The 1,153,433-nt window shown below is 45.3% G+C and overlaps 4 protein-coding genes across 4 annotated transcripts; 3 read left to right on the forward strand and 1 right to left on the reverse strand.

The window, feature by feature from the left end:
* Positions 1 to 71,604: 71,604 nt before the first annotated feature.
* LOC309560587 (E3 SUMO-protein ligase ZBED1-like) lies at positions 71,605 to 73,257 on the reverse strand (the record flags this gene model as incomplete). The annotated part of the gene is made up of 2 exons (XM_082264216.1): positions 71,605 to 72,006; positions 72,106 to 73,257. The coding sequence occupies 2 exons, from the start codon at positions 73,255 to 73,257 to the stop codon at positions 71,605 to 71,607; spliced, it is 1,554 nt and encodes a 517-aa protein (XP_082120342.1).
* A 3,603-nt stretch (positions 73,258 to 76,860) lies between these two features.
* Positions 76,861 to 810,086, forward strand: PNPLA7 (patatin like domain 7, lysophospholipase). The gene is made up of 36 exons (XM_082263919.1): positions 76,861 to 76,939; positions 161,538 to 161,572; positions 162,222 to 162,296; positions 173,929 to 174,016; positions 193,779 to 193,861; positions 222,596 to 222,684; positions 224,642 to 224,782; positions 249,202 to 249,361; positions 252,235 to 252,315; positions 260,993 to 261,121; positions 278,503 to 278,583; positions 290,993 to 291,158; positions 315,826 to 315,909; positions 350,317 to 350,414; positions 355,671 to 355,829; positions 406,034 to 406,111; positions 418,613 to 418,818; positions 468,339 to 468,470; positions 469,042 to 469,165; positions 491,590 to 491,703; positions 521,975 to 522,050; positions 578,284 to 578,433; positions 641,826 to 641,889; positions 642,988 to 643,156; positions 666,038 to 666,220; positions 691,352 to 691,470; positions 717,225 to 717,381; positions 741,786 to 741,902; positions 742,369 to 742,438; positions 751,812 to 751,928; positions 754,565 to 754,713; positions 757,002 to 757,154; positions 762,972 to 763,082; positions 776,421 to 776,502; positions 800,952 to 801,061; positions 809,630 to 810,086. The coding sequence occupies exons 1-36, from the start codon at positions 76,927 to 76,929 to the stop codon at positions 809,711 to 809,713; spliced, it is 4,047 nt and encodes a 1,348-aa protein (XP_082120045.1). The 5' UTR covers positions 76,861 to 76,926; the 3' UTR covers positions 809,714 to 810,086.
* A 136,518-nt stretch (positions 810,087 to 946,604) lies between these two features.
* Positions 946,605 to 1,036,733, forward strand: NSMF (NMDA receptor synaptonuclear signaling and neuronal migration factor). The gene is made up of 14 exons (XM_082264415.1): positions 946,605 to 946,824; positions 975,543 to 975,604; positions 992,932 to 993,420; positions 998,767 to 998,842; positions 1,013,669 to 1,013,721; positions 1,017,050 to 1,017,139; positions 1,018,081 to 1,018,205; positions 1,019,687 to 1,019,770; positions 1,021,779 to 1,021,812; positions 1,022,556 to 1,022,626; positions 1,025,050 to 1,025,129; positions 1,031,254 to 1,031,356; positions 1,032,544 to 1,032,619; positions 1,035,877 to 1,036,733. Exons 1-14 carry the CDS (start codon positions 946,754 to 946,756, stop codon positions 1,035,972 to 1,035,974), a joined length of 1,512 nt encoding a protein of 503 aa, XP_082120541.1. The 5' UTR covers positions 946,605 to 946,753; the 3' UTR covers positions 1,035,975 to 1,036,733.
* Positions 977,519 to 978,308, forward strand: LOC309560763 (small ribosomal subunit protein eS6-like). The gene has a single exon (XM_082264416.1). It carries the CDS (start codon positions 977,589 to 977,591, stop codon positions 978,234 to 978,236), a length of 648 nt encoding a protein of 215 aa, XP_082120542.1. The 5' UTR covers positions 977,519 to 977,588; the 3' UTR covers positions 978,237 to 978,308.
* Positions 1,036,734 to 1,153,433: the final 116,700 nt, after the last annotated feature.

Here is a 1,153,433-nt window from a genome sequence, read left to right on the forward strand (position 1 = left end):
AGGTGGCACAGCAGCTTGCAAAGTAAAAAAAAATATATATATTTTTTAAATTGCAGTTGCCTGGGTGCCAGTGACTGCTGTCAGGTCCACAGAGAGTGTACTGTGCCACTGCCCACCCACCACTGATATATAAGGTGGCACAGCAGCTTGCACTCATAGTACAACAGTAACAACACATTAAAAAAAAAATGACAGGCAGAGGCAGGCCACCCCGCAAGGGCCGTCGTGGTCGTGGTGCTGTGATTTCCTTAGGCTCTAGAATAATGCCCAGTGTTCAGAGGCCACCACAGACCCTGAACTCAAAAAATTCTGAGGCCATAGTTGACTGGCTTACACAGGACACCCAATCGTCTACAGCTTCCGCTCGGAACCTTAATGCACCATCCTCCTCCAGCTCAGCTTCGGGCACCTCTCAATTTACCACTCGCCAGCCCGCCGGCACCACCACCAACACTAGCACCACAGCCGCTTCACTTGATCCGTCAGAGGAGTTATTTTCACATCAGTTTGAAGAAATAAGTGATGCGCAACTATTAGTGCCAGAGGATGTAGATAACGGGGATATGTCTCAGTCAGGCAGCATTATACACATGGACGTACATTGTGATGATGATGATGTTGTACCTGCTGCTGCTGCCTTTGCTGAGTTGTCAAGTGAAGCGGCTGATGATGACGATGTGTCTGTGGATGTCACCTGGGTGCCTGCTCGAAGAGCAGAAGAAGAGGGGGAAAGTTCAGATGGGGAGACAGAGAGGAGGAGGAGGAGACGAGTTGGAAGCAGGGGGAGGAGGTCATCGCAAGGAGCTAGTGGCGCAGTCAGACAGCATGTAGATTCGGCACCCGGGGTCAGCCAGACAGCACGCCAATCAACGCAAGCTGTTGCCACCACCAGAATGCCGTCCTTGCAAAGCTCAGCAGTGTGGCATTTTTTTTGTGTGTCTGCCTCTGATATCAGCGATGCCATTTGTAACCTGTGCCAAAAGAAACTGAGTCGTGGGAAGTCCAACACCCACCTAGGTACAACTGCTTTGCGAAGGCACATGATCTCACATCACAAACGCCTATGGGATCAACACATGAGTAAAAGCAGCACACAAACTGAAAGCCACCATCCTCCTCCTGGTCCAGCATCTTCAGCCACGTCAACCACTGCTGTCCTCCATGCCCCCTATCAACAACCCGCCCCTCCGCCTCTCACCTTCAGCAGTTCCTGCTCGTCACCTGCCCACAGTCAGGTGTCTGTGAAGGAAATGTTTGAGCGCAAAAAGCCAATCTCGCAGAGTCACCCCCTTGCCCGGCGTCTGACAGCTGGCCTTTCGGAACTCTTAGCCCGCCAGCTTTTACCATACAAGCTGGTGGAGTCTGAGGCCTTCAAAAAATTTGTCGCTATTGGGACACCGCAGTGGAAGGTACCCGGCCGAAATTATTTTTCACAAAAGGCAATCCCCAACCTGTACTCTATTGTGGAAAAAGAAATCATGTCACGTCTGGCACACAGTGTTGGGGCAAGGGTCCATCTGACCACTGATAGCTGGTCTGCAAAGCACGGTCAGGGCAGGTATATAACGTACACTGCGCATTGGGTAAACCTGCTGGCGGCTGCCAAGCATGGAATGCGTGGCTCTGCTGCAGAGGAGTTGGTGACACCGCCACGACTTGCAGGCAGGCCTGCTGCCACCTCCTCTACTCCTCCTACTCCATCCTCTATGCTAACCTCCTCGGCTGAGTCCTCTTCTGCTGTTGCGTCTTGCTCCACACCAACTGCACCCCCCCCAGCTCCCCAGGGGCTATTCCACATGCCGGATACGACAGTGTCACGCTGTCTTGGGGTTGACTTGCCTGAAAGCAGAGAGTCACACCGGACCAGCACTACTGTCCGCCCTGAATGCACAGGTGGATCAGTGGCTGACCCCGCACCAACTGGAGATCGGCAAAGTGGTGTGTGACAACGGGAGCAATTTGTTGGCGGCATTGAATTTGGGCAAGTTGACACATGTGCCGTGCATGGCACATGTGTTGAATCTGATTGTGCAACGTTTTGTGCAGAAGTACCCAGGCTTACAGGACGTCCTCAAGCAGGCCAGGAAGGTGTGTGGCCATTTCAGGCGTTCCTACACGGCCATGGCGCACTTTGCAGATATTCAGCGGCGAAACAACATGCCAGTGAGGCGCTTGATTTGCGACAGCCCGACACGTTGGAATTCAACACTGCTAATGTTCGACCGCCTGCTCCAACAAGAAAAAGCGGTCAACGAGTATTTGTATGACCGGGGTGCTAGGACAGCCTCTGCGGAGCTGGGTATTTTTTTGCCACGCTACTGGACGCTCATGCGCAATGCCTGTAGGCTCATGCGTCCTGTTGAGGAGGTGACAAACCTAGTGAGTCGCACTGAAGGCACCATCAGCGACATCATCCCATATGTTTTTTTCCTGGAGCGTGCCCTGCGAAGAGTGCTGGATCAGGCCGTAGATGAGCGTGAAGAGGAAGAGGAAGAGTTGTGGTCACCATCACCACCACCAGAAACAGCCTTACCATCGATTGCTGGACCTGCGGCAACACTGGAAGAGGAGTGTGAGGAAGAGGAGTCAGAGGAGGAATGTGGCTTTGAGGAGGAGGAACACCAACCACAGCAGGCATCCCAGGGTGCTCGTTGTCACCTATCTGGTACCCATGGTGTTGTACGTGGCTGGGGGGAAGAACACACCTTCAATGACATCAGTGAGGACGAGGAATTGGACATGAGTAGCTCGGCATCCAACCTTGTCCAAATGGGGTCTTTCATGCTGTCATGCCTGTTGAGAGACCCTCGTATAAAAAGGCTGAAGGAGAACGACCTGTACTGGGTGGCCACGCTACTAGACCCCCGGTATAAGCAGAAAGTCTGTGACATGTTACCCAATTACCGGCAGTCGCAAAGGATGCAGCAGCTACAAAATAAGTTAAAAACTATGCTCTACACAGCGTATAAGGGTGATGTCACAGCACAACGGGAATCCAACAGGGGAAGAGGTGAAAGTAATCCTCCTCCTACCACCACAACCACGCCGGCAAGGACAGGACGCTTTACAGACGTCTTGTTGATGGAGGACATGCGGAGCTTTTTTAGTCCTATGCATCGCCACAGCCCTTCGGGGTCCACCCTTAGAGAACGACTCGACCGACAGGTAGCAGACTACCTTGCCTTAACTGCAGATATCGACACTCTGAGGAGCGATGAACCCCTTGACTACTGGGTGTGCAGGCTTGACCTGTGGCCTGAGCTATCCCAGTTTGCCATTGAACTTCTGGCCTGCCCCGCTTCAAGTGTGCTGTCAGAAAGGACCTTCAGCGCAGCAGGAGGTATTGTCACTGAGAAGAGAAGTCGCCTAGGTCAAAAAAGTCTTGATTACCTCACGTTTATTAAGATGAATGAGGCATGGATCCCGAAGGGACTGACAGTGGGGGATGCATTTAACTAAAAAAGGCCTGGTGATGACTGAGATGCCTTGGCCTAAAAATGGTCCACACGCTGCTGTATATAATCATTCTCTGCATGCCGGATGACTTACGTGACGTCTCCGCCACCAACTACGGTTCAAGCAGCAATGTTTTAGTGCACTTTCTGCCTTAAAACCTCAATTTTTCAGGCCGCTGCTACAGCAGCGGCTGCAACAATACCTACTTTTTCATGCATGTGTACATGCCTAATTTTTCTGGCCTCTGGTGCTACACTGTGGCTGCAAAAAAACAAAAAACAAAAAAAAAGGCACATACATGTGTCAATTCCCCTTCGTGATCGTTACCTTGTCGTGGTGAAGGGGCTTGCGTATCACAATGAAGCGATCACCTCTAGGTTTGTGTTGGCACACCCCAGATGATAAGGTCGTTGCTTCATTGTGTACAGACCAAAAGCGATCCGCAGGATAATTTTTCATAAAAAAAAAACATTCATTTTCTTTCATTCTTTCTGCGGAGCTGGGTATTTTTTGGCCGCGTTACTGAATGCTCATGAACAATGGCTGTAGGCTCATGCGTCCTTTTGCGGAGATGACAACCCTGGTGGTCAGTCGAACCCAAGGCAACATCATCGACCTCATCCCATATGCGTTTTTTCTGGAGCGTGCCCTGCGAAGAGTACTGGATCAGGCTGTAGATGAGCATGAAGAGGAAGAGTTGTGGTCCTCATCACCACCAGAAGCAGCCTTGTCGTTGTCAATTGCTGGACCTGTGGCAACGCAGAGAGAGGAGTCTGAAGAAGAGAAGTCAGAGGAGGAAGGTGGCTTTGAGGAGGTGGAATACCAGCCACAGCAGGCGTCCCAGGGGGCTTGTTCTCACCTTTCGGGGACCCTTGGTGTTGTATGTGGCTGGGTGGAGGAAGAGACCTTCAATGATGTCAGTGAGGACAAGGAACGGGACATGGCTAGCTTGGTATCCAACCTTGTGCAAATTGGGAGTTTGCGGTTGTGCAAATGGACTGACTGACTGTTAAACGGGGAGTTTGGTCTGTCAGAGTTTGGTCTGTCACTGTGAAGCGGGCAACGGGCGTAACCCTTACACTACTTGACCGATAAAACATCATACCTGATCGTATTCACACACTGGATGTTTTAGTGCTGGTTTACACTGCCGCTACCACTAAAGTAGCGTCGCTTCCAGTGCGACTTTGGCGCGACTTAGCGCGACTTTGGCGCGACCTCATCGCGAGGTGACTTTTTATTTGGCCAATCACAATATCATGTTTTGTTACCGTCACCTAATTTCCTTTTCCTGTTTTTTGTTTTACATATTTCCCCATGTGTGCAGTGTTGTCTGTGTCATAGCTCAACTGATAGGCATGTTTGCCTTGGCATATCATATTTCAGCTTGCCAGAAAGAAAAAAAGACAGCTGGAAAGACACTGCATTAGTTTTCTACTAAAAATCATAAGAAAAATGCTGTTTTTTTTGGGTTGTGGACATACTACAGAGCTGAAACTTGACAGGTACACTTTTTAGACCCCCCAGACACTAAATACAAAAAATGACATGCCTGCCTAAAAAAATGCCCGATAAATGCCTGCAAGAGAAAAAGACAGCCGCAGAGAAGCCGTATTCCTGAAAATATAAGAAAAATGCTGTTTTTTAGGGGTTCTGGACATGCTACAGATCTGAAACTTGACAGGTACACTTTTGTGACCCCCCAGACACTAAATACAAAAAATGACATGCCTGCCTAAAAAAATGCCCGATAAATGCCTGCAAGAGAAAAAGCCAGCCGCAGAGAAGCCGTATTCCTGAAAATATAAGAAAAATGCTGTTTTTTAGGGGTTCTGGACATGCTACAGAGCTGAAACTTGACAGGTACACTTTTGTGACCCCCCAGACACTAAATACAAAAAATGACATGCCTGCCTATAAAAATGTCCGATAAATGCCTGCAAGAGAAAAAGCCAGCCGCAGAGAAGCCGTATTCCTGAAAATATAAGAAAAATGCTGTTTTTTAGGGGTTCTGGACATGCTACAAAGCTGAAACTTGACAGGTACACTTTTGTGACCCCTCAGACACTAAATACAAAAAATGACATGCCTGCCTAAAAAAATGCCCGATAAATGCCTGCAAGAGAAAAAGCCAGCCGCAGAGAAGCCGTATTCCTGAAAATATAAGAAAAATGCTGTTTTTTAGGGGTTCTGGACATGCTACAGAGCTGAAACTTGACAGGTACACTTTTGTGACCCCCCAGACACTAAATACAAAAAATGACATGCCTGCCTAAAAAAATGCCCGATAAATGCCTGCAAGAGAAAAAGCCAGCCGCAGAGAAGCCATATTCCTGAAAATATAAGAAAAATGCTGTTTTTTAGGGGTTCTGGACATGCTACAGAGCTGAAACTTCACAGGTACACTTTTTAGACCCCCCAGATGCTAAATCCAAAGAAATTTTTTATTTTTATTTTTTTTTAATTTTTCCAATAATTGGCTCTCTATCAAAAAATTATAATTTTTAAGAACTTTTTTTTGCGTGATCCCTCTCCGGCATGCCACAGTCCAGGTGTTAGTCCCCTTGAAACAACTTTTCCATCACTATTGTGGCCAGAAAGAGTCCCTGTGTGTTTTAAAATTCGCCTGCCTATTGAAGTCTATGGCGGTTCGCCCGGTTCGCGAACATTCGCCGATGTTCGCGTTCGCCGTTCGCGAACCGCGAATTTTAGGTTCGCGACATCACTACCTATAATACCCCATGACCGTATTATTGGTGTTGTGCGTTCCTTGAAGGAAGAGATTCTGCACAGTATAGGACTGGATTCACCACCACCACAACTAAGTGCTGATGCAGAAGGCTTCCTCTACTTTAACGACAAACTCTACATACTTCCTGGTATGCGTACCAAGATCTTGGAATTATCACATGACGTACCTATGGCAGGACATATGGGTATGATTAAAACATTCAATTTGCTCACCAGGCAATTTTGGTGGCCTGATATGAAGACGTCTGTACAAAAATTTGTTTCCTCATGTGACATCTGTGCAAGGTCCAAAATTGACATTACAAAACCATCTGGTCTACTTTGCAGTCTACCAATACCCAAAGTTCCATGGGAAGTTGTGTCCTTAGACTTTATAGTAGAATTACCACCTTCCAAAGGATTTACTACCATTCTAGTGTCAGTGGACCATCTGACAAAGATGGCACATTTCATTTCTATTCGCAGACTACCTTCATCTAAGCAAACAGCGGAATTATTAGTGAAACGTGTTCAAGCTACATGGAATTCCAAAGACTTTATCTGACCGAGGTTCACAGTTCATCTCCAAGTTTTGGCAAGCTCTATGTCATATACTACGAATTGAGCGAAAACTTACTTCTCCCGACCACCCTCAGACCAATGGACAAACTGAAAGAGTCAACCAGTGCATTGAACAATATTTGCGTTGCTACACTTCATACCTACAGGATGATTGGGTGGACCTCCTCCCTCTGGCAGAATTTGCTTACAATAACGCAACCCACAGTACTACTAAGCAAAGTCCATTCTACCTAAACTATGGGTTTCATCCCACACTTCTTCCACCACGCATCCTGCCATCAAGTAACCCAGTAGCCTCTGACTATCTTACCCAAATAAAAGACTCTCTGGGTTTACTTAACACCACCATCTCACATGCTCATAGCCAACAAAAAAGGTACTACGACCTCCGTAGAAGACCTTCTCCTCAATATGCTATTGGGGATCTCGTTTGGCTATCTACGAAAAACTTAAGGTTAAAGATCCCCAGCAAAAAGCTTGGGCCTTTGTTTCTAGGACCTTTCCCAATTGAGAAGCTCATTGGGAGAGCTGCAGTTCAACTCACCTTACCGGCAGATCTTAAAATACACCCCATCTTTCATGTGTCGCTACTGAAACCACATGTTCCCAACCAAGGAATAAGACCTACCATCTCGCCTCCACCTCCAGTACAAGTTGAGGGCGGAGAAGAATTTGAGATTAAGGAGATTTTGGATTCTCGTATCCACAAAGGGAAACTCCAATATCTCATAAGATGGAAACTATGGACCCCAAGACGACACCTGGTTGGATACTTCTGACGTTCACGCTCCCAGGCTTATACGAAGGTTCCACTCCAAATACCCGGAGAGACCAGTGCTATAGGCCTTCCGGAGCCGGCCTTAAGGGGGGGTACTGTAAGATTCTGGTACCTTCGGTACCCTTCCAGCCCATTTCTTCTGCATTGCGTCCCACCTTTTCAGCTAGGTGGAACGCATATAGCTACCTGTCCCTTTAAATCTCATGACGTCATCACTAGGCGCCGCTATGAGCGGCTATTTCAATCGCCGGCTTTCACTCACAAGGTGTTCGTGCAAACCGCTTGTTACACAGCCTTGTCTGACGCTGCCGAAGCCTGCTATTTCCTGTATCTCGCTACTGATCCTGTACCTCGCTACCTGATCCTTATCTCATTACCGGACCCCTCATCTCTCTAAACCAACTAGTGATAAGTACCCCACAGGGGATTCCTTCCTATCAACTTACACTATCTACTCTTGCATACTAAAGACTGTTGCTATCTATGCATTACTATTTCTATCATCTGCACTGTTGCATAGATTGCTAGCTCTTGAGTCTACTACCATCTATATCCTTGCACTGAGTTAACAATTCCTGTACACTTCATCTGCTGTCCCCTACCACCTGTTATTGTACATGATTGCTAACCTATCTGCATACTATCTATCACCATCTGCTAACACTCCAGAACATTACTATTGAGTGCCTATCATTGCTATCACTACTCACGCCTGTCCTTTCAGCACATCACCTCTATACTATCGTATACAACCTATCACTCCAGGAACATCTTATCTGAGTGTCTGTATATGTGCATGGTGAGGCAGGCTGGGCCACAATGATGAGTCTGGAGAGTTGGATATGGTAATTCAACACATCTCTACACGACTACTGAGTGGAAATTCTGCAGCTGCAAATCCAGTTCACTAAACAAACGCCGGAGCGTTACACAACTATGTACAGTCACATCTGGCGCTCCCAGGACGCCGACACATGGCTCAGCAGTGTGGGCTTTTTTTAATGTGTCCGTTGCTGACAACAGTGTTGCCATCTGCAGCCATTGCAATCAACGCTTAAGTCGCGGTAAGCCCAACACTCACCTAGGGACGACCGCCTTAAGAAGGCATCTGAACTCCCATCACCGAGCTCCACTCCACCTTCCATGATGCCGTTGTCACATTGTTCTGGAAAAAGGCAGGCTTCTGTGGTCCAAATGTTGGAGCGGAAAAGAATGATGACACCGGATAACCCTCTTGCCCAACGTTTGACTGCTGGCTTGTCGGAACTGATAGCCCGCCAACTACTGCCATATCAACTGGTGGACTCGGAGGCCTTTCGGAGATTTGTGGCCATTGGAACACCACAATGGAAGGTCACAGGCAGGAAATATTTCTCGCAGAAGGGCATTCCAGAGATGTATGGCCATGTTCAGTGGCAAGTTAATATATCTCTGGCACACAGTGTTGGTGCCAAGATACATCTGACCACAGACACATGGTCTAGCAAACACGGGTAGGGAAGGTATATCCCTTTTACTGCCCACTGGGTGAACCTTCTGACGGCCGTCAAGCATGTAACCCGTGGCACCCGTGTAGATTTAGTTGTACCGCCACAGATTGCAAGCAGGCCTGCCTCTTCTTCTCCTCCTCCTCCATCCTCCCTCTCCTCCTCGGCTGACTCCTCCTCTTCCGTTGCTACCGTATCTTCCACTGCGCCGCCCAAGATCCCCAGAACCTATCCCACATGCCAGGTGAGACGTTGCCATGCGGTGCTGCGTCTGTTGTGCCTGGAAGCCAAGAGCCACACTGGTCCTGCACTCCTTTCAGCTTTGCGTTCACAGGCAGATCAGTGGCTGACACCACTGAATTTGACAGTTGGTAACATGGTGTGCGACAACAGTGCCAATCTGCTGAGCGCACTGAAACAGGGCAAAATAACACACATGCCATGCATGGCACACGTCCTGAACTTGGTGGTGCAGCGATTCGTTGGCAAATACCCTGGGGTCCAGGAAGTCTTGTGGCAGGCCAGGAAAATCTCAGCCCATTTCCAAAAATCTTACACAGCCATGGCTCGCCTTGCTGAGATTCAACAGCGACACAACCTGCCCGTAAGGCGTCTTATTTGTGACTGCCCGACGCGATGGAACTCAATGTTGCATATGCTTGATAGGCTGCTCGAGCAGAAACGTGCAGTCAACGACTACCTGTTCGAACTCTGCGGCAGGACAGGTTCTGGGAGCTTGGGTTTTTTTCACCTCGCCAGTGGCTGCTCATGCGGGACGCATGCAGACTTCTGCGGCCATTCGATGAAATCACCAAACTGGTCAGTCACGGCCAGGGAGCCATGAGTGACATCCTACCTTACGCCTTCTTTCTGGAGTGTGCATTGCGTCGTGTCATTGATCAAGCCGTCGAGGAGCAGGAAGATGAGGAAGTCGCAATGTTGGATGAATTCCCAGTGGGTGCTACTCCATCTGAGACAAATCAACAGCAGGAGTCTGAAGAGGAGTCAGAGGAGGATGGTGCTGGGGGGGATGAGGAGGAGCAAGAAGAGCATGCTTTAAACCTTTCTGGGATCCTTGGTGTTATCCGTGGATGGGGGGAGGAGAACGAGGACGACATTATCCTGGATGATGAGCTGGAAGCAGGCCACTACACCGCTTCCAGTTTAGTGCGAATGGAGGCCTACATGCTCCATTGTTTTAAGGGGGACCCCTGTATAAAACGCATAAAGGCCAAGGAGCAGTACTGCATGGCAACGTACTTAGACCCCCGTTACAAACACAAAATGGCACAAATGTTACCACAATCACAGAGGGCGGTCAGAATGCAGAGCTTCCAGGCCTTGCTACGTGAAATGCTGTATTCTGCTTTTCCGTGCGCTGGCAGAGGAATTTCCAGTCACAGAGAGACAGTTGCGGATAGCAATCCAACAGCGCCTGCAAGAAGAGGGCGGTTTGAAGATGTCTTGGTCACTTCAGATATGAGATCCTTCTTTCAGCCGAACCATCGACAGCTGTACTCCGGATCCAGCATGAGGGAATGCCTAGACAGACAGGTGTCCGACTACATCTGTTTAACGGCCGATGTGGACGCTCTGAGGAGTGATGAACCCCTGGACTACTGGGTGGGCAGGCTTGACCTCTGGCCAGAGCTTGCACAATTTGCAAAGGAAATGTTGGCTTGCCCCCGGCCAGTGTCCTGTCCGAAAGGACGTTCAGCGCAGCAGGGGGGATCGTGACCGATAAGCGCACTCGCCTAGCTCATGACAGTGTAGACTACCTCACATTTATAAAAATGAATGAGGCATGGATCTCTGAGGAATTCAACACATGTGACCAGTAGACCATGTTTCATTGAAATTCCTCATGTGAATGCCTAATGTACCTCCAGCCATCAAATACACTACGTTCTTTGCTGTCAGTTAAACCGATGTGGGCTAATTTTTGGGGCCTATACAGGCCGACACTTACTTCTGTATACTGTGAATGCCTAATGTACCTATAGCCATCAAATACTACGTTATTTGCTGTCAGTTAAACCCATGTGAGCTAATTTTTGGAGCCTATACAGGCCGACACTTACTTCTGTATCCTGTGAATGCCTAATGTACCTCCAGCCATCAAATACTATGTTCTTTGCTGTCAGTTAAACCCATGTGGGCTAATTTTTGGGGCCTATACAGGCCGACACTTACTTCTGTATACTGTGAATGCCTAATGTACCTATAGCCATCAAATACTACGTTCTTTGCTGTCAGTTAAACCCATGTGAGCTAATTTTTGGAGCCTATACAGGCAGACACTTACTTCTTTATACTGTGTGAATGCCTAATGCACCTCCAGCCACCAAATAGTATGCTCATAGCTGTCAGGTAAACCCATGCGGGCTAATTTTTGGGGCCTATGCAGGCCAACATTTACTTCTGTATCCTGTAAATGCCTAATGTGCCTCCAAACATCAAATACACTACGTTCTTTGCTGTTAGTTAAACCCATGTGGGCTAATTTTTGGGGCCTATACAGGCCGACACTTACTTTTGTATACTGTGAATGCCTAATGTACCTCTAGCCATCAAATACACTACGTTCTTTGCTGTCAGTTAAACCCACGTGGGCTAATTTGTGGGGCCTATATAGGCCGACACTTACTTCTGTATACTGTGAATGCCTAATGTACCTCTAGCCATCAAATACTACGTTCTTTGCTGTCAGTTAAACCAATCTGAGCTAATTTTTGGAGCCTATACAGGCCGACACTTACTTCTATATCCTGTGAATGCCTAATGTACCTCCAGCCATCAAATACACTACGTTCTTTGCTGTCAGTTAAACCCATGTGGGCTAATTTTTGGGGCCTATACAGGCCGACACTTACTTCTGTATACTGTGAATGCCTAATGTACCTCTAGCCATCAAATAGTACGTTCTTTGCTGTAAGTTAAACCCATGTGGGTTAATTTTTGCGGCCTATACAGGCCAACACTTACTTCTGTATACTGTGAATGCCTAATGTACCTATAGCCATCAAATACTACGTTCTTTGCTGTCAGTTAAACCCATGTGAGCTAATTTTTGGAGCCTATACAGGCCGACTCTTATTTCTGTATCCTGTGAATGCCTAATGTACCTCTAGCCATCAAATACTACGTTCTTTGATGTCAGTTAAATCCATGTGAGCTAATTTTTGGAGCCTATACAGGCCGACACTTACTCCTGTATCATGTGAATGCCTAATTTACCTCCACCCATCAAATACACTACGTTCTTTGCTGTCAGTTAAACCCATGTGGGCTAATTTTTGGGGCCTTTTTAATGCCGACACTTACTTATTTATCCTGTGTATGCCTAATGTACCTTCAGCCACAGAATACAACGTTCTTAGCTGTCAGGTAAACCCATGTGGGCTATCACAGAGGGCGGTCAGAATGCAGGGCTTCCAGGCCTTGCTGCGTAAAATGCTGTATTCTGCTTTTCCGTGCGCTGGCAGAGGAATTTCCAGTCACAGAGAGACAGTTGCGGATAGCAATCCAACATCGCCTGCAAGAAGAGGGCGGTTTGAAGATGTCTTGGTCACTTCAGATATGAGATCCTTCTTTCAGCCGAACCATCGACAGCTGTACTCCGGATCCAGCATGAGGGAATGCCTAGACCGACAGGTGTCCGACTACATCTATTTAACGGCCGATGTGGACGCTCTGAGGAGTGATGAACCCCTGGACTACTGGGTGGGCAGGCTTGACCTCTGACAATTTGCAATGGAAATGTTGGCTTGCCCCCGTCCATTGTCCTGTCCGAAAGGACGTTCATCGCAGCAGGGGGGATCGTGACCGATAAGCGCACTCGCCTAGCTCATGACAGTGTAGACTACCTCACATTTATAAAAATGAATGAGGCATGGATCTCTGAGGAATTCAACACATGTGACCAGTAGACCATGTTTCATTGAAATTCCTCATGCCAGGCCACAAATATCCGCCAGACCGTCATCCACGACCGCAATTCCTGGTCCTTGGCTTCGCTACATACAACGGCATAAAAGGCATTTCAGGTCCATTGAATGGCACATTTTTGGGGCCTTTCAGGGCCGACAATTATTTTTTCTGTGAATGCCTAATGTACCTCCAGCCACCAAATACTACATTCTTAGCTGTCAGGTAAACCCATGTGGGCTAATTTTTGGGGCCTATGCAGGCCGACACTTACTTCTGTATCCTGTGAATGCCTAATGTACCTCCAGCCATCAAATACACTACGTTCTTTGCTGTCAGTTAAACCCAGGTGGGCTAATTTTTGGGGCCTATACAGGCCGACACTTACTTCTGTATACTGTGAATGCCTAATGTACCTATAGCCATCAAATACTACGTTCTTTGCTGTCAGTTAAACCCATGTGTGCTAATTTTTGGAGCCTATACAGGCCGACACTTACTTCTGTATCCTGCGAATGCCTAATGTACCTCTAGCCATCAAATACTACGTTCTTTGCTGTCAGTTAAACCCATGTGAGCTACTTTTTGGAGCCTATACAGGCCGACTCTTACTTCTGTATCCTGTGAATGCCTAATGTACCTCTAGCCATCAAATACTACGTTCTTTGATGTCAGTTAAATCCATGTGAGCTAATTTTTGGAGCCTATACAGGCCGACACTTACTCCTGTATCATGTGAATGCCTAATTTACCTCCACCCATCAAATACACTACGTTCTTTGCTGTCAGTTAAACCCATGTGGGCTAATTTTTGGGGCCTTTTTAATGCCGACACTTACTTATTTATCCTGTGTATGCCTAATGTACCTTCAGCCACAGAATACAACGTTCTTAGCTGTCAGGTAAACCCATGTGGGCTATCACAGAGGGCGGTCAGAATGCAGGGCTTCCAGGCCTTGCTGCGTAAAATGCTGTATTCTGCTTTTCCGTGCGCTGGCAGAGGAATTTCCAGTCACAGAGAGACAGTTGCGGATAGCAATCCAACATCGCCTGCAAGAAGAGGGCGGTTTGAAGATGTCTTGGTCACTTCAGATATGAGATCCTTCTTTCAGCCGAACCATCGACAGCTGTACTCCGGATCCAGCATGAGGGAATGCCTAGACCGACAGGTGTCCGACTACATCTATTTAACGGCCGATGTGGACGCTCTGAGGAGTGATGAACCCCTGGACTACTGGGTGGGCAGGCTTGACCTCTGACAATTTGCAATGGAAATGTTGGCTTGCCCCCGTCCATTGTCCTGTCCGAAAGGACGTTCATCGCAGCAGGGGGGATCGTGACCGATAAGCGCACTCGCCTAGCTCATGACAGTGTAGACTACCTCACATTTATAAAAATGAATGAGGCATGGATCTCTGAGGAATTCAACACATGTGACCAGTAGACCATGTTTCATTGAAATTCCTCATGCCAGGCCACAAATATCCGCCAGACCGTCATCCACGACCGCAATTCCTGGTCCTTGGCTTCGCTACATACAACGGCATAAAAGGCATTTCAGGTCCATTGAATGGCACATTTTTGGGGCCTTTCAGGGCCGACAATTATTTTTTCTGTGAATGCCTAATGTACCTCCAGCCACCAAATACTACATTCTTAGCTGTCAGGTAAACCCATGTGGGCTAATTTTTGGGGCCTATGCAGGCCGACACTTACTTCTGTATCCTGTGAATGCCTAATGTACCTCCAGCCATCAAATACACTACGTTCTTTGCTGTCAGTTAAACCCAGGTGGGCTAATTTTTGGGGCCTATACAGGCCGACACTTACTTCTGTATACTGTGAATGCCTAATGTACCTATAGCCATCAAATACTACGTTCTTTGCTGTCAGTTAAACCCATGTGTGCTAATTTTTGGAGCCTATACAGGCCGACACTTACTTCTGTATCCTGCGAATGCCTAATGTACCTCTAGCCATCAAATACTACGTTCTTTGCTGTCAGTTAAACCCATGTGAGCTACTTTTTGGAGCCTATACAGGCCGACTCTTACTTCTGTATCCTGTGAATGCCTAATGTACCTCTAGCCATCAAATACTACGTTCTTTGATGTCAGTTAAATCCATGTGAGCTAATTTTTGGAGCCTATACAGGCCGACACTTACTTCTATATCCTGTGAATGTCTAATGTACCTCCAGCCATCAAATACACTACGTTCTTTGCTGTCAGTTAAACCCATGTGTGCTAATTTTTGGAGCCTATACAGGCCGACACTTACTTCTGTATCCTGCGAATGCCTAATGTACCTCTAGCCATCAAATACTACGTTCTTTGCTGTCAGTTAAACCCATGTGGGCTAATTTTTGGGGCCTATACAGGCCGACACTTACTTCTGTATACTGTGAATGCCTAATGTACCTATAGCCATCAAATACTACGTTCTTTGCTGTCAGTTAAACCCATGTGAGCTAATTTTTGGAGCCTATACAGGCAGACACTTACTTCTGTATCCTGTGAATGCCTAATGTACCTCCAGCCATCAAATACACTACGTTCTTTGCTGTCAGTTAAACCCACGTGGGCTAATTTGTGGGGCCTATACAGGCCGACACTTACTTCTGTATACTGTGAATGCCTAATTTACCTCTAGCCATCAAATACTATGTTCTTTGCTGTCAGTTAAACCCATCTGAGATAATTTTTTGGAGCCTATACAGGCCGACACTTCTATATCCTGTGAATGTCTAATGTACCTCCAGCCATCAAATACACTATGTTCTTTGCTGTCAGTTAAACCCATGTGGGCTAATTTTTGGGGCCTATACAGGCAGACACTTACTTCTGTATACTGTGAATGCCTAATGTACCTCTAGCCATCAAATACTACGTTCTTTGCTGTCAGTTAAACCCATGTGAGCTACTTTTTGGAGCCTATACAGGCCGACTCTTACTTCTGTATCCTGTGAATGCCTAATGTACCTCTAGCCATCAAATACTACGTTCTTTGATGTCAGTTAAATCCATGTGAGCTAATTTTTGGAGCCTATACAGGCCGACACTTCTGTATCCTGTGAATGCATAATGTACCTCCACCCATCAAATACACTACGTTCTTTGCTGTCATTTAAACCCATGTGGGCTAATTTTTGGGGCCTTTTTAATGCCGACACTTACTTATTTATCCTGTGTATGCCTAATGTACCTTCAGCCACAGAATACAACGTTCTTAGCTGTCAGGTAAACCCATGTGGGCTAATTTTTGGGGCAGAAACTGGCCGACACTTCTGTATCCTGTGAATGCCTAATGTACCTTCAGCTACAGAATACTACGTTCTTAGCTGTCAGGTAAACCCATGTGGGCTAATTTTTGGGGCCAATACTGGCCGACACTTCTGTATTCTGTGAATGCCTAAAGTACCTTCAGCCACAGAATACTACGTTCTTAGATGTCAGGTAAACGCATGTGGGCTAATTTTCGGGGGCCTGGAATGGCCGACACTTACTTCTGTATCCTGTGAATGACTAATTTTTCAGACTGGAATTGAAAATCAATGGGTCTGTTCCGCCAAGTTGTGGAATGGATGCGGACCAATTTTACAGATGTGTGAATGGACGCTATATGTATTAGACATGTATTTACCGGCTGCTGTCAGTTCTGGCTGGTTTATGAAAAAAAAATATATTTTTTTTGCTGTAAAAAAAAAAAAAAAAGAATTTAGGGCAACTTTTCCAATTGCAATACTTCCGTTATGACATTGGCCATGTGCTGGGACTATTTGTGCACAGCTAGTACGTCTTTTGTGGCTGCAAACATGACCTAAAGGTTTTTAAAGTTCGCCTCCCATTAAAGTCAATGGGGCCCGCCGCGAACTTGCAGATCGCGGACTTTTGAGAAAATTTGCGCTTGATGTTCGCGAACCGCCCCGGCCGATGTTCGTCCATCTCTAGTCACCAGAAGTAGACAAGAATAAAAAGGACCTGCAATGCCATTTTATATTAGAGTACACCTCCATACCAATTGAATACATAGAAAAAGAGAGAATTGCCCTGCGGGACTTTATATGAGGTGGACCCAATAGTCATAATACTGAAGTTGAAATGTATCTGGTTTATTGTGTAGAACCAATATACAAAAGTAATACAATATGAATACTTGACATACACAAAACATAACATGGTCATACAAATATATTAAAATATCTCGTAGCAGTAACAGTATGCACATCAATACAAATATCTTGAAACTCGACGCACGTTTCGTGGGTCGCATTGCCCACTCGTCAGGAGTGTAAGTGTGCAGGCAAGTCTGAAAATAAATTATTATTATTGTATTATAGACATAGTTACATAGTTACATAGTAGGTGAGGTTGAATAAAGACAATAGTCCATCCAGTTCAACCTGTGTAGTTGTGTGTGGCTGTAATCATCTAACATAGCTCTTAATGTCCTGATCCTTGAGATGTAAGTCTAAGAGTCTTTTGAAAGCCACCATACTACCCGCAGAAACCACCTCTTGTGGTAGACAATTCCACAATCTTGTAGCCCTAACAGTAAAGAACCCTCCTCGTTGCCTGAGGTTAAAACGCTTCTCCTCTAATCGCATTGTATGTCCTCGAGTCCTCATGCAATTCCTTCGAATGAACAGCTTTTTTTCTAAGCTGAGATCCCCATTAAGATATTTATAAATTGCTATCATGTCCCCCCTCAGACGTCTCTTCTCCAGGGAGAATAAATCGAGCGATTGCAGCCGCTCTTCATAGTTAAGGTCCTCCAACCCCCTAATCAGTTTAGTTGCCCTTCTCTGGGCTCTCTCCAGCTCCAACACATCCCTCCTGAGGACTGGCGACCAGAACTGGACAGAATACTCCAGATGCGGTCGGACCAGAGTTTTATAAAGTGGAAGGATTATAGTCTTATCTCGGGAATACATCCCTTTCTTTATGCATGCTAATATTCTGTTGGCTTTGGCAGCTGCCGCTTGACATTGCATGCTGTTGCCTAATCTATCATCAACCAAGACTCCCAGATCTTTCTCCATTTTTGATTCCCCCAAGGGTTCCCCTCCTAACGTGTATTGTGTTTTTATGTTTTTAGTCACCAAGTGCAAAACCTTACACTTCTCCACGTTAAACCTCATTTGCCATGTCGTTGCCCACTCCGTAATTTTGTCCAGGTCATTGTGTAGGATATCTGCTTCATGCTGTGCAGTTATTGCCCTGGCCAATTTTGTGTCATCTGCAAAAACTGATAACGAACTACTGATCCCGTCCTCAATGCTGTTTATGAATAAATTGAACAAGGTTGGTCCCAGGACTGAGCCCTGGGGCACCCCGCTTACTATCTCAGATCAGTCTGAGTATGCGCTGTTTATTACCACCCTTTGGACACGGCCTTTTAGCCAGTTCCGTATCCAAGAGCAAACCCTGCTGTCGATACCTGCAGACCTTATTTTATAAACTAAGCGCTTGTGGGGAACTGTATCAAACGCCTTAGCGAAATCCAAGTACACCACATTCACTGGTCTGCCCCTATCTAGCTCACAGCTCACCTCCTCGTAGAATGCTAAGAGATTGGTTTGACAAGAACGCCCATTTGTAAACCCATGCTGGTTACTGCTGATGATGTTGTTGTTTTTAGCACACTCTACGATATAGTCCCTTATCATCCCCTCCAAAAGTTTACATATTATTGATGTCAAACTGACAGCCCTATCATTTCCCGGGATATGCCTCTGGCCCTTTTTGAATATCGGAATCACGTTAGCCTTCCTCCAATCCCCTGGTACATCTCCTGTCCTAATACTGTCAGCAAAGATCAGGAACAGTGGTCTAGATATAACCTTACTGAGTTCCTTGAGTACTCTCGGATGTACGCCATCCGGACCTGGTGATTTGTTTGTGTTAAGTTTATCCAGCCTTTCCCTGATTTCACCCTCTGTTAGCCATAGTGGCAAGTCCTGTGTATTACTACTAACCATACAGTCATGGTCAGTGTACCCCTCCTTTTCCTGCGTAAAGACTGATGAGAAAAAAGCATTCAGCACGGTTGCTTTTTCAGTGTCCTCTGTAACCATCCTCCCATCGTCGTTAATTATGTGTGCAATATGCTCTGCCCTAGTTTTTTTGCTGTTGATATATTTAAAGAATTTCTTTGGGTTTTTTTTACTATCCTCCGCTATTTGTCTCTCAAAGTTTATTTTAGCCATCTTGATTTCTTGTTTACTTTTCTTATTTGCCTCCTTGTATTGCTGGAAGGCCAATACTGTGCCCTCTGATTTATATTTCTTGAAGGCCAATTTTTTTCCCCTAATAAGTTTAACGCTACGGTTTAGCCAGCCAGGTTTGGCTTTGTCTCTTCTAAATTTATTTCCCATAGGAATGCACTGCAAGATGCATTTGCTTAATATGTTCCTAAAGCATTCCAATTTTTCCTCTGTGGTCAGTGATCCCAAGGTTTGGTCCCAGTTTACCCTTTCCATCAATGAGTACAATTTTGGAAAGTTTGCCCTTTGGACTCCTACCTCCGAGATTATGTCTGGGTCATTAGTGATCAATAGATCCAGGACTGCGTTTTCTCTGGTAGGGGAATCCACCAACTGTGACATGTAGTTGTCCTGTAAGGTTTCCGTGCAGGACAACTACATGTAGTAGTGCAGGACAACTACATGCAGGATTTTTTTTTTTTTTTAAATCTTTTTTATTATTGCAACACGCAAACCAACAAAAACAAAACAACAAGATGCAAAAGGTTCACCCAAAAGCATGCGATGACAGTAAGCAGGTTAAAGGGTCACCCACGCAGGGGCAATAAGCAATAGATACAGGTGGCATCATGACAGGCGAATACAAATGTTAAGGCACACATTAGCACTCCTGAAAGTGAACCATAAATAGACATGCATTGGAGTATGAATAACCCATGTGGGGAGACAACATACTCACAAATATAGCCACGTCATTGTGCTTAAACCGTGCTTCCATACGGCGGCGGCCAAATAGTCCGACAAGGGAGCTGAGGGGGCAGGATCCAAAGGCATTGTAATCGACTCAAGGAGAGCAATGAGAATGTGTTGTAGGTATGGCAATCAAACACCTGGCCAGTCTCTAAATGAAAAAGTATACATGTAGGTAAGTGAGCAGCTACTTCCTGTATGATAGCAGCCAAAATGATAATGGTCATATATATTAAAATGTATCAGAGACATGAATATGGACCAGGGAATGAAAAAGAAATAACCAAAGGGTGAAGAAAGTGCCCAGGTGGATAAAAATGGATTTTTGTAAAATCTTACCGTAAAATCCTTTTCTCTTAGCTCATTGACAGACGTAGTCCTCGGTGATTCAACACCCTCGGGTTATGCTGCCCTCTACAGGAGTAGGACTAGACAGGAAAGAAAACGTTCTGGCCACACCCTAGGGGCAGTCCCAGAGGGTATATCCTCTCACTTCCTGCTCTAGCAAATCAGTTATGTCACAAAGCAGTGTTTAGAGAATTTAACCCAACCCAACTGAAAAACAGAGGGGCGGGTACTACGTCTGTCAATGAGCTAAGAGAAAAGGATTTTACGGTAAGATTTTACAAAAATCCATTTTTCTCTATCGCTCATTGACAGACATAGTCCTCGGTGATTCAACACCCTCGGGACGTCCCAAAGCAGTACCACAAATGAGGGGTGGGAAATTGGAAATCAAATCCAATCTAGAAGGCCCAACCGGTGCCAACTAGAAGTTTACAATGCTCATCCTCAATGATGAGACTCAACAGAAAATTTTCAACAGAAAAAAAACCCCCGAGGTAAACCACCGGTCTCCTCAAATTGCGGCCTGCAAAACCTTGCGGCCAAATGAGGCATTCGCCGATGCCCACACATCAATCTTATAAAATTTTGTAAAGGTATGTACCGACGACCAGGTGGCCGCCTTACATACCTGGACCACTGACGCCTGATGGCGATAGGCCCAGGAAGTACTGAGCGCTCGAGTGAAGTGCGCCCTAACAGGGAACAGAGGATTCCGACCCTTAATAGAATAAGCCTGTACCACCGTCTGACTGATCCATCTAGATATGGTCGCGGCAGACACAGGCAATCCCCTTCAAGGGCTATCCGTGATCACAAAAGTGAGTCCGTCTTACGAAAAACCACTTTAGGAAGGAAGGATGGATTCGGAAGAAGAACCACCTTATCCCTATGAACCACCAGATCTGGGGAACGACAGGATAATGCGGCCAGTTCTGACACCCTGCGTACAGAAGTAATGGCCACCAAGAAGGCCACCTTCTGGGATAATGTAAGCAAGGGAATCTCCCTGATATCTTCAAAGAGAAGTTTCTGAAGAACCAACCACACTAAATTAAGATCCCAGGCGGTAAGGGTGCGCGCACTGGCGGAGCCAGCTGTCGCACCCCCTGGATGAAATTCCGCACCAAGGAATGATTAGCCAAAGGTTTCTAAAAAGAAGATTGCTAACGCCGAAAACCTGACCCTTAATCGTGCTCAAGGATAGTTTCTGCTCAACCCCTTGTTGCAGACAGACCAAAATTCGGATCACCGAATAGGTATGTGGGGGAAATCCAAGAGATTCACACCACGCAATATAAGACTTCCATGTGCTGGAAGTCGCTTTCCTTGCTTTAACTGGAAGTAGGAATAACTGAAACTGACACTCCCTTGTCCTTCAGTTCCTGGGTCTCAATGGCCAGGCCATTAAGCCAGCGACTGTAAAGCAAGATGGAAGATCGGTCCCTGAGACCGCAAATCCTCCCTGAGAGGAAGTCTCCAAGGAGCGTCCGCGACTAGCCTCACCAAGTCGGCGTACCAGGCTCGACGAGGTCAGTCCGTAATTTCCAGAATAACTGGAATTCCCTCCACCTCTATCCTGCGAAGAAGTTCCCGCAGCAACTTGAGAGGATGGAAGGCATGCCGTAGCTGATACTGTCCCCACGGGGCGATTAGCGTTTCTGCTGCGTCCGCTAGAGGATCGCGGTGCGAGCTACAAACCTCCGCACCTTCCTGTTGAGCCAAGGTGCCAACAGATCCACATCCGGGATGTCCCAATGAAGGGACAGCTAGTGAAAAACCTCTGGATGAAGAGGCCATATGCGATTGGATCCGAATCAGGCTGCTCTAGAGCTGTTCGATCCAGTAAATCAGACAAAATATGATCGCTCTCAGTTCCGATACCCTATTGGTAATCTGGATACTATCGGAAGAAATGACTTTCCCCTGGTTGAGCATCGGAGACTTCCTGGTCCGCTCGCTCAACCGGATCCGATTGTCCAGGGAATCGGAATTCTGATTCCATTAAAAAAGAATCTCCTTCAGGAGAATTCGGGTATGAGACTGGGTATACGGTACTGCCTCTAAGAAGGCCACCATCAGTCCCAGCCAATTGACGGACAGCAACATCCGAATCGTTGACTGAACCTTCTGGAGTTTCTCCGCAAGGAGAAACTCTCTTGCCCAGGATGTATCCAACCTTAGGCCCAGATAGTTCAGTCTCCTGGTGGGAACCAGGGATGATCTTTGGGAAAGCGAAAAAATGCTGATGTCCTGCGATGATGGGGATATAAAGATAGGCCTCCTAAATGTCTATGGATGCCAGGAAATCCCCCTGATGCAGGGAGGCCACCACTGTACGGATGGACTCTATTTCTTCCCAAGTCCAGATTTGGACGCACCTTGCCCTCTTTCCTGGGCATTGTGAATAGGTTTGAATAGAACCCCTGAAACCGTTCAATGTTAGAAGGGAAGAATCGCACCGGTGGAAGTGATCGAAACTCGATCCTGTGTCCTCCAGAAACCGGTGAAGACAACCCCCCCACCCCAGAGATGGGTAGGGGCGCATCAGGCTATATTCTTCAGGCTTGGCTGAGCCGGACTCTTTGTTTAGCCGACCAGCGCCCTTTGAAACCCCTCTAAAGGGGCTTTGGAGGGTTTCGCCTTATCGCCCGCCCTCGCGGAACGAACAACTCTTATGAGCAGAAAAGGAAGGTCCTCGTTAGTTACGAGGTCCTTTTATCCTAACAGTCTGTGGCAAGACAGCAGGTGGTACCGTCTATCCTATAAAGAGGAATTCCTCAAACAGATAGCACCTAGCCATGCGTTTGGAAATAACAGGGGTTCGTTTCAAAACGACCCCATTTGGGTAAAGGAAAATCCTTCACCCTTTTGGTAGGCTAACAAGTACCAAAAAGGAATCTCAGTCTCAGCTACCTCTGCCGGTGTACCCTCAAGACTAAAGGTTTCCCGGACGGACACAACTAGTGCATCCACCACTCTTGTGCTATGGCGGAGGCAGAAACGTGCTCCTCACTGCTGAGGAGATATTACCTGAGACAACAGCCCCCTAGGAGGGACCTGCAACTGCATTGTATCTGAAGTATCTGATAAACAATAGGGGTAGGCGGGGGTCGCTACTTGAGCCCCGTCCCTGACAGGCCACCTCCACCCGGGATACCAAAGACTCCAAAACTGCCGATAATGCATTAAAAACAAGTGGGGTACTGGAGGGTCCTGCGGCCACTTGGAGGGGATCAGGTGGGGATACCTATGCGGCAGGGTCAATGATTATACAAGACACTTGCCAGCGACAAAAAATGACAAAGTAAAAAACTTTTTTTTTTTTTTTTTTGTGTCCCCCAGTCGCAACAGCGCCCCTCAGTGTTACCTGCCTTTTTGGACCCCACAGAGAGAGAGAGAGAGAGACCCCAAGGCTCATCCCTGATGCACAGAAGTTTTCATCAGCTTGCTCAGTGCTGTCCTGTTACAGACAGGAAGTCTTTGGCCCTATTTCCTGGGTAAAGGAGGCGGCTTCGCCCCTTAACACGCCTGCCGGCGCCTCCCCCTGGCTCCACGAGGTGTTTGAGTCACACTCAATTAGGGGGATCTGTGACATGTTATAGGATAGAGGGGAACCCATCCTACCATTACAGAGAGGGGCCCGCGTTCACCACAAGACCCGTCAGGGGGAAAGGGGGAACATACTACTCACCATACCGGAACCAGGCGGGCGCCAACTCCTGACAGTACCCCTCTCCACCGAGGTAGGAGGGCTGTCGACCAATACGGACGCCGTGACTCATGGTCTTTGGCGTTTCAACGAGACGTTTAACTCGCAGGGTCAGTCCCCGTCCAGTGGGACTATGTCGCGGCCGACCCAGCGCGGAGCTATGGCCTGCACGCGCTCGTAGGCTGAACTGGGGTGACCACTGGATCTCAACATCCAGCCCGTCGCCCAGTTCCAGCTTTCTTGCTTGAAGATCTCACAGGAACACTGGAGAAAAAAAGCTGTCTAAAAAATCTTTTCTAAGAATAAAATCCTGCCAGGACCGAAGATCCCAGCAAGGTATCTAGGTCCTTACTCCTAACTAGACAGAAAAAAACTGATTTGCTAGAGCAGGAAGTGAGAGGATATACCCTCTGGGACTGCCCCTAGGGTGTGGCCAGAACATTTTCTTTCCTGTCTAGTCCTACTCCTGTAGAGGGCAGCATAACCCGAGGGTGTTGAATCACCGAGGACTACGTCTGTCAATGAGCGATAGAGAAAAGTAAACTAAGTGCATAAGGATGAAAAGATTTGTTGTAAGACTGAGTAAAGACAATGAAAATAAGCCATAATAGAGTGCATATATGAAGTGATGAAATAAAGACATAAGAAGAGAAAGAGAAGTGGAGAAAAAGGGAGAAAAAGAGGTAGAGAGTGAATGAATGGAAAGTGCTGTGAACAAATATAGCAAGGTGGCTGTGTGCTTACCATAAAGACAGTCCAATCTTTGAACACACTGTGGATACCAAACAACAGCATTAATTTCTTTATGGTAAGACTGGCCAGGTGTTTGATTGCCATACCTACAACACATTCTCATTGCTCTCCTTGAGCCAATTACAATGCTTTTGGATCCTGCCCCCTCAGCTCCCATGTCGGACTATTTGGCCGTCGCCGTATGAAAGCACGGTTTAAGCACAATGACGTGGCTATATTTGTGAGTATGTTGTCTCCCCACATGGGTTATTCATACTCCAATAGCCATCAAGCCTGCATGTCTATAATACAATAATAATAATTTCTTTTCAGACTTGCCTGCACACTTACACTCCTGACGAGTGGGCAATGCGACCCACGAAACATGCGTCAAGTTTCAAGATATTTGTATCGATGTGCATACTGTTACTGCTACGAGATATTTTAATATATTTGTATGACCATGTTATATTTTGTGTATGTCAAGTATTCATGTTGTATTACTTTTGTATATTGGTTCTACACAATAAACCAGATACATTTCAACTTGAGTATTATGACTATTGGGTCCACCTCATATAAAGTCCCGCAGGGCAGTTCTCTCTTTTTCTAAGTCACCAGAACTAGTGTCCCCATTGGAAGATTTCCCCTCTATTACTTTTCTGGGGACAACTCAAAATTTTGTGATTTTCTTTTACTTTCACTTTCATTGATCATGATAAACAGGACACATCAAGAAGGGGAATCTCCCTAATGTGGACATAGACAGCAATATTAACTGTCAGGTATTCTTATCCCTCCCCCTCTATGCAAACCTAAGAAAAAAAAAAAAAACTTTTTAGTTAAACTTTAAAATAAAAACAACACAGAGCATTATAGTGTAATGTATCAATAAATAAATATGGTGTGTCAGGCATCACAAGTTGTGAATAGAAAAATAGTGCGCTCTACAAAAACCTATGCATTAGAATGCATGAATAAAAAATACATACAATAGTAAATCAACAATATACTAGTTGTAAAGTACACAAAACCACCAAAGTGATATGTGAATAAATGTTATGAACCAAATGTTTCTAACAAGAGAATCTCTGAAATAAATAATATGGTGATGTCTTCAGATCTTGAAGTGATGAGCAAACACCACAATAAATACTATGATTGACGTCTTCAAACCATTTAAACACTTACCGCAAAGTGACGTAGATCTACGTCGGCAAACTTTGCGGGGGTATATCGGGATGATGCCTCTAGCTAGAGGCACCATCCCGGTACAGTGGTTTACAGCCGATGGTCGGCTTTCCGTCGGTAATGACCGATGCGGCTCAGGAGCAGCTCGATCGTTACCCGGGTGAGCGGGAGGGGATGTCCCCCCCCCCTCCCGCCGCCTTCCGTGACTTTTAACGGGCCTCCAGTCCCACGGGGAGACCCGAGCACCCAGCCGGCACGCCTGCCGGCTGGATGGAGTCCCGATCAAACCCGGAAATGGCTTTGATCGGGTCTCCGATGACGTAACCCGGAGGCGGCGTCCATGACGTCACTTCCAGGTTAGTCTGCTGCAAAAGGCGGCAAATTTAAAAAACGGCTGTATGCAAAAACGCAGTTTTCGGCGTTTTGCATACATGGAAGTGTAGTGGAGGGGTCTAGGGTCTTTTAGACCCTCGATCCCTCTATAAAGAGTACCTTTCACTAGGGTTGAGCGGACACCTAGATGTCCGTGTTCGACGGGTTCGGACGAACTTTAAAAAAAAGTCCGGGTCCGTGTCCCGGACTTTTACCGAACTTTTCCCGGACAACGAACCCCATTAAAGTCAATGGGACCCGAATTTTAAGGCACTAAAATGGCTCTAAAACACCAAAGGAAAGGGCTAGAGTGCTGCAAATGGCAGCAAAACGTAATTAAGAGCATGGCAAGTGCTCTGCAAACAAATGTGGATAGGGAAATAACTTAAAACAAAACAAAAAACAGAAAAATAAAACAATGTTCTTCTTCATCTCTGAAGGACGAGGCCCATATGGAGTAGGAGGGAGGTTGAGGTGGTGGTGGATGTGGCGGTGACATAGGCGTGCGCACAGGGTGTTTAGGGTGTGCCTGGGCACACCCTAATCACCTAGGGCACATAGCATTGCCAGTGAGGAGATGGGAAAGATCTCCCTCGGACCTGCTCTGCTCTATTTCTCTTTGCCAGCAGGGAGAGTAATGTATCGGGGCCATGTACCTGTAGGCAAACACATGCATGTGTATTTCAACTTTGGGGTGCACACCTTAATGCAATAGGCTGTGGGCGGTGTAGGTGGAAGCGGCGGTGGAGGAGGACCAGGGCCGGATTAAGAGCATCATGGGCTTGGTGCTGAGGATTTTGAAGGGCCTTAAGGGCCGTGCCTTGGCATGCACCCAGAGGAGGAAGGTGCAGCCATGCATGCCTAATTCAACATGGGATGCTGTCTCTGAAGCCCATAAACACATCCATGCATCGGCAACTGTCCCTCCTTGTCCGGCCTTCGCGCTGTGTGTGGAGGTTCTGAGGGTGCTGCCTGGGGAAGCGAGCATAGAAGCCAGACTTCTGTGTTTACAAGTGACAGAAGAGCGGTAACAGTGAATATGGCCAACCCGGGGCCTATATAAAAGGTAGGGGCCTAGAGCTGCAGCTCCAATAGCCCCTACGTTAATCTGGCCCTGAGGAGGAGGACGAGGTAGCCAACACTGCTTCTTTTCACAAATTTTAAATGAGGGTACACCCCAAAAGAGTGAGAAAGAGCAAAAATGGAACAATGGGTGGGTAAGGTCGGTATCCATTGCTATTCTGCATAAGGTACGGAAAAGTCCCGTGGGATCCATGCCTGGTTCATTTTAATGAACGTGAGCTTGTCCACATTGTCTCTGGACAGGCGGCTGCGCTTGTCTGTTATAACGCCCCCAGTCGTGCTAAATACCCGTTCAGATAATACACTGGCTGCAGGGCACGCCAGCACCTCCAAGGGTCAAAGGGCAAGCTCAGGCCATGTGCCCAATTTGGAGACCCAGAAGTTGAATGGGGCAGAGCCGTCATTCACTACATGTAGGCGTGTGCACACATACTGCTCCACCATGTTGGTAAAATGCTGCCTCCTGCTAAGACGTTCCATCTGAGCTGCTGGTGCTGCTGTTTGTTGTGGCGTGCTGACAAAGCTTTTCCACATTTCGGCCATGCTAACCCTGCCTTCTGAGGTGCTGGCGGTGCCCTGGTTGCGTTGGCGACCTCCTCCTCCTCCTCCTCTGCCTTGTGCTTCCACTGTGGCCCCGCTGTCAGATGGGAATGCCAGCAGCATGGCGTCTACCAGCGTGCGCTTGTACTCGCGCATCTTGCGATCGCGCTCCAGTGAGTGAATTAAGGACGGTACGTTGTCCTTGTAATGGGGATCCAGCAGCGTGGCCACCCAGTAATCAGCACAACTTAGAATGTGGGCAACTCGGCGGTCGTTGTGGAGACACTGCAGCATGTAATCGCTCATGTGTGCCAGACTGCCCAGAGGCAACGAAAGGCTGTCCTCTGTGGGAGGTGTATCGTCCGTGTCCTCTGTATCCCCCCAGCCACGCACCAGTGATGGCCATGAGCTGGCCTGGGTGCCACCCTGCTGTGAACATGGTTCCATCTCCTCCTCCAGCTCCTCCTCCTCCTCATCCTCCTCATCCTCCAGAACTGTGCCCCTGCTGGACAATTGTGTCCCTGGCGTTTGTGTGTGCAGGAACCCACCCTCGGAGCCCCTTGCGAATGACTGCCCTGAAAGCCTTGGAAATGTTACCTCTTCATCCTCCTCCTCCTAATCATCCTGTGCCACATCCTCTTCCATCATCGCCCGAATTGTTTTTTCAAGGAGGCATAGAAGTGGGATAGTTAAGCTGAGAACGGCGTCATTGCCACTGGCCATGTTGGTGGAGTACTCAAAACAGCGCAACAAGGCACACAGGTCTCGCATGGAGGCCCAGTTATTGGTGGTGAAGTGGTGCTGTTCCGCAGAGCGACTCACGCGTGCATGCTGCAGCTGAAACTCCACTATGGCCTGCTGCTGCTCGCACAGTCTTTCCAGCATGTGCAAGGTGGAGTTCCACCTTGTGGGCACGTCACATATGAGGCGGTGAGCGGGAAGGCCGAAGTTACGCTGCAGCGCTGCCAGGCGAGCAGCAGCAGGGTGAGAACGCCGAAAGTGTGCACAAACGGCCCTCACTTTCTGCAGCAGCTCTGACATATCGGGGTAGTTTTTAAGGAACCTCTGCACCACCAAATTCAGCACATGCGCCAGGCAAGGGATGTGCGTCAAACCGGCTAGGCCCAGACCTGCTATGAGATTTCGCCCGTTATCGCACACCACCAGGCCGGGCTTGAGGCTCGCTGGCAGCAACCACTCATTTGTCTGCTGTTCCATGCTCCTCCACAACTCCTGCGCGGTGTGTGGTTTGTCCCCCAAACAGGCAAGTTGTAAAACTGCCTGCTGTCATTTACCCCTGGCCGTGCTGAAGTTGGTGGTGAAGGTGTTACGCTGTCCGGATGAGGAGGCGGTAGAGGATGAGGAAGCGGAGTAGGAGGAGTTAGGAACAGGAGGCAAACTGAAGCGCCCTGCAATCCTCGGTGGTGGAAGGACATGCGCCAAATTGCTATCCTCCTCAGGCCCATCCGCCACTGCATTTACCCAGTGTGCCGTTAGGGAGGTATAACGCCCCTGGTCGTGCTTACTGGTCCACGTATCGGTAGTTAGGTGGACCTTGGCACAGATGGCGTTGCGCAGTGCACACCTGATTTTTTCCCCCACTTGGTTGTGCAGGGAAGGGATGGCTTGCCTGGAAAAGTAGTGGCGGCTGGGCACGACGTACTGTGGGACAGCCACCGACATAAGGTTTTTAAAACTGTGCGTCTCCACCAGACGGAATGACAGCATTTCAAAGGCCAATAATTTTGAAATGCTGGCATTCAGGGCCAGGGATCGTGGGTGGGTAGGGGGGTACTTCCTCTTCCTCTCAAGTGTTTGGGAGATGGAAAGCTGAACGCTTCCACGGGACATTGTGGAGATGGTTGTTGGTGACCCAGGTGGTGGTGTTGCTGACAGATCGTCTGTTTGCGGGGTGGCAGGTGCCGGTGTCACTACAGATGTGGCTGGAGCAGCCGAGACTGCAGCAGAAGAGGAAGCAGGATGAGCCAGAGACGTTTCTTGGTTTTGAAGGTGTGTACTCCACTGCAGCTCGTGCTTTGCACTTAGATGCCTGATCATGCAGGTTGTGCTCAGGTTGAGAAGGTTTATGCCTCGCTTCAAGCTCTGATTGCACAGGGTGCAAACCACTCGTGTCCTGTCATCAGCACATTTTCTAAAGAACTTCCACGCTAGAGAACTCCTTTGAGCTGACTTTGGTGCGCTCGTTCCCTTGCTGCGTTGGGCAGTAGCGGGCGTAGTGTCTAGGGCACGGCCGCTCCGCTTCTGCACCCTGCTCCCTCTTCTGCTGTGCTGGTGGCTCTGTGCGACCACCGCCTCTTCCTCCAAACTACTCAGGTCACCTGCATGACGTTCATTCCATGTGGGGTCGAGGACCTCATCGTCCTCCACATCATCTTCCACCCAGTCTTCACCCCTGCCCTCCTTGTCGGTCTCCACAATGCTGAACGCCGCAGCAGTTGGCACCTGCGTTTCGTCATCATCGGAGACGTGCTGCGATGGTCCTTGCATGTACTCATCTTGAGAAATAAGTGGTTGGGTATGGCAGCACTCAATCTCTTCCACTTCTGGGGCAGGGCTAGGTGGATGGCCCTGGGAAACCCTGCTGACAGAGTCATCAAAAAGAAGAAGAGACTGCTGTATGGCTTGGGGCTCAGACTGCTTGCCTGATTTGCAAGGGGGTGAGGTGAAAGACGGTTGGACATCGGCTGCAGGTGCCAACTGTGACCTTTCTGCAGTAGACTGGGTGGGAGACAATGTGAAGGAACTGGAGGCACTGTCAGCAGCAAACCAATCTACTATCGCCTCCACTTGTTCTGGCCTCATCACTTCTAGGGGCGTATGATGCCCTACCAAATACTGATGCAGGTTCTACTCACACTTGAGGAAGGTGTTTCACTTGTGCGTGTAGCTGGCACAGATCGACCACGTCCTCTCCTTGCAACAGGAGCTCTACCAGCAGCACCACGACCCAGGCCACGGCCCTTATTTGACGGTCTCCTCATATTTCTGTAATTTAAGATCTTGCCCTAAAAAGGTTTTTATTGAATAGCGGAATAGGAAATATGATCCAAAAAAGTGTATGTATCTCGCACGTACACAACCACACTAGGCCCCAATTACTATTGTTTCTACCCCTAAAAGGATGGATGAGGAGTAGGAGGAGTATGGAACAGACAGCACCCTCAAATCTTCAGAAGTATGAGATGAACCTCAAAAACTTGGAAAGGTGGATCTCACACGTACCGACACAGACTATCCCACAATTCAATTGATCCTCAAAGGTTTTTATTGAATAGCGGAATAGGAAATATGATCAAAAAAAGTGTATGTATCTCGCACGTACACAACCACACTAGGCCCCAATTACTATTGTTTGTACCCCTAAAAGGATGGATGAGGAGTAGGAGGAGTATAGAACAGGCAGCACCCTCAAATCTTCAGAAGTATGAGATGAACCCCAAAAACTTGGAAAGGTGGATCTCACACGTACCGACACAGACTATCACGCAATTTAATTGATCCCCAAAGGTTTTAATTGAATAGCAGAATAGAAAATATGATCAAAAAGAAAGTGTATGTATCTCACACGTACACCACCACACTAGGCCCCAATTACTATTGTTTGTACCCCTAAAAGGATGGTTGAGCAGTAGGAGGAGGAGTATGGAACAGGCAGCACCCTCAAATCTTCAGAAGTATGAGATGAACCCCAAAAACTTGGAAAGGTGGATCTCACACGTACCGACACAGACTATCACGCAATTTAATTGATCCCCAAAGGATTTAATTGAATAGCGGAATAGAAAATATGATCAAAAAGAAAGTGTATGTATCTCACACGTACAACACCACACTAGGCCCCAATTACTATTGTTTGTACCCCTAAAAGGATGGTTGAGGAGTAGGAGGAGGAGTATGGAACAGGCAGCACCCTCAAATCTTCAGAAGTATGAGATGAACCCCAAAAACTTGGAAAGGTGGATCTCACACGTACCGACACAGACTATCACGCAATTTAATTGATCCCCAAAGGATTTAATTGAATAGCGGAATAGAAAATATGATCAAAAAGAAAGTGTATGTATCTCACACGTACACCACCACACTAGGCCCCAATTACTATTGTTTGTACCCCTAAAAGGATGGTTGAGCAGTAGGAGGAGGAGTATGGAACAGGCAGCACCCTCAAATCTTCAGAAGTATGAGATGAACCCCAAAAACTTGGAAAGGTGGATCTCACACGTACCGACACAGAGTATCACGCAATTTAATTGATCCCCAAAGGTTTTAATTGAATAGCGGAATAGAAAATATGATCAAAAAGAAAGTGTATGTATCTCACACGTACACCACCACACTAGGCCCCAATTACTATTGTTTGTACCCCTAAAAGGATGGTTGAGCAGTAGGAGGCGGAGTATGGAACAGGCAGCACCCTCAAATCTTCAGAAGTATGAGATTGTGTTCACTGTACCCCACAAAGATTGTGTTCACTGCACCCCACAAAGATTGTGTTCACTGCACCCCAAAAAAGATTTTGTTCACTGCACCCCACAAAGATTGTGTTCACTGCACCCTAAAAGGATTTTGTTCACTGCACCCCAAAATTATTGTGTTCACTGTACCCCCCAAAGATTGTGTTCACTGCACCCCACAAAGATTCTGTTCACTGTACCCCACAAAGATTGTGTTCACTGCACCCCACAAAGGATTTTGTTCACTGCACCCCAAAAAGATTTTGTTCACTGCACCCCAAAAAGGATGTTGTTCACTGCACCCCAAAAAGATTGTGTTCACTGCACCCCACAAAGATTGTGTTCACTGCACCCCACAAAGGATTTTGTTCACTGCACCCCAAAAAGATTGTGTTCACTGTACCCCCCAAAGATTGTGTTCACTGCACCCCACAAAGATTCTGTTCACTGTACCCCACAAAGATTGTGTTCACTGCACCCTAAAAGGATTTTGTTCACTGCACCCCAAAAAGGATTTTGTTCACTGCACCCCAAAAAGGATGTTGTTCACTGCACCCCAAAAAGGATTTTGTTCACTGCACCCCAAAAAGATTGTGTTCACTGCACCCCAAAAAGATTGTGTTCACTGCACCCCACAAAGGATTTTGTTCACTGCACCCCAAAAAGATTGTGTTCACTGCACCCCAAAAAGGATTTTGTTCACTGCACCCCACAAAGATTGTGTTCACTGCACCCTAAAAGGATTTTGTTCACTGCACCCCAAAAAGATTGTGTTCACTGTACCCCCCAAAGATTGTGTTCACTGCACCCCACAAAGATTGTGTTCACTGTACCCCACAAACATTGTGTTCACTGCACCCCACAAAGGATTTTGTTCACTGCACCCCAAAAAGGATGTTGTTCACTGCACCCCAAAAAGATTGTGTTCACTGCACCCCAAAAAGGATGTTGTTCACTGCACCCCAAAAAGGATGTTCACTGCACCCCAAAAAGATTGTGTTCACTGCAGCTCACACACAGAAAAATGGATGTGGATCACTGACACCTGCCTATCTCCTATCCCACACCACACAGCAATATCGATTGTAGTTTGTAGAACACATTTTCCCTAAAATTCAGCAGCAGCCTCTCCCTAACAGGATTGAGAAGAGATCGTAGATCGGGACTAAGTGCAGACCCCACACAGCAATATCGATTGTAGTTTGTAGAACACTCTGACCCTAAAATTCAGCAGCAGCCTCTCCCTAACAGGATTGAGAAGAGATCGTAGATCAGGATTGAGTGCAGACCCCACCCCCCACACAGCAATATCGATTGTAGTTTGTAGAAGACACTGACCCTATAATTCAGCAGACTCTATCCCTAAAATGCCTACAACTCGCCCTGCCTAAACACTCCGACCTGTCCCTCAATTCTATCCGGACACAAATGGTTTTTTCCTGCCTGTCTTTCCCTAATCAGCAGCCAGCACGTTGATGTGTGCTCTGTCCCTGATCTAAGCAGCAGAATGACGCCGCTGCGGCTGCCTCGAACTTATAAAGACTTGGTCACATGCTTCAGACGGCCAATCACAGCTACTGAGACATTTGCAGGCATGGCTGGGATGGCTTAAGGCACACCAGTTAAACGATTGTTGATTGGCTGTTGAAAGCCCGCCATGAAAAGAGCGCCAAAGCATGCAAAACCCGGAAATAAAACGACCGAACACGGATTTTTACCCGAACATACAGTAAAGTGTCCGTGTCCGTGTTCGGGTACAAAAAATCCAATTATTCGGTACGAACACGAATAATACAGTCCGTGTTCGCTCAACACTACCTGTCACTGCATATTGTTGTCACAAGGGATGTTTACATTGCTTGTGACAGCAATAAAAGTGATCAGTTTTTTTTTTTAAAACCTGTAATAAAGTTAAAAAAATAATAAAATAAATAGAAAAAAAAAATAAAATTTAGCCGCCCCGTCACCGTTAGCTCGTGCACGAAAAAAAAACGTATACGGAAGTCGAGCCACGAATTAAATCGCTGTTCAAACCACACATGTAAGGCATCGCTGCGATCGCCAGAGCGTGAGCAATAATTTAAAAAAAAAGAGCTACACTCTAACTCTAAACTGGTAACCGTTAAAAAAATTTAAAGCGTCGCCTATTGAGATCTCTATTGACCGTAGTTTGTCGCCATCCCACGGGGGTGCGCAATTTTAAACCATAACATGTTGGGTATCTATTTACTCGGCATGACATCATCTTTCACAATATACAAAATTGGCTAACTTTACTCTTTAGTATTTTTTAAATTCAGTGAAATGTGATTTTTCAAAATTTTTCCAAAAAATTTGCGTTTTAAAGACTGCTGCGCAAATACCACGTGACAAAAAATATTGCAATGACCGACATTTTATTCTCCAGAGTCTTTGCTAAAAATATATATATAATGTTTGGGGGTTCTAAGTAGTTTTCTAGGAAAAAATACTGATTTAAACTTGTAAACAAAAAGTGTCCGAAATAGGGCTGGGGCTTAAGTGGTTAAGTGATAAGCAAACACCACGTGACACAAATCCAAAAGAAGAAAACTGGCCCCTTTCCGAAATACACTTCAAATAAAGTGACCAGAAAATCCTCAGTGATGACTTGACTTAACAGGTGTCACCCAGTGGTAGAGATTGCTTCTTGGAGCTCCAGTCCCAGCTGACGCCTTGTGAGGGGAAACGCGTCAGAGAGAGCAGTCACGCTGTCACATCCCATGGTCCGCACTGCAGGCGGCCGCACTTTTCTTCAGAGGAACCATTTATGTGCGTTCAAGATCTGTTGCCATGTAAGTGTTTGTCTTTTCCTAAATAAACATGTATCAAGAATAACACACTATTGGCGGTTTATTTTCTATTTGGGGAGCCATAATCTGGCATGCACAGCTATCGGTACATGTGAGATCCATACCACTGTGAATGGGATAGGTCCATATTGTCCATACATTGGAGCCAAGCCTGTGTGTCATCTGTATTTGGGAATCTTTACACCAGACCAACGGTTGAAAACTTACCCTCCTTAAAATCTGGTAGGAAGCAATTTCTACCACTGGGTGACACCTGTTAAGTCAAGCCATCACTGTAGTGAGGATTTTCAGGTCACTTTATTTAAAGTGCATTTCTGTAAGTGGCCACTTTACTTCTTTTTAATTTGTGTCACGTCACGTGGTGTTTGCTAAGCACTTCAATGGTTTGAAGACGTCAGTCATAGTATTTATTGTGGTGTTTGTTCATCACTTCAAGATCTGAAGACATCACCATAGTATTTATTTGAGAGACTCTCTTGTTAGAAACATTTTGTTCCTGACATTTATTCACATATCGCTTTGGTGTAGGGTTGAGCGGACACCTAGATGTCCGTGTTCGACGGGTTCGGCCGAACTTTAAAAAAAAGTCCGGGTCCGTGTCCCGGACTTTTACCGAACTTTTCCCGGACACCGAACCCCATTGAAGTCAATGGGGACCCGAACTTTAAGGCACTAAAATGGCTCTAAAACACCAAAGGAAAGGGCTAGAGTGCTGCAAATGGCAGCAAAACGTAATTAAGAGCATGGCAAGTGCTCTGCAAACAAATGTGGATAGGGAAATAACTTAAAACAACAAAAAAAAACAGAAAAATAAAACAATGTTCTTCTTCATCTCTGAAGGACGAGGCCCATATGGAGTAGGAGGGAGGTTGAGGTGGTGGTGGATGTGGCGGTGACATAGGCGTGCGCACAGGGTGTGCTGGGTGTGCCTGGGCACACCCTAATCACCTAGGGCACATAGCATTGCCAGTGAGGAGATGGGAAAGATCTCCCTGGGACCTGCTCTGCTCTATTTCTCCTTGCCTACAGGTACATGGCCCCGATACATTACTCTCCCTGCTGGCAAACACATGCATGTGTATTTCAACTTTGGGGTGCACACCTTAATGCAATAGGCTGCGCACACCTATGGGCGGTGTAGGTGGAAGCGGCGGTGGAGGAGGACCAGGGCCGGATTAACAGCATCATGGGCTTGGTGCTGAGGATTTTGAAGGGCCTTAAGGGCCGTGCCTTGCCATGCACCCAGAGGAGGAAGGGTGCAGCCATGCATGCCTAATTCAACATGGGATGCTGTCTCTGAAGCCCATAAACACATCCATGCATCGCCAACTGTCCCTCCTTGTCCGGCCTTCACGCTGTGTGGGGAGGTTCTGAGGGTGCTGCCTGGGGAAGCGAGCATAGAAGCCAGACTTCTGTGTTTACAAGTGACAGAAGAGCGGTAACAGTGAATATGGCCAACCCGGGGCCTATATAAAAAGGTAGGGGCCTGGAGCTGCAGCTCCAATAGCCCCTACATTAATCTGGCCCTGAGGAGGAGGACGAGGTAGCCAACACTGCTTCTTTTCAAAAATTTTAAATGAGGGTACACCCCAAAAGAGTGAGAAAGAGCAAAAATGGAACAATGGGTGGGTAAGGTCGGTATCCATTGCTATTCTGCATAAGGTACGGAAAAGTCCCGTGGGATCCATGCCTGGTTCATTTTAATGAACGTGAGCTTGTCCACATTGTCTCTGGACAGGCGGCTGCGCTTGTCTGTTATAACGCCCCCAGCCGTGCTAAATACCCGTTCAGATAATACACTGGCTGCAGGGCACGCCAGCACCTCCAAGGCGTAAAGGGCAAGCTCAGGCCATGTGCCCAATTTGGAGACCCAGAAGTTGAAGGGGGCAGACCCGTCATTCACTACATGTAGGCGTGTGCACACATACTGCTCCACCATGTTGGTAAAATGCTGCCTCCTGCTAAGACGTTCCATCTGAGCTGCTGGTGCTGCTGTTTGTTGTGGCGTGCTGACAAAGCTTTTCCACATTTCGGCCATGCTAACCCTGCCTTCTGAGGTGCTGGCGGTGCCCTGGTTGCGTTGGCGACCTCCTCCTCCTCTGCCTTGTGCTTCCACTGTGGCCCCGCTGTCAGATGGGAATGCCAGCAGCATGGCGTCTACCAGCGTGCGCTTGTACTCGCGCATCTTGCGATCGCGCTCCAGTGAGTGAATTAAGGACGGTACGTTGTCCTTGTAACGGGGATCCAGCAGCGTGGCCACCCAGTAATCAGCACAAGTTAGAATGTGGGCAACTCGGCGGTCGTTGTGGAGACACTGCAGCATGTAATCGCTCATGTGTGCCAGGCTGCCCAGAGGCAACGAAAGGCTGTCCTCTGTGGGAGGTGTATCGTCCGTGTCCTCTGTATCCCCCCAGCCACGCACCAGTGATGGCCATGAGCTGGCCTGGGTGCCACCCTGCTGTGAACATGGTTCCATCTCCTCCTCCAGCTCCTCCTCCTCCTCATCCTCCTCATCCTCCAGAACTGTGCCCCTGCTGGACAATTGCGTCCCTGGCGTTTGCGTGTGCAGGAACCCACCCTCGGAGCCCCTTGCGAATGACTGCCCTGAAAGCCTTGGAAATGTTACCTCTTCATCCTCCTCCTCCTCCTCATCCTGTGCCACATCCTCTTCCATCATCGCCCGAATTGTTTTTTCAAGGAGGCATAGAAGTGGGATAGTTAAGCTGAGAACGGCGTCATTGCCACTGGCCATGTTGGTGGAGTACTCAAAACAGCGCAACAAGGCACACAGGTCTCGCATGGAGGCCCAGTTAAATTAAATAGCGGAATAGAAAATATGATCCAAAAAAAGTGTATGTATATCACACGTACACAACCACACTGGGCCCCAATTACTATTGTTTGTACCCCTAAAAGGCTAGATGAGGAGTAGGGGGAGTATGGAACAGGCAGCACCCTCAAACCTTCAGAAGTATGAGATGAACCCCAACAACTTGGAAAGGTGGATCTCTCTCACACGTACCAACACAGACTATCCCCCAATTTAACTGATCCCCAAAGGTTTTTGATTAAATAGCGGAATAGAAAATATGATCCAAAAAAAGTGTATGTATATCACACGTACACAACCACACTAGGCCCCAATTACTATTGTTTGTACCCCTAAAAGGCTAGATGAGGAGTAGGGGGGGTATGGAACAGGCAGCACCCTCAAACCTTCAGAAGTATGAGATGAACCCCAACAACTTGGAAAGGTGGATCTCTCTCACACGTACCAACACAGACTATCCCCCAATTTAACTGATCCCCAAAGGTTTTTGATTAAATAGCGGAATAGAAAATATGATCCAAAAAAAGTGTATGTATATCACACGTACACAACCACACTAGGCCCCAATTACTATTGTTTGTACCCCTAAAAGGCTAGATGAGGAGTAGGGGGGGTATGGAACAGGCAGCACCCTCAAACCTTCAAAAGTATGAGATGAACCCCAACAACTTGGAAAGGTGGATCTCTCTCACACGTACCAACACAGACTATCCCCCAATTTAACTGATCCCCAAAGGTTTTTGATTAAATAGCGGAATAGAAAATATGATCCAAAAAAAGTGTATGTATATCACACGTACACAACCACACTGGGCCCCAATTACTATTGTTTGTACCCCTAAAAGGCTAGATGAGGAGTAGGGGGAGTATGGAACAGGCAGCACCCTCAAACCTTCAGAAGTATGAGATGAACCCCAACAACTTGGAAAGGTGGATCTCTCTCACACGTACCAACACAGACTATCCCCCAATTTAACTGATCCCCAAAGGTTTTTGATTAAATAGCGGAATAGAAAATATGATCCAAAAAAAGTGTATGTATATCACACGTACACAACCACACTAGGCCCCAATTACTATTGTTTGTACCCCTAAAAGGCTAGATGAGGAGTAGGGGGGGTATGGAACAGGCAGCACCCTCAAACCTTCAGAAGTATGAGATGAACCCCAACAACTTGGAAAGGTGGATCTCTCTCACACGTACCAACACAGACTATCCCCCAATTTAACTGATCCCCAAAGGTTTTTGATTAAATAGCGGAATAGAAAATATGATCCAAAAAAAGTGTATGTATATCACACGTACACAACCACACTAGGCCCCAATTACTATTGTTTGTACCCCTAAAAGGCTAGGAGTAGGGGGAGTATGGAACAGGCAGCACCCTCAAACCTTCAGAAGTATGAGATGAACCCCAACAACTTGGAAAGGTGGATCTCTCTCACACGTACCAACACAGACTATCCCCCAATTTAACTGATCCCCAAAGGTTTTTGATTAAATAGCGGAATAGAAAATATGATCCAAAAAAAGTGTATGTATATCACACGTACACAACCACACTAGGCCCCAATTACTATTGTTTGTACCCCTAAAAGGCTAGGAGTAGGGGGAGTATGGAACAGGCAGCACCCTCAAACCTTCAGAAGTATGAGATGAACCCCAACAACTTGGAAAGGTGGATCTCTCTCACACGTACCAACACAGACTATCCCCCAATTTAACTGATCCCCAAAGGTTTTTGATTAAATAGCGGAATAGAAAATATGATCCAAAAAAAGTGTATGTATATCACACGTACACAACCACACTAGGCCCCAATTACTATTGTTTGTACCCCTAAAAGGCTAGATGAGGAGTAGGGGGGAGTATGGAACAGGCAGCACCCTCAAATCTTCAGAAGTATGAGATTGTGTTCACTGTACCCCACAAAGATTGAGTTCACTGCACCCCACAATGATTGTGTTCACTGCACCCCACAAAGATTGTGTTCACTGCACCTCACAAAGATTGTGTTCACTGTACCCCCCAAAGATTGTGTTCACTGCACCCCACAAAGATTCTGTTCACTGTACCCCACAAAGATTGTGTTCACTGCACCCTAAAAGGATGTTGTTCACTGCACCCCACAAAGATTGTGTTCACTGTACCCCCCCAAAGATTGTGTTCACTGCACCCCACAAAGATTGTGTTCACTGCACCCCAAAAAGATTGTGTTCACTGCACCCCAAAAAGATTGTGTTCACTGCACCCCAAAAAGATTGTGTTCACTGTACCCCCCAAAGATTGTGTTCACTGCACCCCACAAAGATTCTGTTCACTGTACCCCACAAAGATGGTGTTCACTGCACCCCAAAAAGATTGTGTTCACTGCACCCCAAAAAGGATTTTGATCACTGCACCCCAAAAAGGATGTTGTTCACTGCACCCCAAAAATGATTGTGTTCACTGCACCCCACAAAGATTGTGTTCACTGCACCCCACAAAGATTGTGTTCACTGCACCCCACAAAGATTGTGTTCACTGCACCCCAAAAAGATTGTGTTCAATGTACCCCCCAAAGATTGTGTTCACTGCACCCCACAAAGATTCTGTTCACTGTACCCCACAAAGATTGTGTTCACTGCACCCCAAAAAGGATGTTGTTCACTGCACCCCAAAAAGGATGTTGTTCACTCCACCCCAAAAAGATTGTGTTCACTGCACCCCAAAAAGATTGTGTTCACTGCACCCCAAAAAGGATGTTGTTCACTGCACCCCAAAAAGGATGTTGTTCACTGCACCCCAAAAAGGATGTTGTTCACTGCACCCCAAAAAGGATGTTGTTCACTCCACCCCAAAAAGATTGTGTTCACTGCACCCCAAAAAGATTGTGTTCACTGCACCCCACAAAGGATTTTGTTCACTGCACCCCAAAAAGGATGTTGTTCACTGCACCCCAAAAAGGATGTTGTTCACTGCACCCCAAAAAGGATTTTGTTCACTGCACCCCAAAAAGATTGTGTTCACTGCACCCCACAAAGGATTTTGTTCACTGCACCCCACAAAGATTGTGTTCACTGCACACCAAAAAGGATTGTGTTCACTGCACCCCAAAAAGATTTTGTTCACTGCACCCCAAAAAGATTGTGTTCACTGCAGCCCAAAAAGATTGTGTTCACTGCAGCCCAAAAAGATTGTGTTCACTGCAGCCCAAAAAGATTGTGTTCACTGCAGCCCAAAAAGATTGTGTTCACTGCAGCTCACACACAGAAAAATGGATGTGGATCACTGACACCTGCCTATCTCCAATCCCACACCACACAGCAATATCGATTGTAGTTTGTAGAACACAGTTTCCCTAAAATTCAGCAGACTCTGTCCCTAACAGGATTGAGAAGAGATCGTAGATCAGGATTGAGTGCAGATTCACCCCACCCCCCACACAGCAATATCGATTGTAGTTTGTAGAAGACACTGACCCTATAATTCAGCAGACTCTATCCCTAAAATGCCTACAACTCGCCCTGCCTAAACACTCCGACCTGTCCCTCAATTCTATCCGGACACAAATGTTTTTTTCCTGCCTATATTTCCCTAATCAGCAGCCAGCACATTGATGTGTGCTCTGTCCCTTAGCTAAGCAGCAGAATGACGCTGCTGCGGCGGCTGCCTCGAACTTATAAAGACTTGGTCACATGCTTCAGACGGCCAATCACAGCTACTAAGACATTTGCAGGCATGGCTGGGATGGCTTAAGGCACACCAGTTAAACGATTGTTGATTGGCTGTTGAAAGCCCGCCATGAAAAGAGCGCCAAAGCATGCAAAACCCGGAAATAAAACGACCGAACACGGATTTTTACCCGAACATACAGTAAAGTGTCCGTGTCCGTGTTCGGGTAAAAAAAATCCAATTATTCGGTACGAACACGAATAATACAGTCCGTGTTCGCTCAACACTACTTTGGTGGTTTTGTGTATTTTACAACTAGTATATTGTTGATTTATTATTGTATGTATTTTTATTCATGCATTCTAATGCATAGGTTTTTGTAGAGCGCACTATTTTTCTATTCACATATTCAATTTCAATTTCTAGTGCTGCCACAATCTTTATATTTTTGGTTAGCGCGCCCTTTTAATTTTTTTATTTATTAGGCATCACGAGTTACCAGAAAACACTGACCAACCATAAACACAACTTTTCTAAGATCACTATTGGTATTCAAAGTTACTTTTATAAGAGCCTCCTGATTATACACGTACTACAAAGGATGTATCACCATCTAGTGTCCTAATAGGAGTATTACAGCACAAACAAAACTGTCTAGTCCTGTTTTGTCTACAATACACATTTTAATTATGAAACATAGGCAAAATATGCATGCATTGCTACACTATATATACATATATGTTTAAATTGACAATCCAAAGAAATACTATATAAATACAAGAGAAGTTAGAACTACTAATAAAATAATTATTCATAAAAATAGGATGTATTCCATTCCCTATTTATTCCGCATGACATTGTGTATATAATCGAAATGTCCAAAACACCAAACCCTTTTGCAAAGTTTTTTGATGATGTCTTCTTCCCTTCAGCCTAAATAAATTTGTTCCCTAAAAGCTTAAAGTAGAATTCCAGGATAAACCTAACTAATCCTAAAAATACCCTTCTAACACCTACGCTGACTAAACTCTGTAAGAAAGATCTGTATACTTACCTGTTTTCAGGCTGCTATGGTCCAGTCACGTGATATGGCTCCCCTGTGTCAGCAACAACAGATGGGCCCTTGAAACTCTATGGGTAAAGTCACCGCTCCCAGGCATTGCCATTTGTTGTCAAGCGCTCTTTCCTTCCACCCTGCAGCCAAGGCTAGGAGATCATGTGATCAGAGCAGAGCAACATGTAAATAGGCAAGTATATACATTGATCAGCCTTAACATTATAGCCAACCACTTAATATTGAGTATGGTCCCCTTTTTCTAAAAAAGTTCTGACCCATTGAGGCATGGACATAGTTAAATATAGTTACATAGTTAATCAGGTTTAAAAAAGACACAAGTCTATTTAGCTCAACCAATAAAAAACAAAAAAGAAAACGCAACCATACAATCCCATATACACAATCCTATACCCACAGTTGATCCAGAGGAAGGTGAAAAACCCCAGCAAACATGATCCAATTTTCTACAGCATGGGGAAGAATTATTTCCTGATCCCCCCGAGAGGCAACCGGATATTCCCTGGATAGACTTTATCTATAAATATTAGTACCCAGTTACAGTGGCGTCGGCAGGGGGGGTGACCAGGGCTATAGCCCCGAGTGTTCCCCTGAAAAGCCCCGGGTTTCCTGTTCATTTTAAATAACTATATGGAATAATTAATTTCCCTGTGATAACAATAAAAATGATAAAAAAAAAATGAAAGGGAAGGTACCAAAATAAAATAAAAAAGCAAAATAAATAATAAAAAAAAAAATTCAAGCTCCCCTGTCCCCCTGCGTTTGCCCGCAAAGGCGAACGCAAGCATTGGTCTGGTGTCATATGTAAAACGCGATTGCAGCATGCATGTGAGGTATCGCCGCGAATGTCAGATCTAGGGCAGTAATTCTTGCAGTAGACCTACTCTGTGAATCTAAAGTGGTAACCTGTAAAGGCTTTTAAAAATGTATGTAGTTTGTTGCTGCTGCACGGGCGTGCGCAATTTTAAAGCATTTCATGTTTTGTATCTATGTACTCGGCATCTGATTATCTTTTATATCTTACCAAACAATTGGGCAATATATAGTGTATTTGTGCATTCAATTTAAAAAAAGTGTTTTTTTTCCCCCAAAAATTGCGTTTGTTAAATCTCTGCGCAAATACCGTGTGACAACAAAAATTGCAACACCCACCATTTTGTTCTCTAGGGCCTCTGCTTTAAAAAAATATATATATAATGTTTGGGGGTTCAAAGTAATTTTCTAGTAAAAAATAATAATTTTTTCATGTAAACAAAAAGTGTCAGAAAAGGCTTGGTCTTCAAGTGGTTAGAAGAGTGGGTGATGTGTGGCATCAGCTTCTAATATTGGGCATAAAATGACAGGACAGTTCAAACACCCCCCAAATTACCCCTTTTTGGAAAATAGACACCCCAAGCTATTTGCTGAGAGGCATATTGAGTCCATGGAATATTTTATATTTTGCCACAAGTTTCGGGAAAATTACAATTTTCTTTTTTACCCAAAGTTGTCACTAAATGATATATTGCTCACACATGTCATGGGTTAGTGTGGAATAACACCCCAAAATACATTCTGCTGCTTTTCCTGAGTACAGCTATACCACATGTGTGAGACTTTTTGGGAGCCTAGCTGTTTACGGGACCCCGAAAACCTATCACCATCTGCAGATTTTTTTAAGGGCGTAAATTGCTTATTTTACTTCCTCACTACCTATCACAGTGTTGGAGGCCCTGAAATGTCAACATAGCAAAAAACCCCCCCCAAATAAATTGCTAAGAGGCATGTTGAGTTCATGGAATATTTTTTATTTTGCCACAAATTCCGGAGAATTACAAACATGTTTTTTTTTAACACATAGTTGTCACTTAAAGAGGAAGTAAACCCTCCTCTGACACTTTTACCTATAGGTAAGCCTATGATAAGGCTTACCTATAGGTACTGTAAATATCTCCTAAACATGTACCGTTTAGGAGATATTTACCTTACATGTAAAAGAAAAGGAATTGGCAGCACTCCAGGTTGAGTCAAAATCCAGGTTTATTGACTGGACATCCAAATATGACAATCGTGACAAGGTAGACGCGTTTCACACACTGACTGTGTGCTTAATCATTACTAACTAATGATTAAGCACACAGTCAGTGTGTGAAACGCGTCTACCTTGTCACGATTGTCATATTTGGATGTCCAGTCAATAAACCTGGATTTTGACTCAACCTGGAGTGCTGCCAATTCCTTTTCTTTTATCAAGTTTTCACGGAGGCGAGCCGGGGCATGCACCTGTGTGAGTCATCAGGCAATTACACCACCTTGAGCAGTGACTCCTTGTCTGTTCAATTGCAATACCTTACATGTAGCCAGTGACGTCACTGGCGCATGCGCTCTGAAGGAACGGCCGCTGGTGCCGTTTCTTCAGAGACCCGTGCCGTGACTGTCGGCTCCCGCGCGCATGCGCGGGAGTGACGTCACCGCGGCTCCGGCCAATCAGATGGCCGGATGCCGCGATCCCGGAAGACGGGCGACTAGACATGTCGCCCGTCATAGAGGTGAGCGGACGGCACGGCGGGGGCTCGTTCTAAGGTAAGTACTTCATAATGAGCTAGTATGCGATGCATACTAGCTCATTATGTCTCTCTCTTTCAGCTTGTAAAAAAAAAAAAATTTACTGAGTTTACAACCTCTTTAAATGATATATTTCTCACACATGCCATGGCTATATGTGAAATGATGCCCCATGCTCAGGAGAAGCAGCAGAAACTATTTTGGGATGTAATTCCACATATACCCATGACATGCGTTTTTTTTTTTTTTTTGTCCTTTTTCAAACACCTGTGACAAGAAAATTAAATATTGAATGGGATCAACATGTCTCTCAGGAAATTTCTTGGGGTGTCTACTTTTCAAAAAGGGGTCATTTGGGGGGGGGGGGGGTGTACTACCCTATCATTTTAGTACTTCAAGAAATGAGATAGGCAGTCAGAAAGTAAAAGCTGCATAAATTCCAGTATGTACACCATAGTTTGTAGATGCTATAACTTTTGTCCAAACCAATAAATATACGCTTATTTAGTTTTTTTTTTTTTTTTATCAAAGACATGTAGCTAAATACATTTTGGCCTAAATGTATGGCAAAAGTTTAATTTTTACTGGATATTTTTATAAGAAAAAGTCGAAAATTTTATTTTTTCTAAAAAATTTTGGTATTGTTGGTTTATATCGCAAAAAATAAAAACCACAGAGGTGATCAAATACCACCAAAAGAAAGCTCTACTTGTGGGGAAAAAAGGACATACATTTTGTTTGGGTACAGCATTAAATGACTGCGATATTACCAGTTAAAGTCACACAGTGCCAAATGGCTTGGTCATTAAGGGGGTAAAACCTTCAGGTCCAGAAGTGGTTAAAGATGAACACTGGGATAAGTAAATTTTTTTTCTGAATACAAGAATCATGTGTATTATTCTTTCTTCTGTCCAGTAATCCAGTGTGAAACTTTGCCTCTGTGTAGGAAATTCCTGTAATAAAGACCAGTCAGTGCTGCTATCTCTGCTTGTACAGGGTAACTGGTCTTGTCTCCGCCCACTCCTGTAGTTTTCTGTAGGAGGCAGGTAGTGGGTGGGTCCCTTTCACAACTCTGCTCAGGCTGTGTAATGCACAGTGATAATGTCACTGATATTCTTACAAGGGAATATATGGGTTTGCAAACACATTTGGTGCAAACAAAGTGGATTTATATCCTATGTGGCCATTGAGGAAAATATTTACCATATTTTCCGGCGGATAAGACGACTGGGCATATAAGATGACCCCCCTATTACATGATCTACCGGTAATACTTATACTTAGGTTACCTTGAAGATATTATACTCGGCGTATAAGACGACCTCCCATTTTTGGGGGATTTTTTTGAGGTTCAAAAGTAGTCTTATACGCCAGAAAATACAGTAAATTAATATTTTTGCACCTGGAGTTCAGGGAGTTGAGAGCTGAACTGCTGTGTTGTGTTGTGTTGGATATAAAAAAAGAATGTTGTATTAACTTTTCTTACATTTTTGAAAAAAGCTAAGCAGAGCAGGGAGAAGAAAGATAGGGTCTCCTTGCCCAGACCAACTGGTAAAACTGTGTTCCCAAAGAGTTCTAAGTTCACTACAGCTTGAAGAGCACCCAGTTCTTTTCACTGGTTTCCAGTGCAGGGGTTGCCTGTCTGAGGATGGCTTTCAAAGTAAAGAAATTTCTGAGGCTGTGCCAAATGTCATGCAGATCCAAGCAGTAGGGCTGTGCATCTTTACTTACCTCACTATTCGATGCGATTACGATTATTAGGGTCGCAATTCGATACGTTTCGATTCCGCGATGCATCACGATGCATCACGATTACTGCCCATGCCCAGCCCACTGCCCATGCCCAGCCCACTGCCCAACGTTTTTCAAAACTTTATAAAAAAAAAAAAAAAAAAAATCAAGCATTAAAGAATCATTTTTATTTTCATTTGCTTTTAAAGGACACTCTTGTCACACTACAGGAGAGGGTCAGAGATGTCACACTACAGGAGAGGGTCAGAGACTGCAGACACACTACAGGAGAGGGTCACAGACTGCAGATACACTACAGGAGAGGGTCAGAGACTGCAGACACACTACAGGAGAGGGTCACAGACTGCAGATACACTACAGGAGAGGGTCAGAGACTGAAGACACACTACAGGAGAGGGTCAGAGACTGCAGATACACTACAGGAGAGGGTCAGAGACTGCAGACACACTACAGGAGAGGGTCACAGACTGCAGATACACTACAGGAGAGGGTCACAGACTGCAGACACACTACAGGAGAGGGTCACAGACTGCAGACACACTACAGGAGAGGGTCAGAGACTGCAGACACACTACAGGAGAGGGTCAGAGACTGCAGATACACTACAGGAGAGGGTCAGAGACTGCAGACACACTACAGGAGAGGGTCAGAGACTGCAGATACACTACAGGAGAGGGTCAGAGACTGCAGACACACTACAGGAGAGGGTCAGATACTGCAGACACACTACAGGAGAGGGTCAGATACTGCAGACACACTACAGGAGAGGGTCACAGACTGCAGACACACTACATGAGAGGGTCAGAGACTGCAGATACACTACAGGAGAGGGTCAGAGACTGCAGATACACTACAGGAGAGGGTCAGAGACTGCAGACACACTACAGGAGAGGGTCAGAGACTACAGACACACTACAGGAGAGGGTCAGAGACTGCAGATACACTACAGGAGAGGGTCACAGACTGCAGATATACTACAGGAGAGGGTCAGAGACTGCAGATACACTACAGGAGAGGGGCAGAGACTGCAGACATGGTACAAGAGACAGCCAGCAGGTAAGTATGATAGCTTTTTTATTTTATATAAAAAAAAATAATAATACCCTTTAGTATCACTTTAACAAATCATTGCTGAGTCTTTTGGTAGCAACTTAGATAGAATGCAGGTCAACAACATCAATGAAAGAAAAAAAAAAAAAAGGAAGGCATTCTATCTACAAGTATACTACTTGTAGATAAGTGGATGTTTCCAGGTGGGAAAGTTTATAGGGAAATCTTAGGAAGAACTAGACAGAAAAAAGCCCCAATGTGATAGGCACAGTAGTACACAGACTGGAGGTACAGCAGAGGTGGGGGATGGGCCACTTATATGCTGCACTCACTCACTCCTCACTTACTTTTAGCATGACAGGCTGGTCTCTCATTTTCCGAGCACTCCTAGCAGTGCACCCCTCCTGCTCCTCCCCTCGCAGCTCATTTCCTGGAGCAGACTGTTTCTTCCGAGGGATGTGATTATAGCTGCAGCCATGTCTGTGTCGGCTTTGAGCAGGACTAAACCCGCCCGTGGGGGAGGTGAGAGCTACAAATCCCGAGGAAGGGGATGAGCGTGGTTGGGGCGGCCCGTTGGTGTGCTGCAGCGCCCGCCTCCTGAGGCTACACACCATCCAATGAGAGGGCAACAGTGCCGGATGCAGCCAGGCCACCGCTGCATATTAATCTAGCAATGACACTTCTGTGGAGGGAGGGAGGGGGGAGGAGCCAGGAATCGATTATTCAGGGTTCCCGCATCGATGCAGAATCGCGAAGGGTAGAATCGTGATGCATCGATCTTTCGATTATATTCCGCAGCCCTACCAAGCAGTGGTAACCTGTAAACTTCATATCAAAAGAGCCAACTGGTTGAGCATTCCAAACCTGTTCTGACCAACGGTAAGTGGGCAAGTAGAAAGGTTTTCCACTGTTATCCTCAAAGTGGAAACTTCTTCAAATGTTCCTGATGTTCTATATGTGAGAATGGTGCTTCTTGAAAGGTTGTTATAAGACAAAACTGGGCCCAAAGCAATGATACACTCAATGATCAATTCGTCCCAACACAATAAATGTACATGTGTGCTAATGATGATCTGTAAGAGTTAAATTATGTTGTATGCAGTGCTCTTTGGGGTTAAGAATCAAATAAGGAGAAATAAATGGTCAGTAAGATATCAAGAGGTGTTGTAAGGAGTTGGGACCTAATTATTCTGCACTCTCCCACCTCTCCAAACCTCGCACCATCCAATAAATGTTTATTATATTATCATACAAGATTTATATAGTGACAACAATTTTTACAGGGCGACAGAATAGTTACAATACAATCCAACACAGGAAAGTTATTAAGAGCCCTGAGTGCTTACAATTTAAAGGGATGGGGTAAATGATACAAAGGTTATTACTTTGAGGAATGAGCTGATGGAGAAAGTAGAAGTACAAATTGTTAGGTGGGTGCAAAATAGGGTTCCCTTGAACAGATGAGTTTTCAATGATCACCTAAAGGATGACAGGGAGAAAGAAAGCCAGACAGTTTGGGGTAGGATGGACCAGAAACGGGAGAGGCCAATCTAAAGGCGGATACAGTAGGAGATAGCTAGATATGTTTGGGTAGAAAGCTCCAGAGATGGGAAAGACTCTGGAGAAGTCTTGCAGGCGAGCAGGAGAGGAGGTGATGAGGGGGCTAGAGAACAGGAGTTCTTGGGAGGAGCGAAGAGGAAGAAATACTAATTGCTTGCTTGCATTGCAGTTTGAGTGACACATATTCAACTCTCCATGCCCTTCCCACAATGTAGCAGGATTGATCAGGATGACAGCCACTACCTTGATAAAAGTGTCACTGTGTGGTCCCAAAATGCCCTTGGTGTTTAGGCCTCATGTGTAAATCAAGGTTGCTTACTATTTATTAGGTATTGTATATTATGTGTTCCACAACAAAGGTAGACTTTGGGTTGAATGATATTATAATGTCGAAGGGACACCTTTATATACCACTGTCTGCAGGGCTGGCCTTAGGTGTTCAGGCGCCCTGTGCGAGCCCTAATCCTGTGGTGCCCCCCCCCTGCGCATTTTCTTGCACTTTTTTGCACTTTGACTTTTCTTTTTTTGGATTACCAATAACTTGGCCCTCCTTACATCGGAGACCCCCACACAGAGCCCCCCTTACATCAGATACCCCCCCCCACACAAAGCCCCCCCCCACACAAAGCCCCCCTCACATTAGAGACCCCCTCACATCAGAGACCCCCTCACATCAGAGACCCCCCCACTAAAAGCACCCCATACATCAGAGACCCCCCACACAAAGCCCCCCTCACATCAGAGCCTCCCCCACACAGAGCCCCCCTCACATCAGAGCCTCCCCCACACAGAGCCCCCCTCACATCAGAGACCCCCCACACAAAGCCCCCCTTACATTCAGAGACCCCCCCACATCAGAGACCCCCCACATCAGAGACCCCCCTCACATCAGAGCACCCCCCCCCCCACACACAGAGCCCCCCTCACATCAAAGACTCCCCACACAAAGCCCCCCCTTACATCAGAGACCCCCCACAGAGCCCCCTACACACAAAGCCCCCCTTACATCAGAGCCCCCCTTACATCAGAGAGCCGCCCACACAAATCCCCCCTTACATCAGAGAGCCCCTTACATCAGAGAGCCCCCTTACATCACAGCCCCCCCCCCCACACAAAGCCCCCTTACATCAGAGCCCCCCCCACACAGAGCCCCCCTTACATCAGAGAGCCCCCCACACAAATCCCCCCTTACATCAGAGAGCCCCCCTTACATCACCGACCCCCCCACACAAAGCCCCCTTACATGAGAGCCCCCCTTACATCAGAGAGCCCCCCACACAAATCCCCCCCTTACATTAGAGACCCCCTTACATCAGGGAGCCCCCTTACATCACAGACCCCTTACATCAGAGCCCCCCCTTACATCACAAACCCCCCCACACAAAGCCCCCTTACATCAGAGACCCCCCAAACAAAGCCCCCCTCACATCAGAGACCCCCCTTACATTTTTTGAAGCCCCCTTACATCAGAGCCTCCTTACATCACAGACCCCCCACACAAAGCCCCCCTCACATCAGAGACCCCCCTTACATTTTTTGAAGCCCCCTTACATCAGAGACCCCCCACACAAAGCCCCCCCCCCCCCACATCAGAGAGCCCCCCACACAAATCCCCCCCTTACATTAGAGACCCCCTTACATCAGGGAGCCCCCTTACATCACAGACCCCTTACATCAGAGCCCCCCCTTACATCACAGACCCCCCACACAAAGCCCCCTTACATCAGAGCCCCCTTACGTCACAGACCCCCCACACAAAGCCCCCCTCACATCAGAGTCCCCCCTTACATTTTTTGAAGGAGAGAGACCTCACTTACCTCACGCTATCTGCAGCTTTTTTTTTTTTCTTTAAACTTCCCGCCCACACATCCCCGGGGAGTGTGGGCAGGACGGGAGGAGGAGGAGGAGAAGGGGCGGGAGGAGGAGGAGCTGACGATCTTTCCTCTGGCGTCCCTGCAGGGAGGAGGGATCTGTCAGTGTTGATCGGAGGCTGAGCTATGTGAGATACACAGCTCAGACTGCAACAGTAGAAGACTGAGGCACAGCGGGAGGTAACCGGCGGCCGCGGCCTGTGTTAACCCTGTCCAGGCCGCAGTCGCCGCTTGCCTCCCGCTGTGCGGCCTGATCTTCTGCGACTGCGAGCTGTGATGGCCGCACGGCGCCCCTGTTGCCCATGGCGCCCTGTGCGGCCGCACAGCTCGCACACCCCAAAGGCCGGCCCTGACTGTCTGGGACTTATCTGTAAGAATAGTAATGGAACCAGTCAAAAAAAGTGTTATCTGGTTGCATTTGTTTTCTACCTGAAAAATGAATGCCAGATGTATCTGTAGGGCAGAATGTATCTTTCCATTGGCTAAACATGAGCCATTTAAAGACATGGAAGTATAAAAAAAAATATCTGAGAATAGTTGGATTGTGTCTGCATGGTAAACCCCCTCTAGCATCCATTACCAGAATGAAATAGAATTGCAAGGCTATGTCACTTTATTATTTACATATTAATAATAAGCTGTAAATTAGCTTTAAAACAACTCTTCACTGACATCTGTAGCAATAGGCAACGTGGGACCATTTATCCTCAAATTTCATAGTGAAATAATTTATGTCAGTTCTCAGCAATCAGCTCTCTCCCTTTCTGTGTACTTGCTTTGTGTTTACATTGGTGGATGGAAGGCTATTGATTTACTGCAGGGTAGGGGGAGCTTAGCTGCTGAAAAATAAAGTAAAAGTGTTCCTGCTCTAAATTTTAAGAATTAATTGCTCCACAGTGCCTACAAATTTAGAGGTAAATATGCAAACGCCCATGGTCTGGTCAAAGTTTTACTTTAAAGTGCTAGTAAAGTCCGCTGTATGACTTGTATCTACAGGTAAGCATACAGTATATTATGCCTTACCCATAGGCACAGCGCATATCTCCTAAACGTGTACCATTTAGGAGATATTCACATTTGTAGAGGCTGGTGATGTCACCAGTGCATGCGCACCGTGCTCTGAATCAACGGCATACCGGAGTATGCCATCCATTGATAGTGTTGTGCTGCGACCGTGACTCCTGTGCACATGTACGGAGTGACATCATTGCGGTCCATCCATTTTGGCATGAAGACTGGGTGAAGGTGGAAGCGCTGACAGTGGTTAGAGAGCACAACTGTCTGTGTCAGGAAAGTCTGTCAAAATGTGCCAGTATGTAGTGCATGCTAGCACATTATGGCTTAACCGCCCGGGGGGCCCTTTATTTATTTTTTCGGGGGGGGGGGGGGGGACTTTACTACCGCTTTAAAACTAGTGCACACTGTGATTGTTAGTTGCAGGGTTAAAAAGTTTTTGTTTTTTTCACAGATGGTCAAGAGCAGTGCATCTTTTTTTCTGCTGTAGGAAAAAGTATTTTACAGAATGTTTTACTAAGAGAAAAAGTGTCAAAGTGAACATTTAAACATTTAGTCGGGTACTGTCTCAGGAATGCTGTACAAAAACAGACTACTGCCATCTAGTGCTCAATTAGCAGAACACAATACCACACACTGACAACATTTCAATTTACAGAATATAGCATAGTATTATTTTTTTCAAGAATAATATTGCTTACCTAATGACAAATACATTTACAGAAGCATACCTTCCAATTCCCTTGCGGTAAAATATACTGCTTTACTACAGTTCTGCGACTAATAATTATAATTTCAGATGGGAACAACAAGTGATGAATACTTTATTCAGTCTATCTATGGAGCAACTGCAGACAATTCTAACCAAGGCTGATTGTGACCGAATGAAGTAGAGAATCTTGCTCAGCCACTATTGTTCTCCCCTGATGTGTTGGTGCCAGAGATGTCTCCAGTTGACTTCCCCTAAACCTCTACTTAGACTAAACATGAATAGTCACACAATGCAGCCCTGCTTGATTAGGGAAGTACTGTCCTTCACAAAAGTTGTTATATCGTGTCTGCATGTAAACTGCCCTTTACTGTCCATATTGGCCTTTAAGTCTACATTTAGTTAAAAAACAAAACAAAAAAAACCCTGTTGTTTTTCCAGCTTTCTGTAAGGTGAAACTAAATGCAAAAAAGGTAAAAATTGCAAACAGGCAGTTTTTTTTTTTTTTATATCTGAGAAAGACATGCAATGTTTCTTCTGCAATACAATACACTTACCAGGATACTGTGAGGGATTAGCTCGGTGGCGGGTGTGGATGACCCCTTGGGGGGTGCGTTTTCCCAGAGAGGTAGCCGACAAGTGCTTGCAAACAAACAGTGTGGTTTATTAAATGGTGTTTTCTTCACCAGGCTGTATGCAGCAAAACATCCAAAATAAAATAAAACAGAAAATAAATCCTTGCCTCTGTGGGCGGCTACCTTCTCACAACTGGAACCTGCCTAAGTGTCTGTCTCCAACCTACCGTCGGGCAGACTTCCTTGTCCTACAGCGGACACTCAATAGTCCTTTTATAATAGCTTCACAGGGCAACACAGTCCTTTGTTTCTTTCACATCAACAGTTCGTCTTCTCACCTTTGAGACGTATTCACCCTTGGTTACCGTCCCGGGCACACATCACTCCGGGGGGTCTTCTCCCAGGCCCACACATCCTGTCGGGAGGCACACGCTGACTGTCCTCCTGCTCCCAGCCCACATGGCTTCAGGACACAGCTTCTGGAGGCAGCAAACAACAGGAATTTCTCTGAACAAATTATAGAGCCTTAACTCCCTCATTCTGAACAGGTGAAGGCCTTTCAACTTCCTGCTGGCTAGCTCTGTAGCCAACACCCTAAATTAATTAATGGACTTCTCAATCAGGTGGAAATGTATCTCCTTCCTGTGACTACATTCCCAGATTTAGCTGACTTCCTGTCACAATACTTACCATGATTGTCTGGCTATTTACTGTACATGGGTTAGATGTAAAGTGATTAAATAGCAATAAGTAGATCAGACCAAATTACATTTTCCCCAGAGAATGGCAAATCCATAAAAATTATTTGCATGCAAATCTTGCAGCAAATTGATGGTAAACGGAGGGATCCCTGCCTCCTTTAGGAAACGCCACAGCAAGGCATTTTTATAAAGGACATCCTTGAAGTCCTGCATTTTGGACACTATCTGGGATTGTGGGAAGAGACTTGCCCTTTTTGCTTTAATGTGGATCCAAGTGGCTGTGCCTTGTCTGCTGTGATCTACCTTGTTGCCCACCTGCTGTACCCAGCCTGCAAAACCTGCCTCCAGTACTTACCTGTTGATCCTGCCAGCTGCACTCTCCATTACAAACTACTTCCAGCCATGTACAGTCTGCAACATCCACAGCACTCCTGGGTCCTAGTGCTCACCTCCTCTGGTGTTCACCTGCAGAGAGATCTCCGTACCACCAACCCTCATCTGGGGCACAGCTGGCAATCCCTGCTACTTTGAGATTTGTGCTTTCTGTTACCACCTTCAGGGCCCTCGAGCACTCAGCCGCATGGAGAGTCCTCTCAGCATTTCGGCTTCAGGACCAGGTACGTGACAAGGCAGCTGGTACAACCTTTGCATCATGTACATGTAGCACCCTCCTAGATGGGCGCTAGTGTAGGCAGTATCGTTTTTGGTTTCTCTGCTTAACATTGAGACAGACAGGTAAATGTGGGAGCTGTCTGCTTAAACAGGAGTTCCAGCCACCTATCACAAAAATAAAAGTCAGCAGCTACAAAAAATGTAGATGCGGACTTTTAAAAAACAGTCACTCACCTGTCCAATGGTCCAGCGGTGAGCTCACCCCAGCCGTCTTCATCCTCCTCCTTCCCTTGGCAGTGCCGGTGTAACGTTAGAATTCCATACCCCGTGAAGAAACCATACCCTCGTCACTTCCGGTCTGAAACAGCTGAGCAGCGCAGCAGTGCGCATGCTCAGAGCCCCGGATACGCAATTGAACATCAAAGAATCAGAGAAGTGCGCATGCTCGGTGGGCATGAAATTATCACGGCACTGTGTGTAATGTGATACTTGCGGCGGGTACATTATAACACTTCGGCTGCAACATCAATCATCTCCTCTGCTATCGCTGAAACTTCCCTCATCTCCGGTAATAAAAATAACAGCGGCGGCAGGTGTATGAGAGGTAAATGATGGCGATGTCAGCTCCGTGATCCGCTTTTATATTTATTACCGGAGATGAGGGAAGTGACAGGGGAAGAGCGGAGATGATTTATGTTGCAGAGGAGCTGTTTTAATGTAAGCGCCGCAAGTTTAAGTTCCGTGAGAAATCCATACCCTCCGTAGGTGCACCAGAAGTGACGAGGGTATGGTTTTCTCACGGGTATGGTTTTTTCACGGAACACCGGCATCTTCACTATGGGCACGCGGCTATGACAGCTTGACGTTTTACAGCTGGGTGTCCACTGCACATGTGCGAGTCAGGCTGCCCATTGTGAATGGGGAATGCAATCTTCTGGGACCTGTCAGTGTCCCAGAAGACTGCAGGGGGAGGGAGGAAGGATAACTTTCGTTGCTGAACGCTGCGGCCCTCAGAAGTGTCAAAATCAGGTACCTGCCCCCTCTGCTCCATAAAAGTGCCAATTGTGTAAGAGGAGCAGTGGGACGATTCCTTAAAGCGGAATTTTCCCTTTTGGGTGGCTTTCCGCTTTAACAAAGAGCTGTGATTGTTGGGTAGAACCTGCCCAGTGTGCTCTGATGCTGCTCATCCTGGCTTGATGTTTCACACTGATCCTATAGTAATAAAGTGTATTGGACAGTGGGAGGAAACCATGCAGATGAGAGCAAAGGATATCTGTACAGCCCTGGCCAATAGGCAGGGGAGGTGCCCCAGTGCATGCTGGGTGACTGTACTTATATCTGAGATGCACATGGGGCTCCTGGTCTTTGGCTGTAGAGCGGGGTCCAGCTATGGAGGGGGCTGCTGCCTCTCCCCAGCACAGGCTGCCATGTGGCCTCAGGTGGTCGACCTGAGGGCCAAAAACAGAGATGCTGAAACCCAGGGACTCTTTTGAATGCTGACTAAAGGGGGATGTCCATGGATCTCATCTGGAATCATGGAGAAAGGTGACCTGCGACCAGGGCCTTGTGAGTACAGACTTCCCATGGGGATCCTGGAGATAGTTGCTGTTAAAATCCCCCACTTGGTGCTAGAAAGTCAGCGGGCTGGCTGTAAACTAAAGGGGATACTGGCTAGCGTCCTAAAGATACAGAGTTCCCAGAGTCTGCTGCTAACACAAGCAAAGGACTTATTCTTCCCATGCAAGTGCTGTATGGTTCAGCAGAAGATCTGCTATTCAGTTCCATTAAGTGAGGCCAAGTGAGATTTGTCCTCACCTGTACATAGTTGAATTTGGAGGATCCCAAGTTCTCCAAATAAAACACAGAAAAAAAATCTCCTAGACTGGTCATTGGAGACAATGAGCGAAAGAGTGTGTGTGTGCACCTGGCAGTGTGTGAAAATGCCTGGTATCTGGCAACAGGATAATCAGAGGGAGACCCAAGATAGATCTATACTTAGCGGCCCCTACGGGGTAGTGCTACATACAACATTGAATTCCAGCACAAGGGGCACTGCTCTCTAATTTGTTGACAGGCACTTCATTTCGTCACTGCATTGCCACTAGAAGGGAGTGCCAAAACTGTCTCCTGGCCTAGCATAGCAGGTCTGGTAACTTTCTGGACTACCAAGCCGACAGGATGGGCCAGTCAAGGCATGTGTGCTCTCTTCCCCAGGTGAAGGGAAACCACCAAATTTGTGAACTTATAACATAACCTTTACTAAAAGTATTTGTAAACCCTTACATATAGAAAAGGTAAAAAAAAGCCGCGCTATGGTCACAAACCTATTAATTGAAAAGCCAGAGAATGGTTAACTTCAGCTAAATGAAACAAGGCTGCCAGCACAAAATGACATGATAAATCACTAAAAACACATGGATAAATAAGGTGCAGCGCCAAACAGTGAACAAATCTAGAGGAAAGCAGTAGCCTACAAATCTAAAGGAAAAAATATGTCTTCATAGGTAAAAAACAAATAAGACATTAAACATCCATAGGAGCCATGAGAATAAGGACAGTCCATCCGAGGTTGAAAGGAATTGTAGAACAATGAAGGTAATAATAGCCAATCCCTTGGTAAACCAGGTGGTAAATTGAAGACAAAATGAGAGATCCCAGCTGCTACGGATGAGACCTAATTTCACCGCTGTGCCATACATGGATGTGCTCTTACCGGAAGATGTGGACCCCCAAATAAATGAGTGGTCAGATGAGCCTGTGTGTTAATACATAACCATCATCCGCAATCCTTATTAGGCCTCTGATAACGTCACCGATGACGAAATGCGTCAGTTACGCCCACGTCCACGCAAGCACGCACACGCCGCGGCCATTTGATTGTTTACATGCAGATATTCAGCCACTGACATGTGAGTAGTTATGCTGTTGTTCTTTTTTCAATAAACATCCTGTACATATTACACTATTTGGAGTCCTCTCTTCCTCTGAGGTTTGCTTGAGATCTGCCTGATTATCTGGGGGTTCTCTCTGGCGGGGGATCATTTTCATTTGTACTGGATAAGACTGTGGAGCGCGAGATTGCCTAATAAGGATTGCGGATGATGGTTATGTATTAACACACAGGCTCATCTGACCACTCATTTATTTGGGGGTCCACATCTTCCGGTACGAGCACATCCATATATGGCACAGCGGTGAAATTAGGTCTCATCCTTGGCAGCTGGGATCTCTCGTTTTGTCTTCAATTTACCACCTGGTTTACCAAGGGATTGGCAATTATTACCTTCATTGGTCTATAATTCCTTTCAAACTCGGATGGACTGTTCTTATTCTCATGGCTCCTATGGATGTTTAATGTCTTATTTGTTTTTTACCTATGAAGACATATTTTTTCCTCTAGATTTGTAGTCTACTGCTTTCCTCTAGATTTGTTCACTGTTTGGCGCTGCACCTTATTTATCCAAACCCTTACATATACCCAGTGAAGGGACGAACCTCAGGGGATACATCAAGATTAAACAAATCCTCCCACAAAAGTTGTATCTGTTTTTCTGCAGTCTTCACTTCTCTACATCCATTAAAAATGTTTTATTTTAAAGCTTGTCTGAGAGTTCAGAAATTAGGGGCAGAGAGCTGAAGTCACACTCTGCAGAGCTTAGTGAGGAGAGCTCTGAGAGCTGATTGGAGGAAAGGGGCACACCCCTTTTTACACAGCAACAGAGTTGAGGCTTTCAATCTGCTGAAGGTCCCTCCCCTGTCACCATTTACTCTCATGTCAGGAACAATTGTCAGAAGTGAACGAAGCAGCAGACTAAAATAACACTTAGTGCTTAAAGTGATCGTAAACCTAAAAAAAAACGAAAAACAAAAGATACTGTTCCTTTAAAGCACGTTAAACCTCATAGTGCTTGTGCGTTGTCATTTTTCCTTCTCTAAGCTGCAAAAAACCTGGTTGATCCTGCCTCTTCCTGTGTCCTCCTGTTTGCCCTGACCACAGTAATCATGACTGCTGAGCCCCGATTGCTGTGGTCAGTTTACGTGCCTCCATCAGATGTGCCTGCTTTGACAGCTGCTCCCTGCTATGATGTGCCCCTTCCCCAAACAACCTTCTCCTTCTTACAGCATGTTGCTACACCTTTCCCTAATGCTGGACATACACTAGCAGAAAATCGGTCGAAAAATCTATAGTGACGATCGTTCGGCCGATATTCTTATAGTTAGTGAATGACGAACGGTAATCTCTTTCAACTTTTCGGCCTTAAAAAATCATTTGAGAAATTAGAAATATTTTTCCCGATCTAACCAAAATCTTGAGATTTGTGACTGCCTCGCACGAGAACAATCGTGCGACTTTTCGTGCGCATGTGCAAAATCCTTTAACCCAGAAGGTAAACATATTACAGAATTAACATAATAAACATCATGTGTCAGCAAAAATCTCTCCACAAAAACACTGAGCACTAGTCTGCATGCTTACCTCCTAAGCATAAATGTATTCTCCTCCCAGTACAAATATGCCCCCCCCTGCTGAAATCCCCCATATCAGTGCAAATCTTTGCCCCCCCCCCCCATCCCCCTGAAGGAAAAAAAAATCACCCCTCTAGCACAAATCCTCTACCCCTAAAATGCCTCCTCCTAGTACACATATTCTCCCCCCACTTCAAATCCCCCCTCCCAGCACAAATTGCTCCTAACTCCCCTTCCACCTATCACAAATCTTCTGGGAGCACACTGGGGATCAGTGGATCAAAAATCATGAACAGGAATCCAGGAAATCTGATTTTTGATTGCTAATATATTGACTGTAGATGATTTTGATGCTTCAACAATGGACATTTTTGCTGCTAGGAAAGTGTAGCAAATGAGTCTCAGCGTGTGTAGGGATGTCTTTAATTGCTTTGTTCAGGGGACCTGTTCAGGTGGCTTTTTCCATCTTTTAATCCACCACCTCTATCATACTGTAACCCACCTTGCAGAAAGCGCCAGCTGCTTGCACTTCAACTGTTGCTGCTATATTGGGTCTTGGCTTCTTCAGGAGAACTGACCTTTTGCTAAACCCGCGGTCTTCCTCCATTTTCCACTGTCTGTCATCCTCCAGAGGAGAAAGGAAGACTTGTGCATCGCTGTAAAATCTCCCCTGGTTTGCAGCTCCTCCTACAGCATGCCACAACGGGAGTGCCTAAAGGGTAACTCCACTTTCGTAAGGAAAAAAATAGCAAATAAAGAAAAAAAAATATATTGTAATCGAATGGTATTAAAAATTACCTTTCCTTTTCAATCTGCAGCCGCTGTAATTTTCGGAAAATGCAATGCAATATGGCTACCTGGTGGTGTTCTGTACACAGAATGTGTACTGACCACTACTCAGAAACATAATTTCCTGCATTGTGATTGGCTCACCAATTTTCCCAGAAGTCTGACTAAGATTCTAGTCAGATTTCAGGCATCCCCTGCAACAAAAATGTCATTTTTGGTGAGATACTCCCAATAGGAACACTTATAAAGGGATGCAGGCCCAGCAGATTTCCCCATTAGTGCTCTGCAGCTGCACAGCTGATAGATAATTAGGAAACCACTCCCATTTGACCCACTCAGCACAGAGGTACAGAGGAACAAACAGTGATTTCTTCAGGATAACAAAATGTAGGAATCTGTAACAAAGGTTGTTATAATCCTTGTAATGTACAGAGATCACCCAGGGGGGAATGTTTTTTTTTTTTGCAACAAAAGTGGAGTTACGCTTTAAAGTGTACCTCCACTTTTGTGGGGAAAAAAATAGGCAAAAAAAAAAAAAAAACAATAATATATTGTATACAATTGTGACTTAAGTCATATTATAATTGAATGGTATTAAAAATGACCTTTCCTTTTCAATCTACTGTGCTGTAATTTAGTGGGCATTACGTACATAGATGATGTACAGATTGCCCCTGAAAATATCATTTTCTTCTTGATTGGCTCACTGATTTTGATTGGCTCACTGATTGAAGTCTGCACTAAGATACAAGTCAGATTTTGGGCATCCCCTGCAACAAAAATGTCATTTTTGGTGGGATACCCATGATTGTAATTAATGGTAAGTGACCTCACCCAAAGACTTACTATGGGGCTTCCATTGTCAGCTGCCTCCTCTGCACCCACCTCCATAGCGAAGCCGCTGCTGAGAGCTCAGTGTGGGAGCGGCTTCAGAAAAGGTATGTATACTAGTGATCGACCAATATCTTTTTTTTTTTTGCTCCTTCCCTTCCTTTCTGAGTACCTAATCGAGGGGGGACTGTAAATAAAGGCTGGAGGCTTGTTGGAGGCTCTGCTGACCCATCCATCCCTATTGGCTATCCTTTGGAAAACCACTGCATACTTGAGGTTTAATTAAGTCTGGTGAGTGCATCCCCAAAAGGGTCTGTTTGCAAGCACTTTGGCACCTGTGTGGAGCACTTCAAGCACTCAGAACTTCATTTAAATTTCAAGTGGATTATAATTGTGGACTGCACATTATTCAGCACTTAGGCACTTTTAGCACCATCTATGTATTTGTGTGCACCTTTCCTTACTATTTATTGACTTATTTTCTCACTAGTGCACTTTATTAGTATTCATTGCCATTATTGATTTTTGTATTATTTATTATTGGATGATTTTGTATATTTTGTATATTTTAGATTTTGTCACTAGTGCACTTTACCATTTTATATATTGCAATGGAATAATTCTGAATTACTTATATTTTAATTGTGATAATTTTGTATACGCCTGGTAGCGCTGTTTTAGATTAATTTACAACAATATCTTTTTTTTGTCCATTGAATATCGGTATAGGCCGATAAGGGCCGATATTTTTGTACATTTAAAAACATTTTTTTTTTTTTAACTTGACAGGTACTCTTGTGGAGGGATCTGGGGGTCTAAAAGACCCCAAACCCCTCCTCTGCACTTAAAAGCATTCAAAACCCCAAGTTTGGCTGTTTTGAATGCTGACATTTTTCTTTAAAATTGCGCCGAGTACCCGGAAGTGATGTCATTCTGGCACCACTAGAAGCCGAACTTCTGTGTACACAGAAGCCCCCCTCTGTCTCTCCATAGGACTCACCAAGGCGGCAGCATTGAGAGCCCCGGCAGACGCCGCGTAGATCTTGGTGGCCTCCTTGATCAGATAGGGCTCTCTCTCCTGCAGGCAGCTGGACACCCCGACATTAAAGGACCGGACACAGTGACAGCCAAGCCCCAGTCCCCAGAGGCGTTACATTGAGGTAGCAGCAAATCAGAGCTCCGGAAAATGCCTCCTGCCCTGCGTGTTAGGATCCCCTGAGTGACATCACCCAGCGCTGGTCTGGAAGGAGAGAATTTGTTTTTACATGGAGACCAGATCAGAGCCGAATGTGGCTTTGATCGGGTCTTCGGCGGCCGTGCAGGCTGGTTGCCTGGGTCTCCCAGTGGGACGGAAGATCCGGGTAAGCCGCTGAAGGCGGCGGGAGAGGGGGACGTCCCCTCCTGCTCCTTGTAATGACAGCCGAGCGGCTTCTCAGCCGACCGTTGGCTATGGATGCTGATACCGGGTGATGCCTCTAGCTGCAGGCATCACTCAGGTACAAGCACTTTACCGAAATATCGGCAATATTGGTAACCTCAGGGGCCCAATCCAATATATTGGGGAAAGTGCATATCGGCCCTCGATATATCGGCTTTGCTGATAATCAGTCGATCCCTAATGTATACCAATTTGTTCTTTATAGGGCTAGATAGGTTAGTCTTCGATCGTGGGTGCTTGTAGATGTAGCAATTTTAGTGTTAGAGTGGACTTCCCCTTTAACGTGTACAGGCCTAGTGTACCCACCCACATTCACTGCCATTCTCAAAGGTTCATGGGAAATGTAGTTACCGTTTCTGCAGAGAGAGAGGAGAGTATATGATGCAATCCCTGATGTAACACCTCCTCTTTGGCACAGTAGAGGCTGTAATCTTTTTAATTAGAGAGAGGACTTCCTGAAAATTCAGACTTTTTAAGTGTTTTGTGTAGGTGGGTGTACTAATGGGGGATTTTTTTTTTGCCTATCCCGTAGTTCTGCTTTAAGATCTGTGAAGACATTCATACCAATGTATGCAATACAATTCACAGAACCCTATCACAATCTGTCAGGCTAACTCAGCTCTTCACACTTAGCTTAGGTTCACACTACTGCGATGCGGGAACCAGCGCAATTCTAGTGCGGGTTCCCATATCGCATCTCCCCCGCAGGCAGTTCACACTGCTCTCTGCGAACCGCTGCAGTTGTTAAAACAAAGTTAATGACTCCCCCAGATCGGTTTGCAGGTCGCACTACGAAATGTGAATTTGGACAGGAATCGGATCGCATGGCTGTGAACACCCATGTGATCCGAATCCAATGCGGGAAAATAAAGGTTCCTGTACCTTTTTTGTGCGAATCCAATGTGGGTTCAGCCATACAACTGTATGGCTAAATTTGCATTTGCACAGACATTGCATGTGATCTGCACAGCAATGCAGTGTGAATCACATGCAATATCTGGCATCGCGTATGTGTGAACCTAGGCTAAAACAACTTCAACACACGGACACTTTGAAACTTCACTTTGGTGGAGGTTTTAACTTTTACACATCTTCTGCACTTGCTTGCAAGGTTTTATTACTGGATTTCACCATTGTATAAAGACACAATAATATGTGTCGTATCAATGTTTTATTTTAAATTATTTGCATAAGGTTGATACATTCTATCCTATTTGGAGTATAACGCAGATATCGATTAATGTGATCTATTTTATAGTAGTGCAGCACATTCACATTTCAATTTAGGGTGATTTTATCACTTTATAGCTTGCAGCTTTTTTCTTTGGTGCACAAAATATTTTTATACACTAACACTATGGCTACTCTCGATGCCCTCCTGTTATAGTGAAGGGTTGGGTGATCAGCTCCCAACATTTATGGCTGCTGACAAGAGTCATAGGCTGCACTGGTCACAAATTCAGACAAAAGTCACCAGTTTGAAGTGAATGATTATATTCAGAGCACATCCATGTTCAGACACTTATCAATTCTTTCCCTAGGAGCTGCATTGTTGCTATGTTATAATATCTAGCGTGAGAAAACGTCACCAGCACACCATGAATCTCCAGAACGGGTCCAAAACTTTATTCAGAGTTCACATTGTTAAAGCAGAAACAACGTTTTGGAGCCTTGCGGGACCCCTTTAACATGCCTGATGAAGGGGACCTGTGAGGCTCCGAAATGTTGCTTCTGCTGTCACGTTTTGGACCCATTCTGGAGATCCATGGTGTGCTGGTGATGTTTTCTCGCTCAGATTATCCATGGTTCCAGCCAGTGGTGGCTGCAACACCCACTTACATACACAGCCATCTCTACAGGAACGTGTGCATTGGAATATTATTCTTGTGAGCACACTTCTAATACATTAAGAGCTCACTTACACCAGATGCATATGAACGCAATTTGGAAAGCACTACAAATGTATATGCAAGAAGAATTAGGACTGGTTCAAGTGCATGTTTTCGCATGTTCCCACGTAGTGTGTTTTTGACAGCTTATTAATTTTAATAGGGAAATGTGCAAAAGGTACAGCAAGCACAGGTTTTTATACTGTACCATAGACCTGCAAGATTAATCGTTAAAAAAATCGCAATCTCGATTCAACCCCCCTCACGATCTTAAAACGGCATTTCCACGATTCATACAATGCAGAGCCGTTCTCTGCTCACTCACAGCTGTCAAAAGAAAAAAAAAAAAAAAGAGCCTCCGGCAAATGTTTATCAACATTTCTTAGGCTCCATTCACACCTGAGCGTATTGTTTTCAGGTGTTTTTTTGGGCTTTTTACAGGCGTTTTTCTGGCTTTTTTCAGGCGTTTTTTGCAGGTGTTTGGAGGCAGGCATTGACATCTAACAAAAACGCTGGTAATCAGCCAAAAAAAGAAGCTCATGTACTTTTTTGAGCTTCAAGCGTTTTGCTTTAGGAGACAAAACGCTCAGATGTGAACAGGGGCCTCTGAAATTAATAGGATTTTGCTTGTTGTGCGTTTTGAGACTTTAGAAATTAGCGTTTTTTTACGAGCTGAAATACGCTCGGGTGTGAACAGGTCCTAAGCGCTCGGAGATAACTATGAACATGTTTTACAATGTATCATTTGGTTCTTTTAGATCAAAGAGATGAACTTTGGTCTGTAAATGAGGGTAGTTTAACCACTAAAGACTATGGCCCCTTTCACATGGGCTTTCCGATCAGGTCCTCCTGTCAGTTTTTTCAGGCGGACCTGATCAGATGCTCCATGTATCCCAAGGGAGCAGCGGATGTTAGCGGTGACATCTCCGCTGACACTCGCCGCTATCTGATCTGATCCTGTCCGTGAAATCCAGATGGATGGAAACCCTATTTTCCATCCATCTAGAGGATCGGATCGGATGAAAATTAACAGGTGGTCCGTTTTCATTCGATCTCCCATAGAGGAGAGAGGGGATCTCACAAGTCTGTCTCTGCAAAGAAAGCGGAGATGGACCTGTCATCCGCCTGCTCAGCGGGGATCGGCAGATCGATCCCCGCTGAGCAAAACAGAGTCCGTCGCGCGGAAGCCTGTGAAAAAGGACCCTAAAGCCCCGTACACACGCACAGATTGTTGGCCGTAAATTGTTGGCCAACGTCCGATCTGCTGATTGTAGGCTTGTTAGTATGATGCTTCTGACAACCAACTGCAAATTTTCGGCCGAAAAAAATCTGGTGTGCATGCTATAAAATTTTTGTTGGCCGACAAAAAACGGCCGATTGTTCCTCAGTCAGTACAGATTTCGGCAGACAAAAATCAGATGAGCAAGACTGGGCATGCTCAGAGAAGAAAAAACACAGGGAAAGTCAACCATCGCATGACATCACTTTTGAAGTAGGTTTTTGTTGGCCAACAAAAGTCCAGTGCAAGTCTAGAGCACATTTCAACCAACAAACAACACTGGACAAAAGTTGACCGATCAGTTGGCCAACAATCTGTGCGTGTGTACGGGGCTTAAAGCCCCGTACACACACACAGATCGTCGTCATACAAACGTCGGCGGACGAAAGATCTGCCGATTGTACGCGTGTTAGTATGGTGCCTCCGACAGCTGTCTGCACACAATCCGCGGACAAGAGTCTTTCTTGCAAACATGAAAATTTTTGTCTGCGGACACCAGAACGGACGATTGTTCGCCTGTCAGTACAGAAATCAGCCGACAGACCGCAGATTTGCAAGACTGGGCATGCTCAGAAAATAAAAAACACAGGGAAAGTTAACCATTACATGACATCACTTCTGCAGTCAGCTGAAGTCTGCGGACAAAATTCTTGTGCTGTCCTTGTGCTGTCTTTGCACTTTTCAACAGACACCGACATCCCGGGGAGAAAAGACGAACATTTGTATGACGACGATCTGTGTGTGTGTACGGGGCTTTAGCCTGTTTCTGACAATTGTTGCTTTCAAGTTAAAAATCAGCATTTTTTGCTAGAAAATTGCCCCCAAACATAATATATATATATATATATATATATTTTTAGTAGAGACCCCAGAGAATAAAATGGCGGTCGTTGCAAGATTTTTTGCCACACTGTATTTGCGCAGCTGTCTTTCAAACGCAATTTTGTTGGAAAAAATACACTTTAATGAGTTAAAAAAAAAAAAACAGTCAAGTTGGCCCAATTTTCTTTTGTATAATGTGAAAGATGGCGTTATGCCGAGAATCATGATCTTTATTCTAAGCAAAAAAATAGTAATTCTCATTTTATCCAGAATCATGCAGCTCTACTGTACCACAAATCACATAGTAATGCGGAACCCTGTCTTTTGGTGGCTGAAAAATGCGCTTGCAAGATGTGTGCAGGGTTCCATCAGTGGTGGCTAGTGCTCAAAATTTGGGGGGGGGGGGGAGCGCAAACAGAAAAATGAGTGACCAGCGTGCCCCCAATCAATGCAGAGTGCCACCAGCATGCCCCCATCAATGCAGAGTTCCACAGCATGCCCCCCAATCAATGCAGAGTGCCACAGCATGCCCCCCAATCAATGCAGAGTGCCACAGCATGCCCCCCAATCAATGCAGAATGCCACAGCTTGCCGCCCAATCAATGCAGAGTGCCACAGCGTGCCCCCCAATCAATGCAGAGTGCCACAGCGTGCCCCCCAATCAATGCAGAGCGCCACAGCGTGCCCCCAATCAATGCAGAGTGCCACAGCGTGCCCCCCAATCAATGCCGAGCGCCACAGCATTGTCCCCAATCATTGCAGAGCGCCACAGCATTGTCCCCAATCAATGCAGAGCGCCACAGCATTGTCCCCAATCAATGCAGAGTGCCACAGCGTGCCCCCCAATCAATGCAGAGCGCCACAGCGTGCCCCCAATCAATGTAGAGTGCCACAGCGTGCCCCCCAATCAATGCAGAGTGCCACAGCATGCCCCCAATCAAAGCAGAGCGCCACAGCGTGCCCCCAATCAATGCAGAGTGCCACAGCATGCCCCCATCAATGCAGAGTGCCACAGCATGCCCCCATCAATGCAGAATGCCACAGCGTGCCCCCCAATCAATGCAGAGTGCCACAGCATGCCCCTCAATCAATGCAGAATGCCACAGCGTGCCCCCCAATCAATGCAGAATGCCACAGCGTACCCCCAATCAATGCAGAATGCCACAGCGTGCCCCCAATCAATGCTGAGTGCCACAGCATGCCCCCCAATCAATGCAGAATGCCACAGCGTGCCCCCCAATCAATGCAGAGTGCCACAGCATGCCCCCCAATCAATGTAGAATGCCACAGCATGCCCCCCAATCAATGCAGAGTGCCACAGCATGTCCCCATCCATGCAGAGTGCCACAGCGTGCCCCCAATCAATGCAGAGCGCCACAGCGTGCCCCCAATCATTGCAGAGCGCCACAGAATTGTCCCCAATCAATGCAGAGGGCCACAGCGTGCCCCCTTCAATGCAGTGTGGGCTTCCCCCCCTCCCGAGACCAATGCACTTACCTGGCGGCGGCTTCTCTTCAGTCCCGGCGGCAGCGGCTTTTCCTCACTCTGTCCCCCGGCGCGTTTCCTGCAGTCCTCCCGCTTCCGCCTCCTCCTCGGGCCAATGGCATGAGGTTTGCCTTGCAGCCAATCAGGAAGCGTGTATCGGACGCGTTTCCTGATTGGCCAGGAGGAGGATCGATGTGGCAATATCGAATTTTCATTCGCTATTGTCACACAATGGGTGGGCTCGGGACGCAGTGCTCTGCGCTGAACATGTCGCCCATCATACAGGTAAGTGGGCGGCATGGCGGGGTCTCGTTCTAAGGTAAGTATTTCATAATGCAAAATGAGGTTGAAGGATTGTAAGAGGTGCATGAAAGTCAGCCAGCCCCCAGTCTGATGTACTCACCCTCCAGTCTGTCACCAACCAAATAAAACCTGTCTCTTGGTACAAAGAACAGGGGTTTAGTTGACACACATTTGCAAACGCATGTGAAAGCTGCAGAGCCACTTCACGGCACCCTGTTATATCTGCAGTCCTACACTCTTAATTTAGTGTGAGGAAAGGGGAGGTAATATGGCGCTGTCAGGCTAATAAATAGGAAAGAATAAATAAATATGTCTTAAAGTGCACTGGTGATAGGTGAATAAAAATCAAATTATATAAAACTTCATATGGTGAATCCTTAAAAAGTGTAAATAAGTTTGAAGAATTTGGTAAAAAAATGTGTATCTATATAATGATAAATAGATAGGAAAATTAAGATATAAGTGATAAATTATTAAAAATCAATGTGTAATCTTAAAAATATATAAAAGAATTATAAAGTGGTGTTATAAATATCCTCCATATATACTTAAAGTGCTAATTAATCAGATATATGTTGTGCTAGTGGGCCAATCAATAAATAACTTTGTATAAATCTGTGCACATACAAATCATAAATAGTGTCCCAACAGTTTAAATAGCATAAATAAATAAATAAATATAAAGCGAATATATAGGAAAATTGTCCATATAAATAGCCAAATATTAAATGGTGCTACAAATATAATTGAGTCCCAAGAAGGGTGGTGAAGCAGGGATTTGACAGGATAAAATGGATTACAGGACTTCCAGACTGATGGGGGTGCTCAATACAGGAATCAGTGCTCCCCTCCTATTACTCCCGCACTCACCAGATGGCGGCACCCCCACAGGGGTAATCAGCGTTTGGGGTGACTCTCAGAGGTCCCTCCGAAGGTTGGCTAGTAATCCACTTAATCCCGACTTCGTATCTTACTCCAGGGGAAATTGATGAAAAATCCCTCCTCTTAGAGTACTCCAAAAATGTTTGAGAGATCCGGATGAGGAAAGAAAGAAGGGCTCCAATAGTGAAGTATTGCAAAAAATGGGTGCTTTATTCGTATAAAATTACAATACTCACATTTAATAGAAAAAACAGTGCATGTATGTCCTAGGGACCGCAACACCCTCGTGTGGCGGTAGTTCCGGGCTTTCCCCCTATACTCTTAATTTAGTGTCCTCACACTGGAGGCACATGGCCGCTAATGGGTGGATGGGGGAACAGGTGAGAGGGAGACAGCCCAACCTCCCCCACAACTGGCTGTTGTCTCAAAGACTCAATTAATTAGGTTTATAACCATGGTGCAAACTGGAAAAGACCAGCTGAAAAACATTACACCTCCATCCCCTTGGTGGATGCAGCATATAGATAGGAAGGGATTTTATGTATGGGGCATGGCCTGTAAAGCACACTGCCTTTGAAATCCCTAATTTCCTTTTGGGACTTTATGTGAGACAAGCAGGTCATGCTATTGGTCTCCATCCCTGTATATATGCATACTAGCTCATTATGTGTTTCTCTTTCAGGTTGAAAAAAAAAATAATAATTTTACAACCTCTTTAAAAAAAGTACAGCACACTACATTTTAAACACAACTGAGAAAACAAATCATAAACAATACCTACGAAATGCACAGCAACACTGTAAATGCTCCACAAATATGCTACAAACACATTATAAATGCACATGCAGAACTGCACCCTGGTGGGAATTGAGGTGTGAATGAGTCTGACTTTGGTGGCGACTTGAAAGAAATCTGTGCTGGTTCATGCACAGACATCTATTGAAATCGCCCCCAAAGTCACTAGAAGTAGTGCCGGAGCTACTTTTGGAAATCGATGTGGTGCCGCAAAGTTGGCGTTGCACTCATTGGGACGCTCCCATTGCCAGCAATAGGCTGGGATTTGACATGGGATTTGACCTTTCAAACTGCATGTCAAATCGTGCCGATGTGAATAGGGGCTAAGTGGTACAGCCAGATACACCGAGGTTGATTTACTATAACTGGAGAGTGCAAAATCTGGTGCAGCTTTGCATAGAAACCAATCAGCTTCCAGGGTTTTTTTTTGTCAAAGCTTAATTAAACAAAACTGAAGTTAGACCCCTTTCACATGAGCGGTGCGCCCGATGGACTCAGTTTTGCTCAGCGGGGATCAATCTGCCGATCCCCGCTGAGCAGGCGGAGGACAGCTCTGTATCCGCTCTGTGTGCAGAGATGGAGCTCTCAGATCCCTGCTGTCCTCTATGGGGAGATTGGATGAGAACGGACCTCCTGTCCATTCTCATACGATCCCCCAGACGGATGGAACATAGGGTTTCCATCCATCCGCATTTCACGGACAGGATCGGATTGGATCGGATAGCAGCGGGTGTCAGCGGACATGTCACCGCCGACATCCGCTGCTCCATTGGGCTGTATGGAGCGTCCGATCAGGTCCGCCTGAAAAACTGACAGGCGGACTGCATCGGAAAGCCCGTGTGAAAGGGGCCTTAAGCTGGATACACGCTATACAATTTTCTTTGGATTTTATTTCCTTTAGATGTACCAAAACCATATTACAGGAGGTCAAACTTAAACAATTTCGATTTGTATGCAATCAGGCAGGCCCTTGCATAGGGATGTAACGATATCAAAATCTCACGGTACGATACAATTTCGATATTGACCTCACGGTACGATATTTATTGCGATATTGTGGAAAAGCTCATGGTATTGTTAAATAGCTCACGATAGTGTTTGTGATGATAATAACGAAAAAATACCAACATTTATTCTGCTTTTGCCAGTCAACAGGCAATTTATTGTTGTATTTATGGATCCATGACAACATAAAACACTGATCACATAGTGCTTAAAGTGCAAGTTGTAGTCAGGAACATCAATATTCTGTATAGTAATATTTGGTTGCATAACTGATCTGTGCAATGTTCAAGTTAAGAAGCAGCTAGAACAATTGTAAACTAAACAATAGGCAATTCCCATTAAGTGCAAACAAAGATCAAGTTAAGTCAGGTTTAAATGTGCAAGGCAAATAAAGGCAGCCTTTAGAAAAAAGAACAGTAAAAAAAATCCTTAAACTGTCTGGCAAAAAGCCTTCTGAAAAACACTGAACTATCCTTTAGCTAATGTTCAAGTTTTTCTTTAGAAAAATCAAAAGATCTACATTGCAAGGTAGAAGAAGAGACCTCTGGGCATTTACAATATCCCCTGCTGTTGAAAATACCCTTTCACTGGGCACTGAGGTATACACAGGTAGACCTTTGCTAATGAAGACAGAATAGGATACCGCCCTGCATTGTCTCTCCACCACTGGGCAAGCAGACAGAGAAACTAATGCTTCTTTGCAGTAAGAGTCAACTTCTGCCTGAATTCCACCTGTGACTTGATTACTGCTAAAAGAAGAGCCAAGGAGGTCCTCAAGGGCATGCTTCTTAAGAGGAGGCACAAAGCTTGCGCTGCTGTCGTCCAGATCTGCTGTTGCTGGATGTGGGCTTCTGGGCAGCACATCTTCATCTTGGTCCTGGTTCATAAATGATAAAAAGACATTATATCAGCATTTTGTTACATTTAATTGTATTTCGCTCAATTTTCTCTATGGCACAGCGTTAACATTTTTTACCTGTTGCATCTGTGATGCTTTGAACTTTATTCTTTCAAAGACGTCCTCTCTCTCTCCACTGCCTAGATGTTGCAAGGTCCGAAAGCGTGGATCCAAAGCACTGCTCTCCTGCATGAACTTTTCATCCTCTCCTTGGTATCTGTCAGTAAGATCCTTCAGAATGGCTACCTTCATCTGAGCAATGATATTTGAGTCATGATTATCTGTGGCCATGCTGTCTTGAATCATTTGTTTTAGTGGTGAAATGAGAGATATTGTTGGTTGCAACTCATCACAGAGAACAGTTGTGGCCTTTTTTATTGGTAATAGAATCTTCACAAGATCCTCTGCATTTGCAATGTCAGATGTGTCCAAAGTGTCAATTTCACGTGACTTGTGTGTCAGTTCATCACTCAGTAGGGCTGCAGCAACAGCTTGTTGCTGTTCAAGGTAGCGCTCCACCATGTCCAGAGAGCTATTCCATCTTGTCACTACATCAATAATGAGTTTATGTACAGGGAGATTGAGTAGTTTTTGTATGGTGGTCAGCACGGCTGTAGAACTGCGGTGAAAAAAACTTGCTACACGTCTGACTCTACCGAGGAGGCGGCTCACTGCGTTGACCTTTAAACCTGCTTGGGAGGCCAGGTTTAGTGTGTGCACAAAGCACCGTATGTGAGGGGACAGTTCGGCTTCCTTTACTGCTACTCGCATGTTGCTTGCGTTGTCAGTAACAACAGGGATCCTTGTTCCAATCTTGTCGAGCCCCCACTCTTTGACTGCAGATTTAAGGACTTCGGCTATGTTTACGCCAGTGTGTGATTCGCTAAGCTGTCTAGTTTGTAAAACGTAACTCTGCATTTCCCATTCACTCGTCAAAACATGTGCCGTAATAGTGATGTAACTGTGAGTCGCTCTGGAAGTCCACCCATCAGTGGTAATAGCAATGCACTCAGACTGTTTAAGGTTCAACATGACACGTTCTTTTGTTTCACGGTAAAGTGCAGGTTGACTAAAATGAGCCCGCGACGGCATTTGATACTTCGGCTCAAGCTTGGCCACTAACCTTTTAAATCCTTTGCCATCTACTGCACTAAAGGGACATAAATCACACGCTATGTATTCCGCGATGTACCTCGTGATTTCTTGAGCCCTTGCGCTGTTGTGTGGCATAGTTGTTGAAAATGCCTCCTTCAGGGTTTTTTGACCGGACAGGACTTTTTTGTGAGAGAAGAATCTGCAAACTTTTCGGGATGATGGGTCGTCAGATGACTTCGCATGTTGCTTGTGTTTCCTGTGTTGTATCGCAGTTTACTGTGGCAGTGCTTGCACATAGTCCATTGTCTGTCCACCACCTTCTCTCCTTTTGCGTTTTTTGACACGGCGAAACCAAAATGTTTCCAGACATCTGATTTAAAAGCTGCAGGGGCTGGCACAATCTCAAATTCGGGGTTGTTGTTTTCATCCTTACAAGTATCGCTGTCGGCCATGCTGGCTTGCTGTGAGCTTGTGTGGACAGCGTGCAATCCTTAAATAAATAAATAACACAGAATAAAACCTCTCAGTAGGTAAATGTGATCCTCTGCGCTGGCAGGATGCAAATACAATAAAATACAAAAAATCAAGATATGCTGCTACTTCCAAATTCCAATTTAAAAATATATAAATAGATAAAATTCAACACAGAAATAATGTCCAAAGGTATTTCTATAGAACTTTAGTAGAGCAATAGAAGGATATAAACCTCCTAAAGGAGAGTGCAAACAAAGTGCTTCCAGTGTCTAATCAATGTCATGATATGTAAACATATCAAAAAGTCTCTATTAAACCAAACTCTGTAGAGGATCCTTAGACTGTGCTGATAAGGACCACCATATGATATAACACCACCACCAGTGCTGGGGTATGGCCAAAAAGCTCACCAGATCACCATGCCTGACCACACTCTCATGGACTAGGCAGAAACAGCATGGGTTAAATAATATGGATAAACCACCTTCCTCCTGGCAATCTCGGATCCTGCAAGGACTCCTCCTCTCATGGGCAATGTTTGGATGACAAAATAGAAAGCACTCCCATAGCGTAATAACGTTTAGGCAATGTTTATTCACAATAATAATCTATTGCACTCACTTAAGTAGATCATAAAGAGCACAAAAAGAGCTGGTGGGTTCAGAGTCTCAGTCTGGTGCACTGTAATCGCGGTCCGCGGTCCCGCTATGATCACTGAACGCCCGGAAGCTCCTTCCCCATCAACGTAGTTACGTTAGTGGACGCCGTATAGCCAGTTAGCCACGCCCCAAGCGTGCAATCCTATTGGCTTAACAATGGTTGAGGATCATGGTCTATGTAGTTATAGTTAACAATGATTTGTTCCACGAAACACTGTTTATTCCTCTTGCTTTTTGACGGACATAATATTGTAACCCAACCACGACGATATCGAGACACGTTTACCACCGCGATAGCGCAATAGCGTCAATATCGTTACATCCCTACCTTGCACTACATAGTTGAAGGTATAGGCCCGTACACACGTAGCAATTGTCGGCCGTAAATATTCGGCCGCCGAACGATCGGCCGATTGTCGGCTTGTTAGTATGATGCTTCCGACAACCGACAGCGAATTTTCGGCCGAACAGAATCTGGCGTGCAGACTTTAAAATTTTTGTTGGCCGTCACCAGAACGGCCAATTGTTCGCCAGTCAGTACAGAATTCGGCCGTCAAACAGCAGATTAGCAAGACTGGGCATGCTCAGAAAAGAAAAAACACACGGAAAGTTAACCATCACATGACATCACTTCTGCAGTTGGTTGTTGTTGGCCGACAAAATTCGTGTGCAGTCTTTAGCACTTTTCAGCCGACAGGACAGCACCGGACAAAAGACGGCCGATCGTTCGGCCGACATTCGGTACGTGTTTACGGGGCTTTAATCTAAAGGAAATCAAACAACAAAAGTTGTACAGTGTGTATCCAGCTTTGGAGGCTGATTGGCTACAATACACAGCTGTACCAGATTTTGCACTCTCTGGTTCTAGTAAATCAACCCCACTTTGACAAGCCAGATACCATACAGCTCCTTTCTATCTGACCAGGTTTGCTGAAATGTCTCCAGCCCAAGTTCACACTGGGCCGATTTGGAGGCAATTGCACCGTCTGAATCAGTGCGACGCGACTTTGTTGCACCACACCAATTCCCAAAAGTAGTTTCTGTACTACTTTGGGGGGCGATTTTAATAGACATCTTGCAAGAACCCGCACAGATGTCTGTGAAATCGCTCCTGAAGTCGCACTGAAATGCCAGCTTGAAATCTCGCAAGCTTTTCAAAACAGCCTCAGTGTGAACCTGGGCTCAATGAACAGACACATTGGGGGGAGATTTACTAACGCTGGACCACAGAGCATTTGGTGCAGTTGTGCATAGTAACCAATCAGCTTCCAGGTTTTATTGTCAAAGCTTAACTACTTGACCGCAGTTTTACTGTGGCAGGCAGCCCGTCCTGCGCGAACCAACGTAACTGTACATCGGTTGCACGCCTGCAGCTAACTGTACGTCGGTTGCGCGCCTGCAGCTAGGGGGCAAACGGGTGCCGCTGGCGGCGTGCTGCCGCCCCCACTCGGCAGCAAAAACTCCGATGCACGGGGCAGGCAGCTCCGATTGCCGCCTGACACCTGCAATCGTTCCCCACTGAGAGAGGACAGTCAGCTATTGTAAACACAGCTGATCGTTCTTCTCTCTGGAATGATCAGAGTGCCTGTGATCCTTTTATATAGGAACACAGGTCTCTATGGTCATTCCATAAGTCCCGCCCCCATACAGTTAGAAACACGCCCCTAGGTACACATTTAACCATTTGATCACCCCTAGGTTAACCTCTTCCCTGCCAGTGTCATTATTACAGTAACACTGCATATTTTTAGCACTGATTACTGTAGCAATGTCATTGGTACCCCCAAAAGTGTCAAAAATGTCAGTTAAGGGTCCGATCTGTCTGCCGCAATGTCGCAGTCCCACTAACATTTGCAGATCGCCACCATTACTGGTAGAAAAAAACAAAAACAATAAAAATGACATAAATCTTTCCCGTAGTTTGTAGACGCGATAACTTTTTGCACAAAATATGTAGCAGACAACAAATTGGCCTAAAATGTTACAAAATTTTGATTTTTTTTACTTTTTTGGGGGGGGAGGGGGGGGATGTTATATAGAATGTGAAAAATATTGTTTTTTTTTTTTCAGAATTGCCGCTCTATTTTTTTTTTTTTTATAGAGCAACAAGTAAAAATTGCACAGGTGATGAAATGCCACCAAAAGAAAGCTCTATTTGTAAAAAAAAAAAAAAAGACACCAATTTTATTTAGATACAGCGTCGCATTACCGCGCAATTGCCTGTTAAAGTAACGCAGCGCAAATCGCAAAAAATAGCCTGGTCATTAAGGGGTAAAATCTTCTGGTCCAGAAGTGGTTAATTGCACAAGCTGAAGTTAGAAACTGACTGGTTACTCTGCACAGCTGCAGCAGACTCTGTGTGCTCTAGTTTTAGTAAATCTTCCCCTGTTGCCTGGACGTCTTAGTAGATAATATGCCATTAAACAAGTCTTGTGTGGCCTCCTCTCCCCCCTGTGTGACACAGCCCGTGTGTAACTGTACATATCATAAACCCCTCTGCGCTATATGATCCCGCTGTGCTGTGCGTGTCACGTGATGGCCGAGGAACAGGAAGTGCTCTCCTCTAGGTGCTGCGCTCTGATTGGGTAGAGCTGCTGTCCCATTAGATGATGCAGAGCCGAGAGTCACGTGACGGTCTGTCAGGTGTGTGGATATACACAAGGCCGGGGATATGGTGACAGCAGGTAAGTGACCTCTCTGTGTACTCACCGGGCCGGTATCGTGGCTGAGTGCTGTACTCTGATACTGTACACAGTGCCATGTCAGTGTATTGTGCTCAGCTCTATGGTATATTGCTCCAGGGATAAGTGTGTGCTGTACATTGTGTAGTATTGTTACCTCACACAGCTCTGTGTGTCCCCAGCACAGTAATAGACCTTTGTTGTAGTATTAGCTGCTCTGCAGACTCTGTAATACACAGAGCCCATTGGTGGAGCTGTATACAGAGGGAATGGCTGAGCCGGCTCACTCCTACAATTCTTCTTAGAGTGATGAGATTTTCCATATGTCTGGCCTGAGGGGATGGGAATAGTGAAGGGTGACAACCTTAACCACTTGCTTCCCAGGCCTATTCCGACACTTTGCTCCTACATGTAAAAAATCTACTTCTTTTTTTTTGGTAGAAAATTACTTTGAACCCCCCCCCCCCTAAATTTTATATATATATATATATATATATATATATATATATATATAACTTTTATTTTATATATATATATATATATATATATATATATATATATATTATTAATAATTTTATATATATATATATATAATCTTTTTTTTTTTTTTTTTTTTAGCAGAGACCCTATAGAACAAAATGGTGGGTGTTGCAATTTTTAATGTCACGCAGTATTTGCCCTGCTGTTTTTCAAATGCAATTTTTTTGGGAAAAAAAAAAAAAACACTTTCACGAATTAAACAAAACCGTAAAGTTCACCCAATTTATTTTTATTTTTTGTATAATTGAAAGATGATGTTATGCCGAGTAAATAGATACCTAACATGTCACGCTTTAAAATTGCCTCTGCCCGTGGAATGGCGGCAAGCTATGGTGCTTAAAATTCTCCATAGGCGACGCTTTAAACGCCTTTTACAGGTTACCAGTTTAGGCTCCATTCACACTACCGCGACTTGTCAGGCGACTTGTCAGCTTGTCAAGTCGCAGTCCATGCAGTGCTACAGGACGCGTTCCAATAGGAGCGACACAAGTCGCTCCGACTTAGAAAAAGGTTCCTGTACTACTTTGGGGCGACCTCGGAGCGACTTGCATAGACATTCATTATATGAAGTCCGTGCAAGTCGTGCCAAAGTCGCAGTGCACGGGACTTCACAGGTCGCCCCGAAGTCGAGCCGCTGCAGTGTGAATGCGGTCTTAGAGTTGCACAGGAGGTCTGGTGCTAGAATTGTTGCTCTCACTCTGATGTTCGCGACAATACCTCACGTGTGGTACAATCACTGTTTACATATGCGTGCGGGAGTAACATATGCGTTTACATTGTGGGACGGGGCGCTTTTATTTTTTTTTTATTATTTATTTTATACAAAATTTGTGTGGTGTGTTTTTTTTTTTTTTTTTTTATTTTGTAGTAACTTTATTGCTATCACAAGGGATGAACAACAACCTCACCAATGACTCTCCCTGTGCGCCATACGTTTCCCCCTGCTCTCCAGACCCCTCTTCCCTCCTCCGCTGGCCGCTGCAAGCACACAATAGGATCCTTCAGGATGGAGAGTGGGAGAAGGGTCCGGTTTATATGTCATATTTATCAGCCCCTTCCTTTCCTAAATGAACCCAATGAGTGATCAGCACCAATCACTCACTGTGTTCATTCATAACTGAAGCATAATAAATTGTGTTTATTTGGGGGGGCCCTATCATGTTGGCTGTATGGGGGCCCATAGTTTCTAACAGCAGAGATGCACAAAACCCCTGTGCTTGCCCGTGCAGATAAACGTGGCCCTGCTTGGGGCACAGATGTAATTACCCGGTCTGAACAGGGGATTAGCGCACTTGCAACAAAAACAACCATGTACTTTTTGTTTGCATTAATAATTACATTTGCAGGACAAGCTTTTTGAGGGTGTTCTTTCTTCTCCGTTCAAGCTCGGTCCTGATCCTGATTTTTTTATTTATTTTTTCCCCAGTAATTGTCCTATTTAAAGTGTAACTTAAAGCGGAGTTCCAGCCATTTACTCACCTGTCCAACGGTCCAGCGATGCGGCCGCCGGAAGCCTCGATCCTCTCCCTCGGCGCCGGCATCACTGCTGTGGGCACCCGGCTGTTACAGTTTGCGGCTTCACAGCCGGGTACCCACTGCGCATGCGCGAGTCGCGCTGCGCGCTGTGATTGGCCGGCAATCTTCTGGGACCTCTGACGTGTCCCAGAAGATTGCAGGGAGGGAGGGGGAGAGGAGAACTTCCGCTCAGGGCGCCGCGGCGCTCCGAGCGGAAGTGGGAGCGGGTACCTGTCAAAACTAGGTACCCGCTCCCCCCCCCCCCCCAAAAATGACATGCCAAATGTGGCATGTCGGGGGGTCAGGACTCCCTAAAGCGGAAGTTCCACTTTTGGGTGGAACTCCGCTTTAAGTCACCATTATGACGTGTGCACAGATGCGTCTGTGGGCTCTGTCCAACCTTCAGGTCCTGGCCGAGCCTATTAGCACATCTGTGCTCATTATATGGAAATGCCATGCATGACAGGAAAGGTTTCCAGCTTCCCTATTGGTGGTCTTTGCACTTGCACAGCAAAATGTGTGTGTGTGTGTGTGCAAATTCCAGGTACCCAGATGCATGTGCAGACATGGGCATGCACGCCAGGGTGCTGAAAAGGTCTCAGCTAAGCAAGAAGTACTTAGTGCACAAATAAAGTGCTTTAAAAAAAAAATACTTGCTTACAAGATCCCTGCTCCTCCTGTCCCCACTGTACTTATCTGCATCTGCTTAGAATCCTCTGCCTTCCATATCTGCCAGTGTACTGTACGTAGCCCTGGAAGCTGTGTAGCAGCATAATGTGTGCAATGGCTCGTGTCATTGGTCAGTGTAGTCATGTGATAGAGCTGCCAATGAGGGTCTTTTCTGTTTTCCTGGATGTAAGCAGAGACCCTAGTTTCCACTGAGTGGTACGGTTCAGAACGGTACACCTTGCGTTTCCACTGCCAATAGTACCCTTTCATGATAGGCGTGGTGTAGCCGGAAAGCTGTGATAGACGATTCTCTGTCAACCAATCAAAGTTCTGCAGAGTGTAGCTCCACCCTGTTGGTACGGTACTAATGTGCTTGGTACCCCAACGAAAGGGTCCCAAAAAAGTGGTACGGTTCGGAATTAGGGTACCATTCACAATGGAAACGGCAAAAATTGCATACTGAACCGAACCGTACCGTACCGCTCAGTGGAAACGAGCCATAATTTGTACAAATCTGTACACCGACAGACAAAACTTAAGGCAAAACCTTTTATTTTTTATTTTGAATAAGGGAAGGTTATAACCCCTGTCAAGTTTTTTTTTTTTTTGCAATCTATGTCCCATTGGGGGGGGGGGGGGATTTCACTTCGTCTTTATAGCCAGAATGGGAAATGAGAGGAAATCTCCCCAAAGTAAGAGAATACTTGGATGTTGCCAGAACTAGTGTCCCCACTGGAAGATTTTCCTTATATTTCTGTTCTGGTGACAACCAAAATTGGGATTTTCTTTCACTCTCCAGGATAATGGTAAACAGGAAAAAAGAGGGTGGATCTCCCTAATGGGGACACAGACAGCAATAAAAACCTGACAGGTGTTCCAGTCCCTCACCACTCTATTCTATACTAAAAATAAAGTTTTCCTGCTGCCTCCATGGCAGCTTACATGTGATGTCAATATGCTGCCATGGATAGGCACCAGGAAAAGAAAATTACAGTATTGGGTATGATACAATTTTTATTTATTTTTTTACCTTTAGGGCTCTTTCACACTGTGTGTCCGTCGGACGGACTCCGTTTATCTCAGTGGGGAATCGATCCGCCGATCCCCCGCGGAGCAGGAGAATGATAGCTGTTCTCCGCACTGTCAGAGCCCCATACATCTCTATGGGGGAATCGGATGGGAACGGACCGTCGGTCCATTCTCATCCAATCCCATCCGCTGGACGGATAGAAAATAGGGTTTCCATCCGTCCAGATTTGACGGATCGGATGTCAGCGGACATGTCTCCGCTGACATCCGATGCCCCATAGGGATGCATGGGGGGACCGTTCAGATCCGCCAAAAAAACTGATAGGCGGATCTGAACGGACCGCCTGAGTGAAAGGGGCCTTACAGTAAACCCCCGCTCCATCGCGGTTCAGTTTTTGCGGTCCCGGTATATTGCGTTATTTTCTGTAATGTTTTACTATATAAATCATTGAAAATTAAATATTTTTGTGTTTTCCATAGCTCTTGCTCTGTCTCTCAGTATCTTTTATGTGTTTAAATGAGTTTCTATTGTTTTAAAAGTGTGTTTAAAGACCTTAAAATGCTTTTAAATGTACAGTGACAGTAAACAAATAACATGCCTGCAGTGTATTTTAATAGGGTTTTTCTATTTCGCGGATTTTCACTTTTCGCGGGTTGGGTCCGGAACATAATCCCCGCGATGGAGGGGGGTTACATTTTTCTTAAACTTTGTATATCAGCACTGCTTGGACTGAGAAAAAGGGAACACCCTAAAATCTTGCCTTGAAAAATCTAAATGTTCGTACAAATCAGCATCAATGGACTGAACTTTGTTCATATGTTAGGAAATATTTTTTTGGCTCGTAATTGTTGCAATTAAGCAATAATTAGGCAAACAGATGGTTGGGGTGTGTGTCATTAAGGTGTAGCTCTGAAGTTCTGTTTAGGTGTTGCATCTTTCCAAATAAGGGTACTTTTACACTGCTCTGTAGCAAAATGGCAGTGTTTCAGATGCGATTCTGGTGCGTTTTTGGGTTGCCTGCACCTTTGTAAAATGGACATGTGACTCAAAAATGCATTTTTTGTGCAGGTTTCAAAACCGCACCAAAGATTCAGCACGCAGGACTTTTCAAAACAGACTGCATCGGTAACGCAGGGATGTGAAAAGTCCGTTAGTATTAAAGGGGGAAACTTTTTTTTCTTGAGCTTTTTTTGCAAGAAAAAATGTATCCGTGTAAAAGGGCCCTTATACATCAGCCGTGGACCGTACCTCTGCCTAGATCAAGGGTCTGTGGTTGTTGTTGTATAAACCTACTTTGAGACAAGGTAAGCAACTGGTTAATTACAGTTATGTGACTAGAAAATTGCGACCCCCCCCCCCCCCCATTATGTCGCCAGCTCCTGACCTAAGCCATTCAGCAATCCAAAATCTGATTGCTCAGCCCACTGGATACCTTTCCTAACCACATGACTCCAGGTAACCCTAGCCTTGCATTTTCCTGTCCCGTTGTCACGTCTCCTTGGCTGGTGGCTCTCCGTGACTGAAAGTGACTTGGGGGCAGGTGAGTGTTGGGGATGATGAGGGGAGTGCAGAGGCCACTGTGCTCCCAAGGGCCACACCGACAGCTCTGTGCTCAGTGTATGACAGGGAGGACATGCTGCTACCTGTAGTGCCCCATACTCACCATACTCACCCTTGCATTACACTAGGGTTTCACCAATACCTTTTTTTTATCGGTGAGTACATGCACCGATACTTGTGCTCAAGTGTCAGTACCTTTTTGAGGTGTGGTCTGAGCCCATACAAATGAATGGGCTCAAGTCGCATTGCAAAGAATCAAATGCAGTTTGACCAGGTATGTGGTGCGATTTATGTCCAAATCACATGCAGTTTTCTACTCCACTCTTATGTGAACGCAGACTGAAGACACTATGACAAGCCTGGGTTAACACAGGAGCGAGGGGGGACCGCATGTGATTCGAACAGGAATCACACTTCATTCCTGTTCAAATCACGTGCGATTCTTTGCAGTGCGATTTGAGCAAATCAAATCAGACTGCAAAGGTATCGGTTTTTAGGTATCAAAGCAATAATATGAGTGCAAATTAGAGCTGCACGATTCTGGATAAAATGAGAATCACAATTTTTTTTTTTTGCTTAGAATAAAGGTCACGATTCTCTCACGGTTCTCGGTGTAACATCATCTTTTACATTATACAAAAAAATTGCTCACTTATACAAAAGTGTATTTTTCCCATAAAACTGCATTTGAAAGACTTCTGCGCAAATTACAGTGTGACTTAAAAGATTGCAACTATCGCCATTTTATTCTTTAGGGTCTCTGCTTAAAAAAAATATATATATATAATATATATATATATATATATATAATGTTTGGGGGGGTCTAATTAATTTTCTAGCAAAAAATATTGATTTTAAGCTTGTAAGCAGCAAGTGTCAGAAATAGGCTTAGTCTTTCTTTATGAGGTTAAACTGCTCTCACTTAGTGCCAGTTCACACTCTTGCGGCTGCGGCGATCGCATGTAATATCGAAGCGCACTGCTCCTTCATTACATGCGATCGGCTGTGCGGTGCGAATTCAGCCATACACTTTGTATGGCTAAATTCGCACTGCACCCACACCAAAGTCGCACAGGACCCTTTTTTTCAGCCGCATCAGGATCGGATCGCACAGTGGTTCACACTTGTGCGATCCGATCCTGTGCGAACTGTAAAGATCGCACTGCGATATGCGATCAAACTGGGGGTGTCGTTAACATTTCATTGACACCCCCAGCGTATCGCATATGGCAGTGTGAACTGCCAAGGGTGCGTTTGCGATGCGGGAACAGGCTGCGAATCCGCAGCCTTCCCGCATCGCATAAGTGTGACCCGACACTTAGGCTACATTCACACCTGAGCGTAGCGTTTTTCGCGCGTTTTTTACCGCGATTTTACCGCGATTTTTGCGGCGTTTTTTACCGCGATTTTACCGCGATTTTTACCGCGATTTTTGTGCAGGCGTTTTTAGATTGAATAGAGATCAATGGAAAACGCCTGTAATCTGCCCAAAAAGAAGCTCATGTACTTTTTTGAGCGTTGGGCGTTTTGTATACAGCGTCAAAACGCTCAGATGTGAACAGGGGCCATTGAAATGAATAGGATTTGTCTTGTTGGGCGTTTTGAGAGCTGATCCTAGAGCAGAAAAACGCCCCAAAAACGCCCCAAAACGCCTAGATGTGAACGGAGCCTTACAGACGGAAGTTAATTCCTTTGATCTAATGAAATGATACATTGTAAAGCATTGTGTTTATAGTTATCTAGCAGCAGAGTTCCGGCCAAATTTATTTATTTTTTAACAAAAAATACCCCTAGAATAGTCAGGGCTAGTGCATTTACATTAGGATATCCTCGAAACCAGTCATGTCCAAAGTCCGGCCCGCGGGCCAGTTGCGGCCCGTCCTTTAGTTTTATACGGCCCCCCTGAGACACTGCTGACTTTTGTCAATGAATTTCTCACTGAGACTCCTCACATCCCCGCCCAGATGCTGATGTGATGGCTCGGGGGCGGGGCCTCTGGCCTCCCTCGGCAGCTCGGCTGCTCCCGAGTCCCGCTCCGCCCCCCCCACTCGTCTCCATCTGCCCAGTGCCGCCCACGACTGCACAGGAGTGCAGAATGAACTTGAAAATTGCATGCCTTCTTGCCTTCACCGCACACAGCCACCTGTAGGAGCCGACCGAGGATCGTGTGCAGCTGACCGAGGAGATGTCACTTCTACAATCCTACTGCCTGTTTCTGTAAGTGTGATATATGTGTGTGTGTATGTGTATGTATGTAGGCGTGTGTGTGTGTGTGTGTGTATGTATGTATGTATGGAGCTGACCAAGGAGGTGTCACTACAATCCTACTGCCTGTTTCAGTAAATGTGATTTTATTCATAAAGTACTGATGTGTATTATTTCATATATATTATATATAGGGCTGTGCATCTTCACTTACCTCACGATTCGATGCGATTACAATTATTAGGGTCGCGATTCGATTCCGCGATGCATCACGATGCATCACGATTACTATGGGGACCCTTTTCTAAAGGGGGATCTATGGGGACCCTTCTCTAAAGGGGGATCTATGGGGACCCTGCTCTAAAGGAGATCTATGAGGAGCCTGGGCCTGCCCTAAAGGGGATCCAGGGGAACTGAGCTCTAAAGGGGGATCTATGGGGACCCTGCTCTAAAAGGGGATCTATGGGGACCCTGCTCTAAAGGAGATCTATGAGGAGCCTGGGCCTGCCCTAAAGGGGATCCAGGGGAACTGAGCTCTAAAGGGGGATCTATGGGGACCCTGCTCTAAAGGGGATCTATGGAATAGATCCCCTTTAGTGCAGGGTTGCCATAGATCCCCCTTTAGAGCAGGCAAGCATCCCCAGAGATCCCCCTTTAGTAGAGCAGGTCCCCACATAGATCCCCCTTTAGTAGAGCAGGTCCCCTCATAGATCCCCCTTTAGAGCAGGCCACATCAGGTTAGAAGAGTTACCTGATGCTAGTTGTAGTACCGTAGGCACTGGTAAGGAGGAATACTGGACTCTGTAGTCCCCCTAGTTGTAGTATAGCAGGCTCTGGTAAGGAGGAATGCTGGGCTCTGTAGTCCCCCTAGTTGTAGTATAACAGGCTCTGGTAAGGAGGAATGCTGGGCTCTGTACAGAGCCCAGCATTCCTCCTTACCAGGGCCTACTGTACTACAACTAGGGGGACTACAGAGCCCAGCATTCCTCCTTACCAGGGTCTACTGTACCACAACTAGGGGCACTACAGAGCCCAGCATTCCTCCTTACCAGGGCCTGTTATACTACAACTAGGGGGACTACAGAGTCTGTAGTAGTCCCCCTAGTTGTATTATAGCAGGCCCTGGTAAGGAGTAATGCTGGGCTCTGTAGTGCCACGACTTACCAGGAAGCAGAGCTGCAGCCAGTTGTGGGTGAAGTAGCTGTAGCCGGTAGGTGTATGGAGTAGGGCTCGGACACGGACAGGTCCCGGGTGATGAGCCTCATGTCGGGGAAAGCAGGGCCTCCTCAGCCAGTCCATTGGGGGGGACAGCAGTCCGTGGGTCGGGTTGCTCTGCAGGCTCCGCTCTCTCCCTCTCCTCTCCCACGAGGAGCTCTGTGTTCGCAAGCCCGGCCGCCGCCCCCAGCCCGCCACTCTCATCAAGCGCCAGCGCCGCCCACTCCGGAAGTGACGTCAAGCTAATTGATTTTGCAGGCACCCCGAATCGATGCAGAATCGCGAAGGGTCGCATCGCGATGCATCGATTCGGTGATTAAATTCCGCAGGCCTAATAAATATATATACACAGTGGGTACGGAAAGTATTCAGACCCCCTTAAATTTTTCACTCTTTGTTATATTGATGGAAAGGGTAAACTGGGACCAAACCCTGGGATCACTGACCACAGAGGAAAAATGGGAATGCTTTAGAACAATATTAAGCAAAGGCATCTTGCAGTGCATTCCTATGGGGAATAAATTTAGAAGAGACAAAGCCAAACCTGGCTGGCTAAACCGTAGCGTTAAAAAACTTATTAGGGGAAAAAAATTGGCCTTCAAGAAATATAAATCAGAGGGCACCGTATCGGCCTTCCAGCAATACAAGGAGGAAAATAAGAAGTGTAAACACGAAATCAAGATGGCTAAAATCAACTTTGAGAGACAAATAGCGGAGGATAGTAAAAAAAACCCAAAGAAATTCTTTAAATATATCAACAGCAAAAAAACTAGGGCAGAGCATATTGCACACATAATTAGCGATGATGGGAGGATGGTTACAGAGGACACTGAAAAAGCAACCGTGCTGAATTCTTTTTTCTCGTCAGTCTTTACGCAGGAAAAGGAAGGGTACACTGACCATGACTGTATGGTTAGTAGTAATACACAGGACTTGCCACTATGGCTAACAGAGGGGGAAATCAGGGAAAGACTGGATAAACTTAACACAAACAAATCACCAGGCCCGGATGGCGTACATCCGAGAGTGCTCAAGGAACTCAGTATGGTTATATCTAGACCACTGTTCCTGATCTTTGCTGACAGTATTAGGACAGGAGATGTACCAGGGAATTGGAGGAAGGCTAACGTGATTCCGATATTCAAAAAGGGCCAGAGACATATCCCGGGAAATTATAGGCCTGTCAGTCTGACATCAATAATATGTAAACTTTTGGAGGGGATGATAAGGGACTATATCGTAGAGTATGCTAAAGACACCAACATCATCAGTAGTAACCAGCACGGGTTTACAAATGGGCGATCTTGTCAAACCAATCTCTTAGCATTCTACGAGGAAGTGAGCTGTGAGCTAGATAGGGGGAGACCAGTGGATGTGGTGTACTTGGATTTCGCTAAGGCGTTTGATACAGTTCCCCACAAGCGCTTAATTTATAAAATAAGGTCTGCAGGTATCGACAGCAGGGTTTGCTCTTGGATACGGAATTGGCTAAAAGGCCGTGTCCAAAGGGTAGTAATAAACAGCGCATACTCAGACTGGTCTGAGGTAGTAAGCGGGGTGCCCCAGGGCTCAGTCCTGGGACCAACCTTGTTCAATTTATTCATAAACAGCATTGAGGAAGGGATCAGTAGTTCGTTATCAGTTTTTGCAGATGACACAAAATTGGCCAGGGCAATAACTGCACAGCATGAAGCAGATATCCTACAGAATGACCTGGACAAAATTACGGAGTGGGCAACGACATGGCAAATGAGGTTTAATGTGGAGAAGTGTAAGGTTTTGCACTTGGGGACCAAAAACATAAAAACACAATACACGTTAGGAGGGGAACCCTTGGGGGAATCAAAAATGGAGAAAGATCTGGGAGTCTTAGTTGATGATAGATTAGGCAACAGCATGCAATGCCAAGCGGCAGCTTCCAAAGCCAACAGAATATTAGCATGCATAAAGAAAGGGATGTATTCCAGAGATAAGACTATAATCCTTCCACTTTATAAAACTCTGGTCCGACCGCATCTGGAGTATTCTGTCCAGTTCTGGTCGCCAGTCCTCAGGAGGGATGTGTTGGAGCTGGAGAAAGTCCAGAGAAGGGCAACTAAACTGATTAGGGGGTTGGAGGACCTTACCTATGAAGAGCGGCTGCAATCGCTCGATTTATTTTCCCTGGAGAAAAGACGTCTGAGAGGGGACATGATAGCAATTTATAAATATCTAAATGGGGATCTCAGCTTAGAAGAAAAGCTGTTCATTCGAAGGAATTGCATGAGGACTCTAGGACATACAATGCGATTAGAGGAGAAGCGTTTTAACCTCAGGCAACGTGGGGGGTTCTTTACTGTTAGGGCTACAAGATTGTGGAATTGTCTACCACAAGAGGTGGTTTCTGCGGGTAGTATGGTGACTTTCAAAAGACTCTTAGACTTACATCTCAAGGATCAGGAGATTGAGGGCTATGTTAGATGATTACAGTCACACACACCTACACAGGTTGAACTGGATGGACTATTGTCTTTATTCAACCTCACCTACCTACTATGTAACCTACTATATTGCAGCCATTTGCTAAAATCATTTAAGTTCATTCTTCTTCCTCATGAATGTACACATAGCACCCCATACTGACAGAAAAACACAGAATTGTTGACATTGTTGCAGATTTATTAAAAAAGAAAAACTGAAATATCACATGGTCCTAAGTATTCAGACCCTTTGCTCAGTATTTAGTAGAAGCCCCCTTTTGATCTAATACAGCCAGGAGTCTTTTTGGGAAAGATGCAACAAGTCTTTCACACCTGGATTTGGGGATCCTCTGCCATTCCTCCTTGCAGATCCTCTCCAGTTCTGTCAGGTTGGATGGTAAACATTGGTGGACAGCCATTTTTAGGTCTCTCCAGAGATGCTCAATTGGGTTTAAGTCAGGGCTCTGGCTGGGCCATTCAAGAACAGTCACAGAGTTGTTGTGAAGCCACTCCTTCGTTATTTTAGCTGTGTGCTTAGGGTCATTGTCTTGTTGGAAGGTAAACCTTCGGCCCAGTCTGAGGTCCAGAGCACTCTGGAGAAGGTTTTTGTCCAGGATATCCCTGTACTTGGCCGCATTTATCTTTCCCTCGATTGCAACCAGTCGTCCTGTCCCTGCAGCTGAAAAACACCCCCACAGCATGATGCTGCCACCACCATGCTTCACTGTTGGGACTGTATTGGACAGGTGATGAGCAGTGCCTGGTTTTCTCCACACATACCGCTTAGAATTAAGGCCAAAAAGTTCTATTTTGGTCTCATCAGACCAGAGAATCTTATTTCTCACCATCTTGGAGTCCTTCAGGTGTTTTTTAGCAAACTCCATGCGGGCTTTCATGTGTCTTACACTGAGGAGAGGCTTCCGTCGGGCCACTCTGCCATAAAGCCCCGACTGGTGGAGGGCTGCAGTGATAGTTGACTTTCTACAACTTTCTCCCATCTCCTGACTGCATCTCTGGAGCTCAGCCACAGTGATCTTTGGGTTCTTCTTTACCTCTCTCACCAAGGCTCTTCTCCCCCGATAGCTCAGTTTGGCCGGACGGGCAGCTCTAGGAAGGGTTCTGGTCGTCTCAAACGTCTTCCATTTGAGGATTATGGAGACCACTGTGCTCTTAGGAACCTTAAGTGCAGCAGAAATCTTTTTGTAACCTTGGCCAGATCTGTGCCTTGCCACAATTCTGTCTCTGAGCTCTTCAGGCAGTTCCTTTGACCTCATGATTCTCATTTGCTCTGACATGCATTGTGATCTGGAAGGTCTTATATAGACAGGTGTGTGGCTTTCCTAATCAAGTCCAATCAAACACAGCTGGACTCAAATGAAGGTGTAGAACCATCTCAAGGATGAGAAATGGAAAGCACCTGAGTTAAATATATGAGTGTCACAGCAAAGGGTCTGAATACTTAGGACCATGTGATATTTCAGTTTTTCTTTTTTAATAAATCTGCAACAATGTCAACAATTCTGTGTTTTTCTGTCAGTATGGGCTGCTATGTGTATATTCATGAGGAAGAAGAATGAACTTAAATGATTTTAGCAAATGGCTGCAATATAACAAAGAGTGAAAAAATTTAAGGGCGTCTGAATACTTTCCGTACCCACTGTATGTGTGTGTGTGTGTGTGTATATTTAATTTTAATGATTCAAATGTCAGGCAAAATGGTCGGCCCTCACGCATGTTCACTTCATCAAATCTGGCCCTCTTTGAAAAAAGTTTGGACACCACTGCTCTAAACTGTCCCCTGTTTAGTTTAAATGCAGCATGAACTACTTACCTTGTGAAGTTCTTGTCCAGCGCTGCCATCTGTGGTGTGGGCAGCTGAAGCCGAAGTGTCCCTTTTCTTGGATTTGCGAGTCCCAGAATGCTATACCTCGTCACTTCCAGTGCAGGCGCGTCATCCCACAGCTGGTTCTGCGCATGCCCAGAAGCTGTTCTCAATCATTCGGCAGAGAATGACGCACCTGCACTGGAAGTCATGAGGGACACCGATGCAGGCGCATTGGCTCCTGGGATTGATGACGCTCATCTCCCAGGAGTCAGTGCATAGCAGGAAATGACTTCAGCTTCCACATAAGGAGGAAGTGGAAGGAAGGGAAGATATTTTTCATTAAAAATAAAGTAAGTGAACATAAAAAAAAAAAAAAAAAAAATAGCCAATTCGTTTTTAGAATGTGTGAAGTTGAAAATTATGGTGGAACTCCGATTTAAGGCCCCTTTCACACATACGGTCCGTTCAGTTCATCAGTTAAGTCATGTCAAAATGTATCAGTTTTTCATCTGTTTTTTTATACATCCGCTACCAACGCAAAAACAGATGAAAAACGGACCGTTTGTCCGTTTTACATCCGTTTTTCGTCCGATCTGTTTTTTTGACGGATGAAAAATAGGGCATTCATCCGTTCCAAAAAACGGACATTGACGGTAGCAGATGAAAACGGATGTTAACGAATGATCATCCGTTGTCATCTGTTTTTACATAGAGATGCATTGATGTCCGTTTTTCATCCGTCAACGAGAGATCGCAATTTTTTTAACAATTAATCGTGCAGCTCTAGTGCAAATGTTTCGGATCGGTACATACAGTATACCATTATCGGGATTGGTGCAACCCTACATTATACTGCCTTACTTATTACTGACCACTGAACTCTGCATTACGTACTGCTGACTTATGAACTCTGCCCTACTTACACCTGATTTGTGAAGTTTGCATTACATATTGGTGACCTGTACACTATATTATTTACTCCTGACCCCTGCAATCTGTTACTTATTCCTGACGCCTGCACTGTGCATTACATACTACTGACCTCTAAATTGCATTACTTGCAACTGACACCTGCACTCTGTGCTATGACTGACTCTCTGAACTCTATCCTGCTTACTCCTCACCCCGGCTCTCTGCGTTAGATACCCCTGCACTCAGAGTTAAATACTTCTGACCCCTACACTCTTCTTTACTTACTGCTGACCTCTGAACTCTGTATTACCACTGAAAGTTACATCAAAGTCATTTTTTTTTTTAAAAATAAGAAATATGTTCTACTTACCTGCCTTGTGCAATGTTTTTTCACAGAGCAACACGATCCTCCTCTTCTGGGGTCCCCCGCTGGCGCTCCTGCCCTCTCCCTCCTGCCAAGTGCCCCCAGAGCAAGCAGCTTGCAATGGGGCACACGAGCAAGCTCGTTCCTAGGCCACGGCTCTACATGTCCACTTACACACAGCCAATGTCTCCTACTGCTGTCTTAGTCAATGAGGAGGGAGAGTCCCCAGAGAGCCGAGGCTCTTGCCCACAAAGTTGGAAAAAGATCGGGCTTAGGTAAACATTGGGGGGCTGCGACACAAAGAAAGTGTGTCTGTTTTTTTACCTTCATGCATAGAATGCATGAAGGTAAAAAACCTTCAGCCTTTAAGCCTCGTGTACAGTGGACATTTTTGCAGCTGCTTCTAGGGGCATCAGGTTTTTATTTTTTTTCCTGCCTCTAAACTCCCCTGCATGTTAGCATATGCATACATAGGCTTTTAGCAGTGTTAAGTGGCAGGGGCTTTTAGAGGCAGGAAAAAAAACAAACTGCCAGTGCGTCCAGGAGCAGCAGAGTTTTGACAGAAAATAAAGCTTGATGCTGCTAAACGTGTCTAAATGCGCCTAAGTCTAGACTCCTTTAGCACTTAAGCATATTTTAATTTCAATAGCCAGAATAAATTATTATTCTGGCCAATGAAATGAATTATTGCCCAAGCTCTTGATTCCTCTAAATGCACATAAAAGGTTGTAAAAGCTTAAGGCCCCTTTCACACGGGCTTTCCGATCCGGTCCACCTGTCAGTTTTTCAGACTGACCTGATCAGATGCTCCATGTACCTCTATGGAGCAGCAGATGTCAGTGGAGACATGTCCGCTGACACCTGCTGCTATCTGATCTGATCCATGAAATGTGGACGGATGAAAACCCTAATACTCTATCGTCCATTGACAGACGCAGCCTCATCTTCATGAGCTGAGTGGGTTATGCTGTCACCTGCAGGAGTAGTCTAGGCAGTATGTTAGTACAAAGCTTTTAACATATACACGCCCATGGGGCTGTCCCTCCAGGCATAACCCCCACTGCCACAGCCCAGCACATCAGTTTTTTTTCTGCCTAGAGAAGGAGTAGGACCTAGGTTTCCTGCTGGGACTCCGGTCTCAGTTTTTTATTTCTTTTGAGAATATTTTCCTTTTATTTCTCTGTACAGACTTGCTAGCTAGTTTTAAGGGAAGTATTTTCCTGGTGATCTACAAGCAACGATGTCGGCTAGGGCTTCGCACTGTATAATCTATATCCTTATGGAGGGGGACGAGCTTCCGAGCGGATACCTTGCCGGGGCGCAACGACCTGGAACGCCCTGAGTCGCAGCGTACCCCTCGGCTGGCAGCAACCCCACTTCGTGTGGGAGGCAGTCTGCCCGGAGTGGAGCCCCCCCCCCCCCGGTATGGTGAGTAAATGTACCTCCCTTGCCCCTGCTGGCCTTGGTGGGATGTGGGCCCTCTCCTGGAGATAATGGGATTTGTGCCTCCCAAAAGATCCCCCTGGCCTGCCCGGTACCCGGTCTGTGTGTCCTTACCTCCCCCCTTCCCTGTCCCTGCGGTGGCTGTGTGTCTGGATTGCTCTGGGAGGTGTCACATGGTACCTTGGGCTTGCTGGTCCCTGTTGTGGTTCCTGAGGCCTTCATGTGTCGATCCCTAGCCGCATGGTTCGCCGTGGGCGCCGCCATCTTAAGTGTGGGCAATGTGATTTTTCTTTTTTTCCCCAGACTTGTATGGGCCAGCCATTTTCCCTGTAGCTTCCTATTGTTTTGTATGGGCATCCATCTTTGTGTAGCCCTGCTATGCTCACCAGTGTAACTTTATTCAGGCAACATCCCTTCCTGTGCAGTCATTTCCTGATGCTGAGGTCACTTCCTGCCTTTCTCTCCATGCTGTGGAAGATCCAGGAGGTTTGTCTGAGGTGGTACAATACTTGTGGTCCATGTGGGCATATCCTTGCACTTTCTGCTGTCAGTTTGGTTTACAGGGGTTCCCTGCAGACCGCGGCGATCGGTGGTGGATACCGCGATCGTCGCTCTTAAAGCGACAGTACATAGTTTTTTGAAAATTGCATTATGGAGTCCCAAACTGTGAAATCACCCTCAGACCCACTGCCGGTCAGTCCAGGTCGCAGTCGCTAACCCGATTTCAGCACCCCTGGAAAGCTTGGTGACTAAAGTTGATTTAGTCATGAAAAAGGTTAATAGCCGAAAACGGCCGCTGCCTTCTCCTTCTATGGAGGTGTCCTTTTGATTCAGAGGCTGATGGGGTCGCCCCGCATGCCCCCCTACCTGAGGGGTCCCTATCCTCGCATTTAGATGGTGAAGAGGACCTGTCTTCTTCAGCTGCAGCGTGGGAACGCGCCTTAATGGAAGCACTGATTATTTCAGTGCAGGATACTTTAAAATTGGCTAATGAGCCCACGCTGGCAGGGACGTGGGTGGCTTTTGGCTCTCGGAAGTCTCCAAAAGCTGACAGGTTTTCCCCTTGTCCTGACACCTTTCACGATATTGTGAATGGCCAATGACAGCGCGTTAAGCACGTGTTAGTGGTGTCTAAACACTTTAAACACCGGTACCGATTTGCTGAAAAGGTTTCCAACCGCTGGGCGGTGCCACCTAAAGTTGACCATCCTTTTTCCAGATTGAATGAATCTACCCTTGTGCCTTTTGGAGGATTCCCCAGTTTTTACGGATCCAGTGGACAGGTGAGTGGAATCCCTTTCCCGCCATCTTCAAGTGCTGGCGGGTTCCACTTTTGAAACCGGTTTTTGTGTCTCGCAGACGATGACAGAATGGATTAGGGGTTTGCGGGAGTCCTTGGACCCCGAGACTGTTGCTCCGCAACAGCTGGAACTGTTGGACCAGGTGATCCAGGCTCTGGTGTTCCTGTGTGATGCGTCTATGGATGAGGCTCCCCTGGTCTTTCGGCCATGGGCATTGTTTTGAGCCGCATGGTTTGGTTGAAGAGCTGGTCGGCTGACCAAGCTTCTAAGAAAGCCTTAGCTGATCTCCCCTTTCTGGGGGACCGGTTGTTTGGCGACTCATTGGATGAGTTAATCAAGGGCCTGACTGGCGGGAAGAGTACTCTTCTTCCTCAATCCTCCGAGTCCAAGACTCCCCATACTAGAACTTCTGGAGGAACTAAGAAGCCCTGGGGCAAGCCCAAGGCCGGTCAGTCCGATGCTGCAGACAAGTCCTCTTCAGCATGAAGGGGCGCCCTCACCCGTTTCAGGGTTGGTAGGAGGTCTGCGCTTCTTCAGGAACCCTGGACTTCTTTCATTCAGGACGATTGGGTTTGCAAACTGGTTTGCTCTGGGTACAAGATCTAATTCTGGTCCCAGCCAGGGGACAGGTTCTTTCAATTGAATCTTCACCTGTCTCCAGAGAGTTTGAAGATTCTGCGGGAGGCTATGCAAGATCTCCCGGGTCAAGGGGTGATTGTGTCGGTTCCTCTCCATTAAAAAGGAATAGCGCGCAAATGCAAAAGAAATAACTACCAAATCTGAAGACAATCCATAAATAAAAATGGGGGTTTGGTCCCACCATATGGCCATATCGTGCTCAAGCCCACTACTGCGTCAAAGTACCCCATTATCAGTGGGTCCTACACTATCCATGAAAAAGAGATGAATCCAGCCTTTCTAACCCTTGGAGATAATACTCCTTGCTGGGAAGGATGTGCAAATGCACTACAGGGGACTCCTCCTATATCCACTTGATGGTGGACACTGATTGAGTACAGGTGTGTGTGGGGGGGTGGGGAGGGTTGCTCAACCCCGATAGTCTGGTCAGACCGAATACATAATAAACAGGCAAAAAATTTGGGGGAGCATACCCATGTATTTCTAAAGCTGCTGCAGCTATGAACCAAAAGACATGTATATTAAAAAGGAATAGCGCGCAAATGCAAAAGAAATAACTACCAAATCTGAAGACAATCCATAAATAAAAATGGGGGTTTGGTCCCACCATATGGCCATATCGTGCTCAAGCCCACTACTGACGCAGTAGTGGGCTTGAGCACGATATGGCCATATGGTGGGACCAAACCCCCATTTTTATTTATGGATTGTCTTCAGATTTGGTAGTTATTTCTTTTGCATTTGCGCGCTATTCCTTTTTAATATACATGTCTTTTGGTTCATAGCTGCAGCAGCTTTAGAAATACATGGGTATGCTCCCCCAAATTTTTTGCCGGTTCCTCTCCATTGTGGATATCTGGACGATCTGTTGCGACCAGTCTCCCATTTGGATCTGCTGGACAACGTTTCTATCATCATTCAGACCCTTCAAGAATTCAGGGGGATGATTGTCACTAAATCTGCACTGACACCGTCCGTGTGGGTCACTTATCTTGGGCTGATCCTCGACTCTGCTCTGGCGAGGGTCTTCCTTATCTTGGACAAGCTTCAGAAGTTGCAAATGGCGGTCCGGTTGCTGATGGAGGCCGATCAGTCCTCCTTGCGGGTTTGCATGAAGGCCCTGGGTCTGATGGTCTCGACCTTCGAAGCGGTCCCATTTGCTCAGGCTCATACGAGACAGTTGTAGAAAGAGATTCTGTCAAAATTAAACAGAGTTCATTCACAAGTCACTGGACCAGAAAATTCGGTTGAGCCATCTCACAAAGTCGGCTCTCCTGGTGGCTCCAGTTACCTGTCCTGTGCCATGGCAAGTCCTTCCTGCCAGTGTTTTGGATGGTGGTCCGGTTCAGCTCCAGTTGGACAGTGCCATGGCCGTGGCCTACATCAATCATCAAGGGGGCACCAGAAGTGCCCTGGCAGCCAAGAAGGTGGCCGAGATTCTAGTGTGGGCGGAACACAATGTACCAGCTCTTTTCGCAGTCCACATCCCGGGTGTAGAGTATTGGCAGGCAGATTACCTGAGTCGTCAGGTGTTGGATCAGGGGGAGTGATCCCTGCATCCTGAGGTGTTTCATCTCCTGTGTGCCCGGTTGGTGACTCCGGAGGTAAACCTGTTTGCGTCTCCCCTCAACAGGAAAGTTCAGAGGTTTGTGGCCAGGTCTCGGGATCCTCTGGCCGACGCCACAGACGCTCTGGTGGCTCTTTGGAGTCAATATCACCTGATATATGCCTTCCCTCCTGTCCTTCTCCTGCCAAGGTTTCTTCGCAGGGTGGCAATGGAAGGCATTCCGGTTGTTCTGGTGGCACCAGACGGGCCTCGGCGGTCTTGGTACACAGAAGTGGTAAAAATGGTAGTGGATCTTCCATGGCGTCTTCCTCTGCGGGAAGACCTTTTATCTCAAGGACCGATCTTCCATCCTGCTTTACGGCCGCTGGCCTAAATGGCTTGGCTGTTGAAAGCAAGGTGTTTAGGGATAGAGGTCTCTCTGATTTGGTGATTCCTACCCTTTTGAAGGCCAGGAAGTCGACATCTAGGAAGATCTATCGTCGAACATGGAAATCGTACATTTCATGGTGTGAATTACTGCAGCTGCACCCTCGCTTGTTCTCTATAGCTAGGGTTTTGGCCTTTTTTTGCAAAAAGGGTTGAGCAGCGCTTGGCATTGGGCACTATCAAGGGCCAGGTGTCGGCCTTGGCTATTTACTTCCAACGTCCGTTGGCTACTAATGGTTTGATTTGCTCTTTTATTCAGGGGGTGCATCATCTGGCTCCTTCGTGGAGATCCCCGTTACCACCATGGGATCTTAATTCGGTTTTGTCCTTCAAAAGCCTCCTTTTGAGAATATTAGGAAGATTTCTCTGCTTTCTTTGTCACAGAAGGTAGCCTTCTTAGTGGCTATCACTTCTGCTCACAGAGTCTCTTGAGTTGGCAGGGCTGTCCTGACGTTCGCCTCATTTTTTGGTCCACAGGGATAAATTGGTCTTCCGACCTAATCCATCTTGGTTGTCTGTGCACACCTTTACCAAATTTTACAAGGTGGATTTGTTGCCTCTTCGGATGCCTCTTTTGGCCACAAGGGTTTGCAGGCTGCTGTTTCATAAGAGAATGTTTTTTTAAATTATTCTCTTAGGGGTCTTTTGCCCCGGTGAGCTCCTGTTGTTTGGTTGAGCTCCATGTTGCCCGGTTTGCTAGGTTTAGCCTCTTGGAGTTGACGTTACTGTCTGGTTGCATTTTTCCCGCACCTCATGCCTATAGTGCTTTGGGACTTCCCACTCAGCTCATGAAGATGAGGCTGCGTCTGTTGATGGACGATAGAGAAAATAAGATTTTTGTAAGATCTTACCGTAAAATCTTTTTCTCTGATGTCCATCGACCGATGCAGCACCTGCCCCTCTGATTGTGGATGGTTCTTTTGTCTTCACTGCTTGCAACTAAACTGATGTGCTGGGCTGTGGCAGTGGAGGTTATGCCTGGAGGGTCAGCCCCGTGGGCGTGTATATGGTAAAAGCTTTGTACTAATGTGCTGCCTAGATTACTCCTGCAGGTGGCAGCATAACCCACTCGGCTCATGAAGATGAGGCTGCGTCTGTCGATGGACATCAGAGAAAAAGATTTTACTGTAAGATCTTACAAAAATCTTATTTTTCCATCCGCCTGGAGGATCAGATGAAAACGGGCAGGCGGTCCATTTTCATCCGATCTCCCATAGAGGAGAGCGAGGCTCTGCAAAGTAGATGGGGACGGAGCTGTCATGCGCCTGCTCAGCGGGGATCGGCGGATCCAATTAGCATGATAGACGAGTGTGACTGGCTCTCAGTGGAGCTGGTTCACACAGGTCCTGGACGGGCGCAGTCCTGATTGCAGAAGGGTCCCATGCGTCTTTGGGTCTGGTTCAGGTGCGAATTCAGGGAAAAATTCAGACCTGAATCGCACCTTAACAGGTGAACAGGAACGCACCGTACCCCACGCACAAACCCGCATATTGTATGTGATCCCGGCCTTATTGTGACCAGTTTGCCTGTTGTACATTATATGCATTTTTTGGTATCTATCTGCTTTTTTGCTTATACATTAGTGTAGCCATGTATTATGAATACAATTCGACCCCAAAGCACTTATTGATATTGTAGGAAACATAGCTCTGTGTAGTTTGTGTAGTAAAGATCTTTTACGACACAATTCCACTACTATCAGCTCTGGCTTAAAGGATGTCCTGCAAATGAGTTTATTGGGGTTTATGATGAGCTGCTTAGCGCCTCCAGCTGACTGTTGTTTTTTTGGGAGGTAAATAATGTCTCTGTCTGTGCAATACAGATACAAGGTATACATTTGATTTTATATACAGTATCTCACAAAAGGGAGTACACCCCTCATATTTTTGTAAATATTTTATCTTTTCATGTGACAACACTGAAGAAATGACACTTGGCTACAATGTAAAGTAGTGAGTGTACAGCTTGTATAACAGTGTAAATTTGCTGTCCCCTCAAAATAACTCAACACCCAGCCATTAATGTCTAAACCGCTGGCAACAAAAGTGAGTAAACCCCTAAGTGAAAATGTCCAAATTGGGCTCAATTAGCCATTTTCCCTCCCCAGTGTCATGTGACTGGTTAGTGTTACAATGTCTCAGGTGTGAATGGCGAGCAGGTGTGTTAAATTTGGTGTTATCAATCTCACTCTCTAATACCGGTCACTGGAAGTTCAACATGGCACCTCATGGCAAAGAACTCTCTGAGGATCTGAATCTGAAAAAAAAAAAAAAATTGTTGCCCTACATAAAGATGGCCTAGGCTATAAGAAGATTGCCAAGACCCTGAAACTGAGCTGCAGCACGGTGGCCAAGACCATACAGTGGTTTAACAGGACAGGTTCCAATCCGGACAGGCCTCTCCATGGTTGACTAAAGAAGTTGAGTGCATGTGCTCAGTGCCATATCCAGAGGTTGTCTTTTAGGAAAGAGACGTATGAGTGCTGCCAGCATTGCTGCAGAGGTTGAAGGGGTGGGGGGTCAGCCTGTCAGTGCTCAGACCATACGCCGCACACTGCGTCAAATTGGTCTGCATGGCTGTCGTCCCAGAAGGAAGCCTCTTCTAAAGATTGATCCACAAGAAAGCCCAAAAACAGCTTGCTGAAGACAAGCAGACCAAGGACATGGATTAATTGAACCGTGTCCTGTAGTCTGATGAGACCAAGATAAACTTATTTGGTTCAGATGGTGTCAAGCGTGTGTGACAGCAACTAGGTAAGGAATACAAAGACAAGTGTGTCTTGCCTACAGTCAAGCATGGTGGTGGGAGTGTCATGTTCAGGCTGCATTAATGCTGCCGGTACTGGGGAGCTACAGTTCATTGAGGGAACCATGAATGCCAACATGTACTGTGACATACTGAAGCAGAACATGATCCCCTCCCTTCGGAGACTGGGCCGCAGGGCAGTGTTTCAACAAAACGACCCCCAAACACACCTCCAAGACGATCACTGCCTTGCTAATGAAGCTGAGGGTAAAGGTGATGGACTGGTCAAGCATGTCTCCAGACCTAAACCCTAGTGAGCATCTGTGGGGCATCCTCAAACGGAAGGTGGAGGAGCACAAGTTCTCTAACATCCACCAGCTCCGTAAACTCATCATGAAGGAGTGGAAGAGGACTCCAGTGGCAACCTGTGAAGCTCTGGTGAACTCCATGCCCAAGAGGGTTAAGGCAGTGCTGGAAAATAATGGTGGCCACACAAAATATTGACACTTTGGGCTCAATTTGGACATTTTCACTTAGGGGTGTACTCACTTTTGTTGCAAGCGGTTTAGACATTAATGGCTGTGTGAGTTAGTTTGAGGGGACAGCAAATTTACACTGTTATACAAGCTGTACTCTCACTACTTTACATTGTAGCAAAGTGTAATTTCTTCAGTGTTGTCACATGAAAAGATATAATAAAATATTTACAAAAATGTGAGGGGTGTACTCACTTTTGTGAGATACTGTATATAATAGTACATAATAATATTATAATAGGGAAGCAGCCATATTTGTTCATTACACATGCAGGCTCCTCTTTCTGATTGTGCCTTGGTGATCCACTTATCACTCTGAGTGAAATGCCTACAATTGCCCATACAATCTTGGCATAGATTTTAGGCCACAAATAGCTGCTGACTAAGCTACTGTATTGCCTTAATTTTAATTTTGGCTGTACTGACTGATTAATGTGAGGTAAGAATTTAATAATTACTGTGCTCTAAGCTTGCTTTATCTGTTAGCCAATTTGTCTAGTCTAGTAAACTTAATAGCTTTTTTTAAACTAGCTCATGCAGGGATAAACGTGTCACCGATTTGAAAAGCAATAAGACCTCTCTGTGACAGATCATTTGAAACTGTCAGGTTCTATTTTTAGAAAAGGAAATTCGTTAAGTGTATGAGACACTGACATCTCTTTTTGACTGGACGCATTACTGTCCAGTCAAAGTGAAATTAATTTTCCTATTGGCTATGCTACCATTAAAGCCCAGCTCCAGGCATATAAAAAAATTATTCCTTGCAGTGGGGCTGTGGTTGCATTGCAAGGGTTAATCTATAGTTTTTGTCTAGAGGAACAAAAAAAAGGACTTGCCTGATCTTCCCATGTTCCACTGGACTAGCTAGGGTCCTGACGTCGGCAAGATGAAAGCAGGGTCCATAGCCCTGCACTGGATGTGAGGATGCCAAGGGACAGTCCACCGCTGGATCATGGGGAAGAAGAGGATCAGGTAAATAAAACGGTTTCTCCTTTCCCCTAGACAAAACAAGCTGTTAATCCTTGCAGTGCAGGTGCAGCCCCACTGCAATAGATCATTTCTAATTTGCATAGAGTTAGACTTTAACTGCAACTTGATTATCTAACATAGACAGTGCTTCCCTCAGATCTTGAAGTAGTGTTTGGAAAAACGGAATTTTTGTAAAATCTTACCTGTAAAATTCCTTTCTCTGAGTCCTCCGACAGTCGCCGCCTCTTCATATTCGTCACATATGGGGTATTAGACTTTGCTCCGAAGGAGTAGCTAGGCAACAGAATATGTTAACAATAAAGCTTTAACATATCCCACCCTCAAGGGGTGGTCCCCTCAGTCAATACCCTCCTACTTCCTGCAACCATATCTCAGTTTTAGTGGAATAGCAGTAGAGTATACATTCAAACCCCAAAAGAGGGGCGGGGGCGGCGACTGTCGGAGGACTCAGAGAAAGGAATTTTACAGGTAAGATTTTACAAAAATTCCGTTTTCTCTTACGTCCTCCGACAGTCGCCGCCTCTTCATATTCGTCACATATGGGGACGTCCCAAAGCAGTGCAAACATGAGGGGTGGGAAACGCATCCGCGCCGAAAGGCAACGCAGTCTCCACATCAAAGAAAGGAACCTTACCAAAGGAAGGAAACCAGCTGGGCAACAGCAAAAATAAGTGCTCAACAGGAGCAACAACCCAGGAAAAGACAAAAAAACCAGGGGATACAAAAAAGCTATCCCAACAGCCAGGAGTCCCCAATAAGGGACCCTATGGAACAGCCGCACTAAGAACCTTGCGGCCAAAGGAAGCATCCGCCGATGCCTGAACATCTACTTTGTAGAATTTTGTGAAAGTGTGTACGGTCGACCAAGTCGCCGCCTTACACACCTGGGCTACAGAAGCCCCATGACGGCAGGCCCAAGACGTACTCAGTGATCTAGTAGAGTGCGCCTTCACAGGCACAGGGGGAACCTTCCCCTGCAAGGCATAGGCCTGTTCAATGGTCTGCCTGATCCATTTGGCAATGGTAGAGGCGGAAGCCGCCATGCCCTTCCGAGGACCCTCTGGAAGAACAAACAAGGAGTCAGTCTTACGAAAAGACTCAGTCGATTTAAGGTAAACCCTTATCGCCCGAACAACATCCAGAGAGTGCAATCTCACCTCCTTTGGATGTTTAGGCTTCGTGCACAACGAAGGCAAAACAATATCCTCGTTAAGATGGAATTCCGAAACTCGTTTCGGTAGAAAAGAAGGATTAGGTCGCAAGACCCCCTTATCCAAATGAACAACCAGGTACGGAGACTTGCAGGACAAAGCCGCCAGTTCCGACACTCTGCGAGCCGAAGTGATCGCCACCAAAAAGGCGACCTTTTTGGACAACATAGACAACGAGATCTCCCTGATCTGTTCAAAAGGAGCACGTTGTAACACAGACAGAACTAGATTCAAGTCCCAAGGGGGCAAAGGATCCCTCCTAGGAGGAACCAGATGCCGCACACCCTGAATAAAAGTGCCAACCAAGGAGTTGGAAGCCACGGGACGTTGAAACAGAACGGCCAGCGCCGACACCTGACCCTTAATCGTAGCCAGCGCCAAACGCTGATCGACACCCGTCTGAAGGAAAGACAGCACACGGGAAACCGAGTACGTGCGGGGTGAAAACCCCCTGGACTCACACCAGGCAAAATAGGCCTTCCAAGTACGGTAATAAACCTTCCCCGAGGAAGACTTCCTCGCGTTGATCAAAGTATGAACGACCTCTGGAGAGAGACCCTTCTCCTTCAGGACCTCGGTCTCAACAGCCAGGCCGTCAAAGCCAGCGACTGTAAAGCAGGATGGTAAATCGGTCCTTGAGACAGTAGATCGTCTCGAAGAGGCAGACGCCAAGGAGCGTCGACCGCCAGATTCACGAGGTCTGCGTACCAGGACCGGCGAGGCCAGTCCGGTGCCACAAGAATCACCGTGCTGCGTTCCGAGTGCAACCTGCGAAGGAACCTGGACAGCAACTGAATCGGTGGAAACGCGTACATCAGCCTGTACTGATGCCACGGGGCCACTAACGCGTCCGACGCGTCTGCCCGAGGGTCGCGCGTCCTTGCCACGAACCTCTTCACCTTGTAGTTGAGGCGAGACGCGAACAGGTCCACATCTGGAAGACCCCACTTCGCGCACAACATCTGGAAGACAGCCGGGTGGAGAGACCATTCCCCCTGATCCAGGGTCTGGCGACTCAGATAGTCCGCCTGCCAGTTCTCCACTCCCGGAATGTGAACCGCCGTTATCGCCGGGACATGAGTCTCGGCCCAAGACAGAATGTCGGCCACTTCTCGAGCCGCTCGGGCACTCCTGGTGCCCCCTTGGTGGTTGATGTAGGCCACCGCCGTGGCATTGTCCGTCTGCACCCGAACCGGGCAGCCCTGCAGCCGGTCCGTCCAGCGATGAAGACAGAGCCTTATCGCACGCAATTCCAGAATGTTGATCGGAAGGGAAGACTCCCCCTCCGACCAGGTCCCCTGGGCGGACAGAACGCCCAGAACACCACCCCAGCCCGACAGGCTGGCATCCGTGGTGATTATCGTCCACGAGATCGGACGAAAAGACTTGCCCCCGGACACCAACGGGGACTGGAGCCACCACAGAAGGTTTTCCCTGGTGCGATGACTCAACGAGATCTGAAGATCCAGAGATTGAGGTCGCCCGTCCCACCTGGACAGGATCTCCGCTTGGAGACCCCGCGTGTGAAACTGCGCGAAAGGAATCGCCTCGAAGGCCGAGACCATCAATCCCAGACATCTCATACCCGTCCGCAGAGACGAGTGTGGAACGTCCCTGAGGGACCTGACTTCCTCCTGAAGAGTCCTGAGTTTGTCTTCCGGCAGGAAGACCTTCGCCTGCACCGAGTCCAGTATCATTCCCAGATAGGGGAGACGAACCGACGGACTCAGTGTCGACTTTGGAACATTTATCGTCCAACCGAACTCCTGCAGAGTTTGCATTGTGACAGACAGGTCCTTCTCCAGACCCTGTCTGGTCGCAGACCGAACCAGAATGTCGTCCAGATACCCCAGGACAGAAATGCCCTGGGCTCTCAATAATGCCAGAACCGGTGCAAGCACCTTGGTGAAGACCCGCGGAGCCGAGGCGAGCCCAAAGGGCAACGCCACAAACTGGTAGTGATCCTCCGCAATGGCAAATCGAAGGTACTTCTGATGACCCTCGAATATGGGGATGTGAAGGTACGCATCCTTCAAATCGATGGAGGCCATGAATTCCCCCGGAACCAGGGCAGCCACCACCGAGCGCAGGGATTCCATGCGGAACTTGCGAACTCGCACAGAGCGGTTCAGAGCTTTCAAGTCCAGAATCGGACGAACCTTGCCCTCCTTTCTGGGCACGGTGAACAGATTGGAATAAAACCCCCGAAATCTGTCCCGATGAGGCACCGGAACCACCACTCCCTGAGCCCTCAGGTCCCGCACCGCCAGGTGCAGATCCCGCAGGCGCTCTGGAGACAGTTGAAGATTTGAGGGAAAAAATCTGCTCTCCGGCCGAGAGAGAAACTCGATCTTGTAACCAGATCGAACGATTTCCAGAACCCATCTGTCCCTCACACGGGCCAACCAGGGCTGAAGAAAACCGAGCAAGCGTCCCCCCACCCCAAAACTGGGTGAGGGCGCCCCTTCAGGCCGAACTGTTATGGGCCGCAGGTCCGGATTGACCGGACTTCTGTTTCCCAGACCAGGGCTTCTTCTGAGAGCCTTGGCCCTTGAACGGTTTGCCCTTGTAGTGCGGCCGAAAGGCACGAAAGGACCCCTGAGGGGGCCGAAACTGAGCATGCTTCTTCCCAGAAGCCCCCTTAGCCCTGGGGAAATGGGGCAAGAGAGTGCTCTTACCCCCGGTAATCCCCTTAATCAACACATCCAGGGACTCCCCAAAAAGGCGAGACCCATCATAAGGCAGATTGGCTAAGGTTTTACGTGAAGATTGGTCCACCGACCAACATTTCAACCAAACCAGGCGGCGAGACAACACCGCCACGCTGTGCACACGCGCGGCCAACGGAATCAGGTCCAGGGCCGCATCACACAGATACATGACACCCTGGTGGATCTGATCCACCATATCCAGGGTCGCCGCCGAGGCCGAATCGGCCACTAGGACGCGCCTAAGCATCTGCGTCCAACTTGCGATCGCCTGGGCCGCCATGAGAGAAGCAAACAGAGCCTTAAGCATAGAACCCGTAACAGAATAAGTATGACGGGCAAGAGACTCCAGTCTCCTATCCGTGGCATCACGGAAAACGGGGGATCCCTCTGCAGGGATCGCAGTGGCTTTGTTCAAAACCGCAATAGCATGATCCACCGGCGGAGGCACACACCACCGTTCATCAGTGGCAGGCGAGAAAGGATAACGCAGCTTAAATTTTACTTGGCACCGCAAAAGGCTTGCGCAAATCGCGCCATTGGTCCTTAACAGCGCGCTGAAAATCAGCATTGCAGGGAAAAACCTGCGGCGTCCTGCGTTTTCTCTGCGTCCCATAAGCCGCCAAGGCAGCTGGGGGACACACCTCGTCCTGCAAACGTAGCGTCTGCTTAATGGAAGCAATCAACTCATCCATGATTGCAAGCTCTTCAGGCGAGCCAGGGGGAGAATTATCAACCCCCTCAACTTCAGCCTCCACCTCAGACCCCACTAGATCAAGAGAGGAGCGGGACCCCGATAGGGAGGTCCCCGCCAGAACAGCCCCATCACCTTCACCCTCAGAATCAGAGGACAGAGCAACTCTGGGCCGTTTAGTAGATTGAGCAGCCACCAGCATTTGCACCTGTGCAGCAAGGCCAGCCACAATAGTGGCTAAATCCCCCCCTGGGGGGGAAACAGCGGTCCCCTGGCTTTCCACCAATACTGTGGGAAACTTGCCCTCCTGAGAATCCATTGCCCCTGTATGCCAGACAACCAAGGGTTAACTGCCCCCTTACAGCAAGCGCGGCAAGCGCAGCCCACCGCACCACACTCAGGCACAATGAGACCCCCACAGGGAATATACAGACTGAATACAGGCAATGGAACACAGGAATAGAAGGATAAAACCTGAGGAGACTCCGCTGCTGCTGCTGCCTCGATCGGTGCTTCCAGGAGAGAGGAAGTGATGCTGCCAGGGCGCTCTATGTAAGCCTATGGAGGCTACAAGAAAATGGCCGCCGTGCATGTAAACCATGCGGCCGGAGCGGGCGCCGGTAAAATGGCGTCGTTTGGCGCCGAAATCGCCGCTCCACAGTGCATAAAATCATTATATGGATACATGTTAGATCGCCGCAGCGATCGCTGTATATGCCCCAACATGCCATTAAAAACATGCCCCACAGCACACAGCTCCTCACACTGCCCAGCCTGACATACTCAGTGTCATACAGCTCCCCCCCCCCCTTGCAGCCCACAGCATGCAGCCGAGAGATAGGGAGACAAGCAGTGTGATTAAAGGCAGGTTACACAGTCCCAGACTGAGACCCCCCCCAGACAGACAGGTCCCCACATAGATACACTTACCTCACATGGCGTGGGGAACCCGCACAGGCGAACAAGCCGCTGCACATGAGGCAGGGAGAGTCGCAATTCAAGACGCACACAATGGCGGTTCAGAAACCGCACAGCGTCCGGTGAGGTAGCCACCTCACCAATCATCCCTGCACCGAACAGGGATGGGTCGTTCACTGTGCCAGGAGCGATACCTGGCTGAACGCTCGATGGCAGACTGGGAAGCCACTGACCCACGACCTGCGACCAGGGGGATCAGCCCGAGACCCAGTCCGCATGATCCTCTTCGTCCGAAGAACTAACTAATGCTGACAAAAATAACAGCTAAGTAAAGGCAGAGAGAAAACTCAAACAAAATATCAAAAAGAAGAAAGAGTCTGGGACAAAAAGTCCCAGCACAGAGAGAGCCAGCCACTCCTGACAAGCTAGACATTAAAACTGAGATATGGTTGCAGGAAGTAGGAGGGTATTGACTGAGGGGACCACCCCTTGAGGGTGGGATATGTTAAAGCTTTATTGTTAACATATTCTGTTGCCTAGCTACTCCTTCGGAGCAAAGTCTAATACCCCATATGTGACGAATATGAAGAGGCGGCGACTGTCGGAGGACGTAAGAGAAACTAAATTTTATATTGTGTTTGTAGCTGTAGCAGTCAGAAGAAACTGAAGAATTCAACTAACATTCCTCTCTTTAACCACTAGCCGACTGCTCACAGTAATCCTACAGCGGCAGTGTACATGGACAGCCTAGTTTAAATGGACTCCTAGTGGTCTCGGCGGCGCATCGGGAGTGAGCTGAAGGAGGAGAGGCAGCGATCGCCACCTCCCTTCCCCGATCGTCTGGGAAAGTGTGAGAAGACCCGTCTGCTTATGTAAACCAAGCAGGCGGATCTTCTCAGCTTCTCAGTGACAGACAGGGACAGACAAAATGTTAACAAATGTAGATTTTTACACTTTTTTTTTTTGAGAATGTTATATAGCAGAATGTGAAAAATATAGTTTTTTTTTTTTTCAAAATTGTCGCTCTTTTTTTGTTTATAGCGCAAAAATTAAAAATCGCACAGGTGATCAAATACCACCAAAAGAAATCTGTATTTGTGGGAAAAAAAGGACGTAAATTTTGTTTGGGTACAGCCTTGCACGACTGCGCAATTGTCCGTTAAATAACTCAGTGCCGAATCGAAAAATGGGGCCTGGTCAGGAAGGGGGTAAAATCTTCTGGGATTGAAGTGGTTATGTGTATGTAAACCTGCCTTTTCTGAGCAGGGGATCTATCTGCTGATCCTGAGTTGAGCGGAGTGGGCGAATGACAGGTCTGTGCCTGCTTTACTTATTCTAAATAGACACAGCCCACTCTGCTTTATGGCCAGCTGGATGTAAATGGACTGGCTGTCCATTTACACCCAACTATGATCTGATCCGGCCAGACAGAGGGGAATGGATGCCCTTCTGTTTTTTTTTTTTTTGCCAGATTGGATTGTACCTGGAGTTAGCTGGATATAAACAGACACAAGTCCTTTTACATTCTACTGCCCATAGAGAAGAGTGGAAGGTCTGGCAGAAAACAGACAGCCGGACCTGATCAGTCTCTGACTTTGAAAGTGTTTTATTATACACTGCTCAAAAAAATTAAAGGAACACTTTTTAATCAGAGTACAGCATCAAGGTAATTAAACTCCTGGGATATTGATCTGGTCAGTTAAAGCGGAGTTCCACCCAAAAAGCTCTTTTGTTTTCTCCCCGAGCTTCCGAGGGACAGCACAGCGGTGCCGTATCCCGGAAATGGGGAAGGGTACCTGTCAAAAACAAGTACCCCCCCCCCCCCACCCTCCGGTGCCACATTTGGCACCTTTCAGGGTTTCAGGGGGGAGGGGGGAACGGGTACTTGTTTTTGACAGGTACCGTTCCCCATTTCCGGGTACGGCGCCGCGGCGCTGTCCCTCGGAAGCTCGGCCCCCTCCTCCCTCGCCGAGCCAGTAGGAATGAGCAGCGTGGTTCGCGCATGTGCAGTAGGGACCCGCCCCTGAGGCCACAAGGCTTCACTGCCGGGTTCCCTTACCGACAATGGCAGCGGCAGCACCCGACAGCCGATGGAAACATCGGCTGCTGTACCGACATTGCTGGACTCCAGGACAGGTAAGTGTTCTAATATTAAAAGTCAGCAGCTACAGTATTCTGGAGTATTCTGTCCAGTTCTGGTCGCCAGTCCTCAGAAGGGATGTGTTGGAGCTGGAGAGAGTACAGAGAAGGGCAACTAAACTAATTAGGGGACTGGAGGACCTTAATTATGAAGAGCGTCTGCAATTGCTTGATTTATTCTCCCTGTAGAAGAGACGCCTAAGGGGGGACATGATAGCAATTTTTAAATTTCTCAATGGGGATCTCAGCTTAGAAAAAAAGCTGTTCAGTCGAAGGGATTGCATGAGGGCTCGAGGGCATACAATGCGATTAGAGGAGAAGCGTTTTAACCTCAGGCAACGAGGGGGGTTCTTTACTGTTAGGGCTACAAGATTGTGGAATTCTCTACCACAAGAAGTGGTTTCTGCGGGTAGTATGGTGGCTTTCAAAAGACTATTAGACGTACATCTCAAAGAACAGAACATTCAGGGGTATGTGAGATGATTACAGCCACACACACCTACACAGGTTGAACTGGATGGACTATTGTCTTTATTCAACCTCCCCTACTATGTAACAGTATGTGTAGCTGCTGACCTTTTTTTGGAGCGGGAGGCGGAACTCTGCTTTAAGTATCGTAGGGGGTTGTTAATCTGTTTCAGGGGCTCTGTTGTTAATGAAATTAACAGATGGGCAACAATGAGACAACCCCCCAAAAGAGGAATGGTTTTGCAGGTGGAGGCTACAGAAATTTTTTTCCCTACTTATTTTATCCGACTGTTTTTCACTAGTTTTGCATTTGGCTAGGGTCAGTGTCACTACTGATAGCATGAGGCGATACCTGGACCCTATAGAGGTTGCATAGGCAGTTTAACTCCTCCAGGATGGCACATCAGTACGTGCCATTGGCAAAAAGTGTGTCTCGCAGCACAGTCTCAAGAGCATGAAGGAGATTCCAGGAGATAGGCAGTTTCTCTAGGAGAGCTGGACATGGCCGTAGAAGGTCCTTAAAGTGGAGTTCCACCCATTTTTAATAACTTGGATTACATAGATGTATGTAATCCCCTTTAAAACGACTTTTACCAATGGAAACTTTTTTTTTTTTGCTAGTAAATACCTTATTTTTTTGTTTATTCCTCCTCTCCTCACTTCCGGGTCCGATCGGCGATGACGTCATTCGGCGATTCGCAGGGGGTGCTGGGATGTATTCCATGGCATGAAATCTCGCAGTATTACACAGGCGCTGAGCTGTACTGTATGTATTGAGGCCGTGACCTGCCCCGCCTCCGCCCCGCCTCCTAACAGTGAGCTGTACTGTATGTATTGTATTCAGGCCATGCTCTGCCCTGCCTCCTCTCAGTGAGCTCAGTGAGGATATAATGCTTTCAGTCCTCGCTCACTGAGAGGAGGCGGGGCGGAGGCGGGGCAGAGCACGGCCTGAATACAATACATACAGTACAGCTCACTGAGAGGAGGCGGGGCGGAGGCGGGGCAGGTCACGGCCTCAATACATACAGTACAGCTCAGCTCCTGTGTAATACTGCGAGATTTCATGCCATGGAATACATCCCAGCACCCCCTGCGAATCGCCGAATGACGTCATCGCCAATCGGACCCGGAAGTGAGGAGAGGAGGAATAAACAAGAAAATAAGGTATTTACTAGCAAAAAAAAAAAGTTTCCATCGGTACAAGTCGTTTTAAAGGGGATTACATACATCTAAAGTTACTAAAATGGGTGGAACTCCACTTTAACCCATCCACAGGACTGGTATCTGCTTCTTTGTGCAAGGAGAAACAGGATGAGCACTGCCAGAGCCCTACAAAAAGACCTCCATCAGGCCACTGGTGTGAATGTCTCTGACCAATCAATCAGAAACAGACTTCATGAGGGTGGCCTGAGGGCCTGACGTCCTCTAGTGGGCCCTGTGCTCACTGCCCAGCACCGTGGAGCTCAATTTGCATTTGTCATTGAGCACCAGAATTGGCAGGGCCGCCACTGGCGCCCTGTGCTTTTCACAGATGAGAGCAGGTTCACCCTGACCACATGTGACAGACATGAAAGGCTCTGGAGAAGCCGTGGAGAACCTTATGCTGCCTGTAACATTGTTCAGCATGACCAGTGCGGTGGTGGGGCAGTGATGATCTGGGGAGGCATATCCATGGAGGGACGCACAGACCTCTACAGGCTAGACAGTGGCACCCTGACTGCCATTAGGAATTGGAATGAAATCCTTAGACCCATTGTCAAACACTACGCTGGTGCATTGGGTCCTGGGTTCCTCCTGGTGCACGACAATGCCCGCCCTTTTGTGGCAAGAGTATGCAGCCAGTTCCTGGAGGATGAAGGAATGGATACCTTTGAATGGCCCCCCACGCTTGCCTGACCTAAATTCAAAAGAACACCTCTAGGACATTATGTTTCGGTCCATCGGACCCCACCAGGTTGCACCTCAGTCTGTTTAGGAGCTCACTGATGCCCTGGCCCAGATCTGTGAGGGAATACCCCTAGACACCATCTGTTGTCTCATTAAGAGCATGCACTGACATTGTCAGACATGCATACAAAGCACGTGGGGGCCATACAAAGTACCATTTTGAGTTGCTGCAATGAAATTTCAGCAAAATGGACTAGTCTGCTGCATCATTTTTTCACTTTGATTTTTGGGGGTGTCTTTGAATTCAGCCTTCTGTAGGTTGATAATTTTCATTTCCATCAAACAATGTGGCATCCTTTTGTTCCTAACACATTACCCAGTCCATATCAGTATACATATCCAGCATGATATTTTCAACATTGAGATCTGATGTATTTTCAAAGTGTTCCTTTAATTTTTTTGAGCAGTGAATTTTTTTTTTTAATAAGTGCAAAAAAATACCTATTGAGTTTGCCCAAAATTCAGTTAGCTGACACCTTTTGTGTTGCATTGTTATCCGTTATATTGTTTCAAACTCTGAGGACTGCCCCTTAGTGCCAGTTCACCCTGCCATATGCGAATCGCTGGGGGTGTCAATACAAAGTTAACGACACCCCCAGATCAGTTTGCATATCGCAGTGCAGACTGTCAATTCATACATGAATCGGATCGCATAGGTTTGAACACCCATTCGATCCGATTCTGGTGCGGCCCAAAAAAAGGGTCCTGTGCGATGCAAATTCAGCCTTACAATCTGTATGTGATTTTTTCCGAGCAGTGCGCTGCGAATCACATGTGATGTCTGACATTGCATATGTGTGAACCGGGTCTTATATTATGGAAGAGAGGAGAAGGGCAGGTTTGGAAGGGTGTATCTACAAAAATACATATATAAGTGAGCTACAGTTTGCTAAATGAAAAGTGTAGAAAAAAACATACAAATGGGGTTTCAAAAAGTTTCTGCACTTATATATATATATATATATATATATATATATTTTTTTTTTAAAAAAGTGCAGAAATGTTTTAATGAACCCTTCGAAAATATTCACCTCCATGTTGCAGCATATGCTGGATGCTGCAGCTGTCCCCCACCAGCTCTAAGCCTGAGAACTGAGCAATCATGTAACCACTGTAAGCTCAGTTCTGGTTGTTCTCAGAGCAGAGAGCAGTGATTGTCCATCACCACATTCTGCTCTGCTCTTCCAGCACTTACTGGAGCGCTGGGCTCAGACTCTCAGCAGTGCGCTGAGAGTCATAGCCAGCTGCCGATCTGGCATCTTGGTGGATCCTAACATTGTCATGTGCACTCCTGTGACCAAGAAGAGAAGTATTGCTAAAAAGCATTTGGTCATACCTTCCTCCTTAAATTGTTTTTTTTTTTTTTTGGGTTTAGATACACTTTAAAGTGACACACAAGCTTCAGATTTTTTGTTTTAAAAATAACAAACATGTCATACTTTCCTACTCTGTGCAATTGTTTTGAACAGAACAGCCCTGATCCTCCTGTTCTCGGGTCCCCTGCTGGCACTCCTGGCTACCCCCCCCCCCCCCCGCGCTGAGTCTCCCCAGAGCAAGTTGCATGCTCTGGGTGCACTTGTGCGTACTCGACCCCCACACCGTTCTCCTTGGCCGTGATTGACAGCAATGGCTTTCACTGCTCTGTCTCAGCCAACGAGGAGAGGGAGACCTGGGAGAGCCGGGGGTTCCCGTGCGCAGCGCTGGATCAGGCTCGAGTAAGTATTGGGGGGAGGGGGGGGGGAGGAGGGCTTTACAAACACGTTAAAAACCCTAGTTGTACAAGCAACATTTCATTTATCTCCATTCCCGAAATACTGATCTATACAACTGGAATGTTTCTGCAGTCTCTGTTCTATGAGCAATCTCTTCACGTGTCTCTTTTCCCGTTTTGAATAAACAGAGTGTTTTATAAAACATTGTTTTTTATTTTTATTGCAGTACTGTAAGATCTCTAATCCAGGGAACCATATGCTGTCTCATGTTAGCTAGTGACCTCCATATGGTCATATGTCCCTACCATGCATCTATACAAAAGAAAAACTGCCTTTTTAGGATTCTTCCTTGTTTTTGCCCTGGGGTTTTGTTAAAATGTAAAATTACCTAGTTTTGTGTTTTGTTCGATTTAATTAAAGCTCTACCCCTGGCAAGCAGCTGAAACCTCAGTTTAAATATTTACAGAGCAACTATCTTACCTGCCAAAAGATTTTTTTTTTTTATTCTTTTGGGCCATTTTCGTGACTGAGGCATAAGACAGGGCTTGACAAATTTGCCTGAAATCTAGGAGCCAGTTTTTTTTTTTTTTTTTTTAGGGTCCATTCACACTAGCGCGACTTGTCAGGCAACTTGGTCGCCTGACAAGTCGCAGTAGGTCGCCTGCCATTGATTAGCACAGGACCCGTTCTAATAGGAGCGACACAAGTCGCTCCGACTTAGAAAGAGGGTCCTGTACTACTGTGGGGCGACCTGTAGGCGACTTCATTGACTTCACAGGTCACCCTAGCAAGTTGTGTCGCCCCTGTCTGAATGGGCTCTTAAAACTAACAACCAAGCTTTATTTAGTAAAACGGACACTAAATTTACACATAAATACGACTAGAACCCCACTCTCCTCTATAGCGCAATTAGATGGAAACAGACTGTCTGTCTCTTTCCATCCGATGCTATCTGATCCGATCCACGGGGTGGATAGAAAATTGAACCACTATCCGTCTGTTTTTGGTGGACAGGATCAGATGGCGGCAGATTACCGCTCCATAGAGGAAGACTGAAGGGTTCGATCAGGTCTGCCTGAAAAACTGACAGGCGGACCTGATCAGACAGCCCGTGTGAAAGGGGCCTTCGGCTGTGGCATAGCGATGAGGAAAAAAAAAAAAGATTTTATATATATATATATATATATATATATATATATATATATAATATATTTTTTTTTCTTTTTTTAATAATAATTGAAAAAAAAAAAAGAAAAAATGATTATTATTTATTTTTTTTTAAATTTAAAAAATAAATTAATAATAATAACCACACTCCAGGGAGATGAAACCTGTAAAAACTTCCCTCTCATCTGTTCCCATTAACAGGCAGTGGAAACAGTCATTACTACCGGCCACCACAAGAGGGCGCCAGTTCCCTATTGGAAGCCTCATCTCACAGAAGAAGGCCGAAAAGCCGGGGCCTAAATTTTCGGACGGCACGGAAGTCCGTGCACTCGAGGAGGAGGTGGGGGGCGCAAAAGGGACAGGACACCTCCTGCAGGGCACCCCAGGCGCCAGGTCGCTAATTCTAGTCGCAAATGCGACCTGGCGCCCGGGGATTGTCGAGCCCTGGCATAAGAGCACAGCTAGGTGATTAACCGTCATTTTGTCTAGTTAAAGTGAAATTCCATGCAAAAATTTGATTCTGATTACTGACAGTGACCTTTGTATTATCCAAATTATTTTGTATTATCCATATCCATTTTATTATTGTTTTTATAAATGGCCGATTAGGAAAAATGTATCTAATCGAGCCTTTTGAGTGGCCTCCTGTGGCTGACAACGGCCGGTTGCACAGCTGAATGTGGCTGCTCACTGATGCGCCATTAATGGGTCGTTTCCACTGAGCGGTTCGGTACGGTACGTTATTTTTGACGTTTCCATTGTGAATGGTACCCTAATTCCGAACCGTACCGTATCACTTTTTTGGGACCCTTTCGTTGGGGTACCAAGCACATTAGTACCATACCAACAGGGTGGAGCTACACTTTTGGTTGACAGAGAATCGGCTATCACAGCTTTCCTGCTATACCACGCCTATCATGAAAGGGTACTATTGGCAGTGGAAACGCAAGGTGTACCGTACCGTACTGAACCGAACCGTACTGTACTACTCAGTGGAAACGAGGCTTTAGACACTGATGTGCCATTTAGGCCCCTTTCACACATACGGTCCGTTCAGTTCATCAGTTCAGTCACGTCAAAATGTATCCGTTTTTCTATCCGTTTTTCTATCCGTTTTTCTATCCGTTTTTCTATCCGTTTTTCATCCAGGTACCCGGATCTCTGTCTTCCCCCAGTCAGAGCAACCCCCCCACAGTTAGTAAGCACCCCTAGGGACATTCCTTTGATCACCCCCTGATGTTAACCCCTTCCCTGCCAGTGTCATAAGTGCAGTGACAGCGCTTTTTTATTTTTTTGGCACTGATCGCTGTAAAAATGTCACTGTTCCCCAAAAAGTGTCAAAAGTTTGTTAGATGTCAGATTTGTCTGCCAAAATGTCCCGCTAAAAATCGCTGATCGCCCCCATTACTAGTAAAAAAATAAAAACAAATACAAATTCAATAAAAATATTGCATTGTTTTGTAGACGGTATAACTTTTGCGCAAACCAATCAAAATACACTTATTGAGATTTTTTTTTTTTTTTTTTACCAAAAATATGTAGCAAAATACATATTGGCCTAAATTGATGGAAAAAAATTATTTATTTAAAAATTATTTATTGGATGTGTTTTATAGCAGAAAGTAAAAAAAACTATATAATTTTATTTGTTTATAGCGCAAAAATAAAAACTGCAGAGTTTATCAAATACCACCAAAATAAAGCTTTATTTGTGGGGAAAAAGGGACATACATTTTTATTTGGGTACAACACCACACAACTGCAAAATTGTCAGTTACAGTAGCGCAGTGCCGTATTGCAAAAAATGGCATGGTCACTACTAGTGTACAAATAAACTTGTGTGATGTGCATGCTCCCTAAAGTGACACACTGTACATTTGGCAGTGCTTTGCAGTAACCCTGAAGCACCACCAGCAACGCACCATAACGCACAATGTTTTTTTTTTTTTGCTTTGTGCATTAAATATTTGTTGCAACCCATGCATTTTGAATGGTCTTTTTAACGCAGCACACATAAACGCACTAAAACATGCACAGTGTTGTGAATTGTGAAGGGCCCTAAGGGCCGGTTCACACTTCAATTTCTGCTTTTCAGGTGCGTTTCTGCATGCGTGTTTTTGATGGCAACTCATTGCTTTTTTTCCCCTTTTTTTCTTCATCTCAGTTGAGGACATATGCGTTTTGGTACAGTTGCCACATTCCAGATGTGCTCCATACAGAATAAATACAACATGCTGTACTTTTGTTGACTACACTGGAACACACTGCACCAGTGTAAATTAGGGCCTTTGGAATCTGTTATACAATGGCCAATGCGTTTTTTATACAAAATACAAATGCACTGGACTTAATCTGATGTGAACCAGCCCTAAATGACAGAGATTAGGCCTCATACACTGACTGGATGTTTTTACAGCGGCTTTTTTTGCCTTCAGGTGGTGTTTTTTTCTGCAGCCAGTAAACTCCCCAGCATGTTATCCTATGTAATAAACAAGCAAACCCTGAACATGTATTTCTAAAGCTGGTGCAGCTATGAACCAAGCGACATGCATATTAAAAAAGAATAGCGCACACATGCAAAAGAAATGACTATCAAATATGAAGACAATCCATAAATAAAAATGGGGATTCGGTCCCACCATATGGGCATATCGTGCTCAAGCCCACTACTACGTCAAAGTACCCCATTGTCAGTGGGTTCTACACTATCCGTAAAAAAGGATGAATCCCGCCTCTCTAACCCTTGGAGACAACACTCCTTGCTGGGAGAGATGTGCTAATGCACTACAAGGGACTCCTCCCTTGTTTTTGATTAAAAATTAAAGGCAATCAATAAAAGTATTCCATTGACACTACTCCAAAAAGTGACTATTGCTGAGAAGTGGTACGTGCTGTAAACCACTATACAGAAAAATTAATGATATACCCAAGACCAATAAAGTGCTAAAGTGCTACAGCGAATAAATAAATATGATTAAATCACTCCTTGTGAAAAATAGTTCATAGAAATGCCAGTCCCAGATAAAACTTGAAGGTGAATGACGAAGTAGATGTGCTTGTGCTCCCCACTCTCCCAGGACCGCACTGGGTTGTCACGTCCCAATCACTGGATAGATCTAGTTGGAGCAGGTGCTTGTGCTCCCCACTCTCCCAGGACCGCACTGGGTTGTCACGTCCCAATCACTGGATAGATCTAGTTGGAGCAGGTCTGCCTGAGAACCCTACAGAAGTATCGCGTCCCAATCCCTGGATAAGTATGGTTGGTGCAGGTATGCCTGAGATTCTCAAACTTAGCCACAAAGGCCACGGATGCCCGTCCAATTAGAGGTCCCCGGATAAATAAAGATGGAAAGGCCACATAGTGAATACGCATTGGGTACATTTATTAGAAACCAAGTAAGGTACTTGCATACACAGATGTATAATAAGCCTGGTATGAAACATTGATTCCGCAACGCAGATGCGTTCCACAGACCGGAAGCGGACGTGACGTAATTGCGCTCTACGCGTTTTGTCGATATGACGTCATCACATCTGTATAACCCTTGGGGGTTATATTTGAGGGAGGCTGCAGCCTGTTACTGACCATAGTACAGAATCCTTCTTTACATAAACATGTCAGACTTGCCTGCTCTGTACAGGGGTTTCTCACAGATTAGCCCAGATCCTCCTCTTCTCGACCTCCTTCCTCCCTACCGAGTGCTACCACAGCAAGCAGCTTGCTATTGGAGCACCCAGGCTCTGTGTGTCTATTCAGAACCGGAGCCACAGTTTGGCCCCGCCGCCCCCTATCTCTCCTCATTGGCTTACTGACTTTAGGCAGCAGCTCCCTTCAACCCCCTAATACCTACCAGAGTCTCATCTCGATCTAGCGACTTTGCATGAGAGGTTCGGCTGCCCGGGACTCTCCCTCCTCATTGGCTAAGACAGCAGTGGGGCACCATTGGCTCCCACTGCTGTCTCGGCTAATGAGGAGGGATGGTCCCGGGCAGCCGAACCTCTCGTGCAAAGTCGCTAGGTATTCGGGAGGGGGGGCTGCTGCACACACACACACAAAAAAAAAAACACCTATCTTAATGCATAGAATGCATTAGGATTAAAAAAAAAAACCTTCTGACTTTGGAACCACTTTAAGTTTTTTTTTATATGCATATTTAAAGTGATTGTAAAGTCTTCTTCTTTTTTTTTTTTCCTTTAAAAAGAACAAACATGTTATACTTACCTGCTCTCTGCAGTAGTTTTGCACAGAGTGGCTCAGATCCTCCTTTTCCCCGGTTCCTCTACACCAGGTATGTCCAACCTGCGCCACTGCCCCCTGACAATAATTTTTTTTTTTTGGCTGGGGAGGAAGGAAGTCGAGTCGAGGGCATGGCCACAGCGGCTTACAACTAACTGTAGGCAGAGGGTGCCTCGCAGGGGATCATCCACTAGTTGTGTTAAATTAGTGCTGGGGGGAGGGTGGTCACAGCAAAGCGGGAAGGGCGCGGCAACATTTTATTACTTATATACTTTAACTATAGTATATATTTTATATGCGGCCCGAGAAAATTTCTCTACACTCAATGTGGCCCAAAGAAGCCAAAAGGTTGGACACCCATGCTCTACACTGCTCCTGGTTCCTCCCTTCTCTCGGCCCTGCCTCCTCTCTCTCCCCTGATTGGCTAACTGACTTTGACAGCCGCGGGAGCCAATGGTCTCAGCCAATCAGGAGGGAGAGTGCCGGATAGCTGAGGCAGTCATACATATCGCTGGATAGAGAAGGGGTGCAGGTAAGTATTAGGGGGGCTGAGAGGGTCTGCTGCACACAGAAGGCTTTTTATCTTGATGCATAAAATGCATTAAGATCAAAAAACCTCCTGACTTTACAACCACTTTAGAGTCTCCTAATATTCCAGACAAGTAATGAATTCAATTTTTTCCTAACTAAAGTAAGATGATACTTTGGGGTAAAAATATTTTGCCTTGTTTCCATCTATTTCATTAAAAAAATTGAGCCCTGTGGTGTTTGCTTTTTTTTTTTCTTGCCTTTCTCTCAGTTTTTCTGTCAGAGAAAGGAAGTTCTGTAACTGTTGGAAATCTTCTCCACAACGATGGTGACAGAGTTTTCACCGTTAATGTAATCTTTAAGCAGTGGACGTATCTGGAAGTAAGCCAGTGCTGGGCATTATTATGTCAGTACAGTCCCATCAGCTCTATGAAAGTGATATTAAAGCAGAGTTCTGCCCCCCCTCCCTCTCCAAAAATGAAAAGTCAGCAGCTACACATACTGTAGCTGCTGACTTTTAATATTAGGACACTTACCTGTCCTGGAATCCAGCAATGTCGGCACTCCAGCCAATGTTTCGATCGGATGCTGCCACTGCCAATGCCGGTATGGGAACCCGGCAGTGATGCCTTCCGGCTTCATAGCCTGACCCCTACTCGCGCTGCTCTCCTACTGGCCCGGAAGCAGGGAAAGGAGAAGGGCGCCGAACTGCTGACGTTTCCTTCGCCGCAGCGAGCTCCGATGGAAGCGGGTACAGGGTACCTGTCAAAAACAGCTACCTGCTCCCCCCAGCCCCCCAAAATGTGCCAGAGTGTGGCACCGGAAGGGGGGAGGAATCTGTTAAGTGTGAGTTCCACTTTTGGGTGAAACTCCACTTTAAAATCGTGTTTTTCTTTGTTTAAAAATTACAAACAAATCGCCTGCTCTGTGAAGTGGTTTTGCACAGGGCAGCCCAGATCCTAGTCTTCTTGGGTCCCTTGCCAGTGCTCTTGCCCCCTCCCTCCGAGTGCCCCCCACAGCAAGTAGCCCCCTCTCGCTCCTCAATGGCTCACTGACTTTGATAGCGGTGCCCGCTGCTATGTCTCAGCCAATCAGGAGGTAGAGTCCTAGACAGCCAAGGCTCTCGTGCAACATTGCTGGATAGAGATGGATCTCAGGTAAGTATTAGGGGGCAGCTGCACATTTTTCTATCTTAATCTATAGAATGCATTAAGATAAACCGTCTACCTTTTAGAACCTCTTTAAGTATCCTGCACACCTTTTCTGGTTTTTACAGCAGAACATAAATCTATGAGCTTTTGGTGAATCATAAAACGGGAATGTGAATGTTTAGCCTGGATTTATGTAGTGTTTTGCTGTCCAGAAGTTTTCTAAATTATGACCATTGTAGGTGCATAGGAAATAATTGTCCATTTGTCAGCAGACATTTTCTTAATAATGTGTAGAAAGTTAAGAAGACTGCATTATTGCATTAAATTCTGGCAGTTTTTTTTTTGTACAGTAACTCCTGTATATTCATACCTATATTTCTGTTATCCATGAGGGTCACTGGGGACTATTTATTTTAGCGCTTGCAAACCACCCACCCGCAATGTACTGTGGATGAGCGGCCCCTGCAGGCAAATCTGCATACCTGTACGTCACTACTTGCTTTCAGGTTTGGGGCGCACGTATGCGTGCCCCCCCTGCTGACACCCACTGTGATTGTACACAAGGGGAGTCTGTCAGGACTGGCCCTGCAAGTTAAACGTCTCGCCAGGACGCACACAACAGGGTCTAGGCTTATGTCGCAGCGTTCCTATTTGGCAGACAGCCCCCCTACTCCGGTGGTATGAGGACCTGTAATGAGATGGCGTCTGCCTGTGTTCCCAGTATGGTGAGTAAACGTCCCCCCCTCCCTGACGGCTTTTGGGGTGGACGCGGGCCCTCTCCCTGTGATGGTCAAACCCTCACACTCCTGGGTTTCCCTCTGGGGCCTCGGTCGGGTCCTCCAGGGCTAGATGGTGTAGTAGGGCTGGCGGGGGATCTCCCTGAGGGGTCCTATTACCTCCCTGGCCGCCATTTTGTTGTAGCCTTGTCTGCATTTATGACGGCAGCCATTTTGGTACACCCGTTTTCGGCCATTTCCCGGGCAGCTTCCTGGCTCTCTTTTCTCTGAGCCACCTCAGACCCTTCTAATCCGACTACTATCTGGGGACAGTGAGCTACTGAGGGTAGTCTCTCTCTTTTGGGGGGGATAGGGTTAATTAGCGTGTGAGCTGGACCCTACAGGCCATGTATCCCCACCTGACCCCCTCACGGAGGCCGCAGGCTTTTCCGGATCTTCACTGTCCATCGCTGCATTTTTGGTGGTTTGGGAAGCATTTGGGCCCGGGTGGAGGTGGGGGGTGCACTAAAGCATTTCTCCAACTACCTGCCTCATCTGATGTCTCGGATTCTGAGTCTGAATCAGCCGCCGCAGATGTGGGCCTCCCCGTCTGGGTCTGGTACCTCGCGCCCTGTCTCCTCGGAGGAGGAGGACAACATTTCACCTCCCCTGCTGCGAATAATACAGGCACTGGTGGATGCACTGGTTGTTTCTGTGCGTGACACTGCGATTTGGAGGACGCAGTGGCGGCTGCACCTGGGGCGCAGGAAGCATCTGGCACACACCATGCCATCTGGAGCGACTTATTTTGCTAGCAGGCTAATGTAGGATGGGGCCGTCTGCGATGTTCCCCTGGGGCGTATAAGCGGCTGCTAGATGTTACCTACCTTTTTGTGGAGTCCCTGTGGACCCCTGTGGAGTCCCTGTGGACTGTTCCGCCTATGGTGGACGTGCGGTCTCTAGGCTGAATAGGACTACCGTTGTTCCGGTGGAGGAATCCCCATCCCTTTCAGGACTTGGGGGATAGGATAGCGTGTTCATGATTGCCCTTGCCAAGCTGACTCTGCCTGATGGGCAGAGTTCCAACGCCGGACCTGGTGAAGGGCCATGCCACGCTGGACTCCTTTTTCTTGGGTCACCTGTCAGTTTTGGCGGTGGTTATCCGGCGTGTATGCTTGGCTGAAATGTTGGTTTGCGGATCACACTTATAAGAAGGCCTTAACGGATCTCCCCTTTCTGGGGGATCGACTGTTTGGTGCTGCCCTGTATGACATTATACAAGAGTTTCACGGGGGGGGGGGGGAGAGTGCTTTCTTCCACAGGCTAACAAGGGTTGGGGCCTTCGTCGTGGACGGGGTCCCTCCCTTTCGGCTCACAAGACTTTCTTCACAACAGTCGATGTGGCGAAGTCCTTCAAGACTTCCTCTGGTGGTTCCAAATGACCCTGGTCTTGCGAACAAAGGATCGCTTTTTTCCAGGCCTGTGGACAAGGCCTACTTGGCCTGAAGGTGCGTCCTCACCCATCTATGGGATGGGGGGTCGTCGGACCTACGGCTGGCCCGGATCCCAGGCAGCTGGGTTCAGGAGGTCATGCGGTCCAGTTGCAAGATCGGGTTTCGATCCGTTTTTTCCGGGGAGTTCTCTTCGATTGTACGGCTGTCCCCGGATCGCTTGCAGCACTCGGTGGGGCAGTTCAGGCTCTGGTTCCACAAGCTGGACCTTCTGGCCCTTTAATGGTTTAGTGCGGATCAAAAATTCAAGGCGGTATCAGTTCGCACGATGGTGGCTTCCCTACCTCAGGGGGATTCCTAGACTCTATAGACCTCAAGATGCCTACCTTCACATCCCGTTGTGTTCAGGACACCAAAGGGACACAACATGGAGAATTCCTCTCAGGGAAGAGTTATTGTCTCCAGGGCCAATCTCCCCTCCAACTTTACGGTCACTGGCTTTGCCAGCTTAAAGCGTGGGAAGCGACTTCTAGGGTGCTTTTTTCATCATACTAGAAAGTCATATGTTGCGTGGGCTCTCCCTCGCTCTTACTCGGTGGGCCGGATCTTGGCTCCCTTCAACGGGGAGTTGATCAAAGGTTGGCCTTGAGTACTGTCGATGGTCAGGTTTCAAGTTTGGCTATTTTTCTTCCAAAGGGTGTTGGCCGCCCGTTCCCTGGTGCGTAACTTCTTCCAGGGGGTGCGACACTTGATTCTTCTGGTGCGACCTCCGTCACCAACTGGGGACCTTGATTTGGTGCAGTCGGTTCTTCAAGACCCTCCTTTTGCGAGTATCGAGGGTATCCCCTGCCTACCTTATTACAGAAGGTGGCCTTCTTGGTTGCTGTCACTCTGCGCGCAGGGTGTTGGCACTGGCGACAGTGTCCTGTTGTTCTCCCTATATGTTGGTTCTTGGGGCCAGGTGGTACTTCGTCCGGATCCGTCCTTCCCTCCGAAGATGGTTTCTAGCAGGGCTTGACAAATTTGCCTGAAATCTAGGAACCAGCTAAAATTAGGAGCCATTTTTTTTATTTTTTAACAAACAACCAAGCTTTATTTCCAAAAAAATAACATACTAAATTTACACATAAAGACGACTAGAACCCCACTCTCCTCCTCTATAGGGCAATCGGATGGAAACAGACTGTCTGTTTCCATCCGATGCCATCTGATCCGATCCGTGGGATGGATAGAAAATAGAACCACCATCCATCGGTTTTTGGCGGACAGGATCAGATGGCGCCAGATTACATAGAGGAGACTGAAGGGTCCTATCGGGTCTGCCTGAAAAACTGACTGGCGGACCTGATCAGACAGCCTGTGTGAAAGGGGCCTTGGGCTGTGTGGCTGTGGCATGGCGATGAGGAAAAAAAAAAAAATATATAATTTAAAAAATAAATAATAATAACCACACTCCCTGTCCACTTACCTTTAAGCAAAGGTAAGTGGACAGGGAGATGAAGCCTGCAAAAACTTCCGTCTCATCTCCTCTTGGGAAGGAGATGGGCAGGCATTGAGGACAGGCAGGGGAAACCAAGCCATTAGTGACTGCTTGTCAAACTCCCGGCCGCCACAAGAGGGCACCAGTTCCCCGTTCTCTCACTGAAGAAGGCCGAAAAGCTGCGGCCTCAATCATCGGATGGCGCGGTAGTCCGTGCACCCGGGGAGTGGGTGGGGGGGCGCAAAAGGGACAGAACACCTCCTGCAGTGCACCCTAGGCACCAGGTCACTAATTCTAGTCACCAATGTGACCTGTCGCCCGGGGTTTGTCGAGCCCTGGTTTCTAGTGTTCACTTGCACGAGGCCATTGTATTGCCATCTTGTGTCCTAAGCCCCCTCATCCTATGGAATGTGTGCTGCATACTCTGGATAGAGTTCGGGCACTCGAGGTGTACTTGGCGACTATTAAGTCTTTCCGTAAGTCAGGTTCGCTCTCTGTGCTTGCGGATGGCCCCCAAGAAAAGGGTTGCCTGCTTCTGCTGCGACTGTTTCCAGGTGAATCAGACAGTAGGTCGTGCAGGCTTCTTCAATTAAAGGTCAGGTCCTACCTTTCCCTGTTTCGGCGCCTTCTACTAGGGCGCCTAGTGCTTCCTGGGCTTTCGCTATACAGGCATCTGTCCTTCAGGTTGCAAGTCGACTACCTGGTCGTTTGTTCACACCTTTACCATCTTTTATAAGGTGGATGAGCTGGTATCTGCAGATGCCTCTTTTTGGCTGCAAGGTTTTTTGCTGGCTGCTGTTTGGAGGGCTTTTGGCCTTCCTTGAGGGTGTTTACTGTTTGTTTCAGATGGGCCTCATCTTTTGTTCTGATGAGTCCTATGTTGCCTGGTCGGCTATGTTTAGCTTTGGGAACTTGTTCTTTTCTGCTGTTCCCACCCCTCATTTTATGGCACTGCTTTGGGACGTCCCTACTGAAATGAATCGGAGGACTGCATCCGTCAATGAATAATAGAGACAACTGGATTTTTGATTTACCGTAAAATCCTTTTCTCTTAAGTTCATTGATGGACGCAGTGCCCCTAGTTCTGTCCACAAACCTGGACTATCTTGGTCTGACTCTGGACCCAGCCTTAGCCAGAGTGTTTCTTCTTCTGGAAAAACTCCAGAAATTGTAGGAGGCAATTCAGCTTCTGTTGTCTGGCAGATGGCCATCCCTCCGGGCTTACATGGTGAAATGGGACAAGAATCCAAAGTCTCTAGACAACCTGATCCTGGTTAGCCGGTTTACAAGAAGGTCCCTGATCTGGTGACTTCGTTCTCCAGATTGTACTCAGGGGGTCTGGACTCTGGAAGAGTCCAGACTGACGATCAATGTACTGGAACTCCGAGCGATCAGACTTTGTCTGGATCATTGGTTAATTCATCTTCAGGAGTGTCCAGGACAAATTCAATCGGATATTGTCACGGCCGGGGGCCTATGTCAATCACCAAGGGGGCATAAGAAGTATCCTGGCAGCTCGGGAAGTAGCCGGCGTTCTAAGGTGGGCAGAACCAGGGGTGGAAGATTGGCAAGCGGATTACCTCAGTTGAAAGTCGTTGAACCAGGGGGAATGGTCACTTCATCCGGAGGTGTTTCATCATTTGTGTCTCTGGTGGGGTACGCCTGAGGTGGACCTGTTGGCCTCTCGTCTCAACAGGAAGGTACAGAGATTTGTGGCACGGTCTCAGGATCCTCTGGCCAACACCACAGACACACTAGTGGCTTCTTGGAGTCAGTATTGTCTTATTTACGCCTCCCCCCCCCTCCTTAAACTTCTGCCAAGACTCATGTGCAGGATCGAAGCAGAAGGGATTCTGGTTATTCTAGTGGCTCCAGACTGGCCTCGCCGATCTTGGTTCTCCAATCTGGTACGGTTGGTCGCTAATGCTCCTTGGAGACTTCCTCTCAGGGTAGATCTCCTGTCTCAAGGGCAATCTTCCATCCTGCTTTACAGCGTAGGTGTTTCATACACTGTAAAATCGACCTCCTAGGATGATCTATCATTGTACTTGGAAGATGTACATTGCATAGTTTAGTCTCTTTGGGTTCTCTCTCACTCCTTTTTGGTGACTCGGAACATGGCTTTCCTCCAATGGGGGGTTGAGCAGCGCCTGGCCTTGAGTACCATTAAGGGCCAGGTTTCGGCCTTGATGGTTTTCTTTCAATGTCCATTGGCCACACATTCCTTGTTCCGTACTTTTTATCCAGGGAGTTCGACACTTGGCTCCTCCGATGCAGTCTCCACTGCCACAGTGGGACCTCAATTTGGTGTTGTCAGTTCTTCAGAAACCTCCCTTCGAAAATATTCGGGAGGTTCCCCTCTTATGTTGTCCCAGAAGGTGGCCTTTTTGGTGGCTATTACTTCTGCGCGCAGGGTGTCGGAGCTGGCGGTGTTGTCTTGTCATTCACCTTACCAGGTGGTTCTTTGTCCGTGACCGTTGTTCCTTTCAAAGGTTGTCTCTGATTTCTGATGTCCCATGCCTAAACATCCTAAGGATATTGCCTTGCATTCCCTGGATGTGGTTCGGAGCATCTGGGTGTATCTGGCAGCTACAGATGCTTTTAGGAAGTCAGACTCACTATTTGTCCTCACAGATGGACCTCGGAAAGGGTTGGCCGCTTCTGCTGCGACCATCTCCAGATAGCTCAGACAGACACTGATTCAGGCCTATTCAGTAATGGGGTCAGCTTCCTCCTTTCCCTTTTTAAGTGGCACTCTACTCAGGCACTTGGTGCCTCCTGGGCCTTCCGTCATCAGGCGTCCGTGATGCAGGTTTGCAAGGCAGCCACCTGGTCGTCTGTGCACACTTTCACAAAGTTTTATAAAGACGATGTGTTGGCATCTGCGGATGCTTCTTTTTGCCGCAAGGTTTTGCAGGCTGCTGTTTAGAGGACCTGGTCCTCTTTTGAGGGTGTATTGTTTTTTTTCAGGTGAGCTCCAGTTGTTTTATGGTTGAGCTCCATGTTACCTGATTGGCTACAGTTTAGCCTGGAGAATTTTTTCTTGCTGTTCCCACCCCTCATGTTTGACACTGCTTTGGGACGTCCCAATGGTCAAGAAGATAAGGAGCTGTGTCCGTCCAAGAACGAAAGAGAAAATGGGATTTTTGGCTTACTGTAAAATCAATTTCTCTGATGTTCATTGACTGACACAGCACCCACCCTTCTGTGGAGTTGGCTTTCTTCTGACACCGCTTGTAACAAAACTGCCTATAGCGGAGAGTGGGGGTATACCCCCTGGGACTGCCCCATAGGCGTAGTCAAGGTTTTTCCTGCCTAGTGTCCTCCTCCTGTAGGGGACAGTATAACCCAATGGTCAAGAAGATAAGAAGCTATGAACATCAGAGAAATTGATCCCATCCTAACAGGTTTTTTTTTTTTTCTACCTGGTGAAGCCAGCTATGCTCCCCTTAGTCCCTTGTCTAGGTCCTTTTCCTTCACTGGTCCCGGTGCAGTGTACCTCTAATCCTAGCACTGCAATTTCACCCGAGACCATCCATCTCCTTTACTCCCCTCTGCTGACGGTCCTTTTCTGAATGGTGGGAGGACTCCTGCCACCTTTAAGATGTGTCCATATTGAACAGGCCGTGACCTAAAGAGGGACCAAAGCAAGAACTAAAAAAGAAGAGGAGGAAGAATGGGGCTGGATTGTCATGTGACTGTAGCTTTAGGTGTGTCAAAAGGGCTTTGAATTTTTCTCCCATAATAATTAAATGGGGGGGGGGGGCTTTAAGTCAAAATATTGCAGTACTGTACCAGTCCTCCCAGTTCCCTTCTGTCTGTAATCTGGTGGTTCTGGAACACACTGTTGGTGATGCTGGATCACCTGCCTTGCTGCCTCTTATACGCACACAGTCTGATGTCAAAATTTCAATTATCATAATTTTTTCACCAATCAGCTTGATGATTCACGAAGCAGAAAGACAGCGTTGCAAAGTACTGCTGAGGAAGTACTCTCCTACTGTCCTTTTGTGGAGCTGTGTGTGCTAATTCTCTAAGGCAGTGGTCTCCAAACTGTGGCCCAGGGTCTAGTTGTGGCCCTTGGCTTGCTTTTGTCCAGCCATTAGGGCACTATTTAATCCACTGACACCAATCATCGGGCACAATTCCTCCTAATCTTAGGGCACAATTCCTCCCAATGATGGGGCACAATTCCTCTCACTGACACCAAAGATGTGGCATTCTTACTCCTACTGATGCTGGGACTTTTTTTATTCCCAATGGCCACAGTCCGGCCCCCCTAAAGTCTGAAGAACAGTAAACTGGCCCTTTGTTTAGAATGTTTGGAGGCCCCTGCTGTAGGGAATTACGTAGACCTAAGAAAAAGGTAAATTGCATGAATAGTTGCAGTTTTATGGGTAGTATTCTTGACACAAATGCTTTCACAATTTGCCTGGAATTGCTTTTAATATTACTTTGTATAAATAATAATATATATATTAGGATGGCTGTTTTATAATAGGAATTTTTGTTTGTTTCCTTTACTAACTAGCATGCCCCATATCTAACTTCTGTTCTGCTCTCATTTCTGTCTCCTGTTTCTAATGCTGCCCCTAATATTGACCCCGACCACTAGTTGTGGAGTTTTCCTTCCTATAATGTGTGACCTGCCATCTCCACTCATGCCGGCCCTATACAAGGTAGGTTGAATGCTCATTCCCTCTGTCTGAGGACCTATCGGGTGTTGTCATTGTCTGTCTATTAAAGAATGCATGGTTGCTGTAATTTGTGACTTGTCGAAGCAATGCCTTCATAACACCAAAGGTGTTTACTTTATTAACGCTTACAAATCTGTAACTGTAGCTGCAAGAAAAGTGATTCAGCGCTGCTACTACTACCAAAACTATATATGTGCCAATAAGCAAATGTGCAAATAGCAATAGATTATACTGATAATACACTCCTTTTGAATCCGTGCAATCAATTCAACAATTCAAATTAATTGGTGCAATCAAATGTCCAAATAAATAAGGATAATGTCCATTCAGTGCAACAATAAATAAGATATATAAAAAATATATAAAATTTATGAAAATAGTGAAAACATTAATAGTGTCCGTTCAGTGCCAAATAAGAAAAGTGCTTCTGTGCTCCACTTGCTGCAATAAAGTGCCAGGTGCTCCCCCTGTGGTTCCCTACTTACCACAGGACGCTTGTTAGCTGACAGGAAGTATATATCCTTTATGTCACAACTCCTTGGAACACCACATTAGTTATCCAGTCACTTGGAGAGATCCTTATAGATGGCCATTTTCAAATCCAAAGTGCCCTCATAAAGACATAATGCCATCCATGGTGAAGTATGGTAAAGTATTGCTTTTATTAATAAAAAGAAACCTACTTACAATCGGTATAAATCAGATATACAGAGTGCGGCACGGTGGTTCGCTGCTCTCGCGGCGTGCGTTTCACCGGCCGGAAGTGACGCCGTCGTAGGTCCGGTACGCTCAGCCAATCGCTAGACGCGTTTCGCCATCCAATCAGGTGTCTTCCGTAGCTCTGTAACTGTAGCTAGTCCTATACATCGCTATAGTCAACACATGGCTGTATACTGTGTGTAGTTTAGGCCACATACAGTTTTTATACAGCACGCCCAATGGGCACACCTGTTAGTGTAGAAAATAGTAGCAGTGCATCTGTATTGTAATTTCCTGCAATGCTTGGTGATAAGTTGGTTGCATTACAAAAAATAGATTGTACAACTTTAGACATGTTAGGGTGTGTTTTTAGGCCTATCATTTTGAATAGGCTACCTTAACTCAATCTTGCTAATGGGCAATATAACACATCCTAATGACGCAGACAGAAGTAAACGCCGGGCCCTTATACATTTTAAGATGTGTCAATGAATACAATACTGTATTAGTTTTGCTGTATTGTATAGTACATTAATTCTGTTTATAGACCATAATTATATGCTGCTGCCTTCAGGTGATTGGACACTGGCAAAAGCTTTATTGGGAACACCCCCAGTGCATCAGTGTTTAGCCCAAGCCACTCCGTGGGACGTCCGTTCTTTGTTATTATACTTAGGGGATGGACCTCTTTTCCAATAGATCAGTTTCTTCACTACCTTGACTGACACTTCTATCAAGATCCAACTGCTTATTTCCTCAGTTCCTAATCATGTACTAATGTACTTTTCTGGAACTGTATCTGGACCTGCATCAGCGGGGCCAGCCAGGAATATTTGCTTAGAGCACTGGATCCTGCATTCGGCACTCAGCTTTGCATGAAGTGCAACAAGAGTAGTTAGCTGCAGAGTGCTATGCGGGGCCATGGTCAATATGTATGACACCCAGACCCTGAAAACCCCTACAGGGGTAGGCCTGCCATGGTGCATGAAATTTTGGTTCCCTTCAGCAACCTACCACATAGATAAGATAAGACGTGGGGTTGATTTACTAAAACTAGAGAGTGCAAAATCTGGTGCAACTCTGTTTTTTTTTTTTTTTTTTTTCAATCAGCTTGTAGTTTTTTTTTTTTTTCTGGCAAACCCTAATTGAACTAGCCAAAATTAGAAGCTGATTGGCTAAAATGCACAGCTGCATCAAATTTTGCACTCTCCGGTTTTAGTAAATCAACACCATGGTTTCCATGTATTTATGGCAATCCTATTTTCTCTTTCGTTCACTGACAGACACCGCTTCAATTCTTCGGACCATTGGGTATTATACTGTCTCTCTTCAGATGTAGGACTAGGCGGAAACCTTTTTGGTTACACCCCTGGGGCAGTCCCAGAGGGTATATACCATAACATCCTGCTGTAGGACTTCCAGATTTTTCTGCTTAATCAGGAGTAAGGACCTGGCTCTCTGCTGGGATCTGCGGTCCAGGCATTTTCTCCTATTTAAATGGAATTTTTTACTTTTTCTGTATTTTTGTTCCTGTGTGAACTACAATCAATTGTTCCTATGAGAACTAAAATCAACAGCTGGACTCGGCGACGCACTGGATATTCTAGATTCTTACGGTCTTCCCAGTCTGGCCTGTGAGTGCGACCCAGCTATTAGGTTGGCCGCAACATAGCCCCACTGGACGGGGGGCTGACCGGCCAGTGAAACACCTCGCGAGGTCGCATAGCCCTGGTCACGACAGCAGTCACGACCAGAGTTGCAGCGCACCTCAGGCCACAGCACCCCCATTCGAAGATGGTGCGGTGGACTGCTGGGAGTGGTGCCCACAGTATGGCGAGTAGTGTCCCCCCCTCCTTTCCTGTGGAATTGCTGAGTTAGTCGCAGGCCCCCCTCTGGGGATGGTAGGCCCCCCCTGTGTCCTTCCTCGCCTTTGTGCTTCCCCCTCCTGCTTTCGGGGTTCCCCTTAAAAATTGGGTGCACTCATCTGTCCCCTGTTCTCCCCCCTCTTTCCCGACCCCTGTTTGGGGGCATGGGTGAAATTGAGAAGGGTGGCTACATGGAGCTGGCCTGGAGGAGCGGTGGGTGATGCCATGATGACAGTCCTGCAGTCACTAGTAGCCAAAGGAAATCTGTCAAGAAGCATAAAAAAGCGCTGGTGGAGGCCCTGATTGTATCAGTGCGGGAAACTTTAAAGTTGGAGGAATCAAATACTGCTGAGTTGGCGACGCCGGTGCAATTTGGCACCCGCAAATCTTCCAAGGTGAATAAGGTTTTTCCCATTCCTGCCTATTTTGATTAGATTGTGACTAGTCAGTGGGGTTCCCTGAAACGCATGGTTGGAATACCTAAGCATTTTGCTAGAAGGTATCCCTTTAAGGATTCTCTTCTGAAGAAACTAACAGCTCCACTGTCAGTGGACTCTCAGGTTTCCAGGCTGAATAGGACCACAATTTTGCCGATGGAAGATTCCCCGTCTTTTAAGGACCTTGTGGACAAAAGAGCTGAGGCTCTGGTCCGGTACTTCTCCACTGTGGCTGGTTCAATTTTAAGACCGGTGTTTGCTATCACCTTGGTATCTCAGACCTTAAAGGAATGGGCTAAGGGCTTTGCGCCAGGATCTGGAGAGGAGTCAACATCCTTCTGAGCTGGCGGACCTGGCGGATCAATTGATCCAAGGGTTGCAGAATATTTGTGATGCATCCCTGGATGCGCCCCCCTGGTCGGCAGGGTTTCTGTGACGGTGGTGATCTGGTTAAAGTACTTGTCAGCTGACCAGGTTTCTAAAATGGTACTTACTGATCTTTCCTTTGTAGGTGACAGTTTGTTCGATGCCTCTATAGAAGAGCTCATTAAAGGCCTTACGGGAAGCAAGAGTACATTGCTTCCACAGGGTGCTAAGGGCAAGAAACCTTGCCGTAAAGTGAGGTCCCTTTTTTTTCGGCACACAAACGACCCTTTCGTCCGGCTGGCTTGCAGAAAAAGTGATCGAGATCCACCTGTAAATTCGTGGGAGGCTCCAAGAGACCCAGGAATGCCAAGTCCAAAGCGGGTGCTTCTGGTTCCGCAGACAAGCCTTCCTCAGCCTGAAGAGGCACCCTCACCCGTGTTTGGGGTGGGGACGCCTTTGCCTATTTCTGAAAACTTTGCCTTTGCTCATTCAGGACATATGGGTCCACAAGCTAATTTGGTTCGGTTACAAGATTGAGTTTTGGTTCCTGCCTCCGGTAAGGTTCTTTCCTTCCAATTTACGCCTGTCTCCACAGTGGCTATAGGGCCTTTACGGAGCAGTGCAGGACCTGTTAGCACAAGGAGTTATTGTGCCGATTCCAGAGTCGGAATGTTTCCAGGGTTTTTGTTCAAATCTGTTCACAGTTCCCAGGAAGGAAGGCATGGTTCGTCCGATCTTGGGTCTCAAGACTCTGAACCGTGTGGGTTCAGAAATTTCAGATGGAATCTCCTTGATGAAGTCGCTTTCCTTCATCAAGGAGATCTGATAGCTTCTATCGATCTCAAGGACGCTTATCTTCATATTCCAATATATGTCGGGCATCAGCGTTTTTTTTGTTTTGCCGTGGGTGAGGAGAAATTTCAATTCATGGCGTTACCCTTTGGTCTCAGCTCCTCGAGTGTTTACAAAGGTTTTGGCCTCAGTGTTGGCCTTGTTATGGCAGAAGGGGATCACGGTACTGGGTTACCTGGGGCATCTGCTTCTGTGTGCAGAGTCTTCTTTGGCTCTAGAAGCCAACTTGGAGGTTACCGACACTGTCTTTGTCCACAAAGCTGAACTACTTGAGTCTGACGCTGGACTCCATGTCAGCCCGGGTGTTTCCTCCTCAAAACAAAACTGCTGAAGCTACAGGAGGCTGTTCGGCTCCCATCGATCATCACTCAAGACTTGCATGCAAGTGCTGGGGCTGATGGTCTCCACCTTCGAGGCAATTTCGTTTTTGCAGTTCCACACCAGACCTTTGCAAAGGGAGATTCTGATCAAATGGAACAAGGATCCACTGTCATTGTACAATCTGATTCGGTTAAGTCGGGGTTCGAGGGAGTCTCTCCTATGGTGGGTTCGCTACCCGGCCCTTCAGCTGGCAAAATCTTTTATTCCCCTGTATTGGACTGTAATCCCCACAGATGCCAGTCTGTCCGGATAGGGAGGTGTCTTGGGAGCGTTTTCGGCCCAAGGTGTCTGCACTCGGTAGGAGTCCAGGTTGCCAATCAACATCCTGGAAATTTGGGCGATCAGACTTTGTCTGTCTCAGTGGACGGATCGTCTGCAGGGGTGCCCTGTGTAGGTACAATGGACAATGCTATGGCTGTGGCACATGTCAACCATCAAGGGGGCACAAAGACTGCCCTGGCACCCGGGAAGTGGCTGGCATCTTGAGGTGGGCAGAACCATATATTCCGGCACCTCTCTGCTGTGCACATTCTGGGGGTGGAGAATAGGCAAGTGGACTGTCTCAGTCGGCAGACGTTGTTGGATTGGGGAGAATGCTCTCTTCACCTGGAGGTTTTTTTATCAACTGTCTTCGGTGAGGGACCTCCAAGGTGGATCTGCTGGCTTCCCGTCTCAACAGAAAGGTACAGAGGTTTGTGTGAAGGTCTCGGGTTCCTCTGGTCGACGCCGCGGATGCTCTGGTAGTCCCTTGGGGTCAGTATCCTCTGATTTATGCCTTTCCTCCAATACAACTTCTGTCGAGATTGCTATGCAGAATCGAGGTAGAAGGAATTGCAGTCATTCTGGTGGCACCAGACTGACCTTGCCGATCTTGGTACGCAGGTCTGGTAAGGCTGGTAGCAGATGTCCCTTGGAAACTTCCTCTCAGGGAAGATTTTCTGTCTCGGGGACCAATCTTCCATCCTGCTTTACGGTCGCTGGTTTTAACGGCGTGGCTATTGAAAGCCAGGTGCTGAAAGACAGAGGGCTGTTGGAGTCTGTGATTCCTACGCTGTTGAAGGCTAGAAAATCTACTTCCAGGAAGGTTTATCATCGAGTTTGGAAGCCGTATATTACTGATTGTGAGTCTCGGGGGGGGGGGGGGGGGTTTCTCCCTGCTCCTTTTCTGTGTCTTGCTTGTTGGAATTTCTACAACTTGGTGTAGATCAACGTTTAGCTCTGGGCACCATCAAGGGCCAGATTTACGCCTTGGCTACTTTTTTTCAAAGGCCTTTGGCGGCGAAGTCTTTGGTTCACACTTTTGTGCAGGGAGTTCGCCATCTTGCTCCTACGTTGCGATCCCTGGTTTCTCCGTGAGATCTCAATTTGGTTCTGTGTTGGTGCTTCAAAGGTCTCCCTTTGAAAATATTCGAGAAATTCCGCTGCTCACTCTGTCGCAAAAGGTGGCTTTCTTAGTAGCTATAAATTCCGCACGTCGCGTGTCAGAGTTGGCTGCATTGTCCTATCGGTCACCTTACTTGGTGATTAATAGGGATAAAGTAGTGTTATGACCCTGTCAGGCGTTCCTTCCTAAGGTTGTCTCGGGGTTTAATTTGAATATTTGAATGAAGAGATTGTGCTACCGTCCCTTTGTCCTAAGCCTAAACATCTTAAGGAAATTCAAAATAGTGAAAGAAAAACTACACTAGTTGCACACATAAAATGGTGAGAAAAATCACTGTGAATGTGACTGTACAATGAAACATAAGTGCTATAAGGGATGAATCAATGTATCTACATCCAGAAAATAGTCTATGATAAATCAAAAGCAACCATAGAATAAACAAAGTCCAAAATCCATAATCTAATATAATAATGGTGAAAAAAGAAGTCCAAAAACAATATTGCAGTAATGGTGAAACAAAGTCCCAAAAAACAATATTGTGGTAGTGATAGACCAGATGATCCTGTGAGATTTCCAGTGCTAATAGAGTAGGGTGACACCCAAAAGATCCACCACCGATGTGATCCACACCCCTCAAATTAGCAACTCACCCTCATTTGCTGCCTACCACTCTCGTGCATAAGGCTAATACAGCTCTATATAATGATCCAACTTGGCAATCCAGACAGCAGCCCTCATAAAGCCCAGATGAATGGAACAGCTTCCTCAGCATATGTTTCACAGTGAATCATTTTTCATGCACCTCTCTTCCACATATCTTTGTTCCCAGTTGAAAGCCTGTAGCAGCACATAAGGTTCTTTCTTTTAGGTGATACGCCTCCTAACCAACTTTTTCAACCGCAGCTGCAAAGTGTTGCAGGCTGCGGTTGTGGAGGCTCCCTCTTCTTGAGGGTGAATATATTTTTTTCTGGTGGTGAGCTCCAGTTGTTCCTAGTTGAACTCCTGTTACCTGCTTTGCTATTTCTAGCCTTGTTAGGAATTCGGTGTTGGCTGTGTTTTTTCCCACCCCCTCATGTTGACACTGCTTTGTGATGTCCCAACGGTCTGAGGAATTGAAGTTGTGTCTGTCAGTGAACAAAGGAGAAAACTGGAATTTTGTCTTACCGTAAAATCCTTTTTTCTGAGGTTCACTGACCGACACCGCACCAGCCCCTCTTTTGGGGTTGCTTTATTTGTTCTTCTGACACTGCTTGTTACAAACTGGAAGTCCTACAGCAGGAAGTGATGGTATACCCTCTGGGACTGCCCCAGGGGCGTAACCATAAAGGTTTCCGCCTAGTCCTACTCCTGAAGAGTGACAGTATAATACCCAATGAACCTCAGAGAAAAAGATTTTACGGTAAGACGATTTTACGGTAAGACAAAAATCCATATTTTTTCATGTGGGTTATTAACCTCTCTGTAAAGGTCCATTTACACCAGAAACTGCACATAACTGCGTGTTTTTGAATGCGTGTTTGCGTGCTTGACACGCATTTGAAGTGCGTTTTTATATGCAGTTGCAGCACATTTTTTCTATACGTTTTTGGGCTTCCCTTTCATGTATTTTCTTTGAGGTCACTTCTTTCTTCGTAGTGTGCGGAGAGAAGTAAGAATGTCTGCTTTTGTCTGCATAATTCTGGTGCTGGCCATTGTAATTTTGAGACGACGTACTCGTAGTTCATCCACTATTGATGGGAAGAGAGACTGATGGGCAATTCTGGACCCTCTACAATGACCTTCGTTGACATCCAGACACATTTTTCATTATTTGTGTTATATCTTTTTTTTGTCTGTAATAAAGGAAAAAAAAAAAAATATATATATATATATATATATATATATATATATATATATATATATATATATATTTGTTAAAAAAAAATATGTATATAAAAAAAAAATCATATTATTTATGCTCATGGACATAATTTTATTGGAAATTTTATTTTAACTTTATGAACAATATACATAATCTAGAATTGCTGTTACGTGACTGCCATATATATATTTTTTTATGGTAGGTAGGTATTATGTGGGGGTGTTTTGGGACAGTGCTGATTTAGTTTACTTAGTCTTTAACCACTTTTGAAACTGAAGATTTTCCCCCTTAATGTCCAGGCCATTTTTTGCAATTCAACACTGTGTTGCTTTAACTGACAATTACGGGGTTGTGCGTCACTGTGCCCAAATAAAATTGATGTCCTTCCCCCCCCCCCCAATCAAGCTTTCTTTTGATGGCATTTCATCACCCCTGCAATTTTTTTTTTCCCGCTATAAACAAAAAAAAAGAGCGACCATTCTAAAAAAAAAAAAAAAAAAAAATGTATAAATCAAATTCAACCAATTTGTATTCTGCTACATATTTTTGGTAAAATCCCAATAGGCGTATATTGATTGGTTTGCGCAAAAGTTATTGCGTCTACAAACTGGGAAAATATTTATGTAATTTTTATTCTTTGTTTTTTACCAGTGATGATGGGGCATCAGCTATTTTTTTTTTTTTTTTGCAAATATGAAATTTTATTGAAGTAGCAAAAGGTTAGTAACAACAAGACAAAACAACCACTGTACACCATCTTCCAGTGAAGGCAAAGCAAAACGCAAGAAAAACAAAGCCATCATAGCAAGCAGAGTACAATCAAGTCAATGGGATTCACATAGAAATACAGCGAGGACCGACCCCACCGAAGTGGGGAGTGAACATAAAACCCTGAGTTAGAAAGTACATCTGAGGAAATCTAACTTGAGCAAAAAACAGGTTATAAACAAGTGGCATAATCTGTGAAGGATAACCTCCACAGTCGTGACTCGTTTAGTGTCACTTGGTACCAGGAAAACATAGGACAGAAAGATAAAATGTAAGCAGAGCAAGGGACAGCAAAAAAGAAAAGAGAGAGGGAAAGGAAGAGGGGGAAGACAGAAAAAAAAAAAAAAGGGGGGGGCAAAGTTGGGAAGGAGGGGGAACCAGGGGCAACGGCGTGCAGCGCCAGACCAGCACACCCAACCAGGCCACCCACGCTAGCGGAGGTCAGGGGCACATTAGGGCTTTCCCCTTATCAGAGACAAGAAACATGTTCCAGTATCCCCATATCTTTTCGTATCTGTCCTGTTTATGGAGCGCTGTGAGGGTCAGGTCCTCATCTTGTTGATGTCCTCCAACCTTCGCATACACTCCCCGATGGTGGGTGCCCTAGCGGTCTTCCAATGTACTGGGATGCAAGATTTCGCTGCAGACAAGACATGGGGCACAATTGATTTTTTGTATTTCCTCAGTGGTATGCTCGACAATTGCAAAAGAAAAAAGGCTGGGGTGTCCGGAATGTTGTGTTCCGTAAGGTCCCGCAAAAGGGAGCCTACCGCCAACCAGAAATCCTGGAGTTTAGGGCAGGACCAGAAAATATGGAGGACAGTGCCCCGCTCCCTCTGACATTGCCAGCATAGGTCAGATGTCCCCGGGAACATCTTGCTCAGAAGAGATGGCACCCTATACCACCTCGTCAGCACCTTGTAGTTAGATTCCTGCAACCTCGTACAGGTCGGCGTTTTCAATGCAATAGTGCAGAGGTTCAGTCGTTGAGTCGGCGAGAACGTCCGCTGTAGATCCTGCTCCCATTTGGAAATAAAGGTGGGGACAAAGTCCTCCGCAGGAGACACCAAAAGGTTATACGTCTGCGAAAGGGTGTGTGGCAGAATGCCGTCCCCGGAGCATAGAGCCTCGTAGGGAGTAAGTTCCCTGCTAAAAGGATCCGGAGCAGGTAATGAAAGGAGAAAGTGGTGAAGTTGAGCTGCCTGCCAAAAATTGAACGCAAAGCGGCCGGTGGGTGCGGTCAGCATGGCTATCGAAGGCCAGCCATCCGGACACAAAAAGTGCGTGACCGTGCCCCGGTTTAAAGTCAGCAGGGATCGAAATGTTCTGTCCGACAACCCGGGCCGAAAAGCCGGATTCCCCAGTACTGGGAACAATGGAGAGGTGGGAGTGGAGACAGCCGGGTGGGAGAAGAGGGAGGTCACTACAGCCAGGGTGGTTCCGATCGTTGGATGGGATTTAAGCGACGGTGGGCAATTGTCCCGACACCACGGTGCACCGCCCAGCGGGAACGTTGATTGGGCCTGTTCCAAAAGGACCCACAGTTTGGTCGCCCCGTGTCGACGCCAGTCCAACAGTCGTCTGAGATGGACCGCCTGGTAGTACTTGGTGATATTGGGGAGGGCCAATCTGCCGTATTTCTTGGGGAGGGACAAGAGGGAGCGAGCCATGCACGGCGAGCCAGAGCGCCAAATGTAACGTACAAACAAGGAGTGTAACTGCCTGAAAAAAAGTGACGGCAGTTTGATCGGAAGGGCCTGAAGAAGGTACAAGATCTTGGAGTATCGACATTTTGATAAGATTGCACCGTCCGAACCAAGAGTGAATGTACCCGGCCCACGACTCGAGGAGCTGACGCACCTTCACCAGCAGTGGGGAGAAATTAAGGCTGTGCAGTTTCGAAAGGTCTGGAGCAATGCGGGTACCCAGATACGTCAGCGCTGTTTGAGTCCAGCTAAAAGGCAGGGGGGATGTCACCTGGGTCAGGAGAGCAGGAGTCATCGCAATCCCCATAGCCTCCGATTTACTGTAGTTGATCCGTAAATTAGAGCAATTGCCGTAAAGCTCCAGTTCTTTAAGGCGATTGGGGACGGAAATAACCGGATTGGAAAGGGAGAACATCATATCATCGGCATAGGCCGAAACCTTGCATTCCATGTCCCCTACGCGTAACCCCGTAATATCCAGATTGCTCCTTACCTTACATAGAAAAGGTTCCAAGGAGAGAGCGAAAAGCAGTGGGGAAAGCGGGCATCCCTGGCGGGTGCCGTTGGCGATAGAGAGAGATTCCGACAGAACCCCGTTACACTTCACCTGAGCGGTAGGGCCAGAGTAGATGTGGCCAATCCACTATAACATGGTGGTCCCAAGACCGATCGATCGCAAAGTAGCTGTTATGAACTGCCAGCTGACGCGGTCAAAAGCTTTTTCCGCATCGGTGTTTAGAAGAACACAAGGAACGCGGGACTGCTGCGCTAGGTGTATGATGTTAAGCACATGTTGGAATGAACCCCACCTGGTCCAAGTGAATCAGGTTAGGCATGAGGGGTCCAAGGCGATTCGCGATAATCTTCGAAAAAACTTTCAAGTCTACGTTCAGTAGCGAGATCGGGCGATAGCTACTACAAAGAGTTGGGTCTTTCTCATCTTTCGTTATGAGGGAGATATGAGCCCTGAGCGAGTCAGTTGGAAAAGTGGACTTGTTAGAGCCCAAAAGGTTAAGCCAGGCCAACCAATGAGGACCCAGGGTCTGGAAGTAAGTCGTATAGTAGGGGAGAGTGAAGCCGTCCGGGCCCGGCGCCTTGCCCACCTTAAATGAACCTAACGCTCCCTGTAGCTCCAGTAAAGAGATCGGAGCTTCCAGCTGTTCCCTCTCCTGGGAGAGACAGGGCAGCGTGCTGTCGTTTACATAGTCCTCGATTTGTGCCAAGGAAGCCACCTGGGCAGGCAAATTATAGAGGTCGGAGTAGAAAGCCCTAAACTCCTCCGCGATCTCCTAGGCAGTGCCACCTGCGCCCTGTAGGCGATTCATACATGAGGAATATAGCTGGCTAGTCTCTGCGCTCGAACAGAGGCCGCCAGTAGACGACCACACTTGTGGCCCCGGAGCAGTAAAAGCCCGACGAGAACGTTGAAGATCCGCTTTCGCCTTCGCAAAAAGGAGGTCCCTCACCTTCTGCCAAAGGAGAACAATTCCATCTCCGCTTCTCTGGTCAGGGAGCGTTTGTGCCTAGTTTCGAGAGTGTGAATATCCCCAAGAGTTTATCCGGCAGTTGTAGGCGGAGTTTTTTGAGACGTGAGCCCATGTTTGGACGAAGAGGCCGCGAATCACAGTTTTGTGTGCCTCCCAGAGCACGCCAGGGTCACAATCCTCTGTGTTATTTTCCCGGAGTCTTGGTTGATGATAGACTAGGCAACAGCTTGCAATGTCAAGCGGCGGCTACCAAGGCTAGCAGATATTAGCATGCATAAAGAAAGGGAGGTTTTCCAGAGATAGACTATAATCCTTCCACTTATAAACTCTGGTCCGACCACATCTGCAGTATTCTGTCCAGTTCTGGTCGCCAGTCCTCAGAAGGGATGTGTTGGAGCTGGAGAGAGTACAGAGAAGGGCAACTAAACTAATTAGGGGACTGGAGGACCTTGATTATGAAGAGCGTCTCCAATCGCTGGATTTATTCTCCTGGAGAAGAGATGCCTGAGGGGGGACATGATAGCAATTTTTAAATATCTCAATGGGGATCTCAGCTTAGAAAAAAGCTGTTCAGTCGAAGGGATTGCATGAGGACTCGGGGGCACACATGCGATTAGAGGAGAAGCGTTTTAACCTCCGGCAACATGGGGGGTTCTTTACTGTTGGGGCTACAAGATTGTGGAATTCTCTACCACAAGATGTGGTTTCTGCAGGTAGTATGATGGCTTTCAAAAGACTATTAGACGTACATCTCAAGGAACAGAACATTCAGGGGTATGTGAGATGATTACAGCCACACACACCTACACAGGTTGAACTGGATGGACTATTGTCTTTATTCAACCTCACCTACTATGTAACTATGTAAGCTCCCGAAGGACCTCGGCTTGGACCTCAGTGTTTTGCAGGAGGGAGTCGCTGAGACGCCACACCCTGGTCCCTCGCCCATACCCTCCGAAAGACTGTAGGTCAGGGAGATAAGAGCGTGGTCCGAAAAAGTAATCGAGCCAATCTCGGTAGCACGTACCGCATGCAAGTGGCGGTGCGGTATAAGAAAAAAATCTATACACGGTAGGACTTATGAGGGGGGGGGGGAGGAGAAAAATGAATATCCATTTCACTGCCATGTTGTAAACACCAGGCATCTACCAATTGGGCAGAGTGGAGCGCCTGTAAAAAACGTTTCCGAATCCCATGTGGGACCGAAGACACTCCAGAGGAAGTGTCAACTGTCGGGACGAGTGGAATATTGGAATCCCAACCACCAACTGGCCTCCTGGAAAGAGGCAAGTTTCTTCCAACACCTCCACCAGGAAGGAGTCTGCTTATCGTTAGGAGCATCGAGACATGCAAATGTAAGGCGATAAGAGCCAACGGAGCCTTTAAGAAAAATATACCGTCCCCCCGGGGTCTAGCAAGGAACCGTCACAAGTCCCAAGGCACCCTGGCGGACAACAAAATGGAGACCCCTTTCGACTTCGTGACCAAATTAGTGGCATGATACGAAAATGGGTAAAACCTGTTCTTGAGGAATGGAAGACGATCATCTCTGAAATGGGTCTCCTGAATGAAGGCCACATCAGCACGGCAACGATGGAGTTAATTTAGGAGGACCTCCGCTTTTCTGGCATGTTAAGCCCCTTGGCGTTGAGGGAGACCAACTTAAGAGAGTCCATAGCCCAGCACCGCATGCACTACACCCCTGGGGGGAGAAGAAAAGACAAACAAAAAAGGGGGGGGGAGAGGAGGAGGGACCGGAGAGAATAAGAGAAAGGAAAACACAAAGTAAGCAAGAAAAGGAGAAAGAGAAAGGGATAGGAGAAGAGAGAACACTGAAAGGTACTAGAGCCAGTGGTTCTTAACCTGGGTTCGATCGAACCCCCAGGGGTTCGGTGAGTCAGTCTCAGGGGTTCGGTGGGGGGGGGGGGGGGGCAACAGGGCAATTGCTCCCCCCGAGAAAATATTACTGATTGTGTGTGCCCTCCTGACCCTCCCCTGGTGTGTGCTCTCCCAGCCCCCTGGTGTGTGGCTTTACTGATCCCTGTACACTGTCCTATCCTCTGTCCTGTCAACTCCTGTCCTCTGCCCTATTCTCTGTACACCGTCCTACAGCCTACTGACCACTCTATCCTTCCCTACAATCAACTGACCAGTATACACTGCCCTACATGCTACTGGCCTCTGTACACTGCCCTACATCCTACTGACCTTTCTACACCGCCCTAAAACTACCGACCCCTATACACTGCTCTACATGCTACTGACCTCGCTACACTGCCCTGCAAAATACTGAGCACTGTACACTACCCTACAAACTACTGAGCACTGTACACTTCCCTACAAACTACTGACCACTGCACACTGCCCTACAAACTACTCACTACTGCACACTGCCCTACAGCCTACTGACCTCTGTACGCTGCCCTACAGCCTACTGACCTCTGTACGCTGCCCTACATACTACTGACCTCTGTACATTTTACTTTGTATGATACGTTTAATTCAGTTCTGTAAACAACACCTTATTTTCTGGCAGTGCCCCTCCCGAGCTAGACCCACAAAATCATATTTTATTTTTCCAATTATGAAGGGTTCGGTGAATGAGCATATGAAGCTGGTGGGGTTCAGTACCTGCAACAAGGTTAAGAACCACTGTACTAGAGGGCAGATAAACTGCACTGGCACTGGGAGATAAACCACTCCCTGCGCTTGCTATCTACGGGGGGATCGGGGGTGGATACCGGGAAACCAAAAGAGCAGGAGTCCGGCCGCCTACTCCGCCCAGCAAGCGTAGGGTAAATAAAGGGGGAAGGGAACAGGGAAAGGAAAGGCGTGAGTAGGGGGAGGCTGCGAAGCGCACCCCACAGCTCAGGGAGCGGGAAAGAGAGACAGGGTGGACACCGAGCATCAGCGAAACAGGAACGGAGATAACCAACAGAGGGCCCCCCAGTGAGCAACCCCAGACGAGGGCAGAGAAACCCAGAACCAGGGGATATATAAGGCATATTCAGCAGGTCACATATTAGCAGGCATTATAAACATATAAACAGAGCGGTACTCCCTAGGCGGGGTGAGCCGCAAACCAGAACAAGGGTTGAAGGCAACATCCCTACCCAGGGAGAACGCACATGGCAATAAAGGAACCCAAACAAGAGTGAAGAGCCCATACAGGAAACGGCAAAACCGTCTGAGGTACAGATCGCCTGGGTAACCTAATAGCAACAGTAGGGGAGGCAACGTATAGTCCCAGGGCAACTGCCCGTCAGCAAACAGTGAGGTAGCGTGCGGCTCCCCAGGGCCTCTCCAATCCCCACCAGGCGGTCTGTCTCCAGCAGGGTAAGCCATAGCAGGAAAAAAACAAACACAGTAACTAAACCCCATGTCCCCAACAACAACGGGAGACCCCCCACCTCCCCAGTCCCTCCCCCACCCTGAAGGGCAGCTCCAGCTCCTCCATTTCCAGCCGAGTGCAGAGACCAACAAGTCAACAGGGGGCGCCCCTCCCTACAGGTTGGGCAAAAGGGGACCCAGGTAGGACAGTCTCAGATCTCGGTGGAACAGTGGAGGACCAAGGGGGGCACGTGAGAGCCATCCGTCAGAGCAATAGAACCAGAATCCAACGGGTGATGGCAAGGGGACAGCGGGGGCCCCAGTCTGGGAGAGTCCCCGGCAGGGAGAGGGGGGCAGCAATCCATGCACGCAGGGGAAGGGCAGTCAAATGGCTTAGGGATATGAGCAAGCAGTGCTCAAACCTGAGCTCCCAGAGAGGGCCGTCCAACGTCAAGAGAGTCCCCCTCAGGGGAACAAGGCATCCGGAAGAAAGCATGTCTAGTCGACAAACCAGGGAAGGGATATCACAGTTCCCTGGAGGCCCCCCAGCCTGTAGTCTAGATCTGCGGCGAGCCCGCTGCGGGCGGGGAGATCCAGATGTGCCACTAGACAAATCAGGGTCAGCGATCAGTAGGGAGAGGCAGCAAAAGGAGCCAGTTAGGGACCTGGACAGGCTCCGCTCCTAGGAAGGCAAACAAGGCTGGGAGGTCAGTCTGGGACCGTATGGTAAAGAAGGAGTTGGGCTTCCGGAAGGTGACAGAGAGAGGGTAGCCCACGGGTAGGTAACTCCGATCCTTCTGGCCAGGTCAAGTAGGGGGCCAACAATGCCCGACGATAAAGGGTGGCTCTGGACAGGTCAGGCAATAACTTCAGAGCGGCGCCATCAAAGTCCAGCGTACCTGTATCCCAGCCTTCCGGATGATGAGCTCCCGGTGGGAAAACCTGTGTAGACGGCAGATTACATCTCTCGGCCTCTCCGGATCAGGAGAGCGAGGGCCCAGAGCTCTGTGTACACGGTCGAACTCCAAATTGGCAGGTAGCGAGTCCCCCAGGAGCTGAGCGAAGATGGCAGAGACAGTCGGCGAGAGGTCATCAGGCCCTGTCGCCTCAGGAAGTCCTTGATCCCGGACGTTGTTCCGTCTGCTGAGTCTTCAATGTCCTCCCATGTGCAGCTGCATGGTGGTAGTCGTTTCACTTGAACCCTATGAGCCGTTTCCAGGGCTCCCAGGCGGCGGATCCATGGCAGTAACCGCAGTTTCTCCGCCACACTCGCTCCGAGACCTGCTGCACCTCCGCTCGCACCTCTTTGACAGCGCGCTGGTGAGTCGCCTCTAAACGTCCCACGATGTCCTCGATGTTTGCTTTACTGGGTAGGGCGCGCAGTATAGCACGGAGATCTTCGTCCATCTCTACCCGGTGTGACAGCAGGGACGGACAGGGCGGCTGCGGACGGAGCGCCGCTGGTATGTCAGGCAGAACGTCCGAGGTGACAGAGGACGCTGGGGAGTCCGGAGGTAAGTCCGCAGAGGCAGCGGTGTGGAGCTGTCCGCCGCCATATTGCTGGCAGAGGCGGGAGTCGAGGAGGGGGAGAAGAACCGTCCTATCTCACCGCTAACGGGGTCCTGTGGGGGCGTTGTCGAGTTCCTAGTGGTGCCCCTGGTCTTTCGGCGTTTTACGAACCTCATCCCCACCATCCACAGACTAGAAATGCCGGGGTTAGGAGCAGGCAGGCACGGAGCTCCGAGAAAGCACAGCTTCAGCCGGCCATATCCAGACCAGCCCCCTATCGCATCAGCTATTTTTAGCGGGACTGCGACATTGTGGCGGACAGATCGGTCTCTTACTGACATTTTTTACACTTTTTTTGGGGATCAGGACATACTACAGTAATCAGTGCTACAAAATATGCACTGTTACTGTACGAATGACACTGGCAGGAGGGGTTAAACCCAGGGCAATAAAGGTTTAAATGTGAGCCTAGGGCAGTTATTGCGAACCTTGGCACTCTAGATGTTTTGGAACTACTTTTTCCATGATGCTTATGCACACTTGACTATGCAGTGTAGTTGAGCACCATGGAAGTGTAGTTCCAAGCATCTGGGGTGCCAAGGTTGCCATCACTGGCCTAGGGAGTGTTTCTAACTGTGGGGGGATGGGCTTGTGAAAACTAAACAGAGACCTGTGTTCCTAAATAGAAGGAACACAGGAGCTCTGTGTTGATAGCTGAGAGAACAACGGTCTCTCTCCTCTCTCTCTCTCTCTCTCTCTCTCTCTCTCTCCTCCTCTCTCTCTCTCTCTCTCTCCTCTCTCCCTCTCTCTCTCTCTCCCTCTCTCTCTCTCCCCTCTCTCTCTCTCCCTCTCTCTCTCTCCCCTCTCTCTCTCTCCCCTCTCTCTCTCTCCCCTCTCTCTCTCCCCTCTCTCTCTCTCCCCTCTCTCTCCTCCTCTCTCTCTCTCCCCTCTCTCTCTCCCCTCTTCTCTCTCCCTCTCTCTCTCTCTCCCCTCTCTCTCTCTCCCTCTCTCTCTCTCTCTCCCCTCTCTCTCTCTCTCTCCCTCCTCTCTCTCTCTCTCTCTCTCTCTCCCCTCTCTCTCTCTCTCTCTCTCCCCTCTCTCTCTCTCTCTCTCCCCTCTCTCTCTCTCTCTCTCTCCCCTCTCTTTCCTCTTTCCTTCAAATTAGTTAGAAACCTACACTAAGTTAGTAAGGAATTAAGTACTTTGATGGAATGATTTTGTAAGCCAGGATTAGGTGTTTTATTTAGAGGAGCACTAGGTCATGAAGTTCCTGGATTATATTATAGATATGAGTTGGTCCTACTAAGAATATATAAAGGTTTAGTAAACTGAATCATTCCTTTTTTTTCTCCCCTTGAAGTTAAAGTATTTGTCTGACACTGAATGTTCGGTAGTCACACTCTGACTATAAAATGTCGTGCATTAAGAGAATTGGTAATAAGTAAGAGGGTTTTTGGGGGAGTTCTCATTTTTATATTTTTTAAAATTGTGAAAAAAAATAATTTTTATATTCCTTTTATTGGCTGTTTTTTATAGCTGAAAGTACAAAATATTGTTTTTTTTTTTCTTCCAGAATTGTCGCCCTTTTTTGTTTATAGCACAAAAAAAAAACGCAGAGGTGATCAAATACCACCAAAAGAAAGCTCCTACTTGTGAGGAAGAAAAGACATAAATTTTATTTAGGTACAGCATTGCACGACCGCGCAATTGTCAGCTAAAATAACGCAGTGCCGTATCTCAAAAAATGGCCTGGTCATTAAGGGGGTAAAACCTTCCGGTCCAGAAGTGGTTAAATAACCTATTGTTTGTATTTGGCATAAAGTACATGTACCTTCTTCTTTCTTTTCTTCCATTCTGTTCCACCACTGTCCCCACCTAAAAATCCCTGGTACTTAGTGTATGAGGGAACACGTGAAATTACTGCTATCTCCCCTACAATACAGTGCAAGGTTCCTGATTGGCTGGTATTCATGCTCATAGTTTTACATGTAGGTTGAGACGAGTGAGCACTGCCCCTCTTTAAACTAGGGCTACATGAGCAATTGTATTCTGTTGCTACTAAGAGTAAGCACTTCCTGGCAGTCACATAGACTAAGGCTACACTGAAGATTCTTAGTAGTCCTCCTACCAAAGTCAGTAGGTGTAGCAATTAATCGCAAAGCAAATGAAACAAATGGTTCCTTTTTATACAGTAAGCTTCACAAGTATAGTAGCATCTTGTGGCCATCAATTGCACAGGAATAGAGCATTGTACTACTACATGCTACTGGTGTTGCCTAATACATAGGAAGCCATTTGTTTAGCCATCATGTACTACACCTCGTGATTCATCACTACCGATTCTAGAAGCAAGAATGAGCCAATAAGTTTCCTGTGAAGGACTGGACTGTTGCTCAGTGGTCCAAAGTCCTCTTTTTCGGGTTGAAATAAAATTTTGCATTTAATTTGGAAATCAACGTCCCTGAGTCTGGAGGAAGAGTGGAGAGGCACGGAATCCAATTTGCATGAGGTCCAATGTGAAGTTTCCACAGTCAGTGATGATCTGCTGGTGTTGGTCCACTCTGTTTTATCAAGTCCAAAGTCAGTCCAGCCCTCTACCAGGAATTCTAGAGCACTTCATGCTTCCCTCTTCTGACCAGCTTTATGGAGATGTTGATTTAATTTTCCAGCAGGACTTGGCACTTGCCAAAACTGCCAGAAGTAGCAATACCTGGTTTAACCACTTCAATACAGGGCCCTTTCACCCCCTTCCTGCCCAGGCCGATTTTCAGCTTTCAGCACTGTCACACTTTAAATGACAATTGCGCGGTCATGCTACACTGTACCCATATGACATTTTTACCAAATAGAGCTTTCTTTTGGTAGTATTTAATCACCGCTGTGTTTTTTTTCTTAAGACAGAACATTTTGAAAAAATCGTTTTATTTGCTGTCAGTAAATTTAAAAAATAAGTCATTTTTCTCCTTCACTGATGTGTGCTGATGAGACGGCACTGATAGGCTTCACTGATGGGCACTGATAAGGTGGCACTAATATGCCGCACTGACGGGAACTGACGGGCAGCACAGATGAGCAGGCACTGATGGGCAGCACAGATGAGCAGGCACTGATTGTGGGCACTAATGGGCATTGGTTGGGGTGACTTATGGGCACTGTATTTTTTACTTTTCTGTAATTAGGGCACTTATGATCAGTGCCCTGATTACCTATCCTTGACTCCCCTATGAGGAGGAGCCGCTGATCGGCTCTTCTCACCACACACTCTGACAGTGTGAGACGAGAAGAGCCAAAAAACGGCACTTCCTCATTTACATGGGACCTTCTGTGTTTGGACACAGCCGGTCACATTGGTTAAGAGCCACGTCATTGGCTACCAGAATCGGGGTTGCGCAGTGTCCTAGCAACACAGTGCAGCCACGAACGACGCACTGCATGCCCTGGTGGGCGCGCGAGAGGGGCCGTTCTGGGGCGCCGTCATATGACGTTGTTCCAGAACGAGAGCCGCTCCGCCGTCATTTGACGGTGGGTGGACGGCAAGTAGTTAATGATCAGGGTACCACTGTGCTTGATTGGCCAGCAAACTCAGCTGACCTAAACCCTATATAAAATCTGTGGAGTATTGTTAAGAGGAAGATGAGAGACGCCAGACCCAACAATGCAGTCGAGCTAAAGGCCACTATCAAAGCAACCTGGGCTTCCATAACACCTCAGTGGTGCCACAGGCTAATCGCCTCCATGCCATGCCACATTGATGCCAGAGCCGTGTTCAACCCCCCCCCCCCCCCCAGAGCATCCTGCCAAAACTGAAAGCATCTCTGCCCTGCTGCCTCTCATGGCGCCAGCGCCACTACAACAGGCAGCACAGCAGTCGTTATAGTGAGTGGAGTGGATGCAGCAGGTCGGGACCGATGTAAGGCACACTGGCACAGGCACTCGCGTCGCTCTGTTACGGCGAAGGCTGTGCTGGGTTCCCAGCTGACAGATCATAGGCACAGTAAGAGCGGGCGGCGCCTGTAGTCCTGCCCACCGTGACCGACTGCCTCTACACTTTGTAATTCCCGCCTTGGACTTGTCTTCGGAGGAGCATGGAGCGGAGAACACGCAAGGTAGCAGTGCTGCTGCTGAGAAGCTGAGCCTCCCTCTTTCCCTTTCAGCTTGCTGCCTAAGAAACTGACATCACATACCACTTACCACTGCTGTGCTGCCATAGGGGTAAGGGAGACTGTCGCAACTGGCAAAGTTTTTCATTAAACACTGGGATAGTGGGTTACCATTTTCCACTGCTAGTTTGGTACTGACAGTCCAGCCTGGCTCTGTCAGCCATGTTGTGGTGCTGACTGCAGAGCAAGAGCGCTGAGGGTTTACTTGGCACAACATGGCTGCCAGAGCCAGGCTGGACTGTTTGCTAGCCTCAGTGTCCTGGCCCTTTTTTGTTTGTTATAAAGGCATTAATGAGCACCGTTTCACACTAGAATGTGATGCAGAAAACCTGCAACGTGTGTACTGCACAAGGCTGCCTTTAACGCAGGGCAAAAGGGATTTCTGCCCTGGACTCAGTCCCAGTCCTTGCTGCCTTGTTGTGGGGTGCAAAGCAGCTGCCCTTTGAGCCTGCACTGCCTGTAAAAAAGATGAAAGCCAAATGCTAATGGGGCAGAGTTGGACTTGAGCTGTCTGGCGGCAGGGCAGGCCTGGGGGGATGCGTGTCTGGCTCAAAGGGCAGCTGCTTTGCACCCCACAACAAGGCAGCAAGGACTGGGACTGAGTCCAGGGCAGAAATCCCTTTTGCCCTGCGTTAAAGGCAGCCTTATAGCCTCATCTTTAATCTCCCGGCTTGGTGCTCTGTCATCTTTCTCAAGTCCCAGCCAACCACTGCCTGACATGTCCTCCTTATCCGCCTAACAAACAATCACTCCGCCCCCTAATAACCAGAGCTGTGATCAGTGGGGAGGAGGGGGAGGGACCGCTCCTCCCTCTTCTGTACAGCCCATGCTGAAAGTTTGGGACCTGTCCTCCATTGTCCGTGTCACACAGTAAGTAAATGTGTGGTGTGGGGGCACTGACCGCACCTTTTATGGTTATCAGGAAGGATCATTGTGAGTGTTCAGCAGACAATGTACAGGGATAGGAGATCAGATAGTACATGGAGCAGTGCAGTCTCTGACCATCTCCTGTACTACGTCTGCAGTCTCTGACCATCTCCTGTACTATGTCTGCAGTCTCTGACCATCTCCTGTACTATGTCTGCAGTCTCTGACCATCTCCTGTACTATGTCTGCAGTCTCTGACCATCTCCAGTAGTATGTCTGCAGTCTGACCATCTCCTGTGGTACGTCTGCAGTCTCTGACCATCTCCTGTGGTACGTTTGCAGTCTCTGACCATCTCCTGTAGTACGTCTGCAGTCTCTGACCATCTCCTGTAGTATGTCTGCAGTCTTTGACCATCTCCTGTAGTATGTCTGCAGTCTCTGACCATCTCCTGTAGTATGTCTGCAGTCTTTGACCATCTCCTGTAGTATCTCTGGCACTAAATCAGTGTTTTTCAACCTTTTTTCATTCAAGGCACACTTTAAACATTATGGGCAGTCTAGAGGCACCCCATTCTAAAATGTAAAAACTATTCTAATTGTTTTACATAATGCAGCAACACGTAGGATACCCAGAATTGGAGGTATTTTATTCTTCCAAAGCAAATACACTTTTGCAAACTGGTACGGACTAGTATTCCAGTGTTTCTCTTCTCCCTCAGTTTTTCTCCATCACTCAGCTAATGTGACCCCAATGCTGATGGAGTGAGGCAGGGGAGAGCAAAACAAGGATGCTATGCAGCCAACTGACATCCTCCTTATCAATTGATGATGCCATTGGTCGTTAGGACGCCAGCAGCTAGAAGGTTGTAAGGTTGCTCAGTGAAAATCTGATCTGTGGCTTTGTGTAACTAAATTGAAGGCTTTATCCATACACTGCCCCCTTCCCCCCTTTACCACTTGGTACCTGATGCTGAAACCCCCCCCAGGACAAAAAATTATCTACGGCCCTGATTGATGCAATAATGCAAAAGGAGCCCTGACCAAGTACTGAGTGCCTACATGTACATGGACATACTTTTCAGCAAGCCAACTATTTTTTTTTGTTTTTAGTCTTATGTATTTTACTAATTTTCTGAGATACTGTATTTTGGGTTCATACTAGCCGTAAGCCATAATCCTCAAAATACCAAATAAATGCTTGAAATCTATCACAATGTGTGTAACGCATATATATAATATGAGTTTCACTTTTTGAATTGAAATACTGAAATAAATGCACTTATTTTTATCCATTTTTTTTTTTATTATTTTTTTTAGATGCAACTGTAAGTTTCATACATGGAAATGTTTTTTTTCAATCAGCCAGAGGTTTGATTGAGAAAAGTGAAGGAGTTCCCCCATCCACCAGCAAGGTAGATGGAGGAATCCTCTCCGCTGTGTTATTGTATTCTGACAGCAGGGACTCCTCCTTTGTCAGAATACACTAATCAGTGCTGATCTAACAGAAATCTTCTAACAAGACTGTTTGTGAGAAGTCGATCAATACATTGACTTCTCATGATCAGGAATTACCATAGATGAATAAAAATCCAGCCAGCCCCTGCTGAACCGGTTACATTTTGATCCATCAATGGCCAGCTTAACAGTTAAAGTGGTAATAAATATCGCTTGGTGACTTGTAAGCTTACCTGTAGGTACAAAGAACATCTCCCAAATGTGCACCATTTAGGTGTTTTTCTTTTTTTCTGCAGCAGATGACGAGTATGCTGTCCCTTCAGAGAGCTGTGCTGCAGCCGTGGCTTCCGTGTGCATGCACAGGAGTGGCATTGACATTTATTCGGCTGAAGCCTGTAAACTGGAAGGAAAACCAGCTGAAGATGGAAACCCTGTCAGCAGTAACACTGCACCGCCTGAGGGCTTTGTTTTAAAGTGTCTTTCATAATGTGCTAGTATGTGATGCATACTAGTACATTATGACATTAACTTGACTTTTACCAGAGTTTAGGAGTTGCTGTGGTTAGGGGAGGTTCCAGTGCGAAAGAATCGTGTTCAGGATAGGAACGCTTTGACTGCTAGACGTAAAATTGCGGCACTGTTTTGTCGCAATTTTGCTGCGTTTTACGTTTTTACGTGGCCGGATAGCATAGGCTATGTGTACATGAAGCCTTAGAGTACTGACTTTGAATCAAATACTTTTGGATAATTATCACATTTGAAAGTGTGTTTTTGGGTCCATTCACACTAGCGCGACTTGTCAGGCGACTTGGTCGCCTGACAAGTCGTGGTGGGTCGCTCGCCATTGAATAGTACAGGGCCCGTTCTAATAGGAGCGACACAAGTCGCTCCGACTTAGAAAAAGGGTTCTGTACTACTTTGGGGCGACCTGGAGGCGACTTGCATTGACTTCAATTATATGAAATCTCTGCAAGTCGCGCCGAGTTCACAGGTCGCCCCACCAAGTCGTGTCGCCGCAGTCTGAACGGGGTCTTTGTGTTTGTTTTTCTTCTATTGATGCAATATAATTCTGAAAAAACAAATACATTTCTCATAATTTTTGTCTTAATAATGGATGGCTAACTGTGTATGAGCTGAAATATCTTATCGACAAAAAAATTGTACCATACAGCCACTATAACCCCACTGATAGCACTGAAAACAAATAGACCTTGTCTGAAACGTGATCCCAAAAAAAGTAATTCTATTTGAAAGGCAAAAAAGTATCTTCAGTTAGGTAGACATGAATAGACCCCGTTAGTTTCCTGTTTTATTTCTCTGTGCTGTTGCTTTGTTCTGCAACATTGTGTGTTTTTCTTTTTGCTACTGTGGGTTACATTTAGTATTATGTAATAATCTGGCAAGTTCCTCTTTTTTTTTTTTTTTCTTTCTGTATCAGATATTTCAAAAAATATTCTTCAAAGTTGAAAACTGCAAGAATTAATTGTCCAGTAAGTTTAAAAAGCATGTTAAGGATTCATGATTTCATCTGTTTACCTGGACTGCATAATTTCTACTTATAGCATTTATTGAAATCTTCGAGCAGTGTCCTCCAGTGTGCAAATGTTTGCTCAGCAAAAAGCATCTCCACAGAAAATGTTCTAATCAGATACTCCATATTTTAGTCTACAAATTAGAGCGGTGCATGTTCACGCTGTAGGTCCACTGCTTGTAGATACCATTGTGTCTAAAATGCAAGGAGAAATCGGTTGTGGAGGAATTCCCCTCTGTAATGTAAACCTAGACCATCTTCCTGTTCACACAAATTGTAGACCGTTAAAAAGAAAAGAAGGTTAAGTCTCAGCGAAGAGAAAAAATAGTATTTTTGTTTAGACCGAAGAACACAAAAAAAATCTCTAAGCAACCTTCTTGTTTCCAGTATGGAAAGGACAAACTTATTTCTAGTGAAGCTGAAAGAAGGTTACTTCCAATCCCTGAAATCTATAAGTTATCAGAAGATATAGAACATGGGTGTCCAACCTTTTGGCTTCTCTGGGCCACATTGAGAGTAGAAACATTTTCTCGGGCCGCATATAAAATATATACTATAGTTAAGGTATATAAGTAATAAAACGTAATTTATTTTTTTATATTTTTCATTTCAAAATGTAAAAAAAAACAGGGCAACATAAAACTATTGGGATATTTTTATTTTTTATGTCAATCTCTTTTTTGAGACAAGTATGTTGACATAACATGTAATACATAGATCAAAAACACAATGTACTAGGTCCTGCGGACCCAGCCATCACGGACACTTCCACACGTTCGAACTGGGGGCTGCTATATGATGGCCTCCCAGAACTAGCTGACTGCGCTGTAGCCGTCAATCGGCTATAGCGATGTCGGCAAATGGGAGGGACTTGCCCTGAGGAGCTGAGAAAACATACAATAAAAGATGTGTAAAAGTGCTGATGTGCAAGTGAGTGGTGGCGCTGCCTAGATTAATAAATAAATAAATTTAGTGATCTAAAGTAAAAAAAACGTAAATGGAAAAGATCCTTAATATGTTTGCCATGGGTGATATTCAAACCATATATTAGTAGTGATAAACCTGTGCTAATTTGTCAATGAACTAGGTAAAATATAGAATTAAAATTATATGTAATAAAAATCAGTGATAAAACCTGTGCTAGATAATCCAATGAGCCGTTTGCGATGATTGCCAATAAATTATAACGTATAATTCATACAAATAAAATATGGTATGCATGCTATTCACATCGGAAAACTAAAGTGACTATGTGCTTTATATTGATCCTCTAAAATAAGTGCAATGTGCAGAAAAAAGTGCAAAAACCCATAAAGTTTATGGGTTTTGCACTTTTTTTTTCTGCACATTTCGCTTATTCTGTGTGAAGAATAGCTGGTTGGTAAAGCGTTTTTTACCCTAAAAAAAACAATTAAACAGATCCTGTTCCCTTAAAGCATGTTACACAGCACAGTGCTTGTGCTGTGTCATTTGGCCCCCTGTATCCCCTAAAAAACCTAGCTGATCCTGCCAGTTTCTACCTCCCCCCCCCCCCCCCCCATAAACTGACCCCAGTATATCAAGGTGGCTGAGCCCTGACACCGTGGTTAGTTTACGTGCCTCCGTCCGCCCCCCCCCCTCCCCGCCTGTCTGCTCGTGTCAGTGCTTCCCCCCTCCACTCCTGCTGTTCTCATATCCAATTTAAAATCATGCCATCCCCTCTGTAATATAATTAATTGTCCCTGTACCTGTGTTATAAAAAAAATATGCAGATCTGTACCTAAATCAATCAGAGCGGCTCCCTGCGATCACGTGACCGCTCGGCTCTCTCTCCTCTCTTCCCCCTTCCTCCTCAGCTGACGTCAGTGGCAGTGCTTGCCCCTGCCCGCTGGTGCTGTCAGCCAGGCATAGGAGAGAGCGGAGGAGTCAGCTGAGCGCTGGGAGCCGCTCTGATTTAGGTACAGATCGGCATATTTTTTTCTATAACACATGATTTTATACAAGTGACTTAGCAACCACTTTAAAGAGCGGGTCGGAAAGCCGGCTGCCTTATCCATAACAGCCAATGACTCATCAGCTGTCAGCGGGTTTCCACACTGACAGCTGAATTCAGGAAAAAGAATGCTGGCAATGAAAAATTAAATTGAAAAAAATGGGGTCCCCCCCCAAAAATCCATACCAGACCCTTATCCGAACAGGGTCAGCTAAGGGAGTAATGACGACAAGCGAGTGCCCCTCCTCCTGAACCATACCAGCACACATGCCCTTAACATGGCACCTTGTGCCCATGTTGCTTTGGACAAGGGACTCTTCCCCCACAACCCTGACTGGTGGTTGTGAAGAGTCTGTGGGCGGGGGCTTATCCGTATCTGGCAAGGGGCCCCCATATCCTGGCCCTCCTATGTTAATGAGTATGGGGTACATAGTCCATGAACCTCAAGTCGCATGAAAGTCAGACCAAAGTAGTGCAGGAACTACTATGAAGTCGCTGGGACTTAAAATCGCACAGATATGAACGGTTATCATAGGGAAATATGGGGTGAGACTTTTGAGGTCCAAAGTCGCAAGACAAGTTACACAAGTGTGAATGGGGCCTCAAATTGGTTAATCTAAAATTGAAAGAAATTGGACAGACTTCCTAAAGCTTAGCCACTTAAGCCCCGGAAGATTTTACCCCCTTCCTGACCAGGGGGTATTTTGCGATTCGGCACTGCGTGACTTTAACGGACAATTGTGCGGTCGTGCGACGCTGTACCCAAACAAATTTGACGTCCTTTTTTTCCCACAAACAGAGCTTTCTTTTGGTGGTATTTGATCACCTGTGCGATTTTTTTTTTTTTTTTGATCAATTTTTGGCCAATTTGTTTTCTGCTACCTATGTTTGGTAAAAAAAATCACAATAAGCGTATTTTGATTGGTTTGCGCAAAAGTTATTGCGTTTACTAACTAAGGGAAAGATTTTTGTCATTTCTGTTGTGTTTTTTTTTTTTAACGTGTAATGGCGGCGATCTGCGTATTTTTTTTTTTTTTTTTGCGGTACTGCGACATTGCGGCGGACAGATCAGACCCTTGACTGACATTTTTGACACTTTTGGTGGTACCAGTGACATTACTACAGTAATCAGTGCTATACATATGCACTGTTACTGTAAAAATGACACTGGGAGGGAAGGGGTTAACCTTAATGGAGAGGGAGGGGTTAAGTGTGTCCCTAGGGGCGTGATTCTAACTGTCATTGGATGTGGCTAGTGGTGTAATAGCACAGATCAACGGTCCTACATAGAAGGACCGAGTGATCTGTGCTTTTACACAGGTGAGAGTGACAGGCGGCTTTGTTTACACTAGCCACCTGCCTTTCTCCCTCTCTACCCGACGATCGCGAGTGACCGGCTGACATCGGGTCCGCCGGTCACACACGCCGACTTCTTCGGGTACGAGCAGGGGCGGGAGCGCGCCTCCGGCAGCGCACGCTCGACCCCTATTCGCTCCCAGGCTAGTGACGTACTGGTACGTCACTTTGCCTGGGAGGGGCTGACCGCCGCCGTATATAGTCGGGCGGCGGTCGGCAAGTGGTTAAGAGGTTTCATCAGGTGGAGTTTAAGGTGAAAAACCTTCAGTGCGCAACCCCTCCCTCAGCCCTCCTAATACTAATACCAACTTAAGCCCGATCCAGCATTGAGCACGAGGCCCAAGGCTTTCCCGATCACTCCCTCCTGATTGGCTGAGATGCAGGAGCCATTGGCTCCCGTTGCTGTCATACACAGCTAGTGAGGTGGGGGGCGGGGCTGAGCCATACTCTGTGTCTTATGGACGCAAAGAGCCGGCTCGTGTGCGAGCATGCACGTGTACCCCCACAGCAAGCGCTGGCAGGGGACCCGAGAAGAGAAGGATTGGGGCTGCTCTGTGCAAAACCACTGCACAGAGCAGGTAAATATGACATGTTTGTTTTTTTTTTTAAAAAATAAGATAAAAAGATAACATTTTCCTTTGCAATTACTTTAATTTGGGAGGTCAGTCCACTTCCATCATCTTGTTTAGATCGTTCCCGAATAGATCTATGTGCTACTAGGGAAAATGTTGTGCAACAGAGATCTAAGGTGAAAGTTTACGCTGACTTATTCTTTTCCCCTACTACCTACCCAGCATACAAAAGAAGATCTGGAGGAAGCCGGCAGAGATATTCATAACTGCTCCATGCCATCCCTGTTAAAGCAGAGCTCCAGTCCTTTTTATGTGTATTAATCACTTGCCAACCATATAACCTAGATATACGGCGGCTCGGCTGTGCCAGATCACTTTCGTGTAGAGGGTGGGCATCTGCCCCTTCAACCCAGGCCTTGCTGTGATTAAAGCGGAGTTCCGGCCATGAAAAAAAATTTTCAATAAAAATACCCCCGGGACAGTCAGGGCTAGTACATTCCACAATGGATAGCCTCTGTACTGTCCTGGGCCGCACTTACCTGCAAGAAGAAATACTCGCCTTTTAAAATTTCTTCTCCAGCGTTGCCATCTCGGATGTGGGCAGCTGAAGCCAGCGCGATCCTCTTCTGCGTCCTCTTCCGACCTCTTCGGTCCCACGATGCACTGCACTGGCCCCGCTCGTCACTTCCTGTGCGGCGCCGCATTCCTCCACAGCTTCTGGGCATGCCCAGAAGCTGTTAAGCAGGGAATGCGGCGTCGCACCGGAAGTGACGAGTGGGGCCGGTGCTGTCGCATTGATTCCTGGGAGCAATGACGTTCAGCTCCCAGGAATCATTGCAAACCGGAAGTGATGGCGCGGGCCGCGGCCGCCGAGGCAGGAAGTGGAAGAAAGTTGAGTATATTTTTCTACGATAACAAGGTAAGTTAAAAAAAAAAAAAAAATCGTAACTATCCATTTCCTTTTCAGGTGACTAAAAGCAAGCGGATGGCCACAAAATCAATTATGTCGATTTTGTGGCCGGAACTCCACTTTAAACATAGCAGATGTGTTGCTAGCCAGTGTTTTGGTGTACTGAGAGAAGTGCTTTTACTAGGGGCAGTGATCAATTTTATTCCCTGTTTTGCGGGGAAAGAAAATCTATTAATTACCCGCTGACAGGACAAGGCTCCACCTTGTTTACATATGCAGAGCCCTGTCCAGTGTAAATTCATGACTATAGCCGGGTGCCGGGGATAATTCATTGGCCGGCACCCGGCTATAGTCATGAATTTACACTGGACAGGGCTCTGCATATGTAAACAAGGTGGAGCCTTGTCCTGTCAGCGGGTAATTAATAGATTTTCTTTCCCCGCAAAACAGGGAATAAAATTGATCACTGCCCCTAGTAAAAGCACTTCTCTCAGTACACCAAAACACTGGCTAGCAACAAATTTAACTCTGATTGCTCTAGATGTTTAACCCCTTCCCAGCCAGTGTCATTAGTACAATGACTGTGTATATTTTTTAGCACTGATCACTGTATTTGTGTCGCTGGTTCCCAAAAAGTGTCAAAAGTGTCAGTATCCTAATGTCTGCCGCAATATCGCAGTCCCACTATAAGTCGCTGAGCAGAGCCATTAGTAGTAGAAAAAAAAAATTCCAGTATATATTAGAGCTGCACGATTCTGGCCAAAATGAGAATCACGATTTTTTAGCTTGGAATAAAGATCACGATTCTCTCACGATTCTCTGTGTAACCAAAAAAATTGGGATAACTTTACTGTTACGTTTTTTTTTTATTCATTAAAGTTTATTAATTGCGTTTAAAAGACTGCTGCGCAAATACAGTGTGACATAAAATATTACAACAATCACCATTTTATTCTGTAGGGTCTCTGCTAAAAAAAATATATAAAATGTTTGGGGGTTCTAAGTACTTTTCTAGCAAAAAAAAAATGATTTTAAACTTGCAAGCAACAAGTGTCATAAAAAGGTCTAGTCTTTAAGAGGTTAAACTTCCTTTCTCCCTGGCAGAGGGAAGGAAAAGATACAATGTAATAATTTTTGTTTATAGTTACTGGGAGACTTAATGCTGATAGGCGTTTGTGGGAGGAAAGATACAATGTAATCATTTTGTTTATAGTTACTGGGAGTTTTCCACAGCTGTTTTCTCTGCTCCCTCAGCTATGCAAAGAATCGAGAATATGTCAGGTTTAGATCGTCAGGGGGGGTGAATCGAGATCGCGATTTTCATACGATTAATCGTGCAGCTCTAGTATATATCCCATATTTGTAGACACTATAACTTTTGCATAAACCAATCAATATATGCTTAGCGGGATTTCTTTTTTTACCAAAAACATGTAGCAGAATACATATTGGCCTAAATTTTATGAAGACGTTTTTTGATTTTTTTTTTTTTTTCTTTACATTTTTTTTATTGCATAGGTTTTATGGCAGAAAGTAAAAAAAAAAAAATTTTTTTTTTCAAAATTGTCAGTCTTTTTTTTTTGTTTATAGCGCAAAAAATATAGAAAAACCGCAGTAGTCTCGCCAAAAGAAAGCTCTATTTGTGGGGAAAAAAGGACATACATTTTGTTTTGGTACAGTGTGGCATAAACACATAATTGTCAGTTAAAGTAACACAGTGCTGTATCGCAAAAAAATGGCCCGGTCATGAAGGGGGGTAAAAATTCTGGACGTCAAGTGGTTAAAAGTCAGCAGCTACAAAAAGTGTAGCTGCTGACTTTTAATAAACACACACTCACCTGTCCCAGGATCCAGCGACGTGGTCACCCGAACCGTCATTCTCTCACACTCCCAGCCGGGGGGGGGGGGACTTCAAAACCAAGTACCCATTCCCCCCCCCCCCCCACAAAAAATGACATGCCAAATGGGGGGAGAGGAGGAGGAGTGCTTAAGCAAAACTTCTTTTGGGTGGAGCTCCACTTTAAGAAGACGTTACTGCTTCCTGTCCTGGTGACACAGCAGGAATGGAGGGATTCTTACCAATGGGGTAGGGGCAAGTTATAAAAACCCTTCCCTACTACGTTGTGTACCATGGCATATATGTTACTGGTCAGTGTTTTACCAAATATAGTACATTTTGCCCAGTGTTGGCCACGCCTTCCAAGCTCTCTGTTAGAATTTGACATTTTTGCACAGAAGCAAATGCTTAGCAGAAAGAAAGTACAGGTCCCTCTCAAAAAATTAGCATATTGTGATAAAGGTCATTATTTTCTGTAATGTACTGATAAACATTAGACTTTCATATATTTTAGATTCATTACACACAACTGAAGTAGTGCAAGCCTTTTATTGTTTTAATATTGATGATTTTGGCATACAGCTCATGAAAACCCAAAATTCCTATCTCAAAAAATTAGCATATCATGAAAAGGTTCTCTAAACGAGCTATTAACCTAATCATCTGAATCAACTAATTTAACTCTAAACACCTGCAAAAGATTCCCGAGGCTTTTAAAAACTCCCAGCCTGGTTCATTACTCAAAACCGCAATCATGGGTAAGACTGCCGACTTGACTGCTGTCCAGCAGGCCATCATTGACACCCTCAAGCAAGAGGGTAAGACACAGAAAGAAATTTCTGAACGAATAGGCTGTTCCCAGAGTGCTGTATCAAGGCACCTCAGTGGGAAGTCTGTGGGAAGGAAAAAGTGTGGCAGAAAACGCTGCACAACAAGAAGAGGTGACCGGACCCTGAGGAAGATTGTGGAGAAGGACCGACTCCAGACCTTGGGGGACCTGCGGAAGCAGTGGACTGAGTCTGGAGGAAGACTGGGGAGAGGGAAATGACAAAATGCCTTAAGTCCAGTGTCAAGTACCCACAGTCAGTGATGGTCTGGGGTGCCATGTCAGCTGCTGGTGTTGGTCCACTGTGTTTTATCAAGGGCAGGGTCAATGCAGCTAGCTATCAGGAGATTTTGGAGCACTTCATGCTTCCATCTGCTGAAAAGCTTTATGGAGATGAAGATTTCATTTTTCAGCACAACCTGGCACCTGCTCACAGTGCCAAAACCACTGGTAAATATTTTACTGACCATGGTATTACTGTGCTCAATTGGCCTACCAACTCTCCTGACCTGAACCCCATAGAGAATCTGTGGGATGTTGTGAAGAGAAAGTTGAGAGACGCAAGACCCAACACTCTGGATGAGCTCAAGGCCGCTATCGAAGCATCCTGGCCTCCATAACACCTCAGCAGTTCCACAGGCTGATTGCATCCATGCCACGCCGCATTGAAGCAGTCATTTCTACAAAAGGATTCCCGACCAAGTATTGAGTGCATAACTGAACATAATTATTTGAAGGTTGCCTTTTTTTGTATTAAAAACACTTTTCTTTTATTGGTCGGATGAAATATGCTAATTTTTTGAGATAGGAATTTTGGGTTTTTATGAGTTGTATGCCAAAATCATCAAATATTAAAACAATAAGAGGCTTGCACTACTTCAGTTGTGTGTAATGAATCTAAAATATATGAAAGTCTAATGTTTATCAGTACATTACAGAAAATAATGAACTTTATCACAATATGCTAATTTTTTGAGAGGGACCTGTGTACATATGCAAGTCTGCTTCGCTGCCAATTTGTCTGGACTTTTAGGTGAAAGGCAATCTTGCTAACTATGGAAATCTTTTTTATGGAATGCAGAAAGCAGATTTTTAAACCAGTAATCATTTTACTGTCCCCCCAGCTCCCAGAAAAATATGAGATTTCAAAATCAGCCAAAACTTGTATACTATACTTCAGTAACTCTTAAAATATGTTCCACTGTCTCTCTTTATAAAAGAGTCTTTGTACTTTTAGAGCAATCAACCTTTAATGCAAATGATAAAATTATTTGTATTATCTCTATTGTCTTTTGTTCTTCACAGATATGGGTGATGACAACAGCAGCAGCTGCCTGGAGGTAAGGCACTCAAATATGATGCTCATACAGTAAATTAATGTGCATAGAATCCCCTAATTAGAAAAGAAGAAGATTGTCTTTGGCGCTGCAGTGCTTTGAGAAGTCACAGAATTGTGATCAGTTTAATCCCGATTTTTACATTTAGGCATCAGCTTTTCGGCCTCTGGGGAAATGTCATATAGAACAGTGTAACTCTCAGGCTTCAGCAGTTATAGTGATGTCCTCTCCCTCTCATCCTAATCTTGTGACCTCCCACTCAAATAACAGCTGCTTCCAGCAGCTGTTGGCTGTTTGATATCAGACTCTTTACCAGAAATACCAGTCAGTCTGCCAGAATGGTGGGCAGAAACAGGGCAGCTCTGCTGCAGAGTAGAATCCTTCTCTTGTACGGCCATTATAATTAATTGCTAACGTTGGTAAAGGTGAAGGAAGTTATTGGGACTTTTTGCACATATGGGGGACGTGGTTCTAAACCACGAGACAGATTTCCTTGCTGGAGCAAGTCTTCCCGGCTCCCCAATCTGTTTACAGAAGAGAATATGGACATAAATTCGCCTATATCAGAGGTTAATTAATGCATGCCTTTAATTCTTACATGTGCATTCTGTCTATGTGTATGTTTTGTAACCTGTGAGCTTTGTCTTTACAGCCTTCACTTCTTAGTAAAATAGAAATTCCCGCCAGAGTGCTACAGTTTGTAGAAGAAAGAATGCAAACCACCATGGTAAGGCCCTTGTTGATACTGATACTACCTTAGAGGCTGAGCTGTTATTTTTTGATGGGGGACGCCAGAACATTCCGGTCGACACTCTCAGCCATTGGTTAAGAGCGCTGATCGTTGCTTGTTGGCTGCTGGTTTTTTCAGCATTCTCGTCTGACAGAAGTCAGCCAAATGTCAGGCTTCTGTCTGACCAACTGACATACACAGGGGCCGAATGTCGGACAGTTTTTTATTGAACTGGCCGATGTCTCCCAACATTTGGCCTGTGTGTATGGGGCTTTACTTTGATGTCAAACTAAGCCATACACTCCCTTCCCCAAAAATGCCAACCTTTGGCATCCTTGCAGCTGTCATTTCCTGTTCCCAGACTTAGGGTTCCCACCTCTTTTTCTGCTATATAATATAGAAAAGTTTAAACTGAAGGTGCTTCTGCAGAAAATCACAACATTGGGGGTGCAAGGGTTGCCGAGTCTTAAAGTAGTTTTCGGCAGCGCACCTGAGCAGAGTGACTTTCAGGTGGATTTTTTTTTTTGAGAGTTTTTAGAAGTGTATTACAAGCGTTTTACAGCTTGAGGTGTTTTTATTTAGCCAATAGAAAGCACTAGGGGGAGGAGAGGTGGAGGAGAGCTGCTGTTTGAGCAGAAAACGCGTGACAAAACGCTCGTAAAATGCTCATGTCGCACAAAACTTTCACCTGTCCCCATTGAAGTCTACGGGGCCCAGCCTGCCAAAAAGAAGCTCATGTACTTTTTTGAGCAACAGGTGTTTTGCTTAAGGTGACAGAAAGTTCAGATGTGAATAGGGACCATTATAATGAATGGGAATAGGCTTGGTGAGCGTTTTAGAGCTACAAGCTTCAAAAAGAAAATCGCTCAGGTGTGTCAGGGCCTTAAACCCGGTAACTTAAATATTGTATAAGCTTTGCCATGTCGAACTTGCTTTAATTGTCTTGAAATCTGCTGGTTTTAGAGGATGAATCTCTGGTGATTCTGCCATGTAGGTTCTTGTCCAGGCACTTGCTGTTACTGTTATGGAGTGACAACACCAGTTGTGCTCATTTGTTGTTCTGTCACTTGGAACAGCCTACAAGCAGCCATGGCAACAGACATGGAACATGCATGGGCCACCATTGGGGAGCAAGTCCAGAGCCATAATATGTAGCCAATGCAGGGGAGAGGACATGTAGATGGGGAGTGGCTGATAGAAGCTTTTGGAGATCAACAGCCCTGAGATATAATGGAAAAAAAATCCATGGCAGTTAAATGTCTTGCAGGGTTGCATACGACCGAGCGTGGGTCTGAGTCGCAGCGGTCCCTTGGCCCAACAGCACCCTTACTTCAGTGGCGAGGAGTTCTGTCTGGAGCGTTACCCGCACCATGGAAGGGTAAGTACAGTCCTCCCTCGCCCCTTTTTGGCGTTTTTTTGGGGTGGACGCGGGTAACCTCCAGGAAAGGTCGGACCTGCCTGCAGGTTCCCTCCTCCCATCCCTATGTTCCTCAGTGAGCTGGGCTTCCCCACTCTTTTTTCCCTCCTGTCCAGACCTAGAGTCTGGTGGGGTTCCCAGGGCAGAGGATGCAGCGGATACCCCTGTGATCTCCCCTGCCATCCCCCCTCTGTATGGGTCCTGCTCAGTCTGTCTCATCTGATTTTGAGCCTGATGCCACTGTGGACACTGCCCGTCCCGGGGGACCTAATATCACACCCTCAGATCCATCCGATAGCGGGGATAATTCATCCATGGTTGCAACAGTGAATGAAAAAGCGCTGGTAGACGCACATATTACTGCAGTGCAGGAGACTTTAAAAATGGTGTCTGATGTGGCCACAGATGTGGCTGTGTCATTTGGTACACATAAGTCGTTTCCTTATGTGCCTTATTTTGACAGGTTTTCCTATAGGGAATGGGAACAACCAAAGTTTCCCTTTGGTCTCCAAACATTTTGGCGTACGTTACTCTTTTGAGGAATCCCTTTTAAAAAAGTGGACTAGTCCACTCGTGGTGGACCCTCCAGCTTTTAGGTTGAATTAAGCAACCATGATCCCAGTAGAGGAATTCCCATCCTTTTAAGGACCCAGCTGGTGGCAAACGGATGCTGTGGCATGCAGCATGTTCACTATGGCTGGTTCGACAATGCGGCCAGTCTTTGCCTCCACCCTGGTGTCTCTGACCCTAACTCAATGGACCAAGCTTTTGCTCCAAGGTCTGGGAAATGATCAGGTTCCCGCTGCTTATGTTGATTTAGCGGACCAGTTGATCCATGGGCTGCAGTTTATTTGCGATGCAGGTTTGGATACAGCTCCTGTGCTGTCCAAACTTTCTGTTTCAGCAGTGGTGATTAGGCGTGTGATGTGGCTTAAGAATTGGTCTGGGATTACCTTCCTGCCACAATCCAGGAGAGGCAAGGAGCCTCGTCGCCGATGGGGACACTCCTTCTCAGCCCATAGAAAATTATTTTGTGCTTCTGGGACTGAGAATAAGGGAAACGGATCTTTCAAATCTTCCCCAGAAGGTTCCAAGCAACCTTAGTCTGGTAAGCCTAGAGCTACAATGGGAAGGAACAAAGAGCCGCACAACTGGTTGAAAGTGCAAATGATAAAAGTCCAAATTTATTGAAATCCAAAGATTAAAAACATCCAAAGTGTGACCACAACAGTCGGAGACATGAGAAAAAAGCACGGCGGTTGACGCGTTTCACGGAGTCTTCAGCTTAGTCGTAGCCATGAGCCTAGAGCTAGCTTCTCTGGACCCGCAGACAAGACCCCTTCAGCATGAAGGTCTGCCCATTATTGGGGTGGGGGGATATCTTCGCTGGTTTATGGCCCCGTGGACTTCTTTTTTGACTGTCAAGGAAGTCTCTGAAATGTTTCCTTTGGGGTACCCAGAAAAAGTTGTCCTTTTCGGGATTCTTAGGTCCTAAGTCTCCTTGTGCTTATTTAATTCCTGCAAAGGTCCAGGTCATGTCCAAACTACCGAAGGCCCCCCCCCCCCATCCATTTCCAGAATTACCTAGGCTGATTTTAATTCCGACCAGGGTGGTTCTTCCTCTGGACAAACTTCAGGAACCACAGGCTGAGATTCACCGGCTGTGGTCGCACAGACAGTTCTCTCTCCTTATTTGCATACAGGTTCTAGGTGTGGTGGTATCCACCTTTAAGACCGTTCTGTTTACACAGACCTGCATGCACCAGGTTCGGCTCCATAGGAGGATACCGAAGTTCATGGTGAGGTCACAGGTTCCTCTGGCAGGCGTCTAAGGCCCACAGTAAGGCCAGCATCATCCTCGGCTCAAGCTTCCGCGGTTCCTGCAAGGAATCAAGGGTGAGGATCTTCGAAATCATTCTGGTGGCCATAAACGTCTCTTGGGGGCTTCCTCTCAGAGAAGAACAGTTGTCCCAAGGGCTGATCTACCATCCTGCTTTAGTCACTGGTTTTAATGGCTTAGCTATTTAAAGCCAGGTACTGATGTATAGAGGTTTGTCTGGATCTGTGATCCCTAATATGGTGAAAGCGAGGAAGTCATCTTCCAGCAAGATATATCATCGTACGTGGAAAGTGTACATTTCTTGGTATGAGTCAATTGGCGCTCATCCTTGGTCCTTTTCTGTGGCTCAGATCTTAACCTTTCTTCAACAGGGCGTTGATCAGAAGTTGGCCTTGAGTACCATCAAGGGCCAGGTGTCTGCCTTGGCAATATTCTTTCAGCGACCCCTAGCCACGCACTCTTTAGTTCGTACCTTCATTCAGGGGGTTCGACGTGTGGCTCCAGCTGTACGATCTCTTTTGCTGCCATGGGATTTAAATTTAGTGTTTTTGGTTCTCCAGAATCCTTCATTTGAGGATATTTTGGAGATTCCCTTGTCTATGTTGTCCCAGAAGGTAGCATTCTTGGAGACTATTACCTCGGCCTGCAGGGTATCGGAATTGGCAGCATTATCCTGCCGCAGTCCCTATTTGGTGGTCAATAGGGTTAAAGTGGTTCTTCGTCCCTGTGCATCATTCCTGCCCAAAGTTGTCTCTAATTTCCATTTGAATGAGGACAATGTGTTGCCTTCCTTTTGTCTCAAGCGGCTCATCCCAAGGAATTTGCTTTGCATACCTTGGATGTGGTTTGTGCGATTTTGGGTTAATCTGGAAACTAAGTCCTTACGGAGGTCAGACTCACTTTTTGTGGTTACAGACAGACCAAGGAAAGGGCTGGTTGCTTCTTCGTCTACCATATTAAGATGGATCAGACAGATGGTGACTCAGGCCTATTCTATTAAAGGTCAGGTTTCTCCTTTCCCAGTCATGGCGCATTCTTCTCGGGCGCTGAGTACTTCTTGGGCCTTCTGTCCTCAAGCGCCAGTTTCTCAAGTTTGCAAGGCGGCCACTTGGTCGTCGGGGGAATACGTTCACAAAATGCTTCACAGTAGATACTTTGGCATCTGCGGATGCTTCTTTTGGCCGCAAAGTTTTGCAGTCTGCTGTTTAAGAGGGGGTGTTCCCTCTTAAGGGGGGTTTTTTTCTTTACATTTTAATTTCAGATGGGGCTCCTGTGACCTGGTTAAGGGCACTTCTGTTTAGCCTTGGGTTATTTCCCTAACCCTCATTTTCCCTTTGGCACTGCCTTCGGATGCCCCAGTAGTCCTAGGGGGTATACTTCCCACTTCTTGCTATAGGACTTCAGTTTTTTCTGCCTAGTCAGGAGTAAGAACCTGGTTCCCTGCTGGGATCTCTGGTCCTAGCATTTTTTTCTTTTTACAGGAAATGTTTTCTTTGTTTTTTATTTTCTGTTTCTGTGAGAACAACAGTCAACTGCCGGACTTGGCGACCAACTGGATATCCTAGATCCTTACGGTCTGGCCAGCGAGCGCGACCCAACTGTTAGTTCCGCTGTATGGGGGGCTAGCCAGCGAGTGAAACCCCTTGTAAGAACGCCTAGCCCTAGTCCTGACATTGGACACGGCCAGATTCGCTGCGTACCTCTGGTCCCCGCAGCACCCCCATTCCAAGATGGCGCAGTGGACTGCCAGGAGTGGTTCCCGCTCGGGTTCCCATGTGTGGTGAGTAGTGTCCTCCCTCTCCTCTGGGGAAATATTGGGGTGGACATGGGCTCCTCCCTCGGGTTGGTAGGCCTGTTCTGTGTCCTTCCTTCCCTCTTGGTCCCCCCCCCTCAAAAAAGGTGTTCCCTTTTCCTGCTTATTTTGACAAGATTGTCGTTAGTCAGTGGGGATACCCAAAACGCATGGTTGGAATACCTAAGCGTTTCGCTAGGAGATATCCCTTTGAGAAGTCTCTTTTGAAGAAGCTGGCGGTTCCACTGGCGGTGAACTCTCAGGTTTTCAGATTAAATAAGACCACGCTTCTTCCAGTGAAGGATTCCCCGTCTATGGACCCAGTGGACAAGAGAGCTGAGGCTTGGGTCCGATACCTTTTCACCAAGGGCGGGTTTAATTTTGAGGCCTGTGTTTGCTATCACCTTGGTCTCCCTGACTTTAGCGGAATGGGCAAAACTCTTACGCCAGGATCTGAAAGGGGGTCAACATCCTCCTGAATAGGGAAAGGTAGGGGAATGGCGCTGACCAAGTGGGAAAGGTGTGGTGGGATGCTACTAAGGTGCAGATGTGCTGAGGAAAATATGATGCACTATGGAAAAGGAAAGGGGAGTGTTGTTACCTAGTGGCAAACAAGCAGTATATGATGCAAAATAAACGTGATTGGCTATGGTGCAGTGTAGAAGAAACCACTGGGAAAAAGTGGTGTAGTATAGACAAAAATCAATGTGGCATGTAGTGTCCCCAAAATACAGTGTGCATAAATAGAGTAACATATACGCATAAGCTCCTGATATCCTCTGCGGGTCCTGGGAATGGGCGTCTGTAGAGGAGGATTCCTAGGTGGGGAGTGCCTGGGGTCTGTTTGGGATCTCAGCCGTGGGCCGTAGATATGCCGGGTTCCACAGGGGTATCACTCGTATTAATGGGACCGAGATGTTAAAGCAATAGAAAGGCACATAGTGTGATTCCGTTTTACATCGCGCTCCATTCATACTATCTTTGTGTGTATTTTACCTCTACTAAATGTGAGTACCTCTCTTACCTACGCTGACTAAATAAAACCCTGTAAAACGGAATCACACTATGTGCTTTTCTATTGCTTTAACATCTCGGTCCCATTAATACGAGTGATACCCCTGTGGACCCCGGCATATCTACGGCCCACGGCTGAGATCCCAAACAGACCCCAGGCACTCCCCGCCTAGGAATCCTCCTCTACAGACGCGCATTCCCAGGACCCGCAGAGGATATCAGGAGCTATATATTGGATTCCCACTTATACCCGCTCTATACCCCTGTGTGGGGTGGGTATCTCTGGTGAGTGCATTATTCACTAGAGGGGTCACCAAGTACCTCACTGCCCACCACGGGGACACTCATCGCACGTTTACGTTTTGAAGACTGTCACTTGCTGCTAACAATGGACTGTTTTGATATCCCATATTTATATTGATATTTATATATCCACATTGTCACTGGTCTCACTTTGGGCATTTTTTATCACTATTTGTCACCAACACTTGGAAATAGACCACCTTACACACTTAGCACTTTATATTAATATATACCTCACATGGCCTTAATTTATAATTTTATTTAAATATCGTGTGATTGTATTTGTTTTGTATAGCATGTTTTAAGCCATTTATGTATTTAACCCTTTGAGCTATAGGTATCTATTTTACTACATATATTTATTTATTTTCTCCACGTATTTCTCACACTGCTTTAGGGCATATGCGTATATGTTACTCTATTTATGCACACTGTATTTTTGGGACACTACATGCCACATTGATTTTTGTCTATACTACACCACTTTTTCCCAGTGGTTTCTTCTACACTGAACCATAGCCTATCAAATTTATTTTGCATCATATACTGCTTGTTTGCCACTAGGTAACAACACTCCCCTTTCCTTTTCCATAGTGCATCATATTTTCCTCAGCACATCTGCACCTTAGTAGCATCCCACCACACCTTCCCCACTAGGCAGCGCCATTCCCCTACTTTTCCCTATTCATTATATAGCCTTTTGGCTATAGTTCAGGGAGGCTGCAGCCTAATTGTATTATTTTATCTATTTATCTATTTATCTACTTTTATTCAAATAAACCATAGGCGCTGAGTTTTTATATATTTAACATCCTCCTTAGCTGGCGGATTAGTTGATACAGAGGCTACAGTACATCTGTGATGCATCTTTGGATGCGGCTCCTTTTGCTGGCAGAGTGTCTGTGACTGCGGTGATCCACCGCTGCATGATTTGGTTGAAGTACTGGTCGGCTGACCAGGCTTCCAAAAAGGTGCTGACTGTTCTACCGTTTGCAGGAGACCGTCTGTTCGGTGCTTCTTTGGAAGAAATCATTAAAGGTCTTACGGGAGGGGAGGTAAGCGTACTCTGCTTCCACAGGTTGCCAAGAGCAAAGATCTTTGTCGTAAACTTGGTCCTTTCTTCTCTGTTCACAAACGGCGTTTTCGTCCTGCGGGCTCCCAGAACAAGGGACAAAAGTCCACTCGTCACTTTGCCGAAGGGGGGGGGGGGGTCCAAGAGGCCTCTTTGCTTCTTTCCAAACCCGTGGACCTCTCTCATTCAAGGCAAATGGATCCACGAGTTGCTTCGTCCGGTCTCCACCTTCGAGGCAGTTCCGTTTGCTCAGTTCCATACCAGGCCTCTGCAAAGGAAATTCTTGCCAAATGGGACAAGAATCCTCAATCTCTGGACAATCTGATCCTTGCTTTGGTGGCTCCGTTCCCCAGCGCTTCGACAAGGGAAGTCTTTCATCCCCCTGTGCTGGAAAGTGGTTACCATGGATGCCAGCCTGTCCAGGTGGGGAGAGGTCTTGAGCATGGCTTCGGCTCAAGGGGTTTGGAGGAGTCCTGTTTGCCGATCAATATCCTCGAGATTCAGGCGATCAGGCTTTGCCTGTCTCTGTGGACGGATCGTCTGCAGGGGTGTCCAGTAAGAATTCAGTCGGACAAGGCCATGGCTGTGGCATATATCAATCATCAAGGGGGCACCAAATGTGTCCTAGCGGCCAGAGAAATAGCCGGGATTCTAAGGTGGGCAGAACGATATGTTCCAACCCTCTCTGCTGTGCACATTCCAGGGTTGGAAAATTGGCAGGTGGACTACCTCAGTCCACAGGCCCGGAGTCTGGGCGAATGGTCTCTTCACTCGAAAGTGTTTCAACAACTGTCTCCAGTGGGGGACTCCGGATGTGGACCTGTTGGACTGTCGTCTCAACCGAAAGGTTCAGAGGTTTGTGGCAAGATCTCAGGATCCCTTGGCTGACGCTCTGGTGGCCCCTTGGGGTCAGTTTTTTACACTTTTCCTCCACTACAGCTTCTGCTGAGGCGCAGAATTGAGGCAGAAGGGATTCCAGTCATTCTGGTGGCTCCAGACTGGCCTCGCCAGTCTTGGTTCGCAGGCCTTGTGAGGCTGGTAGCCGAAGTTCCTTGGAGAATCCCTCTCAAAGCCAGCGACCGTAAAGCACAATGGAAAATCGGCCCTTGAGATAAAAGATCTTCTCTAACAGCCTGGCTATTGAAAGCCAGATAATGAAGGCTCGATTTGGTGATTCCACACGGTTAAAAGCTAGAAAATCTATTTCTAGGAAGATTTATCATTGAGTTTGGAGGGCATTCATTTCTTGGTGTGAGTCTTGGGGGGTTTCTCCCCGTTCCTTTTCTGTGTCCTATCTGCTGGAGTTTCTACAACCAAGTGTCGATAAACGTTTGGCTCTGGGCACCATTAAGAACCAGATTTCTGCCTTGGCAATTTTTTTTCCAATGGTCATTGGCTGCAAATTCTTTGGTTCACACTTTCGTCCAGGGGGTTTGCCACTTGGCTCCTCCGGTAAGGTCTCTGGTATCTCCATGGGAACCTCAATTTGGGACTGTCGGTTCTTCAAAGACCGCCTTTTGAAAATATTCATGAACTTCCTCTGCTTACTCTGTCACAGACGGTAGCTTTTTTGGAGGCTATTACTTCTGCATGCAGGGTAGGGCTGAACGATAGTCGATGGGATATCGACTATCGTTCTGCGGGCGTGGGCGATAGTCATATCACCGAAGACACGATATTTAGCATTAGGCAGGGAGAAGTCGGGACTCGGGGGGGGACTCACAGTGCTGGCAGCCAGTCCGATGCAATCCAGCCCTCCCAGCTCTGCCTCTAGTTTCCAGCCGACCATTACTCCGCCCTGCTCCGCCCATTGTCTCTCCTGGCTGTATCGGGGGCGCGCACGGGGGCGGGATCCGGCTGTAATGTTTGTAAATAGATTCAATGGAGAGACAATGGGCGGAGCAGGGCGGAGTAATGGTCAGCTGGAGACTAGAGGCAGAGCTGGGAGGGCTGGATTGCATCGGGCTGGAGGGGCAGAGTTCCGATCACAGCCGAAAGCAAGGGGAAACCGATATCGACACAACAACGTCCCACACTTTCAGCGGTGATCAGCGCGCCGTGAGCAGCTGCACAGCTAACCAATCACGCGTGCCTGCACACCTGATTGGTTCCCTGTGCCGCTACTCACGTGATTGGTTCGCTGTGCCGCGCTCAACGCTCGGTCAAGAGAAATAGCTCCAGGGCGGCAGACTGAACGTGTGGGACAGATGTCATGTCGGGCTGTGTTCTTCTACCTCCTACCACCACTGTGAGTCCCGACTCTGCCTAATCCACACTGTCAGTGTCTTATGCATTCCACCCAGAGAAATATCGCGATATATATAGTTGAAAACCAAATATCGCAATGTACTTTTTTTCCCAATATCGTGCAGCCCTAATGCAGGGTGTCCTAACTGGCTGCATTGTCCTGTCGGTCACCTTACCTTTTGGTTCACAGGGACAAAGTGGTGCTACATACTTGTCAGTCGTTCCTTCCTAAGGTTGTCTCGGGTTTCCACTTAAATGAAGACATTGTCATTGACATTGCCTACCTTGTGCTCTAAGCTGACACATTCTAAAGAAATTTCTTTGCATTCCCTGAATGTGGTTCGGGTAATCGGGGTGTACCTGGCGACGACTGAGACGCTTTGAAAATGTGATTCTTTGTTTGTCCTTACGGATGGATCTTGTAAGGGGCAGGCCACGTCTGCTGCGACCATTTCCAGATGGATCAGGCAGACGGTGGTGCAGGCCTATTCCATTAAGTGTCAGGCTCCTCCTTTCCTTGTTAGGGCGCATTCTACATTGGCGCTTAGTGCCTCCTGTCATCTGGCCTCAGTGGTTCAGGTGTGCAAGGTGGCCACATGATTGTCTGTGCATACATTCACCAAGTTTTACAAGGTGGATGCTGCATTTGGCCGCAAAGTTTTACAGGCTGCTGTTGCAGAGGTTAGTGCCTCTTGAGGGTGTATTCTTTCTGGTTGGTGAGCTCCAGTTCCTGGTTGAGCTCCTGGTTTACCTGGTTGGCTATGTTTAGCCCTTTTTGGGAATTATGTGCATTGCTGTGTTTTTCCCACCCCTCATGTTGACACTGCTTTGGGACGTCCCAAGGTTCAAAGAAGATATGGAGCTGTGTCCGTCAATGAATGAAAGAGAAAACTCGATTTTTGTTTTACCGTAAAATCCTTTTCTCTGATGTTCATTGATGGACACAGAACCCACCCCTCTGTTTTGAGTTGGGTTATGTATTCTTCTGACACTGCTTTTTACAAACTGAAGTCCTATAGCAGGAAGTGGGAGGTATACCCCCTAGGACTGCCCTAGGGGCATAGTGCATTTTCGTTTCCGCCTAGTCCTACTCCTATGGAGAGCAGCATAACCCAAGGGTCAAAGAAGATATGGAGCTGTGTCCGTCAACGAGCATCAGAGAAAAAGATTTTACGATAAGACAAAAATCCATTTTTTTGTACTTACTGTAAAATCCGTGTCTGAGTTCATCAACGGACACAGCACCCACCCATCTAAGGCGTTTTTGATACTGCTAATACTGCTTGCTATTAAATTGATTACCTAGAGCGGGGGGGGGGGGGTTTGTTTATACCAGCTGAGGATGGCCCATCGGCGTAGCCAGGTGTTTTTGTTCTGCCTAGTCCTAATCCTGGAGGAGGATATATAATCCAGTAGTTATCATTTATGAAGTGCTGTGTCCGTCGATGAACTCCCATTATGTTTTAACACTGCTTTGGGACCTTGGTTATGAAGATCAAGAACTGTGCCCGTCAATGAATGAAAGAAAAAATGTGATTTTTGACTTCCTGTAAAATCAATTTTTCTGATGTACATTGACTGACACAGCACCCACCCCTCTGCGGAGTTGTAATTTTTCTGACACTGCTTGTAACAAAAATGAATACCTATAGCAGGGAGAGGGAGTATACCCCCTGGGACTGCCTATAGGCTTGGCCAGATTCTTTTTCTGCCTTGTGTCCTACTCCTGTAGGGGGCAATAAAACCCAATGGTTATGAAGATCAGGATCTGTGTCCGTCAATGAACATCAGAGAAATTGATTTTACGGTAAGTCAAAAATCCCTTTTTTTTTTTTTTTTCCCCGCCACTGCAGCAGTTTTACAGAATAGCCCCCTGATGAGAAGAAAAAAAATTTGACAGATTATGATACCAAGAAACTCATCTCTATTCTCTCTTCATTACAGTGGACAGGAATCGTAATAGGAGCTGCTGTTGCCCTGTTCCTTATTGGGATTGTTGTGTTCATCATCTACAGAAGATATAGACAGTCCAGTGAGTATCTTTTTTTCCATTTTCCTGTATTTACTTAAAGGAAACCATTCCTTAGATAAGCAGGGAGGCTACTAGACTAGAACAAATATGGAGAGAAGAAAAGGACTTCCAATGTTACTCTGAGTTTCCTAATCTGCACCATTGTGCCATGGTTAGTGACTCAGTATTGAAGCCAATGGGTTAGCCTAATACTCAAGCAGATAGCATCTTTAGAAAGAAGTGGGTGATGGCAGCCCCCTTGCCCCTCGCTAGATAGGTTCACTTTAAGAAAGAATTTGTCTTATTGAAAAGCTGTTAAGTTGTTTTTAAATCATGTCTCTAGGCACAGCGAAAGGTTTGATACGTATATACAATGGCAATGTTTGCAGTTGTCAAGCCGTTCCTTGATTTCGTGCAAATGTTCCATTCTGATCACCTGCTGCCTCTCTTCTATGTGACTGGTCCTTGCTGTAAGGCTCAAAATCTCTAACAGACTGGGTAGCAAAAACCTGGCTCCGGCAATCCTGCATGGCAAGTGTGTTTATAAACAGGCATGGGCTTTCCAGAAGTGCTCATATTTTTATAATTGCCCCACTTGCTAGACCAACAGTGCTTTTGCTAGCACTGGTGACCGTTCATGTAAGTTAGAATTTGCACTGCCACCTGGACCCATGGGTTTCAAACAGCAACAGAAAAGGAACTTATGGAAAAAAATTATTGTATCCTATTTGAAGGGGGAGGGGTTTGTAGTGTCACGTATCCAGGCCTTTAGTGTAATAGGCAATCTAGTGCATTAGGCAATATGGGTTTACCTATACAGTCAATATTAATATTCAGGTTCTAACATACTGAAGACTGTTCTCTCTACCTGACCTCTTTGTATCATGATGACTGGCAGAACAGATTGCATACAACAAAACAGCGAGCATTCTCATTGCATTTTGGTCCTGAACAGACAAACCAGGCTGCCATGCTGTGCAAAGGACTAGTTAAAATGACAATCCAATGCTGTATACTTGTACACTTAGGTGCTAGAGGCTGGAATATTTTTCCATGCCTAGTTTTGCCCTATTTTGCGAATTCTCAGGAGGGAGAGCTCAGATCTTTCAGTGTAAACTGTGCCTTCGCTCATGCTATCTGCAGTGGGAGGTGTGGGAAGGGAATCTGATATATGATTGGAAGGCACTGTGACCAACCACATCAGGTTCTTCCTTACCTCTGCCCCCACCCTGGAACGCACATAACTGATAGAAAAAGAATATTAATGCCTATTCAGTGCAGTTTGTACTAGACCAAGGAATGTGGTCAGAATGCTTACATAAGCAAATGCAGCACAAAGCTGACTCTCAGCTTGTTGCCGCTGTGTTCATCCTTCTGTAGACCATGTGACACTGAGCTCTTGTGCAAAGAGAACGATAAACAGAAGTGATTGTACTGTGTCCTGGAAAAGGACATATCGGTGATACCTCCCTACTACCAGAAGCATTAATATTAGTACATTGTGTGACTGATAAGGCTTCTTAGTTTCTGAGGAAGCTCAATAAAATCACGCAGTGACTTGCACAAGACATTCAATCTTCTATCAGGTGCTTCAACTTTTATTAGCTATTTTTTTTTTTCTTTAATTCTTTTTATTTCAATATGTGCATAAAAACGAACATTCCAAACGTCCTTTCAACAAAAGGACAAAACAATATTAAATAATAAAAAATTATAGAATATCCAAATAATTATCTAATTACTTAGTATTCATAATCTCTTTATGCCAATGTATATTAATTTAGCTTAATTGATCGCCGTTGTCCTGGTGTGCCCCAACCCCTTGCTCCATTGCATTCATAGATTTATTTCCTCATCATACTATGTGCATCCCTCTATATCCTCTTGGTTATCTCCTTATATTCAACCATTGGTTAATGTTGATTGACACCAATTATCCCAAATTTTATTATATTTAGTTGAGCATCCTCTATGCACATACAATACTTTTTCAAATGGTAAAATCTGATTTACTGCTCTTATCCAGTTCTTAACAGCAGGGGGCTTCACTTGAATCCACTTAACTGTGATTGTTTTCCTTGCCATAAACAGCGTTTCTCTAAGCATTATCTTGTGATATCTAGACCATGTTATTTCATCTAATATACCCAGCAAACAGGTTTCTGGGCTCAAAGGTACAGGCATATTCAGGACAGAGGATAATATTTGAATTATTTCCTGCCAGAATCTTGATATCACTGGACAGAACCACATTATATGTATAAAGTCTGCCCGCTTAGCACTGCATCGCAAGCATTTTGGAGATGCAATGCTGTGCGTTGCATAAAGTCTACTTGGAGAGAGATATGATTGATGTAGCATATATAATTGTATTAACCTATTGTTTGCTGCTGGCGATACATATAAATGGGAAGAGCAAGCTTCTTCCCAATCTTCGTCAGTTAAATTGGGAATTATTTCCTGCCATTTTGTTCTTATTGCCAAGGGATTCATTCCTGAATTAACCCTGGTTAAATGTGCATATATTTTAGAGAAATAATCCTTTAGGGCCCTGGGACCCAAGGATACCAATGATTGGATATCTAGAGATCCCAGGTCCTAAAACTCCAAATTGCGCTTGTAACGCATGTCGCAACTGTAGGTATTTATATAATGAGGTATGTGGTATATCATATTTCATTTGTATATCTGAAAAAGAGTACATATGTGTTATGTCATATACGTTTGCAAGGACTGATATCCCTTTTTGTTCCCAGAACTGATACTCCACCAATTGTTTCAGTTGATTAAACATTGGGTTTCTCCATAGTGGGAGATCCATGTTTATTTGTGTGTTTCCCTCTATACGTTTTGCCTCTCTCGATATGAGCTAATGTTAACATTGGTATTTGCTTATATTTTAATTTATTCAAAGGTGCTTCTAGTAAATTATCGATTTGTAAAACATGAGCCAGGTGTGATTCTACCATCTGTGGTGTTACTGGTACTATCCATCCTGTAAGATGTTTAAGTTGTCTAGCGAGATAGTGTATCAGTTTTTGGTACCTCAGGCCAATGAAAAATGGGACTTTTAAGGCAAGTATGAAAATACGATAAAGTTCAAGCAAAATCGCTAATAATAATAAAATAATATTTAATCCTTAAAAATCATAAGTACAGTGAAGTACAGTAGCGTGAGAGGGTTATAGACCCTTGTGAAGGTGTGTAATAGATAGAGGATAGTGACACGTGGTAAATGGTGACTTTTTTAGGGGTGTATCTCTGTCATTCCCTGCTGGTAAGCTTGGGTTGCTTTGATCAGAGATGTCTCCTATATCCTACGCGTTTCGGCCCTTTTAGGGGGGGGCCTTTTTCAAGGTTGCTAGTCACCATTTCTGTTGATAGAATACAGATATGGTGTTAAATATTTATAGGTATTCACCACTTTTATTAAATATAAGTTGTGGTGAGTTTTTTCAAAATAGTACATACATATTGTTTTCTTTAAATCCTTGTATGTTGAGGTGGCTCCCTCTTTAGCACAGCGGGAACCTATGCGGTTTCCTGAAAAATATATATGGAGTTCAACTGCAGGGTTTGTATTATGGGTTATTTAATTCTGTAAGTGTACTTATTTAGAACTTACATATTAAGCCATGTTTCACTTAGTGGCTAATTTTGGTTCCGGTATAAGTGAAAACCGGTCCTTTTCAAGGAGGTCCTTGTGCCTATTGGTGGTGCAATGTGAAACAGGTATATGTGGTTCAAAGCATTAAATAAATGAATCGGATACAGTGTATAAAAAACGTTGGGTATTGTTACCTTAATTCTTATATTATTGCCGCGGTGGAGTCTTTAAAGTTTGTCTCCAGCCGGATCGCACTTTAAAAGAGGGAAAAACTCCTTCCTTAGTGTGCTGTCTTTTAGGGGTTTCAGTGTTTAAAGCAGATGTATCCGAAGTTGAAACTTACATTTGTTTTCAGGTGCGCCGCTCTGAGCCTCTCTCATCCCCATGTAGTTGGAGAATGAGAAAGGTAGTGGTTACCCGGCCTTTTTATCAGACTCGCGCATGCGCAGTAAGCGCTGCACGTCTGAAGCCTGATCGCACACAGCTGGTGTGTGTCTCTGGTGCGCCTGCGTCAATAGCAGAGTGCGCTTCCAGTTTCCACCACTGTTGCTCACTGGCGCGGCCGCCGACACGGAGAGGGCACAGATTCCAGACTTTTGAAGTCTGAGGGGCCGATGTCGTTGGCTATTGAGCTGTGCCTGTGAAGTGCCCCTAGGAGGAAATCAAAGGGGGGGGGGAATCCTCCTAGGGGCTTACCGTGCCGGGTGTGCTAGAGTTTGGGAGAATTCTCATGCAAGGATTTGTACATAACATAAGTGCATGGTAATCAGAAAAAGGAAAAAAAAAATGAACAGAAAAACACAAAAACATTTGTGTAGTTTAATTAAGTTCTTAATAGCAGTGTAGTATATGGTCAGGTTAAAGGGGAAGGAGGGGGATATCCGGTTGTATCCATGTTAGAAAGGAGTGAGGACAGTCTGTCTGAACGGTTTTTCTATGTGTAGGCTTCCAGGTATGAAGATTCTGGGAGGCAGGTGTTTTTTCTCATTAAAATCGTTTTTTATATTGTGCAGTCATTTGTCAGGGTTTTTAGGAGATCATGTTCGTTCTAGTCTCCATGTGATGTTCTTTTTTGAAAAGAGAAGGTTGAACAAGTTTTTTTGTGAATGGATTTAGTTCTGAAAGATTGTAAAGTGGAGGGTGGTTGTGGGCTTCGGGTGTATCCGTTATTACTTCATTATGTTCTATCCCCTCTTGGTGGAGTTGGGTAATATTCTTGAACAAGAGTTTTGGTGAATGGACTTTCCAAAAATATTTATAATTTTTTGTTTTTTTGGTGAATGTTTTTTTCTAATCGGTTTTTCCTGAAGAAAAACCTTCTAGGAATGGGGCATAGCTTTCGGCTTCATTTAGGCCAGGGAAGGTGGTTGCATTGAGACGTTTAATCCATCTCATCTCTAATTGAAGCAGGGTTTTGTTCCAATCGCCCCCCCTCCTTGGGATGTGGATCCGTTCCAAGGCCATAAAAGATATTTTTGGCATCTTATTGGCATGTTTATAGGCCACGTGTCGACCCAGCGGTAGATGGAAGTTGCACATTTCCATTGAATTTACGTGTTTGTTAATTCTCTTCCCAAATTCCTGTCTTGTCTTACCTATATAAAATGCATTACATTCGCATCTCATCATATATACCACGCCTTTTGTCCGGCAATTGGTAAAATGTTTGGGTTCGAATATTTCTCCGTTTGGTAGAGTGGTTTTTGTGCATTTTTTTATAACTTTGCATTGGTCGCACGATCCGCATGGGTACGTGCCTTTTGTCTTGCATGGGTCTTTACGTGTGCCCTCCTTGAACTCGCTGTGGACTAGTCCTTGTTTGATAGATCCTGCTTTTCTATATGTGATTGGCGGGTGGTCACTAAGAAAGTCCTTCACAGTTGGGTCCTCCTTCAGGATTGCCCAATGTTTTTCCAAGATGGCTTTTATTTTTTTGTGTTCATTAGTGTATCTTAAAATGATCCGTGTTTTTTGGTCCTGTTGTTTGGGGTCCTGTGGTGGTTTTTTGAATAGTAGCTCCTGTCTTTCTTTTAAGTTGGCCTTGTTGTAGGCCTTTCTTAGTGAGGTTTTGGTGTAGCCTCTTTCCATCAATCTTAGGGTGAGAGCATCCGCTTCTTTTTTGTATTTTTCTGGGTTAGTACAGTTCCTTTTTATCCTCAGGTACTGACTGTAGTGTATTGCTTTCTTTAGTGGTGGTGGGTGGAAGCTCGTGGCATGCAGGATTGAGTTACCTGCTGTTTCCTTTCTGTAGAGTGTGGTTTGTAAACGTCCATCATTTTCCTTATAGATCCATGTGTCAAGAAATGGTACTTTCTTGTCACTGTAATTTAAAGTAAAATACATATTATATGTATTGTCGTTTAATGCATTTTTTAGATCTTGGATTTGGTTCTCTGGTCCTGTCCACACTATCAGAATATCATCTATATAGCGCTGCCATAAGAGGATGTTATCAGTTAGCCATGCATTTTCTTCGTTTATGAGGAAGTCTTCTTCCCACTCTCCCAGATATAAATTGGCATATGTGGGGGCACAGCTTGTGCCCATCGCCACTCCGCAGGTTTGAAGGTAATATCGGCCATTGAATGTGAAGAAATTCCGATTTAGGATGAATTCAAGCATGGTAATTATAAAAGTATTGAATTTTCTCTATCGCTCATTGACAGACGTAGTCTTCTTGATTCTCAAGAGCTGGGTTATGTTGTCTCCGCAGGAGTAGGACTAGGCAGAATGACAAAACGTTCTGGCTCCACCTTAGGGGCAGTCCCTGAGGGTATATCCTCCCTCTCTCTGCTACAGGGAATCAGTTTTTTTCTGTCTAGTCAGAAGTAAGGACCTAAGTTCCTTGCTGGGATCTTTTGGTCCTGGCAAGACTTTTTTTTTTCTTTAAGAAAAAGACATTTTTTAGGTAGTTTTCTCCAGTGTTTTTTTCCTGTGAGATCTTCAAGCAAAAATGCCGGACTGGGCGACACTTGTGGTCACCCCAGCCGGCCTACGAGCGCGCGCAGACCATGGCATTGCGCTTGGTCGGCCGCGACATATTCAAGTAAGTATGCGGGGCCGGGCGACGGGCTGGATGTTGAGATCCAGTGGTCACCCCGGTTTCTGCCTACGAGCGTGTGCAGACCAGTGCGCTGGGTCGGCCGCGACGGAGTCCCAGTAAAGGGACTGACTTTGCGAGTTAAAAATCTCGCTTGGACGCCAGGTACCAGAGAGTCGAGGCGTCCACAAACCCCCACCCCGGTGGAGAGGATATTGTGAAGAGAGGGTGCCTGTCGGTTCGGTATGGTGAGTAAACGTTCCCTTTTTTCCTCATTATGAGGCAGTATATATTATGGGCCCCTCCATATATGGTCAGTATATATCTGATACTTACAAGTCCCCCTTGTAATACAGCATGTGTTTGTGGGAAGTGGACTTGGTTCAAGAGCTAACACTCTACCCAGCAGACTGTAACATTACAGCAGACATAGGAGGTATAATCCTACCTTATGTGCAGTGTATCTCTGTAGATCCATATGTCACCTCTTAGCAGAGTGCAGGTGGATGTGCTGGGAAGACGATATCGGCGGTCCGCCGCCATTTTGCCGTAGACCGAATGCATGTATGTCCTCAGGTCACGCCGGCCGCCATGTTTTTGGAGTCTTATGTCTCTTCTATGGGGGCGGCCATGTTTTGTGAGCCCAGCTACCTCGTGGAGGGCTGGGAACGCCGGAAGGCGTACACAGGGGGCGGAGCCACGCCTTCTGCCCGGGAAAAAGCAAACAGCTCCTTCCAGTCTGTGTAAGACAGACGCTGACTGCAGTTTGTTGGAAACTGCACTGCATCGGTTGGTGAGCCTTGGGGGTCCCTCTCTCTCTCTCTGGGATCGAGAAGCAGGTACTCTGAGCAGGAGGATGTTTCGGCATCCGCCATAGCCCGAGAGGAAGCGTTGGTAAACGCACTCATTGTATCTGTTCAAGAGACTTTAAGGTTACAGGGTATTCCATCAGAAATAGCTGAAACTGAGATCCCTTTTGGGACTAAAAAACGCATCAAAGTGGCGAAGGTTTTTCCATTGCCCAAATGTTTTGGCAATCCAATCGAAGAAGAATGGCGTCTGCCAAAACGCACTTTTAATATTTCTAAACGCATTGACAGGCGTTATCCATTTGAGGAATCCCTTATTAAGAAATGGACAGAACCACCTGTGGTGGATTCACCTATTGCTAGATTGAATAAAGCCACGGTTATTCCTTTAGAAGACGCTCCGTCTTTCAAAGATCCAGTGGATCGCAAGATAGAAGCTATGTCTCGCACCATGTTTTCCTTGATTGGATCAGCTTTCAGACCAATAATTGCTATTGGTCTGGTTTCGCAGGCTGTAACTGAATGGACCAAGTGGTTACGCCGGGACTTAGAAGAAGTCCCTCAGGCGGTATCAGATTTGTTGGAACAAATGATACAGGGGTTACAGTTTGTATGTGATGCGGCGTTAGACGCCACTCCATTAATGGCGCGAGCATCAGTCTCAGCAGTGGTTCTCAGGCGTACACTGTGGCTAAAAGGTTGGTTAGCCGACCAAGGTTCCAAAAAAGCATTGGCTAATATCCCCTTTTCAGGAGAGCGTCTATTTGGAGCCAACTTAGATGAGATCATTAAGGATCTCACCGGTGGAAAAAGCACCTTTTTACCGCAAAATTTTAAAGGTAGAGGAACTCGTCAAAGACGAGGGCCTTCTTTTTCTGCTCACAAGAGGTTTTTTCGTCCAGCGGGTGAAAAAACTAAGTCCTCCAAAGCTCCTGCAGGAGGCGTCAGGGGTCGTTGGTCGGGCAAGCAAAAGCCCGCCCCCTCAAGACCTGAAGATAAACCATCCAAAGCCTGAAGGTGCGCCCCCACCCATAACTGGGGTGGGGGGACGTCTTCGCCGGTTCCCGGATCCATGGCTTTCCAGAATCCCGGACAAATGGGTTTGCGAAGTCATAAGGTCAGGGTACAAGATCGAGTTTCGATCACTCCCACCGGCGCGATTCTTCCCTTCCAATATCCGTCTATCCGCAGATCGTTTAGAAGATCTGCGGAGAGCAGTCACAGATTTACTACAACAAGGAGTGGTAGTCCACGTTCCTTGGACAGAACGGTTTCAAGGGTTTTATTCAAACCTGTTTACAATACCCAGGAAAGAGGGCAAAGTGCGTCCAATTCTGGACTTAAGAGCACTCAATTCTTTCGTCAACATAAGAAGATTCAGAATGGAGTCCATTCGCACGGTAGCAGCCTTCCTGCATCCAGGGGATGTACTAGCGTCCATAGACATCAAGGACGCCTATCTTCACATTCCCATTTTCGCAGGACATCAGCGTTTTCTACGCTTTTCCGTAGAGGAGAACCACTATCAGTTTGTGGCGTTACCTTTCGGTCTCGCCACGGCTCCGCGGGTCTTCACAAAGGTGTTGGCCCCAATGTTGGCACTTCTGCGCCAAAGAGGTATATCGATTCTAGGTTACCTAGACGATCTTCTGCTTCATGCAGAGTCTCCTCAGACCTTGCTACAAGACATAGAAATTACTATGATTTCTTTACAGGAATTCGGGTGGCTGGTGAACCAGCAAAAGTCATTTCTGGTTCCCACCCAGAGGCTTGAATATCTGGGTCTAATTCTAGACACAGTCAGGACAAGAGTTTTTCTTCCGGTAGGGAAACTCCGAAAGATTCAATCAGCAGTCCAGTTGTTACGGTCCAACAGCTGGTCTTCCCTTCGGACTTGCATGAGGGTTCTGGGGTTGATGGTGGCTTCATTCGAAGCAGTCCCATTTGCCCAGTCCCATACCCGAATTCTTCAGCAAGAGATTCTTCTCAGATGGAATCGGAATCCGGAATCCCTGGACAATCAGATACGATTGAGCAAACAGACCAGAGAGTCTCTGGTTTGGTGGCTTCGGTCTCCAATGCTCAGCCAGGGAAAGTCATTTCTGCCAATATATTGGACGATAGTGACCACGGATGCCAGTCTATCCGGATGGGGAGGAATTCTCGGTCAGTTATCTGTCCAGGGACTTTGGTCCCCGGAAGAATCCAGGTTACCGATAAATGTATTGGAACTGAGAGCGATCAGACTTTGTCTGATTCACTGGACCGAGCAGCTCCAGGGCAGCCCGGTTCGGATCCAGTCGGACAATGCCACGGCCGTGGCTTATGTCAATCACCAGGGGGGCACCAAGAGTGTCCGAGCGGCCAAAGAAGTGGCTTGCATTCTTCGCTGGGCGGAACGATTTGTTCCAGCAATCTCTGCGGTGTTCATTCCGGGGGTGGAGAATTGGCAGGCAGATTATCTCAGCCGTCAGACCCTGGATCAGGGGGAATGGTCCCTCCATCCAGACGTTTTCCACCAGTTGTGCCTACGGTGGGGCACCCCGGATGTGGATCTGTTGGCATCACGATTCAACAGGAAAGTTCAGAGATTCGTGGCTCGCTCCCGCGATCCTCTAGCAGAAACCGCAGACGCACTGATCGCCCCGTGGGGGCAATACCAGCTAATATATGCCTTCCCTCCTCTCTCGTTACTGCCAAGACTTCTTCGCAGGATAGAGGAGGAAGGAATCCCAGTAATCCTGGTAGCTCCGGACTGGCCACGTCGAGCTTGGTACGCCGACATGGTCAGACTGGTGGCGGACGTCCCGTGGAGACTTCCTCTCAGGGAGGATCTACTGTCTCAGGGACCGATCTTCCATCCTGCTTTACGATCGCTGGCTTTAACGGCCTGGCTATTGAGACCCAGGTGCTGAAGGACAAAGGTTTGTCAGCTTCAGTTATTCCTACTCTAGTTGAAGCAAGGAAAGCGACTTCCAGAAAGATTTATCATCGCACATGGAAGTCCTACATTGCATGGTGTGAACCTTTGGGGTTCCGTCCTCGGTCTTATTCGATTAGTCGAATATTGGCTTTTCTGCAACAAGGGGTTGAGCAGAAACTGGCCTTGAGTACTATCAAGGGTCAGGTCTCAGCATTAGCCATCTTCTTTCAGAAGCCTTTGGCTACTCATTCCTTGGTGCGGAATTTCATCCAGGGGGTGCGACATCTGGCTCCGCCAGTGCACGCGCCGTTACCCCCCTGGGATCTTAATTTAGTGTTGTCGGTTCTTCAGAAACCTCCCTTTGAAGATATTAGGGAGATTCCTCTACCCACGTTGTCCCAGAAGGTGGCCTTCTTGGTGGCTATTACTTCTGCACGCAGGGTGTCAGAACTGGCCGCATTATCTTGTCGTTCACCATATCTGGTGGTTCATAGAGATAAGGTGGTTCTTCGTCCGAATCCATCCTTCCTACCAAAAGTGGTTTCAGAATTTCATCTGAATGAAGAAATTGTATTACCTTCCCTGTGTCCTAAGCCCAGTCATCCTCGGGAGTTTGCGTTACACTCCTTGGATGTGGTCCGGGCGATCAGGGTATACTTGAAAACGACAGACTCGTTTCGCAAGACGGATTCACTTTTTGTGATCCCAGATGGACCCAAAAAGGGGTTGCCTGCATCTGCCGCGACCATTTCCAGATGGATCAGACAGACGGTAGTACAGGCTTATTCTATTAAGGGTCGGGAGCCCCCGTTCCCTGTTAAGGCGCACTCCACTCGGGCACTTAGTGCGTCATGGGCCTTTCGCCATCAGGCGTCAGTGGTCCAGGTGTGCAAGGCGGCTACCTGGTCGTCGGTGCATACCTTTACTAAACATTATAAAGTTGATGTAATGGCATCGTCTGATGCCTCGTTTGGCCGCAAGGTTTTGCAGGCCGCAATTTGAGGAGACCAGTGGTCTACCTCGAGGGTTTTTTCCGTTGAAAAATTTTTCTTTAGTCTCATTCTTTGTTTATAATGAGCCTTTAAAACTTCTAGTTTGGCACCGGTTGGGCCTTCTAGATTGGATTTGATTTTGTCAATCCCACCCCTCATTTGTGGCACTGCTTCTGGATGTCCCAGCTCTTGAGAATCAAGAAGACTACGTCTGTCAATGAGCGATAGAGAAAAATGGATTTTTGTAAGAACTTACCGTAAAATCCTTTTCTCTTAAGCTCATTGACAGACGTAGTACCCGCCCCTCTATCATTGAGTTGGGTTGGGTTAAATTCTCTGTACTGCTTTAAACAGAACTGATTCCCTGTAGCAGAGAGAGGGAGGATATACCCTCAGGGACTGCCCCTAAGGTGGAGCCAGAACGTTTTGTCATTCTGCCTAGTCCTACTCCTGCGGAGACAACATAACCCAGCTCTTGAGAATCAAGAAGACTACGTCTGTCAATGAGCTTAAGAGAAAAGGATTTTACGGTAAGTTCTTACAAAAATCCATTTTTTCATCTTCTGGGCTTAACTGGTTGAGAGCGTTCTTTATGGTTTCAAGTCCTTTGTTGTGAGGTATGTTGTTGTATAGTGCCTCAATATCCACAGTGATAAGGAAGGAATCACCGGGGATGGTCATGTCGTTTACGATTTGTAACAGGTGCATCGTGTCTCTAGTGTAGGAGGTTAGTTTTGAGACGTGTGGTTTCAGATAGGCATCAATCACTTTACTTATGGCTTCGGTGATATTGCCATTCCCTGATACTATTGGTCTTCCGGGTGGGTCGGTTGGATTTTTGTGAATCTTTGGGAGTGAGTAAAATGTTGGTATCTTTTGGGTGTCTTGGTCGAATGTAGTTCCATAATGTGGGGGAGATGATTCCTTCAATTCCAGCTTTATCCACTTTAGCATAAAATTCCTCTTTATATTGTTCAATCATGATCGGCATGATTTGTTTGTAACATTTTTGGTTACTTAAGATTTTTTCACACATATTTTTATACTTTATGTTGTCCATCACGACAACATTCCCCCCTTTGTCTGCGGTTTTGATGGTTATGTGTTCGTTGTCTTGTAATTCTCTTAGTGCTTTCCTTTGGCTTTTGGTTAAATTTTGTTGGTTGTTTGTCATGGTCATTTTTTCCAGGTCTTTTGTGGTTTCCCTGACAAACAAGGCTATAGCAGGGTTCTGGTTGATCGACGGGAATTTGTGTGATTTTTTCTTAAACTGTGCATTAATGTTTTCAACTGCTGCCTTGTTAGTATTGGTAGGAGTTGTTGTTTCTTCCTCATCGCTGTCGGTCCAGCCTTCTAATCCTCCTTCTTCCAGGAGGAGGTTGAGGTCCCTTATAGCCCTGTATTCTACCGCCGATAGTGATGTTTGAGGTTCTAATGTCTCAGGTTTCTTGTTGTACATAATTTTTTGTAATAGGTTCCTTGCAAAAAGGTTTACATCCTTTATAGCCTCAAATTTATCTACCGGTTTGTTAGGACAAAAGGAAAGTCCTAATTTGAGGACTTCCGATTGTTCTTTAGTTAGCGTATATGAGGAAAGGTTGATTATCGTGATGGTTTCTTTGTTAGGTTGTGTGTTTGCTTTTTCGTGCATTATTTTTCTTTCGTCTGTTTCCGCCCCTTTCCTAAAAAAGGCCCCTGTTTGCTTTGGGGTTGCGATCTCTGATTTTCGCGTTGAGATCTTGTGAAGATTTTATGCAGCTTCGCTGGAGGGTTAGTCTCCTCAGTCTCCTGTGTGTTCTCTTCTGTAATTCCATTGTCCTCATCTGTGTTTTGTGGGTCTTCGTTTGATCTTTCTGTTTCATACTGGGTTTCCCTTTGTTCTCTGTTTTTAGGGAATCTTCTCCTCTGGGGGTTTGCTTCAGTTCCTGATGTGTAGGACGATGAGTCCGATGAGTTGTAGTTTTGTGGGTTCTTCTTTTGTCCAAACAGTGATTTGTTCCTCTGATTTTTGTTGTTGTTCCAGCGGTATGCCCTATTTTGACCAAAGGCATTTTTATCGCGCCAATACTTTTTTTCTTTTTTCCTTAGAATATCCAAACTATGTTGTTCGATGTGTGTTTTTAGCTTTTTTTCTTGTTCTGAGTATAGCGGGAGTGGTTTAAGAGGAGTCAACTGGTCATATATCTCTTTTATCTCTTCATCTAAGTTTTTGAGTTGTCTCTCGTACTCACTTTGTAGGAGTATCATCAGATTTTTTGAGCATTCATTGAGTATGGTTTCCCAGTCTTTTTTCATTTGTAGAGTGATATTGTCCATGGTGGGGAAGATTTGTATTCTGAGTCCCACCTGGTTAATGTTTTCCTTTATGTAATGTTGGAATGATTTTATGTGCCAATACAAGGCTGATTTTCGTTCTAGGTGTCTCCTTAATGTGTTGAAAAGTGCCATAACATCAGAATTTTGCTGTTCATTACCTTGAAAGTCTTTTTGAATCCCCGTCATAAGACTTTCCCACTCATTGCCAATTAGATTTCCGTTTGTTTCCTCCTCCATTTTGTCTTTATCCTTAGTAATCCACAGACAATTATATTTAATTAAAAAATAAATAAAAAGATTGTCTTGGATTTGTACACAGTGGAGTTTGTTGATCTGATTCCTCTCTGTTGTTACTGCCCTTGGGCGTGCAGTTAGGAAGAGATCACTTTATAATTCCATTTGTGTGTGATGAGGTGTAATGAGACAGTAGTCCTGCTAATCAACTACCGTGGGTAAATATGGGAAGGTGAGGTGTTATAGAGATCGTGAGGTTCTGGATGTGTTTTCCATCCGGGTAACAATGTAGAAGGGGTTTTTTGATCTCTATAGCCCTATGTATAGTCGGGTTTGCCGTCGTCCCTGGTTAAATATTGTATCAGTTTTTGGTACCTCAGGCCAATGAAAAATGGGACTTTTAAGGCAAGTATGAAAATACGATAAAGTTCAAGCAAAATCGCTAATAATAATAATAATAAAATAATATTTAATCCTTAAAAATCATAAGTACAGTGAAGTACAGTAGCGTGAGAGGGTTATAGACCCTTGTGAAGGTGTGTAATAGATAGAGGATAGTGACACGTGGTAAATGGTGACTTTTTTAGGGGTGTATCTCTGTCATTCCCTGCTGGTAAGCTTGGGTTGCTTTGATCAGAGATGTCTCCTATATCCTACGCGTTTCGGCCCTTTTAGGGGGGGGCCTTTTTCAAGGTTGCTAGTCACCATTTCTGTTGATAGAATACAGATATGGTGTTAAATATTTATAGGTATTCACCACTTTTATTAAATATAAGTTGTGGTGAGTTTTTTCAAAATAGTACATACATATTGTTTTCTTTAAATCCTGCTTCTGTTTTAGCTCTCTGAAGTGTGGTTAACTTTATTCTATTTCTACCCTTTCCCCAAATAAATGTGGTAAATAGGGCATCTATTTTTAAAAAAATAGTTTTAGGGACTATAACCGACCTATATGTAAAAAAATGTATAAACATTTCGGTAATAGGACCATCTTGATTAAATTTATTCTCCCTGCAACTGAAAGTGGTAATTTAGCCCAAGCTAATTTAGTTTTAATTGTTGTCATGAGTGGATTAAGGTTAGCCTGTAAAGCTACTTGTGGTAATCTTGTAATATTTATTCCCAGGTATTTGAAAGAGGACACTACCTTTTAATAAACTTGAATCCTTGCTTAGTGTGAGTAGTTGTGGTTGCAATGGCATAAGGGAGGATTTTTGCCAATTAATTTTAAGGCCTGAATAAGAACCAAATAGTTCTATTATATGCATAGCTGCTTTCAATGATCCATGTGCATCATTTAAATATAAAACAAGATCATCAGCATACAGTCCCACTATATCTATCCTTTCTGCCAATGTAATACCCCGTACAGAAGGGGTTTGCCGAAGTCAAAGTGCCAAAGATTCAATGGCTACTGAAAATAAGAGTGTTGATAGAGGGCATCCCTACCGGGTGCCTCTATATATAATTGTATGGCCTTGGTTAAAAAGCCATTTACCAAAAGCTGAGAAGTTGGATTTAGATACATTATTTCCACCCAAGTGCAGAATTTATCCCCAAATCCAAATGCCCTAAGCACTGCCTGCAAAAAGGGCCATTCAATAGAATGAAAAAAGCCTTTGCTGTATCAAGAGAAGCCAAGACACTTGAGTCTGATAGTTGATCTCTAAGCTGAGCTATAAGTTGTGTTCTTTGAAGATTTATAGATGTGAATTTTCCTGGCATAAATCCAGTTTGATCTGGATGTATAATATTAAGTATTACATTGTTTAATCTATGGGCCAACATTTTTGCAAGAATTTTGTAGTATGTATTTAATAATGATATGGGACGGTATGAAGCACAATCTGTTAAGTTTTTATCTGGTTTTGGAATTAGTACTACTGTAGCTAAATACATGGATTCAGGAAGCCTTTTTACCCTGAAAGCTGAATCAAATACTTGAACTGGCACTGGGGCAAGAATATCCACGTATTTACTATATACTTCTAACAGAAGTCCATCTGGTCCTGAAGCCTTTCCTATTGCTAGACTTGTTATTGCTCTTCTTACTTCTTCCTCGCTTGGATTTTCCTCTAATGATTTAACCAGCGGGGTCGTTAAGGTTGGAAAGTGTATTTCACTCAGATAAGTTGAAATTTCATCTGCATTATACGTAAGAGAGGTGGCATACATATCAGTATAAAACGTGTGAAAGCATGACATAATACCAGCCACATCCCTTACGCATTCCCCGTCAGGGCGCTGTATATTAGTTATAACTAAACTTGTACTTTGTTGCTTAGCCATATGTGCTAAAAGGCGACTTGATGTATTCCCTTGTTCAAAATACTTGTTTGTATTAGGCTATTGCTGCTATATGTGTAGTATATTTTCTTACTGTAATTTCCCATTTTTCCCTATTTATTTCAGTTGGTGTTTTCAAAAACGCAGCTTCTGTATCTCTACATTGCTCTTCTAGATCTCCCGTTTCCTGCCTGGTGGCTCTTTTAATATATGATATTGTTGATCTAAGTGCCCCCCGTAGATATGCTTTCAAGGTATCCCAAAAGATCAAATCTCTTTGGAAACCATGTGTTTCTAAAAATATCTGCAATTGTTCATGTATACGATCGTGCATTCCAATCTGTGATAACCAATATGGCTAAAATTTCCAGTTTTGCTTCATTCCCTCAATTCCTATTGCTATATTTACCAGGAGTGGTGAGTGATCAGACACTCCTCTAATAAAATATTCAATAGAGACAACCCTAGAAATCATTTTATCATTTCCCAGCGCCAGATCTATTCTTGACTGACATCCCCTTCCTGGGATGGTCCAGGAATAAGCCCTGGTCCGGGGATTAAGCATTCGCCACAAATCTCTCCATCCAAATTCTTCCCCTAACTCACGAAACATAAGTGGTTTTCGAGTTCTTTTTAGGGGGGTCCATGCCTGTCCACCAGGGTCCCACAGAAGATTAAAGTCTCCCAGGCATAGCACTAATGCCTCTGGGTATAAACTTGCAAATAGCATAGCTTCTTTAATTACACTTAATGTAGCAGGTGGTGGATTATATATACCTAAAATAACAAATGGTATATCATACACTTGAGCTTGTACAAATACATATTGCCCTTCAAGGTCTACCTTTTTTTGAAAGCACTTCCATGGTACCGACCTATGGACAAGCAGTGAAACCCCCCTTGCATATGTTGAATAGCTTGAGTGTATTGACCATTGGATCGAGGGTTTACATAATTGGTTTGGTGTATCTGGGATCATATGTGTCTCTTGCAGGCATATAATAATTTGTGCTTTAGTTTGTAATATATTTGTAATTACCTGGGATCTCTTCTGGGGGGCCCCTAGACCCCTAACATTCCATGATAGGAACCTACATTGTGTAGTCATCTTGGAGGTTTTTTCTATATATAGCTGTAGGTTCACTTTCCAAAAGGGATCCCATATATCTAACCGTCTATCTATGACATTTATCATGATAATACCCCATAGCAATGTACTCCTTATATTTTATAACAATATAATTATTAGGTCAGTAGAGCACACCAGGAAACAGCGATCTTCAAAAGTAACAAGATAAAATATGAAAAAGAAAAAAAAAGAGAAGAAGAAAAAAAATCACAAACAAAATTACCTAAAAAAATAAAAATAATTTTTTTAAAAAGAAAAATCATCATGCACATATAGCAAAATTTTGACCAATAGGTCTTACTCCAAAAAAAAAATGGGACATTGCCCGAGCATACATTCATTTGCATGCAAGGACAATATAGCTGCGGCCTCCACTCAAGCTCCCGGAACCTTACTCTCAGAAAAATATCACGTTTTCTTCTAAGGAATAAAAAAGGAATTTTGCTAAGCCATCAAAAAAAAAATGGCTCAAAGATTTACCAGTGGTGGGAGGAGGGAGGGAGGGGGAGAGGAACCCCCGAAAAAAAAAAAAAAATAAATAAAACGCACACAAAAAAAAGGAAAAAACCTACACAAAAAAATAAAAATATAAACAAAAAGAAACAACCATAGTTCCTTGACTCCCAGTCCCTTCACTCCCCCCCCCCCCACCTCGTCATTCCATCATCCACATGCTTCTTTTTTTTTTCTTTTTCCTTGTATCCTTCACCAGGAAAAAAGAGTTTTCATTACAAGGAAAAACAAAGGAAAATGGCAAGATTCTTCTTTCCTTTCACTTATAGTTCCTTTCGAGCAAAGCCATTCTTGTACACTCTCCGGAGTATTGAAGAAATATATTTTCCCATCTTCCTCCACCCTCATCCTTGCAGGGTATGCCATGGAGTAGATAATGTGTCGTTCTCTTAATTTTTTTTTAAACTTCAAAAAAGGTAGCTCTCAATTTTTGTAGATCTATTGAAAAATCAGGGAGAAAAAACACTTGTGTGTTTTCATATTGAATGATGCCCTTTTGTCTTGCTTTCCGTAGTATAAGATCCCGATCTTTACAATTCAAAAATCGTGCAAGTAAAGGTCTTGCAGGGGCTGGTGGTTTTGCAGGAATTCTATAGGCTCTTTCTACTGCAAATGCTGTGGAGAAAGTAGTATCAGGAAATAGGGTTTTAATCCATGTCTCCACAAATTCTCCAAGATTCTTCTACTCAGCCCTCTCCGGTAAGCCCACAAATGTGATATTATTGCGTCTTAATCTGTTTTCTAAGTCATCAACTCTTTGATTAAGGTATGTTACTTGCTTTTCAGCTGCTAATATACGATTTGGCACTGGAGTGTAATTATCCTCTAATGAGGATATCCTTTTTTCAGCCTCTGCCATCTGCTCTCTCACAGCCTGCAGATCATGGTGTATTAAACCAATATCCATTCTAATTTCCTCCATTTTACCAGTCAACCTAGTATTACTTGCAGATATAGCAGCCATAAGTTGAGAATGTACCTGTTCAAGTGAGAGTTTTGCTGGTTTTTCCGCCGGCATGTCGTCCTGTGTATTGCTGCTGCTTCCTCCACTCCGTGTGTTTGGTGGGCTCCGACCTACTTCCTGCTTCTCGGTCCGCACAAACTCCTTCAAACGTTCTGTTGCCGTAGCGGGACGTTCCCTACTTGTCTCCGTACTCATATTGCCCAGTATGTATCGCAAGCTGCCGCAATACTCGCATGGAGGTCCGGATCAAGGTGGGTATCAAGGTGCACCGCATGGAGCTCGAGTGGAGGCCGCAGAGCTCCGATCACATGCGGCCGGCCATCTTGCCGGCTAGCCACGCCCCGTCCTCTATTTTTTATTAGCTATTTAACAGCATAATAATGCACTAAATATGATTTATTACGATCCACAAAGGGCATGAGTTCATGTTCGTTTATCCTTTTATATATATATACCCAGCTTTCCTAAATAGTGATATCACACCTATAATAATATAAGATCTAATTCGCACTCCCATATATGCATTATCACATTTTTTACACATTTCTATTATTCTCTTTGATGCATGATGGCTCTTTAAAAAATATAAGGACTTATCCTTTTTAGTCACACTGCAGTCACTGTGCAATGTAAGTGTCTAATCAGGCACCATTGAAATTATCTTTTTGCATGCGGTGTTTCTGCACAGTATAACACATGGATTATTTTGTAAAGGCGTAAACAGGGCCTAAATTCTGGAAATCATAAGGATGGTTTAAGTGTTTAGAGTTTTTATGTTATGTGTGTGGAACCCTGTCACACATACAGTCATTAATTATAAGGGCTTTAGGGAGTCTTATGGAAGACTTAGGTTTAAAGGGCTCCATTTGTTTTATTTCCCTCTTTTATCATTTATATGGTAACTGTAAACTTGATGGGTTGTGTGACACTCCACTTGTAGTAATTTACTGCTCTGTTTTTCTAATTGCAGAACAGCAACAGCCAGAGTTACCTCGTTACCGTTTTAGAAAAAGAGACAAAGTAATGTTTTATGGCCGAAAGATTATGAGAAAGGTAAGACTGCCATGTTTTAAAAAAAAAAAAAAAAAGGAACAGACATATCATATTTGAATAGCATAACCCAAGAAAGGGCCCTATTAGTTATACTGAGGGCTTGACTAAATACTGTTATAGAACTTTTTTTAAGGCCTATTCACACCATGCTAGTCCATTGTGGTGTGTTTTTAATGCTTGTAGCATTTAGGCAGCCTATTCTTTTGAATGTACACCACAACAGACTCAAAATTGTCAAAAGTTGTAAAAAAATTATAAAGCTAGGACAATACTTCTAAAAAAGATTGTCATCTCATCTGATTTAAAACCTTAAACTGGCTGAGGGCAGCAAGGAGTGAGCCAAAAAAGGCAAGTTTTGCATGTCTGATGCAACGTATAATCTATTGGTAATTACAATGAGTCACATTTTTTCATTATTTTCAGGCTGTAGAAACTTTTACTAAACCGCAATAGACCGAAAATAAATACATTTCTCTTTCGTTCATTGACGGACACAGCTCCTAATATTCCTAACCAATTGCGTTCTACTGCCCCCTACAGGAGTAGGACACCAGGCAGAAAAAAAGACTGACTTTGCTTATAGGCAGTCCCAGGAGGTATACTCCCCCTCTCTGCTATAGGTACTGAGTTTTTTTTTCTGCCTAATCAGGAATAAAGACCTAGTTCCTTGCTGTGATCTTTGGTCTTTAGATGGCCTTTAGATGGAATTTTCTATTTTTTCCTGTTTTTTTCCTACGAGATCTACAGTTAACTGCCGGACTGGGCGATGGGCTGGATAATCTTGATCTAGTGGTCAGACGTGCAGACCTCAGCTCAGTGCTAGGTAAGCTGCGACCTAGCCCCACCAAGTGGGGCTGGCCTGCACGTTAAATGCCTCACGAGGTCGCATACGACCGCGTCTCGACCTGCATTGCAGGGTTCCTCCTGGCCGACAGCCCCCTATTTCGATGGAGAGGGGGTTCTGTCTGGAGCGGTGCCCGCCTAGCTTCTGGTATGGTGAGTAGCTGTCCCTCCTCTCCCCCTGGAGGGTTTTTGGGTTGACGTGGGCCCCTCCATGGGCCAGTCGGACCCCCCCGTTCCCTTCCTTCCCGTAAGGCACCCACCCCCCCCTTCTGGGTCCCTGTGGGTCATCTTCCCTCCACTTAAGCTTCTGCCTGGACTCTTGCGCACTATCGAGGCAGAAGGGATTCCGGTCATTTTAGTGGCTCCGGACTGGCCTCGCTGGTCTTGGTACGCTGACCTGGTTCTGCTGGGCACCAACGTTCTTGGAGACTGCCTCTCAGGGAGGATCTGCTGTCCCAAGAGCCTATCTTCAATCCTGCTTTACACTAGCAAGCTTTGACGGCTTGGCTGTTGAAAGCCAGGTGCTGAAGGATAGAGGTTTGTCTGAGTCAGTGATTCCAATGCTGTTGAAAGCCAGGACGTCTACCTCTAGAAAGATCTACCATCGAGTACATGGAAAACTTACATTTCTCTTACGTCCTCCGACAGTCGCCGCCACCTCTAAGTCATCACTATTGGGTATTGACTTCCGCTCCGCAGGAGTAGCTAGGCATAAGACTTAGTCAAAAGAACAAAAGCATTTGCATAGACACACCCATGGGGGCTGTCCCACTGGTCAATACCCCCCCCTGCAGTAATCACTCCCAACTAAGTTTGTTTCTGCCTAGCGTCAGGAGTAGTATGAAGATGGATTCTTGCGGAGCTGGGAATCGGACTGACCGCCCTGGTTCTCCAGGGCAGAGGGTCAGAGGGACCCCCAGCTTGCCATCGAGTGTTCAGCCATGTGTTCGTCCTGGCATTATGAACGACCCATCCCTGCTCGCAGCAGGGATGCAGCCTGTGAGGTGGCTACCTCACTGGACACATCTGCGGTGCTGCAGTGTCCTGTCCTTGGCTAGCGGCATTCCCTGTCAGAAGAGGACAGCGGCTTTCCGTTCATAGAGGCACCCCATGCCATCTGGTACAGGTAAGTACTTCTGTGTGGGGCCTCTGTCTGGGGTGGCAGTCCTGTGTTGCTGTGTGTTCCCCATGTCTGTGCCTGTGTGGGGCTCCCTGATGCGATCCTTGCGGGGGTCTCTTGTGCATGCGCTGCGGTGTGTTTTTGGGGGCCCCTTCCCCTGTGTCACTTCTGTGTTTTTTTGGTAGTGTAGACTGTATGTTTCGGCCGCAGCGGGGAAAAACCGCGCGGTCCGCCATTTTTAGTGTGGGCAAGCATGTCTGGCTTCACTGTGGGCTAAACTACATGCTGTTTTGGCGCCCTCCGGCGCCATCTTGCGTGTGGCAGAACGATCGTTCCGAGCACATGTTCGGCGACCATTTTGCCGAAGCCTTCCATTCAGTTCTATGGGCAGCCATTTTCCCTGGGTCTTGCAGCTTATAGTTCAGCCTCTGATGACCTCACTTCCTTTTCCTCTGAAGCAGCGATCGATTTAATAACACTCTGTGGGGGCTCTGCAGACTGTCTCTTCCATAACTCCCTTCTGGCTCAGTTTCTTCTCCTTTTGGTCTTTGGTCACTGTACATGTAGCGGTGGGCTGCGCACTCAGCAGCGATTTTAAAGGGCCAGTACCTTTTTATTGCACTGTTGTTTTCTAACTTGGGCAAGGGAATCTCAGGACAGCAAATTCCCCCCAGCCCTGGTGGGGGACCCCGGTCCTGCTGTGGCCCCTGTTATGTCTGATTTGGCCGCTGTAGTGGCGTCTTTAGTGTCCAAAATGGAGGTGCTGATGGCTGAATGTGCTGCTAGGAAAAGGCTCAGATTATCTATCTCCTCTGATTCAGATGGTGATGTGGATGCTGCGGCGGGCGTGCCATTTTCAGGGTCTCGCTCATCCCTGGACCCTCTGGGGTCTGAGGGGGAGGCTGAGGTGGAGGGGGTTGATGTTTCTCCCCCGGGGTCGCCTGAGGAACGTTGATTTCTTCTGTGAAAGAAACACTACATTTGGAGGATGAGCCCAGTCCTCCGGGCATTGTGTCCTCTTTTGGAACACACAGGACCCGCAAGTCGGCGCAGGTTTTTCCCTGCCCTGCTGAGTTTCATTACACTATGAATGAACTGTGGCGCACTTTAAAACGTCCATTCATGGTTCCTAGTCGGTTTAAGTTGCTTTATCCCTTTGCGCCGGCTACGGAATCGCGATGGTGTGTGCCTCCACAGGTGGATCACACTGTGGCCGTGTTAAACAAGGCTACCTTGATTCCTACTGAGGAGACCCCGGTTTTTCGGGATCCCACGGACAGAAGGTTGGAGTCTCTAGCCCGCCATTCCTACACGGTAGCGGGTTCCTTGCTCAAACCTTTTTTCGCGTCCGTTCTGGTGGCTCAGGCGGTGGCTGATTGGACTAAGGTGCTTAGACGCAACCTTGCGTCTGATTCTGCCCCACCTGCCACGCTGGCTATGGTGGACCAAATTCACCAAGGAATCGTGTATTTTTGCGATGCGGCCTTAAATGAGGCCCCTTTTGGTAGCACGCCTATCTAGTGTTGCAGTACTTAACCGTCGATTGATCTAGCTGAAGAGCTGGTCGGCTGACCAGACATCACAGAAAACAGTTGCTGATTTTCCCTATGCTGGTTCTCGCCTTTTTGGCGAGCATTGGATACCTTGGTAAAAGGCGTCACGGGGGGCAAGAGCACCATGCTGCCCCAGAACCCAAAGAACAAGTCCTTTCATGGCAAGCGGGGTTCCGCCTCTCGACCCAATCAAGGGTCCTTTCGTGCCTTTCGGAATCAAACCAAGGGCAAGCCCTCCAGGGGCCAAGGTAGCCAGAAGAAGCCCTGGACGGGCAAGCAGAAGTCTGGCAATGCCGGTGCGGCGGGTCAATCCGCCTCTGCCTGAAGGGGCGCCCTCACCCATTTCTGGGGTGGGGGGGCGTTTGCGCGGTTTCCTCCAACCTTGGCTGCTCCGAATTCTGGACAGGTGGGTTCAGGAAATCATTCGATCAGGGTACAAGATCGAATTCCTTTCCCAGCTGGCGGACAGATTTTTTCCCTCAAATCTTCATCTGACCCCAGGGCGCCTGCAGGACCTGCATCAAGCGGTGCAGGACCTCCTTGCCCAGGGGGTGATTGTCCCGGTGCCTCATCGGGACCGGTTTCGAGGTTTTTATTCCAATCTGTTCACTGTGCCCAGAAAGGAGAGTAAGGTGCGTCCTATTCTGGACCTGAAAGCGCTGAACCGCTTTGGGCGCGTTTTGGAAGTTCCGTATGGAATCTCTCCGCTTGGCGGTGGCCTCCCTGAGCACAGGGGAATTCTTGGCCTCTATAGACCTGAAGGATGCGTACCTGCACATCCCCATTTTCGAGGGTCACCAGAGGTATCTTCGGTTTGCGATTGCGGAGGACCACTATTAGTTTGTGGCGTTACCTTTCGGTCTTGCTTCGGCTCCAAGGGTCTTTACCAAAGTGTTGGCGCCTGTTCTGGGCCTGCTAAGGGCACAGGGCATTGCGGTCTTGGGGTATCTGGGTGATCTCCTCTTAAGATCGAGTGTCAGCCAGAACCTACTGCGCAATCTGTCCACCACGGTACAGACGCTCCAGGAGTTCGGATGGACCATCAACGTACAGGAGTCGACGTTGTCTCCTTCGGTTCGTCTTCCCTATCTGGGAATGATCCTGGACTCTGCTCAGGCAAAGGTGTTCTTGCCGGAAGAAAAGCTCCAGCCCTTAACAGGACGAGATCAGGTCCCTCGGGGACACTCCATCCTCGTCGCTCAGGACCTGCATGCGGTCCCTGGGGTTGATGGTATCGGCCTTCGAGGCGATACCCTTTGCTCAGTTTCACACGCGGTCTCTTCAAGTGGAGATCCTGGCCAGGTGGGACAGATTACCTCAGTCCTTGGATCTGAGTGTCTCATTGAGTCGCCGGACCAGAATGGATCTTCTGTGGTGGCTTCAGTCCCCGGCTGTGTCAGAAGGCAAATCCTTCCGTCCGTTACTGTGGACGGTGATTACCACGGATGCCAGCCTGTCGGGCTGGGGTGGAGTCCTGGGCAACCTGTCTGCCCAGGGCACTTGGTCGGAGGAGGAATCCTCCCTTCCGATCAACATATTGGAATTAATAGCGATCAAGCTCTGTCTCTTCCAGTGGTCGGATCGACTTCGGGGCTGTCCTGTTCGGGTACAGATGGACAATGCCACCGCGGTGGCTTACATCAACCACCAAGGGGGCACCAGGAGTGCCCGGGCGGCCCAGGAGGTGACCGACATTCTGTTTTGGGCCGAGACTCTTGTCCCGGCGATTTCAGCAGTTCACATTCCGGGTGTGGAGAATTGGCAGGCCGACTATCTGAGCTGCCAGACCCTGGACCAGGGGGAATGGTCCCTACACCCGGAGGTCTTCCAAATGCTGTGTGCGAAGTGGGGATCCCGGACGTGGATCTGTTTGCGTCTCGGCTAAACCACAAGGCTGAAAGGTTCGTGGCAAGAACGCGCGATCCTCTGGCAAGCGCCTCGGATGCGTTGGTGGCCCCTTGGCATCAGTATCGTCTGATGTATGCCTTTCCTCCGATTCAGTTGTTGTCCAGGTTCCTTCGCAGGTTGGCCTCGGAACCGCACTTGGTGATTCTGGTGGTGCCAGGCTGGCCACACCGGTCCTGGTACGCCGACGTTGTTCACCTGGCAGTGGCGCCTCCTTGGCGGCTGCCAATGCGGGAAGATCTGCTGTCTCAGGGACCGATCTTCCATCTTGCTTTACAGTCGCTGGCTTTAACGGCCTGGTTGTTGAGACCCAGGTCCTGAGAGACAGGGGTCTCTCCCCAGAGGTCATTCCTACTCTAATCAAGGCTAGGAAAGCCTCATCTGGAAAAATCTATTACCGTACCTGGAGAGCTTTTTTCGCCTGGTGTGAGTCCAGGGGGTTCTCCCTTCGCTCATACTCGGTGACGAGAGTGTTGGCTTTCCTCCAGTCTGGTGTGGACCAGCGCCTGGCGCTGGCCACGATTAGGGGCCAGGTATCTGCACTGGCTATTCTTTTCCAGCGCCCTGTGGCGTCTCATTTCTTGGTTCGCACCTTTATTCAAGGTGTGCGACATTTGGCCCCTCCCCGGAGGGAGACTTTACCTCCATTGGACTTGAACTTGGTTCTGTCCGCGTTGCAGCGTTCTCCCTTTGAAAACATCTGGGAGATATTGTTACCTCTGCTGTCTAAGAAGGTTGCTTTTTTAGTGGCGATCACTTCGGCTCGCAGAGTGTCGGAGTTGGCGGCGTTGTTTTGCCTTACTTGGTGATTCACAAGGATAAGGTGGTCTTGCGACCTTATTAGTCTTTTCTTCCTAAGGTGGTCTCCGAGTTCCACCTTAATGAGGACATTGTTCTGCCTTCGCTCTGTACGAAGCCTAAGCATCCTAAGGAGGTTGCATTGCATTCCTTGGATGTTGTCAGGGTAATCAGGGTTTACCTGTCGTCCACTGAATCCTTTCGGAAAACTGATTCCCTCTTTGTCCTTCCTGAGGGACCTCGGAAGGGCATGGCTGCGTCTGCAGCGACCATTGCCAAATGGATCAGACAGACCATTGAACAGGCCTATGCTTTGAAGGAACGGTTCCACCCTTCCCTGTTAAGGCGCACTCTACCAGATCTTTGAGTGCGCCCTGGGCCTACTGGCATCGAGCCTCGGTGGCCCAGGTGTGCAAGGCTGCGACTTGGTCGTCGGTGCACACCTTTTCCAAATTCTATAAGGTGGATGTTCTGGCATCAGCTGATGCCTCCTTTGGCCGCAAAGTTCTCAGTGCGGCAGTGCCATAGGGGACCCTTGTTTTTTTGTGGGTCCCTGGCTGTTGGGGTTGTTTATCCCCTGGGTTGTTTGCTTTCCTGGGCTGTTGCTCCTGTTGAGCCTTTTCTGTTGCCCAGAAGGTTCTCTTACTGTGTGTGTAAGGTTCCTTTCTCTTATCTGGGTACTGCGTTGCCTTTTCTACGGTTGCGTCTCCCACCCCTCATGTCTACACTGCTTTGGGACATCCCAATAGTGATGACTTGGAGGTGGCGGCGACTGTCGGAGGACGTAAGAGAAAATGGAATTTCTCTATCGCTCATTGACAGACGTAGTCTTCTTGATTCTCAAGAGCTGGGTTATGTTGTCTCCGCAGGAGTAGGACTAGGCAGAAAGACAAAACGTTCTGGCTCCACCTTAGGGGCAGTCCCTGAGGGTATATCCTCCCTCTCTCTGCTACAGGGAATCAGTTTTTTTCTGTCTAGTCAGGAGTAAGGACCTAAGTTCCTTGCTGGGATCTTTTGGTCCTGGCAAGACTTTTTTTTTCTTTAAGAAAAAGACATTTTTTAGGTAGTTTTCTCCAGTGTTTTTTTCCTGTGAGATCTTCAAGCAAAAATGCCGGACTGGGCGACACTTGTGGTCACCCCAGCCGGCCTACGAGCGCGCGCAGACCATGGCATTGCGCTTGGTCGGCCGCGACATATTCAAGTAAGTATGCGGGGCCGGGCGACGGGCTGGATGTTGAGATCCAGTGGTCACCCCGGTTTCTGCCTACGAGCGCGTGCAGACCAGAGCTCCGCGCTGGGTCGGCCGCGACGGAGTCCCAGTGAAGGGACTGACTTTGTGAGTTAAAAGTCTCGCTTGGACGCCAGGTACCAGAGAGTCGAGGCGTCCGGAGTGGTCCACAAACCCCCACCCCGGTGGAGAGGGTATTGTGAAGAGAGGGTGCCTGTCGGTTCGGTATGGTGAGTAAACGTTCCCTTTTTTCCTCGTTATGAGGCAGTATGTATTATGGGCCCCTCCATATATGGTCAGTATATATCTGATACTTACAAGTCCCCCTTGTAATACAGCATGTGTTTGTGGGAAGTGGACTTGGTTTAAGAGCTAACACTCTACCCAGCAGACTGTAACATTACAGCAGACATAGGAGGTATAATCCTACCTTATGTGTAGTGTATCTTCTATAGATCCATATATCGCCTCTTAGCAGAGATGCAGGTGGATGTGCTGGGAAAACGATTTCGGCGGTCCGCCGCCATTTTGCCGTAGACCGAATGCATGTATGTCCTCAGGTCACGCCGGCCGCCATGTTTTTGGAGTCTTATGTCTCTTCTATGGGGGCGGCCATGTTTTGTGAGCCCAGCTACCTCGTGGAGAGCTGGGAACGCCGGAAGGCGTACACAGGGGGCGGAGCCACGCCTTCTACCCGGGAAAAAGCAAACAGCTCCTTCCAGTCTGTGTAAGACAGACGCTGACTGCAGTTGGTTGGAAACTGCACTGCATCGGTTGGTGAGCCTTGGGGGTCCCTCTCTCTCTCTGTGGGATCGAGAAGCAGGTACTCTGAGGGGCGCTATTGCGCTAGGGGGAGACACACAAAAAAAAAAAAAAGTTTTTTTGTTTTGCTGGCAAAGGTGTCCTGTATTAACATGGACCCTGCCACTCATGTATCTCCTCCGGATCCCCTCGAGGGGTCTGCGGGATCCTCCAGCACCCCATTGACAATTGAATCATTGTCAGCTATTATGGAAACTTTTGTGTCCCGGGTGGAAGTGGCTTGTCAGGGACAGGGCGCAAGAAAGCGACCCCCGCCTAACCCCTTATTATCTGAAACCTCGGACTCAGACTCTGAGCCTATTTCTGCAGTTGCAGGTACTTCATCTGGGATTGGTGTCTCGGGTCCTGTCTCTTCAGACAGTGAGGAGGATGTTTCGGCATCCGCCATAGCCCGAGAGGAAGCGTTGGTAAACGCACTCATTGTATCTGTTCAAGAGACCTTAAGGTTACAGGGTATTCCATCAGAAATAGCTGAAACTGAAATCCCTTTTGGGACTAAAAAACGCATCAAAGTGGCGAAGGTTTTTCCATTGCCCAAATGTTTTGGCAATCCAATCGAAGAAGAATGGCGTCTGCCAAAACGCACTTTTACTATTTCTAAATGCATTGACAGGCGTTATCCGTTTGAGGAAACCCTTATTAAGAAATGGACAGAACCACCTGTGGTGGATTCACCAATTGCTAGATTGAATAAAGCCACGGTTATTCCTTTAGAAGACGCTCCGTCTTTTAAAGATCCAGTGGATCGCAAGATAGAAGCTATGTCTCGCACCATGTTTTCCTTGATTGGATCAGCTTTCAGACCTATAATAGCTATTGGTCTGGTGTCGCAGGCTGTAACTGAATGGACCAAGTGGTTACGCCGGGATTTAGAAGAGGTCCCTCAGGCGGTATCAGATTTGTGGAACAAATGATACAGGGGTTACAGTTTGTGTGTGATGCGGCGTTAGACGCCACTCCATTATTGGCGCGAGCATCAGTCTCAGCAGTGGTTCTCAGGCGTACACTGTGGCTAAAAGGTTGGTTAGCCGACCAAGGTTCCAAAAAAGCATTGGCTAATATCCCCTTTTCAGGAGAGCGTCTATTTGGAGCCAACTTAGATGAGATCATTAAAGATCTCACGGGTGGAAAGAGCACCTTTTTACCGCAAAATTTTAAAGGTAGAGGAACTCGTCAAAGACGAGGGCCTTCTTTTTCTGCTCACAAGAGGTTTTTTCGTCCCGCGAGTGAAAAAACTAAGTCCTCCAAAGCTCCTGCAGGAGGCGTCAGGGGTCGTTGGTCGGGCAAGCAAAAGCCCGCCCCCTCCAGACCTGAAGATAAACCATCCAAAGCCTGAAGGTGCGCCCCCACCCATAACTGGGGTGGGGGGACGTCTTCGCCGGTTCCCGGATCCATGGCTTTCCAGAATCCCGGACAAATGGGTTTGCGAAGTCATAAGGTCAGGGTACAAGATAGAGTTTCGATCTCTCCCACCGGCGCGATTCTTCCCTTCCAATATCCGACTATCCGCAGATCATTTAGACGATCTGCGGAGAGCAGTCACAGATTTACTACAACAAGGAGTGGTAGTCCACGTTCCTTGGACAGAACGGTTTCAAGGGTTTTATTCAAACCTGTTTACAATACCCAGGAAAGAGGGCAAAGTGCGTCCAATTCTGGACTTAAGAGCACTCAATTCTTTCGTCAACATAAGAAGATTCAGAATGGAGTCCATTCGCACGGTAGCAGCCTTCCTGCATCCAGGGGATGTACTAGCGTCCATAGACATCAAGGACGCCTATCTTCACATTCCCATTTTCGCAGGACATCAGCGTTTTCTACGCTTTTCCGTAGAGGAGAACCACTATCAGTTTGTGGCGTTACCTTTCGGTCTCGCCACGGCTCCGCGGGTCTTCACAAAGGTGTTGGCCCCAATGTTGGCACTTCTGCGCCAAAGAGGTATATCGATCCTTGGTTACCTAGACGATCTTCTGCTTCATGCAGAGTCTCCTCAGACCTTGCTACAAAACATAGAAATTACTATGATTTCTTTACAGGAATTCAGGTGGCTGGTGAACCAGCAAAAGTCATTTCTGGTTCCCACCCAGAGGCTCGAATATCTGGGTCTAATTCTAGACACAGTCAGGACAAGAGTTTTTCTTCCGGTAGGGAAACTCCGAAAGATTCAATCAGCAGTCCAGTTGTTACTGTCCAACAGCTGGTCTTCCCTTCGGACTTGCATGAGGGTTCTGGGGTTGATGGTGGCTTCGTTCGAAGCAGTCCCATTTGCCCAGTCCCATACCCGAATTCTTCAGCAAGAGATTCTTCTCAGATGGAATCGGAATCCGGAATCCCTGGACAATCAGATCCGATTGAGCAAACAGACCAGAGAGTCTCTGGTCTGGTGACTTCGGTCTCCGATGCTCAGCCAGGGAAAGTCATTTCTGCCAATATATTGGACGATAGTGACCACGGATGCCAGTCTATCCGGATGGGGAGGAATTCTCGGTCAGTTATCTGTCCAGGGACTTTGGTCCCCGGAAGAATCCAGGTTACCGATAAATGTATTGGAACTGAGAGCGATCAGACTTTGTCTGATTCACTGGACCGAGCAGCTCCAGGGCAGCCCGGTTCGGATCCAGTCGGACAATGCCACGGCCGTGGCTTATGTCAATCACCAGGGGGGCACCAAGAGTGTCCGAGCGGCCAAAGAAGTGGCTTGCATTCTTCGCTGGGCGGAACGATTTGTTCCAGCAATCTCTGCGGTGTTCATTCCGGGGGTGGAGAATTGGCAGGCAGATTATCTCAGCCGTCAGACCCTGGATCAGGGGGAATGGTCCCTCCATCCAGACGTTTTCCACCAGTTGTGCCTACGGTGGGGCACCCCGGATGTGGATCTGTTGGCATCACGTTTCAACAGGAAAGTTCAGAGATTCGTGGCTCGCTCCCGCGATCCTCTAGCAGAAACCGCAGACGCACTGATCGCCCCGTGGGGGCAATACCAGCTAATATATGCCTTCCCTCCTCTCGCGTTACTGCCAAGACTTCTTCGCAGGATAGAGGAGGAAGGAATCCCAGTAATCCTGGTAGCTCCGGACTGGCCTCGTCGAGCTTGGTACGCCGACATGGTCAGACTGGTGGCGGACGTCCCGTGGAGACTTCCTCTCAGGGAGGATCTACTGTCTCAGGGACCGATCTTCCATCCTGCTTTACGATCGCTGGCTTTAACGGCCTGGCTATTGAGACCCAGGTGCTGAAGGACAAAGGTTTGTCAGCTTCAGTTATTCCTACTCTAGTTGAAGCAAGGAAAGCGACTTCCAGAAAGATTTATCATCGCACATGGAAGTCCTACATTGCATGGTGTGAACCTTTGGGGTTCCGTCCTCGGTCTTATTCGATTAGTCGAATATTGGCTTTTCTGCAACAAGGGGTTGAGCAGAAACTGGCCTTGAGTACTATCAAGGGTCAGGTCTCAGCATTAGCCATCTTCTTTCAGAAGCCTTTGGCTACTCATTCCTTGGTGCGGAATTTCATCCAGGGGGTGCGACATCTGGCTCCGCCAGTGCACGCGCCGTTACCCCCCTGGGATCTTAATTTAGTGTTGTCGGTTCTTCAGAAACCTCCCTTTGAAGATATTAGGGAGATTCCTCTACCCACGTTGTCCCAGAAGGTGGCCTTCTTGGTGGCTATTACTTCTGCACGCAGGGTGTCAGAACTGGCCGCATTATCTTGTCGTTCACCATATCTGGTGGTTCATAGAGATAAGGTGGTTCTTCGTCCGAATCCATCCTTCCTACCAAAAGTGGTTTCAGAATTTCATCTGAATGAAGAAATTGTATTACCTTCCCTGTGTCCTAAGCCCAGTCATCCTCGGGAGTTTGCTTTACACTCCTTGGATGTGGTCCGGGCGATCAGGGTATACTTGAAAACGACAGACTCGTTTCGCAAGACGGATTCACTTTTTGTGATCCCAGATGGACCCAAAAAGGGGTTGCCTGCATCTGCCGCGACCATTTCCAGATGGATCAGACAGACGGTAGTACAGGCTTATTCTATTAAGGGTCGGGAGCCCCCGTTCCCTGTTAAGGCGCACTCCACTCGGGCACTTAGTGCGTCATGGGCCTTTCGCCATCAGGCGTCAGTGGTCCAGGTGTGCAAGGCGGCTACCTGGTCGTCGGTGCATACCTTTACTAAACATTATAAAGTTGATGTAATGGCATCGTCTGATGCCTCGTTTGGCCGCAAGGTTTTGCAGGCCGCAATTTGAGGAGACCAGTGGTCTACCTCGAGGGTTTTTTCCGTTGGAAAATTTTTCTTTAGTCTCATTCTTTGTTTATAATGAGCCTTTAAAACTTCTAGTTTGGCACCAGTTGGGCCTTCTAGATTGGATTTGATTTTGTCAATCCCACCCCTCATTTGTGGCACTGCTTCTGGATGTCCCAGCTCTTGAGAATCAAGAAGACTACGTCTGTCAATGAGCGATAGAGAAAAATGGATTTTTGTAAGATCTTACCGTAAAATCCTTTTCTCTTAAGCTCATTGACAGACGTAGTACCCGCCCCTCTATCATTGAGTTGGGTTGGGTTAAATTCTCTGTACTGCTTTAAAACAGAACTGATTCCCTGTAGCAGAGAGAGGGAGGATATACCCTCAGGGACTGCCCCTAAGGTGGAGCCAGAACGTTTTGTCTTTCTGCCTAGTCCTACTCCTGCGGAGACAACATAACCCAGCTCTTGAGAATCAAGAAGACTACGTCTGTCAATGAGCTTAAGAGAAAAGGATTTTACGGTAAGATCTTACAAAAATCCATTTTTTTGTAAAATCTTACCTGTAAAATTCCTTTCTCTGAGTCCTCCGACAGTCGCCGCCCCCGCCCCTCTTTTAGGGTTTTTTTCTTGTACACCTACTTCTATTCTACCAAACTGAGTTGGGAGTGATCACTGCAAGGGGGGGGGGTATTGACCAGTGGGACAGCCCCCATGGGTGTGTCTATGCAAATGGTTTTGTTCTTTTGACTAAGTCTTATGCCTAGCTACTCCTGCAGAGTGGAAGTCAATACCCAATAGTGATGACTTAGAGGTGGCGGAGACTGTCGGAGGACTCAGAGTAAGGAATTTTTACAGGTACGATTTTACGAAAATTCAGTTTCTCTTACGTCCTCCGACAGTCGCCGCCTCTTCATATTCGTCACATATGGGGTATTAGACTTTGCTCCGAAGGAGTAGCTAGGCAACAGAATATGTTAACAATAAAGCTTTAACATATCCCACCCTCAAGGGGTGGTCCCCTCAGTCAATACCCTCCTACTTCCTGCAACCATATCTCAGTTTTAATGTCTAGCTTGTCAGGAGTGGCTGGCTCTCTCTGTGCTGGGACTTTTTGTCCCAGACTCTTTCTTCTTTTTGATATTTTGTTTGAGTTTTCTCTCTACCTTTACTTAGCTGTTATTTTTGTCAGCATTAGTTAGTTCTTCGGACGAAGAGGATCATGCGGACTGGGTCTCGGGCTGATCCCCCTGGTCGCAGGTCGTGGGTCAGTGGCTTCCCAGTCTGCCATCGAGCGTTCAGCCAGGTAACGCTCCTGGCACAGTGAACGACCCATCCCTGTTCGGTGCAGGGATGATTGGTGAGGTGGCTACCTCACCGGACGCTGTGCGGTTTCTGAACCGCCATTGTGTGCGTCTTGAATTGCGACTCTCCCTGCCTCATGTGCAGCGGCTTGTTCGCCTGTGCGGGTTCCCCACGCCATGTGAGGTAAGTGTATCTATGTGGGGACCTGTCTGTCTGGGGGGGGTCTCAGTCTGGGACTGTGTAACCTGCCTTTAATCACACTGCTTGTCTCCCTATCTCTCGGCTGCATGCTGTGGGCTGCAAGGGGGGGGGGGGGAGCTGTATGACACTGAGTATGTCAGGCTGGGCAGTGTGAGGAGCTGTGTGCTGTGGGGCATGTTTTTAATGGCATGTTGGGGCATATACAGCGATCGCTGCGGCGATCTAACATGTATCCATATAATGGGATAATATTGTGTGTGATTTTATGCACTGTGGAGCGGCGATTTCGGCGCCAAACGACGCCATTTTACCGGCGCCCGCTCCGGCCGCATGGTTTACATGCACGGCGGCCATTTTCTTGTAGCCTCCATAGGCTTACATAGAGCGTCCTGGCAGCATCACTTCCTCTCTCCTGGAAGCACCGATCGAGGCAGCAGCAGCAGCGGAGTCTCCTCAGGTTTTATCCTTCTATTCCTGTGTTCCATTGCCTGTATTCAGTCTGTATATTCCCTGTGGGGGTCTCATTGTGCCTGAGTGTGGTGCGGTGGGCTGTGCTTGCCGCGCTTGCTGTAAGGGGGCAGTTAACCCTTGGTTGTCTGGCATACAGGGGCAATGGATTCTCAGGAGGGCAAGTTTCCCACAGTATTGGTGGAAAGCCAGGGGACCGCTGTTTCCCCCCCAGGGGGGGATTTAGCCACTATTGTGGCTGGCCTTGCTGCACAGGTGCAAATGCTGGTGGCTGCTCAATCTACTAAACGGCCCAGAGTTGCTCTGTCCTCTGATTCTGAGGGTGAAGGTGATGGGGCTGTTCTGGCGGGGACCCCCCTATCGGGGTCCCGCTCCTCTCTTGATCTAGTGGGGTCTGAGGTAGAGGCTGAAGTTGAGGGGGTTGATAATTCTCCCCCTGGCTCGCCTGAAGAGCTTGCAATCATGGATGAGTTGATTGCTTCCATTAAGCAGACGCTACGTTTGCAGGACGAGGTGTGTCCCCCAGCTGCCTTGGCGGCTTATGGGACGCAGAGAAAACGCAGGACGCCGCAGGTTTTTCCCTGCAATGCTGATTTTCAGCGCGCTGTTAAGGACCAATGGCGCGATTTGCGCAAGCCTTTTGCGGTACCAAGTAAATTTAAGCTGCGTTATCCTTTCTCGCCTGCCACTGATGAACGGTGGTGTGTGCCTCCGCCAGTGGATCATGCTATTGCGGTTTTGAACAAAGCCACTGCGATCCCTGCAGAGGGATCCCCTGTTTTCCGTGATGCCACGGATAGGAGACTGGAGTCTCTTGCCCGTCATACTTATTCTGTTACGGGTTCTATGCTTAAGGCTCTGTTTGCTTCTCTCATGGCGGCCCAGGCGATCGCAAGTTGGACGCAGATGCTTAGGCGCGTCCTAGTGGCCGATTCGGCCTCGGCGGCGACCCTGGATATGGTGGATCAGATCCACCAGGGTGTCATGTATCTGTGTGATGCGGACCTGGACCTGATTCCGTTGGCCGCGCGTGTGCACAGCGTGGCGGTGTTGTCTCGCCGCCTGGTTTGGTTGAAATGTTGGTCGGTGGACCAATCTTCACGTAAAACCTTAGCCAATCTGCCTTATGATGGGTCTCGCCTTTTTGGGGAGTCCCTGGATGTGTTGATTAAGGGGATTACCGGGGGTAAGAGCACTCTCTTGCCCCATTTCCCCAAGGCTAAGGGGGCTTCTGGGAAGAAGCATGCTCATTTTCGGCCCCCTCAGGGGTCCTTTCGTGCCTTTCGGCCGCACTACAAGGGCAAACCGTTCAAGGGCCAAGGCTCTCAGAAGAAGCCCTGGTCTGGGAAACAGAAGTCCGGTCAATCCGGACCTGCGGCCCATAACAGTTCGGCCTGAAGGGGCGCCCTCACCCAGTTTTGGGGTGGGGGGACGCTTGCTCGGTTTTCTTCAGCCCTGGTTGGCCCGTGTGAGGGACAGATGGGTTCTGGAAATCGTTCGATCTGGTTACAAGATCGAGTTTCTCTCTCGGCCGGAGAGCAGATTTTTTCCCTCAAATCTTCAACTGTCTCCAGAGCGCCTGCGGGATCTGCACCTGGCGGTGCGGGACCTGAGGGCTCAGGGAGTGGTGGTTCCGGTGCCTCATCGGGACAGATTTCGGGGGTTTTATTCCAATCTGTTCACCGTGCCCAGGAAGGAGGGCAAGGTTCGTCCGATTCTGGACTTGAAAGCTCTGAACCGCTCTGTGCGAGTTCGCAAGTTCCGCATGGAATCCCTGCGCTCGGTGGTGGCTGCCCTGGTTCCGGGGGAATTCATGGCCTCCATCGATTTGAAGGATGCGTACCTTCACATCCCCATGTTCGAGGGTCATCAGAAGTACCTTCGATTTGCCATTGCGGAGGATCACTACCAGTTTGTGGCGTTGCCCTTTGGGCTCGCCTCGGCTCCGCGGGTCTTCACCAAGGTGCTTGCACCGGTTCTGGCATTATTGAGAGCCCAGGGCATTTCTGTCCTGGGGTATCTGGACGACATTCTGGTTCGGTCTGCGACCAGACAGGGTCTGGAGAAGGACCTGTCTGTCACAATGCAAACTCTGCAGGAGTTCGGTTGGACGATAAATGTTCCAAAGTCGACACTGAGTCCGTCGGTTCGTCTCCCCTATCTGGGAATGATACTGGACTCGATGCAGGCGAAGGTCTTCCTGCCGGAAGACAAACTCAGGACTCTTCAGGAGGAAGTCAGGTCCCTCAGGGACGTTCCACACTCGTCTCTGCGGACGGGTATGAGATGTCTGGGATTGATGGTCTCGGCCTTCGAGGCGATTCCTTTCGCGCAGTTTCACACACGGGGTCTCCAAGCGGAGATCCTGTCCAGGTGGGACGGGCGACCTCAATCTCTGGATCTTCAGATCTCGTTGAGTCATCGCACCAGGGAAAACCTTCTGTGGTGGCTCCAGTCCCCGTTGGTGTCCGGGGGCAAGTCGTTTCGTCCGATCTCGTGGACGATAATCACCACGGATGCCAGCCTGTCGGGCTGGGGTGGTGTTCTGGGCGTTCTGTCCGCCCAGGGGACCTGGTCGGAGGGGGAGTCTTCCCTTCCGATCAACATTCTGGAATTGCGTGCGATAAGGCTCTGTCTTCATCGCTGGACGGACCGGTTGCAGGGCTGCCCGGTTCGGGTGCAGACGGACAATGCCACGGCGGTGGCCTACATCAACCACCAAGGGGGCACCAGGAGTGCCCGAGCGGCTCGAGAAGTGGCCGACATTCTGTCTTGGGCCGAGGCTCATGTCCCGGCGATAACGGCGGTTCACATTCCGGGAGTGGAGAACTGGCAGGCGGACTATCTGAGTCGCCAGACCCTGGATCAGGGGGAATGGTCTCTCCACCCGGCTGTCTTCCGGATGTTGTGCGCGAAGTGGGGTCTTCCAGATGTGGACCTGTTCGCGTCTCGCCTCAACTACAAGGTGAAGAGGTTTGTGGCAAGGACGCGCGACCCTCGGGCAGACGCGTCGGACGCGTTAGTGGCCCCGTGGCATCAGTACAGGCTGATGTACGCGTTTCCACCGATTCAGTTGCTGTCCAGGTTCCTTCGCAGGTTGCACTCGGAACGCAGCACGGTGATTCTTGTGGCACCGGACTGGCCTCGCCGGTCCTGGTACGCAGACCTCGTGAATCTGGCGGTCGACGCTCCTTGGCGTCTGCCTCTTCGAGACGATCTACTGTCTCAAGGACCGATTTACCATCCTGCTTTACAGTCGCTGGCTTTGACGGCCTGGCTGTTGAGACCGAGGTCCTGAAGGAGAAGGGTCTCTCTCCAGAGGTCGTTCATACTTTGATCAACGCGAGGAAGTCTTCCTCGGGGAAGGTTTATTACCGTACTTGGAAGGCCTATTTTGCCTGGTGTGAGTCCAGGGGGTTTTCACCCCGCACGTACTCGGTTTCCCGTGTGCTGTCTTTCCTTCGGACGGGTGTCGATCAGCGTTTGGCGCTGGCTACGATTAAGGGTCAGGTGTCGGCGCTGGCCGTTCTGTTTCAACGTCCCGTGGCTTCCAACTCCTTGGTTGGCACTTTTATTCAGGGTGTGCGGCATCTGGTTCCTCCTAGGAGGGATCCTTTGCCCCCTTGGGACTTGAATCTAGTTCTATCTGTGTTACAACGTGCTCCTTTTGAACAGATCAGGGAGATCTCGTTGTCTATGTTGTCCAAAAAGGTCGCCTTTTTGGTGGCGATCACTTCGGCTCGTAGAGTGTCGGAACTGGCGGCTTTGTCCTGCAAGTCTCCGTACCTGGTTGTTCATTTGGATAAGGTGGTCTTGCGACCTAATCCTTCTTTTCTACCGAAACGAGTTTTGGAATTCCATCTTAACGAGGATATTGTTTTGCCTTCGTTGTGCACGAAGCCTAAACATCCGAAGGAGGTGAGATTGCACTCTCTGGATGTTGTTCGGGCGATAAGGGTTTACCTTAAATCGACTGAGTCTTTTCGTAAGACTGACTCCTTGTTTGTTCTTCCAGAGGGTCCTCGGAAGGGCATGGCGGCTTCCGCCTCTACCATTGCCAAATGGATCAGGCAGACCATTGAACAGGCCTATGCCTTGCAGGGGAAGGTTCCCCCTGTGCCTGTGAAGGCGCACTCTACTAGATCACTGAGTACGTCTTGGGCCTGCCGTCATGGGGCTTCTGTAGCCCAGGTGTGTAAGGCGGCGACTTGGTCGACCGTACACACTTTCACAAAATTCTACAAAGTAGATGTTCGGGCATCGGCGGATGCTTCCTTTGGCCGCAAGGTTCTTAGTGCGGCTGTTCCATAGGGTCCCTTGTTGGGGACTCCTGGCTGTTGGGATAGTTTTTTGTATCCCCTGGTTTTTTTGTCTTTTCCTGGGTTGTTGCTCCTGTTGAGCACTTATTTTTGCTGTTGCCCAGCTGGTTTCCTTCCTTTAGTAAGGTTCCTTTCTTTGATGTGGAGACTGCGTTGCCTTTCGGCGCGGATGCGTTTCCCACCCCTCATGTTTGCACTGCTTTGGGACGTCCCCATATGTGACGAATATGAAGAGGCGGCGACTGTCGGAGGACGTAAGAGAAAACGGAATTTTTATAAAATCTTACCTGTAAAATTCCTTTCTCTGAGTCCTCCGACAGTCGCCGCCCCCGCCCCTCTTTTGGGGTTTGAATGTATACTCTACTGCTATTCCACTAAAACTGAGATATGGTTGCAGGAAGTAGGAGGGTATTGACTGAGGGGACCACCCCTTGAGGGTGGGATATGTTAAAGCTTTATTGTTAACATATTCTGTTGCCTAGCTACTCCTTCGGAGCAAAGTCTAATACCCCATATGTGACGAATATGAAGAGGCGGCGACTGTCGGAGGACTCGGAGAAAGGAATTTTACAGGTAAGATTTTACAAAAATTCCGTTTTTTGTGGTGTGAGCCGCTTGGGGTTCACCCTTGCTCTTTCTCGATGGCTCAGGTCTTAACCTTCCTTCAACGGGGGGTTTGAGCTGAAATTGGCTTTGAGTACCATCAAGGGCCAGGTGTCGGCCTTGGCGGTCTTCTTTCAATTACCTTTGGCCTTGCACTCTCTGGTGTGTACCTTTCTTCAGGGGGTTCGACACTGGCTCCTCCAATGTGGTCTCCGTTCCCACCTTGGGATCTCAACTTGATGCTCTGTTCTGCAGAAGCTTCCCTTTGAAAATCTTCGGTAAATTCCCCTGCTTACGCGGTCCGAGAAGGTGACCTTTTTGGTGGTAATCACCTCTGCGTGCAGGGTGTCAGAATTGGCATAGATATCTTGTGGTTCACCTTACTTGGTGGTCCACAGAGATAAGGTGGTTCTTCGCCCCTGTCTGTAGTTCCTTCCAAAGGTTGTCTCTGATTTTCATTTGAATGAAGACATTGTGTTCCCTTCCCTGTGTCCCAGGCCTAAACATCTGAAGGAAATTTCCTTGCATGCCATGGATGTGGTCTGGGCAATTAGGGTGTACCTGGCAGCTACAGAGTCTTTCAGGAAGTCAGAATCTCTGTGCTCACGGATGGACCTCGAAAAGGGTTGTCCGCTTCCTCTGTGACAATTTCCAGATGGATCAGACAGATGGTGACTCAGGCCCGTTCCGTCAAGGGTCAGGTTTCTCCTTTCTGTCAGAGAAATGGCAGTGCTGCAACTGGCAACTCCCCCAGTACTTTCAATGGCCGCAATGGACTTCCAGTTTGACCCAGCTTGTTCCTGACCTGTCTTCTCTTTCCTGGTTTTGACCCTTGGCTTCGTCTGACCATCCCTGCTCCAGTTTGGCTCTCCTGTTATCTGACTTCGGCTTGGCCCACGGACTTGCTTTCTGTCTACCTGCCCTCCAGTACCTGATCTCAGCTTATCCACAGACTTGTCTGCTCCTGGACTTCCTGTTATACCTTTGGCTTGCACCTGTTGCAGTTTCCTGCAGAGTCCTGTGATTGACCCCCAGTCGGTCTTACACCTACTGCCTGGTTGTTCCTGGTTTCTCTTGGACTGTCCGGTGTACTCCTGCCCAGCACTCTGCTAGAGACCGCCTGCCTACCATCAGGGACCCTGCCGGCAACCAGTGCTTCTGTGGGTGCTACACCCTCTGTCTCAACCCCAGGGGTGTGCCGCACTCAGCCGCAAGGGGAGCCCTCTCTGCATCTCGGCCTCGTATCAGGTACGTGACACTTTCCCTGTCAAGGTGCATTTTACTCGAGCGCTCAGTGCTTCTTGGGCCTCCCATCATCGGTTGTCAGTGATTCAGGCTTGCAAGGTGGCCACCTGGTCGTCGGTACAAGCTTTCATAACATTCTATAAAGTGGATGTGTTGGCATCTGTGCGGATGCTGCTTTCTTTTGGCCGCAAGGTTTTGCAGGCTGCTGTTTAGGGCCTGTTCCCTCTTTGGGGTTGTAAAGTTTTCAGGAAGGCTCCAGTTGTTTTTTGATTGGGCTCCTGTTACCTGGTTGGCTACGGTTTAGCCTTGGGAATTCTTTCTTGCTGTTTGCACCCCTCATGTTTGACACTGCTTTGGGACGTCCCAATGGTTAAGATCAGGAGCTGTGTCCGTCAATGAATGAAAGAGAAAATTTGATTTCTGAATTTCAGTAAAATCCTTTTCTCTGATGTTCATTGATGGACACAGCATGCACCCCTCTGTGGCGTTGTAATTCTTCTGACACTGCTTGTAACAAAGCTGAGTACTTTTAGCAGAGAGTGGGAGAATACCTCCTTGGACTGTCCATAGGCATATTCAGTCTTTTTTTTTCTGCCTAGTGTCCTACTCCTGTAGGGGGCAGTGTAACCCAATAATGAAGAAGATCAGGAGCTGTGTCCATCAATGAACATCAGAGAAATGGATTTTATGGGAAATAAAAATCACATTTTCACTACAGACTGAAAGACCGCTAAAAGCACGCAGTATAAAGTGTTCATTTGTTACATGAATTACATATCAAGATTTCTTTCCTGCAGCATGAAACCTGTCAGGGCTGAACATCTATAATGAGGCTTAAGCAGTAGGTAGGACCCTTATGGTTGTGGTTTATATGCTTGAGCTGTGATGTCTGGCAACTGTCACTTAAGTGTGACAGAATACATTAAATATGTAGCCCTACTCCCAAGGGAGCGGCTGAGTGTGGGTCCCCCTGGGTTACCGCTAGCAACAACAGTACTTTCAGACATGTTTTCAAGTGTGAGCACCTCAGACAAGAACCAGTCCAGTTTCTTTGGTTTTTAGGGTTTACTTGAGAACTTGGATGGGAGAAGTGGGATACTCCAACAACTGAACGATGCACAATTAGGCAGGGACACAGAATGATGCTACTTGGCGCTATTTAGCGCTTCTCTGATGCTGGTTAATGCTGACTGATGCTGGCCTCAGCAAAGCCAGTTACTAGAACTTCACCTCTAACCGTAGGAAAAGTCCCTTTAAGCTCTCCAAGATACTCCTTCCTGAGGTAGCTGACTTTGAAGCAAACTGTATTGCTGAACACTTCAGGGCCCTTCCTGGCACCCCAACTTCAGGGTTTAACTACTTGACACCCCCTTTACTGTGCACTCCTGGTTAGCTGGCTCCTGGATCCCCTTTGACCTCTCTGTAGTGGTTCCCTCTCCTAGGCAGACCCCTGGGAAGATCTTGAGTACTTAGAAAATTTCCTGAAGATTTCTGCCCAGCAGCTCCACTTGGTCAGCAACTCTGGATCCCTTGCAGCCCAGCTCAACCTCTGGTCCCTAGGCCGACTGACTGCCTGGACCACCTTCACACTTTTACAGCAGGAGAGACAGCCGTCCCCTCCTCCTAGGACTGATGCTCCCGCCAAAAGACACTCTTGTCACAATCACAATTGGCAGGTGGATATTTGGATACAGATATCACCTTCACAGGAATTTCTTATCAGGCACTTACCTTTTTTCCGCCGGGTAAGGAGGCATTTCACCAGGTGGAGGGAACACTCAATCACTTTTATTATTTGTTACTGGACTCTTCACTCATACTTTTGTCATCATCACCATAATTTTAAGGAATATCACCTTTTTATGTATTATTTGTTTGACTCACATCAAGTTGAATTTTATGGGACTTTTGTTCACTGATCAACTTTATAATTTGGAAAATAATTTTGGTTTTTCATTATTGTCACATCAACATACATGGTTATTGTGTATAGATATATATTGTTTATATCCACATCACATTGGATAGCGCACCATCACATTTAACACATTTATTCTTTCATATTCTGGTCATATTCTGGTTGCAGCCTTCTATACAAATCAGCGCACCCTTTTCTTTCCCATTCTTAAAAACTGGTAGCTGTGATTGATTGGTTTTTATGCAGAGCTGCACCAGATTTTGCACGCTCCAGTTTTAGTAAATCAATGCCTATATGTGAATGTTTGTTCTGCGTTAGTGACTTACTAAGTAGGGAAACCAATTTGAAGCCCAGCTCCAATCAAAACATTTTATTTGGTATTGTATAGAGTAAGGAAGATTACCCATCAGGCGCTAGCAGGGGCCGGCATAGAGGAGGGAGAAGTAGAGGAGACGCAGGCATCATAGGTAGGCAGTTGGGTGACTGTTAGGAAGGGTAGAGGGAAGAGTGCCAGGGAGGCCAGTCCTGAGTTGATACACCCTAAAACCCTAACAAATTTGCCAAGTTGCATGTTAATGGTGATATCCGCTCAGGGGTGGCAGTGCTGGAGCAGGCCTCCTCCCCCAGCTGCCAGGGGAGTGGCGGCTCCAGGAAGGAGGGGGGTTGAGACTCAGGAAAGGTTAGACAGGTTGTTGTAGTGTGGGACTCAATTATAAAGAGCACAGAGGGCAATCTGTCGAAACGATCGCGGTACCTGGACAGTATGTTGTTTACCGGGCGCTCGAGTTGGGCACATCGTGGATTGGGTAGACAGATTACTGGGCGGGCTGGGGATGACCCAGCCGTCATGGTGCATGTGGGCACTAATGACCAAGTAAGAGGGTGGATGGAAGATCCTAAAGAACGATTTCAGGGACTTAGAGAAAAGATTGAGGAATAGGACCTCCAAGGTGGTTTTCTCTGAAATACTGCCGGTACCTTGAGCCACACAAGAGAGGCAGAAGGAGATTAGGAATTTAACAAGTGGCTGAGGAACTGGTTTGGGTTCCTGGAGAACTGGGCTGACTTCTCAGTCGGCTACTGGCTCTTTAGTAAGGATGGGCTGCACCTTAATGGGGATAGTACAGCTTTTTTGGGGAGAAAGATGGCCACAAAGTTGGAAGGGCTTTTAAACTAGGAGACGGGGCGGGGGGGGGCTCAGAAGTAGAGTCAGGAGGGAGGGAGCAAAGGACAGAAGGTAGTATTGGAGTCAGCAGCGACAGTAGTTCCATAACATCAATTGGGGGGTCTGTGCGGGAAAACCTCAGACCAAACATGGATAAAAATAATCACCATTCACTATCAACTTCCACAAAACCAAGAGCGGTATATGCAAATGCCAGGAGCCTAGCTAATAAAATGGATGAGTTGGAAATGTTGGTACATGAGGAGGACATAGGCCTTGTGGGAATACCGGAAACTTGGTCCGACCCCCTACATCAGTGGTCCTCAACTCCGGTACTCGGGGCCCACTAACAGGCCAGGTTTTAAGTATTACCTTGGGAGATGCAGACTAGAATACTGCAATCACTGAGCAGCAAATGAGATCACCTGTGATGTAGTTTAGTTATCTTGCAAACCTGGCCTGTTAGTGGACCCCGAGGACCAGGGTTGAGGACCACTGCCCTACATGACTGGCTGGCCAAAATCCAAGGGTATTCGGTGTACCGGAAGGACAGGGTAGGAAAAAGAGGGGGAGGGGTATGTCTCTATGTCAAGAAAAATGTAAGGGTGATAGAGAGGAGTGATATTATGGAAGGGATGAGTATGGAGTTAGAATCCGTGTGGGTAGAACTCCATAGGGAAGAAGCAAAGAGAAAATTGTGGGGGTTTGCTATAGGCCACCCAACCAAAGGGAGGAGGTAGAGCTGTAATTTATATAACTGTTGGGTAAAGTGGCAAAACTGGGATCAGTCATCATATTAGGGGACTTCAATTATCCCGACATTGACTGGGAAGAGGGGACTACACACTCACAGAAAGCCCGTCTCTTCATGGAAACCTTACAGGACAATTACATGTCTCAGTTGGTGGTTTCTCCTACTAGAGAAAATGCAGTGCTGGATCTATTGATCACTAATGACCCAGACCTAATCTCGGAGGTAGGAGTCCAGGACAACCTGAGCTCTAGCGATCACAGGATGATCACATTTAGTGTAAATAATAATCTAACCAGGCAAGAGGGGAACAGAAGAACCCTAAACTTCAGAAGGGCAAACTTTCCCAAATTGTGCTAAATGATGGAAAGGGTAAACTGGGACCAAACCCTAGGAACACTGACCACAGAAGAAAAATGGGAATGCTTCAGGAACATATTAAACAAATGCATCTCACAGTGCATTCCTATGGGAAATAAATTTAGAAGAGACCAAGCCAAACCTGGCTGGCTAAACCGTAATGTTAAAAAACGTATTGGGAGTAAAAAAACGGCCTTCAAGAAGTATAAATCTGAGGGCACAGTATTGGCTTTCAAACAATACAAGGAGGCAAATAAGAAAAGTAAATACGAAATCAAAATGGCTAAAATCAACGTTGAGACACAAATAGCGGAGGATAATAAAAAGAACCCAAATAAATTCTTTAAATATATCAACAGCAAAAAAACTAGGGCAGAGCATATTGCACACATAATTAACGATGATGGGAGCATGACCATGACTGTATGGTTAGCAGTAATTCACAGGACTTGCCGCTGTGGCTAACAGAGGGTGAAATCAGGGAAAGGCTGGATAAAATTAACACAAATAAATCACCAGGCCCGGATGGCGTACATCCAAGAGTACTCAAAGAACTTAGTAAGGCTATATCTAGACCACTGTTCCTGATCTTTACTGACAGTATTATGACAGGAAATGTACCAGGGGATTGGAGGAAAGCTAACGTGATACTGATATTCAAAAAAGGGCAGAGGCATGTCCCGGGAAATTTATAGGCCTGTCAGTCTGACATCGATAGTATGTAAACTGCTGAAGGGGGTGATAAGGGACTATATCATCGAGCTTGCTAAAGACAACAACAACATCATCAGCAGTAATCAGCACGGGTTTACAAATGGACGTTCTTGTTAAACCAATCTCTTAACATTCTACGAGGAGGTGAGCTGTGAGCTAGATAGGGGGAGACCAGTGGATGTGGTGTACCTGGATTTCGCTAAGGCGTTTGATACAGTTCCCCACAAGCGCTTAATTTATAAAATAAGGTCTGCAGGCATTGACCGCATGGTTTGCTCTTGGATACAGAACTGGCTAAAAGGGCGTGTCCAAAGGGTGGTAATAGCGCATACTCAGACTGTTCTGGGGTGGTAAGTGGGGTCCCCCAAGGCTCAGTCCTGGGACCAACCTTGTTCAATTTATTCATAAACAGCATTGAGGACGGGATCAGTAGTTCTATATCCGTTTTTGCAGATGACACAAAAATTGGGCAGGGCAAGAACTACACAGCATGAGACCGATATCCTACAGAATGACCTGAACAAAATAACAGAGTGGGCAACGACATGGCAAATGAGGTTTAATGCGGAGAAGTGTAAGGTTTTGCACTTGGGGACTAAAAATCTAAAAGCACAATACACTTTAGGGGGGGAACCTTTAAGGGAATCAAAAATGGAGAAAGATCTGGGAGTCTTGGTAGAGGATAGACTAAGCAATAGCATGCAATGTCAAGCGGCAGCTGCCAAAGCCGGCAGAATATTAACATGTATAAAGAAAGGGATGTATTCCAGAGATAAAACTATAATCCTACCACTTTATAAAACTCTGGTCTGACCGCATCTTGAGTATTCTGTCCAGTTCTGGTCGCCAGTCCTCAGGAGGGATGTGTTGGAGCTGGAGAGAGTCAAAAGAAGGACAACTAAACTAATTAGGGGATTGGAGGACCTTAATTATGAAGAGCGTCTGCAATCGCTTGATTTATTCTCCCTGGAGAAGAGACACCTGAGAGGGGACATGATAGCAATTTATAAATACCTCAATGGTGATCTCAGCATAGAAAAAAAGCTATTCAGTCGAAAGGATTGCATGAGGACTCGAGGGCATACAATGCGATTAGAGGAGAAGTGTTTTAACCTCAGGCAACGCAGGGGGTTCTTTACTGTTAGGGCTACAGGATTGTGGAATTCTCTACCACAAGAGGTGATTTCTGTGGGAAGTATGGCTACTTTCAAAATACTCTTGGACGTACATCTCAAGGATCAGAACATTCAGGGGTATGAGAGATGATTACGGCCATAAATGCCTACACAGGTTTAACTAGATGGACTATTGTCTTTATTCAACCTCAACTACTATGAAACTATGTATGTAACTATGTAAGAACTTCTGTCTGCTTGTTGTTGCTGTCTGCACCCCCATTTGAATGATTTACCTTTATTCAGGAAATGAGCGAAGATCTTACTTCTGGGAAAGAAGTAGTCACTTTTATGGGCAGCAGAGGCCATTTTGGAGAACACTGTGCTTTGAATAAATGTTTTATCATCAGTCAGTTTCTTTTATGGAGGGGAAGCTCAGAGACAAATCGAAAATCGATCTGCTAAACATAATGTCTGCTGGTGTTTTCCTGCTGCCACATGGTGATGGTTATAACTCATGTAGGAGTAATATTGACACTGAAAGCCTTTCATAAATCTGCTGGGAGTTGGCTGACAGAGAAATAAGTGCTCTGCCTACTTTGATGTACAGCATTAGGAATCGCTATGTGCTTGCAGATTGTCAAGAGTTCTGCTTTTTAGAATGTTTTTTTTCTAAACTGCAATAAATAAGTGGAAATAATTGTAAAGTGATGTCACAAAAAAGGCTAGAATAAAAGGTTTTCCTACAAAGAAGAAACTAAATAGTCACTTTCCTGCTGCCCACACTGCTAAACACTGCTTTAATGAAAATTAATCATTCCTCTCAGTCTCTCTTTGAAACCAACACTTTGTGGAGTGTCAGTCTCCTGTACCCTGCAATGAGCACACCCATTTTTGTAATAATGGCCAAAGCTCATGCTTTGTTTGCTCCAGTTTGTATCTATGCCTTAGTATGTTATGGCCTGAGCATGCTTCTCTGAATAGGGCTTCACCAATCCCAAGAGTTAGGAAAACAAATTTGCCACATTCTCAGCGCCGGACTTTTGATATTCTTAAAGCTGAGCTGCAGTCAAACAACTAAATGCACAGATTAAATACGTATAAATAGGGCTATTTTGCCTGCCAAAAGCCTTTTTATTTCTGTCAATGCAATTAGTTTGTCACGCAGCAAAGCCCTGACTGGTCTGGGAGAAGACCCAGTTTTTCTCTGCTGCTGTTTAGTAACAGTTAAGGGTCTTGTCCCTCTCCCAACCTGTGACTGGATAGTGAAAAGAGAAGCAGTATCCCTCCATCTCCTCCTATCAGCATGCTCCTTGCACTTCAGCACAACTGATAAGGTTTTTGTGCTGCTTCTCCACATCCCAGTTTGACCTCTGCTATACAGAAACTGCAAGGCTGAACCAATCAAATTCTAATACTTACACTGCTTGGATTAAAAAAAAAAAATACATTCAAAGAGGAAATTCACCAGGCTATCAAAAATTAAAAGTAAGCAGCTACATAAAAAACTTGCTTACCGGAAGTCTTCATAGCTTTTTTTTTTCCACACTGACAACTTGAATTCGGGAGCCAGCTGCCACTTCCTGAACATTCACAGCACCTAACCACAAATACACACACATACAAACAAATGTAGGCACAAACTTATACACATGTACACACCTACACATACAGACACATGTACATACACAGACAAGTACAGACACATGTACACAGACACGCGCATTCACACACACATAGAAACACATGTACACACACATACAGACATGGACCAAGGGCTACATCATAATGATATAGGAACAAGTACAAGCAAAAATGGTACTTGCTTTCCCCTCTAAAAAAATGTACCTGCAAAAGTGTAACAGGGAAAAGGGAGGATTTAGGAAGATAAGTGGAAATCTTAAGTGATCGTATGCTTTAAAAACCTAAATAAAAATTTGTGTCTTTTTATATCTGTCTGGAGTTCATATTTAATATTATGCCACCACCTATGTTTTGAAGACTTGCTGATTTGTGCTTTATACCACAGAGTATATTCTATACTTTATGCTTTGCAGGTCACAACTTTGCCCAACAGTTTGGTAGGGAATACAGTTTCAAGACCGCGATCAAGAAAAAAAGTGAGAGTCTTCTCATTGGCTAAAAGGTAAGTCCGATATCTTGGATCTGTGGACTGTTGCATCGCAATCACACAATGTATATGATTTGTATTCAGACAAATCGTTTGAAACAGATGGCTGAATTTTCCATTTTTCAATTAAAGCGGACCTTAACCCCTTCTATTTGTGGCATTTTTGTGTGGGTGGGGGGGGGGGGGGGTACCTGATTTTGACAGGTACCCAGTCCCACCTCTGGTAGGATCGCTGCAGCTGATCCACTGGAAGTTCTCTTCCCCCTCCCTTCCCACAACTTTCTGAGACACGTCGCAGGTACCAGAAGGCTGCAGAACCATTCACAAAGCATGGCTCGCACATGCACTTTGGGAAGCCAGCTGTAAAGCCACAAGGAGTCACGGCTGGCTGCCCACAGTAAACATGCCCGTGCCAGGGACCCAAAGACTGGTGAAGAATTTGTTTGGGTGAGGATGGCGCTGGATTCCTGGACAAGTGAGTGTGCTTTTGTTAAAAGTCAGCAGCTACAGTATCTACGTTTTACTTTTACATCTTTATTTTTGCCACCTGTTTTTCTTTTTTTATACGTACATGTTCTAGATTGTCATTTAATGGATTTCTAAATTGGTCAACCAATGGAACAATTACAAACAGTATTCATATTTGCAGCTAAATTCCAACCCAGGTTAAAAAAGGAGAATGTCACACACATGTCACAATATGCTGTCACTGTTGACAACTTGCTAGAAAAGGCAGAGTGAAATTCTCACCCATTTCCTCAGCATCGCTCCATTGCTGGTTGGATGAGCAAGATGTTGCTTCATCATTAATGGTAGTACTGCAGAATCTCCCTTGCCAGCAACAACTCACTCACCTGGCCAGCAAGGGAGCAATCTTGGCAATGGGGAGTAGTCCACTGACTGCACATGTGCAGTAATATTTTATAGAAATGCATAGAATGCAAAAAGAAATGCATAAGACTTCCTCCTGAAAGTTTTCTTGCTCAGGACACAGCCGCATACATGGTCAGTGGAGATCAGGAATTTTTCTGCAGTATTAAAGAAAAAACACTGCTCAGATCAAGGCCCAGTTATTGTAATACGAAGTGAGAATATCGGGGAACTGTAATGAGTACTATAATGCTCAGGAGGGCAAAGTTGGGGAGGTATACTGCATTTTGAAAGATAATTTAAACTCTTAAAATTAGGGTGAGTCCATCCAAAAACTAAGTACAACCACTTAGTGTGACCTGAAGTCTCCAGTCATATGGCGAGCTTATACTGCAACTACAAATTCTCCATTGGTTTTAATCGAGCATGTGGGGTGGATAAGCTTGCCTGGCATAGAGGATTTTGGCTAGTGGCTGTGCATTGCCCAGAAGGCTGCATGGCTTAAATCTCACTAGTACCTCTGCATAGGTGGTAACAGACCCTGAAACTATGGCAGGAAGATCTTGCTATTAGAGTCCCAATGAGCTGCAAGCCAATTGACTGCAAATCCCATCAAATTAAATTTACTACTGAAATGTCATGAAATATCACTTTGGGTACACTGTTTAAAGTGGAACTAAATGCTGTTTATCCTCCTATCTGCTAAAGATGGTGCTACCTTCGCTTCTGTTTAGATCTGCAGTTGACATGGGGCTGCACTCTTGACGAGCTGCACTCTTTACCAGCTATGATTCAAGTCACTTGAGTGCATGAAAGCTCAGTTGGGACATTGGAAACCGTAACCATTGTCACCAGGGGGGCATACCTTGAATGTAGCATACACTGTGCATGTGCTAGTAGGCTGTATGTAAATGAAAACTCTACAGAAAACATTTCTATGTTTGACTAAGTATTTAATGATTGAACATTTCTTCTTTCTTTTGGGAAACCGTTAAATCAGTGGGTTTAGTTCTACTTCCAGGCAAATGTTACACACTTACTTGTGTTATTGTCCAAGGTCATGTTCTATAGCGTTAACTACTTCTTTGGGTCGTGGTTTCAGAATACTTCGTTTTAAGAAAGAATACCCAACCTTACAAAAGAAAGAGCCTCCCCCCTCTCTTCTAGAAGCAGATCTCACAGAGTTTGATGTTAAAAATTCTCACTTGCCATCAGAAGTTCTTTACATGTTGAAGAACGTACGGTAAGTGTCCATGCTACTGTAATATGACTTTATGAAACTGTCTTCTCATCATTGGGGAGTCATATGTATTTTTTGTGTCTGGTGAATTGCATCCATATACAGTACTGTGCAAAAGATTTAGGCAGGTGTGTAGAAATGCTGTAAACCAAGAATGCTTTCAAAAATAAATTTTTTTTCTTGTTTATTTTTATCAGTTTACAAAATGCAAAGTGAGAACAGAAGAAAAATCTAAATCAAATCAACATTTGGTGTGACTACCCTTTGGCTTCATCCCAGCATCAGTTCTTACACTTGCACACTTTGTACACTTACACAAAGCCAGGGATTTTGTAGGATTACATTAGGGTGTATGATTAACCAATTATACAAAGCAGATGCTAATGATCATCAATTTCAAATGTAGGCTGAAACAGTTGTTAACTGAAACAGAAACTGTTGCGTAGGAGGCTTAAAATCTAAAAATTTTTCTAGTTTTAGTAAATAACACCCATCAGGCTTACTTCACTTTGACATTGGACGATGTCCGTTAAAAAGTGACTAGTGCTGCGCTGCCAATTAAGTCGTGCAATATCCTGTGTGTAATTTTTATAAAGTGATCCAATCAAAGAAATGAATGTATATTCAAATCCGCAAACAAATAAATCCTGTGACTCCAGTAAAAATAAAGGCATAAATAATCGCATATATAGAATGTGCAAATTCAGACACAACTATTCAAACCCTGATGCCTGTATATTCAAAATATCATAATAATCACAGATAAAACAGTTTAATAGGTGTAGCAACTCAAAAATAAATCCTTATTGTATATTCATGATGTATCCCTTCACTATTTAACCACTTGCCGACTGCCTAACGCCAATCTATGTCGGCAGTCAGCCCCTCACAGGCAAAGTGACGTAGGGCTACGTCACTAGCTTGTGAGGGTCTAGGGAGCGAGCGCGCGCCCCCGGAGGCGCGCTCCCGCATGGTCACGGACCCCCTCCGCGCGTGTGACCAGCAGACCCGATGTCCGCCGGTCACTCGGCGATCGGCGGGGGAGAGGGAGAATGTCAGGCAGCTTGTGTAAACAAGCCACCTGTCATTCTCCTCGCTGTAAAGACACTGATCACACGGATCTAGTATGTAGATCCGTTGATCAGTGTCCTTACAGCTCAAGCCACAGCCAATCACAGTAGAAAGCACGCCCCTAGGGATACACACAGCCCCTCCCTCCCAAATAAAGTTAACCCCTTCACTACCAGTGTATTTTTACAGTAACAGTGCATATGTATAGCACTGATCACTGTAGAAATGTCATTGGTAACCCCAAAAGTGTCACAAATGTCAGTCAAGGGTCCGATCTGTCCGCCCCAATGTCGCAGTACCGCAAAAAAAATCGCAGATCGCCGCCATTACGCGTTAAAAAAAAAAAAAACAACAAAAATGACAATCTTTCCCTTTGTTAGTAAACGCGATAACTTTTGCGCAAACCAATCAAAATACGCTTTTTGCGATTTTTTTTTTTTTTTACCAAACATAGGAAGCATAAAACAAATTGGCCGAAAATGTTAAAAAATTTTGATTTTTACATTTTTTTTGGGGGAATTTCATATAAAAAAATGTGAAAAATATTGCTATTTTTGCAAAATTTACGCTCTTTTTTTGTTTATAGCGCGTGATCAAAAAATCGCACAGGTGATCAAATACCACCAAAAGAAAGCTCTGTTTGTGGGAAAAAAAGGACGCCAAATTTGTTTAGGTACAGCATCGCACGACCGCGCAATTGTCCGTTAAAGTCACGCAGTGCCGAATCGCAAAATACCCCCTGGTCGGAATGGGGGTAAAATCTTCCGGGGCTTAAGTGGTTAACTGTGAATGTCCATATATTAATATACTCTTTCCTTCTTCCCAGTGACACTGCTGTGCTGTCTGGCCTCTCACCTGAAAAATGCTTTAAATTAGCATGAAGTAATATCGCCCAGTAGGTAATGCTGTGTAGTCAGCTTGCCTCTAGATGTCCTGTGTTCTTCCTCAATTCTCTACTCTTTATGGTGGAAAAAAGTACTCTAGGGTGCTGACTGCAAGGCAAAGAGTACTCAAATGGATTTGCACATTGCACGTTTTTATAATAATAAGGTTGCAGCGCTAAAATATAATCAACTTAGTATGCTGTACAAAAACAGTGTAAAAAAAAGACGATAAGGTCTAAAAGTATAAGTCCATAAATTGTGTATATAATGATGATGATGGTTCTTGGTGTTCAATATTTAAAACGTGTGACCACAGTGATAAACTACACCCAATGGAAAGATTGAGAACTCACTTAAACTCTAGGCTGTCTAGATTATAGGACAGCATAAACGCCATAGTATGGAATAACTCCTTGATGGAAAATATTGATCTCTGCATTCCTGTGTTAATAAACGGGTCTCCTCACCCACGATATCCACCAATCAGGAAAGATCACCAAACATGAGAAAGGAATCTCATAGTGTAGTATTTATTTAAAATCATAAATAAAAAGTATAAAAACATACACTGACTCACTGCATAGAGTAGAATAGTCAGAACAATCCATAAAGGTCCATATATACAAACCCGAAAGTTGGGACACTGTACAAATTGTGAATAAAAACAGAATGCAACGATGTGGAAATTTTAAAATTTCAATATTTTATTCAGAATACAACATAGATGACATATCAAATGTTTAAACTGAGAAAATGTATCATTTTAAGGGAAAAATAGGTTGATTTTAAATTTCATGGCATCAACACATCTCAAAAAAGTTGGAACAAGGCCATGTTTACCACTGTATGGCATCCCCTCTTCTTTTTATAACAGTCTGCAAACGTCTGGGGACTGAGGAGACAAGTTGCTCAAGTTTAGGAATAGGAATTTTGTCCCATTCTTGTCTAATACAGGCTTCTAGTTGCTCAACTGTGTTAGGTCTTCTTTGTCACATCTTCTTCTTCTTTATGATGCGCCAAATGTTTTCTATGGGTGAAAGATCTGGACTGCAGGCTGGCCATTTAAGTACCCGGATCCTTCTTCTACGCAGCCATGATGTTGTAATTGATGCAGTATGTGGTCTGGCATTGTCATGTTGGAAAATACAAGGTCTTCCCTGAAAGAGACGACCTCTGGATGGGAGCATATGTTCTAGAACTTGGATAGACCTTTCAGCATTGATGGTGCCTTTCCAGATGTGTAAGCTGCCCATGCCACACGCACTCATGCAACCCCATACCGTCAGAGATGCAGGCTTCTGAATTGAGCGCTGATAACAACTTGGGTTGTCCTTGTCCTCTTTAGTCCGGATGACATGGCGTCCTAGTTTTCCAAAAAGAACTTCAAATTTTGAATCGTCTGACCACAGAACAGTTTTCCACTTTGCCACAGTCCATCTTAAATGAGCCTTAGCCCAGAGAAAAAGCCTGCGCTTCTGGATCATGTTTAGATATGGCTTCTTTTTTGGCCTATCGAGTTTTAGACGGCAACGGCGAATGGCACCGTTGATTGTGTTCACCGACAATGTTTTCTGGAAGTATTCCTGAGCCCATGTTGTGATTTCCATTTCAATAGCATTCCTTTGTGATGCAGTGCTGTCTAAGGGCCCAAAGATCACGGGCATCCAGTATGGTTTTCCGGCCTTGACCCTTCCGCACAGAGATTGTTCCAGATTCTCTGAATCTTTGGATGATATTATGTACTGTAGATAATGATTACTCCAAACTCTTTCAAATTTTTCTCTGAGAAACTCCTTTTTGATATTGCTCCACTGTTTTTTGCCGCAGCATTGGGGGAATAGGTGATCCTCTGCCCATCTTGACTTCTGAGAGACACTGCCACTCTGAGAGGCTCTTTTTATACCCAATCATGTTGTCAATTGAGCTAATAGGTTGCAAATTGGTTCTCCAGCTGTTCCTTATATGTACATTTAACTATTCCGGCCTCCTATTGCTACCTGTCCCAACTTTTTTGGAATGTGTTGTAGCTCTCATGAAATCCAAAATGAGCCAATATTTGGCATGACATTTCAAAATGTTTCACTTTCAACATTCAATATGTTATCTATAATATATTGTGAATAAAATATAAGATTATGAGATTCGTAAATTAGTCCATTCCTTTTTTACTCACAATTTGTACAATGTCCCAACTTTTTTGGATTTGGGTTTGTACAATAAAGTGCAGTGTGACAAATTAAAGATTGCACTTACTCCAGGAGCCACCACCCTACAAATAGATTGGTGGCTGGACCTCAGACATGTAATCCTGCTCGACGGCCGTTTTGCCCTAAGATACCCATCATTTATTTTCTCCCAAAGATGCATAAGAATCCCTATGATCCGCCAGGTAGATCAATCATTAGCGGGATTAATTATCTGACAGCGCGAATAGGAGAATATATAGATTATTTTCTACAATCATTAGTTATTCAATTCCCCTCCTATCTCATAGATACTAAACAGGTTCTTAATATATTAAGAGACATTACCATTGATTACCAAACTTTTCTAGTTACAGCAGATGTAGCCTCACTATATACCAATATAGCCCATCAAGATGGCTATAGAGCAGTTGAGCGCCATCTAGCCACCAGTACAATTCCTAAATTACAACAAGAATACATTTTGAATCTTTTACAATTTTCTATGCTACACAATTATTGCTGGTTTAATGGTAATTATTATTTGCAAATTAAAGGAGTAGCCATGGGTGCCAAATTTGCTCTCAGTTTAGCAAATTGGTTCATAGCCAGCTGAGAAACTGAATCCATTTATGATAGGCCATTGGATAATTTACTTATATATAAACGATATATTGATGACATTTTAGTAATATGGAGAGGAGATGAAACCTCCTTAATTGAATTCATGTCTGATCTTCATGACAACACACTCAATATCCAATTGTCGTTTACATATAGTAAAACAGAGGTAAATTTTTTGGATATTCATTTATTTTGTATGAATGGAAAGATGGGCACTAAATCTTTTTTTCAAAACCACCGATCGAAATCATTACATCCCTTTTGGATAGTTGTCACCATCCGACATGGCTTCGCAGCATTCCAAAGGGACAATTTCTTTGTATGAGACTAAATTGCTATATGATCGATGATTATTACACACAAGCATCCATCCTCAAGACTAGATTCTTGGAAAAGGGATACACACCGTAGCTTCTCTGGATAAGACCATAGAAGAAGTTGCTCTTTTAAACAGAGAAGTTTTGCTAGTGCCCAATAATAATAAACAACATACTAAAGCAGTTTTCTGTCCATTCATTACTAATTACTCAATTCAGCATTACCAAATCAAAAGAATTATTAAAAAAAGATGTAACATTTTGCAAGCTGACCCCATTTTGAAGTCCTCTTTGCCCACAAAACCAGAAATGTTTTTTGAGAAGAGCACCTACTATTAGAGACAAATTAGTCCCTAATACCATTAATCCTCCCTCCAGACCCTCTTTTTTTTCACTGAATTAAAGGCTTTTTTCCATGCAACAAATGTGTAATTTGTACTGCTAATAACACAATGAATAAGATGATTACCAACTTTTCTTCCACAGGTACAGGAAAAAACTAACTAGATAGATGATTTCATCTCTTGTGAATCCACTCATGCGGTATACCTACTAGAATGTCCGTGCCGCAAGCAATATGTCAGCAGGACAACTAGAAGATTGAGAGACAGACTAAGAGAACATGTTGTATAATGCAAAAAAGGGATACAGACATCATAGTCTGTCTGCTCACTATAGGATCTGTCATAATAGAGATCCTAGTTCTCTTAAACTTGTTGGCATATCTAAGTTAAAACCCCACTGGAGAGGTTGCCGACCATGAAGTCTCCAAATTGGAGTTGAAGTGGTTGTACGAAATTAAATTTCTCTTAAGTTCATTGACGGACGCAGTTCTCTGATTCATATCAGTTATACTGCCCCCTACAGGACTAGGACACTAGGCAGGAAAAAGTTCTGGCTACGCCTATGGGCAATCCGGAGGGTACACCCTCTCTCTTCCTGCATAAGATGTCAGTTTTTTTTTTCTGCCTAGTAAGAAGTAAGGTCCTAGTTCCTTGCTGGGATCTCTGGTCCTGGCATAAAAGTATTTTTTTATGTAGAATTTTTTAGCTAGCCTTTTTTTCCCTGGAACTTTTTTTCCTGTGAGATCTTCAAGCAATTATGCCGGTTTGGGCGACAGACTGGACCCCCATATCCAGTGGTCACCCTAGTCTGGCCAGCGAGCACGTGCAGGCCTAAGCTCCGCGCTGGGTCGACCGCGACATAGTCCCACTGGATGGGGACTGGCCCCGCTGTAGTGAAATATTATTTGTAGTATAACCAGTTCTTCCAGAGAGATGCATTTATTGAGACTTCAGCAAAGTCAACAGAGGTACATACAAGAAGGATGACAGGACATTTCTTTCACCTTCAGAGAACCCAGCTTCTTCTGTCATAACTTAGCCAAAGCAACCCTTTTGTAATATATACCTTGTATTTCTCATTGAGGACCAGTATAAGCAATTTGATTGGCCAGGTTTATTAGGCCTTTGATCTGCTTTTGTCTTTCTGGGTGAATAATGCCCCCCTCTGACTATGGACAACTACAGTCATAAGGCCCTTCAGGAAATGTCCTAATTTGCATCAGGAAATTTCCTAATTTGCATTCTCTGACTACTAAATAGGTTGGCTCTCAAACGCTGAGGTGATCTTTCAGGAAGTTTCCCAATTTGCATTCTTTGACCACTAATTAGGTTGGCTCTTAAAGGCTGAGGTGATCTTTCAGGAAGTTTCCCAATTTGCATGCTTTGACCACTAATTAGGTTGGCTCTCAAAGGCTGAGGCGGCCTTTTATTAAAATTGACTTAGCAAAGGGTTATTACCTGCCCCTTTTGATATGTAAAGGTCAATCTGGTTTGGTCAGTCTCTGTTCTGGTCAACAAGTCACCTTTTGAAATGCCTAATTAGATAAATATCTATTTCCAACCTTAATTTTTGATGTGTTAAATGGACTTGTCACTGGCCTGTCCTATGTGCCTGAGTGTGTGTGTGTGTGTGTGTGTGTGTGTGTGTGTGTGTGTGTGTGTCTGTCTGTGTATATATATATGTGTGTGTGTGTGTATATATATATATATATATATATATATATATATACATACATATATATATATATATATATACACAGAATATCCTATATAAAACAACATATATTAAACATCTCGCCAGGACGCACACGACAGGGTTTAGGCTGATGTCGCAACATTCCTATTTGGCCGACAGCCCCCCTACTCCGGTGGCGTGAGGTCCTGTCAAGAGATGGGGCCTGCCTGTGTTCCCGGTATGGTGAGTTAATGTCCTCCCCCCCTTCCCTGGCGGATTTTTGGGGTGGACACGGGCCCTCTCCCTGGGACGGTCGGAACCCTCGCACTCCTGGGTTTCCCTCTGTCCAATTGTGAACCCCCTACCCCCCCCCTGCCCCTCCCCACCTGGGGGACTGTTTGGGCCTGCCTGGGGCCTAGTGTGCAGGCCACATGGGGGGCCGGGCGAGTGCGCTGTCTGTGGTGCTCAATGATCGTGCGGGGGGGGCTTGCTGGGGTTCTTAAGTGGATGGTGTGGATGGGCGTTTGGGGGGTCCCCCTGTGGGTTCCTATTGCCGCGATTTTCCGGCGGGGCCGCCCTTTTGTTGTAGCCTCTGTCTGCTTCTATGGAGGCGGCCATCTTGGTACACCCGATTTCGGCCATTTTGCTGGGGATTTTTTGCAGTGAAGGCCGGTGGGAGTGCCTGAAGGACAGTGAGTCTTAAGGGTGGTCTCTCCCTCTCTGTGGGGGTCCGTTAGCGTGTGCCTGACCTCCGGGGGGCCATTTTTTTTTTAAGTTGCTGGCGGGTTCCTCAGGTTCAGTATGGACCCTGCAGGCCATTTTTTCCCACCTGACCCCCTCACGGAGGCTGCAGGGCCTTCCGGATCTCCACTGTCCGTCTATGCCTTTTCGGCAGTTCGGGACGCATTTGGGCCTGGGGGGTGGTGGTAGGTGTGCTAAAACGTTTCTCCACCTACCCCTGCCTCGTCTGAGTCTGGCTCATCCGCCGCAAACCTGTGCCTGACGTGGGTCTCCCTGCCGGGTCTGTTACCTCACGCCCTGTCTCCTCGGATGACGAGGATGACATTTCCACCTCTACTGCCGCGACAGGCGCTGGTGGACGCACTGGCTGTTTTCGGTGCGTGTCGCCCTGCAATTTGGGGGTTGCAGCGGCGGCTGCACCTAGGGCGCAGGTGGCATCTGGCATGCCACCCGGAGCTGCTCATTTTGCTTGCTGCTCATGTAGGGGGGGACCGTCTGAGACGTTCCCCTGGGGTCGTAAGCGGCTGTAAGCCGTTCCCCTTTTGGCGGAGTCTCTGGTACAGAGGACTGTTTCCGCCTTTTGTGGACGTACGGTCTCTAGCTGAATGGGACTACCGTTGTTCCGGTGGAGGAATCCCCGTCCTTTAAGGACTTGGGGGGATAGGATTGCGTGGGCTGTGGCCTGCGCTCTGTGCTACCTGGCGTAACTGCACTGGGAACAGTGTTTGTTTGCCCTTGCCACGCGGACTCTGCCTGATGGGCGGAGTCCCAACACCGCAATTTGGTGTGGGGCATGTCCCCCCTGCCCTGGGGGAGCTGTTGGACCAGCTGGCGCAGGGGCTGCATTTTGTTTGCATTGCCGCGCTGGTCGAGGCTCCCTTGCAGAACACCTTGTCGTTTTTGGCTGTGGTTGACAGGAGTGTTGGTCTGCGGATCAAACTTCTAAGGTCTTAATGGATCTCCCTTTTCAGGGGGATCGCTACCCTGGATGACACAGGCTGTCAAGGGTGAGGGCCTTCGTCGCAGTCGGGTTCCTCCCTTTCAGCTCACAAACAGTTTCTTCGTCCCTCGGGAACAGTCAATGTGGCGAAGTCCTTCCTGACTTCCACGAGGGTTCCAGACGACCATGGTCTTTTTCCAGACCTGTGGACAAGGCCTACTGGGCATGAAGGTGCTTCCTCTCCCATCTAGGGGGTTGAGGACCTGCGGCTGGCCCGGATCCCAGGCTGACTGGGTTCAGGAGGTCATGCGGTCCAGTTGCAAGATAGAGTTTTGATCCGGTTATTTCTGGTGAGGTTTTTCCCTTCCAATGTACGGCTGTCTCCGGATTGCTTACAGGCGCTCTGTGGGGCAGTTCTGGCTCTGGTTCCACAAGCTGGACCTACTTGTCCTTTTGTTGGTTCCGTGCAGATCACAAATTCAAGTTGGTATTGGTTCGAAAGGTGGTGGCTTCTCTACATCAGGGGGCTTCCTGGCCTCCATAGACATCAAGCTGCCTATCTTCACGTCCCGTTATGTTCTGGACAGCTACGGGTTCTCCGTTTTTTGCCGCGGGGAAGGATGTCTTGGTTTGTGGCGTTACCCTTTGGTCTCGCTTATGCTGCTAGGGTCTTCACGACGGTGTTGGCTGCAGTCCTGGCGCTGTTGCGGCAGCGGGACGTGTCGGCCCTTTTTTCCTGGCCGCTCTGCTTCTCCGTTTGGAGTCCCCTTCCGTGCTGACAACGAAGTTGGTTGTCACCATGGGAACTCTGGTGGAGTTCAGGTGGGTTTTGAACCTTCAGAAATCATCCCTGGTCCTTTTCCATGAGACTGGACTTTCTGAGTCTAACTTTGGACTCGTCCTCGGTCAGGGTGGTTCTCCCTCCGGGGTCCCCTAGGCACTTTAGACTGCAGTCGACTGTTGCTGTTCCGCACATGGTCTTCCCTTTGTGCCTGCATGCAAGTTCTGGGACTGATGATGGTGTTTTTCAAGACGGTCCCTTTCGATCAATCCCTCTGGGGATCCCCTAGGAGGCACTCCTTCTCGAAGGCGACTGGAATCCAAACTCTCTGGACTTGCGGATCTGGCTGGGCCGGGTGACCGGGGAGTCTTGCTCTGGAATCCTTCCTCCCCATCTACTGGACAATTGTCGAGGTGGGGAGGAGTCCTCTGCAGGGAGTATTGTCCCTTTAGGATCCAGGTTACCGCTTATTGTCCTGGGACTGAGAGCAATCCAGCTTTGTCTAGTTTACTGGATTGGGCACCTGCAGCTGTCCGGTGCACTTTCAATTGACTACGCCACGACCATGGCTTGTGCCATTCACCATGGGGGCAACAAAAGTGTCCTTGCTGCCTTGGAAGTGATGTTTCTTTGTTGGGCAGAGCGCCTTGTTCCGGCTCTATCCGCGGTTTCCCTTCCAGGGGGGGGAAACAACACAATTGGTAGGCGGTTTGCCTCAGTCGACAGGCCCTGGATGCAGGGCAATGGTCCCTTCATCCGGAGTCGTTCCAACAGTTGTACCTTCGTTTGGGGGGCACTCCGGACGTGGGCCTGTTGGCATCGCATCTACAGGATAGTGCAGAGAGGTCATGGCCCGCTCCCGGGACCCTCTGGCGGGTGCAATGGTTGCCTCATGGGTTTCTGTCAATGGTCAAGAACATTCCCAAGGTTCAACATGTTCGATGCTGAGATGTTTGGCGTGGTCACCTGTGCAAGGCTGACGCCGGCATGGTTGTGCGAGAGTGCTCGCGGATGGGCCGAGGTCAGTTTCAGCTGCTGTCTGCCTTTCCTCCTCTCCTGTTGCTGTCAAGAATCCTTCGCAGGATCAAGGCGGCAGGAATTTCGGTCATTCTCGTGGCTCCAGACTGGCCTCGCCGAGTTTGGTACGCCGACCTGGTAAGGTGTGCCGCTGACGCTCCTTGCGTTTCTTCTCTCCGGGGTCGATCTCCCGTCTGGCTTTACATTCAACGGCTTGCCGGCTTGGCTGTTGTAAGCCAGGTGTCAAAGGATGGGGGGTTGTCTGCTTCGATGATTCCCACTTTAGGTAAAGCGTGGGAAGCATCTTCTATGATGATTTTTTTTCATCATATGAGAAAGTCGCGTATTGCGTGGTGTGAGTCTTCTTGGGCTCCCCCTCGCTCTTGCTCAGTAGCCGGATCTTGGCTTCCTTCAATGGGGAGATTGATCAAAAGTTGGCCTTGAGTACTGTCAAGGTCCAGGTTTCGGCTTTGGATAGCCGTTGGCCGCCCGTTCCCTGGTGCGTAACTTTTCCCAGGGGGTGCGAAACTTGGTTCTTTCGGTGCGACCTCCGTCGCCAACTGGGGAACTTGGTTGGTGCAGTCGGTTCTTCCAGACCCTCCTTTGCGAGTATCGTGGTTATCCCCTGCTTACCTTATTGCAGAAGGTGGCCTTGGTTGCTGTCACTCTGCACACAGGGTGTCGGCATTGGCGACATTGTCCTCATTCTCCCTATCTGTTGGTTCATGGGGCCAGGTGGTACTTCGTCCAGATCCGTCCTTCCCTCCGAAGGTGGTTTCTAGTGTTCACTTGCACTTGTGTCCTGAGCCCCCTCATCCTACGGAATGTGTGCTGCATACTCTGGATGTAGTTTGGGCACTCGAGGGGTACTTGGCGACTACTGAGTCTTCCCGTAGTCAGGTTCGCTCTCTGTGCTCATGGATGGCCCAAGGACAGGGCTGCCTGTGTCTGCTGCGACTATTTCCAGGTGAATCGGACTGTCGGTGGTGCGGGCTTCTTCATTTATGGGTCAGGTCCTTCCTTTTCCCTGGTTCGGCGCTTTCTACTTGGGCGCCTAGTGCTTCCTGGGCTTTTTGCCATACTGGCATCTGTGCATCAGGTTGTAAGACGACTACCTGGTCGTTTGTTCCAACCTTTGCTACATTTTATGTGGTGGATGTGCTGACATCTGCAGATGCCTCTTTTCGGCCGCAAGGTTTTTTGCTGGCTGCTGTTTGGAGAGCTTTTGGCCTTCCTTGAGGGTGTTTACGTGTTGTTTTCAGGTGGGCCTCATCTTTTGTTCTGATGAGTCCTAAGTTGTCTGGTTGGCTGTTTGGCCTTGGGGACTTGTTCTTTTCTGCTGTTCTCACCCCTCATTTTATGGCACTGCTTTGGGACGTCCCTACTGATATGAATTAGAGAGAACTGCGTCCCTCAATGAACGATAGGGAAAACTGGATTTTCGACTTACCGTAAAATCATTTTCTCTTAAGTTCATTGACAGACGCAGTACCCACCCTCTATTTTGAGTTGGGTTGGTGTTCCTTTCTGACACTGCTTTGATACAAAACTAACATCCAATGCAGGAAGAGAGAGGGTATACCCTCCGGGACTGGCCATAGGCGTAGCCAGAACTTTTTCCTGCCTAGTGTCCTACTCCTGTAGGGGGCAGTATAACCATACTGATATGAATCAGAGAGAACTGCGTCCGTCAATGAACTTAAGAGAAAAGGATTTTACGGTAAGTCAAAAATCCAGTTATTATTCCCCAATGGGGTTAAACGTAGAGTGGGATGTCAATTGCTTTATCGACACCCGGTAATATGCTCTAGACACCCCACTCATAGTTAACCCCCTCCCCTTTTTATCTCTCTTATTTTTCCATTTTTATCTTATTATTCCATTTGTTCTTCCCTGTATATTAGTACATAATCCCTGCTGGAATATAGTGTGGAGTAGTGTCGATTGTTTACTAACATCAGACGCCCCACTTTTGAGGCTCGGTTCATACTTATGCGATGTGGGAAGGCCTCGAATTCGCAGCCTGTTCCTGCATCGCAAACGCACCCTTGGCAGTTCACACTGCCATATGCGATACACTGGGGGTCTCAATGTAATGTTAACGACACCCCCAGTTTGATTGCATATCGCAGTGCGATCTTACACTTCGCACAGGATTGGATCGCACAAGTGTGAACCACTGTGCAATCCGATCCTGATGCGGCTCAAAAAAAGGGTCATGTGCGACTTTACTGCGGGTGCAGTGCGAATTTAGCCATACAAAGTACACCCGATCGCATGTAATGAAGGAGCAGAGCGCTCCGATATTACATGCGATCGCCGCAGCCGCACGTATGTGAACCGGCACTTATACTTTATTTGCCTTTTTCCAATATTTATAGTAATTTATTATGAGCTTTGTTGTGTATTTTTAATCTTAACTACATGTGAAGACTTCACCAATATTTGCTACTTAAGCACAACCATTTAAATTTGGAATCAATTCGGACTCCAGTAACATGGAGGACTTTAGTTTCTCCATTCACTTCCTGATGCTCCGTATTTCCGGATATGAGGCACCTAAGATGGCGCCGAAACCGGAAGTTGTAATGTTATTGTTCCGAGGAGCCGAAGTGATGTCCTTTAAGATGGCAGTGGAACCGGAAGTGATGTATCGTCACTTCGATCTGTCCCCAAATTGGAAATTACCCAGATAGGTGCAGACTGCATGTACAGCTGCAAGAAAAAGTATGTGAACCCTTTGGAATGATATGGATTTCTGCATAAATTGGTCATAAAATGTGATCTGATCATCATCATCTAAGTCACAACAATAGACAATCACACTCTGCTTAAACTAATAACACACAAAGAATGAAATGTTGCCATGTTTTTATTGAACACCCCATGTAAACATTCACAGTGCAGGTGGAAAAAGTATGTGAACCCTTGGATTTAATAACTGGTTGAACCTCCTTTGGCAATAACTTCAACCAAAAGTTTCCTGTAGTTGCAGATCAGACGTGCACAACAGTCAGGAGTAATTCTTGACCATTCCTCTTTGCAGAACTGTTTCAGTTCAGCAATATTCTTGGGATGTCTGGTGTGAATCGCTTTCTTGAGGTCATGCCACAGCCTCTCAATTGGGTTGAGGTCAGGACTCTGACTGGGCCTCCGTAGAAGTTGTATTTTCTTCTGTTTAAGCCATTCTGTTGTTGATCTATGCTTTGGGTCATTGTCCTGTTGCAACACCCATCTTCTGTTGTGCTTCAGCTGGTAGACAGATGGCCTGAAGTTCTCCTGCAAAATGTCTTGATAAACTTGGGAATTCATTTTTCCTTCAATGATAGCAATCCGTCCAGGCCCTGACGCAGCAAAGCAGCCCCAAACCATGATGCCCCTACCACCATACTTCACAGTTGGGATGAGGTTTTGATGTTGGTGTGCTGTGCCTCTTTTTCGCCACACAGTGTTGTGTGTTTCTTCCAAACAACTCAACTTTGGTTTCATCTGTCCACAGAACATTTTGCCAGTACTGCTGTGGAACATCCAGGTGCTCTTGTGCAAACTATAAATGTGCAGCAATGTTTTGTTTGGACAGCAGTGGCTTCCTCTGTGGTATCCTTCCATGAAATCCATTCTTGTTTGGTGTTTTATGTATTGTAGATTCGCTAACAGGGATGTTAGCATTTGCCAGTGACTTGTAAGTCTTTAGCTGACACTCTAGGATTCTTCTTCACCTCATTGAGCAGTCTGCACTGTGCTCTTGCAGTCATCTTTACAGGACAGCCACTCCTAGGGAGAGTAGCAGCAGTGCTGAACTTTCTCCATTTATAGACAATTTGTCTTACCGTGGACTGATGAACAGCAAGGCTTTTGGAGATACTTTTTTAACCCTTTCCAGCTTTAAGCAAGTCAACAATTCTTAATCCTAGGTCTTCTGAGAGCTCTTTTGTGCGAGGCTCATTCACATCAGGCAATGCTCCTTGTGAAAAGCAAACCCAGAACTAGTGTGTTTTTTATAGGGCAGGGCAGCTGTAACCAACACCTCCAATCTCATCTCATTGATTGGACTCCAGTTGGCTGACATCTCACTCCAATTAGCTCTTGGAGATGTCTTTAGTCTAGGGGTTCACATACTTTTTCCACCTGCACTGTGATTGTTTACATGGTGTGTTCAATAAAAAAAGGCAACATTTCATTCTTTGTGTGTTATTAGTTTAAGCAGACTGTGATTGTCTATTGTTGTGACTTAGATGATGATGATGATCAGATTGCATTTTATGACCAATTTGTGCAGAAATCCATATCATTCCAAAGGGTTCACATACTTTTTCTTGCAGCTGTATAAACATCCCCTCCGACTGCAATCCTGAGCTCCTGAAGAAGCGCGTGATGCAAAACGGCCGTTGAGCAGGATTACATGTCTGAGGTCCAGCCGCCATTCTATTTGTAGGGTGGCGGCTTCTGGAGTAAGTGCAATTTCATTTGTCACACTGCACTTTATTGTATATATGGACCTTTATGGATTGTTCTGACTACCCTACTCTATGGACTAAGTCAGTGTATGTTTTTATACTCTTTATTTATGATTTTTAATAAATACTACACTATGTGATTCCTTTCTCATGTTTGGTGATCTTTCCTGATTGGTGGATATCGTGTGTGAGGAGACCCATTTATTAACACAGGAACGCAGAGATCAATATTTTCCAGGATTTTCCATCAAGGAGTTATTCCATACTGTGGCTTTTATACTGTCCTATAATCTAGACAGCATAGAGTTCTGGTGAGTTTGCATACTTTCCATTGAGTGGAGGTTATAACTACAGGATTTATTAGTTTGTCGATTTGAATAGACATTCATTTCTTCGATTGGATCACTTCATAAAAAATACACACAGGATATTGCACAACTTTATTAGCAGCGCAGCACTAATCACTTATATAACATACCTTTTACAATAGGGATGCACGGATCCGGTATTAGGATCGGATATCCGAGCCGATACTGCCACAATAGCTGGATCGGGGGATCGGTAACATTACCAGATCCACGGGCCGATCCGGTTTTGTTGCAGCAGAACCTACTGCGGTGTCTGCTGAGTCCCGGCTCAGCCGTCCCTTATTTGCACGGAGCCGCTACTTCCTGTATAGGTCCGGCTCACAGGCGGAGTGATATCAGATGCACTCCGCCTGTGAATGGAGGAGCCATACACATGAAGCAGAGGCTTTGCTCTGCATGCTTTATGTGTGTAGTTCCGGATCGGTATCGGCTGATACACAATGCCAGGTATCGGGACAAAAAAAGTCGGATCAGTGCACCCTATTTTACAATAGCTGGGAATAAGCTAGACAGCAGGGTGCTAGCAGCAGCCTTACCATTAATTTTAATACACACCTCTATAGCGCGAGAGTAACAAACTATATATTGGAAGATGTCCAGTATTGCCATCAGCGCAGAAACTAGTGGGACCCAGGTACACCCATCTACTGTCTGGAGAAGTCTTGCCAGAAGTGGTCTTCATGGAAGAATTGCTGTCAAAAGCCATACCTCCAACATGGAAACAAGGCTAAGCGACCCAGGTATGCAAGAAAACATTGAAACTGGGTTGCAGAAAAATGTCAGCAGGTGCTCTGGACTGATAAGTCAAAATCTGAAATATTTGGTTTTAGCAGGAGGCAGTTTGTTCGCCAAAGGGCTGGAGAGTGGCACAATATTAGGTGTCTGCAGGCAACACTGAAGCATGATAAAGGTTCCTTGCAAATTTGGGACTGCATTTCTGCAAATGGATTAGGGAGTTTTGGTGAATGGTCTCCTCAATGCTTAGAAATGCAGGCAGATACTTATCCTTCATACCATACGATCAGGGAGGCATGTGACTGGCCCCAAATTTATACTGCGGCAGGACTAGGACCCCAAACATACAGACAATGGCATTACATTTATCTTCAGCCTAAAGAACAAGGAGTCCTGGAAGTGATGGTTTGGCCCCCGCAGAGCCCTGATCTCAACATTATTGAGTCTGTCTGGGATTACATGAAGAGATAGAAGGATTTGAAGCAGCCTACATCTACAGAAGATCTGTGGTTAGTTCCCGAGTTCTTCAAAAATTATGTGCAAGTTTACCTAGAAGAATTGATGGTGTTTTGAAGGCAAAAGGGTGGTTACACCAAATATTGAATTAATTTGGATTGCTCTTCTGTTCATTTACTTTCCATTTTGGTAATTGATAAAAAAAAAAAAGAAATATTAATACTTCTATTTATTTTATTTATTTCAGGTATATTTCTGAAATTTTTCTAATTGACAGCATTTTTATACCTGCCCAAAGCTTTTCCACAGTAGTAAAAATGTACCTGAATTATATTAACTGTAATGTAGCTGTTGAAGCATCCTTTGCCCAGGTGTACGATCCCTAATCGTTATAATTCTTCGAGATCAGCCACAATCTTCTGGTATACATTTTTCAATGAACAGTATTACTAGCTTAATTTTTTTTTTCAAATATGGTAATGTTATCCTTAAAGAAAATTAGTTTTGCATTTCCATATACTGTATATGTATACCAATATGTGACGATGGCGGGTATCAGATCCCTGCCCTTCTCACTAACTCGTGACGAAGGACCAGGCAATCTCACACCCTGCCGTCACTTGCGTAACAATGCCACATTCAGCTGCACCTGGCACATAGATTTTCCAGCTTGCGGGACCACAATCAAGATGCCAGCAGGCTGAGAGCGATTGTCACGGGCTAATTAAACAATTAACCCTTTCACTGTCTCCCTCTGTCTTATCTCACTAACTATGCTAGTTTTATTACCATTGCCAGTTAAATTTGTTTGTTTGGTTTTCTCTTTTTTTTTTTTTTTTTTCCTTTGGCTTAGAGATTTTGTATTTTTTTTCCATTCTGCTAAACATTTTGTGAATCAGTACTGCTTGGATCTTAAAGAAGGGGACATACCCCGAAAGCTTGTCCTGAAAAATTGTATGTTAGTGCAAATAAAAAAAGTATCACGGACAGTACTCAATTGTCTCTTTCGCAAGTGAACTAATATGGCTACAATGACCTAAACCATATACTGTATGTTATTTTATGTAATACATTTATCAGTAAAATTAAATTTGTTGACTTTATTTTTAATTTCTTTTAAGCCATCTAATTATGAAATATTGCAAATAAATATTGCCATATCTAACAGGTGAGGGTGCATGTCTGACACACCAAAAGGTCAGATTGCTAGATTGCTGCTGAGCTGTCACTACCGATCTGACATTGGGATTGCAGGTTACAAAAACTTTGCAAAGCTCGATGAATCACAATAGGTACCCCCCCTTCTCCTTAGGAAAAAAAAAACACTACCAAGATCTTCATTCTGAAAAAGAAGTGCGCTAGTTCAGAGTTAATGCTGTGCTTTCTTAAACAGCAGCCTGTCATGTACTCAACACACGCATGAGCACACCCTGTATTAAATTGTTTGGGCTAACTTTAATGTTTTCTTTTTTTTAATTTAAAAAAAAAGTGTATTTCTTTTGTTTGATAGACACAGCTCCTGATTCTTCTTAACCTTTGGGTTATACTGCCCCCTACAGGAGTAGGGCTTGGGTGCAAGTGCTGGGACTGATGGTGTCCACCCTCGAGGTGGTCTGTTTGCACAGTTCCACACAAGATCTCTGCTAAAGAGATTCTGGTGAAATGAGACAAGGATCCACGGTCTCTTGACTTCGTTCTCTGGCACTTCGACAGGGAAAATCCTTTCTCCCCCTGTACTGGATGGTTGTCACCACGGATGCCAGCCTGTCTGGGCATGGAGGCGTCCTCCCCACAGATGTGCTCAGGGGATCTGGACTCTGGCAAAGTCCAGACTGGCGATTAATGTTCTTGAAATCCGAGCGATCAGCCTTTGTCTGGCTCAATGGGCAATTTGTCTACAGGGGTGTCCGGTACAAATTCATTTGGACAATGCCACTGCTGTGGTCTGTCAATCACCAAGGGGGCACAAGTGGTATCCTGGTGGCTCGGTAAGTAGCTGGCATTCTAAGGTGGGATGACCGTTTAATTCCAGCCCTCTCAATTTTCTGCCACGACTCCTGTGCAGGATAAAAGCAGAAAGGATTCCGTCCAGACTGACTTTGCCCATCTTGGTACGCCAATCGGTACGTCTGGTCGCCGATGCTCCTTGGGGACTTCCTCTCAGGGAGCATCTGCTGTCCCAGGGACCGATCTTCTATCCTGCTTTACAGTCGCTGGCTTTGACGGCTTGGCTGTTTAACGCTAAGTGCTGAAGGATGGAGGTTTGAGTCAGGGATTCCTACGCTGTTGAAAGCTAGAAAATCTACCTCTAGGAAGATCTACCATTGTACGTGGAAGATAAACATTGCGTGGTGTGAGTCTCTTGGGGTTCATCATCGCTCCTTCTCGGTGGCTTGGATGATATTGCCCTTGAGTACCATCAAGGGCCAGGTATCGGTTTTGGTGGTCTTTTTCCAATGACCTTTGGCCTCACACTCCCTGATGCGTACCTTTCTTCAGGGTGTCCAACATTTATTGTGGTGCTTTCCGCTCTACAGAAGCCTCCCTTCGATAATATTCGGGAGGTTTATCTGCTTGCTCTGTCCCAGAAGGTGGCCTTTTTTTGGTGGCTATCACCTCTGCGCGTAGGGTGTCTGAACTAGCGGCATTATCCTGTCGTTCACCTTATTGGTGATTCACAAGGATAAAGTGGTGCTTCGCCCCTGTCTGTCATTCCTTCCTAAGGTGTTCTCCGACTGTCATTTGAATGAAGAAATTGTGTTGCCTTCCCTGTGTCCCAGGCCAAACATCCAAAGGCAATTGCCTTGCATACCTTGGATGTGGTCCGGGCAATTAGGGTGTACCTGGCAGCTACGGAGTCTTTTAGGAAGTCAGACTCTCTATTTGTGCTCACGGACAGACCTCACAAATGGTTGTCTGATCCATCTGGAAATGATTGCAGAAGAAGCGAACAGACAGTGATTCAGGCCTATTGCATCAGGGGTCAGGTTCCTCCTTTCCCTGTCAAGGAGCATTCTACTCGGGCACTTGGTCATCAAGCGTCAAGTGACTGTAACGCTCCTGCGTTTCTTATATGGTGTGGATTTTCAGCTGCAGAAATAGTTCCACGTCAGCAGTCATGTAAGAGATATGCTGAGATACCATTCCCAACCTCAATGACTCATCATGTGTGGAAGGTCTTATTTCAGCCAGTAAATACACACAATTAGCAAGCTGGTTCCTAGAGTGACTTTATGTATGTGGTAACACAATGATGAAGGTTGAGGGATAGGTTGAGTGGAGGTGATAGGTGATAGACACTTGAAGGTGAGACAGTAGCAGATGGATGCAGGAAGGTTTAGCAATGTTGTATGATAGCAGATGATAGAATAGCAGGTGGACATACAAAAGAGATCAACCCAGTGCAGAAAAGTAGCAGTAGTCTCAAGAGCTAGCAATCTAGTTTATGCAGATGTAATAAACAGTCTTTACTATGCAGAGCTAGATAGTGTAAGCTTAGTATAAGTTTATAGAGAATTCCCCTGCGGGGTACTTAGCACTATTAGCGATACAGCCGAAGGGTGGTTCAGGAGAGGCGGATGATCCAGTAGCGGGATACAGGGATCAGCGCAGCGAGGTTCCGTCAGCGAAGTAAGCTTGCAAGCATGGAAGCTTCAAGCAAGGTTAGCATCCAGATAAGGGTGTTTGAACGAACACATGTGAGTGAGAACCGACGCCTTAAATAGCCATCTAGTCCGGCGCTGAGTGATGACAGCTCCAGTCTTAAAGGTGTATGCGCACCTTTCCAAAAGTAAATGGTAGGGCGCATACACTTGTGGAAAGTGTAATTTAGGGTACCAAAGGTACCGGAACATTACAGTGACGCAGGTTTGCAAGGCTTCCACCTGGTCGTCGGTGCACACTTTACAAAATTTTTAAAAAGTGGATGTGTTGGCATCTGCGGATTCTTTGTGGCCGCAAGGTTTTGCTGGCTGCTGTTTAAAAGGATCTGGTCCTCTTTGAAGGTGTGAACAAGTGAGCTCCAGTTTATGGTTGAGGTCCATGTTACCTGGTTGGCTAAAGCCTCGTACACACGCAACGAATTTCCGCCGACCGGTCGTTCGTCTTTTGTCCAGAGTGGTGTCTGTTGGTTGGAATGTGCTCTAGACTGCACACAAATTTTCCCGCACGACAGAATTCTACTTCAGAAGTGACGTCATGTGTTGGATTGCTTTCTTTCTGCTCTTTCATCTCTGAGCATGCCTAGTCTTGCTCATAAGATTTTTCCCCATCGAAATCTGTACTGACTGTACGAAAATCGGACGGGTTTTGACGGAGGACAAACATTTTATAGCCTGCATACCAGGATTTTTTCGGCCGAAAAGTCGGAGTCGGTTGTCGAGAGCACCATACTAACAAGCTGAAAATCAGCAGATCGGTCGTTGGACGAAAATTCCCGGCCGAATTTCCACTCGTGTGTACGGGCCTTTAGCCTTGGGAACTAGTGTCCCCATTTGAAGATTTCCCCTCTAATTCTTTTCTAGGGACAAAAATGTGGTATTTTCTTTGACTTTAACTTTCAATAATGATGGTAAACTGGAAAAATAGAAAGGGTGAATCTCCTTAACGGAGCACAGACAGTAATAGAAACTGACAAGCATTCTTATCTCTCTCCACTGTATCCAAAACAAATTTCCTCTAATCTATCCTCATTGTTAAGCTCCTCAATGCCTCTCATCAGTTTGGTTGCCCTTCTCTGCACTTTTTCCATTTCCCTGGTTTATCTTTTTTGAAAACTGGTGCCCAAAACTGAACTGCATATTCCAGATGAGGTCTTACTAATTTGTACAGGGGCAAAATGATATCTCTTTCTCTCTCTCTCTGCAGTCCATGCCTCTCTTAATACAAGAAAGGACTTTGCTCACTTTGGAAACCGCAGCTTGGCATTGCATGCTATTATTAAGCTTATGATCTACCAGAGCACCCAGATCCTTCTCCACCATTGATTCCCACGAGTTCTACTCCCCCCAGTATGTATGATGCATGCATATTCTTAGCCCCCAAGTGCATAACTTTACATTTTATCAACCGTAAACCTCATTTGTCACATAGTTGCCCAATTAAACAGTGCATTGAGTTTGGCTTGTAAGTTGGAGATATCCTGTAAGAAAGTTATTTCACTGCATATCTTGGTGTCATCTGCAAAGAATAAAATGGTACTTTTATCCCAGACCCTATATTATTTATAAAGGTATTATTAAGTAAGGGTCCCATCACTGAACCTTGGGGTACACCACTGATAACCTTAGACGATTCACAGTAAGAATCATTAACCACTACTCTCTGAATTCTGTCTTTTAGACAATTTTTTATCCATTTACAAACTGATTTTTTCAAGCCTGTAGACTTTACCTTACACATTAGTCGCGTGTGGGGAACTGTGTCAAACACTTCTGCAAAATCCAAGTATACTACGTCTACAGCCACCCCTCTGTCCAAAGTTTTACTTACCTCCTTCTTAAAAGAAATCAGGTTTGGTTGACAACTTCTTTCTTTCATTAATTCATGCTGTCTGTTGCTTAAAATATTTTTTTCCAGCAAGAACTCATCTATGTGGTCTTTTATTAAAAACTCCAGTATCTTCCGGGCTATAGAAGTTAAACTAACAGGTCTATAGCTACTTGGTAAAGACTTTGATCTCTTTTTAATTATAGGCACCACATTGGCCCTTCTCCAATCCAGTGGTACTACTGCAGTCATTAAAAAAAAAAAAAAAAAAAAAAACTAAAAATAAGAAACAATGGCTTTGAAATGACAGAGCTCAATTCTTTTAGGATCCATGGGTGGATGCCATTTTGTCCTTGTGCTTTATCCAGCTTTATAATGTATAAATACACTGCTCAAAAAAATAAAGGAACACTTTTTAATCAGAGTTTAGCAAGCCAATTAAACTTCTATGATATTGATCTGGTCAGTTAAGTAGCAGAGGGTTCATCAGTTTTAGCTGCTTTGGTGTTGAAAAAAATTAACAGGTGCACTAGATGGGTAACAATGAGATGACCTCCAAAATAGGAATGGTTTTACAGGTGAAGGCCACTGACCTTTTTTTCCCTACTCCTCTTTTCTGACTGTTTTTCACTACTTTTGCATTTGGCTAGGGTCAGGGTCACTAGTAGCATGATGCGATACCTGGACCCCATAGAGGTTGCACAGGCAGTCCAACTCCTTCAGGATGACACATCAATATGTGCCATTGCCAGAAGGTTTGCTGTGTCTCCCAGCACAGTCTCAAGAACATGGAGGAGATTACAGGAGACAGGCAGTTACTCTAGGAAAGCTGGACAGGGCTGTAGAAGGTCCTTAACCCATCATCAGGACCGGTATCTGCTCCTTTTTGCAAGGAGGAACAGGGTGAGCACTGCCAGAGCCCTACAACATGACCTTCAGCAGGTCTCTGGTGTGAATGTCTGTGACCAAGCAATCAGAAACCGACTTCATGAGGGTGGCCTGAGGGCCCAACATCCTCTAGTGGGCCCTGTGCTCACTGCCCGTCACCGTGGAGCTTGATTGGCATTTGCCATTGAATGCCAGAATTGTCAGGTCCCCCACTGGTACCCTGTGCTTTTCACAGACGAGCGCAGGTTCACACTGAGCACATGACAGAGGTGAAAGGGTCTGGAGAAGCCGTAGAGAACGTTATGCTGCCTGGAACATCTTTCAGCATGACCTGTTTGGTGGTGGATCAGTGATGGTCTGGGGAGGCATATCCATGGATGAATGCACAGACTTCTATAGGCTAGACAATGGCACCCTGTCTGCCATTGGGTATCGGGATGAAAGCTTTGGACCTATTGTCAGACTCTATGCTGATGCAGTGAGTCCTGGGTTCCTCCTGGTGCACAACAATACCCGGCCTCATGTGGCGAGAGATGCAGATAAAGTAGCTTGCTGAATATTACAGAGAGCACTAGATTATTTTCTTTGTTCCCTTTATGTGGCAATCCTTGGTAATCCCTCTGGAGGTGACAGGCTTTCTATAGCCTATGTGATCCGAAGATCTCTGTGTTTTTCCTATGCTGATACTGACCCATCATTGGGTCTGTAGTGGAGGTGAGAGACTGATTCACCTGGTGGTGGGATTTCACTGCTCACAGAAGCACTTATTTTAGTTTGCACAAGATTATTCCTTCGGACACATGGGAGTGGATTTACCTCTTTGATTTATTATAAGGACACTTGGGCACAGACTTTTTGAGTTTGTGAATCACCATTTGTGCACTTTTGACTGGCGCATCACTGTTTTTGTCTTTGAATTCATCCTTGTCTTTGAATTCCCAGCGTGATATTTTTCTCCATTGAGATCTGATGTGTTTTCAAAGTATTCCTTTCATTTTTTTTGAGCAGTGTATTTCTGGACCATATTACTTTAGAGCCATTGTGATTAAAAAGCATACATTTAAAAAAATAAATAAATAAAACTGACCACAAGGCACAATAGTTTCCATTGCAATTCTCTGCTTGACTGTGGGTAAGAAAATGTTTTTTATTTTATTTAATTTTTGTTTCGCCCTCGGTTTCAATGTTCTGAAAGGTGTGGTGGAAAGATGGGTGATTGTATTCCCAAGTTTTAAGCCCTACTCTGCTCATTGGCACAGTAGAAGACACACTGGACACTGCAGATCCCACAATGAACACAGAGAGCAATAATGCTTATCTGTGGGACCAGCGTAATCAAGACAATTCTCATTTAATTATGTGCAAAAAAATGGGGCTAGATTTTAGTTATGCATGTGTTATACCCCATCTGTCTTAGAGTAACCCCATTCTGTGTTTTCTCTCCTGTCCTGCAGGGTATTAGGGCACTTTGAAAAGCCTCTTTTCCTGGAGCTCTGTAAACACATGGTATTTGTCCAGCTTCATGAAGGCGAATATATCTTTCGGCCAGGACAGCTGGATAACAGTATATATGTAGTGCAAGATGGGATGCTGGAAGTCTGCATACAAGAAAGTGTAAGAAACACTACAGTGTTTTTTTCTTTTACTTTTTAAGACCAAATCTCTTCTACAAAAAAGATTGATTGGACAATCAATTAGCAGTTTTCTTCTACAATAAGTCAGTTGTCCTCATGAAAGTGAGAAATGAAGTGAGACAGGGGAATGCTGCAAGTCTAAAGCTTGGTACATACTGTCCGAAAATTGGCCAGTTCCTGCTGAACAGGCCAACTTTCAGTCCGTGTGTACAGCTGTCTGTCTGACAGAAGCCAGTCTAATGACCGACTTTTGTTGAAGGGACATGCTCGAAAACCAGCATCTGATGAGTAGTGTGTGGCTTAAGATTGTTTTGTGCCTTTTGGTACTTTTTTCAGAAAAGTACTGCCGGTCACTAAATGTAAACTTCTTGCACCTCCTTTGTGTATCCCCAAATCCTGCTTTTGTGAGTATTTTAATATCTTTCAGAAAGTATTTCTACATTAAGGCTCCTTTCACAGTTGTGCGACTTGTCATGAGACTTTGGACCAAAAAGTTGCATCAAAGTCCTGTCAAGTTGCACGGCTTTTAAAGTTGCACAAGTGTGAAAGTGACCTAAAACTTAACTCCAGGTGGCGAGGTCCTTTTCTGTGTAAATGGGAACTTTATCTTGACAAATATTGGACCAAGAATTACTGCAGAGGGGGAAAAGGGGATGGGGGTAGGCTTATTATTATATATGACCACATAAAATATGTTCCAGTTTCACATTCAAAGAATCATATCCAGAAGCAATATATAGTGGAAAATAAATGTTCATACAAATGGTGAAATAAATAGAAATCCAGTAATTCTATAAATGAAGAAAAAACTCTTCCAACACTCCTCCAACAGTGTTTCAAATAAACATAGGTGATAAATAACAAGTGATGTGAAAGGTCCAAAAAATTCAATTAAGGTGAACGTGACTGGAATATCCCTCCACCTGGTGAAATTCCTCCTTACCCGGCGGAAAAAGGTAAGTGCGTTAAGTATAATCCAGCTGTTACAACATGTATGTATCCTGATATTGAACACCTCCAATCGTGCACAGACCACCGGTGCAGAACAAGCAAACTTAGCCTCTTACTAAATCTAGAAGGAAAGTTGGCTCAACAATCGCTGATGTAAAGCTGAAGCCTTGCTCCCTCCTCCTTCAATCAGGATAAATAGCTTTCTGCTCCCACGGTGTGTCTCCGATATACATAAAAAATATATGGAGGCTAATAGTGCATTACCTTCAGTGATGTTTATTCATGTAAAAAAATTGCACTTACGTTTTACAGGATGATTACAGATGATACATAGGATTCAAGCAGAGAGAATTTCTAATAAGACTCACGTCCGGCTGCAGCCCGGACCGCGAGTGACGTAATGACGGCACGCCTCCCCTGCTGACGCATTTCCTCCAATAGGACTTCGACTGAGAATGGGAAAATGTGCAATTTTTTTGCATGAATAAACATCACTGAAGGTAATGCACTATTAGCCTCCATATATTTTTTATGTATATCGGAGACACACCGTGGGAGCAGAAAGCTATTTATCCTGATTGAAGGAGGAGGGAGCAAGGCTTCAGCTTTACATCAGCGATTGTTGAGCCAACTTTCCTTCTAGATTTGGTAAGAGGCTAAGTTTCTTGTTCGGCACCGGTGGTCTGTGCACGATTGGAGGTGTTCAATATCAGGATACATACATGTTGTAACAGCTGGTTTATACTTAACGCACTTACCTTTTTCCGCCGGGTAAGGAGGAATTTCACCAGGTGGAGGGATGTTCCAGTCACGTTCACCTTGATTGAATTTTTTGGACCTTTCACATCACTTGTTATTTTTCACCTATGTTTATTTGAAACACTGTTGGAGGAGTGTTGGAAGAGTTTTTTCTTCATTTATAGAATTACTGGATTTCTATTTATTTCACCATTTGTATGAACATTTATTTTCCACTATATATTGCTTCTGGATATGATTCTTTGAATTTGAAACTGGAACATATTTTATGTGGTCATATATAATTTAATCTGTTATAGGTTAATTCACTATATCACTTTTAAATGTTTTTTCACATATTGAATAAGCGCACTATTTATTTTTACACAAGACTTTTACATTACTCAGTTGCAGCTATTCACATATCAGTGCACCCTTCTTCCTTAACTTATTCTTCTTATTATTATATTGTAGTAGAGTATGTACAGGAAGTAGGCCCTGTAAGGTGCTTTTCTTCATTTTTGCACTGTTTTGGTAATTTTTGTACTTTTACTTTATATTTTAACAGCAACTTTAAAATGCAATAAAAAGAATTTAAAAAAGCTGAACTTCAGGCAGATCCAAAATGCATTAAGTAAAATGTATTTTTAACCAAAACATTCTTTTAATGTTTTTGGCAGAATAGAGAAATGTTAAAACCCCAGCAAAGATATATATTTGGTGTCTGTTCCATTTGGGAGATTTATGTCCCATACACACAATAGTAAGTTAGAGGAAATCCCCAAAAGTCTGGGGAGTTACCCTTTTTATATAGTTCTCCCTATTGGAAAATTCCCTTTACCTCAAGTTCTGGGGACAACTATAACATTTTGGGATTCCCTTTACTTTCATTCTCGGTGCCAATGGTCAACCATATAAATAGAGGGGGTAAATCTCTCCAATGAGGACAGAGACTGAAATAAAAACTTGGCAGGGGGTCTAACCCTTCCCTACTCTATCAAAAACGAAAAAATAATAATAATAAAATAGTTTGTCTACAGTACACCTTAAATTGTCCAGTTTATCAATAGTTTTAAATTATTGGAAAATTTGTGACAATGAGTTTTATTATCTGACATCACATCAGACTTCTTGTCTGACTTCTCGTATGCTTCTGGTTTTCAGGATGGGAATGAGATGGTGGTGAAGGAGGTCTTAGCTGGAGACAGTGTGCACAGCCTGCTCAGTATTCTGGATGTCATCACTGTAAGTTTATTATTCTTTCTCCTATAGTGCAATCTTTTCTTTCCATTTACTGCTTAGTAGGAGTAATAAAATCATTTATTTATTCATTTCAGAATAGTCTGGTGCAAAAAAAGTTTTTTTTTTTTTTTTTTTAATGCATTGTTACTTAACTAGTCTCTTTTTCAGAGGGAACCATGGTTTGGAAATAGTCAAGTTTACAACCTCTAATAAATTATTATTTGTTAAATAAGAATATTAGACACCCTGTTTATTATAAAAAGAAAGGAGCAATCCCTGTTTCCCAGCAAACATTTGAAGGTTTTTTTGCATCTGTTGCACTGCCCTCTTGAGGACTGCTGGATAATACACTCTCGGGTTACCATTGGCAACATTGGCATCCACAAATTAACACTTTAGTTCTTTGGCTCAGTCAATGATCAGTCCAGGGGTTTGTAGTTGTTTTTCATGTTTTATTTTAAATAGGGACAGTAGAAGGGAATAGTTGGATACTCCAAATCGAACTATTCACATTGGATGAGGACTCCTATCTTGAGATGCAGCCAGGCTGCAAATTCACCTTGCCACTAGATGAATTTAAGTCAAGTCTCTGTTCAGACAACTTCGTTGGATGGATTATCTTCAGGATACCTGCCTAGTATCCCCTTTCACTCCACAGACTGACACCCGTCCTCTGACTATCCTACATCGGGGGTGGCCCCCTTCAGGTCAGGCCCCTAGACACGATCTCCTGTACTCACGATACTGTTTTTCTAGGGTCTCCACTGTCTCAACCCTTCCAGTCAGTTCTCCTGAACCTCTTAGTTAAGTTCCTTTCCTCCTAGTCCCCAGGCCGGCTGCCTGTGTCCGCGTGCTACTGCTACAGAGGAGGAGACAGCCACCACCCTCCGTCTGGGACTCTGCTCACTAGCCAAAGACCCCGCAGCACATGTGCTCCTGGCTTTTATACAGTATCCCATAATGCACCGAGACAGCCAGTCTCTACCATTTACCGGGACTGTATAAAAGCCTGTGTACCCATTGGTCAGGTTTCCTCCCACTGTCCAACATGCCTCCCTGTTGGACCAGTGTGGAAACACTATCTAGACTCAATGAATCGCACACTGAGCAGACCTAACTCACAGATCCTGCTCTCTGGTAGGCAGAAAGAAAATATAGATTTCCCTGCTGCTCCTCTGATAGGCAGACTGAGCCAAAATCTCTACCCTCTCACTAGCACCTGCCTAGGAGGGTGCTATACATCTATTAAATTTTTAGGCCAATTGAGCATGCTCTTTCTCATTGCTTACTCCCCCCTCCAAAAATACCACTTTAACATTCACAGCAAACAGACCAACTGCACACATGCCCAGCCAAAGAAAAGCACATAGGCACAGCCAAAGAAAAGCACACAGTCAAAGCATACTCTGCACACAGAGCATGAATAGTCAGACCACGCTAAAAATGTACAACACTTTTGATTTATGCTGCAGCAAGAATTCCAACAGCATGGTAGAGTTTCATATTTTAGCACTGATGCTGTTCTTGCATGCAATGTAATGACACATGCACAGAGGCGTGCATGATTAGACACAGTGGGAGCCAGACCGCGGGAGGAGCGGGCACGATCACCGCCGGCCTCCCGCGATCTTCACAGAAACTAACAGGAGAGCCGTCTGCCTATGTAAACAAAGCAGGCGGGTCTTCTGTCACACAGGCACAGTGAGATCTTGTGTTTCAGCTAAGCTGAAACACCGATCTCTGTGTGCCTGTCCCAGAGCCCCCCTCACCAGTTAGAAAGCACATTTAGGCTTGCATTTAACCCCTTGAACACCCCCCAGTGCAAACCCCTTCCCTGCCAGTGTCATTTATACAGTAACTGTGCATATTATTTAGCACTGATTACTGTATTAATGTCACTGGTCCCCAAAAAGTGTCAAAAATGTCAGGGGTCTGATCTGTTCACCGCAATGTCGCAGTCCCGCTAAATATCGCTGGTCGCCGCTGTAATGATATCCTGCCGTGGGCTACGAAAGTAACATGTTGGTTTCCGAGCTCTGCCATGACAGTTTGAAACGACCCCTCACTCACAAAGCGACCCCCCCCCTCCCCTACCTTAATCAATTACCTTAGGAATGTAGGCGAGCCGACTTCAAACAACCCTTATCTCAGCAGCAGACAGAAATCCTAGCCGATATATTTCTTCCTGGCCAGAGCTATGTCGTAATCTGAGCAAAGCCATAAACGAGCAAGCCATTAAGACTGACCAGGCTGGGTCATAAATAACACACAGCCAGATGGTCATTAGAACTGTAATACATTCACACACAAATTCATAATTGTAAACACAGCCAAGATATGTCTCTAGAAAGTATATATTTGAATGCCAAATTAAGATCATACATGATCACGTTCGCTCCTAGGGAAGACAAGCTAGCGGTCAGATGCCTTACAGGGCAGAGGTTATTACGAGATAACCTGTGTTTGGTGTCCATGGATGTGAAATTCAATGCCGTACAATAAAATATCAGTTTCAAGAATGTAACCATTACATATTTCAAGATATGAATTCTGTTATAAAATCTGTCTAAACGGGAGGTTCCTTAGCAGTTTATGAGCCTCCGGGCCGCCCTTGGCCCCAGTGTTTATTGGTCAAGTACTTCTGGTGACACCCCCTGCGGGTCACAGAAAAAGAGAGAAGCTGATGGAGCTCTCAGTTCTCATTTTTAACATCAAGCAGTAACATCGCTCAAGGGAAGAACCGATCACACAGGCTCAGCTTTGAACCTCTGATAATACAAGGACTTTTGAATGCAAGTATTTACATTTGTACTTCTTTATCTATTCCTCTAAATTGCTGAATTGTGTCTCTATTTCTTTGTAACCCATTTTTCTGTAAATATTTTTATTTGCACCAATTTTAACCTTTTTTATAATTAAACCTTATTTTGAAAAGTGTTAATTTTGTCTCTAAGCTCTTAACGCAAGCTAACCAAAGAACCTGCCTCTTGGAAGAGCGCTACTGTATAGGATAAATCCCCTGAACATTCCTGTCTGAGGTGACAGTGTGTGTTACAGATGATTATTCTAAAGTCATAATTGGTATTTCTAAAATTACGAGCGTCCTCTGGGCTCATCATAACGTAGAGGTGGTGGCAGAAAAAAGGGTTAATGGTTTAATTAGCCCGGTGACCATCGCTCTCAGCCTGCTGGCATCTAGATTGTGGTCCCTCAAGCTGGACAATCTGTGTGCCGGGTGGCATTGTTACGCAAGTGACGGCAGGGTGTGAGGTTGCCTGGTCTTTGGTCATGAGTTGGATGAGAAGGCCAGGGGTCTGATACCCGCCACTGTCACAGCCGCCATTACTAATAAAAACAAAACATATAAAAAGTCCAGAAATCGATCCCGTAGTTTGTAAACGCTATAACTTTTGCGCAAACCAATTAAAATACGCTTTTTGGTATTTTTTTTTACCAAAAATATGTAGCAGAATACAAATTGGCCTAAACAGATAAAAAAAAAATTAGATTTTTAAAAATGTTTTATTGGGAATGTTTTAAAGCAGTAAGGAAAAAAATAAATAAATAAATATATATATATATATATATATAATTTATTATTATTTATTTATTTTTTTTTTTTCAAAATTGATGTTTTTATTTTGTCTATAGCGCAAAATCTAGAGACCGCAGAGGTGATCAAATACCACCAAAAGAAAGCTCTATTTGTGGGGAAAAAGGACATCAATTGTATTTGGGTACAGCATTACATGACTGCGCAATTGTTAAAGTAACGCAGTGCTGAATCGCAAAAAAAACGCCTGGTCTTTAAGGGGGTAAAACCTTGCGGAGCCGATGTGGTTAATTGAAAGTACAATTAAACAGTTTCGAAAAAACAGATTTAGGGTTACTGCAGTGCTACATTTTTTTAAATGCTTTTAAAATCCATGCACATCCCTCCAGCTGCACCCAAGTTGTAGACACAGGTGCACGTCTCTTGCCTGTCATGGCCAGGAGTTGCGCAGTGCTAGGGATGCAGCCAAATCTAGACAGTTAAAACAAAAAAAAACTGTCAAAAAAGCACAACCTACAGAAGAAGCTTGTTTATATTCATCTGACCCGCTGCCTGTTTTTGCAATCTTCGCTCTCTTCATTCAGCACACTACTGCTGTGCTTACACTGACCCCCGCTGTGCTCTGGTTCTGCTCATGTCACTACAGGTCACAGTAGTTACATCAGGGTCACTGGAAAAAAAACATAGCATCTGGTGGGGACCCATGCATCTGACACTGCCTAAAGTGTCAAATGTGAAGATTTTTCAGGTGCCTATAGCTGTTAGACACAGTGAAGAGAAAGTGGAATAGGTGAATTTAAATCCTGTTTTTTTTTAAGTCTTGCTTTTTCAACTTTTTTTTTTTTTTTTAACTCTGCGTCATTGTTCCTTTAAGAGCAAAAACAAAAAAAGTGAGGTTCAGAACCCTAAGTGACAAATGCAGAACCCCATAGAGCCCAATCAGAAGCCATTTCTGAACTTTTCTAACATTGGTAAAGTGAAATCTGCTTGGCTGCTATGTGTTAATGCCCTTTCAATTTGGTTATTTGCTTTTAGCATTATTTATTGAATACAAGGCTGTTTGTATCTTTAGAAAATCTTGGTGTACATGTTACTGTTTACAGAAATGTCGTTCAGGGAATTCTTCATTAGTCACTGTGGTCAGGTACAGAGGCTTCTCTCATCCGATACGAGTGATCAGCTGTCACAGCTGAAGTCACAGTACCAGCCTGCATATTCTGCACAATGTAGAAATCTATTTACACTCCGCACAATCTCATTCATTATTTCTGCCCTGGGGATATTTGTCAGTCAAGTTCTCACCATCGAAATTTTAAATGAAATTGGAAAGAAGGAGTGCTGCGTTATTACCATCACTAGCTGTGCCGGGCTGCTGGTTATACAGAAATTTATATTCCATGAGGAATAAAACTCTTCAGCTCACTTCTCGTAAACCAGCAATTTATTCCACATTAAGAAAATAGTTTTTCTACATTTTATAGAGGGCTCAGTTATATAATTGCAGTTTTAATATTGCATACACACGGTGGAAATATAGGTAGGCATTTATTCTTATTATTATTTTGGATAGAGTAAGGGAGGGTTATAACCCCTGTCAGATTTTTTTTTTTTTTTTTGCCATCTGTGTCCCATTGCGGAGATTTCCCTTCACTTCCTTGCAAATTAAAGTGCTTGTAAAGTCTTATTTAAAAAAAAAAACTGTTATGCTTACCTCCTCTGTGCAGTGGATTTGAACAGGACAACCCAGATCCTCCTCTTTTCGGGTCCCTCTTTGGTGCTCCTGACCCCTCCCTCCTGTTGAGTGCCCCCCCAGCAAGCAGCTTGCTATTGGGGCACCTGAGCCGAGCTGAAGCTCTGTTTATCCATTCAGACATGGAGCTGCCGTTTGTCCCCACCCCCCTCTCCTGATTGGCTGAGTTTGACGGCAGCGGGAGACAATGGCGCTGCAACTGTGTCTCAGCCAATTGGGAGAGAAAGTCCCATAGGACTGAGGCACTCCTGGTCATCACTGGATAGAGAGAGGGCTCCGGTAAGTATTGGGGGGGGGGGCTGCTGCACACAGAAGGCTTTTTATCTTAACCACTTGCCGACCGCCCCACACAGATTTACTACGGCAGGGCGGCTCAGCTGCGCATAATCCTGTAGATCTAAGTGATTATGTGCACACGGTTTTGGCAGCGCACGCCACTGGAGTCGCGCTCCCACTTTGATTAGACACAGAGGGAGGCAGACCACGGGAGGAGCGGGCTCGATCGCGGTTGGCCTCCCGTGATCTTCGGCAAAACTGACAGGAGAGCCGCCTGGTATGTAAACAATGTAAGGCGGCTCTCCTGTCAGAGAGGCAGGGAAAGATTGTCTGATTTAGCTAAGCTGAATCACTGACCTCTCTGCCTCTGTTCAATCCATCCCCAAGACAGTTAGTAAGCACATCTAGGGAACACATTTACCCCCTTGATCACCCCCAGTGTTAACCCCTTCCCTGCCAGTGTCATTTATACAGTAACAGTGCATATTATTTAGCACTGTATTAATGTCAGTAGTCCCCCAAAAAGTGTCAGATTTGTCCGCTGCAATGCCTCAGTCCCGATAAAAATCGCTGATCACCGCCATTACTAATAATATAACTAAATAAAAAGTCCATAAATCTATCCCGTAGTTTGTAAACGCTATAACTTTTGTGCAAACCAATTATTATACGCTTTTTGGGATTTTATTTTACCGACAAAAAAAAAAAAAACCTCTTTTTTTGTTAATAGTGTAAAAACAAAAAACTGCAGAGGTGATCAAATACCACCAAAATAAAGCTCTATTTGTGGAAAAAAGGACATCAGTTGTATTTGGGTATGGTGTCGTACGACCGCGCAATTGTCAGTTAAAGCAACGCAGTGCCGAATCACAAAAAATGGCCTGGTTGTTAAGGGGTAAAACCTTCCGGGGCTGAAGTGGTTAATGTATAGAATGCATGAAGGTAAAAAACCTTCTGACTTTACAACCCCTTTAGGGAAATTCATTGGGGACCCCCCAGGTCACCAGAACTAGTTTCCCTGTTGGAAGATTTCCTATCTATTACGATTTTGGGGACATCCCATTATTTGGGTAATTTTATTTTACTTTCACTTTCAATGTCAACAATTAATAGGACAAATAGGGTGAATCTCTCTTGTATGGGGACACAGACCGCAATAAAAACTGACAGGTGTACCAATTCATCTCTACTCTATCCAAGACTGAAAAAAACTTTAGTCTTTAGTTATAATTTAACATATTTTAGACTTATTATTAACTTATAAAAGCCCCCTTTTTGTAGCCATCTAAAAGCCCCGAGTCCGCTGCTGGGTACAGTAAATGTAGATGTGATGTCAAAAGCCCCAACAGACAGAGCTGTCACTTAAGTGACACTTTGTAGCAATGGTGGTCAACTTTCTTGATATAGGGCCTCAAGTGTGGCCTCTGACATTCCCAAAGGGCCACACATAATATTTGATAATGTAATGCTACAGAGAGCTATAGCATGAACCGGTCTATGGACGCCACACTTCTATCAGTTGGGATAGTTGGATAACAGCAAAATGGCCTCTGCACCTCTCTGGGCACCCCCTGACGTGTTTCACCCCATCCCCAGAGAATAATTGATTAAGTTCCCAGGGCAGGCGAAATGCATCAGTGGGAGTAGCCAGAGCAGGACTAAGGCCGTTTCACTGTCCTCTTATCCTCCTTGTCCTGTCCTCCTATTCTGGCTGATGGGAGTACAGCATTCTTAGACTTCTTCATACTTTTTCTATTCTGGATGTGTATGCTGATGCCACCACCTTGTAGAGCTGAGTATCTTGGGGGCAAGTTTGTTTATGCAGGCTACAGAAAGCTGTCAAAGACTGCAGACATGCGGCAGGAGATGGTTAGAGACTGCTAACTTGTAGCACTTGTTGAAGATTGTGAACATGCTATAATAGTTGTAGGAATCTGGAGACATGTCTCAGGGAGTGGTTATAGACTGGAGACACATTACATGAGACTTCTAGAGATCACTGCTATTACAGGACAAAATAAAATCACTGCTATGTATTACAGGACAATAGAAAACCTGGATTAATGTATGAAGGGTCTTAGAGGGCAGCACAGAAAGCCATTTAAGACATTACTTTCTTTTTTCTTTGCTATGTAAGTGTAATAATTATACAGTCTTAAAACTGACACAATGAATAAGTTACATCAGTGCCTTTCCCAGCCTGTATATTATGCTGTTTGACAGTTTACATGTCTGTTACACTAATGTATAAAATGTATATGTATAAAAGAGGATAGTTGCTTTGAATCTGTTCTATTAAAGGAGTTGTAAAGTCAGAAGGTTTTTTTATCTTAATGCATTCTATGCATTAAGTTAAACTTTCTGGGTGTAGCAGCCCCCTCAGCACCCCCTAATACTTACCTGAGCCCCATCTCTGTCCAGCGATGCCTGGGACTCTCTCTACTGATTGGCAGAGACACCGCTGTGGCGCCATTAGCTCCCGTGGCTGTCAATCAGTCAGCCAATCATGAGAGAGAGGGGGCGGGGCCGAACGGCTCCATGTCTCAATGGACACAGGGAGCTGTGACTCGGCTCGGGTGCCCCCATAACAAGTTGCTTGCTGTGGGGGCACTCGACAGGAGGGAGGGGCTAGGAGCAGCAACGAGGAACCTGAGAAAAGGAGGATCCGGGCTGCTCTGTGCAAAACCAACTGCATAAAGCAGGTAAGTATACTGTAACATGTTTATTTTAAAAAAAAGACTTTAAATCACTTTAAGTAAAGCTGGGACAGATCTGGGTAATTCAAATGAAAAAATCTGAATGCTATCTGTTACTTTTAGGCGTGTTGGGTAATGTGTCTATCACTCTGCGTTGTGGTTTATCCCACCAACTACTACATCAGTAGTCTGTCCTGTGTGCATTGAGGATTGCTGATTGAACCACAGCTCACAACAGAGGACTTCTGGGTGTGTCAGATAGCAGCAGCAGCTGCCGCTGTAGATTTGCAAGAGAACAAATCATTGGGTTGCCGTCACTTTTGCAGTCAAGGCTGGCGTATAGAAGGTGATGATTAAGGTGGCGTTTTCTTACTCTGTATGTTTTTGTCTTATTTTTTGCTTTAGGGACACACAGCTCCCTACAAGACCGTTTCAGCAAGAGCTGCCATAGCTTCCACCATCTTGAGGCTTCCAGCTAATGCATTTCAAGATGTGTTTGCCAAGTACCCTGAGACCCTTGTAAGGGTAGTGCAGGTAACTGGGATATAATCTGGGTTAATTTCAATGTGAATCTGAAATCCTGCAAATATTGAAAAATCCACATTTAATATCGTATTCATTAAAAAAAATGTTTAATGTTTTTTTTTTTTTTTTGTTTTTACATACATTAATGCTTATACCTTTCTTTGTCTCTGTTAACTTCTTGTAATCCTGATAACAGCACACTCAAACTGGGAGAGGGATGAGTAGCACTCTGAGCCAATCAGGCTTGTTTTCTTTGCATGGCACATGTCTAAACTGGCAATGGATAAACAGTGATAACTTCACTGATGTGCTGCTCCTTTCTTTTACGTTTTGTAGGCTGTGTTAGAGAGCTAAGGATCTGGAACATTAGCAGCCGTTTTTCTTTATCGTACATTACGGGACACAGAGCAGCCATAATAACTACCATGTGGGTTATGCGCCACCTAAAGGTGAATGGACACTGGCAGATCAAACAGGAAGTCCTCCCCTATATAACCCCTCCTACACAGGAAGTACTTCATTTTTTTTTTGCCAGTATCTGTAAGCTGGTGGTCACTGATGTGATACATGTGTTCTTGGAGCATACTTGGAGGTCTGGACGGTTCTGTTAAGAATCAGGGACTTCAGTCAGATGCATTTGAAAAAGCTGTCAATCAAAATGGATGGTACCCAAGCCACATTGGATAGGAGAGAACATTCCTCAAGGTTTGCCTGTAATGCAGCCTTATGGAGCTGGAACCTGCGTAATGGAACCATGTGTAGTGTTTGTTCTTTCCAATGTTTTTTCCTGCAGAGTGCTATACAGGTCCAGGGAAGTGGACCCCACATTAAGGGGGACCCAGTCCCTGAATGTCTTTTATGACTGAGCCCGACGTGATGGGTGGCGATTAGACTCCTGTCAGCTCAGGGTTCTGCAGCAAGAAGGGTAAGTCTGGATTTTGCAGTTTCTCTTTTTTTTCTTAAAAAAAAAAAGAATTCTATCGATCTGGCCATTCTCCCAGTAGCCACTGGGGGCAGTGTACTGTTCATGGCCTGTTTACTTCTCAGGAGTATTGGACTGCAGTGTCTCCCCAGCCACTAGAAGGCGCAGGTTTGCTCAGTATGGCCTACTCCTGTATAGACAGGAAGTAGAAGGGCAGTCATTTTTTGTAGACAATGAGGGTTGAAGGATCAGCAAGGCATCCAATACATATCTTCATCCCATGGCTACATAATAAATGTGGGTAATTTCTATGGGAGAGCTAGGTGATCAGTCAAGGCTTGGTTATATACTGCATAAAGGTATATTTGTAAACTTATTGCTTAATCCGAGTGGCTTGTCAAACTGTCAATACACCCTTGTACGGGTATCAGTGCACTTTGAGTTGTGTCTCCAGAAACACGTGCATTTGGTTTGCAGGAACTTATTTTTAGGCTGTTTTGAAGCAGCATTAAGGCTGCATTGGAGCCTATGTGCTTGGCATATCCTGCAAAATTATTTGGGGCAAAGTGCAGTTGAGCTGGTGCAGCATAGTAAACATGTTTGCATAAACACATGCCTGCTTAATTGCATAAACACATGCTTGCATGAGCGCGTGTTTGTATGAACTCATGCTTACATACATGTTTGCATAAACTCCTATTGCATAAATGCATGGACACGTGTTTTCGTGTTTGCATGACCGCGTGTTTGCATAGACGCATGGTTGCATAGACGCATGTTGCATAAACACATGCTAATTGTGTGGATGCATGTTTGCGTGGACACGTGTTTGCATAAGCACGTGTTTTCATGTCTTCAGGAACACTTGTTTGCATAAATGCATATTTGCATAAACGCATGCTTACATGGTTCCAAGAATGCAAGCTTGCATAAACACATATTTCTCTGTCGCTCATTGACAGACTACATCGTTGTATCGTTGATACTAACAACTCGGGTTATGCTGCCCTCTACAGGAGTAGAACTAGACAGGAAAGAAAACATTCTGGCCACACCTTAGGGGCAGTCCCAGAGGGTATATCCTCTCTCTCTCTGCTACAGCAAATCAGTTTTTTTCTGTCTAGTTAGGAGTAAGGACCTAGATGCCTTGCTAGGATCTTCGGTCCTGGCAGGATTTTTTTCTTAGATTTTTTAGACAGCTTTTTTCTCCAGTGTTCCTGTGAGATCTTCAAGCAAGAAAGCTGGAACTGGGCGACGGGCTGGATGTTGAGATCCGGTGGTCACCCCAGTTCAGCCTACGAGCGCGTGCAGGCCATAGCTCCGCGCTGGGTCGGCCGCGACATAGTCCCACTGGACGGGGACTGACCCTGTGAGTTAAACGTCTCGCTTAAACGCCAATGACCATGAGTCACGGCGTCCGTATTGGTCGACAGCCCTCCCACCCCGATGGAGAGGGGTACTGTCAGGAGTTGGCGCCCGCCTGGTTCCGGTATGGTGAGTAGTATGTTCCCCCTTTTCCCTCTGACGGGTTTGTGGTGAACGCGGGCCCCTCTCTGAAATGGTAAGGATGGGTCTCCCCTCTATCCTATAACATGTCACAGATCCCCCTATTTGAGTGTGATTTTTGTGAACAAGAAACCAGGAGGCTTGGTTTGGGAGCTGACAATCTAATGTCATTTCAAAACTGTAAAGATGACTGAAGTCAGTGGCAGTACTAGAATATTACTGTGATAGTATAAGGTATCCTACCTGTCAGAAGTGTTCACAGGGCGATGTCTATACATGTATACTGCAGTCCAGATCGCATTCCTCCAGCAAAGGCAGATGCCTTCCGACGGCCCACGGACCGCATACGGCCCGCCAGGGTCCGGTACCGCCGGCCAGGCTGATCACCATTAGGGTAAAAGTTTGTGGGGTCGAGATACTCCCGCAGGCCGCCAGACACGCCGTTATCCTGTACAGGCCGCCGCCATTGTCTGGTAGATCGCACGAGGCCGCCATATTGGCGTAGCCTCGTGTCTCCAGCATGGGGGCGGCCATGTTTGAGGTGACCCAAACACCTCGTGGAGCTAGGGGAGACGCCGGAAGGCGTGCAGAGGGGCGGACCTGCCTCCTTGTTACCCGGGAAGCCAGCCAAAAGACTTCCTGTCTGTTCTAGACAGTGCTGTAACAGGTTGCATTTGAAACTCTGAGCATCAAGTGGTGAGCCTTGGGGTCTATCTCTCTCTCTCGCTCTGTAGGGGTCCCTAAGCAGGTAACAGTGAGTGGCATTGTGGCGCTGGGGGTCTGAAAAGAAAAAAAAAAAAAAGTTTTATTTTTGTTGGCAATTGATTTTTTTCGGTTAGTATCTGGAATTATCATGGACCCTGCCACACAGGTACCCCCACCTGTTTCCCTCGAGGGGGCCGTGGGACCCGCCAGTGCACAGAGTATGGATGCATTTTTTACAGCAGTTTTGGAGTCTTTGGTGGCTCGGGTGGAGACGGCCTGTCAGGAACGGGGGTCAAGAAAGCGACCCCCGCCTACCCCTATATCATCTGAGACTTCATATTCAGATTCTGAGATGGTCATTGCAGCTGCAGGTCCCTCTGCAGGGGCTGTTGTCTCAGGTAAAGTTCCCTCAGACAGTGAGGAGGACGTTCATGCTTCCGCCATAGCACAAGAAGAAGCATTGGTGGGCGCACTAGTTGTGGCGGTTCGGGAAACCTTAAGACTTGAGGTTTTACCGGCAGAGGCAACTGAAATGGAAATTCCCTTTGGTACTAGCAAACGCACCAAGACGGTGAAGGTTTTTCCTTTACCCAAGTGTTTTGGTAATAAGATTAAAGAGGAATGGGATCATTCAAAGCGTACCTTTACTATTTCCAAGCGCATTGCTAGACGCTATCCATTTGAGGAATCCCTCATTAAGAAATGGACGGTACCACCAGTGGTGGATCCACCTATTTCCAGACTGAATAAAGCCACGGTTATTCCGGTGGAGGACGCTTCGTCCTTTAAGGATTCGGTGGATCGGAAGGAAGGGAATCTTTTCCCTGATAGGGTCAGCCTTTAGACCAGTAATTGTCATTGGTCTAGTTTCTCAGACATTAACGGAATGGGCGAGATTGGTGCGCCAGGACCTGAAGGGGGGTATCCCCCAGGCAACATCTGATTTGATGGAACAGATTATACAAGGACTACAGTTTGTCTGTGACGCAGCCTTGGATGCCACCCCCCTATTAGGGCATGCATCTATGTCAGCGGTAATCCTCAGACGTGTGCTGTGGTTAAAATGCTGGTCAGCGGACCTAGGTTCCAAAAAGACCTTGGCGAATCTCCCCTTTCAGGGGAATCGCCTATTTGGGGCCACCCTAGATGAGATCATTAAGGATGCCACTGGGGACAAAAGCACTTTTTTGCCACAGGCTGCTAAAGCTAAAGGACCTCGTAACAAGCGTGGACCTTTCTTTGCCGCCCATAAAGGGTTTGTTCGCTCTGCTGGAGCAAGCGGGAAGGGCAAAACCCCTCTAGGAGGGTTCAAGAAGCGCTGGTCGGACAAACAAAAGATCGACTCAGCCAAACCTGAAGCTAAGGCTTACACAGCCTGAAGGTGCGCCCCCACCCAGCTTGAGGGTGGGGGGACGTCTTCACCGGTATTCAGAGCACTAGATCGAGCATCGATCACTGCTACCGGTGCGATTCTTCCCTTCCAACATTTAAGTACTACAGGGAGCGGTAGTTACCGTTCCCTGAACAGATAATTTTCTTTACCTTTTCCAAAGATTAGTCTCAGTTTCCCACAGGAATCGGATCCGGTTGAGCAGACAGACCAAGGAGCCTCTAGCCGGGTGACTTCGGTCTCTAATGTTCAACCAGGAGAAATCATCACTCCTGATAGGAATCAGGTGTCGGATAAATGTGTGGGAACAGAGAACGATCAGACTTTGTCGGATTGCCTGGGCCAGGTAGCTCTAGGGCAGCCTGGTTCGAATCCAGTCAGGCAATATCAGGGTGATGACTTAGGTCAATCACCAAGGATTTCACCATCTGGGTCTTCTTCAGAGCATCCCGGAGGCGCGGAGATTGGTAACGCGCGCCCACGATCCTCCAGCGGACGCAGCAGACGCGCTGAACGGCCTGTTAAGGCAGTGTCAGCTATTAGAGGTATTCCCTCCTCTCAGATTGCTGCTGAGATTTCTCCGCAGGATGGAGATGGAGGGAACTCCAGTTATCCTGGAAATTCTAAGCTAGCCTCGTCAAGCCGGTCAGGCCGACTTGGACATGCTAGTCGCGAACGCTCCTTGGGAACTTCCTCTCAGGGAGGGTCTGCGGTCTCAAGGACCGATCTTCCATTGTGCTTTACAGTCGCTGCTTTTAATGGCCTGGCCATTGAGACCCAGGTACTGAAGGACAGAGGGTTGTCAGCTTCAGTTATTCCTACTCTAATTAAGGCAAGTAAAGCGACTTCCAGCAAGGTCTATTATCGCACATGGTGCGAATCTTTGGGATTTCCTCCACGTACCTATTCGGTGACCCGAATATTGGCTTTTCTGCAAAAGGGGGTTGAGCAGAAACTATCCTTGAGCACCATCAAGGGTCAGGTTTCAGCATTAGCAATCTTCTTTCAGAAGCCCTTGGCTACTCATTCCTTGGTGCGGCATTTCATTCAGGGGGTGCGGCACCTGGCTCCACCAGTCCGCGCGCCCTTACCGCCCTGGGATCTTAATTTGGTTTTGTCGGTTCTGCAGAAACCTCCCTTTGAAAACATCAGGGAGATTCCCTTGCTTACGTTATCCCAGAAGGTGGCCTTCTTGGTGGCTATCACTTCTGCACGCAGGGTGTCAGAACTGGCTGCATTATCATGCCAGTCCCCATATTTAGTGGTTCATAGGGATAAGGTAGTTCTTCATCCGAAGCCATCCTTTCTTCCAAAGGTGGTTTCAGACTTTCATCTGAATGAAGATATTGTGCTACCTTCCTTGTGTCCTCAGCCCAATCATCATCGGGAACATGCGTTGCATTCCTTGGATGTGGTTCGGGCAATCAGGGTATACCTGAAGGCTACGGAATCGTTCCGTAAAACGGATCACGGATGGCCCCAGAAAGGGGTTGCCTGCATCTGCCGCGACTATCTCCAAATGGATTAGACAGATGGTGGTACAGGCTTATTCTATTAGGGGTCGGAATCCTCTGTTCCCTGTTAAGGCGCACTCCACTTGAGCGCTCAGTACTTCCTGGGCCTTCCGCCATCAGGCGTCAGTGGTCCAGGTATGTAAGGCGGCCACCTGGTCGTCGGTACATACCTTTACAAAATTTTATAAAATTGATGTGATGGCATCGGCGGATGCCTCATTTGGCCGCAAGGTTTTGCAGGCCGCAATTTGAGGAGACCGGTGGTCTACCTCGAGGGTTTTTGTTTTTCTGTTGGAATTTCTGTTGAGTCTCATCTTTGATTGATGAGCCTTGAGAACTTCTAGTTAGCACCGGTTGGGCCTTCTAGATTGGATTTTTGATTTCCATTTTCCCACCCCTCATTTGTGGTACTGCTTTGGGACATCCCGAGTTGTTAGTATCAACGAGGACTACGTCTGTCAATGATCAACAGAGAAAAATGGATTTTTGTAAAATCTTACCGTAAAATCCTTTTCTCTTAAGCTCATTGACCGACGTAGTACCCGCCCCTCTGTTTTGAGTTGGATTGGGTTAAATTCTCTAAACACTGCTTTGTGACATAACTTATTTGCTGTAGCAGAGAGAGAGAGGATATACCCTCTGGGACTGCCCCTAAGGTGTGGCCAGAATGTTTTCTTTCCTGTCTAGTCCTACTCCTGTAGAGGGCAGCATAACCCGAGTTGTTAGTATCAACGAGGACTACGTCTGTCAATGAGCGACAGAGAAAAGGATTTTACGGTAAGATTTTACAAAAATCCATTTTTTCCTTATGAACGGCATACATGTATGCTTATTTGCCTTGAACTGCATGCATATATTCTCATTTGCCCTGAACTGCATGCATATTTTCTTATTTGCCTTAACCTGCATGTATATGTGCTTCTTTGCCTTGAACGGCATGCATATGTGCTTCTTTGCCTTGAACGGCATGCATATGTGCTTCTTTGCCTTGAACGGCATGCATATGTGCTTTATTTGCCTTGAACACCATGCATATGTGCTTTATTTGCCTTGAACACCATGCATATGTGCTTAATTTGCCTTGAACGCCATGCATATGTGCTTAATTTGCCTTGAACGCCATGCATATGTGCATAATTGCCTTGAACGGCACACATAAATGCAAGAACACTTGTATACCTGCATATTGGTGTACCTAGGTGCCTACATAACGGTATATATGAGTACCTGCATATTTACATACCTACGGGGTTGCACAGTGGTAGACCAATGTTGTTTTGGGCCAGCATCCTTGGGGAACTGCGTATTAGGTGTTGGTTAACACCGTTGCTAAATGTTTTAACTAAGCTAAAATGGCTCCAGAAGGGAGAGGCAGGAGGGGGAGGCAGGTGCACCGCTCTCAGGTTTAGTGTTCTGGCGGTGTCCACATCTCCCGATGTCCAGTGGTTTCAGGTACACCTGAGCCACTGTGGTGTTTGGCATTGCAGTGTTTCCTGACTCGCCAGATGGACTGCGGCTGCATCACCCTGAACATGCCTGATCGCCGTTGATTGGACCCGAAGCACTATCAAGCCTGGTTAGTACTTGGATGGGAAAGAAAGGAAACAAAATGGGTACCAAAACCTACTTTAAAGCGGAGTTCCGGGCACAAAAAAGATTTTTTTTTTTTGTGCCCCTCCGCTAGGTATGCCTCACCTGAAAAGGAATTGGATAGTTATTTTTTTTTTTTTTGTTTACTCACCTTTTTATTGAAGATCGTAAATACTCACCTATGACAGCTTCCTCCTCCAGCGCCGAGGCTTACCCCGTCACTTCCTGCCTCGCGATGATTCCTGGGAGCTAAACGTCATAGCTCCCAGGAATCAATGCGCCGCACCGGCCCCGCTCGTCATTTCCGGGCGACGCCGCATTCCCCTGCTAAACAGCTTCTGGGCATGCCCAGAAGCTGTTTAGGAATGCGGCGCCGCGCCGGAAGTGACGAGAGGGGCCGGTGCAGTGCATTCTGGGACACGAAGACGCGGAAGAAGACAGAGAAGAGGACCGCGCCGGCTTCAGCTGCCCACAACCGAGATGGAAACGCTGTGGAAGAAAATTTCTAAGTAAGTATTTCTTCTAAAAGGTAAGTGCGAACCGGGACAGATCAGAGGCTATCCATTGTGGAATGTGCTAGCCCTGACTGTCCCGGGGGTATGTTCAGAAAAAAATAGTTTCTCTGCCCGGAACTCCGCTTTAAACAGACTGACAGAAATGGGTATATCCCCACTAACAGCTGTCATCACCCAAAGTGGATTTCGAATATACCCAAGGGGCAGTTACTAAGAATAAAGCGAAACTGCAGTGACATTAAAGACTATGATGAACAGGCTAACATCCTAACCAAGAGGTTTCAAGAAAATGGATATAAGAAACAGGATTTGGAACATCTTAAACAAAAAGTAAGGAAAATGAATAGAGAACCCCTTCTAAAAGGAAATAAGAATATGGAAATAAGAATAACAGAAATAAGAATATATAACTAGCGTTCATTACTGAATTTAGTAGACAATGTAAGGACCTAGAAAAAATTATTAAAACCAGATGGGACATAAAATCAGACAAAATACTGAAAAAGATCCTACCGAGTAAACCAAAATTTATTTACAGGAAGGCACCGAAACCTCAGGAACACACTAGTCCATAACGTTATAGACCCCCCCCAAAGATGTACAAATCTGTCCGGAAATAAAAGGATTTTTTAAATGTTAAAATTGTCTAGCCTGTAAAAGGAGTAAAAAGGAGTAAAAGCCTGTAAACCTCGGAAAAAGACCTCTTTCTGTCTAGGAAAGGAATATGAAATCAAAGAACTTATTTCCTGCAAAAGTAACTACTATGTTCTGGAGTGCCCATGTAATATGCAATATCTGGGCAGAACCACAAGACCACTACACGTCAGGATACAAGAGCATATTGCCAACATAAAAAAGGGCTTCACAAAACATAGTGTGTCCAGACACTTCAAAGAGGCACACAATAGAAATCCCAGACTAATGACATTTTATGGCATAGACAGGATGAAAGACCATTGGAGAGGAAATAACAAAAAAGTCCAGGTTTCTCGCAATGAAACTAAGTGGATTTTTCTGCTCAATACCCTCCAGCCAGAAGGCTTCAACATTGATATAGACCTTAATTGCTTTATTAGTGACCCCTAAATAACCCCCCCCCCCTCCTTCCTATTTATTTGTAATTATAAACCACTGATCCATATCTATTTCGTGTAATATAAACATACCCCCCCCCACTATATATTTCCAATTTTTTTATATTCATTAATTTTATTTTATATAATTTTTCCTATATTTTTCTCCGCACAAACCTACTTGCGGATATCTAGTTTTGCAATACAAAAAGTTTTTTCATATTATATTTCACATGATTCATTATCATGTCCCGCACTTATATAGTTTTCCACCTATATCAATTTCAATTTTTGTCCTATCCATTTAATGTTAATCCTATCTATTTAATTCAACGTATCCCACATAATGCATACATGAACTTCTATTTTATATTTTTTATATTTTTCACCCACATCCTCTTCTAATAATGTATTTTTCTCACCTAGATCCTCTTTTAATAATGGATTTTAATTTTATATTTATATCTATTTTTTAATTGTTATTCCTATTTTTATATTTTTAATGTAAAATCTAATTGTATATATAATAATCCTATTAATAGCCTATAGCCACAACTGATCTCACTATCCACATACCTTTTAGAAGTACTATATATGATTTTCAAACCCACTGTTTATACTACCCTTTAATTATGTGGTTTTGATGATATAATTTTATATTTTATATATATATATATATATCATTGATTATCCTCTCTAACTTTTAGATACTATTTTATACATATAATTATAGTACAAGACACCACATCTCTCCCAAGCCTTTATAACCTTCACAGTATATATTAATCCATACGTTGAACATCTCCTCCTCTTCATCTTGACCATTATCACGAGTCTACATATCAGTTCAATTTGTTTACATTATATTTTAATATATTTTAGTTTTTAGCCTTTTTTTCTGTGCGTTAAAGTAAATTGTATATTGATAATATAGCGGACTGACCACCGCGGTAAACAATCAGCAAACCCATGATCAATATTCGTATAATTTATATTGCCTATACCAATTAACAATTACTGTAGTTACCATGTAACAAATTTAAATTTAAAGTTTTTGGACCAAAAAACTAACTAGTAATTGGCTACGGCTTTGCACGAGATAATTACAGAGGTCGCAATGGCAACGGTATCAACAATATGGCTGCGACGCAAAGCATCAATGGGGTTGCCTAGTTACCAACGGTATAAATAGCGGGAGTGAGACGGAGTGACGTAGCTCTAATGACGTCAATGCTGACGAAACACGTCGAGCTGGACCGTGCGTCACTCCGTCACTTCCGCTAGTGTGGTTCCGTGTTGTGGAACGCATTGAAACCCAGACATCCGGTACGCATCCATACCGAGCGGGATCGCTGTTTGCATCTAACTTTAACTGTAAGTGGATACTTTATTTAATAAATTATATCGGTAATTACTACACTATGGTCCATCTATTCTCCTTTATGTGGAGCACCATATGAGATTACCCAGAGACACCAGGAAGGGCCCGAGGGTTACCGAGGAGGACCAGTACCAGAACCATAGGCAAACAGGAACCCATAGAGGGATACCGCAGGATCTCCTGGACCACCCATACTGCTGTGCGGAGCTTGCTGCCCCTTTTCAGGGGATAGCTTTGTGGTGAGTGCAATTAGGGCCACTGCATCACCGAACAGAGCACAGCCAAGTAAGTGTTAAAGCACAGCACCACCGTCTCACCCATTCCTTCGGCTTCTCATATACATCTGGGATACCAGTAGCACCTGCACAAGAACACCATTTAGACTTTATTTTTGGACTTTACAGCACTTTATTTAATCAAGGGGCCGACAGCCCATCACAGCACTTAATGTTGGGACGTTGGAATTTATTTAGATTTGGAGAATTTTTACTTATTTATATAATATTTATTTATCACATCTGATACCTACAGGAGGTATTCACTTGAAATTATAGCGCTTTTATTATTAGTTTGACACTACAGCACTTTTATTATCTATTTGTAATTTAATTTATTTATTTATTTCTAATTTTATATCATAGTATTTATGCATCTACCTCACAGGATTTATTTGTTGTGGCACTGAGATTTATTTATTGTGGCACTGAGCACCAGAGCATTTTATTACTAACTCACTATTATTGTATACCGTGTGTGTGTGTGTGTGTGTGTGTGTGTATATATATATATATATATATATATATATATATATATGTGTGGAGCTTATCATATGTTACACGCATAACATCACAACAGATACATTACTATACATCAGTGCTAATATATCCATGGACATTAGAAGTAGCGCCCACACCCTATTTTTTCATACCTCTATCTATACTTCCCACTTGGGTGGGAAGCATTCTAGGGAGGCTGCAAACTTCAGGATTATATCTCTCCTTTAACATTTCTGCATATTTGCGCAGGATCAACATACTATCAACTTGGATGGGACTGCCTGGGAATACCAGATGCTGTAAACTTTCCTCTCCTGAGTTAGGGAGGCATCTGAGGCTGCTGTGGTTTGAGAGTATCTCGAACAAGAGTTCTATCTTAAGATCTCAAGCTGCTGGGCATCCTTCTGTTTCATATAGGTGCTGTCTATTCTGTGATGTTCTCTTTGCAAGAGGTAGATCTCGGGGTCCGTAGTCATCAATAACTCATATCTTCACGTGCCGTTTTTTTTTCCCAGGCTCATCAAAGATTTATGCAATTGCAGTAGAAAGTTGCCTTTTTTTTTTCATTTGTTACTCGGCCCTTCGAGCTAGCCACAGCTCCCGAGGGTTCGCAAAGCTCCAAGCCCCGGTGCTGGATTTGCTGAAGTCGCAGGGGGTGCCAGTCTCGGTATACCCTAATAATCTTTGCTCAGGAAGCAGTCGGTTTCAGGTTTTCTTTCAATAAATTTCTGCAGAAGAAAATTGTATCTAGGTTAAAGCATGTTCCCTAAGGACAGTCCTACTCCAAGTTTTTTTTTTGTAGAGAATTATTCCCTCTGTCTGGAACATGAAGATCCAGGCATTGGATTGCCAGAGGGCTCTGTTCTCGGTCCCAGGGTGTTGCAGAGATAAAATTTGTGGTTCATGGTTCGGAATCTGGAGAGGGCAAAATTCTTCTTTTCAGGGGTTTTGAAGATAACTACTGAGGCATGTCGCTCTAGTTGGTTTGAAGGTGGCTACAGTTCTGTGGACTTGGTTTCCACAGGACAGAATACTGCCCATTGATATATTAAAACTTTTTGCCAGTACACCTTGCTCTAGATTATTGGACTAATCAGTTGTAGGTTTATTCCGACAATGCCTCTACAGTGGCATATAATCAACCACCAGATTGGCAGCAGGAGTCATGCAACTCTTGAAGGGAACCTCATTCCATCTGGGGCAGAACAGGTGCTGTCTCTGTCGCCAGTTAATATTCCAGGTATAGAAAAATGATGGGGGTTTTCTAGTCATCAGCAACTGCCAGGACCACGTAGTCCCTGCTTTCTGAGACATTTTTTGGCAATCTGCCAACGTTGGGGAACTCTGCAGGTGGATATAGTGGATTCCAAGTTCTACAACAAGTTGGACAGTTTGTCTGGGACGAGTGAACCACTGGAAATAGGGGTAGATTAACTGGTAATACCTTAGGAACCACTTCTCCCTAATTCATGACTTCCCTCTGTTTTGTCTACTACCTTCCCTCTGTTTTGCCTACTACCACATCTTATATGCAAAATCCGGGAGGTGGTAACACTAATAATAGTTTTAGCCAAATTAGCCCAGGAGTACTTAGTACTCTGACGTAGCCTTGGACACATTCAGTCCAGCTGGGCCTAAGGGTCTTGGCTCCTGTTATCTCCGCTCTGTTGAGCGCCTGGAAGTCGGCTTCAGGGAGTTTCAATTATAGGACTTGAAAATATTTTTGACACTCGCAGATATGGGAGTGGGAGTTTTTTTTCCTTTCTCTAATCAGGAAGGGAAGTGAGATTGGCCTTAGGTACCATTAAGGGTCAGATTCGTCCCTATCAATTTTTTTCTAGAGGCCATTGATTATCACTCCTTGATTCATACTTTATACAGGGTGTAATGCATACAGTCCCTCCTGTCAGGCCAACTTTGTGTCCTTGGGTCTTGAATTTGTTCTTGACTGTCCTTGCAGAGGCCACCTTTTGAACCAATCTGAGAAACTGTTATTCCTTTGACTCAGAAGGTGGCTTCTTTGGTTGCTATCACTTCAGCAAGAGAAGTGTCAGAGCTGACAGCTTTCTCCTGCAAGTAGCTGTTCTTGGTCTTGCATCATGATATGATGTTGCGTCCTCATCCATCTTTTTTGCTTAGAGTGATTTCTAGTTTTCACTTGAATCAGGACAGTGTCTTGCCTTCTTGGCAGGAGTAAGATCGCTGCATACTCTGGAGATAGTTTAGATGGTCGGGATTTACTTGAACTATCGGCGCAGGTCAGGAATCCTGGTTTGTGCTACCAGCAGATCCCAGGAAGGGCAGGAGGCATCCAAGTTAATTATTTTTTTCATTGGATCCGCCTGTTAACAATTCAAGCCTATGGCTTAAAAGGGGAAGGTCCCCACTCTTTTTGGTAAGAGAGCTCGCTACCAGGTGCGGGGGGGCATCTTGGGCCATCCGCCATCAGGTGTCAATGGTTTAGGTGTTTAAGGCCACTACATGGTCTTTGGTTCATACGTTCAGGATTTTGCCAGATGGATATCAAAGCCACGGAGGAATACTGCTTTGGCCACAACATTTTACGGGCGGTAGAATATGTCCTCAGATGGCAGTTTCTGTGATCGTCTCTCCCTCCCCTCAAGGGCATTGCTTTAGGACATCCCACATAGTAATTATTATGGCTGCTCTGTGTCCTGTGATGTACGATGAAGAAAATCGGATTCTTCCTACAGCTTACCTGTAAAATCCTTTTCTTGGAGTACATCACGGGACACAGAGGTTCCTTCCTTCTTTTTTGGTATATTCATTGCTTTGCTACAAAACGGAATTACTTCCTGTGTAGGAGGGGTTATATAGGGGAGGACTTCCTGTTTGATTGATCTGCCAGTGTCCATTCACCTATAGGTGACGCATAACCCACATAGTAATTTTTAGGGCTGCTCTGTGTCCCCTGATGTACTCCAAGAAAAGGATTTTAAAGATGAGCTGTAGTAAAATCCAATTTTTTCTGTAGTCACTTGTCAGATGGGTGTGTACAGTTTCCATGATTTCAGTAGGGTTTGAACTGTGCACATAGAGGATGCTTGCAAATATATGCATAAGGCAAGACTGGAATGTGAAGAATACAATCCAGGTCATAAGATTAGGTTTTTTGCATGAAGTTGCATTTGGTTAGGCAAGTGGATACAAGTATAAGATTGTGGGGCCACTTCAAAAAAGTCAGCAACCGTTTTTTAGGATGCAAAATTTACTATCTTTCTCCTCATAGCTTACCAATCAAAATACATGTTGGAATGAATGTTTGTTTTAGTAAATGGATAGTTTTCATTCTCAGATGTCTCTGATATATAGTGAATGGAGAGTGAGTCTGTTTTTTTAGTCACTGGTCTAGTGAAGGGATAGGCTGCAGTGTCAGTGATGTCATCAGTCTCTAGTGAATGGATAGGCTGTATTCTCAGTGATGGGTTTGGTCTTTCCTGAATGGGTAGGCTGTATTTTCAGTCTTTTCACCTGTCTCTAACAAATTGATATGCTGTATTCTAAGTGATGTCATTGTACTCTAATGAATGAATAGGCTGCATTTTCGTTGATATCATTGGTTTGGGGTGAATAAATAGGGTGCATTCTCAGTGATGTCATTAGTACCTAGTAAATGGATAGGCTGCATTCTCAGTGATGTCACCCAGTCTCTAGTGAATGAAATTGCTGCATTTTTCTCTATTTTCACTGGTCTTGAATGAATAGGCTACACTCTTGGTAATGTCACCAGTCTCTAATGAATGGATGGGCTGCTTTCTCAGTGATGTCATTGGTCTCTGGTGAATGAATAGGTTGCATTCTATGTGATGTCCTTGGTCTCTAGTGATTGGATGGGCTGCATTTTCAGTGATGTCACCAGTTTCTGATAAATGGATAGGCTGCAGGCTTGGTGATGTCATCAGTTTCTAGTGATTGGATAGGCTGCATTCTCATTGAGGTCACCAGTGTGCAGTGAATCAATAGGCTGCATTCTTTGTAACATCTTTTGTGAATGGACAAGCTGCATTGTCAATGAGATCAGCAGTCTATGGTGAATAACGATGCTCCCTTTTCATTGATGTCATTGTTTTTTAGTAAACAAGCTTGCTCCAATGTAAAGTAGTGAATGTAAAGCTTGTATAACAGTGTAAATTTGCTGTCCCCTCAAAATAACTCAACACACAGCCATTAATGTCTAAACCACTGGAAACAAAAGTAAGTACACCCCTAGTGGAAATGTCCAAATTGGTTCAAAAGTGTCAATATTTTTGTGGCCACCATTTTTTTCCAGCACTGCTTTAACCCTCTTGAGCATGGAGTTCACCAGAGCTTCACAGGTTGCCACTGGAGTCCTCTTCCATTCCTCCATGATGACATCAATGAGCTGGTGGATGTTAGAGACCTTGCGCTCTTCCACCTTTCTTTTTCGGATGCTCTACAGATGCTCAATAGGGTTTAGGTCTGGAGACATGCTTGGCCAGTCCAACACCTTTACCCTCAGCTTCTTTAGCAAAGCAGTGGTCGTCTTGGAGGAGTGTTTGGGTCAGTATCATGTTGGAATACTGACCTGTGGCCCAGTCTCCGAAGGGAGAGTGGAACATGCTCTGCTTCAGTATGTCACAGTACATGTTGAAATTGTGAATAGAAAGCTGCGCTAAGTATTAATCATATAAATGCATAAATAACATCAAAAACATCAAACAGCAGCTACACTAGTCATATACTGATGATATGTGGACAAGATAAAAAATATAAATATGTAGCGCTAAAAGATAATATTAAAAAGTCCATAGATAGTCCATGTAAAAAATGAGTATCCAGACATCCCAGTGAGAGAGTACACAGCAACCAACACTGAGTAAAAGAGTGAAGCAGATCCGCCACCAAGTAAAGTGCCAAAACACGCTTACCAGACGGATATGATAGACAGGCATTCAAGCTATAGACTTGGCAAACTGCATAACACTGTCATAGGGTCATCATCCCAATCCACTTCTCAAAGGGAGGTCTCATAGATATAACATCAGATATCACATCAGATCAGGAACTTCCCACACCGGAGTCTCCACCGGGAACACACCAACCGACCACACTCCACTTCCACCAAAACACCCAGCAGCCAGGACACCAAACCTCAGCACAGTACATGTTGGCATTCATGGTTTTCTCAAACTGTAGCTCCCCAGTGACGGCAGCGCTCATGCAGCCCCAGACAATGACACTCCTACCACCATGCTTGACTGTAGGTAAGACACACTTGTCTTTGTACTCCTCACCCGGTTGCCGCCCGCCACACACACTTGACAACATCTGAACCAAACGTCTATTTCCTAAAGACAACCTCTGGATAAGACACTGAGCACGTGCACTCAACCTCCTTGGTCGACCACGACGAGGTCTGTTCTGAGTGGAACCTGTCCTGTTAAACCGCTGTATGGTCATGGCCACCGTGTTGCAGCTCAGTTTCAGGCTCTTGGCAATCTTCTTATAGCCTAGACCATCTTTATGTAGAGCAAGAATTCTTTTTTTTCAGATCCTCAGAGAGTTCTTTGCCATGAGGTGCCATGTTGTACTTCCAGTGACCAGTATGAGAGAGTGAGAGCAATAACACCAAATTTAACACACCTGCTCCCCATTCACACTTGAGTCCTTGTAACACTAACGAGTCACATGACACCGGGGAGGGAAAATGGATAATTGGGCCCAATTTGGACATGTTCACTTAGGGGTGTTCTCACTTTTGCCAGCGGTTTAGACATTAATGGATGTGTGTTGAGTTATTTTGAGGGGACAGCAAATTGACACTGTTATACAAGCTGTACACTCACTACTTTGCATTGTAGCAAAGTGTAATTTCTTCAGTGTTGTCACATGAAAAGGTATATTAAAATAGTGTGTGTGTGTGTGTATATATATATATATATATATATATATATATATATAATATAATTTTTTTTTTTTTTTTTTTTTGTGAAGGTTAGTAGATGGTCAATAAATGTGTACCTTTTTGTTCTACAGATTATAATGGTCAGGCTGCAGAGGGTGACATTCTTGGCGCTACACAACTACCTGGGTCTGACTACAGAACTGTTTAACTCAGTGAGTATTTTTTTCACATATTTTGTATCGGGACAGAATTTAAAAGTAGATGTAGTAACATGTTTTGGCTGAACTTACACTTAAAGTGTTACATGATGCCATGAAAGAAATATGGGGTCTGCCATTAGTGGCTCATGGAAAGGTTAATGTCCTTGTTATCCCGATCCACTCACTTCAGAACTTTTCCATTCCCGGAACTCCGAGCAAGTATGGAGATCTGGAAAATCAGAAGTTATTTGCATACTTGTTTCGTGTCACTGAAACCACATATTCACAATGACAGCCACACAGTTGGTATTTTTGGAGGAAGAGTTCAGCAAAATTACAGCTTCTATAAGATAAATCTCTGATCTGTAGTCGAACCAACCCCATTGTCCCTGAATGTTCCTGTCTGTGACAAGAGGTGTGATTTAACACACTATAGAAATAAATGTTGAAGAACAAGACAGTCCTTCTGCCTTTTGTGTGTGTTGTTTCTGGCATTTAGTCCCATGCTTGCTGTAAAAATGACATAGCAGCCAATTACAGCTCCACAAATAGATGAGACTTCTGGCCTCAGGTAGCTAAACAGTTGATCGAATGAGTCTTATATTTTCAGCTTCCGCACAGCACCTGTATCACAGCTAATAAGCAAGTGAGACAATTTTTCAAACATTTAATATCAAGCATAGTTCTTTGTAGTTTCCAATCAAACTGAACCATTAGGTTGCAATGTACACCTTGTACAGCAGGCAATTGTTCTATAAACTGTGCTAGTTTTAGATAGACAACACTTCTGGTCTCAGAGGCTTGAACTTTTAAAACACAGAGGTTACGTTTTATTTAAGTAGTATTAAAGCGGAGTTCCGGCCTGTTTTGCAACTTTAGTGATTCCTGGATCAATAATTGAGCATTTTCAATTTTTTTCGGGGGTCCCTTACCTTATTTTCAGGGCATTTTTGAATGTACTTCCTCCTTCTCCCCCCTCTGTGGCCATGGCCACCGACATCACTTCTGCCTTTGCATTCCATCCTGGGAGCTGTTTGTCATCACTCCCAGGAGGCTGGAATCAGGAAGAACTCCCAGAACACTCCATGGAATCAAGAAGGACACAGCAGATTACACTGTGGCTTCAGATGCCCACGTCTAAGATGGGCCGCGCCAGACCCCTCACTTAAAACATCTGGCAAGTGTATTCAATAATAAATTGACAACACTTTATTTAGCATCCCCCTCCCTTTAAAATATGCATTATTATTGTTATTTACATTTATATAGCGCCAAAAAATTGTGTAGCACTTTACAATATTCAATTACAAGCAAGTGGGTCCCAAAAAATAACTCTATTCAGAAGTGGCTCTCGGCCCAAAAAAGTTTGAGAAGCCCTGTTATAGGAAATATCTGCAAATGCTAATCAGTACCTTTTTAAAATGACAATTTTCCTAAATACCTGAAAAAAAGTGGTGCACTTTCAGGTATGTGAGGGTACCTAGGTACTCTTGTACCTCCTGCCTCATATCTGTAGATTTGCATTGTGAGATCTAATTCTCTGTTGCCTATGACTGCTAGGCTAGGATATTAGGAGTTAGATTTGGTGATGTCACTGCTGTGCTGCTCACTGTTTTTCTTGCTGGAGGCTTCATTTTGAAAAAACAAAACCCTGCCACTACCAAGATTGCCTCTTCCACCCAGAGAAACTGAGCAGAACAAGACATTGTACGTTAATGATGGGGGGGAAAGAGTCTCCAAGTAGACAACAGGCAATACTGGCAACTAGTTCTTTGTCCTCTCCCTAACTTTTCTTGGGCACAGCTTTGAGAGTTTGGTTCTTTTTTTAAGCCTAAATTGACAAAATGCTTTCAAGGGCTTCAATACAAAAGTTGTCAATTTGTAGGTCTCATTTACATAATTGTGATGCAGTAACACTTGTTTCGGTACCATCTTTTTGAATGGTAACCCAACATGCATACATTATGCATCTGCATGGCAGCGCACAGTTATGCACTGTAGTGGATGGTCGGGCTTTGCTTGGTAAATTAATATTGCAGCTATGTTTTCCTGTCTGCTCTGAATTAATGGGTTGCTTTAACCCAACACACATTTACACGTGTGTGTCAACACAACACACCTAATTGGACAGGTGTGAATGAGCCCCTACTTTTCTTTTTCTGTATATTTCAATGTGTTTTTTGAAAGTAAGAAAAGAACAACAGTAAAAAATGTCACATATAGAGTAATGCAAGTTTCCCAAGTTGCTATAACAGTAGGAACGAAAATGAATTAGTGCTGCTTAAAAACGATCTAGAAAATCATCAGATACCGAAATCTTAGCTTGGCCATACACGGTTCGAATCTTGGCCAGTTCAGCAGGAACCGGCTGAGATTCTAAACATTAATGAGCAGGCTGAATATACCAAGTTGATCCATTAACTTGGGTAAAACCAACCTGCCGGATTACTTTCAAATTATCGCAAGCGGCTGCTATAGCCACTAGTGGTAAACACTGTCTTTTCCCGGAGGGGGCGCCTTCCCCTGCCCCCCGTCTGGAGAAGACAATGTCTTGGCAGGAGGGATTCTCCAGTCAGCACTGTCTGACCTATGGCTGCAGGAAATTTGCACTGTTTATGGCCAGCCTTAATACCAGAGATCCCTTTGGAGGACACCCTAAGGGGTAAGAATAATCAACAGTCACCAATGTAAAGGCTAGTAAGCACAAATTAAATCCACAATGAACCAATGTAGCATGAAAACGTATTACAACATTTGCCTTGGTAAATGCTTTGTAAATATAAACTTTACAGTAGGGGAAGTAGGAGGGGAAGGTGGCGAGGGGGGAACGAAATGGGGGATAATAGGGAAAACCCAATATTCAAATTCCTGAGAATATAATCTTAGTAATGGTGTTGCCAAAAGGTGAAGAGGAAATCCAAAATGAAGAAAAATAAAGGAAAGAGGGTCAGCCCAGGATGTGCTAAGGGACAGACAAGTATTGAATCCATGGGTCCCTCGTTTTGTCAAACTCTTTGGTGTTGTGGGTACAGATACAGTAGGTTTGTCGTTAATCATGATCTAATTAAGCTTTCTTTTGACATAAACAAGTGGTACCAATGTTTTGCCATTCAGTTAGGTCAAAAGTAAGATTTAAGTCCCGTTTCCACTGGATCATATTGGGAGGTTTAGTATTTTGATCAGTTAGGATCATATACAGTCAGGTCCATAAATACAGCTGCAAGAAAAAGTATGTGAACCCTTTGGAATGATATGGATTTCTGCACAAATTGGTCATAAAATGTGATCTGATCATCTACTAAGTCACAACAATAGACAATCACAGTCTGCTTAAACTAATAACACACAAAGAATGAAATGTTGCCATGTTTTTATTGAACACACCATGTAAACATTCACAGTGCAGGTGGAAAAAGTATGTGAACCCTTGGATTTAATAACTGGTTGAACCTCCTTTTGGCAGCAATAACTTCAACCAAACGTTTCCTGTAGTTGCAGACAGACGTGCACAACGGTCAGGAGTAATTCTTGACCATTCCTCTTTACAGAACTGTTTCAGTTCAACAATATTCTTGGGATGTCTGGTGTGAATCGCTTTCTTGAGGTCATGCCACAGCATCTCAATCGGGTTGAGGTCAGGACTCTGACTGGGCCACTTCAGAAGGCATATTTTCTTCTGTTTAAGCCATTCTGTTGTTGATTTACTTCTATGCTTTGGGTCATTGTCCTGTTGCAACACCCATCTTCTGTTGAGCTTTAGCTGGTAGACAGATGGCCTTAAGTTCTCCTGCAAAATGTCTTGATAAACTTGGGAATTCATTTTTCCTTCGATGATAGCAATCTGTCCAGGCCCTGACGCAGCAAAGCAGCCCCAAACCATGATGCCCCCCACCACCATACTTCACAGTTGGGATGAGGTTTTGATGTTGGTGTGCTGTGCCTCTTTCTCTGTCGCTCATTGACAGACGTAGTCCTCCTTGATTAATATCAACTCGGGTTATACTGCCCTCTACAGGAGTAGGACTAGACAGGAAAGAAAACGTTCTGGCCACACCCTAGGGGCAGTCCCAGAGGGTATATCCTCTCACTTCCTGATACAGCAAATCAGTTTTTTTTCTGTCTAGTTAGGAGTAAGGACCTAGATTCCTTGCTAGGATCTTCGGTCCTGGCAGGATTTTTTTAGAAATACATTTTTAGACAGCTTTTTTTCTCCAGTGTTCCTGTGAGATCTTCAAGCAAGTACGCTGAAACTGGGCGACGGGCTGAATGTTGAGATCCAGTGGTCACCCCAGTTCAGCCTACGAGTGCGTGCAGGCCATAGCTCCGCGCTGGGTCGGCTGCGACATAGTCCCACTGGACGGGGACTGACCCTGCGAGTTAAACGTCTCGCCTGGACGCCAATGACCAACAGAGTCACGGCGTCCGTATTGGTCGACAGCCCCCCCACCCCGGTGGAGAGGGGTTCTGTCAGGAGTTGGCGCCCGCCTGGTTCCGGTATGGTGAGTAGAATGTTCCCCCTCTCCCCCTGTCGGGTTTGTTGGTGGACGCGGGCTCCTCTCTGGGATGGTCGGACACTCAGTTTCTGGGTCTCCCCTCTATCCTATAACAGGTCACAGATCCCCCAATTTGAGTGTGATTTTTGTGAATAGAAACCAGGAGGCTTGGTTTGGGAGCTGACTATCTAAAGTCACTATATGACTGTAAGGGTGACTGAAGTCAGTGGCAGACTACTAAAAGGCATTACTATTGAGGTATAGAGGTATCCTACCTGTCTAGTGTGTACACAGGCCGATGCCTATGCCTGAGTTACTGCATCCACAGATCGCCATCCCTCCAGAAAGCCGGTCACTTCAACAGGCCGCACAGCCTCCCGCAGGCCGAGGACACCTCCCGCAGGCCGAGGCACTTCCGCAGGCCGCACAGGCCGAATGCACACATCCCGCAGGCCGCTGCTAACTTGCAAGCCGCCGCTATCCTACACAGGCCGCCGCCATTTTCCTGCAGATCGCACGAGGCCGCCATATTGGCGTAGCCTCGTGTCTCCAGCATGGGGGCGGCCATGTTTGAGGTGACCAAACACCTCGTGGAGGAATTGGGAGGCGCCGGAAGGCGTGTAAAGGGGCGGAGCCGCCTCCTTGGAAAGCAAGCCAAAGACTTCCTGTCTGTAACAGACAGTGCTGGAAGCAGGTTGATAAGAAACTTCTGTGCATCAGGTGAGCCTTGGGGTCTCTCTCTCTCTCTTTCTGAGGGGTCCAAGCAGGTAGACTGAGGGGCGCTACTGCGCTGGGGGACTAAGTTAAAAAAAAAAAAAAAAAAGATGTTTTTTTCTTGCAATTAATTTTTTTGTGTTTGCTGGCAAGTGTCTTGTTACATGAACCCTGCCACACATGTATCCCCACCTGATCCCCTCAGGGTGGCCGCAGGACCCTCCAGTACCCCACTTGTGATGATGCATTATCAGCAGTTTTGGAGTCTTTGGTATCCCGGGTGGAGGTAGCCTGTCAGGAACGGGGGTCAAGAAGAGCGACCCCCGCCTACCCCTAGGTCATCTGATACTTCAGATACGGATTCTGAGCTGGTCATTGCAGTCCCTTTTTTTGGGGTTGTTGTCTCAGGTACGGTCTCCTCAGACAGTAAGGAGGACGCTTCTGCCTCCGCCATAGCACAAGAAGCGTTGGTGGAGGCACTAGTTGTGTCTGTCCGAGAAACCTTAAATCTTGAGGTTACACCGGCAGAGGTAGCTGAGACTCATATTCCTTTTTTGGTACTAGCAAGCCTACCAAAATGGTGAAGGGTTTCCCTTGCCCAAATAGGGTCGTCCGTAAATGAGCCCTGCTATTTCCAAACGCATGGCTAGGCGCTATCATTTTGAGGAATCCCTCATTACAAAGATAGACGGTACCACCAATAGTGGACTCACCGATTTCCAGACTAAATAAAGCCACTGTTATCCCGTTGGATTGACAGAATGGGCCCCACCCATCTCTAGGGTGGGGGGACGTCTTCACCGGTTTCCGGATCCAGGGCTTTCCAGAATCCCGGATAAGGGGGTTCGCAAGGTCATATGGTCGGGATACAAGATCGAGTTTCGATCACTTCCACCGGTGCGATTCTTCCCTTCCAATAGTCGACATCCCCGGGTCGCTTAAAAGCTTTGCGGGGGACAGCTTGATACAACAAGCAGTGGTAGTTCCCATTCCTTGGAGGAGTTCTAGTCGAACTTGTTCACAATGCCCAGGAAAAAGGGCTAGGTGCGTCCAATTCTGGTCTTGGAAGAGATGGAGTCCATCCATACAGTGGTGGCCTCCCTGCATCAGGGGGATTTCCTGGCGTCCATAGACATTTAGGATGCCTATCCTTATATCCCCATCTTCGCAGGACATCAGCGTTTTCGTTGCTTTTCCCAAAGATCATCCCTGGTTCCCACCAGGAGACTGAACTATCTGGGCCTAATTTTGGATACATCCTTGGCAAGAGTGTTTCTCTATACGGAGAAACTCCAGAATTCAGTCAATGATTCGGATGTTGCCGTCCGTCAACTGGCTGGGATTGATGGTCGCCTCCTTGGAGGCAGTACCGTTTGCCCAGTCTCATACCCGAATTCTCCAAAGAGGAGATTCTTCTCATATGGAATCGGAATCCCGATTCCCTGGACAATCGGATCCGATTGAGTGAGCGGACCAGGGAGGCTCTGGTCTGGTGGCTTCGGTCTCCAATGCTCAGCCAGGGGAAGTCATTTCTTACCGATAAATGTGTTGGAACTGAGAGCGATCAGACTTTGTCTGATTTACTGGAACGAGCAGCTCCAGGGCAGCCCGGTTCGGATCCAATCGGACTATGCCACGGTCATGACTTAGGTCGATCACCAAGGGGCACCAAGAGTGCCCTGGCGGCCATAGAAGTGGCCAACATTCTTATTGGGGGAACAGTTGTTCTCTCCAGTTCTCTCCGCGATATTTATCACGGGGGTGGACAGGCAGATTATTTCAGCCGTCAGATTCTGGATCAAGAGGAATAGTCTCTTCATCCAGAGGTATTTCACCAGCTGTCCCTTCATTGGGGCACCCCGGATATGGATCTGTTGGTAGGTTGGCTCAACAGGGCTCGCACCCGCGATCCTCTAGCGGACGCAGCAGACGCGCTGAACGGCCTGTAAAGGCAGTATCAGCTACTATATGTCTTCCCCCCTCTCAAATTGCTGCTGAGTTTTCTCCCCAGGATACAGGTGGAGGGAACTCCAGTTATCCTGGAAATTCCGAGCTGGCCTCGTCAAGCCGGGTACGCCGACTTGGACAGGCTAGTCGTGGACGCTCCTTGGAGACTTCCTCTCAGGGAGGATCTGCGGTCTCAAGGACCGATCTTCCATCGTGCTTTACAGTCGCTGGTTTTAATGGCCTGGCTATTGAAACCCAGGTACTGAAGGACAGAGGGTTGTCAGCTTCAGTTATTCCTACTTGAATTAAAGCAAGGAAAGCGACTTCCAGCAAAGTCTATTATCGCACATGGAAGACTTATATCGCGTGGTGTGAATCTTTGGAATTTCCCCCACGTACCTATTCGGTGACCCGAATCTTGGCTTTTCTGCAAAAGGGGGTTGAGCAGAAACTATCCTTGAGCACTATCAAGGGTCAGGTTTCAGCATTAGCAATCTTCTTTCAGAAGCCTTGGGCTACTCATTCCTTGGTGTCCAGGGGGTGCGGCACTCGGCTCCGCCAGTGCGCGCTCCCTTACCGCCCTGGGATCTTAATTTGGGGTTTGTCGGTTCTTCAGAAACCTCCCTTTGAAAATATCAGGGAGATTCCCTTGCTTACATTATCCCAGAAGGTGGCCTTCTTGGTGGCTATCACTTCTGCACGCAGGGTGTCAGAACTGGCTGCATTATCATGCCATTCCCCATATCTAGTGGTTCATAGGGATAAGGTAGTTCTTCATCCGAAGCCATCCTTTCTTCCTAAGGTGGTTTCAGATTTTCATCTGAATGAAGATATTGTGCTACCTTCCTTGTGTCCTCAGCCCAATCATCCTCAGGAATATGCGTTGCATTCCTTGGATGTGGTTCGGGCAATCAGGGTATACCTGAAGTCTACGGAATCGTTCCGTAAGACGGATTCACTTTTTGTGATCACGGATGGCCCCAGAAAGGGGTTGCCTGCATCTGCCGCAACTATCTCCAAATGGATTAGACAGACGGTGGTACAGGCTTATTCTATTAAGGGTCGGAATCCTCCGTTCCCTGTTAAGGCGCACTCCACTCGAGCGCTCAGTACTTCCTGGGCCTACCGCCATCAGGCGTCAGTGGTCCAGGTGTGCAAGGCGGCTACCTGGTCGTCGGTTCACACCTTTACAAAATTTTATAAAGTTGATGTGATGGCATCGGCGGATGCCTCATTTGGCCGCAAGGTTTTGCAGGCCGCAATTTGAGGAGACCGGTGGTCTACCTCGATGGTTTTTTTCCGTTGGAATTTCAGTTGAGTCTCATCGTGTGATTGATGAGCCTTTAAAACTTCTAGTTGGCACCGGTTGGGCATTCTAGATTGGATTTTGATTTCCATTTTCCCACCCCTCATTTGTGGCACTGCTTTGGGACGTCCCGAGTTGATATTAATCAAGGAGGACTACGTCTGTCAATGAGCGACAGAGAAAAATGGATTTTTGTAAAATCGTACCGTAAAATCCTTTTCCCTTAAGCTCAATGACAGACGTAGTACCCGCCCCTCTGTTTTTGAGTTGGGTTGGGTTAAATTCTCTAAACACTGCTTTGTGACATAACTGATTTGCTGTAGCAGGAAGTGAGAGGATATACCCTCTGGGACTGCCCCTAGGGTGTGGCCAGGACGTTTTCTTTCCTGTCTAGTCCTACTCCTGTAGAGGGCAGTATAACTCGAGTTGATATTAATCAAGGAGGACTACGTCTGTCAATGAGCTTAAGAGAAAAGGATTTTACTGTAAGATTTTACAAAAATCTATTTTTTTTCGCCACACATAGTGTTGTGTGTTTATTCCAAACAACTCAACTTTGGTTTCATCTGTCCACAGAATATTTTGCCAGTACTGCTGTGGAACATCCAGGTGCTCTTGTGGAAACTGTAAACGTACAGCAATGTTTTGTTTGGACAGCAGTGGCTTCCTCTGTGGTATCCTTCCGTGAAATTTATTCTTGTTTAGTGTTTTACGTATTGTAGCTTCGCTAACAGGGATGTTAGCATTTGCCAGTGACTTTTGTAAGTCTTTAGCTGACACTCTAGGATTCTTCTTCACCTCATTGAGCAGTCTGCGCTGTGCTCTTGCAGTCATCTTTACAGGATGGCAACTCCTAGGGAGAGTAGCAGCAGTGCTGAACTTTCTCCATTTATAGACAATTTGTCTTACCGTGGACTAATGAACAGCAAGGCTTTTGGAGATTCTTTTATAACCCTTTCCAGCTTTATGCAAGTCAACAATTCTTAATCGTAGGTCTTCTGAGAGCTCTTTTGTGCAAGGCATCATTCACATCAGGCAATGCTTCTTGTGAAAAGCAAACCCAGAACTGGTGTGTGTTTTTTATAGGGCAGGGCAGCTGTAACCAACACCTCCAATCTCATCTCATCTCATTGATTGGACTCCAGTTGGCTGACTTCTCACTCCAATTAGCTCTTGGAGATGTCATTAGTCTAGGGGTTCACATACTTTTTCCACCTGCAATGTGAATGTTTACATGGTGTGTTCATTAAAAACATGGCAAAGTTTCATTCTTTGTGTGTTATTAGTTTAAGGAGACTGTGATTGTCTATTGTTGTGACTTAGATGATGATCAGATCACATTTTATGACCAATTTGTGCAGAAATATATATCATTCCAAAGGGTTCACATACTTTTTCTTGCAGCTGTATTGGGGCATTAACACAATCTTTTTGGCTCTATACACCACCACAATGGATTTGAAATGAAACAAACAAGATGTGCTTTAATTTGAGGGTATTTACATCCAAATCAGCTGAAAGGTGTAGGAATTACAACAGTTTGTATATGTGCCTCCCACGTTTTAAGGGACCAAAAGTAATGGGACAATTGGCTGCTCAGCTGTTCCATGGCAAGGTATGTGTTATTCCCTCATTATCCCATTTACAAGGAGCAGATAAAAGGTCCAGAGTTAATTTCAAGTGTGCTATTTGCATTTGGAATCTGTTGCTGTCAACTCTCACTATGAGATCCAAAGAGCTGTCACTGTCAGTGAAGCAAGCCATCATTAGGCTGGAAAAAAAAAGAAAAACCTATCAGAATGATAGCAAAAACATTAGGTGTGGCTAAATCAACTTTTTGGAACATCCTTAGAAAGAAAGAACGCATCGGTGAGCTCTGCAACACCAAAAGACCCGGAAGACCACGGAAAACAACTGTGGTGGATGACCGAAGAATTCTTTCCCTGGTGAAGGGAACACCCTTCACAACAGTTGGCCAGATCAAGAACACTCTCCAGGAGGTAGGTGTATGTGTGTCAAAGTCAATAATCAAGAGAAGACTTCACCAGAGTGAATACAGAGGGTTCACCACAAGATGTAAACCATTGGTGGGCCTCAAAAACAGGAAGGCCAGATTAGAGTTTGCCAAACAAGATCTAAAGCCTTCACAGTTCTGGAACAACATCCTATGGACAGATGAGACCAAGATCAACTTGTACCAGAGTGATGGGAAGAGAATAGTATGGAGAAGGAAAGGAACTGCTCATGATCCAAAGCATACCACCTCATCAGTGAAGCATGGTGGTGGTAGTGTCATGGCATGGGCATGTATGGCTGCCAATTGAACTGGTTCTCTTGTATTTTTTGATGATGTGACTGCTGACAAAAGCAGCAGGATGAATTCTGAAGTGTTTCAGGCAATATTATCTGCTCATATTCAACCAAATGCTTCAGAACTCATTGGACGGCGCTTCACAGTGCAGATGGGCAATGACCTGAAGCATACTGCAAAAGCAACCAAAGAGTTTAAGGGAAAGAAGTGGAATGTTATGCAATGGCCAAGTCAATCACCTGACCTGAATCCGATTGAGCATGCATTTCACTTGCTGAAGACAAAACTGAAGGGAAAATGCCCCAAGAACAAGCAGGAACTGAAGACAGTTGCAGTAGAGGCCTGGCAGAGCATCACCAGGGATGAAACCCAGCGTCTGGTGATGTCTATGTGTTCCAGACTTCAGGCTGTAATTGACTGAAAAGGATTTGCAACCAAGTATTAAAAAGTGAAAGTTTGATTTATGTTTGTTAATCTGTCCCATAACTTTTGGTCCCTTAAAAAGTGGGAGGCACGTATACAAGCTGTTGTAATTCCTACACCGTTCACCTGGTTCTGTTGGTTTCATTTCAAATCCATTGTGGTGGTGTATAGAGCAAAAAAGATTAGAATTGTGTCGATGTCCAAATATTTATGGGCCTGACTGTAGGGAGGTTTAGTATTTGGATCATTGAGGGAAGTGTACACCACAGATATTTGTCCTCTCGGGAGACTCCTGGCCTGACAAGACAAACTCTCGAAAGTCATAAGCATAAGAGGTCCTTCAAGCAAGTTAAGTTTAGATCTTATAAAAGATATTATTTGATTGTACTGAAATATTTCAGCAAATGGCATCTGCAGGTTCCCCCTAAAATATTGTAAGGAGTATGTTTATCGCCATTGAGGTAGTCCCCAATTTGTAAAAGGCCCTTATTGATCCACCATTGAAACAAGGTCAGTACAAGCCCTGGTTTAAACTTAGGCTTGCAAAAGATATGGGAGTTAATGGGGTATGCGGCGAAGACACGGTTTGAGACACTATGTTCTTACCCAAACAGCTAGAGAAGAAGATAATGTTCGACACAATATAGGAAGATGTAAATGGCTGGGAAGCCACATCAGGGATCCAATGGTGAAGGAGCTTCTGTTCCTTTTCTTTAAAAGCAGCCATAGTCCGAGTAGAAATACCTGTCCCCCACCAGTCTGCTCCATAGAAGGACCCTTGCTCACTGTGTGGAAGCAGTGGTCTCTCTGCAGAGGTCTGGCAAACAACCTGCTAAGTCAAAGCTATATCTCTCCAATCAACAGAACTTGGGCTCACTGCTGATTCTAGATCTGCATCAGATTTAGAATGTCAGTGATTTTGTGACAGGTAGGAGTTATATGTGTATAGTTGACCGTTTTGTTATAAAATTATAGTTAAAATTGCTGTTTTTAGTTTGGGTTTAGCTGTCTTTTCTTTGGCCCAGTAATACTTTGTACTTGTACACAGCGATATATACAAAGCATGATACAAGGCTTATACACTGCATTTTCTCTCCTCCTTTGCTGTGTGAAAATGTCTTTGATTTCATTTCTTGTACCTTGTTTCTAATATGCAGTAAGATTGTCGGTTTTTGTAACTGTTGCATGGTATTTTTACCAGATTTATTAAATATTTGTGATCCACAGGAAATCCAGGCAATCCCTTTGCTTTCAGTAGCAAGTCTGACCTCTGGGCCAGGGAGCAGCAGAGCAGTCAGACGGCAACTGTCTACTATGTCTACAGAGGAAGACCAAACCGATAAGACCGAGAAACCTTTAGAATTTCAACCAGATCAAGATGCAGGGATCCTGGGTAGGTGAAAGCCTCTATCTTCTGTGCAGCTATGTGAACTGCTGATTAAAGTGTGATTGCTTGTCGAAGTGAAGATGGGATAAAGTAGACCTCTTATAAAGATGACGAGAAAGATCTGATAACAAGGATCACTCATTAGTTTTCTTTTAGAATGAGTTTTTTTCTTTTTTTATTATTTATTTTAGTATGTTTGGAGCCTACACCATACTAGGTTTGTAGGCACGCAGCTCTGTCATTATGTCACAAGATGGAGCCAGAGTTCTTACATTAGTGACAAATTCTATCACTGTATTATGAGTTGCACAATAGGATATAGGCATGTTAATTTAAGCAAAACAAAACTCTCTCAATCAACACTAATTCTTTTTAGTCCTTATGGTACTAGCATTATTAAATATATAGGAATGTATATAATATTTACTTGTTTTAAACATTTTTATTTTTTACATTTCTTCAGTTACTTCCTGGTCTCTGGCCTAGGTCAAAATGACGTCATACATCCCAGGAGCCTTTTTGGACATTTTTCTTCTTTATCGGGATGAGGGGGGGGGGGGAGGGGCATTCTCCACTAAGCACACCTGCCTGCATGTATGAACTAAGGGCAGAGGGATTCCAGAAAGTAAATGCTACATGAATCATCTGCCCTTACTCCAGATTGCTGTGGTCAGAAATGCTGGGGGTGTTTTTCAAAGTAATTCTCAACAAAATAAAGCATGAAGACATGAATGGATGGTTGAGTTTACTTTGAATTTCAAAAATAAAGTAAATATTTTGGGTTTGTGGTGCTTGCATAAAGTTTTTAGTTCAGCTTTAGGAGAAAAGTGTGGTGGTTTTTATGTTCTGTGAATGTTAATGTGAAGCACTGTATCATGTTTTGGCCATGCTAAAAGAACCCTTTGGTTACATGACTTAAAGCGATAATAAACCCAAAAGCACATATTTATTTCACTTGGTGTTCCAGCCAGTAAGTCTGTTGTTTTTCAACGGGACAAGCTGTCCTGCAGATGTAGCAGTTAGAGGGTTGAGACAAACTGTTTACCACTGACAGGGGTGTTTACAATGATCAGCTTTGAATATATTTATGTAAAACCTTTATCCCAAAGGGAACAAAACTGTTGTGTTAACTGCTTAAAAAGTATTAGATGGAGCTTGGCTTAAATTTGTTAGTGTATCTAAACCTGCTAATACATCTAACACTTCCCATCCCCAAACTGTCAGTGCTGCTGTAAAAGGTGCCCCCCTGTGCTCCTTCATCCAAAGTGGAGGCACTCTAATACGGGAGGTGTGTTACTAGCCAGATTACCAGTTGAAAACAAAGGGAAAACAAACAAGAAAAGATAACTGATGCAGCAACCACATCTAATATTTTGTAAGCTGCAATATATTACATCTTTGCTTTTTGGTTTAATACCACTTTAATTAACACAAAGCTGCATTCGTTTTTGTATTTTATATGTGACTAAGGTTGCATGCTGACAGAGTACACAGAGTGACACGGAGATTAGCTGATCAGTCTATTGCTTTCCCCGTTTCACTATCCAGTCACAGGGTGGGTGTGGACAGGAGACCTGTACATGTACCTTAATTGCAATAGAGAAAAATCAGGTCCCCTATCTTGCCAGACAGGAGTGTGTTTGGCAGAGCTGTGCACACATAAGAGGAGCTCCAGGCACCTGTCAAAAAAATAAGACAGCAGCTTCAAAAATCGTAGCTGCTGACTTTAAAAAAAAAAAAAAAAACAGCCACTCACCTGTCTCACAATCCAGTGAGCTCACCCCAGCCGTCTTGATCCTCCATCTTCCCTCGGCAGCGATGGCATCTTCACTATGGGCACCCGGCTGTGACAGCTTGCGGCATCACAGCCGGGTGCCCACTGCGCATGAGCGAGTTGCGCTTTGCATCCTGAAAGGTGGATGCAGTGTCCCAGAAGATTGCAGGGGGAAGGAGGGAGTAGAACGTCCGTTGCTGAGTGCCGCAGTGCTTGGAACAGAAGTGGGAGCAGATACCTGTCAAAATCAGGTACCTGCCCCATCCCCCCTGCTCCTCAAAAGTGCTAATTGAGCAAGAGGAGCGGGGGACGAGTCCTTAAAGCCTAACTTCCCCTTTTAGGTGGAGTTCCAATTGAAGAAATGGATAAACAGAAATCCAAATCCATTGGCAGGTAAAACCGCTCCCTTAGGGCTTGTTCACATTGCCGACTACTTCCGTGTGCCGTGTCATGCAGGGCATTGGGTGTGTTGGGGGCCGTGCATCTGTACAAATGTCACAGTGGGATACAGTGGTTATGTCCATGTGTCCCAATAGACATCTATGGAATTGCCAACACAGGGATGCACACAGCACCTGTACACCCCAGTGCCGGCAGAACACAGCCCTGTCCCTGACATGGAAGTAATAGACTGTATGAATGGGGCTTTATATGTACGTCATCTGTGTGTCTGGAGTCCATCTTTAAAAATGTATACACTTAGAAAAAAAAAAGTATGCCTTTTTAGCATTTCTCTTTAAAGGATACAGAACTCATCTTTAAACATGTACGTTCTGCATCTGTCTTTCAGCCACTTTAGGAAGAAAGTACCAAGGGGCCCAGGAATGTGGTAGTTCCAGAGAGGATGGAAGGTGCCTCGGCACCCACTGTCTTCAGTGAAAGATTTACTCATCTGTCACGCCTATAAACAGATTTAGATGCACATCTGTATCTGTCAGGCCTATAAAAGAAGACAAAATGTTTTGTAGCTTTTTAAAACATAGCAAGAACAGCGGTTGTGACAATGACAGCAACAACGTGATAAGAGCTATTTATAGTTTCAGCAGTAAATGGGTATCACAGCTGTATCAGACATGATCGCAGAGCGTGCAGCAGGTTTGCAGGAGGTGATAATCTGAAAGGTGAGGTGTTACTGAATGGTGCTGCTGCATGCTGTGTGTGTGCACGTGAGAGAGTGATTGTACATAACTATAGAAATATAAAAGTAACCCCTATAGAAATATAAAAGTAACCCCACAAGTATATTGCAACTCTCTAAGAAAGGGGAATATATTATTTCTCTTTCGTTCATTGACGGACACAGCTCCTGATATTCATAACCACTGAAGTAGGACACTAAGCAGAAAAGAATTCTGGCCTAACCCATGGGCAGTCCCAGAGGATATACTCCCTCTCTCCACTATAGACACTCAGTTTTTTTTTTCTGCCTAGTCAGGAGTCAGGATCTACAGTAAAACCTTGGTTTACGAGTAACACTGTTTACGAGCGCTTTGAAAGACGAGCAAAATCCAAGCAGTAGCTTTAATGTAATAAAAAGAATGACACTCACAATCTTAAAGTGGTTATTAACCCACACTGCTATGTTGCTATAATCCTCTTTGTTTCCCAAAGCTTGCTGCCCCTGTCACTTTTATAAAAAAAAAATGCTAGCTTTACCCGATTTCAGAGCACCGATCGGCCGTCCTGTGACCGGCTGCCTCTTTTCTCTCCCCGTCTGACTGCTGCAGCGGGCGGAGCCGCAATTTCCCCGCTGACAGTCATGTGAATCAAGAGGATTCTATAAGTTAAAAGGTTTTCAGCATTAGAAAGGGAGGGGGCGGGGACCCTGGCAAAGGCCAAATTACACAGTACACTTTACACTGTATTTTGTATTGCTGTGATCATTTTTTTATGAATAAATGCTTGTGGAACGAATCATCTGAGTTTCCATTATATCTTATGGGGAAATTCACTTTGATAAAAGAGCGCTTTGGATTACAGGCATGCTTTCGGAATGAATTATGCTCGCAAACCAAGGTATTACTGTAGTTCTTTGCTGGGATCTTTGGTCCTGGCTACAATTTTTTAGATATAAATTTTTTTTTCCCTGGATTCTTTTTCTGTGAGATCTACAATTAACTGCCGGACAGGGCAATGGGCTGGATAATCTAGATCCTGATGTCACCCCAGTCTGGTCTGACCCCTGGGTTCCCCTCCTACCCCCCCCCCCCCCCAGTTGCCAAGTCTCTCATCCTGCCCCCCTCCACACTGGGGCTATTTTGGTGGTTTGTCCACTTACCTGGGATGAGGGCAGAGTGCTAACTGGCGATGGGGGCCGGGGGGAGTGCGCCGATGGTGACCGGACGATCGATTGTGCGGAAGGGGGTTTGTACCTTGTTGGGCTCCTGCCAGGGCCCACTGTCCTGCCTGGATCTGTCCTTGAGGTCTGGTCTCCCTCCTGGGTCCCTGTAAGCCTCATGGTGCCGCACGGGGGTGCCATTTTGTTGTAGCCTGTGTGTTTATATATATATATATATGATGGCTATGTTTCTGTGGCCATTTTATTGTGATTTGCCATTGGAAATAGCGGCGACCATTACATTGGAGACCTGTGGGCTGATTTCGGTGGGTGGAGCCCCTCCTTATCCCTGGATCATTTTACTTCCTGATCACCTCATTTGTAGCGCAGATTCTCCTTGTGGCTGCAGGTGCCTGTTTCTGTGGGTGGTGAGTCTGATGGGGTCCTCTTCCCTCTCTGGTGAGGATCGCTTGGTGCTGCCAGCGCGGTGGGGGTTGTTCCTTAGCAGTGTTATACACTTTTTGTGGGATCCCCTGGTGACTAATGGAGTCTTTGGAGCTTACCTCTCTCCACCTGATCCCCTCTCTGGGGCTGCGGGGCCCTCCGGGTCCCAACCATCCATCCATGCACTTACGGCGGTCCTGGAATCCCTTGTGTCCCGGGTGGAGGTGACTTGCGGGCGATGGGCTACCAAAAAGCACGCCTTCACCTGCCTCATCTGTTTCATCAGATCCTGAATCTGATTTGGCCACCGCGGATATGGGTCACCCTGCTGGGTCTGCAACAACGCTTCTGGAATCCTCTGATAGTAAGGATGATACCTCCACATCTGCGACCGCACACAAAAAGGTGCTGGTTAATGCACTGGTAAAAAAAAAAGTTGCGCTAAATACATACAATAATAATTGTGTGAAAAAATAATACAGTGAAAAAATAAATAGTCCATAATCCTCAATATGAAGCGCAGGTGAAGTGAAAAAGTATCTCCAAGTGTAATCCTTCCAGGAATATGTGATTGATATCACCCAGAGTGAAATTCCTTCCACCAAATAAAATGGCCTCTTACCAGAACAGAAAGACCTATGAAGGTCAATAAGGCCTGTGGTGTAACCCCACCGGGGCCTTAATGGGTTGAGGGGACACAAATTTTGATCCTGAGGTTGATATCCACACCTGCATCTACAGAGATATCATTCCCCATGAAAAGATAATTGTAGCCGCCATAGTGTAAAACCTCATTATTTTATTTAGAAGGATAAAAAATTGCACTTACAGTGAATAGGAGAAAGATGCGCATTAAAACAACATAGACGTCGGCCGGCACTTCAAAAACGCCCGTCCTTCTGGGACACTTGCACGCAGTGACGTCAGCACGTTGCTACCCGACACGTTTCGTCCCACTTTCCTGGGATGAGGGCAGGGCGCTAACTGGCGATGGGGGCTGGGGGAGTGCGCTGCCTGTGACTTAACGATTGATTGTGCGTAGGGGGGTTTGGTAACTGGTGGGGCTCCTGCCAGGGCCCTCTGTCCTGCCTGGATCTGTCCTTGAGGTCTCCCTCGTGGTGCCGCACTGGGGGTCCCAGTTTTGTTGTAGCCTGTGTGTTTCTATACACGGCGGCTATGTTTGATGTCTGCAAGTCCACACCCACACTTAGAGAGATATCCTATAGATATCATTCCACATGAAAGAGAATAATAGCCGCCATAGTGTAAAACCTCATTATTTTATTTATAAGAATAAAAAATTGCACTTACTACGAATGGTAGATGTGCATTAAAACAACATAGATGCCAGCCGGCACTTCAAAAATGCCCGTCCTTCCGGGACATTTGCATGCGGTGACATCAGCACATTGCTACCCAACGCGTTTCGCCACAGATAACGTCGTCCTAGGGGCAAGGGCGGCGTCCTGACTCACCGCGTTATATGTTGATCCAAAACGGAACCAAGCATCGATCTGAACTTCAGGCAGCCACAATGGATTTAGCCATTTTAAAAAGGGGAACTTATACAAATCTATTTAATTAGTCCACATATTAGCAAAAATATTGAATTTGATCATATTTTTTATTTTGTTTTTCAAAATAAATTTTATTGGGTTTTAAACATTACAGAAATAATATGGTGACGAGTGAAAACTTGAGCACCCTGCATAGCGAAACACAGTGCTGAAAGAAAACGGTAGAAACACATTTGAAAACCTTGGTAGAAAACCTTGGTAGAAAACCTTTGGGATAACAGGCTTTCTGCGAGGAACGGTGAAAACAACTGGATGGATCCCATGGAAGGTGAGAGAGGGGAAAAGCTGGGGAAGGGGGGCGGGTGCGAGACTCCAGTGGCCAAGGTATTAAAGAGGCTGGAGGCGGGGAAATGAGGGGGGCGGAGATTAACACACACATTAATAAGTCAATGAGAAGTTGGAGGACGATCTTTGGTAAACAAAAACTTGATTAAAGAATTGTAGAGCTGCAGCAGGAAGAGCTGAATGCATAAAAGCATGCCATCGCTTGATAAATCGCTTGTTAGAGGATGGGTGATTGAAGTCTGTAGACACTTTTTCCCTGTATAGTAACAAGATGAGTTCATGTTTCACTTGGGATATGGATGGGGAGGGAAAAGAGGTCCAATTCCGCAGGATCGCTCTCCGAGCTGTAAGAAGGCATAATAGAATCCAATCCTTGTGATGAGAATGTGGTTTGGATGACCAAGTCAGAATCTGTTTATCCAAATAGCCAACGATTAGAAGAAGGGGATCATGTGGTAGATGCAGTAAAGTAATGCTCTGGATGAATGAGATGATTTGTTCCCAAAACACAGAAATGAAGGAGCAGGCCCAAAAACGATGTGAAAGAGATGGTCTAGGTTGTTTACAATAGGGACAGGATGCCGTATCGGGATTGCATTTGTCCATGAGGAAAGGGACATACGCCCTGTGGATGATTTTCATCTGGGTTTCTCTCTGAATTTTATCATATTAATTGTCCACTTTTGAGTTTAGACTTATGGTTGGGTATTGCATAATATCAGTGGGACTAAAAATATTAGATACAAATTATAAAAACAAAGTGGCTAAGAACATACAGTGGGGATCGAAAGTTTGGGCACCCCAGGTAAAAATTTGTATTAATGTGCATAAAGAAGCCAAGGAAAGATGGAAAAATCTCCAAAAGGCATCAAATTACAGATTAGACATTCTTATACTATGTCAACAAAAGTTTGATTTTATTTCCATCATTTACACTTTCAAAATAACAGAAAACAAAAAAATGGTGTCTGCAAAAGTTTGGGCACCCTACAAAGTTAATATCTTGTACTGCCCACTTTGGCAAGTATCACAGCTTGTAAACGCTTTTTGTAGCCAGCCAAGAGTCTTTGAATTCTTGTTTGAGGTATCTTTGCCCATTCTTCCTTACAAAAGTCTTCCAGTTCTTTGAGATTTCTGGGCTGTCTGTCACACACTGCTCTTTTAAGGTCTGTTCATAGATTTCCAATTATGTTGAGTCCAGGAGATTGTGAAGGCCATGGCAAAACCTTCAGTTTATGCCTCTTGATGTAATCTCCGTTGATTTCAAGGTGTGTTTAGGATCATTATCCATTTGTAGAAGCCATCCTCTTTAACTTCAGATTTTTCACAGATGGCATCAAGTTACCATCCAAAATTTGCTGAAATTTTATTGAATCCATTTTTCCTTCTACTCGTGAGATGTTCCCTGTGCCACTGGCTGCAATACAACCCCAAAGCATGATTGATCCACCCCCATGCTTAACAGTTGGACAGAGGTTCTTTTCATTAAATTCTGTGCCCCTTCTTCTCCAAACGTACCTTTGCTCATTCCGGCCAAAAAGTTCAATTTTAACCTCATCGGTCCACAGAACTTGTTTCCAAAATGCATCAGGCTTGTCTTTATGTTCATTTGCAAAGTTCAAACGCTGATTTTTGTGGTGAGGACGTAGAAGAGGTTTTCTTCTGATGACTCTTCCATGAAGACCATATTTTTACAGGTATCTCTTTATAGTGGAATAGTGTACCACAACTCCAGTGTCTGCCAGATCTTTCTGGAGGGATCGGGCAGTCAAAGTGAGTTTTGAATTGCTTTTCTCACAATCCTGCGAGCTGTTCTGTCTGATATTTTTCTTGGTCTTCCAGATCTTGCTTTCACTTCCACTGTTCCTGATGACTGCCATTTCTTAATTACATTCCGAACAGAGGATATTGACATCTGAAAATGCTTTGCTATCTTCTTATAGCCTTCTCCAGCCTTGTGAGCGTCAACTATTTTCAGTTTCAGTTTTCTAGACAACTGCTTAGAAGATCCCATGGTGCTGATTGTTGGGGCAAGGTCAGATGATTTTGGGCATTTAAAACCTTTGAGATTGACATCACCTGGTCTTCCCAGATGAGGATTTAGAACAATCCATGACACTGGCAAGTCTCAGCCTTGCAAAGGGGGCAGTGCATGCTATAAATTCTGCAGGGTGCCCAAACTTTTGCAGACGCCATTTTTTGGTTTTCTGTGATTTTGAAAGTGTCAATGATGGAAATAAAATCTAACTTTTATTGACATATAAGAATGTCTAATCTGTAATTTGATGCCTTTTGTAGATTTTTCCATCTTTCCTTGGCTACTTTATGCACATTACTACAAATTTTTACCTGGGGAGCCCAAACTTTTGATCCCCACTGTACCTGAGGAAAAGGTGTATGAAGACCCCCTGTTGGTCAGTTATGTAACCACTCATAGAACTAGTTAAAAACATTTTATTTCCTATATATATTAAATATAATTTTAAATTGAATTACAATAGACCCACTCCAAATCAAATATAAAAGCAACTAGTGGCTAGCCTAAAATTCAAACCAATTTCACAGCATATATAGCAATCTATTTAAGAATGATCTATAAAAGCATTAACACCCACATCAATATTCAATCCATGTGGAGCATAAGACTTAATTTTATATATCCACGACATCTCTATTTCGATATTCCTCTGACCAAAGAACCACCTCTCCAAAGGGGACTATATTTATCTATCCCCAAAAAAATGGTATTCGTGGAATCATTGTGTACTAACAGATAGTGCTTGGAAACTGAGTGTTGTCTAAAACCTTTCCTAATATTACTAATGTGTTCATTCAAACGGACCTGGAGGGGACCTTTAGTTCGGCCCACATTCTGAAACCCACATGAGCACTGGAGCAAATACATTACACCTGTACTTAAACAGGTAACAAAAGGTTTGATTTTATACTCTAAACCATTGCTAGTAGAGGTAAACTCATTAGTCCTCCTAGCTTTACATCCATGCTCCACATAGATTGAATATTGATGTGGATGTTAATGCTTTTATAGATAATTCTTAAATAGATATATGTTGTGAAATTGGTTTGAATTTTAGGCTAGCCACTGGTTGCTTTTATATTTGGATTTGGGATGGGTCTATTTTAACCACTTAAGCCCCAGCCCTATTTCGGACACTTTTTGTTTGCAAGTTAAAACCAGTATTTTTTCCTAGAAAACTTCTTAGAACCCCCAAACATTATATATATATATATTTTTTTAGCAAAGACTCTGGAGAATAAAATGTCGGTCATTACAATATTTTTTGTCACGCGGTATTTGCGCAGCGGTCTTTAAAACGCCATTTTTTTGGGAAAAATTTAGAAAAATCACATTTCACTGCATTTAAAAAATACTAAACAGTAAAGTTAGCCCATTTTTTTTGTATATTGTGAAAGATGATGTCACGCCGAGTAAATTGATACCCAACATGTTACGGTTTAACATTGCCTCCCCCCCGTGGGATGGCGACAAACTACGGTCAATAGAGATCTCAATAGGCGACGATTTAAATTTAATGGTTACCCGTTTAGTGTTAGAGTGTAGCTTTTTTTTTTAAATTATTGCCCACGCTCTGGCGATCGTGGCGATACCTGTGTGGTTTGAACAGCGATTTCATTCGCAGCTCGACTTCGGTATACTTTTTTTTTGTGCGCGAGCTAACGGTGACGGGGGCGGCTAAATTTTTTTATTTTATTTATTTTATTTTTTTTAACTTTTTATTACAGGTTTTCAAAAAAAAAAAAAAAATCTGATCACTTTTATTGCTGTCACAAGCAATGTAAACATCCCTTGTGACACCAATATGCAGTGACAGGTACTCTTTATGGAGGGATCGAGGGTTTAAAAGACCCTCGACCCCTCCACTACACTTCCATGTATGCAAAACGCCAAAAACTGCATTTTTGCACACAGCCGGTTTTGAAATTTGCCGCCTTTTGCAGCACAGTAGCCCGGAAGTGACGTCATGGACGTTGCCTCCGTGTTACTTCATCGGAGACCCGATCAAAGCCGTTTCCGGCTTTGGTCGGGACTCCATCCAGCCGGCGGACGTGCCAGCCGGGAGCCCCAAGCAAAGTCACGGAAGGAGGGGGGGACGTCCCCTCCCGCTCACCCGGGTAACGATTGAGTGGTTCCCGAGCTGCATTGGTCATTACCAACGGAAAGCCGACCATCGGCTCTAAACCACGGTACCGGGATGGTGTCGTTAGCTAGGGGCATCATCCCGGTATACTACCGCAAAGTCTGCTGGCGTAGATCTACGTTAGTATGCGGTAAGTGGTTAAATTCAATTCATTTGAGTCGTACTGTCCCACTACAAGATCGAGTTTCAAGGTTTTTTTTTCCTTCCCAAGACCTGTTCCTTCAAGAGGTGATTTTCCTGGTTCTGACCTCGGAATGTTTTCATGGTTTTTACTCAAACCCGTTCACAGTTCCCAGAAATATAAAAACCGGGAGGTAAATGGCGCTGCCTGGACCAAGAAACTATATATAATCAAATAAGTTAAGATGATCTAAACTGGGGATAGGTGAATAGATCCCTTAGAATCTCAGTGATACTCTAGTGCAAATAAACAATTGTATAAATAATTCTAATGTACATAGAAGAAGAAAGTCCTAAAAAATCAGGATCAAGTGCCTAAATACAAAGTGTCCATGTGCACAATAAATAAAGAATCAAACCATGTGCACAAAAGTCAATATAAATACACAAAAAACTAACTATAATAAATTTGCCAAAGTGCCAAAAAAAAGTCCATATACTCTGTGAATAAATTAATAGTTGATTCTTCAATAGGTGATCAAAAACTCGCACATAACTTATTTCCTAATAAAGTGACTAAGTGCAAAAAATTATCCATATATACTGTGGATAAAAATAGATTCTTCAATGGTGTAATTTGTGATCGTGGTGAAACACACGTGCTCCCCCTCTCTCTCTCCTAGGACCGCACTCACCAGATCACCAAACCCCCACAGGGGTAATGAGCCTTTAGGTGTTCGAAGGTGGTGGTAGTATCTTTACCCAGCTCGATATAAACACCACGTTCCCGACGTAGAAAGATCTTGGTTTCAAAGGCCATACATATATAAAAAGAAATATGCCCACATAGTGTAACCTGTATAGTTCAGAGTTTATTTAAAAGTGATATACTAACAAACAGAAAGGTATCAATCGCAATTTGACAAACGATGCTTCTGGAACGCCGTTCGTTCCACGGACCAGAAGTGAAAGGGACACGATGACGCTCTACGCGTTTCATCGATGTGACGTCATCAGGAGCAGCGCCATCCACGTCGCTTCTGCATATTAAATAGTGTGAGGTTACCAAGCAACGGGGACGCCTCCAACCGGAGATAATAGTGCTTAGCTAATCTCATAGCCGCTATGCAAATAAACTTAAGTGTTACTCAGCGGTGATAAAGGGTCACAACCATAAAATTGTAGCCCCACAACTATGGTTCATTTTTGTTTTAAAATACATTAAATAGAAATATTAAATGTGGGACAATGTTATTAATAATGAGTAAAATGGATTAAAAATTGTTATTAAATTATATTGCCTTGTGGCTTGATAACCAGGTTGGGATATGTAAACCCCAATAGTATAAAAACAAAATTCATATAGTATATAAAATCTACAATGGGCCAGAATGGAGGATCAGAAGGAAAAAAATACCCACAATCCTATAGCCCAAATATGGATAAGATGTGGATTTGATTAAAAAGAAAGGAAAAAATTGAAGGAAAGGTACTCAATTGGTGACCGGGTAAGGCCTTAAATATAAATAAAAATATATTTGATGGAGGAGAGGTACTCTTACATCAAATATACGCCATTATTAGAGTACCTCTCCTCCATCTAATATATTTTTTATTTATATTTAAGGCCTTACCCGGTCACCAATTGAGTACCTTTCCTTCAATGTGGGTATGTTTTTCTTCTGGTCCTCCAATGTAGACATTAGGTTGTAGTATGGTGAATATCTGGTTTTAACCCACCCCCCCCTCTTTAGTTATATCATGCACATTTACGATGTGACATGTATACAAACTCATGCATATTCCTTCCTTTATGGGAACACATTTAATTACAGCATTGTCCTTCTATATATAATTAATTTAAAAAATTTAAATTCACGCATAGGGTTGAGCGAACACGGACTGTATTGTTCGGGATAGTACCGGACTTTTGGGTGTTCGGTACCCAGACACGGACCCGAACATTTTACTGTTTTGGCGCGGTTTTAATGGCGCGGTTTCAACAGCTGCAGGCAGCCAATCAACAAGCGTTTTAAACAAGCAAAAAATTTGGGGGAGCATACCCATGTATTTCTAAAGCTGGTGCAGCTATGAACCAAAAGACATGTATATTAAAAAAGAATAGCGCACACATGCAAAAGAAATTACTACCAAATTTGAAGACAATCCATAAATAAAAATGGGGATTTGGTCCCACCATATGGCCATATAGTGCTCAAGCCCACCACTACGTCAAAGTACCCCATTATCAGTGGGTCCTACACTATCCATGAAAAAGAGATGAATCCAGCCTTTCTAACCAAATCCCCATTTTTATTTATGGATTGTCTTCAAATTTGGTAGTAATTTCTTTTGCATGTGTGCGCTATTCTTTTTTAATATACATGTCTTTTGGTTCATAGCTGCACCAGCTTTAGAAATACATGGGTATGCTCCCCCAAATTTTTTGCTTGTTTATTATGTATTCGGTCTGACCAGACTACCGAGGTTGAGCAACCCATCCCACCCCCCACACACACCTGTACTCTGTCAGTGTCCACTATCAAGTGGATATAGGATGAGTCCCCTGTAGCTCATTTGCACATCTTTCCCAGCAAGGAGTATTATCTCCAAGGGTTAGAAAGGCTGGATTCATCTCTTTTTCATGGATAGTGTAGGACCCACTGATAATGGGGTACTTTGACGTAGTGGTGGGCTTGAGCACTATATGGCCATATGGTGGGACCAAATCCCCATTTATTTATGGATTGTCTTCAAATTTGGTAGTAATTTCTTTTGCATGTGTGCGCTATTCTTTTTTAATCAACAAGCATTTAACAAGTGTGCCCTTAGAAGCCATCACAGCCATGCCTACTAATGGCATGGCTGTGATTGGCCAGTGCAGCATGTGACTCAGCCTCTATATAAGCTGGAGTCACGTAGCGCCACACGTCACTCTCCTCTAACTATTGTAGGGAGAGGTTCCTGATGCTGCTGAGGGAGAGATAGGAGATTATTGTAGGGGCAGGCTGGAGATTGCTTTCAGTGAAAGAATAGGAAGAATCTTCTTTAATCAGACAGCGATCTACATCGATTTTATTGTGTGGGGTGCAGTGAACTATATTTTTGCCCTGACCTGAGCCCAGTGAGGAGGAGGGAGAAAAAAAAACAAAAAAAAACTTTAATCAGTCTGTTAGGTTGGCGGTGTGCAGCGGCCATGTAATGCAAGCTCAGTGCATATGTGTCTGCTTAATCTGCATTTAAAAAAAAAAAAAAAAAATTTTTCCTTCATATTTTACTGTGACATACAGTGTTAAGACACTGCTGTTCTAATCTGCTATTCAAAAAGCACCAATTTAAGGGGAAAATAATTATTTTTCAGTTTTTAGGGAAAATCATTATTTTTCAGTTTTTCATTCTAATGGGTTTTTATTCAATAGCGGAATAGAACAACAGTATCCAACCTCTTAGGTGGGTGGCGTGTAGCAGCCATGTAATGCAAGCTCAGTGCATATGTGTCTGCTTAATCTGGATTTAAAGAAAAAAAAAGTTTTTTTTCCTTCATATTTTACAGTGACATACAGTGTTTAGACACTGGTGTTCTAATCTGCTATTCAAAAAGCACCAATTTAAGGGGAAAATAATTATTTTTCAGTTTTTCATTCAAATGGGTTTTTATTCAATAGCGGAATAGAACAACAACAGTATCCAACCTGTTAGGTGGGCGGCGTGTAGCGGCCATGTAATGCAAGCTCAGTACATATGTGTCTGCTTAATCTGGATTTAAAAAAAAAAAAAGTTTTTCCCCTCATATTTTACTGTGACATACAGCGTTTAGACACTGCTGTTCTAATCTCCTATTCAAAAATCACCAATTTAAGGGAAAAATGTTTTGTTTTTTTCCTTTTTATATGTTACTGTGAGATAAAGCCTTTAGACACTACTGTGTTCTAATCTGCTCTTCAAAAATCACCAATTAAAGGGAAAAATAAAAAAATGTCATTCGTACGTTACTGTGAGATACACCCTTTGGATACTGTTGTTCTATTCCGCTATTCAATAAACACCCATTTAGGGAAAATTAATAAATTGTGGCCTAGTCTGCATATGTTACTGTGAGATACACCCGTTGTATACTGTTGTTCTATTCCGCTATTCAATAAACACCCATTTAGGGAAAAAATATTAAATTGCGGCCTAGTCTGTATCTGTACGTGTGAGATACACCCTTTACATACTGTTAATATTCTGCTATTCAATAAACACACATTTAGGGTAAAATTAATAATTTTGCAGCGTTTGCTGATTATGTTACTGTGAGATACACCCTTTAAATTTGTTTGGCGCATCTCCTTCCACCACCGAGGATTGCAGGGCGCTTCAATTTGCTTCCTGTTGCTTACTCCTCCTACTCTGCTTCCTCATTCTCATCCTCTACCGCCTCTGCATCTGGAGCACTGATCATTTCCAAGGCTTTCAGTGCAGTCATTCACAAGTGGCTCCGAGGGTGGGTTCCTGCACCCACAAACGCCAGGTACACAATTGTCCAGCAAGGGCATAGTTCTGGAGGATGACAAGGTGGAGGATGAGGAGATGGAGGAGGAGGAACCATGTTTACAGCAGGGTGGCACCCAGATAACGGATAACAACAGATACTACACTTGATCTTAGCCAAAAGAGGGCATTCCCACATGACAGCGGGGGGCACAGTGGAAGCACAAAGCAAAGGCAGAGGAGGAGGTCGCCAACGCAGCCAGGGCACTGCCACCACCTCAAAAGGCAGGGTTAGCATGTATGAAATGTGGAAAAGCTTTGTCGGACCACCAGCTGTTTTTTTTTTTATTTAAGCCCGTGGGGTGTGTGAACACACTTAGACTATCACCCGGTGGGTGCATAAAAAAGTGCACACCAAAAAAAGTGAAACACAAAAAGTGCACAGGGTGTACACATGGTCCCTGACCCCCCGGGGCGCAAGGCTCCTGACAGGGGCTAGGGTACTGACACTTGCTAATCTGGCCGAAACCAGGAAGCCCCGTTCTTTAGGAGGTCTCCTGAAACAGACCACCCCAAGTACTAGGTGGGGCTCTCGCGAAGAGAGACCCCATGAGAGAGGGCGAACCAAGCCAGAAGGCCATATCCACCCCCTCCCAAGACTTTCAGGGACAGGCCCAAGGACCTACACCCTACTAATCACGCTGTGCAAAATAAAGTGTACTGCCACAATTAAAACACAAAATGTGAGAAACACAACACATAAAAGTGGGGAAAGGGATAGTGGAGAGGTGCAAGGTTAGTGCCACATTACAATACTATGGCAGGCCCTTCGACCAGGAATAAAAAATTCCTCTGACTCCTGACCAAAAGGCCCGGCCCTAGAGGCAGGTGTGAAAAACGTGTGTAGGAAGTGCAGTGTCCTTGGTGCCATACTCATAGTGTTGCCATCCACCGTGAATTATGGCACCCCTGGACTGCCACTCCAGGGGCACATACACCACAGGCTTTTCAAAATCCCGGTCCCTGGCAAGACCACTGCAGCCCCGTCCCTACCAGAAGGCCTCAGAACTTAGACAGCTTTGGGAGAGCCCGGCCCACAACCAGGGACACATACCTTTTTCCAAGGCCAGACTCAACCCAGAAGGGGGGGAAAAAAAAAACCCTGCCGCCATCACCGTTCCTTGCCATATACCATATAAAGTTCCTTACGTACTATACACGTACTGAATGACGGGTCTGCCCCCTTCAACCTCTGGGTCTCCAAATTGGGCACATGGCCTGAGCTTGCCCTTTACGCTGTGGAGGTGCTGGCCTGCCCTGCAGCCAGTGTATTATCTGAACGTGTATTTAGCACGGCTGGGGGTGTTATCACAGACAAGTGCAGCCGCCTGTCCAGAGCCAATGTGAACAAGCTCACGTTCATTAAAATGAATCAGGCATGGATCTCACAGGACTTGTCCGTACCTTGTGCAGAATAGACATGTATACCGGCCTTACCCAGCCATTGCTGTATTTTTGATCTTTCTCACGCTTTTTGGGGTTTACCCTAATTTAAAAATAAATTTAAAATTAAAAACAAAAACCAGTGTTGGCTACCTCGTCCTCCTCCATCGCCACATCCACCGCCACCTCAACCTCCTACTCCATATGGGCCTCGTCCTCTTAGATCAAGATGATTATTTTTTATTTTTATGTTTGTTATTTTAAGTTATGTCCCTATCCACATTTGTTTGCAGAGCACTTGCCATGCTCTTAAGAAGATTTTGCTGCCATTTGCAGCCCTCTAGCCCTTTCCATGTTGTTTTTTTTAGAGCCATTTTAGTGCTCAAAAGTTCGGGTCACCATTGACTTCAATGGGGTTCGGGATCGGGGTAAAGTTTGGGTCAAGTTTGGGTCACGAACACGGACTTTTTTTTCAAGTTCGGCCGAACCCGCCAAACCAGGACATCCAGGTGTTCGCTCAACTCTATTCACGCATATTCCTTCGTCTATGGGAACACATTTAAATACATTATTTCCTCTGTCCTTTTATATATAATGTATCATTTTATTTTTTAATTTTTGGATTTTTTAGTATTATTTAATTTATATATATATATATTCATAGGCCCATTGTAGATTTTATATACTATATGAATTTTTGTTTTTATACTATTGGGGTTTACATATCCCAACTTGGTTATCTAGCCACAAGGGAACATAATTTAATAAATGTTTTAATCCATTTTAACTCATTATTAATAACATTGTCCCACACTTAATATTTCTATTTAATGCAGTTTAAAACAAAAATGGACTGTAGTTGTAGGGTTATGATTTTATGGTTGTGACCCACTACCGCTGAGTAACACTTAGATTATTTGCATAGCGGCTATGAGATTAGCACTATTATCTCCGGTTAGAGGGGTCCCCGTTGCTTGGTAACCTCACACTATTTAATATGCAGAAGCGACGTGGATGACGCTGCTCGTGATGACGTCACATCGGCGAAACGCGTAGAGCGTCACCGCATCACTTTTGCTTACTTCTGGTCCGTGGCACCGTTTCTGTTAACTTCCGGAAGCACCCCTTATCACATTGCGATTGATACCTTTCTGTTTGTGAATATATCACTTTTAAGTAAACTCTGTGAACTATACGGGTTACACTATTTGGGTATATTTCTTATATATATATATATATATATATATTTCTATATATATATATATATATATATATATATATATATATATATTTCTATATATATATATATATATATATATATATATATATATATATATATATATATATATGGCCTTTGAAACCAAGATCTTTCTACATCGGGAAGCTGTGTTTCTATCGAGCCGGGGTAAAGATACTACCACTATCTTCAAACATCAAGAGGCTCATTACCCCTGTGGGGGTTTGGTAATCTGGTGAGTGCGGTCCTAGGAGAGAGAGGGGGAAGACGTGTGAGGGGGTGGACGTGTGTTTCATCACAATCACGCATTGCCATTGAAGAATCAATTTTTATCCATAGTATATATGGACAATTTCTTTGCACTTAGTCACTTTGTTAAGAAATAAGTTATGTGCGAGTTTTTTTTTTCACCTATCACTGTTGGAGAATCAACTAATAATTTATTCACAGAGTATATGGACTTTTTTTTGGCACTTAAGTCACTTTATAAAGAAATTTTATGTGCACATTTTTATAGCTATTTTTTTACAATTTTTCTGTGTATTTATATTGACTTTTATGCACATGTTTGATTCTTTATTTATTGTGCACATGGACACTCTTTGTATTAGGCACTTGATCCTAATTTTTATGAATTTATTCTTCTATGTACATTAGAATTATTTATACAATTGTTTATTTGTACTAGAGTATCACTGAGATTCTAAGAATAGTGGGATCTATTCACCTATCCCCAGTTTAGATCACCTTAATTTATTTGATTATATATAATTTCTTGGTCCAGGCAGAGCCATTTACCTTCCGGTTTTTATATTTGATATTATATTCTCGATTGAGATCATATAGAGGTAGGCTGCAGCCAGGGAGATACATCAACCGTAGTGCGGATTTCCTATACAAACACAGTTCCTAGAAAGAAAGGCAAAGTGCGTCCAATCCTGGACCTCAAGGCGCTAAACTGCTTCAGAATGGAGTCCATTTGAATGGTGGTGGCATCCCTGCATCAGGGTCATTTCCTTGCCTCTATCGCTATCAAGGATGCCTACCTTCTCATTCAAATATGTGCCAGTGACCAGCGTTTTCTCCGCCTTGCTGTGGAAGAGGAGCATTATCAGTTTGTGGCGTTACCCTTTGATCTCGCATCTGCTCCTCGGGTCTTCACAGAAGTGTTAGCCCCGGTTCTGGGCTACTTGGGCGATCTCCTTCGGCAAGCAGAGTCTCCCCCTGTTCTGATGGAGAACCTGGAGATCACAATATGAACTCAGCGGCAGTTCGGCTGGATTCTGAATTTTCAGAAGTCTGCTCTGGTTTTGTCCACAAATCTGAACTATCTGGGCCAAACTCTGGACTTGGCCTTAGCCAGAGTACTCCTTCCTCTGGACAAACTCCAGAAATTGCAAGCTGCAATTCGCCTCCTGCTGTCCAACAAATGGTCATCCCTCCAGACTTGCATGCGGGTGCTTGGCCTGATAGAGTCTGCCTTTTTGAGGCAGTTCTGTTTGCACAGTTCCATACAAAGGTACTTGCAAAGGGAAATTCTGACCAAATGGGACATGACTCCGCAGTCTCTGGACAATCAGATTTGGCTGAGTCAGAGCACGACGGAGTCCCTGATATGGTGGCTTCATTCTTCGGCGCTTTGGCTGGGAAATTCCTTCCTCCCTTTGTATTGGACAGTGGTCACCACGGATGCCACCTGTCCGGCTGGGGAGGCGTCCATGGCAAGCATTCTGCTCAGAGGATCTGGACACTGGAAGAGTCCAGACTCCCAATCAATGTCTTGGAACTCCGAGTGATCATACTGTGTCTGGATCATTGAAAAGATCGTCTTCAGGGTTGTTCAGTGTGCATTCAATCGGACAATGCCAGGGCCCGTGGCTTATGTCAATCACCAAGGGGGCACAAGAAGTTTCCTGGTGGCTCTGGAGGTAGCCAGTATTCTAAGGTAGGCTGAATGGTTCATTCCAGCCCTCTCCGCTGTACCCATTCCCGGGGTTGAAAATTGTCAGGCGGATTACCTCAGTCAGCAGGCGTGGGACCACGGAGAGTGGTCCCTTCATCCGTAGGATGTTTCATTAGCTGTTTCTCCGGTGGGGCACCCCCTGAGATGGATCTGTTGACGTCTCAGCTCAACAGAAAGATGCAGAGGTTTGTGGCTCAGTTAAGGGATCCTCTGGTGGACAATGCCACAGACGCGCTGGTGGCCCCCTGGGGTGAGTATCGTCTGATTTACGCCTTCCCTCCTCTCGAGATTCCGCCAAGACTTCTCTGAAGGATCGAGGCAGGAAGGGATTCCAGTAATCTTAGTGGCTCCGGACTGGCCTTGCCGGGCTTGGTACGCCGATCTGATGCGGCTGGTCACTGATGTTTCTTGGCAGCTTCCTCTCAGGGAGGATCTGCTGTCCCAAGGGCTGATCTTCCATCCTGCTTTAAAGTTGCTGGGTTTGACAGCTTGGCTGTTGAACACCAGGTGCTGAAGGATAGTGGTATATCTGAGTTGGTGATTCCTTCACTGTTGAAAGCTAGGAAATATACCTCTAGGAAGATCTACCATCGTACGTGGAAGACAAACATTGCGTGGTGTGAGTCTCTTGGGGTTCTTCCTCGCTCCTTCTCGGTGGCTTGGATCTTGACCTTCCTTCAATGGGGGGTTGAACAGAAATTGACCTTGAGTACCATATAGTGCCAGGTGTTGGCTTGCGGTCTTCTTCCAATGACGTTTTGCCACACACTCCCTGATGAGTACTTTTCTTCAGGGTGTCGGACATTTGGTTCCTCCAGTGTGGGCTCTGTTGCCGTCTTGGGATCTTAATTTTGTGCTTTCAGCCCTACAGAAGCTTCCTTTTAAAAATATTTGGGAGATTCCCCTGCTTACACTGTCCCAGAAGGTGGCCTTTAGCTCCTTCCAAAGGTTGTCTCTGATTTTCATTTGAATGAAGACATTGTGTTGCCTTCCCTTTGTCCTAGGCTCAAACATCTCAAGAAAATTGCCTTGCGTGCCCTGGATGTGGTCTGGGCAATTAGGGTGTACCTGGCAGCTACGAAGTCTTTCAGGAAGTCAGACTATCTATGCTCACGGATGGACTTCGAAAAGGGTTGCCTTCCTCTGCGACTATTTCTAGATTGATCAGACGGACGGTGGTTCAGGCCTATTCCATCAGAGATCAGATTCTGATTTTCCCTGTCAAGACGCACTCTACTAGAGCGCTTAGTGTCTCCTGGTCTTTCTGCCATCAGACGTTAGTGACGTAGGTTTGCAGGCTGCTGTTTAGAGGACCTGATCCTCTTTAAGGGCATTTTCTTTTTTCAGGTGAGCTCCAGTTTGTTTGGTTGAGCTCCTGTTGCACGGCTGGCTAATGTTTAGCCTTGGGAATTTTTTTGTTGTTCCCACCCCTCATGTTTAACACTGCTTAGGGACATCCCAATGGTTATGAATATCAGGAGCTGTGTCAGTCAATGAACGAAAGAGAAAATGGGATTTTTTGACTTCTATGATGTTCATTGACGGACACAGCACCCACCCCTATGTGGAGTTATTATTCTCGACACTGCTTGTGAGCGAGTTTGAGGTGGAGGAACTTGACTGGCCTGCACAGAGTCCTGATCTCAACCCAATAGAACACCTTTAGAATGAATTAGTGCAGAGACTGAGATTGAATCCTTCTTGTCTAACATCAGTTCCTGATCTCACAAATGCGCTTCTGGAAGAATGGTCATACATTCCCATAGACACACTCCTAAACCTTGTGGACAGCCGTCCCAGAAATGTTGTACACACTTCTGGGAAGGCCAACTCAATATTGAACCCTAAGGACTAAGACTGGGATGCTATTAAAGTTCATGTGCGTGTAAAGGCAGGTGTCCCAGTACTTGACAATATAGTATATAATATATTAAAGTGTCACTAAACCGACACCATAAAAAAAACTATCAATAATCTGTGTTTTATATGCTGTTCACATTCGGTCACTATGAGATTCATTTTCTGGAAAAACCTGGTTGATTCTGCTGCTCTCTATCTCCACCTTCTGTTTATGTCCCATATTCCGCTGGGGATTTTGCTGCTGTAGTGGCAACTCTGCACATGCTCAGTTTTCAGTGAATTTCTACCCATAGCATTTTTTCCTCCATATAACATCTGAGCAGTCCATGTGACTATAGGGTGTGCGTGTGTGCACAGTAGAAAATGACAGCCCACTCCCTCCCTCGCCCTCCATGTCCACTAACCAGGTAAACACAAAGGAGGCGGGATATTACATGTAGATTAATGGAGGCTTCACCTCCCCCTTATTCTAAGACACAGGCTGGAGGGGCGTGACAGAGCCTGTGACTGGCAAAAATCCGCCCACACCGTGTTGTTGCCAATAAATAATAAAGATATTTGATTTCAAATGTATATTTGTATGACAATTTAAAACCGTTTATTGGTATTCTTTATCTTTACTTTTTGAACATGTGACCAGCAGCAGAGGACTAGAAGCTTCTCCTGCTTATGATTCCCTGCAGACAGGCTGGGAAAGATCTGGGTTATGTGAAAACTGTATATCGATTAGGAAAAAGGTACTTCCACCTACAGAAATAGAAGGGACCATGTACATTAAACAATGTGTGTTTAGTATCACTTTAAGCATACAGTACAGGACAAAAGATTGATATACCATGGGTTACATGCAGGCTACCTTTAGGTGATTAGACACTGGCAAAAAAAACTTGCTATGGCCTGCAAACTCACATTGCAGTAGACGGCCATCACCGCTCCAGCCGCTCTGCATTTCCTGCTGTGCTAAGGGGCAGTGTGGTGCGCGATTTAACATGTCTGCATTTTAGCTGCAGTATGAATAAGATACATGGGAAACTATTTGTTTCCTGCGTGTCCCTGCAGTAACAGAAGTTTTACCATGCTGTAAAATGTGTCACCTTACATAGTGTGACTTGACTCATAAACGCACACGCTCTGTAATACTCAAGATTTTTGATAGTTTCCTTAGGTGAAGGATGCTATAAAAGCAATTTTCTTTTTTTTTTTCTTTTTTTTTATCCATTTTTTTGTGGGTCCATTGACAGTCTGGTTTGCTATGCTAATGCCCACCCTTCAGTTTATTGCTTTGGAATGCCCTGTGGTCTATGCAAATAAGCCCTGTGTGCTGTACTTTGCAAATAAGTTAATCAAAATTTTGACTTCCCTGTAAATTCCTCATATTCGGTTCAAGTACAGGACATAAGTACTTCCTCTCTGTTTTCTGGGATAGCTCTTTTTTGCTTACGTAAACTGTGGCATCTCACAGACTGGTTGGGGTTCTAAAAGTGTGCATTAGGGACTGCCCTACAAGTTTTTTGCTATAGTCGAATCACTTGACGTAACTTGCATGTAACCCATGGTCTATAAATACAAGCCCTGTCTCCCATCCTGTACTCCAGCATAATGAATTTACAGGTAAGTCAAATCCCTGTTATTTCACATTGGTATACGTATTCAGACCCTTTGCAACAACACGTTTAGCTTTAACTCGGGTGCCTCCCATTTCTCTTGGTGGTTGTTAAAATGTTTCTACACCTAGATTGGAAGGTGTGGTAATCTGGTAAATTAAGTTGATTGGACATGATTTGGAAAGGCACACTTCTCTCTATAAAAGGCCTCACAGTTGAAAATGCATACAGTATCAGAGCAAAAGCAATGAGGTCAAAGGAACTGCCTGCAGAACTCTAATACAGGATTATTGCAAGGCATAGATCTTGGGGAAGGCTACAAAATAAATTCTGCTGCAAGTTCCCAAGAGCACAGTTGGCTCCATAATTCTCAAATAGGAGACGTTTGGCACAACCAGGACTCTTCTAAGAGCTTGTCGCCCAGCCAAACTGAGCAATAGAGGATGAAGGGCCTTAGTAAGAGAGGTGACCAAGATCCCAATGGTCACTCTGATTGGACCTGTGTGGAGATGGACCATGACTGCAGCCCGCCACTGATCTGGGCTTTATAGCAGAGTAGCTAGAGGTAATGCTCTCCTTAATGCAAAACACATGAAAGTCTGCTGAGAGTCCTTCAGGTGCTTTTTGCAAACTCTAAGCAGGCTTTCATATGTTTTGCACTGAGGAAAGGCCTCTGTCTAGCCACTCTGCCATAAAGCCCAGATCGGGGAAGGGCTGAAGAGATGGTTGTCCTTCTGTAACTTTGTCCCATCTCCACACAGGATCTCTGGAGCTCACTCAGAGTGACCATTGGGTTCTTGGTCACCTATCTCACTAGGATTATTCTCCCCCAGTTGCTCATTCTGGCTGGGCAAACCATTTCTCGGAAGAGTCCTGGTTGTGCCAAACTTCTTCCATTTGAGAATTATGGAGGTCACTCTTGAGAACCTTCAGTGCAATAGAAATGCTTTTGTAGCCTTCCCTAGATTTCTGCCTTGTAATAATTCTGTCTCTGAGCTCTGCAGGCAATTCCTATTGACCTCATGGCTTTTGCTCTGATACAGTATGGATCCTCAGCTGTGAGGTCTTTTATAGAGAGGTGTGCCTTTCTCAATCATTGCCAATCACTTTTTGCGTAGAAGCATCTCGGCAACTATCAAGAAAAATGGGAATTGCCTGAGCTAAATTTGAAGCTTGTTTTAAAGGGTCTGAATTCTTTTGCCAATGTATTTCAGTTTTTTTTCTTTAAAATAAATTCAGACATATCTGAAATTCTGTTTTCATCTGTTTGTATGTTAATAAGAAAAAAAATGAATTTAAACAACTGTAGTATCAGGCTGCAACATAACAAAACTTAAAGTGAAGGGGGTCTCAATACTTTATGAATGCACTGCATATCTTCTATTTTCATTGCTCAAATCTAACCTGACAGATCTTGTATTTTTCCACATTCAGACCCCTGCAAATTCTCAGCCACAGATGGTTCCAGTACTGGTCATCGGAGAAGTCGCTCATCTTCAAGTCTAGCTGACATCCCAGGTAAGGTGCCACAATTTAAAGAGATGGACTTAGACAGTGCATATTGGTGTTTAGTTGCTGTTTTATAATGAAACCCCATATCTGAAAGGGTTTAGACCTGAAAGCAAAGACGTTTTACCATAGCATGTGTAGGGAAACTTTATGTTTCTTCTATAAAAGGTTTAATTTAAGATGCAGAGACACTTATCTGGTTTGCTGACACTTCTCTTTCTCCGATGATGGTACTTTCTGCAGATTTGTTCACCTCACGGATTATTAAATCTGGCATATATAGGAACTCTGGAGGTTTCCAACTGCCACTATCATCTGGTTTACAGTGAATCAAGCTGTTTGACTTTCCTAGTTCTCCAGTAGATAGGAAAATAGAGCACTTTATCTTCTAAAAAAAAAACAGCCCTTTCAGAAATACAGTCAAATGTACTGGTGCATCTCAAAAAATTAGAATATCATCAAAAAAGTTAATTTATTTAAGTAATTCAATACAAAACGGGAAACTCCTATATAGATTCATTACACACACAGAATAATATATTTTAAGTATATATACAGAGTATCTCACAAAAGTGAGTACACCCCTCACATTTTTGTAAATATTTTATTATATCTTTTCATGTGACAACACTGATGAAATTTCACTTTGCTACAATGTAAAGGTGCTGAGTGTACAGCTTGTATAACAGTGTAAATTTGCTGTCCCCTCAAAATAACTCAACACACAGCCAATAATGTCTAAACCGCTGGCAACAAAAGTGAGTACACCCCTACGTGAACATGTCGAAATTGAGCCTAATTGGCCATTTTCACTCCTCGGTGTCATGTGACTCGTTAGTGTTACAAGGTCTCAGGTTTGAATGGGGGAGCAGGTGTGTTAAATTTGGTGTTATCGCTCTCACTCTCTCATACTTGTCACTGAAAGCTCAACATGGCACCTCCTAGCAAAGAACTCTCTGAGAATTTGAAAAAAATAATTGTTGCTCTACATCAGCCATGTCCAACCTGCGGCCCAGGGGCCGCATGCGGCCCAGGACTGCAGGCAATGTGGCCCACTGCCACCTGACAATTTTTTTTTTTATTTTGTTTGCTGGCACGGCCACAGCGGGTTCCAACTAACTGTAGGCAGAGGCTGCCTCGGAGGGGGGGGGGGGGGGCGAGTGCCGCGGGATTACAAACAGGGCGGGGATCTTCTGCTTCTCCGGCCGCTGCTGTCATACGAAGCTCCGCCTCCTGGACCAGCTCCTATGATAGACAGCACATTGGTGACGACTATCATAGGAGCAGGTCCAGGAGGCAGGACTTCGTATGACAGCGGTCGCCGGGTAATCGGGAGATCCCCGCTCTGTGTAATCCATCCGCTCTCCTCTCTCTTCATTGCAGACTGCATTGGATGGGTCACAGTACATGTTGGCATTTATGGTTCCCTCAATGAACTGTCGCTCCCCAGTGCCAGCAGCACTCATGCATCCCTAGATCATGACACTCCCACCACCATGCTTGACTGTAGGCAAGACACACTTGTCTTTGGACTCCTCACCTAGTTGCTGCCAGACATGCTTGACACCATCTGAACCAAATAAGTTTCTCTTGGTTTCATCAGACCACAGAACATGGTTCCAATAATCCATGTCCTTAGTAGGGGGGGGTCTTCAGCAAACTGTTTGTGGGCTTTCTTGTGCATCATCTTTAGAAGAGTCTTCCTTCTGGGACAACAGCCATGCAGACCAATGCATGTGTGCGCTGTATGGTCTGAGCACTGACAGGCTGACCCCCCTACCCATTCAACCTCTGCTGCAATGCTGGCAGCACTCATACGTCTATTTCCCAAAGACAACCTCTGGATATGACATTGAGCACTAGCTCTAAGCACTAGCTTTTTTGATCGACCATGGCGAGGCCTGTTCTCAGTGGAACCTGCCCTGGTAAACCATTGTGTGCTCTTGGCCACCATGCCGCAGCTCAGTTTCAGGGTCTTGGCAATCTTCTTAAAGCCTAGGCCATCTTTTTTTTCAGATCCTCAGAGAGTTCTTTGCTTCAAGTGACCAGTATGAGAGAGTGAGAGCGATAACCCCAAATTTACCACACCTTCTCCCCATTTACACCTGAGACCTTGTTACACGAATGAGTCCCATGACACTGGGGAGGGAAAATGGCTAATTGGGCCCAATTTGGACATTATCAATTAGGTGTGTGCTCACTTTTGTTGCCAGCGGTGTAGACATTATTGGCTGTGTGTTGAGTTATTTTGAGAGGACAGCAAATTTACACAGTTATACAAGCTGTACACTCACTACTTTACATTGTGGCAAAGTGTAATTTCATCAGCATTGTCACATGAAAAGGTATTGTGGGGATTTAGCTCGGTGGCGGGTATGGATGACCCCTTTGGGGGGGTTCGTTACACACAGGGAGATAGCCGAGAAGTGGTTGCAAACAACAGTTTGGTTTATTCATGCAATTTTCTTCACACAAGTGCAAGCATCAAAACATCAAAATAAAAATAAAACACAAAATAAATCCTTGCCACTGTGGGCGGCTACCTTCTCACATACAGGAACCTACCTACGGAGTCTGTCTCCAACCTACTGTTGGGCAAACTTTGCTGATCCTACAGCAGACACTCAATTGTCCATGTTTTTTATCTCTCACACAACAAATGTCCATTGAACATGTCCCTTTTCTCTTCACATTGAACATGTCCCTTTGCTTTTCTCTTCACATAGAACATATTCCTTGGTTTGTCTCTCCATATAGCAACCATTCCTTTGCTTGTCTCTTCACATAGCAAACAGTTCATTTATTTCTTCCACATAGAAACAATCCCAGACCTCACCTTGAGTAGTCTTCACACTTTTTACCCTCCTCAGCGCACATCACTTCAGGAGGTCTTCTCCCATGCTCACACAGCGTCGGGAGGCACACATCTGACTGTCCTCCTCTCCCCAGCTCACACAGCATCAGGAGGCAGCAATCAATAGACTTCCTTTGGACAAATAATGGAGGCCTTAACTTCCTCATTCCGAACAGCTGAAGGCCTTTCAACTTCCTTAAGCCGTCCTGGCTACCTTTTCAGCCGACACCCTATAGTAATTGGTGAACTTTCCAAACCAGGTGGAAATGTATCTCCTGTCTTTGACTACATCCACAGATTTACCTGACTTCCTGTCACAGTATATAAGAAAACCTTTACAAAAATGTGAGGGGTGTACTCACTTTTGTGAGATACTGGATGTTGCTTACAAGTTAAAATCAGTATTTTTTGCTAGAAAATCACTTGGAGCCCTCAAACATTATTTATATTTTTTTTAGCAGAGACCCTAGAGACTAAAATGGCTATCGTTGCAATATTTTATGTCACACGGTATTTGCACAGTGGTCTTTCAAATGCTATTTTTTGGGAAGAAATATACTTTCATGAATTGAAAAAACCAAAACAGTAAAGTTAATCCAATTTTTTCATATAATGTGAAAGATGATACGCTTAGTAAATAGATACCAAACAGGTCATGCTTTAAAATTGCGCACACTCGTGGATTGGCAACAAACTACGGTACTTGAAAATCTCCATAGGCGACGCTTTAAAAAAAAAAAATAACGGTTACCTGCTTAGAGTTACGGAGGAGGTCTTGTGGTAGAATTATTGCTCTCGCTTGAATGATCACGGCAATACCTCACATGTGTGGTTTGAACACCGTTTACATATGCAGGCGCGACTTGCGTATGCGTTCGCCTCTGCGTGCAAACACGGAGGAAGGAGGCGCTTTAATTTATTTTATTTTTTTTAACACGGTCTCTTTTCAAAAAAATTTTATGAACACTTTTATTGCTGTTACAAGGAATGTAAACATCCCTTGTGACAGTAATAGGCAGTGACACGTACTCTTTATGTAGGGATCTGGGGTTTAACTTCCCTGGCGGTATTCCCGAGTGTGGGGATTACCCCGCAATGTTACTCACCTTCCCTGCGCTCCCCCCCCCCCCCCCCCCGCTGTCCTCCATGTCCTCCTTACAGTCTCTCCCTGCTCTGTCGCTCCCCGATTGCCGGCACTTGCCTTCCGGTTCCCTCCCTGCGTGCATTGTAAAAACAGTAAATGATATGATACAAAGTTGTGATCCTAATGGATCACACTGTATCATGCCATTTCAGCACAGGATTGCACCTGGTGACTGAATGCCCTGCCTGTGCTTTTCCAGGGCTTTGTGCCTGGAAATTTTTAAGCGACCATGGCATCCAAAAAGCGTTTTTTTGCACAAAAGCGCTTTTAGAAAAACTGGAAAACAGCAACAGCGAAACCGAGTTACTTGAAGAACTGAGCGATCGCTATTTGTGGGAAAATTCGTCATCGAATAAAAAAAATACGGAAAGTGACAACAGCGATGATTCTGATTCTGACGAGTCTCTTTCTGGCACATAGCTTGTGGAATTTGGGAAGTACATCAAATGATTCTTCAGAATTTCCAACGGAGCGATGTGCCAGAAAGAGACATCAGAATCATCGCTGTCGTCACTTTCCATACCTGATGACAAATTTCCCCATGAATCGCTATCGCTCAGTTCTTCGAGTAACTCAGTTTTGCTGTCTCTGTTTTCCAGTTCGTCTAAAAGCGCTTTTGGGCAAAAAGAATGCTTTTTGGACACCATGGTCGTTCTCTATTTTCCAGGCACAAAGAACTGGAAAAGCACAGGCAAGGCACTGGAAAAGTCACCAGGTGCAATCCTGTGCTGAAATGGCATGATGCAGTGTAATCCGTTAGGATCACAGCTTTGTATCATGTCATTTCGTGTATTTACACTTTTGAATTTGCCACCGGTTCCACACCCCTGTGTTGCAAAGCTTGCAGGGAAGGGAACCGGAAGACAGGTGCCGGCATCTGCCGAGCACACAGCGGAAGGACAGCGGGGGAGGACGGCGGGGTTCCCAGGGGAAGGTGAGTTTTTTTAAATGTAAAACAGATTTCTATGCAAAACAATGTACCGCTTTTAGCACAGAAATTTGGACATAATCAGACCGCCAGGGAGGTTAAAAGACCCCAAATCCCTCCTCTGCACCTAAAAGCATTCAAAATGCCAAGTCTTTGAATGCTATCATTTTTTTTTTTTTTTTAATCTGTTGCCTTTAAGGCTTCAGTACCTGGAAGTGATGTTATGACAACGCTTACGTTTTTTTTACATCGGAGGCCCCATCAAAGCAAAATATGACTTTGTTCGAGTCTTCTGCTAGCCTGCACACGTGCCGGCTGGTTGCTACTTAGAGACCCAAAAGGCGGCGGGAGGCCCCTCCCACTCCTTGTAACGACAACCGAACTGCTGCTTGACTGTCAGAGCGACTGCTCTAAACAACGGTACCGGGGTGATGCCTCTGGCTGCAGGCATCACACCGATACAACCCCTTCAAACCAAGGCCTCATGTTTGCGTTCCGTTGGGGTGAAGGGGTTAAAATAGGTTTCTCAAAAAACCCCATAAGAGTTGGTATCCATGTTTGCATCTACAATCATGAAGCAATTGCACTAATTTAAGATTACAAAGTGCAAGATCACAGTTTGCCATTGAACATAAAGGAAAAATCCAGGCCTTCTGGAACAATATACTGAAGACTGATCAAGCAAAGGTAGAGATGTTCGGTCACAGTAGACATGTTTGCTGCAAACCAAAGATAGTATTTCAGGAATGGAACCTTAAAACTGTGAAGCATGGTGGTGCAAATATTATGGTTTGGGGTTGTTTTGCTGCTTCAGGGCTTGGGCAGCTTGCAGTTATCAATGAAACAATTAATTCTGCATCATATTAAAGTGTTTGTTACCCTAAAAAAAAAAAAAAAATCCTGTTCCTTTAACCACTTGCCGACTGCCGCACAACTATCTACGTCGGCAGTCAGCCCCTCGCAGGCAAAGTGACGTAGGTCTACGTCGCTAGCCTGTGAGGGTCTAGGGAGCGAGCGCGCGCCGCCGGAGGCGCGCTCCCGTGTGGTCACGGACCCCCCCCCCCCCCCCGCGCGTGTGACCGGCGGACCCGTTGTCCGCCAGTCACTCTGCGATCGCCGCTGCAGAGGGAGAAAGTCAGGCGGCTTGTGTAAACAAGCCGCCTGTCATTCTCCCCTGTGTAGAAACTGTGATCACACGGTTCTACTATGTAGAACCGTTGATCACTGTTTCTACAGCTCAACAGACAGCCAATCACAGTTAGAATCACGCCCCTAGGGACACACACAGCCCCTCCCTCTCAAATAAAGTTAACCCCTTCACTACCAGTGTAATTTTGCAGTAACAGTGCATATGTATAGCACTGATTACTGCAGTAATGTCACTGGTAACCCCAAAAATGTCAGTCAAGGGACCGATCTGTCCGCCGCAATGTCGCAGTACCGCAAAAAAATCGCAGATCGCCGCCATTACGCGTTAAAAAAAAAAAAACAAAAATGACAAAAATCTTTCCCTTTGTTAGTAAACGCGTTAACTTTTGCGCAAACCAATCAAAATATGCTTTTTGCGATTTTTTTTTTTTTTTTTTTTTTTTTACCAAACATATGTAGCATAAAACAAATTGGCCGAAAATGTTAAAAAATTTTGATTTTTACATTTTTTTGGGGGGGAATTTCATATAAAAAAATGTGAAAAATATTATTTTTGCAAAATTGAAGCTCTTTTTTTGTTTATAGCGCATGATCAAAAAATCGCACAGGTGATCAAATACCACCAAAAGAAAGCTCTGTTTGTGGGGAAAAAAAGGACGTCAAATTCGTTTAGGTACAGCGTCGCACGACCGCACAATTGTCCATTAAAGTCACGCAGTGCCGAATCGCAAAATACCCCTGGTCAGGAAGGGGGCAAAATCTTCCGGGGCTTAAGTGGTTAAAGCACTAATAATAGCACAGTGCTTATGCTGTGTAATTTGCCCCTTGTATCACCTGAAATACCTGGTTCTGCCATCCCACCTGTAAACTAACCACGATTTATGATGGCTGCTGAGCCCTGACACCGTGGTCTGTTTACGTTCCTCTGTCATATGTTGCTCTTTTCTGTCCTCCTCTCCCTCCCCGCTCTGCCTGTCAGCTTGTACCAGTGCCCGCCCCTTCCCCTCCTGCTGCTGAAATAACTATCATTTTCAGGCAATCCCCAGTATTCGATAATGCAATGTATCCACTGTATGTGCTTTATGAAAAAATAAATAAAATGCTGTTGTATACTATATTTCAGAGCGCCCACTGCTCTCCTCCTCTCCTCCCAAATGACATCAGCGGGGGCTATATACAGGGGCACTTTTTTAATAAAGCACATACAGTGAAGAAATTGCAATATCTAACACTGGGGATTGTTTGAAAATGATAAAAGTGGGTTTAGGACCACTTTAAAGTGTGAGGCCATATGTCCAAACATTGATGCTGAATCCCACTAGCAAAGCCACCATGGAATGGTTCAAAAAGTTGAAATGAAAGGTTATGGACTGGCCTAGTCAAAACCCTGATTTGCTTCGCATTACAATTTTGTGGGGAAATTCGGGGCAGTTCATGCAAGAAATCTACAAACACCTTGTAACTGAAGAAATGCATAGAGAAATTATTATAGATTTGGTAGGCCTACAAGAAGTATTTTCTGCCAAATATATACATACATTTAACATTAGAGAGGGCAACAGGGTCTTACACAAAGATGACTTCTTGCTAATAATTTGTTTATAATCTCTGGCAACCTTTCAAAAATCAGTGTAGGCAAACCTGGCTGATGTGTAAGAGTTTCTTGACGCCACCTTTTATAGCAAGCATTCTCTACAGTGCCATACAGATTTAGAAAACACGTGAATTTAACTGACAATTGCGCGGTCATGCAATGCTGTACCCAAACTAAATTTACGTCCTTTTTTGCTCCACAAACTGCTTTCTTTTGGTAGTGTTTGATCACCTCTACGCTTTTTATTTTTTGCAATATTAATAAAAAAAGAGAGAATTTTGCGAAAAATTTACATTTTCTACTTTGACTGTTAAAAAATATCCAATATATTCAATTTTTGTCATATATTTAGGCCAAAATGTATTTAGCTACATGTCTTCGACAAAAACATTCTCAATGAGTGTATTTTTATTGGTTTGCGCAAAAGTTATACAAAGTTAAGTCTACAAACTATTGTGTAAATACTGAAATTTACGCAATTTTTTCTTTCTGACTGCCTATCTCAATTCTTGAACTGCTAAAATGGCAGGGCAGTAAACCCCACCCCCCAAATTACCACTTTTTGGAACGTAGACTTCCTAAGGAATGTCCTGAGAGGCTTGTTGAGCTCATTGAGTATTTGATTTTTTTGTTACAGGTGTTTAAAAAATAAAAAAATGCTTTTTCTTTTTTAAAAAGTTGTAATTGAAATTATATATTGCTCACGCATGCCATATGTGTAATTACACGCCAAAATATATTCTGCTGCTTCTCCGGAGTACAGGGATACCACATGTGTGAGACTTTTTGGGAGCCTAGCTGTGTACGGGACCCGAAATCCAATCACCACCTTCAGAATTTCAAAGGGCGTAAATTTCTCATTGCACTTTCTCACTGCCCATCACTGTTTCGGAGGCCCTGAAATGTCAAGATAGCACAAAACCACCCCAAATGACCACATTTTGGAAAGCAGACACCCCAAGTTATTTGCTGAGAGGCATGGTGAGTCCATGGAATATTTTATATTTTGCCACAAGTTTTGGGAAAAAAATTTTTTTTTATTTTTAACAAAAAGTTGTCACTAAAAGATAAATAGCTCACACATGACATGGATATATATGGAATGACACCCCAAAATACATCCTGCTGCTTCTCCTGGGTATGGGGATACCCCATGTGTGAGATTTTTTGGAAGTCTAGCCACGTACTGGACCCCGAAATCCAATCACGCCCTTAGGCTTTCTAAGGGCATAAAATGTTGATTTCACTCCTCACTACCTATCACAGTTTCAGAGGCCATGAAATGCCAATACAGCACAACCACCCCCCCCCCCCCCAAATGACCCCTTTTCGTAAAGTAGACACCCTAAGCTATTTGCTGAGAGGCATGTTGAGTGTTTTGCAGATCTTACTTTTTGTCAAAAAGTTTTGAAATTTGAAAAAAGAGGGAAAAAAATGCATTTTCCTTTTTTTTATTTTTCTTCATTTTCCAAAATAAATGAGAGCCGCAAAATACTCACCATGCATCTGAGCAAATACCCTGGGGTGTCTACTTTTTGAAAAGGGGTCATTTGGTGGGGGGGAGGGGGGACGGGGTTTGTGCTATCTTGGCATTTCATGGCCTTCAAAACTGTGATTTTCCCGAAACTTGTGGCAAAATATAAAATATTCCATTGACTCACCTGCCTGTGGGCTGAACGAAAAAAAAGAGAACCTAACAGATTCCTTCGATCAATGTGGATGAAGAAATATCCACTAGAAAAGGTGTAGTATACCCATAATTAGCTGACCAAAACATCCAAACCCACTTTCTAATGATGGGTATACGTGACCAAACACCATGTATACCTATTTTTTTTTAACTGTGGTGGTGAAATCACCTCCTACAGCATTGCCATCAGAGATTTCCATATATGCTGTGTGCAAGCACTGTTTGTGTCAGAATATATATAAATCAGTGTGGCAGCTGATGAGTGTACCTGCAAGGCAAACTGAATAGCAAACATAAAACATTACATTGGTACCTGAAAAGTACCAATGAAAAACCGCAAAAGTAGGAAGTGTGTAAGTAGAAGAGCAGAGTAAGAACAGAAAAATAACTCAGACGACAACTATTTTTGGCTTTTTTATTTTGTTTTTTTTTTGTAATCTTTTTTTTTTTTTTTTTACACTTTTTTTTTTCTTCAACGTGAACGTTCCAGCTTAGGCTCTCTCAAAATGACGATAGCCATCAAACCTCTTTCGAGACCCTGTGTAAGTGTGCCCTCAACTGTGCCGTGCTGTACCCTACGCTAATAATCCACTAGTGTGTGGTAGCGACGGAAACAGTCACTGTGGCAAAGACCAGGTCGGTCAGGACAGTCGGGACAATAATTACGAGTGTCACTCATAAATCCGCGCTTGCTGCAGACACGGCATCTTTTTTGGGGGTATCTTTGGGTATGGGTACTCGGGAGAAATTCCCGGAAAATGCCTATCATGCAGCCGGCTCACTGCATTTGGTTGGGGAAGTTGGGCAGGAGCACCTCCTAGATACAGAAGGGCTCTGATTATCTCTTCTTGGTAATGTAGGAAGGATAATGTTCCGGCAGACGCTTTGTATAAGACATATGCGTTGTTAAAAGCCAATTGGAATAAGTATACAGACACTTTTTTGTGCCAACGTCTGGCCTTACTGGCAATTAAGTACAGTGCCATCATCTGGTCATTGAAGTCCACCCCTCCCATTTATAGTCGCGGACACAGAGGGGCTTCTCAACAACACCTGTGACCATAGTAATTTCGACTGCCGTGTCTGGGTGAATGGAGGACAGAACGCAAATGTTCCGTTTGTCCCTCCACTTCACTGCGAGCAATTATCGCACATCAAGCAGGCTCTCTCCCCCTGATTAAGTGGGGCATTTACAAGCCGTTGGGAGAAGCCCCGGCGATTAGATCGTACGGTGCCACATGCGCCAATTTGTAATTGAAAGAGGGTGACACCAAGTCCCAAACTATCTTGCCACTGCTCCCTATGTAGTCTGGGCAGTTGGGGTGCTCCTCGGTGCTATCTTTTTCCTTGTAAACACGGAAAGTAACTGTATAGCCTGTGGCCCTGTCACACAGCTTATGCAGTTTGACCCGGTATCTGGCACACTTGCTGGGGAGATACTGCTTGATAGCAAGTCGGCCAGTAAACTTAATCAGGGACTAGTCGACGCAGACATCTTGTTGGGGGATAAACAAGCCTGCAAATCACTGATTGAAGTGGTTTACGAGGGGCCAAATTTTGTGGAGCCGGTCATATCCAGGGTCTCCCTGAAGAGGACCGAGTTCATTGTCATTGAAATGCATGAACCAAAATATTTGTTCGTATCGAGTCCTGGACATAGCAGCAGAGAACATGTGCATTTGGTGAATTGGGTCAGTGGACCAATATGACAGCAACTCACTCTTTTTAGTAATGCCCATGTTGAAGGATAGGCCCAGAAAGGTCTTAAATTCGGAAACCGTTATAGGTTTCCAGCCGAATGGTCTGGCAAGGGACGAATCTGGATTGGCGGTGATAAATTGGTTAGCATACAAATTACTTTGATCCACAATAGATCTGTAAAGATCTTCAGTGAAAAACAGCTCAAAAAAATTAAGCGGATTAAAATCAGCTGTTTCCACTTGAATTCCTGTTTGGGCAGTGAATGGGGGAAGTGCGGACGCTGAAGAATCTATGGGCTGCCAATTGGGATTTGCAAGCGCATCAGGAAGGACACTATGGGCTCTATGGGCCTGTCTTCGAATTTGCGGTGGCTGTGGGCCACTACTCGTGCTAGCCACCGCACCAACTTTAACTGCACTTATGGGACTCGCCATGTCACCAAGTGATACTGCAGTGCTGGTATGTCTAGGTCCAGGATGTACTAGGCGGCTGGTGCTTGCCAGTTCACCAGAAGTGTGAGCGGCACTAGTACTGGCACTCTGCTGCATACGAGAAAAATCGGTTCTTGCATCTCAGCAACTCCAGAATGTGGTCGAGTATGCCTGACCTTAGCAGGGACCCCTCCGTCGTTGGAGCTATCTGTCAGGGAGCCACTGCTCTCTACAGGTTCATATACTGACCCTGATTCTGCCTGTGAGGCTTCCCCATCGCTCTCATCTGACATGGTCAGTATACTGTAGGCCTCTTCACTAGTGTACAAACGTTTGAACATTTTAGCCACTAAATTTACAGGTACACTAGTGTGACTCACAGGTAAAAAAGCACCTGGTTGTCGGGCTATTTCGTCGCTACAAAAAAACTGCTAGTGCTAGCAGAGATCAGGCCTGACTCTGCTAATGCAGTGGTTTTGTGTTTTTTGGAAGTGACAGTAATCTATTGATTACTGCACTTGCCTGGGTGGGGTGGGCGGAGGGGCTAAATGCAGGTGCTGTCAGGAATCAGTGCTGATCGTGCAAACACCGTGTTTTGGGAACACTAAACTATGGGGACGCTAGTATAATTCTGATCAGATCAGATATTGATCTGTTCAAACACTATACTAGTAATAGAGGTGTATAGTGTGTGTGTGTTAGTGTTACTGGCATTCTGTAATTGACTCTGACGCTAAATAACTGTTGCAAATTGTGGTGGGACCCTGATGATAACTAGCCTAACTAGCGTCACCCATGACACTAATACAGTTATCGGTAATCAAAGTATATAGTGATAACTGTGACAGGGAAGTGAAGGGGTTAACTGGGGTAGATCAAGGGATTAAACCTTTATAGGGGATGTGTGGCGGGTGGCCTAAACCTATCTGGGCCTAGCACAAGCGCAAACTGGGGTCACAAATGACGCTAATACAGTGATCAGTAGTTGGCTAATATACTGTATATTAGTGCACAGTGTTATAGGGAGTGAAGGGGTTAACTGGTGGTGATCAAGGGGTTAAAAGTTATAGGGGATAGATGGCGGGTGCCCTAAACCTATTTGGGCCTAGCGCAAGCGCAAATTAGGGCCACAAGTGACACAAATACAGTGATCAGTAGTTGCCTATATACTGTATTTAATGCACAGTGTGATAGGGAGTGAAGGGGTTAACTGGTGGTGATCAAGGGGTTAAAACTTTATTAGGGGATAGATGGCGGGTGCCCTAAATCTATTTGGGCCTAGCGCAAGCGCGATTTAGGGTCACAAGTGACACTAAATACAGTGATCAGTAAAAGATCTGTATACCACCCTATATAGTGTACACTCTGAGGCTTTTGGGGGGGGGGGGGGGATGATCAGGGGTGATCAAGGGGTTAAAAGTGTACCTATGTGTGGTAGTGTCAGTGTAGTGTTGTGGAACTCACGTTTTAGATCAAGGATCCTCAAACTACGGCCCACCAGCTGTTGCGGAACTTCACATCCCATGAGGCATTGTAAAACTCTGAGATTGACAGACATGACTAGGCATGATGGGAATTGTAGTTCCTGAACATCTGGAGGGCCATAGTTTGAAGACCCCTGTTTTAGATGCTTCTCCTTCTCCTGAAACTGAAAGGGCTCCATAGGGAAAATTACATCACTTCCCCTGCCTGTGTTTACATTACACAGGTAGGGGACATGATGCCATTGGCCAGAACGGATCTCCAGATCCAGACCAAAAATCATTGGTCTGCATCTGGTGACTGATCGGTTCTGAGCTGAATCAGACCAGGATCGGGCTCGCAGGGCGCGTGGGAGCGCACCCTGGAGCCGTGAATGCTCCCGATGTAGGTCTACGCCGCTGGACACAGGAGAGCCGCAGTGCTGTAGTAGCAGCACAGTGAGCGGCCTTAAAGTGGTTAAAGGGCCTTGGGGTGCCACTTAAAAATGATTGGCACTGTGAAATACACAGCACTGGGGATCCTGTATTACCATAATGCAGAAGTATGAAACAAGCCGTCGCTTATTTATACTTTTGTGATTTTCACCAGTTTGCCAAGAAAGGAGCATTTTCAAATTTACAAATGTTTGTTTATTAAACATTATATATTATACATTTTTTTTTACTTTAATACATTCTATCCGCTATCAGCTCCCCCCCCCCCCCCCCCGCACCCCTAAATACTTACCTGGCTCCTCTTTCGATCTAGCGCTGTACTTTGAAGCAGCATTGCTCCTCTCCCTCTTTCTCTCATAGGCACAGAGGCAACAGTGGGAGCTATTGGCACCTGCTGCTCTCAATCAAATCCTGTGAGGAGAGAGCATGGAATAAGGCCGAGCTGCTGTGTGTGCCTATGGACATATACAGCCTGGCTTGGGAGAGAACCCCCATGTCTGCCCCATAGTAAACACTTGCTATGGGGGCAGACACAGAAGAGGAGGAGCCAGCAGGGGGATCCCAGAAGAGGAAGTTTGGGGCTGCTCTGTGCAATACTATTACACAGAGAAGGTAAGTATAGCATATTTTGCTATAACCTGTAAGCGACAAATAGGGAAAAATTTGCAACCGGAGGAGAAAAATGTGATTCCCTCTCAACTAAACCTAATCCTTTTTTCATGTAGTACACACAACACAAAACTGAGCCATTTCTTTTCTGACTTTAAAGCTCTGTAAATCTGGACACAAATGGCTGGTATCCCTTCTGTGTAGTTTTCAGAAGGAGCACTTTACCGTTTTTCTATCCAGGCTATCTCTTGGCATAAACCAGTTCTAAAAGTCATCTAACCTACGCTTTCTACATCGCTCTTTTGATCTGTATGGAGCCGCCTCCCCCCACCCACAGTGATTAATTAGAAAGCATCTGATTTTTCCATCACCCACTGTTTCACCGCCCCAGAAACCCCTATTTATATCTCTTTGTGTTACATTAATTAGCACTTCTCTGGCGCAGAGCATGTGAGTAGAACGCTCTGTGGCTTTTAATGGCAGTGCCATAGACAGAAAAGTTATTTTCCTTACTCAGAAAGCTGCTTCACTAGTATAATCTAGATGTAAACTAGGCTGTGCAACATCCGTCTCCCCATGCTCACTGTTGTAGTGGAACCACAGGTCCCAGCATTCCTTTTTTTTGCTACATATATCACTATTTCTCCTGTCTTGCTCCCTAACTGCAACAGTGGGGGAGATGTGCAAATGCGGGGGGAGGTATATACGGTAGTGCTTTTTTCTTGAATCCTCAATCAAGCAAAACAGGTGCTTGTTTTCATTATTGACTTTGCCGTTGAATGATTGCAGTTCTAGCATACCTGCATATTTTAGAGGGAATATTTTCCTTTATAAATACAATGTTGCAATTTCTCCCAGTTCAAAAGCGAACATACAAGATGCATCTATTTAAAGGGCAACTCTACTTTTATTGATAAAAAAATACTAAATCTAAAATAATATAGCGTATACAATTCCGACACAAGTCATATTGAAATTAAATGTTAGTAGAAATGACCTTTACTTTTCAATCTGCAGCTCTGTATTTTCTGTAAAATGCAATACAATATGGCTACCTGGAGGTGTTTTGTACACATTGAAACGCCCTCCAGAAACATAAATTCTCTTACGTCCTCTGACAGTTGCCGCCCACTCATTCAGTCTTCACCAATGGGTATTGACCTCTTATCCATAGGAGCAAGCTAGGCATAAGACTTGTTAAAAACAAAGCAATTTACATAGACACACCTATGGGGGCTGTCCCACTGGTCCAATACCCCCCTGCTATCAGCCATCCCAACTCAGTTTGTCTTCTGCCTAGTTAGGAGTAAGATAGGCTTCCCTGTGCTGGGGCTACGGTCTTAGCCTTTCTTCTGTTTTATGATTTTATTTTCGGCAAGTGTTTTTTCTTTGCACTACTAGCTGTTGATTTGTCAGCGTTTAGTTAGTCGGATCTTCGGAAGACGACGGCGTTTGCGGAGCTGGGAGTCGCACTGGTCGTCCTGGTGCTCCTGGACAGAGGGCCTTATGGAACCCCAGCCCACCATCGAGCGTTTAGCAGGCTATGCGTACGCCCTGGCCTCGCAAACAACCTACCTGTCCCTGTCCTCAGGGATGAAAGCCTGCGAGGTGGCCACCTCGCTTGGACGTCTCAACCCCAGTTCCGTGCGTTGCTAGCGTCCTGCGTTTTTGGCTGACGGCACCCCCACCGCCTGGGGTGGGAGGCTTCCCGTCGATGAGAGGCGCACACGCCATGAGGTACGGTAAGTACATTTTGTGTGGGGCCTCTGTCTGGGGATGGCAGTCTGCTGTGTCTGTGGTATCCCTTCATGTCTGTGCGTTTTGGGGCTCACCTTACTCCCGACCCCTGCGGGGGCTCTACCGTGTCTTGGACGCTATGTGGGGGGTTGTGGGGGTCCCTACCCTGAGTGACACTGTTTGTGGTGTGTTTGGGTGCAGACATGTGCGACGGCCCGCTGTGGAGTAAAAAAACGCGGGTCTGCCATTTTAGGTGTGGGCAGCTGCTTGACTTCACTATGGGCGCTTCTGCAGCTATCATTGTAGTGTGTTTTGGCGCCTTCGGGCGCCATCTTGTGTGTGGCACTGTGTTTTCTTCTGTGCACATGTCGGCGGCCATTTTCCCGGAGCCTCCCATTGCTTTCTATGGGCATCCATTTTCCCTTAGCCTGGGTCCTGTTCAGCCTCATGCGGTGTGACATCGCGTGGTAACACTTGTAGGAGTCTGTCCTTGCTGTTTTGTGGGGAATATCTCTGGCTATCAGCTTTATTCCTGCCTGCGGGGTCTATCAGTGTAGTCCTTAATAGCGGTGTATTGCGGTGGGATCGCCGTGCGATTTAAAGGGCCAGCGCCATAAAAAAAATTTCTTTATGGAGTCCCAGAACAGCAAATTTCCCCCCAGCTTTCAGGCTCCTCTGAATCTTCTGCACTGATTGCTGCACTTGCGACTTTAGCGTCCAAAGGGGATCTTTTGATGGCTGAACGGGATTCTAGGAAAAGGCCTAGGTTTTCTCACTCTTCTGATTCTGAGTCTGACATGGTTACCGTAGATAGTGTGCCCCTTGAAGGGTCTCATTCCTCCCAGTCTGAAGGGGAGGCGGAGGACGAGGAGGGGGATGATTCCCTCCCTGGGACGGCCGGAGAACGTGCTGCTATGTCTGCGCTGATTACTGCTGTAAAAGATACACTACATTTGGAGGATGAGCCCAATCCTCCGGGTAAGCGGTCCTCCTTTGGTACCCGCATATCCCGAAAGACGGCACAGGTGTTTCCTTGCCCCTCTGAGTTTCACGAGACAGTGAATGAACAATGGCGCAATTTGAAACGCAATTTTGTGGTGCCTAAACGGTTTCAACTCCGTTACCCCTTTGTGTCTCCTACGGATTCGCGCTGGTCAGTGGCCCCTAAGGTGGATCATACGGTGTCCAGATGGAACAGGGCCACTCTGGTACCCACCGCGGATTCTCCGGTGATTAGGGACCCTACACATAGGAGGCTGGAATTCCTTGCCCGACATGCCTATATGGTGGCGGGTTCCATGCTGAAGCCTATTTTCAGGGGTGGGGGGAAGTCTGCGTGGTTTTCTCGAACCTTGGCTGCTCCGGATTCCGGACAGGTGGGTTCAGGAAATCATTTGATCAGGCTACAAGATCGAATTCCTTTCGCGACCAGCGGACAGATTCTTTCCCTCGAATCTTCATTTGACCCCAGATCGGTTGCAAGATCTGCATTGGGCGGTTCAGGATCTTCTCGCCCAGGGGGTGATAGTCCCGATTTCCTGGCTTCCATCGACCTCAAGGATGCGTATTTACACATCCCCATATTCGAGGGTCATCAGAGGTACCTCAGATTCGCAATCGCGGAGGAACACTATCAATTTGTGGCGTTACCTTTCGGTCTCGCTTCGTCTCCAAGGGTGTTTGCCAAAGTGCTGGCTCCTGTTCTGGGCCTGTTACGGGCACAGGGCATTGCGGTCTTGGGATATCTGGACGATATCCTGTTAAGGTTGAGTGCCAGTCAGTCTGCTGCGCGATCTGTCCACTACGGTTCAGACGCTCCAGGAGTTCGGATGGAACATTCGATTCGTCTCCCCTATCTGGGGATGGTCCTGAACTCCGCCCAAGTGAAGGTGTTTCTGCCGGAGGACAAGCTCCGGACCCTGCAGGACGAGGTCAGGTCCCTCAGGGACAACGAGTTCTCGTCACTCAGGACCTGTATGCGGTCCCTGGGGTTGATGGTGTCAGCCTTCGAGGCGATACCGTTTGCACAATTTCACACGCGGTCTCTCCAGGCGGAGATACTGGCCAGATGGGACAGGCTCCCTCAGTCCTTGGACCTGAGGGTGTCTCTGAGTCGCCAAACCAGAGTGGATCTTCTGTGGTGGCTCCAGTCCCCGGCCGTAGCGGAAGGGAAGTCCTTCCGGCCGTTGCTGTGGACGATGATTACCACGGATGCCAGCCTGTCGGGCTGGGGTGGCGTTCTGGGCAACCTGTCTGCCCAGGGCACTTGGTTGGTGGAGGAATCTTCCCTACCGATAAACATCTTGGAATTGAGAGCGATCAGGCTGTGCCTGCTCCATTGGTCGGATCGTCTTCGGGGTCGCCCTGTACGGGTGCAGGCGGACAACGCCACTGCGGTGGCTTACATCAATCACCAAGGGGGCACCAGGAGTGCCCGGGCGGCCCAGAAAGTGACAAGAACTCTATCTTGGGCCGAGACTCATGTCCCGGCGATTTCGGCAGTTCACATTCCGGGTGTGGAGAATTGGCAGGCCGATTATCTGAGCCGCCAGACCCTGGACCAGGGGGAATGGTCCCTGCACCTGGAGGTGTTTCAAATGCTGTGTGCGAGATGGGGATCCCCGGATGTGGATCTGTTTGCGTCCCGGCTAAACAACAAGGTGGGAAGGTTCGTAGCAAAAACGCGCGATCCTCTGGCAGACGCCTCGGATGCGCTGGTGGTGCCTTGGCACCGGTATCGTCTGATATATGCCTTTCCCTCGATTCAGTTGTTGTCCAGGTTCCTTCCCAGGTTGGTCTCGGAACCGAAGTTGGTGATTCTGGTGGCCCCGGACTGGCCGCGCCGGTCCTGGTACGCGGACATCATTCAACTGGCCGTCGAGCCTCCATGGTGGCTACCGTTACGAGACAATCTACTGTCTCAGGGACCGATCTTCCATCCTGCTTTACAGTCGCTGGCTTTAACGGCGTGGCTGTTGAAAGCCAGGTCCTGAGAGACAGGGGTCTCTCATCCGAGGTCATTCCTACTCTGCTCAAGGCTAGGAAAGCCTCGCCTGGTAAGATCTATTACCATACCTGGAAAGCTTATTTTGCCTGGTGTGAATCCAGGGGCTTCCCTCCTCGTTCCTACTCGGTGGTGAGGGTATTAGCCTTCCTGCAAACTGGTGTGGACCAGCGCCTTGTGTTGATCACGATTAAGGGCCAGTTATCTGCACTGGCTGTCCTTTTCCAGCGCCCCTTGGCGTCTAATTCTTTGATATGCACCTTTATTCAAGGTGTGCGTCATTTGGCCCCTCCTCGGAGGGCGCCTCTACCTCCTTGGGACTTGAACTTGGTTCTGTCCGTTTTGCAACGTCCTCCCTTTGAAAACATCAGGGAAACTTCTTTGCCTCTGTTGTCGCAAAAGGTTGCTTTTCTAGTGGCGATCACTTCTGCCCGCAGAGTTCCGGAGTTGGCGGCCCTGTCTTGTCGCTCCCCTTACCTGGTGGTTCATAGGGATAAGGTCCTAACCAGTCCTTCCTTCCTAAGGTGGTTTCTGATTTTCACCTTAATGAGGACATTGTTTTGCCTTCGCTATGTGCGAATCCTAAACATCCTAAGGAGTTTGCTTTACATTCCTTGGATGTTGTCCGGGCGATCAGGGTTTACCTGTCGTCCACTGAATCCTTTCGGAAGTCGGATTCTCTTTTTGTCCTTCCTGAGGGACCTCTGAAGGGTATGGCTGTGTCTGCGGCGACCATTTCAAAATGGATCAGACAGACGATTGTACAGGCCTATTCACTTAGGGACCGGTCTCCGCCCTTCCCTGTCAAGGCGCACTCTAACAGAGCGGTGAGTGCGTCATGGGCCTTCCGGCATCAGGGTTCGGTGGTCCAGGTGTGCAAGGCTGCGACTTGGTCGTCAGTGCACACCTTTTCCAAATTTTACAAACTTGATGTTCTGGCATCAGCTGATGCCTCCTTTGGCCGCAAAGTTCTTTGTGCACCAGTACCTTGAGGGGACCCTGGTTTTGCGGGTCCCTGACTGTTGGGGTTGTTTCCCCCTTGTTTATTTGCTTTCCTGGGTTGTTGCTCCAGTTGAGCTTTTCTGTTACCCAGAGGATTTACCTTTCTGTTCAAGTAAGGTTTCTTTCTCTGACGTGGGTGCTGCGTTGCCTTTATGACGGTTACGTTTCCCACCCCTCATGTCTACACTGCTTTGGGACATCCCATTGGTGAAGACTGAATGAATGGGCGGCGACTGTCAGAGGACGTAAAAGAAAACTGAATATATTGTAAAATTTTACCGTAAAATTCCTTTCTCTTGAGTCCTCTGACAGTCGCCGCCCTGCCCCTCTATTGGGGTTCTTTGGACTTTAACAGCTTGCTACCAAACTGAGTTGGGATGGCTGATAGCAGGGGGGTATTGGACCAGTGGGACAGCCCCCATGGGTGTGTCTATGTAAATTGCTTTGTTTTTAAAAAGTCTTATGACTAGCTTGCTCCTATGGATGAGAGGTCAATACCCATTGGTGAAGACTGAATGAGTGGGCGGCGACTGTCAGAGGACTCAGAGAAAGGAATTTTACGGTAAGATTTTACAAAAATTCAGTTCTCCTGCTCCAGTGATTGGCTCTGTGATTTTCCCAGAAGCACTAAGGTACAAGTCAGATTTCAGGCATCCCCTGCAACAAAAATGTAATTTTTGGTGATAGACTCCCAATAGGAAATCACGTCTAAAGAGATGCAAACTCTCAGCAGTTTTTCACATTTAGAGTCCCGCAGGTGCAGCAGCTGGTTGATTACTATTGAACCATTCCCATTAGATTCATTTTCCACATGGACACAGACAAACAAACAGTGATTTATTAGTAATAACAAATACTAGAAATAACAAAAGGTAGGAATCTGCATCAAAGTTTATTAAAGAGGAAGTAAACCCTCCTCTGCAAGTTGTACCTATAAGTAAGCCTATGATAAGGCTTACCTATAGGTACTGTAAATATCTCCTAAACATGTACCCTTTAGGAGATATTTACCTTGCATGCAGCCAGTGACGTCACTGGCGCATGCGCTCTGAAGGAACGGCCGCTGGTGCCGTTCCTTCAGAGCCCCGTGCCGTGACCATCGGCTCCCGCGCGCGTGCGCGGGAGTGACGTCACCGCTACTCCTTCCAATCAGATGGCCGGATGCCGCGATCCCGGAAGACGGGCGACTGAACATGTCGCCCGTCATACAGGTAAGCGGGCGGCACGGCGGGGGCTCGTTCTAAGGCAAGTATTTCATAATGAGCTAGTATGCAATGCATACTAGCTCATTATGTGTTTCTCTTTCAGGTTGTAAAAAAAAAAAAAGTTAAACGAGTTTACAACCTCTTTAATGCAATGTACCTAGATCACCCAGAGGGGAATGTTTTCTCAACAAAAGTGGAGTTACATTTTAAACAATCTTTTTTACAATGACAAGGGGAAAATGTGCCAGACTTTCTATTTCGGGTTTTTACATGGATCCAGGTGTTTATTGCATTTTTAACCCCTATATTGGAGGAATGTTAAATTGCTTTGGTGTGCAAATTAGTCCACATACACTGCATCCGGAAAGTATTCACTGCGCTTCACTTTTTCCACATTTTGTTATGTTACAGCCTTATTCCAAAATAGATTAAATTCACTATTTCTAAAAATTTTACAAACAATACCCCATAATGTCAGTGTGAACGAGGTTTGTCAAAAATCTTTGCAAATTTATTAGAAATATAAAAAACGAAAATAAATCCCATGTACATACATTTCTCTATCGCTCATTGACAGACGTAGTCTTCTTGATTCTCAAGTGCTGGGTTATGTTGTCTCCGCAGGAGTAGGACTAGGCAGAAAGACAAAACGTTCTGGCTCCACCTTAGGGGCAGTCCCTGAGGGTATATCCTCCCTCTCTCTGCTACAGGGAATCAGTTTTTCTCTAGCGCTCATCGACAGACGTAGTCCTCGGTGATACACCACCTTCGGGTTATGTTACCTCCGCAGGAGCAGGACTAGACAGGAAATTAAAAAGCTCTGGCCACACCCTAGGGGCAGTCCCAGAGGGTATATCCTCTCTCTCTCTGCCTCAGCAAATCAGTTATTTTCTGTCTAGTTAGGAGTAAGGACCTAGATACCTTGCTGGGATCTTAGGTCCTGGCAAGAAATTTTTTTCTAAAAGGATTTTTGGACAGCTTTTTTTCTCCAGTGTTCCTGTGAGATCTTCAAGCAAGAAAGCTGAACTGGGCGACGGGCTGGATGTTGAGATCCGGTGGTCACCCCAGTTCAGCCTACGAGCGCGTGCAGGCCATAGCTCCGCGCTGAGTCGGCCGCGACAAAGTCCCATTAAAGGACTGAACCCGCGAGTTAAACGTCTCGCTGAAACGCCAAAGACCATGAGTCACGGCGTCTGTATCGGTCGACAGCCCTCCCGCCCCGGTGGAGAGGGGTACTGTCAGGAGTTGGTGCCCGCCTGGTTCCGGTATGGTGAGTAGTATGTTCCCCCTGTTTTCCCTGACGGGTTTTGTGGTGAACGCGGGCCCCTCTCTGTATGGTAAGAAAGAGTTTCTTTCTATCCTATAACATGTCACAAATCCTCCTACTTTGAGTGTGATTTTATGTGTGCAAAAGCCAGGAGGCTTGGTTTGGGAGCTAACAATCTATTGTATACATGTTTTAAAGATGTAATCTGTGGCATTCTGGGAATCTTATGGGTTAAGTATAAGCTACCTACCAGTCAGAAGCCATGGACATGTAGACTGCCTTCCAAGTCAGATCTCCAGCTAATAGCAGGCCTCCCGAACGGCCATGCGGTCCGCCAGGGCCGGTACCGCCAAACACGCCATATCCCCATGCAGAGAGAGTGTTGTGTGCCTGCAGCACACCGCTAGTCAGCACAGGCCGCCGCCATTTTTTTTGCTGGATCGCACGAGCCGCCATTTTGGCGTAGCCTCGTGTCTCCAGCATGGGGGCGGCCATGTTTTAGGTGATTCTACACCTCGTGGAGCTTGGGGGAGGCGCCGGAAGGCGTACAGAGGGGCGGAGCCGCCTCCTTTCTTCCTGGGCAGCCAGCCAAAAGACTTCCTGTTTGTCTAAGACAGCGCTGTAAGCTGTTGCAGTTCAACTCTGAACATCAAGTGGTGAGCCTGGGGGTCTATCTCTCTCTCTCTCGATCGATAGGGATCCCTAGCAGGTAACACTAAGGGGTTTTTTGTGGCGCTGAGGGTCAAAAAAAAAAAAAAAAAAAAAAAAAAAGTTTTTCTTTACTTTGAATTATATCATCCAGGAAGTAACTGGAGTTATTATGGACCCTGCCACACAGATTCCCCCACCTGTTTCCCTCGAGGGGGCCTCGGGACCCGCCGGTGTACAGAGTATAGAGTCATTTACAGCAATTTTGGAGTCTATGGTGGCTCGGGTGGAGGCGGCCTGTCAGGGACGGGGGTCAAGGAAGCGACCCCCGCCTACCCCTATACTATCTGACACCTCTGACTCTGATTCAGAGATGGTCACTGCAGTTGCAGGTTCCTCTGCAAGGGCTGCTATCCCAGGTAAAGCCCCCTCAGACAGTGAGGAGGACGCTTCTTCTCCTGCTATAATTCAGGAAGAAGCATTGGTGGACGCACTAGTTGTGGCAGTGCAAGAAACCTTAAAACTTGAGGCTTTACCGGCAGAGGCAACTGAAACAGAGAGGCCTTTTGGGACTAATAAGCCCATCAAGACGGCGAAGGCTTTTCCTGTACCTAAATGTTTTGGAAATCAGATTAAAGGAGAATGGGAACATTCTAAACGTACCTTTACTATTTCCAAGCGTATTGCTAGACGCTACCCGTTTGAGGAATCCATCATTAAGAAATGGACGGTACCACCAGTCGTGGATCCGCCTATTTCCAGGCTGAATAAAGCCACGGTTATTCCAGTGGAGGACACTTCGTCCTTTAAGGATCCGGTGGATCGAAAGATAGAAGCGGAGTCCCGCACTATCTTTTCTCTGATAGGGTCAGCATTTAGACCAGTAATTGTTATTGGTCTAGTTTCCCAGACACTTACAGAATGGGCGAAGATGGTACGCCAAGATCTTAGGGGAAAAGATATTCCCCAGGAGACATCTGATTTGATAGAACAGATCATACAAGGGCTACGGTTTATCTGTGACGCAGCCTTGGACACTACTCCCTTGTTAGGGCATGCATCTAAGTTAGCAGTGATCCTCAGACGTGTGCTGTGGTTAAAATGCTGGTCAGCTGACCTAGGTTCCAAAAAGACTTTGACCAATCTCCCTTTCCAGGGGAATCGTCTATTTGGAGCCAACCTAGATGAAATCATTAAGGATGCCACCGGGGGCAAGAGTACTTTTTTGCCACAGGCTGCAAAAGCTAAGGAACCTCGCAACAAGCGAGGACCTTTCTTTACCGCCCATAAAGGACGCCCGGCTGGTACTTCCGGGAAAGGCAAGACTCCTCCAGGAGGGTTCAAGAAGGGCTGGTCGGACAAGCAGAGGACCAACCCAGCCAAACCCGAAGTAAAGGAGTACACAGCCTGAAGGTGCGCCCCCACCCAATTTCAGGGTGGGGGGACGTTTTCACCGGTATTCAGGACATTAGATCGAGCATCAACCACTACTACCGGTGCGATTCTTCCCTTCCAACATTTAAGTACAGGAAGCGGTAGTTACCGTTCCCTGTATAGATCTTTTCCTTTACCTTTTCCTAAGATTAGTCCCGATACCTCACAGGAATCGGATCTGATTGACCAGATAGGCCAAGTAGCCTCTAGTCGGGTGACTTCGGTCCCTGAGGTTCAACCAGAAAAGATCACCTTGCCTGATAACTATCAGGTATCTGATAAATGTGTGGGAACAGAAAACGACCAGACTTTCTCGGATGGTCGGGGCCAGATACCTCTAGGGACGCCTGGTTCAGATCCAATCAGCGCCAGTGGTCCTAGAAATTCTAGGCTGGCCTCTTCAAGCCGGCCTGGCCGACTTGGACAGGTTAGTCGCAGACGTTCCGTGGGAACTTCGTCTCAGGGAGTGTCTGTGGTCTCAAGGACCAATTTACCATCATGCTTTACAGTCGCTGGTTTTAATGGCCTGGCCATTGAGACCCAAGTACTGAAGGACAGAGGTTTGTCTACTTCAGTCATTCCTACCCTTATTAAAGCAAGGAAAGCGACTTCCAGCAAAGTCTATTATCACACATGGAAGACTTATATTGCGTGGTGCGAATCTTTAGGATTTCCTCCACGTACCTATTCGGTGTCTCGAATATTGGCCTTTTTGCAACAAGGGGTTGAGCAGAAGCTAGCCTTGAGCACCATCAAGGGTCAAGTTTCAGCATTAGCAATCTTCTTTCAGAAACCTTTAGCTACCAAATCCTTGGTGCGGAATTTCATCCAGGGGGTGCGGCACCTGGCTCCTCCAGTCCGCGCGCCCTTACCGCCCTGGGATCTTAATTTGGTTTTGTCGGTTCTACAGAAACCTCCCTTTGAAAACATCAGGGAGATTCCCTTGCTTACTTTATCCCAGAAGGTGGTCTTCTTGGTGGCTATTACTTCTGCTCGCAGGGTGTCAGAACTGGCTGCATTATCATGCCAGTCCCCATACCTAGTGATTCATAGGGATAAGGTAGTACTTCATCCTAAGCCATCTTTTCTTCCTAAGGTGGTTTCAGATTTTCATCTGAATGAAGATATTGTACTACCTTCCTTGTGTCCTCAGCCCAAGCATCATCGGGAACATGCGTTGCATTCCTTGGATGTGGTTCGGGCAATCAGGGTATACCTGAAAGCTACGGAATCATTCCGTAAGACGGATTCACTTTTTGTGATCACGGATGGCCCCAGAAAGGGTTTGCCTGCATCTGCCGCGACCATTGCCAAATGGATTAGACAGACGGTGGTACAGGCTTATTCTATTAAGGGTCAGAGTCCTCCGTTCCCTGTTAGGGCGCACTCCACTCGAGCGCTCAGTACTTCCTGGGCCTTTCGCCATCAGGCGTCAGTGGTCCAGGTATGTAAGGCGGCCACTTGGTCGTCGGTACATACCTTTACTAAATTCTATAAAATTGATGTGACGGCATCGGCGGATGCCTCATTTGGCCGCAAGGTTTTGCAGGCCGCAATTTGAGGAGACCGGTGGTCTACCTCGAGGGTTTTTTTCTGTTTGAAAAAGTTTTTTGTTGAGTCTCATCATTAAGGATGAGCATTGTAAACTTCTAGTTGGCACCGGTTGGGCCTTCTAGATTGGGATTTGATTTCCATTTTCCCACCCCTCAGTTGTGATACTGCTCTGGGACGTCCCGAAGGTGGTGTATCACCGAGGACTACGTCTGTCGATGAGCGCTAGAGAAAAATGGATTTTTGTAAAATCTTACCGTAAAATCCTTTTCTCTTAGCTCATCGACAGACGTAGTCCCCGCCCCTCTGTTTTGGAGTTGGGTTGGGTTAAATTCTCTAAGCACTGCTTTTTCACATAACTGATTTGCTGAGGCAGAGAGAGAGAGGATATACCCTCTGGGACTGCCCCTAGGGTGTGGCCAGAGCTTTTTAATTTCCTGTCTAGTCCTGCTCCTGCGGAGGTAACATAACCCGAAGGTGGTGTATCACCGAGGACTACGTCTGTCGATGAGCTAAGAGAAAAGGATTTTACGGTAAGATTTTACAAAAATCCATTTTTTTTCTGTCTAGTCAGGAGTAAGGACCTAAGCTCCTTGCTGGGATCTTTTTGGTCCTGGCAAGATTTTTTCTTTAGAAGAAATATTTTTTAGGTAGTTTTTTCTCCAGTGTTTTTCCTGTGAGATCTTCAAGCAAAAAACGCCGGACTGGGCGACACTAGTGGTCACCCCAGCCGGCCTACGAGCGCGCGCAGACCATTGCATTGCGCTTGGTCGGCCGCGACACATTCAAGTAAGTATGCGGGGCCGGGCGACGGGCTGGATGTTGAGATCCAGTGGTCACCCCGGTTTCTGCCTACGAGCGCGTGCAGACCAGAGCTCCGCGCTGGGTCGGCCGCGACGGAGTCCCAGTGGAGGGACTGACCTTGCGAGTTAAAAGTCTCGCTTGGACGCCAGGAACCTGAGAGTCGAGGCGTCCGGAGTGGTCCACAAACCCCCACCCCGGTGGAGAGGGTATTGTGAAGAGAGGGTGCCTGTCGGTTCGGTATGGTGAGTAAACTTTCCTTTTTTTCTTTCCTCGTTATGAGGCAGTATGAATTATGGGCCCCTCCATACATGGTCAGTATATATCTGACACTAAAAGTCCCCCTTGTAAATACAGTATGTGTTTGTGGGAAGTGGACTTGGTTTGAGAGCTAACACTCTACCCAGCAGAATGTAGCATTACAGCAGACATAGGAGGTATAATCCTACCTTATTTGTAGTGTATCTCCTGTAGATCTATCAATCGCCACTCAGCAGAGATGCAGGTGGATGTGCTGGGAAAAACGTTTTCGGCGGTCCGCCGCCATTTTGCCGTAGACCAGGTGCATGCATGTCCTCAGTGTTTTTGGAGTCTAATGTCTCCTATATGGGGGCGGCCATGTTTCATGAGCCCAGCTACCTCGTGGAGAGCTGGGAACGCCGGAAGGCGTACACAGGGGGCGGAGCCACGTCCTTCTACCCGGGAAAAAGCAACAGCTCCTTCCAGTCTGTAAAGACAGACGCTGACTGCAGTTGGTTGGAAACTTCACTGCATCGGTTGGTGAGCCTTGGGGGTCCCTCTCTCTCTCTGTGGGATCGAGAAGCAGGTACTCTGAGGGGCGCTATTGCGCTAGGGGGAGACACAAAAAAAAAAAAAATTAAAAAAAAAAAAAAAAAAAAGAGGTATTTTTTATTTAAAAAAAAAAAAAAAAAAAAAAAAAGTTTTTTTGTGTTTTCTGGCAAAGGTGTCCTGAATTATCATGGACCCTGCCACTCATGTATCTCCTCCGGATCCCCTCGAGGGGTCTGCGGGATCCTCCAGCACCCCACTGACGATTAAATCATTGTCCGCTATTATGGAAGCTTGTGTCCCGGGTGGAAGTGGCTTGTCAGGGACAGGGCGCAAGTAAGCGACCCCCGCCTAACCCCTTATTATCTGAAACCTCGGATTCAGACTCTGAGCCTATTTCTGCAGTTGCAGGTACTTCATCTGGTATTGGTGTCTCGTGTACTGTCTTTTCAGACAGTGAGGAGGATGTTTCGGCATCAGCCATAGCCAAAGAGGAAGCGTTGGTAAACGCACTCATGGTATCTGTTCAAGAGACCTTAAGATTACAGGGTATTCCGTCAGAAATAGCTGAAACTGAAATCCCTTTTGGGACTAAAAACGCATCTAGTGGCGAAGGTTTTTTCCATTGCCCAAATGTTTTGGCAATCCAATCAAAGAAGAATGGAGTCTGCCAAAACGCATTTCTACTATTTCTAAACGCATTAACAGGCGTTATCCGCTTGAGGAAACCCTCATTAAGAAATGGACAGAACCACCTGTGGTGGATTCACCAATTGCTAGATTGAATAAAGCCACGGTTATTCCTCTAGAAGACGCTCCGTCTTTTAAAGATCCAGTGGATCGCAAGATAGAAGCTATGTCTCGCACCATGTTTACCTTGATTGGATCAGCTTTCAGACCAATAATTGCTATTGGTCTGGTTTCGCAGGCTGTAACTGTATGGACCAAGTGGTTACGCCGGGACCTAGAAGAGGTCCCTCAGGCGGTATCATATTTGTTGGAACAGATGATACAGGGGTTACAGTTTGTGTGTGATGCGGCGTTAGACGCCACTTCATTATTGGCGCGAGCATCTGTCTCAGCGGTGGTTCTCAAGCGTACACTGTGGCTAAAAGGTTGGTTAGCCGACCAAGGTTCCAAAAAAGCATTGGCTAATTTCCCCTTTTTAGGAGAGCGTCTATTTGGAGCCAACTTAGATGAGATCATTAAGGATCTCACGGGTGGAAAGAGCACCTTTTTACCGCAAAATTTTAAAGGTAAAGGAACTCGTCAAAGACGAGGGCCTTCTTTTTCTGCTCACAAGAGGTTTTTTTCGTCCCGCGGGTGAAAAAATTAAGTCCTCCAAAGCTCCTGCAGGAGGCGTCAGGGGTCGTTGGTCGGGCAAGCAAAAGCCCGCCCCCTCTAGACCTGAAGATAAACCGTCCAAAGCCTGAAGGTGCGCCCCCCACCCATAACTGGGGTGGGGGGACGTCTTCGCCGGTTCCCGGATCCATGGCTTTCCAGAATCCCGGACAGATGGGTTTGCGAAGTCATAAGGTCAGGGTACAAGATCGAGCTTCGATCTCTCCCACCGGCGCGATTCTTCCCTTCCAATAGCCGACTATCCCCGGATCGTTTAGACGATCTGTGGAGAGCAGTCACAGATTTACTACAACAAGGAGTGGTAGTCCACGTTCCTTGGACAGAACGCTTTCAGGGATTTTTATTCAAACCTATTTACAATACTCAGGAAAGAGGGCAAAGTGCGTCCAATTCTGGACTTAAGGGCACTCAATTCTTTTGTCTACATAAGAAGATTCAGAATGGAGTCCATTCGCACAGTAGCAGCCTTTCTGCATCCAGGGGATGTCCTAGCGTCCATAGACATCTAGGACGCATATCTTCACATTCCCATTTTCGCAGGACATCAGCGGTTTCTACGTTTTTCCGTAGAAGAGAACCACTATCAGTTTGTGGCGTTACCTCTCGGTCTCGCCACGGCTCCGCGGGTCTTCACGAAGGTGTTGGCCCCAATGTTGGCACTTCTGCGCCAAAGAGGCATATCGATTCTAGGTTACCTAGACGATCTTCTGCTTCATGCAGAGTCTCCTCAGACCTTGCTACAAAACATAGAAATTACTATGATTTCTTTACAGGAATTCGGGTGGCTGGTGAACCAGCAAAAGTCATTTCTGGTTCCCACCCAGAGGCTCGAATATCTGGGTCTAATTCTAGACACAGTCAGGACAAGAGTTTTTTCTTCCGGTAGGGAAACTCCGAAAGATTCAATCAGCAGTCCACCAACAGCTGGTCTTCCCTTCGGACTTGCATGAGGGGTCTGGGGTTGATGGTGGCTTCCTTCGAAGCAGTCCCATTTGCCCAGTCCCATACCCAAATTCTTCAGCAAGAGATTCCTCTCAGATGGAATCGGAATCCGGAATCCCTGGACAATCAGATCCGATTGAGCAAACAGACCAGAGAGTCTCTGGTCTGGTGGCTTCGGTCTCCGATGCTCAGCCAGGGAAAGTCATTTCTGCCAATATATTGGACGACAGTGACCACGGATGCCAGTCTATCCGGATGGGGAGGAATTCTCGGTCAGTTATCTGTCCAGGGACTTTGGTCCCCGGAAGAATCCAGGTTACCGATAAATGTATTGGAACTGAGAGCGATCAGACTTTGTCTGATTCACTGGACCGAGCAGCTCCAGGGCAGCCCGGTTCGGATCCAGTCGGACAACGCCACGGCCGTGGCTTATGTCAATCACCAGGGGGGCACCAAGAGTGTCCGAGCGGCCAAAGAAGTGGCTTGCATTCTTCGCTGGGCGGAACGATTTGTTCCAGCAATCTCTGCGGTGTTCATTCCGGGGGTGGAGAATTGGCAGGCAGATTATCTCAGCCGTCAGACTCTGGATCAGGGGGAATGGTCCCTCCATCCAGACGTTTTCCACCAGTTGTGCCTACGATGGGGCACCCCGGATATGGATCTGTTGGCATCTCGATTTAACAGGAAAGTTCAGAGATTCGTGGCTCGCTCCCGCGATCCTCTAGCAGAAACCGCAGACGCACTGATCGCCCCATGGGGGCAATACCAGCTAATGTATGCCTTCCCTCCTCTTGGGTTACTGCCAAGACTTCTTCGCAAGATAGAGGAGGAAGGAATTCCAGTAATCCTGGCAGCTCCGGCCTGGCCTCGTCGAGCTTGTTACGCCGACTTGGTCAGACTGATGGCGGACGTCCCGTGGAGACTTCCTCTCAGGGAGGATCTACTGTCTCAGGGACCGATCTTCCATCCTGCTTTACGATCGCTGGTTTTAAACGGCCTGGTTATTGAGACCCAGGTGCTGAAGGACAAGGGATTGTCAGCTTCAGTTATTCCTACTCTAGTTAAAACAAGGAAAGCGACTTCCAGAAAGATTATCATCATACATGGAAGTCTTATATTGTGTGATGTGAATCCCTTGGGTTCCATCTACATCTTTATTCGGTAGTCCGAATATTGGCTTTCTGCAACAGGGAGTTGAGCAGAAGCTGGCCTTGAGTGTTATCAAGGGTCTGGTTTCAGCATTTGCTATCTTCTTTCAGAAGCTTTTGTCTACTCATTCCTTGGTGCGGAATTTCATCCAGGGGGTGCGACACCTGGCTCTGCCAGTGCACGCGCCGTTACCATCCTGGGATCTTAATTTGGTGCTGTCGGTTCTTCAGACACCTCCCTTTGAAAATATCAGGGAGATTCCCTTGCCTACTTTATCCCAGAAGGTGGTCTTCTTGGTGGCTATCACTTCTGCACGCAGGGCGTCAGAACTGGCTGCATTATACTGTTGTTCCCCAGATCTGGTGGTTCATAGGGATAAGGTTGTTCTTCATCCGAATCCATCCTTCCTTCTAAGGTGGTTTCAAAGTTTCATTGAATAAGGACAGTGTATTGTCCTTCCTATGTCCTTAGCCCAATCATCCTCGAGAATTTGCATGGCATTCCTTGGATGTAGTTCGGGCGATCAGGATATACTTGAATACTACGGATTCAATTTGTAAGATGGATTCACTGTTTGTGATCACGGATGGCCCTAAGAAGGGGTTGCCTGTTCTGCTGCGACCATCTTTAGATGGATCAGACAGACGGTGGTATAGGCTTATTTTATCTAATGGTCGGGATCCCCCGTTCCCTGTTAAGGCGCATTCTACTCGGGCGCTTAGAGTTTCCTGGACCTTCCGCCATCAGGCGTCAGTGGTTCAGGTTTTCAAGGCGACTGTTTAGTAGTCGGTTCATACCTTTACAATATTGTATAAGGTTTATGTGATGGCATCGTCAGATGCCTCTTCTGGCTGCAAGGTTCCTGCAGGCCACTGTTTGAGGAGACTGTTGGTCTACCTCGAGGATTTGTGGGGTAGGTCTCATCTGTTTACTCGATGAGTCCTTTGATACTTCTGGTTGGCTCCGGTTGGGCCTTCTAGATTGGATTTTGATTCTGTCAATCCCACCCCTCATTTTGTGGCACTGCTTCTGGATGTCCCAGCTCTTGAGAATCAAGAAGACTACGTCTGTCAATGAGCGATAGAGAAAAATGGATTTTTGTAAGATCTTACCGTAAAATCCTTTTCTCTTAAGCTCATTGACAGACGTAGTACCCGCCCCTCTATCATTGAGTTGGGTTGGGTTAAATTCTCTGTACTGCTTTAAAACAGAACTGATTCCCTGTAGCAGAGAGAGGGAGGATATACCCTCAGGGACTGCCCCTAAGGTGGAGCCAGAACGTTTTGTCTTTCTGCCTAGTCCTACTCCTGCGGAGACAACATAACCCAGCTCTTGAGAATCAAGAAGACTACGTCTGTCAATGAGCTTAAGAGAAAAGGATTTTACGGTAAGATCTTACAAAAATCCATTTTTTCACAGCCTTTGCTCAATACTTTGTTGAAACGCATTTGGCACCAAATACATAAAAAAGAAAAACTGAAATATCACATGGTCCTCAGTATTTAGTAGAAGCCCCCTTTTGATCTAATACAGCCAGGAGTCTTTTTGGGAAAGATGCAACAAGCCTTTCACACCTGGATTTGGGGATCCTCTGCCATTCCTCCTTGCAGATCCTCTCCAGTTCTGTCAGGTTGGATGGTAAACGTTGGTGGACAACCATTTTTAGGTCTCTCCACAGATGCTCAATTGGGTTTAAGTCAGGGCTCTGGCTGGGCCATTCAAGAACAGTCACGGAGTTGTTGTGAAGCCACTCCTTCGTTATTTTAGCTGTGTGCTTAGGGTCATTGTCTTGTTGGAAGGTAAACCTTCAGCCCAGTCTGAGGTCCAGAGCACTCTGGAGAAGGTTTTTGTCCAGGATATCCCTGTACTTGGCCGCATTCATCTTTCCCTCGATTGCAACCAGTCGTCCTGTCCCTGCAGCTGAAAAACACCCCCACAGCATGATGCTGCCACCACCATGCTTCACTGTTGGGACTGTATTGGACAGGTGATGAGCAGTGCCTGGTTTTCTCCACACATACCGCTTAGAATTAAGGCCAAAAAGTTCTATTTTGGTCTCATCAGACCAGAGAATCTTATTTCTCACCATTTTGGAGTCCTTCAGGTGTTTTTTAGCAAACTCCATGTGGGCTTTCATGTGTCTTACACTGAGGAGAGGCTTCCGTCGGGCCACTCTGCCATAAAGCCCCGACTGGTGGAGGGCTGCAGTGATGGTTGACTTTCTACAACTTTCTCCCATCTCCTGACTGCATCTCTGGAGCTCAGCCACAGTGATCTTTGGGTTCTTCTTTACCTCTCTCACCAAGGCTCTTCTCCCCCGATGGCTCAGTTTGGCCGGACGGGCAGCTCTAGGAAGGGTTCTGGTCGTCCCAAACGTCTTCCATTTGAGGATTATGGAGGCCACTGTGCTCTTAGGAACCTTAAGTGCAGCAGAAATCTTTTTATAACCTTGGCCAGATCTGTGCCTTGCCACAATTCTGTCTCTGAGCTCTTCAGGCAGTTCCTTTTGACCTCATGATTCTCATTTGCTCTGACATGCATTGTGATCTGGAAGGTCTTATATAGACAGGTGTGTGGCTTTCCTAATCAAGTCCAATCAGTATAATCAAACACAGCTGGACTCAAATGAAGGTGTAGAACCATCTCAAGGATGATCAGAAGAAATGGAAAGCCCCTGAGTTAAATATATGAGTGTCACAGCAAAGGGTCTGAATACTTAGGACCATGTGATATTTCAGTTTTTCTTTTTTAATAAATCTGCAACAATGTCAACAATTCTGTGTTTTTCTGTCAGTATGGGGTGCTATGTGTACATTCATGAGGAAGAAGAAGAATGAACCTAAATTATTTTAGCAAATGGCTGCAATATAACAAAGAGTGAAAAATTTAAGGGGGTCTGAATTCTTTCCGTACCCACTGTACATGTGACTTTTTTTTTTTTTTTTTAATTTGCAAAGATTCCAAATAAACTTCTTTCACATTGTCATCATAGGGTATTTGTAGAATTTTGAGGAAAATAATGAATTTAATCCCTTTTGGAATAAGGCTGTAATATAACAAAATGGGGAAAAAGTAAAGCGCTGTGAATAATTTCTGGATAGACTGTATCCGCCAAGTGGTTTTGTACAATATGGGAGTCTAGTATAGTATGAATCCAGGGGGTTGAAGTTTAAAAAATGTTTATTCCCTCCTGGATACATGCCCCATGGTATCACTGATTAGTTTCCTGGGAGAACTTTTAGACAATTTTAATTATTATAGCGGGGGAGGATGGTTTGTTGAATTGGTATATAATTGATAATAAACTTTTTTTGATATTTGAGTATACATATGTTCTTGTTCTTTCTTTAGTGCTTTTTAGGATCGAATAAACGTAATCTTTAAACAGTGTGCAACCTGGATGCAGTAAGAGATGCATTAGCATTGTACTAAAATAAAGGTCTTGTAAGTAACACTTTAGATTTATGTGTGTTACCCTGTTCTTTTCATATGTATTTCTAAATTACCAGAGAGCCCTAAAGCTGCAAAATCCGACATGGACATGGCATACGAGAGAGCTAGAGTCAGCCTTACGCCTGATGACTTTCCTCCCAGCCCAGTAAATAAGGTATGTAAAAGTCGAGTTTGGACTTGTAAGATAGACACATGGTATTAGGAGCTGTGATGCTGCCTACACTGTGTAAATGGGGGTACGGAAGAGTCTGCTTAATATACATGTAGATTGGAAAAATCACATTCTTCACAAAGACAAGCCCTAACCTGCTTTTGCTGGAACATATCCTTTGTTGAGAAATATGGTCTTATGGAAAAAGATGACATAAAGTGCACCTCTACTGAAATCTTAACATATTCACATTCTTGCTGGTGAAAATACTTCTGCCTGTTCCCTCCAGTGCTGCTCACATATGACCAAAGGAGAGGAGTTGATCTCCTCTAGCCCGATCCACACCCAGTGCTCACCTGCCGATGTATTGCAGTGTTGTCAGTACTGGTTGTTAAAGTGTCATTAAACCTATTTCAGGTACACACACACACACAGTATCTCACAAAAGTAAGTACACCCCTTACATTTTTGTAAATATTTTATTATATGTTTTCATGTGACAGCACTGAAGAAATTACACTATGCTACAATGTACAGTAGTGAGTGTACAGCTTGTATAACAGTGTCAATTTGCTGTCCCCTCACAAATGAGCCATAAATGTCTAAACCGCTGGCATTAAAAGTGAGTACACCCCTAAGAGAAAATGTCCAAATTGGGCCTAATTACCCATTTTCCCTCCCTGGTGTCATGTGACTCGTTAGTGTTACAAGGTCTCAGGTGTGAATAGGGAGCAGGTGTGTTAAATTTGGTGTGACTTACTGGTCACTGGAAGTTCAACATGGCACCTCATGGCAAAGAACTCTCTGAGGATCTAAAAAAAAGAATTGTTGCTCTACTTAAAGATGGCCTAGGCTATAGGAAGATTGCCAAGACCCTAACACTGAGCTGCAGCAAGGTGGCCAAGACCATACAGCGGTTAAACAGGACAGGTTTCACTCAGAACAGGCCTCGCTATGGTTGACAAAAGAAGTTTTAGTGCACGTGCTCAGCATTATATACAGAGGTTGTCTTTGGGAAATAGACATATGAGTGCTGCCAGCATTGCTGCAGAGGTTGAAGGGGTGGGTGTCAGTGTGCAGACCATACGGCGCACACTGCACCAAATTGATCCGCATGGCTGTCGTCCCAGAAGAAAGCCTCCTCTATAGATGATGCAAAGAGAGCCTGCAAACAATTTGCTAAAGATAAGCAGACTAAGGAAATGGGTTACTGGAACCATGTCCTGTGGTCTAATGAGACCAAGATAAACTTATTTGGTTCAGATGTGTCAAGCGTGTGTGGGGCGGCAACCAGGGGAGGAGTACAAAGACAAGTGTGTCTTGCCTATAGTCAAGCATGATGGTGGGAGTGTCATGGTCTGGGGCTGCATGAGTGCTGCTGGCACTGGGGAGCTACAGTTCTTTGAGGGAACCATGAATGCCAACATTGTACTGTGACATACTGAAGCAGAGTATGATCCTCTCCCTTTAGAGACTGGGCTGCAGGGCAGTATTCCAACATGATAATGACCCCAAACACACCTCCAAGACGACCACTGCCTTGCTAAAGAAGCTGAGGGCAAAGGTCAAGCATGTCTCCAGACCTGAACCCTATTAGGCATCTTTGGGGCATCCTCAAACGGAAGGTGGAGGAGCGCAAGGTCTCTAACATCCACCAGCTCCGTGATGTTGTCATGGAGGAGTGGAAGAGGACTATAGTGGCAACTTGTGAAGCTCTGGTGAACTCCATGCCCAAGAGGGTTAAGGCAGTGCTGGAAAATAATGACGGCCACACAAAATATTGACACTTAGAGCCCAATTCGGACATTTCGACTTAGCGGTGTACTCAATTTTGTTGCCAGCGGTTTAGACATTAATGGCTGTGTGTTGAGTTATTTTGATGGGGACAGCAAATTTACACTGTTATACAAGCTGTACACTCACTACTTTACATTGTAGCAAAGTGTCATTTCTTCAGTGTTGTCACATGAAAAGATATAATACAATTTACAAAAACGTGAGGGGTGTACTAACTTCTGTGGGATACTGTATATCCGTTTTATGAGGAGCCCTCTGTGTCCCTCTTCAGCCCATGCTCAGATGCTTTTAGCCCTGGACTCAATATAAATGTTAAATATTTATTCTCTAAATATTTAAATATTTGTGAATATTGAGAACAAAACCTTCTATTTGTGCTTTTTATTTGTGTGGGAAGCCATGTTGTATTTGCTGCAGGCTCTGTCTCTTGCATAGTAGTGTAGCACAGTGATAAAGCTTTTTCACATGAGTGCAGAGACCCGTACAGCATATAAGAGCTGCAGCAGCATATTTGAGTTTGACAGGCATGCATGGACTGATGTACTGCCCTTAAAGCTGACAGTTTGTGTTCAGAGTTGTGCACCTGTCCTTGCATGTCTGTTAAACTCAGATGTATGGATGAGTCAATAAAGCTTGTATGTCTGTGTTGACTAACATGGGCTTGCCTGCACACTGCACCAGACGCTTGAATAAACTGCTGTTGCACACTGCATGGGCCTCTGTGTGCTTGTGAATGAGCCCCAAACTGTTACTTTTTCTCAGTGGATATCATTCCGTTTACTGATTGAGTTTTACGCTGACTGAAGACAATTTATTTTATTTTTAGCCTTCTATCTTGGCAGCAGTTTGCTTACACAGTATACTGACTTACTTATGGCCACCTGAGAGAGAATCTTTAAACCGGTAAAATAATTGTCCTCATTAAAATATGGAAGCGCAAGCAAGTAGAAAAGTTACGTCAACAATTACTTTTATGAAATTATTTATTAACAATGTACACTCACTGAAGTGCACCATTGTTTCCTTTTAAATAGAACTCCTGTGCTCAAACCCTCAAGCACACGTGTGATGAAATAAAAAGGCATTTGCTGACTGTATACTGATGTCAAAGAACTGATTAATTGCATTAGTTCAGAAAAGAAAATGAATATATATATTTCCAGCTGGCAACTTGCAGAGGGGTCTTTGGGGAGGAATGATGACGTCCGACTGAATTCAAGCGTCACATTTCTAACATCTGTGCTTTTCCATATTCACATAGTCTAAAATCTCTGGGGATCCCAAACTTTATCTGATCTGTAAAGATTCGTCTGTTGTTGGATATGCAGTCTGCTTCAGTTCTTAAATAGCATAAATGCATAAATAGGAGCTCAATATTGGGTCTGTATATTGGGGCTTATTCAATATAAATATGTATGCTTTGCAGCATGCTTTTCAACAAGTCTACAATGAAACACCTAAAACATTCTAAACAATATTTTTAAGCCTTAGTGAGGTAGTAGAAGGGAGAACCAACACCAGCCAAAATGCCAACACCAGCCAAAATGTCTTGGGATAAGTTGGAGTGCGGAAGGGTTAACACCTGATAATTTTTTTATTTTTTATTGCAGTCTGTGAAGGAGATTTAGCCCTCCCTTCTTGTTCAGATGACTTAAAGGTGTCAACAGGACAGGAATCGAAACGTTTCTGTACTCAGAATGTTTTAAAAACTTGAGTGTTTTATCACATTTTTTCCATTGTATACATTATATAATCTATTAGATTTTTTTTTTTTTGTAAACATTGCCGTGTTATTGTGAACACTGATTTATTATTGTGTGAGACCAGAGATTTGGATGGGCTACATATTTTTAATGTTTTTGTAGGCCTGATGAAGGGGGACCTGTAAATCCCCTGAAAAACATTGGCTCACCTCTATAAACAAAGTATTCTGGACTTTTACCCGTTTTTTGCTTTTCAGTCTTCTTTCAGCAATAACCATGTGATAGAGGTTCTAACCCTTGCCCACTGTATCCAAAAAAAAAAAAGGAAAAAAAAAAAATTTGTCTTTAGTTGTACAAATGAGACATTAAATTATGGAGGAACCCACTTCAGGAGAACAAGGGACTATTTTGGACTGACATAAGTTTTTCTAGTTTTAGATAGTGTTGGGAAGGGTTACGACATTTGTCAGGTTTTAAATGTTGTATGTCCACAGCGCTGTCACTTTGTTGTTTTTAATATACTATTTGGACTGCAGCTGTTCATTCGTTACATAAGTTTGGTACCAATCCTACAATTTAGCTCTAATCACAGCGCTCTCCCAAAGTTTACTTCTAATGTGACAAAAAGTTCTTAAATCCAATAGTGAAAAATGTCAAAACTGAAAAAGTGCTTTCCTAATCTAATTGTCTATGCCCGAATATATCAAGTGATCCAAATATAGTGGGAAAGTTAAACACATCATACTAAAATTCTTAAAAAGAAAATAAAGTTCTCCAGTGCAAATCAGTTACTTCAATCCAGTCTGGCTTGTACACAGAACAAAATCACTGTAATATCAGGAAGCAGCGCCGCGGCATGCGTTCCTTTGACCGGATATGACGTCACTGGATAGTCCTGCCTAACGCGTTTTGCCAACCTCTGAAGACGCCTGATTGGCTGTTGAAATGCTTTACATGGGACTATCCAGTGACTTCATATCCAGTCACTGGAACGCACACCACGGTGGCGCTTCCTGACATTACAGCGATTTTATTCTGTGTACAAGTGAGTGTATATTTGTTTTGTTTTTTTAAATGCCAATTTTTGAATAAACAGTATTCTATGCGGGCTCCTCTTATGTTCCCCTGCATGAATCCTGATGAGTGAGTGTATTGTGCTATGAAATGGAGGAGAGGAGGAGCCGCTTGATCCCCTGAACTTTCCCAATATATTTGGATCACTTCATATATATGGGTATATACAATTGGATTAGGAAAGCACTTTTTCTGTTTTGATATTTTTCACTATTGCATTTAAGAATTTTTTGGCACATTAGAAGTAAACTTTGGGGCAGCGCTGTGATTAGAGTTAAATTGTAGGTTTTTAATGTTGTTTGTCCCTGTAACACTGATCTCCCCTTTCATGAGTATTGTCACTGGGAGGGAAACTGAAGGGAAATCCAAAATGTTATGGTTGTCAACAGAACAGAATAGTCTTCAGAAGGGGACATCTGTTCTAATGACAGCTGTCAAAGGTTGGTTTTTTTGTCACATCTCTGGGTCATGGAGTGAAGGAAAATCTCCTTGGCAGAAACACAAGCAGCCATAGCAGCCTGGCAGAAATTCTAATGCTGTCAGAAACTAAAAGAAAATACAATGCCTGAAGTACTATTTTTTTAGGTTCACTTTTTAGTACTGATGTCTCCCAGCAGGCTTGTTTTCTAAATGGTTTTAATTTGTATTTAATCCTAAATCTTATAATGGCCTTAAACCCTTGCAGCCCATCCTAAAGAAATCTGTGACCGTGACGGAAACCCCTTCTGCTGTCTATCATTACAAGGAGGAAGACCTACTCATCCCAGAGTTTAGTGTCAATAGACATCTCAATGCTGTGTTTGATGCTGCAAAAAATGACCTTTCAACTCTGATGGAGCTTAAGGTAAGTTTATTTTGGTACAAGAGTTGCTTTCTGAAATATGCTTGGCTGTGTTAAAGGTAGGCCAGCAGGGGGTGTTGCTGAGCTGTTCTACAATATGAAGCTTTATATGATAGTCATGCCTTCAAGGCACAGAAAAGTGACCATGCTACATTTTCTATTGCTTGGGGAACCAGATTTTTGCACTTCTTACACTGTGTCATGTGACCAGTGCAGTGGCCTTTCATATAAGCATTTTTTTAAATGGCAACTCACTCTCCAATCCAGAGAAGTTCTCACTGTATAGCTTTTTCTGAGATTTGGTCAGAGAGGTGATGATTCAGATCTAGGTGAATTTAGGTAGCTGCACATTGGTGGCATATAGAAGTTATGGAATTAAGGGCCTGTAAGGCCTATTGTTTGGGGATCCAGATTTTTGCACTTCTTACACTGTGTCATGTGACCAGTACAGTGGTCTTTCATTTAAGCATTTTCTAAATGGCAACTCACTCTCCAATCCAAAGAAGTTCTCACTGTATAGCTTTTTCTGAGATTTGGTCAGAGAGGTGATGATTCAGATCTAGGTGAATTTAGGTAGCTGCACATTGGTGGCATATAGAAGTCCATGGAATTAAGGGCCTGTATGGCCTATTGTTTGGGGATCCAGATTTTTGCACTTCTTACACTGTGTCATGTGACCAGTGCAGTGGTCTTTCATATAAGCATTTTTTAAATGGCAACTCACTCTCCAATCCAAAGGAGTTCTCACTGTATAGCTTTTTCTGAGATTTGGTCAGAGAGGTGATGATTCAGAATTTAGGAAGCTGCACATTGGCGGCATATAGAAGTTATGGAATTAAGGGCCTGTAAGGGTTTTGGGCCATACACACTAAAATTTTCTGAAGACTTTTTCCTTTAGACTTACCAAAACCATATAATATGAGGTCAAACCTAAACACTTTCAATTTGTATGCAATCTGGCAGGCCCTTGCACTACATAGATGAGGTAAATCTGAAGGAAATCTAAACACAAAAGTTGAAAAGTGTGTATCCAGCTTTATTAGTTACTTTTAGATGTATGTTTGATGTTTGCTAATGTAGTTTCTTCATATGTGACCTTTGCTGTCATTATTTTTGAGACTAGCCTCCTAGTTCTAATGAAGTCAACCTGTTCTGAGAGAACTATGTAGTCTACCATAGATGACCTAAACTTACTAGTCCCCAAGGTGCAATGCTGACCATCTGGCATAAAGTACCTCAAGTATTTTTGGCCAGTGAAGCTGGAACTCCTGATTTGCTTACCCGGTGTCAGGCCAGTGATCTGGAAAGTATAAAACTCATTGGTGTTGATTTACTAAAACCGGAGAGTGCAAAATCAGGTGCAGCTATGCATGGTAACCAATACGCTTCTGACTTCAGCTTGTTCGCTTAAGCTTTGACAACAAAAAAATGGAAGCTGATTGGTCCACATGGACTACTGCACCCAATTTTGCATTCTTCAGTTTTAATAAATCAACCCCATTAAGTGCATGATAACTAGGCAGCTTGCATTGGCAGCTTATGTTCTGAGAGTAATATTGAGGCTGTCAATACTGATGTGTCCTGAAAATGTTATCTGCCTGGCTGTCTTGCTAATTGGTTCTTTCTAAATCACCATACTGGAAAAATCATGCAGATGGCCCAAGACCTATACCATTGCTGTAAAAAAACCTTTACCTTTTATAAAGCATATTGATGTGAGTTACAAATTAGCATAGTGGTGCAACCTATTCTTGTAAATGGAAGAGTAGTAAAAAAAAAAAAATGTATAAATAGGGAGAATATATGGTAATAGGGTTATAAATGTTATAGTGATTTCTTATTCTTGATTATAAATGAGCCCCCGAGTTTTGTTATCTGTTACTTGCCTTATTTTGCTTTGAAAACTGTCATGGTGAAGTGTAAATCTGTGTTACCAACGCCAGGGATATGTGAATATGCTAAATTAGTTCCACAACAAAGCTGTTCAATATGTGTTACAATATTAAGTGCACATGCAAATGTGTAAAATAATAAACATGAACAGCGCTAGGAAAAATACATAGAGAATGAACATTAAAAGAAAAAAACGAAATCTGTGTCAATAACTTCTTCTAAACCTATATAAACAATGCCGCGCTAAGATTGGTTGAAAAGGATTTAACGTGTTATAGCCATAATAATATCGCAAATTTCTATTGTAGATAACAGGTGTGTAAAAATAGCAAATGTGCAAAAAAGTCTTTCAATATAGGTCCAATAATACTTCCACCTTTCATTGAAAAAAGTGCAACAGTGCAGACTAAATCACTGAATAAACAAATCGGTGTCCAAATCAGGATGACGAAATCCATAGAAGAGAGGAAAATGAAGAAAGGAAAAGACACCGCCAGTGCTCCAATCACCAAATTAGAAAACTTGGGAGCGCTTACCAGCAATAATGGACTCTAATACCAATGGCAGAGTCGCATGAGCATTGGGTATAGAGACATGCTGAAAAGACCCCTGATACATGGTCCCTCTTTCGCTGGATCAGGTGCTCAAAGAAATAAAGAAGCTCCATATAGTGTAATAACGTCCAAAAATTAACATTTTATTGAGAAGTAAAAAAGTTACATTTTCCACATGAATAACAAGCATTGGATAAGATCACATGTGTCTCGAATCGGGGCAGTGTTGAGAAGAAAGCTCACTATGACTCATAGTGAGCTTTCTTCTCAACACTGTGCCCATTCGAGACACCTGTGATCTTATCCAATGCTTGTGTATTTTGTGTGGCCACCATTAGTTTCCAGCACTGCCTTAACCCTCTTGGGCATGGAGTTCACCAGAGCTTCACAGGCTGCCACTGGAGTCCACTCCTCCATGACAACATCACGGAGCTGGTGGATGTTGGAGACCTTGCGCTCCTTCACCTTCTGTTTGAGGATGCCCCACAGAAGCTTAATAGGGTTTAGGTCTGGAGACATGCTTGGCCAGTCCATCACCTTTATTACCCTCAGCTTCTTTAGCAAGGCACTGGTCATCTTGGGGATGTGTTTGGGGTCGTTATCATGTTGGAAAACTGCCCTGCAGCCCAGTTTCCAATTGGAGGGGATCATGCTCTGCTTCAGTATTTCACAGCACATGTTGGCATTCATGTTCCCTCAATGAACTGTAGCTCCCCAGTGCCGGCAGCACTCATGCAGCCCCAGACCATGACACTCCCACCACCATGCTTGACTGTAGGCAAGTCTTTGTACTCCAGACCTGGTTGCCGCCACACACACTGGACACCATCTGAACCAAATAAGTCTGTCTTGGTCTCATCAGGCCACAGGGATTTCTTGTGCATCATCTTTAGAAGAGGCTTCCTTCTGGGACGACAGCCATGCAGACTAATTTGATGCAGTGTGCGGCATATGGTCTGAGCACTGACAGGCTGACTCCCCCACCCTTTCAACCGCTGCGTCTATTTCCCAAAGACAACCTCTGGATATGAAGCTGAGCATGTGCACTCGACTTCTTTGGTCGACCATGGTGAGGCTTGTTCTGAGTTGAACCAGTATGAGAGAGTGAGAGCAATGACACCAATTCTTTTTTCCAGATCCTCAGAGTTCTTTGCCATGAGGTGCCATGTTGAACTTCCAGTGACCAGTATGAGAGAGTGAGAGCGATAACACCAAATTTGATACACCTGCTCCCCATTCACACCTGAGACCTTGTAACACTAATAAGTCACATGACACCGGAGGGGGCAAATGGCTAATTGAGCCCAATTTGGACATTTTCACTTAGGGGTGCACTCACTTTTGTTGCCAGCGGTTTAGACGGCTGTGGGTTGAGTTATTTTGAGGGGACAGCAAATGTACACTGTTATACAAGCTGTACACTCACTACTTTACATTGTAGCAAAGTGTCATTTCTTCAGTGTTGTCACATGAGAAGATATAAAATATTTACAAAATTGTTAGGGGTGTACTCACTTTTGTGAGATACTGTATGTCTCTTGAATAGTTGTATTTGATGTAGAAGTGGATAGTGTATAAGGTGAAGTAAAGGACACAGATTTTTCTTTTTTTTCCTTTTTAAGCTTCATGCTTTATGTATTTTCCATAGCACTCTTCTTGTTTATTGTTTTACATGTCGTAGCAAAGTGCCGATTGACAAAGTGCCTTGCTGTGTTACACCGATTAATACCTACTGGTTGTCTGGCATGCCTTCTAATGTGACTCACCATCACATCCATATTTGTAATTGTGTTTCTGTAACTCTTTATTGATATTGTGTTTCTCTTTTTTTGTTCAAACCCCCCCCCCCCCCCCCCCCGGTATCTTTATTTGTTTTTTTGGGGGGGAGCAGTATCTGGCTGACTAAGTTCTTGTTCAGTGGTGACAGGTTTTAAAAATCCCTGTTCCTTGCAATTATTGAGAACTGTGCAGGCATGTCGGCCGAAATCTCAAAATCACCTTTAGTACTTTATCAGTAATCAGACAGACCTGCCATGCTATAGAGCATGACGAAGGAAGAAGTGGCACTGCAAGCTTTTGATTAATGTTATCCAGGCTACAGTTTTAAGGATCTTGTACCAGACAGATCAATACATATTGATTCTTACGCATTGCAAGATGAACATTATAAGAGGAAACAAAGTTTTATTATTTTTTTTAATCTTTGAGGGAATGGGTAACATTTGATGTCAGGCATGTGATTTGATGTAAATAGTGACACTAGTACAGGACTGCAATAATCCATAAAGGATTTAGGAGACAGTCGGTCCCAGCAACCAGCTGAGAAATTAATTTTTGTCATTAATGGCAGTCAGAACAGGTCCTCTTTCCTTTTTTTAGTTCTCATTGTAAAAGCTGAGCCACAAATCCCCTCTCATCTCACCTAGCATTTTCTTAGTACTGTTCAATGAATCTTACTTGCATGGCTTGGTGAGTTTCGGTAAATCAGCAGAAAACAGTTTTCAGCTTAAAAGACTCAGAGGCAATACGAAGCATCAGCTCTCTTTGTTAGAATTTCTTTTTTCACCTTTTTACATTTCCTGATGCTTTACATATGTTTCTAACTCCCTATTTGACTATTTAAGTGATTTCCCTTCACTGCATTTTTATTGGTGGAACTCCAGGCATTTTTCTAGGGTAAGATGCTCGTTAAGGTTTTTATTGGCGTATGTGTCCTAATAGGAATGAAGGGTAAAGATATCCACTGTAGATGGAAGCCCCTGTTGCCACTGGGAGAGGTTTCCCCAGTGGAAGATTTCCTTCTGTGACAATTAATCGAGGAAGGAAAGTCTCCCTGACTCGAATATAGACAGTGCTTGTATTTATTTACCAAACTTGGCCTTGACTTCTGCTCTGGCTTTAACCACTTCTGTATCGAGCGCTTTTCATCCCCTTCCTGCCCAGGCCAATGTTCAGCTTTCAGTGCTGTTGCACTTAGAATGACAATTGCATGGCCATGCAACACTGTACCCAAATTACATTTTCATCACTTTTTTTTTTTTTTTTTAGACATCTAGAGCTTTCTTTTGGTGGTATTTAATCACCACTGGGTGATTACACCTCATCTTAGTTTCTGTTTTAACATTTGCAAAGAAGTAGTTTGTCTTCTTCACTGATGTGCGCTGATGAGGCTGCACTGATGAGACTGCTCTGAAGGGCACTGCGGTGGCTGCTCTCAGACACAGCGTGGGAGGAAAGGACTGCCCACCATAAATATTAAAAAAGAATAGCGCGCAAATGCAAAGGAAATTACTACCAAATCTGAAGAGAGTCCATAAATAAAAATGGGGGTTTGGTCCCACCATATGGCCATATCGTGCTCAAGCCCACTACTGCGTCAAAGTACCCCATTATCAGTGGGTCCTACACTATCCATGAAAAAGAGATGAATCCAGCCTTTCTAACCCATGGAGATAATACTCCTTGCTGGGAAAAATGTGCAAATGCACTACAGGGGACTCTTCCTATATCCACTTGATGGTGGACACTGATTGAGTACAGGTGTGTGTGGGGGGTGGGGAGGGCTGCTCAACCTCGATAGTCTGGTCAGACCGAATACATAATAAACAGGCAAAAAATTTGGGGGAGCATACCCATGTATTTCCAAAGCTGCTGCAGCTATGAACCAAAAGACATGTATATTAAAAAAGAATAGCGCGCAAATGCAAAGGAAATTACTACCAAATCTGAAGAGAGTCCATAAATAAAAATGGGGGTTTGGTCCCACCATATGGCCATATCGTGCTCAAGCCCACTACTGCGTCAAAGTACCCCATTATCAGTGGGTCCTACACTATCCATGAAAAAGAGATGAATCCAGCCTTTCTAACCCATGGAGATAATACTCCTTGCTGGGAAAAATGTGCAAATGCACTACAGGGGACTCTTCCTATATCCACTTGATGGTGGACACTGATTGAGTACAGGTGTGTGTGGGGGGTGGGGAGGGCTGCTCAACCTCGATAGTCTGGTCAGACCGAATACATAATAAACAGGCAAAAAATTTGGGGGAGCATACCCATGTATTTCCAAAGCTGCTGCAGCTATGAACCAAAAGACATGTATATTAAAAAAGAATAGCGCGCAAATGCAAAGGAAATTACTACCAAATCTGAAGAGAGTCCATAAATAAAAATGGGGGTTTGGTCCCACCATATGGCCATATCGTGCTCAAGCCCACTACTGCGTCAAAGTACCCCATTATCAGTGGGTCCTACACTATCCATGAAAAAGAGATGAATCCAGCCTTTCTAACCCATGGAGATAATACTCCTTGCTGGGAAAAATGTGCAAATGCACTACAGGGGACTCTTCCTATATCCACTTGATGGTGGACACTGATTGAGTACAGGTGTGTGTGGGGGGTGGGGAGGGCTGCTCAACCTCGATAGTCTGGTCAGACCGAATACATAATAAACAGGCAAAAAATTTGGGGGAGCATACCCATGTATTTCCAAAGCTGCTGCAGCTATGAACCAAAAGACATGTATATTAAAAAAGAATAGCGCGCAAATGCAAAGGAAATTACTACCAAATCTGAAGAGAGTCCATAAATAAAAATGGCAAGTCTGTTTACATGTGGTCAGCTGCGATTGGACACAGCTGATCACATGACAAAGGGCTGCTGTGATTGCCCCTTTACCCCTATCAGTGATCAGCCATGTCTGAAGGACACAGCGGTCACAGAGCGCGCTAGATGCACGCCCCAGGGGCCTCGCAGGTGTGGGGGTTCTGGCAGGTTGTCTATGGACATCCTCCCATAACTGAATGACTGCGTGCTAGCCATCTATTGGCTATAGCACGGTCGGGAAGTTGGTAAAGTCAGAAAATTGAGTCCTGCTAGATCACATAACACTGTCCCCTTCTCCAGGTATAGCTATGTAAAAAAATTAAAAATAAGTGCCGTCTCTCATCAATACCTCCATCATCAAGGCAAATTATAAAAGTGCTACTGAGGTGGTGTATGGTACCCCCCAGAATGGCTGCCTACTTCCCTGGAGCATCTTGATTGTGTTTCCAGGGTCGTGGTCAGGTAGGGACGGCATACCACGCATGGCGGCAGTGTCCTAACTTGAGGCGGTTCTGGATAAGAGTTTATAATTTTATTCATACTCTCACCCAAGTCAGTCTGACCAAGTCTCCAAAGCATGCTTTGTTGGGATGTTAGTTGGAGGAAGCCTAAAAAAACCATAGACTACTCATTACTTTTACAGTATCTCACAAAAGTGAGTACACCCCTCACATTTTTGTAAATATTTTATTATATCTTTTTATGTGACAACACTGAAGAAATTACACTTTGCTACAATGCAAAGTAGTGAGTGTACAGCTTGAATAACAGTGTACATTTGCTGTCCCCTCAAAATAACTCAACAGACAGCTATTTATGTCTAAACCGCTGGCAACAAAAGTGAGTACACCCTTAAGTGAAAATGTCCAAATTGGGCCCAATTAGCATTTTTTCCTCCCCGGTGTCATGTGACTCGTTAGTGTTACAATTTCTCAGGTGTGAATGGTGAGCAGATGTGAAAATTTGGTGTTATCGCTGTCACTCTCTCATACTGGTCACTGGAAGTTCCACATGGCAAAGATCTCGAACATCCACCAGCTCTGTGATGTTGTCATGGAGTGGAAAAGGACTTGTGAAGCTCTGGTGAACTCCATGCCCAAGAGGGTTCAGGCAGTGCTGGACAATAATGGTGGCCACACAAAATATTGACACTTTGGGCCCAATTTGAACATTTCCACTTAGGGGTGTACTCACTTTTGTTGCCAGTGGTTTAGACATTAATGGCTGTGTGTTGAGTTGTTTTGAGGGGACAGCAAATTTACACTATAATACAAGCTGTGCACTCACTATTCTACATTGTAGCAAAGTGTCATTTCTTCAGTGTTGTCACATGAAAAGATATTATAAAATATTTTCAAAAATGTGAAGGGTGTTCTCACTCTTGTGAGATACTGTATATTTGAATCTGCAAAAACTGTGGCCAAATATTTGAAGTCCGCTATCATACTGTTTGAACAGCTCAAGCTCAAACTTTCATTAATTATGATAAATGAGTGTCCAACAGCAATATTAAATGACAAAATGAAGATGTTTGGGAAAATATGGGATCCGTGGATCAAATATTTGACAAGTGATCCTCGGACTATACCCGATTTAGAATGCCGGAGGCTGGAGTGTGGAGTCCTTTTCCCCCTCTTCTCCCCTCTCCCTCCCTTCTTCCTCTATTCTACTTCCCCTTGGCTTTTTATCCCCCTTTTTCTTATCTCTTTTTTCACTTGTGTTTTTGACCTACTCAGGGCGAAAGCTTTCTTTTACGTGGAAGATAGCGCACCCTTTCTCCTCCTCAAGGATGAGGTTCGCACTCCAGAGTATGGAAGGCGTACCTCAAAATCAACTCAGTTATTTCATTACCATTGGGTTAATAAGTGCATAATGTATTTATACCACCAAGCGATTTGGACAAGAGATGGGGGGCCGTATTCACAGACGATGTTTCTCATTATAACTGTGGGATTTATTGGTGCACGCCATTTGTTGTGCTTTTTTGTTTGCTCAGCATTTGCTGTGCTTTTTGCATGTACTCTATGTAGCGAAACATTTGCAATGTTTGCAATCTTCCTTGAAACTTCAATAACAATATTGAAAACAATAAATAAGTGCTTTTACTGATTAAAGTTCAGTAATATGCTGTCCCACCATGCTCTGTATATGCTTAGTTGATCTCCAATTTGGGCATTTTTTGCATTGTGCTGAAAAGCAGAGCCACTAGAGGCCAATCTGCTAACAGCCTAAAGATGTACTGCTGCTCCAGGGCTCTGGTCTTCAACAAAATAGCAGCCTCCAGCAAGAAGAAACAGGCGCAATGCTGGAGGCAATTTACAGGACACACACTAATTTTAATAGCATAAATATTAATGGGGAATGTATGTTCTTTGCATCTTTTTATCAAAATCATCAAATTATTATGGTTAAAGTTCAGTTTGAAGCCAAAGTCCACTTCCTGCTGTTTAGCAGTCTATCGAAGCTTTTATTGGCCACTACCCTAAATGGGGGTGCTGTGGCTTTAAACAAAAGTTGTCTAAATATTATTACTTTAGAAGGCTTTTGCCTACATTAAGATGTCAGCAGTTTTCTGCAGGAAAAAAGGAAGCATGGTCTCAGTCTCCTTGTACCTAGTGGTGAGACTGTAACATTGTAACTTTGTAGCTATTACGGTGGGGAGGCTACAGCAGAGGGCTGATCTGTCTCAGACATGATGAACACAGGCAAGAACTGCATACTGTAGATCAGTGATGGCGAACCTTTTTGAGTCTGAGTGCCCAAACTGCAACAAAAAAACAACTTTTTTATTTCAAAGTGACAACACTGCAATTAAACCTGAATATCGAGGTTTTTAGTTAGAAAATTCACTTTATAGTCCGATTCACATAAATATCAATTACATATTTCACATATTTATGTTGGTAGATACACCAACCACTTGATTCTTTAGCACTTCATCACTTTACTTTTTCCTTAATAATCCCTTTGAGGATTCGCACCTTAGTAGATTTATCACTGCAGCAGTTTTTGATATGTTTCACCATACCACTGGAATCATTTAAATTTATTTTAAGTCACTAAGCACTTTATATGTATATGTATATATATATATATATATATATATATATATATATATATATATATATATATTTTTATTGTTTGGAGAATATTGTATCTTCCACCTATTATATTGTGATTACCTTTTGATAGATGTGTCTGATCCGATTCCTCCCATTTACTTTATCTTTTTCATTGTGGTATTAATTATTTTGCATTCACTTTTTTATTGTGCATTTTATGTGATCAAACATTGGGTCCGATTCCCTCCACCTTACACATCTAGTCATTTATTATACATTTTTTGGGCAGCGCCATTTGCCTCCACATTCCCATCAAGCAGCTTTAACCTTCCGGAGGGACCAGGGACACATTACACATAACGATTACACATTATGTTCACAAAAACTCACCTGGCACTAGTGTCCGTGTGTGTCTTCCAACCGCTCAGGCAGCTCTTTCCCGCCGCACTTCACTCCTGGCCTCAGAGCTGCGTGGGAGCCGCCTCTTCTGCACGCCCTCCCCGGACACGTCACTCCCTGCCCTAGACTTGTGGGAGATGTAGTTAGATGGGGAGCGAGTGCAGCTTGTATGGATGAATGCACGGTCGGTCAGTCTTCCTCCTGGCGTGCCGGCAGGGAGAGCTCTGCGTGCCATCTGTGGCCCGCGTGCCACGGGTTCGCCATCACTGCTGTAGATGGTTGTATTTACACAATTTTGTCACCTGAATCCAGGAAGTAAATGACTTCAGTGGCTGATGCCTGAGAAATACTGGTACCATCTGTTAAAAAAAGCATGTGAAGGCTTCGTCAAGGGTAATGTCTGTAAGAGTTAATAAATACCTTGAAGTGTTATTGTTCTGTCCTCTCTATATGTCACCCTGTGTAACAGAGACAAACATACATTGGCATCCATGCACTTTACATGAAAATATGGTAAGTCCACTTTAAAGGATCCTATTAGGCTCACTGGTCCTTTTAAAATATGATCCTGTAGCTCTTATAAAATGCATTGACCAAATAAAACCTCTTTTGAGACCATCCATTATTAATTATGTCTTTTTGTGCACACTGATGACAAGGGAGCCAGCCATTCCATACATGGATTATTTTGTCACTCTGTCTTCCACGGTGCTTTCTGTGCTTTTATACAGTATAAATGTTGGTAGGGTTCACCTAAAGCTGTACGGTGTCCATTCAGTGCACAGCGTTAGAGTTCATTTTAGAGCTAAGACAGTGTAGGGGAAACCTCAAAACTCATGGTTTAGCAGGGATTGAGAGGAATTGTAATTTTATCTGCCTTTTCTTCAAAATACATTTTATGTTAGGTTTTGTATGTGTTATGAGACCTAGTTTGTTCTTTCTTCCTCATATCAGCACCTCCAGGATCCACATCTGAGTAAGCCATATGTGGCTTTAACAGTTACCAAAAGTAACTGTGATGTGGAAACAGCTACACTGTTAATGGTCATAGGCCCAACTGTTCACTACAACTAGTGTGTGGATTGCTTGAGATAGCAGTGATATGTTTCCAGAACTCCAATGTAGGAAGGGACAGTTTTGTATGTGGCAATATATATTGCCAACAGGAGGAAAACAGAAGCAGCCATTTTATTTATCAAACATGTATTTATCATTAAGCAGATATATTGGATGTACAGTATATGTTGTGAGAAGTCATATTGTATAACACCTGTTGTGTTTAAAAGCCATTTATACCTCCAGCTGTTAGATTGCTAGACCCTTGAAGACCTGTTCAGCAAACAAGCCTGGAAGTGACGACTCTATGTAAATGACCATCCGCATATTAAAGAATGTCACCAAAGACTCAGATGTGACTTCAATGAAACTTTAGAAAGCTAGGTGCCACCCACTTCAGAATGTATGAATTGTATTAGAAGTCCTAGCCAGTTAGAGCAATGGCTATCAAAGAAACAGAATAAAATGTAACTGAATTGCTTTCCAAACATGTCTGTGTATATCTACATGTTTGTCTAATAAAAATTTTTCAATCTGGCTTCAATAGTCAAAATGTTATTGAAACCCATGTGTTTTGGGGTTTCCCCTACTAGAGTAACAAGTATACATGTACTTTTCACTTGTTCCCTAGACTTCTGCAATGTTGCTGTGTAAATTCCAACCCAAGTTGGTGTTTTAACCTGTTTTTATGATCAATAAATAATCACTTTAATAGGCGTCCCTGCTGACCACACATTGCTTCCATTTTGGGGCCTCATTCTTTTACCAACTGTTCACCAGACTTTATCGTAACCTGCTTGTTGCAAGAATTTTTAGAAAACCTTGACAAGCATTGAGTTCGGCCACCCTTGCTTTTTGTGGAGACAATCGTATTCCCCACATGTGCTAAAATAGGTTGCTTGACCCTAGGATGGGTTTTTCAGCAATCTTCTGAATGAGAGTATATGCTTACTACACTTTTTGTCATAAATTTTACATATGTACAACTTTATACTACTCTTAGAAGGATCTCTCACTTGGCTTTTTAATCCTTTTTTTCTACGTGTCTGCTCATCTGAAGCGCCACTGACTCATCAAGTTGCAGTTCATACTGGATTAAGTCTCCTCCTTCTGCCTCCTGTGACAGCACTGGAGCCTGGCAATTGGCCGTACAGGATCAAAAATCCTGGCTTGTGGGTCGCGGGGAGAGAGAGTCACATGTGTCTTCATAAGTACTGGAGTGTGTGTTCTCCTTACCCTCCTTTCACTTAAAGTGCAACTAAAGCCGGCCATAGATGGTTCGAATCTCGGCCAGTTTCGCAGGGACTTGCCAAGAGTCAAACTATCTATGGGCAGGCTGGTTGTACCCATGTCGATCCATCATTGTGTTCTCCGCACTCCCCCCCCCCCCTCCCCACTGGTAAAACACATGCTACGTGGGAGGGATTTCCCCTTCAACACTGACTGTGTTGATGGGGGAATCAAGCGTTTTTCGGTTAGAGAATCCCTTAAACTATAGCCGGCCTAAAGCTCCTGTTATTGGTGCAGTGGGAGGATTTCTGCAACATAGGTATTGATTTCAATCCAGAAAGCAGTGGGCAGGACTGGGTGTAGCCAGGCCTGTGAATCAGAAGTGACAATGCAGATAACTACGCAATATCTTCTCATTCGTGTGTGGTGCAAGCATGCACAGCCGGTAATAGAGTAGTAGCTCTGCTTCGAGTTCAGAAACAGTGAAGCATTGTTATCACCCCATCACAGGAAGCCGCATTAGGTGGACTTCACTGGCAGATCAACAGGTATTTGTGGACTCTGCCGGGAGTCTAGAGAAAGCCGATACACTTATAATAGCAGTGCATATTTTTATTAATGGGAGGCCATAGTTCAACTTTAAGTGGATGAAATTGGTAAAGTAAAGAATGAAAGAATGTGTGAAGCAATAGTGATCTAATTTCTATTTTTCTTTCTGTGAAAAGTTAGCTTTATACATGGCAGCTCTGACAGTTTTATTTTTCAGCCAGGGAGAAAATGATGGCACTCTTCAGTATAAACAGCTGTTAAAGTGTAGCATGAAGCAATGACAGGTGCACTCAGTAGCTTATAGAAATGAATATATATATTTTATACAAACGTTAACACAAAAAAATGTAATCACATATGTAGGTTAATTAGGAACCACAGGAACAGAACAGATGCACCAACTTTACCTTGAGATAATGATTGCAATTATCCCCAAACTGTGACCCTTTGATTGTCTTTATCTGGATTAGTGGCACTTTTTCCCCCACTGACACCAACAATGAGACACTATACTTTCTACTGACACAAACAACAAAGCATAATTCCTCTCACTGACACCAAAACGTGCCTGTATTCCAACTGCTGACACAACAATGAAGCATAATTCCTCCCACTCAGTCAATATTGGAGCACTATTCCCCCCACTGACACTATATATGGGGTACTATTCCTCCCGCTGACTCCATTTATGGGGTACTCTTCCTCCCACTGACACCACTGATGGGGTACTATTTCTCCCACTGACACCAATGATGGGCACACTTTCTCCCACTGACATAGTTAATGGGGCACTATGCCTCCAACTGACACCATTGATAGGGCACAATTCCTTCAACGTATACAGCGATGCACTGACAGAAAAGGAGGAACTGATGACATCACTAAAAGCAACGCAGCTCATCCCTGCCAGAAGACAACCTCTTTCTGATCTATTTTAGCTTTACATTCTTAGTCATAGACACACCAACAATTGGCACCAGTCATCCCAATGACACAATTGATGGGGCATTATTACTCCCAATGACTCCATAGCATAGGCATTATTTCTCTCACTAACACTGGCGATAGGGCACTAGTCTTCCCACTGATACCATTGGCAGTGCAATATTCCTCCTACTGACACAACGTTGGGGACACTATTCTTCCCACTTATGCCAAAGATCGGGCATTAGTCTTTTCTTTAACACAATGGAGTATTTTTTGCTCCCACTGACCACAGGTGCTAGGTCATTTTTATTTTTTATTCTCACTGACCACCAAGTTTAGGTCAGTTTTTACTCCCCTGACCAGCAGGTTAGGGTGTCAACAGAAACTTTTATGTATATTTTCGCAGCTGTACCTTTCAGACCACCATCCTAGGACTATAGGAAGAGCTTAGATTAACTACGTAATTGTAATTTGAGGAGAGCAGGAGGGTCCTCCTGTAAATGTCCCTTAAAAATCCCAGTTCAACTCACCAGCCAGCCTGCAAACAACTGAATTAACCTAACAGTTTGCGTAAAAACAGGAGCTTAGTTAGCACACATTTGCAAATATGCGTAAGCTGCACAGGCCGCAACAAGGCACCCCAATATTATCTGCAATCCGAACGTTAAAAAGTTTTGAGAGCCTCTACACTGAAAGCAAATGCATAACAATGGATAGATAAGAGGGCAGGTGAGCCTGGAGGGAGCCCATCCCTCAAAGGCACAGGGGCACACTGGACCCCCAGCATATAGCACAATGGCAGCAAAGGTGCCCAATGTGTCCTCTCACCAAAAAAATCAACGGTACAAACAAATGGCCACTGCCCCCACCTATAACTGGTCTTTGCAGCAAGGAATACATGGAAGGGCAATGCAAAACCAAAGTATAATCCCAGCTCACCTTAGCTGCCAGCCTGCAACCAACCAAATTATCCTATCCTAAGAGTTTGTGTTAAAAACAGAAGTTTAGTTTGGACACATTTGCAAATGGTCCTCTTATAAATGGTCATTGGAGTTTTCTTCATGTCTTATAGATAGTATAAGTATATTTAAGTATATAGATAGTGCTACAATTTCTCTATGTTAACCCCTTTTGTTCCAGATGTGTACAATTTCTCTCTTTCCTTTGATGTTTAAACATAGGATGGAAGTTAACAGCAATGCCTGTTATATATAACATGTCAGCTTTTGGATTGTTTGGGTCACATTGTTTTGCATGAGTTTTATATTCCTGGGTTTATTTAGCCTTTAGATTTCCCATTCTGTTAACCGGTATTACTGCGATTAACCACCTTACCACTGAGCCTATTTTTGACACTTTTTGTTTACAAGTTTAAATCAGCATTTTTTGCTAGAAAACTACTTAAAACCCCCAAACATTATATATGTATATATATATATATATATATATATATATATATATTAGGGATGCACCGAAATGAAATTCTTGGCCGAAGCCGAATAATAATGAAATGTTTGGCCGAAGGCCGAATACCGAACGCGGTGTTTCGCATTTTTTCCATTTATTTTGCCAATTTTTTGTCCTCTCTCTTGTCCTCTCATGTCTCTCTCTCTCTCTCTTGTCCTCTCACTCTCTCTCTCTTGTCCTTTCATGTCTCTCTCTCTCTCTTGTCCTCTCATGTCTCTCTCTCTCCCTAAATGTTACTGTAGGGAATGGGATTCAGTGCACACTGCAGCCTTGTACCATAGGGTTAATGTTAGTGACACTGTAGGGATTGGGAAGGATGCTGGGAATGGAAATCAGGAAGCATGCAGGCAGCCTTGTAAATTTTAATTGCAGATACAGGGCAGGTCAGGGTTAATGTGGTAACATCAATTACTCAGTGACAGTCAGTCAGTGTCAGTGTGGACTCGATCAGATTATACAGTGACAGAGTCAGTCATAGTGGTGGTAGTAGGAGGCTGGAGGTGGACTAGTAGGAGCCTGGAAAGGAGCACAGCCGCATACATACATTACTCACTCGTGCACTGCAGCCCGCCCCACACATTCAGTGAGTCTTACTCTCCTCCCTAGTTTTTTCAATGGCACATTCAGGAAGCCAATCACGCTGTGAGTAGCGGCACAGCGGAACCAATCAGGTGTGCAGGCACACGTGATTGGTTCGCTGTGCAGCTAATCACGGCGTGATTGGCTCCCTGAATGTGCCATTGAAAAAACTAGGGAGGAGAGTAAGACTCACTGAATGTGTGGGGCGGCTGCAGTGCACGAGTGAGTAATGTAATGTATGCTCACCGCTGAAGTGTCCCGGCTTCACGGAAGTCTGTGAGTCCTCCTCCGAGTCCCTTCCCCCTGCCTATGTAAATATCGTGACCTCGGCGATATGGATATCGCCTACGGCCACAGAACGATAGTCGATATCCTATCGACTATCGTTCAGCCCTATTGTTCGGCACAAAATTATTCGGCCTTTTGACTTATTCGGCCGAACACCGAAAGTGCTATTTTTTCTATTTTCGGCCGAATAATGTTCGGCCGCCGATTATTCGGTGCATCCCTAATATATATATATATATATTTTTTTAGCAACGACTCTGAAGAATAAAATAGCGGTCATTGCAATATCTTTTGTCACGCGGTATTTGCGCAGCGGTCTTTCAAACGCCATTTTTTTGGAAAAATTACGAAAAATCACATTTCACTCCATTAAAAAAAACTAAACAGTAAAGTTACCCCATTTTTTTTTGTATATTGTGAAAGATGATGTCACGCCGAGTAAATAGATACCCAACATGTTACGGTTTAAAATTGCTCACACCCGTGGAATGGCGACAAACTACGGTCAATAAAAATATCCATAGGCGGCGCTTTAAATTTTTTTAACGGTTACCAGTTTAGACTTAAGAGTGTAGCTCTTTTTTTTTTTTTTTTGCGGCGATACCTCACGTGTGGTTTGAACAGCGATTTAATTTGCGGTGCGACTTCCATATTCGTTTTCTTTCGTACGCGAGCTAACGGCGACGGGGGCGCCTACATTTTTTTTTCCTATTTATTTTATTTTTTGAAATTGTAACAGGTTTTTGAAAAAAAAAAAAAAAATCTGATCACTTTTATTGCTGTCACAAGCAATGTAAACATCCCTTGTGACAGCATTATGCAGTTACAGGTACTCTTTATGGAGGGTTCAAGGGTCTAAAAGACCCTAGACCCCTCCACTACACTTCCATGTATTCAAAACGCCGAAAATGGCATTTTTGAATACATTCACTTTTTGAATCTGCCGCCTTTAGCAGCAGAGTAACCCGGACGTGATGTCATGGACTCCGCCTCTGGGTTACGTCATCGGAGACCCGATCGAACCGGCTTTGATCCGGACTCCATCCAGCCGGCGGATATGCCGGCTGGGTGCTCGGGTCTCCCGGTGGGACGGGAGACCCGGGCAAAGCTGTGGGAGGGGGGGAGGAAGCGTCCCCTCCCGCTCGCTGGGGTAACGATCGAGCGGCTCCCGAGACGCATCGGTCATTACCGCCGGAAAGCCGACCGCCGGCTCTAAAAAACTGTACTGGGGTGATGCCTCTAGCTAGCTATTGTTTGATTAAAATAATGAATTTAATCCATTTTGGAATAAGGCTGTAACATAAAAAAAAATGTGGAAAAAGTGAAGCGCTGTGAATACTTTCCAGATGCACTGTATTTCTGTTGTGATTTTGGGCCTTGGCAGCACAGCAGTTAATGTCTCCTGACAACATCTCAGGAGTCAATGTCGATCCTTTCCGAAGTAACTCTTTAATTATCTTGCTTCTGAAATGATTCATGATACAGATCCCTGATCTGAACTGAATCTGCCTTGAATAATTACAGTTCTAAGCTTGATAATTATGTTAAAACAACACAGCCCTTCAGCTATATCCTTGCAGCACCCTCCCACATATACATCGCCGGGACATTATTCGTTGTCAGCGTGAGGCAGCAGTGCTTATTATCTCCTAAATATACTCACTATCTATTCCCTGGCTGTTCTTGTTCTGTCCCATCCTAATTTAAGTGTCTTCCTATTGTGTATACTCCCGAATTCGTGTGTGGCCAGCAGTAGGTTAATTGTTATATGAGAAGCGGGGTGGGGGGGGGGCACATAAAGCAAGGGAATTTTGGGTTTGTGCTAAATCTGATTTACAAAAACTTTAATCCGTCGTTCACACCGAGAGAGGGTTTGAAATCGTGCGAGTTAAGCTGAAACTGTCAATGCGAGTTCGGGGAGGATTTGACAGACATCTATGCGGGTTCCTGCTCAGATGTCTATTGAAATCTCCCCCGATGTCGCCAAAAGTAGTGCAGAAACTACTTTTGGGAATCGTTGCAGCGCTGCAAAGTCGGCGTTGCACCAATTCGAACTGTGACGTTGCAGGCTATAGGCTCCGATTTGGCATGCAATTTGACATGTCAAATCGCATGACAAATCGGCCTGATATGAACGGCGGCCTCAATCTGAGCTCCAAATTTAAATCCTTAAAAAAGTTGAAACAGCTGGGGTTAATCACAAGCTCAGGTTTTTGCAGGAGGCATACAAATGCGCCTTACCACTCCACATACAGTCAAGTCCATAAATATTGGGACATCGACACAATTCTAAACCTTTTGGCTCTATAAACCACCACAATGGATTTGTAATTAAACAAACAAGACGTGCTTTAACTGCAGACTTTCAGCTTTAATTTGAGGGTATTTACATCCAAATCAGGTGAAAGGTGTAGGAATTAAAACAGCTTGTATATGTGCCTCCCACTTTGTAAGGGACCAAAAGTAATGGGACAATTGGCTGCTCAGCTGTTCCATTGCCAGGTGTGTGTTATTCCCTCATTATCCCATTTACAGGGAGCAGATAAAAGGTCCAGAGTTCATTTCAAGTGTGCTATTTGCATTTGGAATCTGTTGCTGTCATCTCTCAATATGAGATCCAAAGAGCTGTCACTATCAGTGAAGCAAGCCATCATTAGGCTGAAAAAACAAAACAAACCCATCAGAGAGATAGCAAAAAACATTAGGTGTGGCCAAATCAACTGTTTGGAACATCCTTAAAAAGAAAGAACGCGATGCCGGAGGGAGTGTGGGTTGGTCTGGGAACCTACCGTCCTGAGACATACCTTAATGCATTGTATGTTATCATTTCTCATATACGGCTATGTTTATATGCTTTACGCCTCATGTTACGCTGTTCTCTTGTTACTTGGCTGTATCTCACTTCACTGCCATAGATGACTTGTATGCCTTTATCTCCTCAATAAACATTGAATTTGAAAAAAGAAAGAACGCACCAGTGAGCTCAACAACACCAAAAGACTCGAAAGACCACGGAAAACAACTGTGGTGGATGACCGTAGAATTCTTTCCCTGGTGAAGAAAACACCCTTCACAACAGTTGGCCAGATCAAGAATACTCTTTAGGAGGTATGTGTATGTGTGTCAAAGTCAACAATCAAGAGAAGACTTCACCAGAGTGAATACAGAGGGTTCACCACAAGATGTAAACCATTGGTGAGCCTCAAAAACAGGAAGGCCAGATTAAAGTTTGCCAAACAACATCTAAAAAAGCCTTCACAGTTCTGGAACAACATCCTATGGACAGATGAGACCAAGATCAACTTGTACCAGAGTGATGGGAAGAGAAGAGCATGGAGAAGGAAATTAACTGCTTATGATCCAAAGCGTACCACCTCATCAGTGAAGCATGGTGGTGGTAGTGTCATGGCGTGGGCATGCATGGCTGCCAAAAGCAGCAGAATGAATTCTGAAGTCTTTTGGGCAATATTATCTGCTCATATTCAGCCAAATGCTTCAGAACTCATTGGACGGCGCTTCACAGTGCAGATGGACAATGGCCCGAAGCATACTGCGAAAGCAACCAAAGAGTTTTTTAAGGGAAAGAAGTGGAATGTTATGCAATGGCCAAGTCAATCACCTGACCAGAATCTGATTGAGCATGCATTTCACTTGCTGAAGACAAAACTGAAGGGAAAATGCCCCAAGAACAAGGAGGTTGCAGTAGAGGCCTGGCAGAGCATCACCAGGGATGAAACCCAGCGTCTGGTGATGTCTATGCGTTCCAGACTTCAGGCTGTAATTGACTGCAAAGGATTTGCAACCAAGTATTAAAAAGTGAAAGTTTGATTTATGATTGTTTATCTGTCCCATTACTTTTGGTCCCTTAAAAAGTGGGAGGCACATATATAAACTGTTGTAATTCCTACACCGTTCACCTGATTTGGATGTAAATACCCTCAAATAGCTGAAAGTCTGCAATTAAAGCGCATCTTGTTTGTTTAATTTCAAATCCATTGTGGTGGTGTATAGAGCCATATAGATTAGAATTGTGTCAATGTCCCAATATTTATGGACCTGACTGTATCTCCCTCTCAAATCTTTTCTCAGTATTAGGCCTCATGTACACTGCAGCTGCTAAACTCACATTTAGGAGCAGCTGGGCGTTTTTTTCAGCAGCCCCTGAATCCTCTTTAATGTTCTCTTATGTGTACATGTACACTCAGTAGTTTTTTGTAGTTTAGAGGCAGTTGAGTTTTACGGGCGTTTTTTTTTTTTTAAGCAGATAAATTGCTTTCAGGACGGTAGTTTATCAGCATTTTAAGCGCTAAATGCTTGTAACTGCTGTGACAGGAGTCACTTTGGACGGAGTGCCCGTGGAACCCAGCTTGCCTTAGAGAGGTTGAGAAATCCCTCTCTCAGCTCCCTAGGCCCCTCTTATGTGTAAATTACCCTGGGTCTATTAGGAGCAAGAAAATAATGGACCCTTAGATTATGGTTTGGATTACTTCAAATGGGACAGTAATATTTATCAACAATATCAACAATATATGAAGACTATTCCTGTTTTTTTTTTATTCTAAACATGATCATTGAAAGAGCTGGTCATATTGGCCTCTGTTCTATGTTCTTCAATGTGGGAGACGGACAGTCTGTTACTGGTGGTCTCCTGCTATAGTCTGTGTATTAGGGTTTGATGTGTTTACATCACATAATAATCTGTATTGTACTTCATGAGCTCGATGACAGCAAGTCTGCTAGTTAATTAACTCAAGTTAATTAAATCACTGTCATCTATTAATTGCTAGTGTAGAATACTGTTTGTTTTTTTTCTGTTCCTTGGATATGTTAATTATATTTCTTTACATAATTTCACCTGCATAGGATAATGTAATCAGGCACCTGACCTGGTGAGGTATATACTCGGTGTGAGTTTGTTTAATAAATGTTCCAGATCTTATACAAGCTATTCTAGGCTAGTTTTGTATGGGGGCGGCTAGAATATCTGATATCTATGTTCAAGACTGAAGGAAGCGGTATTCTGATGAAAGCCCACAAACACAGTGTGGGTCACAATTCTTTACAACCACGTATAAACGTTAAGATTCAGCTGTGTCAAGTGTTTTTTTTTTTTTGACATGGCAAAATCAGTGGTTCCTTATGAGAGCCATTCTAACTGAACTGCCCAGGGTTGTCGGGAAGAGGCCCTTGTCCCCATCAACATGGGGACAAGGTTCTTTAGGGTGGGGGCGCAAAGCCCCCCTTCCCCTAAAGCACCCACACCCCACCACGTAAAGGCGTGTGGCATTGAGCAGATGCTGGGGGTCGGGGGGGGGGGGGCGCAGCCGGCTGCACAAAACACGGTTTATGGAGGGGATGGTCCTGGTGTGGGCTCCCCCTTGCTATCCAAGCGTATATGGGGGTCCTCTGGGGGTCCCCGCGTGGGTGCCACGTGCAACTGCCATTTTGCTGTGGATGGCTGTTCTATCTATCGGTGGCCAGGTATGTGTGGTCCGGCGGCCATTTTCTGGTCTCCCATTGCAATCACGCGGCGGCCATATTTTCGAAGCCTATGGATTGGGGAATCAGCGGTGGGCCTCTAGTGTCAGTTCCTGAACTTTTTCTTTCTCTCTGATCGCCGCATGGCGTGCAGCCTGCCACTCTGTCTCTGTACCTGAGTAGGGGGTGGTGAGTCCCTGCAGGGGGCTGAACAGGTCCATCTTTTTTGTTGGCAGTCCCCAGGTTAACCCATGTAGTCCCTGGAGCATGTCCCCATCCTACCCCCCTCTGAGGCTGCGGGCCCTCTGGGTCCTAGTCCGTCACTAGTGTCCAAGGTAGATATGGCCCTCCAAAATAGGATGAGCTAAAAGCGTCCTTCGCCTTCACCTGCATCCTCTGTTTCCTCAGACTCTTCGGTTGATTTGGCCGCCACAGATGTGAGCCACCCTACTGGGTCTGCGTCCACGCACCCGGAGTGCTCCGATGGTGAGGATGAATCCTCTTCCACTACAGTCGCGCATGAAAAGGTGCTAGTGGATGCACTGATTGTGTTAGTGCAGGAAAAGTTAAAATTGAAGGACACAGCTATGGCTGAGCAGTTGCACTTTGGTACCCACAGAGCCTCAAAGGCGGCAAAGGAATTCCCGTTTACTACCTATTTCAACGGCATTGTCGCGAGTCAGTGGGGTTCCCCAAAGTGGACTGTCGGGGTACCTAAGCATTTCGCTAGGTATTCTTTTGAAGAGTCCTGGTTGAAGAAACTTAACAGTACCACCTGTGGTGAACTCTCAGGTTCCCTGGTTGAATAAAGCCACCCTTTTCCCGGTGGAGGACTCTCCATCCTTTAAGGACCCTTTTGACAAGAGAGCTGAATCTTTGGTCCGATACCTTTTTTACCATGGCCAGTTCCATTCTGCGGTCGGTGTTTGCCATAACCTTGGTTTCCCAGACCTTAACGGAATGGGCTAAGCTCCTGCACCCGGATTTGGAAGGGGGACAACCTCTTCCTGACCTGGCAGACCAGTTGGTCCAGGGGTTGCAGTATATTTGTGATGTCTCTGGATATGGCTCCCTTAGCTTGCAAGGTGTCTGTGAGAGCTGTGACCCTTCGCCGTATGATATGGCTGAAATACTGGTCTGCAGACCAAGTTCCAAGAAGGTACTGACTGATCTCCCCTTTGTAGGAGACCGCCCTATTGGGAGCTTCCATGGAGGAGATCATTAAGGGTCTTACAGGGAGTAAGAGTACTCTGCTTCCGCAGGCGACCAGGAGCAAAGAGTCTCGTCGCAAACGTGGCCATTTCTTTTTGGCCCATAAGCGGTCCTTTCGTCTATCTGGATCTAGGGACATGGGGTCAAAATCTGCCCGTAACCCCGCAGGGGGTTCCAAGAGGCCCTGGCTGGTAAGCCGAGAGCAGGTTCCATGGGGATTGCAGACAAGCCCACTTCTGCCTTAAAAAGTAAGTAAACCCTCCTCTGCAATTTGTACCTATAGGTAAGCCTATGATGAGGCTTACCTATAGGTACTGTAAATATGTCCTAAACATGTACCGTTTAGGAGATATTTAACTTAAATGCAGCCAGTGACATCACTGGCGCATGCGCTCTGAAGGAACGGCTGCTGGTGCCGTTCCTTCAGAGCCCCATGCCGTGACCGTCGGTTCCAGTGCGCATGTGCGGGAGTGACGTAATCGCAGGTCCAGCCAATCAGATGGCCGGATGCCGCGAACCCAGAAGAAGGGTGACCGAACATGTCACCTATGGGAGAAGTGAGCGGTCGGCGCTTCGTTCTAAGGTAAGTATATCATAATGAGCTAGTATGCGATGCATACTAGCTCATTATGTGTTTGTCTTTCAGGTGTACTTTTTGAAAAAAAAAAAAAATTCTGAGGTTTACAACCTCTTTAAGTGGCGCCCTCACCCATATCTGGGGTGGGAGACGTCTTGCTTCTTTTCAGATCTGTGGTGTGTGGTGATTCAAGACAAATGGGTCCACGAGTTGATTCGGTCCGGTTACAAGATTGAGTTTCAGTCCTTGCCTCCGGCAAAGTTCTTCCCTTCCAACCTGCACTTGTCCCCAGATCGCCTACAAGGTCTTCCAACCTGCACTTGTCCTCAAATCACCGACAAGGTCTTCCAACCTGCACTTGTCCTCAAATCCCCCAAGAGGTCTTCTTGGAGCAGTACAGGATCTGCTCTCACAAGGGGTCATTGTGCTGGTTCCAGAATCAGAATGCTTTCAGGGTTTATATTCAAACCCTTTACTGCTCCCAGGAAGGAAAGCTTGGTCCGTCCAATCCTGGACCTCAAGGCCTTGAACTGCTTTGGGCAAGTTCAGAAACTTCGGATGGAGTCCATTCGCACAGTAGTGGCATCCCTTCATCAAGGGGATTTTCTGGCCTCTATCAACATCAAGGACGCTTACTTTTATATCCCAATATATGTCGGGCATCAGCGCTTCCTTCGCTATGCCGTGGGTGAGGAGCACTCCCAGATTGGGGTGTTACCCTTTGGTCTCGCCTCGGCCCCTCAGGTGTTCCCAAAAGCGTTAGCACTGCTGTGGCAGAAGAGGATTGCGGTACTGGGGTACCCGGATAACCTCCTTCTGCGAGCAGAGTCTCCGAATGCCTTACAAGACAATCTGGACATTTCGGTGCAAACTTTGCAAGAGTTCGGGTGGAAACTGAATTTCCAAAAATCTGCTCTGGTCCCGTCCACCAAACTGAACTACCTGGGCCTGACCCTGGACTTGGCCTCAGCCCGGGTGTTTCTTCCGGAGGAGAAACTCCAGAAGTTACAGGATGCGATTCGGCTCCTGTTTTCCATCCAGCGGTCATCACTCAGGACCTGCATGCAAGTGCTGAGTCTGATGGTCTCCACCTTCGAGGCGGTTCCATTTGCTTAGTTCCATACCAGATCTCTGCAAAAGGAGATTCTGCAAATGGAACAAGAATCCACAGTCTCTAGACAATCTGTTGAGCCAGGGTACGAGGGGGTCCCTGATGTGGTGTCTCAGCTTCGACAGGGAAAATTCTTTCTCCCCTGTACTGGACGGTGGTCACCACGAATGTAGGTAAGTAGTCTAAAAGGCTACCTATAGCGCTTGCTTTAAAAATTTAATTTAAAGTGAATATATAGAACTTCATAAAATAAATATAGTATATAAAGTATTAAATTGATAACTCATATTCCATAAACATTATTACATAAAAGGTTCAAAATTTAAACTGTCCAATATAAATATAAGGTGAGTCCTTAGTGCAAAAAATTCCAAATAAAAATTTCAATAGGTGTGCAATATAGTGAGTCCTTTGTGCAAAAGTTTGCACAAAGGACTCACTATATTGCACACCTATTAGTGCAAAAAATTCCAAATAAAAATTCCAAGGACTCACCTTATATTTATATCGGACATTTTAAATTTTTAACCTTTTATGTAATGTTTTATGGAATATGAGTTATCAATTTAATACTTTATATACTATATTTATTTTATGAAGTTCTATATATTCACTTTAAATAAAATTTTTAAAGCAAGCGCTATAGGTAGCCTTTTAGACTACTTACCTACACACGATTTTTTACTATAGCAGCTGCTAATAATATACACAATTTTAATATATTTATTTACATATATATTTATTCACTAAAGTATAATCACAATATTTATTATTTAATTCACTTATTTATAAATACGTGGCGCGGGGTATATACACCAGTATATTCCTTACACAGGTCACCATGAATGCCAGCCTTGCCTGACCCAATGGACGGATCGTCTGCAGGGGCCCCCAGTAAGGATTCAATCGGACAATGCCATGGCCATGACATATGTCCATCATCAAGGGAGCACCAAAAGCGTCCTAGCAGCCCGGGAAGTAGCCGGCATTCTAGGGTGGGCAGAACGCTTTGTTCCAGCCATCTCTGCTGTGCATATTTTAGGGGTGGAAAATTGACAGGCGGACTACCTCAGTCGGCAGACATTGGATCAGGGAGAATGGTCTCTCCACCCGGAGGTGTTTCACCAACTGTGTCTCTGGTGGGGGACTCCCGATGTGGACCTGTAGGCCTGTCGTCTCAACAGGAAGGTGCAGAGGTTCGTAGAAAGTTCTCAGGATCCTCTGGCCGATGTCACAGATGCCCTGGTGGCCCCTTTGGGCCAGTATCGTCTGATATTCGCACTTCCTCCAACAATTGCCGAGTTCTGACGAGACTCCTGCAAAGAATCGAGGCAGAAGGGATTCTGGTCATCCTAGTGGCCCCGGACTGGCCTCGCAGGTCTTGGTACACAGACCTGGTACAGCTGGTCGCCAATGTCCAGTGTAGACTCCCTCTCAGAAAATATTTTAGCTCAAGGGCTGATCTTCCATCCTGCTTTACAGTCGCTGGCTTTAACGGCTTGGCTTTTGAAAGCCAGGTGCTGAAGGATAGAGGGGTGTCTGAATCAGTGATTCCTACGCTGGTAAATGCTAGAAAATCTACTTCCAGGAAGATTTATCATAGAGTCTGGAAAGCGTACATTGTGTGGTGCGAGTCTCAAGGGGTTTCCCCCATTCCTTTTCGGTGTCTCCTGTCTTGGAGTTTCTCAAAAGAGGTGTAGATCAGCATGTGGCCTTATAGTACCATCAAAGACCAGATTTCGGCCCTGGCCATTTTCTTTCAGCGCCCGTTGGCCACAAATTTCTTGGTTCACACCTTTGTTTAGGGGGTCCACCACCTGGCTTCCCCAGTGAGGTCTCCGTTCCCTCTGTGGGACCTCCATTTTGGTGCTGTCGGTTGTTCAGAAACCGCCTTTTGAAAATGTTCGTGAGCTTCCTCTGCCTACTTTGTGGCAGAAGGTAGCCTTCATAGTGGCTATTACTTCTGCACGTAGGGTGTCGGAGTTGGCTGCGTTGTCTTGTCGTTCACCTTACCTAATGGATCACAGAGACAAAGTGGTGCTTCGCCCCGCCAGTTGTTCCTTCCTAATGTCGTCTCTGGTTTCCATTTAAATTTAGACAATGTGGGGGCGTGTCCATGATGGCCACCGGAGTGGATGCTAAGTAGGAGAGCTCCGTGTGGATAGCCGCTGCTTACCTGATCCCTGCACTTACCGATCCTCTGAAGCTGTTCTGTCGACTCGTGCTTTGGCTGTGACGGTAATGCGCCGCAGCTCCCGGTCCTTTCATCGCCCGAAGTCCGGTAAATCCTCCTCCGCCGCGCACAAGGCCCTTCCCGCTAGAAGCTCCAACATGGCTTCTCAGACGGATGGTGCAGACCCGGCTCAGCGGGACACTTTGCGGCTCTCATGCAGGCCATCAACACCTGCCAAGCCACCCTCATGGGTAAGATTGACTCTATCCAGTCCGATATTGGCCTCCTGCAGAGGGACATGGACAAGTTCCTCACCCGCATGTCGGAGGTGGAGCGCAGGGTGGGGGAGGCTGAGGATACTATCCATGACCATCATGGCATCTTACACACCCTGAAGGTCAAGGTTAAAGCTTTGGAGTCCAGGGCTGAGAATGCCGAAAATAGAAACAGGCGGAATAACCTTCAGGTGGTCGGCCTCCCTGAGGGGGCTGAGGATCCGGACCCCGTATCCTTCACAGAACGCCTCCTGCGCTCTCTTCTCCCTCAGGCACAGTTTTCCCCCTTCTTTTTGGTGGAGAGGGCATACAGAATGCCAGCGGCCTGTGACCCCTGTGCTCCCCGCCACGCACGTTTATCTTTCGCCTCCTTAACTTTCGGTACAGGGACCTGGTTCTGCGGGAGGCTAGGAAGTTGGACTCCCTACACTTTGAGGCGGCTAAGCTGATGATATTCCCCGACTACTCAGTAGACACGCAGCGGCTCCGCCGCTCCTTTGATCATGTTAACCACTTGCCGACCGCCGCACGACTATCTACGTCGGCGGTCAGCCCCTCACAGGCAAAGTGATGTAGGGCTACGTCGCTTGCTTGTGAGGGTCTAGGGAGCTCCCGCGCGCCCCCGTGGTCACGGATCCCCCCGCACGTGTGACCGGCGGACCCGATGTCCGCCGGCCACTCTGCGATCGGCGGGGGAGAGGGAGAAAGTCAGGCAGCTTGTGTAAACAAGCTGCCTGTCATTCTCCTCGGTGTAAAAACACTGATCACACGGATCTACTATGTAGATCCGTTGATCAGTGTCCTTACAGCTCAAGCCACAGCCAATCGTAGTAGAAAGCACGCCCCTAGGGACACACACAGCCCCTCCCTCTCAAATAAAGTTAACCCCTTCACTACCAGTGTATTTTTGCAGTAACAGTGCATATGTATAGCACTGATTACTGCAGTAATGTCACTGGTAACCCCAAAAGTGTCAAAAATGTCAGTCAAGGGTCCGATCTGTCCGCCGCAATGTCGCAGTACCGCAAAAAAAATCGCAGATCGCCGCCATTACGCGTTAAAAAAAAAAACAACAAAAATGACAAATCTTTCCCTTTGTTAGTAAACGCGATAACTTTTACGCAAACCAATCAAAATACGCTTTTTGCGATTTTTTTTTTTTTTTTTACCAAACATAGGTAGCATAAAACAAATTGGCCGAAAATGTAAAAAAATTTTGATTTTTACATTTTTTTGGGGGGGAATTTCATATAAAAAAAAGTGAAAAATATTGCTATTTTTGCAAAATGTACGCTCTTTTTTTGTTTATAGCGCATGATCAAAAAATCGCACAGGTGATCAAATACCACCAAAAGAAAGCTCTGTTTGTGGGAAAAAAAAGGACGCCAAATTTGTTTAGGTACAGCGTCGCACGACCGCGCAATTGTCCGTTAAAGACACGCAGTGCCGAATCGCAAAATACCCCCTGGTCAGGAAGGGGGTAAAATCTTCCGGGGCTTAAGTGGTTAAGCTTGATCTCCGTAACAGGAAGATAAAATATAGCATGCTTTTCCCTGCTCGACTACGGGTGCAAGATGGGGAGTCTGTCCGGTTCTTTACCTCACCGGATGAGGCCTCACGCTGGATTGAAACCCTCCCCAGGACCTGATCCATCTCTTCTATGCTACTGGTTGTTCACTTAGTTGGAGGTCCTGCTGTAGCTGTGCCGTGGACTGGTTCCTTTTCTCCTGACTGCTGCGACCTGCTCTGCTGGCCTCCCTGTTTTCCAGGCTTGTCCTTTGTTCTTTTGCCATCCTGACTTGGACCTGTTGTTCCTGGATCCACTGACATTCCTTTGAAGTTACCTACAATCAAGTTTTGTGCCCCTGGTACCCAAAAATACATGGTACTCACATTTAAAAATGATCAACAGGCAATAACGGGATAGGAGCCGCGAGATCCTCTTTAGCGGTGGCTTCCGGAACGCTGTCTTAACCAACCGCCGGATCTGCGTGCCAGTAGTGCGGAAGTGACGTGACTACGCTTGACGCGTTTCGTCATCAATGATGTCTTCAGAAGCGTAAGTCACGCCATCTCCGCAGCCTCCAAATAGTGTATGGTTACTAGGCAACCGGACAATGCTCCGTGTTTTAGCCAATTAAAAAAGTGCATTTGGGTTCATCAACTGTTGCTAGGCAGAATTCAAGTATGCAAATTTATTAAAAACTGGACAACTGAAGGCTTAAGCCAATAGAAATGTTCCATGAGTGTGTCAGTTGTTACTAGGCAGAAATGAGATAATATAAATAAACGGACAACGAAAAAGTTTGTCCATTAAATCGGAAGGTGAGTAAATCTCTCTGGAAAGACATTGAAATCACAATCTTTAATTGCATGAATAGATGCACGAAGATAAAATATTATTTTATATGGGGTAAATATTAAAATCAATATAGTATTTATCTATGATGTCCAAGAAGTGTCCCATATAAAGGGATAAGTGATATTCTATTTTTAAAATTAATTAAAGTAAAAAATATATATAAATAATTATAAAATATTATTAGAGAAAAAAACTCTTCTAGAAAAAAAGGGGGGACCAAAAGGGGAATATGAGCAAATAGTTTTAATAAGATGAATAAAATAAACGAATAAGATAAAGGGTCAACCATTAAAAGGTGCCGAATAATTATGGTCATATTTAAAAGGAGCTCTATCCTGTGGACCAGCAGCCATAAATATAAATACAAGTCTCATAAATAGATAACACAAATTCAGTACATATATGTAATGTGTCTTAATAAATAAGTTACATATGTGGGACATGCTGCAATGGTTGGTGTGGCCTAACTGATGCTGTAGTGCTGTAGAGTGTAAGGTGGCCCAAGTGTGGAAGACATCACTATATATATAAATGATGTGCTATATAGATATCTTTAAGATATGTGCCGATAATATTATGAGGGAAAGTTTGGTATGTTACATGTAGAATAACTACTAAGTAAAAGAGTATTCTAAAATCCTATAAAAAATCTTATAAAGGCCAAGAATAAAAAATATTAAATATAATTAAAAATCTGAGATAAAACAGTTGAGGTCTATATCCAAGTTGAGTCCCCCAGGCTGGAGTGACTCGAGTAGATAGATCCATTTATTCTCGTTCTGAGATTTTTTTTGGTTTTATTCTCTCCCCTCCAATTCTCTTTTATGGTATCTATTCCATAGAATATCAAACCTTTTGGGTTCCGATTATGTGCGGAATGACTTGATAAGCTATGCTTAGGGAAACCATTTTTTATGTTATTAAAATGGTCCCAGATATGGACTAGTAGTGGTCTGGTGGTCCTACCCACATATTGTAGCCCACACGGGCATTCAATAACGTAAGTGACGTGTAGTGTGGCAGGTAATCAGATTTTTAATCTGAAAAGTCAGTTTGTTCACATTGGATTTGAATTCCATTGTCTTTTTCTTTTGTGCTGGATTATTTCTGCATGCCAGGCATCTCTGGCATCGTATAAAACCTTTCATATTGGGAAAAATCTCTACTTTTTTTCGGCGGGTCTATCACATTATGGATCAATTTGTTCCTCAACGTGGGGGCTCTTTTGTATATAAATCTCGGTTTGTTTGGTAAAATCTTGGAAAAAGTTTTATTGGCCAATATTTGTTAACAATCCTTTCAACTGACTTATATTGTGCATTATATTCTGTAATAAAAGCACAGTCAAAATTTCCCTCGTTCGTTCTTCTCTTATTGGTAAGAAGGTCTTCTCTCGCCATAATTTTCACTTTGTTCTTGGTTGCCTCCAGGGTGGCTCTTTGATATCCCTTTTCTTTGAATCTAATAGTTAAGGCCTGGGATTCGAAGTCTTCCAGTTTGGTACAATTGCGCCTGACCCTCATATATTGTCCCTTTTGGTATATTTTGTTTCCCTTGGGATGGTGGCAGCTTGTCATGGGTATATACCCGTTTTTATCGGTAGGCTTAAAATAGGCTCTGTTTCGCAAGTGGCTATCCTCTTTAAAAATTTGGAGGTCTAAAAAATCAATTTGTTTTAGATTGCAGCTTCCCGTAAATTTTATACCATATTTATTGTGGTTTAGTTCTTCTATAAAGGAGTCTAAGGATTCCTGTGTGCCGTTCCATATCATTACTATATCGTCTATGTAGCGACGGTAGAATCGAAGATGTGGTCTATCTGTACCATAAATCATTTTGTTCCTCCAGCATGTTCATGAACAAGTTTGCCGATTCAGCCCCTAAAAAAATGTCCTTGATCATGATGGGGTCTGTCATTCCTAAAGTTCCCTCTAGGAGTATATGGTCTTCTTTCTCTCAGTGGGGAGAACCTATTGGAGGTATGGACTGAGTATCTGGGAGATTCATCTAGTTGAAAATGGGGTCTCCTATGTTCCTCCTCCCGGGTAGTCCTCGGGGGGGGGGGGGGTGTTCATAGTTGTTATTCCCTCTTCTTGGTGTAAGGTAATCCGTATTTCTACTTTTCCTCATGGGTCTAAATATAAAATTCCAGGGTGTTCTGGGGGTACCCTTCTACCCCCACCTACATGGAGATTACCCTACTCCGCACTAGTTCCTGCAAAAAGTTAGTTCTCTCCCTAACGCAGCGTATTTTTGAACAGGGTGAGCGGGCTGGGAGGCTTTTGGCTTGGTTATCCAGGGAACGCTCGACCACCGCCCACATAGCACGACTTAGAGATGATGAAGGTTCCCTTTGTTCAGACCCTACTCAGAGTAATGACCACTTTGCTAGGTTCTATGCACAACTTTACGCCTCTAGGGTAGCATATACGACTGATGAGCTAGCCTCCTTCCTCTCCCTCCATTGACTTTCCTGAGTTCACTACTGACGCTGCGAAACGCCTGGATGCCCCCTTTACTTTGAAGGAAGTCCGCATGGTGATAGGTTCCTTACAGACGTGCAAAACTCCGGGGCCGGACGGGTTTCCGTCTGAGTTTTTTAAAGCCAATGAGGATGTCCTTCTCCCCCACTTTCATGGCCTGGTGAATGAGGTGGCTGACTTGGGCACCCTTCCCCAGTCTATGTCGGAGGCGGTGATTGTGGTTGTGCCTAAGCCCGGCAAGGATCCTGAATTGTGCGGCTCTTATAGGCCGATTTCCTTGCTCAATGTTGACGCCAAGATATTTGCTAAGCTCCTGGCTAATCGCCTGAACTCTGTGATTCTCTCCCTGATACACGGAGACCAAACTGGCTTTATGCCGGGCAAGGGCACGGACATCAATATTCGCCGCCTCTTTACCAATCTGGCATATGTGGATGACACTGATTCTCAGGGCCTGGTGGCCTCTTTGGACACTGAAAAGGCCTTTGATTCTGTGGAGTGGGGCTTCCTCTGGCGGGTCCTTCGCTACTTCGGGGTAGGCGATAAATTTATTTCCTGGATTCAGCTCCTTTATAGCAGCCCCAGGGCGCAGGTGAGGACGAATGGCATTCCCTCTGCCCCTTTTGAGCTGGGCAGGGGAACCCGACAGGGGTGTCCGCTTTCTCCCTCCCTGTTTGCTCTGGCACTGGAACCCCTTGCTATTTTGATTAGAGCCCTCCCATCTGTTGCAGGGATACCGGTGGGTCCCCTTCTGGAAAAGATCTCCCTCTACGCAGACGATACTCTACTATATCTCCCTGATGCGGGGGACTCCCTTAATGCGGCCCTTGAGACTATAGACAACTTTGGTAGGTTCTCGGGAGTTCGAATCAACTGGAATAAGTCCCTACTGTTCTCGCTGTCGCCAACACCGCTGCCCTCTTTGCCTTCCCTCCCATTGTCCTGGGTCCCGAAATTTAGATACCTGGGGATTGAAGTACAAAGGGATCTCTCCTCCTACCTGGCAGATAATTTATACCCTGTGCTCAAACAACTTATACTTTGTTGTCAGGCTTGGAAGACGCTCCCTCTCTCCCCTGTAGGTAGAATTAATCTTATTAAGATGACCTTTCTCCCGAAGTTCCTTTACATTTTCCGGAATATCCCGGTCCCCATCCCCCTCTCCTTCTTTCGTAAATTAGACACGGTATTGTCCGCCTTTATTTGGTCGGGCTCCGCCCCACGCATTGCAAAACGTACTCTCCAATTGCCACTCTCGCAAGGAGGCCTGGCGTTGCCTTCATTCCGCCAGTACTATTGGGCGGCGGTTTTGGTGACGGTGAGATGGTGGTTTGCCCAAACTCGTATCAACCCTGCAGTTAACCTTGAGGCGGCTATCCTGGGTTCTTACGCGGCGCTCAGTAACTTAGTGTTTAGGGGACCTAAGGCGCACCCTATCGTGACTACCCCAATGCGCACCACGATCGTGGTCTGGAGGCAGGTGTCGGAGGCGGTCTCGGCCCGGGGGGATATCTTCCTCCATACTCCCCTTTGGGGTAACCCTCACCTCCCTCATTTCTATTCCATCCCCGACCCAGCCCTTTGGGCCGGATATGGTATCAAGAAACTGGAGCATATTATGCTGGGAAGTACTTTACGCTCGTTTGATGACCTTAAATCTACCTTTGCTCTGCCCCCCTCTGTTCTTTCGCTTCCTCCAGCTCCGACATGCATTCTCAAAGCAATTTCCCACTCTGCCCCAGGTGACCACGCACACGGTGGAGCGCTTCCTTATCTCAAGAAACGCCGACCGGTTGCTCTCCTCGCTCTACCTCAGGATTTCGACCTATGACCCTGTAGCTTTGACCCGACTCTTTGATGCCTGGCAGGAGGACATACCCTCTCTGACGACTGATGACTGGGAGGAAGGCCTGCGGAACTATATTCCTCTGGTCATATCGGCTAGGGATCGTTGCACCCAACTCCGCTTCCTGCATAGAGTGTACTATACCCCGAAAAAACTGGCCCGGATGTATCCCACTAGGTCGGATCGCTGCTCCAAATGCCAGACGGCTTTGGGCTCCTTCATACATGTGATTTGGTCCTGCCCTCTAGTCCAGGACTTTTGGAGGGTGGTTACAGGAGAGTTGTCCGCCATGGCGACCCTTGAAGTCCCGTTAGATCCTAGGGTTATCCTCCTGGGCGTTGCGGATGACCTCCCTGCCGGGAAACATACTAAACTCCTTATCTTTTTTGCTGCTTTTTATGCCAGGAAGACCATACTTGCCAACTGGAAGAAAGCTGACCTGCCTACTGTGTCCCAGTGGAGGAAGGTGGTAGATGCGGCCCTCCCCCTTTATAAATTAACTTGCATGTCCAGGAAATGCCCTAAAAAGTTTGATAAGATTACGGGGCCCTGGCTGGCTCGCTAGAGTCCTGCCCTCCAAGCTCCATGCATGCCTTTGTCTAGCCCCTCCCTCCCCCCCCCCTCTTTTCATTTATCCTTTTTCTTTGCTTTCCGTGCACTGTCTATTCTGTAATGACAGAGTTCCATCCCTCCGTTACCCTTCTCCCCCTTCCCCCCCCCTCCTTTCTCCCCCTCCCTTCTCCCCCTCCCCCCCCCTCCCTTCTTCCCTTTTCAGCACTATAGCCCCTCCCTCCCCCCTCCCCCCCCTCTTTTCATTTATCCTTTTTCTTTGCTTTTCATGCACTGTCTATTCTGTAATGACAGAGTGCCATCCCTCCGTTACCCTTCCCCCCCCCTCCTTTCTCCCCCTTCCCTTCTTCCCTTTTCAGCACTATGACAAGAGAAATTGTATTTGTTGTACTAGGGTTTTGTTACCCCTCTGTGAATTTCTAAGTACTGTGGTTCTGTATATCTTTTGACTTGATAACCCCAAAGTTTGGTTTTGATTTTGGTTGTATGTATCTTGTTTTGTATGTCCTTAGTTTTGCAAAATTAAATAAAAACTTTTCAGTTATAAAAAAATTAAGACAACGTGTTGCCTTCCTTGTGTCCTAAGCCGAAGCACCCTAAAGAGTTTGCCTTGCATTCTTTGGATGTGGTACGGGCAATCAGGGTGTACCTGGCAGCGACTGAGTCGTTCCGGAAATCTGATTCCCTATTTGTCCTTACGGATGGACCCTGTAAGGGGCTGGCCGCGTCTGCTGCGACCATTTCTAGATCGCTCTGGCAGACTGTGGTGCAGACCTACTCCAATAAGGCCCAGGATCCTCTTTTAACTGTTAAGGCACATTCTACAAGGGCGCTTAGTGCCTCTCGGCCTTCCGTCATCAGGCGTCAGTGGTGCTGGTTTACAAGGCGGCCACCTAGTCGTCTGTGCACACTTTCACTAAATTTTATAAGGTGGATGTATTGGCATTTGCGGATGCTGCCTTTGGCCACAAGATTTTGCAGGAGAGGATTAGTCCTTTTTGAGGGTGTATTTTTTGTCAGGGGAGCTCCAGTTGTTCCTAGGCTCCTGTTTTATCTGGTTGGCTATGTTTAGTCTTTTGGGAAGTGTGTTTATTGCTGTGTTCTTCCCACCCCTCATGTTGACACTGCTTTGGGGCGTCCCAAGGGTCCAGAAGATATGGAGCTGTGTCCGTCAATGAATGAAAGGGAAAACTGGATTTTTGTCTTATCGTATAATCCTTTTTTCTGATATTCATTGATGGACACAGCACCCACCCTTCTGTTGAGTTGGGATATATGTTCCTCGGACACTGCTTGTTACAAAACTGAAGACCTATAGCAGCAAGTGGAAGTATACCCCCTGGGACTGCCCTATGGGCATAGTCAAACTTTTTTCCGCTTAGTGTCCTACTCCTGTAGGGGGCAGCATAAACCCAAGGATCCAGAAGATATGGTAGCTGTGTCCATCAATGAACATCAGAGAAAAGGATTTTACGGTAAGACAAAAATCCAGTCTTTACAGCTTTTACATACCATGTTTATGCGAGTTTAGCAGCAGTTATGCAGCTGTTATGAATGAGCAGCAGTTATGAATAAGGTTAGAAGCATTTTTTAAAGATAACCTCAGGAGACCCCCCCCCCCCCCATGTCCACAATGCATGAAAAACAAATACATTTTTAACTATTTTAGTAATTCTATGAGAAAAGACAGCACAGCAGCAGAGAGAGCAGTGTGCTTGTAGATCAACAGCATTTGGTGAAATTTGTGTTTTTTCAACATTTTTGTATGTTCAAAAAGTATCAGTTTCATTTTTTTTTCACTTTTAAAAAAGCTTGTGGGAAACAACAAAATTTATAATGAAGGTAAACTGGACAGCCACTGAAATATCTAGTGAATATTTAAAATGAACAGACACACTAAGAGCAGTTTTGATCAAATGCATAAAACAAAAACTTTACTGGACATCAAAATACATTAAGCTTCCTTAACCTAAGTTACCATAAACATTACATTACACCAAATAACAAGACTTTAACATACACTCCTATTTCCAATATCCCAAAGAAAGGTCAAATAATACTTAACTCTGGCAACAGCTTGTACTTGATATCGGGAACAGGACAATGAGGTCTTGGCTGCATGTTTCTACAACTCCAAACAGTGAACCTTCCCAAAACTAACTTTCTCTTACGTCCTCCGACAGTCGCCGCCACTTCATAATCTTCACTAATGGGGTTACTAATGGGGTAATTGACCTTTGCTCCGCAGGAGTAGCTAGGCAACAAGATTTGTTAATATCAAAGCTTTTAGCATATCACACCCCTAGGGGGTGGTCCCCTCAGTCAATACCTCCCTGCTTCCTGCATTCTCAACTCAGTTTCTAATGCCTAGCTTAGGAGTAGCTGGCTGATCCTGTGCTGGGGCTTTCAGTCTCAGCCTTCTATCCTCTTTTTGATTTTATTTGGAGTATTTTTCTCTTTCTTTTACTTAGCTGTTCTTTTTCTCAGCCTTAGTTTAGTTTCTTCGGATGAAGATGATCATGCGGAGCTGGGTCTCGGACTGGCCACCCTGGATCCCAGGGCTGAGAGCCAGGGGCTTCCCAGCCTGCCATCGAGCATTCAGCTCAGGTTTTCCTGGCATATTGAACGACCCATCCCTGTTCGCTGCAGGGATGCTGCCTGTGAGGTGGCTACCTCACCGGACGCCATTTGCGGTTTCGCACCGCAGTTCCACTGCGTCCTGGCTGCGACACTCCCTGTCCTCAGTGCAGCGGTTTGGTCGCTGGAGAAGGCTCCCCACGCCATCCGGACTGGTAAGTGCAATTCTATGTGGGGACCTGTCTGTTTTTGGGTGTCAGTCTGTGACTGTGTGACCCTGCATGTCTGTGTATGTGCTGAGCTCCCTGTCAGATTCCTGTGTGGAATAGCTGCCTTTCTGTGGGCTGCGGGGGGGGGGGGGGCTCTCCCGCTCTGCTATGTGAGAGTATGGGGCAGACTGTGCTTGGACATGCTGTGCGGCGGCCGCTACTGCGGCCCGCCATTTTTTTGCGGCAAGTTATGGTGACTGGCCCTGTGTGGTACGGCGCAGTGTTTTGGCGCCAAACGCCGCCTTTTTGGCGGCGATCGATCGTACAGCCACATGTCGGCGCCATTTTCTCATTGCCTGAAATGCCTCGGCCGAGCGGCCATGTTTGTGTAGCCTGCTTAGGCTTTATAGGGCGGTCAGTCATTCCATCACTTCCTTTTGCTCTGGAACAGCGATCGGTGGCAGCAGCCTGTGTGGTCTCTCCAGGTTTTTACCTTTCCTTTTCCTGTATTTCCTTGCTCAGTGTCCTTATCCCTGTGGGGGTCGGTACATACAGTAGTGTGCGGTGGGCTACGCTCGCCGCGGTCTTAAAGGGGCAGTCCTCCTTTTTCAATTATTGCTGGGGCATGGATTCTCAGGATTGCAAGTTTCCTCCCACCTTGGTGGGGGGCCAAGGGGCTGCTGCATCCCCCGAGGGGGCTGATCTGGCTGCTATTGTGGCGAACTTGGCTTCTCAGGTGCAGATTCTAGTGGCTGATCGATCCGCAAAACGGCCCAGATTGTCTATTTCCTCTGATTCAGAGGGCGATAGGGCTGCTATGGCTGGAGTGCCCTTCTCAGGGTCTCGCTCATCTCTGGACCTTGGGGGGTCTGAGGGGGAGGCTGAGGTAGAAGGGGTTGATAATTCTCCCCCTGGCTCGCCTGAAGAGCTTGCACTCATGGATGAGTTGGTTGCTTCTATCAAGGAAACACTGCGTTTGCAGGATGAACCATGTCCTCCTGCTTTGATGTCCTCTTATGGGACGCAAAGGAAACGCAAAACAGCACAGGTTTTTCCCTGCCCTGCGGAATTTCAGCGCGCTGTTGATGAGCAATGGCGCAATTTAAAGAAGCCCTTTACCGTGCCAAGTAAGTTCAAGCTGCGTTATCCCTTTACACCCACCACTGATGAGCGTTGGTGTATGCCGCCTCAGGTGGATCACGCGGTGGCGGTTTTGAATAAATCTACTGCGATCCCTGCTGAGGATACCCCGGTGTTTCGGGACCCTACGGACAGGAGATTGGAGTCTCTTGCCCGTCATGCTTATACGGTTGCTGGTTCTATGCTGAAGCCTATTTTTGCTTCCATTTTGGCAGCCCAGGCTATTGCGGATTGGGCGCAGGTGCTCAGGCGCACCCTGGTGGCTGACTCTGCTCCACGGACAACTTTGGCTATGGTGGATCAAATTCATCAGGGTGTCATGTATTTGTGTGATGCGGACTTGGGTTTAGTCCCTTTGGCTGCACGCCTCTCAAGTGTGGCGGTATTGAACCGTCGCCTGATATGCCTGAAATGTTGGTCGGTTGACCAATCATCTCGCAAGACTTTAGCTAATTTGCCCTACGCGGGATCTCGCCTTTTTGGCGAGTCTTTGGATACTCTGATAAAGGGAATTTCCCCAAACTCACAAGAATAAGTTTGTTCACGGTAAGAAGAATACCTCGTTTAGGCCCTCTCAGGGGTCCTTTCGTGCCTTTCGGTCGCAATATAAGGGCAAGCCCTTCAAGGGCCAAGGCTTCCAGAAGAAGCCGTGGGCAGGTAAGCAGATGTCCGGCCAGTCCGGGTCCGCTGCCCATACCAATTCGGCCTGAAGGGGCGCCCTCACCCGGTTCTGGGGTGGGGGGGGCGTTTGCTCGGTTTTCTTCAACCCTGGCTGGCCCGCATTCGGGACAGGTGGGTTCAGGAAATCGTTCGATCTGGATACAAGATCGAGTTTCTCTCTCGGCCGGCGAGCAGGTTTTTTCCCTCAAATCTTCAGCTGTCTCCAAGGCGCTTGCAGGATCTGCACCTGGTGGTGCGGGACCTGCGGGCCCAAGGAGTGGTGGTTCCGGTGCCTCATCGGGACAGATTTCGGGGGTTCTATTCCAATCTGTTCACTGTGCCCAGAAAGGAGGGCAAGGTACGTCCGATTTTGGACTTAAAAGCTCTGAACCGCTTTGTGCGGGTTCGCAAGTTCCGCATGGAATCCTTGCGCTCGGTTGTGGCTGCCCTGGTTCCGGGGGAATTCATGGCCTCCATCGACTTGAAGGATGCGTACCTTCACATCCCCATTTTCGAGGGTCACCAGAGGTACCTTCGATTCGCCATTGCGGAGGATCATTACCAATTCGTGGCGTTACCCTTCGGTCTCGCTTCGGCTCCGCGGGTTTTCACCAAGGTGCTTGCGCCGGTCCTGGCTTTATTGAGAGCCCAGGGCATCTCTGTCTTGGGGTATCTGTACGATATCTTGCTTCGGTCTGCGACCAGTCAGGGCCTGGTGAACGACCTGTCCATCACGATGCAGACTCTGCAGGAGTTCGGTTGGACAATAAATTTTCCAAAGTCAACGCTGTGTCCGTCGGGTCGTCTTCCCTACCTGGGGATGATCCTGGACTCTGTTCAAGCGAAGGTCTTCCTGCCGGAAGACGAGCTCTGGACACTTCAGGACGCAGTCAGGTCCCTCAGGGACAATCAGTGCTCGTCCCTCCGGACGTGTATGAGGTGTCTGGGATTGATGGTCTCGGCTTTCGAGGCGATTCCCTTCGCCCAGTTACACACGCGGGATCTTCAGGCGGAGATCCTGGCCAAGTGGGACGGGCGTCCGCAATCTCTGGATCTGGGGATTTCGTTGAGCCGCCTCACCCGAAGGGGTCTTTTGTGGTGGCTCCAGTCCCCGGCGGTGTCGGGGGGCAAGTCCTTTCGTCCTTTGTCATGGACGGTGATCACCACGGATGCCAGCCTGTCGGGCTGGGGTGGTGTTCTGGGCGTTCTGTCCGCCCAGGGAACTTGGTCGGAGGAGGAATCCTCCCTTCCGATCAACATTCTGGAATTGCGAGCGATAACTCTCTGCTTTCTGCGTTGGACGGACAGGCTTCAGGGCCGTCCGGTTCGGGTGCAGACGGACAATGCCACAGCAGTGGCCTACATCAACCACCAAGGGGGCACCAGGAGTGCCCGAGCGGCTCGGGAAGTAGCCGACATTCTGGCTTGGGCCGAGACGCACGTCCCGGCGATATCTGCAGTTCACATTCCGGGGGTGGAGAACTGGCAGGCGGATTATCTGAGTCGCCAGACCCTGGACCAGGGGGAATGGTCCCTTCACCCGGATGTCTTTCAGATGTTGTGCGCGAAGTGGGGTTCCCCAGATGTGGACCTGTTCGCGTCTCGTCTAAACAACAGAAACAGAAACACAAAAGTGCAAAGGTTCGTGGCAAGGACGCGCGATCCTCGGGCAGACGCCTCAGTCGCGTTCGTGGCGCCCTGGCATCAGTATCGTCTGATGTATGCCTTTCCACCGACTCAGCTGCTGTCCAGGCTCCTTCGCAGGTTGGCCTCGGAACTGCACACGGTGATTCTGGTGGCGCCAGACTGGCCTCGCCGGTCTTGGTACGCAGACCTCGTGAATCTGGTGGTCGACGCTCCGTGGCGTCTGCCTCTTCGAGAAGATCTCCTGTCTCAAGGACCGATATTCCATCCTGCTTTACAGTTGCTGGCTTTAACGGCCTGGCTGTTGAAAGCCAGGTCCTGAAGGATAGGGGTCTCTCCCCTGAGGTCATTCCCACTTTGATCAAGGCTAGAAAAAAGCCTCTTCGGGGAAGATTTACTACCGTACTTGGAAGGCGTATTTTGCCTGGTGTGAGCCCAGGGGGTATTCCCCTCGCTCGTACTCGGTATCGAGAGTGTTGGCTTTCCTTCAAACGGGCGTGGACCAGCGTTTGGCGTTGGCCACGATTAAGGGTCAGATTTCTGCGCTGGCCGTTCTCTTTCAACGCCCTGTGGCGTCTAATTCTTTGGTTAGCACCTTTGTTCAAGGGGTGCAACACTTGGCCTCTCCTCGGAGGGACCCTTTACCTCCATGGGACTTGAACCTTGTTCTGTCCGTGTTGCAGCATGCTCCCTTTGAGAAGATCAGGGAGATCTCGTTGTCTCTGTTGTCCAAGAAGGTTGCCTTTTTGGTGGTGATCACTTCGGCTCGCAGGGTATCGGAGCTGGCGGCCTTGTCCTGCAGCTCTCCCTACTTGGTGATTCACTTGGATAAGGTGGTCTTACGACCTAACCCTTCTTTTCTTCCGAAGAGGATCTCGGAATTTCACCTCAATGAGGACATTGTCTTACCTTCGCTTTGCGCGAAGCCTAAGCATCCAAAGGAGGTGGCTTTGCATGCCTTGGATGTTGTCCGGGCGATCATAGTTTACCTGTCATCGACAAAATCCTTTCGCAAGTCGGATTCTCTATTTGTCCTTCCAGAGGGTCCTCGGAAGGGCATGGCGGCGTCGGCTGCGACCATCGCCAAATGGATCAGACAGACCATTGTGCAAGCCTATGCTTTGAAGGGGAAGGTTCCTCCTTTCCCTGTGAAGGCGCACTCTACCAGGTCTCTGAGTACGTCTTGGGCCTATCGTCATCAGGCTTCTGTGGCCCAGGTGTGTAAGGCGGCGACTTGGTCGTCCGTTCACACCTTCTCAAAATTTTACAAGGTGGATGTTCAGGCATCGGCAGATGCTTCCTTTGGCCGTAAAGTTCTTAGTGCGGCAGTGCCTTAGGGTCCCTTGTTTGGGTCCTTGGCTGTTGGGGTGTTTTTACCCCTAGGTTACTTGTTCTTCCTGGGTTGTTGCTCCTGTTGAGCACGTTTTTCCTGTTGCCCAGTTGGTTCTCTTACTTTGGTAAGGTTCTTTTTTCTGCTGTGGGTACTGCGTTGCTTTAGGCGCGGCTGCGTTTTTCCCACCCCTCATGTCTACACTGCTCTGGGACGTCCCCATTAGTGAAGATTATGAAGTGGCGGCGACTGTCGGAGGACGTAAGAGAAAACGGAATTTTTGTAAAATCTTACCGTAAAATTCCTTTCTCTGAGTCCTCCGACAGTCGCCGCCCCCGCCCCTCTTTTGGGGTTTGTTTATGTACTCTACTGCTATGCTACTGAAACTGAGTTGAGAATGCAGGAAGCAGGGAGGTATTGACTGAGGGGACCACCCCCTAGGGGTGTGATATGCTAAAAGCTTTGATATTAACAAATCTTGTTGCCTAGCTACTCCTGCGGAGCAAAGGTCAATTACCCCATTAGTAACCCCATTAGGGAAGATTATGAAGTGGCGGCGACTGTCGGAGGACTCAGAGAAAGGAATTTTACGGTAAGATTTTACAAAAATTCAGTTTTTCTCCCCCATACTAGTGACTCTCTTGACTCTCTTTTCAAGTCCTGTATACCAGAGATCATCCACAGGATGTGGTCATTCCTTTGACCACTCACAGGTCGTCTTTTGAGTGAGGTCATCAACACATGGTTGCACTTCCCCCCCATAACCACATGGTTAATTGAATATGCGGCAGACATCTTTACATGACATCAAAGCTCACTAATCCACCTGTGGGTGAGAGATATTATAACACAATTATGGGAACATTTTTCATGAATCAGTTTAAAAAATATCCACAACTGATGCACATGATTACAAGCATTTGACGTTTGAAAAGCTGGTAAACTACAGTCCTGAATGCGATTTTTCTACTTTTAAAAAAATGGCTGTAACCTCACCTGCCTTTAAACTACTTTAAACTACTGAGTGCCCATGTACACATATAATAACATAGAGAAGAGTTCAAGGGCTGCTGAAAAAAAAATGCCCAACTGCTCCTAAACTTCAGTTTAGCAGCTGTAGTGTACATGAGGTCTTACTTGAATTTTGGCAACATTTCCATATTTTGTGGTTCATGTAGTCGAGATGATGTATCTTGCCAAATTGTTATATGTCCTAAGGGTCCTTCCAGTTTCTATCCCCAATTCAGAAACAACAAACATTTCTAAAATGTATCTGGGGCTCCTCCCGTTCAAGAGTTAATAAACAAATCATGCTTGCTCCATATTCTGAAGGCCTGGCAGGGACATTTTTATGCAAACATTGGGTCTGTGTGCAGGGTCATAAGTTGCACCCCTCCCCCCAAGCAAGAAAAAGAAAGTGGGGCGCACACAGCTAAAACTGGGCGTGGTGTTTATTGCGCTAAATATTAGCCATGGTTAAAAGGGAAGTAGAGTGCAAGGTTTCAGTAGTAAGTGATGCAGAGTTCTAGGGCTGCAACGAACGATAATTTTCATAATCGATTAGTTGGCCGATTTATTGTTTCGGATAATAACCTTAAAAAGGTGTGGTGTTTAATTTTTTTAATATGTAAGGTTTTTTGAAAAAAGGAAATTTATTCTTAAATCTCTATGTGCAGTGGTAAATGTAAATAACCACCTACAGTATATGGTTAGGGAGCAAAATCTCTAATCCACTCTGAGAATAACAGACAGAAGAGATATACTGTATATACTATTAGAGGTTTAATCTGGTAAATATCTTTAGACTCAGATCAAATTTTTTATTCAGAGAAAAAAATGAAAGCCTTTTTTCCGATTTTCAGACGGAACTGTAATATATTATGTATGACAGACTACCTGCTCATAGGCAGGTGGCTTGATAAAAGCTACCTGCGCCTGCTGTTACTTATGCTGGCCATACAAAAACAATGTCTTCCGTCAAAAAAAACTTTATTTTAGGAACGTTCGTTCGATTTTCTAAACGCTAGTAGGGGTCAAATCAACGTTCGTTGGAGCAGAATAGAAAACTTCTTGGTCAAAGAAATTTTCAGACAGTGTATGTGGTTTTTGTTCAGAAATTACATTCACTTTAAAACGAAATGTTAAAAGCAAGTAAAATTTTCCAACGACATTTTCATTCAGCGAATGTACAAAGATTTTTCGTATGAATATTCTCGTCCGAAAATCCATAGGTGTATGGCCAGCATGAGGCTCGGTTCACATTTTAACTAGGAGTCAGACATGAAGCTATATGAAGGGGGGAAGGGAGATATAAATCGTTTATATTAAAGTATCACTAAAAGCTGAGACTTTTTTATGGATATGATCATTTTAAATCGAATGCACAACACTGGTAAAAGTTTACTTTAAATGTATTTGCAATGCCTTCTATTACCTCCAGTCTATCAGTCTCCACCTTCTCTGGGTTCAGATGCTGATCTTCCCTGCATAGTCTTTAAAGTGATTTTTTTTTTTTTTTAAACAACAAACATGTTATACTTACCTGCTCTGTTTAATGGTTTTGCACAGAGCAGCCCTGATTCTCCTCTTCAATGCTTCTGACTCCTCCTGCCCTCAGAGGGCCCCAATAGCAAGTTTCAAAGTATAGTATAGAGTGCTCCTATAGCAAGGTAATACAACTTCTGCCTTTTAGAACCACTCACTTCCTGCCCAGGACTACATGTCCCATGAGGCATCGCTACCCACACATTCACATTCACAAGTTCTCAGGCACCTACTGACATGTATGGACGGCGTACTGAGCTGTATGTTTGCTGCACTGTGTTCACAAGTCAGTAGTAACTGAGGCAGAGTTCAGAGATCGGTAGGGGGTTAACTGTTATATGTGGCCTGCTTCCTTTTCTAAAGAAAATAGAAAGAGAACTGACTTCTCCCCATGTTTTGCAATATGTGAGGGCACAGTGGAACCCCCCTCTCCCCTGGGGCCCATGTGCACCGCTCACATTGCAGCCATGGAGCATACGCCACTAAGGCCCAGCAGTACGTAATATTTACCAATACTACCAGGCAGTATTTCTCACTAGTCCTACATCCATGATCTTTGATTGTCTTCCAAACACCTTAGTTTCTTTACCCTATCTTCCACTATTACATTGTCAAAAGGTTTAAAACCCATTGAAACTCACACATTACATCTTTGAGATAAATTCTCTGGAGGCCTCATATCTAAGCCCTATAGAGGCACTATATACTTTACCTCCTTTGCCTCAGTTCTTCTCTTTTTTTTTTTTTTGTCCTTGAACCCTTTGAAAGTAAATGCCAATCTGACCCACACACCCCAGTTCTAATATCCTTGCTTTATGCTTTAACTGTGTTGCCTAAACAAACTATTACTAGGCCATATCAAACCTGATGGGAAACTGAACTTAAAGCGTTTGTTAACCTAAAAAAAAAAAATATATATATATTGATCCTGTTCCCTTAAAGCATGTTATACAGCACAGTGCTTGTGCTGTTTTATTTTGGCCCCTAGCTGATCCTGCCTGGCTATATCCTTCCCTCTGTAAATTACCCATGGTATACCATGGCTGCTGAGCCCTGACAATAGTTGTGTGTAAGGAGAAAAAGCCGCGCTCCGAGTTGAGGATGAAGATGAATAAAAATCTGTTTATTTGTATCAAAAAAATGATAAAAACATCTCAAAGTACATCCATAATAGCCAGAGACACAGGGGGGGTGCACATCGGTTGACGTGTTTCACGGAAAACGTCCGCTTAGTCGTAACCATGCACATACATGAACAGACATTGCTTAAATAGTGACTAGCACTTCCCGGGCCCATCCAGGATCAACGCTGATTGAACACACAGCTGCAAGTTGTCCACACTTAATTCACAAATGGAGAATTTAAGCAATGTCTGTTCATGTATGTGCATGGTTACGACTAAGTGGACGTTTTCCGTGAAACGCGTCAACCGCTGTGCACCCCCCCTGTGTCTCTGGCTATTATGGATGTACTTTGAGATGTTTTTATCATTTTTTTGATACAAATAAACTGATTTTTATTCATCTTCATCTTCAACTCGGAGTGCGGCTTTTTCTCCTTACACACAACTATTGTCTGGATTGCGGATCCTTGCCTGCACCTGTTCTTGGATGTTTTTGGGATTACTGCATCACCGGAGCGGTTTTCTTTGCCCTTGATCTGTTCTGAGTCCTGACACTTTTGGGGTTATCAGTGACATTACTACTGTAATCAGTGCTATAAATATGCACTGTTACTGTAAAAATGACACCGGCAGGGAAGGGGTTAATTTTATTGGCGAGGGAGGGGTTAATGTATGCCTGGTTCTTACTGACGTGTGGGGGGAGGTGACTATGTGACACAAGGACAGATCGCAGGTTCAGCTATGCTGAACCCTGCAATCTGACCCTGCCTGTCACTTAGGAGATCCGCCCGCTTTGTTTACACAAGCGGGCGGATCTCCAGACTCGATTCCCCGACGATCTGGGAAGAGCAGCTGCGATTGCCGCTGCTCCTCCCCTGGCCCGACTCCCGCTGTGACTGAATACAGCGGGAGCGAGCCTCCGGCGGCGCGCACGCAGCGCCGAGAGCGGGGAGTGTCTGGCGACGTAAGTCTACGTCGTCAGACCTACAAGAGCCACTTTGCCGCAGTAGAGCTCTAGTGAGCAGCGGCAAAGTGGTTAAAAATGGCAATCCTGATACCCATGCTAACTTACTCCTCATTTCACAGCCTTGGCTTTTTGTTGAATCTCTGTTGTCAATTTTATTTCATAGTGGGCTGGGGGCCTCTCCCTTTCCATTTTCTTTCCTTAACCCCTATTTCTGATCCTCCCCCCCTCCCCTTACTTTTGTTTCTTGTCTTTTCTTCGCTTTTGCAGCTCCAGTATCCTCTTCTTAGCTCTACAACCTTCCTGCTGTACATTCCCAAAATAATCCTTATTAGTTATCCTATATATCCAGCAGTTTTACTACTGCAGGGTGACCGTGCCGCACAGAGTCACCTATATATGTGATCCTGCATTTTCAGGTATCGAGCGCAAGTGTGCGCTACTGGTGGCTCGCTCCCGCTTTTGTACATTCCCAAAATAATCCTTATTAGTTATCTTATATATCCAGCAGTTTTACTGCTGCAGGGTGACCGTGCGCACGCACAGGGTCACCTATATATGTGATCCTGCATTTCCAGGTATCGAGCGCAAGTGTGCGCTACTGGCGGCTCACTCCCACTTTAATTCTACACAGTGGACCCGATGTCCGCCGCCACAAACTGATCGTTTGGTACAGAGGCAGAACGCTATGTAAACAAGGCAGATTGCTGTTCTGCTAAGCAGGGGCATAGATTAATGTCTTCTCCTAGTAAAAGCACCTCTCCCACAGTTAGAAAACAGTGGCTAGGCACACAGTTAACCCTTTGATTGCTCCTGATGTTTAACCCCTTCCTATCTACTGTCATTAGTACAGTGACAACGCATATTGTGAGCACCCACTGTATTAGTGTCACTGGTCCCCAAAAAGTGTCTGTAAAGCCCCGTACACACGTACTGATCGTCGGCCGAACGATCGGCCGTCTTTTGTCCAGGGCTGTCGTGTCTGTTGAAAACTGCAAAAGACCTGCAGAAGTGATGTCATGTGATGGTTAACTTTCCTTGTCTTTTTTCTTTTCTGAGCTTGCCCAGTCTTGCTAATCTGCTGTCTGTCAGCCGAAATCTGTACTGACTGGCGAACAATCGGCCGTTCTGGTGACGGCCAACAAATATTTTAAAGTCTGCACGACAGATTCTGTTCGGCCGAAAATGCGCTGTCTGCTGTCGGAAGCATCATACTAACAAGCCAACGATCGGTCGGCGGCCGAATATTTACGGCCGACAATCGGTACGTGTGTACGGGGCTTTAGAGTCCTGAGTGTCCACCGCAAAATAGCAGCCCCCTATAAGTACCCATTCACACTAGCGCGACTTGTCAGGCGACTTGGTGGGTCGCCTGCCATTGATTAGCACAGGACCCGTTCTAATAGGAGCGACACAAGTCGCTCCGACTTAGAAAAAGAGTCCTGTACTATTTTGGGGCGACCTGGAGGCGACTTGCATTGACTTCAATGATATGCACCGCTACTTCACAGGTCGCCCCGGCAAGTCGTGTCGCCCCTGTGTGAATGGGCTCTAAGTCACTGATTGCTGCCATTACTAATAAAAATAAATAAATAAAATTATCCCATAGTTTGTAGATGGTTAAACATTTGCGCAAACCAATCAGTATACGCTTATTGGGATCTATTTTACCAAAAATATGTAGCACAATACATATTTCCCTAAATTGATGAAGATATTCAATTTTTTCATTTATATTATTGGATATATTTTATAGCAGAAAGTGAAAAAATTTTGTGTTTTTTTTTTTCTTTTTTTCTTTTTTTCTTTTCAATATTTTCTTTTTTTTTGTTTGTAGCACAAAAAAAAAAAAAAAAACGTGGTAATCAAATACTGCCAAAAGCTCTATTTATGGGGAAAAAAGGACATACATTTTGTTTGGGTACAGCATCGCATGACCGCGTAATTGTCAGCTAAAGTAAAGAAGTGCCATATTGCAAAAAATGGCCTGGTCATGAAGGGGGGTAAATCTTCCAGTGATTTATACTAATTAGCTATACCTGGACGACTACCATAACCTTTGTCTGCAGATCCCTTCATGTACCTATAACTTTATCCTGTCTGAAACAGGGGCCTTAAAGTGGAACTTAACTCAAAAAGTACCGCTGGATACTGGTTACAGTTTTTTTTTTTTTTTTTTGCGAGTACCAATTTTTATTGGTATCTGCTCTTGCGTAGTCCTCACATAGGCAAGGATGATGCCACTCACTCGGCCCCCTCACTTCTGCAGCCTCCTGGGACATGTCACATGACCCAGGAGGCTGTAGAACCATTTACAAAGTGCCGCGTGAGCTCGTACATGCGCAGTGGAAGGCCGGCTATAGTTCTAAGGAAGCCACAGCAGGCTCCCAAATCCAAGATGACAGTACCAAGAACCCAAAGTGGTAAGATGAACTGACTGCAGGACGACAGTGCTGGACTCCAGGCACTGGTATACATCTGATTTTTAGAATTCAACAGGTACAGTATTTGTAGCTGCTGATGTTAAAAATATATAAATAAATAAAAAAGAGAAGTTCCCCTTTAACTTAACCCATTTTAGACCGAACAACTTATTACATCATTGCTACTTCTGCATATTTTAGGCCTTCTCCTTATGTTTCCATCAGTTTGATATGTCAATGTTGAGGAAGTTACCTTGGTTTACTTCTCAATTAACATTCGTAAAAATAAACTTCCAATTCTTAAAGGCCAATTCCAGCCAGGATTGAGTTTGCTAACTGATTTTTGTTTTTCTCCTTGAGATGGAGCTGACTTCAGAAGTATCTGCACAGGGCATAAATATGCATTCCCATCCAGTGTGTAAGGCCTCGTTCCCCCCCCCCCCCCCCCCCCAGGAATACCTAACCACGTGGCTGTTGAGGGCTGTGTTTACCTGCACAACGAAGTACATGTGTTCTGTGTATCTCCCTGCAGACTGTCCCATTGCTGTTGGGACACAGTGGCTGCAAGGACATAGCCGCTGCTCCCAGTTTGACATCCATTCAGGTGTCAAACTGGGATACAGATATCGCATTGGGAACAGGGGCTGTGACTGTGCAGCTGCTGTTTCCCAATTGAAAGCAATGGGACTTCCTTCACAGGGATTCACGGAACACCTGTGCATCTCCGTGCTGGTAAACATGGACCTCAGTCGCAGGGTTATGTGTACGAGCAAAGCCTAACTGTATATGTTTGTTCCATAGTCTTTAGTGAATGTGTTATATATGGAACATGCAGAGGAGTTGGTTCCTTCCTGGTTTCTTTCTAATTGCTGATATTTTTTCCCCACTATAGGACCCATTACTGCTGAATGGAAGAGTGACCTTACATCAAGTCAAAGGTGGCACCGTCCTGTCCAGACAAGGAGACCAGGTCAGTGTGGAATACAGACACCTTCAATCTAGCAGTCAATAGTAATGATTTCATTATTGATTTTGATGGATTTTACACACATATCAAATTGATGTATATAAGTGTTTGAGGCAAGACTTTTAACATGGCCTCTAAATTTTCAAAACTTAGAGGTGGAGCGGTGCTCGATGCAGCTTTATCATGGGTTATCTATCTATCACTGACCTCTTGAAACAGAATGGCTCCCAAAGCCCTCGCTGAAGGTATCCGTTTCGGACAATAAACTCCTTGCATAAGTCTAGAGCAACCAGCACTGGATACTGGCACAATGATGTGAAAAACCTCTTCAGCCTAATCATTTCACTTGACCATGACTGACTTTTTACTCTTTGTCAGGTCAGTCAGTGGTGCAGCAATAGTGGCAAAATTGAGAACAACCAACAATCAAACTATGTCCAGAAAAGCTCAGACTTGCTTTTTTGTGACCGGGTGGGGCAAAGCCTAAATAGCCTCTGTCTTGTTTATCTGAGGTTTCACCAAACCCTGCCCATAATGCACCCTAGGTACTTGCTCCATTTCATTGCAGTGGCACACTTTTCCAGGTTAATGGTAAACCCTTCATTTTTTAGGGATTCCAACACTGCCTAAACTCTGGAAAGATGAGGCTCCCAGTCTGAACTAAAGTTGACAATATCATCCAAATTGACTGAGGTGTATTTTCGATGCTGAGGGGGGGTCTTTTCCCTGGCTTTCTTAGTTAACGTTATCCACCAGTAGCCTTTGGTGAGGTCTAAAGTGACCCCAATCTCTCAGTTGGCTTGTCCACTTAGGGCATTGGATATGCATTGAACTTCAATACCTCATTTAGCCTTCTGAAATCATTAAAGAAACACAAGAGTCCTATTGAGCTTTAGTGCCAACACAGTTTGGCTTGACCACGTCTTTGCAATTACTCACTGATATCAAGTTCCAGGATTTTCTGAACTTCCTCCGACACTACTTTTTGGTGTGCCTTGGGAATGCGATAGGACTTTACTGGGACTTTTACATTAGGTTCTGTAACAATGTCATGCTCAATTACCTTGGTAAGACTTGACAGTCTGGAAAAGATGTCTCTATTCTTTTGTAAAAAACGCTTTTGCCTGATGGGTTGTGGCTTTGATAGGGTGGTGGAAACTGGGACTAAGTTCACCTCCACCCCCGCAGAGGGCTTAGAATAACCCTTAGCCAGGGCAACTAACTGCTTTCGGTCCTTCCAGGGTTTTATTAAGTTCACGTGGTATATTTTTTATGGTTTTTGTTTTCCATGTTAGTTTACTTTATATTTTACCACTCAACCTTTTTTTTTTTTTTAACCCCAAATGGCCCTTGCCATATGGCCAAGAACTTGCTGTCAACTGTGGGTTGACATCGCCCCTGGGTCCCCAATCTGGAACAGCCTAAGCTTTGCTGGCTGGTTGTACACCCTTCTCTGTGCTTCTTGTGCCCTCTGTAAAATGCTCCTTGACTAAGGCACCACCTTAGTAATTCTCTCTCATCTGGGTTATATGTTCCACTGCTGTTCTATGTGGAGAAGATTCACTTTCCCTGGTTACTTTTACCAGGTCATGCAACCCCCATGGTCTCCAACTGTACACCAATTTAAACAGGGAAAACCCAATAGACCCAATGATGGTAAACATGAGTGCAGGGAGTAAGCAGTCTCTGTCACTTCTGTCTTTTTGTACTGCCCTCTTGAGCATAGACTTCAGACCAACCCATCCATCTGCAGGTGATAGACAGACATACACAATTGTTTGATTTGAAATAGCTTGAACAGGTCTGCCATCACCTTTGACATGAACAGTGTGCTTTGGTCTGTCCAAAATTTTTTAGGGAACCCGGTTCTGGTAAACCTGTTAGGAAAATCCAAGCTAGTGTTTCTCAACTCGGGTCCTCAAGGCACACTAACAGGCCAGATTTTAAGCATTACCTTGGGGAGATGCAGACTAGAATACTGCAATCACTGAGCAGCAAATTATATCACCTGTGATGTATTTGTCTTCTTGCAAACCTGGCCTGTTAGTGTGCCCCGAGGATCGGAGTTGAGAAACACTGATCCAAGCAATTACGTTTGAGGTCTTCCTCAGAAAGCCTCTGGATACCTTGTTGCAGAGACACAGAGGAGTTCCTAAAATGTGACACCGGAGCAGTTAGTTGACAAGTGGGACATGAACCACAATACTTTTTCATTTAATTAGTACCTCTCGGCTAGTAGAACTGGTCCGTTATCCATTCCTCGATTTTCTTGGCCCCCAGGTCCAGGACATTAGGAGGACTAAAGCTTCATTGTGAGCCAAGTCGAGTACCATACATCTAAAAGGCTGGGGGACCAATAACTGGTCAACCAGCTCACCCTAGACTTCAGTGACTCAATATAGCAACTCATCATTGACTGAAAAGTGGGGAAACCTTTTTTTGGGCCTTGGGAACTTGTAATACCCCATACGATGACCTATTCCCTGGTATTTTTTAACGTGGGGTCCTGTGTTTGGGCGGTACCAAATGCACCCCTTGGCACTTACAAACCAGGCTGCAAAGGAACCTTCTCCCTCATCCTCCTCAGGCATATTCTGTAATAGGGGGGTTTCCACTATGTTCTCCCAAACCATAAACCTGCATAAGAGGAGAGTCCCCCCTTTCAGGTGTCTCTTAGCCTGAAGACCCTCTGCCACAGAGACAACCTCCTCAGCACTTTTTAGAGTCAAATCGTCAAGCCCTTCAAAGGAAGCAGAATGGTTACAATGTCCAGACAGTCCTCTGCTTGCATAGTCCCAAAGCTCCACAAAAAAAAAACAGCTGTCTTGTCCCATTATGCTGTCATGTTTGACAGGGTTTAAAATTTAAAGTCTGAGCTACTAGCCAGGCCTTAAGTCTTACTCGCCACCAGTAACCCCCTACCCTACCCTGCCCCGCCCCTAAACAGGCCCTCATAAATTATCTCATAAAATTACACAATTACATGTTTTTGCATGAATGCAGAAGTTACAAAAATAAATAGTAATAAATGTATTAGTGCCCATCAGTGCAGCATTATCAGTGCCCATCATTGCAGCCTGTCAGTGCCCATCAGTGCAGCATCATCAGTGAAGCTCACCAGTGCCCATGGATGCAGCCTCACCAGTGCCCATGGATGCAGCCTCACCAGTGCCCATGGATGCAGTCTCACCAGTGCCCATGGATGCAGTCTCACCAGTGCCCATGGATGCAGCCTCACCAGTGCCCATGGATGCAGCCTCACCAGTGCCCATGGATGCAGCTTCACCAGTGCCCATCAATGCAGCCTGATCAATGCCCATCAATGCTGCCTCACCTGTGCCCAACAATTCTGCCTAACGTGTGCCCCTCAGTGCAGCCTCAAATGTGCCCCTCAGTGCAGCCTCAAATGTGCCCCTCAGTGCAGCCTCAAATGTGCCCCTCAGTGCAGCCTCAAATGTGCCCCTCAGTGCAGCCTCAAATGTGCCCCTCAGTGCAGCCTCAAATGTGCCAGTCAATGCAACCTCACCTGTGCCCTTCAATGCAGCCTCACCTCTGCCCATCAATGCAGCCTGACCAGTGCAGGGGAAGAGAGAGGAGAGGAAGAGGAAAGCCAGCCGGACAATCAGAGCGGGGATCGCCCCGCTGTAACAGCTTTCATTTGAATTGCCGGACGCTCGCCTTCACACACACAGTCCCGCCTTTTGGATTGGCTCCTATGAAAAACGTCACACGTCCCGGCATGGGACCGGTGTTCCTCTCTATCAAAGGAGCCAGCCAGGTGGCGGTGCTGGGTGTGACAGCGAGCACCCAGCAATTCAAATGAAAGCTGTTACAGCTGGGCGATCCCCGCTCTGTGATTATCCGGCTGGCTTTCCTCTTCCTCTCCTCTCTCTTCCCCTGGGCAAAAGCTGGGAGAACAGTTCCTGAGGCAGCCCCATACTCGTCCTCAATCATTTTCCACTTGCAAAATGCGAGCAGGCGAGTGGAGAATTTGAGGGCTGATGTATTAGGTTGGTCACTACCTTGATCTCCTGGGTAACTGTGCCACAAGCTTTAGTAGGTGTCACTGGCACCAGTGTGTACTCCCTGCTGTCCGCATGTGTACACACCACCCTCAGAGTTGTTAGAGGCCCACTTTCCCAACCACCCTAGTATGAACCACAGTCACCATATTGCCAGAGTCCAGTGGCACTCGGGCATGGAGTTGGTTAACACACTTCCCCTCCATCAGATCCAAGTGGGTAGCACAGACCCACTGAGCATAGCAGAACAGCTTCTCCATGGGCTCATCTTGCATGGGGCAATAGATCAGAACTCTGGGTCACAGGGTTGTTCACTCCCTGGCTCTCCTGAGTGCTGGTGACCAGTTTTGGTGCTGGCATGGCTTTCCTCCTTGGTAAGGCTCCTCTGGACTTAGGGGGTCCTAGCAGTTCCCTCGCCACTGTGTATTACCCCCCCTCCCCATAACAACCAAGAGGTCCATCATCTGGGGTTCTCCGTGGCTGACCCAATGCTGTAGCTTATTAGGTAGCGACCAGAGGTAGTGGTCAACGACAACCCGTTCCACAATCTGTGCTCTCCTCACTTTCTCCAGCTATAGCCACTTGATGGCTAGCTGCAACAGGTCTTGCATTTGGGACCGCAGTGACTGACCAGAAGAATACCAGCAATGCTTTCTTTGTGCGCAAACAGCCACAGTCACCCTAAGGTGGGCTAAAATCTGTCCCGTGGTTTTTTTTTCTATAATCCTTGACTTTAGCTGCCATAGCAGGACTTCTGTGGGTTCCCTGATATGAACAGGGCAATGAGGCTGACCCACTGGTCCTCAGGCCAGAACCATTGCTTCCTCGAGGCTCATCTGGGCTTGTACTCTGGCCTGTGCTAATTACCTTACAATCTCCTTCATATTGCCTTCAGATGTGTTCAGCGCCTCTGCTGTTCTGACCTAGGACATGCAAAATGGGCGCTGGCCCTTTAAATGTCAGTTTCACCTCAGATGGCGTGTATGGCTGGATTGCCAACATCCAAGCTCCAGTTTTGTTATGGGAACTTGGGTTCACCGCCAACCACTTGTAAAAGCAATAGTCTTTATTGAACTTACCAAAGAAGAAAACAAAATTGGCTTTTTTCCACAAACAAGTGTAAATAGTCTGTAACTCTGGTATAATGAAAAAGATGAGAATGACTCACCACCACTGTAGCACCTCCACACTAGGGTTTGAGGTTTCCTGTCTGCAGGTGGTCAGCAAAACAGTGTCTCAGTCTCAAGAGTTTACTCCCTCACAGCTGTGAACCACTTCGCAATCCCTCACAGAGAAGTGTGCTTCCTTCCTACTGCCTTTCAAGACTCCCTTGCATATGGCATAACCCCTTCGGTGTTAGGACCAAAAGTCCCTGTATTTAGGGTTTCAAGGTTCTTTCCTATCCAGCATCTCTCTGAATTCCAGGTCCCAAATGAGGACTTACCAGTCCTGAGAGAACTGTAAATCAGCCCTATTCTCTCCAACTGGACTACCCTGAACCCCACACCCTGCATGGATGACTGCTAAAAAAATGCATGCAAGTCATCCCCCTTAAAGGGAACACGTCCCAAATAATGGGAAAACATATCTCCTGTTCAGAACCCATCCCTGGTGTCCTGTACACAGCCTCTTTTCCCTCTTCTAGCTGATGGAAATGCCACTGTGGATGGTCTTCTGCAGCCTTAGCCCACCCTCTTCAAGGCCCCTGGTGTTGTGTGTTCAGAGCTGGACATCCGCACAGCAATGCTGTGAGAAATGGTTATTTGTGCAGATGTGGACTTTCTTGTACAAGACTCTTCATTTCTCTCTTACCTCTCACTAATAAGTTATTTCCACCCAAACATTCCACCATTGAATGTCTTCTTTTACGCTATTCTCTGAAGACACTATCGAGATTGTAGCATGTCTACCTCCCAGGAGGTCAGCAATTTCTGAAATGCTGTGTTCTCTACACTTGCTGTCAAAGATCAATCCCCATTAAAAGCTGTTCAGGTTGTGCATTCTTCTATTTGTAATGTTTGGTATAGCAGCATATTAACTACTTGGCAATGCTGCATGATTTAAGGGCTAAGTTCCAGCCCCATAACTGCTGTTGCATTAATGAATGGATAGAAAAAGGGAGCCCATAATGTATATACAGTATATTCCAGTGTGCTATATACACCCTGGTTCTACTTCTACTTACATGGGCATGGAATACAAGGCCTGTCCATAGGAATGTAGTAGTGTAATGCTGGTGAAAGCTGGTATAAGAAGATTTTAGGCTTTTGTGTGCCACACCTCCCTTTTGTGTGTGTAGATTTAAACCCTCACTCCAGCCACAATTTTTTAATTTTGTCTAATATTTGGGGGAAGGGTACATTTTCTATAAGGTTATTTTCATCCGTTTGGAACCCCACTGGGGAGATTTTTTCTTGACTTCCTGCACCTGTGACACCTAGAAGGGGGGTCTCTTGTTACAAGGGCAGGAAGACATGGGCAACAATGAAAATATTGTCATAGGTTCTTACCCTTCCCCACACGATTAAAAATGTTTTTCTCTTACGTCCTCCGACAGTCGCCGCCACTTCATATTCGTCACTAATGGGGTTATTGACCTTTGCTCCGCAGGAGTAGCTAGGCAACAGAATATATTAATATCAAAGCTTTTAGCATATCCCACCCCCAGGGTTGTGGTCCCCTCAGTCAATACCTCCCTGCTTCCTGCATTCCCAACTCAGTTTCTAATGCCTAGCTTAGGAGTAGGTTGGCTGTTCCTGTGCTGGGGCTCTCTGTCTCAGCCTCTATTCTCTTTTTGATTTTATTTTCTCTCTTTCTTTTACTAGCTGTTGATTTTCAGCATTAGTTAGCTTCTTCGGATGAAGATGATCGTGCGGAGCTGGGTCTCAGTCTGGCCACCCTGGATCCCAGGGCTCAGGGCCAGGGGCTTCCCAGCCTGCCATCGAGCGTTCAGCTTAGGTTTTGCCCTGGCACATTGAACGACCCATCCCTGTTCGCTGCAGGGATGCTATCGGTGAGGTGGCTACCTCACTGGACGCCATTGCGGTTTCGCACCGCAGTTCCACTGCGTCATGCTTGCGACACTCCCTGTCCTCAGTGCAGCGGTTTGGTCGCTGGAGCAGGTTCCCCACGCCATCCGGACTGGTAAGTGTGACTCTATGTGGGGACCTGTCTATTTGGGTGTCAGTCTGGGACTGTGTGACCCTGCATGTCTGTGTGGCTGCTGTGCTCCCTGTCAGTTCCTGTGTGGACTTGCTGCCTGTGTGTGGGCTGTGAGGGGGGGGGGGCTCTCCCGCTCTGCTGGGTGTAAGCATGAAGCAGTCAGATTTTGGGCATGTTGTGCGGCGATCTCTGCGGCGACCCGCCATTTTTTTGCGGCAGAATCATGGTGGCCGGTCCTGTGTGGTAATGCACGGCGTTTTGGCGCCAAACGCCGCCATTTTGGCGGCGATCGATCAGGCCACATGTCGGCGCCATTTTCTATTTGCCCAAGGAATCCTCAGCCGAGCGGCCATGTTTGTGTAGCCTTGCATGGGCTTCATAGGGGCGGTCAGTCTTGCATCACTTCCTTTTGCTCTGGGACAGCAATCGGTGGCAGCAGCCTGTGTGATCTCTCCAGGTTTTTATCTTCCCATTTTTCCTGTATTCCTTGCCCAGTTTCTTGTCCCTGTGGGGGTCGGTGTATTCAGTGGGTGCGGTGGGCTACGCTCGCCGCGATCTTAAAGGGGCAGTACCCCTTTCTTCCTTATCTTGCTGGGGCATGGATTCTCAGGATTGCAAGTTTCCTCCCACCTTGGTGGGGGGCCAAGGGGCTGCTGCTTCCCCTGAGGGGGCTGATCTGGCCACTATTGTGGCAAACTTAGCTGCTCAGGTGCAGATGCTGGTGGCTGATCGATCCACAAAACGGCCCAGAGTGTCTATTTCCTCTGATTCAGAGGGCGATCTCTAGACCTTGTGGGGTCTGACGGGGAGGCTGAGGTGGAAGGGGTTGATAATTCTCCCCCTGGCTCGTCTGAAGAGCTTGCACTCATGGATGAGTTGGTTGCTTCTATCAAGCAAACGCTGCATTTACAGGATGAGCCATGTCCTTCAGTTTTGATGTCCTCTTATGGGACGCAAAGAGAGCGCAAAACATCGCAGGTTTTTCCTTGCTCTACGGAATTTCAGCGCGCTGTTGATGAGCAATGGCGCAATTTAAAGAAGCCTTTTGCTGTGCCGAGTAGGTTCAAGCTGCGTTATCCATTTACACCCGCCACTGATGAGCGTTGGTCTGTGCCGCCTCAAGTGGATCACGCGGTGGCCATTTTGAATAAATCCACTGCGATCCCTGCTGAGGATACCCCGGTGTTCCGGGACCCGACGGACAGGAGACTGGAGTCTCTGGCCCGTCATGCTTATACGGTTGCTGGTTCTATGCTGAAGCCTATTTTTGCTTCCATTATGGCAGCCCAAGCTATTGCGGATTGGACGCAGGTGCTCAGGCGCACCCTGGTGGCTGACTCTGCCCCGCCGACAACTTTGGCTATGGTGGATCAAATTCATCAGGGTGTCATGTATTTGTGTGATGCGGACTTAGATATGGTCCCTTTGGCTGCGCGTCTTTCTAGTGTGGCGGTATTGAACCGTCGCCTGATATGGCTGAAATGTTGGTCTGTTGACCAGTCTTCTCGCAAGACTTTGGCTAATTTGCCCTACGCGGGATCTCGCCTTTTTGGCGATTCCTTGGATACTCTGATAAAGGGAATTTCCGGGGGTAAGAGCACTCTCTTGCCCCAAACTCACAAGAATAAGTTTGTTCGTGGTAAGAAGAATACCTCGTTTAGACCCTCTCAGGGGTCCTTTCGTGCCTTTCGGTCGCACTATAAGGGCAAGCCCTTCAAGGGATAGGGCTCCCAGAAGAAGCCGTGGGCGGGTAGGCAGAAGTCCGGCCAGTCCGGGTCTGCTGCCCATAACAATACGGCCTGAAGGGACGCCCTCACCCGGCTCTGGGGTGGGGGGACGTTTGCTCGGTTTTCTTCAACCCTGGCTGGACCGCATTCGGGACAGGTGGGTTCAGGAAATCGTTCCATCTGGATACAAGATCGAGTTTCTCTCTCGGCCGGTGGGCAGATTTTTCCCCTCGAACCTTCAGCTGACTCCGGAGCGATTGCAGGATCTGCACCTGGCGGTGCGGGACCTGCGGGCCCAGGGAGTGGTGGTCCCGGTGCCTCATCGGGACAGATTTCGGGGGTTCTATTCCAATCTGTTCACTGTGCCCAGAAAGGGAGGGCAAGGTACGTCCGATTCTGGACTTGAAAGCTCTGAACCGCTTTGTGGAGGTTCGCAAGTTCTGCATGGAATCCTTGCGCTCAGTGGTGGCTGCCCTGGTTCCGGGGGGAATTCATGGCCTCCATCGACTTGAAGGATGCGTACCTTCACATCCCCATTTTCGAGGGTCACCAGAGGTACCTTCGATTCGCCATTGCGGAGGATCATTACCAATTCGTGGCGTTGCCCTTTGGTCTCGCTTCGGCTCCGGGGGGTTTCACCAAGGTGCTTGCGCCGGTTCTGGCTTTATTGAAAGCCCAGGGCATTTCTGTCCTGGGGTATCTGGACGATATCCTGATTCGGTCAGCGACCAGTCAGGGCCTGGTGAACGTCCTGTCCATCACGATGCAGACTCTGCAGGAGTTCGGTTGGACGATAAATTTTCCAAAGTCAACGTTGTGTCCGTCGGTTCGTCTTCCCTACCTGGGGATGATACTGAACTCTGTTCAAGCGAAGGTCTTCCTGCCGGAAGACAAGCTTCGGACACTTCGGTGCGAAGTCAGGTCCCTCAGGGACAATCGGTGCTCGTCCCTCCGGACGTGTATGAGGTGTCTGGGATTGATGGTTTCGGCTTTCGAGGCGATTCCCTTCGCCCAGTTTCACACGCGGGATCTTCAGGCGGAGGTCCTGGCCAAGTGGGACGGGCGTCCGCAATCTCTGGATCTGCGGATTTCGCTGAGCCGCCTCACCCGCAGGGGTCTTTTGTGGTGGCTCCAGTCCCCGGCGGTGTCGGAGGGCAAGTCCTTTCGTCCTTTGTCATGGACGCTGATCACCACGGATGCCAGCCTGTCGGGCTGGGGTGGTGTTCTGGGCGTTCTGTCCGCCCAGGGAACTTGGTCGGAGGAGGAATCCTCCCTTCCGATCAACATTCTGGAATTGCGAGCGATAAATCTCTGTCTTCTGCACTGGACGGACAGGCTTCAGGGCCGTCCAGTTCGGGTACAGATGGACAATGCCACAGCGGTGGCCCTTCACCCGGATGTCTTCCAGATGTTGTGCGCGAAGTGGGGGTCCCCAGATGTGGACCTGTTCACGTCTCGTCTAAACAACAAGGTGGAAAGGTTCGTGGCAAGAACGCGCGATCCTCGGGCAGACGCCTCAGACGCGTTAGTGGCGCCCTGGCATCAGTATCGCCTGATGTATGCCTTTCCACCGATTCAGCTGCTGTCCAGGCTCCTTCGCAGGTTGGCCTCGGAACCGCACACGGTGATTCTGGTGGCACCGGACTGGCCTCGCCGGTCTTGGTACGCAGACCTCGTGAATCTGGCGATCGACGCTCCGTGGCGTCTACCTCTTCGAGAAGATCTCCTGTCTCAAGGACCGATATTCCATCCTGCTTTACAGTCGCTGGCTTTAACGGCCTGGCTGTTGAAAACCAGGTCCTGAAGGATAGGGGTCTTTCCCCTGAGGTCATTCCCACTTTGATCAAGGCTAGGAAGGCCTCTTCGGGGAAGATTTACTACCGTACTTGGAAGGCATACTTTGCCTGGTGTGAGTCCAGGGGGTATTCCCCTCGCTCATACTCGGTGTCGAGAGTGTTGGCTTTCCTCCAAACTGGAGTGGACCAGCGTTTGGCGCTGGCCACAATTAAGGGTCAGATTTCTGCGCTGGCCGTTCTTTTTCAACGCCCTGTGGCGTCTAATTCATTGGTTAGCACCTTTGTTCAGGGGGTACGACATTTGGCCCCTTTAGGAGGGAGCCTTTGCCTCCATGGGATTTGAACCTTGTTCTGTCCGTGTTGCAACATGCTCCTTTTGAAAAGATCAGGGAGATCTCGTTGTCTCTGTTGTCCAAGAAGGTTGCCTTCTTGGTGGCGATCACTTCGGCTCGCAGAGTGTCGGAGCTGGCGGCCTTGTCCTGCAAATCTCCGTATTTGGTGATTCACTTGGATAAAGTGGTCTTGCGACCTAACCCGTCTTTTCTTCCGAAGAGGAACTTCGGAATTTCACCTCAATGAGGATATTGTCCTGCCTTCGCTTTGCGCGAAGCCTAAGCATCCGATGGAGGTGGCGTTGCATTCCTTGGATGTTGTTAGGGCGATCAGGGTTTACCTGTCATCGACTAAATCCTTTCGCAAGTCGGATTCTCTCTTTGTCCTTCCTGAGGGACCTCGGAAGGGCATGGCGGCGTCGGCTGCGACCAGCGCCAAATGGATCAGACAGACCATTGTGCAAGCCTATGCTTTGAGGGGGAAGGTTCCTCCTTTCCCTGTGAAGGCGCACTCTACCAGGTCTCTAAGTACGTCTTGGGCCTATCGTCATCAGGCTTCTGTGGCCCAGGTGTGTAAGGCGGCGACTTGGTCGTCCGTTCACACCTTCTCCAAATTTTATAAAGTGGATGTTCAGGCATCGGCAGATGCTTCCTTTGGCCGTAAAGTTCTTAGTGCGGCTGTGCCTTAGGGTCCCTTGTGTGGGTCCTTGGCTGTTGGGGTGTTTTTACCCCTAGGTTACTTGTTCTTTCCTGGGTTGTTGCTCCTGTTGAGCACGTTTTTCCTGTTGCCCAGTTGGTTCTCTTACTTTGGTAAGGTTCCTTTCTCTGATGTGGATACTGCATTGCTTTAGGCGCGGCTGCTTTTTTCCCACCCCTCATGTCTACACTGCTATGGGACGTCCCCATTAGTGACGAATATGAAGTGGCGGCGACTGTCGGAGGACGTAAGAGAAAACGGAATTTTTGTAAAATCTTACCTGTAAAATTCCTTTCTCTGGGTCCTCCGACAGTCGCCGCCCCCGCCCCTCTTTTGGGGTTTGTTTATGTACTCTACTGCTATGCTACTGAAACTGAGTTGGGAATGCAGGAAGCAGGGAGGTATTGACTGAGGGGACTATCCCCTGTGGGTGGGATATGCTAAAAGCTTTGATATTAATATATTCTGTTGCCTAGCTACTCCTGCAGAGCAAAGGTCAATAACCCCATTAGTGACGAATATGAAGTGGCGGCGACTGTCGGAGGACTCAGAGAAATGAATTTTACAGGTAAGATTTTACAAAAATTCAGTTTTTGACAGGAAGTGACATGAATTTTCCCAATCGGGACACACAGGAAAATGAAAATCTGACAGACGCTCTAACCTATCTGGCTCTATCTAAACACAAAATAAGTTGCGACTTTAGTTTGACTTGTTGAATTCAAATGTTTGAAACAATTTCATATTCTTGTTGTGATTTTCTGTTAGGATGTCAACATCCGGTTTGTCATCTCCGGCCTCCTCCATGTCTACCAGAGGAAGATTGACAGGGAGGAAGAGACCTGTCTTTTTATCACACACCCGGGAGAGTTGGTGGGACAGCTGGCTGTCTTAACTGGAGAGCCCCTGATATTTACCATTAAAGCTAATCGCGACTGTGCTTTCTTGTCGATCTCCAAGTGTCACTTCTATGAGTAAGTCTCCTTATTTCATCTGATTCTATCTTTTTATACACTTTGTTATTAAAGGGGTTGTAAACCTCTTTTTATTTATTTTTTTTCATTAACACTAACAAACCTGTCTATACTTACCTACTCTGTGCAATCGTTTTGCACAGAGCAGCTCTGATCCTCTTCTGGGGTGCCCCGCCGGTGCTTCAGGCCCCTCCTCTTCATCAGGTGCCCCATAGAAAGCCACTTTCCCTGGGGGCACCCATGTGGGCTCCCTCCTCAGTCCCGCTGCTGCGTCTCATCCCCCGCTCCCGTGTCACTGGATTTGATTGGCAGCAGAGGGAGCTAGTGGCTCCTGCTGCTATAAATCTGTCCATGGAGAAGAGAGACAGCGTCTGGAGCCACTGCGCTCATGCACATTGCTGGATCGGATCCAGCAGCACAGATGGTTTTTTACCTTAATGCATCGAAAGCATTAGGGTGAAAAACCTTGAGGCTTTACAACCACTTTAATTTAGATAAATATATCTGGACTTCATATATTCAGTGGGGAAAATAATAATTTGATCCCCTGCAGATTTTGTAAGTTTGCCCACTTACAAAGAACTTATAAGGTTTACAATTTTTATAATGGGTGTATTTTAAATGATAGAGACAGAAGATCAACAAAAAATCCAGAAAAACACATGATGCAAATGTTATAAATTGAGTTGCAGTTCAGTGAGTAGAATAAGGATTTGTTTTCCTAGCAAAACATGGCTTGGCACTTGGTGGAGAAACCCTTGTTGACAAGCACAGAGGTAAAGAGGTAAAACGTTTATTGTAGTAGGTGACCTTGTTTGCACACATCTCAGGAGGGATTTTGGTCCACTCTTCTTTAAAGATCTTCTCTAAATCCTTAAGATTTCTTAGCTGTCGCATGGCAACTCAAAGTTTCAGCTCCCTCCATAAATTTTCCATAGGATTAAGGTCTGGAAAATCGCTAGGCCACTCCGTGCTTTTTCATGAGCCAAACCTTTGTTGCCTTGGCTTCTTGTTTTTGGTCATGGTCATGCTAATGCTGGAAGACTCATCCATGACCCATCTTCAGTGTTCTGGCTGAGGAAAGAAAGTTCTCATCCAAGATTTTACAATACATTGGTTCTCAATGAACCAAAAGTCGGTTTGTGCCTTTAGCAGAGAAACAGCCCCAAAGCATGATGTTTGCACCTCCGTGCTTGACTGTAGGGATGGTGTTCTTAGGGTCATAGTCAGCATTTTTCTTCCTCCAAACATAGCGAAGTCTCCCTCCTCAAGATGGCAAATGTACAGTCATGCCAATGAACATCTAAATGATTTAGAGAAGGATTGGGAGAAAATGCTGTGGTCAGATGAGACCAAAATTTAGCTCTTTTCCATTAACTTGACTCGCTGTGTTTGAAGGAAGAAAAATGCTCACTATGACCTTAAGTACACTATCCCTATAGTCAAGCACGGAGGTGGAAACATGATGCTTTGGGGCTGTTTCTCTACTAAAGCTACAGACCGACTTTGCTACATTGACGGGCCAATGAAGGGGGCCATGTATTGTAATATCTTAGATTAGAACCTTCTTTCCTCTGCCAGAACACTAAAGATGGGTCGTGGATGGGTCTTCCAGCATAAATAGGACCCAAAACATACCGCCAAAGCAACAAAGGAGCGGCTCAAGAAGAAGCACATTAAGGTCATGGAGTTGCCTAGTCAGTCTCCAGACCTTCATCCTTTAGAAAATTTATGGCTGGAGCTGAAACTTCAAGTTGCCAAGAGACAGCCAAGAAACCTTAAGAATTTAGAGAAGATCTGTAAAGAAGAGTGGACCAAAATCCCTCCTGAGAGGTGTGCATACCTTGTAACCAACTACAAGGAACGTCTTACCCATGTGCTTGCCAACAAGGGTTTCTCCACCAAGTACTAAGTCATGTTTTGCTTCAGAATCAAATACTTATTCTACTCCCTGAACTGCAACTTAATTTATAATAATTGTTTTATGTGTTTTTTCTGGATTTTTGGTTGATATGCTGTCTCTATCATTTAAAATACAACTATGATAAAAATGATAGACCCTTAATTTCTTTGTAAGTGGGCAAACTTACAAAATCTGCAGTGGATCAAATATTTATTTTCTCCACTGTAGAAGCAATGTTCTAAACTGGAGTGGATAAATTATATTGTGTATAAGACCATAATTTGCCTTGCTCTGTAGCTCATTGAGGCACTGACCTATAACAGACACGCAGCCAGCAAAGTGTCAGTATGTTCGATCCTCAAGCATGTTTAAAAACAAGCTGGCAATGGCTGCTGCTTTACTTCTGTCCTGACAGGCTCACTTTAGAGGGAAACCATAACAATTTTTTTTTTTTTTTATGTTTTCAAACTGATTTTTTTTATTATATTTGCAATAGTTCTATCAAATTTTGATTTAGAAATGCTTATTACAGGGTGCTTCCATGATATTGAGTTTTTTGTACGTTCTGGGCTTCCTTCTAGTTAAGCCCAGTACGGTCTTTGCACTTGTTCTTGTACACTTCTGCAGACTGAAATGGGTTTTATCTTTGCTCACAAATGGCACATTTTAATATTCAGTACTGGAAGAACAACTTCGCTTTACACACACATACCTTCCCCAGCCCGCTAATCTGATCTAACCAGGAACCCCTACACCCAGATACTTATTTACCTCTCCATGATGACAGCAGCCTCCCAGGGTGTTTACATCCTGTGCCCTGACCCAAAATCTTCTCAGTCTGTGCAGTAAGTAACTCCTCCATTGACTTGGATTGGTTAATATTCCTACAATAAAGATACTAGGTGTATGGCATCATTCAAGTTTTTATAGGGAGTTGTGCGGGTAGCCCAAGGTGGATTTCAAAATGCATAATGATTTTTATTGATGACAGTGTCCCAGTTGGAAGATTCTCCCTCTTCAGTATATTAGTTCTGATGACCTTCGTCACAGGGAATTAAGGGAAGGAAAATCTAACACTGGAAATATACTCTAGTTTCCTTTAGTATACAATTAAATCTCTGCCGAAAAAAAAAAAAAAAAAGAAAGGAGCTTATAGTTGTAATGTGCATGTATGCACCACATATTAGCACATATGGCAGACTTAGCAAGCAAGAGTCCCCCCCGTTATGCAGTGTTAACACGCCTGTTGCAAGTGCTTCCATCTTCCCTCTCTTGGCTGCTTGATTGGCCAGGCCACGTTGATGTCACTGCTGCTCACATGCACTGAAGTCAATCATCATCATAGCACAGAGACGTGCTGCACATGTACGCTGATCTGCACATTTGTGGCTCAGTGTACACAAACACTAACAGGCAGAAAGAAGGGTTTATGACAGAAGAGACTACTATTGTCTCTACTTGCATTTTTTATTTAAATGTTCAGGTATAATTCCACTTTATTACAAGATGCTGCAGGAGCCAGTTAGTCCCCAGCTAGTCACTTCATTAGACTAGATTCGCACCTTTCACTTCCTTTTATCCATTAGGCCCTGGCCCCTGGGAGCCACCTAGCAATGTCACTGCATGTTCCCTCTCGCTGTATAGGAGATGTCTGCTGCAGGTCGACACATATGACATAATGAGAGCAGTGCTCGTTCATTGTCTCCAGGCGTAATCCTTGATTAATCCGATGCGGCTATAGTTGGCTAAATATAGATGGGCCACCTCAGGCCTGTCCTACATTCTTTCCTCCTGCAGGTGCTGCCAGAAGACTTAGATATACATTACTGAAGGATTGTGCAGGTGTAATACGGGGAAAAGGTCAAAGATAATCTAAAATTTCTTAAACCGGATTTGCTACTTATCAGATCCCTTTTGACTCTCCAAATAAAATTGATCTGATCTCTAAAGATCCTTCTAACTCAGAGACTCTCCTTGCAGGCAATAGCCACAGGAAGCGCCAACCTACAAGTAAGGTCACTCAAGCAAATATCTCTGATAGGCTAAAAGGGAGGCTCCTGAAGGGCCAAGAAAATCCGATTGAGATCTGAGGATACAGGGAACAAACAGGGAGGGGGAGATGTGATGTACTCCCTGGGCAAAAGCCTAACTGGAGTGTGGGGCCAAAGGTCTTTGAAACAGAACAGCCAAGGCTGAGATTTGTCCCTAGTTGTACTCCAGGCCAGTTGTTGTTCCACACCAGATCTGTCCCAAGGCAAAATAGGCTTTCCAAGGTGGACAGAGGCCTTTTCTCCCCCTATAAGGTAATCTGTCAGCTGATTACTGCTAAGCAGATGGATAGCTTGTCCGTGTCCACTAAGCTTATGCCGAGCGGACACAGCCTGTTCGCCTCTATGGGCGGTTGGATATAAATATACCGCCTATCCATTTATATCCAAAAGGGGGTCTGATCGGATCCGCTTAAAAAACTGACAGGTGGACGCCATCGGTCTGCCTGTATGAAGGAAGCCTAAGAGGCTTCTGCCCTGTACCTACCATGTCAGTAGCAGGAATAAGGAGGATTTACCCCTTCCTGGCTATGCCCTCCACAGTGGGCATAACCTTCCAGGGGGCTGGGCCCTGCACCAGGCAGACCATATATTTGGACCTGTAAAGATCTCTGCGGTTAACTCCACATTTTGCAATGCTTGCTAGAGGTCCATTGCAAAGCAACATTACAGGTTGGCCCCTCATCCTTTACCAGGTGGGGTCTGGGTATGATTTCCATAGGTTCTGTAGAGGTCCATAAATCCAGAAGCTGTGTAAAAAGGCTCAGTGGCTATAGCGCAGCCAAGTGATATAGGAATCATCTTGGAATAAACATTCCAGAGTATATGAGAGAGAAAAAATATCCATAAAAAGGTAGGCTTCTCTTATTATTGAGAAGAGGTCCATCAACTGAGGCTAACTGGGAGTAAAATGGAATAATAGGGGGATGTGAATGCAGCCTTTCTTTTTTTGCCAGTGTCCAGTCATCTGAAGGTAGCTGCATATGATCCAAATGTAGTGATGTAAAGAAGTGTCTGTTCTGTACTGTGCAATCAGGAAATTAGATATAGGCCTCCTACACATGCAGCTCATAAAACATCTGTTTCTCTTTAGTTCATTGACAGACACCGCTCCTGATTCTTCTTAACTGTTGGGTTATACTGCCCCCGACAGGAGTAGGGCACTAGGCAGGAAAAAGCCTGACTATGCCTATGGCCAGTCCCAGGGGGTATACACCCACACTCAGCTATTGGCACTCTGTTTTTTTGCTGCCTATTCAGGAGAGGGGACCTAGTTCCTTGCTGGGATCTCTGGTCCTGGATTTTTTTTTCCCTTTTAAATAGATTTTTTCCTATCATTGTTATTTTGTTCATGTGAGATTGTCCTGTTCCGGCTTCAGAATGTTTTCAGGAGTTTTACTAAAACCTGTTTACAGTTCCCTGGAAGGAAGGCAAGGTACGTCTAATTCTGGAACTCAAGGCGCTAAACTGCCTTGTGCAGGTACAGAATTTCCGAATGGAGTCCATCCGCACTGTAGTGGCGTCCCCATATCTGGGGGATTTTCTCGCTTCTGTCGACATCAAGAATGCCTACCTTCACATTCCAATATGTGCTGGTCACCAGCGCTTCATTCACTTTGCCGTGGGTGAGGAGACTTATGAGTTTGTGTTGTTTACCTTTGGTCTCGCCTCCGCTCCTGCGTCCTCACAAAGTGTTGGCTGCAGTGCTAGCATTGTTGCGTTAGCGGGGTATCATGGTACTGGGGTACCTAGACAATCTTCTGCGAGCAAAGTCTCCACATGCTCTGATGGGACACCTTGGAGATTATTCTGCAATCTCTGAGGGAGTTCGGTGGGATTCTGGACCTTTAGGAGTCTCCTCTGGTTGCTTCCACAAAACTGGATTATCTGGGTGGATTCGGCCTCAGCCAGAGTGTTGCTTCCTCTGGAAAACTCCAGAAATTGCAGGAGGCAATTCAGCTTCTGTTGTCCAGCAGACGGTCAACCCTCCAGGCTTACATGCATGTGTTTGGCCTGATGGTGTCTACCTTCGAGGCGGTTCCCTTTGCACATTCCACACAAGTTTTCTGCAAAAAGAGATTCTGGTGAAATGTCTCTAGAGGTGGCTTCATTCTCCGGCGCTGTCACCACGGATTCCAAGATGGTGCAGTGGACTGCCAGAAGTAATGCCCGCCTAATGCCAAGGTGTGGTGAGTAGTGTCCCCACTCTTTTCTCTGGAAATTGCTGAGGTGGTTACGGGCCCTCCCTGGGGATGGTAGCCCCCCCCCTGTCCTCCCGTGTCCTTCCTCTCCCTAGTGGGGTTTCCTCACCTGTCCCCTCCCCTAGTCCCCTTTTTGGGGTGCTCGGGCATTTTTTGGGGTGGGGGGCTGAATTGGTCTTGGGCCAGAGGGTGGTGGGGTGTGCCGTTGGCGGCCCACTTTTAGGGGTGCCTGCATTATTTGTACTGCAGGGGGGGTCCCTGGGGAGCTCCCCCCAGTAGACTATTAATTCCCTGGGGTCTGCGTGGCGCCGCCATTTTGCCATGGATGGTTTTCTCTGTCTTTAGCTGCCATGTTTGTGTAGTCCGGCAGACATGTTTTTGGTTTCCCTTTGTAATCTATAGCAGCAGCCATTTTCTTGTAGTCTGATAGTGACGTGCAGCGGGGGGCCTCTTGTGTCAGTATTGGTGCTTCCTCTTCCTCTTTGATCGCAGTGTTGCAGGCTGTTGGGCGCTCTCCAGCTCTGGGGTGATGAGTTTGCTACTTGTGGTGCTCTGAGCAGTGTGCGGGGTTTTTTTTTAAATAAATAAATAAATAAATAAATTTTTTGCTTTTGTGCACAGTGCGCCTCCGATTTAACCATGGAGCCCCTGGAACGCCTATCACCACCTGACCCACTCCTTGAAGCTGCGAGACCCTTTGGGTCTCAGTCTGCCCTGGTGGCCATGACAGCAGCCCTGCAGTCACTTGTGTCAAAGATTGATATGGCCCTGCAAAGAAGCGTCCCCCGCCTTCACCTATATCCTCTGCCTCCTCAGAGTCTGGGGTGGATTTGACTGCCGCGGACGCGAGTCAGCCCACTGGGTCTGCGTCCACGCACCTGAGTGCTCTAACCATGAGGATGAATCCTCCTCCTCTGCAGTCGCGCATGAAAAGGTGCTGGTGGAGGCATTGATTGTCTCAGTGCGGGAAACTAAAGTTGGAGGACTAAGCTGATGCTGAGTCAGCGACGCAGGTGCAGTTTGGCACCCGCAGATCTTCCAAAGTGACTAAGGTGTTCCCCTTTCCTGCCTATTTTGACAAGATTGTTACTAGTCAGTGGGGTTCCCCCGAAACACATGGTTGGAATACCCAAGCGTTTCGCTAGGAGATATCCCATTGAGGAATCTCTCCTGAAGAAACTGACGTTTCCACCATTGGTGGACTCTCGGGTTTCCATGCTGAATAAGGCCATGCCCTTACCAGTGGAGGATTCTCCATCCTTTAAGGATCCTGTGAACAAGAGATCTGAGGCTCTGGTCCGTTACCTTTTCACCGTGGCAGGTTCAATTTTGAGGCCAGTGTTTTCTATCACCTTGGTATCCCAAAACTTAACGGAATGGGCAAAAATTTTACGACAGGATCTTGAAGAGGGTCAACACCCTCCTGAGCTGGCGGATCAGTTGATCCAGGGTCTACAATACATCTGTGATGCGTCTTTGGATGCAACTCCTTTGGCTGGGAGGGTATCCGTGACGGTGGTGATTCTTCGCCGCATGATTTGGTTGAAGTATTGGTCGGCTGACCAGGCTTCTAAAAAAGTGCAGACTGATCTACCTTTTCTAGGTGACTGTTTGTTTGGTGCCTCTATGGAAAAGATCATCAAGAGCCTTAAGGGAGGTAAGAGTACTTTACTTCCGCAGGTAGCTAAGGGCAAGGAACCTCATCGTAAACGTGGTCCTTTTTTCTCAGCTCATAAGCGGCCTTTTCGCCCGTCTGGATCACAGGAAAAGAGTTCGAGATCCACCCATAACTTTGCGGGAGGCTCTAAGAGACCCTGGAATGGTAAATGGTCTGGGGTGGGGGAATGTCTTTGCTTCTTTCCGGACCCTTGGACCTTGCTCATTCAGGACAAATGGGTCCATGAGCAGTTTCAGTTAGGCTACAAGATTGAGTTTAGGTCCTTGCTTCCGGCAAGGTTCTTTCCTTCCAACTTACGTCTGTCTCACGTTCGGCTGCAGGGCCTCTACAGGGCAGTGCAGGACTTGTTCGCACAAGGAGTCATTGTGCCAGTTCCAGAGTCACATAGTTACATAGTTAGTGAGGTTGAAAAAATACATCAGTCCATCCAGTTCAACCTATGATGTGTGTGTGTGTGTTTGCTTTTAACCGTACATTGTATACCCCTGTATGTTGTGGTCTTTAAGGTGTCCATCTAATAGTTTTTTGAAACAATGCTCCCTGCTAATACGACTGCTTGTGGAAGAGAATTCCACATCCTTACCGCTCTTACAGTGAAGAACCCCTTACGCACTTTAAGGTTAAACCGCCTTTCCTCAAGTTTTAGTGAGTGGCCACGTGTCTTATTGTATCTCCTTTCTCTGAATAGTTTGTTCCTTATGCTCGGGTCGCCAGTACAGTATTTGTACATTGATATCATATCCCCCCTCAATCGTCTCTTCTCCAGAGAGAATAGGTTCAGTGCTTGTAGTCTTTCCTCATAGCTGATGTCCTCCATTCCCCTAATTATTTTTGTTGCCCTTCTCTGGACTTTCTCCAGTTCCAGCACATCCTTCCTGAGGACCGGTGCCCAGAACTGGACAGCATACTCCAGATGTGGCTGGACCAGAGTCTTGTAGACCGGGAGAATAATCTCTTTATTTCTGGAGTGAATCCCCTTTTTTATACAACCCAGTATTCTATTGGCTTTGCTTGCGGCGGCTTGGCATTGCATGCCACTGCCAAGCCTATTGTCTACCAGTACCCCCAAGTCCTTTTCCATCCTAGACTCACCCAGAGGTTCCCCCCCTAGTGAGTAGATTGCTTTCTGGTTTCTGGCCCCCAAGTGCATTACTTTACATTTTTCAACATTAAATCTCATCTGCCATGTAGTTGCCCACCCCGTTATTTTGTTCAGGTCCGCTTGCAAGGTTTCCACATCCTGCATAGAAGATATTGGCATGCCTAATTTAGTATCATGTGCAAATACTGAGATTGTACTCAATATCCCCTCTTCCACATCATTTATGAATAAATTAAACAGGATTGGTCCCAGGACAGAACCCTGGGGGACCCCACTTTCCACACCCGCCCAATCCGAGTACTCCCCATTAATCACCACCCTCTGTACTCTCCCCTGGAGCCAGTTCTCTATCCAGGTACTCACCTTATGGTCCATACCTACCTTCCTTAGTTTGTACAGTAAGCGTTTGTGGGGAACGGTGTCAAAGGCCTTTGCAAAGTCCAGATACACCACATCCACAGGCTTTCCTTTATCTAGGTGGCAGCTCACTTCATCGTAGAAGGTTAATAGATTGGTTTGGCACGAACGATTTTTCATGAATCCATGCTGATTACTACTTATAATACCGTTTTCATTACTAAAGTCTTGTATGTGGTCCCTTAACATCCCCTCCAAAATTTTGCAGACTACTGATGTTAGGCTGACCGGCCTATAGTTACCCGGGATATATCTCGGCCCCTTTTTAAATATTGGTACCACGTTGGCTTTTTTCCAATCAGCTGGCACCATACCCGTCTGTAAACTATCCTTAAAGATCAAGAATACTGGTCTGGCAATCACCTGGCTGAGCTCATTAAGAACCCTCGGGTGCAAGCCATCCGGTCCCGGGGATTTATTTATGTTAAGTTTCTCTAGTTTAGCTCTAAGTCTATCCTCTGTTAGCCATGGTGGCACTTCCTGAGGTGTATTATTTAGTTCGGCCTTACAAGCAAGGTTCGTGTAGCCCCCGATTCCTTTGTGAAGACTGAAGAAAAGAAATTATTTAACACTTCCGCCTTTTCACTGTCCTTAGTGGCCATTTTTCCTTTATCATCTTTTATGGGGCCAATGTGCTCTGGCCTCGCTTTCCTACTGTTTATATACTTAAAGAACTTCTTGGGGTTCTTTTTACTCTCCTCCGCTATATGTCTCTCGTGTTCTATTTTAGCCGCCCTGATTTCGTCTTTACATTTCTTATTACACTCTTTGTAGTTCTTAAATGCTGCCAATGACCCCTCAGTCTTGTATTTTTTGAAGGCCTTTTCTTTAGCTCTAATATACATTTTTATGTTGGAGTTTAGCCACCCAGGGTTTAGCTTTGCTCTTTTAAATTTATTTCTCTGTGGAATGCACTGGCCCACCCCTTTGTTAAGTATGTTCTTGAAGCACTCCCATTTTTCCTCCGTGTTCTTTGTTCCCAGGGTTCTATCCCATTTGATATTTTCTAGCAGCGAGCGCAGTTTAGGGAAATTGTCTCTTTTGAAATTCAGTGTCCTTATATTACCCTTGTGTTTCCTATTACTGTAATTAATACTGAAACCAATTGACCTATGGTCACTGTTCCCTTAGTTGTCCAGTATTTCTATATCCTTGAGCAGGTCTGTATTGTTGGTAATCAGTAGGTCAAGTACCGCATTGTTTCTTGTCGGTGCGTTCACCATCTGACCCATAAAATTGTCCTGCAGAACATTTAGGAACTGCCGAGCCTTGGCTGAGTGCGCGGTTCCTTCTGCCCAGTCTATATCCGGATAATTAAAGTCCCCCATTATAATGACATTTCCCATCCTTGCTGCCAATCCTATCTGTAACATGAGGTCCGCCTCACCCTCCTCCCTCTGGTTGGGGGGCCTATAGCATACGCCCAATATTACCTTCCCCACCGTGCCTTCCCTTTGAAGCTCTACCCATAGGGATTCTGCCTCGTCCATAGCTCCATTATTAATATCATCCCTCATATTTACCTGTATACTGTTCTTAATATACAGACATACCCCTCCCCCTTTTTTACCCTCTCTATCCCTGCGATAAAGGGAATACCCCTGAATGGTCGCCATCCAGTCATGAGAGCTGTCAAACCAAGTCTCAGTTATCCCCACAAAATCTAAGTCCTCCTCAAACATCAGCAGCTCCAGCTCCCCTATCTTGTTGGCCAGGCTTCTGGCATTGGTATACAAGCCTCGTAATTTTGATCGGTTACATTTATCCTCATTTGATGTTTTTAGGCTGCTCTCTTGATTTTTCCCCGTACCCACCCTGGGTTTAGGAGCTCCGAACACCCTACCGCTAATGCCCCCATTTCTGCCCTCTGAAACTTGCTTTCCACTGGCTAATTCTACATCTGTACCCTCCCCCCCGTCACCTAGTTTAAAAGCCCCTCTAACTTTGTGGCCATCCTCTCACCCAGTACGGCTGCACCCTCCCCATTTAGGTGCAATCCGTCCCTACCAAAGAGCCGGTGGCCGACTGAGAAGTCGGCCCAGTTCTCCAGGAACCCGAAACCCTCCTTACTACACCAGCTCCTCAGCCACTCGTTAACTTCCCTAATCTCCCGCTGCCTCTCTGGTGTGGCTCGAGGTACAGGTAGTATTTCGGAAAATACTACCTTGGAGGTCCTAGTCCTCAACTTAGCGTCTAAGTCCCTGAAATCGTTTAGGACTCTCCATCTTCCTCTGCCTATGTCATTGGTACCCACGTGTACCATGACAGCTGGGTCTTCCCCAGCCCCACCCAATAATCTGTTCACCCGATCCGCGATGTGCCGAACCCGAGCGCCCGGCAAACCACAGACTGTTCGGCGCACACGGTCTTTGTCACAGATTACACTGTCTGTCCTTCTAATAATTGAGTGCCCTACCACTAGCACCTGTCTTTCATTTCCCTTTCTCCCGGCCTCACTGTAGGAGTTCTTCCCCTGGCAGCTAGGGGCGTCACTCTGCTCCAGCAATGCTGGTCCCTGACTGGTTTCCCCAACATCACACAACGGGGCGTATCTATTGGGGTGCTCCAGCCCAGGATCAGCCTCCTTGCCTTGTCCCCTTCTACCCCTCCTAACTGTCACCCCTCTACTCTGCTCTGATGCCTGCACCTCCAATACTCCGCCCACCTCTGTGCAGACCCCTGTCTGCACCTGACTGGTACGATCCTGGCTCTCCTCCGGTATGGACATTCGTCTCAGTGTTGCCAGCTGCTTCCCTAGATTCAGGACCTGAGCTTCCAGGGAAGCAACGTGCTTACATTTTGCGCGTTTGTATTCGCCCTCGATCACATGTCTGATGAACGCATACATATCACAAGATGTACACCGAGTCGCATCTCCACACCCGCCGGGCATTGTACCTACTAATCGAATGGGGATTCAGCGATTTAAGTCTATCCTATGTGGCTATTTCCTGGCTTCCTAACGCTACCTTCTCACCCTCTGGTATTCCGCTCCACTCACTTGACACTCAGTTGCACAACACTCACAATCTCACAGCCCGGTCAGTCGCACAACACTCACAGCCGCACAGCCCGGTCAGACGCACAACACTCAGTGGCACAGCCCGGTCAGACGCACAACACTCAGTGGCACAGCCCGGTCAGACGCACAACACTCAGTGGCACAGCCCGGTCAGACGCACAACACTCAGTCGCACAGCCCGGTCAGACGCACAACACTCAGTGGCACAGCCCGGTCATACGCACAACACTCAGTGGCACAGCCCGGTCAGACGCACAACACTCAGTGGCACAGCCCGGTCAGACGCACAACACTCAGTGGCACAGCCCGGTCAGACGCACAACACTCAGTGGCACAGCCCGGTCAGACGCACAACACTCAGTGGCACAGCCCGGTCAGACGCACAACACTACGTCGCACAGCCCGGTCAGACGCACAACACTGAGTCGCACAGCCCGGTCAGACGCACAACACTGAGTCGCACAGCCCGGTCAGACCCACAACACTAAGTCGCACAGCCCGGTCAGACGCACAACACTCAGTCGCACAGCCCGGTCAGACGCACAACACTCAGTCGCACAGCCCGGTCAGACGCATAACACTCAGTCGCACAGCCCGGTCAGACGCACGACACTCAGTCGCACAGCCCGGTCAGACGTACGACACTCAGTCGCACAGCCCGGTCAGACGCATAACACTCAGTCGCACAGCCCGGTCAGACGCACGACACTCAGTCGCACAGCCCGGTCAGACGTACGACACTCAGTCGCACAGCCCGGTCAGACGCACGACACTCAGTCGCACAGCCCGGTCAGACGCACGACACTCAGTCGCACAGCCCGGTCAGACGCACGACACTCAGTCGCACAGCCCGGTCAGACGCACAACACTCAGTCGCACAGCCCGGTCAGACGCACAACACTGAGTCGCACAGCCCGGTCAGACCCACAACACTGAGTCGCACAGCCCGGTCAGACCCACAACACTGAGTCGCACAGCCCGGTCAGACGCACAACACTGAGTCGCACAGCCCGGTCAGACGCACAACACTGAGTCGCACAGCCCGGTCAGACGCACAACACTCAGTCGCACAGCCCGGTCAGACGCACAACACTCAGTCGCACAGCCCGGTCAGACGCACAACACTCAGTCGCACAGCCCGGTCAGACGCACAACACTCAGTCGCACAGCCCGGTCAGACGCACAACACTCAGTCGCACAGCCCGGTCAGACGCACAACACTCAGTCGCACAGCCCGGTCAGACGCACCCACTCACAGTACACTCAGGTAGCACTAGGTACTCACAGATACTCAGGTACTACACTACCCCCTCAGTCACTGTTCAATCTAAGTCACCAGTCTTACTTACCTAGTGTGTGTCCCTTTAAGCCTGTCACTAGCAGTTCCTGATGGTGAGTCGGTCAGTCTCCTCTAAGCACCCCGCCTCCCTCGGTCAATCCCTGTCAGCTAGTCTCCTCTGCTCCTCTCTGTGGGGAGGGGGGGGGTTCCCGCACGCCGCCCGCAACAAGGGGGGGGTCTTAGCACGGACGCCGCCGCCGCAACAAGGGAGGGGGGTATCGGTCCGCTCGCCGCCCGCTTCCTTACGGGGGGGGGGAGGTTCTAGCCCGGACGCTGCCGCTTTTCTGAGGGGTGGGGGGGGGTACTCAGTCCTTCAGTCCCTCTTAGTCCTCCTCTGCCGCTGCTGCCGCCGCTCAGATGATCCTCCCCTTCAGTCACCGGACCCCTCGGTTCCCCGAGATCTCCCGCACCGGCTCCCCCGCAGCACCTTCTCCTCCTCCTCTCTCTGCACGCACGCACACACACACACAAGTCCTGCTTCCGGTTTCAGCAATCTCCTACAATCTCTTGAACGTTTTCAAGGTTTTTTTTTTTTTCAAATCTGTTTATAGTTCCCAGGAAGGAAGGCAAGGTTTGTCCGATCATGGACCTCAAACCTCTGCGGGTTCAGAAATTTCAGATGGAGTCCATACACAGGCTTTCCTTCATCTGAGGGATTTTATGGCTTCTGTCGATCTCATGGATGCTTACCTTCATATTCCATAATATGTTGGGCACCAGCGTTTTCTTCATTTTGCCGTGGGCGAGGAGTATTATCAATTTGTGCCGTTACCCTTTGGTCTCGCTTCAGCTCCTCGGGTGTTCACAAAGGTCTTGGCCCCTGTGTTGGCCTTGCTTTGGCAGAAGGGGATGGCGGTTCTAGGTTACCTGGACAATTTGCTTCTGTGTGCAGAGTCTTCTTTGACTTTAGAAGTCGACTTGGACATTACTGTGCCATCTCTGCAGGGGTTCGGATGGACACTGAATTTTCGAAAATCAGCTTTGACTCCGTCCACCAAGCTGGACTACTTGGGTCTGCCGCTTCTAAAGCCGAAACTTATGAAGTTACCGGATGTGATTCGGCTCCTGTTGTCCAACCGTCGGTCGTTGCTCTGGACTTGAATGCAAGTGCTGGATCTGATGGTCTGCACCTTCGAGGTGGTTCAGTTTGCTCAGTTCCATACCAGACCTTTGCAAAGAGAGATTCTGGCCAAATGGAACAAGGATCCACTGTCATTGGATGATCTAATCATGTTGAGTCAGGGTACGAGGGGGTCCCTGATATGGTGGCTTTGCTCCCTGGCGCTTCGCCTTGGAAAATCCTTTCTTTCCTTGTATTGGACAGTGATTTCCACGGATGCCAGTCTGTCTGGATGGAGAGGTGTCTTGGGAGTATACTCGGCTCAAGCTGTTTGGACTTGAGGAGAGTCCAGTCTGCTGTTCAACATACTGGAGATTCGGGCGATCAGACTGTCGGTCTCAGTGGACGAATTGTCTGCTGGGACGCCCAGTGAGGATACAATCAGACAGTGCTATGGCGGTGGCATATGTCAATCATCAAGGGGGCACAAGGAGTGCCCTGGCGGCCCGGGATGTAACCGGCATTCTACAGTGTGCGGAACTATATGTTCCGGCCCTCTCTGCTGTGCACATTCTGGGGGTAGAGGATTGGCAAGTGGATTATCTCAGTCGGCAGACTTTGAATCAGGGAAAATGGTCTCTTCACCCATAGTTACATAGTTACATAGTTAGTGAGGTTGAAAAAAGACATCAGTCCATCCAGTTCAACCTATGATGTGTGTGTGTGTTTGCTTTTAACCGTACATTGTATACCCCTGTATGTTGTGATCTCTAAGGTGCCCATCTAATAGTTTTTTGAAACTATCAATGCTCCCTGCTGATACGACTGCTTGTGGAAGAGAATTCCACATCCTTACCGCTCTTACAGTGAAGAACTCCTTACGCATTTTAAGGTTAAACCGCCTTTCCTCTAGTTTTAGTGAGTGGCCACGTGTCGTATTGTATTTCCTTACTCTGAATAGTTTGTTCCTTATGCTAGGGTCGCCAGTACAGTATTTGTACATTGATATCATATCCCCCCTCAATCGTCTCTTCTCCAGAGAGAATAGGTTCAGTGCTTGTAGTCTTTCCTCATAGCTGATGTCCTCCATTCCCCTAATTATTTTTGTTGCCCTTCTCTGGACTCTTTCCAATTCCAGCACATTCTTCCTGAGGACCGGTGCCCAAAACTCGACAGCATACTCCAGATGTGGCCGGACCAGAGTCTTGTAGAGCGGGAGAATAATCTCTTTATTCTGGAGTGAAAAATTAATTTTCTCTTACGTCCTCCGACAGTCGCCGCCCCTTCCCAAGTCTTCACCAATGGGTATTGACCTTTGCTCCGCAGGAGTAGCTAGGCACAAGATTTGTTAATAACAAAAGCTTTTAGCATAGACACACCCCTAGAGGCTGTCCCCTTAGTCAATACCTCCCTGCACCAGCATTCCCAACTCAGTTTGATCTTGCCTAGCTTAGGAGTAGCAGGCTTTCCTGTGCCGGGGCTTCAGTCTCAGCCTTCTACCCTTTTTTTTTTATTTTATTTCAAGTATTTTTTCTTTCTTTACTAGCTGTTATTTTGTCAGCTTTAGTTTAGGGATCTTCGGATGAAGATGATCATGCAGAGCTGGGTCTCGGACTGGCCGCCCTGGATCCCAGGGCTGAGGGCCAGATGGATCCCCAGCCTGCCATTGAGCGTTCAGCTATGGTTCGCCCTGGCGCCATGAACGACCCATCCCTGTTCGCTGCAGGGATGCTGCCTGTGAGGTGGCTACCTCACTGGACGCCATTCTGCGGTCTCGTGCTGCAGTCCACTGCGTCCTGGCTGCGGCACTCCCTGTCACCTGATAGCTGTTTGTCGCTTGAGACGGCTCCCCACGCCATCCGGTACGGTAAGCACCTTCTGTGTGGGGACCATCTGTGTGGGTGTCAGTCTGTGGCTGTGTGTACCCCCATGTCTGTGTACTATGCGGGCTCCCTGTCAGATCCCTGTATGGATGCATGCCTTTGTGGGCTGCGAGGGGGGGGGGCCCTCCCGCTCTGCTGTGAATTCTGTGGGGCAGATTGGACAGACATGCTTGAGCGGCGACCGCTATTGCGGCCCGCCATTTTTTTTTTTTTTTTGCAGAAATTGCTATGGACGGCCCTGTCCCTAACAGCGCTGTGTTTTTGGCGCCAATCGCCGCCATTTTGGCGGGCCGCGCTCGATCGAGCACATGTCGGCGCCATTTTCTTGTAGCCTCGATCCCTCAGCCGAGCGGCCATTTTTGCGGAGCCTTCATAGGCTATATAAGTCAGCCGGTTATTGCATCACTTCCTCTTTCTCTGGGACAGCGATCGGTGGCAGCAGCCTGTTTGTGCTCTCTCCAGGTTTTTCCTTCATTGTCCTGTCATTCCTTGCTCAGTGTTCTCTATCCCTGCGGGATCGGTGCATACAGTAGTGTACGGTGGGCTGCGCTCGCCGTGGTGTTAAAGGGACAGTACCCTTTTTTTTCCTTTCATTGCTGTGGGCATGGATTCTCAGGATAGCAAGTTTCCCCCCGCCCTGGTGGGGGACCAGGGGGCTGCTGCAACCCCCGAGGGGGCTGATCTGGCCACGGTAGTGGCATCATTGGTGTCTCAGGTGCATATGCTGATGGCTGAACGATCCGCAAAAAGGGCCAGGTTATCCATTTCCTCTGATTCAGAGGGTGATGTGGCTACTGTGGCTGGCGTGCCCTTCTCAGGGTCTCGCTCGTCTCTGGACCTCATGGAGTCTGAGGGGGAGGCGGAGGTGGCAGGGGTTGATGCTTCTCCCCCTGGCTCGCCTGAAGAGCTTGCACTCATGGATGAGCTGATCGCCTCCATTAAGGATACTTTGCACTTGGAGGATGAGCCCACTGCTCCTGCTAGGGTGTCCTCCTTTGGGACGCAAAGGACCCGCAAATCAGCTCAGGTTTTTCCCTGCCCTGCTGAATTTCACCATACTGTTAATAAGCAGTGGCGCAATTTAAAGAAGCCCTTTACAGTGCCGAATAAGTTTAAACTGCTTTATCCATTTGCGCCATCCACCGACGAGCGTTGGTGTGTGGCGCCTCAGGGGGATCACGCGGTAGCAGTTTTAAACAAAGCTACTGCGATTCCTTCTGAGGATACCCCGGTTTTCCGGGACCCTACGGACAGGAGGTTGGAGTCTCTTGCCCGTCATGCCTATATGGTTGCTGGTTCTATGCTAAAACTTATTTTTGCTTCGGTTATGGCGGCCCAGGCGGTTGCCGTTTGGACGAAGGTGCTCAGGCGCACCCTGGTGGCTGATTCGGCTCCACCTACCACATTGGCCATGGTGGATCAAATCCATCAAGGCGTCATGTACTTGTGTGATGCGGACTTGAATTTAGCTCCTTTGGCTGCACGCCTGTCTGGCGTGGCGGTGCTCAACCGTCGCCTGATATGGCTGAAGAATTGGTCGGTGGACCAATCTTCTCGCAAGACGTTGGCGGATTTTCCCTACGTTGGATCTCGCCTTTTTGGCGAGGCTTTGGATACTCTGATTAAGGGTGTTACTGGGGGCAAGAGTACTCTCTTACCCCAGAATCCCAAGCACAAGTCTTTCCGTGGCAAACAGAATTCCTCGTTTAGGCCCTCCCAGGGGTCCTTTCGTGCCTTTCGGTCACAATCCAAGGGCAAGCCCTTCAAGGGCCAGGGCTCCCAGAAGAAGCCGTGGGCAAGTAAGCAAAAATCCGGCCAGTCCGGTTCGACAACCCACGCCAGTTCCGCCTGAAGGGGCGCCCTCACCCGTTTCTGGGGTGGGGGGACGTCTGCGCGGTTTCCTCCAACCTTGGCTGATCCGCATTCAGGACAGATGGGTTCAGGAAATCGTTCGATCTGGTTACAAGATCGAATTTCTCTCTCGGCCAGCGGGCAGATTTTTTCCCTCAAATCTTCAGCTGTCTCCGGAGCGTTTGCAGGATCTGCATCTGGCGGTGCGGGACCTGCGGGCCCAAAGAGTGGTGGTTCCGGTGCCTCATCGGGACAGATTTCGGGGGTTTTACTCCAATCTGTTCACTGTGCCCAGAAAGGAGGGCAAGGTGAGTCCGATTCTGGATTTGAAAGCTCTGAACAGCTTTGTGCGGGTTCGCAAGTTCCGCATGGAATCCCTGCGCTCAGTGGTGGCTGCCCTGAGTCCGGGGGAGTTCATGGCCTCCATCGATCTGAAGGATGCGTACCTACACATCCCCATCTTCGAGGGTCATCAACGGTACCTTCGTTTCGCCATTGCGGAGGAACACTACCAATTCGTGGCGTTACCTTTCGGTCTCGCTTCGGCTCCGCGGTGCTGGCGCCGGTCCTGGCCCTGTTGCGGGCACAGGGCATTGCGGTCTTGGAGTATCTGGACGATCTCCTCATACGGTCCAATGCCAGCCAGAGCCTGATGGCCGACCTGTCCACCACGGTGCAGACGCTGCAAGAGTTCGGTTGGACCATAAACATTCCGAAGTCGACTCTGTGTCCTTCGGTTCGCCTTCCCTATTTGGGGATGGTTCTGGACTCTGTTCAGGCGAAGGTTTTCCTTCCAGAGGACAAACTCCGGACGCTTCAGGAAGAGGTCTGGGCCCTCAGGGACAACCAAAGCTCGTCCCTCCGGACATGCATGAGATGTCTGGGGTTGATGGTCTTAGCCTTCGAGGCGATTCCCTTTGCCCAGTTTCACACGCGGGGTCTCCAGGCGGAGATTCTGGCCAAGTGGGACGGGTGTCCGCAGTCCTTGGATCTGCATATCTCGTTGAGTCACCGCACCAGACAGAGTCTTCTGTGGTGGCTCCAGTCCCCGACGGTGTCGGGGGGCAAGTCTTTCCGTCCGTTGTTGTGGACGGTAGTCACCACGGATGCCAGCCTGTCGGGCTGGGGTGGTGTCCTGGGCGTTCTGTCCGCCCAGGGGACTTGGTCGGAGGAGGAGTCCTCCCTTCCGATCAACATTCTGGAATTGCGAGCGATAAAGCTTTGCCTTCGGCATTGGTCGGAACGGCTTCAGAGCCGTCCAGTTCGGGTTCAGACGGACAATGCCACCGCGGTGGCCTACATCAACCATCAAGGGGGCACCAGGAGTGCCCGAGCGGCTCGGGAAGTGGCCGACATTCTGTCTTGGGCCGAGACGCACGTCCCGGCGATAACGGCAGTTCACATTCCGGGGGTGGAGAACTGGCAGGCGGATTATCTGAGTCCCCAGACCCTGGACCAGGGAGAATGGTCCCTTCACCCGGATGTCTTCCAGATGTTGTGCGCGAAGTGGGGTTTCCCAGATGTGGACCTGTTCGCGTCTCGTCTAAACAACAAGGTGGAAAGGTTCGTGGCAAGGACGCGCGATCCTCAGGCGGACGCCTCAGACGCGTTAGTGGCGCCCTGGCATCAGTATCGTCTAAAGTATGCCTTTCCACCGATTCAGCTGCTGTCCAGGCTCCTTCGCAGGTTAGCCTCGGAACCGCACACGGTGATTCTGGTGGCACCGGACTGGCCTCGCCCGTCTTGGTACGCAGACCTCGTCAATCTGGCAGTCGACGCTCCATGGCGCCTGCCGCTTCGAGAAGACCTTCTGTCTCAAGGGCCGATATTCCATCCTGCTTTACAGTCGCTGGCTTTAACGGCCTGGCTGTTGAAAGCCAGGTCCTGAAGGACAGGGGTCTCTCCCCTGAGGTCATTCCCACTTTGATCAAGGCTAGAAAAGCCTCTTCGGGAAAGATTTACTACCTTACTTGGAAAGCATACTTTGCCTGGTGTGAGTCCAGGGGGTTTTCCCCTCGCTCATACTCGGTGTCCAGAGTGTTGGCTTTCCTCCAATCTGGAGTGGACCAGCGTTTGGCGCTGGCCACGATTAAGGGCCAGATTTCTGCGCTGGCCGTTCTTTTTCAGCGCCCTGTGGCGTCAAACTCGTTGATCCGCACCTTTGTTCAAGGGGTGCGCCATTTGGCCCCTCCACGGAGGGAGCCTTTGCCTCCGTGGGACTTGAACCTGGTTCTGTCCGCATTACAACATGCTCCCTTTGAAAAGATCAGGGAGATCTCGTTGCCTCTGTTGTCCAAAAAGGTGGCCTTTTTGGTGGCGATCACGTCGGCTCGCAGGGTGTCGGAGCTGGCGGCTTTGTCCTGCAGCTCTCCCTACTTGGTGATCCACAAGGATAAGGTGGTCTTGCGACCTAACCCGTCCTTTCTGCCGAAAGTAATCTCGGATTTTCACCTTAATGAGGAAACTATCTTGCCTTCGCTCTGCGCGAAGCCGAAGCATCCTAAGGAGGTTGCCTTACATTCCTTGGATGTTGTCCGGGCGATCAAGGTTTACCTGTCGTCCACTAAGCCTTTTCGCAAGTCGGGATTCCCTCTTTGTCCTTCCTGAGGGACCTCGGAAGGGCATGGCGGCGTCGGCCGCAACTATCGCCAAATGGATTAGACAAACCATTGTGCAGGCCTATGCCTTGAGGGGGAGGGTTCCTCCCTTCCCTGTAAAAGCGCACTCTACCAGGTCTTTGAGTACGTCTTGGGCTTTCCGGCATCAGGCTTCTGTGGCCCAGGTGTGTAAGGCGGCAACTTGGTCGTCCGTTCACACCTTCTCAAAGTTCTATAAGGTGGATGTTCACCTTTGGCCGTAAAGTTCTCAGTGCGGCAGTGCCTTAGGGACCCTTGTTTTTGGGTCCTTGGCTGTTTGGGTGTTTTACCCCTGGGTTACTTGTTTTTCCTGGGTTGTTGCTCCTGTTGAGCACGTTTTCCTGTTGCCCAGTTGGTTCTCTTACTGTGTGTAAGGTTCCTTTCTCTGATGTGGGTACTGCGTTGCTTTTTCTGCGGCTGCGTCTCCCACCCCTCAGGTCTACACTGCTTTGGGACATCCCATTGGTGAAGACTTGGGAAGGGGCGGCGACTGTCGGAGGACGTAAGAGAAAACGGAATTTTTGTAAAATCTTACCGTAAAATTCCTTTCTCTGAGTCCTCCGACAGTCGCCGCCCCCCGCCCTCTTTTGGGGTTTTTGTGTACTCTTACTGCTATGCTACCAAACTGAGTTGGGAATGCTGGTGCAGGGAGGTATTGACTAAGGGGACAGCCCCTAGGGGTGTGTCTATGCTAAAAGCTTTTGTTATTAACAAATCTTGTGCCTAGCTACTCCTGCGGAGCAAAGGTCAATACCCATTTGTGAAGACTTGGGAAGGGGCGGCGACTGTCGGAGGACTCAGAGAAAGGAATTTTACGGTAAGATTTTACAAAAATTCAGTTTTTTGCAAAATTTTATAATAGAAACTAAAAAAAAGTGTTTTTTTTCAAAATTTTTGCTCTTTTTTTTGCTTATATCACGAAAAAAAAAACTCCCAGTTGTGATCAAATACCACCAAAAGAAAGCTCTATTTGTGTGAAAAAAATGAGCAATTGTCATTCAAAGTGTGAGAGTGCTGAAAGCTGAAAATTGGTCTGGGCAGGAAGGGGGTCTAACTGCTCTGTATGGAAGCGGTTAAGTATGCTCTTGAAGCACTCACATTTTTCCTCCGTGTTCTTTGTTCCCAGGGTTCTATCCCAATTGATATTTTCTAGCAGCGAGCGCAGTTTTGGGAAATTGGCTCTTTTGAAATTCAGCGTCCTTATATTACCCCTCTGCTTCCTATAACTGTAATTAATACTGAAACTTATTGACCTATGGTCACTGTTTCCTAAGTTGCCCCGTATTTCTATATTCGTGAGCAGGTCTGTATTGTTGGTAATCAGTAGGTCAAGTACCGCATTGTTTCTTGTCGGTGCATTCACCATCTGACCCATGAAATTGTCCTGCAAAATATTTAGGAACTGCCTAGCCTTGGCTGAGTGTGCGGTTCCTTCTGCCCAGTCTATATCTGGATAATTAAAGTCTCCCATTATAATGACATTTCCCATCCTTGCTGCCAATCCTATCTGTAAAATGAGGTCCGCCTCCCCCTCCTCCCTCAGGTTGGGGGGCCTATAGCATACGCCCAATATTACCTTCCCCACCGTGCCTTCCCTTTGAAGCTCTACCCATAGGGATTCTGCCTCGTCTATAGCTCCATTATTAATATCATCCCTCATATTTACCTGTACACTGTTCTTAATATACAGACATACCCCTCCCCCTTTTTTACCTTCTCTATCTCTGCGATAAAGGGAATACCCCTGAATGGTCGCCATCCAATCATGAGAGCTGTCAAACCAAGTCTCAGTTATCCCCACAAAATCTAAGTCCTCCTCAAACATCAGCAGCTCTAGCTCTCCCATCTTGTTGGCCAGGCTTCTGGCATTGGTATACAAACCTCTTAATTTTGACTGGTTACACCTATCCTCATTTGATGTTTTTAGGCTGCTCTCATGATTTTTCCCCATACCCATCCTGGGTATAGGAGCTCCGAACACCCTACCGCTAGTGCCCCCATTTCTGCCCTCTGAAACTTGCTTTCCCCTGGCTAATTCTACATCTGTACCCTCCCCCCATCACCTAGTTTAAAAGCCCCTCTAACTTTTTGGCCATCCTTGCACCCAGTACGGCTGCACCCTCCCCATTTAGGTGCAATCCGTCCCTACCAAAGAGCCGGTGGCCGACTGAGAAGTCGGCCCAGTTCTCCAGGAACCCGAAACCCTCCTTACTACACCAGCTCCTCAGCCACTCGTTAACTTCCCTAATCTCCCGCTGCCTCTCTGGTGTGGCTCGAGGTACAGGTAGTATTTCGGAAAATACTACCTTGGAGGTCCTACTCCTCAACTTAGCGCCTAAGTCCCTGAAATCGTTTAGGACTCTCCATCTTCCTCTGCCTATGTAATTTGTACCCACGTGTACCATGACAGCTGGGTCTTCCCAGCCCCACCCAATAATCTGTCCACCCGATCCGCGATGTGCCGAACCCGAGCGCCCGGAAAACAACAGACTGTTCGGCACACACGGTCTTTGTCACAGATTACACTGTCTGCCCTTCTAATAATTGAGTCCCCTACCACCAGCACCTGTCTTTCCTTTCCCTTCTCCCAGCCTCACTGGAGGAGTTCTTCCCCTGGCAGCTAGGGGCGTCACTCTGCTCCAGCAATGCTGGTCCCTGACTGGTTTCCCCAACATCACGCAACGGGGCGAATTTATTGGGGTGCTCCAGCCCAGGATCAGCCTCCTTGCCTTTTTGCCCTCTACCCTTCCTAACTGTCACCCATCTACTCTGCTCTGCTGCCTGCACCTCCGTCAATCCGCCCACCTCTGTGCAGGCCCCAGCCTGCACCTGGCGGGTACGATCCCAGCTCTCCTTCAGTATGGACATACGTCTCAGTGTTGCCAGCTGCTTCCCTAGATTCAGGACCTGAGCTTCCAGGGAAACAACGTGCTTACACTTTGTGCATTTGTATTCGCCCTCGATCTCATGATCGAGGAACGTATACAATACCACAAGATGTACACCGAATCGCATCTCCACACCCGCCGGGCATTGTACCTACTAATCTAATCTAATGGGGATTCAGTGATTTAAGTCTATCCTATGTGGCTATTTCCTAGCTTCCTATCTCTACCTTCTCACCCTCTGGTACTCCGCTACCCTCACTTGACACTCAGTTGCACAACACTCACAAACTCACAGCCCGGTCAGTCTCACGACACTCCCAGTCGCACAACACTCCTGTCGCACACACTCACAGTCTCACAGCCCGGTTCAGTCGCACCACACTCACAATCGCACAGCCGGTCAGTCGCACAACACTCTCAGTTGCCCAACACTCAGTTGCACAGCCCGGTCAGTCGCACCACACTCAGTCGCAAGGACACTCACCAGTCGCAAGGACACTCACCAGTCGCAAGGACACTTCACCAGTCGCAAGGACACTTCACCAGTCGCAAAGATACTCACCAGTCGCAAGGACACTCACCAGTCACAAGGACACTCACCAGTCGCAAGGACACTCACCAGTCGCAGGGACACTCACCAGTCGCAGGGATACTCCCAGTCGCAGGGATACTCCCAGTCGCAGGGATACTCCCAGTCGCAGGGATACTCACCAGTCGCAAGATGCTCACCAGTCGCAAGATGCTCACCAGTCGCTAGATACTCACCGGTTGCAAGGATACTCCCCAGTCGCAAGGACACTCCCAGTCGCAAGATGCTCACCAGTCGCTAGATACTCACCAGTCGCAAGGACACTCCTAGTCGCAAAGATACACACCAGGTACTCACAGAGCCTCAGTGTTCAACCTCAGTCACCAGTCCTGTGTGTGTGTCCCTTTAAGCCTAACACTTGCTTAGGCTCCTGCCTCCCTCCTCTGTCACTTGCCGATCAGTCTTCCCTCAGCTCCTCTCCCTGCCAATGGCCAGGTCAGGTATTGTGCGTCTCCTCTGCCCCCCTGCCCTCTCTCTGTCTGCCGCCCGCCCTTGCAGGGGGGGGGGTTACCACACCGCTCGCTGCCTGCACACCGCACGCTCTTTCCTCTGGGGGGGGGGGTTCTCGCACCGCTCGCCGCCGCTCTTCTTAGGAGGGGGGGGGGGTTCTCGCACCGCTCGCCACCGCTCTTCTTAGGTTCTTAGGGGGGGGGTGTTCACACACACTCACTCGCTCCTTCAGTCACACACACGCGCTCCTCACACACGTCCGCCTTGTCAGCCTCTGCTCCCGCGCTGCTCAAGTCCGCAGCACAGCACCACCTGTCGGCTGCTCCTCTCCTCCACGGGCTGCTCCTCTCCTCCACCAAACACCCGTAAACACCCTGAGGTGTTTCATCAGCTGTGTCTCCCATGGAGGACCCCTGATGTGGACCTGTCTGCCTCCTGTCCCAACAGGAAGGTGCAGAGGTTCATGTCAAGGTCTAGGGATCCTCTGGCCGACGCCTCAGATGCCCTGGTGGCCCCTTGGGGGTCAGTATCGTCTGATTTACGCTTTTCCTCCAATACAACTTCTGTCAATACTGCTACACAGAATCAAGGCAGAGGGGATTCCAGTCATTCTGGTGGCACTAGACAGGTCTCGCCAGTCTTGGAACGCAGGCCTGGTAAGGCTGGTAGCAGACATCCCTTGGAAGATCTTGTGTCTCAGGAACCAATCTTTCATCCTGCTTTACAGTCGCTGGCTTTAACGGCTTGGCTATTGAAAGCCAGGTGCTAAAGGACAGAGGTTTGTCTGAGTCGGCGATTCCTACTCTGTTGAAAGCTAGGAAATCTACTTCCAGTAAGGTTTTTCATCGAGTTTGGAAGGGGCACATTTCTCCCCGTTCCTTCTCTGTGTCTTGCCAGTTGGAATTTCTACAACTAGGTGTAGATCAACGTTTGGCGCTGGGCACCATCAAGGGCCAGATTTCCTCTTTGGCCATATTTTTCCAAAGGCCGTTGGCGGAAAAGTCCTTGGATCAGACTTTTGTGCAGGGAGTTCGCCATCTGGCTCCTCCGGTGCAATTCCCTGGTACCTCTGTGGATCTCAATTTGGTACTGTTGGTACTTCAAACGCCTCCTTTTGAAAAAACTTGTGAACTTCCTTTGCTCACTCTGTCACAGAAGGTGGCCTGTTTGGTTGCTATTACTTCTGCGCGTAGGGTGTGGGAGTTGGCTGCATTGTTCTGTCAGTCACCTTACCTGGTGGTTCACAGGGACAAAGGGGTGTTGCGACCCTGTCAGGCGTTCCTTCCTAAGGTTGTTTCGGGGTTTCATTTGAATGAAGATATTGTGTTGCCGTCCTTATGTCCTAAGCCAAAACATCCTAAAGAAATTGCTCTACATTCCTTGGATGTAGTTAGGGCTATTGAGGTGTACCTGGCGGCGACTGAGTCGATTCGGAAATCTGATTCTTTGTTCTTACGGACGGATCTCGTAAGGGGCAGGCTGCATCTGCTGCGACCATTTCCAGATGGATCAGGCAGACGGTGGTGCAGGCCTATTCTATTAAGCGTCAGGTTCCTCGTTTCCCTGTCAAGGCGCATTCTATGAGGGCGCTTAGTTCCTCCTGGGCCTTCCGTCATCAGGCGTCAGTGGTTCAGGTGTGCAAGGCGGCTACATGGTCGTCTGTACACACATTCACAAAGTGTTATAAGGTGGATGTACTTGCATCTTCGGATGCTGCTTTTGACCGCAAAGTTTTGCAAGCTGCGGTTGCAGAGGCTCTCGCCTCTTGAGGGTGTATTTTTTTTCCTGGTGGTGAACTCCAGTTGTTCCTGGTTGAGCTCCTGTTTTTACCTGGTTGGCTAGGTTTAGCCCCTTTTGGGAATTTAGATGTATTGCTGTGTTTTCCCTAATGTTGATACTGATTTGGGACATCTCAGTGGTCTAGAAGACATGGAGCCTTGTCCGTCAGTAAACGAAAGAGAAAACTGGATTTTTGTATTACCGTCAAATCCTTTTCTCTGAGGTTCACAGACGGAAACCGCACCCGCTCTTCTGTTGGGTTGAGTTATGTATTCTTCTGACACTGCTTGTTACAAACTGAAGTCCTATAGCAGGGAGTGATGGTATACACCCGGGGACTGCCTCAGGGGCATAGCCAAAATTGTTTCTGCCTAGTCCTACTCCTGAAGAGAGAGCAGCATAAGCCCAGGGGTCTAGAAGACATGGAGCTGTGTCTGTCAGTGTGCCTCAGAGAAAAGGATTTTACAGTAAGACAAAAATGCAGTTTTTACAGGTGTTTGACGTTTTTTTTTTTTCTCTGCCTCTAAACACCCCTTCATGTTGGTGTGTGTCCATGCACACATAGGTATTTACAGGTGTTTAGAAGCAAGAGCGTCTATGCACATTTTTTCAGCCCATTAATTTTGGTTCAAATCTCACTGCACCGCACATAAAAAAGTGCTTTCACTACTTCTAAAAACTCACTGCAACTAGATCTCATGATATGCATCCAGTGCAGGCAAATGCACTGTTTGAGTTGTCCTTTAACATTGACACGCATTGTAGATCAACACTGCAGTGCATTTTAAAACCGGTGTAGGAAAAGCGCACAGAGCGCTGGTTTCCCTCACCCAGTTCTGGTGTGAACAGGGCAAAAAAACAGACTACATTCCATGCAAGATTATTCAGTGAAGTCCTCATCCTAATCAGCTGTATATAAATTAAAAAAAAAAAAAAAAAACCTGTGGTGGAAAAAAGTTTGTTATCCCCATTCCTGACGGCAACTCCTTTAGTCAGTAAATAATTCCAGAAGGTGGAGTGGCTTCTGGATCACGTGATTGGCTCTCACAGCAGTCATATGATCAGGGACCCATCCTGCTGGCTCCAGAGCTATAACCATGATTAATAGCTGTCAGCATGCTGGGAACGTGCATATACAGTGGTGATCGAAAGTTTGGGCACCCCCGGTAAAAATTTGTATTAATGTGCATAAAGAAGCCAAGGAAAGATGGAAAAATCTCCAAAAGGCATCAAATTACAGATTAGACATTCTTATAATATGTCAACAAAAGTTAGATTTTATTTCCATCATTTACACTTTCAAAATAACAGAAAACAAAAAAATGGTGTCTGCAAAAGTTTGGGCACCCTGCAGAATGTATAGCATGCACTGCCTCCTTTGCAAGGCTGAGACCTGCCAGTGTCATGGATTGTTCTCAATCATCGTCTGGGAAGACCAGGTGATGTCAATCTCAAAGGTTTTAAATGCCCAGACTCATCTGACCTTGCCCCAACAATCAGCACCATGGGATCTTCTAAACAGTTGTCTAGAAAACTGAAACTGAAAATAGTTGACCCTCCCAAAGCTGGAGAAGGCTATAAGAAGATAGCAAAGCGTTTTCAGATGTCAATATCCTCTTTTCGGAATGTAATTAAGAAATGGCAGTCATCAGGAACAGCGGAAGTTAAAGCAAGATCTGGAAGACCAAGAAAAATATCAGACAAAACAGCTCGCAGGATTGTGATAAAAACAATTCAAAACCCACGTTTGACTGCACGATCCCTCCAGAAAGATCTGAAAGACACTGGAGTTGTGGTACACTATTCCACTATAAAGAGATACTTGTACAAATATGGTCTTCATGGAAGAGTCATCAGAAGAAAACCTCTTCTACGTCCTCCCCACAAAAATCAGCGTTTGAGCTTTGCAAATGAACATATAGACAAGCATGATGCATTTTGAAAAATGAGGTTAAAATTGAACTTTTTGGCCGGAATGAGCAAAGGTACGTTTGGAGAAGAAGGGGCACAGAATTTAATGAAAAGAACCTCTGTCCAACTGTTAAGCATGGGGGTGGATCAATCATGCTTTGGGGTTGTATTGACAGTGGCACAGGGAACATCTCACAAGTAGAAGGAAAAATGGATTCAATAAAATTTCAGCAAATTTTGGATGGTAACTTGATGCCATCTGTGAAAAGCTGAAATTAGAGAGAGGATGGCTTCTACAAATGGATAATGATCCTAAACACACCTCCAAATCCACGGGGGATTACATCAAGAGGCGTAAACTGAAGGTTTTGCCATGGCCTTCACAATCTCCTGACCTCAACATATATGAAAATCTATGGATAGACCTTAAAAGAGCAGTGTGTGACAGACAGCCCAGAAATCTCAAAGAACTGGAAGACTTTTGTAAGGAAGAATGGGCAAAGATACCTCAAACAAGTATTGAAAGACTCTTGGCTGGCTACAAAAAGCATTTACAAGCTGTGATACTTGCCAAAGGGGGCAGTACAAGATATTAACTCTGCAGGGTGCCCAAACCTTTGCAGACGCCATTTTTTTTGTTTTCTGTTATTTTGAAAGTGTAAATGATGGAAATAAAATCTAACTTTTGTTGACATACAAGAATGTCTGTAATTTGATGCCTTTTGGAGATTTTTCCATCTTTCCTTGGCTTCTTTATGCACATTAATACAAATTTTTACCTGGGGTGCCCAAACGTTCGATCACCACTGTAGCCTCAGACAAACGTGGACACGTGGCACCACATATATGTATCATCTGGTTAGGAAGAGGTTAATGTAATTACTTTTACTCAGCTTCTGTACTAAAGGGGGTGACTTCCATTGAGTCTGAAGAATGCTGAGTTCCTGAAATCTTGTGAGATGACAATACATCACAGTGCAGTATCCATGAGATTCAAGTTACTCAGCATTCCCCGATTCTGCTGTTAGGAGGATGATATAACCCTCACCTGGGTACCACAGTCAGAAGCTTGAGGAAAGGTAGGTAAATTATCTAACGCACCCCCCACAGATTTTTTTTTTTTTTTCTGCAAATTAAGACGAATGAGGGGCTTTCGCTGAATAAGCAGACCTAGCTATTTTCGGTGCAAGGTTCACATTAAAATCCCATTAGTTGTAAAGTTTAGCATTTTCATAGGCTGTTGTCAGAATATTTTTTTTACACCAAACATGAAAATTCATTATGAAGAAAAGTTTAACATTCATCGGCAAGTTGCAAACACAAGCTGTGTCCCAGTACAGGGACCTTTACTTGCGTGATGGAAGGAACATGCAAGATTCTTATTTGCAGCAATTTTAGGTCAGCAGTGTCATATACTGTTGCTTCCACCTTGGCACGCCGCCTGCCTACAGTGTGTGCCTGTTGTTGTTTGTTAGCTGGTTATTTGTCACCGGTGACGGCACTTCAGGACCCGCAATATAGATGTAGTCACTAATCAACACAGACACTCTTTGCATTATTCATAGGGTCGGTGAAGAGTGAAAAACTAGGCCACGTTAATACAAGGAACACCGGCCGCCAGGTGCTCTCTTAATTAAGGTCTAGGTGATATTATTGTGCTGCTGTAATTACAGCAAACTAATGAACCCTGAATGGATGAGATGGCAGAAAATGTCACAGAAACACCGGGACAGAATTTCAGGATAAGCAAATATTATCTCTATACAAGAGATATGTGAATTCTACTTTGTATATTTCTTGCAGTAATCCACAGGGTAAAGTTTGCCCTTGTGCAGGAGACAAAAGAGAACAGTTGAAACCCATCAAGCTTTTTTTTTTTTTTAATGCTCCGCCCGCCCCATTGCTAAGATTTCTTCTCATTATCTGTCATGGAGAAACCGAGAATGAGTTGAATTCTCACTTTCATTACTTTTAGGGCTCACTTACACTATTGTTGGTCTCTGAAGAGTGATCCACATTCAGATTACTCTTCAGCATTTGAAAGAATCCTCATCGCTATCTTTAACCCCCTGAATCCCACACTAGTGTAGTTGCTGGTCATTTGCAGAACACCCCCATTCACTTGAAAGTGACAGGGGGTATAATTCCTGCAGTGGCATGTGTACACCCCCAGCTGCTGCCTCTGCAGCTAAAGGGGGGGGGGGGGTTGGGGGCAGTTCAACTGCAGGGTTTTACCGCTCCTCAACTGCTAGCGTGAGCAAGCCCTAAGACTGCTGTCAATAAAACAGGTGTCCCTTTTGCAGTATAACAACTGTAAAACTTTGGATTTCCCATCACTTTCTGTCCCAGTGACAGTTGTCACCCAGGCAAAATACAGATGGTGAATTTCCCCAGAGGGGACACAGGTAACAGTAAAGACCTGACAGCCTCTAACCCTTCCATAGCCTGTCAAACAACAAGTTAGTGTTAAGCCTAGTACACATGTGCCGAATGTCGGGCGGCATTGGCCGGTTCAATAGAAACCAGCCGACATTTGGCCTGTGTGTACTGCAGCTGTTCTGACAGAAGCCAGCCCTTCGTCAAAGGGGCACGACTGAAAAAAGTCAATGACTAAGAGCGCTGACTGGAGTGTTCCGGCAGGGGGGCAGTCCCCCTGTCAGAACACAAAAGCACAACAGGTCAGATGACTGTACTATGGTCAGATCGTTTTTTTGTTTTTGTTTTTTATAATTTTTATTAAATATTTTGCAAGGTTACATTCGGAAAGCCCATAGTCTGGGACAATTAGATCCAATGTATCAGAACAATAGTGAAACATGAAAAAGACCATCCTTTCTCATACTTTGACAAACAATATAAATATTTCTTACCACTTGTTCATCAAAAACATGTATACTAATATTACCCTTATTTTGCTTGGACAAAAAGTCTGCCCAAATACAATACAAGACAAGACAAAATAATCAATAAAAAAAGAACAAAAAGAGAAAAAAAAAAAAAAAATTCCAAAGCATATCTATTTCTCTTACAAGCTATCTGGGGGACCTCTCATTGGCTTGAAAAAAAAAAGACACTGTATCCATGCCACCATACTGTAAAGTATAATCTATAAGAAGGATCCCAAAGCGTCCGAGCCCAAGAACTCAGTCCATGGAGACCAAACAGCTATGTACTTAGAATAACATTCTTGTATACTTACCGTTAGTTCCTCCTTTCTCCCTAAATGATTCAACTTGACTATCCACTCTTATAATGGGATATAATAGTAGGAGCAACATTAGTGTTCCAGTGTCTAGGTATAAGTATTCCTGCTGCTGGGAGAAGAAAGCGAAGCAGTCCCTTTTTAATCTCTCCCTTAGAACGGGATAAATAGACAACAGGGCCATTTCTGGTGATTTTTTATATGCTATACCAGTGACAAAAGAGAACTTGGAACACAGATTCCCAAAATGTTATAATCCGGGGACAGGTCCACCAAATGTGGTTCATTTTGCCTTCATCTCCCCCACTGCGCCAACACTTTTCAGGATAGTTTGAGGACATTCTATGGAGCCTCACAGGGCATCTATACCACCTGGTTAGTATTTTATAGTTCTTCTCTTGTGTATATGTATGTATGTGTATATATATATATATATATATATATATATATATATATATATAGTTGTTTTCAAAATTATTCAACCCCCCAATGCTGTAAAGGGTTTTAGGGAATTTAGTGTACATTTGTAATTGTATTCAGAATGAAATCCTACAAGGACTTCTTAAAGGACCATATGCAACTAAAATGACATCAATTGGTTTTGTAATACAGTAGTAAATGTAGTAAATGTTTCTTTTGTGAATTCTTCATTGACACAATTATTCAACCCCTTAAAGACTACCACTCTGAAGAACAGAGGTTCATTGAAGTGTTTTCAATCAGGTATTGAAAACACCTGTGGATGTCAGGGAGCAGCAATAAAGCATAATAAGCACCAATTAGGCAGCTTTAAAATGACTGTGATACTCCGCTCCTTCTAGACATTTTACTGGTGTGGTAACAAACATGGTGAAGTCAAGAGAATGGTCCAGGAAGACAAGAGAAGAGGTGATTACTCTTCACAGGAAGGGCAATGGCTATAAGAAGATTGCAAAGATGTTAAACATACCAAGAGACACCATAGGAAGCATAATTCGCAAATTCAAGGCAAAGGGCACTGTTGAAACGCTACCTGGTCGTGGCAGAAAGAAGATGCTGACTTCGACTGCTGTGCGCTACCTGAAGCGTAGAATGGAGAAAAGTCCCCGTGTGACTGCTGAGGAACTGAGAAAAGATTTGTTAGATGTGGGTATTGAAGTTTCTGCTCAGACAATACGGCGCACACTGCGTAATGAAGGCCTCCATGCCAGAACTCCCAGGCGCACCCCCTTGCTGTCTCCAAAGAATAAGAAGAGTCGACTGCAGTATGCCAAAAGACATGTGGACAAACCACAGAAGTTTTGGGATAGTGTTCTGTGGACTGATGAAACAAAATTAGAACTGTTTGGGCCCATGGATCAACGCTATGTTTGGAGGAGGAAGAACAAGGCCTATGAAGAAAAGAACACCTTGCCTACTGTGAAGCATGGCGGGGGGTCAATCATGCTTTGGGGCTGTTTTGCTTCTGCAGGTACAGGGAAGCTTCAGCATGTGCAAGGTACCATGAATTCTCTTCAGTACCAGGAGATATTGGATGACAATGTGATGCAGTCCGTCACAAACCTGAGGCTTGGGAGACGTTGGACCTTTCAACAGGACAATGATCCCAAGCATACCTCCAAGTCCACTAGAGCATGGTTGCAGATTAAAGGCTGGAACATTTTGGAGTGGCCATCACAGTCACCAGACTTAAATCCGATTGAGAACCTCTGGTGGGACTTAAAGAAAGCAGTTGCAGTGCACAAGCCTAAGAATGTGACTGAACTGGAGGCTTTTGCCCATGACGAATGGGCGAAGATACCCGTAGATCGCTGCAAGACACTTGTGTCAAGCTATGCTTCACGTTTAAAAGCTGTTGTAACTGTAAAAGGATGTTGTACTAAGTACTAAGATTGAATGTCACTTGGGGGTTGAATAAAACTGATAATGATGTGAGCACAGAAAAGACATTTGTGGTTATTTCATTATAAATGTTATGTTATATTTGTCTGACCTACACGTGCCTCTTTGATTTAATTGTAAGCAGGATGACTGAATGATCAAAATCAATGAAACTGGCCAAAACAATCAATTTCAGTGGGGGTTGAATAATTTTGAATAGAACTGTGTGTGTATGTGTGTGTATGTGTATATATATATATATATATATATATATATATATATATATATATATATATACATATATATATATATATATATATATATATATATATATATACACATATATATATATATTGAAAAACTTGATTTAAAGGTTAGGAAGAGCGACTTTTTCCAGTCTTCTACGGTAATCTTATGGCCCAATTCTCTCTCCTAATCTCTTATGTAGTATTGATAGTTAGGACATGCAAGATGATGTGGGAACACTCTGAAAGCCCAGTACAAAGGTATTCAAATGAAGTTAGATCCCTATGTAGTGAACCCTTATTTGATAATTGTTTATAAAAGTGCTTGAAGCTGAAAGTAATGTAGCCAATGACCCGGGTAGTTACATTCGGCGGTTGCTATTATATTTGACGATTGGAGTCTTGTAGTTGTAAGTGCTTGTTTCATCGGTGAAGGGGCCAAAGTTGTCCATTGTAAGAACCTAGTCGACAATAGAACTGGCAGGAATTCTGGATTGCCCATAATAGGAGTAAGTGGGCCAGGGATTGAAGAGATACCTAGATTTTGAATAGTTGAGTCCCAGACACTTAATAATGAAAATGTCACAGATGAAAGTGTTTGTCTATGAGGACATAGTTTAGACATAGTCCAATGGAGAGAGGTCAAGGGGGCAGACGTTATTTGTTGCTTTATAGTTACCCACTGTTTTGAATTACCATGATAGAACCAATCCACTATTTTATTCAATACAGATGCTGTGTTATAGAATGCCATATGCGGTAGACCGGCTCTCCCCCTCTGTCTTTTGCTTTACTAAAATGTCATAGCGAAGCGTTCCCGGAAGTATGGGTGTTCAGCTGCAGCCGGCCAGCTTTTTATGCTTTGATCTAACTTCCTATGTAAGTGCAAGTTGTTTAAATTTTTAAATGAATTTGACGGTTTTACACTATGGCACCTCTTCTATTGTATTATATGGGAATCCATATCTTACCGCCAAGTGAGCTCGGGATGGATGTATATAGAAGAAAAAAATACATAAAAAAAACATCAGAAACCCACATAAAAAAAAAAAAAAAATTGCCCTCCCATCAGAAGCAAAGAAACTGTGGATAGCACCGAGAGCCAAAAGGCTACAGTTTATTCAGAAAGGTCTCCATCTCTGCAATACAGAATTACACCTATTGGGATTTTCCCTATTCTTCTCCTCTCCTCCCCCTCCCCTCCTCCTGTAGAGATCTAGAAAAGGGAGTTGGAAAGAAGAAGAAGAAAGAAAAAAAAGAGCGAAAACCAGAAAGATCATTTTTTTTTTTTATATAAACAGGGATTAACCCGAATATTGCGCCCCCCCCCCCCAACTACAGTGTTGGGGGCCGACCCTATAGAAATAAAAAAACAACAGAAAAAAAAGTGGATAGCCTTTGTCAAACTAACTATACCCATAGCCCGCATAAATTATAAGAAGAGAGAAAAAATAAAGTGAGGTAAGAATCAATGACCACAGGAATATCCTGTTAGTCATGCGGTTTAAAGCCAAACACTGAAACCTTCCTCCTGTCTGTAATGAGAAGTTTGCAAAGCCACCCTCCCTAGGACAAGGAGGATTAGAATATAGAGTATATCCTGTAGGCCAATATTCACTTTTATAGAGCCCCCCCCCCCCCCAGCCCCTTATTGCAAGTAAAGTCCAGTTCTACCGATACAGCCAATGGTATCCAATTAGTCTCTCATATTTATATTAACATGTCCAACATAATATTGAAAATGAAATCTGGATTCAATAGGGCCTGCAAAGGAAGAAAAAAAGAAAATTGGTATCTTTAGCACTGCATTCCTTTGGCTGGTGTTTGAAGTCAGACGACATGGTGGTGATTTTACTGGAATCCATGGTTCCCATTTTGGCAGCTCAGATAGATGTAAGATATTGGGATCCGGCCGAGGTTCAAGTTCCATTTGCGGAATGCCTACATTTTTCGTGAACACTGGAAGATCCGCTGGTGATCGAAGTGTATAGGTACGCCCATTTTTGCGAGCCAGAAGGTGGAAAGGGTATCTCCAATTGTAGGTTATACCTGCCTCCACGAGGGTCCTAGTTGGTGGTGGTAGTGATCTCCATTTAGCAGGAGTTTGATGTGAAAGATCAGAATCTAGCGTAATTTGCGCTCCTTTAATATTTCTTCCTTACATTTATAGAAGTGCACCCTACACAGCACGTCTCCAGGATGAGCAACAGCAGCATTAGCATGGCCTGGTATACGGTGGGTCAGATCGAGTTCAAAGTGATCTGTAGCTGGTTTACTTGACAGGGTATTACAGACCTCTTTGACCAATGAAGTGAGCTCTTCTTGGCCTATCTATTTACCTACCTCTGAGATGAATATTATTCCACCTATGGCGGTCTTCCATATCATCTATCTAAGACCATAAAGCTTGTAATTGAGAGTGGTGGTCAGTCAAGGCTGATTGTATCTGAGAGCCCTGTAATAACAGAAGGGATAATTTGTTCCATAGCCTCCACCTGTTCATGAAAACTATGAAGACTCTTCTGTAACTCAGCCATATCTCTTGTATGACTGTCCTCCATTCGATGGAACATGGATTCCAAATCTATCTTGGTGGGCAATAAGTACATCTCTAAGTGATCATCGGTGGCGTATTGTTCATATTCGCTGAGTCAGAGCCGTCTATGTCTGGTGCCTGGGGGGCAGCGTTAGAGCTATGAATGAATTGTTGTGACTGAGCCCCATGTCCACTTCGAGTACTCCTACCAGACTCCATGTATGAGCTCCTGTGCTAAGGTACTGTGAAAATAAGCCCCTATGTCTGTACTTTCATCTGGTAGTTCCGGCAGAGTAGTTTTTCAGGGTTTCCTCTTACTACTTTTGCTCATCCTCTAATACCAGGTTATAGTATCCCAGCTAGCACCAGTTGCAGCGTTACAAACAAATGGTCAGCGACAATTATACTAAACAGCAAATACCACTGTAATCGCCATTGGTGGAGCAGGTCAGGGCTTGATGAGCCAGGCAGCAAGTTCTAAAGCAGTCTACTGCCACAGTCAGGGCAAGCCACATATACCCACAGTAAGCCAGGTGTCCTTTTAAGAGTTTGAGCAGTCCAGACACTCACTCCTGATCCACACAAATGGGCAAACCATGTGCAATTTTAACTAAATAGCTGGATAGAGTAAATATTGTGTTTCATACAGCAAATTAATATTAGCCACATTTAATGCAGACTAGGAGCCACAATACACCCAGTTGTAAACTGCAGTTCGCTTCCTGTAAATTTAATTGTAATCACTGACTGCACATACAAAAATCAGCTTTTATGAGTTTGGACAGCAGTGCTGCTGCAGCAGCGTTTCCTAGTCCCCTCACCATTGCACTTTAGTGTCTGTGAGATAGCCAGAACCAGCCACAAAAAAGGTAGTAATCGTCTAGCAGAAACAAACAACAAAAAAAATAAAACTCCTCACGGCTCCAGGTGACTTGTGGTGGTCTCAGAGCAGCTTCTGTACAGCGGGACCAGTCAGCAGCTCAACTAGCAAAGGGATCCGTTTGCTATCAAACGGCAACTTGTGTTTGACTAGGGTAGCATCAGGCATCTTGAGCTAACAGTGGTAGGGACCTCCTGGGGAGCAGGGACAGCACAGATAGACAGCCGTGTAGTCAGACCAAAGGTCAGATAGTTAATACAGTGGCTCCTTCTGAGCTGTCAGGTTTCTTTTAATCAACCTGCTATGTTGCACAAAAAACTAGTAGTGTGTACTAGGCTTTAGGTACACATTAAGAAATTTTTGTTCACAATAGCCCAGTTGTTTTTATCTACAGCTATTGAACAGTCTATTTCTGCCTTCAACAGAAGCTTTTCTAAATATTTCAAATATACCCAGGAGATGGCAATGTATTGCTGGTATGTGACCGATTACATTATGATCAGTCAGGTTTTCTTGCTGGCAAAAGCTCAGGATAATAGCTCAAGTTGTCTGCCCAACAACATGCTAAAAAAGGTACACATTAAGATTGAAGTAAACATAAAAAGCTGTATTAAAATAGCTGTAAACCCCATTCATTAAATCTGTCCTGGGCACATACATCTGTAGTGTTTAGCTATCTCTCTCCAAAGTCCCCTGTCTTTCTGCTGCTCCATTCGTCTGTTATCAGCATGATCACTTCTGACAAGCTCTTCGACACAGGAGATAAAAGCAGCTAAAAATTTGTGTCGGGAAAGGGACTTGGAGATAAAATAGCAGGGATCTGGTCTATTCACAGCACAGCTCTGTTTGTAACGTCTTTCCTCTGCCTATGTGGAAGGGGGGGTGCCTTTCCTCCAATCAGCTCACACACAGCGTAGACTCCCCTCCCACTGCTGAAACAGGAAAAAAAATTGTAATACAATGTGCACTTTCTAAAGATTATAGACAGCAGATATACAGTTAGGTCCATATATATTTGGACACAGGCACCATTTTCATACTTTTGGCTCTGTATGCTACTATAATATACAGTTCCTTGCGAAAGTATTCGGCCCCCTTGAACTTTGCGACCTTTTGCCACATTTCAGGCTTCAAACAAAGATAAAACTGTAATTTTTTGTGAAGAATCAACAAGTGGGACACAATCATGAAGTGGAACGAAATTTATTGTATATTTCAAACTTTGTTAACAAATAAAAAGCTGAAAAATTGGGCGTGCAAAATTATTCAACCCCTTTACTTTCAGTGCAGCAAACTCTCTCCAGAAGTTCAGTGAGGATCTCTGAATGATCCAATGTTGACCTAAATGACTAATGATGATAAATAGAATCCACCTGTGTGTAATCAAGTCTCTGTATGCAGCCAAGAGGCCCATGATCTGGGTGAACTGCAGAGATCTACAGCTGAGGTGGGAGACTCTGTCCATAGGACAACAATCAGTCGTATACTGCACAAATCTGGCCTTTATGGTAGAGTGGCAAGAAGAAAGCCATTTCTTAAAGATATCCATAAAAAGTGTCGTTTAAAGTTTGCCACAAGCCACCTGGGAGACACACCAAACATGTGGAAGAAGGTGCTCTGGTCAGATGAAACCAAAATTTAACTTTTTGGCAACAATGCAAAACGTTATGTTTGGCGTAAAAGCGGCACAGCTCATCACCCTGAACACACCATCCCCACTGTCAAACATGGTGGTGGCAGCATCATGGTTTGGGCCTGCTTTTCTTCAGCAGGGACAGGGAAGATGGTTAAAATTGATGGGAAGATGGATGGAGCCAAATACTGGACCATTCTGGAAGAAAACCTGATGGAGTCTGCAAAAGACCTGAAACTGGGACGGAGATTTGTCTTCCAACAAGACAATGATCCAAAATCTACAATGGAATGGTTCACAAATAAACATATCCAGGTGTTAGAATGGCCGTCAAAATCCAGACCTAAATCCAATCGATAATCTGTGGAAAGAGCTGAAAAATGCTGTTCACAAATGCTCTCCATCCAACCTCACTGAGCTCAAGCTGTTTTGCAAGGAGGAATGGGCAAAAATGTCAGTCTCTCGATGTGCAAAACTGATAGAGACATACCCCAAGCGACTTACAGCTGTAATTGCAGCAAAAGGTGGCGCTACAAAGTATTAACTTAAGGGGGCTGAATAATTTTGCACGCCCAATTATTTAGTTTTTTATTTGTTAAAAAATTTTCAAATATCCAATAAATTTCGTTCCACTTCATGATTGTGTCCCACTTGTTGTTGATTCTTCAAAAAAAGTTTGTTTTATATCTTTATGTTTGAAGCCGGAAATGTGGCAAAAGGTCGAAAAGTTCAAGGAGGCCGAATACTTTCACAAAGCATTGTATTATTATTATACAGGATTTATATAGCACCAACAGCTTGCCCAGCGCTTTAAGATATGAGGGAAGACAATACAGTTACAATATAATACAGGAGGAATTATAGGGCCCTGATCGTTAGAGCTTACAATCTAGAAGGGAGGCTCAAGTGAAACAGAAGGCAATAACTGTGGGGGATGAGCTGATGGAGAAAATGGAAGTATGGTTGTTAAGTGTGGGTAGGATAGGCTTCTCTGAAGAGGAGGGTTTTCAGGGATCGTCTAAAAGCTAATAGAGTAGTAGATAATCGGACAGATTGGGGTAAGGAGTTCCATAGGATTGGAGAGGCTCTGGAAAAGTCCTGGAGGCGAGCATGGGAGGAGGTGACGAGGGAGCTAGCGAGCAGGAGGTTTTGAGAGGATTGAAGAGGTTGGTATTTTAAGACTAGGCTAGTGATGTAGCCGGGGGCTAAATTGTGGATGGCTTTGAAAGATGATGTTAGTATTTTGAATTTAATTAGTTGGGTGAGCAGAAGCCAGTGGAGGGATTAATGAGGAGTAGCAGACACTGAGTGATTGGTAAGGTGGATGAGTCTGGCAGTAGCATTCATGATGGATTAAAGGGGGGATAGCCTATGTAGAATAAAAGTATAAAACAAAACAATCCAAATGAATTTGAAGTGCAGACTTTCAGCTTTAATTCAAGGGTTTGAACATAAATATCAAGTACACATTTTAGGAACTGCGCCATTTTTTTACATAGTCCCCCCATTTTCAGGGGCTCAAATGTAATTGGACAAATTAATATAATCATAAATAAAATATTCTTGTTTAATATTACGTTGAGAATCCTTTACTTGCAAAGACTGCCCGAAGTCTGGAACCCATGGACATTACCAAAGCCTGGGTTTCCTCCTTCCTAATGCTTTGCCAGGCTGTAACTGCAGCTGTCTTCAGTACTTAGTGGGTCTTTCTGCCTTTAGTTTTGCCTTCAGCAAGTGAACTGGATTCTCAATTGGGTTGAAATCAGGTGATTGACTTGCCCATTTCAGAATATTCCACTTCTTTTCCTTCAAAAGCTCCTGGGTTGCTTTTGTAGTGTGTTTTGGATTATTGTCCACGTGTACTGTGAAGTTCCGTCCAATCAACTTTGCTGCATTTGTCTGAATCTGGGCTGACAGTATATCTCTAAACACTGCAGAATCCATATGGCTGCTTCTGTCACATCACATCAATAAAACACCAAAGACCCAGTGCCACTGGAAGCCATGCATGTCCTTGCCATCACACTGCCTCACAATGTTTTACAGATGTGTGCGCTTTGTATCTCGAGCTGTGCCAAGCCTTCTCCACACTTTTTTTCTTCCCGTCATTCTGGTACAGATTAATCTTAGTTTCATCCATTCAAAGAATGCTTTTCCAGAACTGGTCTGGCTTTTTTAGATGTTTTTTGGCAAAGTCTAATCTGGCTTTGCTATTCTTTAGGCTTATGAATGGTTTGCACCTTGTGGTAAACCCTCTGTATTTGCTGTCGTAAAGTCTTCTCTTGATTGTAGACTTTGACAATGATACGCCCACCTCCTGGTGAGTGACCTTCACTTGTCTGGATGTTGTGAATGTTTTTTTTTTTTTTCCCATAGATCATCCACCACTGTTGTCTTCCATGGATGTCCAGGCCTTTTTATGTTGCTGAGCTCACCAGTGCGTTGTTCTTTCCTCAGAATGTACCAAACTGTTGATTTGGCCACTCCTAATGTTGCTGCTATCTCTCTGATGGATTTGTTTGGTTTTTGAAGCCTTACAATGGCCTGTTTCACTTGCATTTACAGCTCCTTTGAACGCATGATGTAGGTTCACAGCAATAGATTCCAAATGCAAACACTTAGAATCAACTACAGACCTTTTACCTGCTTAATTGATGAAGAAATAATGGAGTAGCCCACACCTGGCCAAAAAACAGCATTTGATTCAATTGTCCAATTACTTTTGGTCCCTTAAAAAAGGGAAAGGAGTGGCTATTCTTAAGAGCTGTAATTCCTAAACCCTTCCTCCGATTTGGATGTACATACCCTCAAATTAAACCTGAGAGTATGCACTTTCAGCCCATATCCAATATTTAACTATAGCTTAAATATGTTTTGGTAAATACATGAAAAAATCTAAAATTGTGCCTGTGTCCAAAAAAATATGGAATTAACTGTACAAACGTATGTAGGGAGACTTGTCTCATTTCTGTGTATCATCTGAGGATGTTCACTTCCCTGGGTATATGTGAGGGTTTACATCGACTTCAAGAAAATTGTGAAAACATCATCTTTTATTCATGAAACTGCACCCTAAAAAATTGCATAAACCCAAAGGTAAACTTAGTGTGTCTGAACCTGGAAGTTCTCCCATAATCCCCTGGGCATAGACACATTAGGTACTGGGTGGCATATTCTTCTCTCTAGTTGCAAGTAGAGGAGGTTATGCATTTCAAAACCATATGATTCACTAGGCTGGAGTTAATAAAGTGACATCCACAATCTAACACTAACCTATCTAGTCCTGTAAAGAAGAAATCAGTATACATACCTTTTTTGAAGCCGGTCTCCAGCGGCGGAAGCTCTGCAGAGGATACAGCCAACATGGGCTGTGAAAGTAATGGGAAGTGACGTCACCCGTAGAGTTACTATGGGGCTTCCGTTGTCGGCTGCCTCCGCCGCTGATAGCTCAGTGTGGAACCAGACCGAAGCGGCTTCAGAAAAGGTATGTATACCGATTACTTCTCTACAATGCTAGATAGGTTAATGTTAGATCAGGGATGTCTATAGATTTAGTGATTTTAGTGTTATGCTAGACTTCCACTTTAATGTTTTATAAAAAAAAAAAAAAAGAGTTTAGGCTCAATTGTGCTTCAGATCTGATCTTGGCAAAGTAGTGGGGTGACGTGTTTACAAAGCAAAAAGTGCCCAGAAAGACTTATTTCAATATGACACCTCGATGGCACGCAGAGCATGACCTATTAATTTGCACCAATTAGCTGGCTTTGTCCCAGGCAGAAGTGCTTTTTCTCCTTTCCGCCAGCAGTAAGTGAGACCTTGTTAGCACCAACACGGCCTCTTCAATCTTTCCCCCCTTGGCCTTTTCCCATCACATTGCTGTTAGAAGGCCCTGATTAGATCAAAAGACGGAACAGAGCTAATCCTATTATTTAGCATTATGTCGGCAGGCCAGGATCTTTCTGACAGCTATATGACAAGAACAACTTACAGGGAGGGCAGTGAGTGAGAGTGCTGGAATTTTACAAAGTCCATAGAACTTTAAAGACAGTTACATTTTCAAGGGAAACATTTAATGCTTTTAAGATGGTTTTCTTTGATAAAGAGCAACTCCACTTTCTTACCTTTTACTTTATTTTTTTAAGAAAAAGCTGTAGATTATTTTTTTAAGAAAAAGCTGTAGATTCTTCTATGTCCTTTGAATTCTGATTCCTGAAGGGGGAGGGTCTGTGTTCAATATAATCAGCCAATGTACTTGTAGTCTTCTAATGAGGAAAGTTGCGGTGTCTGCATTCCTTTTAGAAGCCTTAAAGTGGTTCTTCAGGCAAAGTGTTTTTTACCTTAATACATTCTTCGCATCAAGGTAAAAAACCTTCTGGGTGCAGCTCCCCCCCAGCCCTGTTATACATAGTTGAGCCCCATCTCGACCCAGCAATATGCATGAGAGCAGCAGCTCTCCCAGGCCTCTCTTTCCTCATTGGCTCACACAGCAGTTAGTGCCATTGCCTCCTGCTGCTGTCGATCACAGCCAGTGAGCCAATGAGGAGAGAGCAGGCAACAGGCCTTACATTGTCCATTCACCGGAGTGCAGCTCGTATTCGAGTACCCCCATAGCAAGAGGCTTGCTATTGGAGGCACTCAGCAGAGGGGAGGAGCCAGGACCACTGGTGGGGGACCCAAAAAGAAGAGAATCAATGCTGCTCTGTGCAAAACCATTACACAAAGCGGGTAAGTATAACATGTTCATTATATTAAAAAAAATGCAACCTTTAGAATTACTTTAAACCTTAGTGAGTATCTCACAAAAAATGTATTTCTATTGAAAAGGATGCCTAAAATTCTACTTTGTTGTTAATAAAACTTCTGTCAAAATCAGCAAGCCAATCAGACAAGCAGGAAAGGACATTTCTGTGGAAATTCTGTATGCCAGCTGTATACAGAGAGCCTCCAGATTGACTTATTATATTGAGCTTTACAGAAAATGACAGCAGCTGCAGATTTAGTCCTGGTTCACACTTCTGCGATGCGGGAACGCTGCGAATATGCAGCGTGTTCCCGCATCGCATCCACTCCCCTGGCAGTTCACACTGCCATATGCGATACGCAGGGGGTGTCAATTAAAAGTTAACGACACTCCCAGTTGAGATCGCATATCGCAGTGCGATCTGCAAGTTCGCACAGAATCAGATCGCACTAGTGTGAACCACCATGCGATCTAAATCTGCTGCGGATATAAAAAAAGGGTCATGTGCGTGTTTAGTGCGATTGCGGTGCGAATTCAGCCATACAAATTGTATGGCTGAAATTTGCACCGCACAGAGATCGCATGTAATTTAGGAGCAGTGCGCTCCGAATTACATGCGATCTCTGTGATAGCACTAATGTGAACAGGCACTTAAAAGGATAGATAATTTTTAACAACAGTAAATTACAATATGGTTTGTGTAGCAAGCTATGTTATTTATTATTTTTTTTTTATTTGCTATATTTTTCCCATGAAAGTGTAAGACCGCATTCACGCTGAAGCGGCATGACTTCTGCATGACCTGTGAAGTCCTGTGCACCGCGACTTCATATAATGAATGTCTATGCAAGTCGCCCCGAAGTAGTACAGGGCCCTTTTTCTAAGTCGGAGCGACTTGTGTCGCTCCTATTAGAACGGGTCCTGTACCAGTCAATGGACCGCGACTTGTCAGGCTGACAAGTCGCGGTAGTGTGAATAGAGCCTAATTCTACTTTAAGACTAAACATAACATTTTAGGCAAAGCAAATAAAAAGGAACTATAGCAGGGGTCTCCAAACCTTCCAAAGAAAGGGCCAGTTTATTGTCTTTTTGAAATTAGGGGGGCCGGACTGTGCCCAGTGGGAGTAAACAATGGCCAATCTTTGGTATTAGGCGGAGAAATACAGGTGCATTTCTTAAAATTAGAATATCAAAAAGTTATTTATTTCAGTAATTTTATTCAAAAAGTGAAACTCATATATTTATATAGATACATTGCACACAATGTGAGTGATATATTTCTAGCATTTCTTTCTTGTAATTTTGATGATTATGACTTACAGCTAGCAGATACCCAAAATTCATTATCTCAGAAAACGAGAATATTACAGAAGACAAATTAAAAAAGGATTTAATACAGAAATGTTGGCTTACTGAAAAGTATGTCCATGTATAATGTAGTACCAATACTTGGTCAGAGCTCTTTTTGCATGAATTACTGCATCAATGCAGCGTGGCATGGAGACAATCAGCCTATGGCACTGCTGAGGTGTTATGGAAGCCCAGGTTTCTTTACAATGGTCTTTCAGCTTGTCTGCATTGTTGGGTCTGGTGTCTCTCATCTGCCTTTTGACATTACCCCACAGATTCTCTATGGGGTTTAGGTCAGGCGAGTTTGCTGGCCAATTAAGCACACAATACCTTGAGCATTAAACCAGGTATTGGTAGTGTGGGCAGGTGCCAAGTCCTGCATGAAAATTAATTCAGCATCTCCAAAAAGCTGGTGAGCAGAGGGAAGCATGAAGTGCTCTAGAATTTCCTGGTAGAGAGCTGCGCTTACTTTGGACTTGATTTTCTTTTTTTTTTTATAAAACACAGTGGACCAACACCAGCAGATGACATAGCTCTCCAAATCATCACAGACTGTGAAAACTTCACACTGGACCTCATGCAACTTGGATTTTGAACCTCTCCACTCTTCCTCCTGACTCTGGGACCTTGATTTCCAAATTAAATGCTACATTTTTCACAGTCTGTGATGATCTTCTATTTTTCTGAGATTCACCTTTAATTGGTGTCACAGGGAGAAATAGTTCCCCATGTTTGTTGTCAGTGGGAGGCATTATGCCCCATCGATGTTAGTGGAAGGAATAGTGCCTCCTTGTTTAGGACAGTGGCAGGAAAAATACATCATGGGCTGGATAAAGGCAAGCAAAGGGCCACAATTTGGAGATCACTGACCTATAGCACAGTAATGTTTAAAATTTACCACATGTGTGCAGCAGAGCAAATGAAGTTCTTCACTGAGCTGCGTTTAAAGCGGAAGTAAAGCTTGATCTGTAACCAGTTCCTATAGGTAGGCATGCGCAGAAGTGACATCATCGTTGCTCCGGCCAATCAAATGGCAGGAGTACAGGATCCCAGAAGGAAGACGGGTGAACATGTCGACCATGTCAGCGGTAAGCGGGTGGCGGAGCGGGGGCTTAGTTCTAAGGTAAGTATTTCATAATGAGCTAGTATGCAATGCATACTAGCTCATTATGCCTTTTGTTTTTCAGGATTTTTTTTTTTTTTGGAGGTTTACAACCTCTTTTATACTGCACTGTGAATAGCCTTTTGGCTATCGTGCCATTTGGAGCTAGTTAAAATACACGCTTACACATTGAGAGGAACACACCCTCTTCCCCCTCTGCTTGATCAGTTCTTGCTCTCAACTGCTCTTCTTTTATTCTATTTTACCTTATCCTAAGCAACCTGAAAAAATAGTCCTAAAATAAAAAAATTATTCCATTCATGAATTAAAAAATGAAATAAAAGATTGGTCTACTAGTCTGTAATCTTTTCAAAAATGTAAAATAAAATTGAGCGAAACCCATTATAGTTTCCCTTTTAGATATAGTTTTTGCTCCATTGCAATACTTTCCTTTTCTTGGTATTAAACTAGTCATCAGTTTGGAGATTAGTATATATTTATATATGTAAAGCTCCTAAATAAAAGCCTAATTCTAGGCAATCTTTTTATTTTGGACAGAGCCCAAAAAACATCAGTTTGTTCGTTTTTGTTTTTTTTCTGTGTGACTGTATTTTGGAGATTTACCTGCACTTCCTGTCCCTTTTGATGTCCATACAAGACAGAACAGGCCCAGTGGCTAAGCGGGTTAGTGCTTCCACCTGGCTGCGCTAGGGTCATCTGTTCGAACCCAACCACAGCATTACCTGCCTGGAGTCTGCATGTTCTCCCTGTGCCTGTGTGGGTTTCCTCCAGGTACTCCAGTTTCCTCCCACACTCCAAAGACATGCTGGTAGGTTAATTGAATTCTGTCTAAATTGGCCCTAGTATGTGTATATATAAATATATATTAGGGACTTTAGATTATAAGCTCCTTGAGGGCAGGGACTGATGTGAATGTATAATATATATGTAAAGTTCTGCATAAATTGATGGCGCTACATAAGTACCTGTAATAACTAATACATTGACAGCAACAATTTTGAAAGTGGTAGCCTGTCCCCCCCCCCCCCCCACTCTACTAAAAATGTGTTTTATAGCTATCTTAGTCCCTATTGGGGAGATTTTATATCACTCCTTTTCCTGACAGGAAGTGAAGCGAAATATTGTCCAAAGAGGGACCAGACGCAATAAAAACTTTGCACGGGTTCAATCCCTTCTTTGTGCTATCCAAAATTAAATAACATATTTTGGCGGAAGTTGGGCCATAAGTTAGTTCTACTCCTACATTAAACTTCCAGATGTGTGATTTAAGCAGACATTAGTGATAAAACAGAAAATCTTAGTTGCTGTAATAATTGAAAGCCAGGTTCCCTTTGGCAGTTGGTCATTGCATAGTCTATTACAAAGCAAAGGGTGGTGTGGTGTTGATATCATATAAACGTTCAGGCAAAGCTGCCATCTGTCTGGCACTGCCTCACCACCAGCTACCCAGAATCATCTGATTGAGAGCATGTGGACGGTCCATCAGCATTAATTTTATGACCCCTCAACAGTGATTACTCAGTGGCTCATCATTTTCAACAAAAAAAAAGTAACAATGATTTGTAGCACCCTACAAGGTAGGTGCTAGGTAAAGTATAGTGGGCCTTGTCTGCTTATCAGCAGGGCCATGATTTCCAGCTGGGCTGTCATGTTTACCAGGTGTGGCTGTTGAGATTAGGGAGTCTCCCCACTGTGCTCCATGGAAGGGTTCTAATTGGGCAGTGGAGGAAACCCAGCCAATGGCACACTCAGGCCTGTATCTACCCCAGAAAGGCAAATTCTGCCGCACAGCATTCTGGGAGTGGGTATAAGTTTGAGGGGAGCACATGATGCAGAGTCTTTGGCAGGAAGCAGAGTCCCAGGAGGGAGAGTACGGCTGTCTCTCCTGTCAGAGGAATCTGGTTTCCCAGGCGGCTTGCCTGAGGGGACAGAGGGCTGAGCTGAGCTGCAGAGAGGATCCGTGGTGCCGAGGACCAGCGGAGATGAGAGGGGTCAAGTTTCAGGAAAGCATTCCCAGTTCGTGAGTACTGCAAACTGCCCCTGGGGGTCTGCCTAGTGAGAGGGGACCACTCCGGTGAAGGTCAGAGGGACCCAGGAGCTAGCTAGCCGGTGCGGGAGCAAGTGTAAAGGACCCTGAAGTGTAGAGGGGGTCCCTAGTGAGAAGACCCTGAAGTGTAGAGGGGGTGCCTAGTGAGAAGACCCTAAAGGAAAGAGGGGGCGCCAGCGGTTGGACCTTGAAGTGTTAAAGTGTACAGCATGCAGTGTACAGTGTTGAAAGTTGCAGAAGCAGTATACAGAAGCTACCTCAGTAAGGAAGGACTGGAGGGAGCAGTGTTCGGGACTTTTGAGCTAATCGGAGCGTCAGGAGTCAGTTCTCAGTACAGTCCAGGACTTTTGAGCTAACCAGAGTGTCAGAAGTCAAGTTGAAGTACAGTACAGCAAGTCAGTGTTTTTCAAGCGCCAGCAAGCGTTAAGACAGCGCTGAAAGGCATTTTTCTCCAAAGTGTCCCATTTGTACCTAGTTGAGCCACAGGAGTATCCCACTCATTCCCTTCTCCCATCCCCAATATCAAATAAACAAAACAAACAAAAGATGCCGGATTGGTCCTTGACTCAAATCTCACACTTGGGTATTCAGCTTAAATGGGCTGAAGGTGTCACCGGTAACCATGGCAGACACACATCAGGCCCAATGCCTGGAAAGTCTGCTACAGTTTTTTTTTCTGTCAGGTGTCCAATATGCCCCTTTCACACAGTCGTACCAATCGATCCACCTGTTCAGGCGGTCCTGATCGGGTCAACCATTGTACTCTATGAGGAGGCAGATGTCAGTGGACATGTGTCCGCTGGCATGCGATCTGACAAAATCCGCTGAAAACAGACGTATGGCGATACGTTCGGCATCAGTCCAGTGGGTCAGATCGGATAAAAACGGACAGGCTGTCTTTTTCATCCAATCCCCCCAAAGAGGAGAGTGGGACTCTGACAGGTCTGTCTCTGCATAGTGAGTGGAAACTGACCTGTCACCAGCCCGCTCGGTAGGGATTAGTGGAGTGATCCCCACTAAACCAGCAGGGTCCATCAAAAAGGATCCACCTCATGTGAAAGGGGTTTTAAACTTTAATTTTATACTATGTATCAATGTTGGGAACCTGCATGACTTAAAATGATTAAATCTGTTTTCTCTGTGCAGAATAATGCGGGAGCAGCCCAGTGTAGTCCTAGGTGTCGCACACACAGTAGTGAAGAGGATGTCTCCATTCGTCAGACAGATTGATTTTGCATTGGACTGGATGGAGGTGGAGGCGGGCCGCGCTGTCTATAGGCAAGTCAATATATTACATATTATACAAACTTCCATAGCACCCTTGTTAAGGGATTCAAACACTACACCAACACTTTTAAGAGGTTAGTCTAGCCAAAGCTGTTATTTCAGTGTTCAATTGATGATGAAGAGTTAAACCATCTGACAGTCTCTTCTATCTCCAGGGGGCTGTACTGGTGAGATCACTATAGTGAGGTTTGCACCTGCTTTTGCCACTATGATGGGTTGCCAGCACAACTTCAGCAATTATATGTATTTTTTTATTATGGAGAATGAAATAGAAGGAGATGAAGCACTCAGAGGTGAGTGGCAACACACACAACTCCCAGGTAGACAGGAGAAGCCCTAGTAGGTGGATAACCAAGTCAGATGGAAGAACTGTAGAAGCATCCAAGACCTTTAGGAAGCCAGGAGCTGATCAACCACACCAGTTTCTACCTATAGCTAAAATATCACTTTTGCACTGACCCTTTAAGCTTAGTAAGCTTGTGGGCTGGGGGCTGTATACTGATGTCTTTTCTTCTACACTATGTGTAAATATTTAATTAATTTACTAATTCTTCTTCTTTAGGCAAGGTGATAAATCAGACTGTACCTACATTGTGCTCAATGGTCGACTCCGCTCTGTCATCAGGAAAGATGATGGGAAGAAGCAGCTGACGGGTGAATATGGCAGAGGGGACCTGATTGGAGTGGTAAGATTATTCTCTTGTGATCTTAGAGTACAATATCTCTTGCCAAGACCAGTTCCCACATCCCCATGATGCATTGAAGTAGAAGAGTGGAATTCTAAAAAAAAAACATTCATACTCCCAGCTGCAGCATCAGTCCCCCACAGGGTCTAATACCGATCATATAACCGCTGATCACTCAGAACAGTATTATGGCTAAAAGAGCTTTGGCCATACTTCTGTTTTACAGGAGAATAAACCAAAATGATGCCATTTTCAAAAAAACTCCACATATACAGTTAGGTCCATATATAATTTGACACAGGCACAATGTTTGATTTTTTTTATGTATTTACCAAAACATATTCAAACTATAGTTATATAATGGATATGAGCTGAAAGTGCACTCTCTCAGGTTTATTTACATTTAAATCAGAGGAAGGGTTTAGGAATTACAGCTCTTAAGAATAGCCACCCCCCCCCCCCTTTTTCAAGGGACCAAAAAGTAGTTGGACAGTTCAATCAAAAGCGGTTTCATAGCCAGGTGTGGGCTACTCCTTCGTTATTTCTTCATCAATTAAGCAGGTAAAAGGTCTGTAGTTGATTCGAAGTGTGGTATTTCCATTTGGATTCTATTGCTGTGAACCTACATCATGCTTTCAAAGGAGAGCTGGCCATGCAAGTGAAACAGGCCACTGTAAGGCTTCAAAAACGAAACAAATCCATCACAGAGATCGCAGCAACAATAGGAGTGGTCAAATCAACAGTTTGGTACATGCTGAGGAAAAAAGAATGCACTCGTGAGCTCATCAACATAAAAAGGCCTGGACATCCATGGAAGACAACAATGTTGGCTGATCGCTCTCTATGGTAAAGAAAAATCCACTCACAACATCCAGACACATGAAGGATACTCTCCAGGAGGTGGGCGTATCATTGTCAAAGTCTACAATCAAGAGAAGACCTCAAGAGAGCAAATACAGAGGGTTTACCACAAGGTGCAAACCATTCATAAGCCTGAAGAATAGAAAAGCCAGATTAGACTTTTCCAAAAACATCCAAAAAAGCTAGACCAGTTCTGCAAAAGCATTCTTTGGATGGATGAAATTACGATTTATCTGGACCAGAATGACGGGAAGAAAGAAGTGTGGAGAAGGCTTGGAACAACTCAAAGCACACGACATCTGTAAAACATGGTGGAGGCAGTGTGATGGCATGGGCATGCATGGCTTCCAGTGGCACTGGGTAATTAGTGTTTATTGATGATAAAACATAAGCAGCCAGGTGAATTCTGCAGTGTTTAACAATATACGGTCAGCCCAGATTCAGCCAAATTTAGCAAAGTTGATTGGACGGCGCTTCACAGAATATATGGACAATGATCCAAAACACACTGCAATAGCAACCCAGGAGCTTTTGAAGAAAAATAAATGGAATTTCTCTGTCGCTCATTGACAGACGTAGTCCTCGTTGATTAATAACAACTCGGGTTATACTGCCCTCTACAGGAGTAGGACTAGACAGGAAAGAAAACGTTCTGGCCACATCCTAGGGGCAGTCCCAGAGGGTATATCCTCTCACTTCCTGCTACAGCAAATCAGTTTTTTTCTGTCTAGTTAGGAGTAAGGACCTAGATGCCTTGCTAGGGTCTTCGGTCCTGGCAGGGTTTTTTTCTTAGAAAGATTTTTTAGACAGCTTTTTTCTCCAGTGTTCCTGTGAGATCTTCAAGCAAGAAAGCTGGAACTGGGCGACGGGCTGGATGTTGAGATCCAGTGGTCACCCCAGTTCAGCCTACGAGCGCGTGCAGGCCATAGCTCCGCGCTGGGTCGGCCGCGACATAGTCCCACTGGACGGGGACTGACCCTGCGAGTTAAATGTCTCGCTTAAACGCCAATGACCATGAGTCAAGGCGTCCGTATTGGTCGACAGCCCTCCCACTCCGGTGGAGAGGGGTACTATCAGGAGTTGGCGCCCCCCTGGTTCCGGTATGGTGAGTAGTATGTTCCCCCTTTTCCCCCTGACGGGTTTGTGGTGAACGCGGGCCCCTCTCTGAAATGGTAAGGATGGGTCTCCCCTCTATCCTATAACATGTCACAGATCCCCCTATTTGAGTGTGATTTTTGTGAACAAGAAACCTGGAGGCTTGGTTTGGGAGCTGACAATCTAATGTCATTTCAAAACTGTAAAGATGACTGAAGTCAGTGGCAGTACTAGAATATTACTGTGGTAGCATAAGGTATCCTACCTGTCAGAGGTGTTCACAGGGCGATGTCTATGTATGTATAACTGCAGTCCAGATCGCATTCCTCCAGCAAGGGCAGAGGGCTGCCTTCCGACGGCCCACGGACCGCATGCGGCCCGCCAGGGTCCGGTACCGCCGGCCAGGCTGATCACCATCCAGGGTGAAGTTTGGGGGGCCGATGCACTCCCGCAGGCCGCTAGGCCGAATACAGCATCCCGCAGGCCGCTGCTAAACCGCCGCTATCCTAACAGGCCGCCGCCATTGTCTTGCAGAGCACACGAGGCCGTCATATTGGCGTAGCCTCGTGTCTCCACCATGGGGGCGGCCATGTTTGAGGTGACCAAACACCTCGTGGAGCCAGGGGGAGGCGCCGGAAGGCGTGTTAAGGGGCGGAGCCGCCTCCTTTACCCAGGAAAAAGGGCCAAAGACTTCCTGTCTGTAACAGGACAGCACTGAGCAAGCTGATGAAAACTTCTGTGCATCAGGGATGAGCCTTGGGGTCTCTCTCTCTGTGGGGTCCAAAAAGGCAGGTAACACTGAGGGGCGCTGTTGCGACTGGGGGATACAAAAAAAAAAAAAAAAAAGTTTTTTACTTTGTAATTTTTTGTCGCTGGCAAATGTCTTGTATAATCATTGACCCTGCCGCATAGGTATCCCCGCCTGATCCCCTCAAGGTGGCCACAGGACCCTCCAGTACCCCACTTGTTTTTAATGCATTTTTGGCAGTTTTGGAGTCTTTGGTATCCCGGGTGGAGGTGGCCTGTCAGGGACGGGGGTCAAGAAGCGACCCCCGCCTACCCCTATTTTTTATCTGATACTTCAGATACGGATTCGGAGCTGGTCAATGCAGCTGCAGGTCCCTCTTATGAGGCTGTTGTCTCAGGTAATGTCTTCCCAGCAGTGAGGAGAACGTTTCTGCCTCCGCCATAGCACAAGAGTGGTGGATGCACTAGTTGTGTCCGTCCGGGAACCCTTTAGTCTTGAGGTTACACCGGCAGAGGTAGCTGAGACTGAAATTCCTTTTTGGTACTTGTTAGCCTACCAAAAGGGCGAAGGATTTTCCTTTACCCAAATGGGGTCGTTTTGAAACGAACCCCTGTTATTTCCAAACACCGGGCTAGGCGCTATCCGTTTGAGGAATCCCTCTTTAAAGGATAGACGGTACCACCTGCTGTCTTGCCACAGACTGTTAGGATAAAAAGGACCTCGTAACTAACGAGGACCTTCCTTTTCTGCTCACAAAGAGTTTGTTCGTTCCGCGAGGGCGGGCGATAAGGCGAAACCCTCCAAAGCCCCTTCAGAGGGTTTTTCAAAGGGCGCTGGTCGGCTAAACAAAAAGGTCCGGCTCGGCCAAGCCTGAAGAATACAGCCTGATGCGCCCCTACCCATCTCTGGGGTGGGGGGATGTCTTCACCGGTTTCCGGATCCATGGCTTGCCAGAACCCCGGACTAAGGGGTTCGCGAGGTCATACGGTCAGGATACAGGATCGAGTTTCGATCACTTCCACCGGTACGATTCTTCCCTTCCAGCATTGAACGGTTTCAGGGGTTCTATTCGAACCTATTCACAATGCCCAGGAAAGAGGGCAAGGTGCGTCCAATTCTGGACTTGGAATGTTGGATACATCCTGGGCAAGAAAGTTTCTCCTTGCGGAAAAACTCCAGAAGGTTCAGTCAACGATTCGGATGTTGCTGTCCGTCAATTGGCTGGGACGGATGGTGGCCTTCTTAGAGGCAGGACCGTATACCCAGTCTCATACCCGAATTCTCCTGAAGGAGATTCTTTTCTTATGGAATCAGAATTCCGATTTCCTGGACAATCGGATCCGGTTGAGTGAGCGGACCAGGGAGCCTCCGATGCTCAACCAGGGGAAGTCATTCCTTCCGATAGTATCCAGGTTACCAATAGGGTATCGGAACTGAGAGCGATCAGATTTTGTCTGATTTACTGGACCGAGCAGCTCTAGAGCAGCCCGATTTGGATCCAATCGCACAATGCCACGGTCGTGACTTATGTCAAGAAAGGGGCACTTAGAGTGTCATGGTGGCCATCGAAACGACTAGCATCTTTCGTTGGACGGAACGCTTGGTTCCGGATCTCCCCGCAGTGTTCACTCCGGGGGTGGGAAATCGGCAGGCAGATTATTTCAGCCGTCAGATTCTGGATCAAGGGGTATGGCCTCTTCATCCAGAGGTTTTTCACTAGCTGTCCCTTTATTGGGGCACCCCGGATGTGGATCTGTTGGCACCTTGGCTCAACAGGAAGGTGCGGAGGTTTGTAGCTCGCACCCGCGATCCTCTAGTGGACGCAGCAGAAACGCTGATCGCCCCGTGGGGGCAGTATCAGCTACGGCATGCCTTCCATCCTCTCAAGTTACTGTGGGAACTTCTTCGCAGGATAGAGGTGGAGGGAATTCCAGTTATTCTGGAAATTCCGGACTGACCTCGTCGAGCCTGGTACGCCGACTTGGTGAGGCTAGTCGCGGACGCTTCTTGGAGACTTCCTCTCAGGGAGGATTTGCGGTCTCAGGGACCGATCTTCCATCTTGCTTTACAATCGCTGGCTTAATGGCCTGGCCATTGAGACCCAGGTACTGAAGGACAAGGGAGTGTCAGCTTCAGTTATTTCCTACCTCTAGTAAAGCAAGGAAAGCGACTTCCAGCACATGGAAGTCTTATATTGCGTGGTGTGAATCTTTTGGATTTCCCCCACATACCTATTCGGTGACCCGAATCTTGGTCTGTCTGCAACAAGGGGTTGAGCAGAAACTGTCCTTGAGCACTATCAAGGGTCAGGTTTCAGCGTTAGCAATCTTCTTTCAGAAACCTTTGGCTACTCATTCCTTGGTGCGGAATTTCATCCAGGGGGTGCGACATCTGGCTCCGCCAGTGCGCGCACCCTTACCGCCTGGGATCTTAATTTAGTGTGGTCGGTTCTTCAGAAACTTCTCTTTGAAGATATTAGAGAGATTCCCTTGCTTACATTATCCCAGAAGGTGGCCTTCTTGGTGGCCATCACTTCTGCACGCAGGGTGTCAGAACTGGCCGCATTATCTTGTCGTTCCCCATATCTGGTGGTTCATAGGGATAAGGTGGTTCTTCTTCCGAATCCATCCTTCCTTCCTAAAGTGGTTTTCAGAGTTTTCATCTGAATAAAAATATTGTGTTACCTTCCCCGTGTCCTAAGACTAGCCATCCTTGGGAGTTTGCATTACACTCCTTGGATGGGGTTCAGAAGGATACACTTGACTACTACGAACTTGTTTTCGTAAGACGGACTCACTTGTGATCACGGATAGCCCTTGAAGGGGGTTCCTGTGTCTGCCGCGACCATATCTAGATGGACCAGTCAGACGGTGGTACAGGCTTATTCTATTAAGGGTCGGAATCCTCCGTTCCCTGTTAAGGCGCACTCTACTCGGGCGCCTAGTGTCTCCTGGGTCTTCCACCATCAGGCGTCAGCGATCCAGGTTTTCAAGGCGATGACTTGATCGTCGGTTCATACCTTTACAACATTTTATAAAGTTGATGTGATGGCATCGTCAGATGCCTCTTTTGGCCACAAGGTTCTGCAGGCCGCAATCTGAGGAGACTGTTGGTCTACCTCAAGGGTTTGTTGGGTGTTTCACTTAGGTCTCATCTTTTTGCTCGATGAGTCCTTGATGTTTCTGGTTGGCTCCGGTTGGGCCTTCTGGATTTTGATTTCTGTTATCCCACCCCTCATTTGTGGTACTGCTTTGGGACGTCCCGAGTTGTTATTAATCAACGAGGACTACGTCTGTCAATGAGCGACAGAGAAAAATGGATTTTTGTAAAATCTTACCGTAAAATCCTTTTCTCTTAAGCTCATTGACAGACGTAGTACCCGCCCCTCTGTTTTTGAGTTGGGTTGGGTTAAATTCTCTAAACACTGCTTTGTGACATAACTGATTTGCTGTAGCAGGAAGTGAGAGGATATACCCTCTGGGACTGCCCCTAGGGTGTGGCCAGAACGTTTTCTTTCCTGTCTAGTCCTACTCCTGTGGAGGGCAGTATAACCTGAGTTGTTATTAATCAACGAGGACTACGTCTGTCAATGAGCTTAAGAGAAAAGGATTTTACGGTAAGATTTTACAAAAATCCATTTATTCTGAAATGGCCTAGTCAATCACCTGATCTCAACTCAATTGAGCATGCATTTCACTAGCTGAAGGCAAAACTAAAGGCAGAAAAACCCAGAAACAAAGAACAACCTATAGACAGCTGCAGTTAGAGCCTTGCAAACCATCAGGAAGGAGGAAACCCAATCTTTGGTAATGTCCATGGGTTACAGACTTCAGGCAGTCACTGGCAGTAAAGGATTCTCAACAAAATATTAAAAATGAACATTTTATTTATGATTATAATTTGTCCAATTACATTTGAGCTCCTGAAAATGGGGGGACTGTATAAAAATGGTTGCAGTTCCTAAAATTGGTACTTGATATTGATGATGTTCAACCCCTTGAATTAAAGCTGAAGGACTGCACTTCAAATTCATTTGGATTGTTTCATTTTAATTTGATTTTGGTGTTGTACAGAGCCAAAAGTATGAAAATTGTGGTTGTATCCAAATATATATGGACCTACAGTATCTCACAAAAGTAAGTACACTCCTCAAATTTTTGTAAATATTTTTATATCTTTTCATGTGACAACACTGAAGAAATTACACTTTGCTACAATGTAAAGTGAGTGTACAGCTGGTAGAACAGTGTCAATTTGCTGTCCCCTCAAAATAACTCAACACACAGCAATTAATATTTAAACTGCTGGCAACAAAAGTGAGTACACCCCTAAGTGAAAATGTCCAAATTAGGCCTAATTAGCCATTTTTCCACCCCGGTGTCATGTGACTCGTTAGTGTTACAGGGTCTCAGATGTGAATGGGGAGCAGGTGTGTTAAATTTGTTGTTATCGCTCTCATACTGGTCACTGGAAGTTCAACATGGCACTTTATGGCAAAGAACTCTCTGAGGATCTGAAAAAACAGAATTGTTGCTCTACATAAAGATGGCCTAGGCTATAAGAAGATTGCCAAGACGCTGAAACTGAGCTGCAGCACGGTGGCCAAGACCATACAGCGGTTTCACAGGACAGGTTCCACTCAGAACAGGCCTCGCCAAGGTCGACCAAAGAAGTTGAGTGCACATGCTCAGCGTCATATCCAGAGGTTGTGTTTGGGAAATAGACTTAGGAGTGCTGCCAGCATTGCTGCAGAGGTTGAAGGGGTCAGCCTGTCAGTGCTCCGACAATATGGCGCACACTGCATCAAATTGGTCTGTATGGCTGTCGTCCCAGAAGTAAGCCTCTTCTAAGGATGATGCACAAGAAAGCCCCTAAACAGTTTGCTGAAGACAAGCAGACTAAGGACATGGATTACTGGAACCATGTCCTGTGGTCTGATGAGACCAAGATAAACTTATTTGGTTCAGATGGTGTCAAGTGTGTGTGGCAGCAACCTGGTGAGGAGTAAAAAGGCAAATGTGTCTTGCCCACAGTTAAGCATGGTGGTGGGAGTGTCATGGTCTGGGGCTGCGTGAGTGCTACCGGCACTGGGGAGCTACAGCACATTGAGGGAACCATGAATGCCAACATGTACTATGGCATACTGAAGTAGAGCATGATCCCCTCCCTTCAGAGACTGGGCCGCAGGGCAGTATTCCAACATAACAACCCCAAACACACCTCCAAGACGATCACTACCTTGCTAAAGAAGCTGAGGGTGAACGTGATGGACTGGCCATGCATGTCTCCAGACCTAAACCCTATTGAGCATCTGTGGGGCACCCTCAAACGGAATGTGGAGGAGCGCAAGGTCTCTAACATCCATCAGGTCCGTGATGTCATCATGAAGGAGTGGAAGAGGACTCCAGTGGCAACCTGTGAAGCTCTGGTGAACTCCATGCTCAAGAGGGTTAAAGCAGTGCTTATAAATAATGGTGGCCACACAAAATATTGACACTTTGGGCCCAATTTGGACATTTTGACTTAGGGGTGTACTCACTTTTGTTGCCAGCAGTTTAGACATTAATAGCTGTGTGTTGAGTTATTTTGAGGGGACAGCAAATATATACTGTTATACAAGCTGTTCACTCACTACTTTACATTGTAGCAAAGTGTCATTTCTTCAGGGTTGTCACATGAAAAGATGTAATAAGATATTTACAAAACTGCAAGGGCCATTTTCTTGAAGTCCACGATCGCTGGACAGCAAGGGATTGTTTCTATTCTCTGCACAGAACGTTCCTGAAGCCTCCAGACCGTTTTGGTTGTATTTTCCTGGGGTCCCTGTAGGTGTTCCTCATTCACCCTGCTGCAGGCTGTGTTAGGGCTGGAATTTGTGGTACCGAATCCCGTTTTTTAAAGTGACACTGCTTTTTTTATACTAGCCTACAGACCCACCTCAGTGCGGTTGCGGGACCCTACGGGTCACAGCCCCTGTCTACTTTTACAGCCGTTTTGGAAAGGCAGGTGTCAAAATTGTATTTAGTTTTAAAAATAATGCCACTAGCCGAAAGCGTCCTATGCCTTCACCTCGCTCTGCAGTATCCTCAGATTCTGAGGTAGATGTGGCTGCCGTGGATGGATACCATCCTGGTGGATCTGTGGCCTTGCATTCTGACGGCGAGGAGGAAATTTCCTCATCAGCTGCTGTGCGGGAAAGCGCGTTGGTGGAGGCACTTATACTGTCGGTGCAGGAAACCTTGAAAATGGCTGATGACTCTACAGCAGCAGGGACACAGGTGTCTTTTGGCACCCGCAAATCCCAGAAGTTGGGCAAGGTGTGTTTTGACAACATTCCTAATGAACAGTGGGGGCATATCACACAAATGTTAGTGGTGTCTAAGCGCTTTAAAAGGCATTACCCCTTTGCGTATGCCGTTTCCACTAGGTGGACCGTGCCACTAAAGGTGGATCATCCAGTTTCCAGACTAAACAAGTCTAGTGTGGTCCCGGTGGAGGTGTACCCGGTATTTACAGACCCCGTGGATGCACGGATTGAGTCTCTGTCCTGCAATTTGCATATGTTAGCGGGCTCAATACTAAAACCAGTCTTTGTGATCACTCTGGTGTCACAGACCATCACGGAATGTGTGAAGTTGCTAAAAGGTGACTTGGAAACGTAGCAGATCTCACCGGGCCTGATAGAGCTAATGGACCAAAGGGTTCAAGCCCTTCTGTATATATGTGATGTGTCACTGGATGTGACTCCAAAAGAGAGAGACCGCACTCAAAAGATGTTAAATAAAAATCCTTAGGACTCCTGTATTCTCCATAAATCCAACAGACAGCAGACAGACAGTGCAATACACGGACAGACGTGTCGGGTTGACGCGTTTCACGATAAAAATCGCTTACTCATAACCACACACCTTCTCTCTCTTTTGGATGTCTACATGCTTGGATGGCGGATCTGACCTGCACCGAGTGCTGAACTTGCACCTGAGCGGCTTTCTTCCGTGTTTTTGCTCACTGGATGTGACTCCACTGGTCGCCAGAGTGTCTGCCTTAGGGATTGCTATTAGATGCATAGGGGGGCTGAAAAGCTGGTCTCCAAACCAGGCTTCCAAAAAGGCTCTTTCTGACCTTCCCTTTACAGGGGACAGTTTGTTTGGACCCTCCCTGGATGAGTTGATCAAAAGCCTTACGGGTGGGAAGAGTACTCTTATACCCCAATCCACCAAGGGCAAGGCATGGCGTTATAGACGGGGGCCTTCATGTACTTCTCATTGGCGGCCCTTTCGTGCCTCAGGGTCGCAGGAGAAAGGAGCTAAGTCATTCAGGTCTTCGGGGGGTTTCAAGAAGACATGGTCAGGTAAGACGAGAACAGACCAGTCTGGGTCTGCGGACAAATTCTCATCTGCATGAAGGGAGGCCCTCACCCATTTCTGGGGTGGGGGGACATCTTAGCTTCTTTCCGGAACCATGAACTTCCTTGATTCAGGACAGATGGGTCCACAAACTGATCTGATCGGGTTACAATATCGAATTCCGGTCTCGACCGTCAGACAGGTTCTTCCCGTCCAATCTACGCCTATCTCCAGACCGGTTAAGGGATCTAAGAGAGGCGGTACAAGATCTGCTGTCACAAGGGGTGATTGTGCCGGTTCCTTCTCAGGAACGCTTTCAGGGGTTCTATTCTAACCTGTTTACTGTGCCCAGGTAAGAAGGCAAAGTACGTCCAATCCTGGACCTCAAGGCTCTGAACCGCTTTGTTCGGGTACTGAAGTTTCGAATGGAGTCCAGTGGCGTCTCTACACCATGAAGACTTTTTGGTCTCCATATCCAGGACGCCTATCTACACATCCCTATTTCCGCTGGACATTAGGCGTTTTCTTTGCTTTTCTTTGCCTTGCTTTGCTGTAGGAGAAGAACATTCTCAATTTGTGGCGTTACCCTTTGGTTTCGCCTCTGCCCCCTGGGCCTTCATCAAAGTGTTGGCCCCAGTGTTGGCATTACTGCGACAATGGGGGATTGCGGTACTGGGGTACTTGGATGATCTCCTATTAACCACTTAAGCCCCAGCCCTATTTCGGACACTTTTTGTTCACAAGTTAAAATCAGTATTTTTTCCTAGAAAACTACTTAGAACCCCCAAACATTATATATATATATTTTTTAGCAAAGACTCTGAAGAATCAAATGGCCGTCATTGCAATATTTTTTGTCACGCGGTATTTGCGCAGCGGTCTTTAAAACGCCATTTTTTGGGAAAAATTACGAAAAATCACATTTCACTGCATTTAAAAAATACTAAACAGTAAAGTTAGCCCATTTTTTTATATATTGTGAAAGACGATGTCACACCGAGTAAATAGATACCAAACATGTTACGGTTTAAAATTGTGCACACCCGTGGAGTGGCGACAAACTACGGTCAATAGAAATCTCAATAGGCGACACAAATTTTTTAACGGTTACCAGTTTAGAGTTAGAGTGTAGCTCTTTTTTTTTAATTATTGCTCACGCCCTGGCGATCACGGCGATACCTCACATGTGTGGTTTGAACAGCGATTTCATTCGCGGCTCGACTTCCGTATACGTTTTCTTTCGTGCGCCAGCTAACGGTGACGGGGGCGGCTAAATTTTTTTTTTTTTCCTATTTATTTTTTTTTAACTTTATTACAGGTTTTTTTAAAAAAAAAAAAATTCGGATCACTTTTATTGCTGTCACAAGCAATGTAAACATCCCTTATGACACCAATATGCAGTGACAGGTACTCTTTATGGAGGGATCGAGGGTCTAAAAGACCCTAGACCCCTCCACTACACTTTCATGTATGCAAAACACCGAAAACTGCATTTTTGCATACAGCCGTTTTTTAAATCTGCCGCCTTTTGCAGCAGAGTAACTCGGAAGTGACGTCATGGATGCCGCCTCCAGGATACGTCATCGGAGACCCGATCGAAGCCGCTTCTGGCATTGATCGGGACTCCATCCAGCCGGCGGACATGCCAGCTGGGTGCTCGGGTCTCCCAGTGGGAGGGGAGGCCCGAGCAAAATCGCGGGAGGGGGACGTCCCCTCCTGCTCACCCAGGTAACGATCGAGCGCCCCCCGAGCCGCATCGGTCGTTACCGACAGAAAGCCGACCGTTGGCTCTAAACCACGGGAGCCGGGGTGATGCCTCTAGCTAGAGGCATCACCCCTGTATAACACCGCAAAGTTTGCCGACGTAGGGATATGTCACTTTGCGGTAAGTGGTTAAGAGCAGACTCACTTTCAGCTCTGTTGGGCGACTTGACAATTACTGTACGGATGCTGCAAGAGTTCGGTTGGAACATCAATTTAAAAAAATCGGCCCTGATACCATCCTTCAGACTGGATTATCTGGGCCTGATGCTGGACTCCGCTTCGGCGAGAGTTTTTTTTCCCCTGGACAAGCTGATGGAACAAAGATCCAAAGACCTTGGACACTATGATTCAGTTGAGTCACAACACAAGGACTGCCCTATTATGGTGGCTTCACTCGTTAGGACTACGCCAGGGCAAATCCTTTCTTCCTTTGTATTGGACTGTGGTAACCACAGACGCCAGTCTGTCCGGCTGGGGAGGAGTCCTGGGGAAGCTCTGCGTCCAGAGGTCCTGGACAGTAGTAAAGTCTAGACTTCCTATCAATATTCTGGAGCTCAGAGTGATAAAGCTTTGCCTGAGTCACTGGACAACTCATTTACCGGGTTGTCCAGTTCGGATTCAATCGGACAACGCCATGGCTGTGGCTTACATCAATCATCAAGGGGGCACCAAAAGTGTCTTGGCGGCCCGGGAGGTGACCAAGATCCTGGAATGGGCAGAAAAGTTTGTTCCAGCCCTTTCTGCAGTACACATACCAGGTGTGGAAAACTGGCAGGCGGATTACCGGAGTTGTCAGATGCTGGATAAGGGGGAGTGGTCCCTGCACCCGGAGGTGTTTCACCTCTTGTGTGTCTGGTGGGGGACACCCAATGTCGACCTGTTTGCTTTTTGGCTCAAGAAGGTTCAGAGGTTTGTAGCCAGGTCGAGGGATCCTCTGGCCGACGTCACAGACGCACTGGTGGCTCCTTAGGGGTCACTATTGGCTGATCTATGCGTCCCCTCGACTAAAACTCCTGCCCAGGCTTCTGCGCAGAAAAGAAGTGGAAGGGATTCCGGTCATTCTGGTGGCCCCAGATTGGCCTCGCCGGTCTTGGTACGCAGATCTTGTAAGGTTAGTCGCCGATGCTCCTTGGAGACTTCCTCTCAGGGAAGATCTGCTGTCTCAAGGGCCGATCTTCCATCCTGCTTTAAAGTCGCTAGCTTTAAGGGTATGGCTGTTGAAAGCCAAGTATTGAAGGACAGAGGTCTTTCTGATTCTGTGATTCCTACAAGGCTAGGAAGGCCAGGAAGTTTACTTCTAGGATGATTTATCATCGGACATGGAAATCGTACATCTCATGGTGTGAATAACTGAAGGTGCATCCTTACCTGTTTTCTGTGGCTAGGATTTTGACCGTTCTTCAAAAAAAGGGGTTGAACAGAGATTGGCTTTGGGCACTATCAAAGGCCAAGTGTCGGCTTTGGCTGTATTCTTCCAACGCCCTTTAGCTACCCATGCCTTAACCACTTCCGCCCTGCTCACATTGCTGCTACTGCGGCAATGTGGCACGATCCCGTCCAGCGACGTAGACCTACGTCGCTGGACTCCGCCCCTTGTGGGCGGCGCTCGTGCGCCGCCGGAGGCTCGCTCCCGCTGTGTTCAGTCACAGCGGGAGTTGGGCCAGGGGAGGAGCAGCGGCGATCACCCCCGATTGTCGGGGAATCAAGTGAGGAGATCCGCCCGCCTGTGTAAACAGAGCGGGCGGATCTCCATAGTGACAGGGACTGACAGATCGGAGTGTTCAGCATAGCTGGACATCCGATCTGTCCTTGTGTCACTCAGTCACCTCCCCCCCCCCACACGTCGGTAAGCACCAGGCATACATTAACCCCTCCCTCTCCAATAACATTAACCCCTTCCCTGCCAGTGTCATTTTTACAGTAACAGTGCATATATATAGCACTGATTACTGCAGTAATGTCACTGGTACCCCCAAAAGTGTCAAAAATGTCAGTCAAGGGTCCGATCTGTCCGCCGCAATGTCGCAGTCCCGCAAAAAAATCGCAGATCGCCGCCATTACGCGTTAAAAAAAAAACACCAAAAATGACAGAAATCTTTCCCTTAGTAAACGCAATAACTTTTGCGCAAACCAATCAAAATACGCTTATTGCGATTTTTTTTACCAAACATAGGTAGCAGAAAACAAATTGGCCACAAATTAAAAAAAATTTGACTTTTACATTTTTTTGGGGGGGAATTTCATATAAAAAAAATGTTAAAAATATTGTTATTTTTTCAAAATAAACGCTCTTTTTTTGTTTATAGCACAAAAAGTAAAAATCGCACAGGTGATCAAATACCACCAAAAGAAAGCTCTGTTTGTGGGAAAAAAAGGACGTAAATTTTGTTTGGGTACGGCGTCGCACGACCGCGCAATTGTCAGTTAAATTCGCACAGCGCCGAATCGCAAAAAGTGGCCTGGACGGAAGACAGCAAAATCCTCCGGTGGTAAAGTGGTTAATTCACACTATTATACAAGATGTTTGCCATATGGCTCCCCCAAGGAGATCTCCACTAGCTCAGTGGGACCCTAATTTGGTATTATCTGTTTTTCAAAAACCTCCTTTTGAGAACATTAGGGAGATTCCTCTGCTTAGGCTGTCACAGAAGGTTGCCCATTTGGTGGCTATTACTTCTGCCCGCAGAGTATCTGAATTGGCAGTGCTGTCCTGCCATTCACCTTATCTGGTGGTCCACAGAGATAAAGTGGTACTTTGATCTCATCAGTCGTTTCTTCCTTGGGTGGTTTCTGATTTTCATCTAAATGAAGACATTGTGCTGCTTTCACTCTGTCCTAAGCCCAAGCATCCCAAGGAAATTGCTTTGCATTCTTTGGATGTGATTTGGGCAATTACAGTTTACCTGGTGGCTACTGAATCTTTCAGGATACCAGACTCTGTTTGTCCTCACTGAAGGACCTCGAAAAGGATTGGCTGCGTCTGCTGCGAACATATCCAGATGGATCAGGCAGACGGGGGTTCAGGCTTATTCACTGAAGGGTCAGGTTCCTCCTTTCCCCATGAAAGGCGCATTCTAATAGGGCGCTGAGTGCCTCCTGGGCTTTTCGCCATCAGGCGTCAGTGATGCAAATTTACGAGGTGGCAACTTGGTCATCAGTGCACACGTTCACAAAATTCTACAGGGTGGATGTGTTTGCATCCTCGGATGCCTCTTTTGGCCGCAAGGTTTTGCAGGCTGCTGTTTGTATGTTTTTAGGTGAGCTCCGGTTGTTCCTGGTTGATGGTTGAGCTCCATGTTACCTGGTTGGCTAAGTTTAGCCTTTGGGGAATTACGTTCTTTCTTTGCGTTGTTTTTCCCACCCCTCATGTAAATACTTCTTTGGGACATCCCAATGGTCAAGAAGATATGGAGCTGTGTCTGTCAGTGAACGATAGAGAAAACTGGATTTTTGTCTTACTGTAAAATCCTTTTCTCTGAAGTTCATTGACAGACACAGCACCCGCCCCTCAAATTATGAGTGGGATGGGTATTTTTTTCTTCTAAACACTGCTTTCAACAAAACTGAGGGCTATAAAAGAGTGTGTGGGTGTATGCCTGCAGGGACTGCCTCATAGGCGTGGTAAAGTTTTTACCTGCCTAGTGTCCTACTCTAGTAGGGGGCAGCATAACCCAATGGTCAAGAAGATATGGAGCTGCGTCTATCAATGAACTTCAGAGAAAAGGTTTTTACTGTAAGACAAAAATCCATTTTTTTACCTGCAAAAAAGCTGTGTGTGTATTTTTTTTTTTTAAGAAGGTGAACTTGTACTTAAAGCCTTCCCTACTCCTATCTAAATCGGGGGGAAAAAATTGGCTGGAGTTTTTAAACTTAGTTACACTCTAGAAAGTCTTGCTGTTGCAATTTCTTGCATTTGGTATTACAGGCACAGCTCTACTTACAGGCCTTAAATAATGGCATTTTTCTTTACTTTGCACATTACCATCTACTCTATAATTAAATTCCTATATGGCCCTAATATATCCATTTATCCAAACAGCACCAGTCTCTGCTGGAGTACCCTGGTAGGATGGTAACTTTTAATCACACTTGTAACGGCATTGACTAAGTGACATTTCTGGCACATAACTATCCATGTAATTGCACTATCCTGGAGATGCCCTGCTTCTAGCAAGCATTAAAATTCAGCTCTGCTTAATTGTACAGCTCATAAATCTCTCAGCCCTAGAAACATCTTGGTGTCAGGAGGAATAGAGGTCGCCTCCACCATTTAAATCGCATGTTAAGTGTCTGATTTATAGTGAGTTGCTTTAGCTGAAATCAGCAGAATTCTCAGTCTGGATCTGTGACCGCACTGTCCTCTGTGCTCATACGGTGTGGCCATCGGTGATGGTCACAGATGTGCTTCTAATTACTGTGACTTATGTCTGTCCCTGCCACATATACTGTATATCCTTCCACATATACTGTATAAGGGGAACACCAGTCAAATAGAAAAAAATAGTCCTTTAACCCATGAGAACTGAGTGCGTAGATGTACAAGTTAATGCTGGCTTCATTACATTGGTGATTTTGGATTTTTGCTGCATGTTCTTGCTGTGATTACTTTCCTTGGTAGAGAAATCAAAGTTAGGGTGACAACCCTGGAACTTGCTCCTCTAAATACAAATTATCAATGACAACTGCAGTAATTCTCACAAAACATGTATACTTTAGGCTCGGTTCACACTACTGCAGCTGTACAGACCATGCGGGCACAGCAGCCCGTTCGTTTTAAAAGGCTGCTGAGCCTGCATTTCACGCAGTAAAAAAGTTCCTGCAGCATTTTGAAACACACAGCGGTCAGGAAATCGCATGGTCCTTTGCATGTAATTTCCCTGAGTTTCCCGCACCTGCTAACCTGCTGCATTTTTAGATGCTTGGGGGCGCCCTTAAGAATGAATGGCAGCCCTGCACGTTTTTAAAGACCAGCAAATTTTGGCTGTGAGTGGTTGCGGGTGTAGGAACAGGTGCAATGGCAGCATCTGCAACCATCTGCAATAGTGTGGACCTAGCATCAAATATATTCTTTCACATTAAGAGTATGCATATTAAGCAATATGTGAGTTTAAAAATCCCAGATATGTATTGCCTTTGACAAAGATCACAGTATCCCCCTGACAATGCTTTTATCTGACTGTCTCCCCAGAAGGACTAAGCCACCTTTTTTTTTTTTTTTCATCCAGGGAGAGAATCTGGTTCCTAGACTGAGGTGCTGGTTCAGAGATGCTGCAGTCATTGAAACCCTGGTGCCTGTACAGTTCTTGGCTGTGTCCACAATTGTCTGACACAGATCAGCTCCCCTGCAGCATGGCATGCTAGAAAGTTAGTGTACAGTCTGATCACTGAGTAATAGGAGAAAAAAAACTCTTCCCCGTAACTGCAATAGACTATTGATATCATCTCAGCCTAGGCAAAGTGACTTTACTGGAGCTTAAGGACAATTACAGTGATAAAGTGTAGGGCTTTTAATGAATATTTAATAAATGCAACAAATGATCATTTAAACATATTTTTGTTGAATGGGAATAATCTCCAGTTCATCTCCTGATACTCGAAAAGAAAAAAAAAAAAATGTTTGGTTCCTCTTCCCCTCATTGTGCAGACTGATTCTTTACGTCTACAGAGTTTAAATTTGGCTTGGTGTCTCTGTTCCCACTGATTAAACACTCTATAGATGGAATGTGCAACACACAACGCCTCCTTTTCAATGGAGGGAGACCACCCTTTTAATACATGTTGTTTTTTTGTTTTTTTTACAAACAGAAATGATGAGTTATCAGTGTTTCCATCGTTTTGGCACAATTTTCATTTTTCCTACACTATGAGTGGTATCATGCAATGAGGCTGCTTTATAATTAAAAAAAAAAAAGTCATAAAAGAAACATTGAAGCTGACCTGGCTTTCTGAAAATGTTAGTTGCCTGACTGCCGTTGCTTATCTGGCTACTTCCATACTTTCTAAGATACTGACCCGGAGCAAGTTTGTAGATCAGTGGTTCAGACTTTGTAGTGTGCGTGCTTGTTGGTGGCTTAAAAAGTATTAGTCAGAGCCAGCTAGGTAACTAGAGTTTTCCAAAGGAGGTCAGTAGTAGCAGCTTTCATACATCTCTCAGATCTGATTCCCTTTAAAAGGAGAAACACTTGGCAAATTGATTGCGGAGGTGTGAAAAACGTGCATAGCAATCTGCAGTTTTCAAACACAAAGGTGCCATCAAAGCCCAAGTGTTTTTCTTTATTTCTCCCCAGAATTGCCATTGTAGTCCTAACAAATAGTGTAACCTGCAAAAAGCTTTATGGGCCTTTTATCAAATTGTTTGAAATTAGAACGGTCTGTGTTGCCCATAGCAACCCATAAGAATCCATCAGAAGTTTCAAAATAAAAGGAAGTGGGTGCTATGGAGGCTTCAGTAGAAAAGGTCTTTCTATAAGTGAGATACAGATAAAGAACCCTCATAGGAGTGAGCAGCATTTTCACTACAGCTTGCCCTGCTTCTTCGTTGTAATGAATTGTCAGGGAGCTGAGAGTCACAAGCCTTGTATGTCAGACTGCTTTTCCTGAGGGACTGTGCTGCGAGCCTGCATATAGCGCTGACCCTGTTATCTGTTACTTTTTCTGTCTGCAAAACCAAAATAGAACTTGACGTATGTGCACAGTAAGGAACAGTGTGTAGTTGCTAGGTAAGCTGTTTTCTACTTTTTTACCTGTAATCTTTACTAATTGGCGTTGGTGTTGGAAAAACTTGGGATTTAAAGCTGCACATGTTGGTGTAATGTTTCCAAGGAGCGAAGCGCCGGAAGGTGAGGTTTGACGCCACCTGTTCAACTACTAAGATGCGTCATAAGCCTCCCTGACAACTGCAACAGATACAGATATGTCTTTTTACATTTGTCTGTCCTGTACTTAAATGTACACAGATACAAGATACGTTGGATGCGACTAAAATTTAAGTGTAAATTCGGCCTTGCATTTCAAAAACCGTAAGTGCATCACTTACGCTGAAAAAAAAAAGCATAATTTATAATTGCAAATGTTGCAAAACTTGTCATTGCAATTAAATCCCAACTGAAGGTTTGTACTTTTGTATTTTTCTGTCACCATATGTTATGATTTTTAACAAATTTTCACTTGAAAATGCATAAAAATGCCTTTTTTGTGCTTTCTGCACTCCCACTGCTTAGCTGGATGTTGGCATAGTAATGCCTAGACCCCTCAACACAAGCATTCTTACCTAGACACTCATTTACTAAAGAAGTTGCGTGTGTTTACATTGTAAATTGAACTTTAATTTTGAAGGGGAATTTTAGCTTAGCTTGCTGAATAAGGTGAAAAAAGAATACCCAATCATGCAAAAAAATAAAAAAAATGTTTTTCCTGCACGTGGTTGAATGATTGAAGTCTGCAGTCTAAAACCGGGTCAGCGACTTGTAGTATTGAGAAATGGAGGGGCATTTCTGACAAAGCCTATTAGATTACAGTGTGTTCTGGGTGTGTGGTCAAACTCTTCACAGACCTATTTAGACACAATATTCTAGGACTAGGAAAATGGAGTTTGCTGGTACATTGTCTATATGATTGAATATCAGTTTGACTATAGCTGTGTTTTATATGACAACACTTTAACAACCGTGAGATACCTGCACTCATGGTACTTTTTTTTTAAATCTATTAGTTGTTCCTGCTTTTTTCACTCCATACGACAGTGCTGATGAACGCTCTCGTAGTTCATTGATCTTCCGTCTCTCCATAAACTGTCTGCCTGTATGGGAGGTACAGGTAGACAGCTATACTAAGATTCTGTAGAAGCCTGACATTGCACCCGCGATCTGCTGATCGCAGAGGCAATGCTCTGCAGGCTCCAAAAAAAATGCAGATTTTTTTTTTTACCTACAATAATATGTGCATTTATTATTAAGGTGAACTTAAAACAAAGCTCCACCCAAAAGGGGAAGTTCTGCTTCAGGGCCTCCACGCCCCCTGAAGACGTAGTGACGAAACGCGTCGGGAGGAGCTTGCCTAGCATCACCACGTCAAACCCGGAAATCGGAGGTCAGACATCTTTTTGGTGGAAACCGAGGGACGTTGTCCATTTCATGTCTATATGCTTTTATGCCTATTGTATTTTCATCTATGGTGAGTGCAGGCCTTGATTTTATTAATAAAGGTTTTTAATGTACTACACTATGGGCGCATTTCTTCTTGGTATCTCCCCTTATGCATGAGGTTGGTTGCTAACCAGAACATCTAAGGAGGATTGGTTCCTGTGTTCTATCCCATGGGAAAATACTGATATCTAGGATTGGTGATGTGTGGCGATTTGAATTGTGGATGTCCCCAGCCGCTTATGCCTTGAGAATCGGGTTTAGTGGTCCCATAACTACTTACTGCTGATTACATCTTTACCCGTTGGTAAGAGTCAGTGTGGGGTGGATGGTTTGTGTCACTTTTCTGCAGTGTCAAGCACCTGGGTGAAGAGTTCATAATTCTACATTATCTGTTTCACCGCCACTCCTGTGCAATTTTCGATGGACCTTATTTCATTAGCAATATTCATTTACTAGCGCTGCTCGTGTGTGTATGTATCCTCCTCCCCCTGCTTCTGTTTGTGAAATGGAGCTTTTGAGGAGGAGGGGGGGAACAGGTATCCAATTTTGACAGGTAGCCACTCTGACTTCCTAGGCGATCAGAAGCAGAAGTTCAACTCCCCCCCCCTCACCTGAAGTTTTCTGGGTCACGTGACAGGAACCAGAAGACTGCGGACCATTCACTGTGCATAGCACCACATAAGCAGTGTGCACCTGGCTGTGAAGCGGCAAGCGGTCACAGCCGGGTGCTCAAAGAAAAGATGCCGGTGAGAGAAGACACGGAGAAAACAGCACTGGAGCTCCTCTTTAACCTTTTACATATTTTCCTTCAAAAAACAAATAAAATGCACAAATAAAAACGTTTTAGTGTGCATTGCAAAGTGCATTTTATCATGAATGATACTGCATGTTGAATAGGTGTGAATCTAGCCTGAATCTGTAACGATCAGGAGTCATTTAAAGCCCACTGCATCCTTAAAGTGGCTAGAAAGGCAAAAGGTTTTTCTTTTTTACTTTATGCATACTCTACATTAAGGTAAAAAACATTTTAGAAGTTTCTCCCCCCCCCCCCCCCCAGCCTTCCCCTTAAACACTTACCCAAGCTCAATCTCGACCCGGTGCTGTGCCTTTGTGCTCTTCTCTGCTCTCACTCTTCTCACCAGAGACTTTGAAGCAGCAGGAGCTATTGGCTCCTGCTCCTTTCATTCAAATCATGTGAGGAGGCAGCAGGGGGGTCTATAGATGCACAAAGCCAGGCTTGGGATTGAGCCTGCTTAAGTGCCCCCATAGCAAGCAGCTTGCTATGGGGCACTCGAAGAAGAGAAGGAGACAAGTTCATCGGCGGGGGACCCCAGAAGAGGGAGGTTTAGGGACACACTGTGCAAAACCATTGCACAGAGCAGGTAATTTATTACATGTTTGGTATTTAAAAAATAAATAAATAACCTTTACAAACAATTCAAAATCCACCTTAAAGTATATGTCAGGAAAAAAAAAACATATTCAGTAAATCTTTTCCAATACATTTCCCCATGTTTTATCATGTTAAAAGCCCTTCAAGTACAGTACAACACCTGTTGATCTGCCATAAAACCAGCATGTGCCTATCTCCCTGTTTGGGCTGACAACACTGAAAGTAATGTTTTTCAGCCCTGCCTTCTGAACTTCAGAACGCATATATTTCCACCTCCCTTTCTCATTCCATGTGCATATATTGATTTATTTTCCAGGAAAACAATGCTGCTGCCTTGACTCAAAGAGCCTGCCCACTGATTGTGTGTAGATAAATGGCTCTGGGATATTTGAATCTCAGGACATGCTGACGTCAGAATGAACTGAGCTCATGCAAGAGTTTTAGAAGCCTGATAATCATAGAAGCAATTTGGCTATTCAACCCTAAAGGAACAATGTAAAAGAAAAAATGTAATCCTGGGATATGCTCTAGAGGGGAAAATAAAAGTTTGAGGGTCAATTTGGATAAAGCCTGCACATACACTTTGTTTTGCCATATTTGTGGCAATACAAAAATGGTAATGTTTGCTCCCTATTACTTGAATGCTTGTATTCTCGAATATGTTAAAGGTCTATAAAGAGCTCAACAGCCGCCAGTATTTGGCATATAGTTTTATTCTTGTGTTTAGCCATGGAGTGCACAGTTTTCCCTGAAGTTAGAGCTCTGTCCATAGGCTTGCATGGTAAGGGCAGAAAAGCAAAATCCTTTGCTGAACTACTTAATTAGAAGATATGTATACAAAAGTATGGCTGCTCCTGTGGTCTTGTTGACCTTTAAAATGTTACATGACCACATAAACTTTGGGATTATAAAATTGAGGTTCATTTGTGTGAGTACAATATCCATGTGGGACCTTGTGATGGTCAGGCAGGCACAGATCATTTTGTTTGACCACGTGGAATCCTTAAGATGAGTAACACAAGCAGTACAAACTCTATACTAATCCTGCAATGTTTTTCATTTGTGATTTTTAGGTGGAAGCCTTAACACACCAGCCCAGAGCCACAACAGTTCACGCCGTGCGAGATTCTGAACTTGCCAAACTCCCAGAGGGAGCTCTAACATCTATCAAACGAAAGTATCCGCAGGTAAGCAACACTTTTTATGTGGGGACATTTTGCGAGAAGCAGCTTAAATTCATAAGTGTAATATTGCAACAGCCTGGTCCTTTGTTTACAGCAGAGAGCAGTCATTGCGCTGACTTGATCATTTCTCAGACCACTGACCTCTCCTGTGTGCATTCAGCTGTAATAAGTTTCTGGGTTTTCTCCTGGACAGCTCTTGGAGTGTATGATTATTAAAAGCACTGTGCTGTACTAGGAACTTGCTTGTAGTATTTAGTTGCTGACACAAGAACTGCAGCATACATCTGAATGAAGGATATTCTCCTAAATGATGAATAAAACTAGCCCTATTATTATTTTGTTAAATAAATTTTTTTGCCTGCTTTCTTTTTTGAAGAGAAAATATTGCTTCTCAGAGTTTGGGCCCATACCAGCAGACTAAGCCTGCCTATCCTGTTTCTATGGATTCTAGAAAACAAACTATCCCTTAGGTACAGAACACTTTCTCCCATTAGATGTAAAAGGCACTAACAGTGGAGAAAACAATTTTCTCTATCGCTCATTGACAGACGCAGTCTTCTTAATTGATATCAGTAAGGTTATACTGCCCCCTACAGGAGTAGGACACTAGGCAGAAAAAAAGTTTTGGCTACGCCTATGGGCAGTCCCAGGGGGTATACACTCTCACTTCCTGCTATAAGATGCTAGTTTTTTCTGCCTAGTCAGAAGTAAGGACCCAAGTTCCTTGCTGGGATCTCCTTCTCCTGGCAAGCTTTTTTAGATAATTTTTTTAGCTATTTTTCTTCTACGGATTGTTCCTGTGAGAGCTACAAGCAATTATGCCGGATCTGGGCGACGGGCTGGATGTTGAGATCCAGTGGTCACCCCAGCCGCCAACGAGCGCGTGCAGGCCCTAGCTCCGCACTGGGTCGGCCACGACATAGTTTCACTGGACAGGGACTGGACCTGCGAGTTAAACGTCTCGCCAGGTCGCATACGGCCGGTCTGAGCCCGAGTCACAGCGTCCTATTTGGCCTACAGCCCCCCCCCACCTCGGTGGAGAGGGGTTCTGTCAGGAGTTGGCGCCCGCCTGTTCCGATATGGTGAGTAAAATGTTCCCCCTCTCCCCCTGATGGATCTTGGGGTGGACGCGGGCCCCTCCCTGGAATGGTCGGACCCTCACAATCCCGGGTTCCCCTCTGTCCTCTAACGCTCCCCCACCTATCTGCCCCTCCCTGCCGGGTCTACTGCCTCGCACCCTGTCTCCTCTGATAGTGAGGATGACCTTTCTGCCTTCGCTGCTGCGCAAGACAACGCGCTGGTGGACGCACTGTTAGTGTCTGTGCATGATACTCTAACAATGGAGGACGCGACTGCGACTGAGGTGCAGGTTATATTTGGCACTCACGTGCCTTCCAAGGCAGCAAATGTTTTTCCTTTTCCTGCGTACTTTGCCTGTATGCTCAAAAAAGATTGGTATCATCCAAAACGTTCCCCTGTGATGCCTACGCAGATGCTAGGTGCTATGCTTTTGAAGAGTCCCTCATTAACAAGTGGACTGTGCCACCTACGGTGGATCTGCCGGTCTCCAGACTGAATAAAGCTAGTATGATCTCGGTGGATGATTACCCATCTCTTAAGGATCCGGTGGATCGGAGGGTGGAGTTTGTGTTCCTCCACTATGTTCTCCCTGGTGGGGTCTGCTTTAAGACTGGTGTTTATGATTGCCCTGGTTTCGCAAACATTGTCTGACTGGCCTACGCTACTACGCCGTGACCTGGAGAGGAGACCACTCCCCCCTGCTGTTTCGGAGCTGTTGGCCCAACTGGTGCTAGGGCTGCAATTGTTTGTGATGCCGCACTGGACGCTGCTCCCATGCTGGGACATTTGTCATTTTCAGCAGTGGTCCTCCGGCGCATGTTGTGGCTGAAGTGCTGGTCTGCAGATCAGACTTCAAAGAAAGCTTAACTGATCTTCCCCTTCTGGGGGTTTGGCTGTTTTGGGCTACCCTGGATGACTTTATCAAAGGTCTCACTGGGGGGTAAGAGTACCTTTCTCCCGTAGGCTACCAAGGGTGAGGACCCCCTTCGCTGGCGAGGATCCTCCTTTTTAGCACACAGGAAGTTCTTTTGTCACTCAGGGTCAGTCGATGAGGCAAAGTCCTTCAAGAATCCCTTGAGGGGTTCCAAGCGATCCTGGCCTGGAAAACTAAAATCAAATCTCTCCAGACCTGAGGACAAGGCCACTTCGGCCTGAAGGTGCGTCCCCACCCATATCTGAGGTGGTGGGACGTCTTTGCATGTTCCCGGACCCGTGGCTTTCCCGGATTCAAGACAGATGGGTTCACGGGGTCATGCGGTCGGGGTACAAGATCGAGTTTCGCTCTGCCCCACCAGTAAGGCTCTTCCCTTCCACTGTGAAACTGTCCCTAAATCGCTTACTGGCTCTCTTGGGGGCAGTACGGGACCTGGTACAACAGGGAGTATTAGTTCTTGTTCCGTGTGCAGTCCCTTTGGGGGGGAGGGGGTTCACGCCTGTTTACAGTACCCTGGAAGGAGGGCAAGGTGCGTCCAGCAAATGGTCATCCCTTCGGACCTGTATGTGAGTTCTGGAACTGATGGTGTCATCCTTCGAGGCGGTCCCTTTCGCTCATTCCACACGAGAATCCTCCAGAAGGAAACCCTTCTCCAATGGAACAAAAATCAAATTTCCCTGTACAATCAGATCCAGCTGAGCCAGGTGACCAGGGAGTCCCTGATATGGTTGCTTCAGTCCCTGATGCTCACTCAAGGGAAGTCTTTCCTTTCGATGTATTGGACTATTGTCACCACGGATGCCAGTCTATCCGGGTGGGGAGGGGTTCTCGGCAGATTTTCTGCTCAGGGAGTCTGGTCCCTGGAAGAATCCAGGTTGGCCTAATAATGTACTGGAACTGAGAGCAATCAGGCTTTGCCTGATTCGCTGGACCGAACATCTTCAGGGTTGTCCAGTGCACATTCAATCGAACAATGCCACAGCCGTGGCTTATGTCAATCGCTGAGGGGGTACCATAAGTGCCCTTGCGGCCTTGGAAGTGGCTGGCATCCTAATAAGGGGGGAACGATTGGTTCCAGCTCTCTCCGCTGTTCCCATTTCAGGAGTGGAAAATTGGCAGGTGGACTTCCTCGGCCAACGGACCTTGGATCAAGGAGAATGGTCTCTCCATCCGGAGGTGTTCCACCGGTTGTGCCTTAGTTGGGGCACTCCAGATGTGGATCTGTTGGCGTCTCGGATCATCAGTAATGTGCAGCGGTTTGTAGTCTGCTCCTACATTAAGGTCATGGAGTGGCCTAGCCAGACCTAATCCTATAGAAAATGTATGGAGGGAGCTAAAACTTTGAGTTGCCAAGTGACATCCAAGAAATCTTAAAGATTTAGAAAAGATCTGTAAAGAAAAGTGGACCAAAATCCCTCCTGAGATGTGTGCAAACCTGGTAACCACATGCAAGAAAGGTCTTCCGTCTGTGCTTGCCAACAAGGGTTTCTCCACCAAGTACTAAGTCCTATTTTGCTTGGGGATCAAATACTTATTTTACTAACCGAACTGAAACTCAATTATTAACATTTGAATTGTGTTTTTTTATGGATTTTGGTTGATATTCTGTCTCTATCATTTAAAACACACCTATGATAAAAAAAATATAGACCCTTCATTTATTTGTAAGTGGGCAAACTTACAAAATCTGCAGGGGATCAAAAAAATAATTTTCCCCACTCTATAGATGAGAGCATCATATATTTTGTTAAACTGACTGAAGTATAAACATGCGTGTTTGTGTTGGCCCGAGCATGTATGCTTATGGGTAGATATTTACTGTATTAGGTAGAAAGGTCATAGTGATTGCTCAGGAAAATCTATCCTAGACTAGAAGTTCCTCCAAAGGTGTTGACACGCTGGTGGTAGACTTTTAATCCTTTTCCGACGGATCAATTTGCCTAGACCCCAACAAGTGAGGCTAGTACTCTTTTATTTAAATGAGAAGTGCAGCCAAAGCTCATTTGGCTGTATTCCTCTTATGGATCACAGTAGTGCAGTTCATTCTGCACTCCTGTGATCCGTTTTCAGCAGACAGGGAGCTTAACATAGTTACATATAGTTACATAGTTAGTGAGGTTGAAAAAAGACACAAGTCCATCCAGTTCAACCTATGATGTGTGTGTGTGTTTGCTTTTAACCGTACATTGTATACCCCTGTATGTTGTGGTCTTTAAGGTGTCCATCCAATAGTTTTTTGAAACTATCAATGCTCCCCGCTGATACGACTTCTTGTGGAAGAGAATTCCACATCCTTACCGCTCTTACAGTGAAGAACCCCTTACGCACTTTAAGGTTAAACCGCCTTTCCTCAAGTTTTAGTGAGTGGCCACGTGTCTTATTGTATCTCCTTTCTCTGAATAGTTTGTTCCTTATGCTAGGGTCGCCAGTACAGTATTTGTACATTGATATCATATCCCCCCTCAATCGTCTCTTCTCCAGAGAGAATAGGTTCAGTGCTTGTAGTCTTTCCTCATAGCTGATGTCCTCCATTCCCCTAATTATTTTTGTTGCCCTTCTCTGGACTTTCTCCCGTTCCAGCACATCCTTCCGGAGGACCGGTGCCCAGAACTGGACAGCATACTCCAGATGTGGCCGGACCAGAGTCTTGTAGAGTGGAAGAATAATCTCTTTATTTTTGGAGTGAATCCCCTTTTTTATACAACCCAGTATTCTGTTGGCTTTGCTTGCGGCGGCTTGGCATTGCATGCCACTGCCAAGCCTGTTGTCTACCAGTACCCCCAGGTCCCTTTCCATCCTAGACTCACCCAGAGGTCCCCCCCTAGTGAGTAGCTTGCTTTCTGGTTTCTGGCCCCCAAGTGCATTACTTTACATTTTTCAACATTAAATCTCATCTGCCATGTAGTTGCCCACCCCGTTATTTTGTTCAGGTCTGCTTGCAAGATTTCCACATCCTGCATAGAAGATATTGGCATGCCTAATTTAGTATCATCTGCAAATACTGAGATTGTACTAGATATCCCCTCCTCTAGATCATTTATGAATAAATTAAACCGGATTGGTCCCAGGACAGAACCCTGGGGGACCCCACTTTCCACACCCACCCAATCCGAGTACTCCCCATTAATCACCACCCTCTGTACTCTCCCCTGTAGCCAGTTCTCTATCCAGGTACTCACCTTATGGTCCATGCCTACCTTCCTTAGTTTGTACAGTAAGCGTTTGTGGGGAACGGTGTCAAAGGCCTTTGCAAAGTCCAGATACACCACATCCACAGGCTTACCTTTATCTAAGTGGCAGCTCACTTCATCGTAGAAGGTTAATAGATTGGTTTGGCACGAACGATTTTTCATGAATCCATGCTGATTACTACTTATAATACCGTTTTCATTACTAAAGTCTTGTATGTGGTCCATTATCATCCCCTCCAAAATTATGCAGACTACTGATGTTAGGCTGACCGGCCTATAGTTACCCGGGATATATCTCGGCCCCTTTTTAAATATTGGTACCACGTTGGCTTTTTTCCAATCAGCTGGCACCATACCCGTCTGTAAACTATCCTTAAAGATCAAGAATAATGGTCTGGCAATCACCTGGCTGAGCTCATTAAGAACCCTTGGGTGCAAGCCATCCGGTCCCGGGGATTTATTTATGTTAAGTTTCTCTAGTTTAGCTCTAAGTCTATCCTCTGTTAGCCATGGCGGCACTTCCTGAGGTGTATTATTTAGTTCGGCCTTACAAGCGGGGTTCGTGTAGCCCCCCGATTCCTTTGTGAAGACTGAAGAAAAGAAATTATTTAACACTTCCGCCTTTTCTCTGTCCTCTGTGGCCTCGCTTTCCTACTGTTTATATACTTAAAGAACTTCTTGGGGTTCTTTTTACTCTCCTCTGCTATATGTCTCTCGTGTTCTATTTTAGCCGCCCTGATTTCGTCTTTACATTTCTTATTACACTCTTTGTAGTGCTTAAATCCTGCCAATGACCCCTCAGTCTTGTATTTTTTGAAGGCCTTTTCTTTAGCTCTAATATACATTTTTATGTTGGAGTTTAGCCACCCAGGGTTTAGTTTTGCTCTTTTAAATTTATTTCCGTGTGGAATGCACTGGCCCACCCCCTTGTTAAGTATGCTCTTGAAGCACTCCCATTTTTCCTCCGTGTTCTTTGTTCCCAGGGTTCTATCCCATTTGATATTTTCTAGCAGCGAGCGCAGTTTAGGGAAATTGGCTCTTTTGAAATTCAGTGTCCTTAAATCTGCTGTCTGCTGATGTCACAGAGACGCTACAATGGAGACAGAATCCGCCCACATGCCTGGACCGGCACCTGGCTCAGCCTCCCAGCAAGCCTCTCAGAGCCTGAGCCAGCCGCTCCTGCCCCCTCCACAGCCCAGTGATCAAGTGAGCAGGGAAAGCAGAGAGCTAGTGACTGACAGTCACCAGCTCTCTGCTCACGGAGAACTAAGAACCAAGCGATCAGCGATTACCTTGTCTCATTGTTAGAGCCGGCAGGGGACAGATGCAGCATTGGACCGATGCTGCATCCACATAGGTAAGTATGATTCTGGAAAAAAAAAAAAAAACATACAACCTCTTTTATTTAATAATCTCTAAAATCAGGAAGCCGTAATAGCTGATATATTTTGGGCACAATGGTTCTTATACTTAGCTGTGTTTCTTCACTTTACTTTTTATGAGTTCTTGGTATCACTATGCATGGTTGGTGGGGATATTTTTTTAAATTGTCTTCTTGAAGGTCCTTTACGCTGCTATCCCTTCAAATTTGCCAAGGGTGTTAAAATAGGCTTCCACAATAACAAAAGTGTTCCACAACATCACAAAACAGCATTCTTTTTTTTGAGGAACTAATGACAGTGGTAGAGCCATCCTCGCCTAGTATTGCAACAATTTGTTCATGGATGTTCTCTGGCTTCAACCAGTTGTATATGCAGATACTTTATAACAGCGCTAAATGTTTGCTTTTCCTGTTTCTTTCCTTGGTTTATCAAATCACCTTCTAGAATGTGCAAAAATGAAAAGAGTGGGCATGACTAAGAAGCTGACAACTAGTCTCTAGGCATTTAAAGACTTGTTTTATTATATTCTATTAGTGGAGTATTGTGCATTTCATACCTAGGCCTTCAGTGATGTCCTACCTGAATTAATCCAGCAATTTTTGGCTGTAACCTTTAAAATTCAGAACGGAAAAAGTGGGGACATTGAGAAAATGGACCTGAATTATCTATAAATCAGTAGAATTACTTAGTGGTATTAAATCCAAAACTAAACATTTATTTTTATTGCAGCTTAAAAATTTGTAGATGTGGTGGCTGCAATTGTTTTATTTTCTAGACTTTCATTATTTTATTTTTATCTGGTGATCTAGCTAGTGTCTTTTGTTTTTTAAAAGCACAAGCTCTCTTGCAGATGTATCAGTTAACAGGGATGAGACAAACCATTTACCCCTTAAAGGGTTGCTTATAATTATCTTTTATTTATGTACAACTTCCATCAATTCCATGAGGCTACATAAGCAGGGACACACAGTAGTCTCTTGTGTTCATTTACATCAGGCTACCTCTGATCTGTCACATTTAGGTCTGGAAAAATAGAAAAGGATGTAGACATTATTGTACATCTTCTAAATTGCCCTGGTGTCAATCTGATTGGTTAATGCTGCATTTTTTATTGTCATTTACTGTAAGCTTCAGGTGCCTGCACTGTTGATTCTGAAGGCATCATAGCAGATTTCTTTGACAATAACACGTGATGGCTCTCATGGCTGAAATATGATTAGATAAAAGCTCTAACTCTACTGGAAGCAGTGAAACCAAGAGAACAATTATGGCATGAAGAGAATAGACCAAGGATCTCCAAACTACGGCCCTCCAGCTGTTGTGGAACTACAAGTCTCATGAGGCATTGTAAAACTCTGACGTTCACAGACATGACTAGGCATGATGGGAATTGTAGTTCCTGAACAACTGGACGGCCATAGTTTGGAGACCCCTGGAATAGACTATTAGGAATAACACTTTCATGGAAACAAATATATTAAAACGTAAGTCAATGATTCCTTTAGTTTAGGCCAGTGGAGATGGCTTTGCTGTCCCTGACAGGCCACCACTGCATCCTTTAAACATCACAGTACTATGGCCACTCTAAGGGTGGACTGATAACTTATAGGACAACCTTTTACTGTATGACTGTTAGGTACTCTGGTGCTCAGATTTCAGCATAGTTTTCCATATTTGCACATCTGCTTGGGCATTATGAGGGAAGCCCTCTCTAGTTGTTGAAGAATGTAGTAGGAGGAGTGGGAACACACCTGGGCTATGTCATATGCAAGAGCAAAGCTATGAACAGCATAAGGGAGAATCATAAGGAAATTCCTGCTGGAGACCCCAAATAATAGGTTAAAAAAAATATCAGTGGGTGACGCAGCCCAGCAAACTTCATTGGTAACTTTCACACTGATCAACTGCAAAAACTCGATTTTACTGCGTTTGCGGTTTTTAAAGCACACGTGACTTAAACCCTAACTGAAATATTATGCTATTGACTGACCCTAAGCTTCCCAGAATATTCAGTTCCAGATAATATTGTTGTTACCTCTTTTTAGTATTTGACAGGCTGTGAGTCATTGGAAATGGGATGGATGTCATTATACTGTGGACTCAGGCATCACACATCAACACTCCTGGCTCACACGTGCTGCGTTGGCGAGGACCTCAGGCTTGTCATTTAATTAGCTCTTGACATGAGTGTTATTGTCATTCCTACTTGTAATTTTCACAACAAAGATTTTGAAATGAATTTGCCATCCTCACAAGTTTGTAAAATTCCCCTTATTTATAACTGGTTACCTCCTGTAAATGGCATGGGATAAATTTAAAAAAAGTAGGAAAGGGCACATACAGTTGGGAAAATAATTATTTGATCCCTTGCAGATTTTGTAAGTTTGCCCACTTACAAAGAAATGAAGGGTCTATAATTTTTATCATAGGTGTACTTTAAATGAGCAAGACAAAATATAAACCGAAAATCCAGAAAAAAACACGAAACAAATGTTTTAAACAAAGTTTCAGTTCAGTGAGTAAAATAAGTATTACCTTTACCAACCAACAATAATTCTCGCGCACACAGACTGGCTACAGTATGTGCTCATGTGGTACACAAATTAGTTCTGTCAATTTAAGAAGGCGCTCCTAACGATAACTATGTGTATAAAAGACACCTCTCCACAGAATCTTCCATTCAAACTTCACCATCATGGGGAAGACCAAAGAGCTGTCAAAGGACATCAGGGGCAAGATTGTAGACCTGCACAAGGATGGAATTGGCTACAAGACCATCAGCAGGAAACTTGGTGAGAAGAGACGACAAATGGAAGAAATCACAAAATAACCATCAATCACCCTCGGTCTGGAGCTCCATGCAAGTTTTCGCCTCCAGTTTTGGGGATCAGCCCAGAACTCAAGTTCTCAAGGCAGTTGGGACCGCGGTCACCAAGAAAAACATTGGTAACACAATATGCCGCCATTAATTGAAATCCTGCAGCGCCCGGAAGGTCCCCCTCCTCAAGAAGGCACATGTACAGGCCTGTCTGAAATATGCCAATAAACATCTAAATGATTCAGAGAAGGAGTGGGAGAAAGTGCTGTGGTCAGATGAGACCAAATTGAGCTCTTTGTTATTACTCCACCTGCAGTGTTTGGAGGAAGAAAAATGCTGACTATGACCCTAAGAACATCATCCCTACAGTCAAGCACAGAGGTGGAAACATTATGTTTTGGGACGGTTTCTCTGCTCATGGTACAGGCCGACTTTTACGCATTGAGGGGCCAATGGACGGGGCCATGTATTGCAAAATCTTGGACGAGAACCTTCTTCCCTCAGCCAGAACACTGAAGATGGGTCGTTTTTGGGTCTTCTAGCATGACAATGACCTAAAACATACCACCCATTTATTTCATTTTCTTGTTTTACTCCGTTTCAAGTAGTAACATTGTATTCCCTGATACTGGCAGTCTGCAAGCCAAGGGTTAATGGTTCAGCTATGTCTTCTGTCATTTTCTCTCCCCTCCCACCTTTCTAGCTCTATGCAGCAGCTCAGCTTTCTCCCTCCTTCCCCTCCCATGTTTCTCCCCCCCCTTCCCCTCCCATGTTTCTCCCCTTCCTGCCATTTTGGCTTCATAAGTCCATCACTTTCACTGTCCATGCATTTTTAGAAGAGGGCAAGTCCCTGGAAACGCGTCATGCACTTCCCCTCTCCCGACATCCACCAGACATTTTGACAGCTGTCATCCTCGTATGCAGCCTAGAATACCTCTGCCAATACCAGGGCTGGACTGGCTTGCCGGGATAGCGGGAAATTCCCCGGGAGGCCGGCTGCCCTGGGGCTGCTATCGGCTATTGAGCTGCTGTGGGATGTTTTTTTTTTTTTTTTTCTCACAAGAGCAGCGGCCGCCGGCCGGGTGCCGCCCACTTCATTAGAACTGCTGTCTGGTGTAGTGATATGCTTTTGCAGTGCAGCCACGCCTCTTTTTGTCAGCTGGCTGAGTCGGGGCTTTCACGGAGCTCCAGTACAGGTGGGCGGAGCTAGAAGAAGTTACACAGACAGCAGTCCCGATCATTGCTTCCTGCCCAGCACATTCTACCTCTCCCTCCCTGAATGAAGATCTGAGAGGACAGATGGCTGCCTTCATCTTCTCCCCGTGAGTCCTGACCTTCTCTGCCTTCCACCCTCTACTATGCTGTGTGTAAACCTGCCCTGCACCTTACATTGCAGGTTTACTGAGACAGACAGAGAGAGAGAGAGACGTTCTTGAACAGATTAGAGATATACTGGGACGTCTGAGGTGATATATAGATGTATTCCACACACATCTTATATAATAAGTTATAGTAAGTATATGGAATACATCTATGTATCACCTCAGATGTCTAAGCATATTCCTAACCTATTAGAAAAATTGAAGTATAAACAGCACTGAATGAAATTACATAACAGAGCCAACTATAGGAAAGTATAAAAAAAAGTCCACCCATGCAGTTTAGGTAGGGGGAGGGGGAGAAATGCCTCTTTTACCTTATTCCATGTTGCAGACAGCTCCAGTGCTCTCTTCCTCCACACAAAGTCCTGACATCATCACATACAATGCAGGGACATTAACCCTGTATAGGATGATTGGGAGGCTGGAGTGTGACCACAGCCAGTACTCTACATAGAAGCTGAAGGTGACAAGTTACAGCACTGGAGGAAGCCTACAAGAGCAAGGAATAAGGTAAAGCTGGCTACACATACATTGAGATTTCTTTAGTTCAGCAGGGAACAGATGAATTTCAATCTGAGTGTAGCTCCCCCAATATTCAGGGTGTAACATGTTCTAGTTGCCCCCCTCTCCTCTTCAGGCACCTGTACAATGTCCGCAACCTCTGATCATCTCCTGTACCATTTCCGCAGCCCCTGCATCTCCTGTCCCATGTCCGCAGCCCCTGCATCTCCTGTAACATGTCCGCAGCCTCTGCATCTCCTGTAACATGTCCGCAGCCCCTGCATCTCCTATACCATGTCTGCAGCCCCTGCATCTCCTATACCATGTCCGCAGCCCCTGCATCTCCTGTACCATGTCCGCAGCCCCTGCATTTCCTGTACCATGTCCGCAGCCCCTGCATCTCCTGTACCATGTCCGCAGCCCCTGCATCTCCTGTACCATGTCCGCAGCCCCTGCATCTCCTGTAACCTGTCCGCAGCCCCTGCATCTCCTGTAACATGTCCGCAGCCCCTGCATCTCCTGTAACATGTCCGTAGCCCCTGCATCTCCTGTAACATGTCCGCAGCTCCTGCATCTCCTGTAACATGTCCGCAGCCCCTGCATCTCCTGTACCATGTCCGCAGCCCCTGCATCTCCTGTACCATGTCCGCAGCCCCTGCATCTCCTGTTACATGTCCACAGCCCCTGCATCTCCTGTTACATGTCCGCAGCCCATGACATCTCCTGTACCATGTCTGCAACCTTTGATCATCTCCTGTTACATGTCAGCAGCCCATGACATCTCCTGTACCATGTCTGCAGCCCATGACCTCTCCTGTACCATGTCCACAACCTCTGACAAGCTCCTGTACCATGTCCACAACCTCTGACAAGCTCCTGTACCATGTCCGCAGCCTCTAACGAGCTCCTGTAACATGTCTGTAGCCTCTGACCATCTCTTGTCTTTTATCGTGTCTGCAGTCTCTGAGAGGGAGCCTGGAAAGAAGTTTGCTCTTATATTTATAAAGCCCTATGTGCTTTCATGTCTGTCTTATCTATACATAATACACTCTTCAAATGTGCTTTAAAATGCATGGTTTTCCCTATTATGAACAAGAAAATAATGGCGTTATGCTGTTGGGCTGGTATAATAATGCTATGGGGCTGGTATGAAATTATTTCCAGGGCTGAATTGTATTCCCAGTCCGGCCCTGGCCAATACCCATACTTGGAGCTGGCTGACTCTGTCATCCTCCGTCTCTGTTTTGCTCAGTGATGTCTTCAGCCTCACACTGATTTCAGCTACTTGGTCCCAGGTGTTCCCTATTAATGCTGTTTCATGCTAACTTCTATGTAAGTGTGCTGCTTATTTTAATAAAGTGTTTCTAATTACATCTCCTGCCTGCCACACCTCAACGCACAAATAAAATAAATATATGGTAGCTGTTTTATCTGCCAGATTATTGTAGATCTGTTCCAAAATAGTGTCTACACCACCATTCTAAAAGCTGAAATTACTCTGATCTTCTTTTCGGAACCCAATCTCTAATTTCCCAGAAATATAGAATTAAGAAAAAATAAAGGAGGTATTTAAAGAGTATGGCATTGCAAATAAATCTTCAAGATTTCAAGAAAGTTTTAGGCTATCTTGCAGAACTGTGTCCACCACTGTATCCAACACTAATCCAGCTTGTAATCCTAAACTAAATAATACACCTCAGGAAGTACCGCTATGGCTAACTGAAGATACTTAAAACGAAACTAGAGAAACTTCACATAATTAAATCACCGGGACCGGATGGCTTGCACCCGGGGGTTCTTAAAGAGCTCAGCCAGGTGATTGCCAGACCATTATTCTTGGTTTTTAAGGATAGTCTACAGACGGGTATGGTGCCAGCTGATTGGAAAAAAGCCAACGTGGTACCAATATTTAAAAAGGGGCCAAGATATATCCCAGGTAACTATAGGCCGGTCAGCCTAACATCAGTAGTCTGCAAGATTTTGGAGGGGATGCTAAGGGACCACATACAAGACTTTAGTAATGAAAACGGTATTATTAGTAGTAATTAGCATGGAAAAATCGTTCTTGCCAAACCAATCTATTAACCTTCTACGATGAAGTGAGCTGCCACCTAGATAAAGGTAAGCCTGTGGATGTGGTGTATCTGGACTTTGCAAAGGCCTTTGACACCGTTCCTCACAAACGCTTACTGTACAAACTAAGGAATGTAGGTATGGACCAAAGGGTGAGTACCTGGATAGAGAACTGGCTCCAAGGGAGAGTCCAGAGGGTTTAATCATTTATTCATAAATGATCTAGAGGAGGGGATATCTAGTATAATCTCAGTATTTGCGGATGATACTAAACTAAGCATGCCAATATCTTCTATGCAGGATGTGGAAACCTTACAAGCGGACCTGAGCAACATAACTGGGTGGGCAACTACATGGCAGATGAGGTTTAATGTTGAAAAATGTAAAGTAATGCACTTGGGAGTCAGAAACACAAAAGCAAGCTACTCACTAGGGGGGGAACCTCTGGGTGAATCTAAGATGGAAAAGGACCTGGGGGTACTAGTGGACAACAGGCTTGGCAGTGGCATGCAATGCCAAGCCGCTGCAAGCAAAGCCAACAGAATACTGGGTTGTATAAAAAAGGGGATTCACTCCAGAAATAGAGATTATTCTTCCACTCTACAAGACTCTGGTCCGGCCACATCTGGAGTATGCTGTCCAGTTCTGGGCACCGATCCTCAGTAAGGATGTGCTGGAACTGGAGAGAGTCCAGAGAAGGGCAACAAAAACAATTAGGGGAATGGAGGACATCAGCTATGAGGAAAGACTGCAAGCACTGAACTTCTTCTCTCTGGAGAAGAGACGCTTGAGGGGGGATATGATATCAATGTACAAATACTGTACTGGCGACCCTAGCATAAGGAACAAACTTTTCAAAGAAAGGGAATACAATAAGACACGTGGCCACTCACTAAAACTAGAGGAAAAACGGTTTAACCTTAAAATACGTAAGGGCTTCTTCACTGTCAGGGCAGTAAGGATGTGGAATTCACTTCCACAAGCAGTCGTATCAGCAGGGAGCATTGATCGTTTCAAAAAACTATTAGATGGGCACCTTAGAGACCACAACATACAGGGGTATACAATGTATGGTTAACAGCAAACACACACATCATAGGTTGAACTGGATAGACTGATGTCTTTTTTCAACCTCACAAACTATGTAACACTACAAGGTATATTAAATGCCTCATCGTCTGCTAACCTCTAAGTCACAGAGTAGGGTAGTAAGTGCAGAGCAGGGTGTGCAGCATTTAACACTGCTGGAAGTTACAAATACCTGGTGTTCTCAGCTTTGAAACAGAGCAAAGATTGGAGGCACTGCCTTCAGATAGATATTATCCATTTTCTTTTACTGTCCGTCTGTACAGGTTCAGCTCTAACATACTGAATGCCCTGCTAATACAAACCTCTTTTAATAACATACCCTGAAAATGCATATTGATATTTTGACTCTCCAGTTTTCACTCCCCCTTGCCTTGCCTTCACATCTGTGTGTGTTTTTTTTTTTTTTTTCCATAAATGTTTTATTAAGAAACAAGTTATAGTTTACAAGTATGATAAACAGCATACAGTGCAGTTCGCTCTTAACATAATCACAATGATAGAAAAAAAGGTGGATCGACACATACAACACTATCTGAAGCAAAGAAGAAAAAAGAATACGGCAACAATGGTTTGTAGCAAATCTTCTCAATTTATCAATCAATCATGTAAACCAGCCAGGTGATATGATAAAATAACCTGGTGTTTGAAACATAATATTGCTTTCTAGGAGGAGTGGGGGACGTGCATTGAAGAAGATGTAAAGGTGGGAGGGAGAAGAAAAAGAAAGTAAACGAAGGAGAAGGGAAAAAAAAGGGGGGGGGTATGTGGATGGGGATGGGGGCCAGGGAAAAGGGGGAAGGGGTGATAACACTGTCCTATGTACATAAATGCCCATCAGCCTCCTGGGAGAGATTAAGACAACTCTTTGTATCCATCTGAGGTCTTAAAATCGGACCAGCAGGACCATGCAGTTGTGAATTTATGCAATCTTTCCTGCGCTATGTGTATCAACGCTTCCATTTCTTCAATTTTGTTCAATCTTTTGAACCATTCAGTTAGTGTTGGGGTGCGCACTGAGCACCAGTACACAGGAATACATAGGCGAGCCGCATTAGCCATGTTCATTGCTAGGGATTTAGGATACTCTTTAGAAAGGGGATGAATGATGCAGCAAGTATTGGGCTGAGGAATAGTCTAATAGTGTAAGATATAACCTGCGATATTGTCTCGTGGACAGATCTCCAATATGGTTGTATCAGGTCGCAGCTCCACCAGATATGTAACATGTTCCCAACCTCACTCCCACATCTCCAACATAGGTTGGAACAATTTTAGTAGAACTTGTTAATCAGGCATTTTCCTGTATAGCTATGTTAAGAGAGCATTTGTGTGTATGTTCGTTTACAGTTTCCCAATCATCGTTAGCGAGAGAAATTCAGAGCTCCTTTTCCCAGGAAACCCTAGCTGTATCAGCACTCCGCGTTGGAGTTTCCGCTAACAATTAGTATATGGAGGAGATCTAGTGACTTTGGGGGGTAGTTTTGGTGCATATGATTTCAAATTCTGCCTTGCTGTTTGTGAGAGCCTTGACTCAAGGAAGGGTTTAATTTGTCCGTATATCCACCTAGAGAAAGCCCCTGTATTAGAAATTTCCACAATCTGAGGGAGTAAACGGAGTTTCCCTTTATCAAAGAAGTACATTGACAGAATCTCTTTGTATGGTCATCCCTTAAGAAGAAATGCGTGTTCCCTCCCCACAGGGAAATCCGGGTTGGCTCTCAATGGAGTTGTGGACCTGGTGAGGTGGAGAAAGAAGCCGATTTGCAGGCAATATGGAAGCATTTGAGGGATGTGCCTATAAGAGGGTGTTCAGTCAATGACTTTGGGAGATGCAGGGGACGTATCCAAGGGGATGTGCGGAGTGGTATGGGGAATTGTGCATCTTCCAGGGATACCCAAGCCTTTCCTCTGTGATGAAGCCTCCAGTCAACAACACGTGCAAGGTGGCTTGCCTGGTAGTATTTAAAGAGGTCCGGCAAGCCCACCGCTCCCTTTTCCTTAGATAGTGTAAGCCTAGCATATTTAATTCTAAGTTGGGAGCCTCTCCAAATTAATGTAGAGCATATACGTTTGTACATAGAAATAAATGTGTTCAGTAGGGTGATCGGAATGGTTTGAATCAAATAAAGTAGTCTGGGTAATCTATTCATTTTAATAAGGGCTTAACGCCCGAACCATGAATTGTTGAGATTCTGCCAATTCTGCAAATCTGTGTGTATTTTTTTAATAATTGGGATGGAGTTAGGTTCGCAAATAGTACTAAGACGTGCGGGTATCTGGATCCCCAGATAGGTGATTGCATCCGATGCCCAAGAAAACAGGAACGTGTTATTACATAGGGATACCAATGAGTTTGGAAGGGAATTATTAACCGCTTGTGACTTGAGGTAGTTGATTTTTAGGTTTGATAGATGATCGAAACTCCTCAGATCTTTGAGCAAGTTAGGGATGGATATCTGCGGCTTGGAGAGAAAGAACAATAAATCGTTGGCAAATGCCGCCACCTTATATTCTATGTTGTTTATCGAAGTGCTGCAGATATCCCTGTTTTCCCGCACCATTTTGAGAAAAGGCTCCAGGGATAGAACAAATATCAGGGGAGACAGTGTGCACCCCTGCCTTGTTCAATTTTTAATGGCAAAGACGTCCAACAGGTGGCCATTGACCCGAACCCAAGCTGTTGGGTAGGAGTAGAGTGCAAGAATACTTGCCAGCATGCGTGACTGCAGGCCCAAGGCTCCCAATGTTTCGCTCAGGTAATCCCAGGCCACCTTGTCGAACGCCTTCTCAGCGTCCAAAGAGAGAAAAAGGCTCCCAGCACCACTCTTAAAAAACAGATGATGTATATTGAGTGCTTTTATGGTGTTGTCCCGCGCTTCCCTGCCCGGGACAAACCCCACTTGAGGGTAGTGATGGAAGAAGTCTATTAGCTAAAATTTTTGCGTAAAGCTCCACATTGAGCAGTGAAAATTGGTTTATAGTTTTTTACCCTTGTGACATCTTTACCCTCTTTAGAAATTATGGCTATGTGTGCCTCTAGAAAACCCAGAGGCAACGTCACCGAATCAGGAACCACGTTTAAAGCATTTAGTTGTTTTGGCACTAGTAGGGCTTGAAAGTTCTTGAAATACTGTAGAGTAAAGCCATCAGGGCCTGGGCTCTTCCTGGGCCTCATCTGTTTGATCGCCTCATTCAGTTCCATCGTAGAAAAGGGGTGTTCAAGGTCAGATGATATTTGGGAGGGTATAGGCTTGGGACCATATTTGGCGAGAAATTCGCTAATCTGATTTGAACGGTTATCCCATTGGGGAGGGGGTCCATGGTTCGTTTTAATATTGTTTAGTTTTCTATAGAATCTTTCGAATTGTTGGGCAATTTCATTATTCCTGGTAAGTATTTTATTGTCACTGCTGTACAAGTGGTGAATGTGAAGGGGGGATTTCATAGCCTGAATGGCCCTTGCTAGTGGTCTACCTATTTTGTTACCGTGTTCGTAAAATATTTTCTGGTTAAGAATGTAACGTCTTTTGGTTTGCTTACCCAGTTCCTCCAAGAAGAGAGACCTAGCTTGTGTGAGTTCCTGTAGGGTTTTTAGGGTTCCTCTAGTTTTCTAGAGATCTTTTATGGATCGTTTCCAGTGCTTTTACCTGAATTAGTAGGGAGTTTATTCGTTTCTGCTTGGCCTTTTTACACTGGGCAGATATTTTCAATAGTTCCCCTTGAATGACACATTTGTGAGTTCCCCTGGTTGTTATGGAGCTAATGTTTGGTGTGGAATTTTCATGAAAGAAATGAGAAAGACTAGTCGTGAGACGTTGGATTGTGTCGTGATCTCTTAGAAGAGCTGCATTCAATCTCCAAATCTTGGAGAAAGGGGCCGGCTCTCCAAGGGTTAGAATAAGTGTAATAGGGTCCAAAGGTTCTATGGTAGCTGCGGATAAGCATGGAAAATCTCGTTGGGTTAGGAGAAGGTAGTCCAGTCTCGAGTGTTTGTTATAGGGGCTAGAAAAAAAGGTGTAATCCTTTTCCTTGGGGAAAAGCGTCCACCATGTATCATGTAGTGTCAGATTTTGCAATTGCGAGGTGATTTGTCGTAGTGTTCTAAATGGTAATACCAAGGTCCCCGAGGAGGAATCTAAAAGAGGATTCAAAGGAACATTAAAGTCCCACGCCTAGTATCAGGATGCCTGTTTGAAATGATTGTAGGAGGTCACCAATGTTGCAGAAGAAAGATACTTGGTGGTCATTAGGGCTATAGATGTAGGCCAATGTAACGGGTTTGGAGGCATAGGTGCCTTTTAGAAAGATAAAGCGTCCCTCCGTGTCAGGGAGTGTATTCGGTAATTGAAATGGCGCGTTTGTAGAGATAGAATTGAGACTCCTTTGGTTCTTGAGTGAGGGTTAGTTGCGTGATGCACGGTTGGGAATTTCTTTGATGTTAGTTTAGGAATACGTGTAGATTGGAAGTGTGTTTCCTGTAGGAAAATTAAGTCTGCCTTGTAGCTGGTACAGGCATTTACCACTTGGGATCTCTTTTCTGGGATGTTGAGACCCTTCACATTGAGAGAGACACATTTTAGCGTCAGGGGGTGAGATTGCATATCTAAAGCAAGTGGCTATGTGTATGCAAATGGACGTTTGTTTCGGTTCTCGTGGGCGGGTTAGAGCAAGGAGGGTGAAGGAGTGGGTGGGGATGGGTAGAGAGGGAAGGGGTGAAGAGAAAGAGGAAAAAAAAAAAAAGAGAGGGGGTGGGGAAAGAAGAAGAAAAGGTGGGGGGGGTCAAAGTCAGAAGTAAAGAATAGTTGCAATAGTAGAGTAGAGAAAAACATTCCCACGGGTGTAGATAGGTCCACTATCCAACCCAGTATAGGGAGGAAGAAAAAAGAAGAAAAAAGGGGGACAGGAGGGTTCCAGGATGTCAGCAAAGTCCCTAGGGAAAATGCTGTGTGGGTACGTGAGAAGAACTGGGTAAGCTATGTGACGGCACACTTAAGGAACAGAGTCAAAGGGAAATTGGGGTAACTCGAGTACAACAGCGTTCAACATAATAACTCAAATTATCATATTTTGCAAAGATAACCTTCAAACCTTATGCTCAACAAACAAGCCCCTAGGCTTATTTGACATCTCCTTTCCCCACCCCTGCCTGCCCAAAGCATATGTTAAGGTCCCGGACTCAGAGCATCCCCAAAATAAAGTAGGAGGTACCCTAAACCCGGGAGTCCACATGTCAACAAATATATCAAGTAGGCCAGAAACCATTAAATGAAAAAATGAAATCGACTGCAAGTAACCTGCGTACTGAGTTCACCTCTATTGCCCATCTCTGGATGGTCTACCCCCATGGGAAAGCATAAAGAACCCCCACCCCACGGCCCAGCCCATCCTGGAGATTTAAAAGCATCCAAAGAGGTCTGTGTGATAAGTGTCTATATCAGTGTATAGATCTCTGCTGGTTGTAGGCTAGCACAAAGCAGCGGTGCAGGTCATATGCAGGTGCTAGAAGATCTCCATGTGGCTTAGAGAAAAAACATAAACTAAAAAATTTATAAAAGAGGGGCTTCTTGTGAGGTGTTGACACGTTCACATGACCTCGTAGGTGTACACTTATCGCTCCCATGGCAGCCGTGTAATTATGGTTAGTCTCATGGTCCCTCAATAAAAGGCACGAGGAGAGATGAAAAAGCAAAAAGGGGATGTCGTAGTTTTTGGGAGTCATGGCGGGCCTTTGCCTGGGGATCACTTACAGGTGGGCAGTCAGCCCAAGGCCAATGCAGCCCAAGCGACTGGATTTTGGCTCAGAGGGTTCTGGGAGATGTCCAGTTAGTCAATTTGAATATTGTAATGAAGGGTTTAAGCAGAACGCGAATGTCCAAAGTTTGGGGTTGGGGGATGAACTGTGAGAGAGAGGTTTCCATGGTTCCATTGGGAAGTAAAAAGTATACCACTCCGGCAAGTTGACCGGTTGGAGGTCAAGTTGCTTGCAGAAGATAGGTAGGTCTTCCAGTGTTCTCAACGTGGTGCGCCCCCTAAAGGTAGCTGACAGGCAAAACAGGAACGCTCATCTATATGTTATGCCTTTTGTGTCTGAGAGCATCCAGGAGAGGGCATAGTGCACATCTATTTTGCAGTGTGATTTGAGAAAGATCCTGAAATAACTTTACTTCAGTTGCATTGTATGTATTATGGCCCCTCTCTCTCGCCTTGCGTAATATTTTCTCTTTCAGCGGGAAGCTCACCAGACAGCAAATGATGTCTCTCGGTGGTTCAGTGGGTCAGGGTCGGAGGGCTCTGTGGGCTCTCTCTATCTTGACCGGTGAATCCTGGGGGTGTTCTAATAGGTCATGAAAGATATTACGTAGTGTTGATTGTATGGCCTCTGCTTCCACCATTTTAGGGATGCCTCTGACCCGTATATTGTGTCTGCGGTCCCTGTTGTCTGGGTCTTCGATATGCCTGTGCATTTCCAGTGAGGGAGCTGTGTGTCATATGTGCTTTGAACTGACTTGATAGCCTCTGTATGCAGGTGAGCTGTCTGCTCTACCCTCTCCACCCTGGAGGTTATGGCCTGTATGTCCTTTTTAAGGTCTGATATGGCAGCTGTCAGGTTGTTTTATATCTGTGGCTACCGTTTGGAGGTCTAGCAGGCTTGAGGGATGAGTCAGCTGTGCAGTATGCGAGTGCATCGGGTCATTAGCTGAGCTCAAGTTGGAGAGCTCGGTGTGGAGGCATGTGAAGCCGCATGGCTCTCTGGCGCCTGCGACTTGAAAAGCTCCTAGATGTTGCGGTTTATTTGGGTGCCCGATGCCTTTGGTGTTCTGAAGGCATACCTACCGAGCTTTCCCATCGTTGTGGCAGCAGTGGGACTCCTGTAAAGGCTGTTTTTGTTCCTCGTGGTGCCGGAGCTCTCTGATCAAGCTGCCATCATGCTCCCCGGTCCAGCCACGCCCCCCACATCTGTGTTTTTTTTTACTCGATTTCTTTGTCTTTTACTTTTTTTTTTTTTCCTTAGTATTTATTTTTTCTTTATTTCATTCTGTCTCATTTCCCTTCACTTCCAGACCTGGACACAGAACAGTGGGGGTAATTCCCCACTAGAAAATTTCCCATCACTTAGAGAAAGTGAAAATCTACCAGGAGGAACACGGACAATAAAAATCTACAGTGCCTTGCAAAAGTATTTACCCCCCTTGGCATTTTTTGTGTTTTGTTGCCTCACAACCTGGAATTAACATGGAATGTTTGAGGATTTGCATCATTTAATTTACAGAACATGCCCACAACTTTGAAGATGTTTTTTTTTTTTTTTTTTTTATTGTGAAGCAAACAACAAATAGGACAAAATAACAGAAAAAGTCAATCTGCATAGCTATTCACCTCCCTAAAGTCAATACTTTGTAGAGCCACCTTTCTCTTACGTCCTCCGACAGTCGCCGCCTCTTCATAGTCGTCACAATGGGGTATTAGACTTTGCTCCGAAGGAGTAGCTAGGCAACAGAATATGTTAACATTAAAGCTTTTAATACCCTCCTACTTCCTGCATCCATATCTCAGTTTCAATGTCTAGCTTGTCAGGAGTAGCTGGATCTCTCTATGCTGGGGCTTTTTGCCTCAGCCTTTCTCTTCTTTTTTGATTTTTTGTTTGAGTTTTTTCTCTCTCTTTACTTAGCTGTTCTTTTTGTCAGCATTAGTTAGTTCTTCTGATGAAGAGGATTCGTGCGGGCTGGGTCTCAGGCTGATCCCCCTGGTCGCAGGTCATGGGTCAGTGGCTTCCCAGCCTGCCTTCGAGCGTTCAGCCAGGTAACGCTCCTGGCACAGTGAACGACCCATCCCTGTTCGGTGCAGGGATGATTGGTGAGGTGGCTACCTCACTGGACTCTGTGCGGTTTCTTAACCCCGATTTTGTGCGTCCTGGATGCGACTCTCCCTGCCTCATGTGCAGCGGCTTGTTCGCCTGTGCGGGTTCCCCACGCCATTAAGAGGTAAGTGTATCTATGTGGGGACCTGTCTGTCGGGGGGGTGTCAGTCTGGGACTGTGTAACCTGCCTCTGTTCACACTGTTTGGCTCCCTATCGCTCTGGCTGCACGCTATGGGCTGCAGGGAGGGGCTGTGTGGCACTGTCTGTGTCAGCCTGTGCTGTGGGGCATGTTTTGTCATGTTTTGGGCACAATACAGCGATCGCTGCGGCGATCCGCCATGTTTTTTACATGTGTGGTGTTATATGCATCACAGTAGTGGGGGAGCGGCGGTTTCGGCGCCAAACGGCGCCATTTTGACTGCGCTTGCTCCAGCCGCATGTTTTCACTGCGGGCGGCCATTTTCTTGTAGCCTTCCATAGGCTTTAATAGAGCGCTCTGATTTCATCACTTCCTCTTTCCTGGGTGCACCGATCGAGGCGGCAGCAGCAGCAGGGGTCTCTTCAGGTTTTATCCTTCTGTTCTTCCTATATCCATTGCCTGTGTTCAGTTTTGTCCCTGTGGGGGTCTCATTGTGCTTGTCTGTGTGTGCGGTGGGCTGCGCTCGCCGCGCTTGTTAAAGGGGCAGTTAACCCTTTATTCTCCGGCATAATTTTTTGGGGCAATGGATTCTCAGGAAGGCAAATTTCCTGCCACCTTGGTGGGAAGCCAGGGGACTGCTGTTTCCCCCCCCCCAGGGGGGGATTTAGCCGAAGTGGTGGCTAACCTTGCTGCTCAGGTGCAGATGCTGGTGGCTGCTCAATCCACTAAAAGACCCAGAGTTTCTATTTCCTCTGATTCTGAGGGTGAAGGTGATGGGGCTGCTATGGCTGGGGTCTCCTTATCAGGGTCCCGTTCCTCCCTGGATCTCATGGGGTCCGAGGTGGAGGCTGAGGTTGAAGGGGTTGATAATTCTCCCCCTGGCTCGCCTGAAGAGCTTGCAATCATGGATGAATTGGTTGCTTCTATAAAACAAACGCTGCGTTTGCAGGATGAACTGTGTCCTCCCGCTGCCCTGGCGGCTTATGGGACGCAGAAAAGACGCAAGACGTCGCAGGTTTTTCCCTGCACTGATGATTTTCAGCGCGCTGTTAAGGAACAATGGCGCAATTTGCGCAAACCTTTTGCTGTGCCAAGTAGGTTCAGGCTGCGTTATCCTTTCACGCCTGCCACTGATGAACAGTGGTGTGTGCCACCCCCGGTGGATCACGCGATTGCGGTTTTGAATAAATCCACTGCAATTCCTGCAGAGGATACTCCGGTTTTCCGAGATGCCACGGATAGGAGAATGGAGTCTCTTGCCCGTCATACTTATTCTGTTACGGGTTCGATGCTTAAAGCTCTGTTTGCCTCTCTTATGGCAGCCCAGGCTGTCGCAAGTTGGACGCAGGTGCTTAGGCGCGTCCTAGTGGCTGATTCGGCTTCGCCGGCGACTTTGGATATGGTGGATCAAATCCATCAGGGTATCATGTATCTGTGTGATGCGGACTTGGATTTAGTGCCATTGGCTGCACGTGTACAAAGCGTGGCGGTGTTGTCTCGCCGCCTGGTTTGGTTAAAGTGTTGATCGGTGGACCAGTCTTCGCGCAAGACCTTAGCCAATCTGCCTTATGATGGATCTCGTCTTTTTGGGGAATCCTTGGATACGTTGATAAAGGGGATCACGGGCGGTAAGAGCACTCTCTTGCCCCACTTCCCCAAGGCTAAGGGGGCTCCTGGTAAGAAGCATACTAATTTTCAGCCTCCTCAGGGGTCCTTTCGTGCCTTTCGTTTGCACTACAAGGGCAAACCGTTCAAGGGTCAAGGCTCCCAAAAGAAGCCGTGGTCTGGTAAACAAAAGTCCGGTCAGTCCGGACCCGCTGCCCATAACAATGCGGCCTGAAGGGGCGCCCTCACCCAATTCTGGGGTGGGGGGGCGCTTGCTCGGTTTTCTTCAACCCTGGCTGTCCCGCGTGCGGGACCGGTGGGTTCAGGAGATCGTTCGATCTGGCTACAAGATCGAGTTTCTCTCTCGGCCGGAGAGCAGATTCTTTCTCTCAAATCTTCAACTGTCGCTGGGGCGTTTGCGGGATCTTCACCTAGCGGTGCGGGACCTGAGGGCCCAGGGAGTGGTGGTTCCGGTGCCTCATCGGGACAGATTTCGGGGGTTTTATTCAAATCTGTTCACCGTGCCCAGGAAGGAGGGCAAGGTTCGTCCAATTCTGGACTTGAAGGCTTTGAACCGCTTTGTGCGGGTTCGCAAGTTCCGCATGGAATCCCTGCGGTCGGTGGTGGCTGCCCTGGTTCCGGGGGAATTCATGGCCTCCATCGATCTGAAGGATGCGTACCTTCACATCCCGATTTTCGAGGGTCACCAGAGGTACCTTCGATTCGCCATTGCGGAGGATCATTACCAATTCGTGGCGTTACCTTTTGGTCTCGCCTCGGCTCCACGGGTTTTCACCAAGGTGCTTGCACCCATTCTGGCTTTGTTGAGAGCTCAGGGCATCTCTGTCCTGGGGTATCTGGACGACATTCTGGTTCGGTCTGCGTCCAGCCAGGGTCTGAAAAAGGACCTGTACGTCACGATGCAGACTCTGCAGGAGTTTGGTTGGACGATAAATTTTCCAAAGTCGATGCGGAGTCCGTCGGTTCGTCTTCCCTACCTGGGAATGATCCTGGACTCGGTCCAGGCGAAGGTCTTCCTACCGGAAGACAAGCTCAGGACTCTTCAGGAGGAAGTCAGGTTCCTCAGGGACAATCATGGCTCGTCCCTCCGGACGTGCATGAGATGTCTGGGATTGATGGTCTCGGCCTTCGATGCGATTCCCTTCGCCCAGTTTCACACGCGGGGTCTCCAAGCGGAGATCCTGTCCAGGTGGGATGGGCGACCCCAATCTCTGGATCTTCAGATTTCGTTGAGCCCTCGCACCAGAAGGGATCTTCTGTGGTGGCTCCAGTCCCCGATGGTATCGGGGGGCAAGTCCTTTCGTCCTATCTCATGGACAGTGATCACCACGGATGCCAGCCTGTCGGGCTGGGGTGGTGTTCTGGGCGTTCTGTCCGCCCAGGGAACTTGGTCGGAGGGGGAGTCCTCCCTTCCGATCAACATTCTGGAATTGCGGGCGATAAATCTCTGCCTTCGTCGCTGGACGGACCGGCTGCAGGGCTGTCCGGTTCGGGTGCAGACGGACAATGCCACGGCGGTGGCCTACATCAACCACCAAGGGGGCACCAGGAGTGCCCGAGCGGCTCGGGAAGTGGCCGACATTCTGGCTTGGGCCGAGACTCATGCGATAACGGCAGTTCACATTCCGGGGGTGGAGAACTGGCAGGCGGACTATCTGAGTCGCCAGACCCTGGATCAGGGGGAATGGTCGCTCCACCCGGCTGTCTTCCAGATGTTGTGCGCAAAGTGGGGTCTTCCAGATGTGGACCTGTTCGCGTCTCGTCTGAACAACAAGGTGGGAAGGTTCGTGGCAAGGCCGCGCGACCCTCGGGCAGACGCGTCAGACGCGTTAGTGGTCCCGTGGCATCAGTACAGACTGATGTATGCGTTTCCACCGATTCAATTGCTGTCCAGGTTCCTTCGCAGGTTGCACTCGGAACGCAGCACGGTGATTCTTGTGGCACCGGACTGGCCTCGCCGTTCCTGGTACACAGACCTCGTGAATCTGGCGGTCGACGCCCCGTGGCGTCTACCTCTTCGAGACAATCTCCTGTCTCAAGGGCCGATATTCCATCCTGCTTTACAGTCGCTGGCTTTGACGGCCTGGCTGTTGAGACCGAGGTCCTGAAGGATAGGGGTCTCTCCCCTGAGGTCATTCACACATTGATCAATGCGAGGAAACCTTCCTCTTGGAAGGTCTATTACCGTACTTGGAAGGCCTATTTTGCCTGGTGTGAGTCCAGGGGGTTTTCACCTCGCACGTACTCGGTTTCTCGAGTGTTGTCCTTCCTTCAATCGGGTGTCGACCAGCGTTTGGCGCTGGCTACGATCAAGGGTCAGGTGTCTGCGCTGGCCGTTCTTTTTCAACGTCCTGTGGCTTCTAACTCCTTGGTTGGCACTTTTGTTCAAGGAGTGCGGCATCTGGTCCCTCCTAGGAGGGAACCTCTGCCTCCTTGGGACTTGAATCTCGTTCTATCTGTGTTACAACGTGCTCCTTTTGAACAGTTCAGGGAGATCTCGTTGTCTGTTGTCCAAAAAGGTTGCCTTTTTGGTGGCGATCACTTCGGCTCGCAGAGTGTCGGAGCTGGCGGCTTTGTCCTGCAAGTCTCCGTATCTGGTCATTCACTTGGATAAGGTGGTCTTGCGACCTAATCCTTCTTTTCTTCCGAAGCGAGTTTCGGAATTCCATCTCAATGAGGATATTGTCTTACCTTCGCTTTGCGCGAAGCCTAAACGTCCGAAGGAGGTGAGGTTGCACTCTTTGGGTGTTGTTCGGGCAATTAGGGTTTACCTTAAATCGACTGAGTCTTTTCGCAAGACGGATTCTTTGTTTGTTCTTCCGGAAGGTCCTCGGAAGGGCATGGCGGCGTCGGCTTCTACCATCGCCAAATGGATCAGACAGACCATTGAACAGGCATATGCTTTGCAGGGAAAAGTTCCCCCTATGCCTGTGAAGGCGCACTCTACTAGATCTCTGAGTACGTCTTGGGCCTGTCGTCATGGGGCTTCTGTAGCCCAGGTGTGTAAGGCGGCGACTTTGTCGACCGTACACACTTTCACAAAATTCTACAGAGTGGATGTTCAGGCATCGGCAGATGCTTCCTTTGGCCGCAAGGTTCTTAGTGCGGCAGTTCCTTAGGGTCCCTTGTTTGGGACCCCTGGCTGTTTGGGATACGTTTTTTATCCTTGGGTTATTTGCTTTTACTGGGTTGTTGCTCCTGTTGAGCAAGTTTTTTTCGTGTTGCCCAGCTGGTGTCCTTCCTTTGGTAAGGTTCCTTTCTTTGATGTGGAGACTGCGTTGCTTTACGGCGCGGCTGCGTTTCCCACCCCTCATGTTTGCACTGCATTGGGACGTCCCCATTGTGACGAATATGAAGAGGCGGCGACTGTCGGAGGACGTAAGAGAAAACGGAATTTTTGTAAAATCTTACCTGTAAAATTCCTTTCTCTGAGTCCTCCGACAGTCGCCGCCCCCGCCCCTCTTTTGGGGTTTGGTTATGTACTCTACTGCTATTCCACTGAAACTGAGATATGGATGCAGGAAGTAGGAGGGTATTGACTGAGGGGACCACCCCCTGTGGGTGGGATATGTTAAAAGCTTTAATGTTAACATATTCTGTTGCCTAGCTACTCCTTCGGAGCAAAGTCTAATACCCCATTGTGACGAATATGAAGAGGCGGCGACTGTCGGAGGACTCAGAGAAAGGAATTTTACAGGTAAGATTTTACAAAAATTCTGTTTTTACGGCAATCACAGCTCCAAGTCGCTTTGACTAAGTCTCTATAAGCTTGCCACATCTTACCACTGGGAATTTTGCCCATTCCTCCTTATAAAACTGCTCCAGCTCTTTCAAGTTTGATGGTTTGATCTGACCTCAGATTTTCTATTGGATTGAGGTCTGGGCTTTGACTAGGCCATTCCAACACATTTACATGTTTCCCCTTAAACCACTCAAGTGTTGCTTTAGCAGTGTGTTTGGGGTCATTGTCCTGCTGGAAGGTGAACCTCTGTCCTAGCCTCAAATCACACACAGAGTGGTACAGGTTTTGCTGTAGAATATCCCTGTATTTAGCACCATCCATCTTTCTCCTAAACTCTGACCAGTTTCCCAGTCCTGGCTTCTGAAAAACATACCCACAGCATGATGCTGCCACCACTATGTTTCACTGTGGGGATGGTGTTCTTTGGGTGATGTGATATGTTGGGTTTGTGCCAGACATAGCATTTTCTTTGATGGCCGAAAAGTAAAATTTTAGTCTCATCAAACCAGCGCACCTTCCTCCATACATTTTGGGAGTCTCCCACATGCCTTTTCGCAAACTCAAAAGGTGCCGTTTTGTTTTGTGCTGGAAGTAATGGTTTTCTTCTGGCCACTCTTCCATAAAGCCTATCTCTATATAGCGTGCGGCTTATTGTCGTTCTATGTACATATACTCCAGTCTCTGCTGTGGAACTCTGCAGCTCCTCCAGGGTTACCTTCGTTCTCTGTGCTGCCTTTCTGATTAATGCCCTTTTTGCCCGGTCCGTGAGGTTTGGTGGGCGGCCGTCTCTTGGCGGGTTTGCTGTTGTACCATGTTCTTTCCATTTGGTTGATGATAGATTTGATGGTGCTCCTGGGGATCATCAAAGATTTGGATATTTTTTATAACCTAACCCTGACTTGTACTTCTCAACAACACTGTCCCTTACTTGTTTGGAGAGTTCCTTGGTCTTCATGGCAGTGTTTGGTTAGTGGTGCCTCTTGCTTAGGTGTTGCAGCATCTGGGGCCTTTCAAAAAAGGTGTGTATGGGCTCTTTCACACGGTCTGCCTCCGTAGGCGGATCCGTGCTGCTCAGCGGGGATTGATCCGCCGATCCCCGCTGAGCCGGCGGATGACAGCTCCGTCTCCGCTTGCAGTGCGGAGAGGGAAGTGTCACAGCTCCCGCTGCTCTCTATGGGGGATCGGATGAGAGCGGACCGCCTGTCCGCTCTCATCCGATTCGATCCCTGAACGGATGGAAAAATAGGGTTTCCATCCGTCCAGATTTCACGGACAGGATCGGATACGGATGGCAGCGGGTGTCAGCGGAGGTGTCTCCGCTGACAATCCGCTGCCCCATAGAGCTGCATGGAGGATCCGATCAGATCCGCCTAAAAAACTGACAGGCGGATCTGATCGGATTGCCCGTGTGAAAGAGCCCTATATGTAATGACAGGTCATGTTGCACACAGGTGGAGATCATTTCACTAATTATGTGACTTCTGAAGGTAATTGGTTGCACCAGAGCTTTTTATGGGCTTCATAACAAAGGGGGTGAATACATACGCACATGCCAATTTTCTGTTTTTGATTTCTAAAAAATAGTTTTAAATATATATTTTTCTCATTTTACTTCACCAACTTAGACTATTGTGTTCTGATCTATCACATAAAATTCAGATTAACAAAACATTGAACTTAAGGCTGTAATGTAACAAAATAGGTAAAAAGTCAAGGGGTGAATACTTTGGCAAGGCACTGTAATAGGGGATTTGCACCATGCATCTAAAATGGGGTTAAAAAATATTTTGGCTTTTGGATATACAGTACTTTAACTTTCCTTTTATACCCTTTAGATATACTTTAACTTTCCTTTTATACTCTTTTTCCTTTCCATAGTTTTTCTTTCTCTTTTCTCTTTCTGACAATTCAGTCATGTTATGCCCTATCAGGCAAGCTCTTGAACTACATATTTGATTGTAAATGTAAAAGTGATTGTATAATCACATTAAAATGTGTTTGGCCATCTTAAGGGTCCTACAAGTCCCAGCGTTGCACAGGGGGAAAAAAAATCCAGACTTTTTTCCATTACAGCCACCTAGCTGCACCACAGATCAAACTAGCTACACTTTGCCTTTCTTTGTCCCCTTTTGACTGAATGCAGCCTTGTATTTGTAAAGGTCAAAAAAACTAAGAGGTTTCCAGTCACAACTTACCAACCAGCCAGCGACCAACCAAATTGACCTGTCTAACAGTATGCGTTAATATTAAGGGTTAATATTATTTTACTGTACATGACCCTTTCTAGGAGCGTACTGTAAAAGATAATTCAGAAGAAACCCAATTATCCAAATGCATGGAAAATCAATACTCGCTGCTTTGCACAAAGATTCCATGCTATTAGTGCCTTGATTGATGAGCATATGGTGGATTGGCATAGTTCTTCCAGAAATTAAATCACAGCTTTTTCCCCATCCAGGTGGTAACCCGGCTCATTCATCTGCTCGGAGAGAAGATTCTTGGCAGCCTGCAGCAGGTCAATGGGCCCCTTACAGGTGAGAAATTGAGCCTGAACAGGCTCGCAGTTTGTTAATTGTTTAGGAATTTGGCTGTATGCCGGCTGAATTAGAATCATTTCCTCGTTATCCGCATTCATGAACATCATAAACTGCCGAACATACAGGGTGACAAACAGGACAGAGCTAACTTTGTGGAGGTCTAGAATCTTCTGTTTCCTCATGCTAGTGTCAGCTGCATCTTGATATGCTTGTAGGGTCTTTTCCTTTAATGTCCTAAAGAGCACATGTCATAGTTGACTCTAGGGATGGGCTCAGGTGTGTTTTGAATCTTAATTGTGGTAAAAAATACTGCGCTAACAAAAATAGTGAACAAATAGCCGTGTTTGAATCTTCCCAGCGCACCTGTTGAGCCCAGTCAGGAAGCCCTCACTGCACACTGCCAATCACAGGCAGTGAGGCATTTCCTGGGCCGCAGCTAGACATACACCCGCCCTGACTAGGCTGCTCATGATTGGTGGTGTGCATTGACTGCTTTCTGATGCAATTCTTCAGTTGGGTTGGGACTAGGTTCCAAACAAGCCTGAGCCCATCCCTAGTTAACAGCATAGCCTGTCAGTAGTGCTGAAGTGCAATACCTACCTTCCTTTTTAAAGCCACCCGTTGTTTTGGTGCACCATCATCCTAAAAGTGCTTGACTTTCTGCTTTGATTTAGAGCTAAGAGCTGTACCCACTATTCAACAATCCAGTGTGTCAGTGCGCGCTCGCCCCCTAGAGGCTCACATGCTAGCGACGTAGTCCTACGTCACTTTGCCTGTACGGGGCTGACCGCCGCAGTAAATAGTCGTGCAGCGGTCGGCAAGCGGTTAAAAAAGACACAAGTCCATCTGGCTCAACCAATAAAAACATAAAACAGTAAAGAAAACACAACCATACAATCCCATATACACAATCCTTTACCCACAGTTGATCCAGAGGAAGGCGAAAAACCCCAGCAAAGCATGATCCAATTTGCTACAGCAGGGGAAAAAAATTCCTTCCTGACCCCCTGAGAGACATTCAAATGTGAGGGGTTTGCGCTTAGGATCACTAGGTGCCAATAAATAAATAAAATAAAAACCAAAATAAGCTGCTGCAGGTATAAAAGGTATTACCTTTCAAAAAATGAGACAACTATGTACCTGCGCTGCTTGTGCTAAAAACACCTAATAAATATGTGTCAATAATAAAGTGCTAGTGCAAAGCTGTGCTGAGTGCAACCATAAAATCTGTGCATACAGATCAAATAAATATCAACCATGAATATCAATTATGAATAATAAAACATTCCATGTGAAAAAGAATGCAAAAATTATCATATGCATCAGAAAAAATTATGTATATAAAAATAAGTATATATAAAAAAATCCATAAATTTCTATAATCTTCAACCAATATTCTTAAAGTGAAAAGTCTCTGTGCTCATTCAAGTGCTTTGTGCTCGATAAATAAGAAAGTGCCAGTGCTCAGTCCAGGTGAGATAGTGCTCACCTCTCGGTTCCCCACTCACCAGAAGCTGGATATAAAAACGCCTTAACAATGGTCTTATGAAGTAGACCCCTCAATAGATCATCAGCAGGAGCAGGGTGCTGAACCAATGCCTCTCACTCTATATCCAGGCAATACTCTCCCAGTTCATGAAAAGAAAAGGGCCATCATCGTGCAGTATGTTTAAACCGTTTATTAGCACGCAAAATAAAAATACACTTACACTGTGCAGGGAAATAAACAGCCTTGTGCAAACCCGCGGGACGCCAAGCAAATGGCCGTGCGTTCCACCCGCGTAACCGGAAGTGGTTGCAGCCGGAAGTGACGTATTGCGTATTCGGACGGCTTGACGCGTTCCGCTCCGCCAATCAGAGCGTTATCAAAAGCGAGGGCGTCACGAATACGTAGTACTATATATACTGATAACAATAATGCAAAATTGTAAACACCTGAAGCGGACCGGAAGTGGATCGCCTCCATCTTAGGCCTCCTTTTACAATGCAATTGCCTATTAATCTCCATTTTGGTCCACCCGGAACTACTATTATTCCCCGTAGGATATAGGAATATGTGAAAAATACCACATATCACCACCATAGTGATATTGCATTAAGCAGACCTAAATCCTTATCAATACCTCGGCCATATTTGCGATATTAATCGATCAAATTCCGGTTCCTCTTATTAATTAACCCTACATATATAAATACACACATAAAAACATAACAAAAATTTAAAAATTAAAAAAATTATATATAATAAATTACAACATTCTGCACCTTGATAAATACTAATAAACCATATGCCCTATTGGCTCTATCCATTTTTATAACCTTATAACAGGGGCTCTTATTCCTATACATATAACCGAGAACCCCTATTACTTACAAATTCTCCTTACATTATATGTAACATGTTATTGCTAGAACCTATAATTAATCAATCCAATGATACATCAATTACTAAAAATTCTAATCCAATAGTGTTACAGTTCAAATTTAAAATATTGGGGGGGCGTGGCTGCCAGCGCGGAAGAGGGCTGCTTGTTGAGTCAGCTCCGCACGGCCACCCAGGACAAACGCCGCTACTAGGACCCACAAAGCTCCTACACACCCCGGACACGATCCGTGACCTGCGGGGAACCATCCGCCATGGCTAGGCGCAAGAAGGATACCGGACAGTCCGGTAAAATGACGGGATATCTCATCTCCCAAGCCTCCGGGCTCCGCCAAAATGGCGGCGGGACCACGAGCGGAGGGCAGCGCGGGAAGCCGAGCCCGACGCAGATCCCCAAGCTTCCACAGCTCCAGACTACCCCACCTCAGCGCCGCATGATTGCAAACCCGGATAGCGGACAATCTTCGGGTTCACCTTCGCCACCTTCTCCGTCATCCCGGAGCCCAGCAAAGCACAGACAGCGCAGGGACTCTCCTCCTCCAGCGCTGCACGATTCAGGTATGGAACTTACTTTTAACAATCAGGCCTCAGCGGCCTTCAGCCCCACTCCTGGAGACTCCTTTGCAGCCTGCCCTTCGGGGGGGAACCCTATCTCAGAATCCTCAATGAAGAACATGCTGTACTCCCTGCGAGCATCTATGCAGGCTGACATGCAGCAGCAAACCAGGCAGATAACTAAAGAAATCTCCTCTCTGGGCTCCAGGATAGATTTAGTGGAAAGAACTGTTAATACCCATGCTGAATCCATCAATATGGTTATAGACAGGACGAACTCTCAATCCGAGGAAATCGCATGGCTGAAAAATAAGGTCGCCGATCTGGAAGATCGGAGTCGGCGCAACAATATAAAGCTGAGAGGTGTTCCAGAATCGGTACCCCCCACACAACTTCTGCAATATGCGACGGAGCTGTTTAAAACCCCACTATCCCGGACTCAGAACTTTTAATAGACAGGATTCACCGTCTACCCAAACCCTCCTTTCTAACGCATGATGTTCCCAGGGATGTTCTCATGAGGGTGCATTTTTTCCATGCTAAAGATCGCATCATGCTTGCCTCCAGACAGAACAATCGGCTACCGGATCCATATAGCGCTGTACAACTCTTGCCGGACCTGTCCAAGCACACACTGCAGGCTAGGCGCAACCTATCCACGATCACTAAGGCTCTGCGCAACCACCAGGTACAACACAAGTGGCGATACCCTGCGACCCTTCTGGTCACCCATGAAGGTTCATCTGTGGCTATTAGATCCCTGGAAGAAGGGATTTCAGCGCTCCGTAGATGGAACATACTGCCGGCGGATCAGGCTTTGCCACCCTTCTCTCCACCTTTACGCCCATTGGAAGCTGAATGGCAAGTAGCATCGCGCAAGAGATCCTCCAGGTCTCCGTCAGTGCATTCCAGCCCCAACACACACTGAGGACCCACGTTTTTTGTCCTAGGCCACGGATAGCACCTCTATCTGGCCTCCTGTTATTTCTCTAGCGGTTGGTTCCGCTCTCGGACTGCCGAGACAGTCCATTTCTTATGCTTTTTGTTTTCTTTTGCCCTCATACCTATTCCTCCTTCCCCTGCTACCTCCTCCCTGGACAGTAAGGATGATTCGCAACTGATGCATTTTTGTTCTGTTTTGTACGCCCAAAGGTCAGCTCTAAGGATCCCTATGTCTACCCATGACCATTAAGGTGATATCCATCAACGCGAACGGTCTCAATCACCCCGCAAAAAGACGCTCTCTGTGGAAAGAGGCTACCTCACGGAAAGCTGATATATTAGCTGTACAGGAAACACACTTTCAGGTTGACAATCAACCTCGCTGTACCCACAAGAACTTTCCACTGATCCTGTTTGCCTCCTGTAACGACAAGAAGCGGGGTGTGATGCTGGCGTTTAGAGACACTTTGGCGGTCACACTCCACAAGACTGTACTGGATCCTGACGGCAGGTTCATCATCACCACCTGTGATATAAATGGCATGCCAATGACTCTGTGTGTACTCTACGCACCAAACTCGCACCAACTTCGGTTCCTGAAGAGAGTTCTCCCGCAAGTATATGATGTTAAATATGGTCATTTATTGTTGTGTGGGGACTTCAACGCTGTCGTCGACCCTGGGTTGGACACCTCGGCGTCCCCCCGGGATCGACGGCAGTCCTTGGGGCCCCTTCTTCATAAAGAGAAGCTGTACGATGTTTGGCGATGTCAACATGCAGCGGAAAGGGACTATTCCTTTTTCTCTCCTAGACACAATTCCTATTCCAGGATAGATTTGTTCTGTGTAGACTTATTTTTGCTGAATAGGGCGACTTCCTCTGGGATCGCTGACATCACCTGGTCCGACCATGCGGTGGTGGAATTGACCATAGAGGAATCCGCCAAATTCTCCCCGACACGTATCTGGAGATGTGACTCCCGGGTCTTGCAGGACGACGGGTGTCGTAATAGACTCAACAAGGAGATACATGAGTTCCTTGCCATTAACGAACCCTCTGTCTCCGACCCGTGGGTGCTGTGGGGTGCACTCAAGGCCTTCATTAGAGGGGTGTGCATCCAGCAGCAGTCGCGGCTTCGGAGGCAGAGGAGGGACAAGGTATCATCCCTAACGACTGACATTCACAATCTGGAAATGACCAACAAAGCACGACCGAACGATGCGGACTCGATGGCTTTGATTAAGCTGAGACAGGACCTTAGACTCCTACTCCTAGAACAGTCAGACAAACATCTCCAATACCTTAAACAACATTATTTTCAAGCTAACAAAGCGGGGAAATATATGGCCAATCAGGTTAAACACAAACAGGCTAAGTCAAGGATTGCACATCTGCTGCAACCCTCGACCAAATCGAAAATCACACACCCGCAGGCCATAGCCGACGAATTTGCCAACTTTTACGGCGCGCTGTATAACTTACAGAACGACCCTAGCGAACACCAACCGACAGCTGCGGATATTGACCAATTCCTCGCGGCCGTGTCCCTGCCATCTCTCACTACTGACCAACTGGAATCGTTGAATTCACCGATTCTACTGTCTGAGGTCCAAACCAGCATCTCCTCCTTGCCCAAGGGTAAATCACCAGGGCCGGATGGATTCTCAAATGAATTCTTCCAGCTCACGTCCCACCTCACGAGCCCCACTTTAGTTGCAGTGTTTAACAAGGCCATGGAGGTGTCTTCACTCCCACCTGACATACTAGGGGCCCACATTGTCACGCTACCCAAACCAGGGAAAGAACCTAACACCCCTGCTAACTTTCGCCCCATCTCCTTGCTTAATTCCGATGCCAAAATATACGCCCGTATACTCGCCAAACGCTTGCAAGCTATATTGCCGTCCCTTATACATAAAGACCAGATGGGATTCACGGCTGGTAGACAGACGTCGGACGCGACTAGAAGGGTCCTAGGAATCATGCATCTAGCTCATACATCCAAGACCCCGTCAGTGCTACTCACTTTGGACGCCGAAAAGGCATTTGATAGGGTCCACTGGGGGTACATGCGAGCCACGTTGTTGAAATTTGGCTTTCGGGGCCCAATACTGTCAGCTATTACAGCGCTGTATTCTTCCCCAACGGCTCAGGTATACACTGCTGGCACTCTGTCCAAACAGTTCCATATATCGAATGGTACCCGTCAGGGATGTCCTCTCTCTCCATCGATTTTTAACTTAGTCATTGAGCCCCTGGCGGAGACCATTCGATCCAACCCCAGTGTAATGGGCTTCTCCCTCCCTTCCTATCATCATAAGATAAACCTTTTTGCGGACGATATTATCTTAATGCTTACCCAACCGCACACGTCCCTCCCAGCAGCTTACGATACACTTCAGGCATATAGTAAGGTATCGTACTACAAATTAAATGCATCCAAGTCCACGGTCCTCAACATGGGGGTCCCCTCCGCCTCCCAGATATCCCTCGCGAGTAATATTCCCATTCCATGGTCCTCGGATAAAATACACTACTTGGGTATAGATCTCCCAGCAAACCCTGCCAAATTGCTCTCAACAAATATGTCCAGAATACAGGCAAAGATCAATGCCGACATATCTCGCATGCGCCCCCTGTGGTTCTCATGGAGCGGCAGGGTGGCGGCGTATAAAATGTTTATCTTGCCACAACTGCTGTATTTGTTCAGAGCTCTCCCTATCCATTTCCCTATGACGCACCTCCTCAAACTATCTAGGACTTTGACGACCTACGTGTGGGAGGGCAAGCACCCACGCTGTGCTTTCGCGACTCTAGTTCGGAAGAAACAATTTGGGGGGGCATCGATCCCAGACATACCGACGTACTATTGGGCCACTGTCTTGGCTCAGCTGCGACATTGGCTAAACTCTGCCGAACACCCGATTTGGGTGGACCTGGAGAGAGACATTGCACCCATTTCGGACCTCAAAGCGCTGCTTTTGAGTGATAAATGGAAGGCTTGGGACCTACGCTTACTGCCTCCTACTATGCAAGCCTCGCTGAGGGTGTGGCGTCGCTCTCCAGTCCCGCTCAATGAAAGAGACATTCTGTCCGAAACCTTATTACCGATTTCTATTCTCCGATTGCATATACCTGATCTCCCCACACGCTTACTGACTAGTTGGGGCCTTAGGTCACTTAACTCCTTCTATGATAACGGCACTTTGCTCTCAACTCCCGACCTCATTCGCAAGTATGCACTCCCACACAACTCCTTTTACCAAGTGCTCAGGGTAACGCACTTCCTACTATCTCACCCATTATGCAAAATAACCGTGGACGGGAAATTATGGGACGCACTCACAGACACGTCGGGACATTCCCCTAGACTGTCAACCTACTACAATATATTGCTGGACAATGTGACGTTTCACAAGACCACACACATGTTCAGATGGGACAGGGACCTGAATGCGACTTTCTCTATTATTGAGTGGAAGGCAGCTCTCCAGGCGATTCACAAATATTCACACTGTGCCACCCATTGGGAAACGGCTCTCAAGATAACGAATCGGTGGTACTACAGCCCCTTTCGACTGGCAGGCTTCTCCCCAAAATATTCCCAACTATGCTGGAGGGAGTGCTCCCAGGTGGGCACTCTGCTTCACATACTATGGTCGTGCCCCTCCCTACGCAGTTTTTGGAACCAAGTGTTCTCTTACATATCTTCTCACACGGGCTGCCTGACCTCACCGTCCCCAGCTATGGCCTTATTACATCTAGGTATAGATAAAATCCCTGTCATGTATAGACCTTGGGTGACCCATGTTCTTCTGGCGGCCAGGACGGTAGTCCTACGTAAATGGAGAACACCCGATGCCCCGAACCTGTCAGAGGTGGTTTCATTATTAAAAACGAACTATCAATTTGAAAAGGCTATCGCCATCAACCAATTGAAGTTGCAATCCTTCAACTCACAGTGGAACTTCTGGGCAACAACATTGTAGACCAGTTCTAATGTACTGACATTATTGTTCTTTACTGCATCCTTACTCCACTTACCTCACCTAACCTGTACCTTTCCCTCCCTCCTCTACCCCTCCTCCTCCCCAACCCATGGGACAGGCACTGTTCGGCTTGTACTGTTATGTTTCGTTAAGCCTGTACCATGTCAATATGTTACTGTATTTGTACGGTTGTTCATTTGCAATGTATGCATTTAATTTTCAATAAAAATCATTTACACAAAAAAAATTTAAAATATTAAAATTACAGATGATATACAAATTAAAATTAAAAATCATTTATAAAGCAATTTATATCTAAGTCTACATTTAAACCTGCAGGGACCATACTCTTAATCTGTTGTATCCACCAAGTTTCATTTTGGGATACAGCCCTCTTCATATGCGTGCCCCTCCAGTGGGGGCTGATTCTATCTATTCCACAAAAAATTAGCTTAGAAGGGTCTTTGTTGTGGAATAGTCTAGATAGAATCAGCCCCCACTGGAGGGGCACGCATATGAAGAGGGCTGTATCCCAAAATGAAACTTGGTGGATACAACCGATTAAGAGTATGGTCCCTGCAGGTTTAAATGTAGACTTAGATATAAATTGCTTTATAAATGATTTTTAATTTTAATTTGTATATCATCTGTAATTTTAATATTTTAAATTTGAACTGTAACACTATTGGATTAGAATTTTTAGTAATTGATGTATCATTGGATTGATTAATTATAGGTTCTAGCAATAACATGTTACATATAATGTAAGGAGAATTTGTAAGTAATGGGGGTTCTCGGTTATATGTATAGGAATAAGAGCCCCTGTTATAAGGTTATAAAAATGTATAGAGCCAATAGGGCATATGGTTTATTAGTATTTATCAAGGTGCAGAATGTTGTAATTTATTATATATAATTTCTTTAATTTTTAAATTTTTGTTATGTTTTTATGTGTGTATTTATATATGTAGGGTTAATTAATAAGAGGAACCGGAATTTGATCGATTAATATCGCAAATACGGCCGAGGTATTGATAAGGATTTAGGTCTGCTTAATGCAATATCACTATGGTGGTGATATGTGGTATTTTTCACATATTCCTATATCCTACGGGGAATAATAGTAGTTCCGGGTAGACCAAAATGGAGATTAATAGGCAATTGCATTGTAAAAGGAGGCCTAAGATGGAGGCGATCCACTTCCGGTCCGCTTCAGGTGTTTACAATCTTGCATTATTGTTATCAGTATATATAGTACTACGTATTCGTGACGCCCTCGCTTTTGATAACGCTCTGATTGGCGGAGCGGAACGCGTCAAGCCGTCCGAATACGCAATACGTCACTTCCGGCTGCAACCACTTCCGGTTACGCGGGTGGAACGCACGGCCATTTGCTTGGCGTCCCGCGGGTTTGCACAAGGCTGTTTATTTCCCTGCACAGTGTAAGTGTATTTTTATTTTGCGTGCTAATAAACGGTTTAAACATACTGCACGATGATGGCCCTTTTCTTTTCATGAACTGGGAGAGTATTGCCTGGATATAGAGTGAGAGGCATTGGTTCAGCACCCTGCTCCTGCTGATGATCTATTGAGGGGTCTACTTCATAAGACCATTGTTAAGGCGTTTTTATATCCAGCTTCTGGTGAGTGGGGAACCGAGAGGTGAGCACTATCTCACCTGGACTGAGCACTGGCACTTTCTTATTTATCGAGCACAAAGCACTTGAATGAGCACAGAGACTTTTCACTTTAAGAATATTGGTTGAAGATTATAGAAATTTATGGATTTTTTTATATATACTTATTTTTATATACATAATTTTTTCTGATGCATATGATAATTTTTGCATTCTTTTTCACATGGAATGTTTTATTATTCATAATTGATATTCATGGTTGATATTTATTTGATCTGTATGCACAGGTTTTATGGTTGCACTCAGCACAGCTTTGCACTAGCACTTTATTATTGACACATATTTATTAGGTGTTTTTAGCACAAGCAGCGCAGGTACATAGTTGTCTCCCTGAGAGACAATCGGATATTCCCTGGATCAACTTTATCTATAAATATTAGTACCCAGTTATGAAAAAGTGAGGATGTGCTGGTTCACATTATCCAACAATCACTGCCACATCCCTAGACATAATTGAGAAAATATAGATTGATTGGGGGCAGGTCCGACACACGGTCAAGTCGAAGGCCTGGGTTGATGTTGGGGCCGTACCTCACCAAAAATATGGGACTTTATAGGCATTGATTGATAAAGACCTGTGATCTAAAATCTTGAGCAAGGACCGTCTGTATAAAAGACTTAGATTTTATTCAAAATATAAATGACATTTTTTTTAAAAAACATTAAAAGACAGACATAAAGATAAACAAATACATTGGATGAATTATGAGCAGCAGTATGGGTCACATAGGTCCTACATGTTTCCCTGAGGTAAAGATCCTCATACAGTGGTTTCTTCAGGGACCAGAGAGGTGTAACCCCTTTACTGATTCTAAATAGCAAGATATAACATATGCTGGTTAACCGAACATAGAGGTACAATGGATATATATATATATATATATATATATATGTATATAATAAGCAACATGTTCCCAATAGCATACTGCTTACCAATTCATTTGACATCTGTTGAAAATGACATCAGTCCACAGTGAAAGGCATGGCATGATAATGATGCAGTAACAGTCAGAAAGGTTCTGGCACATGACTGGGATCTCCCAAATTGGTGAGCACTGGACCGGGCTACAGCACACGGCAAAGTAATGTCCAGGGGAAAGAAGGAGTAAATCCAGATTGCCTATAGAAATGGATATATAGGAGACCAGGGAAACAGGGGAACGCAAAGAGTAAATGAATAAATAGATGAAGGGTACCATTGGAAATTGGTACATCATTGGGCTAACAAGAAGAAGAGAAGATAGGGAGTACCAAAGTCCACAGTGAAAAAAGGTGGGCATGTGTTAGCAGGTGAATAGCCAGCACCTGGATCAAATCAAGTAAAAGAATGAGAGGTGCTGATATGCCGTATGAAAAAGATCCAAGGCATGCATTGTAAGTTGCTGTGCAAATATATTAAGTAGGTGTGGTGCCAGAGCCAGTAAGCTAAAAGAGAAGATAAAGAAAAAATAAGATGAATTGTATAAAGGAAAGTATGTTGATGAAGTGGAAGGGAGAGGCGGGGGGGGGGGAGGAGGGGAGGGAAAAGGGAAGGGAGAGATAAGGGAGGAAAAAGAAGGGAAACAGAAAAAACTCTTGCCATATCTAATAATCTATGTATCAGTGAGACAGCCCAACCAGTAAGGATACGCTAAGTATAGCTAGTGCACATAGCAAAAAACAGGAGCCCACGTGTTGATGAGGAAAATGATCATCCGTGATTGCGGTGGAAATAGAAGAGCAGCTCACCTGATTGCAAGGAGGTCCTCACAAATTGTTCCGTAGAAGGCACAGATCCCCTGGTCCTCCGTGCAGAGGGAGCCATGTCCGGCTTTCTGCTCTGCCATGGACCTATAGGTAGGCTGATCCCACCAGATGTGACGCGGCCACGATGGCGGCCTCTGTATGTCACTTCCGGTGCGGGCGCCATCTTGGAATCTGGGCCAGCGTGAAACGCAAACAAAGCAGCCTCACGCTGAGAACGATTCACAATAACATCCACCCAAAGGAAAGAGGGCGGACTCTGGGACAAAAATGGGGATGAGAATGGAAAGGACACCCCAAACCCCTGGTAGGCGCCCGAGTGCACACCGAAAGGGGGGGAGCGAGGGACCAAAGCATCAGCAGCAGGCCATGCAGGACAGAGAAATCATGATTAAGAGGTGTTCTACAGTCGCAAGATAACGATCCTATACGAATATAACATTACTCAACAGCATAAATTTATCATAATATACAGTGGGTACGGAAAGTATTCAGACCCCCTTAAATTTTTCACTCTTTGTTATATTGCAGCCATTTGCTAAAATCATTTAAGTTCATTCTTCTTCCTCATGAATGTACACATAGCACCCCATACTGACAGAAAAACACAGAATTGTTGACATTGTTGCAGATTTATTAAAAAAAGAAAAACTGAAATATCACATGGTCCTAAGTATTCAGACCCTTTGCTCAGTATTTAGTAGAAGCCCCCTTTTGATCTAATACAGCCAGGAGTCTTTTTGGGAAAGATGCAACAAGTCTTTCACACCTGGATTTGGGGATCCTCTGCCATTCCTCCTTGCAGATCCTCTCCAGTTCTGTCAGGTTGGATGGTAAACGTTGGTGGACAGCCATTTTTAGGTCTCTCCAGAGATGCTCAATTGGGTTTAAGTCAGGGCTCTGGCTGGGCCATTCAAGAGCAGTCACGGAGTTGTTGTGAAGCCACTCCTTCGTTATTTTAGCTGTGTGCTTAGGGTCATTGTCTTGTTGGAAGGTAAACCTTCGGCCCAGTCTGAGGTCCAGAGCACTCTGGAGAAGGTTTTTGTCCAGGATATCCCTGTACTTGGCCGCATTCATCTTTCCCTCGATTGCAACCAGTCGTCCTGTCCCTGCAGCTGAAAAACACCCCCACAGCATGATGCTGCCACCACCATGCTTCACTGTTGGGACTGTATTGGACAGGTGATGAGCAGTGCCTGGTTTTCTCCACACATACCGCTTAGAATTAAGGCCAAAAAGTTCTATTTTGGTCTCATCAGACCAGAGAATCTTATTTCTCACCATCTTGGAGTCCTTCAGGTGTTTTTTAGCAAACTCCATGCAGGCTTTCATGTGTCTTACACTGAGGAGAGGCTTCCGTCGGGCCACTCTGCCATAAAGCCCCGACTGGTAGAGGGCTGCAGTGATGGTTGACTTTCTACAACTTTCTCCCATCTCCTGACTGCATCTCTGGAGCTCAGCCACAGTGATCTTTGGGTTCTTCTTTACCTCTCTCACCAAGGCTCTTCTCCCCCGATAGCTCAGTTTGGCCGGACGGCCAGCTCTAGGAAGGGTTCTGGTCGTCCCAAACGTCTTCCATTTGAGGATTATGGAAGCCACTGTGCTCTTAGGAACCTTAAGTGCAGCAGAAATCTTTTTGTAACCTTGGCCAGATCTGTGCCTTGCCACAATTCTGTCTCTGAGCTCTTCAGGCAGTTCCTTTGACCTCATGATTCTCATTTGCTCTGACATGCATTGTGATCTGGAAGGTCTTATATAGACAGGTGTGTGGCTTTCCTAATCAAGTCCAATCAGTATAATCAAACACAGCTGGACTCAAATGAAGGTGTAGAACCATCTCAAGGATGATCAGAAGAAATGGAAAGCACCTGAGTTAAATATATGAGTCACAGCAAAGGGTCTGAATACTTAGGACCATGTGATATTTCAGTTTATCTTTTTTAATAAATCTGCAACAATGTCAACAACTCTGTGTTTTTCTGTCAGTATGGGGTACTATGTGTACATTCATGAGGAAGAAGAATGAACTTAAATGATTTTAGCAAATGGCTGCAATATAACAAAGAGTGAAAAATTTAAGGGGGTCTGAATACTTTCCGTACCCACTGTATATACATTTACGAGGTTAATCATAAATAGAAAATGTTTACAGATATGTATACATGTATATAGGTAGTGTGTTGATAAACAACACACACACACATAGTGCCTGGAAAGAAAGGGAGGTGGGGGAGCAAAAGAACCCAGTGAGGCAGAGGATACAAAACAAAGAACAAAAAAACAAGAAACAAGGAACAACTAAGTTCCTTAGTGTTTTACACTTTGTGGGTTCCCCCCCGGTGATTCCTGGAGTCTTTGGAGCACGTTTCCCCACCTAATCCCCTCTCTGAGGCTGCGGCGCCCTCCGGGTCCCAACCATCCATCCATGCACTGACGGCGGTCCTGGAGTTCTTTGTGTCCTGGGTGGAGGCGGCTTGCGGGTGACGGGCTAGCAAAAATCACCCCCTGCCTTCCCCTGCCTCATCTGTCTCATCAGATCCTAAATCTGATTCAGCTGCCGCGGACATGGGTCACCCTTCTCGGTCTGTGACCACACACCTGGAATCCTCGAATAGTGAGTATAATTCCTCCATGTCTGCGACCGCGCAAGAAAAGGCGCTGGTGGATGCACTGATTGTATCTCTGCGTGAGACCTTGAAAATGGAGTACGCAGCTGAAGCTGCAAATGAGGTGCAGGTACCCTTTGGCACTCACAAGCCATCCAGAGCGGCAAAGGTGTTTCCTTTCCCCGCCTATTTTGACAAAATTGTCGCTAAAGAGTGGGGACGACCAAAGCGTCCCCGTGGGGTTCATAAGCATTTTACTAGGCATTACACCTATGAGGAGTCCCTTCTTAAGAAGTGGACTGTGCCACCGGTGGTGGACCCTCCGGTTTACACATTAAACAAGGCAACCATGGTTTCGGTTGAAGAGTTCCCAGCTCTTAAGGACCTGGCTGACCGGAAGTCGGAGGTTGTGACCTGCACTATGTACGCCTTAGCTGGTTCAGCAATGAGGCCGGTATTTACCATTGCCCTGGTGTCGCAAGCTCAGACTGAGTGGGCTAAGCTCCTACGCCGTGATCTGGAGGGAGAACAGTCCCCCTGCCTTTGCTGAGCTGGCGGACCAGCTGGTCCAGGGGCTGCAGTTTATCTTTGATGCCTCTTTGGATGCAGCTCCCCTGATGGCTCGCCTCTCTGTTTTGGCAGTGGTCCTTCAGCGTGTCTTTTGGCTCAAATGCTGGTCTGCGGGACCAGACTTCTAAAAAGGCTTTGACTGATTTTCCTTTTCATGGAGATCGCCTATTTGGAGCTACCCTGGATGACATCATTAAAGGTCTCACTGTGGGGAAGAGTACATTTCTTCTGCAGGCTACTAAGTGCAGGGAACCTCGTCGTAGACGTGGACCTTCCTTCTCGGCTCATATGACATTTTTTTCGTCCCTCAGGGTCGACTGACAAGGACTCGGAGCCTTTCAGGGCCTCCTTTGGCGGGTCCAAATGAACCTGGTCTGACAACCTGAGAGCAGGCTTCTCCAGACCCGCAGACAAGGCTCTTTCTGCATGAAGGTGCGCCCTCACCCATATCGGGGTGGGAGGATGTCTTCGCTGGTTTCCAGACCCGTGGACTTCCCTGGTACAGGACAAGTGGGTCCACAAAGTCATTTGGTCCGGCTACAAGATTGAGTTTTGCTCTTGTCCCCCGGCAAGGATTTTTCCTTCCAACCTGTGCCTGTCCCCAGACTGGTTACAGGGTCTGTTTGGGGTGGTACAAGACCCGTTCCTTCAAGAGAGAATTGTCCCGGTTCTGACTTTGGAAATTTTTCAGGGTTTTTACTCAAATCTGTTTACAGTCCCCAGAAAGGAAGGCAAAGCGCATCCAATCCTGGATCCCAAGGCACTAAACTGCTTTGTGCGGGTGCAGAAGTTCAGAATGGAGTCCATTCGAACAGTGGTGGCATGCCTGTGTTAGGGGGATTTCCTCACCTCTATAGATATCAAGGATGCCTATCTTCACATTCCAATATGTGCCAGTCACCAGTGTTTTCTTCGCTTTGCTGTGGGAGAGGAACACTATCAGTTTGTGGCTTTACCCTTTGGTCTCGCCTCCACTCCTCGGGTTTTTACTAAAGTGTTAGCCCCGGTGCTAGCCTTGCTACGCCAATGGGGGATTGCGGTACTGGCTTACTTGGACGATCCAGAAAAGACATGTAAAAAACTGAGTAGCCAAGAAGGTGTTCTCAAGCCAGACTAAATTAGTCGGCGAGAATCAAACTACTTGGATGATCCCCTTCTGCGAGCGGAATCTCCCTTGCTCTGAAGGAGAACCTGGAGATCACAATTCAAACTCTACATGAGTTCAGCTGGATACTGAAGTCTGCCCTGGTTTGGTCCACAAAGCTGGACGATTTGGGCCTGACTCTGGACTCCGCTATAGCCAGATTGCTCCTTCCTCTGGACAAACTCCAGAAATTGCAGACTGCAATTCGCCTCCTGCTGTACAGCAAATGGTCATTCCTCTGAACTTGCATGCAGGTGCTGGGCCTGATGGTATCTACCTTCAAGGTGGTTCAATTTGCACAGTTCCATTCGAGGTCTCTGCAAAGGGAAATTCTAACCAAATGGGACAAGACTCTGCAGTCTCTGTACAATCAGATCCAGCTGAGTCGGGGAGCAAAGAAGTCTCTGGTATGGTGGCTTTGCTCTCCTTCGCTTCGGCTGGGAAATTTCTTCCTCCCCTTGTATTGGACAGTGGTCACTACGGATGCCAGCCTGTCTGGCTGGGGAGACGTCCTCGGCAAGTATTCTACTCAGGGGATCTGGACGCTGGAAGAGTCCAGACTACCAATCAATGTCTTGGCGATCAGACTGTATCTAGATCATTGGATTGATCATCTTCAGGGATGCCCAGTGCGCATTCATTCGGACAGTGCCACGGTCTTGGCTTATGTCAATCACCAAGGGGGCACAAGAAGTGCCCTGGCGGCTCTGGAGGTAGCCGGCATTCTAAGGTGGGGAGAACGATTCGTTCCAGTCCTCTCTGCCATACACATTCCCGGGTGGAAAATTGGCAGGCGGATTACCTCAGTCGACAGGAGTTGGACAAAGGGGAGTGGTCCCTTCATCCAAAAGTGTTCCATCAGCTGTGTCTCCAGTGGGGCACCCCCGAGGTGGATCTGTTGGTGTCTAGGCTCAACAGAAAGGCGAAGAGGTTTGTGGCTCGGTCATGGGATCCACTGGCGAATGCCACAGACACGCTGGTGGCCTAGTGGGGTCAGTATCGCCTGATCTACGCCTTCCCTCCTCTCAACCTTCTGCCCAGACTTCTGCGCAGGATCGAGGCAGAAGGGATTCCGGTCATCTTAGTTGCTCCAGACTGGCCTTGCCGGGCTTGGCAAGTTGATCCAGTGCGGCTGGTTGCCGACGTTCCTTGGAAGCTTCCTCTCAGGGAGGATCTGCTGTCCCCAGTACCAATCTTCCATTCCGCTTTACAATCGCTGGCTTTGACAGCTTGGCTGTTCAACGCCAGGTGCTAAAGGATAGAGGTTGTACTATATCTATTGCATTGCCCTTCACCTCAAGGTAAAGTTGATCTGCTCAATAAAACTTGGAGTCTAGTATGGCACTGCTGGTAATTTAATATAATGCCCACCATGTTCTGTCTTTGCATGCACAAGTATTGACAAATAAGTGCATATTTATAGCAGTTTATTTGCTGTGACCTTGCTGTTACTTATTAGGGACCATGTCCAGAAGGAGTAAAGCAAGGACTAGGATAAGTCATGTGACATGAGCTGTGATGTTGGGACTAGGATTACACATGTAGCAGAAGGTATAAAATAGGAAGTAGGATTAGCTGTGTGATGAGAGGTGTGAACTAGGATTAGAGGTGTGTTTGAAGGTGTAATGTGGTGACTAGGATCATCTGTGTGACAGGAGGTGTGGAGTAGTAACTAGGATTAGCCATGTGACAGAATATATGAAGTAAAGACTAGGATTAGTTGTGTGACAGGAGATGAAAGGTAGAGACTAGGATTAGCCGTGACAGGAGATGGAAAGTAGAGACTAGGATTAGTCGTGTGATAGGAGATTGAAAGTGGAGACTAGGATTAGTTGTGTGACAGGAGATGGGAAGTAGAGACTAGGATTAGCAGTGACAGTAGATGTAAAGTGTATTTTGGATTAGAGTGTATAATTTCATCTACACTCTTACACAAGTGAATTTGATCAAGTCCCCTCAGCAGGCCCTCTTGGGCAGGAAGGTGGACGCAGTCACGAGAGTGCAGAGGCGGCTCATTACGTTTATTTTTACTGCAGCGAAAATAACGATTGCGAGATCCTGGAAGTCTCCTACTATACCGTTTGAGCAGCTTAGGCACAAACTGAACTGGATCATGTTGAACGAGCGCTTATCGGCTCAATTGGAGGATAGAATGCGCAGGTTTGACAAGGTGTGGGAATCGTGGATTAACTACCTCACGGGGGGTGCCTGAAGGATCCGGGTGGGTCTGGGTGCGGGGCGCGGGGTTGGGTCCGATTCCACTTCTTCCTCCTTCTCATCTTTTCTTCCTTTCCTCTCTAGGCTTTCTTTTCCATTTCTCTCTTTATACTGTTTTCTTACCACTGCTTTCATGGGGTTTTCAGTGGTAACATCACGCAGCATCTTTGTCACTTCTTTTCTCGGCTTCAGTCTCTGGCAGAAGTCTGTAGGGTCATTATTTTGCAACTAGCCCTGGGGCTTGAATCGAAAGGTGCCAAATATCTGGGTTAGCAGTACCTATCTATCCATTGGAACGGCCTCTCATGGTACCTTATGTTTACTGATTTTCTGTTACTTAGGCTATAGACCTTTACTTTATTATTGTGTTGGCCTCCTAGGGCCGTATTGGCTGTTGTTTGATGCTGATGTACCACTGCTCGTTGTTATCCTGAACTGATTTCTATGTGCATTTTGTAAAATTTTCAATAAAAATAATTGAAAACGAGAGAATAACACACACCTGGCCATAGAACAGCTGAGCAGCAAATTGTCCTATTACTTTTGGTCCCTTAAAAAGTGGGAGGCACATATACAAACTGTTGTAATTTCTATACCTTTCACCTGATTTGGATGTAAATACCCTCAAATTAAAGCTGAAAGTCTGTGGTTAAAGCACATCTTGTTTGTTTTATTTCAAATCCATTGTGGTGGTGTATAGAGCCAAAAAGATTAGAATTGTGTTGATGTCCCAATATTTTTGGACCTGACTGTATGTTTGTCTCATCCCTCTAGAGCAAAGCATACAGCTCTAATTGAAAATAGGGTGCTATTTATACCTGCCAGGGGGTCCTCAAAGGGCCACCGGGTATGCTGGGGGTAAGGCCAAATGAAGTGGTCTCATAGTGGCCCTTTTCAATCCCAGAGAGACTCTCCTCCCCCCTCAAACCAATCCCCAAAATTGTGACAGGCAAAATCCCTGTCATAGGGGATTGGCCTCCAGAGACTGGAGACGCCGCTCCTCGTGTGTACACCCGCGAGAATCATGGGTGTACCAACATGGCGTCTAAACCGGAAGTCTGTGTCCGAAAGTCAATTAAACTGGAAGTACGACCCAATAGTAATGGGCTATATACACAGGGCTTAGTGTATCAAGATGTCGTCCAGACGACAAACAAAAACAATGCTGCCATCACATATAATGTAAAACCCAACTATCACTCCCCAACACCCATATAAGAGAGGAAGGGGGAAAGATAACATAAGCCAAATTTAGATATACGTGAATGTAATAACAGACCACTGGCTTTGTGAGAGCAGGACATGGGCCGGCAGGGTAAATAGAACCACAATCTCATCTGCATTCTACATGGTAATAACAAAGAGATTAGTTTAAAAGGGAGATACAGTATATATTGAAATAGCTGTATCATCCAATGTAGAAATTTAAGGAATGTGTACAAAGAGTGCATAGAAAAAAAGATAACAATTATTGTTTATACTGCAACCTGATACTCCATATAATCTAAATACTACACCCACTTAGTTAGATTAGATTCCTAATGTGCATCATATCACAAAATCATTGTGGGAAGGGGAGAAAGAAAATGGGGGGAGGGGGGGAAGAAAAACAAAGAAAAGGGTAAGGAAGGGGAGGGGAGAATCAAGGTTCTATTATTCTTTATACAAGATTAAAAGTGGCATTATACATGAAAGTAAAAGATGAAGAAAACATCAAGGCATCAGGAAAGGAACACAACGAATAAAGTCATTTAAACCAGGTGGTTTAGTCGCTTTGAGAGAATAAATCCATCTTGTTTCAATTTGTAGTATCTTACGGTCAAAATCACCCCTTCTGGGGGCTGGATGGATACGTTCAAGTTCCAAGAATCTGAGACTGTCTTGTCTATATTGATGTTTAGTGGTGAAGTGCCTTGCTATGGGGTTTTCTACTATACCTAGTGTTGCATCATCAACATGATCTTTGAAGCATTGCCAGAATTCCCTTTAAGTCTTTGCAACATAGAAAGAGCCACAGCTACAAGTTAGGAGATACACAATTTTTATAGTTTTACAGTTTACAAAATGTTTTGGAATGAACAGTGTTGAATTGGGCAAAAGTATATATTTTCCAAAATTGATGAATCAGCAAAATTCACAATTGCCACATTTAAAGGTATCTTTTGGGAGGGATCTACAAGGATCACCAGAATCTCCAAGGGAGAAGTGACTGGATACAAGTGTATCCTTGATCAATCTATTTTGACGGAATGTAACGTGATTTTTCATCGACAAAGCGACCAAAAATGGGGTTGCCTGTTAAAATGTACCAATGTTTGTCCAGAATTTTTCTAATTTGATCAGATTGATTATTGTGTCTGACAAATGGACGTATTCTAGATGATGCATCATCTAGCATACCTTGAAACAACAGTAAGTCTCTTGGACTATCCTTCGCCTTTTGGTAGGCCGTTAGACATTTTCTACTGTAACCTCTTTGTAAAAACCTATGCTGTAGCTCAGTTGCTTGCCTTTCAAAATCTGAATCACTCGTACAGTTTATACGGATCCTCATATATTGCCCTCGAGGTATGCTTTTGACAAAATGCCTGGGATGAGCACTGTCAAAGTGTAAAAGAGAATTTCCTACTGTAGGTTTTCTGAATAAGTCAGTTTGTATATATTTATCAGCATTCTTTTTGATTTTGGGGTCTAAAAATGTGTTTTCAAATATTGATGAGGTACATTCAGATTGAACTCATTCTAATTAAGTCCAATCAGAAAGGCCTCAAAGCAATCAACTGAACCTGACCAAAAAATTAAAATATCATCGATATACCTGCGCCATAAGATATAAGACTGTGGTGCAGGTATACAGACAAGTCATCATTGAAAAAAATAAATCGCTCCTAGCCCCCCCCCCCAGGTACAGGTTATCATACGACTGGGAACACTCGGTCCCCATCGTCACCTCCTTCACCTGGAGGTAGAGGGAGCAATTGAAAAGGAAGACACGAGTCAACACAAATTCAAGTAAGTCCAAAACAAACTGAATATAATCCTGGTAATCGTTGCGCCTCTTTTTCAAGAAGAAAGAAACAACAAAGTCCTCTATCATGCCGCATACTGGAGTACAGAGCCTCCGCATCTATGGAGGCTAGTATAGTCTCTTCCGTTACATGTAAATTGTCAAGGATAGTAAAAAGATGTATCGTGTATTTTAGAAATGAAGGTAGAGACTCCACATGAGGTCATAAATATTAGTCAATGAGTTTGCTGGCATTATGAGTAAGAGAATCAATCCCCGAAATAATCAGTCTACCTGGGGGTTCTACTGTACATTTGTTCATTTTAGGTAATGCATAAAAAGTTGGAGTTATCGGAAAATTAACTTTTAAAAAAATCACGTGTCTTAGATAAGATATGGTTATTCAAATGGGCCAAATCGATTAAGGATTCATAATGTTTTTGAAATAGTGAGATATCAAAATAATTTTACAAAACCAACTCTTATTCAAAATATTTTTGCACATTGTGATATATTGAGTCTGCATTTTGACTATGTTGCCCCCTTTATCCGCAGGTTTAATTATGATATTGTTACTTTGTTGTAATGTTTCGAGAGCCTGCATTTGTTGTGAAAGATTTGTGTCTTTTTTGATTGTCGTATTTTCAATATCAGGTAATGTCAAATCCAGGAATAATTTAACTTGTAGATTGGTAGTAGAAGGAAAAGAACATGATTTATTTTTATACTCTTGAATGAGTGGAGTGTTTTTAGTTGTACTAGTGGATTCACAATCTCTGAAGAGAATCCTCAGGGTTATCCCAAACTCCTCCCTCATGTTCTAATAATGGCAGTGTCTTAAGAGTACAATAGTCTGCCCTGGTATAGTTGGCATATTCATATTTGGAACAATGTCCTGGTGTCTGGGAGGAGGTAGCTAAAAAAGATTTGAAATTCAGTTTACGAGCAAACAGTTTTAAGTTCTTCACCAAATCAAATTTATCCACATCTCCAGTGGGGCAAAAGTTCATGCCTAATTTAAGCAATGATAGTTCATCATTCGAAAAGGAAAGCTTGGTAAGATTGAGAATATCAAAAGTTTGGCTTGTCTCTGACAAAACTGAAAGTAAAGGGTGTTCCTTATGTGTTTGTGAATAATCAATCTGTCAGTTGTGACCTAGTATTAGACGAGATACTGGAGTGTCTGACTTGCCTAAAGATATGCTGCAATGTGAAATTTTAGAATCTTTCTGTGGCGGCCCTGCCAAAGTTGTGTAAGAAGATATAGGTTTGTATAAAAGTTACCCCCTGGGGCGTTTTCCCACTTTTCGATCCGTGTGTGTGTGTGTGTGTAGTTCTCTGATTCAGAGGAATAAGGGGATTTTCTCTTAAAGGGAACCAAATGTGCATTAGGAGTGTGTGTATTGCCAACATGTGTTTTACCCTCACCAGTTACAGAGTTCCATCCGGTAGGGTCAGTGTGTCCTTGTCTTTTAACAGAAGATGAAGAAGAGATGTCTGACAAATTACCATCATTGGAATCTTTTTAGTAGTTTGTGCGTTTCCTGTTGTCTCTACGAGTATTGTTGGTTAGCCACCAATTTGCCTGACCTGTTTTGAATGCTATCATATCTCTTAAAAATTTGTAATTTTTAGTTTCCACTAACTGCTTATTATACTTATCAGTGAAATCGCTGAGTTCCTTATCCAGTCTGTGAAAAATAGGGGATTCATGATATGCTTTGAGCTGTAAACGAATGGCCTGGATCTCTTCATTCAGTTCTAACAGGCCTGTTTCGTAGTGTTGTTTGAGATATTCTAGCATGTTTAGAGAACATGCTGTTAGATTCCATTCCCATTTTTCCCTCATGAGAACAGAAGGATTGGTAATAGTAGGAAAAACTTGTATCCGTACGCCAATCCGAATAATTTTTGCATCAGTATATGATTTGAAAAACTGGGTATGCCAGTAAAAGCGTGATTTTTGTTTACGCCATCTTTTTAGTTTAATAAACAGAACCTCAATATCCTGAGTACCCTAATTATTCTTTAACAAGGGGTGGGGAACCTACGTCCCGGGGGCCGTATGCGGCCCTCAAAGTCATTTGGTCCGGCCCCCCGTGCAGCTGAGTCTGTGTCTCTCAGCTGATCTGTCAGAACGGCGCCAATGCTTCCTGTATAGTTCTATCAAATGCACTCCACCTGTTATAATACAGGAAACATCGCCTCTTCCTCCAGCGCGGCGCAGCTGCTAGCCAGCATTTACCGCCAGCAGCACACACAGCAGTACCAGCCAGTGCCAGCAGTACCAGCCAGAGCCAGCAGTACAAGCCAGAGCCAGCAGTACCCACAACAGTCCCAGCAGTACCCACAGCAGTACCAGCCAGCAGTACCTACAGCTCAGTACCCACAGCAGTACCAGCCAGCAGTACCAGCCTGAGCCAGCAGTACCCAAGGCAGTACCTACAGCACAGTACCAGCCTGAATCAGCAATACCCACAGCAGTACCAGCCTGAGCCAGCAGTACCCACAGCATAGTACAAGCCAGCAGTACCAGCCTGAGCCAGCAGTACCCACAGAAGTACCAGCCAGCTGTACCCACCAGCAGTACCAGCCAGCTATACCCACCAACATTACCCGCCAGCAGTTCTTTTCAAAACTTACCACCACAAAGTCGACTGCGCTCCAGACTGACCGAAGCAAACCTGGAAAACCAGTTGCAAATAGCAACATCATCAATACCAGCTAACATCACACACCTCACCAAAGAGAAGCAGTTGCAGCCATCACATTAGGGGTGAGTTAATTACATTTTTGACCAAATATAACAGGCACATTTTTAAGTTGGTAGTTTGTATGGCCCCCGAATGATTTTATAAATACCCAAATGGCCCTTGGCAGAAAAAAGGCTCCCCACCCCTGCTTTAACATGTCATTTTTAAGTTGTCGCATATGTTCCTGCCAACCTGCCCGCAGAAATCAGCCATAATTAATAAACCTCAAGATAAAAATTTAGTCTATGGGTGTAAATTTAGAAAAATGATCGATTAGACCTAATTGTACCAATATAGTTCAACTCCATCCACTTGTGTTTAACCACCGACATGTATACTTAGACAATAGAAGAGCTTATTTTGTGAAATGGAGTATATCTCTATTGATACATGTGACATAGAGGTGTCATCCCTTCTAGTAGTTAGAAGGCAAAGGAGGATGGGGTTTGGGACTTTAAAAATACTTCTATAGTCACTTTTACAGAGAAATGGAAATGATATTTATCTTAAAAACTGTCTTTCTCTTACGTCCCCCGACAGTCGCCGCCTCTTCATATTCGTCACTAATGGGGTTATTGACCTTTGCTCCGCAGGAGTACCTAGGCAACAGAATATATTAATATCAAAGCTTTTAGCATATCCCACCCCCAGGGGGTGGTCCCCTCAGTCAATACCTCCCTGCTTCCTGCATACCAACTCAGTTTCACTTGCCTAGCTCAGGAGTACGCAGGCTGTTCCTGTGCTGGGGCTCTTAGTCTCAGCCACTTTTCTCTTTTTTGATTTTATTTGAAGTTTTTTCTCTTTCTTTTACTTAGCTGTTTATTTCCAGCATTAGTTAGTTCTTCTGATGAAGATGATCGTGCGGAGCTGGGTCTCAGTCTGGCCACCCTGGATCCCAGGGCTCAGGGCCAGGGGCTTCCCAGCCTGCCATCGAGCGTTCAGCTTAGGTTTTGCCCTGGCACATTGAACGACCCATCCCTGTTCGCTGCAGGGATGCTATCGGTGAGGTGGCTACCTCACTGGACGCCATTGCGGTTTCGCACCGCAACTCCACTGCGTCAGGCTTGCGACACTCCCTGTCCTCAGTACTGCGGTTTGGTCGCTGGAGCAGTCTTCCCACGCCATCCGGACTGGTAAGTGTATCTCTATGTGGGGACCTGTCTTTTTTGGGTGTCAGTCTGGGACTGTGTGACCCTGCATGTCTGTGTGGCTGCTGTGCTCCCTGTCAGCTCCTGTGTGCACTTGCTGCCTGTGTGTGGGCTGTGAGGGGGGGGGGCTCTCCCGCTCTGCTGGGTGTCAGATGAAGCAGTAAGATTTTAGACATGCTGTGCGGCGATCGCTGCAGCGATCCGCCATTTTTTCTGGGGCAAAAATTATGGTGGCAGGTCCTGTGAGGTACTGCACACGTTTTGGCGCCAAACACCGCCATTTTGAGCGGCGATCGATCCCACATGTCAGCGCCATGTTCTCTTTGCCCAGGGTTTTGTCCTCAGCCAGCGGCCATGTTTGTGTAGCCTTGCAGAGGCTTCATAGGGGCGGTCAGTCTTGCATCACTTCCTTTTCCTCTGGGACAGCGATCGGTGCAGCAGCCTGTGTGAGCTCTCCAGGTTTTATATCTCCTTTTTTCCTGTATTCCTTGCCCAGTTTCTTATCCCTGTGGGGGTCAGTGTGTTCAGTGGGTGCAGTGGGCAGCGCTCGCTGCGATCTAAAAGGGGCAGTATCCTTTATTAATTTTTTTACTGGGGCATGGATTCTCAGGATTGCAAGTTTCCTCCCATCCTGGTGGGGGGCCAAGGGGCTGCTGCTTCCCCCGAGGGGGCTGATCTGGCCACTATTGTGGCTAACTTAGCTGCTCAGGTGCAGATGCTGGTGGCTGATCGATCCACAAAAAGGCCCAGGGTGTCTATTTCCTCTGATTCAGAGGGCGATGGGGCTGCTATGGCTGGAGTGCCCTTCTCAGGGTCTCACTCATCCCTGGACCTTGTGGGGTCTGACGGGGAGGCTGAGGTGGAAGGGGTTGATAATTCTCCCCCTGGCTCGTCTGAAGAGCTTGCACTCATGGATGAGTTGGTTGCTTCTATCAAGCAAACGCATTTGCAGGATGAACCATGTCCTCCTGCTTTGATGTCCTCTTATGGGACGCAGAGGAAACGCAAAACATCGCAGGTTTTTCCTTGCTCTACGGAATTTCAGCGCGCGGTTGATGAGCAATGGCGCAATTTAAAGAAGCCTTTTGCTGTGCCGAGTAGGTTCAAGCTGCGTTATCCCTTTACACCAGCTACTGATGAGCGTTGGTGTGTGCCGCCTCAGGTGGATCACGCGGTGGCAATTTTGAATAAATCAACTGTGATCCCTGCTGAGGATACACCGGTGTTCCGGGACCCGACGGACAGGAGATTGGAATCTCTGGCCCGTCATGCCTATACGGTTGCTGGTTCTATGCTGAAGCCTATTTTTGCTTCCATTATGGCAGCCCAGGCTATTGCGGATTGGACGCAAGTGCTCAGGCGCACTCTGGTGGCTGACTCTGCCCCGCCGATAACTTTGGCTATGGTGGATCAGATTCATCAGGGTGTCATGTATTTGTGTGATGCGGACTTGGATTTAGTCCCTTTTGGCTGCGCGTCTTTCTTGTGTGGCGGTCTTGAACCGTCGCCTGATATGGTCGACATGTTGGTCGGTTGACCAATCTTCTCGCAAGACTCTGGCGAATTTGCCCTACACGGGATCTCGCCTTTTTGGCGAATCTTTGGATACTCTGATAAAGGGTATTTCTGGGGGTAAGAGCACTCTCTTGCCCCAATCTCACAAGAATAAGTTTGTTCGCGGTAAGAAGAATGCTTCGTTTAGGCCCTCTCAGGAGTCCTTTCGTGCCTTTCGGTCGCACTATAAGGGCAAGCCCTTCAAAGGCCAAGGCTCCCAGAAGAAGCCGTGGGAGGGTAAGCAGAAGTCCGGCCAGTCCGGATCCGCTACCCATAACAATGCGGCCTGAAGGGGCGCCCTCACCCGTTTCTGGGGTGGGGGGATGTTTGCTCGGTTTTCTTCAACCCTGGCTGGACCGCATTCGGGACAGGTGGGTTCAGGAAATCGTTCGATCTGGATACAAGATCGAGTTTCTCTCTCGGCCGGCGGGCAGATTTTTCCCCTCAAACCTTCAGCTGACTCCGGAGCGCTTGCAGGATCTGCACCTGGCGGTGCGGGACCTGCGGGCCCAGGGAGTGGTGGTTCCGGTGCCTCATCGGGACAGATTTCGGGGGTTCTATTCCAATCTGTTCACTGTGCCCAGAAAGGAGGGCAAAGTACGTCCGATTCTGGACTTAAAAGCTCTGAACCGCTTTGTGCCGGTTCGCAAGTTTCGCATGGAATCCCTGCGCTCGGTTGCGGCTGCCCTGGTTCCGGGGGAATTCATGGCCTCCATCGACATGAAGGATGCGTACCTACACATCCCCATTTTCGAGGGTCACCAGAGGTACCTTCGATTTGCCATTGCGGAGGATCATTATCAATTCGTGGCGTTACCCTTCGGTCTCGCTTCAGCTCCGCGGGTTTTCACCAAGGTGCTTGCGCCAGTTCTGGCTTTACTGAGAGCCCAGGGCATTTCTGTCCTGGGGTATCTGGACGATATTCTGATTCGGTCCGCGACCAGTCAGGGTCTGGTGAATGATCTGTCCATCACGATGCAGACTCTGCGGGAATTCGGCTGGACGATAAATTTTCCAAAATCGACGTTGTGTCCGTCGGTTCGTCTTCCCTACCTGGGGATGATTCTGGACTCTGTTCAGGTGAAGGTCTTCCTGCCGGAAGACAAGCTTCGGACACTTCAGTGCGAAGTCAGGTCCCTCAGGGACAATCAGTACTCGTCCCTCCGGTGAGGTGTCTGGGATTGATGGTTTCGGCCTTCGAGGTGATTCCCTTCGCCCAGTTTCACACACGGGAGCTTCAGGCGGAGGTCCTGGCCAAAAGGGACAGGCGTCCGCAATCTCTGGATCTACGGCTGTCGTTAAGCCATCTCACCCGCAGGGGTCTTTTGTGGTGGCTCCGGTCCCCGGCAGTGTCTGGGGGGCAGGTCCTTTCGTCCTTTGTCGTGGACGGTGATCACCACGGATGCCAGCCTGTCGGGCTGGGGTGGTGTTCTGGGCGTTTTGTCCGCCCAGGGAACTTGGTCGGAGAAGGAATCCTCCCTTCCGATCAACATTCTGGAATTGCGAGCGATAAATCTCTGTCTTCTGCGTTGGACGGACAGGCTTCAGGGCTGTCCAGTTCGGGTGCAGACGGACAATGCCACGGCGGTGGCCTACATCAACCACCAAGGGGGCACCAGGAGTGCCCGGGCGGCTCGGGAAGTAGCCGACATTCTGTCTTGGGCCGAGACGTACGTCCCGGCGATCTCTGCAGTACACATTCCGGGGGTGGAGAACTGGCAGGCGGATTATCTGAGCCAGCAGACCCTGGACCAGGGGGAATGGTCCCTTCACCCGGATGTCTTCCAGATATTGTGCGTGAAGTGGGGGTCCCCAGATGTGGACCTGTTCGCGTCTCGTCTAAACAACAAGGTGGAAAGGTTCGTGGCAAGGACGCGCGATCCTCGGGCGGACGCCTCGGACGCGTTAGTGACGCCCTGGCATCAGTATCGCCTGATGTATGCCTTTCCACCGATTCAGCTGCTGTCCAGGTTCCTTCGCAGGTTGGCCTCGGAACCGCACACGGTGGTTCTGGTGGCACCGGACTGGCCTTGCCGGTCTTGGTACGCAGACCTCGTGAATCTGGCGGTCGACGCTCCGTGGCATCTGCCACTTCGAGAAGATCTCCTGTCTTAAGGACCGATATTCCATCCTGCTTTACAGTCGCTGGCTTTAACGGCCTGGCTGTTGAAAGCCAGGTCCTGAAGGATAGGGGTCTTTCCCCTGAGGTCATTCCCACTTTGATCAAGGCTAGAAAAGCCTCTTCGGGGAAGATTTACTACCGTACTTGGAAGGCTTACTTTGCCTGGTGTGAGTCCAGGGGGTACTCCCTTCGCTCATACTCGGTGTCGAGAGTGTTGGCTTTCCTTCAAACGGGAGTGGACCAGCGTTTGGCGTTGGCCACGATTAAGGGTCAGATTTCTGCGCTGGCCGTTCTCTTTCAACGTCCTGTGGCGTCTAACTCTTTGGTTAGCACCTTTGTTCAAGGGGTGCGACATTTGGTCCCTCCTAGGAGGGAGCCTTTGCCTCCATGGGATTTGAACCTTGTTCTGTCCGTGTTGCAACATGCTCCTTTTGAAAATATCAGGGAGATCTCGTTGTCTTTGTTGTCCAAGAAGGTTGCCTTCTTAGTGGCGATCACTTCGGCTCGCAGGGTGTCAGAGCTGGCGGCCTTGTGCTGCAAGTCTCCGTATTTGGTGATTCACTTGGATAAGGTGGTCTTGCGACCTAACCCATCTTTTCTTCCGAAAAGGATCTCTGAATTTCACCTCAATGAGGACATTGTCTTGCCTTCGCTTTGCGCGAAGCCTAAGCATCCGAAGGAGGTGGCCTTACATTCCTTGGATGTTGTTAGGGCGATCAGGGTTTACCTGTCATCGACTAAATCCTTTCGCAAGTCGGATTCTCTCTTTGTCCTTCCTGAGGGACCTCGGAAGGGCATGGCGGCGTCGGCTTCTACCATCGCCAAATGGATCAGACAGACCATTGAGCAGGCCTATGCTTTGAGGGGGAAGGTTCCTCCCATGCCTGTGAAGGCGCACTCTACCAGATCTTTGAGTACGTCTTGGGCCTGTCATCATCGGGCTTCTGTGGCCCAGGTGTGTAAGGCGGCGACTTGGTCGTCCGTTCACACCTTCTCAAAATTTTACAAGGTGGATGTTCAGGCATCGGCAGATGCTTCTTTTGGCCGTAAAGTTTTTAGTGCGGCAGTGCCTTAGGGTCCCTTGTTTGGGTCCTTGGCTGTTGAGGTGTTTTTTACCCCTGGGTTACTTGTTTTTTCCTGGATTGTTGCTCCTGTTGAGCACGTTTTCCTGTTGCCCAGTTGGTTTTCTTACTTTAGTAAGGTTCCTTTCTCTGATGTGGGTATTGCGTTGCTTTAGGCGCGGCTGCTGTTTTCCCACCCCTCATGTCTACACTGCTTTGGGACGTCCCCATTAGTGACGAATATGAAGAGGCGGCGACTGTCGGAGGACGTAAGAGAAAACGGAATTTTTGTAAAATCTTACCTGTAAAATTCCTTTCTCTGAGTCCTCCGACATTCGCCGCCCCCGCCCCTCTTTTGGGGTTTGTTTATGTACTCTACTGCTATTCTACTGAAACTGAGTTGGTATGCAGGAAGCAGGGAGGTATTGACTGAGGGGACCACCCCCTGGGGGTGGGATATGCTAAAAGCTTTGATATTAATATATTCTGTTGCCTAGCTACTCCTGCGGAGCAAAGGTCAATAACCCCATTAGTGACGAATATGAAGAGGCGGCGACTGTCGGAGGACTCAGAGAAAGGAATTTTGCAGGTAAGATTTTACAAAAATTCCGTTTTTATTTCATACAATATCAAAACATGTGTTGCTATCTGCTGAATACATTGCAACAGTAGGCGTATTTAATCTTTCGAGAAGGTCAACGCGTTTTGGGGGTTGTCTGCTTCTTCAGGACCAACAGTATTTAATACATTGAAAGAGCCTAACCACAGGATATTTCAAAATAAGTCTACAAGAAACGGAAACTATATGAATGACAAACAGTATTACAAATTCATTAAATATTGGTACAGGTCAGATCATCATAATTAGCATAACATGTCCATACACTGTTCTGTACATTTCTTATGTATATTACTAAGCATCTACTTACCCTATTGAATCAAATATAACATGCAAAATTATATGAAGGGAAAGATCAAAGAAATAAGATTAGCCTGCTGGCACATGTGAGGGGAAACCCTTAGGTGTACAGCTCAACAGAAGTAAACTTTAATAACAAAAAACACAATATCTGTGTGAGCCTAAACTGCATTTATATAAATAGTTGACTATTATTCTATAAAAAAAAATAAAAAAAAAAAATATATATATATATATATATATATATATATATATATATATAATAGTAAATATCAAACAGTTGACTATTTTATGGAGAGACTGGGATTAGTCGTGTGACAGGAGCTGAAAAGTAGAGACTATGGTTAGTCGGGTGACAGGAGATGGAAAGGAAAGAACTAGGATTAGTCGTGTGAGACAAGATGGAAAGTAGAGACTAGGATTAGTCCTGTGACAGAAGATGGAAAGTAGAGACTAGGATTAGCAGTGACAGGAGATGGAAAGTAGAGACTAGGATTAGCAGTGACAGGAGATGGAAAGTAGACACTAGGATTAGTCCTGTGACAGGAGATGGAAAGTAGACACTAGGATTAGCTGTGTGACAGGAGATGGAAAGTAAGACACTGGGGATTAGTTGTGTGACAGGAGGTGTGGGGACTAAGATCAGTGGTAACAGGATGTGTAAATTAGGGACTAAGATTAATTGTGTAACCAGAGGTGTGTCATTGAGACCATGATGAATACTATTCACAAGGCTCAGAAAATCTTCTACAAGTTCACATCCTGGCTAGGGTGATGTCCCAAGAACATTAGGTTACTGACAGCAAGGATGATTTTGGAAGTGGACTGATGCAGTGAGCGATGAATGCTGGATGAAAAGACGGAACCTTAGACAGATAGTGTATATACAGTATGTTGAATGTGGCGTGATTATCTCTTGTTTTTGCTGGAGTGTATATTTAAATAGCAACATGTCGGAATTGGCCCCCAGAAGCTGTCTCAGGTAAAGCAGCATTATCACCTGGTTGCTCTTAGCAGTCCAGGTTAGAAAATAATAGAGTACATTTAATGTAGCAGTGTCTCTCTTTTTACTAGGTTCTCGATCTTGATAACAAACTGGCTGAACAAATATTTCAGGTTTAGTTGTTTTGAGCATCTAAAGACATTAAAAATCATTTGTAATAAAAAATATTATAGGAAAACTACAGGGAGCTGGAGTGTAGTTCAAAAATTGGGCACAGGGGATCATTAGCGTAACCCAAACCCTGCAGCTTTCTTTGACCTCACATGAGCCCTGTTGTGGGGAGGGTAAAGCCGCTCATTTCCTAGCTGCTGAAGATTTTCCACATAACCTGCTGACGGTGCTCGGTCAGTGGCTGTAATCGGCCTGACCAGGATGTTTCCTTGGTTACAACTCGATGACTCATCTGACCCTGCGGAGAATCCGCAGTTTGCTGCCTGGCTGAAAAGCGCAACTAGCCAGCATGTTGGGGCATAAATCTGTACAGTCTGCATCCCAGCTGATCTTTGCTTCTTGCTTTGAGTCCTTTATTATGCCCTGTTTATTAAAACTGAACTTCATCCTTACCTTTAGTCTCGTACAGTTGTACAGGCTCCTTTCCTTGACCTAATTTCTTACTCTCATTTCACTACACACTGAGAGCTTTAAAAGTGTCTATTAGAAGCTGCAGCAAGTCAGATAGAGCCTGCATCATTTCCTTGCTGGAGGATGTCCAGCATTATCTAGCCCTTTCCTTCCCAGCCTTACTGTCTCTAGCTCGCCCCTTTATTTTATAGGATTTTAGTTCTTTCAATCATTGAGGCTTTGCATGACATGTTGGCGTTACCTAGGGTGGTCTGCATGCAAATAGCCTGCCTAGGAATGCTTACTCCTCCAGAATGACACCCACCCATCAAGGTATTTTTCTATTTGTATAACTCCTCCCTAGAGACAGCCCACTGCTTGCATCAGTGCTGAGGGTTTTTTGAGATGAGTACTAAAGCAGAATGAACAGCCTGCATTGCATAGAATAGCAGAGGGAACCAGTTATGACAGCACTGACTCTAAAATAAGGCATGTTAGGGTCTTATTTAAAAATTTGATTACCATGTTGATAGTGGGGGCAGAAATAGAAAATGCTAAATTTAAAGAGATTACATTTTAGCTTTTAGTATATACTTTTTTTTCTTTTTCAGCCATGGCCACCGGAAGTCTTTATACTTTGGTTTATACTGTTGTCTACAGGAAAATTGAACACTGGCAATCAAAAAATAGGATAACCCCTCTTACTATTAGCATGTCTCACTTTGTTGCCAGTGTTCTTTGAGGCTGGATGTCTAAAGACAATTGAAACTAACTTTTCAATTGTCTACATCCGTGCTAGAGCTTGGCTCTCTGATTGCAGCTATCTTGCAAAGTGTCGGGGAAATTGTATGCACAGTCATGCATGAAGACTTGTGCAAATATACAGCTGCAAGAAAAAGTGTCTGAACCCTTTGAAATGATATGGATTTCTGCACAAATTGGTCATAAAATGTGATCTGATCATTATCTAAGTCACAACAATAAACAATCAGTCTGCTTAAAATACCGTATTTATCGGCGTATAACACACGCCGGCGTATAACACACGCCGGCGTATAACACGCACATAAATTTTAGGGCAGAAATTTCAGGAAAAAAGCTGAAATTTAAAATAAACAGCTTTAAACTCAAATTTTTTTTTAAAATTAAATGTAGTCTTACCAGTGCCCACGAATGCAGCCTCATCAGTGCAGTGTCCTTAAATGCAACCTCGCCAGTGCAGTGCCCATACACGCAGCCTCGTCAATGCAGTACCCATACATGCCGCCTCGTCACTGCCCATACATGCAGCCTCGTCAGCGCCAGTGCCCATACATGCAGCCTCGCCAGCGCCCATAATTTCAGACTCGCCATCGCCAGTGCCCATAATTGCAGCCTTCGCCAGTGCCCATACATGCAGCCTCCGCCAGTGCCCATACATGCAGCCTCCGCCAGTGCCCATACATGCAGCCTTCACCAGTGCCCATACATGCAGCCTTCACCAGTGCCCATACATGCAGCCTTTGCCAGTGCCCATACATGCAGCCTTTGCCAGTGCCCATACATGCAGCCTTTGCCAGTGCCCATACATGCAGCCTTTGCCAGTGCCCATACATGCAGCCTTTGCCAGTGCCCATACATGCAGCCTTTGCCAGTGCCCATACATGCAGCCTTTGCCAGTGCCCATACATGCAGCCTTTGCCAGTGCCCATACATGCAGCCTTTGCCAGTGCCCATACTTGCAGCCTTTGCCAGTGCCCATACTTGCAGCCTTTGCCAGTGCCCATACTTGCAGCCTTCGCCAGCGCCCATACTTGCAGCCTCGCCAGCGCCACTATACACATCACTAAAAATCTCCACTATACACATCACTAAAAATCTCCAGAAAGCAGTGCCGAGAGGTAGAAGGGGGCGGGCGGCGCCAAGAAGGAAGGATGCGCTCTCATCGGAAGGCCCGCCGCCTGTGATTGACGTCGGCATAGGAGGCGGGACTTCCGATGATAGCGTGTCCTTCCTTCTCCTCGGCGCCGCCCACCCCCTTCTACCTCTCGGCGCCGCCCGCCCCCTTCTACCTCTCGCTGTTGCTTTCTGGACATTTTTTTTTTTTTATATCGGCGTATAACACGCACAGCTACTTTTTCCTCCATTTTTAGGAGGAAAAAGTGCATGTTATACGCCGATAAATACGGTAATAACACACAAAGAATGAAATGTTGCCATTTTTTTCCTGAACACACCATGTAATCATTCACAGTGCAGGTGGAAAAAGTATGTGAACCCCTAGACTAATGACATTTCCAAGAGCGAATTGGAGTGAGATGTCAGCCAACTGGAGTCCAATCAATGAGATGAGATTGGAGGTGTTGGTTACAGCTGCCCTGCCCTATAAAAAAACACACACCAGTTCTGGGTTTGCTCTTCACAAGAAGCATTGCCTGATGTGAATGATGCCTCGCACAAAAGAGCTCTCAGAAGACCTCCGATTAAGAATTGTTGACTTGCATAAAGCTCCAAAAGCCTTGCTGTTCATCAGTCCACGGTAAGACAAATTGTCTATAAATGTAGAAGGTTTAGCACTGCTGCTACTCTGCCTAGGAGTGGCTGTCCTGTAAAGATGACTGCAAGAGCACAGCGCAGACTGCTCAATGAGGTGAAGAAGAATCCTAGAGTGTCAGCTAAAGACTTACAAAAGTCACTGGCAAATGCTAACATCCCTGTTAGCGAATCTACAATACGTAAAACACTAAACAAGAATGGATTTCATGGGATGTTATCACAGAGGAAGCCACTGCTGTCTAAACAAAATATCGCTGCACGTTTACAGTTTACACAAGAGCACCTGAATGTTCCTCAGCAGTACTGGCAAAATATTCTGTGGACAGATGAAACCAAATTTGAGTTGTTTGGAAGAAACACACAACACTATTGTAGCAGAATGGACACTAAAGGCCCGTACACACGTACCGATCGTCGGCATACAAACGTCGGTGGACGAAGGATCTGCCGATTGTACGCGTGTTAGTATGGTGCCTCCGACAGATGTCTGCGCACAATCCGCGGACAAAAGTCTTTCTTGCAAACATGAAAATTTTTGTATGCCGACACCAGAACGGACGATTGTTCGCCTGTCAGTACAGAATTCGGCCGACAGACCGCAGATTTGCAAGACTGGGCATGCTCAGAAAATTAAAAACACAGGGAAAGTTAACCATTACATGACATCACTTCTGCAGTCAGCTGAAGTCTGCAGACAAAATTCTTGTGCTGTCCTTGTGCTGTCTTTGCACTTTTCAACAGACACCGACATCCCGGGGAGAAAAGACGAACATTTGTATGCCGACCATCGGTACGTGTGTACGGGGCTTTAGAGTGTGGTTTGTGTTGGAAGAGTGAAGGAGCAGTGTCCCTCAGGAGATGGGTGGGGGTTTGTTATTGGTAAATACCTGCAGTCTATTGTTCTATTGTTCTTATCTGGCCAGAGTAGGTTATTATGGGATGTTCAGTTTTGTGTGTGGGATGGCTCGAAGAGGGAGGGGTTTTCCTAGATTGTAGTTCCCTTGTGTTTGTGTTTTCAATAATAAAACTTAGTGTAGTTTGACTCTCAGAACTGTGTGTCGTCCAGTTACTGGGGGGATTTTGCCATGGATATTGTAGCACTTCCTCAGCTCCAAGGATTATACAGCGGAGATACCTAGGCTGGGTATTGGAGCTCCGTTACAACTATGTGTGGAGAAAAAGAGGCACAGGACACCAACATCAAAACCTCATCCCAACTGTGAAGTAAGGTGGTGGGGGCATCATGGTTTGGGGCTGCTTTGCTGCGTCAGGCCCTGAACGGATTGCTATCATCGAAGGAAAAATGAATTCCCAAGTTAATTAAGACATTTTGCAGGAGAATTTAAGGCCACCTGTCTACCAGCTGAAGCTCAACAGAAGATGGGTGTTGCAACAGGACAATGACCCAAAGCATAGAAGTAAATCAACAGAATGGCTTAAACAGAAGAAAATACGCCTTCTGAAGTGCCCAGTCAGAGTCCTGACCTCAACCCGATTGAGATGCTGTGGCATGACCTCAAGAAAGCGATTCACACAAGACATCCCAAGAATATTGCTGAACTGAAACAGTTCTGTAAAGAGGAATGGTCAAGAATTACTCCTAACCCTTGTGCACGTTTGATCTGCAACTACAGGAAACGTTTGGTTGAAGTTATTGCTGCCAAAGGAGGTTCAACCAGTTATTAAATCCAAGGGTTCACATACTTTTTCCACCTGCACTGTGAATGTTTACATGGTGTGTTCAATAAAAACATGGCAACATTTCATTCTTTGTGTGTTTTTAGTTTAAGCAGACTGTGATTGTCTATTGTGACTTAGATGATCAGATCACATTTTATCACCAATTTGTGCAGAAATCCATATCATTCCAAAGGGTTCACATACTTTTTCTTGCAGCTGTATGCACATGCTCATAATAGTTCTCAAGTAAACTACACTTGCCCTAATTTGTAGGTGCGCATGCACGTTAGCGCTCACTTGCCTATTTAAAATGCTTCCAGAGACCAGAGGATTGCTGAGTGGTCGTCAGTTTCTACTGTTTGTGACCTGTTTCTGTACTTCCGGGCTTGTTTTGATTCTGCTTGATCCTAATACCCCATTGCTCATTATGACTTGTGACCTGACCCTGCCTTCTGTCTGCTGTTTTTGTACCTTCTCTGCTTGCCTGATATTGACCCCAGCCTGGACCTGATACTGCATTGGTTCCTGATTCTGCACCTCTGCTGCCCAGCTGATACGGACTCTTGCCTGCCTGACCACCCGAGATCCTGCTTGCTGCCTTCTGTTCCTGCTTCAGCGCCTCCGCATCTGCCAGAATATCCTACATCAGGCTGCTGGCCAGCTTGCTTGCTACCCGTGGTGCCGCACCTGCTGCTGTGTCTTCCCACAAACCAGCTCATCAGTCCTCCTGCTGCTTGGCACCTGCTGCATGGTTCTTCTGGCCAGGATCTCCTACAAGGCACCTGCGCCACTCTGTGCCCTGTTATATCCTGTTATCTCCAGGAGAAACAGGACAGGAGATGCTAAGGGGAAGCCCTCTCCTCTGCTGGGCCTCGACCAGGTACGTGACACAAAGTTGTCCTCAAACTGGCCCTTGAAGTACTGCATCCAGACTCTGCTGAACTGGACAACTAGACATCTGCCTTGAATTGATCTTCAGGCACTGGGTTCTATGTTGGGGCACTTTTCAGACTTGTTTTTGGTAAAACTTAAGCCCCGTACACACCATCAGAATATCGTACAAAAAATCCTGACTTAAATGTGATCCTACGATAATCTTATTTTTCTTGTACGTTACCAGTTCATACGATTTTTATTTAATCAGTACAATTTTCGTCCAAAAATACTAAACAAATACATTACATCACTTCCAAATTTTTATTCTGTTGTACGAGAATTTTCGTACTTTAGTAAGCTATTCGTTTTCAATATGGAGACTAATATGCAAAAAAAACAGACAATCATTCGTCCAATAATCTCATCATTTGTACTAGACTTTAGCTGTAGAGCGCTTTTCAGGTTGAGCGCTACTGGCCTTGCCTCTGCGCTTTCCCTGCCTCTGAAGACTGGCCAACTGACCCTTCACCTACAGCTGTCTGTATTTTGTGAGTACCTGAAGCCTTGCCTCTTACCCTGAGCCTTTATGTTGCCTTTATGTTGCTTTACTGTCATACGGTCACAGCTTGTCTGATTACAGACAGGGGAAGGGAGGGGAGCCCCCCCCAGTGCATACTATACTAATGGATCTAGGACTGCTTGTAGCCTATCTGCTCCTAGGGTCTATCCCATCATCCGAGTCATCTTTAGCTCCATTCGGTGTTGCTGGATCCTCAGCCCTTTCGGCTAAGTTTTTTTAATGGAGTAATTTAAGACTTTATGGCTCAAATCACCCAGTTATTTACTTACTGTGATTGCAGTAGCCATAAGGGTACTCCCTTGCCTTCTCTTCTGCCTATATATTTGATTTACCCATTGCCTTATTGACTTTGGTTTCAAATTGCTCCAGCCCCTGACTGATGACCTCGCCCCGTAGGAGTCAGTGTTTTTATTGCCAAATTAAAGGAAAACATTTTGGCCCCTCTTGATTCAGTACACACAACTAGAGCAATAGCCCATTGCTTCTACCCATACTATTTCCAGTCTTTGCTGATCAGCTGCAGCAGTGGTGGCATATCCTTCCTCCCTACATTCCTCATGCCGTTGCTTGTCTCAGGAATGTGTTCACAGCCGAGATATTCTGCAGCCATTAATCAGCCATCCCCTTCCTAGCTATTGTCGTATCGACCACAGCAGGAGGGAAGGGAGAATAAGTTGGACCACATAACTAAGGTTGAAGAAAAACCCACTTAGAAACGTGGGACAAAATACTACTGTACTTTTGCCATAGGGGAAAGAACTGTAAAAAGTTATGATCTTCTTTAAAGCTCCTAGGACCTAAAGATTGTTCTCCTTGAACCCACTTTTTTAACATTTATATATAGAGATCGGGAACACCCTGATAAGCTTTTTGCTCCCCCAAGTGCTTATTGGCCATATAACCATTCGGGGAGACTTTTGTGCAGAAGTGGTCTATTTCCACTATGGATCCGTGTTTTGCTTTAACAAGCTGTTTACTATTCTGATAGAGGATGTGCCTGTCTTTAACAACCCAACTAATAAGTGGATGGAGAAAAATTATCTTCTTCCTGCATCTGGGTCTGGACCTGGCTTTTAGCACTAATAATGGCCAGGTTTCTGCTCTTTCTATTTTGTGTCAGTGACTGTTGGCCTCTCACTCTTTGATGAAGACTTAAGACCAGGAGGTCTTTAGAAATTACTTGTAAACCCATTAGAGGCATTCCTTTCTCTCTACTGTTACTCACAAGTTGGTGTTTGTTTAGCCAAGGTGAGTGTTAAATCCTTTTCTTGGAGTCCATTGAGGAACAGCGGTCCCAATTCTGAGATTATTCTGTTTCAAGCTGTTCTTTGCTACAGAACTAAAGTTGGCCAAACATGGATCGAAATTTGACTAGTTCAGTAGGGACCAGCCAATTTTCAATCCATGTTTGGGCAGGGAAGTTGTAAAGAAGTCAATCTACTGATCGACTTCTGTACAACTTTTCTGATGCATTTTCCCAGCTGGATAAGCACTCCTGGCAATAGCCTGCAACACTGCATAGTGTATTCTGACAAGGACAATTACAATAGCTCAGCAGGAAGGATCCCCCCATCCACATTGAATGGGAGAATTGTGTCTTTTTTTTTTTTTTTTTTTCGTTTAATCATGCTGGTAATTGCTGTAATGAAAGAAAAATACCCCTCTGGGCTACTTAAGGCATACTGGCAGTGGGAATCCTGGGTTATCCTGGGTTGGCCTGCAGTTTTAGGTTTACCAGTCGCCCTGTAGACCACAGTATTATTTGAAAGGTTTGAGACTTCCTGTGCCTCTTAATGGACCCCAATAAAATGATTTTACGTTGAGTACAACAATCCAGCTTCATTGGATTTCCAAGGGGATTTTACAAACAAAAATTCTATTTTGGCTATTTAATAGAAAATGTGTTTTCCAACCATTTCATCTAATAAAGTGGGCCTGAATTCAAAAAGTGAAAATTTTGTTATCTTACAGGGAAGATTGAGAAATTGTAATTGTCCCTCAGCCCTGCTTATTAAGCATATAAAATTGTTTCATTTATTTGGTAAAACTAAAGAGATTTTTCTTTTGCAGTCTATTTCATAGTAAGTATATCTTCCAACCATCTTGTCTATTTAAGTGCAACTGAACTCAAGAAGTAAATATTTGGTATGTTATATCGAACATCTAGAAATATTTATTGTGCCTAAGCAGTACCCTGAAACTTTTACCTGTTTGTCTGAAATTCCTTCTGAAAAATAGCATCACGTCCTAATATCAATGTGTCTAGGCAATTCTGTTTCTACAGCTTCGTAGCTGTATATCTGCAGTGTTAGATCCACTGCTGCCTCTGACTGCTAGTTCCAGATTTGCAGTGAGATATAGTGAAGTCACTGCTGTGCTTCTCATTGTTTGCTTTGCTGAAGACTCTGACCTGAGGAAGCATAGCCCTGCCTCTTCCATGATTGCTGGCTCTACACCTCAATGCAGAACAAGGCATGGTAAGTCAGTAATAGGGTAATATCTGCTGCAGAGGCAATGAACACCAGGGCAAATAGTGACTGTGAACCTATCCAGCAAGGACAGACAGCACTAAACCCAACAGAGATTCTAATCCTTCCCCCCTCCAAAAACAAAAGTAAAAAAGTCATGCCTTGAGATGCACTTTGAAGGAGATGTACAGCCAAAGCTTGTTTGGCTGCACATATCCTATGGAGCACAGTCTGCGCTCTGCTGATGTCATATATGTCGGCCCAGGCACCGCGTCATCGCGACCATGGAGTCTGGATCCGCCAAGTGCCTGGACCGAAACCTGGCTCAGCCTCTCAGTGAGCCGCTGAGAGCCTGAGCCGGCCGCTCCCTGCCCCTCCATGGTTCAGCGCTCCAGTGACTGAGGAGGGGGCAGAGCAGAGAGCTTCCAAGTGACAGTCAGCAGCTCTCTGTTTGGGGAGCTGACAGAACCGAGTGATCGGCAGTGTTCGATCACGCAGTTCTCAGTGTAGAGAATTTGGGGACAGATGCAGCATCTGACCGATGCTGCATCCACATAGGTAAGTATAAATATACAATAACCTCAAACCCCAATGTAATAGGGGGGGGGGCGAAGGGAACATAGGGTAATAACTGTGAGGGATGAGCTGGGTGAATTAAAAGTTAATTGAATAGATTTAAAAGGTTAGCTTTCAAGAGGTCTTAGCTTCTTCAGTCGTGCCATTATACAGATAACTGCAAAATTGCATCAAAGCGCAAAAGTATACTGAACCTACAAAGATACAGAACAGGATAGGCAAAGCATTGTGTACAGTAAAGCTGGCCATACACACATAGGGGTTGATTTATGAAAGACAAATAGACTGTGCACTTTGCACTCATTTTCCCCAGAGCTTAGTAAATGTAACGAAGCTCTGCTGTTTTTTCCATCATTCAATCGTGCAAGCAAAATGCTGTTTTTTTTTCCAATAACATTTTTTATTTTATTCAAAATAAGTAAATAACATACAGCGATGAATAACATACATCTTTTTTTTCATTTTCCTTGCACCTTTTGGGTGTTCTTTACAAAATGAAGCTTCACCACATTATCTAAGCTCTGAAGAAAATGATTGCAACTGCACTTCTAAAGTGCACAGTCTATGTATCTTTAGTAAATCAACTGGATAGATTTTTTTTAGTTCAGCCTGCTCCTTCTATTTTTCAATTGAAAGTATGTCAGGCAGGAAGATACCAACAGGGCCACTCTCCGAGAAAAATTCAGTCTGTGTATGGGCAGCCTAACTCACAGATCTTTTACTTTATACAGAGAATATCAGAAGGACAGAAAGCCCAGATCAAGTGGCCATTCTTTGATATATCTGCCCTATTTTGTGGAACACTTGGAAATACACAGTTTATTTTGCTTTGATCTGTTTCTGCATAGATTACCCTTTCCTGTAGAACACTGGAGTTTGTCAGTTTTGAAGGCAAATGATAGTACAGTTGTTACATCTATAATTTGTCCCACAGTTAATGCAACCGCTCATTGAAATGTTGTTATAACACTCCATTTTGCACAGTAAGCTGCTTCTTAATAAATAAGGTGATAATCCGGATTTAAGATGATGCTGATTAAAAGGCAGGGGATTTCATCCCTTGAAATCCTCCAGGAGATGACAATGGTGAGGATGCTTTTATTGTAATATAAAAGACAAAATTGAATGCACCTTTGTAATCACATCATTTAATATATACTGAAAAGCAAGCAATTCAAGCTCCTTATTTTGAACTGGTATGAGCCTCTTTCAGTTTCTGTACAGCAGGACTGGAATGTGAGAGGAAGAAGCAGCACAAGGACCTAATCCATCCATATGCTGACAGGAAGCATACTGATAGGAGGAGAAAGCAGTATGACAGAGAGATGAGCGTATTACTGTGCTACTTCTCTTTTCACTTTCCAGTCACAGGCTAGAGTGGTTCCGGGATGACCTGGGCTCAGAGGCAGTGAGCTGAATAATGCAGGCCATGATCTTAAGACACCTAGCAGCAGAGGAAAGTACTGCTAGGGAGTGTCCGGATTGTCCCTAAAGTGGGACTAAACCCAGGACCCTGCATTCATTATATCTGCTGTCCCACGGTACAGAGAACATGGAAATGCAATGTATTTACTAAATATATACTGCTAAATACCATTTCTCATCAGCAGTATATAGCAGTCTTGTGGCTTCCATGAGTGTCTGGTTTAAGCTTGTAGGAGGAATTTTCCTTCTCTGACTGTCCGAGGAGGCTTCAGGACCACTGACCCTCTGCCTGGACAGTGCTGATTGGCCCTGTACTGATCACATGCACCCTCCCAAGAAAAAAAAAAATACTCTAGCAATACACACCAAACTGAGCGTGTGCAGAGTGACTCCAAATCTGTTCTATCAGGAGATGGGGCAGGGACTGTGGAAGAATGGGAGGATCAGAGAAGGCAGGATCAAACAGCCTTTTTACACAATGCAGAGGATAACCCCTTTCACAGTAGGCATAACTGACTGATTTTACTGTTGTGGGTTTAGTAACACTTTAAATACTATAGAAAAAGCTGGTTTTGTTGTTTATTCTTTTAATGATCTATTATTTTTTAGCTTGCTCTTTTTGGCTGGAGTTCTGCTTTACCTTCTTATGACTATTTCCCATCTTTGAACAAGCGACTCCAGGACCAACCAGGCATTGAATAGCCAGTTTTAGGTGGGGTGGCCCTTTTTTTTTTCAACTAGCATTGTCACTGTCTGGTTACACGTGGCTAAAAACCTGTTTGTACTTCAGTCGTCCTGTAGAATTTAGACTTTTCAATTAAGGTAAATCTCTCTGCTGTCTTACAGCCGCTGGCAGAATGATTCAACTGTAACAATCCTGACTTTGTATCATGATCCAGCATTTTTTTTTTTCTCTTTTCTCTCGTCACTTCAAATCCCTGTTTCCTTTTTGAAGGTTCACATGGAGGGGGCTGGTTTTGTTTCACAAGAGAAACAAATGTGCCCAGACTGAATTGCAGTTTTTTTTTTATTATTTCTCTCGTGCTGCTGACGAAAGTGTAAAGGTATCCTATTGAAAGGATTCCCAGCAGGCACATAGCAGAAGCAGAGAGGTACAAAGAGCTAGTCCCTCAGCAGAGGCCAGGCCCCCAGCCGCCGCCAAGCCTTTTCATGGTAGAGGACGTGCTGCTTCCAACAATAAACACATTGCATAACCACAGCATATTGTGAAGGATTTAGTCCCCAATATCCATCAACTCCACAAATCTAGATTGGTTCTTCAGATAAAGACACCGCTGCTTCAGTTTTCAAAGCAGACAATACCGTATTGAAAGATTTAAAGGGCAACCACAGACAAATAACTGAACACATTGTGGAACCACCTATGTAGGAACACGTTTCTCTGCCAAAAAGACTTGTACTGTAATGCGCATAATGTTCGAATCTGCCCGCTGCGCTAAATTCATGACATAAAGAGGGTGACGTCACTCTTCAGAGTCTGCAGTTCTGCAGCTGATTTCTGGTAGCTAAATTAACTGAGTTGCAAATGGACTTTTAAAGGAATATATACTGAATATGAACTAAAGGGTGTTTCTCTTTCGTTCATTGACGGACACAGCTCAAGATATTCTTAACCATTGGGTAATACTGCCCCCTACAGGAGTAGGATACTAGGCAGAAAAAAACTCTGGCTGTGCCCATGGGCAGTCCCAGGGGGTATACTCCCTCTCTCACTCAGTTTTTTTTCTGCCCAGGAGTAAGGACCTAGTTCCTTGCTGGGATCTTTGGTCCTGGCAAAAAATGTTTTCTCTTTAGATAGAAATTCTTTTTGCCTGGATTTTTCCTGTGAGATCTACAATCAACTGCCGGACTGGGCGATGGCCTGGATAATCTAGATCCAGTGGTCAACCAAGTCTGGCCAGCGAGCGCGCGCAGACCTCAGCCCCACGCTAGGTCGGCCTGTGACATAGCCTCACTGGGCAGGGGCTGGCCTGTGAGTTAAACGCCTCGCGAGGTCGCATATGACCAGGTCCCGGCCCGAGTCTCAGCGTTCCTCCTGGCCGACAGCCCCACCATTTCGATGGAGAGGGGTTCTGTCTGGAGCGGTGCCCACTTGGTTCCTGGTATGGTAAGTAGCTGTCCCCCCTCTCCCTCTGAAGGGTTTTGGTGTGGATGTGGGCCCCTCCTTGGGATGGTTGGTACCCCGGGTTCCCCTTCTACCTATCAGACACCCCCCCTTTCCAGTGTCCCCCCATCCTACTCCCCCCCTCCACATATTCTTGGGCTGTTTGGCTGGTCTGGTCCACCTCCTAGGGTGGGAGCAGGGCACTAGCTGGCGACGGGGGCCGGGGGGGGGGGGGGGTGCGCCGCTGGTGACCGGACAATCAGCTCTGTGGGGTTGTACCTGGTGGGGGCTCCTGCAAGGGCCCCCTGTCTTGCCTGGATCTGTCCTTGATCCCTGTAAGCCACGTAGTGCCATGCGGGGCACAATTTTGTTTGTAGCCTGTGTGTTTTACACAGTGTCCATGTTTGTGTAGTCCGGTGGCCATTTTGCTGTGGTTTGCCACTGAAAATAGTGGCTGCCATGACAGTGGAGCCCTGTGAGTGGCGGTTTGGGTGGTGGGAGCCCCTGCTCATCCCCTGATGCTGACTCCTGGATCCTTTCACTTCCTGATCGCCACACGTGTAGTGCAAATTTTCCTGGTGGCTGCAGGTGCCTCTCCTCTCCTCTCCGGGGAGTCTGGTGGGGTTCTCTCCTTCTCTGCTGAGGATCACTTGATGCTTCTGCGTAGCGACCGGGTGATGCTGCCAGCGCAGTGGGGTTTGTCCCTTTGCAGTGTTTTACACTTTTTGTGGAGTCCCCCTTGTTGACTCATGGAGTCTTTGGAGCACATCTCCCCACCTAATCCCCTCTCTGAGGCTGCGGGGCCCTTTGGGTCCCAACCATCCATCAATGCACTGACAGCAGTCCTGGAGTTCTCGGTGTCCCGGGTGGAGGTGGCTTTTGGGTGATGGGCTGGCAAAAAGCGCCCCCGCCTTCCCCTGCCTCAGCTGTCTCATCAGATCCTAAATCTGATTCGGCCACCACGGACGTGGGTCACCCTGCTGTGTCTGCAACTTCGGGCCCTGAATCCTCTGATAGTGAGGATGATTCCTCCACGTCTGCAACCGCATACAAAAAGGCGCAGGTGGAGGCATTGATTGTATCTGTGTCTGAGACCCTAAAGATGGAGGATGCAGCTGCGACGGAGGCGCAGGTTTCCTTTGGCAGTCACAAGCCATCCAGAGCGGCTAAGGTGTTTCCTTACCTATTTTGACAGAATTCTCATTAAAGAGTGGAAGCGACCAAAGCGTCCCCATGGGGTCCCTAAGCACTTTACTAGGCTTTACCCCTATGAGGAGTCCCTTCCTAAGAAGTGGACTGTTCCACCAGTGGAGGACCCTCCAGTTTTCAGATTAAACTAGGCAACCATGATTTCGGTTGAAGAGTCTCCGGCCTTTAAGGATCCGGCTGACAGGAAGGCAGAAGCTGTGGCCTGCAATATGTACACGCTGGCTTGTTCGGCAATGAGGCTGGTATTCACAAATGCCCTGGTGTCGCAAACTCTGACCGAATGGGCTAAGCTCTTACGCCGTGACCTAGAGGGAAAACAGCCCCCTCTTGCCTTTGCCGAGCTTGCGGACCAGGGCCTGCAGTTTATCTGTGATGCCTCTTTGAATGCGGCTCCCCTAGTGGCTGAGCTCTCTGTTTTGGCAGTGGTCATTCGCCGTGTCTTTTGGCTTAAGTGCTGGTCTGCGGACCAGATTTCTAAAAAGGCCTTGACTGATCTTCCTTTTCAAGGAAATCGCCTGTTTGGAGCTACCCTGGATGACATTATCAAAGGTCTCATGGGGGGAAGAGTACTTTTCTTCCGCAGGCTACTAAGGGCAAGGAACCTCATTGTAGATGTAGGCCTTCCTTTTTGGCTCATAAGAAGTTTTTTCATCCCTCAGGGTCGACTGACAAGGGCTCGAAGCCTTTCAGTGCCTCCTCTGGTGGATCCAATTGAACCTGGTCTGGCAAGCCGAGAGTGGGCTTCTCCAGACCCGCAGACAAGGTTTCATCAGCATCAAGGTGTGCCCTCACCTGTATCGGGGGTGGGGGGACGTCTTCACTAGTTTCTGACCCGTGGACTTCCCTGGTGCAAGACAAGTGGGTCCACAAAAGTCATTTGATCTGGCTACAAGATCAAGTTTCGTTCTTGTCCCCCGGAAAGGTTCGTTGCTTCCAACTTGCACCTGTCCCCGGACTGCTTAAAGGGCCTGTTTGGGGCGGTACAAGACCTACTATTTCAAGGGGTGATTGTTCCCACTCCGACTTCAGGAACATTTTCAGGGTTTTATTCAAACCTGTTCACAGTTCCCAGGAAGGAAGGCAAAGTGCTTCCAATCCTGGGCCTCAAGGCGCTAAACTGCTTTGTGCGGTTTCAGAAATTCAGAGTGGAGTCCATTCGAACGGGGGTGACATTCCTGTATCAGGGAAATTTCCTCGCCTCTATCGACATCAAGGATGCCTACCTTCACACTACACACACACAATGTGCCAGTCACCAGCGTTTTCTTTGCTTTGCTGTGGGAGAGGAGCACTATCAGTTTGTAGCGTTACCCTTTGGTCTCGCCACTGCTCCTTGGGTCTTCACAAAAGTGTTAGCCCCGGTGCTAGCCTTGGTATGCCAACGGGGATCGTGATACTGGGCTACTTGGACGTTCTCTTTCTGGGAGTGGAGTCTCCTTCTCTGGTGGAAAACCTGTAGATCACAATGCGAACTCTGCAGGACTTCGGCTAGAGTCTGAATTTTCAGAAGTTCAGAGGTTCCGTCCGCGAAGCTGGACTATCTTGGACTGACTCTGGACTCGGCTGTAGCCAGAGTGCTCCTTCCTCTGGACAAACTCCAGAAATTGCAGGCTGCAATTCGTCTCCTGTTGTCCATCAGATGGTCATCCCTCCTGACTTGCATGTGGGTGCTGAGCCTGATGGTGTCTACCTTTTTGAGGCGGTTCCGTTGGCACAGTTCCATACGAGGTCCCTGCAAAGGGAAATTCTCACCAAATGGGACAATGCTCCGCAGTCTCTGAACAATCAGATCCGGCTGAGTTGGGGAACGAAGGAGAACCTGATATGGTGGCTTCATTCTCCAGCACGTCAGCTGGGCAAATCCTTCCTCCCCTTGTATTGGACAGTGTTCACCACGGATGCCAGCCTGTACGGCTGGGGAGGCGTCCTCCGCAAGCATTCTGCTCAGGGGATCTGGACGCTAAAGGGTACATACTACCGATCAATGTCTTGGACCTCCGAGCCGTCAGACTGTGTCTGGACCATTGGCTCCGGACTGGCCTTGCCAGGCTTGATATGCCGATCTGGTGTGGCTGGTCGCCGGTGTTCCTTGGAAGCTTCCTCTCAGGGAGGATTTGCTGTTCCAAGGACCGATCTACCATCCTGCTTTACAGTCGCTGGCTTTGACGGCTTGGCTGTTGAATGCCAGGTGCTGAAGGATAGGGGTTTATCTGAGTTGGTGATTCCTACCCTGTTGAAAGCTAGGAAATCTACTTCTAGGAAGATTTACCATCGTAGGTGGAAGACATACAATGCGTGGTGTGAGGCTCTTGGGATTCATCCTTGCTCGGATCTTGATCTTCCTTCAACAGGGGGTTGAACAGAAATTGGCCTTGCGTACCATCAGGGACCAGGTGTCTGCTTTGGCGGTCTTCTTCCAACGATCTTTGACCACACACTCCCTTGTGCATCCCTTTTCTTCAGGGTGTCTTGACATTTGGTTCCTCCAGTGCGGGCTCCGTTGCCGCCGCGGGATCCCAATTTGGTGCTTTTGATACTCCAGAAGCCTCCATTTGAGAATCTGTGGGAGATTCCTCTGCTTTTGCTGTCCCAGAAGGTGGCCTTTTTGGTTTGCTATCACCTCTGCTTGTAGGGTGTCGGAACTGGTGGTGTTATCCTGTCGTTCATCTTACCTGGTGATTCACAGGGATATGGTGGTTCTTCACCCCTGTCTGTCGTTCCTTCCAAAGGTTGTCTCTGATTTTCATTTGAATGAAGACATTGTGTTGCCTTCCCTGTGTCCCAGGCCCCTCGTAAAGGATTGTCCACTTCCTCTGTGACCATTTCCAGATGGATCAGACAGGCAGTGATTCAGGGGTCAGGTTCCTCTTTTTCCTGTCAAGGTGTACTCTACTACAGCGCTTAGTGCCTCCTGGGCTTTCCCTCATCAGGCGTTAGTGACGCAGGTTTGCAAGGTGGCCACCTGGTCATCGGTGCCCACTTTCACAAAGTTCTATAAAGTGGATGTGTTGGCATCTGCGGATGCTTCTTTTGGCTGCAAGGTTTTGCAGGCTGCTGTTTAAGAGGATCTGATCCTCTTTGAGTGTGTATTGTTTTTTTCAGGTGGGCTCCAGTTGGTTTGGTTGAGCTCCTGTTTACCTGGTTGGCTATAGTTTAGCCTTGGGAATTTTTTTTTTTCGCTGTTCCCAACCCTCATGTTTTACACTGATTTGGGACATCCCAATGGTTAAAAATATCAGGAGCTGTGTCCGTCAATGAACGAAAGAGAAAATGGGATTTTTGGCTTAAAGTAAAATCCATTTCTCTGATGTTCATTGAAGGACACAGCACCCACCCTTCTGTGGAGTTGTAATTCTCCAGACACTGCTTGTAACTAAACTGAGTGCCTATAGCAGAGAGAGGGAGTCTACCCCCTGGGACTGCCCATGGGCATAGCCAGACTTTTTTTCTGCCTAGTGTCCTTTTTCTGTAAGGGGCAGTATAACCCAATGGTTAAGAATATCAGGAGCTGTGCCCGTCAATGAACATCAGAGAAATGGATTTTACAGTAAGTCAAAAATCCCATTTTTTTTTTCCTGCATAGATTTAATTAAGAATGTACTTTGACTATATCATCATTGACAAGCCTCTTGTGTTAAAAGTGTAAGTAAATCCAAAACTTTTTTCCAGTTTTGGAAAGTGCTGGGAAGGATTAAAGTCCACATTCAACACCCTGTCTTGCACTATTGCCCAAAGCCAGTATGGTGGGACCATGTGGACCCAAATTGAAGGAATAGGTAGTATTCCTTAAGCACTGTCCATGCACCTTTCTATACTGACTTTGGACAATAGTGCAGGGCAGGATTATGAATGTTTGTTATTTGGGCTATGATTTTGACCAGTACCTACAAAATATTTGATATTGATTCTTGGGACATTCATGCACAGTGTTTATTTTCTTTACTGACTGGCTGGTAAGTGTGCTGGCAACACGTACCTTTTTAAAAAGCTTGCAACATTTGCTGGGGCATACTGTGGAGATCCTCTGCTGCCTTTGCACTATTGGGCATCTGCTGTATTTCTGCGTTCTAAAGGGATTGTAAAGGCAGATGGTTTTTTTATCTTAATGCATTTTATGCTTTAGGTTAAAAAAACTTTGTGTGCAGAAGCCCCCAGCGATGTTGCAGGAGTTTCTCAGCTGCCCAGGACTCCCCTCCTCATTGGCTGAGACAGCAGCGTGGCACGATTGGCTCCCACTGCTGTCAATCAAAGTCAGTCAGCCAATCAGGGGAGAGAGGGGCGGGGCCAGGTTACGGCTCAGTGTCTGAATGGGCACACAGAGCTTTGACTCGGCTCGGGTGCCCCCACAGCAAGCTTTTCCTATACAGGGGCACTCAACAGGAGGTAGGGGCCAGGAGCACCGAAGAGAGACCCGAGAAGAGGAGGATCGAGACAACTATGTGCAAAACCAACTGCACAGAGCAGGTAAGTATAACATGTTTGTTATTTAAAAAAAAAAAAAACAAGGCTTTATAATCTAGAGTAAAGCCTGCTGAACACCAGAAGCATTTCGTTCACAAACTTTAATTTCAATATTCAACAGAATTTTCAGTTCGATTTTCTTAGGCCCCATTCATACTTTTATGCGCAACATCCGGAGTTGGGCATTTGTGCATTTTTCATGAATGCGTTTTGACCATAGTGACGAAAAAGAGAGAAGGAACAGGGTAGAAAACTTTTCTGTAACGAGAAAATATCCTGGAAGAATTCACTGAATTTAGTTTTTGTTTGGGAAATTCCATTTTATTCCAAAATCAATAAAAGCAAACAACATTTTGAAGTTCTTTTGAGCAACATTTATCCAGCCTCTGATGGCTTTATCAAATGTACTGACAAGATTCTTTGTATTAATTTTTGTAGGAAAAAAACACCAGTATATTGCCAGCTTTAGGGACCATACTTTGCAGAGGGGTCTTGATGAAGGCAGTATGGCTTCCACATAGATTTGCAAGTATCTGCTATTAACACCATCTTCTTTTAATATAAGGAGTGCTTCTATTTCTTATTGCTGTCTGTGCCCATGTTGGGTAGTTTCACACTCACTGAATATCTTGGTGTTCAATGTCACCAGGACTGATGGTGGGGGAAAAGTCAACTTTTTTGAGGTATCGCCGGAACAGGAATAGAGAGAAATCACCTAATGGCGCCTGTTAAGGTATCAAATAAGAGTGGAAATATTCCTTTGACTTTGGAGAGATTTCCTCTTATTTCCTAATCTTCACAATGGGGCAGAGTGAAAAAAAAAGGTTTTGGCTATAGTTCTTAACCACTTAAGCCCCGGAAGATTTTACCCCCTTCCTGACCAGGGGGTATTTTGCGATTCGGCGCTGTGTGACTTTAACGGACAATTGTGCGGTCGTGCGACGCTGTGCCCAAACTAATTTGACGTCCTTTTTTTTCCCCACAAACAGAGCTTTCTTTTGGTGGTATTTGATCACCTGTGCGATTTTTTGATCATGTGCTATAAACAAAAAAAGAGCGACAATTTTGCAAAAATAATATTTTTCACATTTTTTTTATACGAAATTCCCCCCAAAAAAATGTAAAAATCTAAATTTTTTAAAATTTTTGGCCAATTTGTTTTCTGCTACCTATGTTTGGTAAAAAAAATCACAATAAGCATATTTTGATTGGTTTGCGCAAAAGTTATTGCGTTTACTAACTAAGGGAAAGATTTTTGTCATTTTTGTTGTGTTTTTTTTTTTAACGCGTAATGGCGGCGATCTGCGATTTTTTTTTTTTTTTTTTGCGGGATTGCGGCGGACAGATCGGACCCTTGACTGACATTTTTGACACTTTTGGGGGTACCAGTGACATTACTACAGTAATCAGTGCTATACATATCCACTGTTACTGTAAAAATGACACTGGGAGGGAAGGGGTTAACTTTATTGGAGAGGGAGGGGTTAAGTGTGTCCCTAGGGGCGTGTTTCTAACTGTCATTGGATGTGGCTTGTGGTGTAACAGCACAGATCAACGCTCCTACATAGCAGGACCGAGTGATCTGTGCTTTTACACAGGGGAGAATGACAGGCGGCTTTGTTTACACTAGCCACCTGCCTTTCTCCCTCTCTACCCGACGATCGCGAGTGACCGGCGGACATCGGGTCCGCCGGTCACATGTGCCGGCTTCGTCGGGTACGAGCGGTTGCAGTAGCGCGCCTCCGGCGGCGCGCGCTCGCCCCCTATTCGCTCCCAGGCTAGTGACGCACCGGTACATCACTTTGCCTGGGAGGGGCTGACCGCCACCGTATGTATAGTCGGGCCGCAGTCGGCGAGTGGTTAAATATGAACCTGTGCTTTTGACAGGACTGAGATCTGAACCCACGACCTCTGCTGCGTCCAACAGTGACTTTTCTTGATGAGCCACCTAAAGATGCTAGGTAGCTCCCTTTCTGATCTCTTATTCTTTGCTCCTCCCATGATTTTCCTGATTTAAGCCTTGTCCCTGCACTTTCTGTTTTTTGCTAGAATGTTGTGCTCTCTCCAGCAAATATCTTGCTTGATTGCAACCTGCATCTGCCCTCACCTTCCCTACCACTCGTTACCAACTTTTGGCTTGTTCCTCAACTACACTTCTGCTTAAGGCCCGTACACACGTACCGATCGTCGGCATACAAACGTCGGTGGACGAAGGATCTGCCGATTGTACGCGTGTTAGTATGGTGCCTCCGACAGATGTCTGCGCACAATCCGCGGACAAAAGTCTTTCGTGCAAACATGAAAATATTTGTATGCCGACACCAGAACGGACGATTGTTCGCCTGTCAGTACACAATTCGGCCGACAGACCGCAGATTTGCAAGACTGGGCATGCTCAGAAAATAGAAAACACAGGGAAAGTTAACCATTACATGACATCACTTCTGCAGTCGGCGGACAAAATTCTTGTGCTGTCCTTGTGCTGTCTTTGCACTTTTCAGCAGACACCGACATCCCGGGGAGAAAAGAGGAACATTTGTAAGCCGACCATCGGTACGTGTGTACGGGGCTTTAATCCCAACCAACAAACACTTGTTACCAACCTTTGTCTTGTGTACTGATTACACCTATTAATCCCTACCTACTATATCTTCTATACCTTCTGGTGGGGCTATCCGGTACTAACACGCAGCAAAACAATCTGCACCGTCAAGCTCTGGTGAATACCAGTTAGTGCTTAGATCCTGCTCTTCGGGTGAGCCCATGTCATCTGCCAGGGTGACCTGCGTATGTATTTATCCATATGATCGGTGGGAGCCTCTCTCCTGCTATAGCTACTGGTCTCTAAGCCTAACTGACAGCTTTGCCCATGCATGGCAAAAAAAAAAGGTTCACTTTTCAACAGTTCTTTGCTGGTGCTAGCATGTTCTCCTATGTACTGGTTTTCGGCCATCTTCTTTGGCCAACGTGGGATGACGTCACTCCTGCACAGGAGCTAGCCATTCTGGAGCACAGGGATTGGGCCAGCCGCTATAAGCTAAACTGCACTTACGCTGCTCAGTTTACGTTCTGGGGATCGCTGTGAGCAGGCAAGTAGGTGTTTTCATTGCAGAAGAGATATTTCATGTTGCTTCTGCAATAAAAATACTGTCTGCTCACAGTATGTAACAGCAAATCTTTTTATCCACTTTAATGCCTGGTCACTGCAGCAGCTTCCCAGCCTCCCTGTTCAGCCACTGGGAGGGAGGAAAAATACCTGGCACTTCCAGGTATTGGGAACTTGTGACTTAAGTGACAGTGCTCTCATGTTTGGTGATAAGCTGATGGCACACTGCCACATGGGGCAGAAGGTGGGTGGGTGGGGGGGGGGGGGGGGATGTTTCAACCCTGACAAGCATCAGTATCTGGAGTTCAGCCTTAAATGTGACACTAAACAATATTCTTAAAAAAAATCCACACCCATATATTAATGGCCCTGTATTCTTTTTCATGAGTGTTTTTTTTTTTTTTTTTAACCACTTAAGCCCCAGAAGATTTTACCCCCTTCCTGACCAGGGCCTATTTTGCGATTCGGCACTACGTTACTTTAAGGGACAATTGCGCGGTCGTGCGATGCTGTACCTAAACTAATTTGACGTCCTTTTTTTCCCACAAACAGAGCTTTCTTGTGGTGGTATTTGATCACCTGTGCGATTTTTTGATCATGCGCTATAAACAAAAAAAGTGCGTCAATTTTGCAAAAATAACAATATTTTTTACATTTTTTTATATGAAATTTCCCCCAAAAAAATGTAAAAATCAAAATTTTTTTAAATTTTTGGCCAATTTGTTTTATGCTACATATGTTTAGTAAAAAAAAATCGCAAAAAGCGTATTTTGATTGGTTTGCGCAAAAGTTATTGCGTTTACTAAGGGAAAGATTTGTCATTTTTGTTGTTTTTTTTTTTAACGAGTAATGGCGGCGATCTATTTTATTTTTGTGGGATTGCGGCGGACAAATCGGACCCTTGACTGACATTTTTGACACTTTTGGGGTTACCAGTGACATTACTACAGTAATCAGTGCTATACATATGCACTGTTACTGTAAAAATGAAACTGGCCGGGAAGGAGTTAACTTTATTTGAGAAGGAGGGGTTAAGTGTCCCTAGGGGCTTGCTTCTAACTGTGATTGGATGTGGCTTGAGGTGTAGGAACAGAGATCAACGGTCCTACATAGCAGAACCGTATGATCTCAATTCTTACACAGGGGAGAATGACAGGCGGCTGTGTTTACATTAGTCGCCTGCCTTTCTCCCGCTGTAACGGACAATCGGGTCCGTGAGCGAGCGGGAGCGGGCCTCCAGGGGCGCGCGCTCGCTCCCTAGAGCCTCACAGGCTAGCGACGTAGACCTACGTCACTTTGCCTGTGAGGGGCTGACTGCTGACGTAAATCGTCGTTAGGCAGTCGGCTAGTGGTTAAACCAGAGTTTAGTGTCTTGTTAAGCATTGTATGCCTCTATTGCTCAAACATCACAAACGTATTTCCTCTAAAATAGAAGAGCACTGTAGTTTTATTGTATCCTTTCTGAGGGATTATAATGCCTTTTGTATAATCTGTCATAAATACAATGGCAATCTGTGAATTTTCTTTGCAAGAATAGATAGCTAATCACAAGACAAGCAGTCATAATTCATACACCAAGCATCACAGCTACCTGCCCTCTGTCAGAAAGGATAGAACAACGGAAGCCTAAAGCATTGCTCCACTCTGGCATTGCTACTGCTATTGCCATAGGTAAACATTGTCTCAGGCTCTTTGGTACCAGGATGACAATGACTTGGCACCAATAATATATTATTATTAACATGACTTTGGGATGTAAAGCTCCATGTCTGTAGTTGAATTCTTGGCCAATGCCAGGTCTTTTGCTGTGTTTAGCTATTGTTTTGTGATTTATAAAAAATGTATTAATACCAAAAATCGATTTTAAAGGCCCCTAATGTGAAGCCTTTGTTGATTTTTTTTCAGGCTTATCCATATAAACTAGTATGCAGCTCACAAATCACAAAATGGTTTCATCTGAGTCTTCTCAGAAATGTTGTGCTTTATGACAGGTTCACATAAAGTGTATCTAAATCCCAATATTTTTATTTTTTAGACCATGTTGAAACTCATCACATTTTTATTTTTGTAGTTTTAATTAGTATTGTCACTCGGATATAAAGTGTTGAGAAAAAAGAAAGAAAAAAAAATTACAGACAAAGGTTCTAACTCCACAATACTCTGTCCAAAAAAAAGGAAAAATGTTTTGTCTTTCAATACTAAAGGACCTAAAATGCTGTTCACTGGGCTGTCTGCAATGGCAGCCTCAATAAGGAATTAGATGTTTTTGTTTGTGCTTGTATATGTGTAGATATATTAACTCTGTTGGTACATTAAAGAATATCTAAAGCCAAGAACAAAAATGTAATATATTGTAGCTTGCAAGTCCTTGGAAGTGGTGACTGCATTTGTTTTCTGTTTCCAGGTTAAGTACTTTTTCTTCAAGTACAGAAACATTTCTGTTAATCTTACCAGAAAACTGAGTGGTCTTCTAACTTTCTGTGCAAAAAACTTAAATCTCAACTAGTATTATCAGTTTCCAAGCTAACTTTGTGAATTAAAAAACGTCTCTCCATATAATGGACAGGAGGTGATGTTTATAGTCCAAATCAGGAAAGCAACCTAGAGAAACAATGCTGCACCTGCATAGATACAGTACAATGAGTGGGCATTGTTGCCCTAGGACACAAAGGGGTTAATTTGCTAAAACTGGACAGTTCAAAATCTGATGCAGCTCTGCATGGAAACCAATCAACTTCCAGGTTTCTTTTTTTTTTTTTGTAAATTGTAAAAGCTTATTTAAACAAATTAAAGTTAGAAGTTGATTGGCTGCTATGCACAGTTCCACCAGATTTTGCACACTCCAGTTTTAGTAAATCAACCCAAAAGTGTGTTACTGGCACATCACTAGATGAAAAAAATGCTAGATGAAAGAAAACTAATGTAAGCGCCACATCGAAGGACTGGTAAGCTGCAATATATATTATATTTTTGGTCTTTGGTTTTTAGATACACATTTATTTTAAGCCTGCAATTAACAAGGCAGCTCAAACAGATAAGTAGTGACATAATGTAGTTGCAAAAGTTCCCATCATGCCAAAAAGATCAATAGATCCAGAGTTTCAGGTAAATTAATTAATATGCAAATCTCAACTTGCAGTGGCAACACATGTACATATCCCCTGACAGTACCTTAACCTGTTGCTTCACTATTTTCCTACTTCTTTTATCCACAGGTCATGGTCTGGGGCTTCATACCACTGGCAACAAGTGGGACTCTGGGAATCCAGCCAGCAACCTCTCAACAGTAGCCATCCTGCCAGTATCAGAGGATGTACCACTCACGGCCTTCACATTGGAGTTAAAACATGCCCTGAATGCAGTGGGTGAGTGTTTTTTCTCACCTGTCTAGCAGACGCAGATAATGAACTTCTCACCCTACGGGGGAAATGTAGATTACTGCTACCCTCCTATAACCAGTATATTTTTAGCACACTCCTATTCTGACCATACACAAAGCAGTTTTTATTCAGTGTCAACCACTTTTAACTAGCTTTTGATAACTGACAGATTAAAAGTACGGTATTTAAAATAACAGAGGGAACCTAACACCACTTTGATCAATTTTATGGATTGAAATAGGGATGATTTATTCCATTCTTTTTCTATTTAGGTAAGAAATTGTATCAAAATTCAAAGTACATGACCAAATTTCCACATGTATGGCTAGCTTAAGTGTCATTTCCTCTTTCACTTTTTCCCTTCAAACAATACAAGAATAAATTCTTACCATGCACCCTTATATATATATATATATATATATATATATATATATATATATATATATATATATATATATATATTTTAGTAATATAATTGTTTTTTTTTAAAGTGTCTCCTGAAAGCTTAACGCCCACCTTTTTAGTAGTGTGAGGAAATGATTAGAACCTCTGCTGGGTTCTTATTGCTGTTTGAGGCCCCCTTCCAGAAATGCCACCCTGTGTAACCCAGTGACACCAGGGCAGTAATTAAGGAGAGATTTCCCCAAATAGATTAACAGACAGCAATACAAACCTGACAGATTCCATTTCCCTCACTCTATCCAGTACTGGATAGCTTTGACTGGAGTTAGGAAGTTACGATTTTATCAGTCTTTATTGACCGCTGGGCCAGGGTACAAATGGAGACAAATCATGAAAGCGGAGAAAGGGTAAACAACTTAAAGGTTTGACTGAGCTCTTATTTGTGTACCTGCCATCCCCACAAGGTGAAAGTAGATATTTTTTTGAGCTGCATCATTTACAGCTGAACGACTCTCTAGTTACTAGAGACTTCACTGTTTTCACAGAGTACTTTGATGTCACAAGATCCTTTTAAATTTAATTTACTGGCTTTCTCTATCCATGCCACAGAATAGTTGCCTTTATAGGTAAACAGTTTTGCCCTTGTACCAAAGATTATAACCTAGCTGGAAAAATGTTGAGGCTTTTTTTGTGTTAGGCCCAGTCAGAATCCAGGATATGTACTTCGCTGGACACTATTTGTAACTTTCAACTGTGGTACGCTCATTTGACTGGGCTGACAGGGCACCAAGACAAAAATAGATATGCACCATTTTTGTGACAGGCCATTGCGCTAAGATACATGTGCGTCCCTCTAGCATGTTGGAGTGCAAATAAAAATAGGTTATCCTGCAACTTACTAATGCATGTAAGATGTGTTATGTGTGTTGCTGTAACTTGCACATTGATGCATAGGCAACAATGGACCCTAAATGTAAACTGTAGAGGTTATTTTTTTGTTCTCTTTTTGGGTTTATAAACCTGATTTTTTTTTCATTACTCTTTTGAAAGCCTTTTTTCAGTATTTTTTTAATTGAAAAAAGTTTTTAATATAGTACAGGGGGTACATAATATTGCCATCAACAGTAGGTTTGGAATAAAAAAAGGAGAGAAGAATTTGTAGAGGACTTTGTACACTGGTACTAAGTACAACAGAGCTACATAGCTGATAACTGTGATTGGAAGAGTATTAAATCTTCTGTATGCTTCCTGTAAGTGAATAAGAAAATGGAAACGAAAAGGGAAGAAGAAAAGTTCAGAATAGGAGAAGAGGAGAAAAGAGACAAGGGACGAAAATGGGGGAGGTGGGGCAGAAGCAGGTCCCGGAGGCTCCAGTATGTGTCTCCTTGTATTAGTATTTATAATGAGGTGCAACTTTCAGGTGGACTTGAACTATGAGCATGTTGAATTCACAGAACCACACTTTTAAGAAATTTTGGTTGGTACCCATATGTATACCTGTTAGATTATAATTGATAATGAATGAGTACCTGCATTTCTTAACACCCATAAAGTATGCAAATTGTCTTTTTAATGCCTTAGAAATTGTTTTCCGCTAAAAAGATAAAGGTTGCTAAATGAAATTGAGATTTGTTGAGAGAGGGAGGGTTCAGGTGAAGAAGCCCAATCCAAAGGTCCTTAGAGTTTTGACATTTAAATAGGGTTTATAGAAGTTTGAACACTTTAGACAAAATCTGCCAAAGGCTGGCCAAACATTATACAACTTTCTTTTACAATTTTCCTTTAGATTTGAAAAAAACATATAATATGAGGTCAAACCTAAACACTTTCAATTTGTGTGCAATCAGGCAGGCCCTTGCACTACATAGTTGAACGTAAATCTAAAGGAAATTGAAAAAGAAAATTGTATAATGTATGACCTGCTTAACACAAGAAAGGTCCAACAGGTGTGAAACACCCAAAAGCATTGATTAGAATGATCAGGATGAGGGTGTGCTAGTCTGGTTGGAACCATATACCACCAAGTAAATAGTTTGAATGCGGTTTCAGTCTTTCAGTCACAATTACTTTAACAGAGTGAGTAGAGATGATAGACCAAACTTGTCGCCAGTCCTCGGTGGTCTTGTTACCGTTGAGATCACTCTACCGTTGAGATCACTCACTTTAAACCTGGTTAAAGTGTTGAGTTGTAAATATAGTATAGTAACCAGTTTAGAAGCAAGAGGTGTGTGGTGACAGATATGTTCAAAAGTCACTAGCTAAGCAGTAAAGTCTTTACTTGAAGGTAAAGAAGTAAGCCAGTGTTGGATCAGCATGTACTGTGTGAGTGCCAGTTCCCATTGGTGCTATGCGGGAACCCTGTGAATCCACTGCGGGTTCCCACATCGCACCCGACTCTCATGCAGTTCACATTGCCTTATGCGAACAACTGAGACTGTAAATACAATGTTAACGATACCCAGATTAGTTCGCATATCGCAGTGCTAACTGTCAATTCGGACAGGAATCGGATCGCATAGGTGTGAACACGTGAACACCCATGCGATCCGATTACGGGTGCGGACCAAAAAAAGGGTCCTGCGCTCCTTTGGTCCGAAGGCGATGCAAATTCAGCCATACAAAATCTGTATGGCTGAATTCGCATCGCACAGACTTTGCTCTGCAAATCACATGCGATGTCTTACATCTCTATAGTGTGAACTGGCACTTAGTAGCTGTACATTTTTCTCTAATTTCAGCCCAACTATATATGTCATGTCTATTATTAAACAAATACATATATATAATAAAACTTATGTGAGATCCACCACTGAAATGCTCCAAGTGATTCCAGGCCAGGAGTGAAAAACGGATTACCTAAGAGTGGGTGAATTACCTATTTTAAAATAAAAGCTTAATACAAGCTGATTCCATGATAGATTGTTTGCAAATACACTGGGCTGTTTAAAAGGAAAGCCCAACATTGCCTCCTTACATCGAATAACTGCCTAATTGAAAATCACACCGAATAACTGCCTAACTGAAAGTCTCTCTAACAGAAGTGGGGCAGTTCCCTTCTCTCATAGATGTATGTATGATAGATAGATGTATGTGTTGTGAATAGACATAATTAGCAGGTGATCATATTTCAGGGGCTGTTCATGTTAAAAAAAATACATACCTTGACAGAAGTAGAGCAGAGTAGCATTGAGTGCCACAATGCAAGTAGTAAATGTGAACTATTTCTAGTCATTATTCATGTTTATATTTAGCTGACTAAAAAGGTTATATACCGTGTGTGTGTATATTATATATATATATATATACACACACACACAGTATAACTATATAATTATATATATATGTATATATATATATTTTTTTTTTATTCAATTATGAATTTTGGTTTGACTCATAGTAACAAAATGTACACATACCTTAAACAACAACTCCCCGGAGAAGCGACACTTAAAGCGGAGTTCCACCCAAAAGTGGAACTTCCGCTTTAGGGAGTCCTGACCCCCCGACATGCCACATTTGGCATGTCATTTTTTGGGGGGGGGAGCGGGTACCTAGTTTTGACAGGTACCCGCTCCCACTTCCGCTCGGAGCGCCGCGGCGCCCTGAGCGGAAGTTCTCCTCTCCCCCTCCCTCCCTGCAATCTTCTGGGACACGTCAGAGGTCCCAGAAGATTGCCGGCCAATCACGGCGCGCAGCGCGACTCGCGCATGCGCAGTGGGTACCCGGCTGTGAAGCCGCAAACTGTAACAGCCGGGTGCCCACAGCAGTGATGCCGGCGCCGAGGGAGAGGATCGAGGCTTCCGGCGGCCGCATCGCTGGACCGTTGGACAGGTGAGTAAATGGCTGGAACTCTGCTTTAAGACAGGATAAGATAGGGCTATACAAATCCTTGCATGGTGTCTCTAGCATTGGGAGGAAACTTTTTAAACTAAGGTCTCTAAAGAAGACAAGTGGCCACGGAATGAAGTTGGACGAAAAACTGTTCAATCTTAAAGCAGACCTGAGCCCATTGATTTTTTTTTTAATTCTTTATTTAAGGGCATGCAATATATACAGAAATAATGAGCCCATTGATATAACAGTGTCAAAAATTGTCACATTTCCTTGTGCTCCCAAAGAAACGGTCAAACCATCCACTGTTTGGTGTCATAACTGATCACATGTGCAGCACCACGGCAGTTGAAAATAAAACAGAGGCCAAGATGGCAGCTTCCATAACTGAAAAAGATAGAAGTGTTTAGTTCTGTTTTAAACTGTGTAAGTGGTTCCTTGCTATTAGGCCGGTATGGATGTAGAATAGTTAACAAAAACGTTTGCATGTGTTTCTTAGCATACACAATATACAGGGATATGGAAAACAATAGTCACATACACACTCTCAGGTTGAACTGAATGGACCGGTGTCTTTATTCAACCTCACCAACTGTGTACCATTTATTGTCCCTTTTTACGTAAGCCCTTTATAGATTCTTAGAGTCCATTCACATTAGTGCGACTTGTCAGGCGACTTGTCAGCCTGACAAGTCGCGCTCGGTCACGGTCCATTGATTATCACAGGACCCGTTCTAATAGGAGCGACACAAGTCGCTCCGACTTAGAAAAAGGGTCCTGTACTACTTTGGGGCGACCTGGAGGCGACTTGCATAGACTTCCATTATGTGAAGTCGCGGTGCACACGACTTCACAGGTCGCCCCCCAAAGTCGTGTCACGCTAGTCTGAATGGGCTCTTAGAGCTAGGATTGCTGAACTCTAAAATTGTATCTGTTCTTTTTACATATTATAAACTTCAAGCAAGTTTAGTAAACACGAAGCGCAATATTGTAGCAAGAACCCCAGCTCTAGGCTCGTTGTATCTTGTCTTATTGAGAATTCAGGTAGGTTCATGACTGACAATCTGCTAAATAATTCAGCACTATAATAAACTTCATACTATTTCCCTGCTGACTTTTGATATTCTCATTATGTCTCGGACCAGCTTCAAGCCCTCTTCTGATCAGCAGGTTCCTTCACCTTCAGTCTTCCTGCCCAGCGTACACAATTTAAGCATAACATCTGAGACACTTTCTGACTGTTGTAAAAATTAAGACTAGCCCCCCTCCCAGGTAACACGTGAGAGTGCCAAAAGCAGACTCCTCAGAAATCACGCTCTAGAAATCGGCCTTATCCCAGCGGTCACACAAAACATAAAATCTTTATTGTCTAATTTCTTTAGTGGCAAAGCATTTGTTTGTTTTCGGGCTTCAATCCCCTCTGAGCTCCAGCACATAATATAATGTTGCTGGCGAGCAACGGATAGGATTTGGCATCTAATGCAAGAGAATTTTCTTGACTGCGGAATGTAGGATCTTGGAGCCTGCGGTAACACACGGTGAGGTGTAGAAAGGGGAGAGGTGGCACTAAATTATCAACCTAATAAAGACATTTAATGTCCCTGTGGACATTATAAGCCAGTCTTCTGATCTGGCCAATCAGGCTTCCATCCAATGTCTTGCTGGCAGTACGCAACGATCCCAGATAAGTGTTTCTGAGGAACAGAACCTTTAGAAAATCTTACGTGAATACGTGAATGCTGTTGTATCAGTACCCTTTTTGTGTGGCTCTTACCGTTGTTCTAAACAGGAACACTTGAGCAACTAGAATACTTTTGTTTAGTAGAAAAGCAGGCCTTCAAGACATTGATAGATCGTGGATTTTGCAGAAACACCTAATGGTTCTCTTATGGTCAGCTTTAGAATCAACTGACATAACATTGCAATTTCTTCTTCCCTCTTTGGATGGCCAAACACATACAGATTATTGCCGTACAATGCAGATCTGTACTGGTGGAGGTCCTGGGTTCTTTAAAGCATGATAAAACCAAAGAAAAAAATTCTTATTCATACAGTACACAGAATCTTTATCTTCACCTAAAACCACCTTCAAGGGTTTGGGCACTGGCAAAAAAAGCTGCAGGGATATCACTTGCATAACCTTTCTGGCTCCCCAGCAAGCCTCAGTGTTTTGCTTAGGGTTCTTAGTAAAGTGTGCATAAAGAGCTTTTCCTGGTGTTAGACATGAACAAAATTGTTCTAAAGCCCCTTTTCTCCCAAAGGTTGTTTTCTTCCTTGCACTTCAACCAGGACATTCATTGTCCTTTCCTCCTTATATCTGCCCCAAAACATCCCAAGGTAATTTCTCATAACTGTCTCAATGCGGTACATGCTATGAGAGTCTAAAGCTAGCCATACACCATACGAAAAATTGTTCAAACTCAATTTCAATAAAAGAACACTCGGCAATGAGAGCAAACGATAGTGCCCATCACGTATTGACTGATAAATCGTTCAATGGACATAAATGAATCCCTTTTTTTATTAGTTTTTTGTCAAGGTCTTACCTTGACTTCCTGTTGGCCGCCATCTTGGACATGTGCAGACTGCTGTCTCTTATAAACTCTGTTTGCATCATCACTTGTCTGCTGCCTGGGCGTCGCTCAGTGATGATGTTGCACACCTGATTATATATATATATATATCACCTGATGGCATTCAGACCTTGCCCTTGTGTTTGTGCTCCAAGGTGCATCGCTGCTAGCAGTCCTCTGGTCTCTGTGGTTTCTCCATGCATGACTTGGCTTGGCTGACTACATTCCTGGCTCTGGATTCCGCATCAGCAGACGACCCGACCCGGCTTCGGCAGACTACCCGCTTCTGGACTCTATCTAGGCTTGGATGACTACCTGTTTCTGGACTCGATCCAGGCTGGGACAACTACCCGCTTCCGAACTTGACCCCGTCTGTTCTTGATTTTGCTCTTCTGGCTTGCTGTGTGGGATTATTATTGTTGCATAAATAAATCATTTATTTTACTTGCATCTTCGTGTGGTCTGGTTTCCTGGCACCCTGACATTTTTTCACATATACCTAGTGCAAACAGTTTGGAGGAGAAACACTTTAACCTTTCAATTTATCTTTCGTTCGGCAGAAAATTTCCAAACTTATCCTTCGTTTCTTTTTTTTTTTCTCAAAAACGTCACAACCGATTACCGATTTGTGCCCATTAACTGGCCAAAAAACGAACTAACTGTCCAAATGACTGAATTTCAGCCAATTTTTTTTTTTTTTTTAGTGTATAGCCAGCATAATTCTCAGCCACAGGCTTGTTTTGGAAATCGGATTCCTTCTTTGTCTTTTACAAAAGGTTCATCAGGTGCCCTCCACTTCATGCTCCACAATCGTGGGGTGGATTATTCTTTTTTTTTTCTCCGTTTTTTTTCTTCTTTTTGTTTGTGGATTAGACATGTTTTCATTTGAGCCTTTGGTCCAAAGAATGGGGTTCCTGTCTTCCTTTTTCTGTGCACTTTACCAGATCTCTAAGTGCTTTATAAGCTTTTCAGAATGACGCATCAGTTTTTCAGATTTGCAATTTTTTCTTCTGGTCTTCTGTTCACGCATTGAAGACTTACCAGGTGAATGTTCAGGCCTCCTTTGATGCCAGTTCTGGGAAAAAGGTGCTGCAAGTTGCTTGGTGAGCTCTGTCAAGCCCTTTTTCTTGACCCATTTGTTACATGGGCCTTTAGCGTTTGTTGTGACTATCTGTGCCCATCTGTTTTTTTTTTTTTTTTTGCATTTTCACAGCATACGTTTGAAGACCCCTGTTGGATCTATGGGCTGTTGGATGTAAACAAACTTGTCTGTTTACATAAGGCTACCTCTGATCTGTCGTGTTTAGGCCAGGAAAAACAGAAAAAGACAAGTTTTTTTTTTTTTTTTCTAGACCTGGATGGACTTTGAGTTAGGCAGATGTAAAAGGACACGCATGCATTTTCATTCACCTGCCTATAGACTTACATGGAACTTCTGATCAGGTCCACCCTAAACACTGACAGGCTGACTTGATCAAAAAGCCAATGCGAAAGGTCCCCTAGATGCTGTGTCCCATGCTGTGTGATTTAGAAAATAGGATTTATGACTTACCAGTAAAAACCTTTTCTCTAGCGCTCATCGACAGACGTAGTCCTCGGTGATACACCACCTTCGGGTTATGTTACCTCCGCAGGAGCAGGACTAGACAGGAAATTAAAAAGCTCTGGCCACACCCTAGGGGCAGTCCCAGAGGGTATATCCTCTCTCTCTCTGCCTCAGCAAATCAGTTATTTTCTGTCTAGTTAGGAGTAAGGACCTAGATACCTTGCTGGGATCTTAGGTCCTGGCAAGATTTTTTTCTTAAAGGATTTTTTAGACAGCTTTTTTTCTCCAGTGTTCCTGTGAGATCTTCAAGCAAGAAAGCTGAACTGGGCGACGGGCTGGATGTTGAGATCCGGTGGTCACCCCAGTTCAGCCTACGAGCGCGTGCAGGCCATAGCTCCGCGCTGGGTCGGCCGCGACAAAGTCCCATTAAAAGGACTGAACCCGCGAGTTAAACGTCTCGCTGAAACGCCAAAGACCATGAGTCACGGCGTCCGTATCGGTCGACAGCCCTCCCGCCCCGGTGGAGAGGGGTACTGTCAGGAGTTGGTGCCCGCCTGGTTCCGGTATGGTGAGTAGTATGTTCCCCCTTTTTCCCTGACGGGTTTTGTGGTGAACGCGGGCCCCTCTCTGTATGGTAAGAAAGAGTTCTTTCTATCCTATAACATGTCACAAATCCTCCTACTTTGAGTGTGATTTTATGTGTGCCAAAAGCCAGGAGGCTTGGTTTGGGAGCTAACAATCTATTGTATACATGTTTTAAAGATGTAATCTGTGGCATTCTGGGAATCTTATGGGTTAAGTATAAGCTACCTACCAGTCAGAAGCCACGGACATGTAGACTGCCTTCCAAATCAGATCTCCAGCTATTAGCAGGCCTCCCGAACGGCCATGCGGTCCGCCAGGGCCGGTACCGCCAACCACGCCATATCCCCATGCAGAGAGAGTGTTGTGTGCCCTGCAGCACACCGCTAGTCAGCACAGGCCGCCGCTATTTTTTTTTGCTGGATCGCACGAGCCGCCATTTTGGCGTAGCCTCGTGTCTCCAGCATGGGGGCGGCCATGTTTGAGGTGATCCTACACCTCGTGGAGCTTGGGGGAGGCGCCGGAAGGCGTGCAGAGGGGCGGAGCCGCCTCCCTTCTTCCTGGGCAGCCAGCCAAAAGACTTCCTGTTTGTCAAGACAGCGCTGTAAGCTGTTGCAGTTTAACTCTGAGCATCAAGTGGTGAGCCTGGGGGTCTATCTCTCTCTCTCTCGATCGATAGGGATCCCTAGCAGGTAACACTAAGGGGCTTTTTGTGGCGCTGGGGGTCAGAAAAAAAAAAAAAAAAAGTTTTTTTCTTTTGAATTATATTATCCAGGAAGTAACTGGAGTTATCATGGACCCTGCCACACATATTCCCCCACCTGTTTCCCTCGAGGGGGCCTCGGGACCCGCCGGTGCACAGAGTATAGAATCATTTACAGCAATTTTGGAGTCTATGGTGGCTCGGGTGGAGGCGGCCTGTCAGGGACGGGGGTCAAGGAAGCGACCCCCGCCTACCCCTATACCATCTGACACCTCTGGCTCAGATTCAGAGATGGTCACGGCAGTTGCAGGTTCCTCTGCAAGGGCTGTTATCCCAGGTAAAGCCCCCTCAGACAGTGAGGAGGACGCTTCTTCTCCTGCTATAATTCAGGAAGAAGCATTGGTGGATGCACTAGTTGTGGCAGTGCAAGAAACCTTAAAACTTGAGGCTTTACCGGCAGAGGCAACTGAAACAGAGAGGCCTTTCGGTACTAATAAGCCCATCAAGATGGCGAAGGCTTTTCCGGTACCTAAATGTTTTGGTAATCAGATTAAAGGAGAATGGGAGCATTCTAAACGTACCTTTACTATTTCCAAGCGTATTGCTAGACGCTATCCGTTTGAGGAATCCATCATTAAGAAATGGACGGTACCACCAGTCGTGGATCCGCCTATTTCCAGGCTGAATAAAGCCACGGTTATTCCAGTGGAGGACACTTCGTCCTTTAAGGATCCGGTGGATCGAAAGATGGAAGCAGAGTCCCGCACTATCTTCTCTCTGATAGGGTCAGCATTTAGACCAGTAATTGTTATTGGTCTAGTTTCCCAGACACTTACGGAATGGGCGAAAATGGTACGCCAAGATCTTAGGGGAAAAGATATTCCCCAGGAGACATCTGATTTGATAGAACAGATCATACAAGGGCTACGGTTTATCTGTGACGCAGCCTTGGACACTACTCCCTTGTTAGGGCATGCATCTAAGTTAGCAGTGATCCTCAGACGTGTGCTGTGGTTAAAATGCTGGTCAGCTGACCTAGGTTCCAAAAAGACCTTGACCAATCTCCCTTTTCAGGGGAATCGTCTATTTGGGGCCAACCTAGATGAAATCATTAAGGATGCCACTGGGGGCAAGAGCACTTTTTTGCCACAGGCTGCAAAAGCTAAGGGACCTCGCAACAAGCGAGGACCTTTCTTTACCGCCCATAAAGGGCGCCCGGCTGGTACTCCCGGGAAAGGCAAGACTCCTCCAGGAGGGTTCAAGAAGGGCTGGTCGGACAAGCAGAGGACCAACCCAGCCAAACCCGAAGTAAAGGAGTATACAGCCTGAAGGTGCGCCCCCACCCGGTTTCAGGGTGGGGGGGGCGTTTTCGCCGGTATTCAGGACATTAGATCGAGCATCAACCACTACTACCGGTGCGATTCTTCCCTTCCAACATTTAAGTACCACAGGAAGCGGTAGTTACCGTTCCCTGAATAGATCTTTTCCTTTACCTTTTCCTTAGATTAGTCCCGATACCTCACAGGAATCGGATCTGGTTGACCAGATAGGCCAAGTAGCCTCTAGTCGGGTGACTTCGGTCCCTGAGGTTCAACCAGAAAAGATCACCCTTCCTGATAACTATCAGGTATCTGATAAATGTGTGGGAACAGAAAACGACCAGACTTTCTCGGATGGTCGGGGCCAGATAGCTCTAGGGACGCCTGGTTCAGATCCAATCAGCGCCAGTGGTCCTAGAAATTCTAGGCTGGCCTCCTCAAGCCGGCCTGGCCGACTTGGACATGCTAGTCGCAGACGTTCCGTGGGAACTTCGTCTCAGGGAGTGTCTGTGGTCTCTAGGACCAAGTTACCTTCGTGCTTTACAGTCGCTGGTTTTAATGGCCTGGCCATTGAGACCCAAGTGCTGAAGGACAGAGGTTTGTCTACTTCTGTCATTCCTACCCTTATTAAAGCAAGGAAAGCGACTTCCAGCAAAGTCTATTATCACACATGGAAGACTTATATTGCGTGGTGCGAATCTTTAGGATTTCCTCCACGTACCTATTCGGTGTCTCGAATATTGGCCTTTTTGCAACAAGGGGTTGAGCAGAAGCTAGCCTTGAGCACCATCAAGGGTCAAGTTTCAGCATTAGCAATCTTCTTTCAGAAGCCGTTAGCTACCAAATCCTTGGTGCGGAATTTCATCCAGGGGGTGCGGCACCTGGCTCCTCCAGTCCGCGCGCCCTTACCGCCCTGGGATCTTAATTTGGTTTTGTCGGTTCTACAGAAACCTCCTTTTGAAAACATCAGGGAGATTCCCTTGCTTACTTTATCCCAGAAGGTGGCCTTCTTGGTGGCTATTACTTCTGCTCGCAGGGTGTCAGAACTGGCTGCATTATCATGCCAGTCCCCATACCTAGTGATTCATAGGGATAAGGTAGTACTTCATCCTAAGCCATCTTTTCTTCCTAAGGTGGTTTCAGATTTTCATCTGAATGAAGATATTGTACTACCTTCCTTGTGTCCTCAGCCCAAGCATCATCGGGAACATGCGTTGCATTCCTTAGATGTGGTTCGGGCAATCAGGGTATACCTGAAAGCTACGGAATCATTCCGTAAGACGGATTCACTTTTTGTGATCACGGATGGCCCCAGAAAGGGTTTGCCTGCATCTGCCGCAACCATTGCCAAATGGATTAGACAGACGGTGGTACAGGCTTATTCTATTAAGGGTCAGAGTCCTCCGTTCCCTGTTAGGGCGCACTCCACTCGAGCGCTCAGTACTTCCTGGGCCTTTCGCCATCAGGCCTCAGTGGTCCAGGTATGTAAGGCGGCCACCTGGTCGTCGGTACATACCTTTACAAAATTCTATAAAATTGATGTGACGGCATCGGCGGATGCCTCATTTGGCCGCAAGGTTTTGCAGGCCGCAATTTGAGGAGACCGGTGGTCTACCTCGAGGGTTTTTTTTTTCTGTTTGAAAATTTTTTTGTTGAGTCTCATCATTAAGGATGAGCATTGTAAACTTCTAGTTGGCACCGGTTGGGCCTTCTAGATTGGGATTTGATTTCCATTTTCCCACCCCTCAGTTGTGATACTGCTCTGGGACGTCCCGAAGGTGGTGTATCACCGAGGACTACGTCTGTCGATGAGCGCTAGAGAAAAATGGATTTTTGTAAAATCTTACCGTAAAATCCTTTTCTCTTAGCTCATCGACAGACGTAGTCCCCGCCCCTCTGTTTTGGAGTTGGGTTGGGTTAAATTCTCTAAGCACTGCTTTTTCACATAACTGATTTGCTGAGGCAGAGAGAGAGAGGAAATACCCTCTGGGACTGCCCCTAGGGTGTGGCCAGAGCTTTTTAATTTCCTGTCTAGTCCTGCTCCTGCGGAGGTAACATAACCCGAAGGTGGTGTATCACCGAGGACTACGTCTGTCGATGAGCTAAGAGAAAAGGATTTTACGGTAAGATTTTACAAAAATCCATTTTTATTGGAGTACAGTACAGGGCACAGGACCCCCTCCTTTTAGTCTCCCTATTGCTTGCAACAAAACTGATGCTTGGTGGGCGTGGGAGGGGTCATATAATGGATGTCCCTGCAGTTTTTGCCAGTGTCCAATCACCAAAAAGCGGCTGCATATAACCCATGGTTGTACTCCAAAAAAAAAAAAAAAACGATTTTTCTGGTAAGTACAAATTCCTATTCTCTTGTAGTTTGCCGTCCTTCGATGTGGTGGCTGCATTTTCTTTCTTTCTTTTCAGACTTTTTTTCTCCTTAGTAATTCTGACAAGTAACATGCTTTCTGTCCTAGGGTAATGTTATCACCCTAGGTTGCTTTCCTGACTTGGACTTCAAACACTTTCCCCTCTCCTCCTATCCAAAGCACAGAGGGAAAAGGTTGTGTAGTGTAGTCCTCAGAGATACTGTAACTTGGAATCATGTAACTGATAAAAGGGCAACAGAGGCAGCTGTCATCTGTCTAAATTTCTGGAAAGAGACGGGTCATTTTTGTTGCACTTCAAACTACAGACTGGTATAACAAAATGCTTTCAATATTATATTTAAAGAAAATCTTTGCTCATAGAATATACTTTAATAATATCAGCATTGTAACAATACAAACAATAGTTATATTTGACAATCCAATATTACTTAGTTGAAAAATCTCCTTTCATGCTGTGAGTTCTGCCTGTCTGCTGGTCATCTCTTTCCACAGCTTCCTGGCAGGCTCTGTAAATGTGTGACACAGCAGTGCCTACTCACAGGGCATAGTTATTACCTGTCACAGAATTCAAAAAACAAAATATATGGGGATCTTCACAAAGTAAGTTTGCAAACTTCAAAATTATTCAGAATAATACTAGCTGGCTAGAAATGATTGAAATACAGTGTGGAAATAATATTATGATTTTTACATTTTGACCATAGATACGCTTTAACAGTTTAAAAAGGAACAGATAGGAGAAGTTCATTGTTAGGGATTACATGGACTTTAACCTCTTCAGTACTGGACACTTTTACCCCCTTCCTGCCCAGGCCAATTTTCAGCTTTCAGCGCTGTCACACTTTGAATGACAATTAACTCGGTCATGCAACAATGTACCCATATGAAATTTCTTTCACACAAATTGATCTTTCTTTTGGTGGTATTTAATCACTGAAAAACCACAACAAGAGAAGGGCGCACCAACCTTGTGCATTACCACTGAAAACGATTTTTAAAATCAAAAAAAGGTAGCATACATTGTACTCACAAACGCATGATAATTGCACGCATGTAAGGACATAGGAACCAATCGCCTCCAGGACTACCAGGATACTCCTATGGTGCTGGATGACGTGATGATATCCGCATATACCTGGCTGATGCGTTTCAAGGGAGAACCCTTCTCTTCAGAACCAAAAGAACTACCATCAATTCACAAGATGATATATAGGTCGGTCTGTACCACCCACAGTGCTCCGCCCCACAGGAAGCAGAGGTCAGGGGTGTGAGTCATTGGGATGGGGCTTGTTTACTGAAGGTCTATAGTGCCCATACAATAAGGGACCGCACAGTGCAAACTGCCACCCATATGTGCAGAAACCAGCCACAAGTAATTTTGGCTCTGAAGAAGAAGGTTCTCCCTCGAGACGTGTCAGCCAGGTTTTTTAGTGGTAATGCAAAAGGTTGGTGCGCCCTTCTCTTGTTGTGGTTTTTTAGTGTATTTGGATACCCTTGGTCCTGAGGGGGCAGCAAGACGTTAGGTGATTTGTACAAAGACCACACAAGACCACTTACCTTCTCGCATATTGAGCACAGGAGAGACACTGTTTTGGTATTAAATCAATTCTTTCTAAATAAATGAAAAAGGACCAAAAAGTTTGAAAAAACATTTTTCTCTTACGTCCTCCGACAGTCGCCGCCTCTTCATATTCGTCACAATGGGGTATAAGACTTTGCTCCGTAGGAGTAGCTAGGCAACAGAATATGTCAATATTAAAGCTTTTAACATATCCCACCCCCAGGGGGTGGTCCCCTCAGTCTATACCCTCCTGCTTCCTGTTCCATACCTCAGTTTCAATGTCTAGCTTTCAGGAGTTAGCTGGCTGTTTCTGTGCTGGGGCATTTTGTCTCAGCCTTTATCTTCTTTTTGATTTTATTTGAGTTTTTTTTCTCTTTCTTTACTTAGCTGTTACTTTTGTCAGCATTAGTTAGTTCTTCTGATGAAGAGGATCGTGCGGGCTGGGTCTCGGGCTGGCCCCCCTGGTCGCAGGTTGTGGACCAGTGGCTTCCCAGCCTGCCATCGAGCGTTCAGTCAGGTATTTTTCCTGGCATATGTGAACGACCCATCCCTGTTCACTGCAGGGATGCTATGGTGAGGTGGCTACCTCAATGGACGCCATGCGGTTTCGCACCGCAGTCCTCCTGCGTCCTGGGTGCGACTCTCCCTGTCACATGTGCAGTGGCTTGATCGCTTGTGCGGGTTCCCCACGCCACTCAGCAGGTAAGTGTACTCTGTGTGGGGACCTGTCTGTTTAGTGGGTGTCAGTCTGGGACTGTGTAACCCTGCATGTCTGTTCACACTATGGGTCTCCCTGTCTGGATGCTGCTGTGGGCTGCAAGGAGGGGGGCTGTGATACACTGTTCTGTGTGCATAACTGTGTGATTTCTCTGTGTGACATGCTATGTGTTGTAGGACATGCTGTGGATCATGTTTTGTGCAACATGCGGCGGCCGCTGCTGCGGTCCGCCATTTTAATGATGACTACAGGCAATGAGGGCTTCTTCTATAGCTGGGAGCGGCGTTTTTGGCGCCAAGCGCCGCCATTTTGGCGGCGATCGCTCCGACCTCATGTAGCACTGCATTTACCTCCTCCCCCGGCAGCCATTTTTTTTGTAGCCTTCCATAGGCTTTATACTAGCGGCTTCTTTTGCATCACTTCCTTTTCCCTGGGCACACCGATCGATACAGCAGCAGCAGTGTTCTCTCCAGGTTTTTATCCTCCTTAGTCCTGTTTTCCTTGCCTGAGTTTGTAGTTTTCCCTGTGGGGGTCGCATTGTGCTGGTGTGTGTGTGCGGTGGGCTGCGCTAGCCGCGTTTTTAAAGGGACAGTTACCCTTTTTTCTCCTGCACACTTCTGGGGGCATGGATTCTCAGGAAAGCAAATTTCCTCCCACCTTACTGGGTGGACAAGGGGCTGCTGCTGTATCCCCTGAGGGGGGGCGATTTGGCCACCGTTGTGGCTAACTTGGCTGCTCAGGTGCAGATGCTTGTGGCTGCTCAATCCACTAAAAGGCCCAGAGTTTCAATCTCCTCTGATTCAGAGGGCGAAGGTGATGGGGCGGCTATGGCTGGGGTCCCCTTATCGGGGTCCCGTTCGTCCCTGGACTTTGCAGGGTCAGAGGGGGATGCAGAGGTTGAGGGGGTTGATGATTCTCCCCCTGGCTCGTCTGAAGAGCTTGCAATCATGGATGAATTGGTTGCTTCTATCAAACAAACGCTGCATTTACAGGATGAACCATGTCCACCTGCCGTTCTGGCTTCTTATGGGACACAGCGGAGGCGCAAAACATCACAGGTTTTTCCTTGCACTGAGGATTTTCAGCGCGCTGTTAGTGAACAATGGCGCAATCTCAAAAAGACTTTTGCTGTGCCAAGTAGGTTCAAGCTGCGTTATCCCTTCACACCCGCCACTGATGAACGTTGGTGTGTACCACCTCCGGTGGATCACGCGGTGGCGGTTTTGAATAAATCCACTGCGATTCCGGCAGAGGATACCCCGGTGTTCCGGGACGCTACGGACAGGAGACTGGAGTCTCTCGCCCGTCATACTTACTCGGTTACCGGTTCCATGCTAGAAGCTATTTTTGCTTCCCTTATGGCAGCTCAGGCTGTAGCGGATTGGACGCAGGTACTCAGGCGCGTCCTGGTGGCTGATTCTGCCCCGCCGACGACGTTGGCTATGGTGGATCAGATCCATCAGGTTGTCATGTATTTGTGTGATGTGGAATTGGATGTAATTCCTTTGGCTGCGCGTGTGCACAGCGTGGCGGTGTTGACACGCCTTTTGATTTGGCTAAAATGTTGGTCTGTGGACCAATCGTCTCGCAAGACCTTGGCTAATTTGCCCTATTCAGGATCTCGCCTTTTTGGCGACTCACTGGATACGCTGATTAAGGGGATCTCTGGGGGTAAGAGCACGCTCTTGCCCCAGTCTCACAAGGCTAAGGGCGCTCAAGGTAAGAAGCACGCTTCATTTAGGCCCCCTCAGGGGTCCTTTCGTGCCTTTCGGTCGCACTATAAGGGCAAGCCCTTCAATGGTCAAGGCTCCCAAAAGAAACCGTGGGCAGGTAAGCAGAAGTCCGGCCAGTCCGGATCCGCTGCCCATAACAACGCGGCCTGAAGGGACGCCCTCACCCAGTTCTGGGGTGGGGGGATGTTTGCTCGGTTTTCTTCAACCCTGGCTGGCCCGCGTTCGGGACAGGTGGGTTCAGGAGATCGTTCGGTCTGGATACAAGATCGAGTTCCTCTCTCGGCCGGCGAACAGGTTTTTTCCCTCAAACCTTCAACTGTCTCCGGAGCGTTTGCGGGATCTGCACCTGGCGGTGCAGGACCTGCGGGCTCAGGGAGTGGTGGTTCCGGTGCCTCATTGGGATAGATTTCGGGGGTTTTATTCAAATCTGTTCACTGTGCCCAGAAAGGAGGGCAAGGTTCGTCCAATTCTGGACTTAAAAGCTCTGAACCGCTTTGTGCGGGTTCGCAAGTTCCGCATGGAATCCCTGCGCTCGGTGGTGGCTGCCCTGGTTCCAGGAGAATTCATGGCCTCCATCGACTTGAAGGATGCGTACCTACACATCCCCATTTTCGAGGGTCACCAAAAGTACCTTCGATTTGCCATTGCGGAGGATCATTATCAATTTGTGGCGTTACCCTTCGGTCTCACTTCGGCTCCGCGGGTTTTCACCAAGGTGCTTGCGCCGGTTTTGGCCTTATTGAGAGCCCAGGGTATCTCAATCCTGGGGTATCTGGACGACATTCTGGTCCGGTCTGCGACCAGTCAGGGTCTGATGAAGGACCTGTCCGTCACGATGCAAACTCTGCAGGAGTTTGGTTGGACGATAAACTTCCCAAAATCGACGCTGTGCCCGTCGGTTCGTCTTCCCTATCTGGGTATGATTTTGGATTCGGTTCAGGCAAAAGTCTTCCTGCCGGAAGACAAGCTCAAGATGCTTCAGGACGAAGTCAGGTCCCTTCGGGACGTTCCGTGCTCATCCCTCCGGACGGGCATGAGGTGTTTGGGTTTGATGGTCTCGGCTTTCGAGGCGATTCCCTTCGCCCAGTTTCACACGAGGGATCTCCAGGCGGAGATCCTGTCCAGGTAGGACGGGTGACCGCAATCTCTGGATCTTCAGATCTCGTTGAGTCTTCGTACGAGAAGGAATCTTCTATGGTGGCTGCAGTCCCAGGCGGTGTCGGGGGGCAAGTCTTTTCATCCATTTTCGTGGACGGTGATCACCACGGATGCCAGCCTGTCGGGCTGGGGCGGTGTTCTGGGCGTTCTGTCCGCCCAGGGTACTTGGTCGGAGGAGGAATCCTCCCTTCCGATCAACATTCTGGAATTGCGGGCGATAAATCTTTGCCTTCAACTTTGGACGGACAGGCTACAGGGCTGTCCGGTTCGGGTTCAGACGGACAATGCCACAGCAGTGGCCTACATCAACCACCAGGGGGGCACCAGGAGTGCCCGAGCGGCTCGGGAAGTGGCCGACATTCTGTTTTGGGCCGAGACACACGTCCCGGCGATAACGGCAGTTCACATTCCGGGGGTGGAGAACTGGCAGGCGGATTATCTGAGCCGTCAGACTCTGGACCAGGGGGAATGGTCGTTCCACCCGGAGGTTTTCCAGATGTTGTGCGCGAAGTGGGGTCTTCCGGATGTGGACGGTTTGTGGCAAGGACGCGCGATCCTCGGGCAGACGCGTTAGTGGCTCAGTGGCATCAGTATCGGGTGATGTATGCATTCCCACCAATTCAGTTGCTGTCCCGGTTCCTTCGCAGGTTGTCCTCGGAACCAAGAACGGTGATTCTGGTGGCGCCAAACTGGCCCCGCCGGTCTTGGTACGCAGACCTCGTGAATTTAGCGGTCGACGCTCCATGGCGTCTGCCTCTTCGGGAAGATCTTCTGTCTCAAGGACCGATATTCCATCCTGCTTTACAGTCGCTGGCTTTGACGGCCTGGCTGTTGAGACCGAGGTCCTGAAGGATAGGGGTCTCTCTCCGGAGGTCATTCATACTTTGATAAATGCTAGAAAGGCCTCTTCGGGGAAGATATACTACCGTACTTGGAAGGCCTACTTTACTTGGTGTGAGTCCAGGGGGTACTCCCCTCGCTCATATTCGGTTTCGAGAGTGTTGGCTTTCCTTCAAACGGGCGTGGACCAGCGTTTGGCGTTGGCCACGATTAAGGGTCAGATTTCTGCTCTGGCCGTTCTTTTTCAGCGCCCTGTGGCGTCTAATTCTCTGGTTAGCACCTTTGTTCAAGGGGTGCGACACCTGGTCCCTCCTCGGAGGGAGCCTTTGCCTCCATGGGACTTGAACCTTGTTCTGTCCGTGTTGCAACATGCTCCCTTTGAAAAGATCAGGGAGATCTTGTTACCTCTGTTGTCCAAAAAGGTCGCCTTTTTGGTGGCGATCACTTTGGCTCGCAGAGTTTTGGAGCTTGCAGCTTTGTCGTGCAGGTCTCCGTATCTGGTACTCCACTTGGATAAGGTGGTCTTGCGACCTAATCCTTCTTTTCTTCCGAAAAGGATTTCGGAATTCCACCTCAATGAGGACATTGTCTTGCCTTCGCTTTGCGCGAAGCCTGAGCATCCGAAGGAGGTGGCTTTGCATTCCTAGGATGTTGTCAGGGCGATCAGGGTTTACCTGAATTCGACAAAATCCTTTCGCAAGACGGATTCTCTCTTTGTCCTTCCTGAGGGACCTCGGAAGGGCATGGCGGCGTCGGCTTCTACCATCGCCAAATGGATCAGACAGACCATTGAGCAGGCATATGCTTTGAAGGGGAAGGTTCCTCCTCTGCCTGTGAAGGCGCACTCTACCAGATCTCTGAGTACGTCTTGGGCCTGTCATCATCGGGCCTCTGTGGCCCAGGTGTGTAAGGCGGCGACTTGGTCGTCCGTTCAAACCTTCTCAAAGTTCTACAAAGTGGATGTTCAGGCATCGGCAGATGCTTCCTTTGGCCGCAAGGTTCTTAGTGCGGCAGTACCTTAAGGTCCCTTGTTTTTTTGGGCCCTTGGCTGTTTGGGATGTTTTTTTTTTTTTTTATCCCTAGGTTATTTGTTCTTCCTGGGTTGTTGCTCCTGTTGAGCAAGCTTTTTTTCATGTTGCCCAGTTGGTTTCCTTCCCTTGGTAAGGTTACTTTCTCTGATGTGGAGACTGCGTTGCCTTAGGCGCGGCTGCGTTTCCCACCCCTCATGTTTGCACTGCTTTGGGACGTCCCCATTGTGACGAATATGAAGAGGCGGCGACTGTCGGAGGACGTAAGAGAAAACGGAATTTTTGTAAAATCTTACCTGTAAAATTCCTTTCTCTGAGTCCTCCGGCAGTCGCCGCCCCCGCCCCTCTTTTGGGGTTTGTGTATGTACTCTACTGCTATTCTACTGAAACTGAGGTATGGAACAGGAAGCAGGAGGTATAGACTGAGGGGACCACCCCCTGGGGGTGGGATATGTTAAAAGCTTTAATATTGACATATTCTGTTGCCTAGCTACTCCTACGGAGCAAAGTCTAATACCCCATTGTGACGAATATGAAGAGGCGGCGACTGTCGGAGGACTCAGAGAAAGGAATTTTACAGGTAAGATTTTACAGAAATTCTGTTTTTTTTTGTTTTCTGTTAAAACATTTTGCAAACAAATAATCTTTCTTTATAAATTTAGGCCAAAATGTGTTCTGCTATATATCTTTGGTAAAAATAACCTAAATCAGTGTATATTATTTAGTCTGCAATAAAGTTATGGAGCCCACAAACTATGGTGTGTGTGTGTGTATATATATTTATATATATATATATATATTATGAAAAGTGATCAATCCTGATGCCCAAAAATGTCAGGACAGTACAAATATCCCCCAAATGACCTCTTTTTAGAAAGTAGACAGTCCACGGTATTTAGTAAGAGGCATGGCGAGCTTTTTGAAGTATTTTTTTTGTCACAGTTTTTTAAAAAATGTTTTGCATACTGTCGCCAGCGCAGTCCAGCATCATAATTTAACTGGTGTGGTGGTGATTAGGAACACTGACTAGTGATATTATAAGTAAAAAAAAAGTTTTATTTTTTTTTCAAATATTTTGTTTATTTTATTTTTTTTTCAATATTTGTTTTGTTTTTGTTTTTTTTTTTACGTATAGTGACCAAAGCAATACTGTTTTACCATAGTAACATGGTACTATTTTCGAGAGGTGATCAGGATTTTGTTTTTACACATTATGATTGTTTAGAACTAAGTTTTACAGTTATAAGCATCCATTTTTATGAATAAAAACTATTGATTCAGTGTTTATTATTGTGATTAGCTGTGATTGGCCACAGCTAAACACATGGTACAGATGGGCCGTGATTGGCCTTGTCTGTACCATGTAAACACTGTGACCCGTCACCATAGGTGTGCCGGGTGTGCCTGGGCACACCCTAATCACCTAGGGCACATTAGCATTATCGCTCTGTTTGCCAGTGAGGAGATGGGAAAGATCTCCCTCGGACCTGCTCTGCCATAAGAGAAGTGCCACACACTTCTATTTCACTTTTCCAGCAGGTAGAGTAATGTACCGGGGCCATATACATGTAGGCAAACACATGCATGTGTATTTAAACTTTGGGGTGCACACCCTAATGCAATAGGCTGCGCACACCTATGCCCGTCACAGAGCTCATCGCAGTAGTACTCAGTGAATGGCATGAATCAAAGCCTTTCATTGTGTACAATTGTCATGTGATCTGCTGTGTTTGGTTACAGTGATCACATGGTACCTGGAGCAGGACGGTACAGTGATCTATTATCGGCTGTGTCCAGTGGATACAGTGGGTGACCGACAGTGTTGGGGTAGTTACTCAAAAAATTTAACTAGTTACTTCTGTAAATTGTAATGAGATTACTTTACTAGTTACTGCATTTGAAAAGTAACTTCACTACTTATTACTTTACTTTCCTCTTTCTTAATTGACCATGTAGAAGAAGATACATGACACTCTTTCTGCATAGAGTTTATTGTATAAACACAGACTTTGGGAAACATGAGAACAAAACCTGAAAAAACAGAATAAAACATAAAGTGCAACAAAAAGTCATAAACTTCATCCCTCTCTATTCTTCGAAATAACGATTGTATCGCACGGCTTGGGTAACGCAGGAAAGCGCGTTCCTATAGCCTAGTAAAGTAGTGTTATTACCTCCTATAGCCTAGTAAAGTAGTGTAGTTACCAATATTAGTATTGTAACTAGTTACTTTACTTAGTTACCAAAAAAAGTAATGTAGTTACTGTAATCAGTTACTTTGTAACTAGTTACCCCCAACACTGGTGACCGATCACGCTGGAGGACATCATATGACATCCTCCCGGGATCACAGGGCTCCTGCTCAACCATCGAATTACAATAGGCCAGTCGGGAAGGAGTTAAGTATCGATTATAAGGGTCCAGGTAATTGTGACCAGGTTTCGTGATTTTGGATTTCAGGTTAGTGAAAAGCAATTACTTTACTTGTACAATTTCTGTTCTCCCTTTCATTATTTCTATTTGTATCCTCCAATTAGGCATAGAATAGCAGGGCTAACCAGTTGGTGACGCTGTCTGCTAGTTTAAGTATACCTGATATAGAAAGATGTTGCCATTGCTGGCCACCTTTAACCGCTTGCCAACTGTATACAGTACATGTACAGCGGCAAGGTGTACGTGATCCACGCATCGGGCTGGGGAGCGGCCCCGCTGCCCCGGCTGTGCTGCAATTGGCTGCAGCATGAACCAATCAGTGGGTCCCGGCCGCTTATTTGACGCCGGAACCTGCCGATCGGCTCCAGAGATTACGGAAGAGAGCACTGTGTAGGTAAACAAACAGCACATTGCTTACTAAAAAAAAAAAAAAAAAAACTCACACAATAAAACATGTGGGCCACACATATACCCTCTTGATCGTCCTAGATGTTAACCCCTTCCATGCCAGTGTCGTTAGTACAGTGACAGTGCATATTTTTAGCACCAATCTTTTCATTGGTGTTACTGGTTCCCAAAAAGTTTCACAAGTGTCAGGTGTCCGATTTGTCCACTGCAATATCGCAGGCGCTATAAGTCGCTGATTTCTGCCATTACTAGTAAAAATAAATAAATAAAAATTCCATAAATGTATTCTATAGTTTTTGGATGCTACAACTCAGTATTCGCTTATTGGGATTTTTTTTTACCAAAAATATGTAGCAGAATACATTCTGTCCTAAATTGTTAAAGTTTGATTTTTTTAATTTTTTTTATTGGATGTGTTTTATAGCAGAGTAGAAACTATAGTGTTTTTTTTTTTTTTCCCAAAATTTTTTATAAAATACCACCAAAAGAAAGCTCTATTTGTGGGAAAAACAGGACATAAATGTTATTTGGGTACAGTGTTGCACGACCGCACTATTGTCAAAGTAACGCAGTGCTATATTGCAAAAAATGGCCTGTTAATGAAAGGGGTAATACCTTCCAGAGGTCAAGTGATTAAAAAAAATGCTAGTTTTCTGTGTATGTCTGGTTTTTCTACTCTTGAGTTACTAACCCAGAACAAGCATGCAGAAAATGGCAGTGTGAAAAAGGACAGAAATCCTAATTCCTTTACTCAAAAAGTAATGACGGTCCAGAAACTAGAATTTGAAACAGGTGAAATCCGCAATAGAATCCCCCATAAATGGTCCTGACGATTTGTGTGTGCTTTTATATACACTGCTCAAAAAACTTAAGGAACACTTTGAAAACACTTCAGATCTCAAGGGGGGAAAAGTTTAATGCTAGATATCTATAATGATATGGACTGGGTAATGTATTCAAAACAAAAGGATGCCACTTCGTTTGATGTAAATGAAAAGTGTCAACCTACAGAAGGCTGAATTCAAAGACACCCCCAAAAATCAAAGTGAAAAAATGATGCAGCAGGCTAGTCAATTTTGCTGAAATTTCATTTCAGCAACTCAAAATGGTACTCTGTAGTTTGTATGGCCCCCACATGCTTCTTTGCATGCCTGACAACATCGGGGCATGCTCCTAATGAGACGACGGATGGTGTCCTGGGGCAGTGGCGTAGCGTGGGGGGTGCAGAGGGGGCCACTGGCACCGGGCGCAACATTTAGGGGGGCGCATCCCACGCCCCCCATCTGCAAGATCATAGTGTCCCCCATCTCTTTATTGTGAAAATGCCCCGGCCGGGCCAGCCCGCATGCTCGCTCGCTCGCCCGGCGCCCGCCCGCTCTTTCCTGCACTTTGCTCCTTTCCTGCTTCTTTGTGCAGGACGAGCGGCGGTCGGACGCTAAAGGTGTAGCGTGCGGCCAGGGGGCGGGGCTGGTCATTGGTGAAGATGGCAGCTGGCGGCTCGGTGCATGTGCAGCACCGCTCTTGAAGTCTCTCCCTGCTGTCCAGGCCGGCTGCCTCCATGCTGGCTGCTGCTGACACGCTGTGTCTCTCCTCCGCTCCGGATCCCCTCCTCAAGTTTATAGTGTCTGAACACAGAAAGAGGTGAGTGATGTGCTGCCTGACCCGGGGGCCCCGGGGGCCCCGGGAAGTGGACATGGGAGGGGGGAGATAGGTCCGTGTAGTTGTCAGTGTAGGGGGTCAGTATCAGTATATGTGCCAGTGTATGGGGAGTCAGTGTAGGGGGTGTCAGTGTAGGGGGTGTCAGTGTATGGGGGGGGTCAGTGTATGTGTCAGTGTATGGGGGGGTCAGTGTAGGTGTCAGTGTATGGGGGGGTCAGTGGAGCGGTTACTGTAGGGGGTGTCAGTGTATGGGGGTCAATGTAGGGGTCAGTGTAGTTGTCAGCGTAGGGGGGTGTCAGTGTATGGGGGGGTCAGTGTATGGGGGGGGGGGTCAGTGTAGGTGTCAGTGTATGGGGGGGGGTCAGTGTAGGGGGGGTCAGTGTATGGGGGGGGTCAGTGTAGGTGTCAGTGTATGGGGGGGTCAGTGGAGCGGTTACTGTAGGGGGTGTCAGTGTATTGGGGTCAATGTAGGGGTCAGTGTAGTTGTCAGCGTAGGGGGGTGTCAGTGTATGGGGGGTCAGTGTATGGGGGGGGGGGGTCAGTGTAGGTGTCAGTGTATGGGGGGGTCAGTGTATGGGGGGGGTCAGTGTAGGTGTCAGTGTATGGGGGGGTCAGTGTAGGTCTCAGTGTATGTGGGAATGTAGGGGTGGTCAGTGTAGGGGAGCCAGTGAAGGGGGGTCAGTGTAGGTGTTAATGTAGGGGGTGTCAGTGTAGTTGTCAGTGTATGGGGGAGTCAGTGTAGTTGTCAGTGAAGGTGTCAGTGTGGGAGGGGGGGGGGTCAGTGTAGGTGTCAGTGTAGGGGGTGTCAGTGTAGTTGTCAGTGTATGGGGGAGTCAGTGTAGTTGTCAGTGAAGGTGTCAGTGTGGGGGGGGGGGTCAGTGTAGGTGTCAGTGTATGGGGGGGGGGGTGTCAGTGTAGGGGAGGTTGGTGAAAGTGTCAGTGAAGGTGTCAGGTAGGTCAGTGTAGAATTCAGGAATGTCAGTGTAGGGTTTTGTGGAGGGGTCAGTGTAGTGATCAGGTCGGTTAGTGCAGGAATAAGGTAGTTCAGTGTAGGTGTCAGTATAGTAATCAGGTAGGTCAGTGTAGGAATAAGGTAGGTCTCTGTAGTGATCAGCTAGGTCAGTGTAGTGGTCTTGTAGGTTTGTGTTTGGGGCGCAAATTACTTACCTTGCCCCGGGCGCTGACAACCCACGCTACTCCACTGTCCTGGGGTACTTCCTCCCAGATCTGGGCCAGGGCATCACTGAGCTCCTGAAAGGACTGAGGTCCGTTCTCATCCGAACCCATCCGATCCGCTGGACGGATGGAAAATAGGGTTTCCATCCATCCAGATTTGACGGACAGGATCGGATCGGATGTCAGCGGACATGTATGTCTCTGAACGGTCCGCCTGTGTGAAAGGGGCCTTACTCGCCAGATTGATATCCCAAGAGTTTACTGGAATTAATGCTATACTGTGTGTGTATGTGTGTGTGTATGTGTGTGTGTATGTATATGTAAATGCACATTTAATTTGTATATATATATATATATATATATATATATATATATATATATATATATATGTTGTGCTGCAGTTGCTACATTGATGTCAACTTGTCATAAATAGGGCAAATCTAACTGAGCCTGCTGCTGGTGAGGTTACTTTTCATTGAAAACCCTACATTGAATCAGTCGGCACATCCAAAAATACAAGCGGATAAAGTTATTTGCAAATCCATTGTTTTTCCACTAAAAGTCAGTGTTGAACCTGTCCCCCTTTTTAAACCTCTCAGCCTTGTTGAGCCATAGGGTATTCTGATCAGCTCAAGGCCACTAGCTCTCAGCAGAGCTGGTTATTTTTCTTCAGGTCTTGTGCAGGTTTGATGGAATTACAAACGTGGTCAAAGAAAGGCAAGCAGTTGCACACAGCTGTAGCCCCAGGCATCTTTGCAGCACCGATATACCTGACAGGCAAAAGTTCCTAGAGCTCCTCTCCCAAAGGCGGCAACAGGTGCAGTCATGGAGGACTTTCAGTTTCTCTATTAAAGTGGTAGCTCTATTCACCTTTACGTTTTTATCCCATCCTTAATTGTCTTAAAATAATCCAACTCTAAGCTGCATTCCCCTTCCCTCACACCACCCCCCTTTCTTTATAATAAGGAAAGGTCCCAGGGAATGTTGGACCTGTGCCAAGTTTCATTTGTAGTCCTAGCAGTAATACTGGTCTGCAGGAATGCCATTTCCACACTATTTCATCTTGTAAAATAAAGTGTATTATAGCTGTTTTAATTAAATCTTGGCAGCAGCAGAATTATTACTAGATAGATTTTCTCCTGGAAATCGATACAAAGATGTGTATGTAGCGGGATGTAAGCATACTTTCAAGGGCAGAGTGATGAGTGCTATGTTCATTTGAGCTAAAATGCAGCGTAACTCTGTTTTCACTTAGGTTTAAAAATCTTTTCTCTTTCGTTTATTGAGGGACACAGCTTCATATCTTCTTTGACTCTGGGCTTATGCTGTTCTCCATAGGAGTAGGACTAGGTGGAAACAAAACTGGACTATGCCCCTAGGGGGGTATACTTCCCACTTCCTGCTATAGGACTTCAGTTTTTTCTGCCTAGTCAGGAGTAAGGACCTGGTTCACTGCTGGGATCTGTGGTCCTGGCTTTTTTTTCCTTTTCAAATGGAATTTTTTTTCTTCCTTTTTATTATTTTCTGTTCCTGTGAGATCTACAATCAACTGCCGTACTGGGCGATGCACTGGATATCCTAGATCCCTATGGTCTTTCCATTCTGGCCAGCGAGCGCTACCCAACTATTAGCTTTGCGCTAGGTTGCCCGCGACATAGCCCCAGTGTACGGGGGTTGGCTGGCGAGTGAAACACCTCGCAAGGACGCATAGCCCTAGTCGCGATAATGATCACGGCCAGGGACGCAGTGTACCTCTGGCCCGCAGCACCCTGATTCCAAGATGACGTGGTGGACTGCCAGGAGTGGTGCCCGCTCGGTTTTCCAGGTGTGGTGAGTAGTGTCCCCCCCTCTCCTCTGGGGAAATACTGGGGTGGACGTGGGCCCTTCCTCGGGTTGGTAGGCCCCTTTTGTGCCCTTCCTTCCCTCATGGTCCGTCCTGCCCCTCACTAGCAGGGTTCCCCTGTACTGGTCCCCCTTACCTACCCCCCCCCTTAGTCCCCCTTGGGGTGCATGCGCTGTTGTGGGTGTGGGGTGTTATGGTGATGGGCTAAAGGGAGGCGGGAGAGCGCCGACGGCGACTCATTTTTTGATGCTCATGCAGCAAATGGCTGCGTGCGGGTGGGGTCCCTGTGAGTACCTGTATGGGTCCTGGGCGCCTCCATTTTGTTGTGGATGGCTGTATACAGCCTCAGCGGCCATGTTTGTGTAGTCCAGCTGCCATGTTTTTGGAGTTTCCCATTTTAGTCAATGAGGTGGCCATTTTTATTTCCTGCTTATTTTGACAAGATTGTTGGTAGTCAGTGGGGATCCCTGAAATGCATGGTTGGAATACCAAAGCGTTTCGCTAGGAAATATCCCTTTGAGGAGTCTTTTTTGAAGAAGCTAACGGTTCCGCCGGTGGTGGACTCTAAGGTTTCCAGAATAAATAAGGCCCTGCTCCTTTCAATGGAATAGATTCCCCTTTTTTTAAGGACCCTGTGGACCAGAAAGCTGAGGCTCTGGTCCGATACCTTTTCCCTGTGGCGGGTTAAATTTTGAGGCCGGTGTTTGCTATCACCTTGGTCTCCCAGACCTTAGTGGAATGGGCAAAGCTGTTACGCTAGGATCTGGAAGGGGGTCAACATCCTCCTGAGCTGGCAGGTCAGTTGATACAGGAGCTACAGTACATCTGTGATGCATCCTTGGATGCGGCCCCGTTAGCTGGCAGAGTGTCTGTGACTGCGGTGATCTTCCACGGCATGATTTGATTGAAGTACTGATCGGCTGACCAAGCTTCCAAAAAGGTGCTGACTGATCTATTATTTGCAGGAGACCATTTGTTCGGTGCTTCTATGGAAGAGATCATTAAAGGTCTTACGGGAAGTAAGAGTACTCTTGCTTCCACAGGTTGCCAAGAGCAAAGAGCCTCATCGTAAACATGGTCCTTTCTTCTCCGATCGTAAATGGCCCTTTCATCCCGCTGGCTCGCAGGACAAGGGACAAAAGTCCACCTGTAACTCTGTGGGAGGTTCCAAGAGACCCTGGGCTGGTAAGTGAAAAGCAGGTTCCACTGGTCCCGCAGACAAGTCCCCCTCTGCCTGAAGGGGCGCCCTCACCCGCATCTGGGGTGGGGGGACATCTTTGCTTTTTTTTAAACCCCTGTGGCCCTTGCTCATTCAAGACAAATGAGTCCACGAGTTTAATCGGTCTGGTTACAAGATCGAGTTTCAGTCCTTGCCTGAGGCAAGGTTCTGTCCTTCCAGCTTGCGCCTGTCACCGGATCCACTGCAGGGCCTTTATGGGGCGGTGCAGGATCTGCTGTCACAGTAATCAAGTGTCCCCGTTTTCAGGGTTTTTATTCAAATCTGTTTACTGTTCCCAGAAAAGAAGGCAAGGTCCATCTAATCTTGGATCTCAAGGCCCTGAATCGCTTTGTGCGGGTTCAGAAATTTTGAATGGAGTCCATTCGTACAGTGGTGGCATCTCTTCATCAAGGGGATTTTCTGGCCTCTCTTGATATCAAGGATGCTTACCTTCATATCCCAGTATATGTAGAACATCAGCGTTTTCTTCGTTTTCCCGTGGGAGAGGAACATTATCAATTTGTGGCGTTACATTTTGGTCTCGCCTCAGCTCCTCAGGTTTTCATGAAAGTGTTGGCCCCGGTGTTAGCCTTGCTCAGGCAGAGAAGGATTGTGGTACCCGGGGTACCTGGATGATCTCCGTCTGCAAGCAGAGTCTCCGTCAGTCTTAAAAGACGATCTGGACATCACTGTCAGAACTCTGCAAGAATTAGGCTGGATGCTGAATTTTCAGAAATCCGCTCTGACCTAGTCCAACAAATTGGACTTCCTAGGCCTGACTTTGGATTCAGCCTCAGCCAGGGTTGCAGCATGTGATTTGGCTCCAGTTGTCCAACCGTTGGTCATTTCTCAGGACGTGTGTGAAAATGCTGGGCTTGATGGTCTCCACCTTCGAAGCGGTTTTGTTTGCTCAGTTTCATACCGGGCCTCCGCAAAAGTCCCATTCTTGCCAAATGGGACAAGAGTCCTTGATCTATCGACAATCTTATCCTGTTGAGCCAGGGTGCGAGGGGATCCTTGTTTTTGTTCCTCGGCGCTTTGACCAGGGAAGACCTTTCTCCCCCTGTACTGGACAGTTGTTACCACGGACGCCAGCCTGTCCGAGTCAGGAGGTGTCTTGAGCACGGATTCGGCTCAAGGGGTTTGGACTCGGGAGGAGTCCAGTCTGCCGATCAATATCCTGGATATTCGGCGATCAGGCTTTATCTGTCCCAGTGGACGGATCGTCTGCAAGGGTGTCCGGTAAGGATTCTGTGATTCCTACTCTTGCTAAAAGCTAGAAAATCTACTTCTAGGAAGATTTATCATAGAGTCTGGAGGGCGTACATTCTTTGGTGTGAGTCTCTGGGGGTTTCTCCCCGTTCCCATCTGCTGGAGTTTCTACAACAAGGTGTATATAAACGTTTGGCTCTGGCCACCATCAAGGACCAGATTTCTGCTTTGGCAATTTTTTTCCAACAGCCGTTGGCTACAAATTCTTTGGTTCACATTTTAGTACAGGGGGTTCGTCACTTGGCTCCTCTGGCAAGGTCTGTGGTACCTATGTGGGATCTCAATTTGGTACTGTCGGTTCTTCAAAGACTGCCTTTTGACAATCGTGAACTTCCTTTGCTTACTCTGTCACAGAAGGTAGCTTTTTTGGTGGCTATTACTTCTGCATGCATGGTGTCGGAACTGGCTGCATTGTCCTGTTGGTCACCTTACCTGGTGGTTCATAGGGACAAAGTAGTGCTATGTCCCTGTCGGTTGTTCTTTCCCAAGTTAGTCTCGGGTTTCCACTTGAATGAAGACATTGTGTTGCCTTCCTTTTGCCCTAAGCTGAAACATCCTAAAGAAATTGCTTTACATTCCCTGGATGTGGTTTGGGCAATCAGGGTATACCTGTTGGCTACTGAGACGATTCGGAAATCGGATTCCTTGTTTGTCCTTACAACTGCGACCATTTCCAGATGGATCAGGCAGACGGTGGTTTAGGCCTATTCCATTAAGGGTCAGGATCCTCCTTTCCCTTCAGATGCTGGGTTCAGCCGCAAGATTTTGTAGGCCACTGTTGCAGAGGCTCCTGCCTCTTGAGGGTGTATTCTTTCTGAGTGGTAAGCTCCAGTTCCTGATTTAGCTCCTGGCTTACATGGTTGGCTATGTTTAGCCCTTTCTGGGAATTATGTGCATTGCTGTGTTTTTCCCACCTCTCTTGTTGACACTGCTTTGGGACGTCCCAAGAGGAAAAAGAAGATATGGAGCTGCGTCCATCAATGAACGAAAGAGAAAACAGGATTTCTCTTACGTCCTCCGACAGTCGCCGCCACCTCTAAGTCATCAATATTGGGTATTGACTTCCGCTCCGGCTAGGCATAAGACTTAGTCAAAAGAACAAAGACATTTGCATATACACACCCATGGGGGCTGTCCCACTGGTCAATACCCCCCTGCAGTGAACACTCCCAACTCAGTTTGTTTCTGCCTAGCGTCAGGATTAGTTAGGCTTTCCCTGTGCTGGGGCTCCGGTCTCAGCCTTCTGATCTTTTTTATTTGATTTTCTTTCAAAATGTCAGTTTTTTCTTGTTATACTAGCTGTTTCTTTTGTCAGCTTTAGTTTTTAGTCGACTCTTCGGATGAAGATGGATTCATGCGGAGCTGGGAATCGGACTGACCGCATGGGTTCTCCAGGGCATAGGGTCAGAGTGACCCCCAGCCCGCCATTGAGCGTTCAGCCATGGTTCGTCCTGGCATTATGAACAACCCATCCCTGCTCGCAGCAGGGATGCAGCTGTGAGGTGGCTACATCACTGGACACATCTGCGATATTGCAGTGTAATGTCCTTGGCAAAACAGCATTCCCTGTCAGATGAGGACAGCGGCTTTCCGTTCTGAGAGGCATCTGGTACAGGTAAGTACTTCTGTGTGGGGCCTCTGTCTGGGGCGGCAGTCCTGTGTTGCTGTGTGTCCCCCATGTCTGTGCCGGTGTGGGGCTCCCTGTTGCGATCCCTGTGGGGGTCTTCTTTATACATGCGCTGCGTTGTGGTATATATTTTGGGGCCCCTTCCCCTGTGTCACTTCGGTGTGTGTTTGGGGGTGCAGACGTTGTGTGTGGCGGCCGCAGCGGGGAAAAAAACGCGCGGTCCGCCATCTTTACTTTGGGCAAGCATGTTTTTGGCTTCACTGTGGGCTGATTTACATGCTGTTTTGGCGCCATCTTGCGTGTGGCAGAACGATCGGTCCATGCACATGTCGGCGGCCATTTTCCCGAAGTCTCCCATTCAGTTCTATGGGCAGCCATTTTCCCTGGGTTATTTGCAGCTTATAGTTCAGCCTCTCATGACCTCACTTCCTTTTCCTCTGAAGCAGCGATCTATGTGGTAACACTCTGTGGGGCTCTGCAGACTGTCTCTTCCATAACCTTCTGTTTTGTCATTTCTGGGTCAGTTTTCTTCTCCTTTTGGGGTAGTTTGTCACTGTACATATAGCGGTGGGCTGCGCACTCCGCAGCGGTTTTAGAGGGACAGTACCCTTTTATTGCACTGTTATTTTTACCTTGGGCAATGGAATCTCAGGACAGCAAATTCCCTACAGATCTGGTGGGGGACCCCAGTCCTGCTGTGGCCCCTGTTATGCCTGATTTGGCCGCTGTAGTGGCATCTTTAGTGTCCAAAATGGAGGTGCTGATGGCTGAACGTGCTGCTAGGAAGAGGCCCAGATTATCTCTCTCCTCTGATTCAGATGGTGATATGGCTGCTGCGGCGGGCGTGCCCTTTTCAGGGTCTCGCTCATCCTTGGACCCTCTGGGGTCTGAGGGGGAGGCGGAGGGGGTTGATGATTCCCCCCCGGGGTTGCCTGACGAACGCGCAACTATAGATGAGTTGATTTCCTTTGTAAAGGAAACGCTTCATTTGGAGGATGAGCCCAGTCCTCCGGGCATTGTGTCCTCTTTTGGTACTCGCAGGACCCGCAAGTCGGCGCAGGTTTTTCCCTGCCCCGCTGAGTGTCATTACACTATTAATGAACTGTGGCGCACTTTAAAACGTCCATTCATGGTACCTAGTCGATTTAAGTTACTTTATCCCTTTGCACCGGCTACGGAATCGCGATGGTGTGTGCCTCCACAGGTGAATCACACTGTGGCCGTATTGAACAAGGCTACCTTGATTCCTACTGAGGGGCCCCCGTTTTTCAGGATCCCACGGATAGGAGGTTGGAGTCTCTGGCCCGCCATTCCTACACAGTGGCGGGTTCCTTGCTCAAACCTGTTTTCGCGTCCGTTCTGGTGGCTCAGGCGGTGGCTGATTGGACTAAGGTGCTTAGGCGCAACCTCGTGTCTGATTCTGCCCCACCTGCCAGGCTGGCTATGGTGGATCAAATTCACCAAGGAGTCATGTATTTGTGCGATGCGGCCTTAAATGAGGCCTCTTTGGTGGCACGTCTATCTAGTGCCGCGGTGCTTAACCGTCGACTGATCTGGCTGAAGAGCTGGTCGGCTGACCAGACATCACGGAAAACAGTTGCTGATTTTCCCTATGCTAGTTCTCGCCTTTTTGGCGAGGCATTGGATACCTTGGTAAAAGGCGTCACGGGGGGCAAGAGCACCATGCTGCCCCAGAACCCGAAGCACAAGTCCTTTCGTGGCAAGCGGGGCTCCGCTCCTCGACCCAACCAGGGGTCCTTTCGTGCCTTTCGGAATCAAACCAAGGGCAAGCCCTTCAAGGGCTATGGTAGCCAGAAGAAGCCCTGGACAGACAAACGAAAGTCCGGCAGTGACGGTGCGGCGGGTCAATCCGCCTCTGTCTGAAGGGGCGCCCTCACCCGTTTCAGGGGTGGGGGGACGTTTGCGCGGTTTCCTCCAACCTTGGCTGCTCCGAATTCCGGACAGGTGGGTTCAGGAAATCATTCGATCAGGGTACAAGATCGAATTCCTTTCCCAGGCCGGCGGACAGATTTTTTCCCTCAAATCTTCTTTTGACCCCAGGGCGCCTGCAGGACCTGCATCAAGCGGTGCAGGACCTCCTTGCCCATGGGGTGATTGTCCCGGTGCCTCATCGGGACAGGTTTCGGGGGTTTTATTCCAATCTGTTCACTGTGCCCAGAAAGGAGGGCAAAGTGCGTCCTATTCTGGACCTGAAAGCACTGAACCGCTTCGTGCGCGTTCGAAAGTTCCGTATGGCCTCCCTGAGTCCGGGGGAATTCCTCGCCTCTATAGACCTGAAGGACCTACACATCCCCATTTTCGAGGGTCACCAGAGGTATCTTCGGTTCGCAATAGCGGAGGATCACTATCAGTTTGTGGCGTTACCTTTCGGTCTCGCTTCGGCTCCAAGGGTCTTTACCAAAGTGTTGGCGCCTGTTCTGGACCTGCTAAGGGCACAGGGCATTGCGGTTTTGGAATATCTGGACGATCTCCTTTTAAGATCGAGTGTCAGCCAGGACCTGTTGCGCGATCTGTCCACCACGGTACTCGTGGCGTACATTCTTTGGTGTGAGTCTCTGGGGGTTTCTCCCCGTTCCCATCTGCTGGAGTTTCTACAACAAGGTGTATATAAACGTTTGGCTCTGGCCACCATCAAGGACCAGATTTCTGCTTTGGCAATTTTTTTCCAACAGCCGTTGGCTACAAATTCTTTGGTTCACATTTTAGTACAGGGGGTTCGTCACTTGGCTCCTCTGGCAAGGTCTGTGGTACCTATGTGGGATCTCAATTTGGTACTGTCGGTTCTTCAAAGACTGCCTTTTGACAATCGTGAACTTCCTTTGCTTACTCTGTCACAGAAGGTAGCTTTTTTGGTGGCTATTACTTCTGCATGCATGGTGTCGGAACTGGCTGCATTGTCCTGTTGGTCACCTTACCTGGTGGTTCATAGGGACAAAGTAGTGCTATGTCCCTGTCGGTTGTTCTTTCCCAAGTTAGTCTCGGGTTTCCACTTGAATGAAGACATTGTGTTGCCTTCCTTTTGCCCTAAGCTGAAACATCCTAAAGAAATTGCTTTACATTCCCTGGATGTGGTTTGGGCAATCAGGGTATACCTGTTGGCTACTGAGTGCGTCCTATTCTGGACCTGAAAGCACTGAACCGCTTCGTGCGCGTTCGAAAGTTCCGTATGGCCTCCCTGAGTCCGGGGGAATTCCTCGCCTCTATAGACCTGAAGGACCTACACATCCCCATTTTCGAGGGTCACCAGAGGTATCTTCGGTTCGCAATAGCGGAGGATCACTATCAGTTTGTGGCGTTACCTTTCGGTCTCGCTTCGGCTCCAAGGGTCTTTACCAAAGTGTTGGCGCCTGTTCTGGGCCTGCTAAGGGCACAGGGCATTGCGGTTTTGGAATATCTGGACGATCTCCTTTTAAGATCGAGTGTCAGCCAGGACCTGTTGCGCGATCTGTCCACCACGGTACAGACGCTTCAGGAGTTCGGATGGACCATCAACGTACAGAAGTCAACCTTGTCTCCTTCTGTTCGTCTTCCTTATCTGGGAATGGTTCTGGACTCTGCTCAAGCAAAGGTGTTCTTGCCGGAGGACAAGTTCCGGACTTTACTGGACAGGATCAGGTCCCTCAGGGACAGGCCGTCCTCGTCACTCAGGGCCTGCATGCGGTCCCTGGGGTTGATGGTGTCAGCCTTCGAGGCGATACCTTTTGCTCAGTTCCACACACGGTCTCTTCAAGCGGAGATCCTGGCCAGGTGGGACAGACTACCTTAGTCCTTGGATCTGAGTGTCTCATTGAGTCGCCAGACCAGAATGGATTTTCTGTGGTGGCTCCAGTCCCCGGCTGTGTCAGAAGGAAAATCCTTCCGTCCGCTGCTGTGGACGGTGATTACCACGGATGCCAGCCTGTCGGGCTGGGGTGGATTCCTGGGCACCCTGTCTGCCCAGGGCACTTGGTTGGGGGAGGAATCCTCCCTTCCGATCAACATATTGGAATTAAGAGCGATCAAACTCTGTCTCTTCCAGTGGTCGGATCGACTTTGGGGCCGTCCGGTTCGGGTACAGACAGACAATGCTACCGCGGTGGCTTACATCAGCCACCAAGGGGGCACCAGGAGGGCCCGGGAGGTGACGGACATTCTGTCTTGGGCCGAGACTCATGTCCCGGCGATTTCAGCGGTTCACATTCCGGGTGTGGAGAATTGGCAGGCCGACTATCTGAGCCGCCAGACCCTGGACCAGGGGGAATGGTCCCTGCACCCGGAGGTCTTCCAAATGCTGTGTGCAAAGTGGGGATCCCCAGACGTGGATCTGTTCGCGTCTCGGCTGAACCACAAGGTGGAAAGGTTTGTGGCAAGAACGCGCAATCCTCTGGCAGACGCCTCGGATGCGTTGGTGACCCCTTGGCATCAGTATCGTCTGATGTATGCCTTTCCTCCTATTCAGTTGTTGTCCAGGTTCCTTCGCAGGTTAGCCTCGGAACCGCACCTGGTGATTCTGGTGGCACCGGACTGGTCACGCCGGTCCTGGTACGCCGACGTTGTTCACCTGGCAGTGGCGCCTCCTTGGAGGTTGCCAATGCGGGAATATCTACTGTCTCAGGGTCCGATCTTCCATCCTGCTTTACAGTCGCTGGCTTTAACGGCCTGGCTGTTGAAACCCAGGTCCTGAAAGACTGGGGTCTCTCCCCTGAGGTCATTCCTACTCTGATCAAGGCCAGGAAAACCTCCTCTGGTATAATCTATTACCGTACCTGGAAAGCTTATTTCGCCTGGTTTGAGTCCAGGGGGTTCTCCCCTCGCTCGTACTCAGTGTCAAGAGTGTTGGCTTTCCTCCAGTCTAAAGGGCCAGGTATCTGCCCCTAAAGGGCCAGGTATCTACACTGGCTATTCTTTTCCAACGCCCTGTGGCGTCTCATTCCTTAATTTGCACCTTCATTCAAGGTGTGCGACATTTGGCTCCTCCCAGGAGGGAGCCTTTACCTCCATGGGACTTGAACTTGGTTCTGTCTGTGTTTTGAAAACATCCGGGAGATATCGTTGCCTCAACTGTCTAAGAAGGTTGCCTTTTTAGTGGCGATCACTTCGGCTCGCAGAGTATCGGAACTGGCGGTGTTGTCTTGCAGCTCTCCTTACTTGGTAATTCACAAGAATAAGGTGGTCTTGCGACCACATCCGTCTTTTCTTCCTAAGGTGGTCTCTGAGTTTCACCTTAATGAGGACATTGTCCTGCCTTTGCTTTGTACGAAGCCTAAGCATCCCAAGGAGGTTGCATTGCATTCCTTGGATTTTGTCAGGGCGATCAGGGTTTACCTGTCGTCCACTGAATCTTTTCGGAAGACGGACTTCCTCTTTGTCCTTCCTGAGGGACCTCGGAAGGGCATGGCTGCGTCTGCAGCGACCATTGCCAAATGGATCAGACAGACCATTGAACAGGCCTATGCTTTGAAGGAACAGGTTCCACCCTCCCCTGTTAAGGCGCACTCTACCAGATCTTTGAGTGCGTCCTGGGCCTACTGGCATCGTGCCTCGGTGGCCCAGGTGTGCAAGGCTGCGACTTGATCGTCAGTGCACACCTTTTCCAAATTCTATAAGGTAGATGTTCTGGCATCAGCTGATGCCTCCTTTGGCCGCAAAGTTCTCAGTGCGGCAGTGTCTTGAGGGACCCTTGTTTTGTTGTGGGTCCCTGACTGTTGGGGTTGTTTATCCCTTGGGTTATTTGCTTTCCTGGGCTGTTGCTCCTGTTGAGCCTTTTCTGTTGCCCAGAAGGTTCTCTTACTGTGCATGTAAGGTTACTTTCTCTGATGTGGGTACTGCGTTGCCTTTTCTACGGTTGCGTCTCCCACCCCTCATGTCTACACTGCTTTGGGACATCCCAATAGTGATGACTTAGAGGTGGTGGCGACTGTCGGAGGACGTAAGAGAAAACTGAATTTTTGTAAAATCTTACCTGTAAAATTCCTTTCTCTGAGTCCTCCGACAGTCGATGCCCCCGCCCCTCTTTTGGGTTTTTTTCTTGTACACTTACTGCTATGCTACCAAACTGAGTTAGGAGTGTTCACTGCAGGGGGGTATTGACCAGTGGGACAGCCCCCATGGGTGTGTATATGCAAATGTCTTTGTTCTTTTGACTAAGTCTTATGCCTAGCTACTCCTGCGGAGCGTAAGTCAATACCCAATAGTGATGACTTAGAGGTGGCGGCGACTGTCGGAGGACTCAGAGAAAGGAATTTTACAGGTAAGATTTTACAAAAATTCAGTTTTTTCACTTACCGTAAAATCCTTTTTTCTGATGTTCATTGACGGACACAGCACCCACCCCTCTGTTAAATCAGGTTATGTATTCTTCTGACACTGCTTGTTACAAACTGAAGTCCTATACCAGGAAGTGGGAAGTATAACCCTAGGTGCGTAGTCAAGTTTTGTTTCCACCTAGTCCTACTTCTATGGAGAACCGCATAACCCCAGAGTCCAAGAAGATATGGAGCTGTGTCCATCAATGAACATCAGAGAAGGATTTTACGGTAAGACAAAAATCCAGTTTTTACTGCGTTCATTAGGGGTTAATGCTGTGAGATTTCTGTGGGATTTCTCAATGACTGCCAATAGCAGAAATGCAGTTGCTTATTCCTAACACAGGTTTGGCAGTGTCTCATACTGTTTTCATCACCCTTGCTCAACCCCCTGTCTTTATTACTGCATTAGGTGACCAAGTGATTTGACAAAAGTGATATGACAAGACTTCCAATTCTTGGCAGTTTCCAAGGAGACTCTGGTCATACAGACCTTGTCACAGCAAATGCACAACATACTTACCTGCCAGTGTGCAAACCATTTATTATAACCATTACTGCTGGTGTTATCATGTCCCTGGACAAAGTGTTCTTATTGCATAGCTGAAATACATGTACAGTGCCTTGCGAAAGTATTCGGCCCCCTTTTGCCACATTTCAGGCTTCAAACATAAAGATATAAAACTGTAATTTTTTGTGAAGAATCAACAAGTGGGACACAATCATGAAGTGGAACAAAATTTATTGGATATTTCAAACTTTTTCGCAAAGCACTGTACTTTAAGCAGGGCCTGACAAATTTGCTTTCAATCTTAGGAGCAAACTAAAAAAGTCAGGAGGCAGTTTTCTTTTTAACTAACAAATCGCACGGGTGTAACATGTTCCCAAAGATGAACTTATGCTTTAACCCTTTCACAGTCAGAGCCGTCTTTGCATTTTTTGCACACATTTAAACATTTTAGGCCTGAAGATTACATAAAATACCGAAACATTATATATTTTCTGAATGCAGACACCCTAGAGAATAAAAAGGTGGTAGTACCAATTTTTCATGTCAAACGATATTACCGCACAATTTCAGTACGATATTACCACATAATTTCAGCAAAAAACACATTACAAGTTAATTTTAGTGGGCAAAAAAATGCAATAAGTTACCCAATTTTATGATAAAATGTAAAAGTAAGTAAATAGATTAATTTTTGTGTGCCCGCGAAATGGCGACAAACTTCAGTAACCTATATTTTCCATAGGCGGCGCTTAAAAAGCCTGGTGACCTGGTGCAGGAATTATTGCTCTCATTCCGGCGTGCATGGGGATATGTAACGTGTATCGCAATCAATGTTTTTAGGTGTAGGCATCCCGCCGTGTGCGTTTTGTATGTGCTTTTATGTGAGGGTAGGAGACCCTTAATTTTTTTTTGGGGGGGGGGGGATTTTATGTGCTTGGGTTTAACTTTAATTTAAAAAAAAAAAAAATCCCCTATGTGATGATTTTTTGGTGACAGGTTCTCTTTAATGAGACACCCCGGGTCTAAAAGACCCTGTATGTCTCCCCTTTGTTTCACTGAATGTAATGCAATGCACATCACACTGCATTGCATTATTTTCCGGCCTTGATGGCTGGGGAAATGGTCAACGAGGACCCGTAAGGGACATCACTTCTTGATCAACAACAAGAAGGGGGAAGAGAGCGGACATGTGTCCACTTTCCTCCCCTCCCTCTACCCTGCAGCACCCACAATGCTGGGTCCCGGGCCTACAGATGGGCCAGTGGAACCCAGGATACATAGCAGAGGGAGGGGGAGCGCGGAGTGTGTGAAGCATGCGGGCGGCAGCCCAGGCGCTGGGATGAAATTACCTGTCGCCATGACGACCTGTCGTCTGGGATTTGTTGAGCCCTGCTTTAAAGTGACACTAAACAATATTCTTATTCTCCAAAAATTATTCCACTGGTCCCTCCCTTCTGTTTAGGGTCTCCACAGCAAGCAGCTTGCTATGGGGGCACCCGAGCCGAGTTGCAGCTCCCTGTGTCCATTCAGACATGAAGCCCCATCCCCTCTCTCTCCTGATTGGCTAGCTGACTTTGATTGACAGCAGCGGTAGCCAGTGGCTCCACTGCTGTGTCTCAGTCAATCAGAAGGGAAAATCTGGGACGGCGGAGACACTTGTGGACATCGCTGGAGAGAGAGGGACCTCAGGTTATTGTTATGATGGCTGCTACACACAGAAGGCCTTAGATTGCATTAAGATAAAAAACCTTCTGACTTTACAGCTCCTTTAGAACGGAACTTCACCCAACAGGGGATGGTACGCTCTTTCTCCTATCTTCCCAACACCCCACCCCCTTCTGTCACATTTGTAACTTTTTTTTTTTTTTCTTGAGTTGGGGAGAGGTTACCTGGTTATGACAGGTACCAGCTCCCACTTCTATTTGGATCACCTAGGCTCCCACTGCACATATCCCAGAAGCCTGCGGAACCATCCACAAAGCACTGAGCAGTTAGCACACTGGGCAGCTGGCTTTGAAGCTGCATGGAGTCACAGCTGGCTGCCCACAGTTAACATGCCGGACCCGGAGACCAAAGACCGATGAAGAAACCGTCGCAAGTGAGAACAGCACTGGATCCTTGGGACAGTTAAGTGTCTGTTTTTTAAAAGTCAGTAGCTACAGTTTTCGTAGCGGTTGACTTTTAATTTTTAATTTAAAAAAATAAAAGACAAGACTGAACATCTGCTTCCTTAATCCTGTAATTGCCTTTTCATGAAATTGTTTGTTACTGTGTTTTTTTACTTTTTAACCTCCTAGGCGGTAATCCCGAGCGTGACTCGGGGTTGGTTTTTCATATCAGGAGCGGTAACCCCGAGTCACGCTCGGGGTGGATTGCAGAGAGCGCAGCGGTGTTCTCTTACCTTATCCTGGCGATCCAGCGATGATCTCTCATTGCTGAGATCGCCAGCCGAGAGTCCCGCCGCTCCTCCGTCCCTCCGTCGGTCAGATGACTTCCTAGTTCCGTTCCCTGCAGCAGCAATGCTACATGGGAGCGGAACTAGGGAGGGAAATTCAAAAAAAAAAAAAACGTTGCACAAAACACAAAACACATTTTATATTATATATATATATATATATATATATATATATGTATATATATATATATATATATATATATATATATATATATATATATATATACATATATATATATATATATATATATATATATATATATATATATATATATATATATATATATATATGCATATATATATATATATATATATGTATATGTATGTATGTATATATATATATATATACACACACACACACACACACACACACATATATATATATATATATATATATAAAATTATATTATTGATTCAATTATAATTCATGCGTTATATATTATATATATATATATATATACACACATATATCTATAATATATAATGCATGAATTATAATCTAATCAATAATATAATTTTATTATATATATTAAATAATAAAATAATATTATTGATTCGATTATAATTCACGTGTTTGTGTTTCAAATTTATCACATCTGGGATGTCTACTAGAGTCTTGTTTTGGTCAGGTTTAAGTCAGTAATTACTAAGAATTGTAGGCCTATAATACATAACGCCAAATTTCCATGAAAACAATTGTACCGCTTTTGGTATGTAATTCCTGACATAATCATACCGCCAGGGAGGTTAATGCTTGGCTTTTCAAGATGTGTTCAGACTGGCTACATGACATGTGGGTTCTGTTCCTGTTCGATCTTCTTCCTGTGGTTGGTGATCCTTAGTGATTCAATAAGTGGGACTGCTGTATGATTGCAGGATGCCATAAACAATACCCCTCAGGGGAATGTCCAGAAGACCCTACATTTAAAGTGTGTTCTCAGTCTTCCGGGATAAATAATGCTCAACGTCATTCAACCTGGAGGACTGGGGACACCTTGTAGCTCAAAGAGGTACTTGAGATGAGCACCTGAGATAAGGTGAGTATTACAACCTGAGAAAAGAAATACCCTAGAGTTGGGCTTTAAGAGTATTACCTACCTAGGGATTTAAAATTCTGCTTAGCCATCCTGTGGTCCAGACACCTTTTGCTAGACAGGATAGTGGCCTAGCTTTTTTACTTCTGCATTTAAGCAATATCATTTGGTCAGAAAACCAAGCCCTGCCTGAGTGACTAGAGCAGCAGAACACTGATGAGGTAATCTCTGTGATCCATTCTCCTCTTAGACTAACAACACTGTGCAAAGCAACAAGGTTTGTTGGTGATTTGTTCAGAGTGCTGAGCTTCTGTACTCCAGTATAAGTTTTTTTTTTTTTTTTTTAATTAATCCATAAATGGACTTCACTTTTTATTTTTCCTATGTCCCCGAAGTTTGGTTTTAAAATGGAATTTGTTGTCTTGTGCAAGCTTTTCTAAAACGCTTTACTAAAACTAATTTACTAATGCATTGTTTCTGCTGCTTCTAGGGTTCCCCTGTGTTTTTGCCATGTCTTTATATCATCTCACAGCGGTTCTTATTTCCTGATATGACTCAGCTGTTCTCCTGAATACAACATTATCCTCTTGGTGCAGCATAGACAGAACATAGTAATATACTGTATATAGCTAATACAAAAACCCTTTGATAGCTTGGTCTTTGTAAGGTAGGTCCAAGAATGGGCAGTTATAGTGCTTTGCAAAAGTATTCGGCCCCCTTGAACTTTTCGACCTTTTGCCACATTTCAGGCTTCAAACATAAAGATATAAAACTGTAATGTTTTGTGAAGAATCAATAAGTGGGACACAATCATGAAGTGGAACGAAATTTATTGGATATTTCAAACCTTTTTAACAAATAAAAAAACTGAAAAATTGTGCGTGCAAAATTATTCAGCCCCCTCAAGTTAATACTTTGTAGCTCCACCTTTTGCTGCGATTACAGCTGTAAGTCGCTTGGGGTATGTCTCGATCAGTTTTGTACATTGAGAGACTGAAATTTTTGCCCATTCCTACTTGTAAAACAGCTCAAGCTCAGTGAGGTTGGATGGAGAGCATTTGTGAACATCAGTTTTCAGTTCTTTCCAAAGATTCTCGATTGGATTCAGGTCTGGACTTTGACTTGGCCATTCTAACACCTGGATATGTTTATTTGTGAACCATTCCATTGTAGATTTTGCTTTATGTTTTGGATCATTGTCTTGTTGAAAGACAAATCTCCGTCCCAGTCTCAGGTGTTTTGCAGACTCCATCAGGTTTTCTTCCAGAATGGTCCTGTATTTGGCTCCATCCATCTTCCCATGAATTTTAACCATCTTCCCTGTCCCTGCTGAAGAAAAGCAGGCCCAAACCATGATGCTGCCACCGCCATGTTTGACAGTGGGGATGGTGGGTTCAGGGTGATGAGCTGTGTTGCTTTTACGCCAAACAACGTTTTGCATTGTTGCCAAAAAGTTTGATTTTGGTTTCATCTGACCAGAGCACCTTCTTCACATGTTTGGTGTGTCTCCCAGGTGGCTTGTGGCAAACTTTAAACGACACTTTTTATGGATATTTTTAAGAAATGGCTTTCTTCTTGCCACTCTTCCATAAAGGCCAGATTTGTGCAGTATACGACTGATTGTTGTCCTATGGACAGAGTCTCCCACCTCAGCTGTAGATCTCTGCACTTCATCCAGAGTGATCATGGGCCTCTTGGCTGCATCTCTGATCAGTCTTCTCCTTGTATGAGCTGAAAGTTTAGAGAGACGGCCAGGTCTTCGTAAATTGCTCCTTGGGATGTTTAAAGCTTGGGAAATCTTTTTGTATCCAAATCCGGCTTTAAACTTCTCCACAACAGTATCTCAGACCTGCCTGGTGTGTTCCTTGTTCTTCATGATGCTCTCTGTACTTTAAACGGACCTCTGAGACTATCACAGTGCAGGTGCATTTATACAGAGACTTTTTTTTATTTTCTATTTATATGTTTTTATTAAAAAATTTTCGACAATACATGAAATGGAAAAAAAGAAAAAAAAAAAAAGAAACCACAAATAACAAGTAAAATTAGTTTTATACCTTTATACATCTGTGTCAAATACTAGCTTTACTGCACCTTAATAGTTCCTAAACCAAAGGGAAGAAAAAAAAAAAAAAAGGCCCCAATAGGGTCTCTCTTGTGACATTGTTATCAAAACATTTTGTAAAAAAATTATCGTGAAGGAAAAAGAGAAAAAAAGGGGTAAGGAGGTCTCTCATTGTGATGTTAATATCAAAACATTAAGTGAAAAATTACCCAAAAAATTATCGTTAAGGAGAAACTTGTGAGAAAAAAAAAAACCAAAGATGGTTTCTCTTTGTGATATTATTATCGTAGGTCATGTCCTCCAGTCAATACGTATGGTCAACAGAACGCAGCCAAAGAGCTATAGGTGGAGCCACTGGATTCTTCCAATATAAAGGAATGAGAGCCTTAGCCGCATTGAGGAGGTGAGGTGTAATTGACCTTCTATTGTTTAAAAGAAGGGTAGTGTCGCGCTCAAACATAAAAGTGCTTGTGCAGATAATTAAACCTTAATTCAAAAAATTCATGATTGGTGACAATCTAAAAAATCAATCAATCTGTGCTCAACATTATAAAGTGCAAACAGTCCATATGCAGCATCAAACAGTCCACATCTCTTTGGTGTCACACAAATTAGCAGAGACTTGATGTTAGTGCAGATTAACCTTCACCTCCACACTTCACCCAGTGATCTAGTAAGGTACTCCTTACCGGAAATATATGACCCCTTAATTATAGGGGGTCACATAGGCAATATCTCCACTCAGTACACACGATCCTCAGCTCCTCTGTTACACAGTGGGTAATCCAGCATCAAGCCCTTATAGCATAGCTCGGATCAGGTGACAAACATGGGTGGAACAAAAAGAGACTCTCATGGTGCAGTACATCTAAACATATCGCTTTATTTAAAAAGTATTGCACTTACTCGAATCACCATAAAACAATCGCCTTTCTCATAAAAACATCCAGCGGGGGTTGTGAGCACTGCCGATCGCACAGCGCTCCTCTAACCCGGAAATGGCTACGGTCTCACGTTTCCCTTCCCGACGTACGTTTCGTCAGTACGACCTGACGTCATCAGGGGATCATGTGACCGTATGTTTACTTCTCTTTTTTATTGAGAGTAAACCTCTTGGCATCCAATCAGAAACTCCTTAGTTTGTAACTCCGCCCACCTGACTCGGATCAGAATCATTAAGGGAGCCTGCTTAGAACAAAAAGGATGATATAATATTGCAGCATTGACGCCGCAATTTTTTTTCCCAATGCAAAATTGCTTAGTTTAAAACCTTGGACCGCAACTGTGCTTACTAGGTTTTTGGTGGAATGCCTCGCGTTACATTATTAAAATTCCATCAATAGCGGTATTAATAAAGAAATTAAGAAACAAAAGAAAAAGAGAATCCTAGGGGCAGGAATCTTCAACCTTAGTGACGTCCAATTTTCCACTGATGAATTAAAATTATTGGAATTGGGCCTCAAATTCGCCCCAGATAGAGGTGTTGATAAGTTCAACACATACATTGATATTGAAAAATACATAAGAAAACTCAAAATCAAAAAACACTTTTTAGAGAAACCTTTGAGCCAGAATCCTACGAGTTCTGAATTTCAAAATAGTGGACTTAGAAACAAATCCACTTTCAATCCACCCAAAGCCGCCGATCATTGTTTGGAGGTCTTCAAAAATATGGTGGAAGATGATGTTAAAAAGATCAAAACCAATTCAAGCAATCGAAATGACATACAAAAAGGACTGGAAGAATTCGAAAAAAGGAAGAATATAGTAATCAGAGGAGCTGATAAAGGAGGTGGAATTGTAGTTCTAAATAAAAATGATTATAAAGAAGAACTCGACAGATTAGTAGGTGATACTGTCACCTACAAGAAGCTGAAAAACAACCCCACCAAAACCTTGAAAGACAAATTAAACAAATTGGTGAAAAAAGCCAAAGAAAATGGGATCCTCACAAAGAAAGAAGCACAGTACCTTGTACCAAAAGCACCCAGACTACCAACCATATATCAGCTGCCGAAAATCCACAAACATAAAACTAAGCCGCCCGGCAGGCCAATTATAAGTGGAATTGGATCCATCTTCTCCAGGATTGAAGAATACATTGATCATTTTTTGCAGCCTATAATACCTACCTATCCGTCCCATTTACAAGACAGCAAACATCTAATTAACATCCTAGAAGAATTAGAAGTACAACCGGACACTATTCTAGTGACCATAGATGTGGAATCGTTGTACACGAGTTTAAAACAATCAGATGTGATAGACACCACCATTGCTGCCTTAAACTCAAAAACTAATCTCCAACCAATACAAAAAAAGTTTATATGTGATGCCCTTGGCCTGGCAATGGGCAACAACTACTTTTGGCACGATGGTAGTCACTATAACCAAATTAAGGGTGTGGCAATGGGTGCCAAATATGCACCAAGTGTCGCTAACATCCTTCTGGGCCAATGGGAAAAGGAGGTAATTTTCAAGAACCCTAACCCATCGTTAACCTTATATAAAAGGTTCATTGATGATCTGCTGGTCCTATGGAGTGGTTCTGAGGAGGACCTAAAGAAATTCCTGGCAGAAATCAATAATAACCAGTATGGGCTGGTATTCACAGCCACTTGGGAGACTGAATCCGTGAATTTCCTTGATTTGACTCTGGTAAAAGAGGGCAATCAGATCTGTACCAAGAGTTTCTTCAAAGACACGGATAGGAATAGTTATATTCCCACAAGAAGTTGCCATCATCCCAAGTGGCTGGGAGCTATACCGAAGGGACAGTACATGCGCATAAGACGCAATTGTAAGAAAGAAGACTACTTGACCCAATCAAATCTGTTAACATCTAGGTTTGTTGAAAAAGGGTACAAATTGGAAGAAGTTTTGAAAACAAGAGAACTTGTGCGACAAATGCCGAGGAAAGATCTGCTGAAAACGAAAAAGAAGAATAAGAACAGCAATGGAGAAACAGCGTTCCTAACCAACTTTAACAGAGATTATAAAAAAGTTGAAGCCATTATGAGAAAACATTGGCCAATTTTGAAAAAAGATAAGACTTTGAACAAAATATTACCGGAAAAAACGATTTTCATTTATCGAAAAGCTCCTAATCTTAGACACAGCATTGCTCCAAATATACCAGACCCGCCCACCAATAAACCAACTTTCTTAGATGTGAATGTTTTTTTTCGTTGTGGGAGGTGCAATGCGTGTAAGAAAACAAAGAAAAATCCAAGGAAAACCACCACCTTCCAATCTAATGTTACCGGTCAGCAATTTAATATCAAAAAATTTATTTCATGTAGGTCCACCCACGTTACATACCTGATAACTTGTCCTTGTGGCCTCCAGTATATTGGAAGGACCACAAGACAATTATCGGTGCGTATTAACGAACACGTTAAAAACGTGAGGAAGGGATTTCCAAAACATAGCCTCTCCAATCATTTTCGCCTATACCACAATAAGGATCCCTCAAAAATGACTTTTTGTGGTATTGACAGAGTAATAAACCATTGGAGAGGAGGAAACATGACTCAAAAAATATCCATTAATGAAACCCAATGGATATATAAAATGAACACATTGCAACCTTTAGGTATGAACATTGAGATAGATTTGAATTGCTTTATATCTAATTTTTAATAATAAAATTTTTTAATTTTTTAAACTTTAAATTTTAATCTTTTAATCAAAAATAAAATTAATTTTAACTTGTCCCCAACAATAATAAAATTGATGCAGTATATGCAAATTTGTGATTTAAATCCATTCAATTAATTTATAACATGTTGTTTTAATTTATTTAGTACTAAAATGGTTAATGAATTTACTAGGTTATGCATTTGTATTAATACCGCTATTGATGGAATTTTAATAATGTAACGCGAGGCATTCCACCAAAAACCCAGTAAGCACAGTTGCGGTCCAAGGTTTTAAACTAAGCAATTTTGCATTGGGTATATATTAAAAAGAAAAAAAATTGCGGCGTCAATGCTGCAATATTATGATATCATCCTTTTTGTTCTAAGCAGGCTCCCTTAATGATTCTGATCCGAGTCATGTGGGCGGAGTTACAAACTAAGGAGTTTCTGATTGGATGCCAAGCGGTTTACTCTCAATAAAAAAGAGAAGTAAACATACGGTCACATGATTCCCTGATGACGTCAGGTCGTACTGACGAAACGTACGTCGGGAAGGGAAACGTGAGACCGTAGCCATTTCCGGGTTAGAGGAGCGCTGTGCGATCGGCAGTGCTCACAACCCCCGCTGGATGTTTTTATGAGAAAGGCGATTGTTTTATGGTGATTCGAGTAAGTGCAATACTTTTTAAATAAAGCGATATGTTTAGATGTACTGCACCATGAGAGTCTCTTTTTGTTCCACCCATGTTTGTCACCTGATCCGAGCTATGCTATAAGGGCTTGATGCTGGATTACCCACTGTGTAACAGAGGAGCTGAGGATCGTGTGTACTGAGTGGAGATATTGCCTATGTGACCCCCTATAATTAAGGGGTCATATATTTCCGGTAAGGAGTACCTTACTAGATCACTGGGTGAAGTGTGGAGGTGAAGGTTAATCTGCACTAACATCAAGTCTCTGCTAATTTGTGTGACACCAAAGAGATGTGGACTGTTTGATGCTGCATATGGACTGTTTGCACTTTATAATGTTGAGCACAGATTGATTGATTTTTTAGATTGTCACCAATCATGAATTTTTTGAATTAAGGTTTATCTGCACAAGCACTTTTATGTTTGAGCGCGACACTACCCTTCTTTTAAACAATTGTTCAGCACCTTGCTTTTTTTGTTGCCGCTCACTACAAGGAAGCAATTCCTTTAAATTAATTAATATTTATTAAATATTTATTATATTAATATATATATTCACATAATTTTTATGTTTATATTCATTGATTATATATATACACGGTTGAATCACTTGCGCGGTTTTTTGGTTGCACCAAACCCCTTTTTTCGAATTGACCTTCTATACCTATGGGGCGGAACCATCGTACCATGAAATAGAACAGACCACGGGTCAGCAGCAACAGGGGAACCCTGGATAGTTGCTATGAGTGATAGCCCCCGAGGACCAATAAGTACATATGATCGGACACGACCACCATATATGAGCATGGGTGGCAGGTTGTCCACAACCATTCCAACACAGAGGGGAAGAGGAAGGAAACATTCAATGCTATCTCACCGGTGAAAAATGCCATCTCATAAGAAGTTTGTAGTTCATCTCCGCTGTTTTAGCAGAGATTGCAGAAGAGTGGCAAAGGGTAAGTATAGAATTAGTCAAGGAATCCGTGAGTGGCAGTTGCAAGTCAGTTTCCCAGCGTTGCAAAGAGGGCAACTGTTGGATAGCCTCCATGGCAATGAGCGTTTCATACATTTGGGACAAAGCACCTTTTTGAGGACGATCAGATACCAAGAGTTTTTCTACCTGGTTTAGTGAACTCAGCGTACGTAGAGGTTGTGGAAGGCTTTTGATGAACTGCCTGTTGGTTATATTGCCAAAGGTCTCGAAAAGACAATGCAGAGTAACGAGGAAAGGTGGATACAGGGAGTATTCCATGAGAGGAGGAGACATGGTGTAACAAAGTATTTATAGAATACGGCAGCCAATGTTGAAAAGAAAGATCATGCAGACCCGGGATGAAATAATTATGGCCTAGGAGAGGCATCAAGGGTGAATTGTAGTGTAGCTTGAAACGTTTATGCCATGTGTCCCAGGTATGGAAAACAGAGGTGGATAAGGGAGACGTTCCAGATGCGTAAGTTCTACACTTAGGAGGAATCCAAAGTTGACGATACAAAGAAGTCTCAGCAAGATCACATTCTAACTGCACCCACAACTTAGTACCCAGTTTATGTTTCCAGTCCAAAACCCGGGTCATAATAGATGTTGTAGATATTTCTCAAAATCTGGCACCGCCAGTCCCCCATGCAGCTTGGCACGCATCAAAATATTCCCAGCTATTCAGGGGCTGATCGGCGCCAGATATAAGACATCAGTAGGGAGGATAGCAATTTCACAACATTTTTTGGAACATTAAAAGGTAACATTTGAAACAAAAAGAGCACCCTGGGTAGCACGTTAATCTTGACCACGTCCACTCTCCCAGTCCAAGAGGTCGCCAAATGATTCCACTTACTCAGGTCGGCCCTAACTTCATTAAGGAGAGGAACGTAATTTGCCACCGAGGTATCACAGATGTTCGCAGTAAGGTGGACACCGAAGTATTTAAGGGAGCAAGATTGCTACGCAAATGGAAAAGATGGTCGGAGTCTGTCAACCACAGAATGGGGAACAGAAACGTTCAAAATCTCAGATTTGGATAAATTTATCTTAAAATTAGAAAGGGCGCCATATCTATATTATGCGGAGACTTGATTACACACAGGTGGATTCTATTTATCATCATTAGTCATTTAGGTCAACATTGGATCATTCAGAGATTCTCACTGAACTTCTGGAGAGAGTTTGCTGCACTGAAAGTAAAGGGGCTGAATAATTTTGCACGCCTAATTTTTCAGTTTTTTATTTGTTAACAAAGTTTGAAATATCCAATAAATTTCGTTCCACTTCATGATTGGGTCCCACTTGTTGTTGATTCTTCCCCAAAAAATTACAGTTTTATATCTTTATGTTTGAAGCCTGAAATGTGGCAAAAGGTTGCAACGTTCAAGGGGGCCAAATACTTTTGCAAGGCACTGTACATACAGGACTACACCGCTTTTTTAAAGAGTTACACCAAGACACTGGTTCAGGAAGAAACAAATAGAAAATACAAACCTGAAAGATGTATAACCTTTTCTCACACTAGAAAAAAAAAAATAGAAGCACTTAGTGCCCGCAGCTACAAAGGTCTGTAACTACGGTACTTGTTATAAATACTTGAAAGTCTGGGCACCAGTTAACTTTAAATGACAATTTAGTAGCAGTTGGTTTTAGGTGGGTATTCTGAATGACTTGCAGTCTTGAAGACAATAATCATACGAAAACATGAAAGTCCTTATGTTCCTACTACTGGACCGCTGTGCAGGTTACAGTTATGTGGTTGTTTATGTCATCACTCATTATAATGCAGCTGTTTATATTGAGGCGGCTATCCTGGGCTCACTTCAGGAACTGGCCAACCTGGTTTACAGGGGACCCCGTCCTGCCCAGGCCTTCCACTGCCCACCAGAATCACGCTCAAAGTATGGGAGACAGCTAGACAAAGATTCCAAAGACCACATACTAGGTCCCCCTACAGCCCGCTTTGGGGTAATCCTAACTTCCGCCACCTCCACACGATACCGGACCCTCAAATTCGGGCTCAGTACGGCCTTAAAATCTTAAGGGATGTTTTCTCCTCTGATGGGTTGCTGTCTTTCCACGAACTTAGAATTAAATTCAGATTGCCAGGCTGGATGTACTTCCGCTACCTGCAGTTAGGGCACGCGGCTCAGTTTCCAAGCCCATTGACTCTTAAAATGGACCCTGTGGAAGAACTACTGACCCAGGAGTCATTTCCCAAACCCCTATCCACACTTTATACAGATCTTCTGTGGGTCGAGTCCCCTAAAATAGACAGGTTATGGGATTTATGGAGTTCAGACCTGCCTGATTTGGACAGGGAAGACTGGGAAGATTGCCTTGATTACAGTGTATGATTGTTAATCTCCTCCAAAGACAAATTGATACAAGTAAAGTTTTTAGAGTGTACTATACCCTCCAGAGATTGTGCAAAATCTACCCCCAATGGTCACCGTGTTGCCCCCGGTGTGGGACTGGGGTGGGCAATTACATTCATATGTTTTGGAGTTGTCCCCGGATAACTCAGTATTTGGGGGGGTTGTTGAACACATTAACTATCGCCTCCAGCTCTCACTCCCGCTCTCGCCTGAGTTGGCCCTCCTGGGAATACCAGGTGATGGACAGAGGCCTAGATGTACAAAAAACCTTGATATGTTATCTAATATACTATGCCAAGAGGGAAATTATTCTAAAATGGAATAGCCTCTCCCCCCCCCCCCATACATATTGACATACATCAATAGGAATTGTCCCAAAAAATTTGATAGGGTCTGGCAGCCGTGGACGGCTTAGCCTTTGGCGGTTCCAGTACCCCTTCCCAACGCACCTTCCCTTCTTAAGAGTACATAACCTTGCACCTATTCGATGTTTGCTTATTTTTGCAGCTGAGGAGGGCTCTCCATGTGGATATATATGTTAGCTGACTGCCGGGGGTACACATCAATGCTAATTTCTTGTATTGCGATATCTTGCTATTTTATATCTGAGATGAATGTTCATACTCCCTGTTTGTAGCTATACTACTTATACTATACTCTGTATGACTTGTACCATATTTTTCTTTGTTACAATAAAGGAAGGGTCTGTTCGTTATAAAAAAAAAAAACATGAAAGTCATGTAAAAATAAGGTACACATTGGAAATGTTCAATAATACTTGCTGAAAATACACTAAACTTTCCATTAGCTGTCCGACGGCCGCCTCCACTCGGACTTCTAATGCCCCGTACACACGTGCAGATTATCTGCAGACTTACCTTTTCTATGTAGTGCAAGGGCCTGCCGGATTGCATACAAATTGAAAGTGTTTAGGTTTGACCTCATATTATATGGTTTTGGTAAGTCTGCAGACAAAAGTGTGCAGATAATCTGCACGTGTGTATGGGGCATAAGGCTGGTATAAGATGCTGCATCCTATGTGTAATAAATACCTGCTGAAAAGTATTTTTTGTGATTGGTCAGTTTCCATCTAATAAACCTGGCCAATTCTAGCTGCAGAGTGAGCTAGAGATCACTGTCTTTTTTTTTTTTTTTTTTTTTGCTGTTGTTTTTACATCAAGTGGTCATCAACCCAAAATTTGTGGTCCGTTTTGGTGTAGTTTCCAGTGGCTAATTTTTTTTGATTGTCAGCTGCCATCCAATTAAACAGGGCAATTCTAGCTGCAGGTTGGTCTGAGTCCTTTTCAGTCTAGCAATCGCTGTCTCTTTTTTAAATTATGTGGTTGTCAATCCACATCTGTGGCCAGCCATGGTACTGTTGCTGCTAGTGGCTCAGCATGAATGATATCTGATGAAAGAACATCCTGCCTCTCTAAATGATGCCAGCTTCCCAAGATGAGGCAGGTGTCCGTTTGCCTCTATCCAATTAGGTGCCCATGTAATATTAATGCAATCTAACTCCCAGTGAGTCTTACGCTGACGCTTTTAATGATTAACACTTTAATTGTTTGTGGATAGAGGCAGCCTTGCATTCTCAGTACCATATTCCAGCCATTTCACCGCAAAGGAACCCCCAGACGACTCTGATACAGATCACTGGCAATGTTCCCCCAGAGGTCATGTGACAGCGTGCAGTACTGACATTTAATGCTCGTGTACTGAAGAATCTGAGGCGATAGCCAGAGGAGAACAATTGTCACGTTAAATGTCATTCTCTCAGTTCCTGAAAGTGTCACTCCTCCATTGTGTGAATATCCAGAGTGTCACTTGCTTACATGGAGCTCTCAATGACCACAGCACCTTTAGAGCCATTGTCACAGCACTGCACATTCCGTGTAACCAAGAGAAGTCACTGCTTATATTGCTGTGTCGTAAAGCACAGTACCACAATTATCAGAGCGAGAACTTCTATGACTTTTTACTGCTGAGGAAAGACTTGTAAATACACTGGTATTATGTTTATAGAAAACATTACTTGTGCACACTCTTCTTTATAAGGTTGCAAAGTATGGACAATGTTCAGTCCCTTTCACACATGCAGTCCATTCAGATCCACCTATCCGTTTTTTTTAAGGCAGATTTGAATTGGTGCTCCATGTGAATGGAAACAGATATGTGTTCATGTACAACCAATTACCTCCAAGTTCATCTAAGTCCGAAAAAAAAATAAAAAAGGTATGTGTCTCTTCTGTTAGACATGGGTCTAACATGGGTCTGTTCAGCTCTGGCAGGGCAAAACTGAATAAACATGGATGTCACAAAAGTGACAGCCATACTGTTCTGCTCTGATTCAGCAGGGGATGTGAGAACAGATCCCTTGCTGATCGAAACGGACACAGCTAGTGTAAAGGAGGCCTTAAAGTGATTGTTAAGCTATATTTTTTTTAAATTAAAACAATAAACATGTTATACTTACCTACTCTTTGCAATGGTTTGAGTGGCCCCTAACCCCCTCTTCTGGGGTCCTACACTGGTGTTCTTGGCTCCCCCTCCCTTGCAAGTGCCTCAATAGCAAGCCGCTTGGTATTGGAGCACCCCCTGCAGGCTCGATCCCAAGCCAGGCTGTGTGTACAATGCATTAAGCTTAAAAAGCTTTTAACCTTTACAACCACTTTAAACTGCAGACAAATGGCTAAATACATAAATTAATGCATAAATAGATATTATACAATGTGTTGTGGTGTGGTTTAGACAACAAATACTCTTTACAAAGTACACAGGTTAAATCAGAACCATATTAAGCTGAACAGGTAGACGAATAGCTTTGGAACCCCCATGTCCCCAAGCCATCTTTTATATGCACACTATTCACATTTTGCAGAAATATAAGAACTGTGCCACTCAAATGTTTTTTTCTTCAAAGCAGCTTTCTGTATGTCTACCTTTTTCTCTGATGGACTGTAAACTATTTTGGTGGTGATAGATAAGAGTGACTGCTGATTGATAAATTTGAGGTCATGTATATTTAGCTGCAAAATTGGGTGCGCTTACAAAACTCCAACCTAAAACTGTAACGTGGTGATGCATCAAAAACCTTTACAGCTCATCAGTTTGTCGTCTTGTCAGTAACCAGCCCTCAGTGAAATACATGTACTGTAGGTCTACCTGCCTAAGGATTTGTAATTCTGTTTTGCCAGTTTTTTTATTAATACAATTATGCTAAGCTACACATTTCTGCTTCCTGGCTGACCTCCCTGCTAATTAGACAGAGATCATAATGTTGATTCAGTGCCCAATAAAGCAGCTAGAGGTGAAGAGGAGAAAAAGGATGCTACATTTCTGTCATAGTCAGTGGGTCAGTAGCTATAGCAGTAGAAAGGTGTACACAAGCAGGGTCTCCCTGGCAGGTGATGTGGTCTCCCCCAAGGTGCGGAGTCTAAACACTAACTCATTTTCACAAGAGCTCCTGATGGTGGAAATGGATTTTGCAGTGTGCTATTGCCAGGGCTCTTGTAACAGATATAGCAAGTCGGGATCAAGCAGAAGTGTAATCCAAGAACAAGACAAAGGTCAGTAACAAGTCATAGTGAAGATATGAACTGCAGCAGGAGTGCAGGGAGCAAGATATTGGCTGAAGCAGAGCACAGTAATCGGACAAACTGAAAGTGCAGAGACATGGGGAGTTCATGATGGAAGCTAGGAGTTCAAGGTTCACCAGAAACAAGATGTAAAGTAAGGTTGTCCAAGGGATCAGGCAGTGAGCTATCCAGCATTTTAGGTGGCATAGTAAGAAGAGCTACTGCCAGAAGCATTAGAAATCCTGGTTTCAGACTGGATCCTGACAACTGCTGAACTAGGAGATAACGATTATCACCAGTGATACAATTTGTGCTAGAGCTGCACTCCTCTCTTTCACTCTTTGAACAATGTAGCCAGCGGGTGCTCATAATGAATGCTACAGATAGTGTTGTACAGAAACCGAGTTAAAGATAGCAAAGGTCACATAGCATTACATAGGTCATAGTAGGCTAATATGACCCATGTGATGCTGTTTCCAGCATTTTTGGAGTGCTGATGATTTTTTCTCTTCTCAATTACAGGTGAATCTCATAAAATTAGAATATCATTAAAAAGTTAATTATTTCAGTAATTTCATTAAAAAAATGGAAATTCATATATTTTATATAGATGCTTTACACACAGTGTGATATTTCAAACATTTCTTTCTTTTAATTTTGATAAATATGGCTTACAGCTAGTGAAAACCCAAAATCAGAAAATTAGAATATTACATAAGACCAATAAAAAAAAGGATTTTTAATACAGAAATGTTGGCTTACTGAAAAGTATGTCCATTTACAGTACAGTATGCACTCAATACTTGGTCAGGGCTCCTTTTGCATGAATTACTGCATCAATATGGCATGGAGGCGATCAGCCTGTGGCACTGCTGAGGTGTTATGGAAGCCCAGGTTTCTTTGATAGCGGCCTTCAGCTCATCTGCATTGTTGGGTATGTTGTTATCTTCCTCTTGACAATACCCAACAGATTCCCAATAGGGTTTAGGTCAGGCGAGTTTGCTGGCTAATCAAGCACAGTGATAGCATGATCATTAAACCAGGTATTGGTAGTTTTGGCAGTGTGGGCAGGTCACAAGTACTTTTGGAAAATGAAATCCGCATCTCCATAAAGTTGGTCAGCAGAGGGAAGCATGAAGTGCTCTAGAATTTCCTGATAGAGGGCTGCACTAACTTTGGACTTGATAAAACACAGTGGACCAACACCAACAGATGACAGGGCTCTTCAAATCATCATGGAATCATGGATTGTGGAACATTTTGCATTTCATTTGGAAATCAAGGTCCCAGAGTCTGGAGGAAGAGTGGAGAGGCACAGAATCCAAGTTGCATGAGGTCCAGTGTAAAGTTTCCATAGTGATGATTTGGGGAGCCATGTCATCTGCTGGTGTTGTTTCACTGTGTTTTATCAAGTTCAAAGTCAGTGCAGCCCTCTACCAGGAAATTTTAGAGCACTTCATGCTTCTCTCTGCTGACTAGCTTTATGGAGATGCTGATTTCATTTTCCATGAGGACTTGGCACCAACACTCCGGAAATGTCAGAAGACTGCAACAACACTCCAGGAATGTCCTTTTCACTTGTTTATTGTTTAACTACAGCTTAACCAACTGACATACATCTATTTTAATTGTATATTTAGCATTTTTTTGGAGTTCTACTTTAGCACAAATATGTGCATATGTTGCAAAAATAGAGTGAGACATACAATGCTAAAATTATTCTAGGGTCCAGTTTCCGACTGCTCCTAAACAGTTAAGAGTGACATCTGTGCTTTTTAGTTTTTAATGCTTTTATTCTATACTAAATTGTTGCACATTTTTTGGCTTCCTCTGAAACTTTACTTGAACCACCTATTACTATTGTTCCACAATAATGGCTTTTATTGGTATATTTTATTATCTTTGACTAATGATTGTCATTCTTGGCAACTCATTACCCAATGGGGCTTTCCTTGTATTTGAAAAACTTCAGTAAAGTTTTCTCGTATATGTACGAGATACAACCTCTTTCTGAAAATTGTATCTTCTGTATTTTTCACATAAAAGGGTTCCTTCTAGATAGATAGGATGGGATAGGATAAGGATAGTGATAGATAGGATAACTGAGAGAATTCTAAGTTCTTTGCTTAGGAAGACTGTTCACATTTACTGTACATATTTCAGTGGTTAGTTTAGCTGTTTGCCTACTGATACACTTTAGAGACACTTAATGGCTTTCTATTTTTTTTAATTAATATGACCGAGAATGGGCAACCTTGCTTTCCTTATTTCTTGTGTTTTCTTTTTAACCATTGCAATATTCTGGCTAATACTACATCTTTTCTTATTTGCCTATACAAATGAGGAGAGGTTACTGGGCTCCTGTTCTCGAGACAGAGATGAAAAGTAATTTTCAGGATAAGGGGTTGTAGGTGAAATGTAGGTCGCGGATAATGTTTAGCCATCACTAAAAACTCCATTTACTGCAATTGTCATTTTCCTTAAGCTGCTCAGAGAGGCTGGTGTGCATCAGATGATTACACAGGCAGATACACAATATCCTCTTCTAATGTCGTCAATATTGCAAATGCACATTAGACCTGCCACTCTGCACAGATCAACCACAGTGGTGCATTTAGACCCCAGGCTGTGACTTGCTGTTGTCCTCCAAATGAAGTCACAATGGCATATGGCTTATTGTGCTTATTTAATAAATGGAGAAAAGCAAATTGCCTTCTAAGAACAGCTTGTCAGGCTTGCTATAGACATTGGATACCAATGGGAAGATCCAGCTGCTGCAAAATTGTTCTGCAGAATGATTTGAACATGAGCACACATACTTTTGACCAGGCGTGCATGTTTACACCCAGAACAGACACCCCTGGCACCAGCCTTATCCGAGAGAATAAGTCTCTTGGAATTTTAAAGTTTTATTTTTCTTGGTTTGTTTTTCATACCCTTGAAAGATCGGTTGGTCACAGAATGTCTGCAGAGGTCTCAGACTACCTGTAGCCATTTAATGATATGCTAGTATAAACACTTTTGCCTGGACTGTGTGTTAATCTTGCACTTGTCCAATTGGGAACAGTTTCACAGACTTAATAAAAAACTTCAGATTGCTGCTGTTCCCTTTGATGTAAGCAGGGCCAGGATCATCGAGACCCTCCTCCCTCCATATAGGCCTAAATATAAGCACTGGCAATGTCAAGTGTACCTGTTTATGCTGCAACCAGCAGATATTAGTGCTTGAGCAAGGATGTGTCCTGCCTAAAGATCTGTTGTCTTCCTCTTTCTAGAGCAGGGGTATTGAATTAAAATTCATGGAGGTCCAATAAGTAACGTTTTCTTCCAGCAGAGGTCCAAATTGCATGTTTGTCCAATAATTCAGGTTGTACACATTAAAGCCCCCCTCTCCTCTTATATCACATTCTTGTTCTTAAATTTGTGTCCTATACCCCTTCACAGTAGTATTCTGAAACCCCCCCCCCCCCCCACACACACATACACACACACACCAGTATCCTCTGCCTCCCTTTACATCATACCCCACACACACATAGTACTGCCCCCCTCAGCAGTGTCCTCTGCCCCCCTTCACATTACCCCTCAACAGCACTGCCCCCCCCCACACACACACACACACATAAAATAGCCTGCTCAAACCCTTTACATCACCCTTCCCCAAAGTAGAGCTCTCTGTATATTCACTGCAATCATCCTTAAGTGCCAGGTCCTCTACCCCCTCACTCCACTGCCAGGCAGATACACCAAGCAGAGAGTGGAAGGCAGGGCAGAATGATAGGCACAGTAGCACTGCATGAAGGGCAAGAGCTGGAGCTGCCAGAGTTAAGTTTGCATATTAACAAGCTGCTGATTGGTTGCTAGGACCATTCTGGATGGGACCGTGGTCTGCCATTTAGAGCATGCCTGGTCTAGAGTCATGTTTCAAGTCTAGCTTATTTTAAGCAGGTGAGACAGTAAATAAATCTTTTTTAAAGGGAAATATAAAGACTTACACCAATAACCTTCATCTAAAGTCATCTTGCTTGAATTTTGCTGATCTTTTAGCATGAATAAATACTGCCAGCTATGGACATGGCATGTACGCAGATCGGGGAATTCAAAGCAAAGCCATAATCCTTCCTCTATATACTTGTTCTGGGTTAGTGACTCAACATCAAAACCAAAGATACCAGGTGGACAGCCAGACAGAAGCCATCAGTGGCAGCCTACATGTTTCTTTAATGAATTATTTCCTTTTTATATCTGGAGTTTTCAATTGGCTTCTTGAGTTATGACATTTATCCCTACATAAAGAAGCACATCTCTGTAGCATTGCCTTGGTAACAAATAGGTCATCTTAGTTCACTTGCAAAGTCATAATTGACAATTATTGTGTATACGTTTTACTGCATTTTTTTTTTCTTTAGGTTACTAATAGGCAGGATTTTTTCCATTTGTTTTAATAATTATGCAGGAATAGCAGTGATATTCAGGTACTTACAAATATTTTGCTTTAAGCTGTTTAGCACAGTTAGACTAATAAATGGTATTTTAGGGGTTGCAAAGATCTACTGCATGTTTCACGTTGCTTGTTGAAGTGGATCTTTCAGTAACTTTACAAATCTGCCTGAATACATTCTTCTTCCTCCCCTCTTTCTGAGACTGAAAAGGAGGGACATCTCTTAGCACAAAGCCATGACAGAAAAGGGTGATAACCATGAAGAATTAATGCAGGAAAAAAAAAATCAGTTTAACTTTTCTTTTTTTTTTACCATTTCCAACCTTATTTACTAGCATTTGAGAATAACAAACACAAATCTAGTAATATAGCAGTCGTATAGAAGATTTAGCATCCAAAAGAGACACTATGAAGCTACACATTCCTGACAATATATGGCAACAGTATGATATTATGCTACACTTTCATAAAAAAAAGAACTTAAAGAGGTGCTTTAGCCAGGAATTAAAAAAAAAAAAAGTCAGCAGACACGAAAACTGTAGCTGCTAACTTTTAATAAACAGACAGTCACCTGTCCAGGGATCCAGCACTTTCCTTACGTCTTTGGGTCTTCGGTACCGGCATGTTAACTGTGTCCCAGAAGATTGTGGGCGAGGGGGGGGGGGGTACATTTCCAGTAGAATCGACTAGGTGAAGTGGTAGTGGATACTTGACAAAACTAGGTTCCCACTCCCCAAAGAAGGGAGGAGGAGGAAGAGCAGAGTTTTCCCCTTTTGGGTGAAGTTCCACTTTAAGCTCTAGTCAAGTGATTTTTGCCTAGTCTGAGATGTGCCTGATCAAAATGATGAAGATAGGAGGGAGTTCCATAATCTTTATCCCACAGGGGATCACTCAGACTGTACATGGTAACTTTGCAGCAAGTAACAACAGGCTTGGCAGTGGCATGCAATGCCAAGCCGCTACAAGCAAAGCCAACAGAATACTGGGATGTATAAAATAGGGGATTCACTCCAGAAATAAAGAGATTATTCTCCCACTCTACAAGACTCTGGTCCGGCCACATCTGGAGTATGCTGTCCAGTTCTGGAAACCGGTCCTCAGGAAGGATGTGCTGGAACTGGAGAAAGTCCAGAGAAGGGCAACAAAAATAATTAGGGGAATGGAGAACATCAGCTATGAGGAAAGATTACAAGCACTGAACTTATTCTCTCTGGAAAAGAGACGATTGAGGGGGGATATGATATCAATGTACAAATATTGTACTGGCAACCCTAGCATAAGGAACAATCTATTCAGAGAAAGAAACTACAACAAGACACGTGGCCACTCACTAAAACTAGAGGAAAGGCGGTTTAACCTTAAAATACGCAGGGGGTTCTTCACTGTGAGAGCAGTAAGGATGTGGAATTCCCTTCCACAAACAGTCGTATCAGCAGGGAGCATTGATAGTTTCAAAAAACTATTAGATGGGCACCTTAAAGACCACAACATACAGGGGTATACAATGTACGGTTAACAGCAAACACACAAACACATCATAGGTTAAACTGGATGGACTGATGTCTTTTTTCAACCTCACTAACTATGTAACTATGTAAGAGCCTGCAGCAAGCCACTGATCTGTGACAAACATTTGTGAGAACAGCCAAGAACTGCGCTGGCATCGGAATTTACAAGAATGGGTCATCACTGAACAGCCATCTCGGCCCAGGAAGTAGATGATGCCTGAACAAAGATGGCACCATCCTTGAGAGAAAGGGAGAAGAAAGCACTAACTCAGGGTTAATTTTCAGTACCAAAAGCAGTAACCCCGAGCCACACTCGGGATTACCCCGCAATGTTACTCACCTTCCCTGTGATCCCCCATTGTCCTCCCCGGCGTCCTCACTGTCTCTCCCCGCTCTATGCACGGCCGATTGCCGGCACTTGCCTTCTGATTCCCTCCATTTGAGCATTGAGACGCAGGGGGGTGGATCCGGCGGCAAATTCAAAAGTGTAAAAATACTAAATGAAAATGGATTAAACTGTATCATGCCATTTCAGCACAGGATTGCACCTGGATACTTTTCCAGTGACCATGGCGTCCAAAAAGCATTTTTGTTTTGCGCAAAAGAGATTTTAGACGAACTGGAAAACGACAGCGAAACTGAGTTACTTGAAGAACTGAGCGATAGCGATTCGTGGGAAAATTCGTCATCAGGTACGGAAAATGATGGCAGCGACGATTCTGATGTCTTTTTCTGGCACATTGCTTGTGGAATTTGGGAAGTATATGAAATGATTCTTCAGAATTTCCAAGGGAGCGATGTGCCAGAAAGAGACATCAGAATCGTTGCTGTCGTCACTTTCCGTACCTGATGACGAATTTTCCCAGGAATCGCTATCAGTCAGTTCTTAAAGTAACTTAGTTTCGCTATCGCTGGTTTCCAGTTCGTCTAAAAGCGCTTTTGCGTAAAAAGAACGCTTTATGGACACCATGGTCGTTCTCAATTTTCCAGGCACAAAGAACTGGAAAAGCACAGGCAGGGCACTGGAAAAGTCACCAGGTGCAATCCTGTGGTGAAATGGCATGATACAGTGTAATCCGTTAGGATCACAGCTGTGTATCATATCATTTAGTGTATTTACATTTTTGAAATTGCTGCCGGTTCCACCCTCCTGCGTCGCAACGCTCACAGGGAAGGGAACCGGAACACAGGTGCCGGCATCGGCCGAGCACACAGGAGGACAGCGGGGGATCACAGGGGAAGGTGAGTTTTAAAATGTAAAACAGATTTCTGTGCAAAAAATGTACCACCTTTTAGCACAAAAATCTGGACCTAATGATACCGCCGGGGGGGGGGGGGGGGGATGGATGGAGTCCTGTGTTCCCCAAAATAAGTGTTACACATTACTTAAAATATATGTGTAGCACCCTCCTAGGTAGGTGCTAGGAAAAAGCATTTGTTTCTTCTCCATTCTGCTTATCAGGGGACCCTGATCTGTTATGCCTGTTACATGTGTCCAGGTGTGAGTCACTTGGTCTGAGGGAGTTTCCTCCACTGTCCAATATCCTATTGGACAGTGGAGGAAACCTAGCCAGTGACACATGGGTTTTGTGGTAGTCCCAGTGGGAGTAGTGCTACATATGCATTTTACGCAAACAAATATATATGATGCTAGTTCCTCATTATTAAATGAGACACATTTTCAAAAGACAGAGTCTCTTTAAAAGTATACTCCAGTGGTTTATATGAGAAATATATGGATACATATTTTATTTTCTGATTCTTTTTCCCCTTAGGGCCCACTTTGTTGCTTACCAGTGACAATATCAAGCAGCGCCTTGGATCAGCTGCTCTGGACAGGTTGGTAGTTTTTATTTATTTTGTTTAATTTTATTATACATAACAAAAATATTTAGCATTTTATATTACAAGAATCAGCCTATTCACAATGCCCGCACACTAAGGCTCCGTTCACATCTAGGCATTTTTGGGCGATTTTCTGCTCTAAGCCTCAAGTCTAAGGGCCGGTTCACACTTGTGCGATGCGGGAGGGCTGCAAATTCGCAGCCTGTTCCCGCATTGCATCCGCACATCTGGCAGTTCACACTGCCATATGCGATACGCAGGGGGTGTCAATTAAATGTTAACGACACCCCCAGTTTGATCGCATATCGCAGTGCGATCTGACAGTTCGCACAGGATCGGATCGCACAAACAAAAAAAAAAACCTTTTCATAGCTTGTTATAAAAGTTTGCAAACAGGTAATTTTTCTCCTTCACTGATGTGCGCTGATGAGGCTGCACTGATGGGCACTGATGGGCACTGTTGAGGCGGCACTTATAGGTGGCTGTGATGAGGTGGCACTGATAGGCGGCACTGATGGGCAGCACTGGTAGATCACGCTGATAGGTGACACTGAGGAGGCACTAAATGGCAGCATTTGTAAGCACTAACTGGCAGCACTTGTAAGCACTGTTGGGATTGCACTGATTATCAGTGCCGATGTCACTTTAACACAAGCCAGTTACCTGCTCTTTTTTTCTCTCCTCACGCTGTCAGCGTGAGGAGAAGAAAAACTGATAATAGCTTGTGTTTTCTACCGTGATCAGCTGTCATTGAACACAATAACGTAGGAAAGGGCCACTTTAATTGGCCCTTTACCCTGATCTGTGATCAGCTGAGTCCTAAGTCCAGATTCACCAATCCAACTCCTAAAAAAAACCCCTCCAATTGTATAGTATTTTAAGTAAAAGCATCATCACACATTCATTCAAAGATGGCCGCACTGCATCGTTAGGTTACAGAGACGTACTTGGGTTCCTTTGATGATGTCATTCCTCACATGTTTCATCCATTCATCTTTAAATGCAACAAGCTAGGTGCAATGACAGGTGGCTTAAAAGGTAGTTTGGTTTTGTATTCCCTGTGTTAAAAATGTTGCTTAAATTGTGTTGCAGTGTTCATGAATACAGACTATCCAGCTGGCTTGGCCAACAAGAGGATATTCACCGAATTGTCCTGTACCAATCCGACTACTGTCTCACACCATGGACCCAGCGCTGCATACGGCAGGCTGACTGTATCCTCATTGTCGGCCTGGGAGAGCAGGAACCCACTGTTGGAGAGGTAAGTGCCCATTAAAATGGAGATTCTATGCAGAACACTTTTATTTTTCTAGCTGCTTTGCTACTGAAGTTTTACTCTATAGCCCACATGTGTTGTTGGCTGGGACTGATCTATAAAGATGTTAGTACTTGCCACACATGCTGCATTCTCCTTCATTTACCATTAATTGTATAGTACAAGGAACTTTCTAATAAGGTGCATATTGAATGGTTCTTTAGGTGGGTGGGCCCTTGTACTATATAGTTGGTAAAGCAGGGTACACACCATTAACCGACGTTAGTATAGCAATACCCCCCGCTGTTCTATTGTGCTTTGACAGGGGTACAGCCCTCTCCCCAGAAAACTCTGGTCGGCTGAGAGCGCTGACCAGGAGCTGGTCGGCTGCTGGTTTTTCAGCATGCACATTCCTCAGAAGCTGGCCGAACTTCTGTGGGACTGGCTGCCATACACATGGGCCGAATGTCCGCTGGTTTTTATTGAACTGGCCGATGTCATCAGACATTCGGCCTGTGTGTACTAGACTTAAAGTGATTGATTTGTTATTTTTATAAAAAAAGACTTTACACACACGTTATACTTACCTTCTCTGTGCAGTTGGTTTTGCACAGAGTAGCCGGGATCCTCCTCTTCTCTGTCCCTCTTCTGCTCTCCTGGCCCCTCCCTCCTGGTGAGTGAGCCCACAGCAAGCAGCTTGCTATGGGGACACCTGAGCCGAGTCACAGCTCCCTATGTTCATTTAGACATGGAGCTGTGGCCCTGCCCCACCCCTTTTCTCTCCTCATTGGCTGACTGACTTTGATTGACAGTAGCGGGAGCCAATGGCGCCGCTGCTGTGTCTCAGCAAATCAGGAGGAAGAGTCCCGGGATGGCCGAGGCATTCATGGACATCGCTGGATAGAGATGGGCTCAGGTAAGAATTTGGGGGGCTGAGGAGGGACTGCTACACACAGAAGGCTTTTTATTTTAATGCATAGAATGCATTAGGATAAAAAACATTCTGACTTTACAACTACTTTGAGTCAAGAAGTTGCACAATCAGATTGTAATGTGCTTGGACAGCTTATAAATGGTAAATATTTTATACAGCTAGGAGCTAGTATCTGGCTCTCCAATTACAGTTTTGAATTTTATATCTGGCTCTTCATTTACAGTTTTGAATTTCAAAGAGGTTTATGGGTAAATGGTGACAGTGAGGAAATTGCAACTTTTAGTAAGGTAGTCAAAATTGTCAATGATTGAAGCATAGCAGTTGCCATATGGCTGTCAAAAGAGGGTTTTCTAGCTGTTTTTAAGCATTAACATGTACAATTGGGTTATAAGAGCACTGACTGTTTATGCTGTTGTGGAGGGAAGAGATTCGTCCCGCACTGAATTATTCTGGGGAGGAACACTTTTGACTAGGTAAGTGTTTCACACCTCCTGGTGGGCTAAAAAGTTCTCTATTGGTGCAAAACACATAGGATGGTCATCTGAACCAAAAGAAAATGGCCAGATCAAAAAAAAAACATTCATCTTGTGTTAGTAGCCAGTTGAATTGATGACACTTTGATACAAGAAGTCCAAAGAAAAGACATTTTAGAAAAAAATAGTTAAATGCATGAACTGTTACAAAAAAACTGACAAGAACCATAACAGCAGACCCAGGCCAGTATAAACATTACAATAATTATATTCAACTTCTCTGCAATTTGCACTTAATAACCGAAGAACAAACTACTAGAAAACAGCACCTGTACTGCAAATTCCTATTTCATGTGACTACAGGCAGCCAATTGTGTAAAGCCGAGCATAGACGGTTTGAATCTCGGACGGTTCAGCAGGGACCAGGCAAGATTCTAACCATGTACGGGCAGGCTGAATGTACCCAAGTTGATCGATCGATTGATCAACTTGGGTATGATCAGCCCCTGCTGGATTTTTTTTACAAATGCTTAATTTGAGAAGAGCATGGATGAGACAGAGTGATAATTTTACAACAGGGTATATGCAGTTAAACAATAAAGCATTATTAATTTTCAGCTTGGAGCTCATACCATTCGATAAACAGATATACAATAAGGTCAATGGGCCTTTGGGTAAAAAGCATATAAAAAAAAACAACCTAGGTTCCACAACTTGTGCAGTATCCCAGGGTATTACATCAGTTATACCTATAACAAAACCATAGGCACCACATATGTAGCCATCCTATATTATATTGGACATGCAGTAGTAGGTTTATACATCAGCACTATCCTCGACATGACAATTAGGAGCATTTTCCATCCATTTGTCCCATATTTTATGATATATGGTGGGACGCCCTCTATGAGTGTACAATACTTTCTTATAAGGTAAGGTGACATTAACAGCTGCCATCTATTCATGGATAATCGGAAACAGCGCCCTAAGCCACGCTCGGGGAATTAACATTCTGGTCGTGAATAGGGACTCTAGCAGGAAAATATGAAGGATCTTGTCAGTATCAGGTAACAAACCCAATAGGCATTGTATAGGGCATAGTGTAAGGGGAGAGCCCATTTGGTCATGCAAACATTTTACCACTTGGGGCCAATAGCCCTGTATGACTGGGCAGGGCCAGAGTAAATGAAAGAAGTACAGCTAGACTTCCCACATCTGGGACAAGGAGGGCTGTAGTTTGTACGATATCTGGCCAGGCGAGTAGGAGTCAGGTAGAACCTGTGTAGAATGTTTAACTGAGTGAGGCAGTCTGAGAGTTTAGGGGAGTCCAGTTAGCAAGATTTCAGCACCTTATCCCATTTCGCATACTCCAGCTTCCCCACGTCTGCCACCCAGCGTTTTTTCAGCTGATACGCGAAGCTTGCAACAGTTGGCAGAAGGAGACCATTATAGAATGTAGAGGTGAGTTTTTAGACTCCGAACCCAATGTAACATCTAGAAGATACAACTGTTCCTGATTTGAATTGGAAGAACTGAATTTGAGCACATAATGCGCGGTGAAGCTGAAGGTAGCGGAAAAACATTGCGTTAGAGCCTAAACTCATGTTTACTTTGCTTAAAGGATTTGATACCACTGGTGCAAAAAACATCCATTTGGATACCCATAACTCATGATCTGGTATGAACATAAGTTTAGTGATACAAGAGTTTTCTCACAAGGGTGTATAATCGTGTACAGATGAAATATTGAGCCTATACCGTACCAGGCCCCAAATCTTGCAGTTGTGAAATAACAAATCCTTACAGCTCCCCAAAGATAAGGGGTCTCGTGGATCTCTGAGAAGGAGTTGAAAGGGGTTTGTAACCCTGTGGGAGAGGGGGGTAACATACTAGAGCCAGGTTAGGATTCCTATCTCCCTTATCAATGTTATAGAAATGGGATAACTGTGCTGCCACATAGTAGATATTGAAATCCAGGAGCGCAGTGCCCCCTAAATGGGTAGGGTTTTTCATAGCGCGCCAGGACAATGTATGTCGGGAGTTAACCCCATACAAAGGAACTGAGTATTCCTTTTGAGGAGAGGAGGTTGGACAGGAGTATCATTTTAATTAAATTAATGCAACCCATGACTCCCAAGGGAAGCCTAGCTCATGCCTGAGTTTTGGATTTCAAAATCATGTAAAGAGGCTCTAAATTCAGCTTGACTTACTCTTCCAGGGAGCAGGTAATTAAAATTGTGGGATATTTAATGGAGCTAACCCGTACGAGCAGAAAATAAGCTTGTGAAGCTGTAGGAACTCTGAAGTCAAGGGGAAGAATCTGGGATGTGTCCCTATTTACTTTCAGACCTAAGTATTGCCCAATTACACTCAGCGTGGACTGGAGGAAAGGACCCGCATCTTCCAGATACAAAAGCATGTCGTCTACGTAGAGACTAATTGTTTCAACTAAGTGACCTGTGTGCTATGACCAGTGGTTCAATGACAAGGGCATATAACAGAGGGGAAATGGATCAGAGACTCTCTCATTAACCAAGATCCCGACCCCCGGTGCTTGATATAACAGTTGGAGTTACTTGTTATAATTAGGTCCAAAACCAAATCGATGGAGGCATTCCCATAAATGGTCCCATTCAAATGAGTCTAATGCCTTGGCCGCGTCCCGGGACACTACATCTCTGGAACCCATGTGATCATGTGTTGCCTGCAAATTCATGAATAGCCTCCTTAAACGGTAAATGCCGTGTTTTTGGCATAAACCTGATCGGGGTTAATCAAATTACGGATTACCTTTTTGAGTCGGAGAGCCAGGGTCTTGGCCAATACTTTGATGTCAAGCTGAAGGAGAGAAATGGGTCGGTATGATTTTGGGAACAGGGGGGCCTTACCAAGTTTAAGGGAGGCAGATTTAAAAACATCAGTAGATCTCGTAATTTAGGGATATGAGAATCGCATAAACGTGTAGAATTCTAGGGGTAATCCATCCTATCCCAAAGCTTTAGAGGGAGTGAGATGAGCTATGCCCCGCAGGGAGACTACGGGGCTTGTAGTCCAGGTGTGCCAGATAAGCTAGCAACTGGCCTGCATGCTCCCCATGCTCATACATTCTCTCATGCTCATACATTAAATTAGCCCTTAAAAAATGGGTGGGGTGGGTATATCAGGCCACCTTCACTTCTAATTCCCAGGGGGGTTGCGATTTTAATTGCTAAATCAGCGCCATACCTCTTGACCTTGCAGTCAGATCCACAGGGCAGGTTTCTTTTTCTTCACGTTATGTTATGTGGGGTGAAAATGTTACTGTTGTTCCTCCCCATTTCATTTTAAAAACTTGACAGAGGGCCTAGTTGTTTTGGCAAATCACCCCACGGTTCCCACTGTGTGGCTGGGCGATTTTAATATTGTGCTAGATCCCAGCCTTGACAGGCTTGGCCCGGTTCAGACTACCCCTTTACATCTAATATTACAAAATTTGGTAAACTCCTGTCCGAATTTGCATTGGTAGATACCTGGAGGCACATGCACCCTAACGCTAAAGTGTTTCCTGCTTCTCTGCAACGCATAATAGTATGTCCTGTATTGATTTTAACCTTCTATCTAGATCCCGGGTACTCTCGAACCTCTCACTCTACTGGTTAACACTCAAGTTGCGTGCTTCACCCTCCACGTATTTGTGGCTAACTGTTCTCCCTGACTTGGAAGGCTTGCGGACTGAGTGGGAATTCTTTTTCACTACAAACCGAGACTCGGCCCCATTTGGTAAACGCCTCGAGAGAGAACACAGCATTGGTCAAAATGCAGGCTAGACTGGTAAACCACCTCCATGTGGAAAAGGCTGAGCAACAAATATTTTATAACAAGCAGCCAGCTGGATTTTACTTGTGATTATTGCAAGCGGCTGTTATAGCCGCTAGCAATAATTACAGCCTTCTCCCGGCGGGGATAGCTTCCCAAGCCCCCTCTATCCCCCCGCCAGCAGAAGACAATGGCTCAGCAGGAGGGATTCCCCAAACAGCATTGTCTGTGTTAATAGGATATTCAAGCAAATTTCTTTACAGCAACCAGGGGTTGCAGGAAAGAAACTTGCTCCACCTATCTGCCTTAGGCTGGCCAATGTACATCTAGAGCTGTCGCTACTACTTTCATTGTTTTCATTTGCTCTGGAAACATTCTCAACCTATGGCTAAACTTTAGCAGGGGCTGTGCAGAATCATATCTGATTTGACTGATCTCTGACAGACCTTGAGACTGATATATTAACCACTTCCTGCCCACCATATAGCAAAATGACAGCCTCTAAGTGGTTAAGTCATCCCGACTGGGCGTGCAATGACCTTACCGGGGGCGCGCACCGCAGCGAATTGAGGAAGACCCGTGTCTCTCGGACAAAGCCCATCCCCGATCAAGGTAAACAGCCAATCAAATTGGCTGTTTACCACGTGATCAGCTGTGTTCAATCACAGCCGGTCACAACTGTCAACAGAAGAGCCGTTACCAGGAGATCCCAGCTTCTTCTCTTCATACCCTGATTGTGTGAGGAGAAGAGCAGCTATCAGTGAGTGTTTCACTTTTTTTTATTACCACACACAGTACTGTGCACCACACAGCCCCCCGAATAAAGAGAACATGTCACCAGGGATCTGTCACAAAGCTCATCTGTCACACAGCCCATCTGGATCTGTCATACAGCCAATCTGTCACATAGTCCATCTGAATCAGTCACACAGGCCATCGGTACTGCCATCAGCAACCTGTCACACAGTCCATCTGGATTTGTCACACATGCCATCAGTGACCTGTCACACAGGTCATCAGGACCACCATCTGTACCGCCATCAGTGACCTGTCACACAGGCCATCAGTACCACAATCAGTGACCTGTCACACAGGCCATCAGTACCGCCATCAGTGACCTGTCGCACAGGCCATCAGTACCACCATCCATGATCTGTCACACAGGCAATCAGTACCAGCCGCCATGTCCAAAAGATTTTTTATGTCTGAGGAGGCAAATACAATCCTTACTATATTGGATGATAAGGTCTAATAATCCGATTCTGGAATTTGAGCCAGTAGAGAGTAGTGGATCTGAGACAGAAGCAGAGGAGGAAACAGTCCCTCCTAAAAGAATAAGGAGAACAACAAGATCAGAAGACCTGCCTACCACCAGCAGCGCCATACACGCCAACGGCACCAACACAAACAGAAGTAGACCCCAGGAAGAGGAGGCCCAGTACCAGCAATGGAATAAAACACAAAACGAGAAGAATCCTGGCCCAAACCTATCTTCCTGATGCCCTGGTAAACCCCTGGCCTTCCGCGTGTATGAAGGCAAAGACTTCCAGCTCCAGCCCTCTGAGTGCCCAACATATATCGGAAGCAGTGGAATAATTGTCTGGGACCTGGCATACCCCCTGTTCAAAAAAGGCTATCACATATATGTGGACAATTATTACACCAGCTTTCCCCTTTTTTGTCACCTGTACCGTGAAAAAACCCTGGCCTGCGGTACCTCCAGGAAAAAACAGGAAGGGCTTCCCACAAAATGTAGTCACAAAAAGGCTACAAAGGGGGAATCAACATTTCTGAGATATGAAGTGTTGGCCGTGAAGTGGAGGGACAAGAAAGATGATTACATCATGTCCACCATCCATGATGACACCTTGGTGGAGACTCACAGAAGACGCAGCCCCATTATATAGCCTGAATGTGTCTAAGTTTATAATCAGTTCCTGGTTGGGGGGGGGGTGGATTTAAACAACCAGATGCTAAAACCATATTTATCAACCCGAAGGTCCTGTTACTGGTTTAAAAAAAAGTTGCTTTTCATCTCTTTCATATGGCCATGTATAATTCGTATGTCTGCTATCAAAAGTCAACAGAAAGCCAACCCAGCACCTACCTCAAATATATTGAAGATAATGTCACTTCACTGACTTACCAGCAAGGATCCCCCCCCCCCCTAGGAAGCATTTGCTCTGATAGTGTGAGTCGACTTAATGAGCAACATTTTTCCTATAACATTCCCCCCACAGAATCAGAACGAAGACACCAAAAGAAATTTCTCTAGCGCTCATCGACAGACGTAGTCCTCGGTGATACACCACCTTCGGGTTATGTTACCTCCGCAGGAGCAGGACTAGACAGGAAATTAAAAAGCTCTGGCCACACCCTAGGGGCAGTCCCAGAGGGTATATCCTCTCTCTCTCTGCCTCAGCAAATCAGTTATTTTCTGTCTAGTTAGGAGTAAGGACCTAGATACCTTGCTGGGATCTTCGGTCCTGGCAAGATTTTTTTCTTAAAAAGATTTTTTAGACAGCTTTTTTCTCCAGTGTTCCTGTGAGATCTTCAAGCAAGAAAGCTGAACTGGGCGACGGGCTGGATGTTGAGATCCGGTGGTCACCCCAGTTCAGCCTACGAGCGCGTGCAGGCCATAGCTCCGCGCTGGGTCGGCCGTGACAAAGTCCCATTAAGGGACTGACCCCGCGAGTTAAACGTCTCGCTGAAACGCCAAAGACCATGAGTCACGGCGTCCGTATTGGTCGACAGCCCTCCCGCCCCGGTGGAGAGGGGTACTGTCAGGAGTTGGTGCCCGCCTGGTTCCGGTATGGTGAGTAGTATGTTCCCCCTTTTTCCCTGACGGGTTTTGTGGTGAACGCGGGCCCCTCTCTGTATGGTAAGAAAGAGTCCTTTCTATCCTATAACATGTCACAAATCCTCCTACTTTGAGTGTGATTTATGTGTGCAAAAGCCAGGAGGCTTGGCTTGGGAGCTAACAATCTATTGTATACATGTTTTAAAGATGTAATCTGTGGCATTCTGGGAATCTTATGGGTTAAGTATAAGCTACCTACCAGTCAGAAGCCACGGACATGTAGACTGCCTTCCAAATCAGATCTCCAGCTATTTAGCAGGCCTCCCGAACGGCCACGCGGTCCGCCAGGGCCGGTACCGCCAACCACGCCATATCCCCATGCAGAGAGAGTGTTGTGTGCCCTGCAGCACACCGCTATTCAGTTTAGGCCGCCGCCATTTTTTTTTTTTGCTGGATCGCACGAGCCGCCATTTTGGCGTAGCCTCGTGTCTCCAGCATGGGGGCGGCCATGTTTGAGGTGATTCTACACCTCGTGGAGCTTGGGGGAGGCGCCGGAAGGCGTGCAGAGGGGCGGAGCCGCCTCCTTTCTTCCTGGGCAGCCAGCCAAAAGACTTCCTGTTTGTCAAGACAGCGCTGTAAGCTGTTGCAGTTTAACTCTGAGCATCAAGTGGTGAGCCTGGGGGTCTATCTCTCTCTCTCTCGATCGATGGGGATCCCTAAGCAGGTAACACTAAGGGGCTTTTTTGTGGCGCTGGGGGTCAGAAAAGAAAAAAAAAAAAGTTTTTTTTTTCTTTACTTTTGAATTATATTATCCAGGAAGTAACTGGAGTTATTATGGACCCTGCCACACATATTCCCCCACCTGTTTCCCTCGAGGGGGCCTCGGGACCCGCCGGTGCACAGAGTATAGAGTCATTTACAGCAATTTTGGAGTCTATGGTGGCTCGGGTGGAGGCGGCCTGTCAGGGACGGGGGTCAAGGAAGCGACCCCCGCCTACCCCTATACCATCTGACACCTCTGACTCAGATTCAGAGATGGTCACGGCAGTTGCAGGTTCCTCTGCAAGGGCTGTTATCCCAGGTAAAGCCCCCTCAGACAGTGAGGAGGACGCTTCTTCTCTTGCTATAATTCAGGAAGAAGCATTGGTGGACGCACTAGTTGTGGCAGTGCAAGAAACCTTAAAACTTGAGGCTTTACCGGCAGAGGCAACTGAAACAGAGAGGCCTTTTGGGACTAATAAGCCCATCAAGACGGCGAAGGCTTTTCCTGTACCTAAATGTTTTGGTAATCAGATTAAAGGAGAATGGGAGCATTCTAAACGTACCTTTACTATTTCCAAGCGTATTGCTAGACGCTATCCGTTTGAGGAATCCATCATTAAGAAATGGACGGTACCACCAGTCGTGGATCCGCCTATTTCCAGGCTGAATAAAGCCACGGTTATTCCAGTGGAGGACACTTCGTCCTTTAAGGACCCGGTGGATCGAAAGATAGAAGCAGAGTCCCGCACTTTTTCTTTTCTCTGATAGGGTCAGCATTTAGACCAGTAATCGTTATTGGTCTAGTTTCCCAGACACTTACGGAATGGGCGAAAATGGTACGCCAAGATCTTAGGGGAAAAGATATTCCCCAGGAGACATCTGATTTGATGGAACAGATCATACAAGGGCTACGGTTTATCTGTGACGCAGCCTTAGACACTACTCCCCTATTAGGGCATGCATCTAAGTTAGCAGTGATCCTCAGACGTGTGCTGTGGTTAAAATGCTGGTCAGCTGACCTAGGTTCCAAAAAGACCTTGACCAATCTCCCCTTTCAGGGGAATCGTCTATTTGGAGCCAACCTAGATGAAATCATTAAGGATGCCACTGGGGGCAAGAGCACTTTTTTGCCACAGGCTGCAAAAGCTAAGGGACCTCGCAACAAGCGAGGACCTTTCTTTACCGCCCATAAAGGGCGCCCGGCTGGTACTAGCGGGAAAGGCAAGACTCCTCCAGGAGGGTTCAAGAAGGGGACCAACCCAGCCAAACCCGAAGCAAAGGAGTACACAGCCTGAAGGTGCGCCCCCACCCGGTTTCAGGGTGGGGGGACGTTTTCACCGGTATTCAGGACATTAGATCGAGCATCAACCACTACTACCGGTGCGATTCTTCCCTTCCAACATTTAAGTACCACAGGAAGCGGTAGTTACCGTTCCCTGAAAAGATCTTTTCCTTTACCTTTTCCTAAGATTAGTCCCGATACCTCACAGGAATCGGATCTGGTTGACCAGATAGGCCAAGTAGCCTCTAGTCGGGTGACTTCGGTCCCTGAGGTTCAACCAGAAAAGATCACCTTTCCTGATAACTATCAGGTATCTGATAAATGTGTGGGAACAGAAAACGACCAGACTTTCTCGGATGGTCGGGGCCAGATAGCTCTAGGGACGCCTGGTTCAGATCCAATCAGCGCCAGTGGTCCTAGAAATTCTAGGCTGGCCTCCTCAAGCCGGCCTGGCCGACTTGGACATGGTAGTCGCAGACGTTCCGTGGGAACTTCGTCTCAGGGAGTGTCTGTGGTCTCAAGGACCAATTTACCTTCGTGCTTTACAGTCGCTGGTTTTAATGGCCTGGCCATTGAGACCCAAGTACTGAAGGACAGAGGTTTGTCTACTTCAGTCATTCCTACCCTTATTAAAGCAAGGAAAGCGACTTCCAGCAAAGTCTATTATCACACATGGAAGACTTATATTGCGTGGTGCGAATCTTTAGGATTTCCTCCACGTACCTATTCGGTGACTCGAATATTGGCCTTTTTGCAACAAGGGGTTGAGCAGAAGCTAGCCTTGAGCACCATCAAGGGTCAAGTTTCAGCATTAGCAATCTTCTTTCAGAAGCCTTTAGCTACCAAATCCTTGGTGCGGAATTTCATCCAGGGGGTGCGGCACCTGGCTCCTCCAGTCCGCGCGCCCTTACCGCCCTGGGATCTTAATTTGGTTTTGTCGGTTCTACAGAAACCTCCCTTTGAAAACATCAGGGAGATTCCCTTGCTTACTCTATCCCAGAAGGTGGCCTTCTTGGTGGCTATTACTTCTGCTCGCAGGGTGTCAGAACTGGCTGCATTATCATGCCAGTCACCATACCTAGTGATTCATAGGGATAAGGTAGTACTTCATCCTAAGCCATCTTTTCTTCCCAAGGTGGTTTCAGATTTTCATCTGAATGAAGATATTGTACTACCTTCCTTGTGTCCTCAGCCCAAGCATCATCGGGAACATGCGTTGCATTCCTTAGATGTGGTTCGGGCAATCAGGGTATACCTGAAAGCTACGGAATCATTCCGTAAGACGGATTCACTTTTTGTGATCACGGATGGCCCCAGAAAGGGTTTGCCTGCATCTGCCGCGACCATTGCCAAATGGATTAGACAAACGGTGGTACAGGCTTATTCTATTAAGGGTCAGAGTCCTCCGTTCCCTGTTAGGGCGCACTCCACTCGAGCGCTCAGTACTTCCTGGGCCTTTCGCCATCAGGCGTCAGTGGTCCAGGTATGTAAGGCGGCCACCTGGTCGTCGGTACATACCTTTACAAAATTCTATAAAATTGATGTGACGGCATCGGCGGATGCCTCATTTGGCCGCAAGGTTTTGCAGGCCGCAATTTGAGGAGACCGGTGGTCTACCTCGAGGGTTTTTTTCTGTTTGAAAAAAAAATTGTTTTCTCTTTTTTTGGTTGAGTCTCATCATTAAGGATGAGCATTGTAAACTTCTAGTTGGCACCGGTTGGGCCTTCTAGATTGGGATTTGATTTCCATTTTCCCACCCCTCAGTTGTGATACTGCTCTGGGACGTCCCGAAGGTGGTGTATCACCGAGGACTACGTCTGTCGATGAGCGCTAGAGAAAAATGGATTTTTGTAAAATCTTACCGTAAAATCCATTTCTCTTAGCTCATCGACAGACGTAGTCCCCGCCCCTCTGTTTTGGAGTTGGGTTGGGTTAAATTCTCTAAGCACTGCTTTTTCACATAACTGATTTGCTGAGGCAGAGAGAGAGAGGATATACCCTCTGGGACTGCCCCTAGGGTGTGGCCAGAGCTTTTTAATTTCCTGTCTAGTCCTGCTCCTGCGGAGGTAACATAACCCGAAGGTGGTGTATCACCGAGGACTACGTCTGTCGATGAGCTAAGAGAAAAGGATTTTACGGTAAGATTTTACAAAAATCCATTTATTGTATATGCAGCAGAGGATTTCTAAGAGACGCTAGTTATCATTGTCCCCAATTTCCCTCCCAACCTGGCCTATGCATCAGAGAATGCTTCAGAATTTATCACACATCCACAAGATATTAGTTCCCCTTGTTTTTAACAGACTGCCATTTCCTTGTTTTAAATACCTGTGTAGATCATTTGCCTGCTACCATGTTTTTACCTTCCACGTTAACTGACCCTGGCCTGTTTACCGATAAAGCATTTGCCTGTCGTTTTAAACCATGTTTCTGACTTCCATGTGCACCGACCTCAGCCTGTTATTCTACCACGTTTTTTGCCTGCCACTTGGACTGATCTTTTGCCCTTCTACTTTGGTACACAGGGGTATCGCATATGTGAGGGACTTCAGACTAGTGTTCTGAGTAGAGAAAACCAGTTTTTGGTTTTCTGTGTTCCCAGAACAGGGTCTTGAGTCTGAAGGCTTCAAGGAGCTTTGGGTGGGAGAAACCTCTACCCCTGCCTGTCCCCATTCTTTCCTGACAGAGGCTTGATGGTCCTTCCAGCTATCTGGAACATTACTTTGGCTGTGCTGACCATATTGCTGCCTGTAATGACCCAGGACTTTTTGGACCGCATCTCTGCCTGCTACCTGGAGCAATGCTTTTGCTGTGCTGACAATATATCTGCCTGCTGCCTGTACTGACTATGTACAGTATTCCTGCCTGCTGCCCAGACGATTGCTTTTGCTGTCACTGACCACATCCCTGCCTGCTACCTTGATGCTCTCCTCTGTGGACCACTGCACTACTAAAACCACAGGTAATCTTTTGTTTCCCTTTGGTCAGCAGAATGTATTTTGGGGTGTAATTGATATGTACATGCTAGGTGTTAGAAATATGAAGGGCCTTCAAAAATGCAATAGATTGTCAGGAAATTAGATGTAAAATTTATGCTCCTAGAACGTCTGAAAGTGACTTCTTGGATTTTGGGCGTCTGTATATGGCCAGGCTGTGTAAAAGTCTCACAGTATCGCCATAGGAGGAGTAGCAGAATGTATTTTGGGGGTGTAATTTTTGCTATGTACATGCTATTTGTTAGAAATATTGTATAAATTGCCAACTTTGTGTAAGCAAAACAAAAAATATGTTTTCAATTTCTTTTTACGTTTTCTGAATACTTGTGGAAAAAAATGATATGTTCAAAGGACTCATAATACCTTCTAGAATATGAGTTGGGGTGTTTGCGTTACAAAATGGGTCCTTTTATGGGCATTTCCATTGTCCTGGCGCTCAAGTGCTTTCAAAATTGTGATAGGTAGAAATTAAATTGGATGTTTAATTTATGCTCCTAGAACGCCTGGAGGTGCTACTTGGATGTTGGGCCTCTGTATGTGGCCAGGCTGTGTAAAAGTCTCACACGTGGTATCGCCATACTCAGGAGGAGTAGCAGAATGTATTTTTGGGTGTCCTTTTTGCTATGTACATGCTATGTGTTAGAAATATTGAATACATTTCCATACTCAGGAGGAGTAGTAGAATGTATTTATGTATTTTGGGGTGTAATTGCAAGTATGCATATGCTGTGTGTGAGACATAATCTTGTTAACTTGACAATTTTGTGTAAAAAATATATTTATATATTTATTTATTTATATATATATATATATATATATATATACATATATATATACACACACACACACACACATATATATATATATATATATATAATTTTTTTTCATTTTTTCAAGAACTGTGGGAAAAAAATTACAACTTAAAAATCTCACAAAGCCTCTTATTAATAAATACCTTGGATTGTCAACTCCAAGGATTCCAAAAATGGGTCATTTGGGGGGTATTTGTACTGTCCTGGCTTGTTAGTGTCTCAAGAAATGAAATAGGCAATCAGTACTTCAGGTGTAATCAATTTTCAGTGATTGGCACCATAGCTTGTAGACTCTATAGCTTTCACACAGACTAAAAATATACACTAGTTTGGGCTATTTTTACCACAGATATGTAGCAGTATAAATTTTGCCCCACATTTATGAAGAAAAATGACTTATTGGCAAAATTGTACAATATAAACTAAAAAATTGTCTTTTTTTTCAAAATGTTCGCTCTTTTTTTCCCTTATATTGCAAAAAATATATAAATACCACCAACAGAAAGCGCTGTTTGTGTGAAAAAAAATATAAAAACGTTGTTTGGGTACAGTGTAGCATGACTGAGTAATTGTCATTCAAAGTGTGAGAGCACTGAAAGCCGAAAATTGGTCTGGGCAGGAAGGTGGTATAAATATGCCATGTATTGAAGTGGTTAAATCTGGTAAAAAGAAAATTGGCACAAAATGAACAAAACATTAGGATCCTTGTTGTTTTGTTCCTGAACACAACAGGAGAAACCTGTTTGCGTTCTGTTCTAATTCAGTTTTGTTATAATTTCAGTTTTTCTGAGATTAATGCATCACACCCTTATACATAAATCTGTGAATCCTAGGGTAATACACTTTAAGACATCAGTAAATGATGACACAAAAGTGAGGATTTCATAAATAATGTTGGGCAGTTTAAAAAAAAAAAATGAATACTGGGCTGAGAATACTTGTTCAGAACAGGCTGTTGATGTAGAGATCATTTCAATGGAAGCGCCACAGGCAGTTCATGTAGGGGGTATACTGTTATAATAATCCCTCTTTTACAATAACATATTAGGCTCATTTCCTTGTAATGTAGCACCTCATTTCATCTCTTGTGCTTGAACATGTACTGATCCCAGCTGCGGATCTGTATTCATTTACAGAAAATAAATCCTATTTGTACTTAGTTTAGTTTGTAATTACTATTTCCCTCCTGTGCAGCTCTACAGCGCAAGCCTTTATATTTATAGATAATTACACAATAAGGAGACCTGACTGTCAGCGAGAAGACACGGTGGCAAAGCCAAGCCGCAGAGCTCTTGACAACCTTGTACGGTCAATCATGCTCTGATATTGATGGCCTTGGAGTTGTGCATCTCAAACATTGGTTTGATTTCCACTTTAATAGACTTCCTGCCCAGACGTGCAGAGGCTGCTGACAATCCGTAAGCAGCTAAGGGTTTCTAAATCCGTATATGCTGTATCAGTCTAGTGAATCACAAGTAATGCACAGGTTTCTATCAGGACACAGTCACCAGACACCTTTAAAGCACCTTTGAATTAAAGGAAACATGTAATTACTCTATAGAGATGCTTGGGCTGGCACTATTTGCCACTTTCTGAGATAGATAGTAGCCTGACTTTTTTTTTTCTTTTTTGCCAATCCCTTGACTTCAGTATTTGAGCTAGGGACCTGGAACGAGCGTGTAGTCCAAAAGTTATGACTTAATTGCTGCATACTTGTTTCTAAGTCAGTGGAAATATTAAGGGGGTAAGAAATCTTTTATGACATGCTTCCTTTAAAAAAGAAACCACAATGCCCCAGCCTTAACTTGAACTAAATGTAAAACTTTTGCAGAGTGTACCAGTAACTGATTTTTGAAAAAAGATTTCTCTTTCCTTCATTGACAGACGTATGATGTTCATAAACATTGGGTTATACTGCCCCCTAAAGGAGTAGGACACTAGAATTCTGCCTAAACCCATGAGCAGTGCCAGGGGGCATACTCCCTCTCTTTGCTATAGCTTTTTTTCTGCCTAGTCAGGAGTAAGGACCTATTTCCTTCCTGGGAACTTTGGTCCTGGCAAAAAAATTTAAGATAGCATTTTTTTTCTCCTGGATTTTTTTTCTGTGAGATCTACAATCAACTGCTGGACTGGGTGATGGGCTGAATAATCTAGATCCAATGGTCACCCCAGTCTTGCCAGCGAGCGCGCGCAGACCTCAGCTCTGCTCTAGGTTGCCGTGACATAGCCCCACTGGACGGGGGGCTGGTCTGCGAGTTAAAAGCTTTGCGAGGTTGCATACGACCGGGTCTCGGCCTGAGTCTCAGCATTCCTCAGCCCCACCCCCCCCATTTTGATAGAGAGGGATTCTGTCTGGAGTGGTGCCCGCCTTGTTCCTAGTATAGTGACTATCTGTCCCCCCTCCCCCTGGAGGGTTTTGGGGTGGATGTGGGCCCCTCCTTGAGATGGTCAGACCCCCGGGTTGCCCTCATTCCCACAGGCACTCCCCCCTTAACAAATCCCTTATCCTGCTCCCCTCCACGCTGGGACTATTTGTGTGGTCTGGCTACTTTCCTGGGATGGGGCAGGGCACTAACTGGCAACGGGGGGGAGGTGCGCCGCCGGCGACCAGACGATTGATCGTTCAGGGGGGCTGTACCTGGTGGGGGCTCTTGCCAGAGACCCAATCCTGCCTGGATCTGTCCTTGAGGCTTGATCTCCCCTTCCTTGGTCCCTGTAAGCCTCATGGTGCTGCCCTTTTGTTGTAGCTTGTGTGTCTCTATACATGGCGACCGTGTTTGTGTAGTCCAGCAGCCATTTTCTTGTGGTTTGCCATTGGAAATAGCAGCGGCCATGACAGTGGAGCCCTGTGGGCAGCGATTTCAGTGGTGAGAGCCCCTCCTCATCCCCTGGTGCTTACTCCTGGATCATTTTGCTTCCTGATCGCCGCACGTGAAGTGCAGATTCCTCTGCTGGCTGCAGGTGCCTGTTTCTGTGGGTGGTTAATCTGGTGGAGTCCTCTCCCTCTCTGCTGAGGATCGCTTGGTGCTTGTGCCTGGCGACCAGGTGGTGCTGCCAGCACGGTGGAGGTTGTCCCTTAGCAGTATTTTACACTTTTTGTGGGGTCCCCCTGGTGACTCCTGGAATCTTTGAAGCACATTTCCCCACCTGATCCCCTCTCTGAGGCTGCAGGGCCCTCCGGCTCCCAACCATCCATCCTTGCACTGACGGTGGTCCTGGAGTCCTTTGATAGTGAGGATGATTCCTCCATGTCTGTGACCACGCACGAAAACACGCTGGTGGATGCACTGATTGTATCTGTGCGTGAGACCCTGAAGATGGAGGACGAAGGTGCGACGGAGGTTCAGGTACCCTTTGGCACTCACAAGCCATCCAGAGCAGAAAAGGTGTTTCCTTTCCCCGCCTATTTTGACAGAATTGTCACTAAAGAGTGAGGATAACCAAAGCATCCCCATGCACTGATGGCGGTCCTGGAGTCCCTTGTGTCCCGGGTGGAGGTGGCTTGTGGCCGACGGGCTGGCAAAAAGCGTTCCTCGCCTTTCCCTTCCTCATCGGTTTCATCAGATCCTGAATCTGATTCTGCCGCTTGCGGACATGGTTCACTCTGCTGTGTCTGCAAACACGCGCCTATAATCCTCTGATAGTGAGGATGATTCCTCCACGTCTGCGACCGCGCACGAAAAGGCAATGATGGATGCACTGATTGTATCTGTGCTTGAGACCCTGAAGATGGAGGATGCAGCTGAAGCTGCGACGGAGGCCCAGGTGTCCTATGATGCTCACAAGCCATCCAAAACGGCAAAGGTGTTTCCTTTCCCCTCCTATTTTGACAGAATTGTCACTAAAAAATGGGGATGACCAAAGCGTGCCGTGGGGTCCCTAAGCGCTTTACTAGGTGTTACCCCTATAGGGAGTCCCTTCTTAAAAGGTGGACTGTGCCACCGGTGGTGGACCCTCCGGTTTCCAGATTAAACAATGCAACCATGATTCCGGTTGAAGAGTCTCTGGCCTTTAAGGATCCAGCTAACTGGAAGGCAGAGGCTGTGGGCCCGCACTATGTATACTCTGGCTGGTGCGGCAATGAGGCCGGTGTTCACCATTGTCCTAATGTCACAAACTCTGACCAAGTGGGCTAAGCTCCTACACCATGACCTGGAGGGGGAACAGCTCCCCCCGCCTTTGCCGAGCTGGCAGACTAGCTGGTCTAGGGCCTACAGTTTATCTGTGATGCCTCTTCTTTGCCGTGTTTTTGGCTCAAGTGCTGGTCTGCAGATCAGACTTCAAAAAAGGCCTTGACTGATCTTCCTTTTCAATGAGATCGCCTGTTTGGCGATACCTTGGATGACATCATTAAAGGTCTCACAGGGGGAAAGAGTAATTTTCTTTCGCAGGCTACTAAGGGCTCATACGTTTTTTCGTACCTCAGGGTCTACTGATAAGGGCTCGAAGCCTTTCAGGGCCTCTTCTGGAGGATCCAAATGAACCTGGTCTGGCAAGCCAAGATCGGGCTTCTCCAGACCCGAGGACAAGGCTCCTTCTGCATGAGGGTGTGCCTGCACCCGTATCGGGGGTGGAGGGACGACTTCGCTGGTTTCCAAACCTGTGGACTTCCCAGGTGCAAGACAAGTGGGTCCATGAAGTCATTCAGTCCAGCTACAAGATCAAGTTTTCGTTCTTGATCCCTAGCAAGGTTTTTTCCTTCCAACTTGCGCCTGTCCCCAGACCACTTACAGGGTCTGTTTGGGGCGGTACAAGACCTGTTCCTTCAAGGGGTGATTGTTCCGGTTCCGACCTTTTTCAGGGTTTTTGTTCACACCTGTTCACAGTTCCCTGGAAGGAAGGCAAAGTGTGTCCAATCTTGGACCTCAAAGGCGCTAAACTGCTTTGTGCGGGTACAGAAGTTCAGAATGGAGTCCATTTGAACGATGGTGGCATCCCTGCGTCAGGGGGATTTCCTCGCCTCTATCGATATCAAGGATGCCAACCTTCACATTCCGATATGTGCCAGCCACCAGCATTTTCTCTGCTTTGCTGTGGAAGAGGAGCATTATCAGTTTGTAGCGTTACCCTTTGGTCTTGCATCTGCTCCTCGGGTCTTCACAAAAGTGTTCTCCCCGGTGCGAGCTTTGCTACGCCAATGGAGGATCGTGGTGCTGGGCTACTTGGACGATCTCCTTCTGCGAGCGGAGTCTCCCTCTGCTCTGGCGGAGAACCTGGAGATTGCAATACAAACTCTGCGGGAGTTTGGCTGGATTCAGAATTTTCAGAAGTCTGCTCTGGTTCCGTCCACAAAGCTGGACTAACTGGACCTGACTCTGGACCCGGCCTTAGCCAGAGTGCTTCTTCCTCTTGACAAACACCAAAATTGCAGGCTGCGATTCGCCTCCTGTTTCCAACAAATGGTCATCCCTCTGGACATGTATGCGGGTGCTGGGCCTGATGGTGTCTACCTTCGAGGCGGTTCCGTTTGCACAGTTCCACACGAGGTCCCTGCAATTAGGAATTCTGACCAAATGGGACAAGACTCCGCAGTCTCTGGACAATCAGATTTGGCTAAGTGGGGGCACGAAGGTGGCTTTGATCCTCGGCTGGGGTATTCCTTATTCCTTCCTCCCCTTGTATTGGACAGTGATCACCACAGATGCCAGCCTGTCCAGCTGGGGAGGCATCCTCGGCAAGCATTCTGCTCAGGGGATCTGGATGCTGGAAGAGTCCAGACTTCCGATCAATGTCTTAGAACTCCGAGCGATCAGACTGTGTATGTATCATTGGACAGATCGTCTTCAGGGTTGTCCATTGCGCATTCAATTGGACAATCACCAAGGGGGCACAAGGAGTGTCCTGGCGGCTCTGGAGGTAGCCGGCATTCTAAGGTGAGCAGAACAGTTAGTTACAGCTCTCTCGACCATACACATTCCCGGGGTGGAAAATTGGCAGGCGGATTACCTCAGTTGGCAGGCGTTGGACCATGGGTAATGTTCCCTTCATCCAGAGGTGTTTCATCAGCTGTCTCCCCAGTGGGGCACCCCCAAGGTGGATCTGTTGGCATCTCCGCAAAAAGGTGCAGTAGTTTGTGGCTCGCTCAAGGGATCCTCTGGCGGACCCCACAGATGCGCTGGTGGCCCCGTGGGGTCAGTATCATCTGATTTATGCCTTCCCTCCTCTCAAGCTTCTGCCAAGACTTCTACGCAGGATCGAGGCAGAAGGGATTTCGGTCCTCTTAGTTGCTCCAGACTGGCCTCCCTGGGCTTGGTACGCCAATCTGGTGTGGCTGGTCGCCGACGTTCCTTGGCAGCTTCTTCTCAGGGAGGCTCTGCTGCCCCAAGGGCCAATCTTCCATCCTGCTTTACAGTCGCTGGCTTTGATGGCTGGCTGTTAAATGCCAGGTGCTGAAGGATAGGGGTTTATCTGAGTCAGTAATACCTACACTGTTGAAAGCTAGGAAATCTACCTCTAGGAAGATCTTCCATTGTACATTGTGTGGTATGAGTCTCTTGGGGTTCTTCCTCACTCCTTCTTGGTGACTCGGATTTTGACCTTCCTTCAACGGTGGGGTAGAACAGAAATTGGCCTTGAGTACCATCAAGGGCCAGATGTCGGCTTTGGCGGTCTCCTTCCAACGACCTTTGGCCACACACTCCCTGGTGCGTACCTTTCTTCAGGGTGTCCGACATTTAGTTCCTCCAGTTGGGCTCCGTTGCCACCTTGGGATCTTAATTTGATGCTTTCAGCTCTACAGAAGCCTCCCTTTGAAAATATTCGGGAGCTTCCCCTGCTTACGCTGTCCCAGATGGTGACCTTTTCAGTGGTACCTTTGCGCGCAGGGTGTCAGAACTGGCGACGTTATCTTGTCATTTACCTTACCTGGTGATTCACAGGGATAAGGTGGTTCTTCGCCCCATCTGTCCCTTCCAAAGGTTGTCTATGACATTTGAATAAAGACATTGTGTTGCCTTCCCTGTGTCCCAGGCCTAAACATCCGAAGGAAATTGTCTTGCATACCTTGGATGTGGTTCGGGCAATTAGGGTGTACCTGGCAGCTACGGAGTATTTCAGGAAGTCAGACTCTCTCTTTTTGTGCTCACGGATAGACCTCGAAAAGGGTTGTCCACTTCCTCTGCGACCATTTCCAGATGGATCAGACAGATGGTGTTTCAGGCCTATTCCATCAGGGGTCAGGTTCTTCCTTTTCCTGTCAAAGCGCACTCTATTAGGGCGCTTAGTGCCTCCTGGGATTTCCGTCATCAGGCGTTAGTGACCCAGGTTTGCAAGATGGCCGCCTGGTTGTCGGTGCACACTTTTACAAAGTAGATGTGTTGGGATGCTTCTTTTGGCCGCAAGGTTTTACAGGCTGCTGTTTATAGAACCTGATCCTCTTTGAGGGTGTGTTGTTTTTTTTTTCAGGTGGGCTCCAGTTGTTTGGTTGAGCTCCTGTTGCCTGGTTGGCTAATGTTTAGCCTTTGGAATTTTTTTTTTTTTTGTTGTTTCCACCCCTCATGTTTAACACTGCTTTGGGACGTCCCAATGGTTATGAATATCAGGAGTTTTGTCCGTAAATGAACGAAAGGGAAAATGGGATTTTTGACTTACCATAAAATACATTTCTCTGATGTTCAGAGATAAGAAGCCGCAAAGAGCGGAGCCCACATAATCACAGGGGACATCGTCAGAGAAAGACTGGATTGGCAGCGGAGAAGACCAGAGGGAGAAGACCTGAGAGAGAAGACCGGTTAGGGAAGATAGGAGGAAGATATTTAATAAAGGACTTCTCAAAACCGTCTCTTGTCATTATTTACACTACACTGCCTTTTTGGGGTGAGTGGGTAGGAGTACAATGTACCCCATACCCATTCACTTAGCGGGGGGCAGGATCTGGGAGGCCCCCTTGTTACAGGGAGCATCCAGATTCCGATAAGCCCCCTGCCCGCAGACCCCCACAAACACCGGCCAGGGTTGTCAGGAAGATGCCCTTGTCCCCATCAACAATGCCTAAGCGGTTCCCCCTCAAGATCCTCAGCGCAATTCGCACCACGTGTCGAATCATCATGATCTGACTTGGATGCGACTTCCCATTCAAATCAATGGGCTTAAAGCCGTATCAAAGACGGCTCATAGGCAACCGTTGATTTTGAATAGAGGCAGAAAAACGCTACTAAAAGCTAAACGTACATTAACGCTAATGGAAAAAGCTACTAAAAGCATGTTTTTACAGCTGCTTTTTCCTGGCCTTGGTAGTGGCTCTGTAGCTCGTTTTTTCTAATGCACTGTGTGCATGAGGCCTTAATAATGCTGAAGGTCCACTTTAAACATAGTTGTTTGGTCACAGCAACACTACGCATGTTTGCTGCAAACTGAAGACCGTGTTTTCGGAGAATAACTTCATAACAAGTGTGAAGCATGATGGTGGAAGTTTTATGGTTTGAGGTTGTGTTACTGCTTTAGGGCCTGGGCAGCTCACAGTGATCAGAACAACTATACATTCTGCATCATATCAAAGTGTGATTTGAATGTGAGGCTATCTCCAAAAGCACACTAGCAAAATCTTCCAAGGAATGGCTCAGAATATGGGGTTACTGACTGCATAAATCAAAAACCTCTTCTGATTCCCACTGAAATTTTGTAGGAAGGGTTTGAAATAGGCAGTTAATGCAAGCAAACCCCACAAACATTTTGCAATTGAAAGAACATTTTTCATGGAGAAGTGGTCATAAATTTCAGTGTCAGTATCAGAGTTTGGTGGGTGGTCCTCTTTAAAAGATTTCCCCTCGCCTCCTGTGAGAGCCGGTGGTGTTTCAATCAGTTTCTGTCCTGTTACAAATGACCAGCAAGTGGGAAGTACAGACAGCTATAAAAACAAGGCAAAGATTCCAACCTTTCCCTACTCTATACTTTAGTTTGTTTTATGATGCTTTATATGTATGTAGAAATTGACCCACTTAGCTCTGTAGGGCATGCATTGGTGGCCTTCTGTCATACAAAAATTGTGAACTATGATTCATTGTGTTCCATAACTTCATTTGTTCTGTGTTTCAGTTGGAGAAGATGCTTGAGAACACTGCTGTGCGGGCACAGAAACAACTGATCCTCCTCCATAAAGAAGATGGTCCACCACCCTCCCGTACTGTCGAATGGCTCAATATGAGGAGCTGGTGTTCAGGCCATCTCCACCTGAGCTGTCCGCACCGTGTCTTCTCCAAGAGGAGTCTGCCAAAGCTGGTAAGGCCTTGCACCAAAACAGTGCTGTGTTCCAGACTGATACTTCAATAGCTAGGTTATGTTCACTGATATTTATTGGTAAATGCAAATGATTTAGGGTGACAGTCAGGACAGGAGATATTTATTTAGTTTAGGCCAAGAGCATTACACACACTTTTTTTCTCTGTAGCCTACCTAAACTTGCTTGCAGTGCACCCTGCCAATCATCAGTGTCCTCTCCACTGCTCTCGAGTCAAAGTGCTCTCACTTCCATTGTCCTTGAATAGCCAGCTACTATTTTACTTTTCGCCAAGCCCTTTTCACTGTGACCTCTGCTGCTGCTAACAGTCCCCTATTTAATATGAAAGCACAACTTCTGCACTTCTAACAACAAACTTCCATTTGGATAATGGCCTCACTTTCTGTCCCTGCAAATCAGCATTATGGTTGGTAAATAATAGAAGACTGTTACTATAATAAATGAGGGGAGAAGTGCTCCCCATAATTCCTTGGCTGCCTATTCATGAAAACCAGCGTAAAGCTAGTCTCTTAGATGGATGGTCGCTAACTGTACCAGGGACACCAGGGATACTACATTAATATCTTGTATTTAGAGGTCTATGCAATTCTTCCATTACCATAAACAAGTTTTGATTAAACTGGAGTCCTGCCATATTAAATCATGCCTGTAAATTGTTACTTGCCATTTAAGGCTATACTCCAGACAAATGGATAAACAATTGACATAACATATATGGCAACTGTTTACCTGCCAAAGGATCTATTTTCTGCCCAGCATTCCTTTGATTTACAGAACCCAGTTAGAGAGCACAGTCAGGTCAATGACTTGACTATTTCATTTACACTTAAAGACCAAATGATTTTTCAGTTTAAATCAACTAAATGCATTCCATGTGCATCAAAACAAAAGGAGTGTAAAGTCATAGGCAGGCCATAGACGAGTCGAAAAACTAAAGAATTTTGTGTTCATTGTCAAATCATTTGTTTTTTGCATCATTAGTGTGCCACCTATGGCACGAGATTTTAATGTCACAATCAAAAGTGCCTGATCCAATTTGGTGTTTTTTTTTTTGTTTTTTTTTTAGAAAATCTAAACAATTGATGCGACAATCGTATAAGCTATTTTCATTTTTTGATAGAACTTTCATTTTTCGACTTGTCTATGACCTGCATTACAGTTTTTCTTTGAAAAATAGCCACAGCTTAAGTAGAAACACCAGCAACTGCCAGCATCCTGCAGAGAAGGACCCTTACTCCCTATGGGTTAGCAGTGATCACTTTGTAGAGGTCCAACACACACCCTGCGTTATGTGGCCAGTACAATTCATCCAGGCTAGCAGGAACCGGATAAATCTTGATCAGTGAGTAGCCTTGCCCGCTCGACAAAGACATTTATTTGTTTGACTTCTAGCGAAGGGATATGGTGGAAATTTTTTTGAAGGATCAGCAGCTTTAGCCAATCAGCTGCAGTCAGTGATCAGTGTATTCTGACAGCATGAAGTGACAGCATCAGAATACAAAGTCCCAGTGTGGGGCAGTAGAGGCGGTGTAGTCCCCTATCCACCTTGTCTGTGTGGATGGCGGAATCTGTTTTTATTAACCTTGGCTAGTCTTAATCAAAGCCAGAATTATCCAATCAGTGGTGAGTATGGCTTTACTGAATGCATAGCTATAGTCTGATTCAGGGAGTGCATTGGGCCTCTGCAGAGACATCACTGCTTCCCCAAAGGGAGCAAGGGTCTCACTCTGCTACTGCTGGCAGAGGATAGTTCGTTCTACTCATGCTGTGACTGATTTAGAGCCCTTTCACACTGAGGCGTTTCTATACTGCCAGTAAAACACTGAGCGCTTTTCAGGTGATTTTTGAAGCGCTTTTCAGGCGCTTTCTATTCATTTCAAAGGAGAGGGGCATTTTTGAGGCGTTTTTTTTTTTTTTTTTTAGCTTTTCAAACATGCTCCAAAGATGCTGCTTGCAGGATTTTTTTTACCGCCCCGCCAGCGCACTGCCCCAGTGTGAAAGCATTCTTTGATTTTAGTGGGAATAGTTTTTCATTAGCTTTTTTAGGCGCTTATTTTTTAGCTCAAAAGCTCTTGAAAAGCGCCTCAGTGTCAAAAGGGATCTTAGGAAGAAAATTGACTGTAAGACATTAGACACCTTTTCTTTCAAATTTATCTTAAAAATTCAACTGGGATTTAAAGTGGAAGTCCAGCCAATTTCTAACTAATCCTAAATCTTTTCCCACCTCCCTTCTAAACCCTATGCTGTCTACACTGTAAAAGGATGATGTATATAATAACCTATTATGAGAGGGGACAGAGTAGACCTAGTAGAGAAGGGACAGACAAAGAGGGATGTCGCATAGTAAGCCTATGAGTGACATCACAGCCCAAGCTCTGCAGCCATTCTCCACAAACTCTCCACTTAACTGAAACCAGCCACTGGGGAGATCATGTGACTGGACCGGATCGCTCTCAGAATAGGTGAGTATGTACATCTTCCTTCACAGCATAGGGTTTAGGAGAGGGGGTTGGGAGCAGGTTTAAGCATAGTTAGTAATAGGCTGGACTTCCACTTTAAGCAATGCTACTTGGTCACCTCGCCATACACAGCTTGTGATTGAAAAGTGAAGGAGCACCAGACTAGTGAGGTCATCTCTGTGTGTGTAAGCATTTTTCTTTTCCAGCACAATTGCATGCAGAATGCCTGATTTGGCTGTTAGTATTGACCACTCTCCTTTCTATTCTGAATGCTGTTATACAGGGATTAAAAGATGCTCATTGGTGTTTTTATATCTGCAGGGAGTTCAACTTTATTTTCTTAATGCATTTATTGCTAAACTGAGTATTTTTGCGAACCTGTTCTTGATGTAACACTCATCTGCACAAACACAAAAAGTCTCTTTTAGTGTTTAATGTAAAACTGCTTGTATTGCATTTGTTTTATATAAAAAGAGGAGAGAATGTCATTGTTTTCTGACAGTGCTGTAGGACAATCATGAAAGAACTGATGACGGGCTCTTATTTGTAAATCTTGCTGAGGCTTTGGAAAATAGTCACAGTTCAGCACCACAAAATAGTTTAGTTTTATGTTATAAAGTTTTTGTATTAGAGGCTAACTTCGCAGCAAATATAATTTTGGAAACATTCCCCTCGTTCTGGGCAGGAAGTGACTGCAACAAATCACACAAATACAAATTTCAATATGCTGATTTTATTGGAGTGGTGAAGAGATTAGTTGCTAATGACTGGAATCTTCCTGAGAATGATTTATCCCTCTTCCTGACCAGGCCATTTTTTGCGATACAGCATTGCGTTACTTTAACTGAAAATTGCGTGGTCGTGGTAGGATGTACCCAAATAAAATTTGTCCTTTTTTTCCCCACAAATAGAGCGTTCCTTTGGTGGTCATTGATCACCTCTACTTTTTTAAAAAAATGTAAAAAATCGAATTTCTTCAGTTTAGGCCAAAATGTATTCTACTACATATTTTCAATCAAAGTGTTAAATGTGTTCCTAGCAAGTACTTGTGTACTGTGGGAGGTGCTTTTACTAAGGGAAGGCATAGATCCAATCCCTGGTTTGCCTTGTTTACAAAGGCAGATCGCCATTCTGCCTGCGTACTAAACAATCAGTGGGTGTCGGCGGACATCGAGTCCACGGCATGTGCACACTGTACCCGGAGGAGCTAGATCATGTATATATATATATATGATCTGGCGGACAGCTGCTGCCCTGTAGCAGGAACACTGCTATAGGGCGGTCAGCAAGCAGTTAAAATATAACTAAAGGCAAACTTTTTTTTTTTTTGGATAGTGGAGAGGGGTTAGAACCCCTGTCAGTTTTTATAGCTGTCTGTGCCCCCGTTAAGGAGATTCACCCTCTCTATTTGTCCTGTTTATCATTATCATTAAAAGGGAAAGTAAAGAAAAACCCAAATTTTGTTTTTTTCCCCAGAAAAGTAATAGTGGTGAAATCTCCCAATGGGTACATTAGTTATGGTGACTTGCGGGTTCCCAAGAAATATCCTTAATTTGCAGGGATTTTCTATCACTTCCAGTTTGGCTTTGGGACAGGAAGTGAAGGGAAATCTCTGCAATGGGACACAGATGGCAAAAAAAAAGAATCTCACAGGGGTTATAGAAAAATGTTTTGCCTATAGTTCTACTTTAAAGCGATTGTAAAGTCTCGTTTTAAAAGAAAAATAAAGAAAAATAAACATGTTATACTTACCTGCTCGGTGCAGTTGGTTTTGCACAGAGCAGCCCAGATCCTACTCTTTTTGGGGTCTCTCTTCGGCGCTCCTGTTGAGTGCCCCCACAGAAGCTGTTACATTTGTTTGAAAAGTTGATAGGGCCAGAAATCCAGTGCGGCTGGTAGAAGAAATGGTTCCAGATATGCGAGGGAAATAAAGGGAAAGGGAACTTGACATGGGAGGGACAAAGCCAAGCATATCTGGGAAAGGGGGATTTAATTGTGCCTGAAAAAACTAATACATTTCAGAGAGAACAATTTAAAAAAGAAGGTATCACAAATTTATTATTACATAAAAAAAATAACAACATATTAGTTTACATAGAGATTAATATTCATAGTATACATAAAAATACAGTTTTCTCAAAGGGAAGATACATGGTTAAATTGACTGCTGGATCAACTTGTTTCGCTGAAGATGCTTCATCAGGGTCCAGCGTGTTTGGTTCAAGATAAATTTATACAATAATATCAAATCCCTTCTTTGTATCTGAGTCGAAAAACGCCATTTGCAGTGAACTGAACTTTTTAGTCCATGGATAAAAGTAATTCAAATCACCACGAATCCCCAGTATGCTTAAATTACAGGGACTAGTAAGACCATTAGAGGGAGAAGCCTGTATAATAGTACTGGGAAGTCTCAAATCCAAAGGGTCCAAGGGCCCATGTATGGATGGGGTTATATATTGGAAACCCAAATGCTAACAGCAAAGGAGAGGCTGGATGACCGGACCAGGATCTCCCACTCTGTCAAGGCGGTGGAGGGAATAGAGTTCCTATATCTCGGCAGATCAGAAATCAAAGGAGCGGTTAATCCTCAGATACTGTCAGGGCCGGTGCTAGACTATTGTACGCCCTAGGCAAGACCAGCTACTTGCGCCCCCCCCTTCCCCCGCCCCCAAAAAAAATAAAATAAAAAGGGAAGGGGTTAAAAACTCCTCTATGTCATACCCAGTGACCCTGATCTGATGGCTCCTCTGTTATGCTGTCATACACAGTGACCCCCTTATTCCTCCGTCACACCTGGGGACCCTAATGTCCCTCTATGCCACACCAAGGGACCCCAATGATTCTCCATGTCACACCAGGGACACCTGATGTTCCTCCATGTCATACCTAGAGACCCTGATGTTTTTCCATGTCACACCTGGGGACCCTGATGTTCCTCCATTGCACACCTGGGGACCTCAGTCCCCCATGGCACACCCAGGGACCCCAATTCCTCATGGCACACCTGGTGACCCCGAAAACCTGTTACACCCAGTGACCCCTATCCCCCATGGCACACCTGGTGACCCTGATTCCCTTTCACACCAGGGAACCAACATGTCACACCCAGGGACCCTGATCCCCTGTTCTGGGGACACTCGCTGGGCGGTATGAAGAGAGTGGCCCGCACTCTGCCCTCCTTCACCGTGATCCTGCTGATTCCTTCTCCTAGGATGCTCCTCTTCTGGACCACAGTGCTCACCACAGCTCCAACCGGCTCCTGGTGAAGGGAGAAGCAGCAGTCAGAGGACTCCGCACGTCCCTAATCCCCAACCTCCTCAGACCATTCCGGTGCCTCGTCGTTTCTGCTCCAGTAATGGTGCCGCCCTCCAGTGCCAAGCTTGGGGTCAGGTTCAGCATAGCCACACTGGCAATAATCACGTGTAAAATCCAACAGGCTGGTTGTACCCAAGTTGATCAATCGATCAATTTGAGTACCGTCGGCCTGCCCATACATAGGTTACCTGCTGAAACATCTATGGCCGGCTGTAGGATCCACATTTTACCATCTTTATCCACCGCACTTGAGTGCAGAACAGTTTTTGTCTTGGTATTTATCTCAAGCAGTGTTAGCCATTTCTGGTATACCTCTGCGAACTACAGAACACCCCCTCCCCATGTTATGAAGATGAGAGAAGGTGCTCTGTAGTCCTTATATGGTTCTTCTGTAGTCCTATTATGGTTCATGTCCTCAGGTCACAACATTGCTCCTCTATAATTACAGTACAGTGAGTGAGCATTGTAACCCTAGGATACGAAAAGTGTTACAGGATTACCAGGTGAAAATAAAGAGGAGGCAATCAGGAAAAATAATATTTATTGCAGGCAAAACAAAGACTGCTAATGTGCATGTAAATTTATTTTTTTGTTCTTGGATTTAGATGCATTTTACACCTAGACACTTAGCATTCATCAGCCTTGTTCTCAGCACACTGCTGAGCATGCTCCAAGATTTGAGAGGACACTGCTCTCATGGGGAACCATGCTGATTGATATCTGATCATTGGAAAACCATAATAGCCAATAATTGTGATCACGTGTTTGTTGACAAACTATACTGACAGCCCCAGTGGTCACTTTTCCTCACACATAGACAGCTGCAGACGGTGGGTTACAATTGGCACAGTACAGTACAGTGAAAACAATTTGTGTACACAACGAAAGTTTTTTTTTATTTTTATATATATATATATATATATATATATATATATATATATATATATTACACAACCATTGTGTAGCACTAAAAAGCTGAGTGAAGAAAAAAATAAATTGAATATACAATCAATTTAAATAATAATATTGCTTGACAAAATAAATGAAAGTGACAGTTCACTGCAAAGATAAAGTGCCAGTAATCTGTGGTGCTCTCCAATCACTGTGACCACAACCAGTATATAATAAAGGTTCTTTTCTTCCTTAAATTAAGTGCTCCACCGTGTGAAAGAGAAAAAAAAAATACTGCACTCACCAGAGTCCCCAGGTACCACCGGTCCCAGGGACCACTAGGCTTTGTATGGATAGGAACACCAGAACATCCAGAGATTCTTCCACAGCGAACGCTATTCGCCTTAATGTATAACCTCCCCTCAGATAGCATACAACATAAAGGAAAAAACAAGGTGATCGTTCAACTTCGTTTATTAAAAATATTTCCTATAAAACCTTTCTAGGTAATCTGCTTACATAAAAAGTGCCTAGACCTGCACCAGCTCGAATCGCCTCTACTAGACCCCTCAATTCTCGACACCTGTAAGGTCTCACCCCTCGCTCCGGTCCGCCGGCTGGCATGCGTTCCAAGGAAGTACTGGATATGACGTCAATGGTTTGACATAAACTTCAAACAGCAATCAGATCTCAATGTATTTCGCCTGTCATAGGTATCATCAGGAAACCTGGTTGCCGCCTTAAACGCTGGGGTCTAAATAGCTACTGGTCTCTTCTCATTGGTGAACCACCATTGAACACAATTACATATTTCTTAAAACGGGTTTGGAATATTCTTATTGTTACTCATTCAGCCATATGGGTATAACCATGCATAGTAGGGATAGACCGATATGGTTTTTTAAGGGTCGATACCAACATTTTAGTCACGAAGTATCAGTATCGGACGATATTTTGTACATTTAAAGTTTTGAAAAATAAAGACAATTTTTGACACAAATCTGGTACTGAACAATGTTTGTTTAATGCTTCATGGCTGGCTTGCTGGCACCCTGTGGTGGGTGGCTGGCTGTCTGGCACCCTGTGGTGGGTGGCTGGCTTGCTGGCCCCCTGTGGTGGGTGGCTGGCTGTCTGGCACCCTGTGGTGGGTGTCTGGCTGTCTGGCACCCTGTGGTGGGTGTCTGGCTGGCTGGCACCCTGTGGTTGGTGGGTGGGTGGCTGGCTGTCTGGCACCCTGTGGTGGTTGGCTGGCTGTCTGGCACCCTGTGGTGGATGGCTGGCTGTGTGGCACCCTGTGGTGGGTGGCTGGGTGTCTGGCTGGCTGTCTGGCACCCTGTGGTGGATGGCTGGCTGTGTGGCACCCTGTGGTGGGTGGGTGGCTGGCTGTCTGGCACCCAGTGGTGGGTGGCTGGCTGTCTGGCTTGCTGTGGTGGGTGGCTGGCTGTCTGGCACCCTGTGGTGGCTGTCTGGCACCCTGTGGTGGGTGGGTGGCTGGCTTTCTGGCACCCTGTGGTGGATGGCTGGTGTGACGGTGGCGGGTATCAGACCCCTGGCCTTCTCATCCAACTCGTGACCAAAGGCCAGGCAATCTCACACCCTGCCGTCACTTGCGTAACAATGCCACTCTCAGCTGCACCCGGCACACAGATTGTGCAGTTTGCGGGACCACAATCTAGTAGCCAGCAGGCTGAGAGCGATTGTCACCGGGCTAATTAAGCAATTAACCCTTTCTCTGCCTGCCACTGCCGCTACGTTAGGATGAGCCCAGCGGACGCTCGTAATTTTAGAAATACCAATTATGACTTTAGAATAATCATCTGTAACACACACTGTCACCTCAGACAGGAATGTTCAGAGTGTTTATTCTATACAGTAGCACTCTCCAGGAGACAGGTTCTTTGGGTAGCTTGGCATTAAGAGCTTAGTGACAAGATTAACACTTTTCAAAATAAGGTTTATTAAAAAGGTTAAAATTGGTGCAAATAAAAATATTTACAGAAAAATGGGTTACAAAGAAATAGAGACACAATTCAGCAATTTAGAAGAATAGATAAAGAAGTAGAAATGGAAATACTTGCATTCAAAAGTCCTTGTATTATCAGAGGTTCAGAGCTGAGCATGTGTGATCGGTTCTTCCCTTGAGCGATGTTACTGCTTGATAAAAATGAGAACTGAGAGCTCCATCAGCTTCTCTCTTTTTCTCTGACCCGCAGGGGGTGTCACCAGAGGTCCTTGACCAATAAACACAGGGGCCATGGGCGGCTCATAAACTGCTAAGGTACCTCCCGTTTAGACAGATTTTATAACAGAATTCATATCTTGAAGTATGTAATGGTTACATTCTTGAAACTGATATTTAATGGTACGGCATTGAATTTTACATCCATGGACACCAAACACAGGTTATCTCGTAATAACCTCTGACCCGTAAGGCATCTGACCACTAGCTTGTCTTCCCTAGGAGCAAACGTTATCATGTTTGATCTTAATTCGATCGGTATTTTATTTGGCATTCAAATATATACTTTTGGTTAATGTGTCATGTTCCTATCTGCATTTGTGAAAGGGGTATAAATTGCTATATGTATGTGTTACATTCTGATTAACAATTTGGCTTGTGGAATTTACAAGGCAGCCTCACTGGCCATCTGCTCAGACCCTTGTCTGCACTTGAGATAAGGTTTTCTTTGAAGCTCTGACGCCCAAAGTTAAATTGATTCATCTCAATTATATTCTGCACAAATGTCATGGATACTCACCAATTCACCTACTTTCACCCTACAACAGCATACAGTTCCTGTAGCATCTGGAGAAACACTGGGAAGGTACAACCACAGGAAGTGGATACTCAACATGTATGTTAACAATACATTTATATAATTTGCATAAATTCTATCATGAATTCATACAACTAGATGTGTTACTGATTATGCTATATTTTATTACTCTTAGAATCGGTGATACATCCTTGAAAAAGGCCACATTAGGTTGAAACGCGTTGGTTTACCGATTGGACACCTCCTCTGAACTAGTTCCTGTTACTGATACAAGGAACAGCAGAGCAGGAACGTCCTAAACAAACCAAAAGTCACCAATATTCACTTGCAACTCACCCTTTACCCTCCTCTATCACCATCACTCAATGGGCCTTTACCGATTCACTCTTTAAATGTTTGTATATATAACATTTTCATTATTGAATTAAATTCTTATCTTTTACCTACTATCATTTATATTATTTACTCCTGCCCTTAAAATCCCAAACCTGACCAATTTATTTTGTCAATCAATATTATTATTTTAATTTTTTATATATTTAGTTTATTATTTTTTTCACTCGCACTTCATGTAATTTATAGAGTGTTGATATGTACTCGCCTGTTTCAGATTATTATATGTACACTGAGTACACGCCTTGATATAACAGCGCCTTCTAGATATCGTAGAGCAAATATTGATGCCCCCATCTACTCCCATGTAATTATAAATGATACATAAAAACAAGGTTATCTTTTTATTATTATTATACAGGATTTATATAGCGCCAACAGTTTGCGCAGCACTTTACAACATGAGGCCAGACAGTACAGTTACAATAAAATTCAATACAGGAGGAATTAGAGGGCCCTGCTTGTTTTGGTTTAAATAGTCATGATTCTTGATGCTTAATACTTTACATGTTTCTCTCAAAAATGATTGAAAACAACAAATTCTCTTTAAACCTTTATAACCAATCACAAAAGTAGATATCAGATGAGCCTCATAAGCTTCCTGGACTCATTATTTTAATGGGATCCTGTATTGCTTTTTCTGTATTTTGCCGAGATCCATGTTGAGCTTTTCACCAATTACAGTGTGACATGTGAAGAACCAAACAATAACATGTCTGCCAAGCATGGCTGCTTTAAGACAGCAACCCGACCCCCATCTCAACTATGTTCTACAGCCGTAATAAGACAGTTATGCTGTTTCTACCTGAGATGTTTACTAACTCAATATATAGTTTATTGGTTGTGTCTGTGATTTAAAAAAAAAAAAAAAAAAGTTTAAAGCTGCACTCTGGGTTAAGCCGGTATTGGGGCTGATTTACTAAAGGCAAATATATTGTGTGGTGCAGTCTCTCCAGAGAGGTACAATTTTACTTTGCAAAGTATACTCAATCACATGCAAGGAAAATTAAAAAAAACAGTATTTTTGCTTGCACATGATTTGATGATAGAAATCAACGGCACTTCCTCTCCTTTATTAGGATCTAAAACAACTGAACTTGCAGTGCACAGTAAATTTGCCTTTAGTGGATTAACCCCTCTGTTTAAATACAAGAGGAATGTTTATTCTTGATAAAATCTGTGTGCTTTGTGCATTTCTTCCAGATCTGTACCATTACCCAGCATGCCTCTGTGTAGGAGCTTCCTGTAACCAAGACCGGTCGCTGCAGGCTGGTCTTGTATCTGCCCCCTGCTGTAGTTTTTTGCAGGCAGCATGCAGTGGGTGGGGCCTGCTGAACCCCCCCCCCCCCCAGCCAATGCTGTCTGCACAGGAGGTGTTGACTTCCCAACAGACTTTGAGGGACAATTTCTCTTCAACTGAAGTGACGTAGTAGTGTAGGAAGCAGAATCATCTATATTCTTTTTTGCAGGCTTTTTTTTTTTTTTTTTTTTTTTTTACAGTTTTATTTTCATAGTTTAGCTGGAGTGGAATTTACTTCTGCTTTTCTAAATTATCTTGAAGTTCTCCTTCCACAACATTTTCCAAAAATCCCCCTAAGCAATTAGAAATCTTCTGAATAATACATACCAGTGTTCTTTCTGTTTCAAATGCTGCACCTCTTCCCATTACACATGTGACTGTGTGGGGAGTTCTCTCCGCAAAAACTACTAGCCCCTCAGTCCACCTCTGTACCTCTCTGTCCTTCCATTTATAGGACAGGGCCGGTACAAGGATTTGTGTCTAATCAGGCAAAGGTGTATTTCACCCCGCCCCCCCCCCCCCCCCATCCTCACACCCTAAGGCAGCTGCCTAAGCAGCCTTAGGCCTCCTGTATATGTCCCCAACTGCTGCAAACTGTCCCAACTTCTAATACAATTCTGTGGTGGCTGCAAGGTCCCTTGGCTGATCCCTGCGGCCAGATCCCTCCTGGGAAAAAAATAAATCCTCCCCCTTCCTTTTGAATTATTGTGGAAGGGTTCCTATTGGGTTGGATTCTGTTCCCCACTGTATCCCCTGAACACCATTTCCCCACTGTACCTCCTACATATCTGTTCCCCACTGTGCATCCTTTTGAGTAACTGTTTTGAACTGTACCCCGCTGAAAGTATGTTCCTCAGTTGTACCCCCTTTGCACACCTGTTTCCCACTGTACTCTCTGCACACCTGTTCCACACTGTACCTGCACACTTGCCAGCTGTACTCCCCTGGTCTACTGCCATAGCTCCCTCTACAGGACTATTCCACTACTCTAGCTCTTCCATGCTTATGATGTTCTAATGTACTCACCTGCTTGCCAGTTCCCTGACTGTACTTCCTGCCTTGCACCCCTAAAATAAGCTGGTGGCACAATAAACTTGACAGTAGATTCCAAGTTTCTATTGAGCAGGTGACTGGGCACAGCACTGAGTGCCGCATTCTCCCTCTTCTCCCACTACGTGAGCTGGCAGTGATGCAGCATGTCCGGTTGTCCTGTCGCTCTCCCCTCCTCTTGCTGCACTGCAGGCTGGCTTTAGCTGAGGATAGAGCGGAGTCCCAGCAGGGGGATGTGAGGAAGTCCCAGCAGAAGAGCACTCTGAACCCACAGGAGACATCCGGTTCTCAAACAGTGTTTGACCCCAACAGCGCTGGAAATACAGGAAGGGTGGAGCTGTGAAGGAGGACAGCGGACAAACATTGCAGGGAGAGGAGAAATGCCTGAGGAGCTGATCATTACAGTGGGGAGGCTCGGTTCTAGTGGGAGAGCTTTGCTTAAGAGACGCCCCCGATGATCTCCCGCCACTCTGCTACCAGGCCAAGTAAGTTCTTCTTGTATTAGCACCTGCATGCTGCAAACCCCAGGAGCCATGCATCTGTTCTTCACTCCAGGTCAGGTTCTGCAGGAATCCCTGCTGTATTGATCTCAGGCTCTCTTCATCCAGTCAGTGTTTTTCAGAGGCCATTTGACAGGTTATAAGGTGTTATATTGCCTCCTCGCCACCTGTTTTAATCCTATAATGCTGCACTATTGTGTTGCAATCACATTGCACGCAGTTGAAAAACTCAATGGGCGAGTTCAGCAAGCGGTGCTACCAGCCAAACTATGCAGCACAAATTAAAAATGCTGTGGCGTGTGAACAGCCCCATCTGTTATTTTTACAGTTTGAGTGCACAGCTGCAGGGTGGTAAAACCACGGCTCAGCCACCCGTTTTTACCACCTATCTGAAAACGTTCTATTTTATGAGCAGTTGTTCCTAATAGAACTAGAGCCAGGTGTTTGTATTCTATAATGTTTTCTTAATTCTAGACCTTCCCAGTTCCAAAATGTAATATTGAGCAGAATTGGGTTTGGCACTCCACAACAGTGCCAGTTTCTCATGTGGCTCTTGGAAAAATGAATTGCCCACCCTTGGACTAGGCATACCATTGTGCGCTCCCTTGCCACCGACCCACTGCAGCTAAAGAAGATGAAAGTTTGTGTGCAGTTTGAATGGCCCAGAGTGTGAGCTAGAGGGCGCCCAATTGTAGTGTTCAGCCGTCCTGCAAATGGCAGAATAGAGGGGGATCTAGGAGCCAGCCGCTTTTGCTGAGAAGCCACCTCCATCACCTGTATAATGGGAGGGGGTGCAGCATGTGAAACAGGAGGATCGCTGGTATGTACCATTCAGAAGATATGGAATTCATAGGGATATTTTGGGAAGGTAAACTTTAATGCAACTTTGCAGATAATTATGATGACCATTTGAATTATTTAGAAAAAAAAATACCCTGGTACCCCTCATACAACATGGAGTTATAAAAGCAACATGGCTATGTTCAACGTCCTAGCCAACACTGCAAAGTGACAGGTGACCTCTCAGAATGTCCCGGCAGACATTTTTTTATTTCGCCGTGAACGTAAGCTGACACCTCAAAACAGATGAATGCAATATTCCAGTTACTATAGAAACCATTTCCCTCTGCTTCTCCCTGTATCCACCGACTGCTATGTGCACTAATCAAAATATGCATTTCCAGAAACAGGCACAAAGGGCTTTGTGAAAATCTTGTTTGTGAATATTTCCCAGTTTTTGAGGAGAGTCAGCTTTAATTGGACATGTAATCAAAAGGACAATTTGTGCACAATTAAAGTTCCTCATAATCACAAAACATTCACATAAAACTTCGCTACAGATTTATTCCCTGTCCAGACAATCCTATAGAATAGATTTAAAGTAGATAGATTATTATTATTAAATTTTAATGCACATATTTTTGCTGGTAAAAAAAATAAATGTGCATTTAATTATTTTTTTCTACCGGAGTCTGCAAAGTTTTGCGCCCACGATCAGCGGATCAGGGGTGCAGTGTCAGGCTCTTGCACACACTCCTTCCAGCTCTTCTGACTGTCATCTCTGAGCCATCATGTCAGTCGAGGAAGTAGATGGTCACTTAGAACGATGCCTGAACCAAGATGGTGATGTTCTTCCTGAAAGAAAAGCAGATGAAGACATTGTAAGGGGGGGTACTGTGCTCTCTGTGAGATGAATAAATACCTGGAAGCCTTACACTTGCACATTACTTAGCACACATATACTGTATATTTTCATGTCAAGTATCTCATATGCAAGGTCCACTTTAACCGCTTGCCGACCGCCTGCTGCACATATACTGCGGCAGGCTAGCTCGGCTGCGCGAATCGACGTATGGGTACTAGGCAGCGGGGATGCTGATCCATGGGACCGGCGGCCGCGATCGCTCCCTGCTGAGAGAGGACGGTCTGCTGTTGTAAACATAGCTGACCGTTCTTCTCTCTGGAATGATCACAGAGTGCCTGTGATCCTTCTATATAGGATCACAGGTCTCTATGATCATTTCACAAGTCCCCCCCCCCCCCCACAGTTAGAAAACACTCCCCTAGGCTCACAATTAACCTTTTGGTCACCCCCTTCCCTGCCAGCGTCATTATTACAGTAACAGTGCATATTTTTAGCACTGATTACTGTAGTAATGCATACCTCCCAACTTTTGAACTTCACAATGAGGGACACTAAAAGAGGAATACAACCAGCAGCGCGCTACGTGCGCCGCGGCAAATTGTGGGTGTGGCCAATTGCGTAGCAGTGGGAGGGGCTTAAGGGATAGGGTAAACAAAACCCAGACTTCCATGTACTCATAAAATATGCTTTGATTGCTCAGCCTACCTTAAAGAAGAACTTCATTAAAATAGTCAGAGACTGCATAGCAACCAGCAACTGTTGAGACAATGAAGACTTTGGTGAGAAGTATATAATCTACAGTATTGTGTATATAGTGCAGGATTGTGTAATGTACAGAATGCAGGAGACAGGAGTGTGTAATGTACAGAATGCAGGAGACAGGAGTATGTAATGTACAGAATGCAGGAGACAGGAGTATGTAATGTACAGAATGCAGGAGACAGGAGTATGTAATGTGCAGAGCGCAGGGGACAGGAGTGTAATGTACAGAATGCAGGGGTCGGACTCTGCACCATCCACCCCCCAGCTCTATCCACCCCAAATGCCCATCCCAGCTCCATCCACCCCATGCCCATCCTAGCTCCATCCACCCCCCAGCTCTATCCACCCCAAATGCCCATCCCAGCTTCATCCACCCCCCAGCTCTATACACCCCAAATGCCCATCCCAGCTCCATCCACCCCCCCAGCTCTATACACCCCAAATGCCCATCCCAGCTCCATCCACCCCCCCTTTCAGCTCTATACACCCCAAATACCCACCCCAGCTCCATCCACCCCCCAGCTCTATACACTCCAAATGCCCACCCCAGCTCCATCCAACCCTCACCGGCTCTATACACCCCAAATGCCCACCCCAGCTCCATACACCCCCTCCCCCAGCTCCATCCACCCCAAATGCCCACCCCAGGTCCATACATCCCTCCCCAAACTCCATCCACCCCCCCCCAGCTACATTCACCCCCTTACCAACCTCCCGTCCCAGCTCTATCCATCCCAAACACGCTGCCCAGCTCCATATACCCCAAATGCCCAACAAAGCTCCATCTACCCCCCAGCTCCATCCACCCCCTAGCTACATCCCTCCCCCCAGCTCCATCCACCCCCCCCCAGCTTCATACACCCCAAATGCCCACCCCAGCTCCATACACCCCTCCCCTAGCTACATCCCTCCGTCAGCTCATTACACCCCCCCCCCCCCAGCTACATTCACCCCCTTCCCAACCTCCCATCCCAGCTCTATCCATCCCAAACACCCACCCCAGCTCCATATACCCCAAATACCCAACAAAGCTCCATCTACCCCCCAGCTCCATACACCCCAAATGCCCACCCCAGGTCCATCCACCCCCCCAGCTACATCCCTCCCCCAGCTACATCCACCCCAAATGCCCACCCCAGCTCCACACATCCCCCCCGGTCCATACACCCCCCCAGCTACATCCCTCCCCCAGCTACATCCACCCCAAATGCCCACCCCAGCGCCATACACCCCCCCCCCCCGGCTAAATCCCTCCCCTAGGTCCGTCCATCCACCCCCCCAGCTATATCCTCCCCAAATGCCCACCCAAGCTCCATACACCCCCCTGGCTAAATCCCTCCTCCCCCAAGTCCATCCATCCCCCAAGTCCATACACCCCCCCAGCTACATCCACCCCAGCTCCATACACCCCCCCCACGGTTAAATACCTCCCCCAGGTCCATCCACCCCCCCCCCCAGCTACATCCCTCCCCCAGCTCTATCCACCCCAAATGCCCACCCCAGCTCCCCACACCCCCCCGGCTAAATCCCTCCCCTAGGTCCATCCATCCCCCCCAGGTCCATACAACCCCCCCCCCAGCTACATCCACCCAAAATGCCCACCCAAGCTCCATACACCCCCCTGGCTAAATCCCTCCCCCAGATCCATCCATCCACCCCAGCTCCAAACAAACCCCCCCCCCCCCAGCTACATCCACCCAAAATGCCCACCCAAGCTCCATACACCCCCCTGGCTAATTCCCTCCCCAGGTCCATCCATCCACCCCAGGTCCAAACAAACCCCCCCCAGCTACATCCACCCAAAATGCCCACCCAAGCTCCATACAACCCCCTGGCTAAATCCCTCCCCCAGCTACATCCACCCTCCCCCCCGGTTAAATCCCTCCCCCAGGTACATCCATTCACCCCAGCTCCATACACCCCCCCCGCGGCTAACACCGCAGCAAGAGGTAGGGAGTTCCAAAAAGGACACTAACCTCTCGGTAGACAGGGAGATCCAGAGAGACAGATGACAGAGATGATCGCAGAGACCTCAACTCCCGGGTCCCGCTGCACCCGCCCGCAGGTCCTGCTGCTCGGAGCTGGGCACTTCCTGTAATCATGTGTCAGGGGAAGATAACTCCGCGGCCGCCTGACACAGACGGTAGTTAAAAAGTGCAGGAGTGAATCTCGCTGCAGCATTAACTACAGACTGTGTCAGGCGGCCGCGGAGTTATCTTCCCCTGACAGGTTCCTTTGATTGTCCCTGCTGTAGCGATCCCGGCCGGCGCAGCGGCGCTGAGAGGCAGGATCGGGAGGCGGAGCTGGGAGGAGGAGGGGGGAGCAGAGATGGCTGGCCACATTTTCCGGGACTTCAGCCCGGCTCCCGGGACCGCCCCGCAATTTGGCGGGAGTCCGGGACGGTTGGGGGGTATGGTAATGTCACTACTCCCCCCCAAAAGTGTAAAAAATGTCAGTTAGGGGTCCGATCTGTCCGCCGCAATTTCGCAGTCCTGCTAAATATCACAGATCACCTCCATTACTAGTAAAAAAAAAAATAAAAAAAAAAAAGACATAAATATTTCCCCTAGTTTGTAGACACGATAATGTTTGCTCAAACCAATCAAACTATGCTTATTGCGATTTTTTTTTTCCAAAATTATGTAACAGAAAACAAATTTGCCTAAAAGGATGAAAAATGATGATTTTAAAATTTTTTCTTTTTGTAAATGTTATATAGCAGAAAGTGAAAAAGCTTTTTTTTTTTTTTTTTTCAGAATTGTTGTGTTTTTTTTGTTCATAGCGCAAAAAATAGAAATCGCACATGTGATCAAATACCACCAAAAGAAAGCTCTATTTGTGGGGAAAAGGACATTCATTTTTTTTTTTTTTTACTTTCAATAATTTTTATTCAAGAATAACAAATGTACAGGACATTCAAGTACAATAATATTGTAAAGAAGGCAACACAACTTCGGGAGCTTAACAGTACCAATAGTATAAGGTATAACATGAGTAGAGGACATCCAGGGCATTTGCCAGTAGTCCATAGAAGAGTACCTTTCTGACAACACCAAAGAGTCAATGTGCAATGAGGAAACAAATGTAGCACATGTAAAACAAACAAACCAATGAGATTTCATGGTTGTCAAGCCTGTCATCAAGTATCCTGACCCAAGAGAGGTCTATGTGAGCATGGTGAAATAAGAAAATTAGATCAGTAAATAGAGGAATACTCCCGGTACATGTCCGTACCAAATCGGGTTTCAAACTCCCATATAAGGCATAACGTAATGACAACTAGTTGCCTCACAACAACATAGAGAAAGGGCCCTATGGCCCAGAGAAGATTGGAATGACAGAAGATCAGGAGAAGGGAAGGAGGAAAAGGAGAAAAGAAGAGAGAATAGGACAGAAGTAAGGGTTTACAGCCAGTCCCCAGATAACATCAGTAAGACAATCTAATTCATAGTCACTCCTGGAACCAGTGAGATACCTACGTAGGATGCCCAGGGCTCCCAAATCATCTCAAATTTGGGTACCGTGGTGGTCAGCACGCTGACCATTTTCTCTTGGGTCATAATCCATGTGATTTTATTCCTTATTTTCCTGATGGAGACCCTGGGCAATTTCCAGGATCCCGCTATAGCGAGTTTGGCTCCCAACAGTATGTAGCGAACCAGTGTGTAGGTGTATTTCGGAATGCCCGGGGGTTTTGAATGCAGTAGGGCGATAGGGGCAGTGTTGGGAATCCTATGTCCAGTCACTTTGTATATCATATGAAAAATTCTGTTCCATGTGCCCCTAATTCTAGGACACTCCCACCATATATGCAACATAGAACCAGGCATCTGGCATCCCCTGAAACAGAGAGGTGAGGCAGAGGGATACATCTTGTGTAATTTGACGGGCACAAAATACCAACGGGTCAAGACTTTTATGCCTGCTTCCATTAATGATATACTGTGGATCCCCTGAAAGGAGCGAAATCCAACCCTACCCCATTCCTCTCTGTCCCATTCGGACGCCAGATCCTGTTCCCAGGCCCGCATATATGGAAGTTTCTCTTGGTCGGATACCAGTGAATTATAGATTATTGAGATGCCCCCTCTCTGCTCCGCTGAATTACAGCACCATACCTCATAGCTTGTGAAAGAGAAGGGAGGGGATTCCCCTTTCGAGATGGATGTGAGAAAGTGCGAGATTTGTAAAAATCTAAACTTTTCCGAAAGTGGCATTTTGAGCTTGTCAGAGCAATGTTTGAGGGTGAGAGGTCCCTGGGAGGTGAAGAAGTGTCCTATACGATAAATTCCTTTATCCAGCCACCATTGGAAGGCCCTAATGTCCATACCGGGTTGAAATGCCGGGTTATGGAATAAGTGTGAAAGTGGTCTCATACTGGAGGTGAGGGAGGAGGACTGCCGTAGACCATCCCACAAAGCGAAGGAAGACGACAAAACAGGCGACAGTATGGGAGGTCTGAGCTTAGGTGGACTCCATAGGAGATAATCCAGGGTGTACATAGGAACTGCCTGTCTTTCAATTTGTATCCAGTCTGGTTTCTCAAATCTGGAGTAAACCGCAGAGAGCTGTGCTAATCGCGCAGCCTGGTAATAGAGCCAAAGGTTAGGGACTCCCAACCCCCCTTTCCGTCTGTGTGCATACAATACCTTGCGAGAGAGTCTATGTCCCATTCCCCCCCAGATAAAGTTGATAATCAGGTTTTGAAATTTCCGCAGCGGTTCCCTGAGGAGTGGAACAGGGAGAGCCCTGAATATGTAGAGAAGCCTAGGAAGCAGATTCATCTTGACAGCATTAATTCTGCCTAGCCATGATAATCGATAAAGAGACCAACTCTGTAGTTCACCCTTCAAGGACTGGTAAATAGCTGGGTAATTTGCTTTATGTAAATCCTCGAACTTGGCCGTAAGGCTAACCCCAAGGTATCTGATACGGGAGTCTTGCCAAAGAAACTCGAAGGAGGATTGCAAGCGTTGAGCCTCCTCTCTTTTTACGGAGATATTTAGGATGGAGGATTTTGATAGGTTAACCCGAAGGCCCGAAATATCTGCAAAGTTAGCCAATGTTTTGCATACATTAGGGAGGGAGACTGAAGGAGAAGTGACGAATAAAAGAAGGTCGTCTGCAAATAATGCACATTTATGTTCCTGAGTGCCACAGGAGACCCCCTTAATGTCTGGATTAGACCGAAGTGCAATGGCGAGAGTTTCAATAGCGATTGCGAATATAATAGGTGACAAGGGGCATCCCTGCCTCGTCCCCTTAGAGATTGGGAACGAGTCAGAGTAATATCCCTGATATCTTATTCTTGCCGTGGGGGATGAGTAAAGAGCCCTGATAATGCCCATGAAGTGTGCTCCAAATCCCCATCTTTCTAATATCGAGAACAAATATGGCCATTCAACTGAGTCAAATGCCTTTTGAAGATCTATGGAAAGGAGCAGACCTTCCTGCGGGACACCCCCCGACCAGCCTGACTGTAGTATAGAGATGATGTCGATCGCTCGCCTCACTTGGTCGGGACCCTGTCTGCCAGGGATAAACCCTACCTGATCTTTATGAATGTAAAGATTAATGAAGGACGCCAACCTATTCGCCAGTAGTTTAGTGAGTATCTTTAAATCATTATTTATGAGCGAGATGGGTCTATAATTGCTGACTTCTCCAGGGTCCTTATCAGGTTTAGGGATCACTGAGATGAAAGCCTGATTGTTTTGTTTGTCGACCGGGCTACCGGTTTTAAGGGTGTTAAAGTATCTAGTTAAGTAGGGGGAGAGCAAGTCAGAGAATGTCTTGTAGTAAAGGTTAGGGAACCCATCAGGTCCCGGTGCCGAACCTAATTTAAGATCTTTAATCACGCCTCTGACCTCCGCTTCAGTGAAGCGTGCATCCATGACCTCCGTATGTTTCTCGGAGATACTAGGGGTAGGCAGGCTGTCTAGGAAGGATTGTAACGCTTGTGTCTTATCCGAGTGTGCATCTTGATAAAGGTTTCGAAAGTAGGTTGCAAATTCCTGCAGTATGCGTTGTGGGTTCTGGGTCCTGCCTCCCCCCCCTACAGACATTTTGGGCATTGCATGCAATCCCATTCTGGGCCTAAGCTTCAGGGCCAGCATGGACCCTATTTTGTCCCTCTGGTGATAAAATTTGGCTCCCTGCCATCGGAGGTGTTTCTCCGCCGAGCTGGTCAAAGCCAAATTAAGGTCTGCCCTTGCTGCATCAAGTGCCTTCAAGGACGCCTTGGTAGGTTTACGCTTATGTTCGGTACTTAAGGCTACAAATTCATTTTCCAGGCGGCGTATTTGTGCATTCCGTTCCCGTTTGAGATTGGATGATATTTGTATCAGTTTCCCCCTAATGGTCGATTTATGAGCCGCCCAGAGGACTTCAGGAGAAATCCCATCTAGGTCATTCAAAGAGAAGTATTCCGAAATAGCACGCTCGAGTTCCGACACTCTACAGGGTTCACTAAGAATGGATTCATTAAGTCTCCATTGGAAGGGGCCCTTAGGGGTGCAGGTCCTGGCTACCTTAATTTCCACCATCGAGTGGTCCGACCATACCACGTCTTTAATAGAGGCCAATAACAGTGAGGGGAGCACGGCCCGAGAGACTAAAATATGGTCAATGCGTGCAAAAGTCTGGTGAGGATGAGAAAAGTGTGTGTAATCTTTCGATGTCGGGTGCAGTTCCCTCCAGCCATCCACCAGTCCCAGTTGGTTAATCAATTTGGCTATCTGCGAGCTATGTTTGGGAGGTTTAACCTCTCGAGAGCCCAGTGGTTTAGATTTGTCCAAGCCATAGTCAAAAGCTGTGTTAGAGTCCCCTCCAAAAATGACGCGGCCCTCCAGATGCTGCGAAACCCGACTAAACATGTGCTGGAAGAAGTGGGACTGATTCTGATTTGGTGCATAGTACGAGACAAATGTGTACAATTGTTCTGCAATGGTACCCTTGACTAGCAGAAAGCGCCCCCCGGGATCCCGTAGCTCAGATTGGAGGGTGAAGTTACAAGATTTAGCAAAAAGGATCGCCACACCCCGCGTTTTGTCCTCTGCATTGGCTAAAAAGAAAGTGGGGTACTTAGCGTGCAAAAACGAGGGACAGTATGAGTGGGGGAAGTGAGTCTCCTGGAGCAATAAGACCTCTACCCCTCTGCGGTGGTAATCCTGAAAAGCCTTCCTTCGCTTTATGGGAGAGTTGAGACCCTGAGTATTGTGGGTAGCTATTTTGAGGCATGGGGCTGTAGTTTTAGAAAGAGACATGGAGCAGGTAGTGTAGGTGCATCTGAAAAATCACATCACTCACCCCGTTCCGAGACAAGATACCTGGAGTGTTCATTCGACAAAATCTGGAAATCCGGTTAGGTGTAGAGATCGTAAGCATCATTCTCCCAGGGACCAGCTGCAAGAAAAGAAGAAAGTAGATGAGAGAGAGAGACAGGAGAAAAAGGGAGAGAAGCGGGTAAGGGTGAAGTCGTGGACCAACGTCCAAATAGGACATCCAATGTCGGGTTGAGGTCCACATCAACCCGACAAGGTCAAGTACAGAGTTCCAACCTCCCATGAAGGGGGGCTGGAGAGAGTCACTTGAGAGAACCGAGATCCTCTCCCGTGACTAGTGGAGGCGTCATCCGACCACTCCGGCAGGGCTCCCGCCCTAAGTAAACAAATGCTGTAAATAAAGAACAAATAAATGCAGGTAAGCATGCAAGTAGAACGGCTGCAGGAGAAGAAAGAAAAAAAAAAAATTGCACTACCCCCAGGTGCTCCGCTGCTACCCAGCTATCCAGCTGGAAGAGCCCCCAAAGGCAGTGACAGAGTCGTCTGCAAAGTTCATAAACAAATGGCAGGCCAGTGTCCGGACTGCGAAACTCCCCGAGCAGGACCCCTCCAATTGAAGGGGAGCCTGCCCGAGAGATTGGATCAAAAATAGCAGGCAAAAATCAAAAACAAAGAACCGAAAGGTTCTTAATCAAGGAGACAGGTTCATAAGGTGGAACTCCACAGTGAAGGAAATCTTGCTAGGAGCATCCGTGGCTACGATCAGGGGGGCTTGCCATCTTTAGAGCGCTTAAATTTGGATCCGTTCCAGAGCGGGGCAATGGGGCTGGATGGGTTGGGGCGCTTGGATGATCCTGGGCCAGTTGAAGAGGCTTGGTGATCCGGGGGCTGAGGCATTAGTTGCAGATGATGCAGTAATCTTTCTCCTTCCGTGAAGCTGGAAAAGGTATACGTCTTATTCCTGTAGGTGAACTTGAGTGCGAAGGGGAAAGCCCACCAATACTTAAGCTCTTTCTGGGACAGAATGGACAAGAGTGGTTTTAAGGATCTCCGTCGTTGTATTGTAGATGGGGCTAGATCAGTGAAAATCTGAACTGCGTGGCCTTGACAAGTAAGATTTTGAACCTTCCTGGCTCTGCTGACAATTTCTTCCTTTATCATATAGAAGTGGGGTTTGACCACTATGTCCCGCGGATTACCGTCCCGCCTTGGGGGACCCAGTGCTCTGTGAGCTCTGTCAAGTTCAAGTTTGTGCGCTGGTATATCAGGGATAAGATCCTTAATGAGCCCCTGCACAGCGGTCTGGACATCCGCAATTGATTCTGGCAGACCCCGCAGTCTAAAATTGTACCTGCGAGACCTGTTTTCAAGATCTTCCACCTTAAGGAGGGCCGAGTCCAGCTGATCCTGAAGTGATTGTATGAGGGTAGTGTGCTGGTTAGTTTTTGTCACTGTCCTGTCTATTTTGTTCTCAATAGCTTCCATCCTGTCACCCAGGTTCTGAAAATCCACTTTTAGGTTTGAGGTGACTCTGTCAGCAATTTGTGACATACCCCTCTCCATCATGATGGACATTTTATGAAGAAGATCCTCATAATCTGAATGGGAGAGCCCTCCGGATCCCTCCGTGGCAGGGGGTCTGATAGTGGGTATGGGTGTATAGCAGGCAGGGGAGAAATCCCCCATCACCCTGCTCAGGAGGGACTCTGTGGAGGCTGGGGAGGGAGTCAGGAGCAGGGGGTTACTCACAGGTCCCTGTGGGGTAGCCAGGCAGTTTCCTTTAGCCAGAGAATCTGGATGTAGCTGAGCGGCGTCCCCCTCCTCCATCTCCTCACGCTGCTGGGATGGATCCGCCATCTTGGATAGCACTGCCTCCGGAAACCCTGAGGTAAATTGCCTCGCTAGGTCTCTTCTGACCCGATTAGCCCGCATACATTGATTCCCGCGGGTCCGGTGGAGGTGCGGACCCCGATCCGGGTCTGCTAATGTGCTGCGTTACCGCGCTGGGCGGGAGATAGTGCCGGGATGGCGCGGAGCTCCGGTCCTAAGCGGCCATCTTGGGAGCTGCCGCGCATGCGCCTTCTCATTTTTTTTTTTTTAAACAACTTTGCTTGACTGCGCAATTGTCCGTTAAAGTAACGCAGTGCCGAATCACAAAAAATGACCTTGTCATTAAACGGCCAAATCCTTCAGGTCCAGAACTGGTTAAGGCAAACCTGTACTTTGTCCATTCAGGGAACTCTGCTGAAAATGCTGATAGCCTCACTATTCTGCTGATCCCCTGGCTTTAGTAATTTCACTGTCCTGGAAAGAATATCCAGATTAAGAGCTCTGACCTCCGTTTAGTTTGCATGCAGAATGCTTGGGACAGGAATTAAATAATAGTTGAAGCCAGAGACTGCTACTGTAGGTTTGACTGTAGACAGGAGGATGTCTCCCTGGGAACTGTTGAAAAGACCAATGCAGTGGAAACACTTTTAACTCCCAAGAGGGAATTATTGGCCTGGTCACAAGGAATAAACAAGCAAGTGATAAAAACACCCTTGATATCATGCCCTAGTATAGCCCAAATGAATGATCTCCACTGAGCTGTAGCCCGTATTCGATCAGTGTTAAAATCAGTGTGTTTACTGTCAGACTATGTAATGTGAATCCAGTTATTGGTGTAAAGTCATCTAATTATCTGCTCTGAATTGTTAAGTAGCTCTATGTTCATATTCTTGCCTCTGCACAGATCGAAATGTACGAGAGAGTATCTCAGAAACCCCCGGACCGCCATTGTGATTTTTCTCGTCTTGCCAGAGTGCTCACAGGAAACGCCATAGCATTAGTGCTGGGAGGAGGTGGAGCAAGGTAAGATCTAAATAGATTAGATAGATTGTAAGCTTCATGAGCAGGGCCCTCCTTTTCCTTCTCTACTGAACTGTATTGTAATTGTACTTTCCCCGTTTCCTCATTCTGGCTCTCTACCTAATAAACAGCGGGTGCCGGCGAACATCGATCATGCGTATAATCACAGTTGGGAGCAGGTTGCTGGCGGTGTGCATGTGCGCCCCAGACCCGGAAGTGCAGGATCACGTACTAGGTACGTGATCCTGCGCAGCAGAGCCGCCTTGCCGCTGTTTATGCAAGTTATACAGTCAGCAAGTGGTTAAAATTTTTATAAACCACTACAGAGCTTTGTTATTTTGAATTGTTGTTCAAATTCAGAGGCCTGGATGTTGTAAAAAAGATCAAGCAGACATCAAGTGCATGCTGACAGTGGTAGATGCAGTGAAGATTCCTTATTGAACGCATGCTCTTTGTTTTCTATTGTTCTTTTTATGTTTCTATAAGTGGGAGTTTTATCCCACGACAGTACCTTCCATTACAGCATGGTACAGGTGCAGGACTGTACATAGTGTATAGACATGGAAATGTCACTTCCTTCTAGAGCAGAGTTGTCCAGTAACCTCTGGCTCAGAACACAACTGCACCTGTTGGTACACAATGTGCTTATCCCTTTACTATTAATCATAATTGGTCTTTCTTTCCTGAGACAGCTCTACAATGAGCCTCTTTGTTCCCTCCCTGCTATTCCCGCAGGTAAATTCCCTGCAGAGGTTGATGTACCAGTATATTGTATCCCTATGTGACAGGATAAACAGTTTATATTCCAAGGAACCCTACTCAGGCCATATTATAGGCTCTCTAATATCCTCATATCCCACAGGGAATATAAGGACAGAGGATTCAGAAATGCTCTTATAGATAAAACTCCATTCCTTCCAAACACAATTCCACCCCCACATATCTTCTCGGTGCGTAGGCCCGGCATCTGTTCCCGGCTCTCACTTAAAGGCCAAACGTCACATTGTCTTCTTCACTGAGAGTGAAATCAAAATGTATGTGACAAGGAGACATGATGAACTGTGTCACTATAGAGAAAATTTGTGTATAGGAGTCAAGGAGGCTGTAAGTTTCATCAGCATGGGGACACACATCCTAGACCTGCCTGATTATGTGTACAAATTTCTCTCCACCATTAAATGAAAGCTGAACTGAGAAACATACACAGACTGCCTTTGCTCACTTCTTCTTAAACTGCTGCTTGCCTGGCTGCCATGCAGATCATATGGCTTCAATAATTTTGCTTTAATGGTTTCCTATAAAGCACAATGTGCTTTGCCAAAGTAAAGCCAAGCAACAGGTTCACTTATTGACTCCCTGCACAGCAGCACATACTTTCCCTCTTTTCAACACCTTTCTTTTGTACCCCTGCCAATCTCTTTAGCTGCCAGGATCAAGAAAGCTACCTGGTACTTCTAGGTACGGAGAAGATTGTGATTCACCTAAAGCGGAGTTCCAGCCTGGGGGGAAAAAAATTAAAAGTCAGCAGCTACAGTTTTTATAGTACTTTTAATATAAGGTAATTTTAAATATCCATCCATCGCCTCTGGGTGCATGCGCCGGCATCCTTACTAAGGGAAACGGGAAGTGAAGCCTTGCAGCTTCACAGCCTGTTTCCTACTGTGCATGCACGAGTTACGCTGCACTTTCTCAATGGTCCCACTGTCTTCTGGGACCTTTGTGTGTCTCCCAGAAGGCAGCGGAGGAAGGGAGTAGGGGCCACAAATGACATAGGTCGCCGCGGTGCTCTTACCCAGAAGTGGGAGCAGGTGCCTGTTTTTGAAAGGTATCCGCTCCCCCCAAAAGGTGCCAAATGTGGGTGGAACTCCATTTTAATGTGATGGTGTTTGTGCTCAGTGATTGGCCCAGCACTGTCAGTGGAAGACTGGGATTTCCTCATCCTTGTCTAAACTCCAACTGGGGTGACCCAGAGCTTCTTTTCCTCACTCCCAGCAGCTGAACAGGGTTGCGGGGGAGTGAATGAAAGGGGGATTTTTGCTGCTGTTGATTTCCCCTTAATGGTCCAAGCACAGGTTCATTTTATAGCAAGACCATTACAGACACCAAATTATTTTGGGTGCTTGGTTTAGAGCAGGGGTTTTAAACTCAATTTCATTGTGGGCCGCATCAGCATTAGGGTTGCTCTCAAAGGGCCGGTTGCATCTGTAAGACAAGATGTCAAGAGCCCCCCCCATCAGAAGAATGTTCCCCCCTTTACATCACAGTGCTCCCCCTTTACCTTGGGCTGCTGGGAAGAATCTGGGGGCAGAGATGGGAGGCAGAAGGTGCAGGGTCTAGAGGAGGACCAGAGGAGTGCAGTAGTCGGCTGCTGGAGTCCGCTGAATGTTGAGACCAGGGAAGGCGGAGACAAGGGGGTGCTGTGGCTGTACAGAGAAGCACAGGATCTATAGGAAAAGTTCTGTCCTCCCCTCTGCTGCCGAACGGTTGAGACAGGGTGGAGGCAGGGACAAGGGGGGGTGCTGCAGCTGCAGTAGAGGTGTGAGGGCCAAATGAAATGGCCTGACAGATTAGAGGATAGGCTATTTGCTATTGTAAGTGCTGCCAGCTTTGGTGACAATGACAAGAATAATTGTCTTATTTAAAGATGAAACAGCGGTAGAAAATTACAGTAATGTGAGAACAGTAGAAAAGTTGAACAATGTCCTGCTGATTTAATATTTAAAGCTTTAAACCATTTGTGCAATTTGGGTCAGAATAAGCAGGTACAAGGGATTCTCTTAGCAAAGATGGTTCTTGTATGTCTATCTCTTTGCCCCGAAGGCAGCATTTTCCAGCTCACATTCGATAAATAAATTAATAATGAGTACAGTCTGATATACCCAAAGGGAGCACTTAAGATCGTAAGAGGCTGATTGCCTAGTATAAGCACTATACAAGTGTACTTGTATAGTATCATTCCTGGGGGATGATGATTGCCCCCCTCCCCTCCTCCCTTCGCCACCCAGCTTGTCTAGGGAAAAGCCACCCTGTCCCATTTCTCTCTAATTTCTTCTGTGTCTTCTCTTCAAACTGCTTTACTAGAGTGTAAATCTTCTCCATTAGTGATCTGGTCTTCATACGTCACATGATGAAAACGTCATCTGCCAGGGTGACACATGTCAGCCAGATGATTACAGCGATCAGGATACAGGCAATATAATTACACATTATTATCATCATTGTGTTACTACAGAGTACTAATATACTTCCACTGAACTAACAATGTAGACAAGACTAAAACACAAGCATTTATGAATATTGTGTATTATAATGTTAATAAGGATATTCAATGTATGATTAGTGCAGACAAATTACTTTTACATCTAGCACAAAAATGCAAAGTTGTCTTCAAATATCAGATCACACAGGAGGGGGGTTTGCACCTTGCTATATATATATATATATATATATATATATATATATATATATATATATATATATATAAGAACAGCTAAAAGGCAACCTGACCTGGCAAAATGTGCCAGCTGTAAATATCAGCATTCCACCTTTTACATTAGCTTACAAATGAAGACTACCATAGGATAAGAGAGCTGGACACAGGGGGAGGGCCGGGGGACTGTCAGTGGAGCTGGAAGTGCTCTGGGCTCTCAGGGTACAGTCTACAATGATCATAGTACAGGCAACCACACAAAGTCTGTGTTTCCACTAGTGAGACTAATCATTGGCACTTGTTCCCATTTGTGCGACTTTAAAAATACAAAATGATACAACTTTATTTCAGAGAGTGTAAAGTTGGATCAAATTCACACTTAAAATCTCAATAGTGGAAACGTTGACTAAAGCTCCATTTCCACTAGTGCGACTTGTCCTGCGACTTTGGACACACAAAGTTTGTGTCCAAAGTCACATGACAAGTCGCACTAGTGGAAACGGAGCCTAAAACTCATTACTCACATGTAATGAGCAATAGAAATCGATCTGTATCCTTCTAAACTTTCAAAAAATGTTCCTTCCTTTGTACCTTATTTCTTTCATATATTGCGCCTGTCATGTGACCTTGTCTAGCTTAGATAAGACTTTCTAAGCTACACAAGCAGCTAGCCAGAAAATTAATAATATCAATGATAAAGATATTTAACATACTATTAATAGGAAAAATTTGACTGGCGTTTCCCTTTAAGTGAAGATTGTTGTTTAACCTGCCTAGCGGTATCCCCGAGCGTAACTCGGGGTGCATTTTCCATGCTGTTATCGGTATCCCCGAGTCACGCTCGGGATGGATGGGCAGAGCGCGCAGCGGTGTCTTACCTTCTCCTGGTGATCCAGCGATGATCTCCCATTGCTGTGATCGCCAGCCGTCTGAGATCCCCGCCGCTCGTCCGTCCTCCGTCGGTGTGATGACTTCCTAGTTCCGGTCCCTGCAGCAGCAATGCTGCATGGGAGCGGAACTAGGGAGGGAAATTCAAACGTTGAACGTTGCACAAAACACACACATAACATTTATATTATATATATATATATATATATATATATATATATATATATACACATATATATATATATATATATATATATATATATAATATAACGCATGAATTATAATCTAATCAATAATATAATTTTATTATATAATATATATATATATATATATATATATATATATATATATATATTATATTCTATATTATATAATAAAATTATATTATTGATTAGATTATAATTCATGCGTTTGTGTTTCAAATTTATCACATCTGTGATGTCTACTAGAGTCTTGTTTTGGTCAGGTTTAAGTCAGTAATTACTAAGAATTGTAGGCCTATAATACATAACGCCAAATTTCCATGAAAAAAATTGTACTACTTTTAAAACAGAATTCCTGACATAATCATACCGCCAGGGAGGTTAAACAAATTTTCTGATGTCGGGATCTTTTTAAAGTTTAACTGAACTCATAAAATGAAGATTTTCTGTGTTATAAGGGAAATTTAGAAATGTTAATTGTGCTTAAGCAGTATCCTTAAAAATGCACCCTCTTGGCCTTGTTCACTGCACGGGGATGCACAGGCGTTCCATGCACTCCCGTGCAGGCAGTCCCATGATGTCTATTGGGACACAGAGACTGCACACACAGCCCCTGTGTCCCAATATGACATCTGTGTGGGTGCAGTTGCATTTGGAGGCCCGCACGCACCTTGATGTCATATCGGGACACATCGGCTGCGTCCCAATAGACATCAGAGGAACTGCCTGTACAGGAATGCAGGGAATACCTATGCACGAGCATACGGTATTGTACACTCTTGTGTGAACAAAGCCTTTGTATGGAATTCCTCCTGAAAAATAGAAGTGCTCTTCATGTTAAGATGCCTAGGTACTCCTATGCCTACAGCCCTATAGCTGTATATCTAAAGTCTGAGATAACGGGTACTATTGCCTCTGACTTGTAATCCTAAGAAAATTTGGGGTGATATTTTATGATGTCACTACTGTGCTGCTCTCTGTTCATCTTGCTGGAGACTCTTACACCAGCATGCATATCTCCTGACTTTTAAACTTGACAAGAGGGACCATTTTTAAAGGGGAAAAATGTGGCATGGGTAGCATACTACAGTGAAAAGTGGGTGTGACCATATGGATGTAGTTTACAGATATTCTTGCAGCAGCTTTAATGAGCATCCCATCTGGCACTGGAAGATTATCGTAAGGACAGAAACACATCCAAAAAAGTATTGTTCAATAATACAATTATTTATGTATTTGTCCAGCTAGCTACAACCTTTAGTTCAGTCTATTTAGGCCTCATGCACACACTTCGGGTCTAGTATGGAATTTGAGGGTAGCCCCACGCCGAAAAAAACGGCGTGGGGTCCCCCCAAAATCCATACCAGACCCTTATCCGAGCATGCAGCCCGGCAGGCAAGGAAAGGGGAGGGGACGAGCGAGCAGCCCCACCCCCCCTGGACCATACCAGGCCACACGCCCTCAACATGGGGGGGGTGTGTGTGCTTTGGGGCAGGGGGGGCTCTGCGCCCCCCACCTCAAAGCACCTTGCCCCCATGTTGATGAGGACAAAGGCCTCATCCCCACAACCCTGGCCGGTGGTTGTGGGGGTCTGTGGGCAGGGGGCTCTTCGGAATCTGGAAGCCCCATTTAACAAGGGGGCCCCCCAGATCCCGGACCCCCTCCCTATGTGAATGGGTACCCCTACCCATTCACCCCATTAAAGGCAGTGTGTGTAAATAACGACAGGAGACGTTTTGAAAAGTTTATCAAAAATCTTCATCCGGTCTTCTCTCTTCTGGTCTTCTCCTCTCTTCTGGTCTTCTCCTCTCTTCTGGTCTTCTCCTCTCTTCTGGTCTTCTCCTCTCTTCTGGTCTTCTCCTCTCTTCTGGTCTTCTCTTCTCCGCTCTTCTCCTCTCCGCTCTTCTCCTCTCCGCTCTTCTCCTCTCCGCTCTTCTCCTCTCCGCTCTTCTGCCCTCCGCTCTTTTGCTCTTCTGCTCTTTTGCCTCCTCTGGTCTTCTTCTTCCTCTGGTCTTCTTCTTCCTCTGGTCCTCCTCCGACGATGTCTCCGGTGATTATGCCGGTCTCCGGTCTCTGCAGCTTGTTATATAGTCATTAGGGGTGGGGCCTCCCAGTGATGTCACTGGGAGGCCCGGCCCCTAATGACTATAAAACAAGCTGCAGAGACCGGAGACCGGCATAATCACCAGGACAGAGTCGGAGGAGGACCGGAGGAAGAAGAAGACCAGAGGAGGCAAAAGAGCAGAAGAGCGGAGGGCAGAAGAGCAGAGAGGAGAAGACCAGAAGAGAGGAGAAGACCGGATGAAGATTTTTAATAAACTTTTCAAAACGTCTCCTGTCGTTATTTACACACACTGCCTTTTATGGGGTGAATGGGTAGGGGTACAGTGTACCCCATACCCATTCACATAGGGAGGGGGTCCAGGATCTGGGGGGCCCCCTTGTTAAATGGGGCTTCCAGATTCCGATGAGCCCCCTGCCCGCAGACCCCCACAATCACAGGCCAGGGTTGTGAGGATGAGGCCCTTGTCCTCATCAACATGGGGGCAAGGTGCTTTGAGGTGGGGGGTGCAGAGCCCCCCCTGCCCCAAAGCACCCACACCCCCCCATGTTGAGGGCGTGTGGCCTGGTATGGTCCAGGGGGGGTGGGGCCGCTCGCTCGTCCCCTCCCCTTTCCTGGCCTGCCGGGCTACATGCTCGGATAAGGGTCTGGTATGGATTTTGGGGGGGACCCCATGCCGTTTTTTGAGGGGCTACCCTCAAATTCCATACTAGACCCGAAGGGCCTGGTTTGGAAGCTGGGGGGGAACCCCACGCCATTTTTTTCCCCATTTTGGCGTGGAGTTCCCCCTCAAGATTCTCACAGCGCAAGTAGCGCCGCAAGTCGGATCATCCTGATCCGACTTGCGGTGCGACTTCCATTCAAATCAATAGGCTCCCATAGGGAACCATTGATTTTGAATGGAGGCAGAAAAAACGCTGCTAAAAGCTACGTGGCCAAACGTGCAATAACGCAAATGGAAAAAGCTACTGAAAGCACGTTTTTACAGCTGCTTTTTGCCGGCGTCAAGAAACAGCTTTGGAGCTCGTTTTCATGACGCCCTGTGTGCATGGAGCCTTATAGTGCAACAACCCAACAGCTCTTGCAGAGAATACAGTGATAAACGCAAGCAAATGCACAACATGGTGTCTATTGCGCAAGGCTCAGGTTTGTGTAGTGCACAGAGTGCAAGGAAACAGGCCAGTTCAAATTCCTCCCTCCTCCAATTTCTTATCTCCCTAGTACAGATTTTCCTTCACTGCTTCAAATCCTTAACCAGTGTAGATTTCATCCACACCCCTAAAACCTCATCAGCACAGTCAACTCTCCCAACCCCTATTCAGTACCCCACAAGACAGATGCCCCCCTTATTCCAAACTGTTTTAGTGCAGACCACCCCTACAACACATATCTACCTCCCAGCCGCTCCTTGGTACAGACCCCGGTACAGAGCCCTCCCCTCCAGTACAGATCTTCTCCCTCAACACCAGTACAAAACCACCCCCCCCCCCCCCCTTCAATACACACACCCTCCCTCCCCATTAGTACAGAGCCTCCTCCCTCCTGTACAGACCCCTTCCTCCCCTTAAGCTCACTCAGCACTGGAGTCGAGGAGGAGCTTCCCTTAGCTTGCTACAGTGCATCCAGAAAGTTTTCACAGCACTTCACTTTTTCCACATTTCGTTATACAGCCTTATTCCAAAATGGATTAAATTATTTCCCTCAAAATTCTACAAACAATACCCCATAATGACAACATGAAAGAAGTTTGTTTGAAATCTTTGCAAATTTATTACAAATAAAAATAAAATAAAATCCCATGTACATAAGTATTCACAGCCTTTGCTCAATACTTTGTTGAAGCACCTTTGGCACCAATTACAGCCTCAAGTCTCTTTGAGTATGATGCTTCAAGCTTGGCACACCTATTTTTGGCAGTTTCTCTTTGCAGGACCACTTAAGCTCCATCAGGTTGGATAGGAAGCGTCGGTGCACAGCCATTTTCAGATCTCTCCAGAGATGTTCAATTGGGTTCAAGTCTGGGCTCTGGCTGGGCCACTCAAGGACATTCACAGAGTTGTTCCATAGCTACTCCTTTGTTATTTGGCTGTGTGCTTAGGGTTGTTGTCCTGTTGGAAGATGAACTTTCGGCCCAGTCTGAGGTCCAGAGCACTCTGGAGCAGGTTTTCATCAATAATGTCTCTGTACATTGCTGCATTCATCTTTCCCTCGATCCTGACTAGTCTCTCAATTCCTGCTGTTAAAAAAAAAAAATTAAAAATCCCCACAGCGTGATGCTGCTGCCACCACCATTCTTCACTGTAGGGATGGTATGGGCCAAGTGATGAGCAGTGCCTGGTTTCCTACAGACATGACACTTGCCGTTCAGGCCAAAGAGTTAAATCTTTTTTTCATCAGACCAGAGAATTTTGTTTCTCATAGTTTGAGGTGCTTTCTGGCAAACTCCAGGTGGACTGTCATGTGCCTTTTACTGAGAAGTGGCTTCTGTCTGGCCGCTATACCATACAGGCCTGATATGTGTAGTGTTGCAGGTTGTTCCTCTGGAAGGTTCTCCTCTCTCCACAGCGAAACGCTGGAGCTCTGTCAGAGTGACCATTGAGTTCTTGGTCACCTCTTTGACTAAGGCCCTTCTCCTCCGCTTTCTCCGTTTGGCCAGGCGGCCTGCTCTAGGAAGAGTCCTGTTGGTTCCAAACTTCATCAATTTATAGATGATGGAGTCCACTGTGCTCAATGCTGCAGAAATTTTTCTGTACCCTTCCCCAGATCTGTGCCTCGATACAATTCTGTCTCGGTGGTCTACAGACAATTCCTTGGACTTCATGGCTTGGTTTGTGCTCTGACATGCACTGTTAACTGTGAGACCTTATATAGACAGGTGTGTGCCTTTCCAAATCATGTCCAAACAACTGAATTTACTACAGGAGGACTCCAATCAAGTTGTAGAAACATCAAGGGCCCTTTTACACATGGAGTCCGTCAGACGGACTCTGTTTTTCTCAGCCGGGGATCGATATGCCGATCCCCCGCTGAGCAGGAGGAAGACAGCTGTGTCTCCGTGCTGTGTGCGGAGACAGAGCTGTCAGGTCCCCATGCATCTCTATGGGGGAATTGGGTGGGAACGAACCGTCTGTCCGTTCTCATCCGATCCCATCTGATCCGATCCGCAGCCTTTTCCATGACACTGAAAATTAAGCTCAGGTGCATCAGATTTCCACTGATCATCCTGAGGCCCCTTTCACACAGGCAGAACGTTCAGACCCGCCTGTCAGTTTTTTTGGCGGATCAGAACGGTCACCCCATGCATCTCTATGGGGCATCAGATGTCAGCGGAGACATGTCCGCTGACATCCGATCCGATCTGATCCGTCAAATCTGGATGGATGTAAAACCTATTTTCCATCCGTCCAGATTTGACGGATCGGATCGGATGTCAGTGGACATGTCTCCGCTGACATCCGATGCCCCATAGAGATGCATGGAGGGACCGTTCAGATTAGCCAAAAAAACTGACAGGTGGATCTGAACGGTCCGCCTGTGTGAAAGGGGCCTCAGGATGATCAGTGGAAACGGGATGCACCTGAGCTTAATTTTGAGTGTCATGGAAAAGGCTGTGAATACTACACATGGGATTGTTTTTTTTTTTTTTTTTAATTTTAATAAATTTGCAAAGATATTTAAAACAAACTTGCATTGCCATTCTGGGGTATTGTTTGTAGAATTTTTAGGAAAATATTGGATTTAATCCATTTTGGAATAAGACTGTAAGATAAGAAAAAGTGGAAAACGTGGAAAAAGTTAAGCGCTCTTAATACTTTCCCAATGCACTGTATATGAATTACGGTAGTTGTAGGGGAATTGGCATATAAATGAGCTGGTAAAGCCTATTCATGTCCAATTCATGTTTTCAGCTCTTTCATTCAAATGCAAATCTATTTGCATATACATTAGCTGTGGACTCAGTATATAGGGCAAAGCCTTTGCAAAACTCAACCCTTGTACTCTGAACAGCGGAAGTAGGGTCTAAATGCGAGACAGTCCTGCAGAATCTGAAACTAAGGAAGTATGAGTAAGCAGAGCTGTGCCTTTAATAAAATGTCTGTCTTTACACAGAACACATTGCAGAACAAGGCATGGTAAGTCAGTATAAGGCTCCATGTACACGGGACATTAGAAAAAACGTGCTGCAAAGCTAGTTCTGACGCCTGGAAAGAGCAGCTGTTAAACGTGCTTTCAGTAGCTTCTTCCATTTGCGTTATTGCACGTTTGGCCATGTTGCTTTTAGCAGCGTTTTTTCTGCCTCCATTCAAAATCAATGGTTCCCTATGGGAGCCTATTGATTTGAATGGAAGTCGCACCGCAAGTCGGATCAGGATGATCCGACTTGCGGCGTGACTTGCGCTGTGAGAATCTTGAGGGGGAACTCCACGCCAAAAATGGGAAAAAAACTGCGAGGGGTCCCCCCCAGGTTCCAAACCAGGCCCTTCGGGTCTGGTGTGGAATTTGAGGGTAGCCCCACGCCGAAAAAAACGGCGTGGGGTCCCCCCCAAAATCCATACCAGACCCTTATCTGAGCATTCAGCGCGGTAGGGCAGGAAGGGGGAAGGGACGAGCGAGCGGAAACCAACCCCCCACCCCTGGACCATACCAGGCCACATGCCCTCAACATGTGGGGGGTGTTGGTGCTTTGGGGCAGGGGGAGCTCTGCACCCCCCACCCCAAAGCACCTTGCCCCCATGTTGATGAGGACAAGGGCCTCATCCCCACAACCCTGGCCGGTGGTTGTGGGGGTCTGCGGGCAGGGGGCTCATCGGAATCTGGAAGCCCCTTTTAACAAGGGGGCCCCCCAGATCCCGGACCCCCTCCCTATGTGAATGGGTATGGGGTACACTGTACCCCTACTCATTCACCACATAAAAAGGCAGTGTATGGAAATAACGACAGGAGACGTTTTGGAAAGTTTATTAAAAATCTTCATCTGTTCTTCTCTGCTCTGGTCTTCTCCCTCTCCTCAAGGGCAGGCTGTTAAAGTAGAAAACAGCTAATGTAATGAGCAAATTTGGTTTCCCCGATTATATGTACACATATAATTACTAATTGTACATAGTAAAACCGTTTTAAAACGCCTATAAGCTCATCTAAATCCAAAACCTTTTTTTTTTTTTTTTTTAGAGAAGTTTGGAAAAGTTAGAATCCCCCTCCGTTTTTGTTTGCTGCCTGTGTCTTTATATTTTTCCTGGTGCAGGACTTAAAGTGAGGGAATATCCAAAATTTTAGGTTATCACCAGAATGTGAATCAGGGAAAATTTGTCTGATGGGGCACTTGTTTCAGTGGCAGCTGTCTAAAAGGGGATTTAGGTCACTGAAAAGATTTCATTTTATTCTTTGTTGTCTCTACAGGGTAGGAGGTGAAGAGAAGTCTATGAAATTGGTTTTTAACCCTTCCCTACTTTATCCATAATGACAAAAAATGATAACGCTTTAGATATATTTAACACCAAGTGGATATCTGTTACATGTATAGCTAAAATAATTTAAAAGATCATTTATTGCCTTTAATGTAGCCTGCATGGAGGCAATCATTGGATGTTTGACTGGCAGCTCTTCTGTACTGTGATAGCTCCTAGTCAGGCAGTATAAGCCCTGGAGCGGATTTAACTTACACTCCGCTGCATATACCAGCCGTTTCCTTGCTAATCAGCTGCTGACATGGAAAAAACATTTATACCAAACTGAATACAGAGAGAACTTGTAGCTCTGTGTACATTTAATGTAAGGATATTTGACATGTGCAGGAAGCAGCTCCCATACATGTCATCTGACATCTGTCATGTGGGTCCTCTCTACATGTGACGAATTCTAGGCTGAATCTGACTTTCATCACATTCTCACTGGGTCTACACATCAATATAACATGATGGAATATGAGAACTGGCTGTTGATAAATAAAGGTAAACATACACCAGTGAAAGGCCGTTTTTGGCCTCTGGTAAGGTTTATGAAGCTCATGTAGATGAAAAGGATATCCTTTATTCCACAGGTTTTTATCTGCAATTCCTGAGGTTCACCAAGAGGGAATGTTTTCACTATGATTAGAGAAGGGCACAAGTACATAATTTAGTAACCTGTGTAAGGGCAACAAGATTTATAGCTGGTACATGTTCCAGACCATCCACACTAGCAATTCTGTCTTTGAAGTCAACAACAAGATTGCTAAGGGAACAGACAAAAAAATCACCTGCTCTTACCACATTGTTTCACTGCTGGTTGGACCAGCGAGGCATTCCTGCACCGTTGCTGCCAACTTGCCACCAGCTTGTAGCTACCCTCAAATCCCCTCTGTGATATTGCTACCAAGTGTGCTTTGTCTGCAGTTTATAGATATAATGTCAAGGAAGTGACGCGAGAAAACGTCAAAGACGTAGATATTTTTTCCTGGGGGGCTGGGGCGCTGGCCTTGGGGAACCAAGAAGAAAATAAATTAGGCTACACTATGTATAATGCACTACTATCACATGCACAATTATCCGCAAAGTGCGGGGGTTAGGAGTATGTAACACAGAATGCAGGGTTTAGTAGAGCATGATGCACAGGTCAGTAGACAATAGCCAAAATTCCCCTATTCCCCAATACTGACCCCCCACTAGGACAGCACAGCTTTTCTCCCTTCAATACAGTGCCTCCACTCCCCCTCCCCCCATCAGTACAACTCTCCCCCCTCCCAGTACAGCTCCCCCCATCCTCTATAAAATACACCAGACCAGAACAGTTCAGAGTAAGGGATGCCTTGCTTCTGCTTGGTCATGTGACTGGTGCAGGGGAGGAGCAGCCTCCCTCACTCTGGACTGACAGCCTGCAGGGGCTGTTCCTGCACCAGATGCCAGTGGGGCTGTCAGCACAAGCTGCTGCACAAGCTGCAATCTGAAAAGGGGGAAAACTGGAGGTGGAAAGCAAAACATGACCAGAAGTTACTCTATCCTTAAAATTATCATTTGGTACAGCACATCAGCAATGCAACTGATTCGCTACTGTCCTGCCATTACTTGGTTGGTCAAATTGCTAAATTTGCTTACAGTCAGGTCCATAAATATTGGGACATCGACACAATTCTAATCTTTTTGGCTCTATACACCACCACAATGGATTTAAAATGAAACAAACAAGATGTGCTTTAACTGCAGACTTTCAGCTTTAATTTGAGGGTATTTACATCCAAATCAGGTGAAAGGTGTAGGAATTACAACAGTTTGTGTATGTGCCTCCCACTTTTTAAGGGACCAAAAGTAATGGGACAATTGGCTTCTCAGCTGTTCCATGGCCAGGTGTGTGTTATTCCCTCATTATCCCATTTACAAGGAGCAGATAAAAGGTCCAGAGTTAATTTCAAGTGTGCTATTTGCATTTGGAATCTGTTGCTGTCAACTCTCAATATGAGATCCAAAGAGCTGTCACTATCAGTGAAGCAAGCCATCATTAGGCTGAAAAAACAAAACAAACCCATCAGAGAGATAGCAAAAACATTAGGTGTGGCCAAATCAACTGTTTGGAACATCCTTAAAAAGAAAGAATGCATCGGTGATCTCAGCAACACCAAAAGACCCGGAAGAACACGGAAAACAACTGTGGTGGATGACGGAATAATTCTTTCCCTGGTGAAGAAAACACCCTTCACAACAGTTGGCCAGATCAAGAACACTCTCCAGGAGGTAGGTGTATGTGTGTCAAAGTCAGCAATCAAGAGAAGACTTCACCAGAGTGAATACAGAGGGTTCACCACAAGATGTAAACCATTGGTGAGCCTCAAAAACAGGAAGGTCAGATTAGAGTTTGCCAAACAACATCTAAAAAAGCCTTCACAGTTCTGGAACAACATCCTATGGACAGATGAGACCAAGATCAACTTGTACCAGAGTGATGGGAAGAGAAGAGTATGGAGAAGGAAAGGAACTGCTCATGATCCAAAGCATACCACCTCATCAGTGAAGCATGGTGGTGGTAGTGTCATGGCGTGGGCATGTATGGCTGCCAATAGAACTGGTTCTCTTGTATTTATTGATGATGTGACTGCTGACAAAAGCAGCAGGATGAATTCTGAAGTGTTTCGGGCAAAATTATCTGCTCATATTCATCCAAATGCTTCAGAACTCATTGGACAGTGCTTCACAGTGCAGATGGACAATGACCCGAAGCATACTGCGAAAGCAACCAAAGAGTTTTTTAAGGGAAAGAAGTGGAATGTTATGCAATGGCCAAGTCAATCATCTGACCTGAATCCGCTTGAACATGCATTTCACTTGCTGAAGACAAAACTGAAGGGAAAATGCCCCAAGAACAAGAAGGAACTGAAGACAGTTGCAGTAGAGGCCTGGCAGAGCATCACCAGGGATTAAACCCAACGTCTGGTGATGTCTATGCGTTCCAGACTTCAGGCTGTAATTGACTGCAAAGGATTTGCAACCTAGTATTAAAAAGTGAAAGTTTGATTTATGATTGTTAATCTGTCCCATTACGTTTGGTCCCTTAAAAAGTGGGAGGCACATATACAAACTGTTGTAATTCCTACACCGTTCACCTGATATGGATGTAAATACCCTCAAATTAAAGCTGAAAGTCTGCAGTTAAAGCACATCTTGTTTGTTTCATTTCAAATCCATTGTGGTTAGAATTGTGTCGATGTCCCAATATTTATGGACCTCACTGTATGTAACTGATCCTTTGGTCTCATGTGCCCAAGCAAAGAATTTAAAAGCTGTTTGTTTTAGTGGCTCGATTGCCCAGCTAAAAAAATGTGCATCTGTTCCTGCCCCTAGATATCAGAATATCTAAACTGTGCCTTATGTATAAAAAGTGCTTGCATGGTAAAACATCTATGATGCAACAAGATTTCAGAATGTCCAAACTGTTCCTTTATGTACGTATGATTTAAGGGTAAATCATCTATGACACGTGTCAAACACAAGGCCCTCCAGGCCATTTCCTGTGGCCCTCGCACCTCTCCTGCAGCTGCGGCGCCCCCTTTTTCTCCACCCTCTCCTTGTCTCAGTAGTTGGCATCAGAGAGGACAGAATTCTTCCACCAGATTTTGCCCTTCTCCATGGAGCCACGGAGAGTCTCGTCTCTGCCCCCCATTATAGCAATCTGCAGCAGAGAGGAATTTTATTGGAGACTGCTTAGAACAATGGCAAAACCATGATCTGTCTAAGCAGTCTCCAAAAAAAAGTTCTTGTGGATGATACCAGCGGTGTGCGACCCTCCTTTTCAGACTTGCATCATCTACTGCAGGAGTGTGAGTGGTGACCGTGCCAGTCTGCACCTGCCGTCCACAGCTTAAGTCTTGGGGTCCTTTCACACGGCCGTTCCGTATGTCCGTTTTTCATCCCATCCGTTTGCGGATGAAAAACGGACACAATGTATCTCTATGTAAATACGGATGTCAGCGGATCATCCGCTGACATCCGTTTTTTTTTTCAGTTCCGTTTTTTTGAACGGAAGAGAACCTTATTTTCTCTGTCGCTTACTGACAGAGGTAGTCCTCCTTGATTAATATCAACTCGGGTTATACTGCCCTCTACAGGAGTAGGACTAGACAGGAAAGAAAACGTTCTGGCCACACCTTAGGGGCAGTCCCAGAGGGTATATCCTCTCTCTCTCTGCTACAGCAAATCAGTTTTTTTCTGTCTAGTTAGGAGTAAGGACCTAGATTCCTTGCTAGGATCTTCGGCCCTGGCAAGATTTTTTTAGAAATAGTTTTTTTTTAGGCAGCTTTTCTTCTCCAGTGTTCCTGTGAGATCTTCAAGCAAGTACGCTGAAAACTGGGCGACGGGCTGGATGTTGAGATCCAGTGGTCACCCCAGTTCAGCCTACGAGCGCGTGCAGGCCATAGCTCTGCGCTGGGTCGGCCGCGACATAGTCCCACTGGACGGGGACTGACCCTGCGAGTTAAACGTTTCGCCTGGACGCCAATGACCAGTTGCAAACTGAGTCACGGCGTCCGTATTGGTCGACAGCCCCCCACCCCGGTGGAGAGGGGTTCTGTCAGGAGTTGGCGCCCGCCTGGTTCCGGTATGTTGAGTAGAATGTTCCCCCTCTCCCCCTGTCGGGTTTGTTGGTGGACGCGGGCCCCTCTCTGGGATGGTCGGACACTCAGTTTCTGGGTCCCCCCTCTATCCTATAACACACAGATCCCCCAATTTGAGTGTGATTTTGTGAATAAGAAACCAGGAGGCTTGGTTTGGGAGCTGACTATCTAAAGTCACTATATGACTGTAAGGGTGACTGAAGTCAGTGGCAGACTACTAAAAGGCATTACTATTGAGGTATAGAGGTATCCTACCTGTCACACTGTGTATACAGGCCGATGCCTATGCCTGAGTTACTGCATCCGCAGGTCGCCATCCCTCCAGAGAGACGGTCACTTCCACAGGCAGCACAGCCTCCCGCAGGCCGCACAGGCCGAGCGCACACTCCCACAGGCCGAGGACACCTCCCGCAGGCTGCACAGGCCGAGCACACACTCCCGCAGGCCGCTGCTAGCTTGCAAGCCGCCGCTATCCTACACAGGCCGCCGCCATTTTCCTGCAGATCGCACGAGGCCGCCATTTTGGTGTAGCCTCGTGTCTCTAGCATGGGGGCGGCCATGTTTGAGGTGACCAAACACCTCGAGGAGCTATGGGGAGGCGCCGGAAGGCGTGTAAAGGGGCGGAGCCGCCTCCTTTTACCCGGAAAAGCAAAGCCAAAGACTTCCTGTCTGTAACAGACAGTGCTGGAACAGGTTGTATTGAAACTTCTGAGCATCAAGTGGTGAGCATTGGGGTCTCTCTCTCTCTCTCTCTGTAGGGGTCCAAAAGCAGGTAACACTGAGGGGCGCTACTGCGCTGGGGGACTAAAAGAAAAAAAAAAAAAAAAAAGTTTTATTTTTTTTTTATTGCAATTATTTTTTTGCCGGCAAGTGTCTTGCATAATCATGGACCCTGCCGCACATGTATCCCCACCTGATCCCCTCGAGGTGGCTGCAGGACCCTCCAGTGTCTCACAGAGTATGCATGCATTTACAGCAGTTTTGGAGTCTTTGGTATCCCGGGTGGAGATGGCCTATCAGGGACGGGGGTCAAGAAAGCGACCCCCGCCTACCCCTATTTCATCTGATACTTCAGATTCTGAGATGATCATTGCAGCTGCAGGTCCCTCTGCAAGGGCTGTTATCTCAGGTAATGTTCCTTCAGATAGTGAGGAGGACGGTTCTACCTCCGCCATAACACAAGAAGAAGCATTGGTGGACGCACTAGTTGTGTCCGTCCGGGAAACCTTAAGACTTGAGGTTACACCGGCAGAGATAACCGAGATGGAAATTCCTTTTGGTTCTAGCAAGCGTACCAAGATGGCGAAGGTGTTTCCCTTACCCAAATGTTTTGGTAGTAAGATTAAAGAAGAATGGGATCATCCGAAGCGAATCTTTACGGTTTCCAAACGCATTGCTAGACGCTATCCGTTTGAGGAATCCCTCATTAAAAAATGGACGGTACCACCAGTGGTGGATCCAACGATTTCCAGACTAAATAAAGCCACTGTTATCCCGTTGGAGGACGCCCCGTCCTTTAAGGATCCGGTGGATCGAAAGGTGGAAGCGGAATCCCGCACTGTCTTTTCCCTGATAGGGTCAACCTTTAGACCGGTGGTTGCCATTGGTTTAGTTTCACAAACATTGACAGAATGGGCGAAATTGTTACGCCATGACTTAAAGGGGAGAAGTATCCCCAAGGCAGCGTCTGATTTGATGGAGCAAATTATACAAGGACTACAGTTCGGATGTGACGCAGCCCTGGATGCCACTCCCTTGTTAGCACATGCATCCATGTCAGCAGTAGTCCTCAGACGTGTGTTGTGGTTAAAATGTTGGGCGGCGGATCAAGGCTCCAAGAAAGCTTTGGCGAATCTCCCTTTTCAGGGGGATCGCCTGTTTGGGGCCACCCTAGATGAGATCATAAAGGATGTCACTGGGGGTAAGAGCACTTTTTTGCCGCAGACTGCTAAAGCTAAAGGACCTCGTAACAGGCGAGGACCTTTCTTTTCCGCTCATAAAAGGTTTGTTCGCTCCGCTGGGGCAAGCGTGAAGGGCAAAGCCCCTTCAGGAGGTTTCAAAAGGCGCTGGTCGGGTAAACAAAAGGCCGACTCAGCCAAACCTGAAGATAAGGCTAATACAGCCTGAAGGTGCGCCCCCACCCAGCTCAGGGGTGGGGGGATGTCTTCACCGGTGTTCAGATCCAGGGCTTTCCTGAATCCCGGACTAAGGGGTTCAGGAGATCATACGATCAGGATACAAGATCGAGTGTCGATCACTTCTACCGGTGCGATTCTTCCCTTCCAACATTTATATGTAACAAGGAGCAGTAGTTCACGTTCCTTGAGCAGAATATTTTCTTTACCTTTTCCAAAGATCATTCCCAGTTCCCTCCAGGAATCGGATCCGGTTGAGCGAGTGGACCAGGGAGTCTCTGGTCCGGTGACTCCGGTCTCTAAAGCTCAGCCAGGAAAAGTCATCACTTCCGATAGGAATCAAGATTCTGATAAATGTGTGGGAACTGAGAGTGATCAGACTTGGTCTGATTGCCTGGACCAAGCAGCTCTAGGGCAGCCTGGTTCGGATCCAGTCAGACAATGTCATGGTGAGGACTTCACCAAGGATTTTACAAGCTGTGTCTTCAGTAGGGCATCCCGGAGGTGGATCTGTTGGCATATCGGCTCAACAGGAAGGCGCGGAGGTTGGTAACTCGCGCCCGCGATCCTCTAGCGGACGCAGCAGACGTGCTGAATGCCCCGTAGGGGCAGTATCAGCTATTATATGTCTTCCCCCCTCTCAAGTTGCTGCTGAGATTTCTCCGCAGGATAGAGGTGGAGGGAGCTCCAGTTATCCTGGAAATTCCGGGCTGGCCTCGTCAAGCCGGGTACGCCGACTTAAGCAGGCTAGTCGCGGACGCTCCAGGGAGACTTCTTCTCAGGGAGAATCTAAGGTCTCAAGGACCGATCTTCCATCGTGCTTTACAGTCGCTGGTTTTAACGGCCTGGCCATTGAGACCCAGGTACTGAAGGACAGAGGATTGTCAGCTTCAGTTATTCCTACTCTAATTAAAGCAAGGAAAGCGACTTCCAGCAAAGTCTATTATCGCACATGGAAGACTTATATTGCGTGGTGTGAATCTTTGGGATTTCCCCCACGTACCTATTTGGTGACCCGAATTTTGGCTTTTCTGCAAAAGGGGGTTGAGCAGAAACTATCCTTGAGCACCATCAAGGGTCAGGTTTCAGCGTTAGCAATCTTCTTTCAGAAGCCGCTGGCTACTCATTCCTTGGTGCGGAATTTCATCCAGGGAGTGCGGCACTTGGCTCCGCCAGTGTGCGCGCCCTTACCGCCCTGGGATCTTAATTTGGTTTTGTCGGTTCTGCAGAAACCTCCCTTTAAAAATATCAGGGAGATTCCATTGCTTACATTATCCCAGAAGGTGGCCTTCTTCTTGGCTATCACTTCTGCACGCAGGGTGTCAGAACTGGCTGCATTATCATGCCATTCCCCATATCTAGTGGTTCATAGGGATAAGGTAGTTCTTCATCCGAAGCCATCCTTTCTTCCTAAGGTGGTTTCAGATTTTCATCTGAATGAAGATATTGTGCTACCTTCCTTGTGTCCGAAGCCCAATCATCCTCGGGAATGTGCATTGCATTCCTTGGATGTAGTTCGGGCAATCAGGGTATACCTGAAGACTACGGAATCATTCCGTAAAACGGATTCACTTTTTGTGATCACGGATGGCCCCAGAAAGGGGTTGCCTGCATCTGCCGTGACTATCTCCAAATGGATTAGACAGACGGTGGTACAGGCTTATTATATTAAGGGTCGGAATCCTCCGTTCCCTGTTAAGGCGCACTCCACTTGAGCGCTCAGTACTTCCTGGGCCTACCGCCATCAGGCGTTAGTGGTCCAGGTTTGCAAGGCGGCTACCTGGTCGTCGGTGCATACCTTTACAAAATTTTATAAAGTTGATGTGATGGCATCGGCGGATGCCTCATTTGGCCGCAAGGTTTTGCAGGCCGCAATTTGAGGAGACCGGTGGTCTACCTCGAGGGTTTTTTTCCGTTGGATTTTCAGTTGAGTCTCATCCTTTGATTGATGAGCCTTTAAAACTTCTAGTTGGCACCGGTTGGGCCTTTTAGATTGGATTTTGATTTCTGTTATCCCATCCCTCATTTGTGGCACTGCTTTGGGACGTCCCGAGTTGATATTAATCAAGGAGGACTACGTCTGTCAATGAGCGACAGAGAAAAATTGATTTTTGTAAGATCTTACCGTAAAATCCTTTTCTCTTAAGCTCATTGACAGACGTAGTACCCGCCCCTCTGTTTTTGAGTTGGGTTGGGTTAAATTCTCTAAACACTGCTTTGTGACATAACTGATTTGCTGTAGCAGAGAGAGAGAGGATATACCCTCTGGGACTGCCCCTAAGGTGTGGCCAGAACGTTTTCTTCCCTGTCTAGTCCTACTCCTGTAGAGGGCAGTATAACCCGAGTTGATATTAATCAAGGAGGACTACGTCTGTCAATGAGCTTAAGAGAAAAGGATTTTACGGTAAGTTCTTACAAAAATCCATTTTTTTCTTCCCTTCAAAAAACGGAACGGACGCAAAAACGGATGTCAGTGGTGTCATCCGCTGACATCCGTATTTACATAGACATACATTATGTCCGTTTTTCATCCGCAAACGGATGGGATGAAAAACGGACATACGGACCGGATGACACAAGTGTCATCCGTGTCCGTTTCAAAAAAAAAAGGAACTGATCGGGCATAAAAAACTGAACACCCGTGTGAAAGGAGCCTTAAGTTAGTACTAAAACCGGTAATAATCGGGTGCAGAGTCAGTTGTTTTTATTATGATAAAGAGTAGATACATGTAGTATGTATATATAGTATTACAGATTTTGAGGGCAACCAGAATGCTGATGCAGCTCGCAATGAAATTGAGTTTGACACCCCAGATCTATGGTGCAACAAGCTGGAATATGACAGGTTACTGTGGGGCACACATGCTGTTATCTTTCAGGCTCTTTTATATCCAAAGCCCTTTTTATATGGTAGAAATTTGTCAGCGGATTGCTATTTCTACTTTAGCAATTTGAGTCGACATTGCATACAAGTAAATAAGTCTGCATCTGCGTTCTCTTGGTCTCCTAGATAACCTGGAATATTAATGCCTATAGATGGTGTAGGATTAGTGACAGACGCTGTGTTTCGCCTTGTGCAGATGGTAAATCTGAAGAGTGAAAAATTCCTCTTTTTACTCAGACTTCTAGATCCATCTCACAAAGGGGGATTTGATGTGCTTCAAGGTCAGGAGATGTAAGATGTATGTAAATCAGCCTCAAATCAGGCTGACACTATGTAATCTGCACATCTCGTGCTGGAGAGCCAAAAATACAGTTTACAATTAACCGATGAGTAATGATATCTGGAGTGGAATAATAGTATCAGCATGGGACCTGCAAGTAGGACTCCCTAACTGAAACTACCAGGGGGTGTTATTGCTTTATCTTCCCAATCATCAGGGACATTCTATTGGGAATAATAGAACTCTCTAAAGACCTTGGTGATGTCTCATAAGTCATGCACAGACACCACAGTACATGTTGGATATACTCCTTATTCGCTATGGTGAGGTGCTGTGTCTGACTATAGAAAAGTAGGGAATAGGCTGACAACCTACAGTGGGCTTATTCTTTTTGCCAGATGCTTTTTGTCCACTGTTAGTGGGAGGAGAGAAATGTTCTGGTGTCAGTGGTGGCGAAAGAAATGGCCCAGTGTCCGCACTGTTGGTAAAAGGCAAAAAAATGGCTCAGTGGGAGGAAAGAAATGGCCCAGTGTCGGTAGTGTCAGTATCTTTTGTCTCTTTAAAGATATTTAAAAAAAAACGCCCACCAGATTGTATAGCACATAATCCATGTAAGTCTATGCTTTCCTAAAATGACTTGTGTGGTTCTACTCTGGCCCACCCCTTCCCCACTTCTCGGCCAAAGAGATGGCCAGCTTCATTGGCCAGTAGGAGTGGGAGTGGGGTTACCAACCAATCTGTGGTCAGAAATATAATAATAGAGCATGTCAGGTTTTGAAAATATAGTTTAGTGCACATTTTACAGCACATTGAGATGCCTGTTGCACAATCAACCAGTTTCCCAAATTTATGCCACATGATTTCCTAAACTGAACCTGTGCATTGCCTACAAAAGGCAAAACAACATGTCCACTTAATCGCCACCCTCCCCAACTACACAAACGCTCCTTTCCTTTGCACCCCTCACTCCATTTGGCCACAGGTAGCATTGCGAAACATGCCATTGAAAGTGGGTGCTGACCACTTGGACACCCAGTGTTGGGTGTCGTATAGGGGCGCAATGAATTTAGTATTCGTTTAGTGTTTGTTCTTTTTCTGTTTACTTGTCATTGCACAAATATAGAAAAAGCAGACTGAAAACAGCTTAAAAAGCAGACTGAAAACAGAACCAGTGCTATTAACTTGTCTTATACCAATTGCAAAGTAAAAAAGTAGAAACCATCAGGTTCAAATCTGCAACATGCTGCATTTTTAAATTAGAAAAAAAAAAAATGCGCACATACAGTGCTTTGCAAAATATTCACCCAGCCCCCCCCCCCCCGCCCTGACTTTTTACCTATTTTGTTACATTACAGCCTTAAGTTCAATTAATTTTATGTGATGGATCAGAACACAATGGTCTAAGTTGGTGAAGTGAAATGAGAAAAATATATACATAAAACTATTTTTTTACAATAGAAAACAGAAAATTGGTATTCACCCCCTTTGTTTCGAAGCCCATAAAAAGCTCTGGTGCAGCCAATTACCTTCAGAAGTCACATAATTAGTGAAATGATGTCCACCTGTGTGCAGTCTAAGTGTCGCATGATCTGTCATTACATATACACACCTTTTTTGAAAGGAGACTGCAACACCTAAGCAAGAGGCACCACTAACCAAACACTGCCATGAAGACCAAGAAACTCTCCAAACAAGGGACGATGTTGTTGAGAAGTAAAAGTCAGTGTTAGGTTATAAAAATATAGCCAAATATTTGATGATCCCCAGGAGCACCATCAAATCTATCATAACCAAATAGAAAGAGCATGGCACAACAGCAAACCTGCAAGAGACGGCCACCCACCAATACTCACAGACCGGACAAGGAGGGCATTAATCAGAGAGACAGCACAGAGACCTAAGGTAACCCTGGAGGAGCTGCAGAGTTCCACAGCAGAGACTGGAGTATCTGTACATAGGAGGGCAATAAGCTGTACGCTCCATAGAGTTGGGCTTTATGGCAGAGTTGTAACACTGAGCGCTCCGGTCCCTGCTCCTGGACCGGAGCGCTCGGGGCGTTCGTCCCATATCCACTCACCTGTGCCCACTCCGGCTCTCTCCTCCGCTCCCCGCTCACGTGGTTCCCGGTGTGCGTGCCCCTGCACCATAGGGCGCGCGCGCGCCGGCTGTTTGAAATTTAAAGGACCAGTGCACCAGTAATTGGTGCCTGGCCCAAACCTCCCTTCCTGTTCCATGTTTCCTGTTTCATGTTTCCTGTTTCATGTTTCCTGTTTCCTGTTTCATATATAAGTGACCTGCCCCTTCCTGCCCTTGCCGGATCTTTGTTGCCTTATTGCCTAGTGAAAGCGTTGTTGGTGTATCCCTTGCCTGTTGCAGAACCCTTTGCTAACGACTACCGCCTTTGAACCTGTGCTGCCTGCCCTGACCTTTGCTTCGTCTGACTACGCCTCTGCCTGTTCCTTTTGTACTACGCCTATCTCAGCAGTCAGTGAGGTTGAGCCGCTACTGGAGGACACGACCTGGTAGTTACCGCCGCAGCAAGTCCATCCCGCCTTGCGGCGGGCTCTGGTGAAAACCAGTAACTACTTAGAACCGATCCTCCGGTACGGTCCATGCCATTCCCTCACTGACACAGCGGATCCACTTCCTGCTCCGCTCCTGCTACCAGTACGGACCCTGACAAGAGTGGCCAGAAGAAAGCCATTGCTTTCAGCAAAAAACAAAATGGCACATTTTGAGTTTGCGAAAAGGCATGTGGGAGACTCCCAAAATTTGGGAAGGTACTCTGGTCTAAAGAGGCTAAAATTTTACTTTTTGGCCATCAAAGAAAATGCTATGTCTGGCGCAAACCCAACGAATAACATCACCCAAAGAACACCATCCCCACAGTGAAACATGGTGGTGGCAGCATCATGCTGTGGGGAAGTTTTCCAGCAGCCGGGACTGGGAAACTGGTCAGAGTTGAGGGAAAGATGGATGGTGCTAAATATAGGGTTATTCTTGAGGAAAACCTGTACCACTCTGTGTGTGATTTGAGGCTAGGACGGAGGTTCACCTTCCAGCAGGACAATGACCCCAAACAAACCACTCAAGTGTTACTTTAGGAGTGTAAGGGGAAAACATGTAAATGTGTTGGAATGGCCTAGTCAAAGCCCAGACCTCAATCCAATAGAGAATCTGTGGTCAGACTTAAAGATTGCTGTTCACAGGCACAAACCATCCAACTTGAAGGAGCTGGAGCAGTTTTGCTAGGAGGAATAGGCAAAAATCCCAGTGGTAAGATAAAATGTGGCAAGCTCATAGAGACTTATCCAAAGCGACTTGGAGCTGTGATTGCCACAGAAGGTGGCTCTACAAAGTTTTGAATTTAGGGGGTTGAATAGTTATGCACATTTACTTTTTCTGTTATTTTGTCATATTTGTTGTTTGCTTCACAACAATAAAAAGAAAAAAACATCTTCAAAGTTGCGGGCATGTTCTGTAAATTAAATGATGCAAATCCTCAAACAATCCATGTTAATTCCAGGTTGTGAGGCAACAAAACACGAAAAATGCCAAGGGGAGTGAATACTTATGCAAGGCACTGTATACCTACAATTTAACATATGTAATAAGTTAAAGCTATATTTGTTCATACTTTTTTTTTTTTTGCTTGTTTTTGTACAGTCTGTGATAATAGTTGAAGTTGTTGCCTATAAGTCATTTGTCCCAGATTATTACGGAATGTGTGTAATCAATGTATTTTACAGTGGAGCATCCAATCGGTCATGTAATGCTGTGCCTTGATTCTTCTCTCACAGGGGCTGCTCCCAAGTAGGTGTCATCAAGGCCCTGATTGAGAGCGGTATTCCTATTGACATGGTTGGAGGGACATCTATTGGATCCTTTATGGGAGCTCTGTATGCAGAAGAGCGCAGCTTTAACCGTATGAAGATTAGGGCCCGGGAATGGTCTATGGTAAGCAAATCCTCTAGTTTCCTCTTGTAAGAAAGATAAATAGTTTTCAGTTAAATATGGTCCAGTGAACAATAGACATATGCCGGTTTTCGGTAATTCGATATATCGCGGTATTGTATAGCCACGGTATTGTTATTGTGGCATTTTTAAAATACCGAGTTCCTCTGCTCCTGGGTCTGACTTGTGAATTGATACATTTCAGTGAGCTGGATGACTCATTCACTCACACAGCAGTTCACTCACTCAATAGAAAACAGCTCTGGTAATATGATCCTAGAGTGAGAGACTTAGCTCCTCCCTGTAACCAATCAGATGGCTCCCACTCAGCACACACCCACATGCTTTTCCAGGGCTCAGACACAGAAACACTGCTAATACAAGCAAGTTTCTGCAGATAGAATTAGATAGATATTATATATATATTTATATATAGATAGAGATATACATACATACATACATGGGCATAGCAGCATATTATATATATATATATATATATATATACACACACATATATATATATATATATATACACATACACACACGCATAGCAGCCCACATTACATTATTATATAGCCATCAAGCAGTGTCTGGCCTACCTGGTGATGACTGGTCCTGGCGCTCTGATCCGATGGCCTGGTCTTTAAAAGGGGCAAATCCTTGCGGTCCAGAAGTGGTAAAACCTGCAGGAGGACCGGTGTTTTTATCTATTAATGACTTTACTATTGCTTTAGGCCTGGTTCACATGTATGCGGGTTGGGGGCCCACATTTGCACAGGCATAGCAGCCCATTGATTTGAATGGGCTTGAGCTGCTATGCCTGTGTTTTCGGCTGAAAAAAGGTGCATGCAGAATTTTAAAAAATGCAGTGGCCATGAAATCCATCCTTCTTTCTCTATCGCTCATTGACAGACGTAGTCCTCGGTGATACAGCACCTTCGGGTTATGTTGCCTCCGCAGGAGTAGGACTAGACAGGAAATTAAAATGCTCTGGCCACACCTTAGGGGCAGTCCCAGAGGGTATATCCTCTCTCTCTCTGCCTCAGCAAATCAGTTTTTTTCTGTCTAGTCAGGAGTAAGGACCTAGATACCTTGCTGGGATCTTCGGTCCTGGCAGGATTTTTTTCTTAGAAAAGATTTTTTAAACAGCTTTTTTTCTCCAGTGTTCCTGTGAGATCTTCAAGCAAGAAAGCTGAACTGGGCGACGGGCGGGATGTTGAGATCCAGTGGTCACCCCAGTTAAGCCTACGAGCGCGTGCAGGCCATAGCTCCACGCTGGGTCGGCCGCGACATAGTCCCACTGGACGGGGACTGACCCTGCGAGTTAAACGTCTCGCTGAAACGCCAAGGATCTCTGAGTCACGGCGTCCGTATTGGTCGACAGCCCTCCAACTTCGGTGGAGAGGGGTACTGTCAGGAGTTGGCGCCCGCTTGGTTCCGGTATGGTGAGTAGTATGTTCCCCTTTTCCCCCTGTCGGGTCTTGTGGTGAACGCGGGCCCCTCTCTGTAATGGTAAGGATGGGTTCCCCTCTATCCTATAACAGGTCACAGATCCCCCTAATTGAGTGTGATTTTTGTGTACAAAGCCAGCAGGCTTGGTTTGGGAGCTGACAATCTAATTGCAAAGTATGTTTAAATGATTGTAATATGTGGCAGCACTGGAAGCTTACTGTGTTACTAGAAGTATCCTACCTGTCAGAAATCACAGGACAGGGATGCGGCTTGCCAGGTCATTCCTCCAGCTGAAGCAGATCTCCCGACGGCCATGCGGTTTCGCCAGGGTTCGGTACCGCCGGTCAAGCTGATCTCCATGAGAGAAAGGTTTTGCGATGCCTAGTTACTGCAGGACGCCGCTATGCTGTACAAACCGCCGTAGATCGCACGAGGCCGCCATTTTGGCATAGCCTCGTGTCTGCAGCATGGGGGCGGCCATGTTTGAGGTGACTCCAACACTCGTGGAGCTAGGGGAGGCGCCGGAAGGCATGCAGAGGGGCGGAGCCGCCTCCTTTCTTCCTGGGCAGCCAGCCAAAAGACTTCCTGTTTGTGAACACAGCGCTGTAAACTGTTGCAGTGAACTCTGAGCATCAAGTGGTGAGCCTGGGGGTCTACCTCTCTCTCTCTCTCTCGCTCGATAGGGATCCCTAGCAGGTAATACTGAGGGGCTTTTGTGGCGCTGGGGGTCTGGAAAAAAAAAAAAAAAAAAAGTTTTTTATTTAAGTTTGGATTGAAGTTCCGGGTAGTTACTGGAATAATCATGGACCCTGCCACACAAGTACCCCCACCTGTTTCCCTCGAGGGGACCACGGGACCCGCTGGTGCACAGAGCATGGATGCATTTACAGCAGTTTTGGAGTCTATGGTGGCTCGGGTGGAGGCGGCCTGTCAGGGACGGGGGTCAAGAAAGCGACCCCCGCCTACCCCTATAATATCTGACACCTCTGACTCAGATTCAGAGATGGTCACTGCAGCTGCAGGTCCCTCTGCAAGGGCTGTTATCTCAGGTAAAGCTCCCTCAGACAGTGAGGAGGACGTGCATTCTTCCGCCATAATTCAGGAAGAAGCATTGGTGGACGCACTAGTTGTGGCGGTGCGGGAAACCTTAAGACTTGAGGTTTTACCGGCAGAGGCAACTGAAACAGAGATTCCCTTTGTACTAACAAGCCCATCAAAACGGTGAAGGTTTTTCCTGTACCCAAGTGTTTTGGTAATAAAATCAAAGGAGAATGGGAGCATTCTAAACGTACCTTTACTATTTCCAAGCGTATTGCTAGACGCTATCCGTTTGAGGAATCCCTCATTAAGAAATGGACGGTACCACCAGTTGTGGATCCACCTATTTCCAGGCTGTATAAAGCCACGGTTATACCAGTGGAGGACACTTCGTCCTTTAAGGATCCGGTGGATCGGAAGATGGAAGCAGAGTCCCGCACGATCTTCTCTCTGATAGGGTCAGCATTTAGACCAGTAATTGTTATTGGTCTAGTTTCCCAGACACTTACGGAATGGGCGAGATTGGTACGCCAAGACCTTAGGGGAAAAGATATTCCCCAGGAAACATCTGATTTGATGGAACAGATTATACAAGGGCTATAGTTTATCTGTGACGCAGCCTTGGATACTACTCCCCTATTAGGGCATGCATCTATGTCAGCGGTAATCCTCAGACGTGTGCTGTGGTTAAAGTGCTGGTCAGCTGACCTAGGTTCCAAAAAGACCTTGACGAATCTCCCTTTTCAGGGGAATCGCCTATTTGGGGCCACCCTAGATGAAATCATTAAAGATGCCACTGGGGGCAAGAGCACTTTCTTGCCACAGGCTGCTAAAACTAAGGGACCTCGCAACAAGCGAGGACCTTTCTTTACCGCCCATAAAGGGTTCGCACGCCCGGCTGGAACAAGCGGGAAAGGCAAGACTCCTCCAGGAGGGTTCAAGAAAGGCTGGTGGAACAAACAGAGGACCGACTCAGCCAAACCCGAAGCAAAGGATTACACAGCCTGAAGGTGCGCCCCCACCTGGTTTGAGGGTGGGGGACGTTTTCACCGGTATTCAGGATATTAGATCGAGCATCGACTACTACTACCGGTGCGATTCTTCCCTTCCAACATTTAAGTGCTACAGGGAGCGGTAGTCAACGTTCCCTGAACAGATCTTTTTCTTTACCTTTTCCTAAGATTAGTCTCAATTCCCCACAGGAATCGGATCCGGTTGACCAGACAGATCAAGAAGCCTCTAGCCGGGTGACTTCGGTCCCTGAGATTCAACCAGGAGAGATCACCGTTCCTGATAGGAATCAGGTGTTGGATAAATGTGTGGGAACAGAGAACGACCAGACTTTCTCGGATGGTCGGGGGCCAGATAGCTCTAGGGACGCCGGGTTCAAATCCCGTCAGTACCAGTGGTCCTAGAAATTCTAGGCTGGCCTCGCCAAGCCGGCCTGGCCGACTTGGACTCGCTAGTCGCGGACGTTCCGTGGGAACTGCGTCTCAGGGTGTGTCTGCGGTCTCGAGGACCAATCTACCATTGTGCTTTACAGTCGCTGGTTTTAATGGCCTGGCCATTGAGACCCAAGTACTGAAGGACAGAGGGTTGTCAGCTTCAGTCATTCCTACCCTTATTAAAGCAAGGAAAGCGACTTCCAGCAGAGTCTATTATCACACATGGAAGACTTATATCGCGTGGTGCGAATCTTTAGGATTTCCTCCACGTACCTATTCGGTGACTCGAATATTGGCCTTTTTGCAGAAAGGGGTTGAGCAGAAGCTAGCCTTGAGCACCATCAAGGGTCAAGTTTCAGCATTAGCAATCTTCTTTCAGAAACCTTTAGCTACCAAGTCCTTGGTGCGGAATTTCATCCAGGGGGTGCGGCACCTGGCTCCACCAGTCCGCGCGCCCTTACCGCCCTGGGATCTTAATTTGGTTTTGTCGGTTCTACAGAAACCTCCTTTTGAAAACATCAGGGAGATTCCCTTGCTTACTTTATCCCAGAAGGTGGCCTTCTTGGTGGCTATCACTTCTGCACGCAGGGTGTCAGAACTGGCTGCTTTATCATGCCAGTCCCCATACTTAGTGATTCATAGGGATAAGGTAGTACTTCATCCTAAGCCATCCTTTCTTCCAAAGGTGGTTTCAGATTTTCATCTGAATGAAGATATTGTACTACCTTCCTTGTGTCCTCAGCCCAAGCATCATCAGGAACATGCGTTGCATTCCTTGGATGTGGTTCGGGCAATCAGGGTATACCTGAAGGTTACGGAATCGTTCCGTAAGACGGATTCACTTTTTGTGATCACGGATGGCCCCAGAAAGGGGTTGCCTGCATCTGCCGCGACTATCTCCAAATGGATTAGACAGACGGTGGTACAGGCTTATTCTATTAAGGGTCAGAGTCCTCCGTTCCCTGTTAGGGCGCACTCCACTCGAGCGCTCAGTACTTCCTGGGCCTTTCGCCATCAGGCGTCAGTGGTCCAGGTATGTAAGGCGGCCACTTGGTCGTCGGTACATACCTTTACAAAATTTTATAAAATTGATGTGATGGCATCGGCGGATGCCTCATTTGGCCGCAAGGTTTTGCAGGCCGCTATTTGAGGAGACCGGTGGTCTACCTCGAGGGCTTTTTTCTGTTTGAAAATTTTTTTTTTTGTTGAGTCTCATCATTAAGGATGAGCATTGTAAACTTCTAGTTGGCACCGGTTGGGCCTTCTAGATTTGGATTTGATTTCCATTTTCCCACCCCTCATTTGGGATACTGCTCTGGGACTTCCCGAAGGTGCTGTATCACCGAGGACTACGTCTGTCAATAAGCGATAGAGAAAAATGGATTTTTGTAAAATCTTACCGTAAAATCCTTTTCTCTTAGCTCATTGACAGACGTAGTACCCGCCCCTCTATTTTTTGAGTTGAGTTGGGTTAAATTCCCTAAACACTGCTTTTGTGACATAACTGATTTGCTGAGGCAGAGAGAGAGAGGATATACCCTCTGGGACTGCCCCTAAGGTGTGGCCAGAGCATTTTAATTTCCTGTCTAGTCCTACTCCTGTGGAGGCAACATAACCCGAAGGTGCTGTATCACTACATCTACGTCTGTCAATGAGCTAAGAGAAAAGGATTTTACGGTAAGATTTTACAAAAATCCATTTTTTGCACCATGCGACTTACCTGCCGTTGCTGCACGCGCAAACTGTTTTTAAATGCCGTGCCCACGTATACAAAAAATGCAGAAAGCTTGCCGGAGCAGGAACTGCAGGTAAGTCGCATGGTGCAAAAGCAGGATAGATTTCAAGACCACTGAATTTAAAAAAAAATGCTGCATGCACCTTTTTTCTGCGGAAAATTAGGGCATAGCAGCCCGTTCAAATCAATGGGCTGCTATGCCTGTGCAAATGTGGGCCGCCAACCCGCATACATGTGAACCAGGCCTAAAGCAATAGTAAAGTAATTTATAAATAACAACACCTCCTTCAGGTTTAACCACTTCTTGACCACAAGGATTTGCCCTCTTAATGACCAGGCCATCGGATCGGAGCCCAGCGCCAGGACCAGTTATCACCAGTTAGGCCAGACACTGCTTGATGACCTATTTTAGGCCTGGTTCACAGAGTCTGTACTGACTGACTATATAATAATGTGCATAAGTGAACCAAAGCCCCTAAATTCAGCAATGAAATTCAAGTGAGGTGGAAATTTAATAATTTAAATGTAATAATTGAATACCGTGATAATACCGTATACCGTGGCAAAACCTTAATCAATTAATCGCAGCATGAAAATCTGATACCGTCACAAGCCTAGTGAACAATGACATTTGAAAGTTAAGATGCATGCCACAAGAAAACCTGTTTTAATTTTTCACCAAAGCTTTGCAGTAGTGCACAAGTCTATTCTACTACCTTGTATAAGTCATCCGGTGATCCTGGAACACATCTGTTGGCAATGCTGGAACACTTTCACTGAAGGCTGCTTGCTGCCTTTCACATACAGAAAGCTTTATGTTAAAAAAAAGGCCAGTGTTATGTGAACCTGTGCTTAAAATCTAAAGTTTGGTTGTCTAAAGTTATTTATTAGCAAAATGTAATGTGGTAAAGAAATTAGTAAAAAAAAATATATATATTTAATTCCACATTAAAAGCAGAAGTCCACTGCCATTGACAGAAGTCCACTGCCATTGACCGTGCATAGGTACCCTTCCTCTTCTAGTCTCACAGTAGCATATAAGGAGTATGGCATCATCAGAGGCAAATCTTCCCCACTCCTAGTGTCTCTGATTACTGGATTACACTGATTGTTGGTTTAGTAACAGGAATTGCTAGCTATTGATAGTTCGCTCCTTTGCCTAATATAATTGTCTGCCTTGCACATAGTGCTATGGAATGGGTGAAAACATGTTCAAAGGCAATATGGCAGCTGCAAAATTCCTACTGTCAGTGCCATACAATTGTGGGACAAAGTCATCCAGTGCCCAAGGCAAAGATGCCAAATAGCCCCCTCCCCGGGTGGTAGAGTAGGGGGTGAGGTTGGGTTGGCCCGAAAACATATGTTGCATATGAGATTGATAGCAGTAATCCTCCTTATCCCGCAGTAAAATAGTAATGCAGTGTTTAATAGCAATACAGAAACATTTGCCTCAGCAACAGTGTGAAGAAAAATGTATATATTCATGGTGTAACTGCAAGGAAAAAATGCCCCTGCATCAGTGTACTGTATTTGCTAAAAAGAAAAAATGCTCCTAGGCCAGTAGTGTCAATAGTGTCCATGGTGTCACATGAAAGGAAACAAAATCCCTGTGTAGGTGATGTCAGGAGGACCGTTTGGGCAATAGTATGAAGGGTGAAGGGGAGTCCCCCTGAACAGTTATCCACAGTGGATTGTGTTTCAGAGGGCGTTTGACAGGCAGCTTGCAACCTGCTTACTGTCTGTTTTAACCTCCTAAAAGCCCACACCGCTATTTGCAGCCGTGTGCATTGCATATGGTTTCTGCACGGTCACATTGAGTTTAATGGGTTGTTTGGCAAGTGGTACTGCCCACCAAACACAAATTAATTCTTGCCGTGACATGTTTACACCCTGTCTGCTGCCATTGAAGCATAATCTTCCCACTTGCCCGGGCATCTCTTTACAAAGTTCTCAATGCCGGGGGTGAGAAAGATCGGCTGATCATGTGACCAAGGGCTGTCTTTGAAATGCTCGGTCTTTGTGCTGATAGCACACAGTGAGCGTACTCTCAGCACAGAAACATCGGCTGCCCAGCGACACATATACAGTGATCCCCTGCAGATTTTGTAAGCTTGTCCACTTGCAAAGAAATGAAGGGTCTATCATTTTTATGATAGGTGTATTTTAAATGATAGAGACAGAATATCAACCAAAAATTCAGAAAAAACACATGATACAAATGTTATAAACTGACTTGCAGTTTAGTGAGTAAAATAAGTATTTGATCCTCTACCAACCAACAATAATTCTGGCTCCCACAGACTGGCTACAGTATGTGCTACACAGATTAATCCTGTCAATTTAGGAAGATGCTCCTTACGATAACTTGTTATGTGTATAAAAGACACCTGTCCACAGAATCTTTCTTCCATTCAAACCCACCATCATGGGCAAGACCATAGAGCTGTCAAAGGACCTCAGGTACAAGATTGTAGGCCTGCACAAGGCTGGAATGGGCTACAAGACCATCAGCAAGAACCTTAGTGAGAAGGAGACAACTGTTGGAGCGATTATTCGCAAATGGAAGAAATACAAAATAACCATTAATTGCCCTTGGTCTGGAGCTCCATGCAGGGTTTCGCCTCATGAGGTAAGGGTGATTATAAGAAAAGTGAGGGAGGAGCTTGTGAATGATCTCGAGGCAGTTGGGACCACAGTCACCAAACAAATTATTGGTAACACAATACGCCACCATAGATTGAAATCCTGCAGCGACCCTAAGGTCCCCCTCCTCAAGAAGGCACTTGTACAGACCCGTCTGAAGTTTGCCAATGAACACCTAAATGATTCAGAGAAGGATTGGGAGAAAGTGCTGTGGTCAGATGAGACCAAAATTGAGCTCTTTGGCATTAACTCGACTTGCCTTGTTTGGAGGAAGAAAAATGCTGACTATGACTCTAAGAACACCATCCCTACAGTCAAGCACGGAGGTGGAAACATTATGCTTTGGCACGGTTTCTCTGCTAAAGGTACTTGCCAATTTTGCTGCATTGAGGGGGCCAATGGATCGAGTCATGAATTGTAAAATATTGGATGGGAACCACCTTCCCCCAGCCAGAACACTGAAGATGTGGATGGATCTTCCAGCATGACAATAGCCCAAAAAATACTGCCAACAAAGGAGTGACTTAAGAAGAAGCTCATTAAGGTCATAGAGTGGCCTTGCCAGTCTCCAGACCTTAATCCTATAGAAAATGTATAGTGGGAGCTGAAACATCGAGTTGCCAAGAGACAGTCAAGAAACCTTTATGATCTAGAGAAGATCTGTAAAGTAGAGTGGATCAAAATCCCTCCAGAGATGTGTGCAAACCTGGTAACCAACTACAAAGAAATGGCTTACCCCTCTGTGCTTGCCAACAAGGGTTTCTCTATCAAGTACTAAGTCATATTTTGCTTGGGGACCAAATACCTATTTTACTCACTCAACTGCAACTCAATTTATAACATTTGTATTATGTGTTTTTTTCTGGATTTTTGGTTGATATTCTGTCTCTATCATTTAAAATAATTATAGACCTATCATTTCTTTGTAAGTGGGCAAACTTAGAAAATCTGCAGGGGATGAAATAATCATTTTCCTCACTGTATTGTGGCATGTGGTCTTTAACCACTTCCTACCCCGCCTATTGTAATATGACTGGCGGGTGGGTGCTCTCCAGTTTTGGGAGCACCCGTTTAGGGGTCTAGAGAGTGAAGTGGTGACTAGCTACTAGCGTCCACTCTCCACATAGTGTCATTTCGCCCAGGGCATGTGTTCCTTCTGTCCACCTTTTGTCTAGGCCCTGGTGCCATATTATTCACAATTGATACATCTTGCGCTGTATAAAGGATAAAGTAATCTAGTCCAGGAGGTCCACAAGGTTTCTTATAGCCACCAATCAGATTTGATCCTACCTTAAAACTTTGAATTTGAAAAGTAGAAGAAAGGTATAGGGCACTAGATCTCTTAAAAGAGTAGGTGTTTCATCCAGGTCCTAAGTAGTGTAGAGGCAGCTATCTGGAGTGGTGGCTGAAGGTTTGCCCTTTGCTTGAGTAGGGACTGGGTGTGTGAGGCAGCAAGCTTCAAAAATAGAATATATTAAGACTCTTGTATCATAAAATTCCAATGTGTTTCGGGGGTTCAAAGGGTCCAACTTCATGAGGTCTAGGAACTGTTGAACAAAGCATGTGCTGGATTGATAAAATTGGAGGGACCCTAGGGGGTAATTGGTATTATCTCATCAAATATTGGTTAGGTTGCAACTTTGAATGTCATTGGTAGAATCAATTGGTGGAGACAAAGAAAAGGAAATATTAGATAATAGATATTACCTTCCTATATATGCTTTGAGGTGCTTACTGAAATCTGCATGCAGATAATTACCCAGAACTCACAATAGGTACATTGAGTTTTCTAAAGTAACATATTTTCAGTGTTTACTGAATTGCGTTTGTAATTCACAGAATGCTTTCACCTGTTGTCAGGTATTGAACTTTGAACTTGAAGAGAGCCCAGTATACTGTATGGGGCCCAACTCACGCCAAACCGCTGATGTAAAACTCAGAGCATAGGCTTGCACAATGGCAATAACTGGACCTCTTAGAAGTGCTGAGACTTGGACAGTGTAATATTGGATCCTCAGCAATTGTGTCTGTGCTCCAATTTTTGAGTGCAGTCTTTGTTTTTTTAATGTTTTTATAAAATGCAGCAAAAATGTAATCTTAAAATCATGGTGTATCCCAGAGGCTTTTTTAGGGTCCTGAATGGCATTCATAGGAATCATCTTTAAGGACAGGTGACTTTGCACCATCATCTAAGAAACACATGTAATTCTTGCGTTTCTGTCCTGTTTGGGAGATTGACCTGTTTGCTGATCCACAAAGCTGCTCAGGGAAGTGACCTAGGCTTATTCCTACTGGTGATCACTTCCAAGATCTGCTCCTGTATACCCAAATAAAGTGAAATCTCAGGTCACATAATTGGCTTTCATGGACACACAGGATCTGGTCTGGCTGTGCAAAATTAAAGTTCCTACCCTGTAGGTCAGTGAATATTATCACACTGACTAGTAGCAGATTTCTGGTGTGCCATCAGTGTTGGTGACTTCTGGCCTGGGACTATTTGTAAAAAGATAACAAAAAGAGGGGCGCCCCGATTTTATAAATCAGTAAAACAGTCTCCAAGGTAGCCCGGCACTGCATAAAGCTGGATGGCATGCAGCGAACCACATGGAGCTCCATGCGGTTCGCTGCATGCCATCCAGCTTTACGCAGTGCCGGGCTACCTTGGAGACTGTTTTATTGATTTATTGATTTGTCGATATGTGTGAATTTTACACCATTTTTGTGAGTATATTTTATGCATTTTACTATTTTAATAAATGTTTTTAGTGGTAATGCACTAGGTCGGTGTGCCCCTCTTTTTGTTATCTTTTTCCAGTTTGTATCGGATACCCTTGGTCCTGAGGTGGCAGCAAGACCTTCAGTCATACCCATCCAAATTTGTTGGAAACTTTCCTCTTTCTTCCCATTATTGCACTTGAACGCAGGAGAAGTGAACTACATTCTGGGACCATTTGTACTTGATGGGAGACCTAAGAATGTGCCCTAGGTGTCTGGGGGATGTGATACCAATCACGTGGTTATATTTATGCACTGTCCCTGTGAACTCTATATTCAGGTTAGGATCAATAAACCTTTAAGAGATCCTTATCAGTCAAATATTACTGCTGAAGCACCATTCTAAGTAGCACATTTCCACACATCTTCCTAGTGCTGTAGACTTATGTTCACCTTTTGCTTGTTAAGCCTATTACCAGACAATTCAGATTCAAGCACTGTACAATACATCTTCTCAGCCATGAATAGGTGGCATCTTAATTAGAGAAGCCATTATTGTTTTGATCCCCTCTTGAAAAAAACAATCTCAATTACAATCCAGCCATCCCTCAGAGTAATTCTTGCATTCATCTGTTGTATTCCTACATGGTCTGCAGGAGACTTCAGAAGGATTTACTGTTCTTCTCAAAGGAAGCTGTCTGTAACTCTATGCTATTTACAAATGTTTTTACACAGAATTCATCCAACTTTTGTCCACGATTCACACATTTTCTCAGTGGAATCCAGTTAGAAAAACGTGTGAATCTTGTGTGAAAACGTTTAAAAATAGATACCTTTGTGTTTACTTTTGCGGCATAAGTAATTTTGTGTTAAGCACAGGGGAAGGGCAGCTTTCGTAAATTACCGTAACTGACTGTAATGCCAAATTTGTTTGCAGCGGTAATGTCAGATAAGTCATGATGGCTCAGTTGGCTCGCTCTATGACATAACCTTAACTGGGTCACTCAGAAGTAATTGGGGCAGCTGTATGCCAAAACAGGATTTTCATCGTCACCTCTTACCGACTTACATTACGATTTGTGCAGAGCATAACTAAATGTTAATACAGCTGTAATAGAAGTCACAAAATGACGAGTCTGCTGAGAGGTGTGAGTCACTGCTGGGGACATCTGGCTATCTGAGCAGGATTGCATCCTGTATAAAACATCATTCCGCTCTTGTGTGGAAATGGGTTTTCACATTCTATGCATTTATTAATATTCTACAGGACTTATATAGCGCCAACAATTTGCACAGTGCACATTATAAAAGGCAGAAAATGCAGTTCAGTACAAGAGGGTTAGGAGGTCTTGCGTGTGTATGCATTATATGTATGTATAGGCAATTGAGTTTGAACGTAATTTCATTGCTGATTCGGGTTGTACTTATGTAAATGCTTCTGTGCCCAGATAGGCCCTTTTAAGTAGAACACAAGATATACCTGTGTCATACTGCTCCATCAGAGAGTAATACCACTATACAGTTCCTGCAGCCCTGCAATGTCCTCTTATAAATTCATGCCTTCAAAATTCCTATTGAACTACAGTGAGCATTGCTTGCTCATTCTTTGCACTTGAAAACAGTGAGCTTCACCCACTGGTGAGGTCTCCCGTGTGCAATCTGCTTCTTTTGGGCTTATGTCAAAGGGCTTTGAGCAATGTTAGTAGTTTAACATCCATTGTAGAGGCTCCTGGGTTGACCCACAAGCTTCTACTTCTGGGTTGACTTCCTTAATCTGCTTCAAGTGGGTTTTGCATTGCTATATACTTGTATGAGAGAGCAAAAGCCTGTTGACACAGGCCCGTAAGCTGCCTATACATCTTCTACTCGCAGCCCCCAGTGTCTATAAATGTTAGCATGACCACTATGTACAATGCTATAGAACCTGACTGCTTCATACTGTTGGCTCTCCAATTTGCAAACTAATTTCTTTCATGTAGGGAATTGTTGGTACCTAAAGTGTTATTAAACCCACAACAGTAAAATCAGTGTGTATATGCAATAAAGCATGTCAGTTATACTCACTATGAAACCTGAGGGGTTAATCATCTGCATTGTGTAAAATGGCTGTTTAATCCTGTCTTTTCCAATCCTCCCCTTCTTCCACAGTCCCCAATCCATCTCCTAATAAGGCAGAGCCTTTGGAGTCACTCTACACATGCTCAGTTTGGTGTGTATCGCTAGAGAGTTTTTTTTTTGTTTTTTTGGGAGGGTCCATGACAGCGGGTCAGGGGTCCTGCAGCCTTAAAGGACAATCGGAGGTTAATGAAAACTCCTCCTACAAGCTTTAATCAGGCACTGATAGAATTCACAAGACTGTTATATACTGCTGATAACAAAAGGTATTTAGCAGTTTATAGTTACTAAAATAAATGCATTTCCGTGTACTGTGGGAGACCAAGTGTAGGGAATGCAGGGTCCTGGGTTTAGTAATACTTTAATATACACTAGGTCCTTTTCATTTTAATTTAATTTTCGTAAGTGTAGTATTTTAAATCTGTTTAATCATCTTTAATAAATAGGTCACTGTAATATGTGGTGTTTTTCCATTATATTTTCCATTTTTATTGAAAAAAAAAGTATTTTCTGTGAAACATTAGCCTAAGCAGCACCATGATGTAACAGATTAGTGGGGGGTGATGGCCCATCTTGTGAGAGAGGGAAGGGATTGACTGATAAACGTTAGGAGGAGCAGAGTTCTTGGTCAAAGAGCAAGGAGACTCCTCTTTCCTTAGGAGTCTATAATGCACGAGGGATGAATGAAAAGTATGATCTCAATGTCTGTTGTGGTCAGATGAGAGGATAGTAATAAACACATAAATTATTTTTAGAATATGCAGTTTTCTATATAGTTACCAGATATCTGTATATCATTAAGCCAACAACAAACAATTTGTATGATAGAAGTCCATACACTTTTTTACTTTTATTTCAATAATTTTTTATTAGGCTTTTCATTCCAAGATATAAAAGAAATAGGAAATATAGCAACAACCGTAAAGTGCTAAAGTAACATACACAGCAGTATTGGTACACATAGGGCGATAAGGAACAAAGTTGAAATGCTCAATAGTTTGATTAAAGGTCTAGGTAGTTATTGTGGGCTGCCTCGCAGCAGATTCAGATTGTTGCAATTAAGGACCCTAAGTGGATGGAAAACGGTGCCTTTCCAAGTAGGAAACGTAAAAGCCCTTAAATCCTAGGCCATCATAAAAAACTGAACAACAATGAAAACTCTATGTAACAACAATACTTTCATCTTATATCCAGTACCCCTTCCAAGGCCAGGTCCAGGCATCTGTTCGACCATGTATTTGGGTCCAAGGACCTTTCGACCAATACCAGACGGGCCATATACATATAAAAATTAATTAAAGAGAAGAGAAGTATTGAGGGAGTATTGAAGAGAGAATAATAGGTCTAACAAGAAGAGAAAGAAAGGGACGAAAGTGGTTCCGCCCGGAGGGTCCGGCTCTCTCAAGCCTGGGGGGTCACCTCCGTGCGTCTGGTACCTGCAAATAACTAAGCCAGGGGGGATACATTTTTTTCAAAGGGCGATTGCTTGTCCTGTATAACACTAGCAATCTTTTCATTCAGCATGATCTAGGTGAGTTTGCGTTTCATCAAGGCAAGATCTATGACCGGACTTTTCAATGCCGATGCAATATCTATTTTAGCTGCTAAAAACATAAAGTAGATTATTGTGTGTAAGTGTCTTGGTTCATGCTCAACCGGCTTATTCAACAGGTTATGCTCGCGTCCTTGGTAATATTTACCATAATTACCAAGTAAATAAGAGTGTAGCCTCATCCAAAAGCAACAAACTTTAGGAAAAGTCCACCATATGTGTAAAGTAGAGCGCATCTGGCTACAACCCCTGAAGCAGGATGCCGACGAACCTGGGTACATTTGTAAAAGGCACTCTGGTACCAAATACCATCTGGCCTGAACTGCTTCGATCAGAACAGTGTTCATAACATCTTTGTGAATTTGCGTACTCCAGGAATTTCTTCTTCCGCCTCAAGAGTTCTACCCAAATCTCTCTCCCACGCCACCTGGTAAGCTTATCAGATGGAGTGATAAAGCGCCTATATAGGTTAGATACACATCCCCGCAGTGATTTTGATGTAAACTGAAGTTTTCCGATGGGGGCATCGCTAAGCTTTGTATAAAGTACAATGAGGGATGTATCCATCTGTGGTCTAAGAAGTCCCCTATGCGATAAAGGTCCTTGTTCATCCACCAGTGAAATGTATCAGACTGCATACCTGGTAGGAAAAGGAGATTGTAAAACAGAGGGGCTGCTGGTATGTGAGGGGAGCACAAGGGCCACCTCCTACAGGTCGTGTCCCATAACTGTATAGAATGGGAAAGCGTAGGCCGCAAAATAGCTTTGGGATGTTTTGGGGGTATTCAAAGGATTTAATCTATTGCAGTTGGAGAAAAAGCTAGGGCTTCTAAGGATGCACAGTCTGGCCTGTAAAGTATACTATGGAGTTGGCTCAACTGAGATATCTGTGCCACCACATAATACTTCCTGAAATCCAGGACTCTGAAACCCCCCAGGTCCCTAGGCACATACATTGTGGTCCGAGCCACTCTACTACACTTGGCCCCCCCAGATAAAATGAAAAATTTGTGACTGAAACTGTTTCGTAGCAATTAACGGAACCTGAATGGGCAAGATTCAAAAGTAATATAACAACCTGAGTAGGACCGTCATTTTAACTGAGGCGATCCTCCCTATATACGATAAACCCGCGTCCAACCAGGTCTTCACGTCTTCCAAGAGCCTAACGAACAGGGGTGGGTAATTTGCCTTATAAAGGGAAGAGAAAGTAGGGGTTAGTCTAATGCCTAAATAAGGAAGCAAATGTCACTGGAATGGATATTGGGACTGTAGGTTCTTCTGGCAAGTTAATGTTCATTATATATAGAATAAAAGTAAATACAGGATGCGCTAGCCTACAATATATAAAGACTGCTGCACCTGAAACTTACTGAATACTGTACCAGGAGATAGTGAAAAAAATATATATAAAAAATGCGCTGTCATAAAAACAAAAATCCCAAAGGGAAGATGTATATAGGAATATAGTGCATAAAATCATGAAAACATATCAGATTCCTGTGTTTAGCAAAATATTATATCCAAGAATTGCAAACATATACAAAAATTAAAACAGAATAGAAAAAAAAGTTCCTAGTGAATGTCAAAAATATCATCTGTAATCCAGTCCAACAGTCCAAATAACATGATTGTTGAATTTCAATGGTGCTTAAATTCTTATCCTTCAAAGTGCTGCATGCATCACCACCGTGCTCTAATAATAAAATGGCTGCTTACCGGACCCGAAAGGGTCAACAGGCATGCAAGCTGTTCTCAGCTTAGGGATCGATCCGTGATACTGCGAACAGACTCCGTTTCTGGGATATAGGGAATAAAAGGAGGACTAATAGTGCATTGTCGCTAAAAGGTAATGTTTATTAAAAAATAAATACACTTACAAAAAGTCGTAGGGATAAAGCATGGATAGTCGTGGAGGCACAGCCACCTGCAGTGCGGTCCATGCGCACTGACGTCACGGCTGTCTCCACTCGACACATTTCCCCTCAGAAGGCGATAACTGGGATTGGAGCTCAGTGCAGGGTGTTATCACCATGTCTTATATAGCGAAATAAGAACCGGAACTCTGTGACCTGCAACAGAGCCCCTGCACAAGAGCAATTACAAATACATATCAATATTCAAAAAACGACATTTAATCAACACAAACTGCTTAAAGGTGATAAAAATATACAATAAATTGAAAAAAATCACATGTAAAAATATTTAGATATTTTAGAGTTGTTGTAAACTACAAGAGGTGTATTGAACCAATAAATCAGAGGCATAATTAGAACCTTCAGGGCCCGGTGCAAGAAACCATGAAGGGCCCCCTTGATCCCTGGGGCGAACCAGCCCCATGTGTCACCTGGATAGAAGGGCCGGCATATAGAGGAACTGATCCCCTACATTTTCTTCCTGCAGCGGAGGGGGGATTGGTTCCTCTATATGCCGCCCCGCTGCCCCTCCTATTTAGGTGTACACTAGCAATTTGTCACTTACCTTGTTGGTCAGTTGACTCCACCTCAGCATCTACTACACGTGCCTCCAGGTATTCCTGTGTATCAGTCTCCTTGCAAAGAGGAGAGCTCCTCCCCCCTAACCAGCTGTCAGCTGACATTTTTTTCCAGTGTCCACCACTGCCTCCCTTCACGGCTTATCTCTCTCCCTGGAGAGGATAGGCTTGGCTCCACACTTCTGAAACTCCAGTGCTCAGCTCCGCCCCCCCCCTTAGCAGCCAGCCACACCCCCACACGGTGGAATGAATGAATGGACAAATGGACTAACAGACTGATGGGGCCCCCAGGCCCCCCCACAGTGGTGGAACTCTAGGGCCCAGTCGCAATGGCGACTGCTGCGACTCTGGTATTTCCACCCCTGAAGTAAATGAATAAATAGACCTAAACTATATATGAGGCAAATAAGCTTTCCAATTATAGTTTTGACAGATTATAATCTTATTCAATAAGTACATGATCATAGTAACACGGGAAGAACCTTAACAAGCGAGAAGAGAAAGATGGATATCCCCCTAGATTAATCTCATTTATCTATTCTCAATAAAATAATTATTATCCCACCTGGCTGGAGATCCTTGATCTATACCTGATTAAGGCAGCTTCAGGATGGTGGGAATCGGCGTGTGAGGTCTTACCCTACTTTCCTCCTCAACCTTTCCCCTTTCCTGTTTCTCTCTTCTCAGTCTTGCTAATACATTTCTTGGGTCTTCCCGACTATTCCCTATAAACCTAGACAAGTGACTACTTCCTTAAAGCGAAGACTGGTTACTGGGTTATGAAGGATGCAGCTTCCTTCCCCTGAAAATGTGGAATGTAGCCCCCACCCACAAACGTATACAGTTGTAGTCAGACGCATCTCCAGTCCATTGGGGTTGCGCGCTGGCTCTAGGGTAGGAAATGCAATTCATAGCAACTTAGTCCTTTACTGTATAATGAGCCTGAGATGTGCCTTGTTAATGTAACATTAAGAGTTTAAATGATTTTTAGGGTTAGCCCTCACCGAAAGTAGAATCTGTACTGGTTGTGAAGAGTTTTTTTTCCAAAGAACGCTCCTTTTTCATATGTTTTATTTTAGCCCATTCTGTATGTATTTTACATTTGTGGAAGATACATTCTTTGTCATATCTTTTGTATTCCCTTTTGTTTTTTTGAAATACTTTAATAAAAACAATGAAATAGAATAATTATTATCCCACTCTACATTGGGTTCATGTGGGCGCTAACCATGCAAATTAAAAATCCATTGCATCTCTCTTCTGGATAGACTTCTGTTCATATTACTGCCACGCTAGTGTGGTATATATTCCTCCATGGCAATTACTTCCAGCGAGGAAGGATCATTACGGTGGAATCTGGAGAAATGCTTAGATAGGCTATGACTTGCAAAGCCTTTTCTAATGTTAGACAGATGTTCACCAACCCTGATAGCTAGGGTATGTATGGTCCTCCCTACATACTGGAAACCACATTTGCAACATAGAAGATAAACCACTCCCCAGGTGTGACAGGTTATAAAGCTGGTTATCTTAAACTCCTTAGATGTGACAGATGACTAAAATGTAGAGGTGTTACGAGTCCTAGAGTTAAGGCAGATGTTACACCTCCAGCATGGATAGGGTGGTGACAATTATCCAACGAAATAAAACCATTTCTATCTGTGGTCTTAAAGTTTGTTGATTGCCTCTGACTTTTCACAGTTGACAATGAGGCTTGTCATTAATCATAATTGAAGGGACAGTAAATTCGGCAAGGTGGTATGGGGAGAAGTCATGAATATAGGCAGATGGTCTGCGAATAACGCACACTTATGAATCTGACCCCCACTCTCTATTCCCAAAATATGCAGATCTTGACAGATAGTGAATGCCAAAGTCTCTATAGCTATGAGGAAAAACAGGGGGATAGGGGACATCCTTGTTGGGTGCCCAAAGAGTATTCTTTGCGCCAAAGGGGTGCTTTATAGAGAATCGAGCAATACCAGGTGTACCCCTGGTCATTAGGAGTGTAATAAGGAGATAAGGTCTATCACCCTCCTCACCTGATCTGCTGCTTGTCTATGGGGGAGAAAACCCAATTGATCAGAATGTGTATAATTAGCGAGAAAGGACAACAATCTATTTGCTAACATTTTTGTAAACAAGTAATTATTGATTAGGAATATAGCCTGATAATTTGCCACATCGGTGTGGTCTTTGTTGGGTTTTTGGAATAAGGGTGATAAATGCCCTATTGTACTCCAAATCTTTTGGACCTCTCCCTGTATAACCCTAAAATTCTGCATCAGAGGGGGGCCAGGAGGGTGGCAAACTTTTTATAATACAGTGACGTGAACATACTCTTTTACTTCAATCACATCCTGTTCCTAACTTTAGATGCATAGTAATGTTTAGACTGTATGGCGGATGCAGTAGGGTGGTGCAATTTAGCCTCTCAACTACGTAATCCCTGAAGAGAGGAAAAAAGGTTCCCCAATGTTGCACGTCCAAGCATGTAGTGTAGTAATAGAATAGACTTGGGGGGGCGTGGCCTGGCGGGAGCCTTGACTGAGGTTGTCTCTTCCATTACTACACTACATGCTTGGACATGGGGCGTTGGGGATCCCTTTTTTTCTCTCTTCAGTGGTCAGAGGAGCTGGGACGAGGCCCCCCCACCTCCCCAACCTGTGATTGCAGGAAAGAAAATCGCACCATTTATGGCCGGCTTTAGACACTTTTCCATATTTTGGTCCAGTGAAGCACAATGCTCACATCAACACAATTATCAACATAAATGCCTTGCATATATTAGTTAGTTTTGATTGGATCAAGACCACCACCTACCGTCATGAATTGCATATTGCTTGCATCATACTGAGGAGAATCCAACACAGGGTTCCATATTCTAGAGAATAGCAAAACAACCATTGACTGTATAGACCTTCTGTAAGCTGAGAAGATAGAGGAGAATCTACACCAGTGATGAGGAACCTTGGCAACGTTTTGGAACCACATTTCCCATAATGCTTAACTACATTACAGAGTGCATGAGCATCATGGGAAATGTAGTTCTAAAACATCTGGGGTGCCAAGGTTCGCCATCACTGATCTACACAATATGTCAGTACTTGTCACTCAACGGTGCAGCCATCTGTTGCTGAGTTATGAAAGTGAAGGAATTTATTTTCATTTAACCCTTGTATGTTGGCCAGCCCTCACCCTACTGAAAGACTGCATGTGCATTCTGGAGGAGTCACATGTCTTGGAAGCATATAGTTTATTATTTGAGTGCTATTGTACCTACTGACAAAAGATGACCTTCCTCTAATCCAGCTGTTTATGGTCAGTTAGGGCAGGGATGGTATATCTGTGCACAATATCCAGACACTGCTGGCAAAGCTACCAAACAAATTAGCGGCTCTTAGTTTCCCGGAGGAAAGCTAATTTCCAGCTCCACCCCTTACTTTGTAAACATAAATACCTGGTGAATTTAGATTTAAAACATGCAATTTATTTTGGCAGCCAGATCATGTTGCATGCCTAAATAATATTTACTTTTAGTAAATCTGGCTACCGATCTAAATCTTTTGCCTTACATTGAAGCTTTGGCATGTAGTGACGTCTCTGTGGCGCTGAAAAGTTGATGCCAAAGCATGACAATCTGAGATCTTTCTCAAAACACCAGTTTACATTAAAGTTAAACTCTCGGGCAAAAAAAAATGTAAATGTATTCTTTAATAGCCACAATATAAATATATATGTGTATATATATATATATATATGTATATATATATATATATATATATACACACAGCTGCAAGAAAAAGTATGGGAACCCTTTGGAATGATATGGATTTCTGAACAAATTGGTCATAAAATGTGATCTGATCATCATCTAAGTCACAACAATAGACAATCACAGTCTGCTTAAACTAATAACACACATATCGGTATCAGCCGATATCTGCCGATATTTTCGGACATTTAAAATAAAATGTATTCTTTTATTTATTTATTTATTTATTTTTTACAGGTACTCTTGTGGAGGGATCTGGGGGGTCTAAAAGACCCCAAACCCCTCCTCTGCACTTAAAAGCATTAAAAACGCCAAGTTTGGCTGTTTTGAATGCCAAATCTGACACATTCCACGCAAAACCTCCAAAAATGGACTGGAAAGAATTATTGGCACCTTCTAAAAATTGTAAGAAATAATTGCATTCCAAGTTTGTGATGCTTCTGTGATTTTTAATGTAAACTAGTGCTCGACCAATATCGTTTCTTTATTGCCGATACCGATATTTTGGTCATCACATATCGGTATCTGCCGATATTTTCGGACATTTAAAATAAAATGTATTCTTTTATTTATTTATTTATTTATTTTTTACAGGTACTCTTGTGGAGGGATCTGGGGGGTCTAAAAGACCCCAAACCCCTCCTCTGCACTTAAAAGCATTAAAAACGCCAAGTTTGGCTGTTTTGAATGCTGTCACTTTTTTTTATTTGGCGCCGAGTACCCGGAAGTGATGTCATGACATCACTTCCGGGTTTTTACAAGGAGACCCGATCAGAGCCAAATGCGGCTTTGATCGGTTCTTTGGCGGCTGTGAAGGTAGGATGCCCGGGTCTCCCGGTGGGACGGGAGAACCAGGCGAGCCGTGGAAGGCGGCGGGAGGGGCTTCTCAGCCACATCGGTTTTCATTACAAGACAGCTGACCGCCGGCTATGGACGCCAGTACCGGGGTGATGTCTCTAGCTGCAGGCATCACTCCGGTACAAGTACTTTCCGAATTATCTGTAATATCGGTAACCTCAGGGGCCGATTCCGATATATCGGGGAAAGTGCAGATCGTCCCTCGATATATCAGCTAATTTAAGCTCACCTGTATCAATTAACAGGAGCTGATAATATAGAAATCACACCGGCAACCTTTTAAAATGGTGAAATATTGACTCAACCTTTCTGTTGTGTGTCTCTGTGTGGCACACAGAGCACAGAGAAGAGAAAGAGCAGCCAAGAATTGTCTGAGGATTTGAGAACAACAATTGTGGAAAAGCATGGACAATATCAAGTTTACAAGTCCATCTCCAGAGATCTTAGGGCTCTTTCACACGGCCGCTCCGTGTGAGAGTTCCGCTGTGGTCCTTTTTTTTTTTTTTTTCCAGGGAGCGGATGACATTTCTGTCATCCGCTCCGTATGCCCGCATATCATCCCATCCGTTTGCGGATGATATGCGGACATAATGTAAGTCTATGGGGGTTTGCGGATGTCAGCGGATGACACCGCTGACATCCGATTTTCCTTCCTTTCCGTTTTTTGAACGGAACAAAAATAGGGTTTTGTTCAGTTCCAAAAAACGGAACAGAACTGACAGGAAGAAAATCGGATGTCAGCGGATGGTATTCCGCTGACATCCGCAATGCCATAGATTTACATTATGTCCGCAAATCATCCGCAAAAAAATAGGATGATTTGCGGACATACGGAGCGCCCGTGTGAAAGGGCCCTAAATGATGCAGTGTCCATTGTGCGCAACATTGTCAAGAAGTTCACAGCCCATGGCACTGTAGCTAATCTCCGTGGATGAAAGAGAACAATTGATCACAGATTTTAACGAAGGATTGTTTAAATGGTGGATAAAGAACCCCCAACTTCCAGACAGATTCAAGCAGACCTTCAGGCACAGGGTACAACTGTGTCAGCTCACACTATACATCGCCATCTAAATTAAAAGGGAGGCTATGGGAGGAGACCCAGGAGGACCCCACTGCTGACACCGAAACCTAAATAAACCAAACTGGAGTTTGTGAAAACTTACTTAAGAAAGCCAAAACCTTTTTGGGAGAATGTGTTGTGGACAGCTTTTTGGTAAAGCCCATCATTCTACTGTTTTCATAAAAAAAGAAATGAGGCCTTTATAAGAAAAAAATACAGTCAAACATGGTGAAGGTTGACTGATGTTTTGGGGTTGCTTTGCTGCTTCAGGCACTGGATGGCTTGACTGTGTGCACAGCACTATGAAGTCTGGGGTGCAATGTAGGGTCCAGTGTCAGAAAGTTGAGTGTTCATGAGAGGTCATGGGTCTTACAGCAGGACAGTGACCCAAAGCACACGTCAAAAAGCACCCAGATATGGTTTAAGATAAAGTGCTGGAGAATAATGAACAGGCCAGCAATGAGTCCAGATCTAAATCCCATAGAACACCTTTTGAGAGATCTCAAAACAGCAGTTGGGATAAAAGAACCCTTCTAATCTGAGAGACCTTGAGCAGTTGGCGTAAGAAGAGTGGTCCAAAATTCCAGAAAAGAGGTGCAAGAAACTGATGGTTACAGAAAGGCATTGATTTCAGTTATTTTTTCCAAGGGGGGTGCTATCTAATATTAAATTGAGAGTCCCGATAATTTTGACCAGTCCATTTTTGGAGATTTGTGTGGAATGTGTCAGATTTGGTTTTTTGTGCCTCCACTTTTTGGTGTCATACCAATGCAAACAAAATAAATAAACATGAGAATGTCTAAACATTTATGACTGCATTAATTTTCTAGACAAAGTGGTGTATAATCTGACAGAAATGCAGGGCTGCCAATATTTTGTCCATGACTGTATATCTCCTCTTGCCTCTCATACCCATAACCAATAAGTCTTTTTTTCACTTCACTCCAATAAAACTATAAATGTGTATTTCTTAAAGGGGAACTCTTTGTTTAGCCAAAAGCCATTCTCCAGCTTGACCATGCACAAGAAAACGTATCTATGTATTTTAATTACATTTATTTGTATGATAACTAAAATATGCTATTTGTTTACAATAGCGGTCCTTTGAAAGGAGACCGCAGGAAATATGCAGACAAGTGCTTGAAATGTACAAGTAAAAATTCCCACTTATGTCCATTGACAGCAAAGCTCATACACTGCACAGCATTCAAAGCTTGTGTCGCATCTTAAGTACTGATTTTTGCTGCTTGGTTCTGACATAATCTGTTATAAGATGTAAGATATAAGAACAGAAATTCTGGCACATTTGCTGATTAATAGGTACACCATAGCATTACCTGCATTCTGCAAATAGTTTAATGCTTTTTCTTGGACATGGAGATCTTTAGGGAGCACAGTCTTATTTAATTCTAACGGTAATACAAATACAATTTCCCCAAGGTTATCATTTTGCTTTCTTGAATGTGAGGAGGTCCATGAGCTCTGTTTCCCAGCCATTGATTATTTTTCTTCTTCCCCCAAGGACATGACATCTGTCTTCAAGAAGGTTCTGGACCTGACGTACCCCATAACCTCCATGTTCTCTGGAGCAGCCTTTAATAACAGCATCAGCAGCATCTACAAGGACAAGCAGATAGAGGTGAGCACTGTATCCTCATAGACTGTAAGGCACAGTTCATTCTTCCTTACATGATGGTACCTAAACCCTGCCATACACAGCTTGAATTTTTACTGAATCAGCAGGCACCACCCGATTCCACAAACTCTGATTTGAAAATTTAAAGCAACAATATATATATATATATATATATATATATATATATATATATATATATTAGTTAAAAAGTGCAGAAACTTTTTGAAGAAACCTTGTTTATTTTCACACACACTGTAAATTCTATTTATTTTATTTCTGGGCAGAAAATTGTCAAGTAGTGAATCCCCATCACGCTGTTTAGCATGGATGGAGAAACCTTTAGATTTCTTTTGTTCTGTCCATGGGTTGAATGGGGGGATTCAAGCATGTATGGCCAGCCCTAAGCTTGAAAGCATTCCTATCATTCGCAGCCAGTACACCCAACATTTCTTGTCCATTGTCTCCATAGGATCTTTGGATTCCCTACTTTAACATCACAACGGACATCACAGCTTCAGCCATGAGAGTGCACACAGACGGTAGGTGATATAGAGCTTTGAGATTTCAAATGAAAAGCTCAACCACAGCCAAAAGTTTTTTTTTTTTTAGTTCTGAATAGTGAAGGAATTAAAACCTCTAAAAGGTTTGTATTGCTGTCAGAGTCCCCATTGGGGATTCTCTTTTCTTTTTTTTTCTGCTGTGTCTGTTGCTGGCACAGGAAGTGATGGAAACCTCTTCCCAGCAGACACAGACAGCAGTAAAAACCTATAAGAGGTTCTTATCCAACACTGGGTGAAAAAGTCTTGGCCAGGCCTCCCTTTTAAAAGATTGTTTATGAAGCTTATCTTTGGTTTATATTTATCACTCCAGTGTGCGTTGAGTGATTAGCATATTATTCAATTGTCTATTCCTTCTTTATTATACAAAAGGCTGGGTATTGATTGCCTTGCAGTATTTTAATTTAACAGACAACCGTAAAAAAAAAAAAAAGGAAAACAGGGAGAGAATTAATTACTGATATGCAGAGGAAATGGTAGCATTGTAACAATTGCAGCAGCGGAAACAAAAGGCAGAGAGAAACTTCATTGTGGAGCAATAAATCGTAGCTGCTATTGGTTAGGATTTGCATATGGATGCATTAAACAGGTCAGCGGCATGGCAACCCAAACTGCAGAGGTAGCAATGGCTTTTCCTGTCATGATTGCTGAGAGGTTGCAGCCTGATGGTGGAAAAAAAAAAACTTTTTATGCGTTCCCCAAGAAGCTTTGGGATGATGTTTTAGAAGAAGGTTTGTGCTCACAGATGGGTTATATGGTGTGGGGCATGGCAGGGTTTTTGTAGCGCTAAAGAGGGTTTGGCTTTGTAAATGCATTGAGCCTTGAAGAATGTATGCTGCTCTGTGTGAGAAATTGATTAATTTAATGTTTTGTGACATTGCAATCAAGCTAGTGTTTAAAGAGACTCCGTCACTAACTTAACTCAATTGCAGGAAAAATCACAGAACAATCACGTGTTTTAGATACTTGTTTTTGCTTTCCATAAATTGAACAAAATGGAGTTTAGTGGCACAGGTAGCAGAATAGCTTTAAACCTGAACTCCAGGCAAATGTAAAAGACATAAATTATTCCAGTTCTGTATGCATTAAAATAGTACTGAGTGAGTACTGAGTGATCAAACACCACTGATCGCTCAGTTCTACCCTCCGCTCTGAGCAGAGAATTGTGACAGTCAGTCAGCTTCTCTCTGCTCAGCCCCTCCAGCACTCACTGGAGCACTGGGCTGTGGAGAAGGCAGGAGAGACTGGCTTAGCCTCTCAGCAGAATGCTGAGAGGCTGAGCCAGCTGCCACTCAAGGCATCTGGGTGGATCCCAACTGTATGGTCAGGATCTTTTTAGAGCCTGGACTGGCTCTGTGCCTTTAGTCTGCTGTCAGCTGAAAACAGCTCACAGGAGTGCACTTAGCTTTGGCTATGCTTCTCCTTTAATATGTCCTTGAATATATTTTTGTAATACAAGCAGTGTGTCTGAATTTGAGCTGGTATCAGCCTTTTGCAGTCCGTGTGTAGAAGAGCTAAGTGGGGGAATGTATAAAGCAGCACTAAAAGCATGCTTAAGAAAAAGAATAGGGTGACGGAGAGATGAGCTTATCATTGTACTGCTTTTCCTTCACCAAGTCACAGGCGGGGGGTGGTTCCATGACAACCTGGGCTCCCAGCAAATGGGTTAAATGCTGCTGGCTGCCATTCAACCTAGAAAACTTGGGACATCTAGTGGTGGGAAAAAGTACTGCAGTGGGCAGCTTTCAATAGAAAGGGGGTATTGCAGAATAAGATTTTCCTTTTTTACTTATTATTATACAGGATTTATATAGCGCCAACAGTTTGCACAGCGCTTAACAACGTTGGGGCAACAGTACAGTTACAATACAATTCGATACAGGAGGAATCAGAGGACCCTGCTCCTTAGAGCTATCTTTTACTTGACTAGTCATTCATTTGCAGCAGTTCTGCTTTGGGTTGAAGCTCCATGTATAGCCTGTGTCTATTATCCAGGAGGTTTCACAGGGATCAAGTTTAGAGGAGCACAAGTACTTGCAGACACCACGTGGTATCGCAGTTTAGCAATATTGTAACCTTAGAAACGTTTTAAGTCAGGTCAGGTTCTTTTTCAGCTATATTTTGGAATGTAGACATCTCTAATGTTACCAGCTATGGAAAAGCTGTTCTTCAATCATTTTGCTGCAGGTAGATGTAGTAATCAGTCATGATTAGTTACATATATGTGATCACCTGCGAAATGCCTCCCCCAGCATCCTGGATTGAATATGGATTGTCTCCTGTGTTTTCCAATCCATACATTCTGTAAATACACCTAGCTGGATGGATAGTTGCATAGATGCCTGTGTGAGTAATCTGGTGATCTCCCCTCCTTTGATGCTGCACATTGTTCAGAGATGAATAAAACATTCCTTGCTTCATGTATCTTGTATTGGTTTAGCTGCCTCTATAAGGAGGCTGACCTCCTACCTGACACTTGGATTATGTCTTCACTGGGCAATGTCATTACACCTTCTCTCCGCTCCAAGTGACTAATACAGATAGTCGGAATTTCTCTCCCCATTAATCCTTTGTTCTGTATCCTCATGCCCACACAATCCCAGTCCTAATTAGACCAAGGGGACAGGGACTAGCTTCAGGACTAGCTTCAGGCTTCCTGACATTGTGCGTTACACAGGTTAGGAAATCCCACTCAGATGGAAATTCCACCTCCCACCTTACAGTCTTCAGTTCAGTAATTACTTATGTCTGTGCACAGAATCTGAAAGATTTATAATTTATACTAAGAAAATATTGCAATTAGGGAGCCCAGCAAGATAGTTACAACAATCTAAGTAACCAAAAACTTCCCCATAAAAATAGGAATTAATAAATTGTTCTAAATGTTCAGGGCCTTGTGTGTATGTGTATATATATATGTGTGTGTGTGTGTGTATACAGTCCCACGCACACTTTTTTTAAGCAAAATATCTGTTCTGGGCCCCCGAACATGTCAGTGTGTCATTGTTTTGGGACCCAAGCTGTCAGCATGCTATTGTTCTGGGACCGCCAAGTGTTAGTGTGTTATTATTCTGAGACTCCCAAGTGTCAGTGCACTATTGTTCTGAGATTTCATACATCCGTGTGTCATCATACTGGGACCCCAAGTTTCAGAGGCAAAGCATCTGCACAAAGGCACACTAAAACTAAAGCCGGCCATACATGGATCAAAATTTGGCCAGGTTAGTAGGGACCAGTGGAATATCAATCCATGTATGTGCACTCTGGTTGTACAAAAGTCGATCCATCAATCAGCTTGTGTACAACCCGCTTGTCAGATTTTTCCTGAACAATTAGTGCCGCAGGCTATAAGCTGGCAACAGTAATCATTGTGTTCTGCCGACAGGGAAGGCTCCCCACTGGCAAAAGACAATAGCGCTGGGGGGGAGGCAAAATTTCATAATGTAAGGCCTGCTTAAGGGTCCATTTCTAGATATTGTTCAGATGATTACTGGGAAACACACACACACTGATACACTCACAGGTTGTTGTAGACCTGGATATAGCTCACTGTATCTAGCTGTTAAGCTATAATTGACCAGTAGTTGAATGCGGGTCCAAAAGTTGGTCTTGCACAGGGGCCCCTTGTTTGCTCTATGTGCCATTGGTGTGTCATTGTTCTGGGACCCCATGGGGGAGGGATTTACTAAAACTGGAGCATGCAAAATCTGGTCCAACGGTGCATAGTAACCCATAAGCTTCCAGGGATTTTTGCCAAAGCTTAATTGAACAAGCTAAAGGTAAAAACTGGCTACCATGCATAGCTGCACCAGTTTGAGTGCTCCCCTCCATTATCATTATTCTAGGACTTCAATTGTTAGCTCTGTCTAAACCCAATTATTCGTGTACCTTTTCACTTAAGACTAGTACACACCATTTGTTTTTTTGTTGAACGAAAATAACTTGACCGCTCCGTAGTACTAACAATCCAATGTTCGTACAGCGATCTCTCTCCCCCCCCCCCCCCCCCCCCCTGCTGAGCTGTTGTGTTCTGACAGGGGGATGCCCCCCTACCAGAACACTCTGGTCAGCACTCTCTGCCATTAGCTGAGAGTGCTGATCAGGAGTTGGTCAGCTGCTGGTTTTTCAGCATGTATGTCAGACAGAAGCTGGCTGCCATAGACACAGGCCGAATGTCAGCCATTTTTTTTTATTGAACCGCCAGGTGTTGCCAGACATTCGGCCCATGTCTTCTAGGCTTTAGTGTTGCTCGGGGACCCCAAGCATCATTGTTACATTTCTAGGAGCCCCTTCTCAGTTTTGAGTGTGATTTGTGATCATGTAAAGTATGCATTTCCTAGTAAAAGAATAGAAGAACAGAATAAGGGTCTGAATTGGTGATCCCATTATATTGTTTCTGCATATCTCAGGATGGATCATTTGAAAGGCTGTAAATCTTTACAAGTATACATACAGAGTATCTCACAATTGTGGGTACACCCCTAACATTTTTTATAAATATTTTATTATATCTTATGTGACAACACTGAAGAAATTACACTTTGTACAATGTTAAGTAGTGAGTTTACAGCTTGTATAACAGTGTAAATTTGCTGTCCCCTCAAAATAACTTAACACACAGCCATTAATGTCTAAACTGCTAAAAGTGAGTACACCCCTAAGTAAAAATGTCTGAATTGGGCCCAATTAGCCATTTTTCCTCCTGGTGTCATGTGACTCATTAGTGTTACAAGGTCTCAGGTGTGAATTGGGAGCAGGTGCGTTAAATTTGGTGTTATTGCTCTCACTCTCTCATACTGGTCACTGGGAAGTTCAACACGGCACCTCATGGCAAAGAACTCTCTGAGGATCTGAAAAAAAGAATTGTTGCTACATAAAAATGACCTAGGCCACATGTGTCAAACACAAAGCCCGCAGGCCAAATCTGGCCCTCCAGGCCATTTAATGTGGCCCTCGCACCCAGAGGGAGGGGTGGAAGTGAGATGTGAACAGCCTGCAAAATAGCCGATTCTTACACACTGTGCATAGCACACCCCTGTACATGGCATTTTTCTGAACCCTGCACTCTGTACACATTGCACTCTGCATGTAGTGCACCCCTGAACTCTGCACTCTGTACATCTGGTCATCCCTGAACTCTGCACATAATGCACTCCTGGTATTTATTGCCCCTTTAAGATCCTCCCACTGTGTAATTTGGGCACACCCATTGTTTGATGGGGTTCGGTTAGGGAGTTCCTGCACCAATTCCCTAAAAAAAAAAAAAAAAGCCCTGTATATATTTATATAGTCTTACAAATACAGCTGGCCCTTTGATGACAACCACAATGCTGATGCGGCCCACAATGAAATTGAGTTTGACACCCCTGGCCTAGGCTATAAGAAGATTGCCAAGTCCCTGATACTGAGCTGCAGCACGATGGCCAAGACCATACAGCAGTTTAACAGGACAGTTTCCACTCAGAACAGGCCTCGCCATGGTCGACCAAAGAAGTTGAGTACATGTGCTCAGTGTGATATCAAGAGGTTGTCTTTGGGAAATAGATGTATGACTGCTGCCAGCATTGCTGCAGAGGTTGAAGGGGCTGGGGGGGGTCAGCCTGTCAGTGCTCAGACCATATGCCGCACACTGCATCAAATTGGTCTGCATGGCTGTTGTCCCAGAAGGAAGCCTCTTGTAAAGATGATGCACAAGAAAGCCCGCAAACAGTTTGCTGAAGACAACATGAATTACTGGAACCATTTCTTGTGGTCTGATGAGCCCAAGATAAACTTATTTGGTTCAGATGGTGTGAAACATGTGTGGCGGCAATCAGGTGAGGAGTACAAAGATAAGTGTGTCTTGCCTACAGTCAGGCATGGTGGTGGGAGTGTCATGGTCTGGGGCTTCATGAGTGCCGCCGGCACTGGGGAGCCACAGTTCATTGAGGGAACCATGAATGCCAACATGTACTATGACATACTGAAGCAGAGCATGATCCCCTTCCTTTGGAGACTAGGCCACAGGGAAGTATTCCAACATGATAACGACTCCAATCACACCTCCAAGACGAAAACTGCCTTGCTAAAGAAGCTGAGGGTAAAGGTGATGGACTGGCCAAGCATGTCTCCAGACCTAAACCCTACTGAGCATCTGTGGGGCATCCTCAAACGGAAGGTGGAGGAGCACAAGTTCTCTAACATCCTGCAGCTCTGTGATGTCGTCATGGAGAAGTGGAAGAGGACTCCAGTGGCAACCTATGAAGCTCTGATGAACTCCATGCCCAAGAGGTTTAAGGCAGTGCTGGAAAATAATGGTGGCCACACAAAATATTGACACTTTGGGCCCAGTTTGGACTTTTTCACTTAGGGGTGTACTCACTTTTGATCCCAGCAGTTTAGACAATAATGGCTGTGTGCTGAGTTATTTTGAGGGGGCAGCAAATTTACACTGTTATACAAGCTGTACACTGACTACTTTACATTGTAGCAAAGTGTCATTTCTTCAGTGTTGTCACATGAAAAGGTATAATAATCTATAAAATGTACAATTTTCAGAGACATTGTGTGAAGTGTTCTTGCCGCCACCGGTAGTCTTCAGCTGGAGTGGACGGAGTAACTTTTTTGTGTGTGGGAGTGGCAGCAGTGGATGTGGTGTGTGTAAGTGTGATGTGTAAAGCCCCGTACACACGTAGCGATTGTCGGCCGCCGAACGATCGGCCGATTGTCGGCTTGTTAGTATGATGCTTCCAACAACCGACTCCGACTTTTCGGCCGAACAGAATCGGGTGTGCAGGCATTAAAATTTTTGTTGGCCAACACCAGAACGGCCGATTGTTCGCCAGTCAGTACAGAATTTGGCCGACAAACAGCAGATTTGCAAGACTAGGCATGCTCAGAAAAGAAAAAAAGACACGGAAAGTTAACCATCACATGACATCACTTCTGCAGTCGGCTGTTGTTGGCCAACAAAATTCGTGTGCAGTCTTTAGCACTTTTCAGCCGACAGGACAGCACCGGACAAAAGACGGCCGATCGTTCGGCCGACATTAGGTACGTGTGTACGGGGCTTTAGTGTGTTGTGTGTGTTTCCAACTGCCACAATTTAACTGCTGCCACTCCCACACACACACACACCACACACAAATGGTCACGTTTTGAACATTGAGGAACATTCCACCATTCATTCTTATGGAGCAACTTACCAAAGTTGGCGATGCCCATCTTCATACGGCTCTAGTGTAAAAGCTCAAAATCTCACAGCTTAGAGACTTATACCGTAGGAATCACAAGACCCAGCCAACATTTTCCTGTATAGTATGTCTAAGAAACATTAAAACTGAAGGCACAGTCACAGGTTAGAAAATGGTCTTGAAATTTGAGATGGTTTGAGTGCAGTTTCAATGAATGTTAATGGACGGCATGAGTTGGAAACAAACGGTCATAGTGTAAAAACTATTAGGGCTATGGCTTAGATGTGGACATGTTAAGTGGCAACAGGGTTAGGTGAACGTTTTGATGTAACATTTGTGTAGGTGGCCTTAAAAATCAGGGAGTGGCAGCAGTTTAGAAATTGTGGCAAGATTTCTTTGCTCACCCTCTTAACTCGTTTCAGGCTCCACTGTAGTTTTGAACATTCTGCCATTCATTCCTATGGGGCCAATTTCGCCACAAAAACAACAATATTTTGCAAACCATTTGGCAATAACTTCCAAAAAGTAAAAGCAACACGAACGGGAACGATCCGCTCATTTCAGTATATTACTTGTCTATGTAGTGTAAAAACTGTGGGAGTAGTTAGGGTGCCAAATTTTCCCATAGGCTTTCACTATAATAAAAATTATATATATGTGAAAGAATAGGAAGTGTACTTGACTAAGTGTACTAGGCAAGAACACTTAAATACGTTACAAAATGTGAGGGGTGTACTCACTTTTGTGAGATACTGGATGACGGTTACGCATGAAATAAGAAATTTGTTAGTGATTTATGTCCTATAGCTGTTGTGGCAGCCTGCAGTGCTGTCTCCATGAGGTATCCACAATGGGATAATGACTGATAGCATTAGCAGCACATGATAAGTGGATAGTGACAAGCTTTGGTGGTGATATTAGCAGGAGACAGAAAAGACCCATGGATCTAATGTGATGAGTCGGAACAAAAAAAGTCCTGGCATATTATTGCACAGAATGCACAAGAAGGAGCAGATAACCTAGTTGTTACATAGTTAAGTGGGGTACACACTAGTAGAAAATCTGCGGAAAATTCCCGTCCAAGGTAAAATCGTATGATTTTCGGCTAGTGTGTACACAACTTTCAGCAGCCAATGCCGACATTTTCAACGAAAAAAAACGGAGGGACAAACACCAAAATTTTTATCCTTCGTCCCCAGCACGACCAATTTTCATTTAATGTGTATGCGGATACGAAAGACCGCGCATGATCTGAAGTTGCTGACGACCCGGAAGTCTAGGTACAAACGTCCCAAAAAAAAATCGGACGAGAAATTTCGTGAACATTATGCTTTGCTAACTAAAAACGGTTATGACCGCTGAGCATGAGAGAGAAAGATTGGAGGATATTTCGTCCAATTTTGGTCCAGTGTGTATGAACCTTTAGTCAGGTTGAAAAAAGACACAAGTCCATCTGGCTTGAGACTTGAGAGATTTCCTTATAACTTGCACTTGTTGGGATTGTGTTCCCAAATCAGAAACACTTAACCTTTTATGACATAATCCTATACTCCGTGTGTCGGTTTATTGAACTCTACAGCAGTCTCTTGGGTCCTCAGAAATGTTCACTTCTCATGCATTATCAGGCAACACTGTGAAAAACTGCTTCCAGTTTGTAGTGGGCAGCACCTAATTCCCTACAGTAGATTGAACCTCTGACCCCTACCTGAAGACCATAATAAAAGTGTTGCTTGGTCACAGCTGGATTCCCTGGATGTTCATTCTTCATTATTGGAGATCTGTGGAGGGATTGGGACACCATCATTTGGCTTTGTAATGGCTTAATTCGGGAGTTCTCCCCATCACAGTTCCTGAAAGATAAGATTATCAAATCCATTCAAAATGTTCAGTGCAGAGTGGTCTTTAGCAAGTTGAATGACTTGCTGGCTTCCCACTTGTATTTGGGACTTATCTGTAGGTATTCAGTATGGTTACTAAAATTTTAAGAAATAGAAGCAAAAAGTGCCAATTGGTTTTGTGCAAGGTATTTGAGGTGAATGACGAGTAAGCAGGCCAGCAATTTAAGTCTGATACCAGAAGTGGATGGTGCAATCTTATTGGGGTTTATATGGCCTTTTCATTTGAATTACCTTATAGACTGATTCCTAGTAATTGGACTAATATGAGTTGATTTCTCTTTGCAGGGAGTTTGTGGCGATATGTCCGTGCTAGCATGTCTCTCTCAGGCTACATGCCACCTCTTTGCGACCCCAAGGATGGACACCTACTGATGGACGGGGGATATATCAACAATCTCCCAGGTACACAGTTTCAAGGAGTGTTTAGAGTTGGTCACCGGAAGTGCTTCTAAATGATAGCTAGCTCTGTTTTCTTAAGCCCTAAGTTTAGTTAAAAATAAAAACACATAATAAGAACATAACTTACATTTAGGATGATGTGTCCCTTGTGTTAAAGCCACCATAAATTCCTTTTTTTTTTTTTTTTTTTTTTATAACAAACATAGCAGCCCTGATTCTCCTGTTCTTGGGTCCTCCAACTGTGCTCCTGGCTCCCCCCCCCCTCTTCAACTGTGCCCCTGACTCCCCCCTCCCACCAAGTGCCCCCATAGCAAGCCACATGCTCTGGGGGCACTCGTGTGTGCTCGATCCCAGCCCCACTCTGTGTTTCCATTGATACACAGAGCGCAGCTTGGCCCCGCTCCCTCCCTCCTATTTTTGTTAACTACACCTTGGCTTTAAAGTACATCTAACAAACCTACATAAAGTCCAGGCACCTGGCCACTATAATCTGCAAAGCTATGACACTTTCTTGTGCTGTTTAAAGCTCTCCTGCACCCTGCTGTTGGCTCATATTAGGGGGGTAAACTTTACTGACCAATAGTATATGGCAAAAGTGAGGAAAGCCTACATACCTACAAAGTGTGGAAACCGCAAATTAAAGGGTTCTGGTGTTGGCTTTTTCTGGGTGCACAGGAAAGGATATCTGTACTGAGGACATAAAAAACTGCCATTGCTGACACCCCTTTAACCACTTAAGCCCCGGAGGATTTGGCTGCTCAAAGACCAGGGCCTATTTTTCGATTCGGCACTGCGTGACTTTAACGGACAATTGCGCAGTCGTGCGACGCTGTACCCAAATTAAATTGATGTCTTTTTTTTCCCCACAAACAGAGCTTTCTTTTGGTGGTATTTGATCACCTGTGCGATTTTTACTTTGTGGCTATAAACAAAAAAAAGAGCGACAATTTTGAAAAAATAACAATATTTTTAAAAAAATTTTATATGAAATTCCCAATAAAAAAATGTAAAAATTTAAAATTTTTTAACATTTTAGGCCAATTTGTTTTCTGATACATATTTTTGGTAAACAAAAATTGCAATAAACGTATTTTGATTGGTTTGCGCAAAAGTTATTGCGTTTACTAACTACGGGAAAGATTTATGTCATTTTTATTGTTTTTTTTTTTTTTTAACTAGTAATGGCGGCAATCTGTGATTTTTTTTTTTTTTTTTTTTGCGGGAATGCAACATTGCGGCAGACGGGACCCTTGACTGACATTTTTGACACTTTTGGGAGTACCAGTGACATGACTACAGTAATCAGTGCTATAAATATGCACTGTTACTGTAAACATGATACTGGCAGGGGAGGGGTTAACTTTATTGGTGATCAGTGGGTTAAATGTATCCCTAGGGGCGTGATTCTAACTGTGGGGGGCGTGGCTTGTGATGTAACCACAGAGACATACGATCCTACATAGCATGATCGTATGATCTCTGCAGTTACATCAGGGAGAATGACAGACGGCTTTGTTTACATCAGCCGCCTGCCTTTCTCCCTCTCCAGTGGCCAGGGGACATCGGAGCCGCCGGTCACTCACGCGGGGATGTCAGGGAGCAACTAAATGTCATGGAAGCAGTGTTCAGTAAATGCTAACTTGTTATAAAGATATCAAACAAGTACTGAAAATGTTACATATTAAATCAGTTCATAAACTTGAACATAACATGAAAATCAAGTTAAGCACAAACCTTACAGTTTTCGTTTAAAGTGTTACTAAACCCAGGAGCGTGCATTCCCTATACAGTCTCCCACAATACACAGAACATGGAAATGCAATTATTTTAGTAAATATAAACTGCTAAATACCTTTTCTCATCAGCAGTATATAGCAGTCTTGTGACTTCTATGAGTATCTGGTTAAAGCTTGTAGGAGGAGTTTTCATACTGCACTGACAGTCCTTTAAGCATGCAGGACCCCTGACTCTCTATGTGGACAGTGCGGATTGCCCTGTGCTGATCACATGCACCCTCCCAAGAAAGGGAAAAAAACTCTGTAGCAATACACACCAAACTGAGCATTTGCAGCCTGTCCCCTGGCTCTGTATTATCAGGAAATATATTGGGGATAGTGGGAGGATCAGAGAAGACAGGATCAAACAGCCTTTTTACACAATGCAGAGGATTAACCCCTTAGGTTCCACAGTGAGTATAACAAGCATGCCTTACTGCATATACAGACTGATTTTACTGTTGTGTATTTAGTAAAGCTTTAAACATGAGCATTCATTTTTAGTATTCAAAATTGTCCTTGTAGTTGACAGCATTCTCACAATAATTATTCTGTCACTTTTCCTTCAAATTAACTGTCAGTATGTTTTGTCTTCATTAAAACGTGTTGTGCAGTGCAATAAGGGGAGTGACAAGATCCTTTCATTAAACAGATTTATATGGCTATAACACTGTACTATATCATCTCTGGTGCAGAGCAGAGTCTTTATTGGGCCACTCAGCTGATATCTGTTGCTTCGGGCCAGTTGGAGTCTCTGGTTCCCCAAAGTAAAAAAGCTACAGAGCGCCTAGCTGTAGTATTAGAGTGAGAGGTTACCATTTAAATTACTTGTTACCTACTCATTCTCTTTTGGAATTCCAATAGCTGATGTAGCCCGCTCCATAGGTGCGAAGGTGGTTTTAGCCATTGATGTGGGCAGCAGGGATGAGACCAACCTGACTAACTACGGAGACGCCCTGTCTGGCTGGTGGTTGCTGTGGAAGAGGTGGAATCCGCTGTCAGAAAAAATCAAGGTGAGCTTTCTCAGGTTATGGCGGTAATCAGACTAGCGTTTCTTCCAAGGGGAGATGTGCGGACTCCGTGCTGTGACTGTCAAGTGATGCGAAAAGCTCAGAGCAACCATGCGTTCACTTGGATTGAACAAGAATAGATTTTCTTGTTCAGGGCATTAACCGCTTTGGAAGTGAATTAAAGTTGTTGTTTAACCAGTTAATTAAATGGGAAGCCCCACTTCTAATACATAAAATTTTATATCACATCTATTTCAGCTGGAGCAGGATTTGAAACTGCTTCTTTTACACATGTTGATAATACAGAAAATAACAGCCTAAAGTGGTTGTAAACCCTTACCTATACTCAGAGAAATGACTGGCCTCAGGTGATACATGGAGGTGAAACAAATCCTCCTATATGGGTTGTACCTGTTTATTTGCCCTGTACAACCTTGAAAATCTCAAGAGATTAAAAGGATTTTTCACAGACAACAAAGCAGGGGGTAGAGAGCTGCGGTTACAAACTGTACAAGAGCTCTGAGAGCTGCATGGAGGGAAGGGACACACACCCCATTCACATATCACACAGGGACAGAGCTGAGGCTGTCAATTACAGATTGATCCCTCCTCTGTCACCTTTTTTTTCATTTGGTGTCAGGAAAATGTGTCCGAAGTCATTCATGCTGATAGCAGAGGAACTAGACAACCGAGAAATAACACTATAGAAATATGTGTTTTGTTCAGATTTTGTGTCTGAGGTTTACAACCACTTTAAGATAGATTTAGTTGTCTTTATGATCTGGTTTTAAAAACAATGTAAACATATATTATATTTAGAAAGGTAAATATGAAATATTGCTGCTGAATGATATGTATTGTAAAAATGCAACCAGTAGGGACAGCTCTAGCCTCATTTTTTACATTTACCTTTCTAGTTTTATCTGTTCTGTTGAAATTGAAACGGTGTACAGTGCTCAATAGCTCAAAATTAAATATGTACAATGAATCAGAGAAATGACCACCTTTCCTGCCTTTTCAGACAGCTCTCTGCTCAAAGTGAGAGCCTAAAGGTAAACAGCTTTGCTATGCTTTCTCTTTAGAAAACCCACAGTGCTCTGTTTGTCTTAAGTGCACCAGGTCTGGCACACAGCTGTCTTGCATGATTAGAATTGACAAAGATTTAGAATAATGTCCAGTTATTCTGGTGATCCATGCACACTCACCACACAGGGCAGCAAGGTGACAGACCTACAGTGCAGATCAGCTTAGTCAGGGACTCAGCCTCCCAAACTGAACCATGAAGGACCCGCAAAACACAGATGAGGTCATCTGTGTTCTCTCCACTCCTTTAAAAAAATACTAGTTGCGTCAGAAATGACGGACCATGCCACTAGCATATAAGTGGGTTGAGAATTTTTATTTCTAAACTAAAGGCAGAAGGTTTTTTATTTTATCTTAATGCATACTATGCTTTAAGATAAAAAACCTTCAGTGTGCAGCAGCCCCACTAATACTAACCTGAGCCCATCTTGATCCAGCGATGTTGTATGAGTACCTCGGCCATCTGGGACTCTCCCTCCTGATTGGCTGAGACACTGCAACGGCAACATTGTCTCCCACTGCTGTCAATCAAAGTCAGTTTGGCATTGAATAGAGAAAGGGGGCAGGGCCAAGCTGCTTGCTATAGGGGCACTCGACGGGAGGGAGGGTCCAAGAGCTCCGACACGGGACCCGACAAGAGGAGGATCCAGGCTGCTCTGTGCAAAACCAACTACACAGGGCAGGTAAGTATAACATGTTTGGTATTTTTAAAGAAAAAAAAGACTTTAGAATCATTTTAAGCTGGCCATAGATGGATCAAAATTCAGCCAGTTCAGCAGGGATTCGCTGAATTCAGATATGTGTGTGGCCATCCATGTCTGACAGAATTCAATCAATAGACTGCCTTCTGTCAAACAGAAATGTTAGAAAACTATTGTTGATCTGCGGATGCAGCCAATACAATGCTTCGCTTGTGTGGATGGAATAATCTGTTTGTTTTTTGGCTAGCCTGCTGGCTAAATGAAAATAAATGTCCTACCTGTGGCCTGCTTTACAGTACTATGGGAATAAATATAAATGTTCAAACACACATCCATGACTGTAATGTGAAGATAATTTCACCTTCACAGGATTGTGGATGTGCACGTGGAAGGATCTGTTTTGGGGGTTTGCCTGAGATGTCTAAAAAATGCATGTAATACCTTGCTAAAGTAATTTCTGTTGCATCTGTTTATGTAAGCTCATTAATGCTGTCCATCCCCCTGCAGGTGCTGAACATGGCAGAGATCCAGACCCGGTTGGCATATGTGTGTTGTGTGCGGCAGCTGGAGATGGTGAAGAATAGTGAGTACTGCGAGTACATTCGACCACCAATTGACAGATATGGCACGCTGGAATTCGGCAAGTTTGATGAGATTTGTGTAAGTATCTCTGCATTCATATGTAGGACACATGTAGCAAAGCTAACTTTTATAAGATTATGTAATCTTCTAAAGCAGCACTGGGGTTGCATTATATTACTGTTGCTGACCTAGTTGTCCCTTCCAAGGCTAGTCCACTTAAAAAGTAATAACTCGATGTTGAATCACCCAGATGGTTGTGGCCCCACCCACCTACTGTGGCCATTACCAGAGGGTCATTCTCTACCTTTTTGACTGTTTTTTTTTAATTTATTCAAAAGTAACATGGATTGCTGGCATCACCTTCTAAAAGCTCTTTTTCTCTGCCTGGCATGCTGATTTAGTGACTTCACTACTTTCTTAGCCACTAGCTAAGAACATACAGTATATGCAGATCAGATTTGACTTGACTGGATTTCTAGATCTGTCTGTTTGTTCCAAATTAGTGTCCCAAAGTATTAAAGCCAGCAACAACCAGGCAGCTAGCATTTTCTAAAGAATTTTAGTTATGAGAGCCTCAGTATTCTTCTCAATACAGGTCACCTTTAATGAGAGAGCATCTTCAGAGTACACCTCTCCTGATAATAAGGGCTTCCAGGTCTGCTTTCTTTTTCTAAAAATAATAATTGCCTGCCAATCATGTTGATGCATTGGTTTTATATGAGAAGTGCCGAAATAAAATAAAAAAACATACATACCTACCTAAATGGCTGACTTCCACCAAGAACTGAGCAGTCAAAGACCGCTGATCACTCAGTTCTCAGGTCTGCTGTGAGCACAGAGCTCACTGGTGTGCCAGGCTCTGGAGGGTACAGGAACAGCTGGCTCAGGCTCCCAGCAGCACACTAAGAGGCTGAGCCGGCTACCAGTCAGGAATCTGGGGGTATAACTGACATTATTTGGGGGGATCCCTGCAGAGCCTGGACCAGCCCTGTGATGTCAGTTGAATCTAGGTCACAGGAGTTCAGAACTACAGTATCTCACAGAAGTGAGTACACCCCTCACATTTTTGTAAACATTTTATTATATATTTTCATGTGACAACACTGAAGAAATGACACTTTGCTACAATGCAAAGTAGTGAGTGTACAGCTTGTATAACAGTGTAAATTTGCTGTCCCCTCAAAATAACTCAATACACAGCCATTAATTTCTAAACTGCTGGCAACAAAAGTAAGTACACTCCTAAAAGAAAATGTCCAAATTGGGCCCAAAGTGTCAATATTTTGTGTGGACACCATTATTTTCCAGCACTGCCTTAACCCTCTTGGGCATGGAGTTCACCAGAGCTTCACAGGTTGCCACTGGAGTCGTCTTCCACTCCTCCATGACGACATCACGGTGCTGGTGGATATTGGAGACCTTGCACTCCTCCACCTTCCGTTTGAAGATGCCCCACAGATGTTAAATAGCGTTTAGGTCTGGAGACATGCTTGGCCGGTCCATCACCTTTACCCTCAGCTTCTTTAGCAAGGCAGTGGTCATCTTGGAGGTGTGTTTGGGTGGTTATCATGTTGGAATACTGCCCTGCGACCCAGTCTCGGAAGGGAGGGGATCATACTCTGCTTCAGTATGTCACAGTACATGTTGGCATTCATGGTTCCGTCAATGAACTGTAGCTCCCCAGGGTCAGCAGCACTCATGCAGCCCTAGACCATGACACTCCCACCACCATGCTTGACTGTAGGCAAGACACACTTGTTTTTGTACTCCTCACCTGGTTGCCGCCACACACGCTTGACACCATCTGAACCAAATATGTTTATCTTGGTCTCATCAGGCCATAGGACATGGTTCCAGTAATCCATGTCCTTAGTCTTCTTTAGAAGAGGCTTCCTTCTGGGACGACAGCCATGCAGACCAATTTGATGCCGTGTGTGCGGCGTATGGTCTGAGCACTGACAGGCTGACCCACACCCCTCCAACCTCTGCAGCAATGCTGGCAGCACTCATACATCTATTTCCCAAAGACAACCTCTGGATATGATGCTGAGCATGTGCACTCAACTTCTTTGGTTGACAATGGCGAGGCCTGTTCTGAGTGGAACCTGTCCTGTTAAACCGCTGCATGGTCTTGGCCACTGTGATGCAGCTCAGTTTTAGGGTATTGGCAATCTTCTTCTAGCCTAGGCCATCTTTATGTAGAGCAACAATTCTTTTTTTTTTTTCCAGATCCTCAGAGAGTTCTTTGTCATGAGGTGCCATGTTGAACTTCCAGTGACCAGTATGAGAGAGTGAGAGCAATAACACCAAATTTAACACACCTGCTCCCCATTCACACCTGAGACCTTGTAACACTAAGGAGTCGCATGACAACGGGGAGGGAAATTAGCTAATTGGGCCCAATTTGGACATTTTCACTTAGGGGTGTACTCACTTTTGTTGCTAGCGGTTTAGACATTAATGGCTGTGTGTTGAGTTATTTTGAGGGGACAGCAAATTTACACTGTTATACAAGCTGTACACTCTCTACTTTACATTGTAGCAAAGTGTCATTTCTTCAGTGTTGTCACATGAACACATGAAAAGATATAATAAAATATTTACAAAAATGTGAGGGGTGTACTCACTTTTGTGAGATACTGTAGGTGACCCACAGGAGAAGTATAGCCAAAAGAGCTTTGGCCACACTTCTCCTTTTTTATTGTTACAGTCCCTGACCCAGAACAGGTATAGTTCAACAGGAGGTGGATTACTGCTCATGTGTGGATTTAGTCGGGGATCAATCCCAGGTGCGCGCCCCCGTCTCATCACCGCATAGACACGAGAAAGAGAAGACTGACCGCACACTTTGAATGGCATCCATAAAAGTCCTTTATTCCATAACACATGACAAACAACACTAGCATATGATACAGTTAACTCGTTTCACACAAAGTGTGCTTAATCATAACTTACAGTGGCTTGAAAAAGTATTTATACCCCTTGAAATTTTCCACATTTTGTCATGAGACTGTACAGTATATTGTTTTTTATATATCTATAACCTTTTTATTTGTATAGTAAGGACCTAATTAAAGGAACTTTTTCATTTTTTTCATTTTCACCTTAATATTGCATAATATTTCTATTCAGTCTTCTATCCAGCCAGCGGTTGGTTCTTTTCCCATATTTAGCGAGTTTATCCTTCAGCTGTGCTGAAAGAAGCCTGTTTATAGAACTACTTACATCAGTGACTCCATTTAGTGGGCTCAGTGGAAAGGTTCAGTCAGACAAAGGTAGCTTCAATGCAAGCTTCATCTTCTGTGCGGTCTGTTGAGCTAACCCATAGTGCTCCTCCTTTGGCATGTATTGTTTATTTGTCAATCAGAGACACTTGCACAGATACAAAATTAAGGGTCCTTTCACATGGCCGCTCCGTGTGTCCGCAAATCATCCCATCCGTTTGCGGATGATTTGCGGACATAATGTAAGTGAATGGCACTGCGGATGTCAGCGGAATACCATCCGCTGACATCCGATTTTCCTCCTTTCAGTTCTGTTCCGTTTTTTCGAATGGAACAGAACCCCATTTTTTCTTCCGTGTAAAAAACGGAAAGGAAGGAAAATCGGATGTCAGCGGTGTCATCCGCTGACATCCGCAGTGCCATATACTTACATTATGTCCGCATATCATCCGCAAATGGATAGGATGATATGCGGGCACACGGAGCGGATGACAGAAATGTCATCCGCTCCGTGGGAAAAAAAAAAGTCCCGCAGCGGACCTTTCACACGGAGCGGCCGTGTGAAAGGACCCTTACAGTTTGCATTAGTGTAACCTTAGAAAATAAATAAAATGGAATTGATCCAAAACCAGTAGAGAAGAGAAATGTGCATTCGTGATATCAGCTCAACCCCAAGGTCCATCTATTTCCCAGCTCTCTAGAAGCCACAATGCATTTAATAAAAGTACTTTCCTGAAGTGTATGGGATTTGCATTCTTAATGAAAGTTCTGTCATCATTAATACTAGGGGGGGGGCGTGTATTAAGACCTCTTCATTACTGTACTGTGTACTGATATCTCCTCTTATTTCCAAATCCCATTTAGTATAAATTATATTTTGTCCTTGTGCACCCTTCCTCTCCTGTGGCAGCAGTGCTCTCCACGATGGCATCTTGTGACTCGTATAATTCACAGGCGGCAGGGCAAAGCTTGTGGCAGAGCTGTCTAGATTAATTAAAACACTCGCTCTTTGTGATGGGAGGAGTTATATCTCAGAGGCACATATACAAAGCTTTTACAGTGACAGTAAACTCTTGCTGTCACCATAAATCCACCACCACTGATTCCCCAGTGTTAGAAGGTACCTGCTTTTCATCGTATTGTTTTTCCTAGAAATAAGGATGTTTTCTATGTATATCTTAGAGCTGTGATGATTCCTTGCAACAAGGGAAGAGATTATGCAGAAAGATGCATTAATGTTTTAATTGCACCCACAGAAATAGCAATCTGACAAGGTTAACCGTTAGAGGGAAGTGTAGAGTACCTGGCTCTTTTAAAGTGCCTTATTCTTCAATCCATTTACAATTCTATGTTAAAGGTTTCTTTCCTTGTCTACCAGGAGTCCAAGGGGTTCTGTTTTTATAGAAAAGTTGACTTATTTTGCTTTTCTCTATTATCTAGGTCAGAGGTCTCCAAACTTTTTCTAAACAAAGGGCCAGTCCAGTGTACTGTCCTTCGCACTTTAGGGGGGCTAGACTGTCGCCAACATGAGTACAAATTGTCCCAGCATCAGTGGGATTAAACAATCCCCCATCATTGGTATCAGTGGGAGGAATAGTGCCCCATCATTGGTACCACTAAGGAATTGTGCCTCAGCATTGGTATCACTGGGAGTTAAAGTGATACTAAAGTCTCGGGTTTTTTTTTCTTTAAAAATAACATACATGTTATACTTACCATCTCTGTGCAATGATTTGGCACAGAGCAGCCCAAATCCCCCTCTTCTCGGGTCCCTCACTGGCGCTACTGTCCCCTCCCCCCGTCGAATGCCTTTACAGCAAGCAGCTTGCTATGGGGGCACCCGAGTTGAGCCACTGCTCTGTGTGTCCATTGAAACACAGAGCTGCAGTTCGGCCCAGCCCCCTCTCTCTCCTCATTGGCTCACTGATTTTGACAGCAGTGGGAGCCAATGGCGCCGTGCTGCTATCCCAGCCAATGGGGAGGGAGAGTCCCAGGCAGCCGAGACAATCCTGCAACATTGCTGGATCAAGGTAAGTATGAGGGGGGGGCTGCTGAACACAGAAGGTTTTTTTTATCTTAATGCAGTGATGGCGAACCTTGGCACCCCAGATGTTTTGGAACTACATTTCCCATGATGCACATGTACTGCAGTGTAGGTGAGCATCATGGGAAATGTACGGTAGTTCCAAAACATCTGGGGTGCCAAGGTTCACCATCACTGCCTTAATGCATTAAAATAAAAAACCTTCCGACTTTACCACAACTTTAAGAGTACAAAGCAGACCAAGCTAAAGGGCCATGCTCAGTCATGTCTTACCTCTGCCTTGTAGCTAGCTAAATCTTTTTCCTTCCTCATCACCTACACAATTAGTTTGCATTAATTTGATCTATGAAAGAGATTTAGACTCTATCGCCAGATAATCCATCCACTTTGCTGTCTGTAAAGGCTGCTACCGTTAATCATTATCAGCACCCCTGGAGCGTATCCAGTATATAGCGATAGCTATTTTTAAAGGTTTGGTTTAGGTTGATCACAAATGTGCAGGCCGAGCTGTGTTCCATAGCTGAGCGATTGCCAGGTATTGACCAGTAATTACAGAGTAATGGCATTTAGATGCAGTTCGTAATGCTGAACTCAGTGTTAACCTCTTCTGCTCTCTTTCTGTTGCAGGATGTGGGTTACCAGCATGGAAAAACAGTCTTTAACGTGTGGAGTCGCAGTGGCGTCATTGACAAAATGCTGAAGGACCGCCAAGAAACGTGCAAGTCCAAAACTTCAGATGTAAGTTCTTGATTTTCATTAGTCCTAGGCTATTATTTTGATGTTGCTGTCATCTTTAGCTTCAAGATGAATTAAGCTTAAGGCCCTTTTGAAGCATGGCTATAAACAGTTGGGCAAAAAAGGATCCTGCCAAGGCCAAATACTAAATTTACAAGGGCCTAGATTTAGAGGCAGTACTAGGTGTTCTAAGAAGACAGGAGTGCCTTTTATTTATTCGCTGTAGTTTAAGGTCAACTGTACTTCTGCTCACTTTCCTGGCCTTCCACAATGCCAGTCATTGTTCATCTCCCCGTAGCTTTCCAGTCCCCTCTGCAAAGAGGCAGGAGGTGCCCTAAAAAAAATTTGCCATTTGCAAGCACTTGCACCAAACTAGATACTGTCAAACAGCAGAGCTTGTACTGTGCACTAAAGTTCGGCCATTTGGCGGGAATGACATGGAGGGGGATGAAGCCTAAAACAAACATATTATTTTCCCATGAAGGACACACTTTTGTTTTGGCCCCACCGGTGTTGTAAGTTATGGGGTATTTGTATGTTTCTAAGTATGCCCACAAAATATATTTAGGTTATGTGTATAAATATACTGTATAAATATATATAGTATATAGCTGACGTTTTAGGAAATGTCACTTATATGCTAACTAGGTTCTTGTGATGCTGTACACAAGCATCACCAACCAGCTGCTCACCTTCACTATTGCCAGGAACAAAAACAGGGAGCACTGTATAAGCTGCACTTTGTGAGCATACATCAAGCTGAGGACTATGTGCCTGAGGAGCCAATTGCTAAGTACCAAAGATATTGGGTATCTTGTGAAAAAACTGATTGGTGCGCTAAACTTATGATGTGTCCTGAATCGATAAACTTAAAAGAACATAATCCTGTAACACAATATAACAAAGTGCAAATGCAGTGAACAAATAAATCATATATGTTGAAAAAGTCCAAATAGATTGTCCATCAAAATATAAACAACAACGTGAAAAGTATTGATGTTCCTCGTGAAACTTCTGTGATAATATACAGTGCTGAAAACTCAATTCAATGTGACATCCGCGTGAAACGATCCCCACCACCAGCAGGCTAATCTTCTTACCAGATGTAAATATATAAATAGCGTGGGTATTCCACAGGAACCAAATTTGCATATATTCCCATACACCTTCACCCCGCGTGTGAGCACACTCGAGAGCCTCTTACCAGATGCAAGATGAACTAGGCGTTGGGAATAAACTCTCCATAATCCAGAGTGTAGCTTATTGCCCGACTATCGATCTTAGGGTCCACGGACAGGGTATTGTTCTGTCTCCTTATTAACTCCGCAAATCGCATGTACGAAATGCAAATGGATCGAAAATGGTGCATTACCCCCGATTTATTACGTGAAAATAGGCAATTACACTTACATGTATCCACACTTGTTCTCTGGCATGTAATAAGTTGAGCCTATAGAGTTCCCACGTCCGGCTGCAGCATGGATGAATGGATGACGCGAATGACGGCGCAACGCGTTTCCTCTGACAAGACTTCCACTGACTTCCTCCCTCCTATCTCAGTGGAAGTCTCGTCAGAGGAAACGTGTCAGAGAGGAGGCGTGTCACGCATGCTTTATTTTTGTTGAAAAATCATTTTGACCCCCCCCCCTTCAATCATTTTTAGTCATGATCATCTTGAGTAAGGGTAGATGATTCATGTAGCATTTATCTCCTGAAATCCACCTGCCTTTAGCTCTGGCATGCAGATTGGAGGATGTACAGTACTTACAGTAGCTAAGAACGCCCCTCCTCCAGATGAAAGAAAGAAGTGCCTATGAAGCAGTGGTGTATCATCCATGTGTGCAGTGTACAAGGGCCCCTGAGGATAGGGGGGCCCACTGTGCACTGACCCAAACTGCACACATGGATGATACCCTGAGGCGTTGAAGCTGCTCCTGTGACTGCCGGTTCCAGCTCAGCATTACCATGAATGGAAGACACACAGTGCCCCTGCCGGGCTGCACTACAGACACAGTGCCCCCTCATCTCTCCTGACCAATTAAATTGGTTGCAGAACTGAGCAGCAGTTACAGTAGCCAATAAGGGTAAGCGATCCAAAAAGACAAGAACACTGTCCACTAATTAGAGGCATAGCCTGAGTATATATTCTATACATGGCCGCTGACGAGCACATTTGCAGCCACTAAACTACAGTTCATTCCTCCTGTCATTCTCCCCCCCCCCCCCCCCCCCCCCCGTACACACGCACCGATTGTTGGCCGACCGATCGGCCGTCTTTTGTCCAGTGTTGTTGTGTTAGTTGAAATGTGCTCTAGACTGCACATGAATTATGTCGGCCAACAACAACCAACTGCAGAAGTGATGTTATGTTCTAGTCTACTTTTCGTGTGTTTTTTCTTCTCTGAGCATGCCCAGTCTTGCTCATCTGACTTTTGATATGCCGAAATCTGTACTGACTGACGAACAATCGGCCGTTCTGGTGACGGCCAACAAAAATTTTATAGCATGCACACCAGATTTTGTTCGGCCGAAAGGTCGCAGTCGGTTGTCGGAAGCATCATGCTAACAAGCCGACAATCGGCCGCTCAGACGTTGGCCGAAAATTTACGACCAACACTCGGTGCGTGTGTACGGGGCTTAACTCTGCTCTTGTGTTAGCTGTGCTCAGTCTGACTCCACTTGTTCAAGTTCTCTGTAACTTCATTTCTGAACCCACTTCTCCCCCCCCCCCCCCTTCGAGATTCTTCTCCACTCACGCTCTCCCTCTCATATATCTCCCCTCCATCTCTGCATACCTGCTCCCATCTTCCGCTCTTCTCAGTCCCACTGATTGTGCTGGGTTAGTCTCCCTGAAGTCCTTCACTCCTGTACTTCCCCCTCTTATCAGACCATCCTATCTCTCTGCTGATCCCAGTGCTCCAACTGCCCAGCCTATATATGATCTGCTCTCTCCCCCTGACACAGGCACAGCTCATCAGCTACATTCCGATAGGATGCAGAATTTACTTAAAGCGGTTGTATCCCGCTTTTTGACACTTTTACCTACAGGTAAGCCTATAATAAGGCTTACCTGTAGGTACAAATAATATCTCCTAAACCGGCACGGTTTAGGAGATATTTACAGTGCATGCAGCCGCTCGCGCGAGCGGCGCATGCGCTCTGAAGGTCCGGGGGGACCTTCAATTAACTTGCCGGGAGCTTGAGGGAAAAATCACTCCCGCGCGCATGCGCGGGAGTGACGTCATCGCGGCTCCGGCCAATCAGCGCGCTGGAGCCGTCTCTTCCGGCCAATCAGCTCGCCGGAGCCGCCGAACCCGGAAGAGACGACGAGGGATCATGGCAGCGCCCGCATCGATGTCCGGGGGTCCGTGTCGGGGCTTCGTTTTAAGGTAAGTTAAACATAATGGGCTAGTATGCGATGCATACTAGCTCATTATGCCTTTGTCTTGCAGGTTTTTTTTTTTTATTTTTTTTTTTCATAGGGTTTACAACCGCTTTAAACACTTTTTAGCAGCTACCTTTTACCTTGTGCCCTATATAATGTGCCCTGCACCCCTCCCCTTCTAATGTGCCCTGCTGACCTCCTGTACACTGCTCTGTTGAAACCCCCTGTCAATTTCAGTAAGGAATGTGCTTGAGATTTTTTTTCTTTTAGAGCTTTTCCAGACCTGCTGTAATCCCTGCCGTAGTCCCTTTGAAAAGTGAACCACCAAGGTGGTATAACGGTGTCTAACAGACATTCAGAAGCTGATACTGCACTCCTCTCCCTGCATTAACTACCCACCGCCATACACTCTTCTCTTACACATACTACCCACCGCCATACACTCTTCTCTTACACATAATACCCCCCGCGATACACTCAGCACTCTTCTCTTACACATACTACCCTCCGCAGCCCTCTCTTACACATACTACCCACCATCATACACTCTGCAGCCCTCTCTTACACATACTACCCTCCGCCATACACTCTGCAGCCCTCTCTTACACATACTACCCTCCGCCATACACTCTGCAGCCCTCTCTTACACATACTACCCTCCGCCATACACTCTGCAGCCCTCTCTTACATATACTACCCACCGCCATACGCTCTGCAGCCCTCTCTTACATATACTACCCACTGCCATACGCTCCGCAGCCCTCTCTTACACATACTATCCTCCGCCATACACTCTGCAGCCCTCTCTTACACATACTACCCTCCGCCATACACTCTGCAGCCCTCTCTTACACATACTACCCTCCGCCATACGCTCCGCAGCCCTCTCCTACACATACTACCCTCTGCCGTACACTCTGCAGCCCTCTCTTATGCATACTACCCTTCACCATAAACTCTTCAGCCCTCTCTTACATATACTACCCACCGCCATACACTCTGCAGCCCTCTCTCACACATACTACCCTCCGACCATTCGCTCCGTAGCCCTCTCTTGCACATACTACCCTCCGCCATACGCTCCACAGCTCTCTTTTACACCTACTACCCTCCGCCATATGCTCCGCAGTCCTCGCTTATACATAATAAACAAGCAAAAAATTGGGGGAGCAAACCCTGAACATGTATATCTAAAGCCGGTGCAGCTATGAACCAAGCAACATGTATATTAAAAAAGAATAGTGCACACATGTAAAATAAATGACTATCAAATATGGAGACAATCCATAAATAAAAATGGGGATTTGGTCCCACCATATGGCCATATCGTGCTCAAGCCCACCACCACGTCAAAGTACCCCATTGTCAGTGGGTCCTACACTATCCATAAAAAAGGATGAATCCAGCCTCTCTAACCCTTGGAGATAACACTCCTTGCTGGGAGAGATGTGCAACTGCACTACAAGGGACTTCTCCTATATCTACTTGATAGTGGACACTGATAGAGTACAGGTGTGTGTGGGGGGTGGGGTGCTCAACCTCAGAAGTCTGGTCAGACCGAATACATAATAAACAAGCAAAAAATTGGGGGAGCACACCCTGAACATGTATATCTAAAGCCGGTGCAGCTATCAACCAAGCGACATGTATATTAAAAAAGAATAGCGCACACATGCAATAGAAATGACTATAAAATATGGAGACAATCTATAAATAAAAATGGGGATTTATACATACTGTCGTCCACAAAGCACTCCACAGCCCTCTGTTGCACATACTACCCTCCGCCATACGCTCTGCAGCCCTCTCTTACACATACTACCCTCCTCCATTCACTCCACAGCCCTCTCCTACATATACTACCCTCCGCCATACGCTTCACAGCCCTCTCTTGCACATACTACCGTCCACCATATGCTCCGCAGCCCTCTTTTACACATACTACCCTCCACCATACACGCCACACTCCTCTCTTACACATACTACTCTCCGCCATACACTCCGCAGCCCTCTCTCACACATACTACACTCTGCACCCCTTTCATACACATACTACGCTCCACAGCCCTCTCTTGCACATACTACCCTCTGCCATACACTCGGCAGCCCTCTCTTACACATACTACCCTCTGCCGTACACTCTGCAGCCCTCTTACACATACTACGCTCTGCGGCCCTCTCTTGCACATACTACTCTCCGCCGCCCTCTTTTACACAGACTACCCTCTGCTGTACACTCTGCAGCCCTCTCTTACACATACTACCCTCCGCCATATGTTCCGCAGCCTTCTCTTAAACATACTACCCTTCACCATACACTCTGCAGCCCTCTCTCACACATACTACACTCTGCAGTCCTCTCATACACATACTACGCTCCACAGCCCTCTATTGCACATACTACCCTCTGCCATACAGTCGGCAGCCCTTTCTTACACATACTACCCACCGTCATACACTCTGCAGCCCTCTCTTGCACATACTACCCTCTGCCATGCGCTTTGCAGCCCTCTTTTACGCAAACTACCCTCCGCCATACGCTCTGCAGCCCTTTCTCACACATACTACCCACCACCATATGCTCTGCAGCCCTCTTACACATACTACCCATCGCTATACACTCTGCACTCTTCTCTTACACATACTGCCATATACTCCACAGCCCTTTCTTACACATAATACCCACCGCCAAACACTCCGCTGCCCTCTCTTACACATACTACCCACCACAATACACTCTGCACTCCACTCCTACATATACTACCCACTGGCATACACTCCTCACTGTACATCCCCTATTTAACAAAACATGGTTAGTCCACAGACATAACCCCCTATAAAAGGTGCCACATCCCGAAAAGCGAAATAGAAAGGAAGGGGGATCCCCTAAGGGTTTGGGACTTTTGAGGCACTCAAAAAAAAATGTTGCAAAAATTTATAAAAATATTAACATTTTATTATACACAAAATATATAGAACATACACATAGATAGCAAAATAAATAAGCAAACAGTTCCATAAAATAGAAACACAGCACAGAGAAATGCAGAGAAACAGCAGCAGAATAACCAACGCGTTTCAAAGCTGTATGCTTCTTCTTCAGGGGTAATTTAGCTAGATACTGCAAAATAAGATTCTACAATAGAATAACATAAGATCACATTAGTATAATTATTTATGATATTACTACATAGTATACAGAAGATATTGGCTGAAAAACTTACATAGTCTGTGATTGTGTTGAGATTTTACTGTTTGCTAGATTAAAATCACAGGTGAGTGATTTCCAGGCCTGCCTGTAGGCTTCCAAAACAATAGACCAAAAGGGAAAAAGGGGAAGAAAAACTGGTCCCCTAAGTAGGTGGTACGTATAAGCACCAAGATGTTATTGAAGATAGCCAGTGCCTATTTATTTTTATCTCACATACTCACTTTTACCGGTTTTCATTCACACACCCTGGCTCACCCACACCTACTTTTTCTAATTTTATATATATTTTTTCACTTTGATCCTGTTTTTTGGGCACACTTACTCCATTTCTTTACACTTGGTGGCTCCACATACATAAAAAATATATTGTTAGAAGAAGGTAAAGCCTCTCATTCTAACTTGAAACAAACAATATCCCTCTCTTTAGTAACCTGTGTCTTGATACCAACGTATATCTGAGTTCCCACTTTCATTTGGACTCCAGCCACACACAGCATAGGCACTGGCTATCTTCAATAACATCTTGGTGCTTATACGTACCACCTACTTAGGGGACCAGTTTTTCTCCCCCTTTTTCCCTTTTGGTCTGACCAAGGGATGAATGTGACCTCTATCGTTTTGGAAGCCTACAGGCAGGCCTGGAAATCACTCACCTGTGATTTTAATCTAGCAAACAGTAAAATCTCAACACAATCACAGACTATGTAAGTTTTTCAGCCAATATCTTCTGTATACTATGTAGTGATATCATAAATAATTGTACTAATGTGATCTTATGTTATTCTATTGTAGAATCTTATTTTGCAGTATCTAGCTAAATTACCCCTGAAGAAGAAGCATACAGCTTCGAAACGCGTTGGGTATTCTGCTGCTGTTTCTCTGCATTTCTCTGTGCTGTGTTTCTATTTTATGGAAATGTTTTCTTATTTTTGTTGCTATCTATGATGTATGTTTTATATATTTTGTGTATAATAAAATGTCAATATTTTTATCAATTTTTGCAACATTTTTTTTTTGGAGTGTCTCAAAAGTCCCAAACCCTTAGGGGATCCCCCTTCCTTTCTATTTCCCTATTTAATATTACCATATTCTGCACTATGTACGTCACCTCAGACACTATTTAACCATACCACCTCTAAGCCACGCCCAATATTTAGCATAATTTAAACCACGCCCACGTTCTGCCGTGGCGCATTACTTTTCCCGGCAGTCCCCCGGGTCCACTTTTTAATTTGCACACGGGCCCACTGAATTAATGATACACCCCTGCCATGAAGATTCCTGGGATGTATGACATCATTTTGGCCTAGGTCAGAAACTAAAAAGCAACTGAAGAAATGTAAAAAAGGAAAAGAAAGGAATTAAAACAAGTGAATATAACATACCTTCCTATTTATTTACTAATGTTAGCAGCATAAGGATTTGAAATAGTTAATGTTGGTTGAGAGAGCTTAGTTCAGCTATCATTATGGCGTCAAAGGTTGGGCTTCATGTACATCCTGGGCCTTGGATCCAAGGGGCTCCATAGTAACAGTACTGCATTTAATGACTAACACAGTACTCTTATTACCTTACAATAATGTTAGACTTGGTCCACTTCAATTTAAGATGTGTCCTTCAGGTCAACCACTTAGGCCGGTTTCACACTACTGTGCTGCGGTTTGAAAGCAGCACAGGTGTACCCATGGTTTACATACAGGTAATCGCAGTTTCTTATAGACTTTCTATTTGTTTGTGTATTTTCTAAAAGCAACCCAAGATAGCAGCACACAGGAAATTTGGTGCACACCAAAATGCGCGATTTAAAGCAGTTGTAAACCGCTGGTGGTAAAAAAAAAAAAAAAAAACAATCCTACAAGGCAATGTCATAATGTGCTAGAATGCATTGCATACTAGCACATTATGAGAAACTTAACTTGGAACGAAGCCCTCCAGCACCGCAATGTCAGCACTGAGACGGCTGACATCTTTACCCGGTCTTCCTTCCGGGTTTACGGCCTCCAGCCACATGAATGGCTGGGGGGCGCAATGACGTCACTCCCACGCATGCGCACGTGCGCCACTGTTTCCGGCACGGCTCTGAAGGTCTGACGCTGTAAGCCGGACCTTCCGAGCGCATGCACCGATGATGTAATCAGCTGCATACACTCTGAATATCTCCTAAACTTTGCAAGTTGAGGGGATAATCACAGTACCTACAGGTAAGCCTTACTAACAAACAAGCAAATGTACTGTCGATGCAGCACCTATTCCCTGCGCTCTGAGTGGTGCAACCCTCTTATCCAACCTGACTGTAGGCTTGTAGATGAGAACAGATGACACGGCTACTTGATAATACTTCAGCCTTGGGAAACTGCTGGTTAACTGCACAAAATTAGCGGGTACATCTGTGCTGCGGCCAAACCGCAGAGTAGCAGTGTGAAACCAGCCTTAAATAGCATCTTACCCTAAAAAAATTTAATTTGCCATTACATGGGGGGTAGAACAATTTTTTGTTTTCAGAAGATGGCAAGGAAGGTAGATAATCTTTGGTGCAGCTCGCAAGATGTGACAAGGATAATGCATTTTTGGCCAGGTTAACAGGTATTTGCTGAAAATGCTCTTAACTTGGAAAAAAAAGAACTACCACATCTAACGACTGTAAGCTGCTATAATGTATAGAATTTTTGTTCTTGGGTTTAGGTATCTTTTAGGCTGAATCCAACAATAAAAGATTTACCACCATGCACTTAACTCCTTAACAGAAAACACAAAGCTCTCCGTACCAATATTCTGGCATGGACTACTCCTAAACCGGCTATGTTGAATCCATAGTTGATAATTTGCCAATCTTGATTTCTGTAACTGTCTACTTCCCACAGTCCGGGAGAAGCCTGAGCAGACAGAATATGTCTCCCGCTGGGCATTACCAGTCATTTACCTTACAGCTGAAAAGTCAGTTCATCATTGACCTATGTACACTGCGGATGTTTGGAGCTCACAGCTATACACATACGCGTGTGGGGTTACCGAAATCACTGAATTCAATAATTAGATCTCCTTGTTTATCTCTTCTCTCATGAGAGAGGGTCTTCAGACTGCCAGCAGAAGAGAATTCAGCGCTGTTTGTACTGTGACAGTACGCTTGGAGAGGTTAATCACCCGTGTGAATGGCTGGGGATTACGGTCTTGTACAGTGTGAAGGAAATTGAATGTATGATATATGTTATGTCTGCTTCCCATGCACCGTGTAATAGAAACTTAAAATGATTGCGCAGCCAAACTTTTTTTTTTAATGACAAATATTTTATACGGTACTTACCTACTCTGTGCAATGGTTTTACACAGGGTGGCCCTTAACCTCCTTTTCCAGGGTCCCCTGCCACTGTCCGTTCCTCCTCTTTTTCGTTTGCCCCCATAGCAAACTGCTTTCTATGAGGGCAGACGTGCGGGCTCCATCCTGAGTTGGGCTGTGTGCATCTGTTGACACATACAGCGTGGCTCATCACCTCCCCCCACTCTGCTCACAGGATTTGACTGACAGTCCCTGTGTGAAGAGCGACAGAGGAGAGGAGACTGCAGCCGATCACTGCGCTGGATCAGGAATGGACTCCGCTAAGTGTTTAAGGGGGGCCACAATTGAAAGGCTTTTTACCTTAATGAAGAGAATGCATTAAGGTAAAAATCCCCCGTTTATTCTCCTCTAATTTAAAAGGAACCTGGTGGTTTGAAATTTGTAAGATGCCATTGCTGACTTGCTTTTAAAGAGTCAAGCCCCATATTTTAAAGCTCATCTCTAAGCAGAAATATGAAAGTCACAAAATAGTGCAGCTTTGTAATCATCAATACATAATTTAATGTATCTTTAAATGCAAACAGTGCAAGTACATAAACTGCCTCTTGCAGTCTATACTGTACAGCAGAGCTCAGAGACGTGGAGGGAGAAGCGGCACGCATTTCTTGTGCTGGGGTTTAAGGAGCCACGCTGACAGAAGGAGAGATCAGAATGATAGGGGGATAGGCTTATCAGTGTGCTACTCTTTTCACTGTCCAGTCACAAGGTAGTGTTGAAAAGGAGACCTAGAAGTGAAACTGAAGCTGGGGAAGCTCATGTCTCCTCCCCTGCTAGACAGGATGGTTCTGTGGAGCACAGCTGTGTAAATTACAGAACTGGATGGGCATGAATACAAATCCTTTAGCAGGTAAAACCACTCTCAAAGTGTATTTTATCTGTGTATATAGCTGTTTGAATGGAATTCAGCTTTTATGTTTAGTGGACGCTGTGCATTAAACTCTGGGGATCATTTAATACATATAACAGGACAGTGGCTCTCTCAGACCACCAGGCTCCACCAATAACTAAAATAGCATTGAAATGATATATTGTTTTTGTGGACTGAGCTGAAGTATCAGTTTTGGATAGATTAAGCTTTTAAGGTAGGGCCGTGTAATTTAGAATGATGGGCATGATTATATGCAGTGATGATGGTTACAGTAAATGCCAATCTTAATGTCAAACCGGGACCTCAATTCCAGCTGAGAGGCAGATCAATATTTTTTCTGGCTCGCAGCCCGGTATTATAGGACAAGGCCTAAACTCAGTCTGATTGACTTAATTAAATTAAACCAATGGCATTCTGGGTTTCGCATGCAGGAACGGCTTACAGGTAAATGGAAAGTAAATGCTTTTTGGCTCCAGTTTAAAAGGTGTGTTATTGACGCTGTATCCTGCGACAACCCGCAGGGGAGAAAATGGAAAATAGAAATCTTATTTAAAGGCAAAATGTCACGGCCCCGTCCATCCACCCACCCACCCACAGCCTCTTGGCGTCAGCTTTGTATAGATCTATATGCTGCGGTCCAGGCGTGAAGTCTTTTCACACATGGGGAAAATGTTCAAGGCTTTGTGGGACTGCAAACAGCACTTTTCCCAAGCACTGTGCTTTATTCCTTGCCCTGAGCATGGGAAGTTTTAGAGGACTGAGTGCCCTGGATAAGTTGTAGAGCCTGCATTGGGGTCAGCAGGTCTGCAGCCTCTCAAACTCCACATCATTTATCAGTTCCTAATGACAACAACATTCACAACCCCACTTCAGAAAAAGGAAGGCGAGCAGGCATATTTTTCCCTAAAGTGGGCTAATCATTAAAATGAATCGCACAATAATCAGTAGGTCATCAAAGCATTACCAAATCACATTATTATTTGGAGCAAAAAAAATAAAAATCTTCTCTCCGTAACTTGCTTCTGCCAGCCTGGAGAACAGTGCGCTTTTCATGTCATTAGATTAAGTAGAGAGACTTTATTGCAACCACGTCTGACTGCTTGGCAGGCTAAGCAAGGCACAAACATAGTGTAGCACTGCTAAGCAGGAAATAGAGTCTGAATATGAAAATAGAAAATATACCTACAAATGTAATAATAAGTACACTTTGCATAAAAACAAGGGATTTAAAACTGCAATTTGCTATAATAAGATATTTTACATTAAAAGAGAAGTTCAGGACCATCTATCCAATGCTGCATCTGTCCCCTGCCAGCTCTGCAATGAGAACAGAGGGATCAAACCCTGCTGATTGCTTAGGTTTCCCCCCCCCCCCCTGCTGTGAGCAGAGAGCTAGGACTGTTAGTCAGCGGCTCTCTGCTCTCCCCTCCAGCACTCACTAAAGTGCTGGGCTGTGGAGGGGGAGGGAGGAGCTGTCTCAGGCTCTCAGTTGCCAACTATGGGAAAGATTTATGTCATTTTCATTGTTTTTCTTTTCTTTTTTTTTTTTTTACTAGTAATGGCGGCGATCTGCGATTTTTTGCGGGACTGCGACATTGCAGCGGATAGATTGGACCCCTGACTGACATTTTTGACACTTTTGGGAGTACCAGTGACATTACTACAGTAATCCGTTCTATAAATATGCACTGTTACTGTCAAAATGACACTGGCAGGGAAGGGGTTAACTTTATTGGTGATCAAGGGGTTAAGTGTGACCCTAGGGGCGTGATTTTAACTGTCAAGGGGCGTGGCTAGTGAAGTAACCACAGAGACATGCAATCCTATATTGCAGGATCGCATAGCCTCTGTGCTTACTTCAGGGAGAATGATAGATGGCTGTGTTTACATCAGCCGTCTGTCTTTCTCCCTCTGCAGCGGGAGATTGTGAGTGACCGGCGAACATCGGAGCCGCCGGTCACTCGTGCTAGCTACCCAGGAAACGAGCGGGGGTGACAGCGCGGCGGCGTGCGCTCTCCCCCCACAGGCGGCTGAGCGAGTGACGTACCCCTACATCACTTTGCCCAGCAGCGGCTGCCTGCCACAGTATATCTGCGGTGGGCGGTCGTTATGTGGTTAAGTACCGTTGTTTGCCGCCATTCCACAGGCGTGACATGTTGGATATCTATTTATCCAGTGTAACATCTTCCTTCACATTCTACAAAAAAATTTACTGTTTTTTTTTTTAATTCATAAATGTGTTTTCTTTCCCAAAAAAAAAATTAGTTTAATAAAACTGCTGCATAAATACCGTGTACCATAAAATATTGCAACACACACCATTTTATTCTATAGGGTCTCTGCTAAAAAAATATATATATATAATGTTTGGGGGTTCTAAGTAATTTAGTAAAAAGTTAACAATCACTTTAAAGCAATTTGCCTTGTTTGGATAAAAGTTTGAAAATTGTTTCATAATAATTGCCAGTTTTTTAGTTGGTTATATGATACAGAAACTCATCTTATATAAATCTTACCAGTTCTTTTTCCCCCTTGGCCCACAGCTGAACACCTGCCCCAACGCCTCCTTCACCGATCTTGCAGAGATAGTGTCTAGGATTGAACCTGTGAAGACAGCCGTTGATGGTAAGTGCAAAACTTCTCTTGAGTCCCTCTTCATAGGGGAACAGTATACACATTGCAAAATGTATAGCATACTAGGAATGTCTGATTTGTACCATCATACCAGCTGAACTTTAAGGCCTGTGTCTTCTTTGGGGCTTGTATCTGTGGAATCAGTTTGACATCACTGCGAGATGCTTCTGAGTTCATTCAGAATTCATTGAAGGGCATTTGGCCTGCAATGGATTTGTTTTTGACCTGCTTCATGCAGTTTTGTATTCCTATAGACTTGTATTGGAATTCGGAGCGCAAAAACAAGCTTGAAGCAAACAAAGTCTGTGGGCACAGGCCCTTAAAATTTTTTTTGTTTCCTGTTTATTCAGGCTTGTAACAAGGGCAAAACACAATTCACATTGCCTCCCAGTCCTTTATATGGAGCAGCTTGATGATCGTGTAATCGGCACTCACACAGTCAAATGATCAGAGCCCACCTACTGGCTCCTGATCAGAAGCTGTGAGCAAGGATTGTTAGTGACAGCTCGGTGAGTGTGCTGGGAGCATGCAATGAGCGCACTCAACCTCAGACCACTGTAGGCACATTGATGGGGCATTAAGACCCGCTCTACCTGTCACTACATATATGCATTACACAATCAGGAATAGGTTAATGAAATTTGTGCATGATTGTAGTTTTTCTAAAATTCATCTGTACTAAGAAAGTACTTTATATTATCAAAAGTATTAGGACGCCTGCTTTTACACACACATGAACTTTAAAGCGGAAGTACAGCCTAATACCTTAAATTCTCCCCTGCAATCGTTAATGTAAGCTGAGTTCAGCCTTATGTGTGAAAATGAAAAAATCCCAGTTTTTCTACTCTTATTTTGCAGTTTTCAGTGCTGTCACATGACTTCAATCCCACTTCCTTCTGAGAGCAGAAAGTGGGTGTGGTTACTGAAAGCTAGTGACATCACCTCCAGGGAAGGATTCTGTTCCTGTGTAGCCAGTGGGCGTATACAGAATGGGTGGAGCTGATCATAGGTTCCCGCCCAGTGTTCCCCCATCAGTAAGGATGCATTGTACATCCTTATTCATGAGAAAATGAAGAAATAATTCACACAGTAGAGCTGTGTTGGGCTTTGAATGAAGACTACCATAAGAGAAGGAAGCTGGAGGGGGAGGGGGGGATTGTCAGTGTAGCTGGAAGAGCTCTGGGGTCTTAGCTCACAGTCTACAATCATCATAGTGCAGGCAACCACACTAAATCTACTTTAATGCAACTTTTGATGCGACTTTAATACAGAGTGTAAAATTGGATCAAAGTCACACTCTAAATTGCAATAATGCCAACCACACTAAATCCACGTTTCCACTAGTGCAACTTGGACACACAAAGTCGCATGACAAGTCACTGCCCATTGATCTCTATGGCACCCATTCCCATCTGTAGAAATCAGCGACTTTGAAAAGGTACCTGCACTACTTTGATGCAACTTTTAATTTCATATGAGAAATTGCTCATTACCCATATGGAATAAGCAATAGAAATTGATATGTATCCTTCTAAACCCAAATGCTCCTTTGTATTTCCTTCATATATTGCGTCGGTCACGTGACACCCCCTTTCTCTCTCTCTCTCTCTCTCTCACTCGAGCGGTTAGCCTAAATGAGGCTTTGAAGACAGGAGATCATGTTTTGTGAAGGATAGGAGGGATTGGGGGTGGGCCTGGGCAGGTCTAGGCATGCCTGTCTAAGAAAGACCAGCAACCTTTTCAGGAAGTGAAAGACAGCTTAGCAAAAGGAGATAGCGTTGTCTGTGAAGAACAGGAAGAAGCTGTTTATTCAGCTTAGATAAGACTTTCTATGCTACACAAGCAGTTAGCCAGAAAATTAATAATATCAAAGATATTTAACATACTATTGATAGGAAAATTTTCATTTTTGGCTAGATTTTCCCTTTAATGGCATCCCAGTCTTAGTCCGTAGGGTTCAATTTTGAGTTGGCCCACCCTTTGCAATTATAACAGCTTCAACTGTTCTGGGAAGGCTGTCCACGAGGTTTAGGAGTGTGTCTATGGGATTGTTTGACCATTCTTCCAGAAGCACACTTTTGAGTTCAGGCACTGATGTGGATGAGAAGGCCTGGCTCGCAGTCTGCGCTGTAATGCATCCCAAAGGTGTTCTGACAGATTGAGGTCAGGACTCTGTGCAGGCTCATCAAGTTTCTCAAACCCAAACTCACTCATCCATGTCTTTATGGACCTTGCCATGTGTACTGGTGTGCAGCCATGTTGAAACAGGAAGGGGCCTTCCCCAAACTGTTCCCACAAAGTTATGAGCATGAAATTGTCCAAAATGTCTTGGTATGCTGATGCCTTAAGAGTTCTCTTCACTAACGGGCCAATCCCAACCCCTGAAAAACAACCCCACACCATAATCCCCCCTCCACCAAATGATTTGGACTAGAGCACAAAGCAAGGTCCATAAGGACATGGATGAGTGAGTTTGGGGTGGAGGAACTTGACTGGCCTGCGCAGAGTCCTGACCTCACCCCTATAGAACACCTTTGGGTTGACTTAGAATGGAGACTGGGGGCCAGTTCTTCTCATCCATATCAGTGTCTGACCTCACAAATGCGCTTCTGGAAGAATGGTCAAACATGCCCATAGACACACTCCTAAACCTTGTGGACAGCCTTCCCAGAAGAGCTGAAGCTTTTATAGCTGCAAAGGGTGGGCCAACTCAATATTGAACCCTACGGACTAAGACTGGGATGCCATTAAAGTTCATGTGCGTGTAAAGACAGGCGCCCCAATACTTTTGACAATATAGTGTATGTCAGCTGGCATTGCTGAACTCTGCATGCGAAATTGCCAGCTACCTGGCTGTTATATTGATCCACTGGCTTCAAAGGTGTCTGAGTCATGGAGCTGGACATGTATTCAGTTCTGACCTCCTTCTGGCTTTTATGTTTTTCTATTCTGGTTCAAAAGCATTGAGGCTGGAGGCAGCCCAGCAACTCGTATATTCAAACTGAGGTCAGCAGCCTCTATTTTACTCTCGGTAATAGTTTCCTTTAAGTGCCGGTTCACATTGGTGCAATGTGAGAACCCTGTGAATCCACTGCAGGTTCCCGCATTGCACCCAAGTCGCAGGCAGTTCACACTGCCATATGCGAACTGCTGGGAGTGTCAATACAAAGTTAACGACACCCCCAGATTAGTTTGTATATCGTGTGAACACCCATGCAATCCAATTATGGTGCGGAGCAAAAAAAGGGACCTGTGTGACTTTGGTCCAAATGCGATGCGAATTCAGCCATGCAATTTGCATGGCTGAATTCACATCGCACAGACATCGCAGCAGTGCAATGCGAATCACATGCAATGTCTAAAATCGCATATGTGTGAACCGGCTCTAAAGCTTAACTCCAGACACGTATAAAATAGATTTCCACCGGGTACTCTGGTTTCCTACCACTTTCCAAAGACATGCTGGTAGGTTAATTGGCCCAAGTATGTGTATGAATGTAGGTTAGGGAGCCTAGATTGTAAGCTCCATGGGGGCAGGAACTGATGTGAATGTACTATATATATTTGTAAAATGCTGCGTAAATTGACAGCGCCTTATAAGTACCTGTAATAAATAAATAAACGCCAATTACTGCAGATTTGTTTAAATGTATTTTTTATGGAACTTGTGTTAACCCTTGATATGCTGACAGGAGGAGAGAAGTGCTATATAAGCTCATCTAATTATTTGCATGGCAGGAAGGTGGCTGTGTTGTTTTAACCCTTTCACTTCCACCTCAGTAAGGCTTACATCGGTTGTAGCATAGCTTTTACAAACACCCCAGTTGCTATAGTTGGCAGGGTGTGTTTACATTTGTAGAGCCATAAATGCACCTGTTGGGGCACCTATGTACAAGGACATTGCTTGCTATGCACAAGTTACATATTGCCATGCACGCTAGAGTGAGAGCTATCATTTTAGGCCCGTTATTTATGGTTAACGCTAAACTGATGATCTGTAGTATCTTTTAAAGCGTCACTTATGGAAAATATAGGGTTCCAAAGTATGTTGTCGTGATGCGGGCACGTACAAATGTATTGCTTGACATTTTTGGTATCTTTTTTACTTGTTACCTTAAATAAATTATTTTAGGCATGACGTTTAGTTAAAACCCCTCAAACACATATTTCTCTATCGCTCATTGACAGACGTAGTCTTCTTGATTCTCAAGAGCTGGGTTATGTTGTCTCCGCAGGAGTAGGACTAGGCAGAAAGACAAAACGTTCTGGCTCCACCTTAGGGGCAGTCCCTGAGGGTATATCCTCCCTCTCTCTGCTACAGGGAATCAGTTTTTTTCTGTCTAGTCAGGAGTAAGGACCTAAGTTCCTTGCTGGGATCTTTTTGGTCCTGGCAAGATTTTTTCTTTAGAAGAAATATTTCTTAGGTAGTTTTTTCTCCAGTGTTTTTCCTGTGAGATCTTCAAGCAAAAACGCCGGACTGGGCGACACTAGTGGTCACCCCAGCCGGCCTACGAGCGCGGGCAGACCATTGCATTGCGCTTGGTCGGCCGCGACACATTCAAGTAAGTATGCAGGGCCGGGCGACGGGCTGGATGTTGAGATCCAGTGGTCACCCCGGTTTCTGCCTACGAGCGCGTGCAGACCAGAGCTCCGCGCTGGGTCGGCTGCGACGGAGTCCCAGTGGAGGGACTGACCTTGCGAGTTAAAAGTCTCGCTTGGACGCCAGGAACCTGAGAGTCAAGGCGTCCGGAGTGGTCCACAAACCCCCACCCCGGTGGAGAGGGTATTGTGAAGAGAGGGTGCCTGTCGGTTCGGTATGGTGAGTAAACGTTCCCTTTTTTCTTTCCTCGTTATGAGGCAGTATGAATTATGGGCCCCTCCATACATGGTCAGTATATATCTGACACTAAAAGTCCCCCTTGTAAATACAGTATGTGTTTGTGGGAAGTGGACTTGGTTTGAGAGCTAACACTCTACCCAGCAGACTGTAGCATTACAGCAGACATAGGAGGTATAATCCTACCTTATTTGTAGTGTATCTCCTGTAGATCAATCAATCGCCACTCAGCAGAGATGCAGGTGGATGTGCTGGGAAAAACGATTTCGGCGGTCCGCCGCCATTTTGCCGTAGACCAGGTGCATGCATGTCCTCAGGTCACGCCGGCCGCCATGTTTTTGGAGTCTAATGTCTCCTGTATGGGGGCGGCCATGTTTCATGAGCCCAGCTACCTCGTGGAGAGCTGGGAACGCCGGAAGGCGTACACAGGGGGCGGAGCCACGTCCTTCTACCCGGGAAAAAGCAACAGCTCCTTCCAGTCTGTAAAAGACAGACGCTGACTGCAGTTGGTTGGAAACTTCACTGCATCGGTTGGTGAGCCTTGGGGGTCCCTCTCTCTCTCTGTGGGATCGATAAGCAGGTACTCTGAGGGGCGCTATTGCGCTAGGGGGAGACACATAAAAAAAAAAAAAAAAAGTTTTTTTGTGTTTTCTGGCAAAGGTGTCCTGAATTAACATGGACCCTGCCACTCATGTATCTCCTCCGGATCCCCTCGAGGGGTCTGCGGGATCCTCCAGCACCCCACTGACGATTGAATCATTGTCCGCTATTATGGAAACTTTTGTGTCCCGGGTGGAAGTGGCTTGTCAGGGACAGGGCGCAAGTAAGCGACCCCCGCCTAACCCCTTATTATCTGTAACCTCGGATTCAGACTCTGAGCCTATTTCTGCAGTTGCAGGTACTTCATCTGGTATTGGTGTCTCGTGTACTGTCTTTTCAGACAGTGAGGAGGATGTTTCGGCATCAGCCATAGCCAGAGAGGAAGCGTTGGTAAACGCACTCATTGTATCTGTTCAAGAAACCTTAAGATTACAGGGTATTCCGTCAGAAATAGCTGAAACTGAAATCCCTTTTGGGACTAAAAAACGCATCAAAGTGGCGAAGGTTTTTCCATTGCCCAAATGTTTTGGCAATCCAATCAAAGAAGAATGGAGTCTGCCAAAACGCATTTCTACTATTTCTAAACGCATTAACAGGCGTTATCCGTTTGAGGAAACCCTCATTAAGAAATGGACAGAACCACCTGTGGTGGATTCACCAATTGCTAGATTGAATAAAGCCACGGTTATTCCTCTAGAAGACGCTCCGTCTTTTTAAAGATCCAGTGGATCGCAAGATAGAAGCTATGTCTCGCACCATGTTTTCCTTGATTGGATCAGCTTTCAGACCAATAATTGCTATTGGTCTGGTTTCGCAGGCTGTAACTGTATGGACCAAGTGGTTACGCCGGGACCTAGAAGAGGTCCCTCAGGCGGTATCAGATTTGTTGGAACAAATGATACAGGGGTTACAGTTTGTGTGTGATGCGGCGTTAGACGCCACTTCATTATTGGCGCGAGCATCTGTCTCAGTACACTGTGGCTAAAAGGTTGGTTAGCCGACCAAGGTTCCAAAAAAGCATTGGCTAATATCCCCTTTTTAGGAGAGCGTCTATTTGGAGCCAACTTAGATGAGATCATTAGGATCTCACGGGTGGAAAGAGCACCTTTTTACCGCAAAATTTTAAAGGTAAAGGAACTCGTCAAAGACGAGGGCCTTCTTTTTCTGCTCACAAGAGGTTTTTTCGTCCCGCGGGTGAAAAAATTAAGTCCTCCAAAGCTCCTGCAGGAGGCGTCAGGGGTCGTTGGTCGGGCAAGCAAAAGCCCGCCCCCTCTAGACCTGAAGATAAACCATCCAAAGCCTGAAGGTGCGCCCCCACCCATAACTGGGGTGGGGGGACGTCTTCGCCGGTTCCCGGATCCATGGCTTTCCAGAATCCCGAACAGATGGGTTTGCGAAGTCATAAGGTCAGGGTACAAGATCGAGTTTCGATCTCTCCCACCAGCGCGATTCTTCCCTTCCAATAGCCGACTATCCCCGGATCGTTTAGACGATCTGCGGAGAGCAGTCACAGATTTACTACAACAAGGAGTGGTAGTCCACGTTCCTTGGACAGAACGGTTTCAAGGGTTTTATTCAAACCTATTTACAATACCCAGGAAAGAGGGCAAAGTGCGTCCAATTCTGGACTTAAGGGCACTCAATTCTTTTGTCAACATAAGAAGATTCAGAATGGAGTCCATTCGCACAGTAGCAGCCTTTCTGCATCCAGGGGATGTCCTAGCGTCCATAGACATCAAGGACGCATATCTTCACATTCCCATTTTCGCAGGACATCAGCGGTTTCTACGCTTTTCCGTAGAAGAGTACCACTATCAGTTTGTGGCGTTACCTTTCGGTCTCGCCACGGCTCCGCGGGTCTTCACGAAGGTGTTGGCCCCAATGTTGGCACTTCTGCGCCAAAGAGGCATATCGATCCTTGGTTACCTAGACGATCTTCTGCTTCATGCAGAGTCTCCTCAGACCTTGCTACAAAACATAGAAATTACTATGATTTCTTTACAGGAATTCGGGTGGCTGGTGAACCAGCAAAAGTCATTTCTGGTTCCCACCCAGAGGCTCGAATATCTGGGTCTAATTCTAGACACAGTCAGGACAAGAGTTTTTTCTTCCGGTAGGGAAACTCCGAAAGATTCAATCAGCAGTCCAGTTGTTACTATCCAACAGCTGGTCTTCCCTTCGGACTTGCATGAGGGTTCTGGGGTTGATGGTGGCTTCCTTCGAAGCAGTCCCATTTGCCCAGTCCCATACCCGAATTCTTCAGCAAGAGATTCTTCTCAGATGGAATCGGAATCCGGAATCCCTGGACAATCAGATCCGATTGAGCAAACAGACCAGAGAGTCTCTGGTCTGGTGGCTTCGGTCTCCGATGCTCAGCCAGGGAAAGTCATTTCTGCCAATATATTGGACGACAGTGACCACGGATACCAGTCTATCCGGATGGGGAGGAATTCTCGGTCAGTTATCTGTCCAGGGACTTTGGTCCCCGGAAGAATCCAGGTTACCGATAAATGTACTGGAACTGAGAGCGATCAGACATTGTCTGATTCACTGGACCGAGCAGCTCCAGGGCAGCCCGGTTCGGATCCAGTCGGACAACGCCACGGCCGTGGCTTATGTCAATCACCAGGGGGGCACCAAGAGTGTCCGAGCGGCCAAAAGAAGTGGCTTGCATTCTTCGCTGGGCGGAACGATTTGTTCCAGCAATCTCTGCGGTGTTCATTCCGGGGGTGGAGAATTGGCAGGCAGATTATCTCAGCCGTCAGACTCTGGATCAGGGGGAATGGTCCCTCCATCCAGACGTTTTCCACCAGTTGTGCCTACGATGGGGCACCCCGGATATGGATCTGTTGGCATCTCGATTCAACAGGAAAGTTCAGAGATTCGTGGCTCGCTCCCGCGATCCTCTAGCAGAAACCACAGACGCACTGATCGCCCCGTGGGGGCAATACCAGCTAATGTATGCCTTCCCTCCTCTTGGGTTACTGCCAAGACTTCTTCGCAGGATAGAGGAGGAAGGAATTCCAGTAATCCTGGCAGCTCCGGACTGGCCTCGTCGAGCTTGTTACGCCGACGTGGTCAGACTGGTGGCGGACGTCCCGTGGAGACTTCCTCTCAGGGAGGATTCACTGTCTCAGGGACCGATCTTCCATCCTGCTTTACGATCGCTGGTTTTAAACGGCCTGGTTATTGAGACCCAGGTGCTGAAGGACAAGGGATTGTCAGCTTCAGTTATTCCTACTCTAGTTAAAACAAGGAAAGCGACTTCCAGAAAGATTATCATCGTACATGGAAGTCTTATATTGGGTGGTGTGAATCCCTTGGGTTCCATCTACATCTTTATTCGGTAGTCCGAATATTGGCTTTCTGCAACAGGGAGTTGAGCAGAAGCTGGCCTTGAGTGTTATCAAGGGTCTGGTTTCAGCATTTGCTATCTTCTTTCAGAAGCTTTTGTCTACTCATTCCTTGGTGCGGAATTTCATCCAGGGGGTGCGACACCTGGCTCTGCCAGTGCACGCGCCGTTACCATCCTGGGATCTTAATTTGGTGCTGTCGGTTCTTCAGACACCTCCCTTTGAAAATATCAGGGAGATTCCCTTGCTTACTTTATCCCAGAAGGTGGCCTTCTTGGTGGCTATCACTTCTGCACGCAGGGTGTCAGAACTGGCTGCATTATCCTGTTGTTCCCCAGATCTGGTGGTTCATAGGGATAAGGTTGTTCTTCATCCGAATCCATCCTTCCTTCTAAGGTGGTTTCAAAGTTTCATTGAATAAGGACAGTGTATTGTCCTTCCTATGTCCTTAGCCCAATCATCCTCGAGAATTTGCATGGCATTCCTTGGATGTAGTTCGGGCGATCAGGATATACTTGAATACTACGGATTCAATTTGTAAGACGGATTCACTGTTTGTGATCACGGATGGCCCTAAGAAGGGGTTGCCTGTTCTGCTGCGACCATCTTTAGATGGATCAGACAGACGGTGGTATAGGCTTATTTTATCTAAGGGTCGGGATCCCCCGTTCCCTGTTAAGGCGCATTCTACTCGGGCGCTTAGAGTTTCCTGGACCTTCCGCCATCAGGCGTCAGTGGTTCAGGTTTTCAAGGCGACTGTTTAGTAGTCGGTTCATACCTTTACAATATTGTATAAGGTTTATGTGATGGCATCGTCAGATGCCTCTTCTGGCTGCAAGGTTCCTGCAGGCCACTGTTTGAGGAGACTGTTGGTCTACCTCGAGGATTTGTGGGGTAGGTCTCATCTGTTTACTCGATGAGTCCTTTGATACTTCTGGTTGGCTCCGGTTGGGCCTTCTAGATTGGATTTTGATTCTGTCAATCCCACCCCTCATTTTGTGGCACTGCTTCTGGATGTCCCAGCTCTTGAGAATCAAGAAGACTACGTCTGTCAATGAGCGATAGAGAAAAATGGATTTTTGTAAGATCTTACCGTAAAATCCTTTTCTCTTAAGCTCATTGACAGACGTAGTACCCGCCCCTCTATCATTGAGTTGGGTTGGGTTAAATTCTCTGTTACTGCTTTAGAACAGAACTGATTCCCTGTAGCAGAGAGAGGGAGGATATACCCTCAGGGACTGCCCCTAAGGTGGAGCCAGAACGTTTTGTCTTTCTGCCTAGTCCTACTCCTGCGGAGACAACATAACCCAGCTCTTGAGAATCAAGAAGACTACGTCTGTCAATGAGCTTAAGAGAAAAGGATTTTACGGTAAGATCTTACAAAAATCCATTTTTAATAAAAGCAAAGACCCTGGAGAATAAATTAGTGGTAGTTCAAATTTTTTAGCGGACTCCGTATTTGCACAAATGGCTTATCAACCACAAAAGTTCAGTAAAAATATATTTTTTTAACGTGCAGCAAAGACCCCAAAAATGGCTTTGGCAGCTAAAGGATTAAAGGTGGTTGTATCTTTTATGGGTTATTTGTGTGGCATACTCAATCTTATGGACTTCATAAATGTTCTTGACTTTCTCTGTGTATGGGGCACTTCTCAGAAAAGCTTTTAGGCTTTTTCTGAAAGATGAGGATGAACACAGTATATGAGATATTTAGGCAGGACACGCAGACTAGTTCTGTAGTCCTACCCCTATGTACAACAGCCATATACTGTGGGTGCTGCCATCATTTAGAAATGTTTAAAAGTGCAAGCTTCAGGACCACCATCCTGACTTTGGGTTTACTAATTAGAGACTAGTGATCTGGTACACGCATGCAGGGCAAGCTTATACCTGAATTGCGCAGGAACGAGGTTCACAGTGCGATTCCTATGCTACTTAGTGCAGTGCAGTTTTCAGCCTATTTATTTGAAAGGGTTGAAATTGCACTGGATTGTACCAAAAGTAGTGCATGCAATACTTTTCAGAAATGCACTGCACCATTTTGCGATCCTGTGCAGGTAAATGCACTGAATTTGCAATCTGCGTTTTGGGTGTCCTTAGGATTATAATGATACCTACAGCAGATCGGACGCCCAGTGCGTTTTATGTGTGGTGCTAGGAATGCTTACTGAACGTGGATTTCCTGCACTACATTCTGGTGTGAACCAGACCACAACCAGCAAAGTCAAGAGCCTGCACCATGAAAACAATTCAGCAATTGCAGCCCCCATTGCATATGACCAGAGTTTAGGATAGATGTAGACAACTGTTTAGGAGGTCATCTGAAACTGCACCTCTAATGCACTATGATTAGAGCAGCCGAACAGCCCGCTTTCCCCTCCTGCACCTGCTGCTTATTGAGTTGGTGGAACCCTACATGCAGCAGATTTGCTGTGTGCTTTTCTGTTATTAACTGTACTCAGGCAAAATTTATGAGCACAACACAATGTAGACAGGAATCCACATGCCACTCTTTGCTATTTTAATTGCCTCTTCATTGCTTTGTAAAAATGTCGCCTGCCTCCCAACAGACCATGGAGCCTCAATGGTAAAACTGTGGCAAGGTGGGCATGCCATAGGGTGTACAGTTATGGACATAACCCAGAATTGTTGGCAATTGTCTGTGACATTTCAGGGGTGCAGTGCTAAAGATAAGTATAGGCAACAGAGTGCCTAGTACAAGGTGGTCCTCTAATGGCTAATCTGTTGGTGCCAGCATTTTAAAAGCCAAACAACATGCATTATCCGAGGACTAGAGTGCCACTAAAAATCATACTATTAAAATACTAAAATGTTAATCAGTGGGAAAACCTATTAAAGCTCCCTTTTAGTTTGACACAAGCGGAGCTGGATTGTGTGGGTGGTAATGAATTTATATGAAAGTAGCTGACAAGACAAGGAAACTCCCTGAATCTTCTAGTAAGGGTTGGGCTTACTAGCATGCTGTCCAGAGAGACGACTCCCCCCCCCCCCCCCCCCCCAGCATTTCACATCAATAACAATCAATTGGAGTCAACATCTGCATGATTCTCTGCTGTCCTCCCTGCAGATCTTATCTCTCAGCCAATACGTCCTCCAGTAATTTTCAATGGTTATTTCATGTCTGTAGGACTCCCCAGGGCTCAGCGTCACTGCCTCACTCTTTGAAAAACCCATTCTACGCAGACGTCTGTTAAGCCAACGTATTCATTAAGCAATTGGAGAGAGACCGTCAATTAGTTTGTATGAAAAAGCTGCCGACATCTGGTGCTATTCTGGCTGGCTCGAGTCCATCTATCCCGTAATAGAATTCTCCATCATGTGCAGCCATGAGAATACTCCATTGTTCCATGATTGTGATGTTGCATTCTAGCATCTGACATTTTTCTTATATTTTGTATTGTGTACTGATTCAAATTATTTAACAAATTTCCCAATGAGGGTTAATTGGTTGTTTGGAGGTGGGCTTTAAAAAAATTTATTTTTGTAAGAACTTACCGTAAAATTATTTTCTCTGAGTCCTATAACAGACGCAACTCTTCAATGTTTCTTCACCAATGGGTTATACGCCCTCTACAGGAATAGACTAGACGTGAAAGCTTTCACTTGGCACGCCTATAGGGGCTGTTCTACACGCATAACCCCTAACACACTGTGCTCATAGATCAGTTTCGTAGCAAGCAGTGAAGGAAAACACAACCAACCCCAGAACAATGGGGCGGGAGCTGCGTCTCTCAGAGTACTCAAAGAAAATAATTTTATGGTAAGTTCTTAAAAAAATTCAATTTTCTATTACGTCCTCTGACAGACGTAGCTCTTCAATGTTTCTTCACTAATGGGATGTCCCATAGCAGTGTAGGCATGAGGGGTGGGAAGAACGCAATTAACAACTGTTAACGTATCAACAAGGCTAGAAAACGTAGCCAACAGGGCAACAGAAAGCTCAGCCAACAGGAGCTTACCCCAAAACAAAAATTCACCCCTGAAAGAGAACATCAATCTCTTCAGCAAACAGCAGCCTGCAAAGCCTTGCGGCCAAAGGAAGCATCAGAGGATGCCAACAAATCAATCTTGTAGAATTTTGTAAAAGTGTGTACAGACGACCAAGTCGCCACTTTACACACCTGAGCCACAGAAGCCTGATGGCGAAAAGCCCAAGAGGCACTCAGTGCTCTAGTGGAGTGCCCTCATGGGGAATGACGGAACCTGACCCTTCAATGAATAGGCCTGAACTATAGTCTGTCTAATCCATTTTGATATGGTTGCAGAAGACACAGCCGAACCCTTACGAGATCCCTCAGGAAGGACAAACAGGGAATCCAACGTCCAAAAGGATTCCGTGGCCTAAGGCAAATTCCTTGGGATGCTTGGGCTTTGCACAGAGCAAAGGAAAAACAATATCTTCATTGAGATGGAAAGCCGACACCACCTTAGGGAGAAAAGATTGGTTAGGTCGCAGAACAACCTTATCCCTATGAACGACCAGATAAGGCGAACGGCATAGCAGAACCACTAACTCAGACACCCTGCGAGCAGAGGTGACAGCCACCAGAAAGGCAACTTTCTGAGACAACAAAAGCAGAGAGATTTCCCTGATATTCTCAAAGGGAGGTCGTTGCAGAATGAACAAAACCAAATTCAGATCCCACGGAGGCAAAGGGCATCTCGGCGGAGCCAGATGACGCACCCCTTGAATAAAGGTGCGAATCAAGGAGTTAGTCGCAAAGGGACTTTGGAAGTAAATGGCTAAGGCCGACACCTGACCTTTAATCGTGCCTAAAGCTAAACGTTGCTCCACTCCTCTCTGCAGGAAAGCCAAGACCCTCGCCACTGAAAAGGAGCGAGGATGCAACCCTTGCGACTCACACCAGGATATATCATCTTCCAAGTACGATGATAAATCTTCCTGGAAGTAGCCTTCCTAGCCCTCAACACGGTAGGAATCACAGCATCAGAGAGACCTCTGTCTCTCAACACCTAGCCTTCAACAGCCAAGCCGTTAAAGCCAGCGACCGTAAAGCAGGATTGAAGATCGGCCCCTGCGACAGCAGATCCTCTCTCTGAGGCAGCCACCAGGGAGGCTTGAGAGCCATCTTTACCAAGTCCACGTACCAGGAACGGTGAGGCCAGTCTGGTGCCACCAGAATCACCTGCACTGTCTCCGCCGCCACCCTGCAGAGGAACCGTGACAACAGATGTATCGGAGGAAAGGCATAAATCAACCGATAGTGGTGCCAAGGCACCACCAGTGCGTCCGCGGCATCGGCCAAAGGATCCCGAGCCCTGGCCACAAACCGCTCTACCTTCCTGTTTAGACAAAATGCAAACAGGTCCACCTCCAGAGTTCCCCGTCGGGTACACAGGAGGTGAAAAACCTCTGGATGCAGAGGCCATTCCCCCTGATCCAAAGCCTGATGATTCAGGTAATCCGCTTGCCAGTTCTCCACACCTGGAATGTGAACTGTGAAGAAAGCCGGAACGTGTGCCTCGGCCCAAGTCAGAATCTCGACCACTTCCTTGGCCACCCAGGGACTCTTGGTGCCCCCTTGGTGATTGATGTAAGCCACAGCCGTGGCATTGTCAGTTTGGACCCGAACCGGGAGACCGTGCATCCTTTGATTGCCCTGAGCTCCAGGACATTTATCAGTAAAGATGATTCCACCTTCGACCATGTTCCTTGGGCACATAAATTGTCCAGCACCCCACCCCAGCCCGTCAAGCTGTCATCCGTGGTGTTAACTGTCCACAACAGCGGCAGAAAAGACCCGCCCTGGCTCAGAGCGGGCGACAGGAGCCACCACAGGAGCTCCGACCTTGTGAGACGGCTTAGACATATCATCCTGTCCAAGGACTGTGGAACCATGTTCCATTTGGCGTGACCGTCTTGAAGGCCGACACCATCAGCCCCCAGGGCCCTCATACACATCCGCAGGGAGGAGAGATAGTCGTCCATCAGGACCCTGATCTCGCCCTGCAAGGTCTGGAGTTTTTCCTCTGAAAGAAAGACCCTCGCTTGAGAGAAGTCCAAGATCATGCCCAGATAACTCAGGCGCACTGACGGAGTCAGCGCAGACTTCTGGAAGTTAATGGTCCACCCGAACTCCTGCAGCATCTGAACTGTGAATGCCAGGTCGCCTGACAGGGCGACACAAGAGCTCGCCCGCAACAGGATAAAAGAAGGGAGAGCGCCTCTGAGTGCAATCCGATTTATCACCAGGTTTCATGGACACTACAAACAAATGGAAAATAACATCTCCAAACATTGGGGCATTCTTAAACAGGATCCTCTCCTCTAACATCTGCGACAAACCCCGGATTACCTACCGTAGAGCCCCTTCTCTCAAAAACAAAATAGCAACAAGCCAACTAAAAACTCCCACACCCAACTCACTCTGCCTTGTACCACTCAAAGGGATGTTCCTATGCAAAAAAAATGCTCTCTGCAAGACTTGTGAATTCATCCAACATGATCAAAAATCATTTACACACAAAGGCAAGACTTATCACTTTGACAATTTCCACAATTGTTCTACTGACCATGTGGTCTATTGTCTCTCCTGCCCATGTCCACTCCTATATGTAGGACGCACCATTTGCCCCCTCAGACAGCATTTTGGTTGACACCGACGCTTTATTGAGACTGGCTGTGACAAACACAGCATCCCACGCCATTTCCTGGAATTCCACCATCAATCCACTGCTGGACTTCGCATCTGGATTCTAGACTCCATTCCTAAACACCTACCAGAAGCTGAGCATTTTTTGTTACTATGTGAACGAGAGACCTTGTGGATATATACTCTGGATTGCCTCAACCCAATTGGGTTAAATGAGGAACTCGACATAAACTCCATCTTATAGTCATATACTCATCCTCCCGCCACCACTACTCCACCTAACCTCTTTTCGTTACCATTTCAGGTTTTCTCATATTTCATGTCGCATATCTCTCCAATTGTTAATTCAATCAAGACTCCACGGAGTAGGTATAAAAACCAACCCCTCCTTCCCTTTTTTCCATCTTGGACCCCCTTATTGGACTTTTAGTCCCTTTATGTCCCCTATCCCCAGGGACCTGCACATGGACTCTTAATCTCCCCCTGTGCCCTGTATTTCCCTGATTTGTATTTGTGTCCTATACACACATATATACACACACTATTAACTGCTGCTGTAGTAATATTGTCTGCTTAACCTCTGAGCGCCATCACCCCCACATGCTATTATTGCCCGCAACAGGAGATCGTCCAGATAACCGAGGACAGCAATCCCCTTTTTGCGGAGCGAAGCCAGCACCAGGGCCAAAACCTTGGTGAAGACTCTTGAGAGCGGAAGCTAGACCAAAGGGTAATGCCACAAATTGATAGTGCTCCTCCGCCACCGCGAAACGGAGATACCGCTGGTGGCCCTCGTAATTGGGGATGTGCAGATACGTGTCCTTTAAATCGATGGAGATAATTTATGATTTTGTGTTTAAAACTTTATCATACCCGAGATGTTATAAAGAAGAACGAACAGTAAAAAAAAAAAAAATCATATGTAAATAGTTGGTTTGGGCTGCTCATTCTTAAGAATTACATGCAAAATAATGGTACCGCTTTCAGCACCTAAAATCGGAAAGAATCATACCGCCAGGGAGGTTAAACACCGGGGAGTCTTCCACAGGTACCACAGTGGATTTATTCAACCGTGAAACAGTGTGATCCACCTTAGGAGACACTATCCAGCGATTGGAAACTGAGTCTGCAAAGGGGTAACGGTGCTGAAAACGCTTGGGCACCACCAGCATGTGCTTAATGCGCCGCCATTGCTCATTCACGATATCTTAAAAATCCTTGAGACAAGGGAAAACCTGGCCCGACTTCTGGGCTTTGCGGGAGCCAAAGACAACCCGCTTTCCTGACTGTGGGCTCATCATCTACAGTTGTGCAAGTTCACCCACTTAAAAAGATGAGAGAATTTTTGAATTGTAATTTTCATCATAGGTACACTTCAACTATGAGAGACAGAATGGGGGAAAGAATCCAGGACATCACATTGTAGGATTTCTAATGAATTCATTGGTAAATTCCTCTGTAAAATAAGTATTTGGTCACCTACAAACAAGCAAGATTTCTGGCTCTCACAGACCTGTACCTTCTTTTTTAAGAGGCTCCTCTGTCCTCCACTCGTTACCTGTATTAATGGCACTTGTTTGAACTTATCAGTATAAAAGACACCTGTCCACAACCTCAAACAGTCACACTCCAAACTCCACTATGGCCAAAACCAAATAGCTGTCGAAGGACACCAGAAACAAAATTGTAGACCTGCAACAGGCTGTTAAGACTGAATCTGCAATAGGCAAGCAGCTTGGTGTGAAGAAATCAACTGTGGGAGCAATTATTAGAAAATGGAAGACATACATATCCACTGATAATCTCCCTTGATCTGGGGCTCCACGCAAGATCTCACCCCGGGGGGGGGTCAAAATGATCACAAGAACGGTGAGCAAAAATCCCAGAACCACACGGGGGGGGATCTAGTGAATGACCTGCCGAGAGCTGGGACCAACGTAAAAAAGGCTACCATCAGTAACGCACTACGCTGCCAGGGACTCAAATCCTGCAGTGCCAGACGTGTCCCCCTGCTTAAGCCAATACATGTCTGGGCCTGTCTGAAGTTTGCTAGAGAGCATTTGGATGATCCAGAAGAGGATTGGGAGAATATCATATGGTCAGATGAAACCAATGTAGAACTTTTTGGTAAAAACTCAACTCGTGTTTGGAGGAGAAAGAATGCTGAGTTGCATCCAAAGAACACCATACCTACTGTAAAGCATGGGGGTGAAAACATCATTCTTGGGGGCTGTTTTTCTGCAAAGGGACCAGGGCAACTGATCCGTGCAAAAGGAAAGAATGAATGGGGCCATGTATCATGAGATTTTGAGTGAAAAACTCCTTCCATCAACAAGGGCATTGAGGATGAAACGTGGTGGGTCTTTCAGCATGACAATGATCCCAAACACACCGCCCGGGCAATGAAGGAGTGGCTTCGTAAGAAGCATTTCAAGGTCCTGGAGTGGCCTAGCCAGTCTACAGGTCTCAACCCCATAGAAAACCTTTGGAGGGAGTTGAAAGTCCGTGTTGCCCAGTCGACAGCCCTAAAACATCACTGCTCTAGAGGAGATCTGCATGGAGGAATGGGCCAAAATACCAGCAACAGTGTGTGAAAACTTTGTGAAGACCTACAGAAAATGTTTGACCTCTGTCATTGCCAACAAAGGGTATATAACCAAGTATTGAGATGAACTTTTCTTATTGACCAAATACTTATTTTCCACCATAATTTGCAAATAAATTCTTTACAAATCAGACAATGTGATTTTCTAGATTTTTTTTTTCTCATTTTGTCTCTCATAGTTGAAGTGTACCTATGATAAAAATTACAGGCCTCTCTCATCTCTTTAAGTGGGAGAACTTTCACAATTGGTGGCTGACTAAATACTTTTTTGCCCAACTGTATATGCAGTGTCTCCCTTACTGACCAAATCAGTGCTTCCACCAAAACGCGTTCCCGTGCCGCAGCTGAGGAGGACTCCTCCTCCTCGCCATCTGACTGTGAGGACAGGGATCCCTCAGGGAGGGCAGTGTCTGTGGCAACCACATCAGGCTCTGAATCAGAGGACTGAGAGGGCATCGGCCATTTTTGGATAGCAACTTGTTTCATTACAAGATCCACTTTGGAGGCCAGAGTTTCTATGGCTGCAGACAGACACACCAGAGAAGGTGATTCAGATGGGCCGGATGCACAAATAAATTCAGAGGGGAAATTTTCACCTTGGGACTCCATTTTTAGCAAGGCAAAGAAATTGAGTACACTGGCCCTTTAAATTGCGATCGCGGTCCGCACCACTATACCGCGCTACAGCTATAGTCCCCCTTTAAGCTTGCAGGTGTCCTGACAGGAGCCAATTGTGTCTGAGAAATGCCCAAAGGACTAAAAACCCCTTACTGTGCCAGCAACCTGGAGAAGCAACCGCTTTGTAATCTGTCTTCAGCAAGTGAAACTTCTGGGAGGAAGTGGCCAAACAAGCACTAGAGGCCCCGCCCACACTAACCACAGGAAAATGGTGCCATAGAATTTAGATAGGAAGCACAGGGAAAATGGCTGCCACCCCTACAGCGCAGCCTGCCCATACTTAAGATGGTGCCAGAAAACGGCGCCAAGCACTCAGGAAGGCAAGAAAATGGCTGCTATCCTTACACAGATGCAGCCTGAAAACTATAAAAATAAACATTTCTCAAAAGAAAATAAAAACTAAGACCTGAGTCCCAGTAGGGAACCTAGGTCCTACTCCTAAACTAGGCAACAAGAAACTGATCTATGAGCACAGTGTGTCAGGGGTTATGTGTGTAGGACAGCCCCTATAGGTGTGCCAAGTGAAAGCTTTCAGTGCCTAGTCTACTCCTGTAGAGGGCGCATAACCCATTGGTGAAGAAACATTGAAGAGCTGCGTCTGTCAGAGGACATAAGAGAAATATGTACAACAGACACATTTTGTATTTTAAATTTAGAAAAGATAAGGGATGTTAAATGTTCTTTTAGATTAGTGTTCTATCTGTGATCTCAAAGTTGAGGCTTTCCCTTACTTCACCTGCATGGTTGTCACCAGAACAGAAAAGCACAGTCAGCAATAGCAAAGTCCAACACCGTCTAGAATGGAAAAGGGGATAAAACCTTCCCAGGTTGTTTTTGCTGGCAGTTGGGAATTAAAAAAAAAAAAAAAAAAAATGAATCCTTCACTACTTTATCCAAAACTAGAAAGAAGATCTGCCTGAAGTGCGGCTTTAAAAAGACCATAGAAATCAGAGGACCATTAGCACCCTCAGGCACTCCAAGCCACCCAGTGGGTGCACACAAAGCTTACCTATACATTCTGTTTATGGGAGAGGAGGTGAGAAGCTTTGGCAATATGTTAGTAGTTTTTTACTTTAGCTTTATTTGAGGGGAGATCCATGGCATGACCTCTAGAAAATCTTAGATCCAATTCAGAGCTTGGTCATGTACCCTTCTCCCACAATTCCTCCATCACATATAGGCACCTCTCCACTGGAGGCTGATGAATCAAAATTTAATTTTCCCCTGACACTGTTGGACTACAGGTTTCTTTATTTTACTATGTCACATAGGCTGCGTTCACACCTAAGCATCCCTGGAATTTCCCGCAGGGAAAGTCTAAAATATTTTATGTTGGGATACATTTTGAATTATTACTCTAAAGTTCAAAAGAAAGTCATTTCTGTGCTCATGCAGAATTTTAAAGTCTCAATTTAATGGCCCTTTTTATTAGGAAGTGAAGTTACAAAATAAGGCAACAGATTGTTTTTATTTTAAATTACCTGACCTAAATCGATGGCACAATTGTGATCCTGCCGCTGACAAGAATTCAACAGCAACAGGGTCGCTATGGAGGGCATAGCAAAAGATAAATGCTCACCTGCTTTCATGAGTCGCTCTCTTGCTGACTGGAAGAGTGATAAAGGATTTAAGATTATGGTGCAGGGTTGCAAACAGATCTTTGTCCCAAGGAGAGTGGCCGTGGAAGATTATGGAATGGCTCAAGACACTTTAATTCAGCACTTTTTGAGAAACTGTCAATTCCAACTGCAGGAATCCGTAGATTGTTGCCACTGGGGTTTGCACTATGGCTTAACACCCATGCGAATGCATTTCAAGAGAGAGTCTCTCGGAACAACTGAAATAAACCAGACAGGGGTTCTAACCAATCCCCACTTTACCCAAAACTAACAAAAAGATTTGACTGGACATACACTTCAAGGTGATCCTTTTAAATACCTTTAGAAGTCTGTATGAATAAATTCACGGGAAATCAAAATATACAGCAACAGCACAACTTTTCCAAAGAAGCTACTACACCTTTCATCATTTAAAAGCAATCCTTCAACTCCCGACAAGTGACTCTTGCCTAGAAACAAAATATACAATCTACAAAATATACACTACTTTTGTGCAACTCCCAGTGCGACTTGACCCCATAGACTTGGCCCCATGTTATCTCACAGAAGTTGCATCAATATTGATAAGAATCGGACTTTGATGGATCCGGTTTTCTTTTTTTATCCCCACCTCTCCCTCCTGGTCGTCCTTGCTGCCTAAAAACCTCTGCCCTTGCACATCCCATTAGCACCTGAACGTAGCAGAAGCGCACATTCCTGCTCGCATTTTTTTTTCTGCATTTTTCATGCATAAACAAACATCACATATAGGGCACCCAATTTTTTTGAAAGGGCTGTCCTATGCGCAATAAACGCTCCAAAGTACTTATAGAACTTTCAGTCATGGAGCGTAGTGCATGTTGGCGCTTACTTTTTGTCATGCAGCAAAACCTGCATCTACTATCCGCAATTGGGATGTCATTAACCTTGCATCTTGTTTCATTGCCAATCGGGCTGCGGTCGCGTCTGCATGTTTTCTAACTCACAGCAAGCCGCACTGGAAATGAACACTTAGCTGTGGGTTCCAGAAATGCGTGTCAACTGTGCGTCACGCTCAAGTTGCTGTTTAGGCTGTGTACTCATCTGCAAATTTCTAAATGCGCTGCAACCTGCAAAGAAAACGCGCTTTGCTGTGCGTTTTGAAAAGGCACCGCAACGTGCAGCAAATGAGTGGCATGCTTGCCTTGCCATCTAGGCTACATTCGCATGTGCACATTTCCAAACACATGGCAACCTGCTCAGAAAACTCGCTTTGCAGCATGTTTCGGAAATGCGCATCTCCGATTGTGTTGCCATTATGGCAACGCAAGCAGGATGTGCATTTGCAGCACATTTACAAAGCCAAAACGTGCAGATTTGAATGCAGCCTAATTGCTAATGACACCCTAATCGCGGTTAGCAGGTGCGTGTTTTGCCGTGTGACAAAACGCGCCAAGATGCGCACTGAAAAAACGTGACACTTCACAATCAAAAAATGTTCTTTAGCTACTTTGGAGTGTTTGTCTTGCATGGGGCAGCCTATGTGCAAAGCACGTTTATGCTTGGAAAAACACCCCCAAAGAAAAAAGCGTAAGTGGAAACGTGTTCTGCTACGCTCAGTTGTGAATGGAATGTGCTTGGGGAGAAAGTTTTTAGGATGCAAGGATGACCAGGAAGGAGAGGAGAAGGTTAAAAAAAAAAATACTCATCCATCAAAGTTGCATAGGAATCCTTATCCATGCTGCTGTGTGTAAGTTGCATTGAAGTCGCATCAAAATCTCTAGCAAGTCCCAGGACAATGGGGTTGCAGCAGTGTAAACCGAGCCTATACACCCACAAATACTTTGATGAAACATACGCACACTCTCGCATGCACACACATACAAACCGCGGCTCTCATACATAAGAAAATGTGAAGAGAGTGATGCAGCTTTTTTTTATGCTTTGCCATGGTATTAAACAATTGCAATATTTTCTCACACAATCACTCAGACTTGTAGCATTGCAACTTTGTGGCAAGTTTAAAGATGAAAGGCTGCAGCAGGAGCTTATCTGTGTCAGACATTTCTGAACACATAAAGGAATGGCATAGCATCAGAACTGGATTCCCAGTCCTGCTCTGGTCAGTGGTTTTGCACAGAGCAGTCCCGATCCTCCTCTTCTCAGGGTTGCCTGTGGAGCTCCTGACTCCTCCTGCTTTCCAGGTACCCCCTTGCAAGCCAACCGCGGCCCCATAATGTGTTTGTGTGCTTCCGTCAGAATACTGCTTCCTTTAGTCTTGAACATGGATATCACATATTCTAGCCACCCCCCATACAAAACTAGCCGAGAATAGCTTGTATAAGATCTGGAACATTTATTGAACAAACTCACACCGAATATATACCCCACCAGGTCAGGTGCCTGATTACATTATCCTATGCAGATAAAATTGTGTACAGAAATATAATTAACATATCTAAGGAACAACCAACACAAACCGTATTCTTCTTTCCCACTAGCAACTAATAGATGACAGTCATTTATTTAACGTGTACTAATTCACTAGCAGACTTGTCGTCATCGAGCTCATGAAGTACAGTGCACATTATTATAAGTGTAAACACATCCCACTTTAATACACAGACAACAGCAGGAGACCACCAGTAACAGACTGTCCGTCCCCTACATTGAAGAACATGGAACAGAGGCCAATGTGTCCAGCTCTTTCAATGAACATGTTCAGAATCAAACAAACCAGGAATAGTCTTCTTCATATATTTCTAGAGAGATATATGGTTGATAAATATTACTGTCCCATTTGAAGTAATCCAAACCATATTCTCAGTGTCCATTAGGTTGCTGTCCATCATTTTCTTGGGCACCCTGTGCCCCTATTAGACACAGGGTGACTTAGACATAAGAGGGGCCTAGGGAGCTGAGAGAGGGATTACTCAACCTATCTAAGGTAAGCTGTGTTCCACGGCCCCTCAACCAAAGTGGCTCCCGTCACATGCAGCTTTTTCTTATGCTTTGCCATTATATTAAACAATTGCAATATTTTACTCAGACTGTAACATTGCAACTTTGTAGGAAGTTAAAAGATGAAAGGCTGCAGCAGGAGCTTATCTGTGTCAGACATTTGAGAACACATAAAGGAATGCCAAAGCATCAGAACTGGAATTCCAGTCCTGCTCTGCTCAGTGGTTTTGCACAGAGCAGTCCTGATCCTCTTTTTCTCAGGGTTGCCTGTGGTGCTCCTGGCTCCCCCTGCTTTCCGGATACTCCCCTTGCAAACCACTTGTTGGGGGGGGGGGGGGCGGAGGGTACTCATGGAGGCTAAGCCAAGCAATGCTGGCTGCATCCAAAGACACAGGCAGCAGAGTTTTAACCCCTCCCCCATCAAAGGATTTGATTGACAGCAGCGGGAGCCAATGGCTCCTGCTGCTATCAGTCAGCCCAGTGAGGAGAGCTGCTGCTCTCCTGCACAGCACTGGATCCAAATCAGGCACAGGTAAATATCAGGTGGAGATGGAGGGATACTGGACACAGAAGGTTTTTTTTTACCTGCAGAGAATGCATGAAGGTAAAAAAAATAAATAAATATATACCTTAAGGCTTTAGAACCACTTTAAAGTTTAACACAAAGCAGGTATGCACTTAACATACATAAATATCTGATTATAGCTCCATCTTAAAAAAAAAATGTATGCTGTAAGTGGAATTGTATTTATTTTATAAAGCTAATTGCTAATTTTGTTTTCACTGTGAAAATAAATTATCACTAGAAAAGGATACTAAATATATTTAATGATCTGTTATTTCTGCTTGGTCTATTACTTATCCCAGGAGCTAATAGTCTTTAGATTAAACCATATTGTTAAATTCTCCTTTCATTTTCACGGTATGTTACATTGGACAACAGCCAATAATTGCAAGAAAAGTGTAGTTCTAGATGAATAAATACGACTTCTATTTACTATTTCAGTGATGTCCTTGTCACATTTTTCGCCTGAAAAGCCAGTTGGAATAAAAAGTAAACTATCACATTAATAAAGTATGGGACATGTAACTGGTAGTTACGCAGCTGATGTCTTCCGTCTATCTCACTATTTATTACCTGTAAGATTTGCCATGTCCTGTTATCAGGTTAACCTTCTTATTCCTCCTGTCTAGATGAGTCAGATTATCAGACAGAATATGAAGAAGAAGACAATTCAGACTTCAAAAGAGAGGAGGACTATGTCAACATCCCGAGCAACCAAAGTGATGATGTTTCTGACAGCGTAAGTGGCTTGATCTCAACATTCTTAATTTACTTAGATTGTTACAGTGCCTTGCGAAAGTATTCGGCCCCCTTGAACTTTGCAACCTTTTGCCACATTTCAGGCTTCAAACATAAAGATATAAAAATGTAATTTTTTTTGTGAAGAATCAACAAGTGGGACACAATCATGAAGTGGAACAAAATTTATTGGATATTTCAAACTTTTTTAACAAATAAAAAACTGAAAAATTGGGCGTGCAAAATTATTCAGCCCCTTTACTTTCAGTGCAGCAAACTCTCTCCAGAAGTTCAGTGAGGATCTCTGAATGATCCAATGTTGACCTAAATGACTAATGATGATAAATAGAATCCACCTGTGTGTAATCAAGTCTCCGTATAAATGCACCTGCACTGTGATAGTCTCAGAGGTCCGTTTAAAGCGCAGAGAGCATCATGAAGAACAAGGAACACACCAGGCAGGTCCGAGATACTGTTGTGGAGAAGTTTAAAGCCGGATTCAGATACATAAAGATTTCCCAAGCTTTAAACATCCCAAGGAGCACTGTGCAAGCGATAATATTGAAATGGAAGGAGTATCAGACCACTGCAAATCTACGAAGACCTGGCCATCCCTCTAAACTTTCAGCTCATACAAGGAGAAGACTGATCAGAGATGCAGCCAAGAGGCCCATGATCACTCTGGATGAACTACAGAGATCGACAGCTGAGGTGGGAGACTCTGTCCATAGGACAACAATCAGTCGTATACTGCACAAATCTGGCCTTTATGGAAGAGTGGCAAGAAAAAAAGCCATTTCTTAAAGATATCCATAAAAAGTGTCGTTTAAAGTTTGCCACAAGCCACCTGGGAGACACACCAAACATGTGGAAGAAGGTGCTCTGGTCAGATGAAACCAATATCAAACTTTTTGGCACGAATGCAAAATGTTATGTTTGGCGTAAAAGCAACACACAGCTCATCACCCTGAACACACCATCCCCACTGTCAAACATGGTGGTGGCAGCATCATGATTTGGGCCTGCTTTTCTTCAGCAGGGACAGGGAAGATGGTTAAAATTGATGGGAAGATGGATGGAGCCAAATACAGGACCATTCTGGAAGAAAACCTGATGGAGTCTGCAAAAGACCTGAGACTGGGACGGAGATTTGTCTTCCAACAAGACAATGATCCAAAACGTAAAGCAAAATCTACAATGGAATGGTTCACAAATAAACATATCCAGGTGTTACAATGGCCAAGTTAAAGTCCAGACCTGAATCCAATCGAGAATCTGTGGAAAGAACTGAAAACACTCTCCATCCAACCTCACTGAGCTCGAGCTGTTTTGCAAGGAGGAATGGGCAAAAATTTCAGTCTCTCGATGTGCAAAACTGATAGAGACATACCCCAAGCGACTTACAGCTGTAATCGCAGCAAAAGGTGGCGCTACAAAGTATTAACTTAAGGGGGTTGAATAATTTTGCACGTCCAATTTTTCAGTTTTTTATTTGTTAAAAAAGTTTGAAATATCCAATAAATTTTGTTCCACTTCATGATTGTGTCCCACTTGTTGTTGATTCTTCACAAAAAATTAGTTTTATATCTTTATGTTTGAAGCCTGAAATGTGGCAAAGTTCAAGGGGGCCGAATACTTTCGCAAGGCACTGTATATTGGGAAAAAACTCCATTTCTCTTTCGTTCATTGACTGACACGGCTCCTGATCTTCTTAACCATTGGGTTATACTGCCCCCTACCGGAGTAGGACACTAGGCAGAAAAAAAAGTCTGGCTATGCCTTTGGGCAGTCCCAGGGGGTATACTCTCTCTCTGCTATAGGTACTTTTTTGCCTAGTCAGAAGTAAGGACCTATAGTTCTTTGCTGGGATCTTTGGTCCTGGCAATTTTTTTCTTTTTAGATAGATAGATAGATAGATTTTTTTTCTCCTGTTCTTTTTTTTCCTGAGATCTACAATCAATTGGCAGACTGGGAGACAGGCTGGATAATCTAGATCCCACCCCAGTCTGGCCAGCGCGCGCAGACCTCAGCTCCACGCTAAGTCTGCTGGGACATAGCCCCACTGGACAGGGGCTGGCCTGCGAGTTAAATGCCTCGACAACAACCCCCCCCCCCCCCATTTGGACGCAGAGGAGGTTCTGTCTGGAGCTGTGCCCACCTGTTTCCTGGTATGGTTATTAACTGTCCCCCCTCTCCCCCTGGAGGGTTTTGGGGTGGACATGGGCCCCTCTTTGGGACAGTCGGACCCCAGGATTCCCTTACTTCCTGTTAGGCACCCCCCCCATCAGTCTGGTGGTCCCTGCAGGCCATCTGCCCCCCCCCTCTTTCACGTGCGCTGGGGCTGTGGGGTGGCCTGGTCCCCCTCCTGGGGTAGGTAGGGTACTGTGCTGGCAATGGGGGCGGGGGGGTGCGCCGCTCGCGATCCGCTGTGGGGGGCTGTACCTGGTGGGGGCTCCTGCTAGGGGCTGACCTTCCTGCCTGTCCCATTTTCTGAGGCCTAGGGATCCTTTCTGGGTCCCTTGGAGTCTCGGGGAGCCACCATTTTGCTGTAGCCTGTGTGCTCAATGGCTGGCGGCCATTTTTTTGTAGTCCAGCGGCCACTTTGCCGTGGTTTGCCATTGAAAATAGCGACGGCGATTTTGGCGGTGGGAGCCCCTCCTCCTCCCCTGGTGCTGACTCTGGTGGCTGCAGGTGCCTGTTTCTGCTAGGTGGTGAGTCTGGTGGGTTCCTCTCCCTCTCTGCTGAGGATCAATTAGGTGCTCTGTTACTGGTGACCAAGTGGTGCTGCACTGTAGCAGTTTTACACCCTTTTTTGTGGGGTCCCCCTATTGACTTATGGAGTATGTGGAGCACATTGCCCACCTGATCCCCTCTCAGAGGCTGTGGGGCCCTCTGGGTCCCAACCATCCATTGATGCACTGACGGCGGTCCTGGAGTTTTTTGTGTCCCGGGTGTGGGTGGTTTTTTTTTGGCGATGGCTAGCAAAAAGCATCCTGTCTCCTCAGATCCTGAATCTGGTTCGGCCGCTGCAGACTGGGGTCATTCTGCTTGGTCTTCAACCACACTATCTCTCACTCAGAATGATTTATCCACTCCTGTAGCCACGCAGGAAAAGGGGCTGGTGGATGCGTTGATTGTATCTGTGCATGAGACCTTAAAAATAGAGGATGCAGCTGAAGCTGCGACAAAGACGTTGGTTCCCTTTGGCACTTGCAAGCCATCCAGAGTGGCAAAGGCGTTTCCTTTGCCCGCCTCTTTTGACAGAGTTGTCGCCAAAGAGTAGGAACAGCCAAAACGTCCCCTTGTTGTCCCTAAGCGATTTGCTTTGCAGGACCCCTATGAGGAGTCCCTTCCTAAAAAGGTGACTGCTGCACCGGTGGTGGACCCTCCAGTCTCCAGATTAAACAAGGCAACCATGATTCTGGTTGAAGAGTCCCCGGCTTTTAAGGACCTGGCTGACAGGAAGGCGGAGGCGGCCCACAATATGTACACTGTGGCTGGTTCAACACTGAGGCCAGTATTTACCATTGCACTGGTGTCGCAAACTCTGACCAAGTGAGCTAAGCTTTTACGCAGTAACCTGTAGGGGGGACAGCTCCCCCCTGCCTTTGCTGAGCTGGTGGACCAGTTGGTCCAGGGGCTGCAGTTTATCTGTGATGCCTCTTTGGACGCAGCTCCACTAGTCGCTAGGCTCTCTGTTTCGGCAGTGGTCCTTCTGCGTATTTTTTTGCTCAAATGCTGGTCTGTGGACCAGACTTCTAAATAGGCCTTACCTGATCTTCCCTTTCAAGGAGATCCCCTGTTTGGAGCTACCCTGGATGACATCATTAAGGGTTTCACAGGGGGGGGAAGAGTACCTTTCTTCCTCAGGCTAGTAAGGGCAAGGACCCTCGTCGTAGACGTGGGCCATCCTTCTCAGCTCATAAGAAGTTTTTTCCATCTCTCAGGGGCGACTGACAAAGGGATCAAAGCCTTTCAGGGCCTCCTCTGGTGGATCCAAGCAAACTTGGTCTGGCAAGTCGAGAGCAGGCTTCTCCAGACCCACGGACAAGGCTCCTTCAGCATTAGGTACTCCCTCACTCGTATTGGGGATCGGGGGTCATCGTCGTTGGTTTCTGGACCCGTGGATTAACCTGGTACAAGACAAGTAGGTCCACAAAGTCATACTGTCCGCAAGGTTCTTGCCTTCCAACTTGCGCCTGTCCCTGGACTGCTTACAGGGTCTGTTTGGGGCGGTACAAGACCTGTTATTTCAAGGGGTGATTGTTCCGATTCTGACATTGGAAAATTTTCAGGGTTTTTAGTCAAACCTGTTTACAGTTCCCAGGAAGGAAGGCAAGGTGCATCCAATTCGGGACCTCAAGGCACTGAACTGCTTTGTACGGGTGCAGAGATTCAGAATGGAGTCTATTTGCACAGTGGTGGCATCCCCTGTTAAGGGGGATTTTCTTGCCTCTATCGACATCAAGGTCGCTTACTTTCACATTCCAATATGTGCCGGTCACCAGCCCTTCCCTCCGTTTTGCGATGGGAGAGGAGCATTATCAGTTTGTGGCGTTACCCTTTGGTCCCACCTCCGCTCCTCGGGTCTTCGCAAAAGTGTTGGCCCCGGTGCTAGCATTGTTATGCCAGCGGGGGATTGCAGTACTGGGTTACTTGGGCAACCTCCTTCTGCGAGTGGAGTCTCCTACTGCTCTGGTGGAGAACCCGGAGATCACCATACGAAATCTGAGGGAGTTCGGCTGAATTTTGAATTTTCAGAAGTCTGCTCTGGTTCCGTCCACAAAGCTGGGACTATCTGGGTCTGACTCTGGACTCAGAGCCTTAGTCAGAGAGCTCCTTCCTCTGGAAACACTACAGGCTGCAATTTGTCTCCTGCTGTCCAGCAGATGGTCATCCCTCCAGACTTGCATGCGGGTGCTGGGCCTGATGGTGTCTACCTTCAAGGCAGTTCCGTTTGCACAGTTCCATACGAGGACCCTGCAAAGGGAGATTCTGAGTAAATGGGACAAGAATCTGCAGGCAATCAGATATTGCTGAGCTAGGGATTGAAAGAGTCCCTGATACGGTGGCTTCATTCTCCGGCTCTTCGGCTGGGCAAATTCTTCCTCCCCTTGTATTAAACAGTTGTCACCATGGATGCCAGCCTGTCCGGGTGGGGAGGCGTCCTCGGCCAAAATTCTGCCCAGGGGGTCTGGACACTGGAGGAGTCCAAACTACCCATTTGCCTATAACATCTTTACTAAAGGGATGGGGGTGTGTGTTTCCCAGCTGATCACATTTAGTTTGCACCCCATGGTTTTTTATACAGCCATGCGTTTTTCATTGCCAGTCATGAATTGGAGCAGGTGGGGGAGGATTGGGTGGTCTCCAATCCCATCTGTTTCCCATCCATCTATTAGCAAGCATGTACTTCCTTTTGTGAAGACACTTGGACACTCAGGTTGAGTAGTGTTATTTAGTGTTAGGTTCTGCAAGAAACGCAGGATGCCTTGTTGTTGGCCTTGCAGCTTCCGCATGCATTTGCAAATGTGTGTTAACTAAACTCCTGCTTTTAACTTATATTGTTAGACAGGTTTATTTTGGTTTGTTAGCAGACTGGTGGGTAAGTATTTCAAACTAGGGACCGGCTGTTTTTCACACACCTTCATTTTTCCCATCTTGCTTTTCAATTGACCAAACTACCCATCAATGTCCTGGAACTCCGAGCGATCAGATTGTGCCTGGAACATTGGACAGATCGTCTTCAGGGTTGTCCAGTGCACATTCAATCGGACATTGCCGTGACCGTGGCTTACGTCAATCACGAGGGGGGCACAAGAAGTGTCCAGGCGGTTCTGGAGCTAGCTGGCATTCCAAGGTAGGCAGAACATTTCATTCCAGTCCTCTCCGCCCCATTCCTGGGGTGGAAAACTGGCAGGCGGATTACCTCAGTCGGTAGGTGTTGGACCAAGGAGAGTGGTCCCTTCATCCAGAGGTGTGTCATCAGTTGTGTCTCCAGTGGGGCATCCCCGAAGTGGATCTGTTGGCATCTCGGCTCAACAGAAAGGTGCAAAGGTTTGTGGCACGGTCACAGGATTCTCTGGCGGAAGCTACAGACACGATGGTAGCCCTGTGGGGTCAGTATTGTCTGATTTACTCCTTCCCTCCTCTCAAGGTTCTACCAAGACTTCTATGCAGGATCGATCCAGTCATCTTAGTGGCTCCGGACTGGCCTCGCTGGACTTGGTACGCCGATCTGGTGCGGCTGACGTTCCTTGGAAGCTTCCTCTCAAGGAGAATCTGCTGTCCAAGGGCCAATCTTCCATCCTGCTTTACAGTTGCGGGCTTTGTCGGCTTGGCTGTTGAACGCCAGGTGCTGAAGGATAGAGGTTTGTCTGAGTCGGTGATTCCAACGCTGTTAAAAGCTAGGAAATCTACTTCTAGCAAGATCTACCATCATACGTGGAAGACGTGCATTGCATGGTGTGAGTCTCTTGGGGTTCATCCTCGCTCTTTTTCGGTGGCTCGGATCTTGACCTTCCTTCAACGGGGGGCTAAGCAAAAACTGGCTTTGAGTACTATCAAGGGCCAGGTGTCGGCCCTAGCAGTCTTCTTTCAACGGCCCTTGGCCACACACTCTCCCTAGTGCGTACCTTTCTTCAGGGAGTTTGGCAATTGGCTCTTTCAGTGCGGTCTCCGTTGCCACCTTGGGTCCTCCAGAAGCCTCCTTTTGAGAATCTTTGGGAGATTCCCCTGCTTACGCTGTCACAGGAGGTGGCCTTTTTGGTGACCATCACCTCTGCGTGCAGGGTGCTGGAATTGGCGTTCACCTTACTTAGTGGTTCACAGAGATAAGGTGGTTCTTCACCCCTGTCTGTCCATCCTTCCTTACAAAGGTTGTCTGATTTTCATTTGAATAAAACCTTCCCTGTGTCCCAGGCCAAAACATCCAAAGGAAATTGTTTTGCATGCCTTGGATGTGGCCCGGGCGATTTGGGTGTACCTGGCAGCTACGGAGTCTTTTAGGAAGTCACGAATGGGCCTCGGAAAGGGTTGTTCACTTCCTCTGCAACCATTTCCAGAGGGATGAGATAGACGGTGATTCAGGCCTATTCCATCAAGGGTCAGGTTCCTCCTTTCCCTGTCAAGGCGCACTCTACTAGGGTGCTCAGTGCCTCCTGGGCCTTCTGTCTTCAGGCATCAGTGATGCAGGTTTGCAAGGCGGCCACCTGGTCACCGGTGCACACTTTCACAAAGCTCTATAAAGCGAATGTGTTGGCAGCTGCAGATGCTTCTTTTGGCCGCAAGGTTTTGCAGGCTGCTGTTTAGAGGACCTGGTGCTCTTTGAGGGTGTATTGTTTTTTTTAAGGTGGACTCCATTTGTTTTGGTTGAGCTGCTGTTTACCTGGTTGGCTATAGTTTAGCCTTGGGAATTTATTTTTCGCTGTTCCCACCCCTCATGTTTAACATTGCTTTGGGACGTCCCAATGGTTAAGAAGATCAGGAGCTGTGTCTGTCAATGAACGGAAGAGAAAATGGGATTTTTGACTTACCGTAAAATACATTTCTCTGATGTTCATTGACAGACACGCCACCCACCCCCTCTGTGGAGTTGTAATTCTTCTGACACTGCTTGTAACAAAATGAAGTACCTATAGCAGAGAGGGGGAGTATACCCCCCTGGGACTGCCCATAGGCATAGCTAGACTTTTTCTGCCTAGTGTCCTACTCCTGTGGGGGGCATATAACCCAATGGTTAAGAAGATCAGGAGCTGTGTCCATCAATAAACATCAGAGAATTGTATTTTGCTGTAAGTCAAAAATACAATTTTTTTTTTTATTTGGAGCTTTGGCATTACAAATATTAATGATCACTGATCACATTACACAATCACTTAAGTCATTAACCACTTGCCAACGGCTATAGCCGAAATACGGGTACAGCACGGTCTTGCCGTTCTGGCAGGGCCTCTGTTGACATCCTCCCAGAACCCGCCCCCCTGTGCGCTCTGTGATCACTGTGTTCTTTAGACACAGCTGATCACATGTCGAAGGCCAATTCCCGCGGCTTTTACCATATGATCAGCTGTCTCCAATCTCAGCTCATCACATGTAAACAAATGCCGGTTATTACCGTTTTTTTCCTCAGCGCTGTCACTGTGTGAAGAAAGGAGAGCTGATAACCAGCTATCCTGTGACAGGGTACATTTACACTGATTATCTGTGCAGTCTATCAGTGCCCATCAGTCCAGCCTAATCAGAACACATCAGTGAAGAAGAAAATTCATAACTTTTTTTTTTTCTTTTTTTCGTTTAGCAAAAATAAAAAAAATAAAAAAAAACCCCAGTGGTGATTAAATACCACCAAAAGAAAGCTCTATCTGTCTCAAAAAAATTATAAACATGTAATTTGGGTACATTGTTGCATGACAGCGCTGAAAGCTAAAAATTGGCCTGGGCATAAAAGGGGTGAAAGTGCCCAGTACTGAAGTGGTTAACATATTAAAAAATCTGTATAAGATTCTAAACAAAGAAACATTTTATTTGAATCCCATGAAACTGAAAAACCTGTTGTTTTTAAATCCAGGACGAAGACCCAGAGATGGAATTGCGTCATCGCACAGGGATGGTGAGACGACAAGGAGTTGACAACATCCAGGAGAACAGTTGAGTCGTGAAAAGCTGGGGAGACACGCTGCAGACTCCTCCTCTCACGTTCAGTCATGCCATGCAGTTTCAGGTGTTACACCTGAACGGTTAATCTCTCCGTAGCATGTGGTACCTTGCCGGGAGGACAATAGCTGCAAAAGAAAATGCAACAAGTGTTGATTAAATGATAACATGGTCGAGAGAGAACCAAAAACGATCTTTTAAGCCTTAAATCCATGCATATCATGCTTACTAGATTACATTCGGTTGAGCCTTAAGCTCATTCATATATTTCATGTTTAGTAGATGACAATAGTTTGGGAAAAAGTAATCTATATATAAAATAATCTATAATTTAACAAATTTATTTGGTAAAAACTATTCATTTGAAATCTGTTAAAGCTATAGGGCAGTGATGGTGAACCTTGGCACCCCAGATGTTTTGGAACTACATTTCCCATGATGCTCATGCACTCTGCAGTGTAGTTGAGGATCATGGGAAAATGTAGTTCCAAAATATCTGGGGTGCCAAGGTTTGCCATCACTGCTATAGGGCATTTATAATATCTGATGGCTGGCACTATTTGCGTGTTTTCATTACTGGAGATCTTGCCTTACGTTCTGCTTCCACTAAGAGGGTATAAAGCAGTGTGCTTCTTAGCCGTTAAGTTTTTTTTTTTTTTTTTAGATGCCATTAGTCGCTGCTGGTACACGAAGTGACCTCATTCATTCAACACTGTCACCCCCCAAACTAAGCCTTCATTGTTAAGGGACAGTTCAAACCTGCCCTATGTAATAACACACTTTATGGGAAGAAACATAAACGGAAATGAGAATCTAGCTTTGCAGATTTATTTATATATGTTCAGAACAGCGCAAGTTGCAGAGTTCTCATAGTTTTCCTTTTCCCACCAATAAATACCAGTGTTTAAGTGCCTAGATTGCCAGCTCAGTGTCTAAATCCCAGTAGCCCTTGGTAAGCATATTCAGAATAGGTTAGAAACCTATACCACCTACTCTCTCCCTCCTTATTGCCAGGACAGACCTTTAAAGTGCAATACCAACCAAACATCCTAATTTTCTTTTAGGATCTTCTGTTGTGCCTCCATTGGGAAGATTTTCTGTACTTCCTTCCCCAGGGATAGGCAGTGACACAATCATTGGCACCTAGTGAATTCTCTATAGGACCATATAGGGAAGGGAAGCCTTGGGTGTCTCCAGGACAGGAATTGGGCCAATCTTTCCTACAGGCATTTTGGCAGAGAGAACAAAAAACAGAGGATCTAAAATGTCCTTATTTAGAGTAGAAGTCTGTTTTTGGGAACTAGAAAAGGGTAATAAGTTACGGGGGGAAACCACAAATATACATTGTCAATTGATTATTAGATAAATATATATATATGTATATAGCTTGGTCTGGAAGATGTTCTGCAAAAATGTAGCGAGGAAATGTAAGAAGATGGCTTGAGATGTGATATTCATATATTAAAAGCCGATTTTATGACTTTGTCCCCCATGACTGCGGGAACATATGCAGATAATGGAATGTGGATATACCCTGGCCTACGCAATATTTCTTTGCAGATAGCCTACACACAGAACAGTTTGGCTAATGGAGGACAGTCATGCTCAGTTGGGTTTCTTCTGTAATGTAGAAGACATTTTACTGCCTAAAGTGGGACTTTGCTCTCTCAATCAACATTGAATATTTTTAACCCCTGTGCTGCTAGCATTAGTAAATAGATAAAAAAGTATATCGTAGTTACGGTTTTTTTTTTTTTTACATTTCTTCAGTTACTTCCTGATTTCCAGGCCTTGGTGATGACGTCATACATACATAGTAGGAGTCTTCAGGAAGGGGAGGAAGGGTTTTTCCAGCTAAACATACTCTCCTGCCCACATGCCTGAGCTAAGGGGCAGATAAGTTCATGAAGTAAATGCTACATGAATCATCTGCCCTTACTCAAGATGGCCACAGCCAGAAATGATAGGGGGTTGTTTTTCAAAGTGATTTCACAGCAAATAAAGCATAGAGACATGACTTGATGGGTGAGCTTGCTTTGAATAATAAAAATGAATTAAATAGCATTTGTGGTGCTCAGAGGCAGTATAGTTCCACTTTAATCAAGCAGCTTCTTCAGATCTGAAGAAGCTAATTGGATAAAATGTCTTCAACATTACAGAACAGGCCTAGCTGAATGTGACTGCTATGCCATGACCTGGATGAATGAGAACCTTTATAGATCCCTCAGCTGACATCAAAATATGAGCACAGCAGAAGATAACTAAAGGTATTGACATATATTTCCACATCAGAGCCCAAAACTTGTCAGACTGCTTTTCAGTCCAAACACATCATGACAAAAACTGCCCAATCACCCCTTTTTTAATATCCAACATAAAGCCACTTGGGTCCTGGTGAATGAGACGCTCTGCGCAAGTTTAAACCGTATTAATGAAAGTATCAAACCTTCAGGGTCATTTTTACAGTAGTCTAAATCTTTCAAGTATGGGGCACAGTTATAAAACAAGGGCAAATATCCCAGATCTCACCAGAACAGCTAAAACTGGAGGCCAAAGCTGATTTTATGTACGTGGTACAATTTGCATTTCTTCATTTCATAGTAGTTAGGTTTTAGAAGCGAGAATACAGCTTACAGGAAACCTGCAATAAGAGAAAAATGTAGGCTGAACTCTTCTTAAATGATGGTGGCATGGCTTTCATGCTGATGCTTTGTCAAGAATAAATTGAGTCTCTGACCAAATACAGAGATAAGGAATTCCAACCTCTGACTCTGGTTCCTCGAATTACTCCATCACTGGCAGCTCTCATGTTTCTCTTATAACAGGTTATCTATCCTATGCACTAACCCTCAGTCCCTCACCTGCCAAATTGCACTCATTTACTTGATAGGATGGAAATATTTATTGTTATTTAACCAGCCCTCCGCCAAATGTGAAAGGGGTGTCCATGCCTGCTTGTTATAGTCATCTCACTCTGTGCCTGCTGACTTATCTCAGGTAAGTGGCCTGTTGGTATATTTCATGAAAAATAATAAAGCCACAGGGACAGGACTTAACCACTAAAAATCCAGCAAGTGCTAATAGTAATGCCACTGTGTTTGGCTATATGAGCACCCAAGTAATTATTGGTGCAAGTGCTTTATCTGTAATAAAATATTGTAGAGATGCCTCTACTTAAATGGTAGCTATCTTTTTCCCCTTCCAAGAGTGTCCCTATTATTGACAACTTAGCTTCTTACCAGTGAAAAGGAGAGCTAGTCATGCATGAAGGGCTCCTAAAAAACCATCAACAAAATGGCCTTCTCGCTTGGGTGACTCAGTACTATGAAGGCCAACAGCATGATGAGCCCCCGGTACTGGTACAGAGGTACATGGGGAAGTTCCGCAACTCAACTACTTAATCTGAGAGGTAGGCATGCCAAAGTTTGCTCATTCTCCGATGCATGGTACATGACATTGGAGCAGCTGTCTAGTTGGCAAGGTCTTTTGTGACCAGTGTAGCTTAGGAAAGGACCATTTGCATGCAGGGTATGGGGTACTTCCACTCTATCCAAAGCACATGAATTTTACAGCCTCCCTCAAGACCTAAGTGGAGCAGGTAGTGAACCCAAATATTCAGCATTAGAGGCTGCACACTTTAAAGGTTTATTCCTTAGCTTAACATTAACATGTTGCTGTTCTCTGAACACGTTTTAGACTTTTCCCATGCATCCATTGGTCACCAAAGTACAAATGAGCATTAGCATTCATTCACCATAAAGACCTGTAGTCCGCTTTGGTGACAGTTGTATGTACTCTGCACATGGGTCAGACAGACACACAGCAACATTCGCTCTATGCTGCCTGTATATATATATATACACACATCAGTTCTTATGCAATTTTGCATAATCAAGGTGAATCAAATATGAATTACTGGGCATCCAGCCACGATTCAGATATGATTCAGCTCTCATATATGCCCAAGCCTTTGGGAGCTCTTTGATGAGGCAGCACAGTATTCATTTAGCCAGCAAAGCATAGTGAAACGGTTTTTCTTAACCTAGTGTGAGACTGGATTTTCCCTGCCTCGTATGGACCCCACTGCTTAGGTCCGGTTCTGCTGCTTCTCTGGCCATTGTGGTACCTTCTTCAGATTTTATTTTGCCAAATCCAGCACTCGGTCATAGGCCAAATAGAGGATGGGATTATCAAGCAGGCAGTGCTCACAGTGCTGGTGACATGTCTGGCTGGGGGAATTTATTACTACAGGGATGTTTGGAAGGAAATGTGGATATCATATATGTACTAACATATTTTTTTCTAAATAATAAAAAGGCCTTTGGAGATTAAACTTTGTCATATTGAATTTTTTTCTTCTAGCTCACTGTGGTCATTTCCAGCTGTAAAGACAGCAACAAATAGGACAGAGGGTCTAACTCTTCCCTATTTATCAAAGCAAAAATGTTTTTGCAAGAGCTGTGTTTTAATGATGTTTTACCTATAAACACAACCCACCTTGTTTGCATTTTATTATACATGTAATTGGTATTTATCACATATTTTAATACATGTGTTCTGTTTTTATTGCATGCAGCCTGTTGTTGCAAAGAAAGTCACAACCTCAGCAATGTTCATTTTTTATGAGATAATGTCACATCTAAAGGGTAGTCTGGAGTGCAGTGTTCATTATCATTGCACTGAGACTGATCATGTTATTAAAACACAGGCAGACACTCTCACCGAACAGTAGAGGAACTGCAGTTTGCTCACATAATTTGTAATAAAAACATCTTTGTCATTCTGAAGCTTCCCTCCAACCACTTTGCATATTATTTTATATATACTGTGATTCTGCACTTGCCAAAATAAATCTCCCTCCACTAAGTCTGACTGCAGCCATTTTTAACAGTGGGCAGCTGAAGCTGCTGCCTGTTCACTTCCTGGATTTACACACAACACCCGCACCTATATATATATATATATATCACGCACATTCACACCGCTGCTTGCCTGCACATATCTCCTTTCTGGATGAATATGGATTGCTGCAGGCTCCTGTAATCTTTGCCCTCATCCAGCTCTGCAGCTCTCATTGGCTTTCCTGTGACTCATCCCGCCTTCCTTGCTGGCAACTCGAGAGTGAGAGAGAGAGCTGTGTGCATGATGCTTAGCCTAGGCTTTTTTTACCAGACAAGAACGAGGAAGTGGGCTGTTTAAGGTATTTATTGGCAGAAAAAAAAATGTTTTACTATCCAAAGTTAAAACAACAAGGGCAGAAGATTTAATAGATGGAAAGATAAAAAAATGACTGAAGAGCTGCTTTTGAAAGTGTACTGGAATTAGCCATTTCTACAAATTACTAATACAGTAGACAGAATCTTTGCCTTATGCCATGGGTCACTTAGCTGCCTTCAAATGATTGGATACTAGAAAAAAAAGCTGTAAGGACAGCTTTAGCATAATTCACTCCCAGCTATTTCGTTTTTTTTTTTTGCTTGTGCCCTTAGATATACAGATGTCTTTGATCTGGGAAAAGTAAACCTTTTTAATTTTATGTAATATTTTTATTTGCTAATTTTTGCATATTTTAGCAAGCTTCTCATAGCCACTGCAGCTTCCATTTAGCAACTTTCTGTATTAGTTGACTCTGCAGCAGCGCCTTGAGGAACTATACTTTTACCCCACCAGGAAGGATATGCAAGGCCAACTAAGTAATCAGAGTCACTGCTTGTCATTCCTGAGGGTCCCTGTAGGGGACATCCTCCTGCCTCTTGTTCTATTATTGCTTAGGTTGATTGAACAAGTCATCATTCGAGCCTATAGTCTTAAAAGGGAAGGCCACCCTAACACTAAAATCTCTACATCTACAGGCTTCTACGATCTAAGACTAACTAACCTTGTAAAGAGGAAAATCACTATACATACCTTCTTTTGAAGCCGCTCTGGTCTGGAGGAGACAGCTGACAACTGCTGGGAAATGAATGGGAAGTTATATCACCCAAAGACTTACTATAGGGCTTCCGTTGTCGGCTGCCTCTCTGCACTCACCTCCACAGAGAAGCTGCCGTTGACAGCTCAGCGTTAGACCGGACCAGATCTGCTTCAGAAAAGATATTTAGGCGATTTCTTCTTTACAGAGCTAGATAGGTTAGTCTTAGATCATGGATGCCTGTAGATGTAGAGATTTTAGTGTTATGCCCCATACACACGTGCAGATTATCTGCAGACTTTTGTCTGCAGACTTACCAAAACCATATAATATGAGGTCAAACCTAAACACTTTCAATTTGTATGCAATCCGGCAGGCCCTTGCACTACATAGAAAAGGTAAGTCTGCAGACAAAAGTCTGCAGATAATCGGCACGTGTACGGGGCATTAGAGTGGACTTATCCTTTAAGGACAGAGTTGTATAAAGTACTCGAAAGCCATACTTGAGTAAAAGTACAAGTGCTCAATCAAAAAGTGACTTGAGTAGAAGTACTAAAGTATTCAACATTTTTTGTACTTAAGTATTGCAAGTAGTTTTCTTTTTAAATTTTGCTACTCAAGCACTGAAAGTAAAAGTACCAGTAGTTTTGAAAAAAAAAAAGTGCTACTCAAGTACTGAAAGTAAAAGTACAAGTACTGTGGTATGTAGTTAATAAAGAAAGAAGTCAAAAGTTTGAACATCATATTGTTTTTTATTATTTAAAATGCAGCTTTTATTTATACATACAGTAGCATTTATTTTCGTATGCGCTGATAATACACATGTTTTGAGCTTCATGAAACCTGCCATCTACTGTTCTGGCAGTGGTAATTTTTATAATAGTAACGAGTAACTATGCAGCACAAAAAAAAATATTGGAGTAGAAGTATTGAAATCATTGAAAAAATGTAGTGAAGTAAAAGTGGAAGTAGGAGAAAAAAATTCTACTCCAGGAAAGTACAGATACCGCCTTTCGGTACTTAAGTACAGTAGTGAAGTAGTTCTACTTAGTTACTATACATCTCTGTTAAGGATAAATGTCTTACCTTTTCTTTTATTGCGCACACTACCAGATCTGTCAATGCTTCATGGACTCTTCAGCATGAGGCATCTGTTCTCTAGATTAGACTGCCACCCGGTCTTCTGTTCACACTGAAGTATTACCAGATGGATATTCAGGCATCTTCTGATGCCATTTTTGGGTATATGGTGCTTCAGATTGCCTCTGAGTTTTCTAGCCTTCTGTTACATGGACCTGTTGGTGTTTGCTGTGTTGCCCATCCCTCAGCTGTTTTGCTTTTGGACATCCCATGGCATAAGACTAAGATCCTGTGTACTGTAAAGTACTATTAACCAGTTCCAGTCTGAGCTAATTCTGACGTTCCTCTCCTACATGTAAAAATCAGCATTTTTTGTTTTTTTTAGCTAGAAAACTACTTAAAGGATAAGTTCACCTTTTCGTAACAGGTTACACCCATATTCAGGATGTATCATGTTACAAACAGACCAGTCCCCCGCACCTCCCCAATCTGACAGCGGGGGATCTACCCCCCGACCTGCTAGCTGTCAAAATGTAAAAAAAAAGATGGCAGAGCAGGGTTTCAGCCGCGTTACTCATTCACAGTGTCTTATAATGGAAAACTACAAGGTCTGGCAGCCTTTGTGGCTGTTGGCTTGTAGTTTTCTATGAACTACCACGGCGCTCTTTCTGTCAGATTGTATAGTTTTGCCTGTACGGGCACACAGATACACTGACAGATCTGTTGGAGACCTGCATAGCATCAGCGATCTGCTGATTGCTGTTGCAATGCTTTACAGGCTCCAAAAAAATAAATAAATAAATGCACATTTCTCTTACGTCCTCCGACAGTCGCCGCCCCCTTCCAAGTCCTCACCAATGGGTATTGACCTTTGCTCCGTAGGAGTAGCTAGGCAACAAGAATTGTTAATACAAAAGCTTTTAGCATAGACACACCCCTAGGGGCTGTCCCCTCAGTCAATACCTCCCTGCACCAGCATTCCCAACTCAGTTTGATCTTGCCTAGCTTAGGAGTAGCTGGCTTTCCTGTGCTGGGGCTCAGTCTCAGCCTTCTAACCTTTATTTGATTTTATTTCATGTATTTTTCACTTTTCCTTACTAGCTGTTATTTTGTCAGCCTTAGTTTAGGGATCTTCAAATGAAGAATCGTAATGCGGAGCTGGGTCTCGGACTGGCCGCCCTGGATCCCAGGGCTGAGAGCCAGATGGATCCCCAGCCTGCCATCGAGCGTTCAGCTTAGGTTTTACCCTGGCACATTGAACGACCCATCCCTGTTCGCTGCTGGGATGCTGCCTGTGAGGTGGGTACCTCACTGGACGCCATGACTGCGGTCCACAAGCGTCCTGGCTGCGGCACTCCCTGTCTGCCTTGATAGCGGTTTGTCGCTGGAGACGGCTCCCCACGCCATCTGGTACGGTAAGCACCTTCTGTGTGGGGACCTTCTGTGTGGGTGTCAGTCTGTGGCTGTGTAGTACCCCCCATGTCTGTGTAACTGCGGGCTCCCTGTCAGATCCCTGTGTGGCTGCTCTGCCTGTGGGCTGCGAGGGGGGGCCATCCTGCTCTGCTGTTTATTATGCTCTGGGTGCAGTTTTGTGTGCAGACATGTGTGTGTGCGGCGATCCGCCATTTTTTCTTTGCCTGTCCCTGTACAGCGCCGTGTTTTGGCGCCATGCGCCGCCATTTTGGCGGGCGGTACTCGTCCATGCACGTGGCGGCGCCATTTTACTGTAGCCTTCTTCCCCAGCCGAGCGGCCATTTTGCCGGAGCCTTCATAGGCTATATCAGTCAGCCAGGATTGCATCACTTCCTCTCTCTCTGGGAACAGCGATCGGTGGCAGCAGTCTGGTGTGCTCTCTCCAGGTTTTTACCTTCTTGTCCTGTCATTCCTTGCTCAGTGTTATCTATCCCTGCGGGGTCGGTGCATACAGCAGTGTGCGGTGGGCTGCGCTCGCCGTGGTATTAAAGGGCCAGTACCTTTATTACTTTTCTGTACTGGGGCATGGATTCTCAGGATAGCAAGTTTCCCCCCGCCCTGGTGGGGGACCAGGGGGCTGCTGCACCCCCCGAGGGGGCCGATCTGACCACTGTAGTGGCTTCCTTAGTGTCTCAGGTGCAGATGCTGATGGCTGAATGATCCGCAAAAAGGGCCAGGGTGTCAGTTTCCTCTGATTCAGAGGGCGATGTGGCTGCTGTGGCTGGCGTACCCTTCTCGGGGTCCCGCTCATCTTTGGACCTTCTGGGGTCCGAGGGGGAGGCTGAGGTGGAGGGGGTTGATGTTTCTCCCCCTGGCTCCCCTGAAGAGTTTGCACTCATGAATGAGCTGATTGCTTCCATAAAGGATACCTTGCACCTGGAGGATGAGCCTACTCCTCCTGCTAGGGTGTCCTCTTTTGGGACACAGAGGGCTCGCAAATCAGTGCAGGTTTTTCCCTGCCCTGCTGAATTTCACCATACGGTTAATGAACAGTGGTGCAATTTAAAGAAGCCCTTTACTGTGCCGAATAAGTTTAAACTGCTTTATCCGTTTGCGCCTTCCACTGACGAGCGTTCGTGTGTGGCGCCTCAGGTGGATCACGCGGTGGCCATTTTGAACAAAGCTACTGCGGTGCCTTCTGAGGATACCCCCGGTTTTCCCGGGACCCTACGGACAGGAGAATAGAGTCTCTTGCCCGTCATGCCTATATGGTGGCTGGTTCTATGCTGAAGCCTATTTTTGCTTCCATTATGGCGGCACAGGCTGTTGCTAAATGGACCAAGATGCTCAGGCGCACCTTGGTGGCTGATTCAGTTTCGCCTACCACGTTGGCTATGGTGGACCAGATCCATCAGGGTGTCATGTACTTGTGCGATGCGGACTTGAATTTAGCTCCCTTGGCTGCGCGCCTGTCCAGCGTGGCGATACTGAATCGTCGACCAATCTTCTCGCAAGACACTGGCGGATTTTCCCTACGCGGGATCTCGCCTTTTTGGCGAGGCTTTGGATACCCTGATAAAAGGGGTTACGGGGGGCAAGAGTACTCTCCTGCCCCAGTCTCACAAGCATAAGTCTTTCCGTGGAAAACGGAATTCCTCGTCTAGGCCCTCTCAGGGGTCCTTTCGTGCCTTTTGGTCGCAGTCCAAGGGCAAGCCCTTCAAAGGCCAAGGCTACCAGAAGAAGCCGTGGGCGGGGAAGCAGAAGTCCGGCCAGTCCGGTTCAACTTCCCATACAACTTCCGCCTGAAGGGGCGCCCTCACCCGTTTCTGGGGTGGGAGGACGTCTGCGCGGTTTTCTACATCCTTGGCCGGCCCGCATTCGGGACAGATGGGTTCAGGAAATCGTTCGATCTGGTTACAAGATCGAATTTCTCTCTCAGCCGGCGGGCAGATTTTTTCCCTCAAATCTTCAGCTGTCTCCGGAGCGCTTGCAGGATCTGCACCTGGCGGTGCAGGACCTGCGGGCCCAGGGGGTGGTGGTCCCGGTGCCTCATCGGGACAGATTTCGGGGGTTTTACTCCAATCTGTTCACTGTGCCCAGAAAGGAGGGCAAGGTGCTTCCGATTCTGGACTTGTATGCTCTGAACCGCTTTGTGCGGGTTCGCAAGTTCCGCATGGAATCTCTGCGCTCAGTGGTGGCTGCCCTGAGTCCGGGGGAATTCATGGCCTCCATCGATCTGAAGGATGCGTACCTACACATCCCCATTTTCGAGGGTCACCAGAGGTACCTTCGATTTGCCATTGCGGAGGATCACTACCAATTCGTGGCGTTACCTTTCGGTCTCGCTTCGGCTCCGCGGGTTTTTACCAAAGTGCTTGCGCCGGTTCTGGCCCTGTTACGAGCACAGGGCATTGCTGTCTTGGGGTATCTGGACGATATCCTGATAAGGTCAAACGCCAGTCAGAACCTGGTGACCGACCTGTCCACCACGATGCGGACACTGCAGGAGTTCGGTTGGTCTATAAACGTTCCGAAGTCGACTCTGTGTCCTTCGGTTCATCTTCCTTACCTGGGAATGATTCTGGACTCTGTCCAAGCGAAGGTCTTCCTGCCGGAGGACAAGCTTCGGACTCTTCAGGACGAGGTCAGGTCCCTCAGGGACAACCGGCACTCGTCTCTCCGGACATGCATGAGATGTCTAGGTTTAATGGTCTCGTCTTTCGAGGCGATCCCCTTTGCCCAGTTTCACACGCGGGGTCTTCAAGCGGAGATTCTTGCCGAGTGGGACCGGCGGCTGCAATCCTTGGATCTGCGGATCTCGTTGAGCCACAGCACCAGAAGGGATCTTCTGTGGTGGCTCCAGTCCCCGGCGGTGTCGGGGGGCAAGTCTTTTCGTCCATTATCGTGGACGGTGCTCACCACGGATGCCAGCCTGACGGGCTGGGGTGGTGTTCTGGGCGTTCTGTCCGCCCAGGGAACTTGGTCGGGGAAGGAGTCATCATCCCTTCCGATCAACATTCTGGAATTGAGGGCGATAAAGCTTTGCCTTCTGAGCTGGACGGACCGGCTTCGAGGCCGTCCAGTTCGGGCTCAGACGGACAATGCCACCGCGGTGGCCTACATCAACCACCAAGGGGGCACCAGGAGTGCCCGAGCGGCTCGGGAAGTAGCCGACATTCTGTCTTGGGCCGAGACGCACGTCCCGGCGATAACGGCAGTTCACATTCCGGGGGTGGAGAACTGGCAGGCGGACTATCTGAGTCGCCAGACCCTGGACCAGGGAGAATGGTCCCTTCACCCGGATGTCTTCCAGATGTTGTGCGCGAAGTGGGGTTCCCCGGATGTGGACCTGTTCGCGTCTCGTCTGAACAACAAGGTGGAAAGGTTCGTGGCAAGGACGCGCGATCCTCGGGCAGACGCCTCAGACGCGTTAGTGGTGCCCTGGCATCAGTATCGTCTGATGTATGCCTTTTCACCGATTCAACTGCTGTCCAGGCTTCTTCACAGGTTAGCCTCGGAACCGCACACGGTGATTCTGGTGGCACCGGACTGGCCTCGCCGGTCTTGGTACACAGACCTCGTAAATCTGGCAGTCGATGCTCCGTGGCGCCTGCCGCTTCGAGAAGACCTCCTGTCTCAAGGGCCGATATTCCATCCTGCTTTACAGTCACTGGCTTTAACGGCCTGGCTGTTGAAAGCCAGATCCTGAAGGATAGGGGTCTCTCCCCTGAGGTCATTCCCACTTTGATCAAGGCTAGAATAGCCTCTTCGGGGAAGATTTACTACCGTACTTGGAAAGCGTATTTTGCCTGGTGTTAGTCCAGGGGGTATTCCCTTCGCTCATACTCGGTGTCGAGAGTGTTGGCTTTCCTTCAAATGGGAGTGGACCAGCGTTTGGCGTTGGCCACGATTAAGGGTCAGATTTCTGCGCTGGCCGTTCTCTTTCAACGCCCTGTGGCGTCTAATTCATTGGTTAGCACCTTTGTTCAGGGGGTGCGACATTTGGCCCCTCCTAGGAGGGAACCTTTACCTCCATGGGACTTGAACTTGGTTCTGTCCGTGTTGCAACGGGCTCCCTTTGAAAAGATCAGGGAGATCTCGTTGTCTCTGTGTTATCCAAGAAGGTTGCCTTCTTGGTGGCGATCACTTTGGCTCGCAGGGTGTCGGAGCTGGCGGCTTTGTCCTGCAACTCTCCCTACCTGGTGGTCCACAAGTATAAGGTGCTCCTGCGGCCTAACCCATCTTTTCTGCTGAAAAGGATCTCGGAATTTCACCTAAATGAAGACATTGTCTTGCCTTCGCTATGCGCGAAGCCTAAGCATCCGAAGGAGATTGCCTTACATTCCTTGGATGTTGTCCGGGCGATCAGGGTTTACCTGTCGTCTACTGAATCTTTTCGCAAGTCGGATTCCCTCTTTGTCCTTCCTGAGGGACCTCGGAAGGGCATGGCGGCGTCGGCTGCGACCATCGCCAAATGGATCAGACAGATCATTGAACAAGCCTATGTCTTGAAGTAGAAGGTTCCTCCCTTCCCTGTGAAGGCGCACTCTACCAGGTCTTTGAGTACGTCTTGGGCTTACCGTCATCAGGCTTCTGTGGCCCAGGTGTGTAAGGCGGCGACTTGGTCGTCCGTTCACACCTTCTCAAAATTCTATAAGGTGGGTGTTCAGGCATCGGCGGATGCCTCCTTTGGCCGTAAAGTTCTCAGTGCGGCAGTTTCTTAGGGACCCTTGTTTTTGTGGGCCCTTGGTTATTGGGGTGTTTTACCCCTGGGTTACTTGTTTTCCTGGGTTGTTGCTCCTGTTGAGCACGTTTTCCTGTTGCCCAGTTGGTTCTCTTACTGTGGTAAGGTTCCTTTCTCTGATGTGGGTACTGCGTTGCCTTTCTACGGTTGCGTCTCCCACCCCTCATGTCTACACTGCTTTGGGACGTCCCATTGGTGAGGACTTGGAAGGGGGCGGCGACTGTCGGAGGACGTAAGAGAAAACAGAATTTTTGTAAAATATTACCGTAAAATTCCTTTCTCTGAGTCCTCCGACAGTCGCCGCCCCCGCCCCTCTTTTGGGGTTTTTGTGTACTCTTACTGCTATGCTACCAAACTGAGTTGGGAATGCTGGTGCAGGGAGGTATTGACTGAGGGGACAGCCCCTAGGGGTGTGTCTATGCTAAAAGCTTTTGTATTAACAATTCTTGTTGCCTAGCTACTCCTAAGGAGCAAAGGTCAATACCCATTGGTGAGGACTTGGAAGGGGGCGGCGACTGTCGGAGGACTCAGAGAAAGGAATTTTACGGTAAGATTTTCCAAAAATTCCGTTTTTTTTAAACCTGCAAAAAAATGTGCTTTTATTATTTTTCTCTAAAAAGTGAACTTATCTTTTAAAACCCCCAAACATTAAATATATATATATATATTTTTTTTTTTTTTTAAGCAGAGGTCCTAGAGAATAAAGTAGGGGATGTGCATATTTCTCTAGCGCTCATCGACAGACGTAGTCCTCGGTGATACACCACCTTCGGGTTATGTTACCTCCGCAGGAGCAGGACTAGACAGGAAATTAAAAAGCTCTGGCCACACCCTAGGGGCAGTCCCAGAGGGTATATCCTCTCTCTCTCTGCCTCAGCAAATCAGTTATTTTCTGTCTAGTTAGGAGTAAGGACCTAGACACCTTGCTGGGATCTTAGGTCCTGGCAAGAATTTTTTCTTAAAGGATTTTTTTTTAGACAGCTTTTTTTCTCCAGTGTTCCTGTGAGATCTTCAAGCAAGAAAGCTGAACTGGGCGACGGGCTGGATGTTGAGATCCGGTGGTCACCCCAGTTCAGCCTACGAGCGCGTGCAGGCCATAGCTCCGCGCTGGGTCGGCCGCGACAAAGTCCCATTAAAGGACTGTCCACGCGAGTTAAACGTCTCGCCGAAACGCCAAAGACCATGAGTCACGGCGTCCGTATCGGTCGACAGCCCTCCCGCCCCGGTGGAGAGGGGTACTGTCAGGAGTTGGTGCCCGCCTGGTTCCGGTATGGTGAGTAGTATGTTCCCCCTTTTTCCCTGACGGGTTTTGTGGTGAACGCGGGCCCCTCTCTGTATGGTAAGAAAGAGTCCTTTCTATCCTATAACATGTCACAAATCCTCCTACTTTGAGTGTGATTTATGTGTGCAAAAGCCAGGAGGCTTGGCTTGGGAGCTAACAATCTATTGTATACATGTTTTAAAGATGTAATCTGTGGCATTCTGGGAATCTTATGGGTTAAGTATAAGCTACCTACCAGTCAGAAGCCACGGACATGTAGACTGCCTTCCAAATCAGATCTCCAGCTATTAGCAGGCCTCCCGAACGGCCACGCGGTCCACCAGGGCCGGTACCGCCAACCACGCCATATCCCCATGCAGAGAGAGTGTTGTGTGCCCTGCAGCACACCGCTATTCAGTTTAGGCCGCCGCCATTTTTTTTGCTGGATCGCACGAGCCGCCATTTTGGCGTAGCCTCGTGTCTCCAGCATGGGGGCGGCCATGTTTGAGGTGATCCTACACCTCGTGGAGCTTGGGGGAGGCGCCGGAAGGCGTGCAGAGGGGCGGAGCCGCCTCCTTTCTTCCTGGGCAGCCAGCCAAAAGACTTCCTGTTTGTCAAGACAGCGCTGTAAGCTGTTGCAGTTTAACTCTGAGCATCAAGTGGTGAGCCTGGGGGTCTATCTCTCTCTCTCTCGATCGATAGGGATCCCTAAGCAGGTAACACTAAGGGGCTTTTTTGTGGCGCTGGGGGTCAGAAAAAAAAAAAAAAAAAAAAAGTTTTTTTCTTTACTTTTGAATTATATTATCCAGGAAGTAACTGGAGTTATTATGGACCCTGCCACACATATTCCCCCACCTGTTTCCCTCGAGGGGGCCTCGGGACCCGCCGGTGCACAGAGTATAGAGTCATTTACAGCAATTTTGGAGTCTATGGTGGCTCGGGTGGAGGCGGCCTGTCAGGGACGGGGGTCAAGGAAGCGACCCCCGCCTACCCCTATACCATCTGACACCTCTGACTCAGATTCAGAGATGGTCACGGCAGTTGCAGGTTCCTCTGCAAGGGCTGTTATCCCAGGTAAAGCCCCCTCAGACAGTGAGGAGGACGCTTCTTCTCTTGCTATAATTCAGGAAGAAGCATTGGTGGACGCACTAGTTGTGCATTCTAAACGTACCTTTACTATTTCCAAGCGTATTGCTAGACGCTATCCGTTTGAGGAATCCATCATTAAGAAATGGACGGTACCACCAGTCGTGGATCCGCCTATTTCCAGGCTGAATAAAGCCACGGTTATTCCAGTGGAGGACACTTCGTCCTTTAAGGATCCGGTGGATCGAAAGATAGAAGCAGAGTCCCGCACTATCTTTTCTCTGATAGGGTCAGCATTTAGACCAGTAATCGTTATTGGTCTAGTTTCCCAGACACTTACGGAATGGGCGAAAATGGTACGCCAAGATCTTAGGGGAAAAGATATTCCCCAGGAGACATCTGATTTGATGGAACAGATCATACAAGGGCTACGGTTTATCTGTGACGCAGCCTTGGACACTACTCCCCTATTAGGGCATGCATCTAAGTTAGCAGTGATCCTCAGACGTGTGCTGTGGTTAAAATGCTGGTCAGCTGACCTAGGTTCCAAAAAGACCTTGACCAATCTCCCCTTTCAGGGGAATCGTCTATTTGGAGCCAACCTAGATGAAATCATTAAGGATGCCACTGGGGGCAAGAGCACTTTTTTGCCACAGGCTGCAAAAGCTAAGGGACCTCGCAACAAGCGAGGACCTTTCTTTACCGCCCATAAAGGGCGCCCGGCTGGTACTAGCGGGAAAGGCAAGACTCCTCCAGGAGGGTTCAAGAAGGGGACCAACCCAGCCAAACCCGAAGCAAAGGAGTACACAGCCTGAAGGTGCGCCCCCACCCGGTTTCAGGGTGGGGGGACGTTTTCACCGGTATTCAGGACATTAGATCGAGCATCAACCACTACTACCGGTGCGATTCTTCCCTTCCAACATTTAAGTACCACAGGAAGCGGTAGTTACCGTTCCCTGAAAAGATCTTTTCCTTTACCTTTTCCTAAGATTAGTCCCGATACCTCACAGGAATCGGATCTGGTTGACCAGATAGGCCAAGTAGCCTCTAGTCGGGTGACTTCGGTCCCTGAGGTTCAACCAGAAAAGATCACCTTTCCTGATAACTAGCAGGTATCTGATAAATGTGTGGGAACAGAAAACGACCAGACTTTCTCGGATGGTCGGGGCCAGATAGCTCTAGGGACGCCTGGTTCAGATCCAATCAGCGCCAGTGGTCCTAGAAATTCTAGGCTGGCCTCCTCAAGCCGGCCTGGCCGACTTGGACATGTTAGTCGCAGACGTTCCGTGGGAACTTCGTCTCAGGGAGTGTCTGTGGTCTCAAGGACCAATTTACCTTCGTGCTTTACAGTCGCTGGTTTTAATGGCCTGGCCATTGAGACCCAAGTACTGAAGGACAGAGGTTTGTCTACTTCAGTCATTCCTACCCTTATTAAAGCAAGGAAAGCGACTTCCAGCAAAGTCTATTATCACACATGGAAGACTTATATTGCGTGGTGCGAATCTTTAGGATTTCCTCCACGTACCTATTCGGTGACTCGAATATTGGCCTTTTTGCAACAAGGGGTTGAGCAGAAGCTAGCCTTGAGCACCATCAAGGGTCAAGTTTCAGCATTAGCAATCTTCTTTCAGAAGCCTTTAGCTACCAAATCCTTGGTGCGGAATTTCATCCAGGGGGTGCGGCACCTGGCTCCTCCAGTCCGCGCGCCCTTACCGCCCTGGGATCTTAATTTGGTTTTGTCGGTTCTACAGAAACCTCCCTTTGAAAACATCAGGGAGATTCCCTTGCTTACTCTATCCCAGAAGGTGGCCTTCTTGTGGCTATTACTTCTGCTCGCAGGGTGTCAGAACTGGCTGCATTATCATGCCAGTCACCATACCTAGTGATTCATAGGGATAAGGTAGTACTTCATCCTAAGCCATCTTTTCTTCCCAAGGTGGTTTCAGATTTTCATCTGAATGAAGATATTGTACTACCTTCCTTGTGTCCTCAGCCCAAGCATCATCGGGAACATGCGTTGCATTCCTTAGATGTGGTTCGGGCAATCAGGGTATACCTGAAAGCTACGGAATCATTCCGTAAGACGGATTCACTTTTTGTGATCACGGATGGCCCCAGAAAGGGTTTGCCTGCATCTGCCGCGACCATTGCCAAATGGATTAGACAAACGGTGGTACAGGCTTATTCTATTAAGGGTCAGAGTCCTCCGTTCCCTGTTAGGGCGCACTCCACTCGAGCGCTCAGTACTTCCTGGGCCTTTCGCCATCAGGCGTCAGTGGTCCAGGTATGTAAGGCGGCCACCTGGTCGTCGGTACATACCTTTACAAAATTCTATAAAATTGATGTGACGGCATCGGCGGATGCCTCATTTGGCCGCAAGGTTTTGCAGGCCGCAATTTGAGGAGACCGGTGGTCTACCTCGAGGGTTTTTTTCTGTTTGAAAAAAAAAAAAAAAATTGTTTTCTCTTTTTTTGGTTGAGTCTCATCATTAAGGATGAGCATTGTAAACTTCTAGTTGGCACCGGTTGGGCCTTCTAGATTGGGATTTGATTTCCATTTTCCCACCCCTCAGTTGTGATACTGCTCTGGGACGTCCCGAAGGTGGTGTATCACCGAGGACTACGTCTGTCGATGAGCGCTAGAGAAAAATGGATTTTTGTAAAATCTTACCGTAAAATCCTTTTCTCTTAGCTCATCGACAGACGTAGTCCCCGCCCCTCTGTTTTGGAGTTGGGTTGGGTTAAATTCTCTAAGCACTGCTTTTTCACATAACTGATTTGCTGAGGCAGAGAGAGAGAGGATATACCCTCTGGGACTGCCCCTAGGGTGTGGCCAGAGCTTTTTAATTTCCTGTCTAGTCCTGCTCCTGCGGAGGTAACATAACCCGAAGGTGGTGTATCACCGAGGACTACGTCTGTCGATGAGCTAAGAGAAAAGGATTTTACGGTAAGATTTTACAAAAATCCATTTTTTTGTGTCCCACTATATTTATGCAGTGGTTTTTGAAATGCAGTTTTTGGGGAAAAAATACTCTCTGTTGATTTTTAATCCAAAAAAAAAAAAAATACCCAGCTGTTTGGTAAAATATAAAAGCTGATACACTGAGTAAAAAGATACCAAACATGTCATGCTTTAAAACTGTATGCCTGTGGAATAGCGCCAATCTACAATACATAACAATCTCTATAGGTATCTGGAATTTTCTTGCTCAATACTTGATGGTATAATAGTCACTGTATGTCATGTATGCTCTTGTTGCTTACACTTATTGTTGCACCTGTTTCAAGTTTTCTCAGTCTCTACGGTTTTGAGACACGCTGTTTTCATTACTTTGCCTTGTTATTGCTATACCTTTTATGGAAATTAAGCATTATTTAACTTTGTATACTGCATTTTTATATCTCTTGCAATAAAAATAGTTGTTTTTTTAAAAAAAATCTCTATAGGTGAGGATTTAAAGGCCTTTACAAGTTACCAGTTTAGAATTACACAGGTATATCACTAAAATGATTGCTCTTGATGGGACGTTTGCGATGATACCTCACATGTGTGGTGCAATCACTGTTTATATATGGGACCGCCATGCACGTTCGCATTCACACATGAGCACGGGGGAGCTTTACTTGTTTATGCTTATTTTTTTTTATTTAGATTTTTTTGACATTGTCCCTTTATTTTTTGAGGACTTTTATTGCCATCACAAGGTATAAACAACATCCCCTAGGATAGCATGGGCCATGACAGGTCCTCTATTAGACCCCTATATCTTAACCTCTGGCCTCCAAAGCATCTGATCAAACTGAGATTGGTTTTATCAGATGCCTTCAGAAGCCAGGAATGACTTGTTTGCATGGGACAGAACGCTGAAGTGAAAAAAATCCTCATCACTTTTGGTTTCTGACGTCACACAGTGGGAGGAACAACATCAGTTCCTCTCGCTGTGTTCCAGGTACCGGATGCCGCCGGTCAAATCCTTACCAGAAATGAAGACAAGGAAACTTATGCGCTTGACCATATACCAGATGTTAAAGATGAAAACGAGTAGCAGATATAGAGTATATAAATAAATAGTGAATAAAGGAAATTAGCAGTCAATTCTGTATGGTGTCACCACATACATAAATAGATAAAAGGCAATAAAATCGTCGCTTAATGCATTCCCACTAAAACTTGATAAGAGAACTCACTAAAATAAACACATCAACAATAATATCAAAATTGTGACATCAAATAAATAGTGATGTGATGAAGTGCAAAGGTGCTAAAAGTGCATGAAAATGCATAAACTTCTGTGAGAACGGAATCCAATAGATAGCAGAAAAATAATATAATCACTAGTAGTGAGCAAAGGTCACTATAACAAAGAAAGTGACAGTGAGTATAAGTGCCAAGTGATGGTAGACTAATCAGAGTCACCACTAAGATATAATCCCAAGTGCAAATAATAAGGGATAGAATGATGAATGAAATGAATACACAGTGGGGAAAACAACCAATTAACTGTGTAAAGAAACTGTGACTGTATGTAAATGAAAAGGCAAAAAAAACCCAGGTACTTCAAACAAAAATGTCAGAGTAAAAACACATAAAATGAATAAAATATAAAATAAAGTTCATATATAATTTATAAGTTCATGAAATGCAGATTCCATAAAAGGGCTGATGTGCAAAAATGCCAAAAGGTGCGGGAAACTGCGACCAATCACAAAGTGCGGGAAACTGCTTCTCAGGTTATAGTGAGCAAATTATCCTAAATGAGTGAAATGGCCACTCACCTCCAAAACACTCTTTAAGAGCGTTTGTACCAATAGGTATCACGGTCTCCACTAGGATGGTGAACGGTCCTGTAGTGGTCCCTTTAAGGTAGACTGTAATGATCCTTACGGATAACCAGCATCAGACATCAAAGGAACATCAAAGGCACAGGATATCCTATGTGGGTATCTGAAAGATTGTATTAACATGCCTTATTATATTTCATATATATATTTCAGTTTATGCCCATTCTATGATGAAATGTGAGCCCTTGCATTTACATAGTAACGAGCCAGGCTAACACCCATTCATCCACCCTGGACAGCAGACAGCTGTATTTTGCATTTAGACGACATGTTAAACCACCTTTCCATTCATTCATTTGGACACTTGACAGGGTTAAGTCTGCGCATGGAAATTACTGACACCACCTAAACACATTTGACAATTGCTTGCATTAACACATGACAACTGAATACAGACGGGGCGACTCTGCCACAAAACACAGATTCAGATACAAGAACACCTCATATTGACACAGATGCATAGCGAAAACAAAAGCCCTTTCAGGTACTGTTCTGTGAGATATGTGCTATTGTTAATTTGACTGATGAATTGTAAACCAGTTTGGAGCAGTCTTTCCCGCTCAAAACGTGCCTTAAATATGAGCAAAACTTGCAATAAAATCAGTTGTGTCTGCACTAAGTTTGAGTGCTATGTGTCGTCATAACTCCCGGCCGGATGAGGGGAAATTCACTATCTAGGGGGGGTTAGCCACTGAAGGGCCGTGTATCATCTTTTAATTGCCTCCTGACGAGATTTGAGCTAACAGTATCGGGCTCACACACCAAATAAAAGGAAGGGCTTCATAGTGTAGAAAGTTAAATCAAGCAATTTATTGTAAAAAACATATGGTGATCAACACACATTTAGCTTCAGGGTAAAACAGCATGTAAATAGTAGAGTGGCAATCGGTGGACGTTTCCATACAGCGACCTCCGGTCTCGGCCGTGGACCGGAAATGACGTCAGACGACTTCTCCCGACGCATTGTGTCACAGCTCAGCGTGACTTTATCAAGGGATCACCCCTTGACCATCCCTTGATAAAGTCACGCTGCGCTTATACTCACTGTCACTTTCCTTGTTATAGTGACCTTTGCTCACTACTAGTGATTATATTATTTTCTCTGTCGCTCATTGACAGACGCAGTCCTCCTTGATTAATATCAACTCGGGTTATACTGCCCTCTACAGGAGTAGGACTAGGCAGAAAAGAAAAAACGTTCTGGCCACACCTTAGGGGCAGTCCCAGAGGGTATAGCCTTCCTCTCTCTGCTACAGGAAGTCAGTTTTTTTCTGTCTAGTTAGGAGTAAGGACCTAAGTTCCTTGCTGGGATCTTTGGTCCTGGCAAGATTTTTTAGAAATACTTTTTTAGGCAGCTTTTCTTCTCCAGTGTTCCTGTGAGATCTTCAAGCAAGTACGCTGAAACTGGGCGACGGGCTGGATGTTGAGATCCAGTGGTCACCCCAGTTCAGCCTGCGAGCGCATGCAGGCCCTAGCTCCGCGCTGGGTCGGCCGCGACATAGTCCCACTGGACGGGGACTGACCCTGCGAGTTAAACGTCTCACCTGGACGCCAATGACCAGCGGAGTCACGGCGTCCAGATTGGTCGACAGCCCCCCCATTCCGGTGGAGAGGGGTTCTGTCAGGAGTTGGCGCCCGCCTGGTTCCGGTATGGTGAGTAAAATGTTCCCCCTCTCCCCCTGCCGGGTTTGTTGGTGGACGCGGGCCCCTCTCTGGGATGGATGGACGTGATCCTAACAGGTGTCATTAATCCCCCTCTTAAAAGCTTGGTTTGGAAGCGGACTATCTATAGTCACTATATGACACTGTAAGGGAGATGACTGTAGTCAGTGGCAGACTGCTAAAAGGCATTACTCTTGAGGTATAGAGGTGATAGTATCCTACCTGACAATACAGGCCGATGCCTATGCCTGGATACAGCATCCGCAGGTCGCCATCCTTCCATAAGCCGGTCACCTCCCGCAGGCTGCACAGCCTCCCGCAGGCCGCACAGGCCGAGGACTACCTCCCGCAGGCCGCACAGGCTGAGCGCACACCTCCCGCAGGCCGCTGCTACCTTGCACAAGCCGCCGCTATCCTCCACAGGCCGCCGCCATTTTCCCACAGATCACACGGGGCCGCCATATTGGCGTAGCCTCGTGTCTCCAGCATGGGGGCGGCCATGTTTGAGGTGACCAAACACCTCGTGGAGTAATTGGAAGGCGCCGGAAGGCGTGTAAAGGGGCAGAGCCGCCTCCTTTACCCGGGAAAGCAAGCCAAAGACTTCCTGTCTGTAACAGAAAGTGCTGGAAGCAGGTTGAATAGAAACTTCTGAGCATCAGGTGGTGAGCCTTGGGGTCTCTCTCTCTCTCTCTGTGGGGTCCAAAAGCAGGTAACACTGAGGGGCGCTGCTGCGCTGGGGAACTAAAGAAAAAAAAAAGTTTTCTTTTGTTTTAAAATTGCATTTTTTTATTTTTTGGCAAGTGTCTTGTATAATCATGGACCCTGCCACACATGTATCCCCACCTGATCCCCACCTGATCCCCTCGAGGTGGCTGCAGGACCCTCCAGTTCCTCACAGAGTATTGATGCATTATCAGCAGTTTTGGAGTCTTTGGTATACCGGGTGGAGATGGCCTGTCAGGGACGGGGGTCAAGAAAGTGACCCCCCCCCTACCCCTATTTCATCTGATACTTCAGATTCTGAGATGGTCATTGCAGCTGCAGGTCCCTCTGCTGGGGCTGTTGTCTCAGGTAATGTCTCCTCAGATAGTGAGGAGGAGGTTTCTACCTCCGCCATAGCACAAGAAGAAGCGTTGGTGGACGCACTAGTTGTGTCTGTCCGGGAAACCTTAAGACTTGAGGTTACACCGGCAGAAGTAACCGAGATGGAAATTCCTTTTGGTACTAGTAAGCCTACCAAGACGGCGAAGGTTTTTCCCTTACCCAAATGTTTTGGTAATAAAATTATAGAGGAATGGGATCATTCGAAACGAATCCTTACTATTTCCAAACACATTGCTAGACACTATTCGTTTGAGGAATCCCTCATTAAAAGATGGACAGTACCACCAGTGGTGGTTCCACCAATTTCCAGACTAAATAAAGCCACTGTTATCCCGTTGGAGGATGCTCCGTCCTTTAAGGATCCGGTGGATCGAAAAGTGGAAGCGGAATCCCGCACTGTTTTTTCCCTGATAGGGTCAACCTTTAGACCAGTGGTTGCCATTGGTTTAGTTTCACAAACATTGACAGAATGGGCAAAATTGCTACGCCATGACTTAAAGGGGAGAAGTATCCCCCCGGCAGCGTCTGATTTGATGGAGCAAATTATACGAGGACTACAGTGCGTCTGTGACGCAGCCCTGGATGCCACTCCCTTGTTAGGGCATGCATCGATGTCAGCTGTAGTCCTCAGACGTGTGCTGTGGTTAAAGTGTTGGTCGGCGGATCAAGGTTCCAAGAAAGCTTTGGCTAATCTCCCTTTTCAGGGGGATCGCCTATTTGGGGCCACCCTAGATGAGATCATAAAGGATGTCACTGGGGGCAAGAGCACCTTTTTGCCGCAGACTGCTAAAGCTAAAGGACCTAGTAACAGGCGAGGACCTTCCTTTCCCGCTCATAAAAGGTTTGTTCGCTCCGCTGGGGCGAGTGTGAAGGGCAAAGCCCCTTCAGGAGGTTTCAAAGGGCGCTGGTCGGGTAAACAAAAGGCCGACTCAGCCAAACCTGAAGATAAAACTAATACAGCCTGAAGGTGCGCCCCCACCCAGCTCAGGGGTGGGGGGACGTCTTCACCGGTGTTCAGTTCCAGGGCTTTCCTGAATCCCGGACTAAGGGGTTCAGGAGATCATACGATCGGGATACAAGATCGAGTGTCGATCACTTCTACCGGTGCAATTCTTCCCTTCCAACATTCATATGCTACAGGGAGCGGTAGTTTCCGTTCCTTGAGCAGAACGTTTTCTTTACTTTTTCCAAAGATCATTCCCAGTTCGAGTGTCGATCACTTCTACCAGTGCAATTCTTCCCTTCCAACATTCATATGCTACAGGGAGCGGTAGTTTCCGTTCCTTGAGCAGAACGTTTTCTTTACTTTTTCCAAAGATCATTCCCAGTTCGAGTGTCGATCACTTCTACCAGTGCAATTCTTCCCTTCCAACATTCATATGCTACAGGGAGCGGTAGTTTCCGTTCCTTGAGCAGAACGTTTTCTTTACTTTTTCCAAAGATCATTCCCAGTTCCCTCCAGGAATCGGATCCGGTTGAGCGAGCGGACCAGGAAGTCTCTGGTCCGGTGACTCCGGTCTCTAAAGCTCAGCCAGGAAAAGTTATCACTTCCGATAGGAATCAAATTTCTGATAAATGTGTGGGAACTGAGAGCGATCAGACTTTGTCTGATTGCCTGGACCAAGCAACTCTAGGGCAGCCCGGTTCGGATCCAGTCAGACTATGCCATGGTGGTAACTTAGTTCGATCACCAAGGATTTCACCAGCTGTGTCTTCAATAGGGCATCCCGGAGGTGGATCTGTTGGCATGTCGGCTCAACAGGAAGGCGCGGAGGTTGGTAGCTCGCGCCCGCGATCCTCTAGCGGACGCAGCAGACGCGCTGAGCGCCCCGTAGGGGCAGTATCAGCTACTGTATGTCTTCCCCCCTCTCAAGTTGCTGCTGAGATTTCTCCGCAGGATAGAGATGGAGGGAACTCCAGTTATCCTGGTAATTCCGGGCTGGCCTCGTCAAGCCAGGTACGCCGACTTGGGCAGACTAGTCGCGGACGCTCCTTGGAGACTTCCTCTCAGGGAGGATCTGCAGTCTCAAGGACCGATCTTCCATCGTGCTTTACAGTTTCCGGCTTTAACGGCCTGGCCATTGAGACCCAGGTACTGAAGGACAGGGGATTGTCAGCTTCAGTTATTCCTACTACCTAATTAAAGCAAGGAAAGCGACTTCCAGCAAAGTCTATTATCGCACATGGAAGACTTATATCGCGTGGTGTGAATCTTTGGGATTTCCCCCACGTAACTATTCGGTGACCCGAATCTTGACTTTTCTGCAAAAGGGGGTTGAGCAGAAACTATCCTTGAGCACTATCAAGGGTCAGGTTTCAGCGTTAGCAATCTTCTTTCAGAAGCCTCTGGCTACTCATTCCTTGGTGCGGAATTCCATCCAGGGGGTGCGGCACCTGGCTCCGCCAGTGCGCGCGCCCTTACCGCCCTGGGATCTTAATTTGGTGTTGTCGGTTCTGCAGAGACCTCCCTTTGAAAATATTAGGGAGATTCCCTTGCTTACATTATCCCAGAAGGTGGCCTTCTTGGTGGCTATCACTTCTGCACGCAGGGTGTCAGAACTGGCTGCATTATCGTGTCATTCCCCATATCTGGTGATTCATAGGGATAAGGTAGTTCTTCATCCGAAGCCATGCTTTCTTCCTAAGGTGGTTTCAGACTTTCATCTGAATGAAGATATTGTGCTACCTTCCTTGTGTCCTAAGCCCAGTCATCCTCGGTAATGTGCGTTGCATTCCTTGGATGTGGTGCGGGCAATCAGGGTATACCTGAAGACTACGGAATCGTTCCGTAAGACGGATTTACTTTTTGTGATCACGGATGGCCCCAGAAAGGGGTTGCCTGCATCTGCCGCGACTATCTCCAAATGGATTAGGCAGACGGTGGTACAGGCTTATTCTATTAAGGGTAGGAATCCTCCGTTCCCTGTTAAGGCGCACTCCACTCGAGCGCTCAGTACTTCCTGGGCCTACCGCCATCAGGCGTCAGTGGTCCAGGTGTGCAAGGCGGCTACCTGGTCGTCGGTGCATACCTTTACAAAATTTTATAAAGTTGATGTGATGGCATCGGCGGATGCCTCATTTGGCCGCAAGGTTTTGCAGGCCGCAATTTGAGGAGACCGGTGGTCTACCTCGAGGGTTTTTTTCCGTTGGAATTTCAGTTGAGTCTCATCTTTTGATTGATGAGCCTTTAAAACTTCTAGTTGGCACCGGTTGGGCCTTCTAGATTGGATTTTGATTTCCATTTTCCCACCCCTCATTTGTGGCACTGCTTTGGGACGTCCCGAGTTGATATTAATCAAGGAGGACTGCGTCTGTCAATGAGCGACAGAGAAAAATTGATTTTTGTAAGATCTTACCGTAAAATCCTTTTCTCTTAAGCTCATTGACAGACGCAGTACCCGCCCCTCTGTTTTTGAGTTGGGTTGGGTTAAATTCTCTAAACACTGCTTTGTGACATAACTGACTTCCTGTAGCAGAGAGAGGGAGGATATACCCTCTGGGACTGCCCCTAAGGTGTGGCCAGAACGCTTTTCTTTTCTGCCTAGTCCTACTCCTGTAGAGGGCAGTATAACCCGAGTTGATATTAATCAAGGAGGACTGCGTCTGTCAATGAGCTTAAGAGAAAAGTATTTTACGGTAAGATCTTACAAAAATCCATTTTTTCTGCTATCTATTGGATTCCGTTCTCAAAGAAGTTTATGCATTTTCATGCACTTTCAGCACCTTTGCACTTTATCACATCACTTTTTTTTTGATGTCACAATTTTGATATTATTATTGATGTGTTCTCTTATCAAGTTTTAGTGGGAATGCATTAAGCGCCAATTTTATTGCCTTTCATCTTTTAAACAAATCCTTACCAGGCTCCCTGGAAATACCCAGTACAGGCAGCAGCTGAAGGTAGGGGGCAGGGCCAGTGCTAGACTATTCTGCGCCCTAGGCAAGATCATCTACTTGCGCCGCCCCCCCCCCCCCAATAAATAAAAAAAACAACTTCAAAATTCCCCTATACTCGCAGCACACACCATGCATTCCCCATACTCCCCCTATACTTGCATCACTCGCAGTGCTCCCAACAATGGAGAGTGACCAGTGCATGGGGATTAGAGCGCCGCATGATTACAAAAAGCCAAGTTCTTCTGTTTAATGACTAGGCAATTTTATGCTATTTAGCACTGCTCTATTTTAACTGGTAATTGCGTGATCATGCAGCGATGTACCTAAATGAAATTTGTATCTTTATAAAAATAGAGCTTTCTTTTGGTGGTATTTGGTCACCACTGTTTTTTTGGGGGGGGGTTTTGCGATATAAAGGAAAAAAAATTTGGAAAAAAAACATTTTTTATTTTCTGCTATAAAATCTATCCAATTGAAATTTTTTTTTAAAAAATCAAATTTCTCTATCCTTCATTGACGGACGCAGTCCTCTGATGCATATCAGTAGGGTAATACCGCCCCCTACAGGAGTAGGACACTAGGCAGAAATAATTTCTGGCTACGCCTATAGGAAGTCCCTGGGGGGTATACCCTCTCTCTTCCTGCATAGGATGTCCGTTTTAATCTGTCTAGTCAGGAAGAGTGTCTTTGCAGAGAGGATCACTATCCGTTTGTGGCGTTACCCTTTGGTCTCGCCTCCGCTCCTTGGGTCCTCACAAAGGTGTTGGCCCCGGTCCTGGCGCTGTTACGGCAGCGGGGGATATCAGTCCTGGGTTATGGATCTGATTCTCCATGCGAAGTCCCCCGCGTTACTGACGGAAAACTTGGGGGTCACCATGAAAACTCTGGGGTTCAGTTGGATCGTGAATCTTCAGAAGTCGTCTCTGACCCCTTCCATGAGACTGGTCTATCTGGGCCTGACTTTGGACTCGTCCTCAGCCAGGGTGTTTCTTCCTCTGGAAAAACTCCAGAAGCTGCAGTCAGCGGTTCATTTATTGATGTCCAACGACCGGCCGTCCCTTCGGACCTGTATTAGAGTACTGGGACTGATGGTTTCCTCCTTGGAGGCGGTCCCATTCGCACAGTTCCACACCAGGGTTCTTCAAAGGGAAATTCTTCTCAAGTGGAACAAACACCCAAATTCTCTGGATTCTCGGATTTGGTTAAGCCACAGGACCAGGGAGTTTCTGGTCTGGTGGCTTCGGTCCCCGATGCTTCAGTAGGGGGAAGTCCTTTCTCCCTACATACTGGACAATTGTCACCACGGATGGGAGTCTGTCCGGGTGGGGTCCTCAATCAGGACTCGGCTCAGGGAGTCTGGTCCCTGGAGGAATCTCGATTGCCGATCAATGTCCTGGAGCTGAGAGCGATCCGGCTTTGCCTGGCGCACTGGACCAACTGTCTGGAGGGTTGTCCAGTGCGTATTCATTAAGCCACGGCCGTGGCTTATGTCAATCACCAAGGGGGCACCAAGAGTGTCCTTGCAGCCTTGGAAGTGGCAGGCATTCTACGCTGGGCGGAGCGCCATGTTACAGCTCTCTGCTGTCCACATTCCGGGAGTGGAAAATTGGCAGGCGGATTACCTCAGCCACCAGGCTTTAGATGCAGGGGAGCAGTCCCTGCATCCGGAGGTGTTTCAGCAGTTGTGCCTTCGCTGGGGCACTCCGGACATGGATCTGTTGGCATCTCGCATCAACAGGAAGGTTCAGAGGTTTGTGGCCCACTCTCTGGACCCTCTGGTGGCCCCCTGGGGCCAGTACCGGCTGATGTATGCCTTTCCTCCTCTTAAGTTGCTGCCAAGACTTCATCGCAGCATAGAGGTGGAAGGGATTCCGGTCATTCATGTGGCTCCGGACTAGCCTCGTCGTGCTTGGTACGCCGACCTGGTCAGGTCGTAGACGCCCTGTGGAGATTTCCTCTCAGGGAGGATCTACTGTCTCAGGGGCCAATCTTCCATCCTGCTTTACAGTCGCTGGCTTTGACGGCTTAGCTGTTGAAAGCCAGGTGCTTGTTTGTCTGCTTCAATGATTCCCACTTTGCTAAAAGCGAGGAAGGCGACTTCCAGGAACATTTATCATCGTACGTGGAAGTAGTACATTGCGTGGTGTGAGTCCCTATTCAGTGGCTCGGATCTTGGCTTTCCTTCAACGGGGAGTTGATCAAAAGTTGGCCTTGAGTGCTATCAAGGGTCAGGTCTCGGCCTTGGCCATTTACTTCCAGAGGCCATTGGCCCCAATTCCCTGGTGCGTAGCTTCATCCAGGGGGTGCGACACTTGGTACCTCCGGTGCGACCTCCGCTACCACCTTGGGACCATCATTTGGTGCTGTCTTCAGAGGCCTCCCTTTGAGAATATTCAGGAGGTTCACCTGCTTACTTTGTCTCAGAAGGTGGCTTTCATGGTGGCTATCACTTATGCACGCAGGGTGTTGGAACTGGCGGCGTTGTCCTGTCATTCTCCCTATCTGGTGGTTCACAAGGACAAGGTGGTACTTCGGCCGGATCCGTCTTTCCTGCTGAAAGTGGTTTCCAGTTTTCACTTGAATGAGGGCACCATGTTACCTTCCTTGTACTCTTAAGCCAAAACATCCTAAGGAATTTGCTCTGCATACCCTGGATGTTGTTCAGGCGATCAGGGTGTATTTGGCATCTACTGAGTCTTTTCACAAGTCTGACTCGCTCTTTGTGCTCATGGATGGCCCAAAGAAAGGGCTGCCTGCGTCTGCTGTGACTATTTCCAGATGGATCAGACAGACAGGCTTAATCCATTAAGGGTCAGGTTCCACCTTTCCCTGTCAAGACGCATTCTACTTGGGCGCTTAGTGCTTCCTGGGCTTTTCGCCATGAGGCTTCTGTGCTTCAGGTGTGCAAGGCGGCGACCTGGTTGTCTGTTCACACCTTTACCAAAATTTATAAGGTGGATGTGATGGCATCTGCCGATGCCTCCTTTTTTGCAGGCTGCGATTTAGGAGGCCCCTTGGCCTTCCTTGAGGGTGTTTTTCTGTTTGTTTTCAGGTGGACCTCATCTGGTTGTTCTGATGAGTCCTGTGTTGCCTGGTTGGCCATGTTGGGGACTGTTTTTTCTTATGCTGTTCCCACCCTCATTTGGGTACTGCTTTGGGACGTCCTTACTGATATGCGGACTGCGTCCGTCAATGAACAATAGGAAAGCTGGATTTTTGATTTACCGGAAAATCCTTTTCTCTTAGGTTCATTGACGGACACAGTACCCGCCCCTCTAATTTTTTTGAGTGGTATGGTGTGCTTTTTTCTGACACTGCTTTGATACAAAACTGACATCCTATGCAGGAAGAGAGAGGATATACCCCCAGGGACTGCCCGTAGGCGTAGCCAGAAATTCTTTCTGCCTAGTGTCCTACTCCTGTAGGGGACGGTATTACCCTACTGCTATGCATCAGAGTAATGCGTCCCTCAATAAACCTAAGAGAAAAGGATTTTACGGTAAGTAAGTTGAAAATCCAGTTTTCTGGTTTTGTGGTGATCAGCGACTGTGATATGGGTGGTGAGCAATCTGACACTAATTGACGCTGGGTGGAACTGACTAACTGCCACTGACATCACCAGTGACACTAACACAGTGATTAGTGATAATACTATACACCAGTATTTCTCAACCTCTTTACAGCCAAGCCACCCTTTGAAATGATGCACACTCTTGGTGTACCCCACTCGAAAAGTGTTAAAAAACGAAAACGTTTATATAACCCAGCGCAAAACAACCACACACCCAACATTAGAGGTAATTAATTCTTTCAAAGCATACTGGCAGTGACTAGTATTCCAATGTTTATCTTCTCAGCTAATATGACCCAAGTGCTGATGGAGAGGGTAGGAAAGGGGTAAACAAGGATACTTTCCAGCAGCCAACAGCTGGAAGGTTCTAATTGTGCTCAATGAAAACCTGCAGCTTTGTGTAATTAAAAGGTAGGCTTGATCCACCTGCTGGCTTGTATACAATTTTGGGGCAATTTTTACCAAGGCACCCCTGAAAAAAATCTGTAGGCACTCTGGTTGAAAAAGGCTGCTATACACTGTCACTGTAAGGACACTGGCTGGAAAGGGGGTTAACATCTAAGGCAATCAAGGGGTTAAATGTGTGCCTAACAATGTGTAATTTATGTATGGTGTGCTGCTTTTACTAACAGATCTCGGTTTCTTATCCCTGCTTTGCAGGGATGCTAAATAAAGCCTTGGCTAAAGTTGGTCTTTAGCTAGTTCTCTTTAACCACTTGCCAACCGCCGCAAGTACATATACTGCGACGGTCAGCCCCTCCTGGGCAAAGCAACGTATCGGTACGTCACGAGCCTCTAGGAGGCAAGCGCGCTCCCTCCCCCGCTCGTTCCCTGACATGCCCGCGCGAGTGACCGGTGGCTCCGATGTACGCCGGCCATTTGCTATCTCCCGCTGGAGAGGGAGAAAGGCAGGCAGGCGGCTAATGTAAACAAAGCCGCCTGTCATTCTCCCTGGTGTAACTGCAGAGACTATATGATCCTGCTATGTAGGATCATATGTCTCTGTGGTTACATCACAAGCCATGCCCCTTGACAGTTAGAATCACGCCCCTAGGGACACACTTATCCCCTTGATCACTTAAAAAGTTAACCCCTTCCCAGCCAGTGTCATTTTTACAGTAACAGTGCATATTTATAGCACTGATTACTGTAGTAATGTCACTGGTACCCCCAAAAATGTCAGTCAGGGGTCCGATCTGTCCGCCACAATGTTGCAGTCCCGCAAAAAAAAACGCAGATCGCTGCCATTTCTAATTAAAAAAAAAACAATAAAAATGATAAATCTTTCCCATAGTCAGTAAACGCAATAACTTTTGCGCAAACCAATCAAAATACGCTTATTGCGATTTTTTTTTACCAAAAATATGTAGCGGAAAACAAATTGGCCTAAAGTGTTAAAAAAATTTAATTTTTACATTTTTTTTTGAGAATTTCATATAAAAAAAAATGTGAAAAATATTATTTTTTCAAAATTGTCGCTCTTTTTTTGTTTATAACGCAAAAAGTAAAAATCGCAACAGGTGATCAAATACCACCAAAAGAAAGCTCTGTTTGTGGGAAAAAAAGTACGTCATTTTCAATTGGGTACAGTGTCGCACGACCGCGCAATTGTCCGTTAAAATCATGCAGTGCCGAATCGCAAAATAGGCCCTTGTCTTTGAGCAGCCTAATCCTCTTAAGTGGTTAAAACAGAGTTCCATTCATTTTGTACAGAAGGTGTAGCTGCTGACTTTTAATAAACACACACTCACCTGTCCCATGGTCCAGCGACGCAGCCGCCCGAAACCTTGCTTCTTTCCCTCTCCGCAGCGCCGGTGTTCTAAAATTTTGTCGGACACATGAAAATTCCGGACCTCGTCACTTCCGGCTGGTGCGAGCCCCGGTGTGCATACGCACAAGACATTTTCAAGGTCCGAAGAAATTCTAAGACTTAGCGAACAGCTGATTGAGAGGAGGAGGGGCTGAGGTGGGACGCACACACCGCCGCGGGAAAATTGCTGTCACGGGCGAACCAAAGGTGCTGGAGACCCCAAAAGGAGAACCGGGCCTCGGGGTCACTGCTCTGCGCCCTTTCATCCCCGAGACCCCAAATTTGTATCAGCTGTAGGGGAGCGTCTTGGCTATCTGCGATACAATTTTGGGGTCTCCAGCACCTTTGGTTTGCCCGTGACAGCAGTTTTCCAGCGGCGGTGTGTGCGTCCCACCTTAGCCCCTCCTCCTGTCAATCAGCTGTTCGCTAAGTCTTAGAATTTCTTCGGACCTTGAAAATGTCTTGTGCGCATGCGCACCGGGGCTCGCACCAGCCGGAAGTGACGAGGTCCTGAATTTTCATGGGTCCGACAAAATTTTAGAACACCGGCATTGCAAGTGTTGGCACCCAGCTGTGACAGCTTGCAGCTTCACAGCCGGGTGCTAGCCACGCTGCACCTCCCCCATTGGTCGGGAATACTTCTGGGACCTGTGACGTGTCCCAGAAGATTGCAAGGGGGGGGGAGGGGGAGAGAAGAACTTCTGCTCGAGCCGCCTAGGTGGCACAACCGGAAGTGGGAGCGGGGTAACTGTCAAAACCAGATACCTGTTCTCCCCATGTCCTCCTCACGTTTACTTTGTTAAAGCAGAGCTCCACCCAGAAGCCAAAGTTCCGCATAAAGCACCCCCCCTTTATGCGGAACCTCCGCTTTTGGGTAGAGCTCCGCTTTAACTAAGCCAACATGTCTGATATCAGCAACTATAGAGAACATTTTGTTTATCCCAGAATTCTTCCTAAAGGTCTCCTTCCTGTGGCTCTGGCAGAAAGTTTTTTCTCAGCATTCAGGAGTTTTAGTGCTTCTCACCTCTGAGCAGAAATTGTGTTTGTGGCTCAATAAAGGAAGCTGAGCCAGGCAGGAGCCCGAGAATGAGTAATGAGAAGTAATTCTCCCATTTAAATTCTTATTCTAAACAGCTTCCCCCTCTAAACCATTTACCAATAGTGCCTCACTCTATTCCAAAAATAAATGCGGAGTTGAATCCATTCCAGAGCAGGAACACTTTGATCCATGTGTGAAGTCTCTGAATATATTACATATCTTTGATTACTCCACAATCAAGGTTTAATTGCCAATATTGCTCAACACAGAGTTGTGCATCGCATTTGGGAAAAGGCTGTTCTGTGTCACATCTAAAAGCCTTTACCACCTTCTGCTTCTGAGAGTTATCGTTTACTGGAAGGTGATGGGGTCTACTTGACTTCCATAATTGAAATTTGACGTGTGAGTAAATTATGTACCTCTCCTATGTCTTCAGAGAGGAAAAATAATTTCAGTAGGAAATTATATCATGGAACATCCTTTAATATATATAGGTCTGTTTTTAGCACACCTTTTTGTGCTTTTTTTTGCAGTGTTAAAGTAGAACTATAGGCAAAACTTTCTTTTTTGTTTTGGATAGAGCAAGGGAGGGTTATAACCCCTGTCAGATTTTTTTTACCATCTGTGTCCCATTGTGGAGATTTCCCTTCATTTCCTGTCCCATAGCCAAACAGGAAGTGAGAGGAAATCTCTGCAAATTAAGGGAATCCCTTGAGTTGGACCCCCCAGGTATTCAGAAATAGTGTCCCCATTGGAAGATTTCCCTTCGATTACTTTTCCAGGGACAACCAAAAATGTGGGATTTTCTTTTACTTTCATTGACAATGGTAAACCAGAGGGTGAATCCCCTGAATGTGGGAACAGACAGCAATAAAACCTGACAAGTGTTCTAATCTCCCTCTATTCTGTCCAAAACTAAAAAATAAGTTTTGCGTTTAGTTATACTTTAAAGTGGTTCTAAAGGCTGAAAGATTTTTTACCTTAATGCATTCTCTACATTAGGGATAGGCAGCATTTCAGGGATTAAAATCTACCTGACAACATGGAGAAAATAAAAGATCCCTGGGAGGGTGGCACCCTTTGAAAAAAAAAAAAACTATCAAGGCCCAAAAAAAAAAAAAAAAAGACGGCATGAAGAACACATAGTGTGTCACAGTATAGTCCTGTGTTCCCCCCACCCCCCCTTTCACATCATCCCCTCACAGCAATGTACTCTTGCCCCCCCCCCCCCCACACACACACACACACACAATAGTGTCCTCTGCCACCTCTCACATCAACCCCCACATCCAATGTAGTGTCCTCTGACCCCTCATAGCAGTGTCCTCTGCCCCACCTTCAGATCACCCCTCCCACTGTGGTGCCCTCACCCCCCCCCCCCTGTTACGATTAAGCGATCTTGACTCGTGAAACGCGTCAACGGTTTGTGGTTCATCTGTCGTAATTGTCCGATTTATACCAGCAATAAAGAGATATATTTTATCCTTCATCCACTGGAGTGCGGTCATACCTTCTTGCTTACATTGGACTTCCTCAGACTGCAGACTGGACTTGCACCTAGTTACTGAGGGGGGTGGATTGCTCTCACCTGGAGCGGGATACACTTACTTTCTTGTGGATCCTCTGCCCCCCCCCCCTCATAGCAGTGTCCTCTGTCTCCTTCACATCATCCCCCCCCCCCCCCCACACACACACACACACATGCACTGTAGTGTCCTCTGACTCCCCCCCCCCCAAGCAGTGTCTTGTGCCTCCCACAGTAGTGTCCTCTGCCCCCAACCCACCCCACACACAGTAGTGTCCTCTACCTCCCTTCCATCATCACCTACCCCCGTAGTGTCCTCTGCTCTTCTTCACATAACCCTTCACCCCAGTCACATCACCCCGCACAAACTGTAGTGTCCCCCCCCCCCAAAGCCGTAGCCTCTGTCCTCCCTCACCTTCCCAACATTGTAGCGTTCTCAGCCCCCACCCCCAAACCACACACCAGTTTGTAGGTAGCCCTGTCCATGTTACACAGGTTACAGCAGAGCAGGAGGCAATACTGGGTGGAGGGCAGGATTTGCCAGAGTTAAAGTGATACTAAAGTCTCTGTTTTTTTCATTTAAAAATAACAAACATGCTATATACCATCCACCTTTCTGCAACTGGAGCAGTAGCAGTTCACTTTTCTGCTACACTCCCCTCCTATCAACATGCTCCATGTCAGCCTGAGTGTACAGCTCACCTAAATGGCTCCTAGTTTTGCCCCTCCTTCTCCCAGTCTGTGCTCTACTGTACAAAGGATTCCATATATTCAGGTACATACACTGGCTACATTTAATTGTAGTATTCTTCATGTCCCTTCTGCATGTTTACATATTTCTGTTACTGCATTAAATGAGTGATTTGTAGATTGGACAATAGCATCGCACAGCTGACTTCATTTAGTTATCCAGTCATGTATGCAATCCAAATGTAATTGTATGCTTTTAAAGTCAATTTAGTAAATTCAGTTCCCTATAAACTTAACTTTACAAAACATACCTGTGTATATATATATATGCATGTAGCTGCTTCTAAAACAGTTTTATGTGCCTAGGGACCCAGTCCTTCCTCTAACCCTTAAAGCTGAACTTCAGGCAAACAGCAAAATATACATGAATGGGAATTGCACAGCGGGGATGGTGGCCTTATCGTTACTTCATTACAAGATAAAGCTTGTCACCCACCCAGCACCTGCCTGTGATTGGAGAAAGAAAGAGAAGCAGCACACTGGTAGGGGTGATACCTATGCTCTCTCCCACTTTATTCATGGTCCAACAGCACGGTGCAAAGCAGTAATTCTCCAAATGAGCGTTGCTCCATCTGCTCTTAGTACGGAGGTGCAGGGCATTAAAGGAGACCGATATCAAGATTCTGCTATTTCTGATTCTTCTAATTCCCTTTAAGAATTTTTAAATAATTGCATAACAGGATAAACTATGTTTTTAGAAATGCCTTTAACCTTACAACCACTTTAAGTCCTTGTTAAGTTAAAAAATCCTACACTGTGTAAGTGTTTGTGTAAAACGATGCCTCTAAATACAGATCTCCCATCTGTTCTAGCTGGTCACGTGACCCCTGGACACTCTCCTCCAATCTAAAAGCTACAGTGGGAGGGGCTGAGATCCCCTCTGGCATCAGTAGGGGAGGTCACGTGACTGCTTTACTGTCCGCTCAGCCCCTCCTGCTGTAGCTTTTAGATCAGAAGAGAGCGGAGGAGGTCACATGACTAGGTAGAACAGATCGGAGAGAAGGTATTTAGAGGCATCGTTTTACATTAACACTTATGCAGTGTAGGATGGCTTCAAAAAAGAGAGGGGCTGGCAGTAATATTTATTTAACTTTACTATTAGGCTTCATGAACACTGGAAGTTTTTACAGCGGCTGTTTTTGGCTTCAGATGTTTTTTTCTGCAGCCAATAAACTCCCTAGCATGTTATCCTATGTGCCCATGCACACATAGGCTGTTATTAGGTTTGGCAGGGGCGTTTTCTGGGTGGAAAAAAAAAAACCCAGAAGTAGTGGGTTTTAAGAGGAGTTTTTCAGCTGCAAAAACGCTCTAACTCTGATAAAAGTTAAAAAAAAACTGTGAAAAACACAGCTATTTGGCATTTGATCAGTGTTTTTAAGCCATAACCTTTTGTGGAAGTATAGTTTTGCTAAAAATGCTCCAGTGTACATGAGGCCTTAATAGTGGTAGGAGGAGAGGGGAGGGGCGGCTTACACACACACTGGAGCTGTCAGGCAGGGAGGGAGGGGGAGCGGGAGAGCAGCAAACTGACTACTGTATCAGGGATCAGCAGCCATGATTACTGTGGGCAGTACACTAAGGTGGACACAGGAGCAGGCAGGATCAACCAGTTTTTTTTTTTTTACAGCTTAGAAATGGACATGTTAGACAGTACAAGCATGGTGCTGTTTAACCTGCCATAACGGAATAGGGGCCCTTTTTTTGGGGGGGGTTACATCACTTTAACCACTTTAGCCCCGGAGGATTTGGCTGCTCAATGACCAGGCCCTATTTTGCGATTCGGCACTGCGTGACTTTAACGGACAATTGCATGGTCGTGCAACGCTGTACCCAAACGAAATTGACGTCCACTACTTCTGGGTTTTTTTATTATATATATATATCTTTTTCAGCAAGATGTGATTAGCCTCTGCCCGACTGGCTAGGCACTTTTTGGACTCCAGTTGAGACACTTGTCTCTGGGACGCATTACTTTCCTGCTCCATCTCTCCTGGCACCGTATTGGTTCTATATCCTTATAAACCTTCCCTACAAAGATTACTATCCTCTGTGGGTGTTATATAGAAACTCCTTGTTTTTATCTGGCGGCAAAACTACTACATATGTTCATATGCTAACCAATCGTGTAAGTTTACTTTTGTTTTTTACAATTGATTTATTGTCATGACTAGAATATATTTATAAAGGAAATTGTATTCTTTTGTAATTCTTCTGCTGTCTTATGTGACACATATACTTCTCTCAATATCTACAGAGATAACTATCTCCAGCACAATCCCTGAGGAAGAGGTTGTCACCTCGAAACGTTGGATAAAACCTGGAGTAGTTGGTTGAGTGTATATGCATATTTTTTAACCATCAGTTTTGCCAATTTTTACTGTATATTTATCATACTTTTTGTATATTCTCTTTTTTGTATACTCCAATAAAACTTATAAACGTTTAAATATTTTTCTATTATTTGAGTTGCCTTTAAAGTCCCACCCCTAGGGGATTTCAACAACATGTCATTTTTATTGGTTTTTTTTTTACTAGTAATGGCGGCGATCTGGGATTTTTTTTGCGGGGTTGCGGCGGGCAGATCGGACCCCTAACTGACATTTTTTACACTTTTGGGGATACCAGTGACATTACTACAGTAATCAGTGCTAAAAATATGCACTGTTACTGATAAAATGACACTGGCAGGGAAGAGGTTAACTGTACTGATGATCAAGGGGCGTGATTCTAACTGTCAGGGGCGTGGCTTGTGAAGTAATCACAGAGACATGTGATCCTATATAGCAGGATCACATAGCCTCTGTGATCACTTCAGGGAGAATGACAGACAGCTGTGTTTACATCAGCCGTCTGTCCTTCTCTCTCTGCTGCGGAAGATCACACGCTCTACCCCTTCAGTCTCCTGAGCGAGCGACGTAGTACTACGTCACTTTGCCCAGGAGCGCCTGCCTGCCGCAGTAAAACTACGGTGGGCGGGGCTGAAGTGGTTAAGTCATAAAACTTCTTGTCAAAATTATCTGGGCTAAGCCTGCACATGAGCCGTGCAGCAGGGCCAGACTGGGAATAAAATTCAGCCCCAGAAATAATTTCATACCAGCCCACATAGCATTATTATACCGACCCAACAGCATAGCGCCATTATTTTCTTGATCATAAAAGGGAAAACCATGCATTTTAAAGCACATTTGAAGAGTATATTATATATAGATAAGACAAATATGAAAGTATGTAGGGCTTCATTTATATATATATATATATATATATATATATATATATATATATATATATATGCAAATTCCGGTTAAAAGTGGTAAAAGTGCGGACATGGTACAGGAGATGCAGAGGGTGTGGACATGATACTGGAGATGCAGGGGCTGCGGGCATGGTGCAGGGGTTGCAGGGGTTGCAGGCATGGTGCAGGAGATGGAGAGGCTGCGGACATAATACAGGAGATGCAGGGGCTGCGGGCATGGTACAGGAGATGCAGGGGCTGCGGGCATAGTACAGGAGATACAGGGGCTGCAGACATGGTACTGGAGATGCAGGGGCTGCGGACATGATGCAGGGGTTGCAGTGCAGGCATGGTGCAGGAGATGCAGAGGCTGCGGACATAATACAGGAAATGCAGGGGCTGTGGGCATGGTACAGGAGATGCAGGGGCTGCGGGCATGGTGCAGGAGATGCAGTGCTATGGGCATGGTACAGGAGAATCTCCTGTACCATGCCCGCAGCACTGCATCTCCTAAGGAGAAGTCTCGCTTACCTTTTGGACCAAAGGAGCCTTACATTTAAAAATGGCGCCGCCCGGCGCCAACACGTCACCGGGCATGCGCTGTCTGCACGGGAATAGCCGAACATGTACGGGCTTTCCCGAGCGGCGGCGGCACATGCACAGTATACATGTCGGCCGGCCGCTGCCATTTTTTTTTCAGGTGTTCGCAGCCCCAGGGCAGGGGGGACTTGCCGGCCTACCGGGAAATTTCCTGGTATCCCAATCCGGCCCTGCTGTGCAGTTCAAATTCCAGTTGAGTGGAGAGTGTATGCAAGGGCCAGGTGGGACAAACGGTTGTATGACTTCATTATCTCATGTCTTGCTGCATTGGTTACAGGAGTGTAAAAAAAAGGCCATACATTAGTAGAATTTGAAGAAAGCAGGATTTAATATTTTGCTTTAACAAATATCTAACCGTGAAGGTGGTTTCTGTTTGGGATAGCCCATTTACTCCAAAATTGAATATTAAAAGCACATGTTATTTGATGTACTTTCAAAAGACATTCACCATAAATTGAATTTTCATAGAATGTACTTACAAAGATCCACCAGTGATATGGCCAGCTTAAGACTAGGAGAGGGCCTTGGTACAGAGAAACAATGATACACAGTAAAGCTAGATACACACTACACAACTTTTGTTGTTTGATTTCCCTTAGAATTCCCTTCAACTATGTAATGCAATGGCCTGCCTGATTGCATACAAATTGAAAGTGTTTAGGTTTGACCTCATATTATATGGTTTTAGTAAATCTAAAGGAAAAATCTGAAGAAGATTGTATAGTGTATACCCAGCTTAAGGCAGCCCACAGATTGGTCAGTTTTTTTTTTTAATTCAACCAGCGGCTGAATAAAAAACAAATCCAACTCTCCCATCCACACATTGGAAGGGGGATCCTCCTGCTGTACCTTTGTATACTGACAGAGGGGAGATCTCCCCACTGTCAAGAATACACTGATCAGTGCTACAAGCTATAGCAATGTTGATCGTGCAGACATTTTCCAACGGGCTGGTTGAACAGATGATTGGTAGATCGACTTCTGTTCAATCACAATATACATGGATCGAAATGTGTCCAGTCCCTACTGAATTTAGTTCCATTTGTGTCTCTGATTTTAATTTGTTCCTGCATCAAAGGGAAAGTCTCTCAAACCATATGCTTATCAGTGCAGGAACAATCCCATGCCTAATCCTTACAGTTCCTGCTCTCTTTTCTTACACGGACAATATCTTGGCATTGATACTGTATGATCTGCAGTAATATATCATTAGAGTGTTGTATGTAATAAAGACTGAGAAAGCAATACTTAATGCAGGTCATAAACTATGGATACCTTTGTGTTAGTGCTCCTTCCTATCAATACTTGCAGTAAAAGCCTTTCCCGCTGCAAAAACCTGGAGAAAAAAAAAAATCATCTAAGCATGTTAAACAATTCCCTGCAGAATGGCCTTCAAATAATTGTCAACCACAACACACGTGGAACGCTACTAAAATATGTTACGGTACATTTCATTTGATTAATTTTGGCTCCAGCAAGGTACACAAACCCTCTGCAGTCATTGTAATATAATGGGAAATAAACACAGTTAGATGGGCAGCTGCCAGCATACGGCATGTTCCCTAAAATGTTTTTTTTTGCCAAGCAACTAGTGCCAACCTCACTCCATGCCAGATTACCAGGCTTCTACTCTGTGATTGTCCCTGAAATAGCTGTTTATGCAAAATGAGTGAGTTTACGCTGCCGGCTATGGGTGCGTGTTTGACTGATGCCTCCAAATCGGTAAATTCTTTGTCTCAGATTATTATAAAATCCTCAATCCAAATTGAAGCTTCATGCTTTTGTTTGCTCTTGTATCATTCTTCTAAACATAAGAAAAGGAGCAGAGGCTGCTCCTAATTAACAAAAAGCCACTTCTGACCTTTCTAGAATTATAATGGTGCAGGAAGCCTAGTTAATTCCCCTGTCTCTATAAAGCCTCGGGAGAGGTGTGTTGTCACTTGTAAATACAGAAGCAGGGCTCTTGTATTTACCCATGAAAGTGGTGAGAGGGGAGCAGTGGGCCAGCGTCGGATGTACCAGAACATAGTTCTACCACATTCCAGTTGAAAAAAAAGCCCAGATGATAATAGAATGAAAAAAATGTTGGTGTGCCACCATCATATAAAATCAGGGATGAGATCAGGTTTCAGTGAAGACACAGACACAGTTGGTAAACTGCAATCTTCACAAAGCTAGAAGGATTATCAAACTATTTTTACTTTGATGTATTTAGTAATAGAGCTGAAAATATTATATATATATATATATATATATATATATATATATATATATATATATACATACACACACACACACACACACACACACACACACACACTATATATATATTATACACACATGCTATACTATATATATATATATATATATATATACACACACACAGTGTATACATACACATTTTTTAACACTCCAATTTTTCCTGTTTTAAAGTTTTTGTGTGCTGGCCAATCCCTAATTTAAAATCTGTCTTGGTTTTTTTTCCGTAAAACTATAGGCTTTTTTTTCATGTTGCATTGTGTAAGAGAAGGTTAGAACCCCTGTCTGTTCTTTTTTTTTTTTTTTTTTTGCCTCTCCGCACCATTGGGGAAATTTCCCTTCACTTCCTGTCCCAGAGCCAAACAGGAAGTGAGAGGAAATCCCTGCAAATTAAGAGAATTCCTTGGGTCCCCCCCAGGTCTTCAGAACTAGTGTCCTTATTGGAAGATTCCCCCTCTATTACGGTTTTACGGTTTTGAGGACAGCCCAAAATTTGGGATTTTCTTTTACTTTGAGTTTCAGTAATGGTAAACAAGGCAAATAGAGAGGGTGCTTCTTCCTAATGGGGGCAGAGGTGACAAAAAGAACAGGTGCTCTAATCCCTCTCCACTTTATTCAGAAAAAAAAAAAAGTTTCTCTTACGTCCTCCGACAGTCGCCGCCCACTTCATATTCAATACCAATGGGGTTATGTCCTTTATTCCGTAGGAGTAGCTAGGCAATAGAATATGTTAGTACAAAGACTTTTAACATATCCCACCCCCAGGGGGTGGTCCCCTCAGTACATAACCCTCCACTTCCTGTATCCAACTCAGTTTCATTTGTCTAGCTGTCAGGAGTAGCTGGAAGTTTCTGTGCTGGGGCACCTTGTCTCAGCTCTCTTTCCTTTCTTTGGATTTTATTTGAGTTTTTTTCTCTCTTTCTTGTTAGCTGTTATTTTACCAGCGTTAGTTAGTTCTTCTGATGAAGAGGATCATGCGGGCTGCGTCTCGGGCTGACCCCCCTGGTAGCAGGCTGTGGGTCAGTGGCTTCTCAGCCCGCCATCGAGCGTTCAGTCAGGTATCGCTCCTGAGTTATCTGAACGACCCATCCCTGTTCCGTGCAGGGATGCTAGGTGAGGTGGCTACCTCACTGGACGCTGTGCGGTTTCTCAACCCACCTTCTGATGCGTCCTGGATGCGACTCTCCCTGCCTCATGTGCAGCGGTTTGTTCGCCTGTGCGGGTCCCCCACGCCATGTGAGAGGTAAGTGCATTTATGTGGGGACCTGTCTGTCTGGGGGGTGTCAGTCTGGGACTGTGTACCTTGCCCTGTGTTCACACTATTACGTTTTCCCTATCTCTCACATTGCAAGCTGTGGGCTGCAGGAGGGGGGGCTGGCTGCACTCTGTGTCAGTTTTCTGTCTGTGTGAACGGCTGTGTGCTGTGGGGCTTGAGGTTCTCATGCTTGGGGCACATTACAGCGCCGCTGCGGCGGTTTACCATGTTCCTTTTTTGGGCAGATGGTGTGTTTTACTTCTCCCTCATGGGGTGTGGGAGCGGCAGTTTCGGCGCCAAACGGCGCCATTTTGACTGCGATCGCTCCGGCCGCATGTTTTACATGCATGGCGGCCATTTTCTTGTAGCCTCCATAGGCTTTCATAGAGCGACCTGTATGCCAGCATTTCCTTTCCTTCAGGAGCACCGCAGGCAGCAGCAGCAGCACCGATCTCTCCAGGTTCATTTCTTTTTATTCCCTGTATCCTGCCTTGGTATACTTGTCCCTGTGGGGGTCCCTTGTGTGGGATGCTTAGTGTGAGTGGGCTACGATCGCAGCGCTCTCTTAAAGGGGCGGTCACCCATTTATTTTTGCTGCTACAAGGGCATGGATTTTCAGGAATGCTAGTTTCCTGCCAATTTAGGGGGAAGCCAGGGGACTGCGGTTTCCCCCCCCCGGGGGGGGATTTGGCTGCGATTGTGGCTAGCCTTGCGACTCAGGTGCAAATGCTGGTGGTTGCTCAATCCTCTAAAAGGCCCAGAGTTTTCAATTTCCTCTGTTTCAAGAGGGTGATGGTACTGGGGCTGCTGGGGCAGAGATCTCCTTATCGGGGTCTCGTTCCTCCCGGGACCTTATAGGGTCAGTAATGGAGGCTGAGGTAGAGGGGGTTGATAATTCTCCCCCTGGCTCGTCTGAAGAGCTTGCGCTCATGGATGAATTGGTTGCTTCTATCAAGCAGACTCTGCGTTTGGAGGAGGAAACATGTCCTCCTGCTGCCTTGGCGGCTTATGGGACGCAGAAAAGGCGCATATCATCGCAGATGTTTCCATGCACTGATGATTTTCAGCGCGCTGTGAAAGAACGATGGCGTAATATACGCAAACCTTTTGCTGTGCCAAGTAGGTTTAAGCTGCGCTATCCTTTTACGCCCGCTACTGATGGGCGTTGGTGTGTCCCACCTCCGGTGGACCAGGCGTTAGCAGTTTTGAACAAGTCCACTGCGATTCCTGCTGCAGACACCCCGGTGTTCCGGGATGCCACGGACAAGAGGATGGAGTCCTTTGCCCGTCGTACCTATTCTATTATGGGTTCTGTGTTGAAAGCTTTATTGCTTCGCTTATGGCGGCCCAGGCGGTCGCGAACTGGACGCAGGTGCTTAGGCGTGTCCTGGTGGCTGATTCTGCCCCCCAGGCGACTTTGGATATGGTGGATCAAATCCACCAGGGTGTCATGTATTTGTGTGATGCGGACCTGGATATGGTTCCGTTGGCTGCACGTGTACACAGTGTGGCGGTGTTATCTCGCCGCCTGGTTTGGTTGAAGTGTTGGTCTGTGGATCAATCTTCACGTAAGACCTTGGCCAATCTGCCGTTTGATGGTTCTCGCCTTTTTGGCGAATCCCTGGATGCCCTAATTAAAGGGGTCATGGGGGGTAAGAGCACGCTCTTACCTCAATCCCACTAGACTAAGACGGCTCCTGGAAAACAGAATGATTTCTTTCGGCCCCCTCAGGGGTCGTTTCGTGCCTTTCGGTCACATTTTGGGACAAGCCGTCCAAGGGTCAAGGCTCCCGCAAGAAGCCGTGGGCAGGTAGGCAAAAGTCCGGCCGTTCCGGTTCTGCGGCCCACAACAGTGCGGCCTGAAGGGGCGCCCTCACCCACTTCACAGGAAATCGTTCGATCTGGCCACTAGATCGAGTTTCTCTCTCGGCCGGAGTGCAGATTTTTTCCCTCAAGTCTTCTGTTATCCCCGGAGCGTTTGCGGGACCTGCATCTAGTGGTGCAGGACCTGAGGGCTCAGGGAGTGGTGGTCCCGGTGTCTCATCGGGACAGATTTCGGGGGTTCTATTCCAATCTGCTCACCGTGCCCAGGAAGGAGGGCAAGGTGCTTCCGGTTCTGGACTTGAAGGCGCTGAACCGCCTTGTGCGGGTGCGCAAGTTCCGCATGGATTCCCTGCGGTCGGTGGTGGCTGCCCTGGTTCCGGGGGAGTTCATGGCTTCCATCGACTTGCAAGATGCGTATCTTCACATCCCGATTTTCGAGGGTCACCAGAGGTACCTTCGATTCGCCATAGCGGAAGATCATTACCGATTTGTGGCGTTGCCTTTTGGTCTCGCCTCTGCTCCAAGGGTGTTCACCAAAGTGCTGGCACCGGTTCTGGCTTTGTTGAGGGCCCAGGGCATTTCGGTTCTGGGGTATCTGGACGATATTCTGGTTCGGTCTGCGACCAGCCAGAGTCTGAAGAAGGATCTGTCCGTCACGTTGCAGACTCTGCAGGAGTTTGGTTGGACGATCAATTTTCCAAAGTCGACATTGTGCCCATCGGTTCGGATTTCTTACCTGAGTATGATTCTGGACTCTGTCCAGGCGTAGGTCTTCCTTCCGGAAGAAAAACTCGCAGCTCTTCAGGAGGCAGTCAGGTCCCTCAGGGACGTTCCATCTTCGTCTATTCGGACGTGCATGCGGTGTCTGGGATTGATGGTCTCTGCTTTCGAGGCGATTTCCCTTCGCCCAGTTTCACACGCGGGATCTCCAAGCGGAGATATTGTCCAAGTGGGACGGGCGTCCGCAGTCTCTGGATCTCCAGATGTCATTGAGTTCTCAGACCAGAAGGGATCTTCTGTGGTGGCTTCTATCCCCCTCAGTATCGGGGGGCAAGTCTTTTCGTCCCCTTTCGTGGACGGTGATCACCACGGACGCCAGCCTGTCGGGCTGGGGTGGTGTTCTGGGCGTTCTGTCCACCCAGGGTGTTTGGTCGACGGAGGAATCCTCCCTTCCGATCAACGTTCTGGAACTGCGAGCGACAGACAATGCCACGGCGGTGACTTACATCAATCACCAAGGGGGCACCAGGAGTGCCCGGGCAGCTCGAGAAGTGGCCGCGATTCTGTCTTGGGCCGAGACGCATGTCCCGGCAATATCGGCAGGTCACATTCCGGGGGTGAAAATTTGGCAGGCGGATTATCTGAGCCGTCGAACCCTGGACCAGGGAGAATGGTCCCTTCACCCGGCTGTCTTCCAGATGTTGTGCGCGAGGTGGGGTCTTCCGGAGGTAGACCTGTTCGCGTCTCGTCTGAACTACAAAGTACCACGGTTCGTGGCAAGGAGTGCGATCCTCGGGCAGACGCGTCGGACGCGTTGGTTGCCCCGTGGCATCAGTACCAACTGATGTATGCGTTCCCGCCGATTCAATTGCTGTCCAGGTTCCTTCGCGGAACCGACCACGGTGATTCTTGTGGCACCGGACTGGCCTCGCCGGTCCTGGGACGCAGACCTCGTAAATCTGGCAATCGACGCCCCGTGGCGTCTGCCTCTTCGAGAAGATCTTCTGTCGCAAGGACCGATCTTCCATCCTGCTTTACAGTCGCTAGCCTTGACGGCCTGGCTGTTAAAACCGAGGTCCTGAAGAACAGGGGTCTTTCCCCTGAGCTCTTTAACACCTTAATAAATGCGAGGAAGTCTTCCTCGGGGAAGGTTTATTACCGTACTTGGAAGGCGTATTTTGCCTGGTGCGTATACAGGGGTTTCTCTCCTGACACTTATCGGTGTCTAGGGTGTTGCCCTTCCTTCAGACGGGTGTTGACCAGCGTCTGGCGCTGGCCACGATCAAGGGTCAGGTGTCTGCTTTGGCCGTTCTTTTTCGACGGCCTGTGGCATCTGATTCTTTGGTTAGCACTTTTGTGCGGGGGGTACGTCATCTGATCCCTCCTAGGAGGGACCCTCTTACCCCTTGGGACTTGAATCTAGTTCTATCAGTATTGCAGCGTGCTCCTTTTGAAAGGTTCAGGGAGATCTCGCTGTCTTTGTTATCCAAGAAGGTCGCCTTTTTGGTGGCTATCACCTCGACTCGTCGAGTGTCGGGGCTGGCAGCCTTGTCCTACAAGTCTCCGTGTCTGGTTGTGCATTTGGACAAGGTGGTCTTGCGACCTAACCCTTCTTTTCTTCCAAAATGGGTTTCGGACTTTCATCTCAATGTGGACATTGTCAAACCTTCGCTTTGCGCGAAGCCGAAGCATCCGACGGAGGTGTTGCTTCACTCCTTGGATGTTGTCCGGGCGATTAGAGTCTATTTCACATCGACTGAGTCTTCTCGCAAGTCGGATGCCTTGTTTGTCCTTCCGGGAGGTCCTCGGACGGGCATGGCGGCGTCGGCTTCTACAATCGCCAAATGGATCAGACGGACCATTGATCAGGCCTATGCTTTGAGGGGGAAAGTTCCCCCTGTACCTGTGAAGGCGCACTCTACCAGATCTCTGAGTACGTCTTGGGCCTGTCGTCATGGGGCCTCTGTGGCCCAGGTGTGTGAGGCGGCGACTTGGTCGACCGTACACACTTTCACGATATTCTACAGAGTAGATGTTCAGGCATCGGCTGATGCTTCCTTTGGCCGCAAGGTTCTTAGTGCGGCAGTTTCCTAGAGCCCTTGTTACGGGTTCTTTGGCTTTTTGGGATTTTTGTTTTTTCCCTGGGTTTTCTTGCTCCTGTTGAGCGAGTGTTTTGTTCTTATGCCCAACTGGTTTCCTTCCTTTGGTAAGGTTCCTTTCTCTGATGGGGAGACGGCGTTGCCTTGGGCGCGGCTGTGTTCTTCCCACCCCTCATGTTTACACTGCTTTGGGACATCCCCATTGGTGATGAATATGAAGTGGGCGGCGACTGTCGGAGGACGTAAGAGAAAACGGAATTTTTGTAAAATCTTACCTGTAAAATTCCTTTCTCTGAGTCCTCCGACAGTCGCCGCCCCCGCCCCTCTTTTGGGGTTTTGATGTACTCTCTACTGCTATTCCACTGAAACTGAGTTGGATACAGGAAGTGGAGGGTTATGTACTGAGGGGACCACCCCCTGGGGGTGGGATATGTTAAAAGTCTTTGTACTAACATATTCTATTGCCTAGCTACTCCTACGGAATAAAGGACATAACCCCATTGGTGATGAATATGAAGTGGGCGGCGACTGTCGGAGGACTCAGAGAAAGGAATTTTACAGGTAAGATTTTACAAAAATTCCGTTTTTGCCTTTATGTATAATATAAGGGAGCTCTAACAGTACCATGAATTATGTTTTGGGTCATTGCTGTAGGATACCAGTCACCTCAGCTCTGGGTCCCCAGACTATCACTCTCCATATTTAACCCTTTCATGCATAGTGTCCACTACAGTGGACAGCTATTTAAAAGCTGTGTCACCCTATTACCATGCCAACATTTGAAAAAAAAATCCAGGGACAGTTTGCAGCACAGCTATCACCCACTTCCCTGAAGCCCCGCCCACTCCATATAATTATTCTCCGCCTACTTATCAGATTATAGGGTCTACTCAATAAAGAGAGAATTACAGTAAATTGAAAAGGGAATTTCAAATGTAAGGCCAAAGTAGCAGAGTTGGAATAATTCTCCCTAAAGTTTAAAATTCTCATCACAATGCTGCACTAGTAAATATAGCTGGATAAAACAAAACCTGTGTCTGTCTTCATTTCAGGCTGCAAAGCATCAAAATGTCATTATTTTAAAGGGGATGATTATTTTCTATACCCACTAAATATATCTCATGGTATCATTTTAAAATAGATTGGTAGCAAGCCTAAATAAATAATACCTTTTTTAACTACAATGAAGAAGAGAGTGTCAATCCTGGTGGTGACCCCGCTTTGTAGATCTATCCCAATTTCCTGCCCCTGTAACACCTATACAAGAATAGGCGGGGTGTGCCTGATGCAGAAATTAAAACGCGTCTTCTCCTTTCATATTGTACTTTTGTATCACATAATGAAAGTATTCCACACACACTGACAATGTTACAATTTCCTCTTTGACATCTCGCTCTGTACAGTGACCTCATTATGTACAATACGACCCCTCCTGCAACGCATTCTGGCTTCACTGTCTCGTACTGCGCATGCTCCTCCGTACAGTATAGTCGCCTAGAGTGTCTATGAATGCCGTACGGCGCGATAGTTTGCGGCAGCAGTGTGAGGATTCCGGCCTTAAAGTGACATCTTAATGCCCGGCATCCGCTGTTGAGCCAAGTGATTAGCTCTGATTACCACAGCAATGGATCCGAACCAGTTCATCCAGGTCCTGCAGGGGACCATAGACCCCCCAAGATGAGGCTGGCGGCCGAGGATGAGCTCAACCAGGTGGGGGGTCCTGGGGTAATATTGTTATTCAGGGGTATTGCTAGGTAGGAAAAATACCAGGTTTAGCCCGGAGGTAAATTTGATCCCACGACGTCCCTTTCCAACATCAGAAGGGGGCGTGAAGATCGGCGCCAGGGAGCTTTGCCCAGCGCTGCATTAAAGGTGAGTGTAACACCAATTAGAGCATTTTGATGGAGCGACACCTCTGGACCCCTTTACAGAACACAGTGCGTTGTACGGGGTGCAAGGTTCAGGAATGCATTGTACCGGGTGCAAGGTTCAGGAGTGCGTTGTACCGGGTGCAAGGTTCAGGAGTGCGTTGTACCGGGTGCAAGGTTCAGGAGTGCGTTGTACCGGGTGCAAGGTTCAGGAGTGCGTTGTACCGGGTGCAAGGTTCAGGAGTGTGTTGTACAGGGTGCAAGGTTCTGGAATGCGTTGCACGGGGTGCAAGGTTCTGGAATGCGTTGCACGGGGTGCAAGGGTTTGCCGGGATCAGTTGGCAGGTATGCCCTATACTCTGCCACCCACTGTAAAAGCCATTGTAAATGCCAGAAAATGCTCTCAAAACCAAGATGGCTGACAGAAATCCCAGAAAGGCTGAGCAGTTTAGGAATATCTTGCCAATACTTCTAAAGGAGGAGACCTGTCAGGGAATCAATACCCTGCGCAGGCGCACTGGTGCCGCTAACCGGCGAATGACTATGCGCATGCGCGTACGAAGAGGCACCTTGAATAGCTAGAGGCTACCTTGCAGTAGTTCGAGGCTACATTGAATAGTCAGAGGCTACCTTGGAATAAGTTCGAGGCTACCTTAGAATAGTTTGAGGCTACTAAATTGGCGCCAAAACAGCCTATTTAAACACAGCAGTCACTCCAGGTAATTGCTGTGTTATCATCAGCTCTCCTGTATCCTGTGCCTGTTTATATTCTGCTGTTCCTGTTTACCTGACCCGGCTTGTCTTTGGATTCTGATTACCTGCTGCCCGCCTTGACCTTGGCTTGTCCTGACTATTCTCCTGCCTGATCCTGATCTGTTTATCCGCTACCGGCTATTGGTCCTGGACCTGATCTTGGCTCCACCAGGGAATCCGGGGGACCGCGATTTGGTGTTAGCAAGCAGCCAAGTCCATCCCCACCATCTGGGGCCCTGGTGAAAAGCGGCTAACACTTAGACTCCGCGCCTCTGGTGAACCTGTGCCATGCCATTTACCCGGTAAGCCACTCCTCTTACGTCAGGCTCTGCCACATTACCCCGTGACAAGACCCTTGGAAGTAAAAAAAAAAAAAAGATATATATATATATGTACAGTGCCTTGTGAAAGTATTCGGCCCCCTTAAATTTTGCGAACTTTTGCCACATTTCAGGCTTCAGACATAAAGATATAAAACTGTAATTTTTTGTGAAGAATCAACAACAAGTGGGACACAATCATGAAGTGGAACGAAATTTATTGGATATTTCAAACTTTGTTAACAAATAAAAAACTGAAAAATTGGGCGTGCAAAATTATTCAGCCCCTTTACTTTCAGTGCAGCAAACTCTCTCCAGAAGTTCAGTGAGGATCTCTGAATGATCCAATGTTGACCTAAATGACTAATGATGATAAATAGAATCCACCTGTGTGTAATCAAGTCTCCGTATAAATGCACCTGCACTGTGATAGTCTCAGAGGTCCGTTTAATGCGCAGAGAGCATCATGAAGAACAAGGAACACACAAGGCAGGTCCGAGATACTGTTGTGGAGAAGTTTAAAGTCGGATTTGGATACAAAAAGATTTCCCAAGCTTTAAACATCCCAAGGAGCACTGTGCAAGCAATAATATTGAAATGGGAGGATTATCAGACCACTGCAAATCTACGAAGACCTGGCCGTCCCTCTAAACTTTCAGCTCATACAAGGAGAAGACTGATCAGAGATGCAGCCAAGAGGCCCATGATCACTCTGGATAAACTGCAGAGATCTACAGCTGAGGTGGGAGACTCTGTCCATAGGACAACAATCAGTCGTATACTGCACAAATCTGGCCTTTATGGAAGAGTGGCAAGAAGAAAGCCATTTCTTAAAGATATCCATAAAAAGTGTCGTTTAAAGTTTGCCATAAGCCACCTGGGAGACACACCAAACATGTGGAAGAAGGTGCTCTGGTCAGATGAAATCAAAATCGAACTTTTTTTTTTTTTTTTTTTTTTTTAGTTTCAATAAATTTTATTCAAGAATAACAAGTACAAACAAATGCAAAAATGGTACAGGAATGAAAACTGATTCAATAAAAAGGTTAATGGATACAGGTAGAACAGCATTGTGTGGTGGGAACGTAGCAAACTATGCTTAAATATATAGTATCCAGTAGTGATTCAGAGCAAATGGAACCACACCTCGATCCAGAAAACCTAGAAAAGGAAAAGAAAAAAAGGAGGGTACCAGCTAATAGGTGACGTGAGCAACCCCCACAACGGTAGGGCGCCACCCTCGAGACACCCCAAAAGGGAGCAAACTGTGTCCCGGAGGAAGCGCACCCGACCTCTAATAGTGAGCCATGTGGTATCCCAAACACGAGAACTCCAAAGGAGAACTGGATAGAGGTATGTAATTCCCAGCCCCAAGCCAACCTAGCAAGGGACCCATATTCCAAATTGTAAACAAGAATAGTAAAAGAGAAAATTCGAACAATTCAAAAACCCATTCCAAGTAATTGGCAGGGGCTCTGGGCCCAAACCCAGAGGCCCCACCAGGTATAGTCATCGACAAAACACTATGAGTACAGCAGTACCAATAGGAGAGCAGTAAGAAGGAAAAGAAAGAAAAAGAAGAGGGTAGAGGTGACAGAAAAGGAAACTGACAAGCAGCAAAGATAGAGATAAGATAATAGGAGGAAGAGCAAGAGGGGGGTAGAGGGTTCCAGCGGTCTCACCTCGGCTAAATGGTAACATGAACGTAGGCCGCCCAGGGTTCCCAGATCCGTTCAAATTTCATTTTGGAGTCATCAAGAATACTATACATCTTCTCCTGCGCCATTATCCATGAGATCTTGCGCTTAGCCAAATAGAGCGGAACAGAGGATTTTTTCCATTGCCTGGCTATCGCCATTTTGGAACCGAGGAAAATGTAGAAAACGAGGGCCTGGGTGTGTTTGGGAACATTAGGAATAGGCTGTCCTAAGAGAGCATGCGTAGGGGACGGGTGTACTACAAGACCAGTAATTCGCCTTACCATACTATAAATGCGCCCCCAGAACGTCCGCAGTTTAGGGCATTCCCAAAACATGTGTAGAATAGTACCCATCAGGTTGCAGTCACGAAAGCAGGTGGGTTGCGTGGAGGGATAGATGGTGGCCAGCCTAGCGGGCACCATATACCACCTCATAAGCACTTTTAGGTTAGCTTCCATGAGACCAACATTGTGAATACCCCGGAAAGAACGCCCAACACATGCGTGCCAGTCAGGTAGGTTCCAGTCTATATTGAGGTCCTGTTCCCATTTGAGCATGTAGGCTGATTTATATTGGGTGTCGTTTAGAAGTGCGTAAATGAGGGAGATACCCCCCTTAACATCAGTAATTTGGGCACACCATTGTTCATAAAGCGTTGCCCGAAGGGGAGCAGGAGATTTGGACTTGATGGAGTTAATAAAGTGTGAAATTTGAGTCAGACGGAACTTCTCTACAGGCGGCATCCCCAACTTGGAAGTACAATGTGATAAGGTTATCTACAAAGTGTCCGATTCTATACATGCCTTTGTCAGTCCACCATTTAAATGCCCCTATGTTTACCCCAGGAGGGAAGGCCGGATTATGGAATAAGTGAGTGAGTGGAGCCCAATGTGAAGTCACTTTATGCGATTTATGTATGCGATCACAAATGGAGAAAGAATGTGAAAGGGTAGGAGATAATATTGGGGGGCGGGAAGAGGCTGGACACCACAGTAAGTAATCGATAGTGTGTCGGGGGACAGCCTGACGTTCTATATGGAACCAGTCGGGCTTCCCACCCCTGGAGTAGATAACGGAGAACTGTGTTAGTTGTGCTGCTAGATAGTAATTCCAGAGGTCCGGGACACCCAGTCCCCCCTGTCTCCTGGAGCGTAGAAGTGTATGTTTGTTAATTCTATGTCCCTTCCGTCCCCAGATAAATTTGAAGACGTGGCTTTGTAAGCTCTGAACATGGGATTTACGCACAGGGATCGGGAGAGATCGGAATAAATAGAGAATACGCGGTAAAAGAGACATTTTAACAGCATTGACTTTCCCTAACCAGGAGATACGATAGCGAGACCATTCAGAGAGGTCCTGCTTCAGTCGTCGGAACATAGGCGGGTAATTGGATGGGTAGAGTTTGTCTATAGTGGGGGTTAACGACACCCCTAGGTAGGGGATGATATCCGAGTGCCAGGAGAAGGGGAAGTGGTCCTTCAGCGGATCCACAAGGGAGGAGGAGAGGTTTATATTAAGGGCGAGAGATTTGGACATATTCACTCGCAAACCTGAGGCTGCCCCAAAGGCGTCTAGGAGGGAAACGATATTGGGAAGAGAGATCAACGGGGAGGTGACAAAAAGCATAATGTCGTCTGCAAACAGCGCGCATTTGTGGGTTGCGGGTCCGCATTGTATGCCATGAATATCAGGATGGAGGCGGATGGCTGTTGCTAAGGATTCAAGAGCCACCGCAAAAAGGAGCGGGGAAAGGGGGCATCCCTGTCTCGTGCCTCTCCGGATGGGAATGTTCGCCGAGTAGTAACCCTGCATCCGGACCTGAGCCACAGGGTGAGAGTAAAGGGCCCGAAGAGTGGTGAGGAAAGAGGGGCCGAAGCCCCAACATTCTAGAGTGCGGAAGAGGAACGGCCAAGAGAGGGAATCAAAGGCCTTTTGTAGATCTAGGGACAGGAGAAAACCATGTCGGGGAGGGCCACCATCCCACCCAGAGTTCAACAGAGAGATGACATCAATCACCCTCCTTATCTGATCAGGTCCCTGCCTACCTGGAATGAACCCCACCTGATCCTTATGAATGTATTTGGCAATAAAGCTGGAGAAACGATTAGCGAAAATTTTGGTCAGGATCTTGAGATCATTATTGATAAGCGAAATTGGCCTGTAATTGCCCACCTCTGAGGGGTCCTTCCCAGGCTTGGGAATAACCGAAATGTAAGCTTTATTAGAAACTTCTTCGAGGCTAGCTCCACCCCTGAGGGCATTAAAGAACCGGACCAGATAAGGAGATAGGACCGACACAAAGGTCTTGTAATAAGAATTCGAAAAACCGTCAGGGCCTGGGGCAGAATTGGGCCGAAGATTCTTGATAACATCCAACACCTCCTGTTCATCAATAGGGGCTTCCATAAGGGATCTATGAGTAACTGATAGTCGGGGAAGAGGTACGTCTTTCAAGAACGATTCAGGATCATCCCCCTTGTGGGGGGCAGGGGCCGCATAAAGATGTGAATAGAAGGAGTGGAAGGAGTCCATGATGGAATCAGGGTTACTCGAGAGAACGCCAGAGGGGGACTTAATCTTAGGCATGGAGATTGCTCGAAATTTGGGGGAAAGTTTCAGCGCCAATTGCGTGCCCAATTTGTCCCGGGAAGCATAAGAGCGAGCATTTTGCCACCTAAGGGCCTTCTCTGCCCTAGAAGTCAGGGCTAAGTTCAATGATAGCCTAACCGCATCAAGTTCTGCCAACGAAGTAGGGTTAGGGGATCTCTTATGGGCTCTACGGAGACGATCATATTCCTTCTCCAAACGGGCAATGTCGACCAGTCTTTCTTTTTTAATTTTCGCCCCCAGTTGAATGAGGTAGCCCCTGATAACCGCCTTATGAGCCCCCCAGAGGATAGAGGGGGACGTATCAGGGATATCATTGAGCGTGAAGTAGTCGCGGAGTGCCGCCTCTACCTGGGAACAACTAGCGGGGTCGCTCAGGATGGACTCGTTGATTCTCCAAGGCGAAGGGCCTCGGGGGGGCAAGGAGCAGGAAAGCTGAAGCGAAACCATGGAGTGGTCCGACCAAGGGACCTCCCTAAGTTTAGACTTCTGCGCAGAAGGGACGTCAGTTGTGGGGATGAAAATGTGATCTATACGCGCAAACGTATGATGGGGCGCCGAGAAGTGCGTATAATCGTGGGAGGAAGGGTTAAGTTCCCGCCAGATGTCATTCAAACCTAGCGAGTGAAGAGTTCGAGCTACTCGAAGACTCTGCTTGGAGGGACGGCGAAGCCTACCACCAGAGGAGTTAGATTTATCAAGGGTGCAATCAAGAGCCAAATTGGAATCCCCCCCAATGAGAACTCGACCCTCAAGGTGAGGAGACAGGATGAGGAACATGTCGGAGAAGAATTTCGCCTGACCCTTGTTGGGTGCATAATAGGAGACAAATGTGTATAACTCCCCATGAATGTGACCTTTGACTAAAATGAAACGACCGTGGGGGCCCCGGACTGTGTGCAGATGGGAGAAGGAGAGGGATTTAGCAAAGAATATGGCCACCCCTCTCTGCTTGGTGGGGGCATTGGCAAGATAAAACAAGGGGTATTTTTGGTGGACATATGTAGGTTGATAAGACTGCGGAAAGTGAGTCTCCTGAAGCAGGAGAACACCCAATCCCTGGGAGTGATAATGTTGGAATGCCTTCCTACGTTTAACCGGTGAATTTAAGCCCTGGGTGTTGTGTGATGCCACCTGCAAAGAAGATACCGTACTCACGTTAGTCGTCATGGTGTTCCGTCATGGGGTGCGCTGGGGTGAGTGTAGTAGTGGAATCCCAATGGAACTCCTGGGAGAAGTCAGGCACAGGAGCGGCAGGAGTAGAAGAGACATGAGCAAACCGGACCGCAGGAACCCTCTGAAAAGAAAAAAATACCAGTGAAAGGAAAAAAAGAAAGTGAGGAGGACAGTGAAAGGAGAAGAAAGACGCAAGAGCAAGATCTTGCGCCGGGATGAGGTGACAGCAGGCAAAGCCCACAGTCCCCCATCAGACATACGGATGCGCCCTGAGCCAGTCAGGGCACATTCCTGTGGGAGGCAAGAGGTAACCAACTTACGTCCAACAGGAGGAGGCGCAATGATACCTCCCCGGTCAAAGAGCACCAGCCCAGCAATCCTATAAAATACTTAAAAAGAAAAAAAGCAACATCAAGGCACTACGATACCGCTATTGAAAATGTGGGATCAACTGCTCAGTATACACCATGAGGAGTATGGGAGCAGAGTAAACAAGTGGGGAAGGACTCCGCGGATAGGGAGTGAAGGAAAATAAGGGAAGAGGGATGGGTGGAGGGACAAGGGGGAGGCGGGGAAGAAGGAAGGACAGGGAGGGGCAGGGTTAAGAGGTAGTGGGAGGGAGGAGAAGGGAACCATTAGCAATATAGCATTAAAGACATTCAAAAGTAATGAGTAGTGGTCCCTTTAAAAAAAGGGGGCTACCAGTTTCGTAGCAGAAAGTTAACACCAATCATGACCTGAAATATAAAGAGTCAGTTCGCTAGAAAAAGAAGAAGAAAAAAAAAAAAAAAACGTAGGAAACAGTCCAAACATGGACCCAAAAAGGGGGTCAAAAAGTAAAGGCCGGATCGTCAAGGATCCAAAATCAGGCGAAGAGGAGTAAACTCCAACAGCCTGAAAGAGGAGTCGTAGGAGGGTCCCCACAGGCATCAGGGTGGCTTGACATCTCGGTGGCGCTTTGTTTGCTGCTTGTTCCATACCGGGGAGACAGGGCTGATCGGTGGAGGCCGCTTGGCAGAATCTCTCCTGGAGGTGGAAGAGGTGGGGACAGGGTCCCTAGTGATAATTCCCATTTGCATCAACATGTGTTCGCCATCCTGGAAGTTGGTAAAACTGTGAGTCTTGTTCTGAAAGTGGAAATTCAGACGGAACGGGAAGGACCACCAGTATTTCAGTGCCCTAGCAGATAGAGCTAATGTAAGCGGCTTCAATGCTCTACGGCGTTGAATGGTAAAGGGGGGAGAGGTCTGCAAAGAGTTGGATCTTGTGGCCTTGAATGGTCAAATCCTCTCTACCCCTGCTCCTTCTCATGAGTTCCTCCTTAACACCGTAAAAATGTGTTTTGACAATAACGTCCCTGGGCAGGCCATCTTTGCGGGGCAATTGAAGGGCCCTGTGAGCTCGGTCAAGTTCGAGGCGATGGTCTGGGATGTCTGGGAGAAGGTCTTTAATAAAAGCTTTGATAGTGACGGGGATATCCGTGATGGTTTCGGGGATCCCCCGGACCCTGAAATTTAAACGTCTATTCCGGTTTTCCAGGTCATCCAATTTACTGAGCGCGGTGTCAAGCTGCTCCTGCATAGTCTGTATGCTAGCAGTGTTCTGATTGGCCCTTGCGACAGTTTGATCCACGGTGCTCTCAATTGCTTCTATTCTGGACCCAAGGTTCTGGAGTTCTGCCTTAATGGATCCAGTAATTTGTGAGGCATTGTGAGCCAGGCCAGAGGCTAGCATCTCTGAGAACTGAGCCATTAGCAAAGAAAGGTCTGGGAAGTGACCAGGCATGTTGGGGCCTAGCAATGGAGGAAAAGCCAGGGCCTCAGGTGATTGCATCCCCGGGATCCCTGGGGCCTGCTCCAGAGTTCTGCTAATCAGGGACTCTGTAGAAGCTGGAGAGGCCAGGGGGGGCTGATGGAGATATGTGGAGTTGGAGGGAGACGGCCAGGGGTCTGGGGACGGTGCTGGGGAGTCCATATTTGCTACGTGAAAGTCTCCTACCTCCGGCTGGCTGCGGGTATCTGAGGGAATGTGAGGTGCGGCCGCCATTTTGAGAGGGTCCCGCTCTGGTGAGGAGAAGAAAAGGCGGCGGGATACCTCACTACGGCGGTCCACCGACATCCAATTAAGGTCCGCCGGAGGAAGGGGCAGTCAGCGGTGTCGCTCGTTGGGCGCAGTGCGCCGAGCTGCCGGTGCCGGGGCGCTCAGGAGACCGGGGAGGCGCGGAGCTCCGGACTAAGGCGCCATGTCGGAGCTCCCGCGCATGCGCACTCCCAAAATCAAACTTTTTGGCATCAATGCAAAACGTTATGTTTGGCGTAAAAGCAACACAGCTCATCACCCTGAACACACCATCCCCACTGTCAAACATGGTGGTGGCAGCATCATGGTTTGGGCCTGCTTTTCTTCAGCAAGGACAGGGAAGATAGTTAAAATTGATGGGAAGATGGATGGAGCCAAATACAGGACCATTCTGGAAGAAAACCTGATGGAGTCTGCAAAAGACCGGAGACTGGGACGGAGATTTGTCTTCCAACAAGACAATGATCCAAAACCTAAAGCAAAATCTACAATGGAATGGTTCACAAATAAACATATCCAGGTGTTAGAATGACCAAGTCAAAGTCCTGACCTGAATCCAATCGAAAATCTGTGGAAAGGACTGAAAACTGCTGTTCACAAACGCTCTCCATCCAACCTCACTGAGCTCGAGCTGTTTTGCAAGGAGGAATGGGCAAAAATTTTAGTCACTCGATGTGCAAAACTGATAGAGACATACCCCAGGCGACTTACAGCTGTAATCTCAGCAAAAGGTGGCGCTACAAAGTATTAACTTAAGGGGGCTGAATAATTTTGCACGCCCAATTTTTCAGTTTTTTATTTGTTAAAAAAGTTTGAAATATCCAATAAATTTCGTTCCACTTCATGATTGTGTCCCACTTGTTGATTCTTCACAAAAAAATTACAGTTTTATATCTTTATGTTTGAAGCCTGAAATGTGGCAAAAGGTCAAAAAGTTTAAGGGGGCCGAATACTTTCGCAAGGCACTGTACATATACTTACATACATACATACATACAGTATCTCACAAAAGTGAGTACACCCCTCACATTTTTGTAAATATTTTATCATATCTTTTCATGTGACAACACTGAAGAAATTACACTTTGCTATAATGTAAAGTAGTGTGTGTGCAGCTTACATAACAGTGTAAATTTGCTGTCCCCTTAAATAATGTCTAAACCACTGGCAACAAAAGAGAGTACACCCCAAAGTTAAAATGTGCAAATTGGCCCAAAGTGTCAATATTTTGTGTGGCCACCATTATTTTCCAGCACTGACTTAACCCTCCTGGGCATGGGGTTCACCAGAGCTTCACAAGATGCCACTGGAGTCCTCTTCCACTCCTCCATGACGACATCAAGAAGCTGGTGGATGTTAGAGACCTTACACTCCTCCACCTTCCGTTTGAGGATACCCCACAGATGCTCAATAGGGTTAAGGTCTGGAGACATGCTTGGCCAGTCCATCACCTTTACCCTCAGCTTCTTTAGCAAGGCAGTGGTTGTCTTGGAGGTGTGTATGGGGTCTTTATCATGCTGCAATACTGCCCTGCGGCCCTCTCTCTGAAGTGAGGGGATCATGCTCTGCTTCGGTTTGTCACAGTACATTATGGCATTCATGGTTCCCTCAATGAACTGTAGCTCCCCAATGCCAGCAGCACTCATGCAGCCCCAGACCATGACACTCCCACCACCTTGCTTGATTGTAGGCAGGACAGGCAGGACACTCCTCAACTAGTTGCTGCCACACACGCTTGACATCATCTGAACTAAATACGTTTATCTTGGTCTCATCAGACCACAGGACATGGTTCCAGTAATCCATGTCCTTAGTCTTCCTTGTCTTCAGCAAACTGTTTGCGGGCTGTTTGTGCATCATCTTTAGAAGAGGCTTCCTTCTGGGATGACAGCCATGCAGACCAATTTGATGCAGTGTGCAGCGTTTGGTCTGAGCACTTACAGGCTGACCCCCTACCCCATCAAACTCTGCAGCAATGCTGGCAGCACTTATACGTCTATTTCCCAAAGACAACCTCTGGGTAGGACGCTGAGCATGTGCACTCAACTTATTTGATCGACCATGACAAGGCCTGTTCTGAGTGGAACCTATCCTGTTAAACCGCTGTATGGTCTTGGCCACCATGCTGCAGCTCAGTTTCAGGGTCTTGGCAATCTTCTTATAGTCTAGGCCATCTTTATGTAGAGCAACATTTTTTTATTTTTTTTTTCAGATCCTTCAGAGGAGTTCTTTTCCATGAGGTGCCATGTTGAACTTCCAGCGACCAGTATGAGAGAATGAGAGCGATAAAAGCAAATTTAACACACCTGCTCCCCATTCACACCTGAGACAGATGACTCTGGGGAGGGAAAATGGCTAATTGGGCCCAATTTGCACATTTTAACTTAGGGGTGTACTCAGCGGTTTAGACATTAATGGCTGTGTTGGGTTATTTTAAGGGGAAAGCAAATTTACACTGTTATAAAAGCTGTGCACTCTACTTTACATTGTAGCAAAGTGTCATTTCTTCAGTGTTATCACATGAAAATATATAAAAAAAGTATTTACAAAAATGTGAGGGGTGTACTCACTATTGTGAGATACTGTGTGTATATAGTAACACCTAAGAATGTGATAGTACACCTTCAGGCTCCCAGGTGGAGTCAGAAGGAGAAGGGATGGATGGTAAGTCCACTAGAGCTTCTAGTTACAAATTAACCCTTGAAGAGGTGAAAGATCTTTTGGGAGCTATCCACACCACTTTAGGAATCCAGGAAGAGAAAAAGACTATCTCTTCATGACCAAATATACCGGGGCCTAGGTGACCAAAGAAGGAGGGTCTTCCCAGTACATGAAGTCCTGGTGAAAGCGGTTAAAAAAGAATGGCGAGATCCTGAGAGGAAAGACAAGAGGAAAAAAGCGCAGCGCCTTCTAAGTGCAGCAACACATTTTAATATGGTGTAAAGAAGTAATACATTACACTCACATAAACAGATGGATAAGAGGCACATCGTGAAGAAATATAAATTTCTCATCTGGGGCATCACTGGAGCAGAGAGTCCTGGTAGTAAAGGCAGGGGGTCCCGGTAATAGAGGCAGAGTTGTTCCTCCGTGTGCGGTGGGGCGGCCTCGGTAGTGCCTGTGGGCTCCCCGTCGGCTGGTGGAATGTTGAGCCTCGTGGGTCCTGGGATCCTGACGTCACTTCCTGGCAGTGATGCGGGACGCTTACGGCGGCGCGTTTGTGAAGCATGCGCTCCTTCTTCAGGCCGTGGTGGAGCCATGTTGGATGGGGGCATTTAAGCTCCGAGGTGAATGGTGGTCTGGGGAAGTCAAAAGGGCGGAGGGTAGATGGCCGGAGAGGACCATGGATCCGTGATCAGCCGCTAGGGGGATGTGTATGTGTCGGGGGATGTGTATGTGTATTTTAATGACAGAGGAAGGGGATCTAGTGCGGCTGTGTGGAGATGTAGGTTAGAGGGAAGAAAAAATTGATTTTTTTGTAAGATCTTACCGTAAAATCCTTTTCTCTTAAGCTCATTGACAGACGCAGTCCTCCTTGATTAGTATCAACTCGGGTTATACTGCCCTCTACAGGAGTAGGACTAGGCAGAAAAGGTTCTGGCCACACCTTAGGGGCAGTCCCAGAGGGTATATCCTCCCTCTCTCTGCTACAGGAAGTCAGTTATGTCACAAAGCAGTGTTTAGAGAATTTAACCCAACCCAACTCAAAAACAGAGGGGCGGGTACTGCGTCTGTCAATGAGCTCAAGAGAAAAGGATTTTACGGTAAGATCTTACAAAAATCCATTTTTCTCTGTCGCTCATTGACAGACGCAGTCCTCCTTGATTAATATCAACTCGGGACGTCCCAAAGCAGTGCCACAAATGAGGGGTGGGATAATGGAAATCAAAATCCAATCTAGCATTCCCAACCGGTGCCAACTAGAAGTTTTAAAGGCTCATCAATCAAAAGATGAGACTCAACTGAACAGAAAAAAAAAACCTCAAGGTAGACCACCGGTCTCCTCAAATTGCGGCCTGCAAAACCTTGCGGCCAAATGAGGCATCCGCCGATGCCATCACATCAACTTTATAAAATTTTGTAAAGGTATGCACCGACGACCAGGTAGCCGCCTTGCACACCTGGACCACTGACGCCTGATGGCGGTAGGCCCAGGAAGTACTGAGCGCTCAAATGGAGTGCGCCTTAACAGGGAACGGAGAATTCAGACCCTTAATAGAATAAGCCTGTACCACCGTCTGCCTAATCCATTTGGAGATAGTCGCGGCAGATGCAGGCAACCCCTTTCTGGGGCCATCCGTGATCACAAAAAGTGAATCCGTTTTACGGAACGATTCCGTAGTCTTCAGGTATACCCTGATTGCCCGAACCACATCCAAGGAATGCAACGCACATTCCCGAGGATGACTGGGCTTAGGACACAAGGAAGGTAGCACAATATCTTCATTCAGATGAAAGTCTGAAACCACCTTAGGAAGAAAGGATGGCTTCGGATGAAGAACTACCTTATCCCTATGAGTCACCAGATATGGGGAATGACACGATAATGCAGCCAGCTCTGACACCCTGCGTGCAGAAGTGATAGCCACCAAGAAAGCCACCTTCTGGGATAATGTAAGCAAGGGAATCTCCCTAATATCTTCAAAGGGAGGTTTCTGCAGAACCGACAACACCAAATTAAGATCCCAGGGCGGTAAGGGCGCGCGCACTGGCGGAGCCAAGTGCCGCACCCCCTGGATGAAATTCCGCACCAAGGAATGAGTAGCCAGAGGCTTCTGAAAGAAGATTGCTAACGCTGAAACCTGACCCTTGATAGTGCTCAAGGATAGTTTCTGCTCAACCCCCTTTTGCAGAAAAGCCAAGATTCGGGTCACTGAATAAGTACGTGGGGGAAATCCCAAAGATTCACACCATGCGATATAAGTCTTCCATGTGCGATAATAGACTTTGCTGGAAGTCGCTTTCCTTGCTTTAATTAGAGTAGGAATAACTGAAGCTGACAATCCCCTGTCCTTCAGTACCTGGGTCTCAATGGCCAGGCCGTTAAAGCCAGTGACTGTAAAGCACGATGGAAGATCGGTCCTTGAGACCGCAGATCCTCCCTGAGAGGAAGTCTCCAAGGAGCGTCCGCGACTAGTCTGCCCAAGTCGGCGTACCCGGCTTGACGAGGCCAGCCCGGAATTACCAGGATAACTGGAGTTCCCTCCACCTCTATCCTGCGGAAAAATCTCAGCAGCAACTTGAGAGGGGGGGAAGACATACAGTAGCTGATACTGCCCCTACGGGGCGCTCAGCGCGTCTCCTGCGTCCGCTAGAGGATCGCGGGCGCGAGCTACCAACCTCCGCGCCTTCCTGTTGAGCCGACATGCCAACAGATCCACCTCTGGGATGCCCTATTGAAGACACAGCTGGTGAAATCCTTGGTGATCGAACTAAGTTACCACCATGGCATAGTCTGACTGGATCCGAACCGGGCTGCCCTAGAGCTGCTTAGTCCAGGCAATCAGACAAAGTCTGATCGCTCTCAGTTCCCACACATTTATCAGAAACTTGATTCCTATCGGAAGTGATAACTTTTCCTGGCTGAGCTTTAGAGACCGGAGTCACCGGACCAGAGACTCCCTGGTCCGCTCGCTCAACCGGATCCGATTCCTGGAGGGAACTGGGAATGATCTTTGGAAAAAGTAAAGAAAACGTTCTGCTCAAGGAACGGAAACTACCGCTCCCTGTAGCATATGAATGTTGGAAGGGAAGAATTGCACCGGTAGAAGTGATGGACACTCGATCTTGTATCCTGATCGTATGATCTCCTGAACCCCTTAGTCCGGGATTCAGGAAAGCCCTGGATCTGAACACCGGTAAAGACGTCCCCCCACCCCTGAGCTGGGTGGGGGCGCACCTTCAGGCTGTATTAGTTTTAGCTTCAGGTTTGGCTGAGTCGGCCTTTTGTTTACCCGACCAGCGCCCTTTGAAACCTCCTGAAGGGGCTTTGCCCTTCACGCTCGCCCCAGCGGAGCGAACAAACCATTTATGAGCGGAAAAGGAAGGTCCTCGCCTGTTACGAGGTCTTTTAGCTTTAGCAGTCTGCGGCAAAAAAGTGCTCTTGCCCCCAGTGACATCCTTTATGATCTCATCTAGGGTGGCCCCAAATAGGCGATCCCCCTGAAAAGGGAGATTAGCCAAAGCTTTCTTGGAACCTTGTTCCGCCGACCAACACTTTAACCACAGCACACGTCTGAGGACTACAGCTGACATTGATGCATGCCCTAACAAGGGAGTGGCATCCAGGGCTGCGTCACAGACGAACTGTAGTCCTTGTATAATTTGCTCCATCAAATCAGACACTCCCGGGGGGGATACTTCTCCCCTTTAAGTCATGGCGTAGCAATTTTGCCCATTCTGTCAATGTTTGTGAAACTAAACCAATGGCAACCACTGGTCTAAAGGTTGACCCTATCAGGGAAAAAACAGTCCGGGATTCCGCTTCCACTTTTCGATCCACCGGATCCTTAAAGGACGGAGCGTCCCCCAACGGGATAACAGTGGCTTTATTTAGTCTGGAAATCGGTGGATCCACCACTGGTGGTACCGTCCATTTTTTAATGAGGGATTCCTCAAACGGATAGCGTCTAGCAATGCGTTTGGAAATAGTAAGGATTTGTTTCGGATGATCCCATTCCTCTTTAATTTTATTACCAAAACATTTGGGTAAGGGAAAAACCTTCGCCGTCTTGGTAGGCTTACTAGTACCAAAAGGAATTTCCATCTCGGTTACTTCTGCCGGTGTAACCTCAAGTCTTAAGGTTTCCCGGACAGACACAACTAGTGCGTCCACCAACGCTTCTTCTTGTGCTATGGCGGAGGTAGAAACCTCCTCCTCACTATCTGAGGAGACATTACCTGAGACAACAGCCCCAGCAGAGGGACCTGCAGCTGCAATGACCATCTCAGAATCTGAATCTGAAGTATCAGATGAAATAGGGGTAGGCGGGGGTCGCTTTTTTGACCCCCGTCCCTGACAGGCCATCTCCACCCGGGATACCAAAGACTCCAAAACTGCTGATAATGCATCAATACTCTGAGGAACTGGAGGGTCCTGCAGCCACCTCAAGGGGATCAGGTATACATGTGTGGCAGGGTCCATGATTATACAAGACACTTGCCAAGAAATAAAAAAATTGCAATTTTAAAACAAAAGAAAACTTTTTTTTTTTTCTTTAGTCCCCCAGCGCAGCAGCGCCCCTCAGTGTTACCTGCTTTTGGACCCCAGAGAGAGAGAGAGACCCCAAGGCTCACCACCTGATTCTCAGAAGTTTCTATTCAACCTGCTTCCAGCACTGTTACAGACAGGAAGTCTTTGGCTTGCTTTCCCGGGTAAAGGAGGCGGCTCCGCCCCTTTACACGCCTTCCGGCGCCTCCCAATTACTCCACGAGGTGTTTGGTCACCTCAAACATGGCCGCCCCCATGCTGGAGACACGAGGCTACGCCAATATGGCGGCCCCGTGCGATCTGTGGGAAAATGGCGGCGGCCTGTGTAGGATAGCGGCGGCTTGTGCAAGGTAGCAGCGGCCTGCGGGAGGTGTGCGCTCGGCCTGTGCGGCCTGCGGGAGGTAGTCCTCGGCCTGTGCGGCCTGCGGGAGGCTGTGCAGCCTGCGGGAGGTGACCGGCTTATGGAAGGATGGCGACCTGCGGATGCTGTATCCAGGCATAGGCATCGGCCTGTATAGTGTCAGGTAGGATACTATCACCTCTATACCTCAACACCATACCGGCACCAGGCGGGCGCCAACTCCTGACAGAACCCCTCTCCACCGGAGTGGGGGGGCTGTCGACCAATCTGGACGCCGTGACTCCGCTGGTCATTGGCGTCCAGGCGAGACGTTTAACTCGCAGGGTCAGTCCCCGTCCAGTGGGACTATGTCGCGGCCGACCCAGCGCGGAGCTAGGGCCTGCACGCGCTCGCAGGCTGAACTGGGGTGACCACTGGATCTCAACATCCAGCCTGTCGCCCAGTTTCAGCGTACTTGCTTGAAGATCTCACAGGAACACTGGAGAAGAAAAGCTGCATAAAAAAGTATTTCTAAAAAATCTTGCCAGGACCAAAGATCCCAGCAAGGAACTTAGGTCCTTACTCCTAACTAGACAGAAAAAAACTGACTTCCTGTAGCAGAGAGAGGGAGGATATACCCTCTGGGACGGCCCCTAAGGTGTGGCCAGAACGTTTTTCTTTTCTGCCTAGTCCTACTCCTGTAGAGGGCAGTATAACCCGAGTTGATATTAGTCAAGGAGGACTGCGTCTGTCAATGAGCGACAGAGAAATAAAAATAAAACATAAAAAATGGGTAAAAAATAAATAAATAATAAAGATAAAATGAAAATAAAAAATGAAAAGAAAAAGAAAAAAAACAATAAAAATGAAAATGAAAATAATGGATAAAGGTGGAAATAATTAATTTTTTATATATATGAAAAAAGGAAATAAAAAGAAAAAGAACATGTTTATATGCAAATGACCAAAGACAAAAACGGTCGGTTAGGGGGAGGTACTGGATTGATGAGAATGTACTTTGGGAATCTAGGGTCCACTATGAGGTGTTGAAAAATGGGGAAAGAATACTATGAAATATGTGGTGGTGGATGTGTGGGTATGTAAGTGAAGGGGGTGTTTAATATTTTTATTATTTTAATTATGTTTTCATTATGATTTTTTATTATTTGGGGAGGTGGGTAGGGTATTTTTAGTTTGTGGGGTGGCGAAGAGAATGTTTGTGTACCCAGGAGTAGGCTTCCTTGATGAGGGGTTGAGGGTAACCCTTTTCTATGAATTTTCGAGTCAGTAGACTGTTCTGTTCAGTGTAGTCGTGTTCCTTAGTGCAAGAGTCGGCAGAATTGACTCTTGGGGATTTTTGAGATACACTCTGTGGCTTCGATGATGAAATTGGCTTGTTTTGAGTTAATGGTGGGGTCATCCATGAAAAAATGGGTTACGGCTCTGAGGCCTATTTCATGGGGGATGGAGGTGTAGAGGGAGTTGACATCGAGGAATGCCCACATGTAGGAATGCCCACAGTAGACTGCTCTGTTCAGTGTAGTCGTGTTCCTTAGTGCAAGAGTCGGCAGAATTGACTCTTGGGGATTTTTGAGATACACTATGTGGCTTCGATGATGAAATTGGCTTGTTTTGAGTTAATGGTGGGGTCATCCATGAGAAAATGGGTTACGGCTCTGAGGCCTATTTCATGGGGGATGGAGGTGTAGAGGGAGTCGACATCGAGGAATGCCCACATGTAGGAGGGTTCCTAGGTGTAATGGGAAAGTTGTTCAAGGAGGTACACTCCATCTCTGATGTATGCCTACAACAACAACACTTACAATCTATCATTAATCTCAGTATGCCACCCCACAGAACTCGCCTTTCTAGACCTCCGACTATACCACCAAGAAAAACTCATATTGGCCAAAAACTACACCAAAACTGCAGGCAATTCCTTTCTACATTTCCAAAGCTGCAACCACCCAAGATGGATCTCAAAGATCCCCAAGAGTAAATTCTGCCGACTCAGAAGAAACTGCACTAAGGAACACGACTACACTGAACAGAGCAGTCTAATGACTCGAAAATTCGTAGAAAAGAGTTACCCTCAGCCCCTCATCAAGGAAGCCTACTCCCGGTACACAGACATTCTCGTCCCCACCCCCAAAGACACACCCTCACCCACCCCGCATCCCATCCGCCTCACCACCCAATTCCACATCAAATTCCGGAGAATGGAACTGATTCTCGCCAAACATTGGCCCATCCTACTGGAAGACCCCCACCTAAAATCCACCATCCCCCCCAAGCCCAAGGTCTCCAACCGAAAAGCCAGAAACCCAAAACCTTTACAGCCACGCCATGCCTTATCCCACTCGTTGGGATGTACCAATGTCGCAAAGTCCTATGTCATACCTGTAAGCACATCCAACATGGACAGAAAGAATTCACCATAAAAGGCAAAACAAACACCATCAAACACTTTAACTGCTCATCGGAATACGTGGTCCATTGCCTCACCTGCCCTAGCTTTTTTTTTGTAGGAAGAACCATCAGGACCCTATGAAAATGGTTTGGTGAACACCGCCGCTTGGTCGAGGGTGGCAAAGATAAACATAGTGTGCCCAGAAACTTCGCTGAACACCATGAACAATCATCCACATGTCTGCGTGTCTGGGTCATTAAGTCCACCCGGACTCATTCCCACAAGCAGAGCTTTTCAAGCGACTCTGTCCCAGAGAAACTTTCTAGATTTACTCGTTCGAAACCCTCTCACCCGGAGGCCTAAATAAGTAAATCGAAACAAACACTTTATTGTAATACACCTTCATGCACCTCACCCACATCCTTCTTCCCCCCCCCCTTTTTCCCACACCAGCCTCCCCCCCCCCCCCGAAGTAAATAAAAAACCCTCTTCCACCCAAAATAAACCCCCACCCCCCCCAACCTCTCCCCTAATATTAATACACAAACTAAAAATACCCCACCCACCTCCCCAAATAATAAAAAATGTAAAATCATAATGAAAACATAATTAAAATATTTAAACACCCCCTCCACTTTCATTTAAACACATCCACCACCACATATTCCATAGTATTCTTTCCCCATTTTGCAAACCCTCACAGTGAACCCTACATTCCCAAAGTGCATCCTCCTCAATCCAGTACCTCCCCCTAACCGACATGGTCCACAAAAAAATAATCCCCCCCACTAGTGTCATTTGCCTCTTCTATGTCATGTAGCACCTTCCAAACATACAGCACAGCATAATACTGACAACCCCCCATCTCATTTTTGTCTTTTGTCATTTGCATTTACATGTTCTTTTTCTTTTTTATTTCCTATTTTCATATATATAAAAAACGAATTATTATTTCCACCTTAATCCATTATTTCCATTTTTCTTTTCCTTTTTATTTTTATTGTTTTTTTCTTTTCATTTTTTATTCTTTATTTCATCTTTATTATTTTTTACACATTTTTTATGTTTTATTTTCTTCCCTCTAACCTACATCTCCACACAGCCGCACTAGATCCCCTTCCTCTGTCATAAGCATACATATACACATTCCCCTAGCAGCTGATCACGGATCCTTGGTCCCCTCCGGCCATCCACCCTCCGCCATTTTAACTTCCCCAGGCCACCATCCACCTCAGAGTTTAAATGCCCCTATCCAACATGGTGCCACCACGGCCTGAAGAAGGAAGGCATGCTCCGCAAACGCGTCAATGTAAGCGTTCCGCATCACTGCCAGGAAGTGACGTCAGGATCCCAGGAACCACGAGGCTCCCCATTCCACCAGCCGTCGGGGAGCCCACGTGCACTACCGAGGCCGCACCACCGCACACAGGACACCCCTGCCTCTATTACCGGGACCCCCTGCCTCCACTACCAGGACTGTCTGATCCAGTGATGCCCCCGATGAGAAATTTCTATTTCTTCACGATGTGCCTCTAATCCACCTGTTCATGTGAGTGTATTACTTCTTTACACCATATTAAAATGTGTTGCTGCACTTAAAAGGCGCTGCACTTTTTTCCTCTTGTCTCCCTCCAGAGATCACTTCTGTCTCTCCCGCCGGCAGCCACTATAGTGGACAGCTATCCCCTGACCCCCTTGGCTTTTTTCCCCTCCCTTCCCTCCCCCCTCATGGTCCCCAGGACCAGCCCACACGGAGACTTCCACTTGCGCCAATTTACCACAAACTATTAGATCCTGAGAGGAAGCCTTTCTTTTCCAGAGCCCTGAAAAGGAGGATGACGCATCAGTTTGGAACAAGTCACCAAAATTAGACGCGGCCTTCTCTCAGGTCTCAAGGCAGAGAGACCTAGCCTTCAAAGGATCGCAATCTCCCGCAAGAGAGGGAGAAAGGAAAGACGGCTGATGTAAACACAGCCGTCTGTCATTCTCCCTGATGTAAGTGCAGAGACTATACAATCCTGCTATGTAGGATCGTATGTCCCTGTGGTTACATCACAAGCCACGCCCCCCCCCCCCCACAGTTAGAATCACGGCCCTAGGGATACATTTAACCCACTGATCACCATTAAAGTTAACCCCTTCCCTGCCAGTGTAATTTTTACAGTAATAGTGCATATTTATAGCACTGATTACTGTAGTAATGTCACTGGTACTTCCAAAAGTGTCAAAAATGTCAGTTAGGGGTCCGATCTATCCGCTGCAATGTTGCAGTCCCGCAAAAAAAAAATCGCAGATCGCCGCCATTACTAGCTATAAAAAAACAATAAAAATGACATAAATCTTTCCCGTAGTCTTTAAACGCAATAACTTTTGCGCAAATCAATCAAAATACGCTTATTGCGATTTCTTTTTACCAAAAATATGTAGCAGAAAACAAATTGGCCTAAAATGTTAAAAAATTTTGATTTTTACATTTTTTTTGAGAATTTAATATAAAAAATTTAAAAAAATATTGTTAGTTTTTCAAAATTGTCGCTTTTTTTGTTTATAGCGCAAAAAATAAAAATCACACAGGTGATCAAATACCACCAAAAGAAAGCTCTGTTTGTGGGGAAAAAAGGATGTCAATTTCATTTGGGTACAGCGTCGCACGACCATGCAATTGTCCGTTAAAGTCATGCAGTGCCGAATCGCAAAATAGGGCCTGGTCTTTGAGCAGCCAAAGTGGTTAAAGTGGGTGTAAACCCCAATCATGAAATTTGAGCTAAGTACATATAGCTGTAGTGTTTACTCATCTCTCTTCAAAGCTCTAAGTGTCATTTCTCTTTGGTGCTTCGGTTCTCCGACACATAAGATAATGTGAGCTAACAATTTGTGTTGGGGAGGGAGCTTAGAGGGAGACCAGCACTGAGCACTATTCAAAATACAGCTCTACATGTTTCTTCGTTTCTCTGCCTATGTGGAAGTGGGGGGGGGGGGGTGTCCCTTTCCTCCAATAAGCTCTCACACGGTGTAAGTTCATTTTTAACACGACCTGCATTTCTGAAGGGGTGTAGAAAGGGGAAGACTGCAGATATACAAGTAAACCCCCTCCGGGATTCAGTAGGCTACCTGATGACGCGAGATTGAGACGCCAAATGCATTGTGGTCCTTACGGATACCCGGAAACACAGAGATCCAGCGACGTCATATCCTTCCTGCTTGAAGCGCACACCGCAGCTGCTACCACGCTACCAGGGCTGTAGAGGAGTCTCTGGACAAACAGAGCACCAGAAACAGACCCTTTTACATACAAACAGTGGTTTCACCTAGTGCCAGGAAAGGCACTATTTCTTGTAAGCAGCCATTTCTTATTTTTACATTTATTTTAAAAAATAAACGGTATTATACTATATTTGGCTTCCCCACTATTTTTCCTATATACACCTGAGTGAGATCCAGAAAGAGGAGTGGAGGAGTTCGGTGTAGGACTGATCCATCCTATAAAGGGATCAAAAGCTATTTAGGTCCTGGCGACCTAAAGCCATCTGGTAAGAGGCAGAGATTGCTTATTTTATCAAGAGCACATTTGGAGCACAAAATCACCTCATTTATTTTCACTGACTATTCTCACTTGTTGCACAATTAACGTTGTGCATACGTTTTATAAATATTTTATGAATTTTTATTAATAGCATTATTATTAATATTTCACATCACTATCACCAGTGTCACTCACTTATTATTTTTCAAAACAAGTCACCAATTATGCACACTGTTTGTGTCCAAATATTTTAAATGATTTGAATTTTACCAAAAATGTTCATTTAATGGTATTAATCATTTTATTTGAGTTACACACTGGTTGCACTTTAAATTGGATAAAGAACACTAACATAACTACCAGAACACATTTAAAACAATCCAGATTTCCAAACACATCTTGAGCCTTAATGAATTAATTCCCATTAACCCATTAATTCCCATTAAGCCATACCATTGCCAGCGCCCATTTTTTTATTGATATTAACCTGTAATTTTTTCGGCTGATTCACCACAAAAATAAAAAGGGCAGCAGGTATCCTGAATTCATATAGGGTTAATCCATATACAAAAAGAACCAGGCGCCTTCACCTTAATAAAAAAAGTAAAACTTATGTAGGAGGATTTGTTTCATTTCTGTGTGTCATCTGAGGCTATTCACTTCACTGGGTATATGTGAGGGTTTACAACCATTGCTGTGAATGCAGAAAGGTGTAGCTGTTACAACTATTTTAATTAGTTTAAAATGTTTAAAGAGGAAGTAAACCCTCCTCTGACACTTTTACCTATAGGTAAGCCTATGATAAGGTACTGTAAATATTTCCTAAACATGTATCGTTTAGGAGATATTTACCTTAAATGCAGCCAGTGACATCACTGGCGCATGCGTTCTAGGGAAACGGCCGCTGGTACTGTTCCTTCAGAGCCCTGTGCCGTGACTGTCGGGCGCGGGAGTGACGTCACCGCGGCTCCAGCCAATCAGATGGCCGGATGCCGCGATCCCGGAAGACGGGCGACTGAACATGTCGCCGTCATAGAGGTAAGCTGGCGGCACGGCGAGGGAGGGGGCTAGAGGGAGGGGGAGAGGGAGAAAGCGAGAGCGCACGCTGCTTACATTGCCCTCTCTACCCCAATGTGAGTGCAGGGGATTACAAGTGGCTGCTATAAGGACAAATTTAATTACTTAAATAACTTTTAGATAACTTTTTTTTTTTTTGCAAGGATTATTAACAGCATTGATTGTTTTTATATTTGCCTGGAGTCCAGCTTTATTTTTTTATGCCTTTCTAGTATTAATGACGGGTCTACTTTAAACGTCAGTTTGTTGCCTTTGACTGGAATGTACCTTTAACATCTGTGAGCTACAATTCCTCTTTCCCCGAACACTTCCAGCAGATAAACACCAGAGAATTACAACACTGAAAATAAAGTCATTTTGATGGTGTCATCTGTGCGTTCCTGTGGGCTTCGAGAATGAAGAAAATGGAACATTGTCACCCCAGGGATAAAGCAATAATCTGCGGCCAGCCAAAAAGAGACACACGCAGAAACCATATCCCTCTGACCGACTCATGAACCGTCCATCCGGGGAGCAAGCCGTTGGCCCTTCACAGCCTGAATCAGACGGACCCCCCCCTTCCTGCGATTATCTGCCATTGTGTTGTCAGAATACAAAGGGCTGAGCACCACCGTGATCTTGAATATTGCAAGAGGCGTTCAGGGTTCTCTGCAATACACATATATAATAATTACAGCTGACAGCTTACATAACCTAAGAGGTACCAACACATGCAGCCCATTCCAGGAGGGAAAATATCTTCTCTGGGAACTATGCTGTGCTCCACGGTTACTTTCTGGGGGTTACCAGTGTTATAAACCAATTTCTTTTTTTCAAGCTAAGTACATTTTCTACAAGCATAGAAAAATGCCTGTTGACCCTGCCAGAAATGCAGTATTCTTGTCACTTTCTTGCGCTGAACTGAAATCTCAAAAAATTTTATCAAATTATCTTCTGTGAGCTACAAAGCAGCATCCATCTACGTTATAAAGATAGATAAAGTATGATGAGTGCTGTCACTCTAAAACAGTAGGTGTTGTACTGGCAGGATCTCCAGGTGAAAATAGAGAAGAAAAAACATCTGAAAAAAAGGAAACTATTGCACCCAGCACATCTTAAGGCTGGTAAGCTGAAATACAATACATTTTAGTTTTTGAGTTTAGATGCACTTTAATTGCTTTAGTTCCTCTATATTCACTTATGGACCAAATACATTTTTACTTTGCTGCTATTGACCTGCTTATTCAGAGCTAGCTATGTCATTACTTAACCACCTGCCATCCAGGGTGTATATACATATATGTCCTGGAAAGCAAGTGGTTACATCAGGGTCACAGCTGCAGCAATGATCCTGGTACTGTTTTTTAAAGATGGCTATCGGCTTTCATGGAAAAGTGATCCATGTGGCTTTACAGCCACCCAATCATTTCTACAGGACTCAGAAAGGTTCCCCTCTTCCTACCGCTGTTACTGGGCTCTCCTGTTTCACAGAGAAGCCCCAGGACCATGATGAGCAGTCAGGCCAACTGCCCACAGAAGAGATGGGGGAACATCTGTTCCTCCATCTCCTCTGTGAGGAATGATCCCAGAAGCAATAAGTATTTTTTCACTTCCGGTTTCAGAGCGGTCTTTCCCTGGCCATTATAGTACATCTGTATTTGATCAGCTGCCTTGGAGCGAGGGGAGGTATCAGTGGTCTGATAGCCCAGGTGTCTCTAAAAAGAGTACCTGTCCCTGCCCAAAGCTATCAAGAGGGGGCTTATTCACCCCTTGTGATAGCAAAAAAGTTGATTAACCCCACTTGCCGAACGCCTCCTGTATATTTACTGCGGCACTCAGCTGCTTACAAGCAAATTGACGTAGTACTACTCCGCTCGCCCATGAGCCTCCGATGGCCGCCGGCCACTCGCGATCTCCCGCAGGAGAGGGAGAAAGACAGACGGCTGATGTAAACACAGCCGTCTGTCATTCTCACTAAAGTAATCACAGAGGCTATGTGATCCTGCTATGTCATGTCTACATCACTAGCCACGCCCCCCCACAGTTAGAATCACGCCCCTAGGGACATACTTAACCCCTTGATCACCAGTAAAGTTAACCCCTTCCCTGCCAGTGTAATTATTACAGTAACAGTGCATATTTATAGCACTGATTACTGTAGTAATGTCACTGGTACTCCCAAAAGTGTCAAAAATGTCAGTCAGGGGTCAGATTTGTCCGCCGCAATGTCGCAGTCCCGCAAAAAAAAATCACAGATCGCCGCAATTACTAATTAAAAAAATAAATAAATAAAAATGACAAATCTTTCAGTGCCCTGATTACAGTACAGCCCCAGCAGTGCCCATCAGTGACACCAATCAGTGCCCATTAGTGATGCCAGTCAGTGCTGCCTTTCCATGCCACCTAATCAATGGCCCATACGTGCAGCCTCATCAGTGCACAACAGTGAAGGAGAAAAATTACTTATTTACAAAATGTACTAACAGAAACTAAGTAAACATTTTTTTTTCAAAATTTTCGTTCTTTTATTGTTTTTTTGCAGCAGAAAATTAACCACCTCAATACTGGGCACTTAAACCCCCTTCCTTCCTAGACCAATTTTCAGCTTTTAGCGCTGTTGCAATTTGAATGACAATTGCGCGGTCATGCAATGCTGTACCTAAACCAAATTTGTGTAATTTTTTCCCCACAAAAAGAGCTTTCTTTTGGTGGTATTTGATCACTGTCAGGTTTTTTCTTTTTTGGTGCACAAATAAAAAAAGACTAAAAAGTTTGAAAAAAAAAAAAAAAGTTTTTTTGTTTAGGTTATAAAATTTTGTAAATAGATATGTTTTTTCCTGCACTGATGAGCACTGATGATGCCGCACTGATGAGGAGACACTGATGGGGTGGCACTGATATGCAGCACTGATGGGCACTGATAGGTAGCACTGATATGCAGCACTGATATGTGGCACTGATAGATAGCACTGATATGCAGCATTGGTGGGCACTGATAGGCAGCGCTGATGGGCACTGATAGGCAGCACTGATGGGCACTGATTGGCGGCACTGTTGGGCAGAAATGATCGGCACTGATCGGCACTGATGGGTGGCACTGATCGGCACTGATAGGCAGCACTGGTGGGCAATAATGGGCACTGGTGGGTGGCACTGATAGATGGCAATAACGGCACTGGTGGGGCAGCACTGATAGATGGCATTGGTGGGCACACTGATAGGGAGGGCACTGGGGGGCTCTCTGAGCCCTGCTTGCCATCCCTGGTGGCCATAGTGGGCATCCCTGGTGGTCATGGGTGGGCATCCCTGGTGGCTTAGTGGCACCCCTCCCCCCCCACCCAGGGCTGCACTGGTAATCAATGTTCTGATTACCAGCACAGACCCCCCCTGTGATCAGTGAGTAATTAGAAATACTCACTGATCACCCCCGCAGCAGCACCGATCATCCCTCTTCTCCTCACTGACAGGATCTGTCAGGAGGAGAAGAGATCGAAGCCGTTACAATGGCTCTATTTACATTACATGACGGCTGTGATTGGACACAGCCGTCATGTGATCAGGAGGGCCAATCACAGGGCCCTCCTGCCGAATGATGTTGCTCTGTGTCCGAGGGACACAGGCACATCGAGATTGCGCCGCTGTGCGTGCCCGCGGCGGCGCGATCTCTCTCCTTCTGAAGGACGTTCCGGAACGTCCATTCAGAAGGACGAGACTCCCACCCGGCCGTATATGTACTATGGCCCGGGTGTGAGGTGGTTAAAAAAACCCAGTGGTAATGAAGTACCACCAAAAGAAAGCTCTATTTGTGTGAAAAAAATGATAAAAATCTCATGAGTACAATGTTGCAATGCGCAATTGTCATTCAAAGTGTGACAGCGCTGAGAGCTGAAAATTGGCCTGGGCAGTAAGGGGGGTAAAAGTGCCCAGTAGGCAAGTGGTTAAAATAAATACATTTAAATAAAAATCAATAGTAAAAAAAAGAAAACATTTTTTTTTAAAGCACGAATCCCCCCCACCTCTTCCTTCCGTGGTCACGTGCAAGTGCGCACATAGGTCTGGCACACATATGTAAATAGTAATTGCACTACACATGTGTGGGATCTCTGGGAATGTCAGCAATAACTCTAGTGCCATAACTCAAGTATATTAGGGCCAATTCACACCACGTGCAGTCCAATGCATTTTTTTTCTGCATCAAAAACGCATGAAAAGTAGGTTATATGGTTTCCAATGGCATAGTTCACACAGTGCTTGCAGTTCCAGTTCCAGAAAAAAAAAGTAGAACATGCTGCATTTTTCCTGCACTGGACTGTACTGGATCGCACCTAAATGCACTATTAACGCACTGGAACACACATGTCCCTATTTAACCACTTCCATACCGCGTCATGTAAAATGACGTCGGCAAAGTGGTTGTGAGGATCCGGGCCGCCGTCATATGACGTCGCCCGGATCTCCCCTCTACTGCGCGCCCCCGGGGGCACGCAGCGCGGCGATCGGGGGTGAGGCTCGTCCCTCGGACATAGCCCATCCCTGATCAAGGTAAACAGCCAATAGAAATTGGCTGTTTACCACGTGATCGGCTGTGTCAATCACAGCCGATCACATGAGCGGCTCCAGCACGAGCCGCTCGTTCTCTCTGCAATGCGCGCCCCCGGGGGCGCGCAGAGCAGCGATCGGGGACGAGGCTCATCCCTCGGACAGAGTCGATCCCCGATCTAGGTAAAGAGCCAATGAAATTGGCTCTTTACCACATGACCGGCTGTGTCCAATCACAGCCGGTCACAAATGTCAACAGAGAACACGGTAACTAGCTGTCACCGTGTTCTCCTCCTCACACACTGATCCTGTGTGAGGAAGAGAGTGTGGTAACAGCTAGTTACCAATCATAGTGCACCCCAAACACACTGATTGCCCCCCCCCAATAAAGAGCACCTGTCACTAGCCCATCAAAGTACCCGAGTACCTGTCACCAGCCCATCAGGTACTCAGATGACAGGTACTCGGGTACTCTGATGGGCTGGTGACAGGTATTCGGGTACTCTGATGACAGGTACTCGGGTACTCTGATGACGGGTACTCGGGTACTCTGATGACGGGTACTCGGGTACTCTGATGACGGGTACTCGGGTACTCTGATGGGTACTCGGGTACTCGGGTACTCTGATGACGGGTACTCGGGTACTCTGACGACGGGTACTCGGGTACTCTGACGACGGGTACTCGGGTACTCTGATGACAGGTACTCGGGTACTCTGATGACGGGTACTCGGGTACTCTGATGACGGGTACTCGGGTACTCTGATGACAGGTACTCGGGTACTCTGATGACAGGTACTCGGGTACTCTGATGACTGGTACTCGGGTACTTTGAGTACCTGTCAACGGAGTACCCGTCATCAGAGTACCTGAGTACCTGTCACCTACCCATCAGAGTACCCGAGTACCTTCCACCTGCTCATCAGAGTACCTGACGCCTGAAGTACCCGAGTACTTGCCGCCTGCTCATCAGTACCCATCACTACTCATCAGTACCCATCACTACTCATCAGTACCTATCACGTATCAGTACTGATCATCAGTACCCATCAGTACAGTATCACCTATCAGTATCAGTACTACTCATCAGTACTTATCACCTGCCTGTCACCTGCCCATCAGAGTATCCGAGTACCTGTCACCTGCCTATCGGAGTACTCGAGTACCTGCCACTTGCTTATCAGTACCAGAGTACCTGTCACCTGCCCAACAAAGTACCCGAGTACCTATCACCCTTCATACAGCCACCATGTCCAAGTCCAAAAAGGTTTACATACGTCCTCCGTTTAAACCTAAATACCGGTGTTATGGCAGCAGATAGCTGCCATAACCCTGGTATTTTTTTAAACGGTGGACGGTTGGCTTTCCGATAAGGGTGGTCCCAGCGGCGGATTCGCCGTGGGATCACCCTTCCGGGATGGCGGAAGAGGCGCCCCCCCCCCTCCCGCCACGTTCCGGTCCTTTTCCCCGCTTACCGGACCCGCCGGCAGCGGGGAAAACGATCCGGTCCCAGATCCTCACAGACAGGATTTCGAGTGAGGGCAAGCTTGCCCTCACTTAACTCTATGGTCTTGGAGGACCGGAGCTACGGAAAATGTTGTTGCCTAGCAACCGGTTTAAAGGTCCTTTTTTTTTTTTTTCATTTTATATAATAATTTTTTTTTTTCTATCTTTTAGTGTACTTGTGAGATCTGAGGACTTTTTGACCCCAGATCTCACAAAAAAGAGGTCCTGTCGTGCCTATTTCTATTACGAGGAATGTTTACATTCCTTTTAATAGAAATAAAAATGATCGATTTTTTTTTTTTAAACGGTGTAAAAATAAAAAATAATAAATAAAATAAATAGTAAAAAAAAAAAAAAAAAAAAAATTAAAGCGCCCTGTCCCCGTGAGCTCGCGCGCAGAAGCGAACGCATACAGAAACCCCGCCCACATATGTAAACGGTGTTCAAACCACACATGTGAGGTATCGCCGCGATCGTTAGAGCAAGGGGAATAATTTGAACCCTAGACCTCCTCTGTAACTCAAAGATGGCAACCTGTAGAAATTTTTAAATTGTCGCCTATGGGGATTTTTAAGTACCAAGGTTTGTCGCCATTCCGTGAGCGTGCGCAATTTTGAAACATGACATGTTGGGTATCTATTTACTCGGCGTAACATTATCTTTCACATTATGGAAAAAAATTGGGCTAACTGTACTGGTTTCTTATTTTTTAATTAAAAAAAGTGAATTTTTTCCAAAAACATTGCGTTTGGAAGACCGCTGCGCAAATACAGTGTGATAGAAAATATTGCAATAATCTCCATTTTATTCTCTAGGGTCTCTGCTAAAAAAAATATATAATGTTTGGGGGTTCTAAGCAGTTTTCTAGCAAAACAACTGATTTTAGCTTGTAAACACCAAATGTCAAAAATAGGCCTAGGCAAGTGGCTAGGATGCATGATGGTGCGCCTTGGATGTTGGGCCCCTCTATATGGCTAGGCTGTGAAAAAGTCTCACACATGTGGTATTGCCATACTCAGGAGGAGTGGCAGAATGTATTTTGGGGTGTCATTTTTGCTGTGTACATGCTATGTGTTAGGAATATCCTATAAATTGACAACTTTGTGTAAAAAAAAAAGTTTTCATTTTTTTCCCACATTTTCCAAAAACCTGTGGAAAAAAATGATATGTTCAAACGACCCATAATGCCTCATAGAATATACGTTGGAGTGTTTGCTTTCCAAAATGGGGTCATTTTGTGGACTTTTCCATTGTATTGGTGCTCTAGGGCCTTGAAAAGTGTGATAGGTAGTAAGAAAGTTTTATGTGTATTTATGCTCCTAGAACGCCTGAAGGTGCTTCTTGGACGTGGAGTCTCTTTTTGTGGCCAGGCTGTGTAAAAGTCTCACACGTGTGGTATCGCCATACTCGGAAGGAGTAGCAGAATGTATTTTTGGGTGTCATTTTTGCTGTGTACATGCTATGTGTTAGAAATAGCTTATAAATTGACAACTTTGTGGGAAAAAAAAGAAAACAATTTTTTTCTTCATTTTCCCAAGAATTGTGGGAAAAAATTACAACTTCAAAAAACCCACCATGCCTCTTACTAAATACCTTGGACTGTCTACTTTACAAAAAGGGGTCATTTGGGCGGTATTTGTACTGTCCTGACATTTCAGGGCCTCAAGAAAGGAGATAGGCCGTCAGTACATCTGGTGTGATCAATTTTCAGTAATTGGTACAATAGCTTCTAGACTCAATAACTTTCACACAGACTAAATAATATACACTAATTTGGGTTAATTTTACCAGAGACATGTAGCAGTATACATTTTGGCCCAAATGTATGAAGAAAAATTAATTTTTTGCAAAATTTTATAATTGAAACTAAAAAAGTGTTTTTTTTTCAAAATTTTTGTTCTTTTTTTGCATATATCACGAAAAAAAAACCCCAGTTGTGATCAAATACCACCAAAAGAAAGCTCTATTTGTGTGAAAAAAATGATAAAAATTTTGTTTGGTTACAGTGTAGCATGACTGAGCAATTGTCATTCAAAGTGTGAGAGTGCTGAAAGCTAAAAATTGGTCTGGGCAGGAAGGGTGTCTAACTGCTCTGTATGGAAGTGGTTAAGGTTAATAAAAAAGAGGGGGGGAAAATGCACTGGACTGCATAAAAAACGCACTAGAATGTTAAAAAAACAAGTCAAAAACGCATATGCAGAAAAGCAGATGGAACGCATCCAGAATGCGTTTCTATGGTGTGAACTGGCCCTTAAACTGATAATCTGTAAAGGCTTTGAAAGCGTTGTCCATAGACAGCTTTAGTTACTGTTGGGTATTGTAATTGGGTATTGTATTTGTGCGCACTAAAATTCATGTAAAGTGGTTGCAAAGGTTGAACTTTCTGTGCACGGATTCTCCCCCCCATACTTACCTGTGCCCATTCTTGATCCATTGCTGTGGCTGAGTGGAGCATCTCTCTCCCTATTCACAGGACAGAGAGGCAACAGAGTAGTAATTGGCGCCTCTCAATCAAATCCTGTGATGAGGGAATGGGGGGGGGGGTCAGGGCCAACCCAGTGGTGCAGCACCGAACCGCATGGTGTGCATAGAAATGGGCTTGGTTGCAGCTGCATGGGGCTGCCATTATTATTTAACAGCACCCCCTGTGCACCTGCTAAATAAAGTGCAGTACATTCTCTGTGTGTGTGTTGGGAAAACATGCAATTTTGCACGGAGATGTGAAACTAACCTTACAGTAGATAAAAGTATAAATTTTATTCTTTAATATTGACATAACATTAAGATTCTGTTACAAAACATTACAAAGTCATTTACAAAATAAAGGTTTTTTTTTTTAACGTTGCACATTTTTCTAATTTAACGCTTGAAAACATTTAACGACAATGACGGAGCGATCACTTGTCAACAAACCGGTGCATGTCTGGTTCATTTCTCTCCTCTCCTCGCACAATGTACACAACGATCGGTACAGTGTGCGAGGAGAGAAGAGAAACTGCAGCTGCAGCCATCCTCTGCCTCCTCCATACCCAAATTATGCTCATCCTTGCCACGCCAGTGCTCATCCATGCCACATTGCTCATCAATGCCACGTCAGTGCTCATCAATGCCACATCCATGCCACGTCAGTGCTCATCCATGCCATGTCAGTGGTAATCTGTGCCACATTCATGCCACGTCAGTGTTCATCTGTGCCACATCCATGCCACATCAGTGCTCATAGGTGGCCACATCAGTGCTCATCCGTGGCCACATCAGTGCTCATCCATGCCACATCCATGCCACATCAATGCTAATCCATGCTACATTCATGCCACGTCAGTGCTAATCTATGCCCATCCGTGCCACATCCATGCCATGTCCGTGCTCATCCGTGCGACATTCATGCCACATCAGTGCTCATCTGTGCCACATCCATGCCACATCAGTGCTCATCAGTGCCACTACAGTGCTTATCAGTGCCCTACAGTGCCTCACAAAATTGTAATGGGAAGTCAGGAAATGACGGTGCTCCCTGCATGTTGGGCCTCTGTATGTGGCTAGGCTGTGGAAAAGTGTCACAGATGGTATTGTCATACTCAGGAGGAGTAGCAGAATGTATTTTGGGGTGTCATTTTTGCTATGTACATGCTATGCGTTAGAAATATCTTATAAACGGACAACTTTGTGTAAAAAAAAATGCGTTTTAATTTTCTTTCCACATTTTCCAAAAACTTGTGGGAAATAAATTACATGTTCAAAAGACTCATTATGCCTCCTAGATTATGTGTTGGGGTGTTTGCTTTCCAAAATGGGGTCATTTTGTGGGCGTTTCCATTGTCCTGGTGCTCCAGGACCTTCAAAAGTGTGATAGGTTGTCAGGAAATTACATGTGTAATTTTTGCTCCTAGAACGCATGACAGTGCTACTTAGATGTTGGGCCTCCGTATGTGGTCAGGCTGTGGAAAAGTCTCACACATGTGGTATCGCCATACTCAAGAGGAGTAGCAGAATGTATTTTGGGGTGCAGTTGCAAGTATGCCAATAAAGTGTGTGAGAAATAACTTGGTAATATGACCATTTTGTGAAAAAAAGAAAACTTCATCAGTGGCGGCTGGTGCAATGAGGGCGCAGGGGCGCCGCCCCCCCATCCATGCGTATGCCTGGTGTCATAACTGATCACATGTGCAGCATCATGGCAGTTGAAGATTAAACAGAGGCCAAGATGGCAGTTTCCTCGGCTGAAAAAGATAGGGGTGTTTACTTCCACTTTAAAGCCAGGTGTCCCCAGGCGTGGGGTAAGAGGCAGCTAAAAATCGACCCAGTGCTTCAGATGTAGATATCGCTGTGTATGGACTCAGGCATTGCTGCTCTAGCCACACAGCGCTGTCTGAGGCCACACACAGTGATATCTACATCTGAAGCACTCAGTCAGTTTTGAGAAGGCCTCTTACACCACATATGCAACAACAAGTACCTTTCACCTAGGTGGTATCTAAATAGTAGTTTGGATTTAAAGTGCCAGACAAAAGGCCACCCCTTTTTCCTGCAACCTTCTTATTGGGCAGGAGTGCATGCTCTGCAAACGCGTTGCCTTACGTCTCGACATCACAACCCAGAAGTGACATCACGGCCATCCCGACGACGGGACTTTGCGTTCCATGGCATGGGGTGCAACGAAAGCCACCGAGGTAGCCCCTGACCATTGGACCCATGCGAAAACCACCACCGGGGACCCCCAGGACTGTGATGCCGATGACCATGTATACAGTGCTATATGCCCGTTTTATACCTACCTTTGTGAGTAGTAATTTTTTTGTGCTCTATTAAAGTTTCTCTACATGCTGCACTTAGAAGGCGCTCATGCCTCTCTCCTTGTCCTTCCCCATCCTGGTCCTTCTCTACAGTCCCTAAAGAGTATTTTCCTCTAAACTGAGAGGATGGAGCCGGGGTGTGATCACTGCATGGAAGGTATAGGCGGGGTGCCAGTAATGTGAAGGATGCTGGCACAGACATTGCCTGTGCAGGCAGCCTGTTGTTCTATAGCGAGTTTGTCAAGCGATCGTCATACATAATAGAACAGATTGGATCCCTTGTGGCATGAGGAGGCTGAGGCACACACAACCGAGGAAGGCTGTTATTTTTATCTGCCTTGTGATATCACTGTGACTGAGCAGCAATGTGTGCCAAGGCCCAGCTTCAAAGTCAGGCAGCTGGGGGGGATTTAATATGACAGAGCAATATCTCAGGAAAACGTGGCAGCTGTGCAAACACACCAGGCTCATATCGTGCTGCCATACAAAATGGCAGCTGAACAAACGCCTCTGTTTTCCAGACATCCTTATTACCAATTGTGTCCTGGTGTCCTGGGGACCGTTGTATATAACTCACAAGGTTATCATTTAAAAATTATAATTCGGTGTTGTGTTGGTTGTCATGACTTTTTGGGAACGTGCAGTAGGTTAAAACCCAATTCCAACCAGGACTCTTTTTTTAAGTTTGGATAGAGTGAGGAAAGGTTAGAACCTCTGTCAGGTTTTTATTGTTGTCTGTTTCCTTGTTGGGGAGCTTTCCCCTCATTTTTAGTCTCAGGTAAGCCTGGTATGGCAGACTTTATGCCATTAGTAGTTTGGTGCAGGGGTGTAACTACAAACCACAGAGTCCCAGACGAAGTGCCCCCTTCAGCTTTGAAATCTTTGCCCGGTTCTCTTCCAAGCTCAGCGTCTTTAGCTATTTTGATTGGCTTGTCTGTGATGATGTATGCCTCATGCATGTGATTATTATTCTGGCACCCGAGACACAGCAAGATCATGCACTAAGCTACATATGTATGGCTCAGTGTACAATCAGAAGGTTCTTTTGCACAGGAAGCCTACCTGCTAGCAATTTTCGTCTGCATCTCTATTGGATAGAGTTCACATAGCATGAGCCCCTTTATGTTATCTGCCCATGTATTACCCCTTACCAAAACTGCCAGACATTTGACTACTCTAGGAAGAGTCAATTTCCTAAAGCAGCCTGCTCCTTACTTGCCCAATTACTGTCTGTGCTGGCCCAGTTCCTCCCATCAACTCTTTACATAAGTTTTTATGTAGCAGCCATGGATGGAGTGAAGGGGGATACTATAGTATGTCAATGTAGTGACAGCTCTGGGACTGCTGACATCACATCGAAGATGGCATCCTGAGAGCAGATTGTTGATAAAATGGCGGGGTCTCTAAGGTGGTATGGGAGACTTGACTGATGTACAGAAAGTAGTGCTCTGAAGTCAGAAATTATAAGGACTTCAATTTGATAGTTGGTTGCCTTCAAAATCCGATTATGAGTATCTAAATTTTCTGCTATAAGAAATTAGAAGGATTTCTACCATGGTATAAGGTTAGGGGCAGTGAGGAGGGCACTTTTATTTTTGTAACAAAGCATTTGTATATCACATATATAATGGACTCCACATGGGCTGCTATGAATCTAATAAGGTCTTTCAATGGTTCAGAATTACCGTCATGTCAAGGGTCTTTGCAGTAGTATTGCTATCTGACCTGAGAGTATCCACTTGCAAAAAGATTTACACAAGCTATTGTTGGAAGGCATAAATCTCAATAGATAAATCTGCCTCCTTATCAGAGCTCTATAACAAAGAAGGGAATGATGTGATCAGTATATGAAGCTTCAAAATGCAGACAGCGTTATCTGCAAACAAAGTGAACTGGAGACATTGATTTCAGGCCTGACATTGCCTCTGCTTTTCAATGATATATGCATGTTTTTATTACATTGTCATCAATGGGTCCATATAACTGATCTGGAGTTCCAGATCTTAAAGAGAACCTGTCCTGAGACCAGGGGCTGACTGGCAACCTTCGGCCTAGGGGCCAAGTGCAAACCAGAGGCCCATGGTGCAGCCACTTGGCCCCCGTCCCACTTTTTCTCCTCCCAACCTCCTCCTGACCCCCATTCCAGGCTGAAGCTCCGCTCCAGGTACTCTCTACTCACTGGCGGAACCCAGGTTCCCAATCTGGCCAGCAGGGGGGTGGTTGGGGGCAGCTGGGACAGCTCGGTTGGGGCTGGCAGGGGGAGGAGAGCCTCCAGTGGGGCATAAAACAGGCCTTTGCTCAGACACAGTTTATACCATCCATGCTGGGGGAGGGTTGCCTGCACTCTGTCCTCGTCTTCAACCCACACTCAGTAGATTAGCTGCAGGGATTTTCACTTCTCTACACCAGGAATCCTTTAGGCATGTCTGTGGAAGAAGCGGCGCAGCCTTCTTATGGGGCATCAGAGCGGCCCAGGGGGCAATTGCCCCCCTGCCCCCTGGCTCAGTCCTCCCCTGCCTGAGACCTATACAGATTCTGATTTGCTGTCCTCTTCTAAAAATCCTAGTTTTCTGGCTGTCATGCTGATGGCTTTGCCACTGACCGGAAACAGAAATAGAAATAAGGAATTCTTGAATTTTGAGTACATAACCTAAGCTTTCCATACACAATGTAAGTTTCAGGCAATGATGACCAGTTGAAACTTGCCACGTGGGTGGCCCTGCCATCACCCTCCTGCTCAATATCCTTTGGCTGAAAAACTGAAGAAGCCAGCTGGAAAATTGTCAGCTAAACAGCAGCTGCATCCAATCAGATGCAGCCGCTGGTGCCAGCTGTAAGAACACAAAAGACGCCGCGAGAGCTTTGGTCATCCAACAAGCTTTTGTGCTCTTTGAATGAAAACTCAAAGCTTCCTCTGATTGGCTGGGGTGCAATTTTTAACTTTTTCAGACCACCTCGCCGCCTCAGCCAATTAGAGGAAGCTTTGTATTCATTCATAGAATACAAAGCTTTCTCTGAATGGCTAAGGAGCGCTGAACCAAGCTCAAGTTTTGCTCTGGAAGCAGGACAGGAAAGTCTCTGCTGGAATACGGCATCATATACTGTACATAGCTGAGGCTACATATATTTTATACAGCACTGCCAGCTGCTGCAACCGTTAGTGAAGGACTTCGTTAATTTGAACCAGCTTGGCCCAAACAAACTTAAGTTCAAGAAAACCCGGAAATCCGTTTTAAATGTTTACTTGTAAAATGATTATCTCTGTGACTAAAGATCACTTCACTTTGGAGAAAAAACTCTCCTTTTGCCTTGCTCATAAATTGTATTAATTGTAACACAGACACCAGATGCACACAAAACCAGCTTTTCACTGCCCAGCATTTCAAGGGTTTAGGTGATATTTATATCCTCTGGCACGGTGTGTCCTGTGAAATGCTTGTGGAAAGTCCAGGCCCAGCCATAGGGAATAGCACCTGTCCTGATCTCTAGCTGGGTACATATTGTAAGCCATTGACATGTGGGCTCTCATATCAAATGCTCCATACTGCATCTATAGAACTAGCTGTGACTGTCTAGCCCAGTGTTTCCCAAACTTTTTTCAGTCAAAGCACCCTCTATAATTATGGGAAGTCTTGAGGCACCCCATTCCAAAATCTAAAAAAAAACGATTCTAATCGTTTTACATAATACATCAACATCCACACATGTAGGGCACCCAACGTTAGAAATTATTTATTCTACCAAATCCAATACACTTTTGCACACTGGTACTGAAGTATTCCAATGTTTCTCGTCTCCATCACTCAGCTAATGTGACCCCAGCGCTGGCAGAGAGGGGCAGGAGAGAGTCATTGGTTGGTAGGACACCGATGGCTAGAAGGTCGTAATGGTGCACAATGAAAACCTGTGGCTTTGTGTAACTAAAAGGCAGGCTATATCCATCTGCTGGCTTGTATACAATTTTGGGGCAATTATAGGTATTTTGCAAAGGCACCCCTGAAGAAACCTCAAGGCACCCCAGGGTCCTGGGCACCCTAGTTGAAAAAGGCTGGTCTAGCCTTTGTTTATTACAAGAATTTCTTTAAAATTTTAGTTAACTTTTATAGAAAAAAATGAACTAACAATGTACACCCTTCCCATGTCTCCAATGTACTTACCTCCTTGGGTGCCTACCTGTTAGTGCCCACGCAGTTGGTGAACTGGTCTGGAATAGATCAGAGTGATTTTGGCGGAATCTCATCCACTCCAAAAGAGCTACAGAAAGAAAAGGGAGAGGAGATGGGATTTTAAATCCCCAGACCGCTGCATTGGCTGCTTTGGCATTGACAGCACATTTAGGGTTGCCACCTTTTCTTCAAGCCAAACCCGCATACTGATCATGTGATCACTGCAACAGCCAATAATAGTGGTCACATAACTTGGCAGACAAGCATGTGTAGCACCCTCCTAGGTAGTTGCTAGTGAGAAAGTATAGTTTGTGCTCTGTCTGCAGAAGAGATGTAGGTAAATCTATATTGTTCTCCACCTACCTACCAGAGAGCAGGATCTTATTTGCCAAAAAAAAATTAGGTCTGCTGTGTCTTTATTAATTTGATGGTGTATAGGTTATGAATGCCTCCTGCGATCCCATGTCCCTTTAAATAGTTAATTTAGGCCAAGCTGGCCAAAACAACTTATTTACTGCACTAACAGGTATGCTTGCTGGGTGCACTATATTAACTGTATATAGCCTCAGCTACAGACAGTATATATCGCTGTGTTCCAGCAGTGAGATTTGAATTTCCTGTCCTACTATTAGAACAAAATAGTGTCAGGCTGAGCTCTGCTCAGCCATTTACAGGAAGCTTTGTATTCTCTAAAATAATAAAACCTTCCTCTGATTGGCTTAAGCGGAGAGGTGGGTGGATGAGGTTATGATCTCCGCCAAAGGAGAAAGCTTTGTATTTATTCAAGGAATACAAAGCTTCCTGTGAATAGCTGAGAAGCACTCAGTCTGACTATTTTGTTCCAGGAGCGGGACAGAATTTTGTGTCCCAATGAGTTGGAAGAACACATGTTAATTATCTTTGTTCTCACTTTGGACTTCACAATTTCCTTTAAATTATGACATAAGGATATTTATATATGCACCTTGTTTGTTTGCACATTTGTTATTGTTTTTATGCACGGTTAAGCGTTGGATGTATATCCGCCACTTATTAAATGCTGTTCCATATTGAACTCTCTGACATGCATGTTTAAATATTTGCTGTCTCATTTTGCACTCATAATTTGCTGTTCCATATTGCACTTTTTTTGCCGTTTCATATTGCAATTGTTTGCACATTATTTGATGGATCTATAGCGCTGCTTTGACACATACAGCATTGTATACTGTCTGTAGCTGAGGCCATATACAGTTAATACAGTGTGTCAAGCAAACACACCTGTATACAGTATGCAGTAAATCGTTTGTTTGGGCCATCTTGGTCCAAACAGGTTATTTAGAGGGACAATAAACATGAAGGTAGGCTTTAAGCTATGAAAAATAGAAATGTTCTAGTTTCCCTTAAAATCAAGATATGAGAATGAAATAAAGATCGATCACTGCCATCTCAGCAAAAGTGGAAAATTCAATTCTCGTTACTATGAGAAAAATGCCGCAATCCGTGCAATAAAACAAAGAGCATCTCACTAAATACTCCACATTCCGAATCTACTTTAAATAATCTCATTTCAAGGCATGTTTTAGCTTGTGGCTGGGTGACTACAATAGCTATCTTCTGTCAAACTGAAGAGGAGAAATCCTGTCTTTAACAAGATTAAACCCTTGCCTCTGTCCCTGCTTTCCCATCGTAACTACACTATAAATTCAATAAAAGAGATTTTTATCATCTTCTGGCTGTGGTTATGAAGACCGCAAGAGCCTACACTTAGCTGCTCCTAGAAAGTACAATGGAAAATTGGCTTTGATATGTGTTTTCAGTAGACAAGTACCACGCAGAATTGCCCCCCACGCCTGCATGTACAGCCTGGGAGCCAAAAGCCACACGCACAATGCCAGCTGTCAGGCTGATTGTTCATGACACCCTTAAGAATATTTTTTCGGTCTACTGCCAGCTCAAGGACTGCTCCATATCACTGGTTGTACCTACGCCTGCAGCTAGACCAAACCTGGGACCCCAGAAGCAATGAAGACATCAAGCTGGTGCCTTCAAACAGGTTAACTGCTTTTTATAATAAAAAAATATATATAAAAAAAGTAACAACACTATAGAGACATGCAGATGATAAAGAAGAAATCCACTTAACAGGAAAATTGGATTAGATCTCTACATATGAAAAATGAATCCTTTATTTGGAGGGTAAGGAGTAACTAACCACAGATTTTTTTAAATAAAGAAAAACTTACATATATGTGTATGGCTTTTGATTGAATAGACACAAGGTGTGATTTTTATTCAGAAAGGGTTGTCAGTTCCTCGAATTGCCTCCCTCTTCTGACTGTCAGATCAGCAACTTCAACCTCAAACCTGATTTTTATTTTCAGCTAGTGCGCAGTGACTCAGTATAAAAGGTAGGTTTCATATAATTACACTGTTAGATTAAAATAATTACATTCTAGATTTAAAAACATTAGATTAACATTCTTGTAGGGAACATGCTAGTGTACCTATATAAGCAATAAGATTTTACTTAAATGTGTTCTACATTCCCCTTACCAGTATTGCTGCATGCTGATGACAATCTGCTGCTATTAATTATTCCATGTAGTGCAGTATTGTACATTTTTTTGGCCCAGAAAATGTGTCAGACTTCTAATTATTCTATATCTGGATTCCTGCACAGCTGACGGTAGACTGAACACCATACATGTAAGGGATGGATTGTCTATCACCATACATAAAGGCGGAAAGGCAGCCAGTGTACCATTGTTGACATATTTAAATTCTACTGTGAACAGAAGGTATAGAAAACAACTTTTCAGAAATACATTTTCTGGCTGTGCCCCCTTCCCAAATCCGTTTTGCCCCAGTGGCTTTATTTGACTCAACCAACACTCACTAAACCATTACAACGGGCCATGGTGCATAGCACTCACAGTATGACCTCAGTCTTTTTTTGTAGAGGTCATTCAACCCGGAAGGACATCTTGTGGGAGAGGAGGGCAGCTTCAGGATTGCCTGGAGTAGAGTTTTAGTATACTTTTTTTTCCAGTAGGTCTTTTCAAACTGTTTTATCTCTACAATCCATTCTTACAGTGGTATTAAAGCTTCTTTTTTTTTCATTAAATAACTAACATGTTATACTTACCTGCTCTGTGCAGTGTTTTTTGCACTGAGAAGCTCCGATCCTCTTCTTTTCCGGTCCCCTGGCCGTGGTGGTCCTGGCTCCTCCTCCTCAAACGGTATCCCCAGAGAAGGCCACTTTCCCTGAAGGCACCTTTGCATTCTCATTCCCGAGCCGCTGCTCTATGCGTCCATAAGACACATAGAGCCACAGCTCACCCACTCCTCCTCTCTCCTCATTGGCTCACTGGGCTCCCACTGCTGTCTCAGCCAATGTGAGGAGGGAGAGTCCCCATACAGCTGAGGCTATCGTGAACATTGCTAGATTGGAGAGGGCTCATATAAGGATGGGGGGGGGGACGGGACGCTGCACACAGAAAGGTCTTTACCTTTATGCATAAAATGCATGAAGGTAAAAAACCTTTAGCCTGCAAGCCACTTTAAATTGATAAAGCCCACCTTGTAGCAGCAAACAGTTGTTGGATCCAGAAATGGAATTCGGATGGGAATTGAAAACAAACCTTTTTATTCGCTAGCGAAAATAACTTAGCCCATCTCATGCCTGTTTGCCAAGTGACTAAATACGTGTGTACATAAAAAAAAATAAATAAATAAATAAGTGTGTACATCACATATATAAAACAGCAGTTACGTCACAGATACATATTTCCCTAACTAGTTTGGCAAGCAAAACATATCCTTCTCATACAGATGTTCCCTGTAACATTTCATCTATGGCAATTAACAATCCTGGCTTCACACTTATCTGTATTCTCATTAGTTACAGGAGAACAGAGAGAAAGAGATAGTGGGAGAAAAGGGGGGTCTAAAATGCACAGCTTGACTGTCTCTGTGTCCTTGTAGTACTATAGGGATTGTCAGAATGTACAATTTTGTTTTGTTTATTATCCACCATTTTAGAAGTGATTCCACAACCTCTGCCCAGAGTATCATTTTCTCTTTGTTTTGTTGTAGAGAGCAAGGGTTTGTCTGTCAGGTTTTTACATCAGTCTGGGACCCTGCTGAGATTTTCCCTCACTGCCTGTTGTGTTTCTGTAACAGGAATTGAGGGTAAATCTCCCGTTGGGCACACAGGTAGCAAAAACAAAATCCTTAGATGTAATCCCAATGGGACCATTGGGCTCCCCCTTACCCATGTACTCCTATACATATAAACAAATAAGTGTTTTTTTGCTCATTGAACTGCTTTCCCTGCACCTCCATGTCCTTCTGTCACTTTGACAGGACGGGTGATGCAATCTCTCAGGTATTAACAGTAGCAGTAAAAAACCTGATGCATGTTCTAACCCCTTACCTCACTGTCCAGACAGCGAAAAAATTTCACTTTAAGAATGGTTCTTTTTTTTTGTTCATTTAACTGAAACCTCGTACCTGTTGGGATATAAACACAGGGAGAAGTTTACCAAGGTGATCACGTAGTGGTGCATAAAGAAGAATAAAATTGAAAAATGAGACAACACTTCATGGAGAGCCTAATGGTAAGTTTATAGTGTGTAGCTGGCTGTTGACACAGTCCTGCCATTAGGTCACACTTCTTTGATATGTTTCACTCCTCCTGGGGCTTATCCTCTTCATGCCTATGCCTTTTAATGACACTTATTACTTAAAAGTTAAAGTGGAACTGCACTGCATCTGAGCACCACAAACCAAAAATGCTATATAATTCATTATTAGTATTCAAAGCAAATTCCTCCCATCCATCCATGTCTCCATGCTTTATTTTGAGAAATCACTTTGAAAACACAACCTGACTTTTCTGGCCGTGGTCATCTTGAGAAGGGGAACATGATTCATGTAGCATTTATTTCCTGGAATCCATCTGCCCTCTGCTTAGGCATGGACTGAGCAGAGAACCCTCCCTCCCCTCCTGAAGACTCCTGGGATGTATGACATTATTTGCCTAGGCATGAAAACGAGGAAATAACTGAAGAAATAAAAAAAAAAAAAAAAAAAAAGATTCAAATAAGTAAATATGATATACTTTCCAATCTATTTACTAATGCTAGCAGCATAAGGATTAGAAATAGTCAGTGTTGATTGAGAGAGTGAAGTACCACCTTAAAATCAGTATTTTTTGCTAGAAAATTACTTAGAACCCCCCAAACATTATACTGTATATATATTTTCTAGCAGAGACCCTAATGAAACAATTTCTTTTTGTATAATATGAAAGATGATGTTATGCTGAGTGAATACCTACCTAACATGTCATGCTTTAAAATTGTGCACATTAGTGGAATGGCGACAAACTATGGTACCTAAAAATCTCTATAGGCGACGCTTTAAAAAATGTTAACGGTTACCTGTTTAGAGAGTTACAGAGGAGGTCTAGTGCTAAATTATTGCTCTTACTCTAACAATTACGGCGATTCCTCACATGTGTGGTTTGAAGACTGTTTACATTTGCATGCGTGACTTACGTTTGCGTTCGCTTCTGCGTTAGAGCACGGAGGGATGGGGCGCTTTAAATTTTTGCTTTCTTATTTATTTTATTGTATTTTTTTAAACTATTACACTTGACTTCTATACCGGGCTCATATATATACTCTTTCTTGGTGCTGACCAGATACCATTCCCTACTTCATACCATCACTACTCACCCTATTAGACCCGTACCACTCTCATATTTTCAGTAAGCAGCATTATGTATTTCTATTCTATTGATATATACAGCTATATACATCTTTACTTACCTCTTATAGATATTGTCATGCTGCTACTACTGCCAATATTCTTCTTCAACAACCTACATTTACCAACTGTGTGCCATCTTTCCTTGCCTGCCCTCTCTGTGTTCCCTCAGCTCCCGTGGGAGACATGTAGGGTCGTGTCTCTACCTCCAGTGCTACTAGAGCCATCATGTAAGTCTGGGATCTCTGGGGGCATTGCCTCCCTCTCTTCCCATCCCCTATTTTCCAGCTCTCTCTATTATCACCATTGCTGTATTTGTCTGATACTTATATATTTTACAGATACACATCACACATCTTCTCCTGAAGAAGTGGTGCATCAAAACAACGAAACGCGTAGAGTTAGGATGTCATGATTTGTATTCCAATGAATTTATGATGTCACGAATTGTATTGTAATATATTTTTTACTTCTTTAATCTCTGCCTTGTTGATTATTTTGTATCTGGATTTTGGGGTTGACCTACCAGCTCTCAAATGTATCTGTACTCATATACTATTTTGTCATGTTGGCATATTTGTATGTACCAATAAATGTGTTCATTTTGATCCAATCGGCCTTGCATTGTCTCTCATCTAAAGTCCCAACCTCCCCCTCTATTTTCATATGAAACAGGGATGGAGGTGCATGGTACAAATTCCCCCGTGCGCCTCATATAAAGTCCCACACCCTTCCTCCTCAAGCTAAACTATTACACTGTACCTTTCTTTTCTTTTCTTTTTTTTTTTGATGACTTTTACTGCTGTCACAAGGAATGTAAACATCCCTTGTGATGGTAATAGGCAGTGACAAGTACTCTTTATGGAGGGATTTGGGGTATTTAAGACCCCAAAAACCCTCCTCTGCACTTTAAAGCCAAAATGCCAAGTTTGGCTGTTTTTAATGTAGCACTGCCCCTTTGAGGACTGCTGGATATTACGCTTTCGGGTCCCCCTGGGTTACCGTTAGCAATACTGGCATTCACAATTTAACACTTTACTTTTTGGCTAAGTCAATGATCAGTCCTGGGGTATGTAGTTGTATTTGGTGTTTTTTTTTTAAGTAGGGATGGGAGAAGGGAATAGTGGGATACTCCGAATTAACTACTCACAAGATGGAGGACTTATAATTCTCGATACAGCCAGGCTGTTGATTCACCCTGCCACTTAGGTGAATTTGGGGTTAAGTCTCGATCCAGATGACTTCATGAACTAAATTGTTTTCTGGACACTCTCCTAGTATCCTCTTTTTTGACCACTGACACCTGTCCTCTGACTAGCCTACTCTGGGGTGGCCCCCCTCAGGTCAGGCCCCCTGACATGATCCCCTGTACTCACTATACTGTTTTTCTTGGGTCTCCAGTGTCTCCCCCTCAGTCAGCTTTCCTGGACCTCTGGGTTCAGCTCTGTTCCTCTGGCCCTCAGGACGACCTCCTGATGCCATGTGCCACTGCTACAGAGGAGGAGGCAGCCGCTACCCTCCCTCTGGAACTCTGCTCACCAGTCAAAGACCCCGCAGCACATGTGCTCCTGGCTTTTATACAGTATCCTAGAATGCACCGAGACAGCCAGTCTCTGCCAATCACCAGGACTGTATCAAAGCTTATGTACCCGTTGGTCATGTTTCCTCCCATTGTCCAACATGCCTCCCTATTGGACCAGTGTGAAACACTCTCTAGACCCAATGAATCATTGGGTCTGTGAGTTAGGTCTACATTGGGTATACTGAGCACACTGAGCAGACCTAACTCACAGATCCTGCTCTCTGGTAGGCATAAAGCAATATAGATTTGCATGCTGCTCTTCTGATAGGCAAACAGAGCCAAAAACTATATTCTCTCACTAGCCCCTACCTAGGAGGGTGCTACATGAATACTGTCATTTTTTTAAGATCTGGCGCCTTTAAGGCTCTCATGACATCATGTCCGGGTTTCTACTTTGGAGACCTGATCAAAGCCGAATCCAGCTTCATTCAGGACTCCAGCCAGCTGGCAGACGTGCCAGGTGGTCACTCGGGTTTCCTGGTGGGACTAGTGACCCGGGCAGAGCAGCGGGGGGGGGAGGGGGAGAATTGTCCCCTTCCACTGCTTGTGATAACGGCCAAGTGGCTACTTAGCCACATCGGTTGTTATCATAAGAACATATATGGCCTGGAGCTAGGTGAAACTAGGAGAGCCAGCATGACTGGGGCCTGCAGAAGAGGCAGAGTATTAGTGGGGTGATTTAGAAAGAGGCAATCTGTTTACCAGATTGAAAAATTCAAGGCAGAGGGTAAGTCCTGTAGTGGGTAGAAAGGAGGGGGGATCGTATCAGAGCTCAGTTGGAGCTTATCACAGCATCAGTTTTCTCCAACCCTCCATCCCTTGTTTGTTATGGTTTGGGGGAGGCTCCTACTGTCTCAAGGTGATGGGGTATTTGTCAGTGGGTTTTCGGTTCTTATCTTGTAAGCTTGCCATTCAATTTCTTGGTCTTTTTATTTTTTTGGTGTAGCAGCAGGCAGGGGGTCAATTGGGTCTTTGAGGGCGGTGCTGGTTAAATAATTGTGAAAAATTGTGGGTTGGGCCCATCTGAGGTATGGGTGTCCCTTCCTAATAATACGGTGGTAACATCCAGCAACAACGTGCAGACGGTGGATGATTGACTCCCGACACTACCAAGGTATATTTTATTTGCGGCTCAACTTTTCTACTTGGCACTAATAGATATGTTGCTGTCAAAATTCACCAGGAGCCCTAACTCTTAGATATACTTTATATGCGGCTCAACAAAAGGATGCAAATTTGCGTTACGTTGGCGTTGGGGGTTATTTATAGATAACTGGTATTCATTTTTGGGGAATGGAGGGGACCCTATTTTTTTCCTTGATTTTGCTGGGGTTTCCCACAAAGTCCATATGTAGAATTTGGAGGCGACCTTACACATTTTTATTTATTTTTTTTGTATATGGTCCCCCTTCAAAATCTATATGAGACCTGGAAAATCTGACAGACATTTTGGGGGGGGGGACCCCAAGCATGTTTTTTTTCTTTGCCCAATCCCTTTGCCTACATTCACCTGTCAGTTGGGAATCCCCAGCTGACAGCTGAATGTGCCATAGGTTGTTTGGACTCCAGGGGGTACCAACTCCCCAAAAACCATAAGCCCTAAGCAGGAAGTTGTCACATTTAGTAGTGGTGGTAATACCATTGCTAAATATTTCACTTCATGGTGCTACTGGAGGTTCATTCTGTCAAACCTGCATTTGTTCAGCCGTTCGAACAAGAATCTCCATAGACTGTAGACAGTGCTGAGGTCTCACTCATTATTTCCCCTGCTGATCAAATGATCTTGGCCTATAGTATAAAGCTGGATACACACTATAAAATTTCCTTTAGACTTACCAAAACCATATAATAGGAGTTCAAACCTAAACACTTTCAATTTGTATGCAATCAGGCAGGCCCTTGCACTACATAGTTGAAGGGAAAACTAAAGGAAATCGAACAACAAAAGTTGTATAGTGTGTACCCAGCTTTAAGGCTATTTTCTCTACTGGTAAATGTTCTCTACCTCTTCTGGTCGAATGTTCTAGAGACCATTTTTCACTTAGGATCAAACTTTAGGGAATGTTTCATTCGACAGGTGAAAGACAACAAATAGACGCTGACATTACACACATATTACAAACATTACAGGTATTATATGTTATATTTGCCCGAATAAAGAGAAAGCAAATTTTATATAAATACTGTGCCTTGAAAAAAGTATTCATACCACTTGAAATTTTCCACATTTTGCCATTTTACAACCATAAACGTAAATGTTTTGGGATTTTATGTGATAGACCAACACAAAGTAGCACATAATTGTTAAGTGGAAGGAAAATGATGAATGGTTTTCAAGCTTTTTTACAAATAAATATGTGAAAAGTGTGGCATGCATTTATATTCAGCATCGAGTCAATACTTTGTAGAACCACCTTTCGCTGCAATTACAGCTGCAAGTCTTTTTGGGTAGGTTTCTACCAGCTTTGCACATCTAGAGAGTGAAATTTATGCCAAATTCTTCTTTGCAAAATAGCTCAAGCTCTGTCAGATTGGATTGAAAGCGTCTGTGAACAGCAAATTTCAAGTCTTGCCACAGATTGTTAATTGGATTTAGGTCTTGACTTTGACTAGGCTATTCTAAAACATGAATATGCTTTGATCTAAACCATTCCATTGTAGCTCCGGCTGTATGCTTAGGGCCGTTGTCCTGCTGGAAGGTGAACCTCTGCCCCCAGTCTCAAGTCTTTTGCACACTCTAACAGGTTTTCTTCTAAGATTGCCCTGTATTTGGCTCCATCCATCTTCCCATCAATTCTGACCAGATTTCCTGCCCCTTCTGAAGAAAAGCATCCCCACAACTTGATACTTCCACACCATGTTTTACAGTTGGGATGGTGTGTTCAGGGTGATGTGCAGTGTTAATTTTCTGCCACACATAGCGTTTTGCTTTTAGGCCAAAAAGTTAAATTTTGGTTTCATCTGACCAGAGCACTTTCTTCCACATGTTTGCTGTGTCCCCCACATGGCTTCCCGCAAACTACAAATGGGACTTCTTATGGCTTTCTTTCAATAGCTTTCTTCTTGCCACTCTTCCATAAAGAGTAGATTTGTGGAGTGCATGACGAATATTTGTCCTGTGGACAGATTCTCCCACCTGAGTTGTGGATCTCTGCAGCTCCCCCATAGTTACCATGGGCCTCTTGGCTATTTCTCTGATTAATGCTCTCCTTGCCTGGCCTGTCAGTTTAGGCGGACGGCCATGTCTTGGTTGGTTTGCAATTGTGCCATACTCTTTCCATTTTTGAATGATGGATTGAACAGTGCTCTGTGAGATGTTCAAAGCTTGGGATATTTTTGAAACCTAACCCTGCTTGAAACTTCTCTACAACTTTATCCCTGACCTTTGTTCAATACGGTTCTCCAACAAACCTCTGAGGGCTTCACAGAACAGCTGTATTTTTACTGAGATTTAATTACACACAGGTGGACTCTATTTACTAATTAAGTGACTTCTGAAGGCAATTGATTCCACTAGATTTTAGTTAGGGGTATCAGAGTAAAAGGGATTGAATACAAATGCACGCCACACTTTTCACAGATGTATTTGTAATAAATTTGGAAAACCATTGATCATTTTCCTTCCACTTCACAATTATGTGCCACTTTGTGTTGGTCTATCACATAAAATCCAAATAAAATACACTTACATTTTTGGTTGTAACATGACAAAATCTGGAAAATTTCAAGGGGCATAAATACTTTTTCAAGGCACTGTAGATTCCTTGGTGACAGGGGGAGGAAAAATAAACTCTATTGTTGCCATCAGTGAGAGCAAATCAAGTTCCATTCTTGGTGCACTGGGAGTAAAATAACCCCCATCATTGGTGTCAGTGGGATAAAATAAAATAAGCCCTGTTGTTGGTGTCAGTGGGAACAGAACAAGTCCCATCAATGGCATGAAAGCCCTGTTGGTGTAAAATAAGTGACAATCGTTTGGTGTCAGTGGGCGTTAATATGTTCCTGCTAGCTATATATGTATATGCAATGGCTGGGTTGCCACTGCACATACTGTAGGCAGTCATGGGGAATGGCTTTCTGTGCTGAGAGCGCACTCACTGTGAGCTCTCAACAAAGTGATTAAGATGACGTGGGCAACTTCTGATGATCGAACATTTTTAATTATGTGACCGCTGTGACAGCCAAACACAAGGTGCCAGTATAACCTAAATTGTGGGTGTTGGAAGACAAACAGCACTCCAGCACTTGCAACCCCAAGCTTGGGAGATTCTGTCAAGCCTCTGGGGGACTCCTAATTTTCAGGGGTTATTTGACAGTAACCATTTAAAACAGAGAACATGCCTATGTAAGGAAACCCTCATGACAAAAGATATTTACTTGCGGTTACATAGTTTGAAAAGAAACCCTGCTAATCAGATTTTATTTAGAAAAGGTTTTATATCATTTTTATGTCATAAATAATCAAGACATACAAAACACACCACATAGGGTGTCAAAAAGAGAACACAGAAACATATCCATACATACAAAGTACTAGGCCCGTAGGCAGGGCCGGTGCTTCCACTAGGCAAACTAGACAGCCGCCTAGGGCGCATTGCCACCTAGGGGCGCAGCCACTCTCTCTCCATCATTAATGATCCTTGTGAGCTGAGGGGAGAGGCGTCAGTGGGCGAGGAAGAAGGGACAGAGGAAGATGATAGGTGTCTGGGGCAGTGGCAGAACTACCAGGCCTTGGCTTTCCACTGCTGTTTGGGGGGGCCCCAATAGGCAGGAAGGGAGCCCACCTGCTCCTTGGAAGAAGACTTTCATTCCCAGTCTAAAGTATTGGCCTCCAGGTTTTTAGAAAAAGGCTACGATCCTGGGAACATTAATAAGGAATTGTCCAAAGTTAGTACCATCGAACGAGAAACCACTCTCATGCCTTCCACAAAGACAACCCCTAGTAATGAATTTAGCTTTGTGCTGGACTACAATGTCCAGTACAGGAAATTTGAAAATATTGTGGCTAAGTATTGGCCTATTCTACAACACGACAGGATATTAGGCCCTGCTCTTCCGGCCAAACCTAAGTTCGTTTACCAGAGGGCACCAAGTCTTAGAGATCGGATAGCACCAGGGGTTATAGATCCTCCTAACAAATCCAACAATACTCTCTTCCCATCCCTGAAAGGCTTTTATGCCTGCGGAAGGTGCGCTGCTTGCAAAACCTCCAAAGGCAACATTAAAAGAAGAAAAGGAGTTCTTGGCCACAGCTACACAAGAAGTACATGTTCTGAAAGATTTTATTACATGTGAAACCAAGGGTGTAGTATATATGCTCGAATGCAAATGCGGATACCAATATGTGGGTAGAACCACGAGGGCATTGCATGTACGAGTTGGAGAGCACATGAACAAAATTAGACAGGGTAAGGATAAGCATAATGTCCCCAAACACTTTAAAAGGTACCACCATTGTGACCCCACCGGATTAAAGTTTTGGGGTATTGAGAAAACAACTCGTCATTGGAGGGAAGGAAATTTTGTGAGACAATTAAGTCGGAGAGAATCATTCTGGATATACCAGACCAAAGTTTTAGTTCCGGGGGGTTTAAATGTGGAATTCGACTTGAATTGCTTTATTTCCAACAGATAGGATGTGCTGGTTTCTATGTGGTTTTTCTGTGTCCTCATGTGTTTTTATGTTTTTATGTTTATTTATATGCTTGCAATCTTGGTGCTAGATAGATGTTAAAGATCCATACGGAGCTTCGCGGTTACACGTCTTAGTATTGCTTTTTATGAGGTGATTTTAGAATTTTATTCACTATCCCCATTTTTAGGTAATTATTACCTTTAAAATAATTTTAAAATATTTTTGAAATATTTTTAATTCTTTAAAATATTTTTAATTATTTAAAAATAGTATATGCACTTTATATGGTTGTTTTTTCCTGCCATCGTAGGTTTTATGCATCCATTGTGAAATAAGTGCAATATTATGTATGTCTGCCCAATATTATGTTGATCGGATCTGGGTGTCTTTGATCCGTGTTTTTATCCCCAGTGTCCTGTTTATAATGTATTGGCTTTGTTGGCTCCGGAGCCTCCCGGAAGTAGGGCGGTTTTCCCAATCCGAAAATGGAGACCTGAGTGTTTCCTGTTCCGCCCCGGGATGAGCATCTGGTTGCCAAGCAGCATCGATAAATAGCGTGCGGGTGCCGCCCTCTCCGTACCCCGCTGAAGAAGTCACACCCACTGACGCAACGCGTACGGGGGAGGAGCTGTGACATCACCCGCGACGCTCCGAAGGGATCTCCCATCGAGCAAACAGCCTGCTTTGTATGTTTGTATCTGCTGATTGTTATGCACTGGGAAAGTGCTATATTTGTAAGTACACTGATTTTATCATGCAATAAATACTGACCAAACGGAGAGCACTAGATGTCCTTTGTTCTCATTTTTGGGTGGAATGCAATACTGGTGAGCGGACTGAGATTGGAGGCATAGCTTTGGAGAGTGGGAGCCCATCTGATATTTGGCATACACTGCGCTATGACCCCAGAGGTCGGGTAATTGAGGTGAGAGGCTAGCGCATACTCTGGTGATGGAGTCACAATTGAAGAGGTGCAATATTTCATCCTTTACAGCACGGGTCTCTCTTTCATCCTCAAGCTTGGCTTTGTGAAATTTAAGGACTCTACCTTGCATTCATATTTATTGTCTCTGATTGGATTGTTTTAAGGACTTTTTTACATTCATATATTGCCCTTGAGTGCAAATGTATATCTATTTAATTTTATTGTAGCGCTGCACCCTTTTTGTATTATCTGCCTGCATGATGATCCTGTTCGGCTGGAGCTGAGTGGCTGAGCTGAGCTGGTGGGCAGCCGTTCACGTCCCTGGGTCGATATTAAGCAGTGAGCGGAGGAGAGCTGAACCTGAGCTAGAGCTTGGCACGTACTGCTGCTTCTCCATCCACCATGAGTCGGTTGGAGCCATGGTGAGCACTGTGGTCCCGGAGAGGAGCATCCTAGGAAAAGGAATCATGGTGAAGGAGGGCAGAGTGCGGACCACTCTCTTCATACTGCCCAGTGGGTGTCCCCAGAACAGGGGATCGGGGTCCCGGGGTGTGACATGGAGGATCCCTGGTGTGAAAGGGTATCGGGGTCACCAGGTTTGCCATGGTGAATCGGAGTCACCAGGTGTGACATGGTGGATAGGGGTCACTGGGTGTAATAGGGGTTCGGGGTCACCATGTGTGCCCTGAGAAATTGGGGTCCCTTTGTGTGCCATGGGGGATTGATGTCCCCAGGTGTGACATGTAAAAACATCAGGGTCTCTCCGAGTATGACATGGAGGAACATCAGGGGCCCACTGGGTATGACAGCATGACATTGAGGAATATTGGGGTCCCAGGATGTGACATGGAAAAACATCAGGGTCCCTGGGTGTGACATAAAGGGACATAAGGACATGAAGGAATATGGGGGTCACTGGGTATGACAGCATAACATGGAGGAACCATGACCAGGGTCACTGGGTATTACATAGAGGAGTTTTTAACCCTTTCCCTTTTTATTTTTATTTTTTTTTGGGGGGGGGGGGGGGCGCAAGTAGCTGGTCTTGCCTAGGGCGTAAAATAGTCTAGCACCGGCCCTGCCCGTAGGTGTTTACAGTGACAAGATACCGACTTCCAGAAGCCAATATTTAGAGAAAGGCACCAATAGGAGAAAAATAACAAAAAGCCCAACAAGCATCTATCTATACAATGAGCAGCTGGGAGCCCCCAGTGGGGGGCACATACATTCAAGCTATTATGACCAAATTTCATCATATTCCTCATTGAGTTTCTCAGAAATTATGTGAGTTTTACATAGGAGATTGACTTGTTAAGGTCTGATATCCAGTCAGATAAGGTGGGAGGGTGTGGGGAGGTCCACTTAGTGGCAATTTGTCTATGGGCCACAAAAAAGGCAATTGTAATAGTAGTCAACATAGGAGGCACAAAAGAGGAGATGCCAATGTATCCCAGTGAGAACACAAGTGGCTCATCGGGAAGATTTACCTCCAAGAGCCTATTCGGCATACCCACCACCTCCGCCCAATACCTTTGGAGGTTGGGGCACTGCAACAAAAGGTGAATGAGAAAACCAGGATTACCACATCTAGCACAAGCTGGGTCAGGTCTCAAAACTATGGCACAAAAAAATGTGGGGGTTCTATATTCCCTTATAGAGTATAAAGATCTGAATTAATCTATGTGAAGGTAAAAGGGAAACCAAGGGGAGAGAATAGAGAACCTCCTCCCAGACATCCCCAGGAATAGGCCCAATATCATGCTCCCATCTTGCCCTGGAATACATGGGGAATTTCAGTAGGAATTTGTCTAACAGGGCTAGATATACATCCAAGATGAGACCTTTAGTAGAAGTGGCTTGTCCAATTCTGTCCAGGGCAACCATAGGAGGAAATAAAACTGGGGCTGAGGCAAATTGAGCCAGTAGGGCATGGCGCAGCTGAAGAAATTGATAGAATGATCTAGGATGCCAGGACAATTCTATAGTCAGCTTCTCATTCATTTTAGGAGAACAATTGTCAAATAAATAGGCGAGGGTACGGACTCCAGCCCTTTTCCATCTCTGGAAGCCCTGAAGGGAAGAAAGCTCAAGGAGGCTATCATTTCCATAAAAAGTTGTATAATTAGTAAGGGAGGGAATCCCTAATAATTTTACCTTCCACATTAATAAAAGGGTGGCCATAGTGGTAAGAGCATTGCATTCGAAATGCCCACTCCAAGGCATTTAGAGGTGGTCGACCCTGAAACACATAAGAAAATAATTGATAAGAGGCACTAGGAGACAACTCCGAGTCTCACCTTACAAGATGCTGCATTTTAGCTGCAAGAAACTATATCCACGGGTTAGAAGCTGCTAAACCACCAGCATCTTTGGGATGCTGTAATAATTCCAGTTTTATACGAGGGGACTTCTTTCACCAAATTAAGTCCCTGAATTTGCCATTACCTTTAATAAAAATCCGTAGGGGTATCCAAACAGGGGGGTTGTGTAAAAAGTACAGGGGCTGAGGCATCAATATCATATATTTAAGCAGGTTAGTATGTCCTACCACGGAAAAGGGTAGCTTGCACCAATCTTTACATGGGGTTTGAACTCTGGACAACAATGGGTCAACATTATTTGAGATACATTTTAGAGGAGAGAGGGCTCATATTTATGCCCAGATACTTCACAGAGGACACAACTTTGAGATGGGACAGCATAGATGGTAAGGAGGCAGGTAAAGGATCTAATAGCAATATAATGTATTTCTCACAGGGAAAAGCAAGCCCTGAAAATTTAGGAAATCCTCTTTTTGCAGGAACTTTTTCTTTATTTTACGGATTCACCCACCTTATGTTCTTCAGAATGTCCCATGAGATGACAGGAAATCACAGGCACGTATAACCTGTACAGGTTGTGCAGCTGTACAAGAGCCCTCTGGGATTTGGGGGCCCATTTATAGTAGATGTGGGCCAGTGCTGGAGTTACACTCACTATTACATAGACCTGGTCACTGCTCCCTTCTAGGGCATTTAAGATGCAGGAGGTATTCTTCATGGTGGCCAATTGTTTTGGGCTTTCATATTCAAGTGAAAATCATCTTCATTTCCTGTCTGGCCACTACTTAAATATGCAGAATGCCTCTCCCATTACCTCTTGAAAACATTTGGGCAGTAAGTAAAAGGAGTGTATGTTGTTTTGTGCCGGAATGCATATTATAGACCATGACAGATCTCAAAGTATTGCAAGACTATACCTATCTATCGATCTATTCTATCCTATCTCTCCACAATTTGACATATATGCCACAATTCACACAGTCTGAAAGCATGTTCTTTTCACTGAGATCAAATAACAGACATTGATCCAAAGCCACAAAACTACCTATAGCTCATGTGTACTTCTCATCTGTCATCCTCTTCTATGACAGCTCCACGTGGGTATCATAAAGGCTGGACAGAAGCAGTCAGTCACCATCTCCTCTAGACTCAGGAGTATTCTTTACTATTATATCAGTATGGAGAAGGGCACTACCGCTATGTAGTGCATGGAAGATTTATCTGTCTTGGTTGTATCTGGTAATGGACAGATTATAAATGGATGTTGCATCGGCGAAGCGAGAGATTGGATTTCTCGCCACAATCAATCACTGGAGCTTCAACAAAACAAAACAATTCTTGCATTAATGTACGAAAATTGAGCTTGACACCTCTGTCCGTATTTATCAATTAGTATTAAACCGGAATGAATGACAAATGTTAGAAAGTTATCTGTTATGTGTCTGAAGAAGCGAGTTCAGAAGAGCTTATTTTCTATTGCAGGCAAACTAGGCTCCTGCCTAGAGCTGCATAATGTAAGTTATTTTGTTATATTCAATACTTTCCTTCCTATTGACAAATTCATTTTCATTTCTAATATGAAAAGGGAAAACTGAAGAGAAGAGGTTGAGACGGGTGTCCTTAAAGTGTCACTAAACCCACATCCTAAAAAAAAACTTTTAATAAATGGTGTATTACATGCTGTTCATACCCACTCTGCAAAAAAACTGTTAATCCTGCAATTCTCTATCTCCTTCTTCTTTTCAGGTCCCCAATTCAGCTGGGGATTTTGCAGCTGTGGTGGCAGCTCTGCACATGCTCAGTTTTTAGTGAGATTCTACCCTGAGCCTTTTCTCCCTATCACATCTGAGCAGCCCATGTGACTACAGAGTCACACATGTGGGTGTATACACAGTGGTAAATGACAACCCACTCCCTCACGCCTCCTCCATGCCCAATAACCAGCTAAACACAATGGGGGCTAGTTATGACACTTAAATTGATAGAGGCTTCACCTCCCTCTTATTTTAAGACACAAGCTGGGGGGGGGGGGGGGGGGCGTGACACAGCCGGTGACTGGCAGAAATTCCCCCACATCATGTTATTGCCAAAAATAATAAAGGTTTGATTTCAAATATATATTTGTATGACAATTTAAAACACGTTGTTGATAGTATTTATTTAATTTGACTCTGTATTCCAAAGGCTTTTTTTTTTGAACATGTGACCAGCCGCTAGACTAGACTAGAAGCTCCTCCTGCTTATGTTCCTGCAGACAGGCTGGGAGAGAGCTGGGTCATGTGACAGCTGTATACCGATTAGGAAAAAGGTGCTTCATTTTTTTTTTTTTTTTTTTTTTTTATATATTAAAATAATTACAGTGCCATCATCCACATACAGAAATAGAAGGGACCATGGGGTTGATTTACTAAAACTGGAGAGTGTAAAATCTGGTGCAGCTCTGCATAGAAACCAGTCAGCTTTCAGGTTTTAGCTCAGGTTCACATTGAGGCCGTTTTTAAATCGTGCTCGTTCAGCTGAACGCGCACAATTTCAAGCCGGCATTTCAGTCCAACTTCAGGGGCGATTTCACAGACATCTGTGTGGGTTCCTGCACAGATGTCTATGGAAATCGCCTGCCCCCGAAGTTGCCAAAAGTAGTACAGAAACTACTTTTGGGAATCGGTGCTGCACTGCAAAGTCGGTGTCGTAATGATTCGGACAATGCATTTGCCAACAATTGGCTCCGATTTGACATTTCAAATCACATGTCAAATTGGACCAATGTGAACGTGGGCTTATTGCCAAAGCTCAATTGAAGAAGCTGCAGTTAGAAGCTGATTGGAAACCATGCACTGCTGCCCTACACTCTCCAGCAGGGCCGGCCTTTGGGGTGTGCGAGCTGTGCGGCCGCACAGGGCACCATGGGCAACAGGGGCGCCGTGCGGCCATCACAGCTTGCAGAAGATCAGACCGCACAGTGGGAGGTAAGGGGCGACCGTGGCCTGGACAGGGTTAACACAGGCTGCAGCCGCCGCTTACCTCCTGCTGAGCGGCTGTGCCCCGGTCTACTACTGCTGCAGTCTGAGCTGTGTATCACACACAGCTCAGCCACAGAGACGCCGCCGCTGACTGATCCCTCCTCCTCCTCTGCAGGGACGCCAGAGGAGAGAGATTGTCAGCTCCTCCTCCTCCTGCCCCACCCACACTCCCCGGGGATGTGTGGGTGGGAAAGAAGCTGCAGACAGGGTGAGGTCTCTCTCCTGCAATAATGTAAGGGGGGGGTCTCTGTGTGGGGGGACTCTCTGAAGGTGGGGGGGCTCTCTGAAGGTGGGGGGGCTCTCTGATGTGAGGGGGGGCTCTGTGTGTGTGGGGGGTCTCCGATTTAAGAGGGGGCTCTGTGTGGGGGGTCTCTGATGTAAGGGGGCTCTGTGTGTGTGGGGGGCTCTGATGTAAGGGGTCTCTGATGTAAGGGGGCTCTGTGTGGGGGGGGGGTCTCTGATTTAAGGGGTCTCTGTGGGGGGTTTCTGATGTAAGGGGGGCTCTGTGGAGGGTCTCTGATGTAAGGGGGGCTTTGTGTGGGGGGTCTCTGATGTAAGGGGGCTCTGTGTGGGGGGGTCTCTGATGTAAGGGGGCTTTGTGTGGGGGGTCTCTGATGTGAGGGGGGCTCTGTGTGTAGGGGGTCTCTGATGTGAGGGGGGCTTTGTGTGGGGGGTCTCTGATATGAGGGGAGCTCTGTGTGGGGGAGTCTCTGATTTGAGGGGGGCTGTGTGTGGGGGGTCTCTGCTGTGAGGGGGGTCTCTGTGAGTGGGGTTCTGTGTGGGGGTCTCTGATGTGAGGGGGGCTCTGTGTGGGGGGGTCTCTGATGTAAGGGGGCTCTGTGTGTGGGGGGGGGGCTCTGATGTAAGGGGTCTCTGATGTAAGGGGGCTCTGTGTGGGGGGTCTCTGATGTAAGGGGTCTCTGTGGGGGGTTTCTGGTGTAAGGGGGGCTCTGTGGGGGGTCTCTGATGTAAGGGGGGCTTTGTGTGGGGGGGTCTCTGATGTAAGGGGGCTCTGTGTGGGGGGTCTCTGATGTAAGGGGGGCTTTGTGTGGGGGGTCTCTGATGTAAGGGGGCTCTGTGTGGGGGGGTCTCTGATGTAAGGGGGGCTTTGTGTGGGGGGTCTCTGATGTGAGGGGGGCTCTGTGTGTGGGGGGGTCTCTGATGTGAGGGGGGCTTTGTGTGGGGGGTCTCTGATGTGAGGGGGGCTGTGTGTGGGGGGTCTCTGGTGTGAGGGGGGTCTCTGTGAGTGGGGTTCTGTGTGGGGGGTCTCTGATGTGAGGGGGGCTCTGTGTGGGGTGTGGGGGGGGGCTCTGTGTGGGGGGGTCTCTGATGCAAGGGGATCTCTGTGTGGGGGGCTCTGATGTAAGGGGAGCTCTGTGTGGGGGCTCTGATGTAAGGGGAGCTCTGTTTGGGGGGGGCTCTAAAGTAAGGGGAGCTCTGTGTGGGGGGACTCTTATGTAAGGGGTCTCTGTGGGTGGAGGGGGGCTCTGTGTAGTGGGGTCTCTGATGTAAGGGGGGCTCTGTGTAGCGGGGAGCTCTGTGGGGGGTCTCTGATGTAAGGGGGGCTCTGGGGGGGTCTCTGATTTAAGGGGGGCTCTGTGGGGGTCTCTAATGTAGGCGGGGCTCTGTGAGGGTCTCGGATGTAAGGGGGGCTAAGTTATTAGTGATTATAAAAAAGAAAAGTCAAATAAAGTGCAAAAAAGGTGCAAGAAAATGTGCACGCGGGGGGGGGGGCACAGGATTAGCTCGCACAGGGCTCTTGAACACCTAAGGCTGGCCCTGCTCTCCAGTTTTAATAAATCAATCCCAATATGTGTTTAGCATTACTTTAGCTTCTTGTTTTGAGAGTAGTAACTCTCCAGGATAGTCTGTTAGTAATAAAAACTAAAAACTGTAAAGGGTCAGCCCATCCAAATGGGTAAAGCCCACTTTGCTGTGTTAACCCCCTGGCAACTTACAGTGGGGATCGAAAGTTTGGGCACCCCAGGTAAAAATTTGTATTAATGTGCAAGGAAAGATGGAAAAATCTCCAAAAGGCATCAAATTACAGATTAGACATTCTTATAATACATCAACAAAAGTTAGATGTTATTTTGAAAGTGTAAATGATGGAAATAAAATCGAACTTTTGTTGACATATTATAAGAATGTCTAATCTGTAATTTGATGCCTTTTGGAGATTTTTCCATCTTTCCTTGGCTTCTTTATGCACATTAATACAAATTTTTACCTGGGGTGCCCAAACTTTCGATCCCCACTGTATATGTCTTGGATACTCCAAAAGTGAGATCTCCTTAGTTTAGGGCTACCAGATTTTCAAAATAAAATCTGGGGAACGTCGTACTGACCATCCCCATTTTTAACAATACCCTCAAAATCATGCCCCCATTTGTAGCCACATTTACAAAACTGTGTCCCCCTTTTAACGCACGATTAAACAATTGGTCATAAACATTTAAAACAAAAGGGCAGATGATCAATAGGTTGTATGCAGCAGAGAATTTTGAGTGTGGCCAAATTGCAGTTCCTGTGGGTGAGGCCTTAAGGCATTTGCTTAGGTAAAACCTAAACCTACTCTGCTTTGAGTTAAGATTAATTAACGCAAAAATTGTAGTGGTCAGAAGTGCGTAACACACAAAGTGCCGGAGTCAGGGGTATGTCATGCACAAAGTGCAAGAGTAAGTAGTGCACACAGTGCAGGGTCAGGAATGCATTATACCCCCAATGCAGGAGTCAGGAGTAAGTAACGCACAACATGCCAGGGTCAGGTGTAAGTAATGCACAGAATGCAGTGGTAGGGAGTAAGTAGCGCACATAGTTCAGGGGTCTGGAGTAAGTAATGCACAGAATGCAGGGGAGAGGAGTCAGGAATGCACATAGTGCAGGGGTCAGGAGTATATATTGCACAGAGCCAGCATACAGGGGTAAGTAACACAGAGAATGTAAGAATAACAGGGATCAGGAGTGTATTATATAGAGAATTCAGGGGTTTGGATAAGGTAGCGCACACAGAGCAGAGGTCAGGAGAAAGTAATGAACAACATGCAGCATTTAGTATTAAATAATGCATCCAGGTAAGTAACACAGAGTCCAGGGGTCAAGTGTAAGGAATGAACAGAATACAGGGATCATGGGTATGTAATGCACAGAGTGAAGGAGTCAGAAGAAACAGAGGGAACAGGGGTGATGAATGGAGTAAATAACAAGCAGATAACATGGGTCAGCAGTAACTAACACACAGAGTGCATGGGTTAGGAGTAAGTAACACACAGAGAGCAGGGGTCAGGAGTAAGTAACACACAGAGTGCATGCGTCAGGAGTAAGTAACACACAGAGAGCAGGGGTCAGGAGTAAGTAACACACAGAGTGCATGCGTCAGGAGTAAGTAACACACAGAGAGCAGGGGTCAGGAGTAAGTAACGAACAGCATGCATGGGTCAGGAGTAAGTAACACACAGAGAGCAGGGGTTAGGAGTAAGTAACACACAGAGAGCAGGGGTCAGGAGTAAGTAACACACAGAGAGCAGGGGTCAGGAGTAAGTAACACACAGAGAGCAGGGGTCAGGAGTAAGTAACGTACAGAGTGCAGGGGTCAGGAGTAAGTAACGTACAGAGTGCATGGGTCAGGAGTAAGTAACACACAGAGAACAGTGGTCAGGAGTAAGTAAAGAACAGCATGCAGGGGTCAGGAGTAGTTACTGCAGACTGCAGTGGTCTGGCATAATGCATAGAGCACAGGGGTCAGCAGTAAGTATTTAAAGAAGTATTTCACCTCTGTAATGAAGCACTGCCCCCTTGAGAACTGCTGGATTGTACACCTTTGGATCCCCCTGGGTTACCGTTAGCAACTACAGCATGGGCCATTTAACTCTTTACTCTCTGGCTCAGTCAATGAACAGTCTAGGGGATATAGTTGCTTTTGGGGTTTTATTTAAATTAGGGATGGGAGCAGGGAATAGTGGGATACCCCAACTTTAACTATTCACAGTAGATGAGAACTCCTGTCTGTAATTGCAGCCAGGCTGCTGATTCACCTTGCCACTTAGATGAATTTAAAATTACTTGTTAGGATGAATTATCTTTGGGATACACACCTAGTACCCCCTTTTACTCCACCTGCTGACACCCATCCTCTGACTATGCTACACCGGGGTGTCCCCCCTTAGGTCAGGCCCCTAGACATGATCCCCTGTACTCCCGATACTGTCCTTCGAGGGTCTCCAGTGTCTTAACCCTTCCAGTCAGCTCTCATGGACCTCTGGATTAAGCTTCTTCCTTCCTGGTCCCCAAACTGGCTGCCTGTGACCGCATACCACTGCTACAGAAGAGGAGGCAGCCGCTCCGGGACTCTGCTTACCAGCCAAAGACCCCGCAGCACATGTGCTCCTAGCTTTCATACCACACCCCACAATGCACTGAGACAAGCAGTCTGTACCAATCACTGGCACTGTACCAAAGCCTTTGTACCCATTGGTCAGATTTCCTCCACTGTCCAACATGCCTCCCCATTGGACCACGGTGAAACACTCCCCAGACCAGATGAATCACACACTGAGCACTATAAGTAGACCTGACTTACAGATCCTGCTCTCTGGTAGGCAAAAAGCAATATACAGTAGCTCACAAAAGTGAGTACACCCCTCACATTTTTGTAAATATTTTATTATATCTTTTCATGTGGCAACACTGATGAATTACACTTTGCTACAATGTAAAGTAGTGAGTGTACAGCTTGTATAAGTGTCGGTTCACACTAGGGTGACACGACTTCGGGCGACTAATGCCGTCGCCCGTGCACCGCGACTTCGGCGCAGCTTGCAACGACTTCACATAATGGAAGTCAATGCAAGTCGCTCCGACTTTGCAAAAAAAAGGTGCAGGAACCTTTTTCTAAGTTGGAGCGACTTCAGTCGCTCCTATTAGAACGGTTCCAATTGTACAGCACGGTCCGCTACTTGTCAGGCGACCAAGTTACCTGACAAGTCGGAACAGTGTGAACTGGCACTAACAGTGTAAATTAGCTGTCCCCTCAAAATAACTCAACAAACAGCCATTAATGTCTAAACCACTGGCAGCAAAAGTGAGTACACCCCAAGTCAAAATGTCCAAATGGGGCCCAATTAGCCATTTTCCCTCCCCGATGTCATGTGACTCATTGGTATTACAAGGTCTGAGGTGTGAATGGGGAGCAGGTGTGTTAAATTTGGTTTTATCGCTCTCACTCTCTCATACTGGTCACTGGAAGCTCAACATGGCCCCTCATGGCAGAGAACTCTGAGGATCTGAAAGAAAGTATTGTTGCTCTACATAAAGATGGCCTAGGCTATAAGAAGATTGCCAAGAACCTGAAACTGAGCTGCAGCATGGTGGCCAAAACCATACAGCAGTTTAACAGGACAGGTTCCACTCAGAACAGGCCTCGCCATGGTGGACCAAAGCAGTTGAGTGCACGTGCTCAGCGTCATATCCAGAAGTTGTCTTTGGGAAATAGATGTATGAGTGCTGCCAGCATTGCTGCAGAGGTTGAAGGGGTGGGGATCAGCCTGTCAGTGCTCAGACCATACACAGCACACTGCATCAAATTGGTCTGCATGGCTGTTGTCCCAGAAGGAAGCCTCTTCTAAAGATAATGCACAAGAAAGCCAGCAAACAGTTTGCTGAAGACAAGCAGACTAAGGATATGGATTACTGGAACCATGTCCTGTGGTCTGATGAAACCAAGATAAACTCTTTTGATTCAGATGGTGTCAAGCGTGTCTGGCAGCAACCAGGTGAGGAATACAAAGACAAGTGTGTCTTGCCTACAGTCAAGCATGGTGGTGGGAGTTTCATGGTCTGGGGCTGCATGAGTGCTGCGGGCACTAAGGAGCTACAGTTCATTGAGGGAACCATGAACGTCAACATGTAATGTAACATACTGAAGCACAGCATGATCCTCTCAATTCGGAGATTGGCCGCAGGGCAGTATAACGACCCCAAGCACACCTCCAAGATGACCACTGCCTTGCTAAAGAATCTGAGGGTAAAGGTGATAGACTGGCCAAGCATATCTCCAGACCTAAACCCTATTGAGCATCTGTGGGTCATCCTCAAACGCAAGGTGGAGGAGCACAAGGTCTCTAACATCCACCATCTCCGTGATATCTTCATTGGGGAGTGGAAGAGGACTCCTGTGGCAACCTGTGAAGCTCTGGTGAACTCCTTGCCCAAGAGCAACCAAGGCAGTGCTGGAAAATAATGGCGGCCACACAAAATATTGACATTTTGGGCCCAATTTGGACATTTTGACTTAGGGGTGTACTCACTGTTGTTTCCAGCAGTTTAGACATTAATGGCTGTGTGTTGAGTTATTTTGAGGGGACAGCAAATTTACACTGTTATACAAGCTGTAAACTCACTACTTTACATTGTAGCAAAGTGTCATTTGTTCAGTGTTGTAACATGAAAAGACATAATAAAATATTTTCAAAAATGTGAGGGGTGTACTCACTTGTGTGAGATACTGTAGATTTGCCTGCTGCTCCTCTGATAGGCAGACAGAGCCAAAAACGACACTCTCTCACTAGCACCTACCTAGGAGGGTGCTACAGTAATATTCTCCTTCCATTGCCTCCCTTCAGCACCACCAACTTTAGGATATCCTGTGTGTGTGCGCAGTCTCTTCCAGGTATTTGGGACCAGGCAGAGCCCTGTGCCATATATGCGCGCACACAAGGAATTATCAAGCTCAGATGTCATTGATCTCTGATATATAAAGACCTTACAGAAACCCACGGCATCTGTGCATTAGACATGGCAATACCAGGTGGCAACAGGGTGTCCATACCTAATTCTCACCTAGGAGACGAATCCAGAAGTGCTGCCCTGGTTCACAGAGAAGGTGACATTTTCTAAAAACTGTGAAACCGTTTCCTATTCTGTAAGAAGGGGAGGGGGTAGAGACCAGAAGAGAAAAAGTGCTTGTAAAGGGTGAAAGTCTTTTTTATGATAGTTTCATTTATTTCAATTACTACTTTCCATTAGCATAAAAAACATCTAAAAAGTAAGTTAATTAGAGCAAATTTTGGCACATGAACAGGTCCAGGATAGGTATATGGAGCCTCTGTAGACCTCAGAAGCCATGTATAGCCCAGTGCACCCCCAAAAGCCACCTTAGCATTACATTCCCTATTTACCACAACTAATTTTACAGGAACTTTGTCAAAATCCCCTCAGTGCTAAGCAGGAAGCAAAACATGCATACGTAATGACCAAATAAAGATGTATCACTAGCGAAAACAAGTCTGCAGTATTGCTGTCTGGGTCTCAATTGGAAAGCGTCACCCCTCGGTTTGTCCTGATGACCATTGTCACCAGGAAAGACGGTAAGGAAAAATGTAAAAGTGTACAGTGGTCAACAGAACATGAGGGGAAGAGATATCTGGTCCAAAAGCTGCAAAGGGCAGATTTCTACTTTCCTGTTGTGTCTTTGGAACAGTAAGTAAAGATAAATATTTAAAATGGGACATAGATGGCATAAAGAAATGGATAGGTGTTCTAATCATCTTCTAGAGCAGTTAAGAATATTCCAGCCAAAGTACAATTACAATCTAAAGCTGGTCGTACATGGCAAATGGAGAGTTTGATTTTTTTACCAGTCCTTTGCCACCATGACACAATTGGCTTTAACCACTTTTTGACCGGAACGACCAGGCCATTTTATTTGCGATTCGGCACTGCATTACTTTAATGGACGATTGTGCGGTTGTGCAAAATTGTACTCCAATAAAATCGATGTCCTTTTTTTCCCCACAAATAAAGTTTCTTTTGGTGGTATTTTATCACTTGTGCAATTTTTATTTTTTGCTCTATAAATAAAAAAATAGCGACAATTTTGAAAAAAAAAAAATAAATATTTTTCACATTCTGCTATATGACATTCCCATTTTTTAAAAAAAAATTTTCATCATTTTAGGCCAATTTGTATTCTGCTACAAATTTTTGGTAAACAAAATCCCAATAGGCATATTTTGAATGGTTTGCGCAAAAGTTATCACATCTACAAACTAGGGGAAAGATTTATGTCACTTTTTTTTTTTTTACTAGTAATGGCGGCAATCTTGGTTTTTAGTGGTTCTGCGGTGGACAGATTGGGCCCCTTACTGACATTTTTGACACTTTTTGGGAAACCAGTGACATTATTACAGTATTCAGTGCTAAAAATATGCTTACTGTAATAATGACACTGGCAGGGAAGGGGTTAACCCAGGGGCGATCAATGGGTTAAGTTAAGTGTGAGCCTAGGGGGTGTTTTCTAACTGTGAGGGGGAGGGACTTGTGGAATCAAATAGGAGGATTACAGGCGCTCTGTGTTCATTCCAGAGAGAGCAACGGTCTGCTGTGTGTACAACGGCAGACCGTTGTTCTCTCTCCACGAGGAGCGATTGCGGGTGCCTGGCAGCCAAATGGGGCTGCGCCCCCAGGAGTGCTCCCGCGAACCGACGTACCTATACTTCGGTTCACGCAGCCGGGCCAGCCTGCCGCAATATATTTGCGGTGGGCAGTCGGCAAGTGGTTAACTTGTTGCTGCCTGCGTAACACATACTGTATATGTGTAGCACTGCCCACTAGGGAGCTACTGAGAATTACACTTCTTGGGTTCCCCTGGGTTACCATTAGCAACTGAATGGGCTTGGGATTTCAAGCCTTCAGCTCTGTCAGGTGTCAGGATGACATCACTTGTGCCTTCCGGAAAGACCAGAAATATTTTATTTTTTGGCAGGGGCAAACTTTTTCTTTTCTTTTTTTTTTTTTTTTGCAGATGGCTTTTTAAAGCCATCTGTATTAAGGGGGCAAGCCAAAAAAAAGCAGACCTTCAATTTTCCATTGAAATGTTCACTTTAATAGAGTATTAGATGTTCACTCCCTGATTTCACTTGGAAAATTGATTGCTGATTGCTTGGAATTACTCTTTATGTCCGCAGGCATATGCAGCAATAAAATAACAATAATTATGGTGTCTGCAATAATTATATACTAAGCGATATATGAATGTTATCTTTGCATTGGTTCTTCTTGCTAATACAGAAGTGAGATCTCCATGGAGAGGGTTGCTGGGTAGTGATCCCACAATTATTGAGTGATCCTAATGCTGGGCAGCAGCCGTGGACAAATCGGTTGTGTTAACAGAAAGGTTTCCCTAATAAAACTGAACCGAGTACCCTGGGGACAGAGGGTGGGGGCACAGGCTGGCTGAACTCGCCCTCTAGAAGTGAAAGTCAGACAGTGTCTCAGACTATCTGATGCTGTGTCGGGAAAAGATGCTGATGGCACACAGGCTACAGATATTTCTTCAAAAGCAAATTAACAATTGCACAGTGGACATTGCAGTCCTTATCAAATCAAAGTCTAATATATGACTATAATTATGAATAATAATTAAATCTGAAATCCAGGGAGGTATTAATGACACAAACTAATGTAGCTATTTATTGTTTAAAATTGTTCTCCAGGAGTTTTTTTTTAAAGGAGGTAAGTGTCCAAACTTTACTTTTGGGCTTCTTACTTAATATGCCTTGGGCTCCTTAGTCGCTAATACATCAAGAAATGCTAGCTTGTACATAAGCTGCTTTTCCTGTTGAGGAGGGCAGTCACCCAGCACATATACAGCATGTTGGGGTGATCAGTCTCATCAAGATTGCAGGATCACTGGGTGCTTATTTCACAATGAGTTAGTGATCCTGATGCTGGGCACCGGCCATGGCAGATGTGATAATTGACAACATTTCCCTATTAACTGAACAAGGTTCCCTGGGGAAAGAGGGTGGGGGATCACGGGTTGGCTGAACTCTCCTCCCCTGAGCTCAGACCATCTAATCTTGAGTCAGGAAGAAATGCTGATGGCACAAAACAGCAGGGGCAGACTGGCAACTTTCGGCCCAGGGGGCAAGTACAAACCAGAGGCTCATGGTGCAGCGACTCAGCCCCCCTCCCACTCTCCCTCCTGCAATCCTCCTCCTGACCCCCATTCCAGGCTGCAGCCCTGTTCCAGGTACTCTCTGCTCACTGGCTGAATTTGGGTTCTCAACCTGGCCAAAAGGTTGGAGGGAGCTGGGACAGCTCAGTTGGGGCTAGCCAGGGGAGAAGAGTTTACAGTGGGGCATGGAACCAGCCTCTGCTCAGTTTAAACCATCTATGCTGGGGAGGGAGGCCTGCGCTCTCTCCTGGTCTTCAATCCGTACTAAGTAGGTCAGTGGCGGGGACTTTTTACTTCTCTTCACCAGGAATCCTTTAGGCATGTCTGTGGCAGAAGCGGTGCAGCCTTTTTAAAGGACATCAGAGCGGCCCAGGGGGAAAATGCCCCCCTGCCCCCTGGCCCAGTCCTCCCCTGCACAACAGGAATGTCTCCAAAAGCAAATCAAACTATTACCCAGCACAGTCCCAACAAAGCAATTCTTGTTTCCTATGGTATCAGTTCACATCACAGCATTGTGGTAGTGTGTGCAGTAAAAAGAACTGCGTTGCGACACACTCCACCACATTACAATGTCGCTGTAGTGAATAGAAATATCTCTTAGGACTTAGAGATGATTTTTGTCAGCTTATAACATTTTTTACTTCTATCTAAAAGTCTAAAAGATAGAAGTAAAAGAGTGCTGTTAGCTGATATGTAGCACTTGTCTAAATGTGAGAAAATGGGCAGTGCAGTTTTAAACCCAATTTTTCCCAGTGACTGCTGGATAAAAAATAAACTTTACCTTTAAAGTCCCCCTTAACCATCAGAGCCCGCCTTTACCATCAGTGCAGTCTCATCAGTGCCCATCAATGCAACCTTGTCAGTGCAGTCTCGTCAGAGCAGCCTCATCAGAGCATTCTCATCAGTGCAGTCTTGTCCGTGCAGCCTTATCAGTGCAATCTCACCAGAGCAGTCTCATCAGGGCAGTCTCACCAGTGCAGCCTCACCAGAGCAGTCTCACCAGTGCAATCTCTTTAGAGCAGTCTCATCAGTGCAGCCTCATCAGAGAAGTCTCATCAGTGCAATCTCATCAGAGAAGTCTCATCAGTGCAATCTCATCAGAGCAGTCTCGTCAGTGCAATCTCATCAAAGCAGTCTCGTCAGTGCAATGTCATCAGAATAGTCTCATCAGTGCAGACCTAATAGTGAGAAGGACCAACCTGGTCCTAGCCATGCCAGCCGAGCTCTGCTTACCATCTGCGGGTTCAGCAAGCAGTGCTGCCGGCTCCAGTGATCAGCAGGGCTGCCTCTCCTAGTGCTCCTGCATCCGCCAAGCCCCCGCCACTCCGTCACATCCCGATGTCCATGACAGAGGTGAATTTTTGCCCAGGACATTCTCACATTGGGACATTGGTCTGATTTCCAGGAATGTCCCAGGTATATCGGGACTGTTGGCAACTATGTATTTTTAGGGAAAATATTAGCAATTTTAACATTTGTTAGGTAAACAGATCAGATCAATCAGAGACTGCGGTGTTCATACCTCTGGCCTGTAGATGTCACTATTTAGGGCTCATGCACACTGGACTTTTTAAAAACGTCAGTAGCTTTGTAGTGAATTTTTCAGCTTTTTTGCATTTGTTTTTTTCAGCGTTTTATGGCGTCAGTAGCTAAAAATCACCTCCCTGCTATTTTAGTAACTCCCACTTTCCAACAATGCAATGCTTGCCAGATAAGGCTTGGGAGAATTGCATCGCATGCGTGTTCACACACATACGATAAGATTTAGGTGCGGAGAAAAAAGGGTCCTACAACATTTTGGTGAAAATGTGATGCAGTTTGAGCCATACAAAATATTTGGCTCAAATCGCATCGCACAGACATCACATGTGATGTGCATACGAATGCGGCGCGTTTTTTAGGCAAATCACATGCAGTGTTCAGCATGCACTAGTGTGAACCCAGGCTATGTTCCATGAATGACACCTCGAAACAGAACTCAGGCTTAAATAAAGCAATGGAATCAAAAACGTCAAAAAACACCAGTTAGCAGCGTCTTTTGGAGTTTATCAGTGTTCATCGACGTTAGAGCGTTTTTACAGCTGAAAAACGCCACGCAAAACCCACTAGATTTTGTTTTTTTTTTACAGCCAGAAACTGTCCCTGCCAAAAACTGCTGATAACAGCCTATGTGTGCATGGACATAACATGCTGGGGAGTTTATAGGCTGCAGAAAAAAACGTCTGATGACAAAAACAGCATCTGTAAAAACATTCAGTGTGCATGAGGCCTAAGGCCTGTTGTTACATGCATAATACTTTTTACACTTTGATAAGTTAGTTCCAGTTCTTATTACAATATACTCAAAAGGCTGCTGGATACCTAAAGCACTCTATAAGTACTCTGCCACCCATACACAACACTGACCTGTGGGCTGACCACAGGCTTAAAGGAGTACTCTGGTCACAGCATACACTTTTGTTTTACAACATCTGCATTGTAATAACAATATAGAACAATAATTATATTTGACAATCCAAAATAAGCCTACTTGAAAAATCTCCTTTCATGTTATAGTAAGGTAAGTTCTGCCTGTCTGCTGGTCATCTCTTTCCACAACTTCCTGGATTCCCAGCATGCTTTGCAGCTTCTCCTCTGCTGTTTACTCGCCATTTCTAAGGACTACATATCCCATGGTACCTTGATCCCTGCAAGCAGTGATTCCTATACTGACTCTGCCTCCTAAACCTCCTCCTCTCAGCACCTCTGTAGTTCAGAAGACAGGCTCTGTGAAATGTGTGACACAGGAGTGCTACTCACAGGCCATAATGACTATGGGTCACACAATACAGAAAAATAAATGTGCGGGGATCTTCACAAAGTGAATCTACAAATATCAAGATTGTTCAGGTTAATAGGAGTAGGCTAGAAATAATTGAAACACAATGAAGGAAGAAATAGTTGGACAGATTTTGGTGACAACATATGAAAAGCAGGAAGGAAAGAAGGCGGAATGTTGGTGAAAGGGGTAATGATTAGGGCTCATGCACACTGGATATTTTGCTGTCTCTCCTAGACACCTTTCCTCCTGACAGTGGCTTTTTGGCAGAAAAATAAAAACGCTTGACACCTGTAAGCGCGTGTAATGCACACATTAAGCTCTTGGGCATTAATTAAAGTGATACTAAAGTCTAATTTTTTTTTTCATTAAAAATACCAAACATGCTATAATTACCTGCTCTGTGCAGTGTTTTGCACAGAGCAGCCCAGATCCTCCTCTTCAGGTCCCTCTTCGGTGCTCCCGGCCCCTCTCTTCTGTTGAGTGTCCTGCGCCCCCAACGCACCGGCCGCCACTGGTCCTCCTGCTGGCTCTGCCAGGTGGCACTGGACATGGAACTATGCAGGAACCATAAGATGGGAAGTCAGTCAGCCAGCCACATCTCCAGGAACCTCTAGCAATCTCTGGAGGAATTTTAGCTAAGAATGGTTGGTCTGTCTAGACTGAGCAGTGGTTACCATCCTTTTGGACCTCACAGACCACAAAACTCACAATTTCATGAATAAACCCGTTGGACCACTAAATGCGCTCTGCATTACACTACTGCCTTACACAGACTCCTCACTGGATCACACCTCCTCATCCAGCAATGTGCTTAAGCTCCATGCTCCCTCCTATAGTCTGTGATCAGCACTGCCATTTGAAGTCCCCTCTATCTTCACCTATGTCTCTCCTAACTACTCCTGACGCCTCCCTCTGGGTTCACAGGAGCCAGAACTACAGAGGAAGCATCATGTATCAATGTGTGCTGACAGTATTGACTGTCAACACGCATTGAGAACAACAGTTGAAACAACATTGGGTGGTAAATATCCACCACAATGTTAATTTGTGGCAAAACCCCTGGGGACTACCAACATTTTTTTGTGGACCATCGGTGGTCTACGGACTATTGGTTGGCGACTGCTGGTCAAGAGGATATGGGTAGGGGCCTGAGCATTGAAGCCAGGGCAGTGACACTACGATGGAAAGCTAGCAAGCTAAGTATTTGTGATTTGTGAAATTGGAAGTGGGATGCTGAAGAACCTCTGTGAGGGTAACCCATGTGTCTTGGAAGGTATTATGATAAAAGTGGCCGAAAAAAGCCCTTAAAGCAGAGCTTCACCCGAAAAGGGGAAGTTCCTCTTTTCCACCTCCCCCCTCCTTTATTACTTTTGAATACATTTATTTTTTGGGGGGAGCGAGTACCTGCTTTTGACAGGAACCTTCTCGCACTTCTACTAGGATCACTAGGTGATCTGAGCAGTAGTTTGCCCCTGCCCCCCGCAGCATTCTGGGAAACATCACAGGTCCCAGTAGGTTGCAGGAACATTGACAAAGCGCAGTGCAGCTTGTGCATGCAACCTACAGTAAACTGCCACTGGTGAAGATCTGAACCTGTGAGGACAGTGCTGGATCCTTGGGTAAGGTAAGGCTCCATGTACACGGGACGTTGTTAAAAGTCCCTTTGAATGCTGGAATTTTTAGGACGTTTGAAACGTCCGTTCGGTCGCGTTTGTACCCGCGTTTAGCGGGCGTTTGCGTTTAGAACCATTCCTAGAGGTCAAAAAAATGATTCCCCTTTAAAATGGAAAAACGCGAACGCCAAAAGCGGGTCATCGCGTTCAGACACGTTCGGTCGCGTTTTTGCGTTTGAAACGCCGGGAAACACACGTTCGAACGCAAATAATTGCGTTCTAAAAACAGTCCCTGAACGCAACTGCCCGCAAACGACCGCAAACGACCTGGTGTACATGGACAGATAAGATAAAATGTAGATGGGTTCAGGGGCTTCTAAAAAAAACGCCCAACTGCTCCTAAACGGCCATTTCCAGCGTCCCGTGTACATGGAGCCTAAGTGTCCTTTTAGTAAAAGTCTGGAGCTACAGAATTTGTAACTGCTGACTTTTACTTTTATTCATACAGCCTGAAGATTCCCCTTTCAGCAGTGGCGGCCCGTGCATAGGGGGCGCCAGGGCGCCGCCCCCCCTACCCCTAAAAAAAAGAAAAAAAAAAGAAAAAAACAAAAAAAACAAAACGAACAAATAAAATTGTACAAAAAAAAATATTGGGTTCGCCGGCCTCGCCTGAAGGAACTGGTGGCTGGGGGGGGGGGGTGGGGTTACGTCCCAGAAGAGGCGCCGATTGGCTGCCTTCTGGGGGCGTAACCTGGGCGCAAGTCTTTGCGATTGGACACCCCCACTTTCTGATATCCTGGCTGTGATTGGTCCAGTCTACAGCCTGGACCAATCATCATCCAGGATATCGCTGACGTCGCAATGGGGGCGGTGCCGGTGCGTGCGTCAGTCACTCACCGTCACCGCCGCTCAGAGAAGAGGAGAGGCCGCCGAGACGAGGGAGAAGGACCCGCCGCAGAAGAGGAGGCAGAAGCTGAGCCGCGCCGCCGCCAGGTAAGTTTGAAGGGAGCACGTACGCTGGTCTCTGCATCGATTGGGGAACAATGCTGTGGGCACTCTGCAATAATTGGGGTACAATGCTGGCACTCTGCAATCATTGGGGTACAATGCTGGCACTCTGCAATAATTGGGGGACAAAGCTGTGGCGCTCTGCAATCATTGGGGGACAATGCTGGCACTCTGCAATAATTGGGGGACAAAGCTGTGGCGCTCTGCAATCATTGGGGGACAATGCTGGCACTCTGCAATAATTGGGGGACAATGCTGTGGCACTCTGCAATCATTGGGGGACAATGCTGTGGCGCTCTGCAATCATTGGGGGACAATGCTGTGGCGCTCTGCAATCATTGGGGGACAATGCTGTGGGCACTCTGCAATCATTGGGGGCAATGCTGTGGCGCTCTGCAATCATTGGGGGACAATGCTGTGGTGCTCTGCAATCATTGGGGGACAATGCTGTGGCGCTCTGCAATCATTGGGGGACAACGCTGTGGCGCTCTGCAATAATTTGGGGACAATGCTGTGGCACTCTGCAATAATTGGGGTACAATGCTGGCACTCTGCAATAATTGGGGGACAATGCTGTGGGCATTCTGCAATCATTGGGGTACAATGCTGTGGGCATTCTGCAATCATTGGGGGACAATGCTGTGGGCACTCTGCAATCATTGAGGGACAATGCTGTGGCGCTCTGCAATCATTGGGGGACAATGCTGTGGCGCTCTGCAATCATTGGGGGACAATGCTGTGGCGCTCTGCAATCATTGGGGGACAATGCTGTGGCGCTCGGCAATTATTGGGGTACAATGCTGTGGCACTCTGCAGTGATTGGGGTACAATGCTGTGGCGCTCTGCAATCATTGGGGTACAATGCTGTGGCACTCTGCAATCATTGGGGTACAATGCTGTGGCGCACTCTGCAATCATTGGGGACAATGCTGTGGCGCTCTGCAGTGATTGGGGACAATGCTGTGGCGCTCTGCAGTGATTGGGGACAATGCTGTGGCGCTCTGCATTGAAAGGGGCTCGCACGCTGAACTCTGCATTGATGGGGGCATGGAACAGTTGCATTGAAGGGGGCACGCACGCTGAACTCTGCACAGTGTTTATTGCATTGAAGGGGGCACAGCACAGTTGCATTGAAGGGGGCATGCACGCTGAACTCTGCATTGTTGGGGCACAGCACAGAGTTCATTGCATTGAAGGGGGCACAGCACAGTGTTAATTGCATTGAAGGGGGCACAGCACAGTGTTTATTGCATTGAAGGGGGCACAGCATAGTGTTCATTGCATTGTGGGGGCACAGCACAGTGTTCATTGCATTGTGGGGGCACAGCACAGTGTTTATTGCATTGAAGGGGGCACAGCACAGTGTTTATTGCATTGAAGGAGGCATAGCACAGTGTTCATTGCATTGAAGGGGGCACAGCACAGTGTTTATTGCATTGAAGGGGGCACAGCACAGTGTTTATTGCATTGAAGGGGGCACAGCACAGTGTGTATTGCATTGAAGGGGGCACAGCACAGTGTTTATTGCATTGAAGGGGGCACAGCACAGTGTTTATTGCATTGAAGGGGGAATGCACGCTGAACTCTGCATTGTTGGGGCACAGCACAGTGTTCATTGCATTGAAGGGGGCATAGCACAGTGTTCATTGCATTGAAGGGGGCACAGAACAGTGTTTATTGCATTGAAAGGGGCACAGCACAGTTTTTATTGCATTGAAGGGGGCATAGCACAGTGTTCATTGCATTGAAGGGGGCACAGCACATTGTTCATTGCATTGAAGGGGGCACAGCACAGTTGCATTGAAGGGGGCATGCACGCTGAACTCTGCATTGTGGGGGCACAGCACAGTGTTTATTGCATTGAAGGGGGCATAGCACAGTGTTCATTGCATTGAAGGGGGCACAGCACAATGTTCATTGCATTGAAGGGGGCACGCACGCTGAACTCTGCATTGAAGGGGGCATGTACACTGGTCTCTGCATTGAAAGGGGGCATGTACGCTGGTCAATGCATTGAAAGGGGGCATATACCATCTCCTGTACCATGACCTGCGACATGACTATACCATATCTGTGCCATGCCTATACCATCTCCTGTACCATCACCTGTGCCATGCCTGTACCATCACCTATGCCATGCCTATACCATCACCTGTGCCATGCCTGTACCATGACTTCAAAGTCACGCAATTTTTTACTGCGTTTTTTGACGCGAAGCAATACCTATTACATTTTTCTTTTTGCGCCCCCCCAAAAATTTTGAGCACCAGCCGCCACTGCCTTTCAGGCTCCTTGCACACAATTTAATAAGCTCAAAATATGCTAGAAAAAGAAGCTGGATGAAAAACGCTGATAATCGTCTAGTGGTGTTTTCGGAGCATTAACATTTTTACAGTACGTGAAGAAAAAAAAAAGAAACTGCTAAAATAAAAGGAGTGTTTTAATAGTGTTTAGCGTTTTTTTTTCTGCCGGGAAACCACTCCCCAAAACTCTTTTATTTGCTCCTAGAGGCTGCAGCTCAAAAATCATAGCCCAGAGTAGTGTGCATGGACACATAGGATAACACAATTTAGGCCCCTTTCCCACTTGTGCGACTTGGGACTGCAAAGTCGCATTACAAATCGTACCCTATGATTTCCAATGAGTACCGTTCATGTCTGTGCGACTTCAAAGTAGTCCCGGACACGACTTTGGTCCAACTTTGATGCGACTTGAGGTCCATAGACCTCAAGATTACACAGGCATTGCTTCAACTCGCGTGAAAGTCGTGTTACTTTCAGGTCGCACAATTTGATTATCGGACGAATAATCGTCCGTTATTTTTTTTTTTTGCATGCTATTCCTTATATCGAAAATGAAGAGGTTACTCAACTTAGGAAAATTCTCGTACAACAGAATACAATTTCAGAAGTGATGTTATGTGTTGAACTGTATTGTAATATATTCTTTAGTTTCCGAGCATGCATGGTCTTGCTCTTATGATTTTTTTCAGACGTAAACTGTACTAATTAAAGGGGTTGTAAACCCTTGTGGTTTTTTTTTTTTGTTTAAACAACAAACATGCCTATACTTACCTGCTCTGTGCAATCGTTTTGCACAGAGCAGCCCCGGTCCTCCTCTTTTGGGGTGCCCTGCCATTGTTCCAGGTCACTCCTTTTCATCGGGTTCCCTCACGGGAAGCCAATTTCCCTGGGGGAACCCTTGCGGGCGCGCTTCTGGGTCCTGCTGCTATGTCCATTGACACAGATAGTGGAACTCGGCCCAGCCCCTGCCCCCTGTGTCACTGGCTTTGATTGACAGCAGCAGAAGCCAATGGCTCCCGCTGCTATGAATCTTTCTAATGAGGAGAGGGACAGCAGCTGGAGCTGCTGCGCTTGTGCACATCGCTGGATTGAATCAGGTTCAGATAAGAAAAAGGGGGGGGGGGTCTGGGGGAGTGGCAGCGCAGAAGGTTTTTCAGTTTTTCACCTTAATGCATACAATGCAATAAGGTGAAAAACCTTGAGGCTTTACAACCACTTTAAACAAAAATCTGATGTTGTGTTCACGTACGATAAAAGTTTTCTATCCTGCACCTTCAGGTTTTGTCCTCCCAAAAGTCGGAATCAGCTGTTGAAAGTGCTATACTAACGATTAGATTACCGGCCGATCATTTGTTGTACAAAATCTTTCTTTTGATCTTCTTATTGGGCTTTACCTACCTCCCTGCCCTCTGTATAGACAAATGACAGTGGGCACGACGCTCTCTCCTTCTGGAATGACGTCATTTGAATGTCGCCCCAGTCTCACTATGCTTGTGCGTGCCCAAGGGCTCGCAGCGCGCCGATCGTGGGCAAGCCGTGTCCCTAGGACATGGCGCAACCCTGATCTCGGTAACGAGCCTATGACGTGGCTTATTACCAATGTGATCAGCTGTATCCAATCACAGCTGACCACATTTAAACTAGGAAATGCCAGTTATCGGCTTTCCTCTCCTCGCACTGACAGCGTGTGAGGTGAGGAGAGCTGATCAGTGGCATCTTGTCACAGAGGAGGCCTGTACATGTAATCAGAACACTGATCATCAGTGTAGCCCCAACTGTGCCCATCAGTGATGCTAGTCAGTGCTGCTTTTCAGTGCCTGCTCATCAGTGCTGCCTATCTGTGCCACCTATCAGTGCCCATTAGTGCCACCTATCAGTGCTCATCAGTGCTGCATTTTAGTGGCTCTTCATCAGTGCCACCTCATCAGTGCCGTCTCTTTAGTGCTTATCAGTGCTCATCAGCGAAGGAGAAAAATTACTTATCTACAAAGTTTTCTTTTTTTTTTGTTTTTTTTTAGCAAAAAAAATTAAAAATGTAGAGGTGATTAACCACTTCTGGACCAGAAGGAGCCCCCTTAATGACCAGGCCATTTTTTGAGATTCGGCACTGCGTTATTTTAACAGATAATTGCGCGTTCGTGCGATGCTGTACCCTAAATAAAATTGATGTTCTTTTTTTCCCACAAGTAGGGCTTTCTTTTCGTGGTATTTGATCACCTGTGCGATTTTTATTTTTTGTGCTCTAAACAAAAAAAAGAGCGATAATTCGGAAAAAAAAAAAAAAACAATATTTTTCACTTTCTGCTATATAACATTCCCAAAAAATAATTTAAAAATCTAAATTTTTTAACATTTTAGGCCAATTTGTTTTCTGCTACATATTTTTGGTAAAAAAAAAAAAAAAAAAAAAATCGCAATAAGCGTATTTTGATTGGTGTGCGCAAAAGTTATCACATTTACTAACTATGGGAAAGATTTATGTCATTTTTATTGTTTTTGTTTTTTTTTTTTTACTAGTAATGGTGGCGATCTGCGATTTTTAGTGACATTGACTGTGACATTGTGGCGGACAGATCGGACCCCTAACAGACATTTTTGACACTTTTTGGGGTACCAGTGACATTACTACAGTAATCAGTGCTAAAAATATGCACCGTTACTATAATAATGACACTGGCAGGGAAGGGGTTAATACTGTGGGTGATCAGGGGGTTAAATGTGAGCCTAGCGGAGTGATTCTAACTGTATGGGGGCATGGCTTGTGAAATAACGATAGAGACCTGTGATCCTACATAGAAGGATCACAGGCGCTCTGATCATTCCAGAAAGAAGATATTGGTGTGGAAAAAAATTATAAAAAATGTCATATGGGTACAGTATTGCAGGACCGCGCAATTCTCATTTAAAGTGAGAGAGCGCTGACATTTGTCCTGGCCAGGAAGGGCGGGAAAGGGCCTGGTAATGAAGTGGTTAAAGAAGATTTAGGGGGTGGACGGCATCCTTTGGAGTGCCAAAAGACTACGGGTGGTGGTGATGTATGGAGGATGGAAGGGGGAGAGGGAAGACAAAGAACCTTACCCTGGATCAACTGTGGGTATAAGATTGAAAGATTGAAAGTGAGTACACCCTTCACATTTTTGAAAATATTTTATTATATCTTTTCATGTGACAACACTGAAGAAATGACACTTTGCTACAATGTAAAGTATTGAGTGTACAGCTCGTATAAGGCCCATTTCACACTAGTGCGACTTGTCCCGTGATTTTGGACTGCAAAATCGCATGACAAGTCGTTTTCCATTATTTTCAATGAGCCCCATTCATATCAGTGCGTTTTGAAGTCGCACCGACTTCAAAATAGTTTCTGCACTACTTTGGCACGATTTTAATGCGTTTTGAGGCATATAGCCTTGCCATTGCTTTCAAAATCGTGTCAAAATCGTGCAGCAAAATTGCGGTAAAATCGCGTCGCATAAGTGTGAAAGGGGCCTAAGGGCTCTTTCACACAGGCCTGTGATCCGCCTGTCTGTTTTTTGGCGGATCTGAACGGTCCCCCCATACATCCCTATGGGGCATCTGATGTCAGCGAAGACATGTCCACTGACATCCGATCCGTCAAATCTGGACGGATGGAAACCCTATTTTCCATCCGTCCAGCGGATGGGATCGGATGAGAATGGACCGACGGTCCGTTCCCATCCGATTCCCCCATAGAGATGTATGGGGAACTGACAGCTGTGTCTCCGCACCCAGCGCAGAGAACAGCTGTCATCCTCCTGCTCAGTGGGGGATCGGCGGATCGATCCCCTGGTGAGATAAACTGAGTCCGCCCGACGGACGGACAGTGTGAAAGGGGCCTAACAGTGTGAATTTACTGTCCCTTCAAAATAACTCAACACACAGCCATTAATGTCTAAACCGCTGGAAACAACGGTGAGTACACCACTAAGAGACAATGGTCAAATTTGGCCCAAAGTGTCAGTATTTTGTGTGGCCACCATTATTTCCAGCAGTGCCTTAACCCTCTTGGGCATGGAGTTTACCAGAGCTTCACAGGTTGCCACTGGAGTCCTCTTCCACTCCTCCATGACGACATCACTGAGCTGGTGGATATTAGAGACCTTGCACCCCTCCACTTTGCGTTTGAGGATGCCCCACAGATGCTCAATAGGGTTTAGGTCTGGAGACATGCTTGGCCAGACCATCCATTGTATCCTCAGCTTCTTTAGCAAGGCAGTGGTTTTCTTGGAGGTGTGTTTGGGGTCGTTACCGTGTTGAAAAACTGCCCTGCAACCCAGTCTCCAAAAGGAGGGGATCATGCTCTGCTTCAGTATGTCACAGTACATGTTGGCATTTATGGTTCCCTCAATGAACTGTAGCTCCCCAGTGCTGGCAGCACTCATGCAGCCCCAGACCATGACACTCCCACCACCATGCTTGACTGCAGGCAAGACATACTTGTCTTTGTACTCCTCACTTGGTTGCCACCACACACGCTTGACACCATCTGAACCAAATAAGTTTATCTTGATCTCATCAGACCACAGGACATGGTTCCAGTAATCCATGTCCTTCGTCTGCTTGTCTTCAGCAAACTGATTTATGGCTTTCTTGTGCATCATCTTTAGAAGAGGCTTCCTTCTGGGACAACAGCCATGCAGACCATCTTGATGCAGTGTGCGACGTATAGTCTGAGCACTGACAGGCTCACCCCCCACACCTTAAACCTCTGCAGCAATGCTGGCAGCACTCATACGTCTTTTTCCCAAAGACAACCCCTGGATATGACGCTGAGCACGTGAACTCAACCTTTGGTTGACCATGGTGAGGCCTGTTCTGAGTGGAACCTGTCCTGTTAAACCGTTGTATGGTCTTCGCCATCGTGCTGCAGCTCAGATTCAGGGTCTTGGCAATCTACTTATAGCTTAGGCCATCTTTATGTAGAGCAACAATTCTTTTTTTCAGATCCTCAGAGAGTTCTTTGCCATGAGGAGCCATGTTGAACTTCCAGTGACCAGTATGAGAGAGAGAGCGCAAAGTCTCTAACATCTACCAGCTCTGTGATGTCATCATGGAGGAGAGGAAGAGGGCTCCAATGACAAGCTCACTTAGCTCTGGTGAACTCCATGGCAAAGAGGGTTAAGGCAGTGCTGCAAAATAATGGTGACCACACAAAATATTGACACTTTGGACTGAATTTGGACATTTTTTTTTTTTAATTTCTTTATTGAGAACAAAGCACCGTACAAAAAGGCAGTAGGACGGGAACAAAGTCACTCCAGTTAACAGAAAAAGTCAACAGTGAAATACAGCAGCAGTCAGGCACGAAAGTGAACATGGTGATGACAAATACGCTGTGACCGTGTACAGATCTATGCAGGTGCCTCATGAGAACAATCAGCAAAAAAATAGCAAAGGAAGGTGCACTCGGTGCATTTGCATGCCAGGGGAGGCGCAAAGACGTGCCGCCAACCCCTAACCGAGGACACCTTGCATATCGCCTAGGAGAGGCGGGTCCAGATACAGCAATGAATGACAGGTAACATAACTGGCAACGAATAAACAGCCACATAAGAACAAAGGGGGAGGAGGGGGGACACGGGAAGGGAGAGGGGGGGAGGGATGGAGGAAAGAACGGAAGGTACAAGTTGAATAAGGGGGAGAGAGAAAAAAAAAAGGGGGGAAAAGGGCCGGGACGTGGACACCAAAGCACCTACCCGGCGAAGGCCCAACAGACCGCCGTAGCCTAACCAATGGCCTGTAAGTACGCGTCCGTACATGTGAAATGCACTCAAGGCCGCCAGCGGTCCCTTGTGAGTTCTTCGGTGTTTTTCAATGTTGCAGTGAGGTCCTCCATACGGTGGGTTTCCACTATCTTAGAGAACCATAACTTCCGAGTGGGGGGTTGAGTCTGTCTCCACAAGGCTGGGATGCAGGCCTTTGCGGCATTGAGGAGATGGATTGTCAAAGACTTCTGGTATTTCTGAATTGGCCTCCTTGTAAGGTGCAATAGGCACAGTACAGGGTCTTCTCCCACCTCGACTGCAGTAAGCTGTTTGATGACTGATGCTACCTCGCTCCAGAATGCCCGCAGTGAAGGGCATTCCCAAAAAATGTGAAGCATTGTCCCTCCCTCAGAGCCGCATCTCCAACACCTGTCAGGGCAATCCCCGCTCATTTTGTGGAGGACCGCAGGGACCCTGTACCACCTGTTGAGAATTTTGTAACTGATTTCTTGGGATTTGCAAGCCAGGGAGGCCTTGTGGGCCAAGGTCAGGATCTTTTCCGTCTGCTTGGGCGTGAAAGAGACGTCAAGGTCGCGCTCCCATTGTTTCAAGAAGGGCAATTGTGATCCCCCGTCCAGATCTAGAAGGAGGGAGTAAAGGAAGGACAGAGAATGTCTGGGGGGGTCACCATCTCGACACAGGGCCTCTAACGGCGTCAGTGGCCGAGGAGTGTAGCCTGTTTTCTGCATATGGAGGAGGAAGTGTCAGATCTGTAGAGAACTGAGGGGGTCTAAGGAAGTCCCCGGCCAGGCCACGATCTCCGCGTGAGAAGGAACGCCGCCCCGCAGCCACACATCCATGAGGCGGGTCCTCCCAGACTGGGCCAATGCCCGCACTCTGGCACTCGTGCATCCCGGGGGAAAGTCAGGGTTGCCCAGGACGGGTATTAGTGGGGAGGGCGAGGGGAATTTGGACATTTTTACTTAGGGGTGCACTCACTTTTGTTGCCAGCGGTTTAGACATTAATGGCTGTGTTGAGTTATTTTGAGGGGACAGAACATTTACACTGTTATGCAAGCTGTACACTCACTACTTTACATTGTAGCAAAGTGTAATTTCTTCAGTGTTGTCACATGAAAAGATTTAAAATATTTACAAAAATGTGACGGGTGTGTCACTTCTGTGAGATACTGAATGTAACTATGTAAAGAACACACCAGAAGCAGCAGACAGACAAAACTCTGCACAGATTAAGCTGGTAGAGTAGCAGACAGGAGCAGGCCTGGGGCAAAGGGTGGGCAGGAGAGGCGGTTGCCCTGGGCACTGTGGTATTTTGTGAGGAGGGGGCACCACAAGGAGATTGGGGGAAGAGGGGATTTGTGTTGAGAAGGGAATTCGGGATGCGGCAGTGGATAAGAATTGTTCTAGGAGGGCAAATTTGGGGAGGTGTGCTCAGAGTGGTGATTTGGGGGGGGAAGAGGATTTGTGCTAGGAGAGGGGAATTTGTGCTATAAAACTAATATGGGGAAATATTTTTTAGGGGAAGGGGATTTGTGCTAGGAGGGGAAATTTGTTTGTAGGATTTGGGATTGTGGGAGAGGAATTTGTGCTGGAAGGGGAGTTTTGGGTGGTGGGGGGAAATTTGTGCTTGAAAGGGGAAATTTGAGGGGTAGAAGATTTGTGTTGCGGGGGGGGGGGGGGGATATGTGCTGGGGGGCATATGGGGAGAGGGAGGATTTGAGCTGGGGGGAGGGGGGTGATGGGGAGTGAAAGATTTGTTCTGGGAGGGAGTATTACAGCAGGGGGCAGATTTGCACTGGGAGGAGGGAGAATTTATGCTTAGAGGGTGAGCATGCAGATTAGTGCTGGATCGGATGCATAATGCTCATACATCTTGGGGCGGGGGATTGGGGGGGGGGGGGTATGGGTGTTGATGCAATTTGCCAAGTTCACCCTGGGCTGTAGATGATCTTTGATGGTCTGTGGTCAGCGCACACTGCGGGATGCTCTCAGTGCACACAGTACAGTGCACACTATGGGCTGCTGTCAGTGCACACAGTACAGGGCACACTATGGGCTGCTGTCAGTGCACACAGTACAGTGCACACTATGGGCTGCTGTCAGTGCACACAGTACAGGGCACACTATGGGCTGCTGTCAGTGCACACAGTACAGTGCACACTATGGGCTGCTGTCAGTGCACACAGTACAGGGCACACTATGGGCTGCTTTCAGTGCACACAGTACAGGGCACACTATGGGCTGCTGTCAGTGCACACAGTACAGGGCACACTATGGGCTGCTTTCAGTGCACACAGTACAGGGCACACTATGGGCTGCTGTCAGTGCACACAGTATAGGGCACACTATGGGCTGCTGTCAGTGCACACAGTACAGGGCACACTATGGGCTGCTGTCAGGGCACACAGTACAGTGCACACTATGGGCTGCTGTCAGTGCACACAGTACAGGGCACACTATGGGCTGCTGTCAGTGCACACAGTACAGTGCACACTATGGGCTGCTGTCAGTGCACACAGTACAGTGCACACTATGGGCTGCTGTCAGTGCACACAGTACAGTGCACACTATGGGCTGCTGTCAGTGCACACAGTACGGGGCACACTACGGACTGCTGTCAGTGCACACAGTACAGGGCACACTGTGGGCTGCTGTCAGTGCACACAGTGCAGGGCACACTATGGGCTGCTGTCAGTGCACACAGTACAGGGCACACTATGGGCTGCTGTCAGTGCACACAGTGCAGGGCACACTATGGGCTGCTGTAAGTGCACACAGTATAGGGCACACTATGGGCTCTGTCAGTGCACACAGTACAGGACACACTATGGGCTGCTTATCGGTGCACACAGTACAGGGCACACTATGGGCTAATGTCAGTGCACACAGTACAGGGCACACTATGGGCTGCTTATCGGTGCACACAGTACAGGGCACACTATGGGCTAATGTCAGTGCACACAGTCAGTGGTGTATTTAGGTTTTGTGCTGCCCTAGGCCTGACTAAACTTGTGCACCTCCTAATTGAAATATGACCCACCTCTTCCTGTAAAGGCCACACTCCTTCCTGTTTATCACCCGCCCTTTCATCTGTAAACCACAGACCACAACCACAGTCTATCAGAGCCCATCAGTGCCACCTTATCAGTGCCCATCAGTGCAGCCTCATTACTGCCCATCAGTGCAGCATATCAGTACAGCCTCATCAGTGGCCATCAGTACAGCCCCATTAGTGGCCACCAGTGCAGCCTATCACTGCATCATATCAGTGCCTATCAGTACAGCTTATCAGTGCCGCCTCATCAGTAGCCATCAGGGCAGCATTGTCAGTGGCCATCAGTGCAGCCTATTAGTGCCCATCAGTGCAACATATCAGTGCCCATCAGGGCACCATATCAGTGCAGCCCCATCAGTGAAGCTTATCAGTGCCACCTCGTGCCCATGAGTGCAGCCTCATCAGTGCAGCATATCAGTGCTGCCTTATCAATGCAGCCTCATTAGTGCCCATCAGTGCAGTTTATCAGTACCCACCATTGGCAACTCATTTGTGGCCATCAGAGCAGCATATTAGTGCCCATCAGTGCAGCATATCAGTGCCCATCTGTGCTGCTATATCAGTGCAGCCCCATCAGTTCTTTTAAGATATTTGGACTTGTGTTTGCTGCCACTGATTGTAATCATAGGATTATATCACTTATGTGTATAATAATTAGGAAGTCCAGCGTCATTATACAAATAAGTGAAATAATCAGTGGCAGCAAACACAAGTCCAAATTTTTTGCTGCCCCCCCTACAAAGTGCTGCCCTAGGCCTGGGCCTTGTTGGCCTAGGCCAAGATACAGTACTGCACACAGTACAGGGCACACTATGGGCTGATGTCAGTGCACACAGTAAAGGGCACACTATGGGCTGCTGTCAGTGCACACAGTACAGGGCACACTATGGGCTGCTGTCAGTGCACACAGTACAGGGCACACTACGGGCTGCTGTCAGTACACACAGTATGGGGCACACTACGGGCTGCTGTCAGTGCACACAGTACGGGGCACACTATGGGCTGCTGTCAGTGCACACAGTGCAGGGCATACTATGGGCTGATGTCAGTGCAATCAATGTCAGGGCACACTATGGGCTGCTGTCAGTGCACACAGTATGGGGCACGCTACGGGCTGCTGTCAGTGCACACAGTACAGGGCACACTATTGGCTGCTGTCAGTGCACACAGTACAGGGCACACTATGGGCTGCTGTCAGTGCACACAGTACAGGGCACACTATGGGCTGCTGTCAGTGCACACACACAGTACAGGGCACACTATGGGCTGCTGTCAGTGCACACACACAGTACAGGGCACGCTATGGGTTGCTGTCAGTGCACACAGTACAGGGCACGCTATGGGTTGCTGTCAGTGCACACAGTACAGGGCACGCTATGGGCTGCTGTCAGTGCACACAGTGCAGGGCATACTATGGGCTGATGTCAGTGCAATCAATGTCAGGGCACACTATGGGCTGCTGTCAGTGCACACAGTATGGGGCACACTACGGGCTGCTGTCAGTGCACACAGTACAGGGCACACTATTGGCTGCTGTCAGTGCACACAGTACAGGGCACACTATGGGCTGATGTCAGTGCACACAGTACAGGGCACACTACGGGCTGATGTCAGTGCACACAGTATGGGGCACACTACGGGCTGCTGTCAGTGCACACAGTACGGGGCACACTATGGGCTGCTGTCAGTGCACACATTGCAGGGCATACTATGGGCTGATGTCAGTGCAATCAATGTCAGGGCACACTATGGGCTGCTGTCAGTGCACACAGTATGGGGCACGCTACGGGCTGCTGTCAGTGCACACAGTACAGGGCACACTATTGGCTGCTGTCAGTGCACACAGTACAGGGCATGCTATGGGCTGCTGTCAGTGCACACAGTACAGGGCACACTATGGGCTGCTGTCAGTGCACACAGTACAGGGCACACTATGGGCTGCTGTCAGTGCACACAGTACAGGGCACACCACGGGCTGCTGTCAGTGCACACAGTACAGGGCACACTATGGGCTGCTGTCAGTGCACACAGTACAGGGCACACTATGGGCTGCTGTCAGTGCACACAGTACAGGGCACACTATGGGCTGCTGTCAGTGCACACAGTACAGGGCACACTATGGGCTGCTGTCAGTGCACACAGTACAGGGCACACTATGGGCTGCTTATCGGTGCACACAGTATAGGGCACACTATGGGCTGCTGTCAGTGCACACAGTACAGGGCACACCACGGGCTGCTGTCAGTGCACACAGTACAGGGCACACTATGGGCTGCTGTCAGTGCACACAGTATAGGGCACACTATGGGCTCTGTCAGTGCACACAATACAGGACACACTATGGGCTGCTGTCAGTGCACACAGTACAGGGCACACTACGGGCTGCTGTCAGTGCACACAGTATAGGGCACACTATGGGCTCTGTCAGTGCACACAATACAGGACACACTATGGGCTGCTGTCAGTGCACACAGTACAGGGCACACCACGGGCTGCTGTCAGTGCACACAGTACAGGGCACACTACGGGCTGCTGTCAGTGCACACAGTACAGGGCACACTATTGGCTGCTGTCAGTGCACACAGTACAGGGCACACTATGGGCTGCTGTCAGTGCACACAGTACAGGGCACACTATGGGCTGCTGTCAGTGCACACAGTACAGGGCACGCTATGGGCTGCTGTCAGTACACACAGTACAGGGCACACTATGGGCTGCTGTCAGTGCACACAGTACAGGACACGCTATGGGCTGCTGTCAGTACACACAGTACAGGGCACACTATGGGCTGCTGTCAGTGCACACAGTACAGGACACGCTATGGGCTGCTGTCAGTGCAATCAATGTCAGTGCACACAGTACAGGGCACACTATGGGCTGCTGTCAGTGCACACAGTACAGGGCACGCTATGGGCTGCTGTCAGTACACACAGTACAGGGCACACTATGGGCTGCTGTCAGTGCACACAGTACAGGACACGCTATGGGCTGCTGTCAGTACACACAGTACAGGGCACACTATGGGCTGCTGTCAGTGCACACAGTACAGGACACGCTATGGGCTGCTGTCAGTGCAATCAATGTCAGTGCACACAGTACAGGGCACACTATGGGCTGCTGTCAGTGCACACAGTACAGGACACACTATGGGCTGCTGTCAGTGCACACAGTACAGGGCACACTATGGGCTGCTGTCAGTGCACACAGTACAGTGGTCGGTACTTGCAGCATCCGATGCTCACTCCTAGCGGCACACACACACGCCCCGCCCATTCAGAGGTATAGCATCCTCCTCGGTGTGTGTGTCACCTGCCCCAAGTCCCGCCCTCCTGTCCCCCAGAGCAGTCAGTGGGCGGAGCGGGGGCGTATCCTCTGCCCATACATGGAAGCGTCTTCCTGCGCTGAGCCGCGCTGCCCTCCCTCCTGCAGCAATCAATGAGCCGAGCATCCAGCCTGCAAATCAGTCCGTGTCCGGACACAGCGCAGCATCCTCCAGGGGACTTCTCCATCAGCCTGGCTGCCTCCCCGGATCTGTTCGGATGTGCTCCTCAATTCCTAGTCTGACCGAGGATGGGCACAGCTGTGTCCAAGAAGAAGGCGCTGAGGAATGACACCATCTCCCATGTAGCAGCCAAAGTTCGGTGAGTAGCCGTCTGTCTGTCTGCACACTGACCATCAACTCTGAGCTGTGCTCGCAGCTTTAGATTGCATGCTCTTGGGGTGAGCCTGCCATGTGCAGGATATGGAGGGCAGAGGAGAGGAGAGCTGCCTCCTGCATTGTGCTTCATTGCCTGCCACACTCTCAGTCACTTGTACGGACACCTGACTTACCCCATCATATTACATAATACCCCCCCCCCCCCACCACTGTGTGTGTAATTCTATTATTACATTGGATTAACCCTTTGTAGGCCAGCTTACATCCTCTGATCAGCCACATTTGGATTGCCTGTATCTCCAGTCTCACATGGCTCATCCAGAGACAGCAAACTGCTTAATTATAGTCTGCACCCATGATACATGACACTGGGGATCACAGGCTCTATGGTGACCTCATCTAAACACCGCCGGCTAGGTATGATCTACATACACACACTTTATTACTACCACTTCCAACCAAACCGCCCCCATACATCCCACTCCATACCAAATGTCACAATATCTCCACCGTACACACCAAATGTCACTATATCTCCACCCTACACCCCAAATGTCACAATATCTCCACCGTACACCCCAAATGTCACTATATCTCCACCCTACACCCCAAATGTCACTATATCTCCACCGTACACCCCAAATGTCACTATATCTCCACCGTACACCCCAAATGTCACTATATCTCCACCCTACACCCCAAATGTCACTATATCTCCACCCTACACCCCAAATGTCACAATATCTCCACCGTACACCCCAAATGTCACTATATCTCCACCCTACACACCAAATGTCACTATATCTCCACCGTACACACCAAATGTCACTATATCTCCACCCTACACCCCAAATGTCACTATATCTCCACCGTACACCCCCAAATGTCACTATATCTCCACCCTACACCCCAAATGTCACTATATCTCCACCCTACACCCCAAATGTCACTATATCTCCACCGTACACCCCAAATGTCACTATATCTCCACCATACACCCCAAATGTCACAACATCTCCACCATACACCCCAAATGTCACAATATCTCCACCCTACACACCAAATGTCACTATATCTCCACCCTACACACCAAATGTCACTATATCTCCACCGTACACCCCAAATGTCACTATATCTCCACCGTACACCCCAAATGTCACAATATCTCCACCGTACACACCAAATGTCACAATATCTCCACCGTACACCCCAAATATCACCAACGTACACCCCAAATGTCACAATATCTCCACCGTACACCCCAAATATCACAAATATCACCACCGTACACCCCAAATGTCACAATATCTCCACCGTACACCCCAAATGTCACAATATCTCCACCGTACACACCAAATGTCACTATATCTCCACCGTACACCCCAAATGTCACTATATCACCACCGTACACCCCAAATGTCACTATATCTCCACCGTACACCCCACATGTCACTATATCTCCACCGTACACACGAAATGTCACTATATCTGCACCGTACACACCAAATGTCACTATATCTCCACCGTACACCCCAAATGTCACTATATCTCCACCGTACACCCCAAATGTCACTATATCTCCACCGTACACACCAAATGTCACTATATCTCCACCGTACACCCCAAATGTCACTATATCTCCACCGTACACCCCAAATGTCACTATATCTCCACCGTACACACCAAATATCATTATGTACATCCCAAATATCATTATATATCCATTGTACACACACCAAATATCATATCTCCACCATACACACACCAAATCTAGCTCCAATCGTACACACCAAATGTCACAATATCTCCAACGTACACACCAAATGTCACAATATCTTCACCGTACACACCAAATGTCACTATATCTCCACCGTACACCCCAAATGTCACAATATCTCCACCGTACACACCAAATATAATTTTGTACATGCCAAATATCATTATATATCCACTGTACCCAAACCAAATATCATTAGATCTCCACCGTGCTCACCAAATATCTCAATATCTCCACCCTACTCACCAAATGTCACTATAGCGCCACCCTATACACCAAATATCATATCTCCACCCTACACACCAAATACAATTATGTACATGCCAAATATTATATATCCATTGTACACACACCAAATATCATTATATCTCCACCATACACACACCAAATACATCTCCAACCGTACACACCAAATGTCATGATATCTCCACGGTACACACCAAATATCATATCTCCACCATACACCAAATGTCATATTTCCACCCTACACACCAAATCTCATGATCTCCCTGTTACACACCGAATATCATGATATCTCCACCCATACACACCAAATATCATGATATCTTCACCCATACACACCAAATATCATGATATCTCCAATCTAAACACCAAATATATCTCCACTGTACTCACCAAATCTCATGATGTCTCCAGCCTACACACCAATTATCATTATATCTCCAATCTACACATCAAATATCCTGATATCTCCACCGTACACACCAAATATCATATCTCCACTGTACACAGCAAATGTATCTCCACTCTATATACCAAACATCATTATATTTCCACCCTCTAAGTGTCATGGCAGAGATTTATTCCATTATTTTAATTTTACCCACTGTAATAATATTTTCAAGGTCACCAATCAGATGGGTCAAACACAGGGGCGTCTTTTGTCAGCATCCCATGTTTATATTGCTGCCTATTGACTTTGGATTGAAGAAAGCTGTGCAAAATCTGTAAACTATTTCAACTATGTGGCTATGGAGGAAGGCTGCCATCAATGTGCATCTTATAGCGTATTGGGTGTCAGAACAGGTGCGACAATGGAGGCAGCTGTCCAAGGTGACACTTCATTTTGGGGAAGGCAAATGTAGTTGCATGCTCGTATGGTTTTTTTTTTTGGATCGGGAGAACATCAGAGCGGGGTTAGCTTTTTGCTGAAACGGAGTTTCATAGGAATAGTTGAATTAGATGTTTTAAAACAAAATTCTTTCAATTAGGAGATGTGAGCTATGCATGACTGTTGTCTGTGACTTGAGTCTCTCCTGAGCTTTTCTAATGTCATACCGGCTGATATATACACCATCCCTGTTTGACATCAGGAGGTTACTAATCTTTGCAAGCTCTAAGCTTCCATGTATTCGAGAGCAATATTCCTGATACTTTATATTACTTCTGATAAGTCATGTGGTGGCTATTATCCGATCGATGTGCAAACTGATCAAAACTGTTGAATCAGCAAACTATTAAATATACATAACTTCTCTTCAGATCGATTTAGATTAGATGTGATCAAATTGATTTGATCAGCCTGGGTCGAAAACAATAGATCATATTGCATTGATTGGCAGCACTGAGATGTTTTGTTCACAAATTTAGTCATATTTCGATTCGATTCGATGAGATTGCATGGTGAAAACAAAGATACAGTAACTTCCGATCAGATCTTCCAACTATCCAGCAAATGTTTCTTCCCTACGTATGTCCATTGAATGCATTGTCAATTATAGATCAATTTATTTATTTATTTTTCCTAAACAGAAGAGATCAATAAGAAAAAAAAAAAAATGATGACTTGGCAAAGTGTGTATAGCTACCAATTGACTGTGCAAGAGATATGGAATTGCTCACATTTACTATAAGACAGGAAAACTCATTTCATCTAGTTATAAATGATCGTAGACGTCTCTTTATGGGTGCAGTGTGCCATCTAATAATATTGAGCAGGATGTTTTTTAATCAGAGATCCAAACAATAAAAAATGTGGACGTCAGGAAACAAATAGAATACATGAAATGTCAAAACCACTTATTGTGTCATTTCGGGAACAATCTTACTAGCACAATGTTCAAGCTGGTAACACAAAACCAGATAATATATGCATGTGGAAATGGGGATAGAGATCTATCTATCTATCTATCTATCTATCTATCTATCTATCTATCTATCTATCTATCTATCTATCTATCTATCTATCTATCTATCTATCTATCTATCTGTAAACAAAAAAAAATATTATATACATATACAAATGGGGGGCCATATCATTCCTTCTCGCCAGGATTCTTGTCTAACTCCATGTAAAATTAAACCATCCTGTTGTGACCTTGACAGTTTCCCGTCTCAAGCAGTACGCAGAAGTAAATTTCTTCTAGAAAATGAGTTTGTGCTGTTTGTACAAATTTAGAAGTAACATTTTTTGGTATTATATGTATGACTAACAAATGAAGAAATTTTGTATTTGAGAAATGCTCAGTCACTGCAATACTGATTACCTGTAGAGACTTAGAAACAATCACGTCTGCCTCTAAAATGTGAACAAATCCGCTCTGATCATCTGTCTGGTAAAGGTCTGATTATTCTGGTTCCTTGCCATCTCATCCTTTTTATTCTCTATAATCTAAAATGAATAACAATCTAGCAAAAAGAAAAGGAAACCCTCATAATGGCCACATCAGGTGTGAAGACCAGGTCAGAGATCCCACCCGCTGAGGTCCTAAGAGACAGAAGAGACTGTCTCAGAGTTTAATGCCTCGTACACACGCAACGATTATCGGCCGACCGATCATCCGACTTTTGTCCAGAGTGGTGTTTTGTTGGTTGGAATGTGCCTAGACTGCACAGAAATTTTCTCGGCCAACAAAAATCTACTTCTGAAGTGATGTCATGTGCTGGTTTACTTTCCGTGTGTTTTTTCTTCTCTGAGCATGCCCAGTCTTGCTCATCAGATTTTTGTCTGCCGAAATCTGTACTGACTGACGGAAAATCGGCCGTTGTGTTGTTGGCCAAAAAAAATTTTATAGCCTGCACACCAGATTATTTTAGGCCGAAAAGTCGGAGTCGGTTGTCGGAAGCATCATACTAACAAGCCGAAAAACGGCCGATTGGACGTTGGCCGAAAATTCCCAGCCAATAATCGATGCGTGTGTACGGGGCATAACTCTCCAGCATCAAGCAACCACAAGAATATCTGTTTTGGGTGGATTGACCCCCATAGCAGCTGGTGGCAGACATGTGAAACGTGCTAAAGAACTGCAAAATGAGAAAAGCTTAAAGGATCAGCCCACCTAAAAGTTAGATCTTCATTTTTGGTAGATGCTGGGAAGGTAAAAACCACCAATGGTTCCCTTTTTGAAGATCTCGGTGCTAGGTTCGAAGACCTGTACACCTGCTTTGGCCATTATAAAGGGTTCCCACCATACCGGTTTGGATTTATTGATTTATTTTATATTCTGGAGAGTGTAACAGAAGGAGCTGAACAGAGATGTATAGTAACTAAGTAGAACTACTTAAGTACTGTACTTAAGTACCGAAATGCGGTATCTGTACTTTCCTAGAGTAGAATTTTTTTTCTCCTACTTCTACTTTTACTTCACTACATTTTTTCGATGATTTCGATACTTCTACTCCGATATTTTTTTTTGTGCTGCATAGTTACTCGTTACTTTTAAAAAAATTACCACTGCCAGAACAGTAGATGGCAGGTTGCATAAAGCTCAAAAAATGTGTATAATGTCATTTGTAAATCAACGCATACGGAAATAAAGGCTGTGTATAATAAAAGCTGCTATATCCAGGGCTGTATTTTGGCCTAGGCCAACAAGGCCCAGGCCTAGGGCGGCACTTTGCAGGGGGGCAGCAAAAAAGCCGCCCCCCCCCCCCACCTGAGACTCTATTGGCCACTGGTTGCTAGAGCGGCCTCTCTCATTCCCCCCTCTCTCTCACCCCCCCTCTCTCTCTCGCTCTTATCCCCCCTCTCTCTCACCCCCTCTCTCTCTCATCCCCCCTCTCTCTCTCTCTCATCCCCCCTCTTGCTCTCTCTCATATCCCCCCTCTTGCTCTCTCTCTCATCCCCCTCTTGCTCTCTCTCTCATCCCCCCTCTCGCTCTCTCTCTCTCTCCTGTCTCCCCTCTCGCTCTCTCTCTCTCACCCCCCCTCTTGCTCTCTCTCTCTCTCTCTCATCCCCCTCCCACTCCCCCTCTCTCTCCCTCACCCCCCCTCTCATGAGATCTCAGGGGTTCATGCTGGGACTTGTAGTCCTTCAATTTTGGAGGGAGCCATATTCGTTAAGAAAGGAGTGGGGCAAATTTTCATAGGGGGGGGGGGTGCCCAATTTCAGTCTTGCCTAGGGCAGCACAAAACCAAAATACACCACTGGCTATATCAAATCTTTCCAATAAAAAGAAAATATGAAACAAATAAATGGTGCTACAGCGCTTAAAGTGCATCAAGAAACTACTAACAAACACAGGTTAATCATTTGAATAAATAATTTGAAATAATAAAAAACAATATGATTTTCAAACTTTTGACTTCTTTCTTTAATAACTACATACCACAGTACTTGTACTTCTACTTTCAGTACTTGAGTAGAATTTTTTTTTTCAAAACTACTGGTACTTTTTACTTTTAGTACTTAAGTAGCAAATTTTTTGAAAAAACTACTTGCAATACTTAAGTAAAAAAAATGTTGAATACTTTAGTACTTCTACTTAAGTAACTTTTTCTGCGAGCACTTCCACTTCTACTCAAGTCACTTTTTGATTGAGTACTTTTACTCAAGTAGAAATTTCGAGTACTTTATACAAGTCTGGTGCTGAAACACCTCAAGATGTACAGGAGTTCCTAAATCTCTAAAATGTACAGAAACCGAGCCAGGAACCTTGTTGGTTAGATCTTATAGCTGAAGTCTCCAAGAAGCATAAGAGGCAGGGGGGTGACTTATCCCAGGCATTATCCACCTATAACTGAAATATCTGTTTTGAGTGGACTGCCCCTTTAATGAACAGTCGCATTTACATTGAAGAATTATGATATGGAGAGATTTTGGCCTAGTTTTTGTTGTCTGGAAGGTTTATGATTGATGGTGGAAGGAAGTATAGCCTGTTGGCAACCACTTGCATAAACAAGCATTTATTAAAAATGAATCTACTGTCTCTGCTACTGTCAAGGTGGTTAAGATTTGTTACATCTGATGCCATTCTTGAGAATCCTGCTAGAAAGGAACAGTCTGGGGTCTAGTAAACATTACAGAGTAAACGTTGGTAGTTCAGTGAGTAGTGGAACATTCAGAAGAAGAGATGATGCCCTGGGTGGATGTGTTCTACAAGGCAATGAAGATAAATAGGTAAATGAAGTCACACGATTGTAACAGATCTTCTCCGGCTGCAAGAGTGAAGAGCCATGGAAGAACAGCGTGGTGTAAATCAGGCTGCAGCACTGCTTCGGGTGTGACTCTGGCTGGAATATGAGATGTACTGCTCGGTCCAGACCAGAGGGGTGTAAGAACTGGGTATCGGCACCTGCTTTCCTCTATGTTTTTGGTTTCATCTCAGCTCTGGTAGAGCTGAACTCCAGGCAGATTCAATTAATGCAGTTACATATTTCTTAAAGCAGAACTCCAGGCTAATGAATTATTGCCTACATACAAGAGTCATCTATTTTTACTGGTATCTTGGTGTACTTGGTCTTTTTCTTCCAGATTTGTGCATTATTCCAGTGTGAAACTTTTTGCTTCTTGTAATAAAGACCGGTCACTGCTGCCCTCTCTTCTTGAGCTGGGTGACTGATCTGGTCTCCGCCCCCTCTGCTGACAGCCTGTAGAGGGTGGGGCCTGCTGGGTCCCTCTTACAGGTATGCTCTCATCTCAGCACAGGCTATGGACAGCACAGTGGTGATGTCACTGCTACTTTCACAAGGTAATATCTGGGGCTGAAATTATATTTGGTACACACAAATCCTTCATAGCTATTGAGGAATATATTCAAATGAAAGTTTTTGGGCCCAGAGTTCTGCTTTAAATGCAGCCAGTATGTGTACCTAAATGTGTCTTCTTTTAGCACCTTGTACAGAAGCAATATGAGAGGGTGGGGCAATACTAGGGGCCAATCAGTCTCTGCATGTGCTGACAGGAGGAGAGATCAGAGTGCAGGGAAAGATGACCTAGCTTTATTGCTCTGTAATGAACTGACAAGGGTGGATGTGTAAATCTCAGTAATACAAATCTTTTGTCAGATAAAACAGATCACTTCTGCGCATTTCCTCTGTGTATGAGTGCCGGAAGTTCAGCTGTAAATATATTTCAGGGAATCTTCTTTTCTTGTGATTTGCAGTAGAGGCAATGTTATAATGGTGACATTTGTTACATTGTTTCTAGCTGTGGATGATTAGCATTTCCTGCATGTACTGTATATCATGCTGACATGTTTACTGAGCACACTGACCCATTGTTTGACAGCTCCTGACCTACCACTGAAGAGGAGTCCTATACCCCATGATGGGATTTAAACCCAGGACTCCAGCTCTGCAAAATAACAAACCACTGCTGCCTTACACTGTATTCAGAAGTTTGCATTTATAGAGAGCTGCCACACACCAGCTGAGAGCTGAAATCAGGCTTGCAGTTGGAATGCTTGCTCTGTAATTTGCTCGCTAGGTACCTAGGTAGGTTTAAAGAAGGATGAGAGCATGGGGTGGGGGCGACAGTAGCACAGATTTGCTCAATAGTACAGCAGGAAAGAGGTGAAACGGTGGCACAGAGGGGGCAAATTGTGAAGATTGATGATCTGCAGCTATATAGACCTGCTGAGAGCTGAAATCAGGCTTGCAGTTAGAGTGCCTGCTCTGTTTTTTGGCTCGGTGGGTACCTAGGTAGGTTTATAGAAGGATGAGAGCATGGGGTAGTGGCACAGAGGAGGCAAATTGTGAAGATTGATGATCTGCAGCTATATAGACCTGCTGAGAGCTGAAACCAGGCTTGCAGTTAGAGTGCCTGCTCTGTTTTTTGCTCGGTAGGTTCCTAGGTAGGTTTATAGAAGGATGAGAGCATGGGGTAGGGGCACAGAGGAGGCAAATTGTGAAGATTGATGATCTGCAGCTGTATAGAACTGCAGGGGTGGGTAGGTCACAAGATCGATTGGCTTACTTGAATCTTTTGACTGATCAAAGAACTTCCATATATGTACCCAAGAGGTTTATTAAAGCAGATTAGTTATATTGCAGTTTCCCATTGTGGGGGGCTGCATTCGTTTTTTTCCTTTTTTAGTTTCAACCCGTTGAGCCAGCCAGTAACAGAATTCCTGTCTGAAGCTGGGTATACATGTATCAACATTTGACCAGTTCAGTACTGGCTGAATTTAGATCTTTGTGTAGCCCTGTCTGTTCAACAGAAGCTGATTGTTTGACTGGCTCCCATTGAATGGTCCTGCTGGAAAAGCAGCTTTCGATCAGCCGATGGCTGCAGTGCTGATCGAGGGGGAGTCCCCACATTTAGAATACAATAGGGTTGTGGGGGAAAGGCTGATACAGAGGCTTCAGTTTTTTTTCCAAGTCCCTAACCTGGATTACAAGAATGCTGAAGGTATTGAAGACAGAGGATCAGTATGGCAGTTGAACACCTAGCATTTTAGTAAGGAGAAGCTTGCAGTGCTGCCTGCCTTTTGCTCAGCTAAGGTTTCCTTTAAGCTGACTTTTTTCTCAATAGGTGCATTTCTTCATCTTGAGAAGAATGAAACTATAAAATGCACAGACATAGGATAAATATTGGTTATCCATAATTAATGAAACAATGATTAAAAGAGTGGTCAACTCAGCACCACCTGGCAAAAATGACAAAAGTCAATTTCTCAATTAATTGCATCCCTCCTTCCCCCATTCATGATGTGCAAGCTTAGGGGATCCTACGCCCAGCAGTCACTCATTTGTTAAAATCACTGCAGTTGGTCACTACTTCTGTCAGCCTTGGAACAGAAGGAAGGTGCCCCCTCCCCACAGTAAATTATTGCACCCAGGGGAATCGCCCTCCTGGCCATCCCTTCTCCCAGCCCTGCTCTGACAGCTGGTACTGCAGATTAGCCTGGATGGGACATTCAAGTGAATTCTCTTGTTTTGCCTACAGGGCTGAAAGAGAGAAATCTTAAGGGCCCTTTCACACAGGCTTTCCGATCAGGTCCGCCTGTCAGTTTTTCAGGTGGATGTGATCGGACGCTCCATGCACCCCTATGGAGCAGTGGATATCAGCGGTGACATGTCCGCTGACACCCGCTGCTATCCGATCCGGTCTGTGAAATACAGATGGACGGAAACCCAATTTTCCATCCGTCTGGAGGATCGGATTGGATGAAAACAGACAGGCGGTCCGTTTTCATCCAATCTCCCATAGAGGAGAGCGGGGATCTGACAGCTCCATCTCTGCACATTGAGCGGAGATGGAGCTGTCATCCGCCTGCTCAGTGGGGATCGATGTATCGATCCCCACTGAGCAGAACGGAGCCAGCCGGGCGGGAAGCCCGTGTGAAAGGACCCTAACGTGTGTCCGATTTTAGACCAACAGCATTTGCAATAAAAGTATTTTCAGCTTTCTCTTAACTGTTGATGTAAAATATCAGCCACACAGGGAGTGCATTGCTTTTAATGAATTTGCTGATTAATAGACTCACACTGTGAGAAGGTGCAGAAAAGCAACTACTGTGTAGTGCTACTAAGTAGGAAGCAGAGATGGAGTATGTAATGAGCAAATGACCTACACAGGTTGAACTGGATGGACTATTGTCTTTATTCAACCTCTACTACTACTATGTAATATGGCTGCCAACATGTAAATATATAAATACAAATCTTAAATGGAAATGAGTTTTAAAACATGCTATGATTTATAATCCTTTTTTCATGTTCATAAAAAACAAACCTACTGTCTATATTCATAGTAAAATGATTTGTTCATGGCAACCCCCGCCCCCCCCCCCCGCCTCCTGGGACAATTATCCAATGTAACTGTCCAGGAGAATCTGAACTGGGGCTTTCTGGGATGAGAAATAATTGGACGTCACGCGACTCTCACATCCAATCAAAGTCCGCCTTTCTCAAAAAGCGCCAACTGATCAAGTTTCTCCAAAGACAAAAGCTGCTCTAGGTGAGATCTGTATTTTGTAATGTACTCTTTCCATAACTACAGAAGATATTTTTTGTTATAAATTCGCTACATTTTGCTTCCCACTCTCGCCAAATCCACTACGCAAAACTGTTGCTCGTTAGCGGTGCCCATCTGGCGGCTGCTTTTGAAAATAAAAAAAAAAATTGAAAGGAGCTGTTATAATTATCATTCTCATCCTCGCAGTGGAGCTGCAGGAGTCCGATTTTTCTTTTTTATGTAGTACAAAGGCTTTCAAACCTGTGGATGTCTTCTCCCGGTATCTGCATGGAATGCTCTTGGTGCGGGGTGTAGGTGACTGTAGAATGAGCAGACTTAGCGGGTAAGCTTTATTGGTAATATAGTCAGAGTGGCGGCTGCAGTTTTTCTTTTTATCCTTTATTTTCACCTGGTGATCCGACCAGTAAGTCTGTTATTTTTCAACTTCCTTTAAAGTGGGTTGTAAACCACCTCTGTTTGTACCTATTAGGTAAGCCTATAATAAGACTTCCCTATAGGTACTGTAAATTTCTCCTAAACTTGCCCTGTTTAGGTGATATTAACTGTATACTGCGCAGATGAGGTCATCAGCACATGTGCTTTGAAGGAACGACCACCCGTGCTGCTTCTTCAGAGCCCTGTGCCATGACCGGCGTGCGCGCGGGAGTGACGTCACGATGCTCTGGCCAGCAGCACAAACAGAGTCCGCAGACCCGGAAGGAAGATGGGCAAAGATGGACGCAGCCTCCAGCGGGGATGACGAGAGCTTAGTTTGGAAGTAAATGTCACATAATGTTCTACTATGTGATGCATACTAGCGCATTATGCCTTTACGTTCCAGGTAAGCAAAAATAAAAAAACAAAAAAAGACTTTACTTCCTCTTTAGCAGACCAAGCTGTCCAGCAGAAATTTCAGTGTTGAGACAAACCATTTACCACTAACACAGGTGCTTACAATGGTCAGCTTTTATTAATTTATATAAAACCTTGATCCCAAAAGGAAAAAAAAAACAGTTTGCTGAAACTTTTAAAGTGGTTGTAAAGGTTTTTTTTTTTTTTTTTTTTTTTTTAATATAAAAAAAAAAAAAAAAAAAAATGTTTTACTTACCTGCTCCATGCAAGGGTATTGCACAGAGCAGTCCCTTACCTCTTCTGAAATCCCCCACCAGTGTTTTCCACTCGTTCTTCCTCCCAAGTTCCCCCTTAACAAGCTGGGTGCTGAGGGGGATCTGTGCAGGCGTGCTCCTGAGCCAAGCTGTGTGAGTCCATAGACACAACACAGCGCGTGGCTCGGCCACACCACAGCCCCCCCTTTTCTTTCTTACAGGATGTGACTGATGGCAGCAGGAATCTATGGCTTCTGCTGCCGCCTGTGTCTCCTGTGAGACCAGGAAAAGGCAGCCGGGACAATGCTGGATCAGTAAGAGGAAGCAGGAAAATGTTTGAGGACGGGGTATTTTTTACCTTGGTGCATAGAATGCATTTAGGTGGTTGTAAAGCTCAGACATGAAATGTGAACAAAGCATATCCCTCTATAGTGTGTACTTGTCTCAATTAAGAGCACTAAAGCCCCGTACACACGTACCGATTGTCGGCCGAACGATCGGCCGTCTTTTGTCCAGTGCTGTCGTGTTGGTTGAAAAGTGCTCAAGACTGCACACAAATTTTGTCGGTCAACAACAACCAACTTCAGAAGTGATGTCATGTGATGGTTAACTTTCCGTGTGTTTTTTCTTCTCTGAGCATGCCCAGTCTTGTTCATCTGGCTTTTGTCGGCCGAAATCTGTACTGACTGACAGAACAATCGGCCGTTCTGGTGTTGGCCAACAAAAATTTTATAGCATGCAGACCAGATTTTGTTCGGCCGAAAAGTCGCAGTCGGTTGTCGGAAGCATCATACTAACAAGCCGACAATCGGCCGATCGGACGTTGGCCGAATATTTACGGCCAACAATCGGTACGTGTGTACGGGCCTTAAGTGTAATTTCTGTCTGCTGCTTCCTTCCTCTGCGATCAGCATGAATCACTTCTGACAAGTTTTCCTGACAAAAATGGCAACATGGGAGGGATCTCCAGCTGATTGACAGCCTCAGCTCTGTTCCTGTGGGGAGGTGGGTGTTTCCCTTCCCTCCAATCGGATCTCAGAGCTCTCTTCTCTGAGCTTTACACTGTAACTCAGGGTCTCCGCCTCCTTTTTTCTGAACTCTCAGACAAGCTTTGTAAAATCTGGACTTTAGACGGATGTAGAAAAGAGAAGCCTGCAGGTTTAAATGATGTAGGAAGACCAGTCACTTCACTAGGTATATACCCAGTAAGGGTTTACAACCACTTTAAGATACAAAAACACAGACTTTAGAACCACTTTAAAAGTGTTAGCTGAAATTTTGACTTTAATTTGTTAGTCACGTCCATCTAAATCTGCCAGTCTGACACTTCCCTCCCCCCAGACTGACAATACTGCTGTCCAAAAGTGTCTCCGTTGCTCCTCCATCCAGAGCGGGGACAATGCAAAACAGGAAGTCTGTTACCAACTAGATCACCAGGTGAAAATAAGGGGAAAAAGCCTAGAAAAGAAAACAAATGCAGCCACCACATGTAGGAATTGGTAAGTTGCCTGCAATATATTACATTTTTTGTTTTGGGGTTTAATATCACTGTAAACTCCAAGCTTTCAGGATTGTAGTTTGAGATTAAATTCTAGGCATACTCCAACTGAAACAAATATTAGTTGAAAAGAGGTAGGATAGTATTTTGCTTGGTACGAAAATATGATTTAAAGAGTTACATAATCTTATCTATCTTATCTTACTGTTCTTGGTTAAAGTACAGACTAGTCATTTGTGCATATAAGGATTGTGTGTTTCGGCCTTCTACTATTACATTCTCCATAATCTAAAATACAAATCCAGCAGGAATAGTGGGGATTCCCTCATAATGGGCTCAGTAAGAACTGAGGGACAAGTCTCACCCATATTGGAGATAAATTGTCAATTTTCATTTGCGGGTATCGAGTTTGGGTGGAAGACGGCACTGGACTGGTGCCGCTGGAGGCTGAATTGCGGCAAGTTACTATGTGGAGGGTATAGAGGGAATTGCTTCCAATCGGTTGTATCCCAGTTGTAGGTGATAGACTCCGTTAGGGTTTAGGGCTGCTACTTTTCTGATAAGGACAATAGAGGGGTTTCTGTGGTGAACATTTTAGTGATTGGATGTCCAAAAAAATCTCATTTGATAAATTTTATAGTTGTTTATTAAAGACAAAAGTAAACCAGTAGACCCAGCACGTTTTGGGGGAATTGCCTACCCCTTCTTCAGGGCTGTATTTCTTGGGGACTGGTTAGACTTTTTAGCATCTCTGCTCCATATCACTGGCATACTGCAGAGCCAATGATTGAATATATTTAAAGTGATATTAAAGTCTTTTTTTTTTTTGTTTAAAAATAACAAACATGGTAGACTTAGGCCCCGTTCACATAGGGGCGACGCTACTTCGCACCGTGACCTCCGAGGTCGCGGTGCGAGCAGCGCGCCGCGACCTCGGAGCGGCCGCCACGGACTTCATAACATTGAAGTCTATGGCGGTCGCCTCCTGGTCGCCCCAAAGAAGCTCCGGACCCTTTTTCTAAGTCGGAGCGACTTGTGTCGCTCCTATTAGAACGGGTCCGCAGCTTCCCTATGGTAGGCGACCTACGGCGACCTGTGAGGCGACCAGCTGCACACTGAAGGTTTTTTATCAATTCATAAAATGCATTAAGATAAAAAAAAATCCTTCTAGCTTTTTTTTAAGAAATACACCCCTGAAAGGCAATTCCCCTGAAACGCGTTGGCTCTGCTGGTTTACTTTTATCTTCAATAAACAACTTTAAAATTCATCAAGTGAAGACTTTTTTATTTTTTTTATTTTTTTTTTTGGACATCAGGCGCTCATCTCCAATCACCCAAATTTTACCTTGCAGCCTCTACCAAAGTCTACAATGTCACTTCTGGATAGACAGATGGTTACCTCTCCTGTTAGTGGAGTCGGTGATAATTGTCGGTAAATATTTGCTGTTAACAGTGTCTACCCATAACTCAGACAGTTTTGTATTCCGCAGTAAAGAGGGAGAGGACATAAGTGGCGTCTACAGTGAGTGTCTGCTTTCTTTGAGTGTTTTACAGCTTTGCATCACTGCAGCCAGCAAACATCCACTTAGAACTAGGCACACACCGAGCACGCAGGCAGCAGGCACTCCGCCATCTGTGCCAACTAAACAAGCACTACAGCCCAGCCGTTCTCTGAACTATGGTATTAGAACCTTCTCCGAGAGACACAATGGGGCTGGTAAAATGGAGCTGCCTCTGGAAATGCTAGCAGCCTGGCTGTCACCCTGGACTTCTAGCTGTAATGGCTTCTGATTCACTGAACTGCAGTCACAGCTTCTGTGTAAATACAAACAAGAAACTAGCATTTTTAGGAGGAAAAAAATCAGTACTGGGAATCCATGAACCGCTCAGCCTGAATACATTTCTGTTCTATTGTGGCATTTGTGACTTTAAAGTAGAACTATAGGCAAAACTTTTTTAGTTTTGGATAGTGTTAGGGAGGGTTATAACCCCTGTAAGGTATATTTTTTGCCCTCATGCCCCAATGGGGAGATGTCCCTTCACTTCCTGTTCCATAGCCAAAATAGGAAGCGAGAGAAAATCCTGGAAAATTAAGGGAATCTCTTGGGGACCCCTAGTCACCAGAATTAGCGTTGCCATTGGAAGATTTCTCCACTTTTACTTTTCTGGGGTCAACCCAAAATTTGGGATTTTCACTTTCAATGCCAATGGTAAACAGAACAAATATAGAGAGGGTAAATCTCCCTAACGGAGGCATATACAGCAATAAAAATTGACAGGTGTTCTTCTAATCCCTCACCACTCCATCCAAAACTAAAAAAAAGTTTTGCCGTTCATTATACTTTAACAGGGTGGAAAAAAAATCAATGATTTTTTTTTTTTTATCAGATTTTGTTTATTTAAATCAGTTTTTGTATTATTTTTTTTAATTTAAATCTTTTATTTTTTATTTTTATTCAAATGTATTTAAATAAAATGCTTTTGGAATAAAAAATTAAAATATAGCTTTCTATTTAAGATACATTAACAATTTAATTTATTCAGCAAGAAATGGAGCATATATATATATTCTGCATATACAATATGTATATTCTGCAATATTTACATTTTTGGTAAACTCATTCAGTGAATGCAAGCTGAGATGACATGCACTGCATTGATGCATTCACACAATTTCATACTAACTACCAGCAAGAATGAGTCTTTACATTTAAAGAGCACCTTTCATTTCAGATCCATCATGGCAGCGCCTGTTAGCGGGCATCCACTCACCTGCTGCCGCCATGGCCCTCACCTTGTTGTGTCACCACCGCATCACCAGCTGTCCCATTAAAGTGAATGGGACTGTCAGTCAACAGCGGGTCAGAGAAGGAACCGCTGTAGGACAGAGATGACAGTTGCTCTTTAAAAGGTTTTTGAGCTTCTTTTGTGCAACAAATGCACATAGGGCAGCCCATTCAAGTGACGAGTGACAAATGCTCATAGGCTGCCCTATGCAAGACACATGGAAACACGAGTAAATTGCAAGTAAAGTAAAGAAAACCATGAACGGGACTGCTACGCGAGAGGTAAATGGGCCTCGAGATTTGTGGTAGGCCATACAAGGATTGAATTTTGGTCGATTCCTGCTGAGTTGGCCTGAATTAGATTTGTGGGTGGCCCTGTTGGCATCACCTGACTTGACAAAAGTCCATTTTTAAATCAAATTGTGTTGGAAGGAGCCATTTGAGAAATTCTTTGTGCAAGAGTGCCTGCATCCAATCAAATGCAGCCACTGTTCAGGTATCCTGACAGCTGCAGCTGTCAGAATACAATAGCCCGCACTGCAGGTCCATCAATGCTATTTTGCCCACAGGGCTGAACAAAAAATCTTAACATGTATGGACAGCTTTATCCATATGGGGATCATTTCAGTCTGTAGCAGACGTTCAGAGGGCAGAGGGCCTTTACTGCGAAGACAGATAACCAAATGCTTCTTACTACACAGAGAGTGATCTGTGACTTGTGAAGATCCTATGGTCTTACTTTAGCTCTTCTATGCTGGAAGTTTGATAGTTTTAGTTTTGCTTTCAAGTTGAACTAAAGGGAACAAAACTTACCTTTCCTCCAATGGTCCCCACCCCTTGTCAGCACCAGCATCATCTTCTGAGTATCAGTCCTCAAATGTTTTTAGTTGTCGGCGCAAAATAATGTCACTCTTGTGCATGTGCAGGAGTCTGTCATCATGGCACATAGGGGCCATGCCTGCGCTGTAAGTGAAGCTGCGTATGCGCATTTCAATTTAAACGCAAGAAGAATAGCAGGTAGGTGGATTTTTTTTGCAGAAGGCAAATTACATGTGTCTTCTGCAACAAATGGCAGCTTGTCACAGCAGAACTTTAGTTCTGCTTTAATAACCTCCAAAATGGGGTCCCTCCATACCCCCAGCCATGTCATGTGGGCTGCTATGGCTATTGTTATGCTACTGATTTTATCTGATCTGTGAAAAAAAAAAAAGGTTTGTATTTATACTCTTAACGGCGACAGGCCCTCTTATTAGTGAAGAAACCTTCTTTGGCCAGATGTCAGCCACACCTGAGAGCACAACTAGTGTGGGGGTTTTTATCTCTGGGTATTTTTCAGTTTGGATTCCTGCATGTGTGGCTGGATTGCAAGTATAATATAAACAAACTATAATCATACATATAATATAATTTAATATAATAATAATAATATTAATTATATGTATTGTATATAAAAGGAAGGCCTATATATTTCTTGTTCTCTGCATTTTCTTTCCCAGATAAATTACAGCTTCCCATAAAATACTAGTTTTAAAAGTTCTATTTCCTGCGGAAAACAGATTATTGTTCATGTAATGGTTAAAGGAGTATCAATTGCGCTGCAAATCCGAGTGAACAGCGCCACCTATGGTCTCCACACTGCGACTCGCTGGGATACAGTACTGTGGCTGTAGACTGATAAGGCAAAAAAGTGTATAATATCTATAATAGAATTTTGATCTTTTGGTCCCATGATAGAGTGCAAGTACATCTCCATCTGCAGGGTACAATCAGCCGCTTAAACCTATAGTTACCCATTGCACTGATATCTCAAATACAAAATTTGTTTCACTGAAACCATAACATGTTCATGATGGACGCCTTGACTGCTGATTTACAGTAGACCTGCTTTAACAACACCAACATAAGACTTTGTGTACAGGGGGGCTGCCATGGATAAATACAGTAATAGAAGGTATGAAAAATCTTCTTGGCCCAGGTGCTTCCCTCCTGTGCTACAGAGGTGCAATCTTGTTAGTTCCATGTATCATATATGATGGACATGTCCCTGTATTAGAAGTTCTTCCAAATGTTACAGAAAGTTACAGGGGGTGGCTGCTTCTTAGGACCCAACAAATGCCTTCTTGAACCATAGGGTGGACAAAACTCCTAAACATACTCAAATCTTATATAGGTTTCTGGGAGATAAAATGACGCTTGCAGGAGCTTGGAAGAAACCCTTGGTTTCAATTTTAGCAACAAAACGGAAAATCTCCTGGATCATGTCCCAGGAACAAATTGTAGCTAAGCTTCAAGATAGAGTTCAGCTGTTTGAAGCAATCTGGGAACCCTGGGCACTTTATATTAAGGTCCCCTTTTGCAGGTCATAATCTAAACAGATTCTTCTGGAAGTCCTACCCTCTTCCTTACTTTTAAACCCTTTTTCTCTTCTTCTTTCCCCTTATCTCTCTTTCCTTCTCTTCACATTACTTCTGCTGGGCCCTAAAAGCCCTATATTTTTGTCGTTTCTAACTCATCAAAATATAGTGACCAGTAGGTGATACATTTTGGTCTAATTGTGATTTCTTGGACAAATAAATACAAGCTCCTGCTGAGATGAGACACGGGTTATAGATATCTCTTTCCTCTCTTCGTCTTGTATGTATATCCCGGGCTCTGGTGAGCCGAACTCAGGGTTCTGGATGGGGTGGGGGGGAAGGGACATGGTCCTGGTATCCAATTATGCCTGATGTGGTCTCCTAGTACACAGTGTAAGCCAGGGGTGTCGTGGAGCAACCTACGATGGGTTGGTTGGGCCTTGACCGCCTCCACAACTTCCACCTTTTGGTCATTAACCTCCTCCATGTTAAATTTCATAAGGAGAATCTAGGACCTCTGTTAAGATCTTATGGTTAATCAAATTTCATCTGTTTGAGTGTTGAGCTGTTGAGCTGCTAGGTAGGCTTAAGTTTCGGACTTACTATGCATTTGTCCAGTCATTATGTTAGGCCTTGCAGGCTGACATTATATTTGTGTTGATTTCTCTTTGTATTTGGAAATTTAATAAATAACATATTGAAAAGAAAAGTCTTCTCGAGGAAAATGCTGTTCCATGTTCCCTCCAGTGCTGGTTGCTTAACCTTTAAAGCAATTCCGAGGAAGGATCAGCTAATCCGAATTCTGATTTTCTCAACATAGATCGTGTGTGACCAAGTACCTTGGATTTTGACCACATGACGAGCAGGGAGCAGTGCTATGAACATTTATATTGGTTGGGAATGTTCCTCATTCCTTTCAGAAGAAGTTATCCAGAATGTAACTACAATTTCAGAGTTGGTTTGTGTTCTATACTACACAATTGTTGAGAATTTATATTTTAACCACAGAAGCCAGGAAACTGAATTGGAGTGACGCCGCGAGGTCTACCAGTTTACTGCTGCGGATATACAGTAGCTGGGAGTTTATTTTAACCCTTTGGTTGCCTCAATACAACACCTACATCATTGGCTGTCAAAGAGAGGAATAGCAAGGGTGTAGACCAGGCAAGTCAAACAGATCTGCTCTTACACCCACTTTTGTCAGATTTCAATTGAGCGAGGACCCAGCAATTTGTCCAGTTAATTACAGCTGCACTAGCTGAAATAATTCTGCAAATAAATACGTCAGACAAGATTTTATGTCATGGGATAAGAGATTGCAAGTCTCGTTTTTTATAATATAAATTAAAGTGTTATTTATTTTACTGGATTCAAAGCTAAACTCTGGGCAAACTGCAAAATACACAGATGAAATGCATGTAGGAACTGTTTAACCTGCCAAATGATGTGCGTTTCTGTCTATCTAGTCCTGACGTTTTGTACAGCTCTCACACAGCACTGTCCTATCTAGCAAGGCAGAAGACCTTTTTTTTAAATTTCAAACCATCTATGGCTGATGATCAATTTCTGTCGAACGGAAATGTTGGAAAATCCATCTCGCATCTGTTCCTGCTGGCTGATTGAAAAAAATTACCCATCTATGGGCAGCCTAATGCCCAGTACACACGATCCGAAAATCGAGCAACGTTCCATCCGTTATTTTTCGTATTCTAGCAGCTCTCAATAATATTCGCTTAACGGGAGAGGTTACTCACGATACGAATTTTCTCGGACGATAATTCTTAGCTTCCGGTATGCGTAACCACGCTGTAGCGTGTGAGGGGAAAATGATGTCTACTGCTCATGCGCTGTCTACTGCTCACCATTTTTTTCAGACGAACAACATACTGATAATACGATTATCGTACGATGTGTTATAATACGATCAAAATTTTTATGCTTGCACGACCGGATAATATCGGGTGAACTGTCGTGATCGCCTCTCGTAAGCTGTGTACTAATGATCCGATTATCGTCCGATCCTTTCACAAGCGTTAATTTTCGTCCGATTTTCGGATCGTGTGTACGGGCCATTAGGCAGGCGATACACGGTGCAAATTTCTAAAGAAATTCATACAATTGCCCCATCAACACGGACAGTGTTGACAGGGGAATCCGCAATTATCTTGGCAGGGTGGGGGCAGGCAGGGAAAGCTGTCAATGCCAGGAGAAGACAGTGATTATTGCTAGCCGCTAGCGATAATTGCAAGATAATCCGGCAGGCTGGTTGTACCCAAGTTGATCGATTGATCAACTTGGTACATTCAGCCTGCCCATTAGCAGTTCGAATCTTGGCCGGTTCAGCAGAAACCGGCCAAGGTTCGAACCGTGTAAGGACAGCCTAATACTTGTCTGCTTCTTGCCCCACCCAGTGACTGGACAGTCTAGCGATAAGCAGATTGAAAAGCTGTTTTTCACTCCTCCTCCTATCAGCATACTCCTTGCACTGGAGCACAACCAATTGGCTCTTTGTGCTGCTTCTCCCTCTCTGACCTGTAGCTCTGTTGTAAAGAGTTTGCAGGAGGCAGATACTAAACCAAATTAAGCTACTTGCAATGCTTGACTAGGATAACTTTAAATGATGTATAAATAATGATTACAGAGCTGCAGTCATTGTTGTCTTTTATATCTGTCTTGAGTTCAGACATTTGGGGCTATCATTGAAGATCTATTAAGCTCAGTTCAGTATTTTTAGGGTTTCACATGCTGGATCTAGACAGTATATTGTTTGCTGTTGAGAAGTTAAATTACCTTGGCAAACTCAACAAAAATGTTATGTATAGTAAACCCCACATCTACAGAAAGATTGAGCTAGCTGATTGTAACTATAGCCGGCCACACACACACAGATTGAAACAAATTAAACAACTAAAAATATGTAACTGATTTCTTCATCCACGTTAAGGGGCAAAAAAATAACATCGATCACATTTCCTGTCAAAATGACTGAACGATGGCTGCTTCTGATTGGAATGCAGGTGTGGTTTGCCCAACTTGTCCGACTTTTGTCCTATCTTTCCGACTGGTTCTTTTGATTAAGGAGGGTGCCAACAGGGCCACCTACAGACTGAATTTTCGTCCTGGGAACTGTCTGAAATTTTCTTTGTCTATGGCCAGCCTTAGCCATGCATTTTTGCACTACAAAGGCCACTGTGACGCAATAGCGACAACAGAATAAGGGTGGTTGGTTTTTTTGCTAGATATCTGGACAGAATGTCCATTGTGTGTTTGAGAAATGTTATTGTTCACTCTACCAACCTCTTTAATGTCTTCTGCTCTGAGGTCCCTATGAAATAAATATATATAACTGTTATCAAAATTCTTATGTAGTTATGTTTATGTAAACCGATATAGGAAAATACTGTCACTTGGCTCTGGTCCCCCGGTTGTGTGTTACACCTTGATGACACATCCTCTGACAGCGTGAGGACCAGTGCGTGTATGACGGAAGACCTTCATCTAAATTAAAGGTTTCTTTGGTGGGGTGTGCATCAATGTTCACAGGGGCAGCTCAAGAAAAGCTCTAGCTGTGGGTGGTAGCAGCACTTGCAAGGGTTATTTTTATAGATGCAGCGTGGGCTGAAAAACAAGATGATTACGGGTGTTCAGCAATGGAAAGGACAAGAGGAAGACAAGCCAAGAAGTCAATTTATGTGACGACCAGTAAGACTGGGATTGGGTTCTCTTGCAGTGAGGGGAATTTGGCTCAAGTTTACCCGCCTGACTAATCAGCATCCAATGTCTACATCATTATCCTTATTAAAACAATCAGCCCCCTACAGCCTCCGCTCATTGTACAGCACTCATTAGCGGCTCGAGGACTCTTGCAGGCAGCCAGCAATACGGTCACTTCATGCTCCACAGATCAATCCTCTTGGGGTTTGAAAGAATAATTAACCTAAACTACAAGCTGGCTTATAGAAAGGGTCAATTTACGGAGAATGCTGGTGTTATATTGTTATTAGGGTTAAAAAAGAAAAATCTATCAAGTTTAAGCTTTTACAAGCACTATACAGACAAAATAACGCCTCCCCTGGGCATACACTTCCTTAGTGACCCCAAAAGGCTGGCATTTAATTCCCTGGATCCAAAAATGATCATAGTGTAGTTACAACTTTGGATATTGTTGCATATAAGAAAATAATTGATTATTACTATTAGTCTTGTCAGTAGCACCTCCTGTAATAAGGAATGTCCAATGTTTGCTCGTAAAGGTCTCCTATCCTACGCACCCAACTCAAGAGCCCTAAACCCTTTTGCATTTTGTGGAATACAAATCCCTGCTGAATCTTTATACTGACATTAATATTAAATTAATTTAATATTAATTTGTGTATCACATGGACTGAACAAAGGACAAGGGGACTTCAAAAAGTGAAACAAATCTGGTTTTGCCAACCTTTCTTTTCCAACGAGATCTTAATCTCCTTGAAATAGATGGCTGCCCACTTTGTACCCTTTCAGAATCTTCTACATCCTTATTAGTATACCATATAGTACCCCTGTGCCGTAGTTCGACAAAGCTTATTCTGTACTAAGTATACAAATTTTACATATCACAGGATTTTTGCAGCTGTTTTTTGGCATGGAGTGGCATTTGTAAAGCTTACAGTTATCCAAAGTTGCCAAATTCTAGTCCAGCTTTGTTTTTCCTTACTGTATTCCATTCAGTGTAGCATACACCTATCAGCCATAACCTTATGACCACCCATCTAATATTGAGGAGGTTCCCTTTTTGTCACCAAAACAGCCCTGACTCGTTGAGGCATGGACTCCACTAGAACTCTAAAGGTATGCTGTGGTATCTGGTGCCAAGCCATCAGTAACAAATCCTTTAAGTTCTGAAAATTGCAAGGTGAAGATTCCTTGGACCATGCTTTTTTTTTTTTCCAGCACATCCAACAGATCCTTAACTGGATTGAGAGCTGGAGAATTTGAAGGCCAAATCAACACCTCAAACTCATTGTGTTCCTCAAACCATTCTTGAAATGTATCATGCTGCCTCTGCTAGCTTGCCATCTCTTCCCCAGGTAAGTGATGCACACGCACCCAGCCATTCACATGATGTGATAACTTGGACCAGGCCATCTTCTTCTATTTCCCCATGGTTCAGCTCTGATACTCACATGCCCATTGTAGGCGCTTTTGGCTGTGGACATGGGTCAGCATGGGCACCTTGGCCAGTCTACAGCTATGCAGCCCCATACACAACAAACTGCGATGCCCATTTTTTTTCTTGCTTTCAACTCCTCAACTTCATGGCCAACTTGTTCCCTCTATGCCTAATATATCCCACCGCCTTTCTGATGCCAGTGTAACAAGACAATCAATGTTATTTGGCTGTGGTCTAAAGTTATGGTGTATAACAGGTTGTTTTTGAACAATGCAAAAGTATTAGAAACACCAATGGAGTGCTGGGATTACTTACTGGGGCTTCTCATGGATCGCTGGGCTGTGGAGGGGGCAGGAGCAGCAGCGGCGGCTCAGCCTCTCACTGAGAGGCTGAGCCGGGTGCCGGTCCAGGCATGTGGGCTGATCCCAACTCTATTGTGGGCAGAGCCCGTACTTTATGAAATCAGCAAACAGCAGATTTCAGCTCACTGTCTGCTGAAAACTGTTCACATGAGTGCAGAACGAACTGCACTCCTGTGATCCAAAGGAGAAGTAAAACTCAGGAGATTTAGTCCAGTTCTATGAGAGATCACAGACCTGTAAAATGAAAGAAAACAATAAGTAGATCATAGCAGGACCTATGGCTTTCTATACAGCTGTTTGCCACAGATCCCCTGGTATTTAGGTAGGATGGGGGCATCAGCTTGCTTGGCGGCAATGGAATGATGCTGTAGTCTTTATTTGTTTGCAGATTTATAGGTGGAAAATAGAGAAAGGATTTATATTACAAAGGAAGAGTTCTATCCATGGTCTCTAGCTGATCTGTTCACATGTAGCAATCGCTTGATTTACTACTTTGTAGAGCGGTAACTATTATAACCGCGCTAAATACCGACAATAGATTAAAGGCTTTCTTGCAATGTTGGCCGGCTTTGCAGTTACCACCAGTGTTTAATGGGCAGATAGTTTACAAGCTTCATTTAATAGAATGGTATTGGTTTAACTAGTGCAATAAATGTCAGAAATATTGATGGAGAGGCGGTGTGACCTGTGCAATACATCTGTTCCTGCCTTTGTGCATTGCTGTGTTTGGGAAGTGTGTTGGCTAAGTATTGATACATTATATATCAAAGTACTGCTAAATTATTCAAGATTGAAATGCTAGACTTCGGGATACGATTTGATTTGAATCTATATTCTACCTGCATCATATTGTTATCGAGGCAAAATCCTTGAACACAGCAATTTTTCACAACCTTGCCAGAACTATTTAGTTTGCTTTTTATTAAAGCCTCGCTACTACATCTGTCAGTTCCCTGTTTCACAACACAAGAACAAATGGGGCGCTGGATTCAGATTTACCAAGATTCACTGGGCACACTGTCTATGGTTCAGCAGCACTCCACAAAACCGTAACCACCCTCAGAAACAGGGAAGTTTAGAGTCAACATACACCAAATTGTCAGAAGTATTGGGACGGCTTCCTTTACATGCACTTGAACTATAATGGCATCCCAGTCTTAGTCCGTAGGGTTCAATATTGAGTTCGCCCACCCTTTTCAGCTTGGATTCTTGGATGTTTGTTTGGTGCAATCATTGGATTGTATGGACACTATATTGTCAAAAGTATTAGTCTGTAGGGTTCAATATTGAGTTGGCCCACCCTTTGCAGCTATAACAGCTTTAACTCTTCTGGGAAGGCTGTCCACAAAGTTTAGGAGTGTGTGTGTCTATGGGAATATTTGACTATTCTTCCAGAAGCGCATTTGTGAGGTTTAGTCACTGATGTTGGACAAGAAGGCCTGTCTCACTGTCTGCGCTCCAATTCATCCTTAAGGTGTTCTATCGGGTTGATTTGCAGGCCAGTCAAGTTCCTCCACCCCCAAACTCACTCATCCATGCCTTTATGGACCTTGCTTTGTGCACTGGTGCGCGGTCATGTTGGAACAGGAAGGGCCAACCCTAAACTGTTCCCACAAAGTTGGGAGCATGAAATTTGTCCAAAAATGTCTTGGTATCCTTGTCTTGGTGTCCCTAAGCGTTCCCTTCACTGGAACTAAGGGTCAAGCTCAACCCCTGAAAAACAACCCCACACCATAATCCCCCCTCCACCAAATGATTTGGACCAGGGCACAAAGCAAGGTCCATAAAGACATGGATGAGCAAGCTTGGAGTGGTGGAACTTAACTGGCCTGCACCTCAACCCGATAGAACACCTTTAGGATTAATTGAAGTGCAGACTGCGAGCCAGGCCTTCTCATCCATCAGTGCCTGACCTCACAAATGCGCTTCTGGATGGAATGGTCAAATATTCCCATAGACACTTCTAAACCTTGTGGACAGCCTTTCCAGAAGAGCTGAAGCTGTTATAGCTGCAAAGGGTGGACCAACTCCATATTGAACCCTACGGACTAAGACTGGGATGCTATTAACCACTTGCCGACTGCCTAACGCCGATCTACGTCGGCAGTCAGCCCCTCACAGGCAAAGTGACGTAGGGCTACGTCACTAGCTTGTGAGGGTCTAGGGAGTGAGCGCGCGCCCCCGGAGGCGCGCTCCCGCGTGGTCACAGACCCCCCCGCGCGTGTGACCGGCGGACCCGATGTCCGCCGGTCACTCGGCGATCGGCGGGGGAGAAGGAGAATGTCAGGCAGCTCGTGTAAACAAGCCACCTGTCATTCTCCTTGCTGTTAGGATACTGATCACTCGGATCTAGTATGTAGATCCGTTGATCAGTGTCCATACAGCTCAAGCCCCAGCCAATCACAGTAGAAAGCACGCCCCTAGGGATACACACAGCCCCTCCCTCCCAAATAAAGTTAACCCCTTCACTACCAGTGTATTTTTACAGTAACAGTGCATATATATAGCACTGATTACTGTAGAAATGTCACTGGTAACCCCAAAAGTGTCAAAAATGTCAGTCAAGGGTCCGATCTGTCCGCCCCAATGTCGCAGTACCGCAAAAAAAAAATCGCAGATCGCCGCCATTACACGTTAAAAAAAAAAACAACAAAAATGACAGAAATTTTTCCCTTTGTTAGTAAACGCGATAACTTTTGCGCAAACCAATCAAAATACGCTTTTTGCCATTTTTTTTTACCAAACATAGGTAGCATAAAACAAATTGGCCGAAAAAGTAAAAAAATTTTGATTTTTAAATTTTTTTTGGGGGGAATTTCATATAAAAAAATGTGAAAAATATTGCTATTTTTGCAAAATTGACGCTCTTTTTTTGTTTATAGCGCGTGATCAAAAAATCGCACAGGTGATCAAATACCACCAAAAGAAAGCTCTGTTTGTGGGAAAAAAAGGACGCCAAATTCGTTTAGGTACAGCGTCGCACGACCGCGCAATTGTCCGTTAAAGTCACGCAGTGCCGAATCGCAAAATACCCCCTGGTCGGAATGGGGGTAAAATCTTCCGGGGCTTAAGTGGTTAAAGTTCATGTACGTGTAAAGGCAGGTGTCCCAATACTTTTGACAATATAGTGTCCATACAATCCAATAATTGCACTGAACAAACATCAAAGAATCCAAGGTTTTTTGTTTTTTTTTTTTGTTTTTTTGTTAACAGAATGGAAAGAAGAATCCCAAGGTTTTTAAGAATAAAATTGATTTATGGGAGAGAAAAAAAACAATGCGTTTCAGGAGCCAAACACCCCCCCCCCCCTTCATCAGGGCTCAATAATTTTTGATATTATGCTTAAACAGACCCAGGTGTGTAGATACCAAATAGATTGTATGGACTGTGATTTACTGCAAGTAACAGTTTTTCAGAAGGGCAGGTTAAGCCAGTTTTGGTGAATGCAGCAAAGGAACTAAAAGTTTCTAATCCCTGATAAAGGGGGAAGTGTAAAACAAAAGCAGAGAAGGAAAGCCGCTCAGGTGAGACAAAGCACTCCGGTGCAGGTCGGATCCGCCATCCAAAACTTGATAAACCAAAAGAAAAATGGACCGCACTCAGGAGTAAATTAAATTAGAAGTATCCTTTATTCCTCACGAAGGATCAATACAAACAGTGCATCACCGGGATATGACAGGTTGACGCGTTTCACGATACAGAGGATCGCTTACTCAAGTAAGCGATCCTCTGTATCGTGAAACGCGTCAACCTGTCGCATGTCCCGGGTAATGCACTGTCTGTATTGATCCTTCATTAGGAATAAAGGATACTTCTAATTTCATTTACTCCTGAGTGCGGTCCATTTTCCATTTGGTTTATCAAAGGGGGAAGTGTGCTGGCCCCTTAAACGTGTATTTTTTTCTTTTTTGTTTTTGTGTTTGTTTCTATGAATTAAATTTATTATTAAAAACTTTGGACTCCTGGATGCTCGTTTGACACTTTCATTGTATTGTAGGTGTGTGGTTTCTTATTTACCTTCGCTTCCTGTCCCTGTGACACCAGTTCTAAAAATGGGAGGTGTGGTTTTCACAAGGACAGCAATAAAAAAATAAGTTCCAACCCCTTTCAGCTGTACAGGTTTTTATTGTTGCTGGTTTCCCCAGTAGGGAGGCAGAGATGGCAATCAAAACCTGCAAGAGGCTCTAACCCTTCTCCACTTTTTCCAAAAAAAAAAAAAAAAAAAAAGAGGGTAGTTGGAGTTCTGCTTTAAAGGGAGCCAGTCAGTGTCGAAATGGGTTAGCTGCTGTTTCTGATTTGTTTTTAAGATTTTCATCCTATGGCTTTACTTCACTGCTTAGAAAGTCATTGACCCAGAATTAGCAAATGCACATCGGTGGATGTGACAGCTGATTTGTGTTTTTCCAGGTCAGTGATTTTATAGCTGGCTGGTTTTCCTTAGAAAAGGAAAACAATTATTATAATATTAATAAAAATTCTGCAAGATTTATTTCAACCTTTAACCCATTCCTTTTCTCTCCATGGCAGAGCAGCGAGGGCTTTCGGAGAATATCTGTCCCAGACCCATCCCGACAGCCGGAACGGCTCCGGTAAGAACCCTCTTTCTTCTTCTTTATAAGTACTGACTAATAAAAGGGGGGTCATCAGTGACCTGGTAAAAGTGTAGAGAAAAAAAATCAGCGTATGTGCATTAAAAAATATGGCGTATTTTACTATTTTTGAAGTCATTAATAAATGCTGTTTTATTGTTTAGTTTCACTCTTAGCTAACCTATTAATAGCCAAAGCATGTACCAATCTTCATTTAAAAAAATGAATGCAGCTCTGTATTCATTAATACACCATTATGATTATTTTTCATTTTAACCACTTCAATACAGTGCACTTTCACCCCCTTCCTGCCCAGGCCAATTTTCAACTTTCAGCGCTGTCACACTATGAATGACAATTGCGCGGTCATGCTACACTTTACCCATGTAAACATTTTTATCATTTTTTTTTCACACAAATAGAGCTTTCTTTTGGTGGTATTTAATCACCGCTGGGTTTTTTATTTCTTACAAAAAAAAAAAAGAAAGAGAGAAAATTAAAAAAAAAAAAAAAGTTTTTCTTATTTTCTGTGAGTAAATTTTGAAAATAAATTATTTTTCTCCTTTCACTGATGTGCGCTGATGAGGCGGCACTGATAGGCTGCACTGATGAGGTGACACTTATGGGCACGGATGAGGTGGCACTGGTGAGGAGGTACCAATATGCCGCATTGATAGGCGGCACTGATGGGTGGAACTGATGGGCACTGACGGGCACTGACTGGCAGCACTATGGGCACTGATGGTGGACACTGATTGGCACGGTTTTTCATGTTTCTGTAATCGGGGCACTGATGATCAGTGCCCTGATTATCTGTCCTAGTTTCCCCTGTGAGGAGGAGCCGATAAACGGCACTTCCTCATTTACATGTGACCGGCTGTAATTGGACACAGCCGATCACATGGGTAAAGAGCCATGTCATTGGCTCTTTACCGCGATCGGGGTCGCGCCGTGTCCTAGCAACACGGTGCGGCCACGATCGCCGCACTGCGCGCCCCCACGAGCGCCCGAGAGAGGCAGTTCTGGTGCGCTGTCATATGACGGCATCCCAGAACAATAGCTGCACTGCTCCGCCATCATTTGACGGTGGGCGGTCAGTATGTGGTTAATGTAAGCAGTGTAAGTACCTGAATGTGACTTGGTATCAGAATCTTTTGACTCCTGTATAGCTGAGCTCAGGCTGGAAGAGGGAGAAGCAGTACAGGAAGCTACTTAGTTGTACCGCAGTGCTCATGTGCCAACAATGAGCGTGCTTATAGGAGGGGAGAGCAACCTGACAGAGATGAGCTAATTCTTAGGCTGCCTTTCACTGCACAGTCTCATCTAGAGGAGGGTCAGATATTATTTGACTGCAGCAGAGAAAAAAAAAGTATCCAGGGTGGTGCTGCATGGTAGAGCTGTGAAAAATCTCAGGACTGAATGAACAGTAATAAAAAACCTTTTGGCAGGTAAAACCGTTATATATATGTGCTCTGTGTTTTTAACCTTTTGTCTGGAGTTCAGCTTTGAAGGATAAGTTCACCTTTACAAAAAAAAAAAGAAAATGCACATTTTTTTTTTTTTGTAGGTAAAAAAATACGCATTCATTTTTTTGTAATGGACCTGTAAAGCATTGTTCCCACGATCAGCAGATTGTCTGTGTATATGTCTGGCGGTACCTCCGATATGGCCAGGCAGTTACACTGTGACAGGAAGACTTAACTACTACAGTGCTTAACAGCTCCATGGTAGCTCATTGAGAACTACAAGCCGACAACCGCAAAGGAATGCTGGACCTTGTAGTCTTCTCATTCGCAGAAAACTGTGAATAGAGGACGTGGCTGAGACCCCTCATGGCTACGTGTGTTGCAGATTGTGACAGCTAGCGGGGGTTAAAGATTCCCCGCTGCTCTTTCCAGCGGGGGACCGGAGATAGGCTGTGCAGACATGAAGCTTAATATCTCTTTCCCAGCCACTGCCTGCCAGAAGCTGATTGAAGTTGACGATGAACGCAAGCTGCAAGCTCTCTTTTTATGAGAAACTCATGGCCACAGAAGTTTCAGCTGATCCTTTGGGTGAGGAATGGAAGGGATATGTTGTTCGCATCGGTGGAGGCAACGATAAGCAAGGTTTCCCCATGAAAGAGGGAGTTCTCACCCAAGGACGTGTTCATCTGCTGTTGAGCAAGGGTCACTCCTGTTACCGCCCCAGGAGGACTGGCGAGCGCAAACACAAGTCTATGCATGGCTGTATTGTAGATGCCAACTTAAGTGTGTTGAACTTGGTGATTGTCAGGAAAGGTGAAGACATCCCTGGCCTCACAGACAACACTGTTCCACGCTGTTTTGGTCCTAAAAGGGCAAGCAGAATCCACAAGCTCTTCAACCTGTCCAAAGAAAATGATGTGCACCAATATGTGGTTAGAAAGCCTCTAGCTAAGGAAGGGAAGAAGCCCAGGACTAAGGCCCCCAAGATCCAGCGTCTTGTAACACCTAGAGTTCTTCAACACAAGCGCAGACGTATTGCCCTAAAGAAGCAGCGCACTCAGAAGAATAAGGAGGAAGCATCAGAGTATGCCAAGCTGCTTGCTAAGAGAACAAAGGAAGCAAAGGAGAAGCGCCAGGAGCAGATTGCCAAGAGGTGTAGACTTTAATCACTGAGAGCCTCTACGTCTAAATCTGAATCCAGCCAGAAGTAAAGCCTCATGGTTTAAATAAATTTGTTGTAAATGGAAAAAAAAAAAAAGATTCCCCGCTAGCTGTCAGAATGGGGGATAGGTGGGAGCAGGGGTTGGTACATCCGTTACATGTACATGTTACATCCTGAATATGGGTGTAACATGGTATAAGGAGAACGTATCCTTAAAACGACACAACTGGTATTCTTACGAGGTTAGCAGTGGCCGCCTTCATATTTCTCAGTGCAGGTTTCCTCTGAGGCCATATAAAAATACTAATATAGTAAGCTAAAATATGTGCTCAGCATTTGTGCCAAATGTATACCTTCTGCCCCCTAGTCCAAATATTTTATGGTGCAACCCCAGTTAATATCAGGCTTGGCATTACACTAACAAGATCGGATGTCATAGCTACTCAATGCAAGCATAGTCTGGGGTGGAGAGGCCTGAACCTTGTCCACTCTGTCAGTACAACTTGAACTAAGGACTAGAGGAGGTGGGCAAACTGTAGTTCTCTTCAGGTGTACAGAGTCAGAGATGGTGAACTGTAGGTATATAGTCTACAGCAAGGGTCTTCAAACTATGGCCCTCCAGTTGTTCAGGAACTACAATTCCCATCATGCCTAGTCATGTCTGTGAATGTCAGAGTTTTACAATGACTCATGGGATGTGTAGTTCTGCAACAGCTGGAGGGCCGTAGTTTGAGGATCCCTGGTCTACAGTGTTCAGCCATCAAATTTGTAGGGACTGCATGGGGACAACAACAAGAAAGACCTGGCTGGGTAGTTGTGACAGTCTGTATCCTTTACGTATACACAGATAACATGATGTGGATGTGCTACATTTGGTAGCCCTTCTGCCCTAGACCAAAGCCTGTGTGGAAGTCTGAACTTTCTCACTCATACACACTGTATTTTCCTTTTAATGTAGAACTATAAGCAATATTTTTTTCCCTTTTGGATAGAGTAAGGGAGGGTTATAACTGTTGGAATACAGAATGGTATTTTGTGCAACAACTGCTGTACATCAGTATTTGGTAGAGCGATATTCTTCAACCAGTAGATGGCAGTTTTTATAAGTTTGTAGCTGCTCTGTGGTAAACTATAATTTCCCTGAATAAAGTTCCTGTTTCCTGTCTGCAGTTAAGCAGCAATGCCTATGTGGACTGTGCACAGTCTGTCTGTTCTGTAGGGCTATATACAGAATTTCTAACAATAACCCCTGTCACCTTGACAAACGGGACCACAGTGACTCCAATACATTGGTGGTTGTACACTTTTTTGCCGCACAAATCTATGTGGGATCTGTCATTTTTGGAGTGCTGTTGATTTTGTCTACTTTAGATTTACACAGTGTCTTCGTAGGCCATGGGTGCTCAACCTGTGGCCCTCCAGCTGTTGCAGAACTACAAGTCTCATTATGTCTCAGCCTTTGGGATTCAAGCTTGTAACTGTCAGCCTTGCAATGCCTCATCGGACTTGTAATTCCACAACAGCTGGAGGGCCACAGGTTGACCACCTATGCCATAGGCTCAGGTTTTTGTTTTTTTGCTTATGTGCCTCATTGGGGGCAATTTGACTTCACATTTCCTAAAGCCAAAACTGAAAGTAAGAAGCAGTCTCTTCAAAGTGAGGGAAAACTTTGGTTGTCACCAAGGTCACCAGAGCTACTGTCCCCATTGTAGGATCTCCACTCAGTCTAAAGCTTTATATAACCTTTTAGTTATACTTTAACAACAACAGTAAAAATATTACTGCCCCCATGGTTGTGTATCATTGTCTTTTCCTTTGTAGATTTCATGAATGTTTCACACTTTAGAATGAACTTGCCAAGAAAGTTTAAGGTTGCCCTCAAAAACCCAAAAATTGCAAAAAAAAAAAAAAAAAAACCTCAGGGAGCATCTATGTAATATGGCATAGCAGCTGCTCATTCGGGTTCTGGAAAGGCGCTGCCTGCCAAGCCCTCTTGCCCGCTCTTGCAGCATGCGACACTCCAACAGGGAACATCTGTACATTAAAAAAAAAAACATATATTGGAACTAATTACATTGATCTGTTTATCTCATTATCCAGCTCCCCAGCAGGGTTCCGTACCCGCAACATGCTCTCATTGCTGATTGAAACGAGTAATTAGGCTTTACAAAAGTTAATTTGCTCCTGGCCTTCGCTCATTCTGTAGAGCACACAAAAGACTCTGTGTACGTCCAGGATGCAAACTTGCAATTTTGTGTTCCTTACAGCGTTCTGTGTGCCACGGAGACTCAGGGAGGGGAGGCTCGAACAAAAACCCTTTTTTATTGCAGGCCAAATAAGGGAAGCATTAGTATGTCCAAGTGTATATAACTGCTTAAAACCTGCTAGGTTCACATCCTGTTCTTTGGATCCAAGGCAAGATCCTACCTAAATTGTCTCATTGTTCACGTCCCGCAATGTTTTAATAGTCGGTTCTAATGTTACACTGATGCCTTTGTTTCCCAGTTATAATTATAACAAGTGTTTTGGGATCTCTTTGTGCATTGTTGCTGTGACCTTGAGTGACAATGACTGACCAACAAGATGTCTAAAGGTAATTATTTATTTTGGCATCTCTGCATGTTGCTTCCGAGAATGGAAAATGGAAAAAAAATAGTTCCATTCTAGCTAAACATGCACATGTACAAACACAGATCTTAGGAAAAGGATTTTTTTTTTAAAATTGAATGTAAAACCTAATATTTTTTGGTTTTGGATAAATTAATTAATTTTTTGCTGTTTGTGTCCCTACGGGCAGATTTCCTTTCATTTCCTGTCCCAGAGATGCTTCAGGAAGTGAAAGAAAAACCCTACAGAGTCAGAGGAATTCCCTGCTTGGACTGCTGTCGTCAGAGCAGGTGTGCCTATTTGAAGATATTTTTTTCATTGTCTGTTCTTTTGACTGCTCAAAATTTTAGAATTTCCCATAAGTCTGTTCTAGGGCCAGAAGTCAGCATGTAGACAAGTGCAGTCCATGTTCTCCATGGCAGGGGGCGCTTGCCACAGGCTCGGTTCTTGGAGAGGAAGCTAGGAGGAACTAGGTTCCTCTACAGTTTCCTGGGTCACTGGGGAAGCAGCCATGTGACTCAAGCAGCCTTCATGGGTCAACCAGAGCCTAGTTAGGGCCCTAGGTTGGCACGCGAATGAGTAGGGACAGATACTCCATCTGTTTGGATCAGGATTAGAGTTAAGGAAGGGTTCTTGATAAGGAGGGTATACATAGGGTGGCGTCTGTTTGCTGGTTGGGCAGTAGACGGCAAGGCCGCATTCTGCACCCTTTAAACAGACGCAGTCATTGTGGCAAGAATTTGCCCGTCACGCCATTGGAACTGTGAGTGTACCCGCCTGGGTAGCTCTCCCACTGGGTTTGTTGTGAACGGTTGCTGATTTGCTTCAATAAAAGTTCTAGTGCACCAGCCCCACGCTGCACCCCAATAGTGAGAGTAAATCTTCCTAGTGTGTACATCACAGCAGTAAAAAGTTCTTACCCATCCAAAACTAGAAAAAAGGAAACCTTTTGACTTTACAGGCACTTTAAAGTTGAACTGCAGGCACAAATTATTTGAATAACCGTAAATACATTTCTCAATAGCCACAAAGGGTATACAGCAAATCCAATGTGTGCACCAAATGCATTTGCAAACCCAAATCATCTGTTACATAGCCTGTGCTGAGAGCAGAACTGTGGGTGGGACCTAGCAGGCTCCACCCATTACAGGCTGCCTTCAGAAAACTACAGGAGGGGGCGGAGAGAAGACCAGTCATCCTGCACAATGAGGGAGAACAGCAGTAACCGGTCTTTTTTGTAGGGAACTTCTGCACAGAGATCTAGTACAGGAGTGCTGGATTACTGCACAGATCTGGAAGATATACAAAGGAGACCAAGATTTATATAAGAATACACATGCCTCTTGTGTTAAGACAATATTTGTTTTAATTAGCCCGGAGTTCAGCTTTAATTCTTTTCTTTGAGGATCTAGATAATACCCAATGATGATTGAGCTAAGAAAATTGCAGAATTGGGCTGGAAAAAAATCTGGGATCTGCACCCAGGTAATATGGCCATATTGCGGCGTTTCTGTCCCCTGATGGTACCCAGCCATTGGCTGGGGGCACTGACTGGGAGCCAGTTGGCAAACCTTTTTTAGTCATGACCCTTCGACAAAGGCCGGCTGAACGGCTTGCTTGTGTCGGGCCAGCTGCTGTACACATGGCTATTACATTGCTTTGCTCTGAAAATGCTATTTGTTTGGCTGACATGTCACAGTTCCTGAATTTTTCACCTGGAAAAATTCTCATTCAAGCCTTGAAGCAGCCCTATCTCTTCCTCTGTTGTCTTCTCCTATTGGCATACTCCCTGCACTATAGCACCACTACTTGTGTTGCCTCTCCCTCTCCCTTTGCTGTATAGTAGACTACAGGAAGCTGATTACAAAGCATTGTGTTGCACTCAACGGGCTTGCCACCCACTGATTGCAAAAATTTTGCCACGGGCACGAAGCATTGCAACCACTGCATGTAAAAACCCCTGTCCACTGCTATTGTAGCTTAAGTGGGGGGGTTGGTGGGCAGCAAAGACAACCGTGCATTTTTGTCACCCCAGTTCTTCATGTCTAAATGAAGCCTTAAATATTGATTACATTATTCTTTTATTATTACATGATTATTGATTACAGACCTGCATTAATTTGCCTTTTATCTATGCCTGGAGTTCAGCTTTATCCTAGCAGGTCTTGGGTTTAAATGACTTTATAGTATAACCAGGGTTTAAAATGCATGCATCAGTTTGTATGCCTCTGGTGTTAGATTGCAAGCTCCCTGGCACAGGGAGTGATGAAGTTGTGCAAAGCATGGCACAGTATGTTGGCGATATAGGATATAAATGTTTCCTTTTGGACTGGTTACAGAACGCTCCTTTCTGTCTCTATTATGCTGCAGAGCATTGAAAGCTGTGAGCGGAGATTGCAGCTAAGCTGGTTTTAATTATTGCTACTTGAGTTTTAATTAACTCCGCGCCAACTTGAAATACCGCTACAAGGTTCATGTTTATTCAGCCTTCCTGCACTGTCGTATTGTACCACTGCAAGCGGCTGACTGCTGACACCAAGGGCCTAATTTACCTAATTCACTATAGCACCTAGTTGGCAAATGGGTGGACAAATGGTCACAAGCGACTAAAATCCACAGAAATCAAATAAAACTAGTCAGAAACGGTATTCACTATAGCACGCGGTGAATATTTAATCACAAAGTCAAATTCACTATAGGTCACATAAATCAGTGACCGTCTAAATCCGTAGTCATGCTAGAAGCAGGGGAATTGCACATGGAAATAATGTTTAAAGCTTAATCCCATAGAATAAATGGTTCCTAAACATGTGGTATATTGTTTGGAGATGATCTGCTTTTAAATTTCTTGAAATATTGTTGTAAAAGCAGAAATATGCTTGAAAGTCTGAGAAGAGCCAAGCTCACCCTGTTTTTAGAATTCTGTACTGACACAACTGAGCATGCCCAGACTAGAAAACTAGTCACAAACCTACACTCAATTTGTTTTGGCCCGTGCTATAGTAAATTCCCAAACGTGTGAATGCCAAACAAGCGTGAATTTGTGAGGGCTAGTGTAATGTTTTCCTGTTTTTGGAACAGATAATATCCTCTCTACTCATCTTTTCTGACTGTTTTTCATTAGTTTTGCATTTGGCTAGGGTCAGTGTCACTACTGGTAGCATGAAGTGATACCTGGACCCTATAGAGGTTGCACAGGCAGTCCAACTCCTCCAGGATGGCACATCAATACATGCCATGGCCAGTAGGTTTGCTGTGTTACCCAGTACAGTCCCAAGAGCATGGAGGAGATTCCAGGAGACAGGCAGTTACTCTAGGAGAACTGGACAGAGCTGTAGAAGGTCCTTAACCCATCAGAAGGACCGGTATCTGCTCTTTTGTGCAAGGAGGAACAGGATGAGCACTGCCAGAGCCCTACAAAATGACCTCCAGCAGGGCACTGGTGTCAATGTCTCTGACCAAACAATCGGAAACAGACTTCATGAGGGTGGCCTAAGGGCCCAATGTCCTCTAGTGGGCGCTGTGCTCACTACTCTGCACCATGGAGCTTGATTGGCATTTGCCATTGAACACCAGAATTGGCAGGTCAGCCACTGGTGCCTGTGCTCCTGAGCACATGTGACAGACGTGAAAGGGTCTGGAGAAGTCATGGAGAACGTTATGCTGCCTTTAACATCCTTCAGCATGATCCGTTTGGGGGAGGGTCCGTGATGGTCTGGAGAGGCATATCCATGGAGGGACGCACAAACCTCTACAGGCTAGACAATGGCACCCTGACTGCCATTAGGTTTTGGGGATGAAATCCTTGGACCGTTTGTCAGACCCTATGCTGGTGCACTGGGTCCTGGAATCCTCCCTGGTGTGTGACAATGCCCGGCCTCATGACGGGAGTATGCAACCAGTTCCTGGAGGATGAAGGAATTGATACCATTGAATAGCCCCTATGCTCGCCTGACCTAAATCCAATAGAACACCTCTGGCACATTGTTTCGGTCCATCTGACAACGCTAGGTTGCACCTCAGTCTGTTCAGTAGCTCAGTGATGCCCTGGTCAAGATCTGGGAGGAAATACCCCAGGACACCATCCGCCGTCTCATTAAGAGCATGCCCCAACGTTGTCAGACATGCATACAAGCACGTGGCGGGCCATACAAACTACTGAGTACCATTTTGAATTTCTGCATTGAAATTTCAGTGAAATGGACTAGCCTGCTGCATAATTTTTTTACTTTGATTTTCGGGGTGTCTTTGAGTTCAGCCCTCTGTAGATTGATCCTTTTCATTTCCATCAAATGATGTGGCATCTTTTGATTCCTAACACATTGCCCAGTCCATATCAGTGTGTAGATAGATAGATAGATAGATAGATAGATAGATAGATAGATAGATAGATAGATAGATAGATAGATAGATAGATAGATAGATAGATAGATAGATAGATAGATAGATAGATTTTGTTAACATATTTGAGGTAAATAGAAATTCTATATGCATTCTCTGCAGTATATACTGCCATGTGCATTGTGTATGCCCAGGGACTTTGCCATTTGTAAAAAATATATTTTCTTACACTGAGCATGCTCAGCCACTTTGCCAATTGGAGCCATATCTCTGGTTACACTGAGCATGCTCAGAGACTTGGCTGTTTGACATCTAATAAGTAAAAGTAGATAATGCACTTGTTGCTCTCCATCTCGTATAAATCTAAACCAAAACTCCCACCGCTGTCTTCACAAACCACACACAATACCATTGCTGATGCAAATTAAAAATTAGTAACAATTTTCTGTGTTTGAGATTTCCAAATGATCATCATTTTCCTCACAAAAATGTAATATGTGTACCAACATCATTAATCCAAATCCGTGGCGGCCCATCCATTGGGGGTGCGGGGGCGGCACCCCCCCCCCCCATCCATGCATCCGGCCTCCTAATCTACATGCAGGGTGCCGGATGCATAGTTAACAATAGGGGATTTTTTTTTTTTTAAGCACGCGATTAGAACCAGAGGCAAAATGTCATTACCAAAATTCAGAGGGTAACACCGCTATTCTACACTCACACACCAATAAACGCCAAATAACACAGAATGAATCAAGAAACCCTACTCCTGCCTGATGTAATTCCACCACCTATAGGTAAATGCCTAAAGAAATGTAGTATTTAGGTGTAGGAGGGTTTCACCACCATTGCAAATCTTGCCATATGTGTTCCACAGGTAAGGACAAATAGCAGCCTTGAGAATTCCACACCAGCACCAATTGCAGCCTCTTGCCAAGCAAAAAGCTCCAAAATTAGAAATGGTCCTATAGGAGCATGCTGACAGTAATCAGCTATAACCAGCCTTGGAACCAGATGGCATATCACAGAATTAGGTTGGTCAATGGCAGATGGGTACATCTGCATTGATTAACTTTTTGCCCCCCAGGGCTCTTTAACACCACAGAGATGGCATGTGACAGCACAGTGGCTAACTGGTTAGCACTTCTGCCTTGCAGCACTGGGGTCATTGGTTTGAATCCCAAGCATGCCACTATCTGGTTAGATGTTCTTCTTCTGTGTAATGTTATAGCTTCTTTTTCACACGGTATTATATTTCTGATGGGTTTTACATAATGGAAAGAAAATAAATTACATTGTAAATAAAGCGAGTGTGGGTTTTACCCCAAATCTCTAAGAGGTTTTTTTTTTTTGTTGGACAGATATGGATTTAAAAAGGAAGGTGTGATCATGCACCCATATTTAAATTTAAGTTGGATGCTGATGACGAATGTGCTTGTCAACAATTTGTGTGAAGCAGCCCTCACAAAGTTTACATTTCCTGCTTTGTACCCTCCACATGCCAAACAAATCACAACTTAAATTGTTTTGTTTTTTGTATCACTAATCCTGGCCAGAGACTTGGACACCCAATCCAAACCAAGCTCTTAGGTCTCTATTATATGATAAATAATTTCTAACGTCTAAACAGAATTTTATTAGAATGTTGACGTCTAGTGTGGGTGTGTATATTATATATATATATATATATATATATATATATATATATATATATATATATATACCTTTTATCATGGTACTACTATATATTCTAGGTATAAAACTGATCAACTTAGTGGCTAGCGCTCTGATCTAACAACAGTTAGGACATGGGTTAAAATCCCACCTATGCTACCTTCCACCTTCCTAAAGTGTCAATGGTGAATGGATAGGTGTGAAGGCGAAAGCATATTTGCCATCAGTGTGATACAAATTATCTCTCGCTGATGGCACTAATACGTTCACCAAAGCACATATGCATTTGCTGTTGCAAATCTAGGGAGGTGGTAGCATGGGAGGGATTTGAACTCGTGACCTAAGTGCTGCTAGCTAAGAGTGCTAAAGATTAAGCCACTGTGCTGAGTACAAGAATACCTAGAATCATAAAATACGAATTTGACATAAAAAAGTATGACATTTATAGAATAGAGATAAAACTCTTACATCAATGATATTAATATAAATATCAGCAAAAGAAGCAAAACAAGTCACATTTGCTAATGTTTGATGATTTAACAATGATCTTTTTTTTGTATTTATGGGGAATATAGATTCTCTTGCTCTATATTCATTCGTTAATCATGGTACTACTGTATAGTCTAAGCATAATTGTGCTTCTCTCAATGGCTTGGTGGGTAGCACTCCTACCTTGAATGACTCAGACCATGGATTCAGATCCCAAGCATAGTGTCACCTGCTTAACCGCTTGCCGACCGCCAGTTGTACGGCGGCAGTCTGGCACTCCCAGCCAAGTGGCGTACATGTACATGGGAGGAGCTAGGGGTGAAGAAATCCAAATTGAGACCGCACTCAAGGTGATAAGATGAAATCAATAAGTTCTTTATTCCTTCTTTATTCCTCATAAATGAAGCAAACAGACGTGTCGGGTTGACGCGTTTCACGATGCTGTAGATTGCTTACTCATAACCACAAAGTGGCGTACATGTTCCTTGGGAGGAGCTAGGGGCGATCCCGCCCCCGCTCGTCAGCTGGGGAGTCAGTGCGTGTGACCGGCAGCTCGTGATCTCCCGCTACAGGGAGAGAAGGACAGACGGCTGATGTAAACACAGCCGTCTGTCATTCTCACTAAAGTAATCACAGAGGCTATGCTATCCTGCTATGTAGGATCGCATGTCTCTGTGATGACATCACAAGCCACGCCCCTCTACAGTTAGAATCACGCCCCTAGGGACACACTTAACCCCTAGATCACCAATAAAGTTAACCCCTTCCCTGCCAGTCTTGTTTTTACAGTAACAGTGCATATTTATAGCACTGATTACTGTAGTAATGTCACTGGTACTCCAAAAAGTGTCAAAAATGTCAGTCAGGGGTCAGATCTGTCCGCCGCAATGTCGCAGTCCCGCAAAAAAAAAAAAAAAACGCAAATCACCGCCATTACTAGTTAAAAAAAAAAAACAATGAAAATGACAAAACTTTCCCGTAGTTAGTAAACGCAATAACTTGTGCGCTAACCAATCAAAATACGCTTATTGCGATTTTTTTTTTAATACCAAAAATATGTAGCAGAAAACAAATTGGCCTAAAATGTTAAAACATTTCGATTTTTACTTTTTTTTTTTTTGCGAATTTCATATAAAAAAATTTGAAAAATATTGTTATTTTTTTCAAAATTGTTGCTCTTTTTTTGTTTATAACGCAAAAAAAAAAAAATTGCACAGGTGATCAAATACCACCAAAAGAAAGCTCTGTTTGTGGTAAAAAAAAAGGACATCAATTTCATTTGGGTAGAGTGTCGCATGACTGTGCAATTGTCCGTTAAATTTACGCAGTGCCGAATCGCAAAATAGGGCCTGGTCTTTGAGCAGCCAAATCTTTTGTCTGCCACAATTGCCACTGCCACATCAGCATGGCTGTTTCCATAATTTGCATGCTCAATTCCATTAAGCCCCGGTTCACACTAGGGCGACCTGTGAGGCGACCTGGTCGTCTCACAGGTCGCCGCAGGTCGCCTCCCATAGGAAAGCTGCGGACCCGTTCTAATAGGAGCGACACAAGTCGCTCCGACCTAGAAAAAGGGTCCAGAGCTTCTTTGGGGCGACCAGGAGGCGACCGCCATAGACTTCAATGTTATGAAGTCCGTGGCGGCCGCTCCGAGGTCGCAGCGCGCTGCTCGCACCGCGATCTCGGAGGTCGCCCCTGAAAGTAGCGTCGCTCCTATGTGAACCGGCGCTCAATGGTATGTTATTTAACAAAAATATTATTGTGTGGAAATAAAATAATCAAACACTAGGGTGTTAGCATGGTTGAGATTTGAACTCATGATCTAAGTGCTTTTTGTTTGAGTGCAGACCACTAAGCCAATGTGCTGAGTACAGTTCAACTTGCATAATAGTTTAGTAGTGATTTAACCATGAACATAGATAATTAGAATTCTATAGTCTACTTAAAAAAAACAAACAAAAAAACATGAAAAAAAAATAACATAACCGATTAGGTAACTGAAAATGATTAATACATGTAACCTCATGGAATAGCAGACATTTATTGTAATATTCATTCAGAACAGCATTTGTTATCAAAAGAAGAAAACAAACTATGCACAATAATTGTAATATAAATAAATAGCCACACACTAGGTGGAGCACACCCCTTATTTGCATACATGTACACACATGATCTTCGCTTAATACTGCGGTTCAGTTTCAGATCGCAAAGTATAGGAGATGTGTGCAAACCTGGTGGCCAACTACAAGAAACGTCTGACCACTGTGATTGCCAACAAGGGTTTTGCCACCAATTAATCATGTTTTGCGAAGGCTTCAAATACTTATTTCACTCATTAAAATGCAAATCAATTAATAACTTTTTTGAAATGCGTTTTTCTGGATATTTTTGTTGCTATTCTCTCTCTCACTGTTAAAATAAACCTACAAGTAAAATTATAGACTGATCATTTCTTTGTCAGTGGGCAAACGTACAAAATGAGCAGGTGTTCAAATTCTTTTTTTCCTCACTGTAAATGTATACATCAAAATGCATCTACGCTGGGTGCCTCTATACACCTTCATTAAATCAATGTGTTGTGCTTTCTGCTTGGAGAGCACAGCAGTGCCGCCATGATTGTCGCCAGCTATTATTAGACCGTTTTTCTTCTCTTAATTAAAAATTCTGAGCAATGCTATCATCACAGAGTACAGCAACTGTAATTACAAGTTACCCTGGCTTTGACATTTTGAAAATACAACAGTATTGTTTGTAGGATATCACAAGGCTTAGACAAATACACCATTAGTTAGACATGAACTCCAAGAAAACCGCTAAATACACAGTTGAAATACAAACCGTATATGAGAGATGTTTTACCTGCCAAAGGATTTGTATTTCTATCCATCCAGCCTTGAAGTCTACTTTGCTATCAAGGCAGCACAGCTAGGCTGCTGACCTGACTTTTCCCTACTACAGTTAGAGAAAGGCAGGTTGGTCACTTCCCTTCCCCCAGCCTGTGATTGGGGCTCATGTGGATGTTACTGAGCCAGATTGGCTCCAAGTACTGTCGCCTCCCTTTTCTCCCAGGCTGAGCTCTGCTGTACAAAGTATTGCAAATGGTGACATACCTGTTCTGGTACCAATACTATCCAGGAATCTAGTACTTCACAAACAATGGCAACTTGTGCATTCTGTGTATGGGGGAACATATGACATGCTTCCCTGCAAGAGTGTGAAGGGCTAGCAGCTATTCAGTAGGCCAGAGCATTGTCACATTAACAGAGGAGGGTCAGTGCTCCCCTGGTCACTTCTACTGCCATTTAAGCACCAACTGCAAATGGAGCTAGGATGGATAGCAGGTAGGGTAAGTATAAAACTCCATTCACATTTGGCGATTTGGAATTGCGGGCTGAATCTCCGCTATTCTGCCTATGATTCCAAATTACGGCAAAATGTGCAACACACATATGGGTGCCGATATTCTTAAAGGCACCCCCAAAAATGTTGCAATCTTGCCTCTGTTGTCATGCGACGGCATCGCAGCAAAAACAAAAAGGAACAAGAGCTTCTTTTGGGCAACAAGCATGCATAGGGCAGCCCATTCAAGTGAATAGGGTGCCCTATGTGGGACACATGGAAACCTGTGTAAATCATGCTTTAAAAATCACAAGCAGGAAAGCTAGTCCCCACTGGTGCAAGATTTTCACGAGGCCTTAAGAGTATCCAGGGATGCCTTTTGCAGAGCCAATGTCACGTTTCCCTGCATGTCCCTTTAAGTCTTTAAGACATTTTTTTTAAACTAATGCCATAGATTTAAAATGTTAATTCTCAAATTTTTATGAACTGTATGTGTCAGTTTAAAAGTAAATGATTTTGCTTTAATATTTGTTTGCAAATAAACATGTATTACAAGGTGTGCCGGCGACATAGGATTCCTAGGGCACTACGTTTTCTGTTGAAGAACACAGTAGAAGCTGTTTGCCTTCAAACTGTCTCTAACTGAAGCATTATAGGGAGCTTCCTTAAGAGACAATGACGGGAAAAGAAGTAATTCCTCTGATGGATTCAGTTGTGTGTGCAAATTTCAGCTTACACTATTGAGCTCTTTAAGCATTTTTTCTGCTTTTTAGATAATGGGAGCTAGGAATAACTTGCTGGCTGAAAAGGAGAATACAAAATGTTCATATGGCACATTTCATATTTTATGACTAAAAAGAAAACCTCAGTCCTTACCATAATATACGTAGAATGAAAATTAAACTAAAAAATCACTATAAACACCTTGCCAGAGTATTCCTCCCTTTCTTTCTTTTATCCTCTACGTCAGTCCCTTAGGGTTGCAATAAATCAATACGATTCATAAGCTGCCATGCAGTGAACTAGATAAGACATATATTAAGGAGTTACTATTCAAAGCATGTCTCCTGGTTACAATTGAAGATATACGACTGTCTTTTTCTCCTTTTACCCTTCAGAGATCGCTGTATTCTGAAGTTACACAAATTCCAAAAATAAGATTAAATAACAAAGCAAAGGGGGTTAGGAAGGTCTCAAATGTGATTGGAATACATCAGTTTACAAAATAGATTTTGAACTGTATACCTGATGCAGTGAATTGTATACCCAAACCTGATAGAATTATTAGCTTGCTCTCAACCCTCGCACAGCAGGACTGGGATAGGGAGGGATAACAAAATGAGCCAATCAGACACGAATGGATTGCAAAATTCTATCAATCAAACCCTGTATGCTTAATGATCTAAAGAGAGCAGAGTGATGACCTTATAAATCTGCCGATGCTCCTTCATTGTCTTCTTAGTAAGCAGTGGTCAGGTTGGTGACCAAGCTGCCTTACCTAAAGTAATACTAAACCCACAACCGTAAAATCAGTCTGTATATGCAGTAAAGCATGCTTGTGGTACTCACTGTTAAGCCTAAGGGGTTAATCCTCCGCATTGTGTAAAAAAAAAAAAAAAAAAAAAAGGCTGTTTGATCCTGTCTTCTCTGATCCTCCCCTTCTTCCACAGTCCCCAATCTATTTCCTGATAAGACAGAGCCTTTGGAGTCACTCTGCACATGCTCAGTTTTTTTTTTTTTTTTTGTCTTGGGAGGGTGCATGTGATCACCAAAGGGCCAATCGGCACTGTCCAAGCCCAGGGTCAGGGGTCCTGCAGCCACATAGGACAGTCCGAGTAGCATGAAAACTCCTTTATATTTACTAAAATAATTGCATTTCCATGTTCTGTGTACTGTGGGAGACCAAATATAGTGAATGCAGGCTCTTGGGTTTGGTAACACTTTTAACGGTCATAGAAAAGTGAGGTCATTGTGCTGGTCTAGCATTACATACTTTTTGGCAGGCATGTTAGCATTTATTCATTTCAGCTATGTATTCATCCATTTACCAGGAGTTCAGCTTCATGTATGGTTGCTTCAGAATACTTTTTTTTTTCACAGGAAATGCTTCAAGGATATCATAAACACACAACACCACTAGTGTTTTTCTTACAATCACAATGCAGGGTCTTCTAAAAGAAAAAAATTGGGCATATGTAGATTAACAAGATCATCTTTTAATCATTTGTATTTTTAATTCCCTTCAGACCATCTCCTTGTGCAGGAGGATTCCCCAGAAATGCTGCAAGGGTCTCAAAACAAACGTCGTCTTTCAGCCATATCTGACAGCAAGCTAGAACGAAGTTTTTCTGAGGAACGTGGAGAGAAGGTGCCCATCGAGGGCCCCAAACCTCGTGTTTATACCATCTCTGGAGAAAGGCCCATGTTGTCCGACCACGAGAGCGATAGCATGGAGCTGGTGGTGATGAAGCCAGACCAAGACGAGAGAGAGCACCATCACTCTCATCATTACAGTCACAATCACCAACCCCTGCAAAACTCAGGCAGTGCCCACAATATCACCAGGCCTTGCAAAAGCTGGTCAGGCAGCCGGCAGAATTCCAAGGAGTGCCCGAACTGTGCCAAGCTTACAGTGCCAGCCCAACACTCGTTTGATCTGGAGCAGCACCAAGCCAATGAATCTGGTTGGCGTAGGAAAAAGCTGGAACGCATGTACAGTATCGACAGAGTGTCTGGTGAGTGAGAGACAAAGACCTTCACTGTGTATTGTTACAAGTGGACCATTTACACAATATGGATTCTGTTGCACATTTATCAGAGTTATGCACAGTGACTTGCCCATCTTATAATTGGTACCTCTCCCTGGAGTTAGAACTGTTTGTGGGCCTTGCCTGTGGAAGTAAGCTAGTTTGCTCAATCCCACTGTTGTTAGTGAGCCAGGAACCCCTGCTCATGATGCAGAGAACGAATTCCTGAATGCATCTAGCTCAGGCTCCATGCTGCCTTTCATATGCAGGCACACAGATATAATAATAAAGTTATAAGAAATGTCTTAAAGCCCCAAACCAGTCCTTTATTTTTCATTTTTTTTTACCTTTAAATCACTCCTTAACCACTTTCATACAGAGCAGTTAGACCCCCTTCCTGCCCAGACCAATTTTCAGCTTTCAGCACTCTCACACTTTGAATGACAATTGCTCAGTCATGCTACACTGTAACCAAACAAAATTTTTATCATTTTTTCACACAAATAGAGCTTTCTTTTGGTGGTATTTGATCACAACTGGGTTTTTTTTTTTGTTTCCTGATATAAGCAAAAAAATAGCAAAAATGTTTTCTTCATACATTTGGGCCAAAATTTATACTGCTACATATCTCTGGTAAAATTAAACCAAATTAGTGTATATTATTTAGTCTGTGTGAAAGTTATTGAGTCTAGAAGCTATGGTACCAATTACTGAAAATTGATCACACCAGATGTACTGACAGCCTATCTCCGTTCTTGAGGCCCTGAAATGTCAGGACAGTACAAATACCCCCCAAATTACCCCTTTTTGTAAAGTAGACAGTCCAAGGTATTTAGTAAGAGGCATGGTAAGTTTTTTGAAGTTATAATTTTTTCCCACAATTCTTGGGAAAATTAAGAAAAACATTTTTTTTTCTTTTTTTCCCACAAAGTTGTCCATTTGTAAGCTATTTCTAACACACAGCACGTACACAGCAAAAATGACTCCCAAAAATACATTCTGCTACTCCTTCTGAGTATGGTGATACCACATGTGTGAGACTTTTACACAGCCTGGCCACAAAAAGAGACTCCACATCCAAGTAGCACCTTTAGGTGTTCTAGGAGCCCTATAGCACCAATACAATGGAAAAGTCCACAAAATTACCCCATTTTGGAAAGAAAACACTCCAACGTATATTCTATGAGGCATTATGGGTCGTTTGAACATGTCATTTTTTTTCCACAAGTTTTTGGAAAATGTGGGAAAAAATGAAAACTTTTTTTTTTTTTTTTTACACAAAGTTGTCAATTTATAGGATATTCCTAACGCATAGCATGTACACAGCAAAAATTACACCCCAAAATACATTCTGACACTCCTCCTGAGTATGGCAATACCACATGTGTGAGACTTTTTCACAGCCTAGCCATATAGAGGGGCCCAACATCCAAGGAGCACCATCATGCATCCTAGCCACTTCCCTAGGCCTATTTTTGACATTTGGTGTTTACAAGCTAAAATCAGTTGTTTTTGCTAGAAAACTACTTAGAACCCCCAAACATTATATATTTTTTTTTAGCCGAGACCCTAGAGAATAAAATGGAAATTATTGCAATATTTCTTATCACACTATATTTGCGCAGCGGTCTTCCAAACACAATTTTTTTGGAAAGAATTCAATTTTTTCAATTAAAAAATAAGAAACCAGTAAAGTTAGCCCAATTTTTTTCCATTATGTGAAAGATAATGTTACGCGGAGTAAATAGATACCCAACATGTCATGCTTCAAAATTGCACACGCTCACGGAATGGCGACAAACTTTGGTACTTAAAAATCCCCATAGGCGACTTTTTAAAAATTTCTACAGGTTGCCATCTTAGAGTTACAGAGGAGGTCTAGGGCTCAAATTATTGCTCTTGCTCTAATGATCACAGCGATGGCTCACATGTGTGGTTTGAACACCGTTTACATATGTGGGCGGGGTTTCCATATGCGTTCGCTTCTGCACGCGAGCTCACGGGGACAGGGCGCTTTAATTTTTTTTTTTTTTTTTTACTGTTTATTTTATTTATTATTTTTTATTTTTACACCGTTTTTTAAAAAAAAAAAATGTATCATTTTTATTTCTATTACAAGGAATGTAAACATTTCTTGTAATAGAAATAGGCACGACAGGACCTCTTTTTTGTGAGATCTGGGGTCAAAAAGTACTCAGATCATACAAGTACACTAAAAGATAGAAAAAAAAACAAAATAAATAATAACATAAAATGAAAAAAAAAAAAAAAGGACCTTTAAACCGGTTGCTAGGCAACGACGTTTGCCGTAGCTCCGGTCCTCCAAGACCATAGAGTCGAGTGAGGGCAAGCTTGCCCTTGCTCGACATCCTGTCTGTGAGGTTCCGGGACCGGATCGTTTTCTCCGCTGCCGGCGGGTCCTGTAAGCAGGGAAAAGGACCGGAACGCGGCGGGAGGGGCACCTCTTCCGCCATCCCGGAAGGATGATCCCACGGCGAATCCGCCGCTGGGACCACCCTTATCGGAAAGCCAACCATCCACAGTTTAAAAAAATACCAGGGTTATGGCAGCTATCTTCTGCCATAACACGGGTATTTAGGTTTAAACTGAGGACGTATATAAACCTTTTTGGACTTGGACATGGTGGCTGTATGAAGGGTGACAGGTACTCGGGTACTTTGCTGGGCAGGTGACAGGCAGGTGACCGGTACTCTGGTACTGATGAGCAGGTGGCAGGTACTCAGGTCCTCCGATAGGCAGGTGACTGGTACTCGGGTACTCTGATGGGCAGGTGACAGGCAGGTGATAGGTACTGATGAGTAGTACTGATCGGTGATACTGAACTGATGGGTACTGATGATCAGTACTGATAGGTACTGATGGGTTTTGATGAGTAGTGATGGGTACTGATGAGCAGGCGGCAAGTACTCGGGTACTTCAGGTGTCAGGTACTCTGATGAGCAGATGGAAGGTACTCAGGTACTCTGATGGGTAGGTGACAGGTACTCGGGTTCTCCGATGACGGGTACTCCGATGATGGATACTCCGGTGACATGTACTCAGAGTACCCGAGTACCTGTCATCGGAGTACCCGAGTACCTGTCATCGGAGTACACGTCATCGGAGCACCCGAGTACCTGTCATCAGAGTACCCGAGTACCCATCATCAGAATACCCGAATACCTGTCACCAGCCCATCAGAGTACCCGAGTACCTGTCATCAGAGTACCTGATGGGCTGGTGACAGGTACTCGGGTACTCTGATGGGCTGGTGACAGGTACTCGGGTACTTTGATGGGCTAGTGACAGGTACTTTGATGGGCTAGTGACTAGTGACAGGTGCTCTTTATTGGGGGGGGGGGGGCAATCAGTGTGTTTGGGGTGCACTGTAATTGGTAACTAGCTGTTACCGCAATCTCCTCCTCTCACAGGATCAGTGTGTGAGGAGGAGAACGCGGTGACAGCTAGTTACCGTGTTCTCGGTTGACATTTGTGACCGGCTGTGATTGGACACAGCCGGTCACATGGTAAAAAGCCAATTTCATTGGCTCTTTACCTAGATCGGGGATGGGCTCTGTCTGAGGGATGAGCATCGTCCCTGATCGGCGCGCGGTAGCGGCGAGACTGGGTGGACAATATATAATGGCCGCCCGGATCTAGAAAGCCACCTTGAGGAGGGAACGAGCAGCTCGCGCTGGAGCCGCTCATGTGATCGGCTGTGATTGACACAGCCGATCACGTGGTAAACAGCCAATTTCATTGGCTGTTTACCTTTATCGGGGTTGGCCTCAGTTCGAGGGACAAGCCTCACCCCCGATCGCCGCGCAATAGCGGCGCGACCGGGTGGACGTCATATGATGGCCGCCCGGATCTAGAAAGCCACCCTGCCGGCGTCATTTGTCTATACGCCGGTAGGGATGTGGTTAATGGATTTAAGTGGGGTCTACTCCAACTTTTCCAGTAAGAACATTATTTATACTTAATCTAGAGGATACATACAGTGTGTGTGTGTGTATATACAGTATATCACATTTTTGTAAATCTTTTATTATATCTTTTCATGTGACAACACTGAAGAAATGACACTTTGCCTCAATGTAAAGTAGTGAGTGTACAGCTTGTATAACAGTGTACATTTGTTGTTCCCACCATTATTTTCCAGCACTGCCTTAACCCTCTTGGGCATGGAGTTTACCAGAGCTTCACAGGCTGCCCCTGGAGTCCTCTTCCACTCCTCCATGACAACATCATGGAGCTGGTTGGATGTTAGAGACCTTGCGCTCCTCCACCTTCTGTTTGAGGATGCCCCACAGATGCTGAATAGGGTTTAGGTCTGGAGACATGCTTGTTCAGTCCATCACCTTTACCCTCAGCTTCTTTAGCAAGGCAGTGGTCATCTTGGAGGTGTGTTTGGGTTCGTTATCCTGTTGGAATACTGCCCTGTGCCCTAGTCTCCGAAGGGAGGGGATCATGCTCTGCTTCAGTATGTCACAGTACATGTTGGCATTCATGGTCCCTCAATGAACTGTCGCTCCCCAGTTCCAGCAGCACTCATGCAGCCCCAGACCATGACACTCCCACCACCATGCTTGACTGTAGGCAAGACGCACTTGTGTTTGTACTCCTTACCTGGTTGCCACCACACATGCTTGGCACCATCTGAAGCAAATAAGTTTATCTTGGTTTCATCAGACCACAGGACAAGTAATCCATGACCTTAGTCTGCTTGTCTTCAGAAAACTGTTTGTAGGCTTTCTTGTGCATCATCTTTAGAAGAGGCTTCCTTCTGGGATTACAGCCATGCTGACCAGATTGATGCAGTGTGTGGTGTATGGTCTGAGCACTGACAGGCTGCCCCCCCCCCCCCCACTCCTTAAACTTCTGCAGCAATGCTGGAAGCACTCATGCGTCTATTTGCCAAAGACAACATCTGCACATGACGCTGAGCACGTGCACTCAACTTCTTTGGTCAACCATGCACAATGTGGTGCAGCTCTACATAGAAACCAATCAGCTTCCAGGTTTTTGTCAAAGCTTAATTTAACAAGCTGAAGTTTGAAGCCGATTGAATACCATGACAGCTGCACCAGATTTTGCACTCTTCGGTTTGTAAATCCACTCTACTGTGTTTAGTGAAAAAGATACAAGATGTTTTTGAGGTTGAGTGTAAGCGACCTTCCCTGTACGCGCTGTATGAGAGCCGAAATTGTAAATCTTGTCTCCAGACATTTGACTGTACGTTTTAGGGCTGAACGAAACCAAAATTTATGAAGATGACACTTGAAATTAGGAGGTATTGGCAGGTTTGTTCACTGTCTTCCTTTCTTTTCACAGATGATGTTCCTATACGGACTTGGTTTCCTAAGGAAAATCTCTTCACCTTTCAGACTGCCACCACAACTATGCAAGCGTAAGTACAGCTGTCCAATGTCCCCTCAGATACTCCACAATGCACACAAACCCAACTTCTCTTTAGTCAGTATACCCTACATGTTTGTGAAACAAGTTCTTTAAACATTACTGTGTTCTGTTACATAATTACAGGTATACTGCTTAAGTAAAGAGGAACTCCAGGTAGAATTAAATGTATAAAATTACCCTTATAATGGCCACAACAGGTATCCTTGTTTGTTAAAATAAAGCAGAGGTAGGGTGCTACTACCCAGTAAGATTAGAACATTTTTTCAGGGCTACCTGGATGCGGAAAGGCAGTTGCACAGCTGCAATGACAATCTTGAGGAGAGATAGTCCGCAACTCCTTGCTTGCTCTTTAAAATCTTCAAAATTTGATTCCCCATAAAAGACATGGTAACAGACAGATGTAAACGCGTTTCAGCCTTGTGGGCCTTGTCCACTACAAATGCCATGTACAAAATTGCCACAATATATAGTGTATAAACCCCTCCTGGCTGCACATCAATAATTTGCCAATTCGAAAATAATCAAAATTACTTGGACTATCTACTAATTGTCAAATTAATGACAAGTGCTGCCAGGAGGGGTTTATAAACTATATGTTATGGCATTTTTGTACATGGCATTTGTAGTGATCAAGGCCCACAAGGCTGAAATGCGTTTACATCTGCTGTCTGTTACTGTGTCTTTCATTGATTTTGAACATTTTTAAAGAGCAAGCAAGGAGTTACGGACTAAAAGAGCAAACAAGGAGTTGAGGACTATCTTTCCTCATGCTCGTCCTTCTTTTTTGTTTGGAGACTTATAACTCACAACATCAGAATATCAGCCACTGGCTTTTTATTATCTTGGTTGCTCCAACAATGATATCTCTCTGCCAGCATATTTGACTCAATTGCTGTCTGAAATCTCAGTTGTTTATATTTTGGAGTTAACGTCCTTTCTATCATCTGCATCCCAATACCATTTCAGATCAGGCTGCTGGTGAGAGTGGCTGCCATAATAGCAACAGCAGGCAGAGCTGTAGTATGTGGTGAATAGTCCTGTGCATAAAAGGCAGCTCTAACAGTATAATGCTTTAGGCACTCTGCATAAGAGGGGTTTAGGCATCCATTTAGGTTAGGTTGGCCATACTTGGGATGCTCTGAATGATACTTGGGCAGAATGAACTGAACATTAAGTCTGAGGAGGACAGCGCTGGACAGGAGGTGAGAATTGAAGCAAAAGCTAAATTTTTAAGCACCTTGGGCACTTACGTTTTTTTTGTTTTGTTTTTATTGGAATTCTGCTTTAAGTAATCCAGCGGAGTAAACACCTTTAAAAGTAGTTTGGCTGTTGGAGCAATTTTTTAAACATGTTTGATTCAGTTGGGTATTTAGTTTCCCTTTCAGAGCATGAATATTTACAGTCTAAACCTAAATACGGCTTCTTTAATAAAATAATTCCTTTAAGCAGATTCATCCACCTACTTACACATCATTTGGTACTGCCCCCCTTTACAGGTCTATTGCTCGAGTGTCTTGAATTTCACCACTAGTTTATCTTCTATCCCTATACCACAAAAAGTTGATATATGTGTCCTGGGATTGGAGGATGCCTTGGCCAACCCCCTAGAGCAGTCCGTACTCTACTGGGTTCACTCCTTTTTTATGCCTGGAAATTAATCTTACTCAAATGGAAGGCTGCCTCTGTTCCCACCCTCAACACGTGGAAGTCATTGGTCAACTCAGTAATTCCTCTATAAAAGGAAACCTATTTGAACAGAGGATGTCCTCAAAAGTTCAATAAAATATATGGAATATTTGGCTAGAGACCGATTGTACTGCAGAACAGGATGACCCTGTGAGTGGCTCATCTTAGAGTGTACTGTTTCTTTAAGATCTATGCACTGGTCTTGGCATGTCCTGCTAATAGCCTAGGAGGCTAGGGCCCATGAGAGTGGTTAAAAGGTGACCGGCCACTAACAGTACGGTAGAGTTATATGTTACCCATATTTGCCGTGCATGAGGTATACAGAGCACTTATAATACTGTAATGGTGCAGCAAGCTTAAGGGTTTATGTTTTTCTTTTCTTTTTTTTTTTTGCCTCGATTCATTGTTCTTCAAGCTGTGGTATGCTCAGAGGCTCTGTCGTGTACCTTTTTCAAACAAAACTAATAAAAAGAAATTGAAAAAAAAAAAAAAAAGAAGATAAAAGAATTCCAATGCAGAAACAACAAGAATTTTAAGTACAGGTTTTGCCGATGGCTTTGGATTGTAGGGATGAAGAGTTACTATTTGCGGGATGATCCGCTGTACTGAGACGTCAAAGGAACTTTTTGACATCGTCGGGAAGATGCCCTTGGCCATCGTCAGCCGGCACCATTGTTTAAACACACCTGTGTTTGAACCAGTGAGCTGACATGGCAGTTTTATATAAGTAGACATATATGGATCTTGACAGAATGAGACCAGCCCTAATACAGGAAACAAAACTCTAGTCAGCATCTTTCTGCACAGACAAGGGAGCCTCTTAATATGACACCTTGACAGGGATGGATGAAGACACAAAATATTTGCTGCGGGAAGAGTCCTATGGGACAAAAAAGTTATTTGAGTTCTTTCTACATTTTTTTCAGCAATTGTACATAGCCTCATCAATTTATGAAGAAGTGCTTGGCCACCTCATGACATGAATCAAAAGAAGAGAAGCTTTTTTTTTAAAAGAGTAAAACAAATATAAACTTTATAAAAACTCTTCTGGTCTCATACTAGAGGTTCCTCTTACCCTTATTGAGGTTCAGTCTGCTGTTTCCATATCTTCCCAGGCTACGGGCCCTGGCATTGATGGCTAACCAATTAAGTTCTATGCCACCTACACCAGGGTGCTTACCGCTCACCTGCTGGCTTCATATGAAGAAATATGTGACTTCTATTCACACGTCATCTATTTCTGAAGCATTTATCATTCTTATTCCCAGACAAAAAAAAAAAAATATATATATATATATATACACAGGTCCCTCTCAAAAAATTAGCATATTGGGATAAAGTTCATTATTTTCTGTAATGTACTGATAAACATTAGACTTTCATATATTTTAGATTCATTACACACAACTGAAGTAGTGCAAGCCTTTTATTGTTTTAATATTGATGATTTTGGCATACAGCTCATGAAAAACCAAAATTCCTATCTCAAAAAATTAGCATATTTCATCCGACCAATAAAAAAAAAAGTGTTTTTAATACAAAAAAAGTCAACCTTCAAATAATTATGTTCAGTTATGCACTCAATACTTGGTCGGGAATCCTTTTGCAGAAATGACTGCTTCAATTCGGCGTGGCATGGAGGCAATCAGGAAGTGGCACTGCTGAGGTGTTATGGAGGCCCAGGATGCTTCGATAGCGGCCTTGAGCTCATCCAGAGTGTTGGGTCTTGCGTCTCTCAACTTTCTCTTCACAACATCCCACAGATTCTCTATGGGGTTCAGGTCAGGAGAGTTGGCAGGCCAATTGAGCACAGTAATACCATGGTCAGTAAACCATTTACCAGTGGTTTTGGCACTGTGAGCAGGTGCCAGGTCGTGCTGAAAAATGAAATCTTCATCTCCATAAAGCGTTTCAGCTGATGGAAGCATGAAGTGCTCCAAAATCTCCTGATAGCTAGCTGCATTGACCCTGCCCTTGATAAAACAGAGTGGACCAACACCAGCAGCTGACATGGCACCCCAGACCATCACTGACTGTGGGAACTTGACACTGGACTTCCGGCATTTTGGCATTTTCCTCTCCCCAGTCTTCCTCCAGACTCTGGCACCTTGATTTCCGAATGACATGCAAAATTTGCTTTCATCCAAAAAAAGTACTTTGGACCACTGAGTCCAGTCCACTCGGTCACAGTCCAGTGCTGCTTCTCTGTAGCCCAGGTCAGGCGCTTCTGCCGCTGTTTCTGGTTCAAAAGTGGCTTGACCTGGGGAATGCGGCACCTGTAGCCCATTTCCTGCACACGCCTGTACATGGTGGCTCTAGATGTTTCTACTCCAGACTCAGTCCACTGCTTCCGCAGATCACCCAAGGTCTGCAATTGGTCCTTCTCCACAATCTTCCTCAGGGTCCGGTCACCTCTTCTCGTTGTTCAGCGTTTTCTGCCACACTTTTTCCTTCCCACAGACTTCCCACTGAGGTGCCTTGATACAGCACTCTGGGAACAGCCTATTCGTTCAGAAATTTCTTTCTGTGTCTTACCCTCTTGCTTGAGGGTGTCAATGATGGCCTTCTGGACAGCAGTCAGGTCGGCAGTCTTACCCATGATTGCGGTTTTGAGTAATGAACCAGGCTGGAAGTTTTTAAAAGCCTCAGGAATCTTTTGCAGGTGTTTAGAGTTAATTAGTTGATTCAGATGATTAGGTTAATAGCTCGTTTAGAGAACCTTTTCATGATATGCTAATTTTTTGAGATAGGAATTTTGGTTTTTCATGAGCTGTATGCCAAAATCATCAATATTAAAACAATAAAAGGCTTGCACTACTTCAGTTGTGTGTAATGAATCTAAAATATATGAAAGTCTGTTCATCAGTACATTACAGAAAATAATGAACTTTATCACAATATGCTATTTTTTTGAGAGGGACCTGTATATATATATGTGTGTTTGTGTGTGTGTATATATATATATATATATATATATATATATATATATATATATATATATATATATATATATATATATTATTTTTTTTTTTCTTCTTGTGCCAGCAATCCTATAGATCCAAGTTCTGTGCTACAAACAACATTTTTAGGCTTAATCAAGTTATCCAACCTTTGTACAGCCAGATCAAATTGGCTTTATGCCTGGTAAAAAAAAAACCTCACCTAAGATAAGACAATTGTTCATGAATTGTGGGCACTAGAATTGTGGTGAGTCTAGATGCAGCAAAAGGTGATAGATTCTGTAGAATGGTTATACTTGTGACAAATGCTATACAGCTTTGGGTTAGACCCTAGATTAAATGGCTACAATGGCTATACTTCTCCCGTGGCCAGAGATTGTGACAATAAGTGGACATCTGAGGTTTTTCCACTCACCAGGGGCACTAAACGGGGATATCCCCTTTCTCCCTCTGTACACCATTGCAGTAAAAAAAAAAAAAACAGTTGTGTGGCCACTCACACAACTGGAGTCTGTGAACCAAAAGGAAGACAGATGAAGATGGAAGCCCTGTCAGCGGTGACAGCTAGCGGCTGGAAGCGCTTCGTTCTAAGGTAAGTTTCACATAATGTGCTAGTATAGCACATATACTAAGTTTTACTATAGTAAGTTCCACATAATGTGCAAACTAGCACATTATAACTTTGCCTTGCAGGTTTAAAAAAAAAAAAAACACTTCACCAGCGATTTTACTATTCACTTTGAAAAACACCCCCTAGCATTTCTGGCTGTGGCCATCCATCTTCATTAAGGGCAGGTTATTCATATAGCATTTACCTGGAATCCATCTGCCCTTAGCACATGCACGCATGCAAGAGGGTGTGCTGTAGCTGAGAAAACCCCTCCTGAAGACTCCTGGGATGTATGAGATGTATGACATTTGCTTAGGCATGGAAACAGGAAGTAACTGAATAAATGTAAAGCTTAGGAAATAAAATTAGTCAATGTTGCTTGAGAGAGTGAAGTTCTGCTTTTGGCTGGCCATACATGAACGTCTAGAATTCAATAAGTAGGTGGTCCTGTTGGCACCCTCCTGCCTGACATCCTTTGACTTAAAAATTGAAGTAGCCAGCGGAAAATGGATTGATTGAACAGCGCCCACATCCAATCAGGTTTAGATTTCTTTTGTTCAGCCTGCAGGCAATGGGTGTGGCCAGCTTTAGATCTCCTGTTCAAGGGACCAGAGGAAGCTCGTATAAAGACATGTTCAGTTATTTATACTAGCTGTATTTAAAAAGTAAATGTAACAATGATCTATATAAGATAAGAAATTTTCTGCCTGGAGTTCATCTTTAAGCATGTTGCTCTCTTTGGATTCTGCCTATGCATAGATGCTTTTCACAATCTGTCAAACATGACAGTTGGGTAACTAAATGTCACCTTTTCTCTCCTCCTCTTTCTCTTGATGTGAACAGTATCTCGTAAGTATTTGCTTGAACAAGACTGCATTGTAGACTACATTGTGAAACGTATTGCTTGCCTCCATCTCCCACAGCCCCTATGCATGCACATTTGGTTTATCACAGAACTGCACGCTGTGTTTATGTTGATCTGTCTCCCGTGTTGATTTATGTAGCTGTCATATCTTATGAAACAATGGAAATAGTGCAAATTGTTTATAAGCATGAGAAGGGGAGGGTGGGGAAGCCGTGTTCTCTAGAACTGATTTGTTTAATACTAGTTGGGTAACTATCTTCAAAATAAGCATTAATGAAAATGTATTCAGCTCTATGTATTGCTTGGCTTGGAAAAACATTAAACTGGGAATACATAGAAATATAAGTGGTTGCTTAAGGCTGTCAGTACAGCCATTCTACAAATCCAACTTTGCAGCCTCCTATATAAATAATTCTACTTGTAATATAAAGAAAATAATGTAGAACAGTAAGCAAGTTTTTTCTACGTGTCAATTATTAGCTCTCCCATGGCTACCTCTCAGTCTGTATGCTTCCTGTCCCACCATAACAACCCTAATTAGTAAGAATATAGTTGCATACTGCTTCCAGAATAGTGAAAGGTGACCTTGCATAGAGATATTCTAACATGATAACTTGCATCACCCGCTAAGATTTATAAATGATTTGACATGCAAAATTATTGCTTCTATTTTTATGTTTGGTGTAAAGAGCTTGGCTTCTTCCACTCAATGGGGTGGCTTCATTTTGGTGTTCAGAGAATGCCCAACTGTCATGACAGCCTAGAACCAGTGGACATCCTTGTCTGCTGGTTCGATGATGCTGGCCAAAGACATCAGAGAATGCTAATAAATGTATGCAAGATCCAGTCATCTGACAATCTATTAGCAGGACTTTTCTGTTCATCAGGTGTCCGTTTTGGTAAAAGGATGTGGGATTGTATGAAGAATCTCCGCTCCTTCTTATTTTGGAAATAACGGAGATTGAGCATTCCAACCTTTCCAATGCCTTTATTCCCCTAGAACACTGATTTGGACCTGAGAAGAGGGGCTGTAAAATCATGTAAATTATGGTATTTTCCAATATGTATGGACACCCCTAGTAATCTCTCTTCTGTTAAGAGAAGATGCCACAATACTGATTTCAGTCTAAAGTCTGCTGGAACTATAGGGTTGGGAAAAGCAAGTGTCAGCTGTCTTTGATGGATAAATGCAGCATGTTTTGTCATCAGTTTGAGATGCTTCTAAGATAATTCAGAATTCATTGCAGATTAAGCTGATCTGAATTTGATCTGCTTTTGTATTCCCATAGCCATGAATGACGTTAGAAGTGAACAAGTGTCTGTCCACGCTGGCCCTAATACAGTTTACACATTAAAGTAAGGGAAGGTTAGAAACCTGCATTTGCTTACTTATTGGAGATCCAGAGCAAGTATGCAAGTCTAGAGTTTTCTTTTGGCTTCACTAGCTGCATGCTTGCCCTAGGCCAGTGACTCAGAGTATTTAGGTCATAGACACATAGACAACTGAGCAAATAGAATTTTCACAAGGAGGTCACCAATACCAGTTTTTTTATTCAATTGAGATAGAGATTATGGGCTCTGCAGTTACACGGTACACAGGGCTGTTCCTGCTTACTGCCTTGTTAAGGCATCACTGCAAGCACCTCCTCCGCCATGCCAAGCTCCACGTTCTAAAGCTAGGCCAAACCCATGTGTGATCCTAGGGGCTTCTGCAGGTCCACATTACATTCAAAGTAAACAAGGCAAGAAATCTGTGACCTGGGTATAGTGGCAAAAATAAAGGATAACCAGCCGCTAGAGAGTCCATTACAACCACAAAACCAAAGCCATCTAGCCCTGGAGTTATCTGATTTTACATAGACCATCTTTCCTGCTCTGTTTTTTGTATTCATAGCTCCTTGGTCCTTATATTTTGGTCTGGCTGTGCCTCAAAACAACAGATGTGTCTGATGGGCAGTAAGATATCTGCCTAGTCGCAAAAAATTCCCAAGTCTTTCTCTACTTTGGCTGATGGATTGACAAGGATAATTTGTTGAAATCTTTCTTCCTTCTGCTTCAAAGAGACCAGAGACTGACCAGATACTCTGTTATTCTACATGGGTCAATCGTTGCCAAGTGACTCTTGAATCAATTGCAGCACCTGCTTAGTTGGGTCATGCGTGACCAGTGTTAGTCTGTGTTGTGTTCATTCCTCTGCTTGTGTGTGTTCAAAAGCTTTGGTTTGCCTCGGTGTTGTCTCCTGTCATGGTGCGTCCACTCACCCAGTGTACAACTGTTTTGGCTTGTAACCCATTTGATGGGCTAGTTAATGACACAAACCGGTTTCTCAGGGCCTTCCGAGGCTATGCCGAGAGGAAGAGACGGAAGCGAGAAAATGACTCGGCAGCTCTTATTCAGAGGTAGGGTGATCACCGAGTTTGCATGTATATCGATGGAGGGCTGTGCAGACAGGACCTTCCATTTTATGTGCTTTGACAACACAAGAGGTGTATAGGCAAGGAGGTGGAATTGCTCACATAGCGCAATAATTATTTCATGAACAATTTAATTAAAAAGAGTAGGTCAGGCAACACTTTGTTTTACTTTTATATAGGGTTTGAGAAAGGCTTATATAGGGCTTGCTTTTTTTTGTTTTTGTTTTGTCTGTGTCCCCACTAGGTACATTAAAATTGAAGTGAAAAAAAAAAAAAATATCCCCACATAATGGGAAATGCCAGTTTTCGCAGTTGTCACCAGTTCAATCTTCATCTCAACTAAAATTTTCAAACCATATAACAGAGGCACTGGACTGGATGCTCAGCTTTCTTCAAATACGATTCTTGGTGGTCTTTGTCAGGTGGATCAAGGCCACTCAAAAAACATGAAGAGGGGGTATTGTACCACATAAATGAGACAATTATGCAAACAGAAGAAACTGTGCCTGAAGAAACAGTGTGCCAAATGATCAGTTCAAAAATCTATAAAAACTTTATTCTTGACAGCGGTATAACAACCAGCAGAAATATGGTAGCCAACACTTTTCAGAAGCCAAAAAAAATCTTCCTTCATCAGAGCTAAAATTTGAATGCTGGGGCTCCTGATGTGGACTGTATTAAAAACACTCAAATTGAATACCTTGAACAGGAAGCATGAAAAGAACAACGGCTCCATGAAGGCATCGCCAGTATCCAGTTTTGGGAATTTTTAACAGTCCAAATCAGGAACCCCAGCAATTAAATTTCAGCACTGATGAAGGGGGATTTTCTGGCCCTCGAAATGCATTGGCTGTCGTATTTCTACTGGGTGTTACACGACTCAAAAATAATAAAGGCTTTATGGACTTATGAAGTAATAATTTGGTGTGCGGTTTCTTCTGTTTGTAGAACTGTAAAATTTAAATCTTATGTGACAATTGTCATCAAGGCCAAGAGTGCGAGTCAGTCTATCAGATGGGTAATATAAAACTAGAAGTCTAGATATTCCTTTGTAAAATGAGTGGTGTCAACGGATCCATGGTTCATTTTCCAAAGGAATATATGGAGAATGTTCAGCTCCTAGGAATGCTTTAGGAGCAGAAAGGCAGAGAGTGATGGAAACCGCCATCAACAATAAAAACCTGTCTGGGTTATAACCTTTCCAAAAACAACAAAAAATATTTTAAATAACGAATAATCAAATCCAGCAAAAGGTGTATAGGAGAGGTAGTTCATACAAATTTAAAAACCTTTAAAGTTTTTACATTCTTGTTAAAAAGAAGGATCAGGCATCTTCTAGTGTATGCTACTAGACAGGACTTGCATTATAAATGGTACACAGGTTGACTTGACTTTCGCGGTCTGTAATGGGAACATTTATTGTATTTTGATTGCCTCAGGGATGCAACAGAAAGCTTTCCCTGTACATTTTGTTCTTGGACAACTCCAACCTCCTTTTTTATTTTTCCCTGTGACAGAAGTCACCGGTACAAATAATGGGTGAACACCGCAATAGAAACTTGACAAAGAGTTTGATCCTTGCCCATTTCATCCAAAATTAGGAGCACAAGTTTTGCTTAGGGTTACACTTTAACTTCTTGTCACCCATGTAATGCATATGTGGGACGGCAAGGAGGGGGGGGGGGGGCACTAACACATGTGCACCCATGGATGACCAAGGTTTCTGTGCTGAGTGCTTGTGTGTTCCCAACACAGTGATATGCAGCTGTCATAGGCAACTCTTGGTCTCTAATCATGATCACCACTGAGACAGCCCATCGCTGTGGTCACGTGATCCAGAAATCTGTGCGTAAAGACGTCGGGAATGGGTGGGATTGGTTTAAGCAGACTTTGTGACAACCATTTTTAACAACTATATTTCTGCCAGGTTTTTATTTTTGCTTGTGACCCCATTGAGTAGATTTCTACTCACCCCTTTCCTGCAAGGTCTGTACAAGAAACTGAGGAATAAATGTTATCAGGACAGTAGGGCACAAACAATAAAAACTCAAAAGTTCTAATCCTAACACACTGACCCTTCTAAATTCCATCCAAAACGAAATAAAAAAAAAAAAAAATGAAAGGAAGCACCTTATTGGTTGATAAAGGCAACACCCCTACCTCTCTGCCCCTATTAATATAGGAGGTCTTGTGCATCTTGGCGATAGTCCCCTTTTAATTTCGGTCACCGGCTGTGGAACATTATTTCTGTATCAAAGGAAAATTTGACATGCCGTCTCACACTGCACAACAAGATCATCGTCTTGTCATTCCTCTCACCACTTTCAAAGGATGTGTTCAAGTGGAAAATCTTCCCGCTGTTTTCTTGAGGATAATCAAATCTGTATGTAACTATTTCTGACACCCACAGCACAGGCCCCTAATCAGAGCTGCCGGGAGCTAATGTACGGCAGCCCTCACAATGGCAGCTGCTTAATGCCATATCTTGATGAAGGGGACCTGTCAGTCCCTTTTTATGTACCATTTGTTCCGGAATGTGAAGACTCCAAGTAAAGTATTAACCCATGTTAGGCTGCCAAGAAGAAAATAATGAGCTCTCTGGACCACCCACATAGGAAGCTCAGAGTTACAATTCTGTAATTCATTTTTAACTGTCTATGGTATACTGTATGTAAAATAATATATATATATATATATATATATATATATATATATATACTTTATTCAGGATACAAATACAGAAGCTGCCACTGCAAGTTTCATCTTGAAAGGCGCCAGCTCTGTCGCCGTCATCGTTATCCTTGCTTTACCATTGGTTTGAATTATGCAGGGCTGGGGTTCCATGGTCATTGGCTGCATGCTTGTTGCTAACTCAGTGACACCCTTATGATCCCTTGGCAGCAGGCATTGTAAGAAGCTTTGAATTGGTTCCCATGTGCTCCCCCACCACTCTATTTGCCCTGAGAAAAAAATCCAGCACTTTTGGATACAGAGAGCACTTGACTCTGCCCTGATTCCAACAATGCCTGGGCAACCAATCCCCAAGCCTGATTACGGTCATGTGGGGTTGGGAACAGGTCCTTAGGTCTGTGTAAGCTCTAGCCCAGTGTGTGACTGTTTTCAGGAAAGCTCTGGAGAGTGAAAGGGGCAGTGTGGGAACACTGTAAAGGCTGCTCACCAGGTCTGCTCTTCAAAGAAACAGTTAGTTGACCAAGAATGGTTGGCTTTGAGGCCAAAACTGCAATGGCAGCTTCCATAGTTTTATCCTGATAGGTTTGCCTTTAATATTAGAGGAGTTGCAACTGGACGAATTCACCGTTTTAGCTCAAGATTATATCTGATGAAGCAGGTCAGCATCATTCATTCATTCACTAAATCTTCTAAGCAATGTAGTGCATTTTCTAAAGTAAACTCGGGGATAAACTCAGAATGAACAGCCTTTATGTAATCATCTGATTTTATGCCTGCTCGCTGCTGATCTCTGTATGACTCACTTCTCTCTACAGGCTGCAAAGTTTCCCAGCAGCCCCCCTTTCCCTCTGATAAATCAGAAAATGATCTGCCACTTTTTCCAGGCACCACCAGACCAAAATGTAACCAACAAGCGAATGATTATCTTCTGCATCTGAACATAACAGGGTTGTTCTAAGTGCTTATAAACTGACCAGCGTATCCTGCCTTTCATTAGAGCCGAATTCCAGGCATGGCAATTTTTACATAGTTACATTGGTCCGGCTATGTGCCATACCTGGGGGATACCTCTATAAGCTGGAAATCACTGTAGTAGGCACCTGCTGCATTGTGAACACAAGAGGCAGGTTACGGATTCTATTCAGGGAACACTTTTAGGTTCTCAATGAATGCAAGGTGTTCTCTGATAAATTGACAAGATGAAGAGGCATGGAGGGGATGTCACAATCTCCAGCTCGTCCAGAGAACACTTTGGAAAAATGAAACGTGTTCTCTAAATAGCTCCTGTGCTGAGCCAGAAACCTCCTGTGTTCACAAAGCAGCAGGTGAACTGTTCGGCTTGGGACCCAGAAGCTAGAGGAGATCACTGTAGCAGCAGTGCCTCCATGGGGATCCCACAGGTATGGCACATGTATAGTTAGTCAAGCTTGACCAGTACAACTACACTATATTGTCAAAAGTATTGTGACACCTGCCTTTTCATGCACATGAACTTTAATGGCATCCCAGTCTTTGAGTTGGCCCACCCTTTGCAGCTATAACGGCTTCAACTCTTCTGGGAAAGCTGTCCGCAAGGTTAAGGAATGTGTCTATGGAAATGTTTGACAAGTCTTCTAGAAGTGCATTTGTGAGGTAAGGCACTGATGTTGGATGAGAAGGCCTGGCTCGCAGTCTGCATTGTAATTCATCCCAAAGGTGTTCTTTCAGGTTGAGGTGAGGACTCACATTTGCACTGGTGCAAATCATTTGGTGGAGGGGAGAATTATGGTGTGGGGTTGTTTTTGAGGGGTTGGGCTTGGTCCCTTTGTTCCAGTGAAAGGAACTCTTAAGGCGTCAGCATACCAAGACATTTTTGACAATTTTATGCTCCAAACATTGTGGGAACAGTTTGGGGATGGCTTCTTCCTGTTCCAACATGACTGCACACCAGTGCACAAAGCAAGGTCCATAAAGACATGGATAAGCAAGTTTGGGGTGAAGGAACTTGACTGGCCTGCACAGAGTCCTGACCTCAACACCTTTGGAATGATTTAGAGTACAGACTGCGAGCCAGGCCTTCTTGTCCAACATCAGTGTCGGACCTCACAAATGCACTGCTAGAAGAATGGTGAAACATTCCCATAGACACACTCCTAAACCTTGTAGACAGCCTTCCCAGAAGAGTTGAAGCTGTTATAACTGCAAAGGATGGGCCAAATCAATATTGAACCCTACAAAGACTGGGATGCCATTAAAGTTCATGTGCATTTAAAGACAGACGTTCCAATACTATATATTAATTACGTGTTATCCTAGAAGTCTCTGTTCAGTATGTAATGGGCCTTTTTTTTTTTTTGGAGCCCATTGCTAGATTGAATAAAACTGTAAACCTGTTACTAATGTTCAATAATCGAACTGTATAGCATGGACATGGAAGTATTTGTAGATGCTGATCCATCTCCCCCAGGAAGCCAGAAGCCTAAGTCCCTCTAGTATGCAAAATGTTGACTTCTCCAAACAAGGTCTAGCTAAGGCACGCCCCCTCCGACGCCTCTTCGTTTTTTACGATGGGCAGCCCCAATAAAATGAAGTGCAAGGGCGAAATTGGGGATAGACTATCTCTGCAGAGGTTTGCATATGAGTGCAACCTGAGTTTTTAGGCTCCTGGGGTCCCTCAAGATTAATGTCCCCCACCCTTAACATTCAGACCCCAAATCGGCCCCTCCTATTTTAATCCCAAATCAGCCCTCCTTTATACAACAGCTCCCTTTAACTTATTTTCCAGATCCCTGATCAGCCCAATTTACCCTCCAGCAAAGAGTCACTGTCACTGGGGACTACTGTCTCTTGCTGTGCTAAAAAGTCAGGTTGTTCGAAATGGTCAATCCAACAAGAATAAAGGAAAATATCCAAAATCTGTACTTTAAAGAAGAATCCGGACACTTGGTTTTTCTATAACAGTCAATAGGTCTCTGTCAGTGATTCAGAAGGGATAGCTCTGCATGAGCATCACCTACGACAGGGACTAAGTGACCCATATTTTGGTCATGTAACCCACCGATTGGGGAAAAACATACATACCTCCACACACTTGACTTTTCCCTTTTCTTGTAGGGTTGAACATCTAGGTTAAGTTCAAGAAGGCTGAGTGTCTCATAACTGTCACCCTCTCCAGCTGCACATACTTATTTATCTACGAGGAGAAATACTGGTACATCTAGGTATGGAGAAGCATGTGACCCATCCCCTTTCCTCCCATGTTGCAGCGTTGATTACTCAGCACGGGGGGGAGAGTTTTTAGCTCAAGTTGTAAATTGAAGCCTGCGTAGCGCTTCCTCACATTGCTCCCATTGCTGAACGCAGGGAAAGGAATTTGCAAGGTGTTTGCAGCTGAGGAGGGTGGAAGTAATGCAGACCTATTACTTTTTCCAGTAGGGACAAATCACAGGTTCCCTTTATTGTGAAACACATCACATTGTGACCAAAGCAGGTGCTTATCAAGCTGCCCAGTTTAATTTGAGATTTTAATCACATCTCGGAGGCATAATATAACAGTTCATACATAACACCATTATTTTTCTTTTTAATGTTCTCTTCTTCTCTCCCACAGGAATTTCCGAAAGCATTTACGGATGGTCGGAAGCCGCAGAATGAAAGCTCAGTGTAAGCAAAGAGCGAGAATGTTGAAAAGGATTGCCCTCTGATGGGCTTTTTGTCTATTTTTATGGTATTTCATATAGGAATTCCCTTGTGTGTTGGTATACAATGGCTCGGTTTATCATTATGTGTTCACACATAGGGCTGAGAAAAGACTATGGTGATGTAATATTCACACTGTCTAAGAAACAATTTGCTGCCTACACACAATCCACAGTCCATGAAAGCCTTTTTTGCAGAGAGAAAAAAAAAATTCACGTGTGCTAGCTACGCACAATGCTAGCAAATTTACTCTGTAGGAAACAAGGTAGGCGATAACAGCGATCTTGCCAAAAAGCTTCAACAGTCCTGAGTGGGAGGTCCTGCCTTTTGTATTACCACATAAGTAGCCTAAATATTAGAAGACTGCACTTCTGGCATCCTATACAAACATATACGGCTCTCTTTGGGGCATATTTATAAGGCAGAGAAACTGATGTTCATCAAACATTCACTGCAGGTGCATCTTCCAGGTGCATGTGTTTTAAATGCCAGTGATTGATTTACCACCAGTGAATGTTTGGTGGAAGTCACATTCACTGCTTCATAAATATGCCCCTTGGTGTTTGCCTTATTAACGATTATTCTACCAGTGCATTGTTGCTGGGATGCATATTCAATGTAATGGGCTGCCTATAGTTTAACTTTGAGCTCTGTGCAGGCTTTTGGCAGAGATCAATAATGAGGCAATGTGTGATTATAGGGACATGGGAAATTTCGACTGATAACTTGGTAGAAGGAAAAATAATACGACTTTTGAGTTCTAGTGAATCATGATTTGCTTAGCAGTTGCACATATAAATTCACACTTCTTAATAACTCTGCAGAGCATTTCTCCCTGCATTGGCCAAGGTTTGAACGTAGCTATTATACATGCTGTTGTAGGTAGGCAACCTTGTTCTGTGGAACCATTGGTGATTGGTCACAGGAAATTTTTTAATATACTGGAAAATCTTTGTGCGCAGTAAAGAGGACTGTTCATGATTAGAAGTGCTTATTATCTTTCGGTGATACTGATTATTTCAAATGCTTGAGTTCTTAATATTTTTTAAATTTGGGGTATAAGTGACACGCCTTATTGGTACAGATAGTTTTATTGTTAAATATATAGTCATAAAATATTTAATTAATGCTCTTATGGTTGTATCTACCATGCAAAATTGGTTAAACTTGATGAACTTTGTGTCTTTTTTCAACCAGACTAACTATATGTAACTACACAATATTGGCAAAAGTATTGGGACACCTGCCTTTACACGCACATGAATTTTAATGGCATTCCAGTCTTAGTCCTTATGGTCCAATATTGAGTTGGCCCACTCTTTGTACCTAGAACAGCTTCAACTCTTCTGGGAAGGCTGTCCACAAGGTTTAGGAGTGTGTCTATGGGAATGTTTGACCATTCTTCCAGAAGCGCATTTGTGAGGTCAGGCACAGATGTTGAATGAGAAGGCCTGGCTCACAGTCTCCACTCTAATTCATCCCAAAGGTTGTCTATTGGGTTGAGGTTAGGACTCTTTGTAGGCCAGTCATGTTTCTCCTCCTCAAACTCACTCATCCATGTCTTTATGGATCTTGCTTTGTGCATTGGTCCAAATCATTTGGTGGAGGGGGGATTATGGTGTGGGGTTGGTTTTTAGGGGTTGGGCTTGGCCCCCTTATAGAGGAACTAAACTCTGCCTTCCTTTTTTGCGATTTTCATCTACTGTGATATGAAAAAGCATTTACAATCATTGTACAGAATAATGTATGCACAATCGCTTCTTACTTACTATTTTTTAGTAGTTTGTAAAAAATATTTCTTCCAGGATTAGGTTGCGCCATCTTGAGTACTGTTCTCTGATTCCACTTTGGATGTCATTTCCGCCCTTCATTTTTTCCCCTGCTTGAATCTCGGGCATGTGTGACCGTGTATTATCCAAGCCTCTTCCTCAACTAGACATCACTATGGCAACCAAGCTCTGCTGTGTGTTATACCTCTTTTGTTTTGCCGCTGTCATTTAAGGCTATAAGCTGCAGTTGATTGCCGCTATAGGAGTCTCTAGGAAGCCCTGGTTTACTCCCCGTGTGACATCACGTGGTCACAAGGGGAGAACCAGGAAGCTCTGAATGAATGCCCAGTCTCGCGAGTCTTCAAAGCTGAGCCGCAGACAGCAGAACTTTTTTTATACGGCATGTTGTTAATGGGGAGACAGCACACAGAGCGTGCCATGAATCGCAGGACAGGAAGCGCATGGGCCAGTGACGCAATCAAACATTAGGGGGCAGATTGCAAGAAGATGAAACCAGTAAGTAAACTTTTACAGGCAGCAATGAATATCTTTAATAATGAGGATTGCAATGTGATGAAGTGGGTTTGGAGAGTTTACAACCACTTTAATTTCAGTGAGGGGAACTCTTAAGGCGTCAGCATGCCAAGAGATTTTGGACAATTTCATGCTCCCAACTTTGTGGGAACAGTTTGAGAATGGCCCAACTGGATGACCAGTGCACAAAACAAGTTCATAAATACATGGATGAGTGGGTTTGGGGTGGAGAGACATGACTGGCCTGCACAGAGTCCTGACCTCAACCCAATAAAACACCTTTGGGATGAGTTAAGAGTGGAGACTGTGAGCCAGGCCTTCTTGTCAAACATCACTGCCTGACCTCACAAATGCGCTTCTGGAAGAATAGTCAAACATCCCCATAGACATACTCCTAAACCTTGTGGATAGCCTTCCCAGAAGAGTTGAAGCTGTTACAGCTGCAAAGGGTGGGCCAACTCAATATTGAACCCTACAGACTAAGACTGGGATACCATTAAAGTTCATGTGAACGTAAAGGCAGGCGTCACAATGCTTTTGGTAATATAGTGTATGTATTATAGTGTATGTATAGTTACAGGTATTGCTGGTATAATTATGTATACATGTCTATTTATTAGATCCTTGTGTTTACCTACACAGCAGCACTGTGAATTGTAGAGGAGATTTAGCATGATGAGCTTTGTTCCTTGCACAGTGCTGTCAGTCTAACATGGGGAATAGAAGCAAAAAACTTCAGGAAAAGTGTCTGTGGCTCCTTAGGGGTTGGGCTCATTAGTTGTCAAAACAAACAAGTATTGAAGAAAAAATACCAGTTTGTCATTTTGTCATGCAGTATGTGTTTGTTCTTGGTATGATCTACAAGCCAGAAAAACAATAATTCCGATAAAGGTGCAGTAAAGATATAATGTACCTGTATGACATAAAATAAGCATCTGTATGTTCTGCAAAGCAGATTATTACAGGAATTCTCTCTTTTTTCTGTACAGCTTTTGCTGACCGCCGAGAAAGGAGCTTCAGCCGGTCCTGGAGCGACCCCACCCCAGTCAAAGCAGACTCCATCCATGATTCCAAAGAAAGTAAGCACTGATGTATTTAGAAGTCCATTGCATTTCCTAAACACCCAAACCTTTGTGTAACACATGGGCCAAGGGCCCCGAGCTTAAGTCTTGTACTAGTTGTTTCAGATGGAATATTCCAACCTCTATAATCTTCCATGCCCATCCTATTCCCTTCTGTACCTAAAACCACCAACACTTACAACTTCCTCTTCTCACAAAATCCCACCCAGATCTATAACTCCTTAACTGTAAGCCATTTTTCTCCAGAGGAAGCAATTTAGGCATACCTTGCACAAGGTGATCAAAAAGGAGAGGAAGTTTGGATATTATTTTACAGGTTTTACAGTATAAAGAGGTAGTACAGTTACAACTCAAGACAAGAAGGTTAGGAGGGACCTCTTTGTGAGCGCTTAACAAGGTAATAGCTGTGCGGGGATGAGTTGTTCAAGAAAGTAAAACCATGGCTAGGACAGACCTTATAGGCTTCAGAAATATTTCTGCAAAATAAATAATAAACCACAAAAAAAAGCCTTCCCTGCTCTATCAGAAACCATAAGGTTTTGGTTGTGGATGTAAAACAATAGTAGTAGTAGTAGTAGTAGTAGTAGTAGCTGCTTTGGACAACAAACAATTTGATTTTGCCAAAAAAAAAAAAGCCTTCCCTACTCTACCAGAAACCATAAGGTTTTGGCTGTGGATGTAAAACAATATCAATAGTAGTAGTATTATACAAGATTTAGATTAAATCACTGTCCAAATCTTGCTGCTTTGGACAACAAACAATTTGATTTTGCCAAAAAAAAAAAAAGCTTTGGCTGATACCCGACTTTCATTTTAAGTTATAAAACAGTTTTTGGTGACAACATTTTATATGCAGATACAACATGCAGGTCACTTGCTCAGCTTAGCCATAAAATATGCATTTGTCACTATCTTATATGTGTGCTCTTGTTCACCAGGCCATGACCTGCAAACTTCCTGCACAGCTCTGAACGAGGAGTGTGAGGATTTGAACTGGGAGGCCGAGAGAGAAATGGAAATTATGTCTTGTGAAGGAGAAGATTTTATTCCACCCAAAATCATGGCAAGTACAATTTTAGCCCCTTAGTTGGTCCTTCTTACCATTTTATATTACAACCGTTGCCAACACACAGACATAAATATTGTTTGTGCTAGTAGTGGAAATTAATTAAACTGGAAAACCATTATTGACAATAGCTGGTGTAGCGGAGTCTATGGTGAATTCTTCAAATGAAAATTTGGAGGATGCTTTTGAGAGGACAGAAATGGAACACTGACAGCAATAAAAAAAATCGAACTCTTCCATATGCTGTTCAAAAAAAAAAAAAAGAAGAGGTTTTGGGTGGGGTGTCATTTTAATGAGTTATAGACTTTCATGGGGTTCCTTCTCAAACTGGTGAGGTTAGTTTAAAGGAGAACTTTATGAAGCTATATCAAAAGGCACACTCAATTTTTATGCATTTCTAATCTGTTGCCACTTGTCTGCTAAGGGATGAAATCAGGCTTGCTCTGGGAGTAGCAACACAAAAAAACGGGTATGATGGCGCTCCCGGACGAAATGACATGAAAAAGAAAGAAAAAACTTATGTGCTGCTCAGGATCTGGATAATAAACTTGTTTATTAAAATCAATAAAATTGGCTCCCGGTCAAGGAAAAAACAATGGTGTGCCAGGGGAGTAATACTGAGCATGTAGACTCAAACAGCAAGGAGGACCCAGAGGCAGGGAAGCAACGCCTTACCACCAGTAAGGTCTGGACAGTGTGTCACCTGTAGATGGGCTGACCGACAGCCTCGATCGGATCGGGAGCCTTAGCTGCGGGTGAGTCTCCAGATGGAGCGATGCCTGGGGTGAGGAGAGGTTGATGGAAGGATGGTGTCCTCAAACCCCGACCTGCAGATCCGGTGGTGGTGCGCGCCCGAGGTGGCAGCGGCCGCTGCTCGTCAGTCCCTGCTGACGCGGCGCCGGGAGATGACGTCACCAGGCGCCTCGCGCCGATGTGCACACCAGGGGCTGAGTCCACGATGTAACCGGAAGTGTGGAGGTGGCTCAACAACGACCCGGCTCTTGCATCACCAAAGAGTCACCTGGCGGAGCTAATGGAAAATGCCACAATTGGAGGGAAATGACATGTTTCGGGCCAAGCCCTTCTTCAGATCTCCTGGGAGTGCCTACATTGGCAAATAATGGGCAACAGGAGGAGGTACTTAGGGGGGCTTACAGGAGGAAGAGAAGTGGCTATCACCAGTGATGTTCAGTGATAGTGTGGAGAGCAGGCTGGAGGTAGGGCAGTGGCACAGAGTCTGCAGAATTACATGCTGTGTTTTTGATATCTATTGGCGGCCATAATGCTTAAAGGTAATCAAGCATCTAATTCCAGTCACAAGACATATATATTCAGGTATATTACTCACCTAATGCAAATTAAAGTGCTGTAGCATAGTATGTAGCGCCTTTATTTTCTGACTACTGTATATTTCTACAAATGCATTTTATGTTTGGAGACTTGAAAGCACAAAAGATAATCATGTATTCTCCCCGCAGCTAATATCATCCAAAGTTCCCAAAGCAGAATATATTCCCACCATAATACGAAGAGATGACCCTTCCATCATCCCCATTCTCTATGTAAGCATTCTTTACTTTGTATTGCTATTTCCATAGAGCCCCATTTATCTGTACTGTATATATTCTGTGTTTCTTTATTTCATCACTGTTGTAGAATTTTTGCCTGAATGTTGAGCATTACCCAAAGCTAGTCTAGTCACCAATGCTTCTACTGCTGGCTAGATAATGGAAAGTTATTGAAAGCCATGGGTAGCATGAGATTCCCAATGTTTTTACATACAATCTGTTAAATATATTCAAGGTGGTTAATTCTCGTCACTAAAATATTTAAAATGTGCCCTTGATCAGTTCTTTGAATCAAATACAGATTGACCTGAGCCGATTGAGTAACAACATTGACCATTCACATCAATTTTACAATAACTCTTTTAGGACTCAATCCAAATTTTTGATTGTATAGAGCGTATATGTTTTTTTCCAGATGGTGTACAGATGCTGTGCTGTTTAATTTAATATTATACAGTATATATATTGGGCCAACAGTTTGCACAGCTCTTTACAATATAAAGGGAGACAGTACAAATACAATAGGGTTCACAACAGAAGGAATAAGAGGGCCCTGCTCATGGAGCTTACAATCTAAAGGGAGGGGGAGATGCTACAAGAGGTAATAGCTGCAGGGGATGATCTAATGGAGGTGGTTGAAGTACAGTTTTTAGGTGGAGGAGGGGTAGGCTTCCATGAATAAATTAGTTTTCAAGGATCACCTAAACACTGGACAGGGTCGGAGCTACCAGGGCATACTAGGGTATGGATTTCCAGAAGATGGGAGAGGTTCTGGAGAAGTCCTGAAGGCAAGCATGGGATGAGGTAACAAGGGAACTAGGAGACAAGATGAGTGGACAATTTGGTCAGAAAAGTTTTTATCAGGCGATATTGTGCATTGTCCAGAAATAATAAAATCTCTGGACATACCATACACATTGCAACTAAATTAAAAATGGGCAGAAAGTTTTCAGCCCGTCTGGTTGTGCTCTCTTCAATTTAACCTATAAAAATGTCCACTGATCCCCTGCTAAGCAGAGCAGGCGGATGACATGTCAATTTCCATTTAATTTCTACACTCAGTTTATGCAAAGAGGACAAAGACACAGCCCACTCTGGTCTACGGATGTCAGGTGTCCGTTTACACCCTCTGCTCTCCAACCTGATCCACCTAGATGGAGGGGACGAGACCCCCTTCCATTTTGTTTTGATCGAATTGGAGATAGGCAGGTGTAAATGGACGCAAGTCCATTTACGCCCGCCGGTTCATAGGGTACATGGACCATCCGGACCTGATCAGATTGCCCATGTGATGGGGGCCTAAGATGGTCAGAATTAAAAGTGTGGGCAAGAAAACAGGCAGAAAACAGGATTTTAACAATTAGGTTTCATCCTGTGAGATCACTTTCCATGAAGGGAACTTGTTATGGGAGATGTACTAAACCATTGCTGAGCAAGCAAGTACCGTAGGTAAGTCAGGGGAAATTAACTCCGGATATCTCCTCCCAGGTTCATGACTCAGAAATGACTGGAGCTTGTGCATCTGCATAATGGCCAAGTAATTTGCATTTTTAAAAGGAGATTCCAGCAATGGCTGCCTCTGTGTTTCTCAGAGTTTTTCTTTCACAAGAAAGGCTGCCTACAAAGCTGCCTCTGAAGTTGATATTTGCTTGACTGTTATGCCAATCTGATGGCTTCAATACTTTAAGAGTGACCGATTTGGAGGATGCATGTGGATCAGTAGCTCTGACTAACTTGCAGTGCAAGTGTTGATGCCAAAAACTGCCAGACTGGTGACACTTTTAGGTGGACTCTAGTCAAGCCAGCCATTGTACTTTTCTAAGGACACATTTCCTTGAAAACAGTTGTACTGCTAGTGGACACTTTTTTATGGCATTTTAGTGGCTATTTTTTGGACACCCTAAAACATCCACACACCAGTCTGCAGCCTTTTGTACAAAGTTGACTTTAGCATTTGTGTTATGATCATTATTCATACCTATTATTGTCTGTTGCGGTTTAGGACCATGAACATGCAACATTTGATGACATCTTGGGTAAGTTGCCTCAGTCTTGCATTCTGTTTATATTATGTTTTTGCATTGGGTATTGTTAGGGCCCCCTTTTTTTTTTTTTTTGTTTTGTTTTGATTATGAACTTTATTGATTACTAGTGGAGTTTATCATTTTTCAATATTCTGATATAACACACATTTATGTCTCTTAGGGAAAGTTGTCAGAATTAGGCCAAATAGATAAGGAGTGATCTAATTGGTTTTAGGTCAACTTTAAAGCTGTTCTGCAGTCTCTGAGTCAGCAGCTTCAAATACTGTAGCTGCCAACTTATAATAAAAAGGACACTTACCTGTCAAAGGATTTAGTGGCGTCCATACCCGGGCCCTTTCTTCCCCTTGGGGTCCTTGGCACCGGCATGTAACTGTGGGAAGCCAGCTAACACTGCTTGCAGCTTTACAGGCTGCTTCCCACTGTGCATGCACAAGTTGCATTGCGCTGTGTAAACAGTCCCACAGCCTCCTGGTACCTGTGACATGTCCCAGGAGATTACGGGTGGGGGGAGGGAGGTGTTGGGGAGAAATTGCGGTGGAATCGCCTAGGTGATTCCAGCAGAAGTGGGAGCAGGTACCTGAAAAAACGAGGTACCCAAACAAAAATGTGCCAAACGTGGTAGCGGAGGGAGGAGGGGGGAGGGGGAAGTTCCACTTTAAGCAGCAGTTTTACATTGTTTATTGTCCTGTAGCCACAAAACGTGCTCACAGATGTTTCATGTTTTTCCCCCGCAGAGGAGATTGAGAAGAAGCTGAATGTGTACAGAAAAGGGTGCAAAATACGAGAAATGCTCATTTTCTGCCAGGTAGCTGATTACGTTATTATGTATTACACAGAAAGCTGTAAAAAATATTGTTGTGAATTATCATACCTGTACACATAGATATTATTCTTCTCACAGTGTTAATTAAACTACAGCAAGTCAGATAGGGCCCAGATTATTTTCTGTCCAGCATTATGTAGCCCTTTCCTCCCAAGCCTTACTGTCTTTCATTCTTAGGATTTCAGTTCTTTCAATCACGGAGTCTCAGCATATGGGTGTTACCTGGGGTGGTCTACATGCAAATGCACCCTGCCCAGAGAACAGCCACTCCTCCCAACTGACACTTACCCATCAAGGCTTTTTTGATATTTGCATAGCTCCTTCCAAGAGCAAGTGCATCAGGGTTGAGTCCCGGTTCACACTACCGCGACTTGTCAGCCTGACAAGTCGCGGTCCATTCAGTGCTATGGGAACCGTTCTAATAGGAGCAACTCAAGTCGCTCCCACTTAGAAAATAGTTCCTGTACTACTTTTGACAGAAGTCGGAGCGACTTGCATTGACTTCCATTATGTGAAGTCCGTGCAAGTCGCGCCGAAGTCGCGGTGCACGGCGACATCACTAGTTGCCCCCGAAGTCGGATCGCCATAGTGTGAACCGACACTAAGGGTTCATGAGAGTAGTGAGGTGGGTGCTGTTATTGTTTCAGGAAGCCATGTGCAACATCCTGCCAGCCCCTCCCATCAGCCATGATCTGCCTGCATTGCATAGAGAAGAGCAGAAACCTAGCCATGATATATCACTGGGTCTAAAATAAGGTATTAAATGAAAAAACAAAAAAAACATTGTTTATAACAGGGAAAAGCAAAATATAAGCAGATTAACCACCTTCCGCAAACCGACGTACCTGTACGTTGGCTTGAAGTGAAGAATTGGTTGTACCAGGATGATATAGGCATCAACCCTGTATTGTTTTAAGAGGTGGCGGTTGGCTTTAAGCAGATAACAACTGATGCGGCTCAGCAGCCGCTATCCCAGTGAGCGGGGAGGAGGGGACATCTCTTCCCCCACCTTCCTCTGCCCGGGTCTCCGGTCCCACCGGGAGACCTGAGAAACCAGCTGGCACTAGCTGGTTTGAGTTCCGAACAAAGACAGTTTCAACTTTGATCGGGTCTCCGATCATGTAAACCGGAAGCAACGTCACTTCCGTTTTGAAGTGCAGTGGAGGGGTTTGGGGTATTTTAGATCTCCAATCCCTCCATAAAGAGTACCTATCACTGCCTAGTACTGTCACAAGGGATGTTTACATTCCTTGTGACAGCAATACAACTCATCAGATTTTTGATTTTTTTTTTCTTTTTAAAACAGCGTTTAAAAAAATAAATAGGAATTTTTTATTTTTCTAAAGCGCCCCCGTCCCCCGTGAAATCGCACACCAGAGAAAACGCATACGAAAGCCGCACCCGCAAATGAAAACGGTGTTGAAATCACACGTGAGGTATTGCCGCAATCATCAGAGCGAGGGCAATATTTTTAGAAAAAGACCTTCTCTGTAACTCTAAAGTGGTAACCGTTAAATTTTGAAACGTTGCCTATGGAGATTTATTAAGTACCGTATGTCACCATACCACAAGTGTGTGCAATTTTAAACCATAACATGTTCGGTATCTATACTCGGCGTGACGACATTGTTCACAATATACAATAAAATTGGGCTAACTTTACCGTTACATTCTTTTTAATTAAGTGAAATGTATTTTTTCCCAAAAAAAAAATTGTATTTGAAAGGCCGCTGCCCAAATACCGCGTGACAAAAAATACTGCAATGACCGCCATTTTATTTTCCAGAGTCTTTGCTAAAAAATATATATATGTTTGGGGGTTCTAAGTAATTTTCTAGAAAAAATACTAATTTTAACATGTAAACAACGTGTTAGAAATAGGCTTAAGTGGTTAAACATCAGCTTTAAACTGTATATTAGTGGATGAAGTTGTGCATCTCTGCCATTTTCTCCTCTCTGCCCTGATCCAATCTCTTTGGAGTTAAAGGATATCTTAGTGTAGAGGGAGGCACAGGTGCTAATCAATTCTATTAGTGGAATATGTCAACACATCACCAACAAATGTCACAGCATATAAGAAATAAATATAATTTTAGGCCCCTTTCACACTTGTGCCACTTGTTCTGTCACTTAGGACTGCAAAGTCGCATGACAAGTCATACCCCATGGTTTCCAATGAGTACCATTCATATATGTGTGACTTCTAAGTAGTCCCTGCACTACTTTGGTCCAACTTTGATGCAACTTTAGGTCCATAGACCTCAAAATTACACAGGCATTGCTTCAAGTCGCATCAAGGTTGTGGGACTTTCAGGTCGTACTAGTGTGAAAGGGGCCTTAGTCACATCTGTAGGAGAGTTGTGTGAGCCATTTTTTTTCCTCACCCCCCTCTGCTCTTCTTCCAGGGGGGACCTGGCTACCTCTATCTGTTAAAAAATAAAGTCGCTACTTTTGCCAAAGTGGAGAAGGAAGAGGATCTTATTCAGTAAGTTGAATAGTCTTGCCCCCATTACACTACCTGCTATACCAATTAAATTAGCCTTTCTTATGTATTCCAATGACTTTAGAATGCCACAGAAGCCTAATTAAGTTTCTCTGTAAAACTTTCCATTATTTGCCAATATTGTCTGTCTGTGTGTAGACGGGTTTATTACAGCACGGCGCAGCTAAGTGTTTGTACATGAAATAGAACCGTGGATAATTAGTTCTTTCCGCGTTCTCACTTCTCATTAATTCTCTCCTCGCTGCTGTCTCAACCAGGAGTAAATGTTTGCAGGTTAATGACGTAGGGAATGGAAGGGTTTGTGCTCACCCTGACCCTTTGATGTATGAAGGGCAGACTGTGAAATTTGTTTGGCGATTTAAATCTTTCTCAGCTGGTGAGGGGGATTTAAATGCAGCGGAATTTTTAGTTCATTATTGAAAAGGCTTGTCTGCTACAGAGCCAACAGGCTCATCTGATAAATTCACAATATGCTTACCATATCCACTTGCCGACCGCCCCATAGCAGATTTACTGCTACAGGGCGGCCGCACTGCGCAGAATCACATAAATACACAGGATCTTGCACTTCCGGGTTTTGGTCGCAAGACCCCCCCCCCCCCCCCCGCTCTCTCCCACTGTGATTTTACACAACAGGTCTCATAGACCTGATGTCTGCTGGCACCCGCTGATCGTTCGGTACACTGACACAATGCCAGTCTGCCTATGTAAACGTGCTGTTCTGTCAGTACAGAAGACATGGATCCTGTGTTCCTGTACAGCAGAAACACTGATCCATTCCTTCCACTTGTAAAAGCACCTCCCCCTACTACACTGATTCACCAGCTAGGCACACAATTAACCCTTTGATCGCCCCTTCCCTGCCAGTGTTATTCGCACAGTGTCACTGGTCCCCAAAAAAGTGTCAGGTGTCCGATTTGTCTGCCGCAATATCACAGTCCCGCTATAAGTCGCTGATCGCCACCATTACTAGTAAAAATAAATAAATACAAATATCCTATAGTTTGTGGACGTGATAACGTTTGCACAAACCAATCAATATATGCTTATTGGGATTTTTTTTACCAAAAATATGTAGCGGAATACATATTGGCCGAAATTGATGTATAAATTGGATTTTTTTTTTTTTTTTTGGGATGTGTTTTAGAGCAGAAAGTACAAAATATTATTTTTTTTTTTTTCAAAATTGTCGTTTGTTCTATGTTTATAGCGCAAAAAATAAAAAAAACGCAGAGGTGATCAAATACCACCATACCATCCCTCTATTGGGGGGGGGGAAAGGACATATTTTTATTTGGGTACAGTGTCGCACGAGCGCACAATTGTCAGTTAAAGTAACGCATCGGCGTATCGCAAAAAATTGCCTTCTGGAGCTGAAGTGTGTGTATATATATATATATATATATATATATATATATATATATATATACACATACAGTGTTGGGGTAGTTACTCAAAAAATTTAACTAGTTACGTCTGTAAATTGTAATGAGATTACTTTACTAGTTACTGCATTTGAAAAGTAATTTCACTACTTATTACTTTACTCTCCTCTTTCTTAATTGACCGTGTAGAAGAAGATACATGACACTCTTTCTGCATAGAGTTTATTGTATAAACACAGACTTTGGGAAACATGAGAAGAAAACCTGAAAAAACGGAATAAAACATAAAGTGCAACAAAAAGTCATAAACTTCATCCCTCTCTATTCCTCGAAATAACGATTGTATCGCACGGCTTGGGTAACGCAGGAAAGCGCGTTCCTATAGCCTAGTAAAGTAGTGTAGTTACTTCCTATAGCCTAGTGAAGTAGTGTAGTTACCAATATTAGTATTGTAACTAGTTACATTACTTCGTTACCAAAAAAGTAATGTAGTTACTGTTATCAGTTACTTTGTAACTAGTTACCCCCAACACTGTATATATATATGTGTATATATATATATATATATATATATATATATATATATATATATATATAGTCCTTGTTTCTTTGTGAAAATGGGCCTATTTTAAAGAAAGCCTTTCAGGGCTATGTCACATTAGCAGCCCCTGTGCTGCCTAAAAGCGCACTCATCTGCTCCTATGGTGTTGCTCCCTCGCTTGCTGACAAACGGTAGAATCTCGCTCTGTTAGCAATTGTGAAGCTTGCAGCAACTTCCTGTTGCTGCACAATATATGAACTACTGATAAAATTGTGTGAAAAAGTGCGCTGATAAAAACTAAATGTGCTGCAACCAAAGATGTATAATAAAGTGTTGAAATAAAAGAGTTTGGTGTGCTACAAATGTGAATGTGTACAACTGGAATTGACAATATACATAGGCGTGCGCACGGGGTGTGCCCAGGCACACCCTAATCACCCTCCCCTGTCCAGGGTCGGCAAGGTGTCTGCACACGGACACTGGTGTCCATGAGCGGTCCTTGCCGAGTCCGTCGCCACCACTGACTTTTTCAGTCGAGTCTCACTGTCTGAGACTCTTCCCGACTCTTCCTTTCACTGAAAAAAATAGCTGCTCCGCCTCTCTGCTGCCTCCTCAGCCAATGGGAACAAAGTGTACACGCCCCCTTCCCCAGCGCGCCTTGTTCGATATCTGAGCAGGAGATGCTGACTGCTGGAGAGGAGAGTACAGTACACAGTCTGTAGCCTTTAGAAGAAGGTAAGTTGGGGAAGATAATCTAAATGTATTTTTTGCCAGTACTTACCCTGCCGAGGAGGGGGAGGGGCTGTGTTTTCTCTTCCTGTCTCTGAGTCAGTTAGTTGTTTTTTTCTGTGAGGAGCAGAGCAGTGCACTGATTCTGGAGAGAGGATATTCTCTAAACTTCTCCCCCAATCATCTCTGCTACACCTCCCTACTCATTACCTGCCCACCTCCTCCTCTTCTGCATTACCACATCCAATGTCAGTGAGCTGCTGGAGCACTGCAAGTACCAGCATGCCAGGAAATTGGGGCAGCAGCAGTGTATTTAATCAAGCTGATGTTTAAATGGAAAGTGCTGGTGTGTATGTGTCTACTGTGTATGTATACTGTGTATATGTATAATGTGTGTGTATACTGTGTATGTGTACACTTTGTATGTATTCTGTGTATATGTATACTGTATGTGTGTATATGTATACTGTGTGTGTATACTGTGTATATGTATACTGTGTGTACTGTGTGTGTATACTGTGTATATGTATACTGTGTATATGTATACTGTGTGTGTGTATACTGTGTGTGTGTATACTGTGTGTGTGTTTACTGTGTATGTGTTTACTGTGTATGTGTTTACTGTGTATATGTATACTGTATGTGTGTATATGTATACTGTGTGTGTATACTGTGTATATGTATACTGTGTGTGTGTGTGTACTGTGTGTGTATACTGTGTATATGTATACTGTGTGTGTGTATACTGTGTGTGTGTATACTGTGTGTGTGTTTACTGTGTATGTGTTTACTGTGTATATGTATACTGTGTATGTGTATACTGTGTATGTGTATACTGTGTGTGTGTATACTGTGTGTGTGTATACTGTGTATATGTATACTGTGTGTGTGTATACTGTGTATGTGTATACTGTGTATGTGTGTATACTGTTTGTGTGTATACTTTGTCTGTGTATACTGTGTGTGTGTATACTGTGTGTGTGTATACTGTGTGTGTGTATGTGTATACTGTGTGTGTGTGTGTGTATACTGTGTGTGTGTGTATACTGTGTATGTGTATACTGTGTGTGTGTATACTGTGTGTGTGTGTTTGTGTGTATGTATGTGTGTGTATATATATATATACTGTTCAAATCAATATGAACCCAAGGTTGGCCCAAAAAGTGTGTGTGTTGTTATATATATATATATATATATATATATATATATATATATATATATATATACACACACACGCACGTGCGCGCGCACCTGTTTGAGCTTTGGTTTGAGGTGCACACCCTAATGCCATAGGCTGCGCACGCCTATGACAATATACAAACGTGTACAACTGATAGTGACAATATACAGAAATAAAGTGAAAACAAAATACACTGTACTGCATGTTCCAGAAACATTAAGGAGTCCCTCATTCAGAATGATCTACAGAGAGTCTGCATAATTCAATGCTTGGAAACAGTGGGATCTGGTAAGCAGACCCCCCCCCCCCCCCCCTTCACGTGTGGGTGAATTCCAGCATAGCACCCTCTCTGGTATATCAGAGAAGTGCCCCTGGACCGATCTTTCTGTTTATCTGCCCTTATTCACTTTTCATCTTGTAAGCTGTGAATTCACAAGGTGGTGGGAAACCTTGACATCACGATTGTTAACATTCCAGCAACACCTATTCATTTCTCAGATTTCACCAGTTTGATAATCCTTTGGAGTTTTGAGAACATTGGTCTCATTTACACATTGGATTGCTTTTTAAGTTTTGGTGGAGATTTACCACGATTATGGACACTGGTTCACAGAAAATACAGTGTATTTTGTTTTCACTTTATTTCTTTATATTGTCACTATCAGTTTTACACGTTCACATTTGTAGCACACCAAACTCTTTTATTTCAATATATGAACTACGCCTGCCTTCTCAGACTTCCACAAGAACAACCTCAGAAAACCCAATTTTTTTCAGTATGGGCAGATTAAGCTCACCCCCATCCCACAATAAAGCTGTTGGTGTTGCGCACCAGAATTGCCTTATGGTGGAGAAAAAGTGCATATACTTTCAGTAAGCTGGTCTCTGGAGCAGGGACTCTGATGGCATCCCAAGGTCCTGCCAGTGAATACATTTGATGTGGCACCCTAGAGTGCCTGCTAGTCATTACCAGCCGTAGTCTACACTGGGTATACACTAGTGGAATTTCGAAAGAAAATTCTTAGGTAATTTGTACAAAAATTCTCATTCAAAAGTCGTTCATGATTACGCTTGCTTTTAACATTTAATTTTGGAAAGAATTGACTGTACCCAAACAAACTACATAAACTGTAAGAAATTTGAACATTCAATAAATGATTTTCATCCTCCTTCAAAATTTCTTGTCAATGATATAAAACTAATGTCGATTTGATCCCACTAATGATTAGAAAAAGGAACCAATGTTCTTACAACATTTTTACAATGAAAAATGTTGAGTGAAATTCTACTAATGTATTCCCAGCTTAATTCAGCTATACAAAAACTTACTTTAAGGCTGGGTTTACACTTAAATTTGATGCAGCTTACAACAGGGGTCCGGTGCATCCCTGCTCTCCGTTTCAGGGACGAATCAGGCCCACATTTTTGCCTAAATTCGGACCTAAAATGGAGCCAAAGGCACACAGGACCCCTGTGCAATCTGCTCTGCAACTTCCACAGAGAAGTGTGAACCGACTTCATTTAGAGCCAGGCACACTCTCCTGTCATGCGAATTGGGTGCGGGGAAACCCATATCCAATTCGCACTTGGGTGAACCCAGCCTAGAAGAAACTTGTAACAAGAGAAACAATGGCAGCTGCCACTATCGACTATCCTCTTCTGAAAATATTTTCTCTCTGCCATGCTGAACATTTTATGTTATAAAAAGTTCACAGCTTTGCAAATACTTAAGCTGACCATATATAATTATTTCCCACCTTAGACACCACCATCTGTAGAGTGCCTATATTGTGACGGTAGAAACCTCCATGTCTGACTATTGTTGGGTGATTTGAATGTTTAACAAGTAGGCTTGAAAACATTGTCTAACCCCTATTATTGCCCCAAAGATAAGCTAAGGAGATCTAAGCATACAGTGGGGTCCACCAGTAGGCATAATAGCCTGTGTCTATAGCTGCCATTAAAATATCTTATATATATATATATATATATATATATATATAAATATGTAAGTTTGCCTGTGTGGCTGATCCCTTATTACACAATCTGTTAAGGAGGGAAGTAGAGTGAATCCAAATTGAGTGTTTTCTCCCTTTAGTGTATTTAATATAAAAACCAAAAGATGAAAGAGCAAGCGTTTATTACTGTGAAAGCCACTTTACACAGCAATAATGACTCAAAATATGCAATCATTGGAATTATGCTGTATTGTTTTTGTGCAAGTACAACTTCTATTAATGATACCTAATTCTATTTTGTTTTCTTTTATAGATTCTGGAGAAAGCTTAGCAGGTTGATGAGTAAAACCAACCCAGAACCCAATATAATCCATATCATGGGGTGCTATGTCCTGGGAAACCCTAATGGTGAAAAGGTATGGCAAAATAAACAGCTTGCCTACTAAATAGAGGACTCCTATCCCATTCAAAGAGAATTTGAATGGACCTAAATGTTCCAAGCTCAGCCCATTCTTAGTCTTCTACAGTCCTGCTCCAATACAGCATAGCATTAAAGCTGAATTGCAGGAATGTAGCCACTTTGTAAAACGTGCTGGCTTACCGGGGGTTAGATTCAATGAGGTGCATACCACCTTGTGGACTCATCTCTAAAATTTACAATTTATATTTTTACTGAGCGCCAGGAGTACAGCTGTCACTATACTTTCAGCGCTCCAACGCTGGCCCCAGCTCCTGCAGTTGCAGAGTCACATGCAACAGCTTTGCCTGCCCCTACCTCCTTCTCCCCAATCACACAGCACTTTGTATTGTGTCAACCCATTCCCAAAATACAAAGGCTCTTGTGAATATGCAGCTTCAGGGAGAGGTGGGCTGTTGTGTAAGAAATCTGCGTGTCCGTTGTCAGAACTCTGGGAGTATAGGTATAGCGCTCAGTAAAATTGTTAGTTGTACATTTCGATAAATCAACAATGTGGCATGCACCTCATTAGACTTAACCCATAGTAAGCCAGTAAATTTTAGAAAGTGGCTGAATTCCTGGAGTTCAGCTTTAAAGATGGATTGCACAGCACTTAGTTCTGTGACTGGTTAATTCATGAAAGTAGCTATTATGAGGGATTATTTAAAATTCTGAAAATTTGGATGGTCTTTCTGCCTCAAGTGGTCTTATAATTTTTCCTCTACAGTAAAAGCATTATCCTCATTAATTTCTCAACAAAACAAAAAAATTTAAAGGGTTAGTTTACTCCCTTACTAGTGCTTTCTAGTTCTGAATGAGAACTTCTCTGTCTTAATTCTAGACTTCCTGATCACCTGGGAGTTTTTTTCTTTCTGTACCCTGATTTGTGTATTCCAGGATGTCCTGTTACATTCTGAATATTAGAAACCTTTTTAGCAGGGATGCCGAGACCCCTTTTATAATGGCCACAGCAGATGAGCCAATATCTCACCAACAAGGTCCAAGAGACAGAAGAACATTTCTTGATTTAAATATCAATTTTGGCTGGTCTTGCTTTTTAAATCTAATATTTTCTTTAGTGTTTTAGCTCTTTTCCATTTGGAGTATTTTTCCGGTTGGGTTGAGTTAAATGTCTGTCTTTTTAAGCTTTTCCAGAATCTGAAGAATCTAATGAGTCCACACCGGATTGATTTCAAGTCTCCTCTGGAACTGTCTGCACAAGGTAAGGGCTATTGACCTGTTCTTAGAACATTGCCTGTGAGAATATCCATACATCCTATGACAACACGGGCTGCAATGACTGGCATAATAATTACTTGTCTCCATGCCCGGCGCAAGCCAAAGCTGCACGTCTCATGATGGACGTAATATCTCGGGGGTTGAGGAGAGCATCTGCTCAGAGTTTTAATTTTCCACTCATATAATTAGACAGACTTGATTAAATCTCCCTTGAGTAATTGAGATCAGCCACACTGTCCATGTTTGTCACCATCTTGGCAGATACTGAGTCTGAGTCTTGTTTGCAAGATGAGGCATTGGACATATTCCAGAGCTTAGCAGCATTCGCTTGTAATTGCTGACCTTCCATCAGGAGATGACGTCATAGAGAAAGCATTTGTGGAAGAGCCAATCTTCCTGGCTTGGGAAGTACAAGTCACAGCTGCTCCCGTATTCCCAGCCTTTGATTAATAATGCAAAGGGCAATTATCCAAATCAACCAAATGGAGATATTTTATTTGTTGTTCAAAATGTGAATACTTGATTGGTTAAAACTGGTGATTTCAACTTCTTCTTGATCTCTTCTTGATCTTGATCAGTAAAATACAGCTTTATGCAAGTATTAAAAAACAGCCTTTAGTCCAGTTATGTTTTACATAAAAAAGCTAAAACCCAAGAACAAAAAAGGAATACATTGCCATTTACGAGTTGATTTATTACACGCTTATCCAAAAGTACATTTAACCTCCCTGGCGGTATTCCCGAGTGTGGCTCAGGGTTAATATATAGTGCCAAAAATGGTAACCCCGAGCCACACTCTGGATTACCCCACAATCAAACTTACCTTCCACTGCGATCCCCCCGCCGTCCTCCAGCCATCCTCCCGCTGTGTGCTCGGCCGATGCCATCACTTGTCTTCTTGTTCCCTTCCCTGCGAGCGCCGCGACGCAGGGGGTGGAACCGGCGGAAGATAAATAAATAAAACAAATGACTTGATACAGCGTGATCTGTTAGAATTACAACTTTGTATCATGCCATTTTACCACAGGTTTTTTACCTAGTGGCTTTTCCAGTGCCCTGCCTGTACTTTTTTGCGGTTCTTTGTGCCTGGAAAATTGAGAACGTCCATGGCGTCCAAAAAGCGTTCTTTTAGCTCAAAAGCGCTTTTGGACAAACTGGAAAACAGTGACGATGAATCAGATTTGAAGAACTGAGCGATAGTGATTTGTGGGAAAAATTGTCATCACGTACTAAAATTGACGACAGCGACGATTTTGTGAATGAGCTCAGTGATGTGCGAACTTGGTGCTCTATTGACTGCGGTACAGATCAGGCAGCGCCCCCAAGATTCCCATTTACTAGTGCACCCGGTATGAAAGTTGACGTTGACCATGACAACCCCTTGGCATACTTAAAATTATTTCTGACCGTTGAGGTTATTGAAAAAAAAGTTACCAAGACAAACCAGTACAAAGAGCAACAATTGGCTACGCATCGGAAGTTTGCATGATGCAGAAAGTGGGAACCAGTGACCAAAGATGACATTTGGAAATTTCTGGGCCTAATAATTCAGGGAGTGGTGGGGAAACCCCTGCAGAAGTGGTATTGGACAACCAATACATTACTTGCCATTCCATTCTTTGGCACAGTAATGTCAGAGTACAGATTCTCCCTCATAATGAAATATCTCCACTTCGAAAACTATGAAGAATTTGATGGTCACCTCTGCAGTTAGGTTTTGCGCCCAAAAACAAAAAAAAAAAAAAGACTGACAATTTAAAAAATATATATATATATATTTTACTTTCTGCTATAAAGCATATCCAATTAAAAAAAAAAAATTAAATCTAGCTTCTTGATCAATTTAGGCCAATATGTATTCTGCCACATATTTTTGGTAAAAAAAAATCTCAATAAGCGATGATTGATTGGTTTGTGCAAACATTATAGCACTTACAAACTATGGGGTACATTTCTGGAAATTTTTTTTTTTCCAGTAATGACGGTGATCAGCGACTTATATATGCGATATTGCAGCGGACAAAATCGGACACTAACTGACACTCTTTGGGAACCTGTGACACGAATACAGTTATAAAAACATGCACTGTCACTGTACTGATGACACTGGATGGGAAGGGGTTAACATCAGGGGTGTTTAAATGGTTAACTGTGGGAGAGGTGCTTTTACTAAGGGAAGGCATTGATCATTTTCCCTGCTTTGCAGGAACACAGGACCCATGCCTTCCCTACTGACAGTGCCTGCATACATAGAGTCCACTGTACCCGGTGATTGGCTTCTGATCTGCATGATCACAGCAGGAGCGAGCTGCTGGTGGTGCACATTCGCACCCACTACCTTTTATATACTCGTGTGTATAAATATATATATATATATACATGATCCTGTGCACAGTAAAACTTCTATAGGGTGGTCGGCAAGTGAATAAAGTGTTATTTTTTTTTTTAATAAAAAAAAACCAAGCCGGTTATACTGACCTGCTCTGTGTAATGGTATTTCACATAGTGGCCCAGATCCTCCTTTTCTCTTGCCCTCTGGAGGTGATCCTGGCAGCTTCTCTTCTTTGTGTGTCCCCATAGCAAACAGGTTGCTATGGGGACATGTGTGTCTATGGAGCCACGCTTCATAGACTTACAGAGCAGGATTTAGCCCCAACCCCCACTTCCTCCTCACTGCATTTGATTGACAGCAGCAGGAGCCAATGGTTCCTGCTACTGTTCAAGTGCTGTGTGAAGACAGAGAAAGAGAGGGGAGAAGAGATTCAGCTATGCACAATGCTGAATCTATTCTCCCCTCTCTTCCCTTTCACACAGAAAATAGAAAATGTTTTTTTACCCTAATGCAAGGAATGCATTAAAGGCTAAAAATATTTTTAGCTTTAGTATCACTTTAATTAAACAAGCTGAATTTAGAAGCAGATTTGCTACCATGCACAGCTGCACCAGATTTTGCACTCTCCAATTTTAGTAAATCAACCCTTAATTATTACGCCAAACTCAACAGAAAGGTAAAAAAATATTGTTAGCTTTTTATTTCTGTTTCTGACAACACTGGCAAGATTTTACTCACACTTCCTCACACAAATACGATAAATGAGGCGGGGGGGTGAAGGGTTGTCACTGTGATAGGAGTGCACAGACCGCAATATAAACATTGTCATAAGAGTTGGACTACTTTGTTGTTCTTTGAAGGTAAATTACAATATTATACATTTTATGTTTCCCTTTTTTTTTTTTCAGGAAAGCAATTGATCGAAGCCTATTTTGACTTTCGATTATATCGCCTTTGGAAAACCCGCCAGCACTCCAAGTTGCTGGATTACGATGACATCTTATGAGCTCAGTAAAAGGCAATTTTTAGGAGTACTTTTTTGCTGCTTCCCTGGGGGCTGTCAGTCTGCTGGGACCTCCCGCTATGGAGAGCCCGGGACCAGAGTTCGAAGACGGAAATGAAAGGAACAGTCCGCTGGCGAATATAGCGGTTGTTTTACCTTGAACAGGTGTCGGCCTGAAGCTTGACGAGTTCGAAGACAAGAGCATAGAGAGAAAGTGGAGAAAGTGTCTTCATACTGAGCTTCAATAATTCAGGGCAAAAACAAACAAAACAAAGAATCATCGGGTCCGCTATCCTAAAGGTCCTCGTAAGACATTAGCTCAGGTTTTATTACGAAAAATAATGTTAACTACTCTTGCACTAGAGAGCAAGGACCCCGACTAGCCTTCATAAACCACAGCAAACTTTTTTGTAGCAAACCCAGGTGACCTTTATTTCCTTCAGGCGGAGGATGACCAAGAACGCCAAGAACGAGCGCCACAAATGCTGTACAGCTGGCGTTAGAAGCAGGAAGGCTGGACTTCTTTAGAATTAATACATTTATGGATATAGATATATCTATATAATATATACATATATCTTATTAGGAGGTTTCTAGTAATTTCATGTGGGGTGACTTAGGATACAAGTGCAATTTTTTTTTTAAACAATTAGCGTATTTAATTGTTATAAATAAATGTGCAGAGGATGTTCAGCTACCCTGCACAGTGTGTTTTGTGACAGAGCAGGACACTCTATACACAGTAGAACACAGTCTTTTGTAGTCACCTAGATCACCAGCAATCATGTGTTGTTCCCCTGCTCTCCTACCCAACGGTAGTTCCTGTCCCACACACTGTGCTTCGTGTTACCAATTGTGTCTTGAATAGTGCTGGTGTCGCCAAGCAACCCCACCCTACTTTTGGACGTTGTACTCTGCACACTTCCGCATCCATCTAGCACCTTGCAATATATGGATATTATTATGTGAACATAGTAGGCTTCAGTAGAATTATATGTACAGTACACTTAGCGGAAAATGGTATATATTTACATATATAATTCATTTATAGGGGACTAGCCATATCGATGGTATAGCCCATCTTTGAAGAGTGTCAGGTTTTTCTCTTCTCTGGATGGGACCTCAGGTTTGGTATGTTTTTGGTGTGTAACCGTGCATTCTGTAAGCCAGGGGTATGGATCGTCTGCATCCATGAAGGATGTTTTTTTGCAGAGGCGAGGCCTGGTTTTATATAGTGTGTGTATTGATGCAGCCAGAACACGGGACAACCACTGGCTGCTGTATCTATAGAATAATAATGTTGTAAGGGGGGGTGTCATAATTGCTTTTTTCAAGATTGTATTGCTGAGATGTTAAGATTTTTTTTTTTTTGTCGTCTCAAACAGTCAAATCTTTCTGACCGCAGTTCTTTGCTTGATTTTGGGTCAGAAAGAGGTTGAGTCATAAAATCACAGAATTCAGCTAGCACACACATTCATTTCAAATTCATGTCATCAGCATTGCATATCGTATCAGACTTATTGGATTCAAATTTTCCTCCTGACATATTGAGACCTAAATAATTTAAAAGTCCAGTCAACCGTACACTTTTGGGGCCAGATGTGGGTAATCTGTAGTCTAAAGCAGGCAAGCAACAATTAAATGTATAAATTGTAATCTATTATTTACTGCAATCTGTTTAGGCTCCAGAGAACGTGATTCAATTGGTTCAACTTACTTTGACGACCCAGCTTCTCTTCAGCCTAGGTTTAATTTGAACTAGACTCATTGCAAGTGAATCATGCCTGTATTTTATGATCTACTCCATCACACTGTAAATATGTTTTTTAATTATGAAGGATATTAAAAGACATGCCTCTGTTGATTAAAGCAATTTAAATGTTTCTACAGGTCTCATATAGTCAAGGCAAATATATTTTTACTTAATGTTAGGCTATAGATTGCCGGGGTCTCCTATGAGATCCTTAGTGTCAATGCAATAAGAAAGAAGCACCCTTATATCTATTTAGCTGTATTTTGCATATGCATGTGGTTTATATTAATCTCTTAAAACTTTGGAGCCTAAAGCTTCAATATTGTTTTTTCTGTTTTTTGGGAAAGGGCGGGGGTGTTTAGAATGATTTAGGCATTCACTTTCTCAATTTTTTCTTTTCTCTATTTTTTGCGCATTTTACCTAGATTTGTTAGCAGGTCTTCATGATTGCAGTGTTATTTTGGAGATAAAAAGGCCAGTTTGTTCTCCACTAGCATAACTGCTATTTTTTAATAAAAATAAAGAATGCCCTTAACTTAAAAGCAGAGACACCTTTTTAGAACAATGTAAGGAGGTTTGCAATTATGTTTTCCACCATTTTTTTTCCCAAAAAAAAAAAAAAAAAAAACACATTTGAAAGACATTCTCTGGATTATTTTCAGTTTGTCAAGGGTTCATAAATCAGGACAATGATAGGTGCTTTTTTATCAATAAACTACTTCGTGTTTTTAGGCAAACCCTGAATATTGAGCATTTTGATTTATTGAATTACTCCAAATTTCCTTGACCTAACACAAGCTTCTCTTATTTTTTGACAGTAAAATGTCACAACATGTTTACCTGCCAACCTAGTGCCTTTAATATAGTGCTGGTGGGCTGTCACATTTATTGTAAATGTAGAATAAAATGACTAGAATTTGGTTATGGATATAAAATACCCTTAACCAGTGTTTTTTACAAGTGGAAAAAATGTTTGGCATATATGAGACAAATATACATATTCAACTTTTCTTTTTTCTGTTATTAGAAAACAAAGCATGAGTGTTTTTGATTAAACTTTTTAACCTTTAATTTGTGATCACTTAAATGCCCTTGTCATTTGTGTCTTCAAATTAGAGCTAAACTTTTATAGAAATATAATTGCAAATGTAAGAAAAATTGCTTGGACTCAGTTTTGAACACTTTCTTTAAGGCAGAACTTCCCTCTATTTCCAAAAACCTGTAATTTCTTTAAACAACATAGCTGTCTCCATTTGAATACATATACATTGGTAGGCTTTTTGTGTACTGCAGCAGAGACATTAAAATTGAAGCTCCTCCGGTGCAGAGATAGAGGTCAGTTGTTCTGTCTGGCTCTACAAGGGATACTGAGACTTTGTAAATTATTCAAATTAATAATATGCTTTTTCAAAGGTCAAATATCAAGTTCAGTAAAATTAAACCTTTTTTATTATTACATCTTTTAACCCTGTCCTTCAGCTAAATATTAAAATTTCACCTATTTAACACTTATTTGATTTACACTTTTTTTTTTTAGATTTATCCTTCTAGGTTGACTTCAAAATGTCAGGAAATGCAATAAGTAATAGAACTTTTTTTACTGTATCTAAAGCCTTTTTTTTTTTTGTTTTTTGGATAGTAGGGAATAGTTGTTTTAGGTTTTTTATTTTTTTTGCCATCTTTGTCCTTAGGAAGAATTCATTATACTTCCTGTCCCAGAGACCCAACAAAAAAGTGGGTGTCTTAAATCTTTATATTGTGATAGGAAATCCCCTATCATGGGAAGTTATCAGAACAGGTGTCCCCATTGGAAGATTTCCCCTCACTTCTTGTTGACAATAAGAATTCCATTTTCTGTTCCCATGACAGTGTTAATAAAGTCAAATAGAAAAGGTGAATCCACCCCAGCAGTGACACACAGCAATAAAAACCTGACAAGGATTCTGATCATTCCCTGCTATAGCCATAACTTTAACAAAATTGGTCTTAGAGTTTTAAGCCTTCATTGTTTCCATTTTCACAAATCTGTCTATAAAGCTTGCTTGATGATCATGTATGCCATTTAGGTTTGTTATTGTGCAAGTTGATCTTGCATTACACCAGTTTTCCAATATTCCTTTAAAATTATACTAATATATACTGCCTTCATAAATTTATGAACTTCTGTGTTGCAGATATTGTCTTGGCTGAAGCCAACCTGTAGGCAAAGATGATCATGTACAAATTCATTATCACTAACGAACATGACATTTCCATAAAACGGAGCATTGCATTGCTGCACATGAAAAATATTTCTGTCTCCGGACTAATGACCTGTGGGATGTTTGCGGCATGCAATTTGTGATGCACTTCAGTGCCTATAGGAACACTGTGCCAGGGCAAGGGGGAAGTGGAGAGATGGAGCGCATTGATATGCTGATGCCTCCATTACTGCTGGAGATCAATAAATTATTAAGATGCCATCATTTGTGTTTATGCATTTTATTTTCTTCTGCAACATTGGCTGCAGCATCTCCCCTTGTGTTATTCTGGGCATACAAATACCCTTATAATGTAGCAGGGTTGTATACAATGCTCTTCTTTTACCATAAGCACATTTTCTCATTTATTGAGGGACACAGTTTTAGTCATTAGACATAAGGGTTTAAAGCAGTAATAAACCCAAAAGCAAACATGTATTATATTGCAGCTTACCCATTCTTAGATGTGATTGCTGCATTGATTTTCTTTTTAAGGCTTTTTTTGTTGTTCTTTTTTCATTTGGTGATCTAGCCAGCAAGTCTGTTTTTCAAAAACACAACCTCTCCAGCAGAATGCATTAGTTTATATGGAGGAGACAAACCATTTAACACTGACAGGGGTGCTTAAATAATCAGCTGTTATTTATTCACGTAAAACCTTTTTCCCAAAACAAAAAAAAAACTGATTGTAAAGTGTGAACTGGAGTTTTGCTTCAGTTTGTTAGTGTAGTAAAATCTGCTAATACATTGAACACTACCCTCCCCCCAGACTGACAATGCTGCTGTCTGCTGTGCCCCCTGTGATCATTTATTCAGAGTGGTGTCTCACTAATACCGGAGGTGTGTTACTGGTCAGATCACCAGGTGAAAAAGCCTAAGAAAAGAAAACTGATGCAGCCACCACATCCAATGATTGGTAAACTGCAATATATTACATTTTGGGTTTAATACTAATACCGCTTTAAGTCACTGCTTATAGAAGGAGGAAACTAGGTGCAATAAAAAAAAAAAAAAAAAAAAAAACAGGCCACCTAATGGCTAACCTCTGCCAGAGAGATTCAGTTAGTAACAAACAGTAATAGAAGTAACTGAATTTTCCAACAAAAGGCAACAGAACTAATTGAGATTTTTTTTTTTTTTTAATAATAATTACTAAGTATCTAGAATCGACAAAATGCATGTGTATGTATTAAAGTGGAACTAAACCTTCTTTTCCTTTACAGCCAAGGGAGCAGACATTTTTGCGTTTGATCTGAAGTGTCTATGATGCTGCACATTTGATCAGTTATGACACCAGCCATTTGATGGGTTGACAGTTTGGCTAACAGTACAAGCAACTGTGAACGTTATCATTCACAGCATCCCTTGAATGTAACAGTTTTGGGAAATTTCTAGATTGATGGGTTTAGTTCCACTCTTTTGGATCTCTTTTTGGATTTAAAACAGAACTAAACCCATCATTTTAACATTTTCACGTGCAGCATCATGGCAACTGCAGATCAAACAAAGGCTAAGATGGCAGCCTCCTTGGTTGTAAAGGATAGGATGGTTTAGTTTCATACAAATACATTATGTAGATTCTAGATGCTTAATATATATATATATAAAAATCTTTTTTTCTTGGTTGGAATATTTTGTACTTCCTTTACCGTTTGTTATTAACTAAAGCTCTCTGGTAGAAATGATCTTTTAGCCACTAGGACATCACTTGTTTTCTTTCAACCTTGTCCCAAAACTGTCTGTTTCCCACCCCCAGCCTCCCCCCCCCCTCCCCCAGGTCACCAGAACTAGCATCCCCATTGGAAGATTTCTGTTCTATTACTTTTTTCTGCGGATTTCCTTTTAAATACAATGATAATGGTAAACAGGATGCATAGAGAGGGTAAATCTCCCTAATAGGGCCACAGAAAGCAATAAAAACTAACAAGTGTTCTAATCCCTCCCCACTCTATCTAAAAAGAAAAAAAAAAGTTTGATTTTAGTTATACGTTGCTATAAAGTGGTTTTATCCCTACAGTGACATCACCAAGACAGGAAGTAAGAGAAAATCTCCCAAATGGCCACAGATGGCAAAACAAACCAGAGCACCCACTGTATTCAAAAATGACAAATTTGTCTACAGCTACCGTTGTATGTCAGTCCTTCCAGGATCTGCCGAGGCATTGGTCATGTGACTGGGTGTAAGTTGGTAGTGAGCAAATATTTATTACCCATTTTATGTTTCCTAATATCATCATGCTTAATGAAGAGTAAAATTAAATACATTTGCTGCAGGAGTGTAGCATCAATTTCCAGTTGCTCATGAACATTTATGTAATAGAACCTTAAGGATTTTTTTTTATAAAAAATTGCAGTAGATGAGCGGACAGCTGTATTTTTTTTTTTCCTACTTGCATTACATTTGACTCTGTATTAGTTAAGCAATAGTGCATACTCCATCCCACCACCATGTACGCATTTCATTATACCTGGTCAATATTTTGTAGTCACGTTATAAACTAGAACACCATATATAAGCATTTCTGTAACTATAGAGTATAACTATAATGTATTTCTGCAGGTACTGCTAATATACTGTAGGAGTGGCACTTTTGATTTGTATGAGGAAATGTATAACAAATATAGAGGCCAGTTTGGTGTAGCAAGTATTACATGTGATACAGTGTATATACCTATTTTAGATAGTCTGTAACAAATAAAATGTAACTAAAATGACTCCAAGGGGCTGCCCATGAGCTGAGACCTAGAGTGATCCAAAGGCCCCAACGTATTTTGCTGCTCACAGCCACTACTAACCCATTCTTTGTATTTTTGCAGCACGTGTATTCTCATGGAGTGGTGCACTGAATACTTTCAGTTCATCGTGCTCTTGATTTATACACCTAGAACTGCTAACAAAGTACAGCAACAGGTCTAGAAGTAGCCATACAGGGCAAACTGTCCTTCACCCCAAGCCCTGGTGTGTCTTGAATGACGAAGGCATCTGATTTTGTTGAAGGGTCACTCCACCCAAGAGGGATACTTTAGTTAATTAAGTGGAGCCTGGTGGGCTGAGAAAAGCCCTGGGCTTCTTGTATGTTTTAGTTACTCCAACAGTGGGACCTAACTGCCATTATTCCTGGCTCTGTTCCTGCCCACATGGGAGTTTTGGATGTCCTTACCCACCTTTGGGTGTTGTAGCTGCTCCTGTTACATTCTCCATAATACAAAATAATTCAAAATCCAGCAGGATTGGTGGGAACCCCTCATAATGAGCACAGCAGGTGTGCAGAGCCAGGAATTCAGTACAGAAATCTTACTAATAGCGTCCCCTAAAGATACACTATTACTAACAGCTTCAACTCTTCAGGGAAGACTGTCCACAAGACTTAGGAGTGTATCTATGGAAATGTTTGACCATCCTTCCAGAAGCGCATTTGTGAGGTCAGGCACTGATGTTTGACAAGAAGGCCTGGCTCACAGTCTCTGCTGTAATTCATCCCAAAGGTGTTCTATCGGGTTGAGGTCAGGACTCAAGTCAAGTCAAGACTGCAAGCAAGTACAGTTCCTCTGCCCCAAACTCGCTCATTAATGTCTTTATGGACCTTGCTTTGTGCACTGGTCCAAATCATTTGGTGGAGGGGGTTTATGGCGTGGGGCTGTTTTTCTGGAGTTGAGCTTGGCCCCTTAGTTCCAGTGAAGGGAACTCTTAAGGCGTCAGCATACCAAGACATTTCATACTTCTAACTTTGTGGGAACAGTTTGGGGATGGCCCCTTCTGTTCCAACATGACTGTGCACCAGTGCACAAAGCAAGGTTCATAAAGACATGGATGAGTGAGTTTGGGGTGGAGGAACTTGACTGGCCTGCAGTCCTGACCTCAAGCCGATGGAACACTTTTTGGATGAATTAGAGCGGAGACTGTGAGCCAGGCCTTGTCCAATATCAGTTGCCTGACCTCACAAATGTGCTTCTGGAAGAATGGTCAAACATTCTCATAGACACACTCCTAAACCTAGTGGACAGCCTTCCCAGAGGAGTTGAAGCGCTTATAGCTTCAAAGGATTGGCCAACTCAATATTGAACCCTACGGACTAAGACTGGGATGCCATTAAAGTCCATGTGCGTTTAAAGGCAGTCGTCTCAATACTTTTGACAATATAGTGTATAAGGTAGTGTCAGGTGGGTTAACTCTTTAGCACAATCATAGGCTGTTGCAGAACAACACGCTCCATCATGCAAATGCTTCTGGGCTATCAAGAGTCCTGTAATGCCTCATGGAACTTGTAGTTCTGCAACAGCTGGAAGGACAAGTTTTTCCTACCCCTGCTAGCATATACCAAAACCTTAAATATCCATTTTAAGTGGACTGACTAATGTAATACGAAGGCTAGCTGTTCAAATGGAGTTCGCGGTAGGGGGTTGCACATGACATTTAGCTGGGGGGCAGAAAATATGAATCAAAATGTATTCTATAGTTCAAGTTGTCTTTTTAGTCTGTATGTATCAAACACTGGCATACAAACTGCAGACACTGGGCACTGGTGTGAAAGGGGCCTTACTTGCTTATTAATTTCTACTGCTGCTTTTGAAAATGATATCTTCTTGAGTAATCTGAGAAAAGTTCTGTCATTATCTTGAGGATGTTATAAGGTATTTAAACTACAATATTCTGAATGAAGATGTGATAGTAATCAATATTCTGCAATAAAGGGATTTTCTGTACAATAGTAAGTAACCAGTAAAGAAATATCAAGAACTGATTAAACTGGTTAAAATTGATTAACGTTGAACAATGTTTAATATGAATATATTGCTCAGCAAGCAGAAGTGCATGACTGTTAGGAGGCAATTTAACCAGTATTTTTATGGTTGCTCCATGATGTGCATATAGAGTAGGTCACTATGGATTTTAAACATAGGATATGTGGATGAATAATTCCCTATGTATTGGTACTAATATTTAGACCAGGAATGGTAAAATGTTATTACTGAATTTCTCAACTATGTCCTTTAATTAGATTAGAATTGAATTGCTGACCTTGTGAAAATACTCATCCGACTGTTATACTGACACTCTGGTTTCAGTACTTTTTGAATTACTGGCCTGGAACTAGCATGTGACTCAGAAAAGTCAGATGGGCATCCAGGAAACTGGTATTTTTAGTGAATTAGCTAATCAGTGGCAGGCTCCATTTTGTCTCTTAAAACGGGTTTAGTTGAAACAGACTATTGTTTTTTTTTTAAGTGGAACTCCAGCCAATATTTATTTAATAGAGCAGGAAAAGGTTACAAACTCTTTTGCGGTTGTCTGTTCACTGGGGAAATTTGTCGTTACTTCCTCTTCTGGTAAGAGAAGGAAAATCTCACCGACGAGGGTAAAGTAATAAAAACTTAGCAGAGAATCCAACCTTTCCACACAGTCCTAATTAAAATAAAATGATTGGCTGGAGTTCTACTTAAGGCCTGGTTCACACTGGTGAAACATATGCTCTGACTTTGGGAGCACGTCGTATGATGTGTATAAATGAATGGTTCCTATGAGAGCCGTCTTAACTGGTCCAACACAAGTCTGACCAACTTTGAAAAAGGTTCTTGCACTACTTTGGTCCGTTTTTTTTATCATTGAAATTGGGTCAAAGTCGGATCCTCGTCCTAACCATCCGACTTGTGACAGCCAACAGATTACAGCAGCAGGAAAAGGAATTTATCTCACAATGGGATTGTTTTGATTGGTTAAAGGACAATTCGGACTATCTCAAAGTCAGAGAAAAATTGTATCCTGTTCATTCATGTCAGATTGAAATAGGACTGATGTTGCAGGGCAAAGTCAGATCAACAGCCATACAACAGTCGAGAAGAACCAGTGTGAACCCGGCATTAAAGAGACATTATCACCTATGTAGGGCAAAGTGATGGTGTCTACACATCACACCCTTATACTCACCTTGTCAGCACTCAATGGGTGGTCCTGGTTACTATACCCAGCACATTCTTGTGTGGAAGAGCATTTGACCTCTTCCTCTGTGACAGCGCTGGGGTCTAGCAGCCAACAGCAGTTCCAAGCAATGTCACAAGGCCAAGGAGGTTATGTCACTTCCCCCACTGTTTACTGACACCAGTCATCTATGTGCAGAGGAAGAGGAATTGGTAAGGTTAGTATAAGGGGGCCCTTTGTAGAGACACTGTCACTTTGCCCATGCCGAAGGTGGAAAAAATCTGACAAAAAGATGTGCTGGACACAAAAATGGATATCTTCATATGGAAGTTGGAGCTTTTGCCAACTTGACCTCAGCCACTTAACACAAGGTAGGGGGGAATGATCACTTCTTAAAAAGTTTTGGGCGAATAGAAGGAATAGAGTGCCAAACAAACAATTTTCTCAAAAGTATATATCTTTATTCTTTACTGTATAAGCAACATGTTTCAAGGGCCAAAGAATGCCTTTCCATCATGACTTGAGCTAGTTGACTGTTTGACACTCTGTTCGCTTGCATGAGTAAGGTGACAGTGTCCCTTTAACGAAAAAAAAAAAAAAACATGCCACTTGCATCAATGCCCACTTTTAACCCTGATGAATGAATGAACTGTAACAAATATAAACATGTGTACCCTGCTCTTTTCCCTATCTTAGTACATTCTAAACAATGGAAATATCCAAGCTTTGTCTTTTTTTAAAAAAAAAAGGAAAATGAAATGTGCAGGAAAAAACACATGTGGAAGTAGAACACAAAATGCACTGAACCTGTGTGCAGTTTCAAGTAGACAAGGGTAAACGGGGCCTTAGGGAGAAGCAGCTTTTTCACAGGTGTTGGGCTTCATGACATATCACATGAATAATATGTCAGAGTGGATCTGATTTATGGAGAGATGGTAAAGGAACTGTTGGCATCACAGCCTAATACCAATTTAGAGACCTCTTCTCAGCTACTACTCTGTATATCATGTTGAAACTCCTGCATTAACATGTTAAATATCTGCTTCATATTGATACCATATAATAGGATAACTGGTATGATCTGCAGGTTTATAATACAACAGGTCTGGACTTTCTGTAGAGTGTAACAAACCTTTAAAAAAAAAAAATGTTTTTAACCTTTCCAAAGTGCAAAATAGCCACGTGGATTTTTTTTTGGATGGCAGGGCAGTGATGTGTATTCCCACTGTCATTTTGTAATAAAAACTTTTCTCCCTCTGACTTTTGCTTCTGTTTCCTGTGTTGCAGTACAAACACATTATTATTGTTATTAATAATATATTTTATCTATAAAGCACCAAGGTATTACTCTGCCATTTGCATTAAAGCTGAACTCAATACATGTATGGGAACCGTATCACTTGCCAAAGTATTTGTAATTCTGCTAAGCATGTTGTCTAATCTAGGCATCCCTGCCAGACAGCCCCTTGAACACCACTGCAGCAGCAATGCTTTGGTAAGAACACACCCCCACATGTTTATTGGACAATAAAGCACCATATTCGCAAGTCACTGACTGTGCTCTCTCCTCCTGTCAGCATGTTTACTGTTCGCTATATATGTGCATGCAGCAAAGCCTGAATGGATCTTTGTGTTCTTCCCAGTCTGAATGCTGTTCTGCAGAGGATAACAGGAGACTGATTCATTTCTGGCAGGAAAGAACTATTAATTACAGGCCCGTCCTATAGCAGTGTTACTGCTTAAGGGTGGCACTTGTGCACTGGACTGGATCATGTATATATAGCTGATCCGGATTTTCCGGGTAGGGGGTACGCATGTGCACCACCGGCAGCTCACTCAAGCCCAGCGCTGGGTACCGCCGACTCGATGTCCACTTGCACCCGCCGATGATCAAGCAGAGAGGCAGAACAGTGGTCTGCCTACGTAAACAAGGCAGATCATCGTTGTGACAGGAGGGAAGACATGGATCCTGTTTCTCTGCAGAGCAGGGACTAGGATCCATGTCTTGCCCTAGTAAAAGCACCTCCAACAGTTTAGAAAAACACATGCTAGGTACACAGTTAACCATTTGATCACCCCTACCTAATCTTAACCCCTTCCCAGCCAGTGTCATTAGTACAGTGACAGTGCATATTTATTTTAGCACTGACCACTGTATTAGTGTCACTCTGTCCCTCAAAAGTGTTAGGGATTTACTAAAGCTAGAGAGGGCAAAAGTAGTCACAATTCTGCAGAGAAACTAGCTTCCAGGTTTTATTAATTAAACTTAATTTTATTTTATTAATTTAAATCTTAATTAAACAAGCTGCGGTTAGAAGCTGATTGGTTTCTCTGCAGAAGTGTGACTAATTTTGCCCTCTCTAGCTTTAGTACATCCCTAACTAACACTTTTGAGGGACCAGTGACACTAATACAGTGGTCAGTGCTAACATAAATATTAGTAAATAAATCCCTTAGTGTCCAAATGCCCGTCGCCATATCACAGTCACGCTATAAGTCACTAGACGCCACCATTACTAGTATAAAAAAAAAATGAACAAATAAAAATATCCCATAGATTGTAGATGCTAAAAAACTTTTGTGTAAACCAATCAATATACACTTATTAGAATTGTGTTTTTACCAAAAATAAGTAGCAGAATACATATTGGCCTAAATTTATGATGAAATACGATTCTTTAAATATTTTAATTGGATATGTTTAATAGCAGAAAGTGAAAAATATTTTTTCTCTTTTATTCACTTATTGGACTTTTATACCACTGTAGAATGTAATATGATTACGGTTTGTAGAGTATTTGATTCTATGCCTGTGCGTCGGGTGGAGATCCAGAGCCTACACATATTTCTTGATGACCGATTATGGCCCCCCTATCTATAATCTCCTGGAATGTGAGAGGGTTAAACTCTAAATTCAAACGGTCCCTTATGTTTACCTATTTGAAAAAGTATCATCTCCACATCTGTATCCTGCAGGAAACACACCTTATGGGCAGCAGAATGCTGGCTCTCAAAAAACCCTGGATAGGTTCACACTATCCTATGTACTCCTCCTACTGAAGAGGAGTCAGTATCCTGATATACAGGTCTCTCCAGTTTACTGTCCTAAATCTCCACTTAGACCCAGATGGAAAATATGTTATCCTTCATGCTATCTGTGATAAGCTTGAACTGGTGCTTGCCGGTATTTATAACGCCCCCTCCAGGTAGTATGTCACTACTCTTCAAGCTTGCACCATTGCTGGCCAGATAGCCTACTGCAAATGTTCTCCTGGCTGGAGACTTTAATAAGCCACCAGATCTGAGTCTGGACAAACGCAACCCGACTCCGCTACAGATTCTTCTTTATCTCGCTGGGCTGAAATATTTGGTTTGTGTGATGTATGCCAGTGGAGACATCCACGGGAGAAGCAATTTTCTTGCCACTCTACCACATACATCAGCTTTTGCTAGTAACCCCTTGCTTTCCTGCACTCAAGATGTATCTATACTACCACAAGGCATTTCGGATCATGCCCTTATGCTTCTGACATTTAGGACTGACTCAGCCTCTGGCCCTTGTCTTTGGAGGCTGTCTCGGTTCTGGGTCGCAGATGAGAGAGAGTGGTTCATGAGGTGGCACCGGAGCTGTGCGATTGTTGGGTGCACAGTCGGGACATTGCTGCCCCGGCTGTGACTTGAGACACCTTTAAGGCATATGCCAGAGGCCAATATCAGATAGTTATAGGCAAGGTCCGGAGGGAGTCCCCTCTTACGCTGGAGGAGACAGAGTCCAGGGCTCAGGCTTTGGAATCCAAATATGTTGCTACGCGGAATAGAGAGGCCTATGGCGACTAGCAAGTAATTTATAGAGAAATAAAACTCCTACGCATTACCTTCTGCAGGAAACTCCTTCTATCCCAGTCCCAGAGGGTTTTTGAACAAGGGGAGAGAATGGGCTGGCTAAGAAACGCTCCACAAATTAACACATAGCCAATATTAGAGATGGTAGGGGCTCCCTTTGTTCTGACCCGATCCAGATTAATGCTCAGTTTGCTTTATATTACAAATGACTTTTTTTTCTTCTAGAGTGGACTATACTCCTGAAAACCTGGTGACTTTTTTAGACTTTGTAGACTTCCCGGTGTTGACATTTGCAGCTAGACAAGGCTTAGATGCTCCTTTTACACTGAAGGAGGTGCAGGCTGCAATAGCCTCACTCCAAACAGGAAAGACTCCAGGACCGGATGGTCTGCCTGCCGAATTTTTTAAGACGAACGCCGAAGTAATCATGCTTTGGTCCACACTGTGTTTGAGCAGGACACTCTTTCAATGTCAGAGGCAATTATAGTAGTGGTGCCCAAGCCCCATAAAGACCCTGAACTGTGCGCTTCTTGAAGGCCTATTTCTTTGCTTAATGTAGATATAAATATTTTTGCCAATCGCCTTAACTCAGTGATCCTGTCTCTGGTTCATGGGGATCAAACTGGTTTCATGCCAGGTAAGGGTACCGACATCAACCTCCATAGATTATACATTAATTTAGCCTATGTTTGCAGTGGCGATTCTCCTGGAGTAGTGGCCTCCCTGGATGCAGAGAAAGCGTTTGATTCTGTGGAATGGGAGTTCCTGTGGCAGATGCTCTGGAACTTTGGCTTTGGACCCAAATTTGTGTCCTGGATCCAACTACTCTATCGGTCTCCCACTGCCAGAGTTCGGACCAATGGCATTTGTCCCCATCCTTCAAACTGAAGGGATGCCCGCTCTCTCTCTAGCTATTCGCGCTTGCTTTGGAACCACATGCCATCCTTATTCGCTCCCTATCTACAATTGCGGGTCTCCCAGTCAGTCCCCTATTAGAGAAAATTTATACACAGATGATGCCCTATTGTATCTGCCTGATGCCTCAGATTCTCTTCAGGGGGCCCTTGAGCTTATAGACTGGTTTGGAAGATTTTCCGGTATTAGAAGTAATTGGAGTAAATCACCAGCCCAGACCCCTCTGACCTGGGTCTCGAAATTGAGAAATCTGGGGATTGATATCCAGGGTGAACCTTCCTCCTACTTGACAGATAATGTATTCCCAGTTCTTTAACAACTGACTCTTCGATGCCAGGCATGGAAGTCCCTGCCACTCTCCCTAGTGGGCAGAATTAATCTCACGAAAATGACCTTTCTTCCCAAGTTCCTTTATGTTTTTCGTAATACACCGGTCCCTGTTCCTGCTTCCTTTTTTACTAAGCTTGACCACCTCATTAACTAATTTCATTTGGGCAGGTTCTACCCCTAGAATATCTAAGTCGACTCTGCAGCTTCCCTTGTCGCTGGGGGGACTAGCGCTACCCTGTTTACATCAGTATTATCGGGCAGCGGTATTGGTGACAGTGCGCTGGTGGTTTGAACAGACACGTACCAATCCATCGGTTAACTTAGAAGTGGCCATCCTAGGCTCCTACTTACCATTAAGTAACTTGCCTAGGGCTCACTGAGACATGACGACTTTGATGCGCACAACGGTCTTAGTATGGGGACAGATGTCTAGTGCTATCTCTGAAAGGGGGGATATTTCTCCTCATACTCCACTATGGGGCAACCCCTGCCTATCACATCTCCATTCCATACCTGACCCTAATTTGTGGGCCAGGTTTGGTATTAGGAAGTTGCAGCAGATTATGCCTGAAGGACAACTGCTACCGTTCAATAGCCTTAAACGTACTTTTAATCCCCCTCGTAGATGTTCTTCTGCTAGCTACAGCTACGCCATGCTGAGCAGACACAATTTCCCACTCCGGTCACAGTTACCTCGCACGCGGTGGAGGGTTTCCTCATTTCCAGCCAAGCGAACAGAATCCTATCGTTCCTATACCTTAGGATCTCAAGTCATAATACAGGCAAAGGTACTCGTCTATTTATCATCTAGCAGGAAGAAATACCTTCCCTTACCTCTGAGGACTGGGATGAGGGACTTCAGCAATATATTCCACTGGTTATTTCAGCTAGAGACAGATACATTCAACTCAAATTTCTCCATATGGTGTATTACACTCCGCTAAAGATCTCGATAATCTACCTTACTAGATCTGATCAGTGCCTGTCCGGGACACACCAGGCATAATTCTGTAACGTCTCAGAGGCGCACTGCGCAGGCGCGGACTCGCTTGTGCCCATTTAGCCGCAAAAAAACGTTAGCCAGTGCGCATGCAATAATCATTATGTTTGGTGCCTAGTGACCTATATAAGGGCAGCAGGTGCACTTGTCCTTTGCTGTTTTGTCTACAGCTGCTCCTGTATTCCTGAACCTGTTGCATCCTAAATGACGACACGGCCTGTCTCCTTCCTCACTTGATTGCTGCTTGCTCCGACCTTGGATTGTTCCTGTGACCACTCTTCTGCCTCATCCCTATCTGTTTATCCGCTACCAGATCTGGACTTGCTCACACCCTGGTGGGGCAACCCTGAGATCCCTGACCTGGTGCTAACATGCAGCGAAATCCATCTCCACCATCAGGAGCTCTGGTGAACATCGGTTAGCACTTAGATTCCGCACCTCAGGTTGGCCTGCGTCTTCTGCCAAGGTGACCTGTCTGTGTTTCTACACCATTGAATCCTGTGAGGCTCCCACCGTTCGTCTGTGACACTCAAATCGGGGCTTACAAGAGGCTTCCGTCTGCAGGTCAGGCTCGGCCACGAGTGCGTGACAGTGCTACAAGTGTCAGAAATGGTGGATGAGATAAACTCTGTGGGGGGACTGTCCGTTACCATGGACCCTAGGGTACTTTTTATTTGTATAATCAATTTTTATTGAAAAAAATAAAAGTGCAATAACAATCAACATGGCACAAACAATGGACAGGAACAGAACGGCTGTACAGAAACATGGTACAAGCATAAAAAAAAAGTCATAGCATAAATTTGTCAATCCTTAACCTCAATGCACAGCAGTAGAGTAGCTGAGCGGAACCGAGAGCCCAGAGCCAGGTCAGGGTTGGCGCTAACCAGAGCAGACGGGGACGGGGCCCTCCCAGGCCTGGGCATTCGGCCCCAGTTGGCCTAACCCCATCCCCCAGGGGGGGCAAGGAGAGAGAGAGCTTACGTCCATCAAGCAAATCCACACACCATTACCAACCCACCATAGCGGAGAGGACCCCCACTCAGAGCATCAGAAAAAAGAAAAAAAAAAGGAAGGAAACTCTGCCAGTCAGAAACAAGGGGTAAGAAGGGAAAAGGTCAGAAGCAAAGGGGAGAGGGAAGGGGGGGGGGAGCTCGCGCCCGGCTTCCCTAGGGTACTTTTATTGGGTATCTGTAACACAGTAGCTTCCAACACACACAGAAGAATGTCTTTTATACAGCCTTCTGTGCCAGAAAGACCATCCTATCTTAATGGAGGCAGACTGATCCCCCTACAGTCTCACAGTAGATACCGGTAGTTTACTCAGTTTTACCCCTTTATAAACTCACCTACATGAGTGGAAAGTGTCCCAAAAATTTTGGGAGGCCTGGGTGAAGGCTAGACCCCTGACGATGTAGTGGTTTTCCCTGCTCGGTGACCAATGATGTGATGTATTTTGGCTGTCCCTCCTCCCCCCATCCCCCCCCCCCCCCCTGCCCTCTACGCCCCTCTCTTTCCTTGCCCCCCCACCCCTCCCTCACTGGTATATAAACTAGCATACCATCCTAGAAGTAGACGAGCCATATTGTATATATCCTAGCTAATTAGGTTCCCTCACCCTTGTGTCCTACACATAATACCTTTTTTGCCTGGTTCTAAAGTAATTGTATTGCATTCAAGTTTTCTGGATTCTTTTTTTTTTTTTTTTTATCTTTTTTGTGAAGATAAAGTTTTCTGTTAAAAAAAAAAAAAGAAAAGCAAACCTGCATGTATGATTAGTAAATATATCTGCCAGCATGTACATATATAATGACAAATTATACACAAAAGCCTGTTCCACAACTCCATTCTGTATTTCCAACTGCTGGCAGCCATATCATTACAGGACACAGATGGAACCACAGCACATAATGGGGATCTAGTCACTCAATAAACCTGGAAGTGACAGGATGCTTTTAGATAGCCATCAACATGAGATAACAGTTACTTGTCCCTCTTAATCTCCACCACCTTTGCTCCTTAACTACTTAAGCCCCGGAAGATTTTACCCCCTTCCTGACCAGGGGGTATTTTGCGATTCGGCACTGCGTGACTTTAAAGGACAATTGCGCGGTCGTGCGATGCTGTACCCAAATGAAGTTGACCTCTTTTTCCCACAAACAGAGCTTTTTTTTGGTGGTATTTGATCACCTGTGCGATTTTTTGATCATGCACTATAAACAAAAAAAGAGCGACAATTTTGCAAAAATAACAATATTTTTCACATTTTTTTTATATGAACTTCCCCCCCCAAAAAAAAAAAAATGTAAAAATCACAATTTTTTAACATTTTAGGCCAATTTGTTTTCTGCTACATATGTTTGGTAAAAAAAAATCACAATAAGCGTATTTTGATTGGTTTGCGCAAAAGTTATTGCGTTTACCAACTAAGAGAAAGATTTTTGTCATTTTTATTGTTTTTTTTTTTAACGAGTAATGGCTGCAATCTGCGATTTTTTTTTTGTGGGACTGCGACATTGCGGCGGACAGATCTGACCCTTGAAGGACATTTTTGACACTTTTGGGGGTACCAGTGACATTACAACAGTAATCAGTGCTATATATATGCACTGTTACTGTAAAAATTACACTGGCAGGGAAGGGGTTAACTTTATTGGAGAAGGAGGGGTTAAGTGTGTCCCTAGGGGCGTGATTCTAACTGTGCAGGGATGTGGCTTTTCATGTAAGGCAGAGATCTACGGTCCTACATATCAGGACCGTATGATCTCTGCTGTTACACAAGGGAGAATGACAGCCGCCTGCCTTTCTTCCTCTGCAACCGACGAGTGCGAGTGTCACACACGCGGGGATCCCAGTGAGCGAGCGGGGGCGCGCCTGCTGCGAGCACGCTCGCCCCCTATTGGCTCGCAGGCGAGTGACGTACGGGTACGTCACTTTCCCTGCACGGGGCTGACCGCCGCAGTATATGTACTTGTGGCGGTCGGCAAGTGGTTAATCTCTTTATTCAAAAAATATATATGGTAAAACAAAAAAGACCAGGTGCTCTTATGCTCAACTGGTCAAACATAGGAGGGTTGGGGGTATAGGCTTTGTGGATAGTAGCCTACTACTTAGCAGCCCAACTAGATCAACTGAAACACTGGATTAGGCCTTCAGATATGTATTTAAGGATGATGGTGGTGCACTATTCATACATCTGTGCTGTGTATTGAAATGAATCAACAGTGCTTATTCATAACATACATACAGGGAGTGCAGAATTATTAGGCAAATGAGTATTTTTGAGGATTAATTTTATTATTGAACAACAACCATGTTCTCAATGAACCCAAAAAACTCATAATATCAAAGCTGACTATTTTTGGAAGTAGTTTTTAGTTTGTTTTTAGTTTTAGCTATTTTAGGGGGATATCTGTGTGTGCAGGTGACTATTACTGTGCATAATTATTAGGCAACTTAACAAAAATCAAATATACAGTATACCCATTTCAATTATTTTTTTTACCAGTGAAACCAATATAACATCTCAACATTCACAAATATACATTTCTGACATTCAAAAACAAAACAAAAACAAATCAGTGACCAATATAGCCACCTTTCTTTGCAAGGACACTCAAAAGCCTGCCATCCATGGATTCTGTCAGTGTTTTGATCTGTTCACCATCAACATTGCGTGCAGCAGCAACCACAGCCTCCCAGACACTGTTCAGAGAGGTGTACTGTTTTCCCTCCTTGTAAATCTCACATTTGATGATGGACCACAGGTTCTCAATGGGGTTCAGATCAGGTGAACAAGGAGGCCATGTCATTAGCTTTTCTTCTTTTATACCCTTTCTTGCCAGCCACGCTGTGGAGTACTTGGACACGTGTGATGGAGCATTGTCCTGCATGAAAATCATGTTTTTCTTGAAGGATGCAGACTTCTTCCTGTACCACTGCTTGAAGAAGGTGTCTTCCAGAAACTGGCAGTAGGACTGGGAGTTGAGCTTGACTCCATCCTCAACCCGAAAAGGCCCCACAAGCTCATCTTTGATGACACCAGTCCAAACCAGTACTCCACCTCCACCTTGCTGGCGTCTGAGTCGGACTGGAGCTCTCTGCCCTTTACCAATCCAGCCACGGGCCCATCCATCTGGCCCATCAAGACTCACTCTCATTTCATCAGTCCATAAAACCTTTGAAAAATCTTGAGATATTTCTTGGCCCAGTCTTGACGTTTCAGCTCGTGTGTCTTGTTCAGTGGTGGTCGTCTTTCAGCCTTTCTTACCTTGGCCATGTCTCTGAGCAGTGGCGGCTGGTGCTCAAAAATTTTGGGGGGGCGCAAACAGAAAAAATCGAATAGGCATTGCTTTGTGGCAAAAAACGCGGCAAAAAATTGTGTGACTTTGAGGTCACAAAAGTGTGAAAGGGGACTTCAGTAATCAAAGTATAGTGTGCCCCCCTTCAATGCAGAGTTACTACAGCGTGCCCCCATTCAATGCAGAGTTACTACAGCATGCCCCCATCAATGCAGTGACCAGCATGTCCCCATCAATGCAGTGACCAGCATGTCCCCATCAATGCAGTGCCAGTGACCAGCATGTCCCCATCAATGCAGTGCCAGTGACCAGCATGTCCCCATCAATGCAGTGACCAGCATGTCCCCATCAATGCAGTGACCAGCATGTCTCCATAAATGCAGTGACCAGCATGTCCCCATCAATCCAGTGACCAGCATGTCCCCATCAATCCAGTGACCAGCATGTCCCCATCAATGCAGTGACCAGCATGTCCCCATCAATGCAGTGACCAGCATGTCCCCATAAATGCAGTGCCAGTGACCAGCATGTCCCCATCAATGCAGTGACCAGCATGTCTCCATAAATGCAGTGCCAGTGACCAGCATGTCCCCATCAATGCAGTGCCAGTGACCAGCATGTCCCCATCAATGCAGTGACCAGCATGTCCCCATAAATACAGTGACCAGCATATCCCCATCAATGCAGTGACCAGCATGTCCCCATAAATGCAGTGACCAGCATGTCCCCATAAATGCAGTGACCAGCATGTCCCCATAAATGCAGTGGATGAGGCGGCTGGCTGGATGTGGCTGCAGGGGAGTCAGCTAGCAGCAGTTCCGGGGAGACTATAGGGGAAGGGGGGCCCCGGCAGGAGAGGTGCATACCGTATGCTGGCTGGGAGTGGGACCCAGTTTCAGTGGCTCCAGAGGTGTACTTCCCGCCCGCCGTCAGACTCAGCGAGGAGGAGCAGGTAAGGGAAGAAGCCGCGGTGGCCTGGCGATGGCGCTATAAGGACCTGTCACCTGCTGCCTAGGAACTCCGTGACCAGCGGTCTCGAGGGATCCAAGATCAGTGGCGGCCAGCGGCAGAGGAGACTGTACAACGTTTTCTAACAAAACAGGTTTTCTAATCAACATAACAGTCCAGGTGGTGATACATGCACTGCAGTGTTGCAAACTGCACCACTTACTTACCGGTGGTGGTCTGGACGGATCGATCCGATTCCGGTCCGGGGACTCCGGTCTCCTCTCCGCTCTCTGCCGGTGCCGTCGTCACTCCCGTCTCCCGCCGTGTCCGTCCACTAGTCTCCGACTCGGTCCGGCAGCGTGACTGACGCACGCGACGTGACGTCAGCGGGGTCAGTATGGGGCCATGGGATGTCCTAAATGATGATTGATCCAGGCTGTAGACTGGACCAATCACAGCCAGGATATCAGAAAGTGGGGGTGTCCAATCGCAAATACTTGCGCCCAGGTTACGCCCCCAGAAGGCAGCCAATCGGCGCCTCTTCTGGGACGTAACCCCCCCCCCCCCCCTAGCCACCAGTTCCTTCACAGAGGCCGGCGAACCCAATTTTTTTTTTACAACTTTATTTGTTCGCTTTGTAATTTTTTCTTTCCTTTTTTTTTCTTTTTTTTAAGGGTAGGGGGCGGCGCCCTGGCGCCCCCTATGCACGGGCCGCCACTGTCTCTGAGTATTGCACACCTTGTGCTTTTGGGCACTCCAGTGATGTTGCAGATCTGAAATATGGCCAAACTGGTGGCAAGTGGCATCTTGGCAGCTGCACGCTTGACTTTTCTCAGTTCATGGGCTGTTATTTTGCGCCTTGGTTTTTCCACACGCTTCTTGCGACCCTGTTGACTATTTTGAATGAAATGCTTGATTGTTCGATGATCACGCTTCAGAAGCTTTGCAATTTTAAGAGTGCTGCATCCCTCTGCAAGATATATCTCACTATTTTTGACTTTTCTGAGCCTGTCAAGTCCTTCTTTTGACCCATTTTGCCCAAGGAAAGGAAGTTGCCTAATAATTATGCACACCTGATATAGGGTGTTGATGTCATTAGACCACACCCCTTCTCATTACAGAGATGCACATCACCTAATATGCTTAATTGGTAGTAGGCTTTCGAACCTATACAGCTTGGAGTAAGACAACATGCATAAAGAGGATGATGTGGTCAAAATACTCATTTGCCTTATAATTCTGCACTCCCTGTATAAAGTTGATGACATAAAATTAATAAAGATGTGATTGTGACGGTAGTCACTTTGGTTGGAGGTCCTGTGGAACTCAGCTTACCTTAGAGGGGTTGGGAAAACCCTCTCTCTGCCCCCTAGTCTCCTCTTATGTGTAAGTCCCCTGTGTCTATTAGGGGCACAGGGTGACCAAGAACCCCAGTTGGGTCTGCACTAACCAGACTCGCTGTAAAACCACACCGGACTCAGCATTTGGTGTTATCCCGGCTATCCTGGGTTCTGTATGTGTGGTTTGTGTTGAACCTATGACAGCAATATTTAAGAACAATATTCCTCAAAGAAATATATAAAGATGAACAATTTCAGACTGTTATGATATTGGAAATGGTGTCCCATAGAACTCTGCTAGAAAGGTTGAGATGAGGTGGGGTTTGTTATGGTTAAGTACCTGCATTTCTTTGTTCTATTGTTGTTCTGTCTGCCTTAAACCTATTATGGGATATACATGTGTATTAGCTTCTAGAGGGGAGGAGGGGATTTCTCCAGCAGCCCTTCCTAGACTGTCTGTTGGAAAGTTGAATACACCTGTGTGTCATGTTACAGAATGTAGTTCCCCGCCCAGTGTGTTGTTGTTATGCAAAGAGGGGGAGGGGGGATTGTCCTCTGAGTTGTGATCTTTTGTGCCTGTGTTCAATAAAGTGTTAGTTGCTTTCAGAGACATACAAGCTAAGTTCAGGCTAGTTTTTGTATGTAGGGCAGCTGGAATATCTCCATCTATGTCCAGACTGGAGGAAGCCACATACTGACGGAAGACCACAAGTACGGTGTGGGTCGACGGTTCCGTTACACTGGTTGGCAGCGGCGGGATGCTTCCTGCAGTCTGGGACATCCAAACCTCCACCGGGATCCAAGGTCCGGATAACAGAAGAGGAGAGGTACAGATATCAGCTGCCATGGAAGAGGAATTCGGAAGGAGGTTGCGAGAGATGCGGATACAGCACAGGGGATCGGTGTCAGAGAAGGTCCTGCTAGGATGTTATGATTCAATCCGCTTTGAACTTTGGAAGGAAACGCTAGCTTGTGAGCAGCGACACCAGGGAAAAATCCTCTCCTCCTTCCAGGAAAGGTACTGGTCGCAGTATGGATTGTGGGTGCTGGTTTTGGGAGATAAACCACACAAGGAATGGAAAGCTGAATTAAGCAGGCTTGTCCAGGAGGAGATGCGATTGGATGAGAGGTACAGAGCTCTCCGCTGGTATGTAAGCCAAGTGTGCCCATGGACCGCGGAAGACAGCCCAACAGAAGGCTTTGGCTATGGCGGCCTGGGACTGTCATTAGAGAAGTGGTCAGAGGACCCTAACTTTGGGAGCGATTTGGAGTGGCGATTAGAGGAAATTATGGATTCCAGAGAAAAGATCCTGAACATCTCAGAAGTGCTCTGGGCACTGGAAGATATGGAGTTTCTGGCCATTCAGGAATGGGAGCTGGAGATCGCCTACAGACGGCTGATAGACTCTGCTCAGCACCAGCCAGCGTTACCGGGAGAGGAGATTGTAGGTCCCTTGTCCCAGCAGCAGCAAACAGCACTGGTAGTGGAGATGGTCAGTCCCCCTACCCAGCACCAGCCAGTGTTACCGGGAGAGGAGATTGTAGGTCCCTTGTCCCAGCAGCAGCAAACAGCACTGGTAGTGGAGATGGTCAGTCCCCCTACCCAGCACCAGCCAGTGTTACCGGGAGAGGAGATTGTAGGTCCCTTGTCCCAGCAGCAGCAAACAGCACTGGTAGTGGAGATGGTCAGTCCCCCTACCCAGCACCAGCCAGTGTTACCGGGAGAGGAGATTGTAGGTCCCTTGTCCCAGCAGCAGCAAACAGCACTGGTAGTGGAGATGGTCGATCCCACTACTCAGCACCAGCCATGGATTACAGATGTACCTGACTTTTCATCGAAGGATGATACGGGTGATAAATCACCTGCCAAAGTGTTGGCACTGGGCCTGAGTGCCACCAGCCTGTGCCCTGGACTTTCAGCAATTCCAGAGGCTGGGGATTTAATAGACTTTTCTGCTGAGGAGGAACGTCCCAGTGAGCTTACAGCAGAAGAGCGGGCATCCAGGCATTGCACTGCTGACCTCTGCCTGCAACAATTGGTGGCCCAGGAAGATGTGTGCAAGGCCACTGACTTTTCAGCTTACTTCCCTGCGGAACAACGGGCATCAGGGCCTAATATTACTGAGCTCTGCCCAACACCAACAGCAGCATCTGTTGAGTTACAAGAAGCTTCTACGGCAGAAAAGCTGACAACTGGACAGAGGGTCCAAGACATCTTCCCCACACCGGAGGCAGTTCCGGAGGCCCACGGTGAGAAGGTGGTGGTCACTCCCCAGCAGCAGACGGCTTCCCAGAATGATGACACCAACCCAGCAGAAGAGCTGGCAACAGGGCAGAGTGCGGCTGGCCTCTGCCCTCAACTAACAAAGGATGGGTTTCCTGAGAAAGAGGATGGGACTACGGTCTTTACTTGCATACCCCAGGGATGCTGGATAGTCGGCCCAGAAGAACAACCTGACAAAGTGAGCCCAGCCACCCTGTCTTCTCTCCAGCAGCTAAAAGGACTCCTCGGAGAAGGGCCAGTCCACGCTTCTCCCCAGCGGCGGGTATGTTTTACACGAGAGGCAGAGGTTGGCTGGGTGAGTAACGCTGTGTTCCGGACAATATGTTTGGGGTACTGTGTGGGGACAGACATTGGGGGATGGGAACTATGGACTAACTTCGAAGTCAACCCGTTTGGGGTCTCCTCCTGCGTTAGTCTCCTTTGGAAAGGGGAGAGATGTGACGGTAGTCACTTTGGTTGGAGGTCCTGTGGAACTCAGCTTACCTTAGAGGGGTTGGGAAAACCCTCTCTCTGCCCCCTAGTCTCCTCTTATGTGTAAGTCCCCTGTGTTTATTAGGGGCACAGGGTGACCAAGAACCCCAGTTGGGTCTGCACTAACCAGACTCGCTGTAAAACCACACCGGACTCAGCATTTGGTGTTATCCCGGCTATCCTGGGTTCTGTATGTGTGGTTTGTGTTGAACCTATGACAGCAATATTTAAGAACAATATTCCTCAAAGAAATATATAAAGATGAACAATTTCAGACTGTTATGATATTGGAAATGGTGTCCCATAGAACTCTGCTAGAAAGGTTGAGATGAGGTGGGGTTTGTTATGGTTAAGTACCTGCATTTCTTTGTTCTATTGTTGTTCTGTCTGCCTTAAACCTATTATGGGATATACATGTGTATTAGCTTCTAGAGGGGAGGAGGGGATTTCTCCAGCAGCCCTTCCTAGACTGTCTGTTGGAAAGTTGAATACACCTGTGTGTCATGTTACAGAATGTAGTTCCCCGCCCAGTGTGTTGTTGTTATGCAAAGAGGGGGAGGGGGGATTGTCCTCTGAGTTGTGATCTTTTGTGCCTGTGTTCAATAAAGTGTTAGTTGCTTTCAGAGACATACAAGCTAAGTTCAGGCTAGTTTTTGTATGTAGGGCAGCTGGAATATCTCCATCTATGTCCAGACTGGAGGAAGCCACATACTGACGGAAGACCACAAGTACGGTGTGGGTCGACGGTTCCGTTACAGTGATAAATATTTGTTAACAATCCGTGATTAAAAAACAGTGATGATCTATATTACAGTCCGTGATTATTATCAATACATGTAGTGCATTTCAATCCAGGTACACATTTATTGACGTTGTGATTAACTGCTTCCGGACCGCCAGTGTACTGCAGCAGGCAGCCCCTCCTGCGCTCCCACACCCACTCGTCAGCGGGGACTCCGACGCACGGGGCAGGGGGCTCCGATTGCCGCCTGCCATCCGCGATCACCCGCTGAGAGGCAAGAACGGTCAGCTGTTGTAAACACAGCTGACCGTTCTTCTCTCTGGAATGATCACAGAGTGCCTGTGATAGTTCTATATAGGATCACAGGTCTCTGTGATCATTTCAAAAGCCCAACCCACATGCAGTTAGAATCACTCCCCTAGGCTCACATTTAACCCCTTAATCACCCACAGTGTTAACCCCTTCCCTGCCAGTGTTATTACAGTAACAGTGCATATTTTTAGCACTGATTACTGTAGTAATGTCACTGGTCCCCCCAAAAGTGTCAAAAATGTCAGTTAGGGGTCCGATCTGTCCGCCGCAATCCCGCAAAAAATCGCAGGTCGCCGCCATTACTAGTAAAAAAAAAAACAATAAAAATGACATAAATCTTTCCTGTAGTTAGTAGATGCGATAACTTTTGCGCAAACCAATCAAAATATGCTTATTGCGATTTTTTTTACCAAAAAATATGTAGCAGAAAACAAATTGGCCTAAAATGTTAAAAAACTTTTGATTCTTACATTTTTTTTTTTTGGGAATGTTATATAGCAGAAAGTGAAAATTATTGTTTTTTTTCAGAATTGTCGCTCTTTTGTTTATAGCGAAAAAATAAAAATCGCACAGGTGATCAAATACCACCAAAAGAAAGCTCTATTTGTGGGAAAAAAGGACATCAATTTTATTTGGGTACAGCCTCGCACAACCGCGCAATTGTCAGTTAAAGTAACGCAGTGCCAAATCGCAAAAAATGGCCTGGTCATTAAGGGGGCAAATCATTCCGGTCCAGAAGTGGTTAATTTAATTTTCTGGAACTGCAGTGCAGTAGATCACTCCCCCTGCACCCGAAAGGGGTTAGGTTAAATAGTCCTCTTTCACCCCCCACAACGCAGATAAACAATGGGACCCGGGAATGTTTTCTTTTTTTAAATAGTTGCAGAGGTGCCCAGAGTTTGAGAGTCTGGCTTCTCTCTCTGCTGCCAGGTTCCCAAACTGAACTGCCAGAGCCAGGCAAAGCAATGCATATGGGGTGATTACAGTGTGCCCAGGTACACCCAGGACACCCCGTGCGCACATTCTGTGTGCACCAGTGTTACATTGGTACTATACTCCATATCCAATAGCCCAGTTTTCCTCCTCTAGGACTAGGGAACCCACATAAGCACAAGGAAAATGAGGAAACTCAATGCAGATATGGATCAGGGTAACCCAGTGCTATAGGACAGAAATGCTAATGTGCCGCCCTACACAATTTCCCCAATGGTGCCATAGACTACACTTAAAACTGACAGGAATTCTAGCTTAACACCACTTTGTCTAAAACCAAAAAAAATAAAACGTTTTGAGTAACATTGGACTTTAAGAGTTTGAATAGAAATAAAGAGCAAATTTGGAAAAAAAAATAAATAAATAAAGAGCAACAAGTCTCTGGCACAAAACTGCTGAATAAATCCGTTATTATAGAAATTCTGCAGTCTCTTATTTAGGCACATGGTGGCAGCAGAGTGACTCTGTAATAGTAGATTTGCTCAATGCAAATTCCAACTCAGGGAAAGCATTACAATAATTCTGCTGAGAAATGTTGTAGCACTGTGGAGGCTACAACCCCCCCCCCCCTCTTATGAACTATATTTAAATGTATATTTGTTTTATGCAAAAATAATTTTACATTTACGCCTGAAAAAGGTGCAAGAAAACATTTTCTGAGCTACTCAGATGCAAAGTGAAGTGTAGCACTGTCCCCACAGGGCTTGCTATGTGGGTCTTCTGTGATTACCTGCAGACAGTCAGTAGGGGATTATTCACACATCCATACTTACTCCCAGTTGATCGTTACTCAATAAATAGTCCAGGGGATTTGTTGTTATATTTATTGTGGAACTTGGATGGGAGAAGGGAATAGTGGGATACTCCAACTTGAACTATTCACAGTAGGTAAGGGCAACTCTCACTTGGCCTCACCAGGTACTGCTTTGACCATACTGCACCTTGTATGGAAGAATTAGGTCTTCTTGCTCTCTGATGCAACTACATTATCTTCAGGACACATTTTAGCATCCCCTTGACTGACACCCATCCACTGACTTTTCTAGCAGAAGAGGTGGCCCTCTCAGGACAGGTCCCATGACACATATCTGTACTGTAGGTAAAATCAGATCCTTTCCAGTGTCTCCTTTCCAGTCAACTTTGCAGGACATCTAGGTTCAGCTCCTCTCTGACTCTCAGGCCTTCAGGTCGACCACCTGAGGCCGCATGGCAGCTGCTACAAAGGAGGGACAGCCACCTCCTCCCACTGGGACACCGCTTTCCAGCTGAAAGAGCCCAAGCACATGTACCCTTGGCATTTAAACAGTATCACAGTATTCGCCAAGGCACTTTCCTCTGCCATTCACCAGGGCTGTAGTATATGCCTGTGCACTCATTTGTCAGGTTTCCTCCCACTGTTCAATAGGACTACCTAATGGACCAGTGTGAAACACTTCAGACAAGCTGAACTGCACCTGGGCACCATAAGCAGACCTTACTAAATGATCCTGCTCTCTGATAGGCAGAGAGCAACATAAATGTATCTGGAAATCTCTGGTAAGCAGAAAGACCCAAAATGTACTCTCTCTTCTAACACCTACCTACAGTGGCGTAGCGTGGGGGGTGCAGGGGGGGCAAGCCGCACCGGGCGCAACATCTGGGGGGGCGCATCCGCAGTGTCACTCTGTCTGTCTGACTCTGACATACACAGTTCACACACTGTCTGCGGCTGCCTCCATCTTTAGGCTGAGAGATGTCCAGTGCGGCCGCCCTATGGCTGAAAATGGTGGGTCGGGTCGGGTCGGGGCGGGGCTGGACTGTGCCTCACCTGTCCATTGTTGTAGGGTTGGGTGGCGTTGCAAGCCAAGCCCCGCCTATGCCACCTCTCCTCACTGCTCAGTCAGTTTAGCAGCGAGTGAGTCAGCAGCCTGGCGCTGTCACAGAGTGGGTTTTTTTTTTTAATCACAGAGTAGTGCGCCCCAAACCCACCCATTGTGTGACATGTGTGATCCTCCTCCTCCTGGCCAATCAGGAAGCGGGTCCGAGACCCGCTTCCAGATTGGCCGAAAGGCGAACTCATGCCATTGGCCGAGGAGGAGGCGGGAGGACTCGAGGAAATGCGGGGAACTGAGGAGAAGCCGCCGCTGCAGGTAAGTCTCTCTGCATTGAAAGGGGGCACGCTGGTCACTCTGCATTGAAAGGGGGCACGATGATCTCTCTGCATTGAATGGGGGCACGCTGGTCTGTCTGCATTGTAAGGGGGCACGATGATCTCTCTGCATTAAAAGGGGGCATGCTGGTCATTCTGCATTGAAAGGGGGCACGCTGGTTTCTCTGCATTGAAAGGGGGCACACTGGTCATTCTGCATTGAAAGGGGGCATGCTGGTCATTCGGCATTGAAAGGGGGCACGCTGGTCTGTCTGCATTGAAAGGGGGCACCATGATCTCTCTGCATTGAAAGGGGGCACGCTGGTCATTCTGCATTGAAAGGGGGCACCTTGGTCATTCTGCATTGAAAGGGGGCACGCTGGTCTCTCTGCATTGAAAGGGGGCACACTGGTCATTCTGCATTGAATGGGGGCACGCTGGTCTCTCTGCATTGAATGGGGGCACGCTGGTCATTCTGCATTGAAAGGGGGCACGCTGGTCATTCTGCATTGAAAGGGGGCACGCTGGTCATTCTGCATTGAAAGGGGGCACGCTGGTCATTCTGCATTAAAAGGGGGCACGCTGGTCATTCAAACTTGTATTTAGATGCATTTTACTTTAATTACATCAGTATTTTCATAACAAACAATACATATGCTTAGGGGGTAAGGGTTTCTTTAACTAATCTAGTGGAAGAGACTCGAGTGCGAAAATCCCGCGGGTTAGGGGGCGCAAATTACTTGCCTTGCCCCGGGTGCTGACAACCCACGCTACGCCACTGCCTACCTAGGAGGGTGCTACATAAGCATAGAAGATCTAAGGAAGAGTTCATTATGGGAAGAATCTCCTAGAAGAATAATGGAGGCCATCATTGTGGGATCAAAGAATGCGTGTCCCCTAACTTTGGTTTTAATTCTCTCTGAGTTGCCACCCTGGAACAATATTGGGGATAAGGTACCCTCACATTCCTTTGCAATATACCAAATATTGTAGCGCAACAATACAGATCATACATAAATGATATAGTACACATACACGAAGTTAAACAAATAATAAATCACTATAAATAATAATTCAGTCCCACATAGCCCAAAGTGTCAGTTCAGTCCCAAATAACTGTGACACAACTGAAACACCACTGTGTAATTGAGAGCGATATCAAATTTAACACACCTGCTCCCCATTCACACCTGAGTCCATGTAACATTAATGAGTCACATGACACCAGGGAGAGAAAACGGCTAATTGGCCCAAAATGTAGACATTTTCACTTAGGGGTGTACTCACTTTTGTTGCCAGTGGTTTAGACATTAATGTGGGGGGTGTCATGGCGCTCTTCTAATATCCCAAGATGGTACAAGGAATGTGGGTGGATGGGAGGGGGGGTTATGGGGCTGCGTGGGGGGGGGGGGGACAAAGTTTGGTACTGTAGGGAAGCTATAGTCCGCGGCAGCCGGCTGAAGCGTGGAGAAGCCCTGAGAGATGCAAGAAAGGAGAGAGCGGCGCCAGCTTAGTATAGTACAAGTTTATTTAACACTGTTAAAATTGGTGACTCACTGTCCGAGGTTGGGTGAGACCGGTACACAAAGACTGTTAGGGTCATCCATCTTCCTCTTCCAGGATAGTGGTCATAGGAGAAGGTGGTGAGGTTCCAGAGGTATAGCCGAGCCGCTGTGGGGCTGCTAGTTGTCACTGGCCGCGGCGGAGCATGCACAACAGGGCTCCGGCTGCCGACTTCTGATCCCCGATGACATCACTTCCTGGCAGGAGAAAAATAGGGGTTGCACGCGTTCAGAGCATCCGTGCTCCTTCGTCAGCTGGCGCCGCTCTCTCCTTTCTTGCGTTTAGACATTAATGGCTGTGTGTTGAGTTATTTTGAGGGGACAGCAAATTTACACAGTTATACAAGCTGTACACTCACTACTTTACATTGTAGCAAAGTGTCATTTCTTCAGTGTTGTCACATGAAAAGATATACTGAAATATTTACAAAAATGTGAGGGGTGTACTCACTTTTGTGAGATACTGTATATTTTCTGCTGAGCAAAGCGGATTCCACCTCGTGTGAAAGGGGCCTCAAATGCACTAGTGGATTTAGATGAAAGGTGAAAGTTGAACTTCAGATAAGATGAAAGGTGAAAGTTGAACTTCAGCTAACACTTTATCAGTAGTTACAGTTTTCCTTTTGGGATAAAGGTTTTTCATAAATGAAAACAGACCATTGTATGCACCCCTGTCAGTGGTAAATGGTTTTTCCCAACCCTCTGACACTTGCAGTTGCTGGACAACTTGGTGTCAAAGAAAGTTGAAAAACCTATTTGTTTTTCCCATAATATCCTCTGTAGGTATTATCTGACTCCTCTCTAATTTGGCCTTTTCTCAAAACAAGAACCTAAAGACTGTAAGACAGAGGAAAAAAGAACATAATGCAGCCGGGAAAAAAAATGAAAATGTTAACGGAAGTCAGAATATAAAACTGATGCAGAGTAAGCTAAAGCAGGGCTCCACCCAAAAGGGGAAGCTTTGCTTTTTTGCTTCCACTGCCACATTTGGCACCTTTCAAGGGGGGGGGGGTGAGAGAGAGAGGGTACCCGTCCCCACCTCCTCTGGCAAGGTCTCCGGAAGTTTGGCTCCTCCTTCCACCGCCACCGGGCCATTCAGAATGCACAGTAGTGAACCGACTGTGAAGCCAAATGGCTTCACTTCCTGTTTCCCTTAGTCTGGATGGCGGCAGCAGCACCTGAGAGTCAATTGAAAAATCAGCTGAGATGCCGACATCGCTGGATCGATGGTCAGGTAAGTGTCCTAATATTAATAGTCAACAGCTACAGTATTTGTGGGAGCTGGAGCTCCTCTTCAAGTTTGGGGAAAACTGCTATTATTTGTCTTCTTTTTCACATCTCTCACCACCAGATGGAGCCAAAAGGTGATATTCTAACCACGAAGGCTCAACAATGGGCACAGACAAAAAAAACGTATTGTACCGAGTCTGCTCATCTACTACTGTGTCCTGGACAAACTGGAATCCCCAGTGTGATCACCAATCAGAACTTGAGTGTGATAAAAGGAGTTTTATTTCCTGGTATACAGATCAGAATTGAGAAACTGCAAAGTTCTACAAAAAAGGTTGCATAAATAAAAAAAATTAAAAAAGTAAATTAAAAAAAGTGCCAATCCCCCTGTCCACACATTTGGTGGGGAATCACTCCCGCTGTGCTATTGTTTTAACAGGGCAGGGAGCCTTACTTGCTGTCAGAACACAATGGTCAGTGTCACCAGCTATAGCCAGTTACACTCATCATTCGGGAAAAAAAACGCCAGGATTCAGAAGTCGATCGATACATGGATTTCAGCCAAACTTCGATCCATATATGGCTGGGTTTACTTCCCTATGACTTTCCTAATCTGAATACTTATTCTGGGTAACTGGCCTAAATTATGAGGACAGCAGTTAGGTGACCGACATGTTCAGGGGATCAGCACTGGCATACTTCCCAATTTTAGGAGAGCATTGGTAGGCATCTAATATGCCCCTGCCATGCCCCCTTATGGAGGCCATGATGAAATAATAAGTACAAAATGATTGGTTAAACCCACAAGAGCAAGTTTATTTTTTACCACTTACTTTTCCTTTATACTGACTGTTAAATGGGTTGTAAAGTCAGAAGGTTTTTTATCCTTATGCATTAAAGCCTTGTGTGTGAAGCAGCCTCCCTAGCACCCTCTAATACTTACCTGAGCCCAATCTCTGTCCAGCGTTGTCCACAAGTCCCTTGGCCATCTGGGACTCTCCCTCCTGATTGGCTGAGACACAGCCGCGGCGCCATTGGCTCCCGTGGCTGTCAATGAAAGTCAGTTAACCAATCAGGAGATAGAGGGGCAGGGCTGAATCACAGCTCCTTGTCTGAATGGACACAGAGCTGCAGTTTGGTTTGGGTGCCCCCACAGCAAGCAGCTTGCTGTGGGGGGCACTCGACAGGAGGGAGGGGCCAGCACAGAAGAGGGACCCGAGAAGAGCAGGCTGTCCCGTGCAAAACCAACTGCACAGAGGAGGTAAGTATAACATGTTTGTTATTTAAAAAAAACAACAACAAAAAAAAAAACAAGAATTTACAATTACTTTAGGCATTATAAATGTAATCAAATAGGATTGGAGGCTGGATGAAAAGATTTATGTTGTGTAACACTTTTAGTAGTTAAACAATATATTTTTTTAAAGAGGTCTTTACATCAGATCATACGGACGAGGAAAGCGGGATTTGGTTCCAAAAACAGGGACAGTTTGTTCAACAAGGATAGTTGGGAGCTATGAGCACTGGCTGCCTCTATTTCTCTTGATATGGGTTTCCTTTAATACCTTGTTCGCTTTTCTCTCGCCAACAACACTCTTAAGTGAGAATCACAACTTTTAGGACATCCCATCAAGAAGGGCTTTGATGCGCATGTTGTTCCCTTGACCAAGTTTACCTTTCGACTGATACTCATAAATACACTAGAATTGTCAAAAGTATTGGGATGCCTGCCTTTCCACGCAAATGAACTTTTTTTTTTTTCAAGAAAATAAACTTTTATTGAGCACATAAATGATCCAAGGTGCAAACAGTAACAGAAGAAGGTACAAAACGCAAGTGGCATACAGAATATACAGAAGGGTTCAGAACTTCGATCAACGCATAAAAGCTCAGGTACCAAAAAATGCAAAAATAGTAGAGTGAGCACATTGCAAACATCTTAGCTCAATCACATCATAACTGTTGAGACAACTTTGACACATACAGGAAAGTAAGCACAATGTGTAGGGTCAGGAGTAGTAAACTAACAAACCAAGGAACTAATGGTGGGAAAGGGAAAGGGGAAAGAGCACCACTGAAGAGCAACATAGATCAGAACATAGCACCAGCATTAGAAATACCCTGCTTATCCCATCAAGAGTCTGTCCATCACCAGCTGGGGCGGGGCCCGGGTCGGATCATCCAACCATGGTTGCCACAAGGCGGAAAACTTCTTATGCGCCCTACGATGTAGGTAGGTAACTTTTTCTCTAATCAACAGTTTGTTAACCTGGTCAATCCACTGCGCCGTCGTTGGGACCCTGGAGGAAATCCAATATCTCGCAATTAGCTTGCGCGCCACATAGAGCAGTCTAAGTACCGCCGTATGGGCATGCGGGGTTAATGTTTCATCCTCCAGTGCCCCAAGTAGACACACAATCGGATCTCTAGGCAATGTAAAACGATAGACTCCGGATATGGAGTCAATGACCTCGCCCCAATATCTAAACAGTTTGGGACACCTCCAAAGCATATGGATCAGCGTTCCCTGGTCCCTGTTACATTTGGGACAGGTGTCACTGTCCCTACGCCCCCATCTGAACAACTGGACCGGAGTGCGATATGCCCTGTGAAACAAAAATAAGTGAGACACCTTCTGCGACGCTGACACCGAGACCAGTGGGATCGAGGAGAGACACAGCTCCCATGTCTCACCATCAATAGGTCCCAGGTCCCTCTCCCACCCAGCTCGGGCCGGAAGAGAGGCCGGGTTCTGCATGGCAGCCAGCAAAGTGACGTAGACCCGAGAAATCATACCTCGTTTGTCAATAGACCTAAAAACATCTATCGTCAGTGAATGTTCCACCAATCGAAGGGGGACCGTCCGTGACTGGACATCTAAAGCATGCCGCAGCTGAAGGTATCTAAAGAACAACTGCCTAGGGACCTGAAACTCACTCTGGAGTTCCCGAAAAGACCTCAAAACCCCATCTCCGCGGTAAATCTGTGCAAAGAAAGCCAGTCCCCGGGACTCCCAGCACCCCACTCCCTCCAACCCAGACAACTCCCGATAATTGGAGTTCCTCCACAGTAAGGTACTATGAAAGAACCCCTGTATTCGCAGCATTTTCCGCACAGAGTGCCATAAAGTAAGGAGAAGCCTGACAGTCGGGAGCGAGACCTGCAAATGCGTGAAACCAGCGTCCAAATGCGCAAATGCAGTGTACGGGGAGCCAGGGGGAACCAGGAGAGCCCGGATGGGATCCGCAGGATCAGGCAAATCCCAACCTCCCAGATGCTGAACCTGAGAGGCAAGGAAGTACACCCTAGGATTAGGGACTGCCAGACCCCCACTGTCCTTACTCATCTGAAGTGTAGTCAGTCTAATACGGGCCACCCGTTTCCTCCAGATTAGATCGCGAAACAAGGATTCCACACGCAGGAACCAGCGTCTCGGGATCCAGAGAGGGGCGTTGTGGAGTACATAGAGGAGCTGAGGGGCCCAAATCATCTTTACCAGATTGACCCGTCCCGCCACCGACAGAGGGAGTTTACACCAAGCGGTACATTTAAGTCTAAATTTATGAAGCAGGGGCACTAGGTTAAGTTCCAAATAACGGCCGACATCCGGGGTCACCTGAACCCCCAGGTAGCGGAACTGGTCAACCACTCGGACATCCCTAGCCCTTTCCGGCAGGGGGGCCAAGATTGGGTCCAAAGGCATAAGGACCGACTTATCCCAGTTTATTGAGAACCCGGAAAAGGAGCCGAAAAAGTCAATCAAATCCATGACCTCGCTCAGCGACCTCCCCGTGTCCCCCAGATAAAGGAGGGTATCGTCGGCATATAGGGAAACCACGTCCTCATGAGGGCCCCGTCGGAAGCCAACAATCTCCGGATGAGTCCGGAGACGAGCCGCGAGCGGCTCTAAGGCCATGGCAAACAACAAAGGCGAAAGTGGGCACCCCTGCCGAGTGCCCCGGAACAAACAGAAGGGTTCCGACAGGTCCCCGTTGACCCTAAGTCTGGCTCTAGGATTGGCATACAACAATTTAACCCAACTAATAAAGGTGTCCCCCACTCCAAAACGCCTCAGCACCGCCCACAGGTAAGGCCACTCGACGCTGTCGAAGGCCTTAGCTGCGTCTAACGAAAAGATTGCTCTATTACCAGGATTATCCACAGGGAGCTGAAGGTTAAGAAACAGGCGTCGCAGGTTCAGAGCCGTAGCTCTCGTGGGGATAAAGCCCGATTGGTCCCTGTGGATAATGCTCTGCACTACTGCGGACAGTCTAGTGGCCAGTATTTTAGCTAATAGTTTAACGTCCGAGGTCAACAAGGAGATAGGTCTATAAGAGTCGGCTAGCATAGGGTCCTTTCCAGGCTTGGGGATCAGTACCACAATGGCTTCGCACATAGAGTCAGGCAGGGTCCCTCTCCGGAAAGCGTCATTGAACACCCTCAAGAGCACCGGGACCAGCTGCTCAGAGTATCGGCCATACACCTCAGATGGCAGGCCGTCCGCACCCGGGGACTTGCCCCGTGGGGCGGCCTTTAGTGCCATTAGAATCTCGTCCGCAGTTAAAGGAGCATCCAGGCCCCCCGCCTCCCGGGCAGAGAGCGCCGGCAGGTCGCAGGTGTCCAGAAAATCCTCCACCACCCGCTGCGGGGCCGACACCTTAGAGGAGTAGAGATCCGAGTAGAACTCACGTAGGACCCTAGATATCTCAGGAGTGGAGCTCAGCAGGGCCCCCGAAGGGTCCCGCAGAGCGGTAATAAATGCCGCCGGCTGTTGGGAGCGAACCAGCATAGCCAACACATGACCAGTACTCTCCCCCTCCTCAAAATGCCTCTGCTGTAGGAAAAAACGCTTATTTTCAGCCCTTTGCAAAACCACCGTCTTGGAGAGGGACTGGGCTGCCAACCAGGAGCGTTGAGACTCCTCCGAAGGGTCATTAACATAAGCCGCCTCCGCCCTGGTCACCTCTTCCAGTACGGTGTTCTCCCATTCCTCAGTAGAAGATTTAATGTTATTTATCAGATAACTAAACTGCCCCCTCAGGAAGGCCTTAGCAGAGTCCCACACCACCCCCAATGCAGCCGTATCCAAATTAAACGTCAGAAAGGAAGTTAGTAACTGGGGTATGGGGTCAGGACTAGGAAATAGCGTGAGCCAGAAAGGGTTCAGTTTCCAAAGGGGTCTCCCCGACCTAGACGGCAGAGACAGGCTGATCCGGAGCGGAGCATGATCCGAAACCAATCTCGGGCCATACTCAGCCCCAACCACCAGCGGCAAGAGGGCCGGATTGCCGAACCCCATATCAATGCGGGAGAGGCCAGACCGTGCAGCCGAGTAGCAAGAGTACACCCGGTCACCCGGATGCCCCATCCGCCAAACATCCGTCAGTCCCAACTCCCCCATCAACCGAGCAAAGGGAGACCCATTGCCGATCGACTGAGGGGGCCCGGAGCGAGGGGTAAATCTGTCCCAATAGGGGTCCAGGGTGGCATTAAAGTCACCAACAACCAGCAGAGGGACCGCAGGAAGGCCAGCAATCCTCTCCGCCAGCAGACCAATGATCCCAGCCGAAAACGGCGGAGGCACATACACAGCAATTATTGCGCAGGACAGACCCCCAACAGTACACACTAGCATAACAAATCTACCCTCGGGGTCAGCATAGGATGATGAGCAGGCAAAATTAACCCCCCGCCTTATCAGCAGACTCACACCCCTGGAATATGTAGAGTAACTAGAATGGTATTGATGTGGGTACAAGCCAGGGGCCAAACTGGGAGGGGGGTCAGCAGCTAAGTGGGTCTCCTGCAAGCAAACAACGTCCGCTTTTAGTCTTTTCAGATTGCGGAGGACAGCAGTTCTCTTCAGCGGATTGTTCAGGCCACGCACATTCCAGGAAACGCAGCATAAAGTATCAGCCATGGTCATTCAAGAGGTATGATGGACACGAAAGGATGTTGAAGCAGCGGAAGTCACTACATCTCAGGACAACAAAAAGGGGCAAGGAGGGACGTGGAACAGAGGGGGGCATCAGCCAGGCACTGCGAACAGCAAGGGGTAGACCAAGTCTCCAGCAGGCACAGAGAAGGCTCCAGGCATTCGGGCAGGAGGCCCAAACAGGGGCAGCAGGGTTGCAATAGTCATCTCCAGTGGTGAGGAAGAGGGTGCAAAACAGGACAAACAGGTGCGGGGAGGGGTAACAGTCAACAGAAGGTTCGGAATCCTTAGAGCGCCCACCGCCAACATGGTTCAGTGAGCGTCGGTCATCGGCAAAGTCCGTCCAACCAGGACCCATAGGGGGGAAAATGGTGGGAGACGCAGCTGGCATAGCAGTCTCCACTAGAACAGCGTTCAAGACCACCAAAGGTGGTAACTGTAGTCCGGGTAGATAGGGCAGCCTCCGCCCATATAGGGGTATCACGGGGACCACCCGATCAGCAACAGTAGATGCAGGTCACAGCTAGGCCACAGGTTAGGCCTCAAGGATCCCCTGGCCGTGGAGACCGGTCGGGGCGCTGCGCCCGCCCCTCCACCTCCACCCACTGTGCCGCAGCCGACGGGCTTTCAAAGAATTTCACGCCATCCCGCGCCACCACTCGCAGCTTAGCAGGATAAAGCATAGCGTATTGCAAATTCATCTCTCTCAACCTCCTCTTCACCTCTCCAAACCTCGCTCTCTGCCTCTGCACCTCTGCGGAGTAGTCCGGGAAAAGAGAGATCTTGGAGTTGTCCATCGCCAACTTGTCCTGTAGGCTCCGGGCCTTGGTTAGGATAACATCCCTGTCCTTAAAATTAAGCAATTTAAAAATGAAAGTGCGGGGAGGCGCTCCAGGAGGGAGGGGGCGCATGGGGACTCGGTGCGCTCTTTCCACGGAGAACATGGGAGTGAAAGAATCCCGGCCAAAAGTTTCCAGCAGCCAATTCTCAATAAATGCAACAGGGTTCTTCCCCTCAGCCCTCTCTGGGATGCCAATAGCTCGCACATTATTGCGTCTCATCCGATTCTCAAGGTCCTCCAGCCTGGCCGCCTGTTGGGCAGCCAGAAGTGCAGTATTTTTAACCTCCCTCTGAAGGGGGGGTAAATCATCCTCGATGGAGCTGACCCTGCCCTCCACAGCCGCAGTGCGTTCCCTGAGCTTCTGCATATCATGCCTTATGAAAGTGATTTCAGCCTTAACACCCCTCAGCTCTACAGTAAGAGCAGCAAGGGAGGTGTTACTGGTGGTGACTGCGGCCATTATGTCCCTCAGGGTGGGCTCAGCATCAGGCACAGGGGAGGAGGACTGGAAGTTACCTGCAGTGTCCCAGGCAGAAAGGTGCGCAGAGATGTCACCCAGCGGGGCTGTGTCGTCGGCATCTGACTGCGGAGGAGGAGAGATAGCAGGAGCGGTCGTCACACTAGGGGCCGATTTTGTGGCAGGCTTCGAGAAGAGCTTCTGGGCAGCCTCCTTATGTGAAGGCTTCTGTGTGCCTCGCTGCAGCTGGGCGCCATCTTGGGCTTGGCGGTCAGGAGCATGGCGGCCGGTCGTCTGCCGAGATGACATGTTGCAGCGGCTCGAGGGACCCACCTGACAGACCAGGAGCTCCGGGGATCACAGAGGGACGAGTCCCGCGAAAAAGATCGGATCGATCGGGTGTCCAAAAGGATGATAGCACAGGATGTTCGGCGGAGCGAGAGCTTCACACGTCCGGCTACATCCGCTGCTCGGCCACGCCCTGCAAATGAACTTTAACTACTTCTGGAACGGAGGGATTTTCCCCCTTAATGACCAGGCCATTTTTTGCGATTCGGCATTGCGTTACTTTAACAGAAAATTGCGCGGACTTGCAACACTGTACCAAATAAAATTTATGTCCTTTTTTCCCACAAATAGAGCTTTCTTTTGGTGGTATTTTATCACCTGTGCAATTTAAATTTTTTGCACTATAACCAAAACTACTCTTATAACCAAAAGAGCTACAATTCTAAAAAAAAAAAAAAAAAAACACTTTTTCACATTCTGCTATAGAACATTCCCAAAAAAAAAAAAAAAATAGTTTAAAAATCAAAATGTTTCATCCTTTTAGGCAAATTTGTATTCTGCTACATATTTTTGGTAAAAAAACTCAATAAGCGTATTTTGATTGGTTTGTGCAAAAGTTATCGCGTCTACAAACTAGGGGAAAGATTTATGTCATTTTTATGTAATTTTTATTTATTTATTTACTAGTAATGGCGGCGATCTGCGATTTTTAGCGGGACTGTGACATTGCGGCGGATAGATTAGACCCCCAACTGACATTTTTGACAATTCTCAGGGGACTAGTGACATTACTACAGTAGCAGATGTAAATAACTGCGCTGGAGCAATAATAGTAGGAGCTGCAGCTTTAGTGGGAAACACTAGAGGCAAATATATGTTGGAAAGCTGCGCTAACAAATGATATAGCAAATATAAGAACAGTGGGAATTTGAATACAGTCCAAGTTCATAAAAGAGTATCCAGGTCAAGTGTAATAGTTCAAGGAAGCCTCCAACAGACTCCGAGTAAAAGAAAGTCCACCACCAGAGAGCACTCGGTCAACCGCTGTGAAGCATGCATAAGGGGTATGCGCTTACCAGAAGGATACAGGTTTTAGGCATGGGTATACACCAAATATCCTCAAAGCCAGCTCCAGCGTAAGTCACCTCTCCCACCGAATGCAATCAGGGATAAAAACAGCACCAGCGGTTCCAGTAGCAGCGTCAGACATTCGAGCCCAAAGCGGACGAGGACACCTGAGAGACTCCAGGTAGAAGAAGCAGCTCATACACAGCTGTGTGATGGGGAGACTCGGGATCCGCTATTCCGCGCATGCGCCGCAGCCTACCCTTCTCTCTCTTCCCCTGCCAGCCTGGAGAGAGAAGGGTAGGCTGCGGCGCATGCGCGGAATAGCGGATCCCGAGTCTCCCCATCACACAGCTGTGTATGAGCTGCTTCTTCTACCTGGAGTCTCTCAGGTGTCCTCGTCCGCTTTGGGCTCGAATGTCTGACGCTGCTACTGGAACCGCTGGTGCTGTTTTTATCCCTGATTGCATTCGGTGGGAGAGGTGACTTACGCTGGAGCTGGCTTTGAAGTTATTTGGTGTATACCCATGCCTAAAACCTGTATCCTTCTGGTAAGCGCATACCCCTTATGCATGCTTCACAGCGGTTGACCGAGTGCTCTCTGGTGGTGGACTTTCTTTTACTCGGAGTCTGTTGGAGGCTTCCTTGAACTATTACACTTGACCTGGATACTCTTTTATGAACTTGGACTGTATTCAAATTCCCACTGTTCTTATATTTGCTATATCATTTGTTAGCGCAGCTTTCCAACATACATTACTACAGTAATCAGTGCTAAAAATATGCACTGTCACTGTAATAATGACACTGGCAGGGAAGGGGTTAACCTAGCGGGTGATCAAAGGCTTAAATGTGAGCCTAGGGGCATGTTTACTAACTATGGGGGGAGGGGCTTGTGAAATTACCATAGAGACCTGTGATCCTCTATAGAAGGATCATTTCAGAGAGAAGAATGGTCGGCTGTGTTTACAATAGCTGACCGTCCTCTCTCAGCGGGGAGCGATCACGGGTGCCCGGCGGCAATTGCTGCCACCGGTCCTGTGTATCGGCATTCCCGCTGCCTAGAGCAAGTAGGGCTACGCCGGTTACGGCTGGAGGGCCAGTCTGCCACAGTAAATGTGCGGTGGGCAGTCTGGAAGCTGTTAATGGCATCCCAGTCTCAGTCTGTAGGGTTGACTCACCCTTTACAGCTATAACAGCTTCAACTCTTCTTGGAAGGCTATTCACAAGGTTTAGGAGTGTGTCTATGGGAATGCTTGGCCATTCGTCCAGAAGAGCATTTGTGAGGTAAGGCACTGATGTTTGACAAGAAGGCCTGGTTCGCAGTCTCTGCTCTTATTCATCCCAAAGGTGTTCTATGGGGTTGAGGTCAGGACTGGGGATCAACCGATCATCGGCAAAGCAGATTATTGGAGGGCCGATATTCACTTTTCCCGATATATCTGTATCGGCCATGGAACTTGCTGATATTGCCGATATTGTTGTGACGTCAATTCGTATGTTGCGCCACGCGCCTCTGCACACTGGGCCTAACCTTCTGCCTTCTTAGGCCGCCTCCCTCGCCTTGGACAGTCTCATCTGGAGTCGGGACTAGTCTCTCGGGAGTAACACAGCCATACACCCACCCACAGCAGCCCAGTGCCAGCCAGCCACACACACCCACAGGCCCTGTACTAGCCAGCCACCCACAGGGTGCCAGCCAGCCACCCACCCACAGTGCGCCAGCCAGCCACCCACCCACCCACCACAGGGTGCCAGCCAGCCAGCCACCACCACAGGGTGCCAGCCAGCCACCACCACAGGGTGCCAGCCAGCCACCCACCACCACAAAAATACGTCAAATCTTTGGGGCCATCTAAGAGTTTATCATGTTAAATTATATCATGCAGCACAAGGTGAAATACCAGTATCCCAGGCAACAATAACAGATATGTTTCAGAAAAAAAACAGGTGGCTAAATTCGGATGGAAGATCACAACTGCTGGACAGAGTAATCACAGAGATGATTGTCACGGATAAACAGCCATTTACAATGGTGTCTGACTCTGGATTTAAGCGGTTAATGTCCATAGTTGAGCCAAGGTATACACTGAAGAGTGACAAATATGAAAGGGAAATGCTGGGAAAGATTCACCAAAAGGTCGTTGAGAAAATAAAGGCTATACTGAAACCAGAGAATGCTGGCAACTCCTTCTCATTCATGACTGACTGCTGGTCAGGACAAACATAGACACTAATGAGTCTTACATGCCGCTTCATTGACAGCAGATGGACAAGAAGGCATTTGGTGTTGAATACAAAAGTGATGCAAGGATCGCACACTGGGGAGTACATTAGAGAAATGTTTCTACGCATGCTGGAAGACTGAGGAATCACCAAAGACCGAGTGATGCTTGTGCTTCGAAACAGCGGAGCGAACATGGTGAAAGGAATGAGGCTTGCTGACGTGTCAGACCTCAGTTGCATGGCACACCCTCCAACTTGTGGTAAATGATGGTTACCAGAGAGCTTTGCTTGATATAACTGGCATGCTGAAGAGGTGCGCAGGCCATTTCCACCATTCAATACTTGCCGAACAGCGACTGAGGTGCATTCAAGAAGACTTTGGCCTACCCAAAAACAACTTGATTAACGCTGTTCCAACACGATTGAACTCAACACTTCACATGCTGCAAAGAATGCTGGAGCAGAAGCAAGCTCTTACCATCTATTCAAGTGAATATGGAGGATATTCTTGTCCTTCTGCTGATCAATGGGACATTGTAGCCAATGTCATTGAGACCCTTCTTCCCATAGAGGAAATGACACTAGAGGTGAGTCATTACGGCTCATGTGTGTCATCTGTCATCCCATGTGTGAGCGTGCTGAAGATGCTTCTTCAAGAGAATGAATTATCCAACACACGTGGTACTAAAACATGTAGGCAGGCCATAAGGGACAGCCTCACCAAACATTTTGAGAAGCATGAAGAGAATAAAAATGTTGTGCTTGCATGTCTTTTGGATCCTTGATACAAGAATCATGCTTTCTCTTCTGATGACGTATTGGCCAAGGCAAAACAATGGCTAACAGAAGATATTCAACAGGAGGTGCAGGAGGTTCCTGCCGAAAAGACAAGTCAGGAAGAGCAGGTTTCTAATCTGAAAGAGCAGGATGCTGCAAAAAGAGAAAAATGTCCAAAAAGACAACGGATAGAAGAAAAAATTGGGTTACTTACTGGTAACGTCCTTTCCAATAGTCTTTCAGGACAGGCACCTTGAGAGAACCTGGCTCCTCCCTTCTGAGGAAACACCGCCCCAATTTCTTGGATTAAAGCCCCCTGCCAGCATGCTGCCTCAGTTCTTGGAGAGCACCTCCGGCCACTGGGGAGACACAAAAGTTAATTATACTAACCTCCAACCTCTGACTGTTTTATGTTCAGACCTTATCGGGTGGGTAGCAGTGCTGTCCTGAAAGACTACTGGAAAAGACGTTACCAGTAAGTAACTACATTTTTCCCAAAATCGTCTTTCAGGACAGGCACCTTGAGAGATCAGCGAGTACTCACTTTTAGGGTGGGACTACCGCCTGAAGGACCTTCCGGCCAAAGGCCTGATGCTTAGCGGAGAGTAGGTCCAGTCTGTAGTGTTTGGTAAATGTTCCATAACTGGACCAGGTTGCAGCCCGACAGATTTGTTCCGGGGTAGCACCAGCTCTTTCCGCTTGAGAAGTTGCCATAGCTCTAGTGGAATGTGCCTTAATACCTATAGGGGCCTCCTTCCCACAGGAAATGTAGGCCTGGCTAATGGCTAACCTAAGCCATCTTGCTAACGAGCGTCTCGATGCCCTCGTACCTCTGTTAGAGGCAGAAAAAAAGAACAAAAAGGAATCAGATTTTCTAAATTCTTTTGTAAAAGCTATGTACTGGAGAACACATCTTTTAACGTCTAGTTTATGAAATTTAACCTCCTGTTCCCTCACAGGATTCGATTCGAACAAAAAAGTTGGCAATACTATTTATTGATCCCTATGAAATTTAGAGACTACTTTGGGCAAGAAAGCCGGATCAGTCTTGAAAATAATACGATCCGCAAAGATTTGCAAAAAAGGAGATCTAATAGAGAGTGCCTCAAGCTCACTGACTCTCCTTGCGGTAGTGATTGCTACCAAAAAAACAGTCTTGAGGGTTAAAAACTTTACCTCACAAGACGTAATAGGTTCAAAAGGTTCCTCTAGGAGGGCTTGTAGGACCACTGACAAGTCCCACATGGGGAACGGGAGATTGTTTTACCGGTCTCTGTCTACTTAAGGCCTTGAAAAAATGAATTACCCAGGGATTGCTGGCTAAGGATGTTTCTAAGAATACGCTTATTGCGGAAACCTGGCTTTTTAGGGTGCTGATGGCTAGGCCCTTGTCCGCACCCGCCTGAAGAAATTCCATTACGGTAATAGGACTACTTTCATTCAAGGAGTTCTTTTTGCACCAGAGATTGAAACATTTCCAAGTTTTAAGATAAATGGCTTGCGTTTCTTTATTTCTGCATTTAAGCAGAGTTTCCACCAGCTAATCTGAGAACCCTTTGCTCTTCAGTAGCTTTTTCTCAGAAACCAAGCTGCTAGGTTCCAGCGTTCCACTTGTGGGCAGAATACTGTGCCCTGATAAAGAAGGTCCTTCCGTGCTGGTAGAATCCAGGGGGGTTCTACCGCTAGCTTTTTCAGGAGCGAGAACCATGGTCTTTTGGGCCAATGTGGTACTATGAGTATTAGGATGGTATCCTCTTCCCGAAACTTCTTCAAGACTGCCGGTATTAATACTGGCGGGGGAAAGGCATAGCACACGGGGAATGTCCAAGCCTGTGCAAGAGCATCTACTCCTAGTGCTCTGTCCCATCTGCTCAGGGAAAAGAAGATTCCCGTTTTCGCATTTTGCCGAGAGGCAAACAAATCTATCTCCGGCACACCCCATTTCTGGGTGATGGAACTGAAGACCTCTTGATTGAGTGTCCAGTCGCCCTCTCTGAGGGTCTTCCTGCTCAGGAAGTCGGCCACCTGATTCAGTTCCCCTTTCAAGTGAACTGCTGAGAGAGAGCGCGAACATGGGCTTCGGCCCATTGGAGTATTTTCTCCGTCAAGGCCCATAGGGGTTTGCTCCTTGTACCCCCTTGCCGGTTGATATAAGCCACTACTGTGGCGTTGTCCGAGCGGATCTGTACTCTGTGACCCTGTAGTTCTGTGTGAAAGGTCTTCAGGGCCAGTTCCACCGCTCTTAATTCCTTCCAGTTGGAGGAGTGCTCCAATTCCTTTGCTTTCCCAGTGCCCCTGCACTGGCATGGAGCCGAGATGCGCCCCCCAACCTGTGCGGCTTGCATCTGTGGTGAGAATTACTGACGGCGTCTGAGTCCAGGAGAGGCCCTGCGACAGATTCGCAATCTTTCTCCACCACCACAGGGATCTTTTTACCTGCGTCGGGATTTGCACTACTGCATCCAGAGAGTGTTGCGTGTGATCCCAAATTTCTAGAATAAATAGCTGTAACGGGCGGAAGTGAAGTCCTGCCCAAGAAACTGCTGGGAGTGTGGCTGTAAGTAAGCCCAGAGTCGACATGGCTTGTCTTATTGAAATGCTTTGATTGTCCTGTAAAAGGCTGACTGCCCCGTCTATCTTCTGGCTCTTTGTCAGGGGCAGAAAAACTCGTTGTAGCGTGGAGTCCAATTCGTATCCCAGGAATGTAACTTTCTGAGACGGAATCAGGTTGGACTTTTCCAGGTTTAATAGCCACCCTAGGCTTTCCAGGAATTGCCTCATCTCCACTAAGTCTCTGGACAATTGTTCCTGTGAGGATGCAAACAGGAGCAGGTCGTCCAGGTACGCAATGATTGATATCCCTCTGAGCCGTATTGATGCCAAGGCCTCTGCTAGGACCTTTGTAAATATGTGGGGGGAAGAGGATAGTCCAAAAGGAAGAGCCTGAAACTGAAAGTGCCTTACGCTCTTCTCCGTTCTTATGGCCAACCTGAGGAATTTCTGGCTCTCCTCTGAGATAGGAATGTGAAGGTAGGCATCCCTCAGGTCTATTGAAGCCATAAAGCAGTTTGGGGGAAGGATAGTTTTTACTGAAAAAATTTACTCCATCCTGAATCTCTTGTACAAGATTGAGAGATTCAGGGGATTTAAATTTAGGATAAGTCTGTACTTTCCTGAGGGCTTGGGTACCACAAAGATGTGGGAGTAGAACCCCCTTTCCAACTGTTCTGGTGGTACCCTGCATATGACCCTCTGTTTTTCCAGGTCCTCTAAGGAGGACAGTAAGGCCGAGGCCTTCCTTTCGGAGTTTGGAAGATTGGTGACAAACATCCGGTGAGGTGGGGTTGTTGAAAACTCCAGCCGATATCCTCTTCGTATAATCTGTAGAATATACTGACTGGAGGTGATCTCCTCCCACTGTGTGAGGAAGGTCCCCAGTCTTCCTCCCACTGTGGTGAGAGTGTCACTTATTTTTTGGGGGGTTCAGGAGGGCGAAAAATAGCCCCTCCTCGGCCCCTACCCCTTTGGACCCATGGCTTCCTTTGTCCCTCAAATCTTTTGGGGACAGAACAATTCTTTTGTGAATATGATTTCTTCTTAGAAAATTCCTTACGTCCCTGCTTGACTAGGAAGGACTTCTTATGGTCCGCTGTTCGGTCTAAACACCTTTCCAACTTGGGGCCAAACAAAAGATCCCCTGTGAAAGGAATGTCACAGAGCTTTGATTTAGAACCAACGTCTCCCTGCCATGTTTTCAGCCAGAGAGCTCGTCTTGCCGAATTGGCTAAGGCTGAGGATCTTGCCGACATCCGCACTGACTCTGCTGAGGCGTCCGCAATATAAGCTACGCTCTGGAGTAGTACGGGAAAGGAAGACAGAATTGTCTCCTTAGGAGTGTCCCCCTCGATGTGTGCTTTAATCTGCGTTAGCCAGTACTCAAGGTTGCGGGCGACCACTGTGATGGCCATAGCAGGTTTTAGATTACCCAGAGTGGAATCCCATGTCTTTCTAAGTAGGGAATCCATTCTTTTGTCCATAGGGTCAGGAAGGGAACCCATGTCCTCAAAGGCCAAATCCGTGTTCCTAGACACCCTTGAAAAGGCTGCATCCAGCTTTGGCGATTTATTCCAAACTAATGTTTCACCTTCGTCAAAAGGATATCTCCTTTTCAGGGCCCTGGAGAAGAAAGGCTTTCTCTCCGGGTCCTGCCATTCTTTTTTGACTGCGTCTATTAGCACTTCATGTACCGGGAAAGCCTTTTTCTTTTGTTCGCTTAACCCGAGATACATCTGGTCGTGAAGAGACAAAGTCTTCTTCTCCTCCTGAATACCCAAGGTGGTATGAATAGCTCCCAAGAGTTTTTCCATCTCTTCAAGGGTTGGTTTGTATCTGGAAGGTTTTACGGATTCACCATCCAAACCTTCCGTGTCTGATTCCTCCTGCGAAGCCGGGGGGGGGGTACTATCACATTCGTCCTGTGTTTGCAAACCCCCCAGTGCCTCCCTGCTAGTTGAGGGTACCACTGGTGGGGTCGGTTCCTGTTGAGCCAGCTGGGGGGAACTCTGAGGTATTTGAATTTTGGAAAACAAGTCTTTAAATGAGTGAACAGTGCTAGAGAGTTCTTTGATTGAGGTAGCAAGGTCCATATTCCTTTCTTCCTCATGTTCCCTGACTAAGTTATCTAGACACTCTTTGCAGAGTGCTTTGGGCCAGGAATTTCTCATCGTAACTTTGCATGATGGGCATTTCTTTTTAGAGACATGAGATGACTTAGAGCTGTCCAGGGATTTAGTCTGAAATACATAAGGATGGAATTAACAATGACCCCCAGCTGAGGAAAGGACCCCCTAGGGAGTGTTACTAGGGACAACCATCACCAAGGACCCCAGTGTACCCCCTAACGCCCCTCCTTCCTCCCTGAAGCCACACAAGGAAAGGGAAAACACCATGAAGTTTAGGAGGGAAAAGGTAAGGGAACACCTCCCCAGGGTTCCTTACCTTTTGCAGGCTGGTGCTGGCTTCCCCAGGAGCAGTCGCTGTGGCCTGTGCCTCAGACATCTTCCAGGGGTGGCTTGCCGCGTCCGTTTCAGCTGTCCCCCAGCTTGTACGGCACCAGCCATTCGTCCGGCCCGCTCTCCTATACGCGACCTGGGAACCGGAAGTCGCGACCTTTGCCGGCGGAAGTGCCCGCCTCCGCTGGACATGACGTCATCCAACGTCCGGCACGGTCACTCCACGAGAACCTGCCGCTAAAGCGGGAGGCGGGTCGTTTCTTCCGCCGGAACGCTCTCGCCGAGCGTGGAGAGCAGGCCCCCCAGTCCTCTACTCCACTGAGCCGGACCTGGGGCGACGTTCTGCGGTTTCCTTGCAGGTGAGTGGGATCCGACCTCGGTCCTGCAGCCTGCATTACAGCCGCCTTGAGAGAGCCTGGCTCCCTCTTGGATGTTTTAGCCTCAGCCCCCTGGCTGCTCAGCTTGGTTCCTGGATGGTGTCTCCCCTCCGGAGGAAACACCAGAACTGAGGCAGCATGCTGGCAGGGGGCTTTAATCCAAGAAATTGGGGCGGTGTTTCCTCAGAAGGGAGGAGCCAGGTTCTCTCACGGTGCCTGTCCTGAAAGACGATTTTGGGAAAACTTTGTCATGGTCAAATAGATGCCATGTTCAGTGTTTTATTGGGGCCTCATGCCGAGGATTCTTCTGAATCTGCAATAATGACCCTGGATGATGAACTTCATCTCTATTTGAAGAACCAGTAATTGACTGAGTAATCATCCTCTTCAGTGGTGGAAAGAAAATGAGGCCCGCTACAAAAGACTTGCTTCTCATGCTAGAAGATTCCTTTCTGCTCCTCCTTCCTCGGTACCAAGTGAGTGCGTTTTTAGCGAAGTGGCAGCAATATATGAAAAAAACAGAAGCCGTTTAACTGGTGAACATGCTGAAATGTTATGCTTTCTATAATATTGTTCTACTTAACTGGGAGTATTGAAAGTGAGTAGTACTAGTGTTCATATCGGTCTATCCCTAGTCAGGACTCAAGTCAAGACTGCAGGCAAGTCAAGTTCATCCACCCCAAACTTGCTCATTCATGTCTTTATGGACCTTGCTTTGTGCACTGGTCTAAATCATTTGGTGGAGGGGGGATTATGGTGTGAGGTTGTTTTTCAGGGGTTGGGCTTGGCCCCTTAGTTTCAGTGAAGAGAACTCTTAAGGCGTCAGCATACCAAGACATTTCGGACACTTTCATGCTCATAACTTTGTGGGAACAGTTTGGGGATGGCCCCTTTCTGTTCCAACATGACTGCGCACCACTGCACAAAGCAGGGTCCATAAAGACATGGATGAGCAAGTTTGTGGTGGAGGACTGGACAGAGTCCTGACCTCAACCAGATAGAACACCTTTTGGATGAATTAGAGTGGAGACTGCGAGCTAGGCCTTCTCGTCCAACATCAGTGCCTGACCTCACAAATGTGCTTCTGGAAGAAAAATCAAAGCTGTTATAGCTGCAAAGGGTGGGCCACCTCAATATTAATCCCTATGGACTAAGACTAGATGCCATTAACCGCTTGCCGCCCTCCCGCTGCATATATACTGCAGCAGGCTGGCTCGGCTGCGTGAATCGCTGTACCTGTATGGCGGTTCACAGGAGCAGTCCTGGGGGCGAGACACTAGGCAGCGGGGATGCCGATCCACGGGATTGACGCCACTGATTGGCGCCGGGCACCCGCTGAGAGAGGAGGACGGTCAGCTGTTGTAAACACAGCTAACCGTTGTTCTCTCTGAAATTATCACAGAGCGCCTGTGATCCTCCTATACAAGATCACAGGTCTCGGTGTACATTTCACAAGTCCTCCCCCATACAGTTAGAAAACACTTCCCTAGGCTCACACTTAACCCTTTAATCACCCATATGTTAACCCCTTCCCTGCCAGTGTCATTAATATAGTAACAGTGCATATTTTTAGCACTGATTACTATAGTTATGTCACTGGTCCCCCCCCCCCCCAAAAGTGGCAAAAATGTCAGTTAGGTGTCCGATCTGTCCGCTGAAAATCGCAGTTTGCCGCCGCCATGGTACAAAAATGAAATTAAGATAAAAATGACAAATTCCCCTAGTTTGTAGACGTGATAACTTTTGTGCAAACCAATCAAAATACACTTATTTATTTATGATAAATGATCAATTTCATGATATTTTGATAAGATATTTTACCAAAAATATGTAGCAGAATACAAATTGGCCTAAAAGGATGAAAAAAATTGATTTTTAAATCATTTTTTTAGGAATTTTATATAGCAAAATGTGAAAAAATTTGATTTTTGTAAGAACCTACTGTAAAATCCTTTTCTCTGAAGTTCATCGACAGATGCAGCTCCATATCTTGGGCAGCACAGTGGTGTAGTGGTTAGCACTTTCACCTAGCAGCAAGAGGGTCGCTAGTTCCAATCCCAACCACGACACTACCTGCCTGGAGTTTGCATGTTCTCCCTGTGCCTGCGTGGGTTTCCTCCAGGTAATCCCGTTTCCTCCCACACTCCAAAGACATGCTGGTAGGTTAATTGGATCCTGTATAAAAAAAAATTGGCCCTACTGTGTATGTATGTGAGTTAGGGACCTTAGATTGTAAGCTCCTTGAGGGCAGGGACTGATGTGAATGTACCATGTATATGTAAAAGCGCTGCGTAAATTGACAGCGCTATACAAGTACCTGAAATAATGATAATAATATCTTCATTACCAATGGATTATGCTCCTCCAATAGGCACTAGGCAGGAAAAAAAACTTTACCACGCCCATGGGGCTGTCCCTGCAGGCATAACCCCACACACTCTGCTTCAGAATGCAGTTTTGTTGCAAGCAGTATATAGTAGACAAACAACCCCATACACTCAAAAGTAGAGGGGTGGGTGCTGCGTTTGTCGATCTTCAGAGAAAAGGATTTTACGGTAAGTTCTTATAAAAATTTCAAATTTTCTCTATCGACAAGACGCAGTTCCATATATTCATTACCATTGGGATGTCCCAAAGCAGTATTGGCATGAGGGGTGGGAGAACAACGCAAAGAAGAACGTAATTTCCCAAAGGCTAAACTTAGCCAACCAGGTAAAAAAAAAAACTTGAGCTTACCCAGGAAAAAGCATACACCCTCAAAGAGAACAAAAAAAATTCTCTAATACAGCAGCCTGCAAAACCTAGCGGCTAACAGAGGCATCCAAAGATGGCAACACATCTACTTTGTAGAACTTTGTAAAAGTATGCATGGACGACCAAGTTGCTGCCTTGCAAAATTCCATCACAGATGCTTGATGGCGAAAAGCCCAAGAAGCACTCAACGCCCTAGTAGAATGCGCCTTCACTGGGAAAGGAGGAACCTGACCCTTCAGCGAATAAGCCTGAACCTCTGTCTGCCTAATCCATCTGGATATGGTCGCAGCAGACGCAGCCAATCCTTTACAAGGTCCCTAGGTAAGGACAAAAACAGCGTCTGATTTTCTAAAAGACTCAGTGGCCTCCAGGTAAACCCTGATCACCCGAACCACATACAAAGAATGCAAAGCAATTTCCTTAGAATGCTTAGGCTTGGGACAGAGTGACGGCAACACAATGTCTATATTCAAATGAAAATCAGAGACCACCTTAGAAAGACAAGACTGATTAGGTCGAAGTACCACTTTATCTCTGTGGACCACCAGATAAGGTGAGCGGCAAGACAACGCCGCCAATTCAGAGACTGCGAGCAGAAGTGATAGCCACCAAAAAGGCAACCTTCTGAGAAAATGAAAGCAAAGAACAGATAATACCAAATTGAGATCCCATGGAGCGCCTCGGAGGAGCGTGGCGCACTCCCTGAACAAAAGTACGAAAGTACAAATCAAGGCATGCGTGGCTAACGGGCGTTGGAAATATATAGCCAAAGCCGACACTTGGCCTTTGATAGTGCCCAAAGCCAACCACTGTTCAACCCCTTTTTGTAGAAAGGCCAAAACCCTAGCAATGGAAAACAAGCAAGGGTGCACCTTCAACAATTCACAACATTAAATGTACGATTTCCGCGTACGATGATATATCTTCGACAGCCATGCGGTTAAAGCCAGCTGCTGTAAAGCAGGACGGAAGATCGGGCCTTGAGACAGCAGATCTTCCCTGAGAGGAAGTCTCCAAGGAGCATCGGTGACCAACCTTACCAGGTCTGCATACCAAGACCGGCGAGGTCAGTCTGGGGCTACCAGAATGACTGGAATCCTTTCAATCTCTACCCTGTGTAGAAGCCTTGGCAGAAGTGTTAATGGAGGGAAAGCATAAATCAGCCGATACTGACCCCAAGGGGCCACCAGTGCATCCGTGGCGTCGGCCACAGGATCTCGAGACCTGGCTACGAACCTCTGCACCTTCTTGTTGAGACCAGAAGCAAACAGATCGACCTCTGGCATCCCCCACCGAAAAACACACAGAAGATGAAACACCTCCGGGTGTAGTGACCACTCCCCTTGGTCCAACACCCGACGACTCTGCTTGCCAGTTTTCCACACCTGGGCTGTGCACACAGAAAGAGCTAGAACAAACTTTTCCGCCCAGGTCAGAATCTCGGCCACCTCCTTGGCCACCAGGACACTCTTGGTGCCCCCCTGGTGATTGATGTAAGCCACAGCCGTGGCATTGTCTGATTGAATCCAAACTGGACAATCTTGCAGCTGAGTTGTCCATTGTCGCAGACAAAGCTTTATCGCTCTGAACTCCAAAACATTTATCGACAGTTTGGACTCCTCTTCTGTCCAGGTTCCCTGGGCACAGAGCTTCCCCAGCACCCCACCCCAGCCTAACAGGCTGGCGTCCATGGTTACCACCGTCCAAAACAACGGGAGGAAGGACTTGCCCTGGCATAGTGCTGGTGACTGAAGCCACCACAACAGAGCAGATTATGTGTTGTGGCTCAACCGAATTACAGTGTCCAAGGACTTTGGATCCTTGTTCCACTTGACAAGAATCTCCTTTTGTAAAGGTCTGGTATGGAACTGAGCAAACGGAACCGCCTCGAAGGTTGATACCATCAGACCCAATACCAGCATGCAGGTTCTCAGAGAGGGCAGATAGGTTCCCAACAGTAACAGAATAGCCTCCTGCAACTTTTGCAGCTTGTCCGGGGGAAGAAAGACCCTCGCCAAGGCAGAGTTCAGAGTCAGGCACAGATAATCCAGTCTCAGGGAAGGTATCAGGGCAGATTTCTTGAAATTGATGGTCCACCTGAACTCCTGCAGGGTTTGGACAGTGATCGTGAGGTCGCCCACCAGGGCTGAATGAGAGTCCGCTCTCAATAGGAGATTGTCTAAGTACCCCAGTATTTGCTTTTAATAAATTCACCCATTTAGTATCCATCTGTGACCCCAGAATGTTCACAAAAGTAGTTTTCAATATGGAACCCGCTATCATGTGTAAATGGCGGGATAGGGACTCCATCTGTCTATCCACGGGGTCCGCAAAAGTTGGTGATTCCTCCACTGAAACCACAGTAAACTTATTTAGCCTGGAAACTGGGTGAAACTTAGGCACCACTAGCAAGTGCTTGGTGCGCCGCCATTGTTCATCCACAATGGCATGAAACACCTTGCCTGATTTCTGGGATTTGCGGGAGCCAAAAGACACCTGCGTACCCGACGCTGTAGATTCATCAGCCACTTTGAGAGTTTCCCACACTGAAACTATAAGAGCTTCCACCAAGGCGCTTTCCTGCACTGCGGCTGATGAGGACAGGTCCTCTTCACCGTCAGAATGCAAAGACACCGTCCCCGTAGGGTGGGGTGAGCCTGCAGGGGCCATATCTGCCTCAGAGTCTGAAGACACTGCCGATGGAGGTAAAGGCAGAGGGCGTTTGCGGCTGGCAACACTTGTAATTACAAAATCTACTTTTGTCATCAGGCTTTGTAAAAATGTTGTGCGATCGGGCCGTGACTGTGACCCAGAAGGGTCTGCAGCAGCACCTAAGGGGTCTGCAGGAGAAATTTTATCCCGGAACTTCATTTTACACTAGCAAGAAAAAAAGTGCACTGTACCTTTAAGAGTCGCCAAATCGTGATCTTACCACTATCTGAGCAGGCTACCAAACCCCAGGCTAGCACAATCTAATACCAGAGTTTACAAGGAAAACCCGAAGGGAACCCCAGAAAAACGTAACTGAACTGCTCATGAGACTGCCAGCATTCTCTGTGAAAACAAAATGAAACTAATCTGCACAGGAAAAGGAAGGAACAGCCTATGTCTTTGCTCGTGGACCACAGGAAAACTTGCCACCCCATGCATTCCTACAGGGAACTAACAGAAAATGGATGCCCATGTAATACCCCAACGGCGCGCCATGCGCTCTCCAGGACCCCCAAAAAGGGGTCCCAGAACATCAGGCATCGAAGGGTCCCTAGGAAGGGATCCCACCAGGACCAACCACCCCCATCAAAAAAAGAAGCCACAGTGGCCGCACTATTTCGGCCCCCCAAGTTAGGAACCTGCACAGGGTAGGGGGAAAAAAACTGAGGGGTTTGGGCCTAGTCCTCCTGAGAAGCCAGGGGAATCGAGGGAGCCCTAAGGGTCTGACCATTCCAGGGTTAGGGCCCACGTCTGCCCCGAGACCGCTAGAGGTTTTGGGTGGACAATTACTCACCATACCACTATACCAGGTGGGCGCCACTCCGAAATAGATCACCTCCCACCCGGGGTGGGGGTGCTGTCAGTCAGGGGGTACACCGCGACTCAGGGCATTCCAGGTCGATCGCACCCCCACGGGATGGTTCACTTGCATTATCGTCCCCATCCATCGGGGCACTGTCGTGGTGAGGCCTAGTTTTGGACTATAACCTGCTCACGCTCGCTGGCCAGGCTGCGAGACCTAAAGGATCTGGATTATCTAGTCCGAAACCACAGTCGGCTGTTGCTTGTAGTTCTCCAGGAACTAACTACTGAAAAAAAAAATCACAAAATAATAAAAATTCCCTATTTACAGCTAAGACCGAATTCCCAGCAGGGAGCTAGGTCCTTTTCCTAAACTAGGCAGAAACAAACTGCAATCTGAAGTAGAGTGTGTGGGGTCATGCCTGCAGGGACAGTCCCATGAGCATGGTAAAGTTTTTTTTCCTGCCTAGTGCCTATTCCTGATTGGAGGAGCATAACTCAATGGTAATGAAGATATGGAGCTTTGTGTATCGATGAACCATAGAGAAATATTTTTTTTTTTTTTTCAGAATTGTCGCTGTTTTTTTGTTTACAGCGCAAAAAATAAAAATCGCACAGGTGATCAAATACCACCAAAAGAAAACTCCATTTATGGGAAAAAAGGACATCAATCTTATTTAGGTACAGCGTCGCACAATTGTCCGTTAACCACTTTCCGTCTGCTCACATTGCTGCTACTGCAGCAATGTGGCTCGTTATCGTCTAGCGACGTAGTACTACGTCACTGGACTCCGCCCCCCTGTAGGCGGTGCTCGCGCGCTGCCGGAGGCATGCTCCTGCAGTTTTCAGTCACAGCGGGAGTCGGGCCAGGGGAGGAGCAGCGGCGATCGCCGCTGCTCTTCCCCGATCGTCGGGGAATCTAGTTTGGAGATCCGCCCGTCTGTGTAAACGGAGCGGGCGGATCTCCTAAGTGACAGGGAGTGACAGATTGCAGTGTTCAGCATAGCTGAACATGCGATCTGTCCCTGCCTCACTCAGTCACCTCCCCCCACACGTCAGTAAGCACCAGGCATACATTAACCCCTCCCTCTCCAATAAAATTAACCCCTTCCCTGCCAGTGTCATTTTTACAGTAACAGTGCATATATATAGCACTGATTACTGCAGTGATGTCACTGGTACCCCCAAAAGTGTCAAAAATGTCAGTCAAGGGTCCGATCTGTCCGCTGCAATGTCGCAGTCCCGCAAAAAAAATCTCAGATCGCCGCCATTACTCGTTAAAAAAAAAAAAACACCAAAAATGACAAAAATCTTTCCCTTAGTAAACGCAATAACTTTTGCGCAAACCAATCAAAATACGCTTATTGTGATTTTTTTTTTACCAAACATAGGTAGCAGAAAACAAATTGGCCAAAATGTTAAAAAAAATTTTAATTTTTACATTTTTTTGGGGGGAATTTCATAAAAAAAATGTTAAAAATATTGTTATTTTTTCAAAATAAACGCTCTTTTTTTGTTTATAGCGCAAAAAGTAAAAATCGCACAGGTGATCAAATACCACCAAAAGAAAGCTCTGTTTGTGGGAAAAAAAGGACGTAAATTTTGTTTGGGTACAGCACGACCGCGCAATTGTCAGTTAAAGTCGCACAGCGCCGAATCGCAAAAAGTGGCCAAGACAGCGAAATCCTCCAGTGGTAAAGTGGTTAAAGTAACGCAGTGCCGAATCGCAAAAAATGGCCTGGTTATTAAGGGGGCAAATCCTTCCGGTCCAGAAGTGGTTAAAGTTCATGTGCGTGTAAAGGCAGACGTCCCAATACTTTTGACAATATAGTGTAATTATGAGTTCCTTCATTGGGATGCGTCAGGCTCCCACAGAATATAAAGGGTTAACCAAAGCCAGGTGTGTTCTGTATGCTGTATTTTATGGAGATTAAGGTCTGGTACATATGGCGCACATTATTGATATGGGTGTTGCCTAGTTGTCATCCAGAGTTGGTATCTACTGTACCTTCAGAGCCCTAAAAATAGTACTTGTTGTATCACTGCTAATCATCGTATAGTAATAAATGTCAGGTTTTTATTACTAACTCAGTTATATTAGAAAATCTCATGTCCTTCTTCATACATGTATGAACAATGACATGATTTTTTATTATGACAGAACACAGCTAGGTATTAAAAAACACATTGCATCAATTTACACACACTAATGCACATACCTTTTTACTTATTTTGCAGACTTTCATTGTGCTGTCTGGTACTGCTGGTGGTTACTGCTGGCGGGTACAGATGGTGGGTACTGCTGGCTGGTACTGCTGGTGGGTACTGTTGGTGGTTACTGCTAGCTGGTAATGCTGCTGGTTACTGCTGGCAGTTACTGTGGTCGGTTACTGCTGGCGGATACTGCTGGTGGGTACTGACGGTGGGTACTATTGGCAGGTACTGACGGTGGATATTGCTGGCTGGTACTGCTGACGGGTACTGACGGTGGGTACTGCTAGCGGTTACTGCTGATGCGTACTGTTGGCGGGAAATGCTGTCAGTAATATTGGCCTCAGTGTGGGTATATAATTATATGCTGGTCTCTGTGGTGTCGGTCTCTGTGGTATGCTGGTTTCCCTGGTATGCAGTCTCTGTGGTATGCTGGTCTCTGTGGTGCCAGTTTCGGTGGTATGCTGGTCTTTGTGGTGCCGGTCTCTGTGGTATGCTGGTCTCTGTGGTGCGGGTCTTCATGGTATGCTGGTCTCTGTGGTATGCTGGTTTCCGTGGTATGCTGGTCTCTGTGGTGCCGGTCTCTCTGGTATGCTTGTTTCCGATAACGGACACCCGCGAGCTCAGGGCGGAAGGACTCTCGGGAGACTGGTATATAGGGGGACCTCACGGGCCCCCTGCAGCATGGGGCCGGTCGCGGTGGCGACCATTGCGCCCCTGTACGTCCGCCCCTGATGCACAATAAGCAGACCTCACTAACAGCGACCTGCCCTCTGCAATCATCAGGGCTGTATCAAAAGCCTATGCACCCATTTGTCAGGTTTCCTCTCACTGTAAAACATGCCTCCCTATTGGACCAGCGTTAAACACTCTCCAGACTGAATGAATTGCATACTGAGCACAATGAGCAGACCTCACTAACAGATCCTGCTCTCTGGTAGGCAGAGTACTACACAGATTTACCTGCAGGCCCACTGGTAAGCAGACAAAGCTCAAAACTATACTCTCTCACAAGCACCTAACTAGGAGGGTGCTACAATAGTAAAAAAAATATATATATGTATATATATATATATATTAAAATGAAATAATCACCTAAAGATAATACATCTCTCAGTTGAGCTCTCAGTTGAAATTGGCTAAATACATTCCAGGTGCTTTAAACACTTAAGCCCCGGAGGATTTGGCTGCTCAAAGACCAGGGCCTATTTTGCGATTTGGCACTGCGTGATTTTAACGGACAATTGCGCGGTCGTGCAACGCTGTACCCAAATTAAATTGAGGTCCTTTTTTTCCCACAAACAGAGCTTTCTTTTGGTGGTATTTGATCACCTGTGCGATTTTTACTTTTTGCGCTCTAAATAAAAAAGAGCGACAATTTTGAAAAAATAACAATATTTTTTATATATTTTTTTTATATGAAATCCCCCCCCCCCCCCAAAATGTAAAATTCTAAATTTTTTAACATTTTAGGCCAATTTGTTTTCCGCTACAAATTTTTGGTAAAAAAAAAATCGCAATAAGCATATTTTGATTGGTTTGCGCAAAAGTTATTGCGTTTACTAACTACGGGAAAGATTTATGTAATTTTTATTTTTTTTTAACTAGTAATGGCGGCGATCTGCGACTTTTTTTGCGGCGGACAGATTGGACCCTTGACTGACATTTTTGACACTTTTGGGGGGGCCAGTGACATTACTACAGTAATCAGTGCTATACATATGCACTGTTACTGTAATAATGACACTGGCAGGGAAGGGGTTAACTTTATTAGAGAGCAAGGGGTTAAGTGTGTCCCTAGGGGCGTGCTTCTAACTGTAAAGGGGTGTGGCTTTTGATGTAACCACAGAGACATACGATCCTACATAGCAGGATCGTATGCTCTCCGCTGTTACATCAGGGAGAATGACAGGTGGCTGTGTTTACATCAGCCGCCTGCCTTTCTCCCTCTCCAGCAGGAGATCGCGAGTGACCGGCGGACATCGGAACCGCCGGTCACTCGCACGGGGATGCCCGTGAACGAGCGGGAGCTCGCCCCCTATTGGCTTGCGGGCGAGTGACGTACCCATACGTCACTTTGCCTGCACGGGGCTGACCGCCGCAGTATATGTACTTGCGGCGGTCGGCAAGTGGTTAAAAGAAAAGATGTTCTAATGTAGGTCATACATGGGTCGAATTCCGAACAAAATTTCCTTCGAAAATCAGACATTTTGTGCGTTCTGTAATCCAAAGGTGCCACCATTGATTTAGAACTTCGACCAACCAAGCCTTTAATTTCACCTCATGTTACTACAAAAAATAATTTTTGTGGCTGGGAATGTTCTTTTCTTTCCAGGTCACAACTCATGCGCATTTCTTTTTCGATTATATTTCTCGCACGATTCTCCCTTCATTGATTAGAAATACGTTTGCTTTTCCAAAAATTTTCAGTATGCCTGATCACTCAAATTTGATGGCTGCATAAAAATCGGCTGTTGCTGTGGTCCACTAATTTTGCAAAAGATTTGAAGGAAAATTCTTAATTACGATTTTTTAAAGAAAATTTGCTCGGAATTCGGACAAATTATGTTGGTTAGAAGTGGGTATAGCCGCTGCTCTCAAATCTAATTAGATATATGCAGGTGTCACCTTAAATAATTAAATGATGTGAATCTGTACATGTCATAAAGTTCAATGAGAATTCAAAGAAAATAATAAGTTGTGCAAAATAGTGCATGTGCAAACAGTGCTTAAAATGCAATACACATACAATGTAATCATATATATTACCAGTGCATATACAGTATTAAAGAAAGTGCAGGTGCAGTAATTAAAGTGTCTACGTGCCAAATTAATTGTGTTCAAAATGAATTAGGATCCAATCACAGTATGATGAAAAGAAACAAAAAACAAACAAAAAAACAATTATATATACACACACACACACACACACACAAACCCACACAATAAACCGCTTAATAGGGGAAAACCCCATGCATCAAAATGAAGTTAAATAAAAAATAGAAAAAAAAAAATACAGTCCATAAAAACAGTTCATAAAAAAGTTAGTTAGTGTCCTAATTAGGATCACAAATCCAGAACATTGTTGTTCGTAGTGGTACTTCAGTAAAAAAAAACAAAGTTTTCCCATGGCGGTGTGTGGCTGAGGAGGGAGCGCTGGGAGCACACACAGGACGGAGCCGGGGGAGCCTGCAGATTCTGTTACTGAGTGAAGGCGAAGAGAGAGGAGCCCTCCTTAAAGGCAGCTAAACAAAGTGGGATACCCCTGCACAGGGGACTGATATCTGGCGAGTGCAACCCCAGAGGGGGACACTAGTAAGAGCACTGGAATTCACTGCACAACGTGGTGTTTATTGGAAAAGTTTGGGTTTTTTAACTGAAGTACCACTATGAACAACAATGCTCTGCCTTATAGGTCCTAATTAGGACACTAACACTTTTTTTATGAACTGTTGACTATTTTTAAAAAAAAATTTTTTAACTTCATTTTGATGCAGGGGGTTATCCCCTATTAAACGGTTTATTGTATGTATATACAGTGCCTTGCGAAAGTATTCGGCCCCCTTGAACTTTGCAACCTTTTGCCACATTTCAGGCTTCAAACATAAAGATATAAAACTGTAATTTTTTGTGAAGAATCAACAACAAGTGGGACACAATCATGAAGTGGAACAAAATTTATTGGATATTTCAAACTTTGTTAACAAATAAAAAACTGAAAAATTGGGTGTGCAAAATTATTCAGCCCCTTTACTTTCAGTGCAGCAAACTCTCTCCAGAAGTTCAGTGAGGATCTCTGAATGATCCAATGTTGACCTAAATGACTAAAGATGATAAATAGAATCCACCTGTGTGTAATCAAGTCTCTGTATAAATGCACCTGCACTGTAATAGTCTCAGAAGTCCGTTTAAAGCGCTGAGAGCATCATGAAGAACAAGGAACACACCAGGCAGGTCCGAGATACTGTTGTGGAGAAGTTTAAAGCCGGATTTGGATACAAAAAGATTTCCCAAGCTTTAAACATCCCAAGGAACACTGTGCAAGCGATAATATTGAAATGGAAGGAGTATCAGACCATTGCAAATCTACGAAGACCTGGCCGTCCCTCTAAACTTTCAGCTCATACAAGGAGAAGACTGATCAGAGATGCAGCCAAGAGGCCCATGATCACTCTGGATGAACTGCAGAGATCTACAGCTGAGGTGGGAGACTCTGTCCATAGGACAACAATCAGTTGTATACTGCACAAATCTGGCCTTTATGGAAGAGTGGCAAGAAGAAAGCCATTTCTTAAAGATATCCATAGAAAGTGTCCTTTAAAGTTTGCCACAAGCCACCTGGGAGACATACCAAACATGTGGAAGAAGGTGCTCTGGTCAGATGAAACCAAAATCGAACTTTTTGGCAACAATGCAAAAAGTTATGTTTGGCGTAAAAGCAACACAGCTCATCACCCTGAACACACCATCCCCACTGTCAAACATGGTGGTGGCAGCATCATGGTTTGGGCCTGCTTTTCTTCAGCAGGGACAGGGAAGATGGTTAAAATTGATGGGAAGATGGATGGAGCCAAATACAGGACCATTCTGGATGAAAACCTGATGGAGTCTGCAAAAGACCTGAGACTGGGACGGAGATTTGTCTTCCAACAAGACAATGATCCAAAACATAAAGCAAAATCTGCAATGGAATGGTTCACAAATAAACATATCCAGGTGTTAGAATGGCCAAGTCAAAGTCCAGACCTGAATCCAATCGAGAATCTGTGGAAAGAACTGAAAACTGCTGTTCACAAACGCTCTCCATCCAACCTCACTGAGCTCGAGCTGTTTTGCAAGGAGGAATGGGCAAAAATTTCAGTCTCTCTGTGTGCAAAACTGATAGAGACATACCCCAAGTGACTTACAGGTGTAATCGCAGCAAAAGGTGGAGCTACAAAGTATTAACTTAATGGGGCTGAATAATTTTGCACGCCCAATTTTTCAGTTTTTTTATTTGTTAAAAAAGTTTGAAATATCCAATAAATTTCGTTCTACTTCATGATTGTGTCCCACTTGTTGTTGATTCTTCACAAAAAATTACAGTTTTATAGCTTTATGTTTGAAGCCTGAAATGTGGCAAAAGGTCGCAAAGTTCAAGGGGGCTGAATACTTTCGCAAGGCACTGTATATATATATATATGTGTATATACGGCTGCAGATAGGAGGAAAGTCGAGGAAGGTTCACCATCGGCTGATTTGATGCTCCAGGTAGCTCAAGCACAGGCCCAAATGTGCCAGACCCTTATGCAGGTCATGGAAGCCCAAGGGAAAGTCCCCGAGATGCGAAAACCCTTCAAAGGGTCACATTTTTTTCTCCCCGGGATCGAGGATGTTTCGCTTGTGGAGAAAAGGGGCATTTCAGGGCCCAATGTCAAAAAAGGGGCCTCGGTCCTGAAGTAATGGAGGAATTGTTAAAGGCCTTACAGAAATGCTTCCTTAATAAGAAGGCAGAAAACTTCAGGGGACCTCAGTGAAGGAGCCAATTAAGAGTCCCTCTAAAAGCCTGAGCTCCAGCAGTCATGAGAATGGTCACGGTCACAGTGGGGCGGGGTGTGCCTCCCCGTCCCTCCCTAATTCCTCTATATCTTTGTGGGGGCCACCTGGATCTGGCAGAGAGACACAGGGAGTTGGTACCTCTACTCCTCTTCAACAGAGAGAATTGATAACTCCTAGAACCAAGTCCGTCAAGGTACAGGCTATTGAACTCCCCGAAGGCCCCAAGCCCTGGAGGGTGAGAAACTCCAACACTAAGGCTTGCCGGAAACTGTTCCAGTCCACTAAAGAAGTTTTGCCCAGGAAATTAGTGGGACCATTCCCTGTGGTGCCACTCCAAGTGGAAGGCGTTTATACTAAGGCCTTATTGGACACAGGTGCCCAAGTGACATTGCTCTATAAAGATTTCTATCAGAAACATCTGAAGAATATCCCCTTATGTAAATTAGAAGAATTGGATCTGGGGTCTAGGGCCTGAAAAATTCCCCTATGATGGATACATCCCCGTGAAGGTATCTTTCCAGCCCACAGTAGGGGTGAAAATGGAAGTGTTCGACACCCTGGCTGTGGTGTGCCCCCAACCACCGGGTGCCAAGCAGAACTCGCTGATTATTGGTACCAACACTGATCTGGTTCGACGGATGCTTACCCCTTTGGCAATTAAAGGGTCAACCGAGAAAGAGGTGCACCCTAAGCTGAGATCAGCTTTCCAGCGGGTGTTGCAAGAGCAGAAGACCCCTGTTGAAGAAGTAGGGAAGCTCTGGAGGTTGGACACCAAAGAGCGGGTGTTGCAACCCGGAGAGAAACCTGTATGAAGGCTGTGGTGAAGCTGTCATGGGACCAGCCAGGCCCCTTTGTGATGGTGGAAGGGGATCTGCTAGCAGAAGATAGCGGAATTGAGCTGGTGCCGGAAGTGGTCCCAACCAGGGTTCTTCAGAGGAACGGTGGGAAGATTCCTATAAGTGTTTTGAAATTCACAACCCAGCCTATATGCCTGAAGCCTAGGATGGTGTTGGGACATGTGATTACTGCCTCTCCACAGATCCTTCAGAGTTGAAGGAAGAGAAGGATAAGGAAAAGGGGTCAGGAGATACTTCTCCTGGTCGCCCAGCTGTCCCTTTCAAGTGGGGGGAGCGGGTGAAGACACAACTGTCCCGATGGGAGAAGCTGTTTTTCAAAAACGATGATGTGGGCTGTGCTAAAAGTGCCCAGTACCGAATCCGTCTCAGTGAGGACAGACCCTTTAGGGAGAGAGCTCGGAGGATACCCCTGAGTGACCTGGAAGACCTTCGAGAACAATTAGCCGAGCTGAAGAAGTCAGGTGTCATACGGGAGTCCCGTAGTCCTTACGCCTCGCCCATAGCGGTGGTCCGCAAGAAGAATGGGACCATCAGGATGTGTATTGACTATCGCACCTTGAACCGTCAAGCCATTCCTGATCAATACATTACTCCTCGCATAGAAGATGCTCTGCGATGCTTATCCGGGGCTAAATGGTTTAGTGTGCTGGACTTAAAGAGTGGGTACTATCAAATACCAATGCAACCAACTCTTTGAGTTCAACCGCATGCCACAGGGATTAGCTGGAGCCCCAGCAACTTTCCAAAGACTCATAGAGAACACTGTGGGGGACATGCATCTCATCAAAGTCCTTGTATATCTTGATGAAATTATTGTTTTTGGAACAACCCTGGAAGAACACGAGGCTCGTTTGGAGAAGGTATTTCAGAGACTTCATGAGGAAGGCTTGAAAGTTATCCCTGGAGAAATGCCAGTTTTACCAGACATCCATTACCTACTTGGGTCATGTGGTGTCTGCAGCTCATGTCCCATGGAGCTGGTGTGTATTGACTTCCTGTGTCTTGAACCGGATTTGGGTGGGCATATTAATATCCTCGTAGTGACTGACCATTTTACCCGATATGCTCAGGCTTTTCTTACTCAGGACCAGAAGGCTAGCAACGTAGCAAAAGTGCTAGTTGAAAAGTTTTTAGTTCAGTATGGCTTGCCATAGCGGCTGCATTCAGACCAGGGTCAAGATTTCGAAAGTAAACTGATCAAGAGACTGTGTAGATTGCTGGACATACAAAAATCTAGGACCACTCCTTATCTCCAGGGAGATACTCAGCCAGGGAGATTCAACCCAACTTTGTTAAATATGTTGGGGACGTTACCTCTTGAGAAAAAGCAAAAGTGGAGTGAATACGTTCCAGTACTGGTACTTGCTTATAATAGTACTGTCAACAACTCTACGGGATTTTCCCCTTCCTTTTTTGATGTTTGGAAGAGCAGCCTTTTTTTTTTTTAAAAACAGTGATTTTATTGAGAAAAAACTAAAAACTTCAGCATAACAACAAACAATAACAAGAACTGTGCATATAGATACAACAATGAGCAACTCCTACAGTCAGGACCATCATTAATACAATGCAAGGAAACATCCCATAAGGAGCGGTGAAACGCCCATGAAAGGCGTAAGTAGAAGTATAGAATACACTAAGTGCAGGTGTCTGATCTTTGAAGCCAGCGATCCCAGATCTTATTAAACTTAGTTGGGTTACCTCTGTGCTTATACATGAGCTTGTGATATGGAAGTATACTATTGACCTCCGCCATCCACGCGTCTGCAGCCTTTTATTGTTAATAAGAAGCTTCCTGGACTGCCAGTCTATCAAATTCATCCAGAGGGTGGGGCTTCTTAAAGCATGGCATCTGAATCACCTGTTGCCCATTGCTGAAGCTGTCAGAACATCGACTGAATGGACTGAGGAGGAGGATACTCCCAGAGTTCCTAAGTTGCGGTCTCGACCTTCACAGGATCCTCAAACTTCTGGTGTGTTGGAAAAAGAGGGTGATAGCGAAGATGAAAGTGTTATCTTTAATTGGTGGTGGCCATCCTTTGAGGAAAATTCTTCTTGTGAACAGTCTCCATCTAGTGCTGATTGGCCCTCTGCCCCTCTTCCTAGATGGGAAAATAGCCTGGAGCCCAGCCCGCCTAAAACTAATGTAGAATTGAGACCTTTGGAGGAAGAGACCATACTGACCCCTGAGGGTCAGTCGTTTAATGAGAATGTCTCTGCGGATTCCCCTTCTTTGGGATTTGAAGAATCTGTTGTCAAGAACCCAAGTTTCTCTCCCATGGAATCATTTGAAGATCTGTATGGGAGTCAAAGTCTGGAGATGCCTGCACTTCGGGATGAAGCGGGCCTTTCTGATGGCAGGCAGAGCTCACCAATTAGTTCTGAGTTACAAGTGGAGGAGGACATTCCTGAAAGTGATAGTGGAATATCTTCTAGACTGAGACGAGAAATATACCCTCCTAAGAGACTGACTTACAGTACTTTGGGGGAAGTTCTGAAGAACAGATCCCGACAGCACAACGGTCCATGTCGTCGGCTGTCTCTTCTATTGATAACTCTCATGAAGAAAGTTCCATTCCACCCACTGACACTATTAGGTTGGCCACTGATCTTTTGTTGGCCTTTTGTAAATGTGACCCAAATTTATCAGATGACATGTACAATAATTTGTTAGACAGTGCTTTTATTAATCAACTTTCAGTTGCTATGAGTGCTACTTTAGATAGTAATTAAGACTCTTGATATACAGTGGGTACGGAAAGTATTCCGACCCCCTTAAATTTTTCACTCTTTGTTACATTGCAGCCATTTGCTATATATATATATATATATATATATATATATATATATATATATATATATATATATATATATATATACATATACACACACCATACTGTGATTGTATCCCAATTCATTTTGCACACAATTAATTTGGCACATAGTCACTTTAATTACTGCACCTGCCCTTTCTTTAATACTGTATATGCACTGGTTATATAACCATTACTTCAAATTCATCTAGTGGCAGAATGAAGCTGCGGCCTTGCCGCATTCTCAGAAAGTCCTCAGCATTGTGAATAGTTGAAGTGTTGGAGTATCCCATTAATCCCTTCTCCCATCCCCATATCAAATAAAGCAACAAAAACAACAACCCCTAGACTGTTTATGGACTGAGCCAGGAAAGTAAAGTGTTAAGATTCTGCATGCAATTGTTACCGGTAACCCAGGGGGACCTAAAAGTGTGAAAAATCCAGCAGCCCTCAAGGGGGCAGTGCTACTTTTGGGGGCTTGTCCGGGATATCATCCTGGGTTACTGCAACATGTATAATATTATTATGATTACTTACAGAGCGGGTAAAGAATAGTGTAATGGTATCCTGCACTGGGACACCATTTTTGTCAAGCAACCATTTTGGTTTCCGAGCTCTGCCATGACAGTTTGAACAGACACTCGCACACACAGCCCCTCCCTGGGTCAATTCACTTAAGAATGCGAGCTTCAAAAGAGCTGTTACTTCAAAGAACCTTATCTAGGAACCTTATCTCAGCACATCCTGGCAGATGTTTACTAAGGCTGACCAGGCTGGGTTGTAAATTCCCCAGCCAAATTGTTAATTTGAGATGTACCAAATACATCTAACAAATCCATACCCAATTCATAAATGCAGACAGGAACATGACACATTAACAAAAAGTATATATTTGGATGTGAAATAAAATACTGAACGGAACGAGATCATACATGATCACGTTCGCTCCTATGGAAGACAAGCTAGCTGTCAGATGCCTTACGGGTCAGAGGTTACTTGGAGATAACCTGTGTTTGGTGTCTATGGGTGTAAAATTCAATGCGGCACAATAATAGATCAGTTCCAAGAAGGCAGCTGGTAGATATTGGAAGATATGAATTATGTTCTAAATCTGTCTAAATGGGAGGTTCCTTGCCATTGTCTGAGCCTAGGGCCGCCCAGGGCCACTGTGTTTATTGGTCGAGGACCTCTGGTGACACCCCCTGGGGTCTCAGAGAAAAGGAAAGATGCAGATGGTTTTTGCAGTTATCCTGTACTATCAACAAAGAAACATCTATCTATCACTTTGGGAACCAGCTCAGCTTCTGAACTCTGATAATACAAGGACATTGAATGCAAGTACATTCATTTCTAATTCTTTATCTTATTTTTCTAAATTGCTGAATTGTGTCTCTATTTCTTTGTAACCCATTTTTCTGTAAATATTTTTATTTTGCACCAATTTTAACCTTTTTATTAAACCTTATTTTAAAAAAAGTGTAAATCTTATCACTAAGCTCTTAATGCAAAGCTACCAAAGAACCTGTCTCTTGAAGAGCGCTACTGTCTAGAATAAATCCTCTGGACATTCCTGTCTGCGGTGACAGCGCGTGTTCCAGATGATTATTCTAAAATCATAATTGGTATTTCTAAAATTACGAGCGTCCTCTGGGCTCATCATAACGTAGAGGTGGTGGCAGAGAAAGGGTTAATTGCTTAATTAGCCCGGTGACAATCGCTCTCAGCCTGCTGGCATCTAGATTGTGGTCCCGCAAGCTGGAAAATCTGTGTGCCGGGTGCAGCTGAGAGTGGCATTGTTAGGCAAGTGACGGCAGGGTGTGAGATTGCTTGGTCCTTGGTCACGAGTTGGATGAGAAGGCCAGGGGTCTGATACCCGCCACCATCACAAATAGAACCTCTAAGATTTTAATTGATGACTATGTTCAATTTTATTTTTCTTAGGCCCAGTGACAAAGTTCATGTACACCTCATGTTCCCTCTCACTCTATAAAACTCTGACATAGCAGGGAACGGTCCTCTATAGAGAGACCACTGCTTCCACACAAAAAGGAAGGATCCTCTGTATGCTGGCAGAAGATTTACTTTTCTACTCAGGATGTGGCTGCTTTCTAAATCAATAACACACCAAAAAAATATGCAGCATTGACAACAGTGTACGCATACAGTATGTGAAGGCACAAAAATGTCAATATGAAAGACTGTATAAAATTATACTGTAAATATAATATTTTATTAAATACAAATGGAATAGATAAAATACATATATTTCAGAAAAAGAAGACTCCTGTTTGTCTTGAATGCTATTAGGTGAGCAGTCAAGGGGCAGTAAAGCTGTGGCTAAACTGACTGTTTTTACTCCCTCATGGCCGCTCATGTACATTAGGTCTCAGACATGTGTCCCCAGACATTATAAGAGCCGGTTCACATACAGGCGACCCGACTTCCCGGGGGGCGACCTGTGAAGTTGCGGTGCACAGCTCGCACCGCGACCTCAGAGCGGCATGCACGGACTTCCTATCATTGAAGTCAATGCAGGTCGCTCCAAGTCGCCCCAAAGTAGTACAGGACCCTTTTTCTAAGTCGGAGCGACTTATGTCGCTCCTATTAGAACGGGTCCTGTGCTACTCTATGGCAAGCGACCCACGGCGACTTGTCAGGCGACCAGGTCGCCTGACAAGTCGCCCCAGTGTGAACGGGGCCTTACAGTAAGTATTGCTTCAAGGATATAGCAGAGTAAAAGATGAAAGACCCTTCCTAAGGATCCTGGATAAGTGTTACCAGGCTGTGGTGGTTTCCAGCTTGTTCGTGTGTTTATTTTTACAGACTATAATGTTGTTTCCACAGCTGTAATATTAATCTCAGCTACAGCTTGTCATTCAACAGTTATTGTTGCTCTTACACCCTGTGTTCTTAAGACCAGCAACAAATACATTTCCTACAGAACAATCATACAAAAAATAAAACATTTTCCTTCCATTACTCAGCAGTGTTTAAGTTTTTTTTAATGCATCTTAGTCATCAGAATTGACAGAAACCATTTTCACACCCATACGAAGAGTTCCAAAGAAGTTGACATATGCATGCACTAGTATGTGCTGAATTTAACTACTTCCCTACTGGGCACTGCTACACCCTTCCTGCCCAGGCCAATTTTCAGCGCGGTCGCACTCCTGTATGTTTTCAAAGAGAGATTTTGAAGAACCGACAGATCCAGGTTTAAATCCCATGGTGACAGAGGAGAGGTTAAAGGTGGAGTAAAATGATGAACCCCTTGAGGGTACAGTATCTCAAAAAAGTGAGTACATCCTCACATTTTTGTGAATATTTTAGTGATCGACCGATATCGTTTTCTTAGTGCCGATACCGATATTTTGGTCATCGGATATCGGTATTGGTCGAAAATGGCTGATATTTTCAGACATTTAAAAAACAAAAAATGGATTTTTGTAAAATCTTACCGTAAAATCCTTTTCTCTTAGCTCATTGACAGACGTAGTCCTCGGTGATTCAACAGCCTCGGGTTATGCTGCCCTCTACAGGAGTAGGACTAGACAGGAAAGAAAACATTCTGGCCACACCCTAGGGGCAGTCCCAGAGGGTATATCCTCTCACTTCCTGCTCTAGCAAATCAGTTATGTCACAAAGCAGTGTTTAGAGAATTTAACCCAACCCAACTAAAAAACAGAGGGGCGGGTACTACGTCTGTCAATGAGCTAAGAGAAAAGGATTTTACGGTAAGATTTTACAAAAATCCATTTTTCTCTATCGCTCATTGACAGACGTAGTCCTCGGTGATTCAACACCCTCGGGACGTCCCAAAGCAGTACCACAAATGAGGGGTGTGAAAATGGAAATCAAATCCAATCTAGAAGGCCCAACCGGTGCCAACTAGAAGTTTACAATGCTCATCCTCAATGATGAGACTCAACAGAAATTTTTCAACAGAAAAAAACCCCCGAGGTAGACCACCGGTCTCCTCAAATTGCGGCCTGCAAAACCTTGCGGCCAAATGAGGCATCCGCCGATGCCATCACAGCAATCTTATAAAATTTTGTAAAGGTATGTACCGACGACCAGGTGGCCGCCTTACATACCTGGACCACTGACGCCTGATGGCGATAGGCCCAGGAAGTACTGAGCGCTCGAGTGAAGTGCGCCCTAACAGGGAACGGAGGATTCCGACCCTTAATAGAATAAGCCTGTACCACCGTCTGACTGATCCATGTAGATATGGTCGCGGCAGACACAGGCAACCCCCTTCAAGGGCTATCCGTGATCACAAAAAGTGAGTCCGTCTTACGAAAACAAGTTCGTAGTAGTCAAGTGTATCCTTCTGAACCCCATCCAAGGAGTGTAATGCAAACTCCCAAGGATGGCTAGTCTTAGGACACGGGGAAGGTAACACAATACTTTTATTCAGATGAAAAACTCTGAAAACCACTTTAGGAAGGAAGGATGGATTCGGAAGAAGAACCACCTTATCCCTATGAACCACCAGATATGGGGAACGACAAGATAATGCGGCCAGTTCTGACACCCTGCGTGCAGAAGTAATGGCCACCAAGAAGGCCACCTTCTGGGATAATGTAAGCAAGGGAATCTCCCTAATATCTTCAAAGAGAAGTTTCTGAAGAACCGACCACACTAAATTAAGATCCCAGGCGGTAAGGGTGCGCGCACTGGCGGAGCCAGATGTCGCACCCCCTGGATGAAATTCCGCACCAAGGAATGAGTAGCCAAAGGTTTCTTGAAAGAAGATTGCTAACGCCGAAAACCTGACCCTTGATCGTGCTCAAGGATAGTTTCTGCTCAACCCCTTGTTGCAGACAGACCAAAATTCGGGTCACCGAATAAGTATGTGGGGGAAATCCAATAGATTCACACCCTGCAATATAAGACTTCCATGTGCTGGAAGTCGCTTTCCTTGCTTTAACTGAAGGTAGGAATAACTGAAGCTGACACTCCCTTGTCCTTCAGTACCTGGGTCTCAATGGCCAGGCCATTAAGCCAGCGACTGTAAAGCAAGATGGAAGATCGGTCCCTGAGACCGCAAATCCTCCCTGAGAGGAAGTCTCCAAGGAGCGTCCGCGACTAGCCTCACCAAGTCGGCGTACCAGGCTCGACGAGGTCAGTCCGGAATTTCCAGAATAACTGGAATTCCCTCCACCTCTATCCTGCGAAGAAGTTCCCGCAGCAACTTGAGAGGATGGAAGGCATGCCGTAGCTGATACTGCCCCCACGGGGCAATCAGCGTTTCTGCTGCGTCCGCTAGAGGATCGCGGCGCGAGCTACAAACCTCCGCACCTTCCTGTTAAGCCAAGGTGCCAACAGATCCACATCCGGGATGTCCCAATGAAGGGACAGCTAGTGAAAAACCTCTGGATGAAGAGGCCATATGCGATTGGATCCGAATCGGGCTGCTCTAGAGCTGCTCGATCCAGTAAATCAGACAAAATCTGATCGCTCTCAGTTCCGATACCCTTATTGGTAATCTGGATACTATCAGAAGAAATGACTTCCCCTGGTTGATCATTGGAGACTTCCTGGTCCGCTCGCTCAACCGGATCCGATTGTCCAGGGAATCGGAATTCTGATTCCATTAAATAAGAATCTCCTTCAGGAGAATTCGGGTATGAGACTGGGTATACGGTACTGCCTCTAAGAAGGCCACCATCAGTCCCAGCCAATTGACAGACAGCAACATCTGAATCGTTGACTGAACCTTCTGGAGTTTCTCCGCAAGGAGAAACTCTCTTGCCCAGGATGTATCCAACCTTAGGCCCAGATAGTTCAGTCTCCTGGTGGGAACCAGGGATGATCTTTGGGAAAGCAAAAAAACGCTGATGTCCTGCGATGATGGGGATATAAAGATAGGCCTCCTAAATGTCTATGGACGCCAGGAAATCCCCCTGATGCAGGGAGGCCACCACTGTACGGATGGACTCTATTTCTTCCCAAGTCCAGATTTGGACGCACCTTGCCCTCTTTCCTGGGCATTGTGAATAGGTTCAAATAGAACCCCTGAAACCATTCAATGTTAGAAGGGAAGAATCGCACCGGTGGAAGTGATCGAAACTCGATCCTGTGTCCTCCAGAAACCGGTGAAGACATCCCCCCCCACCCCAGAGATGGGTAGGGGCACATCAGGCTGTATCTTCAGGCTTGGCTGAGCCAGACTTTTTGTTTAGCCGACCAGCGCCCTTTGAAACCCCTCTAAAGGGGCTTTGGAGGGTTTCGCCTTATCACCCGCCCTCGCGGAACGAACAACTCTTTATGAGCAGAAAAGGAAGGTCCTCGTTAGTTACGAGGTCCTTTTATCCTAACAGTCTGTGGCAAGACAGCAGGTGGTACCGTCTATCCTATAAAGAGGTATTCCTCAAACGGATAGCACCTAGCCATGCGTTTGGAAATAACAGGGGTTCGTTTCAAAACGACCCCATTTGGGTAAAGGAAAATCCTTCGCCCTTTTGGTAGGCTAACAAGTACCAAAAAGGAATCTCAGTCTCAGCTACCTCTGCCGGTGTAACCTCAAGACTAAAGGTTTCCCGGACGGACACAACTAGTGCATCCACCACTCTTGTGCTATGGCGGAGGCAGAAACGTGCTCCTCACTGCTGAGGAGATATTACCTGAGACAACAGCCCCTGAAGTATCTGATAAACAATAGGGGTAGGCGGGGGTCGCTTCTTGACCCCCGTCCCTGACAGGCCACCTCCACCCTTGATACCAAAGACTCCAAAACTGCCGATAATGCATTAAAAACAAGTAGGGTACTGGAGGGTCCTGCGGCCACCTTGAGGGGATCAGGTGGGGATACCTATGCGGCAGGGTCAATGATTATACAAGACACTTGGCAGCGACAAAAAATGACAAAGTAAAAAACTTTTTTTTTTTTTTGTGTGTCCCAGTCGCAACAGCGCCCCTCAGTGTTACCTGCCTTTTTGGACCCCACAGAGCGAGAGAGAGAGAGAGAGAGAGAGACCCCAAGGCTCATCCCTGATGCACAGAAGTTTTCATCAGCTTGCTCAGTGCTTGTCTTGTTACAGACAGGAAGTCTTTGGCCCTATTTCCTGGGTAAAGGAGGCGGCTCCGCCCCTTAACACGCCTGCCGGCGCCTCCCCCTGGCTCCATGAGGTGTTTGAGTCACCTCAAACATGGCCGCCCCCATGCTGGAGACACGAGGCTACACCAAAATGGCAGCCTCGTGCGATCTACCAGACAATGGCGGCGGCCTGCACAGAATAGCGGCATGTCTGCAGAAGGATCTCGGCCTCACAACCCTTCACCCTCATGGTGGTCAGCGTGGTCGGTGGTACCGAACCCTGGCAGGCCGTATGCGGTCCGTGGCCGTCGGGAGGCATCTGCTTAGCTGGAGGAATGATCTGGAATGCAGTATACATGTATAGACATCGCCCTGTGGCTTCTGACAGGTAGGATACCTTATACTATCACAGTAAAGTTCTAGTACTGCCACTGACTACAATCATTTTCACATTTTTACAATTAGATTGTCAGCTCCCAAACCAAGCCTCCTGGCTTCTTGTACACAAAAATCACACTCAATTAGGGGGATCTGTGACATGTTATAGGATAGAGGGGAACCCATCCTTACCATTACAGAGAGGGGCCCGCGTTCACCACAAGACCCGTCAGGGGGAAAGGGGGAACATACTACTCACCATACCGGAACCAGGCGGGTGCCAACTCCTGACAGTACCCCTCTCCACCGAGGTAGGAGGGCTGTCGACCAATACGGACGCCGTGACTCATGGTCTTTGGCATTTCAGCGAGACGTTTAACTCGCAGGGTCAGTCCCCGTCCAGTGGGACTATGTCGCGGCCGACCCAACGCGGAGCTATGGCCTGCACGCGCTCGTAGGCTGAACTGGGGTGACCATTGGATCTCAACATCCAGCCCGTCGCCCAGTTCAGCTTTCTTGCTTGAAGATCTCACAGGAACACTGGAGAAAAAAAGCTGTCTAAAAAATCTTTTCTAAGAAAAAAATCCTGCCAGGACCGAAGATCCCAGCAAGGTATCTAGGTCCTTACTCCTGACTAGACAGAAAAAAACTGATTTGCTAGAGCAGGAAGTGAGAGGATATACCCTCTGGGACTGCCCCTAGGGTGTGGCCAGAACGTTTTCTTTCCTGTCTAGTCCTACTCCTGTAGAGGGCAGCATAACCCGAGGGTGTTGAATCACCGAGGACTACGTCTGTCAATGAGCGATAGAGAAATGTTTCTTTTTATTTGCCTGAGGTACTGTTGTGGAGGGATCTGGGGGTCTAAAAGATCCCAAACCCCTCCTCTGCACTTAAAAACATTCAAAACAGCCAAGTTTGGCTGTTTTGAATGCTGTCATTTTGAAGTTTTTCATCACTTCTGGGTTTTTACATGGAGACCCGATCAGAGCCAAATGCGTCTGTGATCGGCTCTTCTCTTCGGCGGCCGTGGCGGTAGGATGCCTGGGTCTCCTGTTGGAACGGGAGACCCGGGCGAGCCCGCAGAAGGCAGCGGGAGGGGGGATGTCCCCTCCCACTCCTTGTAATGACAGCCGAGCGGCTTCTCAGCTGCATCAGTTGTCATTACAAGACAGCCGACCGTCGGCTATGGACACCGGTACTGGGGTGATGCCTCTAGCTGCAGGCATCACTCCAGTACAGCACTTTCCTGGAATATCGGCAATATCGTTAACCTCAGGGGCCGATTCCGATATATCGGGGAAAGTGCATATCGGCTTTGCCGATAATCGGTTGATCCCTAATTTTATTATATCTTTTCATGTGACAACACTGAAGAAATGACACATGGCGCTCGCCCTGAAAAGGCAATTCAGTCAGATCCAGGTATGATCCACAGACCAACACTTCAGCCACTAAATACGCCTAAGCACCACTGCCAAGACAGATAGCTTAGAGACTCGCAGGAACCGCATCCAAAGATGCATTGCAGAAAAACTGCAGACCCTGGACCAACCGGTCTGCCAGTCCGCCATAGGCGGGGGGGGGGGGGGGGCGGGGGGGAACCAGTCGCCCCCCCATGGTCAGACTCAAAAGCGTCACCCACCCCGTCCCTGTCTGAGACACCCGAACTCCGACCAAAACATGCCCCATAAGGCAGTGGTCCTCAACTCCGGTCCTCAGGGCCCACTAACAATTTTAGGTATTACCTTGGGGAGATGCAGACTAGAGTACTGCAAGCAGCAAATTATATCACCTGGGATTTATTTCAGTTATCTTGCAAACCTGGCCTGTTAGTGGGCCCTGAGGACCAGGGCCATAAGGCACCGGCCATAGTAAAAATGTAACAGGCCTTAGATATTATGCTCACCTGTCACCTGGAGTCCTAAAAGCCAGGGATTCTACCACCGGAAACATAGTTGCTTTAGTCAACCTGGAAAATAGGAACACCCACCGCCGATGGGTGCGTCCACTTCTTCAGAATTGACTCCCCAAGGGCTACCAGACAGCAAAGTGTCTTGGGACCATCAAGGGTAGTATTAGATGCACCCAGCACTTATAGACACAATTGTTGAAATACGTGCATAAGAGAAAACACACATATGTCCGCAGCAGCCTTGGCTGCATCCTCCAATATAAATGACTCCTGCACTGACGCAATTAGTGCATCTACCTGCGCCTCTTTTGTGTTGGGCAGCAGCCATGGAGGAATCATCCTCCCGGTCTGATAGTTCAGGGAAACATGGACTCAGACCCCGCAGGGTGGTCCCATAAACAGCGACCGAACCAGATGCAGGACCTGATGAGACAGGGGAGGGCAGGGGGGCACAATCGCTAAGCAAACCGCTATCCTTAGCCCTGCACAGGGGGTCGGCGACTCAAGCCCCCCACAGCGGGTGCCCACAAAAAGGGGGGTCCCCCCAAGGAGGCCCGCAGACAGACTACACCCACAGGGCCACTAGGCAAGGCGGATGCCCCACAGCACCCTGGCAGCTAAACCTGCCTGGGACCTTGTTCTCCACCCCCCCCCCCCCCAGAGCCACCATACCAGAAGGGGGGCGGCCTAGTAGGCTGAAATAGCCGCAGCCTAAATTTTTCAGCCACTCAGCCCGGTAGGCTGCGGCCTAAATTTTCAGGGGACCGATGACCAGCCAGGGGAGAGGAGGGGTGACAGATGTCCCAGGGTACAATGGCAGCATTAGCTGGCACAAATGGGTATTCTCCAGAAAAGGTCCAGCCAGTAGGCAACGGATACCAGGCCACCCCGGAGGGACCAACCACCCCAAGGAGTAGCTGCGCCCCACACCAAAACCAGAAAAGGAGAGGAGGGGCCCAAACTTACCAATCCAGAGAAGCATGCGGGTAACACTCCAGAAAACCTTCTCGCCACCAAAGTGGGGAAGCTGTCAGCCAGAAAGAACGCTGCGACTCAGGCTAGGACTTGGTCATATGCAACCATCCAAGACATTTAACTAGCGGGCCAGCCCCCGTCCAGTGGGGCTATGTCATGGCCGACTGAGCGCGGAGCTACAGTCTGCATGTGCTCACTGGCCAGGCTGAGGGGACCACTTGAACTGCAATAGTCCAGCCCAGCAGTTGCTAGAAGATCTCCACAGGAAAAAAAGAGGATCCAAAAACAAACAGCAAAAAAATAGACAAAAAAAGTCAGGACCTAGGGCCCGGGCAGGGAGACTAGGATCTACTCCTGAACTAGGCAAACAAAAACTGAGTATCTCTAAGCACAGAGGGGGGTTATGCCAGCTGAGGAAGGCCCACAGGGCGTAGCCAAGCTTTTGTGTTGTCTGCCTAGTCATACGCCTGTATAGGGCAGCATAACCCTATGAAGAAGAATATGGAGCTGTGTCTGTCAATGAACGGAAGAGAAAATATATTTAATGACAAAAGAATAGGATGAGATAGCAAGTGAACACAGCAGAACATACTAATATACAACACTTACGTATGTAGCACCCTCCTAGTTTGGTTTCTAGGATGTTGGATACATTTAGTTCTTTTTGGCTGCTCTGTAATAAGTGGAGCAGTTGTTGATTGCTTTGGGCTATTCTGAGTCCTACAGGCTGCAGGGTTGATTGCTCTCCCCTGCTTTTGGGAGACTTCTGGAACATAGGAGATTGAGCAAGGCAAATAGACAACCTGAACAATAGTTGTGCTTCAGCCATTCCCTGGGGAGGTGTGCCCAGTAGGTGGCTGAAGAGCACATAAATAGTCTGAGGCCTGGAGCAGGAGAGAGATAGTCCTGGGTCTAATCCTGCAGGAGGAGTCCCTAGCATGAGAAGTTCTGCACCTGTGGGCAGAAAGCTGGAGTTTGCTGAACATTTATCGAGGTCCCTGCTGTGGCATAGGTAGGGGGCCTACTTTTAGAAATACTTTTCTGAAGCCAATCAAGGTAACCCTCATCTAAGTACCTGGTCTTGAGAGCTCACTGAAGAGTGCCCTGTGAAAGTTGGAAAGGGTATGGCTGTCCTGTGGTATTGTGAGCATCAGGGGCGTTGCTAGGTGGGAAAAAGACCAGGGGCTTCAGCCCGAAGATAAATTTGATAACCCCTCCCACATTTTAAAGTAAGCCCCGCCCAAGATCCTCCCATATTTAAAAGTAAGTACCGCCCAAGCTCCACCCAATGGCCCCCTCAGTCAAGGGTCAGTCAAGGGGTGGTATGGAGAGGAGTACAGGGGGTGAGAAATTGGGTGGTATGGAGAGGAGAGGAGTACAGGGAGTCAGACATGGGGTGGTATGGAGAGGAGTACAGGGGGTCAGACATGGGGTGGTATGGAGAGGAGTACAGGGGGTCAGACATGGGGTGGTATGGAGAGGAGTACAGGAGGTCAGTCATGGGGTGGTATGGAGAGGAGTACAGGGGGTCAGACATGGGGTGGTATGGAGAGGAGTACAGGGGGTCAGACATGGGTTGGTATGGAGAGGAGTACAGGGGGTCAGACATGGGGTGGTATGGAGAGGAGTACAGGGGGTCAGACATGGGGTGGTATGGAGAGGAGAGGAGTACAGGGGGTCAGTCATGGGTGGTATGGAGAGGAGAGGAGTACAGGGGGTCAGTCATGGGGTGGTATGGAGAGGAGAGGAGTACAGGGGGTCAGTCATGGGGTGGTATGGAGAGGAGAGGAGTACAGGGGGTCAGACATGGGGTGGTATGAAGAGGAGTACAGGGGGTCAGACATGGGGTGGTATGGAGAGGAGAGGAGAGGAGTACAGGAGGTCAGTCATGGGGTGGTATGGAGAGCAGAGAAGTACAGGGGGTCAGACATGGGGTGATATGGAGAGGAGTACAGGGGGGCAGATATAGGGTGGTATGGAGAGGAGCGGAGTACAGGGGGTCAGTCATGGGGTGGTATGGAGAGGAGAGAAGTACAGGGGTTCAGTCATGGGGTGGTATGAAGAGGAATACAGGGGGTCAGACATGGGGTGGTATGGGGAGGAGTACTGCCGGCATCAGATGGAACATAAATTAATGCAGCCTAAACTCAATCCTATTAAACTCCTTTGGCGTAAATGTAAACAGCCAGGTCTTCTTGTCCAACATCAGTACCTGACCTCAAAAATGCACAAGTTCTCACAAGCTCAATACAAAATCTTGTGGAAAGCCTTCCCAGAAAAGTGGAAGCTGTTTACAGATGCAAAGGTGAGACCAACTCAATATACCACCCCATGACTGACCCCCTGTACTCCGCTCCTCTCCATACCACCCTATATCTGCCCCCCTGTACTCCTCTCCATATCACCCCATGTCTGACCCCCTGTACTTCTCTGCTCTCCATACCACCCCATGACTGACCTCCTGTACTCCTCTCCTCTCCATACCACCCCATATCTGACCCCCTGTACTCCTCTTCATACCACCCCATGACTGACCCCCTGTACTCCTCTCCATACCACCCCATATCTGACCCCCTGTACTCCTCTTCATACCACCCCATGTCTGACCCCCTGTACTCCTCTCCATACCACCCCATGACTGACCCCCTGTACTCCTCTCCTCTCCATACCACCCCATGACTGACCTCCTGTACTCCTCTCCTCTCCATACCACCCCATGTCTGACCCCCTGTCCTCCTCTCCATACCAACCCATGTCTGACCCCCTGTACTCCTCTCCATACCACCCCATGACTGACCCCCTGTACTCCTCTCCATACCACCCCATGTCTGACCCCCTGTACTCCTCTCCATACCACCCCATGTCTGACCCCCTGTACTCCTCTCCATACCACCCCATGTCTGACCATTGTCCCATCATTTTTTTCCCTCCTCTTACATGTTATACGTGGGAACACTCACCTGCCCAACCCAACAGATCCAGCAAGTATTGTCCTGCTGTGATTTGCAGCACCTCTTCCACAGGCCTGTGAATGGAAAGCGAAGCATCCCGGTATATGTGGTGAACACATTTCAAAGTCTTAGAGACGTCATTCTCACCTAGACAAGAATGGCAGCCGCAAGACAGGGTGTACAAAAAAAAATGAAAAAAGGAGAACAAACCAGAGAAAAAAATAACGATGCCAAGTGCATTCAGAGGGTGAAAGTCTACTTTCTTGCCCATAGTTTTTAAAGGGATGTCCAACAATCTCATATACCATAAGTATGATCGTCAGGTGTCAGACTTTGGGCCACTAGTGATTAGTAAAGGCAAACTGCCAGAGATTTTAATGTTCAATCTCCCTTCATGTTCACTTACTCCACATCCAGTACTTGCACATACATGTTTGCATGGGAAACGTGACTGTGCTCAATGAGCTTTGGAGTGTAGTTTAAAGTTTACCAGAGCCCTAATATGCAATAAATCTATTTTAAATTCCCTCTGATGCTGTCTAACCCAGATTGATGAAGACAACTGTAATACTTTCTTTGGGCAGCTCAACAATCTGGTGCAGGAGGGTGGGATCTGTGTGCAGCTGCAGCCAATAATTGGATATCTTTTCGCAGCCAATCAATACCTCTTCCTACAAACTTTACCAGCTCTAGAGCCCAAAGAAACCTGCAGATGCCCAATAAGAGATTTTAATGCTTTCAGAAGCAATAATAATGTTTGAAAGACATTCAGAGTATATCTTAGGACTCACTTTAGGACTATCTTTAGGACTGCTTTAAAGTAAATGTATTAAAAAAGTATAGGGTGATATATGCGCTGTCACGTGTGTATCCGAGTAGGAGGATTCCTCTAATGTGTTTTTTTGCAGCTGGTGACAAATATATAACTCTGAGATTCGGATTCAATCCGATTCTACATGCAGCCAACTCTAGTATTTCTCACTAGAGAACAATAGAAGAGATCTCAGAAGAAACTTAGACCGAGTCAACCAATCGCAGTGAGACCTCCCAAACTAAAAGAAAGGGGTCTCACCATAAATATGTACCAATGTTTAAGAATGACCAAATAAATAATCTATAAGCAGCTAAAAAGTCAACTGATTGAAGCAAACAACATATAAAATCCAACTCTTGTAGGCTGATCCGATTCCTTAAAAAAATTCTTAAAAAATCCTTAAAAAAATTCCTATATCCGCCTAGGATATATGAAGATAGAAAAATATATCCAACTTGTAGACAACTCCCAATCTATATTAAAAGACGTGTATGATGCGAATCCAAAAATTGATCCAATTCCTTAACACTAATCATAAATAAGTAATCTAAATATCTGTTCCCAGTGGAATTATGGCTTCTTTTCCTAAAACAATATGAGATGAAAACAGGCTAAATAGTTGCAACAGCTTTACGATCTTTGGGTACACATGCATCATCACTGATTCATTTGTGAGAATATTGGCTATATTTGTGAATTACGAACTAGTATTGCGATTCAGTCGGCTGTTGCAACTATTTAGCCTGTTTTCATCTCATATTGTTTTAGGAAAAGAAGCCATAATTCCACTGGGAACAGATATTTAGATTACTTATTTACGATTAGTGTTAAGGAATTGGATCAATTTTAGGATTCGCATCATACACGTCTTTTAATATAGATTGGGAGTTGTCTATAAGTTGGATATATTTTCCTATCTTCATATATCCTAGGCGAATATAGGAATTTTTTTAAGGATTTTTTAAGAATTTTTCTAAGGAATCGGATCAGCCTACAAGAGTTGGATTTTATATGTTGTTTGCAGGCCCGGACTGGGACAAAAAATAGGCCCGGGCATTTTGGACTGAGCAGCCCGCGGGGGGGGGGGGGGGGGTGGCGGGGAGGGGCGTTCGTCGGGATGCTTGATGAGAGGATTTAATGTTCCAGGATGTGTGGATTCGATTACGGTACCTTTTTTAGTTTAATCTGACAGACTGGGTCCAATTTAGATCAGAGCTGCCATATGATGCTGTTTTTTTTGTCCTACTTTAAATCCTGACGGTTGATGGTTGAGTCCTAAAAATAGTATGAAGCAGCACACGATGAGGGTTACTCAAGGGGTAGACCACCTCTTTGGGCACAGTGTGCCGAAAAATGTTTTAAAAGAAATTGGGAGTGCCAGATACATAAAAAAAAACTGTCAACTTCATATAAAGTAACTGCTGTAAACCGCTTGAATAATAGTAAGAAATCAAGTGAGCTTTGCACCTTCACACCTCAGATCACCCCGATTCCTGCACCTTCACACATCAGATTACCCCAATTCCTGCACCTTCCCACCTCAGATCACCCCAATTCCTGCACCTTAACACATCAAATCAGCCCCAATTCCTGCACCTTCACACCTCAGATCAGTCCCAATTCCTGCACCTTCACACCTCAGATCACCTGGCAGGCCGGCACTGGCAGCAAATATTTTATTCAAATCAGGATTTCTTCTGCAAATAGGCTGGCATCAGCGTCAGATAATTACCAAAATCGATGTCATCATGACACATGATCAAAACATTAGGAAAAATAAGGTTTTCTTCTGCAAATAGGCTGGCAGTGGCATCAGATCAGACAATTAACAAAAAACAATCTCATCAGACACATGACATGACCAATTCAAATCAGGATTTCTTCTGCAAATAGGCTGACCTGGCACTGGCAGGCATAGTACTAGACTAGTACTATGCCTGGCTGCCAGTGCCAGGCCAGCCTATTTGCAAAATAAATCCTGATTTGAATTAAATTGTTGCTGCCAGTGCCAGCCTATTTGCAGAAGAAATCCTGATTTCTTTGAATAAAATTGTTGCTGCCAGTGCCAGCCCAGCCTATCTGCAAAAGAAATCCCTAAGTAGAAGTCACTCCTCTCTCCAGACCTCCACTTACCTTGGGTGTGCTGTGCGGTGCGGCTGCAGAGTGTTCCCGCTGGACATAGAACAGGAGATGGTCAGAGACTGCAAGCATGATACAAGAGATGGCCAGAGACTGCAAACATGATACAAGAGATGGTCAGAGACTACGGACCTGATACAAGAGATGGTCAGAGACTGAGGACATGATACAAGAGATGGTCAGAGACTGAGGACATGATACAAGAGATGGTCAGAGACTGAGGACATGATACAAGAGATGGTCAGAGACTGAGGACATGATACAAGAGATGGTCAGAGACTGAGGACATGATACAAGAGGAGATGGTCAGAGACTGAGGACATGATACAGTAGATGGTCAGAGACTGCAGACGTGATACAAGAGATGGTCAGAGACTGCAGACGTGATACAAGAGATGGTCAGAGACTGCAGACGTGATACAAGAGATGGTCAGAGTCTGCAGACATAGTACAGGATATTGGCAGAGACTGCAGACATAGTACAGGAGAAAGTCGGAGACTGCAGACATAGTACAGGAGATGTTCAGAGTCTGCAGACATAATAGAAGATAGAAGAACACTAGGGGGGCCGGAGAGCACAGGGAAAGCAGATAGCACTGGAGGAGCTGAAGGGCAAGGGGGGGGGGGGACTGGAGAGAATTAAGGGCGGGGGTTTGGAAAGCATTGCAGGGGGGTTGGAAGGCGCAGGGTGTGGATAGCTCTGGGGGGGGGGGGCAGGCAGGGAAAACCAGGGGGATGGAGAGCATGGGGGGGGACTGGAGGGAACTGGGGGGACTGGAAATCACTTAGGGGGAGCCAGGGAGCACAGAGGGTGGAGAGCACTGGGGGAGCCTGAGTGCATAGGGAGGGATTGAAAAGTACTATGGGGACTTGAAGAGCACAGGGGGGGCGCTAAGATCACTGGGGGAGTGGGGGGCAGTAAAAGAAGTTGTATATGAGGGGGATGGGACAGCTGCATATAGAGAAATTGATTATATTTCCATATTTCTGCAGAGAGGAGAATCAGGCATCCATCCAGCGGCAGCAGGGAGGAATAGGTAAACATCAAAAATCCTCTATATGCAGGCTGCAGCCGCCCCATCCATCCCCCTCCTATTGAGCAGTCACACACGGCCGGGGTTGCACAGCACTGTCTGCAGGCAGGCACTTACCTTCTCTGCTCTTCTCTCCCCGCCGCCCCCCGCGAGCAGCCCGGAGTTGGATACTGGCAGGGCTGGGCTGGCCGCGCCGGGCAGGACACCGGCGGCCGGCGGGAAGTAAAGTAACACACGCTGAACTACTTGACTTCCGTCTCCGCTGCCAATCAGCCTTCTGCTCAGGGGGGTGTGACTCACACCTCCCCTGAGCAGAAGGCTGATTGGCCGCGGAGCCGGTAAGCTGGAAACTGGCAAGTACATCGGCCGGCGGCCGCAGTGAGGGAACTTACTTTTACCGTGGATGACTTGTGGCACCGCGGCCCACCGGGACAATGCCCGCTGTGCCCAATGGTCAGTCCGGCCCTGGTTGTTTGCTTCAATCAGTTGATTTTTTAGCTGCTTATAGATTATTTATTTGGTCATTCTTAAACATTGGTACATATTTATGGTGAGACCCCTTTCTTATTTTAGTTTGGGAGGTCTTGCTGCGATTGGTTGACTCGGTCTGAGTTTCTTCTGAGATCTCTTCTATTGTGCGCCGACTCACTGGGGTTTTTTAGAAAGAAAATGTATTACAGCACATCCAGTCAGTGGCGTACCTAGAGCATTTGGCACCTGGGTGGATCCTATATCTGGCACCCCCCAACTTTAAAATGTAAAAACACCCACAAAAATTTGTAATGTTTTCAAGAATATTTATTGCACACATTTAACAGCCCCCCTATCACAGTGCCCCTTGCAGTCTGCCCTCCGTCTCTCTAATCACAGTTCCCCCTTTTGCACTCTCTGCCTCCCTCCCCTGCATAGTCCTACCTTCAGCATAAATAGATAGCTAATACTATTAGCAATGTGTTTAAGTTTTGAGTATGAGATTGGAGACTTGCTAAAGGAGAAGGCCAGTGACTGCAGACATAGTACAGGAGACGGTCAGAGACTGCAGACATGGTACAGGAGATGGTCAGAGACTGCAGACATGGTACAGGAGATGGTCAGAGACTGCAGACATGGTACAGGAGACGGTCAGAGACTGCAGACATGGTACAGGAGATGGTCAGAGACTGCAGACATGGTACAGGAGATGGTCAGAGACTGCAGACATGGTACAGGAGATGATCAGAGACTGCAGACATGGTACAGGAGATGGTCAGAGACTACAGACATAATACAAGAGGTGGTCAGAGACTGCAGACATGATACAAGAGATGGTCAGAGACTGCAGACATTAAACAGGAGAGGGTCAGAGACTGAGGACATGATACAGGAGATGGTCAGAGACTGAGGACATGATACAGGAGATGGTCAGAGACTGAGGACATGATACAGGAGATGGTCAGAGACTGCAGACATGGTACAGGAGATGGTCAGAGACTGCAGACATGATACAAGAGATGGTCAGAGACTGCAGGCATGGTACAGGAGATGGTCAGAGACTGCAGACATGGTTCAGGAGATGGTCAGAGACTGCAGGCATGGTACAGGAGATGGTCAGAGACTGCAGGCATGGTACAGGAGATGGTCAGAGACTGCAGACATGATACAAGAGATGGTCAGAGACTGCAGACATTAAACAGGAGAGGGTCAGAGACTGAGGACATGATACAGGAGAGGGTCAGAGACTGAGGACATGATACAGGAGATGGTCAGAGACTGCAGACATGGTTCAGGAGACGGTCAGAGACTGCAGACATGATACAAGAGATGCTCAGAGACTGAGGACATGATAGAAGATAGAAGAGCACTAGGGGGGCCGGAGAGCACAGGCGAAGAAGAGAGCACTGGAGGAGCTGAAGGGCACGGTGGGGTGGGGGTGGGGGACTGGAGAGTATTAAGAGGGGGTTTGGAAAGCATTGCAGGGGGGTTGGAAGGCGCAGGGGGTGGAGAGCACTGGGGGGGACAGGGAGCATAGGGGGGAGGGAGATGAAAAGCACAGTGGGGAGCTGAAGAGCACCGGGGGAGGGCTAAAGAACAGGGGGCAGTCCAGTGCACTGGGTGGGGGGGTTAAGAGCACTGAGGGGGGGGATAAGAGCACTGAGGCGGGGATAAGTGCACTGAGGGTGGGGGGGGGGGAATAAGAGCACCGAGGGGGGGGGGATAAGAGCACTGAGGGGGGATTAGAACACTGGAGGGGGGGGGGGGGGTTAAGAGCACTGGTGAGCCAGCAAAAGAAGTTGTATAGGAGGGGGATGGGGCAGCTGCATATAGATGAATTGATCTTTCCCTATTCTTCCGGCAGGAGGGAGAGGAGGACAATCAGTTATTCAGCAGCTGCAGAAAGAATAGGGAAAGATGAATTCCTCTATATGCAGCTTCCCCATCCCTCTACTACCCAGCACACACACTTTGGCAATGGGCACTCACCTTCTTCCCGCCGAGGCTCCGCCCCTTCTTCCCGCCGAGGCCCCGCCCCTTCTTCCCGCGGAGGCTCCGCCCCCTTCTTCCAGTCGAGGCCCCGCCCCCTTCCCGCCGCGGCTCCGCCCCGCTAGTCCCCGGACTGAAGGAGCTGCCACTGCCTGCCCTTTACACAGTGCCCTTTACGCCACTGCATCCAGTGATTGGTGGGCGATCTGGGGCAGCCGCAAGGAAGGAGAGTGATTGCCGCTGTCAAGTAGCATTGATTTCGGGTGTGGGCGGGACCGGTATGCGGGGCTCCGCCCCATTGTTCCGTGCATAGAGAAACAGAAGCTGTCTGCGGAGGAAGGTGGGCGTGGCATACCGGCCCCGCCCACACCCGACATCAATGCTGAAACTTGACAGCTGCATTCACTCTCCTTGCGGCTGCCCCGGATTGCCCACCAATCATTGGATGTGCTTTAATTATTTTACACTGCTGAGGTATGTAGCCCCGAGTTCTCGGCCAAACCCAGGCTTTGGGACTCGGGGCTAATCATTTTAGAAAAGCAACAGGAGACCCGGGGCTTTTGGGGAGCACACTCGGGGCTATAGCCCAGGTCAGCCCCCCCCTGCCGACGCCGCATTAACCTCTCCTTCACTCGAGACTTTCGGGTGGATACTGAAATGAGGCATCTGGTGATCCGGTGACATTGTGAGTACTGACCTGAAGTCAGAGTCCTAGTGACTGTGTGTGGTTTTCTTTGAGTGGATGAGCCAGTGGTATTCCTGACTGGGAGAGCATTTAAAGAGGACTCAGCCTGCCATTTGTACCTGTTCCTGCAAAGAGTCTGTTTAGGGAGGCTTAGCAAAGTGAAATGTCCTCCTGAGAATATTCAGTGAATCTGGAGTATCCCATACCATCCTACACCCTATCCATGTTCCTCAGCAATAAAAATCTTAAAAAGACATTCTCTAGACTGATTATTGAGCCAGAGTGAGTAAACTGTTTCTGTGTGCCTGGCTGCCTCTGCATTAAACTTGGGAAAGAACCAATTAAAATACAGCAAGTCTTTCATAGTTAGTGCTACATGTACATCATCCAACCAAACTGCAAGAATTTCACTCGGTAAAAAGACACCTTATTTCCAAAGGCAGCTATGACCTATTTGGCCTCATGCCACAAAGACAGTCAGATTAACTAGCTTTAGTATATTCCTATATTACCATTTAACAACGATGTAGCCCTCTCCTAGATAGGTGCTAGAGAGTGTGTATAGTTTTTGGCTCTGTCTGCCTATCAGAGGAGCAGCAGGTAAATTCTATATATATATATATATATATATATATATATATATATATATATATATACACATATATATATATACACAGTGGGTACGGAAAGTATTCAGACCCCCTTAAATTTTTCACTCTTTGTTATATTGCAGCCATTTGCTAAAATCATTCTTCTTCCTCATGAATGTACACATAGCACCCCATACTGACAGAAAAACACAGAATTGTTGACATTGTTGCAGATTTATTAAAAAAGAAAAACTGAAATATCACATGGTCCTAAGTATTCAGACCCTTTGCTGTGACACTCATATATTTAACTCAGGTGCTTTCCATTTCTTCTGATCATCCTTGAGATGGTTCTACACCTTCATTTGAGTCTGTTGTGTTTGATTATACTGATTGGACTTGATTAGGAAAGCCACACACCTGTCTATATAAGACCTTCCAGATCACAATGCATGTCAGAGCAAATGAGAATCATGAGGTCAAAGGAACTGCCTGAAGAGCTCAGAGACAGAATTGTGGCAAGGCACAGATCTGGCCAAGGTTACAAAAAGATTTCTGCTGCACTTAAGGTTCCTAAGAGCACAGTGGCCTCCATAATCCTCAAATGGAAGACGTTTGGGATGACCAGAACCCTTCCTAGAGCTGGCCGTCCGGCCAAACTGAGCTATCGGGGGAGAAGAGCCTTGGTGAGCGAGGTAAAGAAGAACCCAAAGATCACTGTGGCTGAGCTCCAGAGATGCAGTCAGGAGATGGGAGAAAGTTGTAGAAAGTCAACCATCACTGCAGCCCTCCACCAGTCGGGGCTTTATGGCAGAGTGGCCCGACGGAAGCCTCTCCTCAGTGTAAGACACATGAAAGCCCGCATGGAGTTTGCTAAAAAACACCTGAAGGACTCCAAGATGGTGGTGGCAGCATCATGCTGTGGGGGTGTTTTTCAGCTGCAGGGACAGGACGACTGGTTGCAATCGAGGGAAAGATGAATGCGGCCAAGTACAGGGATATCCTGGACAAAAACCTTCTCCATAGTGCTCTGGACCTCAGACTGGGCCGAAGGTTTACCTTCCACCAAGACAATGACCCTAAGCACACAGCTAAAATAACGAAGGAGTGGCTTCACAACAACTCCGTGACTGTTCTTGAATGGCCCAGCCAGAGCCCTGACTTAAACCCAATTGAGCATCTCTGGAGAGACCTAAAAATGGCTGTCCACCAATGTTTACCATCCAACCTGACAGAACTGGAGAGGATCTGCAAGGAGGAATGGCAGAGGATCCCCAAATCCAGGTGTGAAAGACTTGTTGCATCTTTCCCAAAAAGACTCCTGGCTGTATTAGATCAAAAGGGGGCTTCTACTAAATACTGAGCAAAGGGTCTGAATACTTAGGACCATGTGATATTTCAGTTTTTCTTTTTTAATAAATCTGCAACAATGTCAACAATTCTGTGTTTTTCTGTCAGTATGGGGTGCTATGTGTACATTCATGAGGAAGAAGAATGATCTTAAATGATTTTAGCAAATGGCTGCAATATAACAAAGAGTGAAAAATTTAAGGGGGTCTGAATACTTTCCGTACCCACTGTATATATATATATATATATATATATATATATATATATATATATATATCTGCTTAACAGGAAGCAGGATCTGTAAGTTAGGTCTGCTCAATGTGCTCTGTGTGTGATGCATGTGGTCTTAGGGAGTGTCCCCACTGGTTCAATGGGGAGGCACATAGCACAGTGGAGGAAACCTGACCAATGGGCACACAGGCTTTTGATACAGCCCCAGGGATTGGCACAGACTGCTGTCTCAGTGCATTGTGGGGTGTAGTATAAAAAGCCAGGAGTACATGTGCTCGAGGTCTTTGGCTGGTGAGCAGAGTCCTGGAAGGAGGATGGCAGTGGTTGGAGTGTGGTCACAGGCAGTCGGCCTGGTGAGCCAGAAGTGTGGAGCTGAACCCAGAGGTCCAGGAGAGCTGACTGAAGGAGTTGAGGCACTGGAGAACCTGGAAAGCAGTATCGGGAGTACAGAGGATCATTTGTCAGCAGTGGATAGAAAGGGGTTACTAGGTGTGTGCCCTGAAGATAAGTACTATAAGGAACATTACCTCAGATTCATCTAGTGGCAGGATGAATCCGCGGCCTTGCCGCATTCTCAGATAGAAGTCCTCAGCATTGTGAATAGTTCAAGTGTTGGGAGTATCCCACTTATCCCTTCTCCCATCCCAATATCGAATAAAACAACAAAAACAACAACCCCTAGACTGTTCATTGACTGAGCCAAGAAAGTAAAGTGTTATGCTTGCAGTTGCTATGGGTAACCCAGGGGAATCCAGAAGTGTAATAAAGCCAGCAGCTCTTAAGGGGGCATTGCTACAACTATAACTGGGGTGGTGGATTAGGTGGGGCATCGACATCTATGCTATCCATGCTTTTTTGATCTTTTTATATGGGCATTAACATTTAGCTATGGGACCCAGTGATTGGGCTACCCAGTGATTTATCGTCATGACATTGCATGGAAGACAAAATGGAAGGGCAGATCAGTTACCATGGTAAGCAATAAAAGTTATATCTTCATACACTTGAGGTTAGCCATGTGTTCTTCCATTTTGTCTCCAACGTAAGCACTGTGTTCAGCACTAAAACTAGTCATACACAGAACATTACAGGCATCAGATCAAACAATCCATTCAGTAAAATAAAAAATTTAGAGCTCAACTGTACTAAATGATTACTTTGATCAATGATCCATATTTAAGAAAAGGTATAAATAATATTAGTGGGGGGAAAAAAAATCACTCAATCTTGAGCAAATCAATCTTTCCTTTCCTGCGCTAAACAATCATCTTTTGAACCAAATATATTTAGAAATGATATAATTCTTGTTCATTTGATTATTGTTAAATTTAGAGCCAGCATAACTGCAAGCAATTGAGTAGATTGAATCAACGAATGTACAATTAGAAGTCAGTGATCATTTATGGTCTTCAAAATCAACATCCTTTTGAATGATATACTCTTGTTCTATTCTGCTCTGCTGATCCATCATCAGGTCTCAGTGATAAACAGACAGACTAGAACACACAGTGACAGAAATTACTCAAAACTAAATGGGATACTAAGTCAGGGAGTTATAAGTATGGGTTGGGGTGGTGCAACACCCATTGCAGTGCCTATTGAATGAATGACAAAAAGGTCCTCCCTAGGGCAAAGTTATTCCTGTGTATGAGAAGAGTTCAATGGGGTTATAATGTCGCAGAAAAGAATGAAAACATGATTAATATATGCAGTATACATTACATCATGCGGTCTGTTTACTCTCCTATGAATTGTGTAACTCTGTTTTGAACGTGACAGTTGATAGATCAATTATTAGGCAAAGTAAACAACTTCTGTAGCAGGCTTCCTTTAGGTTTTACACCTATATACGCAGTTTTATTCATCAACTTTAGGCATTACCCACCCAAAAGTAATATTCGCTTTTCTAAAGAATTCCAAGAAACAATTTTTCACCTGTAGTTATTAAGTGGCCCATGAAACTGACATGTAAAAAGAGGGCCAGTCAGACCTCGTCTAATAGAGGTGTGCCAATTTGGAAAAAGAATCCCAGAATGCAAGGTTTTAACATCCACAAGTGCTATCAATTTCAGATAGCGTTGACCACGTAGCGGTTAAGGATAATGGTGTCATTGCTAGTGAAGCAGATTAATTTCTGTTTCACAGGTACAGAACAAGCATATTTTCTAGTATGATTGTAGAATAAAACATGAAAAATAGATGAAGCATGAAAAATAGTGAAAAGGTGCACTCAGACCCTGGGCTCTGGCAGGGTTGATCCTGGCGTTCTTTCTAACTTTCTCTTCCCTCCACCCCCACTACTTGTCTATTCTATTTCTTCTATTTACTCAGGCTCTTCCGCAGGGATGATCTCCATTCCTGTATCCATTTGTCTCTTGTATAGTAAACCTAAGATATAAGTATCTCATTTGCCAGCGCCTAGGTTTCTGGTTAAGATGCACAGATTCCATTTCCTGTTATCTGTATTGTTCTTCTGTTATGGCATGATTAATGTGTTCTTTGTTTCATAAAAATATTTTGTTATTCGCCATAATTTCTCCATTTGATGTACAACTGCTACTGACTTGCTAGTCATTAATGATACATTTTGCATTTTTAGATCTGACCACAGTAGTACACTATATTCCATAAAATGATATATAAAAGATTCCGCGCAAGTGGATGAAGCTGAAAGGTTGGCTGCAGCCTACCCCAAAAATATAGTGTGAAGGCTATATTCAAGTGATATAAAAAAGTAGGGTACCTACGTCAGTTCCGCCCTAGTGAACCTGTGAGATGCAAATCCAGTCGTTGAGGCGCACGGCGTCCCGGAAACACCGCTAAACGAGGGGTTTGTGGTCCCTACTCACCTACGATCACTGTGCATTTGCTTTTAAATGTGAGTACTTTTATTATATGTAAATAAACTCGATAGTGTTAAACGGTACATCACTATATAGAGTCTTCTTATCCCTATATCATCGGACATCTGTGTATACCACCTATGGAGGGTTGCCTGTAAGATGAGACATTGTTTGTAATCACATCTATGGGAAAGTGGAATTAGAAATAACCCCAAAAGGAGTGGAGACTGAAACCGGTTTTGGCTGAGCGATTCACCCTAAGGTTCTACATGCTGGTTACCCCTGTAGGGGTGCCGCTCTCTGGTGAGTGCGGGAATTATTGAGAGGGGAGCACCGATTTCCTCACCCAGCACCCACGTTCTGGAGCCACTTCTGGGATTCACCCTTTTCCTTTAAGAAGAATTTTTCACTTATATAATTTATTTTATTTTTATTAATTTCACTCATGGACTTTTTTTGGAAATTATTTAATATGGACTTTTTTACTGGATCACTTATATTGATTTAGCTATACACATATATATAATTTTTTGATTCACCATAAATCACTTAATTTATTGATATCTGGTTCCTAGATCACGTTACCACAATTTTGAGAGTCACCTCTATTTTATTGAATATATATTTATTTATAACTTTTATTCACTTAGGATTTTTTAAACTTACTAATTATTTATATGGCAGCACCAATTTCACATATTTCTTCATTCTAATTTTTATGTATATTTAAATAGCACTAGTCACTTTGATTTGCACCTTACCACTTACAATTTTCATTATTGCTATTTATATCATTGAGTTTTACTTATTATTGGTCTAGTGCAATTGCCCGTATTTATTTTGTATCTAATAGTAACACACTTTGCCTATTGACTGATCTACAATTTTTGGCAGCGCCGACTTACCCTACTTTTTTATATATATTCCATACAAGTTTTCAATAACTTATTGAAAGAGAAAAATAGTGAAAGACAGATTTATTAAAACAAATGTAATGAAGTCAACATGCATAAAGAAAAAAAAAAAAAAGCTCAACAGTAGTCCAAGTGTGGCAAATGGTAGTTAAGAAAGAGAGAGAAAAAAAGCTCCTTCTAGGAGTGCCGATTCACAATCGAATACGTTCCTGTGCAATTCCTAGTGTGAACCGGCCCCTTTTACAACAAAAATGTAAAAGCGATTAACAAAAAATGTTACATTTACACGAAAAAAAAAAAAAAAGATACATGCTGCAATAATAATTTAAAATATGTTCTTACTCACTATACTTGACTAGGGTACAAAAGATGCTTTTTCCAGACTGCCCAACCACTATAATAGATTAACCAGACATAACACTGGCTGGGGCTTTAATGACCATAGCAGACTTTTAATAAACAAATATAAATACCATATTAAACATATCAACATATGAACATACAGACAGCATTCAAGAGGCCCCAAAGTTCTCGTGGGCATGCACTTTAAGTACCTGCATAAACCACCATTTTAGGCTTCCAGCCACAGAAACACCAGCTCGGAAACCAGTATTGCAGGCACCACCAGCCAGAATAATGGGAGCCATATCCAAGATGGATCCCTACAATTGCACCTTTTTGCCCCTAATCATAACACATCCAAGGACCTCATGCCCCACCAGCCACTATGACAAAAATGCTCAGACTCCATAACCCTGCAAATAAACAAAATAATATTAAAAACCCTTAACCCTAAGGGAGGGAGGGTGATAAGTTAGGGTTTCCGGGGACAGTCCCCGGACTGAGGACACTGTCCCCGGACCAAGTCTGTCCCCGGTTCTGTCCCCAGATTCAGGGGCAGCGCCCATACCCATTGCTGACAGCCTAGCAGGACCTGCAGCATACAAAAAAAATCCACAGCCACAGTGATGGTAAGAGTGAGTGGAGCAGAGCTGTCAAATCAAAGCTCTGGTGTCTGGGATGGGCAGGCTGATATGCGGAGCTTCTCCTCCTTTCCATCCACAGCCAGCCAGCATGCAGTAAAACCCTCCTCCCCCTGTCCCTCTCCAGCCTGCCACATTTGACCGTATACAGGTGCTGAAACGGGGCTGAATGGGGGCAGGCAGAGGGAGGTGCAAGAAGGTATGACCACTACAACAATACTGATCCTGCAGCACACAGAACTTTAGCTAAATGGAAACAGGATCACCGGGAGCACGGTCACATGTAATGCTGGTCGGCTGCAGTGTCTTCCAGATATCTACAGTCAGGTCCATAAATATTGGGACATCTACATAATTCTAATCTTTTTGGTTCTATACACCACCACAATGGATTTGAAATGAAACAAACAAGATGTGCTTTAACTGCAGACTTTCAGCTTTAATCGTAGGGTATTTACATCCAAATCAGGTGAAAGGTGTAGGAATTACAACAGTTTGTATATGTGCCTCCCACTTTTTAAGGGACCAAAAGTAATGGGACAGATTAACAATCATAAATCAAACTTTCACTTTTTAATACTTGGTTGCAAATCCTTTGCAGTCAATTACAGCCTGAAGTCTGGAACGCATAGACATCCCCAGGCGCTGGGTTTCATCCCTGGGGATGCTCTGCCTGGCCTCTACTGCAACTGTCTTCAGTTCCTGCTTGTTCTTGGGGCATTTTCGCTTCAGTTTTGTCTTCAGCAAGTGAAATGCATGACTTGGCCATTGCTTAACATTAGACTTCTTTCCCTTAAAAAACTCTTTGGTTGCTTTCGCAGTATGCTTCGGGTCATTGTCCATCTGCCATGTGAAGCGCCATCCAATGTGTTCTGAAGCATTTGGCTGAATATGAGCAGAATATTCGCGAGTTGCGCGTCTTGATTGGCCGGCAAACTTCTGGGACCTCTCACGTGTCCCAGAAGATTGCAGGGAGGGAGGGGGAGAGGAGAACTGGCGCCCGAGTGGAAGTGGGAGCAGGTACCTGTCAAAACTAGGTACCCACTCCCCCCCAAAAAAATGACATGCCAAATGTGGCACGTTAGGGGGTTAGGACTACTTAAAGCGGAAGTTCCGCTTTTGGGTGGAACTCCGGTTTAACACTCTATCCACTTATCTTTTAGCCATTCACATACACAGTTAAATCATTTAGCCTTGCTTTGTGTTTACTTCTGTTAATCACAATCAGGGATTCCCTCTACATAGTTTCCAACAGGACATCTGTAGCCTCAAGGGCATAACAAACTCCAACATCAATAATACAATATAACAATAATCAGGGAACGTCAGTGTAAAACACAGCCAAGCAATTGTTCTCTATTACTACGAGGAACCGGGAAACCACAATCCTAACATATGAATGAGCTCACTTGGCACGCACCTTTATTTAGGGAGGGCTTGTAAACACCAAATCCATACAACATGTTAGTGAGCACACAGGTCACACAGCAACCCCTGGAGTCCAGAAGGGTTTTAATAGACATTTATGGATAGAGCATACAAATAGAAGACCAATTAAAGAGAACCAGTCATGGGTCACTTTCTACAAAAAAGTGAATTTTTAGTTGTATTTATTATTTATAGGTTATTTATATGGTCTTACTTCCCAACTTTAGAATTTGGAAATAAGGTGTGTTTTGTGGTGGTTGAGGAGGCAAAAATGGGTTACGAATGGGCATGGCCTTTCAGCACCGAATATTCAGCCTGGCTTACAGGATCATGGTTACTTAGAGTCTGAGCCTACATAATGTATACAGTGTAGACAATCCTTGTACCCACAAAATACTCAATATACTCCATAATTACTGTGCTATGATTGAGAGCCTACACATACCTAAAGGATCAAAAATAAATAAATAAAAATAATACATATACACAATATGCACACAAAGAGAGAGGGAACATTTTCTATGGGCCTACCTTAAAGAGGAACTTCATTAGTTGCAAACTACACAGCACAGCAACGATCAACTGTGGATAATCCTGGAAAGTTGAAGATCTACCTAAACAACATGGAAGAGATCAAAGAAATAAGTACTATAATAAAAACATCACTAAAAAAATATAAAATTTAGTTTACTACAGTAAAAAACTTGACATTTCAGTTAACTTTTCAGTTAATTTCATTAACAATTTTTCTCATGTCTATATAAGTAAGCAGTCTGGCTGGCTGGGCTAGGTTAGGCCTGTCAGAGGAGTATACATTTTGGCCGGTGCTCGGGTAAGGAGCTGAAGACCGCACAGGTCAGTAGCATGTAATGAATAGTTCAGAGGTCAGGAATGTATAAGACAGGAGTCAGGAGTAAGGAGGGGGTCAGGGGTAAGAAAATCAGAGTTACCGCCCCGACTGATAGTTCTGGTGCCTGCCCACTGTGCTGAGGTGAGGTGAACTCCTGTCAGCCATTGGCAGCAGTGTTTTCCCAGCTGAGCCAATCAAAGAGAGGCAACTATAGTAGCGCTAAGAGCTGCGCGGTGGCACTATCACTAGGAGTGGAAACATTGCAACACTTTTTAAGCAGTTCGAAGGAAGAAGTAGAATGACTGTGACTAGAGTGATACAAAGGGATAACCAGATTTTATAATTCATTATCGTGGCCAACTTTCTGCAGTCTTTTTCCGTCTTTTTCCCTGAAGCAGCACTATATATGTTTTTTTTCTTCTGACTACATAATGAAGGCCGCTATATATTATCTATACAAGCTCCTAAGGACACACAAAACAGCTGTAAAACGAGGTTATCTGTCTGAGGTCCTACCGCCACTCTATATCATTGTGGTGGCCTCAGGTGTAAGGCACACAAGGGGCATACATGTTCTTAAAGTGGTTCTAAAGGCAGAAGTTTTTTTTTATCTTAATGCATTCTATGCGTTAAAGTGTTACTAAACCCAGGAGCCTGCATTCACTATATCTGGTCTCCCACAGTACACACAACATGGAAATACAATTATTTTAGTAAATATAAACTGCTAAATACCTTTTCTCATCAGCAGTATATAGCAGTCTTGTGACTTCTATCAGTGCCTAGTTTAAGCTTGTAAGAGGAGTTTTCATTCTCCTCTGACTGTCCTATAAGGCTGCATGACCCTTTAACCTCTGTCTGACAGTGCTGATTGGCCCTGTGCTGATCACATGCACTCTCCAAGAAAAAAAACAAACAAAAAAAACAACTCTCTAGCAATACAAACTAAACTGAGCGTGTGCAGAGTGTCCCCAAAGGCTACGCCTTATCAGGAGAGGGATTGGTGACTGTGGAAGAAGGGGAGGATCAGAGAAGACAGGATAAACAGACTTTTTACACAATGCAGAGGATTAACCCCTTAGGTTCCACAGTGAGTATAACAAGTATGCTAGACTGCATATACAGACTGATTTTACTGTTGTGGGTTTAGTAACACTTTAAGATAAAAAAACCTTCTTTTTGCAGTAGCCCCCCCCCCCCCATCACTTACCTGAGCCCCATCTCGATCGAGCGATGTTGCACGAGAGACTCTGCTGTCCGGGACTCTCCCTCCTGATTGGCTGAGATACAGCAGCGGGCGCTGCTGTCAAAGTCAGTGTGTCAATGAGGAGAGAAAGGGGGCTCTCCTCACACTAAGTGCTCGTTGTTCACACCTTAACTGCATAAAAACGGATATGAAGGCCGAGTCTGTCCATTTTAAATTAAAATTTGTATACAGTTGTGCCTTCAGAGATTGTGAAGTTCCTACTCCCATTGCTTCAGACTTACTCAGGTTGATCTTTAAATTAGACACTATACCATATAGACTAAATTCCTGTAGTAAGTTTGGTAAAGAAATCAGAGGGTTGGTAAGATTAAATAAAATATGTCGTCTGCATATGCGGATACTTTCTGTTGGGTGCCTGCCAGTTTTATGCCACTGATATCGGGGTTATTTCTAACAGTGCACAGAAAGGGCTCCAAAGTAAGAGCAAATAATAGGGGTGATAGCGGACACCCCTGTCGTGTGCCATTTGAAATACCAAAGCTCTCAGATAGAACCCCGTTTACTTTAATTCGGGCCGAAGGGGCTGAATATAACTGTAGTATCCATTCTCTCATCCTTTCTCCCACTCCTACATATCTCAATACCGCGGGCATAAAGTTCCAGTTGACCCGGTCGAATGCTTTTTCCGCGTCCGTCCCGACAAATATACATGCTTGTTTAGAGTTATACGCTACATGCAGAAGATTTAAAGCCTTTACAGTGTTATCCCGTGCCTCTCGGGTGGGTACAAAGCCCACCTGATCTAGATGTATCAAAGTAGGTAAGTGAGGTTGTAGTCTGTTGGCGAGGATTTTTGAGAATAATTTCAGATCTACATTTAATAATGAAATAGGCCTGTAGCTAGGGCATTTTGTAGGGTCCTTCCCTTCCTTTGGCAGAACAGTTATGTGTGCTCTTAACGTATCTCTATGAAACGGGGTATCTGTGTGTGATTTATTAAAAATATCTATCATTTGTTGGCCGAGAATTTGGAAAAAGGTCTTATAGTACTGTATTGGCAGCCCGTCCGGCCCTGGTGCCTTTCCTGTTTTTGTGTTTTTAATTGCTGTTCCATCAGGGAGATAGTGGTAGATAATTCTTCTCTCACCTCCTCTATTAATCTTAACATACCTGATTTAGAAATGTAATTAATCACTACTTCCGGGTCAATGGGCTGCGGAGACAAATTATAGAGTGACAGATAATATTTTCGAAAGTCCCGTGCTATGTCTTCAGGTCGTTCAGCTTTCTGCCCTGCTTGTGATATGATCTTAGGAATATAGGTTCTCGTTTGTGTGTCATGTAAGGTTCTAGCTAACACTTTCCCACACTTGTCCCCTGATTCATACATCACCCTACAGGTTCTCTGTAGTGCTGCTTTGGCTTTATATTGTAATATATCCACTATCTGTTTGCGTATTGTAGTAAGCTCTCTCGTCAATTCTGCTGTAGGTGCGTGTTTATGTCGTGACTCTAAATCATGTAAAGTCTGTAGAAGTTCAGGCATCTGTTGTATACGTTGTCTCTTCAATCTAGCTCCATGTTTGATAAATACCCCCCTAATTACTGCCTTGTGAGCTTCCCATATCACCCCCGGACTTAATTCTTCATCTGAGTTAGTTTGGAAATAATGTGTGAGTTCCTTCTCCACTTCGCTAATCACCGTCTTATCTTGTAGGAGGCTCAAGTTCAATGACCATGTCTGTGATCTGATTAGGGGTGTATCTGATAATGTATATATTAGTGTCAATGGTGCGTGGTCGGACCACGTAATAGAACCGATTGTTACAGACTGTACAGATTGTAGTTGTGCATGTGGGACTAAAAAATAATCAATCCGCGAGTATGATGTATGTGGAGGGGAGTAGAAGGTATAATCCTTTTCTCCAGGATGTAGTAAACGCCATATGTCGATCAGCTGTTTTTTATGTAATTGTGTTGCCACTCGCTTTCGGATTCTGGGGGGTAAAGAAGTAGTTCCTACTGATGTATCTTCAGATGGAATTAGAGCCATATTAAGATCCCCTCCCAGAATAAGCTGACCCTCCTGAAATTCCTGAAGCTGATTCAAACATCTTACTAGGAATACATCCTGCTGAATATTTGGTGCGTATACTGAGGCTAACGTTACTCTGATACTCCCAATATTTCCTTTCAAAAAAAGGAATCTACCTTCTGGGTCGGCACAGACCTGTGAGCATGTCCATGGCACCTTTCCTGAGATCATTATTGTCACTCCTTTGGTTTTTACCATTCACGCAGGTAGAATGGTACACCAAGGGGAAAAAATTATTTTTAAGTAATGGTGTTCTTACTTCCTTAAAATGTGTTTCCTGTATATAGGCTATATCTATATGTGCATTTTTTAATTCAGAGATTAGCATCCGCCTTTTCTCCGGTATGTTCAATCCCTTGACGTTTAGTGAGCATATTTTAATAGTATTCATGTTGTGGATAGGGAGAGAGAGAGAAGAAAAAAAAAAAAGGAAAAAAAAAAAAAAAAAAAGAAGGGGGAAAAAAACCCAAAAAAGAACCCTAAGATCAAAAAAAAGAAAAAAGAAAAAAATTGGGCAAATATGGCGTATAGTGGTCCTCGACCCAAAAAAAACCTAGACGCGTGCCCTAATAGGGTAAAGGTTGGAAGTTGCCGGTGAGGACTCTCCAGACTCCCTCCCCTAACCCAACCCACTTCCCCCAATCAGGGGTCTTTTATCTGGGGACCTTATTACCACCTGTGCCTTCTCAGATATTTAAGATGAATTTTCCACCACTTTTGAATAAAATAAGAGACCAATTACAGAGATGGCGTACAGGACTTAGTTCCTGGTTTGGTCGCAGTAATATAATTAAAATGAACATCTTACCGAAATTCCTCTATCTCCTTCAGGCTTTACCTATTTCGATTCCATCTATTTCCGACAGGTACAGGTAGTATTTTCAAAATTTATTTGGGCCCAACGGAGACCGCGACTTAAGAAACAGTTACTTCATCTTCCTAAAAACTATGGTGGTTTAGCGGTTCCAGATATATTAAGATATTACCACGCAGTTCACCTAGGCAGACTTATAGACTGGAACCGTCATAATGAGATTAAACTATGGCCTAGTATAGAACAGGCGCAATGTGATATACCGCTGAATAGAGCACCATGGTGCTTCGGCTCATTACCACGAGATATGAAACGCCACCCGACTGTAGGTACAACGATCCGGATATGTTCAAAAATTTTTCATAACCCGGTTTTCTCGACAAGGCATTCACCATTAACGCCTGTTTTAGGGAATCCACAGTTTGCCCCGGGATATCAGGAGAAAACTTTCTGTAGATTAAGAGACAGGGGGATCTATCAGGCATCCCACTTTTTGAGATCAGGCTCTTGGGTGTCGGTGGCTATATTGACCTCCCCTGAAGAGGGGTATGGATTAGACCATTGGAAAGCATTCCAACTTCATCATTTTTTACAATCACAGCGTACCCCACGGGAATTTGATAGGCCACTAACCACATATGAGAAGATGTGTACACAAACAGGAACGATATCTCATGTAATATCAAAGGTTTACTCCCTAATAGTCACGCCAACATCAGACTATAGACCATCTTACATAGATAACTGGGAGAAAGAATTAAATTATAAGTTCTCATTAAGACAATTACAACATATTTTACAATTTACATTTAAATCCTCCATCTGTACACGGGTACAGGAGACAAACTATAAATTGATATCTAGATGGTATTACACACCAACACGCTTACATATATTTTCACCGAACAATTCAGATAGATGCTGGCGCTGTCAAGAAGAAAAGGGGACTTTACTACATATTTTCTGGGAATGTTCTAAACTCGATAACTTTTGGAAACAGGTGCGAGAGATTTCCCAGAAATTTACAGAACACATAATACCGGACGAACCTGTTTTCTTTCTTTTTCACGCTCCGGATATGTCGGATAGGCAATATAAACATTCTATCATTCGCCATCTATTGGATGCGGCAAAGGCGTGCATACCCCTGTGCTGGCGAGAAACTAACTCGCCGACTATTAACATGTGGATAAACAAAGTAGAAGAAATGAATAAATATGAAGACTTGATTCTATCAACACGAGGCCAACACGAATTATACACTAAAACATGGACATTATGGAATCAGTTTATAGTTTCAGATGAAGGGAGAGCCCATTTCACTTCCCCTTAGTTAGTAGAAAATAAATGGGGGTAAGGGAAGATATCAGACTCATAGGGAGAACATTTAGACAACACCGTGATAGCACGGAGAATACAATAGGAGCATCAATGGACACTCCCCCAAATGGAGGAGGGGATTTTTCTTTTTTTTTTTCTCTCTTTTACACAAGGGGTGTGGATGGGTCACGAGTGGATTCAATTGGCACAAGTGGATGGGAGGGTTTGTCCTCCTCCCCATAACTAATTTTTTTTTTTTTTTTTTCCGTTTTGCATTTTATATCACAGTTAACCACGTCACATTTTCAGTGGAATTATATTTACTGTTGTGGCACAATATTTATATTAAACACATAGTAGCACCATTTTAAAAGGTATTGGCTAACAAGACTATTTAACTGTAGGTAGCCTTGGAACACTAATGATAATTTTAAATAAACACAGTATCACATGACACAGGATTACACAGATACAAGGAATATAAGGAACACAATAGGGAACACCAAGGGAAGGGGAAGACACTTAGAAATAGGATTTGGGGGAGGTTGATTTGAGCGAGGGGATTACTAAACTTAGGAGAATTCTCCGTGGACCGAGGAACCCCCCTTACATTACTCCCAAGAACATCTCCTCCCTTCAAGGGAGCAGTTCATAGAGTACCTTTGAAGGAAATATAAAAGGGAAAGTGAAATGAATAGAAGAGAAGAAAAAGAGGAAGCTTATAAACAGAGACCTTTGGGAATATAAAATGAGAGGAGGACATATATGTATAACCCCATTTAGAGATTCTGACTTACGAATTTAGGGGAGTATTATGTAGAGACAGGAATTGATGATATAAAGGATAAAGAGCTAAAGTATTCATACATTTGAGGGGGGAGGGGATAACAGTTGAGGGGGGAGGGGAGAGGGAGAGACTTTTGATTTATATTTTTTTTATTTTTATTTTTATATTTGTTTTTTTTTTTCTTTTTTTTTTTCTTCTTTTTCCTTTCCCAATTTTTTTTTTTTCTCTCATCTTTTTTTTTCTTGTTTTATTAAATAACGTTAGAAAATATCAGGGACAATGGAGAGTACCGATGACTTTAGTTAATTGTATCAATTAAGTCCTATAATCTAGATTTAATTTAACAGATGATGCTGGAAATAATCTTGTGTTGAATGCTTTATAATGTAGATTGGACTTGAAATGATGTACTGGAATATTTTCATTGTCTCTTTTGAATAAATAAATAAAATTTAAAAAAAAAAAAAAATGGATATGAAAACTTCAATTCCAGGGACATTTGCTTTGCATTTCACATCCCGATTGTACATTAATGCATAAAACTTTTATGATAAAAGTGCTGCAATAGTGGACTCACACACTGCAATATGTTACTGCAGTGCAGTCAGTGCAAAACAGCTAGAAAAAAAACTAGACAACAACAACAGCTACACAAAATACACATACAGTGGATGGGATGGACTGGAGTCAGTGGAAGAGGACTACCTCTGCAGTAAGGCACTGACTGCAACTAATGCAGTTCAGTCAGTGCAAAACTGCTAGAAAAAGAGCAAGGCAACAGCTACACAATGTCACAGTGGATTGGACTGGACTGGAGTCAGTGGAGGACTACCCTCTGCAGTAAGGCACTGATTGCAACCAATGCAGTTCAGTCAGTGCAAAACTGCTAGAAAAAGAGCAAGGCAACAGCTACACAATGTCACAGTGGATTTGACTGGACTGGAGTCAGTGGAGGACTACCCTCTGCAGTAAGGCACTGATTGCAACTAATGCAGTTCAGTCAGTGCAAAACTGCTAGAAAAAGAGCAAGGCAACAGCTACACAATGTCACAGTGGATTGGACTGGACTGGAGTTAGTGGAGGACTACCCTCTGCAGTAAGGCACTGACTGCAACTAATGCAGTGCAGTCAGTGCAAAACTGCTAGAAAAAGAGCAAGGCAACAGCTACACAACGTCACAGTGGATTAGACTGGACTGGAGTCAGTGGAGGACTACCCTCTGCAATAAGGCACTGACTGCAACAAATGCAGTTCAGTCAGTGCAAAACCGCTAGAAAAAAGCTAGGCAACAGCTAGACAGTGGATTGGATTGGTGTCAGTGGACTACCTCTGCAGTAGGGTACTCACTGAAACTACAGCAGTCAGTGCAAAACTGCTAGAAAAAAGCTAGGCAACAGCTAGACCAGTGGTTCTTAACCTGGGTTCGATCGAACCCCAGGGGTTCGGTGAGTCAGTCTCCGGGGTTCGGCGGGGGGGGGGGGGGGACAAAGGGGCAATTGCTCCCCCCGAGAAAATATTACTGATTGTGAGGCCGAGCGCACCCCGGGAAATCAGAGCTGCGGTCGGGACAACTCACAGCCATTACACATAGACACTTGACACTCCGCCCCCTGTACCTCCCCCAGCAGGTTTCCAGCCTATCTCCTGCAGGCTGCTTGCTGCGTGAGTGGGCGGGATGGGGATGTACCTGACCACGGAGATCGCGCCCGCCTGGAAGAGGGAAGTGTGAGCAGCTGAGCAGAGGGAGCCGAGTGAATGTTCCTGGAGGTAGGCTCAGCTAGCTGTACATGGTGGATTAGTTTACAAGCACCTCTATGCTACGTCTGCTGAGTTACTGCAGCTTAGCATAGAGGTGCTGTTAGCTGACAGATGGAAATGCATGTCCTTTTCATTTAGCTCAATAAAGCATTGTGAATACCCCCTGGTGTGTGCCCTCCTGATACCCCATGGAATGCTCTCCCAACACCTCCCCCCAATGTGTGCCCTCCTAACACCCCATGGTATGCCCTCCAAACACCTCCCCAAAGTGTGTTTCCTCTTGACACCCCATGCTATGTCCTCCCAACCCCCCCAGTGTGTGCCCTCCTGATATCCCATGGTATGCCCTCCCAAAACCCCCCCCCCCCAGTGTATGTCCTCCTGATACCCCATGGAATGCCCTCCCAACACCTCCCCCCAGTGTGTTCCCTCCTGACACCCCATGGTATGTCCTCCCAGCCCCCCCCCCCCAGTGTGTGCCCTCCTGATACCCCATAGTATGCTCTCCCAACACCTCCCCCCTCAGTGTGTTCTCTCCTGACACCCCATGGTATGCCCTCCCAACCCCCCCCCACCCCAGTGTGTGCCCTCCTGACACCCCATGTTTTAATGGTTTTGTTCTTTGTTCTTAATGGTTTTGTTTTTTGAGATACAGTCGCCAACACTTGCAGGGAGGCCCCAGCGAGATTTGAACTCGCGACCCCTGGTTTACAAGACCAGTGCTCTAACCCCTGAGCTATGGAGCCTTTTTTTTTTTTATGGTTGTGTTTTTTAATGGTTTTGTTCATGTATAAATATATATCTAAATATATACCTATGTTTTGAATTTGAAAAAATCATATTTTATTTTTTCAATTAAGAAGGGTTCGGTGAATGCGCATATGAAACTGGTGGGGTTCAGTACCTCCAACAAGGTTAAGAACCACTGAGCTAGACAGTGGATTGGATTGGACTCTTAGCAGTAGTGCACTCACTGAAACTACAGCAGTCACTGCAAAACTGCTAGAATAAAGCTAGGCAACAGCTAGACAGTGGATTGGAGTCACTCAGCAGACTACCTCTGCAGTGGGGCACTCACTGCAACTACAGCAGTCAGGGCAAAACTGCTAGAAAAAAGTTAGGCAACAGCTAGACAGCGGATTGGATTCGTAACAGTAGGGTACTCACTGCAACTACAGCAGTCAGTGCAAAACTGCTAGAAAAGGTAGGCAACAGACAGTGGATTGGAGTGGAATGGAGTGGACACTACTCTTTTCAATACTCCCAGTTAAGTAGAACAATATTATAATCCAGAAAGCAGAACATTTCAACATGTCCATGGTCCCCTGTTAAAGGTCTTCTGTTTTGTTCAAACAATGCTGAAACTTTGTAAACATGCTCAGGAGTGGAGGACAGAGGAGCAGAGAGAGAGAGGTATCTTCTAGCATGGGAAGCAAGTCTTTTGTAGCGTGCCTCATTTTCTCTCCACCACTGAAGAGGATGACTTCTTCTGTCAATTATGGCTTCTTTCAAATAGAGATGAAGTTCATCATCCAGGCTCATTGTTGTAGATTCAGAAAAAATTTAATCCTCAACATGAGGTCCCAATAAAACACAGAAAATGTCCTGATCAATTTGACGATGATGAAGCAGATTCTCTTCTGTTTGTTGACATATTTTTGGATATTTGTCTGTTTTTTCAGCATGCTGCTCTTAATAAAAGTAGTGTTCTGGACTTTTCTTTTGGCCAGGAACCTCCTGCACCTCCATATCTTCTGTCAGCCATTGTTTCGACTTAGCCAATACATCATCAGAAGAGAAAGCATGGTTCTTGTATCAAGGATTCGAAAGACATGCAAGCACAACATGTTTAATTTCTTCATGCTTCTCAAAACATATATTAAGCAAAGCTCTTTGGCTTGACAGACCATCATTTGAAAGTTGGAGGCTGTTGTGTGCCATGACGACACAGAGGTCTGACGTATCAGCAAGCCTCACTCCTTTAGGCATGTTTGCTCCACTGTCTCTTAAGTTGTACAAGCATCACTCGGTCTTTGCTGATTCCCCATTCTTCAAGCATGCCTAGAAACATTTCTCTACTGTACTCAGCTGTGTGGGATCCTTGCATCACTTTTGTATTCAACACCAATTGCCTTTTTGTCCATAAGCTGTCAATGAAGTGGCATGTAAGAATGAGTTGTGACTCAGACTCTGTTTGTGACCAGCAGTCCGTCGTGAATGAGAGCGAGTTGCCAGCATTCTCTGGTTGCAGCATAGCCTTTACTTTATCAACTACCTTTTGTTGTAGGTTTGCCCGCATTTTGGTTCGATAATACTTCTCACTCTTCAGTGTGTAGCTTGGCTCAAGCATGGACATCAACCGCTTAAATCCTGAGTCAGACACCATTGTAAATGGTTGGTTATCAGTGACAATCATCTCTGTGATTACTCTGTCCAGCAGTTGGGATCTTCCATCTGAATCTAGACAGTGACATCTGTTTTTTTTCACAAATATCTCTCTTATTGTTGCCTGGGATAGTGGAGGAGGTATTTCAAAGTCACATTGATATTCATTTTGTTTTTTCTGTGCTGCATGATACAATTCAATATGATGAACTCTTAGATGGGCCCAAAGATTTTAGGTATTTTTGTTTTTGCAGTTACTGATCCCATGCTTATCTTGCTTGTACATATGTTGCACACTGCTGCTTTTCCTGGAGGGTGGTGTCACCCTATTATGGATGGGGTGCTGGCAGCAGGGCCGCTGATAGAAATCATGGGGCCCCGTACAGCCTAGCTGATGGGGCCCCCCTAAGCCCCACCCATGGCCCCACCCCAACCCCGCCCCTGGTCACATCCCAGCCCCACCCCCGGCCCCTCCCTAGGCCCCGCCTTTAAACAAAGTGCAGTTTTGTCTTCAAGTGATATTTACCTTCCTCCAGACAGTTTTAAGTTTAATTATCCAAAAGGAATACTGATTTCAGGATGAGAACATACCTCTTTAATATCTATATGTAATAAAAACCTTTAATGAATAAATTAAACAGTATTTTGAAAAAATTAGGGAGATTAAACAAATGAAAAAGGTGGGGAAAAAAAACAACAAGCCAGGTCTCGTTAAAGATAGTTTACTGTACCAAAATCCCATAAAAGTGCCATAGTACATAAAATGTATGAAAAACATTTTCCCACCCAAATCACCAGATGAGGTGGGAGAGCTCTGCTAGACCACATGTAATATTCAAACTTCTTTAAGACACTCTGGTGCAAAACTCTACCATATAATACTTGAAATACAGGTCAAGCAAATGTTCAAAAGCAGTTTCCTGTTCAAAAAACAAAGATGCTTGAAGTGGGTATTAAACCCAAATACAAACATTATACTGCAGCTTACCATTTCTTAGATGTGTGGCTGCATTAGTTGTTTCCCTCTTTCTTTACCTGGTGGCCATAAAGCCTGCATTCATACCTGAGCAGAGGGTGTTACAGGTGACTTTGAAGTGGTTTTTTTTCAGATGTTTTTCAAGGTAGGCAACAACTAAACATACATGTGCCAACGGGCCCAAAAACAACAGGGGTCAAACAACCCAAGTTCAGAGTGCTGTTGAATAATCTTGAAGCAAAAAGCTGGATCAGCAAAAGATTAAACATGTTAAAACTGAAAGAAAGTTTGACCAGTCACTTCCATTTGGTGGTAATGTCGGCCTCCCTGGAAATAAAATATACAAATTCACAGCCTGCATATATACACATATTTATGGCATTACCCAAAAAATAATGTGAATGTGATAAGGAAGTATCCAAACTTGATAATGTTAACACTGTCCCAAAACAGCAAAATCCCTCTCTGAAATAGATGCAACAGGGTCAAAAAGAAACACTGACCAGTTTCACTAGTCCTTTATCACTTTGCCAAAGATGTTACAGATTTGTAACAGACATCCTTCGTACTTTTGCTTCAGCAAATTCATTTATAAGGTCTCCAAAATTCAGCTGGCTTGCAAGTTCATGCTCAATAGACAAAAGTGCCAGACTGTTCAGACGTTGCTCGCCCATGGTTGAACGGAAATAGTTTTTTATTAAGGCCAACTTGCTGAACGCTCTCTCTCCTTCTGCAACGGAGAGTGGAAGGGTAGCAAAAATTCTAAGGGCAATACAGACCTCACCAAAAATCCCTTCAAGCTGAAGCTCATAAATTGAATTTAATAATTCCAAGGGACCCAGTTGATTGGCAAATGTTTCTTCATATATTTTCTGAAGGTGTTGTAGCTCCGTTAGTAGGGAATCAGTAAAGTCATCACAGTATGTGGAGATCAGCATTTCTGTTGAAGTTTTTAGTTCTTCTTCTGAAAGAGTCCTCAGATTCAAGATGGGAGCAAAGAGCTTGCAGACATCTTCCATTGATTTAAACCTTTGATCCAGTTCTGAAATGATGACATCCATTGCTGGGAAGAACATACTGACTTTGAAAAAATGTTCGACATCCAGATCTTTAATATTTTTATCAGCCTTCTTTTTACGAAGCTGGTGAGCATTCAGTAGCTCCTTGGGAATCTCCATGGAGTCAGCAACAACCTTAGCCTCAGATAGTAGAGCTGGCCACTTATCCCGTAGCATCCTCATCTCCTCAGACAAAGCCCTGATGTTGGCTGCACCTAGGTCAATAGATACAGACCTTGACTGAAGGATTTTATTTCGTTCCTCAAAACTTTGCAGGACCTTAACCCAGACTGTAGCAAGAAGAATTGCACGGAAAGAGGAGAAATAATCCAGCAGCCCTTCTGCTTCAGAGTGTGCAGCACTTGTCAGTTTTTTACTTTCCATAACTCTTTCCAAAGCTTTCAGGATACTTGGAAGCTTTTGTGCAATTGGCCTTACTGCTTCAATCCTGGAACTCCATCTCGTGTCACTAAGGCCATGTAAAGAACCACCAACTTCATCTAATAAAGAGCTCCATCTCTCAGGACTGCTGCTGAATAGAACATACAGCCTATTTACACTCCCAAAGAAGGTCTTCATTTCAGGGGAACTTGAAGCTGCATGTACACCAACAAGATTTAATGAGTGTGCTGCACATGGACAAAACAAGGCTGCTGGATACTTTTGTTGGATTCTGGATTTTACACCTTTAATTTTTCCAGACATGTTGGCTCCGTTATCATAGCCTTGACCTCTACAGTCTTTGACATCGATGCCATGTTCACACAATCTTGATAGCATCATTTCAGCAATTTCTTCACCAGTCTTCTCAAAGAAATCAAAGAATTCCAGGAACCTTTCTTGAATGCCCCATTTTCTTTTCACGAGATCTCTGTGCACATATCGTATAATAATAACATTCTGTTCCATATGGGATATATCTGGTGTTGCATCACAAATCACTGAGAAATAAATTGATTGTCGCCTTTCAGAAAGTATGACATTCAAAACACGTCTTCCGCATACATCGATTAATTCGTTTTGCGTGGCTGATGATAAATAATGTGCAGGTAGACGCTTCCCTGTTTCCTGGCTATGTTTCACTTTTTCCAAATGTTCCCTAAGTACACTATCATATTTTGCAACAAGTTCGAGAATTCCAAGGAAATTACCATTATTAATGTCTCCAATTCTTTGAGAACATCCTCTAAAAGCTAAATTCCGTGAGGCCAGAAATAAGGTAACATGAAGAAGCCTTTCCAACAGAGCTGCAAACTTTTCTGCTTCTCTTGCCAAATTTCTTTGCATCTCAAAGTCCACACCTTGTCCGCCTGTGGACCTCTGTAAAGTTCGCCAACTTAAGTAGTTCTTTCGGTGTTGAGCAGAACGTTCATGCTCTGGCAATCTTGTATAAAGTCGATGCCATGTGTTTTTGGAAGGGTCAAAGCCTTCTCTCCTACATAGTATACTTCCATCCTTCCTATGGTAATAATTCAAAGAAAAAGCTCTGCAAGTGATGCAGTATAATACACGTTTGGAATCACTCCAACGAAGCCAGTCCCTCAAAATCTTCTCGCGTCCATTTAAGGATTTTGAAAATAAAAGATACTCTGTAAATGAACGTCCATCACTGTCCAAAGTCATACGACATGCCATCTTTTTTAGCTCCTCTTCAGTCATCAATCCAGAAAGCACAATTTGCGCTCTTTCTTTGTCTTGAAGAATTTCTGGCCACAGTGCTGGATCTTTCCAATCTATTTCACACAAATCTATAGGAACAGGACCTGTAGAATTTGAGGCAAAAGAGGAGCTGCATGAAGTTTCTAAATCGCTCAAAATTTCCAAGGGATATGAAGTGGAGGAGGCATCTTCTATACTTGCAGCAGACTGGGTGCATGAGGACACACTTTCCTCAGGTAAAACACTCTCAGTGGAGCAGCTTGGAATTTCAGGCATACACTCTTCTTGCACATCTTCAGATATAGCGAGCATCTCACAATGTTCCATATCTTGTTTTGAGGATGTTTCTGGTTCAACATTATGTTCCTGGGTGGTTTCTGGCTTCCTAAAATAGTGAAAGATTAGATTTTTCTTCTTTATATTTTCTTGTTCTTCCTCTCGCTCTTTCCTCTCCTTGCGCTTCTGAAATCCAGACTTGTGTGGATACATTTTTGGATCGACCTGAAACAGGGAGAAATCATTCTGGTTCTCAATATCCACAGCCAGAATCCTAAATTTGGGTCATATCTATCTGATCCGCTAAACAATTCAGAAATGGATTTGTTCCCCTTCGTCCAGCAGATCAGATTGGAGGGCAGTCGGGTATAAACAGATAACCAGTTTGTTTACACCAGCCTCCCTTAAAGCAGAGTGGGCTGTGTCGTGTCCGCTCTGCATAAGCTGAGTGGAGACGGACCTGTCATCTGCCCACTTCGCTCAGTGGGGGATCAGTGGACAGATCCCTCATTGAACAAGCAGATTCCACCCCATGTGAAAGCAGCCTTGATAACAAAACAGCAACACAGGCAGGCCACTTGCCCTCTGGAAGATTTACCCCCCTTCATGACCAGGCCATTTTTAGCAATACGGCACTGTGTTACTTTAAAGCGGAGTTCCACCCTGGAATTTTATTTTTTTTTTAAATACCCCCGGGACAGTCAGGGCTAGTGCATTCCACAATGGCTAGCCTCTGATCTGTCCCGGGTTGCACTTACCTGTTAGGACAAATACTTACCTTGAAAACGTCTTGTCCAGCGCTGCCATCTCAGATGTGGGCAGCTTGAAGCCAGCGAGATCCTCTTCCGCGTCTTCTTCCGCCTTCTTCGGTCCCACGATGCCCTGCGCCGGCCCCGCCATCACTTCCGGGGTGCGCGCGTCATCCCTTCACAGCTTCTGGGCATGCCCAGAAGCTGTTTAGAAGGGGATGATGCACGCGCCCCGGAAGTGACGTCGGGGCCGGTGCAGGCGCAATGATTCCTGGGAGCGATGACGTTCAGCTCCCAGGAATCATTGCAGAGCCAGGAAGTGACGATGGGCCGCGGCCGAGGAAGGAGGAAGAAGGAAGTAAGGTAAGTATATTTTCTTCGCTACGAGGAAAGTAAAAAAAAAAAAAAATATGCGATTATCCATTTCTTTTTCAGGTGACCCGGAGCGAGAAGATGGAGGTAAGTATAAAATTAGGGTGGAACTCCGCTTTAACTGACAACTGCGCGGCTGTACGATGCTGTACCCAGATAAAATGTATGTCCTTTTTTCCCCACAAATAGAGCTTTCATTTGGTGGTGCTATAAACAATAATAAAAAAAAATAAATATTTTATTTCCTCCCATAAAACACATCTAATAAAAAAAAAAATATAATAATAAAAAAAATTTCTTCATCAATTTAAGGCCAATATGTATTCAGCTACATATTTTTGGTAACAAAAATTCCAATAAGCGTATATAGATTGGTTTTGCGTAAAAGTTATAGCATCTACAAACTAGGGGATATATGTATGAATTTTTTATTTATTTTTACTAGTAATGACCACAATCAGTGACTTATAGCAGGACTGTGATATTGCAGCAGACAAATCGGACACCTAACTGACACTTTTTTTTGGAAACCAGTGACACTAATACAATGATCAGTACTAAACATAAGCACGGTCACTACTAATGACACTGGCTGGGAAGAAGGTACCATCAGGGCAATCAAAGGGTTAAATGTGTGCCTGACATGTGTTTTCTTGTGGAGGAAGTGCTTTTACTAATGGAAGGCATAGATCCCAGGAACACAGAATCAATGTCTTCCACACAAACAGAAGAGAGATCTACCTTGCTTACATAGGCACACTGCCGTTCTGCCTCTGTACAGAACGATCGAGTCCGCCGGACCCGCTGATCGCAGACATCCCAACCTGCAAAAACGAATTTCAGGGAGGTGGCAAACTCATTTCAAAGGGGGGTGGCACTGCGCGCCGCGACCCCCCACCCCCACGCGCCGCCGCGCCCTTACCGCGCCGCGACTCCCCCGCACTAATTTAACACAACTAGAGGATGATGAAATGAAATTGAATCAGTATATAGAGGGTTACTTCAAATGAAATTGAACCAGTATACAGAGGTTTACTTTTTCTGAGAGATATTAAAGGAACACTCTAACCACCATGACCACTTCAGTGATTTGAAGTGGTGATGGTGGTAGGAGTCAGATACACTGCACATGCTGGGATATTTACAGTTATGTGCTGGGGGATAGTTGCACCCCTAGTACCTGTGACTTAGGTAGCTAGAAAATGTCATGCCCTTATTCATACATGTATGAACAAGGACATGACATATTATGACAAAACACAACTAGTTATTAAAAAACATATTGTAACAATTTACACACGCTAATGCACATACCTTTTCTAAAACTGCTGGCGGTTACTGCAGGCGGGTACTGCTGGTGCGGTTTCTGCTGGCGGGTAATGCTGGTGGTTACTGCTTGCGGGTAATGCTGGTCATGCGGGTACTCTGGAAGAAGCAGTGGCTGCAGTAGAGAGCAGAGCTGCTGCTTCCTGTATCTAAAACCCAAAAAAAGAGACTAAGCGCTGTGATAATCATGTGCCTATAGCTGCCAGAGAGGATCAACCTCGGGACCGCGAGGATGCTAGGAAAATACACATAACAGAGAGTCGCTTGGGAGTCTCACCAGGAGACGCTTGGGGCTGTGATGAAAAATACTAATGCCATTGCAAATAAAGTTAAACAACTTACTGTTTATTAAGATGAACAAGGGAAACAGTTAAAATAATAATACTGTCATGTGTTTTCTGCTTCACTGACCCTTTAAGACAAGCCGAGTGTTCTGGTCAGTGGATAGAGCCGAACAGGAGCCAATCCTGCAACTGTCTAAAAAAAGGCTGGGAGTGCTGGGAGAAAAAGGATAACCTGTACCTTGTAATGCTAACCCCAGTGGACTGTGTAACATACCGTGGGGGACTTCCAGCGGTCCGCTTGTAGACACACAAAGGGCTCTGTCCAGGCAAAGAGGTGGAGGGGAGATCAACGGCGATGGAGCCCATCGCTGCAGCTGGAGGATGACGTCACCGCTGTGAGCCGACCGACAATCCGATGGTATGGGACGGGCCGCACTCGGCTACTGAAGGCCGTGTGATGCTTGGACCAAGCCATCCCATACCATCAGAGTGTCGGTCGGCTCACAGCGGTGACGTCATCCTCTGGCTGCAGTGTTCGGCTCCATCGCCATTGGTCTCTCTTTCGGCAGACATCCTAAGTCTCCTGCGGCAGCCGGGAGATCGCACGGCAGTTGCGGGTGTCCGTGAGCCGCCAGCCAAAGGTGGGAGACTCCCGCAAGTCGCGGGAGACTTGGGATGTCTGTGATCGGCTCCAATACCCGGAAATGTAGAATCTCATATATATATATATATATATATATATATATATATATATATGATCCTGTGCAGCGCGAAGGCCCTGTAGCAGTAAATCTGCTACGGAGCAGTCAGCAACTGGTTAAGATCATCAGCATTATGATAACTCTGTCGTGTGTATGGTAACATCCATGCCATATTGTGCTTCAGAGACAGTGCCATCCATGCCATTGATGCAATGCCATAATGCATGTGCTGCAGAGATGGTGCCATCCATGTCGATGCCATGTATGTGCTGCAGAGACCGTGCCATCCATGCCAATCCAATGTATGTGCTGCAGAGACAGTGCCATCCATGCCGATGGCATGTAGGTGCGCTGTAGAGCACCTACATGGCATTGGCATGAATGACACTGTCTCTGCAGCACATACATGGCATCGGCATGGATGGCACGGTCTCTGCAGCACTTACATTGCATCGGCATGAATGCTACTGTCTCTGCAGCAGACAGTGGCATTCATGCCGATGCAATGTAACTGCTGCAGAGACAGTGCCCTTCCAATGCCATGTATATGCTGCAGAGACAGTCCCCCCATGCTAATGCCATGTATGCACCGCAGAAACAGTGCCCCCCTTCCAATGCCATGTATCATACATGGAATTGGCATGGGGGGGGCACTGTCTCTGCGGCACATACATGATATATGTGCTGCAGAGACAGTGCCCCCCCATGCAAATGTCATGTATGTGCATCAGAGACAGTGCCCCCACCCCATGCCATGTATGAGCTGCAGTCAGAGACAGTGCCCCCCATGTGGGGGGGGGCACTGTCTCTGACTGCAGTGCAGAACATACATGGCATGGGGGGAGGGCACTGTCTCTGACTGCAGCACATACATGGCATCGGGGGGGGGGCACTGTCTCTGTCAGAGACAGTGCCCCCCCCCATGCCATGTATGTGCTGGCGCTGCGGCTAGAGACAGTGTCCTCCTGCTCCCCCCTCATGCCAAAGCCATCCCTCAAGCACACACCTGTTGTAAAACACTTGTGTCCTCCTCCTGTCTGGACTGCTAAACTAACACTTTAAAAACCAGCTGCCTCCTCCTCTCCTCTGACAGCCTACTACAGTCTACACCGCTGTAGCTGCTAAGCTGAGCTTGGCTGTCACTCACTGAGTAACTCACAATGACGAGTCTCACACAGCACAGGCAGCCTCTGTCTCTCGTCGCAGGATGAGTGGAGCAGAGCTGAGTGCCGGCCGTGGGCGGAGCCGCGGAGGATAAGAGATCCCTCCGCCAGAGAAGGCATAGGCAATGACATTCAAGGCAAAGTGAAAGTGCAGACAGGCGGCCGGGACTTCAGCCGGACGGACGGCGCCCTGCTCTCAGTCAGCGTAGAAGAACGCGACGCGGGGCTGATGACATGATGCGCCGGCGCCCGAAATAGAAAAAAGAGTCCCAGACTCCCCCCAGCACACAACATCGCAGAGGGGCCATTATGGCCATAGAAAGAAAAAAAAAAACACACACACACACAGGCGCAGCCTAAGATGCATGCAGTAAGGCTTTTTTTTTTTTTTTTTGCGAGATTTCGCCGGGCCCCCCCTACTAAGCTGAGGACTCCGGGCCCGGTACAACAGGGCCGGTTGTACTGGCCTATCAGCGGCCCTGGCTGGCAGGCTTGGTGACTGGTGTCACCTTGTTATTAGTGGCTGGCTTTCAGGAACAGTCTGTGGTGGATGGTTGAATGGCTTGGTGTCACCCTGTTATGGGTGGCTGGCTTGCAGGAACACTGTGGTGGGTGGCTGGCTTGCTGGAACACTGTGGTGGGGGGCTGGCTTGGGGTCACCCTGTTGTGTGGGTGGCTGGCTTGGTGTCACTCACTCAACCTGGCCTGTTGTGGCGGGTAGCTGCTGGCTTGCTGAAGCACTGGTCACGGTGGCGGGTGACTGGCTTGATGTCATCTGGGTGGCTGGTTGCTTGCTCGCTGGGCTGGCACCATGTTGTGGTGGGTGGCTGAGGCCAGGGCCTGTGGGTGGATACATGGCTGGTAGTGTGACCGGACCGGACAGCAGCTGGCTGTAACACGAGGCTGTAGGAGGTGGTCTTAAGCGGTGAAATGGTGTCACGTACGGGCCACGCAGGCGTGGGAGGCGGTGTTAGAAGGTAGAACGTGTGCGTGCAACATACGGAATGATGTCGCAAAAATATCGGCAATATTGGTAAATCAAAAGCCGATTCTGATATATTGGAGAAAGACCATATCGGCCCTCGATATATTGGCTTTGCTGATAATCGGTCTATCCCTAATATACACACACACACATATGTATATATATATTAGGGATGCACCGAAATGAAAATTCTGGGCCGAAACCGAAAATGCAGGATGCCCTTGGCCGAAAACCGAAACCGAAAATGACTTTTTCCCCAAAAATGTTTTAAAATAGATAGAAGAGGGGCATACACCAAAAACAGGTAGCGATGTACACCTGTCGCTGCCACCCTGTCACAGTATATGTACTGTGATGGGTTGGCAAGAGGTTAATTTAATTACCAATGGTATTTCTATTATGCAGCATGAGGGGGTTAATGTATTGCCACTGCTGGTCACTCATCCAGTGGCGTCGGCAGGGGGGGGCTGACCGGGGCTATAGCCCCGAGTGTGCTCCCCAAAAGCCCAGAGTCTCCTGTTGCTCATTAAAAATTATTAGCCCCGAGTCCCAAGGCCTGGGTTTGGCCCGGGAACTCGGGGCTACATATCAGCATTGTAACATTAAGCACAGCCAGTGATATGTGGGCGATTCGGAGGGGGGCAGCTGCAAGGAGAGTGATTGCAGCTGTCAAGTTTTAGCATTGATGTCGGGTGTGGGCGGGGCGTATGTGGGGCTCCGCCCCATTGTTCCGTGGAGAAACAGAAGCTGGCTGGGGAGGAAGGTGGCAGGGGGCGGGACCAATTGTAACTCCTGAATGGGCACACAGAGCTTCCCATCCTCCCCCAGCATTCAGAGCCAGGAGGATTTTCTTTTCATCCTCCGCGCCTGAAATTGGCTCCACCCACCTCCCTGCCTTTAGGGAAACTGACTGAAGCTGGACAGGGCAGGAAGGATTCAGCCATGGGATGGATGGATGGATGGTGTCAGCGCTGGTTCCTGGACTTGGTAAGTGT

Source organism: Pelophylax lessonae (genome assembly GCF_965119305.1).
Source record: "Pelophylax lessonae genome assembly, chromosome: 7".
In the NCBI taxonomy this organism is placed as follows: domain Eukaryota; kingdom Metazoa; phylum Chordata; class Amphibia; order Anura; family Ranidae; genus Pelophylax; species Pelophylax lessonae.

Excerpts from the sequence above, each read along its gene's own strand:
- LOC309560763 (XM_082264416.1), top strand. The coding sequence starts at position 977,589 with ATGAACGCAAGCTGCAAGCTCTCTTTTTATGAGAAACTCATGGCCACA.
- PNPLA7 (XM_082263919.1), top strand. Across the intron at positions 468,471-469,041 it reads GCGGGCCGCGCTGTCTATAG|GCAAGGTGATAAATCAGACT; the intron begins GCAAGTCAATAT and ends CTTCTTCTTTAG. Across the intron at positions 578,434-641,825 it reads ACATGCCCTGAATGCAGTGG|GGCCCACTTTGTTGCTTACC; the intron begins GTGAGTGTTTTT and ends TTTTCCCCTTAG.
- NSMF (XM_082264415.1), top strand. The coding sequence starts at position 946,754 with ATGGGCACAGCTGTGTCCAAGAAGAAGGCGCTGAGGAATGACACCATC. Across the intron at positions 946,825-975,542 it reads CATGTAGCAGCCAAAGTTCG|AGCAGCGAGGGCTTTCGGAG; the intron begins GTGAGTAGCCGT and ends TCTCCATGGCAG. Across the intron at positions 1,017,140-1,018,080 it reads CATCCATGATTCCAAAGAAA|GCCATGACCTGCAAACTTCC; the intron begins GTAAGCACTGAT and ends CTTGTTCACCAG.